The sequence below is a fragment of the Callospermophilus lateralis genome, chromosome 1 (assembly GCF_048772815.1).
Source record: "Callospermophilus lateralis isolate mCalLat2 chromosome 1, mCalLat2.hap1, whole genome shotgun sequence".
Taxonomy (NCBI): Eukaryota; Metazoa; Chordata; class Mammalia; order Rodentia; family Sciuridae; genus Callospermophilus; species Callospermophilus lateralis.
The window spans coordinates 50,978,175-52,116,897 of NC_135305.1; the positions used below are offsets into that span (position 1 = coordinate 50,978,175).

At 36.8% G+C, this 1,138,723-nt stretch overlaps 6 protein-coding genes and 1 non-coding gene across 13 annotated transcripts; 3 read left to right on the plus strand and 4 right to left on the minus strand.

Annotated features, from left to right (window-relative positions):
* Positions 1-98,163: 98,163 nt before the first annotated feature.
* On the minus strand, positions 98,164-822,769 carry Grm8 (glutamate metabotropic receptor 8). 2 transcript variants are annotated; one of them, XM_076862107.2, is made up of 10 exons: positions 822,223-822,769; positions 674,488-674,704; positions 489,347-489,482; positions 488,362-488,516; positions 487,078-487,215; positions 365,480-365,680; positions 231,945-232,081; positions 180,511-181,446; positions 104,529-104,775; positions 98,164-98,638 (listed from the first exon to the last, which is right to left on the minus strand). In XM_076862107.2, the coding sequence occupies exons 1-10, from the start codon at positions 822,730-822,732 to the stop codon at positions 98,589-98,591; spliced, it is 2,727 nt and encodes a 908-aa protein (XP_076718222.1). In that variant the 5' UTR covers positions 822,733-822,769; the 3' UTR covers positions 98,164-98,588. The 2 variants fall into 2 exon arrangements, with proteins under 2 accessions (XP_076718222.1, XP_076718228.1); XM_076862113.2 differs by lacking the exon at positions 487,078-487,215.
* A 74,753-nt stretch (positions 822,770-897,522) lies between these two features.
* Positions 897,523-1,109,125, minus strand: Znf800 (zinc finger protein 800). 4 transcript variants are annotated; one of them, XM_076834297.2, is made up of 6 exons: positions 940,697-941,348; positions 940,127-940,245; positions 934,819-934,914; positions 926,808-926,951; positions 924,156-925,848; positions 897,523-897,682 (listed from the first exon to the last, which is right to left on the minus strand). In XM_076834297.2, exons 2-6 carry the CDS (start codon positions 940,185-940,187, stop codon positions 897,523-897,525), a joined length of 2,154 nt encoding a protein of 717 aa, XP_076690412.1. In that variant the 5' UTR covers positions 940,188-940,245; positions 940,697-941,348. The 4 variants fall into 4 exon arrangements, with proteins under 4 accessions (XP_076690412.1, XP_076690403.1, XP_076690393.1 ...); XM_076834288.2 differs by lacking the exon at positions 897,523-897,682 and adding an exon at positions 921,453-922,902; XM_076834278.2 differs by lacking the exons at positions 897,523-897,682; positions 940,697-941,348 and adding an exon at positions 1,109,036-1,109,125 and having other exon boundaries at positions 923,476-925,848.
* On the plus strand, positions 1,088,886-1,088,992 carry LOC143383949 (U6 spliceosomal RNA). The gene has a single exon (XR_013089225.1). It is a non-coding gene; the product is annotated as a U6 spliceosomal RNA (small nuclear RNA).
* Gcc1 (GRIP and coiled-coil domain containing 1) lies at positions 1,101,411-1,106,227 on the minus strand. Its single transcript, XM_076834257.2, has 2 exons — positions 1,104,815-1,106,227; positions 1,101,411-1,104,048 (listed from the first exon to the last, which is right to left on the minus strand). The coding sequence occupies exons 1-2, from the start codon at positions 1,105,844-1,105,846 to the stop codon at positions 1,102,753-1,102,755; spliced, it is 2,328 nt and encodes a 775-aa protein (XP_076690372.2). The 5' UTR covers positions 1,105,847-1,106,227; the 3' UTR covers positions 1,101,411-1,102,752.
* Arf5 (ARF GTPase 5) lies at positions 1,108,768-1,111,812 on the plus strand. The gene is made up of 6 exons (XM_076834310.2): positions 1,108,768-1,108,948; positions 1,109,474-1,109,554; positions 1,109,895-1,110,004; positions 1,110,481-1,110,552; positions 1,111,075-1,111,200; positions 1,111,326-1,111,812. The coding sequence occupies exons 1-6, from the start codon at positions 1,108,882-1,108,884 to the stop codon at positions 1,111,410-1,111,412; spliced, it is 543 nt and encodes a 180-aa protein (XP_076690425.1). The 5' UTR covers positions 1,108,768-1,108,881; the 3' UTR covers positions 1,111,413-1,111,812.
* Positions 1,111,813-1,113,542: 1,730 nt separating this feature from the next.
* Positions 1,113,543-1,119,692, plus strand: Fscn3 (fascin actin-bundling protein 3). The gene is made up of 6 exons (XM_076862125.2): positions 1,113,543-1,113,686; positions 1,114,684-1,115,380; positions 1,115,906-1,116,024; positions 1,118,112-1,118,271; positions 1,118,758-1,118,928; positions 1,119,487-1,119,692. The coding sequence occupies exons 1-6, from the start codon at positions 1,113,543-1,113,545 to the stop codon at positions 1,119,690-1,119,692; spliced, it is 1,497 nt and encodes a 498-aa protein (XP_076718240.1).
* A 5,925-nt stretch (positions 1,119,693-1,125,617) lies between these two features.
* On the minus strand, positions 1,125,618-1,130,613 carry Pax4 (paired box 4). Of its 3 annotated transcripts, none has more exons than XM_076862152.2 (10): positions 1,130,582-1,130,613; positions 1,129,913-1,130,043; positions 1,129,398-1,129,613; positions 1,129,032-1,129,107; positions 1,127,883-1,128,008; positions 1,127,594-1,127,676; positions 1,127,139-1,127,208; positions 1,126,719-1,126,735; positions 1,126,304-1,126,445; positions 1,125,618-1,125,757 (listed from the first exon to the last, which is right to left on the minus strand). In XM_076862152.2, the coding sequence occupies exons 1-10, from the start codon at positions 1,130,592-1,130,594 to the stop codon at positions 1,125,618-1,125,620; spliced, it is 1,014 nt and encodes a 337-aa protein (XP_076718267.2). In that variant the 5' UTR covers positions 1,130,595-1,130,613. The 3 variants fall into 3 exon arrangements, with proteins under 3 accessions (XP_076718267.2, XP_076718252.2, XP_076718262.2); XM_076862137.2 differs by having other exon boundaries at positions 1,126,719-1,126,774; XM_076862147.2 differs by lacking the exon at positions 1,126,719-1,126,735 and having other exon boundaries at positions 1,127,104-1,127,208.
* Between the last annotated feature and the right edge of the window lie 8,110 nt (positions 1,130,614-1,138,723).

The window sequence follows — 1,138,723 nt, forward strand, 5'->3', positions numbered from 1 at the left end:
TGGTTTGCATATAGAATATCCTCCAAAAGCTAATGTGTTAAAGACCATGAAGCAGTGTTCAGAGGTGAAAAATCATTGGATCATGAGAGATCTGATTTCATTATTGGGTTGATCCATTTAATAATCAATAATTTGAATGGATCAATAATTTGAATATATCAATAATTTGAATGGACTTCTGGGTGGTAGTAACTGTAGGTAGGTGGGTATTGTTGGAGGAAAGAAGTTGCTGAGGGCATTGGCATTTCGGACTATATCTATTCCTGGCCCCTTCCAGTATTTTTCTCTGTATCTGGGCTGCCATGAGATGAGCTGCTTTCTTCTCACCTTTCAGCCATGATGTTCTGCTTCACCTCTGGCCCCAGAGCACCATTCAAACCATGAGCCAAATAAACTTTTCCACCTCTAAGTTGTTCTCGTTAGGTTTTTTTGGTTCCACAAACACAAAGTTGACTAACATACTCTTACAGTTAGACTATAAAATCATAGCACAATAGCAGAGATGCATGAAGGAAGGCCACCTTAAATTTTTATCCTCATGGGTTCGTCATGTCAAGAAGCGAGCAGAGGAAGAAAGGGATTACTGACAGTAGGACTGAACCTCATTTTCATGGGGCATTAGACTTGCAACTACCTAGTGAAGGCAATATGGTACACAAAAGTCAAGGATTCATTCACTGTGAGCTTCCTGGTGCTTTCAAAACTGGTGGTAAGCATAATGGGCCAATTACAGGAACAGCTCAAAAAGGGTTCTGATATCTCAGGGATAAAGATCTGAGAACTAGGAAAAATTGAGGGGAATTTAACAATGACTATTAGACAAAGAAGAAGGTTGATATCATTTGAATGCCTCCCAAATGTCATGCTGCTATTTAATAGTGATTAAAATCATATAAAGGGGTGGGGTGAGATATCTAAGAGGGGAATGTGTCATGAGGGCATCTCTCTCATTGGTGGATTTATTCTATTCTCATGGGAGTGGGTGCATAATTAGAGATATCATGGAAATCTGTCCTGAGAGGGAGGAGACATTGATGAATGGATATTAAATTATAGTTTGAAAAGAATAAGAAGTTCAGGTATTCTATTGCACAGTATTGTGACTATAGATAATGATTTTTTTAAAAAAATGTTAATAAATAATCTGAGTGTTTTCATAATAGATATGATAAATGTTTGAAGAGATAGATATATGTACCCTATTTGAACATTGCATGATATATATATATATATACATACATACATATATATATATATGTGTGTGTGTGTGTGTGTGTGTGTTGAAGCATCACATGGTACACCATAAAAGTGCATGGTTTTCAGTTTTAATGTATCAGTTAAAATAAAAACCTAAAAAGGATGAGTTTGCCCAATTTGTCTTTCTCACACATGCTTGCTTGCCTTTCCACCATGTTACAACACAGCATGTAGTCCCTTGTCAAGTGCCAGTGCCATGCTCTTGAACTCCCAGTCTCCAGAACTCTGATTCAAATATTTTCTTCATAAATTAATATGTGACATTTTGTTATAGCAGCAGAAAATATGTGACATTTTGTTATAGCAGCAGAAAATATGTGACATTTTGTTATAGCAGCAAAAAATGAACTAAGACAATGATAAATATCAATTCTTCAGAAGAAACTATAGTGGCATGTATAATATCATACCTACCACAGCTCTTCCCTCCTTCCATCTTCCTTCTTTATTTTTTATTCTTTCTTTCATTTTTTCCCTTCCCTTTTGCTTCCCTTGTTTTTCTTTCTTTATTTCTTCCTTCTTGCTTTTCTGGAAATTATGCATACATATAGATGCACTGATAATATCAAGCCCTTATTTAAGCTCACCAGCTTAAGTGAAATAAACCAAGCACAGAAAGGCATGTTCTTTTTCATATGCAGAAGCTAAAAAAGTTGATCAGAATGCAGAATAGTGATTACTAGAAGTTGGGAAGAATTGGGGAGAGAGTAGATAAAGAGGGGCTGGATATTATCATTGCATCTATATGTAGGTGACCAATGCCATACTGAACCCTGTTAATATACACAATCAATACATAAACTCAATGAATAATAAAGATCTAAAAAAGAACAATTGACAGGACAGATTCAATTTGACATGGGTCAAAGTGGATGTGAGCCAGGTACAGTAGCACCAGCCTATAATCCCAACAACTCAGGAGGTGGAGGCAGGAAGATTCCAAGTTCAAGGGCAGTCTCAGCCTAGCAAAAGGTTGTCTCAAAACAAAAAATTAAAAAAAAAATAAAGAAGGGCTGGAGATATAGCTCAGTGCCAAAGTACCCCTGGATTCAATTCCCAATAATAAAAAAAAGAGGGGGTGTATTGTGAGTGGTGCAGGGGTTTATCTTCTCTGTACTCGGGGACTTTAGTTATCATCAATGTTTCAGGGCTTATAGACTGTATGACTGTTAGGGTCTGTAAACAAGTCAAGATGGCGCCTGGCATTTTGCAGAGGGAGTGGTTTGTGAAGTAATGCCAGTGAGCCATTAAGTGTAGAGATTCCTTATTGGTTGACTGTTGTATCTAGTTTATGCTAATTAAGATAAGATGTGTGGAATATATATATACCCCTCCTGTCCTACAATAAAGGACTCCCACTCCTGCTGTATCAATGTACGCAAGTTGCTCTCACCACCCGGTTATTTTGCTGCAGCCAGACTGCGGCATATGACTACTGACTATTTTGTTATATTTTATCTATTATAATGCCCTAAGAAACCTACTTTGCAGTTGGGGGTGGAGGTGTTTGACAATGAGTACATGAACAGATGTCTATAGTCCTACCACATATTCTAACTCTCAGAAGCTTTTAGCCAAGTGTACCATTGAAATTGTCCCTTAAAAGCACAGCAGAAATGCTAGCATGTGCACTGTGTAAAATCAATAAAGATGTGGCACATATATTGTTGTGGGGCAGGTTGCTCAGAAAACATACCAAGTCCCAGTTTTGTCCAAATTGAACAGTCTTTATTTAGCTGGCCAGTGACTACTCCCCACAGGACCCATAACTGTCTCTTCAAGGAACAGCCCCAAAGCCTGAGCATTTTAGGATATTTAAAGGCAAAAACCACATCTGGGTTGACATAGCTGCAAGCAAGCAGGAACAGAAGCTGAATTGGGCAGTTAGTGAGACAATGCAGGTTGGCATAGCAGCGAGCAGAGGGAAGGGGTCAAAACGACCCTAGTTCAGTACACGTTAGGGAATAGTTACTAACGTCAGACAATCAATCTCTGACAAGGTATATTGTCCAATAAAACTGGAAACCAAAGAGAACAATTTCACATTGTATAAGAATTGCTATTTTGTGTTGCCAAGTATGTTATGCTAGGTAACTATACATGGGTACAGAGGTGGGGCTGTTCCACGGGAGAAGAATTTCTTAGATGATATGGAGTCTCAGGGTAAAATGAAGTCTGTTTGGTCATTGCCCAATATAGCCTGGCCCATAACAATATGAGGTGCTGTGTCTCTGATTACTAAACAAGATGTGTCTGGAAATCAAGGGTAGAAATAAGAGGAAATCTCATTAGCGATTTTCTTGGAAGATTTTGTCTTGATTTTCCCAAAACTTCAATTTTTATCAGAAATTCTGCTGCAGTCTGGCTGCAGCAAAATAACCGGGGGTGAGGAACAACTTGTGTAGATTGATACAGCAGGAGTGGGAGCCATTTATTGTAGGACAACAGAGGTATTTATACATTCCACACAGCTTATCTTAATTAACATAAACTAGATACAGCAGTCAACCAATAAGGAATCTCCACACTTAATGGCTTGCTGGCGTTACTTCACAAACCACTCCCTCTGGCATTTTGCCAGGCGCCATCCAGACTTGTTTACAGACTCTAACAAAATTCAGAGATGAGAATGTTTCTTCTAGGGAACACAGTAAAGGATCCTCAGTACCTAAACATAAGACTGCCACCTTTTCTGAATCTCATCTCTCCAGTGTCCGAATCCCAGATCTCAGGGCATTGATCTTAGCACAAAAACTAACAATGGCTTGTTTCCAAATCCATTAATTCCCCTGATCCTACCTGAAATCCAGGTTTTTATCCCATTCGGCCCTTTGTTTAGAAAGATAAATGTCTCTTTGAATTCTGCCCAAAGACCTTTTGGCTTTCACACTATACCTCAAGTTGGCAGTTAACTGACCTGAGCCTCTTATTTGATTTTTCCTTCAGTGTTTCAATGACATTTAACAAAAAGAAGCTAAATGCACAAGTCTTAACACTGCTATTGATCTCTAAAACACTAGATATATTATATAAGCAATGCATGGCCTTCAATCTGTGTTCCAACACACTTCATCAGGTGTAGGCATCTTACTGATTATGACATCATGGCATGCCCATTTGCCATTGTCAGTGAGGGTATCTCCTTTTGAGGTTCTGATTATGGGGAACCAGCACTTCAACTAGCTACATGAATTCTAGGAGCCAGTATAGAATATGTTCTTCAAAATTGTCCCACTATATGGAAAATGCTGAGAGCCATAGCCTAGTCTGAATGACGCATGGCATTTTGCCAGAAGGGAGTGGTTGAGGTGACCGCCAGCGAGCCATTGAGATGATGATGGTTATGTTAAGCTGTGTATTCAGTTCTATATAGACCCCTGCTGTCCACCTCCAGCAGGGGGAGGGGGGGATTCCTGGGGAGTTTGCGTTGGTTGGTGAAGTTGGTGAAGTTCTGGTGGAGGGAGTTCCGGTTGGTGTGGTGTCCCTGGAAGGCCCATGTGGGTGGTGTTTGGGGGAGTTCCGAAATAAAGTTTGTGCCTGCTTGAGTGGCTCATGATTTGTGCCCAGCCAGACTGCGGCAGGAAAAGAAAGCAGGATTTTTTAAACACCAGCTCCTGAGTGCAATAGTTAAAGGATGGACCTCACAAGCTACCATTCCCCAGGCTTTGTGACTTACTGTGCTCACTAGCAAAGTGGGATTCTGAGATGAGATAAAGTCCTCCAACAAAGAAACACAGGTGCTTCAGCTGCCACCTTTTTAGTGAACAGGGCAGTGGATACAGGCACCAAGCCAACCACATTTGCTATTAGAGTCAGGTCCTGGAAATAGGTTTTTAAGATATTTCTCCCTTGGTAGTCAGCTTCTCTTCCAACGAATTCTTGACTTTCATACACCATTTGTTTCAAATTCCAAATCAGATGGCTGGAATTTTTCTAATGCCTTCATCAAATTAATTGCTCCATGTTTTTTTTTTTTAACTTGATAACTATGAGAATGTCTTCCTCTGATCCCCAGCCTGGAAAACCATTCATCACTCCTGAGAATTTAGATTTCCCCTCTTCTCTAAAACATGATTGGTTTCCCGGGTTCTCCCTGTTAATAAGTCACTCTCAGCATTGACGTTGATGGAATGGTATGCTTCTGTTATGGTTCATATCACACTGCACTGTGTTTTCCCAGCTATGCCAGCAGGTTTTCAATGGCCTGACTCACCACACCTCAGCCTAGTGTCTGACGTGTACAGGGTGGTTTTACTGTGAATTGAAGTCCATTAACTTTAAGTGTTGCTGTTCTCCTTTGGTTTATGTGCTTAAATGAAAGATGTAAAGTAGGTCTACTACATCAGAAAGTGAAACATAATTTTATTTTGAGATATTTACTAATGAAAAACCAGCCTCTACCTCAGAGCAAAGCCTGTCCAAGGAAGGGACATGACCTTTGTCCTTGGAAAAACCCACAGAGTGCTCCTAGGCACATTCCCACCCTGCTAAGTTGTTTATCTACAGGAGAGATCTGCTTCACCAGGTGTCCCTGGCTCAGTCAGGCTAGGTGAGGACCCATAGCAGCCCCCTAACAGCCACCAATCAGCATGAGACAGGGAAATACCTGGGATGCCAGATGACCCTCCCAGTAGTTTATGATGTTGGGAAACCATGTAGTTCAGCATGTACACCCCTCTTGGCTTAAACCAATCAGTTCAAACGAATACCCCCTTTGTACTGACCAATCACCCCTAGACAACTTGTTCCCGCCAGTGAATGTGCTAATCATGTTTTAGAGTTGTTATTTGATTTTCCCGTGGTGTGTGATGATTTGCTAAAAGAGGCTATGATGTATGTGAAGTCCCTGCCCTCTCCAAAAAATGTACAAAAATGCTGCAAACCCTGGGTTCAGGGCCTCTCAGCATCACCAGTTGCTGTGTGTGTGTGTGGAGGACCGAGCTAGCTCGCAATAAACACCTCTTTGCTGCTTACATTGATCTTGGGTCTCTGGTGGTCTTTGGGGATCCTGAATTCGAGCTTAACACTAATTCTTCATCAGATAGAATGGGGACTTTATTTAGAGGTCCAAGTATCAAAAAAAATCCAGGATTGATTTTTTTGAGGGGAAAATCCACATGCAAATGGAGCTTCAAAGCAAATGCACTTGTGGTCTTGGGTCTTTTAGATAAAGATATAATTAATTAAATTAGCACAAGGTAACTATAACTCTATTTCTAATGGGTGAAGAAACAAAAGATACTGGATTTTCAAGCTTTCATTAGCCTGCAATATGTTAGTCACCCTTACTAAGAAACCATGAGTGGGATTTCCAGTTCTAAATATTGTTTACTCAAATTATCATTTTGGGCTTTCCTGTGTTCATATATATATAAAAAAATATCTAAAATTGGCATTTATAAGAGAGAAATGCAGAGAAATCTGTAAGGGCAGTGAATGGGAAGAAAGGAGATATTATTTGACTTATATTTTAAACAATGGATTGAGGTATTAGGGATCTCCAGAGAAACCAAACCATCAGGGAGAGTGTGTGTGCATGGTTCCCAACACTAACACTGAGGTGCTTACAGATAGTCGTGCGATCATGGGAGGAGATGAACGATATTTTGCACTGTATTGTGTTGATAGATAGGACATTTGGCAAGTTAGGTGTATTGAATGCAGTTTTGACTCACTATGTTTTCTACTAAAAATGAATTTATGGGGATGTAATTCCATCACGAATAGAAGAACACACAGAAAGAGGAAGAGAAATATGTTTTAAGCAATTGGCCCACACAATTATGGAAGCTGATAAATCCAAAATCTTCAGGGCAGGCCAGGAGGCTAGGGACCCAGGGAAGAATTGAAGCTTGAGTCTGAAGCCATGTGTTGTCAGAAGTCTGTTGTATTCAGGATAGATCCATTTGAATTCTATTAAAACTTTCAACTGATTGGACAAGGCCCACCCACATTATGGAGGATAATTGGCTTCACTTAGTTCTACTGGTTTCAATGAAAATCTCATCTAAAGCATAGCTTCAAAGAAACCTGAAAAATACTGTTTCACCAAATACCTGGGCAACATGACCTAGCCAAGTTGACACCTAAAATTAACCTTCACAATTGGTCATAACCCTTCTTTTTCCTTCAGAAGCCCCACTTAAGTGAGAGTAAATTGATATAAAAATGTTTAAATATAAAAAATGGGACTAGAAAGTAAATGAAGCCAAGAAAAGAGAAATGGTAGTGTGATTGACTCAATAGAATAAAGAATATTGAAATCTGAAGTTCCTGCATGGGTATTAAAAAGAAATTCACCCCTTCAGAACTTCAAGTACATTAACGAAAGTTGATACCCCACATTCTCTCCCCAAACCACATAATCATGAGTTTATACTTTATTCTATGAAGGCATTAAGCAGTCCATACTCAGGGATATCAGACATGCAAGGCAGAGCTCAGGGATAAAATCGCCAGCATTCAATTCTGTTTTCTGGATTGTGGGAGTTCTTCTTTCTAAACCACACTGGTTCCCAGAACCTTAAGAGCCATTAAGAAGAAGTCTTTGCCAAGAAAAAAACAAAACTGTTCAAAGAGAAGAAGAAAAAATGAAGTCCTGTGAACATTGATAAAGTGAGGGTCCCCTGATGTAAAATCATGATGTGAGAGATCTAAATCCTCTCCCCAAATAGGAGGTGAATAAATAACACCAAACCTTTGTCAGTTGAGGAATGGAATATCACTGAGAGATGTTTATTAAGGGCAATGAACCTGAAGTATAGAGGAAGGTCCTTTCAGGGAAGAAGAATTAGAGAGTGAGAAAAACAAAAAGGTTTTAAATTTGAGTTATTTTAGTACTGTATAGAACAGTTATCTAAATTTTTACACTAGCCTCCAAACTCACTCTTCCTCGCCACGCTTTCCTTACTCTTGTGAAAAAGCCAGCGCCCACTATAAACACAAATTGCACAGCTTGGCTCCCTCTGTGGTTCCCCAGATCATTCCCTGTGAAAACTCAAGTCTGCACAAGCCTGGACAAGGCCTTCCTTGCAGGATTCTCTCAGCCTTGCCCCGAGCCATGGCCTCCTGGCCTCATGGTCTCCTACACTGTTCATTATTCTCCCCTCTCTCCAACTGCACTAGTCCAGCTGCCATCTTCAAAACAGGCCAGAAGCACTCCTTCCTGGGGGCCTCACGCTACCTCTCAGACCTCAGCCAAGAATGGCCTGCCCAGGTGTTCTAGTGCTGCTTCTGCCTCCTTCAGGTATTGTTTGAAATGTCACATTTCTCAGCCTTTTTTTTGGCAATCCTATTTGGTTATTACCCACTCCTCTCATGTCCTACAGTCATCACCTTCTTCCTTCACTTTGGTTTTCTTTTTAGATCTTAAAGCTTCAGCATCTGAGCCTCAACTAGAATAGAACCTTCATCAAGATAAGGGTTTTCATTTTGCTTATTATTGAATTCTCCAGTATCTAGAAAAATTCCTGACTTGTAGTAGGAACTCAAATGTGTGTTAAAGGATGAAATAAATTCACCATGTGTATGTAATGTCTTACTTTGATTTTTAAAAGATATCTTTAAGAAAAGAAGAAATTAAAAGATTAAAAAAGCATGTTGCTATAGATAACATGTAATTTGTATTCTCAAGTTAGAATATGTGTTATTTTAAAGATAGAAATCCAGTCAATTTTTAAAATATATCAATAATGGGAGGAAGTTATTTTGGGTGGTAGAGATGGGCTTGGAAGTCCCTAAGAACCCGGCAACATCCTCAGCCCTTTTTTATATTTTATTTGGAGACAGGGTCTCTGTAAGTTGCTAAGGGTGTCACTAAGTTGCTGAAGCTGATTTGAACTCCCTATCCTCCTGCCTCATCCTCCTTCCTCATCCTCCTTAGATGCTGGGATTACAGGTGTGTACCACCACACCTGGCTAGAGGGGGCTTTTTTTAATATTTATTTTTTAGTTTTAGGTGGACACAATATCTTTATTTTATTTTTATGTGGTGCTGAGAATCGAACCCTGTGCCTCACGCATGCTAGGCGAGCATGCTACCACTTGAGCCACATCCCCAGCCCCTAGAGGAGACTTTTTAAGCAACAAAATTTACATGATAATATCTGAAATCACACTACAGAATTTGATGAAAAACTGAGCATGACTGTATGTGTACCATATACATACCTCTATATAATAAACTTAGAGCTATTATACAGCATCTATTACATTTTTCATTATTTGGGGAATTATTGAAATATGAAACCCAAAGTGACTACATCAACTCATGCTATTTTCTTCTTCAGCTATGTACCGTATTTATTTATTTATTTATTTATTTATTTTTATGTGGTTCAGAGGATCAAACCCAGGGCCTCACATGTGCAAGGCGAGCACTCTACCGCTGAGCCACAACCCCCATCCCCTGTACCATATTTTTGATGTACCATTGAATTAGAACTTTCCATTAAGTCAGATAAGTGTCTGTTTCCTATCTCCCATTATTTGAAGAGCATATTTATAGTCTTTATTGATTGTATGTTTGTCACTCTATCTCTGTATTAATTTTTACCCATGAATTGATGCAATACTATACTACAAGTATCATGAGCCTTCCAAAAGGAAGGGAACCTTTGGTTCAGGTACCTGTTAGAAGAATCTCTTTCTAGGCTACAGTTTTATCTGTGAATGCCATCTCTAGCCAACTTAACTTCTATTGGGAGATATAGCAATGGGATAGGAAAAATCGACTTCCCTGAATTGGGAAACTGATGGCTTTCTAAATCCAAATCACCCTAAAGTTTTGCTTTCACATTGTTTCCTGTGTGAAAAGAAGCCTTTTGTGTTGTAGGCCAAAAGTTTGCTATGAATCACCAGGTACAAATTCCATAATTGTTGTTTCATCTTTTAGTTGGAAATAGCGAGGCAAGCTTGCTTTCCAGCCCCATATCTCTTCCATGAATGAAGAGGCTTTGGTCTACTACTTGCTATATGATGGGTTTGAACTAAATTTCCCAACTGGGAAGCAACCATGAGTAAGAAATCCGGGAGTGGCTTCTGAATTCATCTTCCAGAAGGACGGGAACTATTAGACTCTGAGGAAATAAATAGTAGCTGTAGAATGTATGGAGAACCCCAGGTTGGATTAGAGATGTCAGAAATAACTAAGGTGTTCATTTAAGGGCGACTAAAAGAAAATAAAAGGATTTGAGCTGTTTGTCTTGGCTGAAAGCACTTTAAATGGAGAAAGGCAACTCCAGCACTTATTTATAAGCTTAGGAAAAGAATTAAATTGAATTCCATTGGGTTCTGTGATAGCTCTTTCCATAGACTTAGCCTATATTTTATTGAATTTCATTCTAAGACCATCTTTTGACCAAATGAGCTTTTCTAGAACAAAATATTTCAAAGGACTGTCACCTCTACCTTTCTCTAAAAGTTGTTTATTCCTATTCACTATCATGATGAATAGTTACATTTTTCATTTACTTCTTGGGAATAGGGTCACCCTACTTAGCTTCATAATAATAATTTCATTCATCAGATATCCATATTATGCACTGTAGGTGCATTATATTATTTAATTTTCACACACATTTAAGCAAAGACGCAATATTTTCTGCAGTTTATGAGGGTGATAAATGTCAAGGGAGCTGCCTATGGATAGGAAACTTATTGGTCTAAAAGCTAATGATTGAAGTAAGGAATGTTTAGTTAGTTGTGATTGGCACCCAAGAGTAAGACTTAACCAAGCATATACATGGGAATCACATAAGAAGTTTTTAAAATGCAATGAATGAACCTAAAGCAATTCCACAGATTTATTTAGGACCATGATAGTTGTCATTTGAAATAGCTACTGGTATAGCTAAAGACTTCAGGTCTAGGGAGGCATCTAAGTTTCATCCTTCCAATAACCCTGTTCATAAATAATGCTAAAAGCAGCTCTCCAGGCAGTGCATATTTAAATTGGAGACAGGACAGGAAATTTGCAAGGTCTTACTTGTCTCATCATTGTTTAGTGCTTGTGTGCAAATTAAGGAATTTATTTCTGTTACCACTGAGGAGAGGGCACAGCCAAATTTTTACTTACTTTATCCTTACAGTTTGGATATGAGGTGTCCTCCAAAGGCTATGTGTGAGACAAAGGAATGCTCAGAGATAAAATTATTAGATTATGAGAGTCCTGACCTAATCAGTAATCAATTTGATGGATGCATAATTTGAATGGACTAATGGAGGCAGATAGGGCATAGCTAGAGGAAGTAGGTCACAGGGTCATGTACTTGGGGATTATATTATCCCTGGTTCATTGTAACTCTTTCTGCTCTCTGGCTACCAGGTCCTGAGCTTCTTTCCTCTGTCACACAATTCTGCCATGATGCTGTGTTTCACTTTGGGCCCTGAACTATGAAGTCAGCTGACCATGATCCAAACCTCTTTTTTTTTTTTTTTTTTTTTTTTAGGAGACTTTAGATTATTTCCTTGGATAAAGTTCTGGGAGATCAGAAAAATCCTTGTGTAGAGGAGCCAAAACTTTCCCTCTGCCCTCTTGGGGATTTCGGCTGGACCTGAGAATTAAATTGATATAGGACAGACTGACAGGAAAAAGTATACAAATTTTACATGACATGGAGCCCTTACAAGAAGTGAAGATACAAAGAAGTGGTAAAACTTGAACGTTTATATAGCAGGTTCAGAAAAGACAGGCAAGTATGTAAAAGTAAACTATGTAGAGAGCTCAAAGGAAGATAAAAATGGTTTAACAAGGACTGTTTTTACAGAATTCTCCAAATTTCAACTTCTGGTCATTGACAATAAGAAAGTTACTTTCCCTTGGAACAAGGAGGACATCTTCCACATGGGAACTATATCTCCTGCTCTAAAGAGAATGGGCAGAGTATTTTTCAAGCAATTTCAGTTCAAAATAATGCTTAAGCTAAAGTAATACATTTCGGGGTGGCATATTCTGCACCCTTGATTAGTCTGGTACTCTTCGTCCTGAAACCATTTTTTTCCAATTAAAGAGGCCCAGAATAGCTTCAATGACATGGTCAAAGATGTCGATGGGTGCATTGATCAATGGAGAGAGAATACCATGTGGAAGAAGGCACTGAATTATCACAACGACAGCCACATGGCTGAAATCTCCAAGGATGTACTGCTAATTGGAAAGAAATGGTTTCAACAATTACATAAGCAAAAGGTACCGGTAGCCTCTGGTAGTTTCTCCCAGAAGAAACATTTCCATCCAGGAGCTAATTGTACATTTATTCATTTGTTAACCAAACATTTCCTAAGCATCTTCTCTGTACTTGCACTAGGTCTACAATGCAAAATTTATTAGTCCACCTGGTTTTCAGAGAAGGTAATCTTAAAGGGTGAAAGAAAAACCAAGAACAACAACAATAAAAAAATCTTTGAACAAATTGAGCATAGCCAGATTTGAATTGCTGCTAATTCATCACACTTTGTTTTTTATTACTCGAAACAGGAGCTCTTCTGCCCATTTCTGGAGGTAGGAAACATACCAAGAAGTAATAAAATAATGTTCACTCCCATCCAGGATGAAAGGCCAAGTTTTAGTCAGCTTGTGCATCCCTGTGACCAAAAGATCTGACCAGAATAACTTAGAGGAGGAGAAGTTTATTTCAGTTCACAATTTCAAAGGCTCAGTCCACGAATGGCCAACTCCACTGCTCTGGGAAAGAAGTGAGGCAGAACATCACAATGGAAGGCTGTGGCTCAGGACATGGCAACAGGAGGCTGAAAAAGCTCTGCTCAACAGGGACAAAATTTAAAACCAGAAGGCAACCCCCCCAGTGACATACTTCTTCCAGCCACACCCTACTGGCCTACAGTTACCACCCAGTTAATCCCTTTCAGTGAATTAATCCAAAAATTAGACCAAGGCTTTCATAACCTAACCATTTCACCTTTGAATGACCTTTCATTGTCTCACACATGAGCTTTTGGGGCACATCATTTATCTGAACCATGACAGACAAATCTTTCTGTTGCTCATAATTGGAGATGAGGTCTGTTCATGAATCACCAAACCTAATTAAGGGTAGGGAAAAAGCCATATTATGGAAGAAAGATACTGTTTTTGTTTGTTTGTTTGTGTATTGTTTTTTTTTTCCCTTTCCCCTAATGATATGCAGTGAAGAGGTGGCAAGGGAAAGAAACTAGGGTCCTAGAGTTCCAAATGCTTGTGTTCAATCCCTCTGAGAGATCAGAGTCTGGCAGGAGTCCCAGGAGAAGCTGGGTTCAGTGAACTGAGAGGAGCACAATGGGTTCCATATGCATAAGTGCTCAGTCATAAGGTTGTAGGGAAGAAATGATTCCCCAGGCTAACAATGGCCTCACTCACAGGTTATCCAATCAAAACAGTGGAAATACTGTCCTGGCCATGGCTCAGTTCCTGAACACCCCAAGAAAGTGGTTCCAGGCAAGGAGATACACAAGCCCTGGATAAAAAAGTGTAGTTTTGAACCTATCTCTTACAGCCAAATTGACTAGAAAAGGAAGCAGCAAAAAGTAACGAAGGAATGGACACCTGTGGGATATAAACATATCTCCAACATTAGTGTTTTCTTGAAAGTCACCTCACTCTATTATACAATTGGTAAAAAAGAAAGAAAGAAAGAAAGAAAGAAAGAAAGAAAGAAAGAAAGAAAGAAAGAAAGAAAGGAAGGAGAGAGGGAGGGAGGGAGGGAGGGAGAGAGAGAGAGAGAGAGAGAGAGAGAGAGAGAGAGAGAGAGAGAAAGAAAGAAAGAAAGAAAGAAAGAAAGAAGTGAATGAATACCATCTGACTATGGCCCCACCCTTACAACTTAATTGAAGCTTTATCAGCGCCTCACACCTTCTATCTCCAGATACAGTCACATTGAGGGTAGGGCTTTAAGATACTGATTTGGGGGAAATGTATTTCAGTTCATAACAGTGAGTCTATACACTTGAGGTACCAGGAGGTTCACAAATTTCTGGAGTCTAGGCTCACAATTTTTTCTGTTTTCAATTATATGGTTAGCTAAAACAAATGTAATTTATAAAGCTAACACTACTTATAAATTATAATCAAATAAATTTTGAATAAGAGAAATTTTAGTTGATCAACTGCATCTCGTAAAAGGAGAATCATACTAGTAGTTCATGTTTTAAGAGTCATGATAATATTTTCTATTTTCTATTATAAAAATCCTATAGGCTACTCAAATTGAAAATAAATACTACTAACATATATTTAGTAAAAATGATGTGTAAGTCTTAGAGTTATTTGTGAGACATCATGTAATGGTTATTTCTCCCACTTTGTGCTCATTCCTTGACATCACAGTTGGAAAAAAATAGCTGTTCAATCAGGGATCTGCTTCAGAGGATTTAATTCATAAACCTTCTAACTCTTTGGTTTTATAATGACTCAATTATTCTTTGTGTTTGTCCAACCATTTACTTTGTATCCAACTCTATTAGAAAATAGGAACCCTTAATTCCCATCATGTTTATTGTTACAATAATTTTATGGAAAATAATTTCTGCTTAATGCCTGACAACACTATCCAAATTTTAGCAGGTTCCAGCTGAAGACATAAATAATAGGCACAGTAAGGCATATAAAATACAGCAAATGTCATATTAAGAGTATTTTATCCCACTGAAGCAATACTGCATAGGTGGTACTTTACCCTTTTAGAATTGGGAAACCATTGACAAGTAGTAAACTGTTCAGAGCTTTGTTTTAAATATCATTTCATGTTTTAGTCAGCTGTTCCACTGCTTTACCAAAGGACCTGACAAGAACAATTAGAAGAAGAAAAGTTTATTTAGGGACTTGTGGGTTCAGATGTCTCAGTCCATAGGTGGTGGCCAACTCCATTTCTCAGGGTTCAAGGTGAGCAGGATGTCATGATGGAAGAGTGTGACAGAGGAAAGCAGCTGGGAGCACAACACCAAGAAGGAGGGGGGGAATATCCCCTCACTATAGACAAATTATATATAATTATATATATCTCCCAAAGGCATGCCCCCAATGACCCCTCCTCCACCCACACCCTACCTACCTAGAGTTACCACCCAGTTAATTCCTATCAGGGGATTAATATCCTGATTAGGTTTAGGCTCTCACAACCCAATCCTTTCACCTCTAAACTTTCTTGCATCTTCTCACACATGAGCTATGTGCCGGATACCTAATATCCAAATCAAAACATTCCAGAAAGTTTGAAAGGGCAGATGTAGGTAGTGGAATAAGTAAGAAGATTGTTGAGTGGACCTGCTGTTATATGTGTCAAGGAATGAGCTAGGCAGCTGTCTCAGGGATGAATAAGAAAAGCAGTCATAATTATTTCAGAAATATTCATCAAGTATTCAACAAAAATACTTTGCATTCCCAATATGTTCCAAGTACTATTCTAGGCAGACACTAGTAAGATGTAACAAGACACTGAAAAACTGTAGGATATTTGAGATCACTATAATGAGCCTGACATTATCACTTAAGGTCTAGAATAATCACTATTTTAATGTACCAGGAAAAGCTCTGTGTATTTTACGTGTGCTTTCTATTTGATAAATAAAACTATTAAAAATCACTTGGCATCTAAATGATAAACATTGGAATTTAGAAGGCAACATGATGTCAGTCTACTTTTTTAGTGATAATCATTTGCCTAGCTTTCTGCTTAAGTCTAAAGACTTCCAAAATGGAACCAGATGCCTCACCTACGCAGCTTGCAAAATTTTATCACTTATTAGGTATAATATATTACAATTGAAGTGCTTGAATGGACTATGTATGTTTTATTAATGACAAAGCTCTTTTCAAGAACAACTGCTAGGAAAGATAACGTTTTACTTTTCAAAGCAGTGTTCTTATTTTAGTCATGGCTACATAAATGCTAAGCACTCAGATCAATCAGTATTAAGGCAACAAGGGCTGGGAATCTAAGTGACAGAGCACTTGCCTAGCATGCACAAGGCTCTGGGATAATCCCAGCACCCCCCCCCCCAAAAAAAAAAAAGAAAAAAAATGAAATTGACCAAATTATGTTGTGTTCATGTAAAACAAACATAACCGCAAATCCTACTACCATATATAATTATAACACACCAGTACAAGAATTTTTTAAAATTAAACAAAAAAGAGAGTGGAGATTTGGTTCTGATGAGATACTAATACACATAACAGAATGAAAAGCAACACATAAGATTTGTACAGGACAAGGATCTGGACCACAGAGATTCAAACCCCAAATTCAACATCATCCAGGACATTTTCTTGCCTCATCTTGTGTGTCAGTTGACTTTCTTCCCTCAGGCCACATCTTTCAGCCAACTGAAAACAAGCCTCCCTGGCATTCCACCATCGTATTTTCTGGGTATCATAATCAGTGTGCAAAAGGTTCTTTTCCTCTAGCAAAGTTTGAATAAATAAACAAACACAGGAACAAGCAAACAGGGACACCCTTAGTGATGGCTTGCCAGGCTGAATTACTCTACCTGACTGGGCCAGAGTAAACTACATTTTCAACACTGTATTTGGGTGGTATTCACCACCCCAGACATGGAATAATCACACACATGTCAGGAACAGGGGACAGAGGAATGTCCCCCAAAAAGAAAGGCCTGTAGGACAGGTACGGGCACTGGATAAATGGGTGTGTGCTCTACAGTCAATCCAACTGGGGTCCATCACATCTCCTGCCAAGCAATTATGTTAAACTATCTATACTTCTATAAAAACACAGAATATATATATTAGTCCTTTAGACAATCTTAATGTATTTTAGTGCAATTAATGTAAATTGAAGCTAGCCACTTTTAGATATGTGCAATATATCCATTATTAAATCATTTATAGACTTTGAGTTTAAAGGAAATTGTTTTTGAATATACTGCTAACAATATATACGTGGAATAGTCAGTGAATACTGTTACAACAACCAGGTTGTCTTTTGGGAAAAAGTAAAAAATGCAGTGTATTTATAGCTTTCAATAGGAGATAAGTAATCTTCTATAGTTTGAATCCTAAGTTTCCCACAAAGATTCCTGAGGCCTAAGTTCGGTCCCCAAGGAGGCTCTCTTGGGAGGTGGTGGAAATTTAAGGGGCTACGAAGAGGACTTGCAATCAGCGGAGGTGGGCCCTTGAAGGTGACAGTGAGACCCAGCCCTTTCTCTTCCTCTCTTAAGCTTCCTGGTCATGAAATAAGTGCCTTTGCTCTGCCATGCCTTCCCACCATGACGTGCCGCCTGCCATAGGCACAAAGTAATGGGGTCAATCCTTGCCTGAGACCTCTAAAAAACTGTGAATTTATTTAAGGTTTATAATAAAGCTTAATAATTATAACGTTTCTCTTTATAATTTGATTATCTTAGGTATTTATTACAATAAGAGAAAGATGACAGAGAACTAAAGATACATGTTGAAAGCTTTTAAGTACTAAATAACTCATAGAAGTTTAAAAAATTATATATATGGTATATATGTATATAATATATATATAAATATATATATATATATATATAGTTAAATTTGCCTTTTTTAAAAAAAATCTGTATTGACAAGATTCTAAAACCAATGCCAAAAGTAAAAATGTTTCTTTTTCTTAGAGATAAAAAGACTTATCAATTTTAAAAAAATTGTTCACCAACCCTGGAGAAATAAATATGGCCAAACATTTGGAAAGAAGGAAGGAAGGAAAAAGGGAAGGAAACTTCCATTTCTTTCTGAAGCCCAAAAAAGGAGATCCATTTCCTTGACCTTTCCACTTTCTCTAGGTCACCCATATTCCTTTTTTAGTGGTTCCTTTCCTTGCTCTGTAACCTCATCCAGAGTCCAGGGGTCACTCAGAGCTCTTTTAAAAGGAGACTGTCCCACTCATTAGAGTTCTGTCCATACAACACAATCAAGTCCCAAAGGCTCTACTTCCAAATCTCTGCACACTGATGATTAAGGTTCAACATAAGAATTTGGGGAAGGCACAAACATTTAGGCTATTGTAAGTGTGATTATGGTTTGATGGTAAAGTAGGATACTATATAGCTATGAAAAGTAGAATTTAAGAAAAAGCTTGAGTCCTTTATGTATGAGTATTGAATTACTCTTAAAAAAAAAAGAAAATGCAAGTTATGTATATATATATATATAGATATAGATATAGATATAGATATAGATATAGATATAGATAGATATAGATATATATAGATATAGATAGATTAGATAGATAGATAGTTTTTTGTTGTTAGTGTTATGAACAAAAACTTTTCTCAAAATAACAGACATGTCATCTTACAGTTCTACGGCCAGATGCTTTACAAGGGCTTCTCTGAGGGAACTCTAGATGTGGCCAGGGTAACATTCCTTTCTGGAGGCCTGGGAGGAAATCCTCCAAGCTGATAGATTCTCTAATCATGAAAGATGGATCACAGAGGTAAAATTAGAAAAGTTATCACTCAAGTTTTCATACATAACACTGTGACATGAGGACACAGATTTTTATATGGAAGGCTAAATACCACTGACATATAAGTGAAAATTCTTTTTGTAGAAATTAGTTAAATAAATTGGAGGTATTTTTAAAACAATGAATGCAGTCTCATGCAAGAACTAATTAAGAAAATAACAATTAAGAGCTGGAGTTCTAGTTCAGTGGTAGAGCACTCACCTAGCACATGTGAAGCACTGGATCCAATCCTCAGAATCACATAAAAATAAATTAAATGAAGGTATCGTATTCATCTACAACTAAAATTTTTTTTTAAAAAAAATGACAACTAAAATAGATATTTAGGCAAATACACCAATTGGAAATTAACAAATGTGAAAACCTAAATGGCTTAGACACACATAAAAATGGCTTAGACACACAGTGTTAGTGAAAATTATACACAGATCAAAGTAAAAAGAACTATCACTTCACCCATTGATAATTTTTTAAATTGCCAATGCTACGTGTCGACATAGATTTGGAGAACCTTTAATTTTGCAAAAACTGCTAAAGGTGAACACACACACGCACTCACAAAATGACATAAAAATTACACCACCAGCTCTACGCTAATGAAACTGTCACTTGCTCACAAAAAGACATAAAACTTTTCATAGAAGCATTGATTTTCATATGAAAATAATAGAAGCAATGCAAATGATCATCAAAGAAAAATAGATAAATGAATTATATTATACTAAGGAGTGTGATATCACAGTGAAAACAAATGAACTAGGGGAATGAATATGATCATGGATTAATCTGACAAACTATGATAATTAGAGAAAAAGCAACCATCAGAATACATACAGTCAGGTGCCCTAGGAATTAAGTTTAAAAATCTAAAAAAATAATACCATCAATTTTTGAAGTAAAATTATGAATTTGAGAATAATGAACACAAAATTCAGTAGTTAACGCTTCTTGGCAATCGGGTCATAGAAGATGAGAAAAGAACAACAGATTCCTAAGGGATATAGTGGGAAATTTTAAAATAGTCTTGTTTCCTAAGTATGATGGTATTGAATATTTGTTATATTATTATTATTTTCCTTATTATTATCTAAAATAGTCTTAAATTTTAAAAAATACCAAGCCTTCTATTATTATATCATATTTGTCTCATATTCTGACTTTAGTAAAAATCTGTGGGATCAAACACAATTATTTCACAACAAAAATAAAGATACTGAGATATAGTTCATCTTGAGTGAGAGAAAATGTACATAATGGTAACATAACAAAGAGAAGAAAGCAGTTTAGGTTTCTCATGTATCACTGAAGAAACACAATGGCAAAAATGGTGAGTCCATAATCATTATGAGACTAAGCTCCTTCTGGATTTTTTTTTTCTTTCTCTACTGTCCTTACATTTGGCTTCTACTTTTTGACCACCACCAGTCAGTACATTTATAGTAACTTTAGCCAGTTAAAAGAAGGGAAAGAAGAGAAAGCCATGAATGTGTTTTCCTTTATGTACGTTCCAAAGAAATCTCAACATACTACTGCTGCTGGCATTATTAGATAGAACTACAACATCACAATGCCTACCTGCAAGGGAGGATGGGAAATAATTTATTCTTTAAGAAGATAACATAATTGAACAGAAAATTAGGCAAATTTCTATTGGAGGTAGTTTATTCAAGATAGTCAAGTGCATTTTTCTCAGATGTTGATTGCATTTGTTGATATTAATTCTAGAAAAAGATTTTTTATTACTATACAAAAGAATATTTTAGGATATTACTGATTCACTTTTTGATTACAGTACTGGCACCATATCATTTTTAAAATTATAACACAGTAATAATGCATAATTTATTACACAAATGCATAATGTTTTAAAACATGCATGCTGTGCACTACATTTTTATCATCACATTTAATATTTATTATTATTATTACTATTATAATAGATGAAAATTCACAAAGAAGAGTCCTTATTCTCAGTCTTCCCCAGAAATATTCATATAATTTGAGGAAATACATATAATATTTTAAGATTAGCTGGGAGTGATGGCACACACCTGTAATCCCAGTGGCTTAGGAGGGTGAGGCAGTAGGATTGCAAGTTCAAAGCTAGCCTCAGTAATGGCAAGGCGCTGAGCAACTTAATGAAACCCTGACTCTAAATAAAATACAAAATAGAGCTGGGGATGTGGCTCAGTGGCTGAGTGCCCCTGAATTCAATCCCCAGTGTTAAAAAAAAAAATCCAATTACCTATACCTATTAAAACATGTGAATATAATATAATGCAGCAAAACTTTATAGTTTTTCATAAAAATGCTTGATAACTCTTTTAACTTTACTAAAACATTAAAATTTACTATGAATTGTTTTGCATCTATCAAAGACTAAGGACATGCTAATCTTTCTTTTTCATATTACATTTTTGTATATTTATTTCTACTGATTTCTATAATTCAATTTTACTATGCAAGAAAGTTCATTAAATTAATTGATTTTTAATTGTGTTGGAAAAAAATCTGTTTTAAAGCATTTTTCCCTGAATTCAACTTTTTCATAAATTATGATCATCATGTATGCATTTGGCTTATAGGTTCCCGAATCATCTTTGTATATCCTTTAATTTCCGTCTAACTATTCTAAGTGTCTTTCTTATGAGCAGTCAATATATTTGGATATTTTTAAACACCAGCATACATTGCATTTTTATAGAGATTTCCATAACCTAAAAAATTCTATCTTCTATTTTTACTTATTGCTATTTCCTCTTTAATTTGTTTTTCTATTTTACTGTGGTTTGATTCCATAATGATTTGGAATTCATGCACTTGTAATCTTCAAATGATCTCCCTTAAATTACTCAAAAAACATTACTCAGTGTGTAATTTAAAAATCAATAACAAGTCATCTTTTGCCTAATCTTCATACAAGTCTAAAAAATTAGAATCCTTTATTCTTATCCACTACTTTCCATCTTCTACTTTTTTCCCTCTGTCAAACAAAATTAGTCTTTCATATGGTAGAATAATCTATTTTACACAAATAATTACTATCAAATTATACTAAATTTTGTATTTCTTTTTAATTATCCCATTTCATAACCAAAATTATGACAATTATTTCAATCTTATGTTGAATCAGTTATAATATCTTCCATCTGCCATTTATCTCACAATGTTTCAATTCTTGTGCTTTTAATCTTAGTTCACGTTTGCATTGGCCAAAGTAAGTTTTTCTAAGGTCACTGCAGGCATATATCTCTGAAACATTCATGCCCATGATTGTCTTCTCAATCTTACATGAAAGCAATCTGCAAGGGTATAAAATTCCTTTTCATCTTGAATTTATACCGATCCATAGTTCTGGACATTTTTTGGCTTTAAACATCTGAAAGAATTCAGTAAAAGGTGTGGGCCTCTACACGGAAAACAAGCATTTTTCCTTTCAAAATAATCACAAAGTTTTGTCTGGACTTTTATATTCAAACACTGCCTAAAACCCACACATCAATCTTCAAGTTAAGAATCTCTAGAAAGACATTTTCTAAGGGACATACAAAACTAATCTTCTAGTCCTTATAGGCCCTATACTTTATATCCTTACATATGTATTTGCCAGTTTTTAAAAAAATTTTCCTGCATCACAATAATTCAGACTTTTACCTTACTTATGAAGAGCTGAAGCTGCACTTTGGTTTGTATTTAACTTCTCCTGCCCAGAAGGCTGACCTAACTTACATGAACCATGTTAATAGCTCTCTTGTCCTCTGGCTTTAGTTGTTTTCTATCTAATGAAGGAGACAGTAGAAGATTGGAAGACAAAGGGAACAAATGACTCCAGGAGTTCATTCCTCAGGCCTGGAAGCTGTGTGGCTAAAGGCTGGCTACCTCTCCCACTCAGCACATGGCTCTGGGCAGGCCCCCTCCTCAGACAGCTCCTGGCTCTAGGTTCTGACAGTCACTACCTCCAGGTTCTGACAGTCGTACTACCTCCCTGCCCTTCAGGTCTGAAATGTCTACCCTAGTAACCAAAGGATTCCCCTGATTCTCTTCTCTATCTCATTATTTCTACTAGTTTGTATCTTTCTGACTTGCATGCTTTATGCTTAACATTTTCTTTGCCTGTATTTAACTTCTACCCTTCTTTCTGCCTATTTCCTTCATAAGCCTTATAAAGGTCAACTAGAACTGTCAGTTGATATCCAGCATGGAGTCACCTCCTGTCCTCCAACAGTCTGTAAATGGCCAATGCTGGAGACAGGCAGGGATCACTGACCCAATCTAAACACAACAGGTGAGTGGAGTCATATGATAGGGTAAAATGTTTAAGAAGGAATGCCCTCACAGGTGACCTAAAAGGATGGAAATAGCAGCAAATAAGACTACAGAGTAGTATCACATAACTTTTTAATTTTCTAATGCATCACCTTGGATTGATCTAGAAGCTCCTGCACTGCAGTTCTGGGGGTGGCTGCTGATGTTACTTAATTCTGTTCTCTATACTTCCAATCAGACCAATCACACTTTTACTTCATGGATGCACACACATACATAGGAACCCACATATTACCTCCAAGGTGGAAAGACCTCCTCTCTTAATCTAATCCTGTGACCTATGTGTTTCCTGTCCCAAGGAAAATAATCTTTGGGATCAGAGTCTGGGAATGATGGTGTTATATGAGTTTTTTTATACTTAAACCAAAGAAGAGATTTTTTTAAAGTATTTGAATCATTTTGGTTTGATCTCTTTGTGATTTGCAATAAGATTGTTCTAATAACTTGATTATTGCTTTTATCCAAACCTTTGTCTTTCTTCCTCCAGAAAACATATTATTCTTAGTTTTATCTATATTATCTGTCCTTCAAAATAAAATTTGTCCTTCTCATTATTTTCTTCTTTCATTCTTGATGAATTTCAATTTCTTCAATTTTCTCTTTGTGGTTGTTGCCGTTGCTGATTTTTTTTTTTTTTTTTTTTTTTTTTGCTTCATGTCTACTTTTCTTCAAAAGAGAAATTTACAATACTCAAAATTTACCAGCTGAGGTGAAATGTGGATTGCCTGTGGCCCTGCTCTTCTTCTACTTGGGGTTGATGAGATCCTATTCTTGGTTTCATAGCCATGCTAAACCAGTCCATCTCTTACACCTTTGCTGGACTTCAACAGAGTCTTTCTCAGAGATGTTTTTCTCCACCGTGTTACAGGAAACCAGAGAAACAAATTCAGGGATCTTCAGCATCTAAGTGTTGACAGGAAGTGACATAGAAGTAGAGGAAGGGAACATGGAAATATATCCCACTTAATAGATGGATGACTAACCAGATTGCTCATTGGTACAAATCTTTTCCTCTGAATTGCACTGGGAAGAAAGTAGAGAAGGCTAAGTTGTCTTTTCTATATTCCTCATAGATGGGGGGAGAATAGGCAGAACAGAGATTATTTTGCTCTAAACATTCATCACTTATGGTTAGTAAAATTCCTCTGAAATTGTAGGCATTTGGTTAGCTTCCATAGTTAGTTGACAATTTTCTTTTCATTCATCTTGAAGTCCAAACAAAAATGAGAAGTTTTTAAAACTGAAGTTCAAGTTGTTAACTGGACATCATTGTAAAAAGGAATTTAACTGAAATTCTTTCATGAAAACAAAGTATTTGTTTAGAGAAGCAAATAAAAATGTATATCTGTTTCTTTTCCTTGCTGTCAGCCACTTTTATTTAAATTGCATTTGGCTCCAAAAATTGTTATTTATTGTAGAAGAGTAGATTTTGAACCTGGTGTATGATGTGCTATCTGGTTGGAAGAGCAAATGACTTTTAGAGTTCTATGCCATAGACAAAAATACAACCCAATGAAATGATTGGTATATAATAGTATGGTAGTGGGTTTGATATGTAAATTTAATTTAAAAGATTATCATAAAAACTGCATGTAACTTATACTGAATAATTTGAAGATACATGTTTTTGTTCTGGTTTATCATCAACTAGTTATACAGATTTGGAGACATTGTTAAATACATAAATTTCTCAATTTCCCCCACAGAAAAATAAAAACGTCTCCTGAAATTATTTTCCAAAATTGTGATTACACACAAAGTAAAAAATAGTTGTTCAGTGATACTTGTTAATACTCATTATAGCAGACTTTATTCAGGGACATGACAACAGGTACAGGGACACTTTCTAAACATTGCATGAAAAGTAGGAATTTATAGCTAAAGAATAGAATGGGGTCAGTGGATGGGAAATTACTAAGAGGAAAGAGCTCTCATGGATAAAGGTTATTGTGACTACACAGACCTAACAGGATTCTTGGAGAAGACAGGCTAGGTGATTGGGCATCACCTGGAGGATAGATGATGAAGGCCGAGGAACCTTGTTAGACATCAAGGATAATCAGATACAGAGAATGGTGCATGGGGCGTGGGTTGGGGGGTGTTCTTGCCAAACTGGCTTAGCAGGATTCTTTGCTTAAAGTCATTTTAGAAAGGCCATGGGTAGATCTGTCAGAAGATTCAGAAGCCTAACTAAAATTTGACCTAGCAATAACTCTTTCCTCAATAGTGTCTCAACAATCATTTATTGCAAGTATATCTAAGTGAGATTATGTGCATGTGTGTTGATTTACTTTTTTAATGCTCATCTTCCCTGACTAAATTTAAACTTTTGGGGTATCCTAAGACCTAAGAATAGTTTGTGGACCATAGGGAGTGCTGAATATTTGTAGAAAGAATAAATAAGCCTGAAGGGTACTGGGGATATAAACATGGTTTACAGTTCTTGACCTGTTGGGTTTCACATTATCACTAATTCTTGAATTCTAATTTAGAATATTTTATGTAAATGTATCCAAATTAAATTTTATAAAGACAGGGTAAAACATACTAGGTAAGAACAAATTCAAATCCTAACAAATAAGAGACCCAACATGCAGGGAGCCATCCGTGAACTGTGCATGAACTAAAGTGATGTTGAAGCCATTTGTCAGGAAAGCCTGGTATCTGGAACTCCCAGTAGCAACCCTGCTGGTTTGAGAACGCCTGGTTCATGTAGCATCATGCCTAACTCCATCTCAGGTTGAGCACAGCACCAGAGATGGTGTGATTTGCTGGAGCCACACAGCCTCTTGGAGATGGGTGTGGCTTTCCAAAAGCCAATGACCCAGTTTGCAGCAAGACTCCTGCCACACTGAGAAGCAAGCCCTGAACCAAGACTCTTCCCACTGAAACCTTATCCCTGCCTTTGATGTACTTCCCCTTAAATAAAGAATGGGAGCCTGTTTCCAGTTGTTCAATTCCAGCTCTTATCAGGACTAGAAGACCCAGCAGGCACTCCTTGTTGAATCTAATTTCTGGCTCTATCTTCTTTCTTTTTTCTTTTTATTTGTCTTAATTAGTTACACATGATTATTTCAGATTATTACTGATTATTTCAGACTTTTTATTTCTCAGGCAGCTCACACCTCCTGAGCACGAACCTACTCTGTCAGAATGCCAGTCTCTCCCATACCAACGTACTTAAGCCAACTAACTTTCTTTCTTTCTTTTCTTTTCTTCCTTCTTCTTCCTTCCTTCCTTCCTTCCTTCCTTCCTTCCTTCCTTCCTTCCTTCCTTCCTTCCTTCCTTCCTCCTTCCTTCCTTCCTTCCTTCCTTCCTTCCTTCCTTCCTTCCTTCCTTCCTTCCTTCCTTCCTTTCTCTCTTTCTTGGAATAATTTTACTTTAATACAGCTTCCTGTCTAAAAGCCCATCCAACTACTCTTATTTAATAGAAATACATTTGACTGATTCTTATAAAATTTACTTAACATACTGATTTCTTAACGTGTATGATTCTTTCATGCTATAAATCAAAGAAAAGCTTAAAGATGAATACCATACTTTACTCTCACAATATTTCACTTTAAGCCCAGATTTAAGAGAATATTTTGATCTGGATCTATTTCTCCTTAAATGCAATAGCTTATTGTCATTAATATTATGGGAAATTTAGGACAGTCCTTCTAATCCCATCAATTTGCCAACAGATTTGTATTTGTTACATATATAAAGGTTTAACAGTTTGATATGGAAAATTAGATCAAATTTTATAAAAAGTCCATATTGATTATACAAATATAATGTATCATTAGAATAAATATTGGAAACCAATGCTATCTTAGAGTCAGAATGCAGAGTTTTTTAACCACTGAGCTTCCTCTTACACAGTTATTTATGCACTCCAAGCCTCAATTCCCTTATCAGCAAGTGAAAAATAATGTTAATACTTAATTCAGAGTTTTACATGGCTCATATTAGAAAATACAGATTAAGAATTATAGCTCATAGTAATTATATTTTGGAGTGCTTATTTCCTGCCAGGCCTTCTCTGTGTGTATATATCCATTTAATCCTATTGACCATATTCAGTAGATACTACTTCTATAATCCTCAATTTACACATGAAGAATTTGAAGCACAAAATGTCATGGAGTCCACCCAAGGTTAAATAGTAAGTATTAGAATGTGGACATCTTTAGACCCACTTATTCTGCCTATTGTATGTAGGATAAAATGCTAAGAATCTGATGACAGGTTAGATGAGAAAAGAGAAAATGGGAGTCATGGACAAGTTCTAGGTTTGTAGCCGATAGAAATAAGTAACTGGGCTATTATACATGTCTAAAATGTTGTGCATCCAGACATGAACAAAAGAATGTGGCATGTTGGATTAAGAAACTGCCTGTGAAACCTGCAGAAGTCTTCACAAAAGAAACGGACATTTACTCAGGTCTCAAAATGTTACCCGAAGCTTCTAGGCAAAAAGTATAAGAATAATGAATGTGGAACCCAGTGGATAACGCCAAGGACCACAATGCAAAGTACCAGTTCTCTCTGCAATTCTAATTTTCTGTTTAATCTGATTATCCGTGCGCTATGTTAAAATGGGGTTTAGCTGTCTTGAATTCAAATAGTGAGCTATTCCAGGGACACCAAGTCTAACATTACACATTCCATATGCTCAATTTCACTACAAATGAGCAGCTTTACGACCTGACTCCCTTGAGAGTCTTCAAATAGAGATTTAATTAGAAAGCATTAGGAAAACCCATCCTGAAATAACAAAGGCAGTGGTAGCCGTAGGAAGACATTACCCTGTTGAGAACTTGCAGGATTCACTGCAGGTAATATTAAGTAAATGCGCAAAGGAGAAAGATACCTCTGAGGGCAGTAATTTTGCAGCATCACAAAAAGTATTGGAATGTGTAAACTTACCAGAAGATGATAAACATTTTTTTAAAGTAGTTTCATTCATTTAAACCTTTAATGATTTCTGCATTATCTATGGAAATACATCAGAAAGATTATAGTGGATATAGTAGAACAGAGGAGAGCTCTCTGAAAATGGAGACACCTCCTTCTATAATTATGGGTACTTTTTTATCATGAAGAATTTGCATTATATTAAATCATCAGTGTTTATAATAAATATTTATAAATGTAATCCAAGTTTTCTGATTGGTAAGTGGCTGATACTTCTATTGATAATTTGATCCTTACTTTAATACTATGATATAATTTTCTAAGTTTATGTGATCTCTTCAGAGCCAAGTATTCATTATGCAAAGAGTTCTAAAATACATATATGCATGAAGCTGTAATTATAATCTATTGCAGAATCATAGATAAGCTCTATTTTGGGAATAACTGATTTTTATTTAACAGGAGAGATGAGATATAATTAATTGTTTAAATCACTTATCCTCACTTACATGGTAAAACTTATATTTGAGCTGCACCATTGTTCAGTCCTAGTGCTAAATAGTTCTTACCAAGAATTTTTAATTCCTAGGTATATTTATATGAATCTCTAAGTCTGTCATTGCCCATATTTGAAGTGGAAGTTTCTCACTCCCAGGTTTAGCAATGACAGGAAATTGGTAGAGAAAGTGAATTAGGGTAAGAGTAAAAATTATGGATAATGAAAAGTTGTTTGTAGATTAAGAATCATAATGAATAAGGAAAAAAAGGAAGAGGAAGAGGGAAAGGAGTAGTGTTCGTGAACGAACACACACTCACATACACACACATAACCCACATACATACGGGGCCCCTTATATTTAAAAGTTTTGAATAATCTTCCATATGAGGTAAATGAGCACCTGCAGTTTTCCAGGCCCTGAAGACATCACAGTGAGCATATACTCCTATTATAGTGCTCGAATTCTAGTGCCAGGAGAACGATAATAATGAGAGAAATAAAACAGGATAAGAACAAGAGGCAGAATGGAGTAGCAATAGTCAGGGAAGCTGTCATTGCTAAACACACATGTGAACAAAGATGAAATAGCAAGGGCAAACCAGGAGGATATTTGAGGCAAAAAAAAACATCCTGAGTAGACAGAACAGCTAATAGCAAGGTCCTGGGGAGACTTCTCTGTTCCAAAAAGAGAAGAAAGTTACAGTGCTGAGAGTACATGAGCAGAATAATGGTGGAAAAAAACATGAGGTCACAGAATTTATGGGAACCCGATCATGTATGAACTTGCTGATTATATCTTGAGCTTTATACCTGTGCTGCATGGGTACCATGCCCACTGGCCAAATGTAGCTATTGATCACTTGAAATGTGGCTAGAATGACTACATTTTTAATTTAATTTAACTTAAATTGACTTAAATTTAAATTTTAAAATTGACACTTGATTTGGTTATTGGGGAACTGGGTATGTGACTATACTTTTAAATTGTAACTTTACTGATTTTAATCAAATCTAGACATGAATCAAGTTTTTTCAACAGTGAATATATATAAAATGCATACTGAATATAAATGAGTTAAATTTGATACTGGAGATATAGCTCAGTGATAACATACTTTCCTAGTAAGCACAAGGTCCTTGGTTTGATAACAGAACTCTTTAAAAAGTCAATTTTCATATTGATTACATTTGAAATTATATGAAATCTGGTTTTAAGCTGACCTCACAGGCAAAAAATGTATTATTAAATGTATGATAAGAACACTTATGCACCATTTGTTGGGAGGTTGGGAGTGTACATAGGAAAATTTTCTGGATGATATTCTTGGGAATACATATGAGTTTACTTATCATAATAGTTAATCTGGATTGTCAAGTTGATTGGAGAACTCTAACATAGATTTTACAAAATAATATTTTTTGTGTAAGTTATATAATGCAGAAATGAATATCACAAAAATATGAACACACATATTTCAACTGGTTTAAAATAGAATAAAAGTAAATATGCCCCAATAAAGGAGATATTAAATTAATAATGGCATGTTAATAAAACTAAATGCAAAGAAGTTGTTAAGACTTCAAATTTATGTGTATTAGTACGTGAAGGTATTCATCATTATTAAGTTGGAAAATAATTATCAAACAGTCTGCACGTATAATATCATATAAAATTTACTTGATACTTATAATTTCATAGAAATGTTTAGCTAAATTTATCTTTCTGAAGGATAGATGATAGAATTAAACTGAATAAGTGTATTTATCAAAATGTTAAGAGGGTTTCTAATGGATTATAGTAGTACAGGTAATTTTTATTTTCTACAGTTTGTTAGGCTCTAAAATCACATACATCCTTGCAGTATGAAGATTTTTGAAACACAGTGATAATCAGTAATGTGAAAACCAAGTGTTTATTGTTAAAATTGCACTTTAAATGTACAATTTGAAAGAAAATGTATACTGCATATGTTTCAAAATCATAGATCATTGTTAAAGTTTAATGGCCTCCTTTCAGTCTGGGAGATGAAATTTTAATAGGTGCCATCAACGGTAATGATCCCATTTTTTATAGTTGAATGAGTTTTAAAACACATTTTGTTAAATAACTTTTGGATCTATGTCAATGAAGTACTAAGGAAACACTTCTAAAATAATAATACATAAGCAGTGATGTGGTTATATAGGTTTTATAAAAAAGAAATCAGAATAATAGGAAAAAAATCACAGGCTTTAGTTCAGCAGAATGCAATGGTATCATGCATTCAAGCTTCAGTGAATGTACCTATTGCTAGTCTTGAATAAACTGTTGTATTTATGGCCCATTATGTTAGCTATTGCTGGCTAGGCTAGCTCTGATTTTTAGATGAGTAAAATATCATTCAGATATTTTTAGTAGAAAATAAAAGAGACAAGGTATGGAGAATACTGTTGAAGATTATAAGAGGCAAAAATGAGCCGAGAACAGGGAAAGAACATCAGTGAGTCCTGCTGGGCAATTTAGAGTGAGAGAGAGTGTACGGATGAAGCAAATCAGTAAGTGGAGGCTCTCGAGGCCCAGCCCTAAGGAACCTGATTACAAGGACTCCAATAAGATCATCATAAAAAAACTGTGAAGGATACAGGCCTGGGAAAGAGAAATGATGATCTCTTTGACAATCCTTGGGAGACTGACCATTACCAGAGGCATTGAAATTAATGAGCCCTAATGATCTCTTTAGATCTTGGGTTTTACATTTCTTAAATGTGAACATACATGTCCATGCTCGTTTCTTATCCAAGTTACAGATGCAACAACTTGCAACACAATAACCTAGCAATTAATTTTTTTTAATTACAGTAAAGCCTTTCAATTGTGATACATACATTATGATACATACATTAATGTATCAGTTTTATATGTACAAAATATATATTTCCTTTATTGCAAATCTCACTGCATTTATGATAATTGACTCATATCCCCAACACAATTGAAAGGCTTTACTGTAATTAAAAAAATTAATATATTAAAATTAATTAATTTTATATATAAAATTGATACATTAATTTCAGCTCTTAATGTATCAGTTTTATATATACAAAATATAAAATCAACATGCATAAATCAAAGGTATTCCTGTATATCAGCAACAAATCCTCTGAAATGAAAATGAGGACAACCACTCCATTCACAATATCCCCCCCAAAAATAAAATACTTGGGAATCAACCTAACAAAAGAGGTGAAAGACTTATACAATGAAAACTACAGAACCCTAAAGAGAGAAATAGAAGATCTTAGAAGATGGAAAAATATACCCTGTTCATGGATAGGCAGAACTAACATCATCAAAATGGCGATATTACCAAAAGTTCTCTATAGGTCTAATGCAATGCCAATCAAAATCCCAACAGCATTTCTTGTAGAAATAGATAAAGCAATCATGAAATTCATATGGAAAAATAAAAGACCCAGAATAGCAAAAACAACTCTAAGCAGGAAGTGTGAATCAGGCAGTATAGTGATACCAGACTTCAAACTATACTACAGAGCAATAGTAACAAAAACAGCATGGTACTGGTACCAAAACAGGCAGGTGGACCAATGGTACAGAATAGAGGACACAGAAACCAATCCACAATATTACAACCATCTTATATTTGATAAAGGGGCTAAAAGCATTCAATGGAGGAAGGATAGCATCTTCAACAAATGGTGCTGGGAAAACTGGAAATCCATATGCAACAAAATGAAACTGAATCCCTTTCTCTCGCCATGCACAAAAGTTAACTCAAAATGGATCAAGGAGCTTGATATCAAATCAGAGACTCTGCGTCTGACAGAAGAAAAAGTTGGCTCTGATCTACATACTATGGGGTCGGGCTCCAAATTCCTCAATAGGACACCCATAGCACAAGAGTTAATAACTAGAATCAACAAATGGGACTTACTCAAACTAAAAAGTTTTTTCTCAGCAAAAGAAACAATAAGAGAGGTAAATAGGGAGCCTACATCATGGGAACAAATTTCTACTCCTCACACTTCAGATAGAGCCCTAATATCCAGAATATACAAAGAACTCAAAAAATTAAACAATAAGAAAACAAATAACCCAAACAACAAATGAGCCAAGGACCTGAACAGACACTTCTCAGAGGAGGACATACAATCAATCAACAAGTACATGAAAAAATGCTCACCATCTCTAGCAGTCAGAGAAATGCAAATCAAAACCACCCTAAGATACCATCTCACTCCAGTAAGATTGGCAGCCATTAGGAAGTCAAACAACAACAAGTGCTGGTGAGGATGTGGGGAAAAGGGTACACTTGTACATTGCTGGTGGGACTGCAAATTGGTGCAGCCAATTTGGAAAGCAGTATGGAGATTTCTTGGAAAGCTGGGAATGGAACCACCATTTGACCCAGCTATTCCCCTTCTCGGTCTAATCCCTAAAGACCTAAAAAGAGCATACTACAGGGACACTGCTACATCGATGTTCATAGCAGCAAAATTCACAATAGCAAGACTGTGGAAACAACCTAGATGCCCTTCAATAGACGAATGGATAAAAACAAATGTGGCATTTATACACAATGGAGTATTACTCTGCATTAAAAAATGACAAAATCATAGAATTTGCAGGGAAATGGATGGCAGTAGAGCAGATTATGCTAAGTGAAGCTAGCCAATCCCTAAAAAACAAATGCCAAATGTCTTCTTTGATATAAGGAGAGTAACTAAGAACAGAGTAGGAACGAAGAGCATGAGAAGAAGATTAACATTAAACAGGGATGAGAGGTGGGAGGGAAAGGGAGAGAGAAGGGAAATTGCATGGAAATGGAAGGAGACCCTCAGGGTTTTACAAAATTACATACAAGAGGAAGTGAGGGGAAAGGGGAAAAAAAACAAGGGGGAGAAATGAATTACAGTAGATGGGGTAGAGAGAGAAGAGGGGAGGGGAGGGGAGGGGAGGAGGGATGGTAGAGGATAGGAAAGGCAGCAGAATACAACAGACGCTAGTGTGGCAATAGGTAAATCAATGGATGTGTAACCGATGTGATTCTGCAATCTGTATAGGGGTAAAAATGGGAGTTCATAACCCACTTGAATCAAAGTGTGAAATATGATATATCAAGAACTATGTAATGTTTTGAACAACCAACAATAAAAATTAAAAAAAAAAGATCAGCACTTTTGAAAATAAAAAAAAATAACTACTAAAAAAAAAAAAACTGATACAGTGATATGCTGCTTAGCCCACGACAGTGGGACAGAGAGATTACTTATATTGGGATGTAATTTTTCATTTTCCTTAAGTAAACACTAATGTCCATCTCCTAGGAAAAATCCTCGGAGATTTTACTTTAGCCCTCTTGATCTGCTTTGCTTTAGTGATCTTGTGGGGGAAAAAAATCACTCTCTTTGAAGCATTCCTGGTGAGTTACATAAACCACATTTAAGTGTAGGACCAGTTACAGGATGTATGAATCACACTAAGCACACATCTTAATCTGTCACACTACCTATTTATTTTTGAAGGTTAATAATCTGATGGCATAGATTCCAGTCAAACAAATAAGAATGTTTAATCTCCCATATTCAAATTTGATCTTGTTCCATGATATTTTCTGCACAATTCTACAAGACAGAGAAGGGAGAGAAATAAAATTTAAAATTTTAATCTGAAGCTTGCTTATGTCATTTGTATGTAAAATGCAGAATAATGTTGGGGTCTAAGACCCAAAAGAAACAGTATTTGCTGAAGTTTTGGCTATGACATAATGAAGCATTAAAATAAATGACTTTGTCTAAAACTGAGCCATAGCACAACCCTCACCAAAGAAAATGTAGGAAATTGCTCAAATGATCAAAAGACCCAAGCACCAAAGATCATTGAAAGACAAGTCAGAGTGGTCAGAAAGGCCAAGGAGATGCTTCCATTTTTAGCCTATAATATTAAAAATTATTCCTGTCCTTGCAAGCTCTAGCAGTCTGTGGATTCAATTCTGTGGCAGAATAACCTTGTTAGCTGCTTGAGAGAGTCAGGTCAGAATTCTCACCCAATCCACTATTAACTTTTGCCATCACCATGACAACTTAGTGCTGGTTAAAAGGGCTCAAAAGACCTGTTGGCAGAAAATTAAGCTAATGAGTTCTTCATTTTCCATGTTGAAGTAGTTCCTAATCAGTTCTTTCAACTATGACCACTCAATCATAATATAGTTTTAAATAGATTGACTGTCTCACTTAGTAGCAAAATGGGAGTTCAAATGAACTCTATTCCTGTTCAGACCATTAATAACAATAAATCCACTGCAATATCAGAGACTTGATGTAAATCCTTCTTGTGGAGAAGCACAATGCAATTCACGTTCATTGAAAAACATATCAGCAAAGGATTTGCTCAGAAGTAGTTAAGAAGCCAACATCATTAAAATTGTGGTACTCAGTATAATTATTTCATATATACATCCTCTCTAGCTATTGCCCTTCTCGTTTAGTACATAAGTTTTAATCAGGCCAAATATATTCTCAGTAGCTATTTTACTCAATGTTTTCCAACATGAGATTTTATTAAATTTTATTTGTCAATCCATGTCAATTATTTTATCCTTCTTCCTCCCCTCCTGAGAATTTCTGATATATTCTCTTATACAAGAATCTCTCTTATGTTCCTACTATCTCTTTACTTATAACTCAACTGTTTTAAATGGTCAAAGTCACTGATAATCTCCTTAAGCTAATTTTTTTTACTTTTAATCTCTAACATTCCCTCAGCAGACTTTCCTCCTGTTAGATTTGGTAAAATTTCCCTTACCACACAAGTTTTGATCCTGAGCATAATTGGTTTCCCACCCAGTTGCCATGAGTGGCTTCTATTCTGACATTATTCAACATTAGCTACCACACCCCTTGCAAACTGAATTGTGACCTCCACAAATCCCCTTGTGGTGGGACCACCACATAAACCCATCTAGAGTATTCCATTTATTTTTAGGCTTTACACAGTCTTCTGACTTTGAGCCAGGCATTAGTTTCTATGAACAGAGTTTCAGGAACAGATTTTCAAGGAAAAATTTAAAACATTCAAACCATTTCACTGGTTTACAGTGAATAATTCTAATTCTATCGTTTGCAGGTAATTGACAGTCTAATGTGTTCTCCACATTTTAGGCAAACCATGTGCTCAGTTTGAAATATCAACTTCCAAATGCTTTCTCACATATTTATACTGAAATGTGATTCTACAAATTTATACATGACTATAAAACCCCTATTTGTTCTTTGACATACACAGAGAATACACAGTACTAAAGCTATCAAATATATTTAAAAGTAACCACGTGTTAAAACAATAACATAACATTCAAAATGAACAAGATGCTTGTTTTTAAAATAATAATTAATATTTACATCATATGCACTTGAATCACTATGACCAGTTATTCAGGCTTCTCTCTGAGGATCTACCTTGATGACTAAAATCTTTCTCAAGTGTCTCTCTAGTATTCTTGATGGTTTCCTAACTTCCAACAATGTGCAATTTGTCAAAAGGTCCATACAGATATGTGGATCATGTGTTAGAGACATTTTTCTGCAAAAGAACAGGAATATAAATGCTTTGGTTTTGTATGTAGTTTAAGGTCCATGTATATATTTCTTGTTTATTAAGAGGAATTCAGTTATAGGTGATCTTTTGGTGGTCTACTTAAAGATATTTGTCAACCCAGGTCAGGACAGCCCATAGTTATAACTCGTCCTTTAGTTGCACTGTGAGTAGAATTGAAGATGGCTTTTAGCATCACTGTGGTCACAGTCTGTTTGCTCCTTTCATGTGGTCCTACCATTACCTGCTCCTTCTCTTATGCCTTCCTCAAGAACATCTCATACATATTTTTCAATTCAAATCTATAATTGGAGAAGTTTTAAGTGCTCTTTTTCATGCTGATAATACTCAATGTTTTACCTAATATAAAATATAGAACTTACAAAAATGACCAAGGACTTCACCTAGAATAAGGTCATTTTAAGAGTGAAATCTCAAGTTTTAAAGGATTTGAGGAGAGGGTATTAAACAGAGGAATATCTCCCATCTTTAGAATAAGGAATCCTACTACATATGTACCTAAAGTCAACCTTAATCCTAGAATCATTGAATCAAACACTGTTTTATGATAATACCTGAAGGAAATTATTTCACTCCAAACCTATTTTTAATCTCATGAAAAGATATTGCTCATTAAACCATGTCAAGGATTTCAAATATCTCAATTTCACATCATATGTTTTCATTTGTGAAATGATGATAAACATATATGTATAGTATATGTATTCCGGTTGAGGATGGCAGCATATTTCTGTAATCCCAGCAACTCAGGTGGCTGAGGTAGGAGGTTTGCAAGTTTGAGGCCAGTCTGGGCAATTTAGAGAGACCCTATCTCAAAAAAGGGCACTGGGGTATGGTTCAGTGGTACATTGTGGTTCAATCCACAATGCTGAATAAAAAAGTATATATTCTGTTGTTGTAAATATTTTATAAATAAATTTATGGTTCCATGATACATAAATGGCAACAAGGCATTATTTACCTGAATTAAACATCTTACTAGCATAGTAATTATTTGCTCAGCTATGAAAGTATTTGTATTTTTAAAAGTTTTCTTCCTTTTATTTGTCTTACTATAATTATCATCTCATCATATAGTTCCATGTTCTCTCTCTCTCTCTCTCTCTCTCTCTCTCTCTCTCTCTCTCTCTCATGTGTGTGTGAGTGTGTGTGTGTGTGTGTGTGTGTGTGTGTGTGTGTGATTTCTCTCCACTTCACTCTTCTAAGGATGCAGGTCATTGATGTCTTGCTCTTTTAAGGATGCAGCATACCCATCTCAAGATTTTTAACCTCATGTACAAGTATCCTTTTTCTTTTTTAACATGTAAGGTTCTAGAGATTAGGATATGGATACCATTTGGGGGCAGAAGGGTATTTTTTTCAGTTCACCACCAAGATGTACATTGTCCCCCAATTTCATGTGAAACTGTAAGTCCCAGGTTTCTGAAGTAAAATCTCAATTATTGCTCTCATTTCACTCTTCTTTCCTCAATAGTTACTCCTATTTCCTGTAGGTTAAGAGGGAAAAGTTAGAAGTTCCACCTTCCTCTTTTTTCTCCATTAAGGAGAAACAGTGCCACATACATGATGTGCAACCATCTCCATTCTTTGCTAAAGGGATCCCAGTTGGTTTCTAGATATGATGAACCTGGTTCCAGAAAACTTATCATGATTTGTCTAAGCCAAGTGAGGTACTGCCACCCTCCACCTTTCCCAGACCTCATGCAGCCACATTGACCACCAACACGAGGCAGCCTGTGATGGTCACTTCAGAAAAGGGTAGTACTTTCCTAAGAGTAGCTTCCAGTTCTCACATGTGGAGAGGAAAGGTAAGAGGTAGGCAAAGCAGGAGGATCTGAAGTGACATCTTCACTGGTTAACATTTTAAGATTATGGTTCACGGGCATATTATCAACTTACTGCCAATGAATTCATTTTGCTTTTTTTTCCTAAATGATCCCAGTTTTATTTGAATTAAGACACTATGACTTTAGTTTTACACCTCCTTTACATTTAGCTGGAAGAGTCTGCTTTGACTTTAAATAGATGTGTTTGCTACAGTTTATAGTGAGGGGAAAAAAGCTGTATATCTGTGATTTTAAACATTTACACATTTCCAAAAATCACCCAGTTTGGGGAATATAGTACAATAGTGCAATCTCTGCCTATAAGAACAATGTATATCTACATGAACACATGCAACTGTAATCTATGAAAGAAAAGGTAAGGAAATTTGACTTGGGTGCTCAAAGAACTTTTTAAAAATCAACTCTTACAAATCTTACAAGAATCTAAGATGATACTAAGAAAGTTAAATACTGCCTAAACAGAAAGATGAATTTCTAAAGAACGATACAAAGTTTGAATATTTACAAAGAAATGTGATCTTAATTGTCACTTTCAGAAATAAAATCAAGCAATCAAAAACTAAAAGCTGAACTCAAAGTCACAATGGGGCAGTCTAAGGAAAATCTAAAAAGCACATATATTTTTATATGAATGTGTGTGTGTGTGTGTGTGTGTGCACACGAGAAGTGAAGATAGAGATAGAGAGATAGATACATACATAGATAGATATAGAGATTTCTAATTGCTTTGCATTATCTGTCAAAAGACAGTGAATTCCTTCCATTGATCTAAATTGTGGCTGTTGAAATAAGTGTTCTAGTTTGTATAACTGAAGAACTACATCTAATTGAACATGTTTATTTTAGTTTCTGTTGCTTTTAAAACAATAAAAATCACCAGGATCACTGTCCCTAATGGGAAAAAAAAAAATCAGATGCTGCTGACAAAGCAAGACTGAAAGGACTGGGGAAGTTCAGAAACTGCAAGTGAAATTCAGAAGGATTTGCATTTGCTGTGTAAGTTGGCTGATGTGGCAAATCACATTTAATGCTGACAACTGTTAAAAATAATGATAAATGGAGACCAAAAATAAGCAGGTAAATGAAGCAAGCAAACCAGAGTCAGTAAGCTCCTAATAGATGACAAAAAGTTCTGACATGGGTTGAAGTCCTTTGGATAGAGAGAAATAGGGTGGGAGCAGGAAACATGAAGAACATTAATTTACAAACTTCATGCATTTGAATCCTGAGTGTGCATATTGTTTCCACATTAATATTTTATCTATCTACTGCTGAATAAAGTTTTGGATGAAGTGAAATTACAATACAAACCATGTGGTTTTTTACATGAAAAATGTTTAAATTTAGAAACTAGTGGATAAAATCAGGTGTGAAAGAGAAATTATTTACTCAGATTTTTTTTTTTAAGTGTTAGGGCAAAGTTTCCAAAATAATTGGCAATTTTTAACGCTTTTCCCACTCCTTAAAACTGCCTAATGTTAGCCAAATACTGACTTTAGAAATCTTATCTTACAGGTTCTGAGATTAACAGATTTTAATCCTGATTCATGGTGAACTGACCACTATACCCGGCCTGAACATTGTCTTACTTATACTTAGTGAAAAGAAAGATATTGAGGAAGGCAAATGGTTGGTTTTAAGACTTAATTCAATATTACAACAGAAATAAGCTGTAAGATTTTTCAATCAGTTCTAAATATTCTGTGTTGCCAGAAGAATCTATCAATTGACTGTTTATATATATATATATATAGATATAGATATAGATATAGATATAGATATATAGATAGATATAGATAGATAGATAGATATAGATATAGATATAGATATAGATATTATACACACCTAATCACTATTTTAATAAGGTCTATTAAAAATAGCTACATTGGAGATGACTTCACATTTCTACTTGCTACATCAAAGGTCTACAAGCTTTCTAAATTTCAAGTTGGTTTAACAGTGTAAAGAGCATATGTCATGAATGAGTCTAGGCTGTTTTGCACTGGTCAGAAGCAGCCTTGTCCACTTATTCTAAGTTACTAAACAAATATTATTGGTTTTTTAAATACTTGTCATGATCTAAGAGTCAGAGAAACAATGAATAACTCAACATAAAATTACAAGATGAGTCAACTGTCAACAGACACCAGACATCAAGTCTAAGTTTTGGCAGAAAGTACAAGTTGATCATTGTCGCTTCTAGGGATAAATGCAAATTTATTTTTGAATTTTGCTCTTATAATCACTAATCTAGCCAAAAATGCTAATTCTTTTTTTAAGTTTTTAGTTGTAAATGAACACAATACCTTTATTTATTTATTTTTATGTGATGGTAAGAATCGAACCCTGTGCTTCACACATACCAGGCAAGCTCTGTACCACTGAGCCAACATCCCTAGCCCCCAAACATGATAATTCTGATAATGTTCTCTAACTGGTCTTTTTTTGTCTATTAAAATAATTCAATCAAACATGATAATTACAGTTTGAAAATTTTTTTGTTTCTTTAACTTAAGTTGCTGCTGTTTGCTAATGCTGCCAGTAAGATATGAAGTAGATGTAGTGATACTGGGCACTGTTGATTGTTCCTGATTGAATGAGAAAGATTTCAGCAGTAAGCATATTTTTACTGTAAAATATTGTAGTTAATTCAACAATTAACGACATGACATTCTTGTCTTCCTAATTACAAACATTTTCATCATGAACAGGTGTTGAAATTTATCAAAAATTTATCTGCACCTTTTGAAGTATCAGAGTGTTTTTCTCTTATCTGTTATCTATTATTATGATGGCTAGAAATAATAGTTTTTTTAAAAAAATAATTGTCCCTTATATTCCAGGAATTTACCCAGTCAAGTCAAGACACTTGATCTTGTTTTCTGTAAATTCCTGGATTAATTGTCTTCATGTTTTGCTAAGGAGTTGAAGACACAAAATAATGTGTTCTATTTTTTTTAGTTTTTGTATCTCATCCTTGCCTATTTTCAAGTATGTGATCTGAATCACATACTGAGTAGAGGAATGTTTCTTCTGTTTTCCCTTCTCTGGAATAATCTATATAATACTCACTGCCCAGATTTCTTGCTTGCTTTATGGTCATGCACATTACCAATTTTTTTGTATTTATTAAAAGCTCACGAAAATCTGGGCTCTCTGTATACATGCAATGTTCTACATAGGTCATCTGAGTCCTACTTACTGGTTTTCCTGTCCCATCATTCAGTTTCATTAATTTGTGCTACTAATTGAAAGGCAGTTCTTGTTAGGATGATGACAATTGATTTAGCAATTTCTCTTTGGAATTTCCTTAATTTTAGCTTTATATATTTTGATTTTGTTAGTTGACTTCAAGTTTAGAATATATCCACTGAGTTGAATGTTTTATCATCATGTGAATTATATCTTCCTTGTACAAAGTTCATTGCACGTTGGGTCACAAACTTGTGTGGATAGTTAACTCAGAGATCCAGATTCTATAATATGTTAGTGATGATTCTGAATATACAGCCTCACTGTCATTCCTTTAAAAGGTAGTAGAGAAGGATACAGAAGGCTCACTCTCATCAGAATGAAAGGAACTTATGCCATTTCTTCTCATATTTCATTGCCAGAACACATCAAGTGGACAATGAGGATCAATTAGAGTGCAGTCCCATGTCATTCTTTCTGGACAAGGTAGAAAAAAATTCCATCTCTAAACTTTCTTGAGAAGAAACAAAAATGAAAAGGGATGCCAATTTTATACTGACTAATAAAGTTTCTACCTGGAAATAATGTACATCATTTCTATTCACACTTTATTGGCCATGAAAGCCACCTGTCCATGCCAAATAGAAGGTAGCAGATACAATCTTGACATACTTCTAGAAGCATAAAGTTCAAAATATTTAAGGCACATAACTATTAATGAGCATATTAGTTATGAAATGATTATAGGGACTGACATGGCAGAGATGGTCAAGGTGAATTTTAATATGTTTGCACATATAAGCAACAGAATCTGCTGAGTGATTAGATAATGAGATAAGTGACTATTCCCTCATGACCAGCTGAGTGAGGGATAGTGTCAATCATGGTAATGTGGATGTGATTTCACTGTATGGATCTTAACTGTCCCCCAAAGGTTGTGTATTGAAGATGCTAGGTCACCAGCCTGTGGTGTTATTGGGAGGTGGTAGAAATTTTAGGAGGTGGACCCTACTGGAAAGAAGTTAGGTCATAAGGGCATGCCTTCATAGGGGATACTGAGATTTCTACTTCTCTCTGTGTTTCTTGGCTGCCCTGAGATGGACAGTTTTGATTTTCTGCATCACCCCAGACCAAAAGCAACAGGGCAAAGTGACCATGACTGAAACCTCTGAAACCCCGAGTCAAAATAAAGTTTGCCTTCCTTTAAATTGTTTATCTCAAGTAGTATTTTGTCACAGAAGTATAAATCTGACGAATTCAAGTCATGAGAAGCAAAATTCATTCTCAATATCAAGGCAGGGAAAAGATTCATCTCTAAATATAGCAAATAGAGTTCATATAATGTGTGATATAATCCTGAATCTATTTTTTATTCTTTTTTACCCCCATTGAGGTAAAGGGAGCATCATATTCATTTCTAATTCTAGAAAGTAAAACTAAAATAATGGGTTATGCAGCTACATACACATTTTCGGTTTATTATATCTGCATTCAGCAGTTTGGACATCTAATACTCTCTAAGAAGAAAAATACTGATTTCTTAAATATTATATATATAATATTTAAGAAATATTATATATATATATATTTAAATATATATATAATATATATATATAATATATATATAAATATTATATATAATATAATATTTCTTTCAGATGTGCAAAAAGGGGAAACTTCCCTCATTGTGCCCAGGTCCACACCATTGTCTCCTGGTTGCACTCCTAGTTCAAAGTCCACTCTTGCTATGACTTTTTAAAGAGGCTCTTGTCAGTTTAAATTTCTTAACTGTCAGGTACAATGGTGATGTGTTTCATCTGCCCGTGTCAAGCACATCACTTCATTTCTGTTCACAATGAACAAAAAATGTCAGTTGGAAAGGTAAGCTTTGGGGGAAGACTTCAAACCAACTAAAAGCCAGACTTACCTTGCAAAAAGATTCAAATGAAGTTTGACATGAAGTATGGCATCCTGAACCATTCAGATTGCAGCTAATCTTGACAATGTGCAATTAATTACACCTTTCATTATGATTATACAGAGACTATTTCACATATTATAATTTTCAGGATGTTAGCAATTCAAAATTTAGGTCTCTTTTATCTCCAACTGCAGAAGTGCATAATTTGACATTTGTCATAAAAAAATTGTTCCTCACATAAAAAAATCATATATCTCTCCAAAATGCTTAGAGGATAAAGACCCAAACTTCAGTAAATTCACAATTATTAATTTTTTCAGCTCAAATGTTTCTCCCTAGCCTTATTTCCTCCCAAACCACCACAGAGACAGACCCATACCCTTCTTAATTTCAACTAAATTTACTTAACTCATGGAAACATTGTAACCTATCATTCAGTAGCAAAACATCTCCTCCAAAAGTAAATAATCTTACATTGGACAAATATCCAAATAACATACTTAGTTTATTTTACTTAAACAGAATCACGTGTTTATTTACTAACCATTTGCTGTGATTGTGACTGTGTTTGGCTGTATCAAATTAGTCACTCTCAGGAACAGAGAATGTGGATGATTGGGGTCAATTTCACCATAAAGTCATTACTTAGAATGGAGCCCAGGTTTCACAAAGGTGATTCGACTACAGGGATTATATATTAGTCAATTTTACATCTCACTAACTGGTGTTCATAGATACTCAACAAAAATATGAAAGACAGAAGAACTGTGTGGTCCTTTACCTTTAATAGTATAGTAGCAGGTTTAAATTATAGGAGAAATAAAAAAAGATAATAACTATTACCACTGAGATATTATACTAATAAAACTGAGAACTTGTATTCAACAAATTTTTCTGTTTTGTTTTTCTGAATGCCACTTCCCTATTTTTTGGTGCAGGGCTTTGTGCGCAACTTTCTATTTCTTCATAATTTCCCTATTTTCACTAAAGTTTTCTTCCGGGTACATGGTGACTATTGGCTCATTTGTATGAATTAGAAAATATTTTCTTTCCACTAGGGTAATCCAGCCCCACTCTGAATATTTTCTAAGCTTCATGGATCAGGAACCACAGCACTTGCCAGATTTTAGCCTCACCACACCTCTTCCAGGCCCCTTGTACAACCAGCACTCCACACAGACATCATGTTTTAGAAAAATGACTAGAGTACCTTATTTCTGCCATGATATTTCCGTTTTGGAAAACAAGGTGATATCAGATTAAAACCCATTATATATTTTATAATTACAGACAAAAGAAATAAAATGCTTTTATACCCAGATCTTGTAGGTAGAACTCCTAAGGATTCTATCAATACACTATTAGAAAGTATAAGCAATTTTATCATTTGCAAAGCATCAGGTTAATACACAAAAGTCAATTGCATCTTCATTTTTTTGTTTCTTTTCTTAACAGCTTTACCCAGGTATATTTTCTGCACATATTTAATGCACATAATTGAATGAGTCTGGACATATAAAAATCTATAAAAGTATCATACTAATCAAAATAATAGCCATATCCATCATACCCAGAATGTTTCTTGTATGCCTTTTTTTTTTCTTTTTGTAGTAAGAACACTTATTATGAGATCCACTGTTTTAAAGATGTTTAAGTGCTTGACAATGTCTTGTTGAATGAAGCTCTGGAACTAATTTCTCTAACATAAATGAAACTTTATATCAATTGAACAATGACTCACCATTTCTCAGATACTCTACACCCTGGCAACTACTCACTATTCTATTCTTTGTTAAGATGAATAGTTGTAACTTTATAAACGAGCAACAAATAATTGGAAAATTAAAGTATAAATATGTCATTTGAAGTTTCATCAAAATATTATGGATAAACAGAAATATACAAGGCCTCACCTCCAAAAATATTGTTGAAAGAAATGATAAAAACAAAAACCACATAAATGGTAAGTCAACTTGTTCTTAGATGGAGAAGATTTGATATGTTATGATGTTCTTTCTTCAAAATATAGTTCTATATTTTCTCTGTGGTTCCAGCAGACTGTCTTTGACAAGGAGAGAACTAAAAAACTGATTATGAAGTTTCTAAGTAAGTACAAAGAATCCAGAGCAGCTAAAACAACCCTGAAAAAGAGTGGAGTTTGAGAACTTATACCAAGTCATTTCCAGACCTGTTCTACTTGGTGAAGGTAGTGCAAAAATAGACAATATGATAGAAAAACCTAGAAATAACTATGCCTGTTCTAGCAATTGATTCTCATCAAAGTAGCCCAATTAATGAAAGGGAAAGTAAAAGATTTTCAATAGAAGTTGTTACCAGTTAACCATATGAAAAAATTGACCTTTGGCCCCTATTTCGAACCATCTCAAATTGTAAATTCTCTATGGACAATAGATCTAATCTTCAATGCTCAATTGTAAGCTTCTAGAATGATAAGGAGAAGCAATATTAGGCATTATCTTCACAACATTGGAGTAGCACTGGATTTCTGGGAGAGTTAAAGGAAAAATGCTAACTATAAAAACAGTGAATATACTGAACTTGATTGGATTTAAATTTCTAAAGACAGACATGGCTATCTTGACTGTGTATGAATGGGGTTATCTCATAGCTAGACAGGGCACTTCTATGCTTCTATCTAGTATGTCTAAAAGTATGGTAGTGACATGTGGTCAAGGTAAGGATGAGGTACTAGTGAGTAAGTTATGATATGCTATTCAAACTTGGAAACACCTCTGGAGACACCAGGTACTAGCTTGTCTGTTGTTCACAGATATCTGGTGACATTCCCCTGGTTTAATCAGTGACCTCGCCTAGCTTTAGTTACTTGTCAGGTTAACTCTATGACTCTAAAAGAAGCTTAGGCCTGGACTTTCCTGACACTGAGCTACCTTATGCATATCTTGGTGGTTCTTGACACAAAGAAACAAAGCACCTAAGGAATTGCACCTGTGGGTTTTCAGATTTCTATGTGGTTGTCTGTGCTTTCTCCCTATTGTGCTTTATTGGATAGTATGAAATAGTGCTAAGACGTTATTTCTTCCCACATGATTATCTAGCTATGACCCCATAGTTGGTTGAAATACTTTCTTTTCCCATCCTTTTATTACTGCATTCCATGAGGACAAACTATAATGTCTTGTGAGTCCTTTTATTTGTTTGATTCTGAGTCAGGTACTCTGTCTTATTGAACAACTGAAGAATGCTGTGACTTAGGCCACAATTTCTAATTTTTAAATTTTCATTATTCCACAACTAGATGGGCATTTGAAAGTCAGTTATTTAAAACTATGAGCTTCATTTTCCTCATCAATTTAATGAGAGCAATTATAATGTCAATCTCATGAGGTTGTCACAAGGACTAAATGAGTAATAAGATGTAAGGAGCATACATTTATAGTCAATAAGTATTATTATTTATCACCACCATCATCACCAACCTAACTACCACTGTTACTGGTATTTCTATCAATACTACTATGACTATTATCATAACCATTATACTTAATAGAATACAGTAGAATTTGTAGAAGTTGATATATATGCTAATTCTCCACTCTGACACCAACTTGTATTTAAGAAATAATTTGCCACTCACTCTAAATGCAAATAAAGTTCCATTTTAAGAAGAAATTACCCTAGCTAGTAAAATGTATCTCAGCTTTTATCTCCTTACACTGACATATCAAAGTTTTTATTCAGTATACACACAATTTATTTTAGACTGTCCATATCTTTATTTCCACCATAGTTTAGAACACAGCTCCATTTGTAGAAGGACAAACTCTGGATACCTTAAAATGGAGAAGATTTCAATATGCACAAAACTAAACTTAAAAAGGAAAAGATAAAATATCTTAAGCTGAATTTTAATTATTAATGGTGCAAAGGGCATTTTCCCCATAGATGCTGATAGAAAATGCGTTTTTAATTTTGAAAATCTAGTAAGAACACTTTGTATTCCAAAATTAAAGGTTTGATTCAAAGTTCACTTTATTAAATAATAGTTTTTAATAACTGTCATAAGTGAAAAAGACATCTCATGATGATATTATGTACAAACAAAAATACTGTCAACTATACTTATTAGATTCTGATGCTAATATTTCAGTCACATTAAAAAATTCCCTGAAAGATTTTATTGAAATGATCTGGAAAAATTCCACTTTTCTGAATGCCTATTACTTCTTTAAACTAATCAGATCATGCCACTTTTTAATATTTTTAACAAAGAGATTTAACTACCATGGAAATATTATTAATAAAGAAGATTAATAAATATTTTAGAAAGCTTGGTTCCTATTTTTGAAAATGTGAATTATTTTTAGGTGGAATGCATTTTTGTTTAGCCACCAAAATCATTGTAAAATAGTGAAACATTGCTGAGAAGTCATCAAATATTTTCATTCAATAGTTCAAGTTTCTTTCAAAAACTCAGTAACTTCTCCAATTACTGTTAATGTGCTATTCTACTTTGAAGGGTCAGATTGTTTACCTCAACACTTGCCTGAAACCATATGAGAAAATTTTCTCGTATTTAGAATTTTTTCTTCTAAAATAAAAAGTGTGTTGATCATATTTAAATCCAACTCTTAAGATTTTCACTGATAATTGGAGGCATAGTTCTAAATAATACATCCTCAAAGTCATATCTCTTTTTATTGTAATGCATTTTAAATATTATTTATAAAGATTTTAATTTTTAACTTAATTGTATCATAGAGTAAAGCATTTTGTGCACTGTTAGCTTAATTTGTCTTGCTATAATAGCTTTCCTAAAAATAATGCAAAAAGTGCAGCCCACATTTAATGCTATTTTCTGAAACTTAGAAAATAGAGTATAAGTTTGAAAAAAATGGAATCAAGGTAATTCACTGTGGTTACATTTACATAATCTTTTAAAGCTTTGTTTTTTTAATTAAAAGAATCCCTGCTTTCATAATTGAATCCAGTGCCTCTTATTTTGAGTGGTTTATAGAGAATCAACTTGAGTATTTCATCATTTATTAAATTTCTTAAGGCAAAATTTTTAAAAAACATTATTTTCAACCAACAGTATTCACACTAAGTAGATTCATCTATTAGTTGGTATTTCAAATCTCCAGAAATATTTTTCAAGTGTACTTTGCTAATAGCAGTAATTTCTGATAAGAATAAATTTTGGCTTGTGGTAGTATTATTGCTTTTCCTCTATTACCTTAGCAAGTTTTACTGTGGAAGGATTAATAAGTATTTCTCCAATAATATCTGATTGTTGCCTTTTAAGACTAATATTCTCCCCAAAAAAAAGCCTTCTTAGTAATTGCCATTGTATTTGAATTAGGTGACATTTTATAATGTAATATACTGAGCATTATTGTCAAAAAAATAAAAACACTGAAACTAGTGTTGTCATTTTTCTTCTTGTTTTGGATGATTATTTTAAAATGTTTGTTGTAATAGTTAATATCTAAAGTTAAAATAGTTGCTCCAGGTGCTGGTCATTTTAGGAATTACAAATGCAAATCCATGTTACAAATGTTTTCAATAAATGTGAAAGTTCAGGAGAAACTTACTATCATATCAAACAAGTTTATGATTATTTTAGCCTGATACTATGAATAATGAATGTACATATGAGAAGCAGAAATTCCAGGTCTGCCATTTTCATTTTTGCTCATTCTTATAATGTTCATTTTAAAGGATATATTTCCTTTTTAGGGATCTTTTAGGTCACATTTCTGTTTTTTGATAATGACTTTGTTAAAACTATATAATGCTGTCTGCAAGTTTTATTGGGCACAACCTCTTATTCTATCACTAAAATCACTGTAGTTCTTTCTTATTCTATTCTTAAATCACCTTAAGTGAAGTATGAAATGTAGCAATCTGACAACTGTATGCTAGTGAAATGTAGCAATTGATGCTAGTGAAAATCTGTATGTCTAATACTAATATAATTTGTTTTTAATTTTTGGATAAAAATAAATACCAAAGTAGTCCCCAAATTTTCTTTCTTTAAAGTAATATTTTCTTTGAAATATTTCTTGATTGAGAATAAATTAGACTATGATTTTTCACAAAGAGATTAGAAGTATCCTATCCCAGAGGTAGAGGAATGGAATAGATCCCCAAACTGGAAATTTGTAAATTTTCCAAAATCTCAGGCTCAAACCAAAATTAATGAATTATCATCTATATTTCAACAAGATCCTCAGATGATTGTTATGCCCATTAAAATGTGAGAAACAGATAAAAACTAACATTTCCTTTGTGGTTAAGGAAAATTTACATTCAATTTTTCTTGTAAGAGCTTCAAACCCAGGTGTGTCTTTGTTCTCAATTCTTTTATTCTCACAGATTTGTCAGAGAATGTATGGTTTGGATATGAAGTGCCTCTACCCCAAGCTCTTGTGGGAATGTTTAGAAGTAAAACAATTGGATTGTGAAAGCTATAATGGAATCAATCATCCTACTTTGAATGAAGTAAGTGGTAACTACAAACAGGTGGGGCATGGCCGGAAGAGGCGGGTCACTGAAAGCAAGCCTTGAAAAGATTAATCTTCCCTGTGGCCCTTTTCCCTTTCTCTCTCTGTTCCTGGGCACTGTGAATGGAATACCACCTCTTTCTGCCATGATGTTCTACCTCACCTTAGACCCAGAGCAATGGAGTGAGCTCACTATGGACTGAAACTCTGAAACCATGAGCCAAAATAAGCTTTTCTTCCTGTAAGTTGCCTCATCAGATATTTTGATCACAGCAATGAAAAGCTGACTAACACATGGGGTATAGGAAGCAAGCTAAAGCTTTTTAATATTTAACATATATTTATACATAACTTCACTGAAGAGACCCTGGATTGCCACAGGGCAGAACAGAACAATAAAAGATTTCTAATCAAAAACAATCAAGAGTGAGATGAAATAAAATGAAAGAGTTAAGATTCTTCAGAAGTCTATCTCTTCATAAAATTAAACACTGGCAAATGTGGTCAGAAAGAACTTCTTCACAGCTAAGGAAACTAACCAAAAGCTTGCAGCAACCCGGGGAACATTCATTTAGGAAAAACAACTGAATCTCAGTAACAACAGCAAGTTTTGTGTTATTTCATTCCCCCACCTGCAGCACAGTGGCAGTCTTGAAAATAGTAGCCCTTATTCTTAGTTGTGTTACTACAGGAAGGTAAAAAGATCTTACTTACCAAAAATTGCAATGATTTGTTTTGATCTCTAGGGTGGTACTTAGAAGACCCACTAAAAAGGCTTGCTTTATCTTATGTAGCTCAGAATTCACCCAGAACTAACCCACTACCCAGGCAGCATTTGTTACAAACATTTACAGGCAAGTATTTTAGTACTGATGCCTGAAGCAAAGGATAACAGCTGGGAAAACACTAGACTAACCAAAATCCTTACATTAAAGTTTGAGGAAGTGGATGGTTTGAAAATAAGGACTCTGAAAACCTTTGCCCTGCCCTGGGAATTTAGAAAGCAAATGCACTGAACTGTTTACGTGCTCAGGAAAGACATGAGATGATACTAAACTGGTTATTTTAAATTTCTGAAAGAAGCTAAGAAAGGTGATATTTAAAGAGTTAAATTAAAGCACATTAATGATGTCTCACAATTAAGCAGAATATTAATAAAGAGATAGAAATTATGAAAAAAAACAAATTTTAATTCTGGAGTTGAAACTAAAGTAAGAAAAGAAAAATATTTATTAGAAAGTCTCAATCACAAATATATCATGTGGAAAAAAAGTATACAACAACTTGAAGATAGGCCAATTTTGATGATCTAGTGTGAAAAATAGGAAGTAAAAAGAATAAAATTGAGCAGAACCTGAGAGATCTGTAGAACACCATCAAGCATAGACATAATGGAAGGAAAGGAAGTTCTAAAAGGAAGGAAGAAAGAGAACCCATCAGAAATAATAATTGAAAAAAATGGCCAGATTTTATGAACATTCATCAATATGTATAACCAAGAAACTCAATGAATTTCAAGCAGGATAAACTCAAAGACATCTACACACATGACAATAAAATTGATGAAACTCAAAAACAATCTTGAAAAATACCAAGGGAGAAGTAGAGGGGATCCATGATAAAGAACAACAGTTGCTTTCTCATTAGAAACAACAAAGGACTGAAGGCAGTGGGTTGGCATATATAAAACTGTTAACGGAGAATTCTATATCCAGCACAACTACCCTTTAAACATTCAAGAATTAGTCCTAGGTCCTTCACATGAGAATTAAATGTTTTCAGATAAAAACAATAAGAGAGTAAACAAACAAACAGACAAAAAACCTGTAGGAATATTAGACATACCCTGCAGGAAATGCAAAAGGGACTTCTATAGACTAAAGTGAAAAGACACTGATCACTAAGGTAGATACACAAGCTACCTATAAACAGTTATTTACACTACTGAAATCAAGGTGAAACTGATCCAAATTAGATTTTTTAAGGTTAAGGCAGTGACTATAATTTCCAAGGCAATCAATGAGAAATTAACTCAAAATATGCAATATTAAAGAAGAAATGGAGAATTTTAAATTGATAAATGATAAATATCTGTTTACCACAATAAGGCAGCAGTGGAGGGATGAAATGCAATAATGGATTTGATGGAGAACAAATATTAAAGTGGCAAAAGTAAATTCTGCCTTATCAGTAATTACTTCAAAGGTAAATGAATTAACATCTCAAATGGAAAGGCAGATTGTTCAAAATGAAACAAACAGAAGTAAGTTAATCATCTTGTCATGTGTTGACAAGTGACTTACTCTAAGTTTAGAGATACAAGTAGATTGAAAGTAAAAGGAACAGAAAATTCTGTTCTATGTAAACAGTTGTCAAGAGGTGGTGTTCTACTCAAAAATCTTAACACCAAAAAACAAAAACAAAAACAAAATCAAAAAACCCACAAATAATTCAAAAAATAAATGGGCCAAGGAACTAAACAGACAATTCTCAGAAGATGATATACAATCAATCAACAAATATATGAAAAAATGTTCAATATCTGTAGCAATAAGAGAAATGCAAATTAAAAATACTCAAAGATTTCCTCTCACTCCAATCAGAATGGCAGCTATTAAGAATACAAACAACAATGAATGTTGGAGAGGATGTGGGGATAAGGGCACACTCTCACAATGCTAATGGGACTTCAAATTAGTGTAACCAATCTGGAAAGCAGTGTGGAGATTCCTTGGAAAATTGGGAATGGAACCATCATTTGACCCAGGTATCCCACTCCTTGGTTTATATCCAATGGACTTAAAAACAGCATACTATAGGGACACAGCCACATCAATGTTTATAGCAGCACAATTCATAATAGCTAAATTGTGGATCCAACCTGATACCCTTCAGTAGATGAATGGATTAAAAATGTAGTATATATACACAATGGAATATTACTCAGCATTAAAAGAGAATAAAATCATGGCATTTTCAGATAAATGGATAGAGTTGGAGAATATAATGTTAAGTGAAGTAAGCCAATCCCAAAAGAACAACTGCCAAGTGTCTTCTCTGATATAAGGATGCTGATTCATAATGAGGATAGGGGGAGCATGGGAGGAATGGAGGAACTTTAGATAGGGCAAAGTTGAGAGAGGGGAAGTGGGCAGGTATCAGGGTAGGAAAGATGGTAGAATGAGATGGACATCATTACTCTAAGTACATGTATGGAAATATGAATGGTGTGACTATACTTTGTGTTCAACCAGAGACATGAAAAATTCTGCTTTATTTGTGTAATATGAATTGAGCTGCATTCTGCTGTCATATATAACTAATTAGAATAATTAAGATTTTAAAAAAGAGTTGGGGTACTACACAATTATAAAATAATACAGGCTTCAGAAATTTAAAAAAAATGTTACTAGAGATCAAAAAACATTATATAATGATAAATGTATCAATTCATAAAGAATATTCCAGAAGAAAACATGAAAAATTCACACTTATGTGCAATTTAAATAATATACACTTAAACCAATAACTCAAAGAAGATACCATGACATTTTTAAAAGTAACTTGAGATGAATGATAATAGAATATACCAAAATTTTATGGAGTGCAGCTACAGTTATGCTCAAAGGAAAATTTATAGATTTAATTACCTACATTAGAAAAGAAGAAAGATTATATATCTACAATTTTTCACTTTCAGAAACCAAGCAAAAAATAGCAGATGTAACCCAAAGCAAGAAGAAAGATAGAAAAACAAAGATAACTGGAAAAATAAATGAAATAGAGAATAGAAAAACAAAGAATTTGAACAAACCAAAAGTTGATCCTTGGAAAGATTTTAAAAATTAGCAATCTTTGGCTAAGGAAAGTAAAAATACTAAAGTTACTAAAACCAAAAATGAAAATGAGGACATTATTATTGACCATAATGAAATTGAAATGATAATAAAATGATACAATGTACAACAGAATCCTAACAAATTATGTAATTTACAAAAGTGAATGAATTCCTGAAACATACAAATTACTGACACTCACTAAAAAGAAAAAAAACAATAGAAAACCTAAGCAAACCTATAGCAAATAAAGAAATTGAGTTAATAAGATTTTTGGGTTTTGTTTTTAAAAAGCAAATAACAACAAAAGCCATGCAGAATGAGAAGTACAGGTCTAGGGGGCTTCACTGGTGAATTTAAAATTGTTTAAAGTTTAAAGATAAATTAACACCAGTCTTTCTCAAATAATTCCAAAATATAGAACAGTATCAAACACTTCCAACAAAATAATAGAGAACTTAATTTAGAATACTATTAACAGGGTTACCCACCATGATGAAGTGGATTTTACACAAGGAATGAGAGTGATTGAACAGATGAAAATCAATCAATATATTGATAGAATAAAGGGGAATACAGAATCTTCTTGATGGACTCAGAAATAACTTCCTGACAAAAATCCAACATGAATTTATGTATGGAAAATAAATAAATAAAACTAAGAATAGATGAGAACTTCCTTGATGTGATGAAGGGCACTTAAGAAAAGTCCATAGCTAACATCATACCTAATGTGAATGACTAAGAATGTTCCTCTTAAAATAGAGGAAAGTCAAATGTCTGTGGTCAGCACTTCTATTCAACATTGTATTGAAAGTCTAGCTAGAAAATATATACAAGGATAATAAAATAAGGACATCCATATTGAAAAGGAATAACAAACAATTTCCAGAAGACATTATTTTATGTAAAGAAAATTCTGAAGAACTCACTAAAAAAATGTATTGTTAATGGAAAAATTCATCAAAATTGGAGGATACAGGTTAATATAGAATATGAGTTATATTTCCATATAGTAAAAGTAAATGGCCCCAAATCAAAATTAATAAAACTATTCTATTTTTAATAAAATAGTTAAAGAATTAAATAAATTCAACTAAGGAAGTGAAAGATTAATGGAATGTAAACACAAAACATCATTGAAAAAAACATGAAAGAACTAAATAAATAGAAAGATACCCCCATGTTTATGGGTTGAGAAGCTTAATATTGCCAAGAAGCCAGTGTTCCCTATATTGATCTGTCTTTTTTATTCATAATGGGGGAAGTTGGTTCTAAACTTCATATGGAAATATAAGAGAAGCAAAATACCTTAAATTATCTTGAAATAGAACAAAGTTGGAAGACTAACATATCTATATTTCAAACATAACACAAGAGTCATAAAAGCATCAAAGTACTTACATAAGCACAGATGTTTGGATCAATGGAATAGAATTAAAATATCAGAAATAACCCAGCTATACTCAATTGATTTTATACCTTGAAAATCCACTTCAATGGATAAAGAATAGTCATTTTTAACAAATGAGTCAACTGGAAAATCAAATTTAAAATTATAGATTTGGACCCCTACCTCACACTACATATAAAAATTAACTCATAATGAATTAAAGACTTCAATATAAGATTCAAAGCTACTTGTTTAATCCTTTTCATTGCTGTGACCAAATGACTTGACAAGAATAATTTTAGAGGAGGAAAAATTAATTTGGGTCTCAGGATTTCGGTCCATAGATAGTCAACTACATTGCTATGCCCTAGGCATGTTAGATTATTGACACAAGAGTGTGGTTAGAGGAAAGTGGCTGAAGACATGGCTTCAGGGAAATAAAGAAAGACAGCTCCATTCTCCAGGGACAAAATATATACCACAAAGGCATAGCCTCAATTACCTACTCTTCCAGTCATTCCTTACTGGCCTATAGTTACCACCCAGTTAATCCCTACCAGGGTATAAATGCATTCATTAGATTAAAGCTCTCATAACTCAAACATTTCACCTCTAAACTTTCTTGCATTGTCTTACATGTGAGTTTTTATTTTTTTTGGCATACACCTAATATCTAAACCATAATGCTATAAAACATTAGAAGGAAACATTAATAGATCATCATAAATTTGGCTCAGGCAACCATTTTTAAATATACCATCAAAATTTTGTTAAATAGATTAGTAAAATGTGGTATATCCATATAGTGGAATATTATAAAAATACATAAAAAGGAATGAAGGAAGAACTGATATACGTATGCCATTAGGGATGAAACTTGAAGAAACCTATTCTGAACAAAAGAAACTAGACACAAAAGACGGCATATTATATGATTCCACTTATGTGAACTATATATGAACAGACAGAAAGTAGATTAGTCAACACCAGAAAAGAGGGTGAGAGATTGATTGGGAGGGTCAGTAATTGAGGAAAGGTATCAGAAAGGTTCTGGATTTAGATACTGGTGAGGATTTCACAATATTGCAATATATAAATGATACCAAATTGAACACTTAAAATGTTTGTGTTTTAAAGTCCTATCTACTCAATTAGAATCTCCCTGAAATGCATTCTCATGGTCTTTGGAAGGTATACCTATCTAAAAGAACACTATCAGCATGAAGGTTCCTGATGTATAATAAATAATCTATTAAATTAGTCCATTGCAAATAGCAACTAGTCAATTTCCTAGAGTTAGACAGCCTATGACAGTTGCTGTGAGGATGCAGAAATGTAGACATAGTTAGCTTCAGACATGTAATCAGTTAACCTCTGCACATAGAAACAAAATAATTCCAGGCACTGAGACAAAACCAAAGTGCTGCAGAAAGAAGGCTGTATACTAAAAGCAGCATTTAAATGGACCTTAAAATTTAAGAGAATTTTGTATGCAAAGAGAAAAGAAGGATGAGGAAAGTGGAACAAACAACATGAATAAACATGGAAGAATGACACAGTGTGACAAAAGGGATCTGATACCAAGGGTATATACTAAGATGAAGCAGGATGGGTATGGCATCTCAGGATGGAAAATGGGCATGAGAAAAGAACGAACTCATAATAAATTTAGATTAAGCTATTATTTTTACTATTATAAGTTTTATATTAAGCAAAGAATAGAGACTATCTCAACAGTAGCTCTATTTCCCTCCTGACATGTCACTTATTGTCTCTGAGGTGTGATGGGAGAGGGGGCTGATATTCAACAGCTCACGATCTGTCCAAGAAAGCTAGTATCTTTTTGGATTGCAGAATTATTTTCTGCTTTATTCTAGGACTTTGATAATTAGGATTCTCATCAGTTTCAGGAGAAATGCATTCAATTATACTTTCAAGAGAAAAAATTGCAGACAGCTGGGCTTTCTTACCTCATGCTCAACCTAACATCAACAAGACCATATTCTTTTCTTTGGAAAAAGCAAATTCAGTGCTTGCCTTGCATCACTATTTTTTCCATTTTCTACTACCCAGATGTCCAAACTTCCAGAAAACTATTTATCTTCAAAATCAGAATGAAGCCAAATGTCTGAACACCTTGAGTTGTTTTCCTTATATAACAATATTCAAGGAGATTCCATAAGATAGAAATTGTTATGATTCTGCATGTGATAAGAATAACTTAATGTTGTGATAACTAATTGGATGCTTCCAACTGTTTCTGTTCCTCAAGAGAACCTGGCTAATACTCTGGGGTTTGTTTGGGAAATGATTTAGGAACATAGTTTTAAATTTAAGAAAATTTATTATAGACTCAACATTTAATCTATGATAGTACATGAGAACTTTTAGGACAATAATCCAATAAAAAAAGTAAAAGAGTATCATTCCTGATACCATTTCCAAACCAACTTTCTATAGGTGTTTCATAAACCTTTCAAACAATGAATGTGAGTCCCAGAACTATAGTAATATTTCAATCAAAAACCCTAAATGACTTATTGATTGATTAGATCTTACTCTCATTTCTATCCTCTTTCCTTATAGATCTAGTCTAGATGATCCAAACATAATCTACAAAGGTTTGGTGGAGGTTTACCTTACTGCACCAGCAGCATGGACTGCCTCCCTGATTTCCTTCAAGAATTTAGCTCCGTCTTCCCCTAACAGCAGCTCCTTCTTCAGTGTAATATTTACACCTCATTTCTCTCCTTTATACTGTCATTCATTCCGCACTGGTCATTGTCTCTTGAAACCACACTGAGCAAACTTTGCTTTTGTTTCCAACATTTAATCAAAACTATTCTTGTCAAGGTCACGAATGACTGCATATTGCCAAATTCAAAGGTGAATTATAAGTGTTCATCTTTTTTACCTTCTGAAGCACTTCATACCGTTCACTGGCAAACTTTCTTTGCCTGGCCTCTAGCAGGGACTCTTTTATTGTTCTGTTGTTTTTATCCTCTATTAACCTCTGTTTTCAATAGCTTTTGCTATATTCTCCTTTTGCCAACCAGTATTTAGTTTAGATAACTCTTTTCTCTCTTCTTTATCTATCCTCAGTCTCTGGTTATTCCCTCCAGACCTTTAAATATTTTTTATAAACTGAATACTCCCACAGTTACAATTACAGACCTGAATCTTCCCATAATGCAACACTTTTACTCAACATCCCGTTTCATATCTCCACTTGTCATTCAAGACAACTCAAATGTATCTGAAACTAAGTTCTTTATTCTCTCCCACTCTATACACAAAGCCAATCCTGTTGCTAACTCACTTTTTATATGTGAGCAGATGTCACCCACATTTACCAAGTTGCTCAGGGCAAAGGCATTGAAATAACATTGTTGTCTCTTTTTCACGTTCTTCATTTACTCCATTAAAGCATATTCTTAAATCTGATCTTCCTAACCACACCTGTTGCACCTATGCTAGTCTAGACCACCACAATAACTAACATGGATTAGTGATATCATATTCTACCTGCTTTTCCAGCTTCTAGTCTTGCTGCATTAACTGCACACACACACAAACACACACACAAACACACACACACATACACACACACACACACACACACATACACACTCTTACATGCAGATGCACATAGCAGTTGATTACATTTCTCTAAATGTTTCTTCTGAAAACCATAACTCTCCCTAGATTAAAAAAGCTTCCCATAGGTTTTCATGTAGAAATAAAAACTTACTATGACCTCATGGTCTTTGATCCACTGATATGGATTAACTGGTGATAACTGTAGGCAGGTGGGGAGTGGCTGGCGGAAGTAGGTCACTAGGGGCATTCCTTTGGGTTTATATTTTGTCCTTGAAAACAGAACTGTCTCTGCTTCCTGTTGACATGTCCTGAGCTGCTTTCGTCCATCCAGCCCTTCCACCATGATGTTCTGCTTCATCTTGGACCCAGAGCTATGGAGTCTGCCAGTCATGGACTAAACCATTAAAACCATGAGCAAAATAAACTTTACCTCCTCTCAGTGGTTGTTGTCAGGGATTTTGGTCACAGAGATGAAAAGTTAATGCAAACAGCCCTATAAAATCCAAATCTAATTTTCAACCACTCTCTCAGACCTGTATAACTAGCTTCCCAAAATATACATTCCTATTACTATTGTTGGTACTGTTGCCTAAAAATATCTTCCTCCAAGCATTCATACTACTCACTTCCAAACAATTCATGTCCTTGATCAGAATAATCTAGAATCCTCCCCTCAGAATACCATCTGTAGCCTCTCCCTTTGTTTTGCATGATTTTTTTCCCAGAGTACTTTTAATATCTGATATTTTATTATGAAGGGTTTTTCCCCCTTGTCTTCTTAGACTTTAAGCATTCTGAGGGCTGATATTTTTTTTGTTTGGTCTACACTTTATCAATCATGCCCAGAATCACATTTGTCACAGGAGGGCACTCAAAAATGTGTTGAAAAAATTAATTTAACAAGATAAGATTATTAACAGTGTGAATTTGTTATCATCAGAGAGTCCAGTTGAGATCCACGTCTCTTGTAATCAAGTCTCTAGGACCCTCCCATATCACCAAAACTAAGTCATAACCCCCAATCATCTCAATAGCCAAACCATCTAGACTTTCACAAAGAAAACTTGATGGGGGCATTCAAAGCGTAATAAATTATTATGGTGTAGATGTGAGGAGTTCCCCAAAAGCTCATGTTTTAGGAGTCCCCCAAAAGCTCATGTGTTAGGAGTCCCCCAAAAGCTCATGCAAGAAGGTTTAGTGTGGGTAAAATGATTGGGTTATGAGAGCTCTAATCCAATCAGTGAATTAATACCCAGATAGGAATTAATCGGGGGGTAACTGAAGGCAGATATGGTGTGAGTAGAGGAGGTGTCCATTGGGGGCATGTCTTCAGGGTGTATATTTTGTATCTGGCAGATGGAGTCTCTCTCTCTCTCTCTCTCTCTCTCTCTCTCTCTCTCTCTCTGCTTCCTCTTTCATGACCCAAGGTACTTTCTTCCACCACACCTTTCCAATATGCTGTCCTGACTAACCTCAGACCCAGAGCTATGGAATCAGCCATCTATCAAGAACTTCAAAACTATCAGCCCCAAATAAACTGTTATTCCCCTAATTGTTCTTGTCATGTCTTTCAGTCACAGTCACAAAACAAAACAAAATAAAACAAAACTGACTAAAACATAAATCTACTAAGGGGGCAGGAAATTGAAGCAAAACTTGATAACAAACCCATTAAAGGAACTAGAAATTGAGACAAAAACAGAAAGGACTCAATTTCCTTAAAAAACTCCAACTCTGAACACTACCCCATTCTCTCTTAGAGATGATCCATGCATCTCCTGGGATATGAATCAAAAGTCAGAAAGTCCCAGTCTACCTTCTGACTCGGGAATGGGACTCTGGAAGCTTCCCTAAGACTCCCAATATAACTGGAGGCCAGATGGGAGCAGAGTCTCTCTCTCTATTCTCTGAGAGGACCCATTTTTCTCCCTTGAGAGTGTCCCCTTTCCCCACTTCCTACCCCTTCCAATAAATTCATGTCTGTAACTCTGAGACACATCTGAAATCTTTCTGACCTGATCCCAAGAATCTGGTGTTAAGGGCAGGGGAGGACTTCACACTGCCTTAGTTTCCCCAAAAGCCCCTTCTCTTACACACATGCACCTACCACTAATGTTACCAAGAAAAATCTTTAGTGTTATAGTTGCATTGAGGTAAACAAATAGTGACTTAAAAATACTTTACCAATGCATGTTTCAAGTGAAGTCCAAAGTACCTGGTGACTTTGTTTGAATTTTGCTTCTTGTAAAAACATTATCATGGTTAGTACTGATTTAGGGGATCTTTATTTCTCACTATCACCAACTGTTTTAATCTGCAACTATAAATGTAGGTATATCTAAGGCAACTTTGTCAGCTAAAAGACATTTTGAGTCTGCTTCTATGACAAGAGTATTGCTGTACTATTTTTGTATGTTCAATCAGGAACTTCAGATCACATTATTAAGAGATCATGCTATAGCAAAAACTTGTCATTTGGGGACAGGGGAAGCAAATAACATTGTAATTCAATGCAGCCTGACAGGTTTTAGATCAAAGACTGGTTCCTGGCAATTTTTGTAATTAAGAAAGTATCTATAAACATGAGGCTTGCAGTACTTCATTTGAATTCAACATGGACTACTTTCTCCTAGTGCATGTAGAAATGTGTCACTTACTCTTAAATGAATAAACATGACTTTGGCAACTTAGTTCTTGCATTAAAGAAAACATAGTGATTATTCTTCTAAAAGTTGTTTGTATTTCAATAAGTTCAGTTGGCTGGATGATGGTGTGCTTCAGAGTCAGGCACCTAATATGAACCAGTTCCTCCTTACTCTGTGGTCTCAGTAAACATGCCTAACTCCAGCTTTTTATTACAAATAATCATCACTGGTCCCAAAGAGAACCAGATAAAACTTTACACCTCACCTCCATGAAAGGGAGAAAGAATTAAAGTCTCCATGAAAAGCCAATTCATAACCCTAACCCAAATAAAGTTCTTATCTTGTCCTCTCTTGGTCTTCATTTTTGCTTTTCATGTTTTATTGGAATGGAACTTTAATTGAGCTCAGCCATATGACTTGCTTTGACTAAGAAGAGAAAAGCAAATGGGACTCAAGCAAAGACTTAATGAATACCTGCCCATTGAGACTTGCCATATCTTGTTGCTCTTTGGAATGTTCTAACCATTCTGATGATATCTGGGCCAGTCTGCTGGAGATGATAGGCCCCTGAGTCAGTCCTTGATATCACCCCAGTCAATGCACCAAGAGCCAGATGCATAAATGACACTCCCACTAGCCTGCTATGGAGTAATTCGAATTCTAATAAAGATAATGATAGCAAGAGATTGGAACCCATCAAGCATGTTTAAATCCATTTGTTCAGAATGCTGCAAAAAAGAAAAGAACCAATTGGTGACTCAGAAGGTGACTGGGGACACATTTATTATTGTGAGAAGTATAAGATAAAAGAATGAATTGTTGATATTACCTTGCCAATATTATTGGGTATCAAATTTCTATTTGGAGGAGTGCCATTTTTATAGAATTATTGTAGCCAATAAATGAAAAACAATTGACAGCAGTACAGTACCAGCATTTTAGAGCACCCTCTGAATCCATGGATCTTGTCATAGTGTCCACAGTGACCAATACCATGAAGAGAAGGACAACCAAGCAATACATTCCTACAAATACAATAACACAATACAATTTGCAATGTTGCCAAAGGGGCTGCGACTGAGTCTCCTCAAATTTCTGCTTGAGCTGCCAAATTGTGGGAATCACAGAAGACAGAGAAATAATCAAAATTTCAGGTCAAATAAACCCACTTCTTCAATGAATAAATTATAATAAAGACTAACGGATGTAGAAATACACTATAATAGTGACCTAAGAGACACATCCAAAATTCACCAAAAAATAAGAAATGTTTGAAAGCCACAAATGAGCAAAATTGAATATAAACTAGAATGCATTATTAATGACAACCCATGTCAGAGGTTAATTGAGTCACTGCTGTTTTCAAGACCTTATTCTAGCTAACTGGACTACTTATAAAGAAATGGGAAAAGGTGATTACTAAAAGAAAGTAGTTACTTATATAGAGAGAAGGAATACAAGATAGGCAGATGCCTGGTACAGTGATATACAATCCTAGGAATTTGATAGGTTGAGGCAGGAGGATCACAAGTTCAAGGACAGTCTCAGCAACTTAGTGAGACCCTGTCTCAAAATATAAAGGAAGGATCCAGGTGTGGTGTTGTATGCCTGTAATCCCAGCAGCTCAGGAGGCTGAGGCAGAGGATCAGGAGTTCAAAGCTAGCCTGAGCAATTTAGTGAGGCCCTAAGCAACTTTGTGAGACCCTGTCTCAAAAAAAAAAAAAAAAAAAAAAAAAAAAGGACTGGGAATGTGGCTCAGTGGTTGAACACACCTGGTTTCAATCCTTGGTACCAAAAAAATAAATAAAATTAAAAGTAGGGCCTGGGAGCTGGGGATATAGCTCAGTGGTAGCATGTCCCTGGATTCAGTTCCCAGCACCACACACACAAAAAGGAAATAAAAACAAATGGTATAAAATATGAAATATATACACTGATAAATATAAACTTTATTCCATTAGTTGCCCACACTGAAACCTAGACTCAGAAAAAAAATGATAAGAGATTTCAAATAGTAGCTTCTATCATATACAAAGTTTCAATTTCCCACTTTTTACAAATAATGAAACAAGGGCATAAATGAAAGTTATATGAAAAAAAAAAGCGAATGTCAAAAAACATCTTGTCTTAAAAGATTAGGGGAAAAAAATGAACAACAAAACAAGAAGTTACAGGCAAGGTTTTTAAAATCACTAGAGCTGTTCAAAAAACAATTATGATAGATGATATCCTGAGGGGAAGAGAGGATCTGAGGAGTAAAGAAAGTAAACCTCTAGAGTCTGAGTGATCCTCACGAGTTAAGCTTTTTCTTATTCTTCCAAAGGTTCATTTGTATTTAGATATAGGCTACAGTGTTAGTCCACATATCAGGTACATAAATTTTACTCTCTACAGTGAAGAGCACACAGCACAAGAAAATAATTAAAACATACATAAAAAGCCTGAAAGTGACCTGGATGACTTATAGTTTCCCCAAAATAAAAATAAATGTAAAAAAAAGTCCTGCAAAAGCTGAGGTTAAGACTGTGACCTTAAATAGTTGCTAGACTTTGATTTTAAGTGAATTTTTCTTGCAATAAGTAATGTGAAAATGATAGACTCACAGATGAACTGTGAAGAACCATTCACGTTCCCCTGGATGACTGATCCATTTAGGAATTTTCAGCTGACTGTATCAGGTTGTGCATCTTATGGGACAGAAAGCTGCTCCTCAACCTCCCCAGGTGCCTAACCTATGTTTCAAATTTATTAGAATCTCAATTTGGGGGCTTCAGTGGTAAAAACACTTGCCTAGTATGTGTGAGGCCCTGGGTTTGATTCTCAGCACCTCATATAAATAAATGAATAAAATAAAGGTCCGTCAAAATCTAAAAAAAAAAGAAAAAGAATCTCACTTTTTCTGATGTCTCATACCCATAAGTCTAGAGGCAAAGCATTGGAGGTGCAAGCGCATCCTTAGTGAGGATACTGTAACTTCTGATTGATGGCTTTTAGTGCATGACTCTTGTAATTTAGTAATGGTGAGCAAGGTGGCATGACATATTGACCTCTCCTTGTTTATTTCTTCCTGGATTATTTGCTACTTATGAAATAACGTGACCAGAAATCTATTTTGAAAATTGTTATTGTGTTTTATTTACTATGTCCCTATTTGAGGGGACTTCCTTATGTTTCCCTAAGAATGCTTGAAGTAAGAAATGAAGTAGTATTTTGCCTTGGACATTCAAAATAGGATTTTGCAGTGAGACAATGGACCTGAAGAAAGAACCATGCTCTGGGAAGAAAACTTTCCAGTTCCTTTTCTTGTGTTTAATATATTAAGGGTTAAGTCTGTTCATAGAAGCCTCTAGTAATGAAGATGTGGGTTGGGACCATGAAGTCAGGTGGCCTGCTGATCAAATGGAAGAGGAGCCTAATGGGTATGTAAAAGGCAGGAAAACAAAAGATAAAGCAGCCTATTATTTCCCTGGCCCTCAGACACAGTACAGAGGGGACTGAAGAGGAAGAGGGGAGAATATAGGCCTATCACATGCACCTGGGCATCTGGCTTTGGCTTGGATAGGCAGATGTAACGATTAAGTAACTGGGGAAAGAAGAGGACACTTGACCCTATTCCCTATCTGGTACCTTAACAAGATGCAGTCTTCGTCAGTTTAAGACCAGAGGGTCAGGTTTTGGTATAAGATAATGGTACACTCTATCTCAGTCTTCCTTGTCTTTCTACCACTGAATCTCAAGTGAGGCAACTGGTTGTACTATGAATCAATATCTTGGGGCAAATACTTGAATACATCAGTTTCTACTCTGGTAAAATAAGAGCATGGGTGAATCCTCGTTAATATCTTCTGCAACTTTTAAGTCTGATAATGTCTTTACATTAAAAAATATTCTGAGTTGAGCAACTAATTTTGTTGGAGTCTCTCTTGATGCAAATGGAAAGAAATCAAGAGTCATTCAAGTTGCAGACAACCAAGCACCATGTGTCTTGCCCTAAGTTCAGGTGTAAGGAGTGAAGAATCCAGAGTTAAAGGAAGCTGTATCATAGTGGGAGAACCAGCAGGTGGTTACAAATGAGCCTCCAGTCCTGGAAAGGTCTGAAATGGAGGGAATCCAAACAAAAAGAGAATAGAGTTCGAAAAGGAAGAAAGGTAGAGACAAGGCCTCAAGGAATTAAAAATCTATGATGGTCAACCCATCACTTCTGAGGTCCCTACTATTTGACATCTGTTGTTTACTGGAGGACAGTCTTTCAATTCCTCTCTTCAAATGTCCTCCACTTGTTAATCTATTGACTGCATATCCTCACTGTAAAATGGATTAGCATTTACTATTCCTCCTAACCCATAGAGTTGTAATAAGGAGCAAATAAAATCATGACTATGAAGTTGAAAAAAAATATTCTGTGGCCTTAGAATGCTATTCAAAGAAATATTTCTGCTACTCCCATGTTTCTTTTTCTGCCATCCCCTTGTACATACCTTTTAACAAACAATGGAAGTTAGCTGCATATACTGAACTGTAGTTTCATTTTGTAAGAAAGGAAAGATTTATGAAACTTACAGAATCACATAGTAATAAAGCAAACAACATTTCTTCAAGAGTCTTATGAAGTATAAAAGTAGAGATGGGTCAACAAATCACATAGATTGCAGAGAAATAAAATAGGATCTGAGCAAAAATTATATAGATTAAGAAAAATGTGCATGTCTAAACATGTTTATGTCTTACCATCAGTAATGGTTTCCCACTATAAACTGCATCTTCTTTCCATTTGGGGGAAAATTTATTTCACAAGAGCTTCCTGACCATAGGAAAGAAATGGGTTTCTACGTTTTCTTAAAATTACTCTATTTCCATGAAAACAAGAGAAATAGGAAAATCAAATACTATTCAGTATTGGGTTGTTTTCCCCCAGTCTAATACATTTTCTTAGCTAGAGCAGCAACTCTCATTTTTCTTAAATTTCCACATGATTGGATTGTCATAAGTCTGCCTCCTCATCTATACAAAATAAGTGACATATTTCACAAAATCTAAAGGATTCTTCTGCAAATATATGATTTTCATTTAATGTTATATAAATATTTGACTTAGCCACAACAAAGTATGGTTTCTTGATGGCCATTCAAATGAGAAACAACTCTAAATCTTGCCTCTATGAGGAAGCATAATTTTCATTCTAATAATTCTATTTGTCCTTCTTTTGGTCCTTGGACTTTCAAGGAGGATAAAAAGACAAAAGCTTTCCCCGGGCTGCAGTTATCTGACTCATACTTACTTAAAATAGCACTGTTATCCACCACTTGTCCTGGTCACAGCAAACATTGATAGAGATATATTTAATTGAAGAAACTGCAGGCTAATTAAGATAAATGTATAGACAAAGTAAATGAAAATTTTATGGACAAGATAAAGTGGGATTTAAACAGGAAAATCAAGGTCACGATCTATGTGTGGTGATCAAAATTATTTATACTAATAAGATGAAGAAAGTAAAAACATCAGATAATTGAAATGATAAATATTTTATGGGGGGAAAAATCACATCACAGGGACAATTTTTGGATGACCACAAACAAAGGCAGATCACATGATAAAAATTTTTCAGAAATGAAATCCTTAACTTACGGAGACAAATAAGTCAAGAAAATTGATTCACACAAGCAGAGTATAACTGTTAATTCAATTATTCGAATGATTAAAAAAATTACATACAAAAATATTTGCTATTGAGGAAAATTAAAATATTTCCCCCAGATTATCCAGGTTGATTGGTTACATTAATCTAATTCATTAGATTGATGAATCTCTTAGCTTTGTTTTTATCAGCACTGCTTTGATGTCCTAAAGCCTTAAGCCCTGTGGGGCATATTTTAATCTCATCCTTTTTAAACTGAATCTTTGAATCAATTAATCATACAATGCTTATTAAAATGCTCCATGTAGCTCTGTCTCACAAATAGTATCATTTGTGATTAAAATGCATTTTTTTGCATAAATAAGTTTACTAAAACTTAAGATTATTATTTTTCAAAAATAGCTTGATACGAAATGACATGTTTATTAAGCACCTACTAACTATGTATTAGTTCTTGACCTTTTTCAGAAATTAATAGTTTAGTTCAATGTAAATAATTTGTCTATTTTACCAGATATTTCTGAATAACCCATACTCAAATCCTCCAGCCTTTAGGAATCATCTTTCCATATCCAGGTTGTCCGTCATATTTGGTCAGAGGAAGCCGAGTTTTGCTCTTTCCTATTTTTGAGAAGCCTCAATAATCTGTGATCATTACACCGGGTGGCCACTTGGTCCCCTGCTCTCCTATAGCCCTCTCCTCAACTCTCAAGTCTAGTTTATCTACTGCCTTTTTCTCATACTGTTACATCCTAAAAGCCAACACAAATCCTTCTCTAAGTTGTCCAAAGATATTCTCAGACCTGGATATTACTTCTAGCAAAAAAATCATCAAAAGCTTGTAGATAACAGAATTTTTTTTTTAAATGCAGATAGAACAGTAGATTAACAAGAAAAGAAAAATGAATCCTCCCAGTCATGTACTGCCACAGGATCTCCTTACTGGATAGCAATGGCTACAACTCTTGCCTTCTAGCTCACCAACCACATAGGGGACACCCCCCCACACCCCATCAGATTGCCCTATCTAAAGGTCAGACCCTCACCCTTTCTGAAGTTTCTAGCAAAGAGTCAAAAGCTGTCTCCTACTGTTTTGTGTTCTACCATTGTTTATTGTCCTAAAAGTAAACCACCTCAAAGATGCAACTAAAAGCAAGCAAACCTTTCATTATTTGTACCAATATTTGGCTTCTCATTACCTCCAAATGTTTCCTTTTGGACTAGGTTATTGACCTTTACATTAGAAAATTAAAAACAAAATCCATTCTGCTTCTCTCCAAAGTTAATGTGCAATCTGCTCTCAAATTGATTTCAAATGTCATATTCTAAAGGACATGGAAGAACAATCAACAACCCTAAAACTGTGTTTTCTCCCTTAATACTGATGATTTATGCTTCAATAACTTCTTGGATCTTGTCTAGCTAGTTGCCTAGTTATTCCTAAACTTATTAATTGTGCAAATGAAATTAGCAGAGAATTTCTAAACCAATTTACATGTGGAATTTAGTACTTATGAGCTTATTGATGTTTGAGAGTGCCCTTTCTTAGCTGCTACAAGTTTGAAATCTGAAAAACACAGGTTACCTGAATTGGTTTTAGTTCAATGTTGCTGGACTATATGGAGCTATGTCACATTATCTTTTATCTCACCTGTAAAGTACCAGGTTGGAATTATGTAGAAAATCTTAATTATTTGAAATAAGCAAAAACATCACTATACACACATACTTTCCCCTAAAAAGGAAAAAGTCATCCATAACTTTTCATATAAGACAGAAGAGCACAATTCTTCTAAAACCTTGAATATTTGGGGAAAAAAAGCCAAATATATTGTCTTGTTTCCTGGAAATAATACCCATCCCATACAATTCAAAATTTCTAATTTGCATGAAAATGAAGTTTGGGTTATTCATTGGGCAAAAACTACAATGTAATTAGGTTCTAATCCTAAATTTGGAAGTAATATTTGGTTCAAAATTCCTTTACAATTAGCAGATGATATGATGGTCAAGCCATTAAAACTATGAAAATACTCATGATTCCTAAGAGACCTAAACAGGTCTTGTGCAAAAATAATAGAACAGTTTATAAAGCACTTGCTCTCACCATGATTATTAAAAGGGATTTCTTGTAAATCAGATTGGGAAATGAAGAGACAAAGATACTGATAACAAGAGAGAAATTGTACAAAGAGCAATTTATTTCAATAGTGAAGAATTAAAAACTATTTTCTTATTTGCTAAATACAAATGGATTTTTTCCTAAATATCTAGTAATTGTTTTAATTGATTCTCCCCCATTTGTTTTTAGACATAGCCTAACTCAAACTTTTCTCCTTTAACTACCTGTGGTAAATTGATGACAAATTTACAATGGATGACTAAATTACAATGGTTTTCTCTATGGAGAGTCCTTTTATCTCCTTAAATCCCAATTTCCCTGGAAAATAATTATCCAACCCTGCACCACGATAAAGGGTTTATTCTATTATAAAACACACTATAATTGCAATATGCTTGGTAATAGAGAGGGAGTTTCTGTCTCTGCCATTCACTTTCTTCATGTATACATTTATTTATTCAGTCAACAAAAGTTTAATGAATGGAAACAATAACACTGTTTAGCTTGTTTTCTGCACTCGGAAAATGAACATGAAAAGAACACACCCAAATCTACTAGATAGTGGTCATCATTTACTGAAGGGTTATTATGGGCCTCAATTTTGAAATTATTATGTATTAATTAGACAGAGAATATTGAAAACCTATCATTAGAAGTCCTAACAATATAAAACCTTAAGTTGGGAGTCATATCTATTTCTAATTAGAAATGTTAAAATAGAGGTTGAGATGGAAGTCTTGTCGTGAAATGATCAAAATCACAAATGAGGGATATTTGTCACAGATGAAAAAGATAGTGTGGGTCACTCAGATGAAGATGCTATGGGGAAGTTTTCCAGGGACAAGTAGCACTTGCTGATATTGGCCACCTTGTTTGAAAGACAGACACTGAGCAATTTATCCTAAATGCCATCATGGAGATATGATATTCTTTGGAATGAGGTCAGTTGTCTTAATTACATTCTACTAAAAAAAATGATTGAGTACCTATTTTAAAACGATAAAATATTGCTGGTACAGTTGCACATGCCTATAATTCTAGAGGCTCTGGAGGCTAGGGCAGGAGGATCACAAATTCAAAGCCAGCCTCAGCAAATTAGTGAGGTCCTAAGCAACTTTGTAAGACTCTGTTTCAAAATTAAAAAAAAATAAATAAATAAAATATTAAAAAGGACTGGGGATATAGCTTGGTGGTTAAGTGCCCCTAGTTCAGTTCCTAGTACCAAAACAAAAAGTGATAAAATAGTAAACTTGTTAAGTGTATGAAAGATGATGTTCTGGGTCTGGGTGCATTAACATATATGTCATAAAATATTGCCTTCTTCTAGAGCCAACTAGTTACTCAGCCTCAAGTGGAGTTAGATTCACATAGGGTAGATAAGAATCTATGAGGTCTTGGTCTTCAATGCCATAGAAGTTTCAGTGGTGCTATATGTTCAGAAGAAAGGAAGACCAAAAGTGAAAGCCCAAAGCAAATAAATATGTAAAACCAAATCCTACGTTTGGTTGTTTAATTCAGCATAGCCTTGACCATAAATGTTATTTATTTTATTAATCTGTTAATACAATTATATTTGATATAATATTACATATCACACATAATTGCATTTCATTTTTTCTTACATATTAACAAACAATTAATATTTGTTATTTTTAGATTGGTTAAGATTAAGTTCAAAATAAATATGATATCAGCAAGATGTGTATGAAGAAGAACACTTGTACACACACAGGACCCCAGGGGCTACTATGATGGTCCCACAATTTTCAGAGACACACGCTTTCTGTCTTGTCACTTCCTACGAAGGAAGCTTTCAACTTCTAGTCCAAGAAACCATGTCTAACTCTGGCATTACATCTGGATTTTGCCTGTTTTTTTTTTCCTTTAGAAATGAATTTCTATTTTATTAATAATATCATCTGCATAATTGAAGACAGTAGCATCACAAGTACTTGTGTGATAAGGGAATTAATATAATTGTGTGTTTGACTATTTCCAATCCTTTTAATAAAAGTGTCTTACTTAAACTTTTTATTTTGAAATAAGTATAGACTCAGATTCAGAAAAGATGCAAAAATAGTATCTAATGACTTTTAATGTCTTTAGAGCACTATCAAATTCAGGGAATGAATTGTAACAGCACAATTAAGTAGACAGCAGATTATTAGTCAGAACTGGGGTTTTTGGCATTCACTTGTTTTGCACAGGGTTTTGTGGTTGATTCTCTTGACAATTATCACATTCCAGAACCATCATTAAAAGCAGTTATAGATTTGTTCCATCATCACAAGGTTCTTCCTTCATGGTACACCAGTATATTTACACCCTGCTTCCTCTTCCATAACTCGTGGTAACCACTAATATATTCTCTATATCTGGAGCTCTGCCATTTTAAGAATGCTAGATTAATGGAATCACACAGTATAGAATCTTTTGATTCTGGATATTTTTCTCAAAGCACAATACCCTTCAGATTAAACCAAGTCACCACATTTATCAATCATTTATTCCTTTCTATTACCCATAGTATTTCATTGTCTGGATGCAACACTGTTGGTTTACCCATTCATGTAGAAGGATGCCTGGGTCATTTCCAAATTTTCACTGCATAAATAAAGCTTCTATGAATATTCATGTACAGATTTTTGTATAAACAAAAGTTTTTCTTTCTCTAGGACAAATGCCAGGATTCTTAAATGCTGGGTCATATAGGAAGTAAAAGTTCAGCAGTGGAAATTGCCAGACTCATTTCCCAAGTGGTCATATCATTTACATTTTCACCAGCAATATATGACAGGTACAGTTTTTTGTTGTTGTTGTTGTTTGCTTTTACAATTTTCCCAGCACTAAACAGTATTGATTTTATTTTCATCCACTTTAATAGATAATAGTTGCATTTCTTATGGAGGTGTTAATTTGGATTTCCTAATAGCTAATATTGTTAAATATCCTTTCTATGTTTATTTATCAGTTGTATGTTTTCTTGGATGAAATTGCTAATTTTCTGATTGGATTGTCAGTTTGCTTACATTATAGTCTAGAGTTCTATATGTATTCTGCATATGAGTACAGAATTTTGAATATGAATAAGATGTCTAATAAGTGATTTCCAATAGTTCCATAAATGAATATCTTCTCATTTTTTAACGTAGTCTTTCACAGAGGAAAGTATTTAATTCTGATGGAGGCCAATAATTGAATTTTTCTCATAAAATTCAACTTTGGTGTCTAATCTAAAAACCTATTGCCTAAACCTAGGTAGTGAATGTTTTCTATTTTTTAAGTTTCATAGTTTTATTTTAAAATATGTTTATTATCCATTTTGAGATATTTTGTGTAAAATTTGGTTTATTTTTTGTGTTGGAAATTGATAGAAATTATTCCAGCACCATTTTTAAAAAGACTCTCATTGAATTAGATTTGTTCCTTTTTCAGAAATCAGCTAGGCATTTATGTGTACTTTTGTGTATTAATCAGCATGAAAATGAAAAAAAAAGATAAATTTTATGTCATACCAGTCAAATGGAAAAGATAAAATGCTTTAAATTTGTTCTTAACCGATAGATAAAAGCTTGAGTCTTATACACATTAATGGGACACCTTGTAGTGATTATATACACTGTATAATACTTAAATCAGGTTAAACATACGTATTTCTTCAAAAATGTATTACTTAATTTTGGCAAAAACTTTCAAACTCCTTGATTTTAGCTTTTGGAAATGTATATTATTGTTATTTATGATCACCCTACTATTCAATACTTCACCAAAACTTCTTGCTGCCACCTGATTAATCTTACCCATATCTTCCTCCTCTCATTGCCCCAAGCTCTGATAGCCATCATTCTACTCTTAACTTATACCAGATCAACTTTTCAGATTCCTATTATGAGTGAGATCATGGGTACCTGGCTTATTTCCCTTAACATAATGATCTCTAGTTCCTCCAAGTTGTTATAAATGACAGAATTTAATTATTTTTTTCTGGCCAAGTAATACTCTGTTGTGTATATATGTGTATATATATATATGTGTATACAGACAATGTGATCTATATCACATTGTCTGTATCCATTCACAAGTTGATGGGCACTTTGGTCATCTCCACCTCTTGGCTGTTGTGACTAGTGCTGTGATAAACATATGAGTACAGATTTGCAGATTCTTCTCCACATTCTGACTTCAAGGAAAAAAAATTGATTTTTGTTTGGTACTACAGATTGAACCCAGAGACACTTTACCACTGAGCTACATTCCCAGTTCTTTTTATCTTTTGAGACAGGATCTCACAAAGTTGCTGTGGGTCTCTGTAAATTGCTGAGGCCAGCCTTGAACTTGCTTTTCCTGCCTCAGCCTTTTGAGTGGCTAGGACTACAGGTGTTCACCACAGCATCGGACTTGGAAACAGGATCTTTATTACAGGTAAGCAAGCATTCAGCTAAGAAACTGAATTTTCTATTACACATAAGAAAAGAATAATGAGTATTCAGGGACAATTGGAAGTCTTCACAAACAGCTAGCATTACAAAACCCAAAAGCATGAGTCAGCAGTTTGGCAAATTTTCCTTTCCATCAAAATCTGGCAGAGAAGTGCCATAGCTAATGTGTCTGGGTGCTGAAGGTCCCCAACCCCTTTCTGCATGCTTTAATATTTAATGCCAACCCTTTGTCTGCCTCCCTCTTAATTAGATGCTTACTGCAATAGTCTACATTTGAGTTTGGTAAATCACCCTTGATTTCTTGTGGGTGCCTCTGCTGTGTGCATGGTTTGGGATCAATTTCTGACTCAACTATGGTAAATTTCAGGTGATATATTATCTATTGATTCAAATAAAATGCAATAAAGCTACTCAAGTGGAAGAGCACAGTCCCTTTCCCCAAACGTTGAAAGTTATGGAAGAGAAATGAATGACAGAATTGGAAAGTGGAGCTGGATTGAATTTTTGGGCAAGTACACGTTTACACTAAAAAACCTCAGGCCAAAGTTATTAGGGCATTGGAGAGAAAGAGTAGGAAATTGCCTTATCTCATCTTTGTTGGTACTGGTTGCGTATCGATTGGTGTTTAAATAGTGCCCAAGGGATTGCTGACATTTTTCACTCAGACGAGGAACTAAACATTATCAGAAAATTTGCCCTGTTTAATCATATGCTGAGCTCTTTCTAGTTCCAGGGGAGGATTAGGCTGGTTGGCATCCAGTAGACTTGGCCTCAGGTTGCAGCTGGAATGGAGCTTGGCTGGAACAGGGAATGAATGACATCAAAAGATGAATTCGATTGCCTGAAACCCACTATGTGAGAAACTGTCATTCCCATTACTTTACTATGTTTGTTTCTTCTAAAACTGTTGAATTTTGTAAGTATAAACAAGGCTTTCACTTGAGTGACAAATAGAAAAGTGGATCAACACTTAGAATTCTCAAGGCTGCGCTAGAAAGATGATTACACTTCTTTTTTCAGAATTGCAAATATAATATTTAAGGTCCCAAATCTTTTTTAAAGTGAAGAAAAGTGAGAAATTAGATCAACCAATAATAACCATATCAGCTTCAATGCTGGTTTGTATGAATGTCAGAAAACTTACACAGCTACCAGCAGCAGGAATTAAGTCTAATCATTAATGGCAGATGATGGTGACACATTCATCATTGAGTTTTGACATATGTACAGAGAGGATTTTTAACAATCAAATGACTTACATTTAATTGTTCTGAAAAAGGAGTTTTAGGTAAACGGAAGAAACATAAACACGATGGGGTGGTTAATAGTTCAGAGAGTGAGTTTTAAGTTAGAGGACTGTTCTAACCTTTGCAACATTATTTAATAGGAGGTTATCTCAGGAGAATTACTTAATCTCTCTGTGCCTCAGTTTCTTCACATCTAAATGAAGATGTTATAGGATTAGTATATAAATGGAGATAATCCATATAAATTGTTATGATAATTTTGAATGTTTTATTCCTGTCACATTCTCTGTTATTTCTTAAGTATTTATTCACTTATTCGCTCATATTTAAGTACATAATTACCTACCATGTATTTACTATTCTAATCCTTCATAATTTATCTGTGTCTAAAACGAATGAAAATCTTTGCCTTGAGAAAATATTTTTTGTGCCTAAAATTATACTGCACATCCAAAATTGTTGCCTGATTATTGTAAAATGGTTCATTTTTATTGAATCTGAAACATTTGAACTTTAACTTTTGTGTTACTAATCATAATCACAGTTTTGGCTTTTTAGAGATAGTCCAGAAAAGTTAGTCTCAATTCTATTACTTATTTTATTTAGTAGAAGAACACCTATTTTACCAAAGAATACTTATACATTATATAATTGAAAATTTCTAAGAAGATAGTTGTTCCAATCATGCCCAGTGAGATGGCGCATGCCTGTAATCCCAGCAGCTCAGGAAAGCTGAGACACAAGGATCACAAGTTCAAAGCAATTCAGTGAGATCCTGTCTCAAAATAAAATCCAAAATACAGATGGGAATGTGGGTCAGTGGCTAATTTTCCCTGAGTTCAATCCCCAGTACAAAAAAAAAAGTGAGTATATGAAGTAATGTGTTTATTAATTAGCTTGACAGCCCCTTTATAATATATACATCTATTAAAACATTATGATGTACACCATAAATATGTACATTTTAACTCTGAATTAAAATAAATTTAAAAACCAATGTAAGAACTTCAAAGGCCTTAGGAATGCTGCTTTTCTCTGTGCATTTTGATAGACACAGGTAGTAATACTAAATCTCATTTCTTAGCCTTCAGCTCTGCAATAACTCTCTTCTTCTTTCAACACGTTTTTAAAAAAAAATAGGACAGCATGTCTCTAGCTACATTCCCTGCTGTCATTTATCTCATGTTGGGTGGGAGTAAACAAACTTGCAACTTTTCTTTAAAAAATTAAGAACAAAAAGTTTTCTGTAGAATAAGAACTACTCAAATGCACAGTGTTTAGAGTTTGCTACATCTAACTCTTTGTATTCAAGTGACTTTTTTAGACAAAATATTACATATATTGTTCCATTTTGATAAAAACAAGTTCTTGTAAGATTATTCTACTGACAAAATTTAGCAACTTCATACAGCACTGACATCTATAGTAATAGCTTACTTTCCCTTTTAACATTTATAATTTTTTTCTTTCTTTTGTTTTGTTTTTTTTTTTGTTTGTTTGTTTTCCTTTTATTTGCTGTGCTGGAGATTGAAACCCAGGGTATCCCACATGATGGCAAGGACACACTTAGGTCTAGGTCACTTTTTAAATAAAGAGTAAAAAAAAAAAATCATTTCATCACCATAGCTCCAACAAACTTTAGAACACCTTTAAATCAGTGTTACTTTTCATGAAGTTTCAATGTGTCATTGAAATAATCAAAATAGTTGACAGGACACCTTTCTTGATTGTTGTTTCTGAGCTGCACATGTATTTCCAGATAGGGTTAAAAAATGGAGAGTGCTCCTCACTGTAAAGTTTTAATTTCTTCAGGTTGAATAAAATCATTCACAGGTGCCCCACACTTTGGTTTATCCTCTTGTCTGATCTATTTTTCTCATAGCAATTGTTCTTTCTTTCCCTTTTCCTTGCCTTCCAGCTAGTCACCCTCCACATATAATATAAAATAAAGAGTCAGGTACACTTAAAGGTTAATCAGAGGAGAAATTTTCCTTTTTCTCTTATCTAACTCCCCACAAAGCAGTCATGTCTGTGACTGCCTATCAATTTTAGAATTGCTTTGTAAACTACTCACTTATCTGTTTATATCTTAATGATATGCTACCCAATACAGAGACCACCTACTATCCAACATTCATTCATAATTAATTTGCACATCAACCTCTTCTCTGCTGGTGGCTTAAGGAATTAGATTACTGTTCCGAAAAGCAATGTAAGGTTTTGCCTTTCACTAGCAAAGCAAAATGGAATCTATCAAATTCACAATAATTCAATTCGTTAATTTATGTATCTTTGATCCGAGACTTGTTTTTGTTTTTTCCTGGGCCATCTAGATTGGCTGTATCCATAGCTTGGGAGTGGCTAAAAAATTGGACTGCTTTCTATTTTGACAGAGTAATATTGACAAGTGTTAGTATTGCTGATAGTCTTAAGATGTTTTAATTTGGCAGGGGGCAAGAGGATTGGGAGATCAGTGGAGTCTGTAATTATATGCTCATTTGGATTGCCAAATCATTTTCTGTGAAATAAAGATTTAGTCTTAACTCAGCCACACCAATTTCTTTGGATGTCTTCCTCTAGCATAGACCAACAGGGAATAAGGTGACACAGGTGGTTGACCTTATTAGATCAGATTTTATGGGTTATTGCTTCAACCTTCCAGGTTCCTTTCTTAATCTACAAACTCACTTAGAAAAAGAGTTAGATAACCCACTGCTACCTTTTAACAGAAAGATGATTCAGCAAGTAGTGTTTTCATTTGCATTTGAAGATATTCTGCTGTGAGAGCCAAAGAGGAATTTGGACAAAAATACTGGAGTCACTGTGACCATCTATTACCAAAACTGTCTCCTGTTGTCACTGTTCCATTCAACCTCAAGCCCGAGAAGCAGGTATCTTGTCTGGTGAGACCATAATCAGAGCAGCCGGAACTCAACTTTGTTAGCATCTTCCACACAGTTCCACTTTGAAAAAAATAAGTATTTAATATTGTCATGAACCTGCAGTTAGAAGTTGAAGATAAATACATGTTGAATGTATTAGATTTATGTCATTGTGTTTAGATTTGTATCCCTTGAAAAACTGAAGCTAAAATGGGCTTTAGAAATTCTTTTTCCTCTTTGAAAACTAGGTATTATAGCTTTGAAAAGTATTATTGGCATTTTCTACTAATGTGAAGAGAAATATACAATTTTACTTGAATTTGTTTTGACCTTACCGTGTGTTTTGTGAGGTCTCTCTCTCTCTCTCTCTCTCTCTCTCTCTCTCTCTCTCTCTCTCTCTCTCTCTTCCTTCTTCTTTGGCCTTTTGCCATTTTCAAGAAACAGTTCATTTTCTTAAATAAAGAAAGAGATTCAGAGAAGCAGTCATTCCAAACAATCTCCAAAACACAATTTCCAGCTTCTGGTCTAAAGTATTTGGCACTTTTAGGCAATAATTTATAATCCCTCCATCAGACCCTGCCATTTGAAATAATCACAGTTTTGTTATTTTATCTTGAATATTGTGTTCTCTGGGACTGCCATTCAAAGAAAAATATACCCAAATATAGATAAAACCAATCATTCTGTCATCCCCTGTTCTGCATCTTAGTGGAGATGATGGTGACAGATGAAAATTCCTTGGAAGAAGGATTGCCTCTGTATATCAACCCAAACGTAACTTGTTTTGCATTGTCAGATAACAATGCTGACTGGAGCAATGGAAAAATAAACATGGACAGGAGCATCAGTGGAAAAGTCCATCACTCAATTTCCACCAATAATAAATAAATGGAGAAAAAATATATATTCATTACATGGTTGAAAGACTCGAAGCCCATAACATTTAGAAATGCAATTTCCAAACATCCTGTGAGCATTTTCAGAAGTCATAGCTGAATTTCAATAGGATATATTTGTTCATCCTCAAAGCCATGTTGTCATTTTTTTTCTTCCCTGTGTTTCAATGTGGCAAGCTTCCTTTTCTGATCCAGTTACACATACACCTTGACAAGGTCGAGGGTCAGACCTACTATGAAAAGGATAAGCGCATCAGAGAAGAGACACCTAGTGAAACAAGTTATTGATCATGGGGGGACTCCCTGCTCATAGTTGATACCATTTTCAAACTTCCAAATAAAACAAGTTTTATATTTCTCAGCTGAAATTAAGTCGAGATTCCCAAAGTTTCTCAGTCATGATAATAGGATGCCCTCAAGTGTCCAAGAATAATGAATGTCAAATAAAGGGTCATAAAATCTCTGAAAATAGTAGCTTGCATTTTGAGGATCATATCCTGGATCTAAAAATATAATTTAAGTGGATGTTTGATTAATCTGACAGGACTGACCAGCTGGTATTCAGTTACCCTTTGTGAATTGGATCCAGTTGTTTCCCAAATCTGGCAGGTAAGTGACACATGGTTGCAGAAAAATTAGCAGACAATGGATATGCTTTATATTTTTACCTAAAACGAATTTATTTACTCTTCTTCCTATTTCTTTGTCCTCAAAAAAAGCAATCACCTGACTTTTAGGATATACATGGGATAAATAACTCTTTCAATCTTAGTATTTAAAGTATCATTCTAAGAATGTATTTAGGATTTTTGTTTGTTTTGTGATATGGAGCAAAAGAAAAAAATCTTAAGCATTCTTATTCTCTAGAGAAGTCAACTGGATTTAGGTAATAGCCAAGATGCTATATTTTGTTATCTGATTTTGTGAGTTTTTTTCTTTTTATTGAGCACCACAAATATTCTATTTAATTTGGATGTAATTGTGTTTCCCTTAATTCATATGTTGAGCCCTAACCCCCTATGTGATGGTATTTGGAAATGGGACCTTTAGAAATAAATAAGTTTAGATGTGATCACAATGCTAGGGCCCTCATATTGGAATTAGTGTCTTTATGAGAAAAAAACCAGATTACTGAAGTTTTCTTTCTCCCCCAATGGTGTGAGAGTGTACATCAAGAATAAAGAAAGCATTCCCTAGGAGCCAAATCAGCCAACATCTTGATCTTGGAATTTCTAAATCCAGACCTAAGAAATAAATGCTGATTAAGCCCTGGTTTCTGATACTGGTTATAGCATCCAGAGCCAACTAAGACAACCTCCCACTGATGCTGAAAAGCTCAACATTAGGACAGGTATGACAAGGGCCACCAAAAATCTGTCATTAGGTTTTCCCAGGAAATGTACATTTAGCATTCATCTCTCCAGTGGCCTGCTGAAAGATCCTTGGCTTCTAGTTTTGTTCTTGCCACACACTGTGTCTGGTCAATTAGCAATAAGAGCATCCCAGAGTTTTTTTGTATTCTATTTGCATGAAGTACACAATTGAAAGACCAAAATGAAAGCACTTTTCAGAGTAGATAAAAAAAAAAATCAGATTTTCAGTCACTACAATGATAGGAAAAAAAAAAAAGCTCAAGAATTTGGCAGACAAGTTTGCTGTCTTTGGGGTCTAAAGAAAAAGCAGCTCAATTTAATAAAAAATAAATAAACTCCCATCCCTAAATTCCTTTGGATTAAAGTCATGTGTCATAGAGATTGTGAGTAAACTGAAACAGTAAATTGAACAACTGAAGGCAGACAAGGAAGGATGCTAAGATACAACAGGTTTTAAGCTTACTGGGGTCAGAGAGGTTTTTAAGCAGTCCCTGGAAGCTGGGACTCAACCATGTCTTTGTTCTCAAGTATCCAAATGGGAGTGATTCTCCAGACAAGAATGTTATTAATTCAGATCCCATTATGGTGACATGTGACATCATTTAGCCTGCTCTGTATGTAGTTCAGTGTTATGTTATCTCTCTAAAAGCAAACTGTAAAGAATGGTATAGAAAATATGTGTAAGGTATTTGAAAGAAATGTGTTTAACTGCTTTATCACATTAATTAGTTTTATATAACGAGGTACTGCTACTTAGAGACCTTGAAATCACAGGTCATGCTCTGGGAAGATTCTGAAAATTTATCTGATTTAGCTCCCTGAATCCTAACCAATGAAATTCTCCTCTATTTATTTTGCAATAAAATATGTTGATTAAAAAAGGTCAGCCAGTAGCTGGAAATATTTTGTGAGCAATTAGTTCTGCTGCCGTCATTGTTGTTTCTCTAGCTACAGCAAGATTGCCTTCTTACCATAACATATTCTAGAATTTGGATTTCCTCCCAGATTTGATTATCCCATCTCCCAATTAGTTAAATTTGGAGGTCTTTCTATATATGTACCTGCTTTTACTCAATTTTTGCATACACAATTAGACTTTAACTGGTATAATTCATCTTTGCTATACTGTGTCTATTGCATTAAAAATTGCACAAATTTTGGCTTTATAAATGATCAAGGTATTTTAATTTTCATCTCATATATTCCTGGACCATGCAGTTAAAATACTTTACACTCCATATGAATGACAAGTAATATAATTCTGACAAGGAATATATCTGTTATTTATAAGATACAACTATTTTTAATAAGAATTGGGTGTGTGCCTTGGGAACTCAGTTTTATGATTTTATAACCACCCTTGAAATGATTATACATTTACTTTTTCTCAAGTAAGTTAATATTTACAAGGAAAACCATCCTTCAATGTTTTCAAAAACAGAGTTTCTGACAAATAAATTCAGAAATATAGCACTGCATAATGCTTCACTACCATCCTATTCCAGAAGAAAATACTGTAAATTGAGCTGAATTTGTAGAACTCACAGAAGTCCATCAAGAGGCCCTAGCAGAGGGTAAAAACAAAGCACACAGCTCCCCAGGGGAGCTAAGGGCACTTTCCAAATATTATGTCACTTGCTATTTTACATATAAAATTGGTCCCATTACTCAGTCACTTCTCCTCTACTGTGCTCATTGGATAGTTAGAGAAAACAAACATCATCTATCCCTCAGTCATAGAAAACACATAGTTATACATAAAAGGGGAATTCACTGTGATATAGTCATATGTATACATAGCATAATTTGGTCAATTTCATTCGTGTTCCCCCCCTTTTCCTGTCCCTTCCTCTCTCTCCCTCTATCCCATTTCTCTTCTCCTCTGATCACCCCTCCATTTTCACAGAATTTCCCCCCAGCCTTCCCCCTACTTCCTTTGGCCTATCTTTCTTGAGAGAAAACATTCAACCCTTGATTTTCTGAGTCAGACTTAAGTCACTTAGAATGATGTTCTCTAGTGCCATCCATTTACCAGAAAATGCCATAATTTTATTCTTCTTTATGACTACGTAAAGCTCCATTGTGTGTGAATGCATATATATATATATACATATCACATATATATGATATATAAATATCACATTTTCTTTATTCATTCATCTGTTGACTTTAAAGTACCAATTAAAGGGGCTAGGGATGTGGCTCAAGTGATAGCGGCGTGCTCGCCAGGCATGCGTGCGGCCCGGGTTCGATCCTCAGCACCAAATACAAATAAAGATGTTGTGTCGGCCGAAAACTAAAAATAAATAAATAAATAAATAAATATTAAAAAAAAATTCTCTCTCTCTCTCTCTAAAAAATAAATAAATAAATAAATAAATAAAGTACCAATTAAAAAAAAATGACTCTATATTAATAGAAGGAAGGCCAGTAGAGTAGAAGAAGGAGAGTGTGGGCAGGGAAGAAAGAAAAGGAAAGAGGAAGCATCAGAGACTGAAGTGAACCAAATTATATTCCATATAGGATGATATAAAAATAAAACCCCAATATCATGTGTAACTATATAATACACTAATAAGGACATTTTAAAAAAGACAATGTTAAGTAGGAATTCAGAAATGCACATCTTTTATGCTTATCCTCATTTTATAATTTATTACCTTGCAACAATGGTTACTGAAGAAATGGCAATTGTTTTAGATGATAAACATTACTCTCACATAAAAATAGGAAGTAGGGTTGGGGGAGGACGTTGCTGCTGGCACCATTAGTCCTATTGTCCATTGTGATCTAATCACTCTGACCCCAAAAAGATTTGTGAAAGAAACTTGTAAGAAATGCTGTATAGTTTGGATCTAGAATATTCCCTACACGTTTATGTGTTGAAGCCTTGGTCCCCAGTACAGCAGTGTTCAGAGATGGGGATTATGGAAGTGATTGGATCATGGGGGCTCTGACTTCATCAACATAATCCATCCATGCTTTATCGTACCACAGGCCCACAGGGATCTCTGAAACCATGAACCAAAATACACCTTTACTCCTTTATGTTTCTCAAGTATTTTGTCACAGTGATGAAAAGCTGACTAGCACACATGTCAATCAAGTACAAGGCTCTTGCTGTACAAAACAATTTGGAGTGATGTTTGGGAAAACAAAGAACACCATACATACAACCAAGGTGGAGTAAATAGGAATTTCAGGCTGTTGCTTAGTTGAGTTTGTAAAGAAGAGGATAACTACAGATAGTTGCATGAGGAGTAGGTTGGTGGGGAAAGAGAGTCAGTGGTTCTCTTGTGTGATGATAGGACAGAACCCAGCAGCATAGGGAAAAGACTTGGTCATAGAGAGACTGATTACAAAGCTGTGTGCCCAGCATACTCAATGACCTAGCATGAGGTATAGTATTTCCTTCTAAGTGGCTTTCTCCTAAGAAGCACTTTCTCTGTGTTCTGAGACATTAACGGGAATCCCTTTCAGTGTTGCTTTCCTAGACTATGACTTATTCTTGTTAATATTAAGTCACCACCACATCCTTATCTGTTTTAGTCAGTTTTTTTTTTTTTTTTTCTTTTTGCTGCTAGGACCAAAAGGGCCTGATCAAAACAACTGTAGAGGAGGAAAAGTTTATTTGAGGCTCACAGTTTCAGAAGTCTCAGTCCACAGAAGGCTGGCTTCATTCCTCAGAGCTGGAAGTGAGGCAAAAGGGAGTGGCAGAGGAAAGCAGCTCACGTGGTGATCAGAGATAGAAAGAAACTCCACTCTCCAGAAACAAAATATATCATGGCCACGCCCACAAGAACCACTTCCTCCAGCCACACCCCACCTGCCTCCAATTACCCCAGTTAATCCCATCAGGGATTAATTCACTGATTAGTTTAAAGATGTAACCCAATCATTTCTCCTCCAAACCTTCTTGCATTGTCTCACATGTGAACTTTTGGGAGATACCTCACATCCAAACCATAACATCAGATTTAGTAGGTCTAGGGTGGGACAAGAGACTGAGTGTTTCTAACAAGTTTCCAGGTGATACTTAGGGTGCTGGTTTTATGACCATACATTTAGAATGAATATTTTATGTCTTGCTTTGGAATTTTGGCTCTGAATTATATCTGGCAATAGTTTTAATTCCTCCTTTGCAACTCGTGTGTGTGTGTGTGTGTGTGTGTGTGTGTGTGTGTGTGTGTGTTTCCAGAATTCAGAGGAGCAGTGGCAGCTGAGGGCAAGATTCAGCACTTTGAATTCCCCTGAACAAATTTCACCTTTAAAATACTCTGAATGCTACCCAAAAACTAGACCCAAATATTCCTTCTAGTGTCTGCTCTCCTTTCTCTGTTGCCATTTTTCATTCACCCCACTCTATCTTGGTGATTCTCTCATTTTTCCTGATTTGTATTTCAAAGTCAATTGTCCTAAATAGGAACTGGCTTACTAATGGCTTCCATCACCATTTTTTTTTTATGCCATTCTGTGCCCATGAGAAAGGCAGAGCATGAGATGGGGGTTGCTATGCCCAAGATACGTCTTTACAAACATACTTCCTTTTTTTTTTTTTGGAATGGAGGAGTTAAGTTTGAAGTGGAGATGTTAAGAGGTTTTAGAGAAAGGACGTGTGACTGTGTGGTACCATTTGATAAGCAGAATAATTTATGAAATTATTCTGTGAGCTTCACTTGCTCCGATAGAGATCTTCTACGAATGGACATCTCATCAGAGTCCCCTATGGGGCTTTTTCAGCATATACCAGGGTCTGGTTCAGTGGGTCTCATTTCATAAATGAAGGATCTGGGAAGATGTATTTGCTATCATTACATTCTACATAGTTGGGTTTGAAATTCAGTTGCCTGAAACAACCTGTGTTGGTTCCACTTCAAAGGTTTTGTTGATGATTCTCCCAATAAATAGAAAAATACTTCAACTCTTCACTTAAAAATAGCAGCATGAAGCTGAGTATGGTGGTGCACTCCTGTAATCCAAGCGACTCAGAAGACTGAGGCAGGACAGTAGCAAATGCATGGCCACACTGGGGAAATGAATAAGAAGATCCCATTGCAAAATAAAGAGTTTATGAGGGAGTGGGATATAGCTCAGAACCAGAATACACCTGGGTTCAATCCCAGTACCATACAGGCACAAAAATGCAAAGCAAAACAAAATAAAAACATGGCAACCTGTGGCTAAAACTGCAGGGAAAATGGAATTTTATCCCATGCTGCTCCTACCACAATGCTAAAAAGTTCAAAAACAGAGGGTGTATTAAGCTTACCTGTTCTCCGAGAAACAGTCTACTTCTCCAAATAGTCCACGTATCTTGGGGCACCAAAGACACACTTTATAAAAGTCCAGATGTTCACAGACACTCTGCAATCAATTTTAACCTTGGATGATTGCATTCTTCCTATCCAAGGGCAGTTTCAACAGGATATGATATATTTTGTTTTTGGTTGCTGTAAGTACCAATAGCTCAAGAAGTGCTGTTATAATAATCCACTTTATCCTGGCTAGTAGCTGACCTCCAGGGAGCTCAAGACATTTTATTATTAGTTTCTTATTAGTTATCAAAATTGAGGTCTTCTGCAGGAAATAGAAAGTCTTATTACTTCCATTTTACAGATAAAGCAGTCAAGGCCCAAAGGCTAAATGATTGTTTTCTAGCCTCACAGACTCCAAAACGCTTGTGTTTCTGGGGTCAGGGACCTAAGATCCAGAAATAAAAACAAAAACAAAATCCTGCTGTGTGAAATATCTGCCTTGTCATCTCTTACCTAAAAGGGAGAAGAGTTCTCTTTCTGGTAAATTCTTCAAACGTACACTTTATTTATGAAGCAACAAAGGATTTTTTTCTTTCTCGCCTCATTTTTTTTTTTTGCTATTGAATTTTAGCAGTTTAGTCATAATAATATTAAACATCAACTTTTTAAAAGTTTAACCAATATTTTTATTTTGCATAAATAATTATCAGCGTTCAGACAAATCTCTCTGTATCTGGAGCTTTGTCAAAACAGAGACAGGACTTTGAAACTCCATACTACTCCATTTACTTCATCTTTATCCTGTAGTGTCTTTGTGGCCACCTCATTTATGTAAATACAGAGAGTCCATAAGAGAGGAAGCAGCCACAGGTAGGTTCCCCCTAGAGCTTCCCATGCTGACTTCTAGCATTATGCTCATCAGATAATTCTGAAGTTAACTATTCACTTGTCTGAGTTTCTGGAAGGAGGAAACCTCTCTCTTTTAACTTTTTTCTTTTTCAGAGCTGGGAATTGAACCCAAAGTCTTATGCATTCTGGGCAAGCAATCTACCACTGAGTTGCTTCCCCACACCAAAAATTATTCTCTTTATCACTGTACCCCAAATACATAGAAGGCAGCCTTACATGTAATAAGTGTGTGTGCCTGATATATCCCATTTGCATCTCTGGAAGCACTCCCTGTCTTTGTAAGGTATGCTCTGTGCCAAGTAAACTTGACCAATGGAAGCCGTCAAGGTGCTTCCTTGGGTTCAGCGAGGAGAAGGCATTCTGGGGGATTTGAGGGCAGAGGCAGATTACAATTGTGATAGGTATTCCTCTAAGTATTTCCTTGAGTTTGCCGTGGTTAGTGTTACCATGTATCAGAAATCTCATAACAGTGTTCAAAAGCATTTCATGAAATTGGGTACAATTAAGAAAAGGAAAAGAGAAGAAAACAAATAAATTAAAAAATCATTTAAATGACATTTCAGACAACTAAAATATTTATTAGGCTGGATATGAGAAAACTATTTAAAGTGATTAATAGGTTTTGCTGTTAAAATAAAAATAGGTGAGACTATAGTTTTTAAAATAAATTCTAATGTGCTCATGTTTGCATTTTCACAATGTTTATTTGTATTCATTGATAAATATTGATTATACAGATCCATACCTGAAAGACCTGCTTCATGTTGCTATGTGATTAGACATTCTTAGCAATTTTAAAAAATTGTTCTTTAGAAACACCCTATAGTCAACCACATACACCCATTGTCACCTCTGTGTCATAATTTGTTAGTGTCTCAGGGACTTCTCTGCGATCTAAGACGATCGAGGTTCCATTCAGAAGGTTTTGAATGTTAGTGCAACGTTAATAAACTGCATGATGAATCTCAAAAGGCAGACACAAATCAGATAGTACTAGAGATGAAATATATCCCTACTTTGAAAGCCCAGAGTAGTTTTTAGATTTTCTTCTAATGTCTATCACAGTTGAAAACACAGATGGTTGCTCCTCTATGCTCCTTGCAGTCCACAGCAGGGTGATTGGCATATTGTACTTACTCAGCACATACTTTCTGGAAAAAGACTAAGAGGTCATCTAGTCCTACCTTAGGTTTAAAGCAAGACATTTCTGCACATTTCTGAGAGATGCTCACATACTGTCCATTTGAAACCTTGCTACAATGCAAAGCAGTTTAATTCTGCCTTATGACTTGACCAAAGGCAATCCTTCTTCTAAGCAGCCCATCTGTCCCCTATCTGAATTCAAAGACCCTGCCTTTGCTCTTAAGTCTTCTCTTCTATCTTAATACCCTTAGTTATTTTTCCCCATAAAACTTTAACACAGCCCATTTATCCTAATCTGGAATCACTTATCATGATTTTGTTACTTGAGTTTTCTATTTTTTTGCACTTAATTATTTTTTTCAATAAAGTTCCTACTGTTTAATCATTGCAGTTCATGCTCATCTGATTATATTCCAATTTGTCATTGTCTCTCTTTAAATATGATGCAAAGTATAAAAAACACAGATTTAGCTGGATAACTATAGAAGGTGACACATTATTGCTCTCATGTCTATGCACTATACTTATTTTAATGCTGAACGAGTTCCATTATCTTCAAAGTGTATTATTCCATCATGCTATCCTAAATTAAAAGAGGGTTTATTGAGTCTTACTCCTCAATAGATATTATGTTGCCTCAATAACCTTCAGTCCATGGCAGAGGCAAAGCGCTGAAAAAACACACATCATGAATATGTAAGTATTTTTTTTATTTATGCAAAAATGCATTCCATAGACTATTAAAAAAGAAGAAGAAGAAAGAGAAAAAAATCTTGGTAACAGGAGTAAAGAATATGGACCAAGAAGAGACATGACATTAAGCCTAGGTGTGCATGCAAGTCAACATTTGAATAATTCTTGAAGAATAATGTGTATTTTTCATAAAGTAGACTTACTATATATTACTGTTATCACTGATAGAATTTCAAAGATTTTGCATGCTAACCTTACTCCTGAGGAACCATGACATGGTAAATGATGTTTACTTCATTTTTGTCCCTTGTTTCAATGGCATGACCAACATATTTGTGGAGGATGATCCATGTTAATCGTGTGTGCATATTTAAATAAAATTCTACTGATAGGGAGTGAGGAAAGGAGGGAAGACAGTAGCAATAGAGGAAGTCTTCACAAGTTTACCAAACTGTGGAATAATAATGTTCACCTTATAGTTCATTAAATAAAGAAAGGCAAATTCCTAATACATGATAAAGACTTTTCATTTAGATTAAGGGAAAAGCAACATAGAGTCTTTATATAGGAACTATAAATGGTGTTAGCCATCTAAAACTCTTTAATTTCAATCAGATAAAGTATTCACATACTTATAAGTAATTATAATGCAGTACAAAGAACTGATGGAAGTAGGTCTAGAAAACAGCACAATTTGACACTCAGAGTGCTCAAATCATGAATACTGAGCATGGATACTCAATATCATGGGTACTCAATTTCATGGAACATATTTTTAGGATCAAGTTCCTCCAACTCATTCTTCCAAAACACCTGTTCTTAAACTTCTAGAGTACCAGACTCACACAGGAACTAACATAAAGAATGCAGATTCCCAAATCCTACACCATGATATTCTAATTCATTAGGTCAAACTTAGTAGGACTTCATGATCTACATTTAAAACCTATATGCTTATTGTTCCTGATATTGTTCCTGATGTTCAGATGACTCTTGGACAAATACAGAATGAAAAACATCTTTAAAGTGTTCCACTTTATGTGGTTTATGATATATGTGTGTCCTATTTTATGCTCATGGCAACCTGTTGGGATCAGAGTGTACTAATCATAGAAGACAAGAAGTAAATTTACAGAGTGTTTTAAAGACTTTTTATTTTGAACTAATTTTAGACTTAACGGATTTATAAATTATTGAAATGGGCTAATTGTTTTGGTCCTTGTATGACAGTGAGCAAGGTGAAATGGAAATATATTTGTGTAGTCGAGAAGCAAGAGAACTAAGCTGCCTGCTTTTTACCTGTCTTGTAAATTGACTTGTTCTCTTATATTTACATTGGTTTCTCATACTTCAGATAATCATCACCACATATTGATATTTATTGACTCCGTATTTTATGCTTCAAAATATGGTGCTAGTCAGCTAAGTAGGTAAAGAGGCTATACCATACTTGTGGCAAAATTAAACCTTAAAAATTGGACAATTATAGAACATACCATGAATATTTGCTGCTAAATGTTCCATTGAAAAGAAGTATCTGTAATCTCTGCAATTGTAAATGAATATTATCCACATATGAAAAGTTTTACAAAATTAGTATGTAGGGATGCAAGTGACCTGTGCACAACCTTTAAACAAAATGCCTCCATTAAATATTCCAATTCCATGGTATGCCTGAACTTTGTCATTACTACATGTTCAAAAGTGATTTTAAATATTTATTTAGCTTAATTCAGCATGAGTCATTTCATCCTTGATTTTAATGCTAACCTCAGAACATATAATGACCGAAAGAAGGAATCATTATTATGTATTAATGGGGAAAATTAAGTTAAAATATATTTTAACATACTTGCAAATTTCTAAAGCTGACAGCAATAAGGAATACACTAAGAGGACATTTTCTCTTTATTATTCATATTAAATGTACTGCTTTTATGTTAGTATGCAGAATGAAACCCATAAATATGGTAATTGTATTTGAATGCTATACAATAAATATATTTAGAAATTAAATACATTGAAGCAGCCAAATTCTTTGCTTATTGGTAAACTCCTCAATGGGAGACAGCTACTGCTGTTAGTTAAAAATCCCTACTGTGTAAATTAGTATTCAGGTATTTTCTGAAAAGTGGTTTTTGCTACAATAGGTTATTATATCTTCTTCATAATTGTTAAGGCCTAACACATAAACCCTTCTGTGTTCTGGTTCACTAACCCAGTCCATAAAATGGCCTATTATGATTGTCCAGGAGCCTCAGGGGCCCATTAAACATCTATTTCAGATTCACAATCTTTGCTGATGCATGTTCCAAAATCCCAACTACAAGATGTGAATGGTTTATAACAAAATGAGAAACTGAGTCTAGTTTTTGCTCCTTAAAAATCGTGTGTGTGGGGGGGGTGGGGGGAGATGATTGGATAGGACCCAGACTTACACAACTTTAAAGCATCTTGAAAATCTTTCACCAGTTGATAGCTGGATCCAGTATAGTTGCAGTAAAGGTGATTGTCAGCAGAGTATATCTAAACACCTTTCCCTCCCTTGTAGCCTAGAAGATTTTTAACTGCCAGAAAAATGCCACCGTTTACATTGTGATATACTTCAGCAATGCAGACAGCTTTTATTAAGAACAATATTAAGGTTGTGAGTCCAACAAATATTCATTAGGGAATAACTGTTCAAGACTAAATGGCAATGGATGAAGTCAATGTGATCTAGAAGAAGGATATTAGCCTTGCCTGGTGGATTATAGGTTCTATTCTTGGCTGTATCTAATGGATGATTTGATATTGAGCTTAATAATCATTGGACCAGATCTTTCTGCGTGGAAAACATAATAATAATGAGCTGTATCCCATGAAAGAGTTCATGCAAAAGTTGCATGCCAAAATACTCTTGTGTAAAATAATCATAGCTTGCCCTCCTACGGCATGGTAATAGCACATTTACAAATAAGTTGGTTGAACTTCTGAATAAAGTTACCCTAAATATAGCAAACAATATAACAAGCTTAACTTTTGTGTACTTAAGACTAAATTGTAAATATGACCCTCAGGTCCTTCAATTAGCCTTGTCTGTTTTTCTGATTTCTTTCATTACTTGGAAAATTTCAAATGTGGTATAAAAAAAATATGACTGTAAGGGAAAAGGTCTGCATGTGATCTCATCTTTCGATGTGCTTAGCACCTCTTAAAACCTTCACATTAGGGACAATGGAATAAAAATTAAAATATTTCCCAAAACTAAGAAAAGTTGAATTACTCTTCTAGAAACAGATTGTAATGTGTGGCACATGGATATCAAAAATAAAATCAAAGAATTCCAGGAACTTCTTTCATATATTTGTGCATAATTTTCCTAGCTGAGTGTGATCCGGTTCTCATAACATTTTGTCCTGACTCTTGGTTGACACATTTTGTCTCATACTGCAGCTCTGCGCCTATATGCTCTCTGAACTCCAATCAAGTTAGCTAATCAATCTTTGCCTCCATCTCATCATCTATGAAAAAGGTAAAGAATAGCACCTTCTCCACAAGGGTCCTGTAAGATTTACTCCACGATAGTACTTAACAAGGTGTCGGAATATAATAAGTGTCTTATGATCTTAGCTATCATACTGGTCTGTATCATTAATATGCAAATGTTATTATCAGGTGTCTTATCATCCTTTCCAGTTAGTAAGCTCTTTGTATCCTTATTCAAATGAAAGAATTAGTACATAATCTTTCACATTGCTCTTTTTGTAACAAAGAAAAAGTGAATGATTAAATGAATGAAATATAGATTTTAAAAAAGTAAGCCCTTGAAATATAGAAAACTTTTATACAAGTAAAAGTATAGTAACTAAAATAGTGTATTCCTGTTGCCTCTGAATATTTCGGACCTCAGGCAATCTCCCCTTTACTTATTTATTCTATGTTACAAGCAGAGCTGCTCCTTGAAAAACAGTTAACCTTTCCGGTAGATGACAAAGAAAGAATCTTGATTAGAATAAAGGATTGAGGATAAGGGATTATTTTCCCAGGGTAGATTCTGAGGAGCACCATTCACTTTTGAACAACGCAGAAGTTAAGAAAATAGAAATTTTGAAATTAAATTTGATCCAAAGACTCAGGCACTTCAGAAAAATACAATGGCACAATGATAATAACAACTACAACAATAATAAAACAAATATATGGATAATCACAAAAGAATGGAGATAGGAATCAGGAGGTAGATAAATGTTACAGATAGGAGTTAAGATGAAAGAAAAAAAAAATCAGTTCAGAATTTAGCCTGGGAGAGAGTGAGGGTTGAGCATAGAGGGAATGGTCTAGTCACGTAGGAATATGATCCAAGATCCTGATAAAAATATCTCAGAGGGAACAAATGCTTGCCCTCGTGGGTGTTTTTTTTTTCCCAAAAAATTTGTCCCAGGATTTCAGAATAAATTCAAATGAATAATTTATCTTAAAAAATACAAATGAAAAGAGCCTAAGTGGGCCAAGATATTAGACATTCATCCTTTAGTATGAATTCTATTGCCCTGAATTCATTCTGCTTATAGTCCACCCCAGTTACTCAGATCAAAAGTCCTGAAATCTTCCTTCTCTCTGAGTGCATTTCTAATCCATCAGCAAATCAGTAGGATCTTTGGTCAAAATTTACACAGTTCAACCACTTCACTCATTGCCACTGGTTTACTTAGTTCAAGTCAGAATCATTTCCAACCTAGACCACTGAAGAGGTTTCGACTAGAAGCCTGTGCTTCTGCCATTGCCTCCTTGAGGATAGACTCACCTTGTTGTAGAAATCAGAAAAAAAATTCAAGAATCATCACATCATTTCTTGGCTTAAATTCTTGTAACAGGTCTTCAATGTTTACCTAAGGGTAAAAGTTAAAGGTCTTTCAATGACCTAACAGCCCCTACAAAATCTTATTATCCTCTCCCAATCCCCTTCCCCAAGTCTAGACAAGCTCTTGTCTCAGTACATGATTCCTTGCTTTTCTCCCTGCCTGGAATTCTCTTCCTCTGGCATTACACAAATCAACCCCTCATGTTTTTAAAGCTTTACTCACAATAGAAAGAACTCATAGGCACCATCTTCTTTGGCCATCTTGACCAAAATTTCAACTCTGCCCTTCATGTCACAATTTTTTAACGTATTTCCTATCCACTTTCCCTATTTTTTTTCCCTCAGCACTTTTTACCTTCTACCACCTCTTATATGTATATATTTATCTAATTTGCTTTTCTCTTCTACAGAAATATAAATACTACAAGGCAGAGACTCTTTATTTGCCTACTGTTAAGTCTCAGCATCTATATAATGTCTGCAACAGAGCAGGAACTCAATGGTTTCTGAATAAAATGATGATGAAACTAGTTCAATTATTTGGTTTATTACTTAAAATCCAGTTGCAGCAGTTTCCCTAGGGGCCTTTGATATGCCTCTTCATGATATATGTGTATCTTGGGAAGAAAAAATGTTTGGCATAGGAAAGTTATCTGTGGTTGAGTTATTGGGACAGAGGAAAGTAATAGTGAGTCCGGAGATGGAAGGTAGGAAAGGGGATCTCTGAGTACACTGAGAATATTGGTCACTTGGGTGACATAGGCAAGAGGTATGATGAAGTTGGAGAGCATCATGAGAAAAAAAAAAAAAAACAGAAATAAGTCAAAAACCAAATTTTGTCTTCTTTATACTTTTGTCACATCAGGCTTCCTCTCATTCCTTCTTCCAGGACAATAGTAAAGATCCTCCAAGGGACCATTGAGCTCCAGAGTTGCTAGTGCTCCATTTAAAATATGGGTTCCATGTAAGAAGAGAGCACATAAGCCTATACTCACAATTCTCCTGCTCTGCAGGGCCAAAGTTACCAGACAGAAGTGAGGGATATAAGGGCTTATTAAATTCCAGAATGTTGGTGGAAAAGCTGAGCCTTCTTACCATACCTGTTTCTCCTCCCACCTTTGCTTTGGAAGGCTTCCTTCATTCTCTCTTCCTCTGCCTGCAAGGTGCCAAGGGGCAGGATCCCAGAGAAGGCTTTGTGGGAAGGGGAGGGTTAACAAAGAACTCATGGGCACAGGATAAAACATCCAGTGTTCATCATCTTCAGGAACACTCTTGAAAAGCTGATTCCCCCTTTAGGGCAACAGACTACAAAAAGGGAGAGGAAAAATGCCCCTATAAATGATAGTATTCTGGGGACAAAAGAAAGAAGTCACATTTTCTTCCACAGATTATTTGTGAAACTGTCAGATAGCAATCTGTAATCTGAAGGCAACTATGCATTTTACTCTTCACATCATCTTACACAATTCTGCTTTTGACATGGAAATGGAGTTGAGTTGGAAAAGAATAATTAAAATAGTCACATCTCAGAGCCTCTCCATTACTAACTTGGGATATCTTCATAGAATTTTCAGGTGTGTTTATGATCTTTATTTCAGATATTGCTAATTAATGCTTATGAGAGAAAAATAATTGAAATTTCACTTTTTTAAAATAACTTTATTTATTTTTATGTAGTGCTAAGGATCGAACCCAGGGCCTTGCATGTGCAAGGCAAGCACTCTATCACTGAGCCATAAACCTAGCCCCTGAAATATTACTGTTTTCAGAGAAATTAGCCAAAATGTGAAAACAGGCAAATTACATCAATGGTGTTCTTTTAGGATATGGCTGAATATGAATTTCTGTCAGTGCAGCTACTGTGTAACTCAAAAGATATGGGTTAATTCATAGAGTTTTATCCTGTAGAAATTTTAATAAGGTCTGTCCAGTGGGATAACCTTAATGATTATGATTTTTCATATTGCTACTTCTTCTCGAATGTTCTTCAAACTAGTTCTAACATTTTTTAGTTCCCTCGTTAGTTACTGAGTTGAGTGGAATCCTCAAATTGTTCATTTTACCATTGTTATGAAAGTTATTTTTATCATTTTTGAAATTATACTTTAATACTCTAGTATTTTTCATTGACCCTCAAAACCATGCCATGGTCTGGTGAATTTACTTAATGGGACTTAATTCATTAGATACTTAACACCTTCGCCTGAATCCTATACTGATCACTAGCTCTCCAGTTTTTCAAAATCACATCATCTCCACCTCCCTTCTGCGTCTTTTCATGCTTCATTCCTAGCTTTTCATAGGTCTCAGTCCACACTTGGCATATTATAACTTTGTAACAAGTTATATGTCAAAGTTAGCTATCTCTAATTCACTTAAATAGTAGGCAAATAGGAAAAAAAGTTAATAGGCAAAATTTGTTTTTCTCCATCCTTTATCAGTTTGAATGCAGATACTCATGTCTAAATGTGATATGGGACTTTACACTGATAAACTGAGTTTAACAGAGAGAAAAGGGCACTATGAAAATCCTACGAAGGTTAGTTAAAGAGAAAATAATGGGCCTGAAAGTTACAATACCATTAGTGATTATGCTATAAAAACATTTTTAGAACACCGAAGAAAATTAAATTATATACTATTTTTCTCATTACTCCTGAAATATGACACTATCTAAGTAGCAGTCAGTAAGTTTCTGAGAATTCATTGACATAATAATTTCTCCTTAAAAAAATCTTTTCTAAGAACTGTGGTCCAATTTTTCTTCATTAGTCTTATATTCATTAAATGAGAACCATAAAATCAAAAAGAAACATTTCTAGTGATTATGAGGTGTGCTTTTACAAAATTTGGTATTTTTTCACTCTTTAAATGTAGTTGATCCTTTTGACTACTTCTTTTTAAAGACGGATGAATATATTGATAATAAAAACAACAAAATGATACAAATTGGGATGATTACATAATTGTAAAAGTACCATTTCTTCTACTTGCTGGCTGAATTAAATATCAATGCTGATTAATACAGTTTAGAAAATTAGCAATATTATTTCTAGATTGTTAAGAAGTATTGGTAAATAATGTAGAATATTGATTTAAAAGGGAAAGAAATAATTGACAATTATTTTGTTCCTAGATTCTTTTTAATATGTTAATTTAAATTTTAAAAGTAAGATAATGTTTCAAATTCTCCATAAAAAATTCTGAAAAGTACTAAAAATAATTTAATTAATCTTTCAGTTTCTATTCATATTCCAATGGTCATCCTCAAGTTTATATTTATGAGAAGTTTTGCTTAAAAATAAAAAATTAATATTTTAAAGATCAACAATCATCAACTTAGACAACTTTAAGTATTAACAATTATCAGCTAATTTTTTTTTAAACGCTGAGATCCGATTTGGCCCAAGGTCACACTAATACATCTCTCATTGTCTACAAGTGACATTTGCTGAATATTACCTTAGGCTACATTTTTAGCATTCCCTCTGGCATGCTGAGATTAGATGTGACATTTCTTGTCCAGAATAAAACACAAGGTCAATTCTACAGAATATAATATTATATTTTTTGTGCAACTTTGCATTTGCTTATCTATACAACACAGGCAGTTCATTTTAAAGCGCAGGACTTATGAACCACCACCCAGCATTTGCTAAAATCCTTCTCACAGGATGCCACCATTGTCCCAGCCTATCTGACTACCTCCCTGAACCCTCAGCAAAATCCCTGAGAAAATAGCCACAGTGGAGGAGAGAATTCTTCAGCTCCTGCTATAAAGAGGTTGAGGAAGATTCCTCCCACTTCCTGGGGAGGGTGATGGTTTCATCAGCAGAGTTTCCCTCTGAGACAATATTATAAAGGATGATTGACTCACGCAAATCCACAAGAGCTGTCATTCAATTCTGTTATATGAGTTAAATAAGATTTTGTATAACACCAAACAAGTTCAATTATTTATAAAAAATATTTGGGAAAAACAACCCATTGGTAAGTTTGTAATAGGAAGAACAAGTTTGAAATGTCACAAATCATGCTTGGTATTTTATTCTTCTTCCTAAAATCTTAAATTTTAAAAAATTATTATTATTAATAATAATAATAATAAATAACCCACAAATTGGCCTGAGAGCTAGCTTTGCTCTCATATTAACCCTGTCACACCTCCTTACCCTGATTAGAGTCAATTAATACATAAAAATATACTTGAGTTTTGTTTTCAGAATGAAATGCAAGGCTTGTAAAATTCAAACAGTTTTATCACCTAAACACATGGATACTTAAAATCAGGTCAAAATATTTTATAAACTACCAATAATCTCTAATAAGAAGAAAACTGTCAATTTAAAAGTTAAAATTATGATTTTAATTATTTCTTGGTATGGCTATTGGTACTGAACTACATGGTACAATAAATATGCAGTTTATTTTGCTTAGTCTAGGTCTTTTTTAGAAAGGCACACCTAGAAGTGGGTTTAGGATTCTGATTACAAGATTGTGTTATCAGTAATTCAGATTATCTGAGGACGTGAAAATGACACCTCTACTCTTTGATTTAAATATTATCTAAAAGAATAAATACTATTAGGAGAAACTCAATAAAAGGTCAATTAATACTCATTTCCTTCTACCTGTTGCAGTATGTCTTCCTAGGTATCTAGGACATGTGGTTATATGTGGAAGGAGCCTGTGCTGCGCTATTTCAACCATCTCTATTAAATAAAGTGACTGTTAATATCTGGGTTGAAGCTACAGAGCACAGATAGCTCTTTATATCTATAAGAGGTGCAATGAGCCATCCAAGCTAACTCAGCAGAGAGAACATTTACTAACAAAATGATTGTAGAGACCCATTGATTTGATGGATGACTGGGATTGTATGGAATAGAGGAGCCCATGACAAAAATGGTAACAGATTTGAGAGCCATTAACAGGCTCCTTTTATCTATCCTGGCACGGTTTATTAGTATGAGACAGGCTCCCTGTTTTCTCTCTCTTTAATGATACTGTTCTATGAACCAATGAATGTTTTCATTTGGAAAATAAGAAAGCATTGACATGTTACTTGAACTGTGGTTTCTTTAGTGATGCCAAGGGAATAAATATGCTAATTCCGTGTTTCAGAAAATGCACTGGGTAAGGCCCATTACTTCACTGATTTCAGCAACTACCAAGCCCAGGTGAGAAAAGGTTAACACCACATACCAGGGAGCATTTCACTATGCAGAAGCTTTGAATTAGAAATGTAATGTAGAATTTCAGTGATGCTTTGATATACTTCTACATGGGAATTTTTCATATCAGATTCTGTGAAGGAAAGTTTAACTCATCATTTGTTAATTATAATAACTTGAAGCAATTTACCTCAAGCTATTACTTGATTCTTCATAAAAGAAGCAGTTACTATGAAAAGCTATCACAGAAATCTGGAAATATTCACAAAATCTTACACAAGCACTGCCTTTTCATCTATAAATAAAAGACAATTTTCCATATATATATATATATATATATGTATATATATATATATGTATACACATACATACATACAAACATGGCGATTCCTTGGATACCAGGAAGGGCCTAAATACCAACAGAAGTTCCAACTGGAAAGAAGAGCTTGCCTTAGCTTTAAAACTGGAACGAAACAACTCTCAACATTTGCAAAACATTCCTTTATTATTAGAAATAAATTATTTGTATAAAAAAATTGCATGCGTCAATCATTGCATTTATTTTTTAGCACAACCCAGGGCTTCAATCCGGTCAGCCATTACAAGAAACAGACTCATCTTATACAAGTTGAACAATGAGGGACAGGAACGGGAGTTCTCACAATCACAGAAAAATACTTACAAGAATAACATCAGACATGGTTTATTTCAACAGCATTTTTTTTTTCACAAGCTAACATTAGTTTTCCTTTTGTGATTTTTTTTTTTTTTAACTTCTCATGAGGAAGCAATACTTTAGTTTGACACTCATTGGTTGTGTTTTATAAAGCGGGGTTTCTTCACTCCCCGTTATTGATACGTTTGGCTCATGGCTAATTTTTGTTCCTTACAAGACTGAATATTGATTTGATTGGTTGTAGTCTATGGAGATCTCCAGGAGTTAGTTTTTGTGGTCTCATGTTCATTGTTTAAGATCACATACCATATTTCTTCAGATTGTCATTTCCCTGTTTCAGATTGAATGATTGCTGTAGCTGATATATGTTGTCTTGGTAGAGGAAGCTGTTGGGATAAATTAGGACAAATTAATAGCATACTAATAAATTATTTTATTGATATAATTTTAAAATGCAAATCTGTGATGATAGTTTTGTGATATCCAGTTCTTAAATCATATTATTCATTATTTTTAAACCACCTACTAGGAATCCAATGATCATCGAGATAAAAAGGCAAGCAGAAATTTTAGTCTGTAAAAACTACTAGTCTCATTTCTCCTTTCCTGGAGAATTAGCAGAAAAGTAAAAATGTAAAATGGTAATTTTTAATAAGTTTAGGTAAAATTATATTTAACTGTAAATTTTGACTAACAAAAATTTACATGTATGTAAAATAAAAGAACAGATAACTTATCTGTCCTACCAAATTAAAAAAAAAAGTTTTTATAGTCTACACCAAAGACCTCAATTCCTTGGGTCTGATCTGATAACCAAGTAAAGGTTAAATAAAAATAACTCAATATGAAATTATTATATGTTATATGAATATAACATATCCTATTCCCCACGACTCCTTCTTTTTTCATTTTAAAATATTTTTTAGTTGTAGATGAACATAATACCTTTATTTTATTTTTTTATTTATTTTTATGTAGTACTAAGGATCGAAACCAATGCTTCACACGTGGTAGGCAAACATTCTAACACTGAGCTACAACCGCAGCCTCACCCACAATTCACTCTTTTATTAAATAACAGAAGCTCATTCCTATTGAACACAAATACAGTACGATATGGAATGTTAGAGGAAAAAACTTTTTATCCTGCTTTTCGGCTTTGAATACACATTCGATCACAATTATTTGTTAAGAACATCTTTCCTACTTTTTAATTTTAACAAATACAAATTTAGTTCCTTAAAACTTGAAAACAAATAAAAAAAGAGAAACCAGTTTGTGAAATGGTACCTCATTTCTGGAAAATACTTTATATCTTCCCATCTGTTCTACAGAAATAAAATTTCTAGCAGTTCAAAGTTTAAGTTTTAATAGAGTATCAGATTATGTAAAATTAAATTTGTGAAGGATGTATAGAATCTCTGACACCAATCACAAATAAGCTGCTTTTTTGTAACACACACACACACACACACACACACACAGATTAATTCACTGTGCCTTGACCATGAATATATCTTCCATTTAAAAATAAACAATAATTTTATATTCTAGAAATGAATGTGATAAAATGTCAAGTACATACAGTATTTGTAAACATTGAAGTAAGTATGTGCTTTGGCAATACATATTTTTGGTTTGTTTTGGTTTTATCCAAAGGATACAAATGGAGATGTTTAGAAAATAAATAAAGACTCAAAGAAGGACATTAATATTTAATTGTTCTATTACTGACTTGCTCTGAAGTAAAAGTCATTATTGTAAGACTATTAGATATTGATAACAAAATATCCTGTTTCAAATTTGTACTCATGTTTAAATCACCAGTGAAAATAAATCCACATACATAAATTCTTTCATATTTTTGAATGCTATAACTAAATAAATCTGAATCCTAAAACTCAAACATGATGTCTTATTTTTTTCACTGAAATTTAAGAATGAATAATCATATAAAAAAGTAAAACATGTTTGTATTTCAATATATAAATCCAATTCAGAGGGAAACAGACTTTTAGAAAATAATTTAGTTCCTGAACAATGAATATGACTAGAAATCACATAGCTAATCCTCTGAAATAATTGATAATCAATCCTCATTTCTTCACCAGTGATTGACCTGACAAGTTCTTATAGACATCAAGGTCCTACAATGTCCACAGTCACTGAAATTAACACACGGAGCCCAAGAGTGCAAATCATAGACATTCTCACTGATTTTTGTCATTGAATATTGTGAGTTGTACAACAAAAACAGCCATAATTTTCTACATTGCTCATGCCTCAAGGTTGTCATTGTGATGCTATAGAAATGAACTAGACATAAACCTGACTTTATGTTATCTTCTATTTTCTACAAAATGAATAACACATTGGGTGTTTGTGAGTACACAGGAAAATGATGTCTAAGGGGGAACAGAAGTAGTTTAGAAGAACCAGTGTGGAGTCCTATTTTTCAACTCACCCTGCCCAAAAGGTAGGATCTATTAGACTTGTTGGACATGAAGGGAAGCAAAATGATTTTTACATTTGGTGCCTTTTTAAATTTTTTAAATTTATATAATGCTCTCATGTGCCTCCAAATTTCCTTGAGCTCTGTTTTGAAGGACTTTCATATAACCTTGTAGACAAAGTGGAGAATAATGATCATATATTAGAAAAAAAAATCGATAAAAGTATTCCTCATCTTCTCTACTATTCAATATCATCAACAATATCTGAAAATGAAGAACACATAATTATACAATTTGTAGAAGTCAGAAAGGAAAAATCATGATTAAAGCAGAGGAACAAGAACCAGAAAGACCTTGAAAAGGATGATATCTGAAGATGTCATTCAACCTATGATGTTGTGGGTCACACCATCTTTAAAGATAATTCTAATTTGGAAGTTCTGTAGCTAATCATTGATTCATTTTTATTTTTTGAAAATCCAAAGTAATTTTCAAAAAGAAACATGGTATAATTCTATTGAGAATGAGATGATAATTCATAGGAAATTGGTGTTAATTTTTCCATTGGCTCTAAAAATTAAGTTCTGGAAATTTTTTTGTCAAATTTTTGTCAACATGAAAGCAATGACAAGGAACCAACTATGATTAGCAAATTCCTGCTTGCATCTTTATTTCAGATGTTTTAAAAAACAAAATGGATTAAAGATGCACAGATGAATTATTAAGGAGACTTTTTACAGTGGCAACAAATATGCGTATGTGAAAATCAATTTCTCAGTATAGCAATGATGACTCTCCTTGTGTGTACCACACTGTGTTCAAATGCTAGAGAAAGCAAAATCTACCTCCAGTAGCAGCTGTTTTCATAACTTATTCATGAACACAGCTTAAGGAATACTACATAGAGCATTGGTTAATTGGGTAGAATTGGCAAAATTCATATTTACCAACTTGGTTTCTAACTTCCTTCACACCCTGTTCTGAAACAACATGTCCTTTTTTTTTTTTTTTTACATAAAGTGTAGTAGATTGCAAATTCAGCAAACTGATTTTCTTTCCAGTTTCATATTATTTATGTTTATTCCATGAATTTTGAAAACTTAAATCTTGAACATGTGACAAGAATTTTGGACATGAACAAGTCACATTTAAGATGAGTTTTTGAAATTTGAGGACTCATATGGCTCTGTGACCATGAAAGAAAAGTGTTTTTTTATATGTCTAAAACCACAACTATTTGGTCAGAAAGAAAAAAAATCCCAATAATGGAATTATAGCCATAATCATAAAAATCTTCCACATATTTACAAAAGAAAAAGGGCTGCCCAAAAATAGTTATTGAATTCCAAGATACTCTTTCCTATTAAGTGCAGAACAATGTAAAGGCAGCAGTGATACCATTACATTTATCCTCTGGTTGCTTTATAGTTTACAAAACCATTTTTTGTATGTCGTAATTTCATTGTAGTATTGATGACTTAACAGAAGTTTGGCAGCAGAAAGTGTGAGGACACAGCAACATGGATACGGTTCTTCGGATCATTGAGAACAGACTCTACTTGTTTTGAGAGGAGGTATTCTAAATGTGAGGAGGTGAGGGGCTTGTTACCCATAATCCAATGGCAAAGCTTGGTTTTAAAACACACTAATCCACCCTTTTATCATAGGATGGTCATGTAAGTACACAAAGGCAGACTATGATGACCTGAGGTGGGACTATGGGAAGATGTGAAGGTTTCATACACTGTATCTCCTGAATGTTCAAATTATTATCACTTTAAACCAATTTACTTCAACCTAAATCACTCCTATAAAAAAAAAAGACCATGCTAAAGTCTCCAAAATACCATTTGCCTTTGTCCAGGCAGTCACTGACTGTGTCTTGATCTATCCTTTCCACTTTCTCTTACCATACAGCTCATTACAGGCTTACCCTCCAAACAGACCTCATGTTTGAAATCTTTCACATTTATTTTAGAGAAAGTAGAGAAATGATTGCAGGCTATGTTATTTCCATTTCAACATAAAGAGAAAATAACACAAAGAAAACAGGAAATGTTGGAGATTTATTTTTCTTTTAAAGAATCTATTTATTCTTTTTCTCTTCACCATTTTCTATAGGTGAGTCTGGGATGACTGGTATTTACTTCACTGGAAGTTTGATCGTACCTATTTAAAACTATGTTGCATCAGTCTCTGGGTTGTTATTGAAATACAGGTACAATGGACTCTGAGAAGTCCCACTGAGAGGTGCCAGTGTTCCAGTGTGTCTTTGCCAACAGCAGTTTATTGGCATCCTGCAATAGGTTTTAACTTCCTACACTGTTGCTTTCCAGGTAGAAAAACAGATAAAATTCTGCCCTCAAATCACAAGCATTCTACTCTGATGCCTTTAATAGTAGTCATAATAGTAGTTATAATACATTTTTTGCTAAGAGCCAAAAGAAGCCCATTATTAGCAAATTGCCTAGCTCTAATGAGAGATGATTATAACAATTTGTTACTAAAATCCATCCTCATTGCACCTTCTCTCCCAGTTTCTCAAGGTTGCATGTTGACAAGGGAGAACTGGGGGAGTATTTGTGGAATTCTTATAAGTTTCCTTTCTCTAAAAGTGGCTGAATTTGGTATCAGTGATCCATAGATAATCTTCCTAGAGCCAACCTGGCCAATAATTCCAGGTCAATGAGTTTAATTAAGCAATGCTAATAATCTGATGCTAGTTTTATGTATGGGACATTGAAGTGAGCAATGCTCACCTGCAAATCTTAATACAAGGGGAGGAAACCATTGAAGATCATGAGTTTCTAGAGTAATTAAGTCAAATAAAACCAACTCTTAGTCTTCTATATTCAGTGTTAACAGTACAGTGAGCAGGGGATACAGCCTGCTGAAGGAAACTGAGAGGAATAGAGTATTTTTGCATATTAAATACTGATGTTGTATTCTCGAAAGACTGAGGCCACTCTAATGTAAAGACCTCGGCTTTCCTTTTTTGATGGGGCAGACACCTATAGAACCTAGTAACATAAAGTTTACAATTTTTACTATACTCTACTTTTTGCAATACAGATCTTCAATCTATTTGCTACTTTCCCACAGATATGAAGATGGACTTTCATGGATGAGTTAAATCCTACTAGATCAGCCTGAAAATCAGTATATTGTCATCATGTGCTCCTTTTAGGGTGGTAGAAGGAAGGAGAAGCAGAAGGTAGGTGAGGAAAGGAGAAGAGGGTGTGATTGTAGCAAGGATTTATTTTTCATGGTCATTGACTTTCAGAGAAAAGCTCTAATTCTCAAAACCTATCCAAGAAAGGAAATTGAGGGATGCTAAAAGAAGAGGTGAGACAAGTACTAACTGTGATTTAATTAAACATATTGACTAACTAGTTTTCTCATCTCCCTAAGGATCCAGATGACATCATTTATTTATGGAAGGTCTGCAGGGAGTATGCTCCTTTCAAAATGTAAAGAGTAGCCAATATTGAATCCCCCAAAAGGTTAAAATATTCCTAAATGTCAAAAGATCATTTAAAAATGGAAGATAGTTCCAAACATCAGGCTCTGTAACTCCTCAAAAGAAACATCTGAGTGCCATGCTTTACAGAAGGATGTTTGCATTCTGGTGACAGCCAATCTGCTGGCAATCATTCATTTCTCAAATGGTTCTGACTGTTGTGGTGGTCTCATGGTGTGTGGCTACCTCCATGCCCCCAGAACCATGTAGCATAGTCCCCAAGACTAGTAAAAGAATATTCAACGTACATCTATCAAGGAGTGCTCCCGCTCTTGACCATCTGAAAGTCTACGGATGACTTACTGTTGGTTTCAAGACTCTCACAGAGTTCGCTTTTCACCTCGCCATTTGGTCTGTCATTTCCTTTTTGGATCAGTTTGCTTTGCATGGTGGCAGCTGTCACCACGGCCTTGAAGCTCCTCTTGCGTTTTTGAACATTCTGCTCTGGATGAAAAATTATAATATAAACCTTGGGCATATAGAGCATCCCCAGAGACACAGAAGCACTTAAGCTCATGGAAACAGTAAGTGTTGTTGTCTGGATGTACATCTGAGGGGAGAAAAAAAAGAGAGAGAGAGAATCACTGTAGTTAAGCTTGACTAGTAGGAGATAAAGCCAATAGCATACCATTTTCTACAAATTACTCCAGCTTCTCTGTTAAAGGTGCTCTAGAAACTACATATTGAAATTGCATATCTATATCCCAACCTGCAAGTGTGTGAGTAAGTATGTGTGTAAAGTTTATTAAGCCCAATTCCTTAAAACAAATAGACCAACAACCAAGACTCTGGAGCTTTATTTCCTTTGGGGATCATAAATAAGCTACCTAAGGAAAGGGACAAAATGAGTCTGACATAACACTAGCACTTTATTCCACATGGTCTTCCTCAGGAGATGCCAGTGAGTCAAATCCTATTCTTGTAGTAGTACTTACCCCAAAGGGTAAATTGAATAGAATGAAAATAGAGACTGGGAGTGGAGAGTTCTAGAATATCATCACTGTACACCCTTGCTTAAAAAAAAAAAAAAATTGTGTTTCGTTTTCACATCATTACTTAATTCCAACCAGCAAACCTGATAAATCACAGGTAAGCTGTTAGGACCTGATACTGTAACAGCCCCTCTAAAGAACACAGAACACTTCAGAGGTTTCACAAGGATCACATCATATCAAAATGAATGCAGGTGTTTTTACAAAGTATATAAGACCTTCTTCCTCTAAGATTTGACATGTACTCTGGGGATAGGGTCCTGGTTACGGTGTTTGAAAATTCTCTCTCTGCGTTCATTCCCACTGAAATCACCTGCTCTCATGCCCACAAGAAGTCTCTGGAAATTTTTTTCTTTGTATAGCCTGGAGGTTAAGAAGCTGAAACAAGCTTAAAATCACTGCTTTGGGTTTTTCTCTCTGGTATGGAAAGAAACATGAAAATATTTTAATCTTTAAAAACTAAAACAGAAAATCTTTATTCTGCATTCATTTTTCATGTCCTGAACTCAAAATATAAATTACCCCAAAAAACTTAGGACACTGAGTCAACAGAGAAACCAGGTCCTAAGTCAGTGAAAAAGAACCCCCCCCCCCCCCGCTTTTTCTCATGTCTACAATCCTCATTCATAGATTCACTCACTTGAATACCTTCAAAAATGAAAAGTAGCCAATTTTCATCTGGCCATCCTGAAAGCCAACCTAATTGTTTCCTTTTCAATAAAGTATTTTAAAAATTTACTCCTAAAGATAACTATCTGAATCAATATTAGTGGTTCCTTTTTTCCTAGAGGAGATGGTTTCTCTTAACAGATATGGCCTTGAGGTCAAAACTATCTAAACTATGAGGAAAAATTCCTGCAACAGTAAAAATACTTTCCTTATCTGTGAAGTTATGCTATGCATATCTCTGAGTATGCTCATCAATTATCTATCAGCAATGCTCTTCTCTGTGAGGATGGGAATACCTTACCATAAAGTGATTCTTGATTGGGCTGTTTCAAAATTCACCTACTCCAGGAAGTATTCCATGATAAGTTGTATCTCAATTATAATATTTCATTTTATTCCTAAGCACTAATGCATTAAAGTAAAAATAATGGAACACTTGCTAATGTGTAACTTTATAATTATATATGTTTATATGAACTTTGTTATTAATTTATATGAAATGTATAATCAAAATATAAAATTCTTTAATACAGGTAGCCTGTATTTTTCCTTCTATATCCCCCAAGAAACTATGCAAGATTCTAGAATAAGTAGTTGTTCAGAAATTTCTCACTAATTTTAAGTATATGAAAATCTTTAAGAGTCCCTTGATATACACAAATTATAGAAAATAGGCTTCCTATAATGTCCCTCTCCATCATATGGACATCAGTAATGGTTACCATAGAGAGTTGTGACATTTTGAGGAAGAAACAAAGTTATAAGGTGTAAATCCCAGACTCTAGGGTAGGCTCACAGATACCAACCCCAGTAGAGATCTGATTCAAATACATTCCTCACGAAGTGGAAAATTACTAAGTTTTGACATCTCATGCTACCTGCCAGTAAGTGAAATCCCATATCAAATTCGTGTCAATCAAGAAGGTCAAATGGAATGCAGATGTGTGCCTTTAAACCACAACATTCTCCCTAAGGTTTGCTGTCTACTATTAAGTAACCTATTAAAATGAGTATTCCTAAGCTTCTCGTGTGCTTGTTAATCTTCTTTGAACTTCAAGGCAGCAGTGCTGTAAAAAAAAATCTATGCAGAGGAAGGGCATGAAAATAAGGAAAGAGTGCTGAACCCACACACATAAATATTCCAAAGCCCCTTGAATGGGTAGACATCAGTTTTGTCCCATCAGACCCTGCCACATCAATTTAGCCTAAAAACAACAACAAACAAAATCTACAGGTGAAATGGTGATGAAATGAAGGGAAAAGTCATACTGAATTTTTTATATCTTAATTGATAAGTCTTCTGAAAAAATATGTAGTACTAGTCCAAATAGTACATAAATACCTTTATATTTTTAAAATCATAAATTTTCCATATTCAGAATAATTTTGGGACTATATGGTAAACTTGAATCTTGCTAAGTATTAGGAATGAAAAAGATTCTGGAATGCTAGCTTCCTCATTAAATGCATTACTGCAGTCTACTTTTTTGGCAAGCCAACTCTGTTAAAAAAAAAAAAAGCAATAAACATTGACATGAGAATCAAGCAGTACTATGCTAACTATACCAAGCTCTCCATTAAACACTATACTTATAAATTACACCAAAATGCTGATCTTAATTATGTGATTAAACTCTAAAACTTTTTAATGTAAGTTTAATACAAGAAAGTCATCTATGCAAAATCATACCCTAAACTCTAAAACATTATGGTGTCCCAGCCTTTGTCATAAGGCCTTGAACCATGAACAGAGTGAGTTTTTGAACTTCATCTTTAAATACTTAATGAAATGAAAAACTCACATATGTTGTAAACCCCAATGAAAGCAACAACATCAAAACTAACAACACAATAAAAGTGCCTCCTATCATCATTCTAGACAGACTAAATCCTTCCTAGCATGAATGATAGGATTCTTATGGTCTTCCATATTAAAGAATGGAGGGATTATATTTTTAAAAAATTGAAAATGAGCACTGACTGAAAAAAAAAAACTCCCAGAAAACCGTATACCTTTTAAAAAAATTCTAATTACTTGAATCATAAAGTGAAATAGCATATTCCAACAGACTTGCCTGGGTTTAAATCCCAGCACCATCCCTTACAAAAATTTTAAAGATAAAGAAATTTACAGATAAACTCTCACATTGACTTGTAGGTGCTAAAAGCCTAAGCCTACCAACCAAGCTATCATACAAACTCTAATAAAGATTTCCTGGTAATTGGACAAATCTGTGATTTTATTTTTCTCTCTGGCGTTTAATTTAATATCTATAAAATGGGGTAGGGTAAAACTTATAGAGGATTTACATGGTGGGATGACAGAATCTTTCTAAAATCTCTTGTAAGCACAAAATAGTAGCTTGACAAAGACTACTTACTCCTTTAACCTTGAATCTGAAAATACAGTAACAAAACATTCTTCCAGGTGTGTCGGCCAAAGCAGGACCAATTAGCCAAAGATCCAAACCAGACAAGTTTGTTTAATGTAGAGCTGATAGCTAATTTCTAACTGATGTTCAGGAAAGGCCTTTGTAATCTCACTTCAAAGTAAACAGAATAAAATTTTGTCCAAATGCCAACTCTATTTGCTGATGACAATGCCATATTCAGTAGAGGCTATATTCCTAGAATTATACAACAGCTCTGTCTCAGAATTACAGGCCAGCAGGATGCAGAGGAGGGGATCATATCATTCTAACTCACATAAGTTCATTAAGACACACTGAGGAAGGAATCTTCTCTTTTTTTAAATATATATTTTATTTTTTTATATATGACAGTGGAATGCATTATAATTCTTATTATACAGATAGAAAACAAGTTTCCATATCTCTGGTTGTATACACAGTATATTCACACCAATTTGTGTCTTTATACCTGTACTTTGGATAATAATGATCATTACGTTCCACCATTATTAATAACCCCATGCTACCTTCCTTCCCCTCCACCCCCTCTGCCCTATCTAGAGTTCCTCTATTTCATTCTTCTTTATGAGCCTCCTCCTGCCCTATAACTCCAAAACACTCATATGCAGAGAAAGAGGAATATCTGTTCTATCACATCCTTTGTGGCCTGTCATTTCTTCTGCCTTCATGCCCCATGGACATTTTGAAGCAGTCAGATGCACTGAAGCAAATTTAAGAAATCTTTAGATAAGACAGAGAGGAGTTGGCACAATGGAGCATACAAACCTGACATCTTTTCTGGGACCTATTACAGCTCCCTCTCCATTCCATAAACGGGTCATTTGCACACATGCAGGGTATACTGAATATGGGTCGTGACCTGAAATCATTAAAGGCTCCCAGAAGAACAAGGAGTGAAAAGATGCTATTTCTCTAGGATAAAGGTCAGTCTTTTCATTCTCTGAGCCGCATGAACGCATAGACTCCATAGACTCTGATATTTTACCTGGTACAATGTCAACATGTCAGTAGCTACAGTAGCCTATTATGAATCCTGAGACACAAAGCAGCTTTGTGCCATGTGATAAACACATTCATTACTTATTCCAGAGCATTTCTGCCTTGCCCTAGACGGTTTAATCTTGCTTCTTTACTACAGTCAGCCAGGTTCTATTTGGCTGCTTTGCACACAGCCTGAGCAGTTAGAAAGCTACATTAACACAGCCTGACTTGCTCTGTCTCTGTTATCTATTTCCTCATCTGTTTGCCAAAGTGACACCTGCCTAGAAAAATGGATTTTTTTCTACTTTTTAGCAAGACTTTGCCAGTGAACTTCAAAATCTCATTTATTATTAGAACTGACTCCAATGTTCATGCCAAATTTACAGAAACACTCAAGTTATGCCTTGTAGATGGTAAAGCCCTATAGGAACCCATTGTGCCACAAGCCAGACTAACCAAACTGCTATGGAAAATGAGAAGCAGCAAAAAGAGAGGTAAACACTCAAATTTTTTGGCTGAGCTGGACACCAAAGATCTGTCAACAAGCCCATATCAAATCTTTTACCATTGTTTCTGATTTGTTTAGTTAAAATTCCTTCCTGGCTTCTTCCTTTCAGTCAATTAGAAGATATCCTTCTTGTATGTTTGAACATGTTCGCCTTGACGTACCCAGATCTCAGTATTTGAACTTTTGTTCAACCATTCTCCATCTCATCTATCCACACATCCCTGCATCCATCTATCCACCTCCATCTGCATTCATCATATTCATTCTCTCCCTGCCCCTTCCCCCACTCCCCCCCACCCCCGCCAATCCCCTGATCTCAAGAATCAGCTTCTTGGGTGAGCACTATACACAGGGTCTCATACTCAAGAAAGGCCCTATTTCTGGACTTATGCTCTATTGTCCATGTTTTAAATTTTAAATAATTTCTGAATGGAAAGGCCTACATTTTCATTTTTCACTAGACCACACAAATTATATAGTTTGTCCTTTGGAAAAAAAATCATTGTATGTCCACATGTTCCAGGCTTATTTCAGGAAATTCCATTGCTCTGGATATCTGTCAGCCTCTAACAATTAACAAGCTCTGATTCTCACCTTCCACCCTAAAACTCACTTTTTCAATGATTTCCCCCATATTGTTAATTCTACCTTTCTACTGCTTGGGACCAAAAAAATTGAAACTGTCCTCAACTCTACTTTCAAACCCCACTCTATCTGTTACCAAATTCTATTGATTCTGTTTTTAAAACTTTCTCAGACAGGTCATTGTCTGTTATTTCCACAGATTTTACATTGCTTGAGTCATGGTCATCTCTCATTGGATCATCAGTACTGCTGTTCTGGGGATTTCTTCTGCCTGTGCTCTCTTCCAGCGGTTCTAGCTGATTAAGAAGCTAGAATAATCCCATTATTCATAAATCAGGTTAGATCACTCTTACACTAAAACTCTGCAATGACTTCCCATTGATGGTGTCCTTACAGTGACCACAGGAGCTCTGAACTCATCTGGCTTTTACTCTGTCCTTTACTTGTCCTCTTTCAGTCATATTGGCCTGTGGCTGGTTCTGGAACAGACCAATCATGCTTCTGCCTTTAGGCTTTTATATTTATTCATAATTGATGGCTTGCTCTTTCACTTCCTTCAGGTCTTTACTAGAATGTTCTTTCTCCAAGAGAGCTTTTCTGAATGTACCTTAAAATTGCCGCCATCGCCTCTCCACTAGCATTTCTTACCTTTATTTTACTTCTTAGCATTTAACATTTTTATCAAAAGTCTGAATATTTTTCTTATTTAATTTCTATATTATCTACTTTCCCTAACTGGAATAAAGTTTCCACACATACAAATATTTTTCGCTGTGCTTTTCAGTGCTCCAAACTCAGCACCTCAAACACTGTCTGGATGACATAAATTTTCTATTTTCTTTGAGCTGCTATGGGTTCTTACTCTTAAGTTAGGCATTTAAAGGAAATAACCCATGCAGTTCCAAAAAGGAAACAATAAATCAGAGACAGACTAAAGCTAGAAAATTGGGGGGCCCTATTTCCTCTCAAATCAATCTCTAGGCTAGCAAAGAAGAATAGAAAACCGTGATGCTCTTTTATACTGTAAATTCGACAATGGGTCATTCTGCTTCCAATGTAGCAAAGGTTAATATTAATTAAAAGTCACTGGTCTCCACTTTGGGAAAATGAGAGCTTTGGGCGCTCCACTTTGGGAGATCCCTTCCCCACTTAACTTATAACTGAGGGTAATGCACTCAACACTGTTCTTAAGCTTCTGCAGCCCAAACTCAAAGTATGTAATGAGACAACCTACATAACACATTGTCACAGAACCTGGCCTATAGTGATCAATAAGCAGTGACTCTTATTGTTATTTAAACTTGATCCTGTTCTTTATTCATCTTCCTTCATTCTTCATGCCATAAATCCTGAACAGTGCTACCCTCTCAAAACCAGCTTCAACAGTTTAGCCTTATTCATAAGAATACACAGACAAAAATATGTGTTTGTAAAGAAATAAACTTTATGTTTGTGGGAAACTCTAGGTTCATCACATTTAAAAAATCATAGTTGCCTGGAAAGAATCACTAGCCTGAGTATTGTTTTTCTTCTATCAGGGAAATCGTAGTGTTGAAGACCCATCAACAGGCTAGAGAAAGTACATTGTGTTCTCATTAGTGACTATGGAGATCAGTTTGCGCTGATGTTTTTGCTGACTCTCATCACATCCCCTTTCACAATGACCACATGTTTGCAAAATGAAGGGTTAAATCAAAGATTACAACTGCAAAATTATGAATGAAGACTGTGTCTTCAGCACTGGGCTGGATCACACATGAACTCTGAATCCTTGATTTTAGGTTATTGGTAATGGTGGTAACAGCTGCAGAGACATAGTAGTATCAAACAACAAGTAGAAAAGCAACTTTTCTAAGGATAAGAAAAAACATTTTTAAGGAAACCCAAGATATTCTAGAGGAATAAAAACAGATTTTAGATTTACAATGGCTATTTATAATTAAATGTGATAGTTAATATTTGCATTACTAATTTATTTTTATTAAAGCCTGAAAGGAATGTTATAAACAAAGTGCTTTAAAGCATAGCATTATTAAATAAAATGTAGTATTTAACTTTCAATTATTCTATATGAGAATTTTTTATAGGAACATAATAAAAATAATTTATTGAACAATTGTGTTGCATTTTCTACTGGAGTATATGCAAATAATATGAAGTATCTAGTTTTCAAGTGTTTATTCATTTCTCCTTTACAGGTGTTCTCTCCATGTTTCTCTCAATGGATTCATGCTTCCCTATCAACTTCTAGCCCTTTGTCATGTTGCAGCAGCATGGTGAGTACTGAGAATAAAAATAATGGAAATATTTATCATGATTTGAACATATAAAAATATGAGAGAATATTTACATCAACAGAACAAATAAAAGTTTAATTTGCTTTAGCAATAAGCAAGGGAAAGAAAATTATCACAAGTAAAAAATTTATCTTGTAATTAAATTATATATAATGTGTGTGTGTGTATGTGTGTGTGTTGTGTGAGTGTGTGTAGAAATAGAAAGAGTGTATGTTCTGGCAACAAGGGAAAAAGAAAACATTTTGGGGATTTTATTATTGTTTAGAGATGGGAACTTTGCTGAAATTTAAGTTTTAAGAAAAATTTATTATTTAGATTTTATTATTTAAAGAAATGTAGTAACATTTTGAAAATTGATTCAATGATAACTTTATAATAGGCTCTAAATCACTGTTCAAACAGATGCTACTTTCTAGAAGGCAAAAGAATTACATCAGTAACTCAGGACAGGTACTTGTGTGGCACTGAATTGTTCTATAAACTGTCAAACATTATTCCATACCACATAGATACAGAGAGATGTGAAACATCAGGATCAGCGTGATGTGAGGCATCCACAAAACAGAAGATCATCCTCTTTCAAGTAGAGTTGGGCCAACTGTCTTAAAAATAACACAGACTCAGATAAAGCACTGAAACTTTAAGAATTTAGAGAGGTTTTGGTATTAATAATCAGCTCTTTTCTTCATTACAAACTCCTCTATAGATCCCCGAGCTGTTCTAACTTTCTTAGAACTGTACATTGTTGAACTTGGCAGGATAATCATGGTGAAAACATGGGCCCAAAGAGCTAAATAAGGTAACCTTTTGAGTGAAGGAGTTCATCACAAAGTTTACACAGGGCTGGGGCAGTAAAGTACCTGAGGGAACCGCTGACAAGCAAAAGGACAAATACTGTCTACGCTGGGAAGACAAATAGCCAGCAGCACATGGTTTCCGCATGGGCACAATTACATCTCCTCAGATGCTAGAGACAAGAAGTGGCAGCATAGTTGGCAGCTACACTGGGATTCACAATATACAGGTGAATGAACCACCAGGACTTAGCAAATACTTAAAGACAATCATGAAACCATTTCAAATACAATAAAAAAATTAAAAAACCTGAGTAGATACAATACAGCTAATGGAAAAAAAATCCTTACAGTATTTATATATAGATCAAACTATATATAAATATTCTGAAAGAATAATGCATTATAAAAAGTAGCAAAAATTATCATAAAAACCATTATTTTTGTCATTAAATTTAAAATCTCAATAGATAAAGGACTTGCAATTCTGGGTCTGAAAGACTTGTCCTAAGCAACCCTTAAGAATAACCGAGAAAAACATAAAGATTTTTTCTAATTTTTAAAAAAATTTATTTAAAGGAGACCATTTTGGAAGTCTCAGAGAAGAGTCAAGACAGCCAGGATTCAGGGGGGCCAAGGTCCTAGGAAAGAAAAAAATATATATGTATGGATATGAGCCAGGTATTCCCTACTGCTCTAATTTCACAGGAATTGTGCTGATTCTGTATATGAAAATCAGAGTGCAGAAATCTGTAGACAGAATATTATGGATTGAATCTGGAACATTCCCCAAAGGCTCCTATGTTGAAACTGTGGTCCCCAGTGAAGCAAGGTTCACAGGTGGTGCTTTCAGGCAATGACTAGATCACCAGGGCTCTGGCCTTGAAAGGGAATAATCCTCTTGGTAACTGAATGAACTACTGGGAGGGGAGTCCTAATTGGAGGAAGTAGGTCACTGGGACACACCATGAAAGGCTTTATCTTCTCCCTGCCTAGATACCAGTCATGGCTGAAGTATTCAGGGCAGTTAAAACTTCATCTGTAAACACGGTGACCTCTGTAAGTCATTGTACCTATCCATGGTGAAGCCATGCTGCTCATATCAGACCAGCAATCTGCTCCAGTATATATTTATCACACAAAGGTCACTAATATCCTTATGTTGGAGATCTAGTCATTATGGTAATTGCAGCTTCTTTTAAGAAAAGACAAAATTATTATGGGTCCAAACATGTGGAAAGACCCAGATATCTCAGCCTACAGAAGTTGTAGGTCTCAAATAGCAACCAGTGAAAGGTACAGAATGCCTTGCCCAGTGCTCACACTTCTAGGTCTCAGTTAAGAGTCCTCTTCTGACACATTCTTCTATAAACTTAATGACATGAAAGAGGGCCTGGTTCCTCCATTAAATAAATCCTATTTAAATCTGAAGAGTTTCATCCATCTTTCACAGGGGAATATACTCTGAACAGAGCACCTAGCAGGACTTGAAGATTGCTATTACCTGGCACCTGAAAGAGCCAACTACAAGAGAGGGAAAGGGAGGAGCCTTCTGTAAAATCTTCAATGAGAAATTGGTCCAAAGCCCTTCCCACAAAAGTTCAAGTCAGTCACAAAAGTCATTTAATAACCTTCATATTATCCTACATGTCTTTCATATTATAAGACTTGTGAAATATAAGCTAGAACCAAGAAACTCATAAAGAATAATCTAGGACCATAAATTAATCAGAAATTATAAGCAACTAAATCTGGGAGGGTGAGCCCAGACTTCCCTCCTTTCAATGAGAATAGCACCATGATAGGCTTCACCAATATCCAGTTTGCAAATTATTCAGGCATCCACACACAGTGGCACCATACTTAGGCCCTGAAGGTGTTACCCATTGGCTATTCAACTAAGACTTTCCTCACTGATGCTGTCATTCTGTTCAGAGCAAACGCAGAGAATTACTGCTGTGGTCATCAATGAGCTCCCAAAATTACCCTGGTAGTCTGTTGAGCCATGGATCAGAGTTATCTTAATTTTCTTGAAACTCACCTGGCTCCTTACACTTCTCTCACCTAAAAATCTTCTTTTACAACGAACTCCTCCATATCCCCAGCCTCTTCTCCCTGCCTCTGCCCTGTGGTCTGAACTGAAACTCTGCTTTTCTCAAGAGTATTATTTCCCCTGAAGTCTTTCAAGTAATGGTTGTTTTTATTCTTTTAATCCATATCCTTCAGGGAAGATGATACAGTAGGGCATTTCTTAAGATCCTTTGCTGTCTCTGGATCATTAACTCAGGGTTTTTCTTAAATATTTTGCCTTTTAAACTATCATATCATATACCGTATATCCCCTTTAAAGCTTCTTTCTGAACCTGCAATCTTTTGTCCTCATTCATTTGAGATCCTGGCTCTGGCACACAGTCTTGTTCTCTGTCCTTTATGATGTAGATGGACTTCACATCCATGTACATGGGAGCTCTAGCCATCTGACCTCTTACCTCCTCAACCTCCTCATTTCCAGTGATGTTGTCCTTTACCCCATGTCAGTCCTTACTCTCATGATCATGGTCTGTATTTTAACACATGTTCATTATCTAGTTATAAATTCTGTAAAATATGCCTTTTTAAACATATTATTTTTTGTAAGAGATTATTTATATTATATTGTATTTTCCATAAGTCATTCCATTTTTCACTTCAGATAAATATAAAGAGTTATGCTCACAGACTTCAATGATTTCAGCACCGTTGCCCAGGAATGATAAGTAGCTCATGCATAGGAGGGATGGGCACTCCTCATGTCTCATAATGCATATTCTATGTAGAAATGCCTTGCAGACAGTCTACTAGGGTACCAGAATTAATATAAATGTTTATAGGGATCTTTCTCAATAAAACTTGTCCAAGTATTTGAAAATTGGGGCTGCTGGACCAAACTTTATTATGATAGGATCAGAATTTTCTTCAAGTGTGAAACTACAAGTATTAAATAGTGTTACTTGTGTTTTTCCAGATAATAAAAAGTAAACTCAGCTATTATTGGATAATGTTCAGTTATCATAGCTGGTTTATACATAATAGTGTCAAATTTATTTAAATGTTTTATATTCAAAACTAGGATTTTTATGGTGTGACCAACATCCCAATAGTGTTTATGAAGTTTTCATTGCAAAAGTCCCATATTACAGTAAAAGTCATTAGTTAAATAGACTTTTACGGATGGCATAAAGACAACCATCACATGCAATATATGTAAAATAACACACAAATTCCACAAACCAATTGTATTTAAATAAATAGAATTTTGAAACATAAACTATTTTTAAGCTGGAGAACAAACTGGGCATTTCTGATGGTGTAATGCTAAAGTATTCCAAGGAGTTGGGATAAAGAATTATGTGGATAAGTTATTCCATTGGTAAATATGATAGACTGAGATACAACTACATTCAAAGTACTGATGCTTCTTTCATTTACAGAATAACTGCAATCAAGTGAAATCTTTAATTGCTACACAGGGAATATTGAGTATTCTTTCTTTCAATGTTATAGAAAACATGGTTGTATACTTTTCACCCTTTTATTACATTTATTCAGAATTTTTTAAATGTAGCAGCTGATCAAGGAGAAAATTGTGAGATAAAGTCAGACATTCTTAGTAGGAAAAAGGAGTGTGGCACAGGAAGCTAGCAGTCCACCAAAATGTGTGTAGATTTAATTCTAGGGACGACCTGATCAGTGGTGGAGTACTCTGACCACTTGTAATATGGTCTCATTGATAAATTTTAAACTAATATAAACAAAAGGGAACAAAATGATAAATGTCACTAGTGTTTTATAGAATTCAAAGCAATACACCAAGAATGTGTGAACTTTCATTATATTCTTTGCTCTTTTTTCACTGACTCTATATTTAAGAAAATTAGGCATTAGAAGATGCCAAAACAAAGGGAGGAAGAAATGGCCCTGAATGCATATTAAATTGTTTTTCTACAAGTGGAAGAATGCATCAAATAAATGGTTAGTCAGCCCCTCTGACTAGTGTGAGATGAATGAGCAGGATAAAGAATTGTTTCTATAGCTATGGTAGAAAAACAAAGTTCCAGTATTCTCAGATGCATTGTAATGATTGACCTTGTTCACATTATTACCATATTCTAACAAAGTGTCCATTCTATCAAACATAATCCCAGGCCATTAAGTTTATTCCTAAGTTCAGTGACCTTAGTCTTTGGTTAGGGAAAGTACTGAGATATATTTCCTATTAAATTTTCAAGGAAGAATCACTTCAAATTTTTGAATAGCTAAGAAAAAAGAAAACTATTGCTTAATCTTCTCTTTGCATTAAACTTTTTCCAAACTTTGGAACTACTTATTTCCTTTCTTTGAATGTTAATACTTCCTTGGTATCCTGTGATGTTTTAGAAAATGAGTTGAGAGCAAATATAACTTACATATCATGGGGCAGAATCTTTAAGCATCTCTGAATGACTGATTGGTCCTTGCTTTTTACTTTTGTCTAAAGAAGGTACAGTTTAGATGAGAACTGTCTTTTAGCAGTCAAACTGTAAGCCCTTACATGCAATGCAGGTGACAAATGATACATTGTTCTTTTGCAAACTACTGATTATCAGGTTATTTATTAAACAGCACACACTAGCAAAAGCTGATTAATATATTCTAGAGACTCCATTTGGTGCAGTTGAAAGATCATTCTACTGAGAGAACCAGAAACCAAAGTTACATGCTAAATTTTGCCATCCCTGAATATGGCAAACCCAGGCCAAAAAGTTAACTTCTGTGAGTCTTGTCCTTCATGTGTAAAACAGGAAAAATTATTCCTGACCTGATAAATTCACAGGGTTAGGTGTGAATAATGAATAAAAATGTGTTTTGAATGTACTGAAATAACACACAACTGTTGGTGTTAATGTTATTCAGTATCAATATCTTCCCTTAAGCATTTCTGCCTTTAGCTTTTATGTCAAATATAAAGGATTCAGGAACTCCTTGATTTCACTATATGTTGATCAGGGGTAAGAAGGCTGTAACAGACACAACCAAGCTAGATAAAGGCAATAATCAGGTCATCTGGCTAAGTCCAGGATTCAGTTAGAAACTCAGAAAACCCTAATTAGGGTAGTAAAAATGAGACTTTTCTGCTTTATCCACTATAGCAAAACCCAAGATACAGAATATCAGAAAGGAGGACAACACTTAAAAACCAGGATAATAAGAAACTGTATTTGCAATAATTTATTATATAGCAGGCCCTTTATAAGCATTTTGCATGCATTTCTACTTTATGCAAATTCACACACTCTTTGAGGGATGTTCTCTGTTTATACCCATTTTGGAGAAGAAATTGAGGCACAGAAATATTAGGCTGCTTGTTCAAGGTCATAAGGCAAGGAAGGAACAGAACTGGGCTTCCAGCCCAAATAATATGGCTAGAGTCTGTAGTCTTTTGACTGGAACAGTAAGTGCATGGCCCTTCTGTTTATTGTAGCATTATTCACAGTAACCAAGGTATGGAATCAAGCTGAATGTTTCCAAATGGATGAATAGGTCAAGAATATGTGGTAATATACACAATAGAATTCTCTACGGCTGTAAAAATAGAGAAATCCCATCATTTGCAACAACATAGATGGAAATGAAAAACATTAAGTGAAATAAGCCAGGCATAGAAAGGCAAGTACTCCATGATCTCACTCATATGTAGACTCTAAAACACTGATCACATAATAGAAGCAAAAAGTAGAAAAGAGTTTTATCAGGGACACAGGTAGATAAATGTGAAAGGTAAGGAAGGTTTTGATCAAGGGGTACAAAATTTCAGTTAAATAGGAGGAATAAGTTCAGAGATCAGATGTACAACATGGTGACTACACTTAATAGCAACATATTGTATTCCTGATTCATGAAAAAAAAACACCACACACATAAGCATTGTCCTGAGAGTGATTTGCAAAGATTTCATTTTTCATAATATAAATATTTAAATGCAATCAGCAGGAAATCCCAATATTTGTAACTGCATGAATAAAACTAGAGGACATTATGTTAAGAGAAATGAGCCAGGGACAGAAAGACAAATGCTTTAGGAGCCCACTTGGTTGTGCAATCTAAAAAAGTTAACCTCATAGAAGCAGAGAATAGAATGGTGGTTACCAGGGTCTGGGATAGAATAGGGTAGGTTGAGGGGTTATTAATCAAGAATACAAATTTCAATTCAAGAGATGTAATGTATATCACAGTGACTTATAGTTAAAAATGTATAGCATTCTTGAAAAATGCTAAGTAGATGTCAAATTGTAAAACCTCTTGACTTCATAATAATAAAAGAAAATTGATAATAAATTAATGTAAAACTATTTCTTGTTAAGAAAACTTACTGGTGCACACCTGTAATCCCAGCGACTCAAGGTCAGCTTCAGCAATTTAGTGAGACCCTGTCTTAAAATAAAAAATAAAAATGGCTGGGGGTGTGGCTCAGTGACTCAGTGGCCCAAAGCACCCCCTTAGTTTCAATCCTAATACCAAAAAGAAAAAAAAAGAAAGGAAAAAAACCCCTTTTTTATTGACCCTCATAAAAGATGAAGGGAAACGGAAAATGTTAACCTGATAAATTATTGTTATTTCAGCCAGTAATTTCCTATTGGTAATTTATTCTACTTGAAATACATACAAATCAGATACGTAAGCAATATTTATGAATATGTTTAATAGAAATTGTTCATAAAAAAACTTAAAAATGGCAAAATTCACTTCCAAAAATTAAAAAAGCAGGTAAATAATGGCGTATCAATGATTTGCATACGTAAAAAGATTTTAGCAACATGGGGAACAATACAATTTTTTAAAATAGACCAGAACTTCATCTACAGTATAATCCTAAAACAGGTATTTATTTCTAAAATCAATGTTGGAAGGAAATAAACTGAATTATTACCCCTGGCTATTTACGTATGGTAGAAGCATGGGCCATGTTTAATTGTTTTTGATCTAATTTTCTATAAGAACAAAAATAGTTGAATCTAAACAAAGAGATGTTTTCTTTGTTTTTCAGATACACGTATGTGTGTGCTTAAGTTTAAATATAGCAACAACAACTAGTGAAAGAATATAAATGAGATCACCTTTTAATAGCTCCCTCTACCACAGATCAAGTCAACTAAGCAAGCCATAGTCATTCTTAAGCCCTCACTGGGCTAAGGGTGTTGCTTAGCATACAAGGGGACCTGGGCTCAATTCTTCGAACAAAACAAGAAAAATTCTTCATCATTTTGCCAAATAAAGAGGAATATTATTGTGGGAGGATTGAGGTGATTCTTTAAACATTACTGAAATTAAAACTAACTGCCTATATTAGGAATTACTTCTGTCTTTAATATAAACATTATCCTACAAAGTTATAAAACAAATTTTAAAATAGTTGTGGGTTTTCATATAGGAATGCACTAATTGAATAACTCTTTGCAAATACATACCTATGGACATATATTTATTTGTTGTTAATTTTTCAATCCTTTTGAATACTAGTTTACCTCTGCCAATAGGTTTTCACAAGTTAATAGAATAATTCTTCATGAAAATGTATCTTATTTCAACAAAAGCAATACACATTACATTCATTCTGTCCATTAATATGTATGTGACCTATTTTTATGCTTATTTACATTTATTGCAAGATTGGGCAACATGAATTCAGAGTTTTATTGTGCTCACTCTTTGATGAATTTTTTGTGTGCCAAAAGATACAGAACATGTTGTCATATATTTTCTTTTTATTTTGAAGAACTTATGATCCTTTCATGAGAAAAAATTCCTTTTGGGAACATTGGCTAACTATTTGCAAAATTTTTCAGGTGGTTTTTTTTATATGATAAATGTTGTACGTTAACATGTTGTATTGGAAAGATCACATATTTTACATAATGAGGATAGTGTGAACATTAAGTATTTGATCATTGACTTTTAAAGGTTCATATTAGATGTCTTCCATGTTTATTAATCTACTTTTTTAAATCTGAAAAAGTAAAATTAACTTCTGTGTTCTCTTATTAAGATTGCTTTTAGCTTATATATATATATATATATATATATATATAATATATTTAATTATTAAAACATAAAAATTATGCTTAAATTGAGGATCAGATTAGTCTCCATAAATACATTATCACTAAAGTGTCTTGATGAACTTGATAAACTTGATCTATTTCTGGACATTACAATCACAGAATTTTATAAAATAACCAGTCAGTGAACTCAGAATCAAAACCAAAGAGAAGTTATTTTCAATATTTGCATAATTTCAATCCAAGTAATAACATATTAAAATAACATGCTGATATTATACACTTAGATTTTGTTTCTAATCTGAGGCCACATTATCTAAAATTACATCCTTCATTACTCTCCATTCTCCTTTTCTCATCACTCATCATTATCATATTTTTAAATTTATATCTAGTTTTTATTGTGAGGTTTGTAAAGACAAGTCTTTTCCTACTTTCCTCACTGTTGTCTGTTTAGTGCCTATAATGATATCTTCATATACTACCCACTCAACAATTTTCTGTGGTTATTAAAAAATGAGAGTAACAATGTATCATAATTAACACTTACTGTCCATTAAATGCCAAGAATAGTTTAAACAACTTATATTCATTACCTCATTTATTCTTTCCATCATCTCTATACAGTTGGAATTAGGCACAGGGTAAATAAATCTCACATTAATACCCAAACTTTAGGCTTTCATCCTCTCCTCCTTATATACCTTATACTTCCCTTCATTGTCCATGAATATCTTTTTCCCAGATATTTTTGCTTTAGCAAATATTTATTTACAACTATTCATAAGAATGGATTTATTTGGCCAAAAATATTTATCAATTGTATTAGATTCAACCAGAAAGCAGAACCATTTCCTAGTTATATACATATATCTTCGTGTATCCTAATTTTATCTAATGACCTTTTTGTCTGCATATCTTCTGCCTATAACTCTTTAATTTCTTACTCTGATTCTGAAATTGGTCATGTGACTTCTCCAGTGAGATGGTAGCAAATTTTTATACAAGCAGAACCCCCATGTACATGTACACATCTCTATTTTCTCTTTATTCCATGTTAGTTTTAATTTGTAACCATTATAAATACCCTGTTTTTAATATCATTTGAGTCAAAAGTACACATCTCTATAAATGACCACAAACTGGGCACACTTGTGTGACCAGCCCACAAATTAAGAAATGTAATATTTCTGATACTTCAAAATACAACCTCATCCTTCTTTTATCCCACAACAAACTAAACAGCTTTCCCTAGTTTGTACAAAGAAACCAAATGGTATGTACTTTTACCCTGTATGCTTCTTTTGTTCATCATTTTGTTTCTAAAATTCATCTTTTTCATTTTATTGAAAAAAAAATTTCTGTACCCATAGCACTACCATGAACATTACAGTACCTTTTTTTTGGTGGGGGAGGGGGCAGAGGTTGACCCAATTGAAATTGCTGGAATACAGAGAATACTTATGCTTAACTTTAGTAGATATTCCCGAAGAGTTTTCCAAAGTAGTTAACTTACACTCCCTCCAGCAGACTAAGATAATTCTAATACAGCACATCCTCACAAACAGATTCTCTACAGACTTTTTCATTTTAGCTCTTCTGATACATTTGTAGTGTTATCTACTTATAGTGGTAATTTGAAGTTTTTTATAATCAATGTTGTTGAACACCTTTTCATATTTATTTTCTGTTTGAGTATGAGTGTCCTCTTCTATAAAGTTATAATTTTTCCCATTTTCTTTGGAGTAGTTGGTGTCTTTCTTAATAACTTTTACTACTCCTTAACATATTCTGCATACAAGTTCCTTGCATGTGTGTTGTAAGTATCTACTAGTGTGTGGCTTGCCTCATTGCTTCCCTATCAGTAATTTTTTTTTAAATTAATTTTTATTGTAGGTTGTTCAAAACATTACATAGTTCTTGATATATCATATTTCACACTTTGATTCAAGTGGGATATGAGCTTCCATTTTTACCCCATATACAGATTGCAGAATCATGAATTGCAGTATGTTAGTCAGCTTTTCATTACTATGACCCAAATACCTGACAAGAACATTTTAGAGAAGGAAATGTTTATTTTGGCTAATAGTTCCAGAGGTTTTGTCCATGGTCAGGCAAGTCCATTTCTTTGGGACTAAGGTAAGACAGCACATCATGGCAGAAGGATGTGGTGAAGAAGGACAGCTCCATTCACGGGGTCAGGAAGCAGAGAGTTAGAGAAACCAGAAAGGCAACGTACGGAAGATGAACTCTTCTAGGACATGCCTGTGGTCAGTCTCCTTCAGCTGTGCCCCATCTACTTACAGTTACCATCCAGTCAGTTCATCCAAACTAGGATGGACTTATTAGGTTACAGATGTCATAATCAAATCACTTCACATCCAAACATTTCTGCATTAACATAGGATCTTTTGAGGGACACCTCATCAAAACCAGAACAATGAGAGATTCTCTGTTATAATTTTTTAATTGCTATAAGATTCATATGTGTGCTTATGTATGTATAGATTATGTTTAAGAAACTTATGCCTAACCCCTGCCTACAGAACTTTCTTATGGTTTCTTTTGAAAATATTTATTACTTTACATTTTATCTTAGATCTATGGTCCAAAAGGAATGTTTTTTTCTGTCATAAAAGGGATGAATCAATATTTTATTTACATATAAAATTGACTCCATATGATTTGTTTAAATAGTCTACAACTCACAATTAATAACTTTTACTACTTAATAACTTTTACTTAACTTTAGTAGATATTCCCAAAGAATTTCCAAAGTAGTTTACTGTCTCCTTTATCATACATCAAATGTGTATAGATCTGTTCTAGTCTCTGTTGTGTTCCAATGGCCTATTTTTTCAACTTGTACCAATATCTACTAATTTATTATTATAGTAATTTGATAATACACCTCAATAATTGATAATAGAAGTCCTCTAGCTTTATTTAATCCTATTTTATTTTGCAAGAATGCCTTGGATATATGTGATCCTTTAAAATTCCATGTATATTTTATACTCAGCATGCCAATTATCAATATAAACACACCCAATCATTCATATGCTTATCTTTCTACTAGGATTTTGATTGTGATTGTATTATGATTTATATAAATTTGAGAATTTGATCCTTATGAAAGTGGATCTTCCAGTTGACAAATATTTTACATACTTTGATTTATTTAGGTCCTATTTAACTTATTTTTATTATTATTTTGTAGTAGAGGCCTTGCATTTCTCTTGTTTGATATATTTCTAGCCATTTGTTAGTTATTATAAATGGTATGTTTTTAAAGTTTCACTTTTATGTTTTCATTGCTTCTATATGGAAATATAATTAATGTTGTATGTTGACCTTGATTTTAAAAAATTTTCCAAACTTATTGTTAATTCTAATGGTATATCTATATTTGTATATAGATATACTATATCTATATATAGTATAATAATATATCTATATTTGTTAATTCTAATAGTATATAATATTATATTATAAAAAGAATTTTATAAATTCTTTACTATGGCAGAGGATCCCAAGTTCAAGGCCAGCCTGGGCAACTGAGCAAGTCCCTCAGCAACTTAGTCAGACCCTGTTTCAAAATTTTATATATAATTATATATATATAATATAATTACACATACACACACACACACACACACACACACACACAATGGACTGGGTTGGAGCTCAGGGGTAAAGCAATCCTATGTTCAATCACCAATACCCGCCACCCAAAAAGAATACATATTGAAAGTTTTTATGCTTTTTCCACCTAATCCATTGATAGTATCTTAACCCTTTTGTGATTAGATAAATTAATTTGGATTCTTTCATATTTATTACCTTTCCATTATTATAGGACTTCAATGTTGTGTTGAATTATTGTTGTTCCCAATATTTTATTTATACTTTCATATTTATATTCATAATTATGGTTTTCTAGCTCCCTATAAATATAGTGTATAATCTTAATGATATATTGTCTTGCAATAACTAAGGTATGTTCTGAATTATTATTTATGCTTTTTTGAAGTACTTAGTGCTTAAGGCAGAGTGTTTGATACTTAGGGCAGACAGCTTAATGCTGAGGGCAGAAAAATATTATGTATTCTGAAACCGATATAAGACATGTTTCAGAGGTGCCTAGCTAGCCCAGTTGATAGAACATAAATCTCTTAAAATGCATCTCAGAATTTTAAAATATTATATTTTCTTTATATAAATTTCTATTGCATAAAAAATGTTCAACTAAAGATAAGGCTTTTATAAAAACTTCACAAATTAGGACAATAGATATGGATGTGATACTTTACAAATGTCTTATATTTACCATTCTCAAAATTCTATACATGTGGAATTTGTTCCCATGGAAAAATGTTATCATTTCTTAGTCATAGACTAGCAACTGATTTAATATGATCAAGCTTCAATTTCCTCATCTATAAACCTTTTATAACAATACTATCTCTAATTGTCTCACTAGATAACTATGAAAATGAAATAAGATAATGCATGTGAAATTGCTTCATAAACCACTAAGACCATAAAGTGCTGCAAGATGCTTTGGATATCTGGTATTGACCATAAAATTTCAATATATGCCTTTGTGATTTGCCTACAATCTAAGAGATGAAAACGAAAAGAGAAATAAAATGCTGTAATGTAGTGTTGACATATTATTGAAGGCTTAATGTCTGGATTAATATAGCTCTCTTCCCTCCTCTCTTCTTCCTGGCATCAACATCTACATCGATGAGCTATCTCTTAGACCTCTCAATTCATTGCATTTCTCACTTAAAATACTCATGTCATATATACCATTTATTTTAATAATAACTGTACACCTTCCAAAGTTTCAGATTCAAGCATCCTAAACTCTTGACTAACACCCCACCTTTCAAATTTATTCCTTCTGGCACAACAACAATCCTTCAACTTTATAATGTCCTCGAACAAACCAAGACACAAACCTTTTCCTATTCATCCACTCCATTCTTCTTTGCTTTAGATTTCATTGCCTATCATTAAAAGCATTGCCCTGCAAATACCTGGCACTTTCTTGTCCCTATTTCCTGCCATTACCTATGTTCAGAAAATAGAATTTCATCCCTATTTCAATCTCACTCACTACTGCTTCTATGGGTGTACTTACCAGAAAGCTAAAACAGCTCATTGTAGTTAGTCCCATTTTCAATTGTTTAATGATAAACCTCACCTCGACATGAAAGAGCCTCCTACATCTTTAGAGTGTCCTTGTCAACTTACTATCTTACTCTTCAAGAGCATGACTAAAGCTACAGTACCCACTTTTCTCCTTACTTCTATTTGATAACTAATTTTTACTTCACTAAGTAAACAGAAAAGACAGGAACTTCTACTAACTTCTATACCATTGTTAGTAATGTACCAGCTTCCATAATCATTATTTCAATCTTTGCTCTTGTTCCTATATAAGGCCGACCTACCACTTGTGCATAAAATCCTATTTCCTTTTCCTATGAAAGTACAATAGTTCTGACATGTTCTTCTTTCACACTACATTTTCAGCTTTTCCATTTATACTGAATTGTTCTAATCATAATACGAACAACCTATCACATCTCATCTTATGAAAAATTTTCCATGACCTAATTTGCAAAATAGTTTTAAAATCCGTTTGCATTATTTTACAGTACAATTCAGTGAAATTTTGCCCATATTTTCTGAATCCACTTGCCTTGCTCCTATTCTCTTCTGAACCCACTCCCATTAGTCTTTTTCCTCCATCCCCCTTTTAGAATTTATATTGTCAAGTTATCCTTCATGTTACCAAAATAAAATCAGCACTTTTCAGTCTTTATTTTCACTTATCTCTTAGTACATTTGACACATTTAATCAACTCAATTAGTTTCAGTTTGTGTTCTAAGACAATTAGAAACATTTTATTTTCCACATTTCAAAGTAAAGCAACAAACTTTCAACTAAAAAGTTTTTGCAAAGGAGATGTTCTCTCTCTCTCTCTCTCTCTCTCTCTATATATATATATATATATTTTTCAATTCTTATGTGAGTGCCCATCTTCAACCTCAGAAGGATTTGTTTAAAAGGGGCTAAAGAGAGGCCAGATATTGAGTACAGAATTTTCTTGCACAAAACTACTACAGTGCTACAGGTTTCTACATGTTGGACCTTGTAGAGGAGGGTTTCTCCCTTCATGTGAGACTGGTACATAAGAATCCAATAGCCCATTAAAAGAACCATGCAACATAACCAAGCAGTAATTATCCTCAATGCAAGGATAGTTCCACATCCACAAATCAATGAATGTGATACACTGAATTAACAGAATGAAGGATTAAAATACTATGAGCATCTCAGTGGATGCAGAAAAAAGTATCTGACAAAATTCAAAATCATGAATACCTAATTTGATATAATTATATACCTACTTTGATATTACTTATCAAAGTAGGTATATAAAGCTACTTAAATTAATAAAGGACATGTAAAAAGCCGATAGCATCATACTCAATGGTGAAAAGCTAAAAGTTCAGGAAAAAGACAGAATGTCAACTAAAGATAGTTATGTTTAACAGAGAATATTTTCATCTCCCTGTACCAATTAGCAATAAATCTCCATGACCCTTCCTTTAGCCCTGGGTGACCACTAATCTATTTGTTTCTATGTATTTGCCTAATCTGGACATTTCATAAAACTACAGTCATGCAATATGCAATCTTTTGTGATTTCCTCTTTCATGTAGCATAATGTTTTCAAGATTTACTCATGTAATAGCATGTATCAGTACTTACTCCTTCTTTGTTGCCAAATAATACTTCATTGTATGGATAAGCTAAATTTGTTATCCATTTGCCAGATGGTGTTCATTGGATTGCTTCTACTTTTTACCAATTATTAATAATGTCACTATGAACATTCATGCAAAAGCCTTGTCTGAACTTAAATTTTATTTTGTATATAGATATAAAACATCTATCTATATGAATATATTTATATACACACATATCTGTGTGTGCATGAATATATATATATATATATATCACTTCTGGGTTACACAGCAACTGTATGTTAAACATTTTGAGAAACTTCCTACGAAGTTTCCTTTTTTTTATCCTTGTCAAAATTTGTTTTGTGTCATTTTCATGTCATTCATATTTGTAACAGTGGTACCCCAGTAGTAATGAACACACTTTGCATCCAGATTGTGATTTCTATACATTATTCTCCAAAAAAAAGGAAATGGTCTCCTTATAGAAGTCATTGATTCTGGGGTTCTAGCAGAAAAAAATATGAGATTAGCTTAGAAAATCTTGGATTACAAAATTATAAGGGAATATTAAAAAAATAAAATATAAGCAATATCAAATCTGAATAGGATCCATCTTGAAAGAGCTCCCACTGGCCAAATGAGAAAATTTTGAGCAGCAAAATAAATGTTGATAAGGCTGGATTATAACCTAATTTTTAAAATATTCAAATTGATATTATTATCCTGTGTCCAAACTGAATAAATATCTGAGTTAAAAAAAAAACGGAGGAGAAAAGATAACTCTACCTTGAAGAAAAATTCCAGTTAATGAAAGGAGAAGGAATGAGGAAAGTTGGAAATCACTATTAGAACAGCACAGTAATGATTATTTCAGACAATATTCTGTTATTGATGCTAAAATTAATGGATAAATGTTAAGAAGAAACTTCTATCTGCACACTGTCACAGTTTCTTTCTCCTAAAATTATTTATCAGTTTTATGTGCACAATTTAAACGTATCTCTTGCCAAGTAAATATGGATCAGTTATACAGGGAACAATGATAACTTTACAGTAGAGAAAACTAGAATAAACCATATCAACCAAAGGAGCAAGGTTAACTCACAAGTACTAAGACATATTTCTGCATATCACTACATACATATAAGACACATATTCCTGGTATGGTGCAATGATAATAGCATATTATTGGGGGCATGATCTTTCCAAAATTGCATAATTTATCAAGAGAAAAGTGAGGAATACTTCACAAAATAACTGACCATCACCATTCAAATCTTTAAAGTGGTAAAAGCTGAAGAAAGTGTGAATAACTGTCTCAGATTAAAGAAACTATGGGGAGCATGAGAACTAAAGGCAATGTGGGATCTTGAATTGACACTGGGGTGCAGAAAGGACACAAGCAGGAAAGCTGTGGAGGTCTGAAGGTCAGTAGTTGACTTGATGTTAATTTACTAGTTTTGATCATTTTACTCACAATGGTTATATACGATATGAACATTAGAGGAAGATGGGGGAAGGCCTCTGGGAGTTTTCTGTGCTATTTTCACAATGTTTCTATATGTCTAAATTTATCTCAAATTAAAAACACATTAGAGGAAACAACAAAAGAACAAACAACTGCATTCAAAACTATCAAAGAATTGAAATAGACATTTCTCCAAAGAAAATATGTGAATAGCTAATGAGCACATGAAAAATGACTGTTAGGAATACACAAATCCAAATTACAATAAGATACACCCTATACCCATCCACATGGCTACTGCTGTGGTAGGAATGTCTGCACCAGTCTGGTCTTGAAATTAAAATCCATTATGAGATATTAAATGATGGGACCAGGGCGGCCCATTAGAAGGTGATTGGGTCATGGCGGGGGCTCTTCTTTTCCTAAATGAACTAACCCAATCTAGCACTAACAGATTAGCAGATCAATGGGTTTTCTATCACAGGAGAGGCTTTGATGTCAAAGCAAGTTCTTTGGCTTGCCTGTGATGTGTTAAGCCCATTGTGGCCCAGCAGTGGAGCCTCAACAGATGTCAAGCAGATGCTGGTTCCATGACCTTGGACTTCCAAAACTATGAGTTAAATAAACATATTTTATTTATATCATATAAATAACACATATCATAAGTGTTATTTTATAGCAACAGAAACCAAAGATAGCTACTATTTTAAAACAATACAAAAACAACAAAACAAAACAAAACAAAAATCAGTGGGGCTGGAGATGTAGCTTAGTGGTAGAACACTTGCCTAGCATGGATGAGCCCCGGAACTCAATTCTCAGTGCCCCCACCCACAGCTCAAAAAAGAAAAAATCAAAAACAAAAACAGCAAATAAGACATGTTGGCAATGATGTATAGAAACAGTGAACCTTAGGCACACCATGGTTGGGAATGTAGAATAGTAAAGTTGCTGTGGAAAATAGGGTGGATTTGAAAAATTAAAATAGAATTCTATGTTATCCAGAAATTCCACTCATGGCTATGCACTCAAAACACTGAAAGATAGCTGGGCATGAAGTTGGACACCTGTAATCCCAGTGGCTCAGGAGGCTGAAGCAGGAGGATTGTAAGTTCAAAGCAAGCCTCACCAAGTTAGTGAAGCCTTAAGCAACTTGGTAAAAACTTTTCTCAAAATAAAAAATAAAAAGAGCTGAAGACATGGCTCAATGGATATATATATGTATATATATATATATATATATATATATATATATATACACACACACACACACACATATAGTATATATATATTCAATATATATACATTTTCTCTCTCTATATATATATATATACACATACACACACACACATATATGTGTGTGTGTGTGTGTGTGTGTGTTCATTGGTAGATGAATGGATAAACAAAATATACCATGGGGTATTTTTCAGCCTTAACTAGATGGGGAATTCTAACACATGCAACACCATGAACAAACCTGGAGAACATTATGCTAAGTGAAATAAGCAATCCAAAAAGAGAATAAACATGATTTCACTTATCTGAGGTTCTTAGAGGAGACAAAATCATAGAGAAAGTGGAATGGTGGTTGACAGAGTGGGAGCAGATGGAATGAGGAGAGATGTTTAATCGGCACCGAGAAGTTTCAGTTATGCAGGAAGAAGAGCTCTGGAGATGGAAGATAGTGCAAACTGCACTACAATATGAATGTGCTTAGTACAACTGAAATGTATGCTTAAAATTATTAAGATTAAAAATTTGATATTATGTGCATTTTAGCACTATAAAGGTAATTGGAAAAGAATGTTAAGGGAAAAATTATGAAGAAGGGTAGATATTTGTGAATGAGATTACAGGTGTATTTAGAAGTTTAAACTGTTAACTTCCACAAAATATTTATATAGTTGTGTGGTTAACTGGTTTCCAAACTTTCTGACAGAGGTTCTATAGTAGGAAAAATATTTATATTTGATCCAATATTTACATGTATGTGTGTAGGAAAAACATTTATATTTGATCCAAGATGTATATGTATGTGTGTGTGTGTGTGTGTAACTAAAATTAAAATTTCATAAAACAAAACTTGACCTTATTATCCACTTTTAAATTATCATTTTTCTTTCCTCTATTCCCTCCCTGCTTTTCTCTTCCATGTGTCCTATTTCTCTTAATTTCTCCCATTCTCCCTTCCTCCTTTCCTTCCAATGCTATTAACGACCCAATGAAGAGATTTCATGATCTACTGAAGGGCTTCCTAAAACCACTAATGTATCTCTATCCAAAAATCGAAAGACAAAATTTGACTCATCCAGAGTGTCAACAACTACAACTTGTGACCTGTTTTATCAAATTTTCATTTCCTCAAAACCCTTCTATCCAGACTTGAACATCAGATACCACAATTTTTATTACAGGTACTTTAGAGTAGAGCTCTGCTTCCATAATAATTACCCCATCAGAAAGCTTCAATTTATAAAGCATTTAGTTACTTAGTGCTCATGACGTAAATGTCACAGTTCAAGTACTTGATGGAGAAAAATATTAAATGAAGTGCACTTGTTTTGAAGATAATTTCATTTAACATCTCTAAAGCAGGGCATAATTAAGTTACTCTGTCATACAAAATGATGGAGGCTTTAAATAAGTAACAGCTGGTTACCCCAATGATGGAGCAACTGCAGGGAAGCCCTTGGCAAGGACAGCTGTGCAAACTCAGCCCACGCGGTATGCTAATAGACTTCCATTATGACTAAGGAAATAGCTGCAATGGAATGACATCAAAGGATGTAAACAATCAAACAAGTGCTTATAGCCCTTAGCATGAATTTCAACAAATTAATATGAGCAAATATTAAAATTAAGTACTTATTTTTCATTCCTGTGGTTAAATGCATTTCTTATGTACTGATAAAGTTAGTATCACTATGGGGCAATGAGCACATTAGTAAGAAAGTTCCCTTACTGTTCAGTGTAGCTATTACTTATAGGCCAAACAAGAAATTAAGCTCAACTTATTCAACTTATTCATTCAACTTATTCATTCAGTTAACATAGTGATTTTTTAAAAAGTTAGGTGAAATAATTATTCCAAAAAAATGGTTTTTTTTCCTTAAAATCTCTTGCACAGATTTTCATGACATCTGATTTGAAGGAATGACCTTAAGATGCTAAATTGAGCCTTTTTGAAACAAATGCGCAGTAAAAAAAATTAAATAATCTGTTCGTTTTTGGAAAACTAAGGTTGTGATTACATGGATCTACTGTTGAATGCTATTGTTGAAAATTTTATTGTGATTTGATCTTCATGTCAATAAAGAGAAAAAGTAAATTTGATTTATACAGAGCTTTGTTTATCAAAAATTATTCTAAAGTTGTCTTTATGATCTTTTCAACTAGAAATCATTTTGAAGGTGGTTACCTAATTCTTCTAATTTGTATTTTTGTTACATTACTTATTAAAAAAGCAAAATTAAATAAGCATTTTTAAATAACAACTGTATATTAGGTAAGTCTCTGTCCTCAGAAGGTATAATAACCACTAGCAGATATGGTTTCTGAGGCAGAAAATGTCATACTATACTAAATGCTAATTGGGGTACAGAAGTACAAAGAATTGAGCTATGACCAGAAGGGAGTTCAGCTAATTTCCTAAGACAGATAAACCCAAGCTAAGCCTTAATAGACAAGAAAGATAAAAACAAGTGGAAAAAAGGCAGGAGGGCTTTCCAGATAAGTAAAACTGTGGAAGCCAAGGCATGATGACACAGAAGAGCACCGCAGGGTGTGCTCTGGGCCGCCAAGAGTAACTCTGATATGTGAAAGAATGAGAGCTATCTGGGGAAGAAAGCCAGGGAAACTACATAGGACCTGTGTATGAAATGTCAAAGAATGTTAAAGTGCTTTGTTTTCAAGGGAATTCAAGCAGAAATTAAAACCTAGCCTATAACAGTACAGAGTGGGTAAAAGGAATTTAACATTGAAGACTCAGAAATGCTCAGATCTACAGTTTCATTTTGGCCTCAAGAACACTTTGCCATCTCACAAATTTTTGTTCATGTGAGTGAGGTCTGTTCATACTTCTCGTATTTGAAATTAAACCTGAAGAATTTAAATGAACTTATTAATGAATTCATTTAAAATAATATTATTAAGAATATGAAGAAGAGTTGTTTTTTTTTTTTTTTTTTTTTTACATTTTTGGAAATAGTTTTCCATTCCTGGCTTAATAGAAGATAACTGGATTAACTGGATTCTTTCTTCCAGGTTCAATGTGCAATTCATTTTGGTTGAAGTATATAATGAAAACCAAGCTTCACATAATTAATATGGTTGGAATATGGGAGAGTATTTTAATAACCTTTTCTGATAATTGTATTCTTGATACTATCCCATTATTATACTGTAATAGCCCTTAAAGGTTAGATGCAATACTGGATTCAAAACAATATAAATGACCTTTCTATACACTGTTAGATCACAAGCCGTTTTGTGCTTGGGACAGATATCATCTAGGCATCTATGTATTCATGATGATTTTGCAACATCATGCATTTATCATCTGGTAAATACTGATTCACTGAGCTATATGTTTTTATGTTAACATATTTCATTATATAATACCAAAAACATTACATTTGTTAATATCTCCACTGATCTCATCAGATAAATCTTTAACAAATGAAAGGCTATCATGGGCAGGGTAGTGATGTAAGTTTTCCAAAAATCTACATTTTACTTGAAAGCTCAAGTTTCATCATTGGCAACAAATGCCATCAGTTATTTTCCTGAAAGTGACTAGCTTACTCCATTCATTTCCAAGGAAATATCTGCCATATACTCAAGTTTGAATAATCCTAATTTATCTGTCAGTCATTCCTAAAAATGTCATCCTGAAAAAAAGCAACTGGTTTACAGCTCCCACTCAAGAGATTTCCCTTGAAACAACCATCACGTTTGGGTAAGTAGGAAACATGCTTCTTTTTCACATAGAAATCTGATAAATTAGACTTAGTAAACTTAATAATTCTGACTGCTTTATCAATAGCACTCAAGTGAAACTGGATTGTTTAAAACACTCTAATTGCATGGTGGTGAAAAATACAATGACTAACAGCACAATTTTGGTGTTAAGTGTTTCGATTCATGTTAACATACCAGCAATTTTCCAAAACAACATTTATACCAATAGTGTAAACGTCAATTCAGTGGAAAAGACAAATGATATCTTAGTATAATTAGAAAAATATTTTTTACTTTACATTTCCCTAAAATGTCTTTGAGTGTCCCTAGATATCCAGATTTATCACCATTCCACATCTCTGAAATTTTTACTATATTATTGATTTAGGCAACTGATTATAAACTATTTATGATTTTACTTTGGAAATTAGAATTGTTTCTAAAAACTAGATTGTCAGGTCTTCATGGAAAAGGATTGTCTGATAGTTCTTCTGGTCTTACTGTAATGTTTTTCAGAGTTTAGCATCTAATAATGATGATATTAATACTAACTTGAATTTTATAAATGTTAGTATTTTTAGAGTAGGTCACATCATACACCATGCTTCTATGTATGTAAATACCTTTATAGAGAAAACATTTTAATCTAACAAATCATTTTGTAATATTGATATTTATATAGAAATGGCTCACACAATTGTAAAGGCTGAGAATACCCACTATGTGCCATCTGAAAACTGGGGAATGCAGAAAACCACAGACAATGGAGGAACTCTCAGTCTGAGGCCAAAGACCTGAGAATTGGGTGCTGGGGTGAAACACTGATGGGTGAGACTAGCATATACCAAAGTCCCTCGAGTCCAGAGAGGCCATTTGTGAGGGCAGGAGAAAAGGTTGTTCTAGGTCAAAAAGAAAGAGAGAATTTGCCCTTTGTTTGCCAAACTGGTGAGGGCAATGGACTTTATTCCATCAAAGGATTCAAATATTGGCTGTTTTAGAAGCACCTTCACAGAAACACTCAGAAGTCATGTTTTCCCAGCCATGTAGGCATCTCTTAGTCCAGTCAAGTTGACACATATGTAACTTTTAGGAAATGAAGGAGGCACTGTATGAAGATAAAACTTTAAAAAGGAGAAAGAGAAGTCTTCAGATTTTTATGAGGTCTTTCAGTGTGGTGCTCTTATAAATTCATAGCATCTCTGCAGAGTCATATTATTTGCTAGATTTCCAGAGTCAGATTGCTAATTCTGGATCATAATGTCTCTTTGCCTAAAATGGTTACATATGAAATGCCTGCACAGGATATTTTCCTATATGCAAGTCATTCTCTAAGTGGTGTGTTCTGGTTATTTGAATTGAATTCTCAAAGATGCCTCAACTGTGTGTCTAAAGTCCCCGTAAGTGTTATGCTGCTGTTGTCATCTTAAAACTGATGTTGGTTTAGTGTGTAAAGTCTCAGGGCAATAGTTATACTAAAATACTGCATTTGAGCATTGTTTTTTTGTAAAAGGCTTATTTTTAATTTTTTAAAAAATTTCTTATAAGATTCCTTATTTAAATATCACAGCAAGGGAGCATTTTGCTATTATAGGTACGAAGACTCAGATTAGTTTTGTGGCTTCTTTAAATCCATTTGGTTCTCTAAGCACACACTATGTGGAGACTTGAATATAGATTTTGTATCTCCTAGGTTTCCTTCCATTATACATAACTGTAGTTTGCATATGCTGAAAATTGTACATTGCTTTATAAATTGATATTCTTTATCAAATCTAAGCACATCTTTGATATGTACTGATTATTCAAATAGACACATGTAGACATAGATATAATAAGACATATCTGTATCAATATCAATATATCTGTTTCTGTGGGAAGTTAATATATCACCCTTACCAATATGTGCATCCTGTTTAATTCCTCTTTCTCCCCCTGTTCAAGTTCCCTAACGTGACCACCATCTTTACTTCAGCCAGATTCCTATGTAATGGCACTGTCCCACAGGTTAACCATGATTCTCTTGAAAATAGTAGCAGGATTCTGTTGAATAAAGTCTGAGAGATCTTTGGCAGTTAAAAATTACAACATCTTTACAAAAAAAGGAATAAATATATATTACTTAAAATATATATATTCATATATATATATATTTATATATATATATATATTCTTAAAAAGAAATTAGAAGAAAGAAATCTTTACAGAATACTAGATATACTGCTGTGGACAAATGCTCTAGCCTCCTATTATTCAATATATGAATAATAGGGGAAGTAGTCTACATTTTCGGATGCCTTAGAAGAGTGAAGTCTCTGAGCACTATAGTCTACCCTTACATACTTCCTGTACTTACTCAGTTATGCTCCCTCCCTCCTCCTTCTAGAATCCTCCCCCAAATACACAACTGGCACTCAAGTCTTCATCTCAGACTTCTAAATTTCAGAAAAACTCAAACTCAGACAATTACCACTTTTTATGGAGCACTCACTACATAATGTAGATTCTTTGAATAGATAATCTCTAATTTTAGAATAATCCTGCTGGATCTCCATTTTAAGAATAAGGGAAGGGTAATTTAGAGAAGTAACTAATATGTCCAAGACCACATACCTAGTTTAAGATATGAGTCAATTTTGAACTACTCAACTCCAACATTATACTATTTCTTCCTTTATGCCACAATAATTATTTCAATAATTGCAAACAAGAATTGAATATTTCCTCTATGCTTTGTCTTTGGAAAGAATATTTCAAATCATTCAAGGAGGTTCCTGAGAAACTTCTGAGGTTGAAGTTTCTCACCAAACTGGCTTATCTTGAGATTTCAAAAGCAAGCATTATTCCACAAAAACTGGTATCATCTTAAGAATTTCACAAAGTTATACTATTTCACAGAAACACAATCTCCCTCTCATAGACCCTAGACAATTTACACAATGTAGCCCTAGACAATTTACTCAATGTAGCCCATCTTCTTTTATTATAATGAAATTTAGGCCAACATTGTTACAAATGTTCAAAAACTAAAACAGTGTGTTTCTATTATCTTCATTTTACTGGCATTTACAATGAAATGGATATTGTTGTTTGTCATTTACATTTTCATAAAAATTTTATGTGCTTCTTCAAGTAACTTCAGTTTAAGAAAAGGATTACTCAGAAATTTAGAGTGCTTTCATTTTATAAGTATGTAAATATAAATGTACAGAAGTTAACTACATCAAAGTTTCATCCTGTTAAAAGTCATGGTGCCTTGTACATACAATGATGAACTAAAAAGAAAACCATATGAATTTTCCTTTACTCCTTTCCTAAAACTTCTGTGAACCTTTAGCCAATTAATATTTTCTTAGCCACCTTAGCCAGGTTTCTTATTTGTAAAATAAGGTTAACAATAGAAAAGCTTTTGAAAGAATAAAATGAGATCATAGTTGGAAATAATTTTAACAATATAAGAAAATAATAAATTTGTAGGTGTGGACAGGATCTCACTATTTCCAGTCTAGCCTTCAATAAATTTCAGAAGACATGAATAATTCCTACAGATTTTATAGGTTTCTGCAAGATTTGTTCTTTATTAGTTTGTTTGTCTTTTAGTACCAATGTCTAAATTGGGAATTTGACTTCAGAGAAGAATAATGAAAGGAGCAAATATTCCTTTCATTGTATAGTATTAATTATGCTGAATTTCCACAAGTCTCAACAATCCCATAATTATATATTTAGCACTTATGAAGAATTTTTTATGTACCAGGACCTGTGTTAAAAACCAAATATTCATTATCTTATTTTAATTTCATCCTAGACAATTGTGAGTTGGGTCTTATTATTCACATAATTTATTAGTAAAGACATTTGAGATATAAAGGGGGTATCTAACTTGCTCAAGGCCAAAGTCACACAGCAAATGTTTCAGCTGGTCCCTATCCTAGGATTTCCGCCCCCTGAAGCTCTGTTCCTGATCCTCTATCTCATACCAGTTCTTTATTGATATGATTTGCTCACATCAACTATATTGTAACATAGAAATAAATAGATTTATTTTTATAAAATTAGACAACACATAATTATATTTTATTATGTTGCAAACACTGCCTTTATAGATAAAGGTACTGATAGCTTTATTTAAAAAGGTATTCTTTACACATAAAGTTCAAAATTAATCCTGTCCAGTGGACCTATTTTTCTTGGTAAAGTTGATATACAATCAAAGAAGTAATATAAGCAGAGTTCACAAATGAATACATGATAAACCCATTTGAATATTTCCTGGAGAGCTTCTCCAAGTTCATTAAATTATTTTTGCTAAGATAAATGTCAAACATAGAATGGGCACCAACATGTTTGGAGAGAAAAATGGCATTGGGGTGGTGGGTTGTTTATTGAATTTCCTGGAAATGATTATTGAAGACATTTTGTTTGTTCAGTTTCATTTATCTTTCTTTTGGTAGGTGGGGTGAGGTGCTGGAATTGAAGTCAGGGCCTCCTTCATGCCATGCAAGCACTTGACCACCAAGCTATAACCCAGTCCCTGTTGTAGTTTTATTTTGAGACAGGGTCTTGCTAAGTTGCTCTGGGTGGCCTTGAACTTGCAAGCTTCCTGTTCCAGCCTGCTGAGTAGTGCTTGTTTGTTTTTATTAGAGAATAGAGTAGATAAAATATTCTCATAGTAAAACTATTCTAGGAAATTTCCTCTCCCTCTTTTTGGGTTAATGATCTTAATTAATTTTAATATGCTTCAGGAAGAAAATGGAGGTTAAAAAGGATCTAACCTTAAGCCACCAGGAAGGATGTTCAAAATGCAGATGCAGAGCTCACAGCAGGAGAGACAGAGAGCAATGTCCAGATACAGAGCAGAGTCCCACAGTGTGAGAGATAACAGAACTAGAGGGAGGAAGCAGAGCTGAGGAAGGGGCAGAGCAGGGTAGGAGTGCAGGGATGGGAGGATCATGAGGCAAAGAATATCTGGGCTCAAAGAAATTGAGTAAAGTTTCTCCCAAAGAAAGTAGCACATACCAAAGGTTAGCAGGAATGTGCTAAGAGAGTAATTATCATCTTTCCCTAAAGAACAGACTTTAGCACAAGATGGGTCCGAGCTGTTGGAAACTCCTGTGGCAGGCTCTCTGTGAGAAGTAAATGAGCAGATGTGCTGTTGCACAGGCTCACAGGCTCACAGATGTCCTACCCAGTAAAGCTGCCTTTGACTGAGCAGCTTTACTGGGTAGGACATCTGAGGCTTTGCTCCATCATTTACCAGACCTGAGACCTTGACTGACTCCCTGACCTCTACCAGGTTGCTTTTTCTTTTTCTAAGTTGGAAAAATGAATGGCTGCCTTAGAGTTTTCTACTACCAACTCTATACAGATGTTCACCTAATCTATTTCCTGCCCAGACATCTCTTATATGTTTGTTTCCCAATGGAAGAGGGAGTGATTTAGCTGATCACTAAAATGAGATGAAGACACAAAGGGAGTACCACTCATCTCCTTCCAGGCTCTCTGTTTGGAACCAGCTGCTGTAGGAGACATATTCTTTTCCCGGCTGCTGCTGTCATAGGAAATGGCTTCTGATGGCATGACTGGCAGGGAAGTTTCAGCTCTGCAGAGCTGTATCCCCTACACCCCCCCCACCCCAGCTCATAATGAGTCTCAAGAACTAGACTCTGGCTATTAGGGAAGGGTGATGCATTGGGAAACCAAAGTTTAGTTCTCAGATCCAAATTGATTTTTCCAACACATATTTACTAGTAAAGAAGATGATGATTTTCTTTTTTATTTATAACCCTATTAATTTTGTAATCAGTTTATAATCCACAGGGAGAGAAGAGATTACTGTGATTCCCATGCACTAACAAATCTTTTGATATAAGTAGTATAAGATGTCATCATTTTTAAAGAGGCAGTCTCACCATTAGTTCAAATAGAAGGACACACTACTTGTAATTATGTAAACTAAGCCACATCTTAAACAATCTTAGGGAACATTTGCAAACCACATGCAGCTAGCTTAATAGTCAGTGTCAAACACTTGATTTCAATGACTTTTTAGGCCAACAGTAATAGCCTTGTCATTGATCACATCATAAAATCTCAAGTCTTTGTATTTGTGATTATATCTTTCCTTTTTAAACAAATAAAATCAGTCAAATATAAACCAATGGTACAGGAAAGCAGTGTGGTAATTGCTGCCAGGGCTTACTTAGATGAACACTTGAAAAGTCAATGCATTCATGATACTCTACATTGTTTTCTTTTAATTTCAAAAAAAGTAAAAAAAAAAAAAATACTCCAAGTCGTTCAACATAAAATTTTTCACATTTGAATGCCACTATCATTGATAATAATACAGAATTTTGAATTGTGCTTTTATTGAAAACATATTATTATTCTGCTGACTCAGGTTACTAAAATCATAAAACAAAATCTTTGAAGATATCCCAAATGCATTTCTTTTGAAGAAAACTGAATATTGGGAAATATTATATATTTGGTTAAAGTAGATGACTGTTGATGAAAAATATGCCTAAGTTCACAGCATAAATAATTTTCTTATGAGCATTTACAGCTGAGCTTTTTATAACAAAAAACATAGAAAGTCAACTACATAAACAAGAAATGCAAACTTTATGTTATTAACTTTAATTTTTCAAGTGGATATGACTTGAAAAGTTAAAGTTAAAAATAAATACACTAATAAAATAAAATAAATAATATTAATAAGAACACTTGCAAATTTTGTTACAGCACTGCAGCAGAGGTTGTGGTCCAAGGCTCTAGAATACAAAGTTGGATTAGTGTCTGTTCAGCAAACCTGAGTCAGTTCTATCAAAGTCAAGGACTTGAGAGGAGGAACAAGGAAGACTCAGAACCTGTATCTTCTATTTTATAATTGAGGTCTAATAAGAGATATTATTTTGAAAAGAAATTTTTGTTACTAAAAAGAAAGGGAAAGAAAGGAAGGAACTAAAGGTGGAGGGAAGGAAGGAGGCAGAATACACATATTTTACAGATTAGGCAAATGAGTTCTAGACATGTTAACTGGTATTTCATACTTTCCTAACACAGTCAGAACAAAATCTCAGGCTTCACAATTCTTTTGAGCAAGAACTCTCCATAGCTACATTAGTACTTTTAAAAAAGAAGAATTCTAGGGTTTTTGATCTGAAGATGTCAATGGTTCTCCTACTGTGAAACCAAAGTACTTCTGTTTTGTTCAATCAGAGGTTGGCAGACTTTTGTGAATTAAGGAAGGTTTAGTGGGACTAATTGTCTTACAATGGCGTTTTACTATATTATGTATAATTTTCCCACTTCTCCCTCTAAAATTAAAACCACCCAGAGGTCTGTTTTATTTATATCATGTGATTATCACTCACTGCCTCCGCAGCTGTGGAGGATTCATTCACCACTAACCTTTCCGTGGTATGCTTAGTAGGATAGTGGCAGGAGCAATTTGGGTACTGCAATTAAATAGAGCAGAATTTATCAACTGCTTTTTCACACTCTGCCCTTTAAAAGTCTTTTTAGGCATGTTTTCCTAATCTCCACCCCAATGAAATTTCAATACCATAGATATTATGTGACTCTCCTTATATACTAAATGCACACCTATGCACCTATGCATTATTCATAGAGTGAGATTTTCCCCCACTGGCCCCATAATCAATTTCATCCCCCTAGAGGAAGTATACCTCCATTGAAAAAGAAGCATTAAATTGGGTCCTAATTAGTACTATATACATAGTAGAATTAAGAAGTATTGGGCACAGTGGTTGCAGGCCAATTTCAGTATATGGAAAGATCAGGAACATCGATAGGGTCCACATCCCTCCCCAAATAAAAGATATAGCAGCATATAGAAGGAAGGTAGAGGCCCATTTGGGGAGATGTGACTAATTATTACATATTTACATGCTATGTTTTTAACTTTACATCTGATATTTTGTTTATTTTTCAAAGAACCTTAAAAAAATGAAATGAAGAAATTTGGGTGCTGCAAGTTTAAACAAGATGATTAAAGTAAAATAGTGCATATAGGAGTTGTCCTTCAAACCTGAGTATATCTGTCTCCCAGTATATCTGGGTGTATCAGGCTCCTTTCATTAGCATGCTGACATCTAACTTGGCATTTTAAGCTGTATCTGCCTGAATTTACTCATTTATAAACAGGGATTAAGCAGCTATTCTCACCAAATGACCAGCTGTGTGTGTAGATATTAGACAGTCCCAGTAGGAATTGCCTAGCCTGGGCATTCTCTTTGGCCTGTTGATGCTATTGCCCCATTTTTATCATTTTAACAACTCAGGAGTTGGTTTGACCTTTTTATTTATTTGTTTGTTTTTCTGGGTGAAATGCTTTTTATTATCTCTGAATGGATCATAATCTTTCTATAATTGGTAGGTCTGAAACTGAAGGATTTCATCCACAGTGTTGGGCTAAAGCCATATGCACTGACAGATCAATAGGAGTCTGAAATGATAGACAACTTTAACCTATGAACCTGAGATTTTGCTGATGGAGAGAAGAAGGGACAATCAATGGAGCAGATATGAAAGTAAAGCATCTGGGGCATTCTTCAGTATAGTGTAGGTGAGGGCTTCCTGTTCCTGGGTAGAATGCAAAGGTCAAGTCAATGGTCACAGTGCAAAAGCAACAGATTTCCAGATAAGAACCAGGAAATCAAGGATAAGACAAGGAAATCCCTTGACCCTGAAAGTTTTGCCAAAGAGGACAGGAGATAGATTCCGGAAACTTAAGTAAGTCAGGCACAGGTCTCCAAGGGTTAGAGGAGCTCATGATGAGAATTGGGTTCTGAGGCCATAAAGATTCTTAGAATTTACCTCAGGAGAGATCTGGGCTATTTGTCATTTGACCCGGGAGCACTGGTGGGGCCTCAGGAGCTTTGACTTCCAGCAGGACTGCCTGGTGTCCAAGGCCTCATTCTCACTGACCTTGGTGTAGGGAGCCCCTTTCTGGCACAGAGGATAACTGAGAAGGGCTCTGCTGGAAACACTGATCCAACCCAGCAGACACTGTGTCTCCAGAGAAGCCAGGGAAATGGCACTGCTGGCTGTCTCTGATGTTTGTGTCCGATTAATGAGCTGGAAATTGGTATTAAATATTTTATAGCATAATTTACTTCACTTTTTTCACCTTCATCAGTGCCCTGTTCTATACCAATGTGCAGGAGCTTTAGTGGCACTACCTGTAAAAAAAAAAAAAAAAAAAAAAAAAAAAAAAAAAAAAGCAGCTTTTATGGACACAAGGTAGGCACGGTGTCAAATTAGGTCTTTTGTTATATGACATCTGATTATGGATCATAAATTATGTATTTATCTTACATTAACTGATGAAAGTAACATGTTAATTAGAAAAAAATCAAAGTTATTGACCTAAAGTGAATCTCTTCACTGTTGACATAAAGTAGAATATCAGTAAATAAAGTAGAATACCAATGCATATCTATTTTGTGACTAGACATACATCATCTTTTGAAAGTCCCTGGGAAAACAAATGTAGATCTTTCCTCCTTGGGAAAATTCATAAGAGATTTATTCAGAATTGAGATTTGTTATCTTTTCAGGTTATGAAGCTATTTTCTCTCAACCACCCTGTCCAAATTTGGATCTCTTGAAATCCACCCTTCTATGTGCTCTGGTTTGTGATGCTGGGGCAGGGTCCCTACAAGCAATGTTTCTTCTTTAAAATTTTTCTTTCATGTTTTATTTTATTTTTAATTGAATGATGATAATTCTATACGTGTACTAAGTGCAATGTGATATTTCTATACAAGTATGATCAAATCGGGCTAATTAGCATGCTTATCACCTCAAATCTATATTTTTTCTGATGAGAACATTTAAAATCCACTCATCTATTTTGAAACATATAGTATCATATTATTAAGGATAGTCACCCTGTTCAATAGAACACCAGAACCTACTCCTCTCATCTGGCTGAAACCTTGTAGCCTTTGACCTGTACCTTCCCTCTGTCTATCCACTCACTACTCCCATCTTCCTATAACTGCCATTCTATTAATTCCACTACCAGTTCCACTCTTTCAGATTCTACAAATATAATTCTTGTTTAGCTGGATTTCTAATTTGTTCTGCAAATAGGACCTACTACAGGGAGGTGGAAGACAAGAAGAGAAAAAAAGCGACACTCTTTCCTGAAAGTCGCCCAGCAATGACACTTACCCCAACCACAACACGTGGTTTTGGTCTCCCATTCCTGTTGTTACTTTTAGAGGAGCAACATGTAGCCCCTGATAAATAGACATCATCAGTCCTCTTCAGAGGACTGAGCTCTCAGTCCAGTACACCCTTCTCCAAGCTCCTCAAGTACCACCAGCAGCTAGATCCCCTACCTCCTAATAGCCCTGAGTCCCAGTATTAACAAGAATCCCGCAGCACAGCAAAACCTTTCCACCCCTGCACATGGAGTCTCATCCTAAATCCTCAGGGCCTCTTCTCCCATCTTCAAGGTTCTGATAGGCCCAGTGTTTCCCCTTAATTTCCCCTGCCCCTGTGAATAGACTCTGCTTGATGAATTTACTACTGCATTACTTCCCTTTTACTTTTTATTGTTGCAACACTTTCTTATCCCATTCTCATTTTAAAATTTTATCTAATATCTACTGCAAAAATTTAATATCTACTATTTTCCTGAATCAAACTGAACACAGTATGCATGTATAAAAAGCCCTTTGTATAATAATCTGACAAAACAATGGGCCACATTAACTTTGCCTTATTCCATATCTACAAGTATTTTTGGTTTGTTTCTTTAAATGGAATGGAAACGATCCCTGAAGTTGCTATCTTTATAAACAGGCTTCTTTACATCTAGGAACTCTGGCATTTGAACTCCATGTCTTTCATTGCTCATTTTGAACTTTTCTTATTGAAGTGGAAAATAAATACCAAAACATGCATTGATCTTGGGTTTATAGCACATTCTTATATATGTACACATGCAGATCAAGATAAATCTCATTTTCAACACTAGAACCTTCATATTTCATAAGAATCCTCAACAGCAGATGGTTCTTTGGAGGCAAAGAAGAGAAGAAATTCATGTTAATGTCCATGAAAGAGCATCTGATATTTGGTGATATCAATATAAGGTTAATATTTGCATCATTTTTAATTAAAATTAACAGAAATCACTGATTTTCTATCCCCTCATTAAGTTAAACAATTTTGTTCCTTTTTTTAATAGCCCCAGCATTTAATTAGGTACACTAAAATGTGTTATTAGGGGAAAGTATGGAATAACACACATTCATTTATTAGGAAAGACATAAAATTCCTCTTTTGAGCCAAGTATCATGCTAAATATTAAGTATATCAAGATGAATCAAGCAGAATCCCTGAACTGAATATGGCTTCAGTGGAGTGGGAAATACATACACATAAAGGGCAGTGGAAATTAACTTTGGTCAGGATAAGAAGAAGAAGAAAAGGAACAGAGAATTTCTGGGGATACAGATACAGTGTTTTCCAGGTAAAAATAATAGAGAAATGTCTTTCAGAGAAAGCACACTGAAAAGCAGTAAAAGTTCAGGTTGTCTGAAGCCTAAGGAGGGTGTGTCTGAAGAGAAATGGTATGTTCTAAGAATTTGGGCTCTCCAGAAATCCATGAAGGTTTTCAATCTAAAAGATCCCCTTTTGGGCTGGGGATGTGGCTCAAGAGGTAGCGCGCTTGCCTGGCATGTGTGCAGCGGGGTTCGATCCTCAGCACCACATACAAACAAAGATGTTGTGTCCGCAGAAAACTAAAAAATAAATATTAAAAAATTCTCTCTCTGTCTGTCTCTCTGTCTCTCTGTCTCTCTGTCTCTCTCTCTCTCTCTCTCTTTAAAAAAATCCCCTTTTCTTCCTCTCCTTCCTACTTTTTAAAAATGTTTTATTTATATATGACAGCGGAATGCATTACAATTCTTATTACACATACAGAGCACAATTTTTCATATCACTGGTTGTATACAAAGTATATTCACACCAATTCATGTCTTCATACATGTACTTTGGATAAAATATTCATCACATTCCACCATTATTTATAACCCCATGCCCTTTCCCTTCCCCTGAAACCCCTCTAGTTCAGTTGGTAGAGTGCTTGCCTTGCCTTTATAAGGCCCTGAGTTCAATCCCCAGCACCACAAATAAAATAAAATAAAATAAAATGAAAAAATTACCTTTCCAACTTTTCTTCTATATATCTATCTACCTACATACCTACCTACCTACTTATCTCCTACCCTTTTCTCTTTAGGAAGAATCACTGAATGGAAAGACTGACAGACTTTAGAGGCAGAGGCAGTTAGCAGTTAGGAGACTGATAAAAAAAATTTCGCCAAAAGTGAGAAAAAACGAACCCTTGAACTACTTGGAGGTGATTGCCCTGAAGAAATAAGGGCAGTTTGACGAGGGTTCTGGAGAATTTTGGAACTCAGAGATTATGGTGACAGAACATACATGGGAAATGAGAGGAATCAAAACCCCGTTGGGGGTATGGTTATCAGGGACTAGAATCTGAAGGAAAAGCCATGGTTTCCATTTCTGACTTGTTCTCCTTGAAATACCTTCCAGATAAAGGAACTGAATGTTCAGGACCAACTAGAGCCTTGTGCTTAAATGAAAGGTCAAAGGCCAGCCTGGGCAACATAGTGAGACCCTCCCCATCTCAAAAAAACAAGGAAGGAAGGGAGAAAGGAAGGAAATGAATAAATGATAGGTTTGAGAAGCAACAGTAAGAAGAAATATAATTAATGAAAAACAGTTCAAATACTTAGCAAGTTAATGTGTAAAAGAATTGAATAGTTTTGGGCACAAAATAAGTGTAAATAAGCATAACCAATTATTATAAGCATACACATAGCCTCTGCTGGTCATCTGACATCTTCCTTATATAGTTATTAAGGCATTATAAATATGACCCATGAACTACTGTGTCAACCCAAAAGGGATTCAACTTAATTTTATTTGCACGCAGAAAATTACCATTGTATAAATGATGGCACATTTTGTAAACCATTCAGCTCTGTTTTGTCTGTTATGCTCTGCTACTCTTTGTTGGTCAAATAATAATATTTAATTTTTCTGGCCCTTTAAAAATAAATCACATATGGGCTGGGGATATAGTTCAGTTGGTAGAGTGCTTGCCTCAAAAACACAAGGCCCTAAATTCAATCCCCAGCACCACAAAAATAAATGAATGAATGAATAATAAATCATATAGTACCATACTTTATTCTTATAATTCATTTTTAAGTGCCTTCTATAGTGTTTATACCTAACTAGTAATAATACACTTTTTTGAATAGCAATGAGACTGTATTTATATCACATACTTTATGAATGACTATCCAAAAGTTCTACATGGATCAATTATTTTTAAGTGAAGGGAGAGTTACAAAACTAAATGCTAGCATTTCCCTTCTGCAGATTTTTTGAAAATGGGTTCTGTGAGTACAGCCCAGAGATAGGACATATGTCTTGCATACATTCGATACCCAGCAACACCAAAAACATTGAAAAGTAAAAATAAATAAAAATGAGTACAGGGTTGGAAAATGGTTTTTGAAAACTCATAGAAGAGCTGAAGGAGCATGGCTTCATTATTGAAGAGTGTTGAAACATTAGCTATCCAGGAATCTACTTTCCATAGCCATCATATTTCCAGAATGTTCAGACAATAATTGGTGGAGGAAGTAAAAGTATTTGTCACATATCAGACTACCCATATGATCATAGTGGAGAAGAACTGAAACTCCAAAAGTGACACTTGCTGCACTGGCATTTGTTAAACATGTGGAGCCTAATAAGTATGGGGGAGTGGCAGTCAGGTGGTGGGGGGTGCAACGATAAGGAAAAGGCGGGGAATGCTGACAAAGAAACAGCAGTGGTAGAGAAGACATTTGTTACATTTGTAAGAAACAACAAGAAGTAAAGATTAAATAAAAGAGTAAGTGCTTGTCTTCCGAGGACTTGGATAACTTTGGACCAGGTTAAATCAGGTTGGACAAGTTCAAAAGATCCAGTAAACTCATCAGGAGACCCAAATCCCAAGTCAGAGAGCAGGTTCAGGCAAGCTGCAGTTGGTGTCTGAGAATATGACAATCAATGAAAGGAGAATGTGTGTCAGTGGTGTCCAGAAGAGCTGATAGCAGGCTTGAGCAGGCCAACTGTCAGAAGTATGGATTTTAATCAGCCAGGAGGACTTGGGTGCAGCAGCAGGGTGCCTGTTACAGGAAGGATCAATGCCTGGCAGATCCAGGTGCTCATAAAGTGTTTACAGGGGTTGATGATTAGATTTGATTTACTATTAGAGCAAGACCAGCAGCCAGGCTGGATTGATTACAGTTACCATTTGACCTGTTGGGATTAGTTATGAACTCTTTGTTTTAATGGAGAAGAACCTGCTATTAGAAGAGTGCCTGTACATATTTCGGCAGCAGGGGCTAGGACTGTTTCTTCCAAGAATGAAAAAATACAATGTATTTATAATTTGATGATTACTTGGGAATGGGAGAAAATGGAAAACAGCTACCTGTCCTTATGCTATTGCAGTGAGAGGCATAGGCTATCCCTACATCAACAAACCAAGTAATGACCAAGTTCTGTTGCCTATGTGAAAGTCTGCCAAGGAAGTGCAATCAAACCCAGTGGAGTTTAGAAGCCTTCTTACAAGATCTGTTTGCAGAGGAGGAGGAGAGAGAAGTATCCAAAAGTATCTGCTGAAAGCATGAGAGATAGTCCAAATGTTTCTGTTTAATACACAAATGAATATAATAGCATATGCAAAAAAAATAGCAATTTTTAAAAGTAAATATTTGTTCTTGCCTTGAAAAGAAAATTTGGTGAAATACTGACAGAAAAAGAAAACATTGATTTGGGTACTAAGACCGCTGTAGTAAAACTCTTTGCAATTCCTTGTGTTTTAAAATGATTATAGTAATCCAAAATAGAGCTTTGGATTCTTATGCTTTATGAGTTACTCTTTGTAAATGATTTGAGAGTGCTTTTATCTCCAGCTTACTGCTTAGTTAATACATTTTAAATATTAGAGACATAAAAATGCTGCTGACTGACAGCATATAAAAGGTAATTTGGACTATCTAACATGGGCATAGAGTTAGAAGAGTAGGTGTAATTGCTAAATACAACACAGAGAACATATGGATGGGATCTCTCTATCTGTTGCTCTGGGAACAGTCTCTGGCCTCACATTCTGGATATTTCCAGTGGTGCTGTCAAGCAAAACCTTTCCAATCATTAGACACAGCAATGATCTTAGATTCCATACCTTGCATTCTTGTGTGTATGTTGTTTATTGATTTGGTACCAGGGGTTGAACTCAGGGCCAAAACCCTCTGAGCCACATCCCCAGCCCTATTTTTGTATTTTTATTAGAGACAGGGTCTCACTGAGTCGTTTAGTGTTTTACTAAGTTGCTAAGGGTGGCTTTGAACTCGCGATCCTTCTGCCTCAGCTTCCCAAGCAGCTGGGATTACAGACATGAACCACTGTGCAAAGCTTTCATAACTTGCATTCTTTTTTGTTTGTTTTTAGTTGTAAATGGAGTAGCTTCTGACTTTCATTCTTCTGAGTTCACTTTATTTATTTATTTATATGCAGTGCTGAGGATCCAACCCAGGGCCTCATGCATGCCAGGCAAGTGCTCTACCACTGAGCCACAACTCCAGCCCCATAACTTGCATTCTTATGGAAATTAGGATTGGTTAAAATTTAGGGAAGGAAACTGAAGTAGGATGAATCAGAGTAATTCCCAGAAATGGAGGCATCATTTAATTTCTCTTTTGCTGGGGTTGCTAAACTGAGTAATGACAAAGTTCTGTTGCCTATGAGAAAGTCTGCCAAGAAAGTGCAATCAAACCCAGTGGAGTTTAGAAGTGTGGGATTATAAACCTTCACCCTCCCCTTTCACAAAGAAGCTCATCTGTATCTGAAGGAAGGTGAATGAGGATAAAGAAAGTTGGAATTCAAGAAAGAGAACGAGTCAGAGCCCACAAGGGAAGATGAAAATGAGCGTCTCTGGAAAAGCCTGAATAGAAACTAAAATTTAAGAAAGCAAAGACAATTATGAATGTAATGCATTCCACTATTATTATATATGCAATAAATTTAAAAAATAAATAAAGATATAAAATTTAAAAAAAGAAAGAAAGCAAAGATGTCAACCAAATTACATGTGTTTTACAAGTGGTAGTTTAGAATATTAACATGGGCATAGGGAACAGTTAACAAATCATGATATTTAGCATTTTGGGTTGGAGAAGAATTTTTTTAGCAAGTAGATATGGTGATAATTTGTCAATAAATATTCAAATTCTGGCATATTTTCACACTAGGGTTTAAAATATTTTACCTTAATGGGTATTTCAGAAATATGTAGTATATACTCTATTGGGAAAATTTTTAAAAGAGCATAAGTATTTAGAAACTGTTGTAAAGTTAACCATCATGGTAGAGTTCCACTCAACATGCAGTGTGTGTGATAGGGCCACCATTCCCAGGCCCAATGTAGGGGGGAGACATGTGACCAGATCAGACAAGGGACATGTGCTCATGAGTGGCATATGTCACCACTAGACTGAAGCATTCAGGAGCCAGTGCTTGATGCTCCAGCATTAAGCTGTCATCTTCCAGGTGGAAACATTTTTGGTTGCTGTGTGACCACATAAATGACAGTGGCTCTGGAGGGCACCTAACCCACGGAAAGCTTTGCATGAATGGAAAATAATCATCTGGTCTCATGAGACACAAGAGATTAAAGGGTTATTTTGTCAACACAATATCATAGTCTCTGCCTTCACTAGTATTTATCTTTTCTTTTCATTTTTTTCACAAAGTTTAGTTTGGTGACATTTGTGTAAGTAATTTTCAAAAAAATAAAGTCCCTAAACTTTTCATATGAGTAACATTTTGGATATACAAATGTGATTCGTGAGAATTCTATTTTCAAGGAATCATATAGCTCATTATAATTATCAAATGTTTCACAACTAATTAATCATCAAACTATGAATATTATATATTAATGAGATACAGCTTTATTAAATTTAAAATAAAACATTTTAACATTCTAAGTTTCCGACTCTCACATTAATTTGTTAGTATAAATCAAAATTCTTCTTCCTTCACTTTTTAACTACTTATCTTTTCCTATTCACTATATTTGTAATGATGATATATATGTATAGTATCAGTGTACTGATGAATTTGCAGTTGACTGTCTTAGATTTTCATGTCTCAATAAACATACAAAACATTACATATGTAATCAATTTGTTTATTTCTAATTATTATGTTGAAATCACATGTTCGTAATAAAAATAATCTATGAAGTCAATTGATTGTCCCTGATTTAATTTTATCCAAATATTTTATAATGTTATTCAAGAGAAATGGTTGTGTGATAGAAATTTCACAGACAAAAAAAAACAGATGTCATGCAAATAGAAGGGAAAGCAATGGAGTAGAGGATGGAGCTTGAGGGGGACAAGGAGGGATGCAACAGGAGAGAAGCTGCAGAAGGAAATTGACCAGATTATGCTACGTGTGTGTGAACATATCACAATGAACTTTATTTTTATGTGTAGGTATAACGTACCCAATGACAAAAAAAATAATAAAAGAAAAACCTATAAAATATAGGACAATATCAAGGAGAGGGAAGAGTGAGAGGAAGAGGAAATACTGGGGGTTGAAATGGAGCAAAGTATGTTGTATGCACTTAAGAATATATGAAAATGAACTCCACTGTTAGGTGTGACTATAATACACTTATACAAATATCTTTTAAAAGGAATCTGGAAAGGGCTTCTTGCCCACTAATTTCCAAATAATCAAGTCTTTATTACAAACTATAGTGCAAAATAAATATCAAATTCACAAGCTACCAAGCAGTGATAACTGGTAGTGGAGTCAATTATAAGGTTCTTTCACACCAAGAAGAAAAAATGAAGGTCTTCAGTTGTGCAGGTGGAATCATTTTTCAGGTTCAGTGTCCACAATGGAGTAATGAACGGGAGAAGCAACTCGTCACCAATTAGGCTGTGGGTTGATGGATGCAAGCAAACCTGTGCCAGGACTGAAATGATGTGTTATGTGAGCAGACTGCACAGATGTATGAACCCACGACAATTCTGCTCTCCTCATATATTCACCAAATTTCCCTTAGTGTACTCCTTATTAATCGTGGTAGGTTAATAATTAATCTACATGTCAGTTAACAAGAACATTGATAAGAGTGGTTCAAATTTAATACCTTCAGCATCTGCTTGAATACACAGTCAGACCTCAGGTCTTTCATGGGAGTTGTGCAGAATGTATAGATAGATAGTTTTTCCTAATCATATAACCCCCCAACCTAAACATGGTCTTTACTTGACAAAGTCCAGTTCAGACAGGTGATAGCCTGGAAACCCCACTGTATGTGGGAGAGGAAAAAGTGTTGCCCAAACAAGTGAGCAATAAAAGGCTAACTGCTATCTCTGCAAACTGATTGTATCCATACATAAATGATATTGATAAAGTCAAACAAGGAAAAATTAAGTAAACAAAGCTAAGACTTCATCTACATGTCACTTGCTTCACTTCATTTTTTTTTCTTTAGATTTTAATCTGTCATGTTAAACAACTTACTGGTGTTTAGTTGACAAATAAAAAATTTACATATTTTAAATGGGCAGTTGATGCTTTGATATATACTGAAATTATAAAATGATCACAATATTCAAGTTAATTAATAAATCTATCACCTCACACAGTTACTATTTTCAGGTGAAAACATTTAAGATCTACACTTAGTATATTTCAAAATTACAATAGAGTATGTTAACCATAGTCACCATGCTGTACATAAGATCTCTAGAACTTATTCATCATGCATAACTTATTCATCCCTCATAGCCAAATAAGTTCCCCCTCTGTCTTCTTTCCCCACATAGATTTCTTTGTGACAGTGTGTATTATGTTTAAGAAATTAACTCTGAAGCCAGACAGCATGATATCTAACTCCAGCTCTGTTAATCACTCATATTTAGAATTTCATCTTAGTCCCCTTCCCACTATACATCAGTTTCTTCATCTATCTCATCTCTAAATTTGAATAAAAATTATATGTTTTATGTTCTTAATGTGAAGATTCATTGGATTCATACATTTAGAATATTGTTACAACAGTGTGTGGTACTTAGCAATTATTCAATAAATATTGGCTATAAACACATCATTTTTGTCTTCTACTATTAGAGATCTTTTATTAGTATAACCATAAGATTTAATAAATCATTATTTACTTTGGGGAATTTCTCTATATTGCCTAAATGCAAACAGCAGGAACTCAATAACTGCTTCTAGATCAGAAGTTTTTATTATCTATCTAGACTCCTGGATTCCTCTCTAGTTTCGAAATCTCCCTTTTTTTTTTTTTTTTTTTGCATTTGTCTACCACTATTGGCAACACATAAGTACCAACTGCCCTTGGACCAATCAGAATGATGCCCAGGGCTTAATGACATCTGCTACTCTCAGCATTTCCTTCTGCTTGGAGCTTGCCCTTTCTTTTCAACAAACACTTTCAGTACTCCCCACCACTTCATCCCAACACTACTTCCCTGTAAGATTTTTCCACAAGTTTTCTACAATTCAGCTTGTTCAACAACAATCTTGTATCTATCAATCCATATATCTTTTCTGGGATCTGAGTTTTCTCTCTTTCAAACCCCTCTCTTCAGTTTGAAACCCTCCCTGTTGCCATTTTTTTAAAATCCATAGTTACATTGGAAGAGCCTGCACTATGAGACAGAGGAGGAAAACATGAACATTCATCAGAGTGTTCATTAGTTATGAACCAGAAAAAAAATAAACTTTCAACTTCATCTTCTGAACTAAATTAGATTTTTTAAAGTCTTTGTAATTTTCTTAGACATTTTGTGCTAATATGACAGAATACTAGAAAGATCTACAGAATGATCTCACTACACAGTTCCCCATGTGTCCCTAAAAATTTAAGGTGATTTATTAAGAACTTATATTTGCTTATCAGAGTTCTAGAGACTGAGTGGTTCTAAGATCAAGGTACCAACATTTTGTGAAGACCCTCTTGCAACATCACAGAAGGCAGAAGGCAGAAGGCAGAAGAGGAGAGAAAACCATGTCCCAAATATTTTTGCATAATAATATTAACCCATTAATGAGAATGGAGTCATCATGACCTCTACATCTTCCATTTGGCCCCACCTCTCAATACCATTATGTTGGCAATTAAATTTTGACATGATTTTTTGAGGAGATAAACATTCAAATCATAGCAATTAAAAATGAATGAGATTAGTTTTACTGCAATTAAATTACTTTAATTACAATTTTCAGTAATGTTTAGGCAGAAGTTTGTTTCAATGGATGCAATAAATGTGTTATTAATGATCCTTTTGAACAATTTAGACTCATGATTATCAAGTGCAGCCATTAACTAAGAGTTGACAGGTAAGTTGGTTAAGTCAAGTGGATTGCCTCTCAAACAAATGATCCAATATGTGTTCTGAAGAATGGATGATGTATATAAAGAATAGCTTAAAAGACATTTACAACCCTAGAATGACATGAAATATATGAAGCTCTGTCCCAATGCACAAATCAAGACAGTTGGCAAATACACATCAGACAATAATTGTATTGGCCAGAACCAACATGATAATATAAGGAGGGCATCAATGAAGGGGCCCTACACAGACCTGACCAAGTGTGGGATATCTCTCTGTAACACACCAGGATGTGATAGCTTAAACCTATTAATTGCCACTGAATTCCTAATTATTTTAGGGGGCAAGGGGACAAATGAGGATCATAGATTACGGAAACATATTCAGAACTCTTAAGAAAGTCATGGGAAAATTCATATTTTGGAATAAAAGTTTTTCAGGATCTTTTGTTTGAATGTATGCTTAAAAATTGGAATAGGTAATCCCTGTAAGGGAATAGTTGTGTGCATAGATAATGTCATATAATGGCATTTTGATTTTGGCAATGTGGCTTATGAAACCAGAAAGATGGACTCTTGAGGAGACAAAGTACATTATTCCATGGGATTCAGAAAGTATATGCTTATTCAAAGAATAGTTGATATGCTTACAATTAATTTAAATTGACATGGGGAAGATGGATAAAAACCCACATCAAGTTGTGAAATCAATTGCAAATTGCATATATTATGAAGATGAATGCCGTGTAGAAACTACAATATAACAAATTAATAATAAAATAAGTATTATTACCATTCATTGAATGCTGACTATTTCTCTGGCACTTGAAAGATGTCTGATTCCATGCTTCAATATCCCTTTGATGTAGGTAATTATTATGTCTATTACACAGATTTTAAAAAATGGAATTTCATTGATTTAAACCTTACTATAAATCTCAGGGCTAGCAACTAGTAGTGATCTCATGTGAAATCAGGATCATCTAACTGCACAGTTCCCCATGGTCTCTAAAGATTTAAGGAGAAAACAGTGGGAAAAAAAAGGGGACATAAATTCTACATGACTTCAGACACTTCTATTCATAGGACACAGGTACTAAACATAATGAAATTGAGATGATGATATAGGTGAGAAATAGAACATCACAGGAACAAAAATGACTTGGAAAAATAGAACAATTATTCACACTTTGCCAGTAGGTTAATATTAGGACAGAAAGCTTTAAAACAAATGCACAGGGCTGGAGATGTGACTCAGTGGCTCAGAAACCTGCCTAGCATGCATAGAGGCTTGGGTTCCATCACCAGGACTGTAAATGAAAACAATCATTCTCTCTCTCTCTCTCTCTCTCTCTCTCTCATGCACACACCCTGTCTGTTAGAAGAAAGGTGGAATCATCTCTATGTGACCATATGCACCTACAGCAATACTGAATTCTCCAGAGACAGAAGGAGCCATACAAGCTGCTCCTGATATAATCTGAAGCTGGCACAGTAACACATATTTACTTATTTATTGCTGCATGTCTCATTCAGCAGAAGGCAGGTACCTTTCTTTCCTAAGCCGTGCAGCCGCCTTTGTAAGCTCCAATGGGGTATGTAAATGGCATGGGATACTATCTGTGACTCATAAAATAAATACCTTAAAAAGATATGAGTTTTTGTTGAAAATACACTGAATATGATTCAAGAGTGGATTTGGCTTGCAAACAAAAGGTGATATGATCTTCATAATCATTAGCTATAGAATCTGATTCTTTCCTAGAACCGACCTCTGTTATTCCAATCCCTTGTGGGCACACTCTGCTCCTTCATTCTTACCCAAGACCTCAAGAGGGAATCACTGAACATTTAAAAATTAAATAAACAAAATATTTGAATGAATTATGAAAGAAATTAACATATTTAAGAACAAAATTAAAAAGACCATGGTGGCTGTCCCCATGTATATAAAGGATTGAATGCTTGTAGGGCATAAGGTTAGCCATGCCTGCCTCCCCATCCCTTTATGGTCCCATCAGTATAAGCTTTTTAAAAAGATAAATATTAACTGAAGGAACAACTTAGACTTAATGCTGGCAACTATTCCATGGGTTAGCTTGAGAGACAAGAGCTCCTAAGTACTGCAGGTGCTCAGGCATCATCTGGACATACAGGGTTTAGCATCAATTGTTGGGGTAACTGGAGGGTCCTTTAAGGTACATGTGAATGCTGAAACTGTGATCTGTACAGATTGCTTTATAGTCTCCCTTCTCACATTGGTACATAATTATAAAATATTTTGACAAACAATAAGAAAACAGTCTTTAGTTATACCTCAAGGGTATGTCTTGAGGGTTTGCTTTAGAGTCTACATGGAGTTGTAACCTGTGATTCTGGGCTCTGTAGCACCACATTCTTCAAATCTGGCTTTTACAGAATCCTGATCAGGATGTTGGTAAAGAAGAAAAGAAATATGCTAACCCCAAACCGGGTAGGGTGGGGAGGGGAATAATACAAGTTGATTGGAACAGACAAAGGGAAACCAAGGGAAGGAAGCAGGGAGGGGAATAGGAAAGATAGCAAAATTAATCAGAAATAACTTTCTTAGCCTTGTATTTGAATACGCAACCACATCATGTGCAACCACAAGAGTGGGATCCTAAATAGAATCAGTTATACTCTATGTATAATTTGCCAAAAATACATCTACTGTCATATATAACTAAAAAGAACAAATTTTTAAAAAAAGCCATATGGAGAGAGAATTCACACTCATTAATATATTGAGGAAACAGATTTTTCCTTCCTAAGGAGATACCTACAAACGGGGTGTGGGGAGTAATGAGGTAAAAAAGCAGTAGAAGCTGCCTCACGGTCTCCATGTACAAAGGAGTCTGAGGAAGCTCAGGGAAGTGCTGAGTACTTCAGGGCTGTACTGTCTGCTCAATTCTGCGATGGCATGTTCCCCTGCCATTTCCCAGTTTACATTTGTCACATTCTAATAGCTGAGGATGCCAACTGATGAATATCATAAACTTAGGCATGACTGAGGGAAAGTTAATTTTTATTCTGTCATCTCCACCAACACATGTCCTTAACAATCTTGGAGTGAAAACATCTTGGATAAAACTATGGGCTACTAGGCAATTTTACATACCTCCTGTGTTTTTGAATCATTGACCCCCAAATGAGATTGTGATGAGAATGAAGCTATGAGTTCTGTCTTATCCTGTTGAGGAAGTTCCCACAAGGGCACCACAAAGATCATCAAGAAGATGTGACTCAGTAAATGACTGTGGTAACTGTGTGTTCTTAGGATCAAATTCTGGGAAGAGTTGAAAATTTAAATGTGGGGCAAAGGACAAGGAATGCACTAATGTGAATTTAGAAAACTGTAGGGAAAATGTATACGATTAAAGCTAGAAAGGATTCTTCAGTCAATTTGGTAGAACTCCAAGTGTTAAAGTGATGATATTACAGTGGGAACATTCTAGGCTTTGTCTATGAGTTATAAAATGCCTAAGAATGTCAAAAAGGCCAAGAAACAAAGGTAAAAGAATTCAGTGGCAAAATCATATTTAGGATGGGTGCAGCAGAAAGTTGAATGCACAGAAGAAAAACGGAGTTAAAATAAAAATTTAAGGTCTTAAGAAAGAAGAGAATTAGCCAACAGAAGAAGCCAAATCTTTTATAAAATTATTTATAATTCCATAGAAATTAGAAGTTAAGGAAGGGATTTTCTTCTTATCGGTTGATAATGTGTATTGGAGGATGAGAAACGCAAAGGATTCACATCCATCTGTTCCTCTTCTTCCATAGCAGAGAGAAAAAGAATGGGCTCATTTGATCTCTACAGCACTGCACTTCTCCCAGAGAAAGTTAGAGAGCAGGAATAAACAGATAGACACAGAAATCAAGTACTGCATGATCTCACTTATGTGTAGAGTATAAAACCTTGATCTCATGGAAATTGAGAGGAGAGATGGTAGTTACCAGAGCCTAGGAAAGCAGTGAGGGAAGGAGAAAAGGGGAAAGGTTGATAAATGGCTACTAATTTGTAGGTAGGTAGGAATAAATTCTGCTGTGTTATTGCATAACAACACAACTAGAAATGGTGATGTTTGTAGTATATATATCTCAAAAAAACTAGAAGAAAAGATTTAGAATGTTTTTACAATAAAGAAGTGATAAATGTTCAATATGATCACACAGTGTGTGTATGTACTGAAACATCACATGGTACCCCATTGATATGTACAATTTTGTGTTTTTTGTATATCCGCTAAAAATAAATTTAATTCAAAAAATTTAAAGATAAATTCATACACAGCTGGCTCCCACTTAACTCCATTCTCATCTATTTGTGCCTGTTTTATGCAGGTGGCCCTATGGGCTTAGTATAGACTCTACAGTATCCTCTTAACAGGTTGATTCAAATGAGAACTCATAGCCACTGACAGCAATGTAAGAGGGCAAGATTAACAAAGTGTCCCCATGCCCATCTGGGCCATATTAACAGCTGGCCTTAACACAGGCCACTCCAGTCTTTGTGGTCTCCTATGATTGCTTGTATTCATCATTCCCACTACTGTGTAGAACTTAATTTGACAGTATCTTCTCATGCTCATGGGGTATAGCAAGGGACTATAGTGGATATTTAAAATGCTTTGACAATTTAAATATTAAAAAAACTTTAGACTTCAAAGCCAAATTGAAGTTTAAATCCAATCTGTCTGATGCCCACAGCTTGTGACACTATGCTGACACCATAATCTACAGTTGAGATTCAGGTGTAGGAGGTTTTGGGCAATTCCATGCTGTTTCAGCATTCTTTAGGAGCATAATAAAAGAATTTGAAAATGTGTATTCTGGTCAACCAAATTGTTTATTTGAACTTGACGGAAAAGATTAGGGAATAATGCAGAAATGGCCAACTCTGAAGTGCTACACTCATTGGAGGCTCTTCCACTAGAAGGTGTTTTAATCACACCAAGAAGGAAACTGCCCAGGATATAGGGACCATTGCAGCTGCCATCTCTTAAGCAGTAAAAAAAAAAAAAGAAAGAAAAAAAGACACTATTATTCCTATGCACAACAACTCCTCCATAGCTAATATGCCATTTTGTTTCAAAATGTCAATTATAAAGAGCTTTGAGTTTTCCTATAGTTACCAGTTTTCTGTTTCTTATGTGGTTTAGACAATGAAATGATCTTTTTTCCTTCTTTGTAGACTTTTAAAAACTGGTATAATTTGATATACTCATGTCTAAGTTTCTCAATAAATAAATTTCTCATTTAAAAAGGCAGTCTTAGGCTTCAAAACCCATGTTGGTCACTATAAGATCAAATTGTTTAGAATGTCAAACAATGGGTAAATTTCTATTTTAACAACCCCAGCACCAGTCTGTGCATCAGCTGATAAAACTCAGGGTAGCCAAACTCAATATCTCTAAGTTCTGTCACTGGTTCAACCGACTTAGAAGCTAGTATCAATATTACTCCATCCAGGGCTTCCCAGGGAAGTTCAGTGAGGTACTAACAAACCGGAATCACATGAACCAGGAGCAACTTGCTACCAGGCCACAGTCCCACCTGACCTAACACTGTTCATACACTGTGCTTTTTATTCTCCACCCCAAGTTCTTCTACTGACTGTTCCTGTCACCTTGTCACACCCTGATTTTCCCTTCACTGTAACCTCTCTTTTCCTCTACTTACTTTTATCTTTAGATAAATGGAGCTGAATTCGGGTGAAACTGATTTGAGGGGTTATAAAAGAAAGATAAAGGGTAGGAATTCTGAGAACACGGGTGTGAGAGAAGGGAGGGAGGATAAGAGAGAGAGAGAGAGAGAGAGAGAGAGAGAGAGAGACCTGTTGGCTCACCTTCACTCTCCATCAACCTGATTAGATGAAGTATGGATCCCAGACTGGTTGCACACAAAGGTTCATAATATAAAGCATTCAAATACTCTTATAAATTTAAATTGTCCTCATACAGTTTTTTCCAGATTTCTCTTTGAGTGTTGAAAGAACACAGTTTCAACCAAAAGGTTCTAAAGGGAAACAATGTGGGAGAGAAGAGTTGGCCTTTTTCCTGCTCTCATGAATTGGTTCATTCCTGCAAAAACCCTTCTTGGATGCCCATTATATATGAAGCACTTCACTGGGTACAGTAAACAAAGCTGAAGAAAACAAGTATCCCAAGCCTCTGAAAGCTCAGCATCAGTGACTTAGTCCCAGCCAGCACAGCAGATGCTAGAGTTGTGGCCCATCTGTTTTCGTTTCTTCCAGTGACTTGCAATTGGGATACCAGCAAGCAATCTGATGTCAACCCACATGGATGAAAACGTGTTTCAATTCTATGTGATATTATATTAGCTCAGTTCAATAAGCTATAGTGGATGTTTAAAATGCTTTGATGATTTGAATGTTAAAAAAAAAAAAAAACTTTAGACTTCAAAGCCAAATTGGAGTTTAAATCCAAGTTTCAAACTCACAAAGTCCCATGAAACCAAGTTTGGCTGTAGGGAAATTGGGGTAACATTTATGAACTGACCTTTGCAGAACTGTGGTCAATTAAACTATGTAGGGCGCTGAGTCCTCAGCTCAGCGAAATAGGAACTCACTCAATAAATGTTAGCGCAATTATTCTTCTCCATTCTAGGCTTCTACTCAAAACCTTTAAAATGGAAAATGCAAAGTTATATGAAACCAGGGCCCTGAAACAATGACATATGACAAAAAGAATGCTTTAGACTTGAGCAAAGATCAATTCTTATAAAATTAAATCTTAAAAAATAAAGACGTGAATGAGATTTGTATTTAGATGATAAATTGTAAAGAAATTTGTATATTTACCCATTGTATCTTATAATTTTCATTGAAATGGTAAAAATTCTACATATTATTTGGAAAGGATAATAATATTTCTGTTTCAACCAGGTTGTAAAATTGGTTTAGTATGACATTAAATATTTGCTAGTGAATCCATTTTAAAATAGGTTTAGAAACAAGCAAGCAAACTCAATTCATACTGCATTGGTAAAATTAAATTATTATAACTACAATTACATTATAATTTTACTTGCCTTCTCATAATTATTACATGGATGTCTCCCTTGATAATTCTCTAAATGTAATGCACACACACACATTCATTTTATTTGTATTTGAATTTGTTCTTTTGTTTTTATAATAACACTGTCTTATTTCACCATATATCACAATTAAAATTTCCCCTCAATGTTCTGTAGTTTGATTTAATATGCATATATGATTAAAAATGAATTAAGATGCTTAGTATATTGCATATTAGCTTAGTACATCGTTTGAAATCTGCAGACATATTTTTTGAAAAAAGTATTTTTAATGTTAAATATATTTACAAGGAACAAGACTTAAAGGAATTGCATGCCATGTCTAAAAATAATAGAACGTTATATAGGGAATCACCCAAAGCAATAATATATTATGATATTTATCTAATCTAAAAGATATCTATTCCAGTTGACATCTCAACTCAGTATATATTACCAATATTTTTAAAACTTACTTTAAAAAAATACTAAGTGAAAGTTGTCTTTGCTATTGTTAAAAAAAAATCATCATAATCTTAGTCATTGAAAATAAAGCAAATGTATTACCTTGTAATTCTAGAGGTCAAAAATTATAAATGGGTCTCACTAGGCAAAACTCAAGGTCCACGACAGAGCTGCATTCCTTTTGGAGGCTCAGGAACCACTCAGATCCTTATTTCAAGGCCAGATGATTAGCAATCCTGATTCCACCCTGCTACCTTGATTCTCCTTTGCTAGGTAACATAACACATTCACAGGTTTTAGTGACTAGAATATTCACATCTTTGGTAGGTCTTTAATCTGCTTACTACAACTACTAACCACTGAATTTTATGCCATCTAGTAATGAAATATTGATCTAGTTTACATTTTTCTAGTTTAAATTTTTTTCTTGTAATATGAGCTTATTTATATTTGCACTGTTAATGTTTTTGTTCCCTAGACATATGCATAAAGCATTATTAAATTCTTATAGCAAGTAATTTGAGGATTTACAACTTTTTGTTATTAATTTCATCTCAGTTTTGTATCATCAATTTAGCATAGCCTTGTATAATAAAATATAGGGCACCCTGTTACAATTTCGTTTCAGATCAATAGCAAATATTTTTGAATGTGGTAAATAGTATACAGAACATACTTGCACAAAATAATTATCTGTAGTTTATCTGAAAATAAAATTTAATTGGCTATCTGTATTTTCATTCAATAAATAAGGCAAATTTCACCTAGTATTGTTTTAAAGTAAGTTTTTAAAATATTGATAATATATAATGAGTTGAGATGTCAAATGGAATAGATATCTTTTAATGGTACATAATACTGAAATAGAATATTTTATTATTATAAATATTTATAATTTTTTTCTATGCATATTAACAATTTGCAATTTGCTTTAATATTTAAGAGCACTAAATATTAAATATTTGAAGATGCTATGAAGACATTTCATTTTAAGATACAGCTATATACCTCATCTTTTGACCTTATGATGCATGTTGTATTACATTTCAGTGAGATACAACTTGAAACAGACCAACTGTTCCTAAGTAGAGATACTGCAATTGAGGTATAAGACATTTAAAAAGGAATTTTAAGCAATTAAAAGAAATGAGGAATTAAGTTCCTTTGCTAATCTTCACTAAAACATGCACAAGTACACAAAACTTTGAACATTGCTCCTTTGGAGAACTGGTAGAGAATTTGCAGGATCAGCTGGAGGGCTTCATGTTATTTGGGCATTGGAAATTGAAAGACCACCAGCTCACCATTATTGTCATCACCAACACTGGGATAAGAAGGGTTAGTAGTCTTACTCAATGCTCAAGCCAGTTCTGTGTGTTGAACTGGGCTTTCACCCCAATTTTACAGATGAAAGTTGAGGCTTAGAGTCATCCTAGGCAGCATCACTGAGCACAGGATGAAAGCAGGGTTTCTACCAAGTATCCAGCCCCTCTATCCATTTCTGTAACTGCTATACCACGCTGCCTCCATAATATTAAACTGAATGCAACTTAATTGCTCAAGGTGTTATTTAAAATACTGTAGTTTTAACTATCACATGCTGTATTCAATTAGAATTGACTCTAAACTATTTTATGTTGAAAATATGGCCATTATTTTTTTAAATGAATGAAAATGCATATACAACTTCCCTAACATCTGTATAGAACATTTGTATAAGAAAAAAATTTTGAGGAATTACCATTTTGGAAAAAGCAACTGCTTTTGAAAGGTTTCAAGTCTAAGGGAAAAAAAAAAAAACTCTGTGTGTGTGTGTGTGTGTGTGTGTGTGTGTGTGTGTGTGTTTGTGAGTGTATGTGGATGCAGACACATAACTTTGTGTGTCTCTGTATGTAGACATAAATATTATATATGTGTGTGTATATATACACATACACACACAAAAGTATATCCACACAAGACATGTACACTTGGATTAAACCTTAAATTATAATAATAGTTTTTCAAGAAAATAATAGCTTTCTTTTTCCCAGTTACAAAGGGACTTTCAAACATCAGCTTTTCCCAGTGTCTATAGGTTGAGTAACATCTGAAAGGGAAAAAAATATATCAAATAAGAGAAAAATCAAAGGTATACAAGAAACTTAACTGGTTCTTGTTACCAACACACTATAATTTGTCATGAGAGGATTGGTTAGTAGACATAATTCCCTCAGTCTTCCTTAGGCATTGTGGTGGAGCGATTTATGATACTGCATTAACTGGAAGTACAAGGAAAATGTGGTAGAAGGGGATAAGGAACCCACTAATGTGAAGTGAAATAAAAATCAATTTCTAGCAAGAGATTACTTTAGACATTAACTTCTCTGGGGTCACATCAAAGTCTTCTAGCCAGTGGTTCATGTATTCCTAGCAGAGTAAAAGTAATTTGAATGATAAACAAGGAAAATGATGAGTAAAATGTGTCAAAAGAAAGTTAGGTAAGGTTAAACTAGCAAAATCTGATGAACTGGGGAATATCTGCTGTCAGCTATACCATTTTCTATCTTCCATCCTTCTTTCCTTCCTTTTTTAACTAGAAAGTGAGAAAGTTTATAAATTAATGTACTGAGTACCTTTTGCACTTTTCTGCCTAAGATAGCTCATAAAAGTGAAGGAAACATATGGTGTGAGGAGATACCCCATAGGACTCTTTGGAAAAGTAATTCAGACTCTGGATCCCATGTCTGCATCATGCTATGTTGATGTGAATGCCTTGATTAGGGTTTATGAGACTGATAATCTGCCTTAAGTACATTCATCTTCTAGAATGCTTTGTGCCCTCATTTGCATTCTTCACTGCATATGCACAGTAATCTCCAGGCACATTTGCTTAAAAATTAGGTCATGTCTGTGAGTGGTTGACCATTTCTAATGTAACTGGTAAATTTTCTTTACAATAAGAGCATTTGGAATTAGAGCCTTACAGACTGTAAGTCCTCATCTTACCTGAGGTGAGCAGACTAAGATTCAGGGAAGATGATTTGCTGATCAAAGCCACAGGGATGCTAATGAGACAAGAACCTCAATTTCTTGCCTCTGAGTTCAAATATTTTCTCCACTTTTGTCTTTAACTTAATACATTGACTCGATTGGCTTGAAAATGTTGACCACTTTCCTTTATATCCAGTTCAACAACAACAACAATAAAATACTGTCACCTGAAACTATCTGCAAAGCACGTTGAGAGTCATTTTGTGACTAAGAAGTGAGAGTTCAGTTGGGAATAAATACAAAGGAATTATAATTATCATCTTTTCCTGAAGAGTTACTGAAACAAACCACACAGAAACAAATCTATCTGTTCTGAATTGGTAATATTCAATAAGTTAGAGAAGACGTCATGGATTAGTTCATTTGGTAGGAAAACTGATTTCATGAAAATGAAAGATGATCATGGAAAGACAGTTTGGAAAGTTTAGGTTTTGACTAATGCTAAATAGAAAATAATTTTAGTTTAAAAAAAAGCCTTCATAGGACCACTTATAGCACTTAGAACAATTTTTTTTACTAATACCTGATTCTCAATTATCTACTGAAATCAGTCTCATCCTCTATTATAATTTAAGTTCCATGAAGATAAGTCATCTTTGGTTCAAACAATGCCATTAGTATTCAACAGAGCAAAGGTGTTAACTAAAACGTGGCTCATTAAGTAGAACTATTTTAAAAAGTGCCAAAGTAGAAGTGCTGTAGAATAACTTTATAACAGAAATCTTGAAGTCACTGTCAAACAGCAAGTCTAAGAAACTAGTTCTTATATCCAAATAGTAGTAGCCTGGGTTATAAAAGCTGGGAGTGGACTAGGGATTTGACCATGGACATGGGGGGTGAGTATGGATATAGAAAAAATGTGAAATGAACACTATAATTTGTTGACAAAAGTTAAACAGGGGTACAAGGGAAAGAGAAATTAATGCCAACATGAAAATTTAGATCTTAGTAAACAGAGATAATCTTTAAAGAAGGGGGGACATAAAATAGAGATTTAACATAATGGAGAAATATAAAGTTGAAGTTAAAAGTCTGAGTCTGTGCACAACTGGAGTAAGTTAAACCTGAGGTCTATTAACAGTAGAAGGCAAAAATTCTCAGCTTTCCAGCATCTGTAAAATTTTCTTCAGAGGCTTATATTCTGAGGATTCATCTCTTAGAGATGGAAGAAGATGGTTTAAATATAAAGAATTTAGCTGTATTTCAGCACATCTAATAAGAAGCAACCATTTAAAATACGATAGATTTTGTTTCTTAGGTAGCTTAATTTTGCAATCTGAGTTTTGGATTGCTTTCAGATTTCAGTTTTGGATTATTACAGTCTACATCTTTGAGCATGTGAAAGGGCAGAGATTAAGAACACAGCTAGAAAAGCATGAATTGCAGCCTTTCTAGCAGAAACTATGTGAATGATGAGCACTTCAAGGGAATGGCGTCTGGGAGAAATGCCAAAATCAGGGGCAACTTGAGCAGAAGGAAGATGAGATAAAAGAGACAAGAAACAAAAACAGATTCAAGGCAATGTGGTTTCCCAGAGCATAGAGGAAGGAACCATATAAAATAGAGGGCATCATTAGCAATCATAAATGTATGCACGTATTGTATATAAAAACACTATAAATGATAAGCAAGGTGGAGAAAAAAATTGGAGCGCCTTCTTGGAAGACATGTCCTTTATAATCCTGTAGAACCGACTGCCTCTGCTTATTGCTATTTTTCTTGTCACTTTCTATACATATGCTTTTGATTTCAGAATTTAATTATTTCATGCTTAACATTGTCAGTTCTTAGCCATAAGTGTGCAGTATAACAAAGTGTGCAATAAATTGTGGTTTGATTGGACATTTCAGCATGGGGAAAGTGCTTTGTTGAAGAAAGGGCAGCACTACAATGATAAGCTGCCTGCTGATAGAAACACTTGAAGGTTTTATGGCAGGTTTACAATCTAGCAATAATATTTTCAATTCAATTCAATTTGAGTAAAATAAGAATTTTAGAGGAAACAGCTGGCAGGAGAAATGCATGACATTTAATCTTGCCTAGGAACCTGAAATCTACAGAAATATGCATAGATGTGTGATCAATGTGAGTGATTTTGCATACACTCACAAAGATTGCCGCTATAGGGTTTGGACCAACAGACAGCAGAAAATATTACATTTATTGGTACTCTCCCAAAATACACTTAACTGAACAAATAACTCAATGAATCTAAAATTCCAAGATGAAAATGTTAAATTAATTGAAATTTTTTGGGGGGTGTGGTACTGAACTCTACACCCTCAATCTTTATTTTATTTTTTTAACAGGTCCTCACTAAATTGCACAGGCTGGCTCCCAATTTGCAATTCTCCTGCCTCAGCCTCTGAAGTCACTGGGATTTTAAATGTGTGCTACCATGTCCAGCCACAATTTTTGAATTAAACATTTTTTCTTTTTCAAAATGGGATAACCTAAATCATCTTTAAACAAACAAAACTCAAAATTTACAATTAGTGTTAACATTACTGATTATTCACAGGATTCAGAACACGGCCAAAATGCAGAATCTTGTGGATTACCTGAAATAGTCAATATACGACTTTCAAACAGTGATCATAATGAGAAAAAAAAAATTGATTTTATATGCCAGGTACACAAAATTACACAAAAATTAGAATAAAATGAAGGAAAAAAACTGAGTAAATTTATCCCTACATAGCAATTAGAGAAAATTGAGATTATTCTAAACTTTGCCCAAATTCATTAGAAACTAAAATCCATTTAATTTTTAAATTTACACAGTAAAATAGTGATTATATAGTCAATGTAATGCATCATTTAGAAGTTATTTTAATCTTATTTCTAAAGTGTTTGCTTTATTTCAACTATCAAAATGGATTTCAATATTATTCAGCAGATTTCTTTACTCAAAATCATAATCCACCAGGTATTCTTGCTTTTGTCCACAGACACATTGACTTTTTTCCTACTGTGGGCGTGAGTATGCTTCTTCATTCTTGGTTAGTTTTAGTCATCAATTAAAAAGACTTGCTTCTCAGCAACACACACATACATACACACACACACACACACACACACACACACACACACACGCTTGGAATGTAGCTTAGTGGTAGAGCACTTGCCCAGCATGTGAGAGGCCCTAGGTTTTACCTCTACACAAAAAGAATTTCTTTCTCTTCCTTAGCCCAGATCAGAGAGAAAAGTGGGGCTCCTAATGTTTGTATTCATACATTACAGTTATATATAATATGATTCATTTTGACATATTTATAGATGTAGATTACATAATTTGCTTCATTTTATTCACGATGCTTCCTCTTTCCCTCCCCTCCTCCCTTCCTCATTCTCTTTCTTCTACACTACTGGACTTCCTTCAATTATTTATTGCTTTTTAAATTCTGCCTTATAGTTACACATAAAAGTGGAATTCATTGCAATTATTTATACATAACAATAGCATAGTTTTGTCACTTTTCTTCTGTAGCTCCTCCCATTTACCATCCCTCCTTTCACCTTCTCAATCCCCTCCTTATACTCCATTGTTCTCTCTTCTATTTTCATGAGATACCACCTTTTAAAAATTCCTTATTACTCTCTAGTTTCCATATATAAGAACAAAACATTCAACCCTTGACTTTCTGCGTCTGGCTTATTTCACTTAAAATGATATTCTCTAGTTCCATCCATTTATCAGCAAATGACATAATTTTGTTCTTTTCACGGCTGAATAAAACTCCACTCTGCAAATAAATCATTTTTTTAATCCATTAACAGGCACCTAGACCGATTCCATTACTTGGCTATTGAGAGTTGTGCTGCATAAACAAAATTTCTCAAAAGAAGAAATACAAATGGCCAACAAATATATGAAAAATATTCAACATCCTTAGTAATCATAAAAAAGCAAATCAAAACTACATCAAGATTTCATCTCACTCCAGTTAGAATGGCAGTCATCAAGAATACAAGCAATATCAGGAGGCTGAGACAGGAAGATCATGAGTTCAAAGTCAACCTCAGCAATGACAAGGTACTAAGCAACTCAGTGAGACCCTGTCTCTAAATAAAATACAAAATAGGGCTAGGGATGTGGTTCAGTGTTCAAGTGCCCCTGAGTTCAATCCCAAGTAACTACAACAACAACAACAACAACAAAAAGAATACAAGCAATAATAAGTATTGGGAAAGATGTGGGGAAAATGTATACTCATACATTGCTGGTTGGACTTCAAGACAGACATTATTAGCTGATATACATGTATGATTACACTATTTATGTGAATTTGCACCATGTACAGCCAGAGGAATGAAAAGCTGTGCTCCATTTGTGTACAATGTATCAAAATGCGTATTACTATCCTGTATAACTACTTAGAACAATTAAAAAAAAATAGAAGAGACACCAGTAGAATAGAGGAAGGGGATCAGGAGGAAGGAAAAGGAGGTACTAGGGAATAAAATTATTCAAATTATACTGTTTTATTGCATGCATGTATGAACTTATCATAACTAATCCCACAGTGATGTATAATTATAATCTACCAAGAAAAAAAGAAAAAAAAAACAAGAATACAAAAAACAACTGTAAAGATGTCGGGGAAAGATCACTAATACATTGCTGGTAGGACTGCAAGTTGGTATAACCACTATGGACAGCAGTATGGAGATTTCTCAAAAGACTTGGATAGGAACCACTATATTATCAAGCAATCCCACTCCTTGGTTTTTGGCCAAAAAAAAACCTGTTTGTATTTATCCAAAGTCAGCAAACTATACTGGTACATGGACAACAATTTTTATGGTGGACCTCTTTTTGAAGCTCAACTGAGTAGAACCCCCACAGCAAACAAAGAAAAATTTTGCCATCACAAGAAAAATTACAGAATATAAAATGCAATCACTTCACCTCCTGTTTTATCTTCTGCTCCCAATTCAATTTAAAATGAGTCCCCAATATTTCTTGCCTGCATTTCTTAAATAAACTTGGTTTTCTCCTTTTTCTTTTCATTGTGCAAAACAATTTGTCCAACTCACCACTGGTGAAGAAATTTCACAAAGCGTAATTTTATTGAGAACACATCCATGCTTAGAATGACTCAAATACACTCAAATCCCTAGCAAAAGAAGTACAAACTTGGCATCAGCCCCTCCATAGAATGCTTCCCAATTATCTGCCCAGCCTTATTTTATGGGTAATAATGCAATTTACTGCCCACATTGGGGAAACAGTTTTCACAGTAAAAAAGGTTCTATTAGTAGAAGAAATAGGGATATATGATCACCCTACGCTCTATGGTTATCTTTAAGTTAGGACAGTTTTTAACTCACAGGTTTTTCAAATAATACCTGATTCCCCCTTTTCTGACTATTTAAACCCATTATTCCTATTTTCCAGAAGGCAAGTACCATCTGTTTTCTATTCTCTCTTCTAGACCTATTTTGATTTCTGCCTCCTTCATGGAGACTTTCTTTATCTCCCCAAAAGACATGGTATTCTTTTCCTTTCAGTAATCCCTTGCCCCAAGATTTCCACTATCTTACTTTGCCTTGTACTAGTCAATTTTATGCTTGGTATTAGCCACTACTTAATGCTAATAAAAAAATTCCTGATTAAAACTTCTTATTCACTTATGCATTTTTAAAAACACCCATCAAAGGTCTTTGTTTATAGAAAATATTTAATAAATATTTTTATGTAATGCCATTACCAGATATAAACTGATACTTAAATTATGGTCTCTGAAAAGTACTTATTTAAGCAATTGAATTAATCCTAAAGTTGAGGAAATTTATAGATCATTTGTAACCACCAAATATGTTGAGACATTTTTACAAATTCAAAATCATTCATCCACTTTGCATCTGAAAGAATCTCTCAAAATATTATACACTAAAAGTCTATGAGAATGTACATTCATATTGGAGATCTTCATTTAAATCCTTCAGTATGCAATTATTCACATTTGTATTATATAGATATATTTATTAAATAAAATTAAGTATTCATTAGATAAAACTGTCCTTTATTTATCTATACGTTCTTGGCGCTAGAATTCTCAATATTAAGACTTTTGTTCTGTTTAATTTTTGCTGTTCAAATAATGAAATAGTATCTCTTGACTCAATAATTTCAGATCATAACTGTTGTCTACTCATAGGAGAAGGTAAGTGATTTGGTGTTCTGGGACAAATCCCTTCTCCTGCAAGTCCTCACAGACCTTCTAATTTTTTAAAGTCACATTAATGTTTTTAAAGTACAGGGTTAATAACATTTACATTCATGTTAGCAGATAAATTATTATTTCTGTGTTTTTTCCCCCAGGTTCTTTCTAACAATGTAAAACCAATACAAAAAGCAATTTCTATGTATGGCTGGTAAATATTTAAGCAGCATAACTGGACTGGCAGAGGAATAAGAATAATATTAAAATTCTGAAGTTTTGTATGTATGTATGTATGTATGTATTGTTACCAGGGATTGAACCCTAGGGCATTTAACCACTGAAACATATCTCCAGCCCCCTTTTTAATTTTTTTTTTTTGAAACAAGGTCTCACTAGGTTGCATACAGCCTCACTAAGTTGCTGAGGCTGGCTTTGTATATGCAATCCTCCTGTCACAGCCTCCTGAGCTGCTGGGATTACAAATATGCACCAGTACACCTGTCACAATTCTGGATTTTAAAAAATAATTAGCCCTGATGATCTAATAGATCCTTTTGTAATTCCTTTCCCAATTTCCTCATTACTTTTAGATCATGTGCAGTTGTCACTGTTATCCATCTTATATCTGATGATGTCTCTTTTAATAGCTGAGTTACATCAAGAATAATCCATATATAAGATATGTAAGGCACAGACTTTCTAAGCCATTTATGTCTTTAGCCTCACATTGACTGATAGTTTGGCTGGCTATACAATTTTAAGTTGAAAATACTTTTCCCTCAAGAAAGTCTTTGCTCATTGCCATACAGAATTCAGGGAGGCAAATGAGGTCCGATTTTCATTCCTTGTAGATAACTTTTTTCAACTCTAAAAGTTCTTAAAATTTTTTATCACTTAATGAAGTTTTACTAAAGTAAAACATTAAATCAAAAATTCTTTTTAATGTAAAGAATTATCTTTCTTAAGCTTTTGGAAACTTTTCTTCTTTTTAAAGGCTATTTCTTCACCTTCTTTGTCATTTCCTCTTCTTGGCTATTTATTAAATACACCTTGGGATCTATCTCAGCATGTTTTAACTTTTTTTCATATTATCCTTATTTTTTTAACATTTTTCTCTTTGCTTCTGCCTTTTATTTTACCCTCCACATCTCCATGCTGGTTCCCAGTTTCTATTGGTTTAGCTTTTTATTTTCGCATTTGTAATTTTAATTTCCAGTCATTTTCTTATTCCCTGGTTGATCTTTTCCATAGCAAACTTCATATATGTATATGTGTATGTGTGTTCAATATTCTTCTCTTGGTTCTTAGAATGCTGATTTCTAAAAATTTTCATATTTTCTAGGATTTTTTTCTTTGAGTCAGTTATTTTGTTTTGTTTTTTTTAGACTTTTAAATATATATTCTTAGTTTTCTTCATCCTAGCATCTATGACTGCTAATGAAAATTATGATTGACAGACAAGGCTGATTGATAAAGATTACGGGTTGAGCCCATTTTCTCTGTTTGACAGGACTGACTATGGACTTGGAGTTAATGATCATTTAACCTGACTGGCCTCTCTTTAAAATATCTTCATATTGGCAAGCAGAGTATGGACCCACCCCAGAAGGAATAGAGTTGAGAAATTTATCTATCCTGGACAGAGTTGTATTTCCTATCCCCTCGCCATCCATGTTTAAAATAAAATTACTTCAAATTCTTGTCCTTCTCTTTCAGTGGAACATATCCACACTAGAAGTCCTCCATCAGATTATTCTCATTCTTTAGATTTCATAATTTTAATCTTCACTCTTCCTATGTGAAGTTGGGGCTAAAAGGGGAAGTGAGGAGTCTAACAGGCACAGCTATTCTCCAGTGTGATTCTTCAAGTATTTCCTTGATGCTCACAGGAATGTTTACTTAGGATTTTTATTGAGCTTTAGTTTGGGAATTATTTGGAAATTCCATAGTAAGACCCACTAGTGCCTCTTGGAGTGTGCTTCCATTCTTTTAATTTTTCCATAAATTAAACCCAATTGACTTATTTTTTCAATATTTTTTACAAAATGTTTTTCATCTAATTTAGTGCTAACAATATTATGTCTCCCAACCACCTACCTCACTCTTTCTCTCTCTCTCTCTCTCTCTCTCTCTCTCTCTCTCTCTCTTTCTCTTCACCCACCCCATCCCCACTGCCTCTCTTCCTCCTCTCTGCCTTATTTTTTTTCATTCCATTATTAGGGGGAGGGTTTTTTTTTTTTTAATCAGCATTTATTTTGAGCCAGAAACCAGATTGTTTCCATTTTTATGGTATTTTAACATTCAAATACATCTGTTTTGCAGTTATTTTAGCTAGCCTGGTATTTATATTAATACTTAGTTAAATATTTTTATACTTTAAGGTAGTTGGGACTAACCCACATGATACTACATTTAGATGTATATTTTTTTAATTTCCCAATATAAAAATGTATATATGGTTTCAGCCAAAAAAAAAAAAAAACTATTTGCTTGCAATCTGCTCTTTCTGGCACCCTGTGTGCATAAGATATTAGAATCTAGCAAATCATGGAAAATGCAATTTGAAGTTACAATAAGTAAATTAGTCACTACATTCTATATTATCCAGCCTGGATGTCATTAAGATTTTGCTTGTATAGAAATAAGTCTATTTATATGACATTTCTCTAAACATTTTGAAATAAAACCATGGTCACTATGACTTTAAAAATAAATTTCAGTCTTAATGAAATCTAGTATCACAGCATTTTCAGTCATACAAAGTAAACAAAACTGTTTTCATGAGATGCACTAGCTTTAGAACCAAGTTCCCAGGTTGACTAACTAATGGTCTAGCTAATTAAATTAGAGTAATTTGGGCATAGGAAATTCAACTTTATGGAAATGCAATTTCAGTTTGAAAAAATATGAGAAAATACTAGAATCTCACTAATAAATAAATGCTTACATTAAGTAGACCTAGTCCCCACAGTTCCCTCAGAGCCCACAAACATAGGATTTTGGAATCTAAATAAAGTTCATTGAGCAAATATTCTTTGTGCTGTCAAATCATAGGATTTTGGAATCTAAATAAAGTTCGTTGAGCAAATATTCTTTGTGCTGTCAAATCTGATGAGCATCCCCAAAAGAATTGCCTTTAATGTATAAAGATAAAAATTTTCTCTAGCAATAATACATAGCACAGTCAGAAAAACAAACAAAAAAATATGGATAAGGCAGAATTCCCAAGGAAAGATACTTACCAGCCCTGCCTATGTGTGTCCCAGAATCTATCTCAACTTTCTCTTCTAAAAGTTTACAAGCACTTCATTTTAAAGTAACTATACAAATGAGATCATACAGTTTCTTTTGTATTTTTGTTGAATTTATTTTTCCCATTCCAGAGTGCATTGCAATATTCTGGTATAACTGGCACCTTTCAGAAACAGCATAACACAACCTGAAACATAATCTTCAACTTGGGACATCACTGAAGTCTTCAAAAGGATGTAAGATGATGAATGAAAATGCTTACAGTTCGCCAACAAATGGCATGACACAGTCATAAGCATCAATGACAAACATGTAAAGTGGACACTGATCATTGCTGCTTCTTCCCTCCTTCCTAAGGAAAGGAGAAATATTGGAAAATACGTGTGGCTGGAGAATGACCTCTGGTCTGCAAATTTCTTCTGTGGTTTTCCATGTCATATGGACTTTTTACCCCAGGTTTTTCTTGTCTCAACTGGGCTACACCTACAGCAGGAGTTTTATGACTAATCTCTAATCTCAGACCTACCTTTCCTAATTCAATAAGGCTACTCACTCAACATTTCAAACTGTAACATCAAGATTTCAGCAACTGCTTTCTGAGGACACTTGCCGCTAAATATTGCCTTACATATTGCAATACTTACATATTGCCTCAAGAACACCTCTCTTTCTTCTGATTCTTCAGATGGCTGTCTCCCTCACAGCCCTCTTTCACTGCTGTGATCTCATGATCTATACTCTCAGGCAAGCTTCCCAGAAGACACTTCCAGTTGGGAAGCTGCACAGCCATGGAACAAATGGCTGGAGAAATTGAGACAATTACCTGAATAAATCAAATATCTGATCTCCCAATTCATTTAAATATATTCCAAGTCATTTAATCTCTTTTTAAGAATCTATTTCAGACCTGGTATTCTGCTAGGTGAGCAAAACCAATTAAGGTTCTTGTCCTCATGGCTAACAGCCTAACACTAAGTAATAATCCCCAACATTAATTCCTGCTTATGTGCTAAGCACCTTTCCTGACTCATAGGTTGTGTAAGTTTCTGCCAACTAGTATGAGGTATCTATTAGTATAAGAATCATATCATAATGATACAAAAGGAGTTTTTGCTTTTAACTCCACCATCTTCCTGCCTTTTTCCAGAATATATAAACTCAAGTTTGCTCTAGATTGCAAAAAGGCCTGGGCACACGCAGCAGGTAACGTCTTTGCAGGGCTTGGTAGTCTAATTTGCATCCTCTGGGGGATCTTAACTTCCATCTGCCAAAGTATAGCCTCTTGCCTACGTGTTCTCAGCTAGCTTAGCAGATCCAGGAATCAAACCCAAGTCCTCATGCCACAGAGCTCATGCTTTTCCTCACTGGACCCACTCCCTTTCCACACCTGCACTCTGCCTCTGCACAGAGAGAGACAGTGGAAGCAGCAGGGAGGGCAGGCAGGGGGAAAATATCAGTCACATCAATTCTCCTGTGCTTTCAATTGTAGATGCTTTCTTGTCCTTCTCCCTAAATGTTTAGTAGCCATATTTCAGAATCAGTGATAGTGTCAATGTTTTTTTTTTTTTTAAGAACTGAATGTGGTCCCTCGTGGAATGGGAAAATTTTTTCAGAAAAAAATATAGTTGTAATGAGTATTATAGTAAAATATATATAGAAGATTCCTATTATGTCATATTCTCACCTAAATAAGCATTTATGCTATCAAGTTATGCCATTGTTGTACAAGGCACTCCACTCATTCCATAGGCATTTATTGAAGCTGTAGCGTGTGAAGGGGTTTGTTTTGCAATGGATGCGTTCAGATATACATCAGATAGACACAGATTTACACAGAAAACACTGAAAGGAGAGAGGAGGAAATAATGGGGTGGGAATAAAAAAAGGGAGGAGTTAAAAATGAACCCCAGGTTTCTTACTTGAGCTACTAGATAGACGCTACACTGTAGAACCAGAGGGCAAAGAAAAATAAGCTGGTTCAGGATTTATTGTTTTCTTTCTTAAGCTTTAATTTTTCTCTTCCATTTTGAGGTTGTTTTTATTTGGTTCCCATTTGATGCTCTGGTCAGAGCTCTGTGCTCCCTGAAGCTTGGCCTTGTCATAACCTTTCTCTGCTTATTTCCATTTTATGAGCCCAATTAGGGAGGATAAAATATGTCTTTAAGAGATTGCTGCCATCCTAACAGCCCCTAACCATCCCTAAAGACTCTTTTCCTGACTATAAAGTTAATTACTTTTTAATTTTTTTTGTCTTTTCCTGACAATCACATGCATTTCTATTCATCTATGGCTATGCCTCTATGCATCCACCCTTCCTTTACACTACTTCTCTACAAAGAGAAAATACATTTGCACACGATTTAGTAAAATCCAGCAGTAGACACATATGATGTGATGAAAATCTACTGGAAAAGAACAAGATTGATCTCCATTTTAAACATCTGAAAAAAAATAAATTAAAATAAATTATATTTTATCAATGAATGAAGGCACACTTCAGAGAACTGTCAGTCTTCATGACTCTGTGACAAGTATTATGATGTTATTCATGTTTTCCAAAATATCTGTCTAAATCATTCAACTAATTTTACTTTTTCTCACACTTCTTATAATTTCAAAGCGACCGTGTAGATGAATTTTCTGCTACAGACATTACTCTGGTACAGCATAATCAAATACGTACAGGAAGAAATTTTGTTCTTCTGCTATTTCTCATGTTATAAATTCTGAATCACTAATGCAAAGTTGGAGGATGAACAGTTCTTTGCTTTCTCGTCTCAGATCTGACCTCTCACCATCTTCCCCTGCCCTTGAGCCTGGCACCTCACAGGGGCTGGCAGGCGTCAGGAAGGCATGGGCTGGGAGCCAGACTGAGCCTTACAGTGAAGGCTCAGGGAAGCAGACTGACATGGATTCAATAACTAGCACAATGCTGGACACAGTGCTCAATAAGGATCTGCTGACTTAATGGATGTGCGTGCCGCCTCGCTGTTGTAAAGGCTTCAGGTTGATAATGTGGGGCTAATTGGCTGAGCATTATAAATGAAAATGGAGGGCTGCCTAGCTCTTTGCTTCTCCAAAGTCAATACAACTGATTTAAAGACTTCTTCTAGAGATACAAAACTTTTATTCATTTTTAATATTCATGTCAGTAGTTTTGGCAATGTGGAAAAATAAATATACTCAAGCATTTTATGTATGGTTTCAAATATAAAATATATATTGACAGGAAGGAGCAGGAAGCAAATTTGAAGATAAGTTTTAGAATAACACATACTTCTATTATATAAAGTACCTTAGAAGCCAGATCTTAGTTATTTATAATATAATAGTTCTTCATACAGAGCTGGTCTAAATTCAACAACTCCAAGGCTAAATAATTGGAGGACTCTACAATTAACTGAAAATTCCAAGAGTTAGTGTTCCCCCACCAAATTTTTCTCTTGAATGAAAGTTTCATATTCAATAATAAATAAAATATGAAATGAATTCCAACAAACTTATGTTATTATTTGTTTGTAATTTGCCTCTTAGGCTTTCTTTATTCCACAAAGTTTAGATAGAAAAAGAAATTTTGCTAACCACATTCCATCCTATCTCTAAAGGTGTGGATATTCCACACTCATAAATAAACAGAATGCACAGGTTTTCAGGGGCTGTGCATCTCTCAGGATAACAGCACAGAGCACCCTCCAACCTCTGGCATATTGGGGTGTCCTTTTCACCCCCAAATTTTTGTCTCCATCACTATTCTCAGTAGGCAGCTACAGCTCTGAAACATTAATGCTCTGAGAGAAAATAAGTAGTTATTCTTTTATTACCTTAAAAAAACTGCTAATATGATTTATACTTGAACTACTATGATGATGTCCAACATTTTGTTGTAGGACCATGTTTTTATTTAGTCTAAAAAAACTGAGACACTGAAAGAACTGTCTGAATAGAGAAAAACATCCTATTTGCATTGGTGTTTGCCCTGTTCCATCTGTGGATATCATTATATGAAAAATAAGAACAGGTTATACTTCATAAAATATAAAGGAAGAGAAAATAGAAAAAAAAAGTGAGATGTTATCTCAGGAGATTTTGTTTAGTTCTAATATTTATTGTCCACCAGAAAGCAGAGTGAACTTATCATGGCCCTTTCCAGGTAAATCAGTCTACAAAGAAACAGTTCAAATACAAGTGTAAGAACTGCTTAAGTTTTCTTTACTAATAATTCATACAGCTTAGACATTTCCAAATGCTGAAAAAAATTATTTTTCTTTGACTAGTCCAATAAATCATATTAAAAAATAGACTTTGAGAGATTTGTTTCCACATTCTTTCATAATTTAGATTTACAAGTTTGATCCTAATAAATTCCCATTGACATATACCAAAATATGTGTTCTGACTCTTAGGCAATGGTCTTTGTTCAACAGATTGGTTTATTACTATCCCACTACCCAAATCTTATAACTTGGGGTTAACCTTACTTTTCTGTCTTACTGTATATAGAACTACATTCATCTAGTTCAACACATGTTCCCTCTCATATGCAGATGTTCTTTATTAGCAATGTTTTATGTAGGAAAAGTTAATGGGAGATTAGTGACAAAGGAAATTAAAGTTATAAACTGTTTTATATAATTTTCCATTGCTGTCTTCTTTATTCTTCACTATCATCTTTCACATATGGAAAGGTAATGAGAATAGGGGCTCAGAAATAATAAGAGGTTCAGATTGTACTTAACCATTTCAGTTTCTCTTTGTTTTAGTTGTTTTATTGTAAACTCTACTTCCATGACTAAAATCATCATAATGATGAAGGGATGGCTTCCCTCCCCTGAAACCCCCCAGAGTTACAGTAGAGCAGGGAAGGAGGCATTTGTCATGCAGTAGGATATTCTGGGACAGCTCACTCCTGTGAGCCACATCTGCCCTTTTTCCTCACACTTTTAATTAACATTTGGAAAAAGAACTTAGATGTTAGTAGATAACAAAGCTGTTAAAAGAGACCAGGAAAGTGATGTGAGTTCTGTCAATCTTCTCCCTTGCCAAGGAGGATACAAGAGAGTGTTTTTCTTGGAAAATCAGCTCTAGTCAACACATACTCAAAGCAATGTGACCTTGAGCTATATATGTCTAAATAAGAATAGCACAGACTGAAGCATCTTGAGAGAATGTAAATGAACCAGGAAGAGGAAACGCATCCTAAATGAAGAAGTTAAATCCAGAAAAAGAGTTGTCAAATGCATTTCCTGCCACTTACCTTTTCTGCTGACTGAGCTGTACCAAAAAAGATGGGAATGAAAGCTAACCAAATGATGCAGGTGGTATACATGGTAAATCCGATTGGTTTGGCTTCGTTGAAAGTCTCTGGAACACCTCTCGTCTTAATGGCATAAACAGTACAAGTGACCATCAAGAGGATACTGTATCCAAGTGAACAAATGAGCGAGAGATCAGAAATGTCACACTTGAGCACTCCTCGGGCGTTTTCCGGATCCAGTGTCCGTTGTTCTCCATAGTCGATGATGGTGTGTGGTGGGTCCACAACAAACCAGACAAACACCCCAAGGAGCTGTATGGAGATGAGGCTGAAGGTGATCACCAGCTGGGATGCTGGACTAATAAACTTGGGTGCTGTGACAGATTTCTTCCCCTGCTCAAATATTCGGTGGATACGGTTTGTTTTGGTCAGAAGGGCTGCATAGCTGAAACACATACCAAGTCCCAAGAAGATCCGTCGGAAGGAGCATATGATTGTATCTGGTGCTGCAATCATTAAAAAGGTGATGGAATAACAGAGAAAAATCCCTGTTAGGAGCACATAACTAAGTTCCCGTCCTGAAGCCCTCACAATAGGTGTGTCATTATAGCGGACAAAGGTCACAATCACAAAGGTGGTGGCGATGATCCCCAGTATTGCAACAAACACAGGCACCACGGCCCAGGGAGAATGCCACTCCAGTTTGATGATGGGGATACGCTGGCAGCCTGTACGGTTGATGTTTGGTCTCTGATCCAAAGGGCAAAGTTCACAGGAGAGCTCATCTACCTGGTAGTTGTAACCTTCGCAGCGCTCACAGTGCCAGCAGCAAGGGACCCCTTTCACAGTTTTCTTCCTTTCCCCAGGCTTGCAGGGCAGGCTGCAGACAGACGCTGGCTGAGTGTGTTCTCTATTAGCCCACTGCATGTCTTCCACCTGTGGGTATAAAAAATTAATGAGCCTTCCATTTTTCCCCCATTTATAATATCCTAATCCTAGCCACAGGTTTGTAATAAATCACTGAATGCTGACAGTACAAATACAGTTTACCATAATAAGAGCCCAATCTCTTTCCCCGATATTGACTTTATGAAAGTGTTAAATGATTGGGTCCAATAAATCATTCACATCATCAACTTGATAAGTGTCATTAGTTTCCATTTACCTCTTCATTGCTGACCAATCTGACATTTGCAGAAAGATTTATTGGCCCAAACAGTTTTAACGCGAAAAGAAAAAAAAAATAAAAAGGTCCATAGGATATTTTAGAGCTAATCACAGGTATAAATGCCAGATTCTCTGAAACACTGGATTATGATATAAACATATTTAAAAGATGATCTATGTCTTTCTACTATACTGGGGGAAATTCAGTTCACACTGTGGCGATTTTGAAAGGAAATGGCAAAACAAGTTAACTTTAATCTTTGTCTCCTTATGTGTTCATGGAGATAAGAACACTTATGTGCTTTGTTCCTGTTTAGGTTTGAATCCACTTTTTCTTCAGGCGTGCATTTCCACATTATGCAAAAGACCATGCTGATTGAGATAGCTTAATGGTAATGTTTTCCACTGAACAAAAGCCATCCAACAGGTGATTTAAAACAGTGACATTAATTACAAATGAGGGAGTTTCCCTACTGTGCAGAATATTTGCCTTACAGCTTTAAAGTTCTACCTTATAAATCACAGAATATTTTATTGAAATAAAATAATTTTGAAGGGGACAGTGGCAACTGTAGTGCCAGTCCCTTACCTTGAATTTGTTCCTTATTAGATATACAATAATTTGAACAGAATGTTAGTAGTTAAAAACTCTTATAGATAAGAGGCCATTTGCTATGAAAACCAGCTGCTATATAATAGGTCAGGTCTGTGAAAGCAATGATTTGCTTACTGGTGTGAACCAACAGTGACTGACACACAATCTTGTCTTCAACAGATATTTGCTTAATTCTTGAGGAAGAAAGGATAGAAAGGTAGCACACAGAGACCTCAGGAATAAAGGCCAATTTGAGAGGCATGGAAAAGGGAAATGAAGGAATGTGTGAAAGGGAGAAACCCCTTATTTTCCCAAGACACAGCTTTATTAACAATCCTTAAGAATTATGATACTCTGTGCTGGTCACTTTCCAAGATTGGTCCCTGATAACCTCTCCTGAAATGCATCCACTCACCTGGTCCTCTCTCACTTTGAATAAGAGATGATCTACATAAACAAGAGTATATTCCAAAAATGATGGTATGTGATTTCTGAAGCTAGGTCATAAAAGACATTTTGGCCTATACTTTGCTTTTTCTTGGATCTTTCACTCCAGGGGAAGCACCAGAGTGTCAATTCCCTATGGAAAGGAAGAGAGGCCTGGGCCAATCACAATCACCAACTTGCCGTGCCTGAGATGGAGCCACCCACAAAGGTATCATCTGGTCCAAGTCAAGACTTTGAATGATGCATCTCTGACTGACATCTTGGCTACCAACTCAGGAGAGTCCTGAGGTGAAGCAGCCCAGCTAAGCTTCTCCTGAATTTCTCATTTACAGAAAGCATGTGAGATTATAAATGTTTGTTGTTTTAAAATGCTAAATTTTGGATTTTATTTTTATAGCAAAAGAAAATTAATGCAGCTTGGAAACTTACTCATTCTGTGTCCACTATCATTTTAACATTAGTGATGTATTGAGAAGCCACACCCAGGCACAGCTACCATACATCTTTAAAATATCAAGCATGCAGTCTCAGAAATATTCCTTCATCACTTTTAAGGCTGCCCCCTCCCTTTGGCAACCAGGTGACTGAGATTGTTCTTATGCTTTTATTACTTAAAATGCTTTTCTTTCTTGAAAACTTCTTCGAATAGCTGAAGGCAGAGAATCATAATTCTTAAACTCAATTTTTGCAGAGGGCTATCTAACCCCCTCCAAGGTAGAGTAAAGAATTCATTTCAAACATCTTCCCTTGGGAAAGGAGATGCTACTTCATGTGTCATAAGTTCATACAAGACTATTAAATCTATTCTATGAGCATAACACAAAGGTAAATTAATCTATCATAACTACTAATTCTCCATTAAGTTTTAATAACTTTAAGATTTTATTTACTTACAAGATTATGGTAAGAAAGAAAATAATGTTAAATCGGAAACACATAGTAGCTTTTCTAAAAAAATTGAGAAAAAAATGAAATGTTCTACTGAGTAGCTGAAATATTGATTTTATACCATAATGGACTCATAAGATAATAAAATATTTTCTGAAGGTAAACTTTATGGTTCAAAACTAATTATTGTAAAACCAAAATTGCATTTTTTTCTGGGACTTTTATGGATTTATAATATTATAGTCCAAAAGAGTTAGCAAAAAAAAAAAAAAATCTCAGAAATGTTAAACATCAAGCTTGATGGAAATTTAAAGGATACTATTATGGTTTGAATATGAGGTGTCCCCCACAGTGCCCCTGTGTTAATGCACAAATATTCAGAGATGAAATGATCAGATTATGAGAACCGTAACATAATCAGTCCATCCTAGTTTGAATGAACTCACTAGGTGGTAACTGTAGGTAGGTGGAGCTTGGCTGGAGGAAGTGGTTCATTGGGGGTGTGCCCTGGAAGGGTGCATTTCTCTATGGTCCCTCCCTCTCCTTTTTCTGCTTCTTGGCTGCCATGAACAGAAAAGCAGTCTTCCACCATGCCCTTCTGCCATGTTCTGCCTTGTCTTGGGCCAGAGAAATGGGCCCACCATGTGCTGAATCTCTAAAACCATGAGCCAAAATATTTTTTTCCTCATCTAAGTTGTCAGGTATTTTTGTCACAAGGACAAAAAGCTGAGTAACACAGTTATCTCTGGTGACATGTAAGATGTTTTAAATCTCCACATGCCTTATTTTGTGAAAGGAAATATGATGCATTAACAAAGAAATATAGCCATGTTGGATAAGTCTCAATACATAGGATGAATATGTGCCATTATAACCTAAATATGAAATTTTCCTTGATAAGTTTTCTGTGTATAGAATTAATGGATAAATGTTTTTTGTAAATGTAAAATAAAGTTATAAAACTGTGGAAAATGCAACATTTCAATAGTTGTGAGGATTTCTTTTAAATAAAAATATATTTAAATCATACATGCAATACTTTTTAATAAATGGAGATTAAGTTTGTTTTAGAAAACAAGCTTAGTATATGTATCTCCATTTTCATCAAGAAATCTATTAATGTATGACTATTATAAATTGGTATTATAATTAAGGTCTGGAGACCAACTACTCACTATCCATCTCAAGGAAAGACAAATGACCTATGCTTGAATGAGGATCTTATAAATACATTGGTATTTGAAACTAATGACATATTTTATATAGTTTCTAAATGATGTTTTAAACAATACTACTTGAATATAAATTAAACTGCCTCATTTCTATAACTTCCTTATTAAAAAATTAACAAGGATCATTGAATCAGTTTGATTGCTATATTAACAAATTATTCCATCTTTCATATAAGTATGAAGAGAAGGCTTATCCAAGTATTTTTAAAGTTGATCTCCCTACCATTGGTATTATTCAGATATTGCTATGTTTCTGTCTAAAACATGTAGTCTAACAAATGGATGATTGTTATATAGATAGACTTTCTACAGACAAAATGATAGCCCATTCCTATCTTGACATTATTTACCAACAATGATTCATTCAGTAGGTTTCAATCCAGTGCATTTCGGAACATGTAAGCCACCGGCTTGTTTCTGCTGCAAAATCCTGTTATTTCTGCAGAAAACTACATCAGCAATCATACTTTAAAAAATATTTCTGGGTGACTATGCTTGCATTTTAAAATTTTTAATCTTTCCAGAACAGTCATATCAGAGTAATGTTACATATACTCTTTAAAGAGAACATCATTTTTAGAGAATAATTTTGTTCTGTAACAAAGAACTTCTGAAAAAACATTACAAGAATGTTTCACAATTGAAAACCCCATTGTAATTAATAATTTCTAGTATTTATTACAAATTTACTCAAAATTTAACTTGTTAGAGATGATGCAAATATATTAAGTGTTATCTTCATTAATGTGATTATCATAAAGTGAGTATTTTTTAAATATACAATTCAAAAGACTGATATCTAATCATAACACTGGTAACTTTTTTCACCCTTTGAAAATTGAATATGGTTGAGGTGATTACCAGATTGAGGTCCTGGTTTTATTTGATGTTCCAAATCTATATAACCTTTTTAAATTTTTTTTTTAGAGAGAGAGAGAGAGAGAATCTTTTTTGTAGATGGACACAACACAATGCCTTTATTTTTATGTGGTACTGCGGATCAAACCCGGGTTCTACCCGTGCTACGTGAGTGCTCTACCGCTGAGCCATAATTCCAGCCCATGATAACCTTTAAAAACGCAAATTTCCTATTTTAAAGGACAATTTAAGATGAAATTGAGTAAAACAATTTCATTTATAATAACATTGAAAAATAAAATATTTAAGAAAAAGCTTAGTAAATGAAGTACAAGATTTAACTGGAAATTATGAAACATTATTGAGAAAAATAAAACAAGGCTCAAATAAATGAGAAGAAATCCCATGTTCACAGATCAGAAGAGGTACTATTGTTAAGATAGTAATATTCCCCAAACTTATCTTGTTAGAGTCTGTAAACAAGTCAAGATGGCGCCTGGTATTTTGCAGAGGGAGTGGTTTGTGAAGTGCGCCAGCGAGCCATTAAGTGTGGAGATTCCTTATTGGTAGACTGCTGTATCTAGTTTATGTTAATTAAGATAAGCTGTGTGGAATGTATATATACCCCTCCTGTCCTACAATAAACGGCTCCCACTCCTGCTGTATCAATGTACACAAGTTGCTCGTCACCCCTGGTTATTTTGCTGCAGCCGGACTGTGGCATTATCTACTGATTCAACACAATCCCTATCAAAATCCAGCTGGCTTCTTTACAAAAATTCACAAGGTCATCCTAAAATTTATTTGGAAAAATTAAGGGATCCAGAACTATACTACTGGCATAGAGATGAGTTAATAAAATAAAACTGAGAATGCCCAAACCTTTACATATGTGGCCATTGATTTTTGACAAGTATGGCAAGAAAATTCAATGAGACTGAACAGTATTTTCAAATGGTGCTAAGACAATTGGAGATTTTATATATATATATATATATATATATATATATATATATATATATATATATATATTTATATATAAAATATATAAATATATATATATAAATATATATATATGAAGTGAGATTCCTACTTCACATTCACATTACACAAAAATTAACTCAAAATTAATCAAAGACTTAATGTGAAAGCTGAAACCTAAAATAAAACAAAAAACTCTTAGAAGAAAACAAGGAAAAGGAAATCACTGTGACCTGGAGTGCACTAATGTTGTGTTAGATATAACAAGAAGAGTAGAAGCAACAAAAAGACAAACAAATAAATTGGACTATCAATATTAAATACCTTTGTGTTTCAACAGATAACATAAATGTGAAAAGATAGCCCCCAGAATGGGAAAAGAATTTTCAAATCATAGATCTGATAAGGTCTTTGTATCTAGAATATATACTTTAAAGAAAACTTCTAAAACTCTGCAGCTAAAACATAAATAATACAATTTAAAATAAGTTAACAAATTGAATAGCTTTTACTCCAGGAAGATACAGAAATTGCCAGTAGCACATGAAAACATATCCAACATCATTAACCATCAGAGAAATACAAATCTAAATACCAGCACCCACTAGGATGATTATAATAAAAATTAAGATAATTACAAATATCAAAGAGGATGTGGAGAAACTGTAACCCTTTACATGGCTGATGGCAATGTAAAATGATAATGTAGCTTTGTAAAATGATTTGGAAGTTCCTTGAAAACTCAGAGTTGCAGTATGATTTATCAAATTGACTCCTAGGTATATATCAGAAATAACTTAAAATATATATCAACAGAAAAATTCATGTATAAATGTTCATAGAACACTATTTATAATACAAAAAAAGAAACCCAGAAACAATCCAAATGTCCCTTAACTGATGGATGGATAAACAAATGTGGTATATCCATACAATGAAACATTATTCAGCAATAAAAAAGGGATAAAGTACTGATGTATACAACAAAATGGATGAACCTTAGAAACATTATACTAAGCCAAAGAAGTCTATCACAAAAGATTTTATGTTGTATGATTTTATTTTATAAGCAATGTCCAGTGCAGGCAAATCCATAGGAAGTAGCATAGTGACTATTGGGGTTAGGGAAAAAGAAAATAGAGAATGGTAGCTAAAAGAAATGGGCTTTCTTGGATAGTGATGAAAATGGCCTAAAGGCGGATATTAGTAACAGATAAATAACACTGAATATATGAAAAACCACTGAATCGTGTACTTTACAAGGGAGAATTTCATGGTACAAATTGTCTTAAGTCTGTTTTCTGGTGCTAAAACAAATAGTTGAAACTAGATAATGTATGAATAATAGAGGTTTCTTAATCACACAACTCTAAGTCTGGGGAGCCCAAAACCATGGCACTGGCATCAAATGAGGGCCTTCTTTCTGCATCATAACATGGTAGAGGGCATTTTACAATGAAAAAAAGCAAGTATATTACCTTGGGTCCCTTCCTCTTCTTATAAAGCCACCCTTGCCATCATGGGGACTTAAACTTCATGACCTCATCCAAATCTAACTCCTAAAGGCCCACCTCCAAGTACCATTAACATGGTTTTAAGATTATATTTGTAATGCATAAATTTGAGATGGGGACATATTCAAAGCATAGCATGATTTATTCCAATTAAACTGATATCTTTAAAATACAAGAGACTATTTGACATGATACATTCAGGCAGCTTTAACACTCAGTTCTTTATTATTATACAAAAAAATATATTCCATGCTCATTTTGCTATTTGGATCAAACCACAAAGTTCAGTGTGAGCATTCAACAGTGATCAAGACATGGTTTCTTCTCTCCAGACATTGTGTGAGTGAAGACAGGGATAAACAAAAGAGCCACAGCTTAGCTTTAGGCTCCTGGGTGAGTGTTAAAAAATGGTACTAGCCTGGGGGTGTCAGTGGTGAAGTACTTGCCTGACATGTAAAAGGCCCTGGGTTTTATCCCCAGTAATATGAAAAGGAGAAGGAGAAGAACAGGAAGAGGAAGAAGGAAAAGGATGAGGAAGAGAGGGAAGAGGAAAAGAAGGAAGAGGAAGAGAAGTAGGAGGAAGGAAAAGAAAAACAGACAATATTGCTGCCAGAAGAGCATATGGCAGGGCCACCTAGTCCAAGTTCAGGGTTCATGGATGTAGTTTGAAGAATGTGTAGAAGACATGAAAGAAGTCTCAAGAGCTCACCAAGCAAATATAAAGATATTGTCAGCAACAGCCATGAAAAACTGGAGAAACTAAAGGTAGTAAGAATATTAGGAGTGTGGATGGAGTGGCAAGAGAGGGTAGGGAAGAGCGTGGGCATTAGGTCATGAAGGGCCCTGGAAGACACGAAAAGGAGTTGGGATGTCACCTTGAAGTTAGGGTTCTAGCCAGAACAAGGATGACTATTCTTGCTTTAGAAAGACTCTCTGGACTGCAGGGTAGAAGGAAAACAAGCCCAAGACTGGATAAAGATAAATATCAGATAATTTGAGGGTGATGCAGAATTCCAGCTGAGAGGTAATGACAATGGGAACCTGAAAAATGGCTGTGGCCATGGGGGTGGGGTGGTGAGGATTCTGCCAGCTGCTGCTTTAAGTGCCATCACCAAATTTGGTAGATAGCAAGTTTCAGGCCCAAGGTTAGTTAGTAGGAAGGAATTCTTGAAGCCAAGAGGCACTTAGGATCATGAAACTCCCACCACTAAATACCTCAGTGTGCTAAGGGGCTCTGCCCTGAGCTGAGTCTTGCTGCCCCCATGTCTATCCTTCAATGACACAGAATGAAACTATTTGGAGAAAGGGTCTTTACAGATATCATCAATGTAAATGAAGTCACCAGTGTGGACCACTAGTCCAGTCACCCACTAGGATGACATAATAATGTTGTTGTTGTTTTTATAAAAACAGGGAATTAGTATACAAATATGAATGGAGGGAATACCATAAGAAGGCACAGGAGAAAACCACATCCATGAATGAAGGAAGGCCTCAGAAAAACAACTCCACCATCATCATGATCTTAAGTGGCTCAGTCTGTGGCACTTTCTTCTGGCAGCCCTACAAAACTAACACAGACCCTAGGGGGCCTTCTCATGATGAGGCATGGTCATAAGGTCCCTCACCCATCAGCTTTATTAGCCCATCGGTGTATTACATGGCTTTGTACTAGGGACTCCACATGCAGAGAAGAATCAGATAGATGTTTCATATCATAAAGCCACAGTCAATGTGATCCTAAGACGATTAACTACCAACGATGATGAAATTATAAGTAATATCAAAGAGGCAGGCAAAAGACACCAGGGAAATGCAGAGCTAGGGCACTGCAGCATTGACACAGGGGGCAGAAGGAGGGTTCTTGGGAGAGGCGGGGGCTGTCATGGAAGATACAAAGTTTCCAGGAAGATGGGGAAATGATTTTAGGTAGGACAGATCCCATGAGCAAAGACGGAGGGTAATGACTGTAAGCAACCTGGCATGATTGGAATGTGGTATGTACACACAGAAGGAAGAAGGACAGCCAGGGACCAAATCAGGAAAGGGTTCATAAGGAGTGTGAGGTTCTCAGGCATTATTCTCAAGGTTATGGGAAGGGATTGAAAGATTTTAAGCAAATATGTGACATGATAATGTTGTGTTTTGGTTTTTTTTTAAAGGTTTTGGTGAGCTCAGTGGGGTGACAGATCAGAGAAGATAGTGATATAGCAGCCAGAGTAAGAATTAGGGGAATGCTACCATGATACCAAGCAAGACAAGGGCCAGTGGGCATCTGAGAGGGGTGGTGACGAGGAAGATGAGATGAATTTAGATATAATAAAGACAACAGAAGTGAGGGCAGGAGAGGAACCAAAAGATGGCTTTGAGATTTCTGATCGGTCATTCATCCTTAGCATTCACTAACTTCCACTTCTCCTGATTCATCACTAACCTATCTGGTCATATGTAATCTTATTCCTGTGTAACTCCCAGGTACTGGATGACACTTTTTTATTGAAACTTCTTAGTTCTTGCAGTATACTTCCATGGCACTTTTATAATATGTACTTATGTATTTGTTTCCTTTTTTTTTAACTTAAATATTTGCTTAAAATTTTAGTTTATGTCTCTTAAGAATCACTTATAGGGTTTACTTAAAATATATATTCCTGATTTTCTTAGAGCTTACAGCTCAGTAGGTTCTTGGAAGGAACACTAAGTTGAAATTTCAAAAAGAACTCCTCTTCCTCCTAGTGATTCTTACATAGTAATTCCGAGCCATACTTTAGTAAGCACTAATTTAGTTAGTTTACTTCTTCATAGTAGGGGCCAGATCTAATTTTCCACCATTTCATCAGACAGCCTAATAGTGACTAAGACCTAATAGGTATCAATAAATATTTGTTGAACAAATAGAGAAGGAAGGAAAGCGAGTAAGTAGAAAAGAATGACTGGTTTTGAAAAGCAGATCATGACTCGGTTCATGCCTATGAGTCAGAATCGCCTGTAGGAAGATAATAAAAACACAGTTATACACAAGGCAGTTGAGACCACAAATCTTCTTAAGGGAATATTCACTCATGGAAATGAAAGAAAGTACAAAGGGAAGATGCTACAAGTAGAACCCTGGACATTTAAGAATGTGAGAAGCAGATTTAGGAAGATCACTGAGGATGGATAATAAATAAATAAAGCCAGATGGAAAGTAGGGAAGAAACCAGATGAAAGTCCAAGAAATAATTGCAATGAAATAGTTAATTTCATAAATGAAGGAGTGGCTAGCAATGTCTAAGAACAGCCACCTTTCATGAGGAAAAGATGTGAATATCTAGAGTCCCTGGGTACCTTTATGAAATAAAATGTACCTTTTCTGTGAAGTCCTCTCTGATCTACATTACTTTCCACAGGTAGATCTTTTCTTCCACAATGTTTCAACAGCCTCCAATACATACTTTTATTGTAGCTCTGGTATACTCTGATTATCTACTGATGTATTTATTTTCCCTTTAGATGGGGAATATATTCATCTCAGGGACATCTTATTTAATTTTACCCTCCATCACCTATATTAATAAAGAGGACTCAGCAGGAATTTCATATTTGACAAATATATAAATTGATTAGGAAATAGAATACACTGGAGACATGTCTACAATGATACATTTTCTACTGCTCTCCTCTTGGTGTTTGAGGAGCCTGGCTTCAGGCAATAGGCAGATCTGAGTACTGAACTTGTTCTTTCTTAAATATCTAAGGTTTCTAGGTTATTTCATCCATAACGTCAGAGAAACTGATTTTGAGGAGACAAAGCATCCCGACACATACCTTTGGGGGATGTTGGAAAGATCCAACATGTTAAGATCTTTGAAAGTGGTATGACAACAGAAAATGTAAATGACAGGCAGAAACTCTTCATATCCCTTGATTTGGGACTGAGAGGCAGCACTAGAAAGAAGGTACTCATCTCTGCCTATAATTAAATACAGCTGGTCTATCTGAACATTGTCAGCAACAACAAGTAAAAAGCCACTGTCTCTGGATTTCATCCAGATCTGCTCTTTTTTGCTTTTTTTTCCCCAGAATCTCAGCTCTTAATACTGGTTTTGGTAATTGCCACACCAGATGTGCCATCTTTCATATACAGAGAAAGCCATGTAGCAATGTGCCCTTGCACCTTGACCAGAGTCAAGTTTGGGGATGGAGACATTAAAGTGTGAGTGGTGGGATGAGTGGCCTAAGGGAAGAGTGCAGAATGTCTGTCCTGCAGTATTTTTGATTCATGGGATACAACAATCCTAAAACAAAGTTTCTTCCCAACTCAGCGGATATGCAAATGTGTGGTATTTATTGTGAGACTACTAATGCAGAATCATTACCTGACTTCATAAATTTATGGTCATTCTAATTTGAATACTATAGGATGATAATTTTAAATCATAAGCCATCGAGGTACGGTTGCATTGCTATGTTCACGATTATTGTATTTTAGATGGCAAAAATTAGTTTCAAATAATTTTCTTCAATAAACTTTTCATGTAGGAATAATTCATCTAAATGTATTTGATGTAAACAACTACTTTAATTTCTTAGTGTGTGACTGTTTTTTTTCTGAATATTATTTAAACATTCACAATATTTATATTTTGAACTTAAAATTCAGCTAAATCTTAAAATATAACTTACATGTCATATATAAATAGCTATATTAAGTAAGTGATACCAACACTTTACGGTAGCTAAATTTAATTAAATGGATTCTTCATTGCTAAAGGTAAGTAGAAGTTAATAGTATAAAAGTCATTTCAGGACTAAAATTCTCCAATGGCAATTGTGAAAACTTTCAGATTATCCCACTTAATTATTCATATTTCTTATTTTTCCTGCACTAATCTATTAATGCATGCAGAGACTGAGTTAGTTCATTATAAAAGATATTTTGAACAACACGATACGTGTTTTGCTCAGTGAAAAACACTTCTCCATTTCAATCTTAGTCCATATGACTCAATGGACTTTATTCATAGATGGTTGGAGGAAGCAAATGCCTTCAGAGTGTTATAAGGGTTCTGGAAAGAATATTTTCTGATGCAAGTCACAAATATTGCTAAACAAACACTGTAAACATAACATCAACAATTATAAAAGCAACTAACATTTATTGATGGTATAATGTGAGTCAGAAAGTGTTCTAAAAACTTAACTTTAAATGCTATAGCTACCCAGTAAGTTAGGAATCTGTTCCCCCACTTCTCAGGGAATTTTGTTTAAGGTGTCACAAGGGGTTAGGTAACACAACTCACATCACACAGCTGTTTAATAGTTTAACACATACCAGTTCACATTTTATTGTGAGATCCATATTGCTCCCAGGGTAGTGCATGACACATAGTAGTTAAGTTGCTAACTATTTTTGAAAATTGTATAAGGAACATCCATAATAGGGAACAGTAAGATAGGAGGCAGTGCAGGAGGCATAAGGACTTAAAATAGTAGTCTAGGTGAAGGAAAAGTGGCCCCAGACAGGAGAAACTCTAGACAGTAACATACAGTAACAGACAAACTCTAGACAGTCATACCAGGAGAGTCAGTTCATTGGGAATGAAAAAGTAGGGTGAATCTAAAACAGATGAAGGGAGAAGAATCAATATGTTGATCGTTTATTTAAAAAGTTCATTCACACAGGACATGCAATAGTTTGGATCTTGTGTATCACTCACACAAGGTTAGTCCCCAGCATGACACTATTAGGAAGTGGTAGAAATTTTAAGGGGTGGAGTGGCAGGTCTCTAGATAATGGGAGGGTGTACCTTGGAAGGGTATTAGAAGGACCTGGGTCCTTCCTCTCTTTTACTTCCTGGCCATGAGGTGAGCAGATTTGCTCTGCCATGTCCTTTCCACCATTGCCATCTGGCACCCCCACCAGAGGTCTAAAAGCAAAGAGTTCACCTGATCATGGGATGGAACCTCTAAAACCATGGGCCAAAATAAGTCTTCTCCATTATAGGTTAATTATCTCAGGTATCTCACAGTAACAGAACTGACTAACCTAAGACACTCACAATAAAATAGAATTATGTTTTATGGTTTGAAAACATTGTATCCTTATTGTAATCCAGATCTGGAACATCCTCATAAGCTCCTGTGTTGAAGTATTTGTCCCCAAAGCAGCAATGTCCAGGGGTAGTGCTTTTGGAAAGTGACTGGATCATGAGGACTTTAACCTCATCAGTGGATTAATCTATTTGAGGGGTTAAAATTTTGAAAGGGCTACTGACAGGAGGTGAAAACTAGTCAGGTGGGGCATGGATGGAGTCAGTAGGTCACTGAAGGCATGCTCTGGGGGACCTTATCTTGTCTTTGTCCCCTTCATATCTCTCTATTTCTCTCTCTCTGTTCCCACACTGCCATGACTGAAACAGCTTTCTTTTACCCTTTGCCATATACTTCTGCCATGACGTTTCTGTCATGAAGCCAACTGACCAGGAACTGAAACATGAGCCAAAATAAAACTTTCCTCCTCTAAGATTTTTTTTTTTTATGTCAGATATTTTGGTCACACTGACAAAAAGCTCACTAATAGAACCCTTGTGATTCCACAACACTGTTTCTGGCTAAGACAGTTCTACCTATATCATTCCATTTAAGAGAATCATAAAGGTTACTGCATACATTTATCATGTTATTTAAAAATGCACTAAATGATACTCTTTCTGAAGGTAAACAACGGGTTTCTTGGATGCAGAACAACGGGTACTCTTGGAATTGGGGTGTTGCACTGAAATTAGTTGTACCAAGTGAAAACAACATACTATATTTTGAGTTTTTCAACCCTCTTATCCTGTTGGGTCATAGAATATTATCAGCTGTGTATTTCAAAATTCAATTTTGGAAATACTTAGATTCAGCAACCTAAAAGAAAAGTACTTGGACGTTAAGTGATTTCTCAGGGAAGCTCACTGTCAAGAAACAAATACATGTTTAGAGAATTTTAAATGAGTTAAAAAAAATCTATCATTAAACATGAGTAGAAGTCAAAGATATTTACTTGAAGAAATTTTCTACCATGAAAACAAATGTTAAATCATATAAATAACAACAACAACAAAAAAGCAATTTAGAGAAAGAGAGGTGATGTGTGGCTAGGAAAGCATCTAAAAATTGTTCAAAACTTCAGAGATATTTTTAAATACAAAACATGAATCAAGAAAAGTTGTATAAAAGAATACTCAGAGAGCATAAAAAACTTGAAAGTTAATTATAATTGTAATTATTATTGTTAGTAATGTGTTTAGTTATATTATTAACAGTAATTATTAGTTATAATTCTAGATATCATAATTATAATTCCAGAAACTCGACAAATTAGAATGTAAATTTGAAATAATCTCTCAGAAATTAGAGCAAAAAAAAAAAAAGAGAGAAAAAAAATAATTAAAGGGTGAGTCCAAAAGACTCAAGATCTCTAATAAGCATTCAGAAAATAGAAATTAGGAACATTGGGATTATCAAACAAAAATTTCCATAATGAAAGCATGAAATTCTAGATTAGAAGCTCATACTAAAGATACATAAAAATGTACAAACATCAGGATATATAGTCTAAGATTTCAGAATACTTGGAATAAATAGAAGACCTTTATATATTTTGGGGGCACTTCCCCCATTCCCAAATAGGGTTTTGAAGAATAGAGTACTTGAAACCTGAGAATCAGGATGCAATTAGAGAGACCCTTTCCATTTGGAAATAAAATGATTTCCAATCTCGATATCAGCAACCTATTTCTTAAGCAAAATAATAATAAGATGAGATTAAAATGAGGTGTTTTTTATATGTTCAGTTCTAAAAGAAAAAAATATTTAAAAAACAATATCCTCCATTCTTCAGTCTCAGCAAGCCTAAATAGGAGAAAGTAAAAGAAAGTGACAGGGGTTGGCTACAGAAAACCAGAGGCTCACCACAAGAGAAATGTGAAAAACATCCCCAGAATGATGAAAAGGAAGATCTTGAGAGGCAAGCTGTGCTGGGGAAAGAGTTTCTGGAAACATAATCTTGCTAGTTAACCAGTTGTCCTCTGAGAAAATTTGGGAGTTAATTGTTTATATATATATAATATTAAATCCACTGAGCAACTAAACAAATTACTTTTAAAGTAATGATTATTAGCTACAGGGAAAAAATTCCAAAAAAGCAAAAATAAAGTATACTCAATGGCACTTTTTTGAACAGCATCTTCCTGACCATAATTATATAATTTATGGTGTACCTTCATTGGTAATATGATAGGATAGGAAGTATAAATGGCAGTAGAGAATGGGTATAGGAAATAATTCCTGATATTTCATAGTATGAAGTCAATATAAACTGACATCACAGAAAAATAAGTAAAAAGAAAGTGTAAGCCAGTTATTTAGAAACAAGGATAAACACATAAAAAAATAAATAATTGAATGTAATTGCCTTGGACATTTGGAAAGAAAAGCAGAAATTTGGGGGACTCAGATTTTCCAGATAAGCCTTGTGGGACCAATGAATTTTAAATCATATTTATAAAAAGTTTAACATTTTTTTAAAAACAAGAATGAGTTGAAACAAAGGATAAAAAGCCAATGGAAAAACAATACAAACAAAAAAAAAACAGAAAAGTTCAGGGAGGTGGACATGAAATGTCAAATAAAAATCCATACAACAAACATTGTAGCACAGAATAGAATTTGCATAAAATCAAATTACTGATGTAGAGGACAACTATTTCATGAATCTCAAACAATGGAGGAAGAAAAGCATGGAGAGAAAAAAGTTAGAAAATATGAAAAAAAGTAAGACAGAGACTATTGAGAAAATTTTTAAAAAAGATAATTAACATTTCTCAAGGAGAAACCAACACAATTGTTAAGGAAAATAAGGTATGAAGAAAGAACACTTAAGCAATAGGAGACATTTGCAAAAACATAAGCTGTTTTGGGTAAGGGTTTATAAGTCAGAGAAGATCCTTATAAAATTCAAACTTGACCAAAAATGGTTATCTAGGGGAAAACAATTAAATGATACCCTCAAACATCTCAACACAAATGCAGACTAAAGAGAAACAAAACTATATTTTAGAAGAAACTCTTATGATCACATAATTAACATGTCAAGCTACTTTACATATTTGAGGACTAGAAGAAAAACATATGCAATCACTAAGAAAACATAAAATGTAAAAAACATTTTATTGTTAAAGTTTGCTTGAATTTGTAATGCAGTCTGCTACAAATTAAGGCAAACTTGAAAAATTCAGACACAGAGCCATAATAAGACTGTGATCACTGAAGCATGTGAGAAATCTATGATACTGTGAGCAAACCTAATTACAAAACTGGACTCAACTATTCTTTTAGTCAGCTTTTTTTTTGCTGCTGTGACCAAAAGACTTGACAAAAACAAGTTTAGAGGAGGAAAAGTTTACTTTGGGGCTCCTGATTTCAGAAGTCTCAGTCCACAAATGGACAATTTCATTCCTTGGGTCTTTGAGGTAAGGCAGAAAATCGTGGTGGAAGAATGTGGTGGAGGAAAGCAGCTCAAGGGATTATACCAGGAAGGAGAGACTCCACTGGCCAGATACAAGAAGGGGTCCCCACTGCTCACCTTCTCCTGCATACCCTACCAGCTTTCAGTTACCACTCAGTTAATCCCAAGGAGGGTATTAATTCACTGATTGGGTTAAGACTCCCTTAACCCAATCATTTCACATCTGAATGTTCTTACATTGTCTCACACATGAGCTCTTGTGGGACACCTAATATTCAAACCATAAAAACTATCAAAAATAATTTTATAGGATCTATAAATCCAAAGGACAAAATTATAATGTGGATCCCAAACCTCAGACCTCAATGAAAATTTAATTTGCATGTCCTTTGGGGGTAACCAAACAAACAAGGAAAAAATGTCAGAAAAATAATAAATCAATAAATTCCAGGGCTCTGTGGAAATGTATCAAAAAGATGGATCATTAGGAAATGCTTCACAGTTTTTTTTTTTAAATAAATTGTTTAGGCCACATTTTCTGATGGCAGCTTTTAGTAAAACTAGAAATAAATTAAGATCACAAACATAAAACACAATGACTTGGAAATTAAACAGTTACTTTCTTCAATAAGTCAGTTCAAAACTACAATTAGAACCATTTAGAAATAAAATACAATGAGGAGACTGCATACAAAATTTAAGTGATAAGGACAAATCTTACTTAAAAAATATTTGTGTTCTTCAATGTATTTAGTATACAATATGAAGTGATGAAAACAAATTAATTTAGTGTTCTATTCTAGAAGCAAGGCAAAAATAATGCATAAAGGTAATAAAAGTGGAAGAAAAATTAATAAGACATAGAAGAGATAATAATAATGAATTAGTTAGTAGCCATTAAAATTGCACATAGCTAGCAAATCTAATTGAGGAAAAAAGGGAAAAAAGAGATATATGCAACCTCAGTTCTGAGATATTATAATCATAGATATAAAAAGGGGAAAAATAGTAAGAATATATAAAAATAGTAAGAAAATGGTATATTTGCTATGTAACATAATAATATGAAATAATATTGCTATATTGCTCTTTAAATATATCCTGAGCTCCTAGACCTAAAAAATACTGTGACATGGTTATGTCTTTAGCAGCTGCATTCTTCTCCTTGTTTTTGCTTGACCTGTCACTTGGAAACAATCATATATACCCTCTGCACCATCATGCCCATGCAAACTAGCTTTTGCTGTCTATTCATTTTCAACACTCAAGAGAAAGGCATCAGCATCCAAATGAAATGACCTATTCTCAATCCCCCTCATTTTTGAAGTCCTACTTTCTTGACATCTGAACACCATCACTACTGTTTCCTCTCCTCTTGTCACGGATGCTGTTTCTCACTTTTCTTTCTTGGTTCCCTAGTTCTGCCCATGATTTTTCCCTTAATATTTTCTGACTTGTCTTTCTCTATCATAGATCCCAACAAGTCCCTGGTTTAAAACATCACTGCTGGACTTCAGTCCTGATCTAGTAACTTACAAACTAGAATACTTCCAGTGGCCCTCTGACCAGGCACTGTGAAGCAGACATAATATGTGACATAAAGCTTAACGTTTGTGAATGATTCATCATCTGACCTATAGCATTTTCTTCTTGATTTTGTTAGATTTTTTTAAATCAATTTTATACTCTATATCAGCTACCACATATATCTTTTCTTTTATCCATCCACAATTCTGCCCAGGCTTCCTGGAATCACTCATCATATTGCCATTCCTTGAATACCATAAAGAAATGGCACCAGCCATTCTTTCTCTTTCACTCCATCCTGCACATGTAAGTCAGAGTCAGATAAAAACGATACTCTAAGTTAGCATAATGCAGCCATCTTCATTTTCCCCACCCCCAATTGATGAATACTGTTCTTATCCCCAAGAAATAGAAACTAGCCCAAGATAAAACCTACTGGCCTGGAGACATGCCCGTCTCTCCCTGTTCTCTCATTGAGAGATAGGAGACAATTTACTGGCCCCTGAGATGGAGACTTACTGGTTTCCTTGTTCACTCTTTGGGAAAATAAAGGGACATGCTGGTTTCCCTGTTCCCCCTTCTGAGAGACAGCAAAACTGCCTGTCTCAGTTCCCAAGAAACAAACTTGCCTTGCACAAGATCAGGGGATGCTTACTATGTCAGTCAAGACTAATCCCGCCCCTAGGGCGTGGCCATGATTCTAGCCTATAAAAGGTAAACTTCAAGGGGGAGTTGCTGCAGCTCTCTCTGCTTGCTGCTGCTGTCCCTCTGTTTGTGCAGAAAAGCCTTGTCAGGCTCCTGACAATAAACCCACTTCCTAACCCAGGTGTGTGTGTGGTCAGTCCTGCGCCACTTTTCTTTTGCTCTACACATCCCCTTTTGCGTCTATACTTCTGTGATAGAGAAGTACAGTGACTTCTCACTGATTCTCACTTATTCTCAAAATAAAATTTAAAATTTATAACATGATTTCAAGCCCTCAGTCTGCCCCAATATATATCTTGAACATCATATAAAATGCCCCTACATGAATTATATGGTTCAAAAATGTTTGTATTAATATCTTCTTACAGCGATATCCGCTTTATTTCTATGACTATTTAAACCTATTTCATCTCTGTCTTGAAAATCATTCTTCCATTCTCTTCCTCCCTCGATTTTTTCCTTTTTTCCTTCCTTCCTTTCTTTCTTGTACTGGAGAATGAATCAGAGGCACTCTGCCATTAAGGTTATACCTCTAGCCCTTTTTATTTTGAGACAGGGTCTCTCTTAATTACTGAGGTTGGCTTTGAACTTGCTATCCTATTGCCTCAGCTCTGGAGTTACTGGGATTATAGGCAATGGCCACCACATCCAGCTCTTCCAATCCTATTCAAAACAATACTATTTCCTCAAGAGTTATTTCAAATCTTCTTCCATTAATTGAGTCTGATTACTTAAACAATAAGTGGCCCATTTCTCCTCTAGCCTCATGCAATTTTGTTTGTATCATTTATATGATAATTTCATTATGCTCCCACATTATAATTAACTATTTTATTAGCTTTTAATCTCTTTCAAGTCAGGGACGGTGTCTAATATGTGCCTTAAAAATGCCTTATACTTGAGATCTATATCAGGTTACTTAACCTAGCATTCCATAATAAAAAGGTGTTAATGATATTTTTAATGTACAATCTTGAGATAATCTAACTCGCAATTTTATAGGCATTAGGAAATAATAGTAAAGTGTCCTCAAGTAAATATGCACCATCATCCTTTGTGCATTTTTGAGAATTATATAATACAAATTAATACTCCCAAATCCATTTCTGTACACTTTCTCTTCATTATACATGATTTCCAGGCTTGAATCTCCAGTTAACCTCACTCTAAAATATAAAACAAAATGTAAAATGACAGTATTTATGAGTATTTATTATGTCAGGTATTATTCAAAGCATTTTAGCTGATTGCATATATTTAAAATGGTTGTTTTTGTTGTTAGTTTGGTTTATCTTTAAATATAAAAATCTTTTCATTATTTTGACATCATTTTAATTTTCTAGCTTCTAATAAAAAATCATACTTCATAACTTAAAAGTCATTTTAACTTAGGCATTTTGAAAATCTCTGTTTTCATCAGGGTTTGATATCAGATCAGGATTTAAGTCTCTGTAATGCAACTAAATATATGTGTTTCTCTGATAACAGCCCTGGTGCATCATTGGTATAGTTTCACTACTATGTGACTGACATTTCCTTTGTGTTGTATTCTTTTTTGTTATTTTAATTAGATATGTACAGCTATGCACCACTGAAATTATCTTTTTCACTTTAAAGATGGAAAAAGAACATTAAAATGTCAGTTTTGTTAACTTGAGTTCACTGAGACAATATTTTGTTTGACCAAGAGTTCTGAAAAGTAAATTTATCACATGGATGAATAAAATCATGAAATATGGTGCTTTCCATGGATTGTAATGTGTTTTTATCTCCAATGCATGACTTGAAGTCTAATACATCTAGTCCAACCTAGTAATCTAAACTCAGACTCAGACATTATGCTCTTTGAGGTTAACCCAATTGTATTGATTATTTATAAAATATGACTCCATTGTAGTTAAGTATATGAGCTCTTTTTCCTATCTCCAGAGAATTGGTAGGTTATAATGGTTGCGAAAATTGCACACATGTAACTATGGATATAGGTGGAAAGCAAATCAATGACAGCTTATCAATCAAACTAAAAGAATAGGTGTACAATCAAGATGAAATTTGAATGCATTTTGGATTTTCAGTGGCAGGACAGTTAGGCTCATTACTCACCAAACCACAAATGATGAGAAATAATATCTTCTCTCTCCCAGTGCCTATGGTACTCTTTTGTGCTTGATTTTTTCCCTTTGATTCCAATGCTTATCTTCTGTATGATCACATATAATAACCTGACCATGCTTTATATCTGTGGAAATATTCTATATATTCAATCATTTCTCAAAGAAATAAGATTTAAATGAGTTAAATTAGAGATCTCAAAAATGGTAAAAATTTATAGCTTTAGTTGGGAAAAAAGTCACATAATTATAATCAATAAATGGGTGAATGCAGACATAATAATATAAGAAATTTTAGATAAAAATCAAAACATAAAGATAAGTTTCGACTAGTCAACAAGAAAATAAGTCAACCAAAGAGAGCTATGCCAAATAAAAGCACATTATAAAACAAACCCTAGAAATAGTTTTCTGTTTTTAAGGAGTCAGGATAGAAAGCACAGTTAAGTACAATTATTTGTCTAAAAGTTTTTAGAAGTACTTTTTTTTTATATTCAGCCTTCCTTTTTATTGTTATTTTCTACAACTCTTAATTATAATAACTGATTTGAATACCTTAAAGAACATGACATGGCTAATGTTTATCATTGTTAAAGTCCTTATTTTCCATTTGGCAATTAACAGAATAGATACAAGATGGAATTTGAGCTTCCAATTGGTGGTACAGAGAATCCTTATTTTCAGAACATCATGGAAATGATTAATGTGTTTCCTACAATGCAAAATGAAGGGGGAAGAGCACTTAGAATAAATTATGATGTCAGAACCAAGGAAAACACTTTAACACAAAACAAATACAAAGAACACAAATTATATTATTTAGAACAGAAACACTAATAGAACAAAACAGATGCAATTTATCCTTTTGAAAGATTCATGGGAAGCTTAATCTGATCTATGTGAATACAGGAGAGTAAGGTACAAATTACAGCCTGATCCCATGACACAGTGCCAAACTAGGCTACAAAAAGCGCCCATAGCTGAATGTGAAGAGACAAGGTAGCAAAGGATGAAAGGAGCTTCTGATGAATCACTCCTGCTGAGGCATTATCTTCACATCCTCGGCTAAGAGCTAGGCAGACTCCAACAGGAGCTGGTGAAATTTATATGGCTCATCACCACCAGTCCAGATAAGGTTGGAAATAGCCATTAGCTAGAATCCCTACCTGGCCACACATAAATCAGGCTGTAGGCCCATCTACTAATTATCAGAAATGAACAATTACCACAAATACCTAAATTCACTGTATTTGTTGTATTCTATATTCTTAGTTGCTCAAATTATTAATGTATTGTCTGTAATTATAATTGCTTTTGATTTAAGACTATAATTAATTATTATGTCAATTTGAAAGGAAAATAATTTATTCAGAGGACTTCTGATATTTGTCACTTGAGTATTCAGTGATGGTCCTATGAGCATTTATTGACTATTGTTCAGTTTTATAGTTTTTTGTGCATGGTATTAGAGATTGAACCTAGGACCTCATACAGGCTAGGCAAGTGCTCTACCACTGAGCTACATCCCTAGATCAGATGCTCAGTTTTTATATCTTTGTTTGGTTTTATATTTGGTGATTGTTAACTTGTATAGATGTAAATGCCCATATATTTTGTTCTTCTTAGAATAAAGTAAGTATAGAATGAATGCTCTTAGAATAAATTCCACTTCAAACATTATATTTGAATCCTTCCTACTTAAAATTTGGTAATGCCCATGAAAAGTAATTTGATTTACTGTGAAAAGACTATGCCAAGGAAAACTCATATCTCAGCATACAAAATGAAGTGCAATATATATAAAGCATCAAAAACCTGGGTTGAAAAGTAAACATAGGAGTACGATGTCTCTGAAATGTCAAAAACCCAGCTTGAGTTCTTTCTTACTCTTACTTCTCCAAATAATTGTTTTGGAGTATGTTACCTGCAGTTGGAGAGTTATTCCTTTGTTTCTAGTTACTTGAATGAGAGACAAAATACTTTGCATTCATAAATGAAATGGCTCATGAGAGCAGATGCAGGTTTGAATAATTTTAAATTCAAAGCAAGGCAAGCAATTAAGTCAATTATTGTTTTGTGTTTTTCAGATTGGCATCTACATGGGAATGCCTCAAACCAGGGCCAGGGTAATAGTGTAGCTAGAGTTAAAAAGGAGAAAACTTTCTCTTTCGAAAATAAAAATTTAAAATGAACATGCTTTTATAAGTTAGAAACCTGTCTTCTTTTATAGAGGGAACCTCCAGCATTGCAAATGTCACCCCTTGTTGAGATTACTAAAAAAATAATAATGTAAACAAAAGAATATTTTATGTGTTTCTGGTAAAAAAAAAAATCCAACAGTATTTTTCCTCTAGAGAATGTTGTTCTCTTCCATTGTCCTCAGTTTCTTTCGCTAATCAAATACAGATGCTAAGGTTTCTTCAGTGGTGTTTTCAGGTTTATTTAGGATCCATAAACTACTTGAAAAAAATATAGACATAGTAACAAGTACTGTTTTAACTGGATGGAACAGAGGACAGAGGAAGAAACACAAAGGAAAACACAAGATGGAACTCGATTCTTACTCTGAAAAGTAAGCATCCTATCAGGGGACTTCTCCCCTAAAGAAGAGTTTGGGGGCCTTTTCCTAAGATGTTCATAGGGATACTGTCTCCCAACATTGCAGAACTCACTGGGAATCAAGAATTAAAATATGAAATTCTAGCTAGCACTAGTATAATGAGTTGACTTAAATAAAGTTCTAGGAGTTTTCTCAGTAAGAATCCCTGATTGACTCATTGCCATATCTGATGCATGCCTAAAATTATGGAAAAGTATATAAGCAGAAAATTCATAGGAAATGACAAAATGGCAAAGCTGAGTTTAAAGCCCAGTAGCTTAATCATAAAGCTACCCTCTCACCTCTGAATGTTGTTTTCCAAGCAGCATCTTTCAAATAAGTGTTGTTGAAAGAACCTCAATGATCTTAACACAGAGCAGCCAATCATTTTCAATATGGAAAAATGGTAAGAAATCAATAAAACAGAGAGAGATGCTATAAAGTTCAAAGTGATGAACACAGAAACTAGGAATAGGTTACGAATAAGGAAGTCAAGAACTGCGGCAAGTAGAGAGAAAGCATCAACAATTTGTAAAGAGGGACAGATACCGAGGCAAGGCGCCTTTCCATGTATTTTGCCAGACAAGATCACAGCCAGTAAATGGTGCAAGTAATCTACACAAGGAAATGAGCTGCAGATAGCAGCAAAGTCAGAATAAGTCCAGTACTGATACTGAAGGAAGTGTCAGCTCTTGGTAATTTCAGCACCAGGTAAAGAGCTGCAGGAGCTAAGCAACGTGAACAAGGTTCAGACCCCATCTCAATTACTGTCATACCGGATAATTCTTGAATGGATCACATTATCTTGTGGTGCCCCAGTGCCTTCTAAAATGCCATTGAAATGGCTTAACAACTTACACTGAGACAAGAGTAGGGTAAAATGTGTTTAAAATCAGAAAGAAAAATTCTCAGTTGATTCAGTGAGTCTTCGAACTGTATAGGAACATATGAGGATAAATTGGAACTTCCCAAACCCCACATGGTCTGAATGTAAACCATTATTTTAAATTGGAAGTGAAATTTTCAATCTTATTTTTCTGCTGTGTAGGCTCAGAGTAACAGTAGTGAGTTTACGGCCTGTGAAGGGACATGTGTCTCTCCTTGCAACTAGGTATATTATATTTTCTCTTTGAAATTCTCTTCAATCACTCTCCAGTCTTGAATAGCAGTATCTGTAATTGTGTCAACAGACATGATCAGTTTATGATCTGAGAAAGTTGAAGCAACAAATGCTTTGCCACTTGAAATCTAGCCCAAAGATAGAAAGCTGCATTGTTAGAGTGAAGGCTAATCTGTACTTACAAACCAGCAGCAATGAATGCTTCCATCCTGTGCTGACTTAGTTGCATCTTTTAAAGGCATGACTGAATTCCTACTTCAGCTGAAAGAACTTAAAAATGTAGAGCAGTAAGTTTTTTAAACCCACACAATTTTTAGTCTATATTAGTGATTATATGAAGTCATTGATTTTTTAACTGAAAGTTGAGTTAGTAGCAAGGCTTCTGAATGTAACTAATTATCAGTATTTCATCTGTTTTTTTTTTTTTTTTTTTTTAAGAACAACATTGAACTATTTCATGGAAAGACAGAATGGGATAAAGAAAAATCCATAAAATTACTGTTTCCTGAATTCAGAAATTCTAGAAAAATATTTGTTTACCTTTTGAGATTTTAAACAGCCAGAGAAGTTAATTCAGCTTTCTATTGTTACTTATAAATGAGTCTATAAATAAGTGGGAATCTCTGCATAGAGATGAAATGAGCCAGCAAAATACCAATGAGTACAATATAAAAAAGCAAACTAACACCATAGATAAGATTCATTGGTCAAAATATGTCTTTTTTTTTTGGATAAGAACACATGTGATAAGTTGTTAGGCCTGATACAATAAATAGATTACTTTCCATAATGGGTTTCTTCAAGACCCAAAATGCTATAAAGGAGCACGGCAAACATTCACAAGACACCATTATGGAATATTCACATTCCAGTTTCAAAATAGGATTAAGCAATTTTGCCATTGAAGAAATGGAATAAGGATAATATTGCTATTTAATAAAAATGAATCAAATGTATATTTACCAAGTTGGTTAACTAGGAATGCTAATAAAATACACATGTAACTAAAAGTTCTGTAATTAATATTATTATAGCAGCCTAAGAAACCATATGAGTTCTTTTCAAATCTTCTTCTTAATTTGATCCAATTGTAAGAAAATGGAAGTTCAATAGTAGGAATCAGCTCTTTTATGTAAGATTTTATTAGTTGACTCTTTCTCCCTGTGACAGACATGCTACATGATCTATGACTCTCCTATGTCCATACACTGAAATATACATTCCTACCAATTCTTTAATACCCTGTACCTATCATAATTATTATTGGCACCTTCCATCTTGTACCTCTTTAGAAGAAAAAAAATCTACAAAAGTAAGAAAATAAAAGACAATTTAAAATGTTACACATAATATTACCAAAATGATAATAGTCTGAACAATATCAATGTCTATAGATGGATTCTTCCTCATCTATCCATGAATTATCTTTCACTTTATTTACTTCAAAATTCATTAACTCATTTCTTTAATTTTAAAATTGGTGTGTGATGTATAAAGAAGTTTCTTTTGAGCTTTATAAATAATATCTAGTTGACTCAGCCTTATAAGTTTTGTATTTCCAAGAGGGAAAATATAGAAAAGAGATAATAAAATAGCAAACTGTCAATCTGGATAGATTGTTAAAAAAAGAGTGAACCAGTCAGGTGTGGTAGCATACATTTTGTAATCCCTGTGACTCAGGCTGAGGCAGGAGGATCCTGAGTTCAAACCCAGCCTCAGCAAAGTCGAGGCACTAAGCAACTCAGTGAGACCCTGTCTCTAAATAAAATACAAAATAAGGCTGGGGATGTGGCTCAGTGGTCAAGTGCCCCTGAATTCAATCCCCAAGACCAAAAATAAATAAATAAAGTGTGGGCCAACATTGAGAGGTAAATTATCTTGCTAAGATCATTTTCCTCTTTCTCAAGGAAAATTTGAGGAAACCTGTGGAAAAATAGAAGTGAGGATAGATTCCATTGGTGTGAAAGGCATCACCAAGATTTTATAACTTCTTTGTGGTAAAAGGAATATGCACTCCAAATTTACCCCTAGCTTAACTGAGGAAGGAGTCCTGGTATTAGGAATGTTTATTATGTTAAATTTCTTTCTTTCAGAGAAATACAATCTTAAGTATTTATTGTTGAAGAAATGTTCAGTTATTGTTGACGAAATGCTCAGTTAATGTAAATTAAATAAGAATTTTTGATGTGGTATATAACTTAAAAATCAAAATTAAGAAATAAAACTCAAGTGTAACATCTTAAAAATAAGCAAAAGCCTTAAATAAGTGATCTGTAAATATAAAAAAAATGACTAAACAAAGAATTACTAAAATAATGTATGGTTAACTAAGTAGCTCATAAATGTTACTGAAGTGTTTCACTATTTCCTAAGCTCAGTATGTGGATATGATGTTTTAAAAGTGTAAATGCCATTATAATGGACATGGTCATTGTGTGGTCACCATGTCACTCAGGTACACTTCTCTGTGTCATCTTGCATTCAGTGGGGCCTTTGGCCTTGTAGAATACATGGACATTGCATTCAACATTCATTTAATAATTACAGTGATTGTATTTTAAATACTTCTCTGTTCATAATATTTAACTTTTGCTTCCTCTGTGAAGTTAAAAGAAGCGTACTTAACCAACAATGTTCATTACATCTCATGCCACCAGTGAAAATACTAAGAAACCATTGTGTAACAGATTGTTTAGTGAGTATTTTCCTTTATCCAGAAGCCCAAGTAAGCCCTAAAGTGAAAGGTATGAGAAAAGCTGCCCAAAAGCTGCCTTTAATTCCTTGCTAAAGAGGAGCCAAAGAACTATCCTGAAGATGCTCCTTCTCTGATTCCCCACTCTACCCTTCCTCTCACTTTACAGGGAGAGCATTGCTGGGGAAAGTGCTCAGATGATAACAATCTAGGATTAGCCTCAAGGGAAGGGGTATTTCATGGCAGCGATAATTGTCTCCTTCCACAGGAGGGTTTTCCACCGAACCTCTCGTGGAGTCTGCTAGTACCTGCATAAAATGATGTTCTAGATAAATATTTTCTGAGCAATAGAATCCACAGGTATACCTGAGGCTACCACTACAGAGAAATTTGGTGAGAAAGCTTTTCAGAATCTCTTGAATTATGTCCATGTGAGGAAGCTTATTGCCAAGGAATCCTGGACATGGTGGAAATAAAATATAACAGAGTGTCTCATCCAATAAACAGCAAAAAGTTAGAATAAAGGCTATCACTATTTTTAGGTGTAGCATATGGCTTCCAGGACTTTGGAGATGGGGAAGAAGACTAGCAGTTTGAGTACCTCTACCACCATGTGAAGCCAAACAGAATTCAGATAACAGGTATCCCCAATAGGCTTTCTCAGCATCACTGAGTAAGAAATAAGACCCCTCTCCTAGTGAGAGATTTCACTGTTGACTTGTTCAATAGCATTGGCCAAGGAATTATATTCTGCTGTTATCTGAAGGGATCCTCATCTAAGAAGACGTGGATTGAGACCAAATTTTATTCTAAGAAAGCATACATACAACTGATTTAGAAACCATGTTAGCCCAAGGTCAGCAGCAGATGGAACCAGAATGAAGTCAAACAAATGTCTCCATTACAATTTATGCCACAAATAGGATCGTAAGAGACCATTTATGAATGATTATAGATTAGTAAACTGGATAATCTAAAAGAAATGGAAAAATCATGAGAAACATATAACCTACAAAGATGGAATCAGGAAGAAATATAAGTTCTGAGCAGTCCCATAATTAGTAGGGAGGTGAACCAGTCATCAAAAATCTCCCAGAAAAGAAAAGCTCAGTTCAAGATAGTTCTGCTGGTAAATTCTACCAAAAAAAAACTTTAAAAAGAATTAAAGCCAATCCTTCTCAAACTCCTCTAAACATTGAATAGGAGACAGTACTTCCAAACTCATTTTACAAGGCCAATATTACTCTGTACTAAAGCCAGATAAATGTGACATAAGAAAAAAAGGAGAGGAAAAAGTATTACCCAATCTCTCATAAACAAAGGAGGAACATTCCTAAAAAATACTAGCAAACCAAATACAACAGCACATTAAAAGGATCATACACTGTGACAATGTGGAATTTATCCTTTGAATGCAATGAGGGCTCAAGATATGACAATCAATTAATATAATGTATCTCATTAACAGAATTAAAAAAAAAAACAGCTAACAAGCATCATACTGGATGGTAAAATGTTGAAAGACAAGGAGAAATAAGGGCACCCACTCTTGCCATTTCTATTCAACGGGCATTAAAAATCCTAGCCAGAACAATTAGGCAAGAGAAAAAAACTAAAATTTGTCCAGGAAAAAAGTATAACTGTTGGTTAACAGACAACATGATTCCTACAGAATATCCTCAAGACTCCCTAGAAGAAATGTTAAATTAATATTAAAAATGAAATAAAGTTACAGGACACAGAGTCAACATACAAAAATCAATTGATATTTATTTCCAAGTCTGAAATAAATATTTCAACACATTCACAAAAAGGCAGCTGAAAAGTAAGAAAAGAAATTCCATTTACAATAGCACAAAAAAGAATTAAATACCTGGGAATAGACTTGACGAAGAAGGTAAAGGACATATATTGAAAACTACAAAACATATATGAAAGAAATTAAATAAGACATAAACAAATGGAAAAGACATCTGTGTCATTGAAAGGTGAATGGAAAAGAAAATATGGTACATATATGCTATGAATACCATTTATCTTTTTTTAAATTTATTTTTACACACATGACAATAGTGGAATGCATTACACACATTATTACCCATTTATAGCACAAGTTTTCATAACTCTGTAAATAAAGTATGTTCACGCCAAATTATGCCATTATACATGTACTCTATTTCTCTATTTTTTTATCTTTTTATAAAAAGACATTCTGTAATATGTAACAATATGTATGAACCTTGCTTGATATTATGCTAAATGAAATAAGCCAGTCACAAAAAGATAAATATTATGATTCCACTTTTAGAAGTTATCTAAAATAGTCAAAATTAGATAATCAAGAGTAGAATGGTTGCTGTAGGGGCAGGGAGGCAGGGAAATGGGAGATGCTTAACCAGTGGGCATAAAGCTTCAGTTAAACAAGACAAATAGGCTCTAGAGATCTACCACACAATTACAGTCAACAATGTGCATTGACTGAGGGTAGATCTCATGTTAAAAGGATGCAATGAGTCACCAGAAGAAAAAATACATTTTTTAAAAAAACTATGTAGATTTCTAAATGTCAATAAGTTAGCACTCTAGTGGGGGAAAAAAAAACTGAGAGAGAAATATTTCCCCACTACAGGCAAGCCTCCTCTTAGGTAAGAAGAACTGGGTCTCACAATGGCTCCTCCCTACCCCCAATCAGCTATTAAGATGGGACTAAATGAGAACCCCACAGGTTAGACCCACTACCATCCTTGCTCAAAAGCCCTCACTTGTACATTCACAGGCCAAAATAATAGGTCTAGACTTTATCAGGGGATGTTCAGGGTAAGTTTTAGATATAAAATGAGATTGCATTCCTGAGTGTTGCTGTATTATTTGTAATTGTCAAAAATTATCAGAAAACTGTAATCTGTACTCAGCTTTTCTGAAAGGCAGGAAAAAAGAAATAAACAATTTCTTGTAATATCCCAATAGATCAAAATTAAGTAAACCAGTTACAGTAACAATAAAGGAAGAAATATAGTTGATGTTTTATGTCAATTTGAGGCTTTCAAAATTGGAATGAAGACTGGAGCAGGGGTGAATAAAATGGCAAAATAGTAGGGAAGCTTCAAAACTGCACATCTCCTCTTCACTTAGAACTTTCTGACATAAATCATTATTCTTAAGTATATTTTCAAAGCACAAATACATTTATTTTAACAGGAAAAAATATATTTCCAAAAATATAATGTTTCTAAATGACAAATTATTTTTATTTTAAATATTTTTTTCTATTAACATTTGTAAATCAGTATTGATGTAAATCTTTAAATAACTTAAATTATCTGTTTAGCATACAAAACAATTATCTATGTATTTCCTAAGAAAACTGTTTAGTGCTCTCTCCCTCCTTCTCCTTCCCTTATTTCCTCCCTCCTTCTCTAATCCTTTCTCCTCCCCTCTCTCACTCTCCTTAGTATACTATTATTTTAACTTTAATCTGTTGTCTGCTAAAAAAAAAAAAGGTACTATAAACATTTACAACACTTTCCTTCATTTTAGTTATAAATGGCTGTACTGAAGTTAAAAATGCCATCAGGTTAGAAAATAAATGGAACTCTTCGTCCATAAGATTTTTATAATATTAAAATTAAAGGAAGCTGGTAGAACCTATTTGGCAGCTTCAGAATTGTGACAATTGTTTGCAACTCTCTGATGAGTTGGAAATCATTACAAAGGGATTTGAGATCCAGATAGGAAGAAAAAAACTAAGCAAATGTAAAATCACCATTAAGGTTTACAGTATTCTAAGGGAGAGCAAAGAGAAGAAAGACCAAATTGGGACATGTAATCCCTGAAAAATAAACCAGAGAACAAATTAATTGCTAAATAGCAATGATTCAATCTAATATTCTGATGATTCTTCAAAATTCCCTTCTATTGTCCCTCTTAAAATTATTATTTTTAAAATATATGCCCTAAAGTTCAGTTGCTCCAAATGAACACACAAAAGATCCACAATTAACTAACAAGGAATATTTTATTTCTCTTCTCAAAACAGTGGGCCATCTAAAGACTGGGTAGTTTCTGAATCTGGCTTTGCTTTGTGTTTTACATAAGTAGCCACAAGCCAACATTTCTCTAATTTGCCTCATACAATGAAGTTGGCAAAAGTGCCAAGTAACTATTGTTCGCAAAAAGGTACTTTCCAACCTGGGTATTTAACAGTCACCATAGGCTCCATGTACTCGAATTTTTGTTCTCCAAAGAAATACTGAAAATTTTTAAAAAGAAACAAAAATGCTGAAACTGAATTTTATTTTTAATTTAATTCTGACACAGGGAGACTAGGACACTTTGTATTCAGATCAGAGCTGCCAGTCAAAGACTGACAGTCCGGTACTTTTCAGGCAGTGTTGGCATGCTGTCACTAAAATTGGAATGAAATTGCATGGAGAGCTCTCAGGGAAGTCTTCTGCAGCCACTGTCACCAGTTTTGCTGTGATGATGAATGGGGACAAAGGGCTTCTCCCAGTAATATGTGGTAATATTGTGGCTTCTCCCATATCATCTGACAACATAAATCATGCAAAATGCAGTCTCTTCCACTTAGGAAAATCTACTCTATCATCAGCTTCAAGGTGTTAGCATACCAAGTTGAACACAGGAAGGCAAATTACAGGCACTTAAGTCCAACTTAGGTCTGCCAGTTTTTCAAATCAAAGAATATCAGTCTTAGAAATTCTCCTTTTAAAATCGTGGTCCTTAAAAATGCTTGGAGTTATCTATGAGGGCCTAAAGAACAATTTGCCCACGTAAGAAAAAATTTTGCCCTCAAAAGTCATCTGAAATAGGAATTCATTGTTTATTCACGTGTATTTCATAACCCCAGGACATTTTGATCTCCCTCTTAGCTCTTTTCTGGACTACATCACCTCGTCCCAATCTCCTTGATTCCTAAGGCTAACTTGGCATTTTCTTTTACTGTCTACTGCATTTTCTTTTCCCTAGCTTTTTCTTTCTTATCTCATTTTTTCTCCATCAGTACTTTGCCACAAGCCTCTCTCAACATCACATATTCATATTTTTTGGCCCTCAGTTACTTTGTATTTGATTTTAGTTCACCTGCACTCCCCCACTGGGAGACAGTATAGAATAGCATTGGATGAAAGATCTTTGCATCAGTGAGCATGAAGTACAATATGGGTCCTAGACATCTGTCAGGCAGGATATTTCTTAAATCATAATTTTAGAGTTCTAAGCATTAAGCCTCTCCAGCTGCAATAACCAACTATATTGTATGAATATAATATAAACTAGAAATTAGAAATTTTAAGTATCTCCTGTACTCCTTAGTAGTAGCTCTTCCACTCATAAGGGCTAGAAATCTCTAAAGAAATTTTGAGAAGTGTAATGATGAATTTAGCTTAACACTATTTTAGTTTAACACTATTCCTATTATCCATTTATTGTAAAGTTGAAGAACTCTTGAAAAACACCTTTCTTTACCTGAATGCTGCTAACACTAAATATAAAACTATTAATAAATTCAGGAATATTCACTCATTCTCTTCAGTGACCCCTCCCGTAAGTTACCATGACAACACCTCCTCTGACTACCCCATTCTAGGAAAGCTAGACATGGGAAAGAGGCAAGCCCATTATAGAACTGTTTCTGGAAAATAGATGTCCAGTTAATTTACATGTTCTTTCATAAATATCCCAACATTCTGGGATCTCCAGATCTTGGCTTTGAATAACATATTCAGATTTTCAATAGCATCAGTTGTGACCAGATCCAAATACCATTCTTATGATGCTTGTCAATTTTTCCAAATCTATCTGCAACAGGCAACCACCCTCTTCATAAGTGAAACACTTCATGAGATTGCTTTTAAATGCATATTCATATGGCCAGGCCAAAATTATACTTTGGCTCATGAATTTGCTATCCATTACCCCAAGACCCCTCCACAATAAAAGTTGGGAGGTGCAGGAGAGAATAAAATGCTTATAGGCTATCGAATTACACAAAACATAGTGGAAATATTACCAACCTAGAGTAGATTTTTAATAAATGCCCTGAATATGAGAAGTAGTTCTAATTTGATAGATAAGAATAAGTAGAAAATCCACATTCTAAACTATAGTATAAGAAGGCTTCAAAAGAATGTGTTTTTCCCAAAGGAAACCCCATAGAGACAGAGCACACGGAGGCAGTAGTTAATTTGGATTTTATGAGATTAACAACTATACTGAAAACAGTATACATACAGAACCAGTGTAGTCTATTTCTAAGACCAGGATGGACACCCATCTTTTTCAACTGGCATTCACCCCTAGATACGAAAGCACAGGACTTCTCTTAAAAGAATCCAACAAAATTCTGGAAATACTAAGATTTCTAATATGTATACTATTCCTTCATATTAGGAAAAACTTCTCTTCGCCTGTCATCAGGTGTATCCCACCCTCTCTTCAACTGCACAGCATTCCTGGCCTGGTTTCCCTTTCTGATCAGGAATCCAGTGAGGAAAATGTCCATTATCTTTCATATCAGCAGAGGAAAACTACTTCAGCTCTCCAGAAATGTCTAAAACTAAGTAGGGCCAATCAGCAGGAAAGACAGACCATAAGAAAACAAACCAAAAACTCATGTCTTAGAGGAAACTGAGGTATTCCACAGAACAAAAATACTCCACTTTTTTAAAATGGTAAATACTATAGAGATTCAAGAGGAAAATACACCTACAGATGTAAGATATTGTTAAAAGTCAACATGAGGGATTGGAGTGCTACTAAGTGAGATTAATGATATAGCTGGTGAAATTAAAAAGTTGAAAAGATTGTAAAATAAAATTGGAATATGTAGAATGCATACAGCTAAAAGATGAATATGAGGAAAAAATGTAAGTAAGATAAAGAATCAGCCCACATAGCATAGCTGTTAATAGGATTTCAAAAAGATTAGAGAAGACTGAGGAGTGGCATAATATCTAATAAATAATACAAAGACATTTTCCAGGGCTAAAGAACATGAATCTTCACATTGACAGGGACCACTGGGTCCTCTGTACAAGGAACAACAAAATGATGCTGAGTCACCCACATGTAATTTCTTTCAAAGCTATTTGATTTCTTATCAAAAGTACTGGATATTAAAAACAACAAAGTAATTTCTTTTAAATTCTGCTAGAACATTTTCTATCAATGCTTCCATATCCAACCAAACTATCCATGTAATTGTAAGTCAGGTGAAAGGTATTTTTCAGATATTTTCTGAGATGGTTTTCCTCTCTTCTATCCTATCATAGGAACTCATTTGAGGATGCCTTCCAACCTGTAGTAAGGAAACTAGGACGGAGGAAAACATGAATCCATGAGATGAAATTCCATCCCAGCAGGATAGCAAAGGGAATTCAAGGGGCAGTTTTTGTGCAGCAAACTCAGAGAGCAATCAGCCAAGCTTGGAGCAGGGAGATAGGTTCAGAAAAAGAATCTCCATAGGGGGTAGAAGGAAGACTCCTGAGGGCAATGAAGACAGAGGAGAGATGACAGGACACCACAGATATGCAAGAAAAAACAAGCTGAACAATGACTGGAAACATCAGGATAAAATGGGCGGGATGGGGGGCAGGTTTCATCTAAATATAAAGAAAGAAATAGGCACTGGAATGTTAACCAACAGACTGAGAATAAGAAAAAAGAATCCATCTCATCTTGATGCCAGCAATATTTTCCTCTGGGTGGCCCCAGGTTTGTGGCATCAGATCCTTTGGAGTAAAAAATGGAATCAGCCCAGAAATTAATGTTTATATAATCAGAACAATGTAAATGTTTGTTTGCTTTCCATTTTGAGAGTCCACCAGGGACAAAGAAAGGAAAGGCTTGGTTGTCCTTCCAGGACACAATGTCAATGTTAACCTAATATTGTAGAAGTGAAAGTGTGGATCAAAAAGAAAAAAAAAAAAATGGAGGTGTGTTTACACCTGGGAAGGAAGAAAGAACAAAGATAGTATGTTTTCATATATTTTTCTTAAAATATATAGTTGAGATATATATCATAGGATATATGTTGAAAGGTTGGGATCAGAAATAGAGGTCTATTTTTCAGGGGGTCATAAAATTTACCAGAAGAAAACCCAGAATCTCAAAACAATCTCAAAGCAAGCACTGGGAAGAGATGAGAATGAGAAGGATAGCAAAAGCAAACGAATTCTTAGCTTTTGTCTCAAGTGAAAAATTTAAAATATAAAAATAATATCTGGAGTTAAAACAGAAATAATTATTTAAAAAATTAAAGGATGTTGCTTCTCGGGAGTCTGGAAAGGAGATCAGAGAGTCTTAATTTCTATTTCAATTTTATTTTTTGATTTCTATTTCAATTTTATTTCTATTTCTATTTTATTTTCTATAATAAAAACTTCAAGAAAAATTGAAAGTGTTCAAGTGACATTGATATCATCATTAAGCACTGTAGGGACTCAATACCTTTTTCTAGGCTCATCAAATGCCTTGTTCAGTGTGCCAGCTACTGGTATAATAAACTATTACCTTAAAAACATTACTATTGTTACTGGCAGAACACTGAACATAAACAAACCCACTAATTTTGGCAATGTGTTGATTTCTGGAATATATCAGCTCTTTAGCTTGATGGACAGAAGGCATGATACACAGTCAGGTCAGTCTGTGAATACAGACTGAAGGACAAATAAGAAAAAGATGTGAGGAATGTGGAAAATCACCTATTCAGGAACACATTCCAAACCTGGATGTGAAAGTGTCTTTTTACAGAAGCCAGAGATTTTCCCCCACATATTACACTGTCAGAGGTGAGGCTCCTCTGACAGGACAGACCTTTGTTTGAAATCACAACTACCTGAATCTTTGGATGTGTTTTCCAGCTCTGTTTTCACTTTCCATTTTTTCTACAAAGCTGTCTTTTAAGTGCTTCATGATCTAAAATCCCCCAAGGCAACCTGAGTTCCATTTCTTTCCTTTCTTTCTTTCTTTTTTAATTAGATACTCACAAAGTGCAGTGTCCTTTTCTTTTTCTGTTTTTAACACTCTTTTTTTTTTTTTTTTTTTTTTTTACTTTTGTGGGGAGGGGAGACTGTTCTGCAAACTGACACAGAGACTACATCTATTGTCTGATACTATTGATCCACCTGGATGTCGGGGTGTGGAACCAACACTTCCTGTGAAGAGGATCCCTGATGAATGCTGACTGTATTAGGCAAGGATAGCATAACATGACTCACAATCTTCTGTCAGCCCTATTGAATTCCAAGCTCTGTCACAAACCTGGCTGGCTAACCCCTTAAATTCTCAGGTGGTTCCTATTCCCCAGTTAACTTCGTTCTGCTATACCCTGTAAAGGTAGGTAACAGATGCTTTAGGAAATGAGCTAAAAATCTGCTACTTGACCCATGAATTTTGTCTTCAAGCCTGAGGAAAGAAATAAAATATTAAGCAAATCACCACAACTGAATAATCAGCTATCAATACAGGACTCAGGAAATTACACTTGTTTATAGACAACATATGTCTTGATAGGGTAAGCCTATCGTACTCACATTAATGAAGCACCAACTCCTTAAAACAACACTCTCTTTCCTAAGGGGCTACTATGTATCTTACTAGGGTAATTTAATTTCCAAGTGTGATTTTAAGGATTTTTTTTACACCTTTATTTTATTTATTTATTTATTTTTTATGTGGTGCTGAGCATCAAACTCAGTGCAATACACATGGTAGGCAAGCACTCTACTACTGAACCACACCCCCAGTCCCAGATTTTAGGGGTTTTGCCCAAATATCTGTCATTACCTAACAAATGACCCTCTCTACTATTCTCCCAGCATAGTATATATTTAAGAAATATGACAGAAGCTGATAGGAGGCAGCCAGTGTAGAATGCTACATGCTTTGAGCCTTTCCCAAGAACTGTAGCTGGAAACCCAGGGAGAACTACTTCTTTGTTATGAAGCAGTTCAGTCTCTTCATCTGTAATTATGCTTAACATTCGCAAAGCCAATATGTCATGTGGACCTGGCCCAAAATAGTGTAATATTTACAAAAAACAAGTTTCTATGCAATGTCAATATTTTGTGACATGAATATTTCTTGACATTATTCACAAATACCAAAAAAAATTCAATTCATAGCATAAAGCAAAAATTATGAAAGTCATTCCCCCATCTTTTAATATTTCTAGATCTGGGTCTGTCCTTTCCAGGAGCATAGAATGAGCAGTCCTTGACTCCAGGAAAATATCCTAGAGCCAAACCCTGTGGTCATTCACTCAACTGCTGAAAGTAAGGCCTCCACATCTTTGCACAGCTGTCCTCTTCCAGCAGATAACTCTATTCAAAACTCAGAACCCTGTGTCTTAGCCCTTCTCCATCAATTCCTTAACTTCCTGCAGCACTGGTTTCCCAGTTTAACATGTAGAAGTAGAATTTCAAGTCAGAGCTCATCCAGCCACGGAAGCCATTCATCCCTCTCATTTCATAAGATACTTGATATCTTGGGAGGTAAAGTTAAAAAGCTATTTACTGATATGCAGTTACCAAGATAATTTCCTATGCAGTCTAATTTACTGTGTTAGACTGAGTGTCAATTTTCTGAATTTTTAAAAGTAATCCAAATGAAGTAAAAGAAACCAAATAATAGATTAAGACATTATTCTAATCTCAGGGGAGAGGCAACGTTTCCCTCCAGGTTTAGGGTAGTATTCCAGGGACAATATTGATAAAATCTATCTGGAAATTTCCAAGAAATTTCCAAACCATAAAATACTGTGAAATTCTACTCTATGTTCTAGATGATGATCTACTCCAAAAAAGGTCTCTCAATTTCAAACACTGATTTTTCTCTCCCTTTCTTCTCCCTCTCTGTACATGTATCTTTTCCATTCTGTAGCTGCCCCAAAGCCTGTCTCTTGTAACTCTCAAAGCCTTCCCCCAAACCCAACCCATGCTCCTTTCCCGATTTCCTGCTTTCTCTTGTCCTAGACACATTGCTTCTTGCTCTGCTCTTTTCACTGTAAATCAGTCAAAATAATTTCAATGATGCCTGATTTTTTTCCCATTCATCAAGTTGATTCCCTTGTGAGTTTGATATTCATATTTCTCCTATTACATATGAATAATAATACTCATCATAAAAGATTGGTTGTAAACTACAGGAAAAGATATATTTATGCATATCCTGGACACAGGTTTTTAAGAGTTTTTGCTTAAAAAAATAATAGTAGTGAGATGGGAGGCAGGATACCATTAGGCAAGAATCCTGCACCCTTCTGGGTGCAACCTCTCAATCTCCCTATTGCATTCCCACTTAACATCTTGAAGTCAGAAGGGAGTAGGGGAAAGGAGAAGGCTAAGGATGACAGGAAAGAAATTAACAGTTTGGGAGAGGAGTAAGGGTACAGAGAGGAACAGCGGGGCTTAGTGTGTCTGCTTGCTTCATGAGCTGAACTGTGTATTTGCCAGGTGGTGAGGAGGGCAGAGGCGGCCACTGAGCTCCAGAACAGCTGCTCCATTCTCTCCTTCCACTCAACATTTGAGAGTCTGGGCAGTTTGGGGGCAGCCACGAGGGAGCAGCAGCAGATGGCTGCCATGCTCTGGAGGTGTACTCTTGAATGGTGAGGGCTCCAGTTACAAAACGCAGCGATATTTATATGCCTTAAGTATAATCTATGAGAAGGCTGCAAAGAGACACATTCATGGAAAATTATCATTTTTAATTGGAATTTTTAATTTAGTTCTCTAATTTTAGTAGCAAATTTATATTATATATCAGCCATAGTACAGTTATTAATATTAAAGAAAAATAAAACTTTAAAAATATATTTTTGACTTCTCATCCAGGTCTTATGTATTTGAAGCAGGGATAAATAATCAAGTGACAAAGTTTATGAGGGAATTTTTCAGATTCAATCCACAATGACTGTGAACTTAGACCATGTGCCAGTGAGAAGACCAGAATTTTCCATGCCGCATTATCTTATGTGAAGCAGATGAAAGTAAGGGTGAAAGATCTCATAAAAAAAAAAAAAAAAAAAAAAAAAAAGACCCAGGAAACAAAACTCTAGACGTTCATTTCTGTTTAAATGGATGCCAATCCAATTCTGACCAAATTTTTACTCATTTCAAAATATGTCAGAAATTCTCCCAAAGAAAGGGACAGAATTGAGTTTTGGACTTTTTGTTTGTTTGTTTTTAATGTGGTTTTGTGTGGCTGGTATTTTCTATTCAAAATTATTACAGCCCTCACAAATAATAGCTTATAATTCCATGGCATTTTAAAGTTCACCAACCATTTTCACACACAAAACTCTTGACCTTTACATTTTTTTTTTTATATAAAATAAGAACCACTATATAATAGAAAACTTCAATTCATAGATGAGGAAAGATTTCAGAGCAGTAGTGTACTGGCTGGAGTTGGCTTCCATACTGGAGAAGCAACATGCTCATAATCCTACAGCTGGCAATAGACATTACAACTAGGCTTTGCTCTAATGCTGGCAGGACCACTGTCCAACTGTTTTATGGAAAGGGCAGAAGTAGTCATTACGCCAGGAAAAAATATCCCATTGCCTGTCTTACAGAGTGCCTGAGAGTACCCACCATCCATCAACCAAACTGAAGCTCAGCCTCTGTCTCCCGAATTCATCCATTAAATCATTCACTTATGAATTTTAAACTGAGGCATTGAAAGGATTAGTGAAGATTATTAACTTAAACAATAAGATAATTATTTGGTACTCTGCTATGAATCATTGTTACAGAACTAATTACTAAATAAAATTTTAATGTTGCTATCCCTTCCTCAAAGGTCCCTAAATTTCTTAAAATAAGATCAGCTCAATATTAAGTTCAAGAAAATACCACAACACAAATTAAGGTGTTTTATAAAATGAATACTAGCTTATTCCAAATAAAAAACTAAAGAAAAGACTATGGTTGGGATAAAAGATGAGGGTTTTTTGTTTATTCGTTTGTTTGTTTGTTTTCTTTTCTTTTTTTCCAGTAAATAAGCTATGAGTTAAGGCATGCCTGTTCACTCATATTTTGAATGATCCAATAGTACTGGTAAATTGTGATTGTCTCTGAGGGTCATCTTTTCTAATAGACTGATACACTTAATCTTCTTAATGTGCAGTTGTCATTAGGTCATTTCTTTACAGTGACTGAGACCAGTTACAATGTAAAATCCACATTTAAAATTGAGATCAAATTCTAAAATTTGCTTCTTATAGAAACCTTCTAAGATTTCAGTTCCTGTGCTCTCTATTCCTCAGGGAAATTCTGACATTCCCTTTCTGCCTTGGTGCAATCTACTCCCTACCCCGGGTATGTCCTGCCTTTCTATACCTTATCCAGAACATTCTAGAGCCATCAAAACAAATCTGACTTCCTTGAACCTTTCCTTTCTTCTAAACTCCATTCCTCTTGTATTCTTACCTATTTGAAATTCATTGTGTTCACCACCTTATACTGTCCAAACAGTCATGAACTTTTCCTTAATTCTAATTCTCTGATATTCCTAAAAGCATGCACCCAGGAGTCACATACATATTTATGTATGTTCTTGAATTTCACCTGTGTTTCCACCAGTCAAGTGAAACACAATAAGTAACTTATTGGTAATTTTAGTTTTCTATAAAATGGCCTTTCTGAGAGTCCTTAACTCCCAGGGTTATGATTAGGATCAAATGAGTTAATAAGCTTAAAAGTCAAGGTAGGTGGAAACTTCAACTTAAGCCAGCATTTCTCAAAGTAGATTTCAAGGAATATGAGTTCTGCAAAACATTGCTTGAATAAAAGGGAGTTTGAGGTTAATACATTAAATTGAATCCAGTACATCTAATGCACCCATCTCAGTTAGTTGCAATGTACATTAGCACTTTTCAGGCTCTAAACTGTCTCACAGGAAAACAAAGCAAAAAAAAAAAAAATTGTCCTACCATCCCCTAAACTTATTTGTTCACACAGCTTTTGTGTACATATATAACAGCTATTTAAAAGCCAGCCGAATTGGTGTTCTAAGGAAAGTTTTGAGAAAATGCTGACTTGGACAAGAACTATAGTTTTCATCTTGGAAAATATTTCAGACTCACGTTTCTAACAGTTTTAGGGTTTTTTTGTTTTTGTTTTTGTTTTGTTTTGTTTTTTTTTTTTGTTTTGTTTTTTTTTTTTTTTTTTTTTGGTTAAAGAGACCATCTCCAAACGTTCAGAGTCATCACAAACCCTGAAAATGAACCAAATTTTATCTTTTGGGTAGCTATGCTACAAGGTTAGCAGTATAGTACTGACTTTCCAAGGCTCATTATTTCTTAACAATAACTCAATAACTTTAAAGTTATGAAAATGTTCTGTTTTTCCTGTGATATTCAACAATTGCTTGTCCAGCCAGTAGCAGATGTAAAAAATCATCTCAGGAGACAAGTTCAACATACAAATATGTGAAAATGTATAAAGAGTGGGCAGAAATTCTCAAGAGTCTCTAGAAATGGGTATGCATAGCTGGTAGTTCATGAAGGAGGCAGAACTGGGATGTGGTCACTAAACCTGTGTTCTACTATATCCATCTCCAAAAATCAAATTCTTTACTTCTTTACAGTATTCGAGGTAAAAGGGCAATAAACACTTGTGCACTGATTGTCTCAATGTCATAAGCTGAATGCAACCAAATCTGTGAGGGTACAGTGGGAATTCTGAATTCACTTTATTTTATTTTATTTTTTATGGGAACAAAAATAAGCTGAGCTTACCTTTATTGCCCATTCGTGGCTGGCTCTTCTCTAAGCTATCACATCCCCTAATTCCTCACAAATATAGACCTTAACTCTCCTTTTATTTTCACAGAATAGTGTTTTTCCAATAAATTAGTATTTCACAGATCACATTAGTCATTTCTACTTATCCTCATTTGAATTCAATATACCTAATAGGACATCAAGCTTTCCTATGACAGAGCCCTATTAAAAAAAAAAAAATGTGTTATGAAATCATGCTTTTGTGAGAGCAAAAGTAATGTCAAAGTCCTTGCAACAATTTTCATATATTTTTAAAAAACAACTGTCAGCTAAATTATTAAGTCATTATTATTTTATTCCATTTTAGTTCTAGTTTTCTTAGGCTGGAAGTAGTCATATTTCTTTATAATAAATACCCCAAATTTTATCAACCATAAATGGAAGACCTCTGAATCCTTAAACACCATGAGGTGTAGCACCATCTACATAGATAAATGAGGTCATAAACATATTAGGATCCCTTTTAATTCTGAACAAAAAAATAAGCAGAGAATTATATTCTAACCTAACTCTCGATATCTAAAATATCCAATTAGGAAAAAAAATAGATCTGGAAGAAATTTTAGTGAATAACTATAGCAAGTTCCTGATTTTATAAACATGAAAATTGAAGCTCTAAATATTGAGTAAACAGAGTATGAACCCATCTGAGGCTTAGTCTTCTAATTCTCAATTTTACCTTCCACATTTATCACAGAGCTCCCAAGGGTCTCTCTCTGAAGAGTGAGGTCTTGATTCCAAACTGAACAAAGCTTTCAGAAGTGATGTTTAACCCTTATATTTAATGTAGAATATGTTTCAGAAAATAGAAAGGATTGCAAATTTCTGCAACTTCACCTGGAGCCAAGGGATCTCGAACCTCAGTGAAATGGTATAGGGAACTGAAGAATTCCAGCTTCTGGCTGTTTTCCTTCCCTCAGTCTTGAGGAAAGATGTCACATGTCACATTAGAGTTTTGGCTCAGTTGAGAGGTAGAGCAACTTTGTTTTGTGCAATTTCATGCTCTAACTAGTAGTAAAGGACCTCAACCTACAGCTGGGGGCTACATGCTTTATTCATATAATATTTCAGTTCTTAGTTATAATTCTTTTGTATTTTGTATATTTTATATAACACTGAAGAGCCCTCTGAGCTTTTAAAGGTACCCTAGGATATAGAGCTCACATATTTTTTAGTAAATCTGCCATTTTAAAAAATGATGCTTTACCCATTATTTTTCCATTCTAGAGTATCATTTTATATTTATGACCTTATTTAAGCTACTTAGTCTACTCATCATGGCACAATTGTACTCACTTTGCTCCTCACAAGGTTAAAATTAGGATTAACATATCATTTATGCTTATTTTTATTACTTTATTATTCTCATAAAAGTCTAGAAGGACCATATTCCTTTATCCTTCTTTGAAACTCATTTAAAGAGACATTTTCTAATTTATATTATTTTCTTCTTTAAGATATCTTATATTCTTTCATTTGTCTTTTCCAATTTGACCTCTATCATCTTTTTTTCAGGTTTCTTTTTCTTTCTGAGTTATTTTTATTATTACTTATCCAATTAAGCTCTTTTCCCATTTTTGTACTACTAACAATTTTTAATATCCCATTTTCCTTAATAAACTATCAAAGTCCCTCAATACTACTAGATTACCCCAGGAAACTCCCTCCATCTGGATCTAGATAACCAAATTTAGCTTCTCAATTACTAATTGGATTCAGATCTGATGTGACATAATTATGTATGTTTTTAAAATAGTGAAGCAATTATTTTACTTACTCTAATGAACAGTCTGGAAGAATCTATTGGTTATTATTCTTGATGAGAAAAATCAAATCTATTAACTGAAATTCACTAAATCTATTTCTTCTTCCCCACTTTCTCACCTGTTTGTTCACTTTTTTTTCCTATTATGATAAATGTTCCATAGTAAATCCCTTTAAATAAGTTATGGAAGAAGTCTAGAACAAAGAAAATGACTAGATGAAGGAGAAAGAGTCAGACAATTAGATAAAATAGAAATGAAGTTAATTCTTAATTACAGTCTAATTCTTAATTATAGCTAATTCTTAGTTACCAAATTCATGGATCCACATTTTCTCCAGCCAATATTAACTATGCTGCCAGAAACATACTCCTAAAGTTTGAAGATAGGGCTATCTCTTGAAAAACTCATTGCATCTTAAAACATTCTAAACATGTTCTCCTGGTTTTTGAGACCCTGTAAAATTTAACTTGGAGTCATCTCCCTTCATGTCCCACATGTTCTCTGATCAGTTTATCCTCTGCTCTATAGTATCTCAGGATCCCTTAGTTCACTAAAGAAATGGCATCTTTTTTCACCTCCCTATGGAAAGCATAGACAACAGTGTTCAACCACATCATCGCACTTACATTTGCATTATGAAGTCCTTGAATAGGCAGGATAGTTCTGCCCATCCAATGGTACTGTTCCTCAATCATAAGAGGCTACTCAGAAACTCTAAGGCCCTCTGGAGAACAGGAAGTTCTACAAATGATGTGGACAGGAAGAAGAACCAGTGGTTACAGTACGCCAACTCCTATAGAATTTTACCTGGCTCCATAGATCCATTCCCTTGCTCCCATGTATGAATTTGAACTTCCCTGGGTTTTTCATCTGGCTCGATTACATAGGCCTGGTCCTTGGATATCTTGATAATGTAACCATCATGTCACAGAGGACCTCCAATGGGTAGATCAATATTAAATCAAGTGGAAGCAGTATTTGAAAAGTTTGTCTTTACGCTGATGTTCTGAATAGAGAATAGCTGTAAAAAGAGATGACTGCACCAGGATAACTTTTCTGTGCCCATTCAGTAAACCCAAAATATGTTTTTATATTTTAAAATGTTTGCTCTATGACTTATATGCTTTGGAAAAAAAAATTGAGCAAACTTTCCAGCAGCATTTCACTTCATTAAATCAGTCTTTACTGTAATATAGTATCTACCACATGGAATTCTGATTACATGTTTAGCTTTTGCAGTAAAGGATCAATCAAATACATATATATTATATTGAGACTTCCTCAACTTGCTTGGAATGCAGAAAGAAATAATTCCCCAGGTTTCCCTTTTTTTTTTTTTTTTTTTTTAGGAATTTCTGTTCTGGATAAATGTCAACCGTTTTAAGCCAAAATCATTAGATTCACTAATTTAATAAAGGAACAGCTTTTATATGATGAAGGATAACAACATAGTCCTGAAGTAGTGATTGATTGAATGGAGTTGAAACTGTTTCAGGGAAGACCTGTTTGCTTAGGAGTCATGCACTTTCTTTTTGCCTCTGTGTCCCTGTTTGCAGATTTGCTTGCATTTCAAAATACTTTCTTATATTATCTTTCTATCTATCTATCTCTCTATCTCTCTATCTCTATCTCTAAATATATATTTATATCTATATCTATCTATCTATCTATATTTATCATCTATCTGTGTATAAAAGTCCACTGTGTGAAATAATAATTATAAAAATAACTCCCTTTCCTACAAGTATGAAAGTCGGTTTTCTGAGCTCTTTCTCTACATTCTGTTAGAACTTTAAATACTAAGCTAGCCTGCCTTTGTACTCTATCCTGAAAATCTTTTGTTTGCCTTCCTTTCCTGTAAGAAGACAATTAATCTTCAAAGCTGTATTTTTGTTTATTAGATGCTAATTTATTCTTTTCAAAAAGTCATTTTGGTGTCATTATTTATATTTCTGTTTATGAGCTAGCAGACATTTTGAATAAACATTAAGATGATTAAATTTTAACCACATTCTTGCCAAGCCCTAAGTAGACCCTTGGTAAGCACTAACTGAGCATATAGTGAATAATATCCTGATTCGAACCAAATTATGATTGTCATACTCATTTTACACTTAATATGTGTCGGGCTATGTTACAGGACCTTTATAGATGCAATTCATTTATATCAAGAACACTATGAAGCAGATATGACAGTTTCTATGCAGATGAAGAATTTGAGACCAATACAGGTAAAAACAACATGACTGGGGCCACACAACACATAAAAGGAAGGTCAGAATTCATCTTTTGGACTTTGAGATCTTGTTCTTGGCCATTATATTATGATGCATTTAATATTTATAATAAGCCTATTATTCTACTTAGCAGATGGGAAAACTGAGGCTTAGCATTCTAGACTTCATCAAAAGTTACTTTTCTATGGAATGACCCAAGAAAAAGTTAAATCAAGTTCAAGGAAGCCCTTTTCCTACTTGTCACTCTTCCAATTAACATTGTGCCAACTAATTGTGGTTGAGACACAATTGTGGAATTACTATTCTTCACTATTTTTATTTATCTCAAAATTATTTGGTAAAGAAAAAGAAAAAATATAACTAATAACATTTTATTCGTGTCTCATTCCTACAATAATCCAGAAAAATCGGCTCTGGTTGAAAAGTATAAAAAAGTGAGCCCTGAGTTATTTTTGGCCCATCCAGTAACCTCAATACACCTTCTCCCTGTGGACTCAGCAGCATATGGCTGTGCTTCTCACGGTTCAGGCTCTTCTGTTTATTCTGAACCTCTAGGTTACAATATGTTTTGTAATCACTAATAAGGACCACCTGTCTCTTGAGAGATTCCACCATATAAAAATAGAGACCTAATTGTTTAAATTCACTCTCAGGTAGACAATATGTACTTCATGTGTGGACCAAGATTACTGAATAGAATACCTAAATGAAAATAAATTATACTAACTGATTATAATTGCTAAATTAAAAACATATGTCCTTTATATAAAAAGAAAAAAGAGACAATAATATTTAGAACAATAAAGGCTATGCTTTGGAGGATATGAAATGCCTTAGACATTTTCCAGAGAAAAAGAATAATCTGCTGGTTTTAAAAATTTATTCAGCTTACTAAAATATATTCAGTCCAAATTTGCTGCATTCAAATATGCTTAACCATATAGTCTCTTGTGTAAAATCATGTATAAATTCAGCACCACCCCCTCAAAAAACAAACAAACAACAACAACAACAAAAAACCCTGGCTTTAAAAACAAGCAGAATTCAGTTTAGTAAATACAGCCATTAACTGAAATTTAATAATAATTTTAAATAATTTTATAATAAATACATTATACACAAAAATTTTATAATAAATACATTAACACAAAATGTTAGCAAATGCTAACATTGAGAGTATAAAACCAATTGTAAATCTGGTTTAATAGAATAAGAAGAAATAATGTATATGGAGAATAAATTCTCCTTTCAGTACCTCGATTTGCTCCCTACCACAATTCCTATCAGGCCACATAGGAACTTGTCCCTAGGCAGCCACTGCAAAACTATGTCCACACCTTCATCAGCACATCTTTCTTGCTACAGGAGAACTGTTGGTTTGAGGTCTATCTCCCCTTGTATACTGGGACATCCCTGTGAGCAGAGCCCACAGCCTCTAGTCTCAACCCCTAGCAACTTGTACAAGCACAGAATGAACTAAACAAGCCTGTTAAAAATAGCTGCCTGTGCCTCTTGTCTGCTTGAAACGTTGTACTCTTTGATCACAGAATGGTGACTGCAATAAATAATGCTTCATTGTGTACTTCAAAATTGCTGAAAGAGTAGATTTTAAGTGTTTTCACCACACACACACACACACACACACACACACACATGACTAGTATGAGAGAGGATGGATTTGTTCATTAGCCTGCTTTAAAATCATTCCACATTGTAAACATATATCAAAATACCACATTGTATTATATATAATATTAGTCAAATAAAAATAAAATTTTAAATGTGTTTTACGAAAGTATTGCATGGTTTAAACATAAAAACTTGAAAAATAACACAAACACATACACACACAAACACACACCCAACTGCCTACGTAATAATTTCTATTCACAAAATACTATAGAAAAATAAACAATATGTTTACATTATGTAAAGTTTACTTTTTAAGGTAAATATCAAATATCAAAGATAGGCAGAAACAACTAACTGTGGGGACAAAAGATTAGCATTTAAATGGGAGATTCTTGGAACTTTATAAAGCAAACTCAAGTACTTCTTCCCTACTCAACACACTTATTGTCACATCTCTCACTGATCACATAGAATCATGAGATATGGAGTAGGAGTAATTGTGTGCCAGGCACTCATTGTGTTATTTGTTTTAATTCTTATTATAACCATATAAGGTAGTTGCAATTACTATTTCCATTTTACTGATGATGCAACTCAGGCAAAGAAATTGGTGCCTCGCCTAAGATCTAAGCATGACTTTTAAAAAACAGTAGCTTTCCAGGCAGGTATCTGATCCATCTTCCAAGGATAGTTTGTTTGCAAGGATAGTCCCCAAAATTCAATTCATGATTTACAACTCTCTCCACAGCCTCATTCACTGTTCTCTTCTGAGAGTTGCATTTTCACAGTTTCAGTGAAAGTAGCACTACGGTATAGTTACAAATGATCATAATCATGCACGAGAAATAATTCTTACAAATTGTTTTGATATATTTTATGAACGATAACATGATCGTAAACATAAAACTTTCATGCATCATTAAATGTACATAAAAGAGCAGCTTGAGATTCAATATGAAGTTTTATAATAAATACATTATACCCATATAGATGTGTGTGGGCACTTTGTGAATAACTATTTTAGGTGTCTTATTACTATATACTAGTGCATGTATTTCTTAAACACTGAATTTTGTTATGGGAATCCTTAATCATAAGAATGTAATAGGCAATTTTGGCTTTGATAAAAGTCAGAGAAACGTAGCTTCCCTCTTTAAACCCTTGTCAAATTTTGTCATGTTGAATAATTTTACTTCACATAAATCTACTTCCAAATGAACATTTGACAAAAAGTTAATAATTTTCATGTAATTAACAACTTATGGAATTTTCTATGCATGTTTCAGTAAATCAGTTTGGATTCAGAACAATGTTATGTATGTTTCATGAAGCACTTACATGCAGTAAATTGTAGACACATTGTCTTACATACTCCAATAGTTGGAAACATGAGCTGTCTCTGCATGGCTGAATGCAGAGCTATGATAATTATCAAGAAGTCATTTCAAAGAAACTATAAATCATACTCTAGTTTTATTTTTTCTCATTATCTACTTCTTTGCTGAGAATACCATGACAGATGCTGCCAAAACGTATTACTTCAGGAGACATATTTGGACCTACAGAAATAGAAATTTGTAAAATAATAACTGATGTCTTTTGAATGGGTTCAAACACTAGAAAGCCTATGCACCTCCCAACAGGATTGCCATAGCTTAGAGAACCAAGAAGAGGAGACACTTTTCATTAGAAGAAAGGGTGAATTATTTACACATTTGAACAACAGAACAATGGAAGATGTTCCTAGTTTAGTAGAAGCATTTTAAAAGCATCTTAATATCTACAGAGGAAGCATTGCTGCTGTTGTAGTGATTCCTTGGCCACTTAAATGTCTGAAAACAGTCCTATGTTTCTGAGGAAGAGAGGCTATATGAATGAGTTTCCATTCTTAGCCAACACATCTGGGCACACTCTCTATACCCAAAGAAGCCACATGCCCTAATATAGCAAGAGCTGTTAAAATGTGAAATAACTCTTAACCCATTGGTAAAACAGATGCTGCTCCAATATTTCCCTCCACCTTAAACCCTCCCTACCCTGCCATGCCCAATCCAGTGCTCTGCTCCCTGTGATTTCCGGAGCCTCCCTTATCCATCAAGTTCTTTATCCAGAGCACTTTAGAATTGGTTGGTACAAGCACCCGATGGTTCTCGCCCAAGTCCCTAAGACAAATGCCCTCTAGGAGTACTTTTGGGCTGCCCACTAGCCAGTCACACCTGCTGAAGCTCCTCCCTGCTGCCATCCACTTGTGTCAACCTCACTGGGTCCCTGTCAGACACCTACAGAAAGAGCTGTAGCCTCAGGAGGAGCATGGTTTTGTAGCACGCAAATGTCCAGCTACCTTTCACAACAGCCAAAGGCCCTGGGATCCTGCTTAGGAAGCTTAGGCCAGGGTTCTCCAAGTTATCCTCATATGGCTACTTACAGAGCTATAAAATCTGTGGTGCTTGGACTGAGATGTCTAAGGTACACAAAGGTACCAGGCAGCAGTAAGGGATGCATAATAACCTGAAGATCACCCTTCACACATCAATTTCCTCTAGTGTTGTAACTCAAAAAGGTAATATAAATATTGAGTATGATTTACTTCCATCCATCAGGTATAGCCATTAGGTGTCACCTTATGATGTGGCAAAGGTAATGCATACTTTTGTTAAAGTCCAGACTTGACAAATTCACTACACATTTTGCCACTCCCACCCCATCTCTCTCTCTCTCTCTCTCTCTCTCTCTCTCTCTCTCTCTCTCTCTTTCTCTCTCTCTCTCTCTCTCTCTCTCTCACACACACACACACTTTTTTTCTCTAGCTCTCTCTCTTTCTTTCTCTCTCTCATACACACACACAAACACACACACACACACACACACAGTGTGCAAAAGACATGAACTAGCAAGTTCAGAAAAGGGCAAATTTCTCTAAGCGTATAGCCAAAGAAAAGATTCACTATATCTTTATAGATATTAGGAGATTTTTTTTCTACAGAGGTTGAAGTTATGTATTTTATAAGAAAGCATCCCTCATTGAGAACCATATGTATTAATGCACGTTTACATTGATACTTGCTTTTAGATGAAGCTGATTGGTCCAGTGCCCGATGACTTTGTACTCTGTACTTTTGTTGGTTATTTGATACTGGAAGATATCATAACGTCCGGGAGCATCTCCATTTTCATTAAAAGTGACAGGCGTACCAGCACTGCCTATAAACGTTTAGAAAACAGTGTTAATAAAGTTTGAATAATATAGTCCATTGGGATTATACTTTCTCTAAAGAAGAATGGTATATAAAATATATTATGTGTTTTAAGTGATACGAAGATTGTAATCCATACAAGGTCATTCTTGATAGCAATAATATCTTTTAAATGAAAATAAGCCAGATGTAGGAATAGAAATCAGATGTGCTTTATTATGCACATTAGAAAGTAAATGATGAGCATCCAAGTTAGGCAATGTACAGAGCAGCTAAATAAATATAAGATGATAGACTGAATATTCATTGCTTGCTACACAGAACAGTAGTTAATAGAGAAAAATGTAAATGTCTTGAAGCATGACAGCTATTGTACAATAAGAACTTCAAACAGCAATTCCAAATTGGCAGGAGAAGATTCCAGCCAGAATCCTTGGAGTTTGATTTCATCTCAACTTCAAATCCACACTCAAGCTGTTGCCCTTTCTAATTCCTCTGCCTCTGCTATCTCTGCCCAAGAGAATATCAGCATGGGCTGCTATTGGGAACCTCTCAATGGGTGAGGCAGCAAGCTGTGGGAAATTCCATTTCTGCTCAGATCATAAAAGTCCCTTGATTCACAGGGATGAGTGTGACAGTATTAGAGCAGCACAGGATGCAAAAAATGCAGTCTTTCCTAAACTCCATTTCTCTCTGAAGCTTTCATCTTTCCTCTTAATAGCTTCGGCTCACTTTTACTTTCCATCTTATTGACTCTTCTATAATTACAGGTGTCTGAGTGGAAAGGGATCACTACCCCAGTGTTGTCTTGCTCCATCCAGCCTCACTCTACACAGACTTTCTGTTCCTTTAACAGCCTTTAAACCCCTTCATCTTCATGAATTATTCTTTCCTATCTCAACAAATTCACCTGACACCCATACTTTTTCTTGCTGCCTATCTTCTCTCTACAGGCTCCCTTCCCTGAATTTCTCCTTTGAAGATATTGGATTTAATTTCTCTTTTGTTCTAGAAAGAAAGTTTCCTCTCCTTGCTATCTCTTTTTTCATATTATATTCTCCAAAATTATATATTACTCTAAATACACCAACTTATATATTTCCATCTGATAATGAGTTTATTTTATATGTACAGTTGTTTACCTAATGATCAATGATTACAAAATTCTGAAACATTTATCAGGCTAAATAGGTAAAATTATCAAAAAAGATTGTAACTTTGCAAATAATTACCATCACAACAGCAATTAGAATACTTAGTATTTAATGAAAATGTTTAATATCTGTTTTCTTGATTTTTTCTAAAATTAGAAGATGAAGTCTCTAATGAAACCACAGATCCCTGATATTCTTAAATACTGCTGAGCCAACAAGAGGTAGCAGAGCCTAGAGGAAAGATCACTGATCTGAGGGCTAACTCCATTCCCCATTTACATTCACAATCTGTGTATATCTCTTTTTTCATTTATAGTAGGAACTTAAAAAGGAATATAATATATTTTTGAAGTTGCTAGAGAACAGTACCCATGTACATCTTCATTCTTTTTATTAATTCATGGAGGAATTGACTTTATGAATCAATGGAAGACTGAGGAATTAGGGGGGAAGCAGGAGCTCTCTAATCAACCAGTATCATCTTATCACTTCTAGATACTCAAGTGGAAACCCATTTGTTTTTCTTAACCAACACCTTTCCCAACTTCTAATGTGACATTGAGGTATTAATCTCTTAAATCCTCAGTTTCTTCATCTACAAAGTGGGAGTAATAGCACTTTTCTCATAGAAATGTTGTGAGAATTAAAAGAATCAATTCTTATGAAGTGTTTAAACCAATGCATGAGATAATTAAATATTTTGATTCAGTAAATATTTAGATTTAGATTCAGTAAACACCAGTGCGTGTGGATAAAAAGAACAGAGGCATCTTTAAGCAATGCCTCAACAAAAAATTATTGAAATTCCAATGGTGAAGATCTTACTAGAAAAACACACATTATGAATTTCACAGTATCATCAATTCCTGACATTTATATATCACTTTGAAATTTTTGAATGTCACATTCTCTACTGAATAAAATTATGTTTAATTTTCTCTAAGTAGAATTCCCAATGTTGTCACCTCTTTGAACAAATGATTCCTCATCTCCTATAATAGCAGTTTTTGATTATTGTGCCACAGTGATACTCAAGATGGAAGAAAGTCGCTTGTGTTATACACTCCCATGAATGTACTCTGGGTTCTACAAAATTTCTAGTGTGACAGCTGTTTCTATATCTCTTTTCTCCAATTTAAGAAAGCCTATTGGACAGCAAGTGAACAAAGACTACATTATCACAAAAATATAACTCCCAACTTTGATACTTTACATATCATTTGTAGCATCAAGTTACACTAAATTTGACATGGAATTTAGAGGAAATATAGGATTAGGAGTATGAGTTCTGGAATCATATTGTGGGGTACAAAGCCCCAGTTCTGCCACTTATTAGATGTTACTATTTTAAGTTCTTAATTTCATTATATTGCACTTCAAAAATGGGTTAATAGTAATTTCCACCTCAAAGGGATATGTAAGTATTAAATGAACTAATCTATGTAAAGAGTATTTTATAAATATTTTATATAAATATTTATATAAATATTATAAAAATATAAATATTATATAAATATTTTAACTGTATCTTTTCATTTTGTTGGTACATTATAATTATACATAATGTAGAATTCACTGTTACATATTCAGACATGCAAATAATACACTTTGTTTAATTTCATTGCCTTGTACTACCCCTATGGTAAATATTATTCTTTTTTTTCCCCCACACCAATGCTATTTGAACGCCCCATACCCTTATTGATGTTAAGAATACTTGAACTTCTCAGGAAGCAAATACAGTTTTCACGACATCTCTCTTACTAATCTTTATACTGTTTTAACAAAATGCCACATAACCTAAAATCCCGTTCCCTGCCTCACCATGCTCTACTTGCCATCCTGCCTTTGCATGTGTAGTTCTAAATCCCCTTCCTGCTTCTTCCTAATCATTCTAATTCATTCAATCCCTCTGATATGTGGCTCAAGGGTCAAGCTCTTGTAGAGCATGATCTTCCAGAACTGAAGCCAAGACCCAAGTAACCACTTTCATTCACTTTACATATTTTTACTATTGATCACATACATAACTAACATCCATTCAACAGATATTTCTTGAGAGCCTACCTGGTGCTCAACACTGAGTTGATTCTGCCTTCCTCACAAAGCCATGGTCTCCTTAGTAAAGGTGGAATGTATCTATTATCTTTGTAAGCACTGTACCAAAGACAGTGCTCAATATTGAGCAATCAATCAATAAATTACAGGCAAGCATAAAAGGGGCACTACCTCATGCTCTCAATCAAAGCCATGCTCAACCTCTTCATAATATTATGAACCTCAAAATAATAAATATTTAAATAGGGCTGGGGATATGGCTCAGTGCTTAAGTGTCCCTGCATTCAATCTTTGGTACCATAAATAAATAAATAATAGTGTGAGCTTCATTTGTATCACCTCTCTTCTTTTATATTCACAAATGAAGAGGTCAAATCAGTCCTTTACTTATTGTTGTCAATGTGACATTAGAAACCAAAGCAAAACTTTGGCATATCTCTAATGAGCCCTGAATTAATTTCTGGTAGCTGAAGAAGTTCTCATTGCTGATTGCTTTAGCATCTTGTTTTTTAGAATATGTGTTTTTTTTTTGGTCATGGGCTAGACTTGCAGTTGAATTACTTCAAGCCTCTCACATAGAGAACTGACTCTGTTGCATATTGATGAATCTCAAACTATTGCCCTGGTACTCTGGTCTACGTAACAAAGACATGCAAATAATATACTTTGTTCACCCTTGAATAGACATGAAGGACTCATTGATGGTTTACTACTTTCTACATGTTTGTTGTCTTTTAAAAAGATGATCTTTTGTACTGAAATTAGCCACTCTGTGAAAAATAATTAAGGAAGATTTTGTCTAGGACAAAATCAAATGGTAAATGACTCTGAATATATTTATTAATTTATCATAACTAAATTACATAAGTAAATATAAAAAATAAATTTGAACAGGGAATAATCATATATATAGATATATATATAGTATATCATATATAGAATTATATACATATAATACTATAAATCATGCTCCATCAAATTTTCTTGTTTTACTCCTTTCCATTCTACACTTTAAGAATCTCATTTTTAAGTGCATTAAATTTTTAAAATACTTTTTCATCCATGTATGCTAGTAAGAAATGGAAACAAACTCATGAAGTTGTGAAGTAATTTTTACTAGTGAGGTACTGCCCTCAGGGTCCACACATCTCCTGGAATATTTTCTATACAATAAGAAATGTATGGGAAAATTATATTTTTATTACTAGGCATCTCAAGAACTTGCAATGTGGTTGTATAGGAAAAATTATACATCCAATGAAGATTTTATTTGAAAATGCTGGGTCTTTTGAGTTTTATGTGGGGAGAGATTATGGGCTTGGGATTCAGGTACTAAAGTTTGATTTTTGGATCTGCCAATTACCTATGTGATCTTGGCAAGTTACCCTCATTAGGCCTCATTTTTCATCTGTCAAGTTTGCATAATGACCCCAACCTCTCTGGACTATTTCAAGGAATACATGAGATGACACATGTAAAGCATTTAATGTGGGCTTGCATGCAATAAATCGCAATGAATGAAAACTATCATCATCGTTATCCTTTCCTTTGCCATTACATGTATGTTCCCTTGGTCTACACTTTTTTTCTTTCCACAATGCAAAAAGCAATACAAGAATAATTCAGTCACCTCCCTGTGCAAAAATTACACTTTTATATATTTATAAGTGTAAGCTTCTCTATTTATTTTCAAATTTACTACTTTTCCCCCTTCTCTTTGCTACCCAAACTTCATCCATTAGCCCATCACCACCTCCAACATTAGACAAGCAGGAAAATGTAAGAAAATATAAGAATTGTGAGATCAGTTAATTTAGCATTTTTAGCAACCTTAGATAAAGAATGACTATATGAAATTTAAGGCATTGATTAAAATGCAATGGAAAAGAGCAATTTTAAACAGAACCTCAGTTATTCATGTTCTTCTTTTCCTTATCTTCTTCATTTTGTCAAGTATTTATTACAACCAATAATCATTACTGTGTATTTGAAAAACTCACTTCATAGTTTATTTATTTAGGAATCAGTCTGATTACTCTGACTCACATCCAGTACTCAGCCCCATTTATTGAAGACTTGAGTTTCTGACTCACTGTATTCTTCATCCACATTCCTGCTGTTCTTTCTGGAATTCTTACTACTCACCTGGGTGGCTCAACATCCTGGCCTCTGCATTAACTGACTTCACTTAAATTTTCTTTTTTTTTTAATTGTCTTATAATCTATGATGATGATCACTCTTAAAATTGCTCCATACAATAATGTCATTTACAAAATTTTCCTTCTGGACAACACTTTTTACCTCTACTACAGAAATTCTATGTGCCCCTAAATTTACCAATTCACAGATCACCCTTTTTGTCACTATACCTCACCCCCACCATTATACTTTCTCTCCTCTTCTTTTACTACATGAGTTCCATGATCTTCCTTGCCTATACCTTTTGTTTTCATGTACTTCTCTCTGTTCAATTTTGTTCTTCTACCAATCACAGTCATGGTTAAACTAAATTGTACTCAAGCAGCTGAATGTTGTTAGAGAACAAAAACTCTACTGTCTGGAAGGACAAGACTCTACTGAGGCAAGTGTTGAACCCAGGGCATGACAGAGGGTGTCTGTCTCCCTAAATTTTACATGCAGGTAACTTCTATGCTTTAGCTAATGAGAACCTGGTATCTGATCTTACCTTAAATTTGCAACATCAGATTTCAATGTGCAATCAACATTGCTTTGTAGTCCTATCATACTTTGCCAGTCAGACCTCTTCTTTCTGGATATTTGACTATTTAGCATCTTATTCTCACTCCTTACATGTTCAATACATTCCATTTCCTGTCATTTTAGCTTGTCTCACACATTGTTACTGAGAAAAAAAACAGCAGTAAGACAGAAATTCCCCTGTCACTCCACTAGAAAACTTGCATCCACACTGGTACCTTGTTTTCCCTGCTGTTGCAACACACCTTCCTGATCCAATCAAAGGCACATTCCTTCCCTGGTGTCCGGCCTCATCTGCTCTCACACTCTGCACCCTTAGGTCCATAGCTAGCTCTTTATTTTACATCAACAAATTTAGAATTTATGTAGAAGTATACCCTTAAATTTGGAAATGAATTCTAATAGTTCTGCTCTTATTATGAATGCAAGCAAACAAATCCCATTACTCTAATCCCAGTCCCAGCTAGCTACTGCCTTCATTTCCACCTCCTTCACAACAAAACGGTGCTTACTCTCTATTTTCTTATTTCTAACTCTTCAACCCATTTTGATTCCAAATTTAACCTCCTACCTCCATTGATGAGTTTTGAATTGGAATGTCCATTTCTGAGTGCACTATTCCAACTATCTGCATTTCTACTGTGTTGTTTTATAATTTTCTTAAACTTCACATTGCAATCTTCTTACTCAGATACCATACTTGATATTTACACATTTCCAAACATGAAGAGTCATGTAATCTGTCTCCTCTTAGTCAGCACCTATTGTCCATTCATTCAATCAGTCAGAACATAAATCTATACCCCATGACTTACAGTACCACATTTGGGGTGAAGTGTTGTGAACTCTGGACTTCAGTTTGTAACGATATATCCAAATTGGTTCTTTGCCACACTCATGCAAGATGTTAACTGGAGAAACTATGTAAGAGGGTATATATTATACTGTATATTTTATCCACTCAGTTTTTCTATAAATTTAATTTATCTTAAAATATCTTTAAAAGTAAAAGAAAAAAGAAGAAATCAATTATTTCAATATATTTTTATGAAAACCAATATATGCAAAATATGTCAAATTATAAATAATATATGAGTATTAATGAGGTATCTTTCACCTTTTCTCCTAAGTCTCCAAAATCCTAGGCATATTTTATGCTTACAGCATATCACAATTTGAATGAGCCTCATTTCAAGTGCTCAGTTGCCTCCCATGGCTACTGGTGACCATATTAAAAAAGCACTTTAATACTGTCTACAGGGAAATTCAATTGGCCTCTACTCCAATTGTACTGAACCCTCTTCACTAGTTTTTCCCCTAAAAGTATATGGGTTCACCCACGTCTGACCTAGGACTCAGGGGATGCCAGATCGCAGGAGTGAAAATTTTAAAAAGGCAAACAAACACATGCCATATCTGGTATAAAAAGATTCTGTCTCAAAAACATCCACAATTTTCCCATTCCATTTCCTTTCCCACTAGCTTAGTCCAGACTACCATGCCATCTCTCCCTGCCCTAGCCAATACCCTGCATTCACACTGATCAACAGCAAGGTAGTTACTCTCTACCCTGGAGCCCGAGTGATACTATGAAACAAATCAAATCATGTCACTCCTCTTCTTAAAAACCATTTGCTGGATTGCCATTTCACTTATAATAAAACACAAAAGACTTATGATGGCCTTTAAGGTCCTCTCATTCTTTGATCTTTTGTATTGTATCCATCCCTGTTCTGCAAACATGTAAAGCTTGCTCTGTCTCAGGGATTTTGCATTTTCTGTTCTCTGTTCCAGTGTTCCTCCCCTTTGGATCACCTCACTGGCTTCTTCTCATGATTATATTCCAACTCAAATATCACAAAGAGAGGACCTGTCAAATAATTATAAGTAATAAAGCCTGTCACTCACTATTACCCACATTATCTATTTCTTTCATAGTATTTGTGGGTATCCAAAATATATCATGGATTTAACTGATTATTAAGTATTGTTCAATTATATGCTTATGACTGTGGAGACATGTTGACCATCATATGTGTACCAAAGGCTATTGGATGAGCATCTCAATCTACAATCTCTCCTGGGAACAGAGTTAGGCTATATGGCCATTCATTGTACTTAGATATGGCCAAATGATTAGTTATAGTCAATCAAATATGAGAGGTGATATGTACTACTTAGAAGGATATTTAAAAGCCCCCTAAGTGGTCCTCTGTGTTCATTTCTCCTTCTAGGTGGCTAGAATGGAAATGGCATGCAGGATAACCTAGGGATCTGGTCTACCTGGTAAAATGGCAGAGCTTGGCATTAGCCTGCATCCCAGTATGTGTGCAGAAGGTCTGTGCTACTAGTTCATCCACCATTTACCCAGTGCTATTGTGTGAGTTCAAAACAAACTTCTGTTTGAGTCATTATAGGTCATGAATCTTCTTACAGCAGACAGCCATAACCTCTGAGTACCTAGTAAAGTAGAACCTCAATTAATAACTACTAAATAAATCAATATAATTATACTAAGTCTGGAAATGAATGCTTCACTTATGGCCACATTATAAAGTTTTAAGAACTCTGCAGAGTTTTATAACTGGCTAACAAAACACAGAAATGGATGAGTAATTGGCTTCCAATTCTCCTTAAGAGTTAAGACTGCAATGTAGACACACACACACACACACACACACACACACACCAAGGTGGAATGAAGAATTTGCAGTCATATTCCACAATTGCAGGGGGAAAGTATCCATGTTTATTAACCATGGCTAAGGCACTCCACAATTGAATGTTTTCATAAAAACTATATATACAGATATTTAAAATATGTGTCAAATTTTAGTTTGAAATGACTTTATTTGACAATTTGGGTATGTAATGAAAGAAAAACTGAATGAGGTATATAGTTGAATGGCATTTCTAATTCTCTGAGCTAACACTTCTTGATTTTTTTCCATTCAGAAATTGAGCTGAAAGCACTATTTCCTCTTGTGGAAGTCTCTTTATGATTTGGGGATTAAAGTTGCTTTATGATTGCCAAGAGTCATCATCATTAATGAATAGCACCAGTTGAGAAATAGAAATACAATCTATAATTGCATTTATAGTACTCACATAAGCTGATTGAACTTTCAAAATAAGAAAAAAAAATCCATTACATAGTGATACACATCTCAAGGAAGCAGATGAATTAAGAAGCTTAAATAAAATCTCTTGTAAGAATAGTGACCAAAGAGACTATTAAAATATCAAATGATTGAATAAAGAAAAGAAATGGGAAAGAACATATTGCAATTAGGCAAATTTTAGTAATACATTTTATCTTAAAAGGAATTGGGGAACAAACCAAAGTATCTTACAATTCCCTGAATTCAATATATCTTTATTTCCTAACAGAAATCCTTTCTTTATCTCATGCAACTGAAGCCCTTTATTATTACTTTTGAGGGCATTAAACACTTTTTACATGAGAATTTTAATACATTACTTCCATTATAAGAAGGACTATGCTTCATGAATCACTGTATTTCTAATAGTGATGACTACATACATAAGAGGTGTGCGTGTGTGTGCGCACACATGCGCGCCGCATGAGCATGCATGACCGTACACAAATGCACATACACACTATATTCCAGCCTTTCAAATTTGCTATATTAGGAGGAGTGTCCACTGTGATGCTTGAAAACAGTTCACTGTATTGCTAGCAAAAGATGTTCTTGCTATTTAGAAATACTCAAATTTATCAATTTTTACAATGAATGCTTTCCAGTGTGTGTAAGAATCTTTTTATTCAAATGTCTAAAACTTGAAAGTTTATACTTTTTACTAAGAATTTTAAAATGTTTGCTTTTGATAAATGCATTTTTAGTTCACCTGCAGTTGATGTATGGTGTGAGTTAGGGATGAAATTCCACTTTTTTATAAACTGATAATCATTTTTCAAGTTTTTATTAAATAATTTCCCTTTCAGTACTGACTGCACAGATGCTCTTGCTTTATACTTAAGAACTGTAGAGAAGTGAGACTACCTGTTTTTTCCTGTTCCAATAACTCGTTTGTCCACCCTTGACCCAATGTCATATTATAGAAATTACTAAAATTCATAAGAAGACTGAAACTGGTATGACAAATCCCCTATTCTTTAATCTAAGTGTTCTGTCTTCTCTTTGGTTTATTTTTTCCTACATGAAATTTAGAGCCATTTTATTAAGTTCTGTCAACAATCTTGTTTGGATGATGATTGGAAAAATAATAAAGTCTTCAAATTAATTGGGAAAATTTTGTTATCTTTGTATTATCTTCCTATCCAGTAGCACAGTTTGCTTCTCAGTCAGTGATTTAGATTTTCTTTCAGAGGTCTTGAACTATTTTATAATTTTATTTTATCTTATTTCTTCTGTTTTTGCAGGGGGAGGAGAGAGTTCTTATGGTTTGATGCTGGGGATTGAACCAGGGAACACACATATGCTAAGCACATTCATTCACTAAGCTACACTCCAGGCTCCAGTTTTAAAATCTTTTTTCCACAGCACTTTATCATTTTTTATATGTGGATTTATTCCTAGGTTCTTAGTGTATATATATATATATATATATATATATATATATATATATATATATAATGATATCAGATAATCAGATAATAATTATATTATTATCTGATTATCTGATATCATTATATATAGTTATAAGTATATAACTCTTAAGTATATATATATATATATATATATATATATGTGTGTGTGTGTGTGTGTGTGTGTGTGTGTGTGTATGTGTGTGTGTGTGTGGGTATGTGTGTGTGTCTTAAATTGCACTATCTACTACTTTTCTGCTATTATTTAAAATGCAGCTGACTCATTTCTGTGAGTCTTATATCTAACCCATTGGTTTTCTACTAGAAGTGATTCTTGTCCCCCAGAAGATATCTGGCAATATCTGGAGATATTTCTAATAGTTACAAGTGATGAAGTGATGCTACTGGCAAATAGTGGAAGAGCCCAGGAGTGCTATTGAGCATCCTACAAAATACAGGACAGCTCCCTACAACAAGAATTCATTCAGTACAAACATCAATAACTTCAAGGTTGAGAAACCCCTGAATAACTGTCCTAATACACTTAGTAATTTATCATACTCAAAAGTAATAGGACTGGGCATGGTGACACATGTCTGTAGTCCCAGCAACTTAGGAGGATGAGGCAGGAGGATCGAGAGTTCAAAGCCAGCCTCAGCAGATTAGTGAGGCACTTAGCAACTCAGCAAGTCTCTGTCTCTAAATAAAATATTAAAAAGGGCTGGGGATGTGGCTCAGTGTTTAAGCATCCCTGGGTTCAATCCCTGGCACCAAAAAAAAAAAAGAGTAATATCGATCTATAATATTTTTTCATATAATGGACTTTTTTAGGGTTATATTTACCTCAAATAATGATTTAGAAAATAGCTCCTCTTTTCTATTGTCTGCAGAATTCTACATAAAATTATGAAAACATATTCCCTGAAAGTTTTATAAAATACATCTGGGATCCTATCAAATGCCCAGAAGAGAGTGAATAAATCAATTTTGGCATATGGCATATTCATACAATGAAGTATTACATTATAATCAAAATGAATGAACTGCTTTCCATAGTGTTTGCACCAATTTGCAGTTCAACCAGCAATGTATGGGTGTACCTTTTTACCCATATCCTTACCAACAGTTATTATTACATGTAGTCATGATAATTGCCATTCAGACTGGAGTGTGATGAAATCTTAGTCTTGCTCTAATTGCTAAAGATGATGAATATTTTTTCATGTTTATTGATTGTATTTTTTCTGTGAAGTATCTGTTCAGTTTCTTAACCCACTTATTGATTGGGTTATTTGTTTTTCTGGTGTTGAGTTTTATGAGTTCTTTATATATCCTGAAGATTAGTTATCTATCTGAGCTGTGTGGGGAAAAGATTTTCTCCCATTCTGTAGGCTCTCTCTTCATGTTATTGATTGTTTCCTTTGCTGAGAAGAAGCTTTTTAGTTTGAATCCATTTCATTTATTGATCCTTAATTTTACTTCTTCTGCTTTAGGAGTCTTGTTAAGGAAGTTAGTTCCTAAAACAAGATGATGAATATGTGGGTCTACTTTTTCTTCTATTAGGCATAGGATTTCTGGGACTGCAAATTGATGCAACCACTATGGAAAGCAGTATGGATAATCCTCAGAAAACTTGGAATGGAACCACCATTTGACCCATTTATCTCACTCTTTGGTTTATATCCAAAGGACTTAAAAATCATCATACTACAATAATGTAGCCACATCAATATTTATAGCAGTTCAATTCACAATAGCTAAGCATGGAACTAGCCTAGATGTCCTTCCACAGATTAATGGGTAAAGAGAACATGGTACATATATACAATGGGATATTACTCAGTCCTAAAGAAGAAAGAAATTATAGCATTTTCAGGTAAATGAATGGAGCTTGAGAAAATCATGCTAAGTGAACTAAGCCAAACTCAAAAAACCAAAGGATGAATGTTTTCTCTGATAAGCGGTTGTTGATCCATAATGAGGGGAATGGGGGCAGGGAGAATGAAAGAACTTTAGATTGTGCAGAGTGAAGTGAGGGGAGAGGAGGGGGTGTAGAGATGGGAAAGATGATGGAATGAGATGGACATTTTTACCCTATTTACATGAATGGCTACCCTACTGGTATGACTCTGCGCATGTACAACCAGAGGAATGAGAAGTTGTGCTTCATTTGTGTACAATGTGTACACAAGATGCATTCTACTGCCATGTGTAGCTAATTAGAAGAAATTAAAATTTTTTAAAAAAATAATGAACCACAGAGATAGCCACAAATTTAGATGAACCTTAGCATTGCAGTATTGAGTGAGAAAAGGAAGTACACAAAATATAATTTACAAAAGTATAAGCAAACATTTTTTATTTTATTCTTAGGGAAATATATACCTATGAAACACAATGTGTTCTAAAAGGTGAAATAATGTTGTTGATTGTTCAGCAGGAACAAGGATGGGCTGGTGATGGATATAGCTTTTCAAAATTCTAGATTTGGGGGCTGGTATTGTGGCTCGGTGATAGAATGCTTGCCTAGCACGTGTGAGGTACTTGGTTCAATCCTCAGGACAAACAGACAAACAAATAAAATAAATAAATAAATAAAGTTATAAAATATTCTATTTTGGCATTAGGAGTATTTTCATTTTGTTCCTTAAAATGACCAAACAACTAAATAAAGTGAAGTTTGCATGGATGAATGATGAGTATGTGTGATAAGACAAGAAGGGGCAGGGGAGAGAGAGAGATAAAGTAGAAAATAAAGAAGGAGGAGGAGGAAGAGGCAGAAAAGGGGAAAAGAGGGAGGGTTTTAAAATTGGGGGGGGAGTGGAATAAGTTAGAGAAAGGGAAGAAAGGTAGAAATAATGAATAAAAAAGAAATTAAAAAAAATGAAAAGAGAGAAATACACTATGGAAAAGAAAAGGGATATTAGAGACAGTGCTTTAACATTTGTGTAATTCCATGAATCAACTGAATGCTAGCCTTATAGGCCTGTTATTATGGCATTGGAGAATGTGAATCCTCCCTGTAGGTCTACATGAACCCAAACAAAATAGGTCACATACAGAATTTCCTTCACCCAGTTCTCCAAAGCAGCTATTTTATATATTTTTAGATTTTACATTTGTCAAACCTTCTGTCATAATATCTAGTTTATGAACTATAACTGTCTGGGATTAAAATCACAATATAATTTTAAGCTACAAAGCCCGTTTGTTTTCATTATGAAGAGTTTTAAATGAGTATAATGAGGCTAAAATTTACTTCTTCCCAGTTGATTCATTATTTCACTCCTGCTGAGTTTCAAATCGTTCTTTTATCACGGGTTAGGAATGACTCTCTAATAATTCACTGTTTGAAATATCACCAATGTATAGTCTCTTAGCATATTTCAGAATTAATATTTTGTTAATATTTGCAGAATTACTGTAAAGTTATTAAATACAAAGAATCTTAAGGAATAGATGCCAAAGTGTCTAAAGAAATGAATAAAATATCAAACTAGCAGAGGATGACCCATCTCTGACAATAATTTATGGATTGAATTTTAAAAAGATATAAATCATTTTCTTATAATAGACTTGATTTTCTGTAATTATATGAACTGTCAATGCATATTAGGCCACTGTGATAAATGTAAATTGTATATGTTACTATGGTGATTTTAGATTCAATAGTAAATGCCTAATAATAAGGAGCATAATTAAAGGAAACAGAAACTATGAAGAAAAGTTACTATACATTAAAAAATAAAAATATAGTGTGACTTACACATATGCATTTCAGAAGATGACCTGTCAAGTGACAATAATAATTATTGAATAACATTTTATTTTCAAATATACATGAAGAATTTACCAATTATTTTTAATTTAATCATTTAATATGACTGTTTTCTGCCAAAAACAAAATGTTGGCCAACATCATAAATTAGACATCTAATACATATTTTCCGAGCAGTAGGACTCACAACGTGAAATTTTTAACAAAAACCTTAGAAATATTAAAAATTTTTATTTTAAAAATGCTTTAAAAAATCAACAATGTCTGAGAATTTTTAAAAAATAAACATTTATTTAAGTTAATTATTTAATCAAAGGGAAAATTTAAAACTACAATTATTATAGATTACTACTTAACAGTATATTTCAAAACCTAAAGGATGGGGGGCTGGGGCTGAAGCTCAGTGGCAGAGTACTTGCCTGGTTTGTGTAAGACACTGGGTTTGATCCTTCACACCACATGGAAAAACTAAGCAAATAAAATAAAGGCCAAAAACAAAAACAAAAAACCCAAAGGACTGGGCCAATGCTATTCTCAAGAGAAAAATTTAAGGATATAAATGGTTTTTTACGGTTAAACAAATGTGTATACACATACATGGACTCACAAAAAATATTGAAATAAGAAATGTTTTTAAAGCATGACACCAAATCAAAGATATGAGGGAAATAATAAATGAATGACATAAATATGTAAAATTTCAGAATTTTATAAAATCAATTGAAATAAGAATTGATTTCTAAAAAATGCATCAAGGAATCAATATTCCTAACATACATGGAGCTCTTCTAACTCTTAAAAATTTAAACCTCCAACATATTTGATGAACATGAAGAGAAAATTCTATGAAGAAAATATAAGAATTTACAGTAAGTATACAGAAAATATTTACAATAAATAATAATATAACATCAATGAGTTGAGAATGTTCAAATTCAATCCAGGATTAAATGTTATAAGAGAAAGGGGGTAAAATGACACTTCCATTCTCTGCTGTTATAATTTAAATTCATACCACCATCCTTGAAGCAAATTTTCAAGATGTATCAATGCTCACTTAAAACATGCTTATTCTTTGATTTAATAATGAACATTTATGTTCTAAAAATGGGCAGAGGACTATGACAGGTACAAAGATGTATACTCAACCACTGTAATGAAAAAGAAAGGTTGAAAATCTATGTGGGATACAAACATAATCCCATTTTGCTGAAAATGAGAAAATAGAAACAATATAAAAGTATCAATGGGTGCATGGATCAACTGTGAAATATCATACAATAGAATGCAATAGAGCCATTAAATTATGCTATAAATACATATTATTAATATGGAATACTTCATGGAATAGTTTTACTTTCCAAAGGATCATATACACCCACGAGGGTAGCTATATTTTAAAAAGTGGAAATGATGTGTTAGTGAAGAAATGGAGCACTTGGAACCCATATACATTGCTAGTGAGAGTATAAAATTGTAGAGTCACTGTGGCAAAAGGTTTGCCTTTTCCACAAAACGTAAAATATAGCCATCTGTGCAGATGTTTTTGTGTGAACATGTGTTTTCAGTTCTCCTGGGCATACGCCTGGGATCTCTTGGTAAACAATACATATCATATCGATGGCTACTATACACAGATTTAGCAGATAGAAGAAGTAGCTCTTCAAGCTGCTAACTGCAGTATCAGCAGGGAGAGCCTACCTCCCTTACTTTGCTTCTGTAAAAAGAATTTCAATTCATCAATGAGGTCTGTTCAGACCAAACAGGTAGCTCATCTTTGATAAATCCCCCAAAAGCATGCCTATATTTTTGTCTAAAAGATCCTAGCATCTAGAAAAGAAAGAGAGAAAGATGTGTGTTCAGTTATTGTTGCTAGCTAGTACTGATATTTCTGAAGATCGGTCTAGATATTACACAATCTGAGTTTGTATCTGCAAATATAAACTAATTGAAACATCTGGATGAGAAAAACTTTTTGATTAAAATTAAAATAACCTTTGTAATAAAACAAGTGATTGAAATAGTTTTCATTTCAAAATATTCTTGTATAATTTAATATTATATTTTGAAGACTTTTAAATGGTTAAAAATGTATCAGTCTTTTGGGAAAGCATCAGTAATTTTTAAATCCATATTCAAAAATAAAAATTCTTTGTGTGTAAAAATGCCCTCTTCTTTTCAATAACTATATGGTATATAGAAGTGTTCATGCAACCAATTAGTTCAGTTTAACTTTTGTGTTATTTAAAACAGAACAAATATTTTGTCATATTTTCTAGTATGTTTATCACAGTATAGAAGAGAATGTGTATTTTATGTTAAACAGTTCTATTTTAAATCTAAATTTATATGAGTTTTCAGACTTTTATTATTATTTACTTTGTAATACTATATAGAAATTACATTCAATTATAAATAAAGTTACTGGTTTCTTTTAGAAAGAGAAGGGGGTATTTTGCCCATGATTATTAAAGTAAATAACTTATGATTTTAAAATTATGAAAACATCAAGTCTTAAAACCAAGAAATTGGGAGTAATGAGAAGTAGTTTTAAAGCAGTTTATAAATGTATCTGAAAAAAGAAATTTTTTTAAAAGCTCTATGCCTAAGCTATCATCAGGCATCCATTGTTGATTTTTCCTAGCATTCTCATATCTCAGTCCACAGCACAACAAAGTCACAAGGAATATCTACCCCCCATGTGGAAATGTATCTAGGCCATGGCTAGTTACCTCTTCTCATTCATCAACAGAATGGGTTTCTTGACTCCCCAGGTTGTGAATCCCGGTTTCTCATTTTCCTTGTTTCCTTTGCATTTCACAATTTACTTTTAGACTGTTTAATCTCAGTGTTGACTTAAACCCCTCTAGGGTTCTACTTCTCATATTTGCTACTGGCTGAAAACTCAAAATCAGTATTAGCATTGGCCTCCTGAACCCCTAGAATTAGCCCCTAGTCAGCCTTCTCCACCATACTTCCTGTCTTAGGGTTGTACATTATCATCACCTCCATTAATAATATCACCAATATTACCAAACCATTATTGAGCCCCTGTTATTTGCTGAACATTGTGTATATACAGAGATATAAGTGCATCTTATACTTAAGATCATCCATGAGATGTTAGTGACTTTATCTTTAAGCAGTGATGTTAAAGCAAATGAATGTTAAAGGATACCCTGAAGGTTATGACCAGACAACCCCCAGAGGGTAAAGGGGTTAGCAGTAGAGAGAGCAGAGGCTTCAGAGTCAAACCTGCCATATCTGTGAGAGCTCTGAGAGGCTCCCATTGTGCCGGTTCTCTCTTCTGATTGGGGAAAATATCCACCATATCATAAAGTGACTGATGGATTAAATAATAATAATTATGAAGTGGTATGCTGTCAATGGTTGTTATCGTCTTCATTCTTCAGTGCTATCTATGTCCATGAAAGTAGAATAAATCAGTAACTTTTAAATCAATAATTTTGTTCAGCTGAATAATTAACTCAAAAAACCAATTTTATCTTTTTTGTGTCCATTGATTTGATCAACGGTGTAAAAAAATTCAACCAAGTTGATATTTCATTTTTGTCAACATGAATTCCCATTTGAAAAGTGTTAATGCCCTATAGCTATTTATGTTCATATTTGGTGATTAATGTCAACTACCAATACTCTCTCTTTAGCTAATTGAGAAATTGATCTGCTGAATTCAAACAAATTTCTGAAAACATAATAATCAAAAGCATTAAACCCTCATGACCCTCTACTTTGAGCTTTGTTGACTTCTGCTGAGGCCCAAGTTTAATGAAGTTTCAATGTAATTATTTGCTCCTGTGAATAAAACTAAAATTTGGGCATACCATGGAATATATTCTTTCAAATAGAAATAATTTTTTAAAAACCAGATCCTCAGGGCTTTTTTTCTGTTAAATGTCTCACAATTTTTAATCTACCTCTACCAAAGAACTCAGGCACTTTGTAGGCAAAGTAGCATAGCACGCATGAATGGCCTGCCTGTTTGTTATCCTATAGAGAGGAAATCTTGCCTCTTACATTGCTTAACAGCCACTTGGCTCACAGATTCCTGTTAGAGCCCTAGACAAATGTGATTCAGTTTAACCAGTTGATCACTCACTATAATAGTAAGATGTAAAATAATGAATAATAATCGCCTGAATACACACAAGCATTTATATGTCATAAATACACTAATGAAACCAGAAACCTTCCTCTTAGAAAGTTAACTCAGGTTAATGAAGACAGTTAACTCAGATTAATGAAGGTGATACTCCAAACACTTTTATTTTTTTTAATTCAGAAGGTGATATCCTATATGTCCCAAAACAATTGTCTGAAAAGAATAACAAAATTATTCTTGGGAATGTTTATCAAGCTCTCTCTCCTTTTCTTCCTTTGAAATAGCTAAATGTTTTATGGTTTCTGATTTAAACGCCTTCTAAAATTGAGTTCTTGGAAGTTGACTGACGCTTTAATTTTATGACTAAAACACCCTTAGAAACTCATGTAAAAGATACTTTGTGTGTTTTTAAATCCTGAGAATAGCCTAGGAGAAAGGCATATTTAAATAATTACTAAAGAACAACATCCTGCATGATGGACCTTTAACCAGAAGCCAAAACAAAATCAAAAGCCAAAATTGTGTGTTTGTTTTACTTTCATATAAAGCTTATAGGAATTATATTTATTATATTAACTACCTTATTAATTAATTTGTTCTTATACTTTAAATTCAAACACAAGATGGGAAATTAGAGAAAAATAACAGAAGTGCAATACTGAAAGCAACTTTAATAAGTGGGATGCCTTATGGCTTTTTAATCTTTTGGTTACATGATACTTTTATAACTATATTTCTGTTCATTCATTTTTCATTACCTTTAACTTTGATAGCACTAGTTTCTAAAGTTCATCATCTCAATAGTAACGATGTTATTGAAATAGTCATATCTAAAGAGTAGGTTTCAATGTTACCTTGCAACAACCCATAATCAGATTCTCTCATTAGGAAAGAGGGAAACATTAAAAGTCTTTCTCAATCCATCTAGTCCACTGTGTATCAGGAGAAGAAAACTATATCCAAGGACATCCAATTAAGACATGTTCTATCTGTCTGTTGCCCTTTAAAGCCAAACTGATTTAATGCCCATCTTTATCATTGAAAATAGAGGAAAGAGAATATCATCAGATAATAGAAGAAAGGAGTTGAATTTTTTAGATTTAGAGCACAATGCTGTTCTTATTTTAAATTAAAATATCATTAGAGATATTCATATTATAAATTTAAATGTAGAGATAAGCAAAAGAAAGGAGAATAAAAGGATAAAGAAAATATTTGTCTACCATCTTATTATTTTTAAATGTTTGAATCTTTTTATTTGTATTTGTTCATTATACATTTCAATGGCTATTTCTCCTATCATTGTTTAACGATAACCATTTTTATTGTTTGAGCTACATTCTTTCTCATTGTATCTAGAGCTATGTAGTTTCTTTTACTTATTCATGATTTTTTCCTTTATTTAAAAAGTTATAATGTAGAAGTATATAAAAGTGTATAGTAGGTAAAATACACTTTTAGTCCTCCCCTTTAGTAACATCTTCCATATTCTCCAGAGGTATTCAGCTAACTATTTGGTATGTATACTTTTGGACCAATTCACAAGCCTACAAATGACATATATTTACATACCTGTATAACTGAATAAATTTTCCTAATAGGATCCTACCTTTTATCCATTAGAAACCTCCTTTCCCAAAAACTTATTCTGGTGTAGAGTAAATATAGTTTTTAAAAACAGGATCATATAATTTATACAATTTTTAATCCTTCCATTTTCAATTAACAGTGTAACTCTATATAGAAAACTCTATATGTCAATACATGAAGATCATTACTGTAACTTAATTGGCTACACATTATTTCTTGTATGAATATATCATAATTTACTGCACCAATCTCATAATGGTGTATTCTTCTGAGATTGCCAATTATTTAATTATATAAAAATAATGCCACTAAATCTCATAGCAATTTTTAAACATGATTTTTAATATTCCAAAAAACTAAACGCTTTGATATATATCTAACAAAACATCTATAGATCTGTATATGTACATGTTTATATACAAAATACTGATGAAAAAAATTCAAGAAGGTCCAAGTAAATATTGGACATGTAATGTTCATTTCATGGCTGTTCCTTTATCTAGTAGTCTGGTTTATTTTTATTTCTTCAGCTGGATTTGTTGAGTGTTAAGAGCAAATCCTGATGTAGATAATTTACTTTTGGGAATTCTATATCTAAATAGTAGCATCTATGTGAAAGTACAGATATTAAAATAATGTGAAAAATATTTAAGAATTATTTCAGGATGTAAATTAAACACACACACATAAATATGAAGTTTCTTTGATGTTTGTTCCCTATTGAATTGAGATTATGCATTTAAAAAAATTCAATCCACATTTTAATTTTTTTATTGATGCATTATAAGTACAGATGACACTAGGATTCATTGTGACACTCATACATGCACATGACATACTATGGTAAAATTTCATTCTCCAGTACTTCCCATTCTACTATACTCCTCGCTTTTTCTCTTCCTCTTTCCTTACTCTAATTATCTTCCATCTATTTTCATTTTTTCCTTTCATATTTTTCTTTTTTGTAACCTCCACATATGAGAGAAAACACATGACCCATGACTTTCTGAGTCTGGCTTTTTTGTTTAACGTAATTCTCTCAAGTTCCATCATTTTCCTATAAATGACATCAATTTTTTTCTTCTTTATGGCTGAGTAAAACTCTCATTGTGGATCTTAAATTTTTTTTCTGTACTAGCCATTGAACCCAGGGTCACTCCACCACTGAGCTATATTCCCAGTCCTTCTTATTTTGAGACAGGGTCTCTTTAAGTTATGGAGGCTGACCTTGAACTTGTGATCCTCCTACTGCAGCCTCCCAAGTATCTAGGATTACAGACATGTACCACTGTGTCTGACAAATCTGGAAATTTTTTAAAGGGCTAATTCTGTCTAGTGGAATTATCATGAAGCCCGAGTATGTGCATTTCAATAAACTCCCAGGTGATGAAAATGTTGCTTATCTGCAGAGCATTATTTGAACAAGAACACACAAGTCTGAAATTATATCATTACAAGAAAAAACTGATAGAGAACATACATTCCATTGATTCCTGGAGGATTCATAAATGAGTTTTATGAAATTTGTACACCACCTCTAACAGAAAACAGTGTGCACATTGAGAACAGGATCTATAATCATGATAGGCAGACAATCAGGACCTGGATTGCAACAATTCTGTATACAAAATGTCTGATGTGCCAGACCCCTCCTGGTCAATCATGGGAACAAACACATGAATAGCACATCATCAATATCCTGATGGGGGGAGTCATGATCATCCAATGTATCATTCTGATTGGATAAAGAAACTCTCCTCCCCCAAAGTCTTCAGCCAATAGCTTTAAAGGTCACTGCCAGCTACATCAGAGAAACACGTAGACAGTACTATTAGGGGGCTCCTCCCTTTGTGGTATTTGCTCTTCCTCTCTAAGAAAAGAAATAAATTCTGTCACTTTACCCTCCATTGTCCAGTGGGTCTCTTTTGGATTTGTGAGACAAAAATCTACACATAAGTTGCTGTGCATCTTAATATGAGAACTCATTATTCTACCACAATTACTTTAATTCAAAACTCAAAGGGATCAAGACACTGAAAAGCTCATTGATTACTATTTTAATTTGCTCTATGGAATGAATAGCAAAACTGACCAAGTTGAGCTCCATTTTCCCATCTACATTCTTCCCTCTCCTCCAAAAGTCTTTCCCAGAGAACACCTTCTCCCTTTATTCACTACTGGAGACCTGACTTACATAGGTAAGCATGTTAAGTTTCCTCTAAGTGCATTTGTGTGGAAGGACACAGGTAATCTAAAGGTAGGTATTTATGTATTTGCCTAATAAAGGATTAAAATTGGAAGTCATGGTTTTACTTCTCCAGTAAGAAAGAATATCAATAATTTTAATGCAGCCCTACTGACACTGCTGGAAAGCAAGAGTTCCTGGACTCAATGCTGTTGACTAGGAATTGCCTTGGGCATAAGAGACTCACAACTGAAGCAGCAGCCACTCAGTTCTGGAGAATCGAGGAATCCCCCAACCCCTTTCATTTTTAAATTGGGATGCCATTCTGATTAGTGGAATGTGTGATTTATCTTCCTGAGAGAAAACACATTTTAAATTGAAAACCTGTTTTGGAAATAGTCATAAAATATGGGTGAGAGGAGAAGGTTGTGATAGTCACAAAAGGATAAAAATAAAATAAAAATAAAACCATGTTTCTTTGAGTATACAGAATCATATAAATGAGAGTGACTAGGAAACAAAAATAAGGACACTTGCTCTGGAGATGAGTGGTGTGGACGACCTTTAAAAATGATTAAAATGATACCTTTTGTAAGGTCTATTTTACCAAAATGTAAAAACAAAGAAATAAATTCAGTACCAAAACAAATTCATATGTAAGCAAGGGCTCCAGACATCTCCAGATAGCAAACAACTAAGGGGCAAATGCAAAAATGGTTTATAAACTGTTGCTGTGCTCAAAAATGCCTGTTTCTCCTTGCACAGAAAATTACAACGTAGAACATTAATGTGTCCCTGAAACATGTGGCTAGAAAAGAAGCATTAGCCTGTTGTTTAGGCCAAATTTAATTTGGGTAATTATGTTCTAGCTGCCTGGAAGTCCCTGGAAGTCTCTGATAATCTGTGTCACTTCTAAACTTAATCTGTTTACAGCAGTCTATGCTCTTTCAAGTGGTCATTACCATCTGCCCTTGAGGTGGCTGCATTTCAGCAGGAGGGAACACAATTCCTGTACTGCACAAGTTTTCAACATGAACAATTTTACCCCTGAAGTTTGATGATGTGAATCTACCTGATAACATCAGTAGAAGGAACTGGAATCTTTATAAAAGCAGGTTATTGTTAGCAGTGATGACCTCCTACTTCTTCTATCTCTTGAAGTTTGTTTTCATCGACAGTTTTTCAGGAAGGAAGTTGATTTTTTTTTAAAGTAAAATAAATCAAAGCACTATATAACATACTTTCCTTTGACTTGAGAATATATCATATGACATTTTTAAGAAAGCCTGCATCTTCATTCTGAAACTAAACTTTTGTCATGTATTAAAATATATTCCTTTTGTTTTGTAATCCTATGTTGCTTGAGTATCACTAACTGACCTTTAAAATATGTTCCTTTCCTGTTAGATCTCTAGAAAAAGAGAATTCCTTTCATAAACAGAAGGAAGGTACCTTGTATGACATAAAAGCCATCAGATGTCTTCCTGCTTCTCTGGATGAAGCAGAAGTCCCAGTATTCATGTGACCATTGGGATCAAGTGGGATTTTAGGTATAATGTGCAACAGAATTGCTCCTAGAGGTTTTCCTGGAACACACTAATATAGTAACATAGACAGTCTTATCTGTTCATCAACCTAGCACAGAATTCTGGTGGTGTGGGGTAAATAGACAAATAAGTATTTTAGAAAGGAAGCTCAGAGTATTGGAAGAGAATCCTGGGTAGGCAGTTTTAAGACAGCCAGCAAGTAACAGAAAGAATGACAAGAGACACCATACCTGTTGTCAAGGTCAGAGAGCAATAGCCAAGTGCGGATGACTGCTGTGTGCCTAAGATAGCATTTTCCTGCCTCATCACTGATCCCATTTTTCTTTTCTGCTGTATAGGTGCTAGAACACTGTAGAAAAAGTCAGCAGAATGCCAGTCTAGACCCCAGGATCACTCTTTTATATCAGATTCTTCATCACGTACAGCCTTCAACTTCTGAATGATTTCCCATAGAATATTTCCTTTATTCCATGACTTTAGTTCTTATAACCTGATATAATACACAATCTTTGGAATCAAAATTTGTGGTCCTCCACCAACCCTAGTGATGGTTCTGAAGCACTCATGAAATTATATTGCTGAAAACCTCTGTTGCCTCCCTGTACCAACAGGGTAAAAGCCAGTCTTCTTCAGCTGGTATCCAGACAGTCATCCCCTGTCCTATGCTGTACTCTGGCCTCAATGTCTGTTTACCTCACTTGCTACTGACTGTGCAGTCTCATTTAGCCACATATTCCATTTGAGCTACACACAAGATTCCCCAGGTCCACTAGCCAAGATTCCTAAAGCTCTTCAAACAACCCCAAAAGCATGTCCATCTTTTCTCCTGCTAACAAACTTTCAAATTCCTGTTCAGAGGCCAACTCTGGGGTTCATTTTCTTTCCTGTCATTTGGAAATAACTTTAACACTTTGCTGTGTCTCTCTTACGGCATCTATCTCATTTTGCATGAAAGTGCATATACCAATCGTGTAGTCCATTATCTTTCACTATGAACTGCATGAGATAATGTATCTTCCCATCATGTGGCATACTGCCTTAGCCAAAGCAGATGCTCAATGACCACTTATTGAATTTATTTCCAACATTAGAGAGTCCAAAATTCCAGAGATAAGTACCCTGAGTGTGTAAAAGGGGAAAAGAAGGACCATAGAGATGATGTGTTTCAGGTATTCTGTAGATTTAGCTCTCAATTCTTTGTACCCCTCATGATAATTTTCTATATAGGCTCACTACATTAGTAAGGGGTCCAAAAAACTTCTAGAAGTCAGTATCCAGCAGAACCGAGTCATCCTGAAGTCATCCAAAGCAAGAGGGACACAGTCAAGGAAAGATTGCTTTCCTTTCTAGCATAGGAAGTTGCTATGTGTTGTTCAAAAATCAAAAGGTCAAATTAGGCTAAGCTAAAACAGTATGACAAGAGTACAGACAGGTCACACTACAGGGATTAATACCAATCATGATAAAATGAACTATGCAGCAATGTCTAAATTGTCATTAGCCAATTCCCATGGTAATAACTTTGTGCTCGGTAGGCTCAGAAACTGGGGTGTGAATGAAGCCTTCCACCAGGAACTAAGCGCTCTCTGGGCTGGATGATGTGAAGGATCATTAACCACATCTTGCTGAAGAACATTACAGGTTATAAAAATGTCATCTAGACCATGCCGACAAGCCCATCTGTATTTAAGGCTGAATCCCTTTGAGATAAAAGCACTCCATGTGGCTCAAATGGGGCTGTTATTTCAGATGTCAGAAAACTATTAACACATAACCAGAGCACAGGAGCCATAATAGAGCAGTTGAAGAATGTGGGATATGAAATCTTTCCAACAGTCACACTTAGAGCCCAACTCATCAGAAGAACACATTTTACACACACACACACACACACACACACACACAGAGAGAGAGAGAGAGAGAGAGAGAGAGAGAGAGAGAGAGAGAGAGAACATTCTTTCATAACACATCAATACAATTAATAGGAATCTATGCAGGTATTTTGCAACTGATGGTTAGAGTTTTCCTTGGCAGAATGTTGGAGAGGCCAATATATTTATGATTGGCGTTGGATTCATCCTACCACATGTTGGGGTAGGAAGGCAGTATTTTGTGAAGATAAATGAGAGTAACTGAAGAGAAAATATTATTTAAACTGGGAGGAAAAACAAACTTTTTTGATTTTTAGAATACTATCAATGGACTAGACTGATGTTTGAGAGGAAACAACTTGAATAATCATACATATTAGTTATGTATAAAAGTGAATATATTACCAATCTCTCTCTCTCTCTCTCTCTCTCTCTCTCTCTCTCACACACACACACACACACACACACACACACACAAATATATCCTAAGGTATATATACATACATATTCTGCACTTTGGAAATCTAGAGGAATTCAGGAATTCTGACTTGATTTCTCACCAATAGGTGTCTCCTGGAACTGCTTCTATCCCTGTCATTTTCTGAAAGTGGAGAAACTGTTCTGGGCTACCCTTCTATACACTTTCCCCTTTCTCTTTCCTCTCCCTTCCCTCCTGTTCCCATACTGCTGACTTCAGGTATACACAGGTGCAAACAGCTCATGAGAAAGGAGGCTCTGTTTGAATTATTATTTAGATCCTTCTTTCCACATGCTACTGTTTGAATTGGGTTGTCCCCTCTAAATTATGTGGAAATGTCATTGTCATTGTGTTGATGTTGGGTGGTGAGGCCTTTAAGAAGAGTTCATTGGATGGTTAGAGGGATTAATGTCTTCTTCAAGGAAAGAGAGAGATCCTGTTGCAAAATAATTTTTTTAAACAAAAAAAGAGCTGGAGATGTTGCCCAGTGGTTAAGCCTCCTGGGTTCCTGGGTACCTGTGTGAATCCCAGGTACCAAAAAAAAAAATGAATGAATGAATGAATTAATTAATTAATTAATAAGAAAGGAAGGAAGAAAGGAAGGAAGGAAGGAAGGAAGGAAGGAAGGAAGGAAGGAAGGAAGGAAGGAAGGAAGGAAGGAAGAAAGTTCTATCAACTGCTTCATTCTCTATATCTTTTGGTCTCTGCCAAAAGACTCTATTATTAACTGGGTTAATTCGGTAGGTAGTTAGTGGGTTCTCTCTCACACAGGATTGGATTAGCCTACAAGAGCAGATTGTTATAAAGGAGGCCGCTCCTCTGTTTGCTAGGTCTCCATCATGCTGGGTCTCAGGATGAGGCCCCTGCCAGATGCAGCTGCTTGAGTTTGGACTTCCAGTCTTCTGAATCATGAGCAAAATACAGCTCTGTTCTTCATAAATCACCTGGCCTCAGGTATATGGTAATAAGGCAATTTCAAGTGTAATTACTTCTAACCAAGAGGGTTTTTCATTCTTTAGTGCAGATCAACATATTCTAATCCTATTTTTTTTAGCAATTCTTATAAAACCAGTATGAATGTCCATTAAAATGTCTATCAAGCCCAGTGTGGTAGCACATGCCTGTAATCCCAGTGGTTCAGGAGGCTAAGGCAGGAGGATCACAAGTTCAAAGCCAGCCTCAACAACTTAGCAAGACCCGAAGCAACTTAGTGAGATCCTGTCACAAAATAACTTTTTTTTAAAATGGGCTCAGTGGTTAAGGCCCCTGGGTCCCTGCATACCTGTATGAATCCCAGGTACAGAAAGAAAGAAAGAAAGAAAGAAAGAAAGAAAGAAAGAAAGAGAGAGAGAGAGAGAGAGAGAGAGAGAGAGGGAGGGAGGGAGGGAGGGAGGGAAAGAAAGAAAGGAAGGTCTATCAACTGCTTCTTTCTCTATATCTTTTGGTCTCTGCCAAAAGACTCTATTATCAATATCAACTTACATTTCATTTTTGCATCATACCCTTCAAGTATTCTGTTAGAATGGAAATACTTTACTTTTTTATATTTCATTTTGCATCACACCCTTCAAGTGTTCTGTTAGAATGGAAATACTTTACTTTTTCAGAGTTTCTCTGGCATAGACTATTTACTTGCTCTCTTTGTCCCTGGTGCAATGACCTGTAACTATTCAATAAAACCTTTTAAACTAACAGTCTACTGTTCTGAACCTAAAACAAAGAAAAAGTCTGCAAACCTGTGGAATAAATTCAGGTTGGCTTAAGTTGTAGATACATTTCTAGTCCAATTTTTATTACTAACTATTTTATTACTAACTACAAATACTAACTATGAGGAAGGTCAATGGCCTCAAGGAACTTTCCTTTCTTTGGTAAGAAAGATACAGATATTATTAATCAAAATAAAGAAAAAAAAATAGTATGTGACATGGAGTAAGCATGGTACAGAGTTTCCTCAGGGGAGGAAGGGCAAGACTATTTCTGCTGAGCACATAACAAACCTCTTTGACGACCTCGCTTTTTTCCCAGTGCCAGATAAGGCAACTTTCACATTCTTATCCTTAACCCTCGTACCCCTAACAAGTAGGTAGTTTTATTATTTTGCAGATAAAATTGAAGTTCAGCAAGATTCACTAATTTGACTAAAAAATAAAAAGTACCCATGTCCATTAATCCACAGGCTGCTCTCTACTCCTACATGAGATACTGTGGCCAGACTGGAAGGTGGCAGGGGATGTGCAGAGGTGAACTGCATGGACTGCAGAGCATTAGCTGAGCATAAGTTGAGGCTTAAAAGAAAGAGAATCCATGGCACCTTCAAGGAACTAGGATTTGTCCCTCTCATGGCAAAACTGACCTCCTTCCAGTTACACTTCATCGGCCAGAACTATAGCATAGAGGGCCATCTCTACCTGGAAGTTGGGTAACCACATTGCTACCCCAAAGGTAGATGGGATTGATTGAAACTGAACATATTGAGCATTTATAGGTGGGCACTTGCATCATCTGTCATACTTTGCTAGTCACATAGGAGGCATTGAAAAAGGTAACTCTAAATATTCTGAATTATTGCTACTGCATATCATTGAGTCTTAGAAACACGTTTTCACATACTAACATTTCTTCAATCAGTGTACACTTTAAAACGGAGGTTAGGGCAACCTTGCACAATTTGGCTTCCCAGTGAAGGTATTTGATGCTACATTGTGTCTCACCAGAGTGTTGTCACTGGTAGTACCACATGTGCTTGGACTTTACATTTTTAATTTTACTTGTAATTGAAAATAGCATTTAAAAAGTTGGTGCAATGATGCAACTATCAAGCAAAGGATTGTATACAAAACAAAACAGAGAGGTAAAGGAAGCAAACATTTACTAAGAGGTAGTATTGCTAGTGGTCAAGAATACTGTTGGAAACAGAATGCTTCTTCTGGTTCTACCACTTAGGAGTTGTGTGACCATAGGGATGTCACTTTAACTCCTGTGGCTCATTTGTAAAATGAAGGTGACAATAGGGTCAGTGGGAGCTAATAGTAATAGTCATACAAATTCCTGAAACAGGAAGCATTTCATGTATGTTAGATATCATAACACACAAAGATTGATCAATCTTTTTGAAACAATGTGTCACTATAAGAGAATAAATGCACTTCATAGTATCTTTTAAGGAAAAAAAATCATCCAATTTTTAAGAAAGAACATTGCATATGCAATTAAAATTCTGTGTATGTATATGTGTTTTTGGAATATCTATGTACATGTGTAGTTATTCAAATAATAAAATCACCTAAAACACATGTGAAAGGATCATTAAAGGCAATAGAAATTGTCAACTACCTTGGAATAGATTATAGGATTTTAAAAAGCAAAGAGAAGTTCCAGAGTTATATGAGACTAAAACTCAGTCACTGTCAAATAATTCTGGCCAATATTCAGGAGGAGTTTAATATCCAGCAAAAGATACTTCTATTGTGGAAAAATTGAAACTGAGAATTCAACCAAACAGCAAATGCAAACAAAACCTGGTGAATTGAAATGTTTCAAAAATTATTCTGTCAAACCCAAGGCAAGTGAAGAGGTCAAGATCATGAACACAGGCTTTGGGAGGTGGCACATCATTGTGCAGGCAAAGGCCAAAGGTGACATCAAATGTGCAGTCTGTGAAAAGGATGAAGGCTCAGAACTTTTGATTGTGATCTACACAAGTCAAGTGAAATAAAATCATTGAAACAGATATACAGAAAGATGTGTTTGTTTGAAAAAAAATATAAATTCAATATACTGTCTATTCTTTTCCAGAAATATGTTTAGTAATAGTGAATCTTACATTGGATGCTATCTTGGAACAATGTTACAATTCCAAAATTTTTCCATAAAAGCTAACTGCAAATGGACAAATTCAAACTTTACCTTTAGAATGAAGTTCAATGTTAACATATTTAATGTGTGAATTGAAAATTCTAATCCTACGTCCCTCACATCAACAGCAGCCTCATACTTGACCAATAAATGTTACCCCTCTTTTAAAAAAATGTTTGTTTAGTTGTAGATAGACACAATACCTTTATTTGTTTATTTTAATGTGGTGCTGAGGATCTAACCCAGTGCCCCACACATGTTAGGCAAGCGCTCTACCACTGAGCCACAACCCCAGTCCTAAATCTTCCCTTTATCACCATAATTTGGTTGGTTTTTGAAAGGAACATAGCCAGTGTGAGAATTCGCATCCTCCCATGGATTTTCTACTTTGAGATCTAATTTTCAAGGATTAAAAATGTCTGATATCATGGCCATATGGCAGTGTTTTCCACGGACAAAAACGGTATCTCCCCAAGCGCCTAAGTCATGCTGCAAAAGACGTTTTTTTCCCCATTTTGAAAATTAGTCTATTCAATCAAAATCCCATGAAAACAGTGGTTAGTTTCCTCTGTGTAGGTCACACTTCAGTTGGAGCAAGTTGTTACCTAAGTCTTCCCTGTTCTGGGAGGCCAAACCTACCACCAAGTATTACATGCTATGACCAATATCCAAATGTCTTCTAACTCCTACAGCAGGGAAAGAACAATTGACAATCTAGTCTATGATTTCAGTTTAATATTCAGTTCTCAGGACAAACAACTGGTTGTTAAAGGCAAACCTTCTAGATTGATACCAATCCTTAATAAATAAAAATTCACACCTATTGTCATTTTCATAGATACTTTATAGACAGTGAACAGTGATACTTCCTGACAGTGAACAGTTAAACCAGAATGTCTTGCTTAATTATCTTCACAAAAGGAAAAAATGTAACATAATGGAAATATTTACTTATTTTTTACATTTTTTTCTCCTCTATCAGCAGTCATCTTTATTTGCCATAATGTTTGCATTACATTGAGTACTGACTACTCGATCTATGTTTAAATACACCTGCATACACTCAACATAAATTAATTTCTCAAAGTGATGAAGAAATTAGATTGGATGATTGGTATATGGGTATATATTGGAAAACAGATAATGAGATAAACTAGGGGAGAATTTCAGAAAAAAACAAAAAGCTCACTGGGCCTTTCTTAGCAAGACACACCTAGTTTATTGCATTATAAATGCCTCTGTATGTTTTTGTCTTTAGTTATCTCAGTGCCTAGAACATAAATTCTCTGGAATGTTAGCCATGACCAGTTTCCACATGATCACAGCCCTGTAGCCATTATCCCACAGGGAAAGACATTCTCAATGAGGATGCTAATGTCTCTCTGCTTTGAGCCTTATTCATTCTCCAATCTGTTCTCTACACTCCACCCAATATTAAGGTTTGAACGCTTTTTTCTTGTGGAGAGAGAGAAGGAGAAATAAACCACAGGACTTGCCCTGTTAGTATCACTTCTATTTCATGATCCTTAACATCGGAAATACTTAAACACAGCTTGGAAATCTCACTATGTTTCTCAATGAGCTGGCTTTCTCTCATTCTGATCAACAAATATTGCCTAGCATCCTTCTACTAAGTCTCCAGCTATCCCCACCTTCCTCATGCCACAGCAGATATTCTTATCTCTACAATTCACTGGAAAGAAAAAAAAAAAAACAGAAGTGATGAAGCATAGCCCCTAATGTATTCCTCAGATGAATTTCAAAACCATTTGCTTATCCCTCCCTGCCTGTCTTCCCAGCTAAAACAGAGAAAGTAGCCCTTGAAAAGTCAGCCTCCCCCATGTACCTTGGCCATCCCTCCAGCCACATGCTCAGGGCCTCTCACATCACTCCCTTCACCTCTTCTTCACCACTAATGCTTGGCTAGCTGTATTCAAATGTATACTAGCTTATTTTAGGACTAGCAGAAGAAAGAGATGAGTACAGGGAGGGAGAATGAGAGGAGCGAAGTGAAAACGTCCTTGTTACTTGATACTTTTTTAAGGACCGCCTTATCTTTTGTGGCTTTTCTCAAAAAATCTTTTTATTTATTTATTTATTTATTTATTTATTTATTTATTTATTTATTTATTTATTTTTATTGGTTGTTCAAAACATTACAAAGCTCATGACATATCATCTTCCATACATTTGATTCAAGTGGGTTATGAACTCCCATTTTTTACCCCAAATACAAGTTGCAGAATCACATTGGTTACACATCCACATTTTTACATAATACCATATAAATGACTGTTGTATTCTGCTACCTTTCCTATCCCCTACTATCCCCCCTCCCCTTCCCTCTCATCTTCCCTCTCTACCCCATCTGCTGTTGTTTAATTCTCTCCCTTGGTTTTTTTTTCCCCTTTCCCCTCACAAACTCTTATATGTAATTTTGTGTAACATTAATGGTCTCCTTCCATTTCCATACAGTTTCCCTTCTCTCTCCCTCTCTCCCACCCCACTCGTCTCTGTTAAATGTTAATCTTTTCCTCATGCTCTTCTTCCCTGTTCTGATCTTAGTTGCTCTCTTTATATCAAAGAAGACATTTGGCATTTGTTTTTTAAGGATTGGCTAGCTTCACTTAGCATTATCTGCTCTAATGCCATCCATTTCCCTGCAAAATCCATGATTTTGTCATTTTTTAGTGCTGCGTAATACTACATTGTGTATAGATGCCACAGTTTTTTAATCCATTCATCTATTGAAGGGCATCTAGGTTGATTCCAAAGTCTAGCTATTGTGAATTGTGCTGCTATGATCATTGATGTGGCAGTATCCCTATAGTATGCTCTTTTGAGGTCCTCAGGGAATAGACCGAGAAGGGCGATAGCTGGGTCAAATGGTGGTTCCATTCCCAGCTTTCCTAGGTATCTCCATACTGCTTTCCATATTGGCCGCACCATTTTGCAGTCCCACCAGCAATGTACAAGTGTACCTTTTTCCCCACATCCTCACCAGCACTTATTGTTAGACTTAAAGATAAGAACCATATGATCATCTCGATAGATGCAGAAAAAGCATTCAACAAAGTACAGCATCCTTTTATGTTCAAAACACTAGAAAAACTGGGGATAACAGGAACTTACCTCAACATTGTAAAAGCTATATATGCTAAGCCTCAGGCTAGCATCATTCTAAATGGAGAAAAACTGAAGGCATTCCTGCTAAAATCTGGAACAAGACAGGGATGCCCTCTCTCACCACTTCTATTTAATTTAGTCCTTGAAGTACTAGCCAGAGCAATTAGATAGACAAAAGAATTTAAAGGCATAAAAATAGGAAAAGAAGAACTTAAAATATCTCTATTTGCGGACGATATGATCCTATACCTAGAAGACCCAAAAGGGTCTACAAAGAAACTACTAGAACTAATAAATGAATTCAGCAAAGTGGCAGGATATAAAATCAACATGCATAAATCAAAGGCATTCCTGTATATCAACAACAAAACTTCTGAAATGGAAATGAGGAAAACCATCCCATTCACAATATCCTAAAAAAAAATTAAATAAAATACTTGGGAATCAACCTAACAAAAGAGGTGAAAGATTTATACAATGAAAACTACAGAACCCTAAAGAGAGAGATAGAAGAAGATCTTAGAAGATGGAAAAATGTACACTGTTCATGGATAGGCAGAACCAACATCATCAAAATGGCAATATTACCCAAAGTTCTCTACAGGTTCAACACAATGCCAATCAAAATCCCAATGGCATTTCTTGTAGAAATAGATAAAGCTATCGTGAAATTCATATGGAAAAACAAAAGACCCAGAATAGCAAAAGCAATTCTAAGCAGGAAGTATGAATCAGGCAGTATAGCGATACCAGATTTCAAACTATATTACAGAGCAATAGTAACAACAACAGCATGGTACTGGTACCAAAACAGGCAGGTGGACCAATGGTACAGAACAGAGGACACAGAGACCAATTCTCAAAATTACAACTTTCTTATATTTGATAAAGGCGGCTAAAAGCATGCAATGGAGAAAGGATAGCATCTTCAACAAATGGTGCTGGGAAAACTGGAAATCCATATGCAACAAAATGAAGCTGAACCTCTTTCTCTCGCCATGCACAAAAGTTAATTCAAAATGGATCAAGTAGCTAGATATCAAACCAGAGACCCTGCACCTGATAGAAGAAAAAGTTGGCTCCGATCTACATATTGTGGGGTTGGGCTCCAAATTCCTTAATAGGACGCCCATAGCCCAAGAGTTAAATACAAGAATAAACAAATGGGACTTACTTAAACTAAAAAGTTTTTTCTCAGCAAGAGAAACAATAAGAGAGGTAAACAGGGAACCTACATCCTGGGAACAAATTTTTACTCTTCACACTTCAGATAGAGCCCTAATATCCAGAATATATAAAGAACTCAAAAAATTAAACAATATGATAACAAACAACCCTATCAACAAGTGGGCCAAGGACCTGAACAGACACTTCTCAGAGGAGGACATACAATCAATCAATAAGTATATGAAAAAATGCTCACCATCTCTAGCAGTCAGAGAAATGCAAATCAAAACCACCCTAAGATACCATCTCACTCCAGTAAGATTGGCAGCCATTATGAAGTCAAAAAATCTTGAAAAAGTTACCTTAAAAAAGTCTCTCTCCACTCACCAACCTAGCTTCCTTTAGTCTGCAACTGCCCATAATCTCTGGTCTCCCTCAGTGCTGAAGCTTACTGTGTGCTATAGTTTGGACCCTGAATGTCCCCCAAAGGCCCATGAGTTAAAGGCTTGGTGCAATTGGGAGGTGGTGGAATCTTTAAGAGGTGGAGCCTATGAAAAGGAAGTTAGGTGACTGGAGGCAAGCCCTTGAAAGTATTTAGGGAGGGGTTCCCTTTATCTTTGCTTCCCTGCCTCTATAAGATTAACATCCTCCTCCACCACATGTTCTTGACATCATGTACGGCTTCACCATAGGTCTAAAAGCATTGGCACCGACACACTATGGTCTGAAATTTCAAAAACCATGAGGAAAAAAAAAATCAATCTTTTCCCCTTTTAAAGCTAATTAACCCAGGCATTTTGTCCCAGTGAATGCAAAGCTGATTTCCAAACTTGCAAAGATTGTAATTGTATCGATGTTGCCAAGTCAAGAGATACATCTCATTTTCATGGACCTTTAGCTGGATGATAACTACCCATATGCTTAAAAAAATGAATATTTGAACCTTAGATACAAGGCCCATAACATTTATTGATATCCTTTAATAAATCTCATTTTAGAGTGAATTAGCAAAATTTGGCTTTTAATACTTGCAACTAAAATTCCTGAGAACACATCCTAATAAATCAGTTTATTTATCTCTTCACATTTCAGATTAACATATTCAATTCTGCCCTTGACATTCCCATTCAGATATTCTGTAGCCATTCTAAACTTAACTCATATGGACACAAACTACAGATCTCCTCCTCCCACAATCCCAATCTGGTAACTCCGCCTACATTGCTTACATGAAGAAACTGGAACCGTTACTGGATGCTCTCTTTAATATTTTCTGACAGTTTTTGTCTTCACAATTTACCTTGAATTTGTCAACTTGTTTTATCTCCACTTGTTATCACTAAACAAAATCACAATTATCTCACAAATGGAAGCAAAACAACTGCTTCTATAATTCCTCAATCTTTTTCCACTTTGATCCCTTCCAATGCATTCCCATGGCAAAATAAACTTTTAGAAATAAAAATTTTATTATCACTCCACTGAAAATTTCTTAGTGGTGTCTTATTGCACACTGGAAAAATTTAAAAGCCTTACTATCACTTCCAGAAGAAAGAACAATTTGGATTCTGGCTGCCTCTCTAGCTGCATCCCACGCCTGTTTCCCCCTTGAGTTCACCAGTACCTACTTCGTTTCACCCCCTTAAAAGATGGGCTTTTCTGTTTCAGAACCTTCACACATGCTATCTCTCTGCAAGGAAGGCTCTGCCCACTATGACCTCAGTTTGAATTTCAAAAAGAGCTTTTCATCCTGCCAGTACAGTGTTCTTAAACTCTCTTGAGCCATGCTATCACACTTACCATAGTTGGAAATGACCTATTCTTGATGGGATTATTTATTAACTATCTTCCCTGATTTTGATAAGGATGACAAGTGATGTCTTTTGTTTATTTCTGATATTCTATTCTATATTAGTTCAAACACTGGGCAGATATTTTTGAACACTCTGAATCGCTGTTCAAAAATATCTGCCCAGTGTTTGAATTAAACATCTTCCATGGTAACCCCCTTGATTTCTCTGCAGTCTGTGATGATTGGTTTGGTTTGGTTCCTGTCTTAGTTCTAAATAGAAGAGTAGGAAAGCTAGCACTGTCCCACAGGAGAAGTTCCATAGCTGAACGCCCCATACCAAAAGCCAAATCTGGCTGTTTTCTCATATGATTAGATATAATTATGACTCTGGTTCAGGAATAAATATTTCTGTTTTTTAACCAATAAGTTGGGAATGCAGAAATTCAATTACCTCAAACATACATATAATCTCAAACAGAAAAATCTAATATGATTAAAAGTCATCTTTAAGTTAACCAATGCTGAACAGTGACCCTGATGTTTAAGATCTAACAGAACCAGGCAATCCTCAGAAGGAGGGTATAGGGAGACACCATATACTCTCAAGAGTTAGAGAAGTGTTGTAGAGACACCATTATTGGTGGATTTCAATTGCAAATTGAAAAACCAGCCTCTATCTCAGAGGAAAAACCTGTCCAAGGAAGGGACATCACCTTTGTCCTTAGAAAAACCCACAGAGCACTCCTAAGCACATTCCCACCCTGTTAAGTTGTTTATCTACAAATAACAGGAGAGATCTGCTGGCCAGGTGTCCCTGACTCAGGCTACGTGGGGATCCATAGCAGTCCCCTAGCAGCCACCAATCAGCATGGGACAGGGAAATACCTGGGATGCCAGATGACCCTCCCAGTAGTTTATGGTAGTTGATAACCTGTTGGGAAACCATGTAGTTCAGCACGTACACCCCTCTTGGCTCAAGCCAATCAGTTCAAATGAATACCCCTTTTGTACTGACCAATCACCCCTAGACAACTTGTTCCCGCCAGTGAATGTGCTAATCATGTTTTAGAGTTGTTATTTGATTTTCCCGAGGTGTGTGATGATTTGCTAAAAGAGGCTATGATGTATGTAAAGTCCCTGCCCTCTCCAAAGAATGTATAAAAATGCTGCAAACCCTGGGTTGGGGGCCTCTCAGCGTCACCAGTTGCTGTGTGTGTGCGCAGAGGACCAAGCTAGCTCGCAATAAACACCTCTTTGCTGCTTACATCGATCTTGGGTCTCTGGTGGTCTTTGGGGGTCCCGAATTCAAGCATAACAAAATCACTGAGGAGAGGGCTATGGGAAGACACCCTTGAGCTCAGAGACTCTGGATTATAGAAGTCATGTTAGCTCAGCACATTTTTTTCAAGTAAATCATATTGTGTTCATCTATGTCTAAAAATGTGGATCCCAAATGTGAATATCCATATGTGATGGCAGAGAGGAAGGAGGAGACAAAGCTTAAGCAGGCTTACATTCTCTGTGTGCCACCTTTTTCCCAAGATCAAGAATCCCTGTAGCTTTGAAGGACAGTTTTCCTAAGTGATACATGCATCTCAGTTAGTGACCAAGACCAGGAACACTGACCTGATTCTTACAGACTTCCTGAAGATGAAACTATTTCCAATTGTATCAAAACACCTAGTTTTTCTTCAAATCATATTAAATAAGGGAAATCCAGCAGAAATAAGGAGACAATGACATTGATTCTACAGACAAGAGTGACAGCTTCTGAAAGCACATAAACCTCACCAATCACAAACTGGTTCACTTTTCGCTGCCTCTATGGCTTACAATTGAAAAAGGGATTACATCATATATGGAAATCTCAAAAGAAACAAAACACAATGGTAGCCCAGAGAAAATCATTTGTAACAAGGATATTCATGAATATTCTATTTATTTTAATACCTTTCGATTCAAAAGGGTTATATAATTGAAGAGTATCTGTTATTCTATTTATTTCCCTCAAAAGTAGCAAAAGAGACAATTCTGATAATATATATTGTAGTAAGAAGAGGAAATAATTGGACCCAGGGCGACCTCAGACAATGCAATTGTATCCTTTGATAATCAGTGATAGATCGTACCACACAGATTGTAAACAACTGCAGTTTAAAATTCAGAAAGGCTAGTCCTAGAGTTCATAACTGAGCATAAGAGGGTAGAACTTTTCCTCGAGCCAGGAGAAAATGTCATCCATTAGAATTAAAGTGAATTCTCTCCAGGATTATTTCTAGAAAGAACCAGAGCCCTCAGCAGGTGATGTGTGTGTGTGTGTGTGTGTGTGTGTGTGTGTGTGTGTGTGTTTTATCCTTCCTGCACATCTCAACCTATGTTGGGGGGAGAATAATGAGACTGGTTTTCTAGATGACCTGGCAGGGTCACATGGCTTATGGTCAGAGTGAATACCTCTGGTGACCAGAGTGTGGACAGATCCCAAACCAGCCAGGTTGCTGGGTTTTCCTCAGGTTCTGCTGGTATCCAGCTCTGCAAACTTCACCTGCCTGGGCTTCAGTTCCTTCCTCTGTACACTGAATGGAAATAGGATACTTCATCTTTAAAATCAAATTTCATTTCCAAATTCTTAATCAGAAAAATTATGACAGGTTTAAGAAGATAATTAATGGTCTAAAGAACTGAAATCAAAGAGACTTGCTGAAATAAGCAACAAACAAGAACAATGTAAGGTACATTTTCTTCTAGACTGGGTAAATTGTACTGAGTATTTATATGGACTTGAAAATCATATATGCTTTCAATAAATATAAAATGAAGGCATTTAAAATTATTAGCTGCTTATCAGCATGAAACACAAAGAACCCTGAAGTGTGGAATTTTTGCAGCGAAACTCACCATTAACATCACGAACAACACCACCATTTCTTTTCCCCTATGTAATCACACCATCTCCAAGGCACAGTTTTAGGTTTAGCGAGCTTAAAACCGGGTAAGACTAGGGAAGCTGAGCAGGCAAATCAAATGATTAAGTTTAAAAAGTTTTACAGGTATTTAAGCCTTGGGAAAGCTTAATTAAAGTTAATGAAGAATTTAAAACAAGAGTGAAAATTAAAGCAGTAGGATATGTTAAAGGAAAAAAAATATAGTACATCATTGAAAAAAATCCTGGGAAAGCCACAGGGAATGGATGCTAATTATCATTGATTGGAGGCACTGGCTCTGGCAAATGCAGGGAGTGACCTGAAGAAACATTACTGAGGAAATGGAGCCAGAAACATAAAAGAGATCAATAAAATGGAAGATGAGACACATATTTGATTTTTCACACAGATTAGTAACCCTATTAAATCTGCTTTTCCTAACTTTCATATCACCTTAAAAATAATCATGATATCCTTAGCTCTTCATGTTCACTCACTATTCCATCCTTCAATCATTCATTCAACATCAGATTCAGAACTCAGTCTATCAGATCCTCTTAAGTTCTATATCACCATCTTCTCTATCTTCCTATCCTACGAGAATGAGAATAGGTCCCAATTGAATCATAATCTTATGAAGTAAAATAGGAAATTTAAAATATCTCCTTCTTCTTCATCACAAATACTGGTTATTCAACTTGAACCAGGCCCATCCCTGACTGAGAGAGACTACTACAAATGAACACAAGATGAAATTTTCTTGGATATTTTATTGCAAACATATATTGGACATTTGATTTAGTGTTATGGTATCAATTTATCAAATAATATTCAGAATGTATAAATGATAGAAACCAAATAGTAATGTTCAGAATGTATAAATGATAGAAACCAAAATAGCTGGTCCAAATCTAATGGTTATTTATCTTGCTTAATTACAAAAGGAATTATTCACCCATCCACATGTAATGTAACCAATTCCCAAGATAGAAATGTTTCCAAGATAGATATGTGGGGAAAAAAAATAGAGCATTAAAATAATTTTTCAGGGTAACAGTATTTATAGAAATAAATACACAGAAAAATTGGCTAACTTTGGCACTCTCTCCAACTGGGAAATAGGTAATGTGATTAGCTATTTCCTCGAAGTTGACAATGAAATATCAATAACAAAATCCATCTTAAAGAATCTACCAATTCTCAAATTCAAAGAACTTCCCATTGAACTTTTCGTATTGGCTTTTGGAAGATGGTAAGAAATGATGCAAATTATAAAATAAAAATAATGGGGCATTAAATGCCAGAGCTTTGGGATTTGGAGAGAAGGGTCAGTGAGTTACTAAGGGACTGTGGCACCATCCTGTCCTTTTCTGGTGATCAGAACAGTGACAATATGAAAGAGGAATGTTGCCTAAGGCCCTCTTAGATTGACTGACATGGGAACTGGTGAGAGCCCCTCCTCTTGTCATCATTTTGGAAGCAACACCTAAGAAGCAGAACACAAATGCAACTACTAGAAGGGGATCAGAGTTAACAGCTGGCACAGGGGTAGATAACTCTGTATTTTGGAGATGTTTGCTTTCACAAAAAAAAATCATGTTCATTATTAATAAAAACATTTAAATGTACTGCCTCTCGTTGGAAGGAGCATTGTCTTTGAAGGCTCTGAGTACCCAGGGAAACAAATTCATCTGCTTCTGTCATGGGTTTCAGAGTCTAACCTCTGGCAACAAATTAATGCATTAACCAGGAACCCAAATGCAAAGTACTTATGCACACAGCATGGTGGCTCTGATTTAGTAATGTTCACACAGCAATTTATAGTTACTGAGTGCTGCAATGGTTCCTGTGATTTATTCTTGGAGGAAAATCCATGAGATATTACATCCATTTTATGGTTTTTTAGGTGAGAAAAGCAAGGCACAAGGGGTTAACACAGAGTCATAGAGATTGAGACAGGCTATATAACTGAACATGCAAAAAACCACCTTTTGGAAAGGAAAACTGAGCCTAAGATGCTGCTTGACATTAAATGGAAAAGGGGCATTGAAATATTTTCTTAAAGTAAGTGTTTATACTCCTAAAAAATATTTCAATTCCAATTCATAAAGAAGATAAATTATATTGGTAGAAATTATAAATGTAAATGTGTGATATTTACTTAGGGCAATTAATGTGTTTATAGATATAAACATTTGAATCAGAGAGTGGGCGTGGATAATAGTTCCAGGTGTGTGTCACTTTCAGAATCTGTGAATTTCTTGGCCCATTTATTAATTTGATTATTTGGGGGTTTTGGGTGTTAAAATTTTTGAGTTCTTTATATACTCTAGAGATTAGTGCTCTATCTGATGTGCATGTGGTAAAAATTTGCTACCAAAATGTAGGCTCTCTATTCACCTCACTGATTGTTTCTTTTGCTGAAAAGAAGTTTTTTAGTTTGAATCCATCCCATTTATTGATACTTGATTTTAATTCTTGCACCACAGGAGTCTTATTAAGGAAGCTGGGGCCTAATCTGACATGATGGAGATTTAGGCCTACTTTTTCTTCTATTAGGCGCAGTGTCTCTGGTTTAATTCTTAAGTCCTTGATCCACTTTGAGTTAAAATTTGTGCATGGTGAAGGATAGGGATTTAATTTCATTTTGTTACATATGGATTTCCAGTTTTCTCAGCACCATTCATTGAAGAGACTATCTTTTCTCCATGTTTTTGGCACCTTCGTCTATTATAAGATGACTGTAGTTACATGGGTTTTTCTCTGTGTCCTTTATTCTGTACCATTGATCTACAAGTCTATTTGGGGGCCAATACCATTCTGTTTTTGTTACTATTGTTCTGTAATATAGTTTTAAGATCTGGTATACTGATGCCACCTACTTCACTCTTCTTCCTAAGGATTGCTTTAGCTATTCTGGGTTTCTTATTTTTCCAGATGAATTTATGAATTCTTTTTCTATTTCTATGAGGAATATCATTGGGATTTTGATTGAAATTGCATTAAATCTGCCAAGGAACTGAACAAACACTTCTCAGAAGGTGATATACAATTAATCGACAAATATATGAACAAAATGTTCAACATCTCTAGCAATTAGAGAAATGCAAATCAAAACTACTCTAAGATTTCATCTCACTCCAGTCAGAATTGCAGGTTTCAAGAATAAAAACAATAATAAGTGTTGGTGAGGATGTGAGGAAAAAGGCACACTCATACATTGCTGGTGGGACTGTAAGTTGGTTCAGTCAATATGGAAAGCAGTATGGAGATTCCTTGGAAAACTAGGAACGGAACCACCATTTGACCCATCTATCCTATTCCTCGGTCCATACCCAAAGGACTTAAAAACAGCATACTACAGGGACACAGTCGCATCAATGTTTATAGCAGCACAATTCACAATAGCTAAATTGTAGAACCAACCCAGATGCCCTTCAACAGATGAATGGATAAAGAAAATGTGGCATATATATACAATGGAATATTACTCAGCAATAAAAGAGAATAAAATCAGTGCATTTGCAGGTAAATGGATAGAGTTAGAGAATATAATTCTATGTGAAGTGAGCCAATCCAAAACAAAACAAAACAAAACAAAACAAAACAAAAAACAAGTGCCAAATGTTTTCTCTGATATAAGAATGCTGATTCATAGGGGGTTGGTGGGGGAGCATGGGTGGATTAGACGAACTGTAGGTAGAGCAAAAGGGAAGGAAGGGGAATGGAGGGAGCATGCAGGTAAGAAAGACAGTGGAATGAGATGGACATTATTACCCTAAGTACACGTATGAAGACATAAATGGTGTGTCTTTTGTATGATCAGAGATATAAAAAACATAGTGCTCTGTTTGTGTAATATTAATTGTAATGCACTCTGCTGTCATACATAACAAATTAGAATTAAAAAAAGAATCTGTCCACAAACGGCTGGAACACTAGCTATAGGGGAAACATTTGCCTCAACTTAACAGTTAAAAAATACAAATGCAGTAAAATTGATCTGTGTTGCAAACATCATGTCACAGTGTGTGAGCTGGGAGTGCACCTGAATCCTTAAATTCAGTCCTTTATTCAGTGGGTTGTCTAGTTGGGGTTGGGGAAACCTAGAGAACCATCAGAGGAGGTACCTTCACCAGTAATTTATAGGGTGCTTGTAGGGAAGGCTTGTAGCCTATGGGATAGGAGTTCTTGGTCTTCATTATAGTTCTTTCACCTCTGAAGCCAGAAGCAAACTGAAATTAAGTGAAGAGATGCGAATGTTATATTATTTTTTAAAGAAAACCAATAGCTTGAAACAAATGACCTGGAGGCTAGAATAGTCTGCATTGTCTGAGAAAAAATGTAAGGAAGTAAAGTTTTAAGAGATTTAGGAGCTCTAAGGAGAAACAGGAGAAAATTAAATAAGGAAAAGCACACAGAAAGAACAGGTGAGACTGCACTGAGTGAGGCTTGTGGCATTATGTGTGCTGAGTTCACAGAATCTCTGAGCCCAGTCCAGGAGCCATGGGCTGAGCTATGACTCAGGAGGTTACAGGAGGCAGGTCCACACAGAAGCTAAACATGGTGAACTCAGATTCCAGAAAGGATAAGAGCAAGCTCTTTCAGGGACCTAAGAGAACATAAAGAAAGTGTCCTGTTTGTTAGACTGAGGGAGGTAGTAAAATGAATTGCAAGGGACAGGAACTAGTGACTGGAACCAAGGAGCAGGACCAGATGAGCAGAGAACAAGACCAAAACTGTCAGACTTGGAAGGGACCTGAGAGAGTATCTAGTCCCAAAAGTAGGGGTGATCACTGGGGCACTACCACCTGTTAGTCCTGCCCAGTCCACACCACACTGCAAACCTGGGCCAATGCAAATATTGTGGCACTGGGTTGCTGAGCTTCTTTGTATGAAGGTTGAATTGCAGATTCCCTGCGGGGTTGATCCATGAGTTCCAGGGGGAACTATGGATGGCATGCTCTGTGGAACTGGAACAAAGGAACACCAGAATCCCCCAAATAGATTCTTTGGAAAAGACTTCTCTAATATCCAAATTCGTGAAATAGAAAACTAAGCTGTTTCATGTTTTATATGTACCTGTTAAAATTAAATTGAAATTGAAAAAGGAAAATTAGGTTACAAGTGGCAGCAGAAACCTACCTGATATTGTGATTCTGCTAAGAAGAAGTGTATAAGATTGAGCTTTGTAAACTAAAAATAACTAGAAAAGGTAAATAATACTCTGAAGTGTCTTTGATTTGAACGCTCATTTTACCTACATACTTATATTTTTTTACTGATAACCTGGGCATTATAGAATATTTGGAAAAGAGGGAGGAAAGATTTAAAAAAATGAGAATTATCCAACCTTAAACTTTCCACTTAGAAATGATCATTGTCATGGTTTGGTATATTACACAACAGTTTTTTTTCATCTGCATATCTATGCCTTGTTTATAAATCGAATTGGAACCTGAGTAGTTTCATTTTACTTGGTAATACATTGTATAACTTTGCAATTTCATTACATTCTGAAAATGTCCTTTTAAAATTGATATTAAATTCTACTGCTTTTAATCAATTCCCTAAAGTTAAGAACTTAAGTCTCTAATTTCCACTATTTTAAATAAAATTGTGAATTATTTGTTTTCTTTTTGTCGTTGTTGTTGTTGTTGTTGTTGTTTTGCACTTACTTGGTTACTAGTAAGACTATCTTTTTTGTTGTTTTTGTTTTGTTTTGTAGTACTGGGATGGAACTCAGGGGCACTTGGTAACTGAGCTACATCCCCAGTCCTTTTATTTTTTTATTTTTGAGAAAGGGCCTTGTTAAGTTGCTGAAGGAGGCCTGAAACCTGTGATCATCCTGCCTCAGCCTCCCAGGTCACTGAAATTTCAGGTGTGCACCACAGCACCTGGCAAGACTGATCATTTTTCATGTTTTGAGTCATCTATACTTTTTTTGTGAATAGCCCTCATTTCTGTCTACTTTTCTTCCAAGCTATTAAGCTTTCCTAATACCCCTCAATATGTTAAGTACATTAATCCATCCTCTGCCATACATATTTAAAATGACATTGATTTGTCTTATATCCTTTATGACATTTTTCTTCAATCAAAAAAGCTTTAAATTTTTATGTAGTTGAATATTTTCCTTCATAACTTTTTGCTTCATGACTTTTAACCTATTTGGTGCTTTAATTTCTTCATTGTAAAATGTGATTAATATTAGTATCTACCTTATGGGACAGTTAAAAAGTAATAAATGTAATAATCCATTGAAAGCATAGGGCATAATGTCTAGCACATAATAAATACTTGATTAAACATTAGTGATTATTTAACTCCTCACTACATAAAAATAATCTAAAGTTAGACTTCTTCCAAATTCGTTCTAACACTATATTTTAAATAATACTATTGTATCCCAGTAATTTGAAATGCCAGCTCCATTACATACTAAGTGATTACAGGTGTTCCGATATGTTTCTAGACTTTTTATTGAAGCCCATTGATCTGCCTGGCTAGTAGTGTAACACTGCTACAATATTAAAATCAGTATGGTTGAATAATGTTTTAATTACTTTTAGTGCAATTATCCTTCCATAATTATTCTTTTTTTTCAGAAAATACCCTTGACTAATCAGGCTGCCAAAATTACTGGTTAAAGTTCCAAGAGGGAATTAACAAAAGTATGTGAAAACATCACTCCTCTACAGAGCACTCCCAACTCTATTTTAGGGAAAGTCTAAGGTGAAATTTTCTGCCAGAATCCTGCCACACCCCTAATCCCTCCCTAAATTCTGTCCACTAGATTGTAAATGTACGATGTAGAGTATAATGTTGGCCCCTGCTATCAAAAAATTTTGAAAATCAGGTTTTAAAATGCATCCTTGTAGAGCAATTAAAGATAAAATTGGAGAATATATTGAACCTCCTAACCTGCTCCCTGAACCCAGCACTGAGAACTCTCAGGACCTTGACTTATCAGGATAGTGCTCAGGCTGAGCAGACTACAGACCCAGTTACCATAAGGAGGAAGAAACCAAACACAGACAAAGTCTGAGAATAGAGAGCCCAAGGTCCAACTCTTCCTGCAATGTCTCTGCCCCATAGAAATAGGCTGTGGGGCTTTTACCTCTCAGTCAGTGCTCCCTCCTTCTGTTGAGTAGGAAGATAAAATAGAAAGACAGAGGTACCATACGTGTACTGCTGTAGTGCTCCTTCCAAGAGAGTAGATTTGAAATCCCCTCACAAAAATAAAAGAAAAAAGAAGCTCCTTGGCAACTTGTTTCAGATCAATATATGCCATTTTAATGAGAGATGGTTCCCATGTCTTCACAGTGGCCTGATTTCTGTCCTGTCTTATATTTAATGATTCTAAGACTCTGTGTGCAAAGCAGGCTTTGTTAGATTCCTGGAAAGGCATTGAAATTAGCTGTTAAAATGCCATGCCCACATTCCTATACTGCTCAGTTCTTATTTCATAATAAATATCTTCAGATTTTCTGAATTGCTCTAAATTTCCACTTGTTAACAGGTTCTTTGGGTTTTTTTTTTTTTTTTTTTACTTTCTCCAGGGATTGGGAAGCTTAAAGGAAAATAAAACTGGAAAGGGACCTCTTAATAGAAACTTTTAAATTATGAAGAAGATAATAGAGTAAGTAATGAGAAAAATGTCTATTTTTCAAATTAATTCTAGCCGTCAGGTAGATTGGAAGTGAGAAAATGACAGAAACCACAGGAAAAAGTGTCTCTGACGTCTCAAGCCTATTGAGAGTTGGTGAGAGGAATGTTAAAGTTGCATCAGATGTGGGGAAGCCAGGAAGGGAAACTTCAAAAAGTCCCCATAAAGGGAAGAAAGAACCCACAGCTGAGATTCTGAAATGGAAGAAAGCTCTGGAGGGTTATTACAGTAGGCAGAAGGAAATTTCCATTTTTTCTCTGCAAATACTTCAGAAAACAAAGAAAAGGGCGGGAAGGCATATCTAAAGAGATCAACAGAAATCTCTGATGACCTCAAATATCATGAGGATTTGTGCAAATGATAGAAGGACAAATAGTAAAGAGGAGAATGTTAGTAAAATATAGTCAAGAAAGCTAAAGCCCATAGTGAGTTAAGGCTTGAAAAAAATATACACAGAAGGAAAAACATTCCCCCTTGCCTCCCCCTCCTATTTTTTTAAAGTGCCACTCAATGCAAGAAGAACCACAGAGGCAAGCATCTTCTGATTGCCATGGAAGAGTCAATGAATCTGGGGATTGGTGAATGAATGCAGTGCTCATTTTCATTCTCTTCTGTCACAGAGGACAGCTATCAATTAAAGATGGCTGGGGACAATGCAAGCATAAAGCTGGTAGGTGAGGCAACTCTTCAATTCTGTTTTGTTTTGTTTTGGTACCAGGGATTGAACTCAGGGGCATTGGACCACTGAGTCACATTCCATCCCTATTTTGTATTAATTTAGAGACAGGGTCTCACTGAGTGGCTTCGCACCTCACTGTTGCTGAAGCTGGCTTTGAACTCTGGATCCAACTGCCTCAGCCTCCCAAGCTGCAGTGAGGCAATTCTAAAAGGGACTCTGAATGAATTGAAGTCTGCAGACCTGTTCATTTGTAGGTAACCATATGCCCTGGTTTGCCCAAGACAGTTCTGGTTTATGCCTGCCTTTTTAGTATAATTATTAACAGACCTCCTTTCCCTTTTAAAACTATCTGAAGCAAGCACTAGAAGGAAACATGGGTTTATAAAATGAAATTAGGTGATGCCTATCTTAATTCCTTCTACAGTAGGGCTACTACAGTGCATGCCATTGGATTTCTATACATAATCAAAAGTGGATTTTAATAAGACCCCAGGCAAAGATACTCTATATATTCTTATAGACAAAGACGGATACATGTGTTGGCATACACTTTTATGTATTTTAATAAATTGAATGACCATTTCAAATAGTGTTGACTAATGTTTGTCAATGGGCAATGTTATTTCTGCCCTTGGCACTGTCCTTTTCAATATTTTTCTCACCAAATTGGATTAAGATATGCTGATCAAAGTTACATCTGATGCATGGCAATAGCAAATAGATGACAGAGTCAGGATCCAAAATTATCTCATCAGATTGGAAAAATATGCCAAGCCTAAAAAATTAAATTTCATGGGGAAAAACAATTTCATAGGGACAAACTTATTTCCCTGAAAGAAGTAGCACAACTATAAAAGATATGATATTAAACATTAAGTAGTACATATGAAAAAGAAATAAAGATTTTGTTGATGGAAAAATCATAATGTGGTAAGCTGGCCACAAAATCATTAATATCAACAGTAAGAGGTTGACAGATAAATTCTACTGAACTCAGCACGTTATAACATGTTTCATTTTGGGAATCTCAACATTAAGCAAGACAGTGGCAAACTGGAGCCATGTAGAGAATAATCAGAAGAGCAAATTGTTATGTCATTTTTTTAAAAGAAATAAACAATAACGCTGATTTGCCATCTTTTATGTGCAGTTCTGAAATTCAAAATGTTTGAATACCAGAAGATTTTTAATTCAATTGTTGCTGAATTCAGACCTAAACTAAGAGAACAGAAGGTGTCCATAGTTTATCTATTCCAATTTATTCATAGGGCTGTTTGTAGTAATATTAAATTACTTGATTATGGAATTCTGCCCTGTGCATTAAAAAGACACTAAAAGGAATTTCAAAACAAATAGGATGTCAAGTGTTTGGAGGAAAGTATTGTTACCTAAATGTAATGGTAATAATAACAATAATGGTAAAAATTAACACAAAAGCACTATGTGCCTATCACTAACCTTGGACATATGTATTACTATTATTATCCACACTTCAAAATGAAGTAGTCTGAAGCAGAGATTTTTTTTCCCCAAAATCACATAGTAATAAGTTCAAATCTTCATCTTGGGAATATGAGATTGAATGGGAATATGACAGTTGATAGTTAATATTCAGGGTGAAAGATAATTAATTAATCCCTATTAATTATTAATAGGGAAACCTACAAAGGTAGAGCTTGATTGGGATACCAGTATTGAATGTTCTTAAAATTTTTTCCAGCTTTCAGAAATATATCTTGAAGTAGATATTTTTGACTTGAATGATCTCTCTTTGCAATTTTGGGCAAAAAGAAAAAAAAGGTGGCCGCCAATTGTTCAGGGAGAAGAAAAATTTATTATTTTCTGTTTTGATCAAACCACAACTTCCGATAGCTGCTATAATGCAAAACTGGAGCTTCCAGAGGAGAATGACAACTGACCTCCAGGAACCAAAGTAAAGAGATAATGGAAGGAAAGTACACCCTAATCCTAATTATAAAGGAAAGAGCTGGTATAGGCTGGTGACTCAGGCCCCAGACAGGAATCTAAGGTCAAGGTTCTTAGGCCCAGCTTCTGATTCATGCTAACAGGTATTCTGGATGAGAGATACTGTGGGGATATTTTGTGGCACAACAGAGGAGCCCGTCTGAGGGAGGCTAGGGTCCACTGTGGTGTCACAGCATACCGGACCACCAAGGGCATCATTATATCAGAGGATATAAGAGGAGAGCAGTATGTGGCCATGAGAAGCAGCAAGAGTAGACTGTGAGACTTCAGCATCCTCTTCACCTGTTGTTGGAAGAAGAACCCACACTCTGTATATGCCAGAGTACATCCCCAACTTTCTTGGACAATTTAGGGAAAAGACCTCAAGTAGGAGATTTACGGACTCATGGGATACACAGAGGTGTCTTACTAGGTGGGTTCCCTAAAGGTAGCTATGTTATATACCAGGGTATGTGGCAAATTCTATGATATCCCACAAGAAGTGGACTTCACTGGAGAAAGGGGAAAGGTACAAAGACAGGTTCAGCAAGGAGAGCATGCAGGTTGCCATTCTCCCATAGAGAGATGGGTGGGGCCTGAAGAAGCTACTAGAAACAGTGTGGGTTGCTATACATATTTTTTTTCTTTTTAAGCAAGTTCATACTTATCAAATTTGTCATGATGGATGGCAAGTTTTAATAACCATTAATTTACTAGTTATTATTTTGAGTATCATAATCCCTCTAATTATGCAGCTTCAAATTCTAACATTCAGAAGTATGTCTTCAACATAAAAGTCCAAGAAGACATTACAGGAAAAAGTAGACTGTATGACCTCTAAGAGACTTTCCAAATCAGAGGCTTTGGTTTATGAAACACTTTGGAAAAATATTAGATATTATTAATATTTCCCCTAATATTAGTTGGCATTCTATTAGCCTTCTTCACTGATACTGCAAAGTGAATAGAGACCTTAAATGTATCAATATAGACCTTTGTCCTCAATTCTGTTAACTGATTCAGAGCAATATAAACTGCACTCCAGTTACACATCATTTCTACCTAACTCAAACACTACAATTCAATCTCTTCTGATTCTTATTCCATCTCTCAACCTGCTGGCCTCTTACCATTTATTTCCTTTTCTTCCTATGCAGCAGACTCAACAAAAATCCATACTCCAGCTCTTCTGCACTGTTTGCCAGAGATTTAATAATCCCCAAGTAGCAACAGAATAGATTTATAGCTGTCTGTATCATTCGACTTAGGAATATAAAAGGCATCGTGTTTTTCCCTAGTCATAATCTTTAATGCAGGTGACAACATTTTCTGTGATCTATTTAGGATTATTTATCCCCTAAATAAGATGGCACATGTCTTCCTGAAGTGGGCACTCATATCCCCAAATCTGTATCTATAGAAATGCTAAGTTTGTATCTATACTCTAGACACCTCCATAGTGACAGGTTCATGTGAGTTGTTATGTTCAGTCAGACTGTTGAATGGATCAAACGTAAGGTTTCTAGGAAACACCATTTCCAATGAGCTATGAAAGATACTGGAGAAATAATCATATAAAATTCCTGACCTCCAAGAACTCAAAATAAAGAATAGCTGTAATATAATGCCATAAGTATAATAAAGGAAAAAAGTACAACTGGCTAATCCATGAGAACCACGTGGCCCTAGACAAGTGGGGAAAAAAAATTTGTGTAGAGTAAGTGACTATTGCAACAAGAAAGGCTGCTGCCCTGGTTAGCCTGATTCATAGGTGAAAGCCATGGAGCAATTGCCACTGGGTTTGTACAAAACAAAAACTAAGCACACAATCCTAAGTATGGAAAAGTAATTGCAAATAAATAAGTAAATCAGAATTCTGGTTACATTTCTAGGTGGAGAGCTAAAGTACATACATATGTCATAAATGCAAGAATTAATATGGGCCAAGTAATCGATCCTTCAGTCTTTAGGGAGTGAAGTGAGACAAGGCCTGAAATAGTTTGTTATGTAATGAGTATTTGTGTTCTCCCAAAATTCATATGTTGGAATTTTAAGCCTGAATGGATGGTATGAGCAGGAAGAACCTTTGAGAAGTACATAAATCAAGATATTAGTCACTGTCTTTTGTTTGAAGCAACAGTATTAATGGAACCCAAACGTTAGCAACATTAGGATTTAATACTTGGGGACCAAAAACAGTACTGTGATTTGATCATTATCTTTAGAAGCTGCTTCTAAGGATTAGGACTTATATAGATCTAAAAATAGATACTGATTTCTTTATGTTTTATTTTTTATTATTAAGAGTATGCATGTTATATGTTTAATATCTGATAAGTGGATACAGACTATTGTTCTGAGTTCAAGAGAAATAATCAAATAATGCCACGAAGCACTCTGATTCTGAAGTGTCTGGTTAAGTTGCAGCTGCTAAGTAACTCAAGTTTTCTATCCATTAGGAGCCACAGAGTGGCATCTTTATATAAAGTTGGAAGAAAAAATGTGTTGGTTTTAAGTTTTAAGATTCTTTGGGAAAGAGGAGAAAAATGACAATAAAAGGGACACATCTTATCTGAGCTACTTAAAGCATTTTCAAAGCATCAGCTCTCTCTGATAAACTAAAAGCACTCCTTAGAAGTCCTCCATCCAAAAAGAATAAGTTTATTGTGTAAAGGATCTTTCATTAAGAGGGACTCAGCTGTCTGGAGAACTTGATGCATCCGAGAGTGCGGCTGCCTCCCTTTTAATGAATGCCCAGGTCATAGAGATGGTTGCAGATCAAGAATGCATATCTCACTTTCAGGAAGAGACAGTTTTTCAAAATTGATTAAAACAGGGACCTGGGAAGGCGAGGGTCCAATCCAGCATTAGCTTCTCTCCATTGTTTTTAAAGTTTACATTATAAAAAGCACTATTCTAACTAGTCATTTGAAAACTGTTTTCAAATTCAGAAATATATTTATCTGAGACTCTGTAAATCATTAATAAGAAATCAAAACTTTCCATCTAAATACCTGTATCTACTCCTACTTTTCCTTCAAATTCCTAAAGTGTCTGCTGGCAGAGCTTTCCTTGACAATGTTTCTTCCTGTTTTATTCATTTAACCTCTCTTATTAATTCAGTGAAGAGCATGTGCCATCTTCTGAGGTCTGGGGTAGAACTAGAATTAAAAACAAGAGTCAGCATGGTCCTTCCCATCAAGGGGCTTCTAGTCTATTAGCTCATTTTAAAATAAGTTCAATAGCTCATTTTTATACCACAAAAATTATTACGTAAAATGTATATACTGCAGGAAATCTTTCCCAAATGGATATTTTACATACTATTATTTTTTAGATGCATGAATGAACAATTCATGATTAAAAGCTAGAATTTCCTGTGACGTGCAATTTTAAAACAGGGATACATTAAAAGGAAATTAATACTGAATTTTAGGAGGAAAGGGCTCTGTAGAGATCTGTTAGCGGAATGTTCTGATCTTACTGATGGTAACTGACACCAAGAGAGTGAAATAACTTTTTTCATCAAATATGATTGGAGCATCAACCATATGCCAGGCTGTAAGGTAGAAGCTGGAATCGCAGTGATGAATGGGACCTATACTACTCTGCTGTAATTAACAAATAATTAAATTATAATTGTAGAATCTGGGGACATGAGAAGCATGGGTTGCTGAAAGAGTATAATAGACTGGTGAAACCCAATTTGTACATTCAAAAACAACTTCTCTCAGAGGGTCTCACATAAGGATGAATTAATGAATAAGAGGCTTGTCCCAGACTGCATTAACTAGTGAGATGCACAACAGCAGTGAGCCAAGGTTTCTTTTTCTTTTATTTTAAATTGGTTTTTAGTTATACATGACAGTAGAATCCATTCTGATATGAATATACAAGCATGGAATTTATCTTATTCTAGTTAAAACCCCATTCTTGTGGATGTATATTGCCAGGACCATCCATGAAATGTGCATGAACCCAATGGGCATGAAAGCCACTGGGTAGGAAAATAGGATATCTAGGAACTCCCAGCCACACTCCTGCTGGTTTGAGATGGCCCAATACATGAGATATCCTACCTAGTTCTGCCAGGTTCAGCACTGCACTGGAGTTGGGGTGACCTGCTGGAGCCACCTAGCCTCACAACCTCTGTGGCTTGCCAAGATGCCAATCAACTTGTTGACTGCCAGACACCCTGAACCAAGACTCCACTCACTGAAAACCCATCCCTGCCTTTGATGTACTACTCTCCCTTAAATAAAGGACCTGAGCCATTTTCTAGTAGTTCTGTTCCAACTTCTATGTGAACTGGAGAAACTATTAGGCACTCCTCTTTGAACCTAATTTCTGGCTCTTGCTCTTATTTCTTTACTAATTATCTCAGACTTTCATTTTCTCTGGTGGCTCACAACCTTCTAAGCAGAAAACTACCTTGGCTGGGTGCTGGCAGCCAAAGGATAGCATACGACGATATCAGATTCATTCCACTGTCTTTCCTTTCTTATCCCCTCAATTCACAATAGCTAAGCTAAGGAGCCAACCAAGGAGCCAAGGTTTCTTAAGGCACGATGGACATGCTCTCTGCTATGGCAAGTTCCCAACTGGTAGTTATTTGTGGTGCAGCAGCAATGAGATTGTCAGTAGAAGACCGTCTACTTAGTTTATAAGCTCACCTCTTGTGCCTTCTGTCCAGTTTACTTGTCATTCAATAAAAGTGTTGACAATATATACAACCCACGTTTCTTTGATCAGGAACATGTATTATACTTGTTGAAGTTTCCAAATAGCTAGGATTTGCTTTTTTAGCTTTCATATATCTTTAATGTCTTTTAGGTTCAAGGCAAATTATTTTAAAAAATTTTTTTTTATAATTGATGATATTAGAATTGAGAAAATGCAGTATATTAATATATATTAACTGTGTGTATGTGTTCTAATTATTTCTTTCTGATAGTTAAATTTTTCCCCTCAGTGCCATAGTATACATTCTACTTAATAATGCAAAGTAAGGAAGAAGAGTTTTAGATTTATAACTCTTGTAAGTAACCTATTTATCACTAATAGACACATTTTACATTGTCTATCTGCCCTGGTATACTGCTGGCTAACATTATTAGCAGTTGCTTTGCTTAGGAGGATGTAAGGATAACTAACTCTGTACTGTTTTCCCAGAAATATTTGTTACCTACAACTTTTTTGCAATATCCAGGTACCTTTTGTGTTAATATGCAAATCCCTCAGTATTAATACCCCCGCACACACACACACACACACGTGTGTGTGTGTGTGTGTGTGTGTGTGTTCATACTGGGTTACACTACAGATTTTCCTTCTTTCTTCCTACTGCATTGCTGCTTAAGATAAGGAAAAAAAAATTTATTTTTAGAGTTTAATGAGAAATGATTCTGGAACTTCAAATCTTTAGAAATATTGAGAAACAGAAAGTAGGTAGAGAAAATAAATGGCTTGGCAGTCAGTTTTTTGACTCCTTAATCCCAGTATTTATTATGTCTCATTTACTATAGGGTCTTTTCTTAAGTACAAATGTACAACATCTAGGACCCCCTATTATTTTAGGAGTCTCCACAAGTATCTCATTATTTAACAAAAGTTTCTATTGCTCTGTGGCAGCAGCATCTTCTCACCACCTCAGGTCCCCTTTAAAAAGCAGTCCATCCCCTGCCCCCAACTCCCTCACAGCTGGTTCCCTCTGCCAGGCACTAGTGCTCATCAGAGAGCTGCACCTATTGAGGGTGCTGCGGGAGGACCTCCTCTGACAGTGATATGTTCACTGTTCATATAAGATGGCAAACCAGCCAGAAAGTGCTGCACATACCTTCACCCCAGTACCTATTCCTTATCAAGGAAAAGTTAGGGTGAAACTTAAAGGTTTAGAGATGTGATGGGTTTCTCCAAACTGGGTCAATCACCTGAGGCAGAGCAGGAAATTTGTATTGTTCCAGTTTTACAGACATCCAAGCATCACATTGATACATATTTACCTTCAATTGCTAGGTACCTATTTTTAAAGGCAGATATATGAAGGAGCCTGTGTTAGTCACATTTCTATTACTATAATAAATACCTGACATAATTAATTTATGAGGAGGAAAGGCTTATTTTGGCTCACAGTTTTACAGGCTTTGGTCCATGGTCAGTTGGCCCCATTGCTTTGGGCCTGAGGCAGCAGCACATCATGGGGGAGCTCAAGATGGAGCAAAACCACTCACCTCATAGCCAGGAAGCAAAAACGAGAGGTGGAGGAAAGGACCAGGGCCCCCAATTCCCTTCAATGGAAGCACCATGCAGTGACCCAAAGACCTCTTACTGGACCCACTTCCCAGTAGCCTCATGCCAGGGACCAAGCCTTTACCATATGAACCTTTGGAGAAAGTTTAAGGCCCAAACTTTAGCAGATCCTTCTTAGTGAGTATGTTCAAGGGTCTAGTAGCTTGAATGGTCTCCCCTTCTCCAAATCTATATTTTCAATTGAAAATGAGTATGTATCAGATAAGTATTCAACACAGAAAAATTCATTTTTCTAACACTGGATATCATTTTTCCCTTCCTAATTTATTCACTGTATTTATTATTTCTGACTAATTATCATGGTAATCCTCTCCCCTTTTATGAATGTGTTTGACTTGTCTTTTAAGAGGTACCCCAGCCCAATGTATATTAATAAAACGCAACAGCTCTAAATATAAAGAGCATTATTCAAAGCCAGGAAACTTCAAAACCAAAATGGATATTTGTAAAGCACAATGTCTTTCTTAGACTAACCCTTTGCCCTATAAATTCTTATACATATGTTCATTTTTCACTTTCCTTTACTATGTGTTCCCTTAAATTAGGAGTAGATATTATATAGCATTTCATCACCACCCTACCAAATGTCTGATGCACAGTTAGCATTTATTAAATGTTGGTTGAATGAGTGAATGAATGAATGAATGGAAAATTAGAGATCAATGATAACTGTACTTTATTAAAAACATAATTCATACCAGGGGCTATATAGGGCAATTTTCATAAATGATTTAATTTTCATAATCCCAAATTTGCAGATGAGAAAACAACTACTTAGAGAGGTTAAGTGGCTTGGAAAAGGTTATAAATCTTGTAAATGATAGCTTTAATCTAAACCCAGTGCTGTCCTCTTTAACACCTGTACTCTTATTCACTAAGACAAGGGTCAACAAAGTATGGTATGTACTGCTTTTGCCTGACACTGTTTTAGCAAACACAGCTTAATGGTAACACAAACTCACCTTGTGTTTACAGATTATCTATGACTGCTTTGGGGCTACAAAGGAAAAGTTGAATAGATGCAACCAAGATAATCTGTTCTACAAAGCTTAAAATATTTATTATATGGTGCTTTACAGAAAAAGCATGTGATCCTTGCCTTGGATATACTAAAGGAGGAGAGGGGAGGGGAGCAATGAAGAAGCAGGAAATCTCCCCTGAGTAGCTTGGGCTCCATGTTTGCTGAATCCAAAATTTTCTCCTACATTGCACTTAAACAAGATGACATTATATGGGAAAAAACACCCAGGCAAGTCCCTAACTTAAAATCTGACCAGTCTTAGATTAAAACTGGTCTTGTCTGTGCTGCTGCCTTATTTAATTTTTTCCCCTGTTTGGTGCCATGGCTAACTCATTCCTAGTGAGTCCTCTGACAGTTCAATCTGGGAGCAGCTAAAGAGATGAACCTCTTATTACATGATTAATTAGCCTTTCAAAGGGCAGACATAAGGTGATCACATTATTCTGCTCCCAGTATGACTAAAAAGCTAGTAAGCCTTTATCCTTTCCTGACTCCTCTTATTTCTTAGGTGTTTTTTCTCCTCTCCCTTCCTCCCCTTATATCTCCACCTAACCACTCATATATAGACCTTATTGGATGTCAAGTATTGGTAGTATTAATTAAGTAGAATCCAATGCTCCCCTCAATCAAGTATTGAAATATGTCACATATGACACATGTTACCTAAACAAGATGTTTTTCCCAGACAGGTGCCTAGAGATAAGTTGCTTTTGTTGCAAAGGCATGGTCTCTGATGATGGGCAGGTCTTTCTAACCCACTGCTCTCTTCATCCATGAGGGATGAGTAAATATTAGATTAAAGGCCTTCTGGGAGAAAATAAATTTGGACTGCATTCCCTTTCTGTGAAATAGTTATTAAAACATTTCTGAGGTTCTTAGATAAGGCAAACTAAAGGCAGAAGACAGGAAATTGTGACCTCCACCAAAAAAAAAAAAAAAAAGAAGAAGAAGTCAAATTTTATAATACTGCATTCTATATTGCCTAATGGTCCCTGGCATGTACGTATTATATTTGTGGATTTAAAAAGGTAATAAGAGGGAGGGAAGGCAGGAGAATGAGAGGAGAAAAGAATAGGTGGATGGAAGGAAGATCAGAAAGGAAACTGTTTTAGTCAGCTTTTTTGCTGCTGTGACTCAACAACCCAACCAGAACAATTGTAGAGGAGGAAACTTTATTTGAAAGCTCACAGTTTCAGGGGTCTTAGTCCACAGAAGGTTGGCTCCATTCTTTGGGGCTTGACGTGAGGATGAATATCATGGTGACAGAATGTGGTAAAGTAAAGAAGTTCATGTCACTATCAGGAAGCAGAGTGTAAAAGACTCCACTTGCCAGATACAAATATACACCCCAAAGCCACGCCTCCAATTTCCCACCTCCTCTAGTCACAACCCACCTGCTTTCAGTTACCACTCAATTAACCCATCTGGTGATTAATTCACTGATTGATTGGATTAAGGCTCTTGTAACCCAATCATTTCTTCTTTGAACCTTCTTGCATAGTCTCACATGAACTTTTGGGGGGACACCTCACATCCAAACCATAACAGAAACCAATAGGAGTTCTTTGGACACACTCACCATAATGGAGTGGGTGGTACAGCTGACGTTCTGAACCAAGCACCTGGTTGTTGGCAGGGAAGGCTGACGTTGAAATCCAAGAGCTCAGCTTGGGGAAATGGCCTCCTTGTGTATTATTATACTTGGTTCCTAGTGACTATGGTGATAACTTTTTCTTTCTGAAAATTGCATAAGAGAATATCCTTCCTTGTACCTTGATGGGCTAAGTGTTAGGGAGAGTATCTCTGCACTTGGGACAGCAGTGTCCAGAAGTGCACTGAAATTAGCAGCAGGTGGGGGGAGAGGTTATTTGTCTACCATATTGTAGGCCTGCCAAACTCTCATAGCAGTGGGACACCATCAGTGGCAGTATGTGGTCTGCCTCAGGACAGTTTCTGTACAGTATAGCTTGAAGGGGCCTCTGCTCCACAGCACAGGGAAACAGATGTAGGGCAAGAGGGATAGGTTCATGGTTAAATGTGACCACAACATTACAGATTCTCAGGATTATGTTGGTAAAGAAATCCCAGTAAAGCCTGGGTTTTCTACTATTTCACAAATGAGGAGCCATGCACCTTCTTTTTGGTATACTTTGTTATCCATGGTTTTTTTTTAGTTACAGATTATTAAAGACTAACAGTTTTGTACCCTTGGTTGTCTTTCCATACTGATTCATCTCAGAGGAAAATACTGCACCAATATCTGGGTTACCATTTCCTTCCACTCAGAGATATGTTCAAAAACAGGCAGGGAATTATTGACCTATCTCATCCCTCTCAGTGTGCCTGTCACCTCCCAATTCTAGTAGCTCACTTCCACTTTTTATTTAATTGTTTTATATTTTTTCAAAAATGTTACATGAGATATACATAGAGAAAACTGAACACAATTAAAGTATACACCTTAATGAATTACCATAAATTGACATCTGTGTAGATACCAAGCACAAAGATGACGCACTGCTAGCACTTTCAGATGGCCCCTCTTGCCCATGTGCCTGCCCTGCTCTACCTGTCCCAACCATGGCTGCCTCTTGTCTAAAGATAGCCACTCTGACTTTTAAAGTAATTGCTTTCTTGATTTACTTTGGTTATCATTTTGGCCCAACTGTGCCTCCCTCAGCTTTTAGTTTAGTTTTACTAGTTTTTTTAAATTTACATAAAAGAAATCAAATTTTTTTCTGCTTGAACTCTATATAATAGAATATTAAAGAATCTGTTCATCTATATGGATACTTTTGACTTTGCTTGTGAGAATTATCTTCATTGTTAGAGTTCTCTGTAATTCACTTATCTTCATTGCTGAATAGGATTCCATTGAACAGATATACTATAATTTATGCACCTATCTGTGTTAATGTACATATGGATTGCTTCTACTGCTTACTATTATTTACATTAGTGTTATCAAAATTCTTTTACATATACTTTTGTTCAGATTAATGTGTATTTCCATCAAATATATAACTAAGAATGTAATTAGTGGATCAGCTGGTACCCATCAATCATCAAGCACTGCCAATTTCACTCCTCCTAGAGAGTCTAAGAATCCTCATAACTTCAGATCTTTATTGAGACCTGTTATTCTAGTTTTCTTTAAATTTAACTATTGTTTAAGGTAGATATTGCTATCTTATTGTGGTTTAAAATCGCATTTCCTAGACATTAATGGGGTTTAGAACCATTTTAGATTTTCTTTTTTGTATTAGTGAAGTGCATGTTCAAATCAATCAATACTCATATTTTCTTTTGGGTTGTCTTTCTTCTTCTCACCATTTTGTAGGCATGTTATTATCAGATAGGTTTTCCAGAATATCCACAAACACTTCAATCATTACATATATTATAAATATCCTGTTCCATACTAGGGCTTCCCTTTCCACTCTCTGAACATTTCCATTTAAAAGAAGATGCATTTTAAACAAAATAATTGTGGCAAGTTCTCTGATAAACATATTTTCAAGGCATTGTGAAGTACACAAAAGGAATTTCCAATTAAACCCAAAAAGGATGGGAACTCAAAAAAGGTCTTAGAAAGGTAAGATGACTTGCAAACATATTCATATTTTCCAGGAAATTAAGGGAGCAGAATCTCAATGCAAAGAGCCTATGACTCCTCTTGCCTTATTCATGCAACTCAGTGAGAGAGCAGTATTCTTGACTAGAGAAAGTTTCAAGGAACTTCAGTGATAAATAGAGCCCTAAGTATAAATAAGGAGAGATAAAAGACATCTCTAAGATTTAGAAGCATGGTTTCGCTTTAAATAAATATTCCCAATGGTGTAAGAAAATGGGTGAACAGAAGGGAAGTACGGTTGTCCTGGGGTGCAGAGCTGAGCTTGATGACAGTGAGAGGGAGCGTTGGGAGTTGCAGACAGAAGACAACAGTGAAGCAGGCACTGTAGGCGATAGATAATTTTATCAACCTTGAAGTCCAGGAGATGTGGCTTTAACAACTCTTTCTGTACCCCCACAACAATGTGACTATAGTATATAAAGTAGAACCTTCTAAAAGTGACTAGAAACGCTTCCTCGTAGTTTGCTGGACAATAAATGAGCAGGCGGTGAGAGCTCTCACTTTGCCAAGAGATGGTGCTACCATGTTCTCCTCACTCTTAGAAGAAGAACATCATCCTCTCCCTGAGTTCCAAAGTCCCCAAATTCAGAGCAGCTGAACTCCTCAGAGAACAGGTACAGAACAGCTACTAGAAACCACTTATAACTCTGCCTATCAACCAAATAACCTGCAGTGTTGTTACAGGCACGGTAATGACAAGGTAAGCAATGAAGGGCACTGTCCCTTTCGTAGAACATGAACATGCTGTGTCTCCAGAAATAGCCTGGCCTGGCCCACCTCAGTGTGAGATGGAGAGAGGCATGCCTCCTTCACTGACCCTATCTTGGTAGTTTCACTAATAAATCATCTCCCTTAACCATGTGATCCTGTGGAATTCACCTTGAACCATGTTGCCAAACAGTGGCCTGGGCAGGTAACAACTATTCTTAGCCTTGGTATTCTCCTCCATAAGACAGGAATCACACCAACTACAAAAATGAGTTGTTGTGCAGGGTGAGCCAGATTAATGTGTTTTAAGATACTCAACACTAGGCTAAAATAATTAAAGCCAGGAAATCTCAATTTCTCAATTGAATGATAATGCCACAGTGCTGACTTCAACAAAATGACTCTGTAGAGTGTGAGGGGAGGTGCTGGGTAGAGCTAGAAAGGAGATCTGCAAAAAGTGAACTAGGTGGAAGTAGATGTACTCTGCAAATGTATCCCATTAACAATCAGAGATTGCATTTTCACTTATAATAATGATCCAGTGGCTATTTTGTTAGTGGATAAATATACAATTTATGTATATACCAAATACATGTCCAAAAGTCTCTGCATGATGGTCAGTGGATTTGTGCGTATGTGACAAGAATCAGAAGATTGTGAGTGTCTATAACAATTGTTGGATTAAATAAATACTCTTTGGATGGTCTGTTTTCCTTTGTCAGAACTGTGAGGTAGGAAGAGATTCTCTATAGAGCAGGTTTTAAAGAAGCTGGACAGATGAAAACATAAAAGATAAGCTCTAATTGTGCAAATAAAATAGTCAAAGCAATAGGAAATTCTAGTCCTAACCTTCTTACATTGCTGCTGGGAATTGCTTCTGAATTTATTGCTACCACTTCTCAAGCCAGTCAGAGGACTAAAATTTGCGAAATGAGTTAAGACAATTTTGGAGTAATGAGATTCCACTTGGGGCCACCTGAAGAGGTAGGACTGAGGCTCAGGAAGGAGAGAAGTTAAACAGCAGTAGGAAAGTGAAAATGGACAGTTCAACATCTACATGAGCTTCCCGCCACTGAGACCAGAGCTGGCTGGAGAGGAGGAAGAGGCTCTGACTCCTAAACGCAGGGCAGATTTGATAGCTCAAGGAATTCAAATTTTATTCAATCCGAATTTACTTATGTAGAGGACTCAGATCTTTGGGTCCTTCTAAATGTAAGTAGAACCAAGAGTGATAGAAACCTTATAAATTAAGTGACTTTTAGGTCTGACTTTTAGTTTTGTTTTTTTTTTCTCTCAATGGCAGTTATAGGATAGCATGATAGAAAGACCAGAGCTCTGGAACTCTGAGGGGAAGAGCAACAGGCTATGAGAAAAGAGAATTAGAGAATTAGAAGTGAAAGATAGGGGCTGGTGATGTGGCTCAGTGGTAGAGTACACACCTAGCATGCATGAAGTACTGGGTTCGATCCTCAGCACCACATAAAAATAAAAAATAAAGATATTGTGTCCACTGAAAACTAAAAAAAATAAATAAATATATTTGTAAAAAAAAAAAAGTGAAAGATAGGCCTGGAAAAGACAAGATTGTCTAATAGTAAGTTGGCTTTCCCTGTGACAAGGGCTTTGACTAAGGTAGAAGTGACAGAGCTGAGGAACACTGAACTACAATCTTGAAACTACGTCTTCTATCACAGAGGTCATCCTGGGAAGACCAGCAGCATGTAACAGAAACATACCAGGCATCTCAGCAATAAACTGAAAATATAGCAGGATCCCAGAGACTGCATCTAGCATCGCCTCTCTTAATGGTAAAATATAGAATTTTATGCTCTTCTGAATGAAAAAATAAATAAATAAAAATAAAACCAACACCACACACACACACACACACACACACACACACACTGCAATTTTCTCTTTCCTAATATAGATGAGTTCCTTGCTAACTTTGAATTCTAGAAAGGTTATTTTAACTTTAACTGAACTACTCCTTCAGGAGTCAATTCCTATCAAACTTAATTCCTGAAAAAGTTTTTTTTTAAACACCTTTCAAATATCAGTCTGTGAAACAAATGCAAAATCAGAAAATTAGTAGGTCATACTTTATGGGAAATTTCTTTTCAAAACCTAATGCTTTGTTTACTTAACTATCCATATTAAATTATCTCCTCACCAAGAATGGTGCCACCCCATCCCATTACCCAAACACTCAATAGGTAAGAGAGACATCATAATCACCTGAAACTTTAAAAAAATTAATTGGTGATTCCACTTCCCCTAAAGATTGCAGTCCTCATTTACTAGAATAACAAATGACAAGGCAGAAAACCAGACTGTCAACATGGGTAAAAGAAGCTACAAATTTACTGGAGATTAGTGGATGATAGACAGTGTTATATTAATATTATTCCCTTGTGAATCATTTCCAATGGAATTCCTTTTATTAACAATGGTTCCTTCCTGATTATGAAGTAACAAGTTCTCCTTTTGGAAAAGCAAGGAGACAGGAAAAAGTACAAGAAAACAATAATAATAATAAGACTGCCAACCACAGATATTCATTACAGTGGATTAACATTCCTGTTAGTCTTGTGGTTATATGTAAGTAGCATACATCATACCAAGTCTTGTGGTTATATGTAAGTAGCATACATCATACCAAGTATGTGCTATGAATTTGATATTTATATGTTTTAATTTTGTTAAATTGTGATAATCGTCAATCTTGATGCCCATATTATATTCAATTTCATTAACATTTATGCATGTTTTTTCTAACATTAAAAATCTTTTAAAAATCCTTAAGCATAAATACTTTTTATTTTAAATATAACATTAGTTCTTAGAGTAAAATTCTTAAAGTAGTATTTTTGAAGCGAAGGGCATTAAGAGAATAACTGCCAAATAATTTTATATTTTGCTTAATCTTTTGCTAAACACAGAGAAGAATACTCTGATTCTGTCCCTCTTATACATCCAAAGTACATTTTCTGAAAATATTTTCTGATTCAGAAGGTGAAAAATGTGCCTCAAGTTATAGTGCTTCGTTGATTACACTGTTGAAAATGGCTCACTCAAAAGTAGTTACTTTTGTGAATTGTTGGAATATGCTCTTGTAGATTGATATTTTAAGACTTAGGGAGATTAAAGGAAGTTGTTACAAATATATGTCATCATTGTGAATATTCAATATATGAAATGTCTCTCTTATATTTTAAACAAATATTTCACCCTTCTACTTTTTTTCTGAATTCAATCATGATGAGTAAGCTTTTTACTTGGTTAAATCCATTTATAGTTCCCTGTGTAATTGTTTTTTAACTTTCCATAATTAAAAATAAATTCTCTCCTCCTACAGATTAGACCACTATCCTTTAAAAAATGCTCTTTAGTTATTATTGTCAGAATTAAATGAAACTAAAACTTGTTAATGAAATTAGCTAACGAAATTTTCCACTGCTGACCAGATATTTTAAAAAACATGGAACTGTTCATGTTTAATGGTGTATAGATTTTCCAAAGCTGGATAACTGTGAAATAGAGTGTAACCGATGATTTGAATATAACTGTGATTAAACTTTCCAGTGTTGGAAGACACTTTTAATGGAAGCTATTATCTATATTTATAGCAGTTTCATTTTTTACTTCAGCTGTTACTCAGTTTTTCCTAGGTTTTCTTTTTCTTTTTTTTTTTTTGCAATTGATTTGCAAAGTATTCCATTAATTGCCTCATAACTGTCATATCTGTGGAAAATTGTTAGCATGCCTTAGAGTGATCTAGAAAGCTTTTGAGTGTTGAAAGCTTATTTTAGATTTCGTTTCTCATCTGAGTTCTGCTTAGGAAAAACAAGTTAGATTTAATAATGCCTTTGTGTATCTGCTTTTAAACTATAATAGTCTGGGTCAGTCACACCTTTGAAATATGTTTGTCCCTCTAGGCTCGTTGAAAAGTCTTGTCCAGCTCTATATTCTAACCAGAGGCATCTCATCTGGACAACAGTGGCTTCTTGCCTTGATAATACCATGTACTTGGTGGTCTGGGCTTAAGTTTGGAGAAACAGAATTTGTGTGGTCCTTTCCTTGCACCCTCCCTCTTGCCCCATGGGTCTCCTGCTAAAAATGCCGTGATTTTTCAGAATCTTTGTTCTTACTAGGGTTACCAGAATGGGATGGACTTTCCAATAAGGATGAACAAGAAGAGGAAAGATTGAGATGTACATACTCAAGAATAACAGTCTTTAGGCAGATAAGTCATGACACATTTAAATACTAGGTTAGTAATATGTGAAGATGTTTTTAAAGGGAATACTGTTTTCTTTAGAAAGAAAAGGAGAAAAAAAATGTTATCCAGACCAATGTCTTCTATAATTTGAGAAGTACCTCTTTTCTGCCAAAACTATCATGCACTAGCAACACAGGGCTAGAAGATACAATCCCTGCTCCCAAGTAACTCATAGCATGGTGAGCCGGCTGTCTAAGAAATAGTGTCAGAGCTGTACGGAGGAAGTCCTAAATGCCAGGGAGCAGATCTTATGGATGCTCATCTCAGATATTAACATCTGCAAGAATTGCTAAGGCATGTGCCCTCTAAACTGAGTTCTAAAGGAAGAAAATTTCAAGCAGCATGAATTGAAGATTAGAGGACCAAAGCTGTGAGGAAAATAGCCAATTTACTGTCCTGCAAGTATCTGAGCAAAAGTAATTGGTCAGGAGAAAGAAATGAAAATGAAAGGCTTACCAAGACCCAGTGGTTAAGGTTCTTACATGGTGTGCTAAAGATTGTGGATTCTGTTCTAAGCCAATAAGTAGGTATTGAAGGATTTAACCAAGTCGGGGGGTATGATCAGATTTGCATTTTTGAAAGATTTCTGTGACTGCAACTGTGTGAATAAAAAATTGGAGAAGGATGGGGGACACATTAGCATAAAACCTGAGTTAAGACATTCAGGAAAGAATTGATGAGGGATGTTAAGTAAAGACAGTGTTTCTGAAGAAAGTTATAAAAGAGCTAAAAGAAGTAAAAGATGACAGTTGATTATTTGGTTGGGAAGATAAAGGGGTATGTCTGAGATGCCCCAGACTTCTTGCTCAGCAACATGGTGAACCAGGAGCAACTTCAGGAAGAAAGATGGGATTGAAGGTAAACATAATTAGCTCCATTTACTGTGAAAAGTACAAGAAGAAATGCAGGGCCAGGAAGAGGGTACAACTAGTGACATGAGTGCTGCATTTCATTGGGTGCAAAATTTAAGGAATAAAAGAACCCAAAATGAACAACAGCTAAAATAAATAAGCCGAAAATCTCAGTAGCAAATACTAATGTAATGAACAAATTTTAATGGAGAGATGTATGTATGGAATCAAGACAAAACCTAAATAAACCCTTGTAGTTTCACCTGATTTTAGTTGACTTTAAAAAATTACTAATTCTGGAGGTCATGCAGAGAAGCAACACATTATTAGTCTCTCACCAACTGTGCTGTAGATAATACCTCTGACACCATGGGTCATGACGATAATGGCCACCTAGGATATTTTTCAGGGACTTTAATTTGACTTTTCTGAAAGCATTGATTCTTCACTTGGGCCTCCACATGTCTGATGAGTGAGTAAAAGAGGATGAAGGACCCTGGCATCTGCATCTCTACCTTCACATAATATCTGTCTCCTTTGCAGTCTTAACCCTTAGGTCAGATTTCTGCTCAACCCTGCATGTGGACATATTACTCATTTAAGAAATGACTAGTCTAGAACTATAATACAAGGTTGATTTGACCTAAACTTACCTCATCTCTTTCCTCCCCTTCCAAGGCTGAAGACCACAAGGTAATAGCAACAAAACAGGCCCCTGGAGCAGCACCTAGAAACTTCTAGTCATGGGTTTCCATGTTCATGGCCTCCCTGCTTCTCCACTCCCTTCCTATAAAAGCCCACTAACCCTAGTTCCCTAAGATGGCCTTTGTTGGCAACAGGCATCTCCCCAATCTAATTTGGTTTGCTGGCCTTCTGAATAAGTCTTCCTCCTTGTCCAAAAACTTTGTCCTCAAGTCCCTGGCCTGTTCAAGCAACAAGCAGATGAACTTGGCTTAAGCAACATGTATGAAGCTGCAGTAATGTTAGAACAAGTCTAGAGATATACAGCATAAGGAATTACAGTTAATAATATTGTATTATATGCTGGAAACTTGCTGAGAATAAAATTAGGTTCCCTTGCCTCCCCCCCCAAAAAATCTGTGGATATGGACATGTTAATTTGCTGGACTATAATAATCATTTCAATATATATATATATATATATATATATATATATATATATATATATATATAAAAGTGTAGTGTAACACCATGTTGCACAGTTGAAATACAGTGAAAGAGAAGAAAAGAAGTGTTATGGTTTGGATGGGAGGTGCCCCCCAAAAACTCACATGTGGGACGATACAAGAAGGTTCAGAGAAGAAATTATTGGGTTGTGAGAGTCTTAACCAGTGAATTAATTCCCTGACAGGGATTAACTGAAATGGTAGGGTATGGCTGGAGGAGGTGGGAATTGGGCGTGTGGCTTTGGGGTATATATTTGTACCTGGCAAGTGGAGACCTCTCTCTGTGCTTCCTGATCATGATTTGAGCTGGTTTCCTCTGCCACACTCTTCCTCCCTGATGTTCTGCCTTATCTTGAGCCCCGAGGAATGGAACCAGCCTTCTATGGACTGAGACCTCTGAAATGGAGCCCTCAAATAAACTTTTCTTCCCTAAAATTGTTCTGGTCAGATCTTTTAGTCAGAGCAGCAAAAGAGCTGTCTAAAAACAGGAAAGAAGAAAGTACAAAAGGAAGGAAGAAGCAAAGAAATCAGAAGAGAAAAGGAAGAAAGGAGGGAAGGGAAGGGAAAGAAAATGAGCTAGAGAGAAAAGGGCAGGTAGAGAGAGAGAGAGGCCTTTGTTTTGTGAATAACATCAGCACAGTTCCCTCCTGTGGGTCATTTTTCTCTTTCTTCTGAACGGTGTATAACATTTACTCACTTCTTTCCGCATTTCTCCCCATCCCCAAATTTAGAGGAATTAGTATGCAATGCTTATCTTCCTGCAATCCTCTCTTTTAAACATCAGTCAGCATTTACTAATGTGAAGCTGTAACAAGGGAAGAACAAAGCAGCATTAAAAACACTGTTTGCTGAAAATAAAAGAAGTGGTGCTTAAGTGCTGCTCACATCACTTCAAAAATATTCTTATCCAACTGTCAGGTGGAAATTATACTCCAGGCCGCCATAGCCGGATATCCAAGTTCACTCAAGTCTACACCTTGGAGGAATTTTTCCATAAAACACTTCTTTTCATTTCAGCAATAAAATACCTACCCAAATGGTGAGAAACAATGCAAACAAATGCAGTGAATATTTGTTATTCATGGAAACCTGTTTTCCTTTGTGCTTTGCTATTGTTTGAGTGAAGTTGCAGAGGTCTATAATAATGGAATAGATTGCAGAACTGCCCCTGAGAACTACCTCTCAAACATGCTAAGTAACCAGCCTGTCAAATTAAAGGAGTCTCCGAGGCTGCCGCTTTTTTTGGTCATCTTTAATTAGGCAACCCTCTGGTGAAAACCTTACAATTAAAATAGGAGTTTCTTTTCTCCTAAAGTAAGTGGAAAAGGAATTTTTTAAAGTGTATGTAGTGGCTTGCTATTTTGTTATACTTTATTTAGAGTGTTGTAGAAAGGCTGGAATATAACAAAACCAAATCATAAAATTGCAGCAAAAATAAGAATAAGGGAAAGCCAAGAAAAAGAATGCTTTTCTTTGATAACGTAAGGTGTTTTACAAATATTAACTACATTAAAGTTGTTTCTCAGTCACACTTAGGTCACAGAACAATCCAGGCACTTCAGTGTGTATGCTCTGTGCTAAGCACTGCAATTCCTTGCTACTCTGGGATTTCCTGGGTAGGAAGAGTGTGTCCTGTTATGTTCTATACGGGCAAGTACCCAGACTTCTGTGCCTGTTAACACTTCATTCATCTGATGCCACCTACACCATAAAAAATGTTTCCAATCAAGCTACTTTTCTTTTCAAAAACTTAACAACCATTAGTGACTATCATAAATAAATAAGTGAAACAATGAAAAACAAGAATGTGGAAAGATTCTATGGGCTTCTTTGTAATCTCAAATAGAGCCGGCTATAGTACCTGAACTATTATCAGGCCAAATAAATACTCACCAAACTATTAATCACACATGCCTTGCATAAGTGGAATATATTTCCTCACGAAATTCTAAATTATGTTAGTTTCGAAGGAGAAAGAACATGGTCTAGCACCCGATATTTGAAAACTTCATACTTCCTCTGTAAAAGTATTCAAACTTCTTTTGAATGTGAAGGGAGGAATCAGTAGATAAATTTCTGAATGTCTGTTTGTATAATAAGGAGGGTTGCTGTCTAGGTTTAGCAATCACTAGAACCTGAGGGACTTTATCTAATCTTAATCCTGCACCTGACTGCCAAGCAGTGCTCATCACTTAACCTCTCAGGGAATTAATGGGTTCATCTGTAAAACAGGATTGCCATCAAAGGATTCCAAAGGAAAAGACTAATGACGGAATGAGGGTGGATTTAAAGATCTGACAAAGCTATCAGAATTCATGGCAAAGCCACTTCCCATTCTTTCCCTCGATTATAACTGTACTGCTTTTATGAAGAGTGAATTCAATAAAAATAAGCTTCTAAGAGTTTTGTGGTGCTGGTTTGTACCTGCTGGGCTGATACTAAATGTAAAACCCACTTGCTTTAAAAATGTAGAATGGAAAGCACTTTGAAAATTCATGATGTTTTTATTTGATACCCAAGGAATTTTGACTCTGGTAGACAAAACACATACCCCATAATTTTGATTAGACAGATAGATAAAAAAGCAATTCATACATTTATTTTTATCACCTTCTTCCTTTTTTATTTTCACTTTCATTTTTCTGTTACACTTTGAATTTGACATTTATGTTTCTTTGCTTTCCCCCTCCCCCCAATCCCTGAAGAAATCAAGATATTTTTCAGGCTCTGAGGTGCCATTTTCAGTCTCTGATGAGGTTTTCCCTTTGGTGTCTGTTGTTTCTGGGTTCCAGACAAAGACCCAGAGTGGTCCACTAAGGGTTTGCTGGCCAGAGCCAGCTACATCTCTCTTGTTGCAATACATTTTTTCAGGACAACAATAAAAAGTGCATTTCTCTGTGATATAAGATCTAGGTTTCTATGGTTTGAATATGGTTTGAGTCTGTCCCACAAAGGTCCATATAGTAGGAGTTTAGTCCCTAGTGTGCTGGTGTTGGGACATTACAGAACATTTCAGGGATAGGGCCCAGTGGGAAGTAGTTAAGACGCTAGGGAGTGGCACCCTAGAAGGGATTAATGTAGTTGTTATTAAAAAAAAAAAAAAAAAGCCTGGCCCCAGAATCTCTGTGGCTTTCTCTTTCACATGTGATCTCTTTCCACAAGTACACCCACCATTGTTATATCATATCATCTGCCATGAAGCCCTCAGCAGAGGCCAAACCATTGTGAAAGCCTCATCTTGGACTTTTAGTCTCCAGAATTGTGACCTCAATAAGTTTCTTTCCTTTTGAAAGTATCTATCCTTATGGTATTTTGTTATAAGAACAGAAAGTGAACTAAGACACAGGTCTACTGATAGATAAACTTACATGTTTTTATTTGTTTTTCTTTTTGCCAGGCACTAACATCTATTCAGGGCAAGGAGGTAAGCACTGCCTTCTGAGGGAATGGAGGATGTTAACTGAACTGCAATCCGTGCCACAATGTTATAGAAGAAATTCAGAACCAGAGCACATATTGTTCAGATCATTAATAGAGTTATCTTAATCATCCAGCTTTGCACAGTGATTGTATTAAGTAGGAGGTTGGCATAGCACAGATGGAACAACTGGAATTTCACAATTTCTAGACAACTAATGAACAGGAAAAGCTGTTTCATGTGCCATTATCTAATAGAGAGCATGCTGGACCTAAAGAAAACCAAGACATCAAGAATTTAGTATAATGAAAAAAAAAAAAAAAAAGCTAAAGACTACCAGAACTGAGCATAGCATGCCTCTGCATTCTATTAATAATTGATTTTTAAGAAACCCACTTTCTGTAAGAATGTAATATTTCTTTATATCTCAATTTTAATATTTCCAAGTACTTTCTCATTCATTAATACACTTGATTCTCATAATAATGATTCACATTCATTAAGTCAGTTGATGCTCATATTCTAATAATGCTAAAATTTTAGAAAGTTACTATAATTTACATATTAGAATTTAAAAAGTTGAAAGAAATCAAACATATAATTTAATAAGGGTGGTGGAGGGGCCTCTCAAACTTCAGTCCTAATTTAGTTCATCCTGCTGAAAGCCTTTCTTACATCAACCTGCTATATCATCTAATGAAATGAAATTGTCAATTACATTTATTTTTAATGTTCAGTCAAAAATGCAATTACTCTAGCTTTCAGACACCTAAAATCCAGTCTAACAAAATTTCATTTTTGAACTAGTCATACAAAACAAAGGAGGACTAATGTTGTCATTTCCCCAAGTGGAGACTTAGTTTTATGTTCTTAAATCAAAATTACTTCCTAAGAATAGTTGATTCATTTTTCTGCTATTTTTCCTACAACATCTCATAGCTTGATTCCTCCTTCTCCTTCCCACTCCTTCCTTCCTTTCCTGGTATGTGTGTGTGTGTGTGTGTGTGTGTGTGTGTGTGTGTGTATCCTGGAATTACATTTCCAGCACAGGGGGCAGTTCTGGGCTCTCCATTGCAAATATTTCAAGATATAATAAGAGAAACCAGAAACAATAAAATGAGTCAGCTAGATTTGGAATCAAGTTTGTCACTGCTGATCCCAGCCACAAGTCCAGAATGTTGGAGGTGGGCTGCCTTATATTGCAATTACACCCAATGCAGATGGTGGGAATACAGTGGCCTTATTAATTCATACTGCTGGCTCATTTGTAGCTATTATCTTACTTAATGTCAGTTATTATTATATGATATGTTTATTTATTATCGTACCAAATATGGAAGGGATCTCAGAGCTGTCTAGTCTTATAGTTCTTAAATCTCACCATGCACTAGAATCACTAGTAATTTTTATAAAGAAATGGATTCCTTAGTTCCCCAAGGAGATCAGTATATCCAAGAAGATTTTTTTTATTTGTTTCTAGTATACTCTCCCGGTAATTTTGTATAAAATGATATTGGAAGACCTTACAGTATAACCCTGATTTTTATTTTCATCATTATAAGATCTAGAATCAAGTCCAAAGAGTCCATATAAGGTTTTGTGAGATTTTATTGCAGTCAGAAATACTATAAGAGGTAGAAAATTGCTATCATTGTCCCTGTAACCAAAATCCCTGACTAATCACGGGAAGATAACTAAAAGAATATACCAGGTAGAAACATCTGGATCCCTCTGAGGCAACCTAAGAAGACCAGTCTGGCAGAGAACAGTGATAATAACAAGCAGGCTGACTGTCTCAGTCTGTTTGGACAGTCCTATTCCATGCCTGATGTCTTATTATAATTATTAGTTGTGTTATCTGTTCTTCTCTTAAGTGTCCTTATTTGGGCAATTAGTTATATGGTCTTACTAACCATACAGAAAACCTGTCAGAGACCAATGAGTATCCTCCAGTGAGCTGGGGGCACAGCAATAACAGGTAGGCTCTATCTTCCACTCATTCATTCAATACAGCAATGTATTTGTGTCAGTTTTTACAGATGCCACGTCATGCATAAACAACGAGAGCTTATTTCCTTATAGAGCTTATTAGGCTAGTAATAGGATATTCATAATATTTAAATGAAAAAATCAACAAAAAGATAATTAGAGATTACAATAAAAATTTTTACAGGTAAAACCAGGGTGATATGTATGATACCATTTTATCAGAAGAACAGGTAAGATGGGGGATGACTTCTGGAAGACCATCATCTGCCTCAACCTCTTTTTATAAAACTTCTTATACTCTATAGAAAACTAAAAGTTGTCTTTCTCACCCTCCTTAATAGAAAGGGTTCCATAATTAGCCCCTGCCAACCAGATATACCTGTGTGAGGCATCAATGAATTGAGGGAAGAGAAGGCATTGGCATATGAACATTTTCACTTTGCTTGTGTAGACGCCTAGCCTCCTGTCATGTAGCACATAAGTTATTGCATTCCTGCAGCTAACAACCCTGACCCAACCTCCTAGTCTGCTGCCCATGGTTATGGTGGTACAGCACTGAAGCCAGCAGATGGAATAGTGGTTTCCCAACTTCCCAATTTCTTAGTGAGGCAGATCTGGTGGATCAGTTCTGAGGTTGTTCTTGGAGTCAGTATCAAAGCTCTAATCTGCAACTATTCTCAGGCCGTTACCAATAATAATAATAATAATAATAATAATAATAATCACTAATTTGGTAAATATCTATACTAAAAATGGAGCACTTTCTGTTATCTGTCACAAAGTGATAAAGAGCTGAAAAATGAAGAGGAAAAATGAGATAAATTGGGGAAAAGAATTCTAGGCAGGTGCAAAGGTTCTTGAGATTGCAAAAGGTCTTGACATATTCAAGAAATAAAGGAAAGATATTTTTGCTGGAGCAGAGCTAAGATATGGGAATGGGAAGGAAGAGACATTGTAGGAGGCAGATCAAGATCATGTCCATGACAGACAAATTCAAACTTTATCCTAAGTAAATTGAGAATTCAATTAGGCATGATATGGTTTTAAGAATGTTATTCTGGACACCTTGTGAACAAAGAATTGAGGAAAAAAGATTAGTTATGTGTTATGTTAGCAACAATGATAGGGTAAAGGAAAAGAGGAATTCAAGATAAGTCCTCAGCTTTCAGCTGGATCAAAAGGTAGATGTGGTACAGTTCACAGAAATGGGATCAATTTTTTGTTTTGTTTTGTTATTTTATTTGTTGTTTTGTATAAGTCTTATTTGAGATGCCAACTGGTCATCCAAAGAAATATGCCCAGGAGAAGGAAGTGACAAGAGTCTAAAAGAGAATAGATGAAGTTCTGGAGAACATCTATATTAAGTCAAGTTATTTTAGGATAAAAGTCAGAAAAAAATTTTGACTAGGCAACCTGTAGCCCAGTCACATTGACACCAAAATTGGCCATCAAGTAGTTCAACATTCTTCTTTCAAGTTCAGGATCTTTTGTCTTTACTTAAACTTCAGACCAAAGAAAAAAATGAATATGAATAGTAACAAACCCAGAGAGAAGCTGAACCCTTTCAGGGCATGGTGCTCAGTGACCCATCTCCTCCAGTCCTGCCCCACCTGCCTAAACGTACCCTATAGTTACTACCCAGTCAGTCCATTCAAAGTAGGATGGACCAATTAGGCTATTTCTCTCAAAATCTAATCATTTCACCTTTAAATATTCCTGCATTACCACAGGACCTTTTGGGAGACACTTCATATCCAAACCAAAACTCCACATGATCTCTCTTTCTCATATACACTACTGTCATGATTCCTTCCACCACATGAGACACAGCCAGGGAAGCCCTCGCCAAAAATGGTGCCATACTGTTTTGACTTCCTAAACTCTAAAACTATGAGCCAAATAAACTTCTTTATAAGTTATTAAACCTGGAGCATTTTGTCATAGTAACATAACATGCATATCTTTTACACATTGAACATTTATTTGACAAATATTTTTATTTACTTATTTATTTTTAATTTTATTTATTTATTTGTTTGTTTTGGTGCTGTGGATTGAACGCAGGGCCTTATGCATACAAGCCAAGCACTCTTCCAACTGAGCTATACCCCCAGGCCCTTGACAAATATTTTTAAATTAAATAAATAATGGCCAATCACTCACTTCATGGAGCTCAGAAACTAGCAGAAAGTAACTTAATGAGAGTATCTACTTACAGAGCACTTACTTTATGCCAGTTTTTGTGCTTAACATTTTTCATAGTTGTCATTTAATTTTGACAATCACCCTCTCGAGTAGTTTCTCTTACGGTCTCCAGTTTATGCATGAAAAAACCTAAACAATAGAACACTTGAATAATTTGTAACCAGGCTTTGCAAGCACTCTCCGGCTCCAGAGCCTATAACCATCAAATTCTGCTATGAAATGTACTAAAGAAGCTTTGCCCAGAAGTGAATGAGAGTCTAAATGAAGAGTGTCATAGGAATTAACATCATTAAAAGGTAACTCCCCTCTTTTTTATTTATCTGCTTGTCTCTATCCTTATTTCTCCAAGGCCAATATTTAAATACTGCAATAAGTAGGCTAGGCTCCTATCCACGTTGCTATATCCTACATTTTTCTCTTCTAGGCTGAAATACCCTTGTTTCTCTCCCAAAATATTTTTCTATCCTTTCCAATGGCTTTTCTTTTCTACTTCCTTTTCAGATAATTTCTGCCAACACTGAACTTCTCTTTTGAACCACTTATGGGTAATTAACTAAGCATATATTTTCATAGTTGCTTAAAATCCAACTCTATTCTCTATTTTTTTCACATGCATAAATCCCTTCACCTGAAACAAATTTTATATCACCTTTTCAGAAAAACATTTGCATCCTCCATAATATCTAGACTTACAGTAGATGTTTAACAATAAATTATTCCATAGGATTAAATTAAGGAACAGTTAAATTTAGGCATACAAATTGAATAATCACATGAATTCTTTCTCTCTAAATGTCTAACCTGGATTCTTTTTCAAAGTGGTATTTTTTTTCCTTCCTTACATACAGTTAGGGTTTAAGACTTCTGACTCTACAGTCTAATTGGCCTAATTTAAAAATCATGTTGGCAGCAACAATTTCTGTAACTATCAAGAGTTATGAAGCAGTTAGCCAGAGAAGTGTATTTGACACCTGAATTATTTCTCTACAGAAATGCACTGAAATTTGAAAAGGGCTCAGTTAGTCTTGTAATTTTTTTCTGTTTTTTTCTAATACCCTTTGCTCCCCATGGTGTCTGCCTATATCATTCCCCTGGGATCCCAAACACAGACACTTTTATAAAGTACCTCATGATACATCATACCTAATATTTCAATAATCCTTTGTAAAATGTCTCTATGGAGTGCTGATTCTCACTTCCACCCTCTTGTCTCACAGCCCCACTTTATTCAAAAATTTATATCATTGTCTAGTCCATCTGTGCCTGTGTCCAAATCTTCAAAAGCCAAGAACTTTCATCCTCCCTGAGGATGTTTGTAAGGATTACTCTGTTCTCATGCACACCAAGAATTATTTAGAATATTTGCAGAATGAATTATCAGTGATAGTGGAGAGATGCAGAAAATGAGAGTAATTGAAAAAGAGGAGCATGAGAGAGAAGAGGAAGGATCGTGGACATGAGTGGAAGGATCTTATAAAAGAAACCAGAGAATTCTTATGACATGAGTAAGAAGGGATAATTAAGGTATAAAAGAGAGCAGAAACAGGATAATGATTTCTTAAATTTTTTGAGGTGGAGAAAAGAAGCTACATTAAAATGGCCATAGATAGCCTAACATTTTTCCTTAAAAGAAATTGGGAGTAAGATCACTTCCTTGGCACGTTTGTCTAATATAAGATAACTGTTATTATGTGGGTTAGTCTCTGTGTCCTCTATTCTGTACCATTGGTCTACTAGTCTATTTTGGTGCCAATACCATGCTGTTTTTGATAGTATTACTCTGTAATACAGTTTAAGGCCTGTTATAGTGATGCCACCTGCTTCACTCTTCTTGCTAAGGATTGCTTTAGCTATTCTGGGTCTCTTATTTATCCAGATGAATTTCATGACAGCTTTTTCTATTTCTTTGAGGAATTTCATTGGGATTTTGATTACAATTGCATTGAATCTGTATAGTGTTTTGGTAATATGGTCATTTTGACAATATTAATTCTGCCTATCCAAGAACAAGGGAGATCTTTCCATCTTTAAAGGTCTTCTTTAATTTATTTCTTTAGTATTCTATAATGTTTGTTATAGAGGTCTTTCACCTCTTTTGTTAGGTTAATTCCCAAGTATTTTTTTTTATGCTATTGTAAATGGGATAGTTTTTCTTGTTTCCCTTTCAGAGGATTTGACCCTGAAATAGAGAAATGTCTTTGATTTACGGATGTTGATTTTTGTGCCCTACTACTTTGTTGAATTCATTTACTAGTTCTAGAAGTTTTCTGATGGAAATTTTTGGGTCTTCTAGGTGTAGAATCACATCATAAGCAGATAGTGCTAATTTGAGTTCTTCTTTTCCTATTTATATCCCTTTAATTTCTTTCGTCTAATTGTTCTGACCAGTGTTTCAAGAACTATTTTAAAAAGAAGTAGTGAAAGGGGGCATCCCTGTCTTGTTCCAGTTTTTAGAGGAAATGCTTTCAATTCTTCTCCACTTAAAGGCATCAAAAACATACATTGGAGAAAAGATAGCCTCTTCAACTAATGGTTCTGAGAAAACTGGAAATCCTTATGCAACAAACCCCTATGTTTCACCATGCACAAAACTCAACTCAAAGTGGATGAAGGATGTAGGAATTAAACTAAGGATCCTGAGTTTAATAGAAGAAAAAGTAGGCTCAAATGTGGGATTAGGCCCCAACTTCAATACTAAGACTCCTATAGCACAAAAATTAAAATCAAGAATCAACAAATGGGTTGAATTCAAACTAAAAAGCTTCGTCTCAACAAAAGAAATAATCAGTGAGTTGAATAGAGAGCCTATATCCTGGGAGCAAATTTTTACCACTCGCACATCAGAGCACTAATCTCTAGGGTAAATAAAGAACTCAAAAAGCTAAACACCAAAAAAAAAAAAAAGAAAGAAAGAAAACCCGATCAATAAGTGGGGCAAGGAACTGAACAGACATTTCTCAGAAGATAATATACAACTATACAACCAATCAACAAGTATATGAGAAAATGTTCAGCATCTCTAGCAATTAGAGAAATGCAAATCAAAACTACTTTTAAGATTTCATCTAATTCCAGTCAGAATGGCAGCTATTAAGAATACCAACAATAATAAGTGTTGGTGAGGATGTGGAGAAAAAGGCACACTCATACATTGCTTGTGGGACTGCAAATTGGTGCAGCCAATATGGAAAGCAGTATGGAGATTCCTTGGAAAACTGGGAATGGAACCACCATTTGACCCAGCTATCCCACTCCTCAGTCTATACACAAAAAACTTAAAAACTGCATAATACAGGGCACAGCCACATCAATGTTTATAGCAGCACAATTCACAAAAGCTTAGCTGTAGAACCAACCTAGATGCCCTTCAGTAGATGAATGTATAAAGAAAATGAGGTATATATACACAGTGGAATATTACTCAGCAATAAAAGAGAATAAAATCAGGGCATTTTCAGGTAAATGGATGGAGTTGGAGAATATAATGCTAAGTGAAGTTAGCCAATCCCAAAAAACCAAATGCCAAATGTTTTCTATGATATAAGGAGGCTGATTCATGGTGGGGTAGGAAGGGGAAACATGGGAGGATTAGATGAATTCTAGATAGAGCAGAGGGCTGGGAGAGGAAGGAGGGCATGGGGATAGAAAAGATGATGGAGTGAGATGGACATCATTATCCTAAGTACATGTATGAAGATACGAATGATGTGAATATACTTTGTATACAACCAGAGATATGAAAAATTGTGCTCTATATTTGTATTATGAATTGTAATGCATTCTGTGGTCATATATAACAAATTAGAATAAAAAATAAATTAAAAAATAAAAATAAAATAAGATTGGAATTTGTATATTAAAAAAAGATCACTTGCTTGCAAGGGGCAGTGGAATATGAAAAAGACTCCTTCCTCAGAAATGTAATCGGGTATATATAAGAAGTTAATAGCTGCGGTGAGAGCCATGTGAAAGTTACTGGCACAGACCTATAATGTTGTAGTCACTGGAACTACATGGCTCTGGGGCAAATCTGGACAGGGAAGGGGCACCAATCATGGGGGCAAATAATTCTGGAGTGATGGAAATGGAAGGCATTGGCATGGCTGACTAGAAGAGTCAGGCATGGAGGATGGAGGGTGAGAGAGGAGCTTGCAGGGCCTGCATATGAGTGTGAGCTATCCAGGGTCAGTAGAGATGGGAGTGACAGAGCATAGCAGACACAGACTCCATTGCCCTCTTTATGCTAAAAGAGGTCAGACTTGACTGGGACATATCATTATGAACAAACTTCCACAAAGAGAGACAATTAGGAAAAACAGTGGAGGTCAATAACTATGCGTTCTACATACAGTTGAAAGAACTTACATCTCTTAACATAATCTGTGTTTCTCCTTCAAACAACCGTGGGATCTAATATTTGAAAATATGTATTACTTGTGATTACATACTACTCTTTTGTAAATAAAATTTACAAAATATTTAAATAAAATTTGCAAAATTATTTATTTAATCAAAATTGCAACAGAACTTAAGTAACCAGCTCTTTTGGATAATATCTAAAGAATTTTATGGAAAAACACAAAGAACATAAATTTAAGATCAAACTATTTACTTTTTCTGGATGTAACTCAAAAGAACATAGTTAGGTGGGTTCTTTAGTTGGATCAATGATGCCTGTCATAACCTTTGTTTTTTGTGCTATTACTCAGTTTTCCACAGGGAAGTGTAAGCTTGTTCCATATTGTGAGGCTACAAAAATGTATTCTTCAGAGACCAATTGTGTTTATACCTGATTATTTCAGGCTCAAGTTCTAGAACAGGGGAAAATACTTGATTCACAGGAGTTTAAGGTTTGATTCAACCTGGGATGAGTCAGAGTTATAGAATGTACTCATGGGCTTTGCCTCTATGCTGGTGACCTTCTTTTCTGATGGGCGGTAGAGGCCAGCACTTACCTCCACTGGCTACTTTGCAAGGGTCCTGGCCAAGGTAAGAGTCACGGCAGATGTAAACAGAAGTGAGCTTTAGATTCTCCAGTTACTTTCTATGTCCAGCACTACAGGATCATTGCCTCTGGGGTCAGCTCTGTGACCTATGCTTTCTTTCTCTTTCCTTTTCAGAATTCCCTGAAGGCCACAGAACTCCAGGGAGTTCATCATTACACACATCTGTACAAGTGCATTTCCTTGGCCTCTCACCAAAATCACTAACTCCTTATGGATGCCCCACATATTTCTCATGAAGGTGACCCAAAGTCTTATATAATCTGCCAACCCTTCCAATCAAAAACCCTCATCCCCTACTTCATTAAGGAAAAATCTTAGCCTCTCTATGATCATCTTTCACGTACTTTTATCTACTTCAAAAAATCCTTAATGTGTAATCAATATTGTACATTGTGAGAGAATGGAAATGCTTGGGTTGTAAAGTCAATTAGATTTGAGTTCAACCTAAATTAGCTTCCTAAAAGGCAGGAGGATTTAAGAAAGTTATTTTACCTCTGGGAACCCCAAATCCGTGACCCAAAACATGGTAATTATAATAAGATATACTTAACAAAGCTAAGGACAGAATAGATTAATAAATAAGATAATTTACTAAAACATTTTGCAAAATTGTGGGAACATAATAAATTGTCACAATATATTAGTCATTTTTAAAACCTGATGAGTTCTTCAATATGGATATTTTTGAAAGCACTTGTTTTTAACATAAATGCAGATTTCATTTTCTAGCCTATATTAAATCATCAAAATAAAATATTTACTCAATAAAGCTCTGACTGGTATAAATATTCTAAACTCATAGGAATTCTACTATAATCTACTATAACCAGAAAATAAGAAGGAATGTTTCGGGAGTTGAATTAAAAGGAGTCATAAAAGAGGTTGTGGAGGATTTTTGTCAAGTTTTCATCCATTGCCATGTATGCTAACATGGCCTGTGACAATCAACCTGTGTGACATGACAAAATGGCCATTGGAATCACCCAGATACCTTATAGTTGTGTGGTACTGGGAAGCTGAGGCGCACCCAGGCTAAAAATGCTGTGGTTATTAGCTGGGCAATCTTTCTCTTGAAAAATGCCACACAATTCCCCAAGTCTCCAGGGAACTGGGAAATTACAAATAGACAGAGATTTGAGGAGTGGGTGGATTTTTTTTCTTTCAAAGCAGCAGCTGTTAGGATAAAAGGCAATCTTGAGTCTTAAAGGAAAAAAAAATCATGAAATACAAGGTGTTTACTGATTTCTATATCAAGTTCTATTTTTTCTCTTCCCTTCTAATCCCAATGTTGTTTTTTTAAAGCAAAAGTCACAATTTTCACCCAGATCTTTAATTTATAATGCCCCTAATAAAACTGAGTAGTTGTTATATCAATATATCATAAACATACCCCTTGTTACTTTCTCCTGTCTCTTCTTCTCTCCCTGCCTCTTTCCTTCTCTCTCTCCTTTGTTTCCTTTTTTATAAATATTAACTCATGTGACCCTCAAAAGTGACCTTTTAAATGAACAGTCTGTTATTAAAAGAAGTAATCATTCTTATGATGTTATCTTCTTGATATGGGTACTGTATAGAAATACAAAGCAAGCAAATATTGATGTTTACCCAGAACCATTCCTACACATTCACTTGAAGGAAATGACAAAAAGGATAAATAAATGATTTTTAGGATCCCCACCCCCAACACACATACTGCCTCTAAAATTCCAATATTTCATAATTCTAATTCTAAGAAACATGCTGATAAAAATAAAAGCTTTAGCAGTTATAAATTACGAGAAGTACATTATGTATCTTTTATGCAAAACTTAATTTAATATAATGCAATAAATATTCCTTGAACAAAGTTATTCCATTGTTGTTACAAATAAGAAAAAAATAAAGGACATTTTCCCTGAATGGTGTTGGGATTTTCGTTAGCATCCCTGAGAGACTGGACAATAGCTTTATAGAAAGCTTTTTTTTTTTTTTTTTTTTTTTTTTTTGTGAGTGTTTATTTTGCTGCCTTCCTTTGCTTTTTCCCTCTAGCAAACACAGGGATTAAAGATCAGTGTGTTGGTCATCCACTGTCATCACAACATAAAATGCTTTCTGCTCTCTTGAGCTGCTTCTCATCAGCACTAACAGTTTGACCCCGTGCCCCAAACGGTATATAGCATATACCTGTCTTTAAAATGTGTGAACCGAATTTTATCTGCAGTGATTTTTCTTTTTATCCCTTGATCTGTCACTGTTTCCTCACAATGTCAAATGCCTCAGAGCTCGACTTGAATGGTGATCAGACTCAAAGGCACACAATTTGGGGTTTGATCTAAATCTACCCAATCAAAAATCTTCTCAGTTCAGACTCAAACCCTGCACTTTGTCCTCAATAGTGAAGAGCAGCCATCACTAAAGCACATTCTCCTTTAAGCATCTTAGAAATGAACATAATGATGTTGTAAAAAAAAGGAAACAGATATATTTTGCCAGTACTATGATGTATGCATCTAAAGAAATGTTCATCTTTGACCCCTTTGCAGATCAAATACTTTCTTGATGGTATGGCTATTGTATAAAACATTCACGTTTTAATTCCTCTTTGGAAACGAATTCAAAGATAGTTTCCCAGGTTCATCAGAAAATCAACATCATTAATTTATTTTCCTAAGACATTCAATTTGCCTAATCTAGTCTCTTTCTCCCATGCTCTTTCTTCACCTCCCTCTAGTTAGACCTGAACCCTCCTGCACTCTACTGCTAGCTGATTCACTTTCATATAATATCATTCATTGAAAGCCAAGTTCTGTCTATGAACACTGCTTCCCTGACCACGGAGCCTCTTTTTACCACATTTTGTAAATATCATTGCTATTATTTTGTGGTTGTTGTTGTTATTTGATTTTTGACATCAAGTTAGGACCAGACCTCCTGGCCCTAGAATTTGAAGGGTGGAATTGTAGTTATGGGCATTTTAAGGGAAGGATATCAGGAGGTAGCTCACTGACACATGTGTATCTGATACAGTTATGACCCTGACTGGGTATTCTGACAATCAGAAGGCACTAGAGCATCAAATCTGTATTTAAACTATATTTCCCTAACTCCTATTCTAATCTTCATGCTTGTTTATCATATTTTCAACTGGACTTAACCAGAATGGGGAATTCAACACAACATGTCCAAAGCAAAATGCATTTTCTCTCCACTGATCTGCTACTCCTTTTATATTTATTTAATCAATAACCCTTCCATTGCCCAAAGAAAATGGGTTATCCTAAACTCCATTTTGTTTGTCCTTCCATCTAAGTAAGTGTTACCAAGTTGATAAAGCCTGTCTCCTATATAGCCATGAAATCAGCACCAGCCTCTTCACCTGCCACCCATAATCATCGACACCCACTGGATGTTGGCCACAGCTTTTAGGACCTTTCTGCTTCCAAGATTATCTCATCATCATTCCCTCTTGGGGCTATGAGGATGATCATTCTCAAAGTCTAACTGTTCACATCACTCTATTCTCTAAAAGTCTTTGCTCTCTCCTATAGTCTTTGAGATAATTTTCAAATACTTTAGTATTGCTGATCTTTTGATCCCAGCTAATCTTCCTACCTTTTCTCACTGAATCAATCAAGTTCAATCCAAAATGTATCTACAACAACATTTTACCTATTTTAGAAATTCTTTCAATTGATGGTTTCCTTTTGCTATTAAGTGGAGTCTTTGATTGAAAAATTATTCCTGCAGACAGGAGAACACATATGGGAAACAGGGATCCCAAAACTTATGTAGGTTGACGAGCAAATCAGCCAAACAATAAAGACTGCCATGATACTAGGAAATTGCATACCATGGAAAAGGAATGATGTCTCAGAAACTTGTGGTTACTAAGGCTTAGGGGTAAACTAAACCTGCCTCACATTAGGCAAGAGGATAACAACAGACCCAAGAGATCAAGGGAAGCAGAGTTCATATCAGCAGCAACACTTGGGGCAGCCTTGGACTCAGATATGTGCAAGTGAAAGTATAGTTATGCTGAAACCAACAGTCTATAGAGGTGCTCTGAATATGTGTAAGTAAGAAGTAAAAATGTTAATGTCAAAGGATATTGCCATTTTGACATTTAGGCGCTTTTTACAAATAACTATATCATAATGTGAATTATCCATCTAAACAAATTAGTATTCTGCTTACCTCTACCTAAATTCATCCACTATGAGCAAAGAGTGAAAAGACAGAGCATTGAAGAATTTGGGGTCATGGTCAAAACAGAAATGATCAGAAATAACAAGAAGAAGAAGAAAGAAAAAGGAAATGGTTCATTTTACTAAAGTCAGGGCCTATATATGAGATACCACCCCTAGCCTCCAAGGGCACAGTTACATCAAAGGCGTGCATGTTTAAACAGGAAACTGAGGTCATTAAGAGAATATGTTCTCATGTTTTCTCTACATGAAGATACCTTCATTCACTAGAGACCTGTTCTCAAGGCTTAGAGGAGAGAGCTAACTCAACAACTCTGCAGTCAGAAGCTCTGAGGTCTCTGCAGTCAGAGGTATAAGATTAAATAATTGTTCACCAAAATATGTCATCAAAAGGGCAGGTAGGTCTTTCCCCAGCATCCCTTGCAGCTAGGTACAACCCTTACTGGGTTCTGGTCAATGAAATGGGATTGGAAGTGAGCGTGACACTTCCACAGGCCTGGCTCTCAAAGACTTCCTGCTGTATCTCACCTGCCTTCACTCTTCCCTCATTGACTAGCCACATGCAAAGATCCAGAACCTTGAAGCTCTAGGATCCTGTGAAACAAACCTGAGTCCCTAAAGGACTGCACTTACAGGAAAGTGCTCTCCCCCAGCCTTACCAATCTGCACTGGACTGTGATGTTTATAAAGAAATCAACCTTTCTCATGTTGATCCATTGAGACTCTAGCACTGCTTAGTACAACAATTGGTTATCCTGAACATAACACAGGTATTATAAAGATGGTTCATGGAGTTCCCTTTCTGTTTCCTCCTTTTGGGTTGTGAAAATATATGATGTAAAGAATACTTCAAAAACTTGTCTGTCAAGAGACAGCTGAAAATATTGTATATATGTATAATTAACTTCTATTTCATAAAAAAATCTATTTGGGATTTTGATAATGTTAATACATGTCTCTTGTAATTCTCTTCAAACCTGATTTTAAGTAGCACTTTTAAAAAGAAATGAAAACATTGGTTTGGGGAAGAGAAAGGAGTGAAACAAAAGAGCTTTCCAAAGTTACTTAAATTGATGCACATTCTTGTGTGTAGAAATGGACGAGACCTCATGTCAGCTTTTACAGTATGTAGGTTCTTTCAGATGAGGTACATGCTGTGAAAGAGAATTGCAAAGTAAATGACAAGAACACATGTTTGCTCTAGATGACTGAAGATAAGTCTGAAAGCATCAAAACACCGAGTCTACAAGTTATCAACAGGCAGGTTGGCTATGCCAGCCTTCAGATCTGCATCTTCAGGCAAAGTTGGCCTCTCCAAGGGTAATCTTACTACACTCAATAATGAAGGAAAGTGACCTGCTTTCCATTACACCTTTAACTTAGATTCTTGAAGATCATCTGCGTAAATACATATGATGCATGCGTATTTCAATTCATGACATTCCTCTTTATGGAACACAAAAATATATGCCCCACCTTGTGATGCTCAGACCTCAGACTGTGTGGCCCAAATTTCCACCAGCAGGAGTTCCTGTCTATCCCTTCTAAGTCTTATTCTACACTAGTCAAAGGTCATCAGTGCCTGTGTTGCTTAACAGAGAGACTGGAAGTGGGAGAAATACAGAAATAGCTAATCTGAACCCCTCCAAGCTAACGCACTGTCTGCAATAGAAGGTCCACTAGTTTCTAATACAGACAGACGTGACCTAGAAATGAGCTAATGAGGCACATTCAATCAATTTCCAGGTGGCAAAATTAGGGGGACTCACTGTGCCTCATTTTATTCTTCTATTAAATGGAAATAATAACATTTTCTCATAGAATTTTGTGAGAATATAATTAATACATGTTATACCCCTATAATAAACTTTGTCAACAGCTATCATCATTATTAATTATGAATCATGGGGGAAAATAGGGGAGGCCTGTCCCCTACTTCAGTGAAAAGCACAGATACCTTGCTCTATGAGTCTTTGAGCGTAAGCAGGCTCCTGCTGCAGTTGCTTGCTATTGCACTGGCCAAGATATTCAGAGTCAACGTTGATACCTAATCTAGACCATTTCATAGGCATATGGATCCAGACTCTGAAGGATATGTCACATCTCTGTGCCTATGGGGATGACTGGTTCTCCACTCTGACCTCTGATCTGAGCTACAGGGCTCCACTCAGGCAAGTTGCTCCCAATCCTCAAAGTGCCTACCTATTCCTGTCACTCACGGTCCTGCCCCAGGACAAGGGCAAGTCCTGGTTCTATTGCCCTGACCTTCCTAAAACTCCTTTCAGGAGTTGATGACCTTGTCTTGCTACTGATTCTGAGTCCACTCTAATTTAGAACACAAAAGAGGAGCTGAAAATTATTTGCCCCTACCTCCCAGAAAAATCTTCAGATTTTTATGTGAGTTTCACAGCAGAGCTATACAAAAATAAAATAAATTGTTTAAAATATCTGTAAATACAAACCTAACAAAACTCTCATTCCAAGAAAATTCTGATAAAACTATGACAAACTATGTAAGATCTGTTCCAAGAGGTTTAGAAGTAACTAGTTTCTAATTAGCATGAGTAATGCGGCACCACTCATAAATATATTATCAAGCACTTAAAAATACAAATACATACACATGTATTCATTATTATTCTCCTCTTTAACAAGATCCCAAGTATATCACAGTATTTGATTAGCTATATCACAATTACCATGTAAAATAAACTCCTCATATAACTATATAAAGATATATATATGTACACTAATTAATCATATTTTTTCAATTCAAAGAGTATCTAAATCTATGAAAATAAATTATTAAATTCAGAATGATATATGTGGAATATATTTATATGTTAATTTGTATCAATATATAAATTCAATAAGACAGGATTTAGAATATCCTATATACTTCTCTGGGGATGGTATGAGACATGTGAGTGCATTAATAAGAAATTATTTTAAAAAACTTTAATCATTGATATTCATAAATTAATGTATGAGATCTGTGTAAATGTAGAAAAAAATGATTTCAAGTTTAACTGCCTCAGAAAAATATAGATTTTTAAATACAGTGTTGAAATTTGAAGCAATTTAAATTCATTATGCCACTGAATTGATACAATGAGTTCAAAACCCTCAATGAAATAAATCATCATTCAGGTGATGTCTTTTACATAGACTTTTCCAATTTCCCACTAACACAGCTATAAATACTAGGAAAAACAAAGAGAAAAGAAATATATCATCTAAAGCAAATACTAATAGTATTCCAGGATGAAAGAATTTTAAAATGACTTAAAGTGGATTTAAAAGCATACCCAGTGGCGCGCCCAGCAGAAAGAACACCTGCTTACCTAAATGATGCAAAACAACAAAAACAAAAACAAAACACCACAGGTTCTCCCATGCTGTTTGCCTCCCCACACTCCATCTCTGACCCCCACCCCACAACCTTTCAGACACAGATTTTTTGACAACAGGCAAAAAAATGAGTAGCTGAGTACTGGGGCCAGCTGTGAGGTTTGCAGTATGTAGCTTCTTGGTAATGTGACTGCCATGTGCACTTGAGCACAGTTATGTCTAAGATCCCATTTTAGGGCTTGCATTACGATACCATTTACTCATTGGAAAAGAAACGGATGGTATGCTACGTGACTCTAGTACATCAGGAATTGCACAAACCCCTGTAGACACAAAGCGCTGGGGTCGGGGGAGCAAGCACGGAAACATCCCTTTAAGAAATGCCAAAGAAGAAAATTGTCATGGAGAACCTATGTATTCCCCAGCCATTGCTCTTTGAGGCAGCACAAGTAATCTATGTCTGCCACTCCCTACCCTGCACTCCCGCCCCCACTGCCATCAGTGTGCCTCTTCACAGAGCCAGCCTGGCACTGCAGCATGTGACAGCAAATGAAGGAGGGGAGAAGTATATGGTCAAAGGCCATTCTCACAGTGCTGTGCCCCTCCTGCCCCTGCCCTAGCCTGAAGCACTGCTCAGGCTGCTGTCTGTGTGTAACCACATTCCCCTCTGCTTCCTGAAGAAAGATGGACCCCAGCTGGCTGTCTGGCAGTGGGAGCAGGAGAAAAGATCCCACTGAAGTTCAGTGATACTGTGGGCAAGAAAAATCTCCTAGGTACTGGGAACCATGCTGAATGCATTCCCTGTGGCCTTCTCAATCTGTGAAAAGCCAAACAGAGAGACAAAGAATCACAGAGAAGCAATACACCCTCTGACTCAGGAAAGATTGCTCATTCTACACAAATGCACAAAAACTGTAACTCCAGAGTGCCTTTGGAAAACACCTCAAATCAAGGGGAAAGCACTCGATTCTGAAAAGTTATAGGAAGATATTTGGGACAGTCTCAATTGGGGAGCTAGGTGAACACCTTAGAGAAATCAATAAACTCCACAGGTGACAAGAGGAAACAGCATCAATAATTGAGGGAAAGCTCACTGAAAGCTCACTGCTGGTTTCTGGACCTGTGTGATGTGGCCCCAGACACCTGTCCTTCCCATTCTTACCCCACTCCAGCTGTACCTTTAACACAGTGGGCACTTTCCTGAGACAATCCCTAGCCTTCCCTTCTTACTTCCTTGGGCCTCTCTTCATACACATCCTCTGCAGAAGGGCCTTTCCCTTTCCACCTGCTTACACAATAACTTCCTTCACTTTTCTTGCCTTAGTCTGCCATAAATCTTCATAGCGCTTGAGTGCCATGACTGTCTTTTACAGTGAGGGCCTGATTCTATCCCTCCTGGCTGTGCAACTTTGAGAAGATTATTTACCCACTCTGCTTCACTTTTCTCATTTGGCACCAGCTGTAGCCAACATCATTGATGCCTCCTCATCTCAACACTCACTATTCCTGTGCCCTCCAATGGCTACACATCATAAGCACCTGCACTCTACAGCTATAAATGGTCCTCTGGCCCTGGGAACATGCTCAACCTCTGTGCAAGGCAGGCCAGAGTGCCAAGTTTACACTCTAGAGAACGGACGGTCTCCACACTCTGATGAGAGTTTGATGCTAAATATCTTCCTCACACCTCGATGCAACAACTGAGGCCAATTCTACATCAGAGTCTGCAGCAGTCCCCAGTTGCTCACAGACTATAAGCTTTATAGGAATGGTAATAATAACCAATGGATGAATAGGTTTAATATTAAAAAATAAGTTGGGGCCAAGTAGGCAGATCTACATTTCTAAGTATTTGTAAGAAAAAAAAATGAGAAAACCTATTAAAGAGTTATTTCTATTTTCTTCATCCTCTTCAGAGAGGATGAAGAGAAAAGCCAACATCATCTGTGTGAACAGAGGACTTTTTCTGTCCATAATTTCCTCATGAGAAGAGAAGATTGTCTCCTGTGCCTTACAAGAAAGGAATCCCCAGATTCTTATTTCCTACCTCCATGTAGTACGAGATTCACGGGGCTTGGCCCTCTGGGGCAGCTGCCAACACCTGTGTGGTGAGTGGGTAAACTCCAGCCTCCAGCACCAGGGCACAGTAAACAGGTAAGTTCACTAAGCCCCACGGCATAAGTTGTGTTTTCCAGGTTACAGTCCCACGTTTGGCAGATACGAAGTGCCCAGACTATCTCTGAATAAAGTGGAACATCACTTTACTGTGCTGCACATAATCACCATGTTTCTTATATGATGTTTTTCTCTTCCAAGGTCTCACAGAGAAAACCTCAAGCCCTGAAATACCTTGAACCCCTAACAACATGCACTCAAAACATCCTGGCAATTATTTTGGATTTATAAGGATGAGAAATGAGAAAGTAAATATCTCTCAAGTTTAGAGGCAACAAAAAAAAAAAGTTAAAGAGGATGTAGCTTTCAATGGAAGAGCATTTACCTACCATATGTGAGGCCCTGGGTTGAATTCCCAGACCACCAAAAATAAATAAAACCCAAATTTTAAAAACCTAACTAATTAATTAAAAACAGAGATCAAAGGGAAATTTGGAAAAATAAGTTTGAGGTGGACCATGGTAGGTGGACACCCGATTTCAATCCAGGAAATTTAGAATTGTGTGTGTGTGTGTGTGTGTGTGTGTGTGTGTGTGAATGAAACTGAATTGTCAAATATTTTTAACATAAAAGACGGTAAGTAGCTAAGAGGTATTAATCTGTGCACTCATGAAAAGAAAGAGGCATAAATATATAAAAGATTTAAAAAGAGAAAGGGTAAAATGGAGAAAATAGTGTGACAGCAAAAATGAAAAATAGTTGGTAATTGCTTAAATGTGACACTCAACATGGAGAAAGACACTCTTCAGAAGGTTTCACTTTGATGAACTAGAATGGGCCCACACAGAGAAGCTGTTACTAAGTCTCATTCTCTGGCCACTCTCAGGAGATAGAAAAGAGTCACTAGATGTTCTGAGAATTATTGTATAACTAAGTTAAGTCAAGACCCAATTTCAACCTAAATACTTACCCTAGTGCTTAAATTATTTCAAAGTTTGAAGAATCATTTTATGATTTTCTCATTTCCATTTCTACCTGCTCAGTTTATTTCTTTGACCCTTAGTTTTATAATTTTCCATAAGAAGAGATTAAAGAAATATTGACTGAATATTCCCAAAGATAGTAAAAAGAGGAGAAACAAGACCCCTTCAATAAACTGTTCATTCTAACTCATTCTCTGACATTTTATTAATAATAAAGCCCAATTTTAGACATCCCAAATCTTACAGTCCTGACTCCATTATGTAACATATACTAATATTCCACTGCATCACTAGAAGCAAATACTGAAATTCAGATTAGAATATTTTTAATAATATACTCACCATTATTGAAATAAATATTAATAAATTCACATATGTTTTCATATAAATTGTGGATATAAATATTCCCCAAAAGACAATGAGGAAATCTTATTTTATTATTTTCTAGAATGACTATCTATAAGTAGAAAATAACTGATTATAGTAATCAGGCATATGCTTGTATTATTAAAGTAATCAGGTATATGACTTATATTATTAAAGAAATCAGGCATATTACTTGTATTTTTAAAAATAAAGTTTTCTTAGTGTAATGTTGTGAAAGCTTCTGCTAAATAAGAGATGTTATACATTTCATATTTGGGAGATCTAACCTCCTTTGATATTAGAATTGCCATGGGGCATAAAGCAGCTAGGAAAGACCCATAATAACTAGTACTCAGTATGGAAGTACCACCAAAACCCTAATTAGTTAAATGTGCCAGCAGCTATTCCTTGTACACAGTCATTAACCAAATTTAGTCCATAGCCAGAACAAATATGATCATATGTTCCTTTCCCATATTAGATGTTTAATATAATTTCAAATAAACTAATTTAAACTATGAAACTGAAAAACTGCAGGCAGGTTATTAAGGATGATAAAAGACCAGTTATAAAAGAACATCTGTTGTAAAAACTAAAATGCACATTAGGAAATCTAAGAAATTATGTAATTAAGACTTCTATATCCACTCATAGCAACAGCAAATGTCTCCAAATCATCTAAGAAAAATTCAGTTTCCAATTAACAAATTCTTTTTATTGTTTTGAATTTTACATCTCATGTGAATGTCCTTTGAGAATTATTAGTAAAATCTGTTGCTATCTTAATTTAATGAAAGACATTTTAGTGAAGTCATCCTATTTAGCAATGATCACCTAGAGCATGAAAGAAAAAAGAAAATTTTGTATGTTTCATCAAGAATATTAATATGGCATGCAGAGAACTTCATGCAACAGATTAAGAATTTCACTTAGTTGACATTGAAAGACATACGAAGGCATGATAAAATATATTATAGCATATCTACTTATGGAAAATAGGGATATAAGAAAATATTTTCCTTTTGCTTTATTGTTGTTAATTTTTTAAATGAGCAATACTTTCCATTGAATCACTGTATTCTGAATCAATAACTTAAAGAATCATCCAGTTTATTTTGAATGCATATTTAAGCAAAATCCATTATGTTTAGTTCATCCTACTGAAAATCTTTTTCTTTTTCACTAATTCACTTTATAAAGGGCAATGTCCTTTCTAGTAAATAAAAACAAAATCATTAAGAAATATTAAAGGACATTTTTACATCAACTGGAAATTGCAATAAAAGAAAGATTAGCAAAATGTAATTTTTTTTGCTTTTACTTCATTATATTTTTACTTTATATATAAAATTGATAACATAATAATGTATTATGTCTTTTCCTAATTAAAAAAAAATTACTTGCTAGGAAAAAGATTAAAAGAAAAAAGGCCTGTAACTAAGTCTCATTTATTAATATGAATGAAAAAATCCTTGATAAAATATTAAATATTAAGGATTATTAAATCTAGCATTATATCAAAAGAACAATATAACATATTAAAGAATCATTTAGTCCACAGATAGAAGAATGTTAAGATATTAAGAAAAGTTAGGACATTAAGAAATAAGTGTATCAATAAATTAAAGAAAAAATATGGCAATAGGTGAAAAAAGAGCAACTGACAAAATTCAGATTTAATCACATTTTTAGAAGCACTCACAATTAGATGTAGTTTATAGCATTGTCAACAGTAATTATTAGAAATCAACAACAGCATTAAACAAAAATATTGTCATTAATGTTACATCAAGGGTGTCTGGTATAATCATCGTATTCCATGTCATTTGTGATTCTCAACCAATGCAAATAGGACAAGTAAAAGAAATAAGAGATGAATATATGAAGGAACAGACAAGATTATCCTTTAAATATGACTGGTTACATAGAAAAAAAAATAATTGAGTCATCCAAAATTTCATTAGAAGTAGTTAGTAAATAAAAGTGCTATTTAAAATTCTTATTTTAAAATTATTGATAATTTTTCAGCATACCTACAATAATTAACTTAAAATATTATGGGAGAGATTCCATTAATAATAACATTAGCTTGGGCTGGGAATGTGGCTCCAGCGGTAGCACGCTCGCCTGGCATGGGTGTGGCCCGGGTTGGATCCTCAGCACCACATACAAACAAAGATGCGTCTGCTGAAAACTAAAAAATAAATAAATATTAAAATTCTCTCTCCCCCCCTCTCTCTTTAAAAAATAATAATATTAGCTAATATAAAATGCTCATAAATAAACCTAAAGAAAAATTTTCAAAACTATATTAATAATTATAACATATTACTGAGCCATACGTGTTGAATAAAGAACATACATATATCACTGTGCTGTATAGATGCAGTATTCTTTCCAAGTTGATCTGAAAATGGAGGCTATTTATAAAAACAATAGTCCCAATTCATTGGGGAGGTGGGGGATTTTACAAAATGTTCCTAAATATGCAGGAAATTTTTGAAATACATTCTAAAGGTAGTGACTTATCTTGGTAGATATTAACATGTTGTAGAATTACAACATTTAAAACAGTGCTCTACTAGCACTGTTCAGTAGAAGAGTAAATTGAAAAAACAGATCCAAAACATATAATAAATAGTACATCATTAAAGTGGCATTTCGAATTAGTAACAAAAAATTAATGGCTTTTCAATAAATAACAATAGATGCTTGCTATTTAGAAATTTAAAAGTTAGATATCAATTTCCAATCTTACAAAAAGGTGAAGAGTAATTGTAAAAAATTAAATCATGAAAAAACTACACGAAAATATATACTTTTAATAATTCTGAAAGCGTATTATATCTGTTTTAGTCTAGTTTAAAACCAATTTCTATTTTAATGATCAAAATATGAACAGGACATGATGAAGAAAATAAATGCATTATATATGATTTTACAAAAGGATTTATTGATACCTGCATCCCTAGAAGCAGGGGTGGGAAATGAGAAGGGACTTCAGAAAATAGAAGCATATGTGGTTTTCAGTTCTCAAGGTAGAATTGTTGTATACCTGCTAGGGAGCGCTTGGGTACATGAATTGGGATGGTCTAGGACCAAAGCTGGGACCGACCACCTCACTTGATCAGAGGAGAAAGAGCATTCCGTCAGCTGAATCCAGCTGATATGAAACAATGCATATTTGTGTGCTTGCATGCATGCCTGCCTGTGTCTCTGTCCAGAGACAAGAGCAGAGGACTGCTCCCCCATCTGCTAGAGTTAACTTAGAGTGGCCACACTTCCTAAAAAGGATCATACATGCACAGTGTGACCCACAAAAGAACAAAGATGCACAAATCCCCTGAATGCATCACTGAAATCTAACTATATTCTTGGAATTCAAATGTAACATTAACCTTAATTGTACTAGAATAAATTGGCATCATTTGACTTTTAAATTCCAAATAATTAAGTGGTGAGTTTGGGGTATGAAAATATAGTGCCTTATTCAAAGGTAATGTTTTTGGCAAATCCAGCCCCCTACACGGGGATTTTCCATGGAACTGTTTACTCATGTTTCTAGGCATAATATATTGACATAAAATACAAAGGAAAAGATGGATGGATGTGCCCTCATAATTTGTCTAAACTGATCTAGGACAAGTAACACCAAATATGAAAGAATGATTTACAGAAATAATGTGTATAATATTTGAGAGACAAAGGGTTGACATATTCAGTCTATAAGAGTTTCATACAAATCTATAGGCAACAGGAATACCCCACAAGAAAATGAGCAAAGTGATGAACAAGCTATTTACAATATTAAAAAATAGGGTTGCCTAATTAGTATTTAAATAATTTCAAGATCATTAGAAATAAATAATAATAAAATAAATTTTACTTTTGATATCAATAAAGGTAAAAATAATAAAACCCAGTTTTGATAAATGTATGGAAAGATAAGTAAACTTACCTACCACTACTATGTAACTATGATGGGCTTGATAATATCTCTCAAGAACTTAAAGACAGCAATTATCAACCCAAGAATCTTTACTAAAGAAAATAATTGAACAACTAAATGGATTGTTATCATCTCCTTCATATACAAAGGATACCATGTTATTACTGAGATTCTGATGAATTATTTATTTTTCCAGAATGAAAAGCTATTTCAGATTTTAAAGACCCTGTCCTCACAGTACATTAAAATCAAGTGCACACAAAGATTTTTTAGATGGCATCCACAATTCAAAAGCTCTAATCACAAGAACAAAGAGAGACACAAGAATAAAAGAGGCAGATGGAGACAATGTGAGTCCCACTTGTGCACCTGCGGGGAAGAAGTTTTCTGGAACATTAAAAAGCCATAAGCAGAAACAGGGACACCTGGGCACTAACCATCTTTCTTTCCCTAGAAGCCTTGATAATGCTACATTCGATTCAAGAACCAGAAGATCCCAGTACTTGTATACAATACCTTAAACAGAAGTGCAAGATTGTTAATGTAAAGTTCTTCCAGAAGGTTGGCATAAACTCTGGGTACAAAAGACTCGTGGCTCCGCACAAATTGAACATTTTCAAATATCAAGCACCTCTCTGCTTAGTATAGATAACATCAACAGTAATTCTGTGATGTATTTGGGTATGAGAGGCCAGGAAATCCTTCAACAAAATGTGCTGTGATAAATCAGAAACAGTCTAGCTTACAACTCGTGTTCATGTGTCAGTCTCTTTTCACTAATTGGAAATGGGCAACACCTTTAACGACTATGAACCAATTGAAATTCTAGCCAATTTTCAATATCTTCAACTAAGTGTAAACATAACCCCCCCAAATAGGGATCAAAAATGTCCTAGAAGTTGTAACATAACCTGCTGAACCAAGCAAAAACATTTCCATTTCTCATACTTGATACATTCAGGTTACCCTGTAATTTGGACAAGGTCATTCATTAATTAGTTGTGTCAATATTATGAGTCTATAATTGCAATCTAAATTTTGTGTGCCTTTCATTATATTTATGGGGTGCTTTAAATATTTCTAACCTTTGCCACTATTTATCCTCTAAGGCTATATAGTGCCAGAATATCTTTAACAGAGATGGGAAAATGCCTTCAATCACTACTCAAAATAGCTATTCTATAAAAGGCCAAATATACTTGTATTTCTGAATACCCAAAGATTTATCTTATTGAAAAACTTTCAGTCAATGTTTTCAGCATTAAGGCAATGCTGTCAGGTTTCTTAAAGATTCAGAATTAGGTTTAACTTACTGTCTTTTTAATATCATGTAGACTTTCTCCTTTCCCCCTGAAAATAACCTCTCAGATGACATTAAATAAAACACTAGACAAAAAATTCACAGCATATAATTTTTCCTGTCCCTTCCTGACCAATGGCCAAACTTACAGAGAGTCATTTCAAAAGTCCACTAATTAATTTTTTATTCAGAAAACATTTATTGAACACTACTTAGCTAAGTACTGCACAAAACCCTGAGAATATAACATTATATAAGTCATGACTCCTGACCTCAAGAAAATTATAGTCTGGGTAGGAGTATACCAGTAAATTAGCAATTTAATTGCATTACAGTTAGCACTACTTACTGATGAAGGGCCATGCAGGTGGAGGGTGGAAATCAGATTAGCACTAATGAGGATGATCTCATGTCAGGGAAGACTTTCTAGAGGGGACCCTTGAACTGAGATTTGAAAGATGAGGAAGAAAAGGTGGCATGTCAAAGACAGCAGGGAGAATTAGCCAGGAAAAGAAATAGAATGTGCATTATCAGAAAGGTATGATGTAGCATGATCTATTTGCAGAATGACAAGTCCAGCATTGCCAGAGAATAAGGCACATGCAATAGAAAGATAGAAAATCAAAGCATTTTCAGGACAGGCGTGATTAAGCCAAGGAGTTGGGTCATGATGACGAAAGCCATAGAAGTCATTTCAGGACTTTAAGCAGAGGAAAATATGATGATACAAGCATTTTGAAAACAAGTCCTCTGATTGTTATTGAAGGGTACATTGAAAAAAAAAAGAGACAACTATAGAAAGGGAAATGGAATATCACTGCAATAATCCAAGCAAGAAATTGTATTAACTTCAGTTGAGATAGGAGCAATCTATGGTACAGAACAGATTTGCAATACATTTCATTATTGATGACATACTGTAAATAGAAATAGTAGTCTAAACTGGTTTTGACTGCTGACTTGGAGGACCAGGTGGATGCTAAAAATGAAGTAAGATAAGAAATTCAAGTGAATGAATAGGTGTGGAGTTGGTAAGCTTAGTTTTGAACTTGTTGAGTTCAACATCCAAGTGGATCAGTACAGGATACAGTTGGTATGAGAAGTCTACTTCATAAGTATGGGAATCATGTGCTATAGAAGATGTAGCTGAAGTTATGACAATAGTCAAGGTTTCCAAGGTGGAGAGAGAAGATGCAGAAAAAAAGAATGGAGGAACCATCATAGAACCCTATTAAACTCTGAATGGAGGGAGAAGAAGAGAGCTTATTGTCATTATCATTTACAGAAGTTAATGAAGAGCTCCAAGAAATGTAAGAGTCTCAGATGCTACAGAGAAATCACTATGGATGAGCAAGACTGGTGTTCAGAGACTTTAGCAATGAGAAAATTAGACCTGAAGGAAATAGTGGTAGAAGAAAGGGAAGGGGAAAGGACCAGATTCCAGAAGGCTAAGTAGGGTAATGGGGTGTGCAGATATAGTGTAGGTCAGTTTTCTTAATAACTTACCAAAGAAAATGATACAAATGTGCTCCTGATCAACTATCAGTTTTACATGAACTATTATCACAACCAGTTTTTACACCATACATAGTTTGGTAACATCCTTTTCAACTATAAATGAAGTCTTTTGGAAATAGTTTTAATGGAATAGAAAATAATGTTTTCCTTTGAATTCTGATGCCAAAATCCCAATAAAATGGCGGCAATAGCAGGAGCAGCAGCTGGGAATTAGAATGAATCACCTTGAACTTCCTTCCAAAGGTACTCAAAATTGTGTTTGTATGCACATACATCATAGCACAAAAACATAATTTATCCTATGAGTACAAATAAACCCATAATGTTCACTTCATTGCATCTTATGTTTCTTTTAAGACCTCTCTGTTAATCACTTGATATTTAATGCCAGTGTTTTATATTGAAGGTGACATGCCAACTTTTCTTCCTAGAAATTTCTTCACCAGAGGTTGAAATCATTGCTCTCAATTTTCCTTATGAAATATTCTCTATTATTTCATGGAGTTTGGCAATCCTCCCACTACCCCTTTGTATAGTTATTTTTAGTTATTCCATATGGTTGTATCTATAACTAATTGAACATCACCTTTAAATTATTAATAATTGTGATGATTTACATTTCTGCATCATTGTTCAACCTGAGGGATCCCAAACACCTTCCCAAGCTCTACATTTATTACCTCAATAAATGCCATGCAGTGTTAAGAACGATGGAAACAACCAGGCCCACAATAAACATGCTCTTTACTTGGTTCCTGAAAAGATGCTTCACAAGACTCAAATCATCATCTATCACAGGAGATGCTCCACTGAAGAACACCTAATGAATTGATATCACCTCCCATTACTAACATGAGGCCATTTTTATTCTCTAGGATATAACTCCTATCAAGTCAAATTGAATCCGTTTTTTTCAAAAAGATCAATGGCCTTTAAAAAATCTTTAATAAACATAGGTACTTTATGAATACTTTTACAAAAGCACAATTCGTTCTTCTATTAACTTTTACTGCTCAACAGGGAATTCTGTACTAATCGTTGACATACACGTACACGTACACACACACACACACACACATACAAAATGATTCCCAGGTCGCAAACTGAGACTCCAATAAGCACTCCTTTCCTGACCTTGAACAAATCATTTACACTGCCTACTTTAGTTTCACAAGATTGGAAAGAAAATTCTATTATTTCTGACTTGAACTCTACAATTCTTGATTTGAAGGATCATGGAAGTATGTCAAAAGATTCCTCTAGCCACAGATGATTGTGTAGTGAAGTCCTGTTCTAAAGCCTCACATTATTTCAGGAATGTATGTCAAACAATCATAATAGTAACTTAGAATTTCAAAAAATTTTCAAAGGATAGGCATTCACCACCAGAGAAACCCTGGTTAATATCTTTCTTCAGGGATTGAGTATATGGTCAATAGTAGAGCATGTGATTAGCATAGATGGGGCCCTGTGTTCAATATTTAGAACTTAGATGTCAAATTAAAAAATATAGAGAGAGATAGATAGATATAGATATAGATAGATAGATTTTATATATATTATATTCCCATATATTTCTATATATATGTATAAATGTCTACATATGTATGTGTATGTGCATATATATATATATATATATATATATATATATATATATATTTCCTTCAATAAAACACATAGATGTTATTAACATAATTATCCAAAATATATCCTCTTATTTAAAACTAATTTTATTGTGAAAATGACAAGTGGTAAAACTTAGGAATCAGCTATAAATAATATCAATAACAGTAACTGACTAATGCTTTACATAGGAAATGATAGCAAGTATAAAACCTATACTCTCTTGTATGGTAAACCTTTGTTTATACAGATCTAATAAAGAAATAATAGCTATTAAGGACATCATATGCTAAATGTATTATTGTTTTTATCTCATGATCCTTATAACAAGTGGCTACAGTAGAATCTTGCATTTGTTAGGAACATATATCCCCACTGCTAAATTTTCAAACATGGAAATTTTGGTGAATGTTTCTAGTCTTTAAAACCACATTCATGTTTAAATCAATTATGTCCCATATATCTATATCTATATGAAAGATATGTATCTATATCTATTCATGTATATGATATGACATCTACATATATATGAATAGATATACATCTATAACTATATAGAGATTATATATATCATATATATGATCTAGATATATATCTTTGGTATAATCTACAGTTCAATTTGCATTAAAGCTTGATTTTCTTTGGGGTTTTGTTTGGGGGATATTTTGTTTCACTTGGTTTGGTTTTTTGCATTTACTGAAACAGTTTCAGGAATCACTTTCTCTAGTTTCTACACATGGAACTTATGGAAAAGTACAAGTTATATCTTGGATCTGAACCAAGTGGAATTTGACATTCTAACTTTTATCCCAACTTCTATTTTCTAAGGACCATCACTTTTATTAGATAGCTACTATCCCTTTTCTTTTCCACCACCATCACCAACAGTTGCATTTCTTTTCAGTCTTTTTTAAAATATATATAGAAATAGAGATTTTTAATCTTTGAGATATAGAGATTTTTAATCTTCAAGAGAAAATCTGCATAGTTGATTAAGCCTACTCACTAGCTAAGGGAATAAATTACTCTGAAGCACTAACTTTGCTACATATCATGGAACTCTTAAAGTTGTTCTCAAATATACAAACATGTGAATACTAGACCATGAATGCAAGGGTCAGTGTTTTTGTATCTATATTCAAAGGAAAAGGAGAGTGAAGCTTAGCAAAACTCAGCAGTCTACTCTAGTTACATATGCAGAGAAGGAGGAAGCCTGTCAACTGAGGTCTAAAGGCTTTAAATCCTGTGTTCTTACTTTTTCAACATAGCATCTCTCAGCCTATATGGCACAGTAAGTGGTCAGAATTCAGTTTCTTTAGTATAAATAATCTTTTCTATATCTTTGATCAAAACAAATAAAAAGGGCACCCCTAGTCTCATTTTGGAAATTATCCAGTTATGAGGTTTTAGTCATGTTTTCTATTATTCAATTTCTTCATCAATGAAAATGAACAAGTTGTCAGGTTTTAACAAATTTCAAGGCCCTAAGACTCTGTAAAAGCATTTCTAAATAGAGTCACTTCTAGGAAAATCTGTGTATGAATTGTGTACAAGTATATACTACAGAGTAATAAGAGATTATGTGGGTTTTTTTTATTTAATTAGATAAAATGCCCCTCAGGCAATTAGATTACAAAATTAATGTGCTTAACAAAGCACTAGTGCTATAAGTAGTTTAAGAAGAAATGTTTGTTTAGTCCACATCTAAGTCATCCAGATTTCCATTTAATGAGGTCCAAACTAATGCTGTTTTGCTATAAAGTTTGAAGAACACATATTGTGGGAAACATTTAAGTGGGACCCACAATTGAATTGTCCTAGATATACAGTTTTCTTTCCTTGCCCCTAAGTACAAAAATGGTTCCTTGGATTCACAGGATTCTCTCACTTGTTCCTTAGACTTTCCCAAGTTATTGTTTCCTCTAGTCCAGTAAGTCTTAAGTCAGAATGTATAAGATAACCATAGTATATGTGGAATTCACAGGAAATTCACATACAGATTGATGATAAATTGATGCACAAAAAGACTATTGAACTGATCAAGCTAAAATAGTTAAAAATAAAACCAATGAGCTCTGGCTTTATAGGGCATTTCACCATGGCAGCACTCTGCTGCCTTAACCACAAAACTTTTTGGAAAGAGACTGCTGGCCATTACATTATCACCACCTGAGCTTTTAAATCAGAATACCAAGAATGTGTGTGTACGCATAACAGTGTGTGTATGTATGTGTACACACACATTCAATGTTCCCATGTTGATCCTAATGAGGCTATTTCCAAAGGATGGAAATTATTAACCTAGACCAACTGCTAAAAATATAAATAAAAACTCTATTTACTACTCTAAGAAAGATATCGTTTTATGATCCACACATTTGGCCTTCTGTTGGGAAGATAACATGTGATTGCTTTGCTTAATTCAGAGATGCAGGTAATGTGCCCATAAGGATGGCAGAGTTATGTAATCATCAGTTGCTCTCCTTTCTGCTTTCCCTTGGAACAGGACATGATTTTTTTTTTCTTGCAACTGATTGTGGGAGAAGAAATAAAATGTCCTCAGGAGGACCAGTGCAACACAAGCTGACAGCATAGTGTCAAAAGAAGAACAAAAGTTTTGAGGGGCAAAGCAAATGAGGGTTAAAATCCTAGCTTGGCCCTTTTTGAAAGGGTAAGGATATAGGAAACTTATTTAATCTTCCTACATCTTAAGTTTTCTTACATATAAAATGAAAGAATAGGAGCCACTTACACAAAGTTTAGGAGACAGTACAGCATGCTTCTTAGGAGCAGATTCAAATCAGAGCTCTATACCTACTTCTCAAAGATTCAGTTCTTCCTCCATAAAAAGGAGATTCCAAGAGTGCCCACCTCAGAAATTGATGAGGAGAATTAAGTGAGATAATATATGTATTACTACTATTAGGATTGCTGCAGCAATCCTTTGTGATGAAATTGGTCAATAAATTATTTTTAAATCTATTTTTTTCATATTTTTAACCTCATATCTAGGGGAAACAGCAGAAAAAAACCATCCACACTAGATATGATCCATGAGAGAGCATCAACCAGCAGAGAAAGTGAAAAATCAGGGAGGGAAAACAGTTCAAGGCCACATTTTTGGATTGTAAAACTAAAACTGTGTCCTACTTCTCTTAATTTGGGAGCATTTCAATGATTAACCTCTGCTTACGGTAATGGCCCCTTCCTAACCATACATGCCACTCCTCACAAGACGAGCCTTCCCAGTCCACTGTATCCAACTGCCAACGACCATGCTACCATGCTGAGCATCTTGTCTTCAGTGCCTGGATCCCGACACTTCCTTCTGCCTGGAGTATAACCCACAGAGTACATCACCACCAGCAAAACCTATCTCACTCCTGTCAGACTGACCAAATACTACTTCTTTTGTCTCTAAGTTTCTCAGTTGGAATGCACCATTCCAACACTGGCCTCCCATAAAACAATCAGATGTATAAAACTCCATTGTTAATAATTCATTGTTAATTAAAATTCTGATAGATTTTAATAATTGTCTTTTATGGCACTGGATTTCCTCTAGATTTCATTTCTCCTGGGGAAAGACAGTCTATCTAACATACCTATATTTTTCCCCACAGAAGCTGACCTGCTACATTGAAGATAGTAGATGTTCAACACAAATTTATTGAAATAATATTTGTGCACTGGAGGATGCCATGGCCACAAAAGGAGCCCAAGGAAAAACTCATCTTGACCATTTGGTACACATCATGATGCCTTTAATTTGGTGTATGGTACATATTAAATCAAAGTGTACTCTGAAAAGTAAAGCATAAAGTCTTTAATATCTGAAAAATAGCCTAGTACATAACTGAAGTTTGGACATGTGTTGTTAAGATTTCAGTGAAAGGATGCAACTAATTGGTGGTTTAAAAAGTAATTCTCCCACATAAAGATATTATAGTTTAATGTACTATGATGCAGATCCAATAAAACCTCCGTTTTTCATTTTTAGATATTTGAAGGCATGCATGCTAATGTCCTAGGACAGATTTTATGTGTTTGTGCAATTAAAATTATGCACTTTGTATATCCCACCTTACACTGACCCATGTGACATTTTTTTAAAAAATTATACTAAATTAGATTTCAATCAACTCATAAAAAAGAAGAGAATATTCACCTGAAATGGAAATGCAGTCATGGCTAACCATATGATTTTGTCTTCATATTCCTTAAAGAAATTATTCCAAATGAGGGCACTGAAATTTTCAAATAATATTTAAGCAACTTCTTCAACAATATAGTCTACCCACATGTTTTTATAATATAGTTTTATTTTCTTCCTCCTTCATATAAAAGTACTTTTGGAGAGATATTATCTAGAATAGTATTTCTCAATCTATTCCACAAGCCCCAAGAAGCCCCCCAAACCCTTTCAAGTAACCTGCAAGGTGAAAACCATTTTTATCGTAATATTAAAATTAGATTTGCCTCTTCCATTGTGTTGATATTAGCATATTTCACAACAAAGGCAGATAGTGGTGCCAAACTATACTAGTATTCTTTATATTTCTCACTATTACATACTTGCAATGAAAAAAAAAGCTAGTTTCACTTAAGAATGATTGTGATAAAACAGCAACATGTATTGATTTTTTATTTATTTATTTTTAATTAATTTTTATTGTTGGTTGTTCAAAACATTACATAGTTCTTGATATATCATATTTCACACTTTGATTCAAGTGGGATATGAACTCCCATTTTTACCCTGTATACAGATTGCAGAATCACATCAGTTGCACATCCATTGATTTACATATTGCCATACTAGTGTCTGTTGTATTCTGCTGCCTTTCCTATCCTCTACTCTCCCCCCTCCCCCCCTCCCCTCCCCTCTTCTCTCTCTACTCCCTCTACTGTAATTCATTTCTCCCCCTTATATTTTTCCCCCTTTCCCCTCACTTCCTCTTGTATGTAATTTTGTATACCCCTGAGGGTCTCCTTCCATTTCCATGCAATTTCCCTTCTCTCTCCCTTTCCCTCCCACCTCTCATCCCTGTTTAATGTTAATCTTCTTCTCATGCTCTTCATCCCTACTCTGTTCTTAGTTACTCTCCTTATATCAAAGAAGACATTTGGCATTTGTTTTTAAGGGATTGGCTAGCTTCACTTAGCATAATCTGCTCTAAAGCCAACCATTTCCCTGCAAATTTTATGATTTTGTCATTTTTTAATGCAGAGTAATACTCCATTGTGTATAAATGCCACATTTTTTTTATCCATTCGTCTATTGAAGGGCATCTAGGTTGGTTCCACAGTCTTGCTATTGTGAATTGTGCTGCTATGAACATGGATGTAGCAGTGTCCCTATAGTGTGCTCTTTTTAGGTCTTTAGGGAATACACCGAGTAGGGGAATAGCTGGGTCAAATGGTGGTTCCATTCCCAGCTTTCCAAGAAATCTCCATACTGCTTTCCAAATTGGCCGCACCAATTTGCAGTCCCACCAGCAATGTACAAGTGAACCCTTTTCCCCACATCCTCGCCAGCACTTGTTGTTGTTTGACTTCCTAATGGCTGCCAATCTTACTGGAGTGTGATGGTATCTTAGGGTGGTTTTGATTTGCATTTCTCTGACTGCTAGAGATGGTGAGCATTTTTTCATGTACTTGTTGATTGATTGTATGTCCTCCTCTGAGAAATGTCTGTTCAGGTCCTTGGCCCATTTGTTGATTGGGTTATTTGTTATCTTATTGTCTAATTTTTTTAGTTCTTTGTATATTCTGGATATTAGGGCTCTGTCTGAAGTGTGAGGAGTAAAGATTTGTTCCCAGGACGTAGGCTCCCTATTTACCTCTCTTATTGTTTCTTTTGCTGAGAAAAAACTTTTTAGTTTGAGTAAGTCCCATTTGTTGATTCTAGTTATTAACTCTTGTGCTATGGGTGTCCTATTGAGGAATTTGGAGCCCAATCCCATAGTATGTAGATCATAGCCAACTTTTTCTTCTATCAGACACCATGTCTCTGATTTGATATCAAGTTCCTTGATCCACTTTGAGTTAACTTTTGTGCATGGCGAGAGAAAGGGATTCAGTTTCATTTTGTTGCATATGGATTTCCAGTTTTCCCAGCACCATTTGTTGAAGATTCTATCCTTCCTCCATTGCATGCTTTTAGCCCCTTTATCAAATATAAGATGGTTGTAATTTTGTGGATTGGTTTCTGTGTCCTCTATTCTGTACCATTGGTCCACCCACCTGTTTTGGTACCAGTACCATGCTGTTTTTGTTACTATTGCTCTGTAGTATAGTTTGAAGTCTGGTATAGCTATACCGCCTGATTCACACTTCCTGCTTAGCATTGTTTTTGCTATTCTGGGTCTTTTATTTTTCCATATGAATTTCATGATTGCTTTCTCTATTTCTACAAGAAATGCCGTTGGGATTTTGATTGGCATTGCATTAAACCTATAGAGAACTTTTGGTAATATCACCATTTTGATGATGTTAGTTCTACCTATCCATGAACAGGGTATATTTTTCCATCTTCTAAGATCTTCTTCTATTTCTCTCTTTAGGGTTCTGTAGTTTTCATTGTGTAAGTCTTTCACCTCTTTTGTTAGGTTGATTCCCAAGTATTTTATGTGGCTCAAGCGGTAGCGCGCTCGCCTGGCATGCGTGCGGCCCAGGTTCGATCCTCAGCACCACACACATGTATTGATTTTTAAAATCCTTAAAATTAAAACTTCTTAATATCCTGTGTGATTAAATGTCAGTACATATAAAACATTTCTGTTACAGACCAAAGGATGACGGTTGACTTGGAGGAGTGGCAGGAGAATTCATGACTGAGTTAAAAGCTGAACTAGCCATCCTGTTAATGGCACAATACTTTTATTGAAAAAAAAAATGACTGATAAACCATGATTATTAAGACTTGAGTGTTTGGAAGATTTTTCTAAAAAATGAACCAAGTGAACCTATTAGCTCAAGAAAAACTGACAGCATTTTTTTTCTTTTAATCATGATAAAATTTGAACTCCAAGTGAAAGTAAATATTTTGGAAAATTCCTGTTTTCTCCAAGTCCAAGGCTTCTCTGGTCAGACTTTTCTGGTTACATTGGGGGGATATTAAAAAAAAGAACTGCCTTGTTATTACTAGATAAAATATTCTGACATTTTAAAGAGATATATAACTCAATGAACCAATTATTTACAAACATTTCAAAAACATGTATGGTTAAAGGATCTATTCAAAGCACATCATAGATAAATGGAATCCAAGTTTATTGAAACAGTTTCATTCTATCTTGGAACTTTATAAAACAATATTTGTCAGGTTTGGATATAGCAGTACAGATTATCTGAAAAGGCTAAAATATTCTTTCATTTTACAACTGCATACATATTTGAGCCCAGATTTTCTTTGTATTCTTCAGGTAGAAATTAATAGAACAGATTGCATATGTAGAATATATGAGAATAAGATGTCTCCTATTAATCCAGACTTTAAAAAGATTGTAAAATATGTAAAGCAATATCTTTATTCTCACATTTTTTCTTTTGGAATATTTTTATTACAATGCTATTTGTCTTAACATATAATTGATTTAGAATTATTATTTCAATCAACTAAATATTTTAAATTTTCCTCAACTTTAATTTGGAATGTAAATAATCAATAGATAAAATGAACAAAAACAAAAGCCTTTTTGAGTCCTTAATAATTTTTAACTGAAAAAATCTACTAGGATGAAAATGTTTGAGAATTGCTGACTTGGAAAATATGTTAGGATTTCCCACAATGTAATAGAAAAAAAAGTCATTCTCTGGCAATGCTATTTTTTATATTGTTGAGTTTGGTTCTTTATCTATACAGGACCAATTATTTATATAACATTTACTCAACAACCATTTCTCAGTCCTATTTCTTCATAGGCCACAAACAGTGGAAGAGAGCAAAAAATAAGATTCAGGTCCTGACAGAGCACTTTACACTTCCCACTGTTAATCATATAAGAACATATTCATAAATGTATCCCCATCTCACCTTTCTTCTTCCTGGAATTATGCCCACTGAGAGCTCTAATAGATCAAAACAAACCACTGAATTGTACATGTGCTCACTTAATTGGAATTTCCCTCTCTGTGTTCTGAAGAGATCTTTCCTAATGTTAAGACTAGGCATAAAATATGAATACATTTTTCTTTTATAATAAGTCATAAATGTGAACTTCCTTCTTTTTTTATTCAGTTCTACAATATGAACTCTGCTTATAAACTTATTCTCCCTAACTCATGATTATTCAATTTCTTGAACATTGGATTTTCACAAGATTGTTTCTTTCATTCAGTGTTTCTTTCCTTCCAAATAGCATATGTGATCCTCACAATAAAAAGATTCAGAATCACATTGAGTATGTGTGTGCATTCCACTTAATGCTTCTTATAGATATATAAGAAATTTACATTTTTAAAATTCTCTTATTGATTAACATATATTAATTTGCCCCAAAGAAGGCTAACGGAGTACAACTTATTAAAATGGAAAAGGGGATTTATCACAGAATACTACAATCAGATTGTAATGAGGTGATTTAAAACATATCATTTTAAAACTCAGTATGGAAAACACTGAAAGAATTGAGACACATTTATTTAAATACCAGATTCCATGTGAATCAGTAAAGCATGACAACAAAATTTGGAAGTATAGCCATAGTCAAGGAAATTCTTACATAATATACCATAATATTCATATTACTAAAATCATGTTAATAAATCATGAGAGTCATTGAATATTCTCCACTATAATGAATCTTTCATAATGAAAGGCTGGAGACTTAGGAGTGACAAGGAAATTTATTCACTGTTATCTAGAATATAAAAATAAAATTGTCTATATTAGACCTTATTATTGTTCTATTGAAACCACCTTCATATACTACCCTAAAATTTAAAAATATATAATTAGTTACAGAAAACTAAATTTAAACTTATGACATCTAAAGTTATTCAAGAAACCCTGGTAAATATCTTGGTCATCATCTTTCCTACAAGTTATCCATAATCTAAATCATCCTTAACTGGAAAAAATGAGACACCAATGCCAATATTTATTGAGTCCTTCTAATGTGCCAGGTCAATTTCTAAGCACAATTTGTACATTACCTTATTTAGTTTTCAAAATAACATAATGAGGTTGGGATGATTTTTATTCCTGTGTCTACAGATGAGGAAGCTGAAACACATACCTAGTTCACTTACCTGATTAAGTGATGGAGCCAGGATTTGAGACCTTTAAGAATTACTTAGATTATAGCTGCTGTCCTAATTACTGTGGTGATTATGGTAATTACTACAATAATTAAGGTTTATCACCTCTAATGATAACACTATTGGAGAAGTAGGAGAAACTTGTAGTGAAAAACTATGCGTCTAAAAGAGAAAACAAAGAACCTTTATAATGGAGACAATACTGGGACTAATGGATTCAGATTAGTTCTCTTTAACTATGTAGTTCCTATGAAACAAAGTGGGAATGAGGCTGAGCACCAAAATCCCAGAATTGTTCTCAAGAGAGGGAAGGCAATGGAAAAAAACAAATGTGGAGTCAAAGTAAATCCTTTCAAAGCTTATTACAGTCGTATAGGACCCTGAACACTAATATCCATGACCTTCTAAAGGCTGAGGAGGGGACATTAGGTTCCTTTCAGCTCAATCATTTTGTCTTAGTTTTATTAGGGTAAAATTATTGTGTGTGTGATTGTATACAGCAGTGGAATATACAGAGAATAAAATCCACCCATTGTAAGAAGAAAACTTGATGTGTTTTATACCGATATTATGGCCACCATCATAAGCATCACTTTGAACATTTTCTTTATCTTTTAAATTTGTTCTAATTAGTTATACATGAAGGTAGAATGCATTTTGACACATCATACATAAATGGAGAGAAGACATAAGTAAAAGATTAAAGGAAGAGTAAAAGAGAGAATAATAGAGATTGGGTATTATCAGAAGAAGAGAAAGAATCAAGGGAAACAGGAGAAAAAATAGATATATAATGTAAAAATTTTTTAAATAAAAAATGAAAACAAAATAAAATTAAAATATACAAATCAAACATCCTAGTTCACAAAAAAACTAATCCATGAAAAATAACTGGCTTCAAAAGTGCTAGAATTGAAAAAAAAACATAAAAATGTATAAATGTCCATGTACATTCAGAGTCACAGTTCAACAGAGAATAATAATTTAAAAAGAAAAGAGAAGAAAAAAATCTTGATAAAAAGTTAAAGAATTCTTTCCTTTGGAGCTCAAATTATTCTCAGCTTCTCTTCTCAGCAATTTTAAGTGGGTTGTCAGGAGCATGATGCTCCACCCTCTGGATTGCTAGAATGAGAGAGGTAATCCCATAGACAACATTGGTAGAGATGGGGTTTAGGCTTAGGTAGGCTCCATGCTCTTCAATGAATGCCAACTGGTCGGGAGATTTTAAATCAGTGCACATCCAGCACCTAGTACTTGCTGGTCCATGCTGGAAGACTCTAACCCAAAGATCTCCCCAGGTTCCACTCATGTGGTATGGGAGCCAATTCTTAGTCCCCTACATCACCTAAGTACCCCATGTTTCCTGGTCTCAGGTTCAGTCTCCAAACAATGGCCCTTCTGAGCTCCTGGCCAGATGCATCTCTCTGGTCCTACAAGTAGCAGATTGGAGGAAGAGGATAGAGCTCAGGTGGGTTTCTGCAACCAATTGTCCCCCTGTGTAAACCTCTCTCCACGTTTTATTTTTCTCCTGATCACTTAAGCAAACCTATGTCCTGCAGTGTGTGTCTACTGGGCCTGTACTTCAGGCCAAATTCTGGTTTGCTGGGAATCAGCTTCCTCAGCTGCCAGCCCCCTCACCAAGGCTGCAAAACAGTTCCTTCCTTTGGCTCTCACATGCTGCCTGGAGAGATGACAGCTTCTTTCCCCACACACAGCACATCTTTCAGGTTTGTTGGGCAATATCCTTGGTCTCTAGGTGCTCTGTATCTAGACACCTTGTTCCTTCCAATGTGGGTTCCTTAATTCTCTTATGCCTTTACTATGCTCACAAAGGGAACTTTCTTGCTGGTGCTTCTTTCTGGTCCAGATGTGGCAGTGGCTAAGCCACTGACGATTTTTCCCTTATTTTATTATATCCAACCTCCTGTATCCCCAGTCTACTTTGAATATCCAGTTTTAAATTCCAATAAAGTCCCTTGCCCACACACCTTTTTGATCACCCAGCTTGCAGAGAAGCTGCCTGTCTGCTTTCTTGGTTTTATGCTATGGAGCAGCCAGGAACACAATCTCCTCTATTCCACCATCTTCCACCAGATCCCCTTCTTGGGAAACACCAAATTTGCCTTCTATCCACAGATTTTCACTTAAAAAAAATTTAATATGAATGAAAGCATACATTTTTTTTTTCAAATTTTGTGTCTGGTTTGTTCTGTTTAGCACAAAATGCATCTGAAATTCATTTGTGTTGTTGTATCTATTAGTTCATTCATTGCCCTTTTTATGGTCATTAATATATAAAAATTAAGCCATTCACTAGTGGATGGACCTTTGGGTTGTTCTAAAGGTCGTTCTATCTTTTTCCATTATGACTAAGGCATCTGTGAAGATTCAAGTACAATTCTTTGTAAAAACATGCTCTTGTTTTGCTTGGGTAATGCCTGGGAGTAGAATTTCTGGATTATATTGTAAAAATGTATTTAATCTTGTGAGACTCTCTCAAGCTATATTCCAAAATAGCTCTATCAGTTTGCATCCCTAACAGGAATATATAATAATCTGAGTTACTTTACTCCTCTCCAACATTCCCAGAGTACACAGTGATTTGTCATTGTGGCCTTAATTTGCATTTCTCTTATCAATAGTTCTTCTGCATATCTTTCTATATGCTTATTTGCCATTGTTATATCTTCTTTGTCTCTTCAAAATCTTCACACATTTTTTAAAGATGGAATCATTTATTTCTTATTATTGAATTTAAAAAGATCTTAATTCAAACAAGTCCTTTATTAATTATGTGGATGATTGTATAGAATATTTATTTTATACACAAATATGTAATAATTCTTTTATATATATAGAAAAATAATTACTTTTTTCATAATTATGTCTTTTGACAAATACTTTTAACTTTGATGAAGCCAATTCATCAACTTTTTCTTTTAGGAATCTTAATTTTTCTTATTTTTTCTTTCATAGCTAGCAAATATATGTCTAACCCAATAGTACAAGATTTTATCTAATGTTTTCTTCTGAAAGTCTTAAGGTTTCAGGTCTTACATTTAAATCTGTTGTCCCAAGAAAGTTATTTTTTTTTAATATGGCATAAGGTGAGTGTTGAAGTTCATTTTTAAAATATAGATATCCAATTTTCGACCACCACTTTGTGGAAAGATTACCATTTCTCACTGAATTATTTTTATGTCATTTTTTTGGGGAGAATTAGTTAAACACATGTCTATGAGTCTATTTCTTGACTCACTGTCTTGCTCCAAAGATGTGTGTGTGTGTGTGTGTATATATATATATATATATATATATATATATATATGCTATATTGTCTTTTTTTACTATTGTGTTACATTAGGAATTCAAAACAAGTAACATAAATCACCCAGGGTTTTCTCTTTAAAAATTGCTTTGTTATTCTGACTTTTGTGTCTATATATCAATCTTAGAACTATTTAGTCAATTCATAAAAACAACAACAAAGAAAAAAACAACGTAAATACATATATATATGTGTGTGTGTGTGTGTGTACGTGTGTATGAATATATATACACATGCATATATATGTGTGCTTATGTATGAGTGATATCTACATATCACTCATTTGGAGTTAAGATACATTCATTTAAAACATGATAAGAAAAACAAAATAGCATGAAAACATTAACATCTTAATAGTTGATTGTGTCCATAGTTTTTAAATATTCATTCAGTTACTATAAAATGTAGAAATGTAATTTTTAGCTCTGTATGACCTCTTCATTTTTTAATCTTTTATATTGTGTTATAGTTATATTCTTAAGTTTCTGGTTATATCACAATAAAGAGAACAAGTAAACATTATGTCTTGGGAATAGACTTCCTATACCAGTTACAACTTTCTATATCCTGTATATGGGTTTTCATTGTATGTATATTTTACCTCAGTCTCACTTTATTTTGGGTACCTTTCGAGGATGTACATTCATTTGAGCCCCTATAGAAGACAGCATTATTGGACGGAAGAGCCAGAGACATCTGAGTCCAGTCTTGGGTTAGCCAATGCCCTTCTTACGGTGATCTCCAAGGAAACATACTTCTGGAGGTGGTGGAGAAAGGCATAATTGTACTTTAATCATCTATGACTTTGGCTTCAAATTCCATGGTGGAAATTTATTAACTAGAGGAGACAATATGGAGGGCTCCTTGTCCCTATGTTAGATAGAAAAATGAGCCAGTAAACACAAGCAAGGGCCTAATTCTGAGTTGAATCAGACAAACCTGTGTCATGGCTTCTCAGGCTAGGACAGCAATGTTTGGTCAGTGGCCAAACAGAAAAAAACACATCCACAGGGAAAAAAAAAAAAAAACTAGGATAGCCCAGCCTGCTTCCAGACATGGCAGTATTTGATTATTGCTTTTCCTTCTGGGAATCTTCTAATTAAGAGACTTGTTCTTGTGCTTTCAGCCAGAAGATGGTTCCACCAAGAAACAGAGGGGTCAAACCTTGATTGTGACCCAAGCAAAGCACTCCCTTTCTCCTTTAGGAGGAGGAGGAGGGAAATCAATGAATAGGAGAGTTTACTTGCCCTAGAAGCCCATGACAGCCATTAAACACAACTAGCTATTATCTGATGTAGTTTGCTGTTCTATACTTACCACCAGCTACAATTATAATCCGGAAAGCATTTGCAAGACAAAACACTTCCTACACTTCCTCAGTCTTCAGTAGTATCATGTTCACAGTGTGAACTTCAACAAAAATGCTTACTTATTAAAATTAGCACTTCCCCAAACAGTAGGATGTAGCACAGGCTCATATGGAAGACATGCCTGAACGCTGACCACTATGACATCAGCTCACAGGTTTCTATGGGTTTCCACTGTGTTTACTAGATGATATGCCATCTTGACCTTGAAAGAACAGTCATATACTGAGTATTTCAGGAAATAACATACATTTTAACAAAAAAGGAATCTGATTACCATGACAGAAGAATTTATCATGGTGTTTGAACAAATCTTTTCTATCTATAAAGGTTTTTTCCTGCCCCCTCCCATCATTTTGTTATTCCTAGGCTCTTATTGTTTTTGTGATTCAAGAAAAACTGGTGGAATATTTTTTGACATTTTTAAAATTTGATCTTGCAAGTTAAAATCAATATTTTGGAAAACACATATGTTCCCCAAATCTAATTAGGCTTTTCTGTTCTAACTTTTCTAACTACATCGGTGTGGATAGTTGTAACAAAGCAACTGTAGTGTTATTATTTGATAAAATATTACAACATTTTAAAGAAAAACAGGACTCAATTAATTCTAGTGATATTCATACCTACTCAGCTCTACCGTCCTCTTCTCACAATCTTCTATATTTAATTATGGTAATACTTCTCATGCTGTTATTTGCTTTTTAACAAACTGCTGGCTTTATTCAACACCATTCTTCTGAGGGCAAGGACTGTGTTATGCTTGTCCCATTCCTAAGAAAGACTGATTCATTGCAGGCATTTATCAATAATCTATTGAATAAATAGCTTGGTAAATGAATATAGACATTACTGGCTACCTTCAGAGAAATATCCTATTTTGTCTTTTTTGATATCTGAATTATTGAATATAGAACTAAAATTCTAGATCTAGTCCAAATTCCTTCACTTTCTATGAATGAGTCTTAAATATATTACTTAACTTTTCTATGCCTCTGTTGTCAAATGACATAACAATACTCACTTATATGCCCTACCACATGGGACTGTTGGGGTTAAGGAGAATACACATATGTAAACACATGTGCAAAGAGCTATGTATATATATATTCTTTAAAAAGAAAAGCATTAACATGGCTGGAATTATTATTATTATTATTGTATGCTGAAATTCAGGGTAATTAGAAACCAATAATATTCATCACTGATGAGTTTTGAAATTATCATCAAAAGAAATCTTGCACAGAGGTGCAAAGTAAAAAAACATGGGGCATTTTTTAGGGTTGTCTACCATTGAACACACACATTTGTTTGAATATAAATTCCAAATAACAAGATTATTTTTCAACTCAAATACTAATAGAATGGTTGTAAATTAAAGTCTATGATGGGTACAGAAAAAATATATGCCATATAGTTTAAAGTGATTTAATTTTTTTCCTAAACACTACCTAATTTTATGTAACCTTTTCTAATATACATTTCAAGTGATTTGAACCCATTAATTATATGTACTTGTGACACTATCATCTTTGCCAGGAACTCTGAAAAGTCTTTTCAAACATAGTGATTAAGTAATCATATGCACTTGTCCATAAAGGGAAGTATTTGAAATCTTAGAGATATCTCACTAGATAATGACATAGCATTTAACAGTTTATTCCTAATTCAAATCAAATGATAGAGATGGGTAAGTGAACCAGGTATTATTATTTCCATGAACTCTTGAAATACAGAGTTAATTTTTCATGTTAAGCTACATCTGTAAGCCCATTCCCTTACAATATCAAATAGGATCACCTAAGCTTGCACATGTCAATCAAACACAGGTTTCCTGGTTATCAAGAATGAAATATCTACAATATTTCATTGATAAAATATTACAGCATTTTAAAGAAAAACAGGAGGATCATGAGTTTCAGGCCACCCTGTCTCAAAATAAAAAATTTAAAAAGGCTGAGGATGGGGGCTGAGGATGTGGCTCAATGGTAGCGTGCTCGCCTGGCATGCGTGTGGCCCAGGTTCGATCCTCAGCACCACATACAAACAAAGATGTTGTGTCCGCCAAAAGCTAAAAAATAAATATTAAAAAAATCTCTCTTTATCTCTCTCTCTCTCTCTCTCTCTCTCTCTCTCTCTCTCTCTCTCTCTTAAAAAAAAAAAAAGGCTGAGGATGTAGTGTGGTGATAGAGTGTCCCTGGGTTCACTCCCCAGTACCACAAAAAATAAAAAGAAATAAAACCCTGCACTACAGCACTATCATTTTAAAATAATGCATTCCATTGTCCTGCAATCATGTCACACCTATATTATGATGCTCTAAAAATGTACTACAGAACATTCATGATTCCTGTTTTTGTTCAATTCTTTAGATTAAGAATGTAATAATAATATAGGTAGTGACTCTGGAAACACTTTCTGTAAATGCCAACCAAAACTTAACAGAAGCTCAAATGTCATTTGGTTTATCAAATTGCTATTCAAAGATATGAAGCTTTAAAAATAGACAATATCTCTATAAAGTTAGAAAAATTGACACTGTCAAGGAGACACACCCTTTCTTTCTACATATTATTTTATTCCTCTATTTCTATATAGAAGTGTGTGGATATGTGTGTGTGTGTGTGTGTGTGTGTGTGTGTATGCAGCCATACGCACATTCCATTATATAAATATATAAAAGTTCTTATTATTAGAATTTCACTTTCTGCACAGACCTGTTTCAGAAGTTAAAGCTACTCTGCTGAAACCATCTTTGAGAGTGCTGTGTTATTTTATTTTCATAAACATTTTGTGTGTGGAGGCTGATAGAAAATTTATGGACCGGTTATTTTCTGCCTCAGTACCAATGAAGCACATTGTTATCATGTTCAAAAACTAAAAGATGGTTTCAAGCAATGCTAAAAAGAAAAAAAAAATCCATCATGAAATGCTATTTGTTTATTCCTGTATTAGCACATCATTGTCCAAAGTACTGTCATTTAAATTTTGCTTCTGAAGCCCACTTTAAAGGCTCAGATGGTACAAAACTGATGAAGCACTCAACCTGTAAAAGCATATAAAGAGAGTATTATGCAAATATTGCAATAAAAATCTCATTACTTTTTTTAACAATATCTGAAAGTTTGTGTCCATGTAGATAGACCATGTTTAAGAAGAAAAGAAAAACTCGCTCATCCAGATCTCCTAGTTCATTACAGGCTTTAGCAGTGAAGATAACTTTTGTCTCCCCCACCCTAAGGTAGTTCTATATATGTCACTTCTGTTTATGGTTTTGACTGAAGTTTAACAAAAAGATATGCCAAACCAATTCTATTTAAATACTATCTGGAAAAAAATTCCTGAAGTGTCAATCTGACACTGTTTTACAGATGGAAAACAAATGTCATTTCTGGAGAAAACATGAAAACAGAAAAATGAAACCACACTTAATTTTTTAATGTACGTGGAAATGGGAGCAATTCACAATCAAGAACACCACAGTTTCCTCAAACACTTTTTTAGCACTCTAGAATTTATCGACTCCAGAATTGGTGACAATTCTGACATATTGTCATTAACAGCTAAGTTAAGGAAAGCAAATGTGTTTTCCTCCCTGGTAAAATGAAAATATTACAAACTAGAGAGGAGAAAAAAGAAAAACTGTTGTCAAATCTTACACTGGTGTATTTGTTTGCAAATATCCTAGCAAATTAGCTGGAACAGTCTAATTTCCGTCTCTTCAATGCCTAGAACAAAGACTGATGGAACTAGGCAATCAAGAAGCATTTTTTTATGATGCTGATTAAAACTGAAATAGTCATGAAATGCTGTTTCCTACAAGATGGAATGTATTTCAAGAGTCACACTAAATGTCCATATGCATTAATCAGGTGCCCTTGTTATGGTTTGTGTATGTTCTATAAAGCAGTATTTTCACTGGACAGTTTTTAAGCTCAAATTTATTATTTTTTATCTTTTATCACTGTTTACATAATATTGTATGCATGCCCCTTCAGTTCCAACAATCACAAAAACAACCACAATGATGACACACACACTCATATTCACACATGTAATGATATACTGGCTGCAAAGAATGAGTTCACTTCTAGTGACATATGAACAATTGAGTATGATTAAAATTATTTAAGGAGCTATATGAAACTAATTTCTAGAAACATTTTTCTCAGATTCATGAAAAATAAGACGAATATTATAGGACCTCAATTTTTACTTATGCCAATTCTGAGAGAAAATTGCTAACTTTGTCAAGAAATGATGGGTGGCTGGGCAGGTGGCACATGCCTAATAATCCCAGCAGTTTAGGCAGCTGAGACAGGAGGCTCACAAGTTCAAAGCCAGACTTAGCAAAAGCGAGACACTAAGCAACTCAGTGAGACCTTGTCTCTAGATAAAATACAAAATAAGGCTGGGGCTGTGGCTCAGTGGTTGAGAGCCCCTGAGTTCAATCCCCAGTACCCACCCACCCCCCAAAAAGAAATGATGGTAAATGATGAATTCAACAAAGTTGTTGTTCTGGTTTGAATATGAGGTAACCCTGAAAGTTCACATGTAGATAATGCAGGAATGTTCAAAGGTGGATTAATACAGTTGATAGAGTAATAATTTGAAATGACTATTGTGCTGCCTAATAACTGAAATTAGGCTACCGGGGGTATGCATTTGGGGTTTATATTTTATCCCTGGTTCCCTATGCATTGCATTTCTCTTCCTCTCCCTCCCCCTCTCTTTCTCTCCCTCTCCCTCCCCCTCTCTTTCTCTCTCTCCCCCTCCCTCCCTCCCTCCACCTTCCCCCATACCCCCTCTTTCCCCACAGTCATAATCTGAGCAGCTTTCCTCAGCCTCACCCTTTGCCATGATGTCCCCACTGACCTAGGGCCCAGAGCAATGGAATCAGCCAACCATGGGTTGAGATCTCTGAAACTGCGAACTCCAAATAAACTTTTCCTCCTCGGAATTGCTCTTATCAGGTATTTTGGTCACAGAAACAAAACAAAAAAACTGACTAATATAGTGATAGAACAAGTATATATTCCCAAGCCCCCCCCCCAAAAAAAAGAATGAATTTGGACATAAACTTTACATCCTTCATACAAATTAACTCTAAATGGAGGGTATGGAGAGTAGGCCTATTGGTTTTATCAATGAAATAACTATATTAAAAATGCTTATCAGATATCACTAGGGAACTCCAAATTGAAATGAAAATGACATACTATTTATGAAATACCACACTGTAATGTACTTATTACAATGGCCAGAATCTGAAACACTGGCAACACCAAATTCCATCAAGCACGTAAAGCAACAGAACTCTAATTCATTACTGGAAGAAAGACAAAATGATAAGGCCTCTTTGGAAGACAGTTTGGCAATTTATTACAAAACTCAACATCCTTTTCCTGTATGATCCAGCAATTAAGCTCTTAGCACTTACCCAAAGGAGTTGAAAATTTGTCTCCACACAAAAAACTATCCCTGGATCTTTATAGAGGCTTTAGTCATAATAGCCAAAACTTAGAAGCAATCAAAGTGGCCTTTAGTAGGTTAACTGATGAACTGGAGCACATCCAGAAAACAGAATAATATTCTATGTTAAAAAAAAAAAAGAACTACCATGCCATTTCAAGACTTGGAGAATGTCTAAATATACATTACTAAGTGAAAGAAGCCTATCTGAAAAGGCTACATATTATATAATTTCAACTATATGACAAACTGGAAAAGTCAAACTATGGAGATAGTAAAAAGATCAGTGACTGTCAAAGGTTAATAGAGAGGAAGTGATGAACAAGGGGACAGAGGATTTTTAGGGCAGTGAAACTACTCCGTATTATAGTAGTGCATTTTGGCTTCATGTCATTTTACATTTGCCAAACCCCATAGAAAATACATCCATAATGAACTCTGATGTAAACCATGGACACTCCTGTACTTTCCACTCGATTTTGCTGTTAACCTAAAATTTCTCTAAGAAACAAAGTTTATTATTTTAAAAGATGATGATAGCATGCCCAAGATGAGAAGGCTCTTGACAGTAATATTGTCTTTACTGATTTCACAGAAATTATAGACATTACACTAAAAATTTAAGTCTTCATATATTCAAACCTCATTAACAGATACCAAATATTATTTCATAAACTAATTTATTGGACTTTAAAACTTTAAATATTGAATATCCAACAAAGTCAATTTGAATAATTGAATCTAACATTAATTGATAGACATAATAATGGAAATGTGCTTTACTTCCTCTATAGTAAAAATTGAAGTGAAATGAAGCCAGACATAAAAGCAATTTCATCTATATAAGTATAAAAGCAGATAACCTCAGTCTATACTCTTCAAAGTCAGGAGAGTGACTTCCCAGAGAGGGGTGTAATGATGGGAAGGGAACACAGAAGAAGTCTGAAGTTTGGGAGTTTGGTTCAGTGTTCTGGATGCTGGTTGGGTGTGTTCTGAATTATGACCTGGAGGTTTTCAGCTTATTATGAAAATGCACTGAGCTGTAGACTCAACATGTGCATTTCTGTAAGGTTTACTCCTTATAAAGTAAAAAAAAAAAAAAAAGTCAGTAAGCATGATTCGTTGTTTTATTAAATGTTGATTAAAGCAAAGAGAAAATAGAGATAAAGGTATATAAAATTTCACACAATTCTCAGGTTAACATAAGAATAGCCAGGAACATAAAGAAGCCAAGAGGGCCTCAAGAAGGGGAAAAGAAAGCCCTTTTGAAATTATTTCCATGAAGGTCAGAATTTCTTGGCGTTACTCATGAACTAATATATACCACAGGGTCATCTGTATAACCACCACAGCCAGCAAAGGAAAACATAAGATCTGGGGAAAAGTAGAGCTTCTTCAGTAGGATAAAGATTAAATTAGAAATTAATGCCTTGTTGAGAAACTTGCACTACAACCCCTTTACCTGCATATATGTATGTATGTATGTATGTATGTGTATATATATATATATATATATATATATATATATATATATATATATATATATATTCATTTCTATTTGAATGATTTTACAAAACAAACAGAGCTTATGACTTTTAACCAATTTTATCCCGGGAGTTCAGTTTTCATTGCTCTGTGAATATAGACACGATCATGCACTGGTGCAAGTTTTCTCTGTTGAAGTGGATGAGATGGAAGATCTCCAGTTATAGAGGTCATTCATTTCTGTTCAGTCCATGAATAGATGAGTTTCCAAGGATATTCTGAACATGGGAAATGTAGTTCAATCTAGGACATTTCCTGAGCTCCCCTTCAAGCAACAGTTTCTACCTCCTTACCTGCCCGGTTACTGAACTCTATGAAAAATTGATTAGTATGAGTTTTATGCCTTCTTCTTCCCATATCTCACCTTAAGGTTCTAATAATAAATGAACAGTTCTGAAAGCCACTGCAAGAGAAAAGGGAAAACTAAAATGCCTATGTAGTCTTGAGAACAAATGAATGAAACCTTGAAGAAATAATAAGTTAATATTAGACCACAATAATACTGATGGAGATTTATCACATTCTGAAATCTATGTTGAAAAATTTATGCAAATGGGTGCATACTTGGGAAGTGTTTATGTGTGTCTGTTTGAAATTCTGTAAATATATTCAGAGGTTTATGCCTCTCAGGGGCAGGAAAAAAAAGTAATCATTACTATTACCATTTATTGATTATTCATTGCATACAGGCATTGTGCTAAGCCCTTAAGAAAGAATTAGCTCATTAAATGCTCACATAACACTGTACAGCAGTTATGATTATTATTGCTACCCAATGTAGGGAACACACAGGCTTGTAAAATCTAACTGACTGAACCAAAATGTCATGGCCTAAATGGAAGAGTCAGGATTTGCCTTCATGTCTATCTTTCTCAAGCTCATGCCATTGGCCAATTGTCACCTTCTAGGTTACAAAGCAAGTGGAGAAATATTGGGAGAAGGAATAAAAGAGGAAAGAAAAAGAAGGTAAAGATATAAAGGATAATAAAGAAAGGAAAAGAAGTGAGAAACAGAAGGGAATACAAAATACCAATGGCATAATTTAGACACATAATGAACATTGATAAATATTTGTTAAATGAACATGTTTGACATATTCATATAAATTCCATAAATTTGCACTCATGATTTTTCTACAACAAAATTTGTTAATTGTTCACTTAGCTAGAGAAAAAGGTAGTTCAAAAGCAAAGTTATTTTATAGTCATGGTTTTTAAACACATCCAAAAGACTAAGAAAGCAAAGTCCCCAAACTGTAATGATTTAACCATCAGCATTAACATGAATTTTTTCATTCATATCCCTCATTTTCAAACTAACTTTGTGATTAAACTTAATGTAATTATAAGAGTTAATAACCTTAAAGAGAAAAATAATCAAGGCTCCATTTTAATTTTCAGGTAGATTCTTTCTGAAGTGAAATATCACCAGAAAATAATTATCCCTAATAACATGGAAGCTATTCCATTAAATACCTTTCTTCATTTCAAAGAAAAGTTATGTAATTTTTGAAGAAAACAGAGGAAATAATGAAAGAATGAGCCCCACTTGGTCTACTCTAGACTCATCACATGTGCATCTCAATGGTAATGCATTTTTCCATTTGCTTTGAAAGTGGAAAAACATTCACACTCCTGTTCCTATATCCAAGAGGCTGGCACTGCTGGAAAAAACTTGCTGATTGGAGCCATAGCAGAGGCATCCTTTCCAAAGTCTGCCCTGTTTTCACTTCCACTATTGGTCTTTCTATGCAGTGCTTTTTAAGTCTGTATCTTTCTTAAGATGTTCAAGTCCTCAATCTCAGACTACCCATCTCATCAAACACTTACTTCACTGTAGGTCTATTGATGAAACATTCTCCATGTATTGTACAATTTGTCTATCTCTTTGTTAAGTACTAAGTATTAATCATCTTAAACTTATAGGAACCCTGAATATATATATTCTTCCCCCAAGGTTACACACACACACACACACACATACACAGTACATATACTGTTATCACTATTATTTCCATCAGAGATGAGGAAATAAAGATTTAGGGAGATTTGTTTCCTTGGCCAAGATCATAATATAGTAAGTACTAAAACTGCATTCAAACTCTGAATATAAAGCCTGTGTTTCTGATCATTGTGAAAAGTACAAGCCATTACATGTACACTCATTCAGAAATTTTTCCCATCACCTCAGATCCTCTCAGCTCCTTCATCTATTTCCTCATCCTTTTTTTTCAGTATAATTGATTTATTCTTTTTAAATACATGACAGTGGAATGCATTGCAATTCTTATTTCACATATAGAGCACAGTTTTTCATATCTTTGTATATAAAATATGCTCACACCAACTCATGTCTTATACATGTACTTTTTTTGCAATTCTTATTACACATATATACCACAATTTTTCATCTCTGTTTGTATATAAAGTATGTTGATACCCAATTCCTGTCTTCATACATGTACTTTGTATAATGATGTCCATCACATTCCACCATTCTTGCTAAACCCCTGCCCCCTTCCTTTCCCTCCCACCCCTCTGCCCTATCTAGAATTCATCTATTCTTCCCATGCTCCCCCTCCCTACCCCCCTATGAGTCAGCTTCCTTATATTAGAGAAAACATTCTACATTTTTTTGGTGGGGGGGGATTAGCTAACTTCACTTAGCATTATCTTCTCCAACACTATCCATTTACCTGCAAATGCCATGATTTTATTCTCTTTTATTACTGAGTAAAATTCCATTGTGATAGATGCCACATTATTTTATCCATTCATCATTCACTGAAGGGTCCTCATCCTTCACTCAAGGCTCACCACAGCATCTCTATTTAGACCCATGGTTCAGCCCTCAGTCCTTAATACTGCGATCATGGCATCCTATCTGACTCTGGGATTTTCTTATCATTTATTCCTTTGTTTTTAGTATATTATGAAGATCATAAATAATAAGAATAAATGATGGGTAAAAGAAATCCAACCTAATGGATGAAATTAAGCAATCCCCCCCCCAAAAAAAACCAACCAGAATATATAGAATATATCCATTAATTTGTTTCAAGCTTTTCTTCAAGGCTGGGAAAATCTTGGCATGTGTCTCTATTTTAAGGAAGGAAATGATAAAATAGTAAACTTCATCCTTCATGACTATGAAAGATATTAGACTTTAATTCCCCTATAGTCTATCACCCTACTCAGTTAGAAAACAGAAGCAGAAGTATAATTCCACTCCTAACTTTCATGATGACTTAATTTATAAGTTCAATACTTTATAACCAACTTGAAGTTCTTAATCAAAAACTAAAAAAAACTACTTAATTTCAAATCAGACTGCTTATTTATCTTTACGTATTCATTATTAATATATACTCTGTTAACTTTTCTTAAATTTATAAATATTTCTAGGAAATACATGTAAGCTCTTAGCTTTGAAAAATTAATTATATAAAATACCTTCAAATTATCGTTGACTTCCTCCGTTTTATTTCATATGAGGTTATTATCAACAAAGATATTATTTTTAGGATCTTATAATTTTTAAGATTTTTTAAGTGATTCAATCGATAATCACTTCAGCAAGTTTAACTTTGCTTTACTTATGTTTGTTAGATAAAAATTAATTATGAGGAAATTATGCATCATAACCTCAAGCAATGACATTTCATCAATTTTTCCACATACTGATCTAATTTTCTACTTACCAGAAGTAGATGAAACAAAGGCAGTGTCAATTTCATCAGTGGTATATACACTAAAGTAATGAATCAGTAATCACAGTTACAAAGAAAGATCACTTGAGGAAGTTAAGCTATTTCTCAACATCTCTTGGTTTCTGGCAGAGCACAGTGGTAGTACAGTGCCAGCTTTCAAACTGTTCTGAACCCCTTTCTCTTTAATTCACTTATCTCCATTTTATGTGTACTTTCATTTTCCCATTTCAGATGCTATTCTCTCACCAGGACTGTTGGAGTCCACTCTTAACTTACCATCTCTTGTCTTCCATCTCACTCCCTCCCATCTTTCAATTACTGCCATAGTTATTTTTCTAAAACACTTTCTCAGCACCTACTTAGCACTTCATCATCCTGCTCAAAAAGCCTCCCTGGTTTCTTTTTGCTGGTTGTGTCGCATTCAAACAACAGAGCTTGGCAAGACTTCAAATGGGCCCAAGCTTACCTTCCTAGCTCATCTTCCAGCATGCACCCCTCTCCCCTCATCTCTGCAACCTATTATCATGCATTCTTCCATTATGGAAGCTTTACTTTCTTGTGCTGTTTGTGTTCTTCCCTGTTTTTCAATGATTATTAAACTGCTTTGTCTGCCAAGAATTTCTTATCCTCATCTCATCCACCTGATGAAATGTTACTTTCCATTTGTAATTCAAATCAGATATCATTTACTCTCTGTGTTGTATTCTTTATTCCTCTTTTATATTATTTCCTAAATCTCAGCATTCTGTTGTTTGTGAAATCCATGTCTCTATCATATCACTAATCACTTGAATTATTGTTAGTTAAATGTTTCTGTACCTCTCTGTTAAGCTATGAAATTTGACAATTCACAGGTCCACATTTTATTAATCTTTGTGCTCTTGATGCTTAGCTCAGAGCTCTTTCATTAGATTCCTTATAAGATTCCCAATAAAATGTATGTGGGATAAATGATTCATAAGAGATAAAAGTGAACATAAACAGAAAAGACAATAATAAAAAAATTGATAGGCATATATGTTTTTAAAATATGCCTTCACCTTATAAAAATAATCTTTATCATAAAAAGGAATATGTAGACAATTTAGAGCTGGAAGAGAGCTCTAAGTTCAGATTCAATCATTTTATAAAATGCTTCCTTTCAAAAGATGAGCTGAGAGATTGGGATGGGCTCACACCACAGGAAGAGGGTAGCAGAGCTAGGAAGTCCAGAATCCCAGTACCTAGTCAAAGTGCTGTGCCATAGTACAGCATATCATTTGTAGGTTTTAATTAAACACAAAACAAAAACGTGTTTGGCTTCCTTGTTTCTTCAATAAGCATCTGAAAATACACTTATTTCAAATAATTTCCTTAGAATATATTCCTAGAATTAAGAAAATAAAGATTTAATATGCTATGATCAAATGATCATTGAAAAAAATCACACTAATGCTTACTCTTACCAAGCATATTTGGAATACCCAAATAATAACGTTTTAATAGTTACTATTTATTATTTCTACAATTTTTATAAAGTCCCATTTATTATAGTAAGATGCCATAACAAAGAGTTAGCACTACCATATGTATTAGAAACACTGTATTATACCTTGCACATGCCTGCTCACCCTTGGAAACTGGAATTCAACTGATAATTAGCATTAAATACCAGCTATCACCTGTTTTATCATTGATGATTGAATAAGACACCTATTGTTCTCTCTGTTAATTAAAATCTAGTGATTAAATTTGAAGGCTGGGTGTCAGGCATCTGTGCTCTTGGCTAACTCCAGGGTAATGAACATGTTTCCCTGTTAGGGGACTTGTTTCTTAATTTTTTAAAAATGTTTTATTAGTGTATTATAGTTATATATAACAGTGGGTTCATTTTGACGATAATTGTGCATTCATGGAATACAATTTGCTCTATTTCTGTCTCCAGTACTTCCTCCTGCACTCCCCTCCTGCTTCCCCCTGCTCCCATTCCTCTCCTCTATTGACTGGCTTTTAAAAATTGTTGCTTTATAAGATATACATAAAGGCAGAACGGCCTCTACAATGAAAATTATTATTAAGTCTTTGCAAATTTAATATATGGAAAACTGTTTCTTTGTTGATTAATTTTTTCTTTGATTATTCATGAGGCTTAACCTTTTCAAATATTTATTAACATTTATAAGTTTTGACAATTGGTACCTTGGAGATGTCATAATTTATATCAATCTCTACATCTTTTTATATTTGATATAGTAATTATTTGACATGCCTTCAATACTTCATGCCTACTTTGTTTTAAAACTATGCTTATGATAATTTTTAATACTTGTTTAGCACCTCAATATTTTACTAATTTTAAGCTTATCCATTTAAATCAGGTAAACTTTCCCACTTTTTTTGTTTTTTAACTAAACCTAAATTAAACTCCATCTTATGTAAAAAAATTGTCTCTCTCAATTTCACTGAATTAAATAATAGAAAAAATGTCCTTTCCCACTTTTTTCTTTTTTATTTGTTGTTTTTAGATATACATGACATTAGGGTATATTTTTACATGTTATACATATATGGGTACAACCCATTACAATTTTGATCCATTCTTGTGGTTGAATAAATGTGAAGTTACACTGGTCACATATTCATATCTGAGCATGGGAAAGTTATGTCTGATTCCTTCTACTATCTTTCCTATTCCCCTCCCCTGTCCCTTTCCTTCATTCCCCTTTGTCTAATACAATGGACTTCCATACTTCCCCTCCCTAGACTGTCTCACTTATCTCTTTTTTCTTAGGTCAAGGAAACTTGACCACTAAGCCACATCCCTAGCACTATTCTGTATTTTATTTAGAAACAGGGTCTCACTGAGTTGCTCAGTACTTCACTTTATGATCCTTCTTTCTCAGCCTCCTGAGCCACTGGGAATACAGGAGTACCTCACTGGGCCCAACTTTTCCCACTTACTTCTAAATCTATAACATGATAAATTCATATGTAGATGCATATGCATGTGTAAAATTATTTATTTATTGTCATTATATACCTTGGGCTTTTTCTTTCTGTTGTTGGGTGTTGTGTGTGTGTGTGTGCACGCGCGCTGGGGATTGAACTCAGGGCCTCATGCATGCAAGGAAAGCACTCTCCAAAATGAGATATATCCCCAACCCTCTGGTTTCATTTTTATGTGTATTCTGGTACTAGTTAAATACCAGATTGATTGTCATAATTAATATAACTTAACATGTTGCTTAAATGTTAAATGTTTGGTAGGAATAGTGTTTTCTTCAAATTCATCTTTTTATGCACTTATTCTCATCATTAAAATTAAAATAATATTTATCTAAAATTCCAGAGCATACTCCTTTTTAATTTTTTTGAATTGCACTAAGCACAAATACTAATTTATTCAGAAAGGATTAACAATTTTTTATATAATTAGCTCTGAATCCATCAACAAGGACTCTCTCTCCATTTTTCAAATGTGTTGCACATCTGTCAAAAGTTTTCTTCATATAGGTCTTTCATATATTTCATTCAATTTGTTGCAAGATACTTTAAATATTTTCTGCAAAGGAAACAGAGCTCAATTGTATATAAGTTAAGTCAATGACTTCTTATTGGTACATAAGAAAGTTCTTAATATTTTCATATTAATTTTAATATGGATTGGATTATCTTTCTAAAATAAGTAATTTTAATTTTTTTAAATTTATTATCCTTAGAGCAGATTATTTGAATATAATAATGATACTAATTTTCCTTTTTAGTGGTAATTTTTGTTATTTTTGTTTCATGCTTTATTATATTGGTTAAAATATATAGAATATTAATAATAGGGTTATAGTTCTAATCCATCTATTTAATAGAAACAGCTATAAGTATATAATTATAGATGCAGATATACTTTATCATATTAAACTTTTTTTCCCTTCCTAGTTTGTTTTGTACTTATAATAGAAATGAGGGTAATATTTTAATCAAATGACTTTAAATCATATTATGAAATGCTAATTATCTTATCTGACCTATTAGCATGGTTGTAGTACATTTCCCAATATGAAGCTATACTATTTCTTTAGATAGCTTAAGTGTATTTTATGCAAACGTACTTCCTTGAGAATCAGACTAAAGTGTCTATAAAATAAGACTCTCAAAATTGTATAACTCAACATTTTGAGCTAAGTTTTTAAAATCAAAAAGGTTTCTTAAGAAACAAAAAAAAGCAAATGTTGATAAATGCCATCTTTGTACCAGTCCCTGAGGTCTAGAAGATTGAGCGTTGAAATGGTGGACAGTAAGATTTAGGGGCTACCTCACCTCACTTGGTGTCAGGAAATTCAATGCATGTGAGGCTGACCTCACATACCCACAAAGCTGACCGCTCTCTGGTGTTGTCACAGATATTCTGATTCTTAAAGGGGTTTTCATTAATCTTATGAAGCTCATAGGGCCTCTGACCCTCCTTGCTTCTGGTAGGTAGGTACCAGTCCTCTTAGTTTTCCACCTCTCTGCTCCATCTGTTATAACTTTCCCCATAAATTGCTTAGAGGAACTTCCAAAATAGCCTCTTCATCCTCAAGGCAGGACCCATGACAACCAAATTTGTACTACTTGCTCCTGGCCACTAGTAATTTGGAGCAGTACTGATACCCAACCAAAGTTTATTAATGAGATTCAAGCTTCCACATAGTTGGAATTGAGAGTTTGAAAAAAGTGCTTAGTGTCAGCAGGTGTCCTGAACCAAGAATGGCTAAATTCTAGCAGTATAGGATGGCTCTATGCGGCACCAGAGAGCTAAAAGTAGAGAGAATCAGTACAAAGAGAACCAGATGGTGCAGAGACACGTACAGAAAGATGTTTGAGTTTCTGTCAGGTTTACCTTTCCTAGAACCAGTTCTTTTTTTAGACCCTTTTATATTCTGCTATGGTTTTTCTTGACACGTGCTCATAAATTCTATCAGCATAATTAAGCAAGCTTAAATTGCTTTTTGTTACCTGAAATCAAACAAACCAAATTAATATGCCATTAGGCTTGACTCACTCTTGACATGAGCTCAACTATAGGTAAAAGGAATGGAGAGATATCTCAGGAATTCTGCCCAACACTTTTTCTTTATGATAAATAAGGTTTTTGTAGCAACAGAAGAATCTTTGATTCCATACAAGATGTACAGTATTAATATTTTATTGCCTTGGAGCAAGGAGTTGACATAGTTGCTTAAGTTCCTAAAAAAAAAAAAATCTGAACTCCTTTTCTTTATGTTTTTCTTTTGATAGGTCTTAGGATTTAAAAAATTTATAGAAATAGCATTTTGTTCAAATAGTAGCAATAAAAGTAATCCTAAAAAGTCAAGTCGTTGTTTTCCTCTGGCTTCCCAAGTAGAGAAGAGAGGTTGAGAAAACTTGTAAGGAAAATGCGAGTGATTCTAAGCCTGTCATGATTCTGAATGTGCCTGCAATACAGATTCAGGAGATGGGAAAGTAAAATTTTCCAGCAATGATAAAAAAAAAAAAAAAAACAGTTTGAGTATTAAAAATCAATCAAACCTCCATTGTAGCTTATGTTTTTGTTGCCAGAAGTAACTTAAGTCTTTTAGTTTAGTAATCTGACTAAATATTTCACCTTTAGTAATTTCTGAGAGACAAATTTTGAACTGAAATACTAATGTTTTATCATTATAGTTCTCTTACACTCTTCACATTGTCAAACAATACTCTGGAAGAAACATGGTTTTTTAAACTGAGTGTCTTGAAACCCCTGCTTAAGTAGGCATACCACATCCCTGCTTACAATCTCAGCAAGACTAAATTTTAAACATGATTCCCTTTTATACCAATGGCTGTGCAGCATTCAGCAGCTTGTACTGCTTTATCTCCTGCTCTTATAAACTGGAAGTCTTCCTCGAAACAAGACATAGTTTTACTATCTTGACTAGAAAGGACCACAAAAAGCGATATATGTCCATATTAATGTCAAAAAGAAACAGTTTAAAGCCCTCATGTTAATGTGAAATAGTTTAACATTATCCACACAGAAATAGCACTTCAGCACAGTCACTATTCAATATTTAACTGGGCACTGCTAAATAATTTCATGCGATAGGTTAAGTTTTTCTTTCTTTTTTTTTTTTTTTTTTTCCTTTTGAGAGAACATCATGTAGCTCACTGATCCTGAGAGGAACTGGAAGCCACATTGTACAACACTGGAAGTATCCCTGGGAAGCCCATTGTTTGACAACTGATAACAGTATGCTAAGACCCTTCCAGCGCTGGGTCTAGCTGAGCACATCTGGGCTCTTCAGAAAATTAAAACTGGTCCTGAGGAATACGTGGTGTGGCCAAAAGCCCCTGCATTTCCAATCTTTAGGAAATAGGCTGGCTGTCCCCCAGATGAGAACAATTGTTGTCACCAACACAACCAACTCCACAATGATCCAGTGAACAATGCAACATAGTTGTTTGCTAGATTTCCAAAACCAAATTACAAACATCTACTTACAGTACAATTCCTGCAAAGAGCAATGATATGTAAGTCTGTGGGACAGAAGTAAGTTCCTTATACAGCTACTGGGACCCTTCAAGGTAACACCAAGTCCAGTGAGTAAAACTGAGAAGTGTATTGGCCAGGGTTACGCCAATCCCTTCAACCCAGCAGCTCTTACTTCAACTGATCAAAATGTCAGATTTATGAGTAGGAAGTTAAAATTTTTTAAAAAGAGTATAAGGAAGATGTTCTTCATTTATTTTTCTCAGAGTACGGTTCATCCCACATCATCAGAGTACAAAAGAGTTACAAATCTAGATCAAGAAAAGGTCTTCCTCCTCCTTGAAAACACCTTTAATGAAGTAGCTTTGGTATTCCAAACATTACATTTCTTAGTTTTGATTGTGGGTACAGGTTCAAAATAGTTGAAGAGAAGGTTTTGACTTTTGCTGTATAATTTTGTTAAATAGCATTGCTCACTTGACTGTCAAAACCCCATATGATACTTTTTCTTGTAGAAATAATTTCCAAGAAAATTTATTCTTTCTTGAAAAACAGATAGACTTGTTCTTATCACATAATTTTCATTGCAGGTCCCTTTGTGCTTTGACTGCGTAGGAAGCTCAGAACTAACACAGGCCCTTATTTGGGTTACAATATTCATTTCTTCCTCCTGTAATAGTTTTGATGATGGTATACTCCTATTCTCTTTTATTTTTAAATCATAAACAGGCAAAATATTAATGATGAATGAACATTAATAGATAGACCAATAATGAAATAAAACAATGATGAACATCCTGAAAATTGAGGAAAATCAAGAGAATTATATAGTCCAAGATAATTTGCCTATGTTCAGGCCTCTCTCCCTTTATCATCAACTATTGGAATACAGGCAAGTCTAAAGCCTTGCAAAATAAATCTCTAAGGAGCTCAAAGAAATTCAAGTTCATACAGTAAAATTCAAGTATTTTCCATGACTCTTCTCCATAGTGTACTTAATATTGCATCAGACAGAGTACTGTTGTACTTCAGTAGGTTCCTATTATTTTTCAGATAAGAGCAAACATTAGTAATTGCCTAAAAGACCTCACATGGTCTCATATCACTCTGTCTATGGCTCCACCTTAGACATGAAGCTCCTTAAGATTTCACCTGTTTATAACTCCCTAGATCAGAGAAATTTCCCTCACTATAAATACTAATTCCAGCACCTTTCCCTTTGCAGCATTCATTGTAGGTAATATAATTATAGTTTGGGGGTATTTACTTGACTGGTTATCTAAGTTCACAAAAAAAACTCTAAATCCCCATGACTCACCAGTAATATATGTTTAGCACCTATCATATTGCTGAGCAAAGTATATGTGCTCAATTAAACATCTTGACTGAATTAATGAAGTGTTATATTTGCTTCTCTGTCCATAGTGGATTGAAAGAAAGCAGATTATGGAAGGAATCATGCCTAAAGGCAAGAACAGCAGCCAAACTCTGATAATCTAGCAGGGGAAATAAAACCTGTGCAAAGTGGACAGGAGAACTCAGAGATCATTGGTGTCTAGAGGCAGATTCTGTTAATAGCCATTAGACATGCAGACATTCTTTAATAGTCCATAATAGCACAATTATATTATAGTATGGTATAATAATTGGAGTCATCAAGGAAGGGTTAGGTTTTGATCTATGGTTAAGATAAAAGGGAAATGAGTAATTCACCTTTAAAATGCTTTCATCAGTGCTTCTTGAAAAGATTTCCCTTTCTGAAGGTGAGCCTCACTAATTGAGAAAATTTCCTCATTTGCATTCTACTTCCTACTTCCTAACACTAATGGATAAATGAAGTGTTCCAAACCTCACATTAGGGTAAATAACTTTACACTGTAACAATCCTCTTGCTCAGTTTGATAACTGCATGAAAATTATTTTCAAACTTTTCCTTAGTGTTTATATTAACCAAAGAATTAATGCCATGTAATGATTCCCAAATATTTCTGCTAGAAAGGAGAATATTCTGTGTTGAATGGAAACCAAATTCTGCCTTATGTTGCCTGAGAAAAAGCAAAATAAGAAGTTTCCACTTGAATTCTAAATTGAAGATGACCTTGTGCTGTTTTGAGAAAGGCTGGCAGCTGAGGTCACTGGAGTGCATTGTGATAGACAGTGCGGCGCTGTGCGTGGCTTGGAGGCATGTCCATTGTGCGGATTACAGCCAAACTGAAAGAATTAGACAGCTCAGAGCATTCTATCATTTCATTTGAAAATAATGGTCAAAGTCATGGGCAGCAACCATTACAACTCTCATGAAAGAACAGCAGCATTCAATAATTCCATCACTTCAGACAGGGTAGTTTGGCTCTTCTCTACCTAATACTATGAAACCAGAACATTTTATAACAGCTTCTTGTGACAGTTGCAGAAGCAAGATTTCTTCTTCTACAGTAGAAAAATCCTATCTACACAGCATTGTATGCAGCTCTTTGCTTCCAACTTACTAAATCATTGAGAGAAACACAAGGAAGGAAAAGAAGTCACAGAAACTCAACACTCTTAAGAATATAAATATAGAGCCACTCCAGATCATCCATTTTCTTCAAGTCAATTTACTGTTTAAAAACCTTAAAATGAGTTTCAAAACAAAACGTCTATAATCTTTTCTCTAATAATGGCACGAACAAAACATTTTCAAATAAATCTAATCTGTCCTCAATGGTTTTGAATGAGCCTTCTAAGTTGTTTCTGAAATAGCAATATTTAAGTAGAATATTTTGATTGATAGAGGCTTATTTTTAACTTTTGCTTCTTTCAGAAGCAGATTAATGGTAACATAAAAAAATATGTTGAGATTTAAAAGCAGGTGGAAAAACTCACACTTCTGATTAAAAAGGAGAACTGTTTCTAATCCTGTGCTTTCCACTCTGCCTGAGTATGTTCTATATATAGGGAGGACAAAAACATCCTGTCACTTCTAAAGCATTTAGAGACCACAAAAAAAAAAAAAAGTTGCAACTTACCATTAAAATTTACAGCCCTAATATAACCAAGTAGCTCCTTCCCATCAATGGTGCTCATCCGTGGGCAAAGGCCGATGTATCCAGGACAGAGATCTTTGTGCATATTGTGCAGGGCATAAGCCATGGAATACACTGCATCGATTACAAATTGGACTTTCCCTTCCTGTTCATAAGATGAATCCCGAGCAATTCGCTCTAGTCCTGCAAAATAAAAGGAAAACCATCACTTGACATTGACAGATTTTAATAAAAGATGGCATTAGCACAAACATTTCCATCGTCTGAGGTACTTAGTATATTTACCGAAATACAAACCATTACATTTTACTTCTGATTAATTCCACATTATTGAGTTTTGTTTGTTTTGTTTTGTTTCAGTGCTGGAGATCAAATCCAGGGACCTGCACATTCTAAACAAGCACTCTACCATGGAGTTGTATCCCCAGCCTCCCAACCAGGTGGTTTGTTTTGTTTTATTGGTTTTAGTGCCAGGGATTGAACCCAATGGCCCTTAACCATTGAACCAAATCCCCAGTACTTTTTATTTTGAGACAGGGTCTCCCTAAGTTGCAAAGGCTGACTTTGAACTTTGCAGTCCACCTGCCTCAGCCTCCCAAACCACTGGGATTATATATAGGTGGGCACCACTGCACCCGACATCCCATTTAGGTTTTTAAATTGGGTATGAATTTGTTTCTTTAGAAAGAGCGGAAATTATTGCATTAGTAACAAAAAAAGATAAAATATAAGAGAAGTATAGTTTCATTATCTGTATTTCCACCTTATTAAATCCCATTATATCGTACATTATAGTAATTATATAACATTTTGATAGTGACTAGATCTTTTAAGTAAAAGGTAGAGAATGTCATTCTTTTCATCTCTCTGAGCTCCAAGAGCATCATTTGATTAGCAGTTGAAACTAAGTTTGGGGGGCGGGGGGGTGGCTGGGGTTGTAGCTCAGCACTTGTTTCACGCATGTGAGGCACTGGGTTCAATCCTCAGCACCACATAAAAATAAGTAAACAAAATAAAAATATTATGTCCACCCATAACTAAAAATTTTTTTAAAAAGTAAGTTTTTCCCCCTTCAGATCTGTTCTTGTTTTGAATATGCTGTATTTGGGAGCTTTTTATAACTATTATATGACAATGTATTGTTAAGTGACTCCGGTTATCTTTAAAAGAATCATTCAATTCATTTTCTCTTTGATCTCAATTTTCTATTTAAATTTTCTATTAAAAAGATGTAGATCTCTCAAAATGAATGTCAAAGTAATTGTGCCTACGTTTAGGGCTGAGAATTGTCATTGGATAATACTTTTCGGCTGGTCTGGAAGCAGAGATTTTTTTTAAAATGGAAGGTAAATTAGAGCTCAACTATGGTTCAATGTTCTTATTTTGAAGATGAGGAAACTGAGACACATGGAGATTATACTTATAGTTCTATGGGTTACATGATGATTTGTGAAACATCCCCAGGTATCAGACTGAAAACACAATATTCTCACCTTCCCTAGGGGAAAAAACATTAGTGGGTGAGAAGAATTGGGGGGCATTCATAAATAATTACAATAAGATCTAAAGGGTTCATTAAGGGAACAAAAACAGAGCTTCTTCCACATCCTCCCCCAAACTTATGCATCAGTAACATTCAGAGAAAGAAAAATCAAGTACTTTAAACTTTCCAATGGATGTTAGTTCCTGATCTATAATAAATCCAACAAATATTTGTTATTTTAATAATGCAAAGATCTGCTAAATTTAGAGTTGAATTCAAATGGCTGTTTTAATATTTGGTATTTATATTCTCATAAAACCAATTATTTTCTTCAGTTATTCATTTTTATTCATCCAGCCAGTCATTGGGTATACCCCCCAACCCACCCATGATGCCCCATCTCAATCAATCACCTGTGACACTCTGTTCCTTTCAGTGCTACTGTGTTCTAGTCTCCACAGTCCATCATGATACTCCTCCCCTTTAACATGGATTTTCTGATTTTTCTCATGTCTCAATTACCCATTCTGCAAGGCTATTTCTAACCTTTGAATCTATTCATTATCAACACTGTCAACTATTCCTATTTCTATGGCCTAGAAATATAAATTGGAATCCAAAATGTTGTTATGAGTCCAAAACAATAGAATCAATTTATGGTAATCAATTTAATTCATTTTGGAAATTAGTTCTTTGGAATATTAGTTTTCTATGCCTTTCTTATCACCTAATTGCCAGGCTCACATTTTCAATCACCTATCATATGTCTAGGTAGTCTGATTCTAAGTCACACTCAATATCCAAACTCAGGCAATCATTGTAGGGAACTTCATTATTATTTCCCTGAAACTTCCTATTGAGACTTTTATAGGTTTGGAGACAAAGATGATCAGTTCACACAAAGAACATCTTCAAAGTTTCAAAAGGCAAGTTCTCTCCTTCAGTTTACCCTAGTTGCATAATCTTAGCTCACATCCATGTAGAAATAGAAATACTGTTCTGACCCTTTCACCTCTTTCAGCTCTTGCCTAAAATTTCTCTCCCACAATTTTAACCTTAAAATAGGCTATTCATAAGTAAATATTTAAGAATAGTGACAGATACTAAATAGATCCAGCTATTTTTAATAGACACTTATCTAGTTACCAACTGCTCGGGTAAATTTCAGGACTGAGCAGTTTCTCAGGACATGGCACTGAAACCTAAACAGTCCTGAAAAAGCCAGGATGATTTCTTATTTAAAAAATAATAATAATAAGTAATTGTAAGGTGGATCCCTGAGTCTAGATGGATATCCCTGGGTGTCATTGACATTGCATCACTGAACCCAATGACTAAAAAGGAAGACAATGAAGCCCAGAGCATTTGTTCCCATGCTAAGTCATCTACATACAGATTCCTGAGTACTACCACCCTAGATTGGCCACATCAGAACTTCCTGACTTGAGCATGAGGAGAATCTGTCATTTCAAACACTGCCCCAGACTAGTCTGAGGAACAGCTTTTGGAAACCACTACCCTTCAATATCCTATACTTTAAAATATCAATATAAATTTACTGTTTAGAGATTACTTTTATGGTATTAGAATATCAAAATGAAAATAATTTTTTCATGGTATGTGCAACTAGAAGAAAACCTCATAAAACCCTCCCACTTTTAGAAAAAGACCATGCAGCTGTCCCTCAGTTTCTCTGGAAAATTGGTTCCAGAACCCCAGCAGATACATTGTTCAGGGATGCCCAAGTCCCTCTTATAAAATGGTGTAGTATTTGTAAATACCCATCCTTTATATTGTCTGTAGATTACTTGTGATATCTAATACAATATAAATGCTATATGAACAGTAACACTACAGTATTTGGGGGATAAAGACAAGAAAATCTAACCTGTTTATATTTTATAGAGATGCATTTTTAAAAAATATTTTGGGGGCTGGGGATGTGGCTCAAATGGGAGTGCGCTCGCCTGGCATGTGCGGGGCACTGGGTTTGATCCTCAGCACCACATAAATATAAAATAAAGATGTTGTGTCCACCGAAAACTAAAAAATAAATATTAAAAAATTCTCTCTCTCTTTAAAAAAAATATATTTTTGATCCATGGTTAATTCAATCTCCAGATGTAAAACATGTGGATAAGAAAGGTAATGGTATAATTCCCAGTATCTATATATTTCAAAACTTCTATCATGTCCTTAGACACACATGGAGGCCTGGAGCTGGTTTCAAATAGATGCTAGAAAGATATGAATGATCTATAAATAAATAAAAAAAACACCTCTAAGGAAAGGAATAGAAAATGAAGAGATGGGTTGGTGGAGAACACAGGGAAAATCTTAAGCACAAGGAGAAAAACAAAAAAACAAAAAAACACCTGTGCAGGGACTTTTTTAAACAGAGGTGTCTAACATTCCAGGTTAAAGCTAATTAGATTACTGCTCTGTCAATCTCTCCACTATACACACACACGCACACACGCACACACTCTCTCCTCCTTTGTAAATATTGCTGTTTAATCTAATTTTGCTTTCTTCTGTTGACTTTAAAGAAAAGGGAGGGTGAAGGATGTCTATGCTTCCATTTCTAAAGAGTGAAGTGTGGACAACAAGCACAGAACTGGCAGAAAACACCTGAGCCAAACTGTTTCAAAGGAAGCAGTGACCCTGAGAACATGAAGGAATTTGGAAATTTCACAACATCCATGGGACACACATCAGAGCCAGAAAAATACAAATATTTTATATTTTTAAATTTTCAGTATCCCCAAAATGTCCTGGATTTAATATATTATAATTTTATTTTAATGCTATTATAATCTCTCTGTCGATCTATAAAGATATTCCTTATCATTTAATAATGAAGGTAAATTTATACACAACCCTTTCCTGATTAATTGTAATAAAGCAACCTCAACATAATAGACATAATACTCTTATTCAGCTCTTCTTTAAAAAAAAAAGGTTCAACTTTATATATAATGGATTTATATACATTCTTAAATTCCATACCACTTTATTAAAGGGAATTATTTAATTTTCCCTATTCAAACCATTTATTTTCTTGGCTAGTTATAAAATCCAACTTGTTTGAGTGAAGATTACCATATCCAAATTGTGCAGTTTCTAAAGTAAAAATTCAGAAGTCTGTCTAGTGACTGGTATCACATATGAATCCATAGACACCATGAATCATTTTATATAAGCCAATGTAAGCACATGGTCACAAATGGAAATGAGGTAGGACAGAAGACAGGACAGGTAGGAAGCAGGAATGCAGGCAACACTAGAGTGGCCACAATTTAAATTCTAGATTTAAAGTCCACTTAAAGTCTCGATTTAAAAGTCACTTTCACATACCTTGACCAGAAAAAAACACCATTAAATCATTTATTAGATCTTATCCATAGGTGCACTAATATATCAAAGAAGAAAAGAAACCCCAGCCCAGTAATGGTCGACATGTCCAGTTACCTATGAAAGGAGAACTAAAAATACCCTTAGGTGATTTTACACATGTAAGTGTGGCTAACAGGCAGCTGATTCATTCCTCTCCAAAGCCTGTACTCCTCCTGCCTCTCAGATGTGTGCACTTCTTTCTTTCACTTAGTAAATTTAATCTGCACCTCACTTTGACCCATCCTTAAGTTCCTTTCTGCAAGGACATCAAGGACCCTCACTGAGTTGAGGTTCACCACCATTTTGGGAGAACTCCTCAGGTGTGATAAAGACTAAAAGAGACTTTTTAAATTAAAATAGAAATAGTATATTTCTCTTTAAATTCATCTAAAGATGAGGTATTTTTCTGTTCACTAAATATGAGCCTCATGATAATACTTAAGATTTTACTGCAGCTAGAGGTGAATCTTCACTTCCTATATCTGATTCCCTTATTCATCCAAAAGAGGAGTTTAGGAAGCCGACAGGAACTTATCAACTTAATTTGCTGTAAACTTTCATTATACCATAGTTTTTAAAGTTAGCATTAATGTATTGCTATAAAGTGCTAAATATTGTCAAAGGCTGTAGGTCAGCCATCCATTTAAAACATCACTGATTGTAAAGTTGTGATGTGTTTTAGTGTATAGCTTAAAATTAACAACATATAGCAAAGCATTTGCACCATGGGAGATGGAGTCAGCCTTGTAAATTTTACAGCAAGATTGCTTGATGCTTACATTAATGAAATCTCAAACTTCTCACTCTACCTCATGTTCCCAGAAAACATGGGAAATTCTTATTGGTCCAAGAAATACCACATGTATTTCAGTTTAGGTTTTCACATGCCATGGTGCATCTTCTTGGCTTTTGTTAGGTCTATATAAAGTCAAACCAGCTCAAGATTGCAAAGCTTTGTATACAGTTAAAATGTGGGTGCCTAAGAAGAGCTCAACAGGAATTTTAAACTCTTTGATGCACACATTATTGTCGCAGAGCTCTGCTTTCTAAGAATTTCCCATTTCTTGGGCTGATATTCAGTTTTCTAAACTGAAATATCAGATGGCTGTTTTCATTTCCCTGAAATTAATCATACAAAATTTCCAATATTGATGTGGTGATGATCTAATAAACAGCAGTCAATTCAGGGCCACAAGAGGAGGAGGAGGAAGAGGAAGAGGAGAAAGAGGAGGAGGAGAAATAGTCTTGTCAGTTGCTTAATTCACATGAAATCAAACATCCAGTTGGGTGTTTGCATTTTTTATTACTGACTCTGTTTGGGGTAGAAATAATCTCAGACTCTATGTTACAACTGTAGGTTAGAAAATATTTTTTTCTTTTCTTAACTTCTGACTTTTTCTTGAGTATGGAGCAATTGTTTTAAACAATTACATCATTTTCTCGGAGTTGCTGTGGGGACAATGGTAAGTGGAAGAAGAGAATTTGTGAACTTTACATGAATAAATACATTAATATGTAGGACTGGATTTAAAAGCGATTCTGAATTCTGCAAGAGTCCCATGCCTAACTAGTGATAACCAAGAATAAGGCTTTCATGCTTCATCTGTGCTTTCCCAATACTGCACATATATGTTGTAATTGCGTAGCACAGTGATACTTAAATCAGTGAGAATCTTGCCAAAAAACTGTCCTGTGAACTAAAGAGTAATTGCCATCAAGTAAGCAAACATAGCTTATTTTTTGCTGAATGCAATCTGATTTGAGTTCAAAGACACAATAAATGGAGCTTGGGGAAGGAACTGGAGCAGCATGCTCAATTACACAGCAATGTCTCTTGAGCCCTAGGATACCCACATAAATATGTACCCCACACACTGCAGGGGCATGAAATCATGGACCCTGAGATAAAGAAGAAAGATAAATTGATGAAGCAGCTGGCCCTGACAGAGGACTGAACTGACAGTAGACCAGTTGGGGTCCAGTTGGATCCCCACTGGACAACTTGAAACATGTGTAGCACCAGACACATTCCTGAACCTCACTCTACTTGCTTTCACCTGGGAACATAGCCTACCCAGGCCTCCATGATGGGGTTCTCCCTCTATCAGCCTTGTCCACTGGCACCAACCACCTATCTGTGCCACCATAAGGTTCTTAACTTTAGCAAGAGGTCTCCAAAACACAGGACCTCAATCAGCTACCCACTCTGTGACTCTTCACTCTGGTTCAGATGCTTCCTTCCCAGCTTCCAAGTCTGAAGTCACCAATTTTGTTTTTCAGTTTAACAACTTAGATTAGATCATGGAGTGTCTCTAAATGTGAGGCACAAATATTGAATACTATTCACTTGAAACAGAAAGCCATCGTCAACACCTAAGATTATTGCTGAGAATAAACTGCAAAGTGAATTGAAGTAAGCATAAGTTGAAGGTAGAGATGCAAATTAGGCAGACCACATAAACAATGGAAATAGGATGAGATAGCAGAAATTAAAAGTACACGAGTAAGAGAAAACATATTTCAAATATACATGTTTGTTAATATTTAAAGAGTGTACTAGCACAAGTATCAAAAGTATAAAAGTATAAAAATAATGTAAGTTTTTACAGAAATGCTAATAAAAATTAACAAATGACAATATTGGCTTGAAATGTACTGAAATACATTGCAAAAAACTTTTGAGCAATTTTCCAAACTACAAAAAAAATTCATCTTGCTTGTGAATTTTGGCCATGCATTTGAGATAAAATCTGCATAAAAGGGCTGAAATTCACAAGCAAGATGATTGGGTATTTATGATGAAAGACAAAGATAATAAAGTTTATAAATTCATACTTAAAAAATGATAATAGGGTATTTTAGCCTTGGAGGTATGTGTGTTTATGTCTCTATAGGATTTCTCTATGAAAATAACAAGTTCAAAGGAGAATTCCACACCTACAGTTTTGCTTTTTGGATTCTATGTAGGCTTTGTCAAGGACCTGTAGAGACAGGTGTTTTGGGCTAATGAATTCATTTGAGCCTCTGCCTTACCTATTTACAAAGGGCAGAGGAAATTGGAAGGTAAGGGTCCTTTGCTGAAAATCACCTGCTCTCTACTGTCTTCTGTAATTTAAATGCAGTAGCAAGAACTGAAGGCTCTCAACTGCTTGAGGACACATCAGGAAACACTTGTAAATCAACCACTGAAGAGCTCTAGATCAGCTCACAATAACTTCTCTCCTTTGTGCCTGGCAGGAAGTGGAAAGTACTTTAGGCAGGTGCCAGGTGTCCCCTTCAGGTGTTAAAATATCCATGAAATGCCCTAGGGTTTCTAAAACACTGAGAAACCTAAAGTAAGTGGCAAATAAGATTAAGAGCTTATCTTCAGGCAAAACAACCAGTTTAAAAGAAAGACTTTACAGGAGAGCAAGTTATTTCACAGATAGATCTCTAAGTCCCTAAAGAAAGAAAAGGCTGTTTGATTAAATCTGGTTATTTGCATTTTTCTACATAATCATCTTAGATCATGCACATAAGAGACAAAGTATGATTCAAACAATGAATAAAACTATTGCTGATGGTGAAGTTTCTCTCTTTAAAGTATATTAAAGACATCCCTCTTGAGTTAGTCAGTTTTGAATCACTGTGACCAAAATACCTGACAAGGACAACTCAGAGGAGGGAAAGTTTATTTGGGGCTCAGGGTTTCAGTAGTCTCAGTCCATATACAGCACATGCCATTGCTCCGGGCCTAAGGTGAGGCAGCCCATCATGCCAGAAGGGCATGGCAGAGGAAAGCACGGGTGGCCAGTAAGCAGAGGGAGGGGAAAGAGAGCAGGAAGGGGCAACAGTAAAGATAACCCCAGGGCATGCCCTCAGTAATCCACCTCCTCCAGCCATGCTCCATCCGCCTACAGCTACCACCCAGTTAATCCATTCAACTAGGATGGACACATGAGATTTCAGCTCTCACAGTAATCATTTCACCTCTGAACATTCCTACATTAACACAGGAGCTTTTGAGGGACAGCTCATATCTGTATCATAACACACTTCTACAAATTAATTCAAATTTTTCTATCAGAATTTCCTGTCAGATGAGACATCTAATGTTTCCCTATCCGATATGTTATAGTCATTATAGACCCTATGGCTTGGCTTAGGATTTGCCTTTCAAAAATAAATTTCTTTTTTTTTTCCTAATTATAAAAGTAACACATGGTTTGACTAGAAAATAAAATTTTATAAAAAAGAAAGTAAAGAACATGCATTAGCTCCCATCTTAGCCATCATATGCACATCGCTCTGGTGCCTTTGTACGTTTCTTTCTCTGCCTCTTTAAACATTGTGATATGCTCTTTTTTAAATGTTGTATTCACTTCGCTGATAGTAAGAACTTACCTATATTTTCCTGTAGGAAAAATTTAATTTTTAATATTGTTCTTTATTCTTTAAGATGCTCATATAACCTTTAGTTATTTAATGGACTTAGATCTTTTCATTTAATTCTTTCTTGATTCTCAATGTGATATTTGGGGCAGGGAAGAGGTCCCAAATATTTTTCCAAATAGTAAGCTAATTATCCCAGTACTATTTGTTGAATGTATACTTTGTCCCATTAATGTATGTAAAGTCACTTTTAATACATATCAAATTCTTATAAATTCTGGGATATATATCTGGAGTCCCTGCTCTACCCATTTGTCTCTTGGTATGTCAATACTGTGATTTTATGATGTTAGATCACATCATTGGTTCATTGGTTCTATCATACTCTTATTTTAAAATATTTCTTGACTAGTCTTACTACTTCAAGAAATTGTACCTTTCATTAGGATTGTATCCATTTATAAAATTAATTGTAGGAGAATTGACAAACTTACAGTATTGAATTCCCATTTGAGAACATGAATTATCTGCTGAATATATTCAAATCTTTTAGAATCCTCAGTAACACTATATCACCCACATTATTTCTTTTTAAGTTAATGCCTTGATATTTCATATTTTGTAGCTCTACAAAAGAAGAATATTTGATTTGATTTGTAATTGGTTATTCTTGGCATAATTCATAAATTTTGATTCATTTTTAATGCTCAAAACTTTATTCTGCTCTTCTTTAAATCCCATGCCTCCCGGAAGGCACAGATTAGGTCGTGTTTCTTCTATATGACAAAGGAAAAATGCAAAAGAGTAAGGGTTGCAGAATGAGACTGATCAAGATTTTAGACCCTGCTTTGGAATCTTATATTCTTCACTCATAAAATGAAAATTTCTACCATTTTTGTGTGTGATGGTTGTGAGAATTAAATGAGATAATATAGGATATCTAGGCCATTATGTAGTAAATAAATAGTAACCATTATAAAATGTTATTTTTAACTTCTATAATGTGCAACATTTTCTAACCACACAAATGTAAAAAATCACAACAGAAAGTGAAACCAGGTATACAGGTTTGTATATTCTTCAATAAAGATGAAAAAAAAAGGTAATTTAGTTTAGTGGTTAGGAATACCCACACTGTATCCCATCTTCCTGGGTTCAGATCTTAGTTTCACCATTTGCTAGTTATGGGTCTTTGAGTAACCTGCTATGTTTCAGTTTGCTTAACTGTAAAATGGGGATAATAGTGGTATCTTCCCCGTAGAGTGGCTGTCATAATTAACTGAGTCAATGTATATGACAGTCTAAAGAAGATGTGGAAAGCCACAGCCACTACATAAGAGGATGCCATTTTTCTTATAATCATCTTACTATCATCACTCATTAAGCTTTGTGATATGCTAAGTACCGAGTGGGATACAATAGTAAACAAAAACTGACCTGTCCCTTGGGTCATAGAGTGACACCAGGGCTAAGATCTGGAGGATAAATGGGAGTGAATTAAGTAAGCAAGGTACATAGAAAGAGTAAAAAAGCAGGTGACAGCAATGGCAAATGCCCAGTAATGGGGACCAGAAAAGCACAAAGGGTCAAAACAAGGCCAAGGAGGATGAGACTGAGGCAGCAGGCTCTCTCAGAGGAGGGCCAAGAGGAGGCCAGACAGAGACCCTGCCAGCTACACAGAGTCAATTTATCTTCTTCCTAAGAACAATGGAAGCCATAGAAAGGTGGCATAACCTGCTTCCCTATTCAGAAATAGCACTAGGTCTGGAGACTAGGTAAGAAGGAGGAAAGCATAGATGGGAAGGTCATTCGGGAGGTAATTTCATAGGTTGGACAGGAGTGTCCAGTGGCACGGGCTCAGGTGGTGATGAAGAAGGAGAAATATGAAAGCACTTGAGACTATTAGAAGATAAAATTAACAGGATTTGGATATGGGAGCTGAAGCAATGAGTGATGCTAAAAGTGACTTCTTGGTTCCTGGTTTCTATATTTGCATCGGTCCTGATGCTGTTCACTGAGCTGGGCAAAGCTGTCTACACCAGAAACAGGGTGTCCCAGTAAGAACTTCACACTGGCCTAATGGGCAATCAACACAGTGTGTCTCTTCCTATTGAGACAGGTCAAAGAACTTCTACTAGCCTTCTCTTCCTAAAACTCTGGGTGCTCTCTTGACACTATGAGACTACTCTGTCTGACTTGCAGCATTTGTATGTTCAGATTTAAGGATCCAACATTGGGTTGTCCTTAGTCAATTATTAACAAACTTCTTGGATGTAGGGTATGGTGCAGGAACTGGGGAAGAAGGTGGCATAGGAGTTGTTTCCATGACAGACATGGTTCCATGGCTGACTTCAGGGTGGGGAGGCAGCTCAGTGATACAGCACTTGCCTACCATGCATGAGGCCCTGAGTCCAATCCCCAATGACACACACACACACACACACACACACACACACACACACAGAGAGAGAGAGAGAGAGAGAGAAACAAAACAAAACTGACTTCAATCATCTGATTTGCACATTCCTAGTATCATTCTATTACTAAATATGATAGTCTGCCTTTAATATAAACATAGGAAAATACAACTCTTCTCCTCTCCACTCTAATTCTACCTTCTGACTCCTCTACACTGTTGTTCGTTTTCAAATGTTGTCAACAATGAAGGAATATCACTGCAGAAGACATGTTACCAGACCCTAGATCTGGTAATTCATAAAATAGGAATGCCCATGAAAAATGACTTAGAAAACCATCCCCGTCTGCTTTCTCTATACTTTGTGACATACCCTATGAGAGTTTCTTGAAATCATTGTATAATACATTTTCAAATTTAAGTGAAATCAAGCACATCACAAATAGTAACAGGAAGCAAGGTTTCTTAAAACCTTTATTTCAGTAATGAGATAGGATGTTCTGTGTTGTCATACACCATAAATTATTAATCTGGAAGGTAGTTTTAAAACATTTGAAACTCACTAACTTGTTTTAATTCTCTTATTTTACAAATGCTGAAACTTGGACCAAGAGACCAAGTGAGTTTCCCAGTTCCAGCAGATCATGGCAGAGCCAGGAAAGGACCCCCGAGTTACTTAATACCATGACTTTCCCTTTATGACATGGTGCTTCTTTTTGGCCACACTTTCTTTCATGTTTTAATTACATTCCATCAATGATAAGCAAAATTCAAAGGAGTCTCTAAATGATATTTCCCATGAGGAATTAAAAACCTCGAAGGAATAAGTGAATTATGGAGAGACTAATAACAGGAAGGTATAAGTTGTGTGAAAGTTGTCTCAATCCAATGGGAAACTGTATCAGGGAAAACCAACAGCAGAGAATCATGTTTTTTTGGTTGACATGGCAAAAAAATCAAAGAATTCTGTAATAAATACTTAAATTTTAAAAGAACACAGACTAAAAATAGATTAACTATAAGACGCATATACTTTAAATAAAAATTTGATAGTATCTGTGTGTAGTACTGAAGCACTCAGATGAAACAGGAAAATAATTGTTGAATGTAGAGCACAGTCAAATCCTCTGGATGACTGACTAGGTCTTTCACTTTTCTTCCCAATTTTAGGGGTCACTGCACAGGCATAGGTATAATGCCAGCGCCTGATTAAAGCGGGTCGCAATCTGTCTGGGAGAGTTTCAGTGCCATCCTTCACAGGGACAGGGACCAGACAAGATGACCTCTCTTGTTGCCTTCCAATTAATTCAGGTGGCCTCTGCTTCTATCAGACATCTTCAGGGAGGATGCAAACTGAACCCTCACTCCAACTCCTCAACAGGGATCAGTCAACGCAGAGGCTGCAGACTCTTTAGTGGATAAGCAGGATTCATCTTGCAGTTATAATTTTTGGATTTATAGCTTGTTTCCAAGTATTAGTTCCCTAATAATCTAAACCTCATGGAGGACAGGGGCTGGATCTAACTCCTCTGAGCTCTTGCTGGTCCTGGTACAGCACCCTAATACATCTTAGACTAATGTCAATGTTTGTAAACTGACCTGAACTGAGTTTCTTGATAAAGAAGTATATATAAATAAGATAGTCCTAATTATCTTTCCATAGGCTCTTGTTCACTTCCAATATTCTATGAAGTACCATGCTAGGAAGCTATTATAAGACATATTAATGTACAACTATAAAACATTGGTCAAATAAACTAAATCTATACCTTCTAGTTTTATGTTCATCAAAGGTAGTCAGAAGGAGTATTTATTTTTGTTTGTTCTTTTGCGGGGGGTGGGGGGCGGTTGTTCCTCTTCAAATGGACTAGCAGGACAATTTCCATAATAGGGGAAATAGATCATCTGAGACTAACCGCCTTAGACAGTGTTGAAACAACAGATCCAAGATGAGGTGAGTGCTCACATGACAGCTCATTGCAAACGCTCATAAATCAGCAACCTGTGGTTGTATTTCAACACTTCCCAAATAATCAATAAAACATCAGTATTCATTAAGCAGAATACATACATAGCATCACCTATGATCAAAAAGTGAGGCTTTTGACTAAAAATTTAACTAACAATGGAAATGGAGTGAATTAATTTGATGAGTCTTTCCTAAAAGGAAACCTAACTAATATAAAATGTGATATTCTTCCACAGTACATATGAACTAAATTATAGCCCTTGGTTTACCTCTAGGTTCCATAAGGACCTAGAAAACATTCCAAAACAGAAGTAGAATTCTGGCCCAGGAAAAACTGAATGAACAACCCAGAATCTATTCTAACAACAAACTCTGGTTTCACCTTGCGAGAGGGAACAAGACCTATGAGACTCTTTCATTATTACCCCTTGTATGCAAATATGGAGAAAAAAAAATTGAAAATATTTTCATCTTTAAACTTTTATACATGCAAATTCAAAAAAGAATTGAAAATATTTTCATCTTTTAACTTTCATCACATGCTTTGAAAATCAAAACATATTTTGTGAGAAAAAATTATAAATAGAAATTTGATAAATTTAGAATTAATGTGAAAATCATAGCCCTAGATACACTTTAAATTTACTTCTAACAAATCTGTTTTCCTCAGTGATTTATTTTTGATACTGAAATTATGTTACTGGCACCAAGGACTAGATAGAAAATAGAGAAGGCTTGATAAAATTACATTTAGGTATAAAGGCTCAAGTGTATAAATGTTCAGAAATAGCCTTCTTCTTAGAAGCTGAAAGAAGACCTGTGATTTATAGGAATCTGTCATAGCCAACCACCATACTAGACAAGTTGGAAATGTTGCTGCATAACTTGAAATAAGTCTGGGAGGCAAGATTTATTATTCCCATTTTTGTATAAGAAAACAGTCTCAGAAAAAAAACAACCTGCCCATTACCACAGACTTAGAAGACACACAGTCAGGTGTCCATATTGTGTGTAGCTCTACTTCAATTGTTCTTCTTTTTCTTATTACAACTAATGTCTATATAAAGAATAAGCCTACAAATAATGTTCTGAATTTAGATGATGATATGACTGTGACCACATCCTTGGATAGATACTTCTCATTTAACACCAGTCCTTTAAGCATCTAGTAAATATTTGCCTTTAACATTCTATTACAGTCTTGTGTATTCAGATTCCATATAAAGTGGTATTTTGTTTTTAATTTGTGAGTTTTCTAATAGTCAAATGCTTTTAGTAATGAGACATCCTCAGGTATTGGAAACATCTGGTAAACCACTCACTGCTTCAGAGGCAGGCTTCTTAGAAGACCATTTGTGACCCTACTGCATCATTGCAATACACATCCTGACTCCTGCAATCTGACTTGAGCCCAATCACACAAACCATGGCTACCTGGGTGGAGATCATTGGTTGTACCTTGATACCAATCCACCACTTCTTACAATGCATTAGGACACCATATAGCAGGTCTATAGCAGGACACAGTGCTGACCAGATCAAGGACTTCATTTTCCAGCCTCCTTTGCAGCTAATTTTAGCTGCCAATAGCTCATAGACCAATGCATAATGTGGCAAATTTTATGAACCTTTCTTGAAAGACACAGTTATATAGCTTTTGCCTCTTTATCCTTTTTAATCCTTTCCTCCATTCTGCCACCTAAAATCCTGATGTGATCACTAGAAACTCACCTGATGTCTAGAACCAAGAGCAATTAGCACTGGACCCTAGAGATGGCAAAGCAATGAACTAGAAGGAGCTGTGGTCCCTGAGGCCGGCATAGGGCAGAACCACCCCATCATTCCTGGACGGCTTCCTCTTAATTGTACCAAGCAAAAAAATTAAGTTCTATCTTGTTGAAACAGGTGTCATTTCCACTCTATGTTACCTATAGCTGGGAATAACCCTAAATGATGTAATACCAAGCTCTTTCTTCATTTAAGCCCAAGGACAGTGACATGTTCATCCCCACATTTTGACTTTTAATTCTGCTAGTCTTTTGAGGTTGCCTAGTACAGTAGTAAAAACTTTAAATTTATCATAAAAATTCCTCCAATATCTCTGTTATGTCTGACAAATAATGTAACCTCTCATAGTTTCAGTGTCATCTGTGAATGAGGGGATTATGACCCCCTACTTCAAAATGCAAAAACTATGATTTCTACAGTATTCTTGACCTATTTTCATAAAAGTCATTTAAGACATTTAACTTTAAATGCCTTTTAACCTGAGTACCTCTATAATTTTGCCTCCTCACTGAATCAATGAACAAACATTCTGAGTGCCTTCAAATAAACCAATTACTGTTCAACTGGTGAATGGATAAAGAAAATGTGGTGCACATACACTCGATTACTATTCAGCCATAAAAATAATAAGATCATGTCATTTGAGGAAACATGGATGGAACTGGAGATCATTACATTAAGCAAAACAAGCCAGGCACAGAAAGACAAGTACGACGTGATCTTACTTATATGTGGAATCTAAAAACATTGATCTCATAGAAGTTGAGAATCAAATGCTGGTTACCAGAATCCAGGGAGAGGAGGAGGGAGGGAGGGACAGAAGTGTTGATTTATGGGTACTAAGTTACAGTTAAATGGGAACCAGAAGTTTTGGGGTGCTATTGCACAGTAGAGTGTCTATAGATTACAAAAATGTACTATATATAGCAAGAAGCTAGAAGAAAGGGTTTTGAAATGTTTCATCATAACAAAATGGTAAATGTTTGAGGACATAAATATGCTTAATTTGATTTAAACATTTCACAACGTTACTTGAATTGAAACATGATACCCCATTAAGATGTACTATCTTTATATTTTTGTATATGTCAATAAATAAATAATATAAGCAAGAAAGAAAATAAAAACTTTAAAGACACTCTCCCTTTTGTTTCTTTTTTTTTTTCTAAAGATATCTTTGTATCCTATTTAATTCAAAGCAACGCCTTTAATGGTCCACAAGGACAAGGACTATGGTTATTTTAATTTGTTTCATCTCGAGTGCACACAGTAACATCTCACCAAATGTTAGTGTCCCCTCTCCAAACCTCCATGTTAGTCTTTCCAGTGGCAAAGGGTCCTTCCCATTGCCACCTAATGAAAAGCGACAGGTAGAGTTAGGTCTTACCTTTATAGGCCACCTCATGGCAACCTTTTGTCTTTTATTTTCCAACTATAATCCTAAAGCAACACGTAGTTATTCTATTTCACACTCTTATAATCTCATAATAAATACAGTAAATAAATAAATAAGACTCAAAGTTCTCCAAAGTGGTTATAGTGGGCATGTATGGAATTTCAGTCGATTTGTTGGATGTGATACCCTAATTTAGAAGTAGATCAGTTGAGTTAACACAGGTTTCTGAACTGTGTGACTATTTTCCACTCTTTTCTCAATTAACTTCATATGGTAATTTTCAGTGCCATATTTTTTTTTCAATTTGTAAATGTTACTTTTTGACACAATATTGGCTCTTCCCTGCCTCAGTATTTAGTACATGTCTTACCCAGAGGAAACAAAGTTGGCCTCCAGTGCCTCTTGCTTTTGCAGTTCTAGCTCATTTTTCTCTTCTGAAGAATCATCATTCAGATATTCTCATTCTTGCCCAACAAGTGTCCCACACCAGCAAGGCAGACTGATTCACATAGAAGTTTTAATGATGGATGCTGCCCCAGGGTACCAACCAGAGAGTATTCTGTTAACACTTATTCACTTCTGGACTCTACACCATCAGGTCCAGAAGTTGTACATATACAGGAAAGAACAACCAAAAATATATATATGGGCATGTAATTTAACTATGCTGAAGATGACCCTCTTCCCAGATTGCTAGGAGTCAACAGGAAGAGGAAAGAAAATGATTGTACAGTGTTCTCTTAATAATTGGATACCAGTCATTTTAAGTTAAGTGAGCACATTTAAATTTTAAGCAATTTGTTATGTTCTACTCTGCTAATGGAAAATATCTTTCTTCAAAAATAAAATTTCACATGAAAAAATATTATGAAATGAATTACTTTTCCCTCCCAAACTAAGAAAATGTCCCCCAAGATTCCTCTATTCACATTGCACTTATAAAATACTTACAAAATAATAGTTGCTATTCTGGTTGAGAAATTTATTAATTAAATTGGTATTTATTAAGGTTTTGCTCCATTTTAACTTCTTTATAAGCTTCTTTTTTTTTTTTTGACTTACTGTAACATCAACTTGCATGCCTCAATTTAATATAAACCTTTTATTTCTATTTTTGGATACTTGATATTTTCTTACATATATATATATGTGTGTGTGTGTGTGTGTGTGTGTGTGTGTGTGTGTGTGTATCACTGTGTCTCAATTATACAACTTCTGCAACTAAGGAAAATTCCACTGGGATTCAATTTTTATTTAATTTCATTAGTATTCAGAGAAATTTCTAAAATTTTTTGTTTGTGATCAGTTTTATTCTCTTAGACAAAAGATATCACCTGAAAAATCAAACATACCACAAATACCTAAAGACAAGGGAAATCCCTCCACCTAATTCTTTCTATCTGAAAGTACCAGCCTTGAAAATGGACTTGCTTCTTACTTTCTGCCATGAAACTTCAGTCAAATCTAACAAAAACAGCAAGTTGACTGAACATTGTAACATTTAAAAATCTCCTTCAGCCAGGCACAGTGGCATATACCTCAAATCCTAGTGGCTCAGGAGGCTGAGGCAGGAGGATTGCAAATTCAAAGCCAGCTTCAGCAAAAATTGAAGTGCTAAGCAACTCAGCGAAATCCTGTCTCTAAATAAAATACAAAATAGGGCTGGGGATATGCTCAGTGGTCAAGTGTCCCTGAGTTCAATCCCAAGTAACAACAACAAAAAAAAAAAAAAAAAAAAACCTCTTTCAAATATCCTTTGCATTTATTTTATTCATTCTCCACCATCTTCTTAGTATTTACCTTATTTTAGTCTCATTTGATTAGCTCTTATGTCCTAGAATGTAGACAAAATTCATTCTCCCCCCCCCTACCTATTATAATGATCAAAAAAGTACTATTACACTAAAAGACATAGAAAATCAATTATCTTTTACCCTACCAAGGGCTTTATCATAACTCTGCAGGTAAACATATAATTACTAGCATACCAAGAAAGCATTTGGACTAATTAGACATATACTGTAGTAGACGATCCACAGATTATGCCTTTGAGAAGGCAATCAGTTTGGTTAGGTCAACTTTTAAAGCATCAATTGAGAGAGAGAGGAAAAAAAAAAAAAAAAAAAAAAAGAACACTCTGTAGCTTTGTTTTGTAAGCAATGTAAATGCAGCCTGAGTGAAAGACAAGCTATTCTTCATACAGAAATAGATTTTTCCTATTGTCCAGAATATATGTGAAACCTGTAATATGTGGCATTCTAACTTTGAAACAGAGTTTTTCTGAGCTATCTACATATTATCAGGTAAGAGAGAAAAGTAGAACAAAGAGCAAACAGATTACGAATGACTACAGATGGAGAAACCAAACATTTTGTTTCAAGTATATGTGTCATGTCTCTACAATGATTTATAGCATGTAGTAGGATAATTGCTATAAACATCTTACATATATTACACTTATTTTGCATTTATTCCTTGCCAGAAGCCATACTGAAATTTAAAATAGTCTAATAATATTTAAAAGACCAAAAAAAAAAAATCACAATGATCCACAAAAACAGAATAATTACTATTCAGTGGGGAGAACAACAGAGGGATTTTCTCCAGCTGTAATCAGTTTATAATTATGGCCCTGCAAACAAGGCAACATATAAAGAAACAGCAAGAAACTCCTAGTCAGCTTCAATGTTATAAATTTATGGCAGCTTCGAGCTTTTTATCTTCACGGCCCTGACAGATGATGGAAACTCTGCAGTTCTTAGGCAGCTGCTCTCTTCATCAGGACCAACATCCAGTTGTACAGGTTAATGTTCCACAGAAGTTAATTTATTTTTTAAAAATGTTGAAACCCCACAGAGCATGACAAATAACACAGGTTTAAAATATAAATAACTAAAACTGAGCATCAGGAGAAAGTAGTTCCTTATTTGTTGGTGACAAATAACAAGCTTGAAGAAATATGAAAAATGCTCCCCCTAAAATAGATGGATATTATCCGATATCATAATATCTTGTTGAAATTATGTCATTCTAGTGGAACAGGAACTACAGGTCGCCTCTTCTATTCCAGCCAGTTACTTCTTCTACCCTGTGAGTGACTTTGGGGACCAAGTTTGCTATGTGGGTTATATCATATAGATCAGATCAATATCTCTGCAAAAGGAAGAAGATGAAGTGATTCAAAGACTTGAATCACTAAACTGCTTCCCAGCTGGCACTTTGTAATAGGAAATCCAAATATTTTATTTGTTTAATTCCAAAACTGGTCTGTATGAGAACATACACTGAAAGTCATTATAATGATAGACTACATTTTTTTAAAAAAGCAAACAAAAATGGATATTACTAGCATGGTAAGTATATATTAAGACCTCTTACTTAAGATATATTCTTAAGTGGATGTATTCTATTTCCTAAGGAGAAATTTATGTTTATGTCACTTCATAAGGATATGAAGTGACATAAACATAAATGATATGTTTATGATAGACAACACAGCCATTCACACCAAAAATTTAAATTATATGTTGGAAATACAGTTTTTGCATTAGTAATTATTCATATTGTTGTATTAGCCATTGTTTTAAACTATTATATTAGCATTTTATTTAAAAGTTTACTGTTTCCTTAAGGACTAAGTCCTAGAGGTAAATCAGCTACTTTCATATGACTGTGCTAAAAAAGTCAGAGAAGAGGTATTTGCCAAATCCGAGACCATCCTTGGACTCAGGACTGCACTAATGGTGGCAGGAACATATGGTGAGAACAGTCTAGATTCCAAACAGGTGAGGGTGAATGAGAAAGAGCAGCAGCAAGGTCCCATAAAGTGTGTATACAGACACGAATGCCTGGTGGCTCAGTTGGTGAGAATCTGGGGCTTGGAGTAGAATAACTTGCCATGAATGTCAGGAGGTGCCCGCTGCTTTGCTAGACTGCAATTGTGTCAGATGCCTTTCCTGTGAGGGAGGAAATGTGAGATTCTCATTAACTCATTAACTCTGAGACCTCTAGGGTACAATTTGATAAACAACAATGCTGGACTTCTACGTGGGATCTAAGCATCTGTTGAAATGAACATTCATGCTAAAGTGCTCATCTTACTAATATAGACTGTTACCCACCTGAACAATGTGAAACAATGACTTCTATATGCAGATAGTGCACTAAATGGACAGAAAGCAAGAAAAAGACCTATTCAGATATGGCACATGGTTCTTCAGAATATTACATGACTACATTTTTACTTAAAAAACAACAACAACAACAACCTTACATGGAGATGGCATGCTTAAATAATTAAACATCTTGGCTTGCCACCACCTTTCTTTGCCCACATGTACTTTATGACTTCTTTCAGAGTTACTATTATCTTTCTACCTTCCGCACTATATTCAGTCCTGAAATGCAAAGCATTGTCTGTATTGTTTCACATGAGGCAGCTTTCCCAGATTGGTTTTTTTTTGAAGTCCTGGGAGGTTGCCAACTTGAGGTGGTGACTCACCCTTTGAGCTCTGCATACATTCAGGCACAGAAGCAGCAGAGCTCTCCTTTCTCCTTGCTCAAGAGTTCAGAGTGGTAATACAGTGTGCAGGCCTGGGCTCAAGAGCACAAGCCTTTAATGATCTTCCCAAGTGTTTTGCCCATGATTATAATTTGTCTCCATCAAGTGAAAAATCGTCTTTTGGGCACAGCTTGTAGGTAAAAGAATGATAGGGTTGGTTAACTGAATTCCATGGAAATAAAAATGCAACTCTAAAACAGATAAGCATCTGTTTTAATCAGGCTATTAATCACTATCCTGAAATTAACATGTAATTGCAAATAACCAAGGTTCTTCTGGAAAGATGGAGAGATAGAAACAGAGGCTGGATAGGTACACCTGTGTATTCTCTGCTCCTTCTCACCGAGGGTGTAAGCTTGCTGATGCCTAGTTTGCCTCAGAAAACAGGAGTGCCCAGTATTTGTGAATATTCTTTCAATGAAAACCCATAGATTTTTTTAAGTAAAAATTTCCAGAGGGGTGATTTAAAAGATTCATGGTACATGCAAAATGCTGTTCTTATTCCAGTATCTGGCAGACAGTACTCTAGAGAGTAAGGTTCATAGCCTCAGGATGCCCCTAAGGAACAAAGACTATGGGAGGTCAGCAGGAGGATCATACTTTGTGCTGGTTCTGGGTCAGCATCTGTTTTCTTGATGGGAATTCAAAGAGCTTCAGAGTGAATGGTTGTGTTTCTTTTAACCAATATCCATTGCTCCTGGAAATCCAGTCATCAAAGCTATATTTAAACAGTAGTCAGCAATGTGTGGTCCTTGTACCAGAACAGCAGCAGCATCCTGACAGGGAACTTTAGGAAATTCTCAGGTCTTACACCAGCTCTACTAAATTAGAAGCTCTTGGCTAAGGTCCAGCAATCTGGATTTTTAGCAAAGTGATTCTGATGCACCCTTAAGTTTGAAGGCCAGTGGCTTCAAGGTAAACAATTAGGTGCAGTTATTCTAAATGACTCTCAGCTTTAATCATTGATTCATCTGAACCTGATTGTCTTCCCTGATGTTACTACCACAGCCCCTTCAATTCAAGTAGTTTCAGTCTGCAATACATCTACAGTTCTGGAAAACAGCCATTTTTCCAATTGAAACCAAAAAGGCTTCTACATAGGTTATCGGGTGCTTTTGTCTGTGTCTAAACTGTCTCAGTGGTCATGGGGAATCAAACAACCTGGACTTTCTACAACCTCTGGACAAGATTTGCACCCCACCCATCAGCAGGAAGACAGGCTACAGCGAATGCCCATTCTGCACTGCCCTTCTGTGATAGGAGATACAATATCCTTCCTAATTCTTCTCTCATCTTCCCTACTGAAGTCCACACTATAGAATTCACATCTTCTTCTAAAATATAATTTAAACCACAGAACACACTTTCACATCTGTGCCAATCCCTTTGTACCTTCTTTTCCCTTCCAGAAACAGAAGTTGGAAGAATATATTGAATATGATTGTGCTGCTATGTGACCTTTTTTTCATGAGTTTTCCCATCAACTTGCTTTTCAATCTTATTTTTTTTCTGATTGACATAAAAAGTGTCCACTTTTACTACTTTCTTTCTGATCAATATTTTTAAAAAATAAAGTAATAGTTTTCTCCATAAGAGTAACCCACCCACTGTGCTTTTATATTATTTTGCCTGGTTTGGTCTGTTCTAATAAGAGCTGGTTAGGATGGTGTGAGAAGGGTGTGAGTCAGTGGGTTTGCAGTCAAGGGACAGTTCCAGTACTTACAAATTCATCAGCACATGCCACTTTAAACACTGAGCCAGAACTCCTGAGATAGAAAATGGGGTTGATAATTACCCCTGCCCTGCATACCCCATAACAACTCTTGAAATCAAACTTAAAAACTATATAAAGTCATTGGTACTGAGCTACTCATGTAGGTGAGAGAGTTTACTAGGCTCAGAATTACATAAATAGAACTTAAGAAACGGATCACAAGTTTTATGACAGTAGCCATTTGGTGTACAAGTACAATGCCACAATTTAGACCAGTTGATCCAATTCACTAGTTAGTAAATGTTAGTAATAAAAGCAAATAGTAATTGTTCTGTTTTGTTAAACAAAATTCTAAACAGAGATACTTAGAAAATATGGCCTAAATTATTTCCATATTGAAGAAAAATTGAAACAAAAGGAGTAAATATGCCAAAGACCATACTACCAAAAAGAACCATGAAAGGGGGTTCTTGGGGGATCAATGATCATGTATGAAAATGCTTACTCATAAAAAAATGGGCTTTGGTGCTAATCAACAATGCCATGATAAATTATGAGAAATAGTTGTACCCACAAGGAATTACTTTGGATCATTAATACCAGTATAGATTTCCATCAATTTAAATGACCCTTGAAAATAAAGCACAATATTTACTTCCCTGGCTTTTCTTCAAGTCTTAGGAAAAATATCAATTTGGAACTCAGAAACCACCAAAACTAAAAGGCTAAAATAAGACAGAATGTCTTTGCTCTCTTTATTACCAAAACCACATAAGAAATGGAAAAAAAAAAAAAAAAACAGCCCTCGGCACCAGCAGTGTTAATTATCTACATTCTTTTTCCTCGTATACAAACTTGAAAAAAAAAAATCAGACTATTAACCTTGTAAAATGTGTTTTCATAGACATTTTGCTCAGCATGAGTTTACAACCAGTCCCAAATTGTGTCAATTCCCCAGGCTCTGTGTCTTCAAAGGTCACTTCCTCCAGTTACTGAAGATTAGAGTCCTTAAAAAAGTGTAGCCTTTAAAGTCAACATTGTCACCACAAAGATCCCACTTTCCAATTCAGAAGATATACTCCTTTTATTCACTACATGAGAAATGATAGCAAACTACAGAACACAATCCATATTGATTTTTAATATTCTTCTGAAAAATATTTTACCAATCCATATCATTTGTTCTAGTATATGAAAATAAATGTTTACTCCTAACCAGTGTATTAGGCTATGTTCTGGGATTTTACTATTCTGTGATATTTTTTAAAATAATAACATAAAAGCAGCATAAGGCTAATGAGAGAGAGAGTGAGAGAGAGAGAGAGAGAGAGAGAGAGAAGTGCTTGCTAATTTGCCCTGAAACAGTGGTTGTCAAAGTGTGCTCCAGAGACCTCCTGCAACCAGAATTAACTATGATGTTTGTCAAAGTTCTTCAACTTCATCCTAGTGAATTAGATGGGAGGGATGCTGGAAGCTGCACTTCACAGACTGCTGGGGACTTCTATGTACAGTGCACCATTGTATCAACCTAGCCTGGGGTTCCCAAATCCATTGTACTCACTTGGGGAATTTATGAAAACACCAGTGGCCAGACCACACCCTAGACCAATTACATCAGAAGCAAGATTACCAAAAAAAACACAGGTCATACTTTTTTTAAACTTACTGACACTAAAATATTATTTGTCTGAAGTTTAAATTTAATTGGACATCTACATTTTTATTTATTAAATCTGCCAACCCAAGATCTGGGGCCTAGCACAAGATTTTTATAAAGCTTCCATCTTTGCATCAACTGAGCATTTGGGATTGAGAATTATTGATTCTAAACCCAGGCTCTAAAGAGGTGGGAACATATCCCTCTTCAGAAACACTCAGGTAGTGCAGGTTGAGTGGAGATAATCTAGTTCAGAAGAAGGCAAAGGCAAATACAGTGAAGTTCCCATCCCTCCTTGACGATTTCATGATTTGTTTTCCAAAAAAAAAAAAAAAATCATAGCAGTGGACTGATTTAAAATTAAATATATAATAACTGAGCAACATCAACATAAGACTTAAGCTTTATTTGTGGAATAATATATTTTTAAATTGAAACATAATACTTGTATGTATTTATGGAGGACAGTATGATAATTCATTTATGTGCTATGTAATGACCCAATCAGGGCAACCGGCATTTCTATCTCCTTATACATATATCATTGCTATATGTTTGGAACCTTTGTGCTCTTCTAGTCATTTTGAAATACATCGTAAATTGTTGTAGGCTATTGTTACCCTATTATTGCACAGAAGGTTAATTAGAATAAACTTTTTAAAATAAAATATCCTCTTAGAAAACACTGAGAAAATACTAACTGAAATGAGGACCTCCAAAAGATTTGTTCCATAATCAGCTAAATTTTTTTCATAAATTATATCTTGGCTTCTACATTCACAAACCCCTCTCTGAATTTCTGGGATTTCCAGCAGGAGAGGAGCAAAGTCAAAGCCCTCTCTCTCAGTGACATTCATTCTTTGCCTTTAAGAATCCATTATATTGGTGTTTTTTTCTCAGTGGGTTCTTCAAAAGTGTCTCTGGGAATGATGATGGTTATTTGCTAATAATGAATATAGTATTCCTGGTGAGAGTGTTGTTCTCATGGAAGAGTGCTTCAACAGGAGAGTCAATGACTTGCATTCACAAAAGGTCTGTGCCCTCCTGGACCAGAAGGGAGAAATGGGAACACTGAACCTAAAGTAAGGTAGCCTCTTTTTACATGGTTTATTTTCTACTAATAGGAATTTGGGAATTGTCCAATGAATAGGGATTCAGGTAGAATAATTATGGGCACAAAAAAAATCATTCACAGGTTTGCACAACAAGGGAGAAGATTCAGGTTACTAAATATATGTTGCTATAGCCACTGAGTTAGAACAGTAAGATTAACAAATAACAATCCTAACATTTCATTTATATATATATATATATATATTAGTTTTAGTTGGACACAATACCTTTATCTTATTTATTTATTTTTATGTGGTGCTGAGGATTGAACCTAGTGCCTGACACATGCTAGGTGAGCACTCTACCATTGAGCCACAACCTCAGCCCCACCCTAAAATTTCTTGAAATGGTTAACTTCTCCCACTACTATATCACCCTATATTTACATATCAACCTAATCAATAGATGATAATAATTTACAAGAAAATAAAAATCAATATAGCCTTTAGGTCATGTTTTCTTCAAAAGAATGTCAGCTTGCAAGAGTCCTCAACATGAATCCCTTAGGATTTTGAAGTCCAGAATATAAACAAAGCTGAATTCTAAACAGATAACTGATTTGAGAAGATTACTAAATAAATTTTAGCAAGATGTACCTTTGTAATGCAACTTTGTAAATGAAGAAAGAGCACAAATTGATCTATATGGAAAGGCGTAAGTCCATTTGCAGCTTTCTTTCTCATAATTCATCTCTGTCTCCACGCTCTCACTATCCTATCAACACACCAGATCATATCAAACACATTGGGAAGCCATATTCTTGTTTCACAAAACAAAAATTGGATTTTAAAGTTATCCTGATATCTATTAGTATAGCTCCAGATTTGGGGATAATTAACCTACTTCTTCAAGATATGGCATTTTCCTAAAGAGGGAAAGATAAATGATCAGTGAATGATTTAAATGATCTTCACTGAGTTGGGTCCGTGATGATAATGATACAACTGGTAAGTAAGCTATCATAGTGATTCACATATCGCACCGGATTTGGTAGAACTTAACAGGGCAATCCTAATGACCAATTATCATGGCCCCAGTAAGTTATTTCCTGACTAGATAAAAAAAAAAAAAAAAAACCTACTGATTTACTTTTCGTACCCCCAAATTCCTATTACTTGAAAATAAACCATATAAAAAGAGGCTACCTTACTTTAGGTTCAGTGCACCCATTTCTTCCTGCAGATCCAGGAGGGCATAGACCCTCTATGAATGCAAGTCATTGACTCTCCTGTTAAAGCACCCTTCCATGAGAACAACACTCTTACCAGGAATTCTATATTTAGTATTAGAAAATAAACACGATCATTCCCAGAGACACTTTTGAAGGACCCACCGGGGTTTACCTCTACTCTAGGCATTATAAAACCAAGTCTTATCTTCTTATCTCACCATCTTATCTCTCTTCAGGTAAATTAAATATGAATTGACTGATTTCACAAATAAAAATACAAGAATCCTGTTTACATTTAAATTTCAGGAACCATACAGAGGTGCTTCATTCTCTCCTAAACAGAAAAACCTAATTGGACATTTTAATATTATAATTCATTGACTGAAAACAAAGAGTTCTACTGTACTGTAGACTACATAAATGGTCATTAAAACTCAAATTTCCTACCCCAACCCAATGAGTTATTATCAGATTTGCAGTTCATTAATTCTTGAGATATCCACAGTTTATAATTCTCTTTTCTGTCAGTATAAAGATTTAATCACTTAGACCTCTTAATTTTTACAAATACTTCATCTGCATTATGATTAACATTAGTGAACAGCTTAAATTGAATAGCCTAACAACATCATTTGTGGTTTATCATCAATTATTTACATTGTTTACAGGTAATCTAGAACTAAAAGTATAATGTCACATATTCTTAATTTTAAGTTATTTTTTAAAAATATTCAACCACCAGTAACATTTCCAACTCTATTTAAATTTTTATAAAAATCACATTTGGATTCCTCTAAATATCAAGCCATGCTCCATGGTCCATGAATATATTCATCAGGACCACAGCCAGTGGTGTGCAAATTTATCAATAACTTGCAAGTAACAGAACTGAAAGACCGCCCCAATTTGAAGTCTACTGACAACTCTCTGAAGCTAAAACATTTCAGTCTATCAAGCATGGATTTATTCATGATTTTTGACCTTAAGAGATTTAGGGGAAAAACACTAAAAATTGAAAGGCCTAATTATTGGATAAAAACTACTCATAGAACATGAAATATTATTCTAAAATCCATAGCCAGCACTGATGGTATAAAACAATAAAGACATTCAAAAGTTGCTGTCCCCTTCCTTTCCCTTTAAATAGCAACATGGACTATTTTTCTGGCTAGACCTAATACTATCTAAAGGTACATTTTTATGTCCCCATTAAAAGTAGGATTAAGGAGACCACAAATATTGGACACGTCTATTATAGAAATATATCTAACCACCAAAGCACTCGGAAAAGATTCAAGATTATCTCCTTTGAGGATAAATTTATATCCCCAGAAACAGTACATGAATAAAATGCCTCTGAGAAGAAGTAGATGACATCATGGTACCCTAGAGTCTTCATCAAACAAAATCTCAGATTTTTTTTTTCAGATTTATATAGAAACAAGTCCAGAGTTTTCAACTTGTCATACATTATGTTGGGATTAATACTTTAGAACATTTTTCCCATTGTGCAGTGTGTTATCACTTTCATATCAACAAAGAAAATGACCCAGGTAGATTCAAAACATATAACTAAGTATTAAGGGAAAGAGTTTTGGTGTTTCCATTTTACCAAGTATAAAAAAGACATCAAGGAAAGTCCTGATGGGGAAAATGTGGCTCCTGATAAGTTAGTCTGGAAATTTAAAGCAAAGGAAAGCTGGTTAAAACTATGAACATTTTCCTTTACTTCATGGGAAAAGAATATACAGTTATTCCCACCTTGACATGTTCCCATGGCTACATCTCGGGTTATTCTGCATGATCAGTAAAAGTTAGAGATAACTACAGAGATGGACCAGACACCACATCCTGTGCATAAACAGGGATAGTAAAGCAAGCTCTGGCTTTTGAAATAGGGCCATGCAGTCTCCAAGTCAGCCTTGGCTCCTGCCTAATAGAAAATAAAAAAGACAAAAGAAGACAGCTTACTTCAACAAGACTAGTTTCACTTCACTAAACTTGTTACCCTGCATGGTGAAGTTGCAGGGTTTGCTGCCCCTGACATATTACCAAGGGCAGATGATTGGCATTCTTACAGGAAGCCAGAGAGGAGGGAGCTTTAGAAGGCTGGGGCTATGGGAAAAAGGCTCACCTAGGAGGTGACACAAGAATTGGAAGGACGACAGTGATGATAACTGGGAGCAAAAGTTTGGAGGAAAGGCCTATGTGGCACTATAGAAGAACACTCCAGAAACTGAACTGCTTCAGAGATGTTATGTAGGGAGCTTAGCAGAGTCAATGGAAAGTTGAAAGAAGCCAGAAACACAGGACTAAAATGCCATAATAACTAGATTAGACACCCTAGACCCTTGCTACTTGAACTCTGATATATGGACCAGCAGCATCAACATCATCTGTATACTTGATTCAACAGACCTCTTGAATCAATTGTGCATTTTGACAAGATAGCCAGAGGAGTCTTACGTACACTGATATTGGAAAAGCACTGCCCTATTGTTTTTCTCAGTTTTTTCTCTGCTGTGACTAAAAGACCCAACCAGAACAACTGTAGAAGAAGAAGTTTCAGAGGTCTTAGTCCACAAAAGGCTGGCTCCATTCCTCAGGGCTTAAGGTGAGGCAGAACATTACGGCAGGAGATTGTGGCAGAGGGAACCAGCTCAGATGATGATCAGGAAGCAGAGAGACTCCACTCTCCAGATACAAAATATATACCCCATAGCCATGTACTTCCTCCAGCCACACCCCCCTGCATCCAGTTACAACTCAATTAATCCCATCAGGGATCAATTCACTGATTAAGTTAAGGCTACAACCCAATCATTTCTCCACCAAACCTTCTTTCGTTTCATATATGTGAGCTTTAGGGAGACACCTCACATCCAAATCATAACACCCAGTATTTGGTCGAATCCCCAGTTACTAAAGCTGAAGGTAAGCTCTGAAATGTCTTTGAAAAAACATCCCAAATTATACAAAAGAATGGAAAACACCAAGAAATAGTTAATAGAGACATTAACCTGAAGAAGATGAATAGGATGGATATAAGAAAAAAGGAATGAACTTCAATCACTTGAAAGATAGTAACAATAAATGTAGACATGACTTTAAACAATCTCTTTGAATCCCAGTTTAATGTGAAGAAACAAAGAATGTATTAAACATCAAGAATCTCTCCTTAATGTTCTTCAAAAGACTAGGAATGGAACCACAATATGACCCTAGCTACACCACCCCTCAGCATTTATCCAAAAGAATTAAAATCAGCAAACTATAGAGATATAGGCATTCCCACAATTATAGCAGCACAATTCACAATAGCCAAATTATGGAACCAGCTGAGGTACATATCAGTAGATGAATGGATAAAGAAAAATACACACACACACACACACACACACACACACACACACACAATGGAGTTTTATTCAGCCCTAAGAACAGAATTATGTCCTTTGCAGGAAAATATGTAGAACTTGAGAAATAAGTGAAACAAGGCAAACTCAAAAAGTCAAAGGCCATATGCTTTCTCTCATATGTGGAAGTTTAAAAAAAGTTAGGAAAAAAGTGAGTACAGGAGTCTCATGAAAATACAAGGAAGACCTGTAGAAGAAGTAAACTGGTAAAGGAAGGAGTGAGGGGAATGGGGAGGTCCTGAGGAATGAAATTAACCAAATTATGCTTGTGCATGTATGACTATATATATCAATGAATCCTAGTAATATGCATAATTTTAATGCACCAATAAAAAATTTGTAAAAATTAACCAGCTGTAATCCCAGCAACTCAGAAGCCTAAGGCAGGAGGATTTAGAGTTCAAAGCCAGCCTCAGCAAAAGCAAGGTATTGAGCAGCTCAGTGAGACCCTGTCTTTAGATAAAATACAAAATAGGGCTCGGGATGTGGTTCAGTGGTCGAGTACCCCCAAGTTCAATCCCCAGTACAAAAAAAAAAAAAATCAACCAGAAAAAAAAAAAAACTCTCTTTGTGCAATCACACACTGCATAATGACATTTTAGTCAACAGCTGACCACACATGGTAGTGATCTCATAAAATTATAATAAAGCTGAAAAAGTCCCTAGTGACATCATCATTAGCAGCAGAGCATCAAATCACATGCATTACTCATGGATTTGTGGAAATGTTGTTGTCAAACATACTACAGTGCCACTCACATAAAAGTACAGCACATACAACTATGTACAGGACATAAGACTTGATAATATTAATAAGTGACTATGTTAATAGTTTATGTGTCTAATATCACATTAAATCAATATATTACAATGTATTCCCTATACTCAAAAAGGTACTTAACATAAAATAGCATATTGCTTTATGCACCAGCCTCATACATCTTGTTTACCTCCACTCTTGATTACATCAAGAGGCTACCGTGAGTGACTGACCTACACTATCTGGGTTTATGTAAGGACACACAATAACAACATCACCTAACGATGCATTCCTCAAAACATGTTTATGCAAAGTAATGTGTGGCTGCACCTAGGAAATTCATTCCAAAAGTAGCTCCATCCCTTCTTCCTCCATCCCTGGACTACAGGAAGCAGAGTCCCTGGCTGGGATATTTGGCCACTAGTAAATAGAGCTCTATATAAGGAATACTCCAAACCCTGGAGGATAGCAGGAATTCCACAAGTGTGGTTACTGTTGTTGTTATAATAAGAACAATTACTACTAAGAATTGTTACTGACTGTGCCTCTGACCTATCTAATCTGCTCCCTCCAGGCTGCGTTTTCTTAGCTCTTTGGGATTTTCAAGAACTTGAGTGAGACAGACCTGGACTTGAGGCAAACCAGCGGCAAACTGCTGAATCCAGCCATCTCCTTCCCCATCCAAGGAAAGTAAAGCCAGAAAAAGGAGCCAATGAGTCTTAATGTCTGTTTAAAAGATGTAGTTTGATCATCTCACTTTACAAAATTAGAAAATACAGGCATCCTCTTTGCTTAAGTTCAATAATACAATTATCATTAAACACAAAAACACATCTCTAACTTTCAAATAAATTGTCTTTTTTTTTTTTTGAGATGATGACAATGACGATAATGATGACTAATGCTGCTGAAAATATTCTACCCTGGCAAATTACTCTGTGGTACCTTAAAACCATAAGCTCTACAAATCTCATCCCATCCTAATGCATTGCTCTGTACAACCCAGGAAGGAGACTCGCCTTCATCATTCATCAGGCATCCTTTCTAATGCAGTCTGGGTTCCCTTTTCGAAGTCCCTCATCTGCACACTGGTCAAGCTGCCTTCTCACATTTCTGCCCTTAGTAGATTTTTGCTACTGTTTTTCTCATTTAAATATTTATAAGCCTAATACAGTTATGCTCCAGTTCATCAATAGTAATTCTTATATTTAATGATGGAGAAATGTGAAACGCTACATACTGAGCTAATGTTTCCATCTCTCTTGCTATGTACAAATTTCTGTCTTGGACCAGCCCCTGAGCCTGCAGCCCACATCATGACACTGAGTCAATATTTGGAAGGCGTGAAGCTTCTTGGAATGCCCAGCTTCCTGTGATTTTCTATGTGATGTCCCAGCCAAAGGTTTGGGGAAAAAATGTGTTAAATCCTTTTCTCAAATCTACACCAAAATAAACTCTGATGAAGCAACAATTTACATTTTTACAAATAAAGTACTTAAAAGACAACAGAGTGCTGATATTATCCTGACTTTTTAAACCAATCAGAAACCTTAAAGACAATGAATATTTAACTGAATAAAAATACAAAACCCATGAAATGCAAAATAGTAATATATTGTTAGTAATGTTAAATGAGAAATAAGTATCTGGGGTAAAAACTTGTAACATGAACATTGAATGTGGATAAAGCTGTTTAAAATAAATAAAGGGTGCGGTAGCACACACCTGTAATCCCAGCAGTTTGGGAGGCTGAGACAGGAGAATCGCAAGTTCAAAACCAGCCTCAGCAACTGTGAGGCATTAAGCAACTCATTGAGAACCTGTCTCTAAATAAAATACAAAATAGGGCTGGGGGTGTGGCTCAGTGGTTGAGTGCCCTGAGTTCAATCTCCAGTATAAAAAAAAAAAGAGAGAGAGAGAGAGAGATACAGTTGAAAAAAATTTTTAAAATGTTTAATGATAAAGATTATAAAAGGAATATTTGGGAAAATAAGGAATATAATCAATCAATATGCATATGAAAAGTATTTAATCTTCTTTGTGTCAAACAAATACAAATCAAAGTCATGCTTATAGCACTGTATTTTTCACCTATTAACACCCATTTACTGATAGTAGTAGTATTGACAGACTCACATTTTCTAGATAGCAATTTGCTGACATTTAAAACTGTGTTATGTTTCACCCAGAAATGCCACTTTTAGAAATATATCTTAATTAAATGCAAAGTTATTGGTTATTAAAGCAACCAACAATGGAGGGTATAGATAAAAAGGAATACAACTGCAGCCATGAAAATTAATGATTTAGCTCTGTAATTGTTAACTTAAAGGTTGTTCATGATATATTGCTATCTCAGGGGATAAAACAGGCTTCTACATGACAGCTTTTCTTATTTACTTTGTGTAAACTGAAATGATGATGTGTATCTGTTTGTGTAGGGAACAAAAATACAAAAGATTTTTTACTACATTTTATATAATTTTCTATCTTATTGTAGTTATTCTACTATATGCTGATTATAATTAAAAATATATAAATATTTACAATTTGGAAGTGAGGAAAGTAGATGAGAGGCAGTACACAAAATATTCAGAAGAATGGGCTTCCTCTTAGTAAAAAGTGAAATATAGCCCCGTTCTTTCACAGTGGCTCTTATGGGGGGAAGAAAGATGAACTGCAGTACTGCTGTCTCCTTTGCTCTGAGGAGGATTCCATTGCTTGGTTCACTTTCTTAACTATTTGAGGAAATTTAAACATCAACAGGGGTTATATCGGACTTCAAGCAACTGAGAGTTTCCTAATGGTTTATTTAGCTAACATTGGCAATGTATGTCAATCTATTATTTATGAAAGATTTGAAAGAACTGTGCTAGTTCTATGTTTCTTTCATTATGTTAGAACTTTTTAATTGACAAATAAAAATTTTACCTATCTACGGTGTACAACATGACGTTTTGACGTGTATAGCTATTGTGGAATGGATAAATCAAGCTAACATATGCTTTCATTTCACACACATTTTAAAGGTTAGAACACTTAAAATCCAGTGGATTGGCAATTTTGAAGTATAAAAACAGATTTCTTAAATTTATTTCTCCTAATTTTACATCCTTGGACCAATGTCTCCCTGTTAACCCATCTTCTAGTAGTCACCACTTTGCTTTCTACTTCTCAGTGCAACTTTTGGGATTCCCCAGATGAGAAAGATCAGGCAGTATTTGTCTTTCTGTGCCTGGCTTATTTAACCAACCTAAAGGTGCATCAACAAATGAACAGATTTAAAAAAAAAAATGTGGTGTATATACAATGGAATGCTATCAAGCCATAAAAAGGAAAAAAGACTCTGTCATTTGGAACCACAAGGAGCCTAGCAGACATTATATAAACAAAAATAAGCTAAAAGAACTTTTGAGTGTGCCCCATACTGGTCATTTTTTTATGGCCAGCCTTTACATTGGCCTTTTCAGAATACCTATCCTAACCATGCCTATTTCGAGTTTAAGTATAATAACAGTATTAACAACATGTGCTACAAATCAGAAAAAAATGTAAAATTAAAATTTTAAGTTAGAAAATAAAAACCTTCATCATTTGAAAATCAAAAAGATCAAAATGAGCAGAGACTATACTGAAGACCAGGACTACCTGCTTCAAGGAAGAAGGATGTTCATTTGCATAATTACAACAGCATCATGTGAATGAACTAATAGACTGTGGGCATGGACCTAGACCTGCCATAAATTTTCAGGTAGCTCTTAGCAGGGCTTATTGGGGAAGAAGGAGAGTAAGAAGCAGTACACAAAATATTCTGGCACCTTTTATAAAAGCAGATCAAAGAGGCAGGTTTCCAAAGGATCAATTAAAGGAAAGTCCTCTCTGAATGAATTGGTAGTTTTCTTGATGCTCAAGGGGCTCAATATTATTTTGGTTTTCATTTAAAATGTTTAGAGTGTCATGATTTCTTTGTCTTATTTATTTATTGGTTCTTTTTATTTACACATGACTTTAGAACCCATTTTTATATAAGTATACAAGCGTGGAATATATCTTATTCTAGTTGGGACCCCATTCTTGTGGATGTACATGTCGGTGGGATTCACTGTGATGTTTTCATATTTGTACAAAGGAAAATTATGTCAAATTCATTCAAATGTCTTTCCTTTTCTTATCCCCACTCCCTTACCTCCATTCTTCATTGTCTAATTCACTGAACTTCTATTCTTCCCCTGGACCCTTATTGTGAGTGAGTTAGCTTCCACATATCAGAGAAAACAGTTGGCCTTTGGTTTTTGAGGATTGGCTTATTTCACTTAGTATGATAGTCTCTAGACCCATCCCTTTACTTGCAAATGTCACAAATTCATTCTTATTTATGGCTGAGTAGTACTCCATTGTGTATGTATACTACATTTTCTTTATTTATTCATCTGTTGAAGGGCACCTAGGTTGGTTCCATAGCTTGGCTATTATGATTTGAGATGCTATAAACATTGACATAGCTGTGTCACTGCAGTATGCTGATTTTGAATCATTTGTAATATATACCAAGGAGTGAAATAACTGGGTGGTTTCATTCCTAGTTTTTTTTAAGAATCTCCATACTGCTTTCCAGTGTGGTTGCACCAGTTTGCAGTCCCAACAGCAATGTATGAGTGTGCCTTTTTGTCCACATCTTCACCAACATTTATTGTTACTTGTATTCTCTATAATTGTCATTCTGACTGAGATGAAATCTCAGTGTAGTTTTAATTTACATTTCTCTAATTACTAGAGAAGATGAACATTTTTTCATATATTTGTTGACCATTTATAGATCTGTGAAGTGTCTGTTCAGTTCCTTTGCCCAGTTTTTTACCAGAAACTCTGCACCTACTAGATGAAAATGTAGGTCCAACTCTCCAACATAATGGCTCAGGAAATGACTTCTTTACCAAGAGTCCTAAATTCACAAGAAGTAAAATTAACACTCAATAAATGGCATCAAACTAAAAAGCTTCTTTATTCACAGCAAAGGAAATAATCAAGAGTGTGAAGAGAGAGCCTACAGAATAGGAGAAATTCTTTGCCACCTGCATCTCAGATAGAGCATTAATTTCCAGGATATATAAAGAACTCAAAAAACTTAACACCATAACAAAGCAAAACAAAACAAAAATTCCCAATTGATTCCTTTGCCTTTAAGTTTCCATCTCTAAGGTACAGGCCCTTAAATAGGAAGGACCCTGGAACCTTGTGCCTGCAGTTTAGAGAAGTAACCAGCAGATGGCAACATTGGCTTATTGAGTTATGTCACAGGACTCAGTCTCCAGGCAGGGCTGTGACCAACCCCCTAGAGATTCTCCCTACAATGTCTAGTTTAACTGTTTCTTAAAAAAAAAAAAAAAAAAAAAGGAAAGAAACAAAAGAGAAAAGAAAATAAATTATGAAGACTTTGGAATTAGTGGACATTAAGGACCCCTAATACCACTAAGTGTATGTAAGTATTTTTAAAAGGTTATAAGAAATGCATTTTCTTTTTCAAATTTTGAAATTTTGATCTATAGGTATTTTGAGTTTCATAGCTAATGTTACCAATTGATTTTTTTTTTGGTAAATTCTACAATAAGACTTTATATTTTTATGCATCCTCACAAGTGGCTTTAGTTGCCTTTCTTCGAGTCCTGCATATTCTAGTTATAGTGAGATTTCAGCATTGTTGTATAACTCTCTCACTCAAGTAAACTGATATCTTTAATCATCTCTCAGCAAGGATGCTGACCACAGTGGTCAAGAGCTCTTGGTCCTGGTGTCAAAAGAGCTATGGGCTTAAATTGTTCACCTGTTACTTGTTAAACCTAAGTAAAATAGTGTTAACAATATACCTATCTCACAAAATTAAATAAGAGAACTTGTATTTAAAGTGCTAAATTTAAAGTTATTTTGGGCCTGTCTCATTCGTGCTATTAATCCTTATAACATGTCCTTGATTGGGCACTTTTTCCTCTGTTTATATGGTCAGATTAGGAAAAAATAAATAAAATGGAAGTAGCTAACTCACCATAGCTTCCTACCTTAATCACAAAAGAAGGACAAGGCCAACATATTGGCAGGGTGACTAGGTTTTCCTTTTACACCTGACTTCAATCTCCTCTCATGTCCTCTCAGGTTGCATCTTTGCAGAGAAAGAGCTCATCTTTGCTGTATTCCATAGTCCTGCTTACCAGCCCTGTGGCTTTTTCTATAGCTGTATGGAAGGTGGGGTTTTGTTTGTTTGTTTTCTCTCTTTCCTCCTTATCTACTATTTTAAAGAAATCTCTTACTTGGCAAGGTCACTTCTTTTAGTTTTCTTTCCAAATATGTTCAGAACATGAGAAAGACTTACTGAAATGACGGGGCTTCCTCGTTTTATTTTCTACAAATTCCCTCTACTACATTTCATTTTTCTCTTTCCTTACTTTATTCTCTTGTCATAACTGGCCAAATTAGCAAGCCAGATGCAGTAAACATTATGCCATTAACCTACTAACCTCAGAACATTCTGCATGATAAACCTAGGTGATGATCTCCCTGCCTCCTCCCTCTTCTGCTCTCTCTTTCTCCCTCCCCAGCCTTTATCTCACAGTCACAGCTTACAGGGAACCTAGTTTAAAATTCCACTTCAAAATCCATTCAACAAAGACACCTGCATTTTGTTCTCACTGTGGATGAGTTGTTCAGTTTTATAAGCTGAAAACATTGCAGCATAACTAGGAAGAATGACCCTTTCTTTAGAGCCTCAGTTCAGCAACTCAGCTCTGGGAGCCAAATTGCCTCTATAAGGGAGATGAAATGACACTGCCTGCATCTAGTTTCCATTAAGGTCTACCCTATCTATGCTGAAGCTGGTTAATAATTTGCACGTCTTTTAGAATCCTAACCAGTTTTATTCTATTCTGCTAGGAACCCTGACCCCTTACTTAACAAATAAGTAAATGGTAAGAGGGAGTTCCTTGCCCACAAAGTGGTCCTTTCACCACTTGCTATCCAACAAAAACCCATCCCAATATTCAGCTTCCACTTAAGAGCCTGAGTTTCCAAACAGTAATGGCCACACCATAAATGGCAGTAGAATTCTAGCTCACAATCCTCCCAGTAATCAGCCTAGGAATCCAAACCATAAACTTCTGCAAGAATCAGCAAAGAAAGCTCAGGACTTGACCAATCAATGACTGCCAGTTTCGCTATTTTTCTCTCCCTGCTCTCTTTCCAACTCAGGACCAAACAAAGAAAGCCAGATATGCTCCCCAAATGCCCCTCCTGTAATTAGCCTGCCTACAGCTTCCTCAGTGTCCAATCAGAGCATATCTGGATCTATTTATCTCTCTATAAAGTTTTCCCACTCTCCTGCCTTTCAGTCTCTGCAAGTGATAGCTGCTGAGTGCCTTGCTGTGGTAAGCTCTAAACAAATACCTCTGCTTGTTCTCACCTGCGTAGTCTTTGTTACTTCCACAGTACTTCTGGAAGTTCCTGAGATAGGATTTGCATTATGTATCTCCCCTGCTATTAGGTTTCCATCAGGTGCATTATCCATGCCTTGCTGCTTATGGCTTGTTGAGTCCACAAAAATGTGGTAAATCAGCAAAGGTCTGAACTCTGCTCTCTTTTGAGTCCCCTGGCTATTTGTTCCTGGTTTGTTAAATAAGTCTTATTATAAGTTACCATTTGTTTGACCTTGTTGCCTGGCCATTCCTATCGTTCCCTTTTGCTTTCTTTTGTGCTTCTGTTTGTATTACACTATTTAAAAGTGTTGTTTATCATGAAGAGGAGAATCACAGGAACACAGGCATGGGCGCTGTAATACTTCATGCCAGCCTCACAGACTGCTGAGATTTGGGTTCTTACCAGACCAGTTTCCATTTGTAAAAACTTTGCTGTGGGCCACTAATAAAACTGAATGACTTCTTGCTTCCAATTCAGTTTTTTGTGCTGAGAGTTTGGTTTTGATGCAGAGAGGGTTCTCTCTGCTTTTCTGCCTACCAAGGGGTACACATTGTCAACTCTGCATTTATAAGAAGCTGACTATATGGGGACCGGAAACTTGAAATATCTATATAAACATAACTTTTTTTTTTTTTTTGGCACTGAGGATTTAATCCAGGCCTTATAACATGCTAGGCAAACCCTCTACCACTGAGAGTTACATCCACTTTTTTTTTTTTTTTTTTTTGGAGACAGGGTTTCACTAAATTGCTGAGGCTGGCCTCAAACTTGCCATCCTCCTGCCTCAGCTGGGATTACAGGCAGGCACCATCACAACCAGTCAAATGTCACTTTCCACCAATCATTGTCAGGCCTCATGGGTCATTCCTGATTCTTCTATGCACATTCACTAAAATCCCAATTCTTGAGCATATATTTTTAAATAGCACTAGCTGACCAAAATTTGAGTCTTCAAAGGTTACTCTGTGGAACATTGGACTTGAGCAAAACTGTTCCACTTGAGAGGGGCCTCTGGAAAAAAGGGAATGATTTCTCAGACCCAATGGGCAGTATTTTTCTATTGATGTGCAGAGGGCTCCAAATGAAATTCTCATTAAAAAATCGCTTCACTAAAAGATCCTTTGGCCAAAACTAATGAAAAACTTGACAGACTTAAGCAAGTAAAGTTCATTTCCCTAGTAAATTCTCTCCTTCTTTATCCTTCAGTTCCCTTCATACATCCAGATTTTTCTATGCCCCTTCCTCACTCTCTCTTCTCTGTCTTATCCTCTCTCCTCTTGGCCTTGTCTAGACCTTTTCCAAATGACTCTCCTAAAACCCCAGAATGTTATTTGCCTCTAAGGACCCATTTTTCCCAGACTCAGGTATACAGGCAACATGAGAATTTAAAAGTCTGATTTGAGCTGAATTACAAGCTACAATCAAAGATTTCCCTAAACCCAGAAAGGACCAGCAGGTACTCAGAAGAATTTATAATCATTTGAGTGAATACTTGACCTATGTTAACTTAGACATGTTGGTGGAATCTCAGATGCTAAATCCTTGATGGCAAATGCTGATTAGACCAACCCAGAAGAGACCTATAGGATTCCTCTTTTCATCATAAACCTAAGGATTGAAATAGGACTAAAAAAGTAGTCCTGTACCTGAAACATTTCCAACAAAAATTGATTGGACTGTGATTCAATCATGCAAACAGGGAATAGATGAAACTGTACAATGTTTTCAGGAGAGAATAGAAAATTCCTTTTGTTAACATTTGAGAATTAAGAAGGTGTTGATGTAACACCAACCCTTCCATCTAATTTTGTCAATGAAGTTATACCTGAAAATGGAGACTCAATTTAGAGACAGAAATTAGAATGGAAAGTAGCCCCTTTACCTGAGTTACAGCATCCCAGAGAACAAAAGGGCTTTAGGACAAAAACAAGACAGAGCCCAAAATAATCTTATAGTTCTGCAGATCAAACAGCCAGGTATTTCTCTTTCTAACTGATCACAAACCGACAAGTACACTTGTGCACAGTAGCAGAAAAGACACTGAAAAAAAAAACATAAAAAGATCTTACAAAAGAAATACCAATACAAAAAAAAATCCCTCAATGCATATTGGTAAGTGTGTTCTGAGAAAGAAGAATGCATCCAATATCCTGCCTTAAATCCTCAAGATGAATTCACTGCAGTATAGGTGGCCAACCTCCAGGCAGGTACAAAAGCTCTTCTCTCTTCACTGAACTCTGCCAACTTTGTCTAGATTCTTCCTTGAAGTAATTATGTCACATAGGTAGCAGGTCTTTCAAATAATGCTCAGACTTTCCCTCTCTCAGTAAAACTGTGACTCTTAGACCTTGAATAAAGAAAGTCCCTACCCTAGGATGCCACCTTGCAAACTGACTAGAAAGAGACTTTGCAAATGAAATTGCAATATTAAATGCAAACCAGTTGGACTATTCTTGAGGTTCCAGAGAACTGCTTTAGTTGTATTTGTGTCCACCCAGGTATCTTTACTCCTTCACCGGGTCTCAAGCACATCCCAGAGAGAAATCTGGACATATGCATCAGTTCCCAAACTGTCACAAATTTAATGGCTTAAAACAATGCACATCTATTGCTTTACAGATCTAGAGGTCATAGTGCAAAATGGGTCTTACTGGGATAAAATGCAGACTCAAAGGGAGAAGCCACTGGCTCTATTTTTCAGCTTTAGGGGCCATTTAAATTCCTTGGCTCATGGCCTCTTTTTTCCACCTTGAAATTGAACAGTGGTATTTCTTGAAATCTCTAACTCCGACCTTCTTATCCCCTTAAGGACCCCTGGGATTACACTGAGCACACCTGGACAATCTTGCATTATCTCCCCTTCTCTAAGTTACCTGATAAGTAACTTTCATTCTACAGATAGACTTAACTCCCCTTCCTACAGAGCACAACACAGCCAGTTTCTGGAGAGTGAGATACGGGCTCTTGGGAAGAGAGAGGGGGAACTATTGATTTTGTTTACCATGACATGATTCCTGACATTCTATGGACTAAAATTTTCACCGACATAGGAAGTCACAGAGAAAGAACATAATAAAATTCAGATAGATTTATCTACCAAATACTTACCAAATTTCTGTAATATCCCTTGAAGCCAGAAACAAAGGAAGAACTTGATCTTATGAGGAAAGCCTAATATCCAAAGCCCTCTCATATCCTGCACTAGTGTCTACCACATTCCTGACCTTCCAGTAAAGGAATCAAACAAGTAAGGATATTGATTTTTCAAAACTTCGTAGACATCAACAAGATTGTTAAACTTCACTCCCCCACAGTACCCAGTCCAAATACCATTGACTCAATCCAAATTAAGCTGCTTGCTGAAATCTAGTGGATCTCTGCTCTGCCTTTTTTTAGTGTATTTCTAGACCAGTGAAGTCAACACCTTTGCACCAGGTGAGACCTGGGGAGGATACCAGTACACCTGGACGGTCATGCCTTAGTCACGAAAGCCCTCCCCTGTTTTTCTGAAATGATCATATAAGGCTAAAAAGATGCTTTCCTTCTGATTCAGTTTTGTATACTATGTGAATAATCTGAAACATCTCATTATGAATTAACTAAGGCTCAGGAAGTAATGCTCTCCTCTGAGACACCATCATGAGCAGTCCTCCTGAACCCAAAGATGACTTCTCCTCCTTCCCGACCTCCACCCCCCAGAGCTGGGGATAACACTCGGATCCTCTTGCATGCTAGGCAAGACAAGCACTCTATCATTGAGTCACATATCCAGTTCAAGAATGCTCTTTAAAAGCTTCCTTCTCTAGGCATCCTTGATTCTAAGAAGTCTTTTGCTGTGCCTAAGTGATCTGCACATGGTGAGGTTTGAACTCAACTTCAAGAGAAACATCAAAAATCTATTGCTTACTGCAGCCTCACCCATGGCATGGCCGCAAGGAGACATCAAAAGGTTTCTTAACTTACCATCCACTGTAATTGAAGTTTCAGTAGAGGTAAGAAACTCCTTTGGCTGAAGAGCTTTCCAAAGTCATGCACTACTCCAAAAGCAATCTAACATCTGTAATGTACATTTCATCTCTGGTTTTTAGCTAAACAGTAATCACCAGTGTCCTTGTCTCAGGACAGCTGTAGCTACAAAATTTATCAGTGTTTCAGAATTAGTTCTCAGCTTCCCACCTGATTTCATGGTTCCTCACACAATGATAGTACTACGGATTGAGAGCAAGCAACACTTTTTTAGTCAGTCAACCTCTTATGAGTCTGTTACTCTCCTCATATTACTAACTTCCCTCAGTACCCTAAATCCTGCCACTCTCCCACTGCTACCAGAGGAAGGGAAACTTTACAAACATCTTACCTGAGTCAGAGAACCTTCTGTATTTCACTCAGGGTTACTGGAGATCCCCAGTGCAAACCTTATCTAATATTATTTACTATTAGATCAAATCTCAAGACAGAAAAAAGGAGGTTATCAAGCAGTCTGTCATCAACAATTCAAGCTCTTCCTTTGAATGTTGTCTTCTAACTGAAGTAATATCAGTTCAGGTGGCAGAATTTATTATACTTACTAGAGATTATAATTTAGCAAAAGACAAGAAGCTAAATGTACAGAGAGCATATTGCTTTGGGAGTAGTACATGATTTTGGAATACTCTGAAACCAGATTCTTTCCTCTACTGAAAGGTCCATCAAAATTGACAAAAAGTTAAACTTTTCAATGACTCCTAAATAGCTGGATATTATAAAGATTGAGTCCTGCCCACTCTGTGCAAAAAAAAAAAAAGGGAGATAATATAGAACCTATAAGAAATGCCATAGCAGTTAATTCTGCTAAATAAGTAGCCTTCACCAGGGTTATGATCATAATTAAATCTCAAAGGGTTTGACTCTCTATGGGGATTCAAAAAAGGCCATTGAGAAATGCCAATATTAAGTCCCTGAAAAGGAAGAATTGGAAAAAAAATTAGTCATTCCATTTCTCTCAGATAGTCTATGGCATTCTCAATAAGAATGCATGAAGGCACAAAATTGTTTTCAAATGTTTATTAGGTAAACTTTTTTATGAAGTTACTCCCCATGATATGGACAAATTGGTTACAACCCCAAGTCTACCTGGTTGTTGGGAAAATTCTACAGAAAGCTGAGGTTATTTTCAGGTCATGTGTCATCCAACCTGAAATGACATAATCAATAACATAATCCTGGAAAAAAAATAAAGATGGGACATGGCCAGGAACCTCAAGAACCTTCTAAACATCTTCAGATGGGTTTTATCCAGCTTTTGATCTCCATGAGATTTTAATTCATTTTAGTTATTGTAGGTGTTTATAGGGTGGGTTGAAACTGCCCCTTGCTATAGCTTTCATAGTCACTAAAAAAACTCCTTGTTATCATTATGTGTTTCTAACATGGTGCATACGGCTTTACCCACAAGTAATCAAAGCATGTACTTAATGGGAAACAAGATAAAATAAATTCTAGATGTAAGGCATGCTGTATTCAAAAATTATACTTTAACACCTACAACCTTAGTTATTGCTTAATTTAAAATGAAACATAAAAACATAAAAATTACACATATTAAGGGGTTAATATGTAATGTTTTGATACATATATACATTGCATAATGCATAAGTGAGGTTATCCATATCTATCTTCTCAAACATTTAGTATTTGATTATGGTAAAAATTTTCAAAATCCTTTCTTCTAGATTTTTGAAATTTATAGTACATTATTGTCATCTATATTCACCCTCCTGTGTAATAGTATACCATAAGGGCTTGTTCCTATATAACTACAACTTAATACCCATTAATCAACTTAATACCCATTAATCAACTTAATACCCATTAATCAACTTTCTCCTCCCTCCCTTCCTCCTATTCTGCCTATTCTCTGTTAACTACCATTTTTTACTCTCAAATTCTATGAGATCAATGTTTTTAGATTCAACATATGAGTGAGAACATGTATTAGTATCTGTGCCTGGCTTATTTTACTTCACATAATGATCTGCAGTTTCACCCACATTGTCAGAAATGACAGGATGTCTTTTTCATGGCTGAATAGAATTCCATTGTGTATATGTTTCACCTTTTCTCTATCCTTTCATCAATCAATGGAAAATTAGTTGTTTCTACTTCTTGGCTATTGTGAAAAGTCCAACAATAAACATGGGAGTACAGTTTTCTCTTGAACATATTGATTTAATTGACTTTGTATACAGAACCAGGGGTGACCACCCACCATCACATTGAAAGTCTTGAAGAACCAATGACATCCTTAAATTAAAATTAGCAAACATTTCAGAAGTCTATGAAAGGTAAGACCAAAGTTATTTCCACTAGCCATTTTGACCACATTGTCCCCTCCCTCAATGACAGAGCAGTTATCTACCTATGATATGGTAATTGGAAGGGCCATTCATTCAGGGTCTCCCCTCCAATACTAGGCTCTTTCCTGATGCACAAAGATGACAAAATATCACCAAGATTCATGCAATCTATCCAGTCTCATCACGAACAAGACTGAATTTTAACTTGTTCAATGCATCTTCCTCAACTGCCTCTTTGTATCTTCAAACCAAGAGATTCCAACTATTGGGGGGGGGGGGGATCAGAATAAAATTAAAAGTAATTCGGAACCCTCAACGAAAGGAGTTACAATAAAAACAGACACAAAACTCCAGGAAGTCAATCCTTGGGTCTGTGTTGAACAACTGAAAAAATCAATTTATTGTTCCACACAATTGGAAGACAGCCCAGCGAGGTCTCACACTGAGGATTCTCAGAGATACTAGAGAAGCTGTCGCCAGTCTTCAAAATCAGATAGCTGATATGAAACCTTCAGAAAAAGGAGAAATCTTGGATAGTAAACACCTTCTGCTCTATGCTTCTGACCCCTGTCTAATTCCTATTCTCATGTCTTCATAGAGATGTTTGTCATCAACTCATGTCTTCTTTTTATTACAACTAAGTCAGAACCTACTCATTCTCTTGCCATACTAAAATTCTCTGAAATAGTAGCTATTGCCCTCAATCTTATCGACTGCTCTATATGTCATCAATAATCATGCCCTGATAAAAACTTCTGAGCAATCCTGATATCATCAAATGACACCATAGAGAATTATAGCTGATAGCATTTCCATTTGTAACTCTGTGGATGAGAGACCTTACACAAATCATCCTGTGACTTTTCTACTGCTCCTCCAACCCAGGAGGAGAACCAATTATTATCATCCATTCATTAGATCATTCTAAACTTGAATTCTAACGTCATCACTGGACAATGAGTAGATTACTTGCTACTTGGGAGACAGACATAAACTTTCAAATATTAAACCCAGCTAATATAAGACAATGGTTCCAACCTCGTGCCATAAAGATGCTTTGCTCATTTTCATGACTCTCCATATGCATTTTTATTGTCTGATCTGGAATCACCCCCAAAGACTCATAAGTTAAGGATTTGTCCCAGTCAGAGGTGGGGCTCTTGGGAAGTGCTGGATCATCAGGGTTCTAACTTCATTAGTAAACTAATCCATTAATAATTTGGTGGCATTATTGGAAGGTGTATCTTGTCCCTGGCCTGTTCCTTCCCCCATCTGCTTCTGCTGCCATGAGGTAAGCAACTCTCCTCCACCATGCCCTTATGTCATGATGTTCTGCTCACCTCGGGCCCAAAGTCATGGAGGCAACCAACCATGGACTGAAACCTCTGAAATCATGAGCCAAAATAAATTCTTCCTTTTTTTCTCTCAGGTATTTGTCACTGTGATGAAAAGCAGACAAACACATGCTCCATTGGTTACTACTTCCTCTGTGACCAGGATGCCTGGTCCCCTTTGCCTCAGACTAATACCTCATGTATGTTAGGAGTAATATTTCAAGACTTTTCTATACAAAGAGACCTTGACTCTGTCCATCAGCAAGGCTGGAAATTCTGACTCAAACGCAGTGCAAAATGAGGCAGCCCTTGATTTTTCAGATATTCTACCTGGGAGAACTACTGATTCATTGTTTATGTGAACAGTGTTCCCAACAATAGGAATCATCAATATAGAAACAACTGTAAGAAATTTACCACTAATTCTAATAGAAGTTATTAACAGTATCTGACCTAGATGTATACACTTCAGTATCAATTCACTGGCAGTAGTAATGGAAACTCTACATGCTCTAAGCTTCTTTTGGCTAGCTATAGTGGCATCTGTACTATTGATAATACTGCTTGTTGTACATGGATCAATGAAGCAGGCAATGCACACCAGGTAATATTCTGCCTTAAGAGAAGACTACCTGGTTTCCTGCAGTTTTCCTTATGCTCTGTGGAATTTGTTCTCGTGACCTGAGGTGGATCATTATTGTTCCTGGCTGAGGTTCCTGGTCACAAAGCATCTTACAGGGACTATTAATTATTCTTGTTTCTGTAATCCTGATCAAGATGCTAATCTGTTGCACTCTATCTAGAGTCCTGAATGCTTCTGTGCAGTCATTTGCTCACAATATGATAGCCATGGTAATATAATAATAAAAAGGTCAGGAATACAAAGACTATGCCTGAAAGGTAAAGGTCTGGATCTCTAGCCATCTGTGAATTTGCTAACTTCTCACAATGAGAGAAAGACTTAAAGGTTGAACTGAGAGTCTGAATCTACAAATAGACAGTGGCCAGAGTTAATGACAACAGAGCACTGACTCACCGCTGCTGTATTAAGCTACAGCCAGATTCCCTGTTCTTCTTCCCACTTCCAACTCAGGACAAATCAGAAAAAGCCAAATAGGCTCCCTAGACCAATCACATAAGGCTCACCCCTTCTAGTTAGCCTACCTTCAGCTTCCCCATGCCTATGATGTCCAATCATAGCATCTCCAGTCTTTTCTTTTTTTTCTTTAGTCTAATATTTTCTCACTCTTTTGTTTGTCTTTGAGTCTCAGACAGATATACATGATTATGGCTGGAGCTGTAACAAGTTCTGAATAAATGGTTTCTTCTCATTTTGTTGAACTTCATTTATTTTCACACATTCATACGCTGCCTACAGGCAACACTGCACACTGACCTCTACTGAGTATACTGACAGTGTAGAAAAGGCAATATGAACTTAGTTATTACTAGTTCTGCCGTTCAGTGTATGTCTAATCTTGGAATAGTTAATATCTCTAAGTCTCCGTTTCTTCTTCTGACAAATCAGGATAATAATGTCACTTAGGGTACAAAGATTAAATGTGATTTAATGATTAATTATGATAAAACATGGAACATACTTATCCTATTGTCTAGAACATAGGTGGTAAATAAGCAATAACAATGACAATCATGATGATAATGGTGGTAGTAATGCTGACAATTTCTCACAGTTGCTTTGTTCTACAATCTGAATGGCAATTTTGTATCACTATTTGCTATCTCACAGTGATACTGACAAGTTGCATCTATGATCTACAGAGTGTGTGTGTGTGTGTGTGTGTGTGTGTGTATGTGTTTCATACATCTATAAAATTCATGCATATACAGAGGTACATAGTATTAAGAACCTTGATATATTCATCACACAGTTTCACCAATTATCAATTCAGACAATATTTTTTATCCATAATTCCCCAATTCTCTCTTCTACTTCATTTTATTTGAAGAAAATTCCAAGCATCATTCTCATTTCATTAGTGATATTTCATTTTATATACATTTTTTAAAGTAAGAACTATTTTTGTAAAATATAACCATAATATCATTATCACTCCTTAAAATTCCTTAATATTATCTACCCAATTGCTTGTGCTATGAATCTAATATATGGTAAGAAGTTCAATGCTGATTTTTACATATTTCTATTGTTTCCACACATTTATGGCTCCTTTTTTCATTTTTACTTTTCTTTTAAATGGTTTTCATAAAATGAATGGTTACTAATTGAATCACTTATATATTTTTGTTAAGAAGAAGGATTTGGAATAGAACTGAATTTTGTCTCTATAAATATCTATCTTTACTACCTCTGGTGAGTTTCCTTTACAATTTCTTGTTATTTTAATTACAACCAACCTAGAGTGGTCTATGTAATATTTGCTATTTAATTCACTTTAGTACAGTAAAGAGAATTACAGTGAAATGATGACATGGAGACTTTACATGAGGCTTCACTTCATGCCATAAATATCTTTTCAAATATTTTCAAAATATTTGCCAGTACCCTCAAAAATAATTTACTTACGGGATGATAAGTTTTTGCTTGTCTGATTCATTTGTAAGGTTTGGTTTATTTACTGAGGATTATTGACACACAGTTACCAGTAAATTTAGAAAATATCCTGTGGGTTGCATATTTACGAAAAGTCCTTCCCTGTCATTCATCATCTGTAAATATATCCTGACCACTTTTGCCATCATCAGTTTTGAGCAATTGATTTTCAGAAGCAGACATTTGAGGGGAAAAGATAAGGGGGAGGTCATTTGAAATGTTTCTGGTTTTATGCATCCATAACTCACTTCAATGAAAAAGATTTAATTTTACTGAGGGTAGCAAACTATTCCTTTAAAAGGATAAATAGAAAATACCTTAGATTCATTCTAAATAATTTATCATTTAATTTCTTTTCTTTCCTCATGACACACTTATTTTCCCAAACTCTAATATGTACTATAGCAAACCTTCTCTTGTTTTTTTCTGTTTTGCAGTACTGAACAAACACTACCACTGAGCTACTTTCCAAGTCTTTTTAAATTTTATTTTGAGAGAGGGTTCCACTAAATTGCCAGCTCTGGCCTCAATCCTGGTGCTTCAGCCTCCCAAGTAGCTGGGGTGACAAGTGTGCACCCCTGCACCCACGCCAACCAAAATTTTCTTAAGTTTTATGGAAAAACAACATTTAGAATCAAAGGTAATTCAACTAGTGAGTTACTGCACAAAAGTCTTAAACTTCATATTCTTTATGTCTTTCCAGAGAATAGAAACAACAGCTAAATAAAATAAGAAATCCTTAAGAGGCATCTTTTTCCAGATGAAAAAAATTAAGGATGGTAAAGGGAAAATAATTATCTAAGTGTATCATCTTTATGTCTTAATAGAAAATGAATTGGTCACATGCAACAGTAACAGAAATGTCTAATTTTCACCTGTCAAATAATAAAATTGACATGAATGAGATGTTTGCCTTTTATGAATATTAAATATAACTCGAAGTCATTAGTGGGAACATGCTCTAAAACCAGTGAAATCTAAATCTAATTTCTGTGGATTGGCTTAGGGCTTGATTATGTTCTTTAAGTGAATAACATCAACTGCTCTGTTAAATACTTTTCCAAGAAGAAAAAACAGACGACATAATTGCAGGACACAAAGATAATCTCTTCTTGCTTACTGTCATTAAACTAACATTCAGATCCCTAGTGCCACTGGAAAATATCAAATGTCAAATCTCTCAACTGTAATAATTCAATTCTTGGCTGATTCAGTCTGCCTCAAATAATTTCTTTAAAATGCTCTGTCATACCCTCAATAATTTTTAAAATTTGTAACCACAGCATTCTTTTATATTTGAGAATATTTTCAAATACATACACTGTAAATTATTTCTTTTTAAGTACAGAAAAAGTTGAAGCTCTTGTAACTCAGTCCAGATACAATCACAATCAAAATGAGATCTATCTGTTTCCAGAAACCAACACATTATAAGAACAGGACATTTTCTATGGACTGTCCTATGGAATCCTTTGTTCAATTAAAGTGTGGTGGCCATCTTTCTTTCTACTACATCATCTTACCAGAATTCATCTTGGCACTTTGGTAAACCCTGGTAAGTACATATTTCCTCAGTATTAAGATACTCTTCTAAGCTAAATTTCAACTTTATCCAAACCTAGAAAATCAAACCTAGTTATTTAGAACTCTGACAAGCAAATGGTATTAATATGGTAAGGGCATATTGCCACATGTCAGTGGTCCTGGGCATTCTTGGCCAAACCTGGGACATACATCAGTGCACAAGTATACCTTGGCATATCAATCAGCAATTCCCCCCAAATCCAGTAATGACCAACGCCTGTCAGTTCTACCTTCCAAGAGTCTCCCTAATTCTCCCCACTGCTGATGCCTCAGTTCATTCAGGTCCTCTTCAACTCTCAGCTGAATGTAACGGGAGTGGCCATCTGAGAGTCCACCCTGATTCCACATCTACCCTCTCAGTAACTGATGCTTAACTGAACAGACAGGAGATCTATATTCTCAGAGGATGGGTTTTAGAATGGATCACAAGCCAGAGTGTCACTCACAAAACGTTGCACAATTTACCTCTACCACACTTGACCATGTTTTCTCCCCTCACTTGTTCTCCTCTCCCCACAACTGACTGGACACACACACAAACACACACATGCACACACTGCATGAACCCTAATCTCTCCACAACTTCCAAAACACAGAGCCCATTTTAACAACCTTAAAAACCACACCAGACTTTGTCAGCCTCATATGAATATATTCACACAGTATTATAAATATCTGTTCTATCTATTTCCTTCCTGCTAAACAACAAATTTCATGCAAGAGTAAATCATATCTTAGTTTTTTTTAAATTAATCTCTTTGATAAATATTCATCAAAGCAAAATTAATTCTAACAGACAAACCAATGTAATATAATGAATATCCAATAAATAAACTATGAATATTTAAATACTCATTACATGTCATATCAACTTTATTTAACTTTTGGGGGATTTGTAATAAAAAATTTGAATAAAGAACAAGACCTTAGCTCATCTAATCAGATATAGTACCAATGAATCTATAGGTAAATAACTTTTTTAAAATAACTATAGAAATATTAGAATTTTTAAAAATTATATCATGTTGGAAGATGGAAAAGATCTTTCTGAGCATAAATACAAAGGCAAATGTCAATAAGGAAAGTAGCACTGACTTTTCTAATTTTGAAAAATACTCTATAGCTTTGCTTTCTAATATAACTTTTATCCATGATCAATATATTTCATAGTTACACTGTCTCACACAGTATCCACTAACTACACATAGCTACTGGGAACTTGAAACTTAATTAATGAAACTCTAGAATTGTATTTTTACTTCTATTTAATATCAATCAATTTATAATTCAAATTATACTTAAACTTTATAGCCACTTGTAGTTAATGACTGATGTTTTAAACAGATAGTTCTATAAGTTCTAGAGACCCAAGTAAAATCTTCCATAAGAGGGGCTGGGGTTGTGGCTCAGGGGTAGAGCACTTGCCTGCCATGAGTGAGGCACTGGGTTTGATTCTCAGCAGCACATACAAATAAATAAAATAAAGGTCCATTGACAACTAAAACATTAAAAAAAAATCTTCTGTAAGAAAGTAAAAATACAAACCACAACATTGAGAATAAAACATTTGAAATAAAACTGTTGATAAATTCATCATATTCTTAAAATTAAATTGTTCTATTTCTTACAAATTAGTAATGCTTTCTTTTGGGGAAAAAAATCACAGATGATATAAGAAAAGCAGAAATATAAATGGGCAACAAATATATGAAAAACATTTACTGCTCACAGTAATCAAAAGAAGTGTAAATGAAACATAGAGACTGCTCTAGTTCTTCCTTATCACCCCCTCCTACCTTCACTTTACTCCTATCAGAGCTTTCTTAACAACATCTTTCTTTCCTTGATGAATAACTGTCTGGTGCCCATGTGGCAAAAGTCTGACCTCCCTGGATAAATTCAACAGCGCACAACATGGACAACAGAATGTTCCACAGAAAGCCATGCGACTGCAGGGGCAGAACCACTGGCAGATACAGTCTCACCACTGGCTCTCAGCACAGCCTGGCCACCCTCTCTGTTCTTTGCTAGCTCTTTCTCCACATTGGCTACTCACAACCTTTCCACTCTCTCAAATTTCTGTCTCTGCTGTCTTCCAACTGACCATCAGCTGGTGGTCTTAGATCCTACTTCACAAAGAAATTAAAGACCATCTGGGAAGAACTCTCGACTTCCACCCAGGATAACCCACCCATTCACGACCTTCCCACTTAGTCCTTGAGTTTTCCCTACTATCTCTGTGGCTTCTGTGTCTCACACCTGGGGTCCAGCTACATTTACTCCACCCACATGCTGGGTTTCACCCTGGATTTTCTAGCCCCTCTCCCTTGTATTTTCTATTTCTCCTCATTTAAGAGCACCCATCCGTCCAACATTTAAATATGCCTGATTCTTTCCCATTTTGAAAGAAAATGTAATAGTGACTTAAAAAGTCAGCTTCAAACACTAGTTCTGTGATTTACTATTATGCGATTATGTTTAGCTTGGTACATGACTCCCTTATATGTAAAGTGGAACTGGCAACAAGAAAATGTTTCCTCCAGAGTGTGGTCATGAACACAGAATGAAAAACTTCCACAAAGTACTGAACATTTTACCTAACACATAATAACCAGAAATATTGTCAATCATTTTATTCCTGCAGTTCATTTTAAATTTCCTACAGCTTTCTATTCTTTCCAACCATCCCCCATCTCACCCCTTCCCCTTTAATCAAAGTGTTTGGGGAACTAATTTTAGACTCACAGAAGTTTCGAAGCAGTTCCGAGTTCCCATATACCCCTTCCCAACTTCCCCTAAAGTTATCACATGACACAATCCTGGAACAATTATCAAAACCAGGAAACTTTTTCATATTTCACCAATTTTTTTCCACTAATCCCATTTTTTATTCCAGGGTCCAGTACAGAATCCCACATTGTAATCAGTTGCTGTTTTCTCTTAGTGATCTATAATAGTTCCTTTGCCTTTCCTCGGCATGATCAACACTTTTGAAAAGAATCATTTATTTTGTAGAATGTCCTTCAGTTTGGCTTTGTCTCATATTTTTTCATGATTGAAATTCGAAAAATTCTTGAGTTTTAGCAAGAATACCACAGAAATGATATTGTGTCCTTCTGAGAGGATCATATCAAGAGATTCATGATATCAATATGTCAGGTAAAACTTTTTCTAAGAATTATCTCTTCTGACTGACTCCCCTTTATCTCTTCCCTCTGGTTTTTCAATCCACTGTTCACTGGCTTCCATTCCTATCAGCCCATCAGAACTGCTCTTGTAAAGAACATCATGACCTCTCTGGTTATTCAACATAAAATAAACATCTTGACTCTTTATTCCTGGCCCACATGGTAGCCTTGACACTGCTGAGAACTCTCATAATTCTTATACCTCGACTCAGCTGCCACAATGCCACCCTTTCCTACTTATCACTAACTTTCTTCTCTTCAGTCTCAGCCCTTCTCTGGCTCCTTTTGTGATACATTACCTCTAAATGTCAGAGTACTTATTTCTAACCACACAATATTTCTGAACAAAATCATCTGCCATCCTTATAGGGAAAATTCCCACATTGATATCTTCAACACATTTTTCTTTGCTAATCCTTAACTCATACATACAACTGTATTCCCAACATCCATGCGATGCATATTAGAGGAATCATAAACTGAGCATACCCCTCAACCAACAATAAAACCCTGATGTTTAGCCCTGTGACCCTGATTACAAGTATGGAGCACCCCCTAACCCTACTAACCCAACCTATATGTGAACCCACTAAAGTAGGATAGTTCAAAAAGTAGTTCACAATGTCATGTGTTCTTTGTAATAAATTTTATTAATATAGTCTCAGATTGCATTAGATTCTGTGGTGACCATGTCATAATTAACAGTTACTGAACTATGAAAGAATAATCTCTCAATTTTCAATCTATATTGCTCTAGCTGTTTTCACAATCCTATAATTGAACAGATAAAATTTAGTCCACACCTTCCACTCTGTTAAATTTGAACTCTGTTAAATCACTGCAGTCTGATACATTTGAAGATCCAAGTGCAGTAATTCAATTAGTCATTAAATCAAGATACACTGAGCAAGTACTAGGTATGCAGCTCTTTATGAAGTGCTGGAGAGAGAATAGTGGGGTAGACAAATGGTTGTCCCCTCAATCATTTCTTTTCTTCTTCTATAATATCACAGTTTTATTTGGTTCCTGTTCACCAGAGAGATGCAACACTATCTGACAGAAATATAATGGGAGCCTCATACAAAAAGTAGTTTTTTGGTACCACGTTGAATAAATTTTAAAAAGTTGAAAATAATTTAGGTGCATTTCTTGTTTATCCCAACACATCCAAAATATTATCTTTTCAAAATGTAATTGAGATAAAAAAATTAATGAGATATTTTGCCTTTTCATATCATTCTAAGTCTTTGAAATAAATGCATATGTTACACTTAGAGCACATCTTCATTCAGAACAGACAAGTTTCAAGGGCTCCATAGCCTTATTTGTCCAGTGGTTACTGTATTGCATAGTTTTGAGCTACAGAGTTTGCATTTCCCAGTAAGTTGCTCTTGCCAGTGGAAACTGGAAGCTAGTTACACTTGCAACTTATACATCATTTACCTATAAGAAAACTACTTACATTTTGGAGTCTCTGGTATAGCAGTTTAAACCTTTACCTAAAAAACCTAAGAGTTGAATAAGCAACCCCACTCAGGGCCTAAAGTCTGCATTCCCTCCCATCTGTATGTTGATAAGCATGTCTTCTTTATGTTCATCCAAAACAAAGGATCCAAATATAGTCGAGAGAGAGAGAGAGAGAGAGAGAAGAGGGGAGGAGAGGAGGAGAGGAGGAGAGCAGAGGACAGGAGAGGAGAGGAGAAAGAGAAGAGGAGAGGAGAGGAAGAAAGAAAGCATGAGCTCTGCCGTACAATACTGGAGACATATATGTCTGTGTAGTGGTCCATTAGTCAGCAGCCCTCTGGTGCAATTTCTCAAGACTGTCCTAGTTACAAGGCTTCCCTCTTTTTGCATTTACCACATAGTTCTTCAAACTGCCCTGTCATCAGGTTGGGAAGTAAGGAGACATTTGTTTGGCTTACAGTGTCTCCAGCTTGTCTCTTGACATTTCTGTGCATCTTGTCCCACTTATTAAGGAGTTCATTCCTAGAACTCCTCAATGGTGTTCCCTGTGTCATGCTGTACCATACAATGGCTTGAGGACATGTGATAGTGACTAAGCTATTGGGTCACTATCATGAGAGCAGTAGGAGGGAGATCAACCAAGATTTCCAGGTTTCTCATCATCAGTGAATGGTGGATTCCCATAGTATATCGTGTGTGTGTGTGTGTGTGTGTGTGTGTGTAGCAGGAGGGGGAAATACATGGAGATACACAAAGGAATCCATCTACATGTATAAAATAAATAAATAAATAAATCTACATGTATAAAAAGAACATTTTTTGTTTAGAATGTAAATATAGTACATTTGGAAATGTTCTTATTAAATATTTTATATAAAACTGAAGAAACTATTATTCATATTAAACTATCATCATCACTGGTACTGTTATTTATGGATAGTCATTGTCCATCCCTCCTTTAATCTTTCTCCAGGTTCAGACAATCCAGGTGTGACAACAATCAAGGGATGTTGCTGAGTTTATGTCAATCTCTACCTCGTATTATTTTATGAATGTCACAAGTGCTCATGAGAAAAGAAAGGAGTCAGAGTCAATGGTTAAGAACAAACCAATAAATTACAAACAATCTACTCTGAAAATTTGTTGTCCCACTTCCCAGGAATTCATGAGTGTCAAATGGGTGTTGGCTTTCCCCCCCATTGCCTCCTTCCTGTAGACTAGAGGAAAAAGGGTGTCTTGTGAGTGGAGGAGAGGACATGCCACATAAAGGATCCTATGCAGGAATGCATGTTATCCTTAGAAGGGGATATCTGGGCCACAGACTGTGGCTTAACCCCTGACAGTCTCCAAGATGTGAGGTCATTCACTCTTTCTATTTGTCGGGTCATAATTATGACCATTAATGGCACCTGTCCAAAATATATATGATTCTTCATGAAGGGAAGTATATCAATGGGAGTATCTTTATAAGCAAAAATAAGAGAATATGATGTTTGATTATTTCCTTACCTTGTTGTTAGCAACTAAGAAGTATTTTGAAATCTCTCAACCTGTGTGAAGTCTTAACAGTTCCATTATATTACCTCCTTCCTCCCTAACCCATATGTAGCAAAATTTAAAAAGAAAAAGTTGGTCAAATGAGCATTAAGAATAAAAAGCCACGAAAGCCTCCATGCTACAACACTCTCAGAAGGTAACCTCTTCCTCAAAAAAGTAGTTGAGAAACAGCAGAAATTGGAAAGATCACTTAGGGTAACCCTTCATGTCTGCTGTTGCATCAGATTTGATAATGCAATTTCCCAAATATGAGATTCTTAAAACATACACAAATTCAATGGTATTATTTATTAGTATTGCTATGTCTCACTAACAAGTTAGGAAACCTAGGTTTTGAGGCATTAAATGACTCCTCTATGGCGGAAATTAATAAGTGGCAATTACCCAGATTTGGGTTATGTTTTGAAAGTATGCTTCCAGACTTTTGTAAACTCTTAAGACAGTATGATCTCACCAAGAACAAACTCTGAATTTGTAACTTAAATTAATGAAAACCTAAACATTGATCTAAAAACTTTGAAATTGTTACACACAAATGACATGTTCATAGGTAAAATAATTTCTTGAGTCTTAAACATTTAAGTTGTTGAATTTTCTTTCTCTTTCATTTAAATTTACATCTCCAGTATTTCTTGGAAAATTGGGAATGGAACCATCATTTGACCCAGCTATCCTTCTCTATACCCAAAGGACTTAAAAACAGCATACTACAGGGACACAGCCACATCAATGTTTATAGCAGCACAATTCACAACAGATAAACTGTGGAACCAACCTAGATGCCCTTCAATAGATGAATGGATAAAAAAAAGTGGCATATAAACACAATAGAATATTAATCAGCAATAAAAGAGAATAAAATCAGGGCATTTGCAGGTAAATGGATGGAGTTGGAGAATATAATGTTAAGTGACGCTAGCCAATCCCCAAAAACCAAATGCTGAATGTTTGCTCTGATATAAGGAGGCTGATTCACAGTGGGATAAATAGGGAGGGGGAGCATGGGAGGAATAGATGAACTCTAGATAGGGCAGAGGAGTGCAAGGGAGGAGGCATGGGGTTAGAAATGATGGTGGAATGTGATGGACATTATTATCCAAAGTACATGCATGAAGATATGAATTGGTGTGAATATACTTTGTATACAACAAGAGATATGAAAAAATGTGTTCTATATGTGTAATGTGAATTGTAATGCATTCTGCTATCATATATAAATTTTAAAAATTAACTAAAAATAAATTTACATCTCTAGAAATTTGGTAGAACATATTCTGTTTTCCTTTTCAAATGTGAAAGCCATCTCGATAATTAAGCACAGACTTAACTTTACGAATCTATGCCCAGACATCTTTTTTATACCTATCATGTGCCACAGCCCAGTGAACCCCAGTGAACCAGATCCCTGGTCCACTTAGGCATGTATTTCATCATGAAGCAATGACTGTTTTATGATATAAGTTTCATAAAGCTGGGAATGTGTATCCAATTATCTTAATAATGTAGTCAATCTCTTTTCATTGAATTCATGTAAGTCATATATAAATCTATTTGTATATTCAGTGCCTAAACTTTTCCATTCAGTTAAGGCAAAAAGAAACATATATATAATCAAAAACTAAAAAGTTGAGTTGGAACAGCGAGTTACTTTTTCTTCACTTATAATAATTCATTTACCTAAAATTTTCATTTTTTAAATCTAGACTGATGTGTTAGGCCATCAAACCTGGCTATTATATAATCTCAATTTGAAAATTCTATTATAAGAAAGGATCAGACAGTAGCTTTTAAGACTTTCAATTTTCTAAACCATGTGACTATTCTTCCCAGCAAAATTAAGGAAGAAACAGGCAATTTGGGCACTTCTATATTATATAAAACACTTTTCTGTTAGTTCCTTTTCACAGCATTTTGGAGTGATTCTCTAGCTAATAGTAATAACCCCAAATTGAAAGATATAGCATATGTTGAATAGCTGCAGCACCCCATAAATCATATTTACTGCCATTTGTTAACATGCTGTTTTAATTTAAGAAAATTCAATGACAGTTCATAAATTTTGCAGAACCTCGAAAGATGACATGATCTTATATTGAAGACTAAAGGGATATTGTCTATATTAATGTGTGCTAGGAGGTCACATGCTATTCTCAAATTTAATGCTAAAGAAAATTCAGTTAACTTTGCAGAAACATAAGGAGTCTTGCACAATCAGTCTTTTGGCTAGCCAAGGATTAGGGATGAAGACTTGAGTTTAAAACCTGAGTTGTGCTTTGAAAACCTTTTTTATACCAAATACAGCTGGTGGAAGGAAAGCCTAAAAGGGTAAGAAAAGAGGGCTTTAGAGATATATGTTAATAGTCAATAGTCAGCAAATTAAAAAAAAATTCAAGACTACTATGCACAAGAACTAATAATCTCTGAGTAATCTTTCTTTGGTCTTCATTCTCAAACTAAAGGATAAAACTATTTCTATGTCCAGATAGAAGGAGATTCCCTTAGGATGCTGGTTGTCTTTGTCAGTTTAGGCAGCAATAACAAAATAACAAAGAATAGATGGCTTAAACAAGAGTCATTTATTTCTCATAGTTCTGGATGCTGGAAAGCCTAAGATCAGGGTGCCAGTATGGTCAGGTTCTGGTGAGGGTTGTCTTCCTGGCTGACAGCTGCCTTCCTGCTGTACCCCATGATGGAGAGAGGAAGGCTTGGTATTTCTTTCTCTTCTTATAAAGACAATAATCCTACCATGCAGCTGACACTGTCATAACCTAAACTAAATAAAATCACTTCCCAGAGGTCCTCACCTCCGCATGGTTACATTGGCGATGATGACTTTAATGCATGAATTTGGGGGGACACAAGCCTTCAGTCCATAACTGGTTATTAGTCTTCAGTATGCCTCGGAACATTCTGTGGAGGCATAGAAAACTACAGATCATCAACCCTGCACCCTTCTGATTCTGATTCATTCCATCTAGGAGGTAGCAGAAAATACTTTCAAAACCAGTCTGAGGAATTCTGAGGTAAGAGTCCACCGACCTCATTGTTAGAGATCCTGTCCTGAGCTGAAATTAGCTTTGAGAAGAAGGGATTGCAAACAAGTATACTATTCCAGGAGAAGTCAGAGAGACGAGTCTGGAAATCAGGCTGTTCTATGAATGATATCGGAGAGAACCAGGAGATGCCACCATAGGCACATGTCTTAGGGTCAGTCATCCAGTGGTTGAGCTGAGTAATGTATATGCAAGCACTATCCTATTTCCACCCCCATTTCCACTTCAAAGGATCTTAGAAATCTATCTTTGAATAGATAGAAAAGAAAATCTGACGAGTATCCTCCTACTCAATCTCAAAATGAAATTTTTAAGATTGATTTAGGAGGGATAATAGATGAAAACTGGCTGTCCCTTGATGGGACACAGCTCTAGCCCGGTGGGGTAGGTCTGGCCAAGGAGAGCTCATCTTGAGCAATAAGTCATCTCTCTTTACAAAGAAAAGTCTCTCGAGGAAGACAACAACAAACCTGTGAGGATTATGTCTAATTACACATAATATTTTTCAATGTATTGAGTCCATTTTGTCTTATGGGCTATGATCATGAATAGTTCAAATAAACAAAACAACAATAACAGAACATGTCACAAGAACTGATAATTGTCCTGACAAATAAAGCAGTGTAGTCAGATTAAAACCCCTGAATAGGGAGGCTTTAATAGAATTAACCACTGGGGCTTATTTTTCAAATCTGAAATCATAAGCTTTAAAAGTATTTTGCAGCTTCAAAGTATTTTGCAACACACATATAATGATGATTTTAAAACTTATTATTGTTTATATGCATAAAACAAAAGCAGCAAAAGAAAGAGAATTATGATTCTGAAAAACTGAGAATTACTTTTAGTGTATTATATAGTTCCCTACACAAGTTCAAGCTGTCCTTTAAATACAGATGCATGAGACCATTGCTGTTTCTAGCAAAGGAAAAATGAGTGCCCTCATAGTGCTATTTGTTATTAAATTATTTATATAGTGGATTTACATAGGCTATGTGTTACTAAAGGAAAAAGCAAGTGAAAATGAAGTATAACTCCTACAGAGCAATTCTCTTTAAAGATAAGGGTCTCTGTGCACTAAGTGAAATTGCTCTATTGATGAATCTGGTGAAATGTTCCTGGATAAACATGCATGAGCCTCAGGAAATATAAAAAATCTCTTAGCCAACTTCCAAATGCCTAGGAACTTTTATCACTTGCATACTGTGGAGCAGCTAGATAAGCATAAAAAATGTTGCAGTGATAGAGGATTAACTAATGTTAAATTACACTGAATACTTCTATCTTTAAAATCCATTTAATTTCTTTGAAAACATGAAGTTTTCTAAAGATTAAAGTTTATTAATTGATTTTGCTCTCAGATGATTGGTAAGTACTGGTCTCAAAATGTCATTTAGTATACTGATATCCCCAGGAAAACAGAAATTATGTGAATAATCCCATTTATATGTCCTAACTGCTTCTGAAAATTCAGGACATTAATTCAAAGGACAGATGTAGGTTATTTTAAAGAAAACTTCAAAGTGAATATATTTCCTTGCTTTAAAACACATACATACGCTCACCTCTGAAAGGGATAGGTTATCTTCAAGGGCGGAATACTCATTCAACATCTAGATGTATGCTGCAAAGACTGATGGATGAGAGCAGGACAAGGAAACAGTTGGCAGTCAAGGGCAGCATCCCCTATCTTCAAAAAAATTCCTACTTTGGTCATCTCATTTTATGTATATATAAAATTTTAAAATATTTTATGTTTGATCAAAAGCACCATGCAACCACTTGTTTAACATAATGAAGAAAGTATGTCAAAATCCAAATTGAACTTCATTTTGATGAAATTCACAGAGAATTAAACACAATTTCCCCAAAACCTCATATTAATTTCCTGGCCAGAATTATATCCTCCCAAAAGATAGAAGAAAAAAAATGCAAAACTAAAAATCTTTGCAAAAGTCACAGTCAATTATAATAGCCAATAGATGAAACACCTGTATACTCACTAAATATAAGACAAGTGGTATATTTAAACATAAGTAAATAAATAAAAGTATTTATTTATTCCACACGAGTACAAACTGAAGAATGAAATATCCTGGCAACAGTCACTAAAGTAGGAAGCAAGAAGACCTGGTTTAAGTCAGGTCATTTAATCCCCCACCTCCAATTTTATCACTGTATTTACATGAAATTTAAAGTCTATGACATGGCTCACTACACCCTACATGAGTTGTCTTATGCCTTTCTCTCCAGTTTCTTGTGTGGGCTGCTCCTCAGCCTCATCACTCATTGTCCCCTCCAAGATCACACTGGCCTCCTTTGAAGTCCTCAGGTATACCAAGCTTCATCCTACTGACCCCAGTCTACTTAAATTTAGTCCTCTCCTAACCCACCTGTTGAATTGAGTGCCCTATTTGCTTTATCATGCTCTACTCTTCCCCTGAAACATTTATCAACTTGTACAATTATATACATGTAAAATTATTTATTTAAGTTCTCTTTCCCACACTTGACCATAAGATTTCGGAAAGCTTACGTGATAACTAGCATTTACTAAAAACTAAGTCAACAATGCTAAGTTCTGGCATTTACTAATTTTGTTAGTAGAGATCCACTACACTGATCTGTGCACAATACTCACATCATTCTCTCTTCCAATGGCCAGGTGAGAGGATCTATGTCCACATCACTTTTTATCAGAGTGAAGGGAACCAACAAGTGCCAGATGGAACATGACCATAGTCTCATCTATTCTCACCTTAACCTACTGGCCTAACGGGCCCAGACAGCAGGAGATTTATAATGCTACAAGAATTTACTCCTGCCTGGATATTTTAGGGATTTGACTCCTGTCAGGTATTGCAACAAAGTCAAGTGATTTCAATTTACCAGGCAAGGACAAGAAATGGTTTCAGGAAAAACCAAGGTGATGAACTATTGAGCATTCAGTTCATTAGCTGTCATCCATCTTGACATCTTCATCTTTCAAGCAGTACTGCAGAAAATCAAAGACTTGTGGTGCTTCCCTTAAAAAAATCTGTGAAGGAAGCCATATCCTCTTAAAGTTAAAGGGACCATGAAGGATATTTCAAATGGATTATGAAAGATGACCATTGCCTCAAAAGTGAAAATCTTGATATATAATTGCAAATACTACCTGTATCTTTAAACACACTAAACTTAAAAATAACACTACTAAAATATATAGGATGACTGCTGGAGTATTTTTAGCTTATTCTAATTTGATGCAGTCTACATTGTAAAATGCAGTAATAGTAATAAGACATATAACTGAGCTTTTAGAAAAATCATCTTAAGGGGGAAAAAAATCTCAGGAGAAAAAGGTATTTTCCTGAAAATCCAGCCAATAAAACCTGGGCAGTAAGATTTCAGTGACTAGCCAAGTATTGAAGCTATCTCCTTTCTTCTTTTGTTTCTCTTCTGTGCTTGCTCAGCATTGAGGTACTGAAATTCCAGATTTTTTGCAATTATATGAAGAGTTTTCTAGAATTACAGAGTAATGTAAGCAACCAAAGACACTAAAGAAATGGTTTATAACCTTCTCCAGCTACTATCCATTACTAAGGGGAAAGAAACTATTCTACTTCAATTTCCTTATCTCCCCGGAGATAAAGTAAGATGAGCTCCATGCTTTACTTCTGTCTTCCCGGTAATATTTCATTATTGCTAAGAGGCATTGTAAGTTCCCTTTGAATTCTCCCCTTCCTGAACACTCCTTGAAGATTTCTCCAAATCTGTAGATACTAACAAGCAAAGTAAAACAAAACCAAGACTCTTGACCATGTCTCCCCTTCCTGAATTTACTTCTTAAAACATCTAAGTCAGGCTGTAAGAGAAAAATGGTAACTCACAGCTGGTACTTTGTGGCAACAGGTCCACAGACCCTAAGACACTACCATGGGCTCACAAAAGCCTCTGTATCCTTAAGTTACTGGAAGACAACTGAAGGACTATCCAGGTACATGCTTTGTCCTTTGGAGAAAACCCAAGGTAGCTGGGTGGACTGCGTCTGAAGGATGGCATCTAGTAGCTCAGTAAACTCCAACATATAAAAATTATTTCAAGGTCTTTGCCCACAAATTCTACAACATATAATTAAAGCTCTTGTTGCCATCATACCACCATCATCATCTCCATTCTACTAACACTTGATTTTTACACTTGGTACTTAATGTAGGGCAATTCATATAACAACTGCAGCAACACCTGTAACACCTGTGTGGGACAGGCATTATTATTTTCAATTGTCAGGTGAGAAAACAGAACCAGGTAACATGTTTTAGATTTTTGCTACACAAAGTATGGTTCATGGAATAGTAGCTATGCATCACCCGGGAACTTGTTAGAAACAGAAGCCCAGGGCCAACCTCCGGATGACTAAAGAATCATCTGCATTTTAATAGGCTATTCAGGTGACTTATATGTACATGAATATTGAGAAGTGCTGCTCCAGGTAAACAGAATAACTCAGATTCCAACTTGTATGACTCTAGCTCAAAGATTCAGGCATGAAAATAGCAAGAGCTCTTCTTGATGATGCAGTGACACCTAAAGAATGAAAAACACAGAGTACATTTACACTTAGGCACAATTTTTTCTTCAGCTGACAAAATCTGAAACTAAGAATTTTACATTTTAGGGAAGAAAAGAGTGGCCTGAGAGTCACAGAGGAAATACATGTCTGGTTGGGAACTAGGAGAGAATCCTTGGAGAGGAAATTGGACTGAAAACACTATTGTCCATTTCAGTTTGGCTCAGGACTAAGGGCTGACAGTTCCAGCTCAGTAGAAGTGGTCTTGATATCAGATAATCTTACAGAGAAGCTCAAGAGTGCTTAATTGAATTATGGCAATTTCACCTCATAAATTAAGCATGCCTTATCCCTTGATTAAGGACCTGGGATATTCCTTTGCTGAATACACATACTTAATCTTCAGGTTCTTATATCAGACAATCAGCTCAATATTGAGCTTTCCAGAAATCACAACTATTTCACTAAGTCTGATAAATAGAAATACCTCTTTGGGTGAAACGATTTAAAAATCGGAGTTTTTTCTACTACATATAGTAAATCAAACTATATTAACCAACCAAGTGTCCATTTGAGATCTGTACTGATGGTATTCAAGCCTGATAATTAAAATGTGTTATTTTAATGCAAATTAGTGCCTGATTTAAAAAAATCCCTTAAGTTTGGTTAAATAATTTTTTGCTATTGTCTTAACACTATTATATTCCCCAGGTTAATCTTCTTGATCCCAGAATAGAAAGGGAAACTTCAGGTCATCTATTTATTATTCAAGTTGTCAAAATTAATTAGGTTAAGATTTTTGCCTTTTTGTTAAAAACTAGTTGGATACGACTATTTTCCCTTCATCTTCTTTTTGAAAATTTTAGCAAATGACGTTTTACTCTAAAAAATTTTTCAACACTTTAATGAGATATTATTTCCATCTTTTCTTGGAGGAAAAGTTAGCATTGTTTTTAAAAATTTTGGTTTTTATTGTTTTACATAACCAATGTCAATATCAATAACCAATAGTCAATATCTATGACTTTGAGTTCCAATTTTAAAATCAATCTTTGGTCATGTGTTTTTCACAGTGAAAACTTCCAAGTTCCAGGCCATAGCATGACTGGCCGAATAATTCATTTATACGAAGAAAATAAATGAGCTTTGTTCACATTTCTAACATAAATGAAAGAGAATAGAAAACCACTCACTTTTGAAAGAAAGATGACAATTTTCCCTCAAACTTTGACTTTAATAGAGGAAAGTATAAACTAATATTATTTCACAGATAGGATTAGAGTTTTAGATTTTTTAATCAATATTTGTTAGATTACTCTGGACCCTATCCAAGGAAGAACTGAAATTTTAATAAAGAAGATATATTTCATTTTGTGTAAGTAGTTATGCATGTGAAGATTAAAGGCTCTGGCAGTGTCTAAAAATGAAGTCTTTTATTTTTTGTACTAGAATAATGCATGCATTAGCATTGTGACAGCTTTAAAATCTCATATAAGGAGTCTGAACATGGATTACATGATTCACTTTCAGGCCCTGAAAGCTATGAGTAATATTCTGGTCATCTGTTGCTACTAACAAATTACCGTCAAGTTTTGAGGCTTATTACAACAAACATTTGTAATTGTGTGGGTCAAGAATCAAGAAGGCTGGGCACTGTGGTGCATACCTACAACCTCAGCATTTTGAGAGGCTGAGGCAAGAAGATCACAAACTTGAAACCAGAGAAAAGAAAGAAATAAAACATTCAGAAAAGGAATAATTGAGCAACTTTTCCATGCCAGGTGGCACTGACAGAAGTCACTTGGTGGTCTTCAGCAAGAGTTGGTGGCTGGGCTGCTCCAGAGAGCCAGCTTCATTTATGTTTCTGGAATCATGGTGGGAATGGTGAGAAGAGTGGGCTCAGCTGGACAGCAGACTGCAGTACCACCTGTGGCCTCTCTGATGCTGTGGTCTCAGAGGACTGGGTATTTGATTTGGCAGCTCAGGGCTCCCAAAGGAAATGTTCCAAGAAACCCAGACAGAAGGTTTCTTCTGCATTCGTTTCAGAAATCCCAAAATGTCACTTCTACAACATTTGTTAACTAAGTAGAATATGGATCCCAGGACATTAAGTAAAACCAAAGAAGGTTGAATTTAAATGTGGTTTTTAGTTTTTTTAAAAAAAAAAGAAAGAAAGAAAAAGAAAAGAATATACACTTCTTTTTTCTGGGTAGAATAAATGAGATCACTAATATGAAATAAAGGGGAAGCCCATACACCTACCTATAAGGGTAAATGTAAAAAAGTTAACTATGATCAACACATTGTTTAACCATTTTGTGACTCACTGCTAAAAATAAATGACACAATAATTTGGAGAACTTTAAAATAGTTCATCTGTCTATATTGAGAAGGAAGAGAAAAGAGAATATTCTGAAGAGAACACAAGGCTCTAAATGGGAAGGAGACTACAGCGGGACAGCCAGTAGCAGACCAGGGCAGCTGTGTGCAGAAGGAAAACAGAGCAGAAAAAGAATCAGAGTCACTGAAAAAGTTTAAGAGGTTATAAGATACTGAAATCCAGGATAGCTTTATATTCTTTTTAACCACAAGCAGGTGTTTTCTAAGTCACAAGTTACTGGTGAAAAAAAAAAAAGAAAGAAATACTGCCACCTAAAACAATGTAATAAGAAGTCTTAGTAAATAAGGTTTATTTAGGCTTTGCAAGGTGATTGAGACCAAGAGAGAGTGCAAGGGAAAATGCCATGTATTTGTGGTAGGCAGAATAATAGGCAGATAGATGTTCATGTTCTACTCCTGAAACCTATGGATATGTTACATGATGGAATTAATGTTGCAGAACAAGTGAATTTTAAATAAGGAGATCATCTTAGATTGTCTGGGATAATCATAAGGATCCTTAAATGCAGAAGGAGGATGAGCCAGATCCAGAAAGATGACATAATGATAGACTCAAGGAAATATTGCTGGTTGTGAAGATAAAATGTGACATGAACCAAGGAACACAAGCAGTCAGAGAGAGAGAGAGAGAGACTGACTGACTCTCCCCTAAAGTCTCCAGAAAGGACTGCAGTCGGCTAGCACCCTGATTTTAGTCCAATGAGACCCATTTCAAGCTTCTGATTTCCAGAATTATAAGATAATACATGTCCATTTTAAGGCACTACTTGTGATAATTCATGACAGCAGCAATAGAAATTGTGGAAAATGTATGAGGAACTTGAAGGGGAAAACCAAAAGCATTTAAACATATTTGCATTTGCAAACAGTTGTTCAAGGATGATAAAAATGATACTGAGGCTAATAAATGCACTACAAAAGAAGATAATTGCTTGAAAGAAGGAAAGTCTCCATAAAACACAATGCTGAACAATCCTATTGGGTTCATAACAAATGTGCTCCATATAGTGTTTGAAAAATCAGCTTCCTGTTTTGTTTAATATTGATTTGATGGCTATGGACATCAGGAACTAGCTCAAGAAGAAATGAATCCATTATATTAGTAAGCTAAACATGGCTATGAAATAACAAACTCATTATCACATATGGCTTGTTAGATTAGGTACCTTAGCAAAGGAAAGAAGAGAGAAGAGAGCTAAAATTATTTGGAATAAAAAAAGATATCAAATTGGATCCAAGTAAAAATGCAAATGCATTTCTAGTGAGACATTTTTAACCATTGACAGAGCTTCCGAGTTTCAGCTGAGTCTTCATAACATCTTGCAAAAATGCATGGCAAAGATTCAGCTGAACACCCACCAGCTGAAGCTGGGCTATGATTGTTCTGGCAAACACATAACCCAGAGTAAATATTGTCTTGCACGAAGATGTGAGGAGGTGGATTAGGCATTGTAATTACCATTTGCTGGGTATTTGGCATTCTTTTTAAAGATTTAATCATTTAGATGAGACTTAGTATCACTAAAAAAGAAGTCAATATTTCTGTGAGCCAGGGAGGGAACATCACGGATGTTTTCCTTCTGTTTAGCTGTGACATGTGCCTACAGAAAGACAATTTCACCTGTTAGTTACTTGTTCAAGATAGCAGAGATATGGAATCATGAGTAAAAACTTCCTTCAGACCATTTTTTTCCTAAACACACTATGTTCTCATATATTATTGATCAGAAACCGGTAGTTTAAAAGTGTGGCACAGTAGTCTTGTTATATTATCTTAATTAATTTTACAACCGGCACTCTCCCACTGTCATTTGTGGTACATCTAAAGTATTTACACACAAATTAACACTAGCCAAGGCAGACTCTGATAGCAGCTTTCAGAGAGAGACTTCTGTTAATCTTCTCCTTGTCAGTGGGCATCTACTGACACAAATTGCTTTAATCTGAGTTGCTGATATTAAGCATTTGTAAAACAACATTTTGAGACACTAATTAGTTTACTAATCCTTCAAGGTAGTGTCCCTAAATTTTAGTGTACCAAAGATCATCTGAAATTTGTAAAAGTCAGCTTAGAGAAACCAATTCTTTAGGTCTATGTAGAGCATAAAAATCTGTATTTTCAACAAACACTCTGGGAGACTCTGATCATAGGATCAGGGATATGTAACCACAGTGGTTTTGCAGACATGTATTATCCTGGACAATACTGTCCCTCAAACCCTTTTCTTCTTTTCTTTAAATCTGTAAGTCCTTATACACATGATCTAAACAGTCTTCACAATCACCTGGTGAGGCAGGTATCATTATTATCTCCATTTGACAGAGAGACAAAGAGTTACATCACTTGCAAGTAACTCAGGCTGCCAAACCAAAATACCATAGACTAGAAGGCTTAAAAAAAAAGAGAGGGAGGTATTTATTTCTTGTGGTTTTGGAGGCTGAGGAGGCTGAGATGAGGGGCCAGGGTGGTAAGCTTCTGGGCCCTCTTCCTGACTTGCAGGTGGCTGCCTCCTTGCTGTGTGCTCAATGGTATCCAGTCAGTGTGTGTGTGTGTGTGTGTGTGTGTGTGTGTGTGAAAAGATCTTTCTCTTCTTCTCAGAAGGTTACCAATCCCATTGGATTAGCATCCCACTCTTAGGATGTCTTTACTCTTAATCACCTCCTAAAAGCCCTACCTCCAAATACAGACACATCTGGAGTTAGGGCTTCAACACATTAATCTGAAGGAGGGGGAACACAGCTCAGTCTATAGCACTTGTCTATTACAGTGAGTAAATGGTACCCAGGATCTGCACCCAAATTAGTCTGATTCCAGAACTTAATCATTTCTACCTTCCCTCACTCTTACCCTCTATTCTGGACCATTGGAAAGGAATTGTGATTGGTCACCCGATGACTGGGACATAGAGGTTGGCCAGGAAGAATCATCAGTCTCCCATTAACTAAGAATAGACTTTAATATAGTCCAAGTTTCTTCATTAAACTTTGAGGGCTATGACTACTTTATTCCTGCAACTTTATTACTAGTGATGTATTTGTGTTCATGTGTTCATTGAAACCATGTTTCAAAAGATCTCATTACGGGGGTTTTCAGCAGTTTAAGAGGGGATGTCAGAAAAGGTTGAGGTGGTTGTGTTCGCCTTTGCAAATATTTCACATCTATCTTCTCTTCCAAAGCCAGAAGCCTTAGCTTGAAATTAATATTCTGTCTTATACTTCTTCTTATCCCAAATTGGTGAAAACAAAGTAGAAAAAGTCAGCATTTTTCCAATTCACAATCCATATATAAATGAGTCATTCACATCTCAACTTCCTTCACACACCATAGTCTGGTGAGGAAACAAGTAAGAATTAAAGAAAAAATATAAAAACACATTTTTACAGTCTTATATCAACATCCAAGCAAGATAAACGAAAATGTATTTAAAGAATCACTTATTACAATTGCATGAATATTTGTATTTTGTTGGGAATTTGTATACCAAAAAATATTAAGTATGCATTATAAAGATTGTATTATTCACATATGATAATTAATAGAAGGGAATTTCATTAAAAGAAAGAACTCAGTTCTTCTGTTTCTGTGTTAATGTCTAGATGTCATTTAAGGGTAGGTATGCATTGAAGAGGGGAAAGCCCTTAATGTACTTTTGGGAGGGAGAGGGAAAGGAAATGCAGAGTATCATCACTGATTCCACTCTTCCCCTTATGGAAAAAATGAAAGTTATTGTTATTAATTTAATCTTCTAACTTATTCCCCAAACTATAAAACTTCATATATAATATTATAAAAATGTAGGTATAAAATAGATGTGACATATTTTATATATAGTGTATGTGAGTATGTGTGCATGTATGTGTATCCATCATGAAAATCCTGAGTATTGTGTACATAATTGGTGAGGAAGATCAATTAAGCTGCCCAAGCCATATAAATGTTAAACGTGGAACCAGGAACTACAAAAAAAATCTGGAAAAGCAGGGTATGATATTCTATGTTTGTGAGTTTTTCAAGGAAACTTTGGAAATATGCTATTAAAACTCAAACTCAAAATGAAGTTCCTTCTTTCAAAAATTTAACTACATAAGCAGTAACTCAGAGGCAAGGACATTTATTAATAAAACCTAAGGTAGGAAAACGGTAAGTTTCTTTTCCATTGTAAACTATCATTTGAAGTGACAAAATCATTTCTTCCCCTCAAATAATCACATAGTGTAAACTTCAGTGTAAAGACATTTTATCTTTTAAAAGTTGTGTCTAAGCAACATTGTAGAAGGGAAATTTTGATTCCTGAAAGAAACAGCATAATGGGCTACATTATTCCAAGGAAATAACAATGATTTTCCATAATGAGTGTTCTAGTAAGCAAAATTCTTTATAATCCTGGAATTGAATAGTAGGGACCATTCTTACATAGTTGAGATTCAAAAATTCAATAAGAGATCCTGCTTGATAAAAAATATTAGCAAAACATTCCAACCTTCATGGTTAAATGCAACAGCAAAATATATATTTTTAAGAGTCTACCACCTGGGTAGAAATGAGATAGTTCATCCCTTTTCCACTCAGCATTAGCTGGGACATTCAGGTGTGTGAACTAGAGGCATCTGAAGCCTCAAACCACCAAGGCTGAAACAGCTGGGGATCCTTGGACATCTGTGTCTATGCAGCTTTTCCAAATGATCTCTCCTGCATAGTAGTTTCAGGATAAAGAGACATTTTATATGTTAGCTCAGGACTCTCAAGACTCAAGACTTGTGCTCAAAAAAGACAATGAGGTGGAAGCCATGTTGCTTTTTATGACCTGGCTAAGGGTTATGCGACACTGCTTCTGTTTTGGTTACAAACCTTTCCAGATTCAAGGGGAGAGAACATGGAACTTACCTCTATGTGGAGAAGTTTCAACAGACACTGTATGAAGAGAGTATGTGAGAGACATATATTGTTGGATCCATTTTTGAAACTATAATCTGCACAGATGTCTTTTCATCAAGTCTTAGCAGGGAACAGGTACAAAAGCATTAATTTCAGATGGGAACATCCCATTTTCTGTCAGCCAAGAAGCCCATGGAACCAGAAAGGAATTTTAGTGGCCATATTAAATTTGTTTCCCAGTTCCCTTCTCTGGGAATCTTCCACACTCCACCCACAGTTCTCTCACCCTAATGTTCACACATCTTCATAACTATAAGCCTCCTGACAGCTGTTTGCCCAGTTAGCTGCAGCCTCAGTTAATGGTCAAGCCTGGGTACCTGATTCAATGGAGCCAGGAAAAATCCATTCTGTTTTTTATAGTAATAGGGAAAGAGAGCATTTATAAAGAAGGGAAAGAAAAGAAGGAGATGGGAAAAGGCAGATAATGGAGACGTCCAAGAATAAGTGAAAAGAAGGGAACAAAGTGAACAGGAGTGCCACCTGCAGGTTTATAGGCTCTGGTTCCTCTCTGTCCCTGGGGCCTGCTCCATCCTTAGGTTCAATTTACCACTATATCCTTAATAAAGTAAGCAACTTGTTACTTAAGCAACTTGTTACTCATCAAAGCATAATGAGTTCAAATTTACACATGTATATGCATAGAACCTTACAAATCTACATATCTATATCTATATATATATATATAGAGATATATATATATATAAAATCTTATATCAGAGATTAATTATATAGGATGAACCATGCATGGAAGGCGTTGGTTATCTTCTAAGTTTTCTGGGTCCAGAAAAGATCCTAACCGATTGATAGATTTCTTGTGTCTAGAAGGGGCCTCTTCAAGCCTCACCCTCCAATCTCACCTTTTTTTTTTTTTCCCTATGACCTGGATACTCTTAAAGTAAGTGGAAATCAGGTGGGCACATTTTAACACAGTAAAGTAAAGGGAACTAGGCGTAAGAAAATAATCCTTCCCTCATCTGTTATTACATATGATAGATTTACAAAAAACCACCAGACACTGATGAAGAGAAAAGCTAATATCAAAAACAAAGTGGTCTGTCTCTAGTGATCTGATTCTTTCAGCCCCAGAAACAGAGGAGGTAAATAGTACTAGAATTCCTACATGTGGTACATCCTTTTTCAAAAAGGTCTAAATTTACAAAACATCCCATCCATCAGAAACGTATGTTCTCTAATATCTCAACTTGGAAAAACACCATGCAGGTGCTAGTAAAGTCAATCAGTTTACTTCTAAACTAGAGGCAATATTAGGTTGAAGTTAAATTAAAAATTGTTGGTCAGTCATTATTGGAGTCAACTCAAAAATGTGTTCAACAAAGTAGAACTTTAATCTTTCATAAAAGCACATATTTTAAAATATGTAAGCACAAATATATTTAAGCATAATTATATAAATAAAACACACATATGAAAAATTCAAAGATTAACAATACAGGGGGGACTATGTACTGGGTAATGCATGTATTTCTAGATTTTAAAAAAAATAGTACTTGAAAATTGTTTCAACGAAAAAACTCTCAACACACTTCAAGATTTCTCAGAAGGTTTATTAAATGTTACAATTTAGTACAAAAGCAAGTTCTGTTGTTTCTAGTTCAGTTCTACAAAACAATTTACTGTAAGCTCTTTCTTTTTATTTTTACCCTTCATTAGGGAGAACTGGAATAATTTAATTGGGGATAAAAGATACAAGTAATGTTTACTCATTGCCACCCTGCCCTGGGCAACTGTGGCCCTGCAAGCTGCTGACAGAGCAACTGCTACTGTCTTAGTTTATTTTTTCAGTAATATACTCTGCCAACTCTCTAGCTAAACTTTGTGTAATTATATCTAAAATAGGAAAACAAAATGCCATGCACTATGTCTAGTCAAAAATTTTTTAAAAAAGTATTGTAGGTCAAGCTGAGCTGCCTAGCATGCTGCCTAGGATCTGGGATACGTGGAAACAAGACCATAAAGTGCCTGAAGCACAGAGGGTGATTCAGACAGATATAGCCCCACTGGCCTGCACACACACCAGAGCTACACATCTCCATCCACATATGAGGAGGACACCAGAAAGGGGGCATAGTACCACCTGCACTCCACTCCTGAGTACTAGCATCAACCCCACTGGTCTCTGGAGACGTAGACCAGCTAGCTCTTCCAGTCTGCCACCTTCCTCTGACTCCTCAGTTGCCCCACTATCCACTGTCTCTTGCATGACACTATGGTACTCAGAACAACTACTTCTTGAGCATTCTTCTTGCAGAAGTTAAACAATGAGGAGCCAAACATTAACTTAAAACCCGTAAGTGCAATATATAGTATATTAGAGAGTGAGAGGGCTAAAGAAAAAAGCATAAGGCAAGAAATGTGGAGAGGAAATGTCAGGTGTAGGAGGTTTTAATTTTAGAGAGAAAAATTAGGGAGAAACACATAAGATGACATTGGAGTAAAAACCCAAGGAAAGTGAGGAAATAACACATGGAGATAATGAAGGAGAGAGCATTTTAGGCAGAGGAGACTATTATAAAGTCCCTGAACAAAAAGTTAGTGATTTTCTACATGTTCAAAGGACAGCAAGGAAGTCAGTATAGGAGAAGAGTGGAGAAGAGTGGCGGTAGCAAAAGATGAGGTCAGAAGAATATCCAGATCCAATACATCACACACACAAAAAAAATCTTGGCTTTTACTCTGATAATGGGAATCTATTCACGGGAAGTCATGAAATTCCTTTCTGTTGATGAACGCTATGATCTGACTTCTTTTCTTTTTTTTTAATTGGTTGCTCAAAACGTTACAATGATCTTGACATATCATATATCATACATTTGATTCAAATGGGGTATGAATTCTTATTATTTTCTGACAGAATAACTCTGGTTGCCAAGTTGAGAACTGTCTGAAGGAGAGAAAGGTCAGCAACAGGGAGAACAGTCAGGAGCTAATCCATAATCCAGGAGGGGGACAATGGTGACCTGGAGCAGAGGGATAGCCCTGGAGAGGTGACAAGTGGTCAGATTCTGGGTATATTCTATAAATGCAGCCAAAGAGATTTGCTAAATATAAGATACGAGGTATAAAAGAAAGATAAGGTATATAAAAGCAAAGAAAGGAGTGTTTTTACATATGAACAAATAGAAAGGATGAAGTTATCTAAACGAAGATGAGGAAGTATACCACAAGACACAGACTTGGAAGGGATTATTAGGATCACAGATTCAGGTATGTTCAGTATGAAAAGACTTCTAGGGGAAGGCTTTTTGGTTGTCATGTCAATTCATGACTCTAAGAACTATGGATATAAACTTGAGAATAGGCAGGATATTAATGAAATTTAAAGTCATGTGATTAGATGTGAGCAGAAACAAAGCAGTCCCTGACATCCCCACGCCAGCCTCCTCCTACTAGCTAGGTCTTCTTGTTCTGACAGGCTGACGTGGCTATCAGGTAGCCTCTGGTGTTCACCTGTTAACCATAAACAATTTCACAGAACACTGATATCAGAAAAGGCCACACTTTGCTATGGGGGATACAAAAAAAAAAAAAAAACATTCCACAGTCAGCTCAACACAGACAAAGCATGAACATTGTTCAAATAAAAAGAGTAACTCTCCTATGGCATCTAGTGACTGTGCTTCTGTACCTGTTAGAGCTTTAGCCTTTCCCTAGTGTGCCCTTCTCTATAGATGAGATTTATTGAGATGCTCAATCATACACTATATTATAGTGCTCAATCCAGAGAGGGCTTTCACTTCCTTGGACCCTCCCTTGAATCACCCAAACAAATCCCAATGCTAAAGGCTGGACCCTGGAGCACACTAACAGGTCAGGATCAGGGAGGTAAAAAGGGGCAATCAAGGATACTGAGAATAGCCCAAGAAGTGGAAGGTAAACCAGGAGTAATCCTTCCCTGGAAGCCAAGGGCGGACCATAATGGACAACTATGTCAAGTGCTTTTGAGCAATCAAATGAGGACCAAGAAATGATTTGGACACTTAGAAGTTTTTAGTGGCCTTGAAAGTAACAGGTGAACATTGGAAATTACAAGTGATGTAGACCGAGGAGTGAATAAGGAAGAGAAATTGAAGGCAGCCTGTGTAGGCAACCCTTTCAAGATATTTTGATGTTAAGGGAAGCAACCATGGGAGAGTGAAGTAGGATCAAGAGAAGTTTTTATTAAGATAAAAGAAGGAGCAATTTTTCTATACTGATTGGAACTATCCAGTCAAGAAGAGGAAATTCTTATACAGGAGAGAAAAACCTGCTGGAGCCCTGTCCTGTGTTGAATGGACCTTATGTACAAGTGGAAGGGAGAAAAGATGGATCTGCAGGCTTGCGGGCCAAATGAGATGAGTGGGGACAGAGCTAGGAAAGCAACTCCTCTTCTGATTGCTTCTAGTTCTCAGTGAAAGGGGGAAGCTAGATCAGCAACTCATAGTTGCAAGGCAGGATGGTGGAGGAAAGATTGGAAGTTAGAGGTTTGAGGAGACAGAAGGAAATTATCTAGGAGGATGAAAGCAAATGATTGAGGGAAATAAAGTATGATTGGTGAGCAGCATGAAGAGTCCACTTGAAGGAGCAGATGTCAACTCATCTATCATTTTCCATGTACTTATTCTTTCAGAAAGTATTCACAGAGTAGAACAAATCAAAACAGTAAAGATGACAGATGAAGCCAAGAGCACCTCTCCTCTCACATTCCTACTTCTAATTGTAAGCATTCCCTGAACTTCTCTCCTCAGCTCCTCCTCTTTCCCTCTACATTCTCTGCCTTTGAGATGCCATCCAAGCCCATGCTTTGAAGCACAGCATTCAGGTAAAGTACCTATGTATGCTGTATGCTTTCTCACCTATACACCGACTGTAACAGAATTATAATGGGACCAAGTATCTGCCACTTTTAATTTTCTAATAGGCCCATTAGAAAAATGTAAAAAGATACAAGGTAAAATTGATTTTAATAATACATCTTATTTAACCCAACATGTCTGAAATATTGCAATTTCAAGAAATAATGTGATTGAGATATTTTATGTTTTTGTGCTGCATCTTCAAAATTCAGTGAGCATTTTATATGTGTAACACACCTCAGTTCAATCCAGCCACATTTTAAATGCTCAGCAGCCTGAACAGAGCAGCTCTAGATTCTCACTCTCAGCTGAACTGAGATAATGTCCTACAAGAACAATGGAAAATTTTGCTCCTCACCCTGCACTCTGCTGCCAGAGGAATACTTCTTGAAATCACGCTTAATAGCGTCACTCTCCTACTCAACAGCTTTCAATGGTCCCCCTCTGCCAATGCAATAAAGCCAAAATTCCTTAATCTAGTTTAAGCATAGCATGGAAATTCTCCAGGATTACACCTACCCAGATTTTACCTCTCACTATTGCCTCTTTTATAACATAAAGTCTAGAAAAATTATCTTTCATCCCTGAAATGGCTTCCTTTCCCACCTCTTACTTTCACTCAAATAGTTTAAACCAGTGGTCCTCAGTTTTAGTGTGCATCAGAATCACCTGGAAGGCTTGTTAAACCACACATCACTGGAGTCATCTCCAGCATTTCCTATTTGGGAGGTCTGGGGTGGAATCCAAGATTTTACATTTCTAATAAACTCCAAGATGATGAGGAGGTTGCAGCTGGTCCTGGAATCACACTTGAAAAATCACTAGTTTAATTTCTCAAGAAGACTCCTCTACCCACCTACACTATGTACATACTAACTTCACTTGATTCTTTTTTTATTGGTGCATTACCATCATATATAATAGTGGTATTCATTATGTCATATTCATACATAATTTGATCAATTTTATTCCTCAGTACCTTCACTTTTCCTTCCCTCCTCTTTCTCCCTGATCTGCTTGTTCTATAGATCTCCCTTCTAATATTAGTATCATTACTATTTTAATTAGTGCAATATAACTATAGATAAAACAAGGATTAATTGTAGAAATACATTCATACATGGACAAAGCATAATTTGGTAGATTTTGCTCCCGTTACTTCCCCCTACCCTCCCTTCCACCACACCTCTAGATCTCCTACCTCTACTATATTGATGCCCCCTCTATTTTCATGAAACCCACACACACTTTTTCAAATACTATGTTTTATTCCAAATTTACCTAGTTGTTAAGTCAAAAATAATTTCTCTTTCTTCTGCACTTCTGTAGCTATATGAATGTCTCTTGAACCACTACCTGCCTTGCATGAGACTAGATTTGTAAATGAATGTTCCTTACAAGTAAAGACAATGATTTACTTATCTTTGCACCATCCATAGTTTCAAGGATATTTAATTCAAATTTTAGTTGAATTAAATACGTAGATTATGCCCTTGAGAAATTTGAAACCCTTGGAAAAAGAGAATGAAATGTCTTTCTTTAAAGGAAAGAAAAAGGCCTCAATGATTAAAAAGCATGGACTTTCACAGCTTTTGTTATTTTTTCACAAGTATTGCTAAAATCTACATTTTTTCAAAAAGAAAATTCTCTCTAAAGTTTTTTTTTTCCTAAATTCAAATAATTAATGAAAGATCAGGCTCATTTGCAGAATTTTAGAGCTATGGACCTTACTGGTTTGAGTAATTACTTTAAGAAATATCATATCTTAAAATATTTCCAGCCAGTGCATCCTTTTTATTAACACTCTATAAATTTCCTGTCACTGTGATATCTGCAGGGAATGCCTGTAAATTAAAAAATCAACGAAAATAACATTGCAACCATTTTTTTCCCCAGCAATCTATTCTGAAGGATCTGAGTAGATGCAATTGAAATATGGGCTTGGAACTTGGGTGATTAAAACTTATAGAAGAAATGGTACTATTTCTATTACATTTCATTTGCATTTATTTGTTATTCTCCTGATTTCGTCTAGGGTAGCTTCAGGGATGAGTTCTGTTCCATGTTGATATCTTCCTTGAGTCAGCTCAGTTTAAAGATCAATCAGACCACTGAATAAATTCATAATATGATGCAGATGAACTTGGAAACATTTTATCTATCTCATTTAGGGGTGACTTCTTAATACAAGAGTTTGAAAATGAGAACAAAAATATAACACTGCTAAGCTATTACCTACACCAAACAGTGAAACTTCAAAGCCTTTATTCAGTTCCATGCTGCTGTTTAATTATTGTTGTGAGAATAACCATCAAATGTGACATACTATCCACTATAAGATTCACTCATTCTTTCATTCTGCCCTGTAGAAGGAAGTCTTCTTGACTGGGTCTATTACCACTACTGCCCTATGGTATGTGGTTAATTAGCATGTGTTTCCTCCAGTCCTTTGAGAAAGTTTTGTGCTACTACATTCCTGATTCAAAGAACTTAATAATAAAGAAGTTCTTTGTAATTACACAGAACATTTACTGTATGGCAAAAGCAGAATAAACTTTCTTTCCATGAGGAAGAAAATCTTTACTCAAAGGATCTTGAAAATTGACCTAATTACTCACCAAAAAGAAACTGTACCTATTCTAGAAGAGACAAGGGAGAAATAAAAATAATAAGGAAAATTCTGCATGTTGTCACAACAACTGCATGAGATGGTATCTTTGTTTTTTATTGGTGCCTAGAGAAGTCTCTGTAAGCTTTGTAAAGCACTGAACTAAATGGTGCTATTGCCTGTGCTTCTGCAAGCAGAGGTGGTGGTTGCATTTATAAGCAACCATTTGCCACTGAATTACCCAGGTAAAGAAAAGCAGTTGAATATGGAACCCACTGAGAGAGGAAATGCCTTAGCCCTCAACTCTCAAAATAGTGGTGAGCCATCTTCTTTTGGCATTATCAACTACTCCTTAAAACTGAATGATTTCTATCCATATGCAAATGTTTTCTGAAACAGTTCATCTTAAGAAAAAGGTAGAAGAGAAGAAAAAAAATAAGCCTCCCAGGTTTGTCTCAAAATTCACCTCTATCTACAAAATCATTTCTGTGTTTTCCTTTTGTTTTCATCAGCTTTTTTGCTGACAAGAAGAATTTTAGAGTAGAAAGAGTTTATTTGAAGCTCAGCTTTCAGAGGTGTCTATACATAGACAGTAGACCCCATTCCTTGGGGGCTCAAGGTGAGGCAAACATCACAGTGGAAGAGTGCGGCAGAGGAAAGCAACTCACATAATGATCAGAAACAGAGAGAGAGATTCCATGCACCAGATATAAAACATATATCCCAAAGGCACGGCCCCAACGATCTACTTCCTTCAGCTACACCCTACCCACCTTCAGTCATTCCTCAGTTAATCCCATCAGGGATTAATTCACTGATTGGGTTAAGGCTATAACCTAATCATTTTTCCTCTAAACCTTCTTGCATTGTCTCAAACATAAGCTTTTGGGGGACACCTGATATCTAAACCAGAACACCTTTAGAGCAAAACTTACCAAGTTAGATTGCTACCTATGCAAGTTCTCTCTGCTTCTCTTATCAGTCCCATGGTTTAAATATCATTTGCGTACATCTGATTCTCAATTTTCATCCAAGGTCACACATTTCCACTGTACTTTTGAATCCTCCATGCAATTCTACCACTGGAAGTTTTCTCAGCACTTACAATTTATTATGTTCAAAACAGAATTTCCCATTCTCTACCCAGTCAAATCTGGACCTTCCAAGTCTCCATCAAAGAAAATAATACCCCCATTTACCTAGTTAATCAAGTAAAAAACTTAGTAACTAACCTTTTCCTTCAATCCCCATGGCCAGTGAAGAGGCTGGATATGATGCACATTTTTGGAATTGATAAAACTTATCTTGGTGGTTTGGAGGTAGGAATCTCCCTTCATCTACTATTGGCTCCTACAATCCTTTTTCCAAGAAGCACCAGGAATCAGTTTAAACACTTAAATCAGGTTACTCTCCATCTCAGAATTCTTTAATTTATATACATTCCTCTGACAGCAAAACTTTAATTTCTAATCTTGACCTGCAAACATTTGCATGATTGGACTCTTGCCTGCCCCTCTCACCCGCCTCCTTTTCAACCAAGATGCTCAAGCCATATTTGCTCTTTTCTGTCCTTTTCCATATACCCAAGGCCTCTTCCTTAGATGGTCTTCCAGTTTTCTTCATGGCTCAGTCTAGTGTCCCCATATCACTAGTCAGAGAGCAGATTCCCAGACCACCACATCATAACCTCCCTTACAGCAGTACCTCAGTTGTTTTTCATGGGGCACACAAACTTCTCTCAACACGCTTCTATCCCCTTCCCAGAGCCCTGCCACTGTGATTTAGAATCTCTTGGGTTTCATTTGCTACCTTCTTTTTCTGGTTCACCACAGCAGCACCAGAGCTTGGCACAGATTTTGACATAACAGTGAAACAAAGCTGGACCATGACCAAATGCAACCAAATGAGGCCAACTCTATGCGAGTTGTGCATTAGAAATTTTAGCTAAGGTCAGACAGCATGCAATCCTTTCGAACTACTAAGAACAAATAACAGAATAGCTGTCTGGTATGAAATGAGAAAGACATGTCTTCACCACCCGCTCAGACTCCCAGTTAATCAACTTATACTGAGACAATGAATAACCTAGATAAATCACACCTCCCAGGCTATTTGTACTTTAATTGAATGGAAGGGGGAGAGGAACTAATTTTTGTCTGTATAAGTGCAATTAACATGTTAGAATTGGAGCCAAAAGTGTTCACCCAAATGTGAAAAAGTATCCCAGATGACCCTCAGCAACATTGCTGTATAAAGGGTATTCCACTCACTGAAGAATCAATACATTTTAGTATTTGGAGAAATCATGGGTACTTTTTCGATAAGAACCCTCTGGGAACAAAGAGAAGGCCCAACTCTGTTGCAGCTCTATAGTATAGAATACTGGATCAGAATTTATGTTACCATATAGGGGGAAAAACGGGCTAACATAACAGGGGGACTAACAGAGGGTATACAAGGCAATGCCCCCCTGTGTTCAGGGCTCTCAGCCTTTAGACTAATCTACTGGGCCAGTTTTGGCACAAATGCTAGTTCCTGCTGAAAGCCTTCGTATCTTGTTTCTCTGTGTGAGAATCCCATAATACTTTGAGAGTCTGATGCAAATCTGGACTGAAATTTTACATACAATTTCAGTGTTGCCTGGAACCTCTAAATCCTATTCACTATGCACTCTGAAGGCTAGAGCCTAAATAAATGACCCTTTCATTTTATTACGTGAGCAACAAGATACCACTTTCTCCCATGGTAAATCCTGGGTGCCTCGTTTTGCTAAAGCAATTTGAACTCACCTGTTGTCCTAATAGATTAAAGAGAAAGAATATGTGAATAGTGTTCAATAAACATTAGTGTCTGACACAACTTCATGGAATTGAATTTCATTTTCCTATTTATTCATTACAGAATTAAATTCTCACATTTAATTACCAAAAAAGTCTTCTGAGGTGCTGTCTTTTTTTCATACTGGAAAACTGAGGAAAAGTCACATCAAATAAGTTACATATAAGAAACTTATAATGAAACCAAGGTTCTTGCACAGAATATAAATCCATGTTCTCTATGTTGGACTGTATAGTTATATTTTAAAAGTGGGACATTCGTTCTTCTTTTAATCAATGGGCACTCCCCTTTAACTCTCTGACTTTACCTTCAGTTACTCTCCCCTGCGTTTACCTCCTCTGAACCACAGCAGCTTCCTCACCAGTTTTTCACATGAAGATCCTTAAGGAAAAATCAGCTGTGAAAGTGATTTATAGACTCTTGGTAACACAACCATGAAACACAATTATTTATACATATGAGTATCTATGCCTTCTTAAGAAATTTATTTTGCTAATAATATTATCTAGATGATTATCTCTATCAAGATACTTGCAATATAGATAGACTTGTGAAATCAAAGAATATTACATTTATGGAGAAAGAATTACTAATTAAAATGATAGAAGAACAAATTATTTTATAATAAAAGCATAAACAAAACCTCATTAAAAAGTGGCTAATTTTTTACCCAATTTGTAGATATAAGCCGCATCTCTTTTAAACAGCAGCAGATTGATTTGTGGATATTCTGAGAATACTAGGTTCAAATATCCTGCTTCATTCTACATAATACATCTGATGACCAAAATATATTTCTACATTGGGAATATTGGGAAAACACACACACACACACACACACACACACACACACACACACATACACTTTTCACAATATATAATTTATATATAGCTGTTCTTTCACTTTTCAGTAAATAAAATTATAATCATGTGAGAAGACATATAAATAATGACGAATCCACTTAACATGGTGAACTTAATATTATGATTGTTCTATGGGCTGGGTATATGGCTCAAGCGGTAGGACGCTCACCTGGCATGCGCAGGGCGCTGGGTTTCATCGTCAGCACCACATAAAAATAAAAAATAAAAATAAAAATAAAGATGTGTCCACCAAAAAACTAAAAAGTAAATATTAAAAAATTCTCTTTCTCTCTCTCTCTAAAAAAAAAAAAAAAAAAAGATTGTTCTATGGTTTGCGACTGCCACAATTATTATAAACCCTTTACTGGTGATTTTCCTCTGTGCCCTTTAGCCACACTCAGACATCTCTTTCTCATTTCATACCAGACAGCTATTCTGTTATTTGTTCTTAGTAGTTCATAAGGATTGCATGCTGTCTGAAACTTAGCTAACATTTCTAATGCACAAAAATATAGAATGAAGGTTTTATGAAATACTCACCACCAAGAATTAAGAATCCTATTCCCCTTACTTCCTCCCAGACATAACACTGAAATCACTAGGCATCCTTTCCTACCCTTATTTTTATTTCCCCTTATCTGTATCCATTCATAAAGAAAGCAAATATCACACCATCCCTTTATTCTTTTCAACATCACTATTATGTCTTCAAAATTCTGCCAACGTTGATATATGCCAATCTAGTTCATTTATTTTAATTCATATGTTACAATTTATTTACCAGGTTCTTTACAAATGGCCATTTGGGTTGTTTCCAAATTCTCCATATTAAATTCAAGGCAGCAATGAACATCCATGGCACATACAAGAGACTCTCCCTCTAGTGCATGCTTAACAGTGCAATGACTAGTATAGAATTCAAATTTTCAACATCACTGGATATTTCTAAATCACCCTCTCAGGTGGTTTTGACAATATATTCTGCTACCTAAAGTATTTGAGCCTCTGGTTTCTTACAACCTCCCCAATATTTGCTAATGTCAGATAATTTACTTTTTTCTTTATCTAATAGATATAAAATTATACTACCTTGATTTTTTCGAAATTTGTGTTATCTTGATTCCTTGTGAGCTTGAACATTTTTATGTTTGTTGGTCATATTCTTTTGTTTAGAATATAATGTTTGTTTTAATATTTATTGGTCATATTCTTATCTACTTTCTCTATGATCTGTTCTCATTTTTAGTTTTTAATTCTACACAGTGAGTTGGTTTTCATTTCTCACTAATTTGTTCAGGTTACTTATAGAGCCTGGAGCCTATCTTTATTTTTGGCTTTGTTTGTTGCATAAGACGACCAAAGCATACATAACAATCATTTCTTGACCTGCAGCTGGGTTTTAACTTCTTTTAAGCATCTGCAGTTTGTAAGTAGTTTTGGTGTAGTCAAATTGAGCAACCTTTATAGTTTTCATTTTGGTTTAGGCTTTTTTTGTATGTTTTTTATTAGTTCTTTTTAGTTATACATAACATTAGGATTCATTTTGACATAACTATAAAAGCAGAGGATATAATTTGCTCTAATTCAATCTAATTCCCCTTTTCTTCCCCTCTCCCATCCCCACATTCCCTTCCCTCTACTGAACTTTCTACCATTTACTTTTAGAATTTTCTTATGCTCAGTGTTTGTATGTTTTTTTAAAAAATCACTGGCTACATCAAGACAGAATATATTTGTATGTGTTCCCTCACATTCACTACAATTTTAAAAAAAACCATTGTTTTCCATGTATTTTTAAATTTGTCTAGATTTTATTTTGTTTTAAATGCATGCTATGAACTCAATTCTGTTTCCCATTTATATAACAAATCACTTCAATACCATCAATACTCTATCGTCTTCTCACTGATTTTTGAACCACCTCATTAACTTGACTGCCCATATGGTCAGTTTCCAAGAGCTTTATCCTTTTTTGTAATAAAGGTAAAATAAAAATTAACAACTAGGTGTCTTATGGGCATCTCATAGCCATAACCACTATTTTGATTTTTCTCAGTGTAATGATATTTGTTTCTGTATTATAAGAAGATTCTTAAATAATTCTTATATAAAATAAAACTACTGCTTCTGAAATCTGTCAGTAGATGTGCCTGGATTTTTATTTATCTTCAACTGCACACTACAGAGTGTACAGTTGTTACTTTTTTGTGATCCCTCTATCCTCTTCCATCTTATTGCATAGGTCTAGGATTAAAGCTACGATAAATACTAACTGATAGCCCTCCTCTTCAAGGAAGAAAGCAGCAGCTTTACAATCAATTCAATGTTTTTAACTATTGTATTTAAGTTTTTTTCTTGTGTTGTTACTGGGAATTCATATTTAGAAAGTTGTCCATTTAATCTAATATTGCAAGTCATTTGGCATATAATATTATTCTCAAAAATATTCACTAAGACCAGATCATTTTTTATTCCTTACATTGCCTATATATGTTTACATATGCTTCTTTCATTCATTAATCTTGCCTTGGGCTTGTCCATTTTAACATCTTTTTGAAAAATACATCTTTTATATCTTGTTAGTAACATTTTCCATTCTTTTTGTTTGCTATTTTATTAATTTGTGCCCATTTTTGTAATGTTCACTATTTCCACTTTCTTGGGAGATTCTCTGCTGTTTGTTTTCTAATTGCTTGCATTGTGCCTTCATTCATTTATTTTCTTTCCCTATTTTTTTTTTGTGGGGGGTGGTACCAGGGATTGAACTCAGGGGCGCCCTCAACCACTAAGCCACATCCCCAATCCTATTTTTTTATTTTATTTAGAGACAGGGTCTCACTGAGTTGCTTAGTGTCTCTCCATTCCTGAGGCTGGCTTTGAACTCACAATCCTCCTGCCTCAGCCTCCTGAGCTGCTGGATTACAGGCATGTATCACTGTGTGCAGTCATTCATTTATTTTCAAATGATTTATTTTCTAATATGTGTCTTAGAAATGTATATTTACTAGTCATATAGACTATAAATGTATACACTTATAATTAGAAACTTCTATTTAAGTGATTCCTGCATCCCATGAGTTTTTGTAGGTTCACTGACTCAATTATAAATATTGTATGATATCTATTTTACTTTCTTCATTAAATCATGAATTATTTAGAAGTTGTTTTTCAGTTTCAAGCTATTTGGAAGTGTCAGTTTACTTTTATAATAGGTGTTTAATTTTATTCAATTTTGTTCATGAAATTGTGTGATACTTCTTTTGCAGTCTTATATAATAATCATACCAACTCACATTTGTCAAGTATTTACCATGAGTTAGGCACTGTATGGTTCACATATTTCAACTTGTTAAAACTCACAAAAGCCCCAGGTACTATTATTACCTTAATTTACAAATAAACAATCTGAGCCACACAACCTAAAGTAACTTAAGTAAGGAACACAATCTACAGAGTGTGTAGTTGTTACCTCCACAACAGACCCCTTGTGAATTCTGTATGCCTGAAGGGAACAGAAGAGCACATCAGTGGGATGTGCAGCTATATATACATCTGTCACATTAACTTTGATAATCGAGATGTTGAAGTCTTCCATATCTTTTCTAAGTATTTTTGTTTGATTAATCTATTAATCTAAGTATTTTATCTGATTATTAATCTCTGAGATGTGTGTTAATATCTCCCATTTGAATTATGATTTTGTTAATTTCATATTATTGTTGTTAACAATTTTACTTTTCAAGTTCATTTCAATTCATAATTATCCTATCTTTTGATGAATGATTTTTTTTAACATTGTTCTTTATCTCTGGCAATGCCATATAAGAAATATCTATTCCTTCTCATATCAATTTACTATACCATCTTTTTAAATCTTGGTTCAAATTTGCCTGCTATATTATTTTTCATTTTAAATTATATACACATATATACATGGTAAACATTCAAGTATGTGTGTTATACCCTCCTTTTCTCTTGGATTTTATCCAATCTGAGAGAGTCTGCATTTTAACAGTTGAGTCTTACTGAAACTAATGACATTTTGTACCTATTTTACAAATTTATTTTTATTATTTATTTGTCATCCATTTGGCTGCTTCTATTTTTCTTTCACCCATCAGAATGATCAGCTTTTCAATACAACCTATTTTTATTTCTTCTAGTGATTTCTAAGCTAGAGCTTACACTTTTATTAGTTTATCTTTCTTCTGAACTATTAAGCAGCTTAGCAGGCTTTAATTCCAGTCTTTCAGAACAGAATTCTTAAATGATAGATTTATATATATAGAACTATTGTTATTTTTCCTCAATATTTATAAACTATGTTTGTGGTACCTCCTAGCACCTATTAAACTAATTAGAATTTTGTCATTCTTCTTATTGATATATCCTTTTGGATAATATGACTTTCCTCTATGGTATCTTTAAGGAGTTCCTTTCGGCCGTATATTTCACACTTCCACTGTGATGGTTCTGAGTGGGCCTGGTTGTTTCTTCAGTCTGGGGATCCATTTCTTTCTATAAGTCTGGATTATCCTCCATCAATATCTATTTGACTGTTGTCTCGCCTTCATTCTTCCTATTCTCTTATTCTGGAATTCCTGCTTTAGATTATCTATTTTATCCTGCACAACTCTTTTGTATTTTCCATATTTTTCTCCCCATTTGTTCCAATAATAGGTTATTTCCTTTATCTTCAAATCCACTAATTTCCTTATTTGCTGGGTCTAACATTGTCCATCCAATCTACTGATAATTTTCTATGTTAGTTTCTTTTCATTGCTGCCTTCGTTTATACCTTTTAAGATTTTACATTTAATTTTTATTATGTTCAGTTATTCTATATTTCTAGACTCTTTTGCTGATTCAATCATTGTTCTTGATTTTTTTACTATGAGCTGTATTCATTTTTTGATATTTTGGCCGTTGTTTTACACGAAACCATCCCTATAAGAAATTACCCCTGTAAGATAGTGATTCCTTCCGCAGGGACCCTTACATATTCTGTCAGAGCCAATAATTGCAATATTTCCTCAGTCTGGGATTCCTATACTATAATAGTAGTGGGAATTCAACTCTAATCCAGTGTGTGACATAGATGCCATCTTTCCAACCCAAGTCCTGAACTAATAGCTGACTCTACTTTCTGCTTCCTAGAGTTTGTGGAGACTGTTTGTGGAGACTGCCAGTACAATGTTTATAAACTAAGCAGACTCCTGGCTCCAGGATTTGTTCAGAGAGCTTGATTTCAATTCCAAGCCCAGCTTCCGCATCCAGTATTGATTTCCTATATCCAGTTTTGATACTCCCTGAGCTCTCTTCACTGTTTCTTCTTTATTTATGGAACTTGGAGACTTATCTTAGTTTGAAGTTTTTCTGGGATTATTTTTACTATACTTTTTCCAGTGTTTATATGATTTTAGTATGAAAGAGCCCTCTATGTTACCTAAATCCTTCATATATTACCTGGTTGTTTCCAAAGATATTTCTTGATTCCTCTCCCTGTAGGGGTGCCTCCTTAGGCTTATATTCCTCTCAAGAAAAAGCTTTCTCACCACAATGGAATTTTGTGTGTGTGTATTTTTCTTTGGTAACAATTTCATTGAAATAAAATTCATATCATACAATCCACCCATTTAAAGCATACAATTTAATGGCTTTTAATTCATTCACAACATCAATCTATCAGCACAATCGATTTTGAAACACTTTTATTACCTGCAAAATAATCCCTATTGTCATTATCCACTGATCTCCAATTATCCTGCTCCTTTCTCTCCAATCCCCAGCCCTCAGCAACTACTAACCTACTTTCTGCCTCTGCAAATTTGCCTATTCTGGACATTATACAAAAATGGACTCATATAATATGTGATTCTCTGTGATTGGCTTCTGTCCCTAAGTACGATGGTTTCAAGCTTCACTGTTGTTGTTTTCTCTATCAGTAATTCATTTCCTTTTATTGCCAAACAGTATTCCATGGATATGCCATACTGTATTTAACTATTCATTAGTTGATGGACATTTGAGTTGTTTTTAGCTACTATGAATAATGGCACTACCATCAAGTTTTCTTGTTGGCAAACAGTTTCATTTTGCTTGGGGAAGTAGCTAGGAGTAGAAAGGAGTGTGGTAATTTTATTTAATTGCTTGACAAATTGCCAGATTGCTTTCCACAGTGGGTACACTATCTTACATTCCCACCAGTAATGTATGGGAATTCCTATTTCCCCACATTCTTGTCAATACTTGTTGTCTTTTTATATTCAGTCATCCCATGTGGGTATAACTAGTATCTAATTATGGTCTTGATTTGAATTTCCTAATGACTAATAGTGTTGAGCATCTTTTCATATTCTTATGGGCCATAGTATTATATCTTGCACAAAATGTCTATTCTGATCTTTTGTCCATTTTTTTTAATTGAGTTGTCTTTTATTATTGTGTTATAAATTTCTTTTTTATTGTGGCCACAAATCCCTAATCATATATGTGACTTGCAAATATTTTCCTCATTTTGTGGGTTGTTTTTTCACTTTCTATTTTTTTGTTGGGGGGTGGTACTAGGGAAAGAACTCAGGGGTACTTGACCAGTGAGCCACATCCCCAGCCCAATTTTTGTATTTTATTTGGAGATAAGGTGTCACTGAGTTGCTTAGTGCCTCACTTTTGCTGAAGCTGGCTTTGAACTCCCAATCCTCTAGCGTCAGCCTCCCTAGCTTCTGGGATTCCAGGCATGTTCCATTGTACTCAGCTTGTTTTTTCACTTTCTTTATGGTATCCTTAGAAATAATATTAAAGTTTTTAATTTTGATGATGGCCTAATTATTACTTTTTCCTTTTTTTTAATATGTTTTGGTGTCATATCTAAGAAATCATTGCCCAATCCATGGTCACAAAGATTTACTCTTATTTTTCTAAGGTTTTTTATAATTTTAGAGCTTTGATCCATTTTGATTTAATATATTATGTGGTATGAGCACAGTGGTAATTTTTAAAGCAGTTACCACCTAGAAAGTCTATCTAAGTATTACATATCTGACAAGAAAATGACATGATTGTGGATATATTATACATAATTGCTATCACAACAATAGTAGAGGATATGAGACATCAGTCTTCTTGATACCTTTATCTTTCTTAAGAGAGTGGAATTGCAAAATCTTACTTCAGAGGCACTGGTTCTCTTACATATGTCCAGGTATGTGTGCTTTTCCCCAGTTAACAGAACTAGAAGCCATTATCATTGCAATCTTGATATAAAATAAGGAGGCAATACTTCAGTTCCAGGAACTAAACAGTTCAGGAGTTTCTAACCAACCTGAGCCACTAGTATGTTAAGGCCTAAGGAAATAGAAAAATTAATTTACATAGGCTGATTTTATATTGTATCCTGATATAGTCTTGTTCCAAACATTCACTGTTGTGGTTTACAAAAAATGAAGGAAAGTAATAAATTGGACACTTTCTTAACAAAACCACTGGAGGTTTATTTGAAATTTAGATGTATTGACTAGGGACCTATAAATTTCTCGAAATTGATGTCAATATTTTCAAGTAATGAATCATTGGCAAAGAAGAAAGTATAGAAATTCCTTATGATATGGCAAATCCCAGTAAAGAATGCTTGACTACATTTCTCTGTGTATTGCAATATCAGAAAAATGAGAGATTAAACAGGAAACTGAAAAACAGATCATATCAAAAGTATCAGTAAGAACAAAGAATAATAAGAATGCTAACAGAGAACTGAGAGGAGTGAAAGGAAGAGAGGAGAGTCAGAGATCTGAGCAAGACAGGATTCTGTCATCCACCTGTGATGAAAAGTCTGCTATGCTGAACCAGGACTAAAATCTTACAAGAAATTCGAGAGAAGTAATCAATCAACAATTAATGCAAGTATTTATAAAATATCTCAATATTAGCAACCATTTACAGGAGAAAAATCATATAATCAGAACCTAAGGGTACTTATCCATCATAAACCATTAATCAGAGGAAAAATAAAATAGGAAAATTAAGGAGTGAGGCTGACAGTGCACAGTAAGAAATAGAACATGGCCCGTACCTCCAGCAGACAGGTGAACCGAAGGTCCCAGGATGACCAGGCCAGGGATAGGCCCAAGTGCCAGGGGATCTTCAATTCCTGTCCTACCTGCAACTTTTTTGAACCTCTTAATCTATGTCCCAGCTCTGCAGGCTGCAAGTGAGCCTCTACAAGGCCCTGAGGATGTTACACTGTTGAACTGAGAGCATGGTGAGCTGAGGAGAATGGTGACCTTCCACACACCAAGAAGCAACATCTGATCCCAAAATGATGGTTCATGTGACAGGAGCTTGGCCACCTCAGCCTCAGGCCATGGAGCCCCACAGATCCTGGACTTGGGATAATGTCCCTAGTGAAGAAGGTCCCCAGTAGCCCAGAAAATGATGGGAGACAAGAAATCTTGGTTGGAGTAGTCAATATCCTTCCTGAGGGCAGCCTTCCTTCTACTATACCTTAATATAATAGAGATAAATAATAGAACAATAGACCACATTTGGCCAGCAGGAAGTGCCCACCACTTTAAGGAAAGATTTACTGGCCATTAACAGAAGACCTATGTATATAATATATAACAACTGCTCTCAAATTTTCTCCATCTCTTTAAAAGAAATCTTATTTTGCTACATATGGGCCATTTAGATATGAAGACATTCTGCAACACTAATAAATCCCTCATTTTATAAATGCCCTTTTGAATGAAGAAATCACAGGAAAGGAATGTCTTCTGGTGGGGAATGGTGGTGCACACCTGTAATCCCAGCTGCTTGGGAGGCTAAGGCAGGAAGATCCTAAATTCAAAGCCAGCCTCAGCAATATAGCAAGACCCTGACTCAGAATAAAATAAAAAGAGTTGGGGTTGTGACTCATTGGTACAATGCTTCTGTGTTCAACCCCTAGTACTGAAAAAACTAAATAAATTAAAATTTTAAAAATATCTTCTGAAAAATATTTTGGAAATGAAATTGTTAGTCCATTTCCTGAAGCAATGACAGGAGCTGCAAAAAGGAGGTCCCTGTTTGTTCATTGGGTTTTAGAGGATATGGAACAAAAGGACATAAAGAAGAATAGAATGGTTCTCTATGCCTGATCAGAATGCTCATGTTTAGAAGACATTTCATATTATTCACATTATTCTGTACGTGCACTCTTCACAAGTGAAAGATAGTTAATGAGGCAAAATACTTTCATGAAATATCTTTTCAGATATTCGAAGGATCTGACATGTTTAAAATAGGAATAGTGAGAAAGTACATTTTGTAACTATCCTTTTACTAAAATTCATATGGAATTTGATTTTTGGCCATGGAATGACTAAGCTACCTCTCTGAGCTGCACACACTGTGCATGTGTATTGGCTCCAGGAATGAAGGGGAAGAATGTGCAAAGGCTTCATGTCAGATGTTTTATACTAAAGTCCTGTATGTTCCATGCACTTTACTTTACTTTGCTTGGTATATAAACATACATAATTGAATAGAATAGAAATGAGTTCTAATTTTACAATGTCAGTCTTTCTAGATGTCAAAGAGGAAGTCAATGTATTACGAAAGTAGAGCTCAAAACTAATTTTGTACTTGTAGAAGCACAACTAAACCAGTCTTTAAGCATCACAGATACTTATGCACACAGAAAACACAAGAAGTGTTAAATAAGGAAGTTTAAGTAGAAGAGATAATGTTGTGGCTGATCACAATAAATTAAAATATCCATAAGATGTTCTACATTCATAGGTCCAGATAATCATTTATCCATTTTTATCCTTTGCATGAAGTGTCTTCCAACATTGCCAGCTCACATCCAAGGATAGTGTAGAGTAAACTTGCGTATGTGTGCAAGTGACTGGGGTGCCTGGTCTGGGGGCTTGGCACAGAAATTTGCTTCTGTCCTTGGTCTTTGTGCCTGCACAGGATGGATGAAAGGAAAGCTTTCTTCAGGGAACTTCAATTCTCCATCTTTACTTTTGAAGATGAGAAAATTCTCTTAAGTGTTGTACTGCCCTCTCTCTTCTTTCCTGATCTCTCCCATTTTCTCCTTTTCATTCTGAAATGCTAAGGAGGTTGGGACAAAAAGCTATTCCTACTCTTTGCTTCTTCAGTCCAAACAGGCTTTGTCTTACATAGAGGCCATTTCCAGAGTCAAAAGTGCTAAGATGTTCTTCAGGGCACACTAACTAGAAGCAATCTAAACCAGGGGATACACGTACTTTAACCATTTAGTTCAGTGTTGTTAAAGTTGTATGGAAGAAAAAAGAAAAAGCCCTCACCTTTTGGGAGGATTGAGCTAACGTTTTTGAAACTCTGCATTATTCTTTTCAGTGGATAAAACATTTAAGGTCAAAACCGTACTAGAATATCCAGATTCCCTGCAGTTGGTTCTCTGCCACTGAAACCTCAAAACCAGATATTCTCAGCAGTGTACTGCATACATTACACGGGTGCATCAAAGATTTATCACTCTTCTTGGTCCACCTCTCGGGAGCATTTCATCATCGAAGGAAAAAATCTAAACTCATTTGAGCCCCTCTTTAATTTTTAAAATGAAAATCTATACCCATCAGCCATATGTCATAGCTTCAGAGGGAAAACTAAGATAACTTTTGTGAATACCTTGTTTCCCCTGCCTACACAATTACAAAGCACTCATTATAAATTACTGCAAATTCATTTTATATTAATATAAAGAATCTACCATGTAATTACCAAGTTCCCAGAATTATGGGAGATATTTAAACTTCCTCTTGCAGTTTAAAACACACACATACACACATACGCATGCACATGAAAGCACAGTTCTACTAGTGTATTTTCCCTCTTTTAGCATGTATCACTATTGCTTCATTTTTTATAACTTTCAATTGAGGAACACTTTCCAATCTCAATTGTGTCTGCACAGTGTACTCAATTTGGCTTTCTGATGAAACTGACAGGTCAATTCAAAAACAACCATATTCATTGCAATTTTTTTCTTGTGTACATGACCCAATTCACTAAGCATATTAGTTTCCTTTAAAATAGAGAACTATCTTTATTTTAGTTTCATAAAAACAAAGCTTATTTTAATAACTGAGAGAGAAATACAGCTGATCCTTAAAAACTACATATTAGGTTTGGGCCTGTTTCATATATATTATCTAATTTAACTCTTGCAAACTCTTACAAGATAGGTACAATTAATTAATTTCCTATCTAGGGAAACCAACATTCAGAGAGTAAAATAACTTTCTTAAAGATATAGAGCTATGTAAGTTACCTTAACCTAGGAAACCTACCTCCAAACTCAAATTCTCAACCACCACACTATACAACTTCTTTAAGTAGGAATGCATCTATAGAAGGATCAGCAGAGAAATATCACTGGTTCAAGTTAACTGGTAATTAACTGAAGATAAATATGCTAAAATCATGAATCTCTGTCCCTGGTCTCACCTTTTCCAGAGTTTTCTTTTGTGCTGAGCAACAGTCTGTGTTCAAGTTACAACGTGGACTCACTATGACACATAAAATTTCATCCATGATCTCAGAAAATAATTGTTCTCACCTATTTCAAATATTTCAAACATTTTCCAACTATCATCACAACAATACATGAAAATTGGAATTGTTTCACAGGAGTATATTCCTCTAAGTCAATGTTTTGTGAAATTTTGCAATTAATAGTCTTAACTGAGCATTGGTTTCTTAATGGGTTACCCCTGCTGGGATTACTGAAAAAAATTAAAATGTGAAATTTGTCTGTTATATATTTTTGTTTGCTTGTTTCTAAGGAACTATCAGTCATTTTCATCTTTTATATATCACTTGTGTTTTCAAAGTCTTTTGTTTTCTAAGTTCCACCTCTTTTCTGAGTTTCATCTTTAGCTCTCTGATAGAAGGGGTGTGTGTGTGTGTGTGTGTGTGTGTGTGTGTGTGTGTTTTACTGGAGATTGAAACCAAGGCTGAAACACATCTCTCATCCCATCCTCCTTTTAAAAATTTTATGTTGACACAGGTCTGGCAGGATTGCCCAGGCTGGCCTTGAACCTGCAATCCTCCGGCCTCTGCCTCCCAAGTATTAGAGATCACAAGTGTGTATCCTGATAGAATTCTTCACTTGAATACCTATCCACCATGTTTCCAAAATCAGCATGCCACCATTTCTTTCTTTCTTTTTTTTTTTTTTTTTTTTTTTTACTTTCTAAATCTGTTTAGACTGAATACATTTCATTCTTAATGCTAAGAAGCTCATGCACTTGGGATACAATAAAACTTTTTAAATGATAAATTTTCTGGCACAAATTCAGATTTGATTCATATGAGTCATTGACTGCTGATCCCAGTCATCAAATTTAGAATTCACCCAATCCTTCTGCTTCATTTTACTGATAAGGAGGTTCAAGCCCTGAGAGAAATGATGATGTTTTCAAAATCATCATGAACTTGTAGCCTTGCTACAAATAGAATCTTGAATCTTTTTTGAAATTTCTATTATTTTTACCCTGGTGTGCTATGAGTCAGCCATTATACTGAATGTTTGCTTTGCATTATCCCATTTAATCCTTGGCCCAACCTTAAAAGGTAAGTATTATCATCCCACATTACAACTGAGGAAAGCAAAGCTCTGGGAGGCGAACCCATTCATCCATGTTCATACCCTGAAAGAGTCAGAATCACTCCAAACTCCTGGCTTTCATCAGCTACTCTAGGCCAATGTTCCTTCTGTATTGCCCACTTCTTTCCTATAAATGCAAGCCATATAAACATAGAACTCTTTTGACCATTTTTAACTTGTAACAACTTTATGCCATAGGTTGTTTCAGAATACAATCAAGATACTAACAGAATCAAGGTACTAAAATATGTTAATGACCACATGTTTTATGATTAACAATCACATATTTTATACATATTTATGAAACCACAGGTTTTTTCCAACTTATAAAATTTATCTGTGAATCACAAAACAGCCAAGCATATTATGATGCTTTGTATTCTATTATGAGGTTTTGTTCTATTTGGAGGTCAGGTAGTTTGATTCTCTTTAGCTTTATTGAAATGTCCAGTGCCTCTTTTCTTGCTTAACCAAAAATATTGTCCCTATAAATAAGCACCTTTCCAATTTAGTTTCATGTCAACTCAAGACATCTTAAATATTTTAGATAGTGCCAATAAATCTCAAATATAATTCCTTTAGAGCACTTATCTTTAGGAAATTACATTTCATATATATTATTAATTTGAATTGGGACTAGGTTAAGGAAAGGATATAAATAAGTTTTTAAATAGTTTTATAACTTTAAGTAATGAAAATGGGATAAACAAAAAGTACAAGTTATTAAAGGGCCAGAAGCAGTATACACTTCCACGACTACATAAACTCAAAGAGTTTGAGATATAAATGGAAGCAACTATGATAACTTCTAGACCATCTTTCACTTTGAGTCTCCCTGAATTAGCAGGATAATAGTGGAAACTTTGTCCAATGGCAACAGTGTCCTTAAGCAGTGACTACATTTATGAAAAAGCAAACACTTATATTTCTTGTCATGCCCCAAATGCGTGATGTAATCCATCTACACAATCAATTATTCCGCAATCTAATTCATCTCATTATGACAACCTTAATAAAAGAATCAAGAGAACTATCATCTGATTGTGTCATGCTTAATAAATCATCAACTATTTCTCAAAAATGTCCTTTTCGTTCTACTTTTATAACTATTGTTTAAGGTTTGACACTAACACTTCTCACCTCAATTATCATATTAGGCTTTTGATCATTCTCCCTCTCTTCAATCTCACCAACTCCACATTATCTTTTTATGACTTCACAGCACCTTGGGAATAACTAGAAACTTCTTTTCGTGCTCTGGCCAGTGCCCTCCTCTTTTGCCACATGAGCTACTCTTTTATGGAAAATGTGTTGCCCAGTGGTGTTGAATTTAATACTATCCCCACACCAAACATAATGTCTTTCCCTTTGATGTGACGTTTTCCTTGAACAGAGGGCTTCTCTTTCCTCTCTCCTCTGGTTTACTATCCACGAACAATCAAGCTTCACCTTCCCCCAGGAAAGCCCTCCATGCCCTCCCCAAGGCTGAACTGTTCCTCTTTTGTAACATCAACAAACCATTTATTCCACAATGGCATGTACTGTTTTTCTCAACCAGAAGAATTTCTTAAGGTCATAGATAATCTTAGTCATCTTTACTCCCCAGTATCTAGCTGGAATATGTAAAAGGCTCAATTGATGTTTGTTGAAAGGATGAATAAATGAAATAAACAAAAATGATCTTAAAAATTACTGCTAATTAAAAATGCATATCCCTACGACAACACCCTGAAGATTCTTATAGACTGGCATTATGGTTTAGATATGAAGTGTCCCCCAAAAATTCATGTATGAGACAATGCAAGAATGTTCAAAGGTAAGATGATTATGAGAGTTGCAATTAGTGGATTAATCCACTGATAAGGATTAACTGGGTGGTAACTGTAAGCAGGCAGATTGAAGCTGGAGGAAGCAGGTCACTGGGGATGGGCCTTTGGGTTTTATATTTTGTCCCTGGAGCAGAGTTTTTTCTCTGCTTCCAGTCACCATGTCCTGAGTTACTTTCCTCTACCATGCCTTTCTACCATGATGCTATGTGTTTCCACCATGATGCTTTGCCTCACCTACGTCCAGAGCCATGGAGTCAGCCAACCATGGACTGAACCTTGGAAACTAAGAGCTAAAATAAACTTTTCCTTCTCTATGTTTTGTTCTTGTCAGAAATACTGATCACAGCAAAACAAAGCTGACTAAAACAATTGGCTATTTTGAATGTGGGCAAAAGATTCTGTGTGTTTATCAAGTCTTTCAAGTGATTTTTATAATGAGGACAAAGAAATATTGAGGTCATTTAATAAGGAGAGCTAGGAAAATCTGTCTTTTTACAAAATCTCTCTGTCCATGGGTTAGCTGTCTTCGAGGTATCCATGGCAATGTCCCTCTTCCTTTATCTGGTATCTACCTGTGCTGTGCAAGGAAACAGTCTTTTGCCACATAAAAATAAGGGCATGAGGAAAATCTATCCTTAGCTCAGAATATAAACTCAGCAAGGGGCTTGGTTATAATTTGAACATTGTTTGTATTCTTTTCAGCTAGTGTTTTCAATGTGGCCTAAAAATGTCATGACTCAGAGTAGTTATTTGTAGAACTGCTTCAAAATTTTATCTAAACCACTATAATTTCACACCTGGCATTGAAACTACCTAGTTTGCCTGCAAGAACTCCACTTACTCGGCGATTATACAGTACTTGCTGAAACTAACTTAGTGTGTAGTGTTTTATTGTATAACTCTAGGAATAGAAACTTGTTCATAAAGAAGACTGTGCTCCACGTTGCTCCTACTCAACATACCTCACTCCTTAATCTTTACAAATAATCTTTGTACCTCCACCATTGGAAGGCAACTAATTTTGCAGGTCTCTAATAATCTCTCAATAGCCAAAACTAACACATTTTTCTATACCCATTGTCCTCTGAACTAACAGCACAAGGAAAGTCTTTCATTAATGCTCATTCTTTGGCTTCCTATTTCTCTTGCTGCTGCTTTTTGGTCTCCTCACAAATTTCTTCATTTTCTTTTTTCCCTCCTGTTTCTAAGTATGTTTGACTCCATTTTTGTAATCTAAATGTATTAGTCTAGCAACTAAGTTCTTCCAAATTTACCAGATGTTTAGCTCTTAATACAATGACCTCTTCTCCATGTATATCCTATTGTGCAGATTACCATTCATCACATGTGACTTTTAGAAGTTGCAGTAATTAAAATTAAATGAAATTCAGAATCCAAATGTTGAGTAACACTATCTACATCAAGTACTCAACAGCCACATGGGATTGGTGGCTACCATATTTACAGAATGTTGTCATCATGGCAAAACATTCTATTGGGCAGTGACAGTCTAAAAAAGCTGGACCACTCAAGTCTCTCACCTCTAAACTTTAGCTCATTCCATTCCCTCTACCTGGAATGCTAACCACCATTTCTATTGAAATCCGATCCTTTTCCAAGATTCATCCTAAATATTTACGTCTCTCCAAAGTCTTTACTCATCATTCTAGTTGAAAGGTTCATAGCTCTACTCTGAATTCTTAAGTTCTTTGTGCCACTTTTATCCATGTTGCTTTGTTCTGTCCCTCTGGGTGTGAGTGCTCCTCTCCTGAAAAGAAAGTAAAATCTCTGAAGAGTTGATAGTTGTCAACTCTCATCAGTGCTTTCTATTTGCTAAGTTAAGTGCTTGGTGATAGTTCTCACATCCTCATACCCCACCCCCCATGAAACATACAGTGTTTACATTAACATTAAAGAAACTGGATTTGAGATGATGAAGTGACCCATCAAATAAGTCTCAAGACAGGGGGCAATGACCCAGAGTCACAGTGAGTTATAAGTCCTGGATCACTCCTGGGGAGTCTAACTCCATAAGTCCATGCCCTTAACCACAGAGACCCAAAGGATCCAGATTTCATCCACCATAAACCCACCCTACCAGCCTCATAATACCAGGCACCATTCCCCTGATGAATGTGTGAATAGATGACTAATGCCTTATATGTGCCTGAAAATTTATGGTTTATAACACTTGTTGAAAGCTATAATTTATCTCCTAATTATTCCCCAGACGGTCTGAGGCAGCTCCACAGGAAATGCATTTTCCAGAGGTTGAAAAGTTCAGAGGACCCCTGAAGTTTACACGGCTCTTTAGTGACAAGGTACAACTTTAGCCCATGTCTTCTGCCCTCAAGTTCCATCAGCCTTTCTTTTAAGTCCAGTGATGTTTGAAATTCATTGAAGATCAATAAAAAATCAAAGGGTTATATCTAAATATATTGTTTTCTATTTGGATTTCTCCATGTTTAAAATTCATGATAATGAGACTTAATTTTTTACACCTATGGGAGGGAGAAAAGAAAGTTCCTCAAGTTTTCAGTACTGATTAAAAAGACACATATTTAGATCTTTTGTTTTTCTAAATATGTGTCTTTCCATATATATCATATTGTTTTATTCCTAATTCTATTAAGATAACCTGCTTATGTTAAACAGAATTCTGTGAACAGCAAATAATCTTTGAATATGCATGATTATTTTTGTCTACTAATAATATTCATGAATCTTATCTGTAATTGAATCTGAATGTTGTTGTTCTTCTTTTCTTTTCCCTCCCTCTCTGTCCTTTAGGAAAGCCATTTGAAACATGTTTGGAAAATATTTGAAAAGAAAATTCTATTACTCTCATTTTCCAGAATTTCCTTAAATATTTTATGACTATAATTACACTTTCCTTCTCAAGGCAAAACAATACATCACTACATACATAATCATATTTGTTGACAAAAAGTGAGATTTAAGGAATTGATTTTATACCAATTAAATACAAGAAGAAAATGTCATACTGTGTTTTCTCATATCCTTAAACTGAGTTGTGTATTGTCTTGTATCTGCAATTATATTTAAAGATGATTGTCATACTTCCATATATTTTGCATTGAACTTGGAATTTGCTGTATTTTTGCATGTATATAAGGTTAGTCAAGTAAGAGTAAGAACTAGATTCATCTCTTTTGAGTGTCTTTTTGGCCTAACCTCTAAGGGAGTCTGAAAAATAATCTGCTCAAGACAACTCTACAAGTAAGTGGCAAAGGTATGTTTCAAACCCAGGCCCACTTTGTTCTAAAACCTATGACCTTTTCACTATAAAGGAATAAATGGTTGAATGGCTGAGTATTCAGTAAAATGCCTCTTGGGTAAAACATAAATGTGCCTGAAACCTCTTCACTAAAATGTTTATTAGATGAATAAATAAGTAAACAAATTGGTGGTTGCAACTCAATACACATTAGTTCATTTACCTCTCCCACCAAAAAGAAACATTTTCAAATAAACATTTGAGGAGGAATACCTGATTAGGAAAATGTTCTAGCAATGATGTGGCTTTTATAGGATTGTTCTTCCCAAGTTCAATAGTCTTAATGCACATGCAATTTTCTAGAAGTCTATAATGCCCTTGAATTTCAAACTGAGGCATCTGATCATCTGGAAACAGAAAATTAAGGATCTGAAATATTGTTAAATAAATAGATTGAACTGAAATCAGCCTCTTAGGACTTTAAGAGCTGCCACATAAAGTCCAAGAGATAGAAACAAGAATGATGCTTCTTACAACCAAATATTGCCTCATTTCCTAATTTAACTTCTGCCATTTGATCTAATGTTATATCAAGGCATATGGCCCTCCACATGTGAGGAGCTTATACCAATTTAAAGCAAATACATCGCATGAGCAAAATGAAAACTCCAGAAGTAGCAATGTTTTCCTACTTTCATTCCTTATTTTTCATACCTGCAGCCAGTTGTGAGCCTGTCCCCAATCCAACTGGCTTATTTTGAAAGCATTTAGCCTGCCCTCTCCACTGCGAACCTTTCTTCCACTTCCACTCTTTCTACAAATGACTGCTAGAAAAAATTTCCCCCAAGACTGCTTTTATCACAAGCTCAAAACCTAGCACAGTTCTCTAATGCTTGGTGTGTAGCAGGCTCTTAAAGTCTTTTCCTGTCTTACTACCCTACTTGCTCCCTGAGGCAGATTCTCCATTAGTAAGAAACAATTTTCCACTAGGCCCTATATTTTCTTGTCTTATTTTTTTATCAGAAGCTTTTGGCATGTTAGTAATCCTAATTTAGAACTTTCAAACATGACTTACAAATTGTCTTTGACATTCCTTCATATGGGTGTATTATTGGCCTCTTTATCAATCAGGGTCCCAGAAGGAAAAGAGAATATATCCCAGATGGTTCAAATAAATAAAGAGATAGCAAATGAGATGGTAAGGCACCCAAAGAACAGCAGTAGTGAGAAGATGACACCATCTCTGGGGATGAGAGTAACAGGAGCGTGTTCTTAATAGCCCAGTTTAAGTGGAGGTCTGAAGGAGGGCAGGCTAAAGGGAATCAAAGTCAGAAAAGGCACTGCCAAGGGCAGCACACAGGGTCAAAGGAGGAGCTAAAAAAGAAATATCCTCACCTCTTTCTCTACTCACCCTCCAAAATCAATCTAGAGCTCTAGACTGATCCAAACCAAGATGAAAACAAAGAGAGTCCTGGTCCTATATCTGACAAAGGTCAGCTGCCGAGGATCCAGGGAGGACACCGAATGGGAGAGAATGGATGGAGGATGGCTTAGTCCCAAGCTAAGCTGTAGCCTTCTGGAGGGTGGCAACTGATCATTGCCTGCATTTGGAGTCAGAGAACAGCTGCAGACCTCCGTGTGTCACTTTGAGAAATTTGCTTAAAGGCTCAGTTTCTTTATCTTTAATAAGAATAATACTGTTTACAGAATTGCTCTGAACATAAAATGAAAAAAAAAATGTGTATAATTAGTCGAGCCCAATAAACTCTAAATGATAGCAACTGTTGTTACAGACTGAACGAAAATTATATACATATGTGCATATGTGTGTATATACATATGTGTGTATAAACACACAGAAAGCCTCCTATAAAACATCTCATAATAAAAAAGAATGAATCATCAAAGACAAGAATCAATGAGTGTTAGTGGTCACCTTTTTTATTCTCCTCTACCCCCCATCCCCTGGCCTTAAAAACACATGGCAGAACATCTTCAGGACTTGGCAGGCAGACTATTTTATTTACACTAGTGACTTGGATGCCATTCCTCTTCCTTCCTCTCAGTAACAGAAGGTGTCCTGGACAGCAGTGACATCTGCAGCCCCAAGGGAGAAGGGCCAGCACAAATTTTAATTTTGCTTTTGGTTTGGGGCTTTAAGTACACAAACAGATTTTTTTTTCTCCCTGTCAGTTTGCATTTAGCTTTGCATCTGACATTTTTTAATGCTTTATGTATTTGGAGTGACCCAGAAATTTATAGCTTCAGGTTTTTGCTTATTTTGCTCTATGTTTCTAATTCAACCTCTTCGATTTAAAAGAAAACAGAACTAAAAAAAAAAAAAAAAAAAAAAAGCAAAAGAAACATTAAAAAATATTCTAGCTGTCCATATCACTGCGAGTATAAGGAAGAGGTTTTCTGTTCCTTTTAAGCTTCCTCATACTACGAGATGCTAACATTTGAATATTTTAAACAAGAGACAAAAATTCCAGGGATAACCTGTAAAAATCTGTGGGCAATTTGATTCATCTAGAAAAAGGAACTCAAAGCTGATGAAGAGCATTTATAAAAATTGTTATGTTGCATTCACTGGCAAGGAATGAGATTCTACACTGATTTCTGCTATGAGAGTAAAAATAAATACGTGCTTACACACACATATACATCCACATGTAAGTAAAGCTTCATTCTTAGAAGGGTCAAGGCTTTGCACTGAAAACAGATTTATCCTCCAGAGTTCAATATCAGGGGAATTTCTAAAACAGAAGACTGCTGATATTTGTTGTATTCACATTTGGGGCCATCAAAATTTCCTACTCAGGCATCCCACAGAGAAAAAGCACCTATCTCTAAGCATATAAAGTAGTATCCTCATTACTGAGACACTATCAACCTCAAAGTATTTGTAATTTTCCTGTGCCCTGGGGCAGTTTTCCAAGGTCAAAGAAAACACTAAAGGCTGTGTCTCTGAGATAATTTGATCAAAAGAGAACCAAAGGCTAAAGGCTGGCCTCAGGTAGCTATTTGTCATGTGAGTCAATCATTGGACAATGAGAACCACAATTCATGCCCAAATCTTCCCCTTGGTCAAGGGAATACTGCCTGGATTGAGACGGAAACTCCTGGGTCATCTCTGATTGGCCTCCGTCCAGACAGTAGCACAACAAAACTCAAAAAGTTCCACAGACACATAATTACACAGCTAATTTAGGTGTTTGGATTAGGTAAATCATTCAAAGTCCACTTCATCTGCTTAGGCCTGATTTTTCTAAATTAGATAAACATTTTGAATTTATAAGAGAATGTTGAGTATCACTTGAGCTATGTAATTGGTAGAAGAAGAAAGTAAAACAAATTGGGTCTTCTTTTATTTTGATGCCAGAAAGTCAAATAGAACAGTACACATAAATCATTCAGACTCATAGAACAAATTAGGAGCAACTCACTGTAAGATAAGGAGATACATGGGATTTCTGGTCCCAGTTCTTTTCTCTGACCCTTAGAAAAGTTATTCCAATTGATTCCAGATTTCCAATATGTCAAAAAAGGGATACAGTATAAATAAACTCTACAATTTCTTCCAAACCACAAAATAGCAACTGCTTTACATATCAAGAAAGATCGAAATATAATTTTGTGCAGACCAATGTTCCCATGAGGCTGCATTTTGGTTGGATCTGAAGCAGTCAGAAATATATTCAAAAACTCTCTAACACCAGATTAAATAAGGATTCAGCCAGAATCATAGAAAATTGAAGAATCCAAATCACAGAAACAGACCAAAGCCTTTAACCAAGACTACTACATCCACAATTATGTTGTTAGTACATCCCATACCCATTTGTTGGATATGTATCAAAATACTAGGTTTAAGGATAGATAATAAATAATCAATAGAGAGATGAAGAGACAGCATGTTCCAAAATATCATACATATAAAAATATGTATAGTAAAAGAAAAGTAAAAATCAGACTAGAGACAATGGTTTAACAAGAAAAAAAAACCTGAGTGAATAATGGTATTAAAATACATGTCATAACATCTTACAAAGTACAAAAATGGGTTATGATTTTTTTCCTCTGAGCTCCCTAGGATACTTCAAATCAGCATTCTCATAAGCACTGATTAACAATGTGGTGTAAATCATCTATTGATTCTATAAATTAAAAACAAAAGGTAAAGCAAAAAACTGTATTAGGAATGACCACACAGGAACACCTCCTTAACAGGGTCATAGGAATATTTTCAACAAGAACTGAATGTCATTCACCTGTGGCTGAAGTAAAGGTGATCCAAGGAGAAAATATGAGCAGCCAGATTAATTAAATAAGCCAGATAGAAATATTTATATGAAAGTTTCATGACCAACCAGACTGAGAACCCAAATACTTTCTCAATCAACTATATCAAAAACTTCAATAAATCTTTCATTTTTTTCCTTTCTCGTTTTCACCCTCATCCTGGCTTTATAAAAGAAAATGAAGCACATTATTTGTCGAAGAGTTTGTGCATATACTGAGTCACAAACCAATTTCTCAACCTCAGAGTCAACTTAGCAACTAGAAATAACATAGGAGGGAAAAATAGATATTAAGTTCTATTAGGGAGAACTGTCTTTCACTGTAGTGTACACTTAATAAATGTATTGTCCCACCTCAAAGTATTTTGGAGTCCAAAGTTATTCATTCAAAAATATTTATCCACTACTTTTTATGGGTTAGGCACAGAGGACAGAAAGATGAGCCAAGACACACTCCTTGTCCCCATGAAGCTTAAAATTTAATAGAGGATAAATATCAATCAAAAAACCCTATAAATAAATGTACAACCATAATAAGAGCTAAATTGGGCACACATGTTCTGTGGACATCAGTGAGTTCTAACAGGAGATCTGACATAATCAGAAAGATAAGATGAGTTGGAGACTTTAAATTCTATTGCTAGAGCCTTGTTCATCCATAAACAGGGGAGGGATGTCTTGGTAAGAATACCTTGTCCTTTTGACAATGCTTAGGTCTGTACCTCTCCATCAGAAGCAAAAGCAAACTCTGCTTTTCACTGGTCTTGCTGACAGCCCAGTACATCAGGGCTTTATAACCTTCTTCAAACCAGAGCAGCTCATCCTCAAGCTTATCCATGGTATGGCTAAAGCAAAATGGATGTGGGATCCAGGCAAGACCTCCCGGGTATTTCCACAGTGATATACTATAAGTTTAGAGGTTCTCTAGGAGAAGACTGGATACACTCAGAACTTCCTACAGGTGAGAAGTACACATCCAACCATGAACCAAGTCCTAACTTAAAAATAGAAGCTCTTAACAAGAAATGGCTATTGATATCAAAAAGAGGCACAACGCAAACCTAAAATTACCTGACAGGCTCATCCTTCTCTTCCCCATCATCTGGGCTCTTACAGTAGACAAGGGTGTGCCTTGCCCTAGCCATACCTGTGTAACTCCTATTTGAATGTTTTCTATTGGTTTGGGAAATAAAAAAGAGCCTTAATCTTTTAGCAGCAAGAAAATCTATTGATCTTTTCTATGGAAAAAAAGATCATGGTATGGTGAAGCCTAAAAAACAAAACAAAAAACAACAGAGAATGAACTTAAAATAACTGAGAAATTAGGTTTAGATGATTTCAATATAGTAAACATGATTTTTTTTTTTGGGGGGGGGACCATGGATTGAACTCAGTGGTACATGACCACTGAACCAAATGCCAAGCCCTATTTTGTATTTTATTTAGTGACAGGGTCTGAGTTGCTTGGCACTTTGCTTTTGCTGAGGCTGGCCTTGAACTCTTGATCCTCCTGCTCAGCCTCCCAAGCCACTGGGAATACAGGCATGCACCACCACTTGAATTCATTTTTAACTTTTGAATCATTGACTAAATCAAGAGTGGTTTCAAAACATTAGAAGGTGGAAGGGAGGGATGGTCTACCCATCCTGTATCTTCAAGTACAACTTTCCTGACATAAAAGGAAAAAAGTCAAACTGTATACACCAAAAAAAAAAAAAAAAAAAAAAGGTTCTTATCTGAATGCAAAGGCAAGTTCATTTTTAAGCCTAGAAACAGAGGTTCCTGAAGGGCAGGGGACTACAATTTCATATTCTCTGTGGCTCTTGACATGGTACCATTTCTGTGAAGATGCCTTATAAATAGCCTCAGATTCTTATAGTGGTGTCATTTTAATCCATGCTGTATAACCAATAACTCTATGCAGGTACAATGATGTTTTGCTTTACTTAAGTGGTATTGTTGCAAACAAGGCTCTATTATGATGCTAAAGCAGGTATTAGAGCATAGAGACCCCAATGACCAAGGCATTCCACACACTAATATACACTGCAAAATGAAGTCTGAGTTTCCCCACAATTACATATACCCTTAGTGTCATCTTAACACACCTTGAGACCAACCATTTAAGTACATAGGCCCACAGATGAAGAAATCGGGGCAGTAAAATTCCTGACACATTTTATACCTCTCATTCTATTTAGATTGCAGTTTTTACAAAGAAAAGTTTGCCTACTTCTGCACATTTTCATTTTCTCCTGTGCATTTTCTGTTGAAATTTCAAAATAATTTGGTCAGAGATCCAGAAGTATTCAGGTCCCTAAGTGTGTAATAATCACCAAAAAAAAAAAAAAAAAAAAAAAACACAACTTGCAAGGGATGCAGCCGTGGGATTCACAACATCTTTTGTGATGCCAAGAAGACAAGAGAAGGGGGAAGGACTAATGAGAAAATCCATGGGATAAACGGGCTTCATTAATTTCTGAGCAGGCTGCACAAATGCATTAATGCCCATGGATTAATGACATGGTCACGTAAACGAAAGTCACTGAATATGCATTTTTCTAGGGAAAAAAAAAGAGCTGTAGCTAATTCATCTTACGCAGTCCAGATTTCATTATCTGAAATGTATGTGTATTGAGATTTCTCATGAGTAATACTCCTCATTCTTAAGTAGTATAGTTGTAAAAGCAACCTTTATAATAAAATATGTAAGGTGTAAAGTAGAACCTTAGATGTTTGTCTAGTATTTATCCTGGGTGGCTATGAATTCATGTTTTAGATCAAAATAAAGAGACAAAAGAAGGGAGGCTGCATTTTGAAAAGGCAGAGAAACACTGTTCTAGAAATTGACCAGACAAGGTGTGGATGTTAATAGCCAGGTAGACCAAGGCAGGGTCCGTCCAGCTGTCTCAGTAAGGAAGTTGTCAATATGGAATCCAAGAGGAGGATGGATATGTGTGCAAGACAAACCAGGAGAAACTGCTAATTGAGGAACTAGGGCAAGAGAGAAAGAATTAACTGATAATAGATACACAAGACACAGGCAGTCTTACTCAGACTGCCTGGGCAATCAGTAGCCAATTTATGATTCTGTGAAGACAGATTAATGATGAGATTGTGTGCAATTTACGAATGCATGCAGTATTTTTCTGGGGATGTCGTTAAAGTAAATCTACTCTTAAATTACACTTACCATGTTAAAGATACTACAGAACTGCTCTGAGAGAGTCAAGGGCAAAAGCTCCGTGGCCATAGGGTGTGGTCCTTGAGAAGCACTGTGACTCTTGTGTGGTTAGGAAGTGACCAGCAGCAGAATCTGTGGCGTGCATCTGAGTATGAGAGTCAGAGGAGGGAGCTCGTGATGAGGAACTGTGTTGTGTTTGCCCCTGTTTTGGCAAGTCTCACTCTCTATATCAAAATTATCATCATGCTCACCATCACCCTCATCTCCAATGATTACCCAAGTCTCTTGTTCAACTCTGTCTACACATATCCCAAATACACACTGAAGTTATTAAGAATGGGAAGAACAAATTGTTTGCCCATCCTCATAATCATCTCTCCTGAAAGGTCATTTAAACATTTAATCAAACCCAAGGCCCTTGGGGGAGAATGTGCATCACGCAGTTCACACAGCATGCAGAAGCTGCACTTTGTGTCCGGCTCAGGGAGGATGCAGACCCAGCCCAGGAAGAAATCAGGAACAGGGACACTTTCTGTCATTAGAGGAGAAAAAGCTAGACAGTGTTCTGCACTATGCTGAACTAAATCTTCACCCTAATTAATGAAACCCCAATGCAACACATCATACTAGAATTCCCAGGATGTTGGTCATGTATTGAAATGTAAACGAACACTCCTGAAAAAGAAGGGATTAGGTGGGCATCCTAAATCAATATGATTTATTTGTTTTTCTGCTACTTTGGATCTGCTATCTGCTGTTCCCTTTCACAGGTACAAATACACAAAAGAGGGCTTCTGTTTCATAAAAGTGGCTCAGACAAACGACTCTCCTCAGGGTGTCGAACCTGACCCTGGCAGCCAGCCCGTTCTCTGCCCTCCAGTCTGCGGGTACTTTTCACTTCCACAGCTATCAGCCAGTTTCAGACCTAAGCCTTCCCTCTGACGAGGGACAAAGAAAAGATCACAGTGGAAATCCTTCTGTGTGCTGCTAATAAGCCTATTTAGAGTCAATGAGAAAGCCTCATTTTGCACCAATAAAAGGCTTCAAGAATTCTACTGAATCAGTAAAACTGAAATGTTTCTGTATACTCCCTGTCCTCATTTTACATCAGCCTGAGAGGTGAGGCTCAGCAAAACATCAGGCACAATGACCTCTAAGTTTCCTTCCTTCTCTAATGTCCTCTGATTCTCTGTTGGCTGGTGGGATTTGAATTTTATTTAAATTATCTCATATTCTGATGGGATCCTGAGCCCTTCTTTGGTTTTAGATAATCTCACTGTGGTCTGCTGAATCGGCATATTTGGAGTCTCAGATCTCTCTTGGCAAAGAATTGAATATTTCCAACAGTTTAGCTAACACTGACTATTTTCTTTCTGAAAGTAATATGGGTAGATACACTCATAGAGCATACTCCCACCTCTCACAAAAAAGCTAGGGAAAGCTTCGATGTTCCTGAACCTTGAGCAAAGGGGGAGTTCAAACCAGTGTTAATGTCCGTAATGAAAGATATCAATCATTTCCTCAAACAAAATTCTATAATTCTAACCATTTGACCACAGGTGTGTAAGCAGATAAACCTACAACTACAAGGTTAGGTATGGGTCAATGTACTTAAGTGGAAAGTGTACATAGGTAGAATGACATCACCGATTTGTAAGAATACTATCTTCTTCCCAACAAATAGCCTTATGCCATGTCATCCCACCTTGTGTACTAGAGAGATGCACAAAGAGGAAAGTACCATTTCTAAAAGAAATGTAAGTTATACAGTTATGCCCAATGTTTTGCCCATAGAATTTCCTGGTAACTTATGGAGAAATAGAGCAATCTGAGTGGCTTTTTTGAAAAATAAACACACTGAAAACCACTATTATTATCACTAAAAGCTAAAAACAGGGAAAAAATAGGATTTAGCAAGGATTCTTGGAGGTTAAGTTACCAGCACAAAACCACCCAGCTATAATACAGCTACCAACAGGGTTGAATTTTACTAGACACAGAAAATGCAATGGAAAACAACTATTTCATCTTAGGTCTTATGATCTAGTTGATAAAATTGCCAGCACTTTAAACAGGTTTTCACTTACACTGCAAAGAAAAATGCTTAGCTGAATTACTGTCTAACTGGGTGGTGACACACTACCACAATCTGTAAAATATTTTGGTAGGATAAAATAAATTGGTAGCATGTTGTTTAAGGAAACCCAAGGATCAATTATCTTGATAAATTAAGGAATATTCTCTAATACGTGTGTTTTATAATTCCACAACTTACATAGAAATGTGTCTCAATAAAACACTGCTGACAAGCTGCATATCTTTTTAATTTTAATAAATCAAACACATATCACTGGGAGGACAAATTTGAGATATCGGAATTGAATCCATTTAATATAGTTTGTATTGCAAATACTCACCTTTGGATTCATTTTTAGAAGCATGGTGTTTGTATAAAAATAAACAATTTTATTTATAATTTTTCTCATATCTTCTTAAAATGAGTCATGTTTATGTCATGTTAAATAAATCATTTCCACTTATTTTTAATAAATCATTTTAGTCAGGATGCTTTCAGCTGCAAATAATGAAAAAATAAAATACAAAATGGCTTTAAAATTGAGAGGATTTATTGTCATCCTACATAATGGAAATAGGAGGACATCCCAGCGAGGGTGTTCCAAGGCTAATTCAGAGGTTCAAAGATGTCGGCAGTGACTGAGTCTCCTTCTACTTGTCCATTGTGTTGTGCTCAGCATGATTTCTCTACTGCAGGTTCAGTCATCAATTCCAGATGTAACAATGTCCATAAGAACAAAAATACACCCCTTCCAAAGGGTCTGAAAGACTTTCCATCTACTTCATTGACGAGAACTGTTTTACCGACTACTCTATCATCCAAACACTTGGAAGCAGGATCATACCACTACCATTGGACCAGAGCAATCATAATTAACTGAGTTATACTGGGTGTCACATTGGGTGAAACAAAATTGTTTGACAAGTCTGTGAGCCTAGACATGTGGCTATTTACATTTAACTGTGAGGTTCTTACAATTAAACAAAACTTAAAATTCAGTTTCTCTATTTGAACTAGCCATATTTCAAGTCATCAACAACCACATGTAGCTAGTGGCTACTCAATTCAATAAAGTAGACACACAGAATTTTCCTCATCACAGAAAGTTCTATTAGACACTCTAGAGGAAAGGGAAATTGCCATTGAATCAGTAAGCAAGAGTATCTATGGCCTTCCCCATGTAGCAGACAATAAGCTCCATGCATATTATCTCCTTCAATCTTCCCCAAAGCCCTGTGCGGCAAGTACTGTTATGTGTTAGTCTGGACTCCAGGTTGCTAGCTGAGGATAAGAAAATGTAATTAGAAGGATCTTGAACAATCTCACATTCCTCACATACCTACAAGCAAGTGCATAATTAAAGTCTTGATCACATAGCCCTGTCTGTCTTCTCTATTCTGCCTGCATATCAACATTATTCTTCCAGGCCAGTTTTCTCCTCACATCTCATAATTTTGAACCACTAACTCCTCTTTCCCCAAGAAAGAGTAATCTCACTCCTCCCATTCCAGTTGTAAATATTCCTTATAGGGGCTCTGATGGTACAGTGTTGGTCGAACATCCAACTTTAAACCAATCAGTCTGTAGGTGAAAGGAGGAGGAGATTGTTGTAGATTATAGATAGGACTATAGCCAGTCTCTCCACGGATACTGATGAAAATTACCAAAGAAATCAGAATTCCATGGTCTTCTCCTTCAATACATTCCCAAGACTGAGTCCACTGAGGCTCTCAGAGGCCCTTCAATTTGCTCTCTACGGACTTTCTGGGTCTCACATATTCCCATTTGTAGTCTAGTGATGACCAACTACAGAAAGATCTCTTTTTCTCAGCTTCATAACCAACTAACTGCTTCCCAGACATCCAAAACTGTGTTTCTCACAGACTCCTCATCTTCAGTGTATCCCAAACAGAATTTGATATCTTCCTTTCCCCACCCCTTCCCCAATCACCCATTATGTCAGGAATGCTCTCTCAGCGATCCAAATTCCCAGTCCATGAATCAAGGTGTCATTCCTCATTTGTCATCTCCTTAAACACTCGATTAATTGAAAAGTTCTAACATATCTCTTAAAATGTCTTTCATTCCATCTACTTCTGTCCATCCTGGAGCCATGAGACATCATTACTCAGGTCACCCTCCTCCAGTCTTATGTCTTACTAATATATTCTCCACACTACAGCTAGAATTATCTTTCTAAAATGAAAATCCGATTATGACACTGATTTGCTTAAAACCTTTTAGTGCCTATTCATTGCCTTTCAAAACAAATCTCAACTCTCTCATGAGGCATGCAAAATCTTGCATGTTCTATCCTTACTTATTATTCCCCTATCTACATTCAGTTACACCCATATTGAACTTGTTCAGCTTTTTGGACGGCTATCCTCTCTCTTGTCTGCTGGTCTTTGTTCTTTTCTTTACTTGAAATAATAATTCTACTGATGACCTTTTTGTTTTTTTCTAAATTCTGTTCATGTTTTAATCTCAACTTATATGGCACCGCTCCTTTCCCTTCATCTACATTAGTTTTCCCTGCAATATGCTCCTATTCTTCCATAACACATTTCCTTGCAAAGTCTTGGCTCAGTTATTCATCTTACCCATTAGACTATAAGCCCCATGAGGGTAAGAACCATTTATTTCTACTTTGTTCACCGACATGTCATTTACATCTAGTACAAAGTGCTTGACAAAAAAAGTAGTTAATAAATCGGATGAATTGAATTCATTCATTCATTTCACAAATATTTTAAGAAAACCTATTTATGCCAAATACCACCCAAGGCACTAGATAACAGTGAAGAAAAGAATAAATCTCTGCCTCATAAAACTTATGTTCTTGGGGACAGGAGCAATAACGAGATTTAAAAAAAAAATACATGCTTAAGTTGAATAAACAAACACATTCTTAACTGATATTTACCAAAGTCATCCTTTCATTATTCTGTTACTTCATTAGAGATAGTGTGGAAATAAAGTGCTATCCTCTCAAGTAAAATAAATGCAATTAAAAAAATATACACTACAAAGTCAGGGCATTTATAATTGTGAAACTGAACATTCCAATTAAAAATCTGACCTGAGAATATAAGTCTATATGAGTTTCTAAAACCATATTTCCATCCATAATATCAATGTGGTAAGGACTTTCCAGATAAACTACCATAAGGGTCCACTTTCTTCTTAAATTACAATAAAAGCCTTTTATAATCATTTGTATTGAGCTTTTATTTATTTTAAGAATGTGTCCTTCCAACAAATAAAATACTTACCAAATACCTGCCAAATTAGATTCCACACACCTGATCTACAAAACTGTAATGTAGATAGAGCAGGAGGACTATTTGGCCATCATTATTAACCAATTAATTTACGATATAATGCTAAGCATATACAAGGTTCTGAAGAAACAGGCCCTGCCTACTAGAAATGTATGGACTAATTGCTTCATTTCTCTAAATGTTGCCTTCATAAAGCATACTCTCCTTGAGAGGAGATATTTAGCGCAATATAGAATTTAACAAATGTCATAAGTAACCAAAAATTAATCAAGACACTCTAGTAGGTTTTCTCAAATAGCCTTACTAAACTGAGATCATACTTTATTTTTGGTATCCTTGGACTTAATATATCTAATTCTTTGTTCAACCAGAGAATTCTTTTGTTTAGATATGTTTCTAAGAGTTTGAAGTAATTCTTTTAGTTCATCATAGTATCTATGGGATTGCCTCATTTCACTGGGGTTTAAAAATACTAAAAATAAGTACTTCTTGTGTAGTATAAATGATTAGCACCTTGTATTTATCTGCTTTGTACTTCATGGGGGGAGGGGGAGACACATCAAATTATCCTAATATTGAACCAACTTTATATTCTCTTTTCATGTGTTCGCTTTGGCTTGGTTTTAATAAATCAATTCATAGTTGAACCACTGACAGAAAGACAATTTTTTAATTTCTGTTCTTTTCTAATCCCTTCTGTAATCCTCACTGGTCTGAGCCTCACTATGTTGTTTTGTTTCGTTTATTCAAACAACTGATTCTGAGAAATGCCTAACTGGCATGTGGTTGCCTATGTTCTCTTCCATTTCTGAGACCTTCAGTGTAATATTCCAGAGATCATCCAAGTACATTCAACTCCCACTCAACCATGCTAATGCCAGAGTCTGCTGTGGGCTTTGCAGAAAGGAATTTCAAGATTTCTAAATTCACTTTTTTATTCTGAAGGATGGGCATTTTTCTATTTTAAGTTATATCTGAGAAATGTGAGAGTTTGTGTAACCTTGATGCTTACTCTATTGCTTCCTCAACTGTAGCAAGACCAGTGTTCCTACACTAAGGGCATCAATATAACCCCCTTAGGAGGAGATTCACAAGGAGGAAAAACAATCTTGGATGGCCATTAGGAGCCATTCGGGCCACTATGCCACGTAAAGAGTGGAACAAGTTAGTACTCAGCCTCATGCTGGGGAGGGTCTTTCAAGCAAGAAAGAACAAGGAAAGACTCAAACATCAAATCAGATTTCAGTTCTACCATCACCTTCAGATGGCTGAAGGCTTTAGACAACTCACCTAGGCCAAATGGGACTCAATTTATTCTTCTGCAAAACGAAGAATTGAGCTAAATGATCTTTATAGGCCGCTAACTCATTTAATCTATGTGTATTTATGACTGAAAGTACAGTTTCTTAAGTTTTCAGAATATTTTTGGTTCTTGACCTGACAAACTTTGCAATCTACTTTACAGATTTTGGAGATACAGGTGCATCTGTGTACATTTCTTTAAATTTAGTAACTAAGCTTCCCACTTCAAAATTTCCTAATGAGAAAACACATACACACACAATGCATATACACCAGCACAAATTACTGTCTGCGCACTTTACTGATCTAAATACTTATTGAAAATAGTATATAAAACACAGGCTACTGATTGCAGAGTTTTACATTTGATGATTTATATTTAAAGTCTTATTTAGATGATTCTATGTAAGATACCTTGAATTTATTAGTAATCCTTAGCACAGGTGAATATTTATTCTGCTAATTAAGTTTCAGGTGTTATTGCTATCACTGTAAGCTAACTCTCAAATCCCTTTTTATTGAAAGTGTTGTCCAAAGTTCATTAATCTTCATTGATATCCAGGTCACCTAGGAACTGGTCAGAAATATGGAATGCTTTACCCAGACCAACAAAATAAAAATCTGCATTTTGACAAGGTATTTGGGTGATTTGTGTGTTCATTGAAGTTTTAGAAATGCTGTTATACATTATAGATTTTGCCAAACTATATTTTAAAATAAGATGGGATTTTTTTTTCTTTAAGGTATTGAATAAATGAGTGAACTAACTAAAATTTAGCAAAGTGAATCGCTGTAATTCAGTGCCACTAAGAGCTTAGAAGCTTAAAGTTGATAGCTTCTCTATTTTTTTCCTTAATGTAGTCCTACATCTACCCTTAAATGGATTAAAAGTTTATGCTGTTCCAAGCTCACTAGCAAAAAAACACATATATAATTGAAAATCAATATGAAGAACATTAAAATATTTACTATTTTCTGTAGGATTAGGTAACTACCAACCAATATGTTGTTTTTGTTTTGCTTTATAGCTGGTGCTTTTCAAATCTTGCAACACATTGTGTCCTATATAAAGCAGCATAAAGAACAAATAAAAAATTACTTTTAAACTAGGTGACAAAAATTCCGAAATATGTAAATGATAAAAATAAATTGAGAATATAAATGTCAAAGATGAATTCAGATCAAAGAAACCAGGGTTCTAGTTGCATCTCTGAGACTAATAGTGCCTTTTTTTCCCCCCAATAATTCACTTCTCTGGTTTCTAGTTTCTTCATCTAGAAGATTAGAGAATGATTTTGATTTTACATCCCAGCTCTAAATCGAGTATGCCTGAAATCAATGCCTGTTTTGTCGTCTCAGATGCACCTATTGAAATTCAAAATGGAATCCCAGAAATGGCATAAATAAGTCATTCTGGGTTTTTTTTTTTTGCTATTTTATTTGCCAAGATCAGGAGCATGTGGGCCAATGACTACCTCATAGTGCTAATATAAAGACAATTCCCCCAACAGTTTTACTCTAGGCAAGGAGACAAATGGAATGCCAGAACATATTTTAATTTAGGGAAGATTACCTTGATTTCCTTTCTTTCTGAATCACCAAATCAAGTTGTGGAAATCTATCCCCATTGTTCAATTCATTCAAGGGTTGCCATGAGTCCTGGGTAAATGGGAGACAAGTTCTACCTTTCACAGCTTTCCAAAGCAAACAGAGGTCTGCTGAGAGATAGTTATACCTGAAAAGTTATCTAGTTACTCTGGCACTAGAAAATAAACTGACAGGCCTTTCTAGGAGCTAATTATTGAGCCTGCTATTTGGTTCACTGACAAAATCGCTTGTTTGAGGGAAGAAACATATTTGTGCATTGCTTTTTCCATTACCACTATTTCTATCATCATAAATAAGAATCAATAGGCCATTTCATGTAGCATATGCTCACCACCATTTAGTATCTGAGTGTCAGCTATATACAGGCTAAGCTGCAGTGCCCCGGCCTCCTGGCTGAGGATGAAAACCCAGTGGGTCAGGAAAACAATTCAATTTCAATAAGACAGTGTGCACATCTTTGTGAGCTCCTTGAGAGCAAAGGGGGCCTGTTGTTGGTCTCTATAGTTTCAGCACATTGCCTGGCACAGGGCAAGCTGTTTAAATGAATCAACAAGTGATTGGATGATGAATGAATGGAAGGTGGATAGGCAAAACAAATGGAGGTTCTAAGGTCATATATGGGACCAATTGGGTTTGTGGGGGTGGGGGTGATGTTTGGATAAGGGCAGAGCTTTTTACAATTCATGGCAGAGAAAGGAAGGTAGAGACCTGGTGTGAGCCCAGAGGGAGCTCACACTCAGATCACATACTCAGATCCCTGCAATGTTCATTAGCTGCTGCTATTAGAGAAGACAAGAAATGTGATTGACAATAAGAGTCAAGTGACACCTCTGAAGAAGAACTCTCCACTATCAACAAGAGTCTTGCTGGACAAAACAATGTCAGATATGGGACCATGAGGAAAAAAAACAGGAAGGAGGAGGGAAAAATAAATTTTAAATAAAAGGAGGGGACAGGGCAAGAGGAGCTGAGGCAGAGGCCTGGGGGCGGGGGGGGAGAGGTGTTTGAAAAATGTGTGAATGCAAGGCATCCTGGGGGTGTCAGTTCTGGGGAATGGAGAGGCATTAAAGCTGAGGGCAGAATGAGGGATGAGGAGGGAGGGATAGGTCAGATAAACATCTATGAAACAAAACCCCCTCCACAGATAACAAGTACAAAAGAGCCCATTTTCTCTTCTTGAGAAAGACAAAGAGAATTTTAAGTAGGATTAAGTCCTGGTAGCTTTCAGAACTCAGCAGCTCTCAGAAGCAATAATAACTACATAAATAGCTAAGTGGATGGTAGGAATTACCTCACTTGGAATTTGGCCAGAATATCAAAAGTTAGCACTACAATCACATCTTTCTGAAAGCTTTCCTGAGATTCTAGGGGGAAAGTCATCTCAGAAAACTGTCTGAACAGAATTAATGTTAGGAAGAGGATGCTCCTCTCTGCTTGAAGATGTTCTGTCTCCCGAAAATTAATAAGACAGAAGCCCTACCCTGCTGGGAAGCACTCTCTTATCCATGTAAATATACTGCCAGCATTGCCCCCAATGGAAGCAAATAAGTACAATCACAGATTACAATGGCCTAATGTAAAATCCTATTCAACAAATAAACCTATAAATGATGCTCCAAATGCAGAGGAAAAGGGCCTTGTAGACATCTTGTTCCCAGAGAGCTCCTTTTCCTGAGTATAAGTGGTTATGCATGGACTTTTCCAGTTAAATTAACAATTATATCAACCTCAGGACACCTCTTCTAATAAATAGCCTATTTTTTCTCTTAAGTGTGTATGTTTAAACACCAACATGCTAGATCACTTTCCCTCCTTCCCCCAAACAGAGATGAAAGTTAAGTGTGTTTTTTAAAAGAAGAAGAAGAAGAAGAGGAGGAGGAGGAGGAGGAGGAGGAGGAATTGTTAGAATTTCCCATTATTCCTTTGTTTTCCACCCAGAAACAAGTTATTTTGGGCTCTTCCACAATGGAATTTGCATGAAAATCTATTTACTGACCCAGTTCCCTAAGGGTGCCTTTGCTTTAGCACTTGCTGCAAACACCATTTTCATTGCACTGGAAACAATTCTAATTGGACAAATTGTTACAATTACAGCAGCACCCAAATAAATCAAATGAATCTAACATGGACCTGCCACCAAGTCCGAATCCTACAACAACCAGTTCAATATTTACACCTTAAATAAATATACAGTCAATGCCATTTGTAGATGCTACTGGTATAGTTATATACCTCACTTTCATGGAAAATATTTGTTTGAAGAAACTGATTATTCTGCAAATAGTCTATTAAAAAGTTAGGTGATTGTTTATAGCTAACTTCCTACAGTTACATATACACATATATAAGTTCATTCATACATACATGGTAGTTCATCCACTTCATGATCTGGTATGGTTTCATTATTACAGTGTAAACTGCAGCATTTGAACTTGTAGGGGCCAAAGAATACTAGTCAGAACTCAGAAGCACCATGTAAAAATATGTCTCAATGAAAAATACATGTTCCTCTTTGGTAAACTCTCATCACAAAGCATCTACAAACTCACCTCTCTTTATTTTCCATTATTCCCTAGTCTTCATCCTCTTCTCCAACATCTGGACCTCTTTGGTGTTTGCACACCTCCATGCCTGTGACCTGCAGACACACTTTCTCCTTCAACTTGGATACATTTTCCCACATCCTTCTTGTTATCAAATACCTCTTCCACAAAGCTTTGGATTTTACCACTTGAATTTACAGTTATATGTTTTCTGAACTTCCTTAATACCCAAGTCCAAATTTAGCATTTGATCATGGAATCTTCCCTCTGGTTAGGTATATATTTGTATGTATCTTTTCCCTCATCAAATTCCATCCTTTAGAGGTAATATCACCCTCCCCAGCCCCACTATTCTGTTTTGTTTAGTTTTGTTTTTTGTTTTTCCTGACTCCTTCCGTTGAGGCTTCTGCCATCATTCCCCGCCTTTTCTCAGTCTCCTATGAAAATGACATCTCTGTTTTCATCTCTAATCTCCAAACCTCTTGCTTATGACTCCCTAATTTGAATTTTTAGTGAACTCTCTGTAAGGTCCCAGACTTTCTGCTGCCACCTGCTGGGCAGTTCCACAGGGCTGTGTAAGAACTAAATTCAAGCCAGCTTCCAAACATCTACAATTCATTCAGCTGTTTTCTCTGCTAACTAATCACATCACCATTTTCCTAGACTTCCCTGATAGAAGTCTAATGTTCAGAACCACCAACACTTACCATTCCCACCCCAGGGCTGATCACCCATGATGTACCATAAAGATCACCTACTAAAGCATATATCCTGGGTGTCCTATCGATACCACACCCACTCTCCTGGGCAGAGATCACCCATTGCACGAATCCTGGATGAGTCCTTCGTGACCTGCTCCTTCCCACCCCCAAAATCTTCCTCATACTTCTGCCAGAAACAGCTTCTTCAAATTATTTTTGAAATATTTATATATTGCTCAGGTATCTGAGTAGTTCTCTGGATGAAAATTCCCAAGTTATTCTTTCTTACAGGTAGGATAAAGCCCAAACACCTCCACTCTAGAACTTCTAGGGAAAACAAACAAAAAGCCTTCAAGACCATTCATGACCTATTTCTTTAGCTTCACCTGTCATTAATCTCCCTTTCAATCAGGACTCACTCCAGCTTTCAGAACTGTTTTATCACTTTTCTTTGAACACGAGACTCCTTCTGGCTCTGGATCCTGGAATGTGCTGCCCTCATGTCTTCACATGGTAACAAGGACTCAACTGTCACCTCTTAGGCCACCTTTGGAGTGCAGAAAATGATACCACCCTCTCTCCCAGTTCTATCTAGTCCCTTTTCATGTTTATTTTATTTCTCCTAAGCACATCTCAGCATCTGGAAGTATAATGTTTACATATTTAGTGTCTGTCTCCTCACATTCAAACGCAATCCCCATGAGCAGAAAACGTGTTTCTCTTCACTCACCTCTACCCCTGAACAGAACCTGGCACACAGGAAGCCTGAAGTCAGATTCCTTCGCTGTGTGACACCAATTTTTACATCTTCATCTTCTCTCTGATCACATGTCTCTCTAGCATTTAGCTATGACCTCTTTCATTTGAACAGCTATTTCTAAAGGGAGGAAATGGACATATCAAAACATGCAGGAGAGGGGCGAGGTGAAGGAGAGAATGGTTTAATAAAACACATGTTCAAGTTTTGCAGTTTTTTGTGTAGAGAATTTATGTGTTGCTATGGTTTAGATGTGAGGTGTCCCCAAAAAGGTCATGTGTGAGACAATGCAAGAAAGCTTAGAGGTGAACTGACTGGGTTATGAGAATCTTAACCCAATCAGTGTGTTAATCCACACTAGATGGTAACTCTGGGCAGGGAGGGTGGGGAGGAGATGGGTTCCTAGTGGCATGATATCAGTCAACTAAGATCTCTGAAACTGTGAGCCCCCAAAATAAACTTCCTCCTTTAATTGTTCTTGTCAATCCTTTTTGTTGTAACAGCGAAAAAGCAGATTGAAACACGCTTCTTTGTTACAATTTTCCCTTTAGTTTCATGCTTTTTTATCCTACTATAAATAATATTCTTTATCATTTTCAATGTGTTAAGATCTAACACATATTATAGATGGATGTTTACATTAATCTCACATCTGTAACCTGGCTAAATTTACTTCTTAGTGCTAAGTAATTCTTAAAATCTCATAGTTGCTTCTATGTATACAATCATATTCTCTGCAAATAAATACAGTTTCATTGTAATATTAAAAATGGACAGTGTCACTATTATTTTTAAGCAGGAGCAATAGAAAATTAAAGTATCAAAATTTCATAGCTGTTCTAGGATTGCTGCTATGCTTGGATAGAAAATAACAGCCTTACATCATAGGGGGTGTGGATAAAAACAGTGGAAACCACTGTCCTATAGCAACTTATGGTCCATCATCCTCACTACATTTTGAACTCCTAGAGAGCAATACCACATCTTATTTATGTGTTTATGGCCCATCAAACCTAACAGAGTGCTTTCCCCAAAGTCAACACTTAATAATGCTACTCGAATAGAACTGAAATACCCCAGAGCTGCACATGTGGAGTATGTTCAGTAAACACTTGTTGATGACAGTGAGAACCAGTAAGAAAATCTGAGCTTGCTGAACCACAAGCTCACACTCTGCTTTGCTGGGAAACGATTATGAGAGGGCACAAGGAAGCAGAAGACACTCTCTTCATCATTCATACTAGAAAAAAATTTCATTCACCAGGTAATGCTAAAACAAATGCACTGAGGAAAATATTGAAGAGGCTACCTGTGCATTTCTTTACATGACTGTTCCTTTTTCCGTGGGATCCTAACTTGCATCCAAAATTCTCCTCCCAAAATTCTGCAAACCACACATTTCTTCGATTATTGGCAAGAGTTCGGCTTCTAAAATATCGATCAAATCCTGTTTGAAAGAAAAAAAGGTGTATTTTTAATATTCTTTCCAAATCAAAACTAGATACTGTCAGGATGTTTAAATAAATTAGATTGGGATTGATGCATGAAAAATTTTTATCTGAATATAACACATAAGGGGGAGCTAGTAGCCCAAATGTAAGGATTCCCTATGGCAAAGGCCAAGGAGGATCAGTGGGCAGTATTTTGATCCCTACCTTAGCACCTGGCTCCAAGGATCAGTACAACAGGAAAGCCTGCTGCTGTTGTCATCCTTATCACCTCTCCCACTACTCTACATTCCTGGGGCCACAACCAGTGGCCTAGTACAGGATCATGAATGTTCCAAACCCAACTCAGACTTTTAAAATTCTTTCTCCTCTCTCCTCACCCTCTCCTAGCATGGATCAATGTTCCAGAGTTTCCCATGTCTCTACCCATTTCAAAATATATCTCTCCTACATGGTCCATGTTCAGTCAATTGAGTAAAGCAATCAGTGCTAATGGGATCTTATGGAGTCACAGGAAAGTGTGCTGAAGTGTTAGTTTGGTCAGGTGACCACCTCACGGAAGGCAGACCACCTGTAAATAATGCTTCCCTCCCAAGGATCATGATGACAGTAGGAATTTTAGCCACAGTCGTCAAGGCCATTTGGAAAGATATTTGGGAGACAGACTCTATTTCAAGGATGCTCAAAATCATTCCTGTTGAATTTATTCATCCATAGGGTCTAACTAGCAATTTGTATCTTTTTTTTTCTTTTAATCAATCAAACACTTTCCCTCAACATACTATAACCCTCATATATATATTCCCATGAAAATATGCAAACTTAAAAGTGTAATCACTAGCATGGAATCATCTAAAGATAACTGGTTCTGCTTCTTTAAAAAAAAAAAGAAGAGAAAAAATAAAATATAATGGGTACTGTTTTGTTCAAAGAAAAATACCTAGTGGTTAATGTTATCCATTAGAAACCAATCTAACGGCTACAGTCACTGTGAAGCTACTGTATTGACAATTCTGCTCTAAGAGCTAAACATTCTACTCAGAGTCATCAATAATGGGCACATTTCACTGTATTCTAATGCTCTGCTTTGTCTTTGTGTTTTGATTCAATTGGAATAAAAGGAATGCTCTGTGGTGCATCCTTACCATCAATTGATGCTCTTTTGGGCAAAATTGTCACAGCCCCTTCTGCGATCTCCTCCTGCTGATAAACAGGTGCTATTTTGGATCCCCAGCTATCTGAGCCAATCCACAGAAAATGCCCACTTTGGTTTAATTTTTTGGCCGCTTCCAATATCCTCCTGTAGGAATACAAGGAAATAAATATACCACTTTTATCAAGAAACGCTACAATTATGAAGATTACAAGACTAGTATTATAGTTTGAATGTGTCCCCCAAATTTCAGGTATCGGAAGCTAATGATTTGAAGGTAGGTTTTGGGGGAGGTAATCAGGGTTATATGAGGTCATGATGGTATGGCTCATAAGATGGCATTATGGGATTTATAAGGAAAAGAAGAGAGAGTCAAGCAAGAAGCTTCTCTGTCTTGCTACATAATGGCCTCCCCCATGTTATGACCCAACAGGAAGGCCCACACCAGATTTCACACAGATGCTTGTGTCATTCTCTTAGACTTCCAGAACCAAGAGCTAAATAAACCTCTTTTCTTTATAAACTACCCAGTCTGTGGTATGCAGAAATAGCAACAGAAAGTTAAGAAAACCAGTCTGATGAAGCTAAATACACTCAGGAGGTCAATGTTAAACAATTAGTCAATCATTCTAATTGTGTGATTCTTATCATCTCCTAAAGAAAATATAGCAGAGACTTTAACTCCAGCATATGTGTTAATTAGCCTTATCTTCAACCCCATTCCCATTGCTCTTATCATCCTTATTTATCTCATCTCATTCAGTCCCAGGCTTTACTCTATGGGCATTTAAGATGTAGAAACTAGAAGCTTGTTGTCTGTAGCAAAAGGCAGCCTGTAATTAAAAGAGAACTTGACAATTCCTGTGAAATCCCAGTTTTGACACTGAACATAAAATATGGTGTCCCCAAATCCAAATATGGAAAAAAAATATGGAGCATAAATCTGATTCTTCATACAAAAGAAAAGTGACCGGCACCTGATGTCATCCTCATTGGCAAACATGATCACTGCTCGAGCATTAGGTGTTTCCAGCAGGCGTTTGATGATTTTTTCAAATTCTCCAGGTCTTGGTTCACGTGGAATTTTCTGTGACTGAGCAATGCAAACACCACCTAATGGGGAAAAAAAAAGAGGGAATTCAGAAAGAGTGTGTATTTAATTAAACCTTAATGATGCCAACTACTTTATAAAAGCATATGATTCAGTATAAGATGCTGTTTCTCAAAACACAAGTCATTTACCTATTAAAAGTGATTATGCTTGTATTGTAATATGTGCACCAAATAAGGAGTATTAATTACTTAATCATATATGAATTTGAGTTTTTTTCTCCAAATGTGAACATTATTTTGTGGATGTAAATAAGAAAACCAAGGTGTTTATGATGCATGATAAGAGTCAAGGAGTGGAAGGGAGAGGGCTGTTTACGTTTACTCAACAGAAAGTCAAAGGACAGGTGACTGAATTAATAAAAAGTCTGAGTATGTTTTATAGGTGAGACCCCTATTAAGTATCAAGGTCCTTTTGCTACTTTTCTTTATTAGTAGACCTCACTGAAAGTTAATTTCATTTTATTGCTAATAGTATTGCAGCAAGATTCTCATGCATCAGTGTTATGATGGGTTATGAGACAACTAGTCTCCAAGGCTCTCTGAGACACAGACAAGTGGCATCTTGTCTGCCAACACCAGAGACAACACCAGAGAATCAAAGTGGCAGAGTCTCATACAAACTGAAAGAAAGGGAGGGAGGAAGGAAGAGAAAAAGAGGAAGAGAAAGAAGGAAGGGAAGAAAAAGAAGGAACTTTTCTTTGGGTCTTTTTTCTAAGGCAATGAGAGGCCAAGGAGAAAACTTTTAAAGACCTCTCTTCCTCTGGAGGGGAAGAGGTTTCTCCAACTACCATGAAACAGAGAGAAAGAATACTCTAATATTAGAAAAGAAAGCAATACTAGCATAGGTTTCTATTGCATTATGGTTTAAACAGGATTTTTTTTTTTAGTCAGTCAAGAATTAAATCACCATTTATATCATTGTTTCAGTGGGCAAAGACATTTTTACTTCCAAACAATTGACAATATATTTAATCACCCAACATTGCTGAATGCCATTACACAATGAATTGAACTTAACACTGGAACAGTCCAGTCCAGTCCAGGAGATGCCATCCAGTCTGGGAGATAAGTGTTTCATAAGTAATCTTGGATATGTAGTAAAGCATAGAATTAACAGAGTATGCTATGCAATGGGAACACCAGAAGGAATTACCAAAAAAAAGTCTAAAAAAGCTAGAGTTTAAAAAGAAAACACACGTCCATATAAAAACAGGACACTCATGGTAGAGCCCAAGGTAGGCAAAAACCTAGCTTGATTACAACCTGTGGTAGAAACTGGCTGGAGTTGAGGTTAGAAAGAATAATCAGCTCCAGATTAAGAATGACTTTTTAGTCATGCCAGATGCTATAGACTGAATATTCATATGTTGAAACTTAATCTTCACTGTGACTGGGAGGGAATTGGGTCATAAGAGTAAAATCCTCATGAATGGGATTGTTCCCTGATCAAAAAGAGCAAAGAAAGCTCCCTTGCACTGGCTGGCATGTGAGGACACAGCAAAAAGGCAGCTCTCTATGAACAAGAAAACCAATCTCCATCAGAATTCAACCACGCTGGCACCTAATTATGGACTTCCAGCCTCCAGAACCAGGAGAGATAAATTCCTGTTGTTATACGCCACCCATTCCATGATCATTTGTTACAGTGTCCTGAATGAACTAAGACATTAAATAATTTAGGCTTTATTTTAAAAACAATAATAACCTATTAAGCCAGGCTTGGTGGTGCAAACCTGTAATCCCAGCGGCTAGGGAGGTTGAGGCAGGAGGATTGTGAGTTCAAAGCCAGCCTCAGCAAAAGCAAGGCTCTAAGCAACTCAGTGAGACCCTGTCTCTAAATAAAGTACAAAAAATAGGGCTGGGGTGTGGCTCAGAAGTTGAGTGTCCCTGAGTTCAATCTTTAGTACGAGAGAGAGAGAGAGAGAGAGAGAGAGAGAGAGAGAGAGAGAGAGAAGAAGAAGAAGAAGAAGAAGAAGAAGAGGAGGAGGAGGAGGAGGAGGAGGAGGAGGAGGAGGAGGAGGAGAGGGGAGGGGAGGGGAGGGGAGGGGAGGGGAGGGGAGGGGAGGGGAGGGGAGAGGAGAGGAGAGGAGAGGAGAGGAGAGGAGAGGAGAGGAAGAAAAAAGCTATTAAAAGGTCATAAGCAAGAGAATAACATACTGGACTTCATGTTTTAGGGAGAAATTGAGTTGGCTGTATACAAGAAGAGTCTGGCAGCTGACATTGGATCCCCAGTGTACATGATCAGACTTAATGTATATGGCAGTAATATATGACTTCCAGTGCTATATTACTAAAAGCTTAATTCTTAAAATAAGTTTGAGAGCATTCAAAAGTATTCCTATAATGGAACTACTCTTACTTACAATATGCTCTTTAGGGATAGGAATTGCTCATAACCCACAGATTGAGCCATGCTGTAGTGAACTAGCATACCATTAATAGTTGGGATGATTAATTCATTCCTTCAGTAAGTATTTATTGAGTATCCAGTATCTGCCTGGGGCTGCATGAGGGCTGTGCATGCAATGGTGAATTAAATGGACATGGTGTCTACCTTCATAAAGTTTAGAAATATTGTGTAAATCTGGCTTACTGCAAACAAAACTGTAACAGTTATTACATGGTTATGAATTAAGAAAGCTCAATAAGGAGAAGCGAGGAAACTTAATTTAGATTGAAGAATGTTCAGGAAAAGTGATATAATATAGCTGAGGCCGAAAGGATGGAAGAATGGTAGAGAACAGAGTTGGAAAGGGCAGGAAAGAGTTACAGCCAGAAGAATTAATGAGCGGAGAGGAGAGAAGTATAAGAAAAAGGTAAAAGGAAGACAGAGGCCAAAGTATGTGTGGCTCTGTGTGTCTCTGGAATCCTATGAGTGAAGTGTGTCACTTCCTCACTGACTGTTACTCTCTCTCAGCCCTGGAGTGGCCCCTATAAGAATATCATATATGAACATTGCATTTTATGGCAGAAAAATGGATGAAGCTTGCTGATGTAAATGGAAACCCAAAGTGAAAAGATCAGGAGGCAATGAGGAGGTGATTAGATTAGGTAGAGGGCAATGGTGACAGGCAACCCTGGCTACTGGAGCCTGAGAGGAGCAGGTGGAGCTCAAGGACAATTCCTGACTTAGAATCAATGGGTTTTGAATTGCTTTGATGTAAGTAGTGAAGCAATGAGAAACTACCAAGTATGACTGCAAGTATTTGGCCTTTGTGACCAGTTATGTGATGACATCATTAAAAAAAACAGGAAACTAAGAGGATGAATGGTACACAGAGGAGAAAAGCAGCACTTTGATTCAAGACAGGTCATACCTATGGAAGTACCTATGAAAGAGCAAACTGGAAAAATGGGAATGGAGCTAAGGGAAGAAAAGGGAAATCTGATACATCATGTGACTGTATAAATCCACACACAAATAGGGTGAGTGGAAACAGTAAGTAACTGCAGAAATGCAACACCAAAACTTTAGTGCTCTCTAAAGAACAATAGCTGTTTCAAAATATGATTTCCCTTTTAATTAAATTGCCATATTTACTGAAGTGCCGCATTAAAGACATATGATATCCTGAGTATCATTCTATGGCTATTCTGACTCCAGAACCAGAAGAAATGAAAATTGGAAAAATTTTATTATGACTATTTTAGATGAGGCAAACAGGCAATCCAGACCTGTAGTTTTGTCTGAACTCACTGATTGATTTATTCACTAAGGACCTATTTATTGGCCATTTTTTTTGTTTGCAGAAAACTGAATTAGTTAGATTGAATTTATACTTAGTCTAAATCCATTTCATTGTTTTCTATTCATTTTCTTCACCTTATATTTGTTAGACTGGTCGGTTTGTATTTTCCTGGAAAAGGACACTACACAATTAATTTATATCAGCTGAACAAATAATTACAGTGAACCTGCGGCACACAGCATGCTGCTGTTGGATGCCTTATGGATATTTTATTGGGTTTAGACTAATTACTTCTCAAGCGATTGGAGTTTGTAGATTAGGGTACTTTCTTTATCCCTGCAACTCATTCACACTTTCTATCTTTATATCAGTCAAAAGCCAGGCAGTTAATCCATTCACAAGCACTCATGGTCTACTGTGTTTCAGAAGCTATAGGCATTCAAAAGATCACCAGTCCCAGGCAGATATCTGAAGGACAATATGTGCGCATAAGAAGGGTCAGGCCAGAGTGTTAAATTAGATAACAACACAAAATAACAGGGTAAGATCCACAGAAATCCAGTAATAAATGACAAACAAGATATCCCTCAAAATAGTCCCATGACTTAATACAAATAAGGAGTCATATTATATTCTGTTAGAATTTGTTTTAAAAATACAGTGAAATTCAGCCACACATTTAGTCCAAAAAAGTGGATATGTAACCGATGTGAATCTGCATTATGTATATAGGGTAAAAATGGGAGTTCATAATCCCCTTGAATCAAATGTATGAAATATGATATGTCAAGAACTTTGTAATGTTTTGAACAACTATTAAAAAAACAAAAGATACATTTTCTATCTAATAAAGAAACTCTATCATAATTTAACTTCCTGGGATGGGTAGGAGGAAGAGAAGTTGTCCTTCATCAAAGGGGCAATTTGTATATTGCATCCATATCTGCATATCTCACTCTGAAATATTACTGACTGTGAATAATTCAAGAGACACTGACTTTCCTATTCTGAAGGTGTGGCCAGTTCTGGGGCGGAGGGTGAGGGAAGCTGTTTTTATAGCTTAGCACTTAGGAAAAAATTTTGTATGGAGGAATTTATAATTGGTCGTTTTCCAGAATTTGTTGCATGGTTTCCTTGGAGGCTTGGAGCCTGTGCAATTTTTCTCCTTTTGATTATTAACAATAATTAAAGTTCATTTGTTGAACTGAATACTTTGTCTGCTCTACAACACAAATCCTGGCTTCTTTTCAGTCCCATCCACCCCTGTACCACTGCTGTGTCTAATGGCAACAATGTAAAGTTTGGCATTGTCACCATCTTTCTCATGAGGAGTAAGATGGTCTCAACCACTGGCGGGAGCTATTGGATTCACAGTCTATTCTAAGTCAGAGCTATCTGATTCTAAGTCTAGACTTTTCCCATCACGTAGCCCATTCATATCTGATTGTACCCGTAGCTTAATGGTTAAGTGGCAGCAAATGATTGATGAATAATATAAAGCAAATTTAAAGACTCATTTGAAAAACCCAGTAGGTTGTCCCATGTAAATCTAATTGACAGATACATAAATACAGTATTTCTATTAAGTATTAAGAACTTAATTAAAATGCTTATGACTCATACAGATTATAGAACTGACAAATTCTCGAGCATACAACCAGTCTAACTTCAAACTTCAAAACTTTCTAATCATTTCTGTAAATGCATGTCCTCAGAAGACTTTACTGAGGCCCTTTGTCTTCAACTTCACTTTTATACCACAGCAAGCTCAATAAGTGTATTGTTCATATAAAATATCTTTTCCTTTTCTCTTCCTCGATTAGAACTCCATAACTACTGAACCTTGTCTTTCACATTGACTATCATGACCACCCCATACCTAATACTGTGCTTGGTACATAGATACTTTAACAAATATTTGTTGAATGAATAAATGCAAGACTTGAGACAGGCGCTACTGGAATAGAGAAGTAGAAACGAGAGACAGTCTGGCTTTCACAGAACTCTCAGTTGAGAAACAATTGGTTGCATATGTGTTTAAAAATGAATGTAATTAAAAAGAAAATGTGGACCATAATGATTTAAAGGAAATTATCATAAAATGGACTCTGCCTTCCAAAATAGTTTTATCAGGATGCTATGAGTAAAAATCCTACCCAGACCTTAGTTTATTCATCTGTGGAGTGGCATTATAATTTGTTCTTACTGATGATACAAGGGCAAATTTGCAAACAATGCTAATTCAGAATTTTTACCTCTTTAGGAAGTTCAGGCTCATTGGTGAGTGATCTGGTATCTCTGGCCTGGGAAATGGAAGTTTTGTACATACTGCTAGTGCAGGGACACGGTAGAGTGGGGAAGAAAGCAGATTTTTTGTTAAAGGAATCGAAGGTGGGTCCTCAGTTGACCTTGAACAAGTCTCTGCTTTCTCAGTTTTATCTCTATGAAAAAGTTCATAATTTTCTAGGGATGTTGTGAGGATCTCACTAAAAATGATAAAGTTTCTGTACAGATGTGGCACATTATTATCAGTGTTAATAATAATAAATTTAGCCAGATAAGCATCATTGCCCACATTGAGAGGGAAGATAGTTAATGTTCAGACCCAAAATATGGGATTTTAAAAAACCCCATCCTAGAACCCTTCACTATTCTTTGTGTAATACTATCAAATATCCTAAATTCTGAAAAGTGATACTTGCTCATTTATCTACATCAATAAATAAAATGACTATATTTGAGCAGGGCAATTTCAAGGTGAGAGAATGGAAAAGTTACCGACATTTTCTTCCTGACCCCTCAATTCCTATTCCAAAAATCCAAGTGTGTGTGTGTATATACATATATATGTATGTATGTATATATATGCATGTATACACACAACACACACACACATTTGATCCATTTCTCTGGAGAACCCTGATCAATACAGTCAGTCATTGGATGTGGGCCATCCTGGAGGAGGGGAAGGTAATGTGTGCAAGGCAGATCTTCACAGCCAGGGCAATCCCTCAGGGGTTTGAGAGTTATAGGCTGTCTGCCTACAACAGTCCAAGAAGCAGGGAAATCAGGTAGCTCACCGGGGATCTTGAAGGGGTAAATCACTATACATACAAATTGAAATTTATACTGAAATGAAGATACTGTATCTCTGAGATGATAACAGAAGCCTAATAAATAATAAAATTTTATTATTTAACATGAAAACACTTCTTCCAAGAAGACCTACTACACAAAGAAAGGCAATCTCCACAAACAGCACAAAACTGGAATTATATCCAGCAGAGAAGGGAATCAAGACCATAAAAATCCTTGGTACTTCACAGAGAAGTTTTGTTATAACAGTCTAAAAGGATAAAGAACTGTGTTTCAGTTGTTGTTTATTTTTAAGACAAAAATCTCAGTTAATAATGTTGTAGGAGGAAAAATAAAATAAGGAACAATGCCACAGCACAAAGTTCCAACTGTGATGGAAATCGAGGATTAACTTATTAGGAAGAAATCACTCACAAAACTATGTGTAGAATATCAAATACATTTTTAGAAAAATAACATGACAATTAACAGTATTTCAAGTTGCTTCATGATTTCTATCAAATTAAGTCTTACATAAATCTGATCAAGTCTTTGTGTAAATCATTTGATCTACGTGACAGACTTTTTGGTTTTAGTACACAAACAAATATGCAAACAAAATTACCATTTTACCAATTGTTAAAAAAATAATAACTAGACTATTGGTTAAAAATGATTATATAAAAAATTTTAGGCTAGCCATAAGACATTGCCTATAATTGCCCATTTTGATCTAATAAAAACTATTATTTAGTTTATTTTTATGAACATACCTTCAGATGACAGCAATGTGCAAAACAAAATAACCAGGTTTAGTTTTTTTTTTAATGATAATAGAAGCACATGAACTCTCCACCCTAAATACCCTTGGCATCATTTCTTTCCATCTTTCTGGAGACATAAGTAAAATAGCAATTTGACCTAATGTAATTGGTCCTTTAGTGATATTTGGGTGAAATTTATTCTACGGTTCAAATAAGTGTAATCACACTTCCTGTAACAATATTTTCACCTCCTCATGTGATGCACAACTGGGACTTAGCAGGAAAATGCACAGTATGATGAAACCGTGTGTTTGTCAGCTCAAAGTACACTTTGCGAAAGAGAAGATTTATCTCGCACATCACTGTAAAGAAAAAGTGTTATCTTTACCAACATGGATTAAAGGAGGAAAATCACACTTAGAATCTGTTCATTTTCTCTCTTCACTCTCCATCTCAAACATTTTATGGTTTTTCTTCTATCAAATGCCACATAGACCATTAAAGGGACTCTGAGAAGAAGTGCAATGGGGGAATGAAACTCCTTCTGCAGAGAGGCTGCATCCCTGCAATCACCCACACCTTCTGCTAACAGGGACAATCCACTATGGAAAGCACTGGCACAGAGGGCCTCCATACTGCCTGCCTCTGGGCTACTCTCAGAGAGATGCTGGTGTTCTGAAGGCAGATTGGATGGTTCCAGCTCACAGGGCAGGGTTCACTGTGGGCTCTCTAAGAGCAGCAGCTCATCACAGAGTCAAAGGTCTGCTCAGAGGAACAGAGTGGTACATGGTTACAGCTCTCTTCTTTGGGGTCAAACTTCTTGGCTCCAAATCCTGACCCTTCTTTTACCAGCTCTGTGACACTGCATAAGTTATGTGACTTCCTTGTACCTCCGTAACTCATCTGAAAATTAATGGATGCTGCCCAAATGGGTTATTGCAAAGGAGTTTAAAAGCACTCAATGTTTTTTCCCTCATAAAATACATTAATTGTAACTTATTTAAAATTAAAATTGAGCAACAGTAACTCCCTTTGACCAATTTTTATTCACCTACATCATTAAGTTAGGAACACTCAAATTTCATTCCCCAGATGTACATGGGATGATAACTCTTGCTAGAATTTCTGGTCAGTGGAGATGTTGAGTTTGCTGCAGAAGGTCTACAGCCACAAGGGAAATGCATGTCCACAGGCTGAACCTGGATTTCTGAAATGCTGCCTCTTTCCATACCTATGAACTAGAAATGTCTGGAGAGACATGGGCACAGGAGGTGGGAAAGATTCAGGGAAAGAAAGAAAGCAAGAAATACAGAAGAAGAAACCAAGAAAAGAGAGAATGAGATGAGAAATGGCCTGTGGAAAGAATGAGATGAGAAAAAAGAATAAGAGTAGAAAGGAGACAAGAGAACAGACTACCCAATGCAGAAGTATCTAGAGAACTGGGCACCAAGTGGATTGTCTGTGAGATCAAAGCAACAAGAAGGGCTTCACTAGGTTTAAATAAATTTCATTAATGTGTTATACATATGCATTTATATCAATGACTTTTGAAAAGTGTTTTAGGATTCTTATTTTGTTTTCTCTGTTTTTGACATTTTGAAGTTGGTTCCCAGACACTCAGATCAACAATAGGACAGGAAAATCTCAAATGACCTCTACACGCTCAAATGCCCAATAGGAACAGACTCTGAGAGAAAAGAAAATCCATACTTTCCAGTGCATTGCTCGGAAAAATTATTATGACAAAGGCAGTGCTAGATCAAAGTGAGTCTTGTTTAAATTTCTCATCCATTTTTGACTTTAAAAAAAAAGTATTGAACTTTAAATTAAACCCATTCCAGAATCAGTAATTCAGTATAGGATCCACCACAGAATTATATCAACACGGTCAGGGAGAAGGGAGGAGATTCATTCATCATATTTATCCTTCTCCAATTATTTGACATTTTTTTGTGTGTGTGTGCAGTTATGACACAAAATAAACTTTTAGAAAAGGGGTGACATCAATGAACGACTTACAAAAGGCTCCTGACTTCAGAGTTCACATCTCAGCTTATCTCTAGTATCCAGTGAAGCTTGACCTATGGGCATTCATTGGATATGTGATAAACAAGTAAGTAAATGAGAAGATAAGAGATAAGATAAAGAGATAAGCATACCCAACCTTAATATCACCATCATTCAGAAAAAGGCAAAGCATCCTGCATCTATGTTATGTGTGTGTAGAACATAAAGTAATTTCTAATGCCTAATGCAGATAAGCCACTCTATTATCTCAACAGCAGTCATCAGAGATTCCAAACCCTGAGTACTAAGTAATACCATATTCAGCACCAAGTAATATCTTATTCTACTATGGTCTAGGTACTGGCTTTCAATCCGTGGTCTTTGTTCAAAGTAGCATTTCAACAGATACTCAAAAGGAACTGGCAAGCCAGGTGCAGTGGCACACGCCAGTAATCCCAGCAACTCAGTAGCCTGAGGCAGGAGGATTTCGAGTTCAAAGCCAGCCTCAGTAGATCAGCAAGGCTTTTAGCAATTTAGCGAGACCCTGTCTCTATATAAAATATTAAAAAGGGCTGGGGATGTGGTTCAGTGGTTAAGCATCCCTAGGTTCAATCCCTGGTGCCAAAATAACAATACAAAACAAAACAAAAGGAACCGGTATTCTCAATCCCAAGAAGGAAGAAATGAGAGGAGAAAGATCATTATTATTTTAGCCCAATAATCTGTTAGAGCAAGGCTCACTCCATGACCAATCTAAGTACTGACCTGACTAAGAAGTGAATGCCAGAGGGGAAAAAAGGGGCCCCCAAGCACTTTAAAATCTAGTCTTTCAAGCAATACAAGTACCTTGAAGTGTTTCTCTAGGTAACATCAAGACTATTTTTCACAGCAGAACTTGATCTATGTGTTTGTGATATAAACAGGTTTAAAAGTACAATCTGTATCTAATTTCTTGAGTTCAAATACTACAAAAAGAGAAGAGTGAATAGTTCTTACATTTGCATTCTTTAAAGGAACCTTGCTAAAATAAAGTTTGGACAAGGTTTTATTCAAATTAGTGTACAATTAGTAGCATGAGTGCAAAACACCCCTCGCCAACACAAGTGAGATTAACTCTACTACTTTTACTTAATAAATACCCAGTTTTAGAATAAGCAGAAAATAACAACATATTTGGGTAGAAGAAGCTAGTTCACAATGTTTTTGTATCATATTTCAGTGCAATGCCCCAGTGCTAATGAACAAGTAGGACAGACATTATATATATATTTTAGTAAGGAATCAAATACAGACCCTGTGGACTTAATTCTTATAGCCAACTATATTCCCTGTACTTTGTAATTATCTCTCAATAATTGTCTCCTTTGTCATTAAGTCTCTTCAAATCTTAAAAATATTGATTTAAGGAGACAATAAGACATAATTAAGTAGAGAATCAACAGGAAAGGTAGTAAAATCAAAATGTGAATTCCAGAATTTTATAGCATGAAGGCTAGTTTAGAAAAAATGACTTTTAAGTCTGGTTCAGGTTGTGTAGAAATTTCATTCACTACTATCCTCCCAAAAGAGTATCCTGCAGGCTGCTTTTCCCCATAAACCCAGTCATGACTGCCATTACTCACAGAGCATGTTCTTACTCCATGCCGAGTGCTCTGCTGGAATCTGAAGTTACAAAATGAATAAGAAGACACAGCCCCTATTCTTTAGGAGCTTTCAATGAACAACTCAATATGCAGATAAGTACAGTATTACAATTTGATATTAAATACTATAATGCAGGGCAGGTGAGGGACCGGGAACCGAGAAAAAGGAACCTGGTAACTAAGGAAGATTCACTGCCTCCTGTCAGTGACCTTGGAAACACATGGTTAGAAAAGCATTTTAAAAGTAGCTGTATGGTTGATACACACCAGGATCAACAAGTCAGAAAACATTTCAGAATTGAGGTTATCATTGATTTAGCTACCCAGAAACTAGCAAAATCTATTTCTAAGGTACGCAGCTGGTTAACAGACACATACTGCCATTTCCCATGAAAATATGTTGTACTAAACACCCTACATTTATGTATGAAAAGGGATTTAATCTCACTTTTTTTAGAGCACGAAAATAATAATTTTTAATGCATATAGTGACCACAATTTGAAGTTCAAAACTCATTTTAAAAGAAGACAGAAACCAAGTGAATAGTAATTCAGTTGTAGGTATGTTGCAATTTTGTTTTGTTTTTTTTTAATTTTTATTGTTGGTTGTTCAAAACATTACATAGTTCTTGACATATCATATTTCACACTTTGATTCAAGTGGGTTATGAACTCCCATTTTTACCCCATATACAGATTGCAGAATCACATCGGTTACACCTCCACTGATTTACATATTGCCATACTAGTGTCTGTTGTATTCTGCTACCTTTCCTATCCTCTACTATCCCCCCTCCCCTCCCCTCTCCTCCCCTCCCCTCTTCTTTCTCTACCCCATCTACTGTAGCACATTTCTCCCCCTTGTTTTTTTTTTCCCTTTCCCTTCACTTCCTCTTGTATGTAATTTTGTATAACCATGAGGGTCTCCTTCCATTTCCATGCAATTTCCCTTCTCTCTCCCTTTCCCTCCCACCTCTCATCCCTGTTTAATGTTAATCTTCTTCTCATGCTCTTCCTCCCTACTCTGTTCTTACTTACTCTCCTTATATCAAAGAAGACATTTGGCATTTGTTTTTTAGGGATTGGCTAGCTTCACTTAGCATAATCTGCTCTAATGCCATCCATTTCCCTGCAAATTCCATGATTTTGTCATTTTTTAATGCAGAGTAATACTCCATTGTGTATAAATGCCACATTTTTTTTAATCCATTCGTCTATTGAAGGGCATCTAGGTTGGTTCCACAGTCTTGCTATTGTGATTTGTGCTGCTATGAACATCGATGTAGCAGTGTCCCTGTAGTATGCTCTTTTTAGGTCTTTAGGGAATAGACCAGACTGAGAAGGGGAATAGCTGGGTCAAATGGTGGTTCCATTCCCATCTTTCCAAGAAATCTCCATCCTGCTTTCCAAATTGACCACACCAATTTGCAGTCCCACCAGCAATGTACAAGTGTAACCTTTTCCCCACATTCTCGCCAGCACTTGTTGTTTGACTTCATAATGGCTGCCAATCTTACTGAAGTGTAATCTCACTTTTCTACAATAAGAAATAGCAGCTCACCTTGAAGTAGAAGAAACAGAAAGGAAAAAATTTAACATAAAAATTAAAATGGCCACTTGGAAAAGAAATAGCAAAGCAAGAATCCTAAGAACCAAGGATTTCAGTTGGGTTCAATAAATGTAAACCACAACCAATCCAACAGTAGCATTCCTAGAAAAGAACATGAAGTTTTTAACAACCCCTACATCTCCAAGCACAAAAACAAAACCTGATCAGAACTATAAATAAAAGGACAATTTATTACCTCATAAGGTTCTGTGATATGATTTCTACAGTTTCCTTTCACGTACTGATTCCCAGACAAAACTCATTATTATGAGGGCATTATAGCTTGGCCACATATAGCATGAGAAAAATCTATTAATGAAAAGCAGTTCAGCTGTGTGAAATGCCCTGGAATATAAATGGTGTAACAGGAGCATGAGTTCTGCCACAGTAACAAATTCACCCATGACAGGACATCAGGACATTTCTTTCTCATCCCTACCCTGGAGTATGCCTGCACTCCCTTCGCCTGACCCTGAGCAAGATACATAACCTCTCTATCAGTTTCTTCTTTTTGGAGGGGGAAGGTGCTCGACAGAATGACCTCAAAATTCCTTTGAATTTCAACATTTTGTGTTCTATGAATACAGTACATGGTCTGCCTCCCATGAGTACTGTGAACTATATCAGTTCTAATATGGGAATAAAACACCATGAAAACTATACTATATCACTTTTCTAAAAGCCCATAAAAGAACGAGAGGAAACATATGAAACCTTGTCCAACTTAAAATTATGAATCCTGGCTTCATGAGTCAGAGCATGATTAGGTAACTGAAAAATAATTTTCATAAGAATATTAGAAACGCAGTCAGGTGTAAGGGTCTGGTGACCATAGACCATTGTCAGTTCTATAAACATGGAATGAGGTGGGGAATAGGCTGAAGATGGTTGTCCATCAATGGCTGTCATTTCATTATTCCAGTCTTCTCCTTCTCCTATCTTTTCATTTCCCTCCCATGTTTCTTTATCCGACTCCACCTTCTTACTCCAACTTAAAAATGGACTAAGTCACCTGACATAGGACCTTTTCAATTACTTCTGTTCTGTTACCCTGTGACTTATTAATAGGACAGCAGTAACAGAAAAACAAACAAACAAACAAAAAACACGCCCTGGCCTCTGGTTAAGTGTGTAAAATAGAATATATCTGTTTATTTCAACCTTAAAGATTGAATGTTTATGTCCTGTTAAGATACATATGTTGATAACCCCAACATGACAGTATTTGCATGAGAATTTTAATAGATAACTAGGTTTAGATGAAGTCATAAGGATGGGACCTCCAGGATGGGATTAGTGTCCTTGTAAGAAGACATAAGATCTCTGTTTCTCTCCTATGAACCAACACAGTAAAAAGACAGGCATCTGCAAGGAGGAATGCCATCAGCAAGAACTTGACCTTGCTGGGGCCCTTTTGACGGACTTCCCAGCCTCAAGAACTGTGAGAAATGTTTCTTGTTTATGCCAAACAGTTTATGAGCAGCCCAAGCTACCTGAGACACTCTACTTCCTCCAAATACCCAACTAAATGGTCAAGTACAAAGAAAATGAGGAAAACAGGAGAGAAATGTCATCAAAATATGAAACATCATTGAAATCTTAAAATCAGATGGTGACCAAGTTGTAATTGACTTACCAGAGTAGGAAAAAAAAATGACAGAAGAGCCCAGAAGGAGTGTGATGCATAGAACAGAAACAAAACAATCATTCTAATTCACACCAGGATAGCCCCAAAAGTGGAGGGCCAGAGACTCTACTAGGTGGAGTTGAAAATATATTTGATTGAAAACCTTTCTGTTCTCCTTCTCCTAACTCTAGTCCCTGGGCATGGATGATCAGAGGTTCATTTCCTGAAGACAGACTCAAGTACACTACACATGCGAATGATTCAGCAAGGTTCCATAAAGGGTATTCTACACACGGAATGGGAAATCCCAGGTGCCCTTTCCCCACTTAGCGCCCAGATTGCAGCACCTTAACTTGCACCCACAACTTGTAATTGTCTTCTCTAGAAACTGACCCAAAGATAATGACATATTGATACCCCAGCAAATGTCTCCCAAGTACATGACCAGGTCTACTGGTTACATGCTAAACTCAAGTCCACAGGCTGATTAATTTGTCCACTCTTTAAGAGCCTTTGAGCAGTAGGTCAGCACCACACTCTGAACATCAAGGCCTCTACTTGAAAACAGCCTCTACTGTGAAAATCCAAAAAAACAAAACAAACAGAAGAGATGAATTCAGAGAACACAGAAACAAGATGTAAGTTGAAGATAACTTCAAGAATATTAATGTCCTCAGAGAGAAGGCACTGAGTCCATGCAACAAGAATATGAGAATGAAAACAAAACAAAATGAGAACATTCAGACAATGAGGAAGAGCTCCCAGAAATTGCAAAGGATGAAAGATAGGAATATCTCAATAGATAAGATGTAAGAGAAAGTTGGGGAAATATTTCAGAAAGCTAAACAAATGAAAAATGATCCTAGAATTACATGATTCATTCAGGAGGTTCAACATTCAAATTCTGAAGTCCCAAAGGAGAAAATAAAGGGAGACCATTACCAAAGAAATAATATATAGATATATATATTTCTGAGAACATAAATTTTTAGACTTGAATTGCTTTTAAAAATACTAGCAAAAAGGGGCTGAGGTCGCGGCTCAGTGGTAGAGCATTTGCCTAGCACGTGTGAGGCATTAGGTTCGATTCTCAGCACCACATAAAGTAAATAAATAAAATAAAGGCATTGAATCCATCTACAACTAAAAATATATATATTTTAAAAATACTAGCAAAAAGAAAAGAAAGGGAAGAAGAAGCAGAAAGAACCACATAAAGGAAATGAAGCATAACATTTCAAAACCTTGAGAGTGAAAGCCGATTACAGAAACAGAATTAGGGCTCAGTATGGTTCCAGGATTCTCAACAGCAACACTGCTAGTCAGAAGAAAACAGAGCAATACTTTCAAAATTAAGAAGAAAGATGAGCTTTATTCTAGATGAAAAGAAAGCCAGATAAACTATAAATCATGTGGTGTGTGGGTAGAATGAAGTCTATTTCAGACATGCAGAAATGGCAAAATAATATTGACTTCCCATGCACTTTTCTTAGGAAGCTTCTAAAGTTGTATGTCATACAAACACGAAAGGAAATGAGAACTAGGAAGACTCAGAGTCCAAGTAACAAGTAATCCAACACGGGAGAGGTTAAAAGGTCTCTCAACCTCGGGATGAGGGGAGGTCAGAGTTAACAACCATGCAACTAGTCTATAGGTCATTTCAATCCATATCAGAGCAGGAAGATGGAAGCCTCTGGAAATGTCTCCAGGGAAAAAAGAATTAATGAGGGTTTTTTAAATGTATTTAGATGTTTTGATAGAATATGTACAGCTCTGTCAGAGTTGGAGGATGAATTAATAATAGATAGAAAACCAAGAATATGACAAAACAAGAAAAAATTATAAGAAATAAAAAATGTCGTGAAGAAATGTTATTTTAGTACACTATCTAGATCAACTGTAACATCACATGCATAATCATAAAAAATAAACACTGAATATTAATTAAACCAAAATTGTGACACAATCTCACTGCAAGCATTGGAGAAGAATGAGTATATGTGTATTTGTATGCACATGCAATCTGTATTGCAGGGAGCTGAGTCATCAAAGTAAGAAAACAATAAGATAAAAGGTAAAACAATAAGATAAAGGGTAAAACAATTGTAGGGTGAGGTGACGCACATTTATAATCCCAACAACTCTGGAGGCTGAGGCAGGAGGATCATGAGTTCAAAGCTAGCCTCAGCAGCAGCAATGTGCTGAGCCACTCAGTGAGATCCTGTCTCTAAATAAAAAATAAAAATAGCCACTGGGGATGTGGCTCAGTAGTGGAGTGCCCCTGAGTTCAATCCCCAGTACCCAAAAACTAGGCTTAAAAAATCAAGAAATAACAGTATAAAATATATCATATGGAAATATGGAAACAAATAACAAAAGTGGGTAACAGGGTTGAAAACAACTATATTTGGAGATCAGAATCCTAAGGTAGTGTGGGGTGGGATTTTTCTTAAGCCTGGTTGCATCTGATACAATATCACTTAGATAAAAAACATATTTGGGGTCTGCTTTTTAAATGATAAGAGTTTCAAGATGGCAAAAGTGTTTTAAATCCTATGAGTTAGGCAAGCATCTTTTATGAGTCAGGTGTCTTTAAAACTTGTCTTCACCTTTACATCTGTGCCGGTGTTATCTTACACCAATTTGTTTCAGGGGTATAATAGATGCTTGCTTAATCTTCTTAGGAACACAGTCCAGGCAATAACATATTGAATAAAATAAGAACCACATGACAATCCCCATTGCCATGGTTTAAAACATCAGTTTTTCATGTTAATCAGTGCTGACCTGTCCCTGTTGTTTTGTTACCAATTCCAAAGATTATTTTCAGATGTATCAGTAGTTGACTTTAGCAACATAAAAGACCTATCATGGAAACAAAACCACACTTACCCATTATCTGGATCCTATTTGCAATATAATATTACATTTGTTGTTAGAATAGTGAAAATAAGAGTTCTCTCAATTATCACTCCATCTTTTGTAAGCAATTCAAGGACCACAGAGGAATGAATTTCAATGGGCAGAATGACTTCAGAGTTTTGGTGAACACAGGAGGAACCAGATGGGTATCTTTGTACTAGTGGAGGTCACTTTGGGATTCTAGCTATGAGGTACACTGGGTCATAGTTTGATAGGTGTTCAGAGGTTATTTTAAGAGAGAAAGGAGTGGAGGGATATATACCAGTGGCTATAATCCAAACCCTTCAAGATAGAAACTGAAACCCTAGTATGGGTGCTTTAGGAAGAGATGAGAAGACTGAAAAGAGCTTTTTGGCAAAATTTTAGCTAACTCATTCAGATCAAAACTTCATGAGTCCCATGTGAAAAATAAACCATAGATTTAATGAATCTGATTTGAATATATCTACATATTATATATATATATATATATATATATATATATATATATATATATAAAATATGGTATATATTATATAAAATAAATGGTATACATTAAGGAAATGGAGATTACCTCACACATCTCAAGGAAAGATTTGCAGTGATTTCTTTTCCAACAGCAAATGGGCCACCTGCCTCTAGACTATAAGGCAAATGAAGAGGCCCCATGTCCTGTAGCACTAACAAGGAGATGGAAGTATCAGACACCAGCAATAGGAGGCGTGTTTCACACAGAGCACTAACAGGCAGCAGGTTTTCAAGGCCAGATCCTGCTTTTCAAACAAGCTGGGATTCATGTGATTCATAAGGTGTCACTTCATTTTATTTATTTATTTATTTGTTTGTTTATTTATTTATTTTTGTTTTATTGATTTTATTTTCTTTAAAATACACGACAGCAGAATACATTACAGTTCTTATTACATATATAGAGTACAATTTTTTATATCTTTGTATATAGAGTATGTTCACGCCAATTCATGCCTTTATACATGTACTTTGTTGTGGTTTTTTTTTTGCATTACAATTCTTATTATACATATATACCACAATTTTTTATATCTGTTTATATATAAAATATGTTGACACCCAATCTGAGTCTTCAAACATGTACTTTGGATAATGATGTCCATCACATTCAACCACCCTTACTAATCCCTGTTTCTTCCCTTTCCCTTCCAGCCCTCTTCCCTATCTAGAATTCATCTAATCCTCCCATGTTTCCCCTCCCTACCCCACTATGAGTAAGCCTTCTTATATCAGAGAAAACATTCGGCATGTGTTTTGGGGGGGTTGGCTAATTTCACTTAGCATTATCTTCTCCAACATTTACCTGCAAATACCATGATTTTATTCTTTTTTAATATTGAGTAAAATTCCATTCCATTTTTTTTATCCATTCATCCACTGAAGGGCATCTAGGTTGGCTCCACAGTTTAGCTATTGTGGATTGTGCTGCTATAGACACTGATGTGGCTGTGTCCCTATAGTATGCTGTTTTTAAGTCCTTTGGGTATAGTTCGAGGAGAAAGGAGAGCTGGGTCAAATGGTGGTTCCATTCCCAGATTTCCAAGGAATCTCCATACTGCTTTCTATATTGGCTGTAACAATTTACAGTCCCACCAGCAAAGTATGAGTGTACCTATTTCCCCACATCCTCGCCAACATTTGCTGTTGTTTGTCTTCATAATGGCTGCCATTCTGACTGGAGTAAGATGACATCTTAGAGTAGTTTTGATTTGCATTTCTCTGATTGCTAGAGATGATGAGCATTTTTTCATATATTTGTTGACTGATTGTATATCCTCTTCTGAGAAGTGTCTGTTCAGGTCCTTGGCCCATTTGTTGATTGGCTATTTTGTTTTTTTGGTGCTTAGCTTTTTGAGTTCTTTATATACCCTAGAGATTAGTGCTCTATCTAATGTGTGAGGGGTAAAAATTTGCTCCCAGGACGTAGGCTCTCTATTCACCTCACAAATTGTTTCTTTTACTGAGAAGAGACTTTTTAGTTTGATTCCATCCCATTTATTGATTCTTGGTTTGACAAAATACAGCACCTCTTTATGTTCAAAACACTAGAAAAACTAGGAATAACAGAAACACATCTCAACATCGTAAAGGCTATCTACGCTTAAGCCTCAGGCCAACATCATTCTAAATGGAGAAAAATTGAAGGCATTCCCTCTAAAAACTGGATCAAGACAGGGTGCCCTCTTTCACCACTTCTATTCAACATAGTTCTTAAAACACTAGACAGAGCAATTAGACAAACAACAAAAATTAAGGGGTATGTATAGGAAAAGAAGAACTTAAATTAGCACTATTTGCTGACAATATGATTCTATATCCAGAAGACCCAAAAAACTCCACCAGAAAACTTCTAGAACTAGTAAATGAATTCAGCAAAGTAACAGGATATAAAATCAACACCCATAAATCAAAGGCATTTCTGTATATCAGTGACAAAGCCTCTGAAAAGGAAATGAGAAAAACTACCTCATTCACAATAACCTCAAAAAAAAAAAAATAAGATACATGGGAATAAACTTAACAAAAGAAGTAAATGATCTATACAATGAAAACTACAGAACCCTAAAGAGAGAAATCAAAGAAGACCTTAGAAGATGGAAAGATCTACCTTGCTCTTGGATAGGTAGAATTAATATTAAAAAATGACCATACTACCAAAAGCACTATACAGATTTAGTGCAATTCCAATCAAAATCCCAATGGCATTCCTCATAGAAATAGAGAAAGCAATCATGAAATACATCTGGAAAAATAATAGATCCAGAATAGCTAAAGCAATCCTTAGCAAGAAGAGTGAAGCAGGTGGCATTGATATACCAAACCTTTAACTATACTACAGAGCAATAGTAACAAAAACAGACTGGTAGACCAATGGTACAGAATAGAGAACACAGAGACAAGCCAACAAAATTACAATTATCTTATATTAGACAAAGGTGCCAAAAACATGCACTGGAGAAAAGATAGCATCTTCAACAAATGGTGCTGGGAAAACTGGAAATCCATATGCAACAAAATAAAATTAAACCCCTTTCTCTCACCACGCACAAAACTTAAAATGGATCAAGGACCTAGGAATTAGACCAGAGATTCTGCGTCTAATATAAGAAAACGTAGACCCTAATCTCCATCATGTGGGGCTAGGCCCCAACTTCCTTAATAAGACTCCTATAGTGTTCCTTCATTTTAATACCATATAATAAACATTCATTTTAAATCTCAGGGATTTTGTCACACCACTTGGGCATAAAATTTAAAACAATCATGTAACTCAAAATATGTCAGGTTCTTTTCCTGCATTATGTCACTCTACAACAGGGATTAAACTGCATAATCCCCTGGGTCTCATGGGTATCCCAGAGGTAGCAGTGACTTATTTGAAATCAGGTTGTCACATTGTTTGCTAATAACTAGATTTTTTTTTCACTCTCCATCAACTCATATCCACATCTTCATAAGGATAATCCTGATTCTCTCCCTCCCTTACTTCTTTCTGTTTTAGAAACAAGATTACCAATCTTCTTGGATATTTATGCTATCAATAAGAATCAGGTCCTAATTGTACATAGCAAGGTACAAAGGAAACAAATGGACTTGGGAACCTCTTGAGAGTTTAAGATGTTTAATGAGGAGAAATAGAGAGAAAGAGGTCCCAGCCTTTTATAAGGACCAAATCCATAGCCAAATAAATGCTACTTCACAGCACTCCAGCAAAATAAATCTCCAGTGAATGTGAAAGTCAGTCAGTCAAAGCAAAGGAGAAAAGGAGGCAAATAGGATAGAGAAAGAAAGGTAAGAGGCCTTGCATCTGGAGGGAAAGAAAACAGTCCTTAGTAGCTCCAGGAGGAATGCCCAAGGGGGCCAGACTTCAACAACAGGGGCTTTTCCTTCCTTTTTTCCTTTTATCAGTAAGCATAAAAAAACTACCCAAAATAACACCTGGATCATCCTTTTTAGAGCTCATAATATACATTTCTTCTATTTTTTTTCTGCAGGATGTTTAGGATTCAATTTATTTTTGCATGGGTGCCATAGCACAACATGGGCATAAAACTGTAAAAAATTAAATAGCTCAAAAAGTGTAGGTGGCTTCTCTGGAATTTGTGCTGAATTAATTTTTAGAATGCAGTACTAGAATTGCTGCACATGTGTTCTATTATTAAATATCTAACTCTTCTAAATTGGGAAGGATAATAACAAGCAATCTTGTGGAAAGCTGAAGACCTAAACAATACAATTCTAAAACCAAAATAAAACTGGTGTTATTGTTTTTTTTTACATTTATAATTGTTAAAATATCATTGTGGCATCAGGGCATAGAAATCTTAAAGAAAAACTTCTAAAGGAAAACAGAAATAAATATTGTTATCTTAGCATTAAAACATTATGATTAATTTTAGTCTTTATTCACAAAAACCCACAATTAGCAGATATTATGGATATGTGTGTATACTTTTTCAAGTTTGGTTTGCTACTGAGCATGTTATCGTTAGTATTCTTTCATAAAACTACAAGAGAAACCACAAAAATAATATTCACATTGGAGCAAGATGATAAAGTTAAATGTTAACACACGATTGTTCCTTGTGTTGTTGGGAGTCACCATTTTCACCCCTCTTTGCTGGCTTGATATAACAAATGTTACTTATTCTTCTTATTCTTAGGCATATAGGTCATGACCAATATGTCACAGGTCTAAATACCACTGCAATGTACACTTCCTTTATATAACTCTTTTCTTATGTTCCTTTTTCTATATATCTAAAAAATCTTCAGGACAAGATGAAAATACTTACAGCTTTTGGTAAACAGTGCCAAATTATTTTTCGAAAGATTTATAACAATTTAGGCCAGATTATACTCACAAATATAATCCCAGTGGCTCTGGAGATGGAGGCAGGAGGATCAAGAATTCAAAGCCAGCCTTAGCAAAAACAAGGCTAAGCAACTGAGTGAAACTTCGTTTCTAAATAAAGGGTACAAAATAGGGTTGGAGATGTGGCTCGGTAGTGGAGTGCCCCTGAGTTCAATCCCCGGGACAAAAAAAAAAATACACACACACACACACACACACACACACACACACACATATATATAGAAATTTATACCTTTAGAAACAATCTATGATTATTAAGCAGCCTTGCCAATATCAAATGCTATATTTTTAATGTTTTCCTAATCTAATATCTAAAAAAATGATATCTCGACACACTTTAACATATAGATGTTAAATTTTAGGTTTACTATATTTTATAATAATTAGCAGAAGCTGTAAGGAGACCTGAAAGTTAATAAATTTTTAAATTATGACTCATAGACTTGTGAAAGGACTATAGATAATATTTAACCTAGTCTTTCACCCATGGAGAAATTTTTATAGCAATATCTTTGATGGACACCTGGCAATCACCCTAGACTGCTGCTGTGCTTAATTGCCTTTGTCCAGTGCATTACTAAGTCCTGCTGTTTCAAGCCCAAAACCCCTCATGATTTGCCCCACCCTTCTCTGGCCCCCTGCCATGGCCTTAGTTCAAGCCTCCATCATCCTTACACTTGGATTACCATAATAAACTTTTCCCCAACACGTCTGCCTCTAGTTTAGTGCATGATACTGCACTGTACATGGTCTAAAACATCAATCTAATGGTGAATAATACTCCTCTCCTTAAATATTTCAATAGCAGGCCATTTTGTTTAGGACAAAAATCTGAACTTCATGGCAGAGCAAATAAAGCACCTTATAAAATACTTCAGCTTTTATTCTCACTTTGCACCACTAACTAAACACACACTGAACACCCACAAAAGGTGTGCACGTTCAAGCCTTCATCTGGAAATGTCCTGAGACTCATGTCAGAATGTACTCCTCCAGAGGTCTTTCCTGACTCCATATCCTCCTGGGGTGGGCTGGTCATCTATGAGCCCATCAGCAGGGATGAGAACCCTCCCATGGAGCATTTACTCCACTGCATCGTGGCTGCTTATTTAACTGCTTATCTTCCTAACCAGCCTCTTGTCTCCTTAAGGTTAAAGATGTGCCTCCAACTCTGGGTTTTCAAAGCCCTGCAAAGTATATGCTCTTAGTGTGGGTAAACACTTGCTTGTTACATGAAGGAGTGATTCAGCCTCTAGTAAATGCCTTCTGGTGACAGTATCTCACCAAACCTTCCATCCTGATTTTTCTGATCTTCAAAAACTAAAGAGCTGCTTTTAAACTTCTGCAACCTCTGACTGGGCACGCAATCTGCTGAAATGTGCAAGACACTGTTAAAAGTATTTGTTGGCCTGGAAGACACATGAAATTGGTCCTCTTGAGTGACTTACTAAATAGAATACTGGATACCATCTCAGATATATGCATTAAAAGTGAGATCTACTTTACCAAGAAACAAATAACAGAGTGTGGAGAATTACAAAACCAAAGGAGAAAGAGGGAGGGAGGGAGGGAGGGAGGAAAAAGAAAGGATAGAAGAGAAGAAGATAAAAGAAAGTGTGGATATTTCTAAGCAAAAATCATACTCATACGTGATGCAGGACCTCAAGTCCAAATAGGTTGTCTCAGAAAACCCTCCTGCCTCTCGGAAAAGGCCATCTGAAAGAAGCAAGTCTGGAAGCAGGCTGCCCAGAGGCAAAGGTGTTGATGCATTTAATAGGCTCTGGCAGCTGCTTTCACATTTATGCAGAATGGAGGAATGAGTTGAAGCAAGAGAAAGGGAGAGGAAAAGGAGTAAGTGCATTTGTTTAAAGTAATGGAAATAATAAGTAAGCAGGAGGATTAGGGAAGATGTCATACATTTATTCTATAAGCATAAAAATATTTAAAAATAAAATAGTCCAAACACTTAAAAGAACGGAATCACTCTGTTGCCTCATTTGAAAGGGAATACAAGTTCTTATAATCTATCCAGTGCTGCCCAGTAGAACTTTTTGTGATAATGGCCATGTTCTATGGCTTCCCTGTCCATACTGTGGCCACAAGCAACATATGACTACAGGACATATGGAATGTGGCTACAATAATTACAAAACTAAATTTTTAATTTTTATTTGATTTAAAATGCTACAAGATTTTTTAAATAGTGAAACAAACTAAAGGAATTGGATGACTTAAAGAACAAGTTTACCTGTTTGGGGGATAGGAAATTATAGTTTCAAGGTCTGCACATTTATAATGTACTTTCATGTATTTTATTTAACAAGAGGATAAAAACTAAAGAGGAATGTGGACTCTCCATCAACAGAGGCAATAACAAAGAAATGAGGGTCCCTTGTCTTCTCACCTAGTTAGAATGCAATTCTGTGGAGCAAGGAGCTCACTGAGTCATACCGAAAAGTCAGGGGACAACAGTGAAGCAGACTCCAGAGCCAGACTGCCTGTACTCAGAATACATTTCTGATTTACTAGCTGGGTGACCTTAGTCAAGTTACTTAGCTTCTCTGAGCCTCAGCTTCTTCCTCATTTCAATGGGAATGGTAGTAATGTTAAACTCATAGGTTGATATGAGTTAACACATGCAAAATAGTTAGAGCAGTACCTGGCAGACACAGTAAATTGCTCAACATGGTTGGTAACTAACCGAAAGAACAGCAGTCCTACAAATGCACAAAGCAGTCTCTTTTGGGAAGGTACACTTCTCTGGTCATGACAAATTCCCTTTCTACTGTGATATGTCTTAGCCCATGAATGTTAGATGAGGTCTCTGGCAAGGTCCCAGACAAGAGAAAACATAATATGGAACAAAAGATAAAAAAAGGGTCTTGAAGCAAGTTTCCACTTCCTCTGATAATCCAATTCCATCATCCTACCAGACAAATTTTAATTCTACTGTGTCTGCATGGTTACTTTTCCTTCCAACTTCTAATGGGTCAGAAACAAAAGATTATGAGCTAATGATTTCTATTGATTATTACATGCCTTCATGGAGCCCAGCAATGTGAATAGTAGTCACAGAATTCCTGAAGCCCTCCTCCTTCATAGTTTGCAACTGGGATGTTCTTTGTATTCATAATCCTTGCTGGGGGCAGGGGTAGTTTCCACCCTGGCCTGCTCCTGAACTCTCTCTCTCTGCTTTTCCAGCCTCCACTGTGCTCTTCCATTTGGTTCTCATACGCCCCTCATCTCTCCTTCCTCCTCTCCAGCCAGCTCAACACTTGGTGCAGCTGGACAGAGCTTTGAAAGTTTTTAGGGAAAACTCTCAAGGGCAGTAAAATCATTTGTAAGCAGAGCTGATTCTGAATGCATTGGAATGGAGATGAAATACAGAATACCCCAAAAGAAAAGCATTAGTTAAAATAGAGAGGATAAAGAATCATTTTTATGAGTAATATGAAATAAATTTAAGATTTTTAAGCTGTTACAGAGCTAACAAGCCAGGGCACGTGGCAAGAGCTCCAATAATTGCTAGGAAAGAAAATGCATGAATATTTTTTAACTCCCCTCAAAATACAAATTCAATGATGTGCTTTGAATCAGTAGAAGAAAACACTCAGTTTGTGAAGATGCTATGAAAAATGATAATCTCTAAGGCTTTATGAATTAATCCTTACCTGGGGCATGCTTTTGCATGCCAAATGTAAATTATTCTTCATAAAATAACACTGAGCATAATAGGAAATGTAGCTTGTAACTAGGATAACAAACAATAGATTAATAGCACTTCATGTCAGCCAGAAATAACTAAAAAGTCAAAAGCCCAAAAATATATTTATCAAGAATTCATAAAACATTTGCTTTAAATAGAAGGAGCCAAATTCTAGTCATTTTTTTTTTTTTTAGAAAATACTGATGATTGTTCCAATAATATCAGAGGGAAGAAGTCTCACCAGGACACCTGAATGATGTCAATAGGTATTCACAATTTTTCATTTTCTAATTTGAAATTGAAAAAAGAAAAAAACCCATAAGAAGAAAAACAGTCTCCTGTAACCATCTGAGTTACTAATGAGTTCATGGCTTCCTCAATCTCACACAGTATCTACACAAATGCTTCAGCAGGTGCTGCTTAAGTGACATCAGCTCACATTACAATACTTTATTCTCTGATGTGTGCAATAAATTACAAATACTTAATAATTTATTATGGTTGTTTTAAGAGCATCACACAGCATTTTGCATCTAACTCAAGAGAAAATAATTACTGACCTCACAACAAATCCTAAGGACCATTTTTATACTCACTTTGCTAATATTTCTTTTAACAATCTATAATTTCTCCTCTAAATTTTAAAATAGCATCTTAATTAGGATCTAATTTAGAGACGAACCTTCCCAACTACTTTATTTAGTTTTGACTTTCTGTGAGTCTTCTTTAATGTTCTTTGTAGTATTTGAATATTTATTTATTTATCTATTTATTTATTTATTTTTAAGATGGACTCTCACTCTGTTGCCTAGGCTGGTCTCAAAGTCCTGGGCTCAGGTAATCTTTCTGTCTCAAGACTCCCAAGTGACTGAGACTACAGGCAATGTAAGTTCCTGCCCAGCCTGGACAGTTCTTGAAATATAGTAGAAAGCCAAAATACACAGGCTAACATTCTTGATGCCAAAAGAAAGAAAATAAGGAAAGTCCCATTCATGAACATAATGTTTATCCTTAGCTAATCATAATGTTTATCCTTAGCTAATCAAATAAAGGATATATTTTTAGTTGACGAACTACAATTGAGATTGGCACCACACAGAAAATTTTGCAAACAACTGAATAAAGAATAAACACAGTACTACTAGTTATTTAAGAAATCTTTTTGAGTATTCACAGGTGGTCCACATACAGAACTTTGTGGAAGAATCATAGAGAAAAGGCAAAGCTTGGATCTTTGAATAAGATTATAGGACCTAGCCAGAGGAAATAAACAGGCACACACATAAAGGTATATTATTGAGTTCAAAAGATATCATGTCAATAACATAAAAACATGCCTAGATATTTGGAATACTGTCTAATGAACTGAATTCAGCAAAAAAGAAAAGACTTTCTTGAAGTGTAGGTTTTACAAATTAGAATATGTGAAAAAAAGAATAATCACTTCTTATGTCTAGGCAGGAGAGAATATTATTAGGTTACATGAAGTACAGGGATTCAAAAGGAATATCAGAAATGAATCCATACAATTCAGGTTGGGGAAGTAAGAAGGAGAGGCAGAGATAGAATCCTGACAATGCTTGAATTAAGACCAGATTGGCTATGAAATGAAGTAGAGAAAGAGAGTTCAGTTGTGGAGTTATCCAGTATAAAGGAGGAATAAACTAAGAGGTCTGTCAGAGTCCTAGAAATCCCCATCCTTATCCAGGAAATGCGAAACCTAGGAAGGGGATGACTCTCATAGTAAAATCTCTAGATTGTTTCACTAAGAAGTTACGTTGTGATGTCTTGGAAAAAACTTAGTCAGAAAAATGAGGATCTCAGAATCACACCTAAGCTTGGAGCACAGATGCAACATGGATTTGTCCTCAGCAGGACATAGTGAATGAACGCTTCCCTCCCTCCTCTCAAGATAGCAGCTTAAAAGAGATAGGCTCTAAATTTCAATGAAAGAAAGTAGAGGGCTCCATGAGAGACTAGGCTCAGCCCAGTTCCCACTGACTCCAACTGTCTTTCACCGAACCCACATCCCTTGTACACCCCATTGGTTTCTCATAGCATCCCATATTCTTCTTAGCCCTTAACAGTTTACAGGTGGGTACCACTGCATATATTGGTTGATTACATAACAGGACAGTATGGAAGTCAAGGCTCTGGGCTATGGAAAGAGATAACAGGATTCAAATCTTGGTTCCAACATTTCCTAGTTATAAATAAACATATTCCATACTTCATAATGTTATTGTAAAGATCAAGAGTTAATATAGGTGAATGTTATGGTTTGGATGTGAGGTATACCTCCAAAAGCTCATGTGTGAGTCAATGCAAGAAGGTTGAGAGACAAAATGATTGGGTTATGAGAGCCTAAACCCAATCAGCGAACTAATCACCTCATGAGACTGAAGGTGGGTAGGGTATAACTGGAGGAGGTGGGTCACTGGGGACATAGCTTTGGGGTATATATTTATGTCTGGTAAGTAGAGATATCTCTCTCTCTCTCTCTCTCTCTCTCTCTCTCTCTCTCTCTCTCTCTCTCTCTTTCCTGCCTGATCATCATGTGAGCTGCCTCCCTCTACCACACTCTTCCACCATGATGTTCAGCCTCACCTCAAGCCTTAAGGAATGGAGCCTACTGTCTATGGATTGAGATCTCTGAAACCATGAAACCCCCAAATAAACTTTTCTCCCTCTACAATTGTTCTGGCCAGGTCTTTCATTCACAGTGGCAAAAAAAAAAAACTAACTAAAACAGTGAGGAATGCAGAAAAATACCTGACCTGTGAAAGTGCACAATAAATAGGAGGTATACTTACTGGATCCATGACAGCAGAGACCCACTGTCCCTCAGGGACATAGCCCAGCACTGAGGAAATAGGAGAGCTCAGAGAACACGTGGAGTAAGGAGTATGTCATTCCTCTGCACTTTGTTACCCAGAAAGCCCTTGATACATGTGTGAAGACTTGCTCTCAGGAAACTAGGGGCAAGACACCACTCCTCCTTCATGCCCTGTACAACTGCTCATCATGATAATATTTAAATTTAACCAGACAGTTCTTCAATATCTTAAGGAGGCAAATTTAGAGAAATGTGGGTGGAGACAAAATCCTCCGAATCTTCAAATATGCTATCAAAATGCTTTTACATTATAAATTTTATTTTTAAAATACGTAATTCTGGCATATATTTTTAAAGGCAGACAGTTTATTCCTCTAACTTTATCAACTGAGTCTTCTAGCCACAAAATGTAATTACTTAGCCCCACTCTAAATCATTCATAAAAACATTGGTGATGGCTCGCCACAGCATGCTTATGACTTTTTAAAAATTGATATCAATAATGGTACACAGAGGTTAAACCACAGAGTTAAAAATGAACATACCAGTAATTGCTAGGCCAGAAAAAGCAGCAATACAAAAAAACTGAAAGGCAAATGAAAAAAAAATGTATCTTCAGATAAATTACTGGAGATGTCAAAGTCAAAAGACCACTAAGCAGCATGTTACTCTTAGGACCCAGGATAGAATTCTCGAGTCCTTTGTGACTGCAGTTAAGGTCAGGAGAGATGCAATATACACGTACGTGGGTCAAAAAGATGTGGGCAGAAACTAGATCTCCTTAAGCTATGAGGAATAATCTTCTCTATGATATCATTTTTAGGTTTTTGAGAGAAACTTGCCCTTCAAAAACAGTATCCTTTAGCACAAATCCCACAGTTACAGCTCAATTTCTTTGGCTAAAAAAATACATGTTCTCAAACTAGATACTTTGATTCCCTGGAGGTTTAGAGTTATGTGCTAAAAGATTGTGCCAAGTCGTGAGATAAATATGGCTTATTTTCTTGCAAATTAAGTTTTTTGGAAGATTGGAAGGAGAGGGAGATGAGTGTTTTAACTGGGAGTAATTTAAATCATTTATTTAAACAATTGGGTCCTATAGGATTCTAGACTTGTATGTATTTTAAAAAACAAAACATGTAATTACAAAGAAATATCATGCTTGTGGTAGATGACTTTAAGTCACCCTTGGTTTAGGCTAAAGGGGACTTCAATGGTAGAGATTCATAAAGAAAAGGGAAATAAAGAGGAGGGCCTAAAGGCAGAGTTCACAATGTGGCAGAGACAGCCTTGCTCAGAAGCAAGGGATGCATCAGCAAAGGTGGTAAAGACAGGAAGGAAATCCAAAGGTACCAGAACCTGCAATCCCCAATGCCCAAGCAGTAAGGCAGCACTGAAAATTGACAAAGTGCATTACCAGAGCCAAAAGGATGCTCTAAGGCAATGGGGAGAAGAGTGACAATCTCAAGGTCAGGAGGGGGCAAGGGCCAGAGCATCAAAATTGCAGCTATGTGTGGACTCAGCAAATGGAAGAGGCAGAGTGGCACACACACCACTCACATAGCCTCAGAAATGAATTTCAACAACTGTGTGTTAGGGATGATAACAGAGTTCAAACACAATAAAGAGGAAATTGCTTATGAATATCCAGATGAATTTATAACCTCATTAAACAATACACAGGTAGAGGTTCCAAACTACATTTCCCAGCCCAATTCACTTCTCCAGGTGTGATTCCTCTTCTGTGCTACCTTCTTCCCTCACCTTAAATAACCCTCACTTGCCATGATAAATTTGGAAAGCAGTTTTGTCCACAGTTTCACTGTTTGCAGGGGTAAACGAGATTCAGATCCCACAATCTCTTTATTTTGACATCTTTGCTCACCAGTGTAACACACTTGCTTTCACATTAGAACACATTAACTGTCCATAGTACACGTCACTACCAAGCCCAAATCACTCCATCTGGGGCGGCAACAATGTCTGTGTTAAGGAAAGATGAAAACTGTCTAAATCATGCCGTTTGGAGTTGTTATAAGCACACCTTTGTATACACACAAATAAGTTTCTGTGATGGAATTACAATGTGGTTGGCTGAAAGGAACTAAAAAATGATGAATATTTGGATTTAACACAGTTGATCGCTTGTCCTATGAAAGTTTTTCTGAAAACTCAATTCACATTGTATTTGTAAGAACACAGGGAAAGAGCTGAATAAGTAACAGGACTGAGGGGACATTTTTCTTCCCTATCGCTTTTCATGATGGATGGGCTCCTTATGAAGGAGAAAGTATTTAAAGCCTACCAGGAGTCCAATCATGTTTTAACCTCATTTTATAATCAGACAACAGGATTGTGGTACAGACTATCTGATCCCCCAGTGTCTACTCTCCACTGTTTTTAGTTGTAGAATCCTCTGAATTTTTTAGGCATATAGCTATCCCACTACACATCCCCATTCCCTGCAGCATACCTAGCACCCTGGTATGGGTAAAGGACTGTCTTTACAATGAGTATAATTAAGAAGGGTGCATGCACCCTCCATTTCATATTTTCATAGGAATATTGTTTATGCACCCACTCTCCCAGCTCCTACAGACTGAAAAATGGCACAGTGGTGTGACCCAGCTTCTGTACTGCAGCTGAGAGCCACCCCAGAGGACCTAACACAGTAAGAAACAGAAGGAACCTGGTCTCTAGTAGGTATTGTAAAGGAGAGGCACCAACCCAGGCTGATCTACCTGCCCATCTGGAGGCCATTAGGTAAGAGTAAACTTCTCACCTGTCTAAGCTACTTAAGTCTCTTCCTTATAGCAGTTTACTCTGTATGCTAATGTAGACTTGCTGCCTAAATGTGGGGTCTTGCCGTAATGAAACTGAAAATATCTGGCACTGGCTGAGAAACTAGGTCACAGGTGGTAAGGACACAGCTCCTACAGGGTAGAAAAAGTGGTGACCCCAGCTAGAAAAGCCACTGCTCTGGTCCCCAAGTAAAGTTAGATTGTGGCTCAGACCCTGTTTCAAGAACTTCCCAGGGAGGCATTTTTGCCCAGGACCACATAATAGGAGCCGATTCAGGTTCAGCTGCAGATATTCAGACAGGGCAGTCACAGCTTTTCCATTCAAAACTACTGCCTCCAATGTCCTTAAGGTAGAAGCCCTGAAACTGAGGGCAGGGTTAGGAATGAATATGTACTGAAGCCGATAAACAAAAGGGTAGACTTAAGAACTATAGCCAAAGGTTACTTTCATATGGAATAGACTGGAATTTTTTAAGAAATTACATTGCCAAAGAAAACAAAAACCTGGGTGACAAATCCAGTGACTGCTCAGTTACTGAGCCAAATCTCAGCTCCCTGCACCTGCACCAACAGAAAACAGGCTATCAAAGGGGGCAGTTCCCAAGGAGACCATATCCTCCAATTCACCACAGATGTGGCCACAAAGCACAAGGACTACCAAGAACAATGCACAAGGGAGTTACAGCCAGAGAGTAAGTCCAGAATGGACAAGAGGGCCTAATCAGGGCTGCCACACAATTCCTGCCAACAAAATGTGATAACTGCTCCTGACCAGTCTCTGCAGGGTGCTTCACATTGTATCCCTTTTCAAATGTGCATTTTGCAGCAGACAGCATTGTGTTTAGTGCACAGGTCATTGGGAACACATATGGCCTGAAAAAGAATTGAACATCTCACAGACATCCTAGACTCTCAGCTGGGTGCAGCAAATGGAAGGACTTTGGTTTGTCTCTGTTAGGAAGAAAATGAATATGCCCTGTGTGTGGGATGGAAATTGGGAATAGATGCTTGGATGCTCCAGGGTTGAATTGTGACTGTAAATTAACCCCAGGGTCAATTTTCCTCTTGTTTTTAAGGGACTCCTAGATAGCTTGATGCCCTCAGCCAAAGCCTACATTTCCAGTATCTCTTGTAGCTGACTGAACATAGCCACATGACCAGATTTTGCCAAAAGAGTTGTGGCTATTGACCAATGGAGTATATATTTATAAAGGAAAATTGCTTGTCCTCAACCTTCTCTCTCTATTCCCCCTTCCCATGGTCTAGAATAAAAATACAATAGTACCCACATGAGTTTGAAACCCATTAGTTGTAAGGTTCACATTTTCTGCTATTTTTCTCACCATGATGATGGACCCCACTGACCATCCAAGCAATTCTCTCCCACTCTTCATTAATACCAAAACACTGTTTTTGAGTGCCTGTTGTCCAGGGATGGAATGATTGCAAGACAGATTTTTACCCTCTGTGAGTCTAAATGGCTTCCATGAAACTGTCAATGGTGTTTTGTCTTATTAGTGCCATGTTCTATCCACTTGAGGCTTGGCTAAGTAGCAATTACAACAGTGTGTGTGGTCTAGCATCTTCCAAGACAATGATTTCACAAAACTAAAATTAAATTGGTAGGAAGAGAACTGCCCTCTTAGCCTTCAGGGAGCTGATTGGGGCAATTAGTGTCATTGTCTAACCCAACATCTGGGGTGGATCAGCAAGCTTTCTCTTTTACCCCCTAAAATGGAGATGAACCTAAAACTAAACAGCATGCTTAAAACTGAAGGGGGAAATGAGCCTTTTCTTTTCTGGATTAAAACGGAACCTTTCCTTCTCCACCTGCAATTCTAATTCCTCAGCCCATTTCGGTCAGGGCAAAAGACGTTTAGTGTTACTTCATTGTTTCATCTTTATTTTTCGAAACCATTGATTTTTCCCAGGCTAACATGTTTATATGGCTTCTCCTTGCAGGTTTCTGATTATAGTCACCACCCCAGTCTGACCCAATTTTCTAAGCTGATTTTTCTCAGCTGTGGAGCTGCCTGCTGGGTGGCATCACACTTCATCTGCTTCCACTCCCTAATGCCACAAGCCCTGGAACCATCTTGGCTGCATCTGGTGGGCACTCTGGGCACTTCATGAAAAAAAGTGGCCTTTCTCATGGAGGCCCCAGGGGAGGAGTATGCAGACTCAGGTGACACTGCTCTGTGGTTGCAGAACCAAGACCGGATCTGTTATCTGTGTTGTCATCATACAGACAAGGGTCCTTGATCCTCTATAAATCAAAAATGAAATTAAAGAAGAACTAAAGTTTTCCATTGGGTTGCTCCAGGTATGCCGGGTCTTATTGCAGGACTCCTGGCTATGAATATTTATTCCCTTGTAGTGTTTTGGCTGTCTTCTATGATTGTCATTTTGAGTTTGTTTGGTTTGTTTTGTCCTTTCTCTTCCTTTGAAGATGTTTTCAACTTTGTCCAATTGGACTATTTACTGCATGGCTGGCTGTGGCTGTCCCAACTAAGAGCCCAGAGCCTATGGTATAATCACACAGATTACATTATGAAAAGGGTATTCTGCATACCATCATTTGCTTGCTTGGCCAATTTTCCATTTGTTTTGATCTACCTTGAGACAGAGGAAACGATAATGGGGCAAAAATTCTAACATTTTAGTTCATCTTCTCTACTGAAGGGTTTTATATGAGACTGTGACCCATGTTCACATTTTAACTCCCCATTCAAATGGAGCTCATTTGTTCCCTGTTCCTCTGAGACTTTCTCCAAACATCCACACCACTACACTTTAACTCTCCTGTTACAGTGTTTTCCAATCACATATTATACTGGTTTACATCATGTTTTTTCTTCTCTACTTGGTCATAAGCTCTTGGATAATAGTCTCCATGCCCACTTCATCTAAAGAGATTTTCTGGGACCCCACAACACATTTGCCATGTGCTTAGAGGAAACTGGCCAAAGGACACACTTATCCAGCGGATCTCTCCAATCTGAGTACAAACAAATTCCAATTCTTCACTTTCTGAAATGGAATCCTGCTGCAACCAAAGCAAGCAAATTAAAGTCTTTCCTAGAGACCTAAGAAATTAAATGTATTTGAATCTGTTCCATTAGCAAGACAAATTCCTGTGATTTTTAAATGGTTCATTTTTACTTCCATTAAAATAGCAAACAACATTCAAGTGTGACAGTAGTTACAAAAGCTATAAATGCAAAAGTTTGATAGATTTACAAATAATCTACATTAAAAACAAAAATCAAGTTTATCTAAAAATATTTTTTAAATCAAAATCTGTCAGCTAGTCCCCCCACTCTTATATCAAGTAGGAATAAATAGCTTCTTCCAAATATATAGGACTAACAAAATCTTTCCCTTTCTTTAATAAATGAAATTTAGGGCTGGGGTGGAGCTCAGTAGTAGAGAGCCTGCTTTGCATGCAGGAGGCCCTTGGTTCAACCCCAGCACCACAAAAATAAATAAATAAATAAATTTAAAGATGATTAAAATAATAGTGAAAATAAAGATGAAATTTACTTTATAATTAAAGTCTACTTAAGCATCTTTCTGCAATACTTTTTCTCATATAAGCCAGAATAAAAATTTGAGGAAAATCAATAAACCCTGTTAACACCATGAGCTGTGCTCTGGATAATGAACTTAAGGAGATCATTTCTCTGGACATTTAAAAATTTCAAACTGGAAAACTACTTTCTGGATAGTTTGATTATATGTGCAAACAAACAGCCAAGCACCTCCACTTGCAAAAAAGAAATAGCATGGAAGCCCATCTGTACTGTACTATGAATGTATCTGTTTTTTAAATGCCAAAACTTCCGGACAAGGAAGTAGTTGCCATGTGGTCCAAAGAACCACCTTGCAGACCTACATACTATATTTTTTCCATGCTGCATGTCTTTTGTTCCTCCTTCTTTATATCATTTGTCCAGTTTAGACTGCGCAAGTTGCTTGAGGGCTAAGACCATATTGCCAATAATTCATTATAATTGGAAGCAGTGGGTGCTTAAATACTCATTTCCCAACAACAACCATTGCAATAACAAGCTCAGTTTGGAGGTCAGTGCTAATAAGGCCAAGGTCCTGAACAAGGCACGGATGGACATTTGCTCTGCTCCACAACAATAAGCCAGATACCTGGACTATGTGGCAGCTCACCCAGGGTGCAGTGGGGAAATGCAGACTTTGAGCATATGTGAATATTATGGAGCAAGTCCCCAACACAACCAGGAATGGGGAGCTACAAGCAAATGTTTATCCCCCCCCAAAAAAAAAAAAAATCAGACTGTGGTTCAGATCTGAAGCAGGCCCAGTGAACTCATTAGATCTCATCTTTGTTTCTTTCTCTGACGCACCCAAGTGAGAGCCCTAGTTCTACTCTAACAGATTCATAGGTACTGGTCATCAGAGAATATGCGCTCCTTGTGGGGGGGTGAGGAAGGCTAACCTCCTATGTTATGACACACATTATTTGAAGAAAGGACCCTATCTGATATTGATATTTAGGAATGAGTTGAAATTTATATGGGACCTTATTAAAATGCAGATTACAATTTGATAGGTCTTAGGTAGGATCTGAGATTATGCATTTCTAATAAACTCTCAAACCATGCCAAAGTTGCTGAGTCCTTGATCTCACTTCAAACAGCAAGATTCTGGAGTTTCTCAGAGGGACATGTACATACAATCCTGGATGTCATGAGTCCAGATGATCAGAAAAGTTTGAAGAAACTGACAAGCACTGGGTCAGAAAACCAAGTTTTCAGGAATCCAGAGATCAGATTGGTCTCAATCACTCAGGAGGACAGGCCAGAACTCAGTCTCAGCCATACTCTAGGCTTCCAAGTCAAGTAGACAGGGACTGTGGGACACAAGGCAAAGGCCTGATCCATGGGCATTATCACAGAGAAGTGGCTGCAGATGGCATCAAAGAGACAGGTGTGGGGTCACAGAAATGACACAAGAAAGAAAAAGGTACACAGATCTTGGATCCCTACTATAGGGGTAAGACAAAACTGGCAAGATTTATACATGACTTACACAAAAGATGGTAGATGATTGGGGCATTGTAGGTAGTCCTCTCTTTCTCAAATACCTTATGTCATCACCCAGACTCCATTTGACTTTCACAGGGTGAAGAACTCTTGAGAGAATTCAAGATGAAACCTGATCCATTTTTTCCCCTCTCTCTGGTTGAGGCTGTGTATTAGGAGAGTGTATATTTAGGTGATTAGGCTGCATATGTTTAAGGTAGTGAGGCAGCTAAAAACAGGCCCACACAGAGTTATGTTCACTGAATGGATACTGCAGAAGGGTGTGGATCAGCAAGGAGCTCAGTAAAGAGTAAACAGATGGACAAATTTACCTGCATATGTGGATTTAAAATTTTATCAAATATTTGCCAAAAGAGCTTTTAACTTGTTTGTGGAAAGCAAAGCTGAACATTTCCCTTTCTAAAGGACTCATTTTACTCATGAGTTTGGTAAAAGTTCAAATGTGAAATGCCTGATCTGAAAATGTTTATTGATAATACTTTCTGTATAGCTCAACTGACCCCTGGATTCTATCTATTAACATGCCAATGAAGCTCAGGTCCTTAGATCAGTAACACATCCAAGAGACACTAACAGTCCTCACTGGAATCACCAATGTAGATGTTAAGCCTCCCCAGAGAAGTCTCAGCAATAGGAGAGGCTGGTTGACATGCCTCAGACCAACATTAGAAATTGGGTTGAAGATAACCAAAATAAATATTTTAATGTACTTTGAACTTGAAAGAGAGAGAGGAGGTTCTCAGAAGCCATAAATAAATAGAGAAGTAAAACTCAGGGATGTGTTCTAGGACTGTGTATAGCATCCTAAAGAAGTATTATTCAAGAATATGGGCCCTGGAGATTGGGCCTAGAGCCCTGCCTTTGCTCAGTGGAGAACTGGAGCTAGATATATAGTCCCTCAGAGTTGCCCAGCCCTTGAAGAGAAAATTGGAATAAAAACACTCCTCCTCAGGGGGACTGAAGCAAAGCTTGGTTTTCACCCAAAATGCAAAAATTATTAAAGATGTTAAAAGTGTAATAAATAGAAATTTAGAAGTGAGATTTTCCCTGATTCCATCTTAGATTCAAACTGTTCCAGAAAATAGAAAAATAAAAAGAAAATTAGCCAGAGTTTTTATTATGACCTTGATACCCAAAATATAATATAAAATAAGCTAAAAGACAAAACACAGCGGGACTCAGTGGTACACACTTGTAATCCTAGTGTCTCAGGACACTAAGGTAAGAGAATCACAAGTTCAAAACCAGTCTCGGAAACTTAAGGATGTCCTAACCAACTTAGTGAGACCCTGCCTCAAAATAAAATATTTTTTTTTTAAAAAAAGACTAGGGATGTGCTCCAGGGGTTGAGTGCCCCTGGGTTCAATCCCTCTTAACAACAACAACAACAAAAAAAAAAAAGCTAAAAGACAAATTACAGACTCATTAGAGAATAAACAAATATGGATAAGACACAAAGAATTAGCAACAAAATATATAAAGAACTTATAAGGATCACTAAGGAAAAGCCAAACAATCCAATAGGAAAAGAAAGAAAAGAATTGATAATTTATTGCATAATAGATTCTAAAGGAAAGGAATATAAGAAGTTAGTTTACTTCATCTATAATTAAAGAAAAATGAAATGATTAACAATGTGATATCACTTCACATATATCAAGTTGAATAAATAATAAAAAGTTTGATACAAATTGTCAGTTGTAAAATATGGGGAAACTTTTACACCCTACTAGTAGGATGGGAAGTTGAGAAGCAATCTTTTGGGGAGCAAATTAGCACTATCCTATAAAGGTTAAGATGCACAGGCCCTGAGTCCCAGAAATTATACATGTAGGTATTTATCTAGACAATCACTGACCCATGTGTCCAGGGAGACACATGTTTGTACACATGTGTACAAGGATATACCCTGAAGAAATGTTTGTAATGTTAAAAAAAAAAAGAAAACCCAATGCTCATAGGAAAGGAACAAATAATAAACGATAGCATATTCCATTTATAGAATTTCATTTCTTCATAAAGGGAAAATATCTGATCCAATTATGTTACAAATGTTCCTATTAATCTGGGTGATGGTTATATAAGTTTTCACTTTATTTTCTGTGTGTACTACATTTTAAAGTTCTTTGTATGAACATTGAAGTAAAAATATATTATACAATCTATCCAGATCTATGCATATATATCCCTATTCCTATGTATATTTACATATACAAAGGCCTGAAAAAAATACAGATAATTATTAATAGTGCGAATTTTGGAAGAAAGTAGAATGTAAGAAGATGAAGGGGAAATTTTTCCCTTTCTCTACCTAATTCTATACTGCTCACAAATTTATGAACATATATTTATATGTCATAGTGAATTGATTTCATCAACACCCCAATTAATGTCCTTTCTACATCTATACCCTTTGCTCTATAACTATGTAGTATAGTGCTGTAACTTGGTTTGGCCAACAGAATGCAAATGAAATGAGGGTGTGCCAATGACTAGGTTAGGTCACAAGAGGCTGGTATTCTTCTTGCCCCCTCTCTTGCAGACTTGAACTTAAACATTCATAGAAAAAAAAATATTTAAAAAGCTACGCTAGTCTGTTGGAGAATGGTAAACCATCTGGAGGAGATGTTAGCTTTCCCAGTAAAACCTATTGTATACAAACCTTACAGAGTTAACCCTGTCAAGATCAGCAGAGCTATCCACCTGTCCCAGAGACTGCAGAGACTTCACTGGGACCAAAGGAAATGTCCAGCTGACCACAAGCTCATACACAACACTGAATGCTGATTGTGTTAAGCCACTGAGTTTTGAGATGGTTTCCTTATGCTTCAATAGTTAACCAATACATATATGCCTCATACATGAAGTTTTTAAGACTGGACAAATGATCCACCCATTGTAACAAAGGTTGACCTGCTGGTTCACAGCTACATATAACATTCCAAGCCTCCATGATCAATGTCATCATTAGTCTTTGGCATTAGAACTTGCTCTATTTTTTCTATATATTGTCTAGTTTCTTATCTAGAAGATGTTTATTTCGTCTTCCATGAAGCTGGGACCCCACTAACAGAGGCTCAAATGGAATCTTTAGCAAGATTATGTCATGCTAAAAAAGCACCCTTTGTGATGTTTCATTTACCCTCAGTGAGACTTCTCACTGATGCTTAAAAAAAAAAGGCAACGAACTTTCATTAGCCTATGTTGCATTTGGCAATAGAGCCCATGACAAATGAATATCAAGGCAAACCAAAATAACACATCATTGTCTATTCCAAACTGAGTTGACCATGAAACAGTAGCTTAGAGAATAATATTAATACTTTGCCCCTCATATATCTTAGCAGACAATCCATTCAACATCTTAATTTAGTTACAGAGATCAAATGCTGGCTATGACAGAAAGGCACAAACTAAGAATTCCGAGGCTGCATTTTACTACAAACTAGTGCCATGACTTTGAGCAAGTTACTTAAGCTTTCCAGATGTTTGTCTGCCTATCTTCTCTCTCTCACTCTCTCTCTCTCTCCCCCTTCCCCTCCCTCCGTCCCCCCCTCAACTTGAAATAAAGAGATTCAGTAACTTATCTCTTAGATTCCTTCCAATTTAAACATTCTAAGATCCTGCAACAGTTAAATAAGCCCTGAGGTCTTCCCATTATAAAAACAACCTTTTCATTCCACTCAGTCTCCATAGATTTTAGTATTTTTTTTTTCTCTCAGTCCAAAACACTCATTTGAAAAACTTGGACTGAAATAAAGATTTTATCCAAAAAGCAAACTAAAAATACTGGTCATCAGAAGGTCCTTAATAACTCATTATTAAACTGTCTAAATGTCCTCCAAGGCAGAGACATTATCTTATCTGAGATCAAGATCATCTCATGGATGAGGAAACTAAGGCTTGAGAGATCCTGTAATTCACTGACCATCAGCAGCATCTTCTCAGGGTAAGGTTCCACTTTATGTTTGCTGATCCCTGGTGTGCCTGTTCATGCACTCAAGCAAGAATTATCAGTCATTCACCAGACACCACGCTAGGCACTAGGGATGCCAGGAGTACTAAAACCAACTCTTTACCTTCAGGGAGCTCACAGTCTGGTACAAGCGAAGGATGAGGACACAGGTGTTAAACCCTGCCACACATGCTAAGGCATGTGATCTTCAAGACCCCAGAGGACTGAATATCTTGCTCTGTTCAAACAGGTAGAGAAAGCTTCATAAAGGAGAAAATTTCGTTGTATTTAGAAAAATAAGAAGTTTGTAAGATATATAGAGCATAGGAGCAATTGGCAGAGAACACAGCATTTGCAAAGGCATTTAAATACACACGCAATGCTAGAAAGAGAAAGAGACAGAGAGACAGAGGGAGAGAGAGAAAGAGACTATAAACAGCTGGGTAATTTTAAACCTGGGATGCAAGTTGAAAATCTCATAAGACATAAAGGAAGAAAGAGGCAAAAATAGATCATGCCAAGGAAAGGAGTTTTGATTTTTGCCTAAGGAATTAGCTACTAAAAGACCATAAGCAGATAAGAGACATGATTATCCTTGCTTTCAACAAAGAACACTCTCCTAAAGAAGAGGAGACAAGAAAACTCAGTGATTTAGAAAAAAAAAAAAAATTGATTGGGAAAGGAATGGGAGCAGTGGGAGGCTGGTCTCTGACTACTGCTCTTTCATCTAGACTCTGCTGGATTTCATTCTCTCTAGCCTCACAGTTCCACTCACCATGACCCCATCCTCAAAAAAAACACTGAAGATGCTTGGGAGTCCAGGACCTAGGACCACAGCCCACTGCTGCTCCCAGTGGCTCTCTGAGATATGTGCCATTCCTAAAGAAGCATGGTCTCAGGAATCCCAGAGACCTGTTAGACTTAACCACCATTGACACTGAGATACTAAGAGTTAAACAGACCCGCAATGAATCTTAGCAGGTGGTTTCCAATATAATGAAAGTGTGAGGAAGTGTACTTCACTTTTCCAAGATCAGGATCCTCACCTCTAAAAATGGAGATAACAATAACACGTATTTCACATCATGAATATACTAAATGAAATGATGCATGTGAGACATTTGGCACAGATCCTGGCTTGTGGTAAACACTCCATAACCTGTAATTATGATCACTTACACTTAGCATCATACAATCAAACACCTTGCCTATTCCTGAAGAAGCCTAGAACCTGAGACATGGTCCTAGAAGTACCCTCCTCAATATTTCAACCCCCATTTGTCCCCTTTCAGAGACCTCAGAGACAAACAACGCATTTGAAGAGTCTCATCCTTTCTCTAGAGAAGCCTTTATTACATTCTTATTTAAGCCAAGATCAATAAAGGATCATATCTACTCTTGGAATAGCCTTGAGAAGGCCTGATTTTTAAAGGTGTATTAGGATCAAAATATGTGTTACAGGTTTAAGTTTCAAATGGAAAATACAGCAAGAATGCCTATGACTCTATTCCCCCAAACTCACAGTGGCTTTGTAAGCTAAAACTTGAGATTAAGAGTGCCCTTTCAGATGGGGAAACGTCACTAGATTTTCATCCACTCACTCACTACACTCACAAATTAAAAAAATGAGGAAAAAGCTCAATCAACCACGTGGGTAGAAATTTTCATGTCTCAGCACCACCTAAAATTTTGGCAATATTAAAAGACCAGCAGTTCTTGCATGATAGAGCTGGAGAAATGAAGAAAGGTGGAAAGGAAGAAGGGAAAAGAGGAGACCTTTCCAGAGCTTTTACCTAATAAAATCTTCTTTTCCTACTCTTCAGTGTACAGCCAGAGGACTTAAAAATCAGCAAATCACAGTGATGCAGCCACATCAATGTTTATAGTCACTCAATTCGAAATACCTAAACTATGAAACCAACCTAGGTGCCCTTCAATAGATAAGTGGATAAAGAAAACGTGAGATATATATCCCAATGAAATATAACTCAGCTTTAAAGAAGAATGAGATTATGACAATTGCTGGTAAATGAATGGAGTTGGAGAACATCATAAGCAAAACAAGTCAATCGCCAAAAAATCAAAGACCAAATGTTTTCTCAGATATGTGTTTGCTAGTTCACAATGCGGGGGGTGCTAGGGAAGAATAAAGTTACTTTTATATCAGGTAGAAGGAAGTGAAGGGAGGGGAAGGAATATGGGGATAAAGAAGGATAGTAGAATGAAACAGACATTATTACTTTATGCACGTATTTGACTACATGACCGATGTTATTCTACAACATGTACAATCAGAAAAATGAGAAATTATATCCCATTTATGTATGATATATCAAAGTGCATAATACATTCTACTGTCATGTGAAACTAATTAAAACAAATAAAAAATTATTTAAAAAAACTATAAAACTTGACTTACAATTTGTAAAGTCATAGTTGTGATGAAAATACCTCCTTTAGAACCACAGTCTTAGAAGAAGCCTGGAGGCCTCTGTTGAGAATTTTTTGATCAAAGCCATGGGTTTCAAGTTGAGGTTAATTCCCTCACTTAACAATACCACCAAAATGAACATCACAAATCCAAGTTCCAATAGCAGAAGATAGATTCCTTGGATACAACTATATCTTTTCTAGGTAACTGCTAGAAAAATGCTACACTTATAAAAACAGGTCATTCCATCACCCAAGTTTACTGTGCTTTTTGGTAGTTTGCTTGTTCAAATTGTTTCACATTTGATTGATCATACCTAAAACTGAAATAACCAAATGATCTGATCAGGCTTTTAGGCAGAAAGAATAATACTGTGGAATATTCACAATAAAATTTTAAATGAATGATGTATACATACAGAATATGGTAATAGTTTGGTTAAATTATATGTCTCTTGTTAAAAAACATAAGTTTTTTAACATAAGTATGTAAAATTATATATAAGTACATAAGTATGTAAAATTATCTGAAAGGGTTTTACTAATAGACTAGCAATGACTTTCTCTGGTTAGTAAATTAATGATAATTTTCATTTTGTTTTTATCCATTTCTTCTCTCTCAGCATTGATATAAAAGCAACAATATATTTTTTAAAATGCCAAGTTTTGTCAATTGTGTATACAAACCAAACCATCAAAATTTCAGTTTAGATTATAAATTAGTGTAACATTTAAGAGGAACTGGCAACACAATAATGAATTTCATAATCAATTTTTAGCTTACAAAGTTACATACACTGTCCCTAATGTTTTCCATGTCTTACCTTTAAAACTATAAGGTAGGTATTCTTATTATTCCTATTTTATATGTAAGCGAAACTGAGGCATGGGTGATATTAAATAACTTGCTGAAATGTATATTAGCATCAAATTGTACAGATATTTCATTTTCTTTTTTTTTTTGGGGGGGGGGTAGGGGTGGGAGTGTAGTACTAGTGATTGAACCCAGGGATGCTTTATCATGGAGTTACATCCCCAGTCCCTTTTATGCTTTGAGACAGGGCCTTGCTTAGGTGCTGCGGTTGGGCTTGAGCTGGGCTTGAACTTGGACTTGAACTTGAGATCCTCCTGCCTCAGCCTCCCTAGTCACTGGAATTATAGGTATATGCCACTGTGCCTGGAAAGACCAGAATTTTTGATGATCCAAACCAACTAATGGCAGAAATTGCTCTTACCCATCACGCTAAGATGTTTCAAAAAAAAAAAAAAAATCAGACATGGGCAAAGACTTATCCTCAAAAATATAAAGTACTGGGACTGACTTCTGTTTATTCCACCTATATTGACATTAAATATAGCAGCTACATGTGCCAACCTTTGTCCTGTTTTAGTTATATTTTTTATTTTTAAAGCTTTCTACTCTTTCTTCTTGGAATAATATTAAACTTCCTTAGTCTGATAAATGGCATGATTTTTCCACCCTGGGAAAGTTGTACATTAAAAAGATATTGTCATACATGTATGCAATGGAATATTGTCATACATACACGCATGCAATGGAATGATTAAGGAAAAGCTCTATGAACCATCATGGAAGGACTTCCAGGACATGCATCAGCAAAGTGAAAAAGAATATCTAGCATGATATTCTTCATGTAAGAAAAGAGTAATTATAAGAAAACACAACTATAAGTATTATTTTTAATAAAGAAAATGTGGGAAGAATTCATCAGAAACTAAAAAGATTTTTTTTAAAAGAGAGAGAGAGAATTTTTAATATTTATTTATTTATTTATTTTAGTTTTCGGTGGACACAACATCTTTATGTGGTGCTGAGGATCGAACCCAGCACCCCGCACATGCCAGGTGAGCACGCTACCACTTGAGCCATATCCCAGCCCTAAAAAGATTTTTTTAATCATGGGCAGTGGAACAAAAGAAAAAATGGGTTTGAGGTACCAGGACGAGGATGGAGTTGACACTTCTTTGTGACTCTTAGAACCAGTTACAGCTCATAATTTTCATATATATCTAAGGAATAAGGAAAACTAAAAATGATAAGGACCCCAATTACAATACAAAAATTTACAAATGATCTGCTTATTACAAAAAAATCACAAAACCACACTGAAGGAATGGGAATAATAAACCAACCTAAATACCTGCAGAAAAGAGTATCTTACCTGGATACTCTAAGACCACATATAAAAATGTAACCACATAAATGCTGTAATTTAGCCAGTAAATGTTTCTCACTAGCTGATGGTTTAACAGTTCTGAAAGTGCATATGATAGAATTAAACAAATAAGTAAATACACCATGAAAAATAAGACCCAGATTTCTATTTAAGAAAGAAATTACAGATATAGAAAGGAGGAAGAAAAAAATAAATCCTGAGGTTATAATATATTTATATATATTTATATTTAAGGCATGGGGTTATATACATATACAGACCAATAGTATGGAAATACAGATGTACACATGTGTCAATGGATAGAGGCACAGGCTGATATAAATGCATATACTTCCTGCCTCTGTCCACTGGGAGAACTTAGAGCAATAACATCCCTTAGAGCAATAACAATCCTGGCACCAAGATCTAGGTTCCTAAACACTATTCTCCAATAAAATAAAACCTGGACAAGTGATTGATTTCAGGACTAGGGTGGAAAAAATACAAATGAATCTGGAACATAGCGTGAAGTAAAAAAGTAAGGCCATTCTCAAAAAAAAAAAAAAAAAGAATTAGATAAGGGCTTAACAAGACAAGCAACAAACTGAAGCTGCTTCTAACAGCAAAGGCTAAAACAAGCTGAGCAACAAATTAAATAATGACTATACTGGATTATGACCCATAGAATCAAATAATTATCCATGAGTCCATACTGATGGACGTAAAGAATCAATTATGTAGATAAACAGGAGAGAAGGAAAGTTCTTCCTCACTGTGGAATTCCAAATTAATAAATGTTAAAAGAAAGAAGGAAATGAAGATTCACCATTAAGCCAACAACATAGTAATCGTTACTAAAACCAAGACCCCTTATGTGAGCAAAAATCAGTAGGTTCAAGTCTGAAAACAAACAGGAATTGCACAGTCTAAAAGTATTTACCCCAAGATATTCGTTGGCAATTAGGGAAAAACATAGTAACTGTAAAGCACAGAAATTCAACAGAAAGCACCTTACCCAAGTGATCACGGTCAATTCCGCCATTAACAGAACATATTGACATCGTGACCCCTATTATATGATGCACACAGAAGGGCACAGCATCATTTCTGTGGGAATCATGCCAAAAAGTACATCACCTCAATCCAATTATGAGAAAACACTAGACAAACCCACACTGAGGGACATTTGGCAAAATAACTGTTCTATGCTCTTCCAATGTGTGAGGGTCATAAAGGTTCAGGAAAGTTGAGGAACTATGACGGATTTCAGGATAAAAACAAAATGCAATGTGAAGTCCTGAATGGAACCCAGGCAAAACAACAAGCCATTGATTAAAAAAAAAAATAGTGAGATTTGAATAAGAACTTTAGTTTGTTTAATTACTAGTATTGCACCAATGTTAATTTCTTAGATCTGGGAAGACCAGATTTTTGGGGGGAAAACCTCTAATATGAAAATAATACAAGGGAAACAAAATTTGGTTAAAAATTTCCAGTTTTGACAGTGCTAACTCAAGAATCTTATCAACAAGTCTATCCCTTCTACTCATCTACTAATGAATTTCTATTCCTCAGCCATAATCAACCTTGATTTTCCAATTTATATGGAAAGCCATCTTTCTCTTTTCCAAAGACAAGATCCTTCTAAGAAGCTTTTGTGATCTCTTTGTTTGCAACCCCCAAGTGCACAAAGCATTTGCTTTGGGCCTGACAGAGCCCCGACTCTGTGATGGACAATCTGGGCAGCGTGTTTCACTTCAATCGGTTCAGGTGCTGCATTTATTTGCTTCCTCACATCATGAATACAGCCAGGTTTTGTCTTTTGTATTTTCTTCCCCTCCACCCCATTCTCTCCTATTTAACAGTGTCTGTCAGATGGAGAGCTATCAAGAGGAAGCTCTGCAAGTTAATCAGTCAGGGCCCAAGCGCACAGGAACTGTTTGTTACAACAGCAAAGGGAATGAAGCATATATAATGAAGCCTCCAAGCAACAGACTAATTAATACCTCTCTTTTCTTTGAAGAAAATGACCCACTATTGAACTCTGTGGATTATACAACATTTTAATTTACTATCTGCTAAAAGGATGACTACTTTATAAAATGCATTCCTATTTATTCATTCTAACACTAGGAGTCATTCAAATTGGACCCCCCAGCTAAGGTCTAAAAGAAACTTGACTGGGACAAGTGGATATTAAATATATGCCATTAAACTTGTGCCTCTTGTTCTACCAAAGTGAGATGCCACATGGAAAAAATATTTGGCATTGCTGGCACACAGGAGCAGCCAGTAACTTCTAACTTGTGGTTTCCTCTTTCCCTACCTCTACTTTTCCTCACAGTATTACTGGTAAAGTATTTGCCAGGATTGTCTCTTCATGCAACAATTTTGAGAATACAGAGAAGATGAACACTCTTAGAAGACTACAGGGGAAAACTTCCTTGGTAGTCAAATGAAGAACTGCTGAGGGGTTAAGGGAGGCAGCACAGCAAGATCCTAGAACTGGCCGTGTTGCCTGTCAGGGGAACATGAAAATCTAAGACTCTGGAGCCTTTCTTCTACTGTATTCTTAGACAGTGGGGCTAGATAGCCAGCCTCCAAAGAACTCTGGGTCAAATTTGATTCTGGAAATAATCATTTATTCATAGGGTTGCCAAATCTAGCAAATAACAGTACAGGATTTCCTTCACCCATGCAATATTTAGGATATATGTACACAAAATTTATTCATTGTTTGTCTAAAATTCTAAGTCAACTGGGTGCCCTGTACTTATCTAGTAACTCCTCTTCCCCCTCTTAGAAATGGAAAAGCAACACTACAATTCAACTTGTCTAGACTTAGATTTTTGGTAGAGACCTGTTACTTCCTGTCTGTGCTGCTCAAGTGACTTAATGTCCATCACTCTCCATTTCCTTATCTGTCAAATAGGAGGATCATTAATAATAACTTCCACACAGGGCTGTGGTGAGGAACAAATCTAATAATCTATATAGTGCCAAGCACAACACCCAAAATAATGATGTATTCAACACATGCTTGCTCTTATTATTATTATTACTTTATTGTTACTGTTTGCATTAATTAATATTTGTTGCAAGAACAAATAAGTTAATAAGCAATTTTATATTTTATCAGGAAGACAGAAAGTGTCTTTGCTAAGCAAGGTAGAAGAGTCTGTGAATAAAATGAGAGTCCCTAAATTACGCTGTAAGATTTTCCTGTAATCCCTTAATAATAATTACTGTCAGGCTTCAGAATGAGGAAAGCTTACAGAATTTCCTTGCAATGTTTCATACATTTCATTTTTCATTTCAATTCAGAATAAAAGGCAAAAGAATTAGAGTGAAACAACCAAGATAAGCCCAAACAAAAATGAGGAAGAGGTATATATGTAAATTAAAAACATACTTATTACTGGCCCTTAAAAAATGAAAAAGAATTGACAGTGACCTCTAGTAAAATATTTCTGTGGAGTGGCTGGTTGACAGTCCCTTCCAAGATTACCTGTGCCTGGATAACAGCCAGCACTTAAGCCCTTCTCTCAGAAGTGTCCTATCTACCTCCTCCACCTTCACTTCCTCAGAAGCCGCCCAAGAACCCATCAGCATCAACACAAAGGCTGTAAAATAACATTTTCCTCTTGGCTGGATGCAAAATCCAGAACTGCAGAAAGGTTCTCAATGAAAATTGTTTGAATCACTATCAACTCATTCTTCCTGCTGACTTGAAGAGTAAAAAAATAAATAAATAAGGGGATTCAAGTCTTCAGTTACACGAGCACTGTCCAAAGGCCATTTCTTCTTTCCTAGGAGTCAGATGTGCATAAAAGATTCATTTTTTATAGCTGATATTCATAGGTATTTGAGGGTATTCCATAGACTCACATGAGCTCTTTTTCTTTATCAGATCTCAAGAGATTAATTATTCCTGTCAATCCAGGTCTGTCTTCTTCCTGTTAACAAACCCCAATGGACCTTTTCCCTTATACAAGCATATAAACTTCAGATTCCAACATTTTAATAAAATCTCTTTTTGCATTATTGCTGGTTAACTGCACGGTGTGTAAAGAATAAGTGCATCTCTGTAGGACCTTCCATTTCTTTCTAATTTCTTTAATGAGAGAAAAAAATCTGACAACCTTGTCAATTTCTTGAATACACACTGATGTTTTGCTGTGGGGAATTTTCCCAAAGATTATAGGAATTTCTTCCTAAACATCACATTCACATTTAATTAAAAAAAAAGAAAGAATGAAAGAATGAAAGAAAGAAAGAAAGAAAGGAAGGAAGGAAGGAAGGAAGAAGGAAGGAAGGAAGGAAGGAAGAAGGAAGGAAGGAGGGAGAGGACTTGACTATTTGAATGCTCACAAGGAGAGCTGAGTTAAATGGAAGCTTTCTCTTGTGTCCATGTGACATGTTCATAAAAAGAGCCCAAATCAGGAATTTTATTTATCTATTTATTTATTTATTGGTACTGGGGATTGAACCCAGGGTTTTGTTCTGTGTCAGCCCAATGCCGTATCACTGCACTACATTCCCAGTTCTATTTTTAAATTGTATTTTGAGATAATTTTGCTAAGTCTCCCAAGATGGCCTCAAACTTATAATGCTCATGCTACAGCTGAGGGTATAGGCCACCATGCCTGACAGTGAGTTTTGATATATTATCAACTACCTAAAAATAAATGGAACTTAAAAGCTTTGGGAACCAAAAAAATGTGAATATGAAAATATTCTATAAAATCTAACTTTGGCACTCTAAAATTAGGGTATTATAAGTTTTACTTTAAGAAAAAGGAAAAGAAATATGCATATTGTCAACTTTGAGGTTCGCAAATCTTCAAAGACAAATGAGAGAAAACCTGTATTATACAGTAAGAAGGATCTTCCTCCATTACTTATTATTATTTGTCTCTCTGACCCTCACCTCATCTGTAATCTACCTAAGAGATGGTTTGATTAAATGTAATGTTATATATAACTCTAAGAATACTGTCTGACAGTAGGTATTCAAGAAATGCTAATGCCAGTGTATTCTTCTTTTGCTTTCCTATTTGAAATGAAAATATAATTGAAGAGGCCACAATTTGATTTCTTTTTACTTCCTGATACTTTCCTGATTAACCTGACAGGATCATGAACCATGGGGTGTCCTCTCTTAAAGAAGAATCTACAGGGGAAAAAAGCATGAATTTTATGTTAAAGGTTTTTCCTACAAGCCAATCCTCCCAAAAAACTAAGGCTGAATGTCTACTCTGATGTGTGAAAATTCACAATAGGGGGGTGCTATGGAAGAATAGAATTACTTAAGATTAGGTAGAGGGGAGTGAAGGGAGGGGAGGGGCTATGGGAGTAGGAAGGCTAGTAGAATGAATCAGACATTATTAACCTATGCACATATATAACTATAAACCAGTGGGATTCTACATTGTGTATAATCAGAAGAATGAGAAATTATACTCCATGTATATGATCTATCAAAGTGCATCTTACTGTCATGTATAACTAATTAAAATGAATTTAAAAAAAGAAAGAGAAAGTTTTTTCCCTACTTTTCCCCACCTCAACCCTGTGTGCTAAATAAAATACCAGATAATCAACATTTCACCCAGTTTAGTTCATAAATAAGTAAGTTCATTCAATAAAGTTCTCTAATGTCTAAAACTATGAGGCAGTAACCAGCATGGAGGACATACTTAGATTCAGAATTTATTTTGCTGACTCCCTAACAAGCTTTAGAAATAGGGTGAAATTTAATGTGGGCAGATGGAAAGGGAGAGCTGGAAGATAAAAGGAGATGAGGCCAGTGATCATGTAAGAGTCACCCTGGGAAAAAAAACTTTGAAGCAGAGAGTGGAGGCTGTTAGCTCTAATTCATAGGGTCTTGTGAATCCATAGAGTTTTAAGGACTGGCTTGATGTAATCTTTAATTGAGAGAAAAACACCACAATGATAAGAGGCAGTAAAGACAGTCTATGGAGAGAGGAGGCAGATGCCAGAAGAAAAAAACTATAATCAACTGTACCAGAGATGGAAACTTACTAAGCCAAAGCCATGTCAGAGGCCTGGAAGAGAGGGCAAGACAGGGTCTCTAGAGGCAAAATTTAGAAAAAGTGGGCTTGAGGCATAAAAGAGATCATTTAGTTAAAGGCTGTTTTTTGATTTATTATTGAAAGAAGATAACATTGTACTAGGAATGGGAGAAAGCCATAGAAAGCTTTATCTCCATTATATGTAGGTTGAACCATTGGTCATGGGACCCAGATTTTGTAGAGAAAGCTTCTATTTTCCAGGATTGATAGAAGCAAAGATTTTAAGCCAAAGGATTACCCCTGAGGTGAAAACCTAAAGCCCGCCTGTAAAATGTGCTTACAATTATCATTTAATTCATGGTGTATGTGTCCTTTTTCCTCCAAGGGATTCCATGTGGGTCTTTCATTCTCCATGTCTAGTAAAATGGTTGGCTCCTATATTTTGAATGTTATTTGATCATAAGCCATTTGGATTCTGAAGTTTGATAAACCTTGGGTAGAATCAGCTTCATCATTTATTAGTGGTGTGGCATTGAATAAATTAATTATCCTCTCTAAACTCAGCTTCCTCACCTATAAGATCCAGTTATTAAAAGAGATTAAAAGTGAAAATGTGCATGAAGTACTTCCCACAATACCTAGGAAACTGTAAGCATTAACAAATGGTAGTCTTTATTATTTGTAATATTGAGCTCTTCAGTTTTCCTTCTTACAAACATAGTCCATGATACCTGATGCTACACATTCATCAGCCAGTGAGAAACCCAGGCAGATCAATGAAAAAGAAAAGGACACCAATCAATCTTCCAATTTTTCTACTCTGACAAGATCCTGGCAATGAGTGGTGAGGAAAAAAATTCGCTGCAAAGATGTATCATCTTTGTCATAAAAAAAATCAGGTGATACCACAATTATATTTGAGAGAAAACCACAATAAGTATTTATGAAGATAATTTTCTAATATAATGCCATTTGAATTAGTGAATCTTCTTCAAAGATCCAATAAAAACTTTAAAAAGACAAAAATATTCCTTCTAAAAGCAATTCATATATCTTGCCTTTTGAATAAATGTAGAAAACAAAAAGTAGCATTAGTTATCAAAAAATAGATAATGTTTTTTAGAACAAGAACAAAAGAATAAACAAATATTATGCCCAAAGGCTACATGATTCTTAGGATGCTGGTTGAGACTTAAAGAAGAAATTATTTTATAGTTTATAAAGTTGTATGTTTAAGGAGATGCTATCAGGAGAGAAATCACCTTAATTTGTTTTAAGTGGACCCAAGGAAACAATATTGGGTCTTAGATTGGGACCCAGGTTTGACTTTGTTGTAAACCTGGAAAAATTACTTTTGCATGCTATTTCCAAGATCCACATGAAAAAAAAAGGAATTGAATTCAAATGTGTAAATGACATTAGACTATATCATTTCCCAACAGATAAATTTTAAAATCCAGACTATTCCTGTGTTGAAAAGAGCACCATTTAAATTTATTCTTTTCCTGCTAGTCCCACTTCTTATATGAATTGAGTGATATCCCGAATCCCCTTACTAAATGGTTTAGCAACACTTGAAATTCAGCAAAGAACATTGCCACCTCCAGGAAACACTTTTCCTTCATCATTATGGATGACTGACATATAAACAAATGTGATGCCCAGAAACGGAATCTGGTCAGATTCTGCAAATATTCACACATCAAACAATTCTTTTTCCTCATTTTCATAAAGACACTTCTGACCATATTATCATAGCTACAGGACAAAGTATATAGCTCTCAAATTTAATTGATCTTAGTTATCAAAGTCTTACTTTAAATGAAGATAACAGAAATCCTTTCTGTATATAAAAAGGTTAAGCTTAGGAAAAAAAGTGAAAGATTTTCTGGTTCATTCTAAACAGGCTTTGGAGAACGAATCAGTAAGTGTGAAACTCCTCACCTCCTGCATTTCATTGATCAAAGTATTTTGTAAAACAAGCAAATGCAGAATTTTGAGAGGTATTTAAAGTGCTTGTCTTTGGGAAGTTAATACCCTTTGCTTAATTTATCATTGATTTCCATTCTCTTTTCTTCTCTTATACCATCACCATGTGCAAGGGAATATAACAAGCTTTTTCTGGAACAAAGCTTGAATTGTTCATGCTGCTGATACTCATGGGGCTTGAAAACTGCAGGACACGGGGATTTGCTTGGATCCTATCAACACTAGGCATCCCTACTCTGTGCCACTTTCTGGTTAAGCAGGCTGGGGCTGCTCTACCCTAGCCTCTGAACACCCCAGTGCAGGTGCTCTCTGACATGTTCCAGACTAAGCAAAGCCTAGGAATTGATGTTTTGTTCATGCTCTGTTCACACACTATCAGGCACATGAGTAGAATCCCAAGAGCCTGAATGAAAGCATTTGTCCTCAGCACGAGGTTTAGGGGAGGGGAGAGAGAAGTGTTTCCTTCTGCAGGCCTTTTTGCTTAGACATCTGCTGGTCTGGCATGGCTGAACCCTGCAACTCAGTCAGAGGCAGCTCACCCAGCTCTGCTACATCTCCTCACTCATCTGTTCTGGTTCTAAGTAATTCTCTGCATCCTCCAGAGAGGACATTCACCTCCCCAAGGACTCCCCAAGAGACGGGGTATCTTTCTTCACTGATGCCATGTGCCTTCTTTCTCTCTTCTCTAGCCTTTCTACCCTACACCCCTTCTCCCTTCCTTCCATATGCTGGGGACTAAAATCAATAATAATACTCTTCATACATAAAATACTCACCTTAATTAGAACTTCTTACTTCACAAAAACTAACTTTCCTACTCAGAATGCTTTTCAACCTTGTAATAAAAGAACAATATCTATGGATACTATGTGCCAAGCAGTGTCTTTTACATTTCTTACCCTGAACTGCCTTCTGAAGCAGGCAAGGGTCAAGACAATTGAAGTTGAGGTACATTAAGTGACCGGGCCAAGGTTGAATATAGTGAGTGATAGAAACAATATTCAAACGAGGTCTGTTGAGATGCCAAAGCCCAGCTTTTCCCAATGCCCCAACTGTTTCATAAGATCAGAATATGAGAAGCAAAGCAAAAATAAGATTATAACACCAGGAATTTGTTGAATACAAACGTGTTTCACTTCCAGCTTATTAGAAAAGAAGTATTTCATTTATTTCAACAAAAGACAAACATTGTAGAATAAGTTCAAGTAGCCTAAACCTTTGATTTATACTACTGTGATAGAATATACAGTAGTTTATGTTTAAACAAACGTTGGCAATGGAATAGAATATAATGCACCTTAATTGATTTATGGATACTGTGTCTCTTAATACCTCACAGTTAGTAATTTCCAATTTTAACCAATCCCCTTCAATAAGAGCTTGCTCAAAACATTTAACATCGTTTTCTTTGAATACCTGTGGTTAGAGCAAATGTTGCCCACCATGATAACAAGATCAACTCAGCCTGCAGTAAATGTTTCAATATTACTGCCCACATATTTGCTCTGCCCAGAGGTTTACCTTATAGGTCAGACTATTTCTGGGCCCACTTCCCTAGAACTAAGTTTTATGTTCAGAATTAAAGATGCTTATGCTCTCAAGACTTCTATATAGTTATATCTCCACTTGTGGAAATCTCAGACATCTTTGCCCTTACCTTCTCTTCCTTTTTTCACTTTCAAATCTGTGAGCATACATATATGTTTACATATGCTTATATGAATTAATCTGTTTCTTCTAACCAAATAAGCCACTGGGGTTTTTACTTGTTTTGTTTTTTAGCAAGAATAGTCACTAATCTAGGAAGATGATTTGTACTTATCCTATAACGAAATAGGAACGACAAAATAACACTCTATATTCTCAATTTCCCTTTATTTTGGTCAGTTTCAGGTGACTTCATTTCCAATAACTCTTGCTAACAAAATATCTGATACCATACAATGCCTGGGTTATTTCTATTTGTATCAGAAACATTCTCTTAGAATAGTATTCTCTTAGAATAGTATTTTCCACAACTTACACAATCAACAAATATTAATTGGATCTATTGTTTTAAATATGGATAGCAAGGAAGAAGAATCATATGTACCAAGCATTGCACAAAACAGACGCTCAATTAACTTGTCCCAAGGCATATATTAAGCATTTGTTTGGTTAATTGAACGTCTCTGACCCTTCTATTTAGAAACGTATCTATATTAGTGCTCTTCAGTAAAAACATAATGTAAATCACATCTGTGATTCTAAATTTTTAATGGGCTCTTTTAGATTTTCTATTAATCACATTTTTAAAAGGTGAAAAGAAACAGATTGAGTTAAATTTTTAATTTTTATTCATTAAAACTTAATATATTCAAATTAATTTTATTTGACTCAATATATCTGAAATGCTATCATTTAAGTGTGTGACAAATATGAGTGACTTCTAAATATAATTGTACAAAATGCTTTCCACATCTTCCCAAAGATTTTTAAAAATTTATCTTTGATCCCTTTTTTTTCCTCAAAAAATGAGTTTCAAATGCTCCTCTTCCATGAAGTCTTTCCTGACACCCCTAATACACACACACTGATCCTCATCACCTGGTACACTATGGGGAAAATGTCCATTAAACTGAAGTACATAATCAAAGAAACAGATAACTGATTGTATTTTTTTTCTTGCAAAACTGTGAACAACCTGAAGGCAAGTTTGTTTCTTTTCATCTTTCTATCTCCAGTCCCCAACACAATGTGTGGCACACATTAAGTACTCAAAAATGTCATTTCAATTAGATAAAAATAGAAAATTGCCCTTTGTAGAAGCAAAGTAAAAATCAAAATTTATGTCCACAAAATAAAAGAAGGATTTACGCACAAGTAATGATGCACAGAGATTCTTTAAAGTAATTTGTGATCATTTCACCTTATTAAAAAAAACATAGCAGGTGTCACCTTGTGTACTGGAAATTTTCCTAAGAAATAATAATTACCTCCCCAGGAAAGAGTGAAACATATATACCATGATTTCTACACTTAGGGTTTAGGGAGTAAACATGTTTTGTTCTAATAGCAAAATAATTGGAGATACTGTTGTACTGGTCAGTGTGACCCAGCCAGAAAACTTTTGATTTACTAAACTTGTCCTCTTAATAAAACAAAGCAAGTTGGTCAATAAAAATAGTAATCTGCTTCCCCAAGTTCTCCCTAGATGTTTAGAAAAAGTCAGTGAAAACTAAAATTGCTTTGGAGGAGATGGACCAGTGTGATTCTAGTCTGATCTGATGGACAAGAGCAAGACAAGAGCACAACAAGTCAGGGAAGGTGAGAAGCACCCATCATTCACATTCTACATTTGTTGTTGGACTCATTCATCCTAGAGACAGAATTCCTGGACCACAGCATATCATTTACTGGGGCCATGAGTGACAGGTGGATTTCTGTTAGCTGTCAGTGTTGCCTTATTTATTCACAATGCTTTGATCCAATCTCTAAATTTTGATTTAACAGCTTACACACAACACATGCACATACACATGAGTCATGAATCACTTAATGATGGGGATATTCACTATGTTTGTCAGATAATTTCATCATTGTGCAATTATCATAGTGTGTACTTACCCAAAACTAAGATGACTATGATGTCACTAAGCAATAGACTCTTATAGGACTATCATCATATATGCAGTCCATTGTTGGCCAAAATGCTGCTATATGGTTCATGGCTATATGTATCTTTCTCTCCTTGTATATCATGTAAAGATTACTATTGGACCCAATCAAATATATAGTTAGGTCAGAAAAGATACAGATAGAAATTTGACCTATAAATTTGACTTAAAGCAATTCAGAATCCATCCAGGAGCAATGCATGTTGGAATTCTTCTTCTACTTTTTACTGTGTTCATTTCAATTCAGAGATATCACTGAATTATTAAAGCTAACTCCTATGGCTCATATCATCAAAGAGAAAATAATATAGACATATCTATAAAGTTTAATGGAGAAGAGTAATCTATGCTGGGATAAGAACCCACAAGCTAAGATCCTCTGCAAGCCTCTTAATTCTATCCGCACTAGGAAGAAAATAATACAGCACTGTCAGATGTATCATAAGGACCTTGATTCTGCTTCTTCACTTTTGTCTTTCATTAGGAAATCATCCTTTCACTTGATCCCCCAAACACAATGGCTTCTTCAAATGTGTCTTAAAGTATTCAATCACCTAAAACAGAAAGCAGCCTTCATGCTTAGAAACTTACAGTACTTCATATGTTATTTCCTTATCCAATTTGTCAAGTCTTATATAGTTCTGAAATTCATATATAGTCCTAATAAACTTTGAAAATAATAGGTCTCTCTTCAAAGTGAGCATGACTACTAATATACAACTGGTTATGTTTAAACTAATAAATCATAATCAGGCAAATGTGGGTCTTGAGGAAAGTGCCTTAAGCCCCCATGAATTTACAATTCTAAATTCAGCATTCATAATAAATCCCAATTCATGTGTATAACTATATAAATATTCATGCAGAGTTAAATGTATACCTGAAAATGTACAGGATTCATATGTAGGCATGAATGTGTTTTATGACTTCAGCTTATGAAATGTCTTCTAGGCACACATTAGTCTTAGAGAAGCAATCACTTTGATATCCATTAGATGTAATATATGAGTTTATCACTGTATCATCATCATGGTATGATGCCATTGTCTAAGTTATCTATTAGACAATTCAGAAGTTTGTAAAGGATCCAAAAATGAAAAGAATATTGTGAAGCCATTTACTTGTGGTCAATAAAACATTCCTGTGTCAGAAATAATCTAATCCTCCAAAGCTTATCAAGTTTCAACTGCAATGACTTCTAAACTCATTTACCATTTTGGAGTCTTCTTCTGCATCCTTGTTATAAGAATGACAAATTACTTAGATACACTGATTGTTAGTGCAATACAAAGCAAAATCCAACTTGAAATCAAATCCAAGGATTTTATCTGTAGAGTCACCCTGATTAACAAGCAGGCAAGTCTAAGAATTAAAGGGTTAAACTATAGTGTTCCTGAGGTCTGTCATTTACTCAACCCAAGAAGCCAGAACCAAGGAATTACAACATTTGTACTATGTTGCATTTTCTTGTACAAACATTCTCATAGAATTCTCACAGAATTTGGGGGGGGGGGGGAAATCCTAAAATGGTTTTCTTATTGCACAGATGAAGGAAGCCATTTGATTCCATGGTACAAGTCTTTAGTGAAAAAAAAAAAAAAACAAACTTTCCTCAATAAATAATGTGATTCATGCTACATGTGTTTTGACCTTGTCAACGGCAGGTCTCAGAATAGCCAACCAATAGAGGTCATACTCAGAAACTAGTTTGTATATACAGGGACTGAGTGGTAACAATGCTAAAAGCAAACAAATAACCAAACAGAATAAAGAAAGACCCATTATAACAATAGGAAATGTGGCCAACACCTAAATTATGTGTAGGCTTCACTATGTACCTTAAACATATCATCCTACTTTATTTGCATCAGCATTGTATTTACTCACTGGATATAAAGCATATAAGGAAACTAAGACACAGAGAGTTACTTTAGATCTCACAATTACTGAATTACCATCAGAGGACCTCAATTTCAGTTCAGTTTCAGTAAATGCACTTAACCAATTCACAACAATGCACCCTAACACACACAAACACTCTTTTCAATGAGACTATGGACGGCTAACACGTTTCCAAGACCCTATACAAACTGGAAATTGTAGTCTGGATTCAAGACTTGGACAGGTGGTTCCCAGTTCTGAGATTCAAGTTGGGCAGGGGACATAGAAACAGGGTGTATAGAACAGAGTTCAAAGATTCCTTCAAGGCAGAAAGATTCAGGACAAAATAGCACTCAGGTATAAGTCACGTGACATTTTGAGGCTCAAGCCACATATTAGAGAAGAGTTTAAACATGTATCAAAAAGAGAGCAATTTAATTCAGGATCTGCAACAAGGCCCCAATCCCTTTGCCCTATTTGTAAGATTTGTGAGACACCAATCTGCATTAATTAGTGTGTTTCCAAGCCCACAGAGGTGGAGACAGGGTCTATAGGGCACTGCAGCTGAATGCCAGGTCTCTAGGCTGAGGAGTGCTCAAGATTCTAAAATCTCCACTTCCAAGTTCCAAATGCTATGCTTTCCTCTTTTCCAATTATCACTATCTTCATTCCCATACATGTCTATTAGAAAAAAACAACAATAAGACATCTACTTAGTACAGTCATCTGGGAAATGCTGTGGATAATACAGTACTATGGGTCAAATAATGCATTTGAGAACAGTCAATTTAGTGGAAAAGGAAAAATCAAATTGCTTATTTTGCATCATGCAGAGCAAAAAAATTACTATTCGAATGCTGTGCTTTTCAAATAGTTGTAGTGATGCTAGGTAGACATAATCATATTCACCAGGCTTCCTTACACTATGTCGCTTTCGTATATTATTATTTTTTTATACTGTTTTTTCCTCTTGGAATCAAATTTATTTATCCTCTTGGGATACTTAATTCCTCAATGTCAATCAATTTTTATTCACTAAGTAAGCAGGTTCTGTGTTTTTTCAACTCAATTCTTTAATCAGCTTTTGTTCAGAATTGTTTATTTCTATCTGCATTACAAATGCTAGATTTAACTAATCTCAACCCAGGATAATACAAGGAGGGATCTTGTCAGTTCATCCTTTCCTTTTAGGAACAAAGATACCATATTTTGTACTTTTGAAGAAAGAAATAATAGGATTAGACCGAGATTGAGGACAAGAGGATGTCACACCAAAGAAAAGCATGTGGCCCTTCTAAAGCTTTCCCATCTAGTATGGGGAATTGTAATCCATTCATGCTAAATGCTTTGACTACGCTCATTATGCAAAAAACATTAGCGCCTAGTATATTTTGTTACCATAGTTCTGCCTACTGGGAACTATAATTAAAGCACATTTGAGCAAATGCAATTTTATTTGTTATTAAGCAACTAAAAGCTTAGTCAACCTTGCAAATATGGCATTATCTTAAGATTACAATATGAGCCAGTCAACTATCCAATAAACTTTATTAGGTCCTATCTTTATTAGCCATGCCTCCCATTTCTTATTGTAAGAGATTTGTATTCTATATGACAGTGGACCTCAAACTTTAGCAAGCTCCCAAATTACCTGGAAAGCTTGTTTACTGGGTTCCATTCCCAGAGTTTCTCATTCCCTAGGTCTAGGGTAGGGTCCTAAAATTTGCATTTCTAGTATGTCCCAGGGGATGCTGATGCTGCTAGTCTGAGATCACATTTTAAGACTCATTATATATCACATGATAGTTAAAGCCCTGGAGTCAAACTCACCTGTATTTGTTTTCTGGCTCTTTCCTACTAAGTGGATGTTTTGGTGCAAGTTCCTTTACCACTGTAAGCCTCGGGTTTTTAATCTATATAGGGAACATAAAAAAAATACCCACCCAATAGGTATGTTGTGAGAATTAAGTGAGATTAAAGTATAGTATGGAAAGGGCTTATAGTCATTCCTGGCAAGGGAAAACTCAGTTAAGGGAAGTGGTCAGTTTATTATCATTGTTAACTGAGACCATCAAGTTCAATGTATTAATAACCAATAGTATGCAACAGACTCACCTGAAGAGCTTTGGTAAAATTCACACAAATCCCCTTAGAGATTCTGATATGATCAGTATTTCATTGATCGACTGTAATATGCATCACAGTCTTACATACCAACAAGAAAGAAAATGCTACAATTAAACCATGATCATGCTAAGTGACATGAGCCAGACATGGAAAGAAAAGTACTACATAACCTTGCTTACATATGAAATATTTTTTTAAAAAAAGTAAAACATACAGAAGTAAAGAATTACTAAAGGCAGATAGGGAGCAGAAAATAGAGAGATATAAGTCAAAGGCATAAAGAAAAACTATGTAAGATGGATGTCTAGAGATCTCATTACAACATGAGGACTACAGTTAATAAAATGGCCTTAGAAATTTTTCTAAAGATTAAATAAATTTTAACTTCTCTTATCACAAAAAAGTATGTTTGATGATATACATGTTAATTTCCTTCACTATACCCACTGGTTTACCACACACACACACACACACACACACACCCTCAGGTAAACCTCAAATACACCCAATTTATTTCTTAAATATCACAATAAAACTAAAAGAAAGCATATCCAGAATTAAGAAATGTGAAAAAAGGTATATCCTACAGTTTGTAAAATATAGTAAGTAAGGGTGTGAATTGGAGCTTGCTTCCCTTTTTATGAGATGTACAATTCTGATTCAAATCCACTAACCTCATCAATGTGGAAGCTGCCAAGGGGACTCAAATTTCAAATGCCTTAATGTCAAGAGAGTCCATAGCTGGAAGCCCCATTCTCAGAACTGAAAATAGCCCAATATCATAATCTACCACATAATTCCATAGACTGTTAATGAAACAAAAATATTCCCTCTTGGTATAAAAGCATCCAATCTCTAAACTTGGAAGAGGACTTCCCCATTGAGTAGCAGCTACCCACACAATGAGAACAAGTCAGTCCACTGATGTGGCTATCAGATCAGTATAGTGCAGTCAGCAAAAATGTGTCAAAGTGTTGGGCCATGATAGTTTGTGTGTGTGTGTTTTTCCCCCACATGAACATGAATTCCAATCTTAAAGTTTGAGGATTGTTGGAGAATATTTCAAGGGAGGCAAACATGACTTATATTCCAGGGAGAAAGGAGAATGGTGAAGCTTAACTACATCTACCAGGATTTAGACCTAGAAGATTTTTATTTTCTATCTTGATATTTAAATTATATTTGTAAATTGCTGCAAAACAAAGAAAACTGATTTTGGATAATCTGATTGTTCCATCAAGTTTATAGGTACCATGATTTCCCTTCACTTTGGGATACTTGGATAAAGGCAGGGGAGGCAATTGGCCCAACCTTAATTTGATGTTACAGCCCCCATCCACAGGAAATACATTTGTTCTGTTATGCAACACAGACAAGGCAATATCTTCTGACACTTTTATTTGGGAGTTCAGAATTTCTAATAACTTTGACAAACAGTCTCTGGTTGTCTACATGCACATGAAATAATTATACCAAGAAAAAAATAATATTCATTTTAACTTCTAAATTCTAAGTTGTAAACCTCTAATGAAATGTTGAACTAATTTCATAGCTACTCTCAATCTATCTCATTACTATCCAGTCTGTTATGATTTTAACCTGGAATATCCTCCCAAAAGACCATGTTTTGAAAGCATGATCCCCAATGCATCAAGTGGGATTTTAGACAAGGATTTGGCTCTGCACCCATCAATAGATTAGTCCATTTTCTAGATTTGACCACAATGTATATATCTCCTGAAGTTTCATGACATTGATGTAGCTAATGATTTTAAATATTTACACTTATTTGGAAAATAAAATAAAACAATAAATAAGCATTAGCTGCAGTTCAGTGGTTTTGATTGTTTTAACCAAAATATCAATTATTTCAAGTCCTCTGTCAATGACAAATTAGTAGCTTTCCAGCAAATGGATTAATCCATTGATAACTGAATGAAATTCTGGTTGGTAACTGTAGGCAGGTGGAGGATGGCTAGAGGAAGTATGTCACTATGAATATGGCCTTGGACTATATTAATCCCTAGCCTCTTCCTCATGCTCTTTGCTTCAAGGATGCCATGAGTCTTATAATATTCCTCTGCCATGCTCTTCCACCATGTTATGCCTCACTTCAGACCCAGAGGAATGGAGTCGAGAATCATGGAGTGAACCTCTGAAACTGTGAGCCCAACATAAACTTTTCTGACTCTAAGTTGTTCTCAGATATTTTGGCTACAGGAATGAAAAGCTGAGTAACATTTTCTAATTGGTATTCAAACCAGATGAACAAAATAACCTAAGATGCTAAGACAGGGAGTACAAGGACAGTTCTGTAAGGTCCAGATAGTGACAAATCATAGCAAACATAATTAAAGCTAAAAAATACATGAGCATGGATGATTTTCTTTTTTCTCACTATATTAAAAACATATGTACTCTATCAAGAAAAATCTACATTTCCAAAAATATATTTTTGTACCTTGAAAAGTCTCTTTGTTCTAATCATATTAAATATTAAATTACTTTAAATAACTATATATTAAAGATTTATTATAATACTATTTTTATAACTATGATGTTCTCAAATTTTCATGTTTATAATTATAGAATAGGAAATCCAAGATATCAGAAAACTTAACACAAAAAAAGGACAAAGATTTCCAAAAAGAAAACAGAATACTGATTTTATAAAAATGTTTCTAATTTAAATGCTTGCACACATAGAAGATAGTTTAATATAAAACTTCATCACCTGAATAATGACAACTTAGAAGTAGTCACACTGGTTACAGAGAATATCTTTTAACTTGAAAGAGAAGGAAATAGCCATAGTTTTATAGAAAACTAGTTCCTATTTTATGATATTAGAAATGACAAAGCTTTGGGGGTTTTTTGTGTGTGTTTTTACTGATTCTGTCTTAAGAGAGTTAGTTGAAAAATGAATGCATCCCCACTTTTTTTATAAGAAGGCAAAGTTTAGTCTAGAAATTCTTCAATTCAGTTCATCACTTTTGTACCCAAATGGCACATTACCATACATCCATAAGGCTATTATCTTTACTAAGAGATTCTTTATACACCTGTTCTATTTTGACCAAAATGTGTATAAATCTCCTGAAGTTTTATGACATTGATACAGTAATGGTTTTAAATATTTTCAGTTACTTGGAAAATAAAAGAAAACCCTAAATAAATAAGCATTGGCAGCAGTTCAGAGGTTCTGATTGTTTTAACCGAAACATCAATTATTTCAAATCCTCTGCTGATGAGAATGTAGTAGCTCTCACTTGATATATCAAAGTAGTTTGTTTTTCTGTTTTATAATCCCATAAATGTCATCATTGTTTCCAATAATTACTTGATTGTTTGATTTGTTGTCAATATTCCTCTTTGAGTCCTATGTGTCTATTAGAGAATCAAGGGGTATTGTTTGCCTCAGAAGATATATACTAAAGATAAGATGACACAGTGTCTCCAGGAGGAAATAAAGTAGACAAGTGCCATTTCCTTCTTTGATATAATTCCTAAAATTATAGAAAGTGAAGATGCTCCGGTACACATCACCCCCAAATTGACCATTAGCTCTTCCAGTGAATCTTCAGAGTGGAGTAAGTATGTAAAGTACAAGAACATTTTCACAGCTACACCCAGAGGGTTCTAATTAATGGATCAACGTCAACTCAGATCTAGAATCCAGCATCATAAGGACTCTACCCTGGGTTCTGTTTCAATGTTTTATTCAATGTTCTGCATCAGAATATAGAGAGGATATAGAAAAATTTGTAAAAGGGAGAACAGATGTATTAGATGACTGAATCGAGTTTGAAAAAGAAACCGATAAGTTGGAATCTAGGGCTATTTCTGATAAAAAGAAATTAAAATAAACTTAAAATGAGGTAAATAAGCCCAAAATAAGTCCAAAAGAATAGTTGTTTTGTACACAATGGGAACAATGTAGCTTCAAAGCAATACAGAAAACTAAGGCTTAGGGATTTTAGTCTTCAGAAAGGTTAATTTGAATCAACAGTAAATGGAATGATTGTTGAATAACTGGATGAATAAATGTAGTGCAGTATCAATGGGAGGTGAGAGGGAAGGGTGGAAGGGAAGTAGGCAAGAAGGGGAATAGAAGGAACAAAGGAGGAGAAAAAACGGGAGGAGAGGAAGAAGAGAGGAAAATATACATAAAGAGATGCAAAAGCCCACTGTGTGTATGTTAGCCCAGACCACCCTTGAAGGATTACAGAACAAATCTGAATACACTGATCACATTCAGGAGAGACTCAAGAAGTACAAAGAGTCAGATCAATAACATCCAAGAACTTCTCAAAGTTATTGAGCACATCTAACCTGGAGATCTGATCATCATGTTCAAATATCATAAGAACTTTAATAGGAAAAAGAATTGCACGCATTAGGTTTCACCTCAGTGGTTACATGGTGGATAGACAAATGGAAGGCAGCAACACTTCCTTGTCAAAGTTCTCCAAGGACAAAATGGCCCAGCCTGGGAGCTCTGACAACACTTTCCAGATGCTGAAGTCCTGACTGGAAGATCCTTGGCAAGACTTTCACAAAACTAATTCAACCATAAAACAGGTGTTAGGACTAGATAATCTTTGAAAATTCCTCCAAACCTCAAGATTCAATATTCAAGCATTTTCCTGTGGTGAAAATTGGATTCTTGCAAAATATTTTTCTCTTATAAAGACAATGAAAACAAATAGCCTCAGGGAGGTGAAGCAAGTCTTCAGGAAACCCTAAGAGACTTCTTTTCTTTCTTGCTTGTTTGCTCTTTAGAGAACTAATCTCCTTCCAGGAATGTACTAATATCTCTTTGTTCTTTGCTAGGCTGACCAACTTTGGGAATTTGCGCATAGCTCACTTTATCTTGCTGAATAAAATAGTCTGTCCTGCATTCTTCCTTTCTGAGAAATCCCTATTCACTTTCATAAATTATGTGAATAGATCTGAAGCATACTTTACTTTCAATAGAGACTATTCCCAAAAGCAGCCTGAAACATGCCAAACATCTGTTCCTGCACACAGTTCAATACATGATATTGATATGTATTATTGCTGGGTGAATTCTAAATACAAGGCCAATTTAGCATGCTACTAGGCAACTCCCTCCTCCCCTCAGCCCAGCTACAGGAAACTTAAGGGGATCAGAATAATTCTAATACTTGCCTAAGAAACAGGAGAATTTGCTAAAATAGAAAATGCACTAGTAGTAGTAGTAATAACCTTCCAGTTTAATATCAATTATATATACAGACTAAAGTGTGATGTGTATATATAATTTAATAATTTAAGATATATATATATATATATATATATATATATATATATTTTTTTTTTTTTTTTTTGAGTATCCAGTATACTTACAATATTCAAAGATGTTGCTTTCCAAACTGTGAATTCATGGATGTTTGGAGTTTTTGTTAAGAGAATATGTGACTAGCCCATCTTTTAATCATTGGATGTAATTATTATTAATGTTGGTACAAAATGAAAGTGAGCATAATCCATGAATCTTGAATTACTTCCAGTCATCTACAAAGGCCTCTCCTGTACACTTGCAGATTCCTAACCGATATGTTCACAAAGACCCTCAGGGTAAATTCAACTTCATTGCTACCTAGGGCTTGGGGTCCAAATGCCTCTCTGATCTCTTTCCCTGGTGACATGGCCTGGACCTCATGTGAGCCTGGCAACTGGTTCCTGATCCTTGGGCTCAAGATTAATTTAAAAACAGCCTCAGTAGCAAATTTTTTATTTCTTTTGTAAGCTCCCCTCTGATTTTGGCCCTAACAGAGTCATTGCCCTGGCACAGGTAACATCTGCCCAGAAGAGGCAGGTTTTCCTAACCGATAAAGTTGTGCTATCTACCTGTTGCATCTAATACAGTAGATACAAGTCACATGAGGCTATTTAATTAAAATAAAAATTAGTTTAATTAAAATTAAATAAAATTAAAAGTCCAGTTCCTCCATTGTGCTAGCTACATTTCAGTTGCTTGGTAGCCATGGTGTACACATTCCATGGGATAATACTACTCTACTCTAGGATTCCCTTTTGTTCTTTTTTTTTTTTTTTTTTTTTTTTTTGTACCCAGGGGCACTTCATGATTCAGCCACATCCTCAGCCCTTTTAAATATTTTATTTAGAGACAGGGTCTTGCTGAGTTGCTTAGTTAGGACCTTGCTAAGTTGCTGAGGCTGGCCTTGAACTTGCCATCCTCCTGCCTTACCCTCCCAAGATGCTGGGTTTACAGATGTGCATCACTGCACCTGGCTCCCTTTTGTTCTTGACCAGGCAAATTCTACCTTTAAGAGTTTGGCAGACTTCATTTCCCCTGAAGATCAGGGTGTGCTAATATTTAACAATGTATTCATTTGTCAAACATGTATCAATTCCTTGTATGGCTATTGAACATATAACCATGGGCAAAACAGATATAGTACCTCCTATCACCAAGCCTGCTTCTAGTGGGAAAACCAAGAATAAGCAGGTCAACAGCTGTTGGGAAGGATTATTTCAATTGTGAACTTCAATGCTAGTTTATCTCCCTTTTAGGCTTATTATGACAAGATGCTTTGTTTCAGGCAGGCAAGGCCAAGCCCACAGCAGCTGGCCTACTTCTCTTCATGTTCTGCAGTGGAAGTCACTGAAGGCTTTAGGTTTTACTTGAGTTTAGTCTTTCTTCTGCCTTTGATTCTTTAGAACTTTTGCTCATAGTTTAATTCTTTCCTGCCCTTGATCCCCTCTTAAAAGTTTCTCTAGAATTTATGGTTTTGATTATCGCAGTTTTAAATGTGACTCTTAGCTATTTATATTCCCAAACACTACAACCAATCATTAAACATTCCCTTTGGAAAGATCCCACCCCACCAGCTCCTGAATCTTGCCATTAGATTTTCAGAATCTCTCTTGAACTTTTACGGTTCTTCCTTTCCCATTAGCCCATACAAGCTAAGCTGTCATTTCTCACACCTGAATTACTAAACAACCTCCTCAAAAGGATTAATGTCTCAATTTCTCTCCCTTACAACTGATCATGCACTTGAATCATGATTAATCTTAAAATAGTTTCCCATTGCCCCTCTCTGCCTTCTCTGCAGGGGAGCAACTCTCCTGCCAGAGTCCTTTACTTCCTGAAAATAGTGCCAAGTTCATCTCTACCCCTCTCCCTTGGCAGAGGTAACTCTTGGGTGGCTAGCCAACCACTTTCTACATGGGTGCTGAAACCATGGGAGACACAACAGATGATAGCCTCACAGCCCCATATCCTCTGACCTTACCTATCTGCAGTCACAGCTTCCAAACTAGCATCACATCAAGGAACATCAACACATAGCCAAGTTCTTTGGAGCTAGGGCTGTCATGATTGGGGTGGCCAACTCTGGGGCTGGTATTGGTACTGTTTGGGGGAACCCCACCATTGGTGATGCTAGGAAGCCTTCTCTGAAGCAATAGCTCTTCTTCTGTGCCATTCTGAGTTTGCTCTCTTAGAAGTCATGAGTTCCTCTGCCTGATGGTTGCCTTTCTCAACCTCTCCTAATGTGCAGTAGCCATGCCCACCTCTCACAGTTGGTATCCCTGTGTCTCATCTGCCCTCTATGTTCCCCTCTCTATACCATTGCAGGCAGCCTGGGGAAAGTAGTTGGCACAGAGGGAAGATAATGATTGTATTAATAAGAAAAAATTCATGTTCTTATCCCTAACCAGGAATCCATCATGCCTCCTTGTTATCTGTGGAATCAAGTTCCTTTCTCATGAACTTATACTTTTGTTATTAATATGACCATTTCATTTAGGAATAAGAATTAGAACCTCTTTGATCTCTAAAAATTATTTTAATTTCTCAGGAAAGGCTCAGGTAACATTATATACCTACACATGTTTGCTCATTTTATCTTGTTAAAACTTTCCTAATCACTTTTTTTCCCATGGTCTCCACTCAGTTTTACTCTTATAGTTATAAATACACACAAAAATAAATAAAGAGGAAGAAAAGCTTTTAGAGATAATTTACTGAGTTCACTGACTCAAATGGGTGTTTTAAGAAGTACAAGCAAACTATTTTAGCATATTTTGGCCAATTTCACATACTGTTCCCATTTCTGCCTCACCCACAGGAAATCCATGTTACGACGTCCTCCATAGGTTCTGAAGCTCAACAGCCTGGATTAGTCACAGAATGGCTTCCAGCTGGCAGCTTCCAGACTGACATCCACAAACTAAAAGCAGCCCAACTTTTGGTCAAGGAAATTCAAGTAGTTTTACCACTGGCAAAAATGATGAAAAATTAAAAGAGAAAAACCATTATGTTATTGTGTTATAAAACTAGATTTATTTCTCCTGGTTTAAAGGTACAAATTGTAAAACTCTAATTTGAATTTATTAGTACTTAGGACAGAACTCTTAAAATATTCTTTGTTAGAATGCTCTAATCACCTTTTAAAAATCAACTAATTCCTTTCTCATGAGGGTTAAATATATAAAAGAAAATTCAAGGACCTTTTATTGTTATTATAACCGCTCTAGTAATCAAAGGAAAGGAGGTTTACTTCAGCTTTCTGACATATTTTATCACAATTAAATTAATTCCTGTAGTCACAATATTCCCTAAATACAACCATAGAAGTTAACTGATGCTTAAAGATACCAAAGTCCATACTGTTTTTACTTTTCCTCATAACAACTGTTTCTATTATCTTGAATAGCACTGGCCCTCTGAGAGGCTATGCAAAGTTTTATATTTGTTACTCAGATTCCTTTAAAAATGCTCAAATTTAGAAATATACACATATGTATAGAAAATATATGTATATCAATATATATGTATGTATATAAGATATGTATATACATAAAGCAATTTCCCTCTTCTAGATAAGACTAGACCATAATCAACATTTAGCCCATTTCCCAGTGCCATTTTACTGAAACTTCAGGTCATCAGAATTATCTTGTTGACTTAGAAATGTACACAGGCATAAGTTACATCACAGGAAGCAGGAATGTATTTTCTTGTGTTAAAATGATTCTGCATTTGTATGACAATATTTATTTAACAAAGAGTAATATAGCACTTGCTATACTGGGTATTGCTCTAAGCATTTTATAAATATCAAATTGATTTGGTCCTCCAAACAATTCTTTGAGTTAGGCAGTATCATTATCCCCAGTTTATGAATGGGAATACTGCACATAGAGAGCTCTGGTGTCTTGCCCAAGTCCCTAGAACCAGTAAACGGCAAAGGCAGAGTTGAACTTGAGAGTTTGGTTTCAGAGTCTGAGCTCTTAAGCACTCTAGTAGGTCACCTATAAAATTCAAAATTATTTTTGTATTTAGAATACAAAAATGAAACATAAGGGTGTTAGAGATTTTAATCATGTGAAAAATTATCCCTTTGAGGTTTGGGTATGGAGCTCATTGGTAGAGGTCTTGCCTGGCATGTGCAAAGCACTGGGTTCAATCACCACAACTAAGGGGGAAAAATACAACTTCGAGATCAGAGACCACTTTGTGGCTCCTTCACACAGACAGCCAAGGTCTTCCGATCCTCGTCCCATTGACTCATGTAATCTCTGGCTGTGCATTCCCCTAACTCTGTGCTTTCTCCTATAGTAACACCTACTATGATTTTTGCACATTAAACATTAAGTTCTTTAGGGGCAGGGAGCATATCTTTTCCATAGTTGTATCTCTAAAACCGGAACCTGAACAGATAAAACATGGTTATAAATTGCCCAGCAGCCAAAGAGTTAAATTGATTTCTTATTAATTTAAACACTTAGATTTTGCAGGGTGTAGTGGCACACATCTGTAATCCCTGCTACTTGGGAGGCTGAAGCAGGAGGATCATGAGTTCAAAGCCAACCTGAGCAACTTAGTGAGACCCTAAGCAACCCAGCAAGACCCTGTCTCTAAATGAAATATTTTTTTTAAAGAGAGAGAGAGAAGAGAGAGAGAGAATTTTTTAATATTTGTTTTTCAGTTTTCAGCGGACACAACATCTTTATTTTATTTTTATGTGGTGCTGAGGATCGAACCCAGCGCCCTGCGCATGCCAGGCGAGCACGTTATCGTTTGAGCCACATCCCCAGCCCCCTAAATGAAATATTTAAAAGGGCTGAAGATGTGGCTCAGTGGCTCAGCGCCCCTGGGATCAATCCCCGGGTACCCAAAAATAAAAATAAATAAATAGATATTTTTCTTCTTTTTACCCATAGGAGTGGGCACTGGTTTCGATTTTAAAATTAGCAAGTGTCTATAAATAATTGTGTGACTTAAAGGCAATGATATTGCAGGAAAATACAATAATGAATAGCCTACCCCATGTTGGCATGGAACTTTCAAACTTTGGGGAATTTTGAATTTAAGACACAAAAATCCCAAAAGTCCCTTATTTGAAGAAGTGCCCTCACAGGTGCACTGAACATTTCAAGTTGAAAATCAAGGAATATGTACCAAGCTACCACAGCAGAACACTTGCAGCCAAACCTCATAGCATCCTCTCACAGACAACTAGCACACTGCTCTCCACAAGAAATTATGTCATGGCACTTTGTGAAAAGGATATCAAAACAACTTGTCAGTTTAACAGAGGATTTAGATACACCATGAGAAACCTTTCACACACCACTTTAAGCATTCCCAGCAAAACTGATCTAAAAGCCCTTAAGGAACAATAATTTAAACCTAACTAGACTTATTAGCCAACACAAACTATAACTTTTCTAAAATATATCCTGTTTTGATAAGTGGAAGACTTCCATTATAAATGTCCTACTAATTCCTGGAAAATAAAATTCTGCAGAGAAACTGAGATTTATTTGCTTTCATTCAGCAATATCCACTTGTCAAATTGTTAATTACATGCCCATTTTGTGTAGGTATGCTAATGGGTATATTTATATGAATAATTTTTCTGTCAGCAAAGCCATATTTTTAAATTGGGTTAATAATTCCCAGATTTTTGTTAAATTCAATGGCAAAGACAGTGAGTTCTTAGCAGAATTTTAGTTGACATAAATAATTATTTATTTCATCTTGGATGCCAGGAACACGCATAGGTATGTGTCAGGTTATACCTATGTAGTTTGTATTCTTATTAACTGTTTCTTTTTTCCTAGCTTGGCTAGTCAATTCACTCAAATAGTTAAAATTGGCTTTGGCACTGAGAAGAGCCAGTAGGTTCATAACGAGAGAGACGAATTGTTGTTGGAAGACCAGTTCCCTCCTAAACCATAAGCTCCCATGGATAAGAACCTTGACTTTTGTATCCCTGAAGCTTGATGTATTTCTGGGCAGATCTGCATCAGTATGCAATTGTTTGAATAGATGGATGACACCACTTAACCTAGTTCCAACACATAAAACTACGTTCTATCTATAAAAATTTCCAGAAGTACCAGACATGAAGATGGTCACTTGGTCATTACTCTTACCATATTAATCCTTGCTAAACGCAGAGATCAAACGAAAACTCTTAAGGCACAATAATGACACAAGCTACAACTGTATCAATAACTATTAGTTTCAGTTACAATTCCTTAATTCTCCTCACCTTTAATCATGGTTCTGGTACTAGTGGTTTTTCCACTTTTTTTTTTTTTTGTTATCTTTCAAATTATTCTGAGTATTAAGCTAGAGGTTAACAAGATAATAAATTAAAACTCTGCACAATTATTCAAACCTAGCTCCCTTTTTTTAACTTTGATAATAAGATGAAATCAATGCCTCCGAGGCCTTCTACTCTTTATGCTTGTCATATTTCCCAACTAAGCCCCCCAGAGAGACCAGGGATGATGAGGTTACTATCTTTCTGTCTTGCCATCCTTACGACCTGACAAGTTGCACACTACTGCGCCCACTCCAGGGACATGTTCAGTAAAGACAATAAACTTCTGCAAAAATGAGGGATAGGAGGGCAGAAAAGAGTATCCAAAGCCCTCTGCTGGAAATTTGAATTAAAGCGCCCATGGGAAGTAAATTATTCTTCTTTCCTCTCCCCATCTCAATCACTGTCATTAAATTATGCATAAATTTCATGAGTGCCTACCTGATAAGATGGGCATTATGTAATATTCATGTTTCAGACACTTGTTTGCCAACCAAAGAGCCACTTGCTGGTCCAGCCACATTCCTCTGTGGTTAGAACCACTAAATGCTTATTCCTTGCTTCTCTTGCAGTTGGGGACAGATCTGAAACCATCTGGCTGGTGATATATATATATATATATATATATATATATATATATATATATATATATACAAAATCCAGCAGAGGGTTTCTCAAAAAGATTTTGTTGTCTTGACTTCAAAAAAAGAAAAAAAAAAGAAATATGACTGGCATTGCCACTCCCCTGCTTCTTTCTGTCCTGAATATGATACTCAGCCCTGCATCATGCATTTTATAGCCACAAAGCAATAAGAATTAAAATGAAATGCCAACTCAATGGGGACAGTGGAACCAAGGTTAAAATACAATGTTCAAGCAACTAAACCAGCATGAGCAATTCCAGTTCCTTGCCTGCAGAAAGCTTAATGTGAGAAATTTAAAAAGACATTTTGTTTATTTAAGTTATTGTTATAAGCTTCCAACTGAGATTCTGGCTCAGATGGTCATTTAGTAAACATTTAATATGGTATTGAATCCTGGTTCTGCTTTTTACTGTGTGACTAGTAAGTATGAAACTTCTCTAAGCTTTAGTTTCTCATCTTTAAAATGGGTGTAAGCATAATTACTACCATAGAATTATTATGAGAAATATAAATTGATGTATGTAAAGTACCTAGTATTGGATTTGACACACAGTATTATTCTCAACCATAATGACACACTTGTAGGGCTAGGGATGCAGCATATAGTAGAGAGCTTGCACAAGACCCTGGGTTTGATCCCCAGAACCATACACAGGGAAAAAGACACTTTAATACAAAAATATTAAGAAATATTTTAAGGTAAATGTTACTTCTCCTCCCCCAAATAATTGCATATAAAAATTAAACATTTTGGGCCAGGTTGGCACACACCTGTAATTCTAGAAGGTTGGAGGCTGAGACAGAAGAATTGCAAGTTTGAGGCCATTCTCAGCAATTTAGTGAGGCCTTATGCAACTTAATGAGACCCTGTCTCAAAAAAAAAAATGATAATAATAAAGGGCTGGGATGTGACTCAGTGGTCAAATACTCATAAATTCAATCCCTGGTACCAAAACAAACATAAAATTAAGTATTTAGTATGATATTGAATTAAATTCTTTATATAAAATAATTCCTGTTTTATATATGTATATGTGACAGTGTAGATATACATGTTGTAGGTCCAAGCAATGTACAATTAGCATTAAAAAGTACAGATGTATTCATGTGATTAAATTAGATGGTACAATATTGACTAATAATTAGCTGCATGGTTTATCTTTTTATATGGTCTTAATTATGGTCACAGAATAAGAAGCATTTCTTCCAGCACCAGGATAGACTTAAATGTCTGGCAAGACCCCCAAAGTATCACCATCCCACCTCAAAACCCAAGACACTTAGAATCTTTAGTGTTTTAGCTATTAGGTTATTTTCAGGACATTCTACCACTCTCTTGGATCACTGGAGGAAACAGCAGATTTCTGTTTTTTGTTTTGTGTTGTTTTAGTCAGAAACATTTTAGCTTCACTTCAACAGGATTATTATTCCAAATGTTTCTCTTTGGAAGCTTATCCTACAAGGCCAGTAAAAGGCTGTGTTCCCAAGACTAAAGATTTTCCATTAATAGCTTTCCATTAAGCCTATTAAAGGTAGGTATTTATACCAATTAAATATTTAAAAGGGAGGCTCTTTTATGAAATATCTTTTTATTAATTCAAAAAGAGATTATAATTTATATTTCTAAATCCTGTTTAAAAGGAATTGAGTTGAATTACAATAAGACATAAATAGATTAAGATTTTAAAATAAGTCAAAACATACAAAAGCACTGAAAAAGAGGATATAAATATAAAACTCATCATAGTTAAGATCCTGCAAAAACTTAGCTTTGAGGTTCCACTAGACTACAGCAAAAATGGAAATACAATCGATTAAGCAATTCTTATTATTTTATAGAAAATGTCTATAACACTTTTATATACTAAGTATGGTCTTGATATTAAATTCCAATAGGAATATCTCATGGTCCTTTCTTCAAGAAAAATCAAGTTTCATAATACAATGTTTTTGTCAGTGACATTCAGTGGCTGCTTTGAACTTCAGTAAGAATCAAGAGCATGACAATAGACCAGCAATTTTAAAATTATTTTTAGCTATGAAACCTGGAAAAAATCTTATGTAGTATCTCAAAATATAAAATAGATAAATAAGAAATTCTCTGATTAAAGCAGAGTTAAAAGGCCTGAAGCTACTATAATCACTGATTAGAGAAACTGGGTAAGGAAAATAACTGTGTAGCCGATGAACTTATCATATGGTCTTATATAGTTAAGAATATAAAAAATGCAAATAAAACACCCTCCAGCTCTTGTGCTCTCCTCATATGATTGGGGTGAGGCAAGGATGTCTTCTCCCATCACTTCTATTGAGCACTGTATTAGAGGTCCCAGTCAGTGCAATAAAGTAAGGAGAAAAAAGGTAAGGCACACAGATATGAAAGGAGGAAGGAAAATTACATTTATTTGCAGACAACACAACTAAGCATGTAGAATATCTTAAGAATCTGAAAAAAAAGGGGGGGGGCTGGGGCTTTGCTCAGTGGTAGAGCACTTGCCTTGCACACGTGAGGCACTGGGTTGGATCCTCAGCACCACAAAATAAATAAATTAGTAAAACAAAGGTAATGTGTTCATGTTCAATTAAAAAAAAGAATCTGAAAAAAAATTCACTAGAACAAATAAGTTAACTGAGCAAAGCTGCAGGATAAAAGACGGATATAAGATTAACATGTACATATTACTTGTATTTCTATATATTAACAATAAGCAACTAGAAATAAAACAAACACATTCACAATAGCATCAAAAAGCCTGAAATACAAAGGAATGAATTTAACAAAATGTGTGTATAAACAAGTGCACCAACTCTATAAAATAATACTGAGAAAAACTTTCAGATTTATGTTCTTCTTTAATTCATGTAGTAAAACCCTAATGTCCAATGTGATAGTATTGGAAATGGGAACTTTGACAGTTAATTAGACTTAGGTGAGGCCATGAGAATGGAAGTCTAATGAGGGATGAGTGCTCTCACAGAAAGACACAAAAACTGGTACATGCTCGTGCATTCACTCACATGCTCTTTCTCTCCAGGTGTGCATAGAGGTCAGGTGAATATACAGTAAGATGGTAGCCATTACAAGGCAAGCCAATAAAAGACTTCAGAATAAAACTTACTCTACCAGAATCTTGATCTTGGACTCCTCGTCCACTAGAACTGTGAGAAAACAAACTTCTTGTTTAAATCACCTACTCTATGGAAGCCTAGGATGATTAAGAGATACATCATGTTCACAGATCAGAAGACTCAGCATTGTTAGGAGTTAGATATAAATTCAATCCAAAATGTTTTATGAATCCAGTTTAATCCCAACTAAAATCCCAGCAGTTCCATATGATGCAGGCACTTCACTCCTAGGTGTAGACCCCAAATCATTGAAAACAGGGGCTCAAAAGACATTGGATCACCGAATCACAATAACTCAAAGCTGTAAACAATCCAAGTGACCATAAGCAGATAAATGGATAAATAAATGCGGTATAAAGATGCAAAAAAAAAAAGGAATATTATTTGGTAATAAGAGGGAATGAAGTTCTGATTCATACTGCAGTATGGATGAATCTTGAAAACATTTTGCTAAGTGAAATAAGTCCAACACAAAAGGAAAATACTATACTATTTCACTTATTTAGAGTAGGCAAGTCATAGAGACAAAAGTAAATTAGAGATTACTAAAGGCCAAAGAAGAGAATTTATTGCTTAGTAAGGGCACAGAGATTTGTTTGGGGCAATGAAAAAATTTGGAAGTAGTGGTGATACTGAAAATGTAATTAAGGCAACCAAATTCTATACCAAAAGTGGTTAAAATGATAAATACAATTATAATAATTTTTAAAACTGTATTTACAAAGCAAGATCCTACAAGGCTTTTTCATAGAAATCTACAAGTTGACCATAAATTATAAATGGAAGTGTGAAGGACCCAGACTAATCCAAACCATTTTGGAGAAAAAAAATGAATGAATTTGAAGGGCTTACAATACCTGATCTGAAAACTTACTAAAATGTTACAATAATCAAGATAGTAAAATACTTGTGTAAAAGTAGATATATAGATCAATAGAAGTGAAAAGAACCTCGAGAAGTAGACACATATGTGGTCAATTAGTTTTTGACAAAGTACCGAAGTGATTCAATGGGAAGAAGAGTCTTTTCAATGAATACTATGAAACAGCTGGATATGCACATGAATCAATGAACTCTGACCTTCCCTCATATCATACACAATAGTAACTCAAAATGGAGCATAGGCCTAAAAGTAGAAACTAGAACTAGAATCTACTAAAAGGAGAAGATTTTGCAAAGCCCAAATTTGGCGAATTGTATCACTATAATGATTGCGACATACATTAGACAAATAAATTGTATCCAGGGCTTAATGACCTTCAGCTTAATAACAAGACAAAAACACATTTTAAAAAATTGTCAAAAGATTTTAACAAACACTTCACCAAAGAAATACAAAGGTCCACTAAGTATATCAAAAAATGCACAATTACATGAGTCATCAGGAAAATGCGAATTTAAAGAACATTTAGGTACCATTACAAACACATTAGAGTGGCTAAAAATAAAAAGTCTAGAACAGGTGGAAATCTCATAAAATGCTGGTAGGAAAAATAAAATGGCACAAAGACTTTGTAAAGGAGTTTGGTAGATTCTTACACAGTTAATCACATTTCTGCCACATACCCTAACAATCCCAAGTGTAATGACATTATGTGCCTACCCCACAAGAATATCTGCAACAGATTTATTGATGATAGTCAAAAACACAGAAAAAACTATCCATCAACATGTGAACTAATAACCACACTGTGAAACATCCATTTAATGAAGTACTACTCAGCAATACAAAAGAATAGAGTATCATTACTCTTGTATTCTTGTACTCTTGAGATGAATGAATTTCAAACACATTTTTTTTCCGAGCAAAGGAAGAAATAAACAATATATCATTCTATTTATATGAAATTCTAAAAACGGACAAAACTAATCTGTAGTAACAGAATACAGATCAGTCAGTGATTGCCTGGGGTTGTGGCTGAGAGGTTTCTACAAAGTGACACACAAGCACATTTTTTGGTGATTGGAAATGTTCTATAACTTGATGGTGGTAATAGTTACAGAGATGTATGTACACATTTGTCAAAACTCATCAAACTCTATGACTTAGAACAGGCATATTTTAAGTGCATATCATGTCTCAATAAAGAAGGTTTTAAAAGTGGAAATAAAGGGGCTGGGGCTGGGGCTGTAGCTCAGTGATAGAGCACTTACCTAGCACAGATGAGGCACTGGGTTCAATCCTCAGCACCACATAAAAAGAAAATAAATAAAGTTATAGAAAAAATTTTTTTTAAAAAGTGGAAATAAATCTGTGTACCCATTACTGAACCTATGTATTATGTGCTCATTGAGGTGATGGTAAAATGAATCATCAAAGTAACACAGCCCAGCTGACCCCCAGATAAGCCAAAGTGAGATGTGAATTGAGGATAAGCAGAATTTCCAGCAAAGGGCCACACTAAGGCGCATCTCTCCTTCATACCCAGCCAGGAAACATCCACATTCTACCAGCAGTATACAGAACCCAGGCTAAACAGTCGAGAAAGACTATGTGACATCTTCCTCCTGAAAGAAATCAATCACTCTTGGCGAGAAGTTCCAGAGACAGGACTTAGAAAACTGCTGCTATATCCAGCTCTCCAGAAGCATATTCTCGGTAAGCACTTTATAAAACATCCATGCACTCTCATCACCTTTGGGGCCTCCTGAAGAAGGACAGCCCTCTAATTCTCAGGGCCCTACCTCCAAGGTGTTCCCATAAGAATCTGTCAACATAACTAAAGTGGTGGTCTATGTAGTCTTCTTTATTCCAATGTAAATTCATCCTGCAGCTTTTCTATATTTCTTAATAAAATTCATTTTCTTTTGGGTTCTTATAGGCAACTACTAATTAATACTAGTACTAATACCATGACTCTCAAGCATTGCATGTTCTTAATTCAAATCAACATAATCTGTAAGGAGACTGGAAGCAAGGTCTAAAATCTGTATTTTAACACCTCCTTTGTGATTCTGATGCACATAGAGGTCTTCAAACTTTGGACAAATGCTGTTCTGATGGCTCACTGTTTCATTGCTCTGCCAGAGACACTTAACATTTTAGTCATCCAATTTGGGTTGGAGTTATGTGACTGACAGGCTAGATCATACCAAATATATAATCAAAATCAAATGAGTCACCACACATTTTCTACAAATTGTCTCTCATGAAGACATAGCATAATTTTTGCATGGACCAATACATAACTGATGGCTGACCTTTGTTTTTGTTAAACAAGTGTTAAATGCAAGTGACACTGATTCTATAAATAGCAACATCCTAGGAAAACAAGAATCTTTATATTCGACTCCTACAGAATGTGACAAGGTTTGCTTAAAAAAACATGAAATAGTTTGTCACTATAGATGAAATTTCTTCTGAGAATAAGTGTGAACTCTTACAGGTGGCATCCAGATGGAGAATTACTCCTTCTCCACCCACATGAAGAAAGTCTATAAAACCTCTTCCACAACACCAGAAGAAAGGAAGGGCAATTTGAGCCAAGGAATTTTGCAATTTGTGCATTGGAAGAGTATGGCAACTTTTTGGAGCACTCCATATTTTGTGTAAATGTGTAGTGTCAAATAGAAAAAAATAACTAAACTACAGAAATTGACTTGATGGAGAAGTAATCTGTCAAAGTCTATATTTCAAACAATGGTAGAAAGATTGACAATTTTCATCCTTACATCTGCTTTTGATCTTAAAAATGAGCAATCCAACCTGAGCCAGCATGAATCAGCCTGGGATACAGACAAAGATTGGTAAATGAAAGAGAACGAGGACCCCAACAGAGAGAGGATCCAACTGTGACCAGTCAGAGAAACACTAGTAGCCTCTTGTGGTCAAGAGTCTCAGTAATGTTTTGAAAGTTAATCCCAGAACAATATTTACATATGCCCATATGGATTTATTTATAGTCTTCTTTATATAGACCTAAGTTAAATAACAATTTAGTTGAAATGGAGCATTTATTTTACTAGGAAGGGGCCAGTGGAGCTCATTTGCAATAAATCCTTTAAGGACTTTATAAGCACATGCATTATTTTTAAAGAGGTATTCACACTAGGTGAATTAATCAACAATTATAATTATGATCAGATATACACACCTCTTTTTACTAGTGGTTCTTCAAAGGTTGTTAAAGAAATGCACTATGAATGCTTTATTCTAATAAATTATATGAATACCAATTTGATTAAACAAGGTCAGGATCAAGATGATTAAATAATAAAATTAAAAAGAAAGATTGCAAAAAGAAGGAAAGTGAGGGTCATAAGAGAGGGTCATAAGAATACCATCAATAAAATTAAAAAATTAGTAAAATCAAAGAACAGAATAGACAAGGTTGAAGACAGAATTACTGGCAGAAAAAAAAACTGAGAAAATTACAGCCAAAGCAGTTAAAAATACAGAGACAAGAATAATTGTTAAAATGTGAGATATATAATAGCTATATCTATCTATCTATATCTATATCTATACACACACACACACACACACACAAAAGACAAAAAGGATAAATAAATATAATACAAAAAGGATTAAAAGACATAGTACAATGTTGTTGTTTTTTTCTGATTTTTAAGGGAAAAACAAATGTATAGATGAAAGGGCACATGAAATTCCAGGAAAATTGATGAACAGTGATCATATGTAAGAAAGATCTTTGGCTAAGTTATTTTCCCCAACACTATGGTTTGGATAAGGGTCTTTCGCAGGTTCATGAGTTGGAGGCTTGGTCACCAGGGTGGTGCTATTGGGGAGGCAGTGGAACCTTTAGGAAATGGGGCCTGGTAAGAGGTCATGAGGTCATTGGAGGTGTGGCCTTAGGGAACTGTGGGGCCACAGCTTCATCCTTTCCCTCATTTGCTTCCTGGCCATGAAGTAAGCAATTTGCTCTGACACACACTTCCTGCCTTCCAGAACTCCTGGCCAAAGGACTAAAAAACAAATGCATCCTCTTATAGACTGGAACTTCTGAGACCTTGAGCTCAAAATAAACCTTATCTCTTCATAAGTTTATTGTCCCAGGAATTTTGTTATAGTGACAAAAAAAATTGACTAAAACACCCAATTCCAAGGATAAAGAAAAATGACTTAGCTATCAATTCCTGCTATTTATTCTTCTACCTATCCATATAAACAGAGTTCCAGAATAAGAACCACCAAATTTATAATGATTATTTCTGAGAGTAGAATTTGATGCGAGTTATTACCATTTTTGTACTTTCCTCTATTGCTTATATATTTGTAATTAATGTATATTACTCTTATTATAATTATTATAATAATTATAATTAAGAGATAAAATAATTATTAATATTTTCAAAAAAAAATAATGAAGGAAAAAGACTACTAATTTGCTAAGATACTATTTTATCACTTTCCTAGTTACCAATCATTACAAAGGGAGAAGGAAGAAAAGGGAGGGGAGAAGAAGGAGAATAGAGAGGAGAAGGTGTAAGGGGCCATCACTCATTTTGTGTTGACTGCAAATCATATATGTGATTTCCCAGGAATTTCTGCTTATACCTGACATATTAGAATCTTACTGTCAGTAATTTGCCCTGATATTCATCTCTAATTTGAAGTATCTGAAAAAGAACTCTATATTTGTAGAGACCCAACTGTGCGACTGATTAAAAGAGGTCTGTATTCCATAAATATTTACATTCTGCTCTACAAGAGCAGAGAAACAACTTGAGGTGCCTGTTGCTTTCCCACTAGAACAGGCTCTACTCCAGAAAACAATTGTGCATCATTTTCTACATCTAATTAGCCTTTCCACCGAGTCTGGTAGAATGTTAACTCCCCAGAGACACAGGCGGTGCTTTCATTTTGTCCTGGATAATGTCTGACTTTATATGTGGAAGCACGAAAAATAAAGAACAAGTTTTTCAGCCAAGTGATGGCTATGATGACATTGTTTAATCCCCCAAAGGCCAGGTTATAAGCTTTCTTAACCATGGATAATTTGCACTATGTGGCAGATCATAGTAACTCTGCCAAGCCCCACCTGCAACGAGTACCTATGATCTCATTTTCCAAATACAGTTATCTGTGATCTTCCCAATCACTCCCTTGCATTTCATTTAAGGCTTAGTAACTGGTTCACTCTACTTCTCCACCCCTACTCCATGCACTATTTTTAGTAATTCCTATATTCCTTGTACTCTTTTTCTCTTCTGTGCTTATTTCCCAAATTCAAACTCAGTTAAAATCCAACTTTCTATCTATTCCCTAACTATACCCCTGTAGCTGAAAGTGTCTGAAGAAAAATAATCACTTAAGTTTTCTAATCTTGTATAAACTTTTTAAAAACAATTTTTAATAAAATTCATTTTTCTTAAAATAAATTTATGATCACTACTATGTTTGGATGAGTATACCCCAAAGTCCATGTGTAAAAGGACTGGTCCCAGGTGGTGCTATTGGGTGGTGGTAGATCCTTTGAGAGGAGAGGCATAGTGGAAGGTCCTTTGGTCATTGGAGGCATAACCTGGAAGGGTACTGTGGGATCCCCCTCTCTTCTGTCTCTGTTTCCTGGTTCATGGCATAAGCAGTTAGTTAGCTCTGTCAAATGCTCCTGCGATGATATGCTGCTTTCACCAGAGGATCAAAGTGGAGACACTTGATCTTGGACTGAAACCTCCAGAACCATGAAATAAATATTTCTCTTCCTGAGTTAATTGCCTCAGGTATTTAATTATCATAAAAAACTGGTGAATCCAACCACAACTCTTTAAGAAAAACTTCACCACCAGCAGCATCTTTCTGTGTTTCAATACAAACTCATTTTCTGTCTCTCCCAAATTTAACTTTACAAATTTTTCTCTCATCTCAAATCCTTGATTTCCCCCTCCTCCTTCTGCCCCTCTGGGCTGATGACCTTAACTTCAATTTCCCTAAAAATATAAAAGCAGAAGAAAATGTCCTCATTTTCCCATCACCAAATCCTCTAACCTAGTTTTTTATCTGACCCATCCACTCTCCCTTTTCTACTGATATGATGGAAGCAATTTTCTTGGTCCATGGAAATCAAGCCTTCACAGTGCACTCATCCCATCCCTTCTCGTATATTTAGAACTCTGCTACTTAAATTCTTATCCTTTTCTGATCCCTCTTGAGATTTCCCCTTTTGACTGAATCATTTCCACCAGCTCATAAAAAGTGTCTCAATTTGAAAAGCAAACACACTTCTTCTATCTCATTTGTCCCTCCAGGTTCTGCCCCATTTTCCTGCTTCTCTACTCCTTCAACACATTGTTGACTAAATCAAGCTTCTGTCACCACCAACCCAAGTAGCTGTTCAAACCAAGGTCATTAACAGCCTCCAATTTGCCACATCCATCTCTAAATCACTGAACTTCTCAAAAGTGTTAATTAAATAAACAATAACTTTGTTCTCAAATTACATGCTTCCTTGGCTTCCAGTGAAAGGCACTTTACTAGATAGTTCTCCTCCTAATTCTTTGGCTTTTTTCTTTTCATTTTCTGTTGCTGGCTCCTTCCCCTTTCAGGATTAACTTTCTCCAGAGCTTGGTCCTTGGTTGTCTTTTCTTGTTCACATTTATTCCTCCCTAGATAATCCCATAGAGTTCCAAAGTATTCTGTAATGGCCAATATGCTGATGGTTCCCTGGTCACACATATTCACTGTAGTCCATATTCTATTCACTGTAGTTCCATATTCTATTCTATATATTCTATTTTCAAATCCTGTAGTTAAGCTTAAAACTTTTAATGTCCTACCACCCCTATCTAACATCTCCATTTGAATATTAAAGGCATCTTAAGCTAATGGCCAAAGAAAAACTCAGTTCTATCTCAACATAGTTGAACCTCCTTCAATGACTTCCATCACACTTACCAGCACCATCAATCACTGTCTTGCAAACCAAACATCTAAGTGTAATCTTTGATTACTTATAATCTTTGGTTAGTAAATAATCTTTGATTATTCCTTTTCTCTCAACCCTGATCAAAACCATCAATAAATCTTGTCATTTTTGCCCTCAAAATATGCTAAACCCAACATATGTAATAATTTCCAATGCTGTCACCTTAGTCCAAACTGCATTGTCTCTCACTTAGACAGCTGCAATAGCCTAATTATGAGTCACTCATCTTCCATTCTTGTCTCCCTATAATCTATTCATTAAACAGTCAAGTTGAATGTTTAAAAACATAGACTAGGGTGGATCTGCTGAAAACTATAATAGGGACCCACTGACTGGATGAAACTTAACTCCCTCATGGCCCACAAGGCTACACATGACAGGCTTTTACCTTCCCACTCAACCTCATTTCCTGCTCACTCCTTTCCAGATACACAGATCTTTTTGCTCCCTTAAAGAAACCGAATTTCCTCCACTCAGGACATTTCCACATGCTTTTGCCTAGAGTTTTATCCCCTAGCATCTGTATACAAATGCCATTCTTGTGGCATTCAAATACATTCTCCAATATCACTGCTAACAAAGAAGAATTGTCTGACCAGCTTAGGCAAAGCATCCCCGTCCCTATCCTACTAATATTCTTCTGTACTTTATTCTGCTTTTTTTCCCTTCATGATACTTTATAATGTCAAAGATTAGATATTTAGTTTTTCTTTGTTTACCTGCTTATTTGGTTACTTTTGCCAACATATGTAATCCTATGTTTTAACCCTTTGATTAGGGACTTTGCTGTATTTACTTTAAATGCCAAAACTGGTACCAGCCCCACAGAAAGTGTTCAAGAGATATTTCCTGGATAACTGAACAAATGAATGGATACTAAAGCAACCTATCTGTTGCCATGGAAAAACAGACTTTTTGACAGTATTTCATGATAATTAATCTGTTTTCTATACGGCACAGGGTAAACCAAGTGATATTTCCATACAGGCAATGTTCGTCTCGGTTATTTTGGTATTTTCTAGTGTCTTTTCTCTCTCACCACAAGCATCCAGCATGTTCATGCTGTCCTGTAGCTCTCCATGTATGCATAACCGTTCCCAAGGCCTGTGCCTCCTCTAGAGCATCTTCTCCATGAAAGTAAGTGCATTATAATGACATGTTGGCACAGTGCATAGTTTCTGAAATGTGGCTGTTTCTATACCCTATCAATTCAGTCTGCCCAACTTTACCCTTTACCCTTTGAAGGAGAGTTCCAACATCATATTGAGTGCTAAAAATCTTTGTCATGGTTTTAAATAAATATGGAAGCATAGCAGTAATGTTAATTTTATGTCAATTTGACCAAGTAATGAGTTGCCCAGATATTTGGTTAAACATTATTCTGAGTATGTCCCTAAGGATGTTTCTGAATGAGTTTGACATTTGAATGAGCAGAATGAGTAAAGCAGATTTTCCTTCCCATTGTATGTGGGCCTCACCCAATCCACTGAGGTCTGAATGGAACAAAGGAAGAGCAAGAGAGAATTCTCTTTTTGTCTAAATGTCTTGAGATTGAACATCAGTCTTCTCCTCTATTCAAATTCAGGCTGGAAATTATACCATCAGTTTTCCTGCTTCTCTAGGGACTGCTTATCTATTGTAATTTGGATCTGAAATGTCCCCTAAAGGTTCATGAGTTGAAAGATTGATCCTCAGTGCAGAGGTAGGGCTTTGGGGAAGTGACTGGATCATGAGAGCTCTAGTCTCATTAATGGATTAATACATTGATGGGTACATAATTCATTGGACTATTGGGAGATGATGGGAATTGTAGGAGATGGGGCTAGTTGAAGGAAGTAAGTTCCTAGGGATGTGTCCTAAACAGGTATATCTTGTCTCGAACCCCTATCCCACTCTCTACTTTCTGGATGTTGTGAGGTAGATAGCTTCCTCCACCATGTCCTTCTACCATGATGTTTCTGCCTTACCACAGATCTAAAAGCAATGAAGTCAGCTGACCACAGACTGAAGCCTCTGAAGCCATGACCCAAAATAAACCTTTTGGCTTGAAGTTGATTTTATCAGGTATTTTGTCACAGCAACAGAAAACTTACTAATGCATTATACTCTTTAATCAAATAAACTAATCCCTACACACACACACACACACACACACACACACACACACAATTTGTGTATACCCTATTCATTCTGTTTCTCTAGGAAACCCTGACTAATACAACAACCTTTCTTCTTTTCTTCCTAAGAAGATCTAGAATCAATTCTCTCAGTGTGGGATATACCTCACCAGTGTCAATTATTTCCTTTTTTTTAGTAAAAGACCTTCATTTTTTTTTGGCCCATATAAGTCTAATCAATTAGAGTAGGGGCAGAAACTGAGATCCTTTGTACAGATGCTCCCCAAATTTAATTGGGTTACATCCTGATAAACCCTTTGTAAATTGAAGATACAGTAGGTTTTTTTGTTGTTGTTTTGTGTTTTTTTTCTTTTAATTAATTAGTTAATTTGAAGATACAGTAAGTTGACAATACATTTAATACACTTGATCTCCTGAGCATCATAACTCTGCTACACAGTCCAGGCATCACTGCAAGGCTGACTGGAGCTACAGTTCACTGCCACTGCCCAGCATCATGAGAGAGTGTGCTACCACATAGCATTAGCCCAGGAAAAGACCAAATTTCAAACTTTAAAACTTGGTTTCTACTCCACATGTATCACTTTCACTCCATCATAAGTTGAACTGTTAAGTCGGGACCCATTCTTTATGCAGCAGACTCCGATTTTCTCTAAGATTATTTTCAGTTCCTCCTTCTAAGAGAGGAAACACTCTGCAAACCCTTCATCCCTTTCTTTTCAAGATCATTATTTTTCTCAGATGATTGAGCAATATTTGTATGTAAAATAAATAAAAAATAGTGGGTACAATGGTGGAGATAGTAGGTATTTTCACTTCTAGGAATGAGATGCCTGTTTTGTTTAATTATCATTCATATCTGTTTTAAAATAGAGAATACATTGATTGTTCCTGACTATGGGACATATTTTTATCTTAATATGGGTAGTAAAAATATGAGAGTTTCTAGTTCCATTTTATGCTCTATTTCTTCAAAAATGTTAATCTTCCCATAAGAAAACATTTTCTCCCTTAGGGAAGAATCTATGATTCTTCCCATCACTCTGCTTTATATTAATAACTTTTTTTCATTAATTTTACTATTAACTTCTCACTTCTAGCAATGTTTTATCACTAGTGAATTCTTTCAAACTACTATAGAGTAATATGGCAAGGATTAACATCTTAATAAAGGAGAATAACTTTTTTGCATTCTTAGAAAGTTCAGGGCCAAGATAATTTTCTTATAATTATAGTTAGGAAAAAGCATTTCCGTGACTTTTATAAAGACACCAAATGAACCCCTATCTTAAAATACGGTATAAAGTACCTCTTTAACTTAAATCCATATGCAGATTGATAAAAGGACCCCAACAAGATTATAGAACTTGGATGTCAAAAGGTGTTCCAATCTAGATGTCATTGTAATAAGAGCTACTGTGAAAGATCCTAACTCACAGTAGCTTCTGTGGATTTAACAAAGAACACTGCCAAGTATCTACACTGCCATAACACATTGCATTTGAACTTAAAGGAGTCACTTTGCATAATTCTTTTCAAATTGTAATAGGCACCCAGTTCTTGGAGATCACCCACACTGCTTGTCAGGATTAATTATATCTTTGGCTTTGTTCTGAAAGTATAAAGACAATGAAGCAAAGGAAAGATAAGCAAGCAAAGAAAACAAACTAAGAGGTATAGAGTCCTTACCAGTCATTTTCATTATTATCTTTCTGGAGAGACTTTAAAGATGTGTTTGATTGTATGTTATAAGAGTAAATGATTTTTGCTGGAATTTCTCATGTAGGTCTAAACATCTAACTAGGGTTAAACATAATCTTTTCAACATTAACATGATAGATAGAAAGACCTTTAACAATAACCCTCAAGATGCTCTACTTTGCATCTGACTGATTCAAGTAATTAGCTTCCTTTTAGAAGATCTTAGAAACATTTGGATATAAGGACATGAAAGAAAAGAAAAACAGGCCCAAATCTCAACCATCTATATTTTAAAGCACATTCATGCTTATAAATACAGCACTATTAAAATTATACCTCATGACTCAACACCTGGGTACTAAATTATTTGCAATGCATTTGTGAAAAGTATGTGCTGTTCTCTAAATAATTTAAAACTATTTACATTTTGTGCTGCAATTTAATCTCTCAGTGTTTGTTCAGATAAACTATTAAAAGTAAAAACATTTACCTGAGCCTTGTTTTTTGTCTTGTAAAAGCACTTCTTCTTTATTTAATTTAAAGTTCTTATTTTTAAGCCAATTAGTACTACAAAAATATATACAAAAATTCGGTGAACATTTTAAAAACAGCCTCTGTTCCCAATAATTATGAAGCATCAATCATTGGACATGGGGGCATTTCCTTCTATTTTCAGGCTGTCTCCTATATGGTGTAAGCAAAAATATATGCACTGTTCATTGAAGATTGCCTGCTTTGACTTTTTAGTCTTTTAAATATTTCTACCTGCATCAGTGCAATAAATCATTTATAAAACTCTCATTAGGAAGCATTATATAACACATGCCACTATCTCATCTAAAAATTCTAAATTATACCTTTCATTTGACTTCTTTCTTGTTTAAATTTACCAGGCTGAGTTTTGAGCCACATAGCTTTTCCTGAAATGACAGGAGAGACCAATGATGTAGAACTTATAGGTTTTCTTTCCCATCTCTGAACAAAATCAGTTTGACTTTGATTAAAGTGACTGACCACTGGGGGTTTAACTAAATTGACAGACTATTGCTTTACTTGTTAAGAAACCAATCCTTTCAATCTACAGGGTCAAACTGATTGTGTTTCAGTTATGACCTAAAATGATATTTTTCAGTGTTGTGGTTATCAGTCCAAAGCTAAAGAATAAAATACTTCAAAACTGATATACTAAATCTCATTATGAATTTTTGTCATTTAAACCCATTCTCTGCTGAATTAGTTTCATAAGACACTAAAGAATTAATAGGTTTCTATTCATATATATATGACAATGTCATGGGCACTCCCTAGAATGACTTTCTCTACCAAGCATTGATGATACATAAAATATAAAACTGACTCTGTATTTGGTGCCAGCACAGAAAAACCTCAAAATTGCTTAAATGACCCATTGGATGGGGCATAAACTAAAAATGGAAGCCTCATTATAAACTGTGATCTTCATTTAGAGTGTGTTTTTAAAAAATTTAAATGAAAAAAAAATTACTTGACCAAAAATCATAGAGTACTGAAATTTTGAAATTTCAAGCCCTACTAATTTGGAATTGTGAAAAATCTAGTTTTTTTTTTTCTTTGTTGAAGCTTAGACTTGATTTAGTATAGAGAGAAGTTATTATCTTTTGGGTTTTTTTTTATTAGTTGCTCAAGACAATACAATGATCTTGACATATCATATATTTGATTCAAATGGGGTATGAATTCTCATTTTTCCACATGTACAGATTGCAGAATCACATTGGTTATACATCCATGTGTATACATACAGCAATCCTAGTGTCAGTTGTGCTCTGCTACCCTCCCTGTCCCCCCTCCCCTCCCCTTTCCTCCCATCACCTCTCTCTACCCATTCTACTGTGACCCTTATCTCTCTTATTTTTTCTTCCCTTCCCCCTCACACCATCATATATGTATTTTGTGTAACCACAAGGGTCTCCTTTCATCTTCCATGCAATTCCCCTTCTCCCTCCCATTCCCTCCCACCTCTTTTCCTTGTTTCATGGTAATCTTCTTCTCATGTTCTTCCTCCCTACTCTGTTTTGAGTCACCTCCCTTATATCAGAGAAGACATTTGGCATTTGTTTTTTAGGGATTGGCTAACTTCACTTAGCATAATCTGCTCTAATGCCATCCATTTCACTGAAAATGCCATGATTTTGTTATTTTTTATTTCTTTTTCAACCCTTACAACATGGGCAGACACAAAGCCAAGTTTAGCATCTTTTATATCTTTTATACTTTTCTAATGTTTGCCAGATGCTCTTTTAAAAAAAATTATACCAGGATCAGTCTTCCTTCAAGCAAAACTACTAGGCCAAAATTTAATAATGTCATTTTCATCACATTATATTTATTTTTATAGTTTCCTTCTGTTTGTAGCAGAAGATAGTGGTTTCTATTTGCAGTACTAATATAAAGTTCTCTTTAAATAAATTTATATTACAAAGTAAATCAATTTAAATAACATATTGATTAATAACTGTAAAGGTGGCAAACATGTCAAAACACACAAAAGTAGTAAAAATGGCTCAATGTCAGGAAGTAACTACATATAAAACCAAGGTATTAAGCCAGGCATGGTGATGCATTCCTGTAATCTCAGCAGCTCAGGAGGCTGAGGCAGGAGGATCATGAGTTCAAAGCCAGCCTAAGAAATTTAGCAAGGCCCTAAGCAACAACCCATCTCAAATAAAAAATAAAAAGAGCTGGGAGATGTTGCTCAGTAGTTAAGCACCCCTGGGTTCAATTCCTGGTACCCAAAACAGATAAACAAACAAATAAATAAATAAAGCCAATGCACAAAAACTCATATACAAAACTGTAAGAGGAAAACCATCTTCTTGGGTGACCAAATTAATCTCTTTCTGGCAATTTATTTGTATATCATCATGGTTAATTATAAATGCATCCTTTTATGTATTAATATGGATCCATTTAAATCTTTATTCAACAATGTTTGGAACACAAGTTTCCCATTCATTGCAATTCAAGCTCGAAAGTTATCAAATTGAACCTCTTAGAGGAAAAAGACCTGTAATTCAGAAACTTCATTCAAAAAAATGTTTATCAATCACTCAGTACACTCAACATAGTGGGCCTGGTTTGAGAAGGAATGAAAAGACTCATGTATTCACTCTTTAATTCAAAAGATATTTTATGAGTAGCCATGATATTCAAAGTCACTTGCTGTGTAGAATTTAATTAAAGGAAGATTGAGGAAAGGGATAAGGGGAAAGAGCAGAGAGGAAAAGGAAGGTAATTATTAAAAAAGTAAAATGAACTCACAGAGATTACCATCTAGTTCATTATTACTTATTATTGCCCTTGAATTTTACTTCATTTTCTTACATATTGTCTTTTCTAAGAATTCTCTGTATTATTCAATCAGAGGTAATATTTAAGAGGGATTTCCTTTGAATGTCAGATTCTATAAAACTCAATAACGAATTCACGGAATACAAAATAATACAACCTTAAATCCAAAGCAATGTTTATAGACTTTTATAGCCTTGGTCTTTCACACATTCTTTGTTAAAAGGGGTAATGCTATCCCAGAAAGAACTCAAAATTCAATAAAGTCCCAGTGTTAACTTAAACATATGCATATAATATGAAAATTCAGAGTACAAAATGATTTGAGATTTAATAACATATATTAAAATTGTTGGAAAGAAACTGCTATATTTTACAAATATGATGCTTCCAATTTTTACTAAATTTATACATCTCGCTTAGGATTTGGAATTGTGATGCTGTAACATCATATTTATTAAACTACCTGCATTTACAGACTGTCCTTTTGTTTTGTATCTGATACCTAATGAGGAATTCTCCAGAAAAAGACAATTCATTGTGTCCTTTCTCTGAATCCATTGTGTTCTAAGGATGGATTGATGGGTTTTTAAATATGAAAATGGATTTTGATGTTCAACACTTAAGAAAATTTTTAATTTGTGATTTAGTGAATACAGATGTCCAACAAGTTTTATACCATACACACTCACACATCACCATTTTTAAAAATAAAAATTTTAAAAAATTTATCCCCACAAAAAAGGGATAATAAACTAGTTATTGAGCTAGTAAATGTAAGTACCAGTGACCTGTGAATCAACTCTAATCACTTCACTACTTAATTTTAACCAACAGTATGAAAGGAAGTTAATATCAGATGTCAAAGAGATTGAACCAGAAAACTGGCCTTCCAAAGGTATAAGGGTGTAGTAATCCCAACCCTGTGGCTCTCTGCCCTTCATAGTCATTTTGTGTAGCCTCTGGGACTAACCCTGTCTCCTCTGCAGCAAATGAGGGAAATACATCATCCAAACGTCAGCAACTCCACAACTCTGCCTGGAGCCAATCTCCCTGTGTTCAACCAACCTGGACCTGGGTCCCCTCCTGCCATGATGAATCTCCATCTGGTACCAGAGTTCTCTTTGCAAATCCTTAAATGTCTTTTCTTCTCATTCAGAACACACTTGGTGTGCCAGGCACTGTGTTAGCAATGGAAACAGAGGAGAGCAAATCCTTCAGAGCAGTGGGACTCACTCATTCCTATGATTTTGGATAGCCTCCTGTGGCAGCTTCATCTAATTTTCTTCCCATAAAAGTAAAACTATTGTTTTTTCCTTAATGTGAAAAATTTTTCAATACTCTATAATTGCAGCCATTTGGGCCTTCAATCCCACTTAAATAGCATTTTACTGCCTCCAATGTTATAATGAAAGCTTTTGCTTGTTCTTCTCACAATGTTTTTTTTTTCTTTATACTATAGCTTCTATGACTGTCTTGGATTGTTGGATTCCTTAATTAATTTCTCATCACATAGAATCACTGGAGTTCCCTGATAATTGAAAATGAATAACTCAAAATTATTTTTACCATAAAGCTCTCTTTAATACTATAAGATGTGTCATTTTCCTTTCACTTCATGTACTCTTTATTTAAGGAAAAAATAACATCATAACTTCAGGAAAGAGGCAAAAAAGAGCTCTTTAACTTTTCTATCACAAATCCAGGATATTCTTCAGGGTTTGGGTAGTGTGTTTGTTTCCTTCATTTAGATCTATCACAGCCAGAAGGGGAAACACTGAGGTGGCAGAGAAGGGTAAAGAAACAGCTTGGAGTCATCAAGGTCATTGCTAAGACAGTGAATCAACTCTGAACCTATTATTCCCAGACTTTATATTCTGATTTTGACCACTCTTAATCAGAAATGCATTTATCTGCAACCCAAAATGTTGTGTTACAATCTCTGAGATCCCTTAATCAGTTTACAAGTTCTAACAAAGATGGGAATAAACACTCAGGATGGAGTAGGGAAGGAGGCAGGCTTCTGGTGATATTCCTCCTGGGCCTCCCAACCCAATTTGCTCTGAACAGTTTTCTGTAGTTTGGTTTTCTACAGTGAACATAAACTGTCATGCTCTGCTCAGAGCCTCAGGACAGCAAAGACATGGAAACTAATAGAGTGACCTCACTTTCACCTTCTCCCCTAATGTGAACACTTGGGCCAAGGCCATTAGTTAATCCACAAAGGAGAAAGAAGGGCAGCTGTCTGTGGACCATAGGAAACATTGTAACCCAGAGTGTCCTGGTAAATTGGTTGTTAGGGGAGGCCGTGATAAAGAATAACCCTGAAATGTAGTCTTTGTCACTTTTTATGGTATAAATAATTCCACCTTAGATATCAAGCTGCCAATAGATTACTCTCCTGCTAACCATATACATTCCTGAATATCTAACAATTGATTCTGAAATCTAGTGCCATTTTCATATCACGAGAAGGAACTATACATTTCCTTGTTTTGCATATTAATTTCATAAATTTGGGATTTTTGTTTGGGCTTTGTTATTTTGGGAAAACACTGTCTATCAAGAGAACACTGTTGAAGGAATGTCAAGCACCAAAAACCTAAAACAAGTTCCTGTCTTTGTGGAGTTTATAGTCTAGCTACAAGGGCAGCAACATATAAGACAGAACCAAAAGTGACTTCTAAGGCGATATACTTAAAAGCACAAATTAACTCAGGGCAAATTGACATGTAATCACCTAAGACAAGAAAAAATGAGCGCATCAGCCTATCTTGTAGCGTGGTGGAAAGGCCCAAATAAGATCAAAGATGGGAAAACTCTTGGTGAGTTACAGGCTACTATGAAAATGTAAAGGATCATTTCTCTTAGAGTGCATGAGGCTAATCAGACAAGGCAGCATCTGGGTTCCTAGAACATGGTAATAGACGATGACAAGGTCAAAGATGCAAAGGCAGGCTGCCTGGAGATACGGGGAAGACAGAACAGCAAACAGAGCCCACTGGCCTCAAAGGCAACAGAGTGAATTGCATCCACAGAGCCAAATGATTTCCTACCATCTCACCACTGCTTTATTCATCCCATTTATTACACAATCATGACAAAGATTTTAAAGTCATTAATGCTCAAAGGATCCATGCTTCTGCAAAACTGCCCTCAAAGGGCTACTTAAAGGATATTCAGGATAAAGACCTACATGACCTTGAGAATAGCCCTTTCCAAATTCAAGGTCTGGTCATAGCTTACTGTATTAGGAGCATGGCCTTAAAGACTGAATTCTGACTCTACCACTTGCTAGCTATGTTATTCCTTATGCAAGTAACTTAAACTCTCTTTGCCTCAGTTTCCTCATCTATAAATGAAGAGTGGTAAAATTTGGCTCACTATACACATAGCTTTGCAGGTTAAGCAAACCAAGGAATATAAATTATCTAGCACAATTCCCAGAATATATTAAAAACTCTATATTTGATAGATGCCATTATTATTCATGCTAAAAGTATCACTTTCACAAAATTTGGCTTAAAACTTTAAAATACATGGTAAAGATACTGTAGGCAACTAAATTAGTTTTTTCCACTTGTTTTTTAAATAGGATGGTTCTAAATCATCTAGGATACTTTCTTTCTGCCAGTTAGAGTGTCAATTTACCCCTAAGTCTTGTGAAATGAAAGTCAGTTGACAGGGAAGCCAGAAAACTGCAGAATAGTTTACATGTATCCAACATAGGAAGGGAGAAGGGACACAGATAGACAGATACACACACACACACACACACACACACACACACACACACACGGATGAGAAAGAAGAATCCTTCCAAACTTCCAACACAGGTGTCCTCCTATTAGGTCACATGATCATCCTGAGACCAATTCATAAGTCTAGAAAGTTGAAATACACTAACTGAACATGGCTAGAGTGTTTAGAAAACTAGAGGACCAGGAAGAAACAGGAAAAGATGGGAGGATGGTTACTCAGTAGGTAACCCCCTATAATTTCAGAGCCATTTCTGTACTATTGACCTTGAACCTTAAGGTAAAGGCAACTCAATAGCATGCTTGATTTGAACTTTCACTGTTTGCAATTCTGCTCACTGCCTCATTACATTTAAAACACAAGGCTGGCTGCTATCCAATCTTACTTTGACTATATATCTATTTTTTTGACTCTATAAAAATGATAGAAGAAAAGAAAATTTCTTATAAACGGAATAGTCTACAAATCCCAGCATTGGTTGTTATTGGTTTTGTGTATGTGTTGATTTTCCTTTTTCACTAGAATGACATATATTCATGGTACAGAAGGTTGGTTTTGTGTGTGTGTGTGTGTGTGTGTGTGTGTGTGTGTGTGTGTGTGAGAGAGAGAGAGAGAGAGAGAGAGAGAGAGAGAGAAAATGTGTGTGTGTATATGTGTATAAAGCCCAACCAGTTGAAAAGGGAAGGACTTATTTTTAATAGTGAATATTGACAACCATCTCTAATGACTTTAGTTGAACTGACCATGTGAACTATAGTCACCTGTTCTGAGACATCCCTGAAGATAAGATCCAAAGAAAAAGACTAGGCACATATTTTTCACATCTCCTGCACACCTTTCACTCACTGTTTTTGTCATACAAATAAGCTTAGGCTTCTTATTTAATTGCCCTAGTTCTTAAGCCTTAGCTTTCTCCTTATGACAGTGGCTTACTATTATTATGATGGATGAACACCTAAATCATATTTATTTTATCTTATTGAAAAAAATATGAAAATTTCCAGAGGAGAAGTAGCTCTAAAAATAATAAATGAAATACATGCACCAGTAAGGGGAATAGATTCTAGGTTCCTGTTCTCCTTTTTGAGGTACTAATCGTCCCAAGGGAGTCATGCTGTGGCAGAAACCTAAGCATGGCCTATATTCCAATGCTAGATACACTGAAAGGGCCAGAGTTAACTGAAGTAAATTTAAAAGGAAACAAACACTTCATGGATCTCATATACAACAGTTTTATCTGTATATAATCCCCATATCAAATGGATACTTGAATGACACAGCAAGGAAAAGGTATAAAATTAGGGAAATTACAAAGTGATGAAACTGTGTTATTGATACCAACTATGTTTCTTTTCCTCTGTGCTCCGTTTCTAAATATCCATCTATCCAAAAATCTGTCCCAAAGAACAAGATGGTGACAGAGGTGAATTTTTATTTGACAAATGCAGTGAACTAAAAAATAAACTGTATCATAAACCATTGCTCATTCTCAATCTAAACAGAAAAAAAAACACTAAAGGAAATTTTGTTCTCTATAGGATGAAAGAGAATGTGGAAGGGGTTCCCTAAATTTCTGAACTACTACATGAGTGATGAATGTAAAGTCATGCAAAGCTAGTCATTCACATTATGCTCTTTAAAGCTTCATTTTAAAATGTGGTTTCATTGGCGCATGTTTATTTTTATCAAACACTAATTTTTTTCAATAGTTGGTAGAGTTTCTGACTACAAATGCTAAATAGGAAGTTTATTGAAATTTTTCACTTTCCAACCAATCATTTTGGCATCACAGAGACACTGCCTTATTCATTGATTCATCCAATCTATTCATGTGATTCACTACTTTTCTCTAAAAGAAAAATGTACATCTTGATTAATGAGATAATCTGTGAAGCAATTGTGCTAACTTTTCTAAATTTGATACCTATTAATTTCAATAAATTTCCACTAATTTCTGTATTATGAAGTTGATTGAGTGGGAACATCTAATCTGTCTTTAGAAAAACCCTTTATTACTGTAACTCTACTTCTGTAGTTTTTAATAACATTTTGTGATCTTTTCATCAATAGTGTAAAAGATGTCCAAACTTAACATCATAAAATGCCCCACCCATTTCAAGGTGCCAAATTCTCTTAAATTTTACTGCAGAGTAATCACAAGTTATCTGAATAGATGGTTCCATGAATCATGAGCACACAATGATGGCGTTTCAATGAATCTATCAGAGGGGTGAACTGGCACAGCCTCTGCCCCCTGCTTGATGGGGAGCACTGGAGTTGACTCCTGACACCTCTAATCCAGCCATCCACATGTACCAGCACCCACAAGCCAATACACCAGGTACTGGGGTGAGCATGGAGAAAACAACAGTCAATGATGTAAATAAATGATGACACAAATAGCACCAAGTTTTCAAATGTAAGTAACTAGAAGAAAGTGGCATCATTTTCGGGGACCAGAAAATTGAGATGGAGACCTGATAAGTGTCATTTGGAACTTGCTGAGTGTGGGGTGACAGAGAGGCATTGCAGGAAAAAAGCAGTAGGCAGTAGGACATGTGATTTGAAACCAGAGTAAGAGAACTGGAGTGGAAATTGTACAACTGTGAACCAAATAATATGTGACTGAGAAAGAGGAAAACAATTCAGCGAGAGGCAAGAATAGAAAAAGAAATACAAATGAATGAGCAAATATGAATGAGAGTGCTTAAACATCAAAGGTGGGAAGGGAGAAAGAGAACAAAAAGAAATATAGAAAAGGAAGAAGAGCAGATGAAAGGAAAGCCAACCAAAAAATTTTTAAATTACTAATTCATTCAATAAACTAAGGATCTACTGTGTACTAGGTATTGTGTTCCACCCTGGGGTGGGCAGGGGTATCCAAAATAAACACAGCCTTCGATCTCCTAGAATCTATAGTCTAAGAGAGAAGAGAGCAAGACCTTGTACAAATAGTCCACGCCCACAGACACCAATAAGTACAATGGTGATACATGCTCTATGGGGACTCATATAAAAGAGGCTGTCACCAACCCTAAATGACACTGCAAGGCTGGAAATGGAGCTGTTATCTTGTCATGTGAAGTTATAACCAGAATAAAAGTCACATACTAAGGAAGACACAACTGGAAAACCCAGGGATCTGGAATTCTGATGACATCCTGAAGCCCCTGCATCAGTTCCAGACTGTCTACCTGGGGGTTCTTGTTAGTTGAGAAAAAGCAGCCTTCTATTCGGTTGAGCCAATGCAGACCCATTCCTGTTACCTGAAGTCAAATACATCTCTAACTGACACCAGGTCATAGTGCTGTTGAAAGAGGAGTTATAGTGAAGGGGGCGATCAAAGTCATGATGACACAGACAGAAATAGGAGTAGAAAAGCATTCTGAGGCCTCCTTCCCAACAGAGATACTGCCACTCTACAAATACATGGAATGATAGAGCAATATAATAAAATGTGTTACCTTATTTAGGAAAATGCTTTGGAACTGTAAATGTCATCCTTCGGAAGCTGTTGAGCTTTCAAACCACAGAAAACTGGTGTATTTAAAAACATCTAGTCATTACGTTCACAACATTTTCTCCATTACATTCCAAGAAACTTTCTCCATTGTTGTACATCCTCAACCCAGATCCTCTGAGGAAGGAATGGGAGGGTTCTTCTGAGAGCTCAGCTGTGTGCTGCAGCAGGTAGCTGGACATTTAAGTGGCATTATTTATCACAAGCACCATGTAAAGGAGTGTCTTAGAGTCTCTGACTCTAAAAATATATGTCGATTTGGCAGGAGACCAGTACCTTTTCAGTTCTTAAAGCATAAATAGATTTCCAACATTTTCCTTTTTTCTAATTATACACATTGATTTGTCATGTCATTGCCATTTTGCAGGGTATGTAAAATCAGCCCTGGCGAGCTTGGACATGCATTGTAAACACCGAGACTCATTACACTGTGCATTCTCTAACGCTGTCCACTGTAGCATGAATTTCACTGTAAGGTGTGTTCAGTCCAATACAGCTCGGAAGCCAAAAACCTTAGGATGTGAATCGTATCTCTATCAAATGCTAATTGTGTTACCTGAAGCAAGTTACCCAATCTGTCTAAGCTTTGGTTTCCTGAATACCTACATTTTCTGAGTATTAAATGAGATCCTTTATAAACAAACACAGTGAGCATAAAGGCCTACCTACACCACTGTAAGCTCTCTGCAAACATTATCTCCTTTCTCCTTTGCCCTTTCTCTACACTGAACTGCATTGAGGAATTTTCATTAAAGGAAGCAGAACTAAGAGCTGGTAAAAATCTGTTCATACAGGATGGATCTTAACCTAATTAAGTGCAAGATGAAAAGGGGTTTTCTGCTTAAATTCTGAGGCAAAGATTATGAACACCCAGAAACTGAGGTGGGGTAGTAAAAATCAATTGCACCTATTTTCGGAAAATCATGCAGAACTCAAAAAGAGTATTTTAAAGGATGGTTTCCTTTTCCAAAGGAACACATGTCAGTATTAAGCAATCTCAGAAAAGAATTTTGAGGAACCCCTTACACCCCTTGTGTTATATCTATAACCCCTATGTTACAGGCAGGGGCAGGACATATGCCTGGGTGCAGCCTGAGCAAAGAGGGGTTAAGGATGGAGTGATGCTTCTGGATGCATCTGCCCTATTCTCCTCCTCCTCTTGTCTTCCTTACATTCACAGCTGTCTGCCCCACAGCTCTCTGCCCCTGTCACCTTGAAATAGCACAACAATCAAGCAAATGTCTCTCCTAGGAGCACAGGGGGCTGCCTTTCACCAAGCATCACCTCCCTCCTGAGTGTCTCTGACTATTCACTCATTTCCTTTAGGGCATTCTGGCAGGCAAGGGGTAGTGAGAACAAAACATTTGTAAGTAGGACCCTAGTGATTAAACAGTGGTAATATTTATGGATACCTAGAATCTGTATTTTTCCTGCAGGAACTATGAATGGTAACATTTTCTTGGCCAGTCTCAAGAAATGTCAGTTCATTTGTTAATACAAGTGTGTCGTCTTGGTCACTCCCTCCTAGGAAGGTGGCTGAGCGGGAGAACCAACATTATCTAGCCTTGTAATCATTCAGGGAACGTTCCGTTTTATTTTATGTTAGAGTGGCCAAATTTGTATTATTCCTCTGTTGCCTTAATCATCATCATAAATCAGGAAACAAGAATCTCAACGTAAAATTACCATTCAGAATAGACACAGGAAGGAAATTAAAGCTCTCTAAGTGGAAGAAAGGGTGATTCCACTGAGCTTCCTAAGGGAATGTACCGTGTGCTGAACAGTACATTACTGAAAAGGAGATAAGCGATCCTGTGATGTTGCCAACAATTTCTAGTCTTTCAACTTCAGTTCTAAATGCTTACAAGGAATAACATCTTCACATTTTTTCAAAATGCTGCCACTTACACTCACATTTGCAGGTATTGCAAATACAGCCATTATTATTTAAATATGAGAGAGAGAGAGAGAGAGAGAGAGAGAGAATATGAATATGAAGAGAAACAGAGAATCCAAAGTGCTGGCTTCCACATTGTATGGCACCAGGGCCAGGAATATTTTTCATTAAAACCTGCACTCTCCACTGGGCTCTGGGCCCTCCCTGTCCCTAACTGCTTCCATGAAGGAACTCCAGTCCAAAAACTGCACAGGGAGAGTGTTTTAAGAAAATGAACTTCAAAGAAATATAATAAGCGCAAACCAAAGCTATTAAATTATCTTCTCTTTGATAGCTTTTATTCTTCTAATAATAAAGGTGGCACATGAATGATACTAATTTTCAGCAAGTTAACTATAGATTCCTGGTCAATTCAGTCCATATAGCTATGGAACTGTAGGTGGTATAGAAGAAAAAGTGAATCAATCCAGTTGTTTAGATAGTTCAATCAAGGAGTCAAAGTGGTAGTCCTTCTAAGTCTGTGAAATTATACTTAAAGATCCCTAAGTAGATCTTGGAAAAAAACATAAGCCTAATGTTGTCACTGGAAACTGTACTTGTTGGCATTTTAACAGGGACATTGGCTATTGACAAAAAAACACTTTTAGAAAAAAGATTAGTCAATAATTGATAGCTGCCAATTATTAAGTTTGTTGGATCAAATTCAACCATATTTTAAGGCACCAAATACATTACAATATTAGAGTCAGATTAGAAAGGATACTATAAAATGCAATAAGAAGATAGGAACAAATTTTACATCTTGGACTTTGGGGGGATATTTAAATTATTGTTTACTTTCAACTTTATAATTGAATGCTGATAAAACAATGTATCATCCAAACCTAAGTCTTATGTTTGGGGTAATTAATATTTGGCAACAATATTACAATTTTACTTAACCAGTTCCAACTTTCCTACCTAGGAATTAGCTGGCTTATGGCCCAACCATGATAGTAGGTCATGGATAAGGCTGCATTTGAATTTTCTTACAATAATACTTCTTATTGTCTTCCTCTGCATTGATGGTGTTTTTTTTCATAACATAAATGTTAATGATGGCTGCATAGGTCACTGCATGATAAATATCTGAATTCTAAGTAATCTTGGAAGCAGCAGTCTTCAATCATACTTCCATTGTAGTCTTTAAGGCTCTTCTAGGTATTTGGAGGATTCATCCAAAACTTAATGCATTTAAACATGAAGAAATACACACATACACACACACACACACACACAGAGAGAGAGAGAGAGAGAGAGAGATGATTTTCTGCCATAAATGCCATAAATATTAACTTCTAACGTAAAATATCTTTTCCAGCAAGTTAACTATATTTAAAACAAAAAGATATTTTAAATCTCATAATGACTCTAGCCAATCTAAAGGGCAGATTGCTGCCCCCACTCACTCTTGGCAGGGAGAGAACAATGAAGAGGCATGAGGTGGAGGAGAGGAAAGAGGAAAGAACAGACATTCGGTCACAGTCAAAGAGGAAAATAAGAATAGGTCATGTCCACAACTTCTAGGAAGAGCATGTAAACCAGGAAAGAAAGATATCAGTGATTGGCAGAGAACTTTTACTAATCAATAAAATCCCACTGATTTTAATGCAAGACTATTAGATTTTTGCTTACACTTTATTTCACCAATCACCTGAGTTTTACAGCTTTTCCAAATCCTAAAGGATAATACTGTGCCCTGAGTTCAAAACCTAACATTCTCACTTATTTCTCTAAGCCTCAACTTACCCATGCATAAAATGGGAATGGTATCTATGTTTGGATGAGATATATTTTAAATGCCTAGCAAAATGCTCAATTTACAATCATAATATATTAGTTACAAAAATATTAGCTGATTTACTAGAAGCTTGCCTGGGTTTCTTATTTTTGCATGTGCCCACTCTGGGGTTGTATTCCTCTCTAATACTCAGGAAGAACACAGCTTCTGTTATCTTGCCTTTCCTTCCTGTTTTCTTCTTAATAGGTTTTCTCAGCTCTCCCGTATGAGATTTTTCTTTTTCTTTTTTAGAACAAAATTTAAATATTTACAAATTTTTGTTTATTCACCCATTGTGTATAGTTTCTGATTATGGCAAACCTATCTTTGTTACCATATGATGTCAACAACCTTCATACTGTTCACAGAAACACAGAATCTATTCAAAAGAGACAAACACTGAGAATATTTTCCACTTATATAGAAAATAAGTAGTTTTAATTTCCAAATCTGAACATTTGTTTTTAAAGAGGAAATTTCTCTTTCCAAATATTCATAACAAGAAGTCCTATTTAAAAATCTAAAACCATGATAATTTCTCCTTTAAGTTTTGAACTATTAATTTTACATTTCAAAGGAATGTGAGCTTAGAAGCAAAAGGCTTTGATCATTTCATGAAGTAAAAACTGTAAAATTGAATTCATGGAGACAGACCAAAAAAATCTCCTTGGCTGGCAAAATTTCCAATTTTAAATCCATGGTCACCCTTCATTCCATGATGCAAAGCTCCATGGAATCTTGTTTGCTCCTTAAAGTGAAGCCCTCAATAAATAATGTCTTCCAATGTGGGTTTTCTATGTTACATAAAATTTCAGAATATTAAAAACCATAACATGTGTAGGATGTTTTAGAAAATGACTTGGTAATTTTTCTGGGATGTATTCCTGACAATGCGTGTGATTTCAAAATATCTCTGCTTTTCGAGAAGACTAGATCAAGTATTCCTTTTGATATGAAAGTCTTTTCTCCCAAAACTAGTCCTGTAAATAAAGTCATTTTTTAAAAAGATGGAATTTAGTCAAATTTGGAATTGATTTTAAATCTCTGCACTGCTAATCATTTGCTTGACTAAATTGATAGCTTGTCAAGTCTTATATTTGGCTATTAACAGCTGCCACCTCTTCTTCAGCATTGCTGGTGCATATTCTTATGAGGATTAAATAAGGTAAGAGTCATTCACACGCTTGGCACACAGTATGACACTTCATAAGCTCTCAGTAGATGGTAGCTGCTAATATCTGAATAGTAATTATTTTGCAGCAGGCAGGGGGAGAGAAGTGACTTGCCCAGCATTTGCAATTGAGGATTTCCACTGTTTTCTGGAGTTCTTTGTATTCATCATTAATGATGACATCAACAATTGAGATACTAATGCATTAATCAGGAAACAGAGCTGATTGTTACAGAATCGGCCTCCATTCCCTCTCTTGCCTCCATCCTCATTATTCTGCACACAGCATTCAAAATTATTTAACACAGGGCTGGGATTGTGGCTCAATGGTAGAGCATGTAAGGTACTGAGTTCAATTCTTATCACCACATATAAATAAAGAAAGAAAATAAAGGTCCAACAACAACCAAAACATATATTTTAAAAAATCATTTAATATATACATCAGACCACATCCTTTCCCCACCTCCCCAGAGAAACCCTCCAAAGACTTAATTTCACACTAAGAATAAAATCTGACCTTTGCTCTATGGCTTTTCAAGGCCTCCAGCAACTGATCGCTGACCTCATCTTGTACCATGTCTTCCTGCCTTTTGCTATCCCAGCCTTTTTTATGCTCCTTGTTTTGGCCAAGGCTTTCCCACCTCAGGGCCTTTGCACTAGCTATTGCTTCTGTCTATAGACCTCACTGCCCCCAGCTGCAGGAGCTGGAATCTTCTTTTCATGCAAATTTCAGCTCAAAGTTTGCTCCTCAGGATGACCCCCACTATACACTACCAAGAAAAACCTCTCTGTCCCTCCATGGCTCTCTTCATCATGCTCTCTTACTCATGATTTTTTTTGTCTGCTTATCTGTGTAACCCATTTATGGATAAAATTCTGCCTATTTGGAATATACACATGAAACCACTACCCCTGGCTGTACCATGTCATTCTCTCCTTCTCCAGAAGAGGCAGGTCCCTTATAGAATCCTGGCTAAATTCCATAGCTTTTTGGCCACTTGTGCCTGGCAGCAGTCTTATTTGAATTTGAGACTTGGCCCTATATTAAGAATACCTGGCTTGAGGTCAATTCAAAGCTATTCTTTTTTTTCTTTTTTTTTAATTAATTTTTATTGTAGGTTGTTCAAAACTTTACATAGTTCTTGATATATCATAATTCACACTTTGATTCAAGTGGGATATGAACTCCCATTTTTACCCCATATACAGATTGCAGAATCACATCAGTTGCACATTGATTTACATATTGCCATTCTGGAGTCTGTTGTATTCTGCTGCCTTTCCCATCCTCCACTATCCCCCCTCCCCCCTCCCCTCCCCTCTTCTCTCTCTACCCCCTCTATAGCTCAGTTGGCAAAAGTGCTTGCCTCAAAGCTATTCTTTACCCTTCCCCAGCACAGACCAATCCACAATTTCATTTGAGACAATTTTTCATTCTCTTTCTAAATTTCCTTATTCCTCTTCCCTTGGATCCAGAAACCTCAGGGAACCTCAGCTCACCACACCCAGGAGAAGAGCTCCATGAAGGAAGAGACTCTTTTCAGTTTTGTTTTTTTTTTGTTTGTTTGTTTGTTTGTTTGTTTGTTTGTTTGTTTTGGACTTTTAGGATACAACAGCATTTTCCCTCTATCCTCTTCTCAGTGGAGATGTAGAGTTTAGCTCTACGATGCACTCACTGGTTTCGGGATCAAGATCTTCTTTAGTCCATTAATTGATCCATTCACTCATTCATACAAACAAACATGCTTTGGGTGTGGCAGGCACACCTGTCAACACTTCTGAGAATCTACCATATCTTCGATATTTAGTTGGTTTTTTGTTTTATTTTGTTTTGTTTTGTTTTGTTTTGGAAATTTAGCAAAATCTTTATCATTCTGGAAAACAAAAGGGCTGACCTTGCTCCTGGTAGAAGTGGCTGGAGCTGCTTTCAGTTAACAATTAAAATCATATCAACTCTAGATGATTCTGAGAGGTAGAGATGTTCCTTATTAGATAAGCTAGCATTTTTAATAGACTTTTTTAGAGACATTTCAGATTCACAGTAAAATTGAGTGAAAAGTACAGAGAGTTCTTATATAGCCTCTGCCCACCCCCACATACATGCATACAACCTCTCCCACTGTAATATTAAAGAGACTCTGATTATGTGCCTGGTGATAAAAGGGGCTCAGTGTTTTATCCTGATTCAGAGTTTTCCTGCCAGAGGAATATGCTGAGGTAAAGACTGGATTTTCAGAGGACGGCATCCCTCTCCTAACCTAGGGGAACACCTTTGGCTTTCCCACGTTAAGAGCTCCAAAACTTGTTCTGCCTCTTGCACCTTGGCTACTCCCCAAATAACTGCAGCGGAGCCATGTTAACAACTGGGGTTCCCTTGTACAACCTTGAGAGCTACTAGTATTCTGGATGGGGTAAGACCTAAACCTTCTTCATTCCAGTCAAACCACACACCTTGTCCTGGGCTCTGCCCCAGGATCTGCAGGGTCTGACTTTAGACATACTTTCCCTAATCTTCAAGAGCACAAGTCAAATACTCACTTTTCATTCTATTTATAGCAAAGCCTTGGATAGAAAAGAATAGCATGCCTACTGCTAGGCCCCAAGAATACTCTCCAAAACTCTTCTCCCAGTAGCCCCACAGATTCTGGTAGAGAATGCCAGGTCCATCCACCATTTTGACAACACCCCCAATATTGGCTCCAAGCAGAAGCAAGGACCTTCTCACTCATGGGAAGGGAAGGAAATGGCCAGGCCCTGAATACACACTCCCCAAAAGGCCAACCCCTCTCATCTTCCTCCATTGACTGGTGAAGATAGGTTTAGTGGTGAGACTGGTTGTTACCAGTGTCTCCCAGTAGTTACTGCCGGAGGTCATTCCACTCTCCAGCAGCATCTTAAACTTAGGGACACTTGGCTTCTCTGGTTCTCAACCTGTAGCTGAAACTCTAATTCCCAGACAAAAAGGGAAAATATCATTGCCACATATTGGTTTGCTCTCTGTCAATGTCAACTCATTTCTTTCTTAATTTCTACCACTCTTGTCTGTCCTCAGCACCTAGAACAGTTTCACAAAATAGATGATCCTTAAAGATTCATTAAATGAATCCTGTTCTGAACACCTTTAAAACACAGAGTTATCTACATCAGAATGAAACCCATAACGTGTTGAATAGCCCTAGTGGTTCAAATATCAAAAGACTTATTTAGCTAAAATGTGCGTCTATTTTAGCCTACTCCTGCTTGATACAGCAGAAAAACTTATTTTTCCCCCTACATGAAATTTCTTTTAAATCCTCAGGTATATGGCCCTAGCTTCTCTTCTCCAGGTTCCTCATGTTGCATGGTTTCTGGACCCACTGACCATCTTAGCTGGCCCTCTTTGAAGCATTAATATTACTTTTAAGATGCAGTCTACCAGTGGAGAGCAGTCAAATTATCACTTCCTGAGAGACAGGCACACCTTTTCTGTTAATGCAGCTTATACTTGCATTAGGTGTAAGGAATATGTTACGTGGGGTTGATTTTGCTCAGCAGTGAAACCACACAGTTGGCTCACACCCAGCCCGCTGTGCCATCAACACTCAGCCCAGACTTTTCAGTGTATGGACTGTCAGACATCCCTCTTCTCTTAGTTCTAGCAACTTTTTCAAATACAAATGTTGAATCTTACATTTAGTTCCAATACAGTTCTTCCTTTTGTACTTTCCCTATTGGTCTAGTCTCTAGAAGCTGTTTGATATGACATTTGTCATTATCTACACATTTGACAACATATTTTTCTCTAAGCAAAAAAAAAAAAAAAAAAAAAATCAGTACTGGGCATTGAATCCAGGGCCTCACATGTGTTAGGCAAGTACCCTACCACAGAGCCTCATCTCCAAACCTAAACAACTATTTTATATGTTTCCAATGATCTACAGATAATAGAGCCAAGTCAGAAACCTGGAATGTTCTAGAGATTTCCATCTGGATTGGCAATTTTGGGGTATGGCTGCTCACCCTACTGCAAATCTACATAAATAGTTCTAGTCATGTTCACACAGTCTACATTCCTTCTCTTTCTGTCTCCCTCCTTGTGTGTGTGTGTGCACACACACATACACACACACACACACACACACACACACACACCTCTGGAACTTTGAAGAAAGACTTTGATGAAATGAAAATGATGGTACATCTACAACTAACTTATGATCTATCAAAAAAAAATCACCTAATCCTTGAAGGTATGCTTTAGTTTGATATATATATATATATATATATATATATATATATATATATATATATATATATATACATATATAGTTAGTTAGTTTATTTTCCCCATTAAAAAAACATATTAAATTATCTCCTAAAGCACCCCCAATGATCCTAACATCAATATTGTTCTGAACTTTTCCAGAAATATTGCAACTTTGTTGAATTATCTGGTTATCTGTCCCTCTTCAGACACCATTAATAAAGCTCTGAAAAAGCCCACACAATCTTACCTTTCCCAGGGCCCAATCTTCACATTCCTTGGGTACCTGGACAGTTCCACTCCTGCACCTAGAACATGAGCTGTGGCTAGAGCTCCTACTATCTCCTTATTCATCTTAGAAATTAATGAGTTTGTCATGTTATTCATATGGCTTTTCCTGCACTTTCCTAATTTGAAGATGACTTGTTCTGCTGGAAATGGTAAAAAAGAAGACGACGACTCAGGTCTGAGTTGTGGTTCCTTTTCTCTATAATCTATCCTCACTGCACCATCAGCTCCAAGTGGTGAGCCTATTATTTCATTATTCCTTTTATTCCAAATGTAGACTCAAAGTGCACTTTATGATCTAGCATTTCTCAGAGTTCCAGTTTATCCTGTTTTGGGGGTCCATGCCCACCTCAGGAACACAGTCCTCACTGATGTCCCCCCGCAGCTTTCCTGCTTTCTGCTTTATCACTTCCTCTGTATGTGCAAAGGTCTTTCCCTCAGGACTCCTGTCCCACGAACAGTGGCATTCGACTCACTTTCACTGGTGGCTGATTGGCCAGCTGCAGTATTTCAGAGGACAGTGCCCCACCCTGCCCATCACCTGCCCAGGACTTGGTCTCTGGGTCACCCAGGCTGTGCAACCTTTCAGGGAAGAAAACTGCTCCTCCCTCTTTCTAGCAATTCTCCTTAAAGAAAATTGAAGCCCTGTACTTTGTAAAGGTTCATTTACTACCTCAATTTGGGCTACTTAAAAAAATCAATAGCAATCTTAATTCCCACCAGAGATAAATAGCCCAAATCTTTAACTATGCATGAACATAGGAAATTTAAGAAAATATAAAAGGACCATTTGGCCTTCAAATTATCCATTCCCTTCTCAGAACTCCACTCTTCCCAATCTGGATGGCTTCCAGATTTCAGTATGAGAGGGGATGAGAGAAAGTCTGAGGTTTTTTTTTTTTTTTTTCCATAAGGTAAGGAAGATAAGGGTTTTCTATTTTTAAATTTTGATTTTTGCTTTAGGCTATTTTTTTGTTGTTGTTGTTGTTTTAGCTAAAGACTGAATTGGGAAAAAATCTTTTGCTATACAATTTGGAGAGAAGAGAGTTTTATCTAAAAGTTCTCTCAAAGGCCATACTAAATATCTTTAATCAGTAGATCTCTAGAAATTATTTGAGGCCTTTCTTCCTTGTTTTACTTTATTTTGCAATATGGTATCTGATTTTAATTATAACTCTTTAATCCCTATAAGTTAAGAATTTTTCACACGTGAATTCTTTTCATATTTTTACTCTTTTATCAGTTGTATATTGATTTTTAACTAAATACAGACATAATTTACCTATATCTAGCAATCCTCTGTTTGGCATAAATGTCATGATTTTCATCTCCTGGTCTGTTGCTTATACTTTCACTTTATTTACAATATCTTCCCCACAAATAAAAATTATAAAACCATTCTTTTATGTCAACTTCTAATTTTTTTAATCTATAGAACTAAGTAACATCCTCAATTAGATTGAATAGTAATATTCTCTTTCTTCATCTTCACTTTTCTGGTATAAAAGTTTCAAACTATTATTATTTTAGTTTTTCCAAATATTCTGTATTCTAAGTCTTATATCCGTCTTGAGAATGGTCCCTATATCATATTTGAACACCTGTATTTCTAAAAATAATATTAATTAGGAATATTAATTAGTATTATTATAAACATTTAAATATTTGTATTATTATAATACAAATATTTAAACGTTTATTAAGCACCTATTATGTCCCATGGTCTATCAGTCTACCTACTTATCCCATCTAATTTAAGCTTTATGAAACTTCCTTTTATAGATGATGAAACTGATGATTCAAAGGGTTAAATTGTTTGCTTAAGTCTGTACAAGCCATAAAAGTTACAATCAAAATGCAAACCTGAGACCTTGGGTTTTCTATCTCCACAATTCATTTATACATATCATTTTATTGATTATAAAAAATACTATGCACATTCTCTTACAAAACTCTAGAGAGAGAGACTTTCCTAAACATTTAACCACAAACACCAAGTTTTAGGAGGTATAGGACTGATGACCCACAGAACAATCCACCCTCTTATAAATTCCGGACACATACATTAAAAAAATAGACTCCATTAATAATGAAAGCTAAAATCACATGTGTAAACACATTGCTTTTAATCTATTCAATTATTTCCCCATAAGCACTAACAGTACATCACAAATTATGCTGTCTGGAAGACACACCACGAAACCTAGAGCTGGGAAGATTCATTGCCATGGTCTAATGGAATCGTTTTCTGAAAGAATGAAAATTCTGAATCTCCAAGATGGAAGGTCACTATCCACTGTTTCCTCGTCTCATTAATCAACTTGGAGACAGACACAAAGGAAAACTACACAGGGACACCACCACATAATTAATTCACATCTCTCTTCTTCAGCTACATACAAACATATTTTCTTCTCATGCACTTTAATTCAGGAGTTTAATTCAAGAGTGGTAAATTGGTAATGTTCAGTGGCCAAATTCAGCCTGTGGAAAAGCCTTAACCATCCCACACAAATGCATAAGCTTTCTCCAATTTTCTATTGGCAGTACTACTCCTTATTGCATCACAACTGGCCTGGCATGATACATTTATATGACCTTGTCTAATCTCTATAGGGATTTGAATTTATGACCCTTGAATAGGTTGTATGATTACCACTACACTGAGACAAAAGCCCATATTACAGGCCTTATAATCTAAGCCTACTATAGGTACACTGACTGAAAATAAATTTGAGAAAGCAGTTACTCCACTGAACAATCAACCGACAGTGTCTCTCTCGGCTATCCTAACCCTTATTCTCCCAGCTCCTTCCACTTTTCTTCCCACACTCAGTTCTCAATGGCAAGGTTTATAGCTGTGCTTGTGACTGACTCACGCTCAGACCTGGATGCTCCAGAGTCAGAATACAAATTGGCCACACAACCTACGTCAGAGGTATATCCCTGACCTTCACAAATCCAGTGTTTTTATTGGTACAAGCTCCTGGGGATCAAAGCAGAATTGTACTCACTCTATCCTTTGAATAACCTTGAGCACTGCTGTACAGTGGACCAGGGAGACAAAACTGTTCTGGGTTTGTTTTTTTTTTTTTTTTTTTTTAAGAAAACAAAATATCCTATTTTCTTTCCTAAAAATAGCACTACTACAGGAAAGCCCATAAAACTGTGAACTTTCACTCATCATTTTAAGAGTGTTTGGTTAGGGTAGGCATGGAAAAATATATCTTCAGAGCTTTAAAAGCAGGTATTTTTAACATCTAGAAAAGTGGTTATGGTCATAAACCAAGTCAGCTCAGTTTAGATCAGTTGCCAGTGAACAGACAGGAAAAATTTAGCCTTCAAAAAGAGATTTTAAATATATATATGCTTAATCATAGAAATAAGGTCAATATTGGAAACATATACAGAAATGTATTTAAGACAATAAATGGTATCCCATTAAAAAATAAACCTCTTTCCGTCGTGTGGCAGAAAGTCAAAACACCCTGGTTAGCCCACAACAGTAGCAGGAAAGTTCTACAGAATCATTTCAAAGGCAGGGGACTATGATGCTATTTGCCTTACTAAGGCTGTGTCTATATGATGCCAGCGAACACCTGATTAGGTTGAGTCACTTGACCAGTCAATGTAGTTAAACATTTACTCAAGCCAGTGCTGTGTGCCTAAATTAGCCAAGTGATGGGCTGGCTTATCCGATGGACTGGACAGTCACTTGGCTCCTGACTGCTCTCCACCAAGCGCCCTTCAGCCACTGGGAGCTGTCATCCACAGCACTCACCGTCCATTTCTTCACTATGGAGGGTCATTACCTGTTACAAACCTATCTTCCTCACTAAACACTGAGCTCTTCCAAAGGCAGGGATGGCAGTGCAGCTTACTATCAGCACCAGGGACAGCATCAGCATCCTTGCACTCTGGGAAATCAGTCAATGGTACGGCTATTGACAAGCTGCCTTTCTGCATGACAGGAATTCTTCCTCACCTTTCTTAATCCCTACCTGTTATTTCTTTGTGGCTAGAGGGCTCTAAAAACACAGGTCAGCTACCTGCCTTCCCCCGAAAGGCACAGCACAGGTTCCCACCTCCGTACTGTTACCCCAATCCAATGGCTGTCTTCACTGCTCTCTCCACTTGAGCTTTAGCCTCCAATTTCATTTGCCACATCTTCTACAAAAGCATTCTTTGACAAGCTGACAGATATTTCTTTCTTCTGACTTCCTCTTCTGCTTTTCCCACTTGAGCATTTAATTACAAACTACTGGCTCACTCTATAATCAGTACATATTTATAACCCACAACAGATTGTTAAGCTCTTTGAGATTTGAACTGGTACATCTGTTGAACTATGTCCACCTGTTTTTTTGTAATGAATTAAATAGTAAATGATAACTGTCAGTTGTTCAGTTAAAATAAGGGCAGTTCTAATGCCTGCATCTAATAAATGTATTAGAAAACAGAGGCCAATGACACAACTATCTCCCTTAAATTCCTTCTCAGTATAAGAGGAGTGTCTGTTCAGACATATACCCTAACAAAGACTTCCCAGTTTTCTTAGATATCTCTTCCATTCCATCATTATTGTTAAGGCGTAAGAGTCCCAATGTTGAATCTATGATCTTTTTTAATAGTTATTGTATTTTGTATGTCTTTATTTTATTTATTTATATGTGGTGCTGAAGATCGAACCCAGTGCCTCACACATTGATTCTGCCACTGAGCCAACAGCAGCCCAATAATCTTAATGCATACTTAATACATACCCAATCTGTATTATCAACTAGGTGGAAGAAACCCTGACAGCCTGCCTAGAGCACATATACTTTTCATAGACACAAAATCCACTGTCTCCTGTGCAAAAAGAGCAGCAGACGACAGGTCACTTGGTCACCCATAGCAGTGATCTTTATAGAGTTGTATTAAATTGCTACTTGGAAAGTTGCAAGTGAGATTTGACCATGGATCCACAGTCAGGAAAATGAGTACACTGTAACATTGCAGAAAGTCCTCCTCATTGGGAGAGAATCCTGCCTGGTCTTAGCAACAAGGACAAAACTTTCCCAAAGCAAAAGTTCTGTCTTTTCTCATAGACCTTAAGGCACTTGTAACTAACTACATTTCTCTTTTAGGTTACAGCCAAATGTGTGATCTACCCTAAGTAAACAGATTTTATAGTCATCTTAATCTTGCTCCTGATTCTATTTAATGACTCACATTTCTTTTCCTTTTAGTTTGTCCCTGCTTTTAATTTAATGTAGACAAACAAAGGGATAAGCAAACAGTCAGAGGAGAGGGAATACCACTTATCCCTCACTTCTCCAGTTGCCTAGGTGTCTGACCCATAGTTCATCCCATGTCATCTGTTCAAACACTGGCCTTAAAAATTGTTTCACATGATGCTAAAATGGTTTTTAACTGATTTTTCTAAAGTCACAGATTCTTTTGCTAATGGCACAGATCTTCTCACTATGATAAACATATATCCCTATCCATTCCTCAGTACACAGCCAGGAGCTCATAGATCTCTGAGGCTGGAACCCAGTCAATGGACTCCTAGCTTTAGGTGAATAAACAAGACTTCAGGAGTCCCCTCTCAGGACCTGCTGAAAGCCCAGCAAAGTAGAGATCAGAGAATTTTCCAAGCCACTGTCACAAAAGCAGATTCTAGACTTCCTTCCTATCTGGGTTTCTGCCTCCCCCACTTCTTCCCTCTCGGCCTGAAGACTGTGAAATGCTCGTCTCTCTTGCTGTAACCTTACCCTCACTTTATGACACAACCTTAGCTAACATCCTTAATTCCATCTGCCTCCTTACTCTCAAAGTATGACCATCCTGCTGGGTCCATCAGCCCAGGGCTATGGTACCAAGTTTTGCTCTTTCACAACTTCAAAAGGGGACAGAAAGGAGCAAGGATCAGGGACTTCTTGAAAATGAGAAGACAGAGAGGTGTGAACTGAGGAGGCTGCAAAACCTAGGACCAAAGCAAAAGCTACCTCAGCCCTGAAAAACACAAGAATAACAAGGAAGCTTGGCTAGTCAGATGCTGAAATCCAGGTTTGTGTGTGTGTATTAAAGTAGCACTATATTTAGCACCAGCAAAAACCTGCCAACTCTGATGCTTTTAATATACACCTAAAAATTAATGAAGAAAAGAAAAACTAGAAACATGGTTTGACAATGTAAAAGAAATGCCAATCACAGTTACACATGAAACACATTTACCATTTATGACTAATAACCAGATGCAAAATAACTGGTATAGCAGTGTACATATATTATTAATTTTATCATAAATTGCATTTGATTTGCATGCTAAAAGTTGTTTTCTGTCAATTCAGCCTCAAGATTTGCTGCTCACAATTTCCAGCGTTAAGGGAGACATTGACAGGAACAATATCTTATTCTCCTTTTGCTTTTCCCTTAGCATCTAAATAACACAGCAAGAGAGCCTAGAAATAGATAATCTAGCTGTGGGGACCAGAGTTTGCATATATACCTGAAACCATTAAAGTAAAAACAAAACAAAACAAAAAACAATAGGTAAAAAAGTTATAGAACATATAATTCATAGAAAATTTACAGGAAAATGGGGGAATGGAAGGATTTTCAGTAATGGGACAAAGTAAGACACTTACATGAGGAAAATAAGTTTTGAATAGCCTTAAAGAAAATCTAGGATACAAATTTGTTGGAAGGGCATTCCAGTCAAAGCAGAAAAATTATTTTCTATGATATACAGGATATTCAAAATTTTAAAGAACTCTTTATTTCATCTTAATGCACCCATTACATGATAATGAAATAAGATTTTGAATAAACTTACATAAAGAACTTAAAAATATTAAATTTTAATTTATTTACTCACAGAAATACATATTCATATCTTGATTTGTCACCTAAAAAAATTCCAGAAGCAGAAAGCTCCTATAAAAATTAAATAATAATATATCATACAAATGGAATAATAAAACACCAACAGTGTATGACACACCAAACTCTATACTCCCTGCTTCAATGAGATGGTAGGTTAAGGGGAGGTATTTTTCTTCATTTTCTTGGTTGGGCCTATTAAAATAATGATCCTGGATACTATTTTGATACAATCATGAAAACCATAACAAAACTTAATGCTTCATAAATGGTAAAAGGAAGGGAAATGTCTGAAAGTCTGAGTCACAGCTAAAGATTTTGAGAACCCATAAAAAAGCAGGAGGCCAAGGAGAGCTCTCCCTACACTCACTGTGGTGTCCACAAGGGTTAGCAAACTCACTGCTAGAGGTCGAGGAGAGGCCTCGGGAAAAGCAACACCGCCAACACCCGGATATCAGATTTGTAGTCTCCAGAACTGGCAGAAATACATTTCTGTTGTTTAAGCCACCACTGGGACCTGCAGTGGCAGTCCTAGCAGACTAACACACTAGGGAAAACTCCTTTGAAAGGAACTGAGAAAGGAATGTGTTTGGGTTGTGAGAGCCTGAGTCCTCAATATTGGTCTGCCTCTGAGTGAAGGAGAAAAGGCAGGCAGGCAGACAGGTAGGGTGGTATGAACTATAGTGCAGGTCTAAGATGAATTTGGCAAGGCCATATCGGAGTCCTGTACCTCCCAGGGAGGGGTTGCTGATCTGCCTGCCATGTTCAGTCAATGGCTGAGAACAGCTCATGGACAGTACCAGGGACGGATTTCAGAACAGAGCAGTTGGAGTTATCAAGTTTTTGTACTTTTTATATTCAGAAATCTGAGAGGCTTATTCTCATGACTGCCATACTAGAAGACCTCTACAGCTCTGGAGGTGACCAGGAAGAACTTTATTCAGACATCCCAAATGCCTATCCAGATCTCCACTGAATGAACTACTTTTTCTGTTTTGGTAACTGATGTTGTCAGGTAAACGTGAGCAGGGGAACAGGGAATTTAAAGTGTTAATTCTATAGACTGAGCCTGTGTGCTAACTCTCAGCATGTTTTTCTTTGAATCAACCCACAAGGCCATTGTGACCTTGTTCTAATTTAAAAAGATTACAGTATGTTACAATCCTTGACTAACAAGGTTGTTATTTTCAGGGTTGCTCTTCCTTCTTAGGATTGAGGAATGCAATTCCAAAACTCCTCCACAGATGAAAAGAACACAAGTCACCCTGATCCAGGCCAGACCTCATGAAAGAAGGCCTTGGCGACCTTTACACAAACAAAATGAGAGTTGTTTTTTTTTTTAAGTAGAGTTGCCCTTAAGTAGAAACATGCGCAGGAGGGCCTTAAAAATCTGATACAATCTTCTTGTCAGTCAAAAATTAAAAGGTAGTGCTTGGCCAGAGTCTCCAGAAAATTCCACTCCTACCCCAGTCAAACTGAGCTTACTAAGAAGAGAACTGTCATTCCTCTCTGAGAGGACCCCTCTCTCCCTTGTGAGTGTCTTCTCCCCCTTCTTTCTTTTCCAGTAAACTTTGCTATACTTGATAAGTCTCGTGTCTGACTTGAAATCCTCTCATGTGAGAATACAATAGCCAACAACACAACACAATCTCTAGGAAGATCTTATCTCAGGTATCGTCTCTGTTGTCACTAGGAAAGTACAGAATATTCTCATTTTCCCTCAAGCACTACTTCTCTGGATGAGTTAAAAACCAATGTAATCAGTCCTCACTGACCAAAGACTCCTTGCCACACAGAAGATTCCTGTCCTGCAAATTACTTCTGCATCCTTGTGAAATGAAAGGCAGACTACCCAAATTAAAGATGTAAAGATAGTGATCACTCTACTGAGGAACTTCTAAAACAGGGAGCTAAGGGTGGTAAATCCAGTTTTCTGGCCCCCATCTTTGAAAAAAAATCAAAGGTAGCGTTGGGCCGTTGGCCCCAAAGTCCCACATAAACTCACTCAGTCTCTTTCCTTTGAGCGTGCCTTCTTTGTTCTGGATGGGGAATCAGAATGCTTGTTGTTTTAAAGATATGAATAGAAGAGAATGTGAAAAACAAGCAGAGTCGAGAATTTGCCAGATTCCAATCAAAATGAAAATCTAACTACATTAATCTGACAGGCAAACTAAATCTGTGCATCTCCATCTATTGCCCAGCACAGTGATTAATAGGAGGTGTTCAGTTCATATTTGAGGAATAAGTAATGGTACACATATCAAATCATTAAGTTTCATAGCTATTAATAATAAATGGAAGTAGTTCCTGTAAATGACTAATTAGCATGTCTGTGGTCAGGTACGCAGGAGGTAAACTGCCCAAAGCAGAATGTGGCAATGGGACTCTACTAAAGTCCCCTGAATTTAGAGTCAACTATGAATGCAGGAGAGCAAACTAAGGTGCAGATAATGGGTTGGGATAGAGAAATTTTAGGGCAGGGTTGCATCTGTAGGAGAGAAGAGATTTTGTAGTTTTATTTTACTTCTCCTTATCATGCCAGTATACTGTAAAGCTTAGGCACAGAGGAACTAAAATATATGACATACAGGCTTCCTCAAACCACTATCACCACAGTTCAAATTTATCAGTGTTTTCCTGATACTGACAAAACGAAAGTTTCTATTAACTCATTCAGTCATTCAATGACCCTGATCAAACTCAATCCTATATGCTATGGAAGCACAAGTTAATAAAATATATTTTCTATCATTGGTAAGAGGAAGATAAGTGGATCAACAGGCAATTATAGTACAATCCATAAGATGTGATAATAGAGGTTATATACAAAGAGCTTCCAGAGCAAAGATAGGGCATCAAAGTGGCTGCAGGGTAAGCAATGTGATTCTATCAGGTTGGCATTTGAACTGGGCCAAGTGGTGCACAGAGCAAAGGTATATGGGTTCCATCCATTACAGAAGAACAGAGAAATGGCAGGTGCAAAGGCTCAGTTTCAGTTTTGACTGAGCTGAAACAAGGAAGTACATCAGGCAATTAGACTGTGGAAAGGAAAAGGAAAAAGAAGTAGGTCCAAAGATAAAAAGCCTTGCAGACAGGTGGGTAGGAAGTCACCTGAAGGAGAGGTTCAGTAGCAGGGACTAGGTAAGGCAAGGAGCTTCTAGAACAACAGTGGCCAAGAGGTTGCAAGAGATGAGAGGCACAGGGGTCCTTCAGGGGAGTTGAAGAATATCAAAGACACACTTGATTTTTTTTTCTTTTTATTTTTTTTTCCTTTCCACATGAACCACATAAAAGTTAAAGATAGAAAACAAACAAAAAAAACCTCTTCTTAGGACTTCACTTTCTTAAGCCCTGCCCAATCCTGGCTCAGAGGGGAAAGGCAAGCAACGGAAGGGACCTTCCTCCCCCAAGTACCACTGAGCTCACTCTCTGAGGCTGCAGGGCACCTGTGGGAAGGGGAAACAGAACTCTCCAGACACCAACAGCAGATGCCTAGGAGCAGGTCTGAGAGGAAGCTGATGTTCCAGGGAATCATTAAAGGAACTCTGAAATCACCCCCAGGAATGCCATGCTCTGGTTTGGGGACATGTATGCACATACACGCACGTGCATGTACAAACACACACACACACACACACACACACACACACCCCTCTCCAGCAGAAATGAGCTGAAGCACTGGAGATTCCCCATTCTGCACAGGGGTAGCTGCCTCTCTCAACTCCACCTGTCTGCGGGAATTGAAGGAAGATCAATCTAGATGGCTCCTGTATCTTGCCCTGGAGAAATCAAGCTTGGAAAGATGAATTACGTCTCCATGTGGGACTTCCAAGTGCAGTCTATTTAAAAGTTCCAGCACAATTTAGATATTAAAAGTAATTAAAATAAATCTTTTACTAGCAATTTACCTAAATTATATATGAGGTATCTCTCAGTAGGTGCTCTTTAGAAATAGTTTCACTAAAAATCAGGCAATCTCCATGGTATTTAATTTAAGTAACAAAATTTGGATCAAAATCCCAAATCCTTCCCTGTCAAGTAGGAGCAAGCAGGACTAATTTGGTGGGAAAGTCCACCCAGAGATGGAGTCAGGCAGGCTGAGGGCTTTGTAAGGATGCTGCAGGGAGTGTGGGGAGAGAGGGGAGAGAATTAAATAGAACAATTTTCACAGTAATGACAGCACCAACAGCTGACCACTTCAGGGGGTTGAGGCAGGCCCTGCTAAGTGCTTTATGTTCAATTCTTACTCAATTTCATCCTCTCTTTTTTTCTTTTAAGGACAAAAAAGTACAAAGGAAAATACTGTAACAACTATATAACTGCCACCACCAAATTAATGAGTAATATTTGTTAATATTTACTTCAGATTCTTTTATTAAACTTAAAGTAATTTCTATCCCCCAATTATTATGGTTTGGATGTGAGGTGTCCCCCAAAAGCTCTCATGTGAGACAATGCAAGAAGGTTCGGAGGAGGAGAAATAATTAGGTTGTGAGAGTCTTAACCCAGTCAGTGAACTAATCCTTGGATAGAGATTAACTGGTAACTGAAGCGGTAGGGTGTGGCTGGAGGAGGTGAGAACTTGGGTGTGGCTTTGGGGTACATAATTTGTATCTGGCAAGTAGAGACTTCTCTCTCTTCTGTGAGCTGCTTCCCTCCACCATACTCTTCTGCCATGTTGTTCTGCCTCACCTCGAATCCCAATGAATGGAGCCTGCTGTCCGTGGACTGAGACTTCTGAAACCATGAGTGCCCAAATCAACTCTTCCTCCTCTACAATTGTGCTGGTCATGTTTTTTGGTCACAGCAGTAAAAAGGCTGAATACAACACTAATCATATTTCCTCTTTCCTCAGAGAGAGCCTTTACATCATCAGTGTGGTGTACATTTAGACAAAATTCTTGTTCTGTCTTATTTTCCTTTTTATTTACACACAATAATCATACATATTTATGGAATGCAGACTGGTTTTTCAATGCATGTCTGTAACACGAAATGAGCAAAGAAGGGTGACTAGCATATCCATCACCTCAATAATATTTACATTTATCTGATATTTCCTATAAATATAGACTACTTTAGAATTTTTACTTATTTTATGGAATCATTTTTTATTATGATTGTTAACACATGAATTGTACAAATTAATGGGATCCACTGTGACATTTCCATACATGCATGTATTATGCACTGATCATGTCTGCTCACCCTTCTTCCACCCCACCCCCATACACGATTCCCAGTACCTCATACTAATAGTCCCTCAGCTTTCAGGCCATCTTTTGTTTGTTTGTTTAGTTTCCACATACACAAGAAAGCATGATACTGTCTTTTCCATACCTGTCTTATTTCACTTAACATGTTCTCCAGTTCCATCCATTTTCCTGAAAATGACAGGATTCATTCTTCTTAAAAGCTAAATAATATTCCATTATGCATATACACCATATTTTCTTTATCCATTTATCTGTTGATGGGCACCTAGGCTGATTCCATATCTTAGATATTTAGATAGCACCCCAAATAAATGTGAGTGTCTCTTTGACATACTGACTTCATTCATTTTGGATATAAACTCAGGAATGGTATAGTTGGACCATATTTTTTGTTGTTTTTTGTTTTGTTTTGTTTTGTTTTGTTTGTTTTTGAGGAAACTCCATACTTCTTTCCATGGTGGCTGTACTATTTTACATTTCCACCTAGAGTATATAAGAGTTCCTTTTTGCCCCATTCTCATCAGCATTTGTTATTTTTCTTTTTTATTTATTTGTTTGCTTTGTTTTCAATGATATTCATTCTGAGATGGAATCTCACTGTAGTTTTGATTCGCATTTCCCTAACGGTTAAGTATATTACTTAGTACTTTTTCATATATTTATTGGCCATTTTTCTTTCTTCAATTTTTTTTCTTCTTTGGTTGTACTTGGACACGATACCTTTATTTTATTTATTTATTTTTATGTGGTGCTGAGGTTGCAACACAATGCCTCACACATTAGGCAAGTGCTCTACCACTGAGCTACAACCCCAGGCCCTGTCTTTCTTCTTTTGAGAAGAGTATGTTTATATTATTTGTCCATTTGGGGCTAGATTATTTAGGAGTTTTGTTGTTTTTCTAATTTTTTATATTCTGGATATTAATCCCCTGTCAGGTGAGCAGTTGGCAAAGATGTTCTCCCATTCTGCAGGTTGTCTCTTTGGTTTGTTAATTGTTTCCTTTTGCTGTACAGGTTTGAATTTGTCAATTCTTGTTTTTATCTTTTGGAGTCCTATCCAGGAAACTGTTGCCTGTACAACATACCTTGATATGTTCCCTCTGGTTTCCCCCAGTAGTTCCAGAGTTTCAGATCTCACATTAAGGTCTTTGACTATTTTTGAATTTTTTTTACAGCATGAAAGACAGAGGTCTAGTTTCAATCTCCTGTGTTGGATCTCCAGTTTTCCCAGCACCATTTCTTGATGAGGCAATGTATATTTTAGGCACCTTTATCAAGAACCATTTGACTGCAGATGTGTGGATATATTTCTGGGTCCTCTATTTTCTTCCATTGGTCCATGTGTCTATTTTTATACCAATACCCTGTTGGTTTTATTAATATGGCTCTGCATATATTTTGAAATCAGGTGTTGTGATGCATTGCTCATTTTGTTCAGGATTGCTTTGGCTATTCATGGCCTTTTGTGCTCCCATATGAATTTTTTTTTTAGAGAGAGAGAGAGAGAATTTTAATTTTTATTTTTTAGTTTTCGGCAGACACAACATCTTTGTTTGTATATGGTGCTGAGGATCGAACCCGGACTGCACGCATGCCAGGCAAGCGCGCTACTGCTTGAGCCACAACCCCAGCCCTCCCATATGAATTTTAGAAATTTTTTCTAGTTCTATAAAAACTGTGGTATCATAGTTTTCAAATACTGTGGTATCTGGATGAGGATTTAATTGAACATGTAGACCCTTTCTGGTAGTATAGCCATTTAACAATATTAATTCTCCAATCCATAAACATGGGAGGTTATTTCCATCTTTTAGTTTCTTCTTTAATTTCTTTCTTCACTGTTTTATAATTTTTATTATAAAGGTCTTTCACATTCTTTATTAGGTTATTCTTTCTTAGGTATCTAACTTTTTTGGCTATTATGATGGTTTTACTTCCCTGATTTCTTACTTAATGAGTTTATTATTAGTGTATAGAAAAAGCTACTGATTTTTGTGTGTTGATTTTTGTATCCTGCTACTTTGCTGATTTTGTTTGTCAGTGTTAATAGTCTTTTAGTGGAGTCATTAGGTATTTTCAATGTACAGAATCATATCATCTGAAAACAGAAATAACTTGACTTCCTTCTTTCCTAATTGTGTGTATTTTAGATTTTTGGTTTATTCTCTAAAATCTTCTTTAATCAACTCAAAATACATGACTTCAAAATCTACCACGGTTGATAAACCTCTTCCATTGTACTTATCAGCATGAACAACTTTTAAGTTTATTACTGGTTGATTTTGTTTATTATATGTTGTCTTCTCCCCATTACAATATAAGAAAGAAATTTTTTTCTGTCTTATTTAATAATGTATAATCAGCTCATAAACAGTGCCTATCATATAGTATATGCTTAGAAAATATTTGTTGGATGATCAATATACTTTTATTGAATTCATTTATCTTCTATAATATTCTATTTCATGCATGGTTAAGAATCTACCCATTTCTGTACTAAAGTTTATTTGAATAATATAATAATTACACATTATAAGTAATTTTATAAGACATCTTTATATACATATGTAGAGTCCCTTTGGAACATTTTTCTAGAGCAGAAACACTAGGTCATTGGATGTATGCAAATTTTACTAGATGTTATCAATTGCTTTCCAAGGAGGTTTACCACCTGTCACTCTCACCTGCTTTCTCACATGCTCATTGATATTTGGCATTATCAGAATATTTTTTCCAATTAAGACTAAAATGCATCTCAAGTTTTTCTATTTACTAGTGAGATTAAGCATGATTTCATATCAATTCCAGCTCTCTGAGCATCCTCTTTATGTGTGGCCTGTTCATATATTTTGTGCATTTTTATGTTTGGTTATTTACCCATTTCTTAATAAACTGTAGAAATTATTGGTCTTCTATATACACCAACTTTTTATATACTAACTTTATCTTTGTTTTGGGTCATTAGTCACTTATGACACTTCTAATTTTATGTAATCTATTCCATTAATTTTTCCTTATCTTGATGTCATAAAGATATACTTCTATGTCTACCTACCTACCTATCTACTATAACTGTATTTTCTACATGCAGTTACAAAGTTTGCATTTCCACATTTGGTCTCTAATTCAGTGAAATGTAGTGCCGCTAACACCTGGAGACCAAATAATACACTTTCAATACAATTAATTTAATACAATTAAATTAATAAATAATACATTTTCAATGGATAGCAGAAAAAATCAGGGGAGAAATCTTAAAAATTCTTAGAAGTAAATGAGAATAGTGATAGAACATATCAAAATCTCTGGAATAGTATGAAGGCAGTTCTAAGAGGAAAGTTCATAGCATCAAGTATATACAATAGAAAGATAGCAAATAAATAATCAAACAATACATCACAAGAAAAAGAAGACCAAACCAACACCAAAATTAGCAGAAGACAGGAAATAATTAAAATCAAAGCCAAAGTAAATGAAGTTGAAATTAAAAAAACAATACAAAAAAATCAACAAAACAAAGAGTTGGTTTTTTGAAAGTATAAACAAAATTGATAAAACTTACCCAAACTAACCAAAAGAAAGAGAAAAAAATCAACAAAATTTGAGCTGAAAAAGGAAATATCACCACAGACACTACTGAAATCCAGAGGATCATCAGAAAGTATTTTGAAAATTTATATTCTAACAAAAAGATTAAGGAATAATCCATTCCTTTTGTTGTTGTTCTTTTTAGTTATACATGACAGTATAGTATATTTTGACATATTATTTATACAAACATGGAGTATATCTTATTCTAATTAGGATCCCAGTCTTGCAGTTGTACATGATGTGGAATTTCACTGCTTTGGGATGTATTGTTTCAGTTTGATACCATCACATTTATTGATTCCTGATTTTACTTCTTGTGCTTTAGGAGTCTTGTTGAGGAAGTCAGGTCCTCAGCTGACATGATGGAGTGTTGGGCTACATTTTCTTCTAGGAGATGTAGGGTTCCTGGTCTAATGCCTTGGTCATTCATCCACTTTGAGTCTTGTTTTGTGCAGGGTGAAAGATAGGGTTAAATTTCATGCTGTTACCTATGGATTTCTGGTTTTCCCAGCACCATTTTTTGAAAAGGCTATCTTTTTTCCGATGTATATTTATGATGACTTTGCCTAGTATGTGATAACTGTCTTTATGTGGGTTTGTCTCTGTGTTTTCCATTCTGTTCCATTTGGTCTTCATGTCTGTTTGGGTACTAATACCATGCAGTTATTGTTACTGTATCTCTGCAGTATAATTTAAGGCCTGGTATTATGATGCCTCCAGCATCACTTTCTCACTAAGGAGTACTTTGGCTATTCTGGACTTCTCATTTTTCCAAATAAATTTCATGACTGCTTTTTTCTATTTCTGTGAAGAGCATCATTGGAATTTTAATAGGAATTGCATTAAATCTGTATGATGCTTTTGGTAGTATGGCCACTTTAATAATATTGATTTTGCTATCCAAGAACATAGGAGATCTTTCCCTCTTCTAAGGTCTTTTTCATTTTCTTTAAGTGTTCTGTAGTTTTCATTGTAGAGTTCTTCTTTCTGCACTGGTTAGCAATCAAATCTCCATATTTCAAGGTCTCATATGTGTATGAGTAACCTTTCAAGCCACCTGCTTTATTTGATATATTTATTGATTCCTGTACTAACTTCAAACTGTGTTATGATACTGAAGCTTTCTGGTAAATCAATATGTAGGTAAATACTTGTTTTGTCCTTATTTTTTTGTTTTTGTCTCAAAATTGCCTATTCTTATAGTTTTATGTTTCCATATAAATTTTAGAATCTGTCAAGTCTTTCACACACATTACAATCAGTTGGCATTAAAATTTCATTGAATTTATAAGCTAATTAGGACTATAGAACTCTTAATATAAAAATATATGAAGTTACATAAGTATAATATTATCTCACTAAGTATGCATGACTTCTCTGTATTTCAATAATATTTATATTTACTCTGTAATGGTTTTATACATTTTCTCTACATTTATTCCTAAGGACCACATAGTTTGAGTTTATGTTAAGGGAAGTATTTTTTTTTCTATTATGTTTTTAAAGAACTACTTCTAATACAAAAGAGGAAGAGAAGCATTAACCCTAATTTTGGAGTAAGTTCATCCTGATTTCCTTATTTACTATCTGTGTCACTGTTGGACAAGCTCCTTAACCTCTCTGTGCCTCAGTTTTCTCAAATACAACAGTGCTACTTCACAAAGTTCTTAAGAGACAAACTAAGTTAACATATGCAAAGTGCCTGGCACCGAATAATCAAATGTAAATGTTAGCTTTTATTAAAAGAATGTTATTAATTTACATAATTGTCTTGGTATCTAAGGGGTTTATAAACTCTTTTGTTTGTTCAAATAATTTATGGATTATCTTGGATTTTCTTTTTAATAATGATGTAATCTACAAGGAGGAACAAATTTAATTTCTTCCTTCTTCCTCCTTCTACCTGTAAATAGTTTTCTTTCTTGTGCTATTAAAACATCCAAGACTAACAATACTATGATAAATGGAGCAGAGCAATATTTCTGACTTAATCTTATTAAAAGAAGATATTCAAAAATTGCACCTTTCTTTATATTTCCAGAGTCTTTTGGTCAATATTCTACATCAGGAAGGTCCACTGCATTCCTAATTTGGTGTAAGTTTTTCTCATGAATAGTCTTGGTGAATAGAGGAGATTTTCCTTAAGTTCCTCTAGGCGGTAGACTATACTGAACACCATTTAGCAAAAATGTACATTGGGCCAGGGGACAGCAAGCTACAGTCTACACAGCCTGTTGTTTTTTAAAAAGGTTTATTGGAACACAGCCATGCACAATTATATGAAAAAAACATTCAACATCTTTAACCATCAAATAAATACAAATCAAAACTACATTGAGATTCCATCTCACTCCAGTCAGAATGGCTATCATCAACCATATAAAAAACAATAAATGCTGATGAAATGTAGGAGATAAAGGAAACTTTATACACTGTTGGCAGGAAGTAAATTAGTTCAACCACTGTGGAAATCAGTATGGTCAAAAAACTAAAAATAGAAATATCATATGATCCAGCTATACCACTACTGGGTATATACCTTGAAGGAATTAGAATCAGCAGACTATAAAAATACCTACATATCCATGTTTATCACAGCACAATTCACAATAGCCTAGTTATGCATTCAATTTGTGGTGCCCATCCACAAATGAGTGGATAATGAAAATGTGGTATATAAACACAATGGAGTTTTCAGTCATAAAGTTGAATAAAATTCTGTCATTTGCAGGGAAATGGATAGAATTGGAGATCATAGTGTTAACTGAAATAAGTTAAGACTCAGAAAGACAAGTATCACATGTTTCCTCTCATATGTGAAATCAAGGAAAAATTTTTAAAAGATGAACAGAAAGTAACAGAGAGATCATTATGGAAGAGGGAGAGAATCAGGAATAGTGGGAGAGGAGTGCCATGGGAAGATGGGTGTGATCAGAGTACATTATTCTCATGATAAATATGCTACAATGAAATGTGTTCTGTACAATTTAAACACACTAATTTTAAAAAATGAAGTTTTATTTAAAAAAAAAAGAGTTACCAGGTTCCTGAAGTACAGTCATGCTATTCACTGCATAGTTTCCAAGCATTCATATCAGAGCTGAGTAGTTGACACAGAGACCCGAGAGCCCACAAAGCCTAAAAAGTATTCACCATCTGGCTCTTTACAGAAAGTTTGATCACCCTGATCTACACACATTAAATCCCTCTTCTTACAACTTTCTCTCTACTTTGAGGGTAAGGCAAGTTAAGGAACAAGCAAGGAAGCAGTCAAGGAGGATTTTTTTTTTTTTCCTTTTTGTAAGTTTTAACTTGCTCTAGTGTTTTTTCCTTCTACCTTCTCTCTTGTTTGTAGTTTTCTTCACTTTTTTTTATACTTTCTGATATTCTTTTTTCTTATCATTCTGTATTTCTTTAAAAAAAAACAAAGCAAAATTTCTTCCTCTGATTATATAACTGGCCACGTTTTTTTTCAATGCATACTATATACAGGTTGCTAAATGACTTCATCCAAAGTTCATTTTCTCAACAAGCATGTATTGAATACTGTTAGTTAGATATTGTTCTAGGTCCTTAAAATAATCAGTGTATAAAACAATGATTTCTGCCCTCATGAAACTCATAAGGGGAAACAAACAATTAAAAATGGAAAAATAGTACCGGGTATGATGGTGCACACCTATAATCCATCCCTGCAATGTGACAGACGGAGGCAAGAGGATCTTGAGTTCAAGGCCAGCCTCCCCAATTTATTAAGATCCTGTTTCAAAATAAAAAAATGGCTGAGGGTGTTCCTCAGTGATAAAGTGTCCTGAGTTCAATCCCCAGTACCAAAAAAAAAAAAAAAGCAAATAGTTGAAAAAAAAAGAAGATATAGAAGAGGGTGCGGAGAGCAGAGGCGAGGGGCGGATGTGCAATTTTGTGAAGAATGCTCTAGGTCTTACTGAGAAGGTCTTTCTGAATGAAGACTTGGAGGAGGTAAGGTAATGAGCACCAGGACCCATGGGAGGAGTATACCTGGTATATCCAGGGAGCAGCAAGGATGCCGGGGATGCTAGATGATGAAGCAGAGAAAAGGAGGTGACATCAGGGAGGTACAGGGGTCAGATTATGATGGTCCTGGTGGCTTTTATTCTTGACCAAAATGAAGAGCCACTGAAGAGTTTTGAGCAGAGGAATAAGGTGACCTGGCATATTTGTAAAGGACCTCTGTAAAGGACAGGCTGTAGAAGCTGCAAGGACAGTGAGGAAGCCATTGCCATCCTAAGGGACAGCTCATGTCCTTTAGTCTCCCAGCAGCTGGACAGACGCTGTTACTATGCTTTTATTCCAGATGAGGAAGCTAAGAAAGAATAAATAATTTGACAACATAAAGTACAGCTGGTTTCAAAGCCAGAGCCTGTCCAAGGTCAAAGAGTGTTAAACAGAATGAGACCAATATGGATTTCACCTTGTGAAAGTGGCTTCACAAAATCTCTATATTTAACACATGATATTATACATCAAAAAATTTCATAATTTCATCTTAATCATGTTTTATACTTTATAGACTTTTATACAAATCCTATATTTAAAATAAAAATGGTTTGAATAGTATAGATCCAGACTTTCTGGGTTTCATTTCTGAACCACTTAAAAAAATAATTTTAAAATCCAGGTGTTCAAATATGAGGTTTGTTTCAAATAAATCTACAAACCTGGGGATTTATTTTATCTAGCCCTTGAAATTAGGAGCTCAACAGTATATTCCTGCTCTCCTAGAGTCTGAGACTGTATTCTTTAAAAGTCATTTTACCACTTGATTATTGAGTCTTTTTTAAAATCTGTGAACTATAAGGTATATTTCCCAAGTTCTAGCCCATCTTGCATACTGAAAATGCTGTCTTCCATCAGAATTTTGCTTGTTCAAGATAAACAGTCTCCTTGCCCTTGCTCTTTCTCTTTCTCATAGAGTAATATTACTGGTAAGAAACACAGGATACCTATATATAGAAAAATTTGCTAATGAAATATTTCCACTTACCCAATAGTGACAATTGGGTGATTCCAGGTTAACCAGCATAAAAATAGGTCATACAAATTTGATCTGTAAACTATTGGTGTTAGATTTTTAAACCAGGCACACTGACCCAGGCTTATGCAACAGCAGGAACAGTGTTTCAATCAGTTTTCTGTTGCTATAACCGAATGTGTGATGCTGGTTACTGTGTAAAGAAAAGAGGTTCATTTAGCTCACAATTTGGAGGCTGGAAGTCCAAAATGGGGCAACCACATCTGGAGGCCTCTAGGGATGGTTGCAATGCTGAGTCACAGCACAGCATACAGGAGCAAATTTGAGAGAGAGGTCACATAGGGAGAGAGGAAAGAAGAGACAGGGGAGAATCCAGGTTTGCTTTTTCACAACAAACTGCTCTGACAAGAACTGATCCCACTGCTGCAACATCCACCCAGCTCCTTGAACCTAGAATTAACCACTTCTCAGGGTGGTGGCTCCATGATCTGATCACCTTTCACAGTCTAGCCTCTTCAAAACCCACCACCTCTCAATACCATTACATTAGGGACCAGCCTCCAGCACAAAACATAGCAGACAGGGATGAGCATGGACCTCAACAGAAAGAGACTCAGCTGACCCCCAAAGAAGAGTGCATCACATCACACTCTGATTACTTTGCAACTTTGCTTAGGGTTATCAAGGCTTTAATTGTAACATCTCTCTTTTTGCTTTTCCTTCCTTGGTGAGTGGGTGTTAGACCTATTGATTACTCCATAAAGATAACAGGGGAAGGAAGGGAGGACTGCTTTTCTCATTTAATTGTCTTTTTAAAATCCTCTTTCTGGTTTGCACATGAAATGGAATGCAGTATTTACTATTATGGGGAAGTTGTTTCTGAGCATGATTAAATGCTCTCCCTTTCTTTCACACAAAAGCTTTCAAATTCTAAGTTATTATAGAATCATACCATTTTCATTTTAAAATTATATTCTAGATGATGTGTAATACTACTAATAAAATGCTTTGCAAAAACACAAATGCATTTGAATCATTAGTTGGAACTCACCGTTCAACTCCTAGATATATACTCTACTGGGTCTCAAAAGTGGTTCCCCTGACCAGGAACATTAACATCACTTGGAACTTTATTAGAATGCAAATACTTGGGCCCCAGTCTAGATGTACAAATCATAAATACTGGGGGTGGGGCTCAGTAATCTTTTTAACAAGCCCACCAGGTGATGCTGACGCATGCTAAAGTCTGAGAACCACTGTTTTAGAACAGTGTTTCCTACTCTTTTTACATCTTGGCAAAAAAGGAAATTGTCAAGTGTTTGTGCAATATTCCATGTTAAGCACTTGAAACTTTCAGAAGCCCGAAGCTAAAAGCCCAGAGGCTCCAGCCACCCTAGGTTCTGCTGACCTGAGCAGCTCCCTATAATCCTTTCCATAGCCCACCAGTGAGAAACTCACACCAGTCCAAATGGAAATATACATGAATGTTCACTGTGGCACTGTCTCTAATAATGAAAAATCACCTGAGTACCTATCAACAGAGAAGAACAGATAAATTGTGACATATTTGTGCATTGAAATATAACTTACAGTTAAACTGAATGAATTAGAACTACATGTATCAACACAGAGAAATCTCAGAAATATAATACTGAGCAAATGAAGCAGGCCATAGAAGAATATGTATAGATTGACAATTATGTTTGTGGCATGCCCACATGTAGTAAAGTCATAAAGACCTGATAAGGATACTAAGTAGGTATTGTTAGATCTGGGAAAAGGGAAGGAAGGGGGACAAGCATGTGTATTACTGCGGCTTCATCAATTTTATTTATTTAAAAATCTAAATCTAAACCTCTGAATAGGTTGAGGTTTAGCCTGGGGAAGGCAGGGATGGACACAGAGTTGTTTCTTACATTGGTTTATTTTCTGTATAGCTACATTATCTCATTAAAATTTTTAGTAAGGAAATAAATAGTTGAAATTTGCTATCAAATTACCTGAATTTGAAGCCCAAATCTGCTCTTAGCTCTTTGGTGGGGTGCAGACTATTTTCTCTCCCTGTGCCTCAGTTTACTGATTTGCAAAATAGAGGAGGTTAAGTTCAGTGATTCTGCTCTGCCTCTTGAATCTCTACAATCTCTTTTGGTACTCAGAAAGATCCCCAGTCCCTTCTCGTTTTCTTCTCCATGCATGGATTGCAGTCTCCTCTGAGGCTGCTCCTTGTCCAGCTGTCCACCCTAATAGCCCCCTTGTTTACAACGGCCCCAGCAAATGGGACAGGGACTAATAACATATCACAAAGCAGGAAACAGAGACTTGTGTTCCAAGATATATTTTAAGACAAAAAGAACAAAAATACAACCAGAAAAATTTGGCACATAGACAAGCTATGTGGGATTTAAAAAATGACCTTGAATTTGTAAGTAATCTTTCCTTGAAGGAGAATCTTTTCCTTTAGCAGTGCATTTCACCAAGTGGAAGAGAATTTCAAATCAACGTTACAGCAGTATTCATTTCTTTATTCCTATTCTTTGGGCATCACCTCCACCTCCTTATCAGAAATGATTCTACCCAGCTAACTAGTTGATTTTTTTCCATGAAAATAAAACTTGGCTTCTCATTTTAGGACTTGGTTTGTTTGATCTTTCCTCATTTATGCCTTACATCAGAAACTCCCATTCTAAATAGGCTGGTTTGTAGATTCTATCTCTGAATGTCACCTGTTATTTCAACAACATAAATATCACTATGACTACAAATTTTGACTAATTTATTATTTATTATAAGATATTTCAAATGCATATAAAGTATGCCCATCACTGAGATTTATCATATCCTTTTATGTTTGACTAATTTGCATACTCAAAATCAGCAAGTCAGGTTAGGGTGGTATTTTCCTCCTTATGGTGTTTGTAACACTGAGGGTTCAAGGCACCTTTATAGGCATTTGGTAAGTGTGATGTTGTAGGAAATATATCTGATATTGACTGGCTAGGAATATGAGTCAAAAAAAAAACAAGCAAATTTGCTTTTAGCTCTAAGATGTGCTAAGTGGTTTTATAAAACCATTCAACATCTCTTGGCTTCAGTTTCCTAATCTAGGATATGTGCAAAGTGGACTTTATTATTTATGAAGTTCCACCCATCTCTGAAATCTTTTGGTTTGTTCTGGCCTTGTATATACAGTCTCAGTCTAAAGTTTCAATACTTTCGATTAAAAAACAATAAATATATTAATGAGTCATGCAGCTCCAAGCCAGATTCAGGGAGATATGTGTTTATTTATATTAATTTTATGTGTCTATGTTTGTGTACCTTTTAATAGAAGGAAAAATTCATTGTTTCTCAGTTATTATACCAAAAATTACTATTATCTGTCATAATAGCATACAGCTAATGCTTGCTTAATTAATTAACAGCATTAATTATTACGCTCATATAATGTCATGGACTATGCTAGGTACTTATGACCACTTCTCATTTAATTCTCATAGTCACCCTGAAAAGTAGGTATCCTGTCCCTACCTGGTACAGGATCATATCACTACAAAACCCCAGTCGGGATTCTAAGTCTGTCTTGTCCCATTTCTGTGACAATACTAATACTCAAAGACAGACAAGTGCTTTGAAAATGAACTTTTGGAGCACTTTACCTTGATACTATCACTCTACCAACTTCTGGTCTCTATTCAGTGCTTACCTTACAACATCATACTTCTTAGCCAAGTCTCCCTGGGACCTTTTCAGTTATGCACTGTTATGATGATGTGCTCCTCACCCAGACCTTCTTCCCATTTAGATAGACACAGTGGTCTTACTACTGTGGATGACTGATCTTGTGAATTACTTGTTGTATCTTTTTATCTTCACCAAACTCCTTGATAGATTATGTTATGTACATCGACTTCATCGCTTATTTAAGGGAGCTACTTGTCTGTTTTATCAGGAAATACAGTCAATAATGTATCTTGGATTCTACTAAAATATCCGTCAAGGACTTTCACATCCAAACAGGAAAAATGGAAAAAAAAATGTAGGATGGATTCTAGGACAACTAGTTACTAGTTGAGCAGCTCTACCCAAAGGCTAGTGATGAAGAAGTAAAGGATCTCAGCTTGGACAAAGAACTGAACCACAGGACTCTGTCCTTGACTCTTTCCTGTTCCCAGACATTGTTCACAGTGTAGATAAATAGACAGCAAGCTCCTAAAATGTGAAGATGACAAAAAGTTGAGTGCAGTGATAAATATGTTATATAAACCAAAATAGATCTGACAGGGTGAATAGATGGGTCAATTTGAACAAATTGAAATGCAACAGAAATAAGTTTAGGATCCAAAAAGGAACCATCTCAAGTACAGAATATTTAAAAAAAAAAAAAAAAAAAAGCCGGGTTTGGCAGCTACTTTGAAGGAGATGCTGTAGCTTTGGTTAACAATAAATTATCAATTTGAATCCCAAAAGCTGGTACCCCCTTTAGGTGCAACAATAGAAATAAGAAAAGTATCTTGGAGAAATGAGGCCACGGGCCTGCTCTTCTTGACAGTGGTAATTTAACTACACATTGCAAATGGGTTTGGTGCTGAACTTTAAAGATGTGAACGGGTGTTGAACCTTAAAGAAATAGACAAAGAGACATTTAATATCTCACACTAGAAGGGTAAGAAAATTCAAGCTTACTCTGTCAACTGAAAGGACATTTTTTAAAAATGATGTGTTTAGTTTGGAGAAAGGAAAACTAAAGACAAATGGAACATCTATCTTTAAATATTTTTAAAGTGGCCTATAAAATGAAAACAGATCTACTCTAAAGGATAAAAAGAAGTCAAATAAGAATGAGTTGGCATGATCAGTGAATGTACATTATGGGCATACGAGACCCGGTTTCCACATGTTGGGTAGAGAAAAACAGTCTAAACAACCCAATGGATAGTGGGATACTACAGAGGGGATTAAGGCATCAGTGGAAATTTTGTCTCAGTGAATTTTGAGCTCCTTTGGAAGCCTGAAATAAGACAAAACTATAACCAAGAAGTTGTCTAAAAGAAAGGTGATTTCAAAAGACTCATTCATGTTAATAATGGCCTCAACAAGTGTGGTTTTGAAGTTCAGACTGATATCTGACCACCCCAAATATGTACACACACACAAACACAAGTTCTTCTCTGGTAGAATAAACACCAACACCAAAGTCTCATTAGTTCAGATTCTACCATTTGAAATTTGTAACAATTCAGAGGGAAACAAGATCAAAGTTTGCTATATCCAAGAAAAAAAAATGTTTGCAAAGTGATTGTTAGTATCAACAAAATAATGGAAGGAAAGGCTGGTCTCATATCTAGACTCAAGAAAACATCATTAAAAATAATTAGATTATAATTTCTGTTCAAACTAAGCCTCTCAATTTCTTAGTGATCCACTCTTTACCTCAGGTCAGGTACTGGTTAGCAGCACTTATTCTGAATACTGTATATATTGGAAAAAAAATTATTTTAATTTAAGAAATTCAGTTTTCATCTGAACTAGGCATTCTTCAATTTTAAATTAAATCCCATTATTTCAAGTTATTTAAGAGATTTGCAGATAAAAAATAAAAGTATTATAAATAGAGCAAAATTTACCTTAATGAATCCAGCCAAAGCTAGAGATCACAAAAACTGGTACTAAATTATAGGAACTATGAGACAACACATAGGATCCAGTGTTGCCAAATGATGCCTGGCAAGGTCTCATGGGTGAGTAACCTCCACACCTGCACAGGGCACTATGACCAGAAGGGCTGTGTACTTAGTTTGATGTTCTGTTGTCAATGTTTAAAGATCTTAACAAGTTTTGAATACTGGGCCCGACAGAGAAACATGATGTGACTGAGATTTAAAAAGGCAAGCTAGTGAGATGCAGAGGCCTTGGCAAAACCTAAAAATGGCTCCATTTATTAATAAGCAACAATATCCTGTAATCAAGGCACAGTCCGTTGGTTAAAGTTATAAAGAATTACTTTGCTTGTTTAATGTGTAAACCAAAGATAATTCACAAATTTGCTAATTGTTTTTCTCTGCTGCAGATGTGAGCTGCCAACCAGTGGAGCTTTGGTATTCAAAAGTAATCAGCTACCATTTCAAACTCCATCAAAAAGTCATGTGTCGCTTTCAGAAGGCACAAAATTTTGGTCCATTTTTACTGGAGTTACAGGAAGAGTAATGAGGCAAAATGTGAATTTTAAGACAACAAAGCAATCGCTTCACTTCACCATGGAAAATCAGTAAGAAAAGCCCTTATAGCACTTCAGTCTTTTTCAAAATTCTCTCAATTGTGAATTGCCTAAGCTACTTGTGATTAGGAAACTGTGAACTTTTGCTCAAACTATGTTGTCCCTAACATGAGTTGCAAAGTTCCTTTCACTAATTGAAAACATGCACCTTTATATCCACATCCATAACTCTCTCTCTTTCTCCCCCCTCCCTCTCTCTCTCTCTCTCTCTCTCTCTCTCTCTCTCTCTCTCTCTCTCTCTCTCTCTTTCCTGATTGCCATGTCCTGACATGCTTTCCTCTACCATACCCTTCTGCCACGATTTTGGCCTCACCTGAGCCCAGGACTGTGGAGTCTGCCACCTATCGACTGAGACCTCAGAAACCATGAGCCAAAAGAACTTTTCCTCCTCTAACAGTTCTTGTGGGGCCTCTTGGTCATGGTGACAAAAAAGCTGATTAAAACACTCCAACTGATGTTAAGTTCCTAAGTGATCTATGTACCTGAAGAAAGTACTTAATATTGCCCTAAAATTACATAACATTTTGTTTCAAAGAACACAAAGGAATTTATATACTTTGTCCATACAATATCCCTATCAAATCAGAAAAAATGCATTATATTCATTTTCAAGATAGTGAAACTGAGGCACAAAACAGACATAACACTTTCCCAGGATAATCAATTAATCTCTCTCTCTTTCCCCTTTTTTAATATTTTCATATCATGATGATCTTAGTGTACAATTATTATGAAATGTATGCATACAAAAGATATTACTAACAAGGTAATTTTAATTATAAATCACTTCACATGGAGCTCTATGGGGTGCTATTTTAACAAATATGCAAATTAAGAGTAGATTATATTTTCTAAATCTTGTGAAATTATATGTACATTTAGCACCAGTTCATAGTCCAAAGACAAAAAAGATGGACATAGGGACAACCTGTGACAGCAGTCAATTAAATAAATAATATCTTGATTTCTAAACCTACTTTTCAAGGAGAGAGGTTACAATTCCTAGAAGGGGCCATATACAAATAAAAAAAGAGTCGTAATTCACACAAAGAAGCATTTTCTAACCTGAAGCTTACAGTTCCGCTGTCCCCCCCACCTTAGACCTCAAGCCTTAATTACAGCGCAGGTGTGTTGCTCAATTCAAAGTCCCTCTGGAGCCACGTCTTTGACTGGCGATGTGACGTCTTACGTCATGATGTTGCGTCACCACGTGATGACGCTGTGCCATCACAACACATCATCGCATACTGACACAATGTCATGGCATAATATCATCAAATTAAGCTCTGCAGCACTCCCTCAGCCTGACCCCAGGAAGAGCAAGAATCATTAAAAGTTTTTTGCTTGCTCTTGGCCACGCTCCCTGGTGGTAGGAGAGAACAGGATCTGGAGAAATGGTTTGCTGGCCTCTTAAAACTTCCCAGTTCTCAAATTAGAAGGATTTGAAAGTTAGCAGAGAGTTTCAGGGCTTGGCTATCATGGGCACACCTTTTCATAGATTGTTACTCCCTTTGCCCCATAACACTTGAACTCCATTTTAAAGATAAATATTTACAGATGTTAGCTCCTCGCACACCCACTCAGGGCTAAGACAGGATAGTGCTTAGGCTGGTGGGAAGAAAAAAAAAAGTTAATTCTTCTGCACCTCCTTTCTTGCCCTCGTTATCTACCTTCTGACAATTCTTTTCTTTGGGCATTCCTGTTCTATAAAATTCTGAAATAGCAAAAGAGGGAAGGCAAGAAGCATAAGAAGTCAATATTTTGACTGGAGACATTTATACTAGTTGGGAGGGATTTTGAAATCTGTGAATGAGGAACTTTTGCCATCACAGCAAAAGGTGAAAAGCTGAGTCTCTATGTTTGCAACCACTATGATAAAACCTGGGCATTTGGATGAGACATTTATCTGAAGGTTTTCTGAATTAGCTTTTGAATTCTTCCAAAAAGATGGAGTTACCAATTCATTAAACACATGGGGTGGATTGTGCATACCAACCCATGTGTATGTAACCTCTCATTCATCTAGTGGCTATTTGCCAGGAACCGTTCTAGGTAGAAAGGTTCAGAGCAAGCAGAAGAAGCAGGATCACTCTGAGGAACTCACTAAGCAATGAGGGAGACAGGTGAGCAACAGATTTCAAGACTATCTGCTTAGGGTTCTAATGATGAGAAGATGGAGTGTTCTGGGGACTCAAAAAGGGAAAGAATAATCCAAAAACATCTCACAAGAAAGATAATATTTTGTTTATTTCTTGAAAAATGAACATAAGGGGGAAAAGATCTGGACGTATAGGAGATCCAAAGAATTAGACTAATTTCAACCTTTTGTAGATGTTTTCTGAAGACATCTGTTCAATATAAATGCTGTTTGGAGGGTACTGACTCACACGTATATTACCATAATCCTCATCGAAATTACAAACTGCTCTAGATGATTCATAATGCACTCTATCTATAAAGTATGGATATCTGTTAGGAGAGTATTCTACCCGTGAAGCTAAATATGTCCCTTCTCTCTTCATAACCAAATACAATTGGAAATCAAAGCCACTTGTATTTACTTGAAAGCATCTGACTAGCCATAAAGATCTTGGTAACTTCCTTTCTGACATCTATATAAAGATGCATTAGAAAGATCCCTGATGATCCCTTTTTAAGATTGTCATTGAAGAGTATTTTTTTTTAACGTACAGTACAAGAAACACCTCAGCCCAGTCAACAGTTAAGTGGTTATATATTCTGACATTTTACCCCACATGAAAGCCACTGCTAGATATTTTCTTCTGCTACCATAATCCTAAAGAGGTGTTTAAAAACTAGACCTGACAAAAGAATAGGAACTCTAGGAGATTTCAGCCCCCAAAGACTTGCCTTCATCTTTCTGAGAATTGCAAGATGTTGAGAGGCAAATTTTCAAACAAGTTTCTAAAATGTCATTTCTAAGCCAGAAATACATATATCCTTTTGGATTTTAGGTGAGCAACTATTTAATTACAACTTGATGAAAATTTTATATGATTTTTAAGGTATGATTTTTAAGCTAGGCCAAATATATATTTCTCTATCTCTCTCTCTCTCTCTCTCTCTCTCTCTCTCTCTCTCTCTCACACACACACACACACACACACACACACACACACATTTTATAAAGTGATTAAAGAATAGTGTTAGCACCTAGACTCCCAAAGGTATGCAATAAATAACAATTGGTTAGATAAAGAGAAATTTCAAAATACTCTCTCTTTCCCACATATAAAATATACCAAATTTTATCATGAATAGGATAGTAACAAAATAAGATGAATGGGAAATTTGCTTGAATAAGTGATATTTTAGAAAACAGAATATAGATGCACTTCAAGTCATGATAGGATTACATCCTTAAACCCATCCAAAATTGAAAATATTATAAGTTGAAAAACGCATCAGATACACCTCATATATTTAGCATCTTAGCTTAGCAGCACAGTACACTGTAGAGTTTTAATTGTTTCCCCCTGTGATCATGTAGCTGACTGGGAGTCTTCACTGCCCAGTGTCACCTGAAACTACCTTATCATATGGCTAGCCCAGATCAAGGACAGCCAAAGATCAACATTCAAAGTATGGCTTCTACTGCTGTTACTTTTGTGCTACCATCAGAAAACTGAAGAATCATAAGTCAAAGCATTGAAAGTTGAGGACCATCTGTATAGGAAACAGAGAGTAAGATCCACAGAAATGGGAACCAAGTGCTATGCAGCCATAAGCTGGGGAGTTAGCAAAGTTCTTAAGTTGCATTTCATTAAGAATTATATCTTTTTTAAAAAATCTCAAATCCTGAAGAAAAACAAGAATAGCAACTCCAGAAATTCCTGGTTTTTGCAGATTTACCCAGCGATATATTAATGTTCTTTTCATCTAGATATAATTCAGCTCATGCAACAGATGCATGTTGAGGAACTTTTTTAAACTTAATTTGTATTTTGGAGAGCAAAGAATCTTTTGTGGTAGAATAATCACCAATAATTTGCCTATTTTGTAAGTTTGGAGTTCCACAGGCTGCCCTTCTCTAATAGGGACTCATTTGTGCAAATATATCATTCTATAATAACGATGGGGTGGGTTTATGAGTGAGGGCTTAAAGTGTTCACATGGAAGCGTGTCTGCTTCCATATTCCACACCTGTATACGTGAGTCAAGGGCAATGAACACCCACCCGACCTTATTCTTTTACTTCTTTTTTCTTTAACTTATTGAGCACTTTTCAGAATCGTATGAACTTGAGTTCATATGCTCTAGACTTGGCCTTTCCCCTTCAGCTTCACTTCACAGAGAGTCTTTAAATTTTATTTACTTATGAGAATATTTTTCTTTGAATTGCTGAGTTCAGGAAAAGGGAAGTATACTCCCATTTCTTAAGGACCTCCTAGCTCAAAAGAAATTGTGCTAGGTGCTTTCCATGTTATCACATTTGGTTCAGTTACATCTAATGATTTAATTGAAGAAGTACAGATTTATTAACCAATAAAAACTACAAAGTTCAGCTGTTTGAATTAATCTGCTAACTCATCATTTTTTAAAATAAATACATTAACATTTTTTAGGGTGTCTTCGAGCTGAGCACTGTTGATTTGAAATTCATTCAACCTACCATTTTCCTGGAGTTTCTAGATGAGGGGTAACAGATCAAATTACCAATGTGATGAATAATTTCTGGCTTTGGGGCCTGTCTAGTGGACTATTCAACCCCAATTCCATCTTCTCCCCATATTCTTCCTCCTGCTGCTAATGCATGTGGATACTCACATTTTACTTTGTCTCACAGACCTCCTGAGAAAGCTGCCATTTCTTCTCTGTCCATCCTGCTGACACGGGCTTTATTAATGCCACCCAAGCTTCTCTCTGCCCTCTCCCTAGAGACTCAGGGTTGCAGGCAATAAAGCTGAGGATGAAAATGGCTCACTGCATTCCCACAGGGTGTACTTGCTTTTTCACAAAAGAAAAAGGGAGGCCTGAGACTGAGAAAAACTAAAGAAAGGACCCGAAATGGAGTTTTTGAAGCAAGTGAGTTTCAGTTTTTGAAGCAGCTTCTTGCCATACTTGATTCTTAACTTTACTAAATTTCTCACAGGGAAAAGCCAAGTGTAGAGCACAGACAGTAAGAGCTACTAGGGAAAGCAGGAAGGTTGTGGCAGGGGGACACAGGGGAAGTGAGAATTCAACGAGAGATATTTTCAGAGGAATAAAAGTCCAAACTTGTGAACATATTGTATAAAAAATATTGGATGCTAAAAAACAAATATGAATCCAGAATAACTGAACATGAGAGATGGGAAGAATGGCAGAGATGGGGATGGTTAAGGTGGTAGATGTGGAGAAGGAGGAAACTATTTTAACTTTAGATGAGCAATTTGAGATAGCAACATGGCACCCAAGTGGAATTCTCATGTTGTTGTGACTGGCATGGTTCCAGAGCTCACTGGCAAAATTACAGATAGAATTGAGGGGACTCCTATTTCCCAAAAAGCAGTTCAGCACAAACCTTTTCAGCAACTACTAAAATCCCTGGCTCAAAGAAACTGAATCCATTCATTCATTCATTCATTCATTCATTGAGCAACATCAATAAAAATTTATTGTGGCTTTTTCTGTGGCTAAGAAATGGGTTTTCTCCTTCCAATCAAAAATTGATCTTTAGAAAATGTTTGAATTAGCTCACTACTCAAAATTTTTCTGAAAAGCTTTGATTTGTTAAAAGAACAATGACTTCAAAGAAGAGATGCTATCTTTAAAACTCCAGACAGGAACTCGATGACATTTTTTTTTCACAGTGAATCCATTAATTGGCTTTTCTTAATGTTTAATGGGAGCAAAGTCATCATATTGAAGAAAGCTTATGTCATTTGTCAGCTTCCTCTCCAGAGTCCTGAGAACACCTGATGATTATTTCAATCAAACCAATCATTCACTGAACACATATCATGAATAATTTAGCAGAGCAATAGATCTTTTACTTAATATAGTGCTAACCTTTTATAATGCTGGTACCTGGGGAGAGGGCTAATATCTGTGTCACAGAATAACTTATATCAGGCCTTGGGTTTTGGAGGTAACATTGTGACTCATGGAATACCTAAACACATGCAATTACAAACCACATTATGGGAAAATAGTTAACCTTTGTGTAGCATTTAAGAGTATACAAAGTACTTTCTCAGACATTATCTCATCTCATGCTCAAAACAACCCTGTGAGAGAGGTTTTATTTCTCAGGTGAGAACAAGACTCAGAAAGGCTAAGTGATTTGCCTAAAGCTGCTTAGCTATAAAATGGTGAAACTGACATGCTACTCCAAAGGTCTGGGCTCTCTCCTGCCCCAGGATCTCTACACTGTAATAAAAACTGATGCCAACAGCTTTTTAAACAGGCTCTGTCCTTGCCCACAGCTCCAATAGCCCATCCGTGATGACCTCACTTCCCTTACTTTGTTGGCCACCTTCTTCTGGTGACCAAGATTTCTCATGACAGTCCCTCCCCAAAGAGGTATCTTAAGATACCATTTCTAGAGCCAAACTGCTACTTTTCTTATGACTCAAACCTCCTGTGAGTATTTCTACTATGCATACCCATCATCCTATGGCAAAGGAAGCCACACATCTGGTAGTAGCAGGTGCTGTATTCTTGTTTAAATGATTCCTGTCATGTGACAGTCCACACAGAATTCTACCCAATCAAGAATTACACTTTATTTAAAATTCTTAGAGGAGACTTTACTCCATATAAGCTAATTTTGTGAAAGTTTGTTTTAACCATTCAATATTTAGCTTGATTTGAGAAACTCTCTGGAATATTCTTTATTAGTGTGATCACCTGCCCTCTCCACTCTCCCTCTCTCTCTTTCCCCACCCTCCCGTCCCCCACTCTGACTGCCTATAATGGGAAAAAGCAATGCTTTAGTTCTACAGTCTGCTCCTGGGAGTTGCTTATTATGCTTAAATGTCTCCCCTTTGTTTTAAAGGATATTATCCTGCATTCGATGCAAGCAATTAAAAGTGTCATTAGATAAAACTGACATTCATAGCAAAAAGTAACTCTATTCAATTTATAATAGCATGCCAGGTCCAGTCTTCAAGAGTTAGATAAATCATTTTGTTACAATAATCTTTATTTTCATCTCAATTGTTAGTATTATTATTTGAATATTTTACTCACAACAGCACTCCAAGGACCATGTAAAACATACTTTTAGACAAAGCTCCTCCAAGGGGATTTGTGATTTAGAGAGAACAACAGGAATATGTATGGTTTATAATTGCACTTATTTAGGTAACTGACTATGACTGGTCCCTTCAGACCAGTGAAAGCAAATAACAGAGTAGAATGCTTTCCTGCTCAATAAAACATTTATCCTCTTATGGTCAACCTCAAGCTTTCACTACTCCTTCTTCCTCCTTATTTTAACATCCCCAAATCTCTGGTACCAACAGAACTCTGGAATGAATTGAAATTCTAATCATTAGAATTCGTGCTCAAAAGCGCAGGGGGTGACCTGATAATAAAAATTACATCATTTAGGGCAACTTGCAGCCAGCCTCCAAAATTCAACTTATTAACATACTCAGCAATAACCAGAGAATTTTAGCAAGTCTGTCTGAGGATTCAAACAGCAAGAGACCATTAGAGCGTCAGACCTGGTGCAAAGGTGATTCCAGCCACATTATCAAGATGGAGCTCATCGTCAGGTGACTGACCACTCTGGGACACATTGGATGGCCCAGATTTTCTAGGACATGAGATTTTTAGGACTAAGAGATGGCCTTACAGGACTGTGCTGGACAAATCAGGTTGGTGTGTGGGATGTCCACAGTTACCTATGCCCACCCTGGACAAAACTGCACAAACTCTAGATTCAAGTTAAGAAAACAAACTTCAACTGGAAACTGGGCAACATGGAGGAGGACCTGCTCCTGGGAACAGGAAAAGGCTGTGCAGCAGGAGCCCCCCGAAAACAAGGTGGGAACTCCACTGGAGGTACTGATGCTGTGTCACAGCAGTGTTCAATTAAAGCCTTCAACTGACACCAAACGAAGGCAAGATTGCCCCAGAGCAGGACAAGCTGAATCTGCAGGTGGGGTACAGAAAGATGGCAAAGCAAGAGCAAGGTGGGGATGAGATCTGTGGAAGATCTCTTCCTCCTGGGTGGATTTCTCTTAGTGTTCACCTGTTAGCTGATGAGTCCATTGTTCTCTTGCTTTCAATTAAACCAGGACGCATTGCTTTAAACCTGAGCATGTGCAGGGTAAGGCAGGGCTCCCACTTCAATACTGATGTTAGGAGATAAAGATGCCGCCAGAATTACAGGGCTTCCCTGCTTTTCCGAGAGAAAATCTTTATGTGCTATTAAAAATGTGATATATATGGAATTTGGTTTGAGCTTCTGCTAGACTGAAGTACTTTGGAAGGCAACCAAAGTTCCCTTTCACTTCTCACAGCCAGCCAGGGTACATTGCTGCTTCTAATATAACTAATATGTAAGTTTTTTTTTTTTTTTTTAAAGAGAGAAATCTCCCCTTTCTGCTTAGAAAATTCTTTTTGTTGGTAAGATAGGAACCCATGAGTGTGACTTACTGCCAAAGCAGTGGTCATACAGTTAGGGTAAGCCAAGAGAAAACAGAGCTGTCAACATCCACCTTTGCCTATCAGAAGATTTCTTTCTCAGAACTAGACATTAATGATGCTCAAAGCACTGGTTTTATTTTACTAATGGAGATGGCCTTACAAACGGAGCAGCAGTGTGGCATTATAATTAAGACATTCCATGTATTTACCTGTTACATGTATAATCTTAGTTCTATAGCTTCTCAGAGATAAACCATCCTCCTTTTGAAAGTCTGAGAAGTGAAATTCACAATTTCCAGGGATTTTATGAGAACTTCATAAGATAGCAAAAGTTGAATGCCATGTTTAACACTAACAGCTGTTCAAAAAATGTTAGATCTTTTCCTTTCCTTTCTCTCTGATAATATTCTGTCTGCAAATGAACAAATAGGTCACTCTCAAATTTGGGAAATTGTTCATTATCAACATTTATTACCAATCTCAGTACCAGCCTAGTGAGAACTAATGCAGTTCACTTTCTTTGTCTTTTACATTTATCTGATCCTTCAAAATCTAAATAGTTTTTAAAAATGCCATTCATCAGAACAAGTGGGTATCTGGTAGAGAAAACCTGATATTTGTACTTGAAAAGTTCTAAAATGCATTTGAACAATCAATTCGCCTACTTCCTTTGTGTGTGTCTATCTACAAGCGAGCTTGTTTCTAGATAGGGATCATTATATATAACAAGCCCCATTCTGGGACTTCATTGTATTTGATTGTGCTCTAAGTAAAATCATGATTTCCAGGTAGAGAGGTGAATACTACTCTTTACAAACCTCCAAGGTTGATTTTTACTTATATCACAAGCACAATCATCAAATGGAAGATGACGGAGTTCGCCACCATTTTTTAGTAATAGTTAAATGTGAACAAAAAAAAAAACAGTTCTTTCCGAAATAATGCAAAAAAGTCAATATAGCCGATAACTCTTCTGACACCTTGGGCATGGAAAGACCCTTCAAGTCACCCTGCACTATAAACCAGGAGAATAGTGAGCAAGACAGGGATTATTTTCCTCAATTTTGATTTTTATCACTGGTGAAAATTAAGAGCTATTATCAAATGCCAGGGATTGCCCCAAGCTTATTATATGAATTAGATAAATTGGTTTAATTCTCATAATAATTCTGTACTGAAGGGACTATGATTATCCATGTTACAGATGATGAAACTAAGACTTGGAAAATAGCCCAGTATCCTAGAACTGGTGACAGCAAAAGTAAGACTTGAATGTGTGCGTCTTTCTGATTTCAAAGCCTATTCTCTTTAGCCATTAAGCTGTGTAAGAGAACAAAGGGAATTCTTCTTCTTTTCAGTAACATTATAATTCCACCTAAGAAAAGTTTCAGAACAGTTCATTTCATCTTATCTCTACCAGCATTAAATGAGGTACCTTGATTTTACCCTCCAATTGTTGAGCAAGTCTACATACAGTGGCTACAGACTACATTTTGTGAGTCTCAGGCTTAGATCACTCCTATTATCCTACAGAAAATAATGTCACTGCCATAGCAATTCTTTTTCCAGAGTAGCTTCTTAGAATTGACATAAGTAGTTTAAGCAAATGTCCTTTAATGTTCTCTTCATCATGGCTGGTGGGGTGGAGGGCCTAAAAAGCTCTACATTTCATTCACTTCAAAAACAGAATCTCAAACGACGTGAAAAAAAAAAAAAGTCCTAGTTTTTCAACTCAACTTTCAAAGGTTTCTAATGGTTAATTTGATATCCCACAGTATTCAACAGCAGCCCTTAATGAGATTAAAACTGGACTTTTTTCCCTACACACTTGGTTTTCAGATAATGATTTAAGACCACCTCATCCTGCTTTTCTGTGTTGATGTCATTAGGCTCAAAGTCAAGCATGAAGGTGAACAGATATTAATTTAAAGCCATTTAGAGCTAGGTTCTCTGCATTACCCACAACAAGCCTCCTATATTAGCCTCTGACAGGGCCTTCATTAGTTGGGCCAGATCAAAAGCTAGGTGGAACTAACCCTGCCTGGCAACCCAGACGTTTTTACTACTCCTCTTTGTATTTGTGGAGGTCAGTTCAGAGATAATGGGAAACATTATAACTTAAAAGAGGATATCTCTGAGAGTGTATCAAATAATAGATTAAAAATACGATGATGGTTGAGTTTCAGAGTTGACTTTATTTCTATGCTTTATTTTAGCTAGAAATAAATCAAAGCACACATCTCTCTATCCAAGATACTTTAAACTGAATTTCAGATCCACAGTTTGAATTTACATTGGGTAAAATTAGAAATATTTATCTTTCTGGGTTTTCCCTCTCCATTCCCACATGCCCAGCTTTGCCACATTGCCAATACTGCTGATGACTATCTCCTGAACCCATTGATTCTCTCTGCTCCCCTGGATGGCTCAATCCTTACTCAAGCTGTGCTGGGCTGCTATTCTGCCCTCTGAGAAGCAGAAGGTTTGTGCTGTTGCCAGGGTTTTCACCTTGCTTTTGCCAGTCTGAGGTATCATGTCTCCCTGCCTACAGGTCACCTGCTCAATACCTGGTTTATGGAAACTTTACTCTATGCAATCTAGTCTACCCTAACCACCCTCTAGACTTACTGCAGCAATCTCTTCCCCTTCCTTCATTTTCATCACACTTGCATTTAAATGTCTTGAAAGTCTCTTGTGTGCCCTTCACAAGATAAATGGATAAAGAAATTGTGGTATGACTATATGACATTTGCCAGCAAATAGATAGATCTAGAGATTATCATTCTAAACAGAATAATATAATGCTCCCCAATCAAAGGTCAGGTGTTTTCTCTACTTTGTAGAAGCTAACCCACAATAGTGGGGGTGTGGGTGGGGATAGAAGTTTAGTGGATTAGTCAAAGGGGAGTGAAAGGAAGGGGCTGGGGGTATGGTGTCTAAGCCTGTAATCCCAGTGGCTCGGGAGGCTAAGGCAGGAGGATAGGAGGATAGCAAGTACAAAGCCAGCCTCAGCAACATAGTAAGGCCCTCAGCAACTTGGTGAGACCCTGTCTCTAAATAAAATATAAAAATTGCTGGGTATGTGTCCCTGGATTCATTCCCTAGTACATAAAAGAAAAGGAAGTTAGGGGCCAGGAAAAGGAAAGACAGTGAAATTACATGAATACATAACAGTGAATCTCACCATTATGTACATCCACAAGAATGAGGTTCGAATTAGAATAAGATACATTCCATGCTTGTATAATTATATCAAAATAGGTTCTACTGTCATGTATAACTAAAAAAAAAGATTAATAAAATCCATTTTAAGTACAAAAACTGTAAATATTTTAAAAAAGAAAAAGAAAAGAAAGTTTCTCCTGCCCACTTCCTTCATAGCCACAAAGAGTCCTTGTGTACTCACCTTTGCAACAAGCCAAGAATAGTCAGTGTAGGTAATGAATGACTGGGTCAGGAAATGGGGCTGATTCAAAAGGAAATAAAATGCTAATACCTCCAGAACACCTCCTCCTCCTCTAACCTGTTGCCAAGGTTAGCTGCCTCCAGGGAATTGTCCCTCCCTGCAAGGAGTTATTAGTGAGTATCCCCTGGGCAGCTCCCTTCCTGCCTGTACCCTTGGACAGCTCCTTCCCACCTTTGGATCACTCCACCTTTTGGGTCACATAGGCAGGATGGGAGGAGGGGCATAAAAACTGAGGAAATCTGAAATCTATAAAAGGGGCAGGACACCCCTACTCCCTCTAGCACCAGCTTTGGGTCCCCTCCTCTGTGAAGGAGTCTCTCTCTCTCTCTCTCTCTCTCTCTCTCTCTCTCTCTCTCTCTCTCTCTCTGTTCTATCCTTTAAATAAAACTTTTTTGCTCCTGCCTCAGCATTTCTCAGGTATTCAGTCTTCAACACCAGAGGAACAGCGACCCAGAATCTATTTCTTGACACTGGTATCATCTCTGGTCTCAGATGTGGGCACCTCACCAAGGTAAGCTGCTTCACACACAACCCACATATTTCTGAGGTGCATCTCTCTGTTTTTCTTTCTTTCTGGAGGACAATAATGGACACCTGTCAGCTAATTAAATGCAGTTAGTGAGTTCAAGCCACCATTCTACAAGACTCGGGTGACAGGATTCATGGTCTAGATGGCTCCTAATCACCCGTCTTGTGGGTCAGGTAAGTTGGGTTCTGGCAAAGCCATTTCTCACTATCCTATCCAGGCTTGGAATGCATTTGTGCTGAGTACACAGTGTCTCTAATCCAAGTCTGCCTTTGGATGCATGGTGCCAGACAAAGGGTTGAAACATCTACAAGAGTCTGGCTGAGGCCAATCCCCAGTGAATCTTAAAGGTTTCTCCCCAAACTCCTCTCCCAACTGCCCTTATGGAGTATCCTGTGATGACTGTTGATCAAGCCACACTGGTGAGAGCCTCAATAACATATGCACCTTTGAATGAGCCCTACTGCATTCTTCTGCACTCAGTCCTCCTGAGTATTTTCCTCCCCTCCCTGATCAGACTCTAGCTGTTCAGAGTCTAGGTTTCAGAGAGGGTCAAAAGTGGTTTGTAATAAAATGCCTGGGTTCCCTTTGTTCACAGCCTTTACAAGCTTGTAGGGCTTCCCATTGTTGTTTCTGTGCTCCTGTGTGCTCTGCAAGCTTTTTTGGCTGCAGAAAGGGAAATTTATACCCTCAGCCCTGTGAAGATTCCTTTGGCCCACAGTGAGCATAAGCTCTTTATTCCACCTTTTCTCCTAGTGTTGTTCTGCTGTTAAACATCGTCTCAATACCAACTCTCCATCTGGTAGAGAACCATGGCCATCAGAGGGAAATATAAATTTTAATACCATTCTAGAGCTTAGCCTGGCCCATGAAAAGGAAGGGAATAGCCCGAGGTTCCTAGGTGCAAGCCTAAGGACTGCTCGGACCTTGTTTCAAAAACCCCAAATTGCACTAATAATTTAATTAGACTCAGCTATGATTCTCCATTCTAAGTGAGGCCCAATTCTCCCCACAAAAGCTCATTAATGGTAGACTCAACTCAACACAAGACAGATCAAGATTCATTACAAAAAAGGATCCCATGTTCTCCCAGGGATTACAAGTCACACAGGTTATAACCACACTGGTAAGGTAGTAGTTAAATCCAGAGGTCATGCATGAAAGGAAGGGAAGAAACTGCTGGCTGCTAGAGGCTCCAGCACTTGGGAGATGTACTCTAGCCAAAGAGACAGTTCCTCGACACAAGAACCTATGGGTTCTTATCTCTTTCACTCATTTGTTTCATGTTGTTGTTCAGAGGGGAGCCTTGTCCTCAAAAGTAATGGGAGATGACAATCTCATAATTTTCTGCATCCAAACCTGGCCTGATTACTAACTGGGGAAATGAAAAAAAAAATGGTTAGAATGCCATATGCATTAAGTTTTGTTCAAAACAGCAGCTTCCCTTACTTCTTAGCTTCTGTCATATATCTCTATCTCTCCAAGGTTTGCATTTGAAATGCAAATTGTGGAGGCTTGCAGAGCTTGCAAGACTTACAAGGCTTGCAGAGAATCAACTTGAGACCAAAGGAAAAAAAAAAGTGTCATTTTTAAATTCAAGCTGCTGTGAGACCTAAATAGCTGGCTATCTTATCTGCTCTAGTACTCAACCACTTTGCTTACTTAATGAGTTCCTCCCTAAACACTACAGCACAGGAAGGGAAAATGGAATGATCTGATATATACAAGTCTTTTCTTTGACAATCTTTACCTGATAACTTCAAGACCCTCACATTCTTTAGATACCTGGACTAACTCTAGCCAAAAGTGCACAGTGATCTGATAATGTTCTGCATGTTCCTTTACCAGAATAATTATAGCTGTGTCATTTTTAGAACTCTTATTTTTAAAAATTCTATATTTTGAGCTCATGGTTTTATGGTGAATTTGCATTTGATCCTGTGCCCCCAAATTAATATATTTTTCTGATCAGCCTTATTTATCTAACTATAAAGGATTTTACACTGTTTTTGTTCAGAGGCTAATTTTCAAAGGTTATCTCTCAAATATATAGGGGAAAAGTAGCCATCTGAACCTTTGATTTCAGTGTCCACCATGGTTATCAGACTTTACACCTAGCATTTCCAATTCTACAGGCATGCCTTATGTTTAAGTCATAATGTAAATGTCAGGCCCTATTTTAATCTCTAACAGATTAGATCTAATAGAGGCTTTAATAAACATCTGTAGTGGTGCTCCAACCTGTGGATATCTACTTATGAAAAGCCAAGATCACTAGGCCCAGTTGTATACACCTGTAATCCCAGTAGCTTGGGAGGTTGCAGCAGGAGGATCACAAGTTCAAAGCCAGACTCAGCAACTTTGTGAGGCCTGGAATAGTTTGGTGAGACCCTGTTTGAAAAGTTTTTAAATAAAACAAATTAAAAAGCTACAATATCTCTGTTTCCTATCTGTTTTATGTATGTGTGCACACTTATGAATTGTATTGTTGTGTCTACATACATACTGGAGTCCATATATCATGTATATGGTATCAAAAGTGGCATATAGATAGATGAGCACTCATAAATTGAAATTTAAATGAGAAATGGATCTAAAAATTTCAATTTAAAATTAGATAAACAGATGAGAGAGTAAACATGTTTTTAAAATTACTTACAATTCTTTCTAGGTAGTCAGGCAATTAACAAAGTGTGGGTTTCTATAAAATGTCGAGAATGTAATATCCATTGCTTTTCAGAATTTTCTTCAACAGTGAAGAGATGGACAATACCATTAACTACACTTGTCTGATATCTTGTTTTTACAGTTAAAAATGAGTAAATTAGGTTTTAATCAATGGGGCTAATCATAAATGTGTTTGGTAAGGAGACACCTGATTAATTTACAATGTTGAAGTGCTGAAGTATCAACTACTAAATAGAAAATCAAGTACTCCTTAAATTCCACAACATATTTAAACATTGTGTGTTTTCATAAATGGGTAAATGACAAAAGTTTGAGATTACTTTGTCTCTGGGTCTTCACTAAAAACAAGGTTACTAAGAGTTAAGATTCTATCAGGTATAGTTTATATGTACAGAATATAAGAGGTTTCTTTTGGGTTTTAATTAAAGTATTATAAAAACATAAAAGTGTTTTATCTTATTAAATTGGAGTAATTTGACTAAATTCTGAAATTTCATAATGATTGTTTCATGGTGTGAATTTTAAAAGGATCAACAGGTAAGAAAGAAATATAAGAAGGTTACAGGCATGGAAATATATCTTAGTATGAAAAGTAGAAGAGAAGAAAAATGTTTCTGGAAGAGAAAGTCTTTTGTGTGGTAAAGTAAAAAGTTTCAAAATGTCTAAGTTACAGAAGGTTTGTGGAGGGTAAATTTCAAAAAGTTTGTGTAACTAAATTGATTATATTTAAGTAGCACATCAGTTAATGTTTTTCTCATATGTCAAATATTAATGTACTGATGTAACCAAAGTTTAATTCTCTATGGGTGGAAGTAACAAAGATTTCTTAAAACATTAATCTTCTCTTATCTATCAAGATAATTTCTTCTGTTTGTTAAGTTTTATGTTTTAAAGGAATTAGTCTTAAAGGAATTAGGGTTTTTACAACTATGGTTAGACAACTATTGTTATTTTAGATTATTACACTACACAACAGATGCTGAATTTTTCTTTAAAAGCTAAAATTTGGTTAATATAAGAAGTCAGTATAATTGTGGTGCTATTACTGGATTATTGGTATAATAGATGTATTCACATCTTCCAAGAATGAAAATCTTTTAAATATAAGGTTTAAAAGAACATTTTACCAAGCTGATATTCTTCAAACTAAAGTTTAAGGTAAAATTTGGGATTATAAAAAATTATGTTCCTTGGTTCACAGATATTATACAAACTCAATATGTTTTTACACTTGTTAATTTCATTTTTTATTTTCCTTGTAAACTCTATAACTGTTATCTGTTAGTGCCTTACAGAAGTATAACTTCTAATATAACAACCCAATTTGAGATAATAGGCCATCATCTCTAGGACACACAGTTTGTAAGACTAACTTTAGGTACTAATACTGATCCCAATTAAATGGAAGGGGTAAATAAGGGTAAAGTTATGGATATTAAATTTAAATCCCAGTACTCTTACTTTAAGACTGATGAAACTGGATTGCTGGATGTTTAAAACCAAAACTTGGAGACTAAAGTTAAAGAAATACAAAGACCAAGAAAGAAAATAGTCAGTGTTTGGCTCTTGTCCTCTGAGATCAGCTTAAACCCAGGGAACAAAGGGACTTCTCTAAGGGCTTGGCAACTCTGGACCACATACCTCCAGATCAGGGGGATCAATGAGACCCTGGAGAACAGAAAGCCAACTAGTGCACATACAGTAAAAGGAAAGTCATTGGGGAGGGTGATGTCCCTGATGCTTCCAAGGGAAGCTATGTAGTCAACGAGACCCTGACCCATCCTGGCAGATAGCATTAAACAAGCTAAGAGGCTGTTCTCAAATGCCCACTAGTGACCCCTCAAGTTCCTACAAGTGACCCCCTGAGGGAACTCAGCTGACTCTTAACAATAGATAGGAACAAGTTCAATTTGACCGCCTTGGTCTTAAACACCTAGCAAAACAAGTTATAGCCAAAGTACAGACATACCTGGGCATTTAAAAGGAATGTCAATAGTTCTTTTTTTAGTGTAAATTAAAATGTACACCTGTATCAGCCCCACCAAGAGTAAGTGAGCCAAGAGTCTACAAAAGAAAATTCTTAGGAGTGACAGAAGTGCCTGATAACTATCAAAAGAGACTATCGAAGTCAGATATTTTTAGTCAGCTTAAGGCCTACAAATCTTCCTACCCTCCTACACAGATAGGCTTGATTTGTGTTTGCTAATATGATTATCTATCCCTAAGTAACAGAGATAAAAGTATCTCTACTAAAGACAAAGGTTATACCAATAGAGAGATATAATCAGATGGCATTATATAAATTAACTACATCTTATAAGGGCATCTATGTCATTATAAAAACAAAGTGTTATGTTTACATTCCTGATAACTTTGACAATGTAACTAATATCATTAAAGATTTAAATTACTAAATAGAGGCCATGTCCTCACTGTCCTTGTTATGGGAATAACCTCCTGGTGAAAGATTACTGGTTTCTCTTGTCATCATGCTCATTGGCATATTCAGATGCTGCAGTATTAATTGTTGTATTAATCTTATTCCAGTACTTATATCTTCTTGTTTCTCTCACAGAAGCACCCACCTCCCAGAAGACTTTACAATGTGTTTCTTCCAAATCAGATTTTTGCCAACAACCCCTCAACTGACACAAAACATTCCTAAAAGGGAAACACAAACTGATTGTCCCACATTGCCCCCTCTCAGCACAAAGCAGCCAGAGTGCATCATCATCCATTTCCCCTCACAGCAGTAAGGGTTTTGTTATCAGAAGGGGGATTGAGGGCAAGACAAAAGGACAATTAGTATGGGTAAGAATGATTGGGACAGGAAGATGGGGGATGATTCAAAAGGATATAAAGTGCTAATACCCCCAGAGCACTACCCCATCCTCCAATGTGTTGCCAAGGTTACCTGCCTCCAGGAAATTGTTCTTCCCTATAAGAAGTTGTAATGAGTAGCTCCTGAGTGACTCCCTTCCTGCCTGTACCCCAGCTCAGCTCCTTTCCTGTCCTTGGATTACTCCATCTTTTGGGTCATGTAGGCTGGATGGAGGAGGGGCATGAAAACAAAGGAAATCTGAAATCTATAAAAGGGGCAGGACACCCCCACTGCCTTGGGCACCAGCTTTGGACCCTCTCCTCTGTGAAGGAGTCTCTGTAGAGTGAGAGTCTCTCTCACTGTTCTATCCTTTAAATAAAACATTTTGCTCTTGCCTTGGCATTTCTCAGGTGTTCAGTCTTCAACTCTAAAGGAACAGGGATGCAGAATCTGATTCTCAACACCAGTATCATCTCTGGTCTCAAGAGGACCAACATATTTCCAAAGCTTCCCATTATCTACAGAATAAAACACAATCTGGAAAGCTTGGCATTTAAGACTCTCCAAGGCCTCACTATATAAGTGGATTTTTTCCCCAATCACTACATATTATATTGATCTTCTCTGTAACCTTTTCACATTTATATTTGTATCAATCACTCTCAAAATGAATTATGCTTCTTTCTACTGTTACACAGGGCTTCATGTGTATTTTTTTTGTCCTATCAACAAGTGAATGCTGAACACTCATATTACAGAATTTGTAGCATCTAGTTCATCACCACACAAATCACAGATGCAAAAAAAATGATTAGTAATTCAGCAGGAATAAATGAATGAACATAATGCTACCTTGAAATATAAATAAATGCAAGGAATGTTGAAGAAATCCTTCACAAAGGAGAGGGTCAACAGTTGTAAAGTGCAATTTAGAGAGAATTTTCTAGCCCACATGATAAATTTTCAACATTTTAGGTAGTCCTAAGGAAGGGTAAAATAAGGTCAGTTACTGTTCCCGTTCTCCTCTTTTATTCTGGCAAGGAACCAGGGGAGGTGAAAATAGCCCACCCATTGTTTGCAAATAAGCCATCCTCTTTCCTTTTTCTTTTTGCTTCAAAAAGTAGTACTCTGCAGAGGCAACTCCTGGAGGAGGGCAGGGAAGGTGAAGAGGGAATAAGAAGGAGAAAGAGTCAGTCATTCATCACTGGCACAGCTGGAGGATGGCAGCCTTCCTCTGCCCAGAAGGCAGGAACAAATATCACTCCATTCCAAGCCACTGATCAGACCTTTGCAAGGGATAAAACTTCTATGGACTGGAGGGACCTATTAGGAGAAAAAAAAATCATTTAACAGCTGAAGAGGGGTAGCCACACAAAAAGCCTCAAAGATGGAAGCCCAAATGCTTCTGGATCAGTCTGACCATACAAACAGGAAGAGAGGGAAATCAACCGTGACTGCAAAGGGGGAAGATGGGTACAGAGAGACACAGTCCATGTCCTGTCAATAAATCCCCAAAGATGTTTTTTCAGGATGTTTAAGATGGATATGGTTTTTGAGAAGAGTTATATTTTCAGGGGTTCAGGGGTTGTCAACTTAGAAGCTTTCACTAAAAGAAGAAAATAAAGTATGAGCCAGGGGACCTTATTTTGTCTGATTCCATGTGATGGATGGATGACTCAGTTTTCTTAGACTCTGTGAAGCTAAGACTAACCCAGCAAAGGTTAGTTTTAGTAAAAACAGCATGAGAGCATTTTTAGTTCACACTTTATAAGTTACGCAGGCCTCCAGGAGTTATGAAGAGGAACCACCCACTAGATCAGAGACTTGAAGAAAGACCCAGCCCCCAAGGAATCTCTTGGGTGCAACTAGACTTCCTAAGGCATTTTCTATGTCTGTAATAAGACTGCAATCCTCTAACTTGACAGAAAATTTGTCCAGTGTGAGTCACTGTGTGTCGTAGTAATTTTGAAGTTTCCGTAAGAATTTTTTGTCCTTGAAAAGAATTTTTCTTCTCCAGACAGGACTGTAATATTAGTGAAATCTTATCTAATATAAGGAGTATGCTTTATTTTAACTTTCATTTTCCTTAGGATAGGGGTTTTAGTAATGCTGGGATGTTTCACACACAAATTGCTGAAATGTGTTTGGTTTAATAGGACTTGGAAATGGAAATAGTTGCTACTGATAAGCCCAGATGGCAATACAATAGTATGCTGAATTAATCTGATATTCCAAACAATATTGGACTTTTTAAATAATAGAAGGTAGTGATAAAATCATATTCTGATTAATTAATAATATAGAGTATGGGTTCCATTAGTGGGGTGGAGGAAAACTTTTGGGACTTTGATATAACATTCAGCCTTTTTGCTACTTATAAAAATTTAATTCTCCACAGTCCATTTTTTATATTTCTAATTTTTCATTCACACATCGCATCTGAGCATGAAATTGCGTAATGTAGGCAAAGGACAAGGACAGCAGAGGGTCACAGATGTGTGTATTGGAAGGGAATGAGGCAGAGTGTTGTTCTTCCTCTGGAGACAGAGCTTCTGGGATGTCCCTACTCGCCCTACTCTGAGAAATGATCCTCAGCTTTGTACATGCAGCAAACTCAATTTTCTTAGACACCCGGGAACTGGCTCACACAAATCAGTCTTCACAATATTTCACCGTCATTGGAAATAAGAAGTTGATTTTAAGACATGCCTCCAGAAATAACATAAAGCATCCTTCCCAATTATACAAGTTGCCTTGCCCATGGGGCCATAAGATTGCATTCAGTCAAGTGGCCTTTTCTCCTGACAGTGTGGCTGTACATGAATGGCATGCCTTCTGTATCTTCCCTTCCCCTTTAAATGTTATATCTTCTATTGGCACATTCTTCTCTTAGATATGTTGGCACCTTATCTTTGCCACAGTTTTAATTCCATAGTCAAGTTCTGTCTAGGATTACACCCTGCTCTTTTGATTAGAGATGTTGGAACTTTAGGTACTCACTCCTCAGGCATTTGTCAGTGTCCCACTTACAAGTGCTCTCCAAGGTGGTAGGGTGCTCCATCAGAGGGCTTGTGCCATCCTTTGTATATTCTTCAAACATATTTCACTCTGAGCATTACAGGTATGTTTTCTCTGCCTGGCAGCCACACTTAACATAGGAGTCTCTACTCATGCCATATGAAGGCTTATTTTATTTCCCCCAAAGATTTCTGAGATAAGAAATCCTTCCCATAGTCAAGTTTCTAGTAAAGACCTCAGTGATAGAGGTGAGAGACAGGATATTGGCAGCTAGCAATTTATAGTTTCGCCAGGCGAGGCGTTCAGCAAAATCTACAGGTTACCCAGCTCATCACAGATGACAAATGGCACTTTCCACCATAAAATGTGTCATTATTTAGAATTAAGCCTTAAGTCCATTATAATTAGATATTCCCCCAAATTACTTATCTAATGGACCATACTCCAGAAGATGTGGCTGCACTGGTAGTTCACTAAAATGAAATTGAAAATTGATTAAAATAAAATTGGCAAAAATATAGTAAATCTACCAGTATTTACTTGATAAATGTGTTAATAAATTGTCTTAGTTGGAATTTTAAACATTTTGAGGGGAGGAGGTAGTATGCAGGATAGAGAGGAAAGAAAACTAACAGAGAAATCAGAAATAAGTAAGGGCATTTGTCTCTATCCCTGAGATAAATCTACATTCTTTGGGTTTGGATTGGGCAGTGTGGAGGGTGTTGGGTGATTTGCCAAGAATTTGCTGATTCTAATCTGTGACTACAGTTCAGTCCTATTGTAAGCCAGTTATCAAGGAGACTCTTCCCATTATTCTGAAAGTAGGGAGGAGACATACAAACAGCTACCACCAGCCAACCAGTTGGGCCAGTACATACTATGATCATGAAAGAGGGGGCTGAAGACCATTAGTTTATTCAAAACAAGCCAGACACAGAAAGACAAGTACCACACAGTCTCATTTGTTTGTGGAAACCAATAAGTCAACCTTGTATTATTCCCACCAAATGGAAGAGTGATCACTGGGAACTGGGAAGGAGAAGAAGGAGGAAAGACAGAAAGAAATTCAGTAAGAGGCACCAAAACACAGAATCCAAGAATCACTCTGAGTTCTTTATCTCAGCAGAGTAACTAATGGACAAAATAACTCATGATATATTTTGAAATAACTAGAAAAGATAACAAAAATGATTAATGGTTGAAGAGATGGAAATACTTCTTATCCTGGTTTGTTTAATATACATTATATATATACTGAATTATCTAGATGTACAAATATAATGATAATAATAATTTTTAAAATACACAATCCACTCACCCTACCTGCCACCAAAGCTCCCACTGGAGTTTGAATAGAAAAGAACAGCATAGCCTTATTTATCTTTATACAACCCAGTGGCACCTGGTCGAAGGCTTTACACAGAGAAAGTGCTAAGATGTTTCTTGAATTGAATTGTATAGTGAATATACCATGCTTTGAAAGTGTTAAAAGACTGAAATGCTTAGTCTAGTCAAAAACATTGTGTTTAACAGACGGAAGCTTGGAAAACATGGTTGATAGAGAGCTAGTTTGCCTAATAGACATTTTGAGTGTCTGACAGCTGCATTAGAAGCAGAAGTCAGTAAACAACTTGCCATAGTATAGTAAAAGATTCATTAAGGCAGCCCTGAGTCCCAAATAAGGATAGAACAGCAAAAGAAAAAGAAAAACAATAAAAGGAAGAAAATAGGTTTTTAATGCTTTAATATGCAACAGGGAGGGAAGCCCTGTGTTTTTGCTTCATGTTCAGATCCATCTAAAGAGCCCAACAAACAGAGAATACAGGTTCTGAAAAGATCTGGTTTTTGAGCTTTTGTTATTAACAATGAATAAACTACTAAAAGAGGTGAAGTTTGGAGTCCAGAAAAAAAAAAAAAAAAAAAAACAGAAAGAACAGAGGTAATCCACAACTTGAGATGAGAGAGAAAGCTCCTGGGACACCTGCCTAGGGTACAGTGCCTGCTGTAGAGATAGCTTCCAAACTTCTGTTTTGCTCCTCCTGCTTACTCTAAAGACAACACCTAGGTCCACCATAATGCCCTTTAAGGCATCCCTGAAAAGCAAGATCTGGCAGGGTTCCCCCAGAGATCTGGTACTGACTGCAGCCTCCATGCTTACCACCATATCCATTCCAAAAAAGGATTTGGCTTAACTCATGTTTTAGTCAGTTTTTTTTTTTTAACCACTGTGATCAAAAGAACTGACAAGAATAATTTTAGAGGAGGAATAGTTTATTTGGGGCTCATAGAGTCAGAGATCTCCATAGGCAGCCGATTCTGTTGCTCTGGTCCTAAAGTGAGGCAGAACATCAAAGTGAAAGAGTGTGATGGAGGAAAGCAACTCAGGAGAATGCCACCAGGAAGCAGAGAAAGAAAGAGCGGTTGCCATACCTGCCTACAGTTGCCGCCCAGTTAATACATTCAAGTGGGTTAATGCACTGATTAGGTTAAAGCTCTCATAACCCAATCATTTCACCTCTGAACTTCTTTGCATTGACTCACACATGATTTTTTTGGGGGGGGGGTGGTTACCTCATATTTAAATCATAACTATTTAGCTAGTCTGGCTCAGGTCCTACAAGCCAGTGACCTTTTATAAACAGGGCCTCCCAGAAGGGAGAACAGGAGCCAGGTCAGCTACCTTGTTTCAGAGGGAGTCACAGGATGTTAGAGCTGGAAAGGTCTGTGGTTAGCAGTGAACCAACAGAAGCCTTTCATGAGGAAGAAACCAAAGTTCAAAGAAGTGAAATGACTTTGAGGTTCACACAGATGTTAGAGTGTGAGCCAAGAGAGAAGGCCTGTCTCCTGACTCCATGTCCAGTGCCCTGACCCCTCTGCACATCATGAGCACATGCTGGTCTCCCTTTGGTTGTCCTTTGTTATTCTGTATTATTGCACTATTTTCTCTTCAGACCTTTAATGGAACATGTGTGGGTGTGGCTGTGTAGATATATATATTCCTGTGATTAGCAGGGAAACTATTCTATGGTAAGAGGTTAAAGATGTCTTGGGAGTGTCCCTGTGCTCACACTGGCCCTCTGATATTCCATCAGGCAAATGCCAGTGCTCTTAATAAGTAATACTCCTCTAACTGGTTCTGCCCTTTTCCCATTTAGTCCACATCTCAACCAATTTGGGACCCAAACTATGTTCACCCAAACCTCCTTCTTACTCCCCTTCTCACTGATGAATTTACCCCATTTTTCCTGACCTTGTGGTTACCTGTGGCTCCAATTTATTTTCTAACACACATGGTTCCAGTTATGGCTTAACTACTAGAATACATGTGACACTGATCATTCTATAACACACGTGGAACTCAAACCCCTTGCAAAGATCCCACCAAAATACAAAACCCCACACAAATGCCTGCTATCTGTATGAGAGGATGAGGTGAAAAGGGAGTTTACATTAAAACAATGCAAACCATTCAAATTGGCCAGAAGACATGCTGGAATTTTTTAAAAGTGCTTCCTCCAGGGATTATTTAACTGGCCAGGTCCATCTCTTGGTAACCCAACTTTTCTTCATCTCTTTCTCTCCTTTTTACTCTTCTTTCCCATCTTCCTGTTCCTCTTCACCTCTCCTTTCAGGAAACCTTGGGATTCTGAATTCTCATTTTACTATTTAGAACAATGACTCCCAGCTGGAAGTGGGTTCCTCTCAGGGTTCATTTAACATTATTGCCAGACATTTTTGATAGTCACAAACAAGGGGGGTACATCTTGTAAGCCAGGAATACAGCCAACCATCCTAAATGCAGAGAACAGACACCCACAACAATGGATTTCCTAACCCAAAATGTCATGGGATTGAAAAGATGGGAGTTTTGAGAAACTCTGATCTGGAGCAATTTAGCAGAAGTTAGTTCTAGATTTACACAAATTCTTTCCACCCTTCTTAGAAACTTACTTTTTTCAAATAGCGTTCTGTAATTTCAATTATACCTCAAAAAATCCAGGTCAATGTCATCTCCCCATGCAGCCTTCCATGGTCTTCTTTCCACTTCTCCATCTGGGCTTTCATGGCATTTTTTACACAAAGCACCATTGGATCATTCATCCACCTTGTTAGGCCATAGTTGCTTAGCAGCATAGATAATTCCCTTTCAGCTCCCTTGGTGAAGTCGCTGGCATAGAACTGGCATTTAATAACATTTGTGGAATTAATTGAATGCTCCTAGAGTAGCTTCCTCTATCTCAGCATTAAGACTCCTAGCAGAATAGTGGAGATGGTGTCCAGTTGAGGACAATGGTAATTCCTATTAGACAGGGAAGCCATGCATTGTCAGGGGGATGACTACAAGATGATACAAGGCCCAGCCTTGTTGAGAGGACCATGCACTGGTCCTTTCAGGGAAGAGATCCAGAAATGACTGACACAGCTCTCAGAGGCTCCCACTGTCAATAGAGGATATCAACCAGCCGAGATCGTTGTCATTCCAATTTTCAGTGATGGCATCACAGCTTGCAATTTGCATTGCAATCAGAACTATTTTAAAAGAAGAGGTGTAACAGCCTATCTAAATATTGCTAAAGCACACATAAATGCCCATTTTTCTTGACTGAGCAATGATAAGTGGTACAATTATTTTAGAATTAGCAGTAATTTTCCAAAGCATTGTAAGCAGTTCATGAAGTAATGGAATTTCAAATGGTAACTTCTGGATACACAATCAGTTAGTGGGGGGAAAAATGATGCCCGTATATATGGAAAAGGATGTATTAAAGAAATAGGAAATTTGGTTATAACATTTCTAACTAACCATGTGGTCTCATCTTCCAGATACTGTTGCATCAAGCCATCCAACCATGACATATATAAGCACAACTGAAGCATTAGGCAATGTCCCTGACATATTTTCTTTAAAAAGTCAATGACAATCAAACTGTGATGCTTCTTAAAAATAGATACTTCATTGTTTTGTTCATTTAAAGATAAAATAAAAACAAATTAAAAATAGCAGAGGAAAGAGAAAACAGTGACAGAAACCATATGGGTTCTGTGTGACTTCACCTCTATAAAAATTCATGCCAACTGATTGTTCTTTCTTTTGCCTCAGCTTCAAACAACTCCCCTGGAGTGCATCATGCCTACTGTAGACCCAAAAGCTATTTCCCCTTCCTCTTTGTTAGTGGATTTCAGGTAGCAGTGTCTATTTGTTTTAAAGTACATTGGCCCCTCACGGGTCGTACTGGTGAACATTGGTTTACTTAGTTTAGCAGTCATCCCATCCCTGGGATCCATGAGGTATCGGTTCCAACATCCCCATGGATACCAAAATCTCCAGCTGTTCAAGTCCCTTGTATAAACTGGTGTAGTATTTACATATAACATATGCACATCTCCCCCATGTACTTTAAATCATTTCTAGATTACTTATAAAACCTAAAGCAATGTAATTGTTATGTAAATAGTTATTATATTGCATTGTTTAGGGAATAATGACAAGAAAAAAAAGCCTGTTCATGTTCAGTATAGATGCATTTTTAAAAATTATTATTAGCAAACTTAAGTTTACTGAATCTATGGATGTGGAACCCAAGATGTGAAGGGTGGTCTATATTTCTCAACCATAAAGAACCCTCATGAAGCCTTTGTAGATATTATTTTCTTCAAGCACTCCCCAAACTTCCTCCCCACTCCTGTGAAATTTTCATTCTATATGATGTATTATCATTTGAAAGACCACGAATCATTGTAACATCTAAGATTTGTCTTGTCCTTCTGGTAGGCAGAATAACACCTTCACATTCATGTTATCAGGCTTTTCACGTTGCCTCCGAGGCCTTTGAAAATGGTAGGTTACATGGCAATGAGGCATTAAGGTGAATGCAGCTAAAATTAAGGTTGCTCATCAGAGACTATCCTGGAGTATCCTGGTAGGGCCAGGGTCTTTACATGGGGAAGAGGGAGGCAGAAGCATCTGAAGCAGAGGTCATGATGGAAAAGACTAACTGGTTATTGCTGGCATTGACAGTGGAAAGGGGGCATGAGCCATGGAATGTAGGCAGCTTTAAGAAGCTGAAAAGTTACAGAATTGGATTCAGAAAGGAACACACAGCTCTACCATATAATGGGTACACCTCAATTACAACCTTATTAGAGACCAGCGAGACCTATTTTGGGCTTCTGACATTCAAACTCTAAGATAATAAATTTGTTTTCTTTGAAGCCACCAAATTTGTGGGAATCTATAATAGCCACATAGGAAATTAACACATCCTCCATTTCCAAGAACTAAATCTTGTCCCTGTTGTGGTGATTTTGCCACCACGGAGAATGCATTGTCTAACTCAAGTCACCAGAAGTCTATTCTCTTTTCCAAGTGCTGATTTAGAAACTGGCATGTGATAGAATTCTGGCCAGGGAGACATGATGGGGGTCTTCTGGAAGTTTCTGGGAAATGTTGTTTGTTTTGTTATTTTCTTTCTGCTTTAAAAAAAAAAAAAAAGAGGGGCTGTGGTTGTGGCTCAGTGGTAGCTCGCGTGCCCGGCATGCATGAGGCACTGGGTTCGATTCTTAGCTCCACATACAAATAAATAAAATAAAGGTCCATCAACAACTTTAAAATATTTAAAAGAAAAAGAGAAAGGATGGAGAGATAAAGAGAAATTTCTCTTGCTTCTCCACAGATGGTACCATCTATATATGATCCCTGGACCTGCTTCAGTGAGACCATGAGGCAGACAGATGAAGAGAAAGCCACCTGCCAAGGACAGCAGGACAAAGGCATAGGAAGAAGTCATATCTTTCCTGAGCATTGACATAACCACGCAGGAGCTGCCATACCTCCAGACTTCCAGATTTACAGGAAGAAAAATGCACTGATTTTAGTTTAGGGATGGTCTTCTACAGCTCTCCATCAAAGGCAGTCTTTATCCCCTTTACCTGAAATGAACTCATTCTATAAACAAACCCCTCACCATGAGACATCCCCTCATTAGCTGAAATTTAGTAGGGTGAATAGGGACATTCAATCATTTTAGTCTGAGAAGCTATAAGAATGAGATTCTAATTAAAGATGGGAAGAAAGAATTAAAAGTCCCCAGAATAGCACTAAAGGTTCTTTCTGAGCTGGCCTTTGCCTGCAGAACCTGTTCTCTTCTACTAATCTCATCCCTCCCCCCCCCACCCAGGCCCTATCCTGAATTCCATGTCCTATACCTGCCACAGTGAACAACTGCTATTGCAAGCACATTTCTTGCTTTCTCCATCTCTGAGCAAAGAAGCAGGATGTATGAGGAGCCTTTTTACTGGGTTAGCACCTCCTCATTCTTCACAGTGCAACTCAAACACTGGCTTCAAGGAGCCAAGGAAGGTATCCCCTCACCCCAAAGAGAATTAATCGTTAATAACCTCACTTCTCCTATGTTCCGACACAACCTTAGACCCGTGGTCATCCCGCACGTTTCAAATTGTTAGAATTGCTGTGATTACAGGAGACATCATCAGTCTTCCCTTGCCCCAGTCACCACTAACCTGGTCCTCAACTTTATGGATACTTTATGGATAACCTCCACTCCTAGTTCTGTGCCTGGCCCCAGGAGAGGAGGATGGGGGAAAAGAAAGAAAGGGAAGACAAATATGACAGAGCATGAGTCTGAAGCCTGGATGAAGCATAGGGACTGAAGAAACCATTTGGGGAGCCATTCAGCAAACAGGAGAGTCACAACTGACTACCAGGAATGGCTCCTTCAAATACATTTACCATCAGGGATGAGAGAAGGCATAGGTGTCCAGAGAGAGATACAGAGGAAGGAATTCTTCCTGCTGTTCAAGGAGATGGTTTTAGAAGGCTTTCAACAGTGCGGGAGGATGTTGAGTGATCAAGAAAGAAGGGGGCCAGGGAAAGGTTTTGAACTTGGCCTCTGAGAGGTGCCTTGGTCTTGGCCTCTGTGAGATTATCTCCAAGGAAGTAATTTCACTATCATGAGCAGAGAAGAGGGGAAATGGCAGGGGATAAAGAAGACAGGCAAGAGAGTCAGTGGACACACACTGAACACACGCTGCTCTTCAGGCCTTCACCCAAAAAGGAAAAGAACAAAGCACATGACTCTGCCTTCTTCCATTCCACACCGATATAGGCTGATATCTTGAAGACATTTTTAATTAATAAAAACTGCCCTTACATATTTTGATCTATTCAGGAATATGCCCTTTAAGGATTTTACCGAAGAGGATATATAATACAGCCCATTCTTCCAGGGCTGGCTTGGCAGACTGGAGACTGGCAGTGTGGCGTAGACTCAGGAGCAGCCCCTTTGTTCCAAGGGTAAATGTAGACCGAAGTCAAGAAATCGGAGTTTTAGCACGAGGCTTTCCAATAGCCCACTCCATGTTCTAAATCATTCATCTCTCTGGACCTCAGTTTCTCCCTTTCTAACCTGCCGTGATTCTCGGATCCCACTCACTGATACCAGGAAACAATTTAACCATTCAATGAATATTTACCTAATAGTTCAATCTGCAAAGTATTAAGCTAAGAGGCTAATTCTTCTAACGGAAAACTCTGATCCCTATTATCACATAAACCTCTCCTGGGAAAGGTAACAATGTAAGCATTTATTAGTCATTAACATTAATGTGTGAATGTTTCCTTGGCTAAATAATAATGGCAAACATTTCTCACAAGCACACTAGACCCTAAACTTTGAACTTTATGTGGGTTTTCTCTTTTAATTGTCACAAAAGACATGAGGTGAAGAACATTGTTTTGCTCAGTTTACAGATAGGGCTTGCAGAAGTCATTTGTTCAAAATCATCACTCAGTGGTACATGGGGCAGGTTCCAAAGCAGAATTATACACAGGAAGTAATGACCCAAAGCCCGTTAAACTATTCAGGGTTCTCTATGGGAAAAAAAAAACAATATATCCTTTTTTTTTTTTTTTTTGGTACTGGAAATTGACTTCAGGGACACTTAACCACCGAGCCACATCCCCAGCCCTTTTTTTCTACTTTATTGAGAGACAGGGTCTCACTGTGTTACTTAGGGCCTCACTAATTTGCTGAGGCTGGCTTTGAACTCAGAATCCTCCTTCCTCAGCCTCCTGAGCTGCCACACCACACCCAGCAAAACCAATATATTCTGGCTCAGAAGAAGTTAATCTTTTGTCTTATTCAGATCTGCAACAGGTTGTATGAGACCCACCCACATTACAGAAGGCATTGTGCATTATTCAAAGCTCAATGTTTTAAATGTTAATCTCATACAAAATATACTCACAGTAACATCCAGAATAATGTTCAACCATATACCTAGGCAACACGGCCTAGTTAAGCTAGAAAATAAAATGAGCCATCATACCTATACACTTAACAGAAATAGGTATTCAATAATAATTTAAAATACTCATTTCCAAATATTTCATTTTGGTTAATAACAGAATTATCCACATAGGTTCCCAAGCCAAAAGTTTGAGAATTATGACTCTTCCTTCTCCTTCACTCTGTACACCCAACTGCTTGCAAAGACCTATTGAATCTATTTCCTAACTGTGTGCCTATTTGTCACCTCACCTCCATCCCCATGACCACAGCTTTATTTAAGGTCTTGTCATTTGTTGCTGAGACTATCGCAATGACCTACTAACTCATCTACAGATGGATTGAGTCTCTCCATCCATCTTTCAACCTACCGTCAGAGGAACCTCCCGAAAACACAAATTTGGTCATGCTGCCGTCCTGTGTTTTTAAATCCTTCAATACCCCTATCTCCTTAGTTTGGTGGAAAGATCCTGTATGATCCTGTCTTCATTCATTTTCCTTTCTCATCTCACATCACCCCCCTATAAATCCTATATTCTTTGCAACCACCCACTTTACAAAAAATTCTGTACTCCCTTGAAATTGCCGTATCCTATCATGATTCCAAATTTTTGCAAATGCTGTTACTTCTCTGCCTCAATACCAGCCTCATTTTCCCCAATCAGCTGAAATGTCATTATTTTTTAAAAGTGCTTCCTGATATCTCTGGACAAAATAAATACTCTCATGCCTGTCCTGCCAGTGCCTCAACACAAAAATTTTCAACCACTAGAAACAACTCCTTCTTGAGACAGGAAATCCCTGGGAGACAGTGCTGTGTCCTGTTAATCTTGGAAGTCTGAACACCTAATAACATGGAACCTTGGATGTATGAGACCAGGTACTTTCTATTCATCCTGGAAAACTTAGCAGAGACAATCTTTTAGAAAATACATTTGTTATCAGACACAGTGGTACACACCTGTAATCACATCGCAGGAGGCTAAGAAAGGAGGATCTCAAGTTCAAGGCCAGCCTCAACAACCTAAGGAGACCCTGGTTCAAAATAAAAAATAAAAAGGGCTAGAGACTCTGGGGATGTGGCTCAGTGTTAAGAGCTCCTGGATTCAATCCCTGGTAACAAAAAGAAAAGAAAGAAAGCAAGGAGGGAGGGAAAGAAGGAAGGAAAGAAAATGTATTTATACATTTGTTGGTTTTTCCCCTTACTCAGTGTAAAAAAAGAAAAAGAAAACCAGATTGTCGCCTCCCTACATGTTACTTTTCCTTAGTATCACACAATGTAATACAGGTCTCAGAAATCACTGGAGGTACCTGCAAATAAAAAACTAATCTATTTTTCCTCAAGAAAGGTTATAACATATATATATTTTTTTCTTTTAGAAGTTGAAATGATAAATTTTCCAACCTCCAAGGAAAGTTGGTGACCAGGGAAGAAAGAATTGGTAGAACATTGAGAAAAAACAGAGTTAGACTAGGCTATCCCTTCAAGATACTTGTGAACACTAGAGACTTCAGGCACAAAACAGGTTAGAGGTTGAATTCCTAAGGAAAAGAGCTAAAATGCAGCTGAGCATCTGAGTACTTGAACTGTGAGACCTGCCCAGGGGACTTTAGGTGCACACGGGACTACAACTGTTAACAAGTGCATGAAATACAATGCACGAAACCCAGGGTCACCTTCACCATAAAGAAGATCAGCATTACAGTCTCTGTAAACACAAGACCATTGATAATATGCAGACATGATGCCATAATAAGCCTTGGATTCTACAAGTCATTAAAATAAAGCCGTGGCATAATTGTTTCCCAGCTGCAGAAAGGAAGAAAGGGTATGATTAAGGAGAGAGGGTACCCAGGCCTCACCCACCCTGGCCACATGGGAGGACATTTAGCAGCATATCAGCCCTATCTTAACTTACCCATACCCTGCCTGGTCTCTGTTTAGGGGTTGCTGCTACCAAAGGCCCACAAAGGCCACAGTTCCAATGACAATGACATTCAGACCACTAGGTGTCTCAGGGTGAGAATAGAGTAACACATCTCTATCACCATGAATAGGGAAAGGGCTATGGAGTGAAGCCATGTTTACCAAGAATGTACCATAAATTCTGTAGATGGATCAGGTCCTTCTGGATCATAAAATTGAAGGGAGGAAGAAAACAAAGGCATTTGTGTCAGAAGCAGCAAACTGATTTTTTATTTTTATAATTGAGAAAGGTAAGCATCCGAATTCCACAGCAATCTTCAGTGTTCGTCAATGAACATCTTTAACTCAATGAAGCGCACATTGTTTCAAATGCTTTTATCTGCATGCCCAGGCTTCATCTATGTGTATCTGTTCTGCCTTTGATACCTAGCCCAATGCTTCCTCTCCATAAAGCCCTCTCACAGTGTCCCTGGCCGGGACCAGTCACCTCATCCTCTGCACTTGCCCAGCTCGGGGCCTGTACCTCCGTCTAGCAATTACTTTCTCGTCTTGGTTCCAAGCTCATTAAGGATAACAGTCATATCATATCCATATCCATGTCCCTCTCCAGTGCCTATCACAATGCCTTCCCCGCAGCTGGTGTGCAATACATCTTACTGAGTGTGGCCAAGGGACATTGCCTGTTGTAACATAAATAAAAGAAACAAGGTTCAGCTCTTGTTTCACCTTCATTAATCAAGTCCTACCCCCAGCTTGTTGTTTACAAGCAAGGAAGAGAAAAGCTGAACTCACCACTTCATGCTGCTGAGACCAAGACCTGAAGCATATGTTGGCCCACATGGAAGGCCTGATGCCAAACGCCAGGGAGAAAACCATCGTTCCTCCAAGGAAAAAATAAATAGAGGTGGAGAGGAGAAAAAACTTCCGTGAAAGGCAGGTACTATACCCACACCAGAAATGCCTCTGTCATCTGGTGCTTCCTTAGCTGGGACAGGCTACTAATACAGGACCAGCAGCTGGGGCAGGAAGAGAGAGAGCACAAAGGAGCAGAAGAAGAGAATCCAAACTCAGTATCTTTCCATTTTCCACCGCAGGATTCCACCCTTAACAGTCCCAAGCTGCAGGAGGGGAGAAATTTTCAGTGTGTCTGAATTGCAAAATTTTATGATATAGGAATGGACATTTTAATAACTGAAAGGAGTCTTCATATTTAGAAATAGTTAGAAGACTAAGTCTGAGACCAAGATCTTCTAGGTGGAGATGAGGGGAACCTCAACCACCACATATGTAGACTCTTTAGGAAGAAGAAAATTACAGTTATTGAAAACAAAGAAGTTGAACCTTGAGGACATTATGCTAAGTGAAATAAGCCAGTCACAGAAAGACAAAAACTGTTTTATGCCACTTAAATGAGATGTTAAACAGAGTTAAAGTCCTAGCATCACAATGTAGAACAGTAGTTACCAGGGACTTTGGGCAGGAGGAATCCAGGAGTTATTAATCAACAGGCATAAAGTTTCAGTCAAGCAAGGTAAATAAGCTCTGGAGATCTGCTGTACAACACTGCACCTTTAGCCAGTAATGTACTGTGCACTTGAAAATCTGTTGAGGGTAGATCTCCTGTTTAGAATTCTTACCACAAAACAAAAATTATGTAACATTAAAAAAGAAGAAGAAGAAGAAGAAGAAGAAGAAGAAGAAGAAGAAGAAGAAGAAGAAGAAGAAGAAGAAGAAGAAGAAGAAGAAGTTGCAATAGAGAAGCAGCCCAATGGAGTCACCCCTATTCAGTTACATTTAGATTTTTTAAGTCAGGTCTCAATAATAGGACTTTCCACCAGGTCCAGTAGTACATGCCTGTAATCCCAGCAGCTTGGAAGGCTGAAGCAGGAGGATCACAAGTTCAAGGCCAGCCTCAGCAACTTAGCAAGACCCTGTCTCAAAATAATTTGTTTATAAAAGGTTGGGGATGGGGCTCAGTGGTTAAGAACCCCTGAGTTTAATCCTCAGTACCGCTACTACTAGTACTACTACTACTAATAATAATAAGAGGACTTCTCCAGAGTGCCTTTCCCTTCAAGACTCACAGAATGTATAAGGTTTCCATGTTTCCTGACCAGTCACAAGGACAGCTCCATTTTAGATGGAAAAATTCAAACATCGTTGATATAGAAACCACAAAAAGAACTAAAATTTCTTCTTTGAAAATAAAGTATTCAGCCATGCTTACCACAACCAAATAAATACCTAGATTGTTTTGCTCTAGGATCCTCTGATTGCCACCCAATTAGCTAGTGGTCAGAACTGACCCATTACTGAAAAATCCTACAAGGGCAGCTCCTTGACTGCTATGTGATTAGTGCTATTTCCACTGATTGAACTCAATTAATTGGAAACGGTGGTGGGCAGAGTCTGCATCCTGCTACGGATAACAATGGGTAAGTAGGCAGAGCTCCAGTGGATGAGCATGAAGCCCTAGGTTCATTCCTTTGGTTCCCAACATGCCTGGGCTGAGAATGCAGAGCCTTTCAAAGTAAGGGCCTGTGCCCCAACAGAAGCCTTTTCTTGTCCTTGAAGCTGCTTTGCTTATTGTCATTCAGATGGAGGCCAAAATTATTTTTGACAAATATTATGATTCATGGTTACATTTAGATCTTTTTTTTCAGGGAAATTTTGGTCTCTGGAATTTAACATATGTTGATAGAGCTTTTATCATGCCCTAGGCACTGATGAGTAAGACCAGGTTGCTGATATCCCTGAGAAGGTCACAGTCTAGGTGAAGGCAGAGATGTCAACAGACTGACACTGCAGTATGTGCAGCAGACGTCTGCGTGGTTCTCTTGCTAGGCAGCCTGTTCTCCCTGTTCTAGGAGAACACTACAATTCAGCTTTAAGGAATGACCGCTCCCTGTGGCTTTGACCATGTGTTTCAAGTACAGTTTACTCTACCCTCCCCTCCCCAGCCCCAGAAGTAGGCATATGGCCCAAGTGGGGCCAAGGTGAATAGTGCCTTTTGCAGGCCACAGTGAGTGCTTGAGTGACAAAGCATCACCTGGTGCACAGTCAGGGCCAGGCCCAGGACTTTTGCTGGAACAAATGAAAGGAAAGCACAGCTTTTCCACTGAAGTTTCTCTAGAGAGTCAGTAGTGTCCCACCATAGGATAGACACACCTGGAACCTCAGGATGTGACTTAATTTGAAATAAGGGTGTCTGCTGATGAAATTAAAGAAGGAAATTGAAAATCAGATCATCTTAGATTAGAGGGAGCCCTAAGTCCAATGACAAGTGTCCTTATGAGAGACAGAAAAGGAGAAGACACAAGTACACAGAGAGGTGGTGTAACAATGGAGACAGAGCAGAATCCAGCCAAGGAATGCCAAGAATTGCTGGCAGCCACCAAAAGCCAGAGAGGCTCATAACAGATTCTTCTTCCGAGCCTCCAAAAGGAGCCAGCCCTGCCAACACCTTGATTTCAGACTTCCAGCTCTACAATTGTAGGAGAATGAATTTCTGTTGTTTTAAACCACCCAGCATGTGGTGATTTGTTAAGGCAGCTCTAGGAAACTAATACAGTTGCTAGGCTGGCAGCATGCAGGCCTACAGCAGCCAGCAGCCGCCTCCCACCACATGATCCAAACAGAATGGAGCCAGTGCACAAGGAAGCAGACCCAGAACTGCAACAAGTCAGGTCCCTGTCAACTTCACTTAAAAATGTGGAGCTAAGCCTCTGGAAGTCAGATTGACATTTGCACTTTCTTCAGTTTCTGAACCCTAAATTTCCTCATTGGATTGAGTTTGAGTCCTGAGTGGAATAACTGCTTTCTTTCCTCAAGGCATGCACAAATTTGGGTTGAGCCCAACCCAAACTACTTAAGGAAATGCAGGTAGGCATCACTGGGAAGCATCACTTCAGCAGGGTCCTCAGGAAGGAAGGCCTCTCCAGGTGGGTGCTGTGGATACAGCATTTGCAGCAGCTGGAAGAGGGTCAGCACAAGCACACTAGAAAACGCTCAGGTCATATGGGTGAAGCCAAGACCACAAGGGGCAAGGAGAAAGGAAAAGAAAAGCAAGACATGCAGAGCTTTGTCTTTTTGTTATCTCTGCAGCTTGAGAAGGGAAGGATGGGAACAGGACTGCAGAAACCAAAATGCTTAAATTCCAAAGTGAAATAGCAAGAGGAAGTAAAAGAGTGCATATTAGTGTCAAAGAGCTGTGGGTTTAGATCCACCCTATTACTTCCTTACTAGTTGTCTTGGGCTGTTACATCCCTTTTTTTTGGGGGGGGGGCTTGGTTTCACACCTGTAAAATATGAATAATATCTGTATATCTGTTTCATAGCATAGTAAAAACTTCAATGGTACATGTAAAGCAAGCACTAATAAATATTAGTTCTCTCTCCTTTCATTGAATTATGTAAGGAGGATGATAGATTCAGGGACCATAGGACAGAGAAAGAGACCCAAAAGAGCTTCCCTCTTCCACAGAGTGTTTATTAGGCCTTTGGTAAGACAATAGTTCACAATTAATAAAAATATGGTCCATGTTGGAATTTATGAATCAAAAGTAGAATAAATTACAATTTCATATCCTTTAAATGAAAGATGTACTAAACCTCATTGCTAGAGACAAAAATGTTAAATCACCCATTCCTCTGATCATTGACTACATGGACCCAGGCATGTTTCCAGAATAGCCACTGTTATGAGAATACAAAAATGTCCAGAAGACTACATAATGATTAATGAGACTCAAAATGAATCAGTAACATGAGAGGATAAAAAAGCAACAAGAAATATAAGGGGAAAATGTTTAAAATATTAAGAACATTCTAAATTCCAAGTTCTCCTAACACCAACAAAAAAATAGCATTAAAAATCTATAAATAGATGTTATTAAAATAAAAAAGTAGCAACAACTTGGGGGGCATTTACATTTTTAGCTCTTTTTCACTAAAGCATCAGAGTAATTTTGCCAGAAAATAGTTTATCTGATGTCCCAGCCTGATTCATTCATTCAAAAGAGCAACACAGTCATTCTGGACACACCCACCCTAATCTAAGAGCTCCAGCACATCCTCTGCTATTGGCCAAGATGGATTCAGGGAGTTTTATTTCAAGGGCATGGATCCTCATAGTATCAAGTGACCTCAGTCCTCCAGGCCCAAGACCTTGTCTCTACTTGAGCCAATGCCAAATCACACACTCATACTTCCTTCCCCCAGGGTCATGCTAATTCAGCCAACCCAGCCCTTGCCTGGAGAGCTGGGGTAAATATCTAACTTGTCTCCTGCTTTCATTTTGCCTCTGCAATCCAGTTTCTGTACATGATCTTCTTAAAGCCTCAATAACACCATGCCATTCTCCAACCCCCCTCAAAGGCTTCCTACTGCTGAGAATAAAGCCTATACTGCCAGTCATGGCTGTCCTACAGTAGCCCTTGACTACTCATCTTAAGGCCTGCTACCCTTTCTGCATTCCACCCACAATGGTTTCCCAGCTGTCTCTCAAAGAGCCATAAGCATTCATTTTTTTTCTTTCTTAATAAGACACAATTTATAATTATTATCTTGTTTACTTTTTAAAATCGATCTTCTCATGCATATATGAATATGTAACAACAAATCCCACTATTATGTACCAATGAAAAAAATAGGGGGAAAAATAAATAGATCTTCTCACTCACTGGGCTCTAAGACCCTGGAGGCCAACGACCAAATCTGTGAATTCCCAGCACCTAGTACAGTTCTTTGAACTTCACATAAGCACCAAGCACGTATGGAATGCATGATGAATAAGCAAGCTCTAGGACCTGGAGTCATCCTACATAGCAGAAGTTCTGGACCTTTAGGATATCAGCCAGGAATCACATCACATGTTTATATACCTTGAAGAGTCAAAGCCAGTTGAAATAGAAGTGAGAGGTTTAACACATTAATCTACTTTCTGATTTCTGCATCTACTCCTTTGTCAGCTGTAGAGGAGCTCTTTGGTTCTTAATCTGCCTTTTTTTCCCACCAGAACTATAGATCTACCACCTTGCTTGAATTCTCAGAATCAAGTTTAGCAATCTGGCCACTGACCTTGCTGTCATCTACCTAAGATACTCTTTCTGTATTATGGACTTAACCCTGGCCCTGAACTCTGGTTCCCTGGCTTTTTCTCCTTCCCATGTACCTTCTTGTTGCAGACCTAGCCATAGCCCCATAACCCATTTCTCTCAAGTGCCACCAGGCAGGATGTGATGCTAAGCCCAGGATCAGGATCCCATCTCTGCCATAGAATTTTTTCATGTGAGTTCCTAGCCTGTCCCATATACCTTTCTCCAAGTCTCTGCTTCCTGATGTCATGTCTCCAGGTTACACCCCCTGCCATGTACCCATTTATTCACTCATCCAACAAACATTTTGACAGAATCTCCTAGATCTTGCAACTACTTACTAAACAAAGAAAAAAGATACTCTCCACTTCTGAAGGAAGAGAGAGAAGTAATTAAAACAGTGATATATCTGTATAGAACCATAGAAGAGTTCACAGTGACCTGCTTTTTACTCACTATGTGGTCTGGACAGAAGGATTCTCTCCTTCCTATGGGACTCTGAGCTCTGCTTTCACCCAAATCTGAGAAAGCACTAAAAATTGAAGCAGGTTCCCTTTGCTTCCCCTGAGAATCAGCTGAACACAGCACGAAACTATCCTTTCAGATCCCACTGGTCATGCCCCAACTTCCCTTTAATAGATTCTATTAAACTTTGCTTATCCCTCCCTCCATACCCTATAAAAGAAAAGCTTTGTCTCTTTGATTTTCTGATGCTCCTAGATGTCTGAGATTGGGGCATTCTTTCTATTGCAATAGTCTTTTTTTCTGAATAAAGTTTCTCTTATCTAAGTAGGGATTACTTTTCATTTGACAGAACACAAATATCTTGACTTAGGGGAGGTGGGAATGAAAAAAAAATGGAGGCTTCATGGAAATAACCAAGAAAGACAAGGAAATGTTAATCAGACCAACATGGAGGACAGGCAGACATTCAGGCTGAGAGATAGATGGGGCAAGTATGAATATCATGCCATGTGGCAGTAGGTTCAGGCCACAACCAGGTCCATAATCTCTGATCTATGCCCTTCATGCCATTCTTTACTCTCCCTGCAACTGGCATTGCCCCTAAGCAACTGCACCTGGTGGGCAAACACATCTACATATGGACTCCTCAGCTGACCTTCAGCATCTCCAGAACACAAAGGATCAAGCCATGGGTATGAGAGATGCAAGCCCTTTCTCAGCCTTTTCATGAACTCAGTTGGAGGCATCCCACTCTGTGGGCTTAATCTAAATTCCCATACCATGGAGAGATATGAGACTAAAAGGACACAAGACATAGAAAGACAGTAAGATAAAATGGGAACCCCATGAGGTCAGGAATCAAGTCTGTCTCATCAGCACCATATTCCTGCTACCTCAAACAAGGCCCTGACACATAGTAGGGGCTCAAATATTTATTGAGAGCAATGTTGCACCAGCTATCAGAAATAGTTCTATTATAGCATAGGATTCCCTCTGGCAATGACATCTAGCAACATTTTGAAGGAGGCCATGGTGACTACCCTCCATGATATCAAATACAAAAGACTAGCAATGTACCCTGAACATCCCTCTTTCCCTTAACAGCCCATTATGTGCATGCCAGCTGAGATACATGATGCAAATGTGACTCCAGAGTCACATGGCTATGCATACCACTGCCTTGGAAGTGTGTCTGAGCTGTAACAAGAAGCATTATTTTTTTTTTCCTCACTGCTACAACTGCCAGAAGATATGTTTAAATCATTACTTGAAATTTCTTTCCTGACCAAACCTCTTCCCAGAGCTGTTAACAAGAAACAAATGTGCTGACTTGAGGTTCACTCTCTCTTTCCCCTCTCCACCCCTCCTGGGGCCACCACTGAATCATGAAATGGCTTTGGTCAGATAGCAGTGAAAGCAGCAAAAGATGGAGCCCAGCATCTGTCACAGATGCAGATGTGGAGAACAGGGTCCACTCTGCACAGCTTTGCCAGGCAGGGGACATAACCCTTGAAATAATTGGCACCTATTTCAAACAACTATTCATCTTACAGCCTTCTGATTTTATTATTCTTGAGCCATTTATTTTTAAGGAAACTGTAATTGTTGCTTAGTTGAGAAGTTATGAAGTAAACTGGGAAAACACACTCCTAATTCTCTGGCCAACTCCTTTAAGGCCTATAAAAATAACATAAATGGATTCTGATGTTGCTTCATTTCTGCAGAAGGGTGTTTTTATATTATGTGCTTCTATCAACACAGTAAAGTACAGATTGCACCTTAAAGCTCTCATCTAGTGCTGGAGTTTCCAAACAGAATGCCTTTAACAAAGAAATGTCTTTGGAAAAGAAAATAAAAGAATGTGATTTCTTTGGGGATAAGACAGGGGGAAGTATAATTCTTATTGTGACTTGGGCATTAAGTTGTGAGATATTAAAGTGACCATCTGGCAGGAGTCAGGGGGAAAGTCGCTGGGTCCCCAGATTACAGAGAAGATCCTTCAGGGGAAACAGGGAGGCCCAAAATTCATCTAAAGGACCAGTACAAATGTGGGCTCACTTCAGACAGAATTCCATTAATCAGAGCTCAATCCAGAAGCCATGGTTGGTGTTATGGATTGAATTGTGACCCCCAAAATGGATATGTTGAAATCTTAACCCCTAGTAAGTTCTTCAGAATGTGACCTTATTTGGAAACAGGGTCTTTGCAGATTTAACTAACTAAATGAAAATGAAGTTATACAAAAATCATACTGGAGTAAGATGGGCCCCTAATTCAACATGACTGGTGTCCTAATGTGTCGAGAGAAATCTAGACACAGACACACACAGACATGCACACAGAGAAAATCATGTGAAGATGAAGGCAGAGATCACAGTGATGCTTCCATACACCAAGGAATGGCAAAGATACCAGCAAAATACCGCTAGGAGAGATGAATGAAACAGATTCTTCCTTACAGTCCTCAGAAAAGAACCAACCCTGCTGACACCTTGATCTTAGACTTCAAACCTCCAGAACCGTATCCTGATATATTTATGTTGTTTAAGCTACCCAATTTGTGGTACTTTGTTACGGCAGCCCTAGGAAACTAATGCAGTTGGCAGTGGGAGTTAGGTAGCAGGAAAAAAATAACTTGAAACAGGAACTGCACTTTTGATGTGACAGATTCGAGCCCTTTCTAAGCATTTGTATAGGAATCTCTGAGAGAGAGAAACTCAAACTACTCCCTGAGGCCGAATTCTTTTATTCTAGGAAATTCATATCTATTCATTCATAGTCTACTATCAAAATAATATTAAATGGACCTCAGAAGTGTAAAGACAACAAGCTTGAGAGGGTTAGGACCCTAGCACAAAAAAAGTAAGGGCCAGTACACAGCCAGCATTCTGCTCAAAGGCTCCATGCAAAGTCAGACCTTAGTGACCCTGAGAATGCAGGCAGCTGATGGATGCTTACACCAATCAGGTGCAAGTTGACAGGGAACAGGTGGGTGTCATGGTCCAATCCTAGGAGGTCAAAGTCCAGGCACAAATCCATTCCCAAGGATCTGGAGTATAAGTCATGTGTAGAACAGCACTGTAAGTTTGCAGTAATAGAGAGAGACTCCAGGACTCATTCCCTGATGACAGAGTCTATCAGGACAAAAATCCTTCCACACCCTGCCAACTTGTGGGCTGAGACTGGGTGCGAGTGGTTAGCTCTGGCTGAGACTCAGGAGCTGAGTTAAACCAAAACTGCGGGCCAGGGCACAGTACGTGGTGGGTAGCAGTGATCTTGAAAAACAGTCTGATGTCAGGGCACATCTTGTGCTGATTGTAAGTAAAAACCTCTGAGTAATCATCAGTAAATTAATAAATAATCATGAAACACAATATATATTTTATACATGTTAAAACATTTCACAAATATAGATGCCACCAAGTTGATATCATATTTTACATTCAATTTTTGTGCTTTTTTTCTCAGAAAAAAAAAGATATGATTTTGCTGAAGTTATTGAAATTAGTTTAGTTCCCAACACATCGTGTACTCCCTTTGACCTTGGGATCCAACCACCACCTTCACTGCCTCACACCAGGCCTTTTTGTTACCTGAACTGAAGGATGCCCTCCCTTGGGCCTGATGTTTGTGAGTAATGTCTTCAAATAATGGCTCACTAAGGCAATGGCCACATTAATCTGTAATTGTTTGCACCCGGGCCTCCTCTGACTCACAGTGACCTGCCAGAAAGCAGAGGCTGCGACTGATCTCTGTATCCTCAGCTTAAATACTGTGGCTTGACACGTGGTGGGTGAACTATAAATGCTGGAAAAATCAATTAATATTTGGAAGATTCAGAAGGGAAGAGGAGCAGGTGGATTCAGTGAGCCCATGATGACGGTACTTAATGCATGTGTTCAATGACACACCAGCGCTATCCAAGGGAACATATTAGTCCTGCTAGGAAATAAAATAATAATAATAATAATAATAATAATAGGATTGTTTACTCCTAGGTGTACTTCCTTCTGTTCCTTGGGCAAACTGTAAGAACCACCCACTATTAGATATGATCTTACTCAATTCTTACACGATTGTTATCACCATTTGATGGATGAGGAAACTGGGAAAGTTATCATCCCACTGACAGATCTGAAACTCAAGCCTAGCCAGTAAGAAGCCTCGATGATGTTTGGCTAAAGAATTACAGTTGACCTAAATCCTATTTTATAACTTTGGGATTTTCCATGAAACAAAAAAAAAATCAAGTTCTATTTGATAGAAGCACCAGAAAATTCCCTTAGAGGTGACACATTAGCCAAGAAAATGTATAAGCCATTGTTGGAAACATCTCTGCTTTTCAGTTCCCAGGGTCTGAGCAAGCCTAACCTCTGGGATCATGTGACCAACACAGCATAAATGTAGGGATAGTAGCCATTCAGTAGGCATTCGTGAAGCACCTGCCTCAAACCAAGCACTCTGCTGGGCATCCCTGGGTCCTTTATTGAGAAAAATACTTTCAGGTGGAAGAGATACCCAGAGAAATCAGCATTATGATCAAAGTGGTGAGTTGTACTACAGGTTAAGCACAGAACTCACGGAACACAATGCTAAGGATGAGGTGAGAGACCCCAACTTGTACATTAACATCTCAGCCCTGTTACAATGGCAACTGAATGGTCAGACCCAAGCAAAGACAATGGTCAGGTGACATGATAAGTAATAGTCAAAAAAAAAGACTGGGTAGAATACTTGCTGGGCCCCCACCACCTACTCCAGCCTCAGATGCTATAGAGAACTCGTAAAAACAAAAGAGAGTGGATTGAGGAGTGCCTCAAAATCCTCCTCTCTGATCTTTCAGGTAAAACTGTCATAGATGGCTAAGTTTGAAGGTAATTAACAAAGCAAGCAGAGCTCTTTCTTCTAGTCCAGTATCCTAAGTGCCTACACCTACCTACCATTCCTATAATAATATACAGCTTTGTCACAACTTGGGGGAAAATCTGTATTACCCCCATTCTTTTCACAAGTAAAACCTGATATTAAACAGCACATTGGAGTTTATAAAAAACAAAAAAAAATTCACAAATATTACATCACTTAAGGATCACTGAGTAGAAGCCCCCCATCTTACAGCCAAGGAAATTAATCCTCAGAGAAGGTCATTAACCAAGTCTCACAATTGAGGGGATTTAAGGAAGTTGTGACTCAAAGATGGGTTCCACTGTATCAAACTGCCATTGTTTACGAAAAACTTGACTACAGCATTTGAATCGTAGGTTTTAAAGCACTTATTTGAATGCTGCTTGCTAGTTCACATTAATACCTGCTGTTGCTGGTCGGAAGTTACTAAGCCCTAAATATCAGGAAGGGCCAGAGCGAAGAAAAGCTTTGAAATGACACTCTATTTGATCAGGTTCTGCGGTAATTGTTAAAAATCACATACACTTTCTTTGGAACCCTCTAAAGCTTCTGCAGTATTGCTGCACCTGCAGTTCCAATTTGCAATTTCCTCAGCCCTCCTTTGAAGTTATTCTTGCCAATTACCTGGTGTTAATATTAATTAAATATGATTTGCAACTTGAAATGTGGTGTTATCAATGGAACTCAGCTGTAGGAATATAAAGTAAAATTTTCAATTGAATTAAAATGTTTCCTTTCATTCACAGTATTTTACAACATTAATACTTTTGTCAAATTGATTTTTGCCTGCTGGAAGTCATTTTTCCAAAGCAATGAACATCTGAGGGGAAAAGTTGCTCTTTATGCATTCTTTTCTGTCATTGAAAATATTTTGTTTTAATCTTAAAGTGAATCCATTTCAGTTAATAGAAATTTAGTTCTTGTTTATAACCCAAGGGGGGGAAATGCTTTCTTTTAAAACCATACAAAGTTAAGAGACCATGATCAGAGGGCACTTCTCAATGGAATGATACGTCCCTTACTTTATTGCTTGACCCTCACCAAATATAAATCACTATTAATTTTTGGCAAGCGTGAGTTATTTTATATACAAAAATGAATTAATCAAATTGTTTATTACATGAACATCTGAAACAGACTCTGCCAAGCCAATGACCTCTGTGGTCCCTTCCAACACTGAGATTTTTGAGATTCTGAGCACGTGTCAGACAATGTGCAGAAACTTCCAGCATTTGCAAATTAGGAAAAAATGTCACGTATAGATTTGACAGATTCAGGTCTATTCTGCCCCCCATAATGTATGCGATGACGACTTGAAGGCCTGTCGGCTTCCATAAGCGGATCACAAACACGATGACTGATTAAAGGAGGTATGTCGCCACACTGTGCAAATCCACACCGAAAAGACATCAGGCTTTCACAAATCCCTTTTATCTTCAAAGATAAAGCTTTAGCTTCCTGGCCCCTTAGAATGATAGTAGCAGCATTAACATTTATTATCCTGTCTTCTTTTAAAAGTAGTATAATAAGGTAAAACAAAGAAGTGAAAGAGCCTGTCTAAAGACCCAAGGAAGTCATTTATTGAGTCACAAGCTACAAGCCCCAGAGCTGATGATGGAAAAGCATAAGAGAATATTATCCACCCTTTTATTACAATATCAATGAAACATCACACGCAATAATTAAAACAAGACAAAGAGAGGACAGTGGTCCTAGAACTGAGGGTATGTAACATGGGTAACGTGTAAGACAGCCTGCAGCAACTAAACTATTCCCTTCCCTCAAGCCAAAAGAGGGAAAGAAAAATAAATTAAGACAGAGAGGATTCTCTGGATGTTCAGACCTTTCCAGATGTCATGGAAAATTACACACAAACCAAGGCCAGTTGAAGAGCAAGTACCCATTCATATCAGCAGCACCCACAGCAATCCCACTGGAAGCTCTTCACTACCTTGAGGCCTGGGAAGCCAGACCCTGGGAATCCCGCCACCTACTCCAGTAGAATTCCATAACACTCCAAAAGAACTTCCACACTGGTTTCTCCATTAACCAAATTCTGTCTTCTCAGCATCCCTCTTGTTCTTATTGCCACCCTTCTGTCTTCCGGGACTGCCTCTTCTGTCCCTGGAAGCTCTCTCCCTGATTGCTTCACAATTATCGTGTTATGAGTTGAACTGTCTCCCCGAAAAGACATGTTGAAATCCTAACCTCAGTGCCTCAGACTGTATTTGGAAATAGGATGGCAAATGTTAAAATGAGATGATAGAGGAGGAAGGAGGATCCTTCATTCATCCTGCACCCTTGTAAGAAGAGAAGACATGGAGACAGACACAAGAAAGTAGATGATGGCCATGTGATGACACGAGAAGCCTCAGGGCAAGGAAGGGTTCTCCTCTACAGTTTCAGAGGTAGCATGGTCTGCTGGTACCTTGATTTCTTATTTCTAGCCTCCAGAACTGAAAGCTAAAAATCTACTGTTGTTTGAAGCCACCCAAAGTGGGCTACTTTGCTCTGGTAGCCTTGGGAATGAAAAACATACCTCTCAAGAACACTACTTGGTTCTCTGTAATGATACAACATACTTTCAGCTATGCCCTCTGGCAAAAGTTCCTGTTTTCTTATGAAAGATTGCACAAAGTCCTTGAATTTTTCCTAAGGAACTCTTTCTACCACCTCCTGCAGTGGAAACCTTCCTAGGCAAAGAGAGCCCTGGATGAACACAAAACCACCAAGAGAGGAGAACACTCTGCCCTATTTTTAGCTTCCCATTGCTGCATGTAGACCATTACCCAACCCCTTATGCCAGAGCTATGGCCCAGAATCCACCCTCAACCCTCTTTGCTTCTCCCTCTACATATTCTACCTCAGCAACCACGGCTCCCTCCCTTTCAATTTTGGGGAAACAAGCTTCAGAACTACATCTCAGCTCCTGCTTACTTTCAGATCAGCGTTCCTTGCTGCCCTTCTCCACAAATATGTACATTGGTACCCAAGCTTAGTATGTTCATAACCAAACTCATGCTTCCCAGTCCTAACCAACTTCTACTTTATTCTTTCCTGTGGATGGCACTAGTTTTCACCTACTCACTCAGATATGGAATTCTAAAGTCACCTTTAGTTTCATTTTTTGTTCTCAGCTCTACGTAATTTCCATAGACTCCACCTCAGATGTGTCTGTTGCCTGTCTCCTTCTGTTTATCAGGCCAACACTGATATCGCATTGGCTCCTTAACTGGTCTCTCCATCTTCCACTTAAGTACACATCCTGATAGACTCCCTCAGACTTTAGCAGTTTCCTCATTGTCTAGAAAATTAATGAAATAAATGAAATAAACAGCCTATGATCCAAAACACCCTGTGATTGAATAACTACGCATCAATGTCAAGGGTAACAATTTTATATCCTACACCTCACTATGCAAACTCTGCTCCAGTCAAATTGTGTGATTTGTTGATCCCAAATATTTTTTTGGCTTCTCCAGTAAAATCTTTTAGCCAAAAATGCCTTGAGCTGAGACTAAAACAGCTCGGATATCAAGGAGCTATTTGTCTTTATTTTATCAAGTATCTCCTATCAGTCTCTCCTTCAGAAGGATATCACCTAGGGAGAGGCCACCACTGACAAGCTCACAGCCACCATTTACTCATAAACTTCCTTCCCCCAGATTCACAAGAAAAACTTCCCTCGGTCTCAAATTTTGTTAAAATAAAAAACATTCTAATTAAACTGTACAAGCAATTTACTACTAAGATGATTTTCATTTCACTATCATCCTATTATGACATGTCTGAATTAATCAGATATAAGACATAGTATGCCTCAATTTAGACTGAAGTTTCAAAGCAGTTGATGTTGCTAAAGAAAATTTCAGAATCAAGTAGGGGAACTTTTATTTATAAGAATTGGGAAAATACATAATTTTATTAATAGGCAGACACTCCAAAAATTAATTTATACATTTCCTTCTTAGTCAAGATAGTAAGATTTTTTAAAAACACACTACTAACATCATGACAGAGATGTCATCGATGTTGTAGTTAAGAGCAGCAAATGTTACAGAACTAATGAATTTTCATTAGAATCATCAGATAATTACAGAATGGGTTAAGTTGCTACCATTTGCCATTCCCATTAATATCATTGTCATGTAAAAGGTTTAATTTTCAGCTATTTATGTTCTAGATAAAATCTTTGTCATTAAAATGAGGGATGATTTTGATATTTAATATATTCTGTGGCATACTCTAGTGTGGTACTAATTTGGCCTTTTCAGTATTCTGCATATTAATTGACAACCCATCCCTCCTCCATTCCCCAGATAAGTGAGAACTGAAATAGAATGGACAGCGAATCAAGTCAAAGAAAACTGAAAGGATCAACATAGAAAAAAATGTGTTGCTCTAATCAGAAGCATACACAAAGCACTAAAATTATTTTCTCCCATACTAATGACTAAGATAGAAACAGCAATAATGAATGGTACCATCTGAAACCGTTTATGTGACAATATTACCAGAGTATAGCAATGCTCCTGAAAAAGTAAAAACTAAATATTTCTTATTTTAGTCAAAAGAATAAAATTGTACTGCCACTTAACTTTTGGAACAATGAATTTTATCAGATTCCACAACAATTGGCAAATTATGTCCTGTATTGAATTTTTCATAGTAATCTGTTTCAAGCACACAAAATGTTTCCTGGCATTGAGGAATGCCCAGGATCACTGCAGAAAACTTATTTCAATATATACTCTATTAGTTTCCATCTCGTGTTGAATTATCACTCTGGTAAGAATTGACATCAGCTGCCTAAATAATGCATTAACCCTGCTTCCAGCAGCTATTGTTTTCATCTGAGTAGGCATTTCCTCTAAGGATAAACTTGGGCTTTTTACCCAAGAAGATTATATAAAGTTCAATCAAATGTTTTGAATCATTTTTATGGCAATAGTGATATAAGTTAAAATTCCAAAGAGCAAAGATTATGGCATCATGGACACTTATAGCAGGTGTGAACGGTTGTCCAATTAAATAAATTAACCTAATCTGTCCAACAAGACCAGACCTTTCTACAGTTTCTGCAACAGCACAGCCATTGAACAAATGTGAAATATACCAAATCCTGTGCATAATAAATTTCCAATTTATACTTCTTCTCAGTTGACAATGTAAGGCATCTTATACAGAAGAACAGACCTGAACATCTACAAATTTTTCAAATGAAAATCTTAGTTTTAATAAATTTAGACTATCTGTCCTTGGTAATTATTGTTAACTCTGAATCAAGCCCATGATCTTTTCCTTTCTCCAAGAAAGAATTTCTTCCTTTAAGTTCATAATTACTGAAAAACAGCCAAGGGAAACTGTAATCTTTCCACAAGATGTTGCTATTACCTATATAAAAAAATGCATTCATTCATAATAATAGTATTTAAGTAACAATAATATGTCTTCTTTTTATCCACAAAGATACATTATAGACTAATCAGCATTCAGATTTATGAGCCAAGTTGTTGTTTTGTTCTGTTTTGTAATGGATTTACAACCTCATGGGTAAACACACACATTGGTGAAAGGTCTCCAGAGATTGAATAAACACTTTGAAGAAAGTCCAGGACAGAGCTTCTCAGCACTATGTTTCAACCAAGTTTTCACATTTTGCCTTTCACCCCAATGTAAGCTTCCAAGTTTTAGGTAAGAATTTTTAAAAAGTCAAATATGACAATAAGAGTATCTCTTAAATACAGCGTTGGGGTTACTTTGGTATTGCTTTATGATGACTACTAGTTTTAATCCCTCTGGTGCTGGATGTTAAATTCCACTGTTGTTTTTTTTTTTAATTTAATGACTTGCTAATGTAAACTTCCATCTAGAACAATCAAATAGTATGTCATTTATTCAAATTTGCAGTGTCTCTACTGTGCCAGCAAACTCCCTCATCAAAACAGACACTTTAAAAAAAAAAAAAAAGTTCACCTGAGTCAGGAGCTCTATTTCCTAAATTAGCACCAAAGTGTCACCTTGAATGACCTGTGAACAAATAAAATCATTTATAATACATCCAGCTTTCCTCTACAGTGGACAGCTGAGACCACACATCTGGAGGAGCTCTAATTATTTCATATACTTGGAGTTGTTCAGACTTCAGCAACCTGTCACCTCCAAATACAATCATATGATAAATATATGCTCACCAATCTCCCTTGAGATCTGGGTGAAGGCCTCCACACCACTCTCTCCATAGTTCCCCTCAGAAGCCAGGGTCGACACATAATTCCATCCCAGAGCCGTCACAATGTCCACCATGGCTTGAGCTTGGTAGGAGTCAGGCGGGACCACCCGAGAGAAGAAGTCATACCTGGTGTTATCACTTAGCTCTGGGGCTGTGGATGCATAGCTAATTTGAGGTATCTGTAAAACAAATGACAGTTAATTTTAACCCATGAGGAATCTTGTAGAGTGATGGACTGTCCCAGGAGACCAAATGGTCAAAGCTATAACAAAAACCTAGACATATTAGCTCAAAGCCAAAATAAGGTTTCAGAATATCAATTTAATTATAAAATATTTTCTAATGATCCATGTTTGCTTTCTTTCAATGCACATACTTATAAACAGTGAGAAAGAATTTAGTCTTGCTTCAGTTTCCATTGTTTCATAAGCCAAAGGAAAACATTTGTGCTTTTTTATTCTGTACATGATTGTTCTAGCATAAAAATGAGAAAGAAATGAAGGCATAGTACATATATACATCAGAAAAGGTCACCTCTGAAATTATCTTTGGCTTTAGGACACAAAGGCTATAAAAATGACAAACAGGAAATTAAATATAAGATATTTTTGACACTTGATGATTTTTCAGTCTTAATATTGAATTTCAGTAAATAATTTTAAGTATATAGTTTTGAAAGCCTATTCATCACTTAATGGTGTAATCATGAATACCTTATAAAGGTTTGGGAATAACCAACCATGTATCCTCTAATAAAAACATCTTTCTAGTTCCCCCTAAAAGTCACAAGGAAAAGAAATCCAGACCATAACTTCTTTTAAGAGATTATTTTCTGACATGAACAGGGCAAATTTTTAAAAGATTTTTCAAAACTAGGAATTCTAGGGGCTGGGGATGTGGCTCAAGCGGTAGCGCGCCCGTCTGGCATGCGTGCAGCCCGGGTTCGATCCTCAGCACCACATACAAACAAAGATGTTGTGTCCGCCGATAAATAAAAAAAATAAATAAATATTAAAAAATTCTCTCTCTCTCTCTCTCTCTCTCTCTCTCCCTCCCTCTCTCACTCTCTCTTTAAAAAAAAAAAAAGCTAGGAATTCTATGTCATTTCTCAATAATTTTGGAGGGTGAGCTGTACAGCTAGGTGTCTTATCACTCTTTGGCTGGTATTCTGGGATGTGGGTGACAATTCAGAAGTCAAGCATGTCCTAACTTAGGTGGCTTGTTTGAAGATGAAGGCATGATTTAATACATAAAACAACTTTATTCTCCATCAGATATTGTAGCTAATGTCAGTGCTCAAAGATAATGTCAAAGAGGTTGTGGGTCTGTCTTCCCATGCCAATGTATACATCCTGGGATCCACTGGTTACCCACCACCCTCTACCTTGATGACTTCCAATCCGCATGGAGGTTTTGACTCCTCTCTTGATATCTTCGAAAAGCACTGAACACAGGAACAGCCTTTCTAAGTCTAGATTAAGCAGTTCTATTCCTTACTGGTGGCCAGTGAAGTAACTCTGAACTTCCCAAGATAAAAATCATTTTTTTAAGTTGTCTGTTTTGATGAAGGAGTTTGTTTGCTGCACCTCACCCTGGTACAGAAGCAGAACCAGGTGCCTGGAGCTCACCAGGGTGCTGCAGGATTCTGTTTTAATGGGTATCAACCTATTTTCTCATACTAACTCTAACAATGGCCACTCAGCCTATTTAACCCTAAGTTCTTCCTGGTTTTGTCCTCTTGGTGAGGGCATATAACTCACCAAGACTGTGGGATCATATAAAACATCTGACCTCCCTCTTCCTGCCATTTGCTTTCTCTGGCCTTGATGGACAGGTGGTTGACTTCACTAGGCTTTGTGCCTTTGAAATACATGACTACTCAGAAAAGCATGCCTCTAACTCTCCAACCACACACCAAACTTTTGTGGCTTTTCTTGATTCCTTCTAGAGAAACTGAAGAAGAAATCATGAATGACTTGATGTGATCTGTCCCTTACTGAAAACATTTTTCCAAAGATCAAAACCATGTGTGTTTCTATGTTCTAATGAGAGAGATTTCAGCAGTCTGATCTTCACATTGGGAAGCACAGTGAGTCTGCGTGTGTGCGTGCACGTACATGCGCATGCATGCATATTCACACACACACACACACACACACACACACACACACGTTGGGGAACAGTATTCTATAGCATCTTCCATTGAACTGTACCATTTCCTTGTCCTATTTGGAGACATAATCCTCCCACTTCTCCATCTACTCAAGAGTCCAGCAGTAAAATGCCTTATACAATCCCCACCCTGTCTATAATAATGAGCCACCCCTTTCTAAAAATGAGCACAAAGTGTGAAAATTGAGTGTTTGAAACCAAAACTAATTATCTCAAATTACTACCTTCAGTCAGTCACTTCCAGGGCTGTTTAATTAGCAGTCAGCATCATGTTTAGGATTAATTAAACAGGTGTAAAAGAGTATATAAAATAAAAGTGTAGATAGAAGATGGCTGCTTTATTAATTCAGTAATGGACTTTCTCCCCAAAGTCTTGAAAAGTTTTTTCTTTACAGATCAATGTGTGAAAAAGTAATGTGCAAGTATGTGTTTGTATTTTCACTTAGTTTTTGCTGTTACAGTTTATTATAATATACATCATGGTATAGGGTTAGTATTTAAGACAACTTTTCCAGTTATCATGTGGTCACATCTCATTTTTACTTTATTGCAGTAGACCACTAAGCATTGGCTCATTAAGCATTTTAATTTCGGTGCCAGCATCCCCAATATTTCCACTATCCTCAAGTTAAACCCCTACTGGCAACTGAAGTGAGAATTTATTAAAGTCATGGAATGCTTCTTTTTCTTTTCTCTACATCCAATCCATCCTAACTACCCTCCAACCCTGGAGGATTCATCTACCAGAAGCAGCAATAATAAAAAGGTGGTGGGTGTGGGAGAGAGGTGGAAAGGGAAATGAGAGAAAAAAAAGGGAAAAAAGAAACAAGAAAAGAAGGTATTAGGGAAAGCAGCCTTCAACTTTTCTCCTATCCTTTTAAAGTAAAATCCTTTATAAGCCTCTGTGAATCCCCACTTGCCAATTTTAAGAATAAAATGCAAACTCTCCAGTCTGCTTGGAATGATCGGCACACTGTGCCATCCTCTCTCCCTGCCTGGTGTCTTCTCTCCATACTCTGACCGCACCAGTACCCTTGCCTACAGTGTTCCCGATACAGGGAGACTCCACTCTCTACCTGGTGATCTTGTGCATACCTCCCTGGGAAGCTTCCCCCAGCTCTATCAGGTAGAATTGTCTTTTGCTGTTCCTCACTTCTATAGCCCTGCCCTCTGATATTAGAATCTTTACTGTCTGCTTATGACCCTCTGTTAACTTATTTAGTATCCCCAGTACCAGACAGCAAGTTCTCAATGGATGTTTGGAGGCAATTCACTAATTAAACCATGGCAGGAAATATGATCCTGTTGCCTTCCCTGCATTCCATTAAAATATGGGTCATGGTCTTCTCCACTGGCCCCTCCACCCTGCTGTATGTCTTCGGGGGTTGCTCCTTACTACTGTACCACCAAGCTTTCTTGCTTCTGGCTTACAGTTGAGTTTAGACAATGGGAAACACCAACAGAACATGGCAGAGAAAGAGAAGACAGAAGTTAGAACTGATTTCTCCAGCTTCCTTCCCCACTGGTGCGGTGTTTCTCTGTCTGAGCCTTCACCATGGTTAAAGCTCTTGCCAGGCTCTAGTGACCACTCTCTACCCTTGCACTGTTGCTGAGTCCTGAGTACTTCAGCTTCCTCTGGTGATTCCTTTAACTGCACCCACACCTTATAAAATCCTTTTGTTAGCCTCTTTTCCATGATGCCTGAGGGTGCCAGCAGCCTGACCAATGTACCCCCTATAACAGACCTCTGTGTCCTGCCCCAGCCAGCCCTACCCTAACCTCTTAGTCCTCCATCCACTTTCCCTTCCAGCATTGTCTGCCACTGTCCTTGCATGACTTTTCTTTTTTCTTCTCTTTCAGCTCCAAAAGACATCAAATTGCCTATTTGAAAACAACTGTCATTTTGCTTTTCTTTGTTTCTCATTTTCTTTGTTCTGAGGTTTCATAAGAATACGATGTGTGCTTAAAATGAGGCCACATTTCCAATATCCAAATAAAGCATATTTGAGGCAATTAATTACAGAACTCAGGACACTCATCATGCCCTCCCTAAACTAATGCTTTTGCTTCCATTTTTCTGATAGTTATTTTTCCCGTTACATTCTCACTTTTGTCCACAGAAGAAGAGGTTTCTGCCCCTTGGGTTATTCCAGAACAAAATTTCCTAGCTAGCTTTCCACCCCTACTTACTCTTCCTAACAGGGGAGGAGAAAGTACACCCTAAACCAGAAGCCAGAGTTCTACATATATTGAGTGAGAGTGTATACAAGCTTTCCCTTTATTCTCTGACCTGCCTACACACATCCCAGACTTCTTTTCCTTACATAGCCAGGACCCCTCTTCTTGAAGTAGTAGCCCACTGTCCTTTGCTCCATGTTCCTGTGGCAACAAAGAACATGAGAGAGGACTGAATCCCAGGCTGCTGGTTGAATAAGAGGACTTCAAGTATTCTAGGCAGGCAGAAGAGGGTCCCAAGGTTGAGTTGTGATATAGCAGGAGGAGGTACTATTTTGTCCTCAGATCCAAGCTGAATTCCCTCCAATCCAGTTCTTCACAGACAGTTGTGTATCTAGGGAGCTATTTGGTGCTTGCCTAGCTGTTATGAAGCTAATTACTGGATCTACACTTAACTAGCTATTCTGTGAATCTTAGACTTACAAACTCTAAGAAGGGATTCAAAAATTGGACTTAGAGCTCAAGTTAAAGTTCTATTTCAAAAGAAATTTACATATGCATATATGTATATACATATGCATACACATATAATTATATATACACATATTATTTTTTAATAGAAGTTAGCGGAGACTCTTATCCTCTGGTGACTGTTCTCCACTTCTAGATAGAAGCTCTCACTTTTACCTAGACGTTTGGCCACTCACCACTAGACTACATTTCTCAGCACTTCCTTGCTTTGGTAAGCATAAATTCTAAAGGGTCCTTGAAGAATGCATATGCCTTTCTCATGTACCTCCCTCTTTCTTGATGACTAGAATTTGGACATAATGTCTAAATCTCTAGGAGCCATCTCAGGCAATACCTTTGCCAAGATGGAGTAGACAGCCACACTCTAGTCAAAGCCTTTGTGATAGCCAGGTTCTACAACCACCTGATTGCCCATTTCCCATATTATTTAGGAGCTATCTACTTAGCCCCTAAAGCTTCTTATTAGTGAATCTGTGTTTGCTAAACTGAGGTGACAGAATTCCAATGTAAATCAACCAAGGGCCATTTCAGTTGTACAGACTCATCACAGGGAGCAGACCAATTGCCAGAAAGCTCTCTGGAATTCTAAAACTGGCCATGAAAATTTCAGAACGACTTTGTCAAACACATTGAAAGCCCATGAATATCAATTTATCCTTGAAGAAGAATTAAAATTATATTCTAATCAAAGGTCAAAGTCATAGATTAATTAATGATTTGTGCCTTCTTGCTTATCTTTATCTGTAGACTGATTATTCTAGACAGGGAAAAGTACTAACATCTCCCTCAAACTTACTGTCTCTCTCCATATTGCCTTCCCTGAGTCTAACTGTACATAACCAAGGGGTGAGACTGGGGGTTACTAAGACTCAAAAAGGGCTCTTTTGTGGTCCAAGAAGGTTACAATTCCGCTTAAGCTGCCTTTTTTTAAAAAAAGGTTTCCCACTGTTTGCATATCAGAATATTTGTGGCAAGGCTAAAATTCACCTTGCCTGCTCAGAATGGCATGAGTTCTACAACTGTTCTCCACAATTTCTGATTTGCCAGAGATCCCAAGAAATCTAAGATACCCCTGACAAGCAAGCCACCTGAAGCACAGCCCTTGGAATTGTAGTAAATTTGTCTTCTCCCAATTAACTTGCACATTTGAATACAGGTTTTCAGACAGAAGATCTGAGTCACATACATTTTCATGATCAGTTCCTACCAAAAAATGACTTTTGTTCTTTTTCTCTATAAACAACTTTGTTCGTTCATTATTGAACTTGGTGGGGCAGGTTGGCCAGGTGGGTTCTCTGTGCTGCTCATTGGTTTTCTCTAAGGAAAGATCAGCGTGAAACTATGCTCCTCCTTCCAGAGGCAGTCTTTGCCTGAGCCCTTCTCCAGTGATGATGGCCTTAGCAACAGCAGCCATCACAATTGTGTCCTGCCATCCAGACTTGGGATGGATTTGTTATGGCTACAAAACACAGGACCAGAAAAGCATAATGATTATAGCCATTAACTTTGTCTCTTCAGACTTCACTGCTCTGTAGTATTAGAACTGCTAGTTGCTTGTAGCAAAATATGAGAACATAAAAAAGAAATTAGATAAAAATGAGGACTCAGGCTAGAAGTTAATACCCAGCACTGGCCCTTCTCTGCCAACATTGCCTACAGCTTTCAGGCTCTTCTCAACTTCATGAAAACAGAATAAAGAGAGGAAAAAGGAGACCAAAATGTAGAGCTTAAGAGATAAATAATAAAGAAGAATATGCCTGCCCAACCTTTAAATCCTAACACATGAAGAAGTGTGATTCCCTTTCCTGCTCTAAACAACCCTGCCACACAGTGGGAAATTATTCAGCTTCCCATTGTACAAATTCATGCTAAATGTGACATATCCATCCCGCTTTTCTCCTCAGTTCAGTCAGTTGACTCAGAAGAAGATTCGAGCCTTTGTTTTTTGGTTTTTTGTTCTCTTGGTACAAAGGATTGAACCCAGGGGTGCTTAAGCACTGAGTCACATCTCCAGCCCTTTTCATTTTTTTATTTTGAGACAGGGTCTTGCTAAGTTGCTTAGGACCCCATTAAGTTGCTGAGGCTGGCTTTGAACTTGTGATCCTCCTGCCTCAGCCTCTCAAGTCACTGGGACTACAGGCATGAGCCACTGCGCCCAGCTAAGCCTTTGTTTTTTGATGCATGATGGATCTTAGCAGGGGACGACTACTGAAAAGGGAAACTATGGAAGTTAAGAACAGTGAGAGAGATCTAGTTATTGTACTGCCCAGGTCAGCTCTCTCAGACCCAGCAAAGCTTTATATACACACTCATACCGAACAGGCCTATGTTAGTTAACACAGCCAAGTAGAACATGGTGTTATCAGGTTTAAGGGCACAAGTTTGTTTCCATTATGAACCTGGATACAGACCATACCCCTCACCAGAACCTTAACCTCTTAACGTATGTACAGCATCACCAAGAAAGTCAACCAGAGAGGGCATAGACAAGTCCAATCCAGCCTCAATGAATAAATAACTCAGAGATGGTTTGCTATTGATGGTGAACCTGAAATGTCAGCAATGAACATGAAGATCAAGTCATAGGAGGCATGCTTTCTTTAAAACAGAGTGCATTCTTGCTTCTATGTGTGCCTGAAAATGTAAATATATATTACACATTCAATGGCATTTGTTGGTTTCTGATAATCCACTTAGATGGTCTATTGAAATAGAATCCTTACCTCTTTTTCTAGGGTACTGTATGAGAGAAGTGAGGGAAATAAACTGCGCACTGGAATGAGAGTAACTCGAGTCTAAATAACGGCACTAGTATTTTCAAGGCAGGGGCAGTGGAAAGCCACAGTCCATCAGGAGTGGGAGTACAGCAGGTACTGCACGTGAGCCCTCAGGGTGGGAGGAAGCAGTTGGAGAGAACAGGAGTCGTGAACACAGGAGCCATCGTGACAGAAGCAGCAATCTTCCTGAAGGGACACAGCATGGCCCACCAGGAAATTACATCCTGACCTCCCCACTTAAACCTCCTACCAGTCTTCAACAGAACCCGCTGGAAGCCCAGGGGCAAGAGACAGTGAGCTGAAGGAAAGAGAGAATGAGGATATGGCAAGCAGGAGCCATTGGCCCAGGTACTGCTGGACGTCAGTCATTGTACACTTTAAATAAATGTATGAAGGCTGCGCAGATTTGGGGTTGTTATGCTACATTGCTTTTTTATAACGTGATGCTTCCAAACACTTTTGGCAGAGAAGCTACACTAAGACATTTTAGTTTGGTTTTGAAAATCCCAAAATGAAGCCAATTACGTTGGAATTTCTTTTGGAAAATAAAATAGTGCCTTTTTTTTGTTGTTGTTGTTTTTTCTAAGTGTAATGATTTTAATCAAATTGGTATTGGCATTTGACAGCTAACCTGTTTACTTAATATGAAAGATGAGCAATCCATGAACGTGAAAGTATTTACATATAAACAACCACAATTATACCCTATAAGATTAATAAACCTTTTTATTTTACATCTGCTAATTACATTTTACAATGAAAAGCCACAACTGCTCTTAAGGGAAAGAGTTGCTAGGATCTATCAAGCCACTATTAGTTTGAGTTTTAAGCCTACTACTCCATGTGTATATTCACCAAAAATTTGAAAAGAAGTTGGATTAAAATCTTCACCATTGAAAAGGACTTTACTATTCCAATTAATTTTAGAGCTTCTCTAGTTTAAAGCTTCTCCTGATCTTCAATTTTCCTTTAAAAAGAAATGAACACTGTGAGGGTTTTTTCCCCCTAATTTCTCTCCATTTCTAGAAAATTATAACCATTGCATATGTAATATTACGCACAATTTAAAAGGTTAATTCAATACACACCCTTTTGCTGATCAGTGGTTAAATTAAATTCAATGTCTTTTGAATGGTGACTTCAAATGTTTTAATAATTTATTCAACAAATTTGCTCACACTAGGTGCCAGCCACTGTGACAGGCCCTAGAAATAGGACAGTAAACAACACATGGTCCTCCCACCCCCACAGAGCCTGTGGTGAAATGGGAAAGACAGGTATTACATAAACAATGAGCCAAATAGACACTTAGCAGCATTTGGAATAAGTGCTATAAAAGTAGCGCACAGACTGCCAAGAGTTCAGGGTCACTCACCTGGTCTGGGGGACAAGGCAGACTTTCTAGGTGAAGTGACATCAAGCTGACACATGAAAAATGAGGGGGGGAAAGAAAGGCACACTAAACACCAGCCATAGATGACTTCTCACTTCAGACTTCTTTCACATATATAAACCACCCAGTTTGCAGAAGCAAAGAGGAGAGGCTGATGGCTGACAGGCACTTAATTTTAGAAAAGTTGCCCCAGGCCAAATAATATTAAACCAAAGACCACCATGCTTCTTACAAATTTATTTTCTTTCTTTTAGGTTTATTTTATTTTTGACTGACATATAATAATGATACATATATGGGGTACGGCATGATGTTTTAGTACATGTGTAATGTATTTAGTACATTGTGTAAGGTTCCGATCTGAGTAATTAGCCTATCCATCACCTTGAACATGTATCATTTCTTTGTAGTGAGAGCATTTAAAATCTTCTCTTTTAGGTATTTGGAAATATACATTATTATTATCTATAATCACCCTGAAATATATATTTTCAAGTAGCATGCACTTGATTTGGGGTTTATACCAAAACTATAAAGAAAATAAGTGTAAAATTATCACTAGGAACCAAATTGGATCTATGTAAATCTCTTGAGTTTTGAGACTTGTATGGGCCAGAAATCAAGGAACAAATGGATGGAGATATGGAATGTGAACAGAAGAAAGAATAGAGCAGAAACTAAGCCCATAAGTGAGAAACAACTTTAAGAGGAGAACACAGAGGGAAAATGTACATTGATGTTACTTAAAAGCTCTAATATTGGATTCCTTGGGAAAGTAAAAAGAATTGGAAGGAAATGCTCTCTTCATTTTGCTCAGATAAGGAAGACTTCGCGACAAGGATTTCAAAATGCATGAGAATCAGGTTAAAACCAATCCTAGAAGATAATCTACCATTCTTTTTTCTTTTTCTTTTTTTAAACAGGACAATACACATTTTCTCAGAAAAAGGAAAGAGAAATAAATGAATCTGTTCTCCTCTGAACACTTTGTTCAGTGACCTAACATCCCAGAGAGGCAAAGAAAAGGTCATTCCCTGGTTTCATTATTTCTAACTATTACTGCCAGGATTCTAGTGCATCCCAGAGTAAGAGACACTTCTTCAATAACTTCTTGACGAATTTGAAGAGTAGTTTGGAATTTCAAAATGAAATCTGTTTATGAATATTAGTTTAAACCAAAGGTAGAGAATTTTTTTGTATGAGTTGCTTAGGGTAGAGAAAATTTTCTATAAAGTGGTTTTTGTACATGAGTTCCCCAAAATGATCAATTATAATTTGTTATAATAGAAAAACCAAAATGATGTTGTGGCACTTTCTTAGCATCATTTGCTAAATCATTTAAAAATTTAACTCTTCCACCCACTCATTCCCATCACTGCTGACTTCAAACCATCACCTAGCATTTAATTTTCCTCTTCTGCTTTGCTGTGCAATCACTGCTGTGGTTCAATTTCCCCCCCAAGCATGTCAGCACTAGAACATTTAAACATAAAAAGTTAGTCATTATAACCAACAAATTGGAGTCAATAAGCCTTAAGCTGGCAAATATTCCATTTAGACTGGCATTATTGATGCTCAATAATACATGATTTGAATCCTGCAAATAAGGAAGAATGTTGATAAGGACATTTGTCTATGCAAATAAGTTTCCTGATTGACAATTTCTTGGATTTTCAGTGATTATTCACATTCACTGATATCCTGGTCTTCAAGTCATTATTTATCTTCCAGCTGGTATTCAGGTACTGTTCTTAACACCTTAATACCACTGGAAATTTTCATTTGCTTTATGTTACCCATGTTGAATAAACTCTGTAATTAGAAGGAGGTCCATATGACGTTGAAGGTCTTAATTAGAGCTCTACTTACATGGGGAAAACCTTCTCCATCTCCAAAGAATGAATAGTTGATTTAATAAAGGCCATCATGGAATGATGGGATAAGTAGATCAAAGAGTGGAAGATTCAGATTCCATTATTCTATGATGTACTGGAGAATGCTCCAAGGACATGTTCCTCTGACAAACATCAATAGTATCTAAAGGGCAGCATATTAAGTGAACCCAAAGTGAACTGATTCATCCTTTATGCACATCTACAATCTCTTTTTGAGAAGAATGTCTTACTCTTCTTCATAACCCACTTTTATGTATCACATTCCATCTGTATACCTAATTCATGAAATGGTGTATTGCTGGGAGCCATCAGCCAAGTAAGTATGACAATTTCCTTGCCAGCGTACCCCCATGTTTCTTTAGTGGAAGGACTCATGGAAATAGGACATTTTGCAGGACATTGCATGTAAGGTGACCTTGCTCAAGGACCAGAGCGGATCTGTGTTTAGGGTGTTCCCCCTTTAGAATAGGGCGGTTTAGCATAATAGGAGATTAGGGTGTTCCCCCTTTAGAATAGGGCGTATCCTGCTGCTGAGTTCCTCTTGAGTTCTTAGGGTCAGACAGCATATTTTGGGAGACAGAAGCCCAGGAGTAGTGGATTTGGGCAGAGTGTGGATTTGGGCAGAGAACGTGGATTCCCCCAGAACGTGTTTGTAGACTGCCGGTGTGAGATCGGGAATAAAGAATTGCTGTTTGAATCTACAAGCTGTGTGGAGGCTCGTGATTTGTGCCCAGCCAGAGACTGCAGCATTTGGTGGCTCGTACGCGGAACATCTGAAAAGAAGGTAAGTGAAATTGTTCAGCCCCTGAAGGAGAGCGAAAGAATGGGTGAGCATTTCAAAAAACAATGCGTTCTTGTTTTGATTTATTTTGTTTTTATTTCAAGTTGCCTGTTCCTAGAACTTTCTCAGACAAACTGGGGAAAATGGTTGACTCAAGGTTTGAAGTTGTTAGCCTCCAAGGAAGAGAAATTGTTAGAGGAAGGAGGAACTCCAGTAAGACCAAGAACAGTTAGGGCATATGTTGATACAATATAAAAATGTAGCCCATGGCTTTTTAAAGACGAGTTATTAAATATATCAATGGGACCATCATGGTATCCTGTAGAAGGATTTTTCTTCAACAAGAAAGAGATGGCTAATTCTGTTTACTACAATTGTCTAAGATCTTGGTTTTTACAGACATCTGATTAATTTACAAAGCTAAAGTGTTAAAATATCAACCACTAAATATGAAATCAAGTACTCTTTACTTACTAAGTTCCATAAGGTAATATACTTAAACATTATGTGTGTTTTCATAAATTGGTAAATGGAAAAAAGTTTAATATTGCTTTGGTCTATATCTTTGCTGAAACAAGGTTACTAAGTGTTAAGATTCTATCATGTGTAATTTATATACAAAGAGTATAAGAAGTTTCAGTTGGGTTTCAATTATAGTATTATAGTACCATAAAAAACATGAAAGTATTTCATCTTATTTAAGTGGAGTAATTTGTCTAGATCAGAAATTTTATAAGGGTTATTTCAGAATGTGAATTTATAAAAAGGGTTAATTGTTTAAAAAGAGATATAAAAAGATTCAAGATGTGAAAATATATTTTAATATAAAAGGTTAAAAGAAAAAGAAATATTTCTAGATGAGATAATCTCTGTGTGGTAAAGTAAAAAGTTGTAAAATGCCATTTAAAAAGATTTTGAGGAAACTAGACTTACTTTATAAGCTTGAGAAAGGAAGAAAAAAAAAAGGTATTTGTACATGGCAGATTGAGACAAAGCTTCTTAATGGAGTAAAAAAGGCCTTTGGTTGAAGGGCAGCCATGTAAACTAATATGAAAGCGATTAAAACAGAATATAAGCCTCGTTTAAAAGAGTGAAGCTGTAGGTGGTGAAAAAGTACATTTAAAAGTATAGTATAGATGATAATTGGAAGGCTTTAAAAGGTTAATTTGAAGGTGGTTAAGATGCCTTCATGACGGAGGATAGAAAATGCAAAAAGTTAAGACAACTATAAGATACAGATATTCAAGATAGAATTAAAACATACTTATTAAAGGAAAAAGAGGGAATTGGAAAGGGGTATATACCCCCAAAGATAAATTTAAAATAACCCTTTTTACTCTAAACTTTTTAAATTTCGATTCATCAGGACTTAGTGCCGCGGAAAGGCATATGTATCCAAAAAATGTACATAAGCCTAAGGTACTTTGGAAATATATTCTAACAGGACAATGGAAAGGTCCTGACCCAGTGATTGTCTGGAGTCGGGGTTCTGTTTTTGTTTTTCTACAGGGAGAACAGCAACCGATTTGGATTCCAGAAAGACTAACCAAAACGATTTCTACAGATCGAAAAGAAGATGATTTGACTCAAATCCATAACAGCTGATATCCAGAACTCCAGCTTGGCCATTCTTACATCTGAAACAGTGATTAACCAGGGTGCTTTTTTCAATATCTATTTTATTATTGCATTTTTCCACATCATAAGGTTCTATTTTTATTTTTTGAGCTCATACAAACCTAGGTTAATGTTTTTTTTGATCAGTTTTATTTTTTTGACTATGGAGTTTTTAAACATTGCAATGGAGATTTCACCTAGGTAAAGCTACAAGGCCTTTATTATTATCTTATGTGTTGTAAGTTTGTTTGCACATTTGTGTTTTGTGTTGTATGTCTGTGTGTGCATATGTCCATATTTCATATATGAGGAGCACTCATGAGAATATGGATCCAAATTATTTTTTTTATTCACGTGATTTAAATGGCTTAACAGCTGTTAAGGATTGTTTTTAAAGGTGGTTAACAGATCTGCTTGTTTACTAATTTAAATCAGGTAAACAGCTGTTAAGGATTGTTTTTTAAGGAGGTTAACAGATCTGTTTGTTTACTTTCACCTTTCCTTTTCATTATATTTAATAATTCTTTTCAGGATAATGTCTTTTTAGCATCATTGCCAGAATTCCTATCTTCATCCCAATGAATATAACTCAACAAGTATGCTCAATCAAGGAGTCAACGGACTTTGGGAGGAAACGGACTTTGGGAGGAGATGGACAGATTGATAGATTCCTCCACTTTGAACTGCTTACAGAACTTGCCTAGACTATGTAACTACCGTTTGATACAGCAAATTGTGGTAATGCTGGCATATCTTTGCTGATGGTGTCACCAGTGATGCAATTTTTATTTCCTTGCCAGCGCACCACATGTTAATTGTGGTAATGCTGACATATCTTAGCTGATGGTATTACCAATGATGCAATTTTTCCAAAGGACCTGTCAATTGGCTTGGTGTCGTGGCATTTCTGTATCCTCCTCCCTTCTGCTAGTGATGGTCTAAATTTGGGGGCCAATGGCTATATGCTGGACCGGTAGTCAGTGACGGGTATGATCCAATTGCAGTGGTATCAACCTAAGACAGGAGGCTGACGCCTAAAGGTCAGTTGCCTAAAGGTCAGTTTTCCGATGACGGGTAAGAACCATATGTTGAATTGGACAACCTACCAGGCACGGTCCTTAAGCCACATGTATGTGTAGATACACATCCACACACAGACAGATACACATGCTGGTTTCACCAACATTTATTTAATATGTTTTATTGGCGGAGAATTGTGTTGAGTGTTCTATCATCATTTTATAGAGAAGAAAACTGAGATCTGGTGAAGTAATTTTTCTAAGAGTAAATAATATGCAATTGGCAAAGTGGCATTGAAACCTAGGCCTTCTGACTCTAGATTCAGCTCTTGAACAGCTTATCCTCCGATATCTCCACTCCATTTTTTTAAAAAAATACTTATTTTTTAGTTGTAGTTGAACACAATACCTTTATTTTATTTTATTTATTTACTATTTATTTTTAAATTTTTTTATATGGTGCTGAGGATGAAACCTAGGGCCTCGCACATGTTAGGCAAGTGCTCTACCGCTGAGCCACAACCCCAGCCCTCATCGCTCTATTTTAAAGTCTTCTGTTCCATTCTTCAGTAGCTTTGCTTTCCATGTATGCTCAGGTTCCTGAGGAAGTAACCACCATTCCCTGTTCCTAATTTTTCTGGTCACATACATGACTCCCTCAGTGCTACAGGTCATAGCTTAATGAGTTTGGACATTACTAACCCTCGACATATCTGGAATCACAGTGAAGAGGAGATACTAACATCTACCACACCCAGGTAGGATCTGCCTCCTTTGGTTTCTATCGACTGTAATAGCTAGAGTTCTTCACTATGTGAAAGGAGGCTTCCTGGCCCAACTGGGTACCTACAAAATGGCCAGAGATGAGCCTGGGCAAGATAGTGCACCAAAGCCAGTCTACAGAAAAAGCCTGCTGTAAAAAGGGATACCAAAGGTTCAAAGCAAATATAAACACAAGGATGAGGGATAAAGGCAGAAATTAGGAAAAGGTGGGAAAAAAAACCAGAAAGATATTATCCCAGTCAGAGGAGACAGCATTTGATTGAAACACACATAAGAAAGAATGTGTATTGTTTAGTCAAAGCAAACAACTCAGTGAGTTAGGCACAAGATTATGAACCCAGTTCAGTCTGTTTTCTGTTTACTTGGTTTTGTTTTTCTTTTTATTTCACTTCTAGGAATCTATTTTGTTATAAATGCATTATTATAAAACATCAATCAAAACAAAAAATAAAGTTTAACAGAATTAAATCTAAAAAAAAAATACAACTGAATATAGTCTACAGGTGACTCTGAAACTAAGGACACAAGTAAACTGAAAGCAAAAGTACGTAAGAATGTTACATACAAAAGTCAACAAAGAAACCTGGGGTGGCAAAATTAAAATTTTAAATTATATTTTAAAACAAAAATGTTTCTGAATAGATAAAACAAAAAAGTTTTTGAATAGAAAAAAAAACTCTTTGAAAAGAGGAAACATAGAATATTATATAAAGATAAAAGAGACCTTTCCCTAGTATCCTGCAACAAGAGTAGGTACACTTGCAACTCATATCATATTTCCAAAATATAAAAAGGTAAGATGAAGAAAATTGAATAAAGAAATAGAAAGCAGCACTTCCAAACTAAGAGACGCCAATCCCCACTTACTATAAAGAAAAATAAAGTCACACAAAATGGTAATCTCAAAACAGAAAACTTAAATACTTTAAACCAATTAGATATAAACTCAACAATCTAAATAGCAAAGGGAATATGATACTGAATAGATCAACTTGTAAAGAATGAAAAAATGTTAATAGATATGAAAATATTAAAATTATTTTATAAACATCATAGAATAAAATTAGAAGTCAAAAGTGGAAGGGAAGTTCAAAAATCCATAAGTATGTGGCAATTGATTGGACACTCTCAAAGATGGTCTGTTTCAAGAATTGAAAGATAAAATTAAATGATGTTTGGACTTTTTTCATTCAAATTCATTGATTCCAGCTGATTTTAATTATTTTATGTCTTCTGCTTTTGGTGTTGGTTTGTTCTTCTATTTTTAGGGCTTTGAGATGTAAAGTTAGGTTATTTCTTTGGTAACTTTCTATTCTTTTAATGAATGAGTTCAAAACAATGAACTTTCCTCTTAGAACTGCCTTCATAGTGTACCAGAGATTTTGATATGTTGTATCACTATTTTCATTTATTCCTAAGTATTTTTTTTTATTTCGTCCAATTTCTCCTGCATCCTTTGGCCCATTCAATAGCATATTATTTAGTCTGAAGGTATTAGAGTATCTTCTATTTTTTATTTTACCTTGATTTCTAATTTTATTTCATTATGATCTTATAGAATACAAAGTATTACCTCTATTTTTTTTGAATTTGCTAAGAGTTGCTTTGTGGTCAAAGATATGATCTATTTGAGAGAAGGATAGGTGGGCTGCTGAGAAGAACGTGTATTCAATCATTAATGAATGAAATATTCTACATATACTAAACTATTAATTTTATTTTTATTTTTAAAATATTTATTTTTAGTTGTAGTTGGACACAATACTTTATTTATTTATTTTTATGTGGTGCTGAAGATCAAACCCAGGACCTCTAATGTGCTAGGCAAATGCTCTATCACTGAGCCACAACCTCAGCTCATATTAATTTTATTTTTAAGTTTTATAGTTCTTTATGTAGCTTTGTTTGAGGAAATCAAACAAAATCAGTGGTAAGAGAATTGTGTTAAAGTCACCCAGTGTTATTGTGTGTCTACTTGATTCCTGAAGTTGAGAATCAACTTGATGTATGTAGATGTATGTAGATGCTCCATTGTCTGTGCATAAATATTTATGATTGTTATGTCTCTTTTTTTGCCATGGTACTGTGGATTGATTGAATTCAGGGACACTCAACCACTGAGCCACATCACCAGCCCTATTTTGTATTTTTATTTAGAGATGGGATCTCACTGAGTTGCTTAGTACCTTGCTGTTAGTGAGGCTGGCTTTGAAATCGTGATCCTCCTATCTCAGCCTCCCGAGCCTCTGGAATTACAGGTGCACGTCACCATGCCACACTGTTTATTATGTCTTGTTGATGTATAATTCCCTTAAGTAGAATAAAATGTCTTTGTCCCTTCTGATTAACTTTGGCTTGAAATCCATTTTATCTGCTGGTTTATGAGATCCATGTGAATGATGCTTTTTCCTATCCTTTTGCCTTCAGTCTGTGGATGTCTGTACTTATGAGGTAAGTCTCTTGGAGACAGCATATTGTTGGGTCTTAAGTTTTAATCCAATCTGCAAGTTTATGTCTTTGGGTGGATTCAGTGTTATTATGAGAAATGATTTTTATTTCCTGACATTTTGATTTATGTCTGGTTTTTAATTTGAATTAGTTTCTCCTTTAACTGACTATTCTTCTAGTGTAATTTCTCCATTTGCTGGTTTTCACTTTCATTTTTCATTTCTTCTTCATGAAATATTTTATTATGTTTTGTAGTACAGGCTTTCTAGTAGTGACTTCCTTTAACTTTTGTTTATCAGAGAAGATTTTTATTTCATCTTCAAATCTGAAGTTTAATTTTACTGGATATAAGATTCTTGGCTGGCATTCATTTTCTTTCGGAGTTTTGTATATATAATTTCAAGACCCCCTAGCTGTGAGGGTCTGGGTTGAGAAATATACTGAGATCCTGATTGATTTCCCTCTAAATGAAACCTTTTTGTTTTCTCTGGCAGTCTTTAAAATTCTATCCTTATTTTGTAAGTTAGGTATTTTCATAATAATGTGCCTTGGTGTGAGTCTGTTGTAATTTTGTATATTTGAGGTCCTATAAGCTTCCTGATTCTTATTTTCCATTACATTCTTTAGATTTTGGGAAATGTTCTGATATTATTTCATTGAAAGGATTGTGCATTGCTTTGATTTGTAATATTTGATCCTGCATCTATCCCAATAAATCTTAAATTTGGTCTTTTTGGGTTATCCCATATTTCTTGGAAGTTCTGTTAATGGTCTTTTATATCCTTTTTCCATGATCAATTTTATTTTTGAGATTATATATTTTATCTTCATTGCCTAAGCCTCTGTATTGCAAGTGGTCTAGTCTGTTAGTGATGCTTTCCATTGAATTTTTAATTTGGTTTATCGATTCCTTCATTTTGAGGATTTCAGTTTAACCTTGTTTTTCAGAATCTCTATATCCTTACTGAAGTGATCTTTCACTTCTTATATTTTCTCTTTGATTTCACTCCTTACATCATCTTTACCTTACAGATCAGTTTAACCATGTATATTCTAAACTCTTTCGCTGACGTTTCTTCCACTGTGGAGTGAATGGATTCTGTTATTGAAGTATCTTGGTTTGTCTGGAGCAAATTTTCCCTTGCTTTTTCACGTTGTTTGTGTGTCTACCCATATAATTATATGAATCTGAGGGAGTAGAATTTCTACCTGTAGACATATAATGTCCCTAAAGTTTCCAGTACCTTACCATTTAGGGGGAGACAATTAACAACAACAACCAATGCAAAAAACATACAGAATTAAACCAAATAGTTCCTGTTTGATGTCTACAATGTTGTCACAATAAACAGAAATGATATGATCAGTTACTGCCTACAATAAGAACAGTGAGTTTGCAAAGGTTTTATAATTTCAAATGGTAAACAAGGAGAGAACAGAAGTTATGTAGGATGTGGTGATTATGAGGGAGGAGGAGATAAAAAATTAAAGGAAGAGTGAAAGAGAGAACAATAGAGATTGGCTGTTAGCAAAAGAAAGAAAGAGAATCAAGGGAAAGAGATAAGTGAGAGAAAAAATATATGTAAAGTAAAAATTTTAAAAATTAAAAATAAAAATAAAATAATACCAAACAAAATTGAAACTTACTACTTAAGCATCTTAGCATCTTAGTCCTCAAAAAAAAAATGATCCATGAAAAATAACTGGTTTCTAAAATACTAGAAATGAGAAAAAACAAATATGAACATACATTACTTAAATATGCATGAAACCATTAGGGTCACAATTAAACAGAGTAAATAAAAAAGGTCTTGATGAAAAGTTGAATTGTTTTCCATTGGTGTTCAAAAGATTCCCAGCTTCCCTTTTCAGTAGTGTCAGGTGGGGTGGTCTGGAGGGTGATACTTGCTCCACTCTCATGGCAGGGTTGCTAGAGTGAGAGAAGTAATTCCATAGAAGGAACTCCTGGAGGTGGGGTTTAGGTTAGGTAAGTTCCAGGCTCTTTGCAGAATGCCATTTGGTTTGGAGATTTCAAATCAGTGCATTTCCAGAGCCCAGCAATGGCCAGTCCATGCTGGAAGACTACATCCCAGGGATCTCCCCTGGGTTCCACTCATGTAGTGGAGAACCAATTCTTAATCCATTAGGTCACCACATTTCCTGGTCTTGGGTTTAGTCTCCAAACTCAATCTCTCCTGCCCCCACTCTTTTGATTTCCTGGCTAGGCTAGTCTCTCCCAGCCAGTCCTGCAAACTGCCAAATTGGAGGGGGACGGGGAGAGTTGGGTGGGTTTCCATGACCATTACTTCCCTGTGTAAACCTCTCTCCATGTTTGATTTTCTCCTCGTCACTTAGGCACACTCGATGTTGTGCAGGGTGAGTTTGCCAGGAATTGGCTCCCGTGGCTGCCAACCCCCATGCTGCAGCTGCAAAATGGTCCCTTCCTTTGTCTGCCACCAGGAAAGATGTGGTTTCTTTCCCACACAAGGATATTGTGCTGCACCCCATTCAGTTTAGTCAGGCAGTTTCTTTGATCTCTAAACTCTCTGTACCCAGAGATACCTCAATCCTCTTAAAAATGTGGGTTCTTTTAATTCCCTTATCCCTACACTTTGCTCACAGAGGAATGCTTTGGCTGGTGTTTCCCACCACAGCAGCAGCTGTAGCACTGCAGATTTTTTCCTTATTATATTTAATCTTGTGAACCCCCAATCTGCTTTGATTGTCCAGTATTAAATTCCAGTAAAGTCACCCCCTTATTTTTGTTGTTGTTGTTGTTCACCCACCTTACTGAGAAGCTGCCTGTTTTCTTGGTTTCATGCCATGGAGCAGCCAGAAAGTGACCTTCTCTATTCTGCCATCTTGAAACCAGTTCATCCTTCTTCTTATTTTAAGTACTTATTGTATACCAACACTTTCTTACTTGGCCTCTATGATAACTCTCCAATTTCCTCTTAAGTCTCTGTCTCCTTTGTGGGCTATTCTTCCTTTGTTTCTTATTTAAATGTTAGTATCCTTTAACATTTCTCTTTTCACTTCATACTCATTCTATACATCCAGTCTACTTCTCTTTACTAAATTGCAGACCCATATCCTACTCATGTGACATCTCCTCTTGAGTGTTCACCAGGTAGCTCAAAACAGCATATCCAGCCCCTGCAGGAACTGGAGGTCAGCTGGTGCACCCAGGCCTCAAGTAATAACTGCCAACCAGTCTGGTTCCAAATCAATATGAGGACCACATGCTCTAAAATACATGAATATTCTAACTATGCAGCTGTCCCGTGTTTTCCTCCTATATCATGCAAACCATGACTGTAGTGTAGATCTCAGAAATAAAGACTTTTTAAAAATTAAATTTAGGTCCATGTTTCCTCAAGAGGAAAATATATACTAATGTTTGGGTATGAAAGGTGTATTACATTGCAAAGATCAACTTACCACATTAACTATGGTAGCTGTAGCACTGACTTCAGTTTTCTCTATAACTTACCTGCTCAGAGCTATCAGCAAAACCACAGTATCAGCATCACCTGGAAGCTGGTTATAAATGCAGAATCTCAGGCCTCATCCCAGATCTATGAGATCTACTGAATGAGAATCTGCATTCTAACAAGATTTCCAGGTGATTCATGTACACAATAAAGTTGGAGAAGCATTGCTGTCGTATAAAGGAGAAAAATATGAATGCATACTCAAGAGCTCCGTATCTTCTTTTGAAAATTTTCCCTATCATGCTAAAAGGGATTTAAATGCATTCATTGCGAGGATTATTTTGGTATCTCTGGATGGTAACATCATGAGGAGATATAAAAGCTCCCTCTGTTTCACTTTTGAGAGAACTGATGCCTTGAACATGATGTTCACTTCCCCTATGGTGAACAACACCTCCTGATAACTAGACATTTCTTTTTAGAAATATCCTGCTTCCAAAGTTATATTTTTAAGAGCATTATGTTTCAATTCTTGCATCAAATGCTGGCATGGAGTTTATTTTTAGTGTCATGGCAAATCTATAGACTAGTGAATATATCAAATGAAGTGTTGAGTCAGTAAGAGGTTTTAAAATATATTTCTTACTTATGAAACTAACAGATGAGTTTCTGAAAAAAATAAAAATTTAACAAAGGCTGCATGATTCAATGTCACATACAAGATGCAATATAGCTTGTCACCAATAACTTTTCCATAGCATTCACATGCAGCAGGATAATTTAGTGGTATTCACTTCTGTCTGGTTCTTGCTGCTTTAGGAGATGCATGAAAGACTTTTCCTTTGTAGTGAGCACAAAAAAAGTCAAGCCTATAAGCCCTGGAGAATTAGCTGATTTTCAGAAATCATGGCCTACAGGTTGTAGAGCTAAATTACTAGAAGTATCTCCCAAAGATTGAGAAGAAAGAATTAGAAATAGAAGGGTAGAGAGGTGCTTCACCATGGACATGGGAGTGATGGAGATCCTCACTCATCAAAGCAGCCCATTTCCTGTGCCTGCCATGGAACAAATGGAATCACCCTCCATTCAATAACCCACTAAGGGTACAATGGGCATCTCCACAATGAACATCTTTGTAACTTTGAATACTGCTGCCTGGGTCCTCAAACATGGCTACAATTGAATCTCATAACACCCAAGTGTACATGATTCAGTGCCAGAATTATTCCATAAGAAAAAAAAAAGTCTCTTGTACTTGAGTTTTGAAGAACAAATTCAGCTCTTATTCTAACTCCCTTTAGCAAGTAGGCATGTGAGCAGAGACTCTGGGATATACTGTATTCTTCCCTAGATTCTAGGAAAGTACCTCATACATAGTTGATAATACATGTGTTGGTGATTAACTGTCTACTAATGACAGTAAAACAACTCAGGATTCCTGATTTTTAGTTTTAACCATCCATAGAGTAAAACTGCTACTTAAAAGCTTCCCACATTTTGGGTGCTTAAGTGAAAATACACTTTTCTGCTTTTATGCGTAGCTGACTCATTTTTCACAGAGCATAACTTAGATATATGAAGACATTTATTGTCTTTCCAATTCTCTCTAATTTTCTAAATAATCTAAATATGTAAATGTCTTCATAATGGTTTGCCAGAGACTGCATGTAAATATCATTGGATTCTCTATCCTTTAAAAAAAAAAAAAAGCAAAAAACTTTCAGGAATTTCTGTCTTTGGAAAAAATACTATTTTAATCTCAAACTTGAAGACGTGTGCATATTACATTTTAAATACCCTTTAATGCTTTTAATTTTAAGGAATAAAAATTTGAGAAAATGTAAAGCCACTTCAGATGGCATTCAAGAGATAATCTACCACAAATTAGGATTGAACTTAATTCAAGGTAACTAAAAAATAAAGGAGGACATATACATGAGAAGAGGAGGAAATGGAAATACTGAAAAATTTGGAAAAGATTTTCAATAGATAGAGGTAGATAAATTCACAGAATTAGAGAAATAAGTTTGGAGACTGAGTAGAGGAGAAGTGGAGAAAGCATCACGGCTTGAGTCCAGATGGAACATCAGGAGCAGGGAAAGGAGACTCTAGAGAGAGGAAGGCTTTTAATTCCCATTTGCAGGAGCTGGAGAAGACGGAGAAGCCACTGTTTCCTTTCTGTGTTCCATCCTTGCTAAGGGGCTGCCACTGTGCTAATCATCTGTCTGCCATCTTGCTGGACTGGCATAGCCAACCAGATGTACTCAAACAGGTCTGTGCTCACGCAGCCCTAGTTGAACTATCTCCTCTAAGGTTTCTTATAAACCATTATGTAATAGTCTTTAAAAATTCTTTGGCTCTATTTCAATATAGGTCAAATTTTTTTTTGACATTTTGCAGAATGTATCTTTTTTCTTCCCCAAAAGAACTAGAAGCCATCAGTTAATGATAGTTCTAAATTTCTCGCCAGCAAACCTAACTTCCTGGGCACTTTTATCTCTTCCTTCCATTGAAAAAAGAAATGCTGCTTTGCTATGGGTCAAGTCCCATTTGGTGCTCTAGATTCACATGTGTAGCAGCCTTTTTAGAGAAGACTCTATAGCTTATTCCCTCTCTCTCATAGATCATTAACCTTCTACTCTTAATTGAGTCTTAATTTTGGTACTTCTATACATTCAAGCATCTCATATTTATAAAGAAAAATTATATTTTTATTTTTTGGCAGTATTGGGGAGATAGCTACCTGCCCCCAGCCATGTTCATCTTTTATTTTTGAGACAGGGTCTCTCTAAGTTTCCCAAGTTGACCTTGAATTTGTCATCCTCCTTTCTTGGGCCCTATAGTATCTGGGATTATAACTTGAGTCATGGCTCCCTGCAAGAAAATATTTTTAAGAACAATAAAAGAAACCATAACTCAAACCCTTATCAAGCCAGATCTCAGGCTTACTTTTATCTTCCCCTTTACAACCATTTTTTTTTAATTATCTAAATTTATCCTTCTGTTGTCTCAACTCCCACATACTCCTCACACTATATCTGGTGCCTGTCCCAGTGGTCTACTTAAATTGCTCAGTGAAGTCACTAAAACTTCTCATGTCCCAAGATCCAGTGGGCCAATTTCTACTCCTCAATTCACTTGAGTCAGCAGAATTAAAATCCTAAAAATATCCAGAGTATACAAAGAACTCAAAAAATTAAACAATAAGAAAACAAATAACCCAATCAACAAATGGGCCAAGGACCTAAACAGACACTTCTCAGAGGAGGACATACAATCAATCAACAAGTACATGGAAAAATGCTCACCATCTCTAGCAGTCAGAGAAATGCAAATCAAAACCACCCTAAGATACCATCTTACTCCAGTAAGATTGGCAGCCATTATGAAGTCAAACAACAAGTGCTGGCGAGGATGTGGGGAAAAGGGTACTCTTGTACATTGCTGGTGGGACTGCAAATTGGTGCTGCCAATTTGGAAAGCAGTATGGAGATTCCTTGGAAAGCTGGGAATGGAACCACCATTTGACCCAGCTATTCCCCTTCTCGGTCTCTTCCCTAAAGACCTAAAAAGAGCATACTACAGGGACACTGCTGCATCGATCGATGTTCATAGCAGCACAATTCACAATAGCTAGACTGTGGAACCAACCTAGATGCCCTTCAATAGATGAATGGATAAAAAAAATGTGGCATTTATACACAATGGAGTATTACTCTGCATTAAAAAATGACAAAATCATGGAATTTGCAGGGAAATGGATGGCATTAGAGCAGATTATGCTAAGTGAAGCTAGCCAATCCCTAAAAAACAAATGCCAAATGTCTTCTTTGATATAAGTAGAGCAACTAAGAACAGAGTAGGGAGGAAGAGCATGAGAAGAAGATTAACATTAAACAGGGACGAGAGGTGGGAGGGAAAGGGAGAGAGAAGGGAAATTGCATGGAAATGGAAGGAGACCCTCATGGTTATACAAAATTACATACAAGAGGAAGTGAGGGGAAAGGGAAAAAAAACAAGGGGGAGAAATGAATTACAGTAGATGGGGTAGAGAGAGAAGATGGGAGGGGAGGGGAGGGGGGATAGTAGAGGATAGGAAAGGCAGCAGAATACAACAGACACTAGTATGGCAATATGTAAAACAGTGGATGTGGAACCGATGTGATTCTGCAATCTGTATACGGGGTAAAAATGGGAGTTCATAACCCACATGAAAGTGTGAAATATGATATGTCAAGAACTATGTAATGTTTTGAACAGCCAACAATAAAAATTTTAAAAAACCCTACAAACAGTGGTAATATTAGGTTGTTTAGCTTCTTTACTGTATTTTCTTGTGCCTTTTTCTCTTTTATGAAGGAGGGTGGCAGAAATAGTTAATGTGAATTTTAAAATACACTTGGATGGCTTTCCTTTGCCATGTCTCATAAATACCAATCTTCTTTGATAATGAAAAGAGTCTGATATTACAGATCAGGCCAAGGTGTCTAAACATTATTTTAAAGCATCCTATCAAATTGTTGTATCTATGCAAAAAATAAATAAATAAACATATCTATAAGAAAAAAATATATATCTGCTCTGACTTCTATACACATTCTCCTGTTTTGCTCCTAGCTTTCTAGATGTTCCTTCTTTATCCCCTCCTTTAATTCTTCTTTCCATGTCTGGAATTTAAAATTTAAAAATTTAAGCTTCATCTTCACTACATGCACATCAGATAGAGCTCTAATCTCCAGGATATATAAAGAACTCAAAAAGCCAAAAAAAATAATACCAATAAATAAATAAATAAATAGCCCAATCAATAAATGGGCTAAGGAACTGAACAGACACTTCTCAGAAGAAGATATACAATCAATCAACAAATATATGAAAAAATATTCAGCTTATCTAATAATTAGAAAAATGCAAATCAAAACTACTCTAAGATTTCCTCTCACTCCTGTCAGAATGGCAATTATCAATAATACAAGCAATAATAAGTGTTGGCAAGGATGTGGAGAAAAGATATTTCTTAAGGCACTGAAAATTGGGGCAACCACTGCGGAAAACAGCATGGAGAGGCATCAAAAAACTTGGAATGGAACCACCATTTAACCCAGCTCTCCCACTTCTCAGTTTATATCCAAAGGACTTAAAAATCAGCATACTATAGTGACACAGCCACATCAATGTTCACAGCAGCTCAATTCACAATAGCTAAACTGTGGAACCCTGGATGAATGGATAAAGAAACTGTGTTATATATATACACAATGGAATATTACTCAGCATTAAAAGAGAATAAAATTATTGAATTTGCAGGTAAGTGGATGGAGTCAGAGAATATCATGCTACACAAAGTAAGTCAATCCCCAAAAACCAAAGGCCAAATGTTCTCTCTGATATGTAGATGCTGATCCATGATGGGGGGTGGGGCATGGGGAGAATGGAGGAACTTTGATTGGGCAAAGGGGAGTGAGAGTAGTAGAGAGGGCCTGGGGACAGGAAGATGGCAGAATAAGATGAACATCATTACCTAGGTACATATATGATTGCTCATGTGATACAACTCTACATCATATATAACCAGAGAAATGAAAAGTTGTGCTCCATTTGTGTACAATGAATTGAAATACATTCTGCTGTCATATATTACTAATTAGAACAAATTAAAAAATTTAAGTTCCTTAAGGCCTGACCAATGGCTCAATTTTCTTGACATTCTTTCATTCTTGCAAGATAATAACATCCAATCATGCTAATGACTAAACCTTTCATATAATTCCCAAATTTCTCTTTTTACCCTAAATTTCTTCCTAAAGTGAAAATCTGGACAATAAACCTTCACTTAGAAATTTCAATTTTTCTTTAAATTCAACATAACCAAATGAATGTTTAGACTTGTGCTTCTGGCTATAATGAAATAACTGGGATCAGGTATATCCCTATTATATATGCAAATTAAATTTAGAAGTTTGTAAAATGGATAACAAATAATGATAAACGGGGTTTATTATAGAAATTCAATCAATTCACTGTATTTAACAAGATTCATACAAAACCATATAATCATCTCAAATGATGTAAAGAAAGTAATTTTAAAAAATTAAATATTTATTGATTAAATAAACAAATTCCCAGCAGATTAGGGCTGTGCGGGAACCTCCTTAATATAATGAAGTAGTCTTAGAAAAATATATCTGTTATAGTTTAGATACGTGGTGCCCCCCAAAATTCACAGATGAGACAATGCAATGTAAGAATATTCCGAGGTAAAATCACTGGATTATGAGTTGTAACTTATCCAGTTGTTTAATCAACTGATATGGATTGACTGGGTGGTAACTATAGGTAGATAGGGTGTGACTGGAGGAAATAGGTCACTGAGGATGTGCCTATGAGATTTATATTTTGTCTCTGGTGAGCAGAGGTCTCTCTGCTTCCTCTTCCATGTCCTGAGCTGCGTTCCTCTGCCACACCCTTCTGCCATGATGTTCTGCCTCACCTTGGGCCCAGAGCTGTGGAGTTAGCTGCTATGAAATAAGACTCTGAAACTATGAACCCAAATACACTTCCTCTACATTTTTCTTATCAGACACTGTGGTTACAGTGACAAAAAAATTGACTGAAACAGTATCTTAAATCATACCTAGTACAGAAGGGCTCAATGCTTTCCCTTGAGCAGGTACAAGTCAAGGATATGTCTCACCATTTCTATTTGTTTATTTAACTAGACTGTTAAATAGACAGTCTAGTCAGTGCAATAGGGCAAGCAAAAAAATCAATAAATATATAGTTAGAGAGGTAGGTAGATAAATAGATTAATTGATCAGCTAATTAATCAATAAATGACACATATATTGGAAAGAAAGAAGTAAAACTTGCATTTACTTATAGATGACATAATCTTCTACAGAGAAATCATAAAGAATCTATAACAAAGCTACTAAAATAAGGCAGTAAGTTTACCAGTGTCACAGATATAAAGTCATTAGAAGAAAATTAATTATATTTCTATATGCTATCAACAAATGGTACTATTTAAATTATATTTTTTAAAATGTCACTTCTGGTAGCATTAAAAAATAACTGCTTAGGGATAGATTGAACAAAATACATACAAAAATGTACATTAAAAATACAAAATATTGCTCAGAAAATTTAAAGAAGATATAAATTAATAAAGAGATATGATATGTTCATTGATCAGGGAACTTAATGTTGTGATATCAATTATTCCCAAATCAATACAAATTCAATGCAATCACAATCAAAATTCCAGAAGATTAATTTTGTTGTTGTTTTGGGGGGTTTTTTCAGGAACTGACAATCTGATTGTAAATTTTTTATGGAAATTAAATGGATTTATAAAAGCTTAATAATTTTGAAAAATAAGAACAAAATTGGAAAATTTACAATCTGATATCAACTTATTATAAAACTTACAGTGGAGAGAAAAACAAAATATTGCATAAAACTAGACATACAGTTCAATGGAATAAAGAGTTCAGAAACAGGTGACTTTCCATAAAGGTGCCTAAACAATTCACAAGGAAAGGATAATTATCTCAACAAATGGAATAGGAACCATTGAATATACATATGGGGAAAACAATGAATAATGTTCTTAAAAGTTAACTCAAAGTGTATAGTTGGCCACAAATAAATGATAAAATTTTAAGACTACCAGAAGAAAAGATAGAAAACATTCATATAATTGGGATAAGCAAAGTTTTTAGCTAGGATACAAAAAGCACAGTTCTTAAAAAATTAAATAAATTGGACATCACCAAAATTATAAACCTCTACTCTTCAAAAAACTTCATTAATAAAATATGAGGCAAGCCACAGATGGAGGGGGTTGTTATTTACAACATATAACTGACAAAGGACATTTACCCTACTAAAATTTTAAAGAATTTTTAAAGAACTCTTACAACTCAATAATACTATAAATATTAAAATGGCATAAGATTTGAAAGGAAGTTCAGAAAAGATATACAAATGAATAAATGAAAAGATGCTCAAACACATTAATCTTTAGGGAAATAAACATTAAAATACCCAACCAATCAATCAAACCCACCAGAGTGGCCAAAGTTAGAAATTGACTATACCAAGTGTGGATGGTGATGTAAAACAATTGAAGCTCTCATACACTGCTGGCCAGAGTGTAAATTGGCACAATCACCTCTGATAATAATTTGACAGTTTTTATACACATATAAATGTATACTATACATAGGATGAGGGAAGAGAGAGAAAGAGAGAAAAAGGGAATTCATAAAAGTTCCACCACAAGGTATATTTACTCTAGAGATATAAAAACTATAGGTTCAAAAAACCTATGCTCAAATGTTCACTGTAGATTATTTGTAATGGTCCCAAATTGAAACCAGCCTAAATATCATCAACAGGTAAATGGATAAATAAATTGTGGCATAGCAATAGAATGAAATATGACTTCACACAAAAAAGAAACAAATTACTGTTTTAGTCAGGTTTTTTGGCACATCAATAGAATGAAGTATGACCTCACACCAAAAAGAAACAAACTACTGTTTTAGTCAGGTTTTTCACTGCTGTGACTAAAGGATCAGACCAGCACAATTATGGAGGGGAAAGAGTTTATTTGAAGGCTCATGGTTTCAGAGGTCTTAGCCCATAGAAGGCTGGCTCCATTTCTCAGGGCTTGAGATGAGGCAGAGGGAAACAGCACACATCTTGGTGATCAAGAACAGAGAGAAAGAGAGAGAGACATTCCACTCTCCAGATACAAATATATACACCAAAGTCATGCCCTAATTCCCAGGCCTCCAGCCACACCCTACCGCTTCAGTTACCACTCAGTTAATCCCTATCAGGGGATTAAATCACTGATTGGGTTAAGACTCTTACAATCCAATCATTTCTTCTCTGACCCTTCTTGCATTGTCTCACAGGTGAGCCTTTGGGGGACCCCACAGCTAAATCATAACTATTACTAATACACATGATAATTTGAATGAATCTCAAAATTATTATACTGAGAAAAGGAGTTGATCCCCAAAATCTACATAGAGTTTGATTCTATGTATTTACATTCCAGAAAAGGCAAATCTTATCTCTAGTGAGATAACAAATCAGTGATTTTCTGGGACCAGGGCAGGATGCAGGGACAGCAAAGGGCACAAAGAAACTTTAGATGATGAGAAATACTGTACCCTGATTTTGCTGGTGGTATACAGGTTTATACATTTGTCAGAACTCATCAAACTAGGTACTTATAATAGGTACTTATGATTCTATGTAAGTTATTCTTTAACAAATTAACTTTTAAAATAATGGATGTCTCGTCTCTCCTTCTACTCCAGCCTATACCCTCCAAAATCAAATCTTTCAAGTTATGTGAAAGCTTGGTATCATGCTTTTCCACATCCTTATCCCTCCACACTCATTCAAATAATCACTATGTTGTGCTTCCCTTCAAAATGTCTTGGTGTCTCTTCACTGTCACCTCTCTCATCCTGCATCCCATCATTTCTCACCCACATTTCCTGTGACATCTCACCAGGTACTCTCGTGCCCCTCCAATAAACTTCCCATGCTTCAAACAAATGTATGTTTGATCATGACAACCCTCTAAACACTGTGCAGTCCTTTGCATCTTCTGGAAGGCTTGGTATGGCCTGGCCTCTGTATACCTCTCCAGTCCATCCCAGCCATCTTCTAGGTCTCCACACACCAGCCAGAGTGATGTTTGTTCAGTACCCGAGGAGTCTATTCTTCCCTCTGTAAGTCCTTCTCACTTTCTGTGTTCTCTGCCCATATACCCACCTCACCTAAATCCTTGCTCATCCTTCAGATCTCTGAGTAAGACTTCATCAGGGAAACTTTCCCTATCCCATTACTCCCACATGTCGGAGCCCCTCACACAGGCTCTCATGATACAACTCCATTATTTGTGTGATTTATTGTTTAATGTCTATGTCTCCTATTGGATTTAAGCTTCATGAGAATAGCAGCCCTGTCTATCTTAGTCATCAGCAATATCCCCAGTATCTACTATTAAAAGGTTCAACAAACATGAATAAATGAATTAATATAGCCTACGACAAAGAATGAAGTGATCTCACATGATCTCACAGTGACCATAAAATAAAGTGTCAACAGTGACATTCTCTGAGAGTAAGTAGCTCCTTTAATCACTGACATTTTACTTCTAAAATGAGTCCAGAGGGACCTAGAACTCAAAGTTGAATAAACAAGCCTATAAAATGTGAATGTCATTTTATCTTTAAGGACTTATTCACTGTAATCTCTGTGTTTCAAATCTAAAATTGATTCATTAACTGCAATGGGATGATGCATATCTAAAAGAATAATAACTTCAATGAATATAAATGTATAAAATATAAAATGATTTATGACTTCATAGCAATACTAAAAATTCATTGGTCACCACTGGAAATTGCTTAGGTGTCAATCTGTTACCCTGAAATTGATAATAAAGAGGGGAAAACTAAATATTTATTACACCTTTTCAATGATTCAGAGAAATCAAATAGTAAATGAAAAAAAAAGTTTTTTACAGAAGGATTCCTCTAATAAATTCAGAATCATTTATATGATAGTAACACTAATATTTGCTTACTACATTTAAGTCTAGTTTGACTTGGTCTTTCCACAAGACTTTTCAAACAATGTATCCTCTATGTCCAACTTACAGAAATATTTCTGACTTACAAAAATTTTCCATGTAAATGTATCAAAAGACTGAAATGTGGTTGTATGAAGAAAGACTTAACCCAGTGGCAAGTCTGGGGATATTCTGTAGAGAATGCTGAAGGCCAGCATAAAGAGCTTGTGCTCAATTTGGTAGGTGGTGGAAAGCCACAGACTTTTTTTTCTTAGTGGTGATGTTACATTATCAGAGCTATACTTTGTAAAAATAAATCCGGCAACATACATTAAAATAGACTGTGGATCGGAGGGACTGGAGGTGGGGAAAGAGTTGTGAAGTTATTGCAATATTTAAGGAACTGTCATAATTGTCCAAAGTGAGGTGATAGCAGTGGGAATGGCAGCTTCAGAAGCCAAAGAGGAAGTATAATTAGACAAAGGATAACAGCAAAAATTAAAGAGGAAATGCATAAATGTATGGAATGATATCCTTACTGTGATGATCAATAAATGATTTGTGATAATGATAATAATGACTGCCAGGACTCAGTTCCCAAGCTCTAAGTAATTAAAAATTCACATTCTGTTGGCAAAATTAAATGTTAAAGGATTACACAACACAACTGTATCAGGGCCTAACAAAGTATTAGAAACCACTTGTATATTTAAAATAAAAAACTATAACATACCAGTGACTTTAGAGGTGCTAACTCAGATAACACAAAAATTAACACAAAAAGAGACTACTACCATGCCTAAGCAGGGGAAAGGAGGGAGGTCGTATAGCTAGAGCCAGGCACAGTGTCGTCTAGTGAAAGTTGAAACCATGACAAGCCAGTACATTTGGAAGCAAAGGTTTCAGAAGAGACACAGCTACTGCCACAGATTGTTTCCAAGACAGATGAAAAGAAAGAAAGAACTTGAAATCTCTCTCCTTCCCATATTCCTATCTCTAACAGGATCCCCCATTGAGAAAGACCAACTGGAAGCCAGTTGATGGTGGAACCAAAAAAGTGCAAACTTCAAGGGTCATTCCCCCTGCAATACAGGACAAATCAAGGGATGAGAAGAAAACAAATATGAGAGCAATTAGTCCAATAGCCAGCATGACTATAAGAGTTAGGATGAAAGGCTTCAAATTTTCAGTATTAAGACTAAAGAGATACCAGAAGGTGTTTGCCTATAATCCCTGAGACTTGGGAGATTGAGGCAGGAGTATTGCAAATTTTAGGCCAGCCTGGGCAACTTAGTGAGATCTATCTCAAACTAAAAAATAAAAAGTGTTGGCATGTAGCTTAGTAGAACAACCCTAGGTTCAAATCCCAGTATTCCCCACCCACCCTTCAAAAGAGAGAGAGATAGAAGTATAAAATGAAGCAAGAAAAAATTTTCTAATCTTACATTTGAATTGGAAATCTCAAACTCACAATTTGTTTTACTCTTATATATGTATCTTCTAACTCTTCTGAAAAAGTTAAATGAGATTTACATGCAGAATCAATGAGCTCTCCTACCACTCAGATTATGGTCTCCAAATACCACTCCCCATATTCAGAAATGAAGCAAGTCTCCTTCTGGGAACCTCTCCTATATAGCAAACAAAACGAGCTGGGACATCTTATGTTGGAAAGCAAGGACACTATCAAAGACACTAAGTTGTGTCAAAGGACCTCAAAGCCAATATGAAGGAGTTTCTACTTAACTAAGATCAGATTATTTGCTTTGAAAAAAATATTCACAATTAATTGGAACACATTAGAAATATAATAATCTGAAAATGAAATAAACTTTGTATCTAAGTATGCCTCTACATCATATTACCAGTTTACATAAAATATAAAAATAAAGCAAAACATTAAATGACACCATGAGAAAGCAATCAATCAAATCCCAAATACAGACCACAAGATGGTGGACTAGAGGAAAGCTATATTATATTAAGTAACACTGCTTCTCTGCGAGATGGGTGGAAGAGAAATTTCATTAAAATCATTAGACAGCCAAAGTGCCTTGGAGACTCAAAAACTTACAATACATTAAAAAAAAAAAAAAAAGGAAAAGGGACAATAGGCTGCTCCAGAAGCTGTACTGTATAATATACCGGTGCATGAAAGATGCCTCGTGTTTCCCAAAGTCCCCAGAGAGCTGGGGCAGGAACCATGCTGAGGTGAATGCACCACTTCAGATAGTAGCTACAGGAACTGGGAACAGAATCCAGGAAACCTGAGCTGGGTCCAATACAGGGTCCTGGCAGACACCTGACGCACGACCTAGACTGTGTGTAACAAATTGAGAGAAAAACAAGCACAGAGAGTATTTCTACCTAGGGGAATACAGGTCAGAGAGGCTGGGGAGAACCTGGCCCCTCACCCACTTTGAGTCTGGTGGATCCAAGGACCAGCTGGGGTAGGTTGGGTATTTAAATAGGCAGGTTTAGTCCCGGTTTTCAGGGACTAAGCTTGAGAAGCTGGGAAAGGCAGGGTCCTTGGGTAGCAGAAAGGGTGAAGAATTGGCTCCTCTGCCTCATGAGTGGAACATTGGGACGACTCCCGGGGTACAGTCTCCTGGTGCATGTAGGCAACTGCCAGCCCCTAAAGGTGCCACTCAACAAAGCACCTGGGGCCTGACTACACCTAAGCCCTGCCTTCAGGAATGCCACCTCTAGGAATACCTCTCACAGAACTCTGCAGCAGCTCTACTATGAGTGCACATCAATCTGCTCTATGCAGACAAAACCCCAGCAGACAGTACTTTCCACCCCATCCTGCTGAGAAGAGAAGCTGAAATTTTTTGAACTCCAAATGGCAACTTGGGGTGCTACAGAAAAAAGAGGAAGGGCTTGACAGCCTGTGACCACTACTCTCATGCTTGGTACATACCTCAAAAAGAAAGTGAAAGAAAGACAGTTGGGCAGAGACAGCAAACATATATTCTTATTGACAATTTTGATCACCATAATGGAAATGATCACTTAATTTTTCATCAAGAATCTATCTTTTTTCCCTGTGTGTGTGTATGTGTGTGCATGCTGAATGGTTCATGGATATTTACACATATACATATTTGTTTCTTTTTTCAAATTTCTAACATTTTTAAAGGTAGTTATTTTTCCTTGCTCTGTTGAGGATTAGGGTTTTGGATTAGTATATTTTGGTTTGATTTTGTATTGTTTTTAACTTGTCTGTATCACTTGTTTCTCTTTCTCTTTTCTTTTGCTAACAGACAAATTTTATTGTTTTCTCTTTCACTCTACCTTTAATGTTGTACTTCTATTTTTCTCCTCATCCCTCATATACATCATATCCTACATCTCTTCTGCATTCCCTGTTCACCTTTCAAAATTGCAAACCCTTTTCTACCCCTGTATCTATTATTCTTTCCTATTAATGAACTTCATTCTTGACATCTCTTAGCAGTAATTGACTTACATAATGCCTTCCTCTAACACTAATGTTGTAGCAATTTTTAACGCTGTGGAAGTCCTAGATGACACCAGTTGTTTGATTTTATGTCAAAAATAATATATTACTATTTTAACTGATGGCAATTGCTGATCTTACCATTTCTGTTTATTGTGCCAATTCATACTGTAGATGTCACAGTAGGAACTAAGTATTTAGTTTAATGCTGTATATTGTTTGCATCAGTTATTGTTATTATTTGTCTCCTTTTTCTGTGAGGAAATAGAAACCTATAAGGATGCTATAAGTTCATAGGGCAGAAACTTTCCTGCTGCAGATCCATACAGATAGATGGATAAACAAACAATATGAAAAAGCAAGGGACCAATCCATCCCAAACAAATGAAAATACTTCAAAACAGAATCCATTGCCATCAAAGTGGCGGAAACATCACAAGGAATTTAGAAAGTTCATAGTTAACCTGATCTATAAAGTAAAAGACTTCTAAGGAGAGAAATCAGAGAGAAAATACAAGTTAAAGATCACTTCAACAAGGATATAGAGAGTCTAAAAAAGATTTCTGATTGCAGAAATCCTCAAAATAAAGGAATCAATAACCCTAGATAAAAATCCAATGGAAATCATCAACAATAGACTAGACCACTTGGAAGATAGAGTTTCAGGCAAAGAAGATGAAGTGTATAATCTGGACAATAAAGTTGACAATGCAGGAAAGATGTCAAGAGACCATGAACAGAATTTTCAAGAAATATGGGATAACATTAAAAGGACAAATTTAAGATTCACTGGGATACATGAAAGCTCTGAAATACAAACTAAAGGAATACACAATCTTTTTAATGACATAATATCAGAAAATTTTTCAAACCTTAATAATAAAATGGAAACTCAAATACAAGAGGCATATAGGATTCCAAATATAAAACACTGAAACAGATCCACTCCAAGGTACATTAATACCTAATATAAAGAATAAGGATAGAATTTTAAAAGCTGCTAAAGAGAAATGATTGGTCAAATTTGAGATAAACCAATTAAAATCTCAGATGATTTCTCAACCCAGACACTAAAAAGTAGAATGTCTTAGAATAATATATACCAAACTCTGAAAAAAAATGGAAGCCAACCAAGAATACTATACTCAGCAAAATTAAGCTTCACATTTGAAAATGAAATAAAAACTTCCACAATAAACAAAAGTTTAAAAAAATCCACAACTAGCAAGCCTATACTACAAAACACTAAATAAAATATTCCATGAAGAAGAAATGAAAAATAAAAAGGAAAATCATCAAATGAGGGACTACACTAGAGGAAATAGTCTATCAAAGCAGAATCTAATTCAACTTAAAAACAAGAAATAAATCAAAATGACAGAGTAAAAATCATCTTTCAATAATAACATTGAATGTAAATGGTCTAAACTCATCAATCAAAAGACACAGGCTGACAGGTTGGATTTAAAAACAAGACCCAACATTATCCTGTCTCTAAGAAACTCACCTCATGGGCCAAGACATTTACAAACTGAAGGTAAAAGGATGAGCAAAAAATATATCATTCACATAGATCTCATAAACAAAGGGGTTACTATTCTCATACCAGATAGAGTGAACTTTAAGCCAAAGTTAATCAGAAGAGACAAGGTCATTTCATACTTCTTAAGGGATTCAAATAAGAAATGACAATTGCAAATGTTTATGCCCCCAAAAGTGGAGCACCTACATACATCAAACAAAACCTTCTCAATATCAAGAATCAGATAGATCACAACACAATAATACCAAGTGACTTTAACATGCTTATCACTGGATAGAGCTACAAAACAAAAACTACATCAAAAATCTCTGGAACTGAAAAGTACAATAAGAAATTCAGACTTAACAGATATACAGAAAATATTTCATTCATCAAGGACTGAATACGCTTTCTTCTCAGTAATATGTGGATTCTTCTCTAAAATAGATGAAATCTTAGGCCACAAGGAAACTCCTAGCAAATACAAAAAAATAGAGATAATACCTTCAATTCTGTCAGATAATAATGGGATGAAATTAATAATTAACGATAAGATAAAAATAGGAGCTCCTCTAACACCTGGACACTTTATAATATACTGCTGAATAAGAAATGGATAGCAGAAGAAATCGGGGGTGAAATAAAAGAAAATACTTTGAGGCAAATAAGAATAGTGCTATAACCTATAAAAATCTCTGGGACACTATGAAGGCAACTGTAAGAGAAAAGTTCATAACATTGAGCTCATACAGTAAAAGAATAGAAAGATACCAAATAAATAATCTAACATTACATCTCAAGGCCCAGGGGCAGAAGGGAGAATACATTAACACCAAAAGCAGTAGAAGATGGGAAATAATTCAAATCAGAGCTGAAATGAATGAAACTGAGTTTTTAATATTTATTTTTTAGTTATAGGTGGACACAATATCTTTATTTTATGTTTATGTGTTGCTGAGGATCCAACCTGGTGCCTCACGCATGCTAGGTGGGTGCTCTATCTCTGAGCCAAAACCCCAGCCTGAAACTGAGATTTAAAAACAAATTTGAAAAAAATCAACAAAACAAACACTGATTCTTTGAAAGAAGAAACAAAATTGATAAACCCTCAGCCAAGCTAACCTAAAGAAAGAGAAAAAATTCAAGTTATTAAAATCCATGATAAAAAAGGAAATATCACCATAGACACTAGTGAATTAGAAAGGATTATCAGAAACTATTGTGAAAATTTATGCTCTAATAAGCTAGAAAATCTTGAAGACATTGACAGATTACTAGAGACATAGGACCTACCCAAATTGAACCAGGAGCATATAGAAAATTTAAGCAGATCTATTTCAAATAATGAAATTAATGATGCCATCAAAAGCCTACCAAGAAAGAAAAGCTCAGGATTTGATGGATTCTCTGCCGAGTTCTACAAGACCTTTAAGGAACTGACACCGATCCTCCTCAAATTATCCAATGAAATAGAAAAGAAGGGAACCCTTCTAACCTCATTCTAAGAAGCTAGTATCAACCTGATAACAAAACCAAAGACACATCAAGGAAAGAAAACTTCAGACCAATATCCTCGATAAACATACAAGGAAAAATTCTTAATAAAATACTGTCAAATTTCATTAAAAAACACGTTAAAAATGTAGTGCACCATGATCAAGTAGGTTTCATCTCAAGAATACAAGGTTGGTTCAACATACAGAAATCAATAAATGTAATTCATCACACAAATAGACTTAAAGACAAGAATCGCATGATTATCTCAGTCAATGCAGAAAAAGCATTTGACAAAATACAGCCCCAATTTATGTTTAAAACACTAGAAAAACTAGGGATAGAAGGAAAATACCTCAACATTATAAAAACTACATATGAAACCCAAGGCCAACATCATTCTAAAAGGAGAAAAACTGAAAGCATTCCCTTTCAAAACAGGAAAATGACAGACATTCCCACTTTCACCACTTGATTCAACATAGTCCTTAAAGAGCAACTGGGCAAATGAAAGAAAATAAAGGAATACACATAAGAAGAGCTCAAACTATCTCTGTTTGCAGAGGACATGATCCCATATTTAGAATATCAAAGAAATCCACCAGAAAACTTCTAGAATTCATAAATGAATTCATCAAAGTAGCAGGAAATGAAAATTGACATCCATAAATCAATTGTGTTCAGCTGAAAAAAATAAGAAAATTATTACATTTACAGTAGCCTCAAAAAGAAATTCTTAAGAAGCAATCTAACAAAAGAAGTGAAGGACATCTACAATGAAAACTACAGAACACTAAAGAAACAAATTGAAAAAGATCTTAGAAAATGGAAAGATCTCTGATGTTCTTGAATAGGCAGAATTAATATTGTCTAAATGATCATACTACCAAAAGTGCTATACAGATTCAATGCAGTTTCCATTAAAATTCCAATGACATTTTTCATAGAAATGGAAAAACCAGTTATGAAATTCATCTGGAAAAGTAAGAGGCCCAGAATAGCCAAAGCAATCCTTAGCAAGATAAACAAAGCAGGAAGCATCACAATACCTGACCTTAAATTATGCTACAGAGTTACAGTAACAAAAACAGCATGGCACTGGCACCAAAACAGGCAGGAAAACCAATGGAATAAAATAGAAGACAGAGACAAACACACATAAATACAGTTATCTCATCCTAGAGAAAGGCAACCATAAACTTACACTGGAGAAAAGATAGCTTCTTCAACAAATGGTGCTGGGAAAATTGAATATGTAGTTGAATAAAATTGAACCCACATTTCTCACCCTGCACAAAACTCAACTCAAAGTAGTCAAAAACTTAGGAATTATACCAAAACCTGCACCTACTAGGAGAAAATGTCAGCCCAACATTCCAAATGTCAGCTCAGGAACTGAATTCCTTAACAAGACTCCTAAAGATCAAGAAGTAAAATTAATAATCAATAAATGGGATGGCATAAAACTACAAACTTCTTTACAGCAAAGGAAACAATCAAGAAGTAAAGAGAGAGCCTACAGAATGAGAGAAAAATCTTTGCCACTTGCACCTCAAATAGGGTGTTAATATCCAGGATATACAAAGAACTCAAAAAGTTTATGTTATGGTTTGGATGGGAGGTATCCCCCAAAAGCTCATGTGTGAGACAATGAAAGATGGTTTAGAACAGAAATGATTAGGTTATGAGAGCCTTATCTTAATTCAATCAGTGGGTTAATCCCCTGATGGGATTAACTGAGTAGTAACTGAAGGCTGTCAGAACGTGGCTGGAGGAGGTGGATCATTGGGGATGTGCCTTTGAGGTATATGTATTGTATCTGGCACCACATCAAGTCTCTGCTATCTGATCATCATGTGAGCCGCTTCCCTCTGCCACACTCATCCACCATGAAGTTCTGCCTATCTTGAGCCCTAAGGAATTGAGCCAACCTTCTATGGACTGAGACCTCTGAATCCATGAGCCTATAAATAAACTTTTTCTCCCCTAAAATTGTTCTTATCATGTCTTTTAGTCACAGCAGCAAAAAAGCTGAATAAAACAGCTTAACACCAAAAGTAAATAACTTAGTCAATAAATGGGCAAAAAAAAAAAAAACTGAACAGACATTTCTCAAAGAATACATAAAAAATGGTCAACAAATACATAAAAAAAAATGTTTACCATCTCTAGCAATTAGAGAAATCCAAATTAAAACTACACTGATATTTCATCTGACTACAGTTAGAATGGCAATTATCAAGAATACAAGTAAAATTAAAACTGGGAAAATACAAGTAAAGGGCTGGGGGTATAGCTCAGTTGGTAGAGTGCTTGTCTCACATGTACAAGGCCCTGGGTTCAATCCCCCGCACCATTAAAAAAAATTAAAAATAAAACTGAAACTGGAGGAGGTGGGGCATTGGGGGCATGTCTTTAGGGCATATATTTGTATCTGGCCAGTGGAGTCTCTCTGCTTTCTGATCAGGTGAGCTGCTTCCCCTGCCACACTCTTCTGCCCTAATGTTCACAAGGATGTGGGAAGAGAGTACACTCATTCATTGTTGGTGGGACTGCAAATTTGTACAACCACTCTGGAAAGCAAGTATGGATATTCCTCAAAAAACTAGGAATGGAACCACCATTTGACCCAGTTATCCTATCCCACTCCTTGATCTATATCCAAAGGATTTAAAATCAGCATAGTACATTGACACAGTCACATCAATATTTATGGCTGCTCAATTCACAATAACTAAGCTATGGAACCAACCTAGGTACCCTAGATGAATGGATAAAGAAAACATGATATATAGATAGATAGATAGATAGATACAGATATAAATATAGATATAGATATAGACACACACACACACACACATAGCAAAGTATTACTTAGTCATAAAGAATGACTTTATGGTATTTGCCAGTAAATTGATGGAACTGGAGACTATCATGCTAAGTTAAAAAGCCAATTCCCAAAAACCTGAAGGTTGAATGTTTTCTCTGATGTGTGGAAGTTAACTCAAAATAAGGGAGATAGGGGGAAGAATAGAAGTTCAATGGATTAGACAAAGGGGGTTGAAGGGAATGGAGAGGGAATGGGAAAAGGAAAGACAGTGGAATGGGTCTGACATAACTTTCCTATGTACATTTATGAATACACCACAGTGAATCTCACCGTCATGTACATCCATAGACTGGTACTCTAATTAGAATATGATATATTCCATGCTTGCATAATTATATAACTAAAAGAATTGTCATGTATAACTAAAATAACCAATAAAATGTTTTTTAAATCCAAAATTTACACTGTAGAGTGTTTCAGAACACTCTACAGTATAAATCCTACAGTATGGCTAAAAAAATCAATGATATTTATAAGAAAAAAAGACTTAAAGTATATAGCAAATGTGATGTGTGGACCTCTTTTCAATATCAGTATGAACAACTATAAATAGAAAATTTTGAGACCATTTAGGCAAAGTAAATATGAAGAATTGTTTTTTAATTAAATGAAAATTATTTTATTTTTTTATTTTTTTAGGAGAATGCATTTTGATTCATTGTACACAATTGCAGCACAACTTTTCATTTCTCTGGTTGTATTCTATGTAGTATCACACCAAAATAATACTAAGGATTATGTTAAATTTATTCAGAATATAAAAATATAATAATTACCTCCTTTCAAAAAATTATAAAACATCTTAAAATAACCTGTTAGTACTCACCCAGTGATGCCTAAAGTTGGTGTGGAAGATTTGGGTTTGAATCTTAAGAAGTCATTCCCAGACCTGAGTGATTTTCAGAATCACCTGGGCAGCCTTTACAATTTCATATACTTTAGTGTAGCCATGGACCTGGAGATTTTAATCCAGTTTTGGGATGCAACCAAAGAGCTCCTCCACTATCCTGATAATCATCCAGGTCTGAGAATCACAGAAGTTGGCAAGGGCCAGTCCCACTTGGAGCTGAATCTTTTTGTTGATATCACTGCACCTATACATGCTGGCATCTATAACCAGGAAACCTGCCCACCAAACCTAAGGTAGACCACTCACACTGACCAACCTGACCACCTGAATCTGAAAGCAACTTTCAATGTGGCTACAATGTAAGAGTTCTAATCTTTACTATTTATGGAAAACTTTCTAAGCACTTTCAGGCACATTACCTCTAACTTTTTTCCAAAAATCTTATAAAATATCTGCATCCTTCTCCATACTTCACAAATAAGAAAACTGAAGCCCAGCAAACTCTTGATGAGGGTAAGCCTTAAATCAGAACCTGCCAGATTCTAGAGGCCACCTTCTTCCTAAGATACCATATAACTTCCCTGGGAATAAGCAGGAAAAACTGTCCCCTGCCACACGCAGAGATTCCTTTGCATCTACATTCAGAATCTGTGTGTTGTCATTCCCCTTCTCCCTAGTAAACTAACCGAGAGGGATTAACTGAGTGCTAACTGGAGGAGGTGGGGCATTAGGGGTGTGGCTTTAGGGCATATATTTGTATCTGGCCAGTGGAGTCTCTCTCCCTGCTTCCTGATCATCAGGTGATCTGCTTCCCTCTGCCACATTCTTCTGTCCTGATGTTCAGCCTCACCTGGAGCACTGAGGTATGGTGCCAGACTTCTGTGGACTGAAACCTCTGAAACCCTGAGCCCTCAAATAAACTTTTCTCCTCTACAATGGGGCTGGTCAGCTCCTTTAGTCATAGCAGCTAAAAAACTGATAAAACACCCCACACACACATACCTCCATCAGCTTTAGACAGCAACTATCACAGCAAAAGCCAGCAAAGCATGGAACAATAGCTAATATCTGAGTATAACAAGAATGAAAATTAACCAAAAAAAAAAAAAAAACATGAATTAAGGTCCTATAATAATTGTATTATCAATATTAATCCTGTGACTTCAAAAGAATGCCTTCTCTGATAAATTGGAATTATTTCTTATAAATAAATAATGTATTTGGATCTCTATAAGTATGTCAGGATTTTATACATTTCATAGAAAGAACCCAGTTAACATTTTCATATTCTGACATTTTTAATAAATCTATAGAATCAAAGGTATAAAGCAAAAAGTTATTATCCTTTCAGTCAAGGCATAAACAAGAATTAACACTTTTATTTACCACTCCCTGCAGCAGCTATTAAGTAATAGCTTTCTTTTATGAAAAAATATTCATTTCCTTTGAAAGACTTTCCCCACATCAAAGCAAAATTATTCAATATCTTTGAAAAACTAAAGTGCTGGGCACAAAACCAAGCTCCCTGTTCTTTAGTATAATTTTAACCTTCATTTCATTATACTCTGAAAAATATATATACCCATGTAAATTAAATATTCAAAATAACCAAAACTCAAGTTCACAAATCCTTGTGCTAAAGTGCTGAAAATGTCATTGCTCCTTCTCATCCAGACATGCCACAGAACAGCTTTCAAAAAGAAAGAAAGAAACAAACAAACAAACAACCAACCTCTCAATAAATCTAAGTTGCACACAGTAAGGGATTTAATTCCCAGGTCACAGGAAACTAAACCAATGAGAGAAACAAACTGAAAGATCGCCCTCGGAGCCCACCCTGTGAATGTAGTTATTTTTCCCATTGCCAGAATATTGGTAGTCTTTTCTCCTCCTAGTTTAGCTTGCCCCAGCAAACTGATAAATGTATCAAACAGTAATTTTCTAAATTTGAGCCTCTGTTGTAACCAATAAAGATAATTTGAGGAACCCATATCTCCCAGTCATTTCTCAGTAGGAAGATTTGTGGCAACACAAGAGGTTTTTGTTTGGAAGCAAGATGATAAGAATCCTTAATTGTCTGAGTATGTGTTAGCCAAGTTCTCTCAGTAAGGGGGTTGCATGGAAAAGCAAGTTGCCATAACTAAATATATTCACAAATCCCCTTGCCTCTGAAAAGTAGTCCATTCCCAACACTCAGTTTTGTTCCACTCAAAAACCTTGATGGATGCTGGTGGGATGTCACATACCTGTAATCCCAGCAGCCTGGGAGGAAGAGGCAAGAGGATTGCGAGTTCAAAGCCAGCTTCAGCAAAAGTGAGGTGCTAAGCAACTCAGAAAAACGTAAAATGGGGCTGGAGATGTGGTTCAGTGAGTGCCTCTGAGTTCAATCCATAGTATCAGAAAAAAAAAAAATGAAAATCTTGGAAACTTGTAAAAGTCAGCATTGTATAAAGTCATAAAATGTGTACTGCCAGAATCACATGCAAAGCCATGTATGTACACATGATCTTTGGAATGGTTAGATCAAGTTGCAACTACAGAAAACACAAAGCTTTTGGAAGAAAATTGCTTCATAATTTTATTTTTATTTCTTATGATAAATGGGTATTTCTTTTTTTTTAAAAAAAGGGGGGGGTGGGCTTTTTTTTTTTTTTTTTTTTTTTTTTTTTTTTTTTTTACTATTTACCTTGAAAATGTTGTTCCCATTTTAAGTAAAGTGGAAGAGCTTCATTCTTATGCCAATTTCTCAGTTATTACCTGTCTCTAACTTTCAATGGGGACATTAGTCAAAGGTATCTCCTCACCACAAGTTCCTAATTTCTTTTAAATCATAACATCACATACTTTTAGGCAAATGATTTTCCACAATTCTCATTTCTGTGTTTTCCCACCCCAGGTTTTAAAGACAGAATTGATTGATCCCATCCAATGTTGAGTCTGTGGTGGAAGGAGATTTGTTGCATGTCTTGCCACATTAGTGTGATAATTTAGCACTTCCTCCCTTTATCCTTTGTTTTCTGGCATCTGTTACTTATGTTTAATTATGTTTTCCTCCCTAAACCTAAGCAGCTCTGAACTCTTAAATGCAAAAGAGTAATCCGAACAGTGTGAACTTAATTTTTAACTCTAATAATAACATTTTTCAAAATAAAGAACATTACTTTAAAGCATGTCATTTATTTTGAATTCTGCTGTCTTAAAAAGAAAAATAGGGACAAACTAGAAGCCATTATACACCACCGACCAGTCTTCATTATCTCTGGCATGGTGCAATTGCCTTCTCTGGGACACAGCAAATCTGAGGCCTGGAGTTTGGATCAGGGTCTTGCCATATTCAAAGCAGTGACAAGGGACACAGTTGTTTCTCAGGGAATGAAAATGGGACACCCTTGTTCCATTTCAAAGTGGTTAGGCAGGTCTGGGATTCAAGTGCTTGAGGAAAATGCCCTCCTCTGCCTCTTGCTGCTATTCATCCCATTAGCTCTGCTCAGGCTATAAATGCAAACTTTTACTGAATTCTGTTCATTCCAACTATTTATTTTCCTTCTTAAAACTCTCTTATTCTTTCTTTATATCATTCACTCTTCAAGTACGTGCTGAGAACCTGTTGATGGCAGTACCTAAAACCCTGTGATTCAAGGTGCTCAGAAACAAGTAGGGGTGGGGTACAGACAACAACCAACAACAGCTGCTAGGAGACTTATGCTAGAAATTAAGAGAGGAATCTGACTATAGCTGCAGGGCTAGTGAGGGACTTTCTAGAGAGATGGTACTCCAGATGGGTTCTGAGGGACAGGAAGGAATCTTATTTTATAAGTAGCAGACAAAGAGGGTTCTAAGCACCAGCAGGAGCCGAATCCTCCAGGACACTGCTATGACTGGGTGGATGGATGGAAAAGATGAGCTGCAGATGCTCTGTCCTAGACTTGTCCCCAGCCCCACATTTCCTAAGGAAAGCCCTTGGTAGAGTAATAGCTGGGAATTTTTTTTTTTTTAATGGAACTAAATCCATAAATTGCTATCAACTTTTTAAGAAGCAAATAACAAAATAAACTGGGATTTTGGTTTTATACTTCTTGTTTTATTCATCTGTACACTAATAAATAAATTGTCAAAAAGTAAGCATTACCTTCTAATACATTAAAAAATTCAAGCTATTTTGCGATCTAAAAGCTCTAGCTAGCTAAGACACATATTTTGATGGAGGTGGATAACGTTCATTAGGTACATGGACTTTGGCATCCGGCAAATTCTGCAACCTCCTTCCACCTTAGATTACCTGTGTGACTTAATATTATCTCCATGCATCCTCACAGGATTACCCCCTAAATTTCCCCATCCAAAAGGTGTGCTGAAGTAGGAAGATTAAATGAAATTATACATGAAAAGAATTTAATAGAGAGCCTGGTACATAAAATTGCTAATCAGGCATCAGCAACTACAGTTATTATTTTCTTATCATATACTCTATTAATAATTAAACTTGTGAGAAAATCACTAACTCATTTCTGAGTACATTTGTGCTCAGAAAGTTTTTTTCCTTGAGGGAAAAAAAAGATAGAGATTAGTGAAATAAAAAGGAGGGGTGAGAAATATCTACAAGGCTGCAATAAAGTTGTTCAACACTTCAAAGATCAATTTAAAACATAGTCACAACTTGCTACAGATCTCACCTCCTGAAAATATCACCTCAACTTGATAAACCACCATTACATAAATTCCAGTGGGGCTGATTTACTCTTAAAAACTGCTATGATTCAATAAAGAAAGTGTGAGAACCAAATGAGGTTATTTCAAGCATGAACTAAAACATTTTTGCTATCAAAGGTAAATGTGACCAAGATGGAATTTGAATTGTAGGAAAGTCAAACTATTCTGAAGAGAAAAATTAAATTAAATTAATATTTTTCAGCCTGCTGCTAGTATGATATTTTAAAATATTATCAAAATCAAAGCAATGTTCATGAAATTCCTGACCAGCTTACTAATAGGCATGTTCTTATATATGAAAATAAATTAAGCTCTTAACTATAAAATGTAGGCAAGACTTAAATCTTCTGAACATATAACATATTTCAGCTCAGTGAGGTATCCATCCAAATTTCAGCTGGCCTTCCTTTGAGCTGCTAAACATGGGTGTTATGGTGTAAACATGTGGTGTCTCCCAAAAGCCCATGTGCGAGACAATGCAAGAAATTTAGAGATGAAATGATTGGGTTATGAAAGGTTTAACCTCATCAGTGTACTAATCTCCATAGGGATTAACTGAGAGGTGACTATTGAGGGAGGGTGCAGCTGGAAGAGGTGGGTACTGGGGCCTGCCTTTAGGGTATATATTTTGTCCTAGTTGACAGGAGCACTCCTCCTCCCCCCTTCCCCCCCCCTCCTCTCTCTCCCTCCCTCCCTCCCTCCTTCCTGTTGCCATGTCTTGAGCTGCTTTCCTTCACCACAGTCTTCTGCCACTATGTCCTGCCTCACCTGGGACTCCAAAGAATGGAGTCAGGTATCTATGGAGTGAGATCTCTGAAACTGTGAGCACCAAAATAAACTTTTCCTTCTTTAATTGTTCTTGTCAAGTCTTTTTATCACAGCAGCAAAAAAAGCTGAGCCGGGTTGTGGCTCAGTAGTGGAGTTCTTGCCTAGCACATGCGAGACCCTGGGTTCAATTCTCAGCACCACATAAAAATAAATAAATAAAGGTATTGTGTCCAACTACAACTAGAAAATAAATATTTTTTTTAAAAAAATGGGTCTGGAACTTTCACAAAGATCTCTTACCAGGTTGACTTTTCTGTAAAATTCATCAATTTTAAAAAATATACCAAATTTGTGGCTAACATTTAGCATAATGAAATTTAATACAGGAGAATTGTATCTTTAACAGATCATTGTTCCTATCTGTTGTACTGAATTTTGTCATTGATTTGGACTTCATTAACTTGGAATTAGACATGTTGGGTTAAATCAGCATTTGTTTATGTATCATAAATTTTTAAAAGAAAGGAACAAAACAGACACTTCTTAAAAGAAGATATAAAAATGCTAAATAAATATATAAAAATGTTTACCATCTCTAGCAATTAAAGAAATGCAAATTAAAACTACACTGAGATTTCATCTTACTACAGTCAGAACGGCAATGATCAATAATACAAGTAAAAATAAATATTCGCAAGGATGTGGGGAAGAGAGTACACTCATACATTGTTGGTGAAACTGCAAATTGGAGCAACTACTCTGAAAAAGCAAGTAAGGTGTTTCCTCAAAAATCGAGGAATGGGACCCATTTGACCCAGTTATCCCACTCCTTGGTATATATCCAAAGGATTTAAAATCAGCATAGTACAGTGACACAGCCACATCAACGTTTATAGCAGCTCAATTCATATTAGAGAAACCATGAACCCAACCTAGGCATCCTTCAACAGATGAATAGATAAAGGAAAACATGGCATAATACACAATGGAGTATAATCCATACAGAAGAATGGCTTTATGACATTTGCCTGTAAATGGGTGGAACTAGAGACTATCATGCTAAGTGAAATAAGCCAATCCCCAACCCAAAAAGGTTGAATGTTCTCTCTGATATGTGCAAGCTAGCCCACAACAAGTGGGGTGGGGGAGATTAGAAGTTTAGTGGATTAGACAAAGGGGAATGAAGGGAAGAGAGGGAGAAGAAAAGAAAGTGGAATGAATCTGACATAATTTTCCTATGTACATATATGAATATATCACAGTGAATCTCACCATTGTGTACATCTACAAGAAATTTATTTTAAAAAATAATTATGGGTAAATGTCATGAAGATCAGTGGAGTAGAGGGAAGGGAACAGTGTGGGGGAAAAGGAGGGGAAGGAGAAGTATTGGGAACTGAATTAGAAGAAGATATTTTCCATGCTTTTATAAGTATAACATGAATTCTATTGTCACGTATAGCTAAAAAGAACAAATCAAAAAAACAAAGTACAGTAGAAATAAATTGTTTAAAACAAAAAAAAGTAAAACTTTACTCAGTAAAACAATAAAATGGAAACATTTTCAGAAAATTATATTTAACCCATTCAAGAGGGGAAAAAGCTTTTTTGAGATATCTAAGAATACCCATTTTTCATATAAATAAAAGTGAACATTATATAAAACAAATTACAAATTATTTTTTAGCTATTTATTTAAGCCCATCTATAAAATCCTCTAACCAAAAATATTCCATGTAATACCTTTTAGGCATTATTTGAGTTATTATAAAAGTTTGAAAATAATAAAGCTAAAATTTTAATTATTCATGATAAAAACAATTTTACTAATTCCAGTTGCTCTCTCCCTACCTTTTCCTCCATATGAACTTTGTTCTGCTATTCAGATGGGACTGGTCCAGGGGTACAGATGAGAAGGAATCATTTAGAGAGTCAGAGTTGAGAGATTAAAAACCAATGATTAAGGCCGGGGATGTGGCTCAAACGGTAACGTGCTTGCCTGGCATGCATGGGGCGCTGGGTTTGATCCTCAGCACCACATAAAAATAAAATAAAGATGTTGGTTCCACTGAAAACTAAAAAAATAAATATTAAAAAATTCTCTTTCTCTCTCCTCTCTCTCCCCTCTCTTTAAAAAAAAACTAATGAGCAATTTTTTAAATGAAACTATTAGAAGCAGTTGAGCAGAGAGACAACATTTACGTTCATCTAGAGTTATTGTTCTTAGTCTCAAGGAGAATTTAAATATGATAAGACAGTTCATTTTCCCCATTTGGTTTCATCTAAAGAGGATGTCCTTCTCTGGCAAATAATAGGGGAGATACCTAGTACAGAGATGTTGCCTGTTATTATTTCAATACACAGTAATTTCCCAGAAATTGAGGATTTCTTATTTTTCTTTTCAAACCAACTACCTCTTGTACAATGCTGCATTCATTGTAGGGGTTCTTCAAAAGTTCATCAAATTCAATTGAAAGACTAAGATCATTCCCTAATCTTAGATTCTTCAATGCCAAATCATTAAGATAAAATCAAACAAGAACACTGAACTCTGAATTAATTCAATAAAAGTCATAAATTATAAAGTACTTCACTAATATACGAATAAGCATGGGTACCTAAGTTTTTTTTTAAAAAAAATGGCTTAACTATTAAAGGACAATAACTAAAGAACAGAAATGCCACAGAATTTTCAAAGGAGTTTTATATTATATGTAACTTTCTAGAATTGGGGATATCAAATTTAATATGAATAGCTTTCATCAAATTTAGATTTAATGAATGCAGTTGTAAAACTGGCAAATCCAATATACTGCAAACAACCCAACTCTTAATTCATTCCATAGATATGATTTACCCCTAAAAGCCAGAAGCATCATTTCTAACAGCTCATCTTATGGCAGAATGGATTATGTCATATTTATTCTCTGTTCAGGAAGGAAGCTAACATTCATAATAGTACCTTTCAACTTGTGTGTTATAAAGCACAAACCAGCAGAACTTCTATTACATGAAATGTGAATGTATTTCAAACGTAAATTTAGTAGGCTGTGGTAGACCAGATATTTCTCTCTCCTCACCAAAGGGATATATTTTTTATTCAAAATCTTTCAAACTTTAGTACCCAAGTTCAGTTACAAAACTTACCCAGGACTAGAAAAATGTGTCAACTTCTACTGTGTACTTTGAGACTTAACTCACTATTTTCACGAATGTGGGTGTGCACAGGCAATGGACATCCCTACAAAGAGCAGATTTATTGTTCATTTCACATGGCAGACATGTCAGCATTTGAGAATGAATTGGACATTCACACTTCGTTCTACCAGAGCGACGTGCACCAAGCAGTAACGCTCACATGGAGACTGCCGTGAGCTCTAGCTTTCTTTTTAATTTTTGACTCCAGAGAAAATTCCCCATCACATGTAAGCAATTTCTAAAATACTTCCAATTTAAAGAAATTTCCAGATCTTCCTGGAAAAAAATGAATACTGGCATAATTAGGTTGATGGAATATACACAAGAACTAGATCAGAGGGTAAAAGTTACAGCCCTGTAATATAAAGAACATAGGTTTCAAGGTCATTCAGACTTCCAAGCTAAATCTCAGGTTTGATTTAAAAAAAAAAAAAACAGCTGTGTGATCTTAGATAACAAGCTTTCTAAGCCTTGATTCTCTCATCTATAAAATGATGAGAAAAGTAGCTCTGTCATAAGAGTTAGTGTTCACAAACACACACCACATAGTTAAGTCTCTAGCACAATACCCCAGGTTAGGCATGCTATGAAATGTAGTTATAAAGGCTTAATAACATGTGGACCTCTCTATAGCCCCAATTCCCACCTTGTATACATGTTATCTGCTCTGATTTCTCCTCCTTCTTACATGAGGGTCATTACAGGCGGGAGTTATGCCATACTCAATTCTTTAACACCAGGATCCAGCACAATGCCTGGGATATAGGAGAAATGTATCAATTACAACTTACATTTGGTAAGAGCAGTTGGCTCCGCCATATGTGAATGTATTTTATCAAGTAAATCAAAGAAAAAATGGAGAATATTCATTGTTCAACTATTAAATTTTCCCCTGTTTAAACTTATGTAGGTGGAGACTTGTTTAGCTATGACAATCAGCTGTTGTTTTTCTACCTAAGGTTTGAAATTTAAAATTCCCCCAATGTTTTACTATCTTTGGGTTTGTCTGGGCATCTTTCCAAATTTTAATTTGCTTTTGACTTTTTTTTTAAATGACAGAATTGTAGGCCCTAAAAATCAGGTGAGTTTATTTTCTGATTCAAAATGCAATCATTTTCTGAGTAAAAATTCAAATAACTGAGTTTTGCCTATAGGAAATCTTTCCCATTTCCAATTCTTGTTAAAAAAGTAAAGAAATGAAAATATTTGTGCCAGACTATAAACCCAGAGGAAGGTTTCAAGTTAGAATTTAACATTACTTCCTCATTTGCTTTTTATTTTTTTTATTAATTTTTATTGTTGGTTGTTCAAAACATTACATAGTACTTGATATATCATATTTCACACTTGCTTTTTAAAAAGGGGATCCGGATTTTTAATAATTTGCCAAGTCAGGAACAGTGGTACATGCCTGTAATCCTAGCAGCTAAGGAGACTGAGGCAAGAAGATTGCAAGTTCAAGGCCAGCCTCAGCAACTTAGTGAAGCCCTAAGCAATTTAGGGAGATCCTGTCTCAAAATAAAAAATAAAAAGGGATGGGGATGTCAAGCCATGGTTAAGCATCTCTGGGTTCAATCCCAAGTGCCAAAAAAAAAAAAAAATTCTCCAAGGGTACAGCAACCTGTTTGACACAAGTCAGATTATTTCCATTCCCTCTTCTTCCCTCCTCACCCCCAAACTGGTCCTCTAATCCCAATCATAAGTACAGGTTGAGCATCTTTAGTCCAAAGTCCTGAACTCTGAATTGCTCCAAAATAAAAAAATTTTTGAGCACTCACGTGACACCACAATTGGAAAATTCAACACCTGATCTCATGTAGTGGGTTGGAGTCAAAACACAGATGCACTAACTACTGCACAAAATTACTTTCAGGCTATGCAGATAAGGTAGATAGGAAACATAAATGAATTTCACATTTAGACTCAGGTCCCATCCCCAAGATATCTAGTTATGTCTATATGCAAATATTACAAAATCCCCCAATATCTGAAGCTTTTTTTTTTTTTTTTTTTGTACTGGAGATTGAACTCAGGGGCACTTCACCACCGAGCCACATCTCTAGCCCTTTTCATTTTTTGAGACAGGACCTCACTAAGTTGCTGAAGCTGGCTTTGAACTTGTGATACTCCTGCCTCAGCCTCTGGAGCCTCTGGGATTATAGCTGTGAGTCACCACACCCAGCATGAAGCCCTTCTTTCCCAAGCAGTCTGGATAATGGAGACAACCTATAAGCAGCACATTCAGAGCCTTTTCCATGAAGTGTGACAAAAACAGGTGACGTGGATGAGACTGCACAACTGTTAATTTTAACTTTCCCGATGTCTTCAGTGCAGAGCTACAAAGCCCTTTCTTCCATCTACCTTTTCCAAACAAATCATGTCATCTAATCTTCCTCTCCACCCATTTCATTCTTTCTGAAATATTCCACCCTTTTTTTTACATTGAGTTTGATTCAGTTATTATATAACTGGGTCCATATATTCAGAGACTTATATATCCTCCTCACAAATGTATTGGAGACTAATCAGTTGGCAACCTGTGGAACCTTTATAAGCCCTGCATGGGGCCCAGACACCTGTGTCTTTCCAAGCATTCCACTGCTCCTCGTCTTCACTCTGGAGCACAGATTTTCTTCAATGCTTCTTTTCAGTTTTATAAACATTCTAAAGGTTCCCAGTCGTCTGACTGGCCCTGGAACCCAAATTTAAATGACTTAATGTTTAAAGAGGGCACTGAAAGGAATCACCCATTTCCATTTCATAATAACTAATATTCGAGTGAATAAAGCATTTGCCTCTTGGAATTTGGCCTACATCACTATAAATTCTAAAATTTTATTTATAATGCATACACACCAAGGCAAAAAATCTCTCCCTTTAGTAGGAAAAGCATGAAAGAGAGCCCAATCGCCCTACCTGCCTGAAATTCAACTTTTAGCTCACCCTCTGCATCTTTAACAAGAAGAACAGAGAATATAAATAGTTTGATGCAATTAACAAGAAGAGTGATGACAACAAAAATAATCAGCATTTATTTTGTCCTTAGTGACACCAGCACTTTGTCAAATGAGTCACGTATATCATCTAATCCTAGTGACAAAGGCTCTTCAATATAAGGAAACAGAGGCTCTAGGTTGCTAAGAAATATGCCTCAAGTCTTACATAATACTAGGTGGTAGAGATGGGACTCCAATTTTGTTGTGTCTGATGTCCAAGCCCACAAATTCTAATTACTTTGCTGTGCTGACTTCCAGCTCATGAGCCCAGATTTGGTGATAAGTAGGGAAACTAAGTGTTCTCCTAATTTCTTGATTATAAGTTTTCTGGAAACTTCTCCCATGAATCAGTTTGGTACTAAGTCAGACAGTACCTTGAGCATCTCACACACCTATTAAGGCTGTCTATTTCTTCCTTCCACAATAGAAACGTTACAAAAGTAACCTGAGCACATCAGGCCTTGAGGCAAACTTTATGGGTCAATTCTGTAGTCACATTAGTGTGGCACCATCTTGAATAATGGAACCACAAAAGCAAAACTATCATAAAGAAAAGGCAAACATAAGACTTCTGCACTAAAGTACAATCATTTAAAGGTATGTCATACCTTGATGCTTACTCTGGTTTCAAGTGCTCTGCCTTTTTTATTCAGCTATTATGGTACTTCAAACACCCTGATGAACTGTGAGGTCTTCTATTCCAGACTCTGACAGTTTCCATCTCTCCATCTTCCTTTTGAGCACCTGGGGCCCTTGAACTCAACCCAGCTTTATACTTCACCCTCGTCTTTGCTCAAGGGCTGATATTGATTTGGCAAAGGAGTACACTATTCCCATGCTGTGAAAGTCAATGTCAAATATCTTGCCATTTGTCATTAAACCACGTCTTTGTGACCCTGTTTGAAAACCAGGTGTGTTCCATGAGTTGAAGACAACCTCAACTTATCACTCAGTGATAATTGATTTCTTATTCCTATACTTTAATAATGGGCCCCATGATATCATGGTCTTCTAGGGTTAGGACCCTAAATCGTTCTGCCAGTCCCAACTCAGAGTCTGTGATTGCCTGCACAGGGGTGGAATTATTAGTCAACAGTTACTTTTCTGCTTCATGGAACTTCAGATATCACCTGCTTCTGAGTTGGCCATCACTGAGCTTCCACAACCTGTCAACGTTTGTTCATTAGCACTTTTGCACCTGTGTGAAGCCAATGGCTATATTAGGCTGCTACCACCTGCCTCCTCCCCAGCCCTCAGGCTGCTATCATCAGCCAGCCAATCTCATTCTGTAACCCTGCCCCCTCCTGGAGTGCTCATCTCACCCGTGTAGTTAAGGGGTTTCCAGATACAGGTCTTTTTGCTCACAACATCATAGTTACCTGAGCTAGGCTATGGCCCTCTGACCTAGACTCAATGTTGGAATTAATATTCAATTAACCCTTCTAGATATTTCACGCAAAACTTAAACCTAAGTATTGCTTTTTCTAGTTAGATGATCCAAACGGGTAAAGATTAGGAAACGAACAGAAATAGGACCCACAGTTCTTCTTCACAAAAAAATGTAATATTTGAATATGTTATTCTTTCTACTCCCACATATTTTCTTAGGAAATGAAAGACTTGCAGTTCTCACACCTATCAAAACACTTAATTGCATCAATTTCCCTACCTCATCTTCCTTCTTCCTACCTACAGTGAATATGCAATTTAAATACAAATAACTCAGAAGGAAATCAGAATCAAAAAAAAAGTCTTTTAAGTTCTCAAAATCCATTTGTAATTAATTTTAAATTCATTATCTGAATGGACCAAAAGCAAATGTGTGAAGAACTTTAATAAGTCATGCTTTTCCAGTCCTCTGCCTTCATGGAAGACTGTACCCAAACTATTGTAGTCAGGCATAGATGTTCCTTAGACTAGGGTACTACCCAACAATCACCATTTGCTCTGGGACTTCACAAAAACAAGACTCACCCAAGTGCAGTTCATGTTTTCAGAAGCCCCAGGATAAACTGACTTACTCTAACCATGCAGCATGGTTATGGTAGTGTGAGTTCCCAGGCAGCACATGGACTGGAGACTACCCAGCCTACCCAGGCACTGAGGCAGCAAGAAAGAAAAGTCCCAATGACACAAGACAATTTACACACAATGCCACTAGCTCCCAGTGAGAAGCAGTGCTTTTCAAATTGCAGATCATAATCCAGAGGATGGGAAAGAATGACATATTAAGCTTCTCTCCCCAATGAATGTACAGAAATTAATTTAGTAAGTCTGGACTGAGATATTTTTTTCTTTTTATGGGATGAAATAGAAATTTTCCAGAATGCATTGCAAGCAAATGGTAAATTTAAGAACATGTGATGAGCCTGGCATCGTGGTGCATGCCTATAATCCCAGCAACTTGGGAGGCTGAGGCAGGTGAATCATGAGTTCAAAGCCAGCCTCAGCAACAGCAAGGTGCTAAGCAACTCAGTGAGACCCTCTCTCTAAATAAAATACAAAATTGGGCTGGGGATATGGCTCAGTGGTGGAGTGCCCCTCAGTTCAATCCCTGGTACACACATCCCCAAAAAGAATGTGTGATGAAACTCTTATCCAAATATATACATACAGCTATTATTCAGATATATGCATACATACACACAGCTATTTACTGAACACCTATCAGTTGCCAGGTACTTTTCTAGATACTTGGACACATCAATGAATGCAACATATAGAAGTTCCTACACTCATAATACTTAACAGACTAGACAGCTATCTAAAATGTATTTCTTAACATAAATCACATTTTTAAAAAAAAAGTAGTTAGAGCCAGGTGCTGTCATGCTCTCCCCAAATCCCAGCAACTCAGGAGGCTGAGGCAAGGTAGTCACTCCTCAACAACTTAGTGAGAACCTATCTCAAAATAAAAGGTAAGAAAGGCTGGGAATGTGGTTCAGTGGTAAAACACCCCTGGGTTCAATCCCCAGTACCAAAATAAATAAATAAACAAATAAGCAAATGTTTAGAGCAAAGAAACACCCATTCATTTTCTCTACCACTCCATCAAGGAGAGAACTTGACCAATAATTGCCCTGCCACAGCAGAAAGCCCCAGACAGGGGTAAAGTGAAAAAAACATTCCAAGTCATTCCCTTCTCTTCCACGTTCACCTTCAAGATTAAGCCTGGCTCATTAAAGCCTTCCTGTCTGGCCTCTGTTTTAAGCTTCCCCTTTAATTTTGGCTCTTTGCCCCAGAACTAATAGACAGGCTGTTGGAACGGAAGAAGAAAAGCAAAATGAACCAGCTCTTGGTGAATACTTTCGAGTAGTGTAACAGATGGAGAAGTTCCATTGTAATTTATAATAAATATTCACTGTTAGTAATGGGCAAGCTTGAAATCACACTAGCCTATTCTCTGAGGCAAGTTAAGCTACATGTCCACATATATTGTCCCTAAGTCTCTTCGGAGATATCCTAATAGGTATTAACTAATGTCTATTTTGATGCTTCTCAACATAATGATTTGCTTATTTAATTTGTAGCAGCTGTAGATCACATTTCATGGCCCTCTAGAATGAGCCCAACATTGTGCTTTGTGCTTTAATCTTCACAACGACCCTGTGAGGGAGGAATTATTATCTGCTTTTTGTAAAAAGAAGACGCCAACACTTACAGAGGCTCAATAATTTGCTCATGATCACTCAGCTGGTAAGTGGCAGAGATGAAATTTTAACAAAGGCCATGTAGCTCCACAAAGTCACTGAATTGAAGCCCCATTAGGGGCAGAAAGTTTATTATTATTTATGAAAAACCATGATAAACTATTCTCAGAAAACTTATTTTACAAGCCTATGCTTCCCCATTTGCTCTTAATCATTTTTAATATTTAAAAGGTCATTAAAAGTCCATAAATAAACAAATCATTGAGTTTAAAACTGAAACGATAACACAAGTACTTCCTCCTAGGTTTGCTGTAGAAGGCTTAGGTGTGCAGTCATTCCAAATAGCTCATATCTCTTGTAACAAGTCTTTTCAATACTCATAGGAATAGTGGGGAGATAAGAGGACAAACTCTGGGACCAGAATGTCTGATCTCAACTCCTATGCACACCACTACTACATGGTTTTGGGAAGGTATACCTCTGTTTAACAGGAATAATAATAATAATTAGTGTTTACATACAGGATTGTCTTGATGATAAAATGAGATACTATAACAGTATGGGCACTAAATAAAACTATGTTTTTGTTATTCTCACGATTATTACTTTCTAAGCACCAGCTTATCTCTTCCTACTAGATTTTAAAGACTTAGAGTTTATCATGAAGAAAAATGAAAGAGAACGTTGAGGTGGGGGAAGAGAAACCTTTAAACTTTAAGCTTCATAAGGGCCGAGTACATCTATTTCATCATCTGTCCCCCATTCCCCAACTGCTTGGCTTGCTGATAGATTCTGCACTGTGGATGCTATTGCCTAACTGATGCTGTTTTTGGAAGGCATTACACATCATAAATTATTTGAAAAGGAACCATTTTGTTTTTATGCTGATATATGAGGTATTTTGCTTTTCAAAACACATCCAGCATATGTTTGTTTACTGAACAGAGGTTGGTGTGAGTGGAGAAGAGAAATCATGACCATTGTTGAGAGAGAATTCAAACCAATTTTGCAGCACAGGTCTATGTGTTATTTGAAACAACTATTTCAAATGTTGGTCAAATGAAAAGGTCAAGTGTACATCAATATAAGAGAACATAAAGGTTCTCATTATCCTTTCGTGCATTCTGACTGCTAGTGAGGCAAGAGTATATTTAAAGAACATCTCCCTATAATCAATTTCTTTACTTACAAATCTTACAAATGTCATTCTAAATGGACATTTTACAGCTGATTAATTTTGTCCCTTTTCCTCATACGCAAATATAAGACAAAAATGCACGCTTGTGGTAGATTTCCTCTCTGCTGATTAAAGTGCTGATTTTCTACATATCTACTATCAACAGCTAGCAGAAAAATGATTTTTCAAGGTTTGCTCCAATGTTCCTCAAATATATTCATCTTTCCTTCAAAATATTTAAGTGAACAATTAAACATTTGAATATAGAAGGTACAAAACACTGTCATTCCCTTTGTCAAAAAGTAAACACATTAAGTATGTTGCACACACAAATGTACTCAATTAACATTTTAATTAAGGGTAACAAACAGTAATTAAACAGATGACATTTTCATTAATTTTCTCAACTGTAAATAGCCTGATGCAAATTATTGCTAAATCTGATTCGAGTTAAATATTTCTCCTTGCAAAACAGTGACTCAAATTACCCATGATCAAAAATATTTTCCTCTTACGTATGTAGTTACAATGTCTTATCTGTAAATAAGTTTTCCAAGTGTTTCTCAGTGTTAAGAATCTTATTCTCTTCATGTAGTATCCAAGCAATAGTGTAGTTGTGTAATACCTATGTTTCAAGGTGCTTGCATATACTTGTGCAAAAACAGTACTAAAATATTTAAAGGCCGAATTCTACAATTAGAGACTCATGTTTGGTCATGAAATCCAAACAAGCAATTTGCCAAGCTGAGCAACCAAGTCATGGCATCCAGTTTTTCATATTACCAGAGGTCAATGATTCCTGTCTGATTTTGCAAAACACCAACGGCACTTAATTGTGTCAAGTGGCATTAACAATTCCTCAAAACAAAATTAGATAGAATTCATTTTATTTTTGAAATCAAATATTGGCCATTCAACACTCTGAAGCCAAGAGGTGTGAAAGAATGAAAAATGATGCCTAATATATTACCAATCACTGAGTTGTCAAAGCAAACAAACAAAAAAATAAAGACTACCAAAAGCCCTGTGCTGGGGTTATCAGATCTAGCAAAATAAACACACCCAAGAGATAGCTGTGCTTAAAAAATTGTGGACTTTTTCTCATATTGCAGGGAACATACTTATACTAAAATACTACTCATTGTTTATCAGAAATTGAAATTTAACTAGTACCCTATATTTTATCTTCGACCTTGAGAACATTTTTGAGGTCTCTGGTGCAGGGTGAGCTACGGCAGAAAGGAGGAATGTGATGGCCCACAGTGCTCTGGGCCTCTCCAGGGTCCCCGGAGGGTGCTAGGATGGGTCTGTAGCCAGCAGCAGGAGAGCATGTTCAGAGGACAAACACTCTATTTAGTAAGTCATATCTGGAGTTTAAAAAGTTATTGATCTGTTGTTTAATTTGCTCTGATTTAATTGTTTTTTAATTGTAATAGATAGGTCTCAGAGGACAGCGAGTCTCTCAGTAATGTTTTACCTTTCAGAATGAAACAGAACAGGCACGCAGGCCCTTGGGAAACCTAACAAGCAACAAGAGGGTGGCATCACGTCACCCAGAGATGGTGCTGGAGAGATCTGTGGCTCTGTAGACAGAGCGTCCTCAGAGACACAGCTTGAAAAGACAACGTTCTCCATGGCAAAGGCAGCCTCAGATGAAAGAGTGGGAGTCTCAGGGTTCAGGGAGGTAAAGAACCAGGAGACAGAGGGATAAGAGATGGGAGAGGGAGGACAAATTCCAACTGTTGGAATTGGAAGTGTTTCTTCCTAGCTGAGAGTTCTGAGGGATGTGATAAGCAGGACATATGTTCTTCTTGAAATCTATCTTTTAATAAAGCTGAAATTCTCATTCAGTTATCCAGATAGTTCACCAAAGAGAAGCCTCTGCTCCAGTGGAACAGATCTAGAGCTACTGGTCCCCTCCCTTTCAAAAGCAACCTTCTGTCCACCTTTAGTTTTACTCAAAACTCCCATTAAAATTTCTATGTCACTCATTTTATAGGAACTCCCCATGCCATTCCACTTCTACAGTCCTACATCTCTTCAGAGGACTTTCCATGGCCTAAAAAATGGTCCCTAGCTCCTGGATACTTCTTTGTTAACTAAAATGAGGAGTGTGGTTTTTTTCTGAGGAGGAGGTCTCTGCTTTAGACAAGTTCCCTCTGCCCCAATGCCCCCTCCCCCTTACAATGGCACTAACATCCTCCTATCTGCCAGGATTCAGATCACCTCTTTTGAGAAGTTCATATGTATTGACTAACGCACACATTTTTACTGGTTTTTCCTTTTATCTATAATACCTGAGTCCTCATATACTTATGTATCAAGACTTTAGCATTCAGTATCATGTTATTTACTCTGAAAAAAAAATCAGAGGTTTACATATTATTGGTGCCCCAAATGTAGTTTTAATGAAAATTAGTGTAGAGGAACACAGAATATTCTATTGCTCAAAGGCATCATGCATCTATCATTGACCTTCATGGAACTCAATTACAACACCTCATTGAGGCCCATCCCCCTGCTATATGAAGTATGCTTTGTGGGCTAGCCTCATATGACACTTGTTGAAGATGCAAAGTCTTGGGACCCATAACAGACCCACCAAATCAGTCTTCACTTTAACAAGATTCTCCAAGTGAACTGTATGCACAGTAAAGTTTGAAAAACCCAGACCTTTCCCCTAGGTATGAAATAATCTATAAGGAATATTTCTTCAATGGCTACAACACAAGAGTCAATTCAAGTATCCATAGTTCTGTAAAATCAAACCTACCCATGAGAAAGAAACTTTCTCTATAAAGGAGTTTAAGAGATCAACTCATCAAGAGGACATAATCACTATAAATATATAGGCACCCAATGTTGGAGCACTTAAATACATAAGGTGAATGTTAATGGACATGAAGGGAGATAGCAATATAATAGTAGAGGAGACCTCACTCAAGAATGGATAGATCAACCAGACAGGAAATTAATAAGGAAATAGTCAATGATGTGGAGAAAAGGAAATCCTAGTGCACTGCTAGTGGGAATGTAGATTGATAGAGTCATTATGGAAAACAGCATGGAGGTTTCTAAAGAAATTAAAAATAGAACTACCATATGACCCAGCATTTACCCAAAGGAAATGAAATCACCAACTAGTAAGGGTTAATGCACTCTCGTGTTTGTCACAGCATTATGCATAACAGCTAAGATAGGGAAACATCCTAAGTGTACATTAACAGATAAATGGATAATGAAACTATAGTACATATATACATTGAAATATTACTCAGCCCCCCAAAAAAACCCCGAGATCTTTCCATTTGCCACAACACAGAGATGAGCCTGGAGGACACTAAGTGCACTATGCCAGACACAAAAAGACGCATATTGCATGATCTCATTTATGTGAAACCTAAAAAATTCAAATATACAGATAGATAACAAAACAGAAATTATAAAGGACACAGGAGGTGGACAGAGAGATGTAGATCTAAGGACAAAAAGTAGCAGATATGTAGGATCAGCAAGTGTACAGACCTAAATACAGAAAGACACCTGGGGGTCAAAATTTGGTGCTGTGTATGGGATTCCTGCTAAATCAGTATATTTTAGGGGCTCTCACCTAGGTAACCATGTGAAATGTTAGATATGTTAATTTGCTTCACTATAGTGAATATTCTTTTTACTATCTACACACATACCTTAACATCATGTTGCATATCTTAAACCATAAATGCATTTAAAAATAAATATATATAATTAATAAAATTCACTTTTCATTCCCTCAGTAGAACAGAAAGATGACAGACATAGTATGGAAGGCTCAGCTGAGAGAAAATGGGTCATCTCCCAGAAAGCATTTGCTAAAGAACTGGTACTTAACACTGGAGGCATTGCAATAGAAGGGACTGCAAAGGTTTCTGAGGCTGGGGAGCATCCTCATGTATGCATGGGCATACAGGAGGGCTCAGCAGAGACTGGAGTCACCAGAACCAGACAGAAAAGAAGATAGGATGCCCAACATCTTGATAGGAAAGAACTGGAAATTAAAGTCAGAGTCCTACCTGCTCTCTTACCCCCAGAATTGGTGTGCCATGGATAGACTTGTCCCTCCACCTCTTTCATTTAATGACAACTACAATAGACAATAAGTAGTATTATTCCCATTTTCCAATTGGAGTAGCTGAAGAAAACAGGTTGTGAAACTCATATCCAAAACACACCATCAAAAGTGATGTTGCAGAATTTAAAACCAACCCAGTCCTCAGACCTGTCCTTTAGCCTCTCTGCTCTACTTCTTCTCCTAGGAAGAGTCCAAGAAGGTGTGGGTTTCATCACATGGTGTGGACTCAGTCATTCCCAGCTGTCCCTTTGGGTAGCTTCATAAAGTCCAGAATTGAAGAAGCCCTCCAGATGCCACTGCATACTCATGTCCGAATCAGGCAGACACAGCCTCAAAAACAAGATGGTGTCACAGTGAGTCTAAGGGGGCTGGCACCATGAAATGCTGTCTTAACAAAGTATGGTTTTTCCCAGTTTGTATGTACTATCCCTTACAAGCATCAAGTTTTAGCAAATATAAAGCACTTTTTACTCCTTGGGGAATAAAATATGCTGGCATCACGAAGTGTGCAGCCACCTGGCTTCTTGGTACACAAGGACTTTGTGAGAGGTCAAGTCTCCTTAGGACAGCAGTGGCAATTCTACATTCTAAAGGGCTCTTAACATGGTCTGATGGGTGGACTTCAGTTCCCAGAAGCTGTGCTATCCCAGATCCTTCTAGCCTTGGCATTCTTAGAGAAAATCACACCTTACACAATTTTGCACTAAAGTCAACTACCAAAAAGGTCTGGTTGCCCCTGAGTATATATTAACCATCTCCAGCAAGTCTCCCACTTGCAAGTAAGAAGTTAGGAGCAGTTCTCTCTCTTCCCTAAGGATCTTCTTCACCTCTTCCAAAGATCCACTTGTGACATAAAAGAAAAAATACCCCAAAAGCTAATTGTTGGAAGTTGTGAAAAGTCACATCAAACTCAGAGGATCATTAAAGACATTTTGAACAATAAACACATCAGGTGATCTTCTGAGAGGTGTTCAGTCACATTGCAACGTCTGCCCTTCATTACTGTGATCATGTAGCCCTTGAGTCCCTGAGTTTATGGCTCTCTATTGAGGTTTAATAAAGACGCACAGAGACTTGCCAAAAGTTGAGTATATATACTTATAGAAAACCTCTGAGCAAAATCTCTTCAGTGTGATACGAGGCCTAGGAAGCACATAGGGAAGAAAGCTGCTTCCATTTAGCTTACAGATTGCAAATCTAAAGAAGGGATATTATGCACCTGGAGAGGTCTTTAGAAAGCTGGATGCTATACTTTCCTTCTCTTGGCAGTATTAAATATAGATTATATTTTATATTATGAAACTTTACAGGTTTTTCTTTTGCATTCCAAGTCTTTTAAATTCTGGAGATCTAAAAACATTTTTTTCTAATATTAGATGTTCCTAGGGCACTTTAAAAAAATTACCCTTACTATTTCTCACTTACTAATTGTTGAATTTTCAAGTTTATTTTTGATCTTGAAAACAGGGGAGCTGCTATCTCTCCTCTACTTCCTGTCACCTGGAAAAGTGCACAGAATGTAAAAACTACAGGGACAGGATAGAGTGGCAGGACATGCCGAGGGTGAAGAGAATTGATGTTCTGTCATTTAGGCCTAAGTTCCCATGAGGGTTTTACCACTTACTGAGTGGAAAATAAACTAATTGAAAAGTAATGCTCACCTTGTGGGGGCTGGTCGAAGGGTAAGTAAGAAACAACACAGGGAAAGCCCTTGCACAGTGGAAAAATCTAAATATATAAAGTTGATGCTGGTGGCGGTGATGACAGGTGAAAGTAGAGACAGGGTAGAGAGGGTGAAGTCACAAAACGAGATAAAGCACTGGACAGAGTTTACCTTCAAATCCAAAATATGATCAGGACAAAGGAAACACTCTACCAAGCTAATTAATAACTCTATTCTGATTGGAAAGGCACTTGAACTGGATTGTAAATTCCATGTGGATCCCCATTCTCACTCCAGTTTATCTCCACATTCAAACTCCACAGTAGTCAATACCTGCTCCCAGGGAAAAGTCAGCCTAAAGTGTCCTTAGGTGGCTTTTCCTTTGCAAATCTGCTTTGAGCTTTTTTTAAAAAAAATAAATAAATGAATGAATGCAGGTATTACGAGCCAGAAATTATTTCTTTCAATTGGAAGCACATCAGATGACACTTGGAGAAAACAATTAAAAGATCCCCAAGGAAATTTACCCAAAAGGAAAATCATGAATAAAATTACTTTTCAGACATGTTTCACAGAACTAGAGTTCAACTGCTGCGTGCTACTTATGTTCTTGACAGTTTGGGACCATTTGTCAGTCAAAATTAAATTATAGGCATTGCATTTGTAGAATAACAAATTAGTCAATCTTATTTGCATGGATCACAAAATTCTCCTTAAACTCTTGGGTTTCTTAAGGCAGTTAACACCCTTCCATTTTCTCAATGTGAACATCAGGCCACATTAATCACAAGACCATAACCCACTTACTTAAAGGGTATATTACATAAAAGGTCGTACAACCTGCTGTGAAATACTGTATCTTTAGCATTTGGATCACTTGGGACGTTGAGAGGAAGGATTCATTAATGAAGTGTGAGGCTCATTTTATTTATAGTCCATGGGAAAGACATATTTCACAGCTATTAGAAGCACTTCCGCAGGCAAGAAGTTGCAGCTAATCCAAGGGCTATGCAAAGCTAGTGTGAGGCCAATCCTTATGTCCCTATAGTCAGAAATATTGTAAAGAAGAGAGAAATTCTTTTTTTTTTCAAATTGATAGCATAGAGACTGTGAGAATGGGGGATAAGATTACACCCTGACCACAGCTGCAGCCTTGATATGAGGAACACCTGATGAGTCTGGCTATAGGCTGCTTTAAAGTTGAGTAGAAATTGAGATGGTTGGGTCAGGTATCTTTTCTTTTGGTGGGGGTGAGTAGGGGATATAATGGATTGAACTCAGGACCTTGCACATGCTAGGTAAGCACTCTACCACTGAGCTACACCCCAGCATTTTTTTTTTTTTTGAGGTAGGATCTCACTATATTGCTATATTGCCCAGGCTGGCCTTGAACTTAAGATCCTCCTGCCTCAGCCTCCTTCCTGAGTTTCTGGGCTTACAAGTCTATGCATCTCAAGTTAGGTATCTTCCATTTTCTCTGGTACATAATAGATTTTTGAGAGAGAAAGAGGTGGGGAGTGGGGTTATTTGAAAGAGTCACTTTTCATGTGTTAGAGAAAGTTGGTTGGGAAATAGAAGACTGTTGGACAATTTGAAGTTGGTAACTCTAAATTTAGAGAAGTATCAAACCTCAACCCAGTTCTGTTCATTTCTCCTGCAATACTGGACTCTTGAGGGGCCTAATTCATTTTGTGTCACTAATACTTAGCACAAAGTAGATGCTCATAAATGTTATTAGAACTCAATTAGAAATGGCAATTATCACAAGTCACAATAAATGTTGGTGAGGATGTGGGGAAAAGTATACTCATACATTGCTGGTGGGACTGAAAAGTGGTACAACCACTATGAAAAGCAGTATGGAGATTCCTCAGAAAACTTGCAATGGAATCACCATTTGACCCCATTATCCTACTCCTTGGCATATACCCAAAGGACTAAAATCATCATTCTACAGTGATGCGGCCACAACAATGTTCACACAGCTAAACTATAGAACCAACTTAGGTGCCCTTCAATAGATGAATGGATAAAGAAATGTGGTACATATACACAATGGAATATTACTCAGCCACAAAAAAAAGAATGAAATTATGGCATTTTCCAGTAATGGATGGAACTGGAGACACTCATGCTAAGCAAAATAAGCCAATCCCCCAAAAGCAAAGGCCAAATTTTCTGTCTGTTGTGCAAACGCTGACTCACAATAGGCAGGAGATAAGGAGGAGTGGAGGTTCACCAAATTGGACAGGAGGAAATGTGGGGAAAGGAGGGTGGATGGGAATGGAAGACAGTAGAATTAATCTGAAATAATTTTCCTATGTTCATATGTGAATATATGACCAGTGTAACTCCACATTATGTACAACCACAAGGAGAATTTATACTCTATGTGTGTGTGATATGTCAAAATACATTCTACTCTCTTGTATAACTAAAAAGAACAAATTTAATTTTAAAAAGAAAAAAAAGCCATAAGTGCTTAATAAATACTTAAACTAAGTAAAAAAAAAAGAAATGGCAATTATCTAAATTATCTGAACATATATAAATATTAATACTATACTATTTTAAGTTTGCAAAACACAATTGATTTGAAGTTAAGTCCAACATATGCACAAAGGAAAACCTGAGGCCTGGACTGTGTAGTTGAGGTGGGACAGGGGCAGAGGGGAGGACAGGTGAGGACAGATGCAACTTCAGGGGACCTGGGGAGCACGGGTGATGAAGACCACAAAGCTGCCCATCTCCTCTGTGGACAGCACCTTGAGGGCAGCAGAGATCCAGAAATAAGATCAAGGGAATCAGCAGCAGAAATAATGTCACTGTTTCTGTAAGGAAACTGTGCTTGGTAGCCTGGAATTTGGGGAAATGCTTTACAGGAACCCCATTGCCCTGCTGATCTCACTTTCCAGTTTTGCAAAGAACACTGGAACTGAGGCAGAAAAATAACAGAGCATACCTCCCTCTCCATCTCAGGACCCAGCTCCCACCCCAACCCACAGCTCTCTCTAGCCCTTCTTGCTGCTTCCATCTCAGCACCTAGTGCTCCAGCTATTCCAATTACTTCCTGCCTTAAAGCACTATGTGGGGATGGTCTTTCTCCCCCCATCCCATCCATTACAAACTCCCCCTCCTCCTCCTCAGATTATCTCCTTATTTACAAAGTCTGGTCTGCCCCTTTCCTGAAGTCTTACACCCCACCCTTACTGTGTCCTTCAGTGTACCATTAGGCATGGAAGAAGCCACACTTAGTTCAACCTTTTGAAAAGTGATTGGCGCATCATAGATACTCACTACTTGTCTGTTGAATTGAATGTTACTGTTCCTCTACCTTGCAGACAAATACTATTTCTTAGGTATGAATTCATTTTGACATTTGCTTTTTCCAACTCATGGACTAATTTTTTTTTTTTTTTTTTTTTTTTACTGATTTCAGGACTACATCCTATGGAGTTTGAGTAAAATTTCTGAAAGAGAGATAATTTAAATGAATGTGGATTGCTTTGTTCTATCGGTTTTTTGACTGAAACAGTCTAGAAACATTAGGATTGATATTGATTTAAAGAGGTCTAACATATTGCAAAAGACATGGGAGTTACAGAAATAAGACTGTGTTCCTCCAAATATGGGAATATTAGAATTAGAGGCACCCCTCGAAGCCTGAAGAAGGTGGCTTTGGAATAAATAAAAGGGAGTGCCACTTTACACAGCAGGAGGCAAACACGAAACTCTTTATTCTGAGAATTGATACAGACTTGAAAATATAAGTAGGTTCCCAGAAGGACTTAACTATAATCTAGGATGATAGTTCCAACATGTCATTGAGTAGAAATTAGAGCTATTTACCTTGTCAGCAGGGCGCATCCACCCCACACTTACCCACAAAGTGCCACTTACTTCTTTGTCTTGGCTGTAGCACTGAGCAGGAGATATCTAGTTTGGTCTGATCTAACTCAGCATGGCATTTCTGGAGCTTTTATAACCTGAAAAATCAGTTTTGTCGTTTGGGGAAATTTATTTTCTTGAAACAGGATGCAGTTCTTTTATCCTACCTAACTGTCATTGATCATTTAAAATAAAATATCTTCCAAAGTACTCACTTCACTGAAAAAGTACATAAGGGAGGTCAAAGGGGAAGATACTCCAGTCATGAACTTAATGAATGTCTTCTCAATCACCGATGTTTGGGAAGGAAAAAGCGGAGTTACCAATTGAACTGAAGTAGATTTATTATATGATGAGCCAACATTGAATCACAGAAAAGCATTAAGAAGTTAAATGGAACCAAAAATCAAAGTTTGGTTCACAAAAGTTTTATTCACAAGTCTTGTCACAGAGAGAGCTCAAAATTCCACTCAGTAAATGTAATGTTTATGTGCATACCAAACAATCTGGAATCCCATTCCTTATCTAAGGAAGCCAAGAAAGACAATGAAACCAGGTACAGTGGTGCATGCCTGTAATCCCAGCAGCTCAGGAGGCTGAGGCAGAGGATTTTGAGTTCACAGCTTCAGCAACTTAGTGAGGTCTTAAGAAACTCAGTGAGACCCTGTCTCTAAATAAAATATAAAAAAGGACTAAGGATATGGCTCAGCAGTTAGGTGCCCCTGGGTTCAATCCCCATTACAAAAGAAAAAAGAAAGACAATGAAATTATTCTTACCCTCCTTATGTTCATTTTGATTTAATGTCTATAGGGATCTGTGCCCTTTGAAGACTATCGAGGTATCTCCTAGCTTGATAACATAGGACACAATGAAAGCTGACCTACTGTCTGGTACAGAACCGGAGGATGGTGAAAAACTGGGGACTGAGACACTCCAGACAACTGGCTAATGTTTAATCCTGGTATCCATCATTTAATATGGGATTAATTACTTATGTTTATAGTATTTTTCATGCCATATAAGGAATTTCTGAGAGAAAAAAGAACTGTTTGATATGATCATTTACCTCTCATTGATAAAATCATGGATTGGCACACTCTAGGAATTCTCTGAAATATTTGTTTATATGTAATGATCATCACATCTAAAGATGAACCATGTTCCTTCCAGCATACAGAATTTATCAAAATCCTTCTTTAGCCCAACCATAGAGAAGCCATAAAGGAAAGGAAGAATAACATGAATTTGAAGGACTAATAATATAAAGACTGTGAAAAAATCCCTGGGAAGAAAGAGATTGGTAGTAACCAAACGTAGAAGAAAATTGGAAGTCAGTATAAAGCAGGAAGGGCAATATGTGAGTGTACAGGTTGGGGATGTGCAAGAGTTGTGTTCTTTTCACTCCATAGAAATCTATCTGACCTCTTACCACTGGGACAGAATAAGCAGCACCAGACCAGCTGTAGCAGTCACAGGGTAACTTTGGAGCAGAGGAATGTGACCTGTGTTGGAGAAGATGAGCCTGTCCCTGAGTGGTCCCTGCAGCTCCTCATCCCCATCCACAGCCCAAGTCTGAGACTTAACAACCAAGTAGAAAAGACAAAAATGAACAGGGTCAGAAGAGAGGCTTTGAGAGTTGCCCCCCCGCCCAGGGGCAGAGATTCTTAGTAAAGAAGCATCAAACGCAAAGTGTTAATGTAGGTTTTGGTGCAGTGAACTCTATCAAGGAGCACCCCAACACCCTCCTCTCCTTCCAGCCTCAAGGATGACAAGGGCTAGGATCTAGTTTTGGCTCTTCCCTTTCACGACTGCTAGCAAAAGCAGCAGAGGTGAGATATGTAGGACACCAGACAGAAGTGAGTTGACAGTTTTAATGAAAGACAATTCACTGAATAACCTATACTCAATAAAACAGAGCTAAGGGACACCAGCCCAAATGTCCCTTAATGAATGACTAGTTGGAAAAAATGTGGTCTACAACACAATGGAGTTTTACTCAGCCAGAAGAAGAATGAAATTATGATAGGTGCTGGTAAGTGCATGGAAATGAAGAACATCATGCTAAGTGAAATAAGCCAGCCTCAGAAAATCAAGGGTTGAATTTTTTCACTCATGTGTGGAAGCTAGAGAAAAATAAGGAGAAAAAAGGTGGAGTGATCCCATGAAAAAAAGAAGGAAGATCATTGGAGTAGACGAAAGAGATAGAGGAGGAAGGAGGAGAAACAGAAAAAGAAAGAAACTGTGAATGAAATTGACAAAATTAGGGTATGTACATATATGAATATGCCTCAGTAAATTCCGTGTGTGTGTGTGTGTGTGTGTGTGTGTGTGTGTATACACAGAGATAGAGAAAAATAAATAAATAAATAGAAGAAGGAAGTCCAGCAAAGAAGTTGAAGGGGAACAGATAGAGAAGGGGCAATAAAGAGGAAGTACTGGGGACTGAAATGGAGCAAATTATATTCCATGCATCCAAGATTTTGCCAAAATTAATCCCAATATTATATATAACTATAATGCGGTGATAAAACACTTTTGAATAGTAAAAAGGGGAGGTAAATGCTAAAGAATGATATTGGCCAAATTATGTTTTTATATTGTGTGCGTGTACAAATAGGTAAAAATAAATCTCACCATTATATACAACTACAATGCACCCATTATGATTAAAAGTAAAAACAATCAGAATAAATATCATCAAGGAGAGGGTATTGTAACATAAAGCAGGAGGAAAAATTTCTCAAAAAGATCTAAGTAGATATACCAGATATGAAAAACAAATCCACAAAATTGGAACAAATCCATAAATAGAATAAATAACAGAGTGGATGTGGTCAAAGAACAATGGCGTGAACTAAAGAGCAAATCCAGCAATTCTCCCACAAGGTCATAAGGTGCTGGGAAAGGAAAAGGATATAAAGATAATATTTATGATATGTGGAATATGCATGTGTCCACATATTTTTAAAAGGGTCTTAGAGAAACGGAAAATGGAAGGAAATAGTAGAAGAAATAATGACTGAAATTTTCCAAAGATTAAAGAAAAGTAAAAGGTCAGATAGAAGGTCCTAAAGGAGGAGGGGACAAAGGAACAACAAAATGGAGGAAGTAAGGAAAGAAAGGCAAAGAAAGAAAGAGAAGGAAGAAAGAAAGGGGAAAGAAGGAAAAGGCCTTGGAAAAAAGAGGCCAAACAGAAAATACTAAGGACAAATATTCTAGAATGGAGACTCTTCACCTTTTGGTGCCAGGAACCATGTGGCAGTGGCTCCAGGAAATTCGATGGACTCATTCTAAAATACCGTTTTAAATGCATAAAACACAATCCATTAGAAAAAGAAAACCATTCATGTGAAAATATAGTTACCAAAATATATGAAAACAAATTTCTGATATAATAATATATGCCCTTCTCTTTTATCAATGAATTACACCAAATCTAATGGAAGGTCTAATAACTCCTGTCATTTTGAGGAGCCATGGCCAACCCACAATAAGCACATAGCATGAGTGAGAAAACTGACGCAGCTGCTGATGTTGAAATGTGCAGCCTAACTGAGCATTTGTGACACATCCAACTTAGAGCTAAGGGATAAAAGTAGAGAACAGAACAAGATTTATAATATAATACTACTAATGTTAAAGACACCTTCACATGCCAGAAAAATAGCCCCATACTTAACAAGGGTTTGCACATATTTAAAACAATACATCAAAGACATCAGAGTGAATGCTAAGGGAGAGAAGGGAATTTAGAACAGTGATCAGGCAAGATGAAAGAGAAATAAAATAAAACCAGGAGAGGGTTTTGCACCAATCAACGATGGCAGTGTTCTCTGAACTAAGAATGACTAACTCAACTCTTAGTACCTGAGATCTAATTAAAAGAAACAAACAACACCACTACAGATGATTGGAAGCTGAGTGTAAGAAGTTATTGGCATGTGTTAGAATAGATAGAAAAAAAAAAGAATTATAAGATAGCAACTAAAAAATTTGCACAAATAAACACAAACTTGGTCAGGTCTAATAGCCCCCAAATTGCTATTTACTCCATCTCAGCAGAGTCCACCATTGAGACCATGTCAGTGATAAGAGCCCACAGCCTAGACAGAGAGAGCATGGGATAGCACCCAGAAATGTCCTGCTCTGAAAGGCTCTTCAGGAATGTTTTTCCTGGTTTAGACAAAGGACACTCTCACTGCTCAGTCTCTTTTCAGTGAAGCCAGCACAAACTCAGTAATCCAATAGTCATCCAGACATTTAGATAGAGTCGTGGCATCCCATCTGTCTCAGTTTCTGCTGTTATAACAAAAAATACCTTAGGTGTAATAATTTATGAACAACAAATTTATTTCCCAGAGTCCTGAAGCTGAGACATTCAAGATCAAAATACCAATAGATTCATGATCTGTTAAGGACTCAGGCTCTGCTTCAGAGATGATGCCTTGATGCTGTAGCCTCACACGGTGGGAAAGGAGCAAGGAAGCTTGCTTAACCCATCTTTTGGGGGGGTACCTGGAATTGAACGCAGGGACACTCAACCACTGAGCCACAACCCCAGCCCTTTTGTGTGTTTTATTTAGAAACAGAAGATCCTCCTGCCTCAGCCTCGGGAGCTGCTAGGATTATAGGCATGAGCCACTACACTCAGCTTGACTTTCTTTTATAAGGGCACTACTCCCATTCATGAGCATGAAGCACTCATGACTTAATCATTTCCCAAGGGCCCCATTTATTAATATCATAATGTTGGGTATTAGACTCCAACATATGGATTAGGGTGTGTGTGTGGTGGGGGGCGACTGCAAGATTCACCATAACCTCATCTATACCAAAAATAAAATGGCTGAATATAGTCTCCTGGTCTTTACACCACCTCCTAGCTATAGGTAGCAGCAATAAACAACTCATTGTTCCCTTTTCTGTCTCTCTGTGTCTGTTTCTAAAGGACCTTAGCCAAAAATCTAGAGCAACAGTATAAAAACTCTCCCAACAAGATCTCTTTGTCCCCAAATATGCCATAAAACCTACTCCCCAGGATAAAGGTCTGTATGGTGAAAGCTTTGCTTTCATTTATCCTGGATATTCTTCAAGTCATTTTTTGTGAACTAATATTAACAGATTTGATGTATACACAGGTCCTCTTGGCAATAATAACTTACCTAAGTAAAGCCATTCAGTCACTGTTTGATAATAAGATGTAAGCAAAAGTGCTTGTGAGCACAGCAAATTAACAGGAAAAACTGAGTGTATGCTGAGTATAGCCACCAGCATCTATTTTTAAAGATGACCTAATTAATTGTTACAGAGAGGACGGGCAACAGAAACACCCACAAAGGTTTTAGACAAACCCACTACTAACTTTAAACATAGGACACCATTGAAGCCATTCTGCAGAGGCTTAAGGCATGATCTGAGGACAGTTGTCAGATGTGTCAGAGTGAATGCATGAGGACGAAAACCCACTTAAATCTGTGGGAGAAAAAGAAGAAAGGAATTGAAAAGTGACCTTAGAAGATTTCTTAGTAATTTGTAAATCCTTAGCATACTTCTCATTTGGTAAATCAGTTTCGTATCCATTTTGCCACAGGCATTTTTTACCCCGACTGTACTTGTGTGCAGAGCTATGGAGCACGGTGCTGTTTTTCGTGAGGGTTGATGTTATTTAAATGGCAACTAGACCAAAGATAAAGAAGATTTGTCTTCTTATTAAGTTAGGCTACTCTAAAATATAAGCAAAATAATCCAAATGCTAGATTTCCTCCTAAAGATCTGATATAAAGTGCAAATAAAGCCTGCTCAAAAGCCAACTACTTGGTTATTTTCTCGAATAAAAGATGATTCTTAAAATTGACTTTATTTCCACAGTTTGGAAAGCAAAACTAACAAATAAGTACTCTAATGGAAAGTAAAAGAACGTATCTAATAGAGAGGTTTATAAAAAGCATTGCCTAAACATGAGAAAACTAGAAAATGGTATTTTGAAGATTATTAACATGCATCTCTTCCAAGAAAACACTAATCTAATAAGATGCAGCAAAAGAGAGGTAGCATATATACACCTCCTTAGACAAAACCCTAGCCCCCACAGTCTACATTCTCAGGCACTGAGAGCTTCCATTGCAGGAAGATACATAGGAGATTGGTGACTTTTTCCAAATTCAACTGTACTAGACCTGGAAACCTGCCAAGGGGACTTTCAGTCTTGGAGGATAGAATAAACTGACTCCTGTCATGTCCCTTTACCCACATTTACTGAAACAAACACTAGGTTTTTTTTAAAAGCAATTAAACAAAAATTCACTAAAAAAAAAACAGGAAACAAAGAAAAATCCACAACCTAAATTCATTACTTAAGAAAATAGGGAAGAGACAGAACATTCCAGAGTGCAGCAGAGTTGCACTGTGTAAGGAGGTTTGGTCATCTGAAACACACACACACACACACTCCCACAGGACCCTCACAAGTCACACTGGAGAACTGCAAAATCCCAAGCCTTCACATCAAAATAAATCAGGTGAAAGGCAAATTTAGTGGCCTAGCCCTTTCCCCCTCCTCTGGGAGCTGTAGAAGGCTGGCAGGAGTGAAATAGTAGTTTTCCAGCCACAGAGAAGCCTCTGAGCTACAGAATGAATTGGGGGAGGATGAGCAGCACTGAGGACCCCTCAGGGGATGCGGGCCATGCCCCACAGGTGGACACCTAGCATCACCTCACTCAGAGGTGAGTCCAAACTCACAACTGCGCCCACCTCAGCTGAACCCTCCAGCTCCAGGTCATTTTCTCAGGAAGTAGGAAAGAGGATCAAACACAGAGAAACAGCCAGAGCTGTCTTTTCTTAGTAAAAATAAGCAGGTTTCATGTTTGAGGGGAAAGAAAGTTAAGACCAGGGGTTACTTCTAGAGGGGTTACTCCTGGGTGTTAGGGTTAAAGGTCATTGTTTTACTTTATCCCTATACTTTCCTGATTTGCTTAAATACTCTTTATCATAAACTTGAAATTTTGTTTTTAAATAACAAATATATATATATATATATATATATATATATATATATATATATATATATATATATATATATATTTATTGGAAGAAATGTGATCACACAGATTTTTAAGAACCATGATCCAGAGTAAGGAGATAATGAACCAAATAAATGTTCCCATCCTCATCAAATAAATCCAATCTACTTGACACTTGGACCTTGGAAAGGAGGAGGATAAAGAAGATGAAGAGGAGGAGGGGGAGAAGGGAGAAGGAGGGAAAGAGGAGGAGAAAAGGAAAATATCGAAACTGAGTTAAAAATAAGAAGTGCAAAGGAGGAGACCCACTTGTGAGACCTGGAGGTCCAGGGACACTGGAATAGTAGAGAGATGGACTCTGTCTTCTGGTCCTAGCTTCCCCCTATGCCTAACTCACACTCCAGCTCTTTCATTACCCAATTACCACCAAACTCTGACACCCAGTCTCAGCCAACTGCAGACACAGAGGCAACTAAAGAGGACTTAAGTGAAAATAGGTTACTATAATGCATGTGTTTCTATGCATGTGTGTGTTTTGTGTGTGTGTGTGTGTAGTAGTAGTAGTAGTAGTAGTAGTAGTAGTAGTAGAGCTCCCTAAGTAGAACACACAGATTTATCCCAAACATGAACAGCTATATACAGTGGTGCACACCTGTAATCCCAGTGGCTCAGGAGGCTGAGACAGGAGGATTGCAAGTTCGAGGTCAGCTTTAGCAACTTAGCAATACCCTCAGCCACTTAGTGAGACCCTGTCTCAAATTTTAAAAAAATAACTAAAAAGGGCTGGGAATGTAGCTCAGTGGTAAAGCACCCCTAGATTAGATCAGCAACCATGAACAACAGCTATATGAAATAAAATACACATTTCTCTACTTGACTAAATTTTTTCTATCAAAAAAATCTATAAATAATCTCTATAAGTCATGAATCAACAAAACCACTACAACAAATAGGATTTAAAGGGCACACCAGCAGAAGATGCACTATTCTATTCACCTATTTCAGTGGATCTAAAGATCACTAGTGATACAATGCACCATTATCTCTTGGATGGTTAATTTATTTTTTACTTATAATTAAAACATAATAATTATACATATCCAAGGTGTGCAAGAAGATATTTCAACATGTGTATACAATGTGCAATGATCAAATCAGTATAATTAGCATATCTATCATCTCAAACACTTATCATTCTTTGTGTTGGAAATATTCAAAATCTTCACTTCTAGTTATTTTGAAATACACAATAAATTACTGTTCTGCTGTGCTATTGAACTCTAGACCTTAATCTTCCTGGCAAACATTATGCAATGTCCCATTTTCTGTGCTACCATGAAAGGAAAAGTAATGTAAGCTAAATAAACTCTAGCTCAGTTATCTCCTTACCTCTACAACTGTAAGACACATTCTGATCCAGGAATGTCAGAGTAGATGGAATTCAACTGAGGTTCAGTATCCCTTATCTGAAATGCTTGGAACCAGAAGTGTTTTGGATTTCAGAACTTTTTGGATTTTGGAAAGCATGCATAAGCAAAATGAGATCTTGAGGATAGAACCCAAGTCTAATGTGAAACTCATTTATGTTTCACATACACCTTATCCACATAGCCTGAAGGTAATTTTATAAAATGGTTAGTGGATCTGTGTTGTGACTTGTCTGTCACATGAGGTCAAGTGTGGAATTTTCAACTTGTGGCATCATGTTGATGTTCAAAAGGTTTAGGATTTTTGGAGCATTTTAATTTCATTTTTTCAGATCAGGGATACTCATCACTCTCACACCATTATTAGATGTATTGTCCTTGGAAGGTCCCTCCATTTTCCTGGATATATAGTACTAGACTGAATATGATTTGTAAAATTCCTGTATGTTCTAAAAATTCTGTGGGTCCAGGTCTCTGGTTTTCCTCCATAACTAAGGTATTCTGTAGCCTGAGGCAGTAGCTGCAGGTAGGTTCTGTTCTTTGGGGGGTCTTCAGGGGTGCTGAGCCTTTTCTGCACCCCTACTTCAGGCCCAAGGGGAAGGTACCAGTGACCAGGCAGCCCTCCTTCTCCAGCGGCTGCCCCTCTCTCTCCAACTTTGTCATCCAGGGATTTTCCACACTTGTTTTCTCCTTTATTCCCATTTTTTCTTTTTGTCCCTTTTCTCCTAGACCAGAAGAGAATGATGTGGAAAGGAAGATGGGAGGTCTTTTTCTTCAACCTAATCAAGCCTCTGGGATGGCTTTCCAGCAGCCGGGGTGATGGTTGCCTAGGTAACCAAGGATAAACTGCAGGTAACTCCTATTCTCTCCTTTTGCTAGACTAACCATTCTTCTAGTTCCTCCTTCCTGTCTTACCAGAGAGTTAATAGTAGAAGGATTTATTTAACTAGACTCTGGATTTTATAACCCCTGCTGGCTTCTAACAGCAAATTCCAAACTGCCTCTTACTGGAGGCTTGTCTTAAATGAACCAGAACTACTTTTTCTCATCTAAATATTTTAAACCTAATTGGAACACGGCAAAGCAAAGCAAGTTTGAAAAGCAGTTAGAGTAGCTTCCTCCTGCCTTGATTTATCAATGTCACAGGCGAGTATATTGAAATATAGCTCGTATTTTGTAGCATCAAGATCAGCTGAAAATAGGATTGCCTTTGGAAGGGAAAAGGCTTTTATAACCAAAATATCTAACTCCACTGGCTCATCACTGTTGACAAGAGATTATTTTCTTTTGTTATGTTGATGATGTTATGTGGACCCAAAGTGATAGATTAAGGATCTGAGGTACAGTGAGGTGAACAAGTGCTTCAAAATACATCCTAACAAAGAAAGCATCTGCATGATGCTAGGCGGGAATGAGTTACAGCTCCATATCCATTCTCCACCTTTCTCCGTCCTCTGTGTGCCTGAGGGGCTGACTTCTGTGAACCCCATCAGCCTGACCTTTCCTCTGGCTTCCTGTTGAGCCTAGTCAATGCAAAGGACTTGCCAGGGAGAAGAAGGTAGAAGCACAGAACACTTCTGATACTTACAGCACTCCCTCTCTCCCACTGGTTGGCAGCTGATGGGCACAGCTTCTGCCAGGCAGAGCTCTCCGACACTTGCAAGTCCCCATAGGTTGTGTCAACCTCTTCAAGCCTAGTTAAAAGTTGTGGTAGCTTCCCTCTGTGGCTTACCCTTGGGAGCTTCACCATCCCTTGTTGAAGTCCCTCAACCCTTAGCCCTTTATAAATAAAATGCTTCAATAACAACATTCTTCATTATTATTTTCCCAGGTGTGACAAGGATACTGTGGTCACTTTTTCAAGTGGTTCTTTTCTTTTAAAATACAGCCTAAAATATTTAGAGGTAAAATGATAATAGATGAAATATGTTTGGCCATGAGCTGATAATTATCCAAGCTATGAGACCTGTTAATGGATACAGGGCAATCTTTATAATTTTCTACTTTTGCACATATTAAAAATTTTCCATTATTAAAAAGGTTTTATATTTTATTTATTTTTTATGGAAAAACACTCCTTTTGGAGATGTTATCTTTTTCCCCTGGGAACCAGAATTGAAACAGGAATAGAGAAAAAATGAGTAGAGAACACCAACAAAATGAACATGGCCCACTCCATAATTTTGCCTGGAACTACCTCAAGAGGCAAGGGCTTCAGGGGTGCACTCAGATAGGAGGAATAGCTTCTAGTGTTCCATAGGACAGTAAGGTAACTATGGCTGAAAACATTTAATTGTATATTTTTAAAATAGCTAGTAGAGAGGATTTTGAATGTTCCCAGCACAAACATATGATAAATGTTTTAGGTGATAGGCATACCAATTTCCCTGCTCTGATGATGATACATTGTATACATGTATTGAAATAACACACTCTATCTCTTAAAAATGTACCTTTTTATATTATAGTTGTCAATGGACCTTTATTTTATTTATTTGTGTGCAGTGCTGAGAATCAAACCCAGTGATTCACACGTGCTAGGCAAGTACCCCACCACTGAGCCACAACCACAACCCCTGTGTACCATTATTATGTATCAATTTAAAATATGTTTTTTAAAAGACAAAGATGGCAAATAATGAATTTGTGGTCCTTTCCAAACTGGGACTAGAGAGTAAAACCTAATTCACCTTAATTAGAAGAACAATTTAATTCGTTTCAGGCAATATGTACATTACAAATGATATCTTGATTTTTTGAACAATTTATTCATCTTCTAGCTCAGACTGGCCTTTGTGCACTCTCCAATCTTATCTTACAGTACACCTTTTTGCAAACCTCTTTTTTTATCCTTTTGTAAATCTTTATAAAAACTTTCCTCTCTGACTTTCCTTCATCCTATCGTGGGATATCTAGCCTTCCCTCTCCATATCAAAATTCACTCAATCTGAAACTCAGCTTGTTTACCTCGCAAATTGTTTCTTTGCCATATTGACCCAAAATGGCTCTCCTTAGGAACTGATATCTCAGCTCCACCAATCCCTGAGTGACTTTGGGATGTTACTTAACCTCTCAGGGCCTTGATTTTATCATCAGTAAAGTAAGGTTTAATAAAACTGTATGCATTTTTTTAGATTTATATAAATACAAAGTGAGTTTACCTGAGATTGGCTGACACTAAGCATTTGATAAATGCTAGCTACGACTATTTCTGTTTATGCAAAAAACATGAGCTGAGCTTCTACTACATGTCTAGATTGTTTTAAGTTCTGAGGATACAACAGTAACAAAGCCCTTGACCTCATTCAGGTTTCTTTCCAACAGGAGAGGCAGATAGTAAACACACAAATAGACATGTACACATCGACACATACATACACACATACAGATGGATGGGTTTCAAATACTGCAAAGTGTTATGAAGAACCTAAAACAAAGTAAAAACAGTGAAATATATTATTTTTGATAAAATGGCCTGGGATGGCTTAAGTAGGTAATATTTTGATGACAACCTACATATTGAAATTAGTTTTTAAGCCAATTATAGTGCCTATGAAAAACTCTTCGATATTAAAACTTTCAAATATTTGGGAATTATATGTTTCCCCCCAAAAAAGTAGCCCATGATAATCCAGAATCCTAACCAGGACTGGTGGACTTGGCCATGGATAAGGTCACATTTTAAGCCTTCAGTGTCCATGCTGAAGCTGTATTACACTGCCTGTCTAAATGTTCTGCCTGCCCCATATTGTCTAGTTCACACTGACCTAATTTTACAAACACTGCTTTGTCATCACAGCTCCTTCACACTGTTGACAGGTTCTTCTGCCATTTCACAGACTTGGCCTTTTGATTTCTTCTTCACCCTTAATTGTTTCCTCAGACATCGCCTGCCATCTGAATTACACCTCTAAACTGCTGTGTGCTCCTGCTCACCTGCTTTCCTTTTATATCAGAATCACCACTGAAGAATTCTTTCCTCCTCCTTCAGCTCTCATCTTCACTCCCATTTATAGCCAAGGTGAGGGGAGACTCCAGAGGGAGCTGTCACCCCTGGGAGAGGTGAGCTTAGAGGGAGGGGGTGAGAAGCTGTATGGGTGGAGGGGAGGAATGAGAAATTAGGCATGGGACAGATGGAACATGATCCGACAGCCTTGTCATCAGTCTTCTGACCATCTCACAATCTGAGAATTAATAAAATAAGGATTTACCTTAGAAAGTGTCAGGAGATTCAGAAAGAAAGATAAATTCTGTGCTTATTTCCACCATGGGGGAAAAAATTCTAGTAATGAAAATTATTACCCAATGAGCCCTTGGGAAGTGAATGAATGGAATGTATTGAGAACACACACACACACACACACACACACACACACAATTTCTAGCAATATAAAATCATGGGATCATTTAATCCTGAGCCCCTGGACTTCTCCCCACATAAAGCACTAAACAATCAACTATCTTGGCCAGCTGAACATTCTACTTGATCTTCTGCTCCCTTGCTCTTAGGATTTTTTTTTATCCCTTTTTATACTCAGGGCCCAAAGTCACTCAAGATTAGAAAACTTAAAGGCTTAGAAATAAAATCCTTAAGATCAACTTCTAAGAAACTCACTTAAGACCACATGAATTGAGAGCCCTTCTTGTCCAGGATCTCAACCAACTCAGATTCATGAGATTTCTTTCTGAAGTTGTGATAGAATTGGTCAGGTCCTCATCTTGTTCCATGTCCCCAGTGAGAGCTGGGATAGAGCCACCATCCAAAGACTGGCCCATGCATATAGTGGTCCAGTTTCCAAGGACAAATAGAACTGCACAGGCGGCCCCTTGCTTTATGGTAACACCAAAGCTTTCAAATGTGAAAAGAGGAATTAACAGGAAGAAAATACCTTTCTTCTCAAAATAATAAAAATCCCATTTCATTATCTCACAAGTTAAAATATCAGAGAGAAGAAATACCTGAGAATTCTAGCCTCTCACTCTCACATACTTTCACAGAGATACCTATCATAAAAACATCCTTCAATGTCCTAGTTTTAAATATTTTTAAAGGAATTTTAAAATTTTTCTTCTTAAATAACATGTTTAAATTATCATTGGTTCACCTTCTTGTGGCCTCTGGCATGACTTATCTTAATCTTCTAGACAATTCTTTATTCTGATCAAAGGAAAGGGTTTTTATTCTCCTTTTGTATCTGGATTTAAAATTATGAGCTGCAAGCATGAGTTAAACAAAATTGAAAGTTTCTGTACTAAAGGAGGGAAATCACTAACTCTAAAACATCCTTTTAAAATCTGGGGACTGGCATTATATAACTCAAAATAGTCAGCAGAGAGAATTCTAAATGTAAAAAAGTGGCAAAAGTTTAAGATGAGTTGATCGATACCCAATATATACATGAATCAAAATATCCCTGTATCTCATAAATCTGTACAAATATTGTGTCCATCCAGATAGATAGATCAATTAATAGATCTGGGGAATGAAGGTCTACAAAGAGTAGTATCTCCAGTGGCATGCCAAAGGTAGACAGGGGAGGACCATCTGACAGGAACACAGGCAAAACAGTGTGCTATCTGTAGAGAATTCAAAAATACCATTAGTGTTCTATATAAATAATAATAATGTTTTTAAAATAAAACCTTCTAAATATGAGACTACCTATTCTTATCACCATGTGTCAACAATTCTAAATCATGTGAGAAAATACTGCCTGTCCCCCCCTCCCAATTTTTGTTGTTGTGGTTGTTGTGGTTGTGTAAGTTCTAATAATTGCTGGTTTACGGTAGATGTTAATAATGTACATGCAAACTTTAACACATTCTTATTATGCATTCTTTAATATACACTGTTGTTTACAAGTAAATTAATTCAGACAGCTCCCAGGGACACAGTGGACTCCAGGGACATCCCATCACAGACACAGAGTTGTTCTGTAAGTAAAGGGTGTGAACATTCAGGAGTCATTCCAGTCTACTTTGGAAACTCTTATGGGACTCCATATCCTCACATTTAGAGAGCAAATTCAATGCAATAGATTCAACTGAAGCCTGGTTAGCATATTTGGATTTGCTTGTATTTATTAGTGTGTGTTTATTAAGAGATACTGTTTTTCTTCTGTGTTGAAATTTTGCAGTTACCATATAATACAAACTTGGAGCTAAAGACATAAAACATTATAATCCATGTCATATTTGACTTTTTATTCTAGAATTTCTAAAGCTATTCTATACTACTTTTATATGGAATACTTTAAAGTATATGATATTCTGATGGATTTGTGGGAAGGAATTTAAACATGAGCCTAAAATTGCAATTTAATTTTGTTTTAATCAAAATAAATATATAAAATAGTAGACTGGAACAATGATAGAATGTTAATTGTAAGAAAGAAACTAATTTGAGTTAATTCATCATTCCATTATGACCACTGAAATTTTTATTTGTGTAAAAAAATGTAAATAAGGAAATGGAGTGCAGAATGCAAGATGTAATATTTCTATGTAAGTACAAATTTTAATTTATACATAAATTATCTTACTGAATTTCAATATTTTTAAATTGATATACATCTGTTATTTTTGTATAATTTTACTTAACTGATATTAAACTGTAATGTTATTCATTGCTGTCACTGGCCAATAAATAGTTTCTCCTTTTTAAAAAAATTTACATTAGTATAATTTAAAAATATTAATCCAGTCCTATGGATAATGTGAACATAATGATTTAATTGAAAATTTATTAAGCCCATATATTATATTAACTAAAAACATGAAAGTATAGGGGAAAACATAATAAGAGGTGAAAGTCTTTCATATCTTCATTGTGGGAGTATAAGAGACTGTAATTTTGTTGCTATTGTTATTGACATTTAGTGATCTATAATTCAAAACTTTAGTGAAGTTAAGATATTCTTCAAATCTTACAAGTTATCAGAGAATATAAAAATATTTAAAGTTATAGATTTTTAAAAAGTAATAATCCATTACTTTTTTATTTTTTTGTATGTAATACATTTTCTTTTTTGCATTTTACTGGTATAATTAAGAATGACGCCCAATACAATTTTTTCCACAGTCTGCCTTTCTTTTATGGTCACTATTACCAGGCATTTTATTTCATATGAAATCATTTTGAAGATAACTGTCACCTAAAGGATAGGAGGATTAAAAATGATCATGTTCTTTGAGTGCAAATGTTTTACACATCACTTGTCTTCTGGAGTTTTCTTAGGTTCCTTTTGATTTTAACCTTTTGCCTACCTCTCAGGTCTAACACAAGTTTGCACCAAGATTGTGTATTGGCATAGGGTGGTGGATTATAGGGAAGATAGAGGGAAAAAATTCCTAGAAAGAAAAGGAACAAATGGAAAGTAAATAACACATACATTCCTTCATTTGTTAGCTCACTCATTTCATACATTCACTCCTTTATTCATTCAACAGATGACCAGTGACATCCAGCATTGTGCCAAGCCATGATGTAGGGACTAAGAATATGGCTAAGTTTCATGCTCTCTAATGTTTTCACTATAGTTAAAAAACAGACAATAAGTAATAAAATAATGAACAGTAAATCATATAGTATTTCAGAAAATAATGTTACAGAGAAAAAAATAAATCCAGTGAAGTAAATGAGTGCCAGGAGATGCATTTTTAAATAAGGTAGTTATGGGCCCTTGGGAAGATGACTTTTGATTACTTGAAGAAAGTGAGAATGAGCCTTGTGGACATCTGAGAAAAGAGAGAACATGTCTGGACTACTCCAGGAAGAGCAGGAGGACATGGAGCAGAGTCAGAGGGAAAGAGTAGGTGAGGCCAGAGAGGTCAGGAGGGTCAGATGGTACAGACTTTTATTAAGTCTTTAAAAGGTTTATGTGTTTTACTCAGGGAAAAACAGGACACCCTGGCAGGACTTTAAGCAGAGGAGCAACATGATGCAAGTTATGATTTTGAAGAGTATCCTTAGTGTAAGTGGAGAAACCACCTTGAAATTCCTCTTGGCTGCCCAGAGGAGTGTGGGGTGATGCAACTAAGACACCTGTGCCTGAGTTCACCATGAAGATAGACATCCCATTTGATTAGTCAGGAGGCCCAACTGCCCTCCTGCAGGTGCAACTTGACCGACTCTTCTAGATTCAGGAGACACATTCTTCAGGTAGAGGTCAAGAAGTACTACCAGATGCTAAAATTTCATCCTCTGAGATTCATGATTTTGCACTGAATATCACCAAGAGCCATCTATAAAACTTAAAATGGAACCTGGATGTTAAACCTATGAAAATGAACTTTTGATATAACTTATCCCTTGCTAACTCATAAGTAACCAGTTAATTGTAATTAGGCAAGAATAAAGACAGAAACAAGCACAGCAATATACACACATACTCACACACACACACACACACACACACCCATCAATATTTAGATATTCATTATTCACACGTATTCTATACCCATTTGAATACAATGCTAACAGGTCTAAACATAAGATGCTCCTAGTGCCCTGACATCTGACTTTTCTACTCGTGTTGCCCTTAGTATTTTAGTACTAAACAGGAATGACTGGTGGGCAGGGTAAAAGGAAGGGCAATCCCAGAAGATGACATGGCAGCCACACTATGAAGTGGGAAATGCAGATGCAAGCCTCCATAGGAAGGCTTGTCTACCTAAAGTTTGAACGAGGCCAGCCTATACCTCAGACCAACCCACTGTCTGAACAGAAAGGCTCTGCCCTGGGCCTCTGACCTTCATTCTGCAGGAGAGCTGACAAAGGCTGTTTTGTGGGAGTCCAATTGGTCTTCTAAGTCCTCAAAATCTTTTTTTTAGGACTAAATTAATTCATTCTATTTAAATTTTTTCAATGAAATTCTGAAAGTTTATTTGTCACAATGGAAAGCTTTTAACTTCAACTAATTTTTTAAAATCTCTTCCAAGAGAAGCACTATCAAAAGCAAGATGAAATGCATCCAAGTGGGCCAGTTTTTACCCACACTTCCCTCTAAAGGTTGAATGTGAAGCTAGAACTGAACAAATAAAGAATGACTATTTCCTAACAAGGTGGAAAAAGCTGTTTAAAGTTTTCTCTGATGTTTGCTAACACCAAGTACTTGCCAGTACTCACAGCTCCGAGCTGGTAAATTTGTCAACCTATACTTCTGAAGCCCACATTTGAATACTTCTATTATACCTGCCTTCCTTCTCTTCAAACAGTAAGGTAGGGGCACACAGGGCACTTTGTGGTGACTGTAATAGATTTCCCTTTTTTCCATACATGACAGTTTGCACCCAATGAGTCTCATGAGAACATGGAAACTCCCTATTTGATATAACTTTACTTGCACTAGGAAGTTTGTCCTGATTCTATCATCTACAAAGATTACCCATTTAAACAATGATATTCTGACATCTTGAGAAGAGAACAAAGATAAAGATAACAGATGATTCTTAGATAATTGCAAATATTCCAGAGAACAGAACTAAGGTATATTAGTTTTATTAAGGTATAAATGACCAGTGTCATATTTCCTCACTATATCAGGTTTCTGTGGACCAGAGTAGAAAGCACTCAGGAGATAGAGATTTCTGAAAGAGAGGAATATCAGTAGGCAAGATCTCAAGCTCCTAGTGGCCTAAAGTCCACAAGGAAAGGTTAAACAGAGAGCAACTATCCTGAGGATACCTCCTGAGGATGCCCTCTGTCAACACAACCAGCACTTAAATTCCAGAATACTCCCCTCCATCTCATCCCCTCCAAACTCTCAAAAGGATGGGACATTCCTAGAGCAACAACTATATTAAAAATGTCTCATTATTGCTCCCCCCAAAAAAACCCAAATCCAATTTCCATTTAGAAATCAGAAGTGCAATTCTTTAACAAAAAAAACTTAAATGGTGAAAAAATTCACTGAGAAAGAACATAAGGCAGTGGCTATTCAGTGCATATCAACCGTGGAGAACGGAAATGCAGGGACCATAGCAATGGAAGAGACCCCTTCAGTTTTCCTCTTTGTCACTGGGCTATGTTCTCTGTCATTAGACCAATCCCATATTTTTGAGTTTTCAATTACCCAAGCATAAGATTCACATTTGTAAATGGTCAAAGTAGCAAAAGTAAAGCATACAGAGTCCTGAGCTTATTATACAAGGAGCCATATCTACTATGACCCCATCCTTAACTCCTGGTACTCTGCTGCTCTGCTCTGCCACTTCTACTGCCTCCCCCCAGCCAAGTCCATTTGTGACTTTCAAACAGCATCATTAGAGGGAATTCTAGCCTCCTCCTTTCTTAATTCCAGACCTTTACTATAATACTTTACCTGAGATTCCCTAACCCTTACTTAACAGGTCAAAACCCTACCCAAGTTACAAAAAGACAACAATGCTTCCTGGTGCCTTTCCTGATCCATTCATCTCTAAATATCTAATACCTATTCCTGCAACAGATACAAAAACCAGCCCAATTTCTAGGCATATTAACATTAAAACTTCATACTGAAGTGTGAAGTGTATTTACACATTTTCTATTTCTTGACACACTATGATTGGCTTTCAACAAAAACTACAAAAGCATATTATACTAACATTTAAGAAAAACTAGTCTAAATAGATAAAGGAAGTAATATGATCATACTCCAATATGGCACAGATTTTGGAACTTTTTTTATTTTTTTTTAGAGAGAGAGAGAATTTTTTTTAATATTTATTTTTTAGTTCTTGGTGGACACAACATCTTTGGTTTTGTATGTGGTGCTGAGGATCGAACCTGGGCCGCATGCATGCCAGGCAAGCGTGCTACTGCTTGAGCCACATCCCCAGCCCCGATTTTGGAACTTTTAGACAGCAAATTTGAATATGATGATTAGTATATTAAGGGATATAATGCAAAAATTTGATGACAGGAAAGAGTGGATGGGTAATGTAAACCATCTATGGAAACTGAGAAATAATGAAAAGAAAGTGCTAGAAATCAAACACTGAGTCATCATAACAGTCTATTGGGTGGTTGTAGCATAGGCGTAAGTGAAATGAACACAACAGTGATGTGAGAAGACAGAGGAGGAAGGAAATAAGAATACTTCTAGAATAAGTCCCTGAGATGCACATGAAGTGGTATAGTGTCATTAGGGTGAAGTTAATTTCAAATATAAACTGCAAACTCTAGGACACCATTAAAATATCTTAAAAGTATAATTGCTAAGAGAGGAAATACAATAAAAACCACATAAAAATGCAATTAAAATCAGAGAAGGCAGAAAATGTTAGAACAAAGGAAAAAGAAGAAGTGCAGCTATTAGAAAATTGTTAGAAACATAGTACACATTCATACAACTATATCGATAATTACTTTAATGAGTGATTTTTATATGCAAAGTAAAAGACTAAGGTTGTCAGAGTGGATTTAAAAATGAGGCCCAATTACATGTTGCCTGGATTATTCTCCAAAACATAACATGTTCTTGACCAAAAAAAAAAAAAAACAATAAAAACACTTTAACAAAAGTAAAGGAATAGAAATCATGTAAGTATGATCACAATGGCATTGAATAGAGATCAGTAACAGAAAGAGATTTGGAAAATCTGAAAAATATTTAGAGATTAAGTAACACACTTCTAAATAACATGTAGCTCAAAGTGAAAGTCTCAAGAGTAAATAAAAATATTTTTAACTAAATGGAAATAAAAATGCAGCTATCAAAATTTGTGGGATGAATAAAACAGTTCTACAGGGAAATTTACAGCATTAAATGAGTACATTAGAAAAGAAGAAAGCCAAAATCAATAGTCTAAGTTCCTACCACAAGAAACTAGAGAAAAAGAACAATTTAAAGCCTGAAGCAAAAAAAGAAAAATAATAAAAATAAGAATAGAAACCAATAACATCGAAAACAGGAAAACAATATTTTTTTAAAAAATCAATGAGCTGGGCATGGTGGCACATGCCTGTAATTCCAGTGGTCAGGAGGCTGAGACAGGAGGATTGCAAGTTCAAAGCCAACCTCAGTAACAGCAAGGTGCTAAGCAACTCAGTGAGACCCTGTCTTGAAATAAAATGCAAAATAGGGTTGAGGATGTGGCTCAGTGGTCAAATGTTCCTGAATTCAATCCCTGCTACCCCCTCCCCCTGCAAAAAAAAAAAAATCAATGAAATCAAAAGCTGATTCTTCCAAAAGATCAATTAAATTTATAAATCCCTGGCCAGACTAATCAAGAAAAATACAAAATGCAAATTATCAATATCAGAAATGAAAGATTATCACTGTCAATCATAAGGAAACTAAAAGGATAATAAATACTACAAACAACTATGTGCACAAATTTGACAAATTATATGAAATTAACCAATTCTTTGAAGACCAAAAACTACCAAAACTCACAAAAGTACAAAGAGATAATTTGATTAGGACTTTTATCTACTAATGAAATTTAATCAATAATTAATAGCCATCCAGAAAAGAAAGCAACACGCCTTCATAGTTTCATTGGAATTCCACTAAACATTTAAGGAAGAAATGATACATTTCTTCACAATTTTTTTTTCAGAAAATAGAAGCACAGGGAACAACTACCTAGTTTATTCTGTAAGTGCATAATTACCTTAATAATTTGCCAAAAATAATAAGAACATTACAAGATGGGAAAACTACAGATCAATATCTCCCATGAACATAAATCTAAAAATCTTCAACAACACATCAGCAAATCAAATACAACAATGTATAAAAATAATTATACAAAACAAAAACCAAAACCTATACTTAACACAATGCTTAGTGGTGATAAACTGGTCACTTTCTCTAAGATCATGAACAAGACAATGATATCGCCTCTTTCCACTCCACATGCACATCATCCTAGTTGAAGAAATAAGACAACAAAGAATGTCTTAGTTTTATGCTTTTAAAACCAAATGCATGAACCTGGGTAATTTGTAAAAAAAAAAAAAAAAAAAAAAAAAAAAAAATTCTTTGATTAATGGTTCTGAAGATCGGGAATTCCACTATCAGGCAGCCACATCTGGCAATGTCCTTCTTGCTGGTGGGGACTCTGCAGAGTCCCAAGGCAGTGAAAGCCTCCACATGGTGAAAGGCATTAAGCATCCTAGCTCCATTTCCTATAAAGTCACAGTCCCATTGGATTAGAGACCCACTCTTATGGCCTCATTTGACCTTAGATATCTCCCAGTGGTTGCAAATATATAGTTGGATTAAGTTCCTACTCTTTAAATACCTTGCAAAGGGAATTAAATTTCGATATAAATTTTGGTGGGGACATTCAAACCACAGTTTTGCTTAAGTGGGATTTATTCTAGGCATGCAAGGCTGCTTTACAGTTTGATAATCAATGTGATCCAACACATTGACAGGCTAAAGAAAAACTGCATGACTATATTAATTGGTGCAGAAAAGGTATTTGGCAAAATCCAACACCCACTTATATGGTTTTTTTTTTTTAAAAAGCTCCCAACAAACTAGGAATACAAGGAAACTTACCCAATTTGATAAAGAACATCTACCAAAACAAAAACAAAAACCTATACTTAACATAATGCTTAATGGTGATAAATTGGTCACTTTCTCTAAGATCATGAACAAGACAATGATATCGCCTCTTTCCATTCCATATGCACATCATCCTAACTGAAGAAATAAGACAACAAAGAAAATAAAAGGCATACAGAGTTGGAAGGAAAATATTAATTTTTTTGTTTACAGATGACATCATTGTCTATGTAGGAAATAAAAAAAATAGTGTGGGAGCAGGATTCTGGAATTAATAAATGGATATAGCAAGATCATCATACAGATACAAGAATAATACACAGAAATGAATTGCTTTCCTACATACTAACAATCACCAATTAGAACTTGAAATTATTTTAAAAATTGCAATAGCACCCCCAAAATGAAATAGCTAAGTATAAATGTAACAAAATACATACAATATGTATATGAAGAAAACTATAAACTTGATTAAAGAAATCAGAGAAATAAATAAATGGAGAAAATTCCATGTTCCTGGGCAAGAAGCCTCGCTAGTGTTAAGATGCCAGTTCTCCCCATAGGTCTATAGATACAAAGCAAACCCAATCAAAATCCCAGCAAGCAATTTTGCAATATAAACTGATGTTAAAGCTTAAATGGAAAGGCAAAAGACCAGAATCAATGGCATAGAATAAAGAACTCAGAGATAGACCTACACAAATATAATTATCTGACTTTTGCCAAAGGAGCAAAGATAATTCAATGCAGAAAGATAGTCTTTCCAAAAAAAAAATGGCACTGGAATATTTAGATGCTATATGAAAAACAAAGGAAAAAAACTAGGCACAGGTTTATCTTTAACAAAAATTAATTCCAAATGGACCACAGATCTAAATGAAAAATTATTAACTTTCTAGAATAAAACAGGAGCAAAATCTAAGCAGCCTTGGGCATGCCAATTAATTTTTAGGTACAATACCAAAGCATAATCTGTGAAAAAAAAATAATGAATTGGCCTTAATCAAGTCTATCCTCCTATCATATTTCCTTACTCAAATGGCCACCTAATCACTGTCCATCCAAGTTCATAATTCAGGTACCAAAATGTTCAAGAGAACTTGCTGTATTTGCAGAACCAAGCGGGGGATCCAAGATCTCTGGCAATATATCATCTCAGGAGTAGATTATTCTAACAAATATCTATATACAAAATGTGCATGGTCTTTCACATCTGCACATATAAATTGATCTTTCACACCTGCACACATGAAATTTTTTCCCACTCTTAATCATCTTAATGAATTTCTGTATCTTATCTTTCTCATTATGTGTGCACTATTATGTACCTCTCTAGGGTATTTTAAGTCATAATTAAGAACGTTCACCAATTTGAGACCTTAAAAAAAAAAAACCCACCTCTGGACCAGACAGATAAAAGAGGAGATGTGAAAAATAGAGACACAGAAATTGCATAAACCATAGCTAAAGAGATAACCAGGATAGATATCCAGGAAGCAAAAATCATCATCATCATCATCATCAATCATAAATCATTAAAATTTATGATTAAACTATGATTGTCTTGGAGGGAAGGGGGGAAAATGACCCTGTGTCTTCATTATGCACGACCAACTATGAAGGTTCAAACCAAGAAATGCAACAGATATAGTGCTAGATATTCTTCACTGCCTCTCCAGAGAACCCTTGGACCTTCTTCACCAGAGACCTCCAGGGGTCTGGTCCTTGTGGTCCTCATTAAGGGATTCCTTCACTTTACCTGCCCATGAAGGTCAAGTAGCAGGAGGTCAGAAGACAGGAGATGAGAGTATTTATTTTTCTAGCTCCCTGCTTGCTGTCCTGTGGGTAAACAATGGCTACATTCTTCTCTCAAAGCTAGAGCCCTTGGAAGAGAGCCACCTCTTAAAGCCCAGCCCCAGATACCTTCAGCCATAAGGGTAATATCTCCTCTTGCACCAAACCTTGTTGCCTTCCCTTGACCCTCCCTGCATTTTTTAAATTATCCCTTTGTTTATTTCTTCCTATCTGTTCATAGAAAGAATATAAAATGTATTAATTTGATGACAAGAGTTTTCAATTTGAATGAAATGATCTTACACAAAAGTAGTGTACAGTTCGCTGTAGCTTCCTCTTTGTTCTCCTTACTCTTTATATATAGTATGTAAATATCATGAGGTTGATATGAAAGAACTTAAATAAAGCGATCCATTTGGGAAGAGTTTCATGAAGTGAAGGATCTGTAAAGTACAGGAAAGTAGAGGTCTGAAAGTTGTGGGTATATCAAATTGGGCAACTGTGATTGGCTCTCAAATTGTGCACAATCAAGAGATATCAAGTGCTGTGCGATTCTTTGAGGCCCTTTCTACCATAATAAATCTGTTTCCTCAAACAGTGAGATAAAGAGGGAAATTTTCATCATTTCTTTATTCTTAGATCTAGCCATTGCACAATAAACACATGTTGATCTTCCACTCCAGTGGAGAATACACCAATAAGAGCATAATCGGAGTTTATTAACAAACCCAGTACTGCCTTCCAAGTGTACTTCTTGACAAAGACAAGTACAAGCTACTTAAAAGGATATTCTTTAATATCAAAACATCTAGGTTATAATCACCCCAACACTGTGTATCTGGAGATGTTAGAATCATATATGTATGCTTCTGCTTTCCCCATTGCCTACACCAAACTATTTTGAGAGGATCCTTTTTTCTTTAAAGAACGTTCCAGTTGAAACAAGCAGAAACTTTTTTTTTAACATCCAGTTTCAAAGAGGAACTGCATGTCCTTCTGTATAATCAAAGTAAGCCTCCAACTCCCATTAAATTGGGGGGCTTCCCTGCAAATGGGAAATGGCAGTGTTCCCAAATGGCCTCCAAAGCCACCAGCTAATCATCCAAAACTGGCTCAAACTCCTTTGTCACATATCGGCCTTTGGTGTTTTCATCATTTCTCCTCAGAAGCATGAACTCCTGGCCTTTCCTCTGTGTACTCCTTGGGCACAGCCCCCTCCCGGAGCCCCTTCTGTGCGAGTCTCCCTGTGATAAGCCTCAGAGCCCATGGCTCCTGCTCTCCCTTCCATGACTCCTTTTATCTTTCCATCTAAGCACAACTATTCTCCAATATAATATTTTCACATTATTCTCCCATCCACTGGGCTTCCACAACTCAGGTTAACTTGAATGTACTCAGACCTGTTTTCTCATCTGTAAAAATGACAAGAGAATGGTACTCAGCAATATCAAAGATCTCTTTTAGCTCTGATTTTTATCATTCCTCCACGGAGCTCTTTTGATCTCATGTAATAATCTCTGCAGAGTTGGCCCCTTGGCATCAGTCACTCTTCACACATCCACCTAGCAACACTGAGTGACTGCCCAGGGGAGAGCACTGTGCCTAGGTTCTAGGAGTACAAAGCATTGTCCTTATCCTTCATATGTAGTAACAGTTGCCATTTCTGAGCACGTCCACATGGGATATTTAGGCAGGGATCACTGCATTCTCACAAGAACTTTATGACACAGGCATTAATGTTGACTCTATTTCATAAGTGAGAAAACAGAGACCCTGAGGCCACTAACTTGCCACATGTCATTCAACTAGTAAGTGGCTGAGCCAAGAATCATTGGCTCAAAATGATAATGCCTCTTAACGAATAACAGTGAAAACTTAAAGATATTAACAAAATGCTCAAAAGGCAGACCTTAGCTCTGCTAAGATTTCCAGGGTAAGGGGCTACCTGAGCGCCAAGATACTTTCCACCCCCTTCCAACACTGACATCCTGACCCCATCTGGAGCATCTGTCACAGTTCAACCAGGTCATCTCAAACATTGCACTAAGGATGAACACTTTGACAAAACCACCTTTAATGAATCAACTGCTATCTGTGCTTTATTATTTTGTACCTGTTACAATTGTTACTTTGTTTATATACTATATCTGACATAATTTTTTTCTAACTTGTTCTCATGCCATGTTTAATCTTCCCAACCAATCTATCAAGGGCACCTCCAGCCAAGCTTGATAGAGTGTTTATCAAATAGCAAGCAAGGTTTGTTAATAAATCAAGTAATTCACTTTATCCAGAGAGTCAAATCTAAACTATCCAAATTGTCTGAGGACACTCACTCACCTTGAACAAGCAGAGCCTCCCCTGTCAATACACCAGGGCTGACTTGACAGCAATTCTCCTCCAATCAGCTCTCCACACTCCTAACCTAGGGCTTTTATCTTGTGTTAAGTGCTAATATAAACACGGAGCCTCCAAAGTAGTGAAAGGAACTTTTACTGTCTCGTGATTTCCATCGCCCAGGTTTTTATATTGCCATTGTAAATCCAAAACTGCCATAAAAGTTAGATGCTTCAAAAATGCCTTTGTAGGAATTTGGATGTTAGTCAAACATCTACCCTGAGCTCTCTCTTTCCAGTGACATTTCCTCCCCTACTACCTAACAGGACACATGCAGTATGTTAGGTAGAGCTACAGACCTAAGTGGGTTTCAGCTATTTTTCCTTCACTCATTGTTGCAAATGTGTTTGTGTTTTAACTGTGGGGTATTCTTAACCCCTGCTGCTGGTGATGCTCTCTGTAAACAACAGTAATTCTCAAGTGCCTTACCATGAATGCAATGATTCATCTCCAGTGCAGAGAAGCAGCTTTATTTAGAATTGGCCAGAGGGGGAGGGGCATTATTATATTCACTTTGAAAGAGGATCTACAGAATTCCTTATTTGCCCTAGTTTCTACCTTTTTCTTTCTCCTAAGGTAAGAATCGTACTCCTAAATATTCATCAAATACCCCAAACTGATGTTTTACCTAAATAATTTCTTCTTAATTGGTTGAAATAAAGTGCATTCTGGTCTGCTTCATGTAGTCCCATACTGGCCATCTGACCCATAGGAAGGACTAAATAAACATTTAGTTAACATGTGCTGAACAATAAAGGAACAAGAAAAAACAGAAGCAAGAAATCAAGGGAGGCAAATAGGTAATTGCAGGTGAAAAGAAGTCAAGATTAAAGACTGCATCTCTCTGGTTCATGACCCATGGAGCCTTTCAGGTTAAACACCATTCCATGACCCAACAGCCAATTAGCCCCCTCTTAAATTTACACTCTGAGGAGAACCTTTTGAAAGATGGCAACCAACTTACAGCAACTCATCCCCACTGCTAGAAAAATATAAATCAACGTGTTTTGACCTCTGAGGATAGCCAGCAGGAGTAACGTACCAGAGAGTTACTTCCAGAACAGTACCACATAACAAACAGCCACACACACCTTATGGCATTCAGTAAGAGGAATTGACTTTATGCTGGGTCAGGTGGGGATCAGTTCAATGCTCAGCTCACCTTGGCCAGATTCGCTCACATGTTCACCGTCAGATGGCCTTGCTGAGGACAACTGGGATGACTCAGCTCTGTTCCACAGGCCTCTCACCCTGCAGCAGGCTATTCAGACCATTGTTATGTTAACTGAAGAGGAGCTGGACATCAGTGTACACACAGGCTCTTGAGGCCTCAGCACAGAGCTGACATACCCTCCCTTCCACCTCATTCTATTGGCCAGTGCAAGTCATGTGTCTGCACTCAGGGACAGGGAATTATCTCCCACCCTCAGTGGAAATGGACTGTAAAGTTAAATTGTAGAGAGCATGGCACAGGGACAGATGGGGAATTAAGGCCAATGATGCATCACACCCACTGAACACTTACAACAACAAAAAAATCCACGATAGTTTGCATTACAGAGATAGAGCCCAGGCATAGTTGCAGGTGCTAACCTAGGTAACTGAACATAAAAAAAAAAGGTGGTTTCCCCCCCATCTAATAAATGTCTAGCTCAGACATTATTTTTTAAACTCCAGTCTTGAATTTACTATAATTAGTTAAATATGAGCTTGAAGTAAATAACATTTATACTGAGAGTGAATTGATTTCTCTCTGAGTATCCTTTAGTCAACTGAAGTGGCTTGGTAAAACACTTGTATTCATTAATAAAAGTTTTAAACTTTTTTTCTAAGTCTAGGACAAGAGTCAATTTTCTAATGTTTAAAAAGAAAAATTAAAATATCCTATCTGCTATAATAAAGATTCTAAACAGATTGAAATTTTGTTTCATGATTTCAAATTTAGTAATTGCTTTCATTGTAAGTTTTAACAAAATAAAAACAAAACGGTAGTGCACTCTGATTTCTAGATTTTTATTTCTCATATGATTCAGGTATATGTTTATATTTTGGAAACACCAACTCAAGTCACATCAGGGTCAAGGCCAAGTCACTGCAATATCAGAAGCAGCCTCAGATTGAAAGTATGTTGAAATGAAATTACATCTCTGCAGAAATCAGAATCTCTATTTCTGGGTTCAATGCATTTGACAGTTTAACTACCTGCATTATTTTTACTATATGAAGAAACAGAGTATTTTAATTCCACATCCTTTAACCTTCCAGCAATGAGACAGTTATAGGGGAATATAATGAATATAAAAGGGGTTAGTGTTAAAATTATATTCACTTATAGTTAATTGGAAAGTTTCTTTTGTGGTTGAAGACCAGGACCTTGTCATCTGTCTATCAATCAGCTAGGGGTTAGCACTATAATGTCTTAATCTTCAAGTGGACATTCCCTTCATTCAATACAATTATGATACCCCATAAGTTAATGTAGTCCCAGAAGAGATATGTCATCATTACCCAGATTTACAGGCAGAGTCACATCCACAAAATTTAGATAATTGCTTGTGTACTACCATCCTATTTTATCTGTTAATATAAATAACATTCTCAACATTAGCTACCAAGAAGACAAATTTCTCATAAATGACTTTGTACTCAATTCTGTCAGATCATCTCCACTGCAATTTGATGAAGAATATACTGTGAACAATTTCTGACAGCCTTCTTTTTTCTAGTATATTTTGCTGAAAAGGATCAATCTGTTGTTTATTTGGGGTTCTTACTACATTAAATTGATTTAGGGACACCATTCTCCATTCTTCTGTCTTCCATGCTCTGTTAACTTATGTCACATTTATTAAAACTCATGGTTTTGCATGTATGTTTCAATTTGTAGCAGCAAACTGATGAAACACATTCCCCCCGCCTTTTTGTAAAATGGTGTTTAACAACTGCTGTTCCCATTAACATATCGCCACATCATAAGTAAACTCCACATGGAAATATCTGCCCAATATTCTGATCAGGAAATGGTACCTGGGGCACAGAATATATGTGAAGTACCTTTTCAAATAAAAACTTGGAGGAAGTAAATAGAACAAATGCATAAAAGTGGAACATATGTTTTATGCTACCAAATTATGCATCATTATTTTGAATAGCTAACCGAAGTGTGTCATAGATACTAAAGCTACATTTAAATTTTAGTCCATTTGCAGTTTTTTATTTCAAATTCCCGAGGCCGTGATGGGGGTGGAGGAAGTAGCTTCTCCAGGGAGCTGAACTCTCAAATCTGTTTCTGGGAGATACTGCAAACTGTGGTCTCAGATTCCAGACTGTTCCAAAGAAGTCTCTCTCAGCTCCTATACATTAATTTATGGCTTCTCTGCTTTCAACAGCTAGGTTTGCGCTTTATCACGCGTCTCAAGGAGCCCATCAGGGCTCACAGAGGAAAGGAAGTCTGAGAGACATAAAAAAATACTTGTCTCCCAGCCAGGGAGCATTTTATATTGTATACAGCACAGGAACCCCTGGAACTGCTGAGAAAGAAGGTCATGTTCTAAACAAGTACAGGGACTGAGCTGCCATCTTCACATTCTTTGTGGTATTAAAATAAAATGTGTAATCATACTTGAAGCTTCCTAAAGCCTTGTGTTGAGAGGAGGTACCAGGCTGGACATGGCCAGTGCACATTTCCTGCTTTTGCTCCATCCCCCTAGGAATATTTGACACTCTGATCCCCACTGGGCCAAACTGACTTACATATCCCCTATATACATCTCATGTTTCTCTCCTTCAAGTTTCCCCCTACCTATATTTTAAGATTCGACTCATTTCCCACCTTCTCACCTTCCTGAAGTATTTCAATACAAAGTCAGTGCTATCTCTGTGCAGAAATTATAATTGTTAATTTTCTCTCCAATCCATATCTACCATATGCCTTACATAAGCATTCACTGTTTCCCTAGCAGGTTAAATTTTGTAAGGACAAAACCATATTAAAAATGTTCAAGTATTTTCTGCTCTATTTCTTTAACCTCCTTAATATTTATCACTATTTAAGTGTGTGCACGCGTGCGTGTTTGTGTATGTGTATGTGTATGTATATGTGTATGTGTGTGTGTGTGTATATATATATATATAATATATATTCCATCATTGTCTTCCCTAATAAATTGTGTGTCCTATAGAAACAAAAATGTTTAAGTATGCCCCTAAATGATGACCATTGAACCATATTCAAAGTAAATACAAAACACAAATTTGTTTTTTATGCTTTTCATGTTTTTCTAATATTTATTTTTCAGTTTTCGGTGGACACAACATCTTTATTTTATTTTTATGTGGTGCTGAGGATCGAACCCAGTGCCCCGCACATGCTAGGCGAGCACGTTACCGCTTGAGCCACATCCCCAGCCCAGCTTTTCATGTTTTTGAATTTCTATTTTAACGATTTTGTCTTAAAAAAAAAATCATCATACAAACAGACTTTGAGCATAAATGAGAATGTAAAATTCATAAATCCCACCAAGGTCCAATCAAAGTGCTAGTCAATGGAAGAAGACTCCACATTACTGACCCAGGCAGGTGTTTTGAGTTCTGGTTTTGAAGTTTCTGTATCATTTATTAGAAGACCAAATTTAATCAAAACCTACTTTTCCTTATCAGAGTGGATCCCTGAGTGGGTCAACTCCATAGTTGAACTTCAAAGTGAATTTGAGATGGATTGATTCCCAATTCCAATTTGAAGCAACCTCCTAGGGCATTTCAGGTGTAGCTTTTACCCCCACTCTGTAAATAATAATTCTAGGCTTCCAATAGCTTAATTAGCTTTTCTTTGCCTCAGTTTCCTCATAATGTAGCAATAAAGGGCTTTGGAGTTGGAGTTTTTTTCCCCTCATAATGGGCTTTAGAGTTGGAGTTCAACAAACCTAGATTCAAACACCATGTCTGACCTTGACTTGGACAAGTTAATTAAGTTTGGTTTCTTCATTTGTAAAAGGAGAACACTCATGGTAATACCATGAAAATTAAGTGAGCTAATAAATGATAGGCAATATATAAGTATCCATTATCATCTTTATCAGTATTGTTACTATAAAGAAGTTGAATTATGTTATCTTTTAAATATTCATCCTATATTTAAGGGTCTATGAAATAACAACAGAAGACTTGGAAGAAAATCTTCATTTGACCTTCAACATTCATTATTCTAGAGATTAATTTGCTCCTGCACCACTTGTGACTCTGGGATTTTCTGTTTAAGCATCAAATGCATTTTTTAAAAATCAGGAACTTTACACTTGATAATGGCCCCATTTCAACAAAACTTTATGGTTAATCTGTCAGAAATGATATTAACTCCCTCATTTAACTAGCTTTTCTGATAGACTAATTATATAGGATATAGAAAATGTGAATACCAAGTAATGAGACTGATTTTGGCAAGACATCCAGAGAAATCAGCATAAATTACTCCTGAGTCACACTTACACAAGGAAAACCATTTAAAGAGTCTTTATATCAAAATGATTAATAAACACAAGCCAAGCCATGTTTTGCAGGGACTTCCGGGTAGGATTGTGGTTTGTATGCTTCCCCTTCCCCACATAAGAACTCACTTGAAACAACAGATAGAATATAAAAATGTAAAAATAATGCTTTACCTGGACTTCCATAATTTTAAGTTTTTCCATTTAATGGGATCCAACAGTGGTCTTCTTGTTTCAAGTTTTTTCTTTGCACACAGACCCCATCAACTTTGGTCCTTACCTATATCTCTCTGCTCCCCTTCCCACAATGAGAGTTTTAATGCATGATCCATTCATTCGTGTTCATCACTTGTTTAGGCCCTGCCACAAGGCCTTTCCCTCCTAAAAGCTTGTTTGTCTTGCTGACTCTGCCCAACCAGCTCACTGCTTTACTGCTGTCCCCAGACACCCAATTCCCATTCACAATAGTGAAATTTTCCCTCACTGACTTTATGCTGCTTTCTTTTATTTACTTCATTGATAAAATTAACTTTATCTTTCATTTGAATGTGAGTTTTTCCTCCAAACAGATTTGTGTCTTCTACAGGATAAAAAAAAATGTTTCTTTGAAACCTCTACAATGCTTTGAACATTCCTTTGAGTTCTTCTTAAATAAATCAAGCAATGTTAACTAATCCAATAAGAGGACTTTTTTCTTCTTTATAATGGACAATTACTATGATGTTATAATGACAACAATTCTCCCCCAAAATATCAATTTTGTAATTCACATTTTGTGAATTTTGCATGTCAAACCCCAAAACCATGACTATTTTCAGCATACAATACTAACAAAATAAAAAAACATGAAATAACTAAAACAAACCAGGAAAATAATTGTCTCTGGGGGAAAAAAGAATCAAAGGAAGCCCCTTAAGGCACTAACACCAGGGTTCAGGATCCATGTCTGTCTTGTACCACAACTGTGATCTACTGCAATACTAGCATGTGTAGTTATTTTGAACAAAGGTACATTCTGACCTGTAGTAGATCAGACTCCATTAATGAGTGTTTCCAGGAAAACTCAAGTATGATTGTCCACATGCTACATTGATTGACTCTCAAAAGTAGTCTACCATGTATCATACCCCAACATTTCCCTTTCATCTTGACCACCCAGGCCTTCAGAGAGAGATCTGGGGCTCTGGGATGCAGTGGGTCCTAAAACCAACACCACAGACCATATGGTACCCAAGGTGCCTGCACCAAGAAAAATGTACCCTTTAAAGGCAGATGCTATTTTAAGTTCTTGGTAACTACCCTCAAAATTGAAATGGTTAATGCATTGAGATAGATCCGAAAGCAAATAACTTCTAAGCAAACAAACTCTCTTAAAGAAAAAGAAAGGAAAGTCAAATTTTAAAGAGAAAAAAAATTAGTCTTATTTAAGCCTGTAAATGAGTAAAAGAGATGACTAACTTTTTAAATTATATTTTATCTCATCCAAATTGGTAGTGTGTAATTTCTTCACTTAAAAACTAGAAAATTGGCTGGACGTTGTGGCACATGCTTATGCCTATAATCCCAATGGCTTGGGAGGCTGAGGCAAGAGGATCTCAAGTCTGAAGCCAGCCTCAGCAACTTAGCAAGGCTCTAAGCAACTTAGTGAGACCCTGTCTCAAAACAAAAAATTTTAAAAAGGTGGACTGGGGATGTGGCTCAATGGTTAAGTGCCCTGGGTTCAATCCCCAGTACAAAACAGGAAAAACAAAAACAAAATCTAGCTAACATTTTAAATTATATTTTATTAATAATAGTCCCTTAATAATACACAGTTCAGATTTCCTCTTTATATGTAAGTTAAAAGACAAAATGGTAACTTTACAATTAATTCTTAAGGTATGAGAAGAGAAACTTTCTTTTATTTACTTCATTGATAAAATTAACTGTAAATGGTGAAATACTTACAATGATAATCAATGGGTTTCCTCCCTTGAGCACAGAAGATTGGAAAAATATCTTTGTAATATCATTATACTTTTTCAGTATATGTATTACCATAACAGATGACCACAAACTCAGTAGTTTAAGAATAAAAAACTGTCTTACAGTTCTAGAAATCAGAAGTCAGAGTGGGTCTCAAGGGACTAAAATCAAGGTGCTCACAGGGCTGCATTTCTTTCTGGAAGCTATAAAGGAAAACCTATTTCCTTGCTGTGACACCTACATGCCAACCACATTCCTCAGCACCCAGCCTCCCTTCTTTTTCTGTCTTCAATCTCTTAACAAAACTAAAAAAAAAAAAAAAAAAAACTTTTGTGTTGAAGGGCTTGAATGAGTAGGTTTGACCCACTAGATAATCCAAGATCACTTCCCCACCTCAAAATCACAATTTTAGCTCACGTGTAAAATTATCTAATTTTTTATCTACTTTTAAGAAGATATTTTCACAAAACCACAACAACCTATGCAGAAAGGTAATCATCAAAGAAATTAGAAGGAAACAAAACTTTGGAATTTACTTCAAATTTTTCGTCTCAAAGGAGTTGCTCATTAATCATCTCTATGCCCAGGTAGCAAGATGGAGAAGGTTGCTATAGAAGAAAGGATACTTTTTCCTTATAGGCTTTGCAATTCAAAATTCATTGATTTATATGTGTATTTTGTTCTGTTATGTTTTGATGTCATTAAACCAAAAGTTTCTCTCATTTTCAGTGAGAAAGGAAATCTATTAGAAAAAGTGAAAAATAGAAAAGGAATAAAACATCCTCAGAGAAAAGAGGGAACAATAGAAAGGAAGACAATAAAACATGCCAGGAAATTCTCTGATATTGCCTGTTTATTCACGAGAACAAAATATTAAATGCAGAAAACTGAATTTATATTTGACAAAGGTAAATGGAAGAACATTATTCTTTCTTATTCTTATTTCAGGTGCTTCTATACTAAGATGAAATGTGGGCTCAGAAAGTGGACAAAAAATTATATTCTACAAAATCACTTCCTGTGGGCAATAATACACATAGACCCTGCCTGTGTCATTTCTTTATCAAAACACATTTGAAAATGAAACTCCAAATCATGTGCACATATTGCATCTTTTGATTCTGTACATGGAAGCAACTAAAGAAGGTTTTGTTTTTCTTTTATATGGGCCTAATAAGGCTTTCCTTGATTCTTGAATACCAAATAATTAACTTGTTTAATAGTTATGCTATTTCAGGCATAGGTCACAACATGATGTGTACAAACTAGACAAAAGTCTGGTGTAACTGTTAGGAAGGCCAAATGAGCTGATTCTTGTGAAACACCTGGGGCACCGTGAGCCCACTATAAATACTAGTTGTTGTCATTTCTAGTTTCTCACTGAGATACCATGTGAAGGTTTTTTTGCTTGTTTTCCTAGTCTAGGACTTGACCTCTAGCTTATATTGACCGATTCATTTCATAGTACATGATGGATTTTCACCTCAACTCTGTTAAAGAACCTGTGAATGCCTATCAAGTAGAAATTATAATTGTTTTCAAATAAAATGAGACCATATATCACAGATGAAGGTCCTATGGCAAATTTACAAATACAATGATGTGCCTTTAAAGGACCATCACTGATTAGATAGTTCCTTCCTTTACAGATGCACAACTCTGCAACAAAGAAGCAAGGCCTTTGTGGGTTTTTGTAGAGATGGTACGTGGTAAGTTGGGTTCTTCTGGTTTGGATGTGGATCACCCTCAGGATGACACCACACCTAGTTCCAGGCACTGGTTTTTGGTAAATCCTGAGATCAGGGTATGTAAGGATAGGATTTCTTTTCATTTCACCTTTCAGCAGCCTTGTCTCTAACCGCACCACCTATTGTTACAAATGATGCTCATTTTTAACGGATTGAACCTCCATTTAGAAAAGCACAAGCCATTCCTGTTTCCCCCCAGTCCAAGCACTGCATAGGATCCTAATTAACCAGAGGAACACAATAACGATGGCAGTACCTATTTTAAGCTGAAAGATCTTTTAAAGGGGAAAAAACAAACAAACAAAAAAAAGGCTTCAGACAAAACACTATTCAGTACTTTATACTATTCATCTTTAGAATACTTAACTTCAGATTTGCTTTTTTTATTGGTAGTGATTTTTGGGGGAATAGGGGTGCTGAGTGGGGATATGTCCAATGACCAGGAATACTGAACATTATATGTAGAAGTACTATCATTCATACGCTTTTCTTAGAGAAGAGAAATAAACTGCTTTTGTATACGCTAACAACAAAGCAATGAGGCTGAGCGTGGGGAAAGATGGGAAGATGGAAACCTCACCCAACCCTGTGTATTTCTTTGCGCTTCTACAGCAAGCTAACATTCAGCAGTAATTGAGAAGCTGTGAATGTGCAGTTCTACTCCCACAGAAAGTATCAACTCAATTCAGTCGCCATTTCCTTTATTCCACCACATATTGATTCAACAGACATCTACCATAAGCCTGAAGGAGGATCTACATTTATTTGATTTGGGGTGGTATCAAGAAGAAAACAAGATCCCTCCCTGGAGGAACGAACCCAACCATAGGACAAACTAGATTAATTTCCTTGCCTTCTGCAGACTACATCATAGCCCAAAATTGTTTACGAGGTAGGTAAAATAGAACTTTTAGATCATATATTGACCATAGTCAAGACACCCAACATGATTTTAATATTAAAAGGAGTTCCATTATAAAAATTCTATTAAATTTCACTCTTAGCACCCCTACACACACACACACACACACACACACACATACACACCTTTTCTGGTCTAGATAATTTACCTGTTTTGAAAATAAATGGGACTAATTAGAAACTCAAAGTTTTCCCCCATCTTTGATTTCATCCCACATTCTTTGGTGGATTTATAAGAAAAACAAAACCAAAATGCCAATACTTTGGGAACTCTTGCATGTGGATTATATCAGATTTGATTTCTACTTAGCAGGATTTCTTTGACCTCTTACTAATCTTTATTTTCAAGTTAAAATAACATTGTGACTTAATTTTAAACAATGAAAAATTCTAACTAATAAAAAGAGGGGAAATACAGATGCTTATTGACTCATGCTGCAGTTACATGCTGATAATTGAAAATACCAGTCAAAAATGTAGTTAATAGCTGGGCGTGATGGTGCATACCTATAATCCCAGTGGCTCTGGAGGCTGAGGCAGGAGGATCTAGAGTTTAAAAGCCAGCCTCAGAAAATTTGAGGCACTAAGCAACTCAGTGAGACCCTGTCTCTAAATAAAATACAAAATAAGGCTGGGGATGCAGCTCAGTGGTTGGGTACCCCTGAGTTCAATCCCCAGTACCCTCCCCCCCCCAAAAGGCACTTAATACACCTTACTTCTCAAACATCAAAGCTTGGCTTAGCCTCCCTTACCTGTGCTCAGAACACTTACATTAGCCTACAGTTGGGCAAAGTCATCTAACACAAAGCCTATTTTAAAATAAAGTGTCAAATATCTCATGCAATTAACTGAATACTGCAAAGTGAAAAGGGAACTGGTTGCATGGGTACATCATCAAACCAGAAAATCTTAAGTTGAATCATGGCAAGTCAGGGCCACCTAGAGGGTGTATTACTTTCCTAAGGCTGCCCTAACAAAACACCACAAACCCAGTGGCTTACAGGAATAGAAATCTGTTCTCTTTGTTCTGGAAGCTAAGTCTGAAGTCAAGGTGTCAGTAAGACGATGCTCTCTCTGAAGGCTCTAGGGAAGAATGCTTCCTTGCTTCTGCTGGCTTCTCGTGATTGTGGCCAATCCCTAGAATTCCTTGGTTCTTAGATGTATCACTCCAATCTCTCTTCAATCTTCACAAGGATTTCTCCTCTGCATGTGTCTTTCTGTGTCCTCCATTTCTTACAAGTCATTCTTCTTCCATGAGTCATTGAACTAGGGCCCACCTTAAGCCAGTATGATTCCACCTTTACTTAATTAAAATGTAAAGATGATACTTAATTAAAATGTAAAGATGATATTTCCAAATGTAAGATTCCATGCTAAGATTACAGGTGGACATGAATTCAGGGAAATATTTTCATTCCAATATATATGGGGTGCAAAACTACTCATCTATTATCAAGGAATTTCTAGGGGAGTCAAAGTTAATTTAGAATCTTTGCCAACTTCTCAACAGATGCACAGCTTTGTCATATCTGGGATCATAAAATCTGTCATTTTCATCACTTATGTGGATATTGTGCTCTGTTTGCAGAGTGCTTTCATATTGTCTCATCTGACACTCCAAAACACATACCCACAAATAAAAATATCCTCAGATAGGCCTACAGGCCTGTCTAGGGAGGAGGATGGAAGACTGACATTTATCAAATACCTATTCTGTGCTATATACTGTCCTTAGTGTCTTCTTGAGTTCTCATTTGATCCATATAAAAACCAAAAGGTAAGGGTAAGTTGCCTAACTCCTCTTCTAAAGATGAATAAAGTAGCACTTACCCGGGGTCACAGCTAATAAGCAGTAGATTTGGGATGACAACTCAAGTGCACCTGTCCCTGCTGTTTCCATTTTTCCTTCTCAATTAAGCATGCTTCCTAATAAATCTGTAACCTTATTCAGGTCAGGATTTCCTAAAATATGTTTAATAATTTGTCATATTCACTCTCACCCTTGACAGTCAAGGTAGAGACTCAGTGATCTGACAAAAGGATCTACCCAGAGGGATCCAGGGACACTCACCAAGACACATACAGGGAATGGTGATTTTATTACTTTTTGTAGTTTTCTTGGGGGTGGTACCAGGAATTAAACTCAGGGGCACTCAAATACTGAGCCATACCCTCAGTCCTATTTGGTATTGTATTCAGAGACAGGGTCTCACTGAGTTGCTTAGCACCTCAATTTTGCTAAGTCTGGCTTTGAGCTCAAGATCCTCCTGCCTCAGCTTCCCGAACTGCTGGGATTACAGGCGTGTTGTTGTTATTCTTGATATTGCAATAAAATGCTTATACTTTCCTAACCTTGAAAATATAAAAAGCATGATGGCAGTAAGGACAGTCCAAAAGGTGCCCAAGAACTATTTGAATAGCCTCAAACACAGCCATCCCTGTAGGACTTACTTTCTTTTTTGTGAGGTCAAGGAAGTCAGGAAATGGCTATCATTTTGTGCACAAAGAGTGACCAAGACTCATCTCTTTTTGTACCCCAAATCCTAAGGAAGAAAGAAAAATAAGTTGTCATATCATTAAGGAAATAAAAGTAGGAAGAACCACTATCCTGATTAACCAATCCTTGCTAAATCTTTCCGTGTTCCTGACAAGGCCCTGGAGAGAACTGACAATTCTGATCCTGCCTTGTAGGAGTTGCACTTTCACTGAGAAGCTAAAATTCACAGCTGAAAGATGCCCTCTTGCATCTGATGTTTCAGGACAGGCTCTGGCTTAGAATGTATATGTATATGCACATTTGTGTGTGTGTGTTTTGTGTGTGGGGGGGGTGCATATTTAACACCCTAAGTTCTTTTTTTTTTCAGGTCCAAGTGGTATTTATTATAGGAATTAAAGTTGTTCAACACACAAAAATCAAAGCAATGCAATTCCATATCAACAGGATAAAGAAAAAAATATATAAGTATCCCGATAGATACAGAAAAAATGTTTTGACAACACTGATGTCCCTTAGGATTGCATCTGGATTGTGCCCCCAAGTCTCCTGTGGGGAAGGCTGGGTTCCCAGTGCAGCAATGTTCAGAGGTAACACCCTAAGTTCTATCTTGTGTTATAAACATCACCACAAAACAGAACTTTATTTCCAGATTCTCAAGGTGTTCTACTTTGCTTATTTACACATTAATATTGCTGATAATTACCATCTATAGAATGCCTCCTGGGTATCAGATAAAGAAGCACTTTCCATACATATTACTAATTTTTATAATAATCCTACAAGGTACTATTCCCCATTTTACCATATAGACTTCAAAAAGTTTGCTTTATTTTTCAGTCAGGCAAAAGAATACACAAAACTTATCGTGTGTGTAAGATACCAGAGTGTCACATTCCTCTGAGAAGTCATTTAGGACCTAATAAATGGATATGCCAGAATTTGGACTCAAGTTTCTATAACTTTATGAAGCCCCCCTCCACACAAGAAAAATATTCACTCATTGATTTATAAGATCATAAACATCTTCAAATATGCCATGTATTTTTTAAGAGTTCTATTAAACTTTTTAATCAATCAGCCATTCTTATCTTCTAAGATACCTAGGGTTAGGGTTAGGGTTAGGGTTAGGATTAGGGTTAGGGTTAGGGTTACAATGACTTAAAGGTATTTTATAGAGGTAAGAATCTTCATCTTCAGAATAAATTCATCTTTTTTAGCTCAATGAAGCAAGAGCCCTGGGATCTCTACCATTCAGACAATTGCTTCATGTTTGGTGAGGAAATAGACCTAAGACCTTTCTTAGAATTCAAAGGCTATGTCAGGTAATCACCATAAATTATGTTTCAGAAGAACAGGAGTTGATCCATATTATAATTGGACATCAAATATAGGATATAAATGGAGTTATCATATTTATGTTATGGATAGGTAAATTTTGACAAGTAAATTTCACATTTTTGTATCTGACAACAAGTATTTTTTTTAAAGGTGGTGATTAAATTTGAGGTTTTAAAGGCTGAACTTGCATGAACTGTTTTAAGGAAAAAGAAAGGGGAAGTTGAAAGGCAGAGAAAGGAGAGAAAGAGAAGAAACCTTCTATAACTATAAAACAGTTTTCCTAATTTTACTACTTTTTATGTTTTTTGTTAGTATATTATACATAATAGTGTTTTTTAAATTTTATAAATATTTAATGTAATATTTATAAAATATAAAATTACAAATATATTTTAGATTCCAATAAAAATTGACTACTTTTTAAAGCAGTTTTAGGGTTAAAGAAAAATTATGTAGAAAGTACAGAGAGTTTCCATCTGTCCCCTCTTCTGTATCCCTTCTCCCAAATTATTAACAGCTTTCATTTGTTGGCACATTTGTTTAAACCACTGTTGATACATTGTTATTAACTAAAGATCACTTTTTTACATTAGGATTCACTCTTGGTGTTGTATACACCTCTGGTTTTGACAAATGCATAAGGTCATACATCCTCAATTGCAGTATCATACAGAATAGTTTCACTACCCTAATTTTTTTGTGCTCTCCCTACTCATCCTTCTTTCTTAACCCCTACAAACACTAATCTTTGTACTGTCTCCATAGTTTTGCCTTTTGCAGATAACATATATTTAAGATCATATAGAATGCTGCTTTTCAAACGAGTTTCTTTCACTTAGCAATATAAATTAAAGTTCCTCCATTTTTCTTCATGCCTTGATAGCTTTTTTAAAAAAATTTGTTATTTCTACATTCACATAACAGTAGAGTTTTGACATTTCCATAGATGCATATTAAAAAACACGCGTTTCACAATATTTCAATCCCCTGTTCATTCTCTTTTCCTCCCCTCTTTCCTCTTGATGCCCTTCCTCTACTCTTCTGGACTTCCTTCCATTTATTTTTTTGATTGGCGCATCATAGTTATACATAAAAGTAGAATGCATTGTGATTTCTTCATACACACACAATCCCATAATTTGGTAAATTTCATTCCACAGTTCTTTCCCTTTACCATTCCTCCTCCCTCTACCTTGGTCCCCTTCCTCTACTCCACTGACCTCCCTTCTATTTTCATGGGATCCACCCCCTTTTAAAAAGATCTTTATTTCTCACTAGCCTCTGAATAAGAGAAAACATTCAACCCTTGTTTTTCTGAGTCTAGGTTATTTCACTTAGCAAGGTGTTCTCTACTTCCATGGACTTACCAGCAAACTCCATAATTCATCCTTCCTTCTTTATGGCTAAGTAGAACTCCATTTTTTTTATGTATTCCATGTTTTCTTTATCCATTCATCTGTTGATGGGCACCTACGCTGGTTCCATAACTTGGCTATTGTGAATTGCAGAACTACATATAGTGGTGTGCATGTATCACCATAGTGTGTTAATTTTAGTTCTCTTGGATAAATATCAAGGAGTGGGATATCTGAGTCATATGGTGGTTCCAATCCTAGTATTTTAAGAAATCTCCATACTGCTTTCCAAAGTGGCTGTGTTAGTTTGCAATCCTGCCAACAATACATTGGTTACATTTTTCCCCATATCCTCACCAGCAATTATTGTTATTTGTATTCTTGATAAATGACATTTTAACTGGAATAAGATAAAAGCTCAGTTTGGTTTGAATTTGCACTTCCCAGATTACTAAGGATATTGAACATTTTTTCATATATTTGCCAGCCATTTATTTGTATTTCCTCTTTTGAGAAGTGCCTGCTTGGATCAGTTACCTGTTTATTGATTATATTATTTGTTTCCTTGAGGTTACGTTTTTTACGTTCTTTAGATATCCCTGTAGAAAAGTAGCTGACAAAGATTTTCTCCCATTCTGGAAGTCTTATCTTCATGCTCTGAATAGGTTTTCTATACTCCTATACTGAATCTGCTGAGAAAGAAATCAGAAAAACTATTTCATTCACAGTAGCTTAAACAAATAAAACACATGAGAATAAATCTAACCAGGGAAAGAGCTCCACAATGAAAACTATAGAAAACTGAAAAAAGAAATTGAAGACCTTAGAAGATGGAAATATCTCCCATGTTCTTGGATAAGCAGAATTAATATTGTAAAAATGAATACATTACCAAAAGCAATTTATGGATTCAATGAAATCCCCATCCAAAAATCAAAGACATTCTTCACAAAACTATAAAAAACAGTCTTAAAATCATATGGAAGAATAAGTCCCTAGAATAGCCAAAGCAACACTGAGCAATAAGAGTGATTCTGAGGATATCACAATACCCAAATTATACCACAGAACTTTAGTAACAAAAACAGTGTGGTATTAGTAGAAAAACAGATATGAAGGGCTGGGGTTGTAGCTCAGTGGTAGAGTGCTTGCTTGCCTTGCATGTGGAAAGCACTGGGTTCTATCTTCAGCACCACATAAAAATAAAAATAAAGGCATTGTGACCATCTACAACCAAAAAATATATTTAAAAAAAAAACATACATGAAGACCAATGGAATAGAAGACACAGAGACAAATTCACATAGATAGTCATCTGATCCTCAACAAAGGTGCCAAAAAGCATACTTTAGAGAAAATAAAACTTTGTTAATAAACGGTGTAGGAAAACAGGATATCCATATGAAGAAAAATAAAACTAGATCCCTCTGATACTGCATAGAAATCAACTCAAAGTGAATTAAAGACCTAAGAACTAGACCAGAAACACTACATCTGCTAGAAGAAAACAAAGGATCAACACTGCAATAAATTGGAACAGACAATAACATCCTTGACTCCCAAAGCTCAAGAAATAAAAGAATCAACAAATGGGATGGCCTCAAATTAAAAGGTTTCTAAACAATTTTTTAAAATTTTATAGCATGCTTAAATATATGTCATGTGAATAAAGAAAGATGGTGCTGAGGTATTTTTAAAATATAAAATAGGCTAAATATAAGAGCTGTGGTCGAATGCATTCGAGTTCTAAGTGGCTGTCGCGTTCATTAATTAATTTTCATTTTCATGCCATTAAAAAAGAAGTGGTACCCCAGCCACACAGTTAATGTATGTAACAGTCACTGGATTGTCGACAGAAAGAGCCCCCAACACTTGAAAGCAGATTTTAATACTCCATAATGCTCTATATCAAGCTGTTTGTGCAAGACATTATGAAACATAGCACATGGAACAACACTCTCCATTGCATTATTATACATATTTGACTCTCTAATTTTTTTACTTCAGACACTCCTGGCAAAGCAGAATGGCTGTACAACTGGATTGCACTGAGCCATGTGGTCAGGAAAGTGGCTTCTCCGTTCTGCTGCAAGACACTGGAAGAGCTAAATATCAGAGAGTCAAGGGTTCCACTGAGGTTTCAAAAAGTGCAGCAGTTGCCATTAGAAACATCCCAGCCCTCCGATGTACATTTTACCAAGTGCTCAGAGGGTGATAAACAGATCTTTTACTTGATTTGCCATCTGTGAATTTTAAAGCTGTTAAGGCACTTTTCCATCTTTATTTCCACAATGCTCCTGATCACATTTGCTAGTTAGATGTGCTCACTAATATATTATTTTGTTCTACTGAGAAAACAATACCGAGGAGATCTCAATCTGACTCTAGTACAGGGTTGCTCTTTATTTTTTTTTTTTAACTATAACTTACCAGATGAAATAAACCAACTTGAAACTCTGGACTTCTCTAGTGTTTTAAATAATTCCTTTCATTTCCTCATGAGCAATAGCTTACATTAGGAAGCTGTTATTACATTTTAGTAGAATCTGTGTTCTCAATTCAACACAGACTAGGAATGAAAAGGCATGGAGAAGAAACATGGCCTTCCTGGACAGCAGGAATCAATAAGTTGTTACTCTTTGCCAATCGTAGCTTCTGTACAAATGGCTTCCTTTCCATTCCCCTTCTCAGTGGGAGCTGAGAAAACTACAGTTATGGGAGCCATGGGATTATACCGACAGCTGTCACCCATTTGTTTTCAATAAACTTCACCTTTTTCTTTTGTTGATTTTTCTGAATGACAAAATTGTGCTGATTCATATTGTAGGAAAGTATGATTTGGATCTAAAAATATCCCCCCAAGAGCTCATGTGTTAAGCAATGTTCAGAGGTGAAGAGATTGGATTGTGAGAACTATAACCTCATCGGTGAATTAATCCATTTGATGGATTAATAATTTGAATGGACTAGTGGGTGGTAACTGTGGGCAGGTGGGCCATAGTTGAGGAAGGAGTCACTAATGCATGCCCTTGGGGACTACATCATGTCCCTGTCCCATTTCTTTCACTCTCTCTTCTTCCTAGCTTCTAAGAACCAAGGATCTTCTCTCCACACACCCTTCCACCATGATGTTCTGTCTCACCTCAGGCCTAGAGCAATGTAGTTGGCTGATCATGGACAGAACCTCTGAAACCATTAGCCAAAATATAATGTTCTTCCTAAGTTGCTCTTCCTAAATATTTTAATCACAGCAACAAAAAGCTGACACACACTATGGGAATAACCACAACAAAATTCAGGCATTCTCTTTTACCTGGTACTTTTGCCTTAGTTTCTTTCTTCAGCTAGAAGAATACACCATAGCACAGCTAGTCCTATAATTTGTTTTTCTAGTAGTGTTGACATTTATTCATTCAATCAATTCAATACATATTTATGTAGCACCTACCAGGTGCCATATAAGCTTCTGTTCCAGAAGCTTATCCAACAATAAACAAAATAAATTTCCTGGTCTTACAGAGCTTTCATTTGAGGTAGGGGGCAATGGGGAAAAATAGACCAAAACAACTATGTATGTGTAAACAAATAAATAAGATTGTAATACAGTCTTGGGAGGGAAAAAGGCTAAAGCAATGGATTAGAATGGAGTTTCTCAATCTTGATGTTATTAACAAATTTGACCAGCTAATTTCTTGTGGTGGGGAGCTTTCCTGTGGGTTATAGGCTATTTAGCACCATCCCTGGCTTCTATCTACTAGAATCCCACATGTGACAATCAAAATGTCTCCAGATGTTACCAAATGTTCCTTGTGGGATAAAAGCACCCAAAGCTGAAGGTCACAGAGAGAATGTTACCAGTCTGGGAAGGGGAGGGTAAGGAATGGCAGTCCTATGGGAAGTGACTCTTGCATGAAAGATGAGAAGGATACAGTTATAGGATGATTTAGAGAAAGAGTGTCTGAGAGAGGAGATAGCTCAAGCAGGGCTCGATGGACATGTGAGCCTATATGAGCAGCATGTGAGCCTGTGTTCCCTTTTGCAGTGAAATCAACCTACAGGGAAGAGCTGCCCAGAAATGGCCAAAGACACAATTTATGTTGGAGCCTACTGATAGAACTAAAGCTTCAGAACTTTCTCTTTACATATATACTATTACTTAGAGAACTACTGGCAGGTTTGATACATAACTACAGTAAACACGAAATTCTTTAGAATTCTAACCTTATGTGAAACCAAGTTATACTTGATATCTTTTTTGAATTCTCTTAAACTTCACTTCTTCCTCCCTTTTGTCCTCAACTGGCCAAATTTAGGGCCCAAGAGATCTGGATACAGTCCTAATTCTGTCACTAACGTGCCCAATATCACAGAGCTTAGTCACTTCCCATCTTTTGCTCTCTGACTCTAATTTCTAAAACGTGGGGGTTGAAGTAGATGATTCCTAAAGTTCCTTCCTGGGCTAAAAATTCTGTGACTCACTTGTAAATTAGTGCTAAGTGGTTTTTTGTCTCACCATGTGTGAATGCTAGTAAGTATAGATAATCATAGCATTTTAGAATTAAGGTACTGCATATACTTCCAAATATTCCAAGTTTCACCAGCCCATGAATATAAATGAAGTCACATTTCCATTAATGCCTGAATTACTAGGTCTCAGGCTTGCTCTGAAGCCTTCTCCAATCCATTTGAGAATGTCATCAGATGTCACATCCAATAAGCACAAAACCAGCCAGTCACATTCCTCCACTTTGCCCTTCTTGCTTGTTGTGGCCTCTGGAGTCAAGTACAAGACCTGGCATGCTGCCACAATGTCTCCAGGGCCACCATGAGGTCCCTGACTTGGGAGTTATTGTCCCCACTGCTGTTCTGCAGCTCTCCACTGCACTCTGCTGGGTCCACTAGGAGGGTCCAGTGTGTTGCACTTTGCCTGGGGTCTGTGGCAGATTGGGAGAGAGACAGCTGGAGGAGCACTCACTTGCTAGGATTACAGTTGATCCCCTGAGCCCTACAGTTCTGTGTATGCTCAAACTTTCACACGGTCTTTTCACAAACACTACTTCTTTCCCTCTGACCTTCACCTATTTCTCCAACTAGACCCCATGTATTCCTCTTCATCCTCTTCTCTTCTCCACCCCTCTCCAAGTTCCCAGGCACAAAATAGGTCCCTCTTTTTCCTTCAGAAACAGGAATGCTTATAAGCATCATTTCATGCAACTATATCACCACAGATTGACTGACCTCATGTTCCAAAAGCCCAGTCTATTTTGGACTCCATTAAGAAGCCCAGGTGGAGATAGATGAGAACATTGAGAGCCACTGGCATCCAGAACACCAGTCCCAGGACCAGTCTTTAAACCATTCAGTTTTATTTCCTGACAAAAGTATTTCTCCACCCAACCACTGCAACTGAGCATTTTCCTCAACCTCTACCTACGAGTTAGAATAACTGGACCTTGTGGGTGACAGGGAGTCACGCCACTCCACCAGCATGCTTTATGATTCCTTGCCAAGTCAGAGTCCCTAACCATTCTGATAAGCCTGTCAATAAGTGTGCCCAAATGTGGTAAAGTCCTCTTGTAGAACTGCTGATTTGAGTCTATTAATCCATTTAACTTGGGTTTTCCTAATCAATATAGAAACTTCCAGCATCTGAATCCTGAGTGTTTGATTCCTTAGTCCTTTGAGACTTTTCTTCACTATCAGCTGTCCTACATATACATGTGGACTTTGCTAAGTAAGTTTGGATTAAGTTGTGTGTGTGTGTGTGTGTGTGTGTGTGTAGTTTTCCTATCTTCTTATGTCAGATTTCTCAACACTTAAATCATGATCTTCCTTGCAACTAACATAGCTCCGTGATAACAACAAACTTCAAGAACAATCTCAAGTTATGTGCACTTCAGATGCACATCCAACTAGCTTCAGTAGCACTCTCTCCCCATGCATAATTCTGTAGGAGAGAAAACAAGCACCTCCAACATTCTGCAAACCCATGGAAATCCAAGCCACTTAAATCATTCATAAGTTCTATGAGCATGAATACCAGAGAGCCTGCCAGCAGAAAGTTTAATCACTGGTTGCCTTGGACATTCCTAGAAGACTTTTCGTTAATTATCAGTCAGAGCACTATGACATTAATGTAGACAAGAGTTGACAGTAGCTGGACTAAGGCAGTGGAAGTAAGGAAAGACACACAAGACAGACTCAGAGGCTAATCAGGTGATAAAATGAACAGGGCTTGAATGTCCACAAACTTATGAGTGCATATGGGGAAAATAGGAGACAGCAATGATGCTAAGATTACTGACAGATTGTAGAGACGGCCATTTTTATTAAAACTAATAGGAGCAGACCTGGGGAGATATATGACTAATTGCACACTGGTTTATTACTTGCAAAATGATGAGACATATGGTAGGGAATATAGTCCTGATTTTTAGAAAAGTGCTTACTATATTCTTAAGAGAAAATATTTATCTTTGTATCTATATCTATGCATTTGGTTATTATTTTTAGAATCCTTTATTTCAAAGTTTCCTGTCTTATTGGTACACTGAATAATATCAACCATCAATGAAGATAAAATTTTTGTTAAACTGCTAATCAAATATGCTCACTTATTGAACAAACATTTGTTGGACATCAACCACATAACTAAGCCAAATACAGACCACAGAAGTAGAGAAAACAATCACAAAACCTAACATGTAAGGAGTACCAGCTTCCATGCTAAGAACACGACTTATCATTGACAGTCCCCACCACAAACCACAAGGAAATTGTCACTACAATGGCCACTTCATAGATGATGAAACTGATATAGCAATGTGTTGAGTCACTTGGCTAATGAGTAGGAAACCAAGATTTGTAACAGATCCAGAGATTCCAGAGCCAGTCTCTGCTATTCCATCTCAAGGAACTCAAGATTCCCTGGGGAGGCAGATCCATAAATGAATCATTAGAAAGCTTTTATAGTTACAACCCAGCTTGCTTGTCTCAAATCTCACAGATCTGCCCCTTTCTCCGCCCCAACCACTTGCTTCAGTGCACCAGACACCTCTAGCATTAGTAGCTTCTACTCCGCCTCATTCTGCCTATAATTGTAGCAGCTATTTGTTTTCAGTCATTTCATTAGAGTACAACATCAAGTTTCCTAGCATGTGAGCAGCCCAAATTTCTTTTTTCCTGTTACTTGATTTTTTTTTTTCCTTGAATGCTTGGCTTGTCCTTGGGGACACATTGTTTCCTGTTCCATTTCCCACAGAAGTTTTACTCTGGAATGTCTACTGTGTGTTTGTTTCAATGTCTTAGATATAAATACCTAAAATGGAGATTCTGTTTGCTGCTGTTGTACTGCTGGGAGCCAGCAAGGGCTCGCCAGCTGTGAGCTGAGGGACTTACCTACCGTATTTGCTTAAATATTTTCTTCTTTCTACCTCAACAAGGTTTAGCACCTAGAACAAGACACTACACCTTCAATTTGCACGTGGAGATTGTTGAGGAGGTAAATTCGCCTGGAAAACTCAGTCAATGAGGCACAGGGAGATACAGCAGCTGTTAGAAAGAAATTAGCCAAGTGCTAAGTTAGAAAAAGAAACTGGTTAACACCCCACCATATTTTTCGAAGCCAAGAATACATCAGCCTGCCAAGATTTCAGCTGTTTGCTGTACAGAGAAAAAGAAATGCTGAGGTGAGCGAGGGGCTCTCACCCCACAAATCCTGGGACTCCAGTCTGCCAGGTCTGCTGCTCAGTGACTTAGCACACCCTTCCCTGCCCAAGCCCAAATCCCAAACCTTTAGGGCTAGAACTGGAGTTTCCAGAGTAGCCAGAGGACTGTGAACCATGGGGATTCCCCACATCCTTCATAAAATTCTTTCCAGGGACAAAGCCTGGCAGGGTAAAGAGGTGAGGTGCTTTAGATAGATTCAAATTCACCCAAGGGGAAATCATAGAGATCTATGTTCAAGTCCCCTGGGTACACACAGTCCCCTGGCACCACAGCTGGCCTGGACTAGTTCCATCTTGATTGAAGATCTTCTGGAAAGGATACATCATGTTGAAGAGGATATTTAGAGTTTCCTGAGTCAAGACAGTGCTGAGCACTAACAAGACATTGCTGAATTTTCAGCAATTATTAGCTGAACGAATTAATAATATGAGTAAATATTCTCTATTGACAGGCAACAAATCAGGGGCAGCATGTAGTTCTAGAACTGCCTATGAACCAGTGGAACCCCCATGACTGTGATTCACCCACTACCCTGCACTAGAGAAAGCTAAAAGGCTCTAGTGTCTAGGAAAGTAAGCCCTTAGAAGTGAGAGAATTCCTATCCATGCAAAAATTTTCAATGTTAAAAACTGAGGGTAATTATGAATGAAACCAGCTTCTAAAACCATGAGTGTTCCTTTTTAGTCAAAACAGAATTCTTTCCCCTACTTTTAAGGCAAACACACAAAACTCTGATATATAAGTCCAAACCACAAAGATATTGATACTTTCAATTTGTGGAGTTGCTGAAGTTTTTGAAAAACAAGAATTCTGACATTTGTAATTTAGGCTATGATCCATATATGTAGGTCCACGTCAGTAAACTATACTGATATAGATATATACATTTTTTACTTTGTTTTAAAAAACATTTCATATTTATGATATTTTACCTGTTAAGTCCCTTATGAGTTGGTTACTAGCTAAAAAAGTTCTGGCTTAATGCAAAGAAGAACATTCCAATGAAGAAGAAAAAGAAGGAAAAGGAGAAGAAGAATAATGATCAACAGAGTTAATGTATTGTAAAAGAGTGAGTTTGGCCTATTCAAGCCAAAACAGAGTGATTATGTGTTGTAGATGCTTTAAGGAGTTCTAGCTCTTTGAGTTGAGATGAGAATAAATAATCCCTAAAATTTCTTCTAATCCTAGTGTAGATGATAAATCTTTCTTACATCAAAATCACCCAAACAGAAAGTGATCAATGACTTAGCCCAAGTCTCACAACCAGACACTACACATCTAGTCTAGTACTCCTTCCACTGAATGATCTTCCACACCACCAATAAGCTCAATCCCAAGACCCCAGGGAACACTGGCATTGGCTATATAAAGCTCCTTTTGGTTTCACAGATAATAGACCCAAATGAAAGGCTCAACATCAGACAGACTTGATTCCACATATTTTGTAAGATAACCAACTTTGTATTATCAGACTGAGACTCTTTCATAAAATTTTGAAGAGCCAATATAAAAAGGATCTCAGATTTGGTATGGCAGAACCTTCTGGAATGCTTGCATGGTATGAATGTTTGGGTCCATCCAAAATTCATAGATCGGAACTTAATCCCCAGGGTGATAGTATTAAGAGGTGAGGACTTTAGGTGGGACTCATGCCCAATCATCTTTGGCTCCTCCCAACACGAGGATGCATCAACAAGGCCCCTTCAACATGTGAGGGTCAGACAGCATGTCTCACCAAACATGCTAATAATGCCTTGGTCTTGAATGTCCCGACCTCCAGAACTGTGAGAAATGAGTTTCTATTGTTTATCAATTACTCAACCCAAAGTATTCTGTTTTAGCAGTGGGATTAGACTAATACAATGCTATATCCAAGTACCAGGGATAATTGGGTTCAACTAATAATTTCATTATTAACCCCACAATCAAACACAAAATGGCAGCAATTATTTGGCTGAATCTGTTTCTTACTTAGAATGGAAAAAAAAAAATCTTTCTCACACCCTAAAGATCACAACCTTACATAATGGTCTCCCTTGCATAATGGTCACACCCCTATTTTTGGACTGGCAGAGCCAGCATAAAACGCATTATTACACAAATAACCACAGATTTTAGAGGTGTTTTTAAGGACAAAAATACATTTTCAATTCTATTACTACTTTTCAAATAGCAGAGGCTAGACAGATTCCAAGTGCCTTGCTTCCCCGCTTTTGAAGTTGTTGCAAAAGTGAACCAACTGCCTACAGTCACGTATTTTACCCAAACATAGAATTTCCCAGGAAGCCTGGGGTTACTTGGGTCAAATTTATATGGTATTTGATCTAGATCCCAATAATAAAGCTTTTATGTTGTGTGAGCACACTAGGACATGGTGCTATCTTTTAACTGAGACATAAAAACTAAAGTAACGACCTACTTGTACTCATTGTCAAGTTTTCGCATTATTAGAGCCAAAGAAATGAAAACCACTTCCAACCTGCCTGGTTCTATTAATACCCACAGTGAACTTTGATGTAAATGTCAGACATGTTCACTTTAGGCTTCTGGTCAAATTTGCATGGGGATAATTAAATTTTCAGTTTCCAAATCCCTTCTGTGAATTCAACAGATAGGACATATTTCTCTTCTTGTACTAGGCCATTGTTTACTATGGCTTGGAACTACTCAGCAGCTGTAATTCTACCATTCACTGAATGTTGAAGGATATAATAAATGTGTAAAAGGACACAAGAGTGTAGAAACTCAAAGCTCTGTGCTGCCACAGTGGCATTACACTAACCCACATTCCTCCTGCCCTCTACTTCAGCTGGTTCACTTCTCCTAATACCTAATGACCCGCAGTCAACTTCTCCACCTTCACATACCTTCCTTTGTTAGATCTGCGCTATCTAATATGGTGGCCACTAGCCACATGTGGTTTTTGTGCTCTTGAAATGAGGCTGTTCTAAACCTCATTGTAAAATTGCTTGCTGGATTTTGAAGAGTTAATATGAAAAAAAAAAGAATGTAAAAATACTTAAATAATTTTCATGTTCAAATATTTTGTATAAATTAGGTTAAATAAAACATATTGGAAATTTTAAAATGACATGTGTGGTTCATATTGTATCTTGTTGAATAATACCTAGTTGATAATTTTAGGCTCTCTGACTCAGTTACACTGAGTCTTCTTCAATTAGAAATAAATTGGTTCTTCTAATTTTAACCTTTTTCTTAACCTAACTCTTCTGTTTCTGTTGTCTTTCTGTGCTGCATCCTGGGAATTTTCTCATATTTATCTTCCAAATCACTGATTCTTCACGGGGTCTAATCTATTGATAATCTATCCATTGTGTTAGGTTTTATATATGAGTTTTGACACATTAAGAATGGTTTAATTTCTTGAATTTCCACACAGATTTCATCTGGGTTATAAAAATTGTGGAAACTGTTTAGACAAATTCTACTAATGCTGAACACATGCATATTCTGTGACCAGCAAGTCCACTCCTAGAAATAAACCTATAACATGGTGCTATCTTTAACCGAGACTTGATATAGATAAATAATAGCTCCAAAGTGGAAATGACCCAAATGTGCATCAATTGCAAGATGGAATAAATTGGGGTATACTTAGACAAAGGAATCCTACCTTAAAAAAAGAAGAAAACTATATCTATATTTTGAAAAAAAATGAATGAATTTCATACTTTTATCATTTTCTTACATTGAGACAAATGTCATGCATAAAATAGCAATATACTATATAAATTTATTTATAGTTTATTTAAAAAACAGGTAAAAGTAATACAATAATAGGATTCAGGACAGTGGTTCCCCTCAGAGGGAGATGATCTGGAAGGGAACATGCAAGAGGCTTTTGAGATGCCAATTGTGTTCTATTTCTTGACCTGGATACTAGTTACATGCTACATTAATTTGTGGAAATCCATCATGGTACACTAATAATTTTACACTTTTCTGGGATTATGATTTTTTTAGCCATATTGTACACTCAAACTCTTACCAATCAGGGATTTTGCAAAACAACATTTGGAGGTTAAAACCTTTTTTCCTTCCCTTTTTAGCTTTTAATTTCCAACATAATACTCTATTTTTAGAATTTTGCTTTGGTTCTTTTTCAAATGCTGCCTCCTCCCTTTTAATTGCCTTTTGTTCCTTACTCATATTTTCAATTCCATTTTTTATTTCAGTAAACATTTTAAGGACATAGTTTATATTCTGACTCTGATCATTCTTCCATGGGAATTCTTGGGAAGTCTAGTTTTATCTTTTGTTGTTTCCACTTAGGGTTTGTTTACCCTGTGTAATTGGCAACTTTCCATTGTGAACTCCTAGGTAGCTGATTTTAACCTCTGAGAATCCTGAAGATCCCCAGCTGTGGCTGCCTGCCTCTACAGAGGATTCTTTTCAGATTCTGCCCAGGCCTTCTGGTTCTCTCACACACAACAATCAACTTAACTCCTCTACTTGCTGTTTCTGGAACTGTATACACAGGTCATGAAAAGTTGAGCCCCAAACTCTCATGAGGCCAGAATTCTCAGGAGAGACTCCTTTATTCCCATATCTCCTGGAACAATTTTTTCTTAACAACGTTCTCTGCTAGATGGATTTTCTAGTCCCTCTTTTCCCTGAGAGTTCACATCTTCAAGATCTCTGGCTTTTGCAGGTTCTTAATCAGTTCTGCCCACTTTGTAGAATCCAAGACTTTGTCTTCCAATCCACAAGGCTCCCCTGCTTGCCCCTGTTGTGTGACAGTTAGAAACCAAGGCCCTGGATTTTTGTAATCTGCAGACACCCCCAAAACAGCCCACTGCTTGGTGGCTTACTCACCACTCTGGTGTCAGCTCCCTCTTCATTTTTAGCCCTTGTGGATTTATTTTCTATTTTATGAGCTTAGATATGCATTTAAAAGGTTGATGTTTATATGATACCTGACATTTCTGTGTGTGTGTGCTACTGGAAGAATTTCTCATTATTCAGTCTGTTATGATGCCAGAGGCAGACATCACCAGCTCTTCTCTTACTGCTGCTTAAAAGCTGGTGAGAATATTGCTGTAACTTCAGGGGCTTTGGAGAGACCCTACTCTGTTATCTCCCAGCTTACCTATACCCATATATTCTATTTAAAAAAACTGACATGAACTGAAGTAAGCTGGGGTGTCAGCCAACCCATTCACAATATGCTATTACCTACCATTTAGGGAACTTACAAAAAAAAAAAAAACAAAAAAAAAAAAAACCCCAACAGAGACAGCCTTGCCTATTCTCTATTCCAAAGGACAAAATAGTCCAGAAATCATTCATTTATGCACCAAATATTCACGAAGAACCTGCTCTTTGCTAAATCCAAACTAATAAGCATATAAAAGTGATTAAAATACGGATTTGGCCTTCAAAGAATATAGCAAGAATGCCTATAAAAATCTTTTTCCAAAAAAATACAAACTAACTGACAAGTAGAGTGTGCCTGGGGCATTTTGCTAAGAATCTGAGATAAGTCCAGGCTCAATAAATAAAAGTGATCTGTAAAAAATACCACTCCCCCACTTAAGCACCTACTATTACAAGCTTCCCAATACCCCTATACTGTAAGCTAGGGTCTACAGATGGGCCCCTGGAGATGAGGCCGTCTTCCCCTACTATCTCAGCCTATCCACACTGGCCTCCTAGTCATCCTCATCTCAGTTCTTTGGCACACGCTCTTCCTCCCATCTAGAGTACTCTTCTCTCAGATATGTACATGAATCCCACATCTCATCCTCAGCCAAAAGGAGCTCCCTGGACCATATCATTTATCACACCATCTTGTTTTACTTTTTTCATTGTCCATATCAGTTTCTTAAATTATCTAATTATTTTCATATTTTCCCATATATCATATCCATATTTTGCTTTTCTCCATTTTCTTTAAATGTACCCAGAGGTCTATTCATATGTATGTAAATAAATAAATAAATGGCAAATAATGTCTACAAGTGTCCAAAAAGAGAGGGTGGCTCTACTTATATCACCTAGTTCATCCCAAGAAAGAAGACAGCAACAAAAATTTCAAGGAAGTGCAATAAATGCCATCAGGTTCCATAGTGGCCAAAGAAGAAGTAATGAACTCTATTGGGAGCAAGTGCAGGAGCCAGGGAAAGGACTTTTCCAGAAAAGGCAGCTAAAGGCCTTAAAGAATGAGCTGCCATTACTGGCTGGACCTGGTAGAGAAAGGCATCCGGAAAAACAGCTCATGCAGCCACAAGCAGGTATGAGATTCCTCCTTCCTTATCACCATTGCCTGAATTTGGAGAACGCAGAATGTCCCAGAGTTCAATTTTTGGCCTTTTGTTCAGGGTTGACCAAGTGGTCAAACATAAACATTCGGTTGCAGACCTTGCCCCCACCTAATTGTGTGATTTTTTTTAAAAAAGTAGATGCTTTCACTCCCTGGCCCTCTGGCTCAACATCTGTAAAACCACAGTGTGAATGAAGGATCTGTTAAGTCCCCTCCAGCTGTAGGAGTCCCCTAGGGACCCTTGGATTTGCTCCATCACTTATTTTGAACCAGCTAGCACTGAAATTTATCAATTCTTTTTGGTGTTTGGGGTTTTTTTTCCCCTTTTGGATTTTTTTTTTTTTTAAGATTAAGAGAATCTGCAGAATATCTGTGTGCCACTCTGTTGCTCAATTATGGCTAAATGCACAAGCCAATAATGAAATGCAATTCTGAATTCTGGTAAATTCTAAAACCTCATGCATGCCACCTGTGGCCAGTCAGTTTTGTAGGTTGGACCAGGGCAGGAGAGGCCAACTCAGAACTATGACTCCAATACATGAGGGCTTCTCAATGTGGTACCTGATGATTACTTCCTGAGCATCACATAAAGCTCTTGCTTAAAATGCAGGTTCCTATCTATTTAGCCACCACTCCCCCAGAGCCACTGAATTAAAATCTTTCTTCAGTGGGGCCCGGAAAACTGCATTGTTAAAACTATTAGCACTCAGATAGCTCTTTCTAACATACCCTCAAGAACTACCACTTCTTAGCTTCACTCCTGGGACAAAAACAGAATAATCAACAAAATCCTAACAACAATGGCCTCTCTGACTTGCTTTATTGCTCTTACAGTGCTAAGAAACTTGCCCAAGTTCACACTGCAGTCAGCTGGGGGACTCAGGAGCCCCTATTTCTCTGACTCCAGAGTCCATGTTCTCAGCAGCCAACTAGACTGCTACAGGATGTAGGGCTTTAGAGCTTCAGATCTGCCGTCGGACTCAATGAGTTCAAATCCTGACTACACCATTTAGATCTGCATGACCTCTGGCAAGTTCTTCGCCCTCTTCAGTGGGGATCTGTAGGTGGGGATAAGAAGCATTCCTAACTCCCAGGGCAGGCTGGCAATGAAGAATAATCAAGGTGACTCAGTAAAGTGTCGAGAAGGGGACCCAACAAGCAATAGCCATCACACTCCATCTTCCTCTTCTCCAGGCTTCAGATTCCTCAGGGCCTGTCACTGGTCCCAAAAGAGATCCCTGGCAAGCATGAGAAGATGGATCTGAAGGAAATCCATCTCCTCTGCTGGAGAACAACCCACAGCATGCGCTCTACTGACAGTGGGTCAGTAGTGTTGTCTTTGGAGATAAAGGACAGGACGGCACATTATTTGAACCTAAATGTTCAAAGGGCATCAACTCCTTTATAGCCCAGAAGACTTTCCGCCTTGCTGCTGCTTTTCCTTTCATGCCTCCTAATGGTTCCGTCTGTCATTATGAACCTTTCAGTTCTGCCGCAACAAAGCACAAAGGGATTCCATCCTTTAATCCTCAATACAGTTTGTCTTTATAGTTTGGCAGGTATAAGTTGGTTGCGGCAGTAATTCCTGAAACCTGCCTCTCATTATGCCAAGAACTGCAATGTGTTGCCGCATCAAAGCGTGAGTGATAACAAATGCTTTCGGACGCTGAGAACTGCTCTTTACAGCCAGCTTCCAAGCGCCCTCTTGACATAGAAGAACTTTTTTGACTAACATCAATCATCATTAGCAGCAAATGGTGATATCTGTCCCACTGACATCTCAGCCAAGGAAGGAAGCCACATCCTGAGAATGTCAGCTGCTACCTCAAGACTGAGATACAGAAATTCAGTAAAGAACTTTTTTACTTCCATGACCAAAATTATTTCATCAGTCACACTACTAAATCTTTTTTTTGTTTTGTTTATTTAATTTTATTTATTTATTTGTGTCTTCATACATGTACTTTGGATAATGATGACCATCACATTCCACCATCATTTCTAACCCCATGCCCCCTCCATTCCCCTCCCACCCCTCTGCCCTATCTAGAGTTCATCTATTCCTCCCATGTTCCCCCTTCCTACCCTACTATGAATCAGCCTCCTTATATCAGAGAAAACATCAGGCATTTGGTTTTGGGGGACTGGCTAACTTCACTGAGCATTATCTCCTCCAACTCCATCCATTTACCTACAAATGCCATGATTTTATTCTCTTTTAATGCTGAGTAATATTCCATTGTGTATAAATGCCACATTTTTTTATCTATTTATCTACTGAAGGGCATCTAGTTTGGTTCCACAATTTAACTATTGTGAATTGTGCTGCTATAAACATTGATGTGGCTATGTCCCTGTAGTATCCTGTTTTTAAGTCCTTTGGTTAAAGACCAAGGAGAGGGATAGCTGGGTCAAATGGTGGTTCCATTCCCAATTTTCCAAGGAACCTCCATACTGCTTTCCATCACACTACTAAATCTTAAGGAGGTATTTAAAGTATTAAGTTCATCTTTCTAAATAAAACTATTGTTAGAGGTGAACATAATAGAACTTTAAGTAAGTCCCTATTTATGACCACAGATATTTCAAGAACCCAGGAAAAGGAGAGTCAGCAGGAAAAGTGACATTGCCACATTGGCCTCATTTAAATCCAGTAATGCAGACAAGCTTCTGCACCCTTCCTAAAAGCTTCACCCAGCAGGGGATGAGCTTCTGAGGGGTGCGAGCCCCAGCAGACCACTGATCTACTGACTAGTCAACAAACTGACTCTTTCCCAAACTCAGCAAAACCCATGCAAACAAGCAGCTCACTCCTTGGCAAGACTGCCTCTTGCTCCAGCAAGCTGGAACCTTCTTTCCTCTCAAATGCCCTGAAGCCTTGATAGATACAGAGCCCTTTGGAAAACGGTCCCATAAGAATTCAATCTTTTTATTAATAAATTAATCAATCCTGAAAAGTTCTTTGAAACATCCAACTCCACACAATAAAATTTGGCTTTCGGTGAAAGCCAACAGAAGCAACCATGCCCAAAGAAAAAGCCTACTCAGGATTTTTTTCATAATGTCTTATGAAGCTCATCGATTTGACCTAAGGTTCAACTTATCAGGGCAGGATTTCTGGCCTGGGATAATACCCAGGAGGAGCTGAAGTTTGAGAAGAGTAAGAGCTTTGTAATCCAAAGCCCTTCATGAAAGAAGAAGTCTCTCTGGGAGTCTATTTTGATGGATGTTGACCTATAATGTCCTGGAAAAAACAAACAAGTCTCAGGAACTAGCAGTGAATCGATGCCATGATTTCAGTAAGAGTAACTGGGCAAAACATTAACCACTTGTGTTAGATGACAAGAAAGTATTCTCAAGAGAAGCATCCATCCTCCAGAAGGCATTTGTCCTCAGAGAACCCCAGAACTGACATTGATAAGTTTACTCCATCTGTACAACTTCACCTGCTCCCAATATTCCCTGGAGCTCTCTAGTCCCTGCATGCAGGCACATGCCAAAATATGGAAATATCTGCCTCTTCCCCTAATGGCACAAGCTGCAGTAACGAGCCAAAGAATTATTATAAAATATTGCTAATAATGCAATCAAATCAGAAAAGAGGGTTCTTATAAGATGAATGAAATGAATATAAAGAAAAACGTTGACAAAATAGAAGAAACTGAAGTTTAGATGCTAAACATCAAATCCAACTTTGAACCAGAACAGAGTCCCACTCTAACCACTCAGACAAGGGACAAAGAGTTTTGGTTCTTCCCAGAATCTGCTTTCTGGACTTAGTTTTTGATGTGAACTTCCTTGTTGTCTCATGATCATCAAGCTATCCAGGCCCTTTCACTCCTGGACCCCTAGTATAAGGAAGCCTCTTTACTTTCAGGGCCCATAAGGTGCCTGCTTGGGCTCAGGCCATGTGATGGTAGCCTTTCACTTTCACTTGCCGCATTTGGTCTTTTATGGTCCTTAGGCCAGGAAGCCCTGATCCTACTAAGTCCAATATTTTCAGTAAATTCAGCTCAATCAAATGGGCCTTAAAAGTCCATCTATTCCAATCTTTTTTTTTTTCCAACTATAAGGCAGAGAGGTTGAAGTACTGCTCAAGATCACACAAAATTGGAAGTATAAACCAAGACTTCCATTACCCAGACCAGTGGCTTTCACATGGTTCCACGGATAAAACCTGGAGCATTAAGCCCAATCCCTGCCTATTTTTCCAGGGATCCCTCTTGAAGCAACTCCTAGTGCTATTGTTAACCTCACACCTTCTCCAGAGAATGGTCCTGGATAGAGCCACCTTGTCCACAGGTGTCTGGGAAGGAGTTCTAACTTAGGATGAGGGTGTCTATAGCTCAGGACTGATTGATGCAAAGATAACACTTCCTTGCCTCAATGCAAAACAGATTCTGATATAATTGATGCTCTGGAGCATCCCACAGGATCAGGCTAAGACTAGACTTCACCTGAAACTATTTCCTTTATCTTGAGGATGCTCTTCAACAACTCAGTTGCATAAGATTCGCTGTCTTCAGCTCTGCTTCTAGGAAACCTGACCTGACACTCTATGAGTGCTCCAAGATGACATGTTGGCTCAGCCCCCATAGAGACCAAATGAAATGGCCTCCACAACTTTCTCTATCAAGAGTCCCTCAACAATGAATGCAGTCACTGGATAAAAAATAGTCCCCTTCTCCTTTCCAGCTTAGAAGTCTTCCCTTCCTCCTGGGAAAAGCACCAAGCACCTTTTTCTCACCCTTTCAGCTCTTACCTCTCACCTGGCTTACAGTTAGTTAGATGTTGAAAGATATTTTCTTAAGTCTAAATGATTAAGCTGTTATTGGCAAAAGAATGTTCCCTAAAGTACTCATTCTTGCAATTCTCCTTAGAGAACAGAGAAATATTCCCAACATCCTTTAGTTTGCTTCTTATAGGATGAAATCTTTTTATGGGGGTTCATCACAACATAATATCACCAACAAGCTACCCTTCACTTCTGAAACCACTCTACTTTCTAAGAGGAACCAATCCTTGCTGTGTATCCTACCCAATGTTCTTCTCCAGAGGCAGAATTTGGGAGAGGTGATTTGTCATTTCTGGGATTATTACTTAACAATAACTTGCTTATCTAAAATAATACCCTAGAATATGGGTTTAGACTGGTTTCTTTCCTGATAGAGGTCAGATTATTGACAAAAAGTCTGGGGGTTTATAACTGGTACTGTTAACAATAATGACTCTTCTTATACAGTATCTAATATATGCCAGGTGCCCGAAATATGTTATTCCTTGTCTTCATAACTGGTAGAGAAAATAAGACATGGAAAAGTTATATAACTTGCTCAAGACTGAGTAACACATACATAGTAGAAACGGGATTTGAACCCAGGTTTTTCCAACCACAAAGCATTTGACCAGTCCTGCTTATGGCTCCAGAGCTAGATAGAGACTAGTTCTACTAGAACATTCCTATTCCAAGTCTTCTGCAAGAATTACTAGATGCTCTCAAAATTGTGCCTTGAAAGAGTATAGCAATATAAAAGGCACTTGTAATGGATAAAGATAAGGATCCAAAGGGGCTTTGGAAGAAGATGGAGCAAATGTGGGCTACCCTATCCCTCCTATAGGTGTAGCTAAAACTGTGGGTATCATATCCAAGACAAACACAAGAAGACTCAGGAGGAGAGATGAAATCAAGCAGATTAAGCACCTCAGGATTCAAGGAATGATGTGGTAGTAAATTCTTGGATTTTAGTTTTTCCCCATATAGTGCATTTATTTTTCTTGTCTATTGTGGAGAAACCAAAAGCTGGAAATGACAATAGCTACCAAAAATAAATAAAACAAGCAAAAGAATTTCTTTATCCCAAGAACCAAGGAAGGGGCAGATAGCCCCTTTAGGCAGAAAAGAAAACCTGTAGACAATAATTCCTCTACTCCAGCCAAATGGCACCACCAAAAAAAAAGAAAGAAAAAAACAAAACCACCCTTGGTCAACCCCCTCCCACATAGGCCAAGGCCTAGTGGGGCCTCTATACAGACCCAACACTCAACACTCCAGCTTGATTTCAGAGGGTTGAGTGAGGAGTCTGGCTTCCACCTCAGCTAGGTAGCAATGCCCACTCAGTTGGCATCAGGGAAGGTTAGTGCAGAGTCCAGGCTCTGCTACCACCACTGACAGTGCAGGCCTGATCTCCAGCGGTGTCAGTGAGGTCACCTGGGAGCAGAAATGAGGCACTGGTATCCCTGCACTGAGTAGTATCAGCCCCAGGAGGCAAGAACAAACATTGCTGAAACAATGAAAAGCTACAGTTAGCAAAACAATGGGACATCAGAAAAAAAAATGCAGATAGAAAGTAGAATCAAGTAGAAAATTTTTTAAATAAAATATAGCATAGCTAAAAATTCTTTAACAAAGGGAGGGACCTCCGTAGATGGGCTTCATAGAACAGAAAAGACAGAGTATCAGTACATTTGACAAAAGAACAATAGAAATTACCCAAGCTAAATTAAAGATTAATTAGACTAAGGGGGAAAAAAAAAGAATACAACCTCTGGAGACACACAGGACTTATAGCAGCTGACTCTCAGAAGGAGTAGGGAAAAGGGGTGAGAGAGAAAAACAAATTCTTGAAGAATAAAGGCTAAAAACTTTCTGAAGTTGGCAAAAGACAGAATCAAGAATCTGAGTGAACACCGAACAGAAAAACCCAAAGAAGTCCATGCCAAGGTGTGTCATTGTCACACCAAAGACAAAGGAAAAAACCTCCACAGTAGCCAGAGAAAAATAACACATTACCTACAAGAAGAAAAACAATCCATGACAGAGAATTTCTCAAAAGAAATCAAGAAGGCTCAGAAGAAGTGGTATAACATTTTTCAACGGCTGGAAGAAAAGAACTGTTCATCAGAATTCTATATCCAGAGAAAATATTCTTCAGGGATGGCATTCTCAGGAAGGAAGACTAAGAAACTAAAGAAGTTCTCTAAGCAGAAAGGAAAAGGTCAAAGAAAGAACCTTGGAGCATCAGAAAGGAAGAAAGAACAACAGAGAGCAAAAAGTGGATAAATACAATGGACTTTGCTTCTCCTTTAAATTTTCTAAATTCTATTGATGAATAAAGCAAAAAATCACAATACTGTCTAATGGTTCTCAAGATGTGCATCGGAAACATCTAAGACAATCCTATGATTATGAGGAAAGGTAAAGGTAGGTAAGTTCTATACTTCCAGTGAAGTATAGATACCACCAGTAGAATGTAATAAATGATGTAGGTAAAAAGCTACATAAAGGGATAGTCTCTAAAACACTGTAGATAAATCAACATGGAATTCTACAAAATGTTCCAGTAACCCACAGGAAAGCAGGAAAGGAGCAAAGGAGAAACTGAAGAGCTGGGAGGTGGGGTAGAAGCATCTCCACCTCTTAGGCAGAGTCCCTTTACAACAAACAAGAGCCTTTTTATAGGCGAGCACAGTCCATCTGCTGCTCTGGGGGTACATTTGGAATAGAATGAAGGTGTCGGGGGTGGAGATCCCATCAGGCTTTCCCACAGAGCTTTGCCTTGGACATTAGTGTGGTTGAGTGAATGTTTGTACTGGTAGCTACAGAAGGTTCTTCTCAATGGCAACAGACTGACCAGCCAGTGCACCCAAAGGGGATCCTTGCCAGGCCTGGGTCTCAGCTAACCTTGGCCATGGTGGATGCACCTCCTGGGGAGATGAGCACATTTAGATTCTTATCATCTGCTCTGTGTGCAAGCTGCACTGCTGGATGGAGCTAAGATGACTTTGTTAAAGGTCTGCTAGAGCTTGAGCAAGTTTAGGGAAGTGCCCCAACACTTCAAATCACAGGTTCAAAAACCAATCAGTCTTAATACACTCTCCCTACCAGACAGAAAGACCTATTTTAACAGGTATTTTCAGTCTTAGCAATATTAAGAAGAAATGAATACTGAGTACTGAAATGAATGAGCCTTCCTTTAATTTTATTTAGGGATAGGAATACTAAATCTTTCCAGGCAGGCAGGGAGCCCCAGGTCTTATTGGAAATCACTTTATACAATGTGCTGGCCTTGTGTTTCTATCTCTTGGAAGAATGCTTCTGAAAACTTTTCATTACATTTTTTTATAACTTTTATGTTTAAAAAGGCAGGCGGGGGATACTGGTGGGGATACCTGTCAATTATATGTCATTCATTATTCCAAACAGAATTATAATCAGGTCACATAAAAATCCTCTTAATGTACTTAATAATGGCACTGGTGACTTAAAATATTAAAATCTATACTAGAGTGGAAGGGGGACTTTGATTCATTGTCCCCTTCCAAATCAGCACAAACCATGTGGCACATTCTTCCAGTCTTCCTGTCTGATCTCTCATCCTCTCTCCTTCTCTCTGCCTTTTCTCTTGCCTCTCACCCCACTACCCTGCCACAATCCCATGATATAACAAACAGTAAGATTGTAGGGGGCAAAATCAGGGTTGATCAAAAAAGTTCTGATTATTCCTCCTTCCACATACACAGCACCTAAAGATTTTTACAAAAGTAGTTCTATTTTTCTAAGAAAATCTCTATTTATTATGTTTGTACTGCCTTTAGCCAACTCTCTTAATTAGATTTTTCTATTGAGTTCTGATCTGTACCCCAGATTCCTAAAAGGTGAATTTGCAGACAATGCCAGGTAGATTTCCCCAAGTTTTTTGAACAGCCTACTTTTCACTAAAAGGCAAATAACTGGAGGAAGCCTCTCTTCCTACATCTGACTCGCAAGTGCAGAACTGACACTTGCAAAAACACAGGAAGATTGTGGAAAAAACCAGGAATGGGGTTCCATGGCTTCTTATATATTGTCAAATTTTAAATCAATGCTTCAAGTTAGTTATTTCTTTCTGCCTTGAGCTGATTAGCAAACACTAAATTTCACGCTAATGTTCCCAAGTCATTTGCCTGCAATGCGGGACTCACTTTCCAAATTCCACTAAATGTGGCTTAAAAAAAAAAAATAGGTTCATATCCCTTCTTGACTTTGTTCTCAAGTGCTTCTATCAGCCCTAGACTCCTCATACACGTAGATATTTACTGCATAATCCATAATCCTAACTTTACATTGGCACATGAAACTAGTGGTTTTCTAAAGCAGTCCCAGAATCCATTACCATGGAAACAAAAGGTATAAAAAGCTGGTTTTATCTAATTGGAAAACCTAGAGGAACTCTAAAAAGATCAAAAGTGTTTTCAAAGTAAAGGTCTAACCAAACACATTATAGCTTAAAGCAGCCTTGGAATGGAGGCCCAAGACACACTTAACAGAGGAAGAGCCCACTGGGTCACCGTGGAAAACAGTTCTCTGGTTAGAATGACACAGGGACAGTGGGCCACTGGCCAAGACCACCCCACAAAAGTGGCTGAAAGAATTCAGTTCTCTTCCTCTACCAAGATACAGGGCTAGGGCTCTGCCCTCTTCCCACAAATATGAAAATGAATAGTTTGCTTTTCTGATATTGATAAAACCACACAATCCCTGGTGCCAATATGTGCACCCAACCATTCTAAGCTAAACTCTAATGGAAATGGGAAGTAAATTTTTAAAACCTTAATATAAGTAGGTTTATTTTATCTTCTCTCCATTTGATCTAGAACTTGATCCCACATGTTGAGGAAATGCTGTCATAAGTCATATTTTAGTTTGGGAAAGGAGTAGGCGCAAAACACATGCATTTATTTTGATGGTTTCAGTGTTTTCCTGAAGTCCAAGTAATTTCACCACATCCTGTCGTCAACTTCAAAAATGAATTCTGGATATATTAGTCCTTCCATGGAGAACTTCCTGATCTATAAACTGCTCTGACCATCTGTAATAATACAAACTCTTCCCATCAGATATCCTCCTCAGAAAACATCTGGAACAATAGGAAGCTCCTGTCAATGCTGCTAAAAATTTTGCAAGTTTCCTAACATTTCCTGGGAGCTGTGTGGCCACTCCAGTGGCAAGAAAGGCACATTGAATCATAGGCAGTCAGACCTCGTCCTTGTAGTGAGGCTACTCCCCACCATGGATATGCTGAACAGCCATCTGCCATTCTGACCACCTACACACTGAGAAGATGAAGCTTACAGAGCTGAAGTCTTCCATGTGGAAGGCTTAACTTTTTTCAATCTTTCAGAATGGCAAAGAAAAAATGGATTTAACTCCGAATGGTGTTAACTAACAGCAGGAGTGTGTTCAAAGAAAGGAAACCATACAGAAAATCTGAAAGTATACCATCTTAAAGGCAGCACAAAGCAATGGTTGAAAACAGACTTTTGAGTCCATCAGACCCTAGTTTTGAAAACACATTGGCTACTCACTTTATGGGTAACCTTAGAGAAGTATGGTTTTCAGCAGAGGAAATGAGCCTTATCTGACAATTGTGACGAAGATCAAATAAGATTAGGCAAGCTAAGTGTTTAGCATAGTGCATATAGGAGGCCTGCAAACATTAAGTCTGGTTTACTACCAGGAGAAGCAGGTGGAGCAACAGGAATACTTAGCCTGGAAAACTTAAGGCTTGGGGACAAGAAGGTTCTTCAGACATCTAAAGGACTACCCCATGACAAGAGCTGCATTAGAGGAGAGGGAGTGGGTTGAGAAATAGGTTTAACACAGAGATCAAAGGATCCTATCTACCTATAACTCCTGCCAAGGGTCTTAATAGATTTGACTTTGGATGGAAGGCTATAAAAGAAGACCTCAAAAATCCCTTTCTACTCTAAGGCCATGATTCCAAGGACTTGGAACCAGGGAAAACAATCACTTTGAAAAAAATAAAAATTATTTTGTGCCAAGATTCTTAAAACATCTTGAAAATGTCCCCTGCCCATGGATCATAATTGATTAAGATCCATCCCATTTAAAAACTGTGGAATTCTACTGAACTTAATTCTGAGTTGCTTAAGACAAAATACAATGCAAAACTATGTACTTTTCCTTCATAAGAACCATTTTTTAGATAGGCATAGATACTTTAGAGGTAATTCATCAAGTAGATATGATAAGCATAATTTATAATTTTCATATTTTACATCTAAACTTGCAATATTTTACTAGATTGAAATACCAATGCTACTAGTTTAAACATTGTGAAAAATTTTAAAATAATGTGCCAAATATTTATTCATTAATCCTGTACCATGAAATTTGAGAGTACCGATTTAATAGCTAAAAAAAAAAAATTATCGCATACTATGCATAAAACTGATCAGAAGAAGCTGAAATTTAACTATAATTGCAGTTCCAAAATAAAGGTTTTCATTTTAGTTCAGTATAATTCAGAGAAATATTTAAAAGAAAACATAAGACTAAATCTTAAATTCCTAATTCTCCCAGCATGTGCTAAACCCATCCTGCTTCACGTGGAGACCCTGGGTCCCAAAACTGCCAAGACAGTACACATTCAGATCAGACTGGCGCTGACAGATGGGGCATTCAGTAAAGGAGTGATGCTGGGTTATTTCATTTTCGTTAGAGAAGGAAGCTGTGGGAAAAATATTCTCCACTTAATCTATTTTATCTTCAGCAAATTTTACCTGTAAATATTAATTTATACCCCAGCCAAATTCACTAGCTGCTTAAACTGCATGAATTACATGAATGCAAATGAAATAAAGGAATCCAGACTTTAAAAATAAGAGGAAGGGCTGGGGATGTGGCTCAAGTGGTAGCGCGCTCGCCTGGCATGCGTGCGGCCCGGGTTGGATTCTCAGCACCACATACAAACAAAGATGTTGTGTCCGCCGATAACTAAAAAATAAATATTAAAACACTCTCTCTCTCTCTCTCTCTCTCTCTCTCTCTCTCTCTCTCTCTCTCTCTCCCCTCTTTCACTCTCTCTTTAAAAAAAATAAAAAAAAAATAAAAAATAAATAAATAAAAATAAAAATAAGAGGAATTTCCAGTATCTTCTTTCTCGGGCAGAGGGGAAGAAAAATCCATTTCCATGGTTTCAAAGACAAACACCTCCCATTGAGCTTCCATTCCAATTGGTAGGGACAGGAGAGTAGAAATCAAGGCTAAAACACTGCAGCATTAAGCAGAAAAATTATCATTTATGCCATTTTCAATACAAAATCTATTTACCAATCACTCAAAACCCTTTCTGCTCAGATGATTGTCAATTCCTCTAAATGTGTATCTTGCTGAGATCTGTTTACTATCTTGTGAAACAGAAAGCAGAACAGGTAGATTGCTCTGCTTACTCAGGATCAGAAAGGCAGAAAGATGGAACTGTGAGCCCCTCAAAGACAGGCTTATTCTATGGAAATGAGGCTAATAGAATCAATTCATTGAAAATGCATTTAATTTCTCATTTGGCAATTATATACCTATACTTAATGATGATAGCATAAACATTCAAGATACCCATGGGACAAATGAGGGGAAAAAGCATAATTTTTGATCTTAGGTTATACAGATTTTCAAACAGAAAGAATGGAGTGGCCAGGATGGGGAGTGGAGGGGGTTTCTGGGCTCCTTCCTTAAATCTTACAGCAATGCACCCCTTTACCTATTCCTCCACCTCTGATTACAAAGGCACCCCTGATTCTGTCCTTTGAATACTCTGTGCCCAGCAGCTTGGATTTTAACTGGAGGCCCCCAACTTTGTGTTGACAGGGATCTGGGGACATAGCTTTCCAACCTTCCTCATTCTGTGTCTTCCTAAGAGACTCCTAAAATAATCCTCGAAAAGTCTGTCATAGCAGACAGGTGGTGTGAGGAGAAAAAGAAGCTTCCACTTACTTCCACCCCCATCATAGCTGAGTGTGATCTGGTTTCAGGTCAAAGGTCCATAGAATTCCTGGGCTTAGAAGATTTCTTTCTTCTCTCCAGACTCTAAGTTTATAAACCCCTACACAAAACTCTAAGCCCAACCCAATTCCACATCACTGTACAAAGCCTTGTGCTGTGGATTGAATGTGTGTCCCTCCAGAAACATAGGTTGAAATGTAATGGTGGTGGCACCTTTTGGAAGTGATTAACTCATGAGGGTGGTGTGTTCATGAATGAACTAGCACCCTCACAAGGCACTAATATGAACAGATCTTATAAGGGAAAAAAAAAAAAACAGGGAGAGTTTTTTCCTCTCTCCCCCTTTCTTTCTCTCCCTTTCCCATGTTAGGATGCAATGAGACAATGAAAAGATCCATCCACATAGGAAGAAGGCCTTTACCAAGAACCTACCCATCCTGGTACCTGATCTCAGACTTCCAGCCTCCAGAACAATGAGAAAGGTGTGCTGTTTAAGCCATCCAGTCTATGGTGCCTGTTCTAGCAGCCCAAGCTGACCAAGAGAGATTGGCTGGTACCTGCAGCTCACTCAGATGAAGTCAGCCTTTGCTCTGAACCTGGAAGGCTGCCCAGTGGTGTAGCCCTTATGAGATCAACTCACGTTGTTCACTGTTATTTTACATGTTAGTAATTTATCTTCAACTAGATCCCAAGCAACATGACAGTTTAGGATCTTATATTTCTTTCCTATTATCTGCTGCAGTGTCAAACATGGTACACATACCTACAGGGGTCTGAATAAATACCTATTGGTGAGTTGACTGCAAATTGCCCATTAATCTGTTTCACCATTAGGTTAAAGAAGGAGGAAAAAAAAAATGGGTAAACTGCCAGCACTATTCTGCTTCTCCTGGCAGGGGCGGGGGGAGTAAAGGAATTTAGCACTGAGTTTAAAGAGCTATTCCAAGCACTATTCAGCATTATTTCAGAGTCTACCATAAGATTCTGTCTTGTGTGGTCTGGTTAGGAAGGACCTGTGTAAGTCTGCATTGTGTAAACATAATTCCTCTACCCTGTGAAGTCCTTCTGCCTTTGAGTAAATTATCCATATTTTATTAAAATGAAAATTTACTAGGGCAGAATTGATATGTTTGACTTAATAAAAGGTATGTGACTTCTAGAGCAATTACTTCTGACTAGTGCTTTCGTTGAAAACATTTGTATCAGGTGACAGAAATCGGTATTACAGAGATGTCCCTGGGAGAAAAAGAAAAAAACATCTTCCCTGTTCTAGTCAGCTTTTTTGCTGTTGTGACCAAAAGACCTGACAAGAGCAATTTTAGAGTAGAAAAAGTTCATTTGGGGCTCATGGTTTTAAAGGTCTCAGTCCACAGACAGCAAGCTCCAGTCCTCGGGGCTTGAGGTGAAGCAGAACAACATGGCAGAAGAGTGTGGTGGAGTAAAATGCCTCAGGATATGGCACCAGGAAGCAGAGAGAGGCTTCTCCTCTCACCAAGGACAAAATATCTGCCCCAAAGGCACACCCCCAATGACCACCTCCTGTAGCCACATTCTAACTGCCTACAGTTATCACCCAATTAACCTTATCAGGAGATTAATGCACTGATTAGGCTTAGGCTCACATAACACAATCATTTCACCTCCAAACTTTCTTGCATTGTCTCACACATGAGCTTTTAAGGACACCTCATATATAAACCATAACATCCCCAGAACAGAGGGTAGCAGTCTTAGTTGACTGTGAGCGTATTGTCTGTCCAACCCTGCCATCTACCCTGGGGTTAGTTAGCTGCCCACCCTCAACCACAATTCTACCATCAAAATCTGGGGTCCTGCAGAGTCAAGCCAGAATTGTTTTGTTTGGTTCTGTTTTGTTTGCACAACTAAATCCTAAGGGCACTTTTGTTCAGGTGCAGAAGCGATACTGAATTTTAGCAAAGCTTTTCTACCCAGTGTTTTCCTTAGTTTGTTGTTTTTTAAATAAAACTGACTCTCACTACTGAACACACACACTTGGACTATAATAGCTACCCGACTTTCCTACTTATTAGCTCACCTGGCTAGCACATGAGCTGATAAGGTCTCAGTCTCAAGTTTGGCCTTGAAGAACACTACAGCCTTGCTCTATACCAGAACCCATTTGGACCTATCATGTTGTTCTGGTTTCTTGACCAGTGACTACACCTTTAATGTTAATCTGTCATTATTCATGAAATAGGGTAAGTCAGTATAAATGGTTGAGAAATTGGAGAAGTACAACTCAAAATTCATGTTCAGCTGATGGGGAGACATAATACCTTCCTCTTCAGCAGCATCATAACCAATATGCATGGTGCTTACTCTGTACCAGGGATTTGCTTAGGACTCTATGCATTTCATTTTACCAGCCTACATTAGAAATCTTATAAACGAGGGACTATTGTCTACATTTTTAGAGATAATAAAGCTATATTTAGAGAGAATAATGACCTTGCTTAAAGTCACACAGTTAATATATATTATATCAGAACTCAAACCCAGCAAGTCTGGCCATATAACCTGAGCTATGTCATATAATTCATATTCTTCTCTTAAGAATATCAGCATCACAAGATAAGTACTTCATAATATTCTATAGTTTGAATACAGAGCTTCTGATAACAAAGATAATATCTACAAGACACAATATCTAACAAATCTGCATGAATAGGTTATGGCATTTGCTCTATAAGCAATATAAATACAAGCATTTTGAGAACCCAAATAAATAGAATTAACATGACGTAGATACTTAAAGTATAAGAAATAGTCCACGAAAGAAAGAAAGCTAGAGTTCACTCTCAATCCGTGTGAAGGAAAGCAAGAGTAAGATGCTAGTACAAGGATATGTTACCATCCGCATGTCCCAGGGCTTTGTGGGGCTGTGGGGGATACACAGAGGCTGAGCCATGACTTCTCTGAATTAACCAGCAGATTTAGGGTTAGATTATACCAAGGAAACCAGCCTCCCTCTGCTCAGGAGGTACCCGGAAGAATCTTTGAGGAAGACTAAAGACCAACTCTGAGAACACATGTTGACGAGCTTGCTGGGCTTAATGAAGGAAAGCTGCAGAGACTGGCCTCATCCTGGAAATAGATAAAGGTGGCTGTGGATAAATACTATTCCTAAACTCCTCCACCTTACCATCCTGGTGTTCATTATATGTTTAAACTACATAAAAATCACATGTATGCTTTGATGTTGTTAAGAGAGATAGGAAGAGTCCTCAATTATAGCTAAAAGAGATGTCTCTGTCTTTTGCCAGAAAGTGTGTTATATCAATTAAATGGGTAAATAGGCCCTTTCCCCACCATGGGGAAGATGGGCCTCTTGTGACCCTCTATTGATTAAGATTGCTGTGGAATGTTATTTGCAATCTCATTGCATAATGGAAATCAGGAGGCAGCTGTCATGGTTTCTGAAGACAAATTGCTGGGAGCTGAGACAAATCATAGCCTCCCTCATCTCTTACTGTTTCAATTCCCATTTAATGTGTATCTTGCAGTTTAAGTTTCTTACATCAGTTTGCTCTACTGTTTCTGTAGTCAAAATGAGTAAAAGTGGCAGGATCTGGGTGACCCTGCTTTAGGAATCGTGTCCCAGTGACCATTACACCGATCACGACTCCTGAGCGGTGCATTATTTAATAAGGAAGACAACTTCCAAAGGAGCGCATAATTAAAAATAGATGCATACAGCAGCTGCTGTGATTATGACCAACATGAACAGAAGTCTAACCAGGTAGGAGTTGAAAGAAAAAAGGCTGCTGTCAGACAGAATATTGTGAAATCTCGTTTTTGCTTTGCATCCTTTGACTTGCTAAGTCAGCCAGCAAGCAATTTGTATGGAGCAGTGGTTCTCAAAGCGTGGCCTGCAAAACAGCAACATCAGCATCACCTGGGAACTGTTAGAAATGCCAATTCTCGGAGCCCACCCTGGACCTACTGAATCAGAAACTCTGAAGGTGGGCTCAGCAATCTGTGTTTCAACAAGCCCCCTGGGTGATTCTGATGCATGATAAGTTTGAGAGCCACTGAACTGAAGCCACAAGACAGCCTTCAGATTTTGTCTTCCGAGGAAGTTATAACCTTTGGTTGGGGCGGGGGGGTGGGGGGGACCTGTGAAACAGACACCTGTACTAAAATCAAATAAAATCACTGTAATCTTTAGTTTTTCTGTAAACCCAAAACTGCTCTAAAAAAATAAAACCTATAAAATAAAATTTTAAATACTGTTATCTTTAGGGTCAATTAGTAGAAAGAACAGTACTTTCCTTATATAGATGTATTTATTTATTGACAGCTACATTGACTTGTCCTAGAAAGGTTTCTAGACACTTTAAAAATACATATATAGCATCCAAACACAATCAATTCTCATGGAAAGATTTCTCACTACTTTTAAAACAAACTCATTGTTTCAGGTACCCAAAAGATAGGCATTTATCACTAAATAAGCTCTTAAAATGTCCTTTGTATTTGCTGTAGGATTTTCAGACCATTTGGGGCTACAGAAAAGAAAAAAGAAAGAAAGATTTAAATTCACCATGTTTAAATCTGTTCCACCCAGCCAGAGTCACAGAGCTTCTTTCACAGTCTGAGCACATCTTCACTACACCCATTCCAAGTTATGAAGGGCCACAGCCTGTGATGTATGCCTATGTCCCAGGAGTCTGCCCTATAGCAAGATGGTTGTGGTTATTTATTCATTAATTCAGCCCCTTTAATGGTCCAAGAAATGACCCTCTGATACCAAATTTCATTCGAGAGCTCACAGTGTTTGGATGTGGCTCTAACATTGTTAGGACTATTTTTCAAATGATAAAAGATCTTAAGAAATCAAAGGGATGCTGGGCACAGTGGTGCACACCTATAATCCCAGTGATTTAGGAGGCTGAGGCAGGAAGATTGCAAGTTCAAGGCCAGCCTCAGCAACTTAGCAAGGTCCTAAGCAACTGACCAAGACCCTGTCTCAAAAGTTAAAAGTAAATAAATAAAAAGGGCTGGGATGTAGCTCAGTGGTAACATGCCTCTGGGTTTAATCCTCGGGACCAAAAAAGAAGAAGAAGAAGAAAGAAAGAAATCAAAGGGATATAACCTTTGATTGCTTCTCTATCAGGGATTTGTAAAATAAATTATGGTCTATTCATATAATTAAAAATCAAGCAGCCATTAATGTCTTATGATTCTTAATCCTGGACAAATATTAGAATCAGCTGGTAATTATTTAAAATGTATAAAGGCCAAGCTCTACCCCAATTTCATTGATCTTGGACAGGGTTGAGCATCCATATTTTTTATTTTTTTTATTTGTTCTATTTGATTATACATAACAGTAAGATGTATTTTGACATATTATGCATACATGGAGTATAACTTCCCATTCTTGTGGTTGTACATGATGAGGAGTTTCACTGGTCATGTGAAATATGTGAGCACATGTCCAATTCATTCTACTGTTTTTCCTATTCCCATTCCCCCATTCATTTCATTCCCTTTGTCTAATCCAAAGTACTTCTATTCTTCCCTCCCCACCCTACCCACTTATTGTGTGTTAGCATCCACATATCAGAGAGAACATTCGGCTTTTGATTTTTTAAAAAGCTATCCAGGTAACATTAACGTGCTGCCAGGGTTAACAATCACTGAGCAGACCTATATTAGCCAACATGGAAATCTCTCCCACATTTATTATTAAGTAGAAAAGAAAGTTATAAGACACATAGCTATTAATAAAATCATGTGTGCATGTGTAATTTTATTAATAGATGTGTTGGGATATAGACCCCTTCTATTTTACACTATTAAATTATTTATTGCTTAAACCTTTCAAAATGAGAATGCACTCGTGTACTCTACTTATTTAAATTTTAACTTTAAAAATCTATTTAGAGAGAATATGAATGCGTAGAAAAACGAGGAAGCATGTGAAAATAGAACTCCCAAAATACACCATGTTTCCTTTTTTCTCCACACTTCTTCCTCCTTCTGTTCCTTTTTCTAAAAAAAAAAAAAAAAAAAAAAAAAAGTATAAAAGTAGAATACACAAAATTCTATTTCTGTCCTATCTACCCAAATATTATTTCCAATATTTGGGAGTAGGACAAGGGAGTGAGTGGAGAGATATGGTTGGTTCACTCATCCATTCAACATTTACTGATTTCCTGGACATCTATAAAGGAGATATACATGGATCCTGCCCCAGGTGCTTATGGTCTAATGGGGGATACACATGAGTACAGACAACTACAATAGTGTGCAGTACATGTTAAAAACAGGAAGTACAGGAGGCTTCTTTGTACAGGTAACAAGAGACTTAATCTAGTTGAAGAAAGTGAGAAAAGACTTCCTTGGCAAAGTTGAGGTGAACCTTTGTGGGATAAAGGGTTCGGAATGGTAATCATTAAAGAGTTTTAAGAGAGAGAGAGATTACCAAGTGCATGCTTTTCACAGATCTCTCTGGGCCCATTCTCATCCAATGTCACTGCTTTGGGCCACTGGAAAGAGTATCTGATCTAAAGTAAATGAGCTCTTTTCATAGTTAAATTAGAGCTTGCTATGAAGCCAAAGGAATGACTGAAAGAGTCTATCTTTCAATTTTCTGTTATCTATTTGCCCTTAAATAAGTCTTACATGAAATGTTTACCTCCTGTTGAGTTTATTGATTGTGGTCATTTATCTGTCCATCTAACTAGATGAGCCTGGATATGGCAGATTTACCTCTTCATAGTTTACAGTTAATAAAATCCATTGTATGGAATAAATAACTTGCAAAAACTTGGCTTTAATGATTGCTACATGTGGTAGAGTCTCTTGAAAGAAAATATATCTTTGTTAACACAGCAAAGTAGGCAAAGACGTCCAGGGAAGTGGGATACTTCGCTGTATTTCATTTATTTCACATGAAGATCAATTTTAGCCATTTATAACCAGCACAGTTCCACACAAGGAGAAATTATCTATCCCACCCACAAATGGATTGCTATTGAAAAGTCTCATTTGATTGCTTGGGAAGGAAAATACATTATAGGCTATCTAACCCCTATCCTTCAAGAGTAGAAAATTAACAATCCAGGTGAAGTTAACTAGAAAAACAGAAGAGGGAGAAATTATATCTGACCCTGTCCTCTTACAACCCAATGCATCTTTGAGGACATCTTTCCTGCATTACCTGCAGCATCAATGTGCTCTTTTTAACTCAGAATGTTCATCCTTTGCCCAAAGTTAAGACATATGATTAATGTCTTGAGGAATAGACCTGATGCAAAGGAAAGGGCTAGAAATGTCTAGAAAAAAATGGCAACAAAATGGACCTCTTTATTAAATATAAATAAATTTAATCTATGGGCTTCCCAGAAGACACCTCATTTAAAAAAAAAAAAAAAACTATTTTTCAAGCTACCCAAACTCTGGGAGCTAGACACCTCTTTCCTGGGCTTGCTACAATACAGGAGGCCCTGAGGGGTCGCTGCCACCTTTGCTTTGGGTGGAACTATTCTGCAAACTTGCTTCCACTCTCAATACACCTGAGGGATATGGGACACTCCCACTCCTCTGAGAAAAGTAGCTCCCAGAGAGAGCAGGAAGGAGTCACAGATTCACTCACTGGGTCCTGCCATTGGAGAGGCAGATAGTTTGGATAACCTGACATACACCCTTTGATGGGGGAAGAGAGAGTGACATAAGCCTCCACCCTCCCACACCCCAACACCCCCACCTCCACCCCAACAAGCCCCCTCCCCCCCCAACACCAGGGTTGAGAACTACGGTTCTAATTGAGCATTCAGTATCCTGTAAGCCTAAGCCACACAGTGTTTCTTGCTCCCAGGTAGTGTCTGACTCCCCCTTGTGCATTCATCTCTGAAATTAAAGGGACCTTTTTTTTTTTTTCATTTGCTTCTGAGTTTTCTTTCTAAGAAGAAAAACAAAAAGGACAACACCAATTCCCTCTAGATCAAATGAGCCTGGCCCTCAATACTCCAGGCAGAGGTGGTGTCCATGTGGAGACTAAATGAACCTCCCCTGCTGAGGCTGGAATCTCCTTTACAAAGACAAATCATTTCATTCCATTTGATCCTGTGCAAATGAAATCCCCTCTGACTTAAATACAGACACACTAACATGCAGATGCCAGATAATACATGGATCTTTTGTAGAAGATTTTGATTAGAAGAACATAGAGGGGCACAGGACAGGACAGGTTGTCACAGGAGAGACAAGACTGAAGAAAAGTAGAAGGGGACGCCTGGAGGATGCAGCCTCCTTCAGAATTCAGTTCAGACAAGTTCTGGCAGGTAGAGACAGACTTTTCCAAAATTGTCCAAAAAAGACATTCAGAGGTAAGTTCTAGTTTTGGCCCAAATATTTTCTATAAATTTTTAAACAGGTTCCAGCCATGTTCTTCAAATCTAGTTCATGTTTATTGCTGAGCAGGAACGTAAATTCACAAGTTGAGAGCTCTTTTATCACCTCTGATCAAGGTTAATTGTTTGTATGGTTCTCAGACTAAGAGACAGGAATAGTGGCAGCACATGGATTTCTGTGCATCTTTTTAGATTCTGTAAGTCTTGTGCTGCTGTCCTGCAGGGGTCATAAACTTTCCTAAAATTTCCCTTCATTCAAGTCATAGCATTTGACTTAAAAAGATGATTATTTTTCAAAATGAAACTGAATCCCAATCTCTAATACTGTGTTAATCATTTCTTTGATAACTATACTAATATTTCATGTCAGTCCTGGCATGTGGGGTATAAACAGAAGTTATCTGTATTGTAAAGTGGACCATTTTTTATCCCAAGAGCAACTATCATTATTTCATAATTAAAATCACTGTGGAGTGCTAACTGGAGGTCGTATATCAATCATCAAAGTGAATTAATGAGGCACACAATAAATTGGAATTATCTAATTCTCATTCATTTGGTTTCAGGTTCAACTGAAAGACTGGATGAGCACCTACACCCTCTCACTGACTCACTTTTGAATGAGATCAATTTTTTGAATTCAGTAGCTTGGTTAATAAACAGATTTATTTCCTGAGGTTAAATGTGTGCTCCCACTGATGGTGTTAGTTATGACTTCTACCATTACCAGCGCCCCCTCCTGGCCAAGTATAACCCACTCCCTAGGTCAGTCAAGAGTAGCCAGAGCAGCCTCCTGGAGTGCTGAGCAGTAGCTCAGGAGTTGGCCTCGAGCACTGACTCTGCCCAGAGGATCAATAGTAATCCTATCCCCTGGTCAGATGGAGTCCCTCCAGAATTATTCAAAACAGTAACAGAATCAGCCAGTGAGTAAGGAAAGAACAGAGCAGAAGGAAGCCAGGTCCAGCCTATGCAAAACAAAACTCCCTTCTCACCTTCAGAGGGCCTGAAGTTTCCTTCAGCAGCCCAAGGAACCAAAGGTCCTAACAAAACCCTTCAACTGCACTTTCTCTTAATCAAATATACCTAACAACCTAACATGGCATTCCTATTATTACAGTATTATTATCACCATCTTACAGACAAGCCGACACTGTGGTAAAAATTAATGTAAACAAGCTCTGAAAACCTCAGATAAGCTCATTATCTCTTCCACCCCACTCCTCAAATCCTTGCCTACTTTTGGCTGGACACTACAGGTAGGGGACAGATTTGTAGGTATTAATGTGGGATTTGATGGCAATGGACATTAACATATAAGAAGAAGGTCAGAGAAAGGAGGAGATTGTTATTAGAGTTTTCCTCTAGGTATTTCTGAGTCATAGTCACTGAGTTAAGAACTGAAAAGGAATGCTTTGGAGCAGGCAAAGAGGAAGGTCAAATCAGCATGGGGAGAACAGTTGGGAAAATGGCTGAGCTAGACAAGACCCCACAGCAGAAAAGGCCACCCAGCACAGAATTGGAACCTCTGGGAAGGATCTGAGACTCCAGGAGGTGGGAGAACCCTGGAGAATCCTGGCTGGGCACCTTGCCTCCAGGAAAGGAGTCCATCAGTCCAAGAGAGATTATTGGCAAATGCTTAGCTTCCTTTTAGGGTTTCAGAAGAGAGGATGAGGGCACCTTTGGCTGCCTATTTGATCCTGTGTCCTCTCGCTACCAGGAGACTGAGCCTAATGTCTTGCTCACATGTCTGTGTGCTCCCTGGGGTCTGTGTGTGCCTCTCCAGTATGCCTCAGACACAGAGAGCTTCTACTCAATAGCCTCCTCATTTGAGGAAATTTCATCAAACTGAAATTGATGAAAGCTGCCTCTTAGCATTCTTTCCTCTAAACTAAAGGAATTCATATAGCGACTGTGCAGCCTCTCAGGGGATGTTGGAGAGGATCCAGCATGAGACGTGGACCAAACTAGATGGGGCCCCCAAGATATCTTCCAAACCAGAAAGCCTTTGATTCAATCTCTTTCATCTTTTTTTTTGTGAAGTTTTCTATCACTTTGTTCATTTTTGTCACTATGTCTGTCATCTGTCCAACTTTAAATTTAATATGCATGGGAATCGTTTCTCACAATAAAAAAATGAAGCCTCATTATTCAGGTTAAGTTGGAAAAAATCAAGTCCCACTGAGTAAGAAATCAGAGTGAAAAGTATTTTCAATTTTAAAAAAATATGCCTGTTACAAAAGACTACAAAAAGGATATTAATAAATAAGATGAGAAAGTTAATGAAAATGGTGAGTTACAATAACTATTTTTATAGCACTTTGTACTTTTCAAACTGTTTTTACATACAGTATTTCACACTGCCAATTTTATTCAACATATAAATTCAGTGTATAAGTAATAGATCATCCAACTTAAATCAAAGTGTCTTGATTTATCCTGTTAAATTTGAACTATTAACTCAATAAGAATTATATGTAATTATTCCAAGTCTGCATTGGAGCAGTTTGAATTAATGAGGTTCTGCTCTATTGTAGTTATAATAAGCCTGACAATTTTATGGCCATCTTATCTCCCAGAGTGTCACTCCCATCTACACTTTAGTAATAAATACTGTTTCTTCACACAGGAACTTTTGTCACAACAGAGCATCTCACCTTAGAGAAGTATCACCAAGTAAATTATCTCATACATACCTCAAACACCGATGAAACATGCTGTATGATCAATGTGCTAAGTATTCATTATTCTCTAAAAATGCTTGCTTTAATTAAAAATGAACCTTACTGAGGATATCATTCCAAGATGGTAAGGACCCAATATGTCACAGACTTACCATTTTTCTCTTTATTTGGGGAAAACAGTTATGATTGATCCAATTGATTGTAAATAGTAGAATTAAAACACATGTAGAAACCCAGACACAGAATCCCCCTTTTGAGGAACCTGGTGACACAGAAAGGGTCTACCTATAGGCATCCTCATCTTCACTTTCTTCTTTAAGCTCCACTTGGAGTCAACCATTTACTGTCCTTTCACAAGGATCAGAAAGACAATGCCTTTACCTACCTTAAAAAGTCTTAAAATGTTAGCAACCATGATGGACACGGAGCTTGCAGCAGCACCTATGACTCCAGAAATCTTGTCGGGCTTGGTGAAAATGGGTGGATCTCCATTAGCGCACTTCACATCAGAAGCGTCTTTTTCTATTAATGCCTGCACGAAGGTAAGTGACTGCTCCAAAGCATAGGTGTCCCTGGAGCATGTATCAAGGATCCGGACGCCCAGAGTGATATTGGAGAGGAGATCAGGGTCCTTGTTAATCTGGTCGATTGCATAAAGCATGGCCTCAAGTCTGTGGATCCCCTTTTCCTTCTTCAACTCCCCACAAGGCACCCCTCTCTCTCCCTTTGCATGTACAGGGAAGAGACCCCCCAAAATGATGTCCCCATCCACTCGTATGGAATGGGCATACTCCTGGCTGTGAGTTCTTTGCATCATTGTGAGGATCCAGTAGAACTTGGCAGTCAAGAGGAAGAAACAAGGGCAAGAGGCTGATCGCTTTCCCTCGCATACCATTTTCTCCACAAGTGGTGTTGCAATCCAAGACCCAAAGTTTATCCTTGCCACAGAAGACAGGGGACCACCTGAGGCTGCACCTTCTGGAGGCTACCATCAGGTCCCATGGGGGAAAGGCTCTGTGGGTTTCAGCAAGTTGTCTTGATGTGAATGTCACAGTGAAATTCCATCAGACCCTTAAGATTCAGTCTTACCCCATATAAAGTCAACTTGCCTGGAATGATGCAAAAATTAGAATAACATCTGAGGTTCTGATGTTGGCATGAGGTCAACGATTCACGTCCTTGACGTCAGCCCTGTAGCAGAATTATTCCTGAGGATAGAGGGAGGGAAGAAAGGGTGTTCAGTTTAGTGGAGCTGATTTTCGTATATTTAAGCCCTGTCTAAACCAACCTCTTTTTTTTTTTAATTTCCCCTATTCAGTAAAAAAACTAATTCTTTTTGTCCCCCTATGATTCTGAACACCTGGCCACACTGCATCTAAACAGGGAGATTGATGATACTTTTAGAGCAAGAGAAACAGAAAAGTATCAGAAACTAGGTTGATTCTCTCAAGACAGAAAGTATTTTTATTTTTCATTTTATTTCAATAAATCCTATTTCCACGCAGCTAAATACCCTGTGATGATTGGCATTATTTCTTTGCAATTTTATTTTTACTTTTTACAGCTATTTGAAGTCAGCATTTAAATTTTGTCCACAAAATCGTAATGAAAGGAGGTATATTCAACAAGCCAGTCATCTGTTAATGACATTTTTTTTTAGTGTCCCAGCTTTCCCAGTGGGTAAAAGTGATTATTCAATCACAAAAAAAGAAAGAACCTACAAAGATATCAAAATATGTAAGTTTTATAGCTTGTGAAAATTTTAACATAGAATACCAGCTTTTTCCTGTAAGCCATCTTATCATTTTCTCATAACAAAACAAAGACTTGAAAATTAAACACAAAGGGAGGGTTATATGTGAAGATCTTCCTATTACCATTGTCAGAGTTCCCAATTAATTTGTCAGGGCATGCTTACAGTTCTGAAGTAAATACGCCTTGATCCTAGCATCACCAGGAGCACTTCAGAGCTGGAGATCAATTGAAAACCTTCTTAATTTTGTCTGACTCAGTAGGGGAAACAGTTATTTCATCAAGACTAGAAATAACCTAGAGTGAAAAAGTCTACAGGCAAATCTATAGAAAAAGTTTATTCTAGGGCCTTTGTCCTTAAAGAATTCCAGGAAATTCTTTCAAAAGTCTTTTGAAGAGGTTTAACTGAAAATGAGAACTGACTTAACATAGGGAATGGGAGATTTGAAACGTACAGATAATTAAGGGAATAAACAGAACCAATTTATTTTGGCAGGATGGTTAATCTAATGCTCATTTCTAACCTATTTTATATATGAGTTTGAAACCTGAAATTTGGCCCATTTCCCTCTACCCTAGCTAACCAACATCTGGTTGTATTTTCCATTCACTTGTTCAGGTTCCAGTTCATAAAATTTTCTTTCCATCCTCCTTGTCCCAAAAGGAAGGATGGTGCCTCCCTAGGGGACAACTGAACAGATGCCCAAATGCCTTCAGAGAAAGGCATTTTTTTTTTTTTTCATTTTCAGATTTGAAAGGGGTTCTTAGTAGGCCCATTGAGCTGTATTTCTGAGTGTCTACCTGGAGCCTGGCCAACAGGGCCCACTCTGCTAAGATAGTTCTATGCTGCCTGCCACAATTATTGCTGTCTCCTGGCACATGGTAAGCCTTGGATGTCTCTACACTGCCCCCCAAAACTTAGTCCTCTTCTGATTTTTCTCACCACTCAATTCTCCTAGTAGCCATTCTCCCTCTAAAAATCTGATTCCACAAGAACCTGGCCTCAAGTATTCCACCAAAGGAAACACTTGGAAAGTCTTCTCAGCTTTCTGGATGAGACCATTTAAGGTATGGACCATATACAACCCATCAAGAGAAGTAAGACTGTGTTTTACAGTTTCACAGGGAAGATCAGTTTTATGATGGTAAAACCTCAGTAACTCTGGCCACTAATTTAGAAAATGAAAACAAGTCCCCATGGCTGGAATGGTGTCCCATACATTCTTTTCTGATAGAATCAAGAATAAACAAATAAGGTGAAGGGGAACAGATAGAATCTGTTCTCTAAAGATCAGCTTTCCTTCCTTATGCCACCTCACCTCCCACATACTCAAACACTTAAGAGAATAAGTGGTTTTCAATTATAGATGAACATATAAACAATCTATCTTCTAATCACAAAGCATCCTTACCTACGATGCAGTCCTGAAAGTAATAAATATGAATTTCTTTAAAACGTATTGGTGTTTGTAATAATGTTTAGTCTCTTTAGCATCTCCTAGGTCTGTTTGGAAGTTTAATTTAAGGAAAAGGTCGGGGAATGGACAGCAATGAAGCAAGAATCTTTTGGTTTAGTGAGTGAATGCATTGAAATGAAAAACGAGAAGTTCTGTTTGGGTTATAAGTTTATTGGACAGCTCACTTCAGTTTCTGCTTGAGTTTCCTCCTCTGCAACATAGAATTAATTGCACGCAAGCTCTCTAGCACTTGATTTTCTTGCCCATAAAGGAGCACATGGTAAACACAGTACCTGGCCAGGGGACATGCTCAATTAACTGCAGCTTTACCATTGCTAATCTGGTTTCTAATTCCTTTTCTACTAAAACTGAGCAACTTTTTGTGGTTTTGTCCAGTTGGTAAGGTTTTTGCTGAATTTTGCTTGTCATTTTAAAAATAAAATCAGAGCTACTTACAAAATGTTTGAATACTGCAGTTATTGCAGAGTCTGATACATTGCCATGAAAATCACAGACGGCTTGATAGCTAGAAGTTTTAGTTTCCCTTTTAAATTCTAAGGAACAATATATATATGAAAGTTCATGAAAAACCTTGTAACCGAGGTTTCATTGTACAATCTTACATTGCCCAATCTTGTTCTTATAGCACTCTTGTGAGCTTTAATCCAAACTCATCCCGGTTGGAATCAATGAATTTTAAAGAAATAATGACCTTTCTGCACTATAGATCCAAATAGCTCTGCTTCATGTTCCATGTTTCATTTTAAGTAACTGACCTTTTTCTGGGGCTGGAAGGAACTGGCCTATGCTGATGGACTTCATCAAGGGGGGTTTGAAGCCTGTCCTTCTGAAAATGACCTCGGAGAGGAAGGGATACTCAGCACTACCCCTGGGCCCCCAGGGAGGGGCTGTGCAACTCTGCAGGCAAGCTTACCCATGATCCCTCCTAGTCCTTCCGGTTCACCCCATTTTAATCCACTCCAAGTACACCATACATTATATATCACCAGCCCTTCCACTGATGTTCCTGTGGGCCTGGTCTCCTGGGGGGAAGACCCCCCATATGGAATTTGAGCCTGTGGCTCCCTAATGGTGTTCCAGCTGTTTCTTGAAAGACCAGTAAAGAGAGCTCAAGTGAGCCAAAGTCCTGAATTCTGCTTCTTTTTATTTTCTCTGTATCTTTTTTTCCAAAGTCTGAGATACTGACCTAAAATAGAATCTCAATGAATTTCCAAACATTGATCATTAATTCTTATACAAATGAGCAAAGAAGGCTCCAAAAGGTTTATTATACCCCAAGTCTAGAACTTGCAAGTTATAGCACCCTCAAAATCCTCAGGCCCCCAAGGTGGGTACTATCCTTTGAGAAATCCCCCAGTTCTGCAGAAACTGGCCATGGCAGTATGAGAAAGTGAGAGTCCTGCCCTTCTGCTGAAATATTTCAATACTGTATATATCTTCAGTGGTCAGCTCTTTAAGAACAATAATGTGGGAGAATCTGGGGACATTCCAAGAGAGTGGTTTTTTAATCTCTCAAAGTGTTGGAAATAACCAGTTCTGTTTATCCAAATACCTGTACTTCAAATCTGGCTTCCTGGCCAGGTTGGTGCCAAGGGAAACAGGACCACAGCCACACACAGGGTCTATCAGGGTCAGCCTTTGTGTATTCCTCCAAGAGCAATTAAGGTATGACATGGTAAAATCCTTGCTGAGAAATATCATTAGCCAAGAATTAAAATTTTTTTTCTTATAAAAAGGCCAAAGCAGTATTCCTACGCTGCATGCCATTCAGCTCTTTAACAAAAAGGTTAAGCTTAATGTTGTCACCAACTCATCAAATTGCTAAACCAGAAGTTTCACTTGAAACTGCCCACACTTGCAGCTCTTTCTGGTTGTTGAAAAATGCATTACATTTCTGTACCATCTCCCAGGCTGCTACTGTGTGGATCCTGGGTGGGGACAGAGTAGGATAGGGCAGACAGAGTTCTCCCCTGGCAACCAAGGCCTGGAATTGAATCCTTGTCTGGCAGTCACTGGCTGGTGACACCGAACATGTCACTTCATGTGGTGCTTCCATTTCCTCATCTGTGAAATAAGTGAGATAAACCATACAATTTCTAAGGTGTCTTCCAGCTTCCCACTCTGAGATTCTCTTATTTAATAATAAGGGACAATGAGATTGTGCTCAAACATCAGAGCAAGGCTTTTCCAAGTGAATACAATCACTGATTTTATTTGCAAGCTGAATGACTTTTTTCCCATCAGTGAAAGAGGGCTGTTAAAGCTCCTCTATACAAGCAGTCCCCATATTAAGAAAATCTGAGCTGCAAGAAGCTCAACCTACTAAATAGATAAATGAGAAGGTGATTATTTGCATTACAAAAGAATTCACCACAGGTTTTCTTTAAATAGCTAAATCCCATGTATTTGAAATGCATTCTGATGTAGTAGAATTCAATCTGCACCCTTATTTTTCCAATAACAATTACTGCATAAAAAGACCATATTTAAAGAAATGAGAAGCCACGTTTATAGTATACAACAGGTAAGAAGAGAGAAAGGAGTTGAGACTAATACTTACTGAATGCCTATGGTATGCCTGAAGCCTTACACATCACCTCATTTCCTTTCTAAAGTCTACCTGAGGTTGGTGTCTGAATATAAGGACCTGGAAACAGATTATATGTCTGTTTCCAAATTCTCAGGGCTGGATTCAAATGCAGTATTCACCTTTGCCTCTCTCCATGCCTGCTAGGGGCAGGAGACCCTAATGGTTATGGAGCTAACCCTACTTTGATCATTTGGAGTGTAAGTGGGATATTCGGGGTCCTAGAAGACCCTTATTCTAGTCTCACTCCCCACAACTGTGTTGCATTGGGCAAGTCACTTATCCTGGTTTCTTTGTTTTAAAATGGGGAATAATTTCTGACCATCTTTCAGGCTGAGAAATCAAATGACATACTGTGTGTAAAAGTACTTTATAAAAGTGTTATAAGAATGTACAGGGATGCTATTAGTTTAGCCATAAGCCCTAAAAATAAAGTATTTTCTGGTGTATTATTACTTGAAAGATCTGAGAAGACCACTTTCCCATCACATGCATAGCCAGCCAGACATTAATGACAGTCATGTGTCAAGAATTAATCTTGGAGAGCCCATACTGAGAGCAGAGACCTCAAAGGAAAACTAGAGGAAAGGACATATAAGGAAGGTGCATGGAAGTACAATATCTGATCTGGGGAAATGAAGATTATGGGCACTTATGAGCATCCAAAGGACTATTCTTAAGGAATTAGTGATCAGGTAGCCTTTGTAGCGAAAACAGGACAATAGGAAACCTTTCTAAAGTGTAAGAAGAATGTAATGCTTCTACCACTGGGGTTTATTACACTAGAAGAGCCAGCCAATAAACTATTTCTATCTTTAGGCCTAATCCTGCCAGGAAAAGTAAGAAATTAGCCAACTCTATTTAACAACCTCCACACACTCCTCTGGGGCTTCTCCTACATCTTCCCACTTCCCCTCACCTGCTCTGCCTTTCTCAGAGCTGAATCTCTTCCCTCCCACAGTGCTGGCATGTCCCATGGTTCATGACCTCAAGACCTTGCTCTCTCATTACCTGCGTACTCCCCAGGGAGTGAATTCATCAGCAGTTTTCAAAACTTGAAGATGCATTCCTGTTCCTCCCGATTGGAACATCTGCAGTTTTAAGATGATTCCTAGGAAAGCCATAATTCCTTTGCCAACAATAGATCACCATTAACAGTAGTTAAGACTGGCAATGTAACAAACCAAAGGGAGCAATGAGTCAGGCACCTTCTCTCAACAGTGCTCCTCAAATCACTCCAACAGCAGTACCCATAAGGTGGGTCCTGGGATGAGATAACACTATGCTCAAGTCATTGGGTGGGTTTGTCATAACTTGTCAAATCACCAAGAAGAAATTAAAACAAAACATCTTTGAGAAAAAAAATTAAAAAGAAAGGGAAAAAAAGAGAAAAATAAAGCCCAAATCTAAATTTCAAGCCGAGAGAAATCCTCTCTGGAGATGGAAACAATATTGTCCAGCAGGCTCTCTGCTCACAGCCTGTCCTGGAACAACATGAGTAACCATTCCTACTGGACAAATTACTTGTGTGAATCGGATGATACCCAATCAGGTTCTATCAAGAAAACGACAGCAGTTTTCGGAACCTTTGCCAGCCAGCTTGTTCAACAGGCATGGCAGCTGGCTTTGGGCTGTGTGTGGGTTCCATCCATGCAGCATCTTCTTTTAAGACATTGAGACAGAGCAATGCTACTCCCAGACTAAAGCAAAGTTCTCCTCATGTTGGGCATTCTAACTCAGGCAGCAGGCAGCAGGAAAGAAACTTGGAAGGAAAAACATCATCACTGTCACAAGAGTGTGTGTACAGCATTCTGTGCATCATGCCCTAAAGACAATGGAACATTCTTACACAAAGATTGGCACATGATGCTACCAATGTGAATGTCAGCTGGGTTATTTGCTGCATAAATATGAATTAAATAAGCCCCAAAGCAGCTTCAACCTGCCCAGCCAAGTTTGAAAAGAGCACATCTCTCCTAGAGAGCCTCCCCTCATCGAATTGTTTCCACATCCCATATTTAAAGGTAAAAATTCTGTCTTTATCTTACAAATGGTACAACCTGTAGTTGACTCTGAAATAGGAAAATTGCATTAGAAATCATTTCCCTGATGAATAAAGCTTTTCTTTTCAAAATTATCAAACCATATATTTTCAAGAACCAGAGAATGAATTTCACACAGTGATTCTGTTTCCTACAGAAATATTCCAAGATATTATTCACAAGCAAGTGACCAAGGTAAACTAAAGTGGTTTCTGTATCCATTTGCAATTATTGACAAACAATTTTATAATGGAAAATGGAAATTATAGTCAAGTGTAATAAGCTGTTTATCCAAGATCTACCTGCTGGTGTCTCTTTTTCTCTTTTTGTTTTTCTTTCAAGCAAAATACAAGCTATCATCAGAATGCTTTTCTCCTGCCTGTAATTTTTCTTGTAAATACCACCACAAACCATATCTTCCAGTTGTGTCAATGGGCAAGATTTGTATTCAATCGTGGTAGTAGCCAAGACCCTAGTGTATTAATGGGCATTCACCAGATTCCCACACCATCAAGTCTGTGGGAAAGGATCACCCCCAATTGGCAAAGAAGACATTCCCTCCCGGGGTGGGACTTCCTTGAGGAACTGAGGGTTTGGGGCTTTTTGGAATCTGCGAGTGGATCTATTTTCATCACACTAGTCTGGGCATGCAGCCACCTTCTGACCCCGGGTTGCCCGATTTGGGCCACTGGGGAAACAATTCTTCAGGGGAACACAGGGTGCTGTCTTGCGCAATTGGTTGACTCGCACGCTCCTCTTTATTTCATTTGCACCAAGGAGCGTGCCAGACGGGGGGGGGGGCGGTGCGGAGGAGGGGGGACTTTGTTGATTTGTGTGTGTGTGTGTGTGTGTGTGTGTGTGTGTTTCTGTTATATTTTTCCACTAACTGTATGAACCTCAAGGGATCTCTGAGCTGTTTGACAAATGGACTTGATCGTCTGCAAAGCTGAGAGGTCTATCTCTTCTCTATCTCCGTCTCAGACAGCAGCCACTCACCCCGCCCTGGGTCCCCTCTTTCCCGCTGCATCTTCCTTTTTCTTCTCAGTTCCTTGGTCCATAGAAGCCCAGTTTGGGTAGAATCTAGGGCCGAGGGGAAGTACCTGGTGTTTCTTGCTTTCCTGGTGCATCTCCGGGGCAGTCCTTGTCCCCCAGAGCGCCGGGGGACCCTGCCTCCGATAGCCACCCGGCCAGGAGCGCCTCCGCCCCCGCCCCCGCCACACCTGGCCTCCCCTAGCGCCCACACCCCGCTCTAGTCCACGCGAAACTCGGGCTGCTCTGGCGGTAGATCTGCCGAGGAGCTGTCGGGGCGCGTTTGCTTGTGAAACTCAAGATCCCAGAGACCTCTCCTCTTCCCCCACCCCCAACACGGAACTCCAGTGTTTCCCCGAGAGCCATAAACGGGGCGGGGAACCGGGGGAAACACGGAAATCCCAACCTCGCGTGGCAACTCGAAGAACGCAAACTCAAGGCAGAGCGTTCGCTGCACGGGGATGCGGGTCTCGAGGACCCCCACCGCCCAGCATCCCCAGCGACCCCCATCTTCCCTAGATCCTGGTTAGACATCCATCTAGCCCAATCTCAGGAAGGCGGGGGGGTTACCCAACTCATCCCAGAAGCCGCCAACTTCGGAAATCCCTCGCTTTATATTGGCAAAATGAAGGTACCTCGTCATCTCGGCGGGGCAAGTCCGGATTCCGCCAGGGCAGGTCCAGGAGGTCACCCAGGGCAGACAATCTGAAGCAGAGCGATTTAAAATCCTGCCGCCGAAAGCCCCATCAGAGCATCCCAGGCGCACCTGCCCTTTTCCCGTCACCCTTCAATCTCCCATTCGCCGACTAAACTTTTGGGGGATCACATCTTCAAGCCCTAAGAGTTCCAAGCTAAGCCTCCCTCTATTCTGAACCTCTCCACTGGAATGTAATCATGGGAAGACAAGAGGGGTGGCTGCCTTGTTATTTGCAACGTAAAATCAACAGACACCCAATCAAGCTCCAATGCCCGGCCAGCCCCTCGCCCCCTGGTGCCCACTCTCCCTCTCTCCCCATTCTCGTTTCTTCGCCCACCAGTTCTCTCCCAGACTCCGGGTATGCAAGGCCATCTATTTGTGCCCAGGATGAGCAAATCACTAAAGTGATCTGAGAAAGAACGGTGCACCTGGCTGTCAGCTGAACGGTTTTAGGGAGAAAATTGTAAAGGGTAACAAAATGGGAGGGGGGCTCCTTTTTCAGCAAGCTCCGCGTTTGAGGGAGTTGGGGGGCTGAGGGCTTTTTCTTCCTGTGGTTCTGCACTTGCTTTCCTCTTTTCCTCTGTCTGCTGCTGGGCTCGGAGTCTTACCCTGCTCCCCGCAGAGGGCGCGGTGAGGAAGCCCGCGGGGGGCCCGCAGCTCCATGTCAGCGCCGCCGCCGCCGCCGCCGCCGCGCGAGGCGAGCACCGCGGCCGCACTTGTGGCTGATCTCGGGGCTGAGGGGGCTGAGCTGGCAGGGCCGCCTCCAAGTCTCTTCCATGTGAATAACAAATACTCCCACCGGCGGCCGCGATTGGTCTGCGCCCGGCGCCTCCCGATCCTCCGCCCGCGGCCATTCACCCGGCGCGGTGCGGGGAGCCGCGGCCGGGATCGCGCCCGGGATCGCCAATCGCTTCGCGCCAACTAGTCACCTCGGGAAGCCGGAGGAAGAACCCCGAAGGGCCGGAGCCCTGGATTTCGATGTCACCGTGAAGCCCCGGCGCGGACAGAGGCAGATAAGCGCATCAGGACCCTCCTCTGCGCCTCAGCCAGAAGCGACGCGGGGACCAGAAATATCAATAGTTCTGATTTTCACAAAATCACCCCTACTTGCCCCGCCCCCGTCAAAAAAGGGGGAGGGCCCAAAGATTGCGGGGAGAGGGGAGCGGGAGCCGGTAGGAGGAACGTGGCTGTGGAGGAGCGGAGCGCCTCCAACTGCCTGGCGAGCCCGGGGCCCCCACGGGAAGGAGCGGCACGACGCCGACGCGGAGCACCGCAGTCGGTCCAGCAGCGCAAAGGTCCGCCCGCCTAGCACGGCTCCGAGCAGGGTCACTTTGAAGAATACATCACAGATGACAAGTGTCCCGCCACACACTTTCTTTGGGGGGAAGCTCAAAGTAGATCCCGCAAGCTAGGCGGTTTCCCGCCCCCGCAAAGTTTGCCCCCCACCGCGTTACCTTTCCGCCATTTACCCCGCCCGGTGTCTCCCGCGACCATCACCCCGTCCCCACACCCCGTCCCCGAGTGTACCGGGACAGATTCTACTGAGCCCCGGAAGCTCGAGGTTGGACACGTATGGTCTTACTATGGGCACTGTTCAAGAAGGGGCACAGGCGGTCAAGGCGACTGTCATTTTATTGAGATGATTCTAGGAGCCGCAGACGCGGCAGGAAAACTCCTGAAGAGCCCGCGCGGTGCGGGGAAACCTCGGGATTCCCTGCGACAAGCCGATGGGAGCCCGCCGCGATTCCTGTGCACAGTCCAGCTCCCCTCCCCTCTAGTTATGGCTCAGCCACCCCCACCCGCACCCGCACGCGCGAAAGAGTGAGAGAGCCCCTTAGCTGTCCGGCGCCCGAGGACCTGCGGCCAGCCAAGCCTTGTGTTGGTGAGAAAGTTCCATCTAGAGGCGTCCGTGCGCAACTGCAGCTCCAGCCCGAGGCCAGGAGCCTGCGAAAGCGGGCAGCGAAGGGGGAAAGTGGCACAGCTGGGAGATGAGGGAGAGTGGAGACAGAAGGGAGAACAGACTCGGAGCAGGACGGTCCTCTTTCCCCATTGGGAATTCCTAAGCAGAGTGAACTTCATAAATACCACGAAAGTAACATTCATTAATTCCTGTATGTAGTTATATCCTGTTCAAACTTCTCTAATTTTTACATCAACTCTGTGAGATGATCAAAATTATTAATCCTACTCCACAGATGAAGAAGGAAAGCTAAGCTTATGGACGCGGCTAGAGAGCACAAGAGGCAGAAATCAGTTTCAGAATCCCACAGATAACTTTTTCTCTGGCGCTGTTGCTTTTTCCAAGACCAGGATTAGCGTGTGAAGTTTTGGTTGAGAAGATAATTGTGTCTTTCCTGGTTTCCTAAAGCTACCCTCACCCTGTGCCACTTAGAAAAATCTACAGATTTCCAGACCAGGGAAACTTCTCCCTTGGTTGGTTCCCTTTCCTACCTCCATAGGAGAAATTACCTGTGTGTAGAGTCATCTTTTATGGCCACAATCACCTGGAGGGAAAAGGGCAGGCTTAGAGAGATATATGCTCCCTGGTCCCCAAACCTTCCTGTATAAGGAATCTCAATTCTTTGGGGATATACAGTACAGTGCTGGGACAAGGAAGATGAGAAGAGGAAAGAATCTCTAATTGAGGCAGAAATGGGGCTCGGTGGATCTGTTCATTGTGTGTTTATTAGGAAGCTTGGGGGCCTTTATTAGGGATTGGGAGAGCTTCCTCCTCCCTCAGGAGTACGGAAGTAAACTCAGCAGCCTGGTCTCCAGCCCAGGCATCCTATCCCACCCCACCCCAAACTCCATACTGTTGATCTCTGTCTGAGCAGAGTTATCCTAGGAAACAGGGATATTAATAAATCCTTTATTATGTTATGTTATTACATTTAGGGGGGAAAGAGACATAAAAGAGGGGGCAGGTGGAGCAAGCCTAAAAGTACTGAGTACACAGAGCCGTTTACCATACAATGGTCTTCAGCATCTTCTTGGGTAAGCTGTGGGTCCAGCAGACCGCTCTGGTTTGCCCATTTAATTTTCTTTTTTTTTTTTACTGTTTAAAATTATGTTTTTATTAGTGCATTATAATTATACATAATAGTGGGATTCATTGCGACATTCATACATGCTCATAGCATAATTGTGGTGGGCCCATTTTCATAATGAGGACAACACAGCCCATTGTGACTTTGGAGCCCTGACAAGGCTGAGTGATTTGCTAAAGACAGAAATGCTTAACTGCTTTCCTCCTTTCCTATTGATCTTACCTGCAGAGAACTGGTGTCTTACAGGCACATCCCTGCCTTTCTGTTGCCGCCCTTCTTATCTTCATCAAGATAAGAAGGCTTGATCTCTCTTAGAGAAAGTATAATTTTGATGCTTAGCTTTGTATCATCCTTAACTCTTGATAACTCAGAATGTAGCCATCAATCAAATCCCACATGAAATCTAGTTAACAGGGAATAGGGCTCTTCAACATAATCTTGAGTGTTTTCAATGACTTTACCTAGTAGTTCCTAAGCAAGCAACATAGGCTCATACACAAGTTATAAGACTGATAGCAACACTGGGACATAAGAAGAGAGATTGTTTCCAGGAGTGATGGGTCCCTGTCAGTAACATTCACATGAAAAGGATATCAGCTGCATGAGCCCTATTTATCAAGCCCAGACACCATAACTCTGCTTGCCCTTTCCTGCAGTCCAAGTCAGGGGAAAGTGACTAAAGCCCAGGCAGTTCAATCTGGGAAAGTAGATGATTCCAGAGTCACCTGTCCTCTCCTTGGGCTCACACTTTCTACAGTGTGAAATACGTCTTTGCAAAGTGTCTGACCTCATCATCCATCTCAGTCCAAATATTTATGCAAACCAAATATATCTCCTGGTAGTTAATCCTCCAAGAAGATTTGCCTGTAATCTTCTCATTTTCGGTTGATTTAAAATGTGAGAAACTGCCCATGTGTTAGAAAATGCAAAAAAACAATGCCATATGTTTGGGGTCCATTTAACTCAAGCTGTGATATGTATTCTACACATGGAGATTTATGCCACAATTCCTGCTTTTGGATAACCATTAAAGCTTGGAATCTTTGCAGGACACTCACCCAGGAGGCATATTGGCCCAGCAGGAAGTTTCCACATGGAGCAAAACTGACAGGAAACAGTGGAGATGGGATTTGTTCTTTTGGAAACTAAGACGATAGTTTCCTTGCTAGACCATCTGTAAGTTTCAGTGAGTATATCATGTGGGCTTTGCTCAGTTTATTAAGACACTGGCTGCTGGAAACAAGATTAGACATGTTAAACTAACAGTAATACAGAGCCAATGAGGTTCATAAGAGCAATGTGCTCCTCACTCCCGCTATCAGTTCCTATCTGCACACAGGAATCATGGGAGAAATTCCTCTAGATAGTGAGGTAGTAGATTGTGTGTGCATCTGTACCAGCTTCATTTTGGGTTTCCCCAGAAGCATGACCTGAGACAAAGATTCAAGACAACTTAAGAGGCAAAGGAAACCACAGGAAACAGGAGAGGAAGTGAGCCAATAAAGAATGTGTTATCAAACTAGGTTCCACTGTGGGCACCCGAAATAAAATCCCAATGGGGAACTATGGAAGCCAGTATAGAAAACTCACCACAGAGTTGCTCCAACTGAGGGTGAGGGAGGTGAAATATCTATACACAGATACCTACGAGCTCTTGGTTATGAACTGCTCCCCAGTGATGTGAATTCTCCAGGAATTCCAACCTACCACATGGGTGGCAAAGCAGCCTATAGAGGCCAGGTGAAGTCCTACTGGCAAAGAAGTTTAGGCACCAGCAATTAGTAGTCGGGTAGCATGTAACTGAGTGGTAAAGCAGAGAAAGAATGATCAGGTCAAGTTAGCATCTACAACACCTGCTCCCAGGCAAACTTCACAAAATCAAGGCACTGTCCTGTGTGTGATTCAAGGACCACCTGCCTCAGAATTTCTGGGGTGCTTGTTATAAGCACAGATTCTTGCACCCTATCCCAGAACAGTTTGAATGAGATTCACTGGAATAGGGCTTGGGAATCTGCATGTTTTGCAAACATTCCAGGTGATTCTGGTGATGTTCACTAAAATTTGAAAATTACTACATTCAGGAAATCAGTCTCCTACAGTCAGTTAGTGCATTTTTAAAAATTTTTCTTGCAAAGCCTAAGGAGGCAGACATTAGTTCAGTGATCGAGAGCTTGCCTAGTATGTGTGAGGCCCTGAGTTTGATCCCCAGCACTACACTCATACAAAAAGAAATCAGGAGCCCTGGGAGCATATACCCATGCTATCCACACCTGTTCATGGCCACAAATGCTCCCTTTTCACTTATATTACTCTCTGTTGACATAGAGTAATACTCCATCTGGTGTTTTCTGAGGAGAAAAAGAGGTCAAGTTCCAGCTCTAACTTTGCCATTAACAACTCGTAACATCTTTATATCATCATTTTTAATATTTCTGCATTGTAATTCCTTATCTATAAAGTTCATATGACAAAGACATCTCTCCAACCAAGACTCATGCTCCCCTTTCAATAGTGTGGAATTTCTGGTAGAGAGAAGCTACTCCCACACACTCAGGGACTGCATTTCCTCTTCCTCCCTTGCATCTAGGTGGGGTCCGACATCTAATTCTTTCTTGTGGAATGAACAGAAATGATGCATGTCACTTTGGGTCCAAGGAAGTCTCAGAGTAGATGCCTTGTCATCCTTTCTTTCCCTTTCTGACAGCCAAAGGCAGATAACTTTGTGGTCCTAGGATTGGCAGATGCTATAGTTTTTGTATCGTAAGTGTCTTTAGGTCCTTATGGAAAAGCCTTGGGAGATGGTAGAAAGTTTAAGAGCTGGAGCCTAGTGGGAGGTCTTTGGGTCATTGGAGACATGGCTTCAAAGAGGATAATGGGAACCCAGCACCTTCTTCTTCCTCTCTTTGCTTCTCAGCCATGAGGTGAGCAGTTGTTGTTTTTTTCCCCCTGAGGAGATATGCTACTTCACCATAGCCCTACAAGCAATGGCCCAACAGATAAAGGACTGATCATGGATGGGTAGGTAACCATGAGTTACCTATTAACCTTGGAATCAAATAGATACACCACTACCATCACCACCATCATCTCTCCCACAGCCAACACCACTACCATCACCTCACTCACACAATTTAGCTCCCCCCAAGGCTAAAAGGTAACACTAGAGAAAGTTTAATACATACTACATTTTAAAGTCACTTTGTGAAAATTGCTGGATGTAATTCAATCTCTCATGTGACTTTCATTCATGTATTTCAACTCTTTAGGTTTAAAATTTGTTTAGATTTTACATTATTTTTAAATTGTTCATTATATTTTAAATCTGAATCTCTGAATTCTGAGTCAAGAAAAGCACATGCAACAATGCTTGGCAAATAGAAAGAACATATATTGTAGCTGCTAGCTTACATTGTCCCCCAAAAAATCTATGTTACACTTCATATGAGTTTAAGTTCAAATCAAAACTTCTTGTGATGATCTTGATGTCAGAAGTGATTATTAGTTTCCTGAGACTTCCAGTGGCCAAATATTTTGACTTGTTTAATTATTTATCTTTCCATTGACCAGGGGTTAATAATAACCAAACAAAAGTATATAAATGAGCATAAACTTAATAGTGAATCCAGATAAACTATTTGATTCTTTCCAAGATTAATAATCAAGTGACTCAAGATTACCTATTTGGCTCACAGCCCCAAATGAAGTCACAACCACTACACCATAAGACACTCCAATCCAGCCTGACAGATATGCGAAAATTGAGAGAAAATACAGGGAAATAAACAACCCATGGCTAAATCATATGGGCCAGATTAGGGTGTTCTGAGGGCTTGGAAAGTCTTTGGGAATATAAGATGAAGCTGGTCTAGGAAGGATGGGTAAGAAAAGGAACAAGTGTTCTAGGGCTTGTGAGAAAATTTCCCTTTTCTATGTAGTTCAGAAGACTCTTATTAAGTAATGCTTTCTAAATGCAAAATGTGGCCTAAGGTAAACAAATCATGAACCTCATCTGAGGATATTGAGATACAAAAGAAGAGGTCACTTAAAACTATCTACTGCCATATAAAAACTTGCCCCACAAACTAACAGCTTTACACCACACACATTTTTTTTAAATCTTGTGGTTTCTAATTGGTTAGGAATCCAGACATGGCTTACCCAGATCTTCTGCTCAAGTTATCTCCTAAGGCTGAAATCAAGGTGTTGCTGACTTCTCAGTCATTTCAAAATGAGTCTTGAACGTAGGCTGGGACAGGCTCTGTTCTCAGCTTACTCTGTGGTGTTGAGAAGGCTCTGGGTCTGGAAGCCTTAGATCCTTGCTGGCTGTTGGCCAGAGGTCACTTCTAGTTCTTTGCTACATAGGCCTCTCTATAAGGCAGATCACAACATTGTAACAGGCTTTATCAGAATGAGCAAGTGAGAAAGAAAACAAAAGAAGGCCAACAAGATGGAAATCATGGCCATTTGTAACCTCACCTTGGAAGTGACATCCCATCACATTTACTATATTCAATTCATTAGAAGTTGAATCTCTAGGTCCAGGACATACTCAAGGTAAAGGAAGAGATTACATGGGGCATGGATTACCAGGTATCAGGATATGTTAGCCAGCTTTTTATCACTGTGTCCAAAATATCTGATGGGAAAAACTGAGAGGAGGAAAAGTTTATTTGGGGCTTAAAGTTTCAGAGGTTTAGTCTATGGTTGGATGACTCCATTGCCTGAGGTGAAGCAGGGCACCATGGCAGAAGGGCATGGTAGAGAAGGCTGCTCACCTCAGGATAGCCAGGAAGGGGGGTGGGGAGAGAAAGAGAAATATGGAGGGAGAACACACAACATAGTGTGCCCAAAGGCATGTTCCCAATGACCTACTTCCTCCATACACATACACCTGCCACAGTTACCTCCCAGTAGTCCATTTAAATTATTGATCCACCAAATGGGTTAATCCACTGATGAGATGACAGCTCTTATAATCAATATTTTCACCTTTGAACATTGCTATATTGCCTAACACAGGAGCTCTTCAGGGGACACCCCAAGATCCAATCATAGCATAGGGATTATGGGAACTCATTGTAGAAGTCTGATGCCAAAAGAGGGTGGAAGAGTGACTTGCAAAACTTTAAACATACCTGTCAACAGTTGGATCAAAGATTCGAATCAACTGTTTCACACAGCTAGTAGATACCATTTATAGAGAACTCCAGTTAACAAAGAGTTGACACATTATTGCATTTGTCAGGGAAAAAGAAGTGAGAGATGGAGAAACAACAGTGGGCGGGGAATCCATTGCTTTAAACAACTTTAATTTTATTCTTTTATTAATGGGTAATCACAAAGCACACTAAAGGATCTTTCCTGTCTATAGCTGATACCAGGCTTATTTTCCCTTTCTTCTCCTCTTCCTCTTTCCTTCTCAATTCTTCCAAATGCAGATATGTAGTGATAATTCGATTGGAAGGAAGAAGACTGAAAGAGATCATCATTTGGCAGACTGACGGTACTTCTGAATTTTTTTCCCATTTCAGTCAGAGACGAAGGAGGAAGAGAAGAGGGAAAGGAATCAAAGAGGGAGGTAGAGACAGAGGAGAGACAATGAAAGCTCTGGACAAGGCTGTAGCCATTTCTGGTTTTATTGCCATAAATTAGAAGTGAGGGAGGGATCCTCGGCTGTTTTCTCTGAACTAGAAAGTGGAACCCAGGAGAACTGTCAAGGGCAAGTTCTGGGTGTAGTTTTTATTTTTTGTTTGTTTAATTTTTTTAGTTGTAGGTGGACACAATACCTTTATTTTATTTATTTATTTTTTTATGTGGTGCTGAGGATTGAACCCAGTGAGCACTCTACCATTGAGCCACAACCCCAGCCCCTGGGTGCAGTTTTTGAATGAGAAAGTAGAGGTACAGGCAGGTGTACTGGCAGACGGGAAGGCTGGGGCTGTGGACAGGGAGAGCTGTCCCTATGGGAAAAGTGAAGCCACAGAGCAGCGAACTTTAAAGACAAGAAAGGGAACTGTGCTCAGCACTATAGCTGGAGAGGAAGTCCAGATCCAGGTAAGGGATTAGGAAAAAACAAGAACTTGAAGGAGAGAGGGAGGAGTCATCTTCCTCCCAAACAGGTTACCAGATGATCAAAACTGGGAGGGGTTTCCACCGGCCCATGGAAAGTCCCCTTCCTATATCCCAGACCTTCTCACTTCTCTCTCTCCACTTCGGCAGCTTCTCTACCCTCTCTCTGTCCACCTCCCTTTCTTCCATCTTTCCTTCTCTACTTCTTTTCATCCTCCCTCCTTAAGTAATCTTATCAAAACAGAGGGTGTTAATTATGTTTCACTTTCAAAATACAATTTCTTGTTCCCTGTTCTTGACAGAATAACCTTCACAGATGGTTACTTGCTATAAATTCTTATGTTTTAATCCCATTAAGTTATTTTTAATTTCTGTGACCTGCACTAGATTTTTTTCCCTCCTATGACCCTTGATAGGAAAAAAAAAAATAGTTTTCCATATCCCTGCTATGAGCTAAATGGTGGGATTTAGTCTTTATATTTTGGGCTCTGCTGTCAGGATAAAAGAGCACCCCTGTTAGTAAATCCTTCCTTGGTGAAAGAATCATTTTTCCAAAAAAAGGTACAAAGTTTCCAAATGGAAACTAGAATGACCTGTCAAATTTGAACTAAATTTAAAATCTCTGCAGATGACCTAAGGATTGAAGATTTCTCACAATATAAAGGCAGTAAAAAAAAAGGAAACTTTTGGTGTTAACCCTATTTAAGTAGTAGGTATTGCAAATATATTACTGTGTCCTGATGAATGACAGTCAAGGGCTTTATGGCTAGCAAGCCGGGAGGGAAAAGACCCTAAACAACAATTTGATGTCAAACTTGGTGGGAGATGAGAAGCCTCGTTCTTAAAAGTCTAAAATTAAACCTTTCACCTCAATTTTGATACTATTTTAGCAGCATGTGCAGAGTCTCCAGCTGCTATACTTTGAGGTGTGATCCTGTCACTGTTGCAGCTTAGGGAGGACAGTGTCAGAGCAGTGCCTTGACTAGGAAAACTCCCAGAGACCCCTGGATGTCAGTGAAGGGTACTCCCACCACCACAAGAAAAGAGGGGCCTCTCCTTCCCACCACCAAGCAAGTCCACAACATCCCCCAGTCAATAAGCACTTCAGACCAACCCGGGGTCCTACCATAAAGACACATAGATAATTCACTGTTCAAGTCCAAATCAGGTGAGTTTTTGCAAACTCCTTATTAAATAGAAGACAATACTATCCTACCATGAGGGAGTGCACTGAGCCCAAGTAGCAGAGCCCACAGGCAGCCGTCTTACCATCTGGCAAGACCAGCCATTTTGCCAGTGTGGCTTCCTCTGAGGGATTGTTTTCAGACAAATACATTCTCACACATTCGTCTCTGAAGCTGAAATTAGCATAGAAGGTCTGAGCTTTTCTTTTATAAGAAAAAATTGAAATTGCTGGGAGGTAGGAAATGTGAATCTTCCTTCTATCAATGAGGACTACATCTCCCACCTGCAGTTTGAAAAAAGACAAAGGAGAAGAAAACAAAAAGGTAAAAGAGAGACAAGGCAGGAAGGGGAGGCAAAAGTTTTCTCTAGAATGTAGGAACACAATTAAAGTGACCAGAAAACAGAATCATTATTTCTAAACGTTGGTCAGATCTAGAATCACCAAGCTAGAAAAAACTTGAGATGATCTCATCAAAATCCTTCACATCGTGATAAGAAAAACTCTTGCCCAAGGCAAGGAAGTGTTGATGCCCATAGTCCCCCAGTGAGTTAGAGGAAGGAATGCAGGGTAGAAGACTGGCCCCTGATGCTGGGTCAGTTCTTTGTGTTCCACCACAGAACTCAGAGGCTGGGATGATTGAACTATGACTGTATGTAAACATTTTTGGTGGAAGTTCTGGAAAGGAGTCAAATCTTACACAAAGAAAACAACCATATACACAAGTTAAGCATCCCTAATCTGAAAATCCAAAATCCCAAGTGCTCTAAAATTTTGAAATTTTTTAGGGCCGACATAATGCCACAAGTGGAAAATTTCATAACATATAACTTTGTTTCATGAGCAAAATTATTTAAAATATTGTATAAAATTACCTTGAAGCTATATGTATCAGATGTATATAACAGATGAACAAATGTCATCTTTACATATGGGTCTTACCCCCAAATTATCTCTTCATATATATGCAAATATTCTAAAATCAGCAGGGGGAGGATCCTAATATGAAGCAACCTGGTCACAAAGCAGTTCAGGTAAAAAAATGTTCACCTACACACACACACACACACACACACACACACACACATACATACACACACAGAGAGAGAGTTTAGGGTAACATTATTAGAGAGAGAGAGAGAGAGAGAGAGATAGTATTGTTAAAGTATTATAGATTTCTTTCTCTGTGTTCTTGGATTGTTCTGAGCAATTAACTTTTCAAATTAAGAAAATAATGTTACTATTAAGGAAATAATTCTACTAAATCTTGCTTTAAAATCTAATGGGTTTCTAAATTCACCTGACCAAAGTTTTAGCCAAATGAAGTACAAATGAAGGCAACAGATAAGAAAGGGGATGAATATTGCAATTTATTTATATTTTTCAAAAGCACATATTTAACATTACCTGCTCTTGAACACAACATTGTACAAATGAAGGCAACAGATAAGAAAGGGGATGAATATTGCAATTTATTTATATCTTTCAAAAGCACATATTTAACATTACCTGCTCTTGAACACAACATTGTCCTAGCTACAGCTTTCTATCTCCAATCTTATTATCAAGACATACAAATAAAAGGAATGGATCCTAAAATAACCTATACTCCTGGAGAAAAGGATTAATTCCAGGCATTGCTGAGAAGCTGGCAAAGATTGATAAAACTCATCTTCCTAAACTAACCTGACCCTAGTCCCCAGCCTTCTTCTTGCCAGTCCCCCATTTCCTTCTCCACAGGAACAAAAATATGAACATTTTAACACAGGAACAATAATGGAAACTTTTAATGCTTAGAATATGCCAACTATTTCTCCATTAATGAAGATGGTTCAAATAACTCAACTGTGAAAACAAATAACATAATGCTCAAAGCAGCCATGTGCATATTAATTGGATGCAGAAGGAAATATGATTTTCTTTATTTTTCCTTCATTTAGGGATGAGCTACCTGGCTTCTCAAGAATGGTTTCTAAGTCGCTTACTGTGCCTGTTTAGACCAGTGCCTGTCTAACAAGACAGGAAGCCCTCTGCATTTCTAGAGCTTGTTTTCCCCACCTGCCCTACTCCCACTTCTCAGTCACAGCCCTGGTAGTTGCGGCACACTGTGGTAGAATTTCTATAATATCCTCCTATCTCTTCTATTCCTTTCTCTCTCCAAGAAACAAATAACCAACCAATGCTCTCCTCTCCAAATAACAAAACAAAACTCTACAATAAACACATGCTTTAAATGACTGAAATTCCATTGCTAGGGTTTGGATCTTCAATGCCCAGAGGCCCATGTGTTAAAGGCTTGGCCCCCAAGGTGGCAATTTTGGGGGGTCTTATGGAGGTGGAGCTTAATGGGAAGTCTTGGTCTTTGGGGATGTGCCCTTGAAGAGGATTGTAGGAACTCATCCCTTCTTTTTGTTTTCTGTCCATGATATAAGTAGTTTTGCTCCACCACACACTCCTGCCATGATGGACTATAGTACCACAGACCCAAAACAGGGTCAACCAACATGGACTGAAAACTGAGACAAAATAAGCCTTTTATCTTTATAAATTATCTCAGGTATTTTTGTTATAGTGACAGAAAGCTGACTAACACATTCATCATCAATTTTCCACATTCTGTTACTTTAAAGGAATTCTTCTTTTTACACATTGAATATTTAAATTCCCTCACATTCTCTATCCCAATTAAAACTTATTCTTGGGGCTGGAGTTGTACCTCAGTGGTAGAGCATTTGCCTAGGACATGTGAGGCACTGAGATCGATTCCCAGCACCACATATAAATAAGCAAATAAAATAAAGGTCCATCAACAACTAAAAAATATTTTTTAAAAACTTAATCTCAAAAGATGAACAAGCCTACCCAAAAATTGAAATGACTATTGACAGTTTAAAAAGATACACATCCTAAGGGAGAATGTGCCTTTTAGCAGAGTTCTGGAATGATGGACATCAAGTGTCCATCCAATCCCCATAGCACAATATGTTCCCAATTTTTGCTGAATTGAATTGACATATGGTTTAGTTGGCAAAATTAAGAATTTCCAAATCAAAACTGTCTTCATTTAGAGCACTTTCTTTCAGAGAGCACTTACCTGTAGTCAAATTTCAGTTCACATTTGCTGAATAAATGTGACGATGAATGAATAAAATGGATAAGAAAATGGATCTGAGGGTGAAACTTGGTAGAAGGGCACTTGCCTAATCTGGGCAAGGCTCTGGGCTTGATCCTCAGAGCCCAAAAACATGGATTAAAAAGTGAATGAAAGAATGAATAGATGATTAGATGGATAGATAAAAAGAGGAGGGTATCAGTGGAATTCAAAGGAAATTACAGATTAAATTCCACAATTCAGTTTTACTCAAACAAAAGTAGAGTTTCAATCAAAAGGAAAAATGTATATTGGAGACAGAAAGTGGGAAACAAAATGAAGAAAGAGATCAGTGCAAGAAGTAATCTGGACAAAGAGACTGGTGTGGTAAGCAGGACTCGGCATGCCAGAGTGTCAGGAAATTATGTGAAACTTGGAAATATGCAAAAAGAACTCTTACCAGTATAGCTCTGAGCTGGATTTTTTAATTGTCTGGGCCACTTTGCAACTGTGCAAGAACAGAAGTTAACTTATAGATTTTCCTTTGGTAGAACAGATAATCTGTTGGATATTAATCACTTTTGTATTTAATCTCACAATCTTATTTCAGCATTACCTATAAATGTATATAGGTAATATACATTACATTACATTGGTAATGCTCTTTGAACCAGTTTTAATATCTTACTGGTTCCCTTATTGGTTGGTGAATTGAATGAAATTGTTGACAAATTGTAAAGAATAACAATGAGAGACAGAGAAGCAAGCAAGGTGCAGGGGCAAAGTAAGTGGGGCTGCTCATCTGAGAGCTGCCAGCTTTATTTAAATCCATAGGTTACATTAGGTCATTGACATCATTAGTGCATACTGCTCGTTGTATACAGTTGCTGTTATGTGGGCAGGTTTAGGCACAGTGACACATCAGTGTTGTCTAAGAGAGTTCCTTTATTCCCAGAAGTTGAATGTTTAAGAGATTAAGGTTAAGGCTGATAAGACTCTAGCACAGAACCTCCTCTCAAAGGACATTACCATAGCAGCTAAGCATTGGGCATGGATTCGTCATCTTACTAGTTCCAGAGAGAAACTATAGAATATTCCAAACAGGGCGCCTGTTACCCTCTAGGACTTTGCTCACCAGAGGAACACTGCCTTGTACATATCCACAGCCAGAATCCTTACAACAAATACTCATTTTATTGGTACAACTCAAGATTTTCTCTTTACAAAAAAACTTCTCAAGGATCTTCAGAATACATCATTATGGAAACATTGGGTGACTGAGGAACTACAACTTTCACCTTCAGTTCTGTGGGTTCTCAGATTCCACAATGCAAGTACCATTTGGTTAGTCTCTTGATGTCTCTTCATAAAAGTCTCATTAGCTTCATCCAGTGCTACCCAGAGGAGTGATAAGCAATATAAATATAACTTCACACACTTCTTTTTAATAATCTAAGTAAATATGTTTCCATTCATTCACCATAGTTATCGAATACCTATATTATATATTTCTGTACTAAGAAGTATGGGGAAATGTTCTTTTTAAAAATTAAATTGTTCTAATATTATAAGAACCTGAAGAGCCATTGCAATTTTTTTGAAAGAGAGAGAGAGATAGAGAGAGAGAATTTTAATATTTATTTTTTAGTTTTCGGCGGACACAACATCTTTGTTTGTATGTGGTGTTGAGGATCAAACCCGGGCCGCATGCATGCCAGGTGAGCACACTACCACTTGAGCCACATCCCCAGCCCAAGCAATTTTTTTTTTTACTAATCAGGAAAAAAAACAGAAATTCTATAGTTCCCTTTCTGTTGGAAAGCAACACACTTTAAAATTCTGTAATAACAATGAAACTATGGCTTCAAAGGGGCCAATGCTTTTTGAAAACTGAAAGGGAAAATGAGTTCAAACCCTAATTGGCAATATTTGAATTTTTCAAGAAAATAGAGGCAATGAAAACACTTGCTAATTCTTAGAAAAATTTCTCAAGTGGTAGTAATTAGACTGAGGTCTACAGAAACCAAGTATTGATCCACCATACTTTCAGTAATAACAATGAACAGGTGATGTGGAATAACCTGTATGGACTGTTTAGCTCAGTTATAATACTGTGTTAGAGCTAGCATTGACGGGTTTTCTTCTGAGGTGAGCTAGTTAGTTGTCAATTCTGCCACTGAACACTGTTCCTATATTTCCAATTAGTCATAGGAATGTGGGGTACTGTGAATTAAAGGAAAGAGTCAATAGCTAGAAGTCAGAAGGACAGGATTTTAATCTGGATTCTACCATTAATAGACTAGATAGCCTTAGGAAAGTCACAAACCACTCTGATCCTCAGGATTATCCTCAAGATGAGGTCCCTAATGAAGGCATGTGTAGTCACTATTATGACAGTTGATTTAAGGTTTGCTGATAAAATTAGAGATCAAGTTACTTGATAAAATGTAACAATAAAATAAATTATTAAGTGTTGTTAAGAAGTGATGATATGTTCAATCCCAGGTCTTGGCACACAAAAAAATGGGGGTGGGGGATGATATAATAATGTTTGGGGCCAGGAGTGATGGCACACACTAGAAGTCCTAACTCCTGGAGGCTGAGGTGGGAAGTTTGCTTGAGTTTATGAGCTCAAGGCCAGCCTGAGAAATATTGTGTTAACCCACCTCAAAATAAATAAATAAAGATAAAACTTGGGGTAACGGATAGAGAAGTCAGACAGCAAGATCACCAAAATAAATACATATAACTTCAGCTCAGAAGAAAGAAGAACTCAGAAATATTTGGACAAAAGAATCCCTAAACTAGAAAAAGATAGCAAAGCAAATAATATTAGCCTAAATGGAGTATCATGGGAGCAACACACTATTTCCTGTGTTCACCAAGCAGCCTTCTCAGCAATGCTGCCATATGGTCAGGAATGAATTGCTCATTCAGCCAGCTAGCAGAGGGGGTGCTTCCATTGAAACCAGCTAAACCTCGATGCCGATTTGTTAATAAAGCATCCTGTGAATTCATCTTGATTTAATCAAACCTACAATGAGTAAAGCTTCATGAAGTGACAAATTCAAGTTTCTGACTCTGAAAAATCAGACTCTCACTGTGGATTAGAGAGATCATTCTAAAACTACCACCTATGAGGGTCTACCTTAAAAGGGCAGCCAGTCAAACCCTCACCAGCAGTGAGCATGTATGTGCAGGGCGTCTAGTTCCCTGCTTAGTTGTAAGCAGAGAAATAAAATTAGCAAACTCATTGATCAGGCTTCCCTTTAACTATGCCTTAGTTGAGGCACATTTCTCAAGTATGTGGTGACAACAAAAAGGTTTCAAGAAAAAAAGGAAGTTTTGTACAGCAAAAAGCATTGCTTCAACATTCCCACCTCTGCAGGCTCCTTATAAATGGTGGCACTTGGGAGAGCAGCTTAGCGGTATAGATGCATAAGATGTTAGTTAGTATTTAAACTTAACTACCATAGTGAGAAAATACCATATTTCATTTTCAAGAGGGGTTGCAGAGCACTTGCATTTTAAGTCAAGGAATAGTTCCAGAAGGTGTGTTACACCCAAGGACTGCAATCCAGTCACTCCTGCTGTCAGTGGATTCCAGTCACTAACCAGCCTAATGGCAAAGGCTTCTTAGAGAGGGCTGGTAAGCCAATCTTAATGTCTTTCCCTCCCGGCTTAGGTGTTAAAGCAAATATATTTGTTTTCAAATAAATGAATCATATCAGACTGTGAGTCAGGGGTTATCTCCTCCATCTGACTAGGTTATAATGGAGGATTGAACTGGAGATTTATCCTGGACTAGGGGTTCCCTGAGACAAGATACAAGCTGTCCAGCTGCAAGCAGGGAATATTCTCTGGCTGTGTCTTCTCATCTCCCCTCCCAGTGAGCCTCCTAGAGCAAAGGCTCTCTCTCCTCTTAGAGTGGAACTCCCAAAGGACAAAGAGGGTCTTTCCTTTCCTCAGTGTCCCCACGAAAGCCAAACTCAGGGAGCCATGTTGTCATTTCCCCAACACTGAGGCCCCTGTTTTCCTTCCTCTACTCCCCAAGAAAACCCTATCCTGAAGCAGCTGCACCAGCAGAAGGTCTTGAACCACCTGTCCCCTGATCTGCTGCTGGCTGTGACCGCCAACTTGATCCAGGATGAGAACTACTGACCATACTGCTGCTGCAGGCAGTGCTGGCTGGCGCTCCACGTGGCCAAGCAGGGCAGCAGTTGGAAACACATGTTCTTCGAGAGGCACTTGGAGAATTTGCTGAAGCACTTCATCCCAGGTACCACGGACCCCAGCATCATCCTCGACTTGCTGCCCCTGTGTGGGAAGTACGTTTGCCAGATCCCTGTAGTTCAGATCCTTCCACCTGTGCCACTCCCAGCCTTGCCGCAGACCCAGGAGCCATACCACTCAGGCAGCTGAACCAACCTTCCATCCCTGGGATGAACTCCACTTGATCATGGTGCACTATCTTTTTGATATGTTTTTGTATTCAATTTGCTAGAATTTTATTGAGAATTTTTGCATCTATGTTCATTAGAGATATTGGTCTAAAGTTTTCTTTCTTTGATGTGTCTTTGCCTGGGTTTGGAATCAGGGTGATACTGGCCTCATAGAATGAGTTTGGAAGTGCTGCCTCTTTTTTTTTTCACAAAGTAACTTGAGGAGTATTGGTATTAGATCTTTGTTAAAGGTCTTGCAGAACTCAGCTGTGTATCCATCCTGTCCTGGGCTTTTCTTGGTTGATAGGCTTCTGATGTCATCTTCTATGTCATCACTTGAAATTGATCTGTTTAAATTATGTATATCATCCTGATTCAATTTGAACAAATCAAATGATTCTAGAATTTTTCGATGCCTTTGATATTTTCTATCTTATTGGAGTACAGGTTTTTTTGTTTGGTTTATTGTTTCCTTCAATGATTTCTGATTGTTTTTTGTTTTTTTGTTTGTTTGTTTGTTTGTTTTGTTTTTTCAGAGTCTCTATCTCTTTCTTGAAGTAATCTTTTGATACCTGTATTTGCTCTCGTATCGGTCAACTTTGGCCTGCATTTGTTCATTTAGATAATTCTTTAATTCACAGATAATTTTAATTATGAACCTTCTGAACTCCTTCTCTGACATTTCATCCTCTTTGCTATCCATGGGTTGTGGTATTGTAGTATCCTGGTTTATTTGGGGATACTTTTCTCCCTTGTGTTTTCATGTTGTCTATGTGTCTTCCTTTCTTGCAGTGTGGATCTGAGATATTATAGTTTCTACCCTAAAATCTTGTTGTATCCATGCAGATTGTCTGTACCTCACCTTGATGTTGGGCTTCCAGACTCTGTAGGTGTCCCTCGAAGTATGCTACTGCAACTAAAGGTGGTGGTGGCAATAGCAGAGGTAACTTGAGATAGCAGGGGAGGTGCCCCAAAATGGATGCAACGTCTTTCAGAGATGGGACTGAAAGGGTGGGCCTTACACTATCTTTGGGATGCCTACTCTGAGATATAGCTGCTTCTAGGCCCTGTCTGTTGTCGAAAGGTAAGGCTATGGTGATATCTGCAGGGTCCCCAGATGGAATTGGGTTACACCAGGCTCCCAAGGTGTGTGTGGAGGGGGTGGGGGATTGGTGGACTCAGACCTACCCTGGGCCTGGGTCCTGTGCAGGTCAGCAGAGTCAGTCCTGTGCCAGAGCCTGAGCTCCAGCTGGTGTCTGCTGTTGCAGGATGGACCTGGGCCTACCTTTGGTGTAGGTGAATCTGGCCTGGCCTAAGCTCCAGCGAGGGTCTGCTAGTCAGAGGAGCTCAATGTCTTAATATGACACCATTTTTAAGAGAAAAGGATAAAAACTTAAATATTGAACACAGTAGGGACTTGAACATCACTTATTTTTCACCGGGTTTCTTGCTGACACCTCTGGACCAGCTGCTTCAAAAAAAAAAAAAAAAAAAAAGTGAAGAGCTTATTGATAATGTACATTTCTTGGTCCATAGACTTATAAAACAGTAACTCTGGAGTGAAGCCTAAGATTCTGTATCTTTTATATGCCACTCAGGAAATTTCTGAACACATGAGAATTTGAGAGACACTATCTTAAGAGATGTGGGTGAATAGAACCTAAAAATAAAAACCAGGCTGAATGTTATATTGCTTACTACAGATCCTTTTTGACCTACAACATCGATATAATCTTTCTCTCATTTCCTCTAGATTAGTTTCTTTTACATGCAAATTCAAGACTATGTAATTCAGTTCTCTGAAATCATCCCTTCTTATTTCCTTTAGGCTGTTAAAACAAAATGTCCTCAACTGTCTGGGTCACAAACAATATAAATTTATTTCTCAGAACTCTTGAGGCTAAGAAACCCAAGATTAAGGATGCCAGCAAATTTGGTATCTGGTGAGCGCTTTCTGGTTCCTAGATGGTGTCTTCTAGCTGTGTCTTCACATCTGGTGGAAGGGTGAGAGCTCTTTGGGGGCTTCTTTAACAAGGACACTAATCCCATTCTTGAGGTTTCCATCCCCATGAGGGTCATCACCTCCCAAAGATTCTACCTCCTCATACTATCACCTTTCAGGGGGAGGGGAGAAGAATTTAAACGTGAATTTTAGGAGGACATAAACATTCAGACCATAGCATTCTCTTGCTGATCTTAAAGGCCTCATTCTAAAATTACAAAACTACATGAAAGGTCATAGTCAAACCTAGACACTCTCTCTCTCTCTCTCTCTCTCTCTCTCTCTCTCTCTCTCTCACACACACACACACACACACACACACACACACGAGTTTTACCTCAGTTTGTGTGGGTTTGCCTCCATCCAGTTGTGACAAACCACAACTCTGTTTTCATCAACCACAATACTGTTTTCAAAGAATGGGAGACTGGCACCAGAGAAAGCACACGTAAGATACTTAATTTATTTGAGCTCCAGTTTTTTGGTTTTTTTTTTTTCCATCTAGAAAATAAAAATAATAGTATTCTGGATTTTAAGAGGATCAAAGATGATTTCTATAATGTCTTGTTCATGAATCAATCATAAATTTAAAAAAATCTTTACTGAGCACCACTGCATTCTCAGGACTCGGGCTGGGCCCTCAGGACCCATAGGTGAGAGAAACAAAGGTTCCTGTCCCCGTGGAGCTTTCAGTTTTAAAAAAAGAAGCTAAATAGTGAACAATAAATAAATAAGGAAATTATACCACAGGTTAAAAGTGATGAATGCAACTAAAAAGAAAAAAACAACATGAAAGGGTAGGCAAATTGGATCAGCTCAGGCATAGTGGGAGACAGGTCAAGGTAAGTTCTTTTGAGAGAGTGAGATTAGGCTGACTGGAGCAGAGAGGCAGAGGAAGAGCATCCAGGCAGAGAACAGCTGGAAGGAAGGCCCTATGTGGGGAGAGCAGGACGGGTGTCTTAGAAGCCACTGTGAGGACCTGTGCTTCTCCTCTGGGTGACTGGATAGTAGTCATGGGGTTCTGGATATTAAAGATGATGCACTACAATTACACATTCTAAGGTTTTCTCTTTAGTCCAAGAAAGTTTTTCATATATGAGTACTTTACAAGAGCAATGGATTCTGCTTGGGCTTACAGTGATCATTCTTCCCAACAGGACTTTAAGACTCAATTTGCCAAGGGGTTATACGTGTTTGCATAATCATCTTTAGATATGACATCTCTGGAGAGTGCTCTGTGTATGTGTCATTTGTGTGTTTATATGAATATGTCTAAGTATGTATGTGAATACATATGTATGGTATGTATCTAAATGCATGTATGAAAGCATATACATGGTATATGTGTGAATGTGTCTAAGTATGTGCGAATGCATCATGTGCTGTTTATGAGTATGAATGTGTCTAGGTGTGTGAGTGACTGCTTATGTGATGTGTGTGAATGTCTGTGGTATGTGTGTGTCTAAGCGTATATGATGATAGATGTGCATGGTGTGTATGTGTGTACATACTTGCTCACACATTCCCAAGTTAATACCTGAATGCTGCTGTAACTCTACCTGGATCTCTTGCCAAGTACCACCCCCCTCTGATATCTAGGTGTGAATTCATGATCCTGGGTGTGGAGCAGGGTCTGAGGAAGAAGCCATAATCCCTAAACTTCTAGCTATGGGCTATTATACCTGTGCAAGAAATGAAAATTCAGCTTTAGAAACACACAGGTTACTTGTTATTCTGTAAAGGATTTATAAATTATGCATTTTATCCATTCTTCATTGTTAAATGAAAGATGATATAATGTTAGATCTTGTGCACGAAGCAAACGGGCAAGCATTTAGGAGGAAACACACCATCTTCAAAACATTGGGAAGCAGCTAGCAAGGGTAAAAGGGTATTCTTCGCATATAATTTTTCCACAGAAGCCCTGTCATGAGTGCTATGTATTTGAAAGAAATTTTACTACCAGAACTTTGTGGGACATTTTTGAGAGCCTAACAGCAAAGCTATTAACTTCTCATATTTTACTTCATTCCTGATATCTTTATTATAAATTAATTTTTCTTTACAGTCTATTGTACTTGCTAATATTCCCTGAATAAAATGTAATGGCGCAGTAAGATAAAATATGTCCAATGGAACAGATAAATGCAAGGCTAATGAATGGGGACCATGAGCTCCCCACCCTTTGTTTGCTACTACATGGTGCCTGTATGGTGAGCACTGTTCTTTAACTATTAAAACTTTATATGCAGAAAGGAACAATTGCATTATATCAACATGTTTACCTAATAAAAGTCAAGGGCAGTAAAATATCACCCTATGCTAATTTTTATTCATCTGGAAAATTGAATTAAGCCAAGTCAAATCTTCTGATCAAGCATACAAGCTAATAAACTCTCTTCTCTATCTTCCTTCTAATGTCATGGGATCTGAATGCCAACACTGTTGTCAAATGATTCTCTAAGGGTGTTTAAATTATTTTCTAAGGGTGTTTACATCACTGTTCAAAGTGAATTGATATCCTTTAAGATGGAAAATATGGAAGGTCAAATGTATTCCTTTGCCATTATGGGTGATAAGAGCATGGGCCCTGGAACCTTCTGCCTGACTTGAAGCCTAGCCCTGTCCCACAGGTTTAGGAGCCCAGGTAAGATAACTAACCTCTGTGACTCAGTGTCATTATCAGTGAAATGAAAATAACAATAATGATGTTAAGAGGATAAAGTGAATTAATATAGGAAAGCACTTAGATTAGAACAAAAATGAGATATGTTGTTGAATAACTGAAAAAAATTAAAATCAAATTACTTCCTTTACAACCTACTATAAAGAAGAATTGGTGTGTGTGGGGGGGAGGTGGAGATTAGAAAATTGCTACCTCAAGCATTTTTTTGCCACCTACTTTCATAGCCCACATGGTCTTTTTTTTTTTTTTTAGTTGCTCAAAACATTACAATGATCTTGACATATCATTCAAATGGGGTATGAATTCTTATTTTTCCACGTGTACAGATTGCAGGATCACATTGGTTATACAGCCACATTTATACATACTAGTGTCTGTTGTATTCTGCCTCCCTCCCCTCCCCTCCCATCACTTCTCTCTACCCCATCTACTGTAACACATTTCTCTTTTTGTTTCTTCCCCCTCACACCATCTAATATGTAATTTTGTATAACAATAAGGGTCTCCTTCCATCTTCCGTGCAATTCCCCTTCTCTCTCCCATTCCCTCCCACCTCTCCTCCCTGTTTAATGGTAATCTTCTTCTCATGCTCTTCCTCCCTGCTCTGTTTTGAGTCTTCCCCCTTATATCAAAGAAGACATTCGGCATTTGTTTTTTAGGGATTGGCTAACTTCACTTAGCATAATCTGCTCTAATGCCATCCATTTCTCTGCAAATGCCACGATTCTGTTATTTTTTAGTGCTGAGTAATATTCCATTGTGTATAAATGCCACATTTTTTTATCTATTCATCTATTGAAGGGCATCTAGGTTGGTTCCACAGTCTAGCTATTGTGAATTGTGCTGCTGTAAACATTGATGTAGCTGTATCCCTGTAGTATGCTCTTTTTAGGTCTTTTGGATATAGTCCAAGAAGGGGAATAGCTGGGTCAAATGGTGGTTCCATTCCCAGCTTTCCAAGGAATCTCCATACTGCTTACCAAATTGGCTGCACCAATTTGCAGTCCTATTAGCAATGTACAAGTGTTCCCTTTTCCCCACATCCTCGCCAGCACTTGTTATTGTTTGACTTCATAATGGCTGCCATTCTTACTGGAGTGAGATGGTATCTTAGGGTGGTTTTAATTTGCATTTCTCTGATTGCTAGAGATGGTGAGCATTTTTTTGTGTATTTGTTGATTGATTGTATATCCTCCTCTGAGAAGTGTCTGTTCAGATCCTTGGCCCATTTGTTGATTGGGTTATTTGTTTTCTTGTTGTTTAATTTTTTGAGTTCTTTGTATACTCTGGAGATTAGGGCTCTATCTGAAGTGTGAGGAGTAAAAATTTGTTCCCAGGTTGTAGGCTCCCTATTTACCACAAGGTCTTATTAAATCTCTCTCAGATCCTCAAAAGTATGGGGCCTATGCCCTCCTCTTTGCAAAGGTAGCATCCACACAGGTGATTGTGAACATGAGGCCAAACTTTCATTTCTTCTCTTCCTTTCTGAACATTCTCTCTGATTATTGGGTAAGAATATCTAGGATTTGTCTCTGTGAAAGAAGATTTAATATGCTTGCCTGTGGTGTTATGGAAACTACCTAGAGTGACAAACCCTGAAGACATGAAGAACAGAATCCCGACATGGTCTTATAGATCTACAGCTCTTTGGCACCCTGTAGAAATGCTGATCCTACCTTTCCACAGGGGTGCGAATCAGTGTTGAAGTGAACTAGAACCAGAGGGATATGTACAGATCAACATACACATACATCCATTCACATTCACACACAGTGACCACTCATTCAAAAATTGTTTGTCCTCCTGCCTATCTCCCTCCTGTGAGTTCTGCACTTGGTTCCTCTGCCTGGAATAGTTCATTCCAAATAATATATTCCCTCCTCTACAAAGGCCACCTGTGATCAATCTAGGGTCTGGAACAGTAATTGGCACATGAAAGATACCCAATAAATAGTTAGAGATAGCTAACATAAAGATCTGTTTTCCTCACAGAGCCAAACAGTATCTAGCCAAAAAGCCACAAGGCCAGAAAAACAAAGCAAACAAACAAACAAAACAATTACATGGTGTTTATCACCTCCTTTTGAAGGAAGGGAAGAATTGACATGCATGAGGGTCAACCTTCAAGTAACACAAAGGATGTACAGTGAAAAATCTTATTCTATCCCCCACCCATTCTGTTCTCCTAAAAGCAATTAATGTTATCACTGTCTTGCACATCCTCCAGAGATACTTTGCATTTGCCAATAAATATAGAGCTCTTGTATCTTTGCTTTGTCTTTTGCCCAGTTTCAAAACCTGATAGAGTTGAACTTACAGAACTATCAAATCAAAGAATAATTACTTGAGTTCTTTTCAATTGAGAGCTCCTCAAATGTTTAAACTTTTTTGTTTATAAAAGTTTTCATTTTGTGATTTGTTTTTCAGAAAACTATTTGTTGCATGAAGCAAATAATGTAAAATCTACACAGAAGTTCATGAGCAGATAACCTTTCTATGGTCTGAGATATATTAGAAAAAGGCTCAGGAACATATCTTGTGTTGACTTTTGTGGTATTTTTACATTTAACATCAGCATGAAAAATCATTTTTAAGCATAGACGGTTTCTTATACCAAATTATTTACTTTTGTCCTCCAATTGATTTTTGGCATGACTCACATGGGCTAAAAAACTCAGTGTTCTCTATGATTCATATATTTATTTGATTTGGGGCCTCTAATGTTATTATTCCTTTATCTTCTACCCACTCAAGTGCATGAAGCCATGACTTCTCTTTTTCCTCCTTTCCAGAACACTTTATTTTCCTATATCTCTGCCCAGCAGTGATATACAAATTTCTACCCAACACAATGTCTACATATTTATTTTATTCCCATTTTCAGTTCTTACAAAATCTCATTGAGGCTTAATTATGCTTTAAAGTAATGAATCACAGAATTGCGTAGGGTCAACATTATGTCTTAGAAGTAGGAATCGTTTCTAAATTAATTGACTTGGTCAGTATTTTCCCACCATAAAGCCTATTATGGAAACAAATAAAATTGAAGAGTAATGAATTAAAGATAATTTTGCATTTTATGTCATTTGTCATATTTGTCTCACAAATTTTTCATTTAAGTGAAAGAATTTGGGGGTTGAAATAGAAAGCTGTTACACAGAAAAAAAAGAAAAATATCTAGTAGAAATTAATTATCAATATTTTAAAAAATATTTTTTAGTTGCTGATAGACCTTTTTTTAAAAAAAAAATACATGGTACTGAGAATCGAACCCAGTGCCTCACACATACCAGGCACATGCACTACCACTGAGCCAAAGCCTCAGCCCCAATTATCAATATCTTTTAAAAGAAAAATTACCTTTGACAACAAGTATGCCAAAAAGTGACATATGACCACATTAAGTATGCATTTACATATGAATGTGTATAGATACACAAAGTAAATTGCTATGACCTCATGAACTGAGTAATGTCCTTTTCATTTTATCTTCTACTGCAGATAGGCTATGACTTAGCCAAATTGTATAAAGGAATGAGAAAATATAGCTGTACAGTTTTTAAAAATTATTATATATTATGTTTTTATATTATTTAACCATATGTGTGTATACGTGTGTGTATGTGTAGTCAGAAATGTAAACATGTGTGTGCATATGTACTCTACTTTTTTTCATAGTAAAAACTACAGAAATAAACCTTTTCTTGGCTGGAAGAAACATGCAGAATATATAGTGATTCTCAAATAGAGTTTCATCCCTGGAATAGGGGTATTAAATCGTAAAACAAAGAGAAAAAAGATGTGAATTTTCTTAAATCAATTGTAGGAAAGAAATTCCAAGAGTTTCCAAACATTGGCATATGAAAGACAAAAAGATGGTGAGTGAATATCAAAGCCGTTTGATCTAATGAAGGGTCCACTCTCTGTCTGGGCTCTGGCCCTGTGTTCACAATCGTAGTTGTATCAGCCAGGAATTGGAGTCATCACTTTGTGCCAGGGACTGGACTGGGCTTGCTCTCACCTTATCCTTCCCCACCTTTGTCATGTACATGCTATTAGTAACTCCTTTTTATAAATGAAGAAATAGCTGCTTCCAACACTCAAGTAACTTTCCCAAAGCCACACAGAGAGTAAACACAAAGTCAAGACTTGAAACAGGATATTCCTCCTCTTAACCATTTGATTTTACTGTACTAGAAAGAATAGACTTTTGCCTCTTATTAAAAGGTTTCCATCAGTATTTTTGGATACTTCAATTATAGTGTATACACTCTTCTCTTAAATCATTTCACTTATATTCCAAAATTATTTGAATATTCAGCAAAACTAGCAGTCATGTGTTAGGTTTCAAACTGTCAAATTACTATTCCCTATAAATCTGTTCTGTGGTGAAAATGAAGGCACTTTTTTTCTAACAGGGTTAATAATAATAACAGTCAACTATTATTGAGTTCTATGTGCTAGGTACTGATTTGACAGCTTCAAGCTTATTAATTGAAATTGATTTAATCTTCATAACAACCCTGTGAGGTGATAACTATTCTTATATCCAATATATAGATAAGAAAACTAAAAATGTGTTTCTTGAACACCTTAAAAAATATGATCTCTAAAACGATATGAAAAGCAAACTACAAAATCAAAATAAATGCTTAGAAAAAAGTGTACCATATAAAATATTATATAGAATCTATTATTGAATCTAATATACTTAAAATCTTTATTACATCTGAAAACAGCTTGTAGGATAGATTTTTCTCACTTGCAAGAATTCCCGAGTATTGGCTATGCTTGCTAAAGCACCAGAGCCAACGTTTAACTGAAATAAGTGTTCACAGCCAAATAACTCAGAAACAAAATTGCAAAAATTTCTGAAAAAGTTCACAGGAAAAAAAAAATTTTACATATGTATATATACATACTAAGAGGGGAAGTGAGTGAGGTGTTTAGGGGTTTCCCAGAGAAAGGAAAGAACTATGAAGATGCTTAACCATCTGCATTTTGCACATGCAGTGGCTTATGGATCCTTGGAAGTGCTAAGTACTTTATATTCACCTTGGTCAAGTTCACTCTGAGATGCACTTAAGAACCATGAAATAAGATTTGAAAGCTGATGATCCTGCTCTGCTCCCTGCTGGCTGTATGACCCTGGGCAAAGCCCTCAGTGGCCCTGTTCCTCGCTGTCTTGTAGGACTGTTGTAAAGATTAAACAAGACTGTATATTAGAAAGTGCCTTACCAACATTACATTTCTATAGAGGTTGAGATGTAATTATTATTTCTAGCCATTCCAGTTTTCTCTTGCTGGAGGGAGAACAATTAAACTCTTAAGGTATTTTTAAAAGAAATTTGTTTTTTTACCATTAAGTATATGCAATAATCCAATAAAATGTTGTCAAGTAGCTTTCTTCCTTGCAAGAATTTTTTCTATAAATAACTAAGAATAATTAGCCTATTGACTTTCTGTAAATGAGCATTTCTTAGATGCTGGAGAAGTTTATTTAAATAGCTACAACATGATCTCTGAAATATTATTTAGACTTACCAGATCTCGCTGATGTGCCTTGAACACCTTGCAGCCACGAACTCTGGGTACACTATTGCCAGGGCCAGCAAAACAACTGTCCACTCTGTTTTCTCAAAATCTGTAGCCTTTGCAGCAGCCTATTTAGCTATCCTGGACCATGTGAGGCTTCGGAAACCATACCCTCGCTCCAGGCCTGAGCAAGGCAAGTCAAATTATTAGTTCAGAATTGTGTGCTGTTCTGAGTAGCATGTTGAAATCCCATGCTGTACCATGAGACCTTTTCTCCCATCCAAGGAGGAGATGATTCGATCTGCCAGCCAGACTATCCCCTGGTTTCCCTGAGCTTCAAAAATGTAAGGGGACCTAAGCAAGAGGAGCCTGCCTCTCATCATAGCACAGAGGTCACAAGAAACAAAAATAAAGAGAATGAGAAAAAGGAAAAAAAAATGAGAGAATGATGGAATCCAGCACTTCTCACCAACTACCAGTTCTTTGCAACAATATTTCTCCTGGTTAAGGGGTCCTCAAATCCTGAGTGCAGTCAAGCCTAAACTGCCTTTTCTCTTAGCTTACACGGTCTCTCAACCCCAGACCCTGTGTCCCTTCACTCACATGTATTATGTATAATATTTGTGTCTTCTACCTGGGAGAGACTGGGAAGTGGGGTGAGAGGAATAAGAAAAGAAGAAGAAACAAAAGGCAAGGTATATATTCTACCTCTTGCCCCTCATACCTCACTGGCCTGCAATGAAGGAAGAAAGGCCAGAACCTGGTTGATGAGTTCAAGAGAAACCTGGTGCACCCAGGCAAGCAGGACAATTTGGTGGCCCAGGGGACAGAGTACAGGGTCATAGGGGCCATTCCCCAAGTCTTTGAAAGAAGGCAGGCACACCAAGTCCTGGAAACATTGGAAACGTGTGAAGTCAGCCTGGACAGGTCCTGAAATTCTTGTGCTGGGCATGGCAGCAGGAAGGGACACCAAGTGACGTTATCACCTGAGAGTTAGAGATGATCCAATGGGAGGTTCAGTAGTCACCATGGCTGAGCTCCTGGGAAGACATGAGTAAAAAACCTCAAGGGCAACACAAATGGCTTTGAGAGGCCAGGTTAGACAGGTGGGGAACCCAAGGCACCACAGCTTATTCCCCAGTGACAAATGTGACCTGGAACATCTGGGTTATGTTGCCTATATTATTCCTTACTAATCCATATCTGTGTCTGACCTTCCTGATGCACACCAACAGCTCCTATCCTCACATAGAAATGAAGGAAGGGCACCTTCAGCTCCTATCAGAGAGTTGCCATGAGCTCTACAAAACCTCTCTCATATGTGATACAAAAACCATATTTTTTATTCCTTATCAGAAATTTTAACAGGAGAACAAGTAATTTTACTTCCGGCTTAATGAGACAAAAATTAGGCACAAAAATTTGGAACAACTCATCTGAGCCTGTCATATATTATAATTTTGTTTATTTCTCCAAAGAAAGTCAGCATTGTATATAAACACCATTAAGTCTCCTCACAGTAGCTCCTTTTTCTGCAGTGTTGCTTTTCAGTTTAAGTTACCTGTGGTCAACTCTGGTTGGTAAATATTAAATGGAAATTTCCAGAAATCAATAAATTATTAGTTCAAAATTGTGGGGTGTTCTGAGTAGCATGTTGAAATCTCATGCTACCATCCTGCTCTGTCCCACCTGGGACTTGAATCATCCCCTTGTCCAATGTATCTCTTTGTATAACTACTTACTCCTTAGTCACTCCAGAACCTTCCCAGTTATCAGATTGCCTGGAGAGGTAACAGGAACTTGTATTATAAGGAACTCCACCTCAATCACCTCAATCACCTCAATCACTCCAATCACCTCAATGATCTCAACACATAGGCATTGTATCATTTCACAGCATCAGGAAAAGAAGGATGGTACAAAATACTAAGATACTTTAAAAAGAAAAAATCATATTCATGTGACTTTTATTACAGTATCTGGTTGTAATAGTTCTATGTTATTTTTAGTTATTGTTAATCTCTTACTGTGCCTAATTTATAAAGTAAACTTTACTACAGGAATGGAAGCATGGAAAAACACATAGCATGTATAGAGTTTGGTACTGTCCTCAATTTCAGACATCAAATGGGGATTTTAGAACATATCCCTTGCAGATAAGAGGAGAGCATAGCTGTTCTGATGGGATTCTCAAGCTTGAAGCATCAATTTCCATCTTCCCAGGACTGAAATTGTTATGAATCACTGTTTATACATATAAAATGTTTGATGTCATGATTTTCAGACATAAATGTTGCCACATTTAGCTTCTCACAAACTTAAAAAAATGTAGATACATACCTAAAATTTATAGCTGTCTTAGATATAGTTCCTTTCACAAAATCTCACACATCAAACTTCTTGTAAAAGGATACCTTTTCTCAGTTGGATGGCAGGAAGTGGGAGGAAATATCACTTAGTATTAAAATGTCAACTCTTCATGGAACAATATCTGAAACAATATCTGAAAATGGAAAGACCATCACACAAGTAAGAAAAGATAATGTTGTTCATGGACCACCTACATGGATTTCACTGATTGCTTTTTTTTTTTTTTTTTTTTTTTTTTTTTGTAATGGAAAGAAATGGGGGAAAAAAGTGAACTTAGCAAGAAAAAACAGGTTTTATTCTAATTCCCCGGCTCCCAGCCAACTCTGTTCTTGGCACAAACTGTTCTAGGAAATATTAGGAATGGGTGAAAGGGAGAAAAAAGTAGAGGATGGATAAAATTGTACTGAAAGTATCTTGGGAGACACTAAAAATGCAGGAAGACGATTCAGATCCTCATAATGACAGCAGAATAGGGTCCCACTTCTCTGCCTAACTCAAGAATTATTTCTCTCCTGCTGATTATATTAGCATCAGTGTTATTCATTGGGCCTTTCCCTGTCATTTGGGATCTTTTTAACAGTGTTCTTCTTTCTGGTTTTATGTATTTTAATTGAGGCTTTTGCTTCTATTCCCAAATCTACAGTAGTTTCCAAAAGGGCATTGCTTAAAAACCTCAAAATAATGGAAATAGTACTCTGATTGTAAACCTTGCACTTGGTCCATTTAGCTCAGTTACAGAGTTGCATCTAGTAGATCAAGTCCTGATGGGGTATTAAGGTTGGGTGGAGTATTTGGTTTAGGATATTTAAAGCAGCATGTAAGACATTGTCCATAGAAGTTGCTTCTGCCTTGTGTGCCTCAGGGAAATTCAGAATGTCAGAGCCCCATCCTGGGAACACTCCTAGCTGCATAGACAGAGGATGTAGGGGGCCAAAACCCCTCATCCAGTTGTTTTCATTCTTGTTGTTAAACCTCAGGAGCAGAGGACTGAGTAACTGTACTTGATAGTACACATTGCTTTCATTGGCCCCAGAAAAGTATCTCTTTTATTTCATTTTGAAATTTTGTCCCCTATCTCCTATTCCTTTTCCATCTCCCTCTCTCCCCACTGGCCACATTTCTAAAGTGCTGGATGCATTTTTCTTTTATTGGAATATCCCTACTCTGTACCCAAGTTTCCCTTCCTTTCCAGAGCCTTCTCACTATCTTCATATATGATCACAACCTGATAGTCACATTGGCACCCTGAGTCCAGAATGCAATGTGTGCTCCCAACTCTAAGAAACATGATGGAGAAACTATCACTGTTATAATACCACAAAGGAAAACGAGCCATGCTCTGCCAAACCAACAGATTCGTGCTACTTTAGAACAGGAGAGCCTGGTGCTGTTCTTCAGCTATGTTTGTAGCCCCTGCTGTACGCTGAAGGAATTTTTATATGTCCAAAGAGACCTAGATTACCCAGTATACATACTGTTCTTTTGGTAGGATTTTCCATGGCAGACATGTTATAAAGGTGGCTTAATATAAAATAGACTGTTAATAACTATGTTCTTTATTTTTTAAAAAAAGCTTTCAAAATATGCAATGCCATGGAAATTCTTTAAAACTCTTTGAAACTCTTTTTAAATCTTCAATGTGTCAGTGTCAAGCAGACAAAATGTGAAGCAGCATATGTTTTTAAGTATCTCACAGCTGTCATCTTAAAAGCTACAGACAGCTTTAGTTCAGCCAACATACTCATTTCCTGCAAATAAAGGGTTGAACAGACACCCATCTCTCTGCACTCAAAATGTATGCACTTGAGTGTTATTCTTCATTCACATACAGCACTTTCTATTTGCAAAGGGCTTCCCAATCACTCTGGTTGCTTGCTACATAGGGCAATCCTGTGAATGACATTTTCTGGGTTGAGAGACTAGAAAACTAAGATGCTGAGATTATGTCACAGGCTGAGGACCTGTACCCTTGGGTCCTGCAGCTCCATGTGCTGGGATGAGATATTGTAAAATGTGAGATGCATTCAGAGACCTGTGAATTACCACTACCTGTTCCTGGGGAGATCTGTTATATGGTGAAATCTCTCCTTATGGGCAATGTGAAAGTAATGCTTGTCTCCATTTTACAATTTATTTCTCCTAAGCCACTTAAAGTGCTTTTCAGGTAATAACTCACAAATTACCCTAACATCTCTGTGATATGTGTCTGTAGAAGATATTATCTCCATTTTAGCAATAAGGAAGAAATTGAAGCATAAAGTCAGAGAACAACTTGGAGCCTCCCCCGGCCCCCAGTTAGAACATTAATTTAGCAAAAGATCATGCATGTAAGCTCAATAAAGAGCATTTTGATGGAAAATACTTAAAACATGCTTATTTACTAGCCATAAAACTAAGAAATAATGATGCAGCAAGTCCAAAATAGAGTCTCAATAATTATTAAATCACTAAACAACAATAAGAATCTGGTTGTTCTTTGCTTGGGAGCCTATCCCAGGCCCACTTTGGTCCTTTAAACTTCTTTTCAAGGCCAAAAACAACTCTTACTGAGGCATTTTGTTCACCTGTATTCAGAAATAGAAGTTACTTTTGCATCAGAAAGTGTTTCCTTCCCCCAAATTTTGAAAACTTTATGAAAGAAACCAGAAAAAATAAATGGAGCATGTCTAGTTCCTGAAATGCACAATTAACCAGGTACCTCTTTGCATGTGTGTGCTTATTCATTTGGTTTTCCAGCTCTCTCAAGAATCCAAAGGCAAAATAGAGCACTTGGAAACAACTCACAGATTTATAGGGCACCCTGGGGAATGCAAGATCCATAAAATGACACGTTAGCCTTGTCCATAGATGGGGTGTAAAGCACTTTTACTGCTACAGCATGGACCACAGTGCTCCTAATCCAGAAATAATTCCCTATTAGGAACAAATATAGCATCAGTACCACAATTTCCTTATTTCCCTTAACTGCTTACAACCCATGGAAAAGCAAATGCAATTGAGTAGAAATTGCTTTTCAAAGAGTTGTGTCTGCACTAGAAGTGTGAGGAGAGGGATCAAAACCTCATGTCGTCTTCCCGGGCTCAATACCAAGTGCTTGCTATTTGGAAACATAACAGAAAATTCCTATGGCGGCTTCTTGTGCTGGACTTATATAGTTACAGTAGAATTATATACTGAATACAGTTTTTACAAGCCAATAATAGGCGTATAAAAATACAACCTTGACTTTTTCTATAATTGAACTTCTATCTCAAGCTCTTACTCTTCTCGCTAGCAGGGAAGTTAATCTCTCCACTTTAAATTAATCCAAATTAGTCATTCTTCAGTCATTTCAAGGACAAAATTGAGCAAATTCAGTTTCATGCTATCTGCTTAATTCTCTTAGGATAGCAGCAGAGTTCTGTGGGTCTGAATGTGCCCTGGTGATGGCACCCATTGGCATCCAGTGAGATTGCCTCTGCTGGTGTTTGATGATTTGCCTCTCCGCAGCTCCCCCTGCTGGTATGGTTTGGGTGTCTTTTCAGAATTCATGTGCAGATAGTATTTGAAGAGGTAATAGGATCAGGGGCCTTTCAGAGGTAATTAGGGTTGGATAAGGTCATCAGAGTGAGGCCTCCATTGAAAGGAAAGTGACCACAACATTTGGAGTAACCAAGAGATCTTTATTGCAGCAGTGCAACAAAGGAGAAAAGAGAGAAAGAGAAGGAGAGAGAGGGGGAGAGAGAGAGAGAGAGAGAGCACAAAAGAGATACAGAGAAAGCAAGAGAGCAAGAAAGAGAGAGACAGAGCAAGAGAGAGGCCCAAATCTAATGGGGTTTCTGGGTCTGCAAGCTGCCTTGTTGGCACACAAGGGGGTAAAGTGTTTGGCCTTGAGCAGGGGGTTGAGTGTTCAGCCTTGAGCAGCGGGGGCAAAGTGTTCAGCCTAAAGTGGGGGCTTGGGCGTTTGGGCTTGAAGCAAACAAGTGATAAAGAACCAGACATAGGGTTTGAGTGGCCAGGTCATCCTGCAGCTAACTTTGTTTGGCATGCCCTGCAGACAATTTATTCAGCCTGTCCTGCACCTAACACGGTGTTAGTGGTTTTATTAAAAAAGAAAAAAAGGAGATCCAAGGTTGCACATTGCTCTGTCTCACTATGTGATGTCCTCCACTATGTTTTGATGCAATAAGAAGACCCTCACCAGATGCCAGCACCATGCTTTTAGACTTCCCAGCCTTCTGATCTATGAGCTAAATAAATCTCTATTCTTTATAAATGGCCCAGTCTGTGATATTCAATTAAAGAAAACAGGGTAAGACACTTGCCTATGTGTATGGATCACCTTGGCCTCTGGTTTTTCTATATTTTGCTAATAATGAACCCTTGTCACAAACTTTCTCAGACATGTCCACAATCCTCTCAGGGACACTAAAAATTCTTGTGGGCTCTCCTCTGAGCTGCAGGAAACTTTGAACCTCCAGAGCCCTTCTCATCTGGCCTTGCCCAGCTGCTCTCTCTACTTTGCTACTGCTTTGATACAAGCATGAGGTTTGTTGTACTCTCTCTCAGGCTTCACACAGGAACCAAGCCAAGGTCTTCCCTGCTCTTAGAATCCTCCAAACCAATCTGAACTTTCATCCTCACTCAGACTTTATTTCCTACTCAACAAGGACTCTAGAGTCAGACTGTCTGAGCACACACACTGCCTTTGCCCCTTACAAGCTACGTGACTTTGAGCCAACCTGCTGACTCTTCTATGCCTCAGTTTCTCATCTGCAAAATGAGACCTATCTCAGAAGACTGCTAAAAAGAGCAAATAGAATATGAAACCCATTTAAATGAAGACCAGACACATAGTAAGTACAACCTGTGTTGGGTGTTATTGCTTTCAGTCCATGGTGAAGGCTCAGGATGGGACACCCTCCACTTCATCTAGAACCAGATCAGCATTTACCTCCCACTCTTTTAGTGGAAGAATTAGCTGTTGCCTCATGCTGTCTTTCCAATCTAGTATCTATTATATAAACATTATATTCTGAAATCTTCAGACTGTCTTTTGAAACTCAAAATACCTTTTCTCTTTTTAAAAAAACCTAAACTTCTCCTATTTAAATCCTTGACTCTGCCATGAACATCAAGTAATGAAGTAGTGAAAATTAAAAGTAAATCATCTGTCTTCATTTGTCTCTCCCCTAAGGTAATAAGATTGAGCCCCATGATAAAATATACCTGTAAGTTTAAAAGTTAACATTTCTTCTTTTTTTTTCAATGCAAAAAAATAAATAAATAAAGTTTCTGTCCCTTTAGTTTTTCTTTTTTTATTCTATTCTTTTCAAAGCCATCAGAAGCCTTCAGAAGAAAGAGAGAATAGTTTGGGAAGGAAGAACTGGTGCAGTTCACTGAGAACCCCACTTAGAAAACTGATAGTACTTGAGTCAGGGGGTAGAGAATATTATTTGTGTGTTTCTGACACCTTCTTTCTGCTTTAGCCTTCTTTTGTCTGCCTACGTTCTTCCTATGGTGAGCAGTGAAGAAGTTATTTAATATTAGGGAGGTGAATTCAATTAAAATACCCCAAGGTCTGATCCTGTCTTCTATGCAACAGCACCCCATTCAGCAAAGCAGGCTGATAATTTCTCAGGACACATTTTCTCTTAACTGAACCACTAGACTGATCATTTGTGGGCAGAAGAGCAGGCAGGTGGCTACACCAGCTACACCTGTCTCATGCTTCAAATATTTCCTGAAATCATCACATCAGCTTAACACTAGCCAAAGCAATATCCCATTAAAGCAATGATTTGAGGCAACTCCTGGGGAAATGCAAAAATATACTAAAATATGTGCATCATGGCCATCTGCAACACAAAAACAACTCACACCACCAGGACTCAGCTGCATCACTGCTATTGAACAAAAATGCTAATGTTTTTACTGGAAAGTTAAAGTAAGTAGTAATTCTGCTCTTAAAAGAGTTTTGTTCTGCTCTGAGCATAATGCCTTGGGAACTGATAGGTAGTTGGAGAAGTTTATTTAAATCGTGGATTTCCCTTAGGGATTTTCGTTTCAGGCTGAACCACATCCTCTGTCATGATACTCAGAGATATATTGCCTCTTCCAGGCCACTAGGGCAATATCTGATGAGTTATGACCCAGGATACAGGAGAACATTACTCACACAGTCCCTGAAAGCATGTTTTGCTCCACAGGCTTAAAAGTTCAGCTTAAAGTCTTCAAAAGCCTTTTTAAGAAACAGCTGAATGAGACCACCAGGCATTTTAAATTGACCCACATTCATTTGAACTTGGAGTGGTCAAACTTTGTGTATGGAAAGGTGGCACCTTGTTCTCAAAGGTCCTGCTCTACCTCAGCATGACACTCATTCTCCTGCTGACCTGCTCCAAACGCGTGTTTTAAATGTCAGCTTTTCAGGCACTAATGAATCCACAGCTTCAGCTCAGTGGTTACAATGGAGTTAATTATGAAATATGAGAGGCAGGACCCTTGAGAATGCCCCAGGCAGAGAGCTTTTAAAATCTCAAATTCATTTATGTATGTAAATGGAGCCAGTTCCATGTTTCTGTAAAACCACAAAACTATTGATCATTTTCATTGGCATCACTTTCATTTTAATAGTCTCAGACTGATATTAAATGTATAATTAAATCGCTGCCCAATTGTTTGGCTTCAGATAGAGGTAATAGCTCACACTTAACCAAGGGTTTATTATGGTCTACTCACGGTGCTCAGCACACAAGCATGGTCACTTTACCTCAGGAAGGTTTGGAAAACATCTGAGTGGCGGTGCTGGGACTAAATTTAAGCATGTCTGGCTCCCAGCCTCAACTCTTGACCCACCAGACCATATCACTACCTCTACCACCTAATTAAATAAAACAGTAAGACACTGCATTCTCTTCTACTTTTCAGCCCCAAATTCAGAACCAAATATGGTTTTGACCCTAAATAGATATTATATCTTCCATCTTGAGACATCTTTCCTTCTTTCCTTTCTTAGCATGTCTCTTCTCCTTTCAGTTTAGGAAATCTCTGATCCCTTTCAAATGCATGAAACCTCAAGCTCTGGGGATGTAGCCCAGTGGCAGAGTGCTTGCCTAATATGTGTAGGACCCTGTTTCCCGGGGTTTAATTCCAGCACTGGTTAAAAAAAAAAAAAAAAAAAAAAAAAAAAGTTAAGGCAAGACCTTACAAAATAGGAGCATTCTTAAGTTAAATTTATTATTTTAAACTAATACGTATCAAAATTTTCAAATAGAAATTGCAATCCTTGCTTCTCAATTCTTAAAAATCATTTTTAGAAAGTGGAGCCCTATTACATAAAGCAATGAGAAATTTTAAAAAGCAATTAAATTGAACAAAACATTTTGTTATAAAAACTGGTAAATTTGCACTTGATGTTTGCCTCTTAGTAGCTCCCTCTGAAAATAATCTCATGTTAAGTAACTTGAAGACTTAACTTGGATTGGGCAATTTGTATTATACATTATACTTAGACTAGTTATTGACTTACTTTCTCCTTCATGTCATTTTAGAAGCATTTCATTTTTATGCCACAAAAATGTACAAATACTTTAAATCAGATAGAATGTTACATAAAATATTGATAAAATTTACTGTTTAAGTGTATGTATTAGTCTGATAAGGTACTTACAATGATTAATTTCATCATGTAGTAAAGTTTAATAGTTTTTAAAATCATTACATTAATATCATCTAAGTGATAGGGTTGTATTTAGTGATCTGTTGTGAAAACAGGAGATGGATACCATTTACGTGCAAAGTAAGAATTTTAGGAGAATCTTACAAGCAAAGGAACAGCAGAGGTTATGTGGTCTGTCTTCTTGCTGTCCTGCAGTGAGGCAACCTGGGGTCCTGAATGGCCAGAGTCCTGGAGGAAGGCCCTGAAGCCTGTGCCACTTTACACAGAGGCATTGGAATACATGTGAGACAGTGGTCTTCAAGAGACATGAGATGTCTTAGAGAGGGAGCCTCTGCTGTGTTCAGCCTCTTGGGTAGCCTGCTCCTAGGTGGAGTCAGGTTCTTTCTAAGTCTCTTTTTTAAGAGGGAAACAAAGATCCTCCAGAAGTCTCTGGATTTTTATCTTCTCAGGTTCTGAGCCAATAATTTTACTATGTCCTTGTTTCAAATAGGAACTACTTCAAAAATGCATCAAAAGGACACAGAAGCCAAATTGGGGGGGGGGGGGTCCCAATATTCATATCAGAGACAATTTAAGTAACAAGAATAAAATGATAGTAATGGATTATAACTCATGGACTAAAATAAGAATCCAAAGTCCATAATGATTGAATAAATAAATAAATTTTCCTTTCAGTAGATTTCCAACTAATAAATGTTGGATGAAGGAATGGTGAAACTAGAAAATCAGTCTGGCAAACACCACAGACATCGTGGTGGTTTAAGACAAAAAAAAAATCACTGATAACAATGCTTAAATTTGTGGGTGGAAGTTTGATGAGAGACAAGACAGTTTCAGCGTTTCAAATAATTACTCATAAGACTTGTCTGCAATACAAGAGAGATAAGAGTAACTTTTTAGAGGAGGCCTCCTTAACAAATGATTAAAGTTAATATCAGTAGTAATGAACTAAATTGATAGCATGTGCTTCTCAAAGTGACCCACTGAATGTCACTTTTGTGGTATTCTTGCCAAAATATAGCTCATAACTTAAATAAAATCATGAGGAAAGACCAGAGTGCCTACTGAAAGACATTCTTCAAAATAACTGGTCAACACTCTTCAAACATGTCAAAACCATTGAAAGACAAATAAAACAAAAAACCTGTAGGAAACATAATAAATAAATCCAACATATAATTCTGAATTAGACCTTGGACCAGAAAGGATGTTAGTGGAACAGTTGATGAAATTTGATATATATTAAATAATAATACTAAATTAATGTTAACTTCCTGATTTTAATATTTTTACCTCTACAGAGTAAGGTATATACTGTTGAGAATTGGGATGAAGGGCTTGCAGAAATACTTTGTTCTGTCTTAAAACTTCTTTATGTGAAGTTATTTCCAAATGAAAAGTTAAAAAATGAGCAATTATTTTCAAATCCCAAGAAAGTCAGAAGAAAATACCTTTAATAATTCAAGATCCCTTTTTCTAACTGTATGTAAGAAAAATATGCATTTTTCTAATTGTATATTTACCTCCATAATAATGTTAAGTTTACTGTCAAAACAATTCTAAATTTAAACTTATTTTGTGTACATTTTTAAAATAAAGGGAAAAAAGGATACTGCACATTATTTTTCCCCATTTGTGGTCAATTCAATGTCCCTTTATCTTTAAATTCTCATGATAGCACTTGCTCTTCAATTTCCTAACTTCTCACTCCTTAAGCCATGAAATATGGCTTATACTCCCATCCCTTTGACTCCTTACTAGTCTGTGCAACTCCTTTTGTAAAGATGGCCAGGGACTCCCTAGCAACTCAACCCAAGAGCTCTTTCTTAATTTTCACTCTCACTGTGTGCTTCAGCATATAACGATATGGGCATCTGCTTTTTCTTAAAAACTGTGTCAATATTTATTAACTCGTGGACCATCTTGTTCATCTAATCACATTTTCACTAGAATGTTTTCAGAGCAACCCCAAAGCACCATTTCATTCAGAACTATTTCCTTATATATCTCTAAAGATAACCACAATTACCACTATCACTTTGAAAGCAAAATTATATCAGTATTCAATTAATATCAAATATTCAAGTCCTCACTTATTTAAATTTTATATAGTTGACATGTCTGATATAAGTGACTTCATAGATTACATTTGGTTGATATTAGCTCTTAAGAGTCAACTACCAAAATCTCAACCCAAGTTAAACAGTTATCCACTTCCAGGAATGGAGCTTCAGAAAACCATACAACAGCCCTCATGTTACATGTGTGATAGTTGTAGAGGAGACCTGTTCTTCACAGCTTCATGTTCCCATGCTGAGGAAGCTCCCCAGAGTAATATTGCTGGCCTTTCTTTCCACCCCTTTACTCATTCCTGTAATTTACACGATATGATCAGATCCCACAGTGGGTGAATGGGGAGATTAATGGTGGTGTGGTGCTCAGGGACACTGGTGGCCACGTAGTACATCTCTTAATTCTGGCATATGATATTAGTAAGGCCAAGAATTGCATTCCCCTACAGCCTTATCAGTTAGGAAGCTGACATTTGCTGTCAGTATGATTTTTGGACTACTACTCAATAGGAATGAACCTGGACAGAGATGTGATAATAATATTTACTAGCAGGTGACCATATACTTTATTGCCCAAACTGAGATACTTTTAAGAAAGAAAGGGAGCACTATTAATAATTACTTCAGGACCACAGCAAATTGGGGGGACTTGTCTTTGGCAAACCAGTGTGTATAGCCACCCTACTTATTAGCCCCAGCTCGTACATAAGCTGAGAACTTGAAAAATAAAAAATAGAATTTGAGGATAAAGATAACACTTTGAGGTTGAGGCTCTCAGTGAAGCTGATTTTAGAAAGCAAGGGCTGAATATGATTTCTTTTGCCTCTTTATTGTAAGATAAAACAGAAAACCACATGTATATTTCAGTAAATATTATAAAGCAAACACTCATGTAACCAACCATCACCCAACACCTAAGACAGTGACCAGTACAGCATAGGTGCTCAGCAAATGTCTACTCTTTCCACATACAGCCAAGCACATTATCAGTTAATACAACTGACTTATATAAGGTATGAGGAGAACCAGGTCTGAAAAATCAAGACCAAAAAGTAGACAATAAAGAGTGTCTCTCTCTCTCTCTCTCTCTCTCTCTCTCTCTCTCTCTCTCTCACTCACTCTCTCCCGCCCCTCTCATACACACACACACACACACACACACACACACACCAAAAAAAAAATCAACCCCAATTTCTCTCTTTTCTCAGTGGATGTCCTCTCTGAGTGAAGGGAGATATATGTGGGCTGCAGTTGCAGCACAATTTACCTTAGTTGCTATCTCTGCTAGATAGACCTTTTTTCTAAAATTAGGAGTGGTATATAGCTTTAGGGTCAAATCATCATCTCATCAAGAAGCAATTCTTTTGTGTCTCACTATGCTAGGAAATTAATTGTAAAACCGTGTGCCACCTCTTGATCATATAAAGGATTTGAACTAGATGACTTCCAAATATTCTTATAGTTTTATAATTTTGACAAGATAACATTTTGGATTAATAAGAAATATTTTGAAACATTTGTTTTCACCCCATGTAATCTTTGTATTATAATATTTGCCTCTATGGCATTTATCAAAACTTTCTTTATTATTTTACTAGTTTCACACCTTTCTTGCCTACCAGATCATGTACCCCTGGAAGGCAAGGATATAGCCTGTTCATCTTTCATTGCCTCAGGCTATAACCTACTATAGATATTAGATAAATGCTTATTGGATTAAACTGAACTATAAGACTTCAGGAATTCAGGGATGGGGACATGGCTCAGTGATAGAGCAGCTGTCTGACATGTAGGAGGCCCTGGGTTCCATCTCTACATCTCTAGCACCACAAAAAGTGTGTGTGTGTGTGTGTGTGTGTGTGTGTATAACTAGTATAATGATTAAAAGAAAAGACTTCAGGAATTTACAATCTTAAAAGATGGTATTATTGTATGAACTTTCTTTATAATACAGTTTGGGACTGTATTATACAATCTATGACATAACCACTTAGCTTACCTATTAATATAGAGGTGAGAACTGGACACAATATTCCATTTCAACATAAATATTAAAATAAATTAACAAGTGCCTTAGGAGTTCTCAGCTCTATTCTGTATTCAGAGAGGCTTCCAGAAAAATTTAAGCATACCCCCTAACTTCCATATTTTTTAAGAGACAGACAGTGGTAAGAGGATAGAAGAACAAGTTTCTGCCCAGAACAATGCAAATTCAGGGTCTATGGATTGCATGATGTACTGCCATGCAGATTGAGAGGAAAACCAAGGACAAGAGGTTCCTTTTAGGTGCTTGTTTCTTGCTGGGGTTGTGGGGGGGAGCTAAAGAGGCAACCCCCATGCTCTGGGACTTCAGAGTCAGACAGAGGAGTAGGGTGGGGAAGGAAGGTGGAGACCAGCATGTGTGGAGCTCTGCTCTGCTCTTGGGCTTCACATTTATGATACTTCAGAGCAGAAGCTATTTTCTTCTGTTACAATAAAGGAAAAAGCATGAATAATAATGTTAAAATTAGTTACTATCAATGTGTTCAAGACCGGCTATAGCCATATGTTGGTTGTTTAAGCAAGAAACAATGTAAGCATTTAGCATTTTTTTAATGAGATGATTTGTTATGGATCTCCTGGAGTTCTGTGCTGTGAAAAGCTGAGCTGGCCTTCTTACCAGAAAACAGAACTTTTCACTCCCAGCAACATGGTTTCAGAAATGTGTTAATCAGTTTAATGCATTAAACATATAATAATCTTCTGTTTCTAAGATAATTTTTAGAAGACTTCTGCTTCCAGGATATAGAGTAGACACACTTTTCCCCATCCCCCATGAAGTAATATAAAAACCTAGACAACATATGTAAAATAAACACAAGAAGACACTGAAAGGTGAAGAGATGAAATGTGCTTCTTAAGAGGATGTTAGGCCAACATAGTCTCAAGGTTAAACCTTACAGCATCTCATTCTTAGTTTTATAATGTTGCTCAGTTTTGCCCAAATAATTTCATTATGGGAATGTTCCCTTGTCAGACAGCTCAGTCCAGGGCTTTACTGGTTTTTATCATGGGCAAATCCACCACTTTTTGCATCTGCCTCTGATAATCTTAAATGAAAAAGGAAAACAAACTTTAAAAGCACACGATTAGTTGTGGAGTCATTCCCCCAGGATGGAAGGAGCCTCTTGAGTGGTCTTGTTTTAGTCAATTTTTCATTGCTGTGACCAATATTCCCAATGAGAACAACTTAAAGGAGGAAAAGTTAATTTGGGCTCAGGTTTTAGAGGTTCAGTCCATGGTCAGTCAATTCTATATCTCTGGTCCTCAAGAGCTGCTCAATTCATGGCAGCCAGAAAGCAAAGACAGCTGAACTCATCAGGGACAAAATATAAACTTCCTCTGGCCACACCCTATCTGCCTACAGCAACCACACAGTTAATCCATTCAAGTGGATTAATCCACTATATTACAGCTTTTATAATCTAATCATGACACCTCTAAACATTCTTGCATTGTCTCATACATGTTTTGGTGGGACACCTCATATCCAAACCATAACAAACCTGATTGCTGATCTATTATGGAATGAGAAATTGCAATGAAGTTCCAGAGTAATGAATTTTCCCTTTGGTTCTGAACAATAATTACATTTTCTGAGCATCAACTATGAGCCAAGCATTCATCTAAATGCTTTAAATAGATTAACACATTTAACAACCACCCCTTTAATTAGTTTCACCCTTTCTTCTTTGGGAAACCAAAGCAAAAATGGTTACATAATTGGTGAAAGTCATAAATAATGCAGGAGAGCTGGGCATGGTGCTGCACACCTGTAATCTCAGTGGCTTGGGAGGTTGAGGCAGGAGGATCACAAGTTCAAAGCTAGCCTCAGCAATGGTGAGGTACTAAACAACTCAGTGAGATACTGTCTCAAAACACAAAATAGGGCTGGGGATGTGGCTCAGTGTTTGAATACTCCTGAGCTCAATCCCTGATACAAAAAAAAAAAAAAAAGAATGCAGGAGAACCAGCACCTAGACCTCAGAATCCAACCCCCAGTCTTCTCCAACTTTGGAGAATAAACGCATAAAATAGTGTATTTCACAGTTGGTCCAATGTTTGATTCAGTATCATGAGGCAGAGGGAGCACTTGGAACGAAACTGATTCCTAGATCCCACCCCAGCATGACCACATCTGAATTCTGTAGGGTCTAGGAATCCATGGGTTCAAAGAGCACCCAGGTGATTATTTTGTCCATCACAGCTGGGAACTTACTAACTTAGACCATACTCTAGCTCCTACAAGTAAAACCCACTGATTTCTGAAAGGAACTGATAAAACATAGGCTCTCTAGATGGCTAAATAGGTTCCTTATCTTTCCAATTCTAAAAATGGAAATCAGAGTTGGCAGATGAGTGTGGCCACTCTGAAGTATGGCCACTCTGCTGGCAACATTCCATTCCTGGCAGATGAACCCACCACGGAATGGTTAAAGCCCTTGATAGAAAAGTCCTAACAGTCTGCTCACTTAAGTAAAGCTTCTACTATATTTCTGACCAGTAGTCCAGCCTAGAATTGTCTTCAGAAAACAAAATAAATAACTGAATAAATAAAAGAATGAATAAACAAATAAACAAACCTTAAAAATGTGCATCAAAATAGCATTAACAATTTGCCATTCATGTTAACAAATAGAATTTACCATTCACGTTAACAAATATCTTTAGAGGTACTGCATTTATAAGTGGTATTATTCATATTAAAATAAAAAATGTTATCAAAGTTCATTAACCTAGATAGCATTTGTCTCATGAGTAATATATGTATATATGCCTTTTATGATGTACTGTTTCAAAGCCAGTCATTTTCTCATGATAAGAATTGATAGGACTGAGAAGAATAGTGGGGGAATCATTATAAATGTTGCACTAGAGGAACTAAATATGTCTTAGCCAAGTGTGGTGGAGCATGCTTGTAATCCCAACACCTTGGGAGGCTGAGTCAGGAGGATAGCAAGTTCAAGGCCAGCTTCAGGAAATTAGCAAGACCCTGTCTCAAAATAAAGAATAAAAAGGACTGGGGATGTAGCTCTGTGGTAAAGTGCCCCTGGATTCAATCCCTAGTTCCAAAAGAAAAAAGAAAAAAAGAAACTAAATACGACTTTACTGTGTAACAAGTGTTATTTAAGTAAGGGAATGATTAGTATAAAACATCAGTGTCCTAATTGAATAATAGCTTTCTGTAGGGTTTAGATTAGTATTTTTAAAAATCTTGGTCCAAGCCTAAGAGTTGGTGGGTAACTCTAAAGAGGAAGAATGCAGAACATCTTTTACTAGAACAGAATTAACATGAATTTTTTGAACCAAGAACAACTAAGAGGGATTAATGTTTTTTCCAAAGTTATTTTAAAATATCTCTATGCACTTCAATCTGGTACAAGGCTGGACCATTTGGACCACCTAGGACCCCATACATAATAAAATATCATAGGCTTTAGAGTTAGACAGTCCTAGATTCAAATCCTACTAACTGACTATTCTTGATTCAGTTCATAATTTCGAAGTTTCCTTTTCCCCACCTATAAAATGGGCATACTAATGTATGCTTTATAAAATTGCATACAAAAGGAATGTGATAACAAATGTGAAGCATGTAGCACTGCATCGTGAGACACCTATTTATTCTCTTCTCTCTTTCCCACAAAAGCAACGACAGTTGCCAGAATTAAAAAGATAAGGCCAAATGAGGGCATCTCCCCAATAAGAGACTCACTAACCTGAACTTAGAGGATGGCAGTATATGAAAATTTGTCCTTGCAAACATTCATTACACATTCAACATTCAAATAAAGTGCAAGAAAAGGTTAATTTTGATCTTCTAGCTACTCCCAAAAACTATTCCCTTAAAGTCTAATGATTAGTTGTTTGTTTCCATTATTATAAGAAATAAAATTTCAGCAATAGTTAAAACAGTATAAGCTTTGTGTTACTTTTTAAATCTTTATCTTCTTAGAAATACTTCTTTGTAAGCTTAGACTTCTTAGCAAAGCTTAGCTGAATCACAACAGGGTTCTTTTTGTATTTCTCTGGAAGTACAGGTAATAATGGAACTCTGAAACCTCACTTCCCTTCCACGCTGGGTGGAGGTGGTATGGCCAGCTTAGCTCTTAGTGGTAAGGTAGGAGGAGATGAACAAAGCAGAGAAAAAAAAAAAAAGATGAAGAAAGCAGGACCAGAACCATGCTTTTAAACAAACCTGGCTGCAAGCCAAGTAGCAATGGAGTTTGGGTGCTTCTGCAGAGGTACTGAAGGGAGGTGATTATACAATGTCATCCTCCTCTTTAAGAAACAAACACCTGGGCTGGGGATGTGGCTCAAGCAGTAACACACTCCCCTGGAATGCGCATAAAATAAAGATCCTCAGCACCACATAAAATAAAGATGTTGTGTCCACCGAAAACTGAAAAATAAATATTAAAAATTCTCTCTCTTTCTCTCTCTCTCTCTCTTTCTCTCTCTCTCTCTTTAAAACAAACAAACAAACAAACAAACACCTGGCAATGTGGTTTCCCAACAGGGAAGAAGGAGATCAAAGGTCACAAGTAGCCTTTTGCCTGTGCTATATTGTTGGCACATTCAGTGTGTGCCTTAGTGAGCCTTGGGAGCTGTAACAAGCCCAATCTATTTCTATTTATGGCTTTTCCTTGAATCTCATACCTAAGTGCAAAAACAGCCTGATTCTCATAGCCAAATTCCACCTACAGAGCTGTTTCCCAAAGCAAAAGATCATGTCTCAAGGCCTAATAGACTAAAAGTGACTTTAACTGCAATGGAATCATTGTACTGTGTCTCAAATCTTGGTCCCAGTCTATCACATTCTCAATGAGCTCTGGTGAGGCAGAGCACATGGGACTCCCTTCCACTAGCCCACCAGCCCACCAGCCAGTGGCACCTTGCCTTTGTCACTGGGCAATGTCTTTCCTTGCTCTGGCAGCTCAACAGTTGCAGAGAATCATGATGGTTTCTTTATCTGTCCTAAGGCAAGTGTGGCTTCTGGTCTTTTCATCACCCAGTCTCTTTTGTCCATACTGAAACATCATGTCCAGCATGATCAACAATGGTCAAATTCCCAGCTTTGACTTCCAGGTTAGAGCCTTGAAATCTGGCTTTTCGTTGTTTGTGGGTTTTTTTAAAATATATATATATAGGGGATAGGGGAACCAAGGGGTTGGATTTCATATATATATGACAGCAGGATACATTACAATTCGTATTCCACATATAGAGCATAATTTTTCATATCTTTGGATGTATACAAAGTATATTCACACCAATTCATGTCTTTATGCACGTACTTTGGATAATAATGTTCCAGCATCATTTTAACCCCATACCCCCTCCCTTCCCCTCCCACCCCTCCGCCCTATCTAGAGTTATTCCTCCCATGCTCCCCTCCCTACCCCACCATGAATCAGCCTCCTTATATCAGAAAAAAAAATCTGGCATTTGGTTTTTTGGGATTGGCTGACTTCACTTAGCATTATCTTCTCTGGTTATATCCATTTACCTGCAAATGCCATGATTTTATTCTCTTTTATTGCTGAGTAATATTCCATTGTGTATATATGCCACATTTTTAATCCATTCATCTATTAAAGGGCATCTAGGTTGCTTCCACAGTTTAGCTATTGTGAATTGTGCTGTTATAAACATTGATGTGGCTGTGTCCCTGTAGTAGGCTGTTTTGAAGACCTTTGGGTATAGACTGAGGAGAGGGATAGCTGGGTCAAATGGTGTTTCCATTCCCAATTTTCCAAGAACTCTCCATACTGCTTTCCATATTGGCTACACCAATTTGCAGCCCCACCAGCAGTGTATGAGTGTACTTTTCCCCCCACATCCTCGCCAACACTTATTGTTGTTTGTTTGCATAATAGCTGCCATTCTGACTGGAGTGAGATGAAATCTTAGAGTAGTTTTTATTTACATTTCTCTAATTGCTAGCGGTGATGAACATTTTTTCATATATTTGTTGATTGATTATATATCATCTTCAGAGAAGTGTCTGTGGCTCTTCGTTTTAAGAACCTGTTATTTTTGCAATAAGATATTTAGGGGATAGGGGAACCAAGGGGTTGGATTTCAAGACTTCAGTTTGAATGCCAAGATAAAGGCTCAGAGTTCCCTTGAAGGCATTTAAACAATAAGTCAGAATGGGGGAAGCATACATGTGGATATAACACACCAGACAATTTTCTACTGCACAAGAGCAGATTCTGGACTGGAGAGTGGAGGAGGAGGATTTCCACACTGACCAGGACACCTGAGCTACCATTTACATGAGTATTTGTATAAATTTTTTAAAAGTACTTCCTCCTCAAGACATAACAGCTTCTATTTCCAGACAATCATCAAAATAAATGTGTAAATCAGTGATGTCTATGATGTGAATCAGGATCACTTGGATGTGATATTGTTGTGCAGTACATAAACATTGGGACTAGCAGACACATTCTGCGCCCTGTGGGTAAAAGCCAGAGGGAAATGAGTTAAAATTCTTCAATAGGTTGGAGATCAAAGACAAGAAGGGACTGTGCTCTACTTGCCATCCCAGATCTCTGATGAATATTGCCTCAGCATATTCCCAGTCAGCATGGAACTGTAGTAGAATAGAAGCTGGCAGCTGATAAGTCAGTGGTCCCAACTCGAGATCTCCAAGAAATCCAGGGAAGCATTGAATGTAGCAGAGAATTGAAAGTCAGCAAAGCTACTGTGGTTCCAGGCAAGCTGACTCCTATCTGAGGCATCAGATGGACCATAGGAACCAGGAGGATGTTGTTCACTTTCAGAATAGCATGTCCCAACAAGAACCATGGTTGGAGCCAAAAATGGAGAGAGAGATGCTGAGCTTCTAGAGAAGCTCCTTTTGTGTGCCCTGTTTTTAAAAGAGAACAGATGATGAACCATTTGGATGCAGATGCCCATCGAGGAGCAAGGCAGCCCACGTGCCCTTGTAGTGGCTAGGGTGATGGACAAGTCCCTCAGGGACTTAGATTACATCAGGGAGAAAAGGAAATGAAGAAGGAGGACTGCATTTGACAATGGTTGAGTTACTTTGCATTGGCAGGAATAACTTTCCCCATATTTATTTTGTTCTAGATTAAAGACCATTATATGTTTTGGCCACTTGAATCTTATAAGTAAGCTAATATCATGTCTTGCCACAAACAAAACATTCATTTTATATTTCTCAGGTATCTTCTCTCACATCTCACCTCTTTGTGCTGCAGACCAGAAATTCAGACTTCATAGTCAACCCCAAGAGGAACATGAACTTGGTAAAACTGCAGACTTTTGCTTTTAACTGTGAACTTTCCCCACACCTTTCAACCTGTCTATTCTCTTAGAATAACTTGAGGTAAAATTTTTTTAGAAACAACATGGTTGTTTAGAAACCTGGAATTAGAGAGATAGGAAACCAAGTTGTGCTCCTGCCCTTTAGCAGAGACTCATCTCCCAGCCACACATGGTCTACATGGCAGCAAGGGAGTGGCAGGCGTGTGATGGAGGACATCTTTATCTCACAACAGTTCATGTGCTTTTGTGCCTTGAAAGCTTGGGGACCTTAATGATGAAAAGACAAAATTCTCCACTGAATGTCCTTCTCCAAATGAGAGTGATTCGCATTAAGTATGCAGTCTTCTGTTCGTACTTGAGGAATAAAGGATAAATGTTTTGTTTTACAGGTTTATACTCAACAAATTCAAACTTTATATTCTTAATGAAAATGAGTACTTTTAACTCCTTGCTCTACCTAAGCTGTTACTTGAGTACAATTCACATCACCTTTGTTCTTTTATATAATCTAGCACTGACATCATAATGCTCTGTGGGATTTTCATGATAATAATGATTGCTAATATCTATTGTTATATGTATTCAAAGTCACATTTACAATGTCAGGAACTAGTCTAATGACAGAATAAGTGATTATTGACTTGACTTGGCCTATAGAAATAATGTGGGAATAATATAGGAATTCTGTCATCTCCAGTCTTGTCTCTACCCCATCCCCATATTTCCATTATGTCTAGTGCACTGGGGTCTGGGTATTTCTCAAGTTGAAATATAACGTTCCTCCCAGCCAATAAACTTTGTGCTAGCAGAAAAAGAACAAGGAAAGGACCCAGGAGCTTCTCTGAATAGACCTTTCCTTGCTATTGGTGGTGGAACCTGAGACTTGGAAATGAGCTTAAGAAAAAAAATATTCTTTTTAGCCTGCCTTGGCACAAGCTTCGTAGCTGCTTCTTGTGACAGTCAAGGGAATTCTCCCCTCTGAGGCTCTACTTCAGGATTTCAGCCATTGTTAACAAGAGATTCTAACTCTGTGCCTATATTTCCTTCAAGTCTCTTGAAGAGATGGCAAGTTGCTTCAAGAAAAATGTGATATGTATTAGGAACTTCAGATCAAATACTGCTACTTTCACATATGATTCTAGATTCCTAGCACACTGGGATAATTTATTATTATTTCTTATAAATATAATTCAATTTTGGGGGTAAAAGTTGTATTCTCTGGCTTCCAAAAGTTCTATTTAAATGCTACTAATTAGAATAGAATATTGTACAGTTGAAAAACCCATATCTTAGGCTAATATTGTTTTTTAAACACACTGCCTTTATCTAACTAGATTAATATTTCTAGTTGTTGTGTGTAGGTTGCTTGTTGTTGTTGTTTGTTTGTCTTGAATGAAAAGTAAAAGGCTGAGCTCTGAGGGCTGAGGCTGATGAGTATTTGCCTATATTTTCCACAGGTTGATTCTGACGGGGACAAACATTCATCATCCACAGCCCGAGGTGATGTTTTACTTTTTAGTAAGGAACTAACAACATCTCCGATGGTTCCATTGATCTTCCGCTCACACCATCCTCAGACTATTCTTTACTTCTTAATAACAGTTCTTTTCTCCTTTCTCAGGAAGAATTGATTTTTCAGTTTAGACTTTATGATTCACAGAAGAAAGAATATGAAGATTTTTGCCTTCAGAAGATGAAAGATCATGAAAAGAATGTGGAATTAAAATGGATCCTTATTTTTAATATGATATCCTTTCTGAAAAATCAATATGGATTTTTTTAATTACACCCCTTAAAGTTACTGCAAATACATCTGGCAATTCTAAATCAGGGCAAATACATTTAAGTTAACTTTATTTCAATTGAAAAAGAATAACAATGAAGATCTTTCCAAGAAAGAGAGAGAAACATGAAGGTCTTAGAGGACTTTTGCAGTGAAATATATTTGTGATAGCTTTCCAGTTTATCCTAATAGAAGAGAAGTTGCAGTAGCTGTAGTAGCAGCAGTAGTAGCAGCTAACATCGGGGTGCTTGCTTACCACTTGCCAGGCTATGTGCTGAGGTCTTCAGGTACTGATTTCCTTTAATCATCAGGGAAACACTAAAAGATAAATACAGATGTTCCTCCACTTATGATGGGGTTACAGCCCAAAAGGTATTGAATATACCCAACCTACACAACATCATAGTTTAGCAGAAGAGTTCACTGGGGAGGAACAGTTGTTCACCCTCGTGGCTAACTGGGAGCAGCAGCTTACTGTCACCACTGCCCAGCATCAGGAGGGAGCACAGTGCCACCTATCTCTAGGCCAGAGAAAGATCAAAATTCAAAGACTGCTTTTACACCATTCATTTTAGTCAACTTTGTATTACTGTGACCCAAATATATGACAATAACAACTTAGAGGATGTGGACAATTTCAGAGGTTCAGTTCATGGTCAGCTGATTTCATTGCTCTGGGCCTGAAGTGTGGCAGGACATCATGGTGGAAGAGTGTGGTAGAGGAAAGGGGTTCAGACTCTGACAGTTGCAAAGTAAAGAGAGAAGAAGCAAAGAGTAAGGACTAAATATAATCCCCAAAGACACACCCCCAGTGCACTCCTTTCTCCAGCCATGCCCCGGGGACCTGCCTATAGTTACCACTAGTAGTCCATCAAATCATTAATCCACCAAATGGATTAATCTACTGATGGGCATACTGCCTCAATGATCTAACGTTACCTAAAAGTGCCATCTCTGAACCTTGCCATATTGGAAATAATGCTTTTAAAACATAAGTTTTCCAAAGGACATTCAAGGTACAAATCATAACATAGTTGTAAAATTGAAAAAAAAAAAAAACAATGGAAAATTGGGGACCTTCTATAGAGTCATCCTTCAGTATACTCACTTGATTGGTTTCAGGACCTCCTTAAATAATAAAATCTGCAGGTGTTCAAGTCTTACATAAATTGTCTAACATTTGTGTGTTAGCTCTCTGTCACTATAACAAATACCTGAAATAAATCAGTTATAAAGGTTGGCTCATAGATTCAGAGGTTTCAGTCTATGGTCTCAAAGGCACACCCCCAATGATATAATTTCCTTATGGGCTGGGGACCAAACCTTCAACACATGGGCCTTCAGGGAATTTCAAGATTCAAAATATAGCAATTTGTATATAGCCTTTGCACATCTTCCAAAACACTTTAAATCATCCTATCTTACTTATAATACCCAATACGATGTAAAAGCTAAATAAGTAGTTGTATGGCATATTGTTTAGGAAATGACAGAAAAAAATATCTGTACCTGTTCAGAACATACACAATTTTTTCCTAATATTTTAAATCCAGAGTTGTTTAATTCCATGGATGCAAAACCTGCAGACACAGAAGGCCAACTGTACTATGAATGTTATTATTATTATTACCATTTTAAGATAAGAAAACTGTCTTCAAAAATTTAAATAATTTGCCTGAGACCCGTATAATTAAAAAAGTGGTAAAGTGGGTCCCAATATAAACACCTGACCTTGTAATTTTAGGACTGAAACAGTCTTTATATCATCTCTAATCCAAACTCTTAGAGTGCAAATGATTCAATCCAGGGATGTATAGCTAGAATTAGTGGAAGAGCGGGCAAGAAGTCAAGTCTCTTGACTTCTAGATTAGTATACTTGATACTATCCTTATCCTTGGTGGAATAAATCTCATATTCTAATTCCTAGAGTGAAAAAAATGCCACCATGAGGCACATCATCAAGCACACATAAATATATCCATTAAGAAGTCACATTGGAGGGACCAAGCCACCAGGTGAGCCCTGGTTCTTCCCTCTAACTGCTATCTTAGGTGGCATCTGGGTGCTGTGGAAGAAGACCCATCCCATGCAGGGAGCCCTGGAAGAATTCTAGAGACTCAAGTTTATATGGTTAATGTCTATTAGGAACAGGAATTTGCATGGCCCAAAGAATTGCCATCCGTAACAACTTTCTAGCACTTAGCAATCATAAATAAAAATATATAAACATACTAGAAAATCTTTGGGTAGACATATGCCTATTTTCCTTAGGTAAAGAGTAAAATTTCTGCATCATCAGGTAGAATTCTGTTGAGTTTTATAAGAAACTGCTAGAAGTGTTCCAAAGTGATTATACCACTTTGCACCCCCATCTACAACAAATGTAGTTCTGATTTCTCCATATAATCACCAACACTTGGTGCTGCCAGCCTTTATAATTCTGGTGATTAAAACTCACTCATATAATTTCCCATCCATTTTCCTCTGATAATTTTGAGGAGCAAAACAATGATTTTTATCTATCTTTAACACTAACAATATCATTCACTGGGCACTTACATGTCAGCTTCTGTGTTAAACACACAACCCCATTGTATGGGAACTCCTGTATTATTATCATTCTACAGGTGACACTATTGAGACACAGACAGTAATTTCATCAAGACCACATGTCAAGTCAGTGGTACCACCCATGCTTGCCTAACTGCTCCAAAGTCCCTGGTCTTAATCTCTTTTCTGTGCCACATCCTGAGGCTGCTGCTAGAACAGAAAAGGGTTTAACATTTGGAGCTAATGCCTCTCTGTTCTTCTGCATAACTATGTATGGAATAACTGGAGCAAATTCAAAGCTTAATAAGAATAGAGCTGCAAATAACCCACCTGAATGCCTAACTGTGAACTTCAGCTTTCTTTCAGGCTTTAACCATAACAGAGTAGTTGGACTTCCTATGCCTCTTTTTGTCTTAAGAGAGTTTCACTTTTATTAGCTTGTGTTTTCTAGAAAAACTGAGTTAAGTGAGCTCCATGGATTCTACTTTATTCATAAATAAGAAAATGGCAGTAAAAATAATATTGGTGTCTATGGCCAAAAATTTACATCACGATCCATGTGCCCAAAATTGGCTTATCCTATTAAACCATACTCTCTTTCCACTTGTGCTTTAGTTCTCTTCATTTTTATTAACTTGTTCAATCAAAATGAACTGATTTTTTTTATGGGAGCTGCAGAAAAGTGACTCCAAGCAAACCATTTCTCTTCTTTTAGTTCCTTTATCATTTTTTCAACTTACATGGGAACTCAGAGGTCCAAAAGAAAAAAAAATAATGAAAGTGTAACACTTTTTTAAAAGTTTCATTATTCTAAAGCACTTGCTTCAGCCAAAAAAAAAAAAAAAAAAATCAGTCCTTTCATAATAGGTTTTCTCAGGTTACTCAGCTCTAGTTCTTAATTTGGACTCTTTGATTTTATGCCTATGATATAGTGCTGATGTGAGCAACTACTGGAAATAGTTATATTCAAAAGGATGATCCTCCAATTATTTCAAGATATTTCCTGAGCAATTAATCAAGAGAAATAATTTCTATCATTCTATTGAATTTAATGTGTTGTCATACATACTAAATCATCAACAAATATCTACACTATGAAGTATCAATGGAAATACTTCTGAGCACAGTGAACTTTAAGTCTTGCCCTCACTGTTCTTTCTTTCAGAACCTCAGCCTTTCTCTATTAAATACAGAATTTCTACTGACTTAAAAAAATGGAATCAAATAATAGTTGAAGTACTTTCAGAAGATTAGTAGTAGACTACTGTGTTTGATTTATTATGCACAATGATACAAATAATACATCATGGAGTAGTGGGAGGTAAGTAAAACAATACCAAACTGTGTTTCCTTTTAAGCATTGTTTTAACCTAAGAAATGTGTGTTTGCATATATCATTTTCAGATTGCTCCTAGTGCTACAAACAAAAACTTACGTGGGGGATTAATGATATCATTTGCATGAAATCTGATTTTTATACAGCACTTCACAATATTTGGATAAAAGTGTCAGAGAAAATCATTAAAGGAATCGAAAAAATGAAATTGCCAATTGCATCTCCTTTTTTAGTTGAAAACAATTAGGATAGTAAAGAAAAACGTGGAATCAAATTCAAGGTTTGCAATTTTGAGAATTTTTTCAATTCAGCTCAAAATTGGTAAACTGATCATTAAGCACTGGCAATTGAAGTTTTAATTTTGTGGGGTTTTTTTTCCTTTTCTCACAAACAAGCAATGAAGCTGCTTAAAAGGGAATTATGCCAATGAGCCAAGCTATTTAAAAATGAAACTAAAATCTGGTTTATAACAAGTTGGAGTAGAAGAACTTTGAAAAAATTACCTATATTAATTATGATGTGTCTCTTAGTTTCCCACTGCTGCTATAATTAACTACCACAAACTTAGTGACTCAAAATAAGACAAATTCATCATCTAGAGGAGAATCACTCCTTTGATTTTCCCAGCTTCTGGAGCTGCCGGCATTCCTTGAAATATTCACGTGAGCCTCTGCTTCCATCACCACATTACCTACTCTTTCACTTTTATGGATCCTTATAATTACATTGGGTCCACTGGGAATTCAAGATACTTCCCATTGAGGATCCTTAACTTAATCAAATCCCTTTTACACAATTCCTTTTTCTATGTAAAGTAACATGTTTACAGGTTCCAGAGATTAGGCATGAATATCTTTACAGATGGGGAGCAATTATTCTGCCAACCATGCCTGAGGAGCATCTGCTGGCTAGCTGCAGGGGAGGTGTCCCACTGGGCAATCTGCACTCCAAGGCCATATCAGGGCAAAGGATGCCTCAGTGTCTTACAGCAGAGAGACAGACATTCAACATGAGAGGAAAGACAGGCCTCAAAGTAGAGATACCAAATGTGACTATCACCCAGGCACTAGGGAAGAAGGGAGTCAGTAGCCAGATCCAAGCTCTTCATGTGGGGGCCTGAGGGCTGCTGCTGATCTATGATTGAAAAAGTAAAGAAATGAAAAGTAAGCTTTTAGAAAATTTTATAGCAGTTTGACAGATTAATTTTATGTCTATTGAATATTATCATTTAAATGTGGGTCTCTGTTTTGGAAACCTTTATTTCACTTCATCTTCCCAGTAATTATTTTTTACTGTGTCTTTCAAAAGTGTTAATCCATGGCATATTGAAAATTAAAACAAAACAAAGCAAAAACAAAAACCTGTGGTTCATCACCTGGCTGATTTTTTTAGGAAGCCCTATGTTACTCACAAAAGGGGTAAAAGATCCCCTGAGAGTATCCAAGAAGACAGAATAAGCTCTAAACACCTGCTAGGCTCACGGAGGCCCCACCAACTCATTACATACACCCTTAGTCCATTAAGGAACCTGCTGCAGTCCGGCTGCAGCAAAATAACCACGGGGTGATGAAGAACTTGTATAGATTGATACAGCAGGAGTGGGAGCCATTTATTATAGAACAGGAGGAGTATATATACATAACACACAGCTTATCTTAATTTACATAAACTAGATACAGCAGTCAACCAATAAGGAATCTCCACACTTAATGGCTCGCTCCCTCTGGCAAAATGCCAGGTGCCATCTTGACTTGTTTAAAGACCCTAACAGGAACCCACCCCTTCAGCTTTAGAAAGGAGAGGATACTGCAGTTCCTTCTCCCCCAGGGCAGCCTTCCCCAAGGAGGGGTGAGCAGCTCACTTTTAAATCAGGTTTGGAGTTTTCATTATTATAAGATTATAAAATACTAGACATTTTAATTATTGAATCGGGAATGTGCTATGTGGTTTAAAATGAACATAGGGCTTTTGCATTGCATAGCACAATAAGTGAGGTCTTCCTAAGTTTTCATGCAAGAATAAGTCCCACAGAACCATTTTAAAGGAATGTTTGAAGATCAGAATGGAAATTATTTTATAGCTTCATTCCTCAAGTTGTGATTGTTCTTACTGATAATTACATAACTCTTAGAGACAGGTCATACTTTCTTAAGCAGCCACATGCAATGCTTTAAGGCAGGTACTACATTGGTATCAGGCTAGGTACTTCTATACTGTGAGGGGGTTGCCCTGTCCTCTGCATTGTAGGGTATTGGACAGCATTCCTCACCTCTAATACCTAGCACTCTCACCCCAATGTGTAACCACCAAAACTGTCTCCAGACATTGCCAAATGTATACTGGGTGGTAAAATTGACCCCAGTTAAAAACCATTGATACAGGGGAAGCAGTTTCTTCTTCCAGCCCTCCCTCCCCCACAATCAAGATTCAAAGTATCTGAAACTCCATCATTCAACACAATCATTGCCCACTAAAGGCACACTCTTTCAATTCTCATGTGAGAAAGGACACTTAACTATTATCAGTCACTGATACATAAGTGTGAGGGTCATCAGATTTCTTTCTTCTACAGATTTGCCAATTACTGATTCACTGATTATATGAAGCCCAGGTGAGAGTGAGGCATGAAAATCTGGAGGAAGACTGCTAGGCCCTTCCATTTCCAAAACATCTCTTGAGCCCATCTTCTCCCCAGCTCCCAATACCAGGTTTATCAGTAACTCCACCTCTCATCTACATTAATGGCAATATAATTTACTATGTTCTCCTGCATGGTTTTCATGGCCCTCAAACTCCCTCAGTATTCTTGGAATGATCTTTCTTTAAAAAGTCTTTAAACACCAGGCATTACCCAGAGTAAAACAGCCAAACTGTTCTACAGGACATAATTTCCTAGCCTCCCCCCCATACTGAATTATTTCTTCCCCAAGCCTCTGCCCTGCTGCTTCTTTCTCCTGTGCCCCTTCAGTTTATTAGAAAACTCCCACTCAACTTGCACTCTCAACTGATGCACTCCAGTCTTGAAAACCCTTCTGAGTCACTCAGCAATATTTAAGTGCTCCTTTTTCCATGTTGCCAGATAACAGTGAGCACAGTTTTATTGAAGCACTTACCTCTTTGATTTTTTGAATTATTTTCTTACTAGAGACCATGAGTTCACTGAAGGTAAAGACTGCATTCTGATTGCTTTCTTGGAGAAGTTCAGGACTCATCTGAATTCCTCTTTGTCTTATCCAGCCACATTCTCCAGCTTGCTTTCACCTGGAGACCAGGTAGGCCTTCATTCAGTGCTAATAATGTCATGTTCTTTCCTACCTCCAACCTTCTGTGGATCTTCTCTCTCATATACTATGCTCTTCCTCTTTTCTTTCTTGTACTCTGTCCCTGGGAATCCTGCTGTACCTGTTAGTTAAATGTTACTGCTTCCAGGAACTTTCCCTGAATTTGCAGACCAAGTGAGGTTTGTCTGTTTTACTTTTCCATGATATCCTGTGTTTCTTTTAATATCATTTTGTATTTATTATAATTTAGTGTGACTTCTTTGCCACTGTACACAGGTGTAAAAGATGCATTATTATTTTATTGTTCTAAACAAAATCTCACCAGCAAGGAAAAAAATAAAAATCAGTCGTGTTATGGCAAGCTGTTAGAACACAGAAAAATTTTGGAAGATTATGTCATGTTAAGATTTGGGATAAGGGTCTCTGGTCTTCAATTCACTGTGGTCCACAGTTCCTGCTGAGCTTCTCATCATTCAGTCTGTGGTCCATTCCAAAACAGAAGGCTCTGCTGCTTCACACCAAGCTTTAGGGATCCTTCAGGCTGGGTGTCATGAAAACCAGAATTCTTTCCCAAGTGGCCCTCTGTAGCCACTTTCCTCTGAGGCTCTAATACTTCCCAGTGCCCCAGGATTGCAACTTCTACTTTAGCCTCCAAGCACCAGTTTCACCCATAACATTTGCAGGGGCCACCACAAGAGAAAAATGGAGGCTTATATAGCATATATCCAAATATTTTCAAAGTTACAAACCAAGTCAATGAGCTGTTAAATAAAAAGTGTTCTCTCATTCTATGGTCATAAATACATCTTTTATTTTATTAGAAGTTCAAATTAAAATTAATAATTCTTAGATTTGAGTCCCAGGAGCCAGAATGTAGTCTGAGAAGAGGGCTCAGGTTCCAGGTGGACATGTTGCCTTGTCTCTTCATGCTCGCAGAATATAAGTGACCAAACGAAGGCCAGAGGGCCCTGTGAAACACGGGTCCAATACAGGAACCTCTCTTACCTTGGTCTGAAGGCAACTCCTCAGTACACAACAATAAGAATACCCCAAAATAAACTCTTGCTACATGCTAAACTAATCGAGAGTTTAAATTATCAATGCTAATTTAATGGATATGATGTGTGAAAATCAAGCTAAACAGCCATCAGGATGTTGCTAAACTAACATACCAACTCACTGTTTCCCAAGTTTGAATGGGGCATACACACAAGCACGTGTGTGTGTGTGTGTGTGTGTGTGCATGCGCGTATGTGTGTGTGTGTACACATGCCTGTACATATGTGCATAATATACCTTTTGGCACTAGAATTCTAACAGTGCTATCTATAAAGTAAAATGCAACCACTTTTATCAATCAGAGTTCTTGGGTGTAAGTGAACTATTTATGGCCAATATAAGAAACAGAGGAATTAAGTAGAAGAATAATAAGAGAATCCATGAGTCAGGCATGGAAAGTGAGCAGCGTGGAGGGTACCAACCATAGCAGAAAGGACCCTGTCCTTATAATGCTATTACTGAGATAAATTAACTCCCAACAATATCTACTTCCTCATGTCCTAGGGAAATGTTCAAAAATAGATGAAAAGACAAAAAAAAAAAAAAAAGAAAAGAAAAGACAATGCAAAATAATGTGAGTCCGTTCTACCAAAAAGAAATGAGACATGTAGAAACACTCTTGAAAGGAACTAAAACAAAATGTTAACAGTCTCTACTCTGGGTGATGAAGTCACAGGTAATTTTTATTTTATTTATGTGCATGAATTCCATCTGTAACTATAAAAAACAAATATTTAAAAATTACTTTTGACAAGTCTAAAAGGATTTTTTTCTTTGAGAGTTTAAATTAAATGGACTTTCTCACAAAATTTGCAAAATTTTGTGACAAAGTCCATGTTCACAATATTCAAATCCTTCCTGATTTCCTAAACTTGAATTTTTCTAATTATGTGATGATCTAAGTTTCATATTACTTGAGGATTACTGATGCCATAAACATATTTAAAGCTCTTTCTTGACCTGTACATGGGTAAATAGGACATTAAGGAAATCACTATTCCAGCAAATTAATATTAGTAATGCCCCAATTCCCTGTTGTCAGTAATTAGTATAATTACCACTAGCTGGTGCTATTGGTAGACTGTTCAGTAGTGCGTTACTCTGGATTAGACCATTTCAAATGAGTTCACCTTTTAGGAACAAAATTAGCTCTTTATTAAAATATCAACATAAATATTAATAAACTCACTTTTTATTAAAGAAAGCAAGATTAACAATAACAAAAGCCTCATAACACTATACTAAGTAACACCAGTCAAAAATGAAATAGAAACAGCAATTATAATACATTATTTTAAAATAGTAACATTAAGAGACTACATAACAAAACTTTTGAGATGTAGTCAAAGCTGTGCCCAGAGGTAAATTTATAGTCTTACGTGTCCTATTATTAAATAAGAAATAAAAATAAATGAACTAAACCATCAATTACAAAGAAACATTCATAAAACAACAAAATACACCTATGAAAAATAAGTGAGGAATTAAAGATGAATAATTATACTGCTATATACAATAGGAAAAACAGAATTAATGAAATTTCTAAGTGTTGGTTTCTTAAAAAGACTGGAATTCTAATAAAAGAAAGGAAAATGCAACTAAAAGGATTAGGAATAAGAAAGAAGATATAATCTCAGATATAGAGAAAAACTTTTTTAATTTTAAGATAATTTTATGTACAAATCTGCTAACAACTTTTAAAATTCTATGAAAAATTCATGATTCTAAAATATAATTTTAAAATTGATAGTCAAGAAGTAATAGTTAACCTGCTTAGGACAAAAACATAGAAGAAGTTTTTAAAGTTTTCATAGAATTATCTTTCACTCACCCACTCTGAAAAAGCTTGAGGCCTAAATAGTGTTATGGGTAAGTTCCTCCAAACCATCAAAGAACAGGCAATTCCTAACTATGTACTAATCTAGAACATAGAACACACTAGAAAAATCATTTTTTGAAGCTGACAAAGTAGAATACAAAATGTACAATTATAGTCCAATTGTTTCCATGAGTATAAATGCAATAATCTCAAATTAAACGTAAAGAGTTGAATTCAACATTATATACTGAAAAAGGAAAAAAAAATCCACCGTGATGAATCAGGATATAGCTCATACAGAAATAAAACAATGTTAAGAAATCCATGACAATTTATCATGATAATAGGCCATAAGAGTAAAACCAGATGATGATCTCTATTTGCCTGGTTTAATATAATTCAACTTCCAATAAAATGGTTAGTATTCTTGAGCTAGGAAACCACTTCCTTAACCTGATAAGACCTATATTTCAGTCCAACAGCTAATATCAAAAGCTGGTGAAATATTAATGGCATTCCTAAAAAGTAAGGAATAAGAACAAAGTTATCACCATCATTTATTTAGTATATGAGGTATAAATATTGTAAAGGAAGAGAGAAAAGTATCATTAGTTACATTTTATGTATCATTAAGTATCATTAATTACAAATGATTGGCTATTTAGAAGAGAATCAAGAAGAAAGATTAATGAAAGGGTTGAGGAAAGTAGCCAAATACAAAAATCAATTGCTTGACTCCAAAAGGAGTAATCAGGTTGGTTATAAAAGGGGGCGGGGGTGATCCCACTTAAACAACAACAAAGACATGAAATATCTAATAGTATAACTAATAAGAAGAAATAAAAACTACTGAAGAACATAAAAGATGTCTTTAGTAAACTTGACATGTGACAACTTCCTAAACAGGAAACACTATCACAAAGTTGGCAATTATCCCCCAAATAAACTATAATGTTAAAGCAATTTTTTAAAAAGTCAATAGAATTTTTTTTTTGTAATTTGACTAGACTATAACTAAAGCTTATCTGGAAGAATAAATGCACAAATACAGCCAAAAGTATTTTGAAGAATAAGAACAATATTTACTCCCAATGAAAAGTTAAACATCACAGTAAAGCAAAGACAAAATGGCAAATTAGAATAATATAGTTCAGGAATAGAAATACCAAAAAATAAACAATAAATTCAGAAACCACTCTAAATATATGTAAGAATTTAATATTTGACAAATGAGAAATATTCAGAACAGTAGAAAAGAGTTTTCAATAAATGATAATGTAACAACTAAATAAATATTTTGACCCTTAATTACAACTATATCAAAAATAAATTCCATTTGGAATAAAGATTTGAATCTAAAAAACTAAAAGGAAACATAGACATATATTTATATAACATTGGCACTGAGAAGACCTTTTAAAACATATTACCAAAAGAAGAATTTTTAAAAAGATTTATCTAAATGGAAAAATGCAATATTTCTGTATATCAAATACATCATGGATTATATTTTATATATCTGAGAAGGAGCAAAATGTCTGCAGCATACAGAAGAAACAAATGGTTAGTGGTTTTATTATAAAAAGAGCTCTTACTAATCAATAAAAAATAAACCCTTCCAAAAAAATTAGCTTATGCATTCATTCATTCCTTAAACAGGTATTTATTGTACATTTAATACATGCCCAATATTGTTTTAGGGGATGAGAAAACAATATTGAAAGATGTAGACATCTGCACATAAGTCTCTTTCCTCAAACTTTATATGGGAAAACAGACACCCTGCCCCCCAGAAAATGTAAATAAATAAATAAGGTTACAAATAAAGAACTAAAATAGCAAATGGGAAAAGAAAAAGGTGGGTACTATTTTCAATAGAGTGCTCCAGTCAGGCCTTTCTTAAAATATTGTATGAGTACTCGTCTGAAGGATATGTTTTGGTGGTGGGAAAAGTGGCTGTGAAGAACAGCATGAGCAGAGAGATCAGCATTTACTAAGCCACTGAGAAGGAGAAAGGATCTTGGCATGTTGAAGGAACAAGTGTGGATGATCATGAGCAATAAGGAGAAGATTACAGATGGGATTGGAGACATAGGTATGGATCAGATTGTGCAGGGCTATGTTAACCATGATATGGGATTGATTTTATCCTTTAAGCAACAATTTACTTGATTCAATTTAAAATAAAGGTCAAAGCTATGACTTAATCAAAAATCTAATGAAGTGGGTCAAGAGTAAATGATCCCATAAAACTGGCTATTATTGTAGTTAGGTGAGAAAAAAATATTGATCAGGACTAAGAGATGGCACTGAATTTGAAAAGAAGTAGATAAGTTTACCAATTAGATATGTGAGTCCAGAACAGAGATAAAAGGTCTAGGTGGGAAACATAAATTTGAAACTCATCTTGGCATAAAGATGGTACTTAAGTCTATGAAAGTTGGTAAGATTCCTGGGAAAGAATACAAGAAGAAGAGAGAAACCAGAAAGGAATCAGCCCTAACTTTTCAAAATTAGAAGATGGGAGCAGAAAACTGGGGGGTGATTAGTGATACAGAAGGAAAACCAAGAGAGAATAAGGGCTTAGATATGGAAAAAAAAAAAAAAAGAACATTCACAGAAGCTCTTTTGTTTGAGTGACCCTAACAAGGGCATGGTCAGTAGTAGTACTGGGAAGGCAGCATCCTTGTGGACTGAAGAGCAAATAGAAGGGCTGGGGATTGTGGCTCAGTGGTACAGCACTTGCCTAGCACATGCAAAGCCCTGGGTTGGATCCCCGGCACCACAAAAAATAAATAAATAAATAAAATAAAGGTATTGTGTCCAACTACAACTAAAAAAAATTTTTAAAAAGCAAATAGAAGATTAGGAAATACAGACAATAGATAATGACAATCTCTCAAAGAAGTGTGGTTATAAAGAAGAGCTGAGAAATGGCTATAGATGATGAAGATGTACATAAGGAAAGATTTATTTAAAATGAAGGACACTGGAGCATGTGTGCAAGCTGATGAGGATGATCTACTGAGGAGAGGGAACTGATGATGCAGAACAGAGAAAGGGAAAACCTAAAGAGCAAGTTCTTGAAAAGTCCAGAGGGAGTGGTATCCTGGTATCCTGAGCACAGGAGGAGGAGCTGTCTTTTGAAGCTTCCTCCGCAGTTATAAAAAGGAAGAAGTGGTTCCCAAGAAAGCTAGGTTGGAGGGTCTTGTGGTGGGAAGATGAGGAAATTTGTATGTAATAGCTCCCATTTTCTCAGAAAAAGATAAAACGGGGAGGAGGAGGAGATCAAAACATTTTAAGGAGATGAAAATATAAACAGTAGTTTCAGAAGCGGGAAACAGACTATGTTAGGAACAACACTACCAATTTGAGGTTTGAGAAAATGGATTGAAAATAAAACTAGTTCACTGAGTTTTGTGATTTTCTTAAAAAAAAAAAAAAAGTGCTGAGTCGTCCTAGTCAGGTCCAGGCAAAGCAGATGGTAAGGTTCATCTGGGGTTGGGATTTTGTCCGGGGGAAAAAAACTTGGAGGAAACTGAGGTTCAACAGTGCTGAGACCACTCACTGCATTTCAAGGAAAGTGGTTATGATGATGGGCCATGGAATCTAGGCCAGACAAGGACATGCATCTAAGGCAAGGTCTGATTAATAATGGAACGTATGAGGTTAATGAACTAGCTATCAGTGAGCAAAGAATCCAGGATAGGAAATAGGTGATCAGAGTGGAATGTCTGACAATGTGTTAGTACAGGTCATAGAAGCAGACACCACAACAGGGTTCAAGGTGCAAAAGTTCTATTAAGGGGTTACCCTGTGAAGGATAAAGGGAAAGAAGCAGGAGGGTGAGGGGAAGAAAGGCTCATACCAAAAGGCAGTCTGAGCCATCTATGAAAGGAGAGAGGGGGATTGGGCAGGAAGAGCCTCAGACTGCATGCAGCACAGTTCTAAGAAAGTTCCAGTCAGGTGTTGAGATGTACCCAAGCCAAAACTGCTCATTAGAAGAGTCCTGCATCTCACATGAATGGGCCATGACCAACGTTCTAATTATGCTATAACAGGGAATAGCACAGGAGAAGCACCACCTCCAATGGCAACCCTGGTGGATCCCCTGAACAGGCAGGGGAAGCCACCAATCAAGAAAGCTACCTGGGGCAAGAGACCTGAAAGGTGCATTCCCTTGGTCTCCACAGACAAAATTCTAAGGAAGATGTAGTTTCTAACGATGACAAAGTTAGAATCATGGGGGCAAGGGCTGTTTCTGAAGAAGCATGATGAAGTTACAGGAAGGTGGCGGGGAGGACTGAAAGCTAGAGTTCAAATTGTGTCAAACACCCCACAGTCGCTGGGGATTTAGAACGTTATTAAAACAATCTTCTAGAGGACTGCAGCAGGAGCGGGGGATGGTTGGCTGATGAAAGGGCTTGAGGTGGAGAAGACTGAAGTGGGGTGGGGGGGATGACCTTGCAGAACTACTAACGAAAGACACTATGAATAGGAAGTACATAAATTACCAGCAGAAAGGAAAAGGAATGTGCGGTGACGAGATTCTCCGAGGAGCTGGATTCTGGCAGGCAAGCGGGAAGGAGTAAGGTGATGACTAGCACCGGGGCCGCCCCTCCTGGCCCGGCCCTAAGGCACGTGGTCCTGAGGAGCTGGGGCAAAGGACTCTGGGGTAGACCCGGCGGGGCGAGGGGTGACGCGAGGTCCGAGGCAGGCTGGGGATCGCGGGCTGGCTGGCGGCTGCGCTGGGCGGCGTCGGCAGGTCGGCGGCGCTCAGGGGGCGGAGGGCCTGCCGAGGCCGCGCGCGTGCTGGCGCTCCCGGGCGGCGCCGCCGCGGAGCTTGGCTCGGCAGCTGGCGGCGGCCTGGCGCGTGGTGACGGCGCCCGCAGGCGGGCGCAGGGCTGTGGCGCTGCGGGGCGACGGCTTCGCCAGGCTTCGGCCGGCGGGAACGGGCAGCAGCGGACCCCAGGGAGGAAAGACAAAGACACGCCGGTTAGAAACTCGGAGGAAACCGCCCGCGCCTCGCAGCTCAGTGGGAGCGGAAACCCTGGCTGGCGGTGAGGTGCAGCCGTCGCCCTCAGGTGTGCCCACGTGACGGAGCGGTGGAGGGCGGCACCCCGGGGTCTCCCACGACACTCCCACCGAGTGTAAGGACTCATCCGGACCCCTAGAGTTGTGCCCTCGGCCCAGGAAGTCCCGTGCGAGCGTCCCCTGCGGAGTCAACGGGGAGCGCGCACGAGTTCAAACGAGGCGCCCAGAGCATCGCTGCAAGAGCAGAAGGAAGGCGAAACCGAGAGTACGGGATCAAAAAATGCAAAGTGTTCAGCCAACTAAAAGACCTTAGTTTCTTCATAGAGTGGATACTAACCTGCTGTTAAAGTAATGCTGTGAAATAATGCCCAATGAATGGGGGAAACATACTAAACGTGAGGGGAAAACGTTTCATCTCCCTCTGTTGTGTGTGGATGTGTGCACTTATGTGTTTATACATGCAACCCACATGTATAAAACAATAGAGAAAAACAAACCAAAATGTTAAAACAGTCATCTCCAGGACGCAGGCGATCTTCTAATTTATGTCTCCCAAATTTTATACAATAGGTTCATTTTATCTATATACTAAATAAGGAATTTTTCTCCATTCTTATATACCCATTGAATTTATCCCAATTAAAATTTGTGAAAATAGTATTTTTATGTTGTATACGGAAATAGTGGACAGTAAAAGATTTTCAAGAATGGATGGTCCACAGGGCATGGTAGCACACCCCAGTAATCCCAGCGACTCCGGAGGCTAAGACAGGGACAGGAGGGAGGATCAGTTCCAGACAGTCTTAGCAACTTAGGGAGGCCCTAAGCAATTTAGCCAGACCCTGTCTCATGATAAAAAAGGGCCGGGGAAGTGCCTCAGTGGTAAAGCACCCCTGGATTCAATCCTCAGTACCAAAAGAAAAAAGAAAAACCCACCATAGTCATGTTCCTTCCTCAAAAGTTCCTAATCAACATTACAGAGTAGTTTATCCCTTAATAGTTAACACAATTAAACCAGTATCTTTTATGAAGCCATACTTTTACTCTATTATAGTCTCTATTACTTTCTACTTTATTTTTCTGTTAAAAAAAAAAAACAATGTTTCTGGACTTTTGAAAGATGTAATTTGATTTGTAATTTCCACAGACTTGGGAAAACAGTTTACTAAAAACAGAAAATTTTACTATATTTTGGAACGTGTTTTAGATAATACCAATGTTTTATAGTAATTCAATAATTTTCTCTTTACTCTATTTGAAAGAATTCAATGGAAGCAATAGTAAAATGTTACAATGAACTTGGGCCTGAACTTAATAATCTCCTCTTTCAATCATAATGAATTTAAATTTTAAGTTATTAAACCAAGGGAATTAGATGATCAACTAATTAATCATGAAGACCTGCAAATTTCTTTCCCTCTAAATGTACTGGATAAAATTATCATGTCTGGAGGAATACTTTAATAAAAATTATCAGAAACAAAATTTACAAAGAGAATAATCCTAAGAGGCCAATAGTTTGTATTAATTATTCCTGGAAAAATGAAGGTTGTAAGAGTTTGTTATAACTCTTATCTCTCAAAAACCTTACTATTCACTAAATGACTTTAAAACAGGATTAAATATAGATGAAACCAAGAAGCATTTATTAGCAGTACTACAGTTCTGTTTTCATGATCATATAGTGATTCCAACTTAATTCAACATTTTTGGAATGCCTGTCTTGTTTTGACACTAAGCTCAAACACTAAGAACAAAAAAGATAACACAAGGTTCCTACCTTTGAGAAGCACTACCTAGAATATTATTTTCAGATCATTAGGGTGACTCACACCTGGGAGCTAACCTGAATCCCCATATCACCCTGTGATTCTACCAAAGCTTTTCTTCCCATACAGATGAATTTTCTCATTTCCTGTCATTCCTTTGCTCAAATTCACCCAGAGCATCCCACTGACTCCACACTAGCTAAATCAATTGTTGTTAGTTAAGCTTTGAGGGGAACCAAGGACCAGCCTGAGATTCTGACTAAAATGTGGCCTTTATCCTTCAAATTCATGTACAGAAATGCTCTGGAAACTAATTTCTTGAACATAACCAATATATAAAAAGCAAAACTTACAAGGAATTATGCTGGGCATAATCCTCCCTTACACAGTTATTTTTTATGAAAGAAAAATTACCTCTTGGAAAAAGTACATAATTTTTAAAAATTATAACATCTCAGTAGCAAATCTCAATGATATAGCTAAAATGAGATAAAACTGTGATATACATAACCTTTGACAGAGGGAACACTTACTTCATCTTTGATAATCAATTGTAACTTTTCTCCCCAAGGCAACAAACATTGAAATCCTTAATTCACAAAGGTAAATCTGTAATCTAGTTCTATGAACTAAAGCAGAATTCCATATAATCCTTTGCCAGATTAAAGTAGCCTGTATAATGGAACACCAAATTCCTTCAAAAATTTCAACTTATCAACTCAGCCTTCAAGTTCAAATAAGACTTCTGGAAAATCAGCAAATTTCTGACTAGTAGAGGAAAACATCATATTCTATTCCAATTTCCTGGCAATACCTCTTGGAAGGATGGTGACATCTGCTGATACAAAAAGTAATGAGGCCCAATGACATGCTCAGGCCGTTCCTCTTCAAGCAGCAAAGCCATGCTGTGTACCTGACATTCCAGGTGTTCCATCTGCCCTGAGTGCTAATATCACCCCCGACATGAATATTTTCAGTAAGAGCAAGAATGAGAGAGTACTTTGAAATTTTGACAGTCTTCAGCTTCCAAAAAGTATTCAAAAATAGATTTTATAACATCAGAAAGCACATAGAAACATGAAGCTTTATGTACTAAGAGGCATCTGGTAAGTTATGAAGAGCCCTAACTCAATTTTCTTTCAGGGAACACGTTTAAGAACTTTTGGGATAAATTATTTGATCCTCCATTCCCCTGACATATGCTATTTCTCATTTGTATGCTTTCATTCTTGGCATTTCACCCATTAAAAAATGTTTTCTCCCTTTCTTATATATTCAAATGTTGTCCATCTCTCAAGACCAAGACCAAAGCCAGTCTCTTTAATTTTCCCTAATTACTGCAGTCTGAAATAATCTATCCCTCTTCTGAATGCTTATAATGGTTCTTGGACTTTGCTCAAAGTATGGTTTCTGAGACCACTAGCTTTAAAAATGCCCCATGATCTTATTTTCACAAACAACAGAAAGAGCTGATGTCAATTTGTCCACTGTTTTCCCAAATCTATTTTGCTGCTCTTAAAAGGATAGTTCATTCTCCAGGTGGATGGAGAGAAGGCTAACTGTCTATTGTTGCCAAGATGACTAGACTGAATCATTTCCACGGAAAAAGTTTTGTCAATAATGTACTTATCAGATCTGCAGTTACTGTACTACCTCCACCTGTGGAATTTCAATCATTACCTTCCAATGCCATGGCAAACTTTCTAAGATGCTGCTACCATTCTCAAACTAACTTTCCACCCTGAGAATTTCAGCAGAGCCTGTAAAGAAGGTAAACAGTGAGACAGAAAAACTCACAACTAACATCATCTACTCAAATAAGATACAAAATCAAATGTTTCTGGAGGCAAGCAGTAACTTCAAGATCATATCCTACAACAGACACACTGCAGATGGAAGAACTATGGGAAATGGAAAATAGTGTAAATGAGGACCAAAAAATAAAATAAAATAGACCTCAAATCATGCAGAGCCAAAAAATATGGTCCCAATTAGCTCATAGATTCAACATTGAGGATAAATGAATTAAGAAAGTAAACAAAAATAAAAATTAAAAGCATAAAAATAATTCAAAATGTAAAAGGTAAGATGGATGTATGTCTACAGATATGGTCCAAAAGACTGTCTTTGACTTTACAAGTAACAATGTGAGGTAGACTCAGTACCAGTTATACTTAATTAATAAGAGTTATAATCTATTAGCTGTATGTTAGGCATTGGGCTAAATGTTTTACATACAGTAGACCTATCTTATAAATAAAATCAATTTTGTTAAAAACTCTGAAAAAAATGTGTTAAAGACAATAAGTTACACCTCCATTAGAAATCAGGAAAGCAAAAGATGGTGAGTTATCTTGCAGCCTGATCTAGTAGAAAGAATGCTCTGAAAATTTAACATACGGTCCAAGTGGCAATTGTATTTCTATAGGAAGAGGGATGTATCACATTGAGATCTGATTCAATGCTCATCATGCAATCTTCCAGATATATTTTTCTGTAGATTTGCCTATTGGGAAAAAATGACCCACAAACATGAGAAGCTATTGTTCCTGAAACTTCTCATTGCAAATTAAAGAACTGGCATGGTGGAATTTATTCATCAGTATTTATGAGGTAAGTGACATGGTCCTTTGGCACCCAGTCACCTCTAGATGAACCAATAATCAGAGACATCCTTAGAAAATAGTGGCCATGTCAAAGTTATCTATGAGGCTGGTCTGGTAGGCTAGCCTGCTCTATCCTATTATTCAATTTCTTTGAATTACCATTCCATATGATTTTACACATGCATTCACCATGCACATATAAAAATGAAAGTCATTTCTTTAGAAATGAAAATGATGGAAAAGACAAAATATAGTGTTTTTTATGCTCCAGAGCACCACTGTGGTAAATTTAGAGTTTAGTTTTTACAGTGGAGAAGGCTGAAAGTATTCATTTTAAAAATAGCACCAAGAAGTATTTGTTTTGCTCATTAAAAAAAATTAGCCGGCTGGGGTAGAGCACTTGCCTCGCATGTGTGAGGCACTGAGTTTGATCCTCAGCACCACACATAAATAATTGAAGATATTGTGTCTATCTACAACTAAAAACATTTTTATAAACTAGCTACCTAAGCAAAAGGAAAAATTAAAATAGAACTTAAGACATATAAACTTTCATCAAAGAATAAATATAAATATCAAAACATTTCAGATGTCCTCAAATATATGCAACACATTCTTACTCAAGGATTGTTTCTGTATAGGATATTTTGTCAGTTTTTGTTTTTTTATGTTATCCCCATAAAGAAGAGATCTATGAATACAGCAGAGTTCGAACATGACTTATCACAATTCTTGACAAGACTTTAATTCACTATCTTGCACCAAGAATTCCAAAGTCAGAATGCAATAAGAACATTAGGACCATATGTCCTAAATGCTATAAATTTGAGGATAACACTAATGCTATAAATTTCCAGGACATAATCATATTTGTTCTACTACTAAATTTTAACTATTGTGATGGTGGTGTGACAATATACTTTTAGTCTGATTAACTTTTTTTCCCAACCAGTGGATGAAATTGTAATAAACACTACAGTATTTTCACACAGAATTATCCAGTAATATAAATACCATAAATAACACAGAGAAGTACTGTAATCTTTAGGAAGAATACAGGACTACAAACTAATTATCTAAAGTAAAATTAAAGTGTTAAGTACTTAAGCTCTGTGAATCCTATCATGGACATTTGGCATGGGACACATTTATTTAGGATTCATCTTTTGTGATGGTCCCAAAGATCTAAAAATCAACTAGGTATAACAAGCTGCATTAACCTCTGAAAAATAAAGCAATAATTGCAGTAATAAACTGACCAAAACAAAACAAGAATGATCAAAATTAAGAGTGTATTTTATAAAGATAATCATGAATTATATCAAGATTATATCATTACAAACTTATTTTAGAAACAAATGAAAAATTATCTTTATCATTTTTCATATGAGGTTGTAGATTTAAAAATTTAGAAAATAAACATTTGTGATTGATATTTATAACAATGTTTCTCATTGGCCCTAAGATAAACTGTGTTATGCATACCATTTGTCCACATAAAGACTTTTATACAAATCTCAATGTAAATGATTTTCCTAAAAACTACATCTCTGCATTTCTTTTTTAAACTGAAAAATAAACATCCCAATTAGCTATATTTAGTAACTAGCAGAAATAGCTACTATATAAACCTCATTATTTGTTGACTTCAGTGTGATTTATCATAAAACAAATCAATGACCATTATCTGTCTAAAAGAAATGTGAAATAATACTTATGTTAAACACAAGGAACTCAACCGATATGCCGGTAATAAAGAATTATTTAACAGTCTGTTCATGTTAGCAAAAACCACTTATCCAAATAATATGTAGTACACTAAAATGGAAAGTTCATGGATCAAGAAATAAGAATGCCTGCATTCTACAATATTCAGATATATTATTAAGTGAAAAAGCAAGGTGTAGATAAATGTATACAATGTGCTACCACTTATGTGAAGGAGAATGTAGATATTTATATGGGTTTACAGACATAAAGCAGTTCTTGAAAGTCCTAGAAACTGGTAACTGCTTGCCTCCAGTGGGAGAGGAATGGGAGAACTGAGAGATGGGATAGGAGCAAACTTACCTTCCACAGTACACCTCTTATTTATTTTTTGTCTTTTTTTTTTGTATGTACATATTATTACCTAGCTGGATTCTCTGACTTCTTCATTTAACTATTAGTGTGACCTTGTGCAAGCACTTACCTCTATTTTTTCCATTTAAAATTAAGTTATACTACATCTCTAGATTTTCCATGTACACATCAACAGAATTATGGCTCAAAAGAAAGAATATACAAAATGCCAGGTGGCAAAATAAAATAAGTATAAGCCTTACTTTGCAGTGACTTACATAACAAGATATTATAATTATTTGTACTTCTGCCTGCTCCATTCCTATCCAACTATAAAAAAAATGGCATAGTAAGCAAAAGAGTTGGGAAAGAAAATTCATGTTTGTGAACTTGACAATGTTTTTCTTCTTCCTTTTTATTCTGTATCAGAAGTAAAAATCTGGTTAAGTGATTCCTTGATTTTTACATATCCAACCTATTGCTTCTAGAATATACACTCTCCAAACATTCTAATAAATGAATCAATATTAAAAGTGAGTATAATATGTAGGATTTATGAGGGAGATCCTGATGGGAAAGCTGATAAATTACCCCTATAAAATTAGTCCAAGAATACTCCCCAAAACATCTGTAATATTCCTAAACAGAAGATTCTAAGAGAATCAGAGGTAGCCCAAAGTAGAACAATAGATGGCTTAGACCAGGAAAAATAGCACAGAAAGAAGACACTGAGAAGAAACTGTAACACCTTACAGGACAAGGAAAATGGGGATAGGTCTAGTGGTCCATTCATTCATAACCCTAATATCATTCATACTGTGGGGTAAAACTGCTAGTGTTGGGTTTCCAAGGGCTTAGAGTCTATAATCATATAGATAATGTAATTAAGAATAATTCAATAATAGCACAAAGGATGAAAATGAAAAATAATAAAGTAGATGATGTGCATTAATTAAAGGAAGAGGTCTCCACAAATTAGAAATGTCAAGAACAGATTTACAGAAGAATAGGACTTTTAAGTCTGTGATAAAAAGTTATGGTGGTGGGGCTGGGAATGTGGCTCAAGCAGTATGCGGGGCGCTGGGTTCAATCCTCAGTACCACATAAAAATAGAATAAAGATGTTGTGTCCACCGAAAACTGAAAAATAAATGTTAAAAAGTTCTCTCTCTCTCTCTCTCTCTCTCTCTCTCTCTCTCTCTCTCTCTCTCTCTCCCGCTCCCTCTCCCTCTTCCTCTCCCTCTTTTCTCTCTTTTAAAAAAAAATTATGGGGACAGCAAGGACAAAGTGAAAAAAATCAGCATGAGAAAGCAGTTCTATTAGATGGCAGCAGCGATGGTAGTAGTCAGTAGTAATATGATTACCTTTAGTCATCGTTTGGTTCTAAGTCAGTAACCTAGCAAAAATGTTAGAAATTATTTTTCAAACATTGGGCTGCCAAATTTTCTTTATAGAACACTATACAGGAATGATTCATGCTAGTAATATATCAAAATTGACTGATTAGGCTTAAATCCAAGATTAGCATGCATCTAAACTCAATTTTTTAGTAGGGCAGGGCCCCAAGACATGAGAAAATTACACAGGATGTTTAGCAACCTCTTCCCGTATTTTCTTGCAGGTATTAATATTATTTCCTATCACAATCTTCATACTCAGGAGTCGGTTCCACCCAAAAAACACAAAACCAGGAAATCAAGAGGTGCCAGTTTTACTTTCCCATTAAGATTATGGATTGGGCCTGGTTGATGACATAGAGTACTGTGACTTTTACTTCATGAAAAAAAGTCAATTAAAACAAAACAAAAAATTGTCCTACTGCCCAGTGATCTTGCAAACCTAAAGAAATAATGTTATAACTATTTAACTTTCCACAAAATACACACCATAAATGGATAAAGAATATGTGTGTGTTGTTATTGCTGTTATTGGTAACATACTGATAAGCTTTGTAAGAAATTTATAAACAAAATTTACCTGTAAAATATCAGCATAGAACAAGAAAGAAAAACAAATATAAAGGCTATTTAACGAATGCAGAAAGCAAAGATTCCAAAATTCTATTCACTGTTCATTTTTGTTACAATATTTGAAACATCAAAATTACCTTTATCAATAATCTATTAGGAATTTACTAAGGTGAGAATTGCTATGTAGAGACTTGTTGGAGGGAAAAATCGAGTGTTTAAACAAATTAATTAAAAAGACTTGAAACAGACATGAGTAAAAGTGCGGTTCTATGCTACGGCAATGTGCCTTGGGTTATAGGTGGGAATATTAGGCTTTTAGGCTGTTACCTATTGATTAAAGTTCAACATGAGAAAGAGTAACCATTTTCAAACATTACAATGGGAATTTGCTGAGGGAGCTTTTCCATTTATTATATATGGATTGCAAAGGAATAACAAAATAATTGTTTTACTATAGCTATCCTTCTCTAATGTCTCAGCATTTCTATCACTAACTCCAGTTTTTAGGGATCATAACTCACCCATTAAATTTACTCTACTGAATTCTTTCCTTTATTGAAAGATATTTAGTTAATCTGAAAAGCTGGTCAACCAGAGGGAGGAAGGAGAGGAGGGCAAGGGTAAAGACTGGGGAATGATATTGGCTGAATTACAGTGTTGTATTATGTGCATGTATGATTTATAACAATGAATTATGTACAGCTATAATTCACCAAGAAAAGGTGGAAAAAAGAATAGATGTTTATAATAGTTACCTATTCTTTCTATTGGCACAATTTAAAAATTTAAATGGCATACAGACTTATTACCCTCTGCATTAAATCAGAAGTCTCAATCATAAGCAGGGCTAACTCTTAAAAAGTCATTCTGCACACCCTCCTAAAGACTACCAGCCTGGGGAATAAACAAGCTGCTTCATTTATGCCTCAAGGAACAAAAATTTCCATTTGAACTCTATTGGCTGTCTACATGGTAAAATCAAGAAAAGTTTTATTGGTAGGTTCTTCCTTCAGAAAGGAGATGAAGAGGGGAGAACCAGTGAGGGCCAGAGGATATATGACAATGCAAGACCTACCTTTATTTGTGATATTAAGTATTCACCAGCCCCAAAAGTGCACCTTTGCAAGTAAAATTAATACATTTCAAGTCACCTGTTTAACTTTTAACAGCATCTCTTTTCCCCTTAGATTCTACCTATGGAGACTAAATCACTTAAATTTATCACATGGACCACGTCTGTTTCTGTTAGATCTTATCACTCAGATGGCTCTCTCTGGTTTTGACGCCTAAACTGGAACAGACACATACACAGTTCCTGCCTTGGCAAGAGTCACAGAAATTAAATCATCATGCGACCTGAACAAATCAAAGCTATGAGATTCAAATATTGTCTAGGCCAAAAACACTAATAAATTGTTTTATTTTAAAAAATACTTCCTTTTTTAAAAAAATAATCTTTTAAATAGGCCTCAGTGATTTTATCTCAAAAGCCCTCTGAATACAACACACAAATCAAATCACATTTCCTAATATTACAATTACACTCCTTAAAGTAATATCAAATACAAGTCATGTTACATATTTTTATACAAGGGTTGGGGGATCGAGATGAGAGAACTGGTGCTAGCCAAACACCACTTCTAAAGTGAAAAACTGAAATATACAGAATGTAGGTAATGCTAAATTAACTAACAAGCCAAAAGGATGTAAGGAGTAGTAGATAAAACTGATCCTATTTATTCTTCCTGGTAATCTCAAGTCCCTGGGCTTTCTTTCCTTGCAGCTAACCTGCATATCCTGCCCCTATCAAGCATTTCTACTTAGATGTCCCACAAGCACCTTAAACCAACATGTCTAAAATTTCCAAGATCTTCCTTAGAAAAGTGCTTGTTCCACCTCCTGTATTCCCTATCTTGAAATGATGAAAACTGGAAACCATACAAATGTCTTCATTTCCGCTGTCTGAAAAATTCTACTTCTGAAATAACTATTCCATCTGTACCCTCCTCTATAGTCTCACTGCCATTATCTTAATTCAAGCCCCATCACTCTGTAATTTAGAATTTTGACACTGGTTCCTAAGTGATTTCCTTACCACAATTCTTCACTCTCCTTGATGTCATGAGATATCCCTGTCCTTTCAACAGCTACTCCTAATTTTGAAAATTTAGTTCAACCTACTTACTTGGTTCATAAGGTCTTTTTAAAATTGGCCACTGCTTTGTCTCATATCCTTTCCCTCAATTTGAAATGCAGTTTCAGGTCTCTGTACCAACCATAAATTTTTTTGCCTAACTCTTTCAAAACTCAAAAAGAGTTTAGAAACCCCAGGCAAGAGTCTGACTCCACCTGCCACAACATTGGAGTACAGTGTGCCTATAGAACAAATGAAGCAAGTTTGAGAGTTGGAATCTGAAGAATCTCATGCAATGCTTTGATCTTTGATACCTGAACAAGCTCTATGGGAAAAAAAGTTTTAATTTGCTGATTGGTACTAATGTATCCCCTGATGATATTTTAAGCAATTTATTTCATCATCTTTTCAATAAAGTTTAAGTTGAAATCTTCAGTCTTTAAAAGGTAAATTAATACCTCATTTCAAACACAACTAGCTTTACAAGTAATAAACTCTTTAATTAACAAGTGATACAAAGGCTTGCATCACTCAAGAGCTAACAAGGAATCTGGGTTAATTCAACCTAGTAAATACCTGCTGACCTGCATACCTAGGGCACCACCTATTCATCAAAACAAGGTAAACAAATCTTACTACCTCAACTCCACAGCCCCAAAACAACTGTAGTCATAGCAGCAACTCATCATAGTCTCAGATCCCTTCAGCTTCCTTCCAACCCCAGTAAGGTTTGTGCTATACTGAGCATATGAAATTAAAAGTTATATGAAGCGGACCTACAAGCAAAACATTCTTAAATTTTTAAAAGAAATTTAAAGAAAATTTTCAAAAACCAAAACTATCAGTACCAGAAGACCAATAAACACACCTACCCCAACAATATCATACTGAGAATAAAATGCATGTCATCTTCAGAGGGTCAAGTTTTATTCTTAAGGCAACTGGTCCCTGAACAGACAACCTGCTCTATCTATACTTGTCTTTATTTGACTTAAAAGCATCACTGTAAGGAGGGTCAGAAATGAGAAATAACTTTCAGATTCACATTTATTATACAACTGATACCAAGGAAAAAAAGAAGGACAAAGGTTCAGCCTTTGTGTATTAAAACCTTACTGAAAGATAATATCTAAAACAAGTATTTTAAACTGGTTCTGAAGCCCAAGAAACTCATATCTTGTGACTAGGAATAGGTATATCATACTTAAAAAAAATCTTTAAAAATATACGGGTATTTTGTATAGGTTTATAGTTCAAAGTGTGGGTCATACGCCAGAGGCATGGACATCCCTTGAAAAGTCTATTTGAACTGGAAAAACCTCAGGTCCCACCCCAGAAAGAATATGTATTTTAATAAGATTCAAATCTTTATATATGTTAAGATTTGAGATTCTTTAATTTATAGTCAAGTAGTTCTGGTCACACCATCAAATCAGCTAGCTGGTATAAAATATAGGTCAAGCATCCCTAATCCAAAATTCAAAATCAGAAATGCTTCAAGATTGTAATCTTTTTGAGTGTTGACATGATGTCACAAGTGGAAAATTCCATACTTGACATCATGTGACAGATCACAGTCAAAAGCAGGAACACTAAAATATTATATAAAATTACCTTCAGGCTATGGATATAAGGTATATATGAAACATAAATGAATTTCATGATCAGACTTGGGTCCCTACCCAAGATATCTCATTATATATATGCAAATATTCCAAAATTTGAAAAATATCTGAAACTCTTCTGGTCTCAACCTTAAGTATATATGAACTATACACAATCTGTATATATACAAGCTCAGTCCCTATAACCAGATATTGCAATCTGATAGATGTAAAGGAAATCCAAATATTTATGTTTGCAATTTTTATATGCAATTTGAATTCATATTCTGATTAAACAACCACTAGTGTAACCCAAAAAGTTTTGGCTTTACCAATATATAGAACTCTTTTAAATACCAAACATTGAAAGTAAGATTTTATGTATTCAAAATATTCAGGCACTCTATTTAATAAAAGAAGACAAATATTACTTAATGTGTTTACATAAAGTTCTTCACAGGAGATCCAATAATCAATCTCTATAGAAAAATTGAGGTTAACCTAGAAGTATGCCCTTCTCCAAAAGACCCAAATTGTTCTATGTTGAAAGACAATACATTAAAATCACAAGGAACTACTATCATAAACTTGTGATTTTTTTATTACAAGAGTCATCCAAGAGGGCAACTTTATTCATGCTAATAGCAATTCAAATACTTAATTCAATCAATAACAAAGTCAAAAACATGTGAACTAAAATATGAAAAACTACTTATCAGCTTCACAGATTATCACTATTGGCATGTAATCTAAGTATGCAAGTGTGTTTTTAGAGACTAAATTAAGTTAGGAATAAAGACAAACTAATAATACTTATCTCAATAATAGTCAAAAATAAAGATTTTCACATTCTTCTGGAGGAGTTTTGCAGGTCACTTAACTGATATTATCCATCCAAAACTCATTCCCTCCACAAGTCCTACAGGGCACATACCCACATACCAGATACTGTACTGGGCACTAAGGATGCAAACAGCCCTACTTCAAAGGTCCTTTTCAGTCTATTTAGGGAAATGACAAATTATCTGTGTATCTGGCAGTAATTTCCCTAAAGGAATAGGTAGAGAGTGAGATGAGTACACTGAAGGGACTTCTACTCCTGCCTTGGAGACAGGGAAGAAATGAGTGCTGAGAGAGCAAGGGTGAGTGATACAAGGGATATTTCAAGCTGAGCCAACAAAGCCTTGTACAAAGAGCACAGCTCAAGATTTTGCACTTTAGAAAAATCACTCTGGGGCTGGGGATGTGGCTAAAGTGGTAGTGCGCTCGCCTGGCATGCGTGCGTCCCGGGTTCGATCCTCAGCACCACATACAAATAAAGATGTTGTGTCTGCCGAAAACTAAAAAATAAATATTAAAAATTCTCTCTATCTCTCTCGCTCTCTCTTTTAAAAAAGAAAAAGAAAAGAAAAATCATTCTGGCTTTAGTATGGCATAATGGAGCAAGAAGGAGCCAAGTGGAAGAAAGATCAGTTAGCCATTACCTTAGTGCTAATGAAGGTATGAGATGAAGAATTAAACTAAGAAACAGGCAAGGTTCAGGATAAAAGTGAGCAAATTGAAGACGTGTTAAAGAAGTATAAACAGCAGACTACAAGAATGATGAAATGCATGTTACGGGTGGAAGAAGCCAAGAAAAACTTGTATTTCTAGGTAGCATATTTGCAACAAAGGGAAGATATGTTGTTTTTGATATGGTGACTAAGAAACATTCACATGGAAACATCCAATAGAACAAATTTTTGCTACACCCACGTCAGATAGATGCTAATCTCCAGGATACATAAAGAACTCAAAAAACTTAACACCAAAAAAAAAAAAAAAAAACCCAATCAATAAATGGGCTAAGAAGCTGAACAGACACTTCTCAGAAGAAATACAATCAATCAACAAATATATGAAAAGAATGTTCAACATCTCCAGTAATTAGAGAAATGCAAATCAAAAACTACTCTAAGATTTCATCTGACTTCAGTGAGAACGGTAGTTATCAAGAATACAAGCAACAGGAAGTGTTGGCAAGGATGTGGAGGGAAAGGCACACTCATACATTCCTGGTAGGACTGCAAACTGGTGCAACCAATCTGGAAAGCATTATGGAGAGTCCTTGGAAAACTTGGAATGGAACCACATTTGACCCAGCTATCCCACTCCTGGTCTATAACCAAAAGACTTAAAATCAGCATACAATAGTGACAGCTGATTACATAAATCAGATGAAAGTCATGAAAAAAGTTTAAACACTTCTTAAGAGTGGCCAGGTCTTATTTTTCTTCAAATCCCAAATACTTGGTATAGACCTTGGCATAAAATAATTGCTCAAGTGTAAATGGATGAATAAATGGGTAAATGAAAGATAAAGAAATGTAAAAGGCCAATTAACTTTAGCAATGAACTAATGCATGCATTGATTAGTATTTATTCATTTCCATACATTTCAAATCTAACCTATTTTTGATGACTCCGGATGAATTAATTCAGTTTATAAAGAAGGAAAGTGTATCTTTTGGAAAATTCCCCATTCAACAGTATAGTTTTTAAGCTTTGAATTTGAGGGGAAGCTGCTATCACCTGAAATATCAATTTAAACAGATTATCTCCCAAGATCTTCAATAAATAAGACACTACACATTGAACACCCCACATAATAAGAGGTCTCTGACATCAAGCATTGAACAATTCCTACAATTATTTTATACCCCAGCTTAAGAGCCACCTTTCCAAAAAGCTTTCTGGAGGAAATGCACAGAAATAATATTTCCACAGGAACAAGATCTAGTGATCTATTACTTGATTGAAACTCCTGAAATGCAAATTGTTTCCATGAGATGGGTGACATTAAAACTGATTTAAACTGAATCAAGATCAAACCAGGTTCCATCTTCTGGTTAGAAAGGGTACACAGTGTCTTCACTAAAGTGTAAGTGTCGGGGTAACAGAATTGTTGATTCTCATCCTTAGGGGAATAAATTCAAAAGTCAGAAGGAAAGGCCACTGCTATTTTAGAAAGGCTAGACCTACAGACCAAGGTCTACGGGAATGAAGGAAAATCTAGGACCCTTTTACATCTGTGTAATCCTATCTTTTTTGCCTGAGCTGATAAGTTATCATCTGTCCACTCACTTAACAAATAGGTTTTAGGCATTACTATGTCCCAAGCATTGTGCTAGGCACTGGGTCTACATAATCACCACAGACCCTTACATAAATCTTTTCAGTGGGAAGACAGACATCAATCAAATTAATGTATAAATATAAATATACTTACAAATTATATTAGATGACAAGAAAAAGATGACACAGAACTACAGATGAGACATAGTTTAAATTAATTTTATTTAGGAGTGACATTTAAGCTGAGGCTTGAAGGATGATAAATTACTCAAGCGATGAGGATATAATACAGATCTGTGGTTTAGGAATATTGTTCTGGCAGCAGCATGGAAGAAATATTAGGAAAGAGCAGAGTTAAGAAACTATTACAACAGTGAAAGTAAGAGATAAGAATCCATACTAAACCAACTAAAGGTGGAGATGGCAAGGAGGATCCAAATGTGAACAACATTCAGAGGCAGGATGGATAGATACTGGTCATTGATTGGGTAGAATGTGAGGGAAATAAAATATCTGCCAGTATTCTATCAGCTTAAGTAATTGGGAAGATAAGGGTAAGAATAATTGATATAGGGAAAAGAAAGGGAGTAATAAATTTGGTAGGAGAGATAGGTTTGGTTTCCCAAGAAGGTGAGATGCACTGTATAGAACATTGTATTAGTCAGACACAAACAAAGGTAAATCGTAAAAAGAATTACCCAAAAATCACTAAATGCATACCCACACAGTATGTAATTAATTATGGATTAATATGGTCAAGAGTGAGATGAGTACACTGAAGGGACATCTACTCCTGCCTTGGAGACAGGGAAGAAATGAGTGCTGAGAGAGTAAGGGTGAGTGATACAAGGCACATTTCAAGGGAGCCAATAGAGCCTTGTACAAAGAGCCTTGTACAAAGAGCATTGCCAAGAACTTGAACTTGTTATGGCTACTTAGTAACAATGGCAGAAGCTAGGAGGTGCACACAAAGGAGGAAGGTGACAGAGGCCATGAGTAACAGAAATGAAGAGGAACTCACATATTAGAAGATGAAGTAATGAGAAAAGAAGCAAAAGCAAAGACAGACTGTAGACTACTGATAGACCTGAAGATAACGGAAGTAATGTTCTGGCCTTCCTTCTTTACTTCCTTCAATATTCTCTTAGCACCTGTTATGTGCCAGGTACACTGCAAAGAATTGGTATATAAGACATTATTTGCTTGTAAACTCAAAATACATTCATATATCCACAGCCTGATGCTTACCAAAAAAGGAAAGAAAAGAGGAAGGGGAGGCAAGAAGGAGGGAGGGAAGGAAAGATGCAAGCAGAGAGGGAAGAGGAGGATGGAGGGAGGAAGAAACAAATGAAGGCAGGAACCAACCAACCAACCCACCCACCCACCCTGAGTTTTTCTACTCAAAATGATGTATTGTTCAATAAGACACCAATCACAAGGAAATAAAATATCAAAAAGGTCAACAAATTCTTGGACAATTAAAAGCTGCTGCCACCAAAAATGGCATGAAACTATAACACAGATGAAAGGTCCATAAAATAATGATATGCTTTAACTTAATAAACTGCTGTGTATCTTGGCTTTATCACAGATGTTACATCTGACTTTTCATTAAACAGTTGGATTAATATCAAGAAGGAGGCAACGAACATCAAATGGCAAAGCAAGATAACCAGAAACTAAGTGTTGGAAAATATTTCAGCAGCAAATTGATACCATTTCAGTGATCACTACAACAGTAACATTTGTTGAGTTCTTACTTGAATGAAGCATTATGCTAAATATATTATATACAATTTGATAAATCTTGCAACAAATCTACCTATAGTTTCTAATGCCATCATTTTACAGACAGGCAAAAAGTTACTTGCCCAAACTACATAGCTAGTAAGTACAGGAACCAGGACTTGAACTCAGGTCTGCATGACTTAAAAATCTATGCTTTAACCACTGATTCTTTTCCCCAAAAAGAAAAGAATGTTGCCAGGTTTATGATGGACACTTTACAGTGTCTATTGTTGGAGGAATAAATGACAGTTTATATAGCTACAAATGGAGACTAAGCCCAAATGCAAAGAGAAAAGCAGAAACAATACTTCCGAGGATTTACTAAATTACAACTCAAACTGTGCAACATATTTGTGAGTGTCTGGAAAATAGCAACAACTGCCAGAATGGCCTAATATGTTGCTTCAGAAAATGTAATTGCTCTCTCTCTGAAAACTTCAGGCTGCCTATGAATCTACAAAGCCAAAGATGAAAATGACACCAAGCAGTTCAGAAAAGGAACTGCAGGTGCAGATCAAAGGAATATTCCCCACATTTTCTCAGTATGGGAAGGACTTTTGATTCTGCATTCAAATAACTGTCAAGAGCATAGGCCACCTTTAACTCTATCACCTTTCAAAAGGAAGAAAAGCACATATGTTGAAAGCTTATTACCTTCTAGCACTGCCCTTTTAAAAAGTTCTCACCAAAAGATTCCTTTTACTGGGCTTAGGGCCATGTCTTATGTCACTGACTCTGCTACCATGATCACAAATGATAGGACCAGCATAGAGTACCTGACCTAAGAGCAGCCAGGCTACAGACTGGCCAGCAACCTACAAAGAGATCTGGCATAAGTGATCTGCCCACTAGGCAATCTAACTACCTGAACCAACCAGAATTTTTCCTCACAGGAGTTGGAACTCAAGCTATATGGAGAAAAAAAGTAGCTCAAAGACACAGAGAAGGCAGATAGGAGAAAGCAATGAGGTGGTTATAACCATATTGAGAAGATATGAGTGAGGTTATTCATTTGCTGTTATTGTTTTAAGAAAAAGCAGAGTCTAGAAAGGGCTAATAGCAACAGAAAAGCAATACTTCTGCCCCTAAGAGGTAAACACTCAGGCCACTGAATTTTCCTGTAACACCTAGAAACGAGGAAAAGTCAATGCAACCCAAATCTCTATGGTGAAGCCAAGTTGTACAATTACTCCTTTATTCTTATAAGGTCAGGCCACTTCTATTTCTGCTCATAAAGCCTCCTAACAAACCCATTACTAGTTACAAACCAAGTAAAAATTTGTGCTTATAACCAAAAGAAAAAAGAAAAAACCACCATAATAACACAATATTTTTATTTTAGGGTTTACATGCACACACCTGTGATTAGATAACATGGATGGTGGCTGGCAATCCAAGTATTGTGGATCTAACTTCCATTTTGTGCCATCTGTGGTTTGAACACTGTCAAACCTAGGGAAGAGCCTTCAAAGAAGTATCCTAAACCTTAAAAATTAACAACCTATGTCATAATAATTTTACAGTTAAAGATTAAAAAGATATCTAGGGCAGTTACAGAAAAACAAAAGCATCTCCTTTTTTCTTGCTCTTATGTGTGCATATATCTGTTTGTGTTGGCATTTTGTGGCAAATAAGTGAATTAGTTCTTTTTAGAATCACACTGAAACAAGAGCTGACTAGTCAAGATGGCCAGGCAAAGAAAGGACAAATTGGAAAATCATGCAGATGTTTTGTAGAAAGTATAACTTGAGGATCTGAGTCTTGAAAATTATTCATAAATTTCACTAAATGTGTTCATGTTTATCTTTATGAGTCCATTAGCTTGGCTTAGTTTCCCAAAACCTGCCCATACAAAGAAAAGTGCTCCGCACCTACAAATGCCACATGGGTTGCATCTCAAGGGACTCAATGTATCTAGTAAGCAAAAGGCATTAAAATAACATGATGACTCTCCTATATGAAACTTTTATCTTCCTAACACAACTTCTCTGTCAAAAATTAAACTACATAAAAATCCTTTCCCTAAAAGTCTTTTTTCATGTAATTCAACCACTTGTTCACATTATGTTCCTAGTGCTTCACTATTTTTTCTTTACAAGTAGTCCTTGTTTTTTCTTTCCAGTCAAAATAAAAGCTATCTGTCACAACTAGCAGGTATTTTGAGGTTCAGGTATGCCAAAAGCATCTGTTTACTCAGGAAATCTGAATTGTTATTTTTAAAACAGGTTCGCAAAGCCAAGAAAGAAAGTCTGACTAAAAGATACAGTTCTATTTCTTAGAGCTAATTCTTTTTCAGTATAATTCCACAAACAGAGGGATTAAAGTTCAATATTCAAAAGCCAAATTGTAATAAAAACTATATGCACTTAAGGTTCATTCTGATGTAAAAATTTTTCATCTGGATATAACATCATTACATACTCTTGTATTCAAAGTGTTACTAGATTATATATAGCAGGACACCCAAACAGGATGCAAGTTACTATTATTCAAGCATTCAAAGTGTGGTTTTTAAACTTGTTTTATTTTGAGGTATTTGGAGTGGGGGGCTTATTTTGCTTTAGCTGTTTTTCCAACTGCATCTTTCTATCATTTAAACATTACAATATTTTGTGTGTCAGGAATATGCTTCAGACACCTGACACACTTAAACCATTAAAAAGACACAAAGCCCGGTTCAGGAGGCTGAGGCAGGAGGATCGCGAGTTCAAAGCAAAAGTGAGTCTCAATGAGGTGCTTAATGCCTCACTTTTGCTTTGAACTCGCGATCCTCCTGCCTCAAGCATCTCATTGAGACTCTGTCTCTAAACAAGATACAAAATAGGGCTGGGGATGTGGCTTAGTGGTCTAGTGCCCCTAAGTTCAATCCCCAGTACCAAAAAAAAAAAAAAAAAAAAAAAAGCCACATTAAAGGCCACACAATTCAGGTGTAGGAACCCCAGCATCAGATCTGAAGTTCAAAATATAAAGGTTCATCTAAACCTAGAAACAAGAGTTCTCTGGTAATGCAAATTATACTAGTCCTAGAAGACTAGAAATCCTAAATCATCTCCTTACCCTCTAAAAAGGAAGATCAAGAACAGTCGGGTATATGGGGAAACTCTCCCAGCAGATAATTTAACAGTAGTAAGGTCTTAGCTGAAATTTGGAGAACTGCCACTAATGACTACCATGGGTAGCGCTTTTGATGAATGCCATTTCTTTTTATCTCTTCATGACACATTCACCAAAGAAATTTCTGACTCAGCTAGATGGTACTCTCCTGAGGAATCTATTCTTTCCATAATTGAATGCTTTCTTTCAAATAGTACTACACATCTCCAAGTTGCTTATGAAATATTTCAGCAACATTTTCAATTAAAATTTGACCCATGTCAATATTTTCCACATGACCAAAAATATCTGGGTGATAGATACTAATGAGAATTTTGAGACAGAAGGTTTATTCTGGGAAGAAGTCATAAAAGCAAAGCTTAAAATTTCCTAATGCCTTTTCAAGACAAATTTCTAAGAATGATAAACTATTAATGCCTGACTAGGAGAGAATTTAGTAGCAAGTAACACGGTTGGTCATCTTCAATATTCCAATGAAACATAAAAGCAGCAGATAAAATCTGATGTGCAATGAAGTTCTCTGTCCTAATGCACAAATTTTTCCATCTAAATTTTAGTAGGCAATAATAAAATTCCACATTTGAACATGCTATGCAGTGACTTATAATAATAACATCTAACATTTATTGTAACATGCCAGGCACTATTCTAAGTGCTTTACAAATATTTTTCATCTTATCCTCAAAACCAACCTGAAATAGGGAATATTATCTCTGTTTTATAGGTGAGGTAGCACTAAGGCACAGAGTCTGAGTAAACCTCAGTCACAATGAAAAGAATTTGTGAATCCAAAATTTTCACCAATTAATCTACTTCCCAATCATTACATTTAGGCTGCCAATAATATACGGAATGTTCTTTGCAAACAGTTAAATGTGCAAATGTAAGGCTGTTCTAAGGGCACAGACTTTGTTGTGAGATTTAAGACCAACTCCCCTACTAGATATGTAAGCCTGAGTACATCACTGAACTTCTCTAAGCTTTAATTTTCTTTCTATTAAATAAGGATAATGAAGAAACAGGTCTTACTTTGTAGGACTTTTGGTAGGATTAGGGGCATTGTGCATATAAAGAGTAGATAACTTGGCATACAACAAACACTCCATAAATGTTATTACCAGCTATTACTAAGAATTATCTTTATTTTCATAAACTCACATCTTGGTACTGGTGGTGTGTCCTAAAATAAACAAGATCCATCAATTTGGGGATAATGAAAAATTAAGACTCAAAATCTCAAAGTATATGATAGCATAATTTTGAAATGGAAAGGCTACTATTTAATACCATCATCAAACATTTATTTAAAGTGCCTGGTATACATGAAAATATACTAGGCACTGAATGAAATTATCAAGACAGTCCCGATATGAAAAACACATAATCAAGTAAATTAATTATTCTGAATTGGCACAAACAGCAAAACGTCCAGCTTTTGAGCTTTTTTTTCCAACTAGACACCTATGGTCTTTGTTAAACACTCCTACACCCCTACTTCTGGTGGAATAGTATTAAAATACATAAAAGCGCTTAAAAATATGCCTCCTCCCAAATCCAGTGTAGAGCAACAAAGATTCAAGAGGAACTGAGCTGTACTTTCCATGTTCTTACCTTCCTTCCAAAAAAACATTTTAGCTATCTCAGTACCAAGAATCTCTTTTAATTAAACAGAAGAGAACAGGACAAGATAAGAGCTGAAGCTCAAAGGAAAAGGATATAGAAACAAATTATGAGAGAGGGGAGAAATGAATTTGGAAAGCTGGAAAAGCCTAGATAAGGTAAGTTTAAGTGAAATGTGGTTTTATTCTATATTTCTACCATGTGCCTAATGCCTAAGAAACCAAACTAACAGCTGCTTATAAGATTGCTGATGCATAGTCCTTTTGGCTCTTAAAGTCAGAGAGACGGTTAAGAACAGCATAGAGTACAGAAGGATTTTGTCTAAAAGCACAATCAACATCATGCTGCATATACCCTACTGACTTCAGAACAGCTAAATGCCATAACTAAATCATAATCCGGGCAGACCATAAACTCAATGGAAAAATAACTTCTATAACTCCAAAATAAGGATCTAGACTATTTCCTGGGGCCACTACAGGATGCCTAGAAACATAATTTCTAAAACTTTAGAAGCATTTCTAACTCATCTCAGTGGTCATGCTATTCAAAAAGATCTTTTGCAAGTTTACTATTCAAACTTAGGAAATACAAACTATACATACATGTTATTATTTGTTCTCTTCTACAACACTTAGCAATGGAAAGCCTCCTTATGAAGATAAGATGAATTCTACAGAAAACATTCAAACTTAGGAAATACAAACTATACATACATGTTATTATTTGTTCTCTTCTACAACACTTAGCAATGGAAAGCCTCCTTATGAAGATAAGATGAATTCTACAGAAAACATATTAATTGATGTAACAGCAGTGGATATAATTTACAGCCAGAGACATATCTTAATGTAAAATAAGCAGTTTCTCATGGTGCTTTCTATGCTTAATTACTCCTCACTAAAACAAAGCAGTCACACAAACATTTGCTTTACACATCTATGTGCAGAAAAGATTCTGGCAGAAATTTCTTAGACCTCTTGTCCTCAAGAGCCTCACACCTGAAATTCTGAAATGAGAGAGCTCAAGAGTCAAAATAATAACAAAAAATGAGGATGAATTTTATCAGAAAGAAATAAGAATAAATACTAATTGTTTATTTTACCTTTCTAAACTGGTCCCAGCATAACCTCGGTTGTATCTGTCATGATCCATTAACATGGTTACTATAAAATGTTCCCAATCTCTCTAGGCCTTTCTAATTCAGACAAGACCTGACAGTGCTGTTTTTTCTATATGACCCAGATGAAATCTTTCAATAGTCCCTGGAACCCTCATTTTCTCCTTAAGTCCTGTTGTGAATTATTAAGGAGAAGAGATGTTATGAATGGTCCTATGGAAACTGGTAGGTGGATTAAGAGTCTTCCAGCAATTGACCCCCACCAGAAACATCAGGCTATTTTTTTTCCCTTCCCTACACTATTTAACTAGTAAAGTAGAGTGGAAAAGGCTAATACAGAAATGAGAAGATGCAAACAGCAAAGAGCTATTCTAAGCCTTTTAAGAATTCTTTTTACTGATTATTGCTACTTAAGTCTGAAAAATATTTTGGAATATGTCTTATGTGTAGGAATGCATAAAAGATAACACCTTGCAAAAGGGAAAACATACAGGTTTAATAATGTGCAACTAATGAAGAAGGTTTTTAAATGAAATACCACCTACCCTAAATATATTATACTCTGAGCCATTAAAGTTAAACCTACAAATAAAAATTTTCCATCTGTGGAAAAGTAATCTGTTTTTAAATTAAAAAGAAATCATTACTTCTTAAAAATAAAACTATCAAGATATAATTCAAGTAGCTGTTCATAGTCACTGAAAGTTTAAATTTGATAACAAAACATTTAAGTTTCAACCAATGCACCCTTGTTGAAGCACATTTAGCTGGAATAACTTTGAGTCTGGTTTATTTCCATCACATATAGTACATTTTTCCAACAAGAGCATGTACATTCAATATAGAACATTTCCAGCAACAATTACAGTCTTTCTAATTTCCTTTCACAGTATATTTTAGTGCAAAGCACTAAGAGGGTAAATGTTTTTCTAGCTATAGAGCATTTTATTATGACCTTGTGAATCTCCAACATTTTAAAATTTTATACAAAAAGTATATTGGTGGACAGGGTCCCTTCTAAGTACAGGTGTAAACCTATATAAAAACATGGTATATTTTCTGCTGTACCCTTTAAAATTATAATTTGACACAAATTACTAAAAAATAAAATATTCCCTAAAAAGTACAAAATATTGATACACAAAAACCTGCCCAAAATTTCATAAAGATAGATGTACTTCTGTTTTTTCTAAAATCTTGATTACAAAAATGGACAAGAATTCATTATTCTCTAAATTTTACAGTAGAAATCAAATAATAGCTAAAGTGGTCATTTTAAATTTTTCTTGGGAGGAAAAAAAAAAATCAGGGTTTACACCCCCATCTTCCTTTTTAGCAATGTTTAAAGAAATAAACTAGTATCATAGAAGTGGTTGTGCATGGATTGTCTGCATCCATAAAACATCAGGAAGCTATTTACTACCTTCATATTAACATTAGTAAATGTGTGGTCTTTAAAAAAATAGAAACTGAAAAATAAGGTTTCATCTATCATTAAAGTGCTTTATATAAAATTTAAATAGGGGAATGTTTAATTTTCATAAAAACCTCAGATGTTTAAATGAAAAATGTGATGATCCATGCATGAAAATGAGCTGGAACTTTCTGAAGTATATACTTTAGAATAAAACTTCAAACATTCAAGTACTAGAAAACAATTTAGAAATAAATGGATGTGAAAATGATTACAAATATTTAGTAGGCTAAATATTTATAATGTGCTGACACTAAATTGTCTTTTGTTCCTAATATACACTTACTAGGAAATCATATCCGTACAATCCAGAAAAAAAAATTGCCAAATACAGCGAAACAAAACTAAAATGACTAAGATATAAAATCTCTGTCAATTAAAAACCAATGTTTTTTTTTCAGGATGTTGATCACTTTAGTCAACAAATTATGTGGAAAACAAAAATTTGCAACATTTTTGTAGAAACTGTAGACCAAATTCACAAGGTCAAGGTGGTTAGCTGATGGACTGTGATGACGGTATGTCATAGCTACTTGAAAGTGATGCAATAGGCATTGCCTTAGAAATAAGTAGTTAGATGGCTATTATTTTAGTCAGAAAACAGAATTACAGTTGAAATTTTATGAAAATGTTTTTCTCTTGTTTTTTTCCTCATAGTACCATGTGAAGACGTAAGTGGTTCTAACACCAATTTAAAGTCTTTCCACAAAAATGAACTCCAAACCTTTTCGTACATCACTTGAAGTTATCTGAGGAGAAATGGGAATAAATGAACACTTTTGAGTTTACCAATAAAATTTTGGTCTTAAAATTACACAACAGTAAATGACTTCTAAAGGATGGTTTCATCTCATGTTTTCCACACATTTTTTTTTAAATGTGATAATCAAACCACAATTTAACCTACTTAGCACTCAAACTAAGTATTTTGCTTTAGAACCTAAATTTAATATCTGAAGCTAATTTAATACTTATTAAATACATTAAATCCCTTTTTATGAGGGACACAAGTAATTGAAGGTAAGCTATAAAAACATATAGACTTGTAAAAAACAAGTATAGGAAGTCTAGTCCTTATTGTACACTGCATTTTTGTTCCAAACCTTCTTTAAAAAGTAATGTTTTTCTTTCTTCCAAACAGGGATTTTGCTTTTCTTGCAATGCATAACCACCACCAAAAAAAAAAAAAAAAAAAGAAAAAAAAGAAAGAATGATAGAAAAATCCCTATTTAATAATGAACTATGTCAATATTATCACCAAAAAGTTTATTAAACAGAAAGGGAAAAATAAAGAGAATATGAACCTAAATATCATCTTTTTCTATGAATTAAAATTAAAAAACATTCACTAACACGCACTCCCACGGAAAAGGAAAAATATCCAAACTTTTGTTTACCAACTTTCCCTCTTTGCCTGGAAGCACTGTGGTTAAGTAAATAATAAATGCTAATCATTCTAAATTCAATTTGGGGATTTTTTTTTCTGAGTGCAGCACTTTATTTAGCCGTCACAGATTAATTTTTACAATAATTACAGTGCCTCAAAAGATTATTTCCTATAATTCTCACCTTCATAAATGCATTCTAATATATTTAACTTTCCTACATTAATTAGTAGACTAAGTCACTGAATCAAATTAAACCTGTGCAAAGTTAGTTAAACAGAAGACTTCTATTGTAAACATAAATCAAAATAAATGTATATATTTTACAACATTAAAAAGCAAAGCACTGACCCTGTGCCATCTATCTATAACTACATTGCATTGTCCTGTGGAAGGTAAGTTCTGAAGTAAACTTTTGTTCCCAAGACACTGGAATAAAGGTCACTGAAGAGGTAAATGCAATATGCACATCACTCTTGCAGTTCCCACTGCCATAAGGTATATATGGAAGCAAATACGTGTTAAAATGGAACCAGCTATAAATTATGGTCAAATGATTTTTTTTTTTTTTAAGTTCGATGGGGGGAAAAAAGCAAAACTCTGTAACTGTTCCTCACCAGACAAGAGCCTTAGATCTTGTACTTCGGCCTTTGGTTTTGTTTCCTTCAGGTGAATTGGAAGCATTTGCCTTATGAGTTTTCTTATGATGTTCAAGGTAAGTCTTTTTGGCAAATGCCTTTCCACACTTATTGCATCTGTGAAGAGAAAAGTTTTTTGTGACTTTTACTTCAATACCGACGTCAGCTACTTCATATTTTTTACTAGGAGAATTAGAAGTGCCATCATGTTTTGAATCACTATGTTTTGCTTCATCCCTCGAAGGGCCTCTTTTTGCCACTTTATTTAGAACAAAATCAATAGGCTTTTTTATAGCTCTGATCTCTAAACTGGCTGTTATTTTCCCAAGATAGCGAGATGACTTTTTATGAACCACAGTTATGTGTCGTATCACATCACGTTTCCGACGAGTTTCGTAAGTGCAAAGAGGACACTTGTAAAATTTAACATAAATGTTATTTCCATCTGTGTGCAACTCAATGTGTTTAGTCAAGTTCTGTTTGGAAGTAAACTGACGTTTACAAAGTTTACAGTAAAGCTGCTTAAAGTCAAAGCCAGCTGAAAGTTTTGGTTTCCTAGTTTTTTGCTGGCCACCTGCAGCCAAGGGACTAGTTGATTTAGGGCTTTCAGCGTCTTGTTTAACTTTATTTTTCTGTGCTGCCGGTGTGTTCTTTTTTTCATTTGAATGATTTGTTCCCTTTAATTCATTCTGCGGAGAATGGGTAATGGAAGGGGGTGAAGATTCTACAGAATCTGCTGGTTCAACTTTAACTTTTATTTCTGAACTGTTGGCAGTATTATTAGGGCCTTTCTCTCTTTTAGAGTTTGTTCCCGAAAGAGTTATCTTGTGGACAATTTGCATATGTCTTTTAAGCATTATTTGTGAACTATATTTCCTCTTGCAAAGGAGGCATTTGCATGCAGTTAAATTGTATTCAGCCTTTGAAGACGACTTTTGTTTTCGAGTCTTAAAAGATTTTTTAGGAGAAACAGAATCCAGGAACAAAGGTTGCCCGGGCTTTGTTGCTATATCTGGAGTAATTGAATCCCTCCTTAGTCCTCTATGAACTTCATCAAAATGCCTCCTTACATTCGCTTTTGTAGCAAATGATTTACAACATACTGGACAACTCCTACTTAATGAAACTAGAACATTCTTACTGCGTCCTTTAGAGGATTGGTTTGGATTCTTTCGTGTTTCAATGTACTTTTTCAGTTCTTCCATCTTTTTCTTGTGCACTTTTCGAATGTGGCGGCGAACACCTCGTCTAGAATTGAATTCTTTTCTACAAAGACAACATATCAACTGGTGACCAAAATCAGAACTGTCAGAAGTTTCCAAGTCAGCTTGTGATTCCTGGGGTTGTTCATCAGATGTAGGTACAACTTCATCTGCAACAATCTCAACAGGAGGGGTCTCTACAGTTTCCTCCTCTGTGTCAGTAACCGGTACTGTTTTAGATTGCTCAGTGCTAGCTTCCTGTATTTGAACTTCAGTTTGTTCAGGAGTACTGCTTGACTCTGTGACTTCAGTAGGATTATCAGTTCTTGAAATATATTGAAACACTGCATTCTGATTTGTTTCTATAGGTTCTAGCTTAATAATATATTCTCGCTTGTCCACGCTTGGATATATGGCTTCTAGGAGATCATTTATGGCTTGGCTTTGTTTATCATTTACATCAGGAAGGTCTGTTAAGGAAAAATCAACATTTTAATCTGAAATAATTGGCCTGCTCTAATATTTTAAAATATATTATAAAACTCTATCTTAAAATTTACTTTATTGCTCAAATTTACTTTTTAAGAGCATTACCTATTTTTCAGTATTTTATGGATATAAAAACTAGTATTAGCTAAACTGAAATTTTCTTAATTTTAATTTTCATCATGGTATACAATAAATAAATAAAGATAAATATAATCTGGGAAGTTATTTCTGCTTTTAAGTGCCCTTATTATAAAATATATAAATATATGGATAATCTAAAAAATAAAAATAGTATCACATATTTTAGTCTGAAAGTTTTAGACTAGCAAAGACAAAGTTCTCATGACCCAGGATGGATAAAATAACACAACAAAGGCTAGGGCTATAGCTCAGTGGTAGAGCACTTGCCTAGCATGTGTGAGGCACTGGGTTTAATTCTCAACACCACATATAATTAAAAAAAAGGTCCATCAACAACTAAAAAATATTGCTCTTTATTTCCAATGTTCTCATTCACTTAACAGGAATCTGTAACTAAGTGATCATTCAATATGGTAACAAGTGTTAAAGTAAAAAGAAAAAAACACCAATAAATTTTTCCTTTCAATCCTAACATAAATATCCTAACATCTTAATATCAACTTATAAATATTCTGAATATAAAACTATAAAGCCATTCAAAATATCCAATATTTTAATACAAATAAGTATACTCATAAATCTAACTTCTATGATATCTAGAAAAACCCAAGTGGAAAGCACTGATATCAAAGTATTTATCTAAGAAATCAAATATAACATTGAGTCATAGATTCAAATTTTATTCTCCATCATTAAATCATCTATAATTAAATATCAATACCATTTTAATACAAAAGTATAGTGGCAGTCTAAAAATACAACTGTAAAATGCATAACTGAATATATGAATAAAACTTACTATCATCCATCTGGAGACTTGGTGGGCAGTAGAATTTCTTATGGGTAATTAAATTTGGTAATCCTCTGAAGAGACTGCGGCATAATTTACATTCAAAAATAGTGTCCACATCTTTTAATAAAATATGCTTAAGTTGTTTAGTTCCTAGGGGGAAAAAAAAGGGAAAATTTAACACAAAAGTTCACTTTACATGCACTTTTAAACTAGACCACCACTGTTGACAATCCCAAAGTATAGTTACTCCTTGAAAACAAAATATTGGCACTTTTAACTTCTACTACAGCATATTTATAAATAAGTTATAAAACTAAGTTTTAAGCAAAATCCTAGTATTGTTTGGAAATCTGGACAGCTAAGATGGAAACTCTTTTTCTACTTCAGCAGTCAATCAATTCTTAGGATATCCCAAGACTATCGTCCTGACATCTGGTTGATCATTATAATAAGCTGCGGAAAAAACCGCATGCAACCCTTCCCTAGATATTCTGATTATACAGATCTGGAGTAGGGCAGGAAAATGTTCCCCATCACTTCCTGCTAAACTTTTTGGCTGATTCTTTCAGCCTTTTCTGAACTAGAAAGTGAACAAGGAGTTTTTCAATTCCCAGTTCCCTAAAGAAGGTCAAAACTTCATGACACGGCTGCCTGCAAACTTTTCTTTTAAACTTCAGTTTACATTATTTCAGGCTCTAGACCAACATGGGATTATGGCTATTTAGTGTGACAGTACAGAATCTCTGTCCATACTGAGATAGAATTTTCAATTTGTGCTTAGTTCTCTTGATAATATTTAAATCTATTCAAAGACTTTCTCTCTCAGAACTCTTACTCCAATTGTAATTAACTAATTATCAATATAATTACCAGTTCAATGTCTGTCTTTTACACTTAATTATAAACCCTGAAAACAGCCAAGAGCAAATCTATCACATTTATAACTACAAAGTATTATATATATACTCAATATGTATTTGTTGAAGAAATGCTACTGATCTGTGATAGCTAAGCATTATGATGGAAGATCAAAGGCATAAGGGAAAAAAAACATGGTAATAAGCATCCAATCTTTTTTGGAGGGGTGAGAGACATCAGGGATTGAACTCAGGGGCACTCGACCACTGAGCCACATCCTCAGCCCTACTTTGTATTTTATTTAGAAACAGAGTCTCACTGAGTTGCTTAGTGCCTCACTTTTGCTGAGGCTGGCTTTGAACAAGATCCTCCTGCCTTCGGCCTGGGATTATAGGCATGCGCTACTGTGCATGACCACATCTAGTCTTTAAAATAAAAATATCCTCTAGGAAAAAAACACAAATGAAGTAACCTTTTGTTGCTAATTCTTACAAGTCTTTGCTGCAGGTAAGGTGACAAAAATGATCTCCAGTCAAAACTGATTTCCAGTCCTCTACTAAATAAATGTGCCTTCAGTTTCATTAAATAGAGAAAATAATGGTAATACTGATTTCATTTTATCACTCAATATTTACAAAGTTCACTGAAAAATACCGTTAAGACCCATTTAGGTGCAAGGTGTTCTGTCATTGAACAAGAATTTGACTATCTATTAAGTTCTAGGACTACTGAAGAATATAAACTATCTTAGTATTATTAATATTATAGGGTCTATAAAAGTTAAATATTTCTGATTTAATCTTTTGTAATCTATTCACGTTTAATTTTTAAAATGTATTTTATCATCATTTTGAAAATGATGATCAGCCCTCAAAATTCTATGGCAAAGAAGATTGATTATGAAGTTATCAGAACATTACTAAGTCTTAAGACATTCCAAATCTGATATTATCTAGTTATAAGACCTTAAAAATATAATTTTTGCACTTTGTTTACCCATCTTGTAAAATAGAACAAATGAAACCAAACCTATCTTGAAGAATTTAAAAAATAATACAAACTTAAGCAATTAAATTACATACATGAGTTTCTACTGGAAAAAAAAATAATTTCCACCATTTCCCAAATCCAAATCTATTACTATTTCACTAGACTCTATCAGCACAAAACTTGAAAACAAATTTTAAAGATTAAGAGAAAAGTGTGCACATTATTTATATGAAAGTAAATTCTCATGTTTATATTCTCTTGTCCATTTCACAATAAGAGTTAATGTTTAGTTTTTTTACTAGTTAACCCCACAAGTGATTAATAAACTATGAGAAGTAGACAAGGATAAAAATGCCTTGGCTCTCTGAGCCTAAGCCTCTCTAATTGTTCTACATGTAGTTATTAAAAAAAAAAAAAAAAAAAAGTAGCTAAATTCCACTGGAAGAAAAAAAGAAAAATTCTGTATACTAATTCTAAATTAAAAGACCTGCAAGAGCCATACCATAGATGGTCAAAAAAAAGACTGAATAGGAACACAGAAATAACATTAACTAGATTTTAACTTAATTCAATAGAAGATTTAACTGGAAAGTACATAGTAACAGATTTAAAAACATAAAATAATCAGTTTGTAAACAACATTAGGTTATACATACACAGGTGTAAAAATGTAAGATTATCCCTAAATCAGACATATTACTTAGTTAGCCAGGTTCTCTCAATCACAGAAAAATAAAAACATTATCAATTTCTTAATTAGTCCTATCTAGTAGATATATCAGTAGAGAATATGTATTTATTCCCAATAAACATGCAAAAAAGTATCTGCCTCTAATTTTACACATCAATCTTAATTATCAATTACAAAGGCTTCCCCCAATACACATACACACACACACACACACACACACACACACACACGCTCATGCGCACACAGAGATATTGCTGACATAGGCATATCAAATTTCTTTCAGGTTCGCAGATATACCAAATGTTCTTTTTCTCCCTCGCTTTTCAGGGCTTCAACTACATTTTTTTTTCTCTCCAACCCTAACATTCTCCTACTTCTCTAGTCTGGTTCATTTCCAGTAATCCCTTGGATCCCAGGTCAAATGTTATTTCCTTCAGGAAGTCTTCTTTGACCCCTCTGTTTTTGTTAATAATCATTCATCTGTACTCCTATAGCAACTTATATATCTATACAAACTTATCCCACCATCTTATAATTAATCACTTTTAGGTATTCCCATTAAACTAGAAGTTCTAGAAGAACACAGAAGGCAACTTTGATCCTCACCACTGTATTCCCAGTCCTCAGGATAATAATGTCTGATTGGCATTGTCAAATGACAATGGAGAACTCTGTTTAGGAATACCTTCTTTTTTAAATCTGTGAAATTCATTGAGGTATCAAACGGTGGGGGCTTAAAGATGATATCTTACAGATTTTACAAATGTGAAAAATAAGATGTGTCTTATTCCCTTAATATAGACAATAAATTTTTTTTCCTAAGTTAGTTTCAATCACAATTAAAGTGTTATGCTATTCCAAGATAGGAATAATGACTTTAGTCACAATCAATTACCATTTTCTGATTGTTTTTCTCACAATTACTCATAGCCAACCAACTATACCTCTGACAATAGCCAAAACTCACTGACACCTGCAACAACAACAGACATAGTCATATAGACAGCAACAAAAAATTTTTCCATGTCTCTTGATCCTAGAACATAAACAGCCAAGCTGCATTCCTTCAAATTATTTCTTTTCCCATACTGTTCTCTTTCTTGCCTTAGGTTTTAAGATCATCTTAGAAGATACCACTTCCATAACACAATAAATTTATAGTAGAATACAAATTATTTTAGGACAGTATCTACTTGATGAATCTTATAGTTTAATCTAACAAACATTTATATAATAAATATATGTATATAGGTATATATAAGTATAGCAGATACAATGATATTCACCAGAAATATCAACATGAAGATGGTCTGTCCCTGAGAAATTCACAGACTAATATAAACGGCTGCTTTCCTAGAAACAAAGACCCAAAAGACATGCTCTGAAGATGACTATCAGAACAATAATCTATAATTTTTTTCTTACTAAACCAGAAAAATAGCTAGTCCCATTTTAAATTTATTACAATTGCTATGTAACAGTCAAAACTCATGTTATAGAACATGGCACTCTCCTATGCATCTCTTCTAAACCATATTTCTATCCTAAGTTTTTCTGTATAGAGTCAGGACTGAGGCATTATTATTCAGTCACAGCTTATACTAAGTGCAATTAAAATGGCTTTAAGCAGAAGAATAAGAATAAAAATAAAAATAAAACACTTCAAAGAAGTTAAATGACTAAACCTAGGAAAACCTCTCTCTTCACAGTAAAAATCTAAATAACAGACATGACACTTAGACAACAACAGTGGCACTAGCAAGTATCACACAGTTAATTCTAACTTTTCACTACCATACTATGAAAGTTACAATTTATTCCTAAGTATCAAAAAAGGTAGAGTTCCAGGAGGGAGTTCATTGCACATTGTAGTCTAGTATATTCTATAGTACTGTATAATCTTTTTTCTATCATGTTCTATATTATTTCTCTTTTCAATATTAAATATCTCAAGAATTTAAATAGAAGATGTCGACTTCATATTAAAGACCAAAATGAGTCCCTTTCTTTTCTTCCCATTTTTCTACCTCTAATCTTAAGACATCCCATAGCTCTTTCACCTCTATCAAATAACTAAGAAATTAAGAATACTAAATTTACTTATAACAATTTAATAAATACCTAAAAGACATAAGTAAGTATCTAAAACTAGTAAACCTTTTATTTGTTACTTAAATTTTTGTTTTCATTTTGAGAGAAGTCAAAGAGTAAGAAAAATAAACTAAAAGTATTTACAGAAAGGGCAGAAACTTGAAGAAACCAAATCACAGATGTGTCCTAGAAAAACTAAGGCAAAAGTCCATAAAACAAAGAGTTAAAGCAAACAACACATTTCAAGTCAGACAACCATCAGGGATTTCAGTGTACAGAATCTGTAATGACAAAATAGGCCACCTTTTAAAAATATGAGGCATCTATCTCTGGACTAATGTCAAAAAAAAGGGCTACATCTACTGTCAATAAAGCAAAGGTACACAAGAGTGTGCAGTCTGCTACCATTTGTACTGGGAAGAAAATGAGGGATGTGTGCTTGTATGTGTATAAAAGGTCCCTGGCAGAAGACACATAAACCATGTAGCAATAGTTGCTTGAGCAAAGAGGAACTGGGGGATAGAATAGTGAAGAAACTTACTTTTTGCTCTATATCCTTTTCCCCCCACCTATAGGCACATAATACTTATTCCAAAAGAAAAATCTACTTAATTTACAAATCAAATAAAATTATATCAGAGATGAAGAAGAATTTGTAATTTAAAGCCAGGGAAAGAGTCCAAAACAAAAGCTCAAGACTAAGGCAAAGAGAAAAGGTTAAGACTGGTCAAATGGTATAATACATATGGGCTTGGTGGACCTTAAAAATGAGTCAACACCCTCCCCAGACAGAAACCTTTTATGAACTTCTAGCTTAAGTAGGAATTAATACCAGCTTATGGACAGCCCAGTGTAAGCAGAAGTTGAGACACTCAAAGATAACTGAATGAGCTTAAAGATAAAGGTAGCTATCCTAACACATTATTACTGCCCAACCTGACTTGGCCTCTGAATGTTAACAAGAACAAAAACATGGACTTGGAAGTTCTATCTTCAAATATCTGCCTAAGATATATAGCAACACCAGAAAAGTTTAAATGCAATGTGTATAACCTAGTTATAATGGAAAGAGCCTAGAAAGAGATGGGTCACTGAGGATGTGCTTGGAAGTAGATTGGGATAAGGAGGAACTGACACACTTAAGATTGGGAGGGATTTTAGTCCCTAAGTCATGTGGCTCAAATTTTAAGGTTTTAGTCAGCCTTGTCTTAAATATCTTAGTACTACATAAGAGGTACTTTAATTGAATTTAGGTTGTCCAGATATGCAAGAGTTTACTACCTTGAGGAAATTAAAATTTCTTAGTTATGGGACACAATAAAGAAATAATCCTTTTTAAATCCCAAATTAGTTTCTCTGTGCCATTCAGTGCATTTCTACCTTTATCTTTAAGCATTACCTATAAATTAAACTATTGGTTATTTATAGATTTAAAATTATAATATTTTCAGAATTTGCCTACATAAAAAATAAAAGGAAAATTTGCAGGGGACATTTCTTTTAAAGAACACATTTCAAAAGATAAACATATTGGGGCTGGGGATGTGGCTCAAGTGGTAGCGTGCTCGCCTGGCATGCGTGCGGCCTGGGTTCGATTCTCAGCACCACGTACAAACAAAGATGTTGTGTCCGCCGATAACTAAAAAATAAATATTCATTCTCTCTCTCTCTCTCTCTCTCTCTCTCTCACTCTCTCTTTAAAAAAAAGAAAAAAAGATAAACATAAATGGCTTTGGAATGGCACCATTTTAGTCCCTGATCATTAGCTTGCATAGTAAAATGTTGGCAAAAAGAAAATAGGTATAACCAGAGTACAATGAAAACACAATTTCACCTTTAAATATTTATATTCCAAGATTAAAAACACATGGATTGAGTACAGAATATGGTTGAAAAGGCTTTTTAAAACAAGATAAAGCATTTATGAGTTAATCTAGTCTAACTTCTCAAATAACACTACAATAAGCTAAAGCAGTATAAAATAACCTTTAATAATAAATATTCCAAAAGAAAAAACTTTTGGCAAGAAATATTACTAAATAGGAAAAGTTATTAATCTCATTTCCATGGTATGAGAAAGAACAAAAAGAACTTTTATATTTGTTTAAAATTAGCAAAAATAAATCATTATTCTGTTATGCCAGATATAAATATCGTACAATTATTTATTTATTAAACATACTGTATTTATTATAGCAGAATATGACTTGTAATTTATTTGATAACCAAGGACAATAATCAAAAGTTAAAAAAAAAATTTGAAAGAGGTTATAACACCATCTAACATTTAATTCAGCAAAAATTTGTGGATACAGAATGCAAAAAGGCAAAAATCATAAGGACTATAGATGAAAAAGAAATGTGTCTTAGAAAGTCAGAGAAAACAATTTCATTTGATTAAGGGATAACCTACTTCTTAGAATCCTCAAGTAAAACAAATATATGCGTTTCCCCTTTACATTATAAAAACAAGCACCTCAAAAAAATTCTCATCAATAGTTACACATAAATTATCTGTTACTTTCAATTTCAGAATTTTTATAGGAAGATAGTAAGCTTTAAAATGATGTCAAGAAAAATAAATAAATAAAATGATGACAAGATATTCTAAACCTTTAAGTGTCCACTAGTTAGTTGCCCATCGGTTGTGTCTATTTGCTTGTTCTTGTTTGACTGAACAGTCTGTAATGTCAGAGAAACCAAATTTATAAAAACGTTGACAAGGGGATTATAAGAATCACAACAACCTAGGACATTACTGACAGCACAAGGGTGCTAATAATTCTCAATCATTTATATGTAGTGACGTCTATTCTAAAGCATTGAATTGCAACTGTAAAAATAAAATAAAAAATCTTTATTTTACAGCCAGTTCTTATAATTAATGGAAACTGTAATGTCTTTTTTTCCCCTATCCTGTGCTCTATTAAAGATATTGAAAATACAGAAACTCCAGAATTTGGTAGGAGGTGAGTCACATAAACAGAGATGATAAGGTAATTAATCTAGAATAAATTGATATTTCAGACATTCAGAGTAATCTACTATACCAAAGCTTTTGAAGACCCCAAAAAATTTAATGCCTTTTGCAAATTTATAAACATGACAAAAGATAACAATGGATTTTTAAAAGGAAGCATTTTACCAGCAAATACGCCACATAATACATTTCTTTAAACAAATCTATTTGAAAATTAATATATAGTATGTAGTATTGAAAAAGAGTTTCTATATCAAGTCAATATTTATTCATTTGTTTTAACATTTAAAATATTCTATTAAAAAACTCATATATATATCTTAATTTTTTAAAATTATGTCTAAGATTTCTAGATAGTTTTTAACTACTATGCAAAGACTGAAAAATACATCCTAAAACATTCATACCTGATCGAAAGCATTCAATTATTTGCTGAATACCAGATTTGGATGTCTGTAGTGGTTGCTGTAACAAAGGAGGATCTCCAGGTTCCAGGATATAAACTACATGGAAGACAAACACCCACCCCAACCCCCACAAAAAAAGGGTTATTTAAGTGATTTACTATTGAAGTAAAACAATGGTTTTGCTACAATTATGTTTATGAAAATCAAATTTGCATATATTTTTATATATACACACACACACACATATATATATAATTCACCATCATCTTTGTAAGGCAAAATGAAACAATGAACAGAAAAAGCAAATAATTCTCAAAGGCTAAATTAAGGCTACAAAAGGCTAGACATTAGGTTTAAATTAGGTTTCTTACTATTTCAGAATCATTTAGTACACATGCTATACATTTGCCTTTTTATTCCCATTAAAGAAGAGTTACTATGTTTAGTAAAAATTATAAGGCTAGCTACACCCAAATAGCCATTCCAAAAGTCTTTGGATAATCTGGTATATCTCTCTGGACAATTATAAGAGCAAAACTAAAAACCTACTAAGTAGTAACTGAACAAGTACACAATGATGGATTTACAAGAAAGTTTTCACCTGAAGTACTCTACAACACTGTATAAAATAAAGAGAAATTTCAAGCAACTTTTTAAAAAGTCTCTCAATAGGCACCAGATGAAACTATGAAACATTCATACAACAGAATCTCTCACAACTATTGAAAGCATGAGCTTAATCTACATGTACTGACGTCAAAGGACATCAATTATTATTAAGCAGCAAAAATGACATAGACTATGACCCCACTTACATTAAAACATTTAAATATACAGAAAAACATAAGTTCAATATATATTTGTGTGTATATAGAAGCTAATAAAATTGAAAAACAGTCTTGAAGAGATACCAACAAAATTTAGCAAAACTCCTGTCAGTGTTGGCTTATAGGAATGATGTTCCCTTTCTGCCTCACACATCACTATTACTTCAGAGCCTGGGCTTTTAGAAGTGTACATTTTAGAAGCAACAAAATTTTTATATAATTTTTCCATTTTAAGATAAAAATTCTCATTTTTATATATTACCTGTACTTTCTAAGATTCTTGGATTAGTAGTATAAATATATAATTACTCATGGTAATATCAATCAAGGTAGCTGAAAAGGAAAACTGACTTTTTCCATCAGTTATCAAACAAAGAGAGAGGCTGTGGCAGAGAAAGGTGAACCATTTTAATCATCTCTTTTTAAAACATGGTAAAGTATTCTACTCAAGTATTACCACCATAACACAAGATCATTGCTTGGTATGGGGAAATAAAAAGGATAACTTCAATAATTTATGCTGCCACTGCTTCAGGGCTTTGGCTTGGATAAGCAATTAGCTTTTGACAAAGGGGCTGATGCCTGCTGTGCTATGCATATAGAAGCAGCCTTAGATGCATCAAATCAAGTGCTCAGTGTACACAGACAGAAGGAACTGTGGTTGCAGGACCAAGTCATTTCATTAAGCAAAATTTTCCCAATTTTAAGAGAAACTTTAGGAGTGTTTTAAGTGAATTAAAAATATATACACACGTAACTCATTTTGAGAACATATGACATTGGCAAAACTGCAATGATAAAGAACCTAATACTACACATCTGGACTGCCTGCATTTTCATTTTCATTCTATTTATTAGATATAACTGGAACAAATAAACTCTCTGAATTCTTTCACTTCTCTAAAATGGGGACAATAAAAGCATCTAAATCATAGGATTGTGTCAAAATTAAATAAGCTAGTGCAAGAAAACTGCTTAAAACAGAGACTGAATTATAGTAAGTGCTCAATAAACATTCTATTATCTTCATGATGTACAAATCAACAGCTTGCCTGACACCAAAAACTGAAAAGTCTTTTTACAAAATCCAAGTAGAAGTCAATCTCTTAGACAGTCTATTAGCAGATTGATAATACTGTTTATTTGAATTCAGTGGCTCTCTTTTCAGTATCTGTTCATCATAGCAATTTATTACTGTTTATAAAATAGAATAATTAACTACAAAAGAAAGGGTGAAACCCCTTCCAATGTAAAGAAAAAAAATCACTTCAAGGTCTGCTCTATAGGATTCAAGAAATCTGGTATTAGAGAATGAAAAAATAAATAAGGTAGGGACATTGGAGGGGGAGTGGTGATGACAAAGAGACTTCACCCTGCAGCCCCCTTTCCTCATTCAGGTACATGCTCCAGAAAAATCACCTATAATACACCAACTCCCAGTTCCACATGACAATACCTAAATTTTAAAGCTAGAACAAAGTTTCCTACCATCTCCCTCAGATCACTGACACCACCAGAACACATATTCATCCTGAGACAACATTTAAAAGTAAGCTAGGGTTAACCTAGCTCTGCCTGAATGTATCCATATCTGTAGAGCTCCCACTATAAAGAACAATTCTTTCTTCATTTGAAAAAACACTCTCAACTCTAGAAAACTTTATAGATTAATACTCTATAAATCTCCTCTTAAATGTCCTATCATTCTTCCCATGGTCAGGCCCATCCACGTTATGACCATTTAAACAAAAGAAAAAAGAAAAAACTGCCTCCAACCAAAAAAAAAAAAAAAAAACCAAACTCTCAGAGCCATCTTTTCAGACAGCTTGCCAAGAACAAACTCCCCAGAATATAACATCCATTTTTGCCTTCTATATTAAAATGTTCCTTAAAGATCATTCTAATTATGATGTCTGGGATTTGCTTACAAATAATAGGGTTTGGGGAAGTAGTTGGAAAGTAGAGAAAGGAATTGTGAATATAGAAGAAAAGAGATTGTCTGGGTATTGACAACTGATGGAGTTGTGTTAATTATTACATCAGATTCCTTAAAACATTCTATTTTGAAGGTTTTAAATTTCTATTTTAAAAAAATTCTTAAAACATAACTAAGAAAATATTTCACATACACTGACAGGCTTATAATACCACTCACTCTTCACTATAAATTGACCCATCCCATCAAGGCACAATACTGCTCTCATCTGAGGAGTCACCCAGTATTCATAATCTAAATGAGGACAGACTGCTCAAGAGAGCCAATTAAAGAACTTCTCAAACATCATGTCATCTACTTTCCTCCAACTGAGGACATCCTTTTAAACATTATCACACCATAACACATTTCTTTCAATCCTGGAAACATCCTCCCATTTAGCAAACACTTTCCCCTGGAAAAAAAAAAAAATAATGAACTACTCTGTTAAGTAAACAAACTTCTAGCTTTCCATTGAACTAAATCCTCAAAAAGTATTTGATTCTAGCTAAGAAAGCAAAGAAATAATAACTACTTTCAATCTCATAACCTACACGGAAAAGTTTCTGGTAAAAGAAAAATAAAATTTTAAAGTAGTACAATTTTTCTAATTTCCTGTCAACAGAAGACAAAAAAGCAAAAATAGTTCAGTATACATTAAAAAGTTCTATTTCAGAAAACATTTTTTATGTTTAAAAAACATTAAAAAAAATTTTATAATTAAAATTCTCTAGTAAACATCAATTACTAGAATATATTAAGTAAGGCATGTTAACAAATTATCTTATTTACATCCATCTCTTTCGATGCAAAAGTTCTATGAGGAGTCCAGCAGTGGCATATGCCCATAATCCCAGCTCTCAGGAGGCTGAGGCAGGACAATCACAAGTTCGAGCCAGTCTGGGCAAAAAACATACTGAGATCCTGTCTCAAAATAAAATAAAAAAGGTCTGGGATATGATTCAATGATAGAGTTCCGGCATGCAAGGGCCTGGCTTCAATCCCCAGTACTAGAAAAAAAAAATTATGAAGGAAAGACCTTATGTCTTATTCACCATTTATACCCTCATTGCACTGGAAAGCACCTGACACCTAATAGGTGTTCAACAATAACTGGTTAAAAAAATAAATGAGCAAACACCGGGCTGGGGTATAGCTCAGTGGTAGAGTACTTGCCTATCATGTGTGAGGCACTGGGTTTGATTCTCAGATAAAGATAATTTATTTAATTATCTTTATTTAATTAAGGTAGTTAAATAAAAATAAAGGTCTACTGAACATGCAAACACTTCTTCCTAAATAAGATAATTTCATTAATTTAACTCAAATGAATTGAAGTGTTCTCAGAAACAAACTAGAATACAAGGTCAGTGGAATATAGTATAAAAGTCATTCACATTCTAAACTTTAAAACTAGCAAACACCATTCAACTCCATAAAACATAAGCAATGTAGCCTCAAATACAAAAAACATGCAGTGTGAAAGGGTATGGAAAGTTAGGTCAGGGACAGTTGAACAGAAACTGGATCACATCATGGGATTGACTACTTTATTCTAACAGGTGAATTATTACTGATCTCAACAAAGTGAAGTAGACATAAGGCCACAGTACAAATTTTATTCTCATGTGTAGTCAATTTTTTGGAAATGGAAGCTCTTTCCTTTTAGCATTGCTGTTTTTCCCCATCAGGAAATTAGTTAAAAATGAATTTATTGTGATGACACTCAGTACATACGTGCAGTTACTCCAATAAAAAAAGCAAACAAAAGTTTAAGAAAAATCTAGTAACTTCTAAGTTCAAAATGATAACACCTGCCTTTGAACTAGAAAAGAGTCATCTTTATTTGGTTTAGTGACAGTATATACTTGATTTCCTTTTAAGCTGCACCTCTAAATGTCACAAAGCACATCAAAGTTCTAACTAGAAGAACTGACAATGGTTTTTATACCACATCTATCGAATTAAAGTTTGTTAAATCTTCACAAGACTCCAAAAACCTTTCATTTCATAAATTAAACTAATAGTTTTGTCCTAACAAAACCTGATTCTCTCAGCAAGTTCAACCATCTTTAACCCAACTACACTCATTTTTTGACTATTCTTTAATCAAAATGCATGAGAATGCATTTAAGTTTAAATGAAACAATTTTCACAAAGATACATGCTAGTATTCTACTACTATCTTCAGTTTTAAACACTCAGAGAATAGGGGTACGCTGCTGACTGCAGACTGCCTTCAAAGAGCAGAAAAAGAACTGAGTGATTGATCTTGTGGAAATGATTGAAGGTGACACTTGCAGTACTTTCTATAAGAGATCAAGTAGGGGTGACCTCTTGTTTGTACAAGCTTTTAGCTTCATAACTGTTTTTTTGCTGGGGAAAATTATAGCCTATTTTACTTAAGAATGATTTCTTGGGCAATAGGCGAAGAAAACCAGAAGGAACCAAAAGGCAAAGTGACTCTGATGGAGGGCAAAGTCATTGGGGGGAAAAAGGGACATACCTGGTTCACAGCATCCGTGATGATGGTGGTCAGTTTGACAGTATTTGTCCCTCAAAGGCATTTTCAGTGGGTGCGACCTACTTTCCTTTCACTGCAAGAAGCTCTTCATTGCGGCTGGGCTGTAGAAAGAGACACAAACCCGTCACTCACTCTGAACTTCCTGGGGGCTCTGACTGCACTTCCAGATATGTTCCCATCACAGCTTGCCCTCCAATGACCCACACCTTCTTCTCGAAAAGGAAGCGGACCGACAAACGAACCAGTTTCCAGCCCGAGGTATCGGCACAGGTTCATCACCCTACCCGGAAACGCAGCCTCGCGCGCGCTCAGCGCGGCGCAAGGAGAAGGCCTGGCCGGCTGCGCGGGCGGCAGCGGCCTCGCAGTCCTAGGCAAGCGGGCGGGCGCGCGCGGAGAGGGTGGCGCGGGGCGCGGCGGACCTTGCCGGGCTCCTAGGCTGCAGAGGTACGACTCCCGCCGGAGGCCGGTCCACGCCGCCCCCTCCCGCCACGCACGTGCATTGGGGTCTCCCTGGCGCAGCCCCGGTGCCCAAACCAAGTGCGCCCAACTTACTTAACTCCTGGGGCGGGCCGGCGGCCAGGCGGAAAGAAGGTAGGGAGGCCGGGCGGCTGCGGGGACAGCCTGGCGGGGAGGCGGCTGCGGGCCCCACCTGGCGCAGTCGCCGCGGACTACGCCGAGGGGAAGCGGGGTTCGGGCCGACGCGCTCCCAAAGAGTCCCCGCCGGCGCTGACGCGGAAGCGCCACAGCTCACCACGTCCCTCCGCTGGCCGAGGAGGCGGCGGCGGCTCACGGCGTCCCTCCGCGCTGTGGGGCCGAAGGACTGGCGGCGCGCGGGCGCGGGCAGTTGACAGGAGGAACCGCCCGGCAGCAGTGCCGCGGCCACCACTGAAGGAGCCGGAACCGGAGTGGGCAAGATCCGAAGCGCCCCTTGCCGGGGCAACGGCTGCCGCCGCAGCCCGGCTCCCCTCAGCGCCGCTCCACCTGCAACGGTCCCTCAGGCTTTTGGAGAGGGGCGGGGAAGGACGGGGGTTACCCCCACCTTGGGCCTTTCTGGTAGCAGTTGTTTCAGGAAACTTTATTAAGTTAGTCCCTCTTTTTCTCTGTCTCCCTCTCCCCGGAGAGTTCGAACTACCGCCGCGGAGCGGGCTGGAGGGGGAAGCAGAGACTCTCCGGCAGCGACGGAGAGCGACTGACTGACCCCGGACGGAGATGGGGCGAGGGCAGGAAGTGACAAGCTCACGGAGTGGGTGGGGGGAGTGTGGCCGGCACGCCCGGCAGCGCCGCGCGCATGCGCCCGGTCGGCGCCCCCGCCTGTGGGGAGGTGTCGCGCCTCCCGCCCGGGCCGGGCTGCCGGGAGGAGGCCGTGCGGATGGCGCTGGGGCAGCGGCAGGGATGTCCGGCCGGCTGGCATCTCGCGCGCGCACGCATCATCCCGCTGGCGGACCCAGAGCCGAAGTCCCGCTTTGCGCGCACCGGGAGGTGTGAGGCCCGCGGTGCCAGTTCGCGCCGCGCAGGGGTTTGGGCTGCTATGCCAAACTGTTGCTTTCGCCGAGCTTTTTAAAGAGGAACCGACCCCGAGAGGGTTGGAAAACACTACTAGAAAACTTTAGGCAAGGGGTTGGCAGATAATGTGAGCTGTGGATGGTGGTGATCCAAAAAGACTATTCGTGCGTCTATAAATGGCAAAAATCGAACTTTGCGTTTTTTTCCCTAGCCAACAGTTTTGAAACTCTGCATCCTGGAACTTGGGGGGGTGGGGGGTGGGGGATCTTCATCAGGTTATCAGGGGAGAAACAATCTATCCGCAGTAGATCGGTATTTATTCCAGGAGCGCTCTGTTGTTAAAATCACATAGTGAAGTTGGGTCACGTGGGTAGTACTCACTTTCCCTCCTCTTCAGTGGTGCCCAAATCCTGCTCGAAAAATCTCCGAAGATCGCCATCATCTGTCAAATCTGCAAACCCAAGGCTGCTTCAGGGGGGCTAAGGAAGCCCCTCTGCCTCCTCCCCAACTCTGAGAACGAAACTTTTAACTTTGATAACTTAGAGCAAATATGTGTCCACTGTTGGGAAACTTTAAGGAGAAAAAAGAGCGTCTGCCTAGTTTATCACCCCCCTTACCAGTATCACTAAAACCTTCGAAGTTATCTAACTTAAGCTGCCAGTTTTCAGGGGCCTGAAAAAGTAAAGTTTAGTATACAGGCTCTGTGTGTCTGGGAAGAAAAAGAAAGGAAAAAAAGACCAAAATACGTTTTCAAAATCCAAAAGAAAGCTTGTAAATTGATGAATTTGCTGCTGTAAAAATGTCGGGTGGAACATTTGTGTCTTTCAGAATTGTAGCAGTTTGATTATGGGGGTACCAGAAAGGAGTAGAAAAATAATCCAGATACACACTAACCAGCCACATAAGTAGTGTTTATGCTATATTTATCTGTCCCGTGGTCAAGACGCATCACCCATTACCTGTCACAGATTATAAAGTGATTTGCAATAAATTATGTCATTTCTATGTGATGGTGTTATGCAGCCATTATAACATTTTGTCTAATAGTTGAATGGAATATGCTTAGCTATAAAAATGAGTATTTTTTGAAATGTGACACCTTAACAGTGGAATTACATGTGACTTATTTTCTTTATGCTTTTGTATACTTTGCAAAATTTCTAATTAAACATAAAAAAAAACCTTGAGCAAAAAAAAAGTTAAAAGTCAATTAGGTTGTACTGTGAAATGGTATAGAATAATAATAAAGCACAACCACAAGAACAAAACTAAATATACATTATGAGTGACACTGTGCCATAAAAACTGAAATGAGACAAAACTAATATTTGAGGTATTTGAATGGTAAAATTGGAGGCATATAATCATTTCCAGAAGATCTTTTCCTACTTTTGCATAAGGATATTGTTACAGATTAGAAAATGAATATTTCCTAATTAATGGGAGTTTGGACTGGAAAATGAATATTCCCATAAGCCTGAAAAGACTTTATGTCAGATATGTAAGAGTTATAAATGTTTGCTGACTGGATTTGGAGTTTTTTTTTCTAATGTAAATATATGCTGTGTCATACATAACATTAAAGTTCAAAGTGGTCATTACTAGAAGTCCTCAGAATTGCTTGCTAACATAACTTTCGGACAATCTCTTAAAAATTAGAGACAAGATTGAAATGTGCCTGTGGGTGAAACAAATATTAAACACTGATTCAAAGAATTTAAAAGATGAAAATAAATCATGGAACTTATCAAGTAACCCTCATTTTAAAGCTGAGAAAACAGACCCAGAGAATATATTGATGTGCTGAAAGTTGTAACAGAACTGGGTTTGGGACCTAGTTAGCGCTCTACTGTAATGACAATAGTAATATCTGAAGTGTACTGAATAGTTTATATGTTTTAAGCTCTGGTTTTAATTCAGTTAACTTTATAAATCCAATACATTTTGTTATCCTTCCATTCTGATATAAAGAGATATATAGGAAACTGATATAAAGAGATTAGATAATTTATCAAGGCTGATAGGCTGTTAAGCCAGCATTTGAACCGGAGCATCTTGGCTTTGGAACCTGCTAACTTAACCATTATGCTGTATTCCTTCACTGTGTTACTTTTACTAAACCATACCTGTTTCATATGCATATATATGTATCTGTGTGTGTGTGTGTATAATTGCTGCATAAAAAAATCACCCATGATTAGTGACTGTTTGGGATTACATTGTATGTGAAAGATAAACCAGTGGAGCCTGCCAATAGTGAAAGGCAATACATATTAAATTACTATGTGCCAAGCTCATGAAGTAGAAATTGGGTTGCTCAGTCATAAGAATTCAGTTGAATTTCGCAGGATTCTAGAGTTTAAGGGGCCTTAGGACATCATCTAGACTTATCACCCTGCCTCTGAGAAGGTGTACAAACCATCCCAGAAAAATCTGCCTTTCTATTTGTTCATTGTTCACTGCAGTAACCTACATTAACACATTATTATAGCATTACTTTTTGATCCTTAAAAGTCTGGAATTAGTTCCTAATGATTAACCCTAAATCTACTTTAAGTTTAAAAAGTAATTGCCTCTTATTCTCAAGGTGAGAGAACACTATCCTCAATACACACTCATGCATATATATCTGTGTGTGTATATGTAATTGCTGCATAACAAACCACCCATAATTAGTGATTTAAAGCCTTTGAATGTGCTCTCAATTCTTAGATCAGTAATTTGGACTAGCCTTGTCTGGAGTCACGCAGCTGCTGGAGTCATCTGGTAGCTTGACTGGGTACAGTCATGGCTGGCAGCTGGTGTTGACTGTTGACTGGAACTCTCCCTTTGTAGCCTTTCATCTTCAAGGAGAATAGCCTGGGCTTCCTCATGTGGCAGCAAGCCAAGCCAGTAGAGTGGAAGCTGCAAGACCTCTTGAGGCTCTGAGCTTGGCAGTTACATGACATCATGTCCACCCCATGCTCTTCGTCAAAGGAGGTAAAAAGACAGCCAGAGATTCAGAAACTGGAGAGAGAGACTCCTCCCTCTTGATGAGAAAAGCAGCAAAGTCACATTCAAAGGAGTACACATTCAGGAATGGAAGGAGCTATTGTAATGAACTTTGCATATAATTTATCACAATATATAATTACCTCAAAAATGATAACTTATTAGAACTGATTTGTTCAGTATGCCTTCAGGAACAACAAAACAAATACTAGTCAAATATGTTCTTTAGATTGACATTGGGTCAATTTAGTGACCTTCTGAAGATAAACTTTGGTGATTCTTTAACTTTCCTCACTGGTCTTGTTTTTCTCATCATTACTTTCTTTTAGATCCATTCTTAGTTTCCCATCTGTTCTAAACAGATCCCATTATAACAGAGTAACAATCCAGCATCAAGGAGAACAATCATAGTTCTTACAGGATCTATATACTCTTGCTAGCTTTGATTATAAAGTGACATTTTACAATACATAAGTAAATCTATAATTAGCTACAAATCTAAGCACAGCCCACAGTAGACACTGAGCATTTAGAAAGAGCCATATACAAATTGATTTAGGAGAACATATATTACACTGTCAATATGTTTTTAGTTATGTAGAATTTAACATCTAAGTACAAATAAGATGAAAAAAGATAATGCTTTCCCCAAAATACTTATTTTAAGGAAGAAAAAGAGTAGGTTATAACTGGGTTTGTTCTGGTTTAGACATGTCATTCAAAAGCTCATGTATGATACAATACAAAAAAGTTCAGAGGTGAAATGATGAGGTTATGAGAGTATTAACCTAATCAGTGCATTAACCCCCTGACAGAGATAACTAGGCAGCAAGTAGGCAGGTAGGATGTGACTGGAAGAGATGAGTTATTGGGGGTGTGCCTTTGGGGTCCATATTTTGTCTCTGATGAGCAGAGCTTGCTCTCTGCTTCCTGGTGTAATATTCCCAGCTGCTTTTCTCTGCCAAACCCTCCACCATCATGGTCTTTCTCTCCTCCATCCCAGAGCAATGAAATCCACTATGTAATATGAACTGAGACCTCTAAAACCATGAGCCCTCAAATGAACTTTTCGTCCTCTAAAATTTTCTTGTTGGGACTTTTGGTTACAGCAGCTAAATATTGACTAAAACAGGGTGTCTGCCCTGGAGATAAAGTGCCCATTGGGAACCCCCTGATAATGGCTCTGTATACTCCATTCATGGTACTAAAGGTACTCTTAAGTCCTGCTGGCCAGGTGACACTATGATGCATGGATGCTTCATGCTGTTTTGTGGGCACCAAACCATACCTTACCAGAATTTCATTCTAATGTATTTCATAAAGCATTTAAGTGAATTCCACAGAAAATTACTTTTTATAGTAGAGTTTTTTCATAAGTAATTCTGCAATGTAATTTAATATTAGCTAATGATAAATCTGTCACTGATTTCAGACATATTAAGTACTATGCATTTTTCATCTAACTCATATGAAGATCCTGGGTTGGATGTATTATATTTCACAAACAAGAAAACCATGTCTAAGTTAGGATTTAGCCCTAGATCTGAGTTCAGAACCTGTGCAGCAAGTTACATATACTCTGATGATTCCTAAAATTTTATCTCCAGCTCAGATCTCTCCCTGGAGCCTCTAAGTTATATTTCTAACTACCCACGAGACAGACCATCTGAATATCCTCAGGCATCTTGAAATAAGCAGGACCAAAACTGAATTTATCTTTTCACCAAACCTGTTCCTCTTCTTCCATATTTTAATAACAGTGTTGCTATCTGCTCAGGAGCTCAAGGTAGAAGCTTTGGAGTTAGAGGAGCACGTGCAAAGATGCAATCCAACCTTGGATACCTGTATCCAAGGTTTCTTTTCTCACTCATCCCTGACACTGAAACTAGAACTTGAAGCTATTGGTTCCACCAATAAAACAGTTTTCTCTCTCCATACACACTATCAATCTTGTAGTCTCAATCTTCATCTCTGAACCACTGAAGTAATGACTTCCAGAATCTCTCTACCTCCTAAATCTCCTTCACTCTAATATCCCACAATATCAAGATACTTAAAATCCAAACAAAGCTGATGTTACTGCATAACTCAAAAATCCCTTTTGACTGCCAGCTGCATACATGAATAAGCCAAATTTTATCAAGGAGCGTTAAGAAGAGCAGGTATTTTGGAATCCAAAGTTTTTCACAAAAGTCACAATTTTTGTTTCTCTAAGCAAGTGAGAACCTCTCCTGCGCCTCAGTTGTCTCAGCTGTATAGTACTTTCAGGGTTTTGAGAGAATAATTAATGAAGAAAGTCACAGAAGGACTCAGAACACAGTACACAACATGCACTATTATAACAGCACACACTATGCTCTGAACACACTGGACTTTTTACCCTTTGCAGAAACCAACAAAGCAAAGAATTAAAGGGGCGGGAAGAGAATGTGGAAAACAAGGGAGTTTCAAAGGAAGATGATAGAGGTATGGGTTATATTGGTATATTGTTTTATTAAAATTGTACTATTAATATTTTTTTCAATATATGCATACTTTAAAAAGTTTAGTGGGGAAAAATCAACTTTAGTGTTTTGATGTAGTTAGATCCTTTGTCTAATATGACATTCATTTTATGTAATGAACAACTATAAAAAGACAATTTGGAATCTCCTATGATCTAGAATTAGAAATGCTATAGAATATATGCCATAACTGGATATTTGAAACTACTAGCATCATGTAAAGGCTGTGATTTTGTTTCTAATATTTGAGGAGTGGTTATTTTTGTTGTTATTATTAAACTTAATTTTTGAAATAATTTCAAATTTAATTGAATTGTTAGAATGATAATAAATAATTCCCAAGCTCCCTCTACTCAGACTCATCAATTTTGTAATATTATCTCATGGTTATTTTATTTTTCTCCACTACCTCCACCCCCATTCCATATACATATATGATTTTTGGAACCATCTAAAAGTAGGTTGTATACATGATGCCCATTATTATTATCCCTTATTATTTCAGTGTGTAGTTTCTGAAAGGAGGGCTATTAGTCTCTTACATGATCACAGTACAAATTCAGGAACTGTCATTTAATCTACAGTCCATGTTATAATTTTATCTGATGACAAAGTATAAGAAAAGATGTTTACTTTTGGTTTATGGGAACCAAGCTAAAAGTTCACAATCCATACTCATGTTAGCCTAATTATACCTTTTATGGAATTTTCTCTTAAGTAGGAGATCAGTCCTGGATCACATTGCATTTAGGTGGCATGTCTCCCCTTTATTCTGAAATGGTTCTTGAGCCTTTCATTGTCTTACTTGACAATGATATTTTGAATAGTACAAACCAGTGTGTTTTGTTGTATAAGTCAGTATGGATTTGACTCTATTTCTGTTGAGTTTAGATATTTTTAATAAAACGCCATGTAAAGAATGTGGTATCTTCTCAGGATATCACTTCCAGAGGCAATGTGATATCCATTTGGTATTAATCTTGATCACTGGTTTAAGGGGTATTTAGTTTCTCCCCTGTATAGTTACTATTTTTCCTTTTGTTTTTAGTAAGTAATTTGTGGGGAGGTAACAGAAGCTTCTTCATTAAATGATCTTGATAATCCTACTTAGTTTTTAGAAGTTATCAGTGTCAAAGAAGAAGTAAAAGATTAACAGTTAATTGAGTCAATAATATAATAAGAAACTAATGAGCTAATGATCAGTTAGGTAACTAGAAACTTTGGGAGGGGTATTTTTCATACAATACAAAATTAAACAAAGTTTATAATTATCCTTGGTGCTAATTTATTGTCAGTAAATCCATTCAAATCACATTTATCGACTATTATATTCCAACATCATGAGAAACCATGAATATACCAATGAATAAGACAAGATTTTTTCCCTTTAGTTAACAAAAACGTTAATCTTAGTGTCCATGTACTAGGTCCTAGGATGTCACGAATAAGATAGGATGTTCTTATACTCTTGGAATTTCTAGTCTAATTATTGAAGAGCTCCCAGTCTAATAAGGGAAGTACATAAAATGTGTATTATTTCATGATGATAACACAAGATAAGCACAAGAGAGATGACCATGGCCACAGAACTTATCAGGTTTCTAAGAAATAGGTGAGGAAGACAACAGCAGAATTTGACAGGGGCAGGAGAATATAAATAGCATCAGTTTTTCAACTCACTTGAATTTAGGGAAGAGAAATAATAGATGATGAATAATATATCTCTTTTTCCAAGTAAATATTATAATGTTACCAAGACCTATTTTGTCAAGGAACCTAATAGGTAACCTTTTGTTATATATTTGGATAGTAATTCATCTTAAATCACAAGTTGTAAATACTATGTGATTGAATTTGAATAGGAATCACTGCAGAGCTTTGTATTTGAAATCATATCATCAAAAGGCATTTTGACTTTTTCATTCATTCTCTCAACTGCTTCTACTCATGGGCAAAGAGATTTATCTACAAGACTAAAAACAAGGCTAAAGCTCAAGACTGTGGGACACAATGAAATTAGCTCTTTTATATGCATGAAATTGTCAGTCTGACTTCATTAGCATCTTGATTGAAACTACCAAATCCAAAATTTTCTCTGGAACACTGAGATTATGCCTCCTATCTGATCATAAAGTATAAGAAAAAATGTTCACTTTTGGTTTATGGGAACCAAGTTAAAAGTTCACAATCCATACTTGTGTCTCAGGACTTAGCACCAGTGGAACAAATCATCAACAAAACCATAAGTTACAGCTAAACACTGCATGAATAGAATATTCTAATTAGATGATGGTGCTTATGTGTTTTTTAGTTCTTTTATTTTAAAATGGTTTCTAAAGTGGCACCCCAATGAACATAATAATCACATATTTTATCTTTTTAAGTTGACATTAATTTTTCTCAATCAAACTCCCATTTTCTCAAATGCAAGTAGTAACTGAGAAATCTCTAGAATCAACATAAGAAAATATTTCACAGGAGATCAGGAAACTTGATGAATGTTTGCTCTAGTTACAAATCATTAGCTATTGACAGCAGACTGTTGATAAAGCAATTTCAGTGTTATGACTGTCATCTAAAGAGTAAAGAAAAGGTTAGATTGGTGAAGGAATTTGAAAGGGACATCAGGGAAGTACTCACTCCTTCTATGCAAGAAGAATAGTTTCCAGGTAGGAGAAAGCCCCACTGATTCCATCGTTCAGAATCTCAGCAAAACCTGTGATGTCAGAGGGCACAAAATCATCCAGTGACCACTTGATACTGGAGTCCACATCTTTGCTGTTTTCATTGGCATATAATGGCACTTTCTTCTTGGTACTTTGTGAGAGAATACCTAAATCTACTGTCACTCACTTTTCTAAAATAAATAACCTTTGGGAAAAGAGTGAGTCATCATTGTGTTTTTAATGCTCTTACTGCTAGAAGAGATAGCATGCCAGAGCTCTGAGTGATGGCAGTTTCACTTATGGGAACAAAGTTTCTTTACATTTCTCAGAAGTCTTTTTTGGGGGGGGAAAGGAACTATAATAGAATATTCTAAAACTCCCCCATGAATATTAGTTCTTTTATCTTAATCACTTGATAAACTAAGAACTATAATACAACCAAGGTATTATAAAAACCTCTCACTTTTAAAAATTTTCCTCATTTTAAATACTCAACCCAGCTAGATAAATGCAGATACAAATGAATTTGTATTTATTTGTAAATGAAGATAACAAAATAATGCACAACTAGATAGATAAAATGAAAGTCTAAAGGCTGGAAAATTTTGAGCTTATTTGGGTTTGCATTTTATCTAACTGTCCCTTAGGATTTTACTTAAAGAAAACACAGAAATTCTGATTCTGGGAATTAAAAATAAGTCTAAAGAAGATATTTTATTGTCTAATAGTTAATCCTGCATTATCCTTGTGTTAAAAAGAGGCAGAAAATAATTCAATAAAAAATATATCAAGAGGTAGCAAGAAGAAAGGAAAAACTAGCTAAGGTTTATTGGTCATTTCTTCATACCAGATACTAGGCTGGCCACTTTAGATTCATTATTCCTCTTATAAGCAAAGCAAAACCATTAATCAGATTTAGTTTAGCCTTCATGTGTCTTCTGAACATAGAAATAAAAGGTGATACGTATTCCCTTCACTAACTTTTCTGTGACCTAGGAAAGAATCATTTTTCTCCAAACTAAAATACTTGAGATCTGATACATGAGAGATGCAGAAATTTGAAAATTCACAAAATTGTTACTATACTCCAGGAGTGAGGGGTGCGGAGGAATAATGTCTGGGACACGTCTGACTCTCTAGAAACCAGTATTTGTCTACATACCACAAACTAGTTTTTTTTTAAAAAAAAAAATCAACAAATGGAGACACATTCACTTGGAGAGTGCTTAGGTACAGAGGACATGAAATTACGTCCTGCGTGGAAAGTACAAAGTGGAGAGGTTTCACTTAGCCAGCAAAGACTGCAAATACACATAGGGGTGTTAGATAGAAAAGAAAATATATGTGTTCTACATAACCATCCTTGCTAGAGTATGAGAAGCACAGCCAGATCAATATCAATGCAAGGGGATAGAAAACTGTGTAACCAAACTGTCCTAAAATTGAATGGATTGCCTCAGGAGGTGGTAAGTTACCCATCACTTAGAACCATTGGCTGGTCCCTCGGTAGAAATATTATAAAAGAAATTCAAACTTAGATGGAAAGCTGGGGGAAGGAGTTTACTTTGAAGTTGATTCATACCCTGGAATTGTGCAGAAATGAAAGGGAAATACAGGTAATTGAACCAAATCATTATGCCTCTGAACTCATACAGGCAGAAAAATAAATAAATGAACATTTTTTACATGAACTACGCAATAAGAGACCTGAATTAGAAAGGTCAAGAAAAAGTAAGCTGATTAAATTAGAATATATTCTTTTTACTCACTAGTTGTTCTTATTAATAGGTCAAGTAATTGGTTTATGTCTCAGTTTATAAAAGTCTGAGACATAAACCAATTACTTGACCTATTAATGCCAGCACTGGTAGGAGGCATTGTTATTTTAGCCTTTATAAATATCAAATGTGACACTAGAGTACTGTCATTCATTCAGGTAACAGGTATTTATTGAGCACCTACTATTTGCCACTCACAGTACTGCAGGTTGGGAGATACAACAGTGAAAAACAATGACAGACAATTAGATCCCTACCCTCATGGAGTTTTTAGTCTACTCTAATTGCCCACAGTTGAAATTAAGTCTACTATTTTCATGCACATGCTTTCATTAATTTCAGATTAAAAACACCAAACTAATCATTCATCAGAAAAACAAACATTATCAACTTAGGAGTACCCAATTTACATAATTCAAGAAACCATATTTCTACCAAAAATTCATTACTAGTTACACTTACGGAGTTTGTACAAATATGCATAACAGTCTTCACTATGAATAACATATAGATACAAATTAATTACATGAATCTGATTCATTAAGAGAACATAATCATTTGAATAATCAAAAATCATTTATGGAAGTTAATGAGCTGGCTCTTTACAGTCTTCAGATGTATAGTGCTTGTCTAAATCAGTAAAAGCATTCATAGTTATTACATCTAGTTCTTATCTTAAAGATCCCCATAGCTTGATTTGCTATAAAAATTAAGTTTGCAGATGAGTTGAAAGTTTGGTAGTAGGATTAGGTTAGAAGCTAGGAAAAAACTTTCAAGATTAATTTATTTGATTTAGTTGATTCAACTTTACCAAGAAAAGCTATATTGAAGAGGCAGAATCAATGAACTTAGGTGGAAGATGGGGGGGAAAGGATCACTTTGAAGTTTATTCCAACCCTAGCATCATAAAAGAACCAAATTTTCATGCCTCTGAACTCATATAGGTAGAAATATAGCAAATTTGAACAAACTTGTGTGTCTATAATATGTATACACATATCCATATGTATATTTTTAAATTGCAACATAATTAACATATATTTGAATTCATCCTTTAAAATGAACAATTCAGTGGGATTTACCTCATTTACAGAATTGCACAACCATCACCTTTCCTATTTAATTCCAGAAACTTTTAACCACCCCAAAGTGAAATCCTCTAGCCATTATCAGTTAACTCTCTATTCCTTTCTCTCTCTAGTCTCTGGAAGCAACTAATCTGCTCTCTATCATCTATGGATTTGCCTATACAGAACTTTTCATATAAGTGGACATATTATGTGTTCTTTCATTTCTGGCTATTTTCACTTAGCATAGTGGATTTATATCATAGGTCAAGTAAGCGGTTTATGTCTCAGTTTATGAATGCCTGAGACATAAACCAATTGTTTGACCTATAAATGCCAGCACTGGCATTAACAGGTCAAGTAATGTGCATGAGTTCAGAGCATGAAAATTTGGTTCTTTTACAATGCCAGGGTTGGAATAAACTTCAAAGGGATCCTTTTTGCCCCATCTTCCACCTAAGTTCATTGATTCTGCCTTTGAACTCTTCTTGGATGTATAGCAATGAGTGGAATTTCTGGGTCTGTGGGATGTTCTGCTAGTGTCCACTATGAACATGTTTGGAAAATGAATTTCTGGCCTGTTCTTCACTCTGCTTAGACCCAATAGAGTCCCCTTGGTTCCAGATTAGCTTCCCCTAGGATCATGCTGGCAGCTGTGTATTAGCCATTTACTCCATCCAGCTCCTGGCCAAGACTATCCATAGCAGACCTGCCAACACTAAACTCAGCATCCAGTCCAGATGGGAACTGAGGGAAAAACAAGAATTTAAATTATACCTCTCTCTGCCCACACCACCTTTTTAACTATGATATGACCTCCCCAAGTGGATACCAGATAGCCCTGCCTGCAGTTTCCTCACAGAATCCCAACAGCTAATGGAGAATTAACCCATCTTCTCCTAGTGTTTCTCCCCCATTTATCTGATGTATTTGTCCACAATAGGGGAGATGAGGAGAAGGCCAGCATGTCTCATCTCCTCTCTTGAGTTGCAAGACTCAGAATAAAGAGTTGAGAACTTGTCCAAAAATTCAAACCATCATTTCTGTCTCCACCCTTGTAGTGCACCAAAATGGGTGGATTTTTTAAAATAAATTCTTCTGTAATTTAGTGATTCTCATTAGAGAATGGTTTGGAATTCTGGGATGGTAGTATTGTCACAATGATTGGGTGGTGCAACTGACACTTAATTGAACAGGATCAAGGGCATTAGAAGCTTTTCACAGTGTTTAGAACCATTCTTTCTAATGTTATGCCTCTACTTTTTTTTATTGTTGTTTTGGCACTGGGGATTGACCCAGAGGTGCTTAACACCTAAGCCACTTCCCCAGCCCTTTTTTTTATATTTTATTAGACACAGAGTCTCACTGAGTTGCTAAGTGCCTTGCTAAGTTGCTGAAGCTGGCTTTGAACCCACAATACTCCTCCCTCAGCCTCCCAAGCTACTGGGATTATAGGCATACGCCACCATGTCCAGCTCTAGTTTTTTAAGTAATAGCTTTACTGAGATACACATACTGTATAAGTCACCTATGTAAAGTATTATTCAGAGGGTCTTTTATTTTTTGCATTTTCTTCAGATTAAATGGAATATGCAGTAATTTAACATAGCTATGATAATTCTAGATGTGGCAATAGATGTTCAATATTAAAATGGCTTGAGGGTTTTTATTTTCCTCTCATTGCTATTTCTGGTGTATATTTTAAAGTTCTGTTCTCAGATTCCCGTAGACCTAACGAACTCAAACTTTATTTCAAATTTATGCTATATTTGCCATTGTCTATATTTTTATAGCTTACCCCTGCTATTTAACTTCAATGGTCTTTCTTATCTGTTGCCACTTTAACCCATAGTTTCCATAATTTAATTTTTAAGTGTTTTTTGTCTGATAAATATAGTCCTCTTCATGGATTTATAGAGAGGAATGAGTAGTGAGATAAAGGAGAAAGTTATGAAGGAAGAATGAAGGCCCAATCCATGTAAATCATGTAGAATAAGGTACAATAATATATGTCCACTGAAGTAAGTTTTTTCAAAATTTGAGATTTGAGTTTTAAACAAAAGTGCACCATGAACACTTCACCCTTGCTGTACCCTGTAGTCATATTTTTATTTTAACCAACTACATTCACATAAGCAAAATCTCTCAAGAAAAATAATTTGAATAGTCGGTGACACTTGTGCCAAAGGATTTTTTTTCCAAAAACTTGAATCATAGGTACTTGGGAATCCATTTCAAACCACACTTTACATTATAATCACTTAATTTTACATTATAATTATTTAATTTTTCTGTTTTTTTTTATATCGCTTCTCTTCAGTGAGATTTTGAAAAGTCTAAATCCAAAACTAGGAAAAATCTTTGCTTTAGGCTATATAGTAACCTAAAATCAGAACACTCTTAAGTTGGTTAATTCAGAAATTAACAGTATACAAAATGTAAAAAGACAGAAAAACTAAATAAATCTGATTCTTGACACCAAGAGCAACAGATTCCCCAACACACACACACACACACACACACACACACACACACAGTGTTTTAGAATCTATTTCTTTCATTTTTTATTTTTATTTATATATGACAGCAGAATGTATTATAATTCTTATTACACATATAGAGCACAATTTTTCATATCTCTGGTTGTAAACACAGTACATTCACACCAATTCGTGTCTTCATACATGTACTTTGAATAATAATGATCATCACATTCCACCTTCATTTATAACCCCATGTCCCCTCCCTACCCCTCCAACCCCTCTGCCCTACCTAGAGTTCATCTATTCCTCCCACGCTCCCTGTCCCCATAGCATTATGAATCAGCCTCCTTATTTCAAAGAAAACATTCAGCATTTGGTTTTTCAATTTTAAAAAATAACTAGTAGAATGACTCTGACTTAACTTTCCTATGTACATACATGAATACACCAGAGTGAATCTCCACATCATGTACAACCACAAGACTGGAATCCTAATTAGAATAAGATGTACTCCATATTTGTACAAATATGTCAAAATAGACTCCACTGTCATGCATAACTAAAAAGAACAATAAAAAATGAAAAGTTCTAACCTCAAAAAAATTACTTACATATTAAATTTTAAATTTATTTCTAACTGATACAGAAAAACATAAAAGTCATACATATTTACTGGGTAACGTGATGTTTCAATACATGTATACATTGTGCAATGTTTAAATCAGATTAAACAGCCTAGCTCTTCCAATGTTTATCATTTCTTTATGATAATTAAAATTCCTCTCTCCTAGCTTTTTAAAATATATAGTACCTTATCGTTATCTATAATCATCCTACCATGCAAGAGCACACCAGAACTTCTTGCTCCTACCTAACTGCAACTTAGTGTCCATTGATCAACCTCTCCCTGTCCCTCCCCACCATCAAAGGTTTTGAGTGTATTCAGAATTGTGCAACCATCACCACACTGATCTTATATTTAAAAAGAAATCCTGTACCTATTAGCAATCAATCTTCACTTCTCCTCAAATCCCTATCACTAAGCAACCAGAAATATGCTTCCTATCTCTATGTATTTACCTATTATCTATATTTCATATGAATTGAATAATGCCATTATGTGGCTATTTGTGTCTGACTCCTTTAACTTGGCATAATGTTTTCAAGGTTCATCTGTGTGTAATGCATTAGTACCTCATTTCTGTGGCTGAATAATATACTGTTGTGTTAATATTTATTCCACATTTTATTTATCCATTCATCCACTGATAGACATTTGAGTTGTTTCCACTTTGGGATATTTGAATAAAACTTTTATGAACATTCAGGTACAAGTTTTTGCATGAACATATGTTCTTATTTTTCCTGGGTATATTCCCAGGAGTGTAATTGCTGGGTCATGCAGTAATTCTACATTTAACTCTTGAGGAAAAGCCAGACTGTTTTTCAAAGTCTCTGCCCCATTTTACTATCCTGCCAGCAAAATATGAAGGTTCCAATTTCTCTCCACCTTTATAAATGCTTGTTGTATTTTTTATTATTGTAGGCATCCTAGTTGATGAGAAGTGGTATCTCATTGTGGCTTGATTTGCATTTCCCTGATGGCTAATGAAGTTGAGCATCTTTTGATGTATTTATTGGTCATTTGGATATCTTCTTTGGAGAAATATCATGCCTTTGGAATATCCCACTATCCTTTCATAAAAGTAAAAACATTCCTTACCATTATCTGAGCCTAGAATTTAGCTCCAATTATATAGAATCATGAAGCATTTTTTATGGTTGTAATATCCAGTGAATTCAAGGGAAGCAACTACCATGTAAACTGAGCATAGGTCATACCTTGTTTAATTTGGAAGATTTATTCATTATTTCAGAACATCATTTCATCAGTGGCAGTGCCTTCGTGTACTTGAATTGCTTAGTGCAATATGCCTTTTTTAAAAATCAGTCTGCATTTGTTCCTGTGACATGTAAATGTCTCAGATAGATTTGAGACCCTTTTCAGCCTTTATAGAAACACAGAGATCTCATTGAATATTAACAATAAGAGTTTTTTATGGCTTGAGAGGCAGAGGATCTTGTTCAAAGCCAGCCTTAGCAGAAGCGAGGCCCTAAGCAACTCAGTGAGACCCTATCTGTAAATAAAATACAAAATAGGCCTGGGAATGTGACTCACTGGTTGAGTGCCCCTGAATTCAATCCCCGTACCTGCCCCCACAAAAAAGTGTTGTTTTAAAAAATATTTTATCACTCCCAACTGACATATTTAATGTTGTATAAAAATCCATGTTGTGAAAATTACATATTAAAATTATATGATTTTTAATATTCTGTTGTTTTTCAATCTTACTTTGATTTTGTTCACAGAATTTCTTGGTAGCCTTTTCTGATACTATTCTCTTTTCCAATCTACCTTCTTTCTCTTTGCCTAGCTAAAGATATATTATCAATGGTCTTTTTAAATACCAAAGATTGGACACAGTAGAATTTTAAGACAGAAGATGGGACTTATTTTACATTATACTAACAAAAAGACCAAAGTCATTTGTATGAATATCATATTTCCTTATTTTTTCCTTTTCAACTGCCTGTAATTTGTCTCCGCTCTTTCAATACTTCAATCATGATTATCCCCTTTCGTTTATCATATGCAAATAAGCCTGATCTATGATTACATATCCTAATTCTAGTTTATATTTTCATTTTCACTCATACTTCTGCTCTTTCATTTTCTCAGATGTCTCATACAAAAGTTTCTTCTCTTACATTCAAACTTTCATTATTACAAGATAGAAGCAGCTGACCCCTTCATTACATCTTCTGCCTAGACATGCCTAGGCATTTACACATTAAAAGACTTTTTATTTTCCAATAAATTACTTACCCTTTCTTTCTCTTCTATATTAGGCTTAGATTATTAAATTGATTTTTTGGAATTATTTGTGGAGGTAATTTATGTTTTTCTTTTCAAAATAATAAAGGAAGCATTTCAAGACCTTAGTTATGAACTTAGGACTTTGGTCTGACAGGGTTAGAACCCATGGTCTACAGATCCTCCTCTGACTTTCATAGGAGGAAAGTGCACTTTCTCTATGCACTATCAGGCTCTATGATGTCAGGTAAGTGTGCTTGGTTCTTGATATGCTGAAAAAATTTAGATAGTCATCTCTAACCCAAGCCTGACTTCAAGATTAATGGAGTCAGGTAATTACCCTCTCATCCCCAGCATAGTAAGCCCCAAGGCTTGGCTTCAGAGGTGGAAAACAACAAAACTCATGATTTAAGAGACAGGTTAAAATGTGTTGCTTTAATAGTTGCTAACTATAAAGGACTTAAGCAAAGTAGGAGATAAAATAATTGTGTTTGGTTCTATAAACTCCAACTGCTATGCAGAGAATTGACTGTAAGAGGCCCAGTACCAACTCAAGAGAAACGCAAAAGCCTTTCTGGTTTTCTTTGAAATCCTGTGCAAATGAATGTACCTAGTCTTACCTTATGCATCCCCATGGTACCAAATATCATTAAATTCATCTTTTACCACTAAAAGGAACCTGGAGATTTATGGAATTAGCAGCACAATACTAGAATTTATTTAAATAAAGACCTAGGTCAGTGGCTTAATGATCTTTAAAGTCTAACTCCTTTATATCCTCACTCTATGTATTGATTATCTTTAAGTAATATGGTTGCTCAGCTGTGTCTTGACCTCTGCAGCCTCCAACTAATAAAAGCCAAACAGAATAGGAGTCCAGTTGCTGGGGCACGAACTTGAAGTACTGAAGCTTTACGCATCTTGCCTTCTCTGCCTAAGTCCTCCCATTTTATTAGTTTTAATCAATGATTTAATAACATTGTATTAAATCCAATATCAAAACATCTCCAGTAACTATCACATGGCTTTACAGAAACTAGAGTCACATTGGTACATGTGAATTGTTTAATAAACATTGTATTATTGATCCAGCCACCGACATGTCTCTGATATTCCAGACTGAGAGAGTCATCAACTGCCTCAAATTATTTTGGGAAGGGCTGGGTATAAATTATAGATTATGGAATATATAAGTCAGGATTACCAGCAAGAAGAAAATCCAGAGAAGGGTTGGAGAATCTTTTCATGCAAAATATTCAAAAAGAAAAAAAATTATTTGTTTCTCTCAGAAATAGATAGAACTGAACGTACTAGATTTCTTTATCCCTTGCAGACAGAGGAGTCTGTGATTCATTAAGAATAGTAACTTAAGTGGAAGAATTTAAGGTTATTTGGGTCATTTTCTGTCTGATTATGTGATTACAATTTCTGGTTTATTCTGTTTACCTTACTAGCACATATTTTGTGTTTCTTTTCTCTAGTCTAAATCACTCACTTCTTGATCAAATAAAGAATCTTCATGGAATATGACTTCTTATCTTACCGATTCAGCAATATGTTTACTTTTTGTATCAGTTTTCAGGAGCAGCATTATAAAGTATCCCAAACTGAATGACTTGAAAAATTTGTTGTCTCAGTTCTGGAAGCAAGAAGTACGAAACCCTCTGAAGGTACTAGAAATGAATCTATTCCAGGCCTTTCTCCTGGCTGCTGTTATTTCTTTGGTTTGTGGAAACAGCTCCTCCAATCCTCACAGGGTGTTCTTCCTGTGTGTGCATGTGTCCAAATTCCCCTTTTTATAAGGACACTAGTCATATTACATTAGGGACCCACCTACTGCAGTGTGACCTCATCTCAAGTATGTAATTATGCTACAATGACACTACTTCCAAATAAGGTCACTTTCTGGGATACTAGGGGTTAGGACCTCAAAATATAAATTTTGAGCAAGGAAATACAATTCAACCCATAACATTTACCTTTTGGCTAAAAGTTAACAATGCTTTTCATCTGTGAAATTATGACTGTGGGAAAGGAAGTAAAATAGTGCTTTTGAAGTGTATAGCAAGCATGACTTCTAGTTTCAGTTTCTAGTCCTGCTTATTTTTCTTCTTGGTATTGAAGAAGAAAAATGCCAGAAGTCTTGAACAATTTTAAGTATTCGTAAGTTGGTCAGAGTGGGTTTTGTGAAAGAAAATATAGTAAATAGAGATATGGCTACTTGACATGAGATAATATGCAAAGTTCCAGCCAAACTTTAATGCCATTTTTTTTATTTGAGCATATAAACACTGCTGATGTACACCTTGGCTTCCTGATGTCATTTCCCTCAAGATTAAGAATCTTCAAAACCAAGTTCAATCCAGGCAAAATTGTGACACAAAGGAGAAGTGCCTTTTTGGCTAGTCCTTTCCCTTCCTCCCCTTGCACAGCATGCCTGAGGCACTGTACCATGTCCCAACTGCCAGCATCCTCTGGGTCCTCTAGTCATTCTGCCTGAGCCTTGCTGTTTGGCCCTTCCTGCCTCTACCACTCAGGGTTTATATGAGCTCACTTGAAGAAATCTGTAAGTTCTGAATTTCTTCAGGGGTCAGACTGTCTAAGATGACTTCTTTGATCACAATTAGGAAAACTAATGCTTTGTGGTAGTAGAAGACAGATAAAGGAGTTACTCATCATCCTTCCATACCTTCTAGATAAATCCATGTATCAAAAAAAAAAAGAACTTCTGGAAACAATGATGATATTTTGTGGTCTAATTCAGTATAGTAGCTTTTATTGGGATTCTTGGGCAGGGCCAGCCATTAAATATGCAGGGTCCAGTGCAAAATGCCAAAACAGGGCCCCATACCAAGCACCCCAATTCATGGGAGAGAGGCAACCCCAAAGAATTGTAACCTCCTTGCTACCATATGCTCAGTACCTAGATTACGTGTATTCAAAAGGCCCTGGCCTAGTTACCCGGCAGGCATGCCATGGTCTAACACTCTAGGATGGAGACAGCTGCCACCTTGTCCTTCCCTGAAACACTATAGGACATGTACCAGATTCTGACCCTCCTTGAACCCACACCCAGAATCCCTGCAGGGGCAGAAGGCAACAAGAGAAATAAGGTTTCCTCCATCTGCTGAGGTGATCTGGCAGCTGGCCCAGGAGAGAGTGGCAGTGGTCATGAGAGTGACTAGCAAGGAAGACGCAAGGTGGGCCTAGAGCATTAGGGGGTGGAAAGAAGAATCCTAGTGCACCTGACAAGGGCAAATGGGGAGGCAGTAGGAGGTAACATTTTGTGTGCATGAAGGCTCAACATCACCAGCAAATGCTACATTGTCCCATCAGACTGATTGTTAAAGGTTTTAAGACAGTAGCTACAGAACATTAAACCACAAGCACAGGGGCTCCATAGAAAAGGAAGAACATTTTTCATGCAAGCAGATCTTTGTAGTCTTTCTTCAATCACATGACATCATAAGAGAAACCAAAAACATCCTATAAAGCATATAGGATTTGGCATGAGAAGACCAAGATTTGTATCTGAGATTCAGACTTATTAACTAGTATTATCAATACTACTTGATATGACAGCAGTTAATAAAACGTATAGGTCACTGTATCACTAATTGGTTATTTTAATATTCTAATAATTATATTTCAGCATAATTTTATTATATGATCTTATATTTTTTTATTTTATGCATATCCATACATTATTCCAAGAAGAAAGTTTTGGGGCTCGATCAGACTGCCTAAGTGGCCAAGGACACAAAAATTTTTAGAAGCACTTACAGGATTATGCTAAGGAGAAAAAAAAATCTAGACACAAAAGTCTACTTACTCTGTGATTCCATCCACATGATATTGTGGAAAAAGCAAATTTATAGGGACAGAAATCAATAGGGGAAAAATGAAATTGACTATAAATGAGTATTGTTTACAGTTTGGAGCAACTGCCTGCATTTGTCAAAACTCTTGGTATGCTTAAAAAAGGAGAAATATAATGCATGTAAATTAAATGTAAGTACACCTGACTGTTTAAAACTGCTTCTATTAGTAGAGTTATACATAATAGTGGGGTTCATTTTGATAGAATCATACATGCATGGAATTTAATTTGCTACATTTCAGTCCCCAGTGCATCCTCTTTCTATCCTCATCTCCCTCCCTCTATTTCCTTTCCTCTATTCTACTAATTTTCCTTCTACTTATTTATTGTTTTGATAAACTTGGTGCTCTATAGATAAACATAAAAGTGCGATTTATTGTGGCATATTCATCTATATATGTAGCATAAGTTTGTCAAATTAATTCCACATTTCCTCCCTTTTTCTGTCCCTCCTCCTTCCCTCTTGATCTCCTTTCTCTGTTCCACTGATCTGTCCTCTATTTTCATGAGATTTTCCCCCACACACGAATACTCTTTTTTTTTTTTAACCTTACTGTATATGACAAGCTTCTGCATATGACAAGAAACATTCAAACCTTGACTTTCTGAGTCTGGTTTATTTCACTTAGCATGGTGTTCTCCAGTTTCACACGTTTATTGGCAAATGCCATAATTTCATTCTTTTTTTAAAGATTTTTTAAGTCTTTTTATGTTTTTTAAATTGTTGATAGACCTTTATTTTATGTATTTATATGCAGTGCTGAGAATCAAACCCAGTGCCTCACACTTGCCAAGCAAGTGCACTACCACTGAGCCACAGACCCAGACTTCGTTTTTCTTTTTGGCTGAGAAAAACTCCATTGTATATTTGTACAACATTTTCTTTATTCATTCATATGTTGACAAGCCCCTGGGCTTGTTCCATAACTTGACTATTATGAATTGTGCTGCTATAAACACTGATGTGCCTATATCAGCATAGAATGCTGATTTTAATTCTTTTGTATAAATACTAAGAAGTGTGATACCTGGGTCATAGGTAGTGCTATTCCTAGTAGTTTGAGGAATCTCCATACTGCTTTTCAAAGTGATTGTACTAATTTGCAGTCCTACCAACAATTTATGAGTCTACCTTTCCCTCGTATCCTCACCAGCATTTATTGTTACTTGTATTCTTGATGATTGTCATTCTAACTGGAGTGAGATGGAATCTCAATGTAATTTTAACTTGCATTTTCCTGATTGCCAGGCATGTTGAACAAATTTTCATATATTTCATATATTTGTTGGCCATTTGTATTTCTTATTTTGAGAAATCTCTGTTTTAGTTCTTTTGCTCATTCATTGATTGGGGTAGAGTGTGTGTGTGTGTGTGTGTGTACGTGTGTGTACATGTGTGTACGCGCACGCGCGCATTTTGGATTTCTTTATATATTCTGAATATTAATCCCCTGTCAGAGGAGTAGCTGGCAAAGATTTTCTCCCATTTTGTAAGCTTCCTCTTCATGATCTTAATCGTTTCTTTTTCTGTACATCTTTTTGATTTTGATGCCTTCTGACTTATTGGAATAAACCTGATGTTTAAAGAAAAAATAGAAACCTGCTAAGAGAGAGGACCCAGCATGATGGTGTGGAAGGAACCACTCCACTAACCTGAACAACTGCCCTGGGCTGTTAGGTAAGAGAGGAATGAACTTCTATTGAGTTCATGTGTTTTTGTCTATTTGTTACTACAGTTTAAACTACTTGTGTATAGTTTGGGAAAGTATGTTTTATAACATAGTACAAAGGTTGGAATAAGAGCAATCATGTTTAAGCCCTGAGGTTGTTGCTTAAGAGGTTCACATAACTTGGACAATCACTTAATTTCTCTGAACTTCAATTTCTTCATCCATAGAATGAATGATTAGCTACTACAGAAATCTTAGCTTAGTAAATGAAAAACTGTTAAGTAGCCACATAGTCTGATTGTATTTGGAGCATAACCCAATATATGTGTAGTTCCAACCCTATAAAATCTAGTATTACACTTTCTTTAACAAGAAAGTTTACACTTTCTTTATCAAGCAATTTTTATATCTCAAAGTTAGACAGGATTTCAAGGCCATCTTATCTAATCCTTTATTTTCTATTTCTGATTAGGGGAACAAACAAAAGCAATAGTATGGATTTAGGTTCTGGGGGATAGAATTGGTAACTATGATCTACCACTGAAAAAGAAGATCCATAAAATCTCCATAGTTTGAGTCAAAGCTATAGCTTTTTAAGGCACAACACCAGTCCAGAGGGCTTCCACTATTCTGGAAGAACTAAGGGAATACCTGGGATGGAGAAGATCACTATTTAGGAAGCTAAAAATTTATTAAAATGAAGCCATTCTCTTCCTTTGCCTCTGAAAAGCCAAAGAAAGACAATCAGAAAGACTGAAGATTCTCAAACCCTCTCTATCAACAAAACTGGGGGATAAAGGGAGAATCTGTCCAAGTGCAGATCAGTCATTGGATTGGCCAAGTGCCTGATGCTACTTCCAAGACTGATGATAGATCTGAGAGCAGGTTTGCCTGTAAGGGTGTTTTTGGCAACCTAGAAAGCCAAGATGACAATGAGCCACCTTGCTTCTATTCTACTGAACAATGAGGGGACCCCAACAGCACAAAGCAAGTAGAGTAGACCACTTATAGCAGGGGTACCAGTCATGGCATTTGTGGAATTCAAGCCAGATCTGCCATGCTAGAGTCTGCAGAAAGACCAGGTTCCTCTTCATGCCCTTTGGGTTTGTTGTTTGTTTGTTTGTTTTTGGTACTAGGAATTGAACCCAGGGGTGTGTTACCAGTGAGCTATATCCCCAGACCTTTTTTATTTTTTATTTTGAGACAAGGTCTCATTAAATTGCCTAGGCTGGTTCAAACTAGTCTTCTCCTGCCTTAATCTCCCAAGTCACTGGAATTACAGGTGTGTGTCACCACACTTGGCTCTTTGCATCCTTTGAAAAACCAATAAATACATTGATATGGTTTGGATCTGGAATGTCCACTCAAAGACTCATGTGTTGAAGGTTTAGTCCTCAGTACAACAATGTTCAGAAGTGGAGTTTTGGGAAGTGATTGGGTCATGAGGGCTCTGACCTCATCAATGCATTAATTCGTAGAGGGATTCATAGCTGAATGGATTATTGGGAGGAAAGGGAAAGTGTAAGAGATAGAACCTAGTTGAAGGAAGTAGGCCCTTAGGGCTGTGCCCCTGGGAACTATGTCCCTAGCCTCTTTCTCCCACCCCTGCTTCCCATCTTCCATGAGGTTAGCAGCTTTCCTCTGCCATTCCTTTCCACCATGATATTCTGCCTTGCTTCAGACCCAAAGCAGTGAAGCCAGATAACTACAGTCTGAAATCTCTGAAACCATGAGCCAAAATAAACTTGTCTTCCTCTAAGTTGTTTTTCTCAGGTATTTTGTCACAGTGCTAAAAAGCTGGCTAATACATACACCTCAGAGAAAATCAGGATGTTGTTGCTACCACAAAATGTGGATTTATAAGCCCTAGTCAGTGTTGGAGAATCAATTAGTCACTTACAACCAACAGAGTACTTACAACCTCACTCCTGGCCATTCTCTAAGGAGACCTCGGCCACACACTTTCCTATTCATTTCCCACCCCCATACCAGAAGGGCAGTGGTAAGAAAGGAGGGGTGTAGGGACGGGCATCCATACTCCAGTCTGCCAGGCCACAAGACCATTACTCCAGCCACTGCAGACACCACCAACCCTGCTGCCACCACCATCAACACCACTACCAGCAGCATCTCCGCCATGACTGCTACCACCACCAGCATCAAACAACTAGATAGCCAAAAGTCTCACCTATATGGTGTAGGTAGTGGTAGAGATTTCAGCCACATATGAGCTTAACATTTAAAACATGGTTGAGAAACTTGTTCTAATAACTGCTGTATCTTTAAAGCTGTAGGATTATACTGCCATGCCTCAAAAGACCCTCCCCTGAGGCATGGCATAATTTGGGGAAAAAAATAAAACCATTTCATGCTTATATCCGCAACAAACTAGACTTTTTGGTAGAATGAATAACAATATTCCCTGATCAGCAAGTTCATCCCAGGCACTAAATTTGGTATCTGTTTAAGCATGATCTCTTTGACACCTAGAATTTCCCTGCTGTTTTAGCTCCCAAGCCAAGGGATTGATTGCATTCTTCCAAACTCCTATATCAAAGTTCTTGGTTTGCCAATGAACAATGTTGTCATATATCTTAACCACACTCACTGGCCTGGCAATCATTAATATCTAACGAGTTAAAAGCATGAGGCAGAAACAAGAGGTCCAGTGGATCTCAGAGCTTTGCAAGGCAACTGCTCACCAGAGCATTAGTTTGCTGGTTAATGGATGTTCACAGAGGAGAAAACATGGAATGGGAAAATTCCTTCTTGCAACACTAATGCATTTAATTTTGGATAATTGGCATTCATTTGTAGAAAGTGAGGACACCAGTACCAAAAGCAAAGTTGCAACCAATTTCTTGCCTTTGGGTTTTGGTGGTGGTGGTGGTGGTGGTGGTATTTTTGGTTTATTCTGCTTTTTGCTTTTGGAAAGTTAAAAGTTCACTTTGAAATGACTTTACAAGGATGAATTCATTATAATCATCACAAATTATAAATTCACCATAATTAATTAATAAACTCAGTAGGGGAGAAAAAAGTCAAAATCATATGCTTAGATATTGTTATGGTTTGAATTATGTCCCCCCTCCCAGATTTGTATGTTAAAGTCTTCAACTCCAGTATCTCAGAATGTGACTGAATTTGAATATAGACTCTCTAGAAAGGTAATTAGCTTTAAATGAGGTTAAAATAAGGCTAATTCAATATTACCAGTGTCTTATAAGAACAGGAAATTTGGACACAGATGCACAAAAAAAAGCCCAATAGAAAACACAAGAAGAAAACAGTTGTCTACAAGCCAAGAAGAGAGGCCTCAGTGGAAGCCAACCCTGCTGACATCTTGATCTCAGACCTCTAGCCTCCAGAACTAAGAGAAACTAAATTTCTGTTATTTAAGCCACCTGCTTTGTAACACTTGTTACTGCAGCCCTAAAAAACTAATTCAGCCATCATTAGTTTTTAACAATACATTTTCACTTCAAATTGTACCATATAGAGCAGGGAAGTGCCCAAACATCAATTGTTATATCCAACTCTATCATTTTATGTATGCTAATAATAACTAGCTGCACTGAGTGCCCAGTGTGGTAGATACTGTAAGGGAGGGAAGGAGGGCAATAGATAGATAGATAGATAAATAGATAGATAGATAGATATTCATATGAACCCTACCTGTGGATTTATGGTTATCTCCATTTTGACAGGTATTTGGTCCCAGGGAACATCAGATCCTGGAATTTAATCTTAGGTGGCACCAAACAACTAACCTCTTAAATATTACCCTGGAAGGAGTTAAGCAATTTGCCTAAAATTAACAACTAACTCATTGCAGAACTGGAGCTAGAATGGAGGTCACCTGACTCCCAAACCAGAATACTGCCTCAATTACCCTAAAGATGATTTAAAAGTCAAATTTTAGAAAGTTACTAGGCTGGTGCATGGTTGCCTGAAAAATCCCTGAGACCCCCGGACCTGTTTCTTGCTCTGCAATTTATTTACAAACATTTCATAAGCCATCAAAGGACTTGAGTATGTAAAATATTTGAGGCGTTTGAGGATCAATGATGGGTCACAGGAGATGAGGCTACAATGATTGGGTTTAAGGTTTGAAGAGGAAAACTCAGTGCAGTTTAGAACACAGGGAAAAGTTTTTTCCATACCTACAGATTCATAAACTTGAATATGCCCTCAATGTTCTTTATTCCTTCCCATTTGTTCATTTATTCACAACTGGAATCCCAAACCTATCATTCTGAAGTCCAGGCATTTTAAAAAGTTTTTTTTCAAGATTTTTAAATTTACATACAGTAATTTTACACATTTTTGAGGCACAGTGTGACATTTCAATACATAAATATATAAATATAAATATGTAATGGTCAGATATATATTAATTGTAATGATTAGATTGTGGCAATTAGCATCTCTATCACCTCAGACATTTGTTATTTCTTTGTGTCGGGAACATTCAAAATCCTTTTATAGACAATGTGTATGTGAATAGGAACTATGGAATTTAGGAAGTTTTCTTTTAAAAAAACTACTTTTCCTCTTTAAGACTTCCTCCTGACATTCTCATTAAATCCAGACTGCAAAATATCACTTTTGAAATCTTTAATAGGCATACAGTTTATCACTGTAATATGAAATTTCATAAATGGAAGGTGCTAAGTTATAAGCATGAAAGTATTCATTGCAGTGTTAGGAGAAATTGCATCCTCTAGGCTACAGCGTGTATCAGGGATTCTGCAAGTGTGGTCCTGTGGCCAGCACCAGCAGCAACCCCTAGGATGGGAACTTATCACATGCCTTCCATCCCGGTGTACTGAATCAGAAACTCAGAGACCTGTGTTCTAGTAAGTAGGTGATTCAGATGTATGTTTTCAAACAAAAAATTCTATAAGTACCAAAAATTTTTTTGAAAAGGTCTTTAAATATTGAACTCCAAAATCATTAGTAAAATGCTTTCAAAGAGAAAATTGGCACCAAAGATATAGCACTACCTATTAAAGGGATGCTGATTTCTCAGTTGCCTTTAAACACCAAGAGTCTGTGAGCATTGAGAAATAATAATCTCTTGATTAAATAATTATATAATCACAAATCATGGTACTTTTGTCAAAGTTTTTATTTATCATTCCTTTTTTTGAAAGTCTCATTCCTATGAAGAAATTCTTTTGAAGCATTATCTATTCTATTAAATATTCTGAACTCTAAATAAGGATTACACTAACATATTAACCGTGATTATCTCCAGGGAAAGGAATTATGGATCAATTTGATTCTGTCTTTATATTTTAAGAAAAATATTAAGGTACAGTTAAATAAGTATATGAAATTCTATTAAATTTAATAGAAGGTCATCATTCATAATGGCTGTGGCCAGATCCACTATTAATAGGTAAAGAAAAGTTTTGCTAATGACACAGAAAGCACTTTTAATAAACAGGATTGAACAGAGATAATTTTTATTACCTTTCTTTTTTGCCTTCTAATAGGTGACAGATGGACTAACTATATTAAATTGGAATTAGATGGGAATCATTCCAGGGAAGAAGTCCAAATAGACTTATTTTCATTCTAAAAGTTTTTGTGTTTTTTTTTTAAATGTGAAATGTTTCCTACTCTAAGTAAAGAATATGCTCTGGAATCTACAGAAAAGTTTTTTATATAATACGCAGAGTCACTGTATATAATCTTCTGTCGTGCTTAATGGTCTTCAGTTCCATAGGCTGATGCTCTTTGGTTGATTGGTAGTTATCTTGTAATGAAAAAGGATTCATATTTTAGCTGTTCTCTCTTTATTGCAGGAACTGAGATTGAAGTTGTTTTTTTTTTTCTTCCTCACTCTGATTCTTTAAGATGCATTTTCCTTAACATAGATCTATTGTTTTCATCTTTAAATGTTTTTCATTTAGATTTCTTTTAGGTACTTCCTGTGAATTTTATGAGTCCCCATGCTTCGTATTGCTGTGGTTGTCATTTCTGAAACCAATGAAGCAAAGCTTTTATCGAGTTGACTTGTACCAATCTACTGAGCTAGAACAAAGTTTGGCATTCTATTTCTTTACAATTTCCTACCCAAGAGATTACTCTGTGTTTAATGTTGCTAGACTAACTTTTTGAAATCCCAAATATGGTCATTTTTTTCTTATGCTCATTTTTGTCATTTCCCAAATACTGAGCTATTGTCTTTTCACTATGATTTAGTGAAGGAAGTTCAGAATTAGAGTCAAAAGCCCTGGATGAAGGCCAAGTTCTGCCACTTACTGATTCTATGAATCACTTAACTTCTTTGAACTCTACTTTTCTCAGCTATAAAGTGAAAGTACTATAAAACACATCAGACTTTATAAAAACAAATAATAAAACAGCAATGCAGTAAAATTTTAGAATGATTACTTTTATTATTTTCTGTCCTGACTCAAGGGCCCCAAGTAGCATGAACAACTAAAGAAGTAGAGAGTAATTCAAAGGAAATAAAATCTGTCTTGAGAACAGAGCCTAGAATTTGCCCTTGTAGCATTCTTTTTTCCACATACACACCCTGTACTTATATATCCATACCTTTTTTCAATTTCCAAATTTTTCCAAGAAGTTTAGTCGGGAGATTTTTGACCATACCTGAAAGCAGTTCTATACTGAAAGAGGTTCTGGGGAAGGGTTGGGTGGTGATGGTGAAATTCTAAAAGAAAAAAAAAATCTATATATACCCCAGCACTGCAGTCATCTGTCCAACCTGTAGTTCCCCTCCAGAAATCACTGCCACGTTTTTTTCCTCAGGTTTGCTGGGGAAAGGTCTTAAAAGAAATGGGTGTGTAGAGAATCTACATACTGTACAGCCAATAAACCCTTCTCAATTTCAAGAAGCAAAGAGACTACAGCACAATAATACTGGGTGACTTTAACATACCTCTTTCACCACTGGACAGATTCTCCAAACAAAAACTAAATAAAGAATTAAAAAATATAGAATTAAAAAATATAATTAATAATTTAGACTTAACAGAAATGTATAGACTATTTCATCTATCAAGGACTGAGTCCACTTTCTTCTCAGAAGCACATGGATAAAATAGACCATATCTTAGGCCAAAAAGCGACTCTTAGAAAATACAAAAATCAGAGATAATACCTTGCATCGTATCAGATCATAATGGAATGAAATTAGAAATCAATGACAAAATAAAAAATAGAAGCTACTCTAACACCTAGAGACTAAATAATACACTATTGAATGACCAATCAATAGTAGAATAAATCAAGGATGAAATAAAAAATACTTAGAGGTAAATGAAATAGCAGTACAACGTATCAAAATCTCTAGGACACTATGAAGGCAGTTCTAAGAGGAAAGTTAATTGCATTCAGCTCACTCATTAAAAGAAACAAATAAATACCCTAGCATTAAATCTCAAAGACTTTAAGAAAAAAAAATCAACACCAAATTCAGAAGACAAGTAATAATTAAAACCAGAGCTGAAATTGAAAAAAAGAAACAATTAAAAAATTAACAAAAAAACGTCGGTTCTTTGAAAAAATGGTCAATAAAATTGATAAACCCTTAGCCACATTAATTTTGAAAGAAAACTCAAATTACTAAAATTCATGATGAAAAAAGAAAAAAGACACTACTGAAATACTGATGATAATCAGAACCTATTTTGAAAATTTACACTCTAATAAAATAGAAAACCTTGAAGATATCAACAAATTTCTAGAGACATATGACCTACCCAAATTGAATCAGGAAGACATAGAAAATTTAAACAGATCCATTTCAACTGATGAAATTAAAGATGCCATCAAAAGCCTACCAAGAAAGAAAAGTCCAGGAATAGAGGGATTCTCAACCGAGTTCTACAAGACCTTCAAAGAAGAACTAACACTAATCCTCCTCAAATATTCCATCAAATAAAGAAGGAGGTAACCCTTCCAAACTGATTCTATGGAGTTAGTATCACCCTAATACCAAACCATACAAAGACACATCACAAAAAATTCAGACCAATATCCCTGATGAACATTGATATAAAAATTTTTAATAGTGGTAAATTGTATACAGAAACATATTAAAAGGATAGTGCACCATGATCAAGTTGGGTTCATTTGAGGGATGCAAGAATTGTTCAACATATGAAAATCAATAAATATAATTCATCACATCAGTAGACATAAAGAATCACATGATTAACTCAATAGATGCAGGAAAAGCATTTGACAAAATACAGCATTCAATCATGATCAAAGCACTAGAAAAATTAGGGGTAGTAGGAACATACCTAAACATTGTAAAAGATATATAGTAAACCCACAGTCAAAATCATTATTTCTTTTCTCAATGGAGAAAAATTGAGAGCATTCCCTCTAAAAACTGGAAAAAGACAGAGATATTCCCTATCACCAATTCTATTCAACATAGTCCTGGAAACTCTGGCCAGAGCAATTAGAAGAAAGAAATTATAAGAATAGGAAAAGAAAAACTCAAATTATTTGACAAGGACATGATTCTATATTAGAAGACCCAGAAAACTTCTATTTTGAAAATTTATACTCTAGAGGTAGGCAGACCTGCGACCCACCAGCAGAACAGGCCCAGAAATCCGCAGAGCGGCAGAGCCACCCCCTGCGCCTGCAAGGTAGGCGGACCTGCGACCCACTGACAGAACAGGCCCAGAAACCGGTGGAGGGGCACAGCTGCCCCACGCGCCTGCAAGGTAGGCGGAACCGTGACCACCAACAGAACAGGCCCAGAAGCCCGCCAGACACATGGCCCCGGTTGGGGGAGGGGCAGAGCCGCCATGAGCCTGCAAGGTAGGCAGACCTGTGACCCACCAGCAGAACAGGCCCAGAAACCCTTGGAGGGGCAGAGCCGCCCCACGCGCCTGCAAGGTAGGTGAACCTGAGACCCACCGGCAGGTCAGGCCCAGAACAGGCCCAGTGGCCCACCATCACCCCGATTGGGGGAGGGGCAGAGCTGCCACTAGCACCTGCTAGGTAGACAAACCTGCAACCGGCAGACAGAACAGGCCTAGCGGCCCGCGGAGGGGCAGAGCCGCTGCTCGCGCCTGCAAGGTAGGCGGACCTGCGACCCACCGGAAGAACAGGCCCACCGAAAGAACAGGCCCAGCGGCCTACCGGCGTGGTAGGCACATTGCCCCAGTTGGAGGAGGAGCAGAACCACCACCAAAGCCTGCGAGGGAGACTTTGCAACTATACAAGAGCAATATAAATATATAGGGGGGAAAATCAATAACACAACAGTTTCACCAAGCAGAAAGAAACGCGATCAGTATGAAAAGACAAGGAAAGAAAGGACCACAAGCAATGCAGGTCAACTCAACTTTAGAAGAGGTAATATCTGCAGCAGATGGAATGTCAGATAAAGAATTCAGGATATACATGCTTCAGATGATCTGGAGTCTCAAGGAAGACATTAAACAGCAAAATCAGACAATGAAAGATCACTTCGAAACTTTGGGATACCTTGTCCTGAAGACTTGCTGAGCAGGTCTTTGGATGGCTCAGCCTTTTTGGGGATGGCTGAGCCTTTTCTGAGAAGCCTTTGTAGTCACAATCCCAGAAAGTCTTGGGTCCACAGAAGTCCTGCCTCCCCCTTCTCTCTGGCATTTGGGAAGGTACTGCTGTGAAGAGTGCCAGGGGTGGGCATCTGCTGATTTCTGGATTATTTGAAAGGGGCTTACTCTGCCTCAATCCTATAGAACATCTTATCTGCCTTCTGACAGAGATCAAGGGGCGGGGGAGTCAGGAAATAAAGGTTCTGCCCATTTGTCTGATGAAGAAAAAAAAAAAAAGAAAGATCACTTCGACCACTTCGACAATGAATTACATAAACAAATCCAAGAAGCAAAAGATCAATTATACAGGGAGATAGAGGTTATAAAAAACAAACAAACAGAAATCCTAGAAATGCAGGAAGCAATAAACCAACTTAAAAACTCAATGGAGAATACTACCAGCAGAGTAGAACACTTAGAAGATAGAACATCAGACAATGAAGACAAAGTATTTCAACTGGAGAAGAACATAGACAACTCAGCAAGACTGTTAAGAAACCATGATCAGAACATTCAAGAAATATGGGATAACAAAGAGACCAAACTTAAGAGTCATTGGGATACAGGAAGGTATAGAGGTCCAAACCAAAGGAATGAGCCACCTATTCAATGAAATAATACGAGAAAACTTCCCAGACTTGAAGAATGAGACAGAATCCCAAATCCTAGAAGCCTACAGGACGCCGAATGTGCAAAATCATAAGAGATCCACACCTAGACACATTATAATGAAGATGCCCAACATACAGAATAAGGAGAGAATTTTAAAAGCTACAAGAGAAAGGAAGCAGATTACATTTAGGGGTAAACCAATCAGGATAACAGCTGATCTTTCAACACAGACTCTGAAAGCTAGAAGATCCTGGAATAACATATTTCAAAAACTGAAAGAAAATGGGTTCCAACCAAGAATCATGTATCCAGCGAAATTAAGCTTCAGGATGGAAGATGAAATTAAAACCTTCCACGATAAACAAAAGTTAAAAGAATTTGCAGCTAGAAAACCATGTCTTCAAAACATCCTCGGCAAAACATTACAGGAAGGGGAAATGGAAAATAACAATGAAAACCAACAGTAGGAGGTAGTACAGTAAAGGGGTGGGGGAAATAATCAAAGAGGAAAACAAACCATGTTTAGTAACATAAATAAACAAATATGGCTGGAAGAACAACCCATATCTCAATAATAACCCTAAATGTTAATGGCTTAAACTCACCAATTAAGAGACACAGGCTAGTAGAATGGATCACAAAACAAGGAGATGCATTTGATAGGAAAAGACATACATAGACTGAAGGTGAAAGGTTGGGAAAAATCATATCACTCATATGGACTTCGGAAACAAGCAGGAGTGTTCATACTCATATCAAACAAAATAGATTTCAAGCCAAAGTTAATTGAAAGGGATAAAGAGGGACACCACATACTGCTCAAGGGAACCATACACCAACAAGACATAACAATCATAAATATATATGCCCCAAACAATGGTGCAGCTATGTTCATCAAACAAACTCTTCTCAAGTTCAAGAGTCTAATAGACCACCATACAATAATCATGGGAGACTTCAACACACCTCTCTCACCACTGGACAGATCTTCCAAACAAAAGTTGAATAAGGAAACTATAGAACTCAATAACATAATTAATAACCTAGACTTAATTGACATATATAGAATATACCACCCAACATCAAGCAGTTACACTTTTTTCTCAGCAGCACATGGATCCTTCTCAAAAACAGATCATATATTATGTCACAGGGCAACTCTTAGACAATATAAAGGAGTAGAGATAATACCATGCATCTTATCTGATCATAATGGAATGAAATTGAAAATCAACGATAAAAGAAGGAAGGAAAAATCATGCATCACTTGGAGAATGAACAATAGGTTACTGAATGATCAATGGGTTATAGAAGACATCAAGGAGGAAATTAAAAAATTCTTAGAGATAAATGAAAACACAGACACAACATATCGGAATCTTTGGGACACATTGAAAGCAGTTCTAAGAGGAAAATTCATTGCTTGGAGTTCATTCCTTAAAAAAAGAAAAAAACCAACAAATAAATGATCTAATACTTCATCTCAAAATCGTAGAAAAAGAAGAGCAAAACAACAGCAAAAGAAGTAGAAGGCAAGAAATAATTAAAATCAGAGCTGAAATTAATGAAATCGAAACAAAAGAAACAATTGAAAAAATTGACAAAACTAAAAGTTGGTTCTTTGAAAAAATAAATAAAATCGACAGACCCTTAGCCACGCTAACGAAGAGAAGAAGAGAGAGAACTCAAATTACTAGCATACGGGATGAAAAAGGCAATATCACAACAGACACTTCAGAAATACAGAAGATTATCAGAAATTATTTTGAATCCTTATACTCCAATAAAATAGAAGATAGTGAAGGCATCGATAAATTTCTTAAGTCATATGATCTGCCCAGATTGAGTCAGGAGGATATTGACAACCTAAACAGACCAATATCAATTGAGGAAATAGAAGAAACCATCAAAAGACTACCAACTAAGAAAAGCCCAGGACCGGATGGGTATACAGCAGAGTTTTACAAAACCTTTAAAGAGGAACTAATACCAATACTTTTCAAGCTATTTCAGGAAATAGAAAAAGAGGGAGAACTTCCAAATTCATTCTACGAGGCCAACATCACCCTGATTCCTAAACCAGACAAAGACACTTCAAAGAAAGAAAACTACAGACCAATATCTCTAATGAACCTAGATGCAAAAATCCTCAATAAAATTCTGGCGAATCAGATACAAAAACATATCACAAAAATTGTGCACCATGATCAGGTAGGATTTATCCCTGGGATGCAAGGCTGGTTCAATACACAGAAATCAATAAATGTTATTCACCACATCAATAGGCTTAAAAGTAAGAACCATATGATCATCTTGATAGATGCAGAAAAAGCATTCAACAAAGTACAGCATCCCTTTATGTTCAAAACTCTAGAAAAACTAGGGATAACAGGAACATACCTCAATATTATAAAAGCAATCTATGCTAAGCCTCAGGCTAGCATCATTCTGAATGGAGAAAAACTGAAGGCATTCCCTCTAAAATCTGGAACAAGACAGGGATGCCCTCTCTCACCACTTCTGTTCAACATAGTTCTTGAATCACTGGCCAGAGCAATTAGACAGACGAAAGAAATTAAAGGCATAAAAATAGGAAAAGAAAAACTCAAATTATCACTATTTGCAGATGATATGATTCTATACCTAGCAGACCCAAAAGGATCTACAAAGAAACTATTAGAGCTAATAAATGAATTCAACAAAGTGGCAGGATATAAAATCAACACGCATAAATCAAAGGCATTCCTGTATATCAGCGACAAATCCTCTGAAATGGAAATGAGGACAACCACTCCATTCACAATATCCTCAAAAAAAAAAAATAAAATACTTGGGAATCAACCTAACAAAAGAGGTGAAAGACTTATACAATGAAAACTACAGAACCCTAAAGAGAGAAATAGACGAAGATCTTAGAAGATGGAAAAATATACCCTGTTCATGGATAGGCAGAACTAACATCATCAAAATGGCGATATTACCAAAAGTTCTCTATAGGTTTAATGCAATGCCAATCAAAATCCCAATGGCATTTCTTGTAGAAATAGAGAAAGCAATCATGAAATTCATATGGAAAAATAAAAGACCCAGAATAGCAAAAACAATGCTAAGCAGGAAGTGTGAATCAGGCAGTATAGCTATACCAGACTTCAAACTATACTACAGAGCAACAGTAACAAAAACAGCATGGTACTGGTACCAAAACAGGCGGGTGGACGAATGGTACAGAATAGAGGACACAGAAACCAATCCACAAAATTACAACTATCTTATATTTGATAAAGGGGCTAAAAGCATGCAATGGAGGAAGGATAGCATCTTCAACAAATGGTGCTGGGAAAACTGGAAATCTATATGCAACAAAATGAAACTGAATCCCTTTCTCTCGCCATGCACAAAAGTTAACTCAAAGTGGATCAAGGAACTTGATATCAAATCAGAGACACAGTGTCTGATAGAAGAAAAAGTTGGCTATGATCTACATACTGTGGGGTCGGGCTCCAAATTTCTCAATAGGACACCCATAGTACAAGAGTTAATAACTAGAATCAACAAATGGGACTTACTCAAACTAAAGTTTTTTCTCAGCAAAAGAAAACAATAAGAGAGGTAAATAGGGAGCCTACGTCCTGGGAACAAATCTTTACTCCTCACACTTCAGACAGAGCCCTAATATCCAGAATATACAAAGAACTAAAAAAATTAGACAATAAGATAACAAATAACCCAATCAACAAATGGGCCAAGGACCTGAACAGACATTTCTCAGAGGAGGACATACAATCAATCAATAAGCACATGAAAAAGTGCTCACCATCTCTAGCAGTCAGAGAAATGCAAATCAAAACCACCCTAAGATACCATCTCACTTCAGTAAGATTGGCAGCCATTAGGAAGTCAAACAACAACAAGTGCTGGCGAGGATGTGGGGAAAAGGGTTCACTTGTACATTGCTGGTGGGACTGCAAATTGGTGCGGCCAATTTGGAAAGCAGTACGGAGATTTATTGGAAATCTCGGAATGGAACCACCATTTGACCCAGCTATTCCCCTACTTGGTCTATTCCCTAAAGACCTAAAAAGAGCATACTATAGGGACACTGCTACATCCATGTTCATAGCAGCACAATTCACAATAGCAAGACTGTGGAACCAACCTAGATGCCCTTCAATAGACAAATGGATTAAAAAAATGTGGCATTTACACATAATGGAGTATTACTCTGCATTAAAAAATGACAAAATCATAGAATTTGCAGGGAAATGGATGGCATTAGAGCAGATTATGCTAAGTGAAGCTAGCCAATCCCTTAAAAACAAATGCCAAATGTCTTCTTTGATATAAGGAGAGTAACTAAGAACAGAGTAGGGACGAAGAGCATGAGAAGAAGATTAACATTAAACAGGGATGAGAGGTGGGAGGGAAAGGGAGAGAGAAGGGAAATTGCATGGAAATGGAAGGAGACCCTCAGGGGAATACAAAATTACATACAAGAGGAAGTGAGGGGAAAGGGGAAAAAAATATAAGGGGGAGAAATGAATTATAGTAGAGGGGGTAGAGAGAGAAGAGGGGAGGGGAGGGGGGACGGGGGATAGTAGAGGATAGGAAAGGCAGCAGAATACAACAGACACCAGAATGGCAATATGTAAATCAATGGATGTGCAACTGATGTGATTCTGCAATCTGTATACAGGGTAAAAATGGGAGTTCATATCCCACTTGAATCAAAGTGTGAAATATGATATATCAAGAACTATGTAATGTTTTGAACAACCAACAATAAAAATTAATTTAAAAAAGAAAGAAAATTTATACTCTAATAAAATAGAAAAACTTGAAGATATCAACAAATGTCTAGAGACATTCTAGAACTCATAAATGAATTCAGCAAAATAGCAGGATATAAAACTAACACCCACAAATCAATTGCATTCATATAGATCAGTGATGAATCAACTGAAAGAGAAATTAGGAAAACTATCTCATTTAGAGTAGCCTCAAAAAATAATTTTGGGAATCAATTTAACAAAAGAGGTGAAAGACTCCTACTATGAAAATTACAGAACACTAAAGAAATAAATTGAAGATCAAAAGATCTTCCATGTTCTTGAATAGACAGAATTAATATTGTGAAAATGTCCATACTACCAAAAGTGCTATACAGATTTAACTCAATTCCTATTAAAATTTCAATGATATTCTTCATGGAAATAGAAAAGGCCATCATGCAATTCATTTGGAAAAATAAGAGGCCCAGAATAGCCAAAGCAATCCTCAGCAAGAAAAGTGAAGCAGGAAGCATCACAATACCAGACCTTAAATTATACTACAGATCTATAGTAAAAAAAAAATGGCATAGTATTGGCACCAAAACATACATGAAGACCAAGGGTACAGAATAGAAGACACAAAGAAAAACCCACATAAATACAATTACCTCATATTCGACAAAGGCACCATAAACATACATTGGTGCTAGGAAAACTGGAAATCCATATGTAACAAAATGAAATTAGACCTCTATCTCTCACCCTGCACAAAACTCAACTCAAAGTGGATCAAGGACCTAGGCATTAGACCAGAGAACCTGAACCTAATAGAAGAAAAAGTCAGCCCAAATCTCCATCATGTCAGCTTAGGAACCAAATTCCTCAACAAGAATTCTAAAGCACAAGAAGTAAAATCAAGAATCAATAAATGGGATGGTATCAAACTAAAAAGCTTCTTCACAGAAAAGGAAACAATCCATAATATAAACAGAGAACCTACAGAATGGGAGAAAATCTTTGCCACCTGCACCTCAGATAGATCATTCATCTCCAGGATATATAAAGAACTCAAAAAAATGTAACACTCTAAGAACAAATAACCCAATCAATAAATGGGCAAAGGAACTCAACAGACACTTCACAGAAGAAGAAATATGGATGGTCAAGAAATATAAGAAAAAATGTTCAACATCTCTAACAATTAGAGAAATACAAATTAGAACTACACTGAGAATGGCACTCTACTCACTCACTCAGAATGGCAATTGTCAAGAATATAGATAATAATAAATGTTGGTGAGGATGTGGGGGAAAAGATACACTCATACATTGCTGGTGGGACTGCAAATTAGTGCAAGCGCTCTATAAAGCAGTGTGGAGATTCCTCTGAAAACTTGGAATGGAACCACCATTTGACCCAGTCATTCTACTCCTTGGCATATACCCAAAGGACTTAAAAACCACACACTATAGTGATGAGGCCACATCAATGTTCATAGCAGCTCAATTCACAATAGCTAAGCTATGGAACCAACCTAGGTGCCCTTCAAGAGATAAATGGATAAAGAAAATGTGGCATACATGCACAATAGAATATTTCTCAGTCATAAAGAAGAATGAAATGATGGCATTTGCCGGTAAATGGATGAAACTGGAAGCTATCATGCTAAGTAAAATGAGCCAATTCCAAAAAATCAAAGGCTGAATATTCTCTCTGATATGCGAATACTGACTCACAATAGGCAAGGTGTGGGGGGATGGAGGAGCGGAGGTTCACAGAATTGGATGGGGAAATAGGGGGAAGGGAAGAGGGATTGGGATGGGAAAGACAGTGGAATGAATCAGACATAATTTTCCTATGTTCCTACATGAATACATGACCAGTGTAACTCCATATCATGTATGTAAGATATGTCAAAATACATTCTACTGTCATGTGTAACTAAAAAAAAATTGAAGAGAAAAGAAAGCTCCATAGGGACCAGAATAAAGAGGGATCCAAGTTCTTCCACAGGGGATGAAAGGAAATCAAACTGAAGAAACCCCCAAGTTCAAATATCCAACAGATGTCAAGTAATAGCAGCTTATGAGTTTAAAAGGACTCCATTTTTTTGTTTAACTGGCATATCATATTAAAAGGTTTTCTAATTAAGTGCCAATATAGGAAAAAAAGAAACATACAGTGAGCTCTTATTTGGTGAGTCTATGTATCAAAAGACATGATTCCCAACCTCACCATAAAGTCTATAAGGAAATCTTTTCCATTTTAAAATGAGAATAAAAGAATAAGGTAACAATTAATTTTAAAATTTATTCTGGGATCTATGCAACAGAGATATAATTTGCTCATGAAAAAGAATGATTCTGTCTGTCAATTTTAGCTTAAAAGACAATTCATAATTCCAGGTCTAAACCTTCCTGAATATAACATTTCAAATTTTAAAAATTATTTGTAAAACTGTGAACTTTAAAAAAAACATAGATGTGAAGTGTAACCAAGAAAAATTATTTACTAGATTGTAAGTGATAATGTTGAATTAAGTATCAATTTCAATTCTATTGAAATTAAAAGCATAAAACAAAGGATCCTCAAAGAGAAAGTACTGCCATGGATCATTCTCACTTCATGCAAATAAGGCATTGAAAAGCAGTTGTTTTGGGGGCATTATTAATGCCAATAGCCATTAAATAATAACAACTCTAGATAATAAAGGTTGTATCTCCCCCAATTTGGCTGTCCCAAGGTCAGTGTTAACCTCCTCTACGCACTCATCTTTCAATGAAATCTTCCCAGGAGCAGATATTGCTACACTTGCAGAGTGACAGATAGCCACATTAAGCACCAACTGGTCCACACCTAGGTCTTCTCACCTGCATACCACAGAAGAGGGGGTAGACTGTGTGTTAGAATAAAAGAATCACCAGCACCAAGGTGAACATGTCTCATCCAAGACATGGGACTGATTTAGGTACTACATATTAGTAGCACCCTACCCAATCCCAGACTATAACTATAACCTTGAAATGGGAGGAACAGCCCTATTTTAGTTAGATTTTTTGCTGCTGTGACCACAAGTAGCTCAGGACATCACACTAGGAATGGGGGTTGGGGGGAGAGAGATTCTTCTCACCATGGACAAAATATGTACCCCAAAGGCATGCCCCCAATGATCTACCTCCTCTAGTCACAACCTACATGCCTACAGTTATGACACAGTTAATCCCTATCAGAGGAGCAATGCTAATAGGTTAAGGCCCTTCTAACCCAATCATCTCACCTCTTTATGCATTATTTCACACTTAGATTTTTGAGATCATCTCATATCTAAACCATAACCTAAATGAACCTTCCATGAGACATAAGCCTCCAAAGTCAGAGACAGTTCTAATTATTTTAAGTCTACTAAATTTGTCACAACAAAGTAAAATATCATTAAATCACTACCATCAAAACATTTCTTTATTTGCCTATGATGAATAAAACATAATACCTTACGCTAGGGATACACAGAAATAAAATACAACATCTGAATTTAAAAGGCTTATAAGATAGATGAAAAAGAGAACATATAAATTAAAAAGTAAAATAAAAAATAAGGTAACACTACACAAACTACAAAACTCGACAATATTAGATCTAAAGAAAGGAGAGTCAGCTTTCAATGAAGGCCCATTCCATGCCTATGAGCAGGTCACCAATCAATGCACTTTACATAGTCACATGCTTTGTTTGGGTTTTAAGAGAAAGACTCTTATGAAAAAATGTTCAACATCTTTAGCAATCAGGGAAATATAAATCAAAATTACACTCACGTTTTATCATTTAGAATGGCAACCGACAAGAATATAAATTATAATAAATGGTGGTGAGGATGTGGGAAGAAAGGAATGCTTATACATTGTTGGTGAAGTGGCAAATTACTACAATTACTATAGAAATCATCATGTAGCTTCCTCAAAAGACTAGGAATGAAATCACCATATGACACAGACATTGTACTCCTTAATATTTATCCAAAAGAAGTGAAATCAGCATAGTTTAACAACACACGCATTCCAATGTTTATAGCAACACAATTCACAATAGACAAGTTATACAAGCAGTCTAGGTATCTGTCAACAGATGAATAAGTAAAGAAAATTTGGTACATATACACAATGGAGTTCTTCTTAGCCAAAAAGAAGAGCAAAATTATGTCTTTTGATGGTAATTGGATGGGACTGGAGAACATCATGCTATGTGAAATAAATCAGACTTAGAAATCAAAGGTTGAATGTTTCTTCTCATATGTGGAAGCTGAAGAGAAAAAAGGAATAAAAACATGAGATCTCACAAAAATAGAAGGGAGATCAGTAGAGTAGAAGTAGGGAATAAAAGGGGATTAAGGAAGGAAGGGAAAGGAGAAGAACTAAGGAATAAAATTGACCAAACTATGCTATGTGTATGTAAAATAAATTACAATAAATTCTTTTATGTATAACTACAATGCACTAATGAAAAATATGTAAATAAATAGAAGAAGAGAAGAATAGAGGAAGGCCCCCTAGGGAAGAAAGGAGAAGGGGAGGGAAAGGGGAGGTGCTAGAGATGAATTGGAGCAAATTATATTATGTGCATATATGTTGCAATGAACCCCACTATTATATATAGTCATAATGCACTAATAAAAACATAAAAACAATAATTTCAACTAATAAGTATAGACAGAATAAAATAGGGAAAATTGCCATTTTCAATCCCTAATGAAATAATTAATTCAGGCAAGAATCTCGTTAGATGCTAAAACCATTAGGTAAAAGATAATGGACAACTATATATTCAAAGTTACAAAAAATTTATCCCCCAGATTACTTGTCAATCATAAAGAGGGTTAAGGAATGGAGGGTTGTGGCTGTACTACTGTGGTGGTATGCATATGAGGTATCCCCAAAAAACGTATGTGTGAGACAGTGTAGAATGTTGAAAGCTAAAATAATTAAAATATTAGATATGTAACCTAATCAGTAAATTAAGCCGTTTGATGGATTAATAATTTGAAAGAACTAGGTGATATCTGTTGGCAGATAGGGTATGGTTGAAGGAAGGTGTGCACCTTTGGAGTTTATATTTTGTCCCTGGTACCTTGCTCAGTCTCTCTGCTTATTGGCTATCTTGAGCTGAACAGCTTTCCTTCACCATAATGTTCTACCTCACCTCAACCATGGAATGATGAATTTGTTGGACTATGGACTGAACCTCTGAAATCTTGAGCCCAAAATAAACTTTTCCTCCTCCAAGTTGGTCTGGTCAGGTATTTTGGTTACAGAGATGAACAGCTGACTAACACAACCACTTTAACCAAGAAAGCAAATAATATCAAATCACTCCTAGTGGGACAACCTGGTACCATGTGCCTCCTGACATGAACCAATATGCAAAAAACACTGAATCATCTATAAAACAGTCTTGCCAAACATTTTCCTCAATATAACCAAGGTCTTAAATCTAACTTCCAGTTTCCAGGAGATGCAAGGATCAGAAGAACAATGTCAACTTGAAGAAATAATCACCCACAAGAATGTGAGTCAGTCTATCTGAGACTAGCCTTTTTGAAAGGCAATGTTATGAAATAACATAATAACACAATGGCCATCCTTGATTGTATCCTGGTTCAAAGAAAAAAAAGATTTACAAAAGGCATTTGGGGAAAATTGGGAACATTTTAAATATGGTCTGGGTATTAGGTTATGTTGAGGAGTTATTAATTTTGATAATAATGGTATGCAGTTATATTATTTTTAAGTTAAAAGGCTTTGTTCACTCCTGTAATGGACAGAGAGTTCAAAGAGTTATAGAGAGACACAGACTGATAAGTGCTCTGTGGCAGGTATCTGGTTGTTTCTTTTACTAATATTTCATTTTTTCTATGCTTAAAATTTGTATCAAAAAAGTTGAAAAAAAGGTATAAAAGAAGATTAAGACCAAATATAACCAACATACCAAAATGCTGTTTTAGTCAGCTTTTTTCATTGCTATGACTAAATGATCCAATCAGCACAACTGTAGGGGAGGAAAAGTTTATTTGAGGGCTCATGGTTTCAGAGGTCTCAATCCATAGACAGCTGGCGCCATTCTTTGAGGCTCAAAGTGAGGCAGAACATCATGACAAAAGAGTATGGCAGAGGGAAGCAGCTGATGTGGTGAGCAAGAAGCAGAGAGAGAGAAAACTCTACTTACCAGATATAAAATAGATAACCCAAAGTCATGGCCCCAGTGTCCCACCTCCTCCAGCCACACCCTACCTGTCTTCAGTTACCACTCAGTTAATCCCTATCAGGAGATTAAATCACTGATTGTGTTAAGGCTCTCACAATCCAATCATTTCTTCTCTGAACCTTCTTGCATTGTCTAACACGTGAGCTTTTGGGGGATACCGCATCTAAGCCATAACACTGACAATGGTGACGTCAACATAATTACAATATATATTCTGTCTGAAAAACCTATGTCTTGGGCTGCGGCTATGGCTCAGTGGTAGAGCACTTGCCTAGCATGCTTGAGGCACTGGGTTCGATCCCCAGCATCACATAAAAAATACTAAATAAAGGTATTTTGTCCATTTACAACTAAAAAAAAATGGTTAAATTTTACAACTAAAAAAACTAAGTTTTAAAAAAAAAATTCAGACTAACTACAACCTCTTAAACTTTTTTATTCTGAGAACTCTGATGATGTTATGTTCTTGATAGCTTGTATATTTTCATTAAACACAAAGAATCAATACCATGAGTGTAAGAAAAATTTGCTACAAATTTCTGAATTCTTGGCAAGTTCTATAAATAGAGACATTGAACTTTTCAGTAAAGTCTAACTTAAATTAGGTAAACATTAATGCTCAGGTCAAAAGAACTGAAAATGATACATGATACTTATAAATAAATATGATTTGTAGAAAACAGAAAATTAAAAAAAGAAAATAATTACTACTGAAACCATTGAAAATATGCTGAATAAGAGTGTGAAGAGTCATCGTATGAACAAGAGATTGGTGCACACCTCACCAAAGGCTTCACCCAAATAAATAAATAAATAAAACACTGAAAAAGAAATTTGATTTTATAGAAAAAAGTTTCAATATTTTTCTTAATGATATTTTAAAATCAGAACAAGTAAATAAAAGAAGACAGGCATAAGATAGAACTGTGCGTGAAAAATAAAAAGCTTTAAGCCTATCCATTTAAGGTAATTATAATATAGGCTATTGTTGCTTTGGTTCTGATGCTGTTTAATACATTCATAGTTTGCAAAAGGAAGTTCAAGGTATATTAAGTCACATTTCAAATAATGTCTTGGCAAAGCAACAGGGAGTATAGCAAAAACAGGCCAAACCAGATGCAAAATGTACATGTATTTCATTAATCAACATGGACTTTTTTTTACATTTTGAAAAATATAATCCAGTACCTTTGGATTGGATTATAGGAACAGCAGCAAAGAAATGCCCAGAGATCTTAGAATGATAATGAAAAACAAATTAGAGATTAGTTTCCAGCGACGTAATGAAAAACAGGTCAGTGCTAATGAGAACTAGGTATGGGTAGAACACTGCCTTTCCTTACTGCCTGCTGACACTGATGTCATGTTCAAATTGGGGACACCAGAAGCCTGGGAACAGCAGGTCTAGCAAAGCATATAAATAAGCGCCTTCAGGGTTTCATTCATCAAAGAAAGCACAAGCAATTAAATACATATGAAGAATCTGCCAAGAGATGACAGGGTGAAGAGATAAAGTTACAAAAATATATAAAAGATATTAATGCCAAGAAGAAAGAGAAAGCCTTTGACCCAGAGCTAAGAATAATGGGATTAAATAAAGAAATGAAAAACTTATAGTAAAAATTATTTAAGTGGTATCATTGGAACATCTCTTAGTGCTTGCCTTTTGTGTGCTACTATACAATTTAACAGTTATATCCTCCCCATCCCAGTCGTTCACCTGGGCTAATGTTCTTCCCCTGTTGTCAGGTTACTCAAATTCCTTAAATATTAGTATAGTACAGCAGTGCCCACATTTTACTGTTCATGAGAACCATCTGGAAACTTCAAACATCTCAATGTTCTGGTCCCACCCCATACCTATTAATTCAACATATCTGGGAGTAGGAGCTAGCCATCAATATACTTCAAAGATCATCAGGAAATTCTGATGTAGAAAGTGCAGCAAAGTTTGGGATCTACTGGTACAGAGTGCAGGGGGAAGTGTTGACAGCTGTATATATTAGAAAATTCACACTAGCAAAACTAGTGTTAGAAAAACCTACCCCATAAGTACTAATAGTCCAGTCAAATCATATAAATTCTGTATACAATGAGACAAGAATTACCACGAGATAGCCAGAAGAATGTAGAGCTGAATAAGTCGGTGACCAGGAGGAAAAACTGGTAATTTGTACCATAGCTTCGCTTGGTGGGAAACCACTGCTGGGATGTTGTAAGAACTGACTCCACACTAGCTGGATATAAGCACAATGTCTTTTTTTCTTTTTTCTTTTTGTTTATTTTATTTTAGTTATTTATTTAATTTGTTCTTTTTAGTTATATATGACAGCAGAGTTTATTTTGCCATATTTATACAAACTTGGAGTACATCTTATTCTATTTAGGATACCTGTCTTGTGGTTGTACATGATGTGGCAATTCACTGTGGTTTATTTATATATGTACATAGAAAAGTCAGATTCATTCCACTGTCTTCATATTTCCTGTCCCCACTCTCTTTTCTTCATACCCATTTGTCTAATCTGATGAACTTCTATTCTTCCCCCTTACCCCCTTTATTGTGTTTTAGCATCTGCATATCAGAGGGAACATTTGGATTTTGGTTTGGGGGGATTGGCTTATTTCGCTTAGCACAGTCTCCAGATCCTTCCATTTTCTGGCAAGTGTCATAAGTCATTCCTTTTATTGCTGAGTAATATTCCCTTGTTTATATATACCACATTCTCTTTATCCTTTGAAGGGCATCTATGTTGGTTCCATAGCTTAGCTATTGTGAATTGAGCTGCTACAGACATTGATGTGCCTGTATCACTATAGTATGCTGTATTTAAGTCCTCTGGGTATATACCAAGGAGTGGGATAGCTGGGTCAAATGGTGGTTCCATTCCAAGTTTTCTGAGGAATCTCCATACTGCTTTCCAGAGTGGTTGCACCAATTTGCTATCCCACCAGCAATGTATTAGCGTACATTTCCCCCCCACATCCTCACCAACGCTTATTGTTACATATATTCTTGATTATTGCCATTCTGACCAGAGTGAGATGAAATCTCAGTGTAGTTTTAGTTTGCATTTTTCTAATAAGTACAACAGCTTGTTTTTCTTTTTTACCTCATTTTTATAGATAGTGGATAATTTAGATCATGTTAAAATTTTGAAAACAATTCCAACCAAAATCTTTTTCAGGGCTAATTTATGTTATTTTATCTTAGATTATAAAGCCCATTTAAAATTTTCTTTTTGCTTTGTGATAGAATATTCATTAGCATACTCTACATAAGAATTTGGAGGGTTTCCTGAGTCATGGAAAATTTTTTTTAAATACAGGAGGAGATCAAAGTAGATGAATTTGGAAGTGACTTGAAAAGTATATACAGTTTATTTTATTTGAAAAACCCATAATAAATTGCATTTGTTATGGTATGGATATGAGGTGTCCCATAAAGATCCTGTTAATATGGGAATATTCAGAGGTGAAATGACTGGATTATGAGAGCTGTAACTTACTCTTGCCAATCCTAGTTTGAATGGACTAACTAGGTGGGGACTGTAGGCAGGTGGAGCATAGCTGGAGGAGATGGGTCACTGGGGGAGTGATCTGGAAGATATACCTTCACTGCAGCTCCTTCCCCCTCTTCTGCTTCTGGGGTGCCTTGAAGTGAGCAGCTTTCCTTCCCTGGGCTCTTCTGCCATGATGTGCTGCCTCACTTTGGGCCCAAAAAAATCAAGTCAGCAGTCTATGGAGTGAGACCTCTGAAGCTGTAAATCCCAAATAAAAATCTCCTCCTCTAAGTCGTTCTTATTGGGGATTTTAGTCACAGCCACAACAAAGCTAACCAAAACAGTATTATTTGAGTTTGACTTTTGAAAACTAATTTATGACTCATGCTTATATATTCTGTGCAAGAGTCTAAATATTATTCCATTGCCTCTCTCTCAAAAATTTTTCTTTATCAAAAAAATGACCTGATACAGTCTTCTCTGCTTCCATCCCATTGACTCCCAGTCTCTCTCTAATCTCTTTTCAATTTCTCTCTTCTATCCCTGCACCTCAGAGAGGGACATCTAACCACCTAATTTGGAACAGGAATAAAGTCAGTGTCTCCCACATATGACAGAACTTGATCTAATCTTAGGGAGGTGGAGAATAGATCTTAGGTGTTAGAACACCTGGCAGCCAGCAGTTTTGACGTGGAGTTGTGCATCGAAGAAACACAGGGGATGGGAAGTACCTTCAAGAGCTGTGTCACTTTTGTAGCTGACAGTAACCCACAGCTGAGTCTGACACATTCATTCACCGCCCTTTCTAAGCCTCTTCATTTGAAGGTGATGACATCGCTTCACTTCTGAATACTTTCTAGTAATATTTACCCCTTCAGGACATTTCTTCTGCTGGACCTTGAATTTTATTTTTCCTTCACACCCATAATCCTGTTAACCTCCTCAGCAATTTTAGTATCTGGTTATGAACCATTTGACTTCTTATTCTCAGCTCTTTGCTCTCCCTGACTCCACTAAACTTCATGGTCAAACCCTCAGATGGTCCATATTCCGGACTTCATCACACGCACTAAGACACATCTAACAACTCAAGAATTCCCCCAGTGAAACAGCAACTTGCCTGCCTGCTCTCATTCATCTATTCAACAATTAATTATCACCCTCCAGCTGGTGCTCTGCCCTGAGTGTGCTGCAGTGACCAAGACACAATAGTCATTCTTCATGGTTATCACCGTCTCACACTGTCAGACACAGTGAACCTGGTCTTTGACTGTCTCACCAGATGTCTGCTTCCCTCCTCCTTAACCCTAAGTCTGTTCCTTGAGTTTAGTATTAAACAATGCCTAGGGTGCTCATTCCCAACTGGCTCATTCCCAGTCTGTGTGTTCCTGTCCCTGGACACCAGAAAACAAAATGCCAGGAATACCTTTCCTCTGCTAATTGGTATTTTCTAACTACAGAGGGGAGGAAGGTGGGGCTCCTGCTAAATGACAACAATTTAATGTCTCTCTACTTTACATCCACAGTTGTTTCACTTTTACACCCCAGCCCCTTTACCCAGGTCTCCAGACTCACCAATTATCAGAAATAGCCCTCAGCAGGAGCCCCATCACTTACACCTTCCTTCCCATGGAACATGTGTTTTGACATCTCTCCTCTGATCAGATCTTCTAGTACAAAAGGAAAAAGAAAGAAGTGTTCTTCCTCCTCTCTATACCCATCAGAATCATCCCTGCAGCTAGTGCTTCTTATATTCCTCCTTAAGTAGTGATAACCATTTAAAATACACACTTGGGAGGGATATAAGCCGAGATGATGTAATTCAATATGTACACAAGGAATAGATGAAGGTGTTTAAAAATCTGCCCATTCAATTGCCAATGTTGTTTACTTTTGGTGAGTTGTGTTGAATTGAGAGTTGGGGGTAGAAATTTACAATAAGAATGTTTTCAGGGATTACTTATGGAAATAAAACTAATTCTTAGAACCTTTAGAACAGTTTCACATGATCAATATGGATTTTAGATAACAGAAGAACCATACTCTCATACTTCAAAAGATAAATATTTTACCCAAAATATCTCATTTCATCTCAGTGAGACCCTTGCCTAGCACCTTTTCAATCATATAATTCCTTAATCCACTTTTCAGCACCTCTATACCCTATCTGGACTGGATATAGAGATTTGAGAGTCATTTGCCTGCAAATGATAAGTGAAGCAAATTGAGATCACTCTGGAAATATTTGTAAAGAAGAAGAGAAATGATCAAGGTCAGAACAGGGGAGAACATTAACCTGCAAGGAGAAACAGGCACACCTGAGGCTAGAGGCAGATGGGTCTGCTGCTTTTGTCACCATCTGCTGGTCCATTCTTTTCTACTGACAACTATGGTGACACTACACCATATTGTTTCCCCTTTTGCCTATATGTATCCCTCAGGTGTGCCTACCACTAAAAAGTATTTATTGCATTTAGCAACAAAAACCTCTTTGGTTCTATGGACTATGTCCCCCTCCCCAAATCCACATTTCAAACACTAATTCACAGTATGATGGTATTAGGAGCTGGGGTCATTGGGAAGAAATTATCCCAAAAGGGTAGAGCCTCATGAATGTATTAGTGCCTTTATAAGGAGAGATACTAGAGATAATGATACTAGAGATGAGAAAAACCTTGGGGTTTTCTCTCTCTCTGTCTCTCTCTCTCTCTCTCTCTCTCTCTCTCTCTCTCTCTTTCCAACTTCCTCTCTGCCCCCATGTGAGGATTCAGTGAGAAGGTAACTATCTATGAGCCAAGATAGTTCATCAAAAATCTAATCATGTTACCACCCTGATCTTGGACTTCCAATCTCCAGAACTGTGAGAAATACATTTTTGTGGATTAAGCCACATAATCTGTGGCATTTTGTTATAGCAGTCCAGACCAACCAGTGGCCCTGTTTACCACAGATTCAGTAAATTCCATACAGAAACCACAAAGTGGATGAGTAGGGACTGAATATCAGGTAAAGAATGTGAAGAAAACAAGTGTAAATTCAGAAAGCTTCAGACCCTGATAGCAAGAAAAGAAAGAGCCTGAAGCAGCAATGGAAAGATTGAGGTCGACACACAACTTTGAACTCCAGAGCTACCTGAGTACATTCAAATTCTAGTGGCAAAATTTGGTTGAGAAAGAGAGATGATAAAAATTAGCTCTCATTGTTGTCACTCCACAAAATATATTCCAAAAGATCACAATTAATTCCCTTATCATGAAATCTGATGACCTCTCCTCAGCTCTTTCTCCCTTTCTGCAGCAGTTGATGAAATTGACCATTCCTTTCCTTGAAATTTTTTTTTTCAGATTTCTAGATACTTTGGATTCACCTACTTTTCTATTTCACTGGCTGATGGTGTTTATTCCCCCAAGCTGTCTGTCCTTGGCCTTAGGGTTTTTCTCTCTATACTCTCTATTCAGCTAATCCTGCCCCAGTGAGTTAACTCACTTCCTCCTTGCTATTAAGAAACAAATCCTTGTCTCTATGGCCTGGGGATGTAGCCCAGTGGTAGAGCACTTGCCCAGCATGTACTCTTGGATTCATTCACTCTCCAGCACACACACACACACACACACACACACACACACACACACACACCAAAAAAAAAAAAAATTCTATTCTCCCTGTGCTTGTTATCACCTTTTCAAAATTAAAACCCTTTGGTTTTCAACTCATACATGCTCTTTCCAAATCTTCCCTAATTATACTAGGTGTGATGGGGCACACCTGTAATCTCAGCAATTCAGAAGGCTGAGGCAGGAGGATTGCAAGTTTGAAGCCAACCTCAGCAACTTAGTGAACCCCAAAGCGACTTAGCAAGACCCTGTCTCAAAATAGAAAATAAAAAGGGCTGGAGATGTGGGTTTAATCCCCAGCACCCCACAAAAGAAGAAGACTTGAATATTCCCTAATTTTATCAATGAATATCTGTCTCCTAGAAACAGCAAATGGACACGATTCTACTGATTTTTTTAAAATAATTTTTATCACTGCCATCTCTTTCTCTTTGTTCCCATTGCAATAGACACTCCATAAGATTCCTTTCTTCCTTTCTCTCTTCCTTCTTTCCCCTTGAATCCTATTTTATAGATCAACATATACATACATATATACACACTTCAGCTTACTAAGATATATACATGCAATATACTTCAATCATTTAAAGTGTACAATGAAATACATTTTTTGTATTCTGAAACCATTAAAATCAGTTTTAGAACATTTTCATTCCCCACAAAAGAAATCCTGAACCCACTAGTCTCTAGCAGCACTGGACAATCACTAATATACTTTCTGTCTCTATATATTTGCCTCTCTGGACATTTCATATAAATGGTATCATAAAATATGAGGCCTTTTGTGTCTGGCTTCTTTCACTTGGCAGTATATATTCAGGATTCCTCCATGTTGTAGCACTATCAGTACTTCATTTCTTTTTATTGACAAAAATATTCAATTATGTGTATATGCCACATTTTATTCACTTAGGCATAGACATCTACTTATTCTACTTTGAGATATCATGAATAATACTGCTATGAACATTTGTGTACAAGTTTTGTGAGGAAACATAAATTTACTTCTATTCTTATGAGTGGAATTTCTAAGTCATATGGGACCCCTATGTTTAATTTTTTAAGGAAATATCTATCATACTATATTCTACAGTAGATGCACCATGTTAAATTCCCACCAGCAGTTTATGAGGGTTCTAACTTTTCTCATTCTTGCCAATACTTGCTATTGTCTGTCTTTTTATTGTAATTGCAAGTGGGCATGAAATAGTATTTCATTGTACTTGTTCTGATTTTCATTTCCCTGATAGGTAATGATATCCAGTATCTCTTTATTTGCTTGTAAACCATTTGTATATTTTTGGAGACAGGTCTATCTAAATCATTCACCTATTCTTAAATTGTCTGTTTCATTATTAAGTTGTTTATATATTCTAGAAATTTTTATTCTAGATATTACAAATATGATTTTCAAATATTTTCTTCCATCCTTTGGATGATCTTTTTACTTCTTCATGGTATTCATTGAAGCACAAAAGTTATTTTACCCACTGCTCTCTATTTGTTTTTTACTCCCTATCTCCTCTTAATCAATCCTATATACTGTTAGTTCTACACAAGGCTAAGATAAAGCTTCATTAGTATAGTGACATTTAGCTGCTTTGAGAAAAAGCAGCAGCACCTGAAACAGTACCTGACACATACTATTCTATTAATAGAAAATTTTGAGTAAATGACTGCATACATTAACATGCACTCAAATGTTTTCTGAGAAGATACCTTATCCTCTTTAATATGGATGTTTGAAACAAGGGACGATCCTGATTCTCAGACTGGTGAGGATCGATCACAACCTAGCTGTTCTTTAATCTTGAGTACCTCATCACCACCACCCCCCCCAAAAAACATTTAACCCATTAGTTGTCATTTCCCATTTCCTCTCTACAACACCTCTGCCTCTCAGCCCTGAGCAATCATTAATACACTTTCTCTATGGACTTGACTATTCTGGACATGACATACAAACAGAATCATACAAGATGTGGCCTTTCCTATTTTCATAAGAGTTGCTATTCAATGAAGCAATGCAATAACCCATTCCAGATCTTTCCCTACTGTGTAAAATACAACTGAGAGTGAACTTCAGTAACTCTTCCTTGCTTGCCTTTCAAGAAACAATTATATCACCTATCTGAATTATTTTATTATTTTAAGTAAGAGCCTCCTATCTCTAAAGAAAGCTAATTTTAAAAATTCAAAAAAGAAATCCTGAGTCATTGGGATAATTGTGTTTAAGGTTCTGTCACAACACCATCAGAGGGAACTTCTAAGTTCTTTGATGAACTCTAAGGATGGTTTCCAAGGCATCAAGAGGGGAAAGAGAATAGCTCATGTATTAAAGTAAAGACCTTCAGCCTGGCTATCAATAGAACCAAAATCACTCACAAAACATTTTTATATTACTTTCATTATGTCTAAATTTGTGTTCTTCAATTACTATCAAACAGAATTAATCCCAAACTCTTCAGCAGAAGGCCCCTCTGTTTCCACCCAGCTTTCCTTTCCTTTAGTCCCTTACCAACACCATTCTCCCAGAGACACCTCTCCTTTCTCCCAAACGTGTTACACCAACTTCCAACTCTGCATTTGCAAGAGCTGTCCCCCTCAACCTCTCTGAATAGATTCCCATTTTTCCTCTCTGTTCTTCCAAATTATGTTGCAATTCAAAATTCTGGCAAATGACTGAGTTGGGAAGTCAAGAAGCTATCCTCAAACCCTGTGCTTGAACACAATGATGCAGTATGTTTCTACATCCTGTCATTATAATTTAGAAAAGCAATTTAGTGACAGATGGTGAATGCTTTGCTTTTCTTAGCTGTACACTTAACAATCTTCTTTTGGTACTTGCTTATTAGTTTTATTTTTATTTCTCAAATCAAAAATTGAATGTCAAATGTTATAGAAGCAGATGCTCTCAATAACAGGAAGGGTAGCAGTTAAATATGTAGTGCTCTAATATGCAACACAGACATGTTTTAAAATATCTAAGACAATATGCAAAATCAATATATGACAACCAATGCCTTGCCTAATAACAGACCTTTTAAATAACAAAGAAATATTGGAAAAGAATGACAAATATTTACTCTTCAAATTAGTTTAGATGTGAGGTTTTTTCCAATTTAAAGTATTAACTTACTGAAATTCCCAGTAAATTTGAAAATATTATAATATTTTGAGGCATTTATTTAAAATGAAATTTTAAAGTATGTTTCATAAACTATTTTGTGGCACAATAAATACATTTCTTAATAAAAGAAAAAAAAATCTCATTAACCAGGTATGTTCTCAATAAATCAAATTCTTCAAATTTATCCAATTTCTTTTAAAAAGAAAAATCACTTGTGAAAGAAGTGTAAAACTAACCTAAATAGATGAACAAATATTCCCTGTCACTGGTAATCAAAGAATTAAAAACTAAAATGAGATGGTATTTCTGCCATCTGAACTGGCTTTATTATGTAGTTATTATGTATATACACACACTAAGGATAATACTACAACCTATTGCTTTATAAATTCTTCACTGCAACTAGATTAAGATCAGATGCATATTCTCAAACACTGCTGGTAGATATACAACTTGGTTCAATCCAACTAGAAAACTATTTGGCATTTTAAAATACCTATGGTCTACAGAGACCCTACACCTAATAGAAGAAAAATAGGTCCAAATCTTCATCACATCAGAGTAGGCCCCAATTTCCTTAATTAGAGTCCTAAAGCATGGGCTCCAAATTCCTTAATAGGACACCCATAGCACAAGAGTTAATAACAAGAATCAACAAATGGGACTTACTTAAACTGAAAAGTTTTTTCTCAGCAAGAGAAACAATAAGAGAGGTAAATAGGGAGCCTACATCATGGGAACAAATATTTACTCCTCACACTTCAGATAGAACCCTAATATCCAGAATATACAAAGAACTCAAAAAATTAGACAATAAGATAACAAATAACCCAATCAACAAATGGGCCAAGGACCTGAACAGACACTTCTCAAAGGAGGACATACAATCAATCAACAAGTACATGAAAAAATACACACCATCTCTAGCAGTCAGAGAAATGCAAATCAAAACCACCCTAAGATACCATCTCACTCCAGTAAGATTGGCAGCCATTCTGAAGTCAAACAACAACAAGTGCTGGCGAGGATGTGGGGAAAAGGGTACTCTTGTACATTGCTGGTGGGACTGCAAACTGGTGCGGCCAATTTGGAAAGCAGTATGGAGATTCCTGGGAAAGCTGGGAATGGAACCACCATTTGACCCAGCCATTGTCCTTCTCAGACTATTCCCTGAAGACCTTAAAAGAGCATACTACAGAGATACTGCCACATCAATGTTCATAGCAGCACAATTCACAATTGCTAGACTGTGGAACCAACCCAGATGCCCTTCAATAGATGAATGGATAAAAAAAATGTGGCATTTATACACCATGGAGTATTACGCAGCACTAAAAAATGACAAAATCATGGAATTTGCAGGGAAATGGATGGCACTAGAGCAGATTATGCTTAGTGAAGCTAGCCAATCCCTAAAAAACAAATACCAAATGTCTTCTTTGATATAATGAGAGCAACTAAGAACAGAGCAGGGAGGAAAAGCAGAAAGAAAAGATTAACATTAAACAGAGACATGAGGTGGAAGGGAAAGGGAGAGAAAAGGGAAATTGCATGGAAATGGAGGGAGACTCTCAATGTTATACAAAATTACATATAAGAGGTTGTGAGGGGAATGGGAAAATAAACAAAGAGGGAATTGAATTACAGTAGATAGGGTAGAGAGAGAAGATGGGAGGGGAGGGGAGGGGAGGGAGGATAGTAGAGGATAGGAAAGGTAGCAGAATACAACAGTTACTAATAGGACATTATGTAAAAATGTGGATGTGTAACCGATGTGATTCTGCAATCTGTATTTGGGGTAAAAATGGGAGTTCATAATCCGCTTGAATCTAATATATGAAATATGATATGTCAAGAGCTTTGTAATATTTTGAACAACCAATAAAAATAAATAAATAAATAAAAAAGAATTAATAAATGGGATAGAGTCAAACTAAAAAGCTTCTTCTCAGCAAAAGAAACAATCAATGAGGTGAAGAGGGAGAAAATTTTTGCCACACATACATCAGATAGAGCACTAATCTCCAGGATATATAAAGAACTCAAAAAATTTAACACCAAAAAAAAAAACCCAATCAATAAATGGGCTAAGGAGCTGAACAGACACTTCTCAGAAGAAGAAATACATTCCATCAACAAATATATAAAAAAATGTTCAACATCTCTAGTAATTAGAGAAATGCAAATCAAAACTACTCTAAGATTTCATCTCACTCTAGTGAGAATGGCAGTTAACAAGAATACAAGCAACAATAAGCTTTGGTGAGGATGTGGGAGGAAAGGCACACTTATACATTGCTGGTGGGACTGCAAATTGGTACAACCAATCTGGAAAGCAATACGGAGATTCCTCAGTAAACTTTGAATGAAACCACCATTTAACACAGTTATCTCACTCCTCAGTCTATACTCTAAAAATTTAAAAACAGCATACTATAGTGACACAGCCACTTCAATGTTTATAGCAGCACAATTCACAGTAACTAAACTGTGGATGCAACCTAGATGCCCTTCAATAGATGAATGGATAAAGAAACTGTGATTTTTTATATATATATATATATATATATATATATATATATATATATACACACACACACACATATATATACATATATACACACACACACACACAATGGCATATTACTCAGCATTAAAAGAGAATAAAATTATGGCATTTGCAGGTAAACGGATGGAGTTGGAGAATATCATGCTAAGTGAAATAAGCCAATCTCAACAAACCAGGGGCCAAATGTTTTCTCTGATAAGTGGATGCTAATCATATGTTGGTGGGGGGCGATAAATGGAGGAACTTTGGATGGGGCAAAGGGGAGGAGAGAGGAGGCAAAGGGGTAGAAAAGACAGTGGAATGAGACAGACATCATTACCCTAGGTACATGTGTGATTGCACAAATGGTATGACTACTTCATGCACAACCAGAGAAGTGAAAATTTCTGCTTCATTTGTGTACAATGAATCAAAGAGCTTTTGTACTGTCATGTATAACTGATTAGAATAAATAAATGAATTTTTTAAAAATACCTGTGGTCTAACAGTCATCTATACAAAAATGTTTACTGATTACATAATATACCAACTGTGCATATCACAGTTATTTAATCACTACTCCATTATTAAATATTTAGCTCCCCACCCCTAATTCTTGCTAGCATAAATGCTGCAAGAACATTTTTACATAAATTTTTGACAACATCTCTGAGTATTTTTTTGTCAGGTAAATTCTTAGAAAAGAGAGTAGTACTAGGTCAAGGCATAAAAGAATAATTTTTAAAACTGCTTTTAATCAAACCTTGGTATGATTCTCCACAAGACTATTATTCCTAGATAGGCTCTCATAGGGCAGGATATTTATCTGCATTGTTTAATACTACAACCTTGAATAGTACTAGACACCTGGCACAAAATAAATATTTGCAGAATGAATGAGTGAATAACATCTATATACATTCAGATTTTGACATTTGCCCTCTTAATTTAGGGGAAGACCCTCCACTCTGTGATATTTTAAAAAGTCCAAAGACTCCTTAGCACTTGGTCAAGATGTACTAAGTACAGAAATAAAATTTGGATAGACACCCTCAATCATTCTGCTTTAGGTTTTCAAAGAGATGGAAGAATTACAGAAGTAACTTCGTGAAGTCAGCCCTCAAGTTGGCTGCTTCAGACTACTCTCGTTACTCCAGTTTTTTGCTCAATAGATTCAGTGAAATGCCAGTAACTATTCCAGCAAGGCTTTTTTGTATAAATTCACATATTTTACTGTAAAGCTACAGTACTCAAGACAGTGTGGTATTAACTAAAGTTAGACATATAAATCAAAGAAGCAGAACAGGGACTCCAGAAATAGACACACACACACATATGGTCCATTGATTTTCACAAAGGTGCCAAGACAATTAAATATGGAAATGATGACCTTTTCAGAATGGTGCTGTAAAAATTGGATCACCATATGTAAAAATTAAAATGAACTTCAACCCTTAACATCACATCACTTACATACGAAAATTAACTCCAAATGATCATAGACCCAAATGTAAAAGCTGAAACTATAAAATTTCTAGTAGAAAATCTAGGAGAAAATCTCAGGGACCTTAAATTACACAAATATTTTTTAAAACACAAAACACATATTTTAAAAGAAAAAATTAATCAATTGTATTTCATCAAAATTTAAAATTTTTTGCTCTTCAAAAATCACTGTTGAGAACACTAAAGAAAGATGGGTTGGGGATATAGCTCAGTTGGTAGAGTGCTTGCTTTCCATGCATAAAGCCCCAGGTTCAATCCCCAGCACCACAAAAAAAAAAAAAAAAAAAACTAAAGAAAGAAATTGAAGAAGACCTTAGAAGATGGAAAGATCTTCCATGTTTTTGGATAGACAGAATTAATATTGTCAAAATGGCCATACTACCAAAAGAGTTATACATATTTAAGCAATTCCTATTAAAATTCAGTGACATTCTACATAGAACTAGAAAAAGCAATCATGAAATTCATTTGGAAAAATAAGAGACCCAGAATAGCTAAAGCAATCCTTAGCAAGAAAAGTGAAGCAGGAGGCATCACAATACCAGACCTTAAACCACACTAGAGAAACACAGTAACAAAAAAGGCATAGTACTAACACCAAAATAGACATATAGACCAATGGTACAGAATAGAATACACAGAGACAAACCCACATAAATACAGTTATCTCATACTAGATAAAGGTGCCAAAAACATTCATTGGAGAAAAGACAGCCTCTTCAACAAATGGTGCTGGGGAAACTGGAAATCCATATGTAGCAAAATGAAATTAAACCCCTATCTCTCACCGTGTTCAAAACTCAACTCAAAGTGGATCAAAGACTTAGGCACTAGAACAGAACTCTGTGCCTAATAGAAGGAAAAAGTAGGCCCAAATCTTTACCATGTCAGCCTAGGACCTGACTTCCTTAACAAGACCCCTAAAGCACATGAAGTTGAATCAAGAATCAATAAATGGGATGAATTCAAACTAAAAAGCTTCTTCTCAGCAAAGGCAACAATGAAGAACGTAAACAGAGAGCCTGCGGAATGGGAGAAAATCTTTACCACACACACCTCAGAGCACTAATCCCCAAGAGACATAAAAATTCAAAAAAGTTAACAAAAATAAATAAATAAATGGGATAAGGAACTGAAGAGACACTTCATAGAAGAAGAAATATGAATGGTCCACAAATATAAGAAAAAAATGTTCAATATCACTAGCAATTAGAGAAATGCAAATCAAAACTACACTGAGATTTTATCTCACTGTAGTAAGAATGACAATTATTAAGAATACAAGCAACAGGGGCTGTGGTCATAGTTCAGTGGTAGAGCACTTTCCTAGCATGTGTGAGCACTGGGTTTGGTTCTCAGCACCACATAGAAATAAAGTAAAGATATTGTGTCTATCTACAACTAAAAATATTTTTTAAAAAAAAGAATGTAAGCAACAAAAAATGTTGGCAAGGATGTGGGGGGAAAGGCTGGTGGGACAGCAAATTGGTTCAACCATTATGCAAAGCAATGTGGAGATTCCTCAGAAACCTTGGAATGGAATCACCACTTCAGTCAGCTTTCCCACTCCTTGGTTTATGCCCAAAGGACTTAAAATCAGCATACTACAGTGATGCAGACACATCACTGTTTATAGCAGCTCAATTCACAATAGGTAAACTATGAATTGACCTAGATGCTCTTTAACAGGTGAATGGATAAAGAAAATGCGGTATATATAAAAAATGGAATATTATTCAGCCTAAAAGTAGAATGAAATTATGGTATTTGCAGGTAAATGGGTGGAGTTGGAGAATATCGTAGTAAATGAAATAAGCCAATCCCAAAAAACCAAAAGCTGAATGTTTTCTCTGATATATGAATGCTAATTCACAATAAGGGGAGCAGAGCTAGGGAAAAATCGAGATACTCTTGATTAGGTACAGGGGACTGGAAGGAGGGGAGGGGACATGGGGGTAAGAAGGGTAATAGAATGAATCTGATATTACCCTATGTACATATATGGTTACACAACCAGTATGATTCTACATCATGTACAGCCAGAAAAATGAGAAGTTAGACTCCATATATGTATGATGTATCAAAATGCATTCTACTGTCACATATAACTAATTAGAACAAATTTTTAAAATCACTGTTGAGAAAGCGAAAAAGGTAAGCCACTGACTTGGAGAAAATGTTCAGAACATTTATATCTGATAAGGAACTGTGTTCAGAATAAAAATAAGTCTCATGTCTCAATAACAAGAAAATAATCAGACTATTTAAATGAGCAAAAGATCCAAATAGAAAGTTCATTTTTAAAAAAGGCATATAAAAGGCAAATAAGTATCAGAAAAGATGCCAAGCATGATAATCACAAGATACTACTACATGATCCCTAGAAAGGCTAAAGTCAAATATTGACAATTGTTAAGATTCAGAGAAACTGGAATTTTCATACTTTTCTGGTGGGAAAACAAATTTATTCAGCCATTATGGAAAATAGTTGGGCCATTTCTTATGAAGTTAAACCTACACTTACCATATGACCCAACACTTCCACTCCTAAGTATTACCCTAGAGAAATGCAAGCCTAGATCTGCACAAAGATTATGTTCAAATATTCATAGAAGATTTATATATAAGGGGTAAAACCTGGAAACAACCCAAATATTTATCAACTGTAAATGGATAAACAAATTGTGATGTATTTGTACAATGGAATAATACAAGCAATAAAAGGGAACAAACTGCTGATACAGCAGGCAATCACAAAAGTTTTAAGTGAAGTGAAAGAAGTCAAAGAGGCAGGGGGTATAGCTCGGTGGTAAAGTGCTTGCCTAGCATGCTAAGGCCCTGGGGTTGATCCCCAGCACTGGTAAGGGAAAAACCAGACAAATAATTCCAAGTATGTGATAAAGTCCTAGAAAAAGCAAAACTAGAGTGATAGGATGCATGCTGCTCATTACCACAAATCAAGCTGTAAAGCATTGGTAAAGACATGTGGAAATTTGGGGGTGTAGAAATCATTCTATCACTTGATTGTGGTGGCTTCTATGTGATTAGACACAGTTTTCAAAACTCGTTGAATTGTCCACATAAAATAGGTAAGTTTTATTATATGTAATTTATACCTCAATAAGGCTGTTGAAAACCTTTTAATAATAATAGTTTCTTTTTCACTTTTTAAAATAGGAGCTGAAAGGAATATCTAGATGCATATATTTTGGTGTGGACAGGGAACTGGCTTTATAAAGATGGAAGACAAAATAGATGTTAACTACAATTTTCCCTGGTTGAAGATTTGTCAACAACAGTATTTCTTCCCCTAGAGACTAGTGCTCAGATTGATCTTAGTTAATGCTGATATAAAGAAGGTCAGTGCATAGAAAGCAGAGTTTGTAGATGAACTTTGAACTTCTTCCAATAGTGTGTGTCAAGTAAATGAAGATGAATTGTTAGAGTATTTTCTACCATGTGAATAAGGACAGGTAATGCATTTTAGGAAAGGCAATTCAAGCCTACATTAATAACAGTATTTAGGCTCAAGTTATTTTCTTGGGATACTTAAATTGTTTCTTGAAATCACTGTAACCATTTTAGACATGAGAGTATTATGTTTAAAATTTAGAGAGAAATACTGAAGTATTTACAGATGAAAAGATAAGATATCTGCAACTGGTTTAAAATAATCCAGTGGAGTAGGTGTTGAATTGACTAGGAACATAAATGAAACAATATTGGACATGTATAGAAGATAGTAGAAGCTGAATAATGAGTGTGGGGTATACTCTTCAGTCTTTTTGTCTATGTTTGAACATTTCCGTAATAAAGATGGTGGTGTGTGTTTGTTTGTTAAGTCTCATGGAGAAAAATAAAACAAACTGTCTTAGGTGAGGTTGGTCTGGAATCACCCTAGACTCTGCTACATGATTCATAAAGAAGTGAAAAGATGATTCTGAAGGTGTTGTCTTCAATCAAGAGTATGGGGTAGATACCAGGGATGCTCATCCAATCTCTGCCAAGGTCCTGGTGGATTTTATCTGACTGGGTGGTGAATCTAGCAGGTATCACCTGGCAGAGATGACACCCAAAGTCTGGTGGATGCAAGTTTTTGGTTCTGAACTAATTTGGATCTTGCTGGAGCTAGGACACCAGGCAGAAACTAGGACTTTAAGGGATAGTGTTCAATGCCTTAAAGATAGGGAAAGGAAAAGATAGGTAGGCTCATAGGATTCTTGCCAGTGAGGAGTCATTTGGAGGAGACCTATAATCAGTGAGAAGCTGACCACATCATCCCAATAGGCAGCTCTGAATTATAAACTAAAGGGAATGCTAGCATCAGACAGAATATGGAACAAAATCATTTAAAATCATATAAAATCATTTTCTCCTATACATTAATTACCATGTCTCAGTGTAATACTTATTGGAAGTTTAAAAATCAGGGAATAATTATCTCATTAGAAATTCTATTAAAGCAAGGGATCAAAAATGATCATATTGGAGATGTGAAGGCTGTAAATTCCTAGAGTTATAAAATGGACTGTTCACTTAATCCTAGGGTACTAGAACTAGAGGCTGTCACTTGCAGTTTAAAAGATTGAGTTTTAATTCTAATGAAATGAAGTACTACTTTATAAGGATGTTCTAGCTAAAAATGGGAAGATGCTCATGCAGGGTCTAATTAGCAAATGATAAACCAATAGTAAAGTAAAACAGAATATTTGAAATATTTTGAGGCTGACACCATGGAGGTCAATCTAATGGGTGAAAATTATATTGGTGCTACTGCAAAGACTGAGTTGGATAAATCATCCTATATGATTAAAACCCACCGACTGTTTATTCTGTATGATTAAAACTCATTGTATAGGATAAATTAATTTTGTGTTCCATATTCTGTCTGATGCTAGCATTCCCTTCAATTTATAATTCAGAGCTGCCTGTTGGGATGATGTGTTCAGCCTCTGCCTTCTCACTGATGATAGGTTTCCTCCAAATGACTTCACTGTCAGATGGCTATATGTCCTTGCATATGCAAGAAGTTTCCATTTATGGAGTTAGACATGAGAATACACATAGGCAGAGGGAGAATGAATAATGCAGCATTGGATCCTCTCAGCCAGCATCCTTGAATTCCTGCTCTTCCAGCTATCACTGCAGTGCAACAAAGCACCTCAAAATGCTGTGGCTTAAAACAGCAACCATTTTGGTTTATTTCATTATTTTCAGGTCACATGTTTGATAAGGACTCAGCTGGGTAATTTTTCTGCTTCATGTGGCATCAATTAGGGTCACTTGTACTATTCCACTCGTGGCTGGGCTTGGCAGGTGGATCCAAAATGGCTTCTTTGATATGCCCAGTATCTTGGTGGAGATTGCAAAGGCAGGGTTCAGCTGAGCCCCTCTCCCTCATTATATAATCTCAGGGTCTTTCCAAGTGTTTTCTCCAAAGGTACCGCTAGACTTCTTATCTGATGACTGACTTCATCAGGGTGCCAAGAGCAGAGGAAGCTCTTATGTCGAGGCTCAGAACTAGCATTGTGTTGTTTCTGTTGTGCTCAGCTGATCAAAGCTATCTAGACCACCTCAACTTCAAGGATCAGCTTCAATGGATCTCTTAAAGGGAGGAGTGTCGAAGAGCTTGAGGCTATCTTTCATCCATTGCAGATGTCCTCAAAGACCTGAGAGGAACCAAACGATATCCCAGTCTGCCCTTAAGGAGAGTCTGAAATGAATTTTCCTGTGTGAAATATTTATTCAATAAAAAAGATAAATAGTTCTACATATCTCAAAATTCAGGCCTTCATGAATAGGATAAGAGCCTTATATAAAGAGGCTCAAGAGAGACTGATCATCACCCCTTTGGCTATGTGAGGACACAGGAAGCTACTACCTATGAACCAGAAAGCAGGTTCTCACCAGATCTTTGAAGTTGAGGTGGTCTGGATAGCTTTGATCAGCTGAGCACATCTGCTAAAAGCCACTGGAACTATAAGAAATAAATCTCTGTGTTTTTGAGCCACCCACTCTACACTGTTAATTTATAGCAGCCTGAACAGAATAATGCAGGTATCTGTTAATACATTGCAGCATTTAAGCATGACAAGAACTCTGCAAGCTGAGATATTTTTTAGACCAAGATCACGTGCTATCACCTAAATTTGAACTCAGGTTTATTGGGCCTCTAAAGCTTATATTCACATTACAAATTTAGTAGAGAAATAAGTGTTGACAGGATATGAAGCTACAAGGTCTTACATAGTTGGTGGGAATGTAAACTGTCACAGTTATGATGACCTATGTGCAATATACTTACTAGAAAGCATATCTTGTGTGACCCATTATTTCAATTAACTGATAAATTCCCTAGAGATTCTTATGCATATATACATGTGTAAATATACATACATATAAGCATATTTAAACCTTCCTGTCACACCAAAGAAACAGGAAATAACAAAAATGGCAATCAATAGTACAACTGGCAGTTAAGTGCTACTAACTTAACTTTATATATTGGGATAATGTGCCAGGATGAAAATGAAAGACCTGGAATGGAACACATCAATAAGAATGAATCTTCAAAATCCAAAGAAGCAAGCCACGAATGACTATCCAAATATAATTTCATTTGTATAAGTATAAACTGAGAAAAAAAGAACAATGAATACATTAAAATATAACATTGAGAAAGAACAATGAAAACATTAAAATATAACATTGGGGATAAAACCATGAAGAAGTAAGTAATATAACACAAAATTTAGCCAGGAGGGGAAGAATATAATCTGACAGGAACATACAAGGAGTATCCTTGTATATAACAAAGTTCTATTTTTTAACAGGTAATAGTTTACTTCCTTACTTTTTCTAACTAAAGTTTCATCCTTTACACAGCTAGCTATCTTTTATTCTACTACTGCATTTCAATACTCACAGCTAGTTTGACATTCTGAAGTTTCCTGTTGATTGCTTTTCCATCATGCACCCCAGTGTGACCTGGCAAGGTAAACCAACTTGATTGAGTCTCTGCTCCCACCATTGGCCAGCTATTACACTCAAAGCCTAATAATACACCTGGGAAATCTGCTTTGATAAGCATTCAAAAATCTGTTTGTTGTTATTATTATTATTATTATTACTACTACTACTACTACTACTATTGATATTGGGGATTAAACCCAGGGACATGTAACCACTGAGTCATGTCCCCAGACATTTTTTATTTTAAGACAGGGTCCTGCTAAGTTTCTTAGGGAATTGCTGGGAATTGCTAAGTTGCTGAGGTGGCCTTGAATTTGCAATCTTACTGCCTCAGCCACCTGAGTTGCTGGGATTACAAGCAGGTATACTGTGCCAAAATATGTTATTATTTTTCTAATGAATCTCCTGTGAAAGAATATCATTTTTTTAACTTATAAAGATGAGATATATTATTCTCAGGCTTGAATCTATTTTTTTAATCATCAACATAAGTTTCAGGGAGATATATTGCTTTAGAAGCAAAAGACTCATACCTGCATAAAAAGAGTAACCATAGTCTCCATTGTGAGTAACTGTCTGTATGTCATGTACAAAGACAGCAAAACATGTTTGCAGCTTGATATTGAAGACAGATATAATGCAAAAGGAAGGGAAATATCACTAGCTTAATACAGAAAAACAAAATCATTAGAAGAGTAAGAAGTGCTTTTAGGTATAATTTTGTTTTGCTATATAGGTTTGCTAGAGCAAATAAGAGCTTAAAGATCTCTAAAATGATTAAAGTTTTCCACCTCCGCAAAGCAGATAAATACAATAACCAGCAAAATTCAACTGAAATGCATTTTATTTCTGCTTGTTGGCATAAAAGTAATGCAGAAAGACGTCTTAGGGTTTTTTCCCCCTTTAACAATAAGCTAGTGTCAAAATAACTGAAGAAAAAGAATTCAAATTGCAATCCTTTCTCCCTCATTTCAAAGCCCAGATTCAACTCCTATTATTTTAACAAGTAACATGTTAAGTCAAAACAAGGCAAATTAAAATGTATTGTCTGGTGGGTATATTTTTTTACCAGATTAAAATGAGATGGTAAGATATGCATGAGGTAAGAAAAACCATCCTTTCAGAGCAATTTGAAAGGAAAGTTTTTTCCCCAATTGTGAAACCTTAAAAAAAATGGTAGTTTGACATAATTCCTTTTTTACTTAATTTAATTTTTGAGAAAGGGTCTTGATATGTTTGTTGCTCAAGGAGGTCTTGGACTCCTGAGCTCAAATGATCTTCCTGCCTCAGCCTCCCATGTAGCTGGGATTGCAGGCATGTACCACTGCACCCAGCTTTCTTTAATTTTACAAATAATCCATTCTATAATAATGTAATATTCTATTATATTTGATTAAAATAATTATCTTCAAGGTAAAAAATTAAATTGAGATGATATAATGTCAGTTTGTGTTTACTTTTATTAATATTTAATAGGATTCCCCAGAAACACTTATTATTATGAATATAATGCTAAATTACCTTAAATCTTTCCTGAATATGAAGAAAATATAAGTAATACAAAATCATTTCTACTATTTCTATGCAAAGCATTGCATACTATCTCTAATCCCTACCACATTCATGCAGGGTTGGTATTAGTCTGCTCTATACTGAGGACATTGAGGCTTAGGGAAGCTGGGCAGCTTGTTGACCCTGCATTGCTGAGGAACAACGCGATGGGAATCTGAATCTAGATCTTCCATTGCTTCCATGTTAGTATGCCTAATCACACTAAGTTAGTTTTAATTCTGGATTATAACAACTTTAACACAGCAATACCTGGATAAACGAGACAATATGTAATGTCCCCAAGACACCGTCATTTTAAATATCATCATTTTTAAAGAATTATGTTCCACTCTTTGAAACATAACTAGAATGTGGGTTGATTCTATATAGATGCTATCTTTACAATAATACAGAGATTGTGGGTGCAGATGTTCTGCACTACTTGTAAGTCTTATTGCTTACAATTAACTGGAAGTATGATAGTCAATGAAGATATTATATATCCACTGGGAATCAAAGCATAATTTTAAACTGAAATTATTTTACTTGGTCCATTAAAACCTCCAGAATTCTGTTTAAAGAGAGATCTTTGGAAAATAATCTGACCACCTATGTTCTCAAATAGGCTAGCATGTTACTGTTTGAAATGTTGAAAGTGCTGCATTATAAAACCCATTAAGCTACAGGGAACAAGATTATGATTCTGTGCATACTGCAGTTCCCACAGCAGCAGCAGAAAGAAAAGTCTAAAGAAAAAGGGGTGTGGGAAGAAGAGGAGGGGGAAAGAAGAGAAAAAAATTGAGGAAGGGAAACGAAAATAAAGAAGAGAAAAGGGTTAAGGCAGAAGAAAAAGAAGGAATGAATAGGAGAAGAGGAAAAGAAGTATGAAGAGGAAGTAGGGGAAGAAGAAGAGGAGGAGGAAACTGCTATGATATTCCACTCCAGATAATTGTTTGGAATTCTGTTCACAGACCTTTGGGACACCCCCCAAGCTTTTCTGGGTGCTTGATTCATATAGGTCTCCTAGGTCCTATTTAGATGTAGGCACTGCCACCAGAGAACAGACTGTACTATAAGCTGGGGATGGCCATTTGAGGAGGGTAAAGTTCAACTTACCAAGAATAGAAATAGAAATATTTGTTGAATGCCTACTAGGTTCTAGGTTTTGATTATTATCGTATATATTGTTATTAAGTTATCATAGTATTATTATAGCCATTTTACTGATCAGAAAACTGAGATTTAGGAAGATTAAGTAACATTCTCCTGGGAACCCACAAGTAAGTGACAGTCCAGAATTTAATCCTGCTTGACTCTTCTGTGCATTTCTCTTACCCTATATCAGTATGTATGATGTTTGTCAATGATCGATGCTAAATAGCAGCTCAAGGTTTCCCTTTCCCCTACTTCTGTTTGAGAAGAAGGGATATGAGCAGAGGCCAAAATCAATATAATTAAGCTGTGGGATTAGGTATTTTTAGATCAAAGTCTCTTGTGTCAGAATAACTTGCTGCCTTGGATTCCTTATTTTAGCCACCTATTCTTGGCTTCTCACCTGCTTAGACTTAAGTACAGTGTGTCTGAAACTATTTGAGGAAAGGGACAGCCATGTGTGTCCTTGTCCATGGTCCTGAATCATTTCACAAGTTGAGTTGCTTCTCCAGGAAGCAGATGTGGGGAGGGATCTGGGATGGGGACACCAAACCACTGAAGAACCAGATATGTTCCAAGGAAGAGGAAGAACAGAGTAGATGACTTAACCAACCCTGTCAAACAGAACTTTTCAATGATGGTAATATTCTAATTCTACTCTGTCCAATATAGTAGCAAATAACTATGGGTAGATATTAGGCACTTGAAATGTGGCTAACAGATAAGTAACTTATTTTTTAGCTAATTCAATTTGACTAGATACATGTGTACTATATCTGGCAGCATAGGTTAGGTCATTAGCACTAAGCTGTTTACCGAAAATTTAAATTCCTAGGTACTATGCCAGAGGGACGAGAATCACAACCTGTGCTATGAGGCCACTGACATACACTTTTAACCAGGAAGTTCTTGTACTTAGTGACATTTAAGAACCATTATCCTAATAGGCATCTCTGTCAGCCTTCTGAAGCTTCTAACCTGGGCCCACTGTACCCACCATTTTCATTTCAGTCCCTGAGCTGATCATGACTTAGCAAGTTTCATAGCCTCCGCTTCACTGTCAGTCCTGCCTTTGAAACTGAGACCCAGTGGCACAGTTTGGTTTCTGAGTTTCCACAACTAACCCCTGCATCCTAAGATGACTTGGGGAAAAACTTTGATGGGCAACTCCAAGCACTTGTCTTACCCTATCCTGGGTCACATTACCCCCAATTTTGTATGCAATTTGTCTCTTTCTTCTGTATTTTTGTCAAGTTCAGAGAATAATCATTTGTCTTAGTGTCTGCCTTCTTAGGCTTTCTCTACCTATCTGGGAAACAGATGTGGTGATGCACCTGCGATGGGGACACCTTTGGTTCTAGTACTAGTTTCTGTTAACTCTGCCTCTGATGGACTGTCACTTCCAGAATCTCCATCCACAGTCAGGTTGTGTGAATAGCTCTCATGACATTGATCACTGTCCTCTGACGTTTGAACTAAACTCATTTAGAATGAGTCTTCAGGAGCTGATGAGTGACTATGTCATCCATAAGTTTGATATATTCTTGAAACACTGAGCCTTAGACAACCTGTTCTATGTAACTAAGACAATCTTCACATCATCTGGTCTAAATTCTTCACCTCCAAACTGACCATATTACCCAGATTCCAGCACACTATATCTTTCAGTATACCAAAGCTGAATATTTTTAATTTAATAATGAAAACCAGAGGTAAAACTAAGTAATTATCTTTAGGACAGTAAATTCAATGTCAATTGAAGTTTATTCCACAGATGGTGGAAAAACTAAAAAGCATTTGTCATGCACCCTGTCTCCCCACCCTCAACCACTACCACCCATATAAATTCAAACTCCACAAAATTTATACTGATATAATACTTTAAAAGTCATTTCCCATGAATAGTCATAGCTGAGCCACAGAATGTGTTTATTGTTACACTATTGTTCCACCATAAGTCAAACTTTCACCACCTTCCTCATCAACCCTGGGCTTGGTGATGTGACTTGTTTTGGCCAACAAGATATCAGTAAATGTATCACAAGCATGGTAAGAATGTGGACACTGAGATTTGCCTTCTTGGAATTATTGCCATTGTCATGTGGCCTCTGCTTCTGAAGCAAACACACAGAGAACTAAATTATTATGCTGAAAGTCCTAGCTGACTGCCATAAAAGAGTAAGGCCATCCAAATGGAGTCAAACCCCAGATCACTATGTCTGAATGAGTGACCCCAGGAAAGAACAACGGATGAAATGCCTACCTGGACCCAGCCCAAACTATGAGCAAATAATTGTGTATTCAGCTAACAAGTTTTGGAGACAGTTTGTTACTTAGCCAAAGACAACATGTACAAAACTACTTTGAGAGATATCACTATTGTTTCTACTTTATGAATGTGAATTTCAGAAAGATTAAATCATATATCCAGGGTTCTGATATATAGAACTTCAGCCTATCCCCAAGTTCATCATCTCTGTTCTGTACTAGACTACATATGCATAGCCTCCATTCATCTAGTTAAAAATCACTAATGATCCTAGTCCTCCCCAAATTCTCTTTGCTGTCCTGGTTACCAACGACCAGTACCCCTTAATTGAGGACAAGAGTCCATCCAGCACTCTCCTCACCTGTCAATGGCTTCACTTTTTTACTTTCCTTCTGCAAAATCTAAAGCCAAGAATCATCTTAAATAAATCATCTGAATACAAGGATGGAAGCATAGAACAGTAAGGTCTATTTTGAATGAATACTCTGGTCTGCAGTCCTGAGTTAAGTAATCATAATGGAGAAAAAGGAAAACAAACTCATCTGGTCTGGAAGAAAATGATAGGAATTATCTAATAATTTTTAAAAATTCATTAGTCAAAACTGATTTTGAATCAAAGATCTTATTCATAGACAACATTAAGTTAATGTTAATCGCTTAATGCAAAGCTGAGGAATGAAATAGATTTGAAGAAAAAACTATGAAAATATGAAACAAAATTAAATACAATTTAACAGTGGGAGTCTTGTCATAAATATGATTAAGGTTCTGCCAAACATACAACCAAAAAACTCACCATTTGATAAGTTTGTACAGGAATTAACCAAAATAATAAGAAGATATAAACAGGTTATTCTTCATATATTCCCCAACTGAATAACATCATGACATCCATTGGGATAATTCATGGATTTAGTTACAGACGAAGCAAATGATTTGAAAGAAATCCCTGATTTTTAGCTTTAGATGTATTTACCTTACAATTAACAAAAGGTTGGTTAACTCATCCTACAAATTTTTGGCTTAAAAGCCCAAAACTTAATTTCAGAACTAAAATCTTCACATCTGAATATTATTCCGCAGGTGGTGGTAAAACAGTAAAAAGCATTTGTCATGAACTTAGTGAACAGATCACTAAATCATTTGAAAAAAACAAATAACTCTTGTTGTGAGGGTCTGAAGTCACTGTGGAAATTCAATTATACCCAGGGTTTAAATTCATTCAAATAGACAAAAACGTGAACTCAAACAGAAGCTTTCTCTGAAAAAAACTAATGTTCCTGCAGCCCTCTGTGCACACCACAGAGCAAGCAATCACACAAGTGTATCAGCCCTACATGGTCTTGCTCTGTGTTTGTTCCAGGAGACTTATGTACCCACACAATTTCACTCTGGAAAAGAAAACTGTGTGGGCCAGTGGGGAAATATGAGCCTTCAACCCAGCTTTAACTTTGCAGAGGTTCATTGGTCTTGTCTGCAAAAGATGGGTAGAAAAACTTGCTTCACAAAGCCATGAGCATGAAAAAGATAAACGGGCTTTGAAGAAGTTAAAAGTGCTGTGCAAATACAAGGTGCTTCAGATCTGACCAAGAGTATAAAGAGGCAGAGCAGCTATGTTGTAGCAGCAGCGATTTCACCATCCAGCCCCGAGACTGCTGATGTTATACAGGAAAGCCAAGGCATTTAAAACACAAAAGACCTAATGGGGAGCAGAAATTAAAAGGCATGACTTTGGTTTTAGGGACTGGCAAAACCAAAGACAGAATGTTCTCTCTGTTATGTGGATGCTAACCCACAACAAGGGAGGGGAAGATTAGAAGTTCATTGAAATAGAAAAAGGGGAATGAAGGGAAGGGAGAAGAAATGGGAATAGGAAAGACAGTATATGATATATCTTTCCTGTCCACATGTATGAATACAACTCCACATCATGTACAACCACAATAATGGGATACTAATTGGAAAAAGTTATATCTATTCTATGTATGTATGATATTTCAAAATATACTCTACTGTCAAGTAAAATAAATTTTAAAATATGTAAAAAAAAAAAACATGCCATCTGCAAAAATGATCATGGTTAGTCTGGGGTTCTCACATAAGATGACAATATTTTAAAAAATTGTCATGTTAAATTTGAGATACTCTTGGATAACATCAAGCTACATTTAGCCCATGCTTAATTGTATCATAGAAGAATTCCTTTAATTTTTTTCATGATAATAATCCTACAAATTTTAACTTATTTCCATTTACAAAGATTTATGCACAAAGTGAACAATAATGAATCTTTTTTTATACCTACTTTCTAAGTAATGGTTATCTTTTTTCTGCACAATACAAAGCTTCTAAATACTTTTTGCATACAAGCCATACAACATTTTTGCCATATATTTTTATGATCTCCACACATAATTTGATGTGCACTAACACTGTAAAAAAGAGTACTCAATGGTCATCCCTTTGTGTCCTTGGGATTTCAGAACATCCTCCCCTCTGCAGATACCAAAATCCGTGGATGCTCAAGTCCCTTATATGAAATGGAGTAGTGTTTGCATATAACATATATACATTCTCCATATACTGTCATCTTTAGATTACTTATATAAATTAGATTACAATGTAAATGCTATGTACATCGATTTTGTTCTATATCATTTAGAAAATAATGGCAAGAAAAAAGTCTATACATGCGTTCAGTTTGATGCAACTATTGTAGGCCTAACTACATTTTTTAATTCAAATCCAAGGATACAGAACTCAAGGATATATTCAAGAAAATCTATCACATTCCGTTAAGTATATTAAGTATATGGGGTTCTTTATTATGTTATGTCTGGTGCTTTTCTTGAATTATAGCTAATGTATTTAACACTGGTTTGGGAGAAGAATGCTTATCATCCAAGAAACATATCTTCTTTCAGTGAAGTGTGTATTTTGTTTTGCTGAGTACATTCTAAACTATTTAAATATCCCATTCTTAGTCCTTTGTAGTTTTAAAATTTTAGTATTAATCCCAAACTTTTCTCTTTTATTTTTCTAAGCATATAGCACCTATATTTCTCTTGTCAGTAAATGGTCATAATTGACTTTCCCAGAAATTACTGATTTTAATGATTCTTATATCTTCTCCTAGTGATAATCCATACCTTAAGAAAATTCAGCAAAATGATAAGCAGCAAAGCAAAATAGAAGACCTTCAAGAGAGGTTTAAAAGGCTTTTGATGGTCAAGAGCAGTTGTATACACCTGTAATCCCACTGGCTGGGGAGAATGAGGCAGGAGGATTTCAAGTTCAAAGCCAGTCTCAGCAACTTAGTAAGACCCTGTCTAAAATAAAAATTAAAAAATAAAATAAAAATAAAGAGCTGGGGTTGTGGATTGGTGGTTAAATGCCCCTGGGTTCAATTCCCAGTACTGAGAGAGAGAGGGAGAGAAAGAAAAGAAAAACATACTAAAGAAATTATGAAGCCAGTATACAAATATATGTATGTATATATTCATACAAACACATATATAACTTCTAGAAATAAAAAATGCAATAAACCAAATTTAAAATGCAATACACATATTTTAAAAATCAAATATAAAATGGGGAAATAGAGCCAAATAAGTCATCAGAAGGGAATAGAGAGAGATCACAATAGAAATAATGAAAAACAGAACATAATATATGTCAAATCAGAGCTCTAAAAGAACAAGAGAGAAAGGTAATAAAACTAGAATATTTAGATTAATGATAACTGAGATTTTTTCAGAAATAATGGGATATCTCTCCACAGGTTAAAGAAGCCCAGTGAACCCCAAGCTTGATAATAAAAAGATATCCATACCTAGATACATCAAGAACAAATTATAACCAACAAAGAAAGTGCATTAAAAGTATCCAGAGAGAACAGATAGCTAACCTTCAGATGAAGAACAAAGACAGTCACAATGAAAGACAAAGGAAACAATATATTCAAAGACCTGAAAAAAATTTAAAAGCTGACAACCTAGAACTGTACACTGTGAAATATCTTTCAGAAAATGGGACAAAAGGAGGATGTTTTCACACAAAAATATCATGACAGATTGCTACCAATAGAGAACCAGTAAGGGAAATTCTAAAGGATGTATTCTATACAGAATGAAATTGATCCCAGATGGAAGATTCAAACACAAAAGGAAATATCAAGAAATAAAGTAGTAAATATGTATATTAAACTAAATAAATATTGACTTCATAAAATAATAATAATATGGTCTTGTGGAGTTAAAAATATAAAACTAAAATGCATAATAAAAATAATACTTTTTAGGAATGTAATGTTTAAAGCATTTTAAAATAAGTTGACATATAAGCCAAATATGTATGCTAAAATGTCTAAGATAATAGTTAAAAGAAAAGAAACAAATTATGTATCTCCAAGTTAGTAAAAGTGGAAAATGGAATGAGGGGGAAAAAACTCAATCCAAAAGAATTCAAGAAAAAAGCAAAAAGGAAACATAACATGTAGGACAAATATAAAGCCCATGACAAGATGTCAGAAAAGAATCTAAATATATCAATAACTATAATAATAAATGTAAGTAGATTGAATAGCTGATGGAAGATATGTTTTTTCCAACTGGATGAAAGAAATATTCTAATGGGCTGTTTAAAAAAACATAGCTTTTATATATTTTTATATTCCTACAAAAGAAATGGCCTATACTCTTCATAAATACCAAGAATATGAAAAAACTATGAGTAGATATTCCTGGTCAAAGAGACAAATATATGACAAGTAAATGCAATGCTTGGTTCTGAACTGGATCCTGGACCAGACAAAATGTTTTTCTTTTCTAGGGTGTTAGTGAGCCAACAGTGATATATTCTATAGATTACAAATTCTATAAATTAGAACCTGGTGGAGAATCAGTGTTGATCTTTTTTAATAATGCCTCTATTATACCATGAAAATCACACGTCCTGTCCTATCTGTTGATCCAAGAAGGGTGAGGGACACAGAACACAGTTGTCCCAATCCAGCCGCATTTCTGCAGAGAGAGGCTACACTGCCCCTGTTCTACAGCATTAAACAGCCATCCAGCCCTGAACTAGCCAAAATCCACATGAACCAAGTTCCTGGGAATAAATGCTTATACATTACATGCCATTGAGACTCTTATTGTTGTTTTGCTACAACAGGTAACCAATACAAGACAAAATTGAATTCTTCCAGGAAGAAGTTATTCTAACATTAGGAAAAAATCAGTTGATATAATTCACTAAATGAACAAAGGACATAATGTGAATATTTCAGTAGGTATAGAAAAAGTCATTTGATAAAATTAAACATCCCATCATGACTACTAAAAAAAATAGGACCAGAGGAGCTTGCTCCAACAGATATGAATGTATTATGAAGCTAAAGCAAATAAGATGTATTGTAAATAAGATGTATTTGTAAAGTAATAGTCAAATAGAACAAATGAGAAAGTCCAGATAGGATACACTCACATTTAAACAATTGACCATGAAGACAGGTATTGTGGCAGCTCAATTAGGAAAAAAAAAAAACCAAGTCGATATTTAATAAATGGTGCTAAGATATTCACATGAAAAAATAAAATTGTACCCTTTAGCATATCATATGTAAGAATCAATTCCAGGTGAATTAAAATTCTAAAATGTATTAGAAAAAAAGATATACCCTTAACAATAAAAAAGAGATTTTATTTATAACCTCGGGTTACAGAAGTATTTCTCTCAAAAATGGTAACAATAGCAACTGATAAGTTTTACTCCATGAATAAAAACTTCTGATTATCTAAAGACAGAACAGAAAAAGGGAAAGACAAAACCATAGAATAGGAGAAGACATTTGCAACATGTATAACCAGTAAAGGACTAATATCCAGAATACATAAAGAACTATAGTAGACAAAGAGAATAATTCAGATGAGAAAAAAAATCAGCTAACAATGTGGAGAATAATCATAGCTTGTGCTTTTACTTACAGTTGTGGAGTTGCTGAGCTCAGTGTTCCTAAAAGATCATCATTTTAATTACCAAAACCTCTATTTCACAACTGAGGACACCAAGACACAAGGAGTGTAGAGTCAGCTGTGCAGCAACGTATCCTGTGCCCCCAGCCACATTGTGTCCTCTTTGGAACCTCGGTACCCACAAGACTTGTTGGGGTTTTGAGCTTCAGGTGTAGTTTCACCCCTTTCACATTGCTTTTATTCAGTCAGAAAGTCTCAACTTCAAGAACAGGTGAGCATTCTCAGTGACAGGAGAGTCTGTTTGATGGTAACCAGTATATTTTTAAATATCTTATCACGTAAAGCTTAAAAAAATAGCCACTGATTTCCAACCGCTGAAGGCTGTCCTATACCTTCTTTATATTCTCCAAAGAGAAGCTTGTTTGGGGTTATATTATTTTTTTTTTACCCTCTTTATGAGCCAGATTCAATTTGTCACTACTTTGATATTGAATACTTTTTGCAAATTAAAAAGAAAATCACCTCAGGCAACTCTCAAGTACAGGCTTATTGGAGTCTGGATGATACTGCAAATCATTAAATAAATGGGATCTATATCCCTACCCTCACTGATCAAATAGAGGGCCATGCTCTGAAGCCAGCAGAGACTCCTGGGACTTACCTAATGCTTATTGCCTTCAGCTTCTGAAGTTTATCACATTTCTAATTTTTAAGCCTCTGGAGCCAGCTGGCTAGTTTAATCATCTTCAGGTATAATGAAACTATTAACACTATTAGAAATGATTTATCCTTCTCCACATTCCCTCTGTCTGATTCATTTATTTTAGTTATAATTTTGCAATTACAAGTTTCCTTTTCAGAATCCTTCCCTTTCTTGTTGTTCAAAGTAAAGACCATATTATCCTCTTTATTTTATGATAATCTGTTGCTTTGGAAACAGTTTCCAAACAGGGATGAATGACGCAGGAAAAATAAAGAAAAAGAATACTTATATCCAGATAAAATTCCTTTAAACCAAAGTGACATGTAAAATTACACAAATGTATTGATTAAGTACTATGTATCTAGCAAGGTGCTAGGTCCTAATCAATACAAAGAAACATAAGTCCTCAAAACTGTGTTCTGAGGAAATGAGATACAGGACATACTTTATAAGTAATATAAGACTGGCATATAATTTAGTTGCAAAAATGTATTTAGGATCATAAAAAATCAGAGCATACTAGCAAATAAAGGCAGAGAGTAGTGATATGAATAAGCCACTGGAATAATTAGGCTTTAAAGTCAAAATAGAGATTTTAATTTTATAACTAGAAATTAGATTTAAATAGAATGCTTAAAATGATCAGCATACTGTAGCCCAATGATGATAAGTCCTTTTGTTCATCTGGGAATATTTTCTGATGATCTACTAAGCAATGGGTCCTGGGATAAACACAAGGGTAAAAACAATGGAAAAATACTGGCTCACAGTTAACTTGGGTAAGATTCCCTAGAAGAAAGCCTGATACAGAGATTCAGATGCTTGACCTATTAAGGGTTACTCTAAAAATAAAAGGAATAAGAGAAACAGTCTAGAACTAACCTCTGATGGTACATCAATAGGAGTCCAGCTTTAGCATATCCTGCAGAGAACTCTACAACATGAACATTTTTACCCTGAAGCAATGAGAAAAGCCTTCTGTACACCCCTATCAGCCAGCAAGTGGCTGGAGATTGCTCTCAGGAGAAGAGTGTGAGTAATTTACCAAATGAGTTTGCTGTCCTTGGATAAGGAACAATTTTCCAGAAAAGTGGCAGGAAGTGACATGTTAATAATCAAAGCTCACAATTGAGGGATTTGGTACCTAGTACTGTGCGGGGGATCTAAGTGAGCCACCAGCAGGACAAACAATGTCTTCAAATTATTAATTTCAAACTCAGAATTCTATACCTAGCCCTCAAGTCCCTCTCTGAAAAACTCGTTTGAGAGAAATACTGTGGAAACAAGAAAAAGGAATTTGATAAAGAGGAATGTATAGTAAATAGTAAAATATGATGAACAAAGAAGCATATAGAATTTCTAAGTGTAATAACTACTAAAGCAGAATATCAAGAAAAAAATGGAAACTGCAATCCCAGATAATTACCATACAGCAGATGATGGTGAAGGGTGGGAAAGAGAAGAATCAAAGTTTTCTCCTATTAGTAGTGTATCTGAAGAGGAAGAAACAAATATGATTGGTCTAGGCCTGTGCCATCCAGTGATTATTATGGGATGAATTATGTCTACACAAAATTCACGTGCAGAAGTTCTAAACCCTAATAACCCCTAATGTGACTGTATGTGATTAAATTAAAATGAGGCCATTGAAGTGGGCCCTAATCTAATCTGACTGGTGTCTTTAAAAGGAGAGATTAGATCTCGCAGAGAGACACCAGAGATGTGAACAAACAAAGATCACATGAACACACAGAGAGAAGGAGGCCATCTGCAAGCCACGGAGAGAACCCTGGGAAGAACCCAGATCTGCAGAACCCTCAATCTTGACTTCCAGCCTACAGAACTATGAGAAAATAAACTTCAAGTTTAAGCCACCCAGTCTGTGATATTTTGCTGTGATAGCCATAGCAAACTAATATAATAGTAGTCTACAGCTACATGTGGCCTTTTAATTTATATTAATTAAAATTAAAGAAAATTAAAACTTCAGGTTTTTTATTTTTTTAATTTTTAATTGATTTTTTAAAAAAATAAATGACAGTGGAATGCATTACAATTCTTATTACATATATACAGCACAATTTTTCATATCTCTGGTTAAAATATCAGTTTTTCAGTCACACTATTGACCTTTCAATCACTCAGCCATGTGTAGCTAGTGGTTACTATATTAGATAATACTAAAATATAAAACATTTTCATTACCACATAAATTTCTATCAGGTAATGCTGCTCTAAAGCAATTAAAAGGCAATTTTTATTTAAATATATGGAACAATAAGTCATGTACAACCAGAAGAATGATAAGTCATATTCTATTTTTATTTTTTTTCTGTCTCTCTTCCACTTACATTTCTTTATTTTTTTTATTAGCTGTTCAAATGTATGAAATATGATATGTCAAGTTCTTGACATATCATATTTCATACATTTGATTCAAGCGGATTATGAACTCCCATTTTTACCCTATATACATATTGCAGATTCACATTGGTTACACATCCACATTTTTACCTACTGCCATACTAGTGTATGTTGTATTCTGCTGCCTTTACTATCCTCTACTATCCCCCCTCCCCTCCCCTCCCCTCCCCTCCCTTCCCATCTTCTCTCCCTACCCCATCTACTGTAATTCATTTCTCTCTCTTGTTTTTTTTCCCTTTTCCCTCACTTCCTCTTATATGTAATTTTGTATAACAATGAGGGTCTCCTTCCTTTACCATGCAATTTCCCTTCTCTCTCTCTTTCCCTCCCACCTCTCATCCCTGTTTAGTGGTGATCTTCTTCTCATGCTCTTCCTCTCTATTCTGTTCTTAGTTGCTCTCCTTATATCAAAGAAGACATTTGGTATTTATTTTTTAGGGATTGGCTAGCTTCATTTAGCATAATCTGCTCTAGTGCCATCCATTTCCCTGCAAATTCCATGATTTTGTCATTTTTTAATGCAGAGTAATACTCCCTTGTGTATAAATGCCACATTTTTTTTATCCATTCATCTATTGAAGGGCATCTAGGTTGGTTCCACAGTCTAGCTATTGTGAATTGTGCTGCTATGAACATTGTTGTAGCAGTGTCCCTATAGCACGCTCTTTTAAGGTCTTTAGGGAATAGTCCAAGAAGGGGAATAGCTGGGTCAAATGGTGGTTCCATTCCCAGCTTTCCAAGGAATCTCCATACTGTTTTCCAAATTGGCCGCACCAATTTGCAGTCCCACCAGCAATGTATAAGTGTACCCTTTCCCCCATATCCTTGCCAGCACTTGTTGTTGTTTGACTTCATAATGACTGCCAGATGGTATCTTAGGGTGGTTTTGATTTGCATTTCTCTGACTGCTAGAGATGGTGAGCATTTTTTCATGTACTTGTTGATTGTATGTCCTCCTCTGAGAAGTGTCTGTTCAGGTCCTTGGCCCATTTGTTGATTGGGTTTGGCCCATTTGTTGATTGGGTTATTTGTTATCTTATTGTTTAATTTTTTGAGTTCTTTGTATACTCTGGATGTTAGGGCTCTATCTGAAGTGTGAGGAGTTAAAATTTGTTCCCAGGATGTAGGCTCCCTATTTACCTCTCTTATTGTTTCTCTTGCTGAGAAAAAACTTTTTAGTTTAAGTAAGCCCCACTTGTTGATTCTTGTTATTAACTCTTGTGCTATGGGTGTCCTATTAAGAAATTTGGAGCCTGACCCCACAGTCTGTAGATCGGAGCCAACTTTTTCTTCTATCAGACACAGAGTCTCTGATTTGATATCAAGCTCCTTGATCCATTTTGAGTTAACTTTTGTGCATGGCAAGAAAAAAGGGATTCAGTTTCATTTTGTTGCATATGGATTTCCAGTTTTCCCAGCACCATTTGTTGAAGATGCTATCCTTTCTCCATTGCATGCTTTTAGCCCCTTTATCAAATATAAGATAGTTGTAACTTTGTGGATTAGTCTCTGTGTCCTCTATTCTGTACCATTCGTCCACCCGCCTATTTTGGTACCAGTACCGTGCTGTTTTTGTTACTATTGCTCTGTAGTATAATTTGAAATCTGGTATCACTATACCGCCTGATTCACACTTCCTGCTTAGAGTTGCTTTTGCTATTCTGGGTCTTTTATTTTTCCATATGAATTTCATGATTGCTTTATCTATTTCTACAAGAAATGTCATTGGGATTTTGCATACTCTATTTTTAAATGAATAAATAAATAAAACAAAGGGCTGGGATTATAGCTTAGTGGTAGAGCACTGGCCTAGCATGTATAAGGCCCTGGGTTTGATCCCCAGCACTGCTAAGTAAATAAGTAAATGGAATAAAAACTTTAAGGATAATAATTAAGAAAAGAGAAATGAAAACTGAATGAATAAAATATAATAAACTCAACAAAATATTCAAAAGAAAAAAAAGACATAATAATAAATACAAAATAAAGTAGTAAGGTTATAATCAATAATTGTAATAAACACAAATATGTTAAAGCCTTCTCATTTAAAAGAGATCTCACATAGGAAGAAAAATTTTAATAGCAGTACAGAAAATATATAATTGCAATATTAATATTAAATAAAATGAAATTCAAGTTTAAAAACAGTAAATATAACAAAAAAGAATATTTTATACTAATAAAACTTACAATCAATCATGAAGATTGGTAATTTTCAGAAGTATAAAGTAAACTTGACAAATCAGGAATAGCTACATTCAGAAAGAAAGCTTCATTCACACAAATGAAAAATATACTCTTGGATTTGTAATAATATGTGACATGTAAGACTACAGGCAAAATTGCAATGAATTCCAAAATTAGAAATTTACAAGCTATATTAACCGACCAAACCACAACAAGAACTTAACAACAAAAGGATAACCAACATATTTATCAACTTGAAACTATTTTAAACATATTCTGGGGGAACTTCTAGGCTAAAAGAAGAAAGAGATCAAAATGCAATTGAATATTATTTGGAAAATAATAACAATAAAAACATATATTCAGTCACCATTCTTAGTGACAGAAACCAACTGACTGATTTAAACATAGGAATTTATTTTTCATTTTTTTATTTGTTCTTTTTATATATAATTGACAGTAGAGTATATTTTGACATATTATACATACATGGACACAACTTCCCATTCTTGTGGTTATACATAACATGGAGTTACACTGGTCATGTATTCATATATGAATTCAGGAAAATTATGTCCAATTCATTCTACAGTCTTTCCTATCCCCATTCCCCCTCCCTTTCCTTCATTCCCCTTGGTTAATCCAATGAACTCTGTTCTCCATCCCCCACACACTTATTGTGTGTTAGCCTCCACATATCAGAGAGAACATTCAGTCTTTGGCTTTTGCGGATTGGCTTATTTCACTTGGAATGATAGTTTCCAATTCCATTTATTTACCGGCAAATGCCATAATTTCATTCTTCTTTATGCCTGCATAATATTAGGAAAGGGATTTATTAACAGAATACTGATTAGCTTGCAAGACCCCACTGATGTGGCAGTAAAATTAGGCTCAGAGCTACAGTTAGGACAATGCCCATCATAGTGCCAATCTGAAGAGACACAGAAACAATCTGGAGAGGACAATGATACTACTCTCACCAGAGGCCAGCAGCTGCATCTCATACCACTGACCTCCCTGATGACCCTGTCACCGTTGTCCTAAGAACTTAGTCTTGCTGCTAACTCTCAGTTCAAAACCTGGGTCATATACCTAACAGTGCCTAGATCATGTGTCTGAACCCAGAACTGCAAGAAGTGGATACATTCAGCTTTGATAGAGAAAGCAAGCTGTGCCTCCCATCAAAATACATCAACCCAAAGACAAAATAAGCACAAAGAAAATAAAGAGTGAAGATGAATAAGAAATATTAACAAAATTAAAAACAAAAACCAGGCAGACTTGATTTTTTAAAAAACCAATAAGTAGTAAGTAGACAAATTGATCAAGGAGACACTAAACGAGGGATGAACACAGACACTTTTCGGATGAGAAAGGAACACAAGTATAAACAGAATTCTTATCATTTTCATAATTTATGTATCAGTTTTAAGTTAATTTATATTTTTAAAACAATGTTACATACAGGTTATTATCAACCTAGATATTTCAGACTAGATTAAATGGATTTTTAAAGACTACACATAATAATTGACTCAAGAAACAATAGAAAATACCAAGACACCAAGAACCACTGGAGAAAATAGAAATGTAATTGTAAAAGTCTATTCCTGAGAAGGAATCAAGAAGATCCAGATGGATTTATAAGTGAGTTCTAGGGGAAAACTGAGGAAACAAGTGATTTCAATTTCATATAAACAATTCCAGATGAATCATAGAAAAGATAGAAAGTACTGCTGATCATTTCACAAATTGAACATAATCATGTTACCAAAATTGAACAAAATTTATATGCTATATGATAATCATTCATCAATATTATTAAAATATATATATGCAAAAATCCTAAATCAAATATTGATAAATGTAATACTGTAGTATTTTAAGGGAAAAAATATATCATGACCAAATAAGGCTTGTCACAGGATTCAACATTAGGAAAAACAAAAGAGAAAATATTAGGATTTTCATACTTACCAAAATGCATTTTGAATACAAAAAATTTTTTGGTACTACAATCTCATTCTAAATTTTGGAAAACCTTTTATAAGTTAGGAACAAAAAGTAATCACCTTTTCTAGATAAAAGTTAACCATCAGAAATCTGTAAATTAATTTTATGATAGTGTAATTAAAGATAGGACCCAGAAAAATGTATTAGATCACAAGCAACAGAAACGTATTCTGACTAATTTAATCCAAAAAAAGAAAAGAGGATTTATTGAAAAGTTTTTAGAAAGCTCATAAAATGAATCAGAAGGCTGAAAAACCTAGCTCAGACATAGACAAGGAATTACTTAGTTTCTGGTATCAGTGAGTTCCAGTTTTTCTTGCTTGCTTATATGCATGAGTCACTTTATCCAAGAGCCGAAGTCATAGGACAGTAGTCCAGCAGGTTAAGCTTAGGTCATAGGTCTTCCCTTGGTGGTGTGAGATCCTTGATAGGAAGGATCTAGCAGAAGAAATGTAGACAAGAAATAGACTAGGCTCAGAGCTGCAGTTAGGACAATGCCCCTCATAGTGCCAGTCTGGAAAGACATAGAACCAATCTGGAGAGGACAATGGTACTATTCCCATCTACTTCCATAATGGGAAAGTAGGATCCTGTGATTTACTGTTCTTCTGAGATTGCCCACAATGGGAAGGTAATTTCACAAAAATAATAAATTAATCAAGGGGCTCTAAGAAGTACAAAGGGCACAAGAATACAACTGTTTAAGCCATGTTCAAATAAGAGAGGCGTGAGCTGTTTCCAGTCCTCTCCCTGTGTGCCTAACTTCCAATCTCTGTATGTTACTTCCTTTCTTCTGGCTATAAATGAGACTGGGGCAAAGGACAGGTAGATGATTATCAAAGAAAGAAAAATGGATAAATAACATTCCTCATCACCTGGTTGCTAACAGCCTTCTGGGGAGGGGAAGGATCACACTTTCCAATACAAGCAATCACCCCCTGAAGCTCTCTTCCTGCTTTTTGGTCAGGTAGAAAGGAAACCTAAAATCTATAAAGGGGCAAGACACCCCCATCCCCTAGGGCACCAGTTCTGGACCCCCTCCTTCCCGTAGGAGTCTCTCTTTCTTTCTCCTCTCCCCATTTCTCTCTTTCTCTCTCGGTTCTGTTTCCTAAATAAAATTTACTTTTTGTTATTGCTTCAGCGTTTCTAGAGCATTTAATCCTCAACACTATGCCTCAGTGTTTCTAGAGCATTTAATCCTCAACACTGGGGGAACAAGGCACCAATCCTGCTGGGTGCCCAGGCACACACCTATCTGTAATCCCAGCTGCTCAGGAGGCTGAGGCAGGAGGATTATGAGTTCAAAGCCAGCCTCAGCAAAAGTGAGGCACTAAGCAACTCAGTGAGACCCTGTCTCTAAATAAAATACAAAATAGGGCTGGGGATGTGGCTCAGTGGCCAAGTGCCTCTGAGTTCAATTCCCAGTACCAAAAGAAAAAAAAAAACCCAATCCTTAATTCCTTCTTATTTAATTTTTATTTATTTTTATTTATATATGACAGTGGAATGCATTACAATTCTTATTACACATAAAGAGCACAGTTTTTCATATCTCTGCTTATATACACAGTATATTAACACCAATTCATGTCTTCATACCTGTACTTTGGATAATAATGATCATCACATTCCACCATCATTTCTAACCCCATGCCCCCTCCCTTCCCCTCCAACTCCTCTGCCCTATCTAGAGTTCATCTATTCCTCCCATGCTCCCACTCCCTAACCCACTATGAATCAGCCACCTTATATCAAAGAAAACATTCGGCATTTGGTTATTTGGGATTCACTAACTTCGCTTAGCATTATCTTCTCTAACTCCATCCATTTACCTGCAAATGCCATAATTTTATTCTCTTTTATTGCTGAGTAATATTCCATTGTGTATATATGCCACAATTTTTATCCTTTCATCTATTAAACATACACAATATGATGTAGTAAGCATTCTGAATCATTTTTGGCCCACATTATTCCCTGATCTAGAATCATAAATAAAGCCAACTGAGAGCTGCCCAAAATAAAGGCATAAAGGGAAACTGAGTTACAACTTAACAACTAAAATTTTATCACAACATCCTAACCTGTTCAATAAGAAAAAAATGATTTTTAAGTAAAAGGAAATAAGTGGTAAATATCTCAAGGGCATAAACTAAACACTGCTTTTTGACATAATAGTTAAGTTCAAAAATTCAATAGAATCAACAGAAAAAAATATTATATGCATAATTAATACAAATTCACTAAAGTGGCTTAAATACACAAAAACTAATAAATGTTATATATACCAGCAATAACTAATTAAAAAACATAATGAAAAAATCCATTTAAAGAAACAATAAAATCTAGGTAATATTCAGGAAATCTATATTTCCTGAATAGACAGACTTCAGCCTCTCCTAGAGAGAGAGAAAAAGTCAGAAAGCCTTCCATCTGTCTATTCAGAATGTGAATAGTTCTAGAACACTCTCAGATCCTTCTTAAAAATCAAGCCTTCAAATTCAGAAGCCTGGGTCCTTGCCCTTGGGGATCCTCCTTCAGAAAGCAGTCTTCATGCTGATGGTCTAGACTTTTGGCTCAGATCTGGATAATTCCTGGGGATGAAAGTTAGACAGGAGTCACATGCCTGCCCAGCTCAGAGGAACCTTTCCACAGGGAGAACGGGGGTCTGACACTTAGCCCAGTGGCAGATTACTGCAGGTGGCTGTTGCCTGGGAGACTTCATCTGCATAACAAGACAGCCCTTGGTGGCTGTGCACATCCTATCCTAACCTTCCATAGACTGGACCACCTCCTCTTTCCCCAGAAGCCCAAGCCCCTATTCCTTCCTGTAAGCTCTACATGAGGATCAGCCATCTTGTCTCTCTTTTAAATCTGATACTCCCATGCCTAGGCATGTCATCATTTTATGTATTCTTTTTTTCCTATTACAAAAAGAAAAGAAAGAAAGAAATTCAAAAAACTCATACAAATGAAAAAATTTTTTTCCAAAGAATACCCTGAATAAAGATCTGAGTAAAGAGCTGGGATTGTGGTTCAGAGGCAGAGCACTTACCTCTCATATATGAGGCACTGGGTCCTATCCTCAGCACCACATAAAAATGAAAAAATAAAATAAAGGTATTGGGTCCATCTACAACTAAAAACATACTTAAAAAAAAAAAAAAGACCTGAGTAAATGAAGAATGAAGAAGTATACCAAGTTTCTGAGTGGGAAAACTCAAAATTGTGAAGCCACCTTATTAGTCTATAAATTCAGTGTGACCCCAGTCAAGATGTAAGAATGATACTCCATGGAACTAACAAGCTGTTTATAAAGATCTAGAATAGAAAATATATGAGAATACATTTGAAAAAGAAGAATACATCTGAAGAGAATACCATGAGGCCACATTTTCCATACCAGGTTTCAAAACATAAAGCTTTTATGATTAAAACATGTAGAATAGTCAACAGAGGATGAAAGATTTTAGAAACAGCTGCATATTGCCAATTTGTTATGTTATGGCTCTGGTATAATTGACCGATAATTTGGAAACAAAATTAGATCCCCACATCCTGTGTTTCACAAAAATAGATTCTGTGTAAAGACTTAAATGTAAAAACAAAACTATAAAAAAATGCTAAGAAAATACAAGATAATTTTAATGTAATCTTGGAGTGAAAAGCTCTTAACAGAACCAGAATCTATATATTGACCATTGATTACTTAAGAATTTTTAACTTTTATATAATCAAAGATATTTTAAGAGGTTAAAAACAAAGAGAGATACTGAAAGTATTTGTAACAACTCCTACAAATCAATAAGAAAAAAACAACACGAGTTAAAATAGGCAAAGCATAAAGTATAAAACAAGTAAATAGAATGAGTAAGAAAAGTATGAAACAATATTTTTCCACACTACACGTGTGAAAAGATGTTAAGCGTTATTACTTATCAAATGAATGCAAACAAAAGCAACAACTGTGTGGCTTTTATATTTTATTTGCACATGTTAAATATTCAGTATAGGTATAAGAATGTCAGGAAAGAACTTTTATGGAAATATAAATTAGCTATAGCTCTTTGGGGGACAATTTGGCAGTATCTGTTCAAATTTAGAGACTTGTACTCTTTGACCCAGCAGTTCCACTTCTAAATAACAATCCAAGAGAAACACACACTCTCAGTTATAACACAATATATATACAAAATTTTCCACAGCAACTTTGTCTGTAATATGAACAAATTGTGAAAACAAACTAAATGTCCATTCATATGAGAAAAGAAAATCATGCCCATACCTTATAAAATTATGCAGCACCTTGAAAGAATTACGTGTACTCGTATGTTCTGATATGGAAAGTGCACTAATACACAAGAAAAAGTAAACTTGAGTGAACAGTATGACCACCTTTTATATAAAAATATAATCCCATAATTTTGTTTCTGAACCTATTAGGTATACGTAAATGCATAAGGAAAGGTCTAAAAAGATGCACACTAAATTTTTCATGGTGACTATCACTGAGGAAGAGAGTAGAATTCAGTAAAAGGGACTTTCATTTCTTACTCAGCCCTTTAGATTAACATTTTTACAACAAAAATGGGTTATTGTATTCTTGTATGACCTTATTACAGTTTTCAAAAAAAGAAAACCAGGGCTGGAGTTGGAGCTCAGTGGTAGAGTGCTTGCCTAACAAGTGTGAGGCACTGGTTTCAATCCTCAGCACCAAAAAAAAAGGGGGAAGGGGGATGGGGACAATTCCAATGACAGAGTGGAGTAAAAATTTAAAAGGACCAAAATGAAAAAGGCAGAGAACCTAATGGAAAGTCTTTTGAGGGGATTGTGGGATTCCAGGCCCTTCTTTTTGTCTTTTTGAAGACCAGTCATGAGGTAAGCAGCTTAGCTCTAACTGTGCTTCCCATCATGATGTGCTGCCTCACACAGGCCCAGGGCAAGAGGGCCAACTGATTCTGAGCCAAAACCTCTAAAATCATGAGCTAAAATAAACCTTTTCAATTTATAAGTTGATTATCTTTGGTTATTTGTTACAGTGGAAAGCAGACTCACATATCCAGCAATCTATTTCTAGGTAAATATATAATGAAAATACAATTAATGTCAAAGGAATATCTGTATTCATGTTCACTGAAGCATTGTTCACAGTAAGCCAAGATATGGAATCAACCTAAGTGTCCATAAATTTGATAAATAAAGAAAATGTCATATATACACACACAATGGAATACTATTCAGTCTTAAAAAAGAAATCTAGTCATTTGTAAGAATATGTATGAACCCAGGATACATGCTAAGTGAAATAAGCCAGACACACAAAGACAAATACCACATGATCCCAAATATGTGGAATCTCAAAAAGTTGGACTCATAGAACTAGAGAATAAAATAACGGTTACCAGAAATTGGAGATGAGGGGATAACGGATGGAAAGTTGTTGATCAAAGGGTACAAAATTTCCAAAAAAAACAGAATAAGTTTTGTGATCTATTGCACAGGTGACTATAGTCAATTAAAATAGATTGTGTAATACAAAAAAATTACAAAAGTAAATTTCAAATATCACACCATAAAAAAATAATTGGCAAAAAAGGTGATTAATGTGTTAATTAGCTTGATTTGTACACATTTATCAAAAATCACATGTACAATTATGATTTGTCAATTTATAATAATATTTAGTTTTTTAAAATCCACAAAATAAAGTTCATAATCCATCAATGGGTCATAATCAAATGTAGAAAAATCACTGGTATAGAGTCCAGATTTTTTAATTTTTTATTTGTTCTTTTTAGTTATGAACAACAATAGAATGTATTTTGACATATTATACATACATGGAGTATAACCTCCCAATCTTGTTGCACAGGATGTGAAGTTATGCTGGTTGTGTATTCATATAGGAACATAGGAAAGTGATGTCCAGTTCATCCTACTGTCTTTCCTATTCCTATGGCCCTTCCTTTGCTTCATTCTCTTTGTCTAACCTACTGAACTTCTATTCTTTCCCCCCACCCCTTGTTGTGAGCTACCATCCACATATTAAAGAGAACATTCAGCCTTTAGTTTTAGGGGATTGGATTATTTCACTTAGAGTGATAGTCTCCAGTTCCAACCATTTACTGGAAAATACATAATTTCATTCTTCTTTCATGGCTAAATATTATTCTATTGTGTGTGTGTGTGTGTGTGTGTGTGTGTGTGTGTGTGTATACCATAGTTCCTTCATCATTCATCTGTTGATGGGCACCTAGATTAGTTCCATAACTTAGCTGTTGTTAATTGAGCTTCTATGAATATTGATGTGGCCAAGTCACTATACTATTCTGCTGTAAGTCTTTTAGATATCTATCAAGGAGTGAGAAAACTGAGTCAAATAGTGGTTCCATACCAAGTTTTCTGAGGAATCTCCATACTGCTTTCCAGAGTAGTTACACCAATTTTCAGTTCTACCAGCAATATATGAGTGTACCTTCTCCTTCACATCCATGCCAACATTTATTGTTACTTGTATTCTTGATAATTGCCATTCTGACGAGAGTGAGACGAAATCTAAGTGTGATTTTAATTTGCATTTCTCTAATTGCTAGAGATATTGAACATTTTTTCATATATTTGTTGACTGATCATATTTCTTCTTTGTGAAGTGTTCAATCTGCCAGTCTCTGTCTTTTGATTAATAAGTTTAAGCCATTTACATTGAGAAATGGTTTTTATTCCTTGTCATTTTGATTTATGTATGGTTTTTAATTTGAATTAGTTTCTCCTTTGATTGACTATTCTTTTAGTATAGTTCCTCTCTTTGCTGGTCTTCACTGTTATTTTTCCATTCTTCATAATGAATTATCTTATTGAGTATGTTTTATAGTACAGGCTTTCTAGTGAGTATTCCTTTAACTGTTATTTATCATGGAAGGTTTTTATTTCATTGTCAATTCTGAAGCTTAATTTTGTTGGGTATAGTGTTCTTGTTTGGCATCCTTTTTTTTCAGAGTTTGGTATATTATTCTAAGAATTGTAGCTTTGAGGGTCTGGGTTGAGAAGTCAGCGGAGAGCTGGATTGGTTTCCCTCTAAATGTGATTTGTAATTTTTGTCTGGCAGCCTTTAAAATCCTTATTCTGTATGTTAGGCATTTTTATAATAATGTGCCTTGGTGTGGGTGTGTTGTAATTTTGTATATTCAGAGTTCTGTAAGCCTCCTGTATTTGATTTTTCAATTCATTCTTTAGGTTTGGGAAATTTTCTGAAAAGCTTATGCATTCCTTTGGTTTGTATCTCTGAGCCTTCATCTATCCTGATAAATCTTAAATTTGGTATTTTCATGTTATCCCATATTTCTTGGAAGTTCTGTTCTTGGTATCTTAACATATTTTCTCCTTGATCAACTTTATATTAAAGTTGTATATTTTGTCTTCATTGCCTGAGACTCTGTCTTCCAAGTGGTCCAATCTGTTGTGGATGCTTTCCATTGAATTTTTAATTTGGCTTATGTATTCCTTCATTTTGTTGCTTGATTTCTTTCAGAATCTCTTTTTATTGAAATGATCTTTCACTTCCTTTATTTTCTCTCTGATTTCACTCCTCATATCATTCTTTACCTTGTAGAACAGTCTAATTGTGTACATTCTAAACCCTTTCTCTGAGATTTTTTTCTACTGTGGTGTCAATGAATTCTATTATTGAAGCATCTTGGATTGTTTGGGCAATTTGTTCCTTTGCTTTTTCATGTTGTCTGTGTGTCTACCCATTAACAGTATGAATCTGAAGCAGTAGAATATCTACCCTTATGGACTCATTGTGTCCTTGAAGGTTTCTAGTACCTCACCATTTAGGGGAAGACAATAATAACAACAACAAATGGAAGCAATATATAGCATGAAACCAAATAGTTTCGTGACATTTATAATGTTAATTATCACAATAAACAGAAATGATATGATCAGTTATAGCCTACAATAAAAACAGTAAGTTTGCAAAAGGCTTTTCAATTTCAAATGATGGACAGGGAGAGAACAGAAGTGATGTAGGATGTGATGATCATGAGGGATTAGGAGAAGAGTTAGAAATAAAAACTTAAAGGGAGAGTGAAAGAGCGGGCAATAGAGATTGAACCCTGACTTCTTTACACATAATTTTGTCAGTTTTGCTAATCCACTTTCCTCACAGGAACCAGAGACACTAAGGAGAATGTATTAGAAGGATAAGAGTTTATGTATTCTAAGATAATGAGACAAGATGTATAAAGGATGGGCAGCAGGCTGGATAAGAAACACAGAAGTCAAATGAGAACAAATGGAGTGGTTCAGAAACTGAAGGACTCAGTGTAACTGAAGAACTGATTTGGTGACTATCAAAGAGCAAAACAATGAACTGCTTGGTTTTGGATTCAAATATTTCAGCTATAGAGTGATTCTGGATGGTGAAGAATCCGAGATATGATCCTGAGATTCTGAACTACTCATAAAATAAATTCCAAGAATTGAGAAATCAGACAGAGAAGACCATAAAGTGTTTGTCAGAAAAGTCTAGGCATACTACAGATAGTGACTCAGTTAGTTGGTAGAGAAAACTAAAAACTCAAAGTAAATGTGAGAAATATTTTAATAAGCCCCCAACAGAACTTCTTTCAACAATGGGAATGTTTTGTATCTGCCTTGTTTGATTCAGCAGCCACTAGCCACAGGTGGAACACTGAATATGACTAGCATGATTGAGAAACTGAAAACTTAGCTTTATTGATTTCAATTCATTTAAATGGCTACCTGTAGCTAGTGACTGCAGTAGTAGGCAGTACAGTTCTAAATGAAGAACTAACAGGGAGATACATAGTAAATTAAAGTACCACAACAAGATGGGGCTAAAATACCAGGCACCTATCAGTACCATTTACTTTGATGGAAAAAGGCAACATAACTTCTTTCTTTTACTTAACAGAATTTTAAGTATGCCAGATATGTCCCTTAGAGATCCAGATGATATATGTGGGGAAACTCAGATGAACTCCTAAACACTTAAAGCTTTAGCATTCTGTCCATATCATCAATTTTTATGGGGCATCCTACAATCCAAATGGATTTATGTGTGGTTTTTAATTTGAATTAGTTTCTCCTTTGATTGACTATTCTTTTAGTATAGTTCCTCTCTTCGTTTGTCATAGGAAAATATTAAATCTTATATAATTAGCTAAGAGAGAGATTGCCTCCTTTAGATTCTTAAATCTGGGCTTTAAGCACTATGCTTCCTGTGAACATGCATCCCACTCTCTCCCCAACTTTTCCTGGCCCAGCACCCATTTCCCCTTCTAGTGTCATACATTCCATGTAAAATCAGCTTCTTCAAGAAATGGAGCCTATTCAAATTTTAGAGTTCTACCTTTAATCATAAGACTTCTTTGATAGCAATGCTATTTGCATCTATTTAATTCACTTGCTCCATCTTGAAGTTCCACTCTGTCGAGTGTGTGATCAGTTGAGAAAAACTATGCAAGCTAGAATAGAATTCACAAAAGGTCACTTGCAAGATTTGTACTAATTTTTAGCCCACCATGCTTTGACATTTACAAGGACCATACAGATTAAGAAAGAAACTTCACACTGAATCACAGGCAGAACCATAGAATTACAAAATTACATCATTCCCTGACACTTAAGATAGTATAAATCAATGAAGTTGTCACACTGAATTCCCCTTTATTCCACACCCAAGGAATCAGATCATTACCAGGAATCTTGGCTCTTTACCTCCTCCCCAGCATGGCCTAACTTTTGGTCATTTGGCTATTAATTAATCAAAAAGTAAGTAGAAGTAAGAAAGGCAGGAATTTATTAACAGTGTTCTTTGTGGTGTTATAAAGTTTTGGTGGTACTTGTATGTTGATATTGTATCCTGCAACTTTACTGGATCCACTCATTAGTTCTAAGTATTTTTTGGAGGAGTCTTTATGGTTTTCAATAAATAATGTCATATTGTCTTCCAACAGAGACAATTTAACTTCTTTCTTTCCAATTTGGATGCCTTTTATTTATTCTTCTTGCCTAACAACTTTTCTAGGATTTCTAGTACTATGGTAAATTCAAAGGGTAGGAAAGGGCATCTTGTCTTGTTCCTTATCTTACAGGAAAAGCTTTCAACTTTTCCCCACAGAGTATGATGTTAGCTGTGGTTTTGTCATATATAGCCTTTACTGTGTTCAGGTACAATTCCTTCTATACCTAACTTTTTATCATGAAAGAATGCTGAATTTTGTCAAAAGCTTTTTCTGCACCTATTGACATAATTATATTGGTTTTGTCCTTCGTTGATTTATGTATGTTAAACCATTCTTGTAACTCTGGGATAAATTCCCCTTGATTGTGGTGAATTATCTTTTTATTGTGCTGTTGGATTTGGTTTGCTAGTATTTTGCTAAGAATTTTTGCCTCTATGTTCATCAGGAATATTGGCCTATGGTTTTTTTTGTTTTGTTTTGTTTTGTTTTTGTTTTTGTGGTGTCCTTGTCTCGCTTTGATATGAGGGTAACATTGACCTTAAAAATCAGTTTGTAGATATTCCCTCTTCTTCATTTTTATGGAATAATTTGACAAGGATTGGTATTAGTTCTTTTAAAATGTTTCACACAATTCAGCAGTGAAGGCATCTGATCCTGGGTGTTTCTTAGATGAGAGATTTTATTACTGATTTAATCTCCTTAATCATTATTGTTCTGTTCAGATTCTCTATTTCTTTATCATTCAGTCTTGATTGGCTGTGTGTCTAGGAATCTACCCAACTCTTCTAGTTCATCTAATTTGTTGTTGTACAATTGTTCATAATAGTCTCTCATGACTCTTGGTATTTCTGTGTATCAGTTATGCCTCCTTTTCTGCTTCTGATCTTATTTCAGTCTTTTTTCTTTTTTCTTAATCTATCTAAAAGTTTGTCAATTTTATCTTTTCAAAAAAAAACTCTTAGTTTTATTGATCTTTTTATTGTTTTTCTGTTCTCTAATTTATTTCCTGATCACTATTTTCCCCTTCTGTTAACTTTGATGTTAGTTCGTTCTTTTTCTACTTCCTTGGGGTGCAACATTAGGTTTATTTGAGATCTTTCTTCTTTTTTAATGTAGGCATTTATTGCTATAAAATTCCCTCTTAGAACTGTTTTGCTATTTCCCAAAAGTTTGGGTATGCTGCATATATATTTACATTTGTCTCAAAATATGTTTAAATTTCCCTTTTAATTTCTTTATTGACCCACTGGTTGTTTGGGAACATGTGGCTTGATTTCTATGTACTTGTGAATTTTCCAAAATCCTTCCTGCTAATGATTTCTAATTTCAAACTATTATAGTCAAAAAAAGATACTTGATATGATTTCAGTCTTCTTAAACTTGTTAAGACATGTTTTGTGGGGCTTGGGATGTGGTAGAACACTTGCCTGGCATGTGCAAGTTCCTGGATTCAGTACCCAGGACCAAAAGAAAAAAAAAAGACTTGTGGCCTAACATATGATCTATCCTGGAGAACATTCCATGTATGCTTGAGTAAAATATTCTGTTCTTGTTGAATAAAATATTCTGTGTATATCTGTTAGGTCCACCTGGTCTGGAGTGCAATTTAAGTACAAGGAATCCTTAATGAGTATATGCATGATCTTTTCATTGCTGAAAGTGGGGTATACTGAAGTCCCCAATTGCTATTGTACCATAATCTATCTCTCCCCCTCAATCTATCAGTATTTCATCTATAAATTTATGGGTTTTAAGTGGATGAATATATATTAACACATATTGCATCCTCTTATGAATTTACCCTTTATCATTATATGACTTTCTTTGTCTTGTTTCATAGTTTGTGGCTTTAGGTCTACTCTATTTTGTCTAAGTACAACTGTTCCTGCTGTCTTGTTTCCCATTTGCATGGAATATCTTTCTCCATCCCTTTAATTTCAGCATATGTATGTCAATGTTTTTTAAAGGTGAAGTGAGGGCTGGTGAAGTAAGTCTCTTGCAGGCAGCATATAATTAAGTCTTTTTTATTTTTTTATTCCATTCTGCCACCTGTGATTTTTTATTGGAGAATTTAATCTATTTATATTCAAGTTATTCATTGATACATAAGGACTGATTGCTACCATGTTGCTAATTATTTTCTGGTCATTTTGTAGAGCCTTGCTCCTTTCTTCCTCTCTTACTGTCTTCTTTTGTGATTAATTTTCATATTGTTATGCTTTGACTCCTTGTTTTATTTTTTTGTGAATCAACCATAAGTTTTTGCTTTGTGGTTATCATGAGGCTTACAAAAAAAACTATATTACAGTTATAATAGGTTATTTTAAGCTGATAATAACTTAAATTTGGCCACAAAAAAATTTAAAAATAGTGTTGGAGATGTAACACCATGAGAGAACACTTGCCTAGCAGACCTGAGATTCTGGGTTGGATCCTCAGCACTGAAAAAGAAAATACTTTATACTTTTACTCTACCTCCACCTTATTTTGAATTTCTGTTGTCACAATTTATTTTTTATATTGTGTATCTCATAACAAATAGTTTTGTCCTTTAATCTTTAGATCAAAGATACAAGTGATTTATACACCACCATTACAGTGTTAGTCTTCTGAATTTAACTGTGTACTTACTTTTACTAGTGAGTATCATGTATTTTTGTATTACAATTACAACCCTTTTAGCTTGAAGAGTTCCCTTTAACCTTCTTGTAACACAGGTCTGATGATGATGAACTACCTCAGCTTTTGTTTGTATAGGAAAAACTTTATCTCCCCTTCCTTTCTGAAGGGCATATGTTTAGATCTTTTAAAAACATCTATTTGCTGTCATTTTTTGACTAGAAGTGAGAGTGAAAATAAGTGCCTACATATAATCCATAATCTTTAGCTGGACATTCTCTACACTTATATTTTTCCTTCATATGTAAATTTAATTCTAAAGTTAACTAATAGGATAACCCTCCCTCCAGAATATCTTCCTAATTTAATGCTATTTTCCATCCTACCCAATTTATATGCTACTATTGTCTACAATTTAACTCTAATTTTCATATTTCACAAATAACACATTAATGTTTTATATAAGTAAGATTTGTTAGGTTACCAATTTCTTTGCTTGAAGCTCTTTTTCTATTTCATTCTTCAGGAGGCATTTTTCTTATTCTTTGAAATACAGTATCAAAGTGTGGTTTACAGATCTACAGAGTCCCTAAGACCCTTTTAAGGTCCCACATGCTAAAATCACCTTTATAATCGTACCAACATGTTGCCTGTTTCTGTGCATTGACACATACATTGACAGAGCAAAAGTAATGATAGATAAAACTTCTGTTGCCTTAGCACAAGTCAGAGCAGTGGCATCAAACTATGCTAGTACTCATTGTGTTCTTCACTGATGTACATTCACAATAAATTTCTAAAATGCCAGTTTCACTTAACAATGTGCTTGGTGAAGCAGGAAAACAATATTAATTTTATTAAATCTTGACCTTTGAGCAATGTCTTTTTAATATTCTCTGTGACAAAAAAATGGAAAGTACAAAGGGCACGTTTGCTGAGTACCAAAGTAATGATGGTTGTCTCAAGGAAAAACACTTGTGCAATTGAGTTGCAAGCTGACGTAAGTGGTTTTTTTCATGGAACACCATCTTTACTTAAAACGGTGACTGACAGGTGAACTGTGGCTATTCAGACTTGGATAATTAGCGGACATTTTTTCAAAATCAAATGAAGTGAGCCTGTTACTTCAAGGAAAACAACTGGCAGAATTTGTGGCCAATGATAAAATTCAGGTTTTCAAGCAAAAAGTAGAATTTTTTTAAAAACTCATATTTGCCACCATGAGCTTGACAGCAACCCGAAACTTGTATTTTTCTAATGAGATCAGTGGTGGATGCTAATGAATGCAATTTGTGTGTCAATGTCTAAAAGATCTGCTTAAGTCAGTGAACTAATATTGTCAAATAGAATTGCTTAAATTTTAAAAATTAATGAATTGGCTAAAAAAAGAAGTATTAGAAGATTGAAGAGAAAATTATTTACAGATGAAATGAAAGAAATTTACCCATAATACAACACAGAAATACAAGGGGATGGAAAATATCAAGGAGAATTTATCATCAATAGGTCTGTCCCTATTTTGAAAATCTATGTAGTTTCTTTCATATCTTCCTACTTATCTTCCTACTTATTTTGGACAGCTCCTTATTGCTTTCTTGTTTCTGAGAGATACCTGGGTATTTCTTTAAACATTTCATATATTATCATTTAATATTATACATCTGATAATTCCAATTACAGCTCTGACTCCTTCTTTTATTGTTTCTGCTGATTCCCATAATGGTGAGACAAGGCTTTTTCTTCTGTCATTTTGGTGAACCTTGATTTTGAGTTTGGTAGATCTCAATCTACAGGAATCCGAAGGACTGAGGTTGTCTTGCTCCAGGGCAGGTTCGCTCTTGCTCCTGGTGACAGCCAGGGGGCAGTAGACCTGAAGCTTCCTTATCTCCCTTCCAGGTGCCGTTCACTTGCCTTGCCTGGAGCCCAAAGCTTTTTCTCCTGATTGCATTTGCGTACTGCTCATTACATCTACTTTCAAATTTTAACAAACTTTTTTTTCTTTTTTAACATAATTTAGACGTTGCCCTCATTTCCCACAAACCTAGCACCACGTTTAAAATTGCAGTGTTACTCAAGCGAATATCATAATATAATCAAAACAGAACTTTATTTTTGCCTCCCACTGTTCCATTAGGTTTTATTTAGCATGGGTAATGTTTCTTTTAAGCCTGGATGAAAAACAGTCTTGGTTCAGAAACTAGAATGCCCAATTCTGGATAGTAATTATAACTCTGTGCTTGACTTAGCAGTAAATCTCCTCCTCTCCCAGCTTGGTTCTGCTTCAGGCTGAAAGCCTACAATGACAAAGGAGTGGGTTGGTTTATTCCCTAATTCACTGCCTTGTATTTCTCTCCTCCTTCTTCCTTTTCCCTCTCCCCAAACAATGTCCTCAGGGTCAAAAGAGGAAGATGGCCAAAGAAGGAAGGGACAATATATTTTTACATCAACTAATAACCTCATGATCTGAAAGAACTGTGCACTTCCAAGGTTCCTATCACTAAACATCTTTCTCCTGCAGCTTCTAGTTCCAGTTGGGTGCATTTATAACCTGTGGATTCCTCATTTAGTCTTTGTATACCAGCCTCTATAATCTCAGAACTCTCACTCCCTCCAAGTGGCAGCTCTAAAAGAAATGGCTCTTTCTTTCTCCCAAGTGCCCACAAGTAGTTCTTTAATCACAATGAGACAAGATTTATAACTAACACACACACACACACACACACACACACACACAAGCACGCAAAAATCCTAGACCAATCCCTTCTTATGTATAATAAGAGAGTAGTTAGTCATCTCTTGACCTGAAGATTTCCAACATCAGAGTCAAACCCCATCCCACACGTCAGATCTCTCTGGGTGCCAGAGAAGTTGTCCTCAGTAGACCTCAGATGTGGAAGGAAGTAGCTCCCCCTCTTTGGGGTTGGGGGGGGGAAGTGGGGCTCACAGAATTATTTTCTCCAAAAAGAGTCTCCCCACTAAATACATTCTCTCTTCCCATGCATTGATCCTTTTCCAGGCCATTGATCTACTAGGTCATGGAGCTAGTCCTCAGAATTTTTATACTCTCTTTGGTACTTCTCATATTGGTGTTTCAGGCAAAATTCAGGGCCTGTTCTCCATCATGAGCATGTTTTATCTGAGCTCCAGCTATATATTTAATTCCTCATACTGGAGGAAACAGAAGCCTAGCTAGTAAACTTGATGTGAATTTACTCATTTCAATTTTGTAAATATCTAATAAAATGAGTTAAAAATAAGGCTCTGGTATTTTAGTCATATATTGAAGATCCTGAGCTGTGAAGAATTGACACAGCTATAAATCAATGTCATTTCTGAGAATTATCAAGTACACAATTGTGAAGTCCTGGTTTCTTCACTAGGCATTGTGCTTCATGCGCCATGTGACACGAACACGTCTGAGCCCACTTCTACCTCATTTGGATGCACATGAGGCTATTTATTCCCCCAGATACACATTGTATAATTATTTTCTGCTCTAGTAAATGAGCAGCTTAATTAGCACCTTAATTTGATTTTAAAGGCTGAAAAATATAAGTAATAGTGCATTCTTTTTAGAAAACCATCATCTAAATAATCACACTTTATGTCTACTTTTAAATATGCAAACTGTACAATATTCATACAAAAAAATAGAAAAAAGCAGCAGCTACTAAAAGCTATTTTGGGCAATTAGGAGGAATTCTCTTGTTTACATTAGAGGAGAAATAGTACAAAAGTAACTGAACACATGCCAGAATAATTAGCAGCTCTTGGCTCATTTAAATTATGTGCACATTGCCATTTTAATGCATTTTTTAAACAACCACTTGCAATCCTTATTTTATCCTTGGAAGAATATTAATAGCTTTCTACTAGGTATGACTAGTAAAACAAGATTTGTTTCCTGTTTTCCTGGAAAACATAAATCTTCCTGGCTTTATAGACCCACTTTTAATAATAATTAAAAACATAAAATAAGAATAATCATAATTTGAATTTATAAAATACTTCTGCTTGAAAACTGGAGGCATCCTTTTATGTAAGACAATTTCTCTGAAGGAATATCACGCTGTTTCTTTATGCTTGCCATATAACATGTTGATTCTAAGGATCATCTAATATTAATAATAAGAGGATTAAGATTGTGATTTTCTTTTTCCAGAAAATACCCAAGTGACTCCCTCATAACAAATGTAGGACATGAATTTTACACATTTGCTTCTAAATGTAAAGTCCCTGATGATTACTCACAAAGTAGTGGTTAGCAGGAAGTGCATGTATAAGATAAAAACGGGGGCGGGGGGAAGATAGCTATTTCTCTTTTTGAAGACATAAATGTAGAAAATTTGGTCGTAAGGCAGCAGACCCTTTGATCTGACAACTGTAATCCAAGCCAACAAATGCCATCATGGAAATATTACAGCATACACAGAGAAACTGTGTCTAAGAGATGCCTCACGTAGACTTGAGAATATGTGGAAAACTTAAACACAACCTGTCCATGATTATCCTATGCCCAGTCTGCTGCAGGCCCCAGCTAGATGCCATGTGAGGACACGAAAGTACCTAGGACAAAGGGGCTTCCAGTCTATTGAAAGAAATGAAAGGGACATAGGTAGTTATGATGCCAAGGTAGAGAGTCAGAAAATCCCTCAAAGGGAATCAGACAATATGCTAAAGAAATTCACAGAAAGGAGCTATTACCAAGAAAGTGGAACAGCCCCCTCAACCAAATGGCCAAATAAAGCCACAGATGTGAATGTACCTCAAGGTGGGTCCTTTTGGACTAAATAATAAACATTCATCACAATCATGGAGCAGAGACACAGTCTCACTTCAATCATAGGACCTCGTTTCAATGAATTATACAGAAATAAAATAATCAGGATGCACCTGTCTTGGAAATGTCTAAAATGAAAAGATAATGAGGCAAGGTCAGAAAATATGATTGGTCAGTCCAAAAAAATAAAAGCAAAGCCTCTGGTTGAGTAATTAACCTAGCATGTGCTATTTTACATTGAGCCTCTTTAGTTTTTGATGCAAGACGCATATAGGATATTTAGAAGGGGTAATGAGGTTCTGACAGATCTGAACCTGGAATGTAAGGGAGCTTTCATGTGAAGGAGGAGTCTGGTGCTTTGTGACATTTCTTGGTGCTGACACTGAGAATTAGAAACCACTAGCACATAAGTTGAGACCAAGTGAAATGAGGAAACTGCATTGTTAGCTCATGCCAAGTTTTCTTCTGCCTTCCATTAGCATCTCTATTTTTCCCTTTGCTTTGAAAGAAAAATGACTAGTCATAATAGTACTTTTTTATTTTTTGGAAGCTTATTCCTTTCACTTGATGATCTACAATCAGGCTACAATTGTGGGGACCAGGTACATTGCCAAGGTTGAAATTATGCATTCATCACTTTCAAGATATAAATGCTGTAATAATATTCATATTATTTTTCACATTCTTGACAACCAAATAGCAGGTATAAAATATTCCCTTTAAAATTAATAATTTTTGCAAAAGTATAAAGATCTGATTATATATTTTAAATAGCTCTTCTAGCACATGTAGCTACTAGTTTGTGAGATGATTTAATTTGACATAGGAAATTAATCAACATTCTGCCTTTGATCCACGAATGCAGTCTCATTGATTTAAGGGGAATCTATCTTCAAGGGCCAAGGGTAAAATCATTCCATAATTATCTTTACAAATCTAGTAACTATATTTATTACGAAGCCACTCCACTTTCCACACACTGACTTTTTGAAGAGTGCATATATTATATTCTATGGACTTTGTTCCTTCCATATGCAGAGTATGAGAAATTTGTAATACAAAATAACCAGAACAAGGATTTATGTGAGTTGATGGTAGTGAATACTCCTGGATGTTTCAGAGAGAGACACAAGTTTATGCTTACTTCTTTATGGTATAACCTGGGACACAGCCAAAGTCATCTGACTCTCCCCTCCACCGGTCTGTGATTAACATTTAGCATTAATACTGATATGGATTCATATATGTAAATCTTGTGTTTTTGTCTTGTCCTTCAAGATGATAGTTTTAAACTTTTGAAAGTTTCTTCCTAATCTATCTCCAAGACTCACTCTACCACTTACCTCTGTAGCACCCTGTAGTCACAGTTCCACAATATGATATGGAATTTAATGTATTGAGGGAGGAGTCTGGTGCCTTGTGACATCTCTTGACATTTCTTAACCACTAAAAAGGGCACATCTCACTTTCAAAACCAGAAAAAAAAAAGATAGGTAAAAATACCAAGAAATTAAACCAGTTCACAGAGCTCTTTTAAAATAAGGCATCAGTTCCAATTCTCAAGCTCACAGAAAAACAAATTGAATAGGATGCTGTATATTCAAAATGTCATATAATATTGTTTCATTCTAAAAAGAACTCTGAAGTCTGTTATTTCTTTTATGTGTATACATGAATAAGAGCCTGGGACTACATGCAGGGGAATTAGAAATGTTTTAGATTTCTCTTTGCTATTTAAACAATCAACAATGTGAAGAGAGAGCCTACAGAATGGGAGAAAAATCTTTGCCACCTGAACCTTAAGACATTGATATCTAGGATATACCAAGAACTCAAAAACCACACTCAACCGCCCCCATAACCCAAAGGAACAAAGGAACTAAACAGATACTTCTCAAAAGAAGAAATACAAAGGGTCAACAAATATATGAAAAAAAAATGTTCAACATTTCTAGCAATTAGAGAAATTCAAGTTAAAACTAAACCATGAAAAAATGTGGCATTTATACACAATGGAGTATTACTCAGCACTAAAAAATAACAAAATCATGGCATTTGCAGGGAAATGGATGGCATTAGAGCAGATTATGCTAAGTGAAGCTAGTCAATCCCTAAAAAACAAATGCCAAATGTCTTCTTTGATATAAGGAGGGCAATTCAAAACAGAGCAGGGAGGAAGAGCATGAAAAGAAGATTACCATTAAACAGGGACGAGAGGTGGGAGGGAAAGGGAGAGAGAAGGGAAATTCCATGGAAATGGAAGGAGACTCTCATTGTTGTACAAAATTACATATTAGAGAAGGTGAGGGGAAAGGGAAAAAAACAAGAGAGAGAAATGAATTATAGTAGATGGGGTAGAGAGAGAAGATGGGAGGGGAGGGGAGGGGAGAGGAGAGGAGGGGGGATAGTAGAGGATAGGAAAGGCAGCAGAATACAACAGACACTAATATGGCAATATGTAAAAACGTGGATGTGTAACCAATGTGATTCTGCAATCTGTACACGGGGTAAAAATGGGAGTTCATAACCCACTTGAATCAAATGTATGAAATATGACATGTCAAGAACATTGTAATGTTTTGAACAACTAATTTAAAAAAAAAAGCTAAACCATGATTTGCCTCACTCCAACCAGAATAACAATTATCAAGAATACAAGTAACAATAAATGTTGCTAAGGATATGGGGAAAAGGGTACCCTCATACATTGTTGGTAGGACTGTAAATTGATGCAACCACTCTGGAAAGCAGTATGGAGATTCCTCAAAAAACTTGGAATGGAACCACCATTTGCCCCTGTTATCCCATTCTTCAGTATATACCAGAGGATTTAAAATCAGCATATTACAGTGACACAGCCACATCAATATTTATAGCAGCATAATTCACATTAGCTAAGCTGTGGAGCCAAACTAAGTACCCTTCAACAGATGAATGGATAAAGAAATCTGGTATACATACATAGTAGAGTATTACTCAGCTATAAAGGAAAATGACTATGGCATATGCTGGTAAATGGATGGATCTGGAGACTATCATGCTAACAATAAGCCAATCCCAAAAAAGCCAAAGGTCAAGTGTTTTCTCTGATATGGGGAAGCTAACCCCCCAATAAAGGGGTGGTTAGAAGTCCAGTGGATTAGACAAAAGGGACTGAAGGGAATGGAGAGGGATGGGAAAAGGAAAGACAGCGGAATGAATCTGACGTAACTTTCCTATGTATATATATATGACTATACCTCAGTGAATCTCACCATTGTGTACATCCACAGGAAATTAATTTAAAAAAAAGAACTATGGGTCATGGCAGAAAGATCAATAGAGGTAAAGGAGCAGAGGGTAGAGAGAGGAAAGAGGAAGAAGAGGTACTGGGGTCTGAATTAGAATGAGATATTGTTTGTATAATTATGTCAAAATGGATTCTACTGTCATAACTAGAAAGAACCAATTAAAAAAAAAAAGAAAGGGGTGTCATTAAAATCAAAGGGAGATCAATAGATTAGAGAAAAGGGATGGGGGAGGGGAAGAAATGGAGAAGTGCTAGGGAGTGATATTGACCAAATAATATTGATATATTGTGTGCATGTATGAATATGCAATAACAAATCCCACAATACAACTATAATGCACCAGTTAAAAAAAAAAAAGAATGTGGGAAAAAACCCTGCCATCAGGCATAGTATATCTGCAAAGTAGATGTCTACTTTGACACTAAATGACAGTCATACTAAATGGGTGACACATGGCCATGAACATAACTTCCAGAGCCAAAACCATGGAATATGCTTGTATCATCCAATATTTTCCTATGAAAAGCACCTATCTCTTCTACAAAAATTAACTCAAAATGGATCATGGAATTCAACATAACTGTAAAACTACAAAACTCTTTTTAAAAAAAGAAAAAAAAAGGAGAAAAACTGAACGGAGAGCTAGGCAAAAAATTCTCAGATGTGACATGAAAGGTACAATTTATAAAAGGAAAACTTGATACATTGGATCTTCTCTCATTAAGAACTTTTACTTTGCCAAAGACAAGGTGAAAAGGATGAAAAGACAAGGAGACAATATTTCCAAGCCATATACCTGATGAAAGATTGGATCTAAAAAAATATATAAAGAATTATCTGAATTCAACCATAAAATGGAACAATTCATTAAAAAAGGGCAAAAGCCATGAATGGATATTTCAATGGAAAGGATATATTAGTGCTAAATCAGCACACGAGAAGATGATTAACATCATTAGCCACTCGTGAAATGCAAGTTAGCACTGACCACAATGAGATAGCACTCCACACCTAATCAGAAAAGCTAAATGAAAAAAATAGTGATAACATCAAATGCTGGTGAAGATGCAGGAAACAATGGATCACTCATACATTGGTGGTAGGTATGTAAAATGGTTCAGTCACTCTGGAAGGCAGTTTGGCAGTACAGTAGATGGACATCCTTGGGGGCCACATCTACAAAGTCTCTTTTGCCATATAAGGTAACATATTCAAAGTTTCTAGAGATTGGGACATGGACATCCTTGGGGGCCACCATTCTATGTCCCAATCTCTAGAAACTTTGAATATGTTACCTTATATGGCAAAAGAGACTTTGTAGATGTGATTAAGTTAAAATGGTGCATTGGGAGATTTTCCCACATTAGCCAGGTAGGTGCAATACAGTCACAGAGGCAAGCCAGGTCAGAGAAGAGAGAGGATGCTAAAAACCTGAGAAGCCTCTGGAAGATAGAAGAGGGAAGAAATGGATTTTCACCAGGAGCCTCCAGAAAGAAGCAGCCTCTGCTCACCCTGTAAGATTCATTTCAGTCTTCTGACCTCCAGAACTACAGGGAATAAATTATGTATTGTTTTAAGCCACTAATTTTTCAGCACTAAGGAAGTGAATACAAGCAGTTCTTTAAAAACCATATACAGGGGCTGGGGTTGTGGCTCAGCAATAGAGCACTCGCCTAGCACCTGTGAGGCCCTGGGTTCCATCCTCAGCACCACATATAAATAAAATAAACATTAAAAATATATATATATACAACCACCATAGATACAATAATTGCACTCTTGGGCATTTATCCCAGAGGGAGATAAAAACTCATGTTCAAAATATAGCACCAAAAAATGCCAAAAAAAAAAAAAAAAATCCCTGGGCTCGGGCTGGGGCTCAGTGGTTGTGCATTTGCCTGGCATGTGTGAGGCACTGGGTTCAATTCTCAGCACCACATATAAATAAATAAAATAAAGGTCTATAATCAACTAAAAAAAATTAAAAATAAATGGTCATACAAAAACCTGCACATAATAGTCACAGTAACCTTATTTGTGATGGTGAAAACTGAAAACATCCCAGGTGTTCTTTAATAGTTCAGTTAAACAAACAGTGGTAAATGAACACCACAGAATACTATTCAGCAATAAAAAGGAATGAACTATTGATACATATTGATCTATGGGATGGATCTCAGGGGAATTAGACAGGATGAAAAAAATCCTGAATGATTACATAATTCCATTTGTTAATTTTCTTCTTCTTCTCCTTCTCCTTCTTCTTTTTTTTGTACAAGGGATTGAACCCAGGGGCTCTTAACCACTGAGCTCTTTTTTATTTTTTATTTGAGACAGGGTCTTGCTAGTTGCTTAAGGCCTTGCTAAATTACTGAAGCTGGCCTTGAATTTGGGGTTCTCCTACCTCAGCCTCCTGAGCTGCTGGGATTACAGTCATGTGCCACTACACCTGGCTCATTTGTCATTCCTGAAGTTTAAAAATCATAGGAAAGGAGAATAGCCAGGCACAGTGGCACACACTGTGACTCAAGAAGCTGAAACAGGAGAATTCCAAGTTTAAGGCCAGCCAAAGCAAGTAGCAAGGCTCTGTATCAAAAATAAAAATTGGGGACTGGGGATATGGCTCAAGCGGTAGCACGCTCGCCTGGCATGCGTGCGGCCTGGGTTTGATCCTCAGCACCACATACAAACAAAGATGTTGTGTCCGCCGAAAACTAAAAAATAAATATTAAAAATTTCTCTCTCTCTCTCTCTCTCTCTCTCTCTCTCTCTCTCTCTCTCTCTCTCTTTAAAAAATAAAAATTAAAAAAAAAATTAAAATGGGCTGGGTATACAGCTCAGCAATAGAGAACCCCTTGGTTAAATCCCCAGTACCACAAGGGGAGGAAAAGAAAGAAGAAAGAAAAGGAATACTGATTAGGGATAGAATATGGCAGGAGGGAGGTAAATGGGTGTTGGAATTATTCAGGATCTCGACTATAACAGCTGTTATACACATCTACACGTCATACAACTAAATACCCACATATAAATACAAATAGCACTGGGGAAATCTGAATAGGAAAAGTAGATTATATCAAGGAAGAACTTATCATATCAGAGGTAGGTACTGTCATTTTGCAGGATGTTGCCAATGCGGAAAACTGATCAAAGCATACATGAGACTTCTCTATTGTTTCTTACAACTGCATGTGAACCTACAATTATCTTGATAAAATTTCAGTTTAAAAGGCACTTATTAAAGAAGGAAATCCTGTCATTTGCAACAACACAGATGGACCTAGAGGTCATGGTAAGTAAAATAAGCCAGGCACAGAAAGACAAGTATTTTATGATCTCATGTATATATGGAATCTGAAAAATGAACTCATAGAATCAGAGACTACAGTTGTGGTTGCCAGGGATGAGGAGGGGGCTCTTGGAGAGAAGCTGATCACAGGACACAAAATTTCAGTTAGTCCACAGGGATAAGTTTCAGGGACCTATTGTATAATATAGCAACAATAGTTAAAACAACATGCTGCAAACAGTGATAGTTTGAGTTCTTCTTTACCTGTTTGTGTTCCTTTAATTTCTTCCTTTTGTCTAAGTGCTCTGGCTAGAGTTTCAAAGATGATGTTAAATAGAAGTGGTAAAAGATGAAGTTGGAGAATATCATGCTAAGTGAAATAAGCCAATCCAACAAAACCAAACATTTTCTCTAATATTCAGATGCTAATTCACAATAAAGTGGGGAAGAATAGCATTACCTTAGATAAAGGGAAGTAATGGGAGGGGAAGAGATGGGATATGGGGATAGGAAAGATAATAGAATGAAACAGACATTATTACTGTATGTATACATGTGACTACATGACCAATATGATTCTGCAACATGTACACTCAGAAAAATGAGAAATTATATCCCATCTATGTATGATATATCAAAGTGCATAAATGCATTCTGCTGTCATGTATAAATAATTAAAACAAGTAAAAATATATAAATATAAAAAATAACAACGTGCTGTATACTTGAAAAGCACTAAGAGTAGATTTTAAGTATTCTTGCAACAAAAAATGGTAAGTATGTGAACTCACATGTTAATTAGCTTGATTTAGCTATTCCATATGTACACATATTTCAAAACATCATATTGCATACCATAAATACAATTAGAAGGAGTACATAAGGAATATATAAAATTATAAAACTGTTACTTATTGGGGCTAGCTCAGCCCAGCATACTAAAAATAACATCTTCTTCTTGAATAAGCAGTTTATGTCCTTCATACAACCAAATACTATTAGAATATTAGGAGAAATACTTTTGTATCTATTACAAATAATTATGTGTTGATATTATATATAATTTTTTAGTAATGCAAGAAAACCACTCCTAAGTCAGCTATGATTTAATACACTGAATATTGCTTTTATTTTTGCCATGTATACATTTCTGAGTGCCGTGATCTACTGAAACCTTCATCTATCTCTAGTATCATCTACTATCTCTAGTAAAATGGTGGGTATGCCCCTGGTTCTAAAATCAAATTATTTGGGTCATACCAAAGCTTCTCTACTAAGGATTCCTGTGTCCTTAAGTTCTCCGTAACTCTGGTTCCTCAACTGAAAAATTGGGTGGAAAATAACATTTAACTAAAAGGTCATAGTGATAACTAAACGAGTTTAAAGTGCACATAGAAAGACTTGACAGAATCTTACATAAAACCCCAATAAATATTAATTATTGTTCTGGTATGTGCCATTATTGATGCTGGTTTATTGCCACCAGAGTGGGTATTATAACTGCACACAGACAGATCCAGAAGCCACAGACAGATCCAGAAACCTATGTGGAGAAACTCTAGGGTACAGACCATTCCACCATGAAGATACATCTATCCTCGTGATAGCATGAATGGAGCCCCTGTTGCCAGTCAAATGATGAACTCCTGGGAATCTCCTTTAAGTTCCCTATGAAGTCACTTTGCTGTCCCCTTTTCTCTCTTGATGCCCATTCTCCAGATTCCTACAACATAAACCAATCTCTTTGATTAATTTGAATTTAAGGTGACTAAGTAGCAGGTGGTTATCTCATGTTTCCCCTTCTAACTTGCTGGTTTGGAGTTTAGAAGAAAATGGTTTAAGTGTGAAACAGAAAAGGCAGAGTTGGATAATTTTTTAGTTGTGATAAAAAAAATTATGACATAAAATTTGTTCTCTTAACCATTTTAAATGTTCAGTTAAGTAAAACAACATTGATTTTGTTACATTTGCTTTATAATTCAGTGCTAGCTTTTATTTTAAACAATATATGAGGGCTACAAGAGACACCTAGCTTGCCAGTGCATAGATGTTGCAACTTCTTAAATCAACCCTAATTGTACCTAAAATATCTTCCATGTGGCATTGCTCTTTTCCACCCAGTTATCACCAGCTAAGTTCATACCCTACATGACCACTTACATTCCCTTCTCTCTCTCTCTCTCTCTCTGTCTGTGTGTGTGTGTGTGTGTGTATATGTGTGTAGTGCTGGGGATTGAACCCAGGGCTTTGTACATGTAAGGCAAGCACTCTACCAACTGAGCTATATCCCTAGCATAACTTTCTTTTAAACTGGAGCTTCTGCCTCCAGCCTCTCCTCCTTAAAATAAGATCACTGCTGCCTGATCTTTCTAGAAGATAGATCTGTTCACATCCTGCCCCTGCTGACAGGATTCCTGTGACTTCCCACCACCTACAGGGCCAAAACCAGATTCCTTAGCATAAATTTCACAGTTCTTTGAGACCTAAATCCAAACTACCTTTGAGCTTTATTTTCTACTGTGTCCTTCCGGGCACCTTGCCAGGCTAGGCAGCCTGTACTCTCCCATAGGGATCATGTCCCCGAGAATTCCACGTTTACTTATGCTGTTTCCTCTGGATGGAATTTCTGACACATATGCTCCTAACATTTGCCACCCCAACAATGATCTTCATCTTGAATCAACAAGTCTGTGGTTGAACAACCAACAATAAAAATTAATTGAAAAAAAAAAAAAACAAGTCTGTGGGTTGAGTTTACTGACCGGTGCTTAGGTAGCCATGACAGCCTTCAATCATGACCCAAACATGGCCATGACACTAGCAAACATAAGAGCAAAATGTTGTGATTTCTCCCAAATCTACCTCCTAGCTTCATAAAATGCAAATCTTTTTTTATTACTTTTTTAGTTGTGGTTGGACACAATACCTTTATTTTATTATTTTTTTAATGTGGTGCTAAGGATCGAACCCAGCGTCTCACATGTAAAAGGTGAGCACTCTACCGCTGAGCCACAATCTCAGCCCCCAAAATACAAATCTTTATTGTCCTTTTCCAACTTCCCCAAACAACCCCATCCCGGTTGTTGGCCAGTGCTCAAATAGGAACAAGGCTATCTTTTTATAATATTTATTTTTTAGATGTAGATGGACACAACACAATGAGTTTATTTTTATGTGGTGTTGAGGATCGAACCTGGGCTAGGCGAGCGCTCTACCACTGAGCCACAATCCCAGCCCAAGGCTATCTTGATTTCTTTGTCACTCACAACTGGCCTTTGACTGCTGGGATCTTTTTAATTTGTGTCTCCTGGCTTTGGCTTTCTGAGTCATAATCAGATCTGAGCTCATCTTCCACAACTTTTGGTGAGGTGCTGGAATTACAGGTGCCAAGTATGCACTGTTGTAATGTCAAGATCTGTCGTTAGCACCTAGGCTAACGACAGCCAGTTTCTATCTTAGGTTCAGCCATTACCATTACAGGAGACTCAACCCAGCAAAATATCTCAGGATATGCTATCCTGCCTAAACATCCACCTGTGTGCTATTTGCCTGGCTTTCTTACATTCTAAGGTTGACTACTCAAAATATGTGAAGCTTTTCTACAGTCATCATAGCTAAATCCTAACTATGTACAAATCTTTCCAACTGCTAAGGAAGTAAATATCATCTCTATATTATAAATAGGTAAACTGAGTCCTGGAAATCAAGATCATTTTCTCCAGTACCAGCAATCCTTCAGACAGAATTTTACTCAAAAGAGCATTTAGTCATATCTAGGAATCCAGACAACAAGGTCAACTCTCCAAATAAACTTGACACTATGAGAGAGAGGGACAGTGACAGGTCCTCAAAGACGTAGCTTCTCTTCCCTGATCTTTTCTACCCCATCTCCCTCCCTGTGCTTTCACCACACAGTTTCTAACACCATCAGCAACTCTTTCAGTTCCACAGGAGCAATGCCTAAAAGAAATAGACTGGGGCTGGGTGCAGTGGCACACACTTGTAATCCCAGCAACTTGAGAGGCTGAGGTATGAGGATCACAAGTTCAAAGCCAGCCTCAGCAAAAGCAAGGCACTAAGCAAGTCAGTGAGACCCTGTCTCTAAATAAAAACATAAAAAATAGGGCTGGGGTTGTGGCTCAGTGGTCAAGTACCCCTAAGTTCAATCCCCAGTACCACCCCCCAAAAAAAGAAATAGACTGGGCCAAAAAGAATTCATTTTATAAGCAGATCCACATTCAATTAAAAAGTTTAATATCCTCAGCAACTTAGCGAGACTCTGACTCAAAATAAAAAGGGATAGGGATGTAGCTAAGTGGTAAAGTGCCTGGGTTCAATCCCAACAGAAAGGAAGGAAGGAAGGAACAAAGAAAGAGGGAATGAGGGAGGGAAGGAAGGAGGGGAAGAAAGAGAATAAGGGGAAAAATAGAAAAACAAAGCTTAATACCTAGTCACTACTTGAGCTAATGCTTTAAAAAACAGCAGCCTGGTGAGCTCTAAATTTCAACCTCAACTCATGAGCTCTTGGTCACCATATCAGGTTCTCTGAAGAACAAGAAATAACTACTTATGGGTTCGATCCTCAGCACTACATAAAAATAAACAAAATAGATATATTGTGTCCAACTACAACTTAAAAATATATATTAAAAAAAAAAAAGAACTGCTTACCCCACTCAGTCCTCCCCAGGCTGAGCAAACCCCATAAAACAGCAGTTCTCAAGCCTCTGTGACTCCTGGACATGAGGTAGTGAGAAGAGTGGGGCACACTGCATCCTTAAATCAGCATAAATTTTCAAAGAATACAAGAGAGCATGATGGAAAAAAAATATATAGTACTGAGAGACTATGACCATGTCTTAAAAAAAAAAAAAAAAAGATCTGTGCTAGCAGCTGATTTATTGTTTACCATTAACTTACACCCTCCCTCTCCACCCCACTCCATTCTAAAATATTCATTATGACACACAGTTTCACGCAAGTGCTATCATCTGGCAGTTTCTTGCAAAAGATGTATTGAAATGGAATCAGTTCTCCACCATTCCCACAATCAGAGGAAACTTCCAGGGAATAGGAAGCCATTCTCTGTATACGAAAGGTTTTCATTATAATATACTTGTGTTGACATTTTTTTAAGGGGGAGAGGTAGCTGACAAATTCACACATTAAATCAAAGCCCCAAGTATGACAGGAGAAAAGATTCTAAAACCCTGCTGTGTACTGTATCCCAACACTGACCTCTGTTGGCTGCAAATGTACTGAATCTTCATTGTCTGATCCAGTCCCTTCTTTCTCTGAGGCTGAAGAATAGCTCCTTCTAAATCAAATCTCCCTGAACCATTTAAGATATGTTACATCTTCATTCTAAATAGATTGCAAACTCATGCTTGTAGTTTCTCCTGTTAACCTTTCATTCTCTTAGGAAACAAAATTTTGATTCTTAACCAAAATCAAACACCTCTTTATGTAATAGCTCCCTTAATTCAAGCACAAGCTACATGAATGGGGACTACCATTTAACTTACAAAGTTTCAGAAGTGTAAACTATGACAAACATGTGTATTGATACATCACCTGCCCCAGGCAAGTGCTTCCTGCCATTCACACCGCTAACTATCTCTTCTTGACTCACATTTGCACCTCCCTTCTTGACCCAGCTTGACCCATTCCTTCACAGAGGGTGCTCTTCTTGGTGATCCTCTGCTCTTCTCTTTTTCCTCTATTAACATGGGAATCCACAAAGCCTCTCTATCCAGCTTTCCAGAGGTCTTCTAACCCTCTGTATCTAATCACGGAGTTTAATTTCAAGTATAATAAGATTTCCAAATCAAAACCTTTGACCCTGACCTTTCCTCTTCTCTCCTCGTCAATATCTCCTAATGTATCAAAGACTTATAATAGGAATAATTATATTTAAAGCTCCTTCTTGGCACTGTGATTTTATTTCCTACCAGTATCTATAGCTTTAACATTCTAAAAACTAAAGAATGGTCTTCTGGTCCATCAACTCCCCTGTTTCCATCCAGTGCAGCCCCTCCATTGATGTCATGGCTGCCTCCTCTCTCTTCTTCTCCTTCACATCCCTGGTCCACTCTCACAGCAAGAGTCTGGATCCTGAATCCCACTGCCTCTCACGGGACAAAGACCCCAGAGCATCCATTCTCTTCCATGATGCCAATTATTAACTGTGTAGTGATGACCCCCAACACCCCATCTCCTGCTGGGTCTTCTCATCTAACTTTCAGATCCCTTAATAGGTATTGGTCATCCTTACTGGGATATCCGCCAGGTATCTGAAAATCCACATATTCCAAGTCAAATTTCTACTCTTCCCTTTCTCTCCTACACCTGCCTCCTTCCCCTCTTCCTTATCTCTGTAACAGGAAACACCAGTGAATTTGTTGTCTAACCTAGAAACCTAGGAGTCATATAACTCTTGTCTCTCCCTCAGATATCATATCTAATCAATCACAGTAGCATAATTAATTTGTTGATTCTGGCTCCTGGAATACTCTTTATTTCATTCCCATCTCACCAACCCAGCTATAGTAGAGCCGGCTATCTGACCACCCAAGGTTTGTGTTCTTCATCTATACTGTGGAATTGTCACATGGGAACAACTGTCCAGCCAGAAATTATATTTTCAAAGCTCCTGGTATTTAGCGTGGAAAAGAGGGCACAGGAGTAGCACTTGTCCAGCATATGTCAGCTGATAGCACTGGTACTCTTTAGTACTAAAGAAGCAGGTAGGTAGATGCCTTCCCCATCTACCTGCTGAATAGAGGGAAGTCAGGCCTTGGACAGAAGTCAGGCCATGAGATAGAAGGAGCCTGGGTCTGTGAAGGAGTACTTGGAAGGCAAAGCTGTCTACCAGGAACACTCATATTGGACTCTTATACAACATGAAACAAACTTTTATTGTGTCAGCCACTGGGAAGTCTGGGCTTATCTGTTACAGCGCCTACAATACCCTCTGACACCACCTAGTTCAGGCCACCTCAATTTAGCCAAGATTATGGCAGGTGGCTCCCAGCTGATCTCTGTGCCTATGGTTTGTTCTATGTTCCCTTCCAGTCATTAATTTAATTAGCACTTAGCTTTGCTTTGTTCACAGTGTACCCCATCACAGCACAGTACCAAGTATGCAACAAAAATAACTAGGATCCTAGGGTCTTTTATCCACAGTTACTTCCTCACTCTTGTTCTCCACTCTTGATTTTTGTTACCTAATGCCCCTCTCCCTCACCCTCTTTCTCCTCTTCCTTCACAGAGGATTGAGTCCAGCTCTCTAGTCCTCATTCGCTGCCAATCCACCCACATCTCACCTCCTCCCATTCTCTCCTACCAAGGTCCTCCCTTCTTTCAAGTTGCTTATAGCAGAAGTTCCAGAAATTTTCCCCTGACCTCACCTTGGACTGATTATTCTAAAGTGGTTATCCATTTACCTTGTGTACCCAACCGTAGCTTCCTACTTGCTTCTGTGATAAACCCTTTGTATCTAGTGTGCATTCTTTCCCACCATCCTCACTCTGTTACACACTCCCTGAGGGAAGAATCACAGCCCACTTTTTCATAGGGCTCCTCCATGAATGCTCAAGAAGTGCCACTCAATGAATTGAATGATTTGCTTTGTATAATACTCCACCTAACATCTTCTGGGTGCCTCTGAACCAACCTTTCTTTTTTCAATGTGTTTCAATTTGAGGGATGTTAGTGGAAAATTCCCATAAACCTAAAATGGAAACTCAACTTTACATCTTCCTAGAACCTCCTTTGTGGCTACATAGTTCTCCATAAAGGGGAACTAGATTGTTAAAGCATGAAATAAGCAATTAGCTCTATTGTATAATTATCATTTAATGACAATAATAATGATGTTGATCTAATGTCTATTAAGGAAGTGCCTGCACATAGTAAATGCTCTGTAAATACCTCATTTACTTCCAACAACCACCCTATAAAGCAGTTTTCTTGCTGTACTGAATTTTATCAGCTCCTTTCTGAGCCTCAACTCTTAAAAGAGCCCATCACTGAGGAAGGGGGTAGTACTTGAAACATCTGAGAGGCTCACTGCCAAGGGTTTCCATAGACAAAGGGTTTGGTAAGTATGTCAGATATGTCAGACTACAACTGGAAAAGAGGCTCCACAGGACCTCACGGTAGACTCTCCTATCTCCATAGGGTGTGTCCTGGTGAAGCCAGATTTAAAGATAGGTAGTTAGTGTAGCTAGGTAAATTGGGTCTGATATGGAATCTAATAAAGAAAATGGAATCCATGAAAAAAAAAAAAAAATGGAGTCCTATCTGAGCTTGGGAAATCAGAACTACACCTGGGATATTGAAATGCTAATGTCCCCAAGTGGGGGAGGGCATTCTAAAGAACTGTTAATGAAGTAGCTCCCAGCAAATAGGGAGGTGCTAATCAAATCATCCTAAGCCCTTCAGGATCAGCCATCCATGCTGGATAGAGGGAGATAAGCAAGATAAAGGACAGAAATGTAGGACTCTAACCCTAACCCTAACCCTAACCCTTAGATTTAAAAGGGATAAAGGAGCTGGGGCTGGGGTTCAGCGATAGCGCACTCACCTGGTATGTGTGAGGCACTGGGTTCGATTCTCAGTGCCACATATAAATAAATAAATAAATAAAATAAAGTTCTACCAATTAATTTAAAAATAAATGAATAAATAAAAGGGATAAGACTTCCCCATCCCACAATTCCCCCTTCTTCCTGGGGCTGGGGGAGTCTTCTATGCTATCCTTTAATAAAGCCTTTTACTTTCCACTCTACACTTGCCACCGGTGTGCTTCTCTGGTGTTATATTTCAGCATTGGAAACCAGCGGTATTACTGGGAACTTACCAGGAAATCCTGTTTCTGATATAGGTGTCATTATCAATGCTGTTATCTGATCATTCCATATGTTCTACTCATCATGCAGTTTACATCTCATTGTGACATTGGTCTGCCCAATTGCCATGAGTCATCTTATCCACAAAGAAGCTGTGCATCTTTGCATTCCTGGGATGCTCACATACTGGCCAGCCCAGGACCAAAACCTCTTCCAAATATTTAAGTTAGCTAGTGCTCCTCAAAGAGACAAGAACAAGCCCTCTCTCGTCAATTTGTTAAAGCTTTCAGGTATGCCTCACCCTGCTTTTGGAAAATTATTCTTCATTTATGTTCTGTACAGTATTACTTTGTGCTCAGGCCTCATCTATATTGTGCTGCACAAAAATAATTGATTACTCATGAATGACAGAGTAATTGGCACTACCCTGGTTATTCAGCTATTTTTATGCATTATAATTACCAGCTTCAGTACACCAGACAGAATTTAATGTTCTTGAAAATTAATATTATCGAAGGACTTGATACAAAAGAATGTAATGTTCTTAAATTAAAAACTTGTCATACACTGATAGAGTTTCACATTGTTGGTTATTTATCAACATTTTGTTTTAGTCATTTCAAGCCCCTTTATCAAGTTACAGAGCCTGAACCCACGCCAATTCAGTATAACTGAATTCTAGTGAGTTTGCAGTCTGAATTAGTATTTGCAATAGTAATATTACATGTTTAATGCTGTGTTGAAGACCTAGGATCTTTTGCCTACTAACCTGCCTTATAGCTGTGAATTCTTTGAAAACAAAAATATAAAAGAAAAAAAGATGTTCTCATGATCTATAAAGTATCTGATGTGCTAAGGCTGAATGAAGTGTATTTAATGAGCAGAATAATACACAATAACAATAATGCCTAAAAGCTCACTTAAAGAAATTGTATCCTCTCTGCACCATGGTCTAGCTGTGATGCAAGAGACAGCCAGGATAAAGGCATGAACGGAGTCTGACATTTATGGTCATCCTACCTATGGTGACAGGACCCGTATGTATCTTTAATGATGTGTTTGACTGTATACAAAGGGCCTCCTTCACGATGACTTATCCACAGTTTCCCAAAATGCTTAGCTCATGAACTTTGTTTTTTTCTTCATTACTGTGTGTGATTCCTGAGTTTAGTCTCTTTCTTTCCTCTTTCATGCTGTCTCCCTTTCTATCTTAAACAGTGTGGGGAGGTTTAAAGGTTTGTAATGGAGTTCCACATATCCAGAGGGGTCTTCTCTGCTCTGCCACAGTCCCCCACTCTCTATGTTCACACTCTTCACCTCCCAAACCTGTGAACTGCCAGGCCACTGAAGCTGAAGCCAGATTTAAAGTTAGGTAGTCAGTGTAGTTAGGTAAATCAGGTCTAATACCGAGTGAAATCTAAAATGGAGGCCATGCTGAGAATGATTCCAGGAAACGCAGGTCGGACAACTCATGGAATGTTAATGAAGTCCTGAAAAGGCCCTAGGCCAAAGTCCATCCCAAAGAAGTGATAATGAAGTCCTTCCTGCCCAGATTACTTCTTTGGCCCACCTGTGTCCCACCCGGGCCTTCCAACCTACATTCCATCATCATAACTATAAAAAGGGGAAACAACCGCACTTCCATGGATTCCACCTTTTGGGTCCCCTTCTTCCTCCGGGAGAAGTCTTTTCTGCTGTCCTTTAATAAACTTCTAATTTCTACTCTGACCTTGCCTCGGCGTGCTTCTTTGGTGTTATTCTTCAACATCGGGGAAGCAAGGACTCGTCACTGGTCAACAGCGGTAACAAAGCCTCCTGGGCCTGGCTCTCCTCCTGCTCCAGGGCTCTCCTGCCTTTGTTCTATCTCATCCTTCCCTTCCAGGCCTTTCCACTATTTTCTTCACCTCAGAAGTTGGCCTAAGTATGGAACTAAGATTAGTAAACTTAAAAAAGAAAAAAAAAAACTTACTGCTTTCCTTAACATGATAATTAAACTTAGATTTCACTCCTGTGGCTTTTGATTTTTTTTTCTTAATCCCACCAATAAAAAAAAAGTCCCTTATTAGAAAACTTTTTCTTTTTTTTTTTTTTTTTTTTTTTTTTTTGTACCAGCAATTGAGCCCAGGGATGCTCAACGGGGGAGCAACATCCCCAGCCCTTTCTTTAAATTTCATTTAGAGACACTGCCTCACTAAGTTGCTTATGGGCTCACTGAATTGCTGAGGCTGGTTTTGAATCCATGATCCTCCTGCTTCAACCTCCAAAGCCACTAGGATTATAGATGTATGGCACGGTGCCTGGCTAGAAAATGATTTCTTTTCCCCATTATAATGGCTTAATATATGTGAATCAAAGAACATTCACCACTATTAGCTTCCAGAAAATTAAATTTTAAAAAGACAGGACTAGATTGTAACAAGGGCCCAGGCTAGAGGCCCTGCTGGAGTCCCAGTGAACTAGACTTAGTCACCTGCCCACATCAGAAACATGAAAATACTTAACTGTGAATTTAATCACAGTTTGCCTAAAACTGGGAAGGCAGCTAACTTAAAGAAATGTTAAAATTTATAGAAACAAAAGTTAGGAAATATTCATATGTACTTCAGCCAGGCTGTGCTACCTGGAGATATGTGATAATTCCAGTTTTTCAACCTTTGCTGGCACCCACTGCCAGGGCTTTGAGAGAAGTCTCTCAGCTTCTCTTCTCTGCATGAGGAAGCTGGGATGGAGACCAAGAAATGGGGGAAGGAGAAAACCAATTTGAGTCTTTTAATTTTAGTAGGGGTCCTGTTATACAATCAATCTTATATTTGGAGCCAAAATTCTATTTTTCACAAACAGATTAATAGATTAACATAATTACAAATAAATTGACTATATATTATTTAATATATATAAATGTCACTTTAGTAATCAAAATGATATTTGCTAACTTGATTAACCACTATAAATTTGCATAGAAAAAATGCTTACCTTATACCATATATAAAAATTAACTCAAAATGGATTATAGACCTAAGTTTAAGAACTCAAACCACAAAAGTCATAGGAAAAAAAATCAGTATAAATCTTTGTGACTTTGGATTAGGCAATATTTTCTTAGATATATGATAAAAAGCACACATTACAAAAGAAAAAATAATAAAAATTTGGACATCATTGATATTAAAGACTTTATACTTTACAGGATGTCATCAAGAAAGATTGAAGAAACAGAATGGGAGGAAATCATGTATCTGAGAAGGTGCCCGTATCCAGATTATATAAAGAACTCTTACAACTCAACCCAACTAAACATAGACAACAACTGAATACATATTTCTCCAAAGATGATATATAAATGACCAATAAGCAATTGAAAAGATGCTCAACATTACTAATCACTATGGAAATGCAAATTCAAACCACTATACATACCACTTCACACCTACTGGGACAGCTATACCAAAAAGAGAATAACAAGCAATATTATTTACAACAGCCAAAAGGTAGAAATAGTCCAAATGTCAAGTGATTGATGAATGGATAAACAAAATGTGGTATATTTATACACTGGAATGGTAGTCAACCTAAAAAAGCAACTGATTCATGCTACAACATGGATGAACCTTAAAACTACCTGCTAAGTTTAAAAAGCCAGAAACAAAATGCCACATATTGTAGGATTTCATTTATATGAAATGTCCAGAAGAGGCAAATTCGGATAGACAGAAAGTTGATTAGTGGTGGCTGGGGGGAGGGGGAGGCAGGGAGTGGAGATTGATAATTCCATGTTAATGGGCATGGGTTTCTTTTTGGAGTGACTAGAATTAGAAAGTGGTGATGGCTGTAAAACTCTGTGAATAATCTAAAATCAACCGAATTGTATACTTCAAAAGGGTGAACATCATGGATATGTAAATTATCTCAATATAGCTGTTATTTCTTTGTGAATGCTTACTGATAGGAAGAACTTTGGGTTCTGCTGCCATGAAAGAGTTTCCAAAGGGAGATTGGCTAGGGGGAAGCAGTGGATCCTAAAATAGAGTTTCACCCCAGAGCACCAGGTTCTTTACCCTGGCCTTCCCCTCTTTTTTCCTCCTTAATTCAGAAAAGCAGCTGTATGTCGATATTACTTTAGGTAAATTAGCTTCTCCTTGAGTTTTCTATAAGCATTCCCCAAGAGAGTCATAACCTAGACATTAAGCGCACACATTGGAGTCAGCAGGGTTACTATTTTCATCCCAGTTCTTCGGGGGGGGGGGGGGGGACTCTGGTCTTGTTATACAACCTTGCTAGGTCTCATTCATTTATTCTCACTGTAAAGGGGTACATGATGGTAATTACACCCACCTAGAAAATTATAGAGAATGAGATCATCTTCATAGCAGCCATTGGGGGCCATGACAGAGAATAAGCATCTGTAATTGCAACTATTATTATCTCCAAGGCCCCTTCCAGTTCTAAAATTCTCTGAAATGTCTAATAGAATTACAATTTCAGTACTATTTTTACACACACACACAAAAAAATAGTAATTAACATAGAATAATAGCTTAAATTGACATGACAGAGATTAAACTAATGAGAGAACTCTGAAGAGGTCCTCTGGTCATTCTGAAAAACACTTCCATTACTACTGAATATACTTGAGTACTTTTTTCCATCTCCTGCCATTGCTTGACCTCTCAGAAAAAAAAATAGGGTGTCCAGTAAGGTGTACTGTGGTAGTTCAATTGTTTCTGAATACAAAAAAAAAAGAAAGAAAGAAAGAAAGAAAGAAAAAACAATTCTCTTTCCATAATCTGGCTAGATTCTTGGCCATGAATTCTTTTTTTTTTTTTTTTTTTTAATTGCTGGTGGGTCACAAGGTTGATGGATATGCATGTGTAAGTCAAGAGGAAGCCACAGAAACAAGGGCTATTCTCACTGTCCTTATGTTCTATGTCAGATGAAGACACTTTTATGATGGCTCAGCAGGGGTAGGGGTGGGGGTTTCCAGCTAATTCTGATGCCCATGTGCTTGAGATTTCATCTCTTATTATATTGCTAAGAAAACATTACTGGCATAATTTGCAAAATGACAAAAGTATGGGGACATTTTCACTGTTCTGATAGACTGACTTCTAGCTCAAGGTGTCTTCCCTTTTCTATAAACAGTGATTTTTCGAAAAGTTAATTACCAACCATTAGTTCCCCCACAGAGGAACTAATCTGGCAATCTAAGATGAAAGTGAAGAAAAGAGGAAAATTATATCACTTACCCTCAGGGCAGCTACCAATTTTTTCAGAAAATAGCAAAACAGAATAAAATTAAAGAAGAGCTTCAGTAATAATAATTCCAACAGTAACAATAAACTCCTGCAAGAAAAATCCCTTAGACCTAGTTGTGAGATAATTAGGCTTCACTTTTTTTTTTTTTAATGAATATATACTGTATGGTTTGGGTATATGGTGTCCAGCAAAAGTTCATTTGTGAAACAATGCAAGAAAGTTTAGAAATGAAATGATTGGGTTATGAGAGCCTTAACCTAATCAGTGAGTTAATTTACTTGATTGGATCAGCTAGGTGGAAATTTGGCAGGGAAGGTGTGGCTGGAGGAGGTGGATCACTGGGGGCATGCCTTTTGATATATATTTTGTTCCTGGCAAGCTGAGCTCACTCTCTCTGCTTCCTGGTAGCTATGCCTTGAGCTGCTTTCCTCAACCACACTGTTCTGCCATGATGTTTTGTCTCACCTTTGACCCAGAGCAATGGAGTCAGTTGTCTATAGACTGAGACCTCTGAAACAACGAGCACTAAATAAGCTTTTCTCTAAAATTGTTCTTGTCAGGGTTTTTGGTCACAGTGACAAAGAAACTGACTAAAACACATGCCTTCACCAAGAAATACAAGTCTGTGACCAAATCTAGGGCTATTCAAATTCCTCCAAACCCATAAATATACCATAAAATATTTATGCCCTAGTGTTCATAGGTCAGCCTAACTAGGGTAAATTGGCCAACCTGGAGAAGCTAAAGAGTTGAATCAAATTTCAGATAATTCCTCCAAAAATTATTAGGGTTTCTACAGATAGTTGGTCCTTCATCTTCAAAGGTGCCTACATCCACCAGTAAATACAAAGAAATGACACATTCTGCTGAATAATGATCTCAAATAAATGAAAAATGATACAATTCAACAATTATCCATAGTACCAGTAAATTATACAGGCCATCAAAATAGTTGAGATGCACAATGACATTTAGAATAACATCATCTTAGTTTTGTTTTGCCATCTGCAAGAGTCTATAATTAACGCAATCTACTGTAACTACCATTAGTCAAACTGGAACATTGCACATATGTCCCTGAGATTTGAATAAATTGATTAATGAATAAACTGATTCAGAAAAGGAAACCAAGACAAATTCCAGAAAATTTTGGAGATATCAAAATTAAAATTGATATTTTGGCATTCAAAGTTGACCTATTAAAAACCTAAACATTTACATGCTTTTTCAAAAGAGAGTGGATTCTAGAGCCAGTTGAGCTGAATTCTGCTAACTTTCTTTCTTTCTTTCTTTTTTTTTTTTTTTGAGACAGGTTCTCACTAAGTTGCTTAAGGTCTCACTAAATTGCTGAGACTAGGTTTGAACTTGCAATCCTTCTGCCTCAGCCTCTCAAGTTGCTGGGATTACAGGCCTGCTAAGCTTTTTTATTTTGGGCAGTTTAACTTCTCTATGCCTCAGATTTTCCTTGTCAATAAAACAGGTATGGGAATGGTACCTATCTCATGGGATAATAGGAGAATTAACTGAGTTGATATGCATAAAACTCTTAGAATACTGTCTGACATTTAATAAGTACTACATAGGAGTCAGTTATTATTATCTCTATGCTACCGGAGATGGGGACACCAGTACAGTGCCATTTCAGCATGACCAACACAAGGGAGCTTGGTACTTCAAGATGCTAGGAAGCAAAGGTACAACCTAATAAATGATCTAGGCCAGTGGATGAGCCCTTCTATTAGCAGGGTAATAAGTAGCTAATAAGCTTTCTTTTCTCCAGGTACCTTCTCTCGTAATATCCAGGGGGGAAGGAAATGTTTGCTCCAGATCTGCAAACATTAGTAAAGACCTGCCATTAGGAGACTATCCATATAGATGACTACTTTCTGGAAAATTGAGATATAGTAGAATCTACCTATAATGACATTATGAGATGCTTGATAATTAAGACAGCACTTCAAAATCCAATAATATTTCAGATCAGTGTTACAAACATTAGTTATCACTATACTATAGAGATACAGATATAGAAGGATAAGGTGTTGAACTTGTATAGCTATATCCTAGAAATAATCTTTTTTTTTACACTAAATTCTTGGTGTTAGTATGTTTAGTATGTTAACTGCTTGTGCGTTTTCTGCCTGTTTGTTTTCACTTTGCTTAGTGTCTGTGCAGTGATTACACTATGTCTTTCTAGTTTCTGTGAGAATGTGTTTTTTTTTTACCCAGGTCTCTACATGGGCTGATCACCCACTGAATGTAGCACCCCAAAATCAATGCAGATCTAGTAAGCACTGGAATAGTAGATCTCAGCACTTTTACCTCTAAAGATTCCTTTCATTTTATTTCTCCACCAACTGCATGTTTTGAAAGGTTTTATCTAAAAATACCATTGGTTAACCATTTACCAGTGGAAGGAGATCTAGGTTGTTGCCAGATTTTAGGTAGTACAAATAAAGCTCTTATGAACATTCATGTACAAATTTTCATGTGAACGTTAAGTTTCCAATTCTCTCAGATAAATATCCAAGGGTGCAAGTGCTAGGATGTATGGTAGTTACATTTTTTGTTTTTTGAAGAAACTGCCAAACTGGCCTCCAGCATGGCTGTACCATCTTAGATTCCCACTAGCAATGTACTAGTAATGAATTTCTCTCTACATCCTCACCAGCATAAGGTGTTGTCCTTATTTTTTATCTCAGATGTTCTGATAGACCACATAGGAATACCTCTTGTAGTATTAATTTGCATATACCTATGAACATCTTTTCATGTGTTTATTTGCCATCTGTGTTCCCTTGTCCATGAAATGTCTGTTCATGTTTTGCCCATTTTCTAATTGGATTGTTTGGTTTTTTATTATTGAGTTTTAAAATTTTTAAATATTATATTCTAGGTATATCTGTGTAGCAGATCTCCTAAACTATAGCTTTTCATCCTCTTTCCATATACTTCCTCAAAGCTGAAGTTTTTAATTTGGTAAGCTCAGATTCATTCACTTCTCCTTTTCTGAATCGTGCTTTGAGAAAGCCTGCAATAAAAGTCATTACACTAGAACTAGGGTGACTGATTCATCTAGATTTCCTAGGGACTTACCAGTTTTTAGCACTGAAAGTCCTGCATCCTGGGAAACCCCTCAGTCTCAGACAAACCAGGACAATTGGTCACCCTTACTAGAACAAATAGAGGCCTGCCTCTCTTTTGCACCAAATCAACCTCAGCTGAAGAGTAAAGAGGCTGGTGCCAGGGAGACTCCACATCATATGACTTAGAGCCAGGATATCACTACATGTGAGTGGTTTTGAGGTACACACATGGTCACCTTGCTGTTTCCTGCCTCACTGTAATGAGCATGATGCTCTGGAAAGACAGGCTGCCAGGAAAAGAGAGTTTGAGTCCTATGGTCATCCCACTGCTCTCCCCAGCTCGGGAGTCTGTACCTGAGGTAGCTCTTTTCACAATGTCACCCTCATCCTCCTACATATCTCATTCTTTGGGCCAGGGGTCCTCAGTGCTGACTGTATACTAGAATTTTTGAAGAAGCTCCTCAAAAGGCTGATGAGCTAGATGCAATGGTGTGTACCTGTAATCTCAGCCACAGGGAGAAAGCTAAGGCAAGATTTGCAAGTTCAAGGACAGCCTGGGCAACATGGACAGTGGTCTCAAAAAAAAAAAAAAAAAAAAAAAAAGAATGAGGAGGAGGGGGAGGGGGAGGAGGAGGAAGAGAAAATTGCTGAAGGCTGGGACCTATCCCCAACTAGTTAAATTTGATTCTCTGAGGAGGGGATGGGGCAATAAGGCAGGGAGTGGGCAGATATTTATTATTGTAAAACCTCCCCAGGTAGTTCCAATGAATAGCCAGCTCCAGGCTCTAGATTGTAAATTGCTGGAGGGCAGAGATGAGATCTTCCTGCCACCCCAAACCTACAGCACCTAGCACAGGACTCATATAGAGTGGGCATTGATATATATTTGATAACTTCAAAAATGAGTGAAAGGTCAAGATTAGGACCAAATATCATTCACTTAGTCTCTTCTACTTCAAACTGAAGAATCAAATCAGTACAAGACAAACTGGAGAATATGGTAGTAAAACTGGACTGTCCTCAGCCCTTTCTAATCCGCCCCCCCCCCCAAAGCTACAGGAGTTGAGAAGCTAAGATCTCTATCAATGCATCCATGGGCATTTTTATTCCCATCATTTTATAGATAGATACTTCGGCTCTGGGACAGTGAGAACCATACCTCATCTCCAGGTAGAATATAAAGCCCCCAGCAGCACTGGCCTCACCAGAGAGCTTTTAGACACGCTGATCTTTGGGGCCCCATTTTACATGTGTGGATGACCAAGGCATCTTGTTACCATGCAGATTGATTCAATTGGTGTAAAATGAGATATGGCTCTCACTGTCCCAGAGCCGAAGTATCTATCTATAAAATGTCCAGCCCAAATGGCTGAAAAGTCATTGTGGGAGAGACTTGGGTGGCTACACTAGGATGATCCTTAGCACCTGGGAGCCTCGGCCCCCAACCCCGATTCTGACCATGTCAGTGAAGGGAAGACCCTCAGCTGATAGTGGCAACAGGGTAGAAACAACACAGAGGCCAAATCACAGAGCCTTCTGGCCTTCACAAACCCCCAAGGCATTTTAGGACTTGAATCCTCACCTCTCAAGTCTCAGCTGCGAACCTAGAAGATGAATGAGCAGGCAAACCCACACACAAAGGTGAACAGCCTACAGACATCATGCAGCTGGTTTGTTTTCCTTCCTAAAGGACTGGGTACTAGGCACCATCCTGAGATGGATCACAGAATGTGGCTGTGTCTCTTAATTAGCCAGCAGCTGAGGAAAACTCCTTGGGGATGCTTCTGGGAGGCAGGGTGGGTGGGCTTCCTCGATCCCATCCCCACGTGGCCAGAATTTTGTAATTCCCACATGACGTTCACTGTGCTGGGAAGTTCCCTCACAGCAGAATGAACAACGCTAAGGTCCCTTAGAAACCCTTGCCATCTCTCCCTTGACTGGCATTTGAGTTAGCAGGTCAGCATTCTCACCCATGTTAACCATCAGTGGCTATTATCTTCACTATTTATTTCATCCTAAAAGCAACCTTCCCTAGGGTTTGAAAATGGAAAGGCTGTGGTTGTCTTTTGTATAACAGGGGAGGAAATATCTGCGAGGAAATAATTTAATTTTTGCAAATCCTAGATACCTGATTTGTGTCCCTTTATGCAATTTTCTGCCATCTCTTAAGCATCATTTCCTGCAAAGACAGTCAATAGCTGACAGTCACCAGAAGTGCACAGAGAACAGCTCCCAAAGCAGGGTCAACATCAAGGAAAAAGCAAAAACTTAACAGACTCAGTCCTGAACCCCTCTCTGCCCTCAAATTTCACCCTAGTATGGCTGCATGTACACTCCAGCACCAGAGCAGATGATGTCTGTTGGAAACTGTGCGGAAACAATTATGCTTTGCCCTTGATGAAGCTGCTTAAACTATTTTCTGCTTTACAACATCATAAACAGAAAACATTTTTCATGCCTCAGCCATGGCCTGAGGCAGTTTTCGCATCCTCCATCAAGAGGAAATTGATTAACGTGAATGTTTTAGCTGTGGTTGTTGTTTGTGTATAAACTTTTGTTAAAACAAGTATGGCAGAAGAAATGACCTTTATGTAGACACCTATTAAGGCACTAAAAGGCTTGGCTACATTCATCTGAGACGCATACACATAACGAGGGGGACAATAAGGGGATCAGCAGCTGCAGGGGTTGAATTGAATTCTTTAACAATAGAAAAGTTTTTCAGACCCAAATACCAGCAATCAAAGAGAATTTTTGCAGATTATCCAAAAGAAAGAAAAAAAAAATGCTAGCCAACTTTGCACAGTTAGCGTAAGGTTGCCATCTGAAACATGTCAGCTTAAGAGCAGTCCCTACCTCCATTCTTTAGCCCAACTGCAGTATTCAGAACTGTTTCCCCAAATAATCCCAGATGGCATGCCACAAAATTTCAATTCATTTTAAAAGCTTTCTTTGCTGTTATTATGTGATTGAAAGTGCAAAAGCAAGTTGCCATTCTCATGGCACTATTTGCATTGGCTATTATCCCCTAAAATCCCCTTTAAACAGCTACATTGTCAGCCCATAGGCCTCATTTAGAACTACAAAAAGGCCCAGATTAATTCGATCAAAGAAAGAGCCAAGTACAAAATGCACTTTTCAAACTGTATCAGAGTAGGTTCGCTTTACAGATCGCTTCGGGGCAAGAACCGCAGGGGAAAGAAAGCCCTGAAATAAAGCTTGGTTACCAAGCGAAATAACTCAGTTTGGCTCCCTATCTGATTTATCGGACCATCTCAAGGCAAAATCGCCAATTAAAAATTCTTGGAGGGAAATATATTTAAATATAAATGCTGAAACAGACCCCCACAAATTGCAGAATCCCGTTTGTACCTTTGGCTTTTAGCCACCATTCTTCGATAGTTTGATTCTTGCAGGAGTAACCTGGCTAGTAGGAAGCATTTCTGAAGACTCACACTGAACTAAGCCAAAGTAGCTTGCTACTTCTAAAAATTTATACCTGTTTTCTTTCACACCACCCCAGAGGAAATGTTTAATGTTACCACCAGAAAATAAAGTGCTGGGTAAACAGGAAAACAGTGAGGACCACAATTCTTCCCACAAAACAAAACATGCTAAGATTCAGGTAGAAGTCTGGGACTGTCATCATCATGCAAGTCCATGTTCTTACAGGGAGCAACTGTGCTGTCTGCTATTTGCAGGGTTTGTTGGTTTGCATTAGTCTCACCTGGGAGTCTGGAGGTGAGGGAGAAAGCTGGGGTGAGCCAAGCTGGAGTCTGGGGTTCTTAGGAATGCTCTATTAGTTTCCTAGGCAGGGTTAGCAGCGAGATCCCCCTGGAGAAGGGGCGGCGGAGCCCTGCAGCCTGCAAGCTGCCTGTACTCTCAGTCCTGAGCCATTCTCTTCAGCGTCTGCTTTTGTGCACCAAGAACGTTTTAACTGAGAAGGAAATGGCTGCACAAAGGTAGGCTGGCTGTGTGCAGTAAGATGTGCAATTGCCTCTTCAGGGACTAAACAGGGCCAGGAGAGTGCTGAAAACACAGGCAGCTGCAGCAGATACCAGTCACCTGCAGGAGGGAGCAGCCAGGAATGATTTTAGTCAGTTGTTTGGAATCAATCTTTTGCTCCAGGAGAGAGGAACTCAAAAGACCTGGGCAATCTGCTACTCAAAGCCACCCTGGAAACAAAAGACCATCATGCTGCTCTAATCACATCATGTGTAAAGTTTTAAAAGGGCATGCCTACCAAGGGGCTCCAGTCATAATATACTGGTCGTGGGCTTCTTGGTCACATACTTACCTAGAAATTTATAGAGCTAATAAGTTATGCAAATTGTGTATAGGTGTTCACCAGCAACAACCAAACCTCATAACCATTCTGAGGATTATCTAGAGAAAACAAATAGGATAGCAAAACTCTGTAACTTGGAAGTGTTATCCCACCTCCCATGACTGAAGTCAGGAAGACAGTAAGAGAAGTAAATGGCGAACACACACACAGGAAAGGGAATATAAGATCCAATTGTTTCCAGGGAAAGAAACATGTAATTGTCCCCCCTATATTCCAAACAATTTATTTGGAGTCTTCCCCTGGTGGTCCTATTTATTACAGCAATACTGTACAAAGAAAAATGGTTCTGATATTTTAAGACCTGTATTAACTATCTGAAATTCTGCAAACCTGTTCCCATCAAGGAAAGGGGGAAAACAACCATGTTGGTTGATTCATTAGGAGAAAAACTATTTCACTGCAAGAAAACACATCCATCATTGATTTCTAGTGAATCTCAATAGATTTAACTAGCTAAAATGAGAATGTTTTGGTAATTTTTTATGTAGATCTCACTGGGGCCCCAGAAGAAAGTACAATGACCCCTTTGATGACAAATATTCGTTTGATGGGGAGTCAAGAATGTTTTAAGCAAAATTAGGAAGATTACTGTCTTCATCATTGTCCCCGCCATAGGATCCAGAGACCTATCATGATCCTACCAGAACCCACAAGGACAATCAGAACAATACATATAAACAACTAAGAACAAACACAATTGATCCCCAGTAACACTCAGCTCTGCTGACAGGAATTGAAGACTATAGTATCCTAGATCAGCATCATCAAGGTCCCAGGAACTTGTTAGAAATGTAAAATTCTCAGGCCCCACTCCAGATGTACCAGAATCAGAAACTCTTCAGGGGGCTCTAATGCACATGCGATTCTGAAAACCACCATCTTAGAGAACAGTTTAATAACTGAGAGCACACATGAAATAGTTACGGTTGGTCACTATTAAGGCAGTGGAAGGTGATGGCAATTTAATAAGTTCATTTACTGGAGCCAATTAAATAGCTTCTACTGGGCTAGGGATGTGGCTCAAGCAGTAACGTGCTCCCCTGGCATGCGCAGGACACTGGGTTCTATCCTCAGCACCACATAAAAATAAAATAAAGATGTGTCCACCGAAAACTGGAAAATAAATATTAAAAAATTCTCTCTCTTCTCTCTCTCTCTCTCTCTAAAATAAATAAATAAATATTTTTTTAAAAAGAGCTTCTATGTTTTAGTTAGGATAAGATTTGGTTTTGTAAAATAAAAAAAAACTCAAAACCACATAGTTAATGCTACTAATCTATACACTTAAAAATACTTAAGATGGTAAATTTTATATGTGTTTTTACCATAATAAAAATAAAATTTAAAAATAAATTTTAAAACAGTGGCTTAGAGGAGAAGGAGAGGGAAAGAGAAGGTACTGGGGAATGAAATTGACCAAATTATCTTAGGGACACATGAATGTAGCAGAATAAATCCCACTATTATGTGCAATTATAATGTACCAATAAAAATTTTCAAAATAGTGGCCTAGGACTAGGGTTATGGCTCAATGACAGAATGCTTACTTGCACATGTGAGGCACTGAGTTTAATGCTTAGCACCACATAAAAATAAATAAGCAAACAATAAAGATATAAAAAAAATGGCCTAAACAAATTAGAAATTTATCTCTCTTAAATCTAGAAGAAATCCTGAAGTAGATAGTCCACGACTTATACGATACTCCCTGAAGTAACCAAGGACCCCAGGCACCTTCTGGCTTACTATCCAACATCCTGAAAGGATGCCCTTATCCTCATGGCCCAAGAGGGCTGCTAGAGCTTTGGCTACTGCATCTATATCTCAGACAACAGAATGCAGCAAAGGAAAAGACAGGGGTACCACCTGCTTGAAGAGAAGTCTTCACAGAAATCCTACACATTTCCTTCTAACATCTTATTGTCTATTAGTCATATGATGATGCACAGCTGCAAGGCAGCATGGCCAATGCCTTTTAGATTGAGATAGCAATTTGCCCACTTAAATACTAAGATGCTATTACCAAGATAGAAGGAGAAAATAAATATTTGGAGATGACTGGCAGACCTATCAAATACAATAACTATAAAATCTTACCTACTCTGACTCAACCCTAAAATGAAGAAATCTTTTGTGTAAACATTTCTATATGTTGCTATATAAAAAATGCACACAGATTCCACTTTCTCCTGCAAGATAAGAATTCACATTTTTCATGAGATTTTAAAAGGAAAAGGGAGAATAAAAAATACCCTTTGCCAAGTCCTGTTATGCACCAATTACTGTGCTTCTGCATCTATCATCTCCTTCCTTGTCCACCACCAGGTGAGATGGGAAGTCTATGTTCCGTAATAGGTAGGATGGGCTGGATTCAATACAGTAGAAGGGAAAACTCACTAGTCTCTTGTTAGAAAGGGGAAAAGAAAAAGAGAGGAATACCACCAGGATCACTGTCTGCTATAACTGATTAGCTTAGCCTGAGTGGCTTAAACAAAAAAAGATTTACTGTTCATAGTTCAGGAGGCTAGATGTCTGAGATCAAGGCACTGGCAGATCTGATGCCTTCTGAGGACTTTCTTTCTGGTTTGGAGACAACCCCTTTCTGATGGTATTATCACATGGCAGAAAGAGATGGAAGGGGAGGGAACAAGCTCTTTGTGTCTCTTCTTATAAGGGCACTGATACCATTCATAAGGGCCCCACCCTCATGACCTAATGACCTCCCAAAGACTCCCACCTCCTAACACCGTCACATGTCAACATGGGAATCTGGTGAAGACACAACATTCATCCATAACAGTTCCTATAGGTTAAAGCAAAGGACATGGTCAGACCTAACTCCAAACAGGTGACCAAGTGCCCAGGAGGAAAACGGAAGACATCAGTGACTAATGGTCCAGGGTTACAAAGGAGTTCCTTAAAGCTAGCAGCAGAATCCCCCTACCTTTGTGTCTAGCATCCAGCCCACATCTTCACACAACCAAGGAGTCCAGTAAATTTTGAATTGTTTGCTGAATGAAAAATTTAAAATCCTTTCAAATCTCTCATATGAACTTTAATTATCTTTCTAAAACCACTCTTCCCCCAAAAGAATTAACTTATGCAGCTCAAATTCATCCAACTGGTGAAGAAAGATCTTGCTGAAGTTAGATCTGATCCGCTGCCATCAGGGGAAGGACTCCTGGTGCGGGCAGCAGGTACCAGCCCCCTAGTGGAGGAAACACTTATTTGGGCTTTTGTGCAGCAGTGCAATTTCATGTGTCAAAATTCTGTCTTTAATCTGCCCTTTAACAAGGCAGTAATAACAAATGTTGTTATGGGAATTACATTTTTCAGATGATTAGGTTATATAGCAGACTAATCACTTTCACTTTTATGAAGAATAAAATGCCCCACACTGCTGCTGCTGTTATTAGAGATTGTCGACTAAATAATGTAAGCTGGGCTGTTTACGTAAGTCCCTAATTACTGCTGGGACTTGTACAGTAAGAGAGAGTTAATGGTCTTTTCTGTCATATCTCTTTTGTAATGTGATGACTTTTGTGAGCTTCTTCCCTCTAATTGCATAAAACAACCAAATACTCTGTTAAGGAAAAATGAGTAACTAAATAATGATGAGTCAAAAACCCATCTAATTAAGACCAAAGTACCAGAAATAAGCCCAGAGCTGCTGAGGGCACATCTTGAATCCTTTCTGGATGTCTCTAAAACAAGCTGTGTGCTAAGGTACCAAGGAAAATAGCTAGTATTATTCAGCCACATATCTTTATCAGTATATTCTAGATCCTCAAGCATCAAGCCTTCAAGATCTTTAGCAATGGAATACTGAAATTAGATAATTATACCACATGAGGAGATAGATCTTATCACGTGGGTTCTAATCCACCTCTCAATTCCCAGCTTACTTCTGGGCCCTTAGATCATTGCAGACTTAGGAGCTTCCTTATGATTTCATGGACATACTTTGTGGTCTGGACTCTGAAGAAAGGGGATGGACATGGAAGTGGGATGGCCTTAAGGTACAGTACTCAGAACCAGTGGGCCAGATAATAGGCTCTAAATAATGCATTATCTGCCTCCTAGAAGGTACCAAGAGCAGTGTCAAGAGGACAGGGGAAGGTAAGGGAAGGGAAAGAAGAGAGAAGAGAGAAAAAGAGAAAGCGGATGGAGACAGAGACAAGATACAGTCCCCAAGGGCATGCCCCAATGACCTGCTTCCTCCAACTATGCCCCACCTGCCAACAGTTTCTATCCCCCCGCCCCCCGCAGTAGTCCATTCAGCTAAAATGGATTAATCTACTAATGAGGTCAGAGCCCTTGGGATCGAATCACTCCCAAAAGTCCCACCTCTAGACATTGCTAAATTGGGGGCCAAGCCTTTAACACATGAACTTTTGGAGACATTACAGATCCAAGACATAATAATATTGCTGCCAAGGAGAGAAGTTTCAAGAAAGATGGTTAATAGTGTCAGAGGCCACTGTGATCAAGCAGGCCAAGGATCTGAGAAGAGAGGGGCTGGAAAGGGAACCACTAGAGAAGAAGAGACAGTGGGTACAAACCATGGAACCACGGGATGGTCTCTGTAGGAGGGACTGATGCCTTCTCTTTCCTTTAGATAATGATATAAGAATTTCACAAAGAAATCCCCCTGAGGAAGCCTTCATTGTGCAGAGTGGAAGGTGGGATAATCTATTTTATTTGATCAATTTGATCAATTTCACTTTCCAGTAATTTAATGGGTTTTAGTGTTTTATTATATCCATAGAGCTGTTCGACCTTCACGACTATCTAATTCCAGAATATCTTCATCACTCCAAAAAGTAGACCCTGTACCCATTAGCAGTCATTCCCTATTCTCCTTTCTGCATCCCCAGGCCCTTGCAAAGACTAATCTGATTTCTGTATCAATCAATTTGCATTTCTTATAAATGAAATGGTAAAATCATACAACATCTTGTGACTGGCCTCTTTTACTTCATGTAGTATTTTCAAGGTTTATCTATGTTGTAGCATGTATCAATATTTCATTATTTTTTATGATTGAATAATATTCCATCGTATGGATATACCACATTTGCTTACCTGTTGATTAAATTGATGGGTTGTTTCTACTCTATGTACCAGTTTTTTCTTGTGGAAATATGTCTTCAATTATCTTGGATATAAGCCTAGGAGTAGAATAGCTAGGTCATATGATAACTATATTTAACTTTATAAGAAAATTGTCAAATTGCTTTTCAAAGTAGCTGCATCATTTATTTCATGAGAGGATGAAATATACGCTTCTCTGCTATTTAACTCACAGTTCTTAAGGTTTTGTGTTTGTACAATGGATCCTAATTGCAATTGGTATAGTTGGCCCTTAAATCTTCAGTGTTTTGTGAGTACATTTGGTTTCATGGCCCTCCTGTATCTTATCTGCCCTGTAAATCTAAAAGCAATTTAAGAACAGGGATCACATTCCTATCCTTCTGCATCTACCAGAGTTCAGTATGGTGTCATGCTCCAGGAAGAATTAACTTCAATACTTCTGGATGAATAAGCAACTGTAGGGGCTCAGAATAAATCTAAAGAATGTATAAAAAAAAAAATCACCAGCCTTCTCTCTCTTTCAGCAGTCAGGATCTCCTTTTTTCATCAGTCACTAAGCTTAATTACAGAAAACTTTTAAGTTTTCAGTTGAAATTTATTTGGAGAGACACTAGGTGTTGCTGGTTTCCCACGAAAAAGAATATTGCTAGGATTCACTGAGTAGTACCTGAAGCAAGTAAAGGAGAATTTTAATTTTCCATTTTCATTTTTGCCAAAGTTCTTTCAAATGGAAAACTGACACAACATATGCTGTGGTAAGCAGAGAAATAGCCCCCACCACAGACACAGATGTTGGTGTCCCCATCTCCAGAACCTGTGACTATGACAAGTTACAAGGCAAAGGAGAATAAAAGTTGTTAATTGGATGATTTTAAAATAGGGAGATTATCCTGGATTACCCGGTGGGCCTAATGCAATCACAAGGGTCCTTATGAGTGGAAGAAAGGGGCAGAAGAGATGGGAAGGGGTGATAATGGAAGAAAGGCACAGCCTTGAGGATGGAGGAAGGGACTGTGAGAAAAGAAATGTGAGTAGCCTCCAGAGACTGGAAAAGGCAAGGAATCAGATTCTCCCCCTTGAACTCCAGGATGGAACACAGCATGGCCAATACTGATTCTAGCCGTGAGACCCCTTTACACATCTGATCTCCAGAACTCTAAGTCAGTAGATTTATATGGTTTGAAGGTCACTAGGTTTTTGGTAATTTGCTATGGCTGCAATAGAAAATTAATACATATACTAAGAATGTTTTTCACACTTATTTTGAAAGTCTTAACCTACTTCTTTAGGAAGATAATGGGACGGAGGAACAAGAGGTAAAGGTGGGGGTTAGGTGACAGTGCACTCATGTACAATTTATTTGCATTGGATTATTTGACCCAATATACATGATGGCAGGCATTAATAATCATTACATTTTATTATACTTTGCACTTTTCCAAGGACTTTAAATACATTGTTTGTTTGATTCACAATAACTCTGAGGAGCTATGTAAATACATTGCTCCCTTTTTTAACAGATAAAAACAATAAGTCACAATGATGGTTCCAGAGACAGGTAATGACAGAAAGAGACCTCACCTTTTTTTATTTTACTCTTTCAAAGAACTTGAGTCCCACAGTGGTAGAAACAAAAAGCCCACTTTGCTAAGGAGAGCTGCATGTTTGCAGGCCTTCTCCTGCTTCACCATGGAAAGAGATCCAAGATACCAGGTTAGTGGAAATTTCCCACCATTAGGCTTTTAGAAAGTGACCTGCAGTCTGGTAGGCAGCCAGGTCCCCTGTACTCTAGACATACCCTTGACCCACACATGCTTCTCAGGGGACAAGGGAACTCTCAGGAGCTGAAGGCTCTTTCCTGGGGGATTTACTCCTAACTTGCTCTCCCCTCCTACCCAACTTCTACCCTCTCCTAAACTCTGGCCGAGCCCTGTAGGCCAGGGGTTCACCACTTGATCGACACTAACGTTCACTGGCTTGAGCTCATTCCTCTGGTGCACACACTCTGAACTCCTGAAATACAGGATCCTACCCTGTGTGCAGCTCCTCAAAGCCAACCCTCCCTGCCATTTTACACATTCTATAATTTATCATCAGCCTTCCCAGTCTCCAATATATGTCCCATGTCCCAACCTCCCTTTCTTCCCTTTTTTTCTTCAATAAATATAGAAGGGCATATTCATTTTATGCCCTATACAAGGCACAGGGATGTCATGGTGAAAATATGCCCCCTCCCCAGCCTCCAGACCCTAATAATCTACTAGTAAATACACATATACATTAAATAATTAATCCTAGAAGAGGAACACAGGGCACTGGTGCAGTAGGGAGGCTGGTTCCCACTTCCTTTACAACATTGGCTTGGTTATTTTAAGCTTAGCCATGAGAAGCATTGCAGCATAATAGTGAAGAATGCATGATCTCCAAAACCAGACTCCCTGGGCTCAAATCCTGCATCTACCTTTGCTAGCTGTGTGATCTTGGATGAGAAATATAAGGTATTCAACTGTTTCTTGCCTCGGTTTCCTCAGATGTCAATGGGGATAATGATACTAATACTTACCCCATTAGGTTATTTTGATGATTAAATGAGTTTATACATGTAAATACAGTACCTGGCATATATTAAATTGGAAATCATTGTCATTGGTTGATATAAGCAACACCATGTTTCCCTCTAGGCAATCACTTTATAAGTGTTTGTCACTGTCTTTTCAGCAGGGTGGAGGGGGAGTGAGCAGATGTGAGGGGCAAAGGAGGGAGTGGCTAGTGAAGACATAGAAACAGGACAAAGAAGCCTGCTTCACTCTCTTTAACCAGTATAGCTTTTAAACAGACCAGAATGAGGGAATACAGACATGGAAAACAAACACATATTACAAGATAATCTCAACTAAGAGCCATATACTAAGTTGTGATGTATAGTTTCACATTTAGGCAGCACAAGGAAAAGTGTCCCTGTAGACAGACATCCAAGGGGAGCATCAAAATCAAAACTGTTGCTGAATTAGACATCAGGAATCATGGTGGGCTTAAAAGATTTTTAAAACACTATTATAAAGTGGTTTTAAAATTTGCTTTTTAAAAGAAGGTGCATGTTTGTGAAAGGAATTTGAATGTAGACTGAGGAATTGGGTCTATTTAAGCTCCACATAGACAAAAACCAGGATTCATAATTCTGGAGTGAGATAGCCTGAGTGCAAGTGTCAGCTCTGGGATCTGATGTCTTGTGACCTTAGACAAGTCACCTAAATCTCAGTATCTTGGTTTCCTCGTCTTTCAAAGGAGATAATAATAGAAACTACCACTACCACTCTCCAAAGTACCAACTGAAGTACTGTGACACACCTAGAGCAGTGCTGCCGTCTGATGTGAACTCTTAGTGTCACTATTCCCAGAAGCTAGCCAAAGAGCAAAGGAAGTCTCAGAGCACATCACAGGGGTGATGGTCTAGTGCCAGAGACAAACAGGTGGTAATAACAGTATTAGTGTTATGACCTGGATACGAGGTGTCCTCCCAAAGCTCCTGTGTTAATCCAGGAGGTAAAATAATTAGATTATGAAGGCTGTAACTTAATCAGTGGATTAGTCCACTTGGTGGGTTATTAGTTTGAAGGGATTACTAGGCAAGCCAGTGGATAGAGGAAATGAGTCACTGGGGACATGCCTTGGGGATTATATATTTTGTTTCTGGCTCTTATCACTCTCTCTGCTTCCAGTTGCCATGAGCTGAGCAGCTTCCGCCCACCACACCTTTCTGCCATGATGTTCTGCCATCACCTCAGGCCCAGAGCAATGGAGTTGGCCAACTATGGACTGAACCTCTGAAACCACGAGCCTGATATAAACTCTTTCTCCTCCAAGCTGTTCTTTCAGGTATTTTGGTCACAGCAGTGAATAGCTGATTAAAGCAATCAGCTAACACAAGCTGGTTACCATGTGTTTGAATCTTAACTGTTCCCCCAAAGGTGTGACCCAAGGATGGTGCTACTGGGAGACAGTGGAACTCTGGGGAGGAGGAGGCTTATAAGAGGTCCTCAGATCACTGAGGATATATCCTTGAAGGGGATTGTAAGACCCTCATTCTTTTTTGCTTCCTGACTGATTAAGATGAGCAGTTTTACTCTACCATGTGATCCTGTCATGGTGTACTGCCTTGTCATAGGCCCAAAGCAATGGAACCAACCAATCATAGAATGGAACCTCCAAAACTGTGAGCCAAAATAAAATTTTTTTTTCATAAGTTAATTATCTCATATGTTTTGTTATAATAATGTGAAACTGACTAGCATCCTATTAAGTTATATTTATGACTTTGCTCATTTAGTTCTTGCAACAACCCTATATACTCTCATAAGTCAGATGATATAATCAAGGTACAGAGAAGTTAAGTAACTAACCAGAGATCACACCGATGATAAGTGATGGATTTTTTTTTAATATTTATTTTTTAGTTTTTTGGTGCACACAACATCTTTATTTTTTTGTGGTGCTGAGGATCGAACCCTGAGCCCCACGCATGCCAGGCAAGTGCGTTACTGCTTGAACCACATCCCCAGCCCAGTGATGAATCTTTTGTGATTTCAACATAGCATGGAAAGGACCTTAGTGAGTGAATTAGGAGGGGCTCTGAAAATAGTCTATCCTCTTTATGGATTCTGTATTTGTGAATTTGCCTACTTGTTAACATTTATTTGAATTCTCAAGACAACATTCATGGTGTTTCAAGGTCATTCATGAATATACACAGAGTGGTGACAAATTGGAGTCACCAGTGTGTATGTCCTCAGATGAAGTCAAACACTCTGCTTCCCCTCAGCTGTCATATTGTAAAAAGGATTTTTTTCGAGATATATTTAGTGGCATATTTTTTTGTATTCTTGTGCTTTTGTTTGTGTGTGGTTTTACTGTTTAAAATGACCACCAAGTTTAGTGCTAAAGTGCTAACATTTCTAAGCACAGAAGGCTGTGATGTGACCTGTGGAGAAAATACATATGTCAGATGTGTTTTGTTTAGGCTCAACCCCTGATGCTCTTAGCCAAGGGTTCAATTTAATAAATCAACTATATAGATTAAATAAGAAATACACATAGCACAAGGTCAGGTATTGATCAGTGGACAATGTTATGACCAAACATTCACAGGAACCTAGCCCTGTATTTCCTCTAGGAGCAATGTTTCAGGATTCATTAGTGCAATGTTCACAGTGACTTTCTAGAATGTAACAATGGTGACTAACAAAAATCAGCCAAGCTTGGGAGTGCACTTCTCCCTGACTTGAGAGTCAAGGAGTGTTTCAAGAGATCTGAGGTAGTTTCCAGAGAAAGCAAGAAAGAAAGAGAGTGTCCCAGGCAGAGGAGACAGCAAGAGCAAAACACTGAGGCCACAGCTGGCACAGAGCCTTAGAGAGGCTGAGCAGCAGGTGACTGGCAGGGACTTGGAGCTGGAGGAATGAGCTATGGGAAAAGCAAGCAAGGGGCGCTGGGATTGTGGCTCAGGGGTAGAGCGCTCGCCTAGCACATGGGAGGCCTTGGGTTTGATCCTCAGCACCACATAAAAATGAATAATAAAATAAAGATATTGTTATCTAGTTACAACCAAAAAATAAATATTAAAAAAAAAGCAAGCAAGGCCCTACAAATCCTATTAAAGCAATGGGGCTCCAACAGAAATTGAAGCATCTGAGTTCTGCAAAGACATTAGCACTCATGTTTAAGTTTATTGGTTGCCAATTCTAATAGCAGTTCTCAGTTTCCCTCTCCTGAACTTCCCATAGCCATTTACACAGTGAGCTCTCCTTCCATGATGTGCTTTCTTTGGGCTTTGGTGACTCCACACTAACATGGTTCAAGTTCTACTTAATGGGTCTTTTCTCACTGGTCTCCAATGACGACTCCTCCTTCCCTGTGCCCGGAGACCTGTCCTCCATGGCTTTCAGAGGCCCTTAATTTTCATATCATCTATATTCCATTGACTCATAAGTCAGGTTCCTAGAAGGAAGTATATGGCACCCTCAAATTGGGTCATGGGAATAGTTTAATAAAAGGACTTTTTACAGGACATTCTTCAGGGCAGGTGTAATGATCAACTTGAATTGTGGACTTGATTGGATTAAGAGATACAAAAGATTAATAGGCTTCTGGGTGTGTCTAGGAATGATTGGCATGTGGAATAGGGAATTGAAGTGGAGATCCTCCCTAAGTGTGTGCAGCACCATCCAATAGGTTCGAAGCTTGGATGGATTAAAAGTTGGAAGAACAAGGAAGCAGCAGCAGATGCAAGCTCCATTCTTCTTGAACAGGTTCTTGATTGCTGCTGCGATCACCTGAGGATACCAGATTCCAGCTTCTTCATTCTTCCAAAGCAGACTCTGCCAGTGATTCTCCAGGGAGTTTTGAGAAGCCTTTGGTCTCTGACTTGGGTAGCATCATTGATCCCTCTTATTCTGAGTCATCAGCATCTTGAACTGTGCAGCTACTGTTCCTCCAGCTCTCTGGCCTGCAGACAGCCATTGTGGACTGTCCAGCCTCTGGCTGTATAAAGCAATCTAATAAATCCCCTTTTTATAATCATACTTCCTATTGATTCTGTTCCTCTAGAGAACCCCCAAAACAGCAAGATTTAGGGAAAACACAAGGGAAAATTTAGTACTACTAGGCTGGCAACAATAAGACATGTTACCACTGCTAGGCTTGATGGAGCACAGAGGGAATAGTTAATGTAACCCAGAGACAAAATCTGACCTCCTACTTCATCATCCAAATGGTAGCCAGAGAAGGTGTCTTAGAGGATAAACCAGAAGGTAGTGTCCTCTGCTGTAAAGGACTTTAAAATTCAAAAAAAAAAAAAAAAAAAAAAAATCCAAACTCTTACCTTTACCCCAAGGCCTCCATGAGACTAATTTCATGACTTCATCTCTTATCCCATTCTCCTTCTTTACTTCCACTGGGGCCACTCTGATCTACTTTTGTGTCTCTCAAGAAATTCTAGTCTGTATCAGTCTCAGAGGTTTTATACTTATTTCTCCTTCTGTGTGGAATGTTCTTCCTAAAAATCTTCAAATGGCTGCTTCCTTATGCTCAAATATTTATATTTTATCCTAAGTGTCACCTTTTCAAAAATGTATTCCATTGTGATTAAAAATAACCAAGCCGGAAGTCAGGCAGGAACAAGAGATTCAGGTACAAATGAAACAGCATGGCCTAGTTAATAACAGTTGATGCTGGATGATGGGTACAAGGGTACTCATTATTCTGTTCTCCTTATTTTTAACACATTTGAAACCTTCTGTATGGAAAGGGCTTCATTTTCTTTTAGTGATCTGTCCTCTCTGCACTCAGGCCTCCCTTTGTTACTCCCACATTCTGCTGCTTCCACTGCTTGAGGCCCTTGGGCACATACATGCTGTTTCCTCTGCCACCACTTTTTTAGTCAGCTTAATTCCTACTCATCTCTCAAGTCTCATGTTATATGTCCCTTCCCTAAGAAAACTTTCCCTGACTCATTTATGTTCCAAATCATCTTGGTCATATGTAACAACCCAAGCAGGCTCAGGTAACTACAAAGTCCAGAGTTAGCTTAAGGCTTGATTCTGGCCTTGAAAAGTATCAAAACTTCTCTTACCAACTCTTTGCCTCATCCTTTCCATGTTGCTCAGAGAAGCTTATATTTCATGGTGTCAAGATATCTGCAACAGCTCCAGCTTCCTCTTTTATATTCAAATAAAATAGGAAGAATGGATTTACTTCTCCAAAAGTTTAGTTATTGGTTTGGATGACTTGGCTCCAGGCATAATCCTATTTTAAAACCAATCTTTGGTGCTGTGGAAAAGTAATGTTCTGATTGGCCAGGCAGGACTGTGTCTCCCCTGATGCTGAGAGTTATGTATAGGATGTGTCATTAAGCCCAAATCCAAACCCAAACTGGGATTATAGGAAATGGACCAAATGAGTCCTGGAGAGATAAACCACAAAGATCCACCAGGAATTTCTATAAATGATTGCATAGCAACTTATCATTTTCTTTAAATATTTGTGATAATCTGTTAGAGTCTGTAAACAAGTCTGGATGGCGCCTGGCAAAATGCCAGAGGGAGTGGTTAGTAAAGTAACAAAAGCGAGCCATTAAGTATGGAGATTCCTGATTGGTTGACTGCTGTATGTAGTTTATGCTAATTAAGATAAGCTGTGCAAAATGTATAAATACCTCTGTTATTTTACAATAAACGGCTTCCATTCCTGCTGCATCAACGTACACAAGTCATTCGTCACCCCCCCCCGCCCCCCGGTTATTTTGCCCAGCCAGCTGGGCTGCAGCAGATGGTGGCCCATTACGGGGAGCCCCGGGACACTCGGGGGTAAGTGACGAAAAAAGCTGCCGGTCCATAGATAGGACAGGAGCAATCTGCTCGTCCCTAGGCAGATAGGGCGAGAGGAAAAATGGCCATTTCAAGAAAATGGAGAAGATTGATGCAGTATGTTTGTGTCTTGTTTTGTCTTGAAATGTTGTATTGTCTTTGTGATGAAAATATGGAAGGGATGAGAAGTAAATTGATAAGAGAAAAAGGCACCCCAGTGGAACCAAGAATAGTTAGGGCATGTGTTGATAAAAGCCCAGAAACTCTAGTCAGAAAGAAAAAGAAAGTTCAAAAGAAGAAGGATTATCAGGAAAAAAGTTGCAGCAAAAGGCTATTACTGAATACTTTTCGATACCAGAGGGTGCGTGAAACGACAAGGCGGCTGCCACCTGCCCAAGCTGATCATGGCGCAGCAAGAATTTCCCAAGCGGCAGTTGCCGGCTCTTCCCCACCCCGCTGCCCGGGGGAGCGGATCGCCACTGGGAGCCCAAATGTAGACCTGACCTGGAGGCACAGTCTGGCAGGCTTTTGCTTCCTGTGCCCGGAAGCAGTTTGAGTCTGGGACTCTCCCCAGGGCCATCTGGGGCTGCCCGGGATGCTACAGCTGGCAGAAGACGCTACCAGCGTCCCTGAAGTTTGATCATTTCCAAGGCCAGTAACTACAATGGGTCTCCCACACCTGGAGGCTGATGAGTAATGAGCACTATTAAGGCTTATTTCAAATGTAAAAAACCTTGAGATAATGTACTAAATTGTTCAGAAGGTTGTTTTCTTAGTGAAATGCTACAGGATTTTCTTTAGCCATCCGGAGTGTCCCAGTGCCGGTGAAAACAAAGGTAAAAGAATTTACAGTGTTGCTGAAAACCGGAGGAAACTTCGGCTGAGAACTGAAAGAAACATCGGCTGAGAACCCGACGAGACTACGGAGCTGTTGCTGTTTCTGCCGCTACAACTTAAGCTAGCTGCCTGCAGAACTTACCTGGACTGTGATTTACCTGGACTGTGAGTTAATCTATTGAGACACTGCTTTATCTGGACTGAGACAACAAACTGTAATCTATAACAAATTGTAACTCGGTATTTTTGCTAACGGTGTCATTGCTGGTATAATTTTTCCAAGGGCTTCTTGCATGGAGCCATCAATTAGCTTGGTATTGTAACATTTTGTATCCTCCCTTTCTGTTTCTAGCAGGTTATTTATGGTGTTTCTGTAAAAAACACTATGGTCCTTATTTAAATTAAACAAAAGGGGGATATGTTAGAGTCTGTAAACAAGTCTGGATGGCGCCTGGCAAAATGCCAGTGGATTGTAAAGTAACAAAAGCGAGCCATTAAGTATGGAGATTCCTGATTGGTTGACTGCTGTATGTAGTTTATGCTAATTAAGATAAGCTGTGCAAAATGTATAAATACCTCTGTTATTTTACAATAAAAGGCTTCCATTCCTGCTGCATCAACGTACACAAGTCATTCGTCACCCCCCCCCCCCGCCCCCCGGTTATTTTGCCCAGCCAGCCGGGCTGCGGCAATAATCATTCCTTTGTATATTTTTATTCATTTATAAAAAATAATGTCTTCCCCATAATACAATGAGCTTTAGAGGAAACCTATCTCCTTTTTTCCCTGTTCCCTGCCCAATGCCCAGCACAGTTCTTGGTAAAGAATACATGCCAAATAAGTACTTTATCAATAACTATGCTACTAAATAAATAAATATATATATATATATATATGTAAAAAATTGAAAGATTTTTAAAAGTTTTTCCTTAACAAAGTTAGATAAGTAAGCACTGAACCATCCCATTCATCCCTCATTTATCTCTCATCAAATGTTCTGTTTTATTTTCTTCAGAGTACCTATCACCATCTAAAATCATATCCGGTGCAATAAATAGACAAGCTTCATGACAGCTTTGTCTTGTTTATCACTTTATGTATCACCAATGCCTGTCAGAATAAGAGTCTAATAAATATTTGTCCACTGAAATGAGCAAAGGCTCTAAAATTTACATCTATGGTTGTGAACTCTCCTCTGAGTTCCAGATTTATACTTGAGCCTGCTCCCTGGACAACTTCACCACAGGACCCCTCTCAAATAACATTCTATGGGATTGTAACTTCATTCTCCCTGGGCTTGACACACACTCCCTTCCTGGTTGTTCCACATCTGTCTCTATGTATTTTTACTACCTAATTTTTAACTGTTAATGAGATGTTTAATATTAATGAAACACTGAAAGGACTCCATCTCAGGGGTCCTGCTATGGAAGCAATGAAATCCAAATACAGAACGAGAGATGGTAAAGAAGAGCCCTATAGATGTAGGTTAGAATTGTAGATATTCTTAATTCATAAATTCATGATTTTTAAAATGTGTAGGTATATAGCTATAGGGAAGCATATGTATGTACATGTATGTATACAGTACATGCACACATTTCCTAGTTCTGTTCACTGTAAGTACCTGTAAACAAAGACACCTACCTCACTAACAGTGTGCTCATACAGTGTCCATATATTGGTTTCAAATACTAGTCACCATTAGAAGGAGTCAGGGCTCCCTGGACAAACAGGTGATTTCATGGCCGGGGGACAGAAAGTATGAGATGAGCCAGAAACATGTATTTATGCTGGAAAGTAAGAAAGGACTCCCCAAAATGATGGAGGCATGTGACAAGAACACAAGAGTCACACTCACAAAACCTGGGGAAATTTGAACACCAAAATAATTTTGGGTTTTTTTTTTTAATATTTTTCAGTTGTCCATGGACCTTTATTTTATTTATTTATGTGTGCTAAGAATTGAACCCAGTGCTTCACACATGCTATGCAAGTGCTCTACCACTGAGACACACAACCTCAGTCCTTGTGTTTGTTTTATTTTGCTTTTTTGAGGAGAACTCCAAACTTTATTTTATGCTGATGGGCCCAGAGGAAAACAAAACTTCAAATTCTGAGTCCTGATCCACACCATTTATAGGTTATTTGGCATCATCATAGAGGAGGAAATCCTATAAAGGATATTATTGGGTTAATTAATAAATTGGAATGCAGCTGGGTTCAATGCTCAGCACCAAAATAAATAAATAAATTGGACTGAAGATGGTAAATTATAGAATTATATAGATACTAAATTTACTGACCTTACTAACTATACTTTGGTTATCTAAGCAAATATCTTTGTTCATAGGAAATATGGAAGCTTTTAAAGGATAAAAGACATGATATATGCAATTTACTCTCTAATTGTTCATAAAAAATACATATGTGCAAAGAGTGCATGCAAAGGGTAAAGCAAATGGGACAAAATGTTAACATTAGGTGTGTGAGTAAAGTACAGGTGAGTGTTTTTTGTACTACTCTTGAATCTTTTCAGTAAATATCAAATTATTTCCAAAAAGTTTTTTTCTTCAATGGGACAGATACCTCCCTTGACCTACTTCATTGCAAAATGAACTGCACATATCTGCTGAGTGACGTCATCACACTTTAACTATGGCACACTGCTGGACCACAACTCTTTATTCCAAGCTGTGCTCTGGAGTTACTAAACTCTATTTTCAACTCATTTCTAGACCTCTCATTTCTAGACCTCTGCTGCTCTGCTCAGAGTCTGAAAGTCACACACTCTTTGCCATGATCTGGGGAGCAGTAAGACACAGTGCCTGCTGGCTTCTAAGCCATGTGCTTCTGGTGGATCCATACCAGCATGTTGGAGGCCTCTCATGCTACCCACTTCCTCCCATTCAACTTTGTTCCTAATTCTAACTTCTAGTGAAGCTTTAATTACCTCCATTAACTAGTTGCAAGAGTAATTACAAACACTGTTTTTGGAGTCCTAATTTTTGCAGTTCAGGAAGCTGAATCAAAAGGATACTGTAAAAAATGAGCTAATCTGCTCTCTCTGGTACACATGCCCTCCCCCATTCTCACCACTGCTGCTCATTCATGTAGCCAGGACCAATTGATCCTCATCTTCCAAAGTTTGGTCTAAGCATCACATTCTCATTAGTTTCTTGACTCCTTACAGACTAAGTTCAATGTCCTGTATCTTTCTTGTAATCCTCCATTATATTTGCCACACTGAATTATAATCATTATTTTTTACCTATATTCTGTGCTTAACATTGATAGGATGCATTTCTAAGGCCTGGTACAGTCTCTGGATATATTAGTTCACCATGTCTTTTGAATGGGCAAATAAACAGTGATACAACATAAGTGCTCCAAGCTTCATCTATGGGTAGGTTAAAATTTTGGTTTATAAACTAGCACTCACAGGTGGAAATTTCTGAGTAAGTTGTCCTTAGTTGGCTCTATTAATAGCACTATCCTTCTGGTTTCTCCCTTTCCCTTCTGATATCTCTTAAAGAGACCTATGGAAGATTCACACATTCAGGCCCACCAAATCTGATGCCCCACTCTGCCTGCCACCCTGCCACTGCCCATCATCCTAGATAAGAGCCTTTACTTCACTACTAAGCCCCACTTGTGATAGAGCCAATGCGTCATGTATAGATCCTGCTTTCCTCTTCTATTATGGAGGAACCTGACCAAACCAGCTCTAATATACCTTTCAGATCTAATATTCTGTGATTCCATAAATGTTGCCCTCCCACCAAAGCTAACTGGGCTTGTGCAGTGCAAGTCTTGGCTCCATGCTTTTCTTCTGTGTAGGATGTATTTCCCCACCTAAGCCACTGGCAGGTTTGGCCATCATTCATGAGCAGGCTCATGTCCTGGAGTCTTTTATCACCATCTTGGATCGCCCCTATCTCCTCACCCTCATGATCCATTGGCTATCCCACTCTCAGTGTACAGAGTTTAGAGCTGAAATAAAGACAGAAGCATAGAGGCAGCATGACCTGTGCCAATCTAGTCAATCTTCTCTGATTAGCAGATCAGGCTCTGATTCCTTAGGCCTTTGGGCCAAGGTGGACACTGCCATTTGAAATATCCCAAGAGGGGCTGGGGCTCAGTGGTAGAGCACTCGCTTACCATGTCTGAGGGGCTGGGTTTGATACTCAGCACCACATAAAAATAAATAAAATAAAGGTATTGTGTCCAACTACAAAAGAAAAAAAGAAACATCACGAGAAAAATCATTATGGCTTGCAGATATGACCTGAGTAAATCAATGGCTGAATGACCTGGGGTTGCTGATGTGAGTGATTTTGGAACCAGGTGCCTCCACAATATGGTTCACTAATTATTGAAAGTGCTGTTTTCTTCCATATCAAGAGATCTCACTGACCCCTAGCCATCTGCAAGAAATGACCAAGATGTGAGAGGAAGGCCCAGAAAGCTCATTGGAAGACTTATCAAAACATTGTGCCACTCTCTCCTCTTACCTCATTCCAGGCAAGCATATCTTGGCTAGTTTCTCTTTAGAAGTTAGGTGCTGGAATAAAGACCAACTCATTTTTAAAAATTGACTTTATTGTTGGTTTGTTTCTGACTAAGCCTAGGCATCAGAGTGAAGACAAAATTCCAACTGCCAAGACCTTTACTACATCCATGGAAGAATTTGAGAAGAAAGTCCTTAATTCTCTTGAGATCAGGTTTAGTGCTGGGTCTTCATCAAGAGTAAGTCCTTAGAGTGCTCACTTCAGCAACACATATTCTAAAGTTGGACTGAAACAGAAAAGAATGGTATGGCCCCTGTGCAAGGGTGACATGCAAATATGTGAAGCATTCCATATTATATGTTTATAACAACAACAACAAAGAGAAAGACTTTAGAATGTTTTCTCTGATATGCAGAAGCTAGTCCAAAATAAGGGGGAAAAGAGCCTGAGAGAGTGAGTAAAGAGGGGTATGGGGTTCCATCAAAATAGAAGAAAGATCAGTGAACTAAATGAAGAAGATTGAGGAGAGAGAGAGGAAGAACAGGATAAGGGAAGAACAGTGGAATGAATCTGACCTAATTTCCCTATGTACATATATGAATATACCACAGTGAATCTCACCATCAATGTACATTCACAAGACACTAATTTGAAAAAAAAAAACTATAAATAGCAGAAATATCAGTAAAATAGAGGGAAGGAGACTGGGGGAGGGAAGAGGGGAGGGAAAAGGGAAGTACTGGGAACTGAATTAGAGTAAATTATATTCCATGTTCTATAATTATGTCAAACTGAATCTTAATGTTGTGTATAGTGAAAAAGAACCAATAAAATAAGACTTAAAAAACCAAGTGTATAGTTAAACAAGAATTAAAGAAATTTAAAACTAAAAAACAAAAAGGAGTTACAGTAGCCAGGCACAGTGGCACATACCTATAGTCCCAGTTACTTGGGAGACTGAAGCAGGAGGATCACTTGAGCCCAGGAGTTGGAGACCAGACTGGACAAGAGAGCAAGACCCTGTCTCAAAAGAGACCTGAGTCCCATAGTTGGCTTTGCATCTGAGCTTCAGCACTTCCCACATGCTATATTCTCTTTTTCTCAGTGATCTTCCTGTTAGCTCTGAAGAGAATACAATGATGGTACCATATCTAGTTCCCCAACTCCTCTAACATCCAAAGGAAATAATTTTACCCAAAGTTAACTCTAGGCATAGTCCTAGAGACTTAAGGAAACAGCACGTCCATGAATGTTCCTGAAGAATAACTAGCAGGAAATCAGTCCAGTAGGTTAAGCAAGACTAGAAGCATTAAATCTCTCACTCTGAAATATAAGATTGGAACTTTTTCAGTCCCTTGGTTATTGATTTGGCTATTTATTGAACACTTATGATATGCAAGGATATAAAACATCCTGAGAGAACAAGATGAATGGGACATGAGATATACATGGTTCCCTGGCAGCTGAGCCACACAGTCAGCCCCATTACTCCCCACCCCAGAAGCAGTGGTGAGGCAGCAGCCCAGGAAGCCTGGAGGTGGAACAGCTAGCATGGGCCAGTATGAGCCTGAAGCAAGCCAGGGCTGAGGTAAGCCAGGGCTCACCAACCTGTTTTGCCTGAGGCATCCAGGCCCAGGCCAGTGCAGATGCCCATTCCACACAGTACTAGCAGTCCATCCAAGAACGTCAGCCTCCCACTTCTGATGAGCTATGGGAAAATGGGAGCAGGGCAGACCTGAACAGGATTGCAGGGCTAGCCAATAGCATTGGCACTATTCCAAATCTGATTGGCATAAATTTGGGCCAACAGTATTAACTCAATGCCATATAAACCCCTAGACTAGCACATTTAAGCACCAACCGACTATGAGATCCCCCTTTACCCCTTTAGGAGTTCTGTTTCCATTCTTCACATTTGAATAAATCCTATTCCTTTCACTGTTGCCTTCTGTTGTCACATGAATTTCATTCTTTGGATCTGGGAGACAAGAACCTGGAAAGAAGTTGGCAGTAAGCTGCTGTTGTCTCCTGAAACACTGGAGGGCTTAACCACCATTTAGAGCTGCAACACTAAGAGTTGCAATAGCCACTCCATAGCAGTGGAGAAGAATCAGGCTTTGCTGGCTGTGACTCTTGGAGCTGATGCCAGCAGGCATTCCCTGCTATGATTAGCCACAAACACTAAAAGGGGCTTTCTAGGCTGCAGAGGCCTGCAGCTTACATGGACCTACCTGCCAGCAGAAGCAAAAAATCAGGTTCATCTCAAATTTGGTTTCAGCATGACCTTGAGAGATTTATTGGGAGTATAAGAAATCAGTTCTGCGCATAAGGTCAGGATGGACAAAGTGTTGAAGTACTTCAGAGGATGAAGTACTCAAACATCTCTAGGATCAGAAAAATTCACATGAAGGAAGTGATATTTTAGCTGACCTTTAAAGGATATGGTCATATTATTGACATGGCTTCCTGGCCACCAAGCTGGGCAGCCAATCCACTGATCCCTGCCAAGAAGTGGCAGAGGATGGGTGGAGCAGCAGAGACACAGCATAGAGGGCTGGAGTGCAGGTGCCAAGCATGGGTCACAGCCATTTGGAGCCTGCCTGGCCAGCGTGGGGTTAAAGCACAGCAGGCCTGAGGCGGGGTGGTCCAGCGCCATGCTGAGCCAAGGCACACTGATCTGTCATACCACCTGTGGCTCTGCCTGGACCCAGTATAATCAACCACTTCCCACAGCTCTGCAGCTCCAGACCCCCACTGAGCATGCACAATTAAATGACTTCAATTTCTTGCTTTCCCAGGGGAGAAAATGTAAGTAAGGCAAACCTGAATGGGATTCAAGGATAACCAATAGTATTACTTTTCCAAACCCTAATTAGCATATTTTTGGACCAACAGCAGTGACCCAAGTGCTATATAAACCCGTAGACTAGCACAAGAAAACTTGCTCTTGGGTCCCCTCCTACACTTCAAGAGTTCTGTTCCTTCTTCTATTCTCCAATAAAATCGTACTCTTAAACTCACTGGTCCTGGTCTGTGGTTTTCATTCTTTAAATTCACGAGATAAGAACCCAGAAAGAAGAAATTGACAGTGAGCTGCTGAGGTCTGTGGCAACACTTCTCATCTGCAGAAACCTGCAAACTTATACAGACCCCAGCAAAATCAGGGAATCAAGTTTTAACCTAAAAGTTAGGTTTCACTATGGTGGGCTGAAATATAGAGAAGGACCATTGATTACAGAGATAATGTGCCTAGAATACTCAATTTGAAAAATTAAAACTCACCAGATAATAGAATATAAGCACTGAAAAACAATAACCAAAGTAACTTGGCCCTCAGGCTCATCTTGTGTTCCATCTCAGCTTTCTGAGGCTCCACATAGGACAGTTAAACAAGTAGGGTAAACAGAATGCCTAGGCAGGACTCCCTGAAAGGGCCTGTGTGATTATGGAGACTGAAGGCTCTTTTCAAGGCCTGATAACTGTTGAAGTGGGTAAATCAATGTACTCTATTCTAAATACTAGGAATAGTATTTAGATTACCTCAGTTGACATAAAATTTATGTGAAATCTACACAAAACATTCATATTCATATTCATGTAAAGCAGTGCTAGTATTCAAATTCAATTTGTTGAATACAAAAGAGACACCATTTGGTCTCTTGCTCGTAAGCCAAAGGGATGAATGGATTTACCCTAAATCTTGGCAGGTCTCCATGCTAAAGTTAAGGGACAGGGTTTTTCTTCTTATGATGGTCATTGGCCTCAAGTGCCCTTTGCTTTTCTGGTACTTTTGGAAACTTTGATATTTAGGTTTCTCAGGAAATCTGGGTCCTAGGAAAATTGGGGGTATCACAACTCAAATTCACAGTTATAGTTTTTATAGTGAAGTAGCTCTGCTGCTAGGAATATAGAAGGCTTCGGAGAAACTGTGAAGCAGTCAGCTGCCACTGAAGCTGTCCCTAAAGTTCTCAGTGAGTGTGATACTTTTTCAATATTCCAGGTGGCCCTCACTGGGGAGACAGCCCAGACAGCAGAGAGGGCCTGGGTCATAGGGTTCATATAAACGTTTGATTCCTGATTCTGCCATGACCAGCTCTGGGCCTTGGCCAATTCATTTCACCTTGCCAAGCTTCCATTTCCTTACCTGCAAAACAAGACTGTTGTGAGGATTAATAATCAGGAAAAATAATGGCAGACTGCCTCATAGCAAAGACAGCTATTTGTCCTTTTATTTACAGCAACATTTTGTCTAAGAAACACTGGATTTAAATCCAGAAGATCTCAGTCTGATTCCTAATTCTACCACTTAACATTGTTGGGGAAAAAGAAGCAAATGTGTTCTAGCACCTATTTCACTTCAGACCGTGTGCTAGCTCTCTGTGTGCTTAGTTTTTCTTTAATCTGAGCATATAACCATGAAACAGGTAGAATTATCCCCATTAGAAGAAAAGTAAACTCAGAGAGATTAAGTGATTTGCCAAGGTCACACAGCTGTAGGAGATTGGACTGGGATTTCATTGTGTGCCTTGCTACAAAAACCACCAGGCTGCCTTGGAGCAGGGGTGAGGAGGAGGAGGAAAGTAGGTTGAAGATTGAGTAAAGTGCCTATTTATTAGGATTCTGTTTCCAATTCCCAAACTATTTCCCAGATTTACCAGAGATTAGCCTTGAAACACATGTAGCAATAGTAGTACCCACTCCCACTTTTATTGTTAGAATGATCAGAGTTCTAAAATTAGCAATTATCAATAAACTAGGGACACAGCAGTACTGGGGCTCTTATGAGGAACCACTCTTGCTGCTCAAATCTACAGTGTAGCAACTTTCATTTTTGAACGCTTCCAGCCAAATTTCGCCTAAAGATCAATCTCTCCAGCCCTAGAAATCTATGTAGACAGGCCTTGACCTCCCAGGTGCTGAGGAGGCAGGTACGTGCACACCTAGGCTCCCCTCTTGGAATTAATCAGACTTAATATCTACTAGTTACATAATCTCAATATCTACTAGTTACACAATCTTCATCAAATTTAATATCTGTAAAATGAGGAATGGTGGCACCTATGAGGAGTAAATGATTAAACAGGTGCACATGACTCATGTGGGGGCTGGAATACTGAACAGGAATTGGCAAACCCACCCTGGAATAGTAACTTCAGGAAACAAGGCTTGGAGTTTGGGTAATTGATAGGAATTTCACTGCACCAGGGCAAGACAGGCATGCTCGTTCCCCTGACTGGAGAGATCCAGCAGGGACAGGAAAGGAGAGCAGAAAACCCTTACCATTGAAAGATCAGACTGCCTTCCCTCCACCTTCACCCTCCATTTCTTTTTCACAGCCATCTTCCTCTGATTTGTATGGTAACAGTTAAGTAAAGTTCAGTCTTATTACCTTATGGACACTCCTCATATATTGCCTGGCATTCTGGGGTGAGAGTACAAGGACAAATTAGTTTTCTTTGACTCCTTTTGATCCCAGTTCTCCCTCTCTCTCCTTCTTGAGCTCTCCCTCCTGTTCTCTCTTCCCCACCTCCTTTTCTCCCTACCCTTCTTAATGTACCCATAACAGGCAAACCAATCAAATAACTGGAAAGCTTATTTTGAAGAAACAGGTGCAGAGACAAGGAGCTGTGAAGTTATGTATCTCAATGTTGTCTGTCTCTAGGCTCTAAATGTCTTTAAGGGAAGGAAGGAACACAATGTTGTAGTGCAGTCGGGAGCACTTGCAATCTTAAAATAATCAGAGGGAGGTAAAGCAAGATGGCAGATGAGATCCTTCAGCAACTATCTCCCCTCAGACACACTAATTTGAATAGCTACTCACACATCAAATTATCTTCACAAGAGCTAAGGAAGACAGCATAATATAAGAAAAGATGAAGATAACAGTAAGGAAACACTTGCCTGCTTCACTTCTCTAAGCAGCACAGTGCAGGTGGAGTGGAATGCCTCCTGCTTTGGGAACAGACAGGGAATTAAGTCCAGGTCCTAGACTTGAAACAGTACCATCTCAGCCCCACAACCCCTCTCACCAAGCCTATGCTCAGCTGAGCTGCTGACACTGCCTTATCCAGGAGGCTGATTGGCTCCACCACTACTCCTCCAACCTGGAGGAGGGTCCAGGAAGAGTGAGCAAAATTCCATCTGCTGGGATCAGGGCACCAATATAAGCACAGGGCTTTATCTTGGAGTCTAGTGCCAGGCCCAGCACAGTGAGACACAGCACTCAGTTAAAACTGAAAGCCCCAAACATAGGCCAGAGTTCACCAAGAAGCCTCAGACCTGCCCATATCATCAAATGGAAAACTGCATGCAGGTGGGACTGCCTCATTGCCAGCCTTAGAGTGGGTCTGGGCTCCCCTCTTCAGACTGTGCAGGTCCCTGAGTGTGTGAGACTCAGGTGCAACCAAGCTTAGCATCAGCTTCGGCAGCCAAAGAACTGCTCCATCCCTACCCCTCAACCTTGGGCAATACAACTATCCTCAGGCCACAGATGGAGCCTCCAGACTTGTGCCAGCACCAGCAGAAACCTGCATCCCTGTGGGACACACATGTATTTCAGTCTGCATTGCTGCCAACTATGGCATGAATCTTGGGTGCACCCCTGAGAGTGTGCAGGTCCTTGTGCCTGTGAGATTAAGGTACAACCCAGCTTAACGTCAACCTTAGTAACCAAAAGACTACCTCCACCAACACTACCCCAACCTCTGACAGAAAAGCATGGAGCAAGACTTTATTACTGACAGTAGGATAGGGTTCCTTAGAAGTCAGAGCTTGGCTGGTGAAACTTAATACTGGATAGATCATGAGCCCAACCCCAGACCAATGCTCAGTAACAGGCCCAGTGCAAGGCAGAGACATGCAGCCCTAGTCTACTGGACTTCTATTCCACTACTGGTGGCAGGCTGCAGCAGTCTTGGGCCACAAGTCTACCTCAGCAGTAGGCAGCCCATACTAGTGTCCTGGCCCTGGGAAGTACCAGTCATGGCAGGCTATGGGTTCAGGGTATGTAAGATTTCATAGTATTGATGGCCACAGGCATGGCACAGAAACCTATATCCTCTGAGGATATATAGACTGAAAATGAAGGGATAGAATAAGACATTCCATGCAAGTGGAATCAAAATGTAGAAATCACCATATTTAAATAAAATAAACTTTAAATCCAAAGCAATAAAAAGAAACAAGGAGGGGGGACTGTGGCTGTGGCTCAGTGGTAGAGCACTTGCCTAGCATGTGTGAGGCACTGGGTTCGATTCTCAGCACCACATGTAAATAAATAAAATAAAGGTCATTGAAACAACTAAAAAATATTTTTTTAAAAAAATGAAACAAGGAAGGTCATTATATAATGATAAAGGGGGTAATTCTGCAAGAGGAAATATAATTCAAAATATATTTACACCCAATATTGGAGCATCTGTATACATAAAGCAAATCTTAATAGATCTAAAGGAAGAGGTAGACTCCTATACAAGAGGAAAGATCATCCAAACATAAATTCAACAAAGAAACAACAGAGTTAAATCATATCCTTGACCAGATAAATGGATCTACCAGATATACAGAGAACATTCCATACAACTACAGAATATATGTTCTCATCAGCATGTGGAACATTCTCCAGCATAGGCCAGATGACAGGTCACCAAAAAAAGTCTCATCACCTTTTAAAAAGCTGAAATCATACGGAGCATCTTTTCATACAATGCAATAAAACCAGAATTCAATAATATGAAAAACTGGAAACTACACAAATACATGGATATTGAACAACTTACTCTTGAACAACCAATGAATCAATGAAGAAACCAAGAGGGATGGTTCTTTGAAACAAATGAAAATGGTAATGCAACATACCAGAATCTGTGGGATACAGGAAAGTTTACAGCAATCAAAACCTACATGAAAAAGCAGAAATATCTCAAACAGCCTATTACTGTACCTCAAGCAACTACAAAATAAGAAAAATAATTAGAAGAAATAAAAAAGATCACAACAGACATAAAAGAAAGAGACTAAAACAATTACAATCAACAAAACAGAGAACTGGTTCTTTCAAAAAAAGTAAATAAATAAATAAACAAAATTGACAAACCCTTAGCTAGACTAAGAGAGAAGACTAAGTAAAATCAGAGATGAAATGGAAACATTATACATGCTATCACACAAATACAAAGGACTATTTGTTGATCTACAATCAACAAAACAGAGAACCGGTTCTTTTAAAAAAAAGTAAATAAATAAACAAAATTGACAAACCCTTAGCTAGACTAAGAAAGAGAGAAGACTAAGTAAAATCAGAGATGAAATGGAAACATTACAAATGCTATCACACAAATACAAAGGACTATTTGAGACTGTTATGAAAACTACACCAACAAATTTGAAAACCTATAAAAATGCACAAATTCCTAGACATGTACACTTTACCAAGACTAAATCATGAAGAAATAGAAAACTTGAGATGGGCATGGTGGTTCCCAGAAAGTTGGGAGGCTGAGGTGGGAGGATCACAAGTTTGAGGCCAGCCTCAGCACCTTAGCAAGACCCTAAGCAACATAAAAAGACTCTGTTTCAAAATAAAAAATTAAAAAGACTAAGATGTGGCTCAGTGGTAAAATGTCCTGGGCTCAATGTCCTCAGTCAAGGAAAGAAGGAAACTTGAATTAGACAAATAATGAGTAACAAGATTCAATCAGTTAGAAAAAAAAAAAAAAAAAAGTCTCCCATCAAAGTACAGTCCAGAACCAGACAGCTTCATGGCTAGTTCTACCAAACATTTAAATAAAAACTAATACCAATTCTCCTAAAATTATTCCAAAAAACTACTACTTTAAAAAAAATCCATAAATAGAAGGAAGACCAATAGAGTAGAAGGCAACGAAAAGGGGGAGTGAGGAAGGAAAGAGGAAATGCTGGGGACTACTGAAATGGAGGGAATTATATTCTATACATGCATGATTATGTCAAAATAAATCCCAATACTATGTAAATTACAATGCACTAATAAAAAAAAAACACATAACAGATTATTCACCATCATAAAGTGGGATTCACGCCAGGGATGCAAGGATGGCTCAACATATACATATCAATAAGTGTGATACAACACATTAACAGAATGATCACAAAAACCAGATGAAAAATATATCTGCACTCAATATTGGAGAGTGTATGTAATAGATTTCAACAGATGTATAAAAGGCATTTGAAAAATATTAGCATCCCTTCATGATAAAAACTGAATAAATTAGGCATATAAGGACAGAATAAAGGCCATATATAGTAACCTGACAGCTAATTATATTGAATGGGGTAAAGCTGAAAGTCTTCTCTTTAAGACATGGAACAAAATAAGAATGCCCAGTTTCACCCTTACCATTTTTATTCAACATGGTAGTAGAAGTCCTAGTAAGAGCATCAGGCAAGAGAAAAAAAGGGCATCCAAATTGGAAAAGAAGTCAAATTGTCATTGTTTGCAGATTATACGATCTTATATTTAAAAAAATAATAATAATAATCCACACAAAAAAGAAAATATTGGAATAAGCAAATGTAGCCAACTTGCAGGATACAAAGTCAATATACAAATATCAGTAGCCAATAGCAAATTATCTGAACTAGAAATCAAGAAAGCAATCCCATTTGCGATTAGCTATAAAAAATAAAATACCTAGGAACAATTCAAAGAGGTGAAAGATCTTTACAACGAAGAGCATAATTTCATCAAGCATGGTGATATAAGCCTGTAATCCCAGCTACTTGGCTGAGACAGAATTGCAAATTCAAGGCCAACCTGGGAAACTCAGTGAGACCCTATCTTAAAATAAAGCAGAAAGGGCTTGGAATGTAGCTCAGTAGTACAGCATTTGCCTAGCATGTGCTAGGCCCTCGATTTGACCCCCAGTACTGCTCTCTGGGTTTAGACCTAGGTCATGCAACAAGGCTAAACACAACAAAAGGTTAGAATTCTTGGTAAACAGGGGATACACTATGATGGCTCCCTTCAGAAAACGGTGAAAAAGAAACTGAAAATCAGCGAGCACACGAAATTCAATTGTTTCTTCTGGGGCAAAACCAGGATGAAGAGAAGAGCTGTAGGGATCTGGCACTGTGGTTCCTGGACCTACAACACCACTTATGCCATCACTGTCAAATTAGCCATCAAAAAGACTGAAGAAACTGAAAGACCAGTAGAAGCTCTGTCATTTGAGACATCCCTGGCCTATAATAAGTGGGTTAATTTATATTGAGAGAGAGAGAGAAAAAATGAAAAGTATAAATCATTGATATAAGAAAGTGAAGAGTATACACAGAAAGCCCATGGATTGGGAGAATCAATACTGATAAAATGTTCACACTACCCGAAGTGATATATAGATTCAATGCAATCTCTATCAAAATATCAATGACATTCTTCACAGAACTTTAAAAAATACTAAAATTTGTATTAAAAAAAAATAATAAAATCATCAAAGTAACCTTGAGCAAAAAGAACAAAGCAGGAAGCATTCCACTACCTAACTTCAAAATACACTACCAACTTCTAATCATCAAAACAGAATAGTACTGGCATAAAAACAGACATATAGACCAATGAAACAGAAGAGCCTAGAAGTAAACCCACACATGTATGGCCTACTGATTTTCAGCAAAAGTGCTACAAACATGCATTGAAGAAAGGACAGTCTTTTCAATAAATGGTGCTGTGAAAACTGAGTGTACATATGCAGAAGAATGAAACTAGACCCCTATTGCTCACCAACTCAGAATGGGTTAAAGACTTAAATGTAAGACCTGAAACCATGAAACCACTAGAAGAAAACAGGGAAATGCTTTAGGACATTGGAATGGGCATCAGTTTTTAGGATAAGACTTGAAAAGCACAAGAAACAAAAGCAAATGTAGAAAAGTGGCAATATATCCAACTAAAAATCTTCTGCCCAGCAAAGAAAACAATCAACAGACCATAAAGACAACCTACAGAAGAGTAAAAACTATTTGCAAATTATACTTTGACAAGGAGTTGATGTCCAGAATACATAAGGAACGTCCCCAAACACAATAGCAATAAACCAGATAGCCCAATCAAAAAATAGGCAACATACCCAAGTAGATGTTTCTCAAAAGACATACATCTACAAATTCAATGCAATCTCTATCAAAATATCAATGACATTGTTTTTCATATATCAGGTATATGTAAAAAATGCTCAATACCACTAATCATCAGGGAAATACAAATCAAAACCAAAATGAGGTATCATCTCATACCTGTTAGAAAGGTTAAAGATAAGTGCTGGTAAGAATGTGAAGAAAAGGGAACTCTTGTACAGTTGGTGGGAATTTAAATTAGTATAGCCTTTATGGAAAATGATATGGAGGTTCCTCAAAAAATTAAAAATAGAACTGCTACATGATTTAGCAATCTCACTACTGGATATACATCCAAAAGGAAATCAATAAGTCAAAGAGATACCTGCTCTCCCATGTCTATTAAAGCACTATTCGTAACTGCCAAGAAATGGAAACAACCTAAGTATCCATCAACTGATAAAGAAAAGAAAATGTGGCACATATACACAACAGAACACTATTCATCCATAAAAAAGAATGACATCTGTCACTTGTAACAACATGGATAAAACTAAAGATTATAAGTAAAATAAGCCAGACATGGAAGATAGAATGATGGTCACCAAAGGCTGGAGAGTAGCAGGAAGGGAGAGGTAGGGAAAGGTTGATTGGTGGGTACTAAATTAGAGAAGAGTAATAACTTCTGGTATGCTGTTACATATTAGCTTGACTATAAATAAATATACATTTACTGTATATTTTTAAAAAGCTAGACTTTGTATATTTACATCACAACGAAATGACAAATGTTTGTGGAAACAGAAGTTTAACCCAATTTAAACATTACACAAAGCATACATGTACAGAATTATCACATGGCATCCTTATTAACATGTACAATAAAATTAATTTTGTCTAACAAAAAATTATTAATCAGGGCTGAGGTTGTAGCTCAGTGGCAGAGAGCTTGCCTTGCACACGTTGAGGCACTGGGTTCAATCCTCAGCACCACATAAAAATAAGTAAACAAAATAAAGATATTGTGTCCATGTATAACTAAAATATATTTTTTAAAAAAACTACTAATCAGAAATTGAACTGAAACTTTGCCTGGTTGATATTATTTTAAAAGTCAAAAGGCAAAGGAATTCAGTTCTAGAAAAGCAGCCATAACTTTGGATCTTTTCTATTCTGACCACAACTACCTGGAAATAACAACAATCCCAGATACAGAGGGGGCAAGGTAAGGAAATGAAGATAATCTATTATTATTAGCTTGATATCCTAAGATACTTTCCTGGGATATCATAAATTGTGATTTGTGTGAGTAATAAAGCATTCATAGAGAGATTACTTCTAGGGGCTGGGGATGTAGCTCAGTAATAGAGAGCTTGCTTAGAGGAAAAAAAAAAAACTTTACTCCTACACTTTGAAGCAGTAATTCTGTAACCATCAAGCCTGCCCATTAAACCCTGGAGAAAGTCTCTTCCAATGTAGCTGCTCATACCCAAAAACACACAATTTGAGGCCAAGAAATCTGTGTTATAACTAAAGTGGTTCATTAAAGCACTGAGATATTCGTTCCTGGATTTAAGTTCATGAAGTAACATTATTTCCAGGCTTTTCATTCACATTTATATTCATACTCTTTGTGCCCTGATATATAGACACCATAAAAAAACACACACATTAAGTGACTCAGGTTTAATGATTTCATAGTTTATAATCATCACTTGAACACATCACTTCTGTTCCATTTAAGTCTGCTTCACTGTAAATAATCCAGGTCATCTGCCCTCCCACTAATAACATTGTTACCTGTTTTGCACGCCTCAAACTCTCACAATACAGCCCTTTATGACCAAATAATACACATATATCAGTCCAGTTAGCAGCCAAGCATTGGTCTTTCAGGTCCAAAGACCTCTATATATAATGAGAGCAGAATGGGGAGTTGATACTGTTTGGACCCAAGTTTTCTGAGAGCCTCCTTTCCGTTGCCTGAAGAACAAGGCATCTTTCCTTAAGGGGCAGAATTAATCTATTTATGTCAAGATCCAATGGGAAGAAAGTAACCCAACCCAGCATCAATTGAACTTCTACCACTTTCCTGTGAGGGTCATGGCATTCTTTTGGAATCTTCTGCACATCTCTTCCCTGTCCCTACAAAAGCAAAAACATCTGGAAGCAACTCTTAGCAGGAAACCCTTTTATCCAAGCAGGATTTGTAAGAAGCTAGGTTTTATTTCTTAATGAAAATACAATGTTGAAGGGAAGATAGTAAAGTTATTTGCTCAAAATCTCAGTCCAACATAGAGTAAGGCAGGGACCAGGGAGAAAAGTCTATTTTAACCCAGCCCTGGCCCAAAGTTGGTCATTCAGAAAATCTCTAATCATAAACTAGTGCTCATAGTCCTCTCCAGGCCTCTCTAGGTTGATCTAGACAACAAATGGTGTGTTGTCTAGATTGCATGCCTATCTAGATTAGACTTTCCAGTTCCGGGATGGACTCACTATTCCTTGGCCCTTTGGACTCTTAGACAAAACCTCTCACAAGCTTTCCAGCCTGGCTTTAAGTCCCCAGAGAATCGGGGCAGTAGTGGACCAGACTCAGACTGTGATGAGATGGAGTGAACAGCTAGTCGCTGTACATGTTCAGAAATTAACTGAACTCCTCTGGAGTCACACTTACTCCTAGCCCTGGACTAGGATCATAATATTAAGACAAAACATATTATTTTAAAAGTTCTTAACACTTTTGCAGACTTGCACCTCTGGTCCTAACCTCTCTCTCACCTTCCACCCCCCCTCACATACACACCACCAGAAGATGCTGTCCCAACACTTTCCAATATCTCCTAGGCCCAGGATAAAGCAGCATTAATGGCATTTGGCAGAGAATCCCATCCCACATTGAAGACTCCTCCTTGGAGTTCAACACAATGAAGAAATAAATGATAACACAAGAGGCAGTAGCAATCAGAACCTGCCTATTCCCACACAAAAGAGGCACAGAGATTTCAGGTGTTAGTGAAAATGGTATCATCTCTTGCCAGAAGGCCACCAGCTGCCACCACTTGGGAGCCTCATTATCACTTGTTTCTCCTCTGGACTGAAGTGCAAGATGGTCAGTATGGCTGTAAGAGTCTGCTGGCGGCCCAGGCTGTCAGGCAAGGTCAGGAAGCGGTAGATGATGTTTTTGAGGTATTCTAGGTTAGCTCCCTCCCTGCTCCGGTCCCTGATGTTCTTTTCAATGTGACTCTGCAAGGCTCCCACCTCCTCTCGATGCCGCTCCCCTTCCTCCAGCAGCCGATCCTGCAGCTGGTGTGCCTCTACCTCCAGCCTGTGCTTCTGCTTCCTCAGGGATGTGATCTCTACTTCCTTACGGGCCAACTGCTCAGCATACAGGAAGAAAGTGGGCTCATTGGCTGCTGCAAGCTGCAGTGCTTGGGTCAGGCTATCTGGGGAAGATGTGTCAGTTGAATCCCTGGAAACCCCACTGACCACAGGGCTTCTGCGTCCTGGTAACCCAGCAGACAAAGCCACTGAACGCAGTTGCTCCAGCTCCAAGTCCTTTTCAGCAAGCACAGCAAGGGCCCTGTCCCGCTGCTTGTGCAGCTCCTCCTCCAGTTTCAGCGTGCGGTCCCTGAAGTCCAGCTGGCTGCGCTCCATCTGCTGCCGGTGAAGCTGCTGCACCCGGGCCAGCTCCTGCTTCCAGTCCTCAGCCTCCTGCTGGTGCTGGCGCTCAAGCTCCTCACAGGACAACCGCAGGGAGATATACTTCTCCTTCAGCTCTGCAAGCTGTTCCTGTGCTGCCTCCAGTTCTTTAGCCAGATTCCCATCTTTGGTATTCTTGCTCTTCAGCACAACCTGAGCCCTCATCTTATAGCGCTCAAACTCTTCCTTCAGTTGTTTTAGCTCCTGTTGGTAGTAGAGTGCAGTGGCCTTCTCCCCATCCGCAGCCTCGGAGCTGGGCATTATCTCCAGGTCACAGAGCTTCTCCACATCCAGGGTCACCTGGCTTTTCCTGGCTGCAACCTGCAGCAGCCTCTTCAGCTTCTCCATCTTATCCTTGAGGACATTGACATCCAGACTGGACTCATCTCCATGGCTATCTAGAGGGGACCGGCTAGAGGCTGCAAGAGCCAGGGTCTTGTTCTCCAGGTCCAGCTGCAGAATGCGCTCCTTCAGCTTCTGGATAGTCAGCTGGTCCTTCTGCTTGGCTTTCTCATAAGTGCCCAGCAATTCAGACACCTCAGATATTTGATTCTCTAGGGCTGCAACTCTCTGCTCTTCCACCTGAGACTGCTGGCGGAGCTGATCCTCTACAAGGGCTGTCTGCAAAACAAGGGAACAGACAAAAATGCATCCAGAAAAGCCATAAAGCCCTACAGCAAACTTTGGGAGAAAAAAGCAGGACAGGGGAGAAATAGGATCACAGGATTGGGGTGGCCTGATAAGAATGGCAACTGGAGATTTTTAAAGCTAAGCACTTTTGTATAGCTTCTGCTGTTCTGTTGAGTTTTCCATTTTCCACAGAGCTCACATATAAAGTATGTTCCTGTTGTCTATCATGTGGTTTCCCCAAGTTCTATTAAGAAATCATTACCATTCTCTGCTTTTGCAACATTCCTGGAAGTTCAACAATGAGTTGGATTTCTCTCTACATTGAAAGGAAGCAGTATAAAGGAGCCCTTTTCCAAAACAGGCAAATGATGACTGAGAGCAATTACAAGAGGTTATTTCTGCTGCAAAAATCCTCTTTGCCCCCTTCAGTCATTCTGCCTAGAGGCAAGTAGCTCTAGGTATATATACACACTACCTTTCACTGTACAGCTGCCACTATATTGCTTCACAGAGAACAACTAACTGGTAAGATGCCAACACTCCAAGGCTCAAAACTGTCTGGCTTAGACTCAGCCACTCTCAGAAACTCCACATCCTATTGGATACTCCACACACTCTGAATACTATCAACACCACACAGAACAGGATTTCCCAGGACTCACTCGTGGAAGCTTTTAGATAGCCATCAGAAATGATAGTAGTTGAGAAGACAAACAATAATTGAATTAAATGACTAACATTTGAAGAAGATAGTTACCTTCCTTATTTCCTGCTGCAACTGAGCCTGGAAGTGGCTCTTAAGGCAGGCAGCCTCTTCCTGAAGCTCTTTCAGCCGGGGATCTGGCTGATTCCTCTCATCTCGAATGGCCTGCAGCTCACCTTTCAGCTCCTCCACTTCACGAGTCAGCTGCTTGGTCTGCAGTTCAAATCCTTCCATCTGATCAGCAGCATATGCCCGCCCTGCCAGGGCTTCTCTGGTCTCTTCTAACCGAAGCTCCAAATCCTGGCGCTGGGTCCTCTCCTCCTGCAGCAATTTCTGGAGCTCACGCAGCATCAAGGCATGGTCAGTCTGCTCTTGGGCCCGATCATGCTGTTGAGTTATAAGTCTGGCTTTGGTTTCTGCTATCTGTTCCTGCAATCCCTTCAATTCTCCCTCCAGACGGCCCCTCTCCTCCTCTGCCTTTTTATTGGCATCCTCCAAGTCCTGTTTCATCTTCTTCTTGTCAGCCAAATAAGAAGCCTCCATACGGGACTTCTCCTGGGTGACTGTGGCCAAGGCGCTGGTCAAAGTAGCCAACTGAGTCTTCAGCTGGTGCAGTCTTTTGTCCACCTCACTACCAGCAAAGAGCCCATCCCCACTGCTACTGCTAACGCCACTCTCTGATCCACTGGCCTCTTCAGACTTTGGAACTGGTGGTCCACGGGCTGATCTGTCATCTTCTACCCCACATTCGCCCTTGGTGCTAGTGAAACTGGCTGCAGTATCTAAACTGGTGGCGGTCCCAGTGCTATCCTCGCTGTGAGTGGAGCATCTGTCATCCACTGAGTCAGGAAAGGTGAGACCTGAAGGCGGGACACCTGCAAGGCCTACATCGGCCTCGTGGGATACCGACAGCACCTTGATGCTGGCCTCTAGCGCCTCTTTCTCCTTAAGCAGGCTTTTATAGGCGCGGACCACATCCTTTAGCCGCGCTTGGTACTGGAGAAGCTGCTTCTTCTGCGTCTCTATGGTTTCCAGTAGGTCCTTCTTGCTCGGGCCACCCCCGAAATTCATCCCAAACTTCTCCATGGGGGTTCCCAGCAGGTTGCTCCACGTCAGCGTTCGGGAAGCCCGGGAGAAGGCCGCGAAGACGCGAGCTGGGGCTGGAAACGCAGCAACAAGGGCTGTCTGACCACAGCCACACACGAGTTCCACCGGGCGGTCCGCGACTCGACGCGGTCCGGGGACAAGTCTGGCAGAAGCGCCCGCCGGGTCCCAGGCGGCGGGGACGGGAACGGGAGCGGGTCCTATCCCGTAGGCGGGGCGCCGCTGGCACCACCCGAGCGCACAGCCCAGATTCGCCCTCACTGGCTAAGAAGCCGCTCCGCCCTCTCCGCTGGTCCGGGGCCACCGCAGCCCGGGCCCGCCCCCTCGGCCCACTGTCCACCAAGGGTTTACGCCGCACTGGGTCCCATCGTGACTTCCTAACTACCACAGCCGGCCTACAGCGGCGCTTCCGGGTCCGCTGGAAGTGACGACAGTTTGACGCCAAAGGCTCCGCCCCACAAGGGTGAGAGGTGGGCGGGGCTCCTTCAGCGGGTTGGTGGGAGGCGGCCTGTTGAAAAACCAGCCCTAATGTGACCCGCAGTGGACAGGCTTTGGGTAGAGTAGAGCAAGCAAAGTCTAGGACGCTGAAGTGATGGTTTGGTAAGGTCGACCAAGCTTGCTCTCGGGCTACGATCAGCAAGCGACAGGGGGCGACGTCGCACTGCGTTCTTCCCAAACACCCGCGTGAACTATCCAACTATTTGGAGCTGACTCTCTTTAAGACCACAAAAACTGCATCTCTTTCTTGTACAACATTTGGCATCTAATTAGAAAGTGCTACAATAGTACTCCTACTTAGTTTTGCTGAGTTGATTCAACAAATATTTATAGAGGGCACTCTGTACCTATAAGGATCCATCCTGAATGCCAGCTATATGTCCAGAAGCGTCATAAGAGTTTTGCTGTTTAATCTTCACAAAATAACAATTAGCACTAGTAAGGAAACTTAACGCACACAGAAGATAAGTAACATGCCCAAGGTCACACAACAAGTAAGTTTAGAAATCCTGTCTGACTGACTCTCATCATACTAAGTTTTGTGCCAGGTGACAACATCATATGCCCTTGCCCTCAAGGAGCTCACAATCTAGTGAGGGTCCAGACATGCAAATAAGTAGGTCCTGCTATCATATAGTATGTATGGCTATATTCAAAGAGGGGGTAGGTTTATCTAGGGGAGGCACAAATGGTCTCAGGGAAAATATTTGGGGATTTGAAGGATGAATAATTATTGCCCATCTAATTAGAGATGAGGGAAAGCAGCATTCTAGGTGGGTAGAAAAGACTGCAAGGACTTCTGGGCTATAAGAGAACCTGACTCACCCAGGAAGCATTAAGAATCTTCTCAAGGAAGTAGCTTAGGTTATGGGAAGGAGGTGACAATAAATAGGGCTGCCACTCAACTTAAGGCATTTAGATTTTATCCTGGGTAAGGCATTAAAGGATTTTGACTCTCAAGAGGTGGACATCACCAGACTCGTATGACATTGTAGGGGCAAGAGACCTGTGAGGAGGCTTTTCAGTCATGGAAAATGATGGTAGTAAAATAGGGTAGTGATAACAGGAATGGAAAAAGAAGTTGATAGAGCTTAGGATGTAAAATTGACCTGATTTGTTGGCTGCTAACTCTTAGATTGGGAATCTTTGAAATGTACACTTTGACTTTTATAAAAGCCTTCTTCAGAATTCAAGACTATGACTGAAGAGTGAAAGAAAATTATGCAGTCACACACCTGGTTCCCTATAAGGATGGGGCAGGCCCTGGAGGTCTGTTTAGACCCAGGTTTTTAATAGCCTTGATAACATCCAGTGGTGTTATACAAAATATTCAGTGGCATCATTTCCTCTTTTTAATCTTCACCATAACCCCTTAAGTTAGGACAAATATGTCTCTTTTTACAAATGAGAAAATGACAAAAGTTGTGGGGATCATTGAAAGCAAATCCTCAAAAATATAGCAGACTTGATATTTGACCTAAGGCCTGAAATAGTGCCGGCACATAGTGGGCAATTAGTAAATATTTGTTGAATAAGTGAAGAGTTTTCAGACTCCCAGGTCAGCTCACCTCAAGTTCATGAGCGACTGATTCTGGGAATCCAGAATAGGCATACGCATACCCTTGCTCTACTGAACAACCTAATAATCCAGTTCAACCCAACAATTACTGGTGAAGCACATAAATGTAAATTACCATGCTTAGATGTTAAAATAACATTACATATGAAGTTCTTTATGACTAGGGAAACAAGATCCTCAAAAAATCCTGGATAGATGTGCAATAATAATACAGGTCCCCAAGTCTGGCAAAGAGAACTTCAGAAAGGCTTCCTGGCCTCAGATGGAAAGGAAGTGTTCACAGGGAGATGAAGACAAGGTGGAGTTCTCCAGTAGTGGGTCTGCAATCACTCTGTCCAAGGCTGGCTTCCACTGGTCCTGCAGACTGGGGATCTATGAACCAGGTGGTTTAAGGAACCATGAAAGCTCGCCCCCAGGCACAAGTCGTGGAGGCACCTACTGCACACAGAACACTCAGCCGGAGCCCAAAGGGCAAGAGAATACTAAGATCCCTGCACACAGCTTTCAAACCTCCTAAAAAAGGGGGTGCAAACAGTCAGTGCTACTAGTTCCCAAAAACTTAACCGGAGCACAGAGTGGTCTGGACGCAACAATTCCAAGCCCAACAGCCAGCCATCAAATACAGGGGTGGGGTCCGCTGTGAGCCTTTACTCAGCTCCCCTGGAGCTGCAGATCCGACGACTACAGCCCTGACAGAAACAAGGGGCGACTAGGTCGGCCCGCGGAGTCTAGTACAGCTTCTGTTCCGCCCGGCGTCCGGGCCTGGGGGCGGGGCTGAGGCGGGCCCGGAGGGGGCGGAGCCGCGTGACGTCCACCGGGCCGGGACGCGCGGAGGCGGCGGCGCCTCTTCCTGCTGCTGCTGCGCCCCATCCCCCCGCGGCCGGCAGGTTCCAGCCCGTACCCCGCGTCCGCGCCCGCGCCCCCGCCCCCGGGCCCCGCCATGGGCCTCACCGTGTCCGCGCTCTTTTCGCGGATCTTCGGGAAGAAGCAGATGCGGATCCTCATGGGTGAGGCAGATCGAGTGCGCGGCCCGAACCTGGGCGCCGGCCTCGGCGCAGCCCTCTCGCCCCCGCGTCCCTTCCAGCCCAGCTCACCTGGCTCTCTGACCTCGAGTCACCCACCTCCTAACCCTCCGAGGCCTCTGCTTTGAAGCGGTCGGGGTCCGCAGCGCCGCCTTCGGGGCCTGAAACCCGGAGCTGCGGGCCTGGGTGGGGTGAAGCTTCCTCCGCCCCAGCCCGGCTGCTAAGAAGGGAGGATTCTGCCCTTGGAAATGACTTTTTAAAGGAGCTCGGCCTTCCTCCCATGTCCCTCATCTCCCAGTCCTGTCCCGTCCCTAGCCCACTCTGTGGGCAGCAGTTGGTGCAAGCCACACAGACTGCCCTGAAGGCCCCGAAGGTAGAGAACAGCGCGCACCTGGAGGCGCTCCCGCTCTCCGCCCCCATCACCATCAGCTGTCCAGGCTTCTACCTTTCCCTCGTCTCTAGGGGGCTCCCTCGCTCCCGTCTCCATCTCTGTGCCCCTCTCTGTTGCAGTTGGCTTGGATGCAGCTGGCAAGACTACGATCCTGTACAAACTGAAGTTGGGGGAGATTGTCACCACCATCCCCACCATAGGTGAGCCCCCAGGGTGAGGCAGGGAGGATCTGGGAGCGCTGTGGCGGGCCTTCTCCGGGTCTGCTGAGGCCCTTATCTGGAGCTGACCATGACACCAGATATTGCTACTTGAGAAGTGGGTCAGCATATCTCTACATTGCCTGATGGTGAGGGAGGCGGGATGGATGTGGCCTAGCCCCGCCTCATCTGTTGACAGCCAGTCCTCCTGGGTCCTGTTTCCCTTGGCCTTGATCATTGCCTTCTGGTTTTGTAACCCTGTTGAGATCTGAGTAGTTTTTAGTGAATTCCTTCCTTTCAGGACTTTTTCTCACCCACTTCACCCCACCCCCATTATCTGCAGGCTTCAACGTGGAAACAGTGGAATATAAGAACATCTGTTTCACAGTCTGGGATGTGGGAGGCCAGGACAAGATTCGGCCTCTGTGGCGGCACTACTTCCAGAACACTCAGGTGGAGTATGGGGGGGAACTCCCCAACCCCAAGAAAGGAAAAACTATTAGGACTAGGTGAACTGAGCTTTTGGCTATAGGCAGGGTCCATAAGACAGGAAGACCCACTACCACCCACTTTGCTAGCTTAGACTCTGCTGATCCTTCAGAACTCACCTTAGTCTTGTTCTTAGGCTTAGCTACCTTAGACTTCTGGGAAGCAGTATTCTGAGGCCACACTGCTTGATTTAGCTCCTTAGTATCTTTCCCTGATCCTTGCTCATCTTTTAGATAGACTGCCTCCTCCGAGATTGGAGGCTGTATCCTTTACAGGGGTTTCTCTAGTTTGTGGCAGGACTTATGCAAAGTCTTAGTGGAAGTTTACCAGGTGAGAAGAGCTGACATAACTAAAGATGGGAGAAGAGAGAAAGGCCAGATTACACAGTGTGACCCAGGAGGGATTGATTGCTTCTCCTTCCTTTCTTCCTTCTCAACCAGGGCCTCATCTTTGTGGTGGACAGTAATGACCGGGAGCGGGTCCAGGAGTCTGCTGATGAACTCCAGAAGATGGTAGGTACCCAGAATCCTAGGGACTGAGCCCTAGGCTTGGGGACAGAACAAACTCTGTGGTGGTATGGAAGTCTGGGAACTCCCAAGTATCAGAGGCCAAAAATGTGATTTTTTTTTTTTTTTTTTTTTTTTTTTTTGTGGATATAACATGTTGTGTCTCTCTGTTGGCACAGGACAGAATTTTTTTCATGAATTTTCATGCCTTCACATCTGAGCCTAGAAGATGGTGGAAAGAGGTGGCGAAAATGGCTCCTCACATTCTTGCTTTTTCCACTTGGAAATTGTGTTATTTTGCCTAGGGCAGGTTCTCAAATTAGAAGACCTTTTCTAGACTTAGTTTAGGCATCCTCAAGTTTATTTATAGCTCTTGATCTTGTGTTTAGCAGTAGACTACCATGCTACTGTGTTTTTCCAACAGAGAAGCTAGAAGGTAGAAAGTGGAGGCTTCCCAACACACCCACCAGAAGAGAACCTGTGGACCCAGTGGGGCCACCAGTTCTACCTTCTCTCTTCCCCTCCCAGCTGCAGGAGGACGAGCTGCGGGATGCGGTGCTGCTGGTGTTTGCCAACAAGCAGGACATGCCCAATGCCATGCCTGTGAGTGAGCTGACTGACAAGCTGGGGCTACAGCACTTGCGCAGCCGTACGGTAAGGATCCCGCTCTGCTTACACTATACCCTGCCTCTCACAGGAGAGCTGCAGGCTGTGGCAAGGATATAAAGAGACCCCTTTTCTTCCCTGATGCTGACCTCTTTCTTTCCTTCTTCCCACAGTGGTATGTCCAGGCCACCTGTGCCACCCAAGGCACAGGCCTATATGATGGGCTGGACTGGCTGTCCCATGAGCTGTCAAAGCGTTAACTCACCAGGGGCAGGCCCCTGCTGCCCGGAAGCTCCCGCGTGCATCCCCGGGATTACCAGACTCCCGGGCTCCTCAGGCAGTGCCCTTCCCTCCCACTCTTCCCCCCCACAGACAGGCCTCTGCTCCTGCTCCTGCCTGCATGTTCTCTGTCGTTGGAGCCTGGAGCCTCACTCTCTGGGCACAGAGGGGTCCACTGTCCTGCCTCCTGGGACCTGCGGAAGGGCTTCCTGGCCAAGGCCCCCTCATCCAGAGGAGGAGCAGGGATCTGGGTTTACTTTTGTTTTTTCTGTTTTGGGTGTACCCTTGGGGCCAGGTTGTGGGGGTGGGGGGAAGTGAGGGCTCCGGGTGGTGCTATGATGTGGAACTGGATATTGAGTAATAAATTTGCTGTGGTTTGTACTTTGTGTTGTCTGTAACCTAGAAGCTGGATGCTGGTTCATTGGGTACAAAGAGACAATATGGGGGAGGCCCAAAGCAGCTGTGGCTGTAGGGCCAACATACATATGCATACACACACTCATCAAGCTCAGCTTCTCCCTCCTTATTCTTGGACTGGAAATATATAAGGTTTTCAGTAGAGGGAATTTCCTTCCTTCCCCTATTCCGAGGGATGTCAGCTGCCGATAATAGAATCTACCTTCTTGGTTCTGTAAACTACCCATCCTAGCTGTACAGAGTAATAGTTTTTCACAATTGCTTTACACACAGTGAAGGGAATGTGTGTTAAAAATATTGGTCCCACTGGGTGTGGTGGTGCATGCCTGTAATCCCAATGTCTCTGGAGGCTAAGGCTAGAGGATCACAAGTTCAAAGCCAACCTCAGTAACTCAGTGAGACCCTGTCTCAAAACTAAAAGTAAAAGGGGCTGGGGATGAGGCTCAGTGGTTAAGTGCCTCTGGGTTCAATCCCTGGTGTGTGTGTGTGCAAATATATATATATAATTTACATACATGTACATATATGTCCCAAGGCACATTTCAGAAAATGTTTCATCAGAACTGGTCTGAGGCCCAATAATATCCATCTTTAAAATTAACTATATGCTCTAGCACTGGCCAGAATCAAATTGCCTTATTTTACAAAACACTGGTAGAGTCTAGGGGTTATATACAGTTCCTTGCTCAGCACCACTGGACTCTATACCTAAGAAGTCCCCATCTACAGGGACTCAAAACACATGTAAGGAATTGGGTTGTGGGCTAATTCTGCCCATCTTCGCTTTCGATTCCAGCAAGGCTTAGAACCCATCAACACTGCCATCATTTCTTGTTATTTTTCTCCATGTATTTAGTTTCTCCAGTTTCTGGGCTAGGTTTTCTCCTTGAGTTTTGCAAGAAGGATCCCAAAGACCACTGGACAATAGAGCCTCTGTGGGGAAAGGCTGATATCCTCATGGGCAGCTCTGGCTTGTCTGCCCAGCCAGCTGATCTGCCTGCTAATGCAGCTGGGAGTTGGTAAGGATGATGCTGGGGGCTCCTCCACCCAGACCCCTTATGCTGTCCCCAGTCAGCCTTTTCAGACCAATAGGAATTATTCCATTTTTTCTGGTTGTCTATCTACGGTTTCCTCAAACTTCCTATAAACCAACTTCTGAAGACATTTTGGCCTCATCTTCCCAAGGGCTCTAAAAGATGATGGATTTTTCTTGGGTATCTTGAACTTAAAAACATACTTAAAACCACAAGAGAGTCAGACAGAACACACTTTCTGGGAAGAAAGCGGTTGATTTCTATCCCATTAATGAGAAACAGGTAAAGAAACAGAAGGACATGGCTAAAGTTGCAAGTTATGGTTCTAATTCCCAGTTAGCTCAGCCTACCTCATTGCCTGGAATGACACGGGGAGGCAAATGCTAGAGGCTTTAGACCCTCCTCCTCTGGACCGTGGATTGATGGTGCTGGGCCAGTGCTCTTTCCCCACTGTGTTGGGATAAGAGGCAACCATCACAGTCACAATGCTCCCGGGTCACAGAGGTGCCAGGCCGTAGGCCAACCTCTTTTGAGAAGTTCCCTCTGGGAACATCTTCTGGTGGGTACTACAGACCTTATTCGGGGCCCTATGGCCTGTGGAACCTCACCGCTGGGGGGAAGGCTGGGCCTGTCGGAGTCATCATCTGTAGCACTAGCCTCATGGATGAAATGGAATGGACAACCAGACATCCTAAGGCAGAGGATCTAAGGGTTGGGCTCCTCAACTGGGCAGGAACTTACCTCACTTTTGAAGCATACAAAAATACAGTCACAACTACTGCAAAGAGTTTGGGCAGAAAACAGGTAACAAGGCAAACTTTCTGAACAGCCAATCTGTGTGTGTGTGTGTGTGTGTGTGTGTGTGTGGCAGAGAGGGTGCACTCTCAACCTAATCATCTTTCCTAATCCTTGCCATTGCCTAGCCAAGACCCTTCTACTCCAGGCTTCTGCTCATGGGTCTGCACTGCTCCATCTCTTTCCCCAAGGTGAAGCCTCAACCCTGGCCTGGCTGCCTTGCCCTGTTCTGCTCCCTACCCTCTATCCCAGCCCAGGGTGGTTGTGTCATCACAAAGAGAAGTGGAGAGCCCAGCTGAAGGCAGAACTGTAGGCATCCAGGGGAAGTTGGACCGGTTGGACTGTAGTGCAAGGCCTGTTTCTATTCTGGTTGTAGTTTGAAAATGGAGTATTCTAGAAGTACTTGCGGAGACTCCATTTCCATTTTAGAAAAGACTGTAGGCATCTCTAGAATGGGGGCTAGAGTGAGGCAGGAGCAAAGTATTCTACCTTATAATAAAGTTGGCCACAGTGATCCAGGCAATTGCATCTTAGTGGTTTACTCTTGGAGCTGGGCATATCTATAAAAGCTCTTGCTTTTCTCCTGCCCTGTTGGGGAGGTTGCCTGTAGGGATGGAAGTTTAGTTGAGTGTGCTATCAAGGGGCAACAGTAAGGACAAAAGAAGTAAAATTTAAACCAAAGCTTTTCTTATAAAATTAGGTATTGAAGGATGGAATTAAGGAAGGGAGAAAAAGGTTTACCTTTGGTTAGCTGGAGATGAGCATCTAGAACTTCTCTTTAGATCTTGAGGAACCCTATGGTGGAATGGCCCAGAGATCTTTCTATTACTATTAGTTGGGAGAGTGGAAGAGCTGACAGCAAGGAATCACCAGGGCAGACATGGAGGGGAAGGTGGTTGGTCTTGGTAAGTGCAGGGGTAATAACAAGGGTTATGGTTCTGGGATTTCTCAGTGCAGTTACTTGGCAGCACTGATTTCCCTCTTTTTGCACCATCCATGCCTCCAGACCTGGGAGCTCCTGGTTAGCAATGAACATGAGGCACAGGCTGTGATACGACTAAAGAGCTTGCAGGGTCTTTACCTTCTCTGTGAGGCAGATGGCACTGTGAGCTATGGCCGGCCAAAGAACAGCCACCATGGATGCTTCCTACTCCGTTTCCACCGGAATGGCAAGTGGACCCTCCAGTGCATCATCTCTGGTCGTTATCTGGAGTCCGATGGTGAGGATGTGTTCTGCAACTCCCAGGTCCTCTCTGCTTACCATATGTGGACCCCCCGGCCAGCCCTGCATGTCCATGTGACCCTATACAGCCCTGTCTACCACAGCTACGCCCGGGCTGACCACACTGTGGGCCGCATCTGGGTGGATGCAGCAGTCCCCTGCCTGGAAGAATGTGGCTTCTTGTTGCACTTCCAAGATGGATGCTACCACCTGGAAACCTCTACTCACCACTTCTTGTCCCATGTAGACCGGCTGGTTGCCCAAACATCACCACAAACAGCTTTTCATATGCAAGTACGGCCTGGAGGGCTTGTGGCACTGTGCGATGGAGAAGGTGGTTCATTATATCCACATGGTGCACATATGCTCCTGGGCCTGGGCTCCAATCCCATGAAGGGCCAGGAGTGGTTCATCCTACAGCACTTCCCAACCTGGGTCAGCCTCAGGTCAAAGGCTCGGAAGTTCATTTCAGTCATCTACGGCAAGTGCGGGCTTCAACACAGCCATGGAGGGAGGAAGGACCTTCTGTTGAAAAGAGGAAATGAATCTGGGGTCTATAAGGGTGTTTTGTTTTGTTTGTTCCTTCCAGTAATGAGATTGAACCCAGGGCCTCGTTCATACTGAGCCAGCACTTTACCATTGAGCTACATCCCAACCCTTTTTAAATGAATTTTATTTTGAGATATGGTCTTACTAAGATACCTAGGCTGGCCTCAGACTTGTAGTCCCCCTTCCTCAGCCTCTTGGAGTAGCTGGGATTATAGGCATGTGCCAAGGGTTTTTGAACCTGCTTATCAGGAAGATCCTGGTGTCCCAAAGGAGGTCTCTTGTGGAGTAGAAAAGGACAAAAAATCAGGGATATGGGGGTTTGGAGAAAAGTCACTTGAGTTAGACTATGGTCCAACATAGGTAATGAAGGTTGAGGAGGGAAAGTAGGGGGAAGTTCAGCAATAGGCATGAAGGAGGAGCCAGGCTTGAGTTCTAATGACATGCACTTCCTCTACAGATGCTGAGGTGTGTGCTGCCTCTGAGCAATTGACCCCAATGTCATTGTTCCAGTTTGAATGTGACTGTGAGAACCCCATCTTGCAGCTTCGTTCAGCCAATGGCTACTACCTAGCCCAGGTAAGACTTTGGCTTTCAAAGCAAGAAACCATAAGCTCTGTGCTCTCTCTTTCTAGACATACTTCCTCCTTCTCCAAGGAAGATACCAAGATGGATAGATGAACAGTGAAGGGCCTTGCCTCATAAACATTCATTTTAACCCTCTTTTTAAAAAATCAACTTTATTGAGGCATAACTTAAATATACAACATATATATATATGATGTATACTTAATGATGATATATGTATATATATATACATATATACATACATATATAGTGTTTAATATGTAACCTATATACTTTTATTATATGAGTTAAATACACATCCAATATAAGTATAAAATTCAGAAGATTTTAACAAATGTATACACCCATACAACCATGCCACAAGTTACAGGATTTTTGTGGGTGTTTTTGGTACCAGGAATTGAATTTAGGGACACTCAACCACTGAACCACATCCCCAGCCCTTTTTGTATTTTATTTAGAGACAGAGTCTCACTGAGTTGCTTAGTGCCTCCTTGTTGCTGAAGTTGGCTTTGAACTTGTGATCCCCCTGCCTCAACCTCCTAAGCCCCTGGGATTACAGGCATGCGCCACCATACCTGGCAAAGCTTCTCACTCAAGTTATAGAATATTTATACCACCATAAAAACTCACTTCTGCCCCCTTCCAGTCTGTTTACCTCCACCTGTGACCCTCCCACACCACTGATCTGTGTTCTGCCATTATGGATTAGACTTGCCCACTCTAGAATTTCATATAAAGGAACGTATATGGTATGTATACCTTTTTTTTGGACAACACAAGATTATTAAGATTCACCCATGTTGTTGCATTTATCAATAGTTCATTCCTTTTTTTTGCTGATTAGTATTCTCTAATACTACTCATAAACATAAACATGATTTGTTTATCCATTCATTTGTTTATGAACATTTGAGTTGTTTCCAGTTTGGACTGTGATGAATAAAATTGCTATGAGAACCTATAGACAAGTCTTTTTTGTGCCTATTTATTTATTTATTTGGGGTAAATGCCCACAGATAGAATTACTGGTTCATAAGTCTGCATTTAACTTTATGAGAAAATATCAGCCAGCACAGTGGCTGGCATAAGTCTAAAGTCCCCAAAACTTAAAGGTAAGAGGATCACAAGTTCGAAATCAGCCTCAGCAACTAAGGGAGACCCTGCCTCAAAATTTTAAAAGGGGAGGGGGTTGGAAATATAGCCCAATGGTGAAGGGCCCATAGGTTCAATTCCCAGTACCACAAAAAAAGAGTTAGTTTTCTAAAGTGACTATACTATTTTGCATTTTTACCAGCAATTTATGTGAGCTCTAATTGTTCCATATTCTCACCAACACATGATATTGCCAGTCTTTTTAATTATAGCTACTCTAGAGGGTGCATAATGACATCTATGATAGGTTTAGTTTGAGGGTACAATTACAATCGGTCATTCTTAATCAGTCATGTTTTTGTTGGCCATTTGCATATCTCCTCTGTGAGGTGGCTGTTCAGATCTTTTACCCATTGATTGCTGGAATAATGCCAAGTTGGAAGGAGTCTTTATAAGTTCTAAATTTAAGTCTTTTGACAAATATATGCATTATAAATATTTTCTCCCAATCTGTGGCTTTTCTTTTCGTGTACTTAATGGTCTTTTAGAAGCAAGTTTTTAATTTCAATGAAGTCAAGTTTGTTAATTTTTAAATATTTACTGCTTTTTTTTTTTTTTTGGTAACAAGAAATCATTGTCTGCTCCAAAGTTACAAAGGATTTCTCTAAATTTTTCTTCTAGATGTTTTATAGTTTAACTCTCTTTTATTTCTATGATCCATTTCAAAATGATTTTAGAGTCAGGGCCAAGATTTTTTTTTTTTTCCATATGATATCCTGGTCCCTTTTTTTATGCTGTGGTCTGAGATACAATACAGGCTAGGGGAAGTGGAAGAGCTGAGGTCACAACATGCCTTCCAGAAGGATCTGAAAGCATAAAGCATGCTCTGGAGTAGGATGTGCAAAGAGGTCCAAGAATAAAAATATGGGAAGAAAGCTGAAATTGTGGGTCCTTAATTGTGGTTCCTTTTCTCTGGTATCTAGCGGCCCCACAAGTCAGTGATGGCTGATGGGCATCCAATGGAGTCTGATACCTTCTTCCGTGTGCACTGGAATTGTGGCAAGATTATCCTGCAGTCTTCCAATGGGCGCTTTTTGACTACTGCTGCCAATGGACTGCTGATGGCCAGTGCTACCATTCCAGGTGAGCTAAGCAGCCTTACTGCCAGGTTATTTCAAGCCAGGGATACTTTATCAAGGAGACAAAATGTGACTTTTTTTTTTTAAGGCATTGGAAACACTGGAGTTGGGTCATAAGATTTAGGTCCACATAACCACTCAGTCACTGAATTTTTGTTACCTCTTGAGCAAGTCACCAGTTTGAGCCTCAGTTTTATCATCTGTAAAAATGAACATGATATCTACTCTGCTGCTTCATAGGGTTGTCATAAGCATCGGATAGATTAATAAATCCCTAAGGAAGGAAGAATATTCAAATTTCTTGGGCTCCACACTGTGTTAGGTGCTCTCACAAACATTGCACAAGTGCCCTAACATAAGACAAAACAGGTGTTCACTAAATGTTAAGATAGTAACAATAGCCTCCTTCAGTTAGGGTTCCCTTCCTGCTTCCATCTTAGAAAACATTTAGAGACATCTCAACCAGATTTCTCCTCCCTGTTTCTTTCAGGTCCAAATGAGGAGCTGGGGATTCGATTTGCCAACCGCCCTTTCCTTGTTTTGCGAGGCCGGTATGGGTATGTGGGCTCCTCATCAGAACATGACCTCATACAGTGCAATATGGATGAACCCGACTGCATTCACCTTCTGCCCTGCCGTCAGGGCATCTACCACTTCCAGGGTGGGTGGTTGCTTTTCCCCACTCCATGGTTCAAATCCAGCCCCTGCTTTAGCCCTAGCCCAGATTTAAGGACAGCCACTTAGGGCCTTCTCATCATTCATCGGAAAGGGGAAAACCAAGCCAGGCACAGTGGAACATGTCTGTAATCCCAACAAATTGGGAGCTAAGGCAAGAGAATTCCAAGTTCAAGACCAGCCTCAGCAACTTAGGGTGGCCCTAAGTAACTTAATGAGACCCTTTCTCAAAATGAAGAATAAAAAGGGCTGGGGATGTATCTCAGTGGTAAAGTGTCCCTGGGTTCAATCCCTGGCACCAAGAAAAAAAGAAAGAAAGAAAAGGGAAAACTGAGTTTTTGTTTTCACACTTCAAGACTCCAGAGTGGGTTGGCAGACCAGGAATCTGTTGACCTTCCTGCATTTCTGCAGAAGGACTTGCCAACCCAGGCAGAATAGGGCCAGTAGGGGAGGGTAGCATGCCTCCAGGAAACCCCCTCAGAGGCTACACTGCTGGAGTACTCCCCTCCAAACAACCCACCCACCTGAGCTCTTCCCTCCCCAGCACAGGGTGGATCCTTCTGGTCAATAACATCCTTTGGCTCCTTCCGCCCTTGGGGAAAGTTTGCCCTCAACTTCTGCATAGAACTTCATGGAAGCAACTTGCTCACAGTGCTGGCACCCAATGGCTTTTACATTCGAGCCGACCGAAGTGGCACCCTGATGGCAGACAGCGAAGATGTTACCAAAGAGTGTATCTGGGAATTTTAGGTAAGGGGAGAGTAGGTAGGGACTTGGGACTAGGGGAGCAGAGTGGGGAGGTGGATGGGGACATGTGTAATGGAAACACCAAAATGCACTACTGGGCTGACTTCTGTCCAAGATTTGATTAACTTCAGACATATTCCAAATCCATGCCATTCCTTATGGACTTCTAGACTTGGATTATCTAGAGAGGAGAGAAGAAATCATATCTCAATTATGCCATACTGAAGTGTGCTTCCAAGCAAAACTGGAGGGAACAGAGTGAGATGTGCTTGCCTACTTCTCCTATATAAGATGCAGAATTTGCCTTATTTGGGAGATAAATGAATGACTTTTAAGGATGTGTGAAGGTGGAAAAAAAAAGATATGCTTTTTATTCTATGCACTTTTTATCCCTATCCCATGGATCCCTGGCTCTCCAATATTTATCTCTAGCCCTGATACTCCTTGGCAACTAAAATTTCATCTTTCTCCTGAAGTATCCAAAGTTAAATCCACTTCACCCTGCCAGTCCCTCAAATTCAGCATAGCTGAAATCAGTTCCCCAGCCTCCTTTCCTAAAATGATTCTCTTCTACCATCTTGTTTTCTTTCCAGTCATCTCAGGCACGGCCAAAACCCCAGATGCTCAGGCTCATGACTCTCTCTGCCTTGCTCCTTTGGCCCCTTCATCAAACTCTGACAATTCTTGAGAACTTTCTTAGCAATGCCTCTTGAGTGCTTGCTGCTTCAGAATGACCCTGGCAGTCCCAGGTTTTTCATCAAAAGCCTGCCCTGTTCCCATAGCTCCTCAGCAGCACTCCCTGCTCCCAGATCCATCCCCACCCAATCTCTACACTCAGAGTGAGTTTACTTTCTTAAAGTGCAGCTTCCCTTTTACTGTTCTTCCTTTAAAACAATCCAGGGCACCTTGTTGTTCTTTGTCCTGAACCTTCACAATCAGTCTCACTTTCCTGGCTTGGAAAGTCACAGGATATTGTAGAAAGCACTTTGGTTTTGCCATCAGACAGACCTTGAATCAAGAGCTAATGAGCTTGTAAGCTAGCTCTGTGACTTTAGGGAAATTACTTTCACATTTTTAGTTCTCCCATGTTCCCTATAAAATGGGAACTACTACACCAGAAGTATTAGGAAGGTTAAATATCAGTCCGCATCTAAATATGGACCCTGAGTATGTATTCAATTTTCCCATTTTCTGCCAGTTTTCTACACAAACTCTTTACTATGGCCAAAATGAGAAAAATAAAATGAAATTCCATCTGGCTTCAGCTTTCTTAACTATTTCATGAAGAGTTTATTGAACTTAAAAATTTCAGGATCCTTCCAAGCCTGACATTCTAATAGACAGTGTACTGTAGTGGTCATTTCTAGTTTCAGACCTGGACTGTAATTAGGTTTTTTATCAATTAAACTTTGTTGCTTGACTTTAGGCAAATGAACTTCTCAAAGCCTGTTTCTTGTGGGTGAAATAGGAACCTAATATCGACTTGGTAGGATAGTTATGAAGATTGCACGAGAGAATGAATGCAAAATGCTTGGTGAAAGTTGGCATCTAGTACACCCTCATTCTATCAAAGTCTCTGATCCAGTTCAAATTCTTAATAAACTAGGGCCAGGGGTGTAGCTCAATGGTAAAGCACACATATAACATTCTTGAGGCCTTGATATCTAACCCAGCAACAAAAGAAAACAAAACAAAATCAACAAAAGACAAATTCTTAGTAAATTATTTTTCTTGTTGACTTTGGTATTCCTCTGAACTTCTATGGGAGGTGTTTTGTTTTGTTTTGTTTTCCCCTACCACTAAAAAAAAAAAAAAAAAAAAGAAAAAAAAATTCTGCCTTTTCCTGTAAGTGAACTTCACATGTGTCTGGTGTTTATCTCTCTTGAAGGATGGGGCAAATCATTTTATTTCCTCTCCCCCCCGCCAGGATCTTACCCAATAGTCTCCTAAAAGCTAGAAATGACTGCAAATGACAGATAACTAAAAATGTTTGTTTCTTGTTCCCTCCCAGGCCAACAGGATGCCACCTGCCAAACTCCAAATCCTCCAGAAAAATACTACCGCACTAAACAGAACAGGAACCCCAGAGTCAAGATCCGAGAGAAGAATATCTGTTACACAACTTTTCCTACCCAGTTTAGCAAAACACCTGTTTTGAGCAACAATACATCACAACAGGCCACCGAAAAAAATCCTTGTGTGCATCTGACTCTGAGGAGAGTAGGGGTAGGGCTGAGGGTAGAGACTGAGTCTCCAGGCTGCTGTAAGTTCCATTAAGGAGAAAAGGAGACCAAATGGTAAAGTTCTTCCACTCATCCTCTTTATCACTACCTAGAACCACTAATCTTTTCCGAGTGGTCCCACGAAGATCCAATCTTGCCCTGAAGGATTCAGAAATAAGATATGACTTTAAATGTGCTTTTTGTTCAGAACAAATGAAGAATTGTTAATCCTATGGGCATAGGGTAATGGTAATAACACTTTACACCTGTATGGCCCACCCTCTGGCCTCCCTCTTCTGCAGTTCAACAGATTTCCCTGCCCTATCACGGTCTTTGATCCAGTGAAGTGGACCCCACCGTACTTCCTCTACCATTTCTCACCCTTTATAGGGAGCTGAAGTTCTTTGACCAAGGTCCCATGCCTAATGACAAAAGAGCTTCATCTCTAACTCAAATTTTCTGACCCTGATGTTTGCTATTCTTTCCAGCAAAGCAGGATTTCTAAAAATATCCTTCATTCCTGCTCTGTCTTTATAGTTTGGGCCTTTATCTACCTAATAATTACCCTATTAATGTTTTTTCTATTGACACAGACTCAAATACATTTATTTAGAAAGCAATGTGTTTATCACTATCATAAAGCAAGAAATCCAAATGGCTTGCCATAAGTAGAAAGTTGACTATAAAAATAAAATACAATGAAAACAAAATGTTATTATCAAATCCCAGTTAGATTCCCCCTCCCCACCCAAGACTCCCTTTTCTCCTTAAAAGGGAATTTAACAACTGTTAAAGAGGTGCTAAATGAATCAAAATGGAATTTTTGATGCAATTAGACTTGAAAAGAAGTTGAAAAGGGAACGTTTTCTCAACTTCTAACTCGCTGTTATTTAAAGCAGTGGCCATACAACTCCTAAAATATTTCTACACATCAGCAGTGATGCCTGTCTTCCACTTTGGGAAAATTGCCCCATAACATAATACATGTCTGATTTTTAAGTCTCTTGAGAAGGCTAAAACCAGAATATGAGAGAGATTGAGTTTGGATAGAAGAAAATTACCTAACTCTTTAAGTATATTTCTCCTCAAGAAACTTCAAGAGAATTTGCGAGGTACAGTGGCACACTCCTGTAATCCCAGCTATGTGGAAGGCCGAGGCAGCAGGATAGCAAGTTCAGGACTGGCCAGGGCAACTTAGGAAACCTTGTCTCAAAATGAAAAATGAAAGGGCTGGGGGTACAGCTACTGGTAGAGTGCCCATGGGTTCAATCCCTAGTTCCACAAAAGTGAAAAAAAAAAGATTTTTTTAAACTTAATAAGTGAAGGTTGAAAATGCCAAACTAAAGCATCTACTTTCCTAGAGAACACTAAGCACAGGACCCTGTGGTGCATAAGGAACATGCCTGTAGTTAGAGCACTTGGGAGGCTTGAGTCAGGAGGTTCACTTGAGCCCAGGAGTTTGAGATCAGCCTAGGCAACCCAGTGAGACCCTGCCTAAAAAAAATGTCCTATCTAGCTGGGCATAGTGACCAACTGTGTAATCCCAGTTGCTTGGGAAGCTGAGGTAGGAGGATCACAAGTTCAAAGCCAGCCTTGGCAACTTAGTGAGATTCTAAGCAGTTCAGTAAGACTCTGTCTCTAAATAAAACATAAAACGGGCTAGGGATGTGGCTCAGTGATTAAGCCCCTGGGTTCAGTCCCCAGTACCAAAAAAAAAAAAAAAAAAAAAAAAAAGTCCTAATAAAGAGATAGAACCTCAGAAATCATCTAATGCAGAATCTCTTCCTCAGCATTCCATAAATACATACATATGCTCAGATGCACAGGCGTGTGTGCACAGGGATATACATGTATGCAAGCGCACGCGCGCGCGCACACACACACACACACACACACACACACAATCTTATACCCAGTTTCTCATAAGTGGTGATTGGTCTTTTGCCTAAAGGAGTCATAGGGACTCAGCTGAGGCAACTTCTTCATTGCAGATGTCCATCCTGTGCTGTGCAGATTGTCACCCCATAAAATCTTGCCTATTTCCCTGGGCAGTTCTGTCCAGCAGGACCACCCACTTGAAAATAGAGAAGGCAGGCAGTGACAAGGTGTGCTCTATTATGCTGAAAAGTGCATTCTTGAACTGTTATCCCATAGAACCTTCTATACTGCTGGAAATGCTTTATAATCTTTTCTGTCCAGTATTATAACCATGAGCCACATGTGGCAATTGAAATGTGGGTAGTGAGAGTAAGAAGCTGAATTGTTCATTTTATTTGATGTGAATGACATTTAACTGGCTACATGTTGCTGGTCACTAATTACTGAAAAGCATAGCTTTGGGTTATTTGTTAATAAAAAGATCTCTTGAGTGACAACTTCTGGATCAGTACTTGTCCAAGGTGGGAGTAAACAAATATGACTCCACTCCCACATTCCCAACCCTCTTGGCACTATTACTATTTATCTTCTGACCTTCAAAAGGGAAAGAATTTGGAGATATGAGCTCATTTCATTTTTCTGAATATACCCTTCTTCACCCTCTTTTCTCTGTTTTCCTCCCTTTCCCCACATCCCAAGATTCCACAGGAAGGACCTAGAGCTTTCTCTGCAGGGGGACAGACTTGAGAAAATTCAGAACTTACTGCCAAGAAGAACCAATCAAACATGCCCTTGAGCATGTATAAATGGAAAAGCAGGATATGAAAAATGCCATTTCTTCTCTATTTGCCATGATGACAAAAATACATATGCATTAGGGAATCAATGTCTATTTTTAAAAAAATATTTTTTATTTGTAGTTGGACACAATACTTTTATTTTATTTATTTTTTATTATATGGTACTGAGGATCAAATCCAGGGCCTTGCAAGTGCTAGGTGAGCACTCTACTACTGAGCCACAACCCCAGCCCCCTCAATGTCTATTTTTCAAACTAAGGAATTATAATAAATTTTCTTAGGTGAGGATATGGTATTGTGGTTATTAAGAAAAGTTCCTTATTTTTTTGAGATGCTTGCTGGAAGACTTAGGAATAAAATGCCAGGATATAATATCAATGTGTGAATATGTACACATATATATGTAGACTTTTGTTTGGGGGAGGGTACTGGGAATTGAACCCAGGTGTGCTTAACCAGTGAGCCACATCCCCAGCCCTTTTTTATATTTAATTAATTAATGTATTATTATTTTTTGTGTTTGGTGCTGGGGATTGAACTGAGGGCCTTGTGCATGCGAGGCAAGCACTCTACCAACTGAGCTATATCCCCAGCCCTATATTTTATTTTGAGACAGGGTCTTGCTAAGTTGCTTAGGGCTTTGCTAAGTTGCTAAGGCTGGCTTTGAACTTGCAATGCTCCTGTATCACCCTCCTGAGCTGTTGGGATTACAGAAGTGCGCCACCATGCCCAGTTTATATGTAGACCTTTGATTAGCCAAACACATAGATAGATAAATAGATAAGTAGATACATACATACATACATACTATATTCATGTGGAAACATCCATGGAGTAGATAAGATATATAGATATGTAGACAAATACATTGATTGTATACATACTTATAAACACTGAATAGGTAGGTGGATAGGTAGGCATTATTATTAAATATAGGGGTGGGCATATTGGTGCTCACAAGGAAAACAATGCAACAAGAAATACTGCTAATTTAAAATGTGTTTTTATTACTGCCAAGTGGAGGCCTCTTAAGGCCAGTGTGAGTAGTGGGTGGGTGCTGCCTCTCCAGCTCCTCCAATCACACGATGCGCAGGAGGGGCAGTGAGGCAGGGCCAGGCAAGGTCCACACAGGAAGGGGGAGCCACAGGAAGGAGGAAGGCACAGCAATCTGTGTAGGCAAGATGGTAAGGACAATGGGCAAGATGGCATTAGATCCTGCCCCATCTTCACATTCTGGGTCTCTTGCCTAATTTCAAGTTTTATTGTAGCAGAGGGCCAGGCCCGACCAGAGCCTTAAGGCCACCAAGACTGGTGATGGGGACAGCAGAAGGATGGACAAGGAAGTAGGGAAACAGGGAATATAGCTGAGGGGGCAAGTAGCCTGCAGGACAAAGAAAGGGGGCTTGAGTTAACTGCTTGCCATCCTTTCCTCAAAATCACTGAGTGGGAAGGGCTGACACATCCATTCCCTACCCCGAATATATACACTCAAATCCCAATCCCACTTCCCTTCACCCACTGTGGCTCTCAGTGCTACTATAGATTCAGGGGTACTAGTGTCCCCAACTTTGTGAATCATGCAAGGAAAGCTATATAGTGTCCCTAACTGGACATCCTTCAATGCCCCTAACTGGAGATCCATGCCTTCTGTAGGTCTAGAAGTCAATCAGCCCTCCCATACCTTGTAGGATTGAGGTCTGGCTTCAATTCTTACCCCAGCAGGGCTGGAGACAGGCTTGGAGAGGAGTGTCACTCAGACATCTGTCTGGTGCTGCCTGCAAACTCAGCTGAGACCAGGAGGGATCCGGTGGTTTCAGGGCTGGCAGAGCTGCTGTGGGCATACTGCCAGGGGACTGCTAGAAAAAAACCAAAGGTGACCCTCAGCTGCCAATGAGGCTTAATGTTTCAAAGGCCTGGGATCCTAGGACCCCCTTTCCCACAGGCTGTGTCCTGAACAACTCCAGAGGGTGCCATTCACATAGTAGACTAGGGAACAGCACTAGCTGTAAGTGTGCACAGTGAGGGCTGTGGGGAGCTGTAGGTCCCAGTTCAGGCCTTCACCAGATCTGGGAGAGGCAGTGAGCCCTTCAGTCTTTCCAGTTGACAAACTCCCCTCTCTTCCCGAGTACCTGTGCAGAGATGATCCATGGGGACACCCTTGGTACAGTCAGATCCTGAGAAGCACCTACAAGGTCGGGGTGGATCCACTCAGAGGAAGGGATTGGTTGGGAGCAGAGGGAGTATGGTGAAAGATGGGGATTCAGTGCAGGGGGTTCCAGGAAAGGCAGCAACTTCTTGCAGGGATGGGAAGAGATGGATGTCACAACAGTGAACTGCCTTTCTTTAGAAAGATAGACTAAATCCCAGGGATGGTTCTGGGAACAGTGCAGCCCTTAAAAGTAGGGACTATGTGTGCCCAGCAGCCAGCAAAGAGCCTGGTATATGGGAGGTACTGTATAAATGCTGGCTGGCTGGCTGGCTGGCTGGATGGATGGATGGATGGATGGGAGGGACTGATGGATGTATAGATGGATATGCACAGAAATCACCTGGCAGTTGCATTTCCCACTTCAGCTTCTCTTGCCGGCGCCATTTGGCTCTTCTGTTAGAAAACCAGACCTGAGGGGAAAATGGAGACCATGTTACTGGCTGTTCTCTCTGCCACCTGGCACCTGCTGCTGTCACCTGAGGCACCTGGCACCTGGCCTGGACTAAGAATGCAGAACTTTCTTCTATCCTGGTGTGTCCTTCCTCCCTATTCTGACCTTTGCTATCTGTCCCCTTCTTCAACTCAAAGGCTTGGCCAGGAAAGAGAGAACAATCAGAGAACAAGGAGGGCTTCATCTCTGATTTTTGCTCCAAACAAGCTTATTCCCACCTTCTTGCCCACTTCTCTACCTCACCAGAATCCATAGCTCTGGCCAGTACTGGAGTCTGTACTGTACTCTGGCCAGTACAGACACTTCTCCCCTGTGGTTGGTTCACTCAATATGACATAACTCACCCTCACTGTGTCCGCAGGCAGAGAGGTGGCAGCAGCCAGTTTTCCACGGGCCACTGAATCAGGATACTGCCCACGCTGGAACTCTGCAGAGATGGAGGCTCACACCGCAAGGGCACAGGGAGGGAGCAAGACATGGCCTCACTCCCCACCTGATATAAACCTAAACTACCTTCCCAAGCAGGAGCCACCTGCAGCCTGAACTTCTTAGCCTTTGGCCACAGGTTTCAAGGCTGCTGCCCCCTTGTCACACCTAGGACCCTCTGCCCCACCATCCACTCTAGCCCAATACCTTTCTCCAATGCCTCTGCTTGGCCTGGGGAGAAGATAGTCCGATTCCGGTGGGTGGTCCCTGAGGTGGGACCTTGGGGATGCTCAGAGCCATGATGTGGAATGGAAAGAGCTGGAGCCAAGACAGCTGCAAAGGAGGACAATGTTTCGAGATGGTCTGTGTTGGTGATTTCTCTGATCATATGGGGTTCCTGAGTCCCTGGCATTACAGCTAGGTGACAGCATGGGTACAAGAGGAGAGCCAAGCTGGTAAAGCATTCAATTACTTGGGGATTATTTCAGGGGCCCTTGATGGGAAGTGTACTCAGTATATTGTTGTGTTTGGGGAAAATAGCAGAAGATATGGTCCCCATTTGCACAATCACATAGAACATGAGGATACCCTGAGAAGCTACGTATAAGGCAGAAGGAGGGTGTAGAAGACCCAGTCCTGCTTCTTCCTCAGCAGATCCTATGAATCTACAAGCCTGGGGACCTAGATTTCATTCCATGACCTGCCAGCAACAGACTGATGACCTCTGGTATGTCACCCCACTTCTCTGAACTTCAATTTTTTTTTTCTGTCAAGAGAGAATAAAGCTCTTTACCAGGCCCTCCTTATTGGGTTGTTGGGAGGGTGATCCATAAAAGAATGAGAGCTGGGTGTGGTGGCACATGCCTCTAATTCCAGCAGCTTGAGAGGCTGAGGCAGGAGGATTGCAAGTTCAAATCAACCTCAGCAACTTAGCAAGGCCCTAAGCAACTTAGCAAGACCCTGTCTCAAAATAAAACACAAAAAGGGCTGGGGATGTGGCTCAGTGGTTAAGTGCCCCTAGGTTCAATCCCTAATACCAAAAAAAAAAAAAAAGGTTGAGAATAAGAATGGTTGGGGCACAGAGCGGGAGCTGAGGCAGGAGGATCATAGGTTCAAAGCCAGTCTCAGCAAAAGTGAGGTGCTAAACAACTCAATGAGACCCTGTTTCTAAATAAAATTCAAAATAAGGCTGGGGATGTGGCTCAGTAGTTGAGTGCCCCTGAGTTCAATCCCCAGTATAAAACACACACACACACACACTCAAACACATACACACACACACACACACTGTTTTAAGAGCCATAAAATACTGAGGTTTTGGTTCTGATTATCCCTGAGGGGCAACTCCAAACCTACCTGATGACCTGAGCTGTGGCCAGTGCAGTCTTTGGTTTTCCTGTAGCACCCTCAGGACTCGATTGATGGAGGAGACCTGGAAGTGTTGGGGTGTTGAGTGAGGAGATAATGTACAGGCCCAGGACTGCATCTGAGGATAGCCCCCTAGTATGCCTCCTCTCTCCACCCACACCTCATTTCCAAGGGCAGCTTCCTCTCTCTCCCCATGCTTTTGTCTCATCTCTCTCGAAAACCATCACTTTTCAAAAGAGAAAGTTATGGGTCAGAATATGCAAGTACCCCACCCCCAGCTTGGGATTGGGTTGCCAATAAAAAGGGATCTTGAGCCTATTTGCCAGCCCCAATGCAGGGATAGGGGTCACTTACACTGGGAGTCTTGTCCTGCGTGCAAAGCCCTTCAGCACAAAGCTGACGTTGGATCTCCCAAGCAAAGAGAGCCGGATACTGGTCTTTAAGTTGGGCAATTCGAGCCACCACAGGGGGTGTGGCCAGACGTGGCTTGCTTCCCCCAATACCCTTGGGCTCCAAGATACCTGTGCGGTAGTAACGTCCTAGAATCTTGCTCACACAGCCATTTGATACCTGAATCAGGTGAAAAGCAAGGATAACTGAGACATGATGGGCAGAAGGAGGGTGAGTGACCCTGGGATGGAAGGAGGCTAAAGGCAAAGCAAGATTTACTGGACCAGATTTGAGAGTCCTGCATTTTTTAGGAACACACTTATGTTCCTAAAGCTCCCCTTACCAATCAAAAGGGTCTTATAGGAGGTAGCCCAAGCCCAAAGACCTTCAGAGTCTGTAACAACTTCAGGCTCTATTCTTCAGAGGTGCTTTCTCTCACTAATTCATGCCTCACCATTGGATGAAGGTTCTGGCATTACCTTAAGGCTCCGTGAGATATCGCAGGGTCGCATACCGCTGACTGCTAGCTGCACGATCTGCTGCCGGGTGTCCAGAGGCAGGGGCCGACCATTCACAAAAAGTCCCCCCAGCTGATTCATGCTGCTGATCCCTGGGCATGAGAAGGAAGCACCCATACATTTCCTCTTCCCACCTTGGCAGAGAGTCTCTCAGATCCCTCCTGCCTGTCTTGCCACCATAGAGTAAGTCTGGTCCCAAGAGACTTCTCCTCTCCTAATCCCAGGGACCTCAAAACATGCCACTCTTCTTAGGAGCTGGCTCATGGGTGAATCTTTGCTCTTTGACCAAATCTTAACTCAAGAGAATCTTGTATTGACTCTCCTGAGCTAAGCAAAGCAGGGTGGAACAGAGAGAGAATGACTGGAAAAACTTCTTCCAGAACATTGGCCAAGGGCAGATGAAATCATCTTGATGAAAGCAAAGTCCTGAACTACTCCTCTGTCTCTGAACTTCCTCCTCCCCATTCTTCCCATTTTTTTAAGTTGTAGATGGACACAATACATTTATTTTATTTATTTATTTTTATGTGGTGCTGAGGATCAAATCCAGTGCCTTACACATGTGATGAGCGTTCTGTCACTGAGCTACAACCCCAGCCCCATTCTTCCAATTTTTCTCAGGCTTCTTACCATCCTGCTGCATGCTCCAGGCTGACCCTCCCTGCAGGAGGACAGGAAGCCAACTTGGAAGATTGGGGAGTCCTCCTGGGAGCTTCTATTCCTATTTTGAGGCTGGGTCTGCAATAATAGGGGAGTTATCTGGATAAGGTCTTTTTGAAATTTTGCTTGAAATGGCTTGGGATGTAATGTTTTGTGATAGAAGGTCGAGTTTCAAAAATTTGCCTGTAGGTTGACTCAAATCATAGCATTAGAATTCTCTTTACTTAGCCAGGCATGGTGGCACACACCTGTAATCTCAGCAGTTTGGGAGGCTGAGACAGGAGGAATACCAGATCAAAGCTAGCCTCAGCAACAGCAAGGCACTAAGCAACTCCATGAGACCCTGTCTCTAAATAAAATACAAAATAGGGCAGGGGATGTGACTCAGTGGTTGAATGCCCCTGAGTTCAATCCCCAGTACTCCCACTCAAAAAAAAATTTTTTTTTCTTTACTTAAACTCTTATGCAATGAAAATCATAGGATTGGCTGAGGACTGGGTCTTTTTGGATAAGAAAGAATGAAAAAAATCTCATTTCCTGAATATCCATTACAGAAATTTGGGGAGGTAGAAAGGGATGATACTTCCCAATACTCCAGCTTTCTCTTTTCAAAACAGGCAACTCTAGTCTCTGGGTACTCATTAGTCTTCCCAGCCCCTGGCAAAAACACTTGAGCCATAGACCCCTGAGTCCCCAAGTTCAGGGCTTCACTTTCACTACCAGGTAGTCCTGGATTAATTCTTTAAACCACCAGGCAAATGTTTCCTTCATAGCACTTTGGGGGAAAGGCTTGCTCCTGTTTTTTCATATCTTCTAAGAAGCTCTGGGGAAATGTCAGGCTTAGCTCTCACCAGGCAGTGAGCTCTGGTCCCACGCATTGGAAGTCATGATGAACAATACTGGTTAAAACTTCTCATAGAAAATGCACTCTTAGCAGATTCTAATCTGTTGAAGTTGTTGGTTCCTGTTAACCCTGAAGAGTCTAGATCTCACAGTAGAACTTCACCTTCAGAGATGACTTTTCTGGGATCAGACATTCATTCATTAAACTAATACGTCTTGAACATAGAGAAGGGAGGGAGAGAGCTGTCTGCTGACAACCATCTTGAGCACAAGAGAGTCTCTGGGCAAGGGACATAAGCCATATGCCACCATGTCTTTTTGCTTTCATCATCCGTTAATAATTAATGCGAGTCAAAGCTATTTTCTCCTCCTCCTCCTCTTCTTTTTTCTTGAGACAGGGTCTCACTAAGTTGCTTAGACTGCCCTTGAACTTTCAAATCCTCCTGCCTCAGCCCCCCCAGGGCTCAGGGACTACAGGCATTATACTCAGCTGAAACTGCTTCTTTTCATGCCTTGAATCATGGCTGGGATGGAGGTGATGCTTGGAAACAGTTTACACATGAAACTTTCCTGTAATAAGCATGCCATCTAAGCCCAGTTAACTCATCTGCAACTATTTACTGAATAAAGTCATAAGCATGAGCACATTGTTGGTCGTTCAGTAGGAAGGCAGTAAAAAGAAAAGGGGCAAGATTTATGCTCCCCAAGAGATTACCATGCAGCAGAGAAAGGAGACTAGCAAGGTCAAAGAACAAATTATAAAAAGTATGGAATTCAGCCCCTACTGTTTTAAGTTCAGTAGCTAAATTAACTTACTTTTCTAAGTAGGTAGAGATACACTCCCCCTCCAGTTCTCATCTTCCCACAGGGTTGGGAAGGCAGGCAGAGGTTTTTCCAAAGAAAACAGAGGCACAAATTGGGGTTTCCACAAGTCAGGGGCCACTCAGAGTAAGATTCAAGTTTTAGAAGCCAGTTCCTTGCCAGAAATCAAAATCTCTGGCTCCTAATCCTGAGACTCTTTGCCCCTACTCCTGCTTCATGTTTATCTAGTTGCCACCAAAGAAATGGAGAGAAGAGAGTCAAGCTGGGACTGTGAAGGGCAATTCCAGGACAGGAGGATGAGGGTACAGAATTTTAGCCAAACTCTCAATCCTTAACAGGGCTTTCTCTTCCTAGGTGACCCAGAACTCAAAGCAGCTGTAAGAATGCAGAATCAATATTAAAATCTAAACGATCTCCAGACCAAAAAGAATCATGCCCCAAATTACAAACAGAAACCCCATTTCCAACAGCCTTCTCATACATGCCCAACATTCTCAATGACTTGTCTAAAAAAAAATAACAAGATGGGAAAGCAGGATAGAGGGTTGAAACAGAGGGAGGGTGAATAGCTGCAAGAACAGAGAAGAGTAAGAATTGGGTTTGGCCACACAAAGACATGGAGACAGCATGAGAGGCAGAGCAGACAATGAGCCTGCAGGTGAGCTACCTGGGTGGAGGAAATGAGGTGAGAGCTCCGGTGGGAGGTCTAGGTATCCTGTCCTGGGCTCCAGAGACCCCTGCAGGCTCCAGGGATGCTGGTGGGCTGATCCTGGTAACAGCTCCACTTTTCTCCTGCTTCAGTCCTACCAGGGGGTCCAGAGCTACAAAGAGCCTGTGCTCAGGAGCAGAGGGCAGCCTTCTGGGAACAGCCAGTGATGTCACAGGCCATGAGCAGAGGAGAGAGGAGGAGGGAGGTGTGCTTGGGGCTGAATGACATTGGCCCTGAGGCAGGGCAAACCACAGCCAATGACCCACTGTGTCCTTCTGTGGGAGTCCTCAGAGCCCACCTTGGTTCCACCTACCAACCTGAAGCAGGTAAAGAGCCATTCTCATGCAGGCCCCCTGACCCCAGAGTGCTCCCATGCAGGGATCAGCACCCCTGAAGAACATGAAGAACATGGAAAATGGGGAACTTCAGACTGGGTGGCCAAAGTTTTAAATGTATAGAAGCACAAAGGAGTCTGCCAGAAACACTGATATAGCTCCTGGCCAGAATGTACATGCCTGGGCTTTGAGGCCAACACCTGGGTCATGTGTGTATTTCTATAAAAGATAAATGGGTATAAACACAAAATGAGTTGGCTCTGAGAGAAAGAGGGTGGATGGAGAGCACGTGTCTCATAGCACAAGTTCTCTCCAGAGAGTGTTCTCACCAGTGCTCCAACTGGCTGCTTGACTGAGATGACATCAAGGATGAGTTCTTTCATGGAAACAGGGGATCCTGGACTTCAGAGCATTGAAAACCATAGTGGTGGTGAGAATGAGCCTCTGAGAGTTAGAGATGCATGCAGGGTGCTAATGAGGAGGCATGAGACCTGTTTTTCCTTCTTCCTTCTTTGCATGCTATCAGGCTCTGTCTCATGAGGAATTTGGTGCCTTTAGATTCTCAGTCATTAATGATAACAGGCATCTCACAAAAGACACCATAGGTTATCTGGGTCACAGTTGGAATGAGTGCACCAGTGGCTGGGTAGGTTGTCCCTATGGAGTAAGTGCATTGCTGGAAGTGAACATAGCCTCCAGCGCTTGAAAGTTTTGTTGCTATCATTGTCTTGGGCAGATCCCTGCTGGGTGTGCAGAAGCCAACATGCAAAGCCCTCTGGGTCCATTCCACACTTCAGATCTTGTGATTCCATTGTAGAAATCAGACTGAAATAAGCAGGGTATAGGGCAATAAGACTGGAACCAGAAGTCAGAGGAGGGAAGAATGGATCTTATTAGTTACTAATTTGGGTTTGAGGGGGGTAGGAGTGGGTATGGTACATTCATCTTGATCCTAGGGCTGGTAACTCTTGTTCTCAAAGGCCAAATGTATCCCAGAAGTGGTTTTCCACCTTACCCTAACACATACTCCCCTCTTCTTCCAGTCTCCACCAGCATCCTCAGGCTGGTCCAGAGCTCTGGAGCACAGGGAAGACTGTAGCAGGTGGTTTCAGCACTGTGAGAAGGACAGCACATGCCAGGTGAAAGCAGAGCCCATTCCATCTCAGGGCAGCTAGGGACTGCTGGTCATTCTACTTAGTCATGCCTTAGTGAAAGAAGGTCCCCAGAAAGACATAGGGTAACCCTATTCTTAGTCCCCCTTTTCTGCCCATACCTTCCCCCCTGAATCTGCCCCTGCATCTGGAGGCTCAAGGCTCATGTCCTGACTGGCTATTCCCAGAGACAGCTGCATAAGGGTGGAGATAGGGGTGTCAGGGGGGAGAAAGGACAAGCCCTGGCAGATGGTGGTGGCAGCGATTTCCCCCATAAACTACCCTCTCCCTCCGCCTTTATGGCTGGCTCTCGGGTCTGAACAAACAGAAGCTTTCGACCCAGAGGTGATGGGGGGAGGGAAAAGAGGGAAAGGGCCCTGGCTGGGGGCCTAGCAAGCCCAAAGGCTCCACAGCTCAGCCCTCTGCCCAGCGCACCAGACTGTTTGAGAAGCAAATATATGCCTTCACTGTCTGACTCTCTCAACTGCCCCCAGCGGGTTTGGGGCTAATTGTCCCTCATTAGCTAGGCCCAGGCCCTAAGCTGCTGTCAGCCCCCGCCATCTGCTCACAATTATACATTAACTCAGAGGTCTTGCCACCCGCCAGCCAGTCTGTGCGCCCCTCTCCCGAGCCAGCCCTGGCCATTCCAGCCTGTCTTTCACCCCAGAGGCAGAGCCCTAATCGATGGCTTCTTCTGCCCTTGGAAGCCTCTGGTACAAAGACTCATGGCTGTGGAAAAAGTCCTCCCCTCAGGAGAGAGGTGATTGGAGTTCTTCTGATTTCCTCTCGGGTCTAGAAGGTGAGCTAAGCCCGTGCGTAAAGCTGGAGAAGATAGGGCGCGGCTGGCGCAGAGACCTGCTGACTTTCCTCTGACACCTATTGGGGGAGGTGACACCAGTTCCAGGCTGTTTCTCCCCTCCCTATGGTGACTTTTTGTAGGCTGTGAAGTCCCAACCTCCATCTTCCCTCTTCCCAGAGAGCCCCATCTTATGCTAGTCCTCAGCCTTCCAGAGCGCACAAGTCACCTATCCAAAACCACTCTCTGGCAGCTAGTACCTCCCATTGTAGTGTCCAGGTGATTCCCTTGCTACAAAAACACAGGGATTCTTTACATTCCCTGGATGTTCCTGAGCTCGGGTTCCTCATGCTAAAGCTGCATCTCCCACCCTCAAAGTTTTATGCAGTCACCTTACTCTCCCAGCCCATATTCTACTCCAACACCAAAATTATCTCTGTCCGCCAATTCCGTGATTTTCTGCTAAGCTTTTATAAGGCTGGGACCCAACTCCCTCCCTCCCATCACCCCAGGAAAGGAGTGAAGAACATTCTCAAAGCCCTAACCAGGTCTATGAACTCAGGACACACAAAAATATCCCTCACACATCTTTTCTCAATGAGTTCCTGATCTCTGAGCTCAAGGCTGCTTCATGTTTGTTCCAGGACTAGGGTGAGTCTAGTGGGGTAATGAGTCTGTACTGCCCTAGATGAATTCCCTAGGGACCTGGGGGGCTAGAACCAAGGGCATAGGAAGGCCAGGCAAGAAGCCCAGAGAGATGTGAAGGACACACTATGAAGAGTCAGCTCAGAGCCGCCAGAAGTGTCACAATGCCTGCAACCACAGCAGACTAGGGCAGTCAAATGACACCCTGCCAGCCTCCTGTGGAGAGTGCCTGCTCTTTGGGTCTGCAAGCGCATCCCCCAGGGTGGAAAGGGGCCCTCCAGGACTGAGGTTTTCAGACTCAAGCTGGAGCTGGGAAACTGAAGTTCAATCAGTTCCCTGGGAACTGCCAACTCTGCACTTGCCCCACTCGCCCTACCTTGCATGGGGCAGAGGGTCTGGGAGGCAGAGAACGAGTTGTTTGTTTTAAAATAAACTTCATTTTAATAAACTTTATTTTTAAGGACAGTTTTAGATTTACTGAGAAATTTTGAAGATAGTGCAGAGAATGGCCATATGCCCCACAGTTTCCCCAATAACATTTTACATTAATATGGTATATTATAATTAATAACATATTGATGCTATTATTACTTAAAGTTCATACTCTCCATATTTCCTCATCTTCTCTTAATATCCCACTATACCTAATCATCCCATCTCCTTTGATTCCCTTTGGCTGTGATGTTTTCTCAAACTTCTCTTTGTTTTTGATGACTTTGACAGCTTTGAGGAGTCAAATATTTAAATAATGTCCCTCATTTGGGATCATTTAAAAATTTTTAATTACATTTAGAATTAAAATAAAATCACAAAAAATATACATATTAATGTGGCACCATGTGATGACTTGATATATATACATTGTATAATGCTAAAATCAGGTTAAACATGTACTTCCTCAAATATCATTTTTAATATTTTTTTATCAAATATCATATTTTATCATTTCTTTATGGTGAAAACACTCAAAATCCTCTCTTCTAGCTTTTTGAAATATACACTACATTGTCATTATCTCTAGTCATCCAACTGTGCCATAGCACACCAGAACTTTTCAGTCCTATCTATGTATTAGAACTCATTGATCAACCTCTCTCTATTCCTCCCTCCCTTTTGGATCTTCTAATTCTTTTCTTGTAATTAGACTGGGCTTATGAATCTGGGGGAAGAAAATCAAAGAGGTACAGTAATATCTATCACATATATTAAGGATACACAGTTCAACATGATTTATTGCTGTTGATGCTGACCTTGGTTACCTGCCTGAGATAGTGTTTGTCAGTTTTTTTCACTGAAGTTATTCTCACCCACTTTTCCATGCAGTACTTTTTCCAGGGAAGTCCTTATGCACAACTCATACTTAAAGATTAGGGAGTTGCATTCCATTTACTTGAGAGTAGCATGTCTACATAGATCACTTGGATTTCTTCTGCTGTGGAGATATGTTTCCTCTGCTATTTATTTATTTGCTCAATATTTATTTAGATCAACATGGATTTATTTTATTGATAAGGAAATGCATTTTTTTTAGTTTGTAATCCAATAGGTTTGCTTTTTTTTTTTTTTTTTTTTTTTTTTTTTTTTTTTGAGACAAGGTCTTTTGTGGTAGTACAAGGAATCAAACACAGGGCCTCATGCATGCTAGGCAAAAACTCTATCACTGAGCCACATCCCCAGGCAATAATCCTATATGCTACCTTTTTTGTTTCTTAAATTTTTCCTTCTTTGGCCATTGGCAACTTTCTCTTGGTTCCTATGTCCCTTTGACATTACCCCCTTGGGGTTTAGTTGATATTTTGTTGAGGGGTTGTCATAGTTCTTCCTTAATTTCTGATATTGTAGGGTACTCCAAGTTTATCTTGTGTATTTCCCACTCCTGGAAACGGCCATTTCTCCAAGGAGCCCTAGTCCCTTTTATTGGACAATGATATGAGAAACCAAGATCCAAGCACTGGTCTGCTTGTTGCTAATGGGGTGTTAGTACTTCTGGGTTCTCTCAAATGAAAGAACAAAAAAATATATGTATGCATACTAGCCCATGCATGTACATATATCTATAAATATTTCTATATGCAAAAATTTGTATCTACATTAAAATAAACATAACATCTCCAGCTTTAATCTATTATTATATGGATCATTGTAGCCTCTCCCCCATTCCAACTGTGAGAAACTTGGCTCCCATAATCCACCATCTATTTGCTTAATAGTTCAATTTCAGTGCACAATGTTGTAGCATCAGAATTATTAACACAAACCATCAAAAGAAAATACTTTATTAACTAGAATACAATGCTCATGTACAATTTCTTTACCTTTAATCTTATAGTTTCTTCTCATTTTTTTTAAAGAGAGAGAGAGAGAATTTTTTAATATTTATTTTTTAGTTTTTTCGGTGGACACAACATCTTTATTTTTATGTGGTGCTAAGGATCAAACCCAGTGCTCCGCGCATGCCAGGCGAGCGCACTACCGCTTGAGCCACATCCCCAGCCCAATTCTTCTCATTTTTAAAGTTACTAAATCAATACCTTTACCTCCACCTGCTTCTGTGAGGTTGTTTCATGTATGTATAAGACATGTAATTTATTTTGTCACAGTCTGCATTCCATCTTAGGATCCCCTGACCCCTACAAGTTATTTTTGAAATTGCATACATGAAGGCTCACTCTTTGTGCTGAAAAGTTCTATAGGCATCAAACACACAGTATTATATATCCACAGCTTCATTATCATACAGGGTAGTTTCCCCACCCTAAGAAATCTTGTTGCTTCACCTTCAACCCCTTTTCCTCCGCTAATACCCTGTTA

Bases quoted from the DNA above. Each gene is read 5' to 3' on its own strand.
- Grm8 (XM_076862107.2), bottom strand. From the start codon at position 822,732: ATGGTATGCGAGGGAAAGCGATCAGCCTCTTGCCCTTGTTTCTTCCTC. The intron at 674,705-822,222 runs GTAGGTAAAGGC...TTTGTTTTACAG, and splicing joins ACATTTTAAGACTTTTTAAG to ATACCTCAAATTAGCTATGC. The intron at 488,517-489,346 runs GTGCCGGTCACT...GTATTCCTACAG, and splicing joins GCCAATGAGGATGACATCAG to GAGGATATTGGAAGCGGCCA.
- Znf800 (XM_076834297.2), bottom strand. From the start codon at position 940,187: ATGCCTTTGAGGGACAAATACTGTCAAACTGACCACCATCATCACGGA. The intron at 926,952-934,818 runs GTATGAATGTTT...TTTTCCCCCTAG, and splicing joins AATTGAATGCTTTCGATCAG to GAACTAAACAACTTAAGCAT. The intron at 925,849-926,807 runs GTAAGTTTTATT...TTTCCTTAACAG, and splicing joins AAGTCTCCAGATGGATGATA to ACCTTCCTGATGTAAATGAT.
- Gcc1 (XM_076834257.2), bottom strand. From the start codon at position 1,105,846: ATGGAGAAGTTTGGGATGAATTTCGGGGGTGGCCCGAGCAAGAAGGAC. The intron at 1,104,049-1,104,814 runs GTAACTATCTTC...CTTGTTTTGCAG, and splicing joins TGCAGCAGGAAATAAGGAAG to ACAGCCCTTGTAGAGGATCA.
- Arf5 (XM_076834310.2), top strand. From the start codon at position 1,108,882: ATGGGCCTCACCGTGTCCGCGCTCTTTTCGCGGATCTTCGGGAAGAAG. The intron at 1,108,949-1,109,473 runs GTGAGGCAGATC...TCTCTGTTGCAG, and splicing joins GCAGATGCGGATCCTCATGG to TTGGCTTGGATGCAGCTGGC. The intron at 1,109,555-1,109,894 runs GTGAGCCCCCAG...CATTATCTGCAG, and splicing joins CACCACCATCCCCACCATAG to GCTTCAACGTGGAAACAGTG.
- Fscn3 (XM_076862125.2), top strand. From the start codon at position 1,113,543: ATGGATGAAATGGAATGGACAACCAGACATCCTAAGGCAGAGGATCTA. The intron at 1,115,381-1,115,905 runs GCAAGTGCGGGC...CTTCCTCTACAG, and splicing joins GTTCATTTCAGTCATCTACG to ATGCTGAGGTGTGTGCTGCC. The intron at 1,116,025-1,118,111 runs GTAAGACTTTGG...TCTGGTATCTAG, and splicing joins ATGGCTACTACCTAGCCCAG to CGGCCCCACAAGTCAGTGAT.
- Pax4 (XM_076862137.2), bottom strand. The intron at 1,129,614-1,129,912 runs GTAATGCCAGAA...CACCTGATTCAG, and splicing joins ATATCTCACGGAGCCTTAAG to GTATCAAATGGCTGTGTGAG. The intron at 1,127,209-1,127,593 runs GTGAGTTATGTC...TTTTCCCCTCAG, and splicing joins TGCCTGCGGACACAGTGAGG to GTCTGGTTTTCTAACAGAAG.